The sequence below is a fragment of the Lasiodiplodia theobromae genome (genome assembly GCF_012971845.1).
Source record: "Lasiodiplodia theobromae strain AM2As chromosome Unknown scaffold_2, whole genome shotgun sequence".
Taxonomy (NCBI): domain Eukaryota; kingdom Fungi; phylum Ascomycota; class Dothideomycetes; order Botryosphaeriales; family Botryosphaeriaceae; genus Lasiodiplodia; species Lasiodiplodia theobromae.
Window position 1 is genome coordinate 1 of NW_023336495.1, and position 1,074,615 is coordinate 1,074,615.

A 1,074,615-nucleotide genomic window follows, 5' to 3' on the forward strand; every position below is an offset into this window, starting at 1 on the left:
CCCTAACCCTAACCCTAACCCTAACCCTAACCCTAACCCTAACCCTAACCCTAACTAACCCTAATAACCCTAACTAACCCCGAATACGATCCCGTTGTTGATCCACCCGACGAACTACAAAAAATTAGCACGAGCATAGAAGAAGAAGAAAAATAGTTACACTTAGCCGGAGAAGTTATCGCCTTAAAAATACAACGACAACCACGCTTCACATACTTAAAACAACGAAGCCGATCGGGAAGAACGAAGCAACGGTGCTAAGGACGAGACGAGCAAAATTAATAACGAACGGACGCCTCCGCCCCGTCTTAAAGAATGCGAGAAGCCAAGGCGTGCCGACGAGCGCTACTACCCGACATAATTAGTATAAAGAAGAAGAATAACGGTAAAGAGGGCCTGCAGGGTCTTATAAGAACCTACACGGAAGCTTTCGGGCCGAAAGCAGTCTAGAGGGGGGATAGTGTTACGATACGCTTAACAGCAGTGGGGAAGTTAGGATCTTATACGACTTACCGCCCACGTAACTAGTAACGCTAACCTAATACGATCGACCCGGCCGATCCAGCCGCACCCGAACCTACCGACCCGAGCTACCAAACCCTTTTCGGCAACCTGATCACTCTAGTCACCTTGATTACCACTAGTAACCAACACTAATCACACTGATTACTCTATATATATAGATCACACTCGTTACAGTAGATAGGACCTTCGTAGTCAATTTTAATTATTGCCTTGCACCCCTCTTGTTATCTTCCCTGCCTGACTACGGCTGCTATCCTCTGAACACAGTGTCTAGTGACAACCTAGATAGCGGTAGTAAACCCTTGACGCTGCGAACCTCCCCGACGTTCTTGCTTCACCCCCCTTCCCAAGTCCCAACGTAATACTATTACTATATAAATAGTTTTAGTTAAGAGTTTAATATCTAGTTAAGAATAGATATTTAATCTTCGTTACGCCGGGCTAAGCTATATTAGTTAAGATATTTCTATACTCTTTATAGCATAGCCTCGCTAAGTTATTTTATTAGATTTTTAGATTTAGTCGGTTTCTTAATTTCTAGCGTATTTAACTTAAAGATATAGACGCGAAAGCTTTCGTCGCTATTAAGAATATTCTCGTCGTCTATTAAGTTTTTAACGAACTCTATTATCTCTAGTTATATAGAAGCGCGTAAAGTAGCGTAGACTTATTAGAGTTTCTTTAAATACTAGTCCGTTCTACGCTTATCGCTTTTATAAATTAAATAGTTATTATCGTAGTATACGGTCTAACTTAGAGCTACGTAACTAACGGTCTTTACGGCGGTAGAAAAGATCTTTTAAGACTTCTTTAGATTCTTTTTAATAGTAGTCGCGTTTTTACGTATTTCTCTTTTCTACTAGTAGCGATACTTTTTATTTTATTTATCTCTATAGTAAAAGTATAATTCTTTACTAAAGCGCTCGTACTTCTAGAATATAAATTTTCGTCGTCGAATACGTCCGTCTTTACCGTCGTTATCGAACTTTTTTTTCTCTTTTTAAGCTATATTAAGTTCTATAATATTATCTTCTTTCTAGATATAGCGTAGCCTTTTTAGCTAGAAGTTATTAGGCTAGTAGATCTTCTTATCTTACTTAAACTCGTTCTTAAGCTATTCTACTTTAAGAACTAGTTTAATTATAGCTTCTAGAGACTTTATATCTTCGTAGTAGAATATTACCTTCTTAATTTCGCTCTTTAATCCTTTATAGTAGAAGGTTCTAAGAATAAGATTAAAGTACTTCTCGGCTAGAAAGACTACGTTCTAGAACTTAATAGTATAATCTTAGACCGATTTCGTCTATTAGATTTCGAGAAGAATATAAGTCGTCTATTAAACTTCGTCTAGACCGCTAAAAGTTCTTTTTAAAGCGGCTATAAAGTTTTAATAGTCTAAAAATAGTTATTAAATAGTTTCGAATCGTAGAAAGAAGAGTTTAGTCTACTACTTTCTCTTAAAGGGTTAGAACTATTATTTAGCCGCTTCTCTTAGATAGATACTAGTATAGAAAACTTTATTCTCTAGTCTTATAAAGCGCTCTTACGAGAAGTAGATATAGTCATCTAACTAAAAGAGAAAGATCTATATCTTCTTACGTTCTCTATAATATAAGTCGGGTTTAGAGACTTTAATTTTAGTTACTAGAAATACTAATAGTATCTATACTAGCTAAGCTTTAAGAACCGCGTTCTTATTCTATAGACTCTAAATAGTCTACTATAGTTTCTTATTAGTAGAAACTAAAGCTAGTTACTAAGAATTAAATTACTAGACGGGAGGTACCTCGCCCGTATCGTTTATACTAACTAATATATTAACTATATTTACTACTTAGTTTATTAGTAGTTTCTATACTAGATTAATACTTTCTATTAGAGTTAATAATCGTATTAACTATTCTACCTTCTCTTATAAGAATAGTAGTTAAAGTATAATAATAAATTTCTTCTACTAAGCTTCGAAGTTACTTAGTAGATAGTTAAACTATAAGAATTTATCTTAAAGAGATAAAAGAGAAAAAATAATAATTAGATAAGAGAGTATTACGTAATTATACGATATATAATAAGCCGATTACCTCTAAATAAAGAGTCTTAATTAGAACTTTAAGTTAACTATAAAAAATTAAGTATTTAGCTAAGAAGTATATCTATATACTATAGAGAAGCTAGTTATAATCTAGTATACTTTTAAGTAAGAGTATTACTTAGTTATACTCTTAGTAGAGAATATCGTTATTCGTACTCTTAGTAGAGAGTATAAGTAGGTCGTACGTAACTTAGACGCTAAGAATATCTTTTTAATATCTAACTTCTATTCTTATTAAACGATTATAATATCGTACTATATCTTACTTATTTTCTTCGTCTATCTACTTTTCGACTTCTCGTCTTTACGTATTACTTTAAGACGATTATACGTCTAGATCTACGGTCTCTAATTAGATTTTATAGTTTTTCGTCTCGTAGAGAATTCTCTAGTTCGTATCTTTTTTTTAAGTTATCGCGCCCTTAAGAGCGGTCTTTTCGTACGGGTCGTAGCTACCGCCTACTAGTATTTTCGTACGCGCCGTCTTTCTATATCCTCTCGTTTTTCGTACGGGATCTAAGACTATATAGTACTTTTACCCGTAAGATTCTTTAACCTTCGCGGTACTTCTTTTTATACGGGCTTTCTACTCTTAGAGTTATAAAGTCCGTATTTTTTAGAGTTCGTAATAATTCGCTTAGCGCCGCGTTTCTAACTTCTATTCTTTTATAGATATTTTATAATACTTAGTTCTTCGCGTCTAAAAAAGAGATATAAATTTTAGTCTAAGTTATTATAGTTAGTAATAGAATAATTTTATCTTTAGTATTTATAAGATAGTAGTTAAAGTATTACGCTAGAACTTAAAAAGAGAGATAAGATAAAAACGTTAAAGAGATTTATAGCGTTAAGAGTTTACTACTACTATTTAAAATATTACTAGACTTTAAATATAGAGAATAATAGTTATAGTTAGATAGAAAAGATAATAAGAGGAGTATAAGATAATAATTAAAATTAACTACGAAGATTTTATCTACTATAAATAAGTATACTATATATATAAGAAAATATTTATCTTATAACTATAATTCTTAACCGTTATATAGAGGTAGATTATAACGGGCGGTTATATTTATAAGGGTGTGGTCTTGGCGTTATAACCGTTATTGGTGGTGCTGAGTAATGAGCGTGGTTACCGATTCTCGGCGCGGGGATTCGCTTGGCGCCGTGTTTCTAACTTCTATTCTTCTACAGGTGTTCCGTAATATAGCGGTAGTAAACCCTTAACGCTAAAAACCTCTCCGACGTTCTTGCCTTACCCCTTTTCAAGTCCTAGCGTAACACCGCTACACCCACCGATACGACGCTAGGCTACACCGAGTATTATACCGTCGTCGACGGCGACAGTTGCGCGACCGTCCTGGATTCGAGCGGTATCACATTTACGCAGTTCTACGCGTGGAACCCGTCGGTTGGCGATGATTGCTAGTACCTGCAGCCCGGCGTTGCCTACTACGTGGCCGCTCCGTCTTCGCCGACCACCTCGGCGCCGCCAACATTAACTACCGGCGCAGGCGCGGTACCGCCAGGGCCCACGTAGGACGGGATCGCGGCAAACTATACCAAGTACGTCATGCAGCAAGACGGCGTCTTCTGCTACGACATGGCTACGGCGGCGGGCATCACTTTGGATGACTTGTACACATGGAACCCAGCCTTGGGCGGAGACTGCAGCGGCTTGTGGCCAGGGTATGCGTATTGTGTTGGGGTCTCCTAGCTAATCAAGTGTTCCTCTTCGCCGCCAGTTGGGCCACGGGGTGTCGAGCGCTAGGTCCCAGCCATTGTACATTTTGTCGCACTCGGGGTTGAACACAACCCGATGAAACTGTTCGAGCATCTGCAACGGCACTTTGTAATGCCCTGCGTATCTGTACTCTTCCGGCTCGTCCTCTTTCACATCGTCGGGGCCTACATCCGGGTCAACGGCCCAGACAAAGGCCCTTGGCTCTTTGGCGGCATCTTCGACCGCCGCGCTGATGGAATCGAAAGCTTCTTGATCCACAACGAGCGCAGCGAGCCATGAAATTCTGTCGCTCCGATCCATATGCTGTTGCGCGAGTCGTGCGAAATGCCTGCCCGAAGCAGCTGTCAGTCTACGAAACCAGCCGTCACAGTGATAAAGAGACCACTTACCCCTTGACAAACTCCATTCCTGCTTCTTCGAATATCGTTCCATCATCAACCCAGTGGAGTTGCCACATGTCCTTTGTCCTTTCGTCGAACGGCCAATCATTCTCGTCAGGCTGGTCCAGCAAGTACTCCCTGGACATTGCGTATATCTTCTCTTGCACCCGCGCCCATTGCGTCGCGTGCGCTGTAGACCCGTCGCCGTAGTAAGTGCGGTAAACGATAAAGCCGTACCAGCCCTGCTGCCTGTATTCACTTAGCCAAGCTGGTGGCTCCGTCGCACCGGCCGCGTCGGGTGGTTGATCCATTCGTCGTGCAGAAAGCGAGGAGAAATTTCTGATTTGGAGACTACTTAAACACGAGGTTGGCGCTATTCGGGCACCCGCCAGTTCGTATCCCACAGGAGTGCGTAAAATACGGCTCAGCGCTGAATACCCCGTATAAAGGCGGTGTTGAGAACGTCGAGCAAGGTAACGGGAAAGTGTCGCGAGCCTGTAGATCCCCATCGTTAGGCGAGGAAAGAGAAAACGAAAACCGGGCGTCCCTGTATTTATAGAGTAGAGTTGTGGCGCGGCCGTGCCATACGTATGGCTGGTAACGTGGCTGGTAGGGGTACTATTGTCAGGATCACGGGCGTTGGGCTCCTGCCTAAGGTATCCGCCCAGCGGCCCGGCCCCTGTGAGGAGCATGCGACCCGCCTGCCAAGCCCATACGGGTCACGTGCCTTCGGCACACGAGTCTCTTCTTGCTTCTCGCTAGTAGCTTAACGAATCCCCTAAGAATTCGTCTCGATAGCAATCTAGTCTCTTTATTTTCATCGGTAGTAAACTCCCTGTTTAGCCTTAGTACACCTACGTCTTATACTAAATAACTCTAATACCACGCGAGTATAACCGCACCGCAGACGCTAAAGCCTACGACGACCCATCCGCTCTTCCTAACAGCGACCGTGTTTACGCCCTTGCCAAGATCCCACACAAGGTGCCGCACGCCGTTCGCGCAGTGGAAGACGCCCACGAACCCAACCGCCGCCTTTGCACCAACGCGCGCGGCTTTTGGCAGCGCGGCGACGGCGGCGGCGACGGCGTCGACGCGCAGGTCCCAGCCGAGTAGCGGGGCGACGGCGTAGGCGGCGAAGAAGAGGTACAGTCCGCCGGACAGAGCGCAGCCGGTGATGCGGCCTATAATGGAGGGGTTGAACCACGTGTGCTGCGGGCGGTAGATGGAGAGGTGCGGGGAGACGGGGCGGCGGAGGCGTTGGGTCTCGAGGAGGGAGGGGGTGGGTTTGGTGGATGGGAAAGAGTTGGGGGAGGTCCGGGTGGTGGAGAGGGTTCTGGAGAAGGCGTCAGGTTGGTATCGTTGAGGGTTGAGTCTGACATGTGTACTTTGATGTGGTGGTAATGGCCGTTGATGGTGGATGGGGGCGGGTCAAGGCCAGTACACGACGTGTAGGGAGTCTCAGGCTGGGTTGGCGAAGCATTTTGAAGATTGCTGGGCGTGTTCGCAGCTTGCAGAGTAATTGAAGCTTCAAATCTATCCGGGAGGCGAGGCGGACAGGAGGAAGATGACTGGAAAGAGAGAATTTGATTCATCAGACTTTGCACCAAGCGGGATCGAAGACTGAAACCATCGTTACAGAGAACCATGTGGTCGGTTATACGGCCGGCTAACTTCGGGGGAACCTGCGGCCGGCCAACTTCGGGCGACCCTTTAGCGCTTCCGGCCCTTTCGCCCTCGACTTGACGGTCTCCCCAGGATTGCATCCTTTCCACTGTCTTCTCAACCTTTACCTTTTTTTTTTCCCTGGACATGCCCGAAACCATCTTTGATTTCAGCGCGACGCCACACGAACCCTCGGGCCGCAGGAACTACCAGGCGTGCCTTGAGTGCAAAAAGCACAAAGTAAAGTGCCAATTGGGAGATACCGAATCTCCGAACCCCCCCTGTGTTCGATGCCGCAGAGCGAGACTTTCGTGTGTCTTCGGCCCTGCACGAAGACTTATGCGGCGGGCGAACCGCTCGCACAACCCACGTCCATCCCGACTACCGAAGGGGGAAGAACCTCCCGGCAGACCGAGGCTACAGAGCACCGGTGAAGGCCCAGCCGTCACCCGTGCCGTGGAGGCTCCCGAAGAGGGTCGGGCTGTCGTAACCGCTTTCACTTGGACACAGTTCGCTCTCTGCCGAGACGGCTACCTCTCGCCCCAAGATGCCGACTATCTGATTGACTACTTCTTCCGATACATGCATCCGATGTACCCGCTTGTCGATCACAAGTATTGCAATATTGCCAACAGGGCTCAGTTCGCTACCGAGGAAGCCTTCCTTTGCACCACCGTCCTTGCCATCACTTCACGATACGCCTGGCACCAAGCAAGCGCCTTCTCTGCAAGGGCAACTGAAGTCCATGGAGCATTGTATCGACACGTGCAATCAGAACTCCAGAGGTGTCTTTGGGGCTCTGGCCCGGAAAGATACAGCGAGGCCAGGACACTGAGCATCATCGAGAGTATTATGCTGATTGTCGAGTGGCGGCCGCGCTCCATGGACATGATCACACCGCCCAAAGACATCGTGGGTGACTATGCTCTTGAGCAATATGGATATGCTGCTGCACCAACCACAGCCGACGTCTCCCTGGAATCACATGTGCGAACAGCTTGGGATGCCTTCAAGGCGGTTAATATCACGTCATGGCGACTCCTGTGCACGGCAGTCAATCTTGCAGATGAGATTGGTTTGCACAGTGCGATTACAAAATTACAGCACACCCCGAGCCAAGCCCGCCATGCACGTGTGCAAGAGTTCCTGGTATCGCTTGTCTGGGAGAGGAGCTTTCGGCTTGGTCGCAGATGCCAGCTCAGCCATCCAGCCGACGGGTCCAAAGCAATCGCGAACGCCCCGGACGGCCAATTCCTCAACAATATCCTCGAGAGTAGGATGGAACTCTACAGACTTACCCGCCTTATCGAGAACACCTTGTACCCCAGTGCCCGCCAGACGGCCGATCTGATCGCCCGCGGAAACTACCAGACCGCGGTCGACGACTTCTCGGGCCTTTTGGCCGCATGGAAAACACGCTTCGACCGCGTCAAAGCATCGTCACCGCCTCTCGCGAAGCATCTGGAAATCATGTGGCAGGGAACACGTGCATTCCTCTACAGCATATCCCTGCGCGCCCTCCTCCGGGAGCGATCCCTGCCGCCCAGCAGGCTCGAGTCGGGCAACAACGGCAACGGGCAAGGGGCAAGACCCCCACCTCGCATGCTTCAGATGGACCAGTCCAGCCGCCAGGACCACCACATGGCCGAAGAGTGGCTCCAGGCTTCCGAATCGGCCATCGGTGTCGCGCTGGAGCTGCACCGCGAAGGCCTGTTGCGCCTCGCCCCGCTCAACGTCCTATACCACGTCATCGCCGCGTCCCTGGCGGTGCTCAAAGCCGAAAGGCTACCGCTTCGCACGACAACGGCCGATCCGCGCCATCTCCTGACCCAGCTCGTCCGTGCGCTGGAGGACTCGAGCGTCGACGACGCGCACTTCAGCGCGAGGTATGCCGCGTGTCTCGAGAGCATGATGGGCTGCCTGGAGGAGGACCGGCGGCGTTGCGTTGCCCGAGCTCATGGGGGCCCTGCTGACGATGCCGCCGCTACGAACTCATCCTCCCTCGACGGTGGCGGAGGCGACCCTACCGGCATCGCCATTCCTGGCTTCGAGACACCGTTTGGCGTGTTCGAAGGAGCCTCTCACGATCATCCTTCCTTTCTAGATTGCAATAATGAGGATTGGAGCAGGTGGTTATCTTTCTGAGCTCTGTGTGTACACATACTTTGCCTCGCCCTGAGCAGACATTTCCTCGTTCAGTCTTCCTTTTGGTAAAGCTTCCTGCCTTCTTTGCTGTTTGCGAATTTGTTCCTGTACATATCGGCGTTAGACGTGTCATTGCTTTCTTTGTGTTCCTTTTCTACCCTGAGATGAATTCGACATTTCTTCTCTTCGGCTTCCCACATACCTTTCTTCCGCCCACTGCAGCGTGAGGTAACCCAGCAGCATCGGCGTCCCCCAGTACAATATCTGCTGTCTTGTTCTCCTCCAGACGTTGAAAACTGCTGCATGGAGTGCTCCAGCCATGGGGTTGACGCGGTTAGGAGCAAGCCTGTAGGTGACGATGCCCCGCTGCGGGCAGAGCTCGGATGCCGCTCCCCATTCAGGCTTGTGTAGAGCGTGGATGCTCAAGCTGATGTGCCTTAGCCTGGAGGCGTCTGATGCCGAACAGGTACGGGTCGGACTTACTGGCCGCGACTATCTTTGTCGATGTAGTGCATATTGTTAGACGTGTTCGAGTTTCTGCGGTGTCGTGAGGATCGTGTCTCGATTGACGGCTTCTCGGGTTATATGATGGGGGGATGCGCTGTCCCCTAACACTGCCCTCCGTCGTTTCGCTTTGCTTCGGCCAGGCACGGAGGGAACGCCGCGCATATGGTTGTGCCGTGGTAGTGCGCCACTCTTATTGACAGAGGGCTGCACTGTTCCGGAATAGGCTCTCTTTTTCTCGCGCCAGTGCATCATTGTCTTACTGCTTGGGCCAATTGCGGGAGGCGCAATGCTCGTGAACGAGCTTACGCCCCCGCGTGTCGATCTCGGAGTCCCGCGCACCGCTCGGGCACGGCATATAGCGCTCGGCAAACTTCGGAAACCTACAGTGTTGTAGCGTCGGCATAGGAAATGAATGGTGGCCTGGAAGTGCATCCACGTGGCTGACGGTGGCTGGTTGCCCACCTGAACCCTTATGGTTTCTGCGATGAAGGAGCCTGGTCGCTAGTGAAAGTGTCGGTTGTTTGTCACAGCATCTGAGATGGAGCTATTCGATTGAGCGATGAGGGAGTCAGAGTAGATAGAGGGACTTGTGAAATGGGACATTTTCATTGGTGCTTCGGATGGCTCTTTGTCGCCAAATCGTAGAGCTGGTACGAGTGCCACCAAGATCCGTGCAATTGAATTTCGGACACCGGTCTATGCTTGACTCCCGTTCACAACTTTAAGGACGACTTCGGAAAGTCGGCTTTCCGGCCCCGAGTTAAAAGCTCTAAAATAGCTATAAGAACGCCGTCTTGAGACCAGACGCAAATCCAACTTGAACCCACCACTATCCAACTCATCTATATTCCATCTTTCAGAACAATGTCTGCAACCGAACTCTCCACCCATGTTCCGCCCTCTATGCAGGCGCCTCTGGATCCCCTCCGCCTCCTCGGCCTCTTGGCAGTGTCGATGCTAGCACTCTACCGAGTATATCTATGGCTGCTTCCCAAGCCCATGCCCGGTATACCATACAACCACGAAGCCGTCAAAAGTATCTTCGGCGATATACCTAGTATTGTTGCCGAAGTTGGGAAAACGAATGACTTGATGGCCTGGCTCCAAAAGCAAACTGAACGGCACCGTGCCCCTCTCGTTCAAGTCTTTATGTGGCCGTTCTCGAAGCCGGCGTTGCTTCTCAGCGATTTCCGCGAGTCGCAAGATGTCCTTCTCCACCGCGCCAAGGATTTCGACCGCTCGACCTTTGCGGGCGACATCTTCGGCGGCATCGCGCCCAATTTCCATATTGTCAAACGCACGGGGCCCGAGTGGAAGGCCCACCGTCGCCTCCTTCAGGACCTCATGACGCCGTCGTTCCTCGACAACGTTGCCGCCCCATCAATATATGACAGCATGCTCGATATTGTGGACCTTTGGTGCCTGAAGGCGCGACTGGCAGATGGCCGACCCTTCGCCGCTGCTCAAGACATCCACAACGCTGCCCTGGATGCCGTCCTCGCATTCTCTTTCGGCAAGGAATTCTCGAGCCGTGCGACCAAACCTCAGATCGAGCTGCTCTCCGGCTCGAAGAAGCGTGAAGCCGAAGCTAAGGACAAGCCCGTCACCTTCCCGCAGGCGCAGCTCGACCCGAGCATTCAGTCCATGATAGACATCACCGACGTAATGATCCACATCAAGTCCGCTCTCCTTCCTAGAGTAAAGTGGTGGTTTGTCCTGATGCTTCCGCACATCCGCCGCGCATACCAGACCAAAGATAGGTGCATCATGCAGGAGCTGAAGAGATCCGTGGAGGCTTCGGGAGGGAATAAGTCGTCCCGCGACGACTCCTGGGTGCGCTCGGCCGTCGACCACGTCGTCAGCCGAGAGACACGCTTCGCGGAGAAGGATGGCCGCGCGCCCGCGTACTTTTCGCCAGTGATGCAGGACGAGGTGAGTTTATCCCATCCTTCACCCCCTGCTGCACACTTATATCAACCGTGACACTCCACAATCCGCTGACCAAACTGCCAGGTCTTCGGCTTCGTCATCGCCGGCCACGACACGACTAGCACCTCCCTCAGCTGGGGCGTAAAGTTCCTCGCCGACCACCCGGGCGCCCAGCGCCGTCTCCGCCTCGCCCTCCGCGCCGCTTTCTCCGCCTCCGCAGCCGAGCGCCGCCTCCCCACACACGCCGAAATCACCAAGACCCCAATCCCCTATCTCGATGCGTGCATCGAGGAGATCCTACGCCTCGGCAACACCGTGCCCGCTTTCGACCGTCAGGCGCTGCATGACACCGTACTTCTGGGTCACTTCATCCCGAAGGGCACCGTCGTGTTCGCCATGAACAACGGGCCCGGTATGCTGAGCCCTGCGGTGGACGTGGACGAAGCGAAGCGCAGCGAGAGCGCGCGGGGGGATGAGAAGACGCGGAGGAGGCCGTGGCAGAATGAGGGCATCGCGCGGTTCCGGCCGGAGAGGTGGCTTGTTGGGAAGGATGGGGAGAGGGTGGGTGATGTGGAGGAGGAGGAGGAGGAGGAGGAGAAGGATGCGTGGAGCGAGGCCGTGTTTGATGCGCAGGCGGGGCCGGCGGCGCCGTTTGGCGGCGGAGTTCGCGGATGTTTTGGGCGCAGATTGGCATATTTGGAGATGCGGTTATTTTTGACCATGGTGCTGTGGCAGTTTGAGCTCTTGAAGTGTCCTGAGGATGTATCGGGCTATGAAGCGTATGATGGGGTAGTGCACAAGCCGAAGAAATGCTTCGTAAGGTTGAGGCATATCAAGGAGTGATGCAGGGCTATTCTTCAGGCCATACAATCAACGGAAAATCCACACTGACAGCTTGCTTTCTATTTTCAATGAGAGGTATAAAGCTCTGTCATTAGCAATTTCATATCATTGTCTGTGATGGAACACGACCATGCGAGAGTTCCTCTAACGACCACTGCCTCTCCCATCATTGTTGCGCGATTCCTGTTCCTGAGGTGTGGGATTCCAGTGCATGACGTCCCACTCGCTGTTCGGTTCCGGGCACCATTTCCACTTGCCGACTGTGCGAAAGTCCATGCTCTGGTACAGCGATTTTCCAGCAGGACTTGCTGTGCTGTGAACTGGCACGCCTTCTTCAAGCGCCTTGTCCATGACCCACTTCACCATCATCTTGCCGATTCCCATCCTTCGGAAGTGTGGGCTAACGCCAAGGTCGCAGAGTTCGTACCGCTCCTTCGGCTTTTTAAAGCCTTCTTCAGTCCATACGCGTGAGTCGTCTTTCCCATCAGCCTCAAGAAAGGCCGTCGAATTAGCAACATCTACCATAGGGTGGTTGCTTTCCATAAGAGAAACTACAGGGTCGGATCCACCGACGGCTTTCTTTATATCTGCTGAAAGGTCTTTGGCTTGAAATATCAACTTGAGATCGTATTGGCAAGTTGAGGCGAGAGACATACCCTTTCGAGGTCCTTTTCTTCTTTTCCCTCTTGTTTCACGCGTGAAGACACAGAAGCCGACAATGTCGTGGCCGTCCTTCCAACCTTCATCCCCAGATTCCAGGACAACAACGACGGCTGATCCGCACGGCCTATCAAAGCTCTGCCTTAGCAGGGCTTCCTGAGCGTTCACAAACGCCTCAGGGTAGTTTCGACGGCCAGGATAAAGGTAAGCCTCGATGGGATCGTTGATGAACGCCACTGCGGAAAGGCGGGCCATCGCGGGTATGTCAGCATCTGTTGCTGGCCTGAGTAACATTTCACTCCCTGTAGCTGTTGACGATTAAGATTCTGAACTCCGCTATTTGAGGGAATTTGACAGCACCTACGAATTTTCAAGTTGATTGGCAAGCGTTGTGGGTGTAAGAGGTGTGATGGGAAAAATCGCTACCATTCGCATTTGCGAATTGCGAGAATGTACTTATATAGAAGGATAAGAAAAGAATACAAGTGGCACGCCTTAAGAGAGTGACTGTTTTTTCGCCGAAACAGACCGAACATTGACACCGGGGAATGTCAGCGGTGTGATCTGACACCGCGCTCCCGAAAAAGGAAACGTCATTTCGCCGCCTCGAGGCCACCAACGCAAGCTCAGCTGCATCTTTGATGCAGCCCAACCTTTCTTCCATGAAGTATCACTGAGCCTTTCCAATCCACGGCAACGCACCCGCACAGTCAATGCACAACAGCCTGTTTGGTTTGTGGTGCGACATGCGTGACCTCGCCTGCAATAGACGTATCGCCGTTTTTAGCCGAGCGCTTCGCAACATACTCCGGAATGTTCTCCCGCTTGGTGTGGGTTGGCGGTGGCACGCCTGCTCCTGCTGCGATGCCCGCCTCACTGCAAGCTGCCTGGCTCAAGCTGTGGGCAAAGAGCGGCTCACCGTCGCCGCCGAGGAAGATTCGTTTGAGCATTTCTTTAAGCGTCATGCCGTGGATGTACGGAGATGTGGCAGCGGAAGTGGCAGTAGTTCAGTTTGGTAGAATTGGTTTCTCGCAGTCTCGGGGCGGACAGGTAGGGCGAGGCTGCGTCTTTATTCATCCAGGTAGTTCGCCTCCGACGTCATCGGTCGTACAAACTTTGACACTCCAGCCTTTCAGCTTGCTGATTTGGCTCGGCAGCAGGTAAGGCTGAGTCGGTAGGGCTATTTCGGGTGCATGGTTGTATCCTCGTGTCAGCATTTGCTGACTCTATTAATATTTAAACTTCATGCACGGAGTTTAACTGTCAACTCTAACGCCGCGGGAGCTTATTGCAGATAAGAAGAGAACGCCACTCTAAATATTTCTAAGAAGATGCGGCTGACACCATCCAAGAACGCCACTCTAAATATTCCTAAGATGCGGCTGAAACCATCCAAGAACGCCACTCTAAATATTTCCAAGACGATACGGCTGACACCATCCAAGTATTATACGTATTTGCGCGAGTCCTTGGCCGTGAAACGGCTCCTCTCCATCCGCAGAGTTCTTCCACAGCCTAATTAGCTTCAGCCATCTAACGACAGTATATATGTTATCACCAGAGAGGCAAATGCATAGCCCTGTTACTAGAAGTTACAGATCCTACATGAAGTCGGAAGCGTGAGCTCCTTCGTTGTGGTCGCGACGGCGCCGACGCTCTTCAGTCCAGTTCCGGCCCAATCAATCAAGCAAATGTCGGGAAGGTCGCTGGGAATTGTAGAGTGGTATAGCTTCACGCTCATCTGAAATGAAGCTTTGCACTAGAGATCAGCGTAAATGGTAGAGGCTGCAAGCGAAATCATCCGCCGGGATTGATTTGAACTACGTCCGATATCCTTAGAAGCAACAGAGCGTTATTACGGTAAGCTTGACAATCGCTTAGACCAAAGGACTTGCAGGTTATTAGCTACTCACCTTGGGAACCACACGGCGCAGTGCTGAAAGTCGAACATATTAATTAGGGCGGCGTCTTGTCGTGGAAAGGTTCAGCGTCGGCAGCGGCTTTCTTATAGCCAGAAAAATCCACTACATCAACTGTAAAAGTTATCTCTACATCCTAAAGATTCTTCAAGAAGCGTGTAGTGGCATAGCTGGTTGGATGTTTCCGCTGCGGGTGGCAGTATCGGCGGGCGTGGGGTCTGTAGTTGTATGCGAGGAATGAGCGCTGTAGATGTCGTAGGTGAATGTGCCCCTGGTGAGATGGATGATGATAAAGTCAAGTATTAAACGGAGCGGACGTTGATACGCGGGAAAGAGGGCGATGGACCGGTTAAAGATGTCGTAAAAGCTGAATTTGTGATATCCCCTATTTCCATCAGAAAGAAAAGGTCACAATTTAAGAAAGACAGATTCCGCGAGGGAGAACGTACCAGACAATGGCATGTACACTATGAGCTGTTCGAAATGGAACGGCAAGGTCCGAATGCGAAATTGCCACAGCTTCTGAGCTTATGTATCTAGATATTGATGGATTGCAGACGGATTTCTAGTCTCTAAAAGCCGTCAGATGCAAGTTAAGTATCGGTACGTACTAAAAGACATTCAGACCTCTCGTTAAACAACCCCTAGCGTGCTCCCATTATTGCTTTATCGGCTCGGCATACCGAGGCTTCCGTGTAGCTGTAGTAATCGTTGCCTTCCATTCAACACGAGCGATTGGTACACGGCCGAAGCGCGGCAGAGCCGGTGCAATGCATGATCAAGCTCGATTGACAGCTCAACCCAGAGCGGTGAAGCTGGTGGAATTTTTCAGAATTAAGAAGCTCGAAAGCAACCGTGAACGATCTGCATAGGGGGCTTTCTGGTTCTGCAGACTCACGACAAAGTAGACGTTTCAAGAAGAAAGACACACGAAGGGCCTCCGTCGGCAACCTGCCACTGACGCGAATGCCTTAGAAATGCCAGCAAAGTCCTCACCAGGGTAGCGTTCGAAGGGTTTCGGAAATATAGCCGCAGATAACTCCGACCAAGCGCCCAGAGCACTTTCTAGAATCAAGCGTTTAGAGACAGCCCGCTTTGACCGCCGATTGATCTGCCACGGCCTTCCCGACAACGGCGGGCCGCAAGCGGATAGAAACAGCATTCCTACCAAATACAAACAAGTGGGTACAGTTGAATGCGCCCGTGTACCTCGCTCCCGGAGATTTTACCTCCTTTCCGCTCACGCCGGTGGACACCGATATCGTATAACTACACGCTTTGACTCTGGGTACTTGGATACTCCACCACCTCCGCTGCCGCGGCCACGACACGGCAGGCCTTTGGATCAGGTCACGCCACATTTGCGAGTATGAGGAGGTGTTATCTGGCTGCCCGTCCAGCAAGCATGTCCCCTGCTCCCGCAGCAGCAGCATTGTGGAGACAGACGGTCCTGACGTAAGTGGTTTGAAGCAACACTACTAACCGGCCGGGGTGATGAAATGAACCCCTCTACAGCACCGAGGAAGCACTACAGGAACAGCTCGTCTGCCACAACGCCGGCCGAAACTGTTCTGTGCTATTGCACCTGCCAATCTCACCAACGTGGTGTACCTGCAGTACACTTTCGGCATCACTCGCCAAATTATATGCTTACATGGTAGCGGCTTGTGAGGTAGCTCGGGTAAGACGTTAAAGTGGGGACAGTGAAATCAATACGGGGTTGAGGAAACGGAGTCCTCACGCCCGTATAGCTATCTCGTCCAGACAAAGCGCGAGGGGACAACCAGTACAGTGCCCCGTAGACTCTCTCCTTCTCCGATGTAGAAAAAAAGACGTGTCGTATGCTGCTGCGAATCTCCTTGGGGTAATGTGAATCATGCGATTGGGCTGGATTGGCCGGTTGACGTGGGGAGGTTTCGGGTCTCGCTGTAGCTTACCTATCTTCTTCATCAACACCACGCCATTGTGGGCTGCCTATCGCGATCGCGATGAATTATCAGATGCTTTTTACTCCTTTATCCCCCCTCTATTCAGGGATTACATGCCTGCTAGTCCGTGACTCCGCTTTGTAATAGCTGTTGTCATAGCACGACCCATCTGACAAAACCCAGCAACGGATGATCACTTACCTACCAAAGCGAGATTGTCAATGCCGCGCAACCGAGGGTGGAGATGCTGACATGTTTTAAGGTTTCCCCCGCGACGATGCAGAGTGGATACTGGGCTGATGAGGAAAGATCTCTTGCCACGAGGCGGTGGAGACCACAAGTAGCGAGGCGAGCGCGGAGGTGTTCATTGGCGTCCGCCTTGCGTCAGTCTAATTGCCGACTCCGCGGCTTTCTTGTTTAAAAATGGAACTGCCCGTACGGAGATTGGCCAGTTGCACAAGCGACAAGTGACTGATTCGTTGGTGGATGGCCCAGAATCTGTTGTTGATTCAACATCCCGGTCGCGATATTCTTCTCCTCAGGCATCGATGCAGACATGGTTTGAGGTCGTGTCGGTGAAGGTTCAAAACGACTACAATAGAAGCACCCGGACTTAATTTCACCGGCCTAGCCGGTCGGATGCGCCGGGGCGTCAGCGAGACAGGGGAGTAGGTATCTACATTGGGGAGTTCTCTTCTGCCACCGTGCAAGACATCGAAAGGCTCAAGGGTGCGGTGGCCATTGAGATGCGATCCAGCTCGCTGATCGCTTCCCGCGGCATCTTCGATCGCACGCGTCGGGGCCGCCGGCATTGGTCAAAGAGCCGCTTTATCGGGCGAAAGGTCCGGTATTCGTGACGATTGGAGGGTGACGGGCAATTCCATTGGGCGTCGATGGGTGAGGATAGCGGGCCCTCCGCCGCCGAGCGTCGCGGCCCCGGGCGAATAAAGGCCGGAGGGTGGTAGATGCACACGACACGAAGGGCCGGCCCGTGTGTGGCCACAGTTGCCCACATCACTGTCCAATGATAGCTCGGAGGTAACTCCGCCCCATCGGCATCTTCCACAGCCCAGGTTTCAGCTGCTGGTACCTGCACAAAAAAAGCCGTCGCCACGGTTTTGAATTCGTCAATCAATACGAGGTCTGACTTGTAAGATTGCGCAGGCCGCAGTCTCGTAGGACCCGATGCAGCTAGGCTGTAATACCGGATACCACCCCGGACTATCACGGAACGTTGCAACTAGCTAGCTGCTGCGCCACGAAAGGCTTCTTCTTTATAGTAAAATCAGAGGGATCATGAAGCGTCAAAATACGCAAAAGGGCTGGTGGTGGTGGCTTGGAAGCTGTCGACAAGCCACGATTTGCGCACGGAGCAGCACGTCATTGTCCAACCAGCTATCACGGCGGCGGCGGCAGCAAGGGCATCCGGGGTGCGAATGTACCCCGACCACCAAGATGGAAAAATATCCGCCGTCGCCACACGATGGTCGAGACTGGCATCTGACTCTGATGCTCGAGTAATGGTCCCCCGTCAACATGAAGCAGGGCGTTGAACGAGGGTAGAGCCCAAACACTGCATGGGAATGCAGCTGCTGCAGCTGCCGCATACTTTCGCACAGAGAGCGGGCGGCTATGAGATGTGTATAAATTCCAGCGTTGTAGTCCATCTCAGAGCAGCAGTCTCCAGTCCTCAGTTCCATGTTCACCTCGAATACTCAACCTTTTACACTTCCCGATATTTCTACTTTTTCTACTTTGATCGGCAACCCCACGATCATGTCTGCCCGAGTCATCATGTCCCGCCCGTTTGTGGCCGGGAGTTTCCCCCGAGTGTCTGCCGTGCCGCCGCCGATGCGGCTGGCTCGAAGGCTCGCAACACTGACCGACAACACTGCAGCATCAACGATGCCTCCAGGTCACAAGGCCACTGTTGGCAACCTGAAGACATTTGAGCTGCCCGAGGTGCTCACTGGTAGCGCATCCGACCAGGCGCTGGGCCGCAGCATGATTGATGCTTGGCGCAAAGACGGCATCCTTCAGATCTCGATGGATCCGATCAACCGCAAGCTCGCCGACGCCGCTTTCATCTGCAGCAAGAAGTTTTTCGACCTCCCCTACAAGACAAAGGCATCCTGCGTCGACGACCAGTCCTTTGCAGGCTACATTGCATCTGGCGAGGAGATCACCGACAACATTGCCGACTACAGCGAAATCTTCACTGTCACCAAGGACCTGCCGCCCACGGACCCGCGCGTGCAGCAGAAGTGGCCGTGCCACGGACCCTGCCCTTGGCCATTCAAGCAGATGCGCACTGTCATGAACACGTACATGGATTACCTCGGCGAAAGCGGCGAGAAGATGCTGCAGCTGATCGCCTGGGGCCTTGGGCTCAAGGACGGCAACGCCCTGACCAAGTACACCCAAGACGGATGGCACCACATGCGCGTCCTGCGCTTCCCTGAGCGTAACAACGTCAACGGCAAGGGCAAGGATGGCCGAGGCATCGGCTCCCACACCGACTACGGCCTGCTCGTTATCGCCGCCCAGAACGACGTCGGCGGCCTCTTCATCCGCCCGCCGATGGAGGGTGAGAACTACGCCAACTGGCGCAAGAGCTCCGCCGGCATGGCCGAGGATGACGACAAGTGGACGTACGTGCCGCCCGTGCCTGACGTTTTCACTGTCTTCCCCGGCGACATGATGCAGTACGTCACCAACTCGTTCCTGCCGTCCACCCCACACAAGGTCGGCCTCAATACCCGCGAGCGCTTCGCCTTTGCCTACTTCCATGAGCCCAACTTCTCCGCTGTCATGAAGCCGCTCGAAGGCTTCGACGCTGGACAGGAGCCCCGCGAAGGCATCCACTATGGCACCCACTTCACCAACATGTTCATGCGCAACTACCCCGAGCGCATCACGGCGAACCGTATGCGCAGCGAGAACCGCATGAAGCTGCTCGAGTCCCCTCAGCTTCGTTGGGCAGAGACCCCCGAGACCCCGAACATCAAGGCCGAGCCCCCCATGGATGCTGGTCCGCTTTTCGGCAGCGCGCAGTCACAGGTTTCTGCGCAGATCTAAGAGTTGGGTGACAGAGAAAGACAGATGACGGCCGATCGTTGTAGCATGGCAGGATGGGATTGCAGATAGAGCTGACTGGATTCTTACGAATGTTTCTGTGTGATTTGGCGTCAATCGTTGTTTAGCCTTGCATTTATTCGCTCGTTCCACGCTGTCAAAATTTCAATATGCAGTTTAGATATATTCCCATAGCGTTAACAATCGTTAAGCCTCATTTTACCATGACTCTTCTTTACACTTGACGAAACCTACTACAAGTGTTCCTACACGATACAGCATCGCTCAGAAGCTATACGCCTTTGAGTGTAGATAACATAGGGACTTCTCCATTTTCTCATCTTCAGCATATATCCACCTGACCTAAAAACCTGAATCAGCCCAATGAATTTAGATGGCATATCAGTATTGTAGGCTTTCAAACTTTTAATGCCGTGAAATCATTGAGCAATATTATTTCACATCCCACTATAAAGTCGGAGACATGTACCACTTAAATTCGAGCTTAATCTATCTAGAGTTAATCTCTACATTGGGGATGATACTTTAAGCAGAGTGGAGACGAGCCATCTTACAATGGTAGCTGCGGCTGGGAACAATCCCGTTGTAGTTTTCAAACATTCTAATACTAGGTTTGGTGCGGCAGCTGCCGAATACGAATGACCTTCCTCAGCATCATCTCGTACTACCAGGATCCGGACCGAATGCTCGGAACTGGGTACAGCTGGTGTGAACTTTCGAGTTGCTCAAAAGACTTCAAAGTCATTCCGTTAATTCCACTTGGCTCTGCTTTCGGTCCTACGAGCACCCTACATTTTCTATGCATCTACTGGATGGTAAAATATCAGTAGCCTAGGCTTTAAAAAGTTCGGTACGCACACCGAAGTATAAACCAGAGAATTGTAAAGGGTTGATAAAAGTTACGGAATTCTTCAGCGCGTACGACTTCTGCTGCTTTTCCATTTGGTGGTACTCCTTTGATTGGATGGGCAAATAAACAGCAGCCCCGTTTCCATAATGGCCTGGGTTCCGATGCTCGGCCACACACATGACATACAACATCATTCCGTCTCATGCTAGATCACCCCGCAGCCCAGGTGGAAAACACGGTTGGTGTGGGCCTTTATCTTGGCAACCGCTGCCCAATTGGCGGCTACCAGCTACGTGGTATAAGTTTAGTGGGATGCTTTCATGGAGGTGTTCGATGCCGGTTTCAGCCGAAGGTATGGCTTCTGGAATCCCGCATCTCGGACACACCTGGGCAATCTCAATGCTCCTCCAAATAGATTTGTGCGAAGATCTGGCCTTCTCTGGCCCAATGTCTTCCAACTTGACAAACAATGTGATACGCAGGTCCGGTCCACAGTATTACGTGGCCATTTTCAGCCTAGCCCTTCTCTATCTACTATTGCCCTTTCCCTGCACATCTATCTATTTAATTTGGTATGCGTGACGAGGTCGTGGTCGGGTGGATAAATGCAAAATGAACAAGGGTTTCTTCTATCTGCTTCGCGATTGGCAGCCGGCCATAAGACTCGTAAGTACTGAACTAGGAACTACGCCATTCATCATTGTTTAGCTTCTCGCAATCGCGAAACAACGGCAGAGTAGGGGGAATGGCAAAGCCGTTGGACTCTCGATTGACGAAGAAGCCCATCATAGTGTGCAAAGAGGCCAGCACAGTTCCCCACCGTAACATCTACGTCATGTCGGGTCGAGGGGTTCCGGTGGAACTACTGGCCAAGAGAGGTGGTCAGCACACAGGCCCACTTCGTCATGGATGGCCCAGATTGGGATGTAGATCAGTAATATGAGGGTTCGGAATCTGCGATCCGGCTGGTGCTATAAATATCCCACGACAAGTATATCAATACACTACGTGCGCTCCCCCAAGACGGTGACACGGATCCCTTTGGACTCTGGCCTGAAGCCTCCGGCAAATCCATCCCAGGTAATCTCGACGTCCGAGGGCGATGTTTCGAACAGGGCAAGGTCAAGGCGTCTGACGACGGAAGCCACGGCGAGGAACAGCTCGGCCGTCGCCAAGCTAAGCGAAGAGTGGTGAGAAGAAGCTTCAGCGATTTTTCAAAGGGCACATACTGGATACCGATGCATGCACGACTGCCCTTGGAAAAAGGGACAACGTATTTCCTGGAGTGCTCGTTGACTCCCCCCTCGAGCCAGCGCTCGGGTAAAAACTTGAGCGGCTGGGGAAAGAGTTCTGGGTCGAGATGGATGAAGTGGGAGGTCATGCTGGTTGGAGTCTGGAGGGCACGCAGGTTAGCAAGAGCAGACAAATAGGAGTGATGGCTTACCCCAGGCGGAATGGTCCACTCGCCGCACCGCAACTCCTCGGCGGGTGCGATGCGAATCAGACGAGAAGTAATGACTGCACCGATGCGGTGTTGCTCTTGGATGACGGCTTGCTGGTTGCATGTCAGGAAAAGGAGGTTTAGACTCGGGATCTCGACTTACGAGATAGGGCAGCTGCTCAAGTTGCTGCCATGACGGCATGTTTGCCGGATCTGGGATGGCGTCGTCCAGTTCTTTCCTCAGTTTCTGGAGCACGGGAGGATTGTGGAGCAGATTGAAGGTCAGAACTGCCAAAGTCTGAGCGGTGGTCTCGCCGCCAGCGCCGATGAGAATAAGGCCCTCGTCCATCAGGCGATCCAGCGTCTTCTCCTCGGGCGGCAGACTGCTTTCCAATATTTCCTCAAAAATTGTCTTGCTCGGGCCCGTTGAGCGGTCCGAGGCGCGTTTTCGCTGCATGACGGCATCGACTTGTTGGCGAATTTTCTACGGCGGTCAGCAGAGATGCACAGCGCAACAAGAGAAAGCACATACGCGCTGAAGCTGGACAAAGAAGGCGGCGGGCTCGCTGATGCGCACGGCAACGGAGTCGGGGAGACTGGTCAGGACGGCGCCCAGCCATGGGAAGTGGCGGTTGACGATTCCGGCCTCGATGCTGGCCATGATGGCTTTCTTCCACGAGGCGCCAAAGTCGGGGGCGTCGACGAGGCCAAAGGGCTTTCCGAAGGCATAGCTGGAGATGACGTCCAGGGTCAGGGCCATGAAGGCCGTCTGCAGCTCGACGGGCTGGGAGGCGCGCAGCAGCAGGGCGGCGACCAGCCTGTCGACACGATCGCGCACTAGCGGCTCGAGGGCGGCGACGGCGCGCTTGGAAAAGAAGGGGTTGAGAGCCTGGCGGCGCAGGCGGTGGTGGGCGTGCGGCACGGTGCCGAAGGTCGACTGGCCGCCCGAGGAGCCGACGTGCCAGGCCGACTTGTCGCGCGGCTGGCGGCCGCTAGTGTAGAGCGTGTCGTACCAGTCGGGGTCGCGCACGTGGATCTCGTCCGGGCCGATGCGCACGACCGGCCCGTAGACGCGGTGCATGCGCTCGATCTCGCGGAAGAACTGGCCGTGCCGCACCACGTCGAAGTAGAGCTCGTACCATCCCGACACGGCCGCCAGCCGCGGGCCCGGGAAGCGCGCGAGCGGCGAGAGGAAGAGGCGCTGCACAGCCGTGGCGGCAGCACCAAGGACGGCCAACAGGACAAGGAGTGCAATCAGGGCCATCGAATCGTTTGGACGGCCTGGTGCTGGGCTCGGGCACTTTTTCATAAGCAAGCGAGCGTGGCCGTAGCCGGTTCCCGAACGGGCCGGTCCGGCGGGAGGGGCCGATGCTTAAAATAAGAGCCGAGGCCAGGCCCCCCCCGCCGGAGACGGCTGCAGTCAGCACACCACTGATCCTGATCCTGCAGCGGCGCCATGTCCGTCCGTGCCTGCACCTGAGCCTGCAGCCTGCCGCTGCTGAGCAATCGCAGCCGCACCGGACTTAGCGCTTCCGTGCTGACAAAGAGCAGAGCCGTGGCTTTTAAGCCGCACCGCCATTGCCCCTCTGCCGGCCCACCATCACCACCAAACAGACGCAACAATGGGCTACGCGACCACCTTTCTCTACTCGCAGCTCTTTGTCAAGCTGCCTTACCCGCAGTCCGACTTCTCCGACCAGGTTGTCATCGTCACCGGCTCCAACACCGGCCTGGGCCTCGAGGCCGTCAAGCACCTGGTCCGCCTCCGCGCCGCACGTGTCATCCTTGCCGTGCGCTCCGAGTCCAAGGGCCAGGCCGCCGTCGAGCAGGTTGTCGCCGCCACCAAATGCTCAGCCAAGCGCCTGGAAGTGTGGCCGCTGGATCTCTCCAGCTACCAGTCCATCAAGCAGTTTGGCGAGCGCGTGCGCACGCTTGATCGCCTCGATGCCGTCATCCAGAACGCCGGCATTCTCACCACCAAGTGGGCCCTTGCCGAGGACAACGAGAGCCACATCACCACCAATGTCATCAGCCCCATGCTGATTGGCCTCGAGGTGCTGCCCAAGCTGCGCGAGAGTGCGCAAAAGACGGGCCTGCGCGGCCGCCTCGCCTTCGTCGGCAGCGACCTGCAGTACATCGCCAAGTTTTCCGAGAAGAAGCACGGCGCCAGTATCTTCGCCGCCCTCAACAAGCGGGAAATTGCCGACATGGACGACCGGTAAGTGCCCGCATGCAGTGCGCCCCCAACACGTGCTAAGCGTCTATGCAGGTACAAGGTGTCGAAGCTGTTGCTCCTGTACGGCGTGCGCGCCCTGGCACAGCTCAGCCCGCTGACGCCCGAGTCCAATGTCATCATCGACAACCTCACCCCCGGCGCGTGCAAGAGCGACATCTTCCGCGACGATGTCAACTGGTTCCAGCGCATTATCATGAACCTGGCTATTTCGCTGATTGCCCGCACGACGGAGCAGGGCAGTCGCACCTTGGTCCATGCGGTGAAACCGGAACTCGGTCCCGAGGCTCACGGCGCCTTTTTGATGGACTGCAAGGTCGCTCCGTAAGTCATCGCCCCCACGCCGCGGCTGTCAGCTAACCCGACACGCAGCAACGGCGCCAATGTCGACGGGCCGGAGAACGCCAAGCTGCAGGACCGCTTCCGGGAGGAGCTGTTTGCGCGCCTAGAGCAAATTTCGCCCGGCATTACGAAGCTTTGAGCAGAAGGATCGCAGGGGTGGGGTCGTCTAGCCGTTTTTGTCCTTTCCCGCGCACGTTGATAGATTAATGCATCGCTTTCGCTTCCACCTATCTTGTGCCGCAACGAAACGTAACCACGGAAGCTGTACCTTCCGGCAATTACAAAGCTTCCAACAACATGCAGGAACCCAAACAACAAGACTGCTGTCGGTAGAAAAGACCACAAGTGCCACTTGCATTTCTACACACATCACCTCCACATCCAATCAACCATGCTTTCCTCATCCAGTGACGACTCGAATGTCGAGCCAAAGCACGCCATCGACGCCCCAGCTGACGAGTATCCCACGGGATGGAAACTCGGCTCCGTCGTCGTGGCCCTGGTGTTGGCTGTCTTTCTCGCTTCGCTGGACATGGTGCGCCCCTCGCTGCTCATTCCTGTTTGGTTGCTAATCCCGCCACCCAGAACATCGTGGCAACCGCAATCCCCAAAATCACTGATCAGTTTCACGCACTTGACGACATCGGATGGTACGGCTCAGCGCTGTTCCTCACCGTCGCCTCTTCGCAATCTGTCTGGGGCAAGGCCTACAAATTCCTCGATCTCAAAAATGTATTCCTCGTTAGCGTCGCCATATTCGAGATTGGAAGCCTCATCTGCGGTGCGACCACCCTACCCCACCCTCTTCATCCTTGTGTGCTGACTGTGGCACAGCTGTTGCACAGAACAGTGTGACTTTCATCGTGGGACGCGCCATCATCGGCCTCGGTGCTGCCGGTGTGCTTGCCGGCTGCTACATCATCATCGCCTTCGTCGTGCCGCCGCAGAAGCGGCCTGCTTTCACCGGAATCATCGGAGCTACCTATGGCGTCGCGAGCGTCATTGGTCCTCTGATTGGAGGTGTTTTCACCGATGGCCCATCTTGGCGCTGGTGGTACGTTGCCACAAGACTTCCGCAACACCGGTAATTTGACTGAAAATCATGGCGCAGCTTTTACATCAACCTGCCGATTGGAGGCGTGGCCGTGGCAATCATCGTCGTCATCCTCAAGACGCCCGAGGCTTCCGTTTCCGAAGAAGCGCGCCGCGCATCTCCCCTGGAGAAGCTGCTGCACATGGATCTGCCCGGCTTCTTTGTCGTCATGGCTGCTGTCGTCTGCCTTCTGCTCGCTCTGCAGTGGGGCGGCGTCACCAAGGACTGGGACTCGCCCGACGTGATTGGCACCCTTGTTGGCTTCGCCCTCATCACGGTGCTGTTTCTCGTCATCGAGTGGTGGCAAGGTCCGCGCGGCATGTTGTCTCCGCAGATTCTCAAGCGTCGCGAAATCTGGACGGGCTGTCTTTTCAGCTTCTTGTGAGTTGATCATAACTCCTGCCGAGTTTCATCGCTGACTTTTATCTTCGCAGCCTCGCTGGAGGCTTTTTTATCCTTCTTTACTATCTCCCCATCTACTTTCAGGCTATTCGGAGTACTTCTGCCCAGGAAAGCGGGATCCGGAATCTCGCACTCATCATCGCCGACAGTAAGCATTACCCCGCAACCTGAGCAAACGTGCACTGTTGCTGACAGAACAGCCATCACCGTGATTGGCTCCGGAGCCATCATCACCGCGACAGGGCAGTTCGCACCACTCGTTGTCCTCGGCGCCGTCATGACTACTGTTGGCTCCGGGCTACTCTACACCCTTGACCAGACCTCAGGCCCCGGCGAGTGGATAGGCTATCAGGTCCTCGCTGGCCTTGGAATCGGTCTTTGCTTCCAAGTACCTATCATGGCCGGACAAGCACTTTCTCCCCCAGACGAAGTTTCTTCCGCTACTGCATTAATCCTTTGTAAGTTTTGTCTTCTCTGCACTCCGCTGCCTCATCTCTCCAAGCTTCTGACCTTCCCAACAGTCTTTCAAACCATGGGCGGCGCCATCATGGTCAGCGCTGGTCAGGCAGCCTTCACGAACAAACTCATCAGCAGCATCAAAACCTCTGCGCCCAACCTTCAGCCAGCCGCAGTCGTCGCTGTTGGAGCCACCGATCTACGGAAGTCTTTCTCTGGCCCCGACTTGACCGCCGTCTTGGCCGCTTACACCGATGGCATCCAAACTGCCCTCATCCTCAGTATTGCTTTGGCTGGCATCGCTACCATTGCAAGCTTGCTGGTGCCTTGGAAATCTATCAAGGGCAAGGCTCAGATGGGAGCTGGCGCCGTTTGAGAAATTTATCAAAGCTGTCTGTACACGGTATTCGATTGGTTTATCCAGAACGTTTTATAGATCTACTTCGCGTTCTTTTGTTTTTGTTTTTTCTCTTTAATGTAGAAAGGATATATGTTTTTGCAGCGGCGTTTTCCAAATTTCGGTCATGAAGGAACCAATTTATACAGATTACAGGATTGAAAAATTTTCAAGGCTCTTGGGTAGATCTAAGTATGTTACAATTTAATGATACCGTGATATCGCGATGTATGCCTCCGAATTTCTACTCTTCTGGAGAAGCACCTACTCTCAAAATATATTACTAAACAAACTTCCACACTTACATTCGGCAATTCCGATTGTGGCTAAGGACTAGCTTACTAAATACGAAGCTTCATTTAATGCCTGTCCCTGTATGAATAATATGGTAGGTCAAGGCCGATTATTTTCGCACTCACCGGACCTCTGATACGCCAGAAAACAATCCCACGCTAGAGTCCGGCAGAGGGCCTGTTCCGTACTCGGGTTAACTTACGGCGCCTGATCGATCCACTTGGCTTGCGATTCGATTCGCGAGCCATGGCGGCTACATAAGCCGAGGATGGTAGCTGACTCAGATACAAAACTCCGGACCCCCTCATGTTCCGCTATCGCCGAAAGCAGAAAAGATATATGGCCCGAGGTTCAGTTCCAGTGGGGTTTCCGTGCCTCGTACGAGCTTTTCGTCGGCCGCGATACGTTGGATTGCGAGGCTCCTCAGGCTGGGCGGCGCCTACACCAGATGGAACGCGGCGTCGCAGGACCATCATGCAGTAGCGATAACTATCGGTGCATCCTGCCGGTGGCTGAATATCCACTCGGGCACTTAATCTAACAAAGTTGCGTATCATTTCAGATAATCCTACGGGGCTGTCTCTTCATTCGGTGGCCACAGTAAGGCGCCACTATCTCACGACTGGTTCATCTCCTACGGAACGCCTTCATCGGGCTCTCTACGTATGATCCTTCAATGCCTCGACCAACCCCACCGGAATCTTCGTCTCCATCTTGATCCGAGAACCGACAATGGGCTTGGCTGCCGTTGCCACGGGCCTGGCGAATGATTTGTAACTCTTAGTGGTGGACGGCCATTCCGGCGACGGTGGGCCTCTCTGGCCGGTGGTTTATTTAGCTTGATTGCCGCACTACTCTGGGTCTATCCCAAGCACGCATCCATCATGTTCTCCCTTGCAGTGTTTTCTGTCTTGTTCGTTGTTCTTCTGGCGGTGAAGTTTACTGCATCGTATTTCAATCGCCCGAAGGGAACCCGTTGGCTACCAGGTCCAAAAGGTTTGTGCTCCAAGGCTGTATTCTTTCTTTAGTGCATTGCTAATTCATGCAGGAATCCCGTTTGTCGGACGTGTTTGGGACATTCCACGCACCCACAGCTACAAACAGTTTAAGAAATGGTCTGATAAGTTTGGAAACATCTATCAAATCAACATCTTCGGAGTCAACCATGTCTGGATTGCCTCGGACAAAATCGCAAACGACCTCTTGGTGAAGAGGAGCCAGATCTTCTCCGACAGGCCTCCCATAAACAACCTCGAAGATAGCAAGGAAGCACCTGAGTATCTTCCTCTTCTAGGATACAATGGTAATTGGCTCCACCTCCGCGTTGACGCCCATTGAAACTGACAACATCATCAGATGTGTGGCGCCGCCAAAGGAGATTTGTCCATGGCATGATGTCTGCGTCTGCCGCCCAGCGTCACCAGGACCTGCCGTACCTCGAGTGCAAGCAGTACCTGGTCCAGTTGCTCCAAAACCCCCAGGACCTCGAGCATCTCTCCGAAACATTCACCGGTCGCGTGATTTCACGGCTGGCCTTCGGACACGTGCGCTTTGCTTCCGACATCACGGAGCACTCGCACGCCCTCCTTGGAGCCATCTCGCCAGCTGCAAACCTCACCAACATCATCCCCCAGCTTCGACTCCTCCCAGCCTGGCTGTCGCCCTGGAAGCGCGCGGAGAAGGCTCGCCACGAGCGCGAACGCGCCTTCTTCGTCGACATGCGCGAGCAGGTCGCACAGGCCGTCGCCTCCGGCGACACGACGCCGTCATACATGCGCATGTTTTTCGAGAACAAGGAAAAGAGCGGCATGGACGATCTCGAAGGCGCCTACACAGTGGGCATGGTCGGGCTGGCTGGCATCCTGACAACGGCGTCTGCCCTCATGACGTACGTGCTGGCCATGTGCTTGTATCCTGAGTGGCAGACCAAGGTGCAGGAGGAGATCGACCGTGTCTGCGGCGACCGGATGCCAAAGCCGTCGGACGCCCCTGACCTTCCCGTGCTCCGCGCCGTCATTAAGGAGTGCATGCGTTGGAGGCCAGTGACGCCGAGCAGTGAGTCCCTGTAACCCTTGAAGCTTTGGAACAGATCTGCTTACGCGTTCTCCAGGCATTCCGCATGAATCTCAGATGGACTTCATCTACGAAGACTTCTTCATCCCCAAGGGAACGCATGTTCATCCAAGCCAATGGTTTGAGCCCGCCCTCACCATCTGCGACCGCTACTGACTGTTGATCCAGGGCCATCACCCGCGACGAGAGCGTCTACCCCGATCCGGAACGCTTCAACCCAGAGCGCTGGCTGCTTCCCAGCTACCCGTCCTACCAAGAGCCGTTGACCAAGTTTCCTACAATTCAAAACTTCACCACCTTTGGCTACGGCCGCCGCATCTGCATGGGCATGGATCTGGTCGAGCAGGAGTTCCTTGTCGGCATGGGCGGAATGGCCTGGGCCTTTGACATTGCCAAGAAGCGTGATCCTGCCACTGGCCGCCCAATCCACATTCCTGCTCACGACTACACCAGCCTGCTGATTAGCCGACCCCGCCCCTTTCAATTCACCCTCAAGGCCCGGACTCAGGAAAGGGAAGCTGGCATCTGGCGCCAATATGAGGAAGCAGTCGAAGCGGGCCATATCGCCGGTATCGAGTCGGGTTTCTAGATGTCAGGAGGAAAGGTGTCTATACGGTACATGCTTAGATTTAGATTGCTCTAGGACTCAAGGTCGTTCATTCGCTTTTGTAATCATTCTTTTTTTTTTTCGTTTGCATGAGTGCACGAGTGGACACTAAGCGCGAGTGATATTAAGTCACGACCTGTCTGCTTTAGTATAAAAAACTTCTTTGTCACTTTAGTTTAATTTGAAAGCTTTTAGTATTGGTTCTTCATTGTTGAGTATGAGCGATATTACAATTTCACCACCGGTTATAGGGAAAATATCTTCAGCTTTACGGAAATTAAAATCTAAAGTTCTCAAACTTCACTCTTTCTAACTATGTCGGAACTCTGGCACTCATTGTGGAGCCGGATTGCTATACGGAGTGCAATTATTATTCAAAGCTCTCAGCCTCAACATGCATGTGCCTCTGAATTCGGAAAATTGTATAAAATTCTGCATATTGCTTTCTTGCTGGACTTTCTACTAATGAAAGACGACCCAGTAAATCTAGAAGCCTACAGTCCCGAGTCACTCTGACCCCAGAACGCATCTTCTGCATAAGCGTTCCAAGCAGTACAAGTCTCATCGTAACCGTCCGGCTTTGAAGGTATCTGATCGCGTCCCTCTAGAAAAGTAACAGCCAAGCCCTGGCTAACGTGCCATGCCTGAATCACGCGTAATGTCAGCGTACTCTTCGCCTCTCTGTTTTGGAAAGCTGGAGACTTACGATGTGGCAGTGCATCAGCCAAGCGCCTGGATTGTCCGCTTTGAATGCCAGCAACAGCCATCCGCCACTCGGAAGAGTTGCCGTGTCACGCCGCGGAGGATTATCGAAGTTCAATGGCACACTCGCGTTCCACATCCCCGAGCCATGGCCGAGTATGAAGAAGTCATGGCCTTGCTCGTGGTCAGCTGGTTTGCTCGATGTTCAATCATGAAGGGAGCCTCGTACCGTGAAGGTGGACCGGATGGGGAATGGGAACAAGAGAATCTTCGGGTTCTTGAATGATCCAGTACGTCCACTGAGAACAGGCAAAGTCAGCTCGGACAATACCATGGAAAGCACTCCAATGTACTAACCTCGGCTCCATGGGGGATGTTGACAACATTGGCAGCTGCGGGAAGAGTTCCATTCGGGCCATGATCGTAGATGGACGAGAGAATGGGCTCTCCAAGCTCTACCTTGATTGAAGAACCGTTGACACTCCAAAAGACTATGTTCTCATTAGCCGCCGTGGGTCCTGTTGCTAGTGCATCCCATTCGAGCGTCTGCACAGCACTCTCAAAGCCCTCGCGTGGAACACTTTCGGGAACCCAAGGCACCAGCTGCGGGTCATCGCAGGTAGCATTCAGTTCAGAAAGGTCTTCATCTGGTTCCCCTGGCTCGCTGCCTTCATAAGAGAAAATGGCACGACCGCGGTTCTGGTTGAAGCTGCGGCAAGCGTCCGAGACATTTGCATGGAACCAGTAATTGCCAATGGATTGGTTGGCCGTTATTATTACGTCGTACCGCTGGCCTGCCACATGGTCAGAAAAGCATTCCCTTTCTGCTCGTTGATTCATACCATTATTCAGAAGCAGCTGCGTTGTGGTAAATGGCTGTACAGGGACAAAGTCGGCTGCAATGACCTCAAAAGGATGGCCATCCAGCGTCACCAGCAGCTGATTGTCGATAGCACCATTGATGAGCCGCAGACGGTAGCGCTGGCCATGCTTGAGAGTCGTGATAAAGAATTCGCCTTGGCCATCAAGAGACTTGCCTGTTCCATTGATGAGAATGTTTTCGGCTGGAGGCGGGCCACTGGCTGCCAAGTCGCCGGTGGGAAGCAGCTGCAGGTTCGCGTTGACGGTGTAATAAGTCTGGAAAGCAGTCTGGTAGAACCAGTCCGAAAGCATCATACTCCCCAAGTCGACATCGTAGTCGGCCGTAGCTGGGCCGTGGACTACAATGGGTCCAAATACACCATCTCCCCACTGCGCAGAGAAGTGGCTGTGATACCAGGATGTGCCATGCTGCGTGAGCTGGAAGGTGTACGTCTTCGATCCTCCAGGGGCGATCGGGCCTGGCTGACGCCATCAGATGAGTCAGATGCTTGGCTGCGAATGACTTACAGCTCGTGATACCGTTTGTACCATCCATGGGGTTGGTACCGAGCTGGCGGAGGCCGTGCCAGTGGATCTCGGTGCCATTGTTCTGCATGTGATTGGTGACGGTGATGCGCACAGTATCGCCCCAGGATCCTGAAACAACCGGGCCGGGGTACTGGTTATTGATCAGAAGGCACACGCGCGACCCATGGCCGTCGGGATTGCAGGTGGTGTTTGTGATGTCAAAGTTGTACTTGCATGGCATTCAGTAAGAGCGACAAGTAGCGCGGCTGGAAGAGAGCAAACCTCGATGATTTTGCCCGTGTTGGGCCAGCGCTGGGTGGCGTCGTCGTCAATCGTTAGGCCTGCAGCCCAGCAGCGCCGCGAGTTCGGGCTGTGCTCGCAGATCTGACCGTCAGAACTTCCGTTTGTGGTTAGCGCTGCGGCGGCAGCGAACGGGGCCAAGAAGGCAACAGCCGCCGTCCAGGCTCGAAAGGCATGCATCTTTGGCGCGAATAAACTGATCGTCGTGGATGCGACACTATCGTGGCTTCGTTGCAGCTCTTCAAATGAGCCGTCGCTTGGTCCTTCGATCAATTGCCGGTCGCGTACCGGGCCGTCCGCATTCGAATTGAAGCCGAAGCCAAAGTCTCGGAGTGTCCGAGACCTGCGCCACCAACGCGAGCCGCAAAATTGATGGCGTGGGTGCCTGGAGTGCGGCAGGAGGCGGTCCGGATCCTTCTCCGGAGGAGTCGAGCGATCGGAATTCCTTAATCGATACCTACCCTTAAGCGAGGCTCCAAATAATTCTCACTACCGTTACAACACGCTCGCCTGCCCCCACGGATCCTCTGGAGAGAGCCGCAACCACGAAACTCCGCAATGCCTCATCCAGCTGAGCTATGCCGCAATCTGTTGGTGACTGCGCCTCCTGACGACGCCTCGTCCGCTTCCAAAACTCTGGCGCTTCCAAAAATTGCATCTGAGAATCAGCCATGGCGTGTATCTCGAACGCCTTCACGGTGTTGGAGCACGGGGGCGAAGTATCGTGCCACTGGATTGCAACGACGGGAAACGGTATATAGACGGGGCAAAATGTGTTGTACCTGTCGTTTCAGAAATCACACCAAGTTCATTCATCAAGATGCGTCTTCTCTTTTCTTCAGTCTCTCTGCTTGTTGCAGGCAGCAATGCGCTTCCCGCGCTGCTCCCGAGAGCCGGCGATAACACTTCTTTTGCGAGTCCCGGGAATGCATCGTACGATTATGTAGGATCAATCCCCACTACAGCAGAGACGCGGAAGATACTAACGGGTGCCCAGGTGATTGTCGGAGGCGGTACCGCGGGTCTCACGGTGGCAGCGCGGCTGGCCGAGGACGCGGGCACCACTGTGGCCATCATCGAGGCTGGCGACGTTGCAGAGAACGTGAATGCCAACATCTCCAAGGTGCCCGGATACGGCTACAAGGTCTCCATCGAGGGGTTGGACTGGGGGTTTGAAACAACGGCTCAAGCGGGCGCTGGAGGACGTCAACTGGCATACAACCGCGGCAAAGCGCTGGGCGGGAGCTCGGCGACCAATCTTCTCGCCTACCATCGCGGCACGGCCGATTCCTTCCAGGAATGGGCCACGCTAGTTGGTGACGATAGCTGGACGTTTGCCAATTTCCTTCCGTGGTATCTCAAGAGTGTCACGTACACGGCGCCAAACCAGGACCTGCGCGCTGCCAACGCAAGCGTTCCCGCGCTGAACCCGGCGTCCCAGAGCGCCGAGGGCGGCCCGCTTCACGTAACTCACTCGAACTACGCGGATCCGGTTTCCTCATTCGCCCGCGACGCATGGAAAGAACTCGGCGTCGCCGAGCTGAACGACCTGCTCAGCGGTAAGCTGATCGGCAACCAATATTCGCCGGCCACCATCAATCCGGATGACCAGACACGCGATACCAGCGCCACCAGCTTCTTGCAGTATGCGACTACAAGTGGACGCGGCAATGTCAAGGTGTACAAGCTGTCCATGGCCAAGCGCATCCTGTTTGACGGAAACACGGCAACGGGTGTGCTGGTGAGCGGCAGCGACTCCGAGTTCACTCTGTCAGCGAACAAGGAAGTCATTCTGGCCGCAGGTGCTGTAAGTTTTCTCACATTCCGCAACTCTCCATGCCAGTGTGTTGACGCAGCCGCAGATGCAATCGCCGCAGATGCTCATGGTTTCCGGCATCGGCCCTGCCGAGACGCTCGAAAAATACGGCATCGAGGTTATTGCGGATCGCCCTGGAGTTGGCCAGAACATGCAAGACCACATGTTCGTGCCCACGTTGTGGAAGGTTGACGCCACGACCGAATCGCAGCTGTTCGATGCCGAGTTTGCAGCCGCGGCGGAAAACGCCTTCAACAACGACCACACCGGCATCCTCACCAACACTGGCGCCGACCACTTCGGCTGGGAGAAGCTGCCTAATTCTTCGCTGGCGCGGTTGGACTCGGCCGCCCGCGAGGACTTGGCCAAGTTCCCCGCAGACTGGCCCGACTACGAGATGGTCATCGGCGACCTCGCCTACAGCGGCGACGCCAACTACGCCCAGGGCATCATGATGCTGCAATCTGCCACGTCGCGCGGCTCCATCTCCATCAGCTCTGCCGATGCCGCTGATCCGCCTGTTATCGACACCCAGACGCTTTCCACGGCTACCGATCGTGCTGTGGCCGTCGAGGCTGTCAAGCGAGTGCGCCAGTTCTTCCAGACCGAGTCGATGCAGCGTGTCGTCCTGGAAGAAGTCACCCCTGGTCCCGCGGTCCAGACTGACGATGAGTTGCTGGAGTTCATCCAACAGGCCGCCGGGCCCGGCTACCATGCTGCCTGCACCTGTAAGTACACGCGTTGCTAATGAATCGTCCTATCGCTGACACGTTCGTAGGTGCTATGGGCAAGACTTCGGATCCCAATGCCGTCGTTGACACTGAAGGCAATGTCATCGGCGCTAAGAGCTTGCGTGTCGTGGACGCGAGCGTTTTCCCTCTATTGCCCCCAGGCCATCTTCTCTCCACAGTTTGTAAGAGACCCGTTTGAAAGTATTTATGCAACCTGCTCATATTTCGATAGACGCTGTGGCAGAGAAGCTTGCCGACGCAATCAAGTCATAAGCATCGTGAGGGATGTGAATATGGAAGATTCTCTTCGTCTCGTAGACTATAGATTTTTCTCTTCGTCGATTACCAACTTTTAGATACATGGTCAATTCTTACTTGGATTCTGTTCTCATTTCGCCTCCGTTGCTGAATGTTGAGTCGAAATTCCCTCTCGTAGTTGAGAGCTGTGAAGGCAATGTATCGTTTACTTACAACGCTCTCACGGCTGTAATACTGAAATGGAGTTCTCGGATAGTGATGGTCGACACTTTTGAAACGGCTCTACAGTCTCCGGGTCTTATCGACGCGTTAGGGCCCAGCCGCTGAGCTTAACTCACAAACAAAATATATTGGAACATGAGTTGTCGGTAAACAGCATTTATACTTAACTGCCTCTCGCCAAAGGCACAGCTTTGCGCCGCTAGCAGCCGACTATACATGTCTGGACTTCACCTAGCATACTAAGTTCTACATGGCATGGCTTGAGATGTACGAATGGAAATAGCATTTTATTTCTATTTGTAGTAGCAATCAAAATATCCAATCTAAGAGTAAGACCCCATGTTCATCCCGGAGACCAATAGCCCTAAGACCTGTTACGAAACATGATCTCAGCTGCTGGGTTGGGAATGACTCTGATGTCCCGCGCAATGTCCTGCGGGCGCTTATCACCTGGCTTCAACATGATGTCGTAGTCAGTGAGGATCTTGGCGAGCAGCATCTTGATCTCGTAGCTGGCAAAAAATCTGCCGGGGCAGGCGTGGCTGCCAACGCCCCAGTGGAGTTGGTCTGTGTCGTTTGTCGTGACGAACTGCGCGGCACATGTCAGTTCACCGCGTTGGATCGAATGGGACAATCTCACCTGATACTTGGCCTCGTTGCCCGGTTGGGAGCGGAGACGCTCGAATCGGAAGCCATCGAACTCTGAGGCGTTCTCAAAGAGTGATTCGTCCAGAGCATTAGCGCCCGCTGCAACGCCGATATGAGTGCCCTTCGGGAGAACGAGGCCATTAGACAGCTTAACGTCAACCTCACACCTTCGGTTCATTGTAACTGAAGTGTTGTCAGAGATGATGATACAGGAAAGGCTGCTTGCACGTACCGAGACCCGGGGGCCGGAACCTCTGGGATTCCTTTAGAAAACTGTCCATCTTGCGCAGACCGGCAACACTGGCCTTCGTCCAGACATTCCCATGCTTCTTGCGGACTTCTTCCACCTCGTCCCGCAGCGGCTGGATGTATTCTGGATGGCTTGTGAGATCAAAGACTGCTTGTGCCATCTATGATTCTGTCAGCTCTATGTGCATTTTCAGCAAGAGCACCCTGAGCTCACCGTCATGGACGTGGTGTGGATTGCCACTACGGAAATGAGCATCTGTGTTTTAGATACGTAGTGAACGTCCTTGGCATTCTCTGGGCTCGAGTTGTCGATAATCCACTGTACCATGTCCTGCGGAGGCTTGTACCCATCCTCACTCTCCATACGCCTACGGCGCTCATCCATAATCGGCTTGAGCATTCTACCTCTTCAGTCAGCATAGAACCCCGGCCGTGATACGGGCAGAACTCGCCTGGCACCATTGTCAAGATACGTATGGACTTTGCGGATCTGAATTGGTCAAAATGCTGCCCGCGCGGAGAAAGTTGCGTGGTAGCGTACCTCGGGAATTGCATATCGAGCAAACGGGTGCAGGAACCGCGGATACTTCCATAGCTTGTCGGACCCGACGAAGCCATCGATGGTATAGCTCAGCGTGGCATTGATCCAGTCCGGATTGCGGTTCAATGGGAGGCCAACGAAGATGCGCCCGGAGAGAAGCGCCACCAATGCAGATAGAGTGGGATACAGGCGCACTGGCTTCCAGTCTGTTCACCGGCGATCAGCAAGGCTCTTGGTTGTAGGAAAGACAGCATACCTTTGCAGTCGCCAATGTGCTGGCTGACGGCGAAATCAACCTCTTCCTGCAGCTCGCCAAGGATCCTCACAATGTTCTTGGTCAGGTCGATTTTGACAGAGTGAACCAGCGTGTCGTTAACTCCAAGTCCAGTGTACTTGCCGATGAATCGTTCCGAAACCTGCTTCTGGAAACTGAGGATGTTCTCGGGCTGATTCTTGATTTCATTGAGAAAGCGGGTGGGCACGATGACCATGGAGTGATGGGCCGTGGGGATGGTGAAGGTCGAATCCTTGAACTGTGCATGCCGGTTAGACCAGCATGATTGGGACGTGGGGACTCACCTTTTGGTACCCGGCTTCCAGGGCGTCGCCAAAAGCCGGTTCCCCGGGATTTCCAAGCACCGGGGAGTCTTCGATCTTCTTTTCACGGCTGATGAACCACACTCGAATGACGAAAAGGGCGATGACGGCGGCGACCCCGGCAATCGCTTCCGGGGCCTGCAGCGCCTTTAAGACAATCTGACTGCTCATGGGGGGTCTCGCGCTCGGGCTTTGCCTGCTGCCTGTGTCGAGAAGAGATCAACACCCTTCAGGCCCGGCGCTCTTATATCGAACATGATGGTGAAGCTCTCCAGAATGTAAGCATCTCCATCGGAACGGCCTTCGGAAGTGTGGCAGTCTCGGTGTTCCGGCCTCCCGAAGGGTCGGCAGCGGCACGGTTTTGCACGATGAAGGATGATAACGGGGGGCCAAGATGCGTACGGACAGATAAAAATGGACGAATCCTTCAGAATATTGATGCAGGGTGGTGCATTCGCCTAGAACGACCTGGGCCGGCTCGCCGGACCGCCGCCCTGGATCCGAGCCGGGATGAGCTCGGTTTCGCGTTTGGGTTTGCACGGTTACGTTATCTCTCCTGGGACGAATAGCCAATGCTGCGATAGGATACGAGCCGATTAAATCCGGGCACATGCATCCCAAAGTGGCGACAGGGTCCAGTGGCACCAGGAGGTTCGTCCGGCGCGGGGCTGGGGTGAGCCGGGGCAACGTTCCCGCCGATGTGGGGCGCTGCGTCCTGAAGCTTGACTTGGGTGGCATCTAACCGCTGAAACGCATGCGTAAGCTGGGCACGATAAGGCCCCGGCAGCATCGCAGCCGCAGAGGGGCACTTGCCCGGAAAAGAGGTCGGTGCTTACAGAGCGACGCAGCCACAAGGCAGCAGCATAAGCTGCTTCCAGAGGCGAGGCGAATCCTACCACCTATTTGAAGTTGCTTTTTCCTCACCAACCAGCGGCAGCGCCCCGACGGGAATGCCCGATTGGTGCGCGGGGCTATGTACGTCCCTTAGCAATCCTCAGCAGGTGGGGCTGCGCGCTCTGAGCACGCAATAGCGAATGCAACCGCGATTAAAGTAACCGAGCGCGGAAACTATGGTCGTGAATCGCCCTCGGAGTGAAAAAGCGCAGGCACCACGGCCCAGCTGGATCGGCAAACCGCAACATGACTGTCTACTGCACCTTTTGTGGAAACGGCTTCTCCAGAGCTGAGCATCTGGAACGGCATCTGCTGATCCACAACGATGCGAGGCCATTCAGCTGCGAAACATGCCATTTGAGCTTCAGACGAAGGTACCTTTCTTGTTTCTGTCACGGAGAAACGTCAAGCTGACGAGCTGCCCTCCAGAGACCTCCTCCGTCGCCACATCCGCAACGCACACGCCCCGCCCACCGCCGATGATCCCCAGGGCATCGCGAAACCCCCGGATAGAAGCCCACATGCGTGCATCAATTGCGTCAAGAACAAGACTAAATGTGACAAAGATGTCAGTGCTTCAACCGCAGTACGGGTTTGAGTTTACACTAATGGTTCCCTGCAGATGCCGTGCACGCGATGCGTGCAACGGGGCTGGACGTGCGAACCAAGGCCATCCCGGCGATCGCAGAAACATCCCAAAGCAAGTGCAGAGCAGGACAAGGCACTGGACCGGGAACAGTCCAGCTCCGCGGCGTCGACGGCAGACACAGCGGCTGATGAACAGGGCCCGGCCGTCCACGATCAAGACGCTGTTCTGCAAACACCCTCTCCGCTGGCCACGACTCTATTTTCGCTAGACCAAATCCCCGCCCCCGATCCGAAGGCCTTCATCGATCACAGCCATCTCAGCGAGCCGTCGCCCTTGCTTGCCGACATTCCCCATGTCCACCAGCTATACTTCGAGAACACCGATAACCCAGACTTTGGCTGGCTGGACGATGGCATGATGCCAGGGTTGACCATGGATGGGGAGTCGATAGAAACATCTCCAGAGCCTCCGAACTCGGCGAGATTGCTCTATCCCCCACCGACAATGACGGCCGACTGTGGCTCCCCTCTACCGCCCGTGCCAGCTATGCAGCCTGGCTCAGATTACTTTGGGACGTATGAAGCTTCCCTGGAACCGCACAAGGAGACCATGCAATCTCGCGACGACCGGCTTGAGAAATCAGACGTCGACATGACGAGCATTGCTCACGGTGCTGTGTCAGAGCCTACACTCAATGCAACACCACCATACGTGGTCGAGACCTTTACCGCAGACGCGCGAGATCGTCTCATTATGGTCGTCCAGCGTGTTTTGCACATGGGAAGCCAACGCTCAGGGGCTGAGATGCAGGGTTACCTGCAACTTCCTCAACCGAATGTCTTGGAGTCTCTGCTGCACGGTTTCATGCAAAACGACCAGGCCTACTTCGACCTCATCCCCGGGAGATTTCTCGAGACCTCGGTACTCGTGCAATCAGGAGACTACGGTACTCTACCTGGTCTCTTTCTCCTTCTGGCTCTGGCAAAAGGCGCAATATGCAGTGGCAGTGCAGACGGCTGTGCATTGGCCGACACACTTATGAATGCTTGCCTAGCAGCGCTATCCGATGTCACGGTCAAGACATCCCACTGGCAGGGAGGCTTCAAGGCCTTCCACTCTTTATTACTACTCCAAGACCTGGCAGCTTGGAGTAGCAGCTCAAATACCCAAAAGGTTGGACATGCCCCGCCACTGAGACTTATCCGTGTTAACCCAGTGGACAGATTGGCAGGTCCATGTGGATGAAGGGAATCAAGGTACGTGTACCCTCAACCCCAGGTTCGGGCAGGCCTGACTGGTGTGTAGATGCTGCATGAGGATGATTTGATGGAATACAAGCCGCTCCAGCTCGGTCCCAGCGTAGACAAAGAGGCATCCTTCCACCTGTGGAGGAACCGGGAGTATCAAAGCAGGTAAGATAAACGGTGACAAGGGCCTGATGTTTGAAATCTCTAACGACGATAGGCTGCTACACGCATGGCTGCTGACTGATTTGGAGATGAGTCTTTTCAATGACTGTCTCCCAAAAGTCTCAGCGAAGGACATCCGAGCCGCCCTTCCGGAAAGCCCGCTTCTCTGGCATGCCCGGTCCGTTGACGAGTGGCTTTCTGAGTATCAACGGATGTTCGCAGATGACAGCCCACAGACCCAACTGCATACTGAATCCTTTTCAGAGGCAGTCCGCAAGTTCATCCATGGAAGCGGGGATTCCTTGCTACAAGGCAACGTCTGCCCCACCAAACTTCTCGGCGTCCTCCTTCACTCTCTACACTCACTCTCCTCCCATCTTCATTACTCGTTCGACTACATGTTCCCAACATCCGATCATGGCTCGTACTCCGTTTTTACTGCCTCGAGGGCTCTCTCTGGGGAGGCACAAGTGCTTCTCGAAAGATGGCTAAAGCTCTACAATACGGTAAAAGCAACATCACACCACGGGTCATCAAACACAAAATACCTCATCATGTACCACTTTATTTGGCTGAACCAGCTTACCTCCTTTCCTCGAATCGAACGCATGCTCTGTCAGGGGCAATCCATCAATCCCGCAACCACATCTTCATGGCTCCGTCTGCGGTGGGAGGGTGACCTTCCACGAATACTATACCACGTCGGCCAAGCCATCAAGCTCATCAAAGACCTTCCTGCCCGAGAAAGGCCAAGTTGGTGGGCTGCGGCAATGTACCGAGCCATCCTCATCGCATGCGCCTGCTCCCTTGCATACTCTGCCATGCCGCGCCCATCGCCGTCAGCAGCAAGCGAGGCCGGATCGCGGCGGCCAACGAGGGTCGTGGCAATTGACAAAGAGCTTGCGGACAACTCCGTTTCGCAAGCTTACCTCGACGAGATGATGGACAGCATGCCCGCCCTCACTTGCAAGGACGGCCGTCTACTTTCCTTGGATACACCCACCAACGTCCTGGATCACTCTCTGCACGTTTGGTCTGAGATGGAACCAGAGCCGCATGCTTCCAAGTGGCTACTCACCAAGCTCAACTGCCTTCGAGAGCTATAGTAACACTCTACGTGACTACACTATGTGCTCTTTCGCCTCTCGCTTTACTTTTCTCCTTTAAAAAAGAGCCTAGCGTAACATGCTTTGTCACCATGCCTTAGAGAGAATAGAACGGTGCCATAGAAAAAGAGATACTATGAGCGAAAAACAGTTTATTGTACATATACATGGAATTTCTTACCGCTGGGAGGGGCTGGGATTGCTGTTTATCGTTTACGACATAGATGAAATGACATAGAATTTCAAACGCATTATCTTCGTCTCATAGCTAAAGGTATACGCTGAGTTACAAGGATAGGCGGGGCTGCTAGCTGCGATAATACTTGCTAGACTTGCCGAGATCCGTAATGAGGCTGCGTTTATAACTTTGATTACCTCTTAGCCGTGCCTTGTGAAAACAAATAGCTCGGGCTTTTGGCAAGATTCAGTGCCGTCAAGCTGCTTAGTTGACATTCTAAGTTTTCGAACGGCTAGCATCGACGCTCTCCAAAGGCACTGCGAACGCTAGAACTGAGGTCATATTTTTTTCACACGCAGTCAGTCACTCTAGATATTTATGACATGCTCTTGAGGGAGGCGTTGTACAATATATATCTGGACTGCTTTAAGAAAGTCTGTCGAACTGCAATGAAAAGGCCAACAGAATCACCTATAGAGGAAGTAAAACGAGCGTCACTCAGGCCCTGTCCTTAATCGGCACCGTGGGGGCGACCCTCGTATAGTTATTCAGTACCCAGACCTTCTTCTCCACCCCCACATCAAACACCTTCATCCTCAGATGCGCCCCTACCCCAGAGGGTTTTCAGAATCGTCACTCCTCATCCATTCTTCCATCTCATCATACTCTGGGGGATCCGCCCCATTGTTCTCTTGATGCTCATCATACACTGGGCTCGTTTGCTCCTCGCTGTATTCGGGAACTGGCCCTTGTTGTTCGATCTCAGGCTCGTTCGACTCCGCAGGGTAGGTAGCCCCAATCTCCCGAGCAATGTGATCCTCCTCATCCAGCTCAGGCGCTGGCTTGTCCAGAGTATTGTTGTCGGGCATGGCGGAGGTATCGGGCTTTTCAAACAGTATAATAGCTTGTTAGCTCAAATATATTCATCAGACCGATTTCAAGACATACGAATTGGAATGTGGTATCTTATGAGGTATTTATTACGAGAAATGGGATGAATTGAGATTCCATGGGTGTGTATTTGGTAGGAGAGGGTCAGGAACTCGAAGGTTATGTGTAATTTTCGTGTGTCTCGTTACGCAACCGCCTCATTGTTTCATTGGCCAAAAGGCCAAACCCACGGCAGTAGCGCAGCTGAAGCTCTGTGAGCACAGGCCACTCACGTTTCCTTCCAGATCGTGGCATCGATCTACTGGATTACATTCAGGCACCAGTGAAGCATGTGCCGATATCATGGCTGCCATCACGCAAGGCTGAAAGATACCAATGCGGCGTGGCTTGCAGCGGGCTCTGTTGATGACGTATCGCATGGCGAATCAAGTATCATAGTGGCATACGGGGCCAAAACGCCACCAATCCTCCTGCCATCTCAGCCTCGTCGTACAAATTTCAGTCCACCATGCTCCGCATAGCATCCCATCAATCAAAATTGCGTCGTAGAAAAATGGTAAAGTAGCAGTGAGTAACGGATCAAGGCATCCGTGTCTACAATTTCGTCAAATATGAAGTATATAGGACAACACATATTGCGAGGTACGTTCCAAGAGCAAGTACAATATAGCCGATAAATAGTAGTGCGACCTTTCGAACAAATGTCAGCGCACGCCTTATTTTTGTTTTGTGCCATCTTACCTTGTGTTCATCGTTCCACGGGACTGTCCAAAGCGGTCGTAGAACAGCCACAGAGAGGCCGACGACGTAAGATATGATGGCGTAACTAAGGAGCATGACTGGAGCCTGGAAGATAAACATGGCCGAGAACTTGGGTTTATCCGACACAGTTTGCTTCAGTGCATCAATGAGCTGATGCCCCCTCCCAAGCTCATACGTCCCCAGCAGGATTGTAAGATGGAAAGCGACGATAACCGAGAACAGACTCAGGACAAGGCTTCCGTACCAGAAGCCATGAATGACCCAGTGGTAGCGCGCAGCCTGATCCCACTGGATCGAGGCTGTCACGGTTGATGCCACCACTGTCCCCTGCATGGATCGACAAGTCAGCAATGAACGCAGCCATGGGACCAGGAAAATCTTACCGCAAGGCAGGTGGAGCCGAACTCCAGCCTTTTTGCTTCCATCCATGATGCCAACCGTGTCTGCCTTGTATCTACGTCATCGGTCTCCAGGATGCTTGTCAGTCCGAGCTCGAGGCAGTGCCAAGGGTTCGTCGTGACACGAATGCAGACGGTCAGCAGACTCTTCGCTGAATTTACCAGGGTGTCTGTGGTGATGGTACTTCTCCGGTTCCAACTTTCGAGGATCGTACGGGTGGCTTGTTTCAGCGTCATGGGGTCGGGCTTGATTTTGCAGTAGATAACGAGCAAACCAGTAGGTGATCCTATGGGTGCATATTCTGTCGAAGCGTGCAAGGCGAGGCTTCCTCTTAAGGCTGCTGCTCAGCCTTGGATTGGTGAGTCATGTGCCCATGCATGCGTGTTTCTCAGCCTCACGGGGGTGCAGCCTCACGAATCCACCAATATTGTTGGCTTTTCCGAAAACCTACTGACTCGTGCGCTAGGCTACTGATGCTCCACGATTTAAATTGGTCTTGTGGACCACACCGCCTGGATTTTGTCGAAACGCTCATGCTTGAACGCACGCGATGAAGAAAGCCAAGAAAATTATCCGCCAGACACTCCGAAACCTTCGGAAAGCGACAGATGAAGATGAGGAAATTCCCTATGGTTTGAAACTGCTGCATCCGAGAGGAGAAAGCGCTTTGGGCGTCACAGTTGAGTGCGTGGTCAGTAGACCGAAGCTTCCGGCTTTTACTCACATATCACGTAGCATTATCATGATCCATGGGCTTGATGGTAATTGGAAGGATACGTGGAGCAAAAATGATGTGTTCTGGCCTCGGGACTTCTTGAAGAACGCCATCGACCACGCCCGGATCTGGTCCTATGGTTACGACTCACGAACGATTGGTTCAGAATATGGCGAAACACTCCACGGTCTCGGCGGACAGTTGGTAGAAGCGATCGTTGCAGCAAGGGAGAGCACAGATGTGAGTTCCGCGACTGGAATAGTGAGTCGTGATCAGTAACAACCTTGCAACCTCTAGACAACGAAGTTACCCATAATTTTCATTGCTCACAGCCTTGGAGGTATACTGCTGAAGCATGTAAGCATTGATATTATTCTTCGACGGCACTTGAAGCATTTCGCTCGTCTGACGCTGCACAGGCACTTATTCTTGCAAGCTCGGCAAACGAAAACCACCTCATGCAGAACAAAAGTGTCTTCGTTTCTACTTATGGTGTAGTTTTCTTGGGAACTCCTCAACAAGGCGTAGGCGGAGCTGAACTACTTGCTACCGCCCTCGATATTCTGTCCACATTCAAAAAGACCAACTCCACTTTCCACAGATCACTTGAACGGAATTCGGACTGGTTACACTCGCAGGCCAGTCTATTTACCCCAATGGCTTCTAATTTTTCTATCAAATTCTTCTACGAAACAGTACCTACAGAGATGGTAAAAGGCTATAGCAAAGTGGTTAGTCAAATTGGTTCTTGGATTTCGACTGCAAAAGCTGACGAATTTTATCAAGGTCGTTCCTCGGGCATCTGCGGTTATCCCAGGTCTTCAAAATGCGGAGCAAATTGCACTTAATAGAGACCATATTAGTATGGTAAAGTTCGAGACCGAGACTGATGATGCGTATATGAAGGTCGTTAGACACGTTACAAAGATGGTCAAAGATGCTCCAAGGGCAGTTGACGCCGCGTGGAGACGTCATACACAGCAGCTCAGTGAGTGCCATTAAGAATAACTTTTCCGAGCCAAGGGCCAATTCCGAGCACCCCAATGTGCTGACCTTCCTGTCTGTAGCGTTTTCCAAGACGTTCAAAACCGGTCTCTGTACTCTCCGACTTGCCGCTCCGCCCCTTTTTGTAGGCAGGGAAGAGCAACTCAAAGAGATGAGAGAGCTATTGTCTCCAAAGGACATTCACCACCGCATAGCTCTAGCAGGCCTTGGTGGCGCTGGGTTGGTATCTTGTCTGAACAGCCACGAATACCCGAAGCTAACCAGCAATACAGAAAGTCTATGATCGCGTTGAAATATGCGTTGGACCTAAAGAAGGCAGAGGACATGACGTCGATTTTTTGGGTCAATGCATCAAGCCGTTTCCAAATTGAAGAAGGCTACCGATTGATTGCAAAGGCCGCCAATCTTCCTGGGGCAGAGGAGGAAGATGCAGATATCCTCCGGATTGTCTATGAGTGGTTGTCCAGTGACAAGTGCGGTGAATGGCTTATGGTACTGGACAATGCGGACAGGTTAGACGTCTTCATGGATCGTCTCGAAGAGGGCTCTTGTCAAAAGCCGGTTTGGAACTTTATCCCACAGAACTCGCAAGGGTCCATTATCTTTACGACAAGAGACACCGCCATCGGATACAAGCTCACAGCCGAGGCTGAACGGCGGCCAATCGTCAAGATTCCAAAGATGCCCCTGGATAGGGCGCTCTTACTGCTTGAATCCAAAGTGGAATTCAATGTGGGGGACAGACGGATCGCCGAAGAGCTTGTCGAGCAATTGGATTGCCTACCAATATCGATAATACAGGCATCGTCATATATGCAGCAAATGCAAATTGGTGTAGCAGAGTATCTGGAACGCTACAAGGAGGATGAATCCACTCGAGCAGTCCTGCTCCAGCACGAGATTACCAGCCTCATGAAAGGTACGGAAGACTCGCAAGAGCATGAAATCCACACGTCTATCGTCAAGACATGGGCAATCTCATTTGAACAGATCAGGAAAGCCAATCTGCCAGCAGCCGAGCTCCTTTCCCTCCTGGGGGTCCTTGATGGTTCTGGATATCCAAAGTTCCTTATCGAAGCAATATATTCCGATTTCGCGAGGTATAGCGCCGCAACGAAGGACTTGCTCACCCTTTCGTTGATATGGCCGACAACCGATGCATTCGAGATTCACTCCACGGTTTACTGGGTCACGCGTGCATGGCTTCTCAATCGGTCAGTGTTCGGAAAATGGGCGGAAGAAGCGTTGTCACTGATATCGTCTAATTTCCCCGACGAGGACTACGACTCCAAGCAGTGGGAGAAGTGCAGGCAACTTCTACCACATGCCAACGTGGTGCTGCAGCGTTCTGTCTGTGCAGATCGGCTGCGCCAACAGCGTGCCAGGCTCCTCCGCACAAGTGGCGGTTACCTACACAGGCGCGGCGATTTCACGAATGGCTTGCAGAGACTCAAGGAGGCGCATGAAATCGGAATCAAGATCTCCATGGATGATTCCTTCATTTGGGGAACTTATGACCGCATTGGATCTTGCCTAGGAGAAGCAGGCCGATTCCGTGAGGCTGAACCTTATAGTGAGAAGGCCTTTGAACATTTCAGGGACCTCCACGGCTTATCCCACAAGGATACTCTCGAGAGCTTATCGAGTCTGGCAACTTCCTTGAACGGTCAGGGGCGATACCGAGAGTCAGAGAAGCTCTACCGCCAGGCGATGATTGGGTACGAGAAGCTTCATGGTCCCGATCATCCGCACACCTTGATAGCAGTCAACAATCTCGCTCATTCACTTCGAGATCTCGAACGACTTGAGGAAGCCGAAATGCTCAATCAGAGATGCCTGGACACGAGAAAAAAGGTCCTTGCACCCAACAACCCTCTTATATTTGTGAGTATGAACAACCTTGCATCCATTCAACTCAGCCGCAAGAAGTACCCGCAGGCCATTTCGGTATATCGGGACGCACTAGAAAGGCTCGAGGAGATCTTGACCACGAAACACCCCACCACCTTATCCACAATGAATAACCTGGCGGCTGCATTGAAAGGAAATGGGCAAAAGAAGGATGCTCAAGAAATGTTTGAGAAAGTTATTGCCCTCAAGGAAGAACACTTAGGGTTGAATCACGTGAGCACATTGCGGAGCCTCTATCATCTCGCATCAGTTCTAAGAGACCAAGGTTTTATTGAACGAGCCAGGGAGACGTGCGAGATTATGATTGAGAGAAGTGAAATTGCGCTGGGCTGTGACGATCCAGAAACACTAAGAGCACGCAACTTGCTTTCAGACATAATCCAGCAAGGTCGTTAAGAGAGATGGCCGTGTTCCTAGCCCTGAAATCATTTAATAGAACGAATTTCCGTATCACTACTCTCAAAGGCTTAAACTGCCACTTCCTCGTCCATCGTATCTCTTTTTCCCTATACCCGTGCTTCCATATCTTGAAACCGGACCCATGTTCATACTCCTTCTGCTCGTGTACTTGTCCCTTTAGAGGAAGCATAACTGATCAGTGATTCTTACATTCTCCAAAGCACAGCCCGTCTCCGTCACAGCAATCGCAGTTCTCAGAGGGACCGGGAACCTTTCCATCCAAGCCGCACGAAGGGCATGGCCCAAAATCCCCCCTCATTCCTTCCCAGATCTTGCCTTCACCATTACAATCGTCACATTTCTTCCACGTTCGAACGGAGCCCCTTCCTCTACATTTAAAGCATGTATCATTTGCAGCGCCACAAGTGCAAGATCCATTCAAGTAGCAATTCGGATCATTTTGACCAGGGCAGTCTTGCTTGTGGGGCATAGCCGTGAAGGACCTTATTAAATTACGTTAGAAGCGTGTATATAAGACGCAAGCTTAACAGAACCTTTTATCTTCAATGGCTTAGCAGCTTGTGATAGCCTCGTAGTTGGAAAACGCCGGGGTGGTATTTCTTGGAGAGAATGAGGATAGCAGCCTACTCGCATAGATACGCATTAACAGCCTACGAGTTAAAATAGAGAGGTCCCAAGCAAGGCCAAGGCTTACTGTGCGGGGCGCTGGTCATACATCCGACAGGGAGGCAGTCGTGGCAGCGGATCATTTACCAAAATTGATTTCATCCATCAGCAAGGCTGACGACATCCATCTGTAAGTGAGTACATCGTCTTTCATTCGACCGTCATCGAACACATGTCCTAATCCGCTATCATGGCTGGGTCCTCCGGTCCAGACTGAAAACCCTGCAAGGGACTTGATCACACTTTTGACTGCCCTCGCTCGAAGAGAGCTTTTGTTGGCATGGCAGCGAGCGACTGTCCTGGTGGAGAAGATCTTGCTTGAGGGCCCCGCTCTGAGCCTTGCTGAGGTGGCGATGCATGTCAGCGTGCATCCTTGCAGTTCCTTCCAAAAGATGCCAGCCGCCCCCTCAGCTGATCCGAAATGGGGTCTGGCCAATCGTACATATTGGCTGAGGGATTAAAGCGATCTGGAACTCTGTAGGCCATGAAGATAGCACCGAGCACGTCTATGCAAGCATTCAAGGCCATCATTGCGTTTTCTACATTGCGCCACTCGCATTCTAGTGACAGATAGAAACGAGGCCGGCTTGAAGTACTACATTATCGTGTGATGGAAGTCCTGATCGACACGCAAACGGCAGGCTCTACAAGTGGTCAGTGATAAGCCGTAAGATTCTCGAAGTTTGCTACCTTCCAGGATCACCGATATTATGAGCCACATCTACGCTCGAAGTCAAACATTCTTTCAGTATCTGGAGAAGCTCGAACCAGTCATTCAACAGACCAGGATGGGGCGTTTACCGATTTAATTAATTGTGAGAAATAGTCATGGCTTAAGAAATGAAGAAATCCTTGACTTCGAAGCACGGAAGGTCATTTCCGGACTTCCAGCTGTAAACTCCAACCCACTTCCATACACTGCCATCCACTGACCCACAAACCCCGAACATTGTTTCATGAGAGCCATTGTGACACCGAACAGCTGTAAACCTACCCTCTATACCCCCAATCGGGATCTGAGACAGAGGTTGGAGTAACGCACCAACTTCATATCGTGCGTCATCATTGCAATTGCTTCGAACCATTATCCGTATTTCTCTTTGAGACGTCGAAGAGTTTGCAGGGGAGTCATCATATACGTCGAATATATGGACTCCCCATCTACCGGCCAACTTGTCATCATGGAAGCTCGCCCATTGTGTTCTGTTGAAATTTCCAGACGGAAAGTAAAAGGAGCTTTTGGTACGGTCACAACTGGGTTGACGTGGTGCCCATGTAAAGCCATCAAGGCCCTCCACACGTGGTACACTGGAGACCAGGAATCCAGATCGCACAATTGTTTGCCAGCCACCGAGGGTAGCGCGCCATAGTTGCAGGGCGTCTTTGAAAGGATCAGTTCCGGATAGAAGACTCCAGATAAGCGGACCATCACCCGGTCTTGTCGTTTGTCGATGGCTTAATAGCATTGAGGCCTCTTCTCTGTCCACGAAGCCGTCCTCGATGCGTTCTCTATTCAGCGCAGCTGGATAGTGTTCCTGGGGACTGCGCTTTCTTGGAGGGAGTAGGTGGGACGCAGCCTGAAAGAGAATTGCCAGGTCAATGCTGCCAAGCTCAGCAACTGACCTCAGGCATTCTTGGAGAGAGATTGTCCGGTTATCTTTGCACAAGAGGTACATGTATCTTCTGCCTCTGAAGGCTTCGAGGAGTGTCCAAGCGCGGACATGCCAGTCGCTGACAAGTATCTAATCCATGCCTCAGTACATATCGGCGCATGTAATATCTCACAGAACTTACAGTTGCGAGTAAGGACTCTTGCACAGGCAAGTCCCTGTTTGCAATATCAATGGTCATCAAATCACGATCGGCTACTAACACAGCCTTGCTTTGCGAGAAAATGCTGTTGATCTTGGAAATGGCCTCCCTCCGCAACTGGTCGTCCTCTGGTATGCATGCGGCATCAATCCAGTACGATTCACAACCGAGTTCCTTGGCGAGCATGACATATCTTTTGTGAAGGCAACTGTTGAGCCCACCAGACTGGCCGTCGGCTAGCTGTTTCTCGGGACGGCCTCCTTGGCCGTGACTCCACACATGAGATACAGCCATGGTGCGCTCTGAGACTTGGCAATACCGAAGGCGAGTATCGTCACTAGTCTCGACACAGACAGCGCGGCCGCCAGATAGTGCCCGATAGGAGGCTTCATCCCATGACAGTCTTGTACATGTTCCAGGACAAATCGAGTCATGCTGAGATTGGTCTGCGGTGGTCGAGCCTACGAATCGTTTGCAAGCTGCAGGCGACGTACCATCACACGGGCGTCCATCATTGCACCTTGGGACGAGCTGAGACCCAAAGGCCCTCTTGAAACTATAAATCAAAAGCTTCATGTCAGCAGGTCGCGCTTTGCCATGATGCTTTTCTACAGGCTGCTGACTTGCCTGTCATGAAATGTTCGAAGGTCGAGGGTTGCAGCGGCTCGATCTCTTCGCAGTAGCTCATAGGCCCATGTGCACATATACGGTGACTTTTGGTATTGGCCCTCGAGAACATGCCGATCTTCCGTCGTGATCGGAACGCCGCGTAGGTCATAACTATAGCTGTCCCCGATCAAAGCCCCTAACTTTAATTCCCACATCAGATTGTACCTGTGCAGACTTTTAGCGTGGCGTTTTTTCGTCGAACAAATTTACACTCACCAAGCCAGGAGTGTCGCTGACCTTTGCCACGCAGTTGCTAAGAAGGCTTTCACAATGAACCAAGGGTACGTGTTCTCCTCCACAGATGAAGTCGAAAGGCGAACCGCGTATTCCCACAGTTCAGACAGAAAGTCAAGGTAGTGTTGCAACCCTTGGGTGTCGAAATCATCTTCTTCATAGTTTGGTTGTAGCTCCTCGGTATTGTATTTGTCGTGGCGGCTCCGGTAAGACCCCCATGGGCTGGCAAAGTTCAGAGCGGTCCGAATGAGATTCGTGTCCCAGCAGCAGACCACATCTAGCTCTTGCCAGAGGGTTTTCATCCTTGCTGCTGTTAGCTGGCCCAAAGAAGTGTCTGGAAGGCTCCTTGAGAAGTGAATGCCGAGATGTGGTGGGATTGTCATCATTAGCGGAGGAGATGGCGGCAGTCGTGAGAGTAGCTGTCTGGCGGCGCTTATGACTTCCTCCGACTCATCGACAGTAACGACGACACAGTCAAGGCACTCCGATAAGATTGCATCCAGTTGATGGAAGCGATCGCGGGGTTCTTGAGCGGCACGGTGCAGCTTGTGGCAGATTGTCGCGATCTGCTTCTGGAGAGTACTGTCGCTGGCGAATACACTTTCAGGCGGTATCTGATGTGGAAAGAAAGAGTCTGTGGATAGACTCATTGTACTACCCTTGGAGTCATACATGACGGGGCATCTGAAGTGAGAAACTCCTGCTACGCAGTCTGGCCGTTGGATAGATATATCATGGAAGATGTTTCGAACCCTCGACTCTGATACTGTCCACTCTTTGCGATTTGCCATACTTCTAGAAATTGGAGCGTAGAAGGCCAAGGTGTTGTCAAGCAGCTTGTTGCGATGAGAATTTTTCGAGTGCGGGGTTTCTTGTGTAACAGTAAAATCTTTCCTGATTCGGACAAGACATCCTGCCCATGTCGACCCTATACATCCTCTTCCATTTCCCCTACACATCCCATATTCACCATTATTCCGCTGATTACACTTCTCTCGCCTCTCCGGACCGTCTCTCGCTGTCTTGCGATGTTTTCTACGTCTCCTGCAGGCTTAAATGCGTCACCTCCCAGCCCCACCCACATCAAACTCGCACATTACCCCGGCTTTTTCACAAATAATCTTCATCTCGTGCCTTGTTTCCTCTGTCCATGTCCAGTGTCCTTTACCTACGTTATTGAGCCTCCAAACCAAGCCTCGCAGATAGAGCTGCTCTTCGGTAGCAAACCAGTTTCTCACCACTTCAATGACGTCTTGTGGCTTCCATTCCCAGCGCAGCCAGGTCCCCATCTCATCAGTAATTGTCAGCCGTCTCAGATATTTCGGCAGAACACGGCCAAGGTACCCCCGCGTGGTCTTCACTTCCTTCTGCAAGCTGCGAAGGCTCCAGCCAACCAGCACCACCCATGACACATGAAGCCGGCGCAAGCCTTCGAAGCCGTGCAGAGACTCCAGCCTTCCGCTGACCCCAAATGTTGCATCATCCACGCCGATCTCGCCTCCCCTCACACACGCGAAGCCAAACGGCGGCACGACGAAATCCAGCGTCAGCACCAGCTCCCTCAGCGTCGAGTTGACCTCGCCACCACCGCCCTCATTCAGCAGAAGCCGCAGCGCCTCGCCCAGCTCCCCCAGCGCGATCTCGACGCCCTTCCTCCGATACAACACAGCCGGCTGCTCCACCGTCGCCGTGTGCACCAGCTCGACCACCAGCCGCTCCAAGCCGCCGCCGCCGCCGCCACCGCCACAATTCCTCCCCACCAGCCCCAGCACCTCGGCCACCCTCCCCGGCACCATCGCGCACCTCCTCAACGCCAGCACCCTCAACGCCTCCGCCCCGCACTCCACCCACCCGTCCTCATCCCCGTACGCCCTCACCTCCATCTCCGCCCACCTCGCGCCCCAAAACTCGACGCGCCGCAGCGCCGCGTGGCCGCCCGCCAGCGCCCCGCGCACCGCCCACGCCGGCACCGCCGCCGCGTCGTCCTTGAACGTGTGCCGGTGCGTGCGCGCGCCGCGTTGATTCCCGGCGGTGCGCACCGTCAGCGCCTCCAGCGCGGGCAGCGCGGCGCGCAGGGCGCGGGGCGTCGTGGCGTTCGCGTGCGGGCCGACGCCCATCCAGGTGATGTCGAGGGTGCGGAGGTGCGGCGTTAGGCCAGTGAAGATGGGGAAGAGGGCGTGAGATTGGGCGGAGCCGGTTTTGAGGCCGTGGCGGAGGCAGTGGCGGGCGTAGCGGGTGAGGTAAGGGTGCGGGGCGGTGGGATCCGGGGGTGCGAGGGGCGCGGTGATGTGCGGCTGGCGGTGGAGGTGGGTGAGGAGCGGGGAGAGGGTGCGGGCGTTGGCGTTAGTGTTGCTGGAAGGGGGTGGTGAGTTAGGTGCGGGGTGTGTTCTTGGGGGATGGGGCTGGGTCACTCACGCTGTGCTTCTGGCGAGGATGGGGAGCGTGCGGCGCGGGGTGAGGGCGGTGGTCGTGTCGGCGGATATGTTGGTGAAGGTGAGATGGCGGACGCGGGCGCCGAGGGTGCGGTCGTTGACTAAGCAGACGGCGAGGCGGTAAGGGCTCGGAGAATATTCTCTAACTGGTGCGGAGGCCGGCGCGATGGTGATTGTCGAGTACAAACACTCGATGGCTGCGGGGTTGAGGGCGTGGCATGTGAGAGCGACGGATAGGATTGAGGCGGGCGGCAGGTGGTTGAATATGGCTTCCAGAAGCTCGAATGGAAGCTCTGTGATCTGCATTGCTGCAATGGTGGAGAAAGAAATCTTCACTCATGCTGAGGAATATACATAGCATGTTGGTGGTTGTGACTCATACAATCAGCCAGGCAGCAGTTCGCCGAGTCATAAGCTACACCAAAACACTTTAGCAGCAGATGTCGTCATGATCGCGAATCACCAACCCCACAGTTTCCCCGCAAATCCTACGCTGCTTCCGACAACAGCACCGTTGTGTGACAAGGAATTTACAGTTCTTTGTTTCTAACGCCGCCTGGAGAAGGTCATCAATTTAATTTGCCAAGCAGAACGAATGGGGGGTTTGCCCCAGAGCTATTTCCACAAAAAAAAAAAAAAAGGATCACGAATCGTATATAGCCAACAATCTTGACTCATACCACAATTTTGCCTATTCCTCAGCAAGATCTGAAGCCGGGATGGATTCGATCACCGAGAAGCCCACCGTCTGGGGTGTCTACGGCACTGCAGATCCCTCGTTTAACTTCAAACATTGCCTCCCTGATAGTGCTGTAACTTTGTTTACCTTACCAGGTTATGTCCCCGTGAAGATGGTCAAGGTCTAGTCTGCAACCGACTGCCATATGTTAGTTACCATGGTAAGCGGCGCTCTCGAGCTTTCGTAGCTGGACTGATACTTTATCTAGGCTCTATACACTTAATATGTCCATCCACGACGACTTTAGGCAAGAAACAGCATCACTTTCCCCGCAACAGCTCACAGCAGCCTCCAAGCAGTACTGCTTCGCCGAGTTCAGCTATGTAGTATCGATGCTCTTCATCAAACTCAGTCTGACCTATTTCTACCCGCCCCTCACCAACCTGCCGCGGCAGATATACACCGTCTACACCATCAGTTTGTTGTACAAGACAGGCTACCTTTACGCCCACAACACAGCGGAATTTATTTCAGACTTGATCCTCTCCGCCCTTCCCATCTAGCTACTAAGCCACAACTAGCCATAGCTAGCTGACCTACCGCATCAAGCCCGCCGCTGGCCTGTGTCTGAACCTCGGACCATTGAAAGTTGACCACTCACTCTCCAACCGCTGCCGAGCTGACACATCCCACCACAGCGCCTCCATCGAACCCATCGTCCGCATCACCCAGCTCACCAGCTTCAGCTTCTCGACCAACTAAACCGTCACATCTTTATCATCCTCTGGCCCATCATCGAGAACGCTGTGGGCTTCTTCGCCGCCAACCTCGCCACCCTCCGCATTCTTCTTGAAGTCTCATTCTAATTGCAAGGTGCACCGATGGTCACATGATATATTCAGGGAAAACACGAGAATCTCATGCTTGTCGTGCAAGCGAGCATCCATTTCTTCTCATCATTGTATCGTTAATCGTAACCCGGACGCAAGATCCCGGCTTCCAATGGACAGTCCCATGGAACCGCGCGCCACCTTTAGTTGTCGCACCACAGTCCCTTGAAGTCGCCCGTCAAGTGCAGGGTGCACTTCAGATCACCGCAGCAGTCGTCGTGCGTGTTGCAGTCTCCTGAGCTGGGGTTAGCACTACGGCAATTCTATGCAGCGAGATGAATCACGAACTCACCCCACTTGTTGAAGCACCTCTTCTCCATCTGAGACTCATTTTCAAGGTTGCTGGGCGCGGCCAAAACCATCGAGGTAAAGAGGGCGAGGAAGGCGTACTTGATCTGCATGATTGCGGATTGTTCGTGAGGTGTTGGAAAGTCTTTGCTGTGATGTGCTTGTGGTGATGCTGATGATCGATACAGTAGGACTTGGAACGAACTTAAATAACCGGCGCAGAGCTCTAGAATCAACCTTCGGCTTCCCCAAAATGTGTTTTGAATGTTGTTCAACCATCAATTGACCCTATCCATGCCCTACCGAAGCCCTCAAAGCCCTTCGTGGTCACTGAACATGCACCACCTGTTCCGCATGATCCAAAAACGAGCATTCGGCCTGGTGGCCAAGACCAGATCCAAGGAAAACGAAGGCTGTTCTTGATGGCCAAGAAAGGATCAAAGGATTTCCGTGTTGTTGCGGACGCGGTGGGCTGAGCCCCATTCCAGAAGCTCGTTTATCAAGTCAGGAAACTATCATGACGATCAGACATGAGGATGCGCCGCTTATTGAAACGCTTGTCGTGTACCGCGGTGACTATAACTCTTTGGAAACGGAGCACTTCTGAGAACCGGAGAAGTTCTCCACACCTGCCCCAGCCAGCCTATTGGGGATTTATTTCAACTGGATCGTGCTGAGACAGACGAGCGGAGTTTTACTTGGCATTGATGCCCGTCGTAAGCAAGTCGCAAAGAAAGACAAAAATGGTCATCTGTGCGAAGGCATCGTAGGAAGAATCCGGGAGGCAGAGTAGCGTCGTAGGTAGTTGCTGGAACTACACAGCCCGGTTCAGAAAGCTACCTACTGAAACTCTGAGAGTCAAGCTCCTGAATCTTCCGCTCCATTTGCTGTAAATACTTGCCATATTTTTAGCATTGCCATGGAAGAAGACATCCTATTGGTGCAGCGTTTTCGCAAATGCCGGGATCCGAGCGCTTCGTCGTCTGTCTGTCTTCCCGTCCTCCCAATAATCTTTCATTATTCTGAGATTTTACACTACCGGCTCATCCACGGCATCCTCTGTTGCTGCCTATTGTAAGATTGTGTGGGGCTGAATCATCCGTTGAGCTCAGACCCCCCACATCCGAAAAGGCCCCCACGCCGCCGAATACGATGCTGTTCACTACCCAAAACAGTGTATTCGTGGGGCTTAGGGCTGGGCAGAATCCGCCGCTTCCTGATTGAGGAACTGCAGGGTCCACAGCCACCAGTTGAGATCACGCTGTCCAACATGCAGCCCCATCTCGGGGTAAGACCAGCCACGACGCCCCACCCGCGCAGGATCGCAACCCTGTGAGAAAAAGGCAGTAGGATTGCAATGGCGGTAACCACCAGGGCAGCGTTGACTCGAAACCAACACCACGTTCACAAACTGTTCGCCTGGAGCAGTATGCCAGGCCGGAGCTTGAGCGGTTCCGTATCCGGCTGACACTCTCAGTGACCATCGTGACGTGGGCCTTTGCACTGCCAGACCCCACAGTGCTGGCGACTGAATGTGTATAAAATGTTTCCTTCTGCCTTCGAATTGAGTATCACATCCACCAGCTCAGAATCAATTCACTCAGCTTCTTCAAACACTCAAACACTCAATCACTTTTCACCATGCGTTTCTCCGTCTCCATCATTACCCTCTTCCTCGCCTCCGCCTTTGCCGCTCCGGCAACCGAGGCCCCCGAGTCCTCCGGCCTTCTGCAGGCAAGGTGTCTCGCCAACGGTGGTAAGTCTACGCTTTGCATTCTCCAGCAATACTTGTTTTGTATATCTACTAACGGAACTAGTTGAGTGCATCAACGACGTCAACAACTGCTGCAGCGGCCTCTGTGCTATGGACAAGGGCAGGGCAACCTATGTTTGCTACTAAGTAGGTTTTCCATTCCAAGTTCAAGGTCGAGTATTTGGACTAACAAATATAATAGGATGTGGCCAAACTGCACGGCTAGGAGACGAGCCTAAAAGCTTCTGAAAAGCATTTTCTTTAGCCCTGGGCGATGGTTCGAGTATACGACTTTTAGTACTCGACATGATTGGAACGACTCTCATTACAGCGATGCCGGCTTGCTTAGATTTTAGCACAATTTATTGCATTTTTCCTTGACCAATTTGGGCTTCATAAGCTATCTTTTCACCATCGAGACCAGCTGCGACTCTTTTGATAGTGCTTGACTTTCTACGGGGTATTTCCGGTGCCAGGTTTCAGCCTCTAACTGCTCCTGATTATCCAATCATGCTCTCCGGAGTATTCCACACACTTTGCTGCGACTGAAAAGTCCAGGCATCAAGGCATGTGTTGAAAGGACGGCACGTCTTTACTATGGTGCTGACCCTGTGTAATGTGTGCAACTGTCCATCATCCGTCCACAGGTGGGTAAACCTAGACTTGTGCTCGGCGCGGGAGAGTGTATACCGTCGACCTTTTAGTAATTTAGATTGCAGTGTTTTGCACCCCCCGTCAAAACCGAGGCGGTCTTCTTAAACGGCGGCGTTCGAGGTTTCTTCGCCATCAGAGCTACAATAATTTTACGAGTATAAAAAACACGGAAGAATGTCGATTAGTAGACGCAGCGGGTAGTCGTGATATACTACTACCAACTGAACGAGCAGCTAAGCCTAATCTGGAAAGAGCAATGCCGTGGTGGCAACAAAGGAGCAAACCAGGCAAATAGGACAAGCAATCAGCAAGTCGTTTCCCTTGAGGCCGAGTATGCCCGGCGGGCTGCTTGTCCAAGAATGCACTTATTCAAATGCAGTTTTTGCACCATCACATTGTGAATTGTCGCTGGTGTTCCTCGCTTGCTTGAGTTGCCCCGACAACTGTCCGGCTAGATATATTGTTTCAGTTTCAGCCGAGGTAGGCCCTGGTGATTGGCTGGAAGGATTTGGAAGGAATAGCGCCATCCGTTTCTATGAAACACTACTTAACTTCCCTCCCCCGCCTTCAACGACTCATGAGGTCAAACCTTCCGCACCGAACCCTCTACTTGTCACTACTCAACACTTGCAAGGCACTATATCCATAAAATGACTGGCTGTAAGTGGTCCACTGCCGTCCATAGGTCCATCACACGCTCGCCGCCAATTTGAAGCATTCCGCTTCCTGTCCGTCCTCGTCCTGCATCCACATCATATATATGCAGGTGAACATATCTAATGACTCGAGTTTCATCTCCTGCTGCAGCCCGAACTACAGCTATTACAGCCACATTTATCAAGCCTCTCCCCGGCAATACTTCTGCAACTTCTGTCAAAGAAAAGGCCATCACTTTGCTGCAAGATCATGGAAATATGATCAAGCTCAATCCACTCGTTGTACGGTACGAGCAGATAGAAGACGCTACACTTTCCACCGACACAAAAGCGTACATTATCACCGACAAACTATCGTACTTGCCGTTCGGATTATGGGATAGTGAGTTGAACTATACCACAGAGTTTACGAATACAACCGACGGTGTGCGGACGCTGTCAAAAGCACCATTGGGCTTTGTGGTTGAGAGTAGGTGGGGTGTGCGTGAGCAGGAAGATGGCAGCGGCTGGGTGGTGGAAGAGCGGGTGGAGGGAAAATGTCCGTGGGGGCTCAAGTGGTTCGTGCAGGGGACGATGGAAAAGGCTCATGAGACGGTATTGGCCAACTTTGTCGAGAAGATGAAGCAGATGTAGGAGGTCGGGAACCGAGGATAGAAAATGTGTCCTGAATTCCACTTCTGAGTATAGTACTGTTGTGGGATCTTTTCTGGTTGCGGTGCCTTGTTAGATGGTATCGGAATGCTTTAAGCACTGGGCTTTCTTCAACGAATTTTGTTGCGTCTAAAGCATCCACATTCTCATGGTTAGCCCCGAGCCCTCCATGCTCATCCATTCCACTGCTCTCTGCTAACTCATCGTCCTGCTTGAAACTCATGTTGAGATTCAAGAAGCATAGCGCCCAGATTCAGTTGAATGTGCATGCAATAGAAAACGTACAGCAGCCCAGTTAAATAAGAGAGCAGGTGGGTGCGACTTGTTGCAATTGATATGGGTGTTGCTTGGCTGACTCGATCGTATGTGTGTGAATCACCCGCACGAGTCATGCATATGTCTCCAGCTTCAGCTACTGCCGGACTTGGTCTACACTGCGCTTTCAGGAATAAGTGTGCACGATAGTAGCAGCTCCCATAGGAAGTGAAAGTGAAATACTTTTTCATCTCACACGACATTAGGCTACACCTACAATTTCACCACATCTCCTTTCGCATCATGCCGCGTGTCTCCGCATTGCCGTCTCCCCACGCGGAGAATAGTCTACGTCTCATGAGCCAATATGGGAAATACCATTGCAATTTTTCCGTTTCAATCTGACCCTAAACTAAGAGGATTTCTTCGAGGTTCCGGTCTACCTCTACCCATGCTGAGAGAAGAATATGGCCAATGTTGAGCCGCCTGTAAGCGTGTTTGCGCTTGTGATCGTAGGTCCCTATGCTTTCAACCATCATAACATTGACCACTGGTTGATTCTCGCCCTCCCACTGAAAAGTCTTGCGAAGGCGCCCGGAATGTGGATCCAATTTACAACGTCCGCAGGTGCACCAAGATCGTTTAGACCACCAATTGACGTGGACTGCCGAGATTGAGAGGGAAATAAATGTGCAACTGTTAGAGTGAGAAAGCGGTTGAGGCATCTTCGCCACATGCTCTCCCGAGTAGAGCTCCCCAACCCTTTCCTCTTTGGTGTCTTTGATGAAGCAAAACGTGCGGTGATTATTGTAGCAAACAGAGGAGGCGCTGGAAACAATGAAATGTGCTTTCTGAGCGCGACCGAAAAGCAGGGAGGTTGTTGAATGCTTGCCTGGAATAAAGCTGTTGAAATCATGAGGCCGCAAAAGGATATCTTTTGTTTCATTTTCGACTTCACAACTGCTGGTCGAGAATGCCTCGACGTAGAAGTCCCTATAGGTTTGCCATCGTGACAGAGGCTCATCGCGAATATTCCCCACTTCTTGCCGGTTGAGAGGCCGGTCAAAGCACCCTAGCGTCTAGGCTAAGGCCATCAAGCCTGCCGATAGGCCATCCCATGGTTTTTCATCCACTTCGAAGGCTTCAATGGCCTGGAATGAATGTTTGTCGTCCCCCGGGACAATCTCCAGCCATTTGACGAGTGTCCCGCAGAAAGAAAATTCGGGGTGGACGACGTTGCTAATTGCTGAAGCCCAAGCCCAGCTGGGGAATAACAGTGCCGTGGACTGTTGGATGTTGGGGCGGCGCCCCTCTGGAATCCATAGTAAAGCCCGATCAAAGCTTGGTCGTGGCATTCCATATAGCGGTGAGTCTGACTCCGGAAACAATGCGTTTACAATGCCAACGAATGCATTACAAAGGTCTAACTCGTTCCCGAGAGATCTGGTACCGTAAGCCGTAAGGTGTCGCGTGTATGATGAAAACGGGTCTCTGTCGAGCTGCAAATAGATGTCGGAGAGGAGACCTGGTGTCGAGGAATTTGATACCACATTTCCGGTTTCGACCCAACTCTCCTCATTACAGATCAAGAAGGCCTGATCCGCGGTGAAGACAAGTTTTCTTCTCGCAAGTACGGCCTCCTGATAGGTCCATCCGCGCGTCATCCACTTTGAGCCAGACATGCTCGCTGGCCAGTCTGGCAATAGATTTGATAATGCTCCTAAGCCGGGGATGTTGAATGCTTTTGGTGTTGAAGTGTGGTAGCGCTGATCAGATATTCCTACTATCCCCGAGTTCATGTCCGTGCCTGAACCTTCTACCAGGACGAGGAAAGCTGCAGAATAAATAGCATCCATTGCATTGATCTGTACCGCCTTGCTTTTCCAATCGTCTTGGATAATGCACAGGCGGTCAGTCCAAAGATAACGATGTCCTAAGAACAGACAACACCACATTGCGTCTCGAATTGTTACTGGTATGGCGTTGAGGTCTATACCACCAGGCTTTCGGAGCGTATTAAAACTTAGGCGGTCTGCCTGAACTTTCGATTCGTCAGGTTTGCCCCAAACGTAGCTTAAAGCGACAAATCTCGGGCTGCCATGTGCTGATACTAATTGTCGATTAAGAACGTCAATCAGGTAGAATTGCTGTGGCAGAGACCGGGAGGGAAGTTGCTGGCATGTTCTATGGCTTTGAGAACAATGGTCGAGTTGTCTGTGGATAGCATGCCAATTGACTTCCTGTGAGACTAGCCAGTGATATCGTTGCTGACGAAATCCTAATGTCGCGTATGGAGCATTGAGAATATTTGTATCGGCTTTCTCTTTAAAGAATGCAACTTTGGGGCCAATCACACGGCCGTTGGCGCTTTCGCGTGATATCTGTAAAGAGTTGCTGTAAAGTGGATCGTTTCCTCGGGCAAGCTCCCAGGACCAGTTTACTAGGGCCAGATGGGTGAATAACTGGCAGAACGAGCATCCTGATTGTGCATCAATATATGTCATGTTCAATGGGATTGACTTCGGCGCCTGTGTATTGCACAAGAGAATATGATCCAGTCGCAGATGTCGACAATATCCGCAAAGCAGCAGAGGCTTCCCCCGCTGGGAACAGCCATTGCATCTGCTGTGGAAGGTTGCGGAACTCCATGGCCACTCGCAGAAGGGACATTCTACACGATCAAGAAGACGCTCAACTCTGGGACTAAGAGAGATGCGGTCGTTGCTTATACGACGCTCCAGTGATTCTGTCAAGCCAAGTGTAGCGTAGATTGGAAAAAGGCGGAGGAATAAACCGACGTTACGCATTGCTGTCCGAAACCTGGATTCGCCAGTCTCATCGCCTTGAGGTGGCTCATCCCGAGCTGCGTTCAGGATGATAGTCACCTTGTCCTTGCGACAGAACTCAGGATGGGTACGATTGTATTCGGAAAGTTTGACCGGCAGCTGAATAGAAGACCTTCGTCGGAGAAAGTGTAGAAAGATAAACGGCTTTTGTTTTTGGAAAGCGGAGCTGGAGCCAGGACATTGAAGAGTACGAGGAGTCCGAGTTTGTCGTGCCTTGGTCTCTTTGCAAGAAGCGGGAAGGTGACCATCCGCACTGTGCTCTGCTGGAGGTCTGGGCTCGTTGCCGTTTGAGCTGTGTGTTTCGACAGCATTGGGTAGGTCGAAGTTGCGAGATGCGATGTTGAAGCCGCCAAATGACTTTCGGCGTCGGGGTGGCATGGTTACACCACACGCCGTTCGGATCACGCAAAGCTGTAATAGAGAGGATAGTAGGTCAGTGCATGAGCTGATGAAAAGCAGGTACTTGAAGAAATGCAGAGATATAACTGTGGGGCCGCATTGAATTCCGAGTGCTACTAATGCCGAATCTTGAGGGAGAGGGAAGGATTTAATCTTAGGATGGGCCTGTGATTAGGCTGAAGTCCACATGATGACGCGTGTCCAGTGGGATTTCGGCTTATTTAATTGATCCTCTGATGGTGTAAGCGGTGGGGTCCAAGTTCAAAGGACCTGATTGGGGGAAAGAGGTAATCGGCTGGCGAGCCGACCCTTGGCAACTCAACTCAGTCCGATCAGCCTGGTGCTCCTCCCACTATCCACTACGCAACGTGTACCTGTCTCATGCGCTCCCTGCTGGCTTGCTTGCTGAAATTACTACCGCGCGCATCTATCCTTGCGATATTAGTAGGCATTGCACGGGAAAAGACCAGCCGCGACGACAGTCATCCGCTTGGATTGCCCTGAATTGCATTAGGCTTCACACAAGGTGTAGTGAGTAGGCTGACACGCGAAGCCTTAGCTTACTAGAACTGCTCTTGCAGAATATATAGTGCACAACCCAATGCCACGCTCCATTAGCCCCGGAATCAGTGTGAGCTGTGACGAAAAACTCTCTTCACTCCCGGTAAACGCATTCGTGTTGGAATCCACTGTTCTAACGGATTTCACAAGGTTGTTCACAAATGACGCTCTCTCATTTATCACTGATATCACAGTTCGCCATACAAGTAATGTGAGATGTGAAAATGTCGAGACCTTTCCCAAAGGGATACTCATCTCCAATGCCACGAGTCACAAGCCATATACAAAGTCTAGCTTCATAGAATACCAAAGCGATCTGTACTTTTACTAGGGACTGTTGGTCAAGAGGCCAATCAAGAGCTTGCAGTTGATCTGCGACCCCATGACTTTGAAGTGGCCGGTTGTCATCATTATAATTTCATCCTGATTGGCAGCATAGGAATTACACTCCATCAAGAGTGTGTCCATTTCTGTAGTTTCTGGGCGAGGAGAAGCTTCCCACGAGACCTTGCACGTCATGCCGCGGTTCTTCGCACGGACGTCTCCCCACGCGGAGAGTTGCCCGCTGAGCACGGCCCCCCAGATCTCATCCCGACTACGTCCACCATTGCTGCTACTGATCAAAGATGCTACTCGTAGGTCATATGTAACTGAGAAGAAGCGAAAATGCACTTTTACTGACTACTCATACTATTAAATGATAGTAAGCTGTTCCGCACTATGCAGGGATCGGCGCGATTTGTAACAGTCCGATTGCAAACCCCAGTACAACCCTTGATAGTTTGCGGCGCAGCATTTATGGCCCCCAAAATGCGTGGGGTGAGTGGCGTATTTTCCCTCTCATTTGCGGTTAATTTAAGCGATCGGCAATTATATCTATCTGTCGCTGGCCCAAGGTTTCAGCGCCGCTTGCACCTTGCTTCTCCCGTCGCCTACAACGACCATGGCACCCTCTTTTCCAAACCAACGTCTCGAGACAACAACAACTCAAAAGCAACTTGACCATCCACTGTGTAGCCTCATTCAAGAACTGAGAGAGGTAGATGGCTGTCGCTACCACCAATGCGTTGCCCTTAAGGCCAACGCCCCCTTCCGCTGCGGGAACGTCTACAAATATCGACCCCGATGGAGCCAAGATGACATCCATCGCCTCCGCAACTCAGAACCGCCTTTTACAACCGCCTTCGCAACAAGGCTCGCCCAAGTCCTTCTTTGCCACGCTCACCGAGACCAAACGAAGCACGTAAACCCTCTGGTTCTCGCCCTCACCGCCAAACACACCCCGCACTCAAACCAATCACCAGATGATGGCTATCTTCGAAATAATTCCATACAGCTAGCGCAAGCTGAGTCTAGCCGCTGGAATAGATCCAAGAGTGCTGAACCCCAGCTGGAAACATCGCACATGCCACCTAGACCGGGGCCGTGGACTTTGTTGGATGTCACTATGAGGCTGGCAAACAAAGAGAAAAAGGCCAGGTGCATCGCTTTTGATGGAACCAGCGGGCGATGCAGATGTCCAGTGGACAGGGCCAGGCTGAATCGATTCGCAGCCTACCTACGCCGGATGTGTTCTAACGAAGATGATGATTTTGAGATGCTTCGAATAGTTATCCACTATTGGCTTTGCGAGCAACATTCCCATTGGTTCTGGCTGGATTTCTACTATGACCTATGGGTTACGGAGATCGGATGCGATGACGAGTTGGATGAAAGTGTTGAGGACGAGCCAAACGAGAATATTGAGGACGAGTCAGATGAGAGGGTTGAGGATGAATCTGATGAGAGTGCTGACGATGAGTCGCATGAGAGCGCTGACGACAAGTCTCATGAGAGCGTTGAAGAATGCTCGAGCACTGAATCTAACTCCGCTGTGGCTGCTAAAGAATCTTCCAGCGAGAAGAAGATGTTTGCGTCAGAGCACGGAGGCCCCAATTCTCCGCCCATTACCATTAACATCGCGATCCAGGAATACAACTACTACGCTGTCTCAGCTCAGCAATCCAAGAACGAAATCATAGGTGGACTACCGGAAAGCCAAAGCACACCTCAAACTCCCCAATCTTTACACAATTTGGCACAAGGGGTTCTCCCCGCATCGGTATTGCGCCTTGTACCTGAATCCCGAAATCCCGGAGTCAGTGAGGTACCCGTCCGTTCAAGTACCCTTAATCGGAACAGAAGCCAGCAAGAAACACCAAACCGCGGTACCACACCCACCCTCGATGGTCTGGTAGCAGGTGTGAGCCGCCTGGATCTCAAAGATAGCCCCTTGGAGTCAAAACGAAAGCCGCGACGGGCGAAGAACGATGCAGAATCTTTAAACAGCCCTTTTGACATCTTCATCAAACGCCTCGTGCGTAAGCTTGAAAAGTGTCTGGCAAAAAATCTCGGAGAGAGGTTGTCAAACGAGATCAAGCTCGGCTACATTTACGTTCTTACCTCTACCGATAAGCCTGGACTCGTCAAGATTGGCTACGCCGGCGACGATCCTGAGAAGCGCATTAAAGGTATAAGGACGTTGTGCAAATTCAGTAACTTAACCATGGAACATCTAGCTGAGGATGTGCCTCACTTCAGACACGTTGAGAAGCTGATTCATTGTCAACTTGATCCGCTAATGAAGGAGTGGGATTGCGAACCCGAGAAGAATCGAACCCACAGAGAGTGGTTTCGATGCAAGCCAGACTTCGCGGCCAAGGTTGTTGACACTTGGGCTGAATGGATGAAGGGGGAACCGTACGCGCATGGCGTACTGCGGGAGAAGTGGGCCGCTAGAGTCTATGAGGAGTTGGAGCGGGATAAGCAGGGCCGGAAAGACGAGGTATTCGTGGACATGATTGCACGGCATCGAAGGCTATTGGAGCAAACGTAGTTCTGGCTAGTTTTTGAGAACAGCTTTAAAGATTCTGGGAATTTGTATTTCGTGACTACTTCATTCCTGGAGTTTGTGGTAGGGTTTCTACACGAGAGTCAAGGACGGACAAAGTCTAGAGTTGCATGGCACGGTTGACGTCGATTGAAGGTGCTCGGTAGAGAATTTGTAGATGAGTGGTTTGACCTTCATCTCACATTGCATTCTGATTCAAGTACTGCGACATTTGTCTGCATACAGCGTGTAATCTCTTATCGCTTTAGGCTACTAACAATTGGTACTGCGTTCTATCTGTTGGAACTAAGCCACGTTCATCAGTGCCGCGGAAGATGAGTAATCATACCTCGCCGTATACTTAAACCGCCCAACAGGCACGGTTGACCGAGAAAGGTAACGATAGACTTATTCCCAGTTCTTCAGATTATACGATTGAACGAACTTTCACTCTACCTCTTTTCAAGGGTCAGAACTACTTAGCACCTTCTCCGAAAATGGAACAAAAATACACCTTCGTGCATGTTTCCCCGCAATCAGTCGACCTCCCCAGTCTGGCTCAGAAATACAAACAACTCCGCCTCTCCGCCCTCACCCAATCACCAATGGCTTTCTCCTCAACATTCGCTGCCGAATCTGCCTTTCCCGATTCCGTATGGATCGAACGTCTCAGCGCAGATCCGTGCCGCCACAACTTCGTCGCACAGCACCAAGCTGGCGCAGGAAAGGATGGAGAGTGGGTCGCTCAAGTCACAGTGCTTGGGCCAGTCAGCGCGGAAGCATACACGCTGCCTGATGAAGCGGGGCAGCCGGCGGTGCGGACTGATCAGGTTGAGGAAAAGTGGCAGCTGCTGAGCTTGTACACCTTGCCGGAACATCGGGGAAAGGGTGTAGGGAAGGCTCTTTGCAAGGAAGTTGTCAAGTGGCTGAAGGAGAGGGAGACCGGTGAGGAAGGGACTGCAAAAGAGGTCCGGGTCCGGCTTATGATCAAGCCTGACAACACTGGTGCGGTGAGATTGTATGAGGGACTTGGATTCGAGCATTCGGGGACGTGTACGTTGGCGGAGGCTTTGAAAACGAATGAAGACGGCGATAGTGTGCCTGCTGATGGAGGCGGTGAAAAGTATCAGAGAAGGTCGGGCTACATTATGACATTACACTTCGAAAGGTAAAGAGGGTTGGTAGGAGCAGAGCGTTGAAGAATCGATTATCGTCCAAGTCGTTGCATGCTCTCAGTAAACACCCCAAGCAGAACTGATCCCAAAGATAGACTGCAAATGGATGATTTATCACCTCTTCTCAAACCCCATTTCACTCCATTGAGAAATAACCCTTTCCTGTACTCCGGTTGGATAGCTCTCTTTAAAACTCGCCGCCTCCCAGTCCTTTCCAGTTGTGTACTCTGCAGGAAGTAGTGCGTCACTTACTACCTTCCCGCCTTTGACCGGGCTATGGGCACCGTGACCGTTGTATGGAATCAGCGGGAAGGCACGAACCTCCGGATAGAAAACCTCATCGTCACCAGGACGGCAGCGCGTGCTGAAGGCCCACAAGACATCGCTACCTTCATAGACATCGATGTCGTCTCCAACCAGGACAAGCCGATGGATCGTGTAACCAACTTTGTGGTTGAAGACCAGATCGCCCACACGGCGGCTAAACTCCTTGGAAATCTTTGTGATGCCAAGCTTCCGTAATGCAGTCGTATCGACCTTGAGTGCTACCCAAGTCACCTGTGTTTCGAAACTTGCAAAAGCGTCGGTGATGGGCAAGCCATTCTCCTGGCATAATTGGCGAATTTCCGCTGCGGCGAGAGACCCGATCATGGTATGCGTCTCGTCTGTCAGGCGGCCGGACGCGCAGACGGGGAGAATGGCGCCGTTTCGGTAAGTGATGCAGTTGACTCGGTACCTGTGTCACGCATGGTCAGCTTCAGTTGGTGCAAGGTGTAGTCGATACGTACAGCGGCGACTGGCGCGCGTCCCCGGGGAAGCAGTAGCCGTGCATTTCTCCAAAAGGACCTTCGCGGGCCGTTTCAGTAACGGATAGTGTCCCCTCCAGCACAATCTCAGAGGACGCCGGCACGAGCAGGTCGTTGGTCTCGCACTTCACAAGGTCCATAGGGGCTCCGTTCATGGCGCCGACGTACTCGGCTTCACTGACCCGATCGGGAAGCGGCATCGACGAGGCCATGACTGCGGCAGGAGGTGCTCCAAGTGTAAGCGCCCACGGAATGTCGACGCCGGGCCTCTCCTTCTTCCAGAGCTGGTGGATTTGCCACAGGTGCTGCGGCTCGATGACCAGCCCGGCCAGATGCCTTTGATCGTGCACCATGGCGCGTGCTATTGACCAGTTGGTCCAGGTCCCATCCGGTGATTTGACTATGTTGATGCCGTAGGTTTGAATATACCTTCCGCCATCGCTCTGGTGGATGAGCGGCGCCGGCAGCTTGGTAAGGTCGATCTCGTCTCCGAACAGCTTGTTTTCCTTGCAGGGTCCCGTAGTAAGCGTACGCGGGGGAACTAGAGGGGCTGCCTTAGCGGATAGCATCTGATCGAGGATCTGCTTCATGCTAGCGTGCGGAGGGAGCGCAAGGTGGCGTGCTAGTCTGCCGTATTTCCCTTTGGATGTGCATCGTAGCGCACCAGGCCCGCCCAGGATACGAAAAAGACCTTGATGGGCACCTTTTACGTTATTGAAAAGGGGTGCCTTGTCGTTCAACTCATTGGATCGCCGAATAATAGCTGCAACTTCGAGGTGAGGATCTTTCTCCGAGTTTATCTCAGCGACATCGTGGTCAGCTTTCAATGCTTCTACGAAAGATCTGAAGTTCAAGTGCGGAGGTTCGGGGGTGGACCGATGGATATTGCGAGTTGATACGAAGGCTGGTCTAGGGATGCATCTGATAGAACGTTTGGATTCGTGCGCCACACGCGAGGACAACATTTCTGCGGTGGTAATGAGCGGTAGAGACTTGGGGGATACAGAAATTTGAAGCCAAAGGGGCTCAGCAGCTGGGAAGATGATCCTACGTAAACTTCTTGCAGACCGATTAAGTGCCTTTAATGATCCTACAGCGACACTTTTGCAACTTGTCAGCGATGCTGATTCGATGCGCTGGCAAAATGGTAGCTCATTCGCAATCCTTGGTCAATGCGTAGGAACGAGTGTTTATTCGCAAGTCTTTACTCCTCCTTCTTCCCTTCTTAGCTTAGTATTCTCGTAGATGGGGTTGACCCTGCATTTTGGCGAGTGCACCAGATGCAAGACCCACCATCGGAGAAATGTCGATCCAGCATGTTGATACGGGCGTACTGTGGTCGGAGGGCGATCTTTTGTCGGCGCAACGCTAAGTGGCGCAATGCCCTTTGCCCCTCGGTCATACTAGCGCCGCGCTAACACAGTATTACGACTCACGTAACGACCAATATAGCTCCTTGTATATGACGATCGTTTCTACACATTGTTGGCCTTACCATGTATACCTGACTTGCCAGAAGTAGCTAGGTGGTTGAATCGAGCTCGGGTGGCATCCGATTGGCCGACCAAAACAACACGCCACTGCCCCGTACCATGAAATAATAAGAGGGGAATTTTCCCGTCGATCCTCGGTTAGGAGATGCTTTGGGCAGGGTTTTCCGATCATGAAGGCGTTCCCAAGCTGTCCTTCCCGCACGAATTCGCCAGCTCCCCACGGGCCTGGGGTTCCCCAGAATTGCGGACGTGTCGGGATCAAAAGGAGCTCTGGCATAACGCTGGACCAACCCGATACCAGGAGATATACGCACTCGACTCAAATGTGGCCGATTTGGAGATGTTTGCGGGGGCCAAGAAGGACTGATTCATGTGAAGCTGTGTTTTATGCTTGGCAGCGCAGGCCACGGTTGCAGGTCGGCGCAGTCGACAACAGCAGTTATTCCAGTTCCCCTTGAGACATTTAGGACGCAGTCCAAAACCGCACTTCATTCCGGTTCCCCTTTTAGACTTTTTCCATATCGCGTCGCTTAACAAAATCCCCGAGCTTGCCGTCTTACGTGGCGAGGACGAGTCGTGTTCCGAGAGACCAATCATATCATCAGCACGAAGAGATCCAACAAGGGATTCTGAGCATTGGCGGCTATTCCGAAGCTTCGGCCATGGATTCCAACCACTCAAAGATTGGAGTCTGGGGTAAAATCGGTTGACCAAACACAACTCCGCAGCGCCGTAACTGCCAGCAGCCGTGTGCTATGAGTCATGCACCGAAATCCCTAGAAATCAAAGGTGACAGCGACCGTAGTGGAGTCATTTTCGCAAGCGCTATGCGTTGTCTCTTTCTCTACCCAAGAGTATTATTTAAGGAGGCCAGTAAAGACAGCTCATCTTGACAAACGGGCTGATTGGGATTCACAGAGAAACGATAACCTCACAACTAAAGTTCTGGTACAGCTGGAGAACCTTGCATGGAGGGAAAATCAGCCGAAATGACTGGTCGCAGATACGAAATCCCTGAAGGATTGCCCGCAGGAGCCGAAGTACCATCCTACAAGGAGTAATGATTCAGCCGTCCGGTCGGCTATTGTCAATGCGCATTAAGAGCGTGGAGCATCAGCCTCTTAGATATTCACACTCGATGTTTCTGACTAGCTTAAGGTTACCAAGCATGGGAGATGACCGCGCGATCGGACGATGTGCGGTCGAGAGCTCAAGAACTGCCGTGTCTGCTTCTCCTTCCCCTATACTGTGGTTGTCTTACATCTCTTTTTGAGTCCAAGCACACGGGAACGACGACAACGCGGAGTGGGCAACGACCAGCTTCTCATTTTACTCTGCGCATTTAAAAATCAATTGACACCTCTCTCACAGTCTTTGGAAGGATCCAGTAACACTATTCACCAGCCATGGCCGACGCCGCAGTTATTGAGACATGGACGTTGTACAGCGTTGGAGTACTGATCATCCTCGCTCGAATATATTCTCGATGGCAGATGGTCGGCCCGTCAAACTTCAAACCGGATGATTACATGATCTTTTTTACTTTGGTGAGTAGATCCAGCGAAGCTTTCGCCAAAGCTTTTTCCTGTCTCCCCAGACTGTCGGCTCTAACGCACATCGAAACTTTCCATAGGCCATCTACACCGGCATGACCGTTGCGGCCGAAATCGTGGGCGAACACGGCGATTTGGGTGCCATTCCTACCGATCAGCGTTTGAGCCTCACGCAAGAACAGGCTGATTCGCTCATCCTCGGAACCAAGTGGTTCATGGTAGGGTGGTATACATACGTTTCCCTCATCTGGTCTCTCAAATTCAACATGCTGTTCTTATACCAACGGGTGGTCAACGGGCTGTGGGTTGCCAAGTTCATCAAGCCGACCTTGGTGCTGGTCATGACCACATGGATAGCAATCCTCCTTCTGGTCTCATTCGTATGCAGACCCTACGAGAGAATGTGGCAGGTGTGGCCGGACCCTGGAAGTGAGTATCGCACACAGCCCCATTGCGACTATTGCTAATCCCACAATAGGCTTCTGCAAGGCGCAAGGCGCGGCACTCTTGATACCAACTTTAATCTGCAACCTGATCACAGATCTGTGCATTATGCTTATTCCCGCACCTGTTATCTTCCGGATCAGGACCACCATATGGCGTAGGATCGGACTGTACATCCTTTTTGGGGCTGGCGTATTCGTCATGGTAGCAGCGGTGCTACGCGTTGTTTTCGTGCTTGGAGTAAGACTCCTCCCTCTTCACTCCCAATATCTCTTTCACGATAGCTAAATATCTGCAGCTCAAAAACGGCAAGACTGCCGCCATCTGGTCCTGCCGTGAGGATGTTGTGGCCATTTTCGTCGGACAATCAACCATGATCCGTCCCGTCTTCACCCGCAAATTTTGGACTGGCGAGGACGAATCGACGAAAGGTGTCTCCAAGCGCAGTGCCAGCTCGAAGAATGGGCAGGTCTCAATCGAACTGGCTCAACAAACCATCGGCGGCGGCAACAGGAAGGGGTCGGCATTCCGCAGCAAGAAAGATCCGTACGCCATGTCAGCGATGATGGCAACAATGCAGGAGAGCGATTCAACGGAAAAGATTATTGAGAGTGCAAGTGCAATCTCGGGAGGTGCGGGTGGCTCCATGGAGAGCGGTCGGCCTGTGGATGTCGAAAGTGGAGGACACCGGGGAGATTCCGAAGCGAGCAGGCACGGGGAATTCCTGCAGCCAGGTCATCAACATGCGGGGAGATTTTGAGTTGTGGTCATGTCCAGCAGCAAAAAATCATATTAATTCTCAATGAACTGTTGTGGTTCTACAATACGCCAGCCTTAGTTTAACAGATCGCATAGTGATTGTATTTCAGCTATCTACCGGTCTTTTATAGACCTACTGACTGACTGCTGGCTTGTTTGCCTGGAATCTCCTGGAAGTTTGCCTGCTGCTCAGCTTGACTTTCCGCTGCCTTGGACGTCAACATACGAGCACCGTCCCATCTGTGAAAAGTATCCACGTGGATGTCCAGCGAGTCCAGCATCCTTCCCACGCTCTGATCCACGATGTCCTGGATCGACTTTGGCCTGGTGTAAAATGCCGGTACGGGCGGGAAGATGACTGCTCCGGCCCGTTGTAGAAAGGCCATATTGTCTAGATGTATCGCGCTGAGTGGCGTCTCCCTCACCGCCATAACAAGCTTGCGCCCCTCCTTCAGACACACGTCTGCTGACCGCGATATCAAGTCATCGCAATACCCAGCTCGGACTGCTGCTAGCGTCTTCATCGAACAAGGCACGACGATCATGCCGTCGTGGAGAAAGCTGCCAGACGAGGGTGGCGCGGTCATGTCCTTGACCGCATATGCCCGTGTTGCCAGCGACTGGACGTATTCGATGGGGACGTCCGTCTCGTACCGCATTGTGGCGATGCTCCATTTGCTGAATATGAGGTGGGTCTCGACGTCCAGGGCGCGGAGGATCTCGAGCAGACGGATGAGAAGCAGAGCACCAGATGCTCCTGTTGCACCAACGATGAGGCGGCGTTTGCGTTGGACGACATTCGGGAGCTTCGCCGCTTCCGCGGCCTTCTTCAGGTGGATGGCGCGCCGACCCGAGGCAGAAAGGACGCTCGAAGCCGCAAAGTGCTGGCCATCTTTTGTAAAAATGGTAAAAGGGGCCGAGTTTGTCAAAAAACGAGAGGCTGCGCGAAATCCAAATGGCATGTGCATGTCGCCGACTTGGTAGTGGAGTTTTTGATGTGGCTGTAGGCATCCGTAGACTTCCATGTCCGCTCTCTATATCTCTTATACTCAAGTCTTCTCTCTGTACAGCGAAATGCTCAAGACTCATGCATCCAACATCTCGGTTCCGGACCACTGTTTCGGGCATATCTGGTAGGTTTGTGCGGTAGGATTCGGTCTTTTCTTTCTAAGTAAAGCCGACGAAAGTCAGACACGCGGAGAATTAATATTCGGATCGCCAGTGAGTCTGCAAAGTCAATGCTTATCATGCGCGTTTGTTGTCTTTACTATCTGCTTCCCCTTTAAGAAACCTGTAGTATTTCTATTTTATATAAGACTTGGAACCTTATAGTTACATCGTTACTGTTGTTTCTTCCCTCTCTTTCTGATATCTACTTATTGATCTTCTTTGCAAGTCTTCGAGAACTGTCTATTTTTAGGGGAAAGCGCCGTTTGTCCGACAACAAACAGGGGTTGTTGAACGTTCGATGCGTGGGCCCTAACGACTCGAACATGCGGTGTGTTCTCTGAAGTCGCCAGCTTTGGTAGCGAATACGAAGACCCGCGCGGGGCGCAACGTTGACTGCAGTCGGAGGAATAAGTCGTGTTGGCGCAGATCTCTTCGCAGAGTCCGTGCAATGCCAATTGCCAAAGCTTAATTGGCTGGACACCGCCCTGCTGCGAGAACCCCGCTCACATTACTTATCGCTCCCCCAGTAGATAACTGTGAGCGTGTTCCTTTCTGCAAGACCACAGGCCGGTTTCGACGTTCCGCGCACCATGGAGGGTTTCACGCGTAAGAGCTTCACCACCTCCCGATCGCTTACCTACACCTACTTTGATTCTGGCGCCGCTGCAAATGACAAGCCGGCGCTCCTCCTCCTGCACGGCTTTCCCGATGGCGCGAAGCTGTGGTTCAAGGTGATCCCGCACCTCCTCCCCCTCGGGCGACGCATCATCGCTCCCGACCTCCTCGGCTACGGTGGCTCTTCCAACCCCACCGATGCCGCGCTGTTCAACTCCAAAGCCATGACGACCGATCTCGCGGAGCTGCTTGCAGCGGAGAAAGTGGAGAGAGTCGTCGTGATCGGACACGACTGGGGTTCGGTGCTCGCGACGCGCATGTGGCTGTGGCAGCCGCAGCTCTGTGCGGGCGTGGCCATGCTCAACGTGCACTACATCCCGCCGGGCCCCTTCGACCTCACCGCCCTCAACGAGCTGTTCGAAACGGCAACCGGCCTGCCGCGGTACGCGTACTGGGACTTCTTCGCCAACCACGAGGACGCGCCGAGCATTATCGAGAAGAACCTCGAGACATTCTGGACGGTGCTGCACGGCGAGAAGGACCACTTGATGGGCGAGCATTGGTGCCAGCATGGCGCCATGCGGCGTTTCGTCGAAGCCAACGAGGGTCTTCCATTACGCGAATATGCGAGGGCAGAGAGCGAGGGGAAGCTGAAGGAGGAGTGGTTTGCCTTTGTGGGCGAGAGAGGCATCGCAAGCTCGCTGTGCTGGTACAAGGCGCTGGCGCATGGCCATCATTGGGACGTGGAAAAGGAACTCCCATCCGAGCGGCTTCCTATCAAGGTGCCCAGCTTCTTTCTCGGGTGTACTGGCGATGATGTCTGCCTGCCAGCGCTTATCGACCAGAACAAGGAGGCGGGCTTGGTGCCGGACTTGACAGTGCAGGTCATCGATAGCGCCCATTGGTCTCCGTATGAGAAGCCGGCTGAGATTGGAAAAGGGCTGAACGAGTGGATCCTGGCGAAGTGCTGAACGAGTGGATCCTGGCGAAGTGCTGAAGCACATGTAATGTACGAAATGCTCTATCACATATATACAAGAGAATCTATTCAAAGCTGCGAGATCAAATTCAGTGTGGTGCAAGTCAGGAGCTAAAGATAGTCGAAGTTTCAGAGGTAAACGCGCGGGGCGATGGACAGCGGGCTTATCGCGGTTTCCCTTCCAAAATCGTAGTTCAACGGCGCACAGAGAATTTCATGGCAGATACCATATATACGCAAGAGATTCGTCCACTTGGCGGCAGGCGCGGCAGAAGCATTTACTGCATGGGTAACCCCTGTCGCCAAGTGAGCGAGTTTCGCGGGTGTATACGGTATACGGCCCCACTCAACTAACTATGGCAGCCGCTGAATGTCTCGGCGTGCCATGACTTGACTTCTTCCTTGTCATGCAAGTCGGCGCATCATTTGGCCACGACCTTGCCCCCGCTGCCAAACCTGACTCCTCTACAACAAACCGCTTTCTATCTTCGCATGCTTCCACCTATTCCCACTCGCCAGCTCGCCGGTCGTGGGCTAAAACTCTGTGACAAGGGGTGGTAGGAGCGAACGGGTTGTAGACGCCGCAGCAGACTTCCTTTCTCCAAGGATATTGGTAGTGTGAGAAAACGGCGTTGCCAAGTCTCTTTGCGCCGGGTCCGAATTCTTTCGGCCGGTGGTTTTCCATTCACTTCTTTGTGGGACGGAGGAACTGGCCATCCTCTCGCTCGTTGTGGTTTCTTTTCGGCGCTTCCCTGCCCCTGAAATTCAGGTTGCGTCAGGCAAGCTGATTCATGTCCGCGGCTCCGGCTGCTGTGCCGTCGCCGTTGCCAAGGCTGCTTCCGGCAGAACCGGCGACATGCCATTGGGTGTCTGCGCTCGAGCATTCGGGGCGATCCGTAGATCCAACTAAGTTTGGACCTCTTCTGAGTCGCGGCTCTATCTGCAACATCTTTCTGTTAGGCCGACGGACTTGATTAATTATGTAGTGCAGTGTGCAGAAAAGGGTTAAGGAGAGCTGGGACATAGACTCGGGATTGACAACATCAAAAGTAAGAGCTCTTCTGCCCTACGCTAGAATAAGCTTCTATCCTCAACATGCAGGGCGTTATGGCAGCCGAAGGCTAGCGTGAAGAATATCAAGGCCCGAGGCATAACTATGGTCCAGCTCTTTTCTTAGAAAAATAACATTTGTGGGTGGTTGAAGCTATCGTTCGGACGTAAATGTGGGGTTTAATTTGCCCATGACATGAGCAAAAATCCACATTTACATCGGCTTCAGGAGGACACTGTAGCACTAGAGATCCTTGCTGCGCGCTTGGTTTAGGACGTGAAATGCAGACGTGATAGCGGAGTGGTCTACTACTGACTGCACGCCGCGTGTTCGCTTTCTGTCGTTGCAAATCAATTACATCGCAATTGAATTTACCCACATCGCACAGTGGAAGAAATGCGGGACAATGCGACGCTTTTCGAGCCCGTCAGACATTGGGTGATTCATAGAAATGCGCAGAATTTCCGTCTACATTTGCAAGTCGTCAGCTTATTGAGCACCTCAGGAAGGCTGCCGTGTCTTCCGAATAGCCCATGCTTTGCCGCAAACAGACCAATCGAAGCTACTCTTTCTGGCAGTCGGATGCGGTTAAGGCTTGGGCATGCAACAATGGCAGAAAGCGGGCAAGTAGATTTTTAAAAGCCGATGCTCATTAGCCTATGAGAGGTCGACACATAACAGCGCATAATCGACCTTCTCGCCAAGGGTTTTGTAAGCTGTCTTGAGTGTTAGTAACAATAAGTAATGTGACACTAGGTCACGAACTGCTCCGCATTGAAAAGGCACCGCATCTACCGCCCCGGATGTATTTTGCGTAGTAGCAACATTACTCGCATCCTGCTTCGAACGAGATGAGCACCGTCAGAAAAATTGCCTGGAGATGGTCACAACGTTTACTTCTGAGTTCGAATCGGCCAGTTCCTTTCGTCCGTAGACATTCCACCACGCCTACTCATGATGCACAACTGAATATCCGTTGGAGTGGGATTCGCGGAATCGTTAACGGACTCGGCATGATTATGGCTACCACCTATGTCGTAGTGAATGCGTGGGTAATCTCAACCGATCTTGCATTGAAATGCATTGCTCTTCTGCAGGTCCAATCCTCTTACGAACAACGTGTCCGGTCCTATCTCAAAGCGACTCAAACACACAACTGGCGCGGAGGAAACCAATCACGATTGTACGAGGATATCAACGCAAGCGAATTCCGCCTCTTCGTTCTGGAACCGGGGATTGATGGTAAAATCGAAGGTCACTTCATCCTCGAAGTTCGTGAACGACTTGTTCCGCCGCCTTACGAAGCACTGTCCTACCACTGGGGCAGCAAGGAGGATCAAGCGATCATAGTCTGTAACGGCCACGAGATGAAAGTTCGGCAAAACTTGTACGACGCTTTGGTGGAGCTTCGATTACCTCATGCGCCTCGCTTGCTATGGTGTGATGCTCTTTGCATCAACCAAGAGAACAACGAGGAGAAGAATCAACAAGTCCGACATATGAACAGCATTTACGAGTCCGCACACAGGGTGCTGATATTCCTTGGCGCGGAAGCTGATGATATCAAGGGAGCATTCACGCTTCTCCGGTACATGCACAGCTCGGCCGAGTACACCGCCCGGCGCAAATTCGACTTCATCACACACTTCCTGCCCACCAGCTATACGGCAGCGCGCTCACTGGGCCAAGAAGGCATCTCCGAATCGGCTGAGCAGGCATGCTGGAATTGTGCAAACGCATTGTTATGCCGACCTTGGTTCCACCGGCTTTGGGTGCTACAAGAAGTCTTGCACGCGCGCAAGGCAACGATTTTCACAAGTAAGACCAACGAAATGGACTGGGACCATTTTGTCATCGCAATGCAAAGCCTTCATCGTATCCCTGCAGTGGATAAGAAGCTCTTCAAAAGGGCCGCGGCCGCCTCACATATGGCGATTGAAATTCAAAAGGCGCGAAAGAAGCATCTTTATGGGCATTATCTTCATGAGTCTGACCGAGAACTTCCGTTCTTTCACATGCTTCTTATGGCGAGTTCCTCAGATTGCGAGAAGGCAAGAGACAGAATCTTTGCGGTGCTCCACCTTGCGAATGATCTGGACTCCTCGGATCTAGCGGGCCTGCTAGCACCGGACTACAGTAACGAAATTACTGCAGACGAAGTATACCGACGCTTCGCGGAGTGGAGCATCAAGCAGAAACGAAATCTCAACATACTGTCCTGTGCTAATGCAACAGCCCCGGGCCAGATCCTACCTCCGTTCAGATGGATTCCTGTAGATCCAGGGGCGACATACGCTGTCAAACGAAGACTTCCTTCGTGGATTCCAGACTGGCGAAATATTCCGAACCAGGACATTTTCGTTCGGTACAGTGAGAACATACCATTCAGTGCCGGTCTCCCAGGTCTATTTGGATCAAGAATGGATCCAAAACCCGAGATTCGAGGAAACAGCTTATTATTGAGCGCAAAACGGGTTGACGTGGTTCATTCAACTAAACACCCAGATCTCAGTATGGCAGAGAGCCATAGAGAAGGATACACAACCACTTTATTCAACATATTCAAGGAGTTGCGGGATCAATCGAAAGCTTCAACGGCCACATTGGATGATAGCAGTGTTGGAATGTTTGAAGGGCACAACAAAGTTTGGAAAATGATGATTTGTGGGCTCACCTGCGATGGCTATCGAGCATCGCGGCTGTACTATTTCCACTTCGACAACTGGGCACGGAAGAATGAGCCAAGCAGACCACACCACAGAAGAAGACGCCGCGGTCGTAAAACCGGCAGAAGACAGAGCGAAGGCTATCTCAGAGAGCAAATGAAACAAGGGCGCGGATATTACTGGTACTCTGTCGGTCTCGTTGAGAAGTCTTTGCAAAAATGGTCATCGCAGAGAATGGTTGGGTTTACGGCAAAACGCCGCATGTGCTGGCTGCCACCAGGGACGAGACCAGGTGACGCCATTTACGTAATACCTGGCTGCCAGGTTCCATACGTATTTCGGCCCTGGAAGGACGGAACATACACGTTGGTTGGCGAAGCATACGTTCATGGAATAATGTGGGGGAAGGCAAGACCGAAAAAAGCATCGGAACTCGAGAGGATAACTATTGTATAATTTTGTCTTTTGTAAAGTTGCGCGTGCATGGCAAACTTCCTTTTCAAACCATACTCTAATTAGTTTCAACAGCAATGACGGCCCCAAACTATAAAATCCTGTGCCCAGAACAACCGTCTGCAGATATCTGTATTGATCTTCTCCGGAGCAGAGCAAATTACGTGCGATCTTCTATAGATTACCCCCAGAAGATGGCAAAATTGGATGTGTTCTCTACCATACATCTCGCAAATAGGTGAGAGATATTGAAACCTCTTACCTGCCACTTGTAGATTTTCATTTCAGTAACTATATTGCTTCAGGTAAATGATTGAATGCACGTACGTCTTAGACTGGGCCTCCACGTAAGCAAGAGGGAATTTTAATAAAATTAGGCCCCTCAATGCAATCCCATCCTCTATGATGATGCTATAGCCTGATAGTATCCGGAGAACGTTGCAATGGCTCTATGCGTGAACAGCGTTGACTTGGTAAATCTCATTCAAGTAGGTCGGAGGACGCCGAACATGATCGGGTGAAACCCGGACCAACCCGATCTATCTCTAACAGATGCCGCAGATGCCGATTAGCCGGCCGGAGCAGGCCGCACATGCAAGCGCACTTCCCTCCACTTGGCCCGGCACCCATTTGGCTAAAAGTTTACGCCAAAGTGGTCAACAATGGCGAATCGCCTCGTACTTATACTTCCCTCATACCATCCAGCGTCTCGGCCGACAGTCATTCAGTCGGCCGAGACTTTGGCTACGGCGGAGAGAACAAACCCATAATTCACAACGGCTTCCTATGCGACATCTGCTTGAAGGACTACCTGCCGAAATGCAATTCAGGGTGGGACCTCCAAGCCTCTTGGCTTTCTTTGCTACCGTTTGCTGTGTTTTTGGGATTCGGGTCTGTATTCATAATCATGTTTGCGTTTTTTCCATCTGACAGAAGATCTAGATCGAATCATCACCGGAAGCGCTCAATCCACAACTCAACAACACCATCTCCAACAAAGATGGACCCCCGCTGTATTACAGCGGGTCAGGGCCCACCCCAGGATACAATGAAACGTCACCCGCGCCGCATCCCCTTCCGGTTTTGCCAGCATCAGAGGTGAAAAGCTTATTTATTTCTGACATTCAGACAATCCTCAGCAGTCCCACCTATGAGACGAACTGCTCCAAGTGTGTTACGTTTTTCGAGGCAATGCATCTTGCTGCAATAACCCAGCCCGAAAGTACTGTCACCGAGTTACTTATCGATGTGTGCGAAACAACGAGCTGGATCAAGAAGGGTATCAGCGCCTCCAGTTGCTATCAGGAATACTCCGAAATTGGAAATACTGGACCATACTTGGCTCTACTATTCAGAAAAATGTCTCTCGCAACTGGAGATATGGAAGCGTATTGCCACTACAAATACTCATTCTGTGACGAGCCCGGGGTCATCCAAATTGATGAGGGTAAATACTTCACACCAAAACCAGAAAGCAAGTCAGTGGCGCCGGAGCCATCGGGTACGCAATTATCTCATCCCTACTCTTGGAATCTTCACGCTGACGAGTAATTATAGGCGAAGTTATCAACGTACTTCACTTGTCAGATTGGCACCTTGATCCCCGGTTCGTGATTAAGTCCTCCGCCCGATTTGGAACATGCATTGAACGTTATTTAGCTATGACATCGGTTCAGAAGGAAACTGTAGTACCTATCTCTGCTGCCGGTCCTACCGCACAAACAAGTACCTCAATACCACAGCAAGCAACCCATCTTGGCCAGCTTCGCGGTTTGGAAACCTCTACTGCGATACACCAGCAGATCTGAGCCTTTCGCTTTTCTCTACCATGGCAAACTTCGTCAATCTCTCCGATATTGCATTCTCACTTTTCACGGGAGATGTAATTAGCCATGATGATAAAGACCAACAATCTCGGGCATACGTTGAATACGAAGAGACAGTTGTCTACGAAACCTTTAAAGCACATCTTGGAAACATTGTCAGAGCTCCCCCTTGCCACCATTACGACGCTGTTGGCTGACACGGTTGATTCAGCCAGTTTATGCCGCGCTTGGGAACCATGACAGCCTCCCCAGTGATTTCGCGACGCCGTACAGCCTTTCCAACTCAACAAATGATGACAACTTCTCGTGGAACTATCAACTACTGGCTTCACTTTGGGGTGAGATGGGCTGGATCGACAACACGACCGCAAGGAGTGCCAGCACGCATTACGGTGCATATGCCTACGTCACACCACAAGGCTTGAAAATCATCTCCATCAACACCGACTTCTGGTACACCGCCAACCCGTAAGACTCCCTGAGAACCAATTCACCCTCAACATTCCCCCGCTAACCGTCGCGCCCCCCAGCTTCAACTACTACAACTTCACCAACCCCGACCAATCCGGCATCCTCCGCTTCCTCATCCGCGAGCTCGAGGCCTCCGAAGCCGCCGACCAGCGCGCCTGGATCATCGGCCACGTGCCGAGCGGCTACGGCGGCACGGGCGTCAACGGCAAGGCGCTGCACAACCCGTCGGCGCTCTTCTACTCGATCGTGCGGCGCTTCTCGCCGGCGACGATCGCGGGCATCTTCTGGGGCCACCTGCACCAGGACCAGCTGATGGTGTACTACGACTACAATCTGTCCTCGGGCGGCGGTAGTGGTGGCTCGCTGCGTAATACCACAGACGTCGACTACGCGCGGCCGCTGGCGTGGGCGCACATGGCGCCGTCGGTCACGCCGTTGACTGGGCTGAATGCGGGGTGGACGCTGTACCAGGTCGATGCGCGCACGTTCGAGGTGACCAACTGGCAGACGTTCATTGCGAATGTGTCCGAGGCGAATGCGTGGACGGAGCCGGTGTGGCAGTTCGAGTATGATGCGCGGGCGGAGTACGATGGCGAGGGGCGGTGGCCGAGGGGCGCGCCGCTGAATGCTACGTTTTGGCATGGCGTGACGGAGCGGATGGTGGAAGACGGCTCGTTGGTTGAGAAGTACAATTTGTTCGAGACGAAGAGTAGTGTGGTGACTAAGAATTGTTCGTCGAAGGCTTGTGCGGAGCAAAAGGTCTGCTATATTCGGAGTGGGAGCACTATGCTGGGCGATTTGTGTTCGCATGGAAATGGCCCGTTTTGAGTCTCGTTTTTTTATCCACTGGGGAGTATAACAAATGAAAATTCTTTGAGCAACATTCTTACACGAATGCAGCTGAGCAGCATCCTCAAAAAAGGCAGGTAAGATTTCAATTTGTTCCAAGATGGCAGCGGTCAGACAAACCTGCACGCAGACGCGAAAGGTATGGGTACACGACGCTGAGCTGTAAAAAGAAATGCAGAAAAGGGATCACATTTAAGCTTCTTGTCCTTATTCCAATCAGCTTTGCATACGTCCTCTCCCCCCATTTAATACGACTTCCCACTCACCACCCTCGCCACCGCCGCCTGCAAAACCGCCTCCTCATCCCCCTCCAGCGCCTCCGCCCAATCCCGACCACTCCCCTGCCGCAGCCCCACACGCAAGCCACCCAGCCCCTTCTCCTCCAAGTCATAATAATCATCACTCGCATAGGACCCCTTCTTCCGCATCATCCCCGAACCACCACTACACGGCCTATAAACAGGCTCCGGCGGCGTCAACGATGGCGTCAGCGTGCTCAACGGCCCCGCCATAATCGCGCGCTGTTGCCTGCCGGCATCGTCGCCGTCACTCAGTACCAGCTCCTGCACGTCGGGCATGTCGCGGGTGGCGCGGCGGTTCCAGATGAAGAGGGTGGCGGCGATGCAGAAGACGAAGACGAAGCCGCCGCAGGCGCTGAGGGCGGCGACGGCGCCGTTGGAGAGGCCGCTGTTGCCGGTGGAGATGGAGTTGGGGTCGATGTGGTCGGAGGGGGACGGGGTGGTGGTGGAGTGGGACGTTGTTGTTGTGGTGGAGGAGGAGGTGGGGGATTCTGAGGCCGAAGGTGTTAGTCTGGGGGCTTGTTGTTGGTTAACTTGGGGAGCAACCCCTTCTGGCAACTTACGGGCGGACACGCAGGATGTGCAGGCGAACAGGAGAACGGCGGCGCATGTGCTGGCGCGGAGCGTGTGCGGGATGTGGGAGGAACGCATATTGGCGAGGCTTCACGCGCGCAGCGTCCCGTGGGGTAGGTAGCGTTTTCGACGAAGAGGGTGTGTTTAGGTAAAAGTGGGACGAAAGGCCAAGGCAGAGGTAAAGAAGTCGAATCTAGGTATCAGAGGGTAGATCTTTGATGATACTGCCCCGTGAAGTTTTTCCCAGGCTGATAATGTGCCACTAACGACTAGGACGAGGGGGAAAACGAGAAGTCAGGAGAATCAGGCGTTCATCATGATGTGATAATGAATTAATTAGGTGCGGGGCCGTCCGAGGCGGAAAACCCGCAGACGTCATTCGAAAGCAAAGAAAATATTAAAGGCCTCACCGCGAGGCACTCAGCGCGAAGCTGCTCGGAATATTACTACTCTCTGCATCGCGGGATACCTGCTGGCTATTTGTGATGTGTAGCCGTGGCGATTTACTGGGTGGTGGTTTCCAGACTAGAAGGAGCGGGAAGAAGGCCAGAAGGTCTGGGCGACATTAGAACACAGGATGACAGGCACTAGCGGGGCAGCCGACCATTCTCGTTACATGTGATTCGCAGTAAGTACGCCCACGCGGGAGTCCGTGGTGCGGTGGCTTTGCCGTGCCGTCAACCCTTTCCTTTTCCAGCTAGTCAGTCACGGCTGACAAGTCAGCTCCACACGAGACAGCTATCATTATTCCTCCTTCCACTCCCTCTACCACTCCGGCATTCACGCCGCAGATGACGGGCCGTGGATAGGCGGATATGTCTAAAAGTAAACTTTCAGCCATTGAACTCACTATAGGCCCAGCTGGACGATCCCAGTGTCTAGATCTCCACGTGCGAGATATTCGGCAGTTCGCCAGCCGCTCCCACGAGCTTGAGGATTACCAGACATTCGTCTAGACCAGTCAGCAGATTCAGCTACGTTCGAGGGAAGCAGCACAGTCGCCTATTAAAACCTCAAGCGTGGCCTGTTCTTCTTCCGGAAGCAACAGCCGGGCCAATAAAGATAGGTCATATCGTCTTCCAGCAGGATTCGCTGCTGTCTGTAGCTTTTTAAAATAGTGACAACCAAGAAAAGACGTTCCAAGTGTCATTGCCAATGTCACCTCATTAACCGCCCTGGCCTGAGATGGGGAGGCCACTGCCGACACATACGGCGACCATTATTGAAGAAGGCGAAGTATCCTCCGCCCTACCAGGGAGATAATCCACAGCCCGAGCCGAAATATTGTCGTCAGAACACGATCAGGGTCACCTTGCGCATTCCTCTCTGCGATCAAAACCAAAGTTGTTGCATCGTCACCACTTTCCCCTTACGTCACGACACGGCACGCCACCCCACGCGACGCTAGAGGCTTACTTGCAAGCCAAGCACTAGCTCAAGCGGCCCCGCCATCAGCCAAAGCAGGACCCTCGCTCCGGCCACGCGACCGCCCGCCGTCGTCTCCGTCCCGTGCCGTCAGAATTCGCTCTAGAAACCCTGCCGCCGCACTAGTATTATTCCCGCTTCACCCGATGCTTCCCCGTCGCCGCAACCTAAATAGGATATGCGTGTGTAGGATAGACACACACGCTCACGACAAAAATTAGAGATGTCTTATTGCACCTGGAGGAAAAGGAGATTCGACATCTAGTCCCGCTCCTGCAGATTGCAGCAGTCGAAAACTATGGCGGGATGGCGGGGTGTGAAACACGCTAGTGATTGTGGCTTGCTTGCCCAGCTGCGGCTGGGGGACTGACCTACGGTTCAGTCTGCTTCTCGGGTTTGTGATGGCTACCATTACGGCGGTGAGCTAGTGTGAGGCGTCATAGAGGGGGGGATGGAGATCCTGAGGGCTGGTTCTAATGCGTCCGTGTTGGATCATGGTCGTGAAGCATCGGCATCGCAGGGAGCAGAGAGCTAATTCAAGGCTTTGGTAAGTAGTGCAGCGAGATGGCCGCTGCTGTACGAGGAATGAAGGAGAGTAAAATTATAGCTGGCTATGTAGACTACTAATCCGGATGCCCAGAAAGACCCTCACCGCTCATGATCCGTACACAGTCACCTCGTGCAGGCCGGCAGCCCAGTCCGCCTCGTTCCCATTATGAATGTTGATGACCTTATTCACATTCAAGCGGACGTACCTGTAGCTACCACTATCGGTAACCTCCTCATTCAGGAACCCAACAGCCGTATTCGCCGTCCCATTCACGAGCAGCGTCCAACTCTCCCCATCAGTACTGCCCGTGACGTTGTACTGCAGATACGTCTCGGACCCACCGACCTGTCGGGGCGTGATATCAACCTGCGTAAGGCTGTGCGCATCCCCCAGATCGACCTGCCACCAGAACGGCACCGCAGCCGGCGTGAAAAGGTTGCTCGGATCGTCCTGCGTGCCGTCGTTTGCCACGCTAGCCGTCGTCGACGCATCCGAACTGGTGGCAGTCTTACCAACGCTCAGAATCTTGCCTGACTGCACTCCCACCACAACTCCCGCATCATCACTATACCGCAGCGTGCGGTAGAAGTGGTACGACGCCAGCCCGTCCGCAAATGCGATGGGCAGCACGACCTGCCTGTTGCTCGCCTCGGGGATCGCCCACTGCGCCGCCCACCGGTTCGCGCGCTCGACGTACGTGTCGCCGATCTGGGAGACGCCGCCGGACTGCGCGCCGAAGGTGTTGACGTTGCCGACGTTGCGCGACGCGGTCCAGGTCCCGTTGCTGCTGCTCAGGCTCGCCTGCGTCGACACGTACTTGCCCTGCGACGGGTACCACCCCGCGGCCGTGCTGGAGAAGAGGTAGTACGACTCGCCGTCGCGCACGAGCGCGGGCGCCTCGCGGTTCTCGCCGGGCTGGATGGTGGCGACCTTGGCCGTGACGTTGGTCCAGTCCGCGTTGAGGCTGTACAGGCCGAGGTTGGTGTTGGTGTTGATGGCCGTGATGATGTAGCCGCTGCCGTCGGTGTCGGCGAAGAAGCCTAGGTCGCGCGAGTCGTCGCCCTCCGGCCGGAAGGCGCCGCCGAAGGTGAGCGTGTCGCCTGGGTCGCCGTAGAGGACGGCGACTTCGCCGAGCGTGTAGTCGGCGGCGTTCTCGAAGTGCGCCCAGATGACGACTTGGTTGGTGGTGGGGTGCTGGTTGATGGCGATCGACTCGAGCTTGCAGAAGCCGTTGGCGATCGAGGCGCAGACGGTTTCGCGCGTGATGGCTGTTGTGTTGCCGGTGAAAGTGTAGCCGTCGGTGGAGGTCTGGATTTGAAAGTAACTGAAGCCGTTCGAATCGGTGACGTAGTTGTATTTGTAGTAGGTGCTCCCGGATACTAGAGTGCTTTTGATGCTCAGGGACGACGCCACTGTGTTGTCATACGTGCTTAGATCGCTCGCCAAAGTAGATCCAGGGGCGACAGTCACGTCGTCTGAGCTGTCGATGGTAGTGCTGCCGTTTACACCGCGGATCTGGTACGTCTGGCTGGCCGTGAGACCGTAGATATCCCAGCTATCCCCGGGTGCAGTTGCCAGTACATCGTATGACCCTGAGTCGGAGAGGAGAAGTACTTCGTAAGATGCGGCGTCGTCAATAAGGCTCCAGGTGAGCTTGACGTTGTTGATTGTGCTCTCGCCGGCTAATACGAACAGTTGCGAGGTAACATTGATTCGCGCAGCTGCAAGGAGCGGCAGCAACGAACATGCCGTAAGGACGGAGGAGGTAACCATGATTGTGTGATGATGAAACGGTTGTGTGCAGAACGAGTCCTTTTAAAACTATCATGGGCCGTGGCAATACGGCTGCATGCTCCTGGACAGGGGAGCGGAATTTACCGAGCTCAGGAGCATGGTGCGATGACATGGGCTGGATGAATTGTTGTTTTGAATAGTACGCGTGTCACCGGACGCTTTAGGCAACAGAACATGTCACGCGCCGCTCAATTACCAAAAACGCGATTTATTCTCTCGGTTGCCCCACTTGCGTCGTTCGATTTTCCACTCGTATATACCCTGCATGTCTTACCCCAGCTCAGGTAATGGTCCACTACTTTAAACGATTCTCCGTCCAGTGGTAAAGGAAAACTACAATTCCGGTATTCAGCCTTGTAAACACACTATTGAAGTCTAACTTTAATGGGACTTGGCTACAAATTAGACGCAGGGTATCAGGCGACAAGAGACACTGAAAGGGCAAACATCGCGAAAGATCCGGTGGATCGACTGCTGGCGCACACCAATAGCCCACCGGAGTTCTAAAAATATCTAATAACTAATGACGGGCCGCTTCCAAAGCCGGAAAGACTGGGCTTCCTCCATGGAATTCCGCAGTGCTATGCCTTGATTTTTTTTTATTTGTACGGTGACCTCGCTTCTGGCTGGTGGTGGTGGTGCCGCTTCTGCTAGTCCTCTCCATCCTCCACGGATAATTCCATATTCTTCTTTAGCCTCCGCTGCTGCCGCCGGATTACCATGCTGCGCGTGTGGAAAACATACCCGATAATCCGCTATCAATTGGAAAGTGGTGCTGGCTGTCAGTGTCGACACTCTGATGGCCGGACATCGTTGCACCGTGCAGTCCTCTCATACCAATTGTGCAACATCAAAGTATTTGCAACCCACAACAACAGCCATTTACTCAACATTCAAGATTATTCAAGGCTCTATATTACATTTGGCTATCCGCGTGGATGATAGTTCCAGAGGAAGAGGTTTGGGAATGGTCCGGCTCTTCAAATCAAAGGTGTCAGAACGGACGTGTGCAGCCTCTTAAAAGCAAGTCCACTAGATGAGGCCAGAAGAACCAAGCTCGAATTGCCGTTGAAGATTCCGCAGGCTACCAGCGACTACCGTGGCTGACACGTAATCCTTCATGTATGTCCTCCATACATATTGTCGACGGAAAGTTACAAGTAACATAACCGTGCACTCGGAAAGCATTAATGAGTCCAGCAAGCAACCTGAATATCAAGGAAATCAGCAGTCGCATGAAAACACTTTTAACGGTCGACAAATACAATGGCCCGTAGTACATGGACGTGTGGTAGTGAGGAATTCCATATTGCCGTTTCACCAACATATACCAATCTGGTCTGGTGCAATTCACAGAATTGCCAAGCTGAGGTGGGAAGAATACGGAGACTTGATCTTCTCTCGATTCAAAACCAACCTCGAGGACAATGTCAAGAAATGTCACAATCCAGCTGCTAGAAGGTCCGGTGATGATCTTTTCTCTTCGTACATTCGGCAATGGAACAAGTACCTCAAGGCGGCAGGACGTTTTAGGTGCACTTAAAATGTTTGAATGACCAATGGATTGGTTGAAAGCGCGATGAGAGAATACAGGGGATTTTCTTTTACGTTTTTGAACTTCACCTTGGTTGCTGAAGGGACGGCTTTTTTATCCATGTCCAAGAAGAGGGCGGCTTTTATATGTGGCAGTCTCTGCTGAGAGCTACGAGTAGATGCAGACTTTCTAGCAAGCATTAAAGTTAGTTTCCAGGGCACTGGCAAAGGTGCGGCCTGACGTCGGCATCGTGTAGCAGACTCTGACAGTACCATCCTTTACCAGAACAAATTTAGCTGGACAGATCCATTTCTCCCCGGTCATTCCGCGGAATTGATCACGATGTCTGGAAGATTGAAGTAACGAGGTCGATAACATGAAGAGCGTTTACTAAATTCTATACGAGACGGTTATGTTTCTCGGTTGGGAGACAGGACTAGAGGTACCCGACCGAGTAATTTATAGTCTACTTAATCATTCATGAGACTCTCTGAAACGCCGTTCCTGATAAAACCGATAACCCAGACACCCGCGAGAAAACGAGATCCCAATTTTCTAGTTCGTCTCTCTCGAGGCCAGCGCAATGGCGATGGCCACAGAGTCGGAATGGGAGATGCTCAGCCGAATATCCTTGATATTCTGCATCTCCAAAGCCTTCTTCGCCTCGCCATGCAACTAAAAAGACGTCAGCACAATTCGGGAAACCGGGGGACAAGTCAAGACTTACCTTCACAATCGGAATGCCGTCCTCACTCACAATCTCAATCTGCCGCATGGCCGCGCCAGCGCCCTTGGACGAGACATTCAGGCTCTTGAACACAGCTTCCTTCGCCGCCCACCTGCCTGCCAACGAGGCGTTCGGGTCGGGCGAGGCCTTGCAGTAGGTCAGCTCGCCCTCGGTGTAGTTGCGGGCGAGGAAGACCGGATCTTCAGTGTTGATGTTCGCCACGCTCTCGACATCAATGCCGACGGTCGTCGACGGGCCGAGAGCGCACGGTGGCACCGCAGGGCCCATCATCTTGACCATCTGGCTGGCAGCTGCCGCGAGAGACAGGCCAGCAGAGGCTTCCTCATCGCCGTCGCTGTTGTACCCGCTATCGAGCGGGCTGATGTCAGACTCGGAATCCGAATCCACACCATGCAGGTTCGCCGGGTCGAACTCCAGCACACCATCCTCGCCAACGCCAATGCGAGCATGCGGATCCAGCAGCACAGCCGCCTCGTCCTCAGGCTTCCACGGCGGCGCCGCCTTGACGCGGAGGAAGTCGTTCGCGATGAATCCCTCCGCAAGGCGCCGATTCGCCACCTGCTGGCGCACCACCGCCTTCTGGCAGTACTCCTCATACGCCCTCTTCTCAACCGCCGCAAACAAGTACCTCGGCGCGACCCCCAACACCAAGCCCCCCTTCTGCCCGAACCCAAAACTCGTCAGCATAAACGCCCTCACCCCGTCCCTCCCCAACCGCACCTTCCTCCCGGGATACACGAGGTGCCCAAACCCCCTCATCGCCCCATCCACATCATCCGCATTCCCGTTGCCCGGCACCACGCCCGACGCCATGGCCTGCAAACACCCGTTCAGCATCCACGCGCCCGCCGCGCCCTTGGGGTGGCCGGTCAGGTACTTCTGCGCGACAATGAGCAGCGGGTTGCCGGGCGTGCGGCCGAGGTGCGCCATCTGCGCGTTGACGACGTTGGACTCGTTCTTGTCGTTGGCTTTCGTCGACGTCCCGTGGAAGGACGCGAGCGCGATGTCGTCGACCGTGAGGCCCCAGGCTGCCAGCGCGGCGCGGAGGGGCGAGATGCCCGGGTCCTGGCGGCGGATGTCGTGGGTCCAGAGGGATTGGGCGGCGCGGGTCTTTGCGGTGGCGGCGGCGTCGATGGTGGCGCGGATGGAGGACGAGGCGGGTTTGTGGGAAGTGCAGGCCTGGCGCAGTTGGGTCTTGCGCCATTCGCGGATGGCGGCGAGGTCGTCTTCCAGGTGGCGCCGGCGGTAGTCGAGGTCGAGCAGCGGGGAGGTGGCGGAGCGCGGGTCTTCGCGCGCGGCTGTTAGCACGCCCTGGCCCGGCGCGGGGACGGAGCGGCCGATGCGGTCGCCGGACATTTGCGTGTGGGCGACGATGGCGTGGATGGGGGCGCCGATCTGTGTTTGGGGAGGAGGAGGTGTTAGCGGTGGGGGGATTTCCTTGGGGGGAATCGGTTGTGACTACTTACTTTCAGCGCCAGTTCGGCCGTCATCAGAATCTGCACACCGCAGCCGGCGGACTCGACGAATCCAGCGCGTGAGCTGGCCATCGGGCGTGACATCTCTCGCGGCAGGCGGCCGTGGGCCATCTCAGACACGGAGCTGGCGGTGGCCTTCATGTTGCCGAACTCGTACGACAGTTCCTCCTGGAAGTCGTCGGAGCCGCCGACCACGGCCATCTTCGCCGCTCCCGTGCGCAGGGCTTCACAGGCGATGTCGAGAGACTCGAGGGCAGTGGCACAGGTGCCCGAGGGCGAGCGGATGGGGCCGGCCGACGAGAGCAGCAGCATGTTCGCCCACGCGTCCATGGCGTTGCTGAACGACTCCTGCAGCACGTCGTTCTTGGCCTCTTTGTCGAGGTAGCGGTCGCAGTAGACGGCGCGTAGAGCAAGCAGGCTGCCGCAGCCGGTGCCGATGCAGTTGGCCAGCTCCGAGACGTGGATGTGCTGCCAGATCTCGAATGGGTCGTTGAAGCCCGCGTGCACCAGCGCCTCGTTGACGCAGCACAGCGTGTAGATGGTGATGGGGTCGACCTGTGAGATGATGTCGTCCGGCACCCCGTAGCGCTTGGGGTCCCAGCCGCGCGGCAGCTGGCCCGCCACCTGTCGGTCGAAGCTGACGGCCTTGGGCACCAGGAAGTGCGCCCCCTTCTTGACCTGCACCGTGTACGAGTCGGCGTCGGCAGGCCGGATGTCGACAGCGTCGCCGTGGCGCTTCTTGAATGCCTGCGCGGTGGCCTTGTCGGCGCCGAAGGCGGGCAGGTCCTGCTCGACGACGACTTCGTGCAGCAGTTCCTTGGAGGTGGGGTCGTAGCCGGAGAGGCCTTCGGGCTCGATGATGCGGATGCCGGCGTGCTTGTCGATGTGCTCGCCGTAGCGCTTCTCGAAGTCGATGTCGCGGACCGGCTCTCCTGTTGCTGCGTCGAGCCAGCCCACATACGGCTTGCCCTTGACTTCGCCGTCACAGAAACGTACCTGTTTCACCATCATTAGCTTCAATCAACTGGAGAGAGAGATTAAAACTTACCAGACCCATGAGCCAGGCCATCTCAACATAGCCTGCCCACGATAGCTTGCCATCTTGCTCCATGTCCCACCTGGTACGCGCGCTTCCCCACGGGCCCAGTTCCGAGTAGCCAACAACCACGACGGTGCGGCTGAGGTCAATCATGTTCTGCAGACGAGGTGCTCCAGCCAGCACCTCCTCGTAGGGGGCAAGACTGGGATAGCCGAACTGCACCGTGGCGTGGGGATCAGACACTGTCGTCTCTTCCTTCGGTGCAGCAACAGCGCCGTGGAGAGCCTGCTCCTGCAGCTTGCGTTCGGCAACGAGCGCCTTACACAGGCGACTCACATCCAGAATGCGCTTCCTCGCGCCGACGATAGCCTGCTTCAGGTCGGGCACGAACTGCAAGCCGCCGTTGAGGTCCGCGTAGACGGGCGCGTGCTCGCACAGGCCGCGGACGGCAGGGCTCAGCAAGGCCAGGATGTTGAAGGCCATCTCGGGCGTGTTGAAGGTGATGCATCCGTGCTCCTCGATGGCCGCGGCGACCATGTTGTTCCCGCTCATCAGGCCGGTGCCGCGGGTCCAGCCGATGACGGCGCCACACACGGCGAGGTAGTCGCCCCAGTTCTCGCTGTGGAAGCGGTTGAATAGCGTCTCGAGGCCGAGCTTGGACTCGGCGTACAGGCCGTCGCCGCCGAAGGTGCCGTGGTTGGGCGAGAGCGGCAGCACCACCGTCGTCGGGTGCGTGTCGAGGCCGCGCGCTTCCTTCTGCTGCTTGATGGCGCCGAGCATGCGCAGCACGTTGATCAGCATGATGCGGTGGGCCAGCTCCGACTTGCCGTCGATGCGGTCGATCTCCTGGCCCGTCTCGCTGATGGCGGCGAAGGGGACTACGAAGTCCAGATCGCCGCCGTAGCTGGCCTCGTTGTAGACGTGTGAGACGAGCGCCGCCACGTCCGTTGCGCTGCCCTGGTTGAATGGCAGCACCACCAGGTCTGACCCGGCTGCTCCGTGCTCGCGGTACATGGTGCTGTAGAACTCGGCCACGGCGGAGGCGGCACGGGATGTTGTGACGATGACACGGGCGCCGCCGGCGATCAGACCGCGCACCACTTCAGCGCCAATGGATCCAGGCCCGGCACCAGTGACCAAGGCAGTCTTCCCTGCAAAGCTTAGCCCAGTTGTAGTTCCCTGGACAAGAGCTTCCAGCAGCTTTGCCGTGGTTGTGCTGTCGTAGGTCCACGCGCCGGCTTCGTTCTTGCACAGGTGCACGTACGGGACGCGCTGTCCTGACGAAGGATCCTGCACTCCGTGGGCAACGAGTTCCGGATAGGTCTTGCACTCAGTCTCCCTTGGCACCTCTTCGTAGTGGATGATACCCTCATCATCGACTGTCGACCGCGGCGCCACGGGCTTCGCCGTGTACCTGAAAACCGGCGCACCCTCCTTCCTCTCCTTCGCCGCATCAAGCAGCTCCTGCGCCACCGTCGCGCTCACATCATCTGGCGCCAGCTGCTCGACCTTGGCGAAGAACTGGGCGATGAGCTGGCACGTGCTGTCCCAGCGATTAAGCAGATGCATCTTCTGCGCCTCCGTCACGCCCTCACCTCCCCGCAGCACGCGCACCAAGTCCTCCCGCGCCCAGTTCCACGCCGACCGGTACCGCCGCTCCTTCGCGGCATCAAACGCCGGCTGGATGCCGTTCCAGAACTCCTGGTCAAACTCCTCGCCCCACCGCTGCAGCCTCGCCGCCAGCGCCTCGCGCACCTCTTCCAGCTCGTCCAGCTGCGCCCGGCTCGCCGCTTCCCCACCAGCCATGCCGAGCTGCGAGGACAGCAGCTCGTACTGCCTCCTCAAATAATCCTCCTGCTTCGCCGTGATGGCGCCCAGTGTCGCGGCATCGATCAGCGCCGCGTGCTGCTCCGCCGCTCCCCCTCCCCCTTGCTGTCCGCCAGGCGTCAGCGCGACGCGAGCATACGCCCCGTACCGCCTTACCACGTCGTCCACGAACGCCTTCGCCGCCTCGACGCTGGCCAGCCGCGCCGCCGGCTCGACGCTGACCGCGAAGCCCAGCACCGCCAGCTGCCGCTGCGGGCCCAGGCCCCAGTACGCCTCCAAGTGCCCCTTCAGCGCGGCTGCGCTGTTGAACCCGGCCGGCATCTTGGCCGACAGCAGGCGCGCGACCAGCGCCGCCAGCTGCTTGCCATGGGAACCAGCAAACGCGCCTTCGACAGCGGCGGCGATGGCGGAAGCCGACAGGTCCTCGGCGCCGTCGGGGAGGGAGCCGTCGAATTCGGCGCCGAGCACGCCGATGAGTTCGTTTTGGAGGGTCGATTTGCCGGCGCAGAGGTCGCGGATGGACTTGTCCAGGGGCAGCTCGTCGAAGGCCTTTTTGAGCTTTTGCGCGCTGAGCGCGACGACGACGTCGAGGGCGGTGAGGGGCGTGTCGTCGACCATGGCGGCGGGTGCGGATGGTGCTGCTACTGCCGCTGGGGCTGGGGCGGGAGTGGCTGCTGCTGCGGGTGCGGAGGCTGGGGTGGAGGCAGGGGCGGCCGCGGCCGGCGCTGCTTGTGTTGCGGCTGGCTCTGGTGTGGCCGATCCCTCGTACTTGTAGTAGATTGAGGAGGTGTCGTCGGCTGAGGACAGGAATGAGCGGTTCGTTGAGCTCAGTGCGTCTTTTGCTGAGAGTTTCTTCTTCCATGTCTTCTGAGCCATGGTTGAGAGCACTTTGGATGGCCCGACTTCGACTATCCGCCGTACGTTGGCCTCTTTGAGAAGCTCATCCTGTGTTTCAATCCTGGCGGTTGATCAGTTGGTTTTTCTGTATCGAAAACAGGAATTCTTTAACGTACCATCTCACTGGAAAGGCAAACTGGTACCTGTGAAACAGTTAGTCCTTATCGATTTACACTTCATTTCATACTTACGCGAGAAGCTCGACAAGCAATGTTCTTGCCAGCTCTCTATCCGTAGTGCCTGCGTTGCCTGCCATTTTGAACACGAAGTCTTGGTTGAATGAGTTGACCTTTTTAGTGTCAGCAGAGCTATCAGGTCATATTTCAGAGGCATTGGAAATACTTCGGTATGGTCTTTGACACCTAAAGGTTTAACGAAAGCTCGTTCCTTGAGGGTGCTGAAGTTGGAAGAAACGATGCAGGTCGGTATATATCGACAAGAAGGGACGAGGACCTAGTCAAAGACCAGACTACAGATTCCAACATCCAAACCGCATTCATACTCCCTTTTGTCAAATTGATTGTTTCACTGTGGACTTCTACTTTGGTGTGTTTCCGTTTGCCCGCTCGGTGTTCGGCCGCCGGCTGCCGCAACCCGCCGTCGGAGCCCGGCTCACCCACCCCGGCAGGCGGCCTGAGTCCGCAGCCGCAAGCTCGCCAGAGAGATTGGTCCATTTGAATATGAGATATCTCCCAGAGTCACGCTCGATCCATCCAACGGCACAAGCGAGCGGCTCCTCGATTCGTCAATCACAGAAAAAATGGCAACCGTCACCTTCACTGCTCCCGCCAACGGCCATGTGCCTGAGAATTCGCTCACCGTCACTGATAACAGGACCGGCCAGACCTTCTCATTTCCCATCAAGCACAATGCGGTCAATGCGTCCGAGTTCAAGAAGATCAAGGCCCCGGAGGATCCCGCCAATCTCGCAGACCAAAACGAACAGGGGTTGAGAATTTTCGATCCTGGCTTCGGCAACACCTGCGTCAGCGAGAGCAAGATAACTTTCATGTGAAAATCCCACCGCCCTATCTTCAATCCGTTTCGCTGACTTACATTTTCCTCAGCGATGGCCTGAAGGGCATGATCCAGTACCGCGGCTACGACATCAACGACCTCGTCGCCAGCAAGAAGGGCTTCGTCGACACAGCGAACCTGCTCTGGTTCGGCACGCTGCCCACCCCAGCAGAGAAGCAGGCGCTGCAAGACCGCCTCAACGCCGTCCCACTCCTCGACGACCATGTCTTCAACGTGATCCGTGCCATGCCGTATAACGCCCACTCCCCATACCCACACCCTAGCCCCTTCCACTAACATCCAAACACAGCCCCAACGGCTCGCCCTTCGGCATGATCATCGCCGGCCTCATGGCCGTGCAATCATCCGACATGTCCCTCATCCCCGCCCACGCCGCCAAAAACCTCTACCTCGGCAACGCGTCGCTCGTCGACTCGCAAGTCATCCGCGCCATGCAGAGCCTATCCCAAATCACCGCGGCGGCGTACTGCCACCAGACGGGCCGCGCCTTCACGCCGCCGCGCGCGGACCTCTCCTTCGTCGAGAACTTCCTGCTGATGATGGGCCACGTCGAGGCGGCCACAGGCCTGCCGAACCCGCGCTACGTCGGCTACTTCGAGCGCCTGTGGCTGCTCATCGCCGACCACGAGATGACGTGCTCGACGGCGGCCATGCTGCAGACGGCGTCGGCGCTGCCCGACGCGTTCTCGTGCCTGGCGTCGGCGGCCTCGGCGCTGTACGGCCCGCTGCACGGCGGCGCGATCGAGGTTGCGTATAAGAACATCCAGGAGATCGGGTCGGTGGAGAATATTCCGGCGAAGATGGCGCGCGTGAAGGCGGGCAAGGAGAGGTTGTATGGGTACGGGCATCGCGTGTATCGCGTGCCGGACCCAAGGTACAAGCATATTAAGGAGGTGCTGGAGGAGTTGACGGCCGAGATTGAGGGCGATCCGCTGCTGAAGGTCGCGTTTGAGGTGGATCGGATTGCGCGTGAGGATGAGTATTTTACGTCCAGGAAGCTGAATCCGAATGCGGATTTGTTCGCGGCGTTGGCGTACAATGCTATGTGAGTTGTTCTTGGTTTTATTGGGGTTCGGAGACTGATAATATACAGGGGCTTCGAGCCGGAGTGGATCCTTCCCATCTCATTGATGTCGAGAACGCAAGGTTTGTTGGCGCACTGGAAGGAAGCCATGTGTAAGTCGATCTTCCTGTCATAGATGGAACGGCAGACTGACTTCTTGACAAGCGGGTACGGCTCGTATCTGGCGCCCAGGCCAGATTTACACTGGAGATCTTAACAAGAAGATAGAATGAAGATGAACGGACTGGAATAGGGCGTGGGGAGCGCCGGGGTTGATAGAAACGAATATACTGTGCCAATGCAATTCTACAGCTGCCAATATGTCTTACAATCCTACACTATTTCAAGATCTTGATAAGGTCCAGTCTGAAAATCGATGTCGCCAACTACATAGCAGGCTCCTACTACTACGTAGTTCCCATCGACCTCTCGTAGTACAATGGGGAATCCACCTCCGCTTAGAATATATATCAGATCCCCTGCCTGAGCGCTTGCTGGCACTAGGCCCGCAATTTTCTCATCCACAAACAGTCGGCGGCCCTTGCAGCATTCTGTGATTCGTTTGGCACTTGTAGAATTCAATTGCTCGATGCGTTCTTGTAGGCTCAGATCTGTCAAAACCTTCCCCTTTTCCAGACGGTTTAAGGTTTGGTCCATTATTTCTCTGAATAAGTCGTATGGTCCCCAATGTGGACCGTTTCGACCATTGTTTGGAGAGATAGGTTGCGTCATTCGCTTGACCGATGGGAACATACTGGGGAATTCGAGAGAAAACCGCATCCGTATGAGCGAGGTGATGGCTTGGCGCATCCGTTTTCCAACGTCTATGACCTTTTTCGCGACTCGCCTTTTTTTTCGTACCCTCGGCAAAGGAAGGGTAACATCTGAGAGAGGGGTGTTTTCGTTGTATTCAGGACGCGGCGCGTTGATGAGCCCAATGGTTGAAGAGTCTGAATGGTTCAGGAAATTCAAATGGTCAGGGGAGTCCAGAGGTATAAGGGGTTTCGAGATTCCAAGAGAGTCCAAGAAATCTGGTTTGCTGACCCCTTCCCCGAATTCTCTGAGCATTTGCACAGCGAGAGGAACGGGAGGTAAATGAGGCATACCATCAGAAGGTTGATTTCCATAAAAGTCCCACTGATGAATCTCATAGATGAGTTCATCCTTGAGGTCGGTAATAATTGAAGGATACGAGACAGTTTGAAATCTCATTTCAAATAGCTCCATACAAGCCTCAGAGAATTTCGAAGAACATCCCAGTAGTATTTCAAGGGCCGTATGACGTTCGAACTGGGAATCGTTGAGACGATTCAGAAATTCGTCAATGCACAACAGTTCTGAATTGTGCGAATGGAATGCCATCTTCGTCGCGGATTGAAAATCTTTTCCGGTTTCCATAATTCTCTGTAACGTGTGTGCGGCTGACAGGGTAAGGCACCTGAATCCTGTTTTGAGACTTTCCAACCAATCGTATTTGTTTAGTTCCGACATGTATAGGACGGGGTCTAAGCTCGCGATATCGGCATAAGGATGGTATTTAGCGAAAATCTTCCCCCAGTCGACTATGCAAGCTTTGTTCCAGCCACTGTTGTCTGGTTGAAAGACCTGCCCAAGATCATTTATGGCCCCAACGGATTTGCCGGCTATTCTCAAGGTTGAGCCATGAGCGATTGAGTAGTTCTCAAGAGCCGAACTGGTATATCGATCGATGAGTTCCGTGATCGGCGTGCATGTTGGTCGTCTGCTCCAGTCTGGAACCCACGAAGACAGTTTGGACATGTTTCGATGGCCGTGATCGACCATTGCAAGAAGTTTCAATCCTATCTGGTTTAGGAAATGTTTAGCTGCTTTGGTGTAAACTTCCTCGACTGTGGCCGTATAATCCGGCTCTATTCCGCGGCATGAATCTTCCGAGCTCATAGAAAGAAGAGCGAAAATCCGGTCTCGAGGGTCCGTGCAGTGATGAAATCTAGTGTTCACCATCAAGTCCAACAGATTCAAGGGTTGTAACGTATTTCGGTCGCGATCCCGCATGTGTAAAGTGTAAGGGATTTCGTTTCTGACAAAGCTTTTCGAGCCCCATTTGACAAGAAGGCGAAAACACGGATCCCATGGAATGACGTGATCGCCGCAAATGACAGCCACTGAGCATGCTTTGTTCACCTCTTGCAGCACCCAGATTCGCTCGAACCAGGAGCGCTGCATCAGTTTCCGTAGAGGAATCATCATGTCCGGGTGGCTCGGCTGGAACCACTTGTAAAAGCGTAGGATTTCCATGGCCTCGTCTCCGTGATCTTCGGCTTCCCCTAGATAGACAAGAACCTTTGCCGCGGCTTTGTAGATCGCGGGCATGTTTTTGACTTGATGACCGCGTTCGAGGTCGTTTTCTTGGTCAATGCACACAGCGTCAATCCAGACAACCAGCGAACCGAGTCTCTGTAGGCGTTTGATGGCAGTAAAGCAATTCCTTGTTACCGCAAGCGCTTCACTTTCTCCACAACCAATCTTGCAGGGCTTCTCCTCACTACCCCACACGTAAGAGAGAGCCTCGAACGGCGGGCAATCAGGTATTCGATGGTGGGAAAGTATGCATTGAGGGTCGGACTCCCAGGATCCAGGTTTGATACGCAGTAGGCGTATTTCGTCCACGTGTTGTAGAGGTTTGTGTCCATATTGTGCGACGGATGTCTCGGATCCCGTGCTCGGTTGGCCGTCAAGGTTGACCTGCACGGCGTCTGGCAGCGCGAGCGACATCGTGGGTTGATGGGTCATTGCATCCTTGAACCTGGTGGTGATGACCAACCAGACCGAACGCGTCAGTGGGATTTAAAATCGTCAGCTTCGGCCGTATCTACGTTGCAGGGAAAACGATTTTGGATGTGGCTGCAGGGGGGCTGTGTCCAAAGCTCGCCTTGATACGTGGAAATAATGTTAAGGCTTCGAGAGAGCTGTAATTCGTTGGAGTTGAAAACAAAAAGGCGAGTCCTTGTTGCACCATTCAATTTTTATGTAGTACTGAGAACCCATTCAAGCTTGAGAGGAATACCAGAATGCACTCAGAGGTTTCCCGAGCAGCCTTTAATGCGGCGAACATCACTAAGACAAGACTAACAGGTTACAGTAGGTAGGTTGAATCAGGCTGTGTAAGGATGTGGCAGAGTCGAGCATGTGAGACTTGTGTGCCTATTATAAACGGACACGTGGCAGGAGCTCTCCACGCGTCGTAGCGATGTCGGCTGGAGGGAGATGGGTGCGGGGCAGGAACGGCCCACCAGTCGCAACACGCGATGTCCATTTGACAGTCTCGGCCTCGGCCAACTTCTCACATACGCTAATGACTCAGTCCAAAAGATAAGAAAAAAAAGTTGAAAGGAAGCCGGGATGAGCTGTGTGACCGCTGATGTCGCAGGAATTCGCATCGTTGAATGCCCGGACCATCCCCAGCAGCCGTGAATATTAAGTCTTGTTCCCGACCTTTACGAGTGATGCTTCCTCCAATGGCTTACCTCCTGCCTGGTAGACTGCTACACGACGTATCCTGTCGCATGAGTGCCTGCGGAGAGGCCTACCAAACCGCCCACCTCTTCTCTCAACATGGGGAGTCTTGGTTCCGTTCAAACGCTATGGGCGTCCTATACGCTGCCCAGAGATACAGCCTTAACGGAAAAAATTAACGACCCCCGGAACGCCCCGCTTCTGCTTCCTGATCTTCACATTGCTTTCGGCCAGCTCAGGTTTGTCTTCGTTTCGAAGCCTTCCCCCGACAAGCCATGTGTCCCTTTGTTATGCATATTGTCAATGGCTTAGCATACATGCTTCGCCAACTCTACCACAACGTCACACTACAGACTCCGCTAAACAATACCCCCGAGTGTCCCTTCGCCCGCTTTTCCTGGTCCATTTTCCCTAAATTGGAAGAATTCCTTAGCCGTCTAGGAAGTCGAAGGTAGTTGAAGCTATTGTCCATACGTGGATGTGAAACTAAGACTTATACGTTCACATCTAGACGACGAGTTCTCCTACCCCGACCTTGCTTCCCTTCTATTTAGGCTTTCCTTTTCCGGGAGAAGGTGAGTGGATTGACTGGGTTACGTCTTAGGGGGCGTGTTTCGGCGCACATGGAAAGGGCGTGGAGGCTATTACTCTTGGATGAAACCTGGTCATAACGAATTCTAACAATCAATAGTGCTGAAAAAATCTCGTCGGCCATGCTTTGCCAATCGACCCAACTGCTTATCGATTAGATTTAGCTTAGCTCGTTCAGCAGATCATTATCATCATTCTTTCACAATCTAACGGCAATGCTGCCCTTATCTTGTAGGCGAGTTTTCCTCTGCTCTGAGGCCGTAGCGCGTCTGCATTAGGCAAGCAGGTCTGGGATTCCTAGCTTCTTTCTTTCCCATGATGCTCTTCACATCGAGCAGCCAAGAACTGATTAATCCGCTTATACAAGCCTTGCGCAAAGGCCGTGGCAAGTCGATCATAAGCTTCCGGAATGCACTCGGCGGGAATGATCCCGTGATGGCCGAGGATGGTGCAGGCACGCATCTCAAAAAGGCAAATCAACCGCGTATAAGGCGCCCTTCCTATCTCTCTGCTTCGAGGGGAGGCTTTCAAGGAAACACGGCATCACTGGTTCATAAACGCGAAGTAAGCGCTGGAATTGACACACAATTCGCATCTTCTCTAATTTCGCTGCGTCGTGGGCAGGAATCGTAGCAGGCTAGAGCGAGGGAATAAATTTGCAGCTGAACATTAATATTCAACGGTTTTGTCACTAATTTTCTTTCCATTAGATACATAAAATAATATTTAGCCGAGTAAGCCAGATACCATCGATGAATTCGCCAAAATAAAAAGGCTGAACACTGCGTGGCAAAGGTTTGGGCTCCTAACAGCTTACCAAATTCCGACGGTAACACAGAAAAGGACGCCTCCGCCACGAAGTATGGGGTAAGGCGTAAATGGCGAGGCTCCTCAGCCTTGTTTGTGTGATGGATGCTCAGCCTCGCTCCGTGACTGACTCGGTGTAGGCTTAGAGCTTCAGGAATATGACTCAGAGAAGCATAAATACTTGCGTCTGCCTGATTTTTCTCCCTTGGATCTTCTTGGTGGCACCGATCTTCAACACTGCGTGATGAATGGAAAGCTGTCTCAGCTTTGGCGCAGGCGGGCTGAGGGGAATGTTCATTCACGGTTGAGCGCCACGATTGCTTCTATTGAAGGCGCTGGTCTCACTCAGAACTCTCCACAGTCCCCGGAATCGAACACGTCTCCTGCAAAATCATACACTATCGACCGACCCTCTTTCTGTCAACGATGCAACGAATATAAATATCCAATGCGCGTCCTTGATGTCATTGAAGGACGAACAGAAAGCGTTTTGCTATCCTGGCTGGCTTTCGACCCAGACATGGACCTTTCTTGCCCATTTTGCAAGATTCTCGAGTGTGCTCGTCGCGACTTCAAAGAATACCCGCGATATGACGGCGCCTACTTCTACCTCTCAACAGATTCCGGCCTATTCGCTACGAAGGATGATCGCTTGCGGGTCCTCAGGATCTCGATGGATTTTAGAATAAGCGTTCGCGAACCGCCAGAGTCCTCCGCATTGTTCGCGTCTGCATTCCAGGAGGCCAAGGAGCGAAGTCACATCGATCTTTCTGTATTCCAGAGGCATATCCAAACATGCTTGACTACGCACGAAACATGCAACCTACCTAATCCTAAACATAAAAGAGTGGTGGGGCTCAAGGTCATCGACTGCCAGAGCGGAGATGTCGTTTCAGCTTCCGATGATTGCCAATACGCCGCCCTCAGCTATGTTTGGGGCACCCAGGCCACGGGCGATCTCCGCGACCCACCAAAGACGATATCAGATGCCATGGCTGCAACATTAGTGCTGGGCCTTCGATTCCTATGGGTCGACAGATATTGCATCAGCCAAGACAGTCAAGAGGAGAAACACGCTCAGATTCAGCAAATGGGATTGATCTACGTCCAAGCTCAGGTGACTCTTGTCGCTGCCGCCGGAAAGGATCCAAGCCACGGACTCCCAGGTATCACAGCCAGAAACTCAAAGAGAGATTTTGTCGCGCGCATCGGACGATTCGACTTCAACATGATGCATAAAGCTCCACACGAGCTTTTACTAAATGCAGTCTGGAATACACGTGGTTGGACCTACCAGGAATTCATTCTTTCTAGACGCATATTGTTCTTTACCGAAGAGCTCGCATTTCTCGAGTGCCAGACATCTATGATCGAAGAGTGGCCCGCTTCGACATGGAAGTATTCTTATGTTTTGTTTCCACCTCCGGATATGAAGGACAACTCGGACCGTCTGCTATCTTTGAACGAGGATCTCATGAGCATCCGGTCGGCATACACTGCTATTCAGCGTTATTCAAAGAGGAAGCTCACGTATCACTCAGATGCCTTGAATGGCATCTTGGGAATTTTGGCAAGATTTGAACATGCCTCACCTCCAGTATACCATCTATGGGGTCTTCCATACGAATTAGAGGGAAGAAGATCGCGACTCCCACTCGATTGGTGGCGCGCCATTGATGATGATAAGTATCGCCATTGTGCAAAAGCTATTGTTTCCCGGCGCGAAAATCTGCCCTCCTGGTCATGGACGGGATGGGAAGGAGTTCCTTCCTTCGATGGTCTTGAATATCCTCATCTTGCGGAGCCGGATGATGGCCGGATGAATTTTTCTATGGACATCGAAGCACGCCTGGAAACAAGCGAACAGCCTTTGACGTTGGAAGGGTTCGTGGCCCTTATGAAGGTGACCTCATTTGGAGCCCGACAACGTGTGTCACAGTGTCTTCATATTAATGGTTGGACGCACCCTTTGGAGATTGACAAGGAATATAACCCGCTCGAAAGCGACTTTTATGGTCCTCGTATTCGGCTCTTGGGCACTGATTATGACTTCACGGCCACGAAAAACGCTGCGTTCTCGGCAGGAGACATACAGAAAGGCATAGTGGAAAGACGCAATCTCAAAGCACTCTTCATACATACAACGAGAATTCTGGTGATTGGAGACACTCCGATTGGGACAGAACGGCTTGGAATAGCAGACATATGTATTGGCTTTCCAAGGGAGTTACGATACAGTGGCGCTGCTGTAGACTTCATACAACAGCTGCCACTCGCGAAGATGGAGCGCATTCGACTTTACTGAGAGCTATTCAAGCCTTTAGCTGCAAGGCCAGGTACAGCCTGGGTGTATTATTAGACGAATCAATACCATCAATGACAATAGAATGAACTCCTTAAAGCTACAAGCTCGAGTCGACGGTTTTTTTCTGGATATAATCGACCATGAAGTTGATATAAATGTGTAAGAGACGTTCTCGAAAACAGCATTCAAAGCCCCATAGATTGACGTCACCTGCCTTCTTGTAGAAGTCTATGAGAGAGCAGGAGATAGCCGTAGGCAGTGGTCATTAGGGTACAGACATGATATTTGAAGTATTTCAGGGAGACTGGTTTACTCTTGTCCAAGTGCTCTCTTAGCAGCATTCAAGCTCGAAGGGATATCCCAATTGAGCATGATCTTCACATTTTTAGGATGATGCCTCACCCGCTCGATAAGTTCTTCCAACAACACAGCGACCTTGGGACTTGGATGGCCACGCATGCCATATCCAAGGATGACGGCCTTGCAGTCCTCGCATTTGTCCAGAGCGTCAATCACGGGTTGGGTGCCCAGCTTGAGCGAGCAGAGAACCACTTGACATAGCCAAAAGAAAGTCAGTCGAGATGGTTCAATTCTTTTTCCTCCTTGTAGAAGATCAACGTACAGTCGAAGTCGAATCCTGCATCTACCATGGATTGCTTCATCTTCTCTATCTCGGTGCGGGTGTACTCGGGATCCATGTTGAAGACTTTCTTGATCTCGTAGTCGGTCTGGTTCATGTCGTCGGCAGGCAGGGCCGCGATGATAAAATATGGATTAGGAGACATGGTGATTAAAAGAAAGCAGAAATGTTGTTTCTTTGTCGCCTCTTGAGATGTTGCTGATCTGTGTGGACTCTTTTAGGACTGAGTGCAGGTATGAAGAGAATATTAAATATACAACCATTAAGAGAGCCGAGCTCCGATTCGGAAGCTACGAAATGCGAACTCCGAAAATGCTTATGAATCAAGTTGTTGAAAAGAGTTCCGCCATTCCCGCGGGTTTGGAGCAGAGGCTTCACATATCATCCGAATCGAACCGAGAGATACCGAGACCTCTCCCTTCATACTGGCAGATTGATATTGTGCTGAGATACTCTGTGCTGAGGATTAATCGGGAGTGAAGAAGTGTGGAATTGGTAAGTTGCTTAATTATACTCACATGCAGGATACCAGTCGAATATATAAACGGAGTGATGCTGGAGTCACGTGACATGACTTCCGTACCCTGACGCTCAATATCAGAACTTTCGAAATCCAAGTTGCCCGGTCATACGCTTTAGCCCTCCTGAGAAACATCAACGCAATCGAGGGCCACGGAAGGTGACCATTAGTATTGCAACCCAGGAAGACGGACAAAGCGATGCGGCAGGATTAAAGGTGGTGACCGGATCTCGCGCCGACCCTCCCGTTCATTCTCCGCTACTCCTGGAACAGCCTAGCGCCTCCGGAAGAAAGGTGGCCCGGTCGCTTCCCGAGCGCCCACCTTCGCGCCGACCGCGATGTTCCACCATCAATCTCCAGGCCATCAATCGTTAACCATCTTCGCTGTTGGGTGCGGATGATAATTTCCATCGCTACTGTTCTGAAATTCGTCTCGGTCCCGAACTAGAACCGTAATGACCATCACCAGAGTTCGGCGGAGTTTCTGTCGCGACGCGTCGTGCATGTACCGGCCTCGGTCTTATTCGAACACGCAACAATGTAGCCTCACAGAAGAATGCTAAATGACTCTGGAACTGCAAAGTGGTCTTTTTTCTATTTTCTAACGATACTGATGAAATAATGCAGCGTAACAACTAAACAACAAACATGTCTAGGAAATCGTTAACCGGCGTAGCAAGGAACTTCTCATCATCCTCAGCCAGCTTCAGCACGGCATCCACCTTCTCGGGCGCCAACTTCAACCCAAGATTCCTCCTAGCCTTCTCATACACCAGCGGCACCGACTCCGGGCGACGGAAGTGGCCAAGCGGAAACTCGACCACAACATCATCCAGCGCCGTCCCATCCTTCATCGTGACCTGCACCGCATTCGTCAAGCTCCTAATCTCGGTGTTGTGGTAGTCCCTGGTAAACTGCTCATCCTCAACCATCGTCGTCTTGGCCCTCAGCTCCTCAACCCTTGGATCCTTCGCCCACGGCGACGCATCCTGGTAGTCCTCCGTCTCGATCTGCGCGCCCTTCAGCAACACGACCGCAACCATGTACTTGAGACAGTGATCGCGATCAGCCGGATTATGCAGCGGGCCGCTCTTATTAATAATAATCATGCCCGCCTCCTGCGTGCGCACCCTTACAGCACCAATATCCTCGGCCCGCAGCCCCTTCGCCCGCATCTCCTCCGCAATCCGCAGCGCCGCCTCGACCGCCGTCATGCCGTGGCCCTCGGCCGTGTTGACCTTGAACAGCACCGTCTCGACCACCCAGCTGCGGAACGGCTGGAAGAAGTCGAACTCGCGCCCGCCGAACAGCACGTCGTAGAAGCCCCAGCGCGGCGCGCTCAGCGCCGTTTTGAGGCCTGGCTGCCCCGCGCGCGCCAAAAGCGCCAGGTGCACGGCGCGCATGCACGCGTCGCCGGCGGCCCAGCCCTTGCGCGGGCCGGTGTTGGGGGCTTGCCGGTAGGCGCGCAGCGGGTGGCCGTCGACCCAGGCGTGCGAGACGGCGGCGAGGGCTTGGTCGCGGGGGAGGTTGAGGAGCTTGCAGACGACGGCGGTCGAGGCGACTTTGACGAGGATAACGTGGTCCAGGCCGACTTTGTTGAAGGCGTTGCGGATTTGGAAGACGCCTTGGATTTCGTAGGCTTTGATGAGGGCGGTGAGGATGTCGCGCATGGTGATGGGGAGGCCTTCGGCGCGCGCGAAGATGGAGGAGGCGCTGAGGATGGCGCCGAGGTTGTCTGTGGTGGTTGTCAGTCATGCAGCCAATTGGGGGGAAGGGAGAAAGAAGAAGGAGGTAGATGTACCGGACGGATGCCCCCACTCGGCCCCCGGAAACGCGTCGTTGTGGTCGAGGTAGCGGATCGACGCGCCCATGTCGAACGCGCCCTTGTAGACGTCAAGCTGGAACGAGGTGCCGGGCAGCTTGAAGCCGCCGGGGATCTGCGCGGGGCTGCCGACGTGCGGGCCGACCAGCCGGACGAGTTCGGCACTGGTCGCCAACCCTTCGCAGGCGCAGCCCAGGGCGTCGATCAGCGTGGCTTTGGCGCGGGCCCAGGCCTCGGGGCGATCGGGCACGAAGTCGTAGGCGTAGTCGACGATGGAGGCGATGACGGCGTCGTACGGCTTGGCCGAGTTGTCGTCGCCGGAGGGAGCCATGGCGGGGAGGGATGGTGGTGGCAATGACGGGGGAAAATGTGAGAGTGGTAGGTGATGTGTTGCTCACTGCTGCAGCATGATTGAGGCTTGTTTAACAAAAGTTCGAATGGTCGGCACGGCGAGTGTGGTTGGCGGGCGGCGGCTACGCATTCGGGACTCGGCGGCCGAGCGCGGCGGAAGTCGTGGGCGAGCTCGGCAGCACTCCTCCGCCTCCACGGCTTTGCATCGCCGTCGTCCTGGATAAGGTATGTGTACTGGTAGCAAAATACTGATAATGTCTAGTGCCTGCATGAGTCTGGATCTCGGCTGTGCCACAACAGACTCCTCAGACAACACCATGGCGGCTACCACGACTTCCCCCCTGCATCTCACCTCCGGGACCATCAAGTGCGCCCTCGAAGTCGACTCGACGCAGCTGGCCTCCCTGATCGGCCATCGCGATGCCTTCCAGGCCAGTCTGCCCAGTGACGACACGCCGCCCTCATCACCAGGCGAGCTGGCATTACGCTTCGTTGCGTATTTGGAGTCGTCCTCAGTACCTCCCTCGGTTCTCACTGCCGCCTTGAGCGCCTTCGAAGACCAATTCCTCTCCACCACCGACATCCACACCCTCGCCCTCTCATCACCAAGCGGCGTGCAGGCAGGGCGCGACCTGCTGCGCAGCTACTACGACGCTCTCTCCCGCTGCTCCAAGCAACCCACCCAAACTCCCAGCGCGCTCGTTTCCGCCGCCGCCACCGGCTCCAAGCAACTGCACCTCATCTTCGGCGGCCAAGGCGCCGCGAACCCCGCCTGCTTCACCGAGCTGCGCAGCCTCATCTCGACCTACTCCCCCCTCCTCACCCCGCTCCTCACCGTCGCCTCTGCGGAACTCTCCACCCTCTCCCGCGACCCCTCGACGCACGGCTTCTACGCGGGCCGCGAAATCGACCTCGCCACCTGGCTCGCCGACGAGTCCGCCGTCCCGGACTCCTCCTTCCTCGCCAGCGCGGCCGTCAGCTTCCCGCTCATCGGCCTCGTCGGGCTGGCGCACTACGCCGTCACCTGCCGAACGCTCGGCAAGACCCCCGGCGAGCTGCGCAGCCTCCTGCGCGGCGGCGTAACGGGCCACTCACAGGGCTTGGTCGTCGCCGCGGCCGTCGCGCAGTGCGGGACGTGGGACGAGTTCTTCGCGGCGGCGCGCGACGCGGTGCGGCTGCTGTTCTGGCTCGGCTTCGAGAGCCACGCGGCGGCGCCGCGGTCGGCGCTGGCGGCAGCGGATGTGCAGGACTGCGTGGATGCCGGCGAGGGCAGGCCGGGCATGATGCTGAGCGTGCGCGGGCTGAGGCGGAAGGAGGTGGAGGAGCTGGTGGCAAGGTGCAATAGGGACTTGCCCGGGGATGGGCAGGTGTACGTCGCGCTGCGGAATACGACGGAGAATTTTACGCTGTCGGGCCCGGCGCGGTCGCTGAGAGGCGTGTGTTTGCACGTCAGGACGATCGCGGCGGAGGAGGGCGTCGACCAGGCGCGCGTGCCGTTCCGGAAGCGCAAGAAGGTTGTCAGAGCGTCCTTTCTACCCATCAGCGCGCCGTTTCACAGCCCGTACTTGGCCGACGCCGCGGCCAAGGTTAAAGAAAGGATGAAGGCGGCTGGCTGCGGCCTTTCGACGGCCAGCATGGCGCTGCCGGTGCACCACAGCAAGGACGGCCGCGACCTGCGAACAGTGACGGACCGCTCCGCCACCGACACGCTCATCGACGCCATCGCCCTGGAGCCCGTCGACTGGCCAGCGGCGCTGCAACTGCCCGGCGCCACGCACGTCGTCATGCTGGCCAGCGGGCGGCTCGGCGACGTCGTGGACATGGTCAAGCAGGGGCAGGGCGTCATCGTCGTCAACGCCGCCACGCTCGCCGCGCCGGACGCCACCCAAACAACCAAAGTCGACCTCTTCGCCGCGCAGCTGCCGGCGCACAAGCTGCACGCCACATCGTGGAGCGAGCAGTTCCGGCCGCGGCTGGTCCGCGACGCGACGACGGGCGCCGTCCAGCTCGACACGCGCCTCAGCCGCGTCCTCGGCGCGCCGCCCGTCTTCACGGCGGGCATGACGCCAACAACAGTGCACTGGGACTTCGTCGCGGCCGTCATGAACGCGGGCTACCACATCGAAATGGCAGGCGGCGGCTACTTCGAGCCGTCCAGCATGGCCTCTGCCATCGAGCAGGCCGCCGCCTCCGTCCCCGGCGGGCGCGGCATCACCGTCAACCTGATCTACGCCTCGCCCGAAGCCATGCGCTGGCAGATCACGCTCCTCGCCGACCTGCAGCGCCGCGGCGTCCCCGTCGACGGTCTGACTATCGGCGCTGGCGTGCCGTCGCCCGACATCGCGTCCGGCTACATCACGACCCTCGGCCTCAAGCACGTCGGCTTCAAGCCGGGCTCGGCCGCCGCGATCAGAGACGTGCTCGCCATCGCCGACGCGCACCCGCGGTTTCCCGTCGTGCTGCAGTGGACCGGCGGCCGCGGCGGCGGGCACCACTCGTACGAGGACTTCCACGAACCAATCTTAGACCTGTACGCTGAGATCCGCAAGCGCAGCAACGTCGTGCTGGTCGCGGGCAGCGGCTTCGGCGACGCGGAGGGCGCATTCCCGTATCTCAGCGGCGAGTGGGCGCGGCAAGCGCCGTACGAGAGGCAGGCCGCGATGCCGTTCGACGGCGTGCTGCTCGGCAGCCGCATGATGGTGGCGCGCGAGGCGCACACGTCGCCGCAGAGCCGCGAGTTGATCGTGGCTGCGCCTGGCCTGAAAGACGAGGCGGAGTGGGACAGGACGTACGAGAAGCCCGCGGGCGGCGTGCTGACGGTGCAGTCGGAGATGGGGCAGCCCATTCACAAGCTGGCCACGCGCGGCGTCAAGCTGTGGGCCGAGCTGGATAAGACCGTGTTCAGTCTCCCCCGTGCGCAGCGCGCGGCGGCGCTCGCGAGGATGCGGGATACGCTGATCCCGCGCTTGAATGCGGATTTCGCGAAGCCGTGGTTCGCGGTGGATGAGGCGGGCAGCGGACCGGCGGCCGAGGTCGCGGATATGACGTACGCAAGAGTGTTGGCGAGGTTGGTCGAGTTGACGTACCTGCCGCACCGGAAGGCTTTCATTGATCCGTCGTACGCGGTGCTGCTGAGGGATGTGGCGCAGCGTGCGCGGGACAGGCTGAATCCGGAGGCAAAGGCGGCAAAGCTGCCGGCGAGCAGCGATACCGAGGCGCTGGTGGCGGCGACGAGGGATGCCAGTGCTGTTGCTGCGTGGTGTCCTGGGGCGGAGACGCGGAAGCTGCATCCGGAGGACGCGCGGTGGTTCGTCCGCCGCTGCAAGTCGCGCACCATGAAGCCTGTCAACTTCATCCCGACCCTCGACGAGGACTTTGAGTACTTCTTCAAGAAGGACTCGCTGTGGCAGTCGGAGAACGTCGATGCTGTTCTTGGTCAGGATGCCGGCCGCGTGTGCATCTTGCAGAGTCCTGTGTCGGTGCGCTACTCGCAGCGTGGTGATGAGAGCGCCAAGGAGATCCTGGATGGCATCACTGGAGGCCTGGTTGAGATGGTGAAGAAGGCGTTCTATCCCAATGATGCTGACATTCCGCTGGCAGAGAAGCAAGAACAGACTGCCTCGTCCGCCACTGAAGAGGTGCTGCCGGGCGTACAGTTCACCACAGAGGCTGGCAAACAGATCTTCCAGCTGACCAGCGGCCAATCACCGGCCTCAGACGAATGGCTCAGCTTCATGGCAGAGCGCACCAGCGGCTGGATCCACCGCCTCTTCGCCGACGGCTACGTCGTCCAGGACCACGTCAGGACGGCCAACCCCTTCCACCGCATCTTGCAGCTGCGGCCCGGCGAGAAGCTGGCCCTGGACCAGCCCAACGAAGCCATCTCCATCACTTCTTCTACGACCGGCCGCCCGCTCTGCAGCGTCTCCCTCGTCTACGGCCCACGCGTGCGCGCCACCATGTGGGCGCCCTCCTCCGCCGGGGAAGACATTGACTACTCGCTCGAGTACGTCTACATGCCCGCCAGCAAGCACTGCAGCCTGTTCTCCGACTCGGAGGCGCACGACGCCACCGTGAAAGACTTCTACCGCCGCCTCTGGCTGCCGAACACCGATATCGCGGGCAAGACGGTGCATTCGACCTTCACGGGGCCCGAGCGCGTCGTCTCGGAGCAGGCAGTCCGCGACCTGGCCTACTGCGTGCACGCGGCGTTGCCCGACCTCGAGCTCAACATCCCCTCGTCAGGCGATGTCCCGCTCGACCTGTGCATCGTGCTGGCCTGGGAGCCGCTGGTGGCGCCGCTGATGCTGCCCGAAGTCCAGGGCGACATCCTGCGCCTGGTGCACCGGTCGAACAAGTTCGAGCACCTGTCTTCGGCCAGGCTCAAGGTTGGAGATGTTGTGACAGCATCTTCGACGGTGCAGGCCGTCGCCATCGAGAAATCGGGCAGATCCGTCGTCGTGCGCGCCGTGATTTCGCGCGATGGCATCCCGCTCGTCGCCGTCACGTCCGACTTCCTCTTCAAGGGCGCCTTCACCGACTTCGCCAGCACCTTCAAGCGCACCGCGCACCCGCCCTTCCAGCTGCGCCTGGCCACCGCCATCGACGAGGCCGTCCTGAAAGCGCAGCCGTGGCTGAAGCTGGACGACCCTGCCGCCACCACCACGCTCGCCAACCGCACCCTCACCTTCGACCTCGCATCTGAAACCACCTGGAAAGACCGCACCACCCTCGCCACCCTCTCCACCACCGGCGCCGTCTACCTCTCCGACTCGCCCACCACGCGCATCGGCACCGTCTCCTGCACCGCCCGCGACTGCCTCGGCGACCCCGTCCTCGACTACCTAACCCGCAAAGCCGCCGCCGCCGTCGGCGCCCCGGTTCCGCTCACTGAACCCGGCTGGATCGACGACGACAACGGCACCAAAGAGTTCCAGGTGCCGCCGTCCAACGCCCGCTACGCCCGCCTCTCCGCCGACACCAACCCCATCCACGTCGCGCCCGTCTTCGCCGCGTACGCCGGCTTGCCCGGCACCATCACGCACGGCATGTACACGTCGGCCGTCGTGCGGGCCGTGCTGCAGCATTTGGCGGTGGAAGAAGACGCTGCGGCGAGGTTCCACAGCTGGGAGGCAAGGTTCGTGGGCATGGTGTTGCCGGGTGATCGGTTGAGGGTCAAGTTTGCGCATACGGCGATGGCGGCGGGGAGGATGGTGGTGAGTGTTACGGCGAGCAATGCGGAGACGGGGGAGGCGGTGTTGGAGGGCGTGGCGGAGGTGGAGCAGGTGAGGACGGCGTATGTGTTTACGGGGCAGGGGAGTCAGGGGGTGGGGATGGGGATGGGGTTGTATGCTGAGAGCGAGGTGGCGAGGCGGGTGTGGGACGATGTGGATAAGGCGTTGAGGGAGACGTATGGTAAGTCTCTGTTCTTTCTCTTTGGTGGTGGTTAGGATCATGGTTAACTGACTGACACGCTACCCGCAGGCTGGTCCATCCTCGACATCGTCCGCACGAACCCCAAATTCCTCACCATCTCCTTCGGCGGGCCCAAGGGCCACCGCATCCGCGCCAACTACCTCGCCATGACCATCGAAAAAGTACTACCAGACGGCACCACCGTCACCGAACCCATGCTCAAAGACCTCACCCCGGACTCGTCCTCGTACACCTTCTACGAGCCCCGCGGCCTGCTCTTCTCGACCCAGTTCGCCCAGCCCGCCATCCTGCTGCAGGAGATGGCCACTTTCCTCGACATGCGCGCACGGGGGCTGGTTCAGGAGGGCGCGCCCTTCGCGGGGCACTCGTTGGGCGAGTATGGGGCGTTGGCCGCCATGGCGGATTTCCTGCCCGTCGAGACGCTGGTTAGAGTTATTTTTTACCGGGGCTTGACGATGCAGGTTGCGATGGAGAGGGATGAGTTTGGGCGGACCGAGTACGGGATGGCGGCGGCGAATCCGGGGAGGGTGGGGAGGTGTAAGTGCTCTTTGCTTCTCTTATCCTAATGGAGAAAAACTAACGCATGGATGCTACTACCAGGGTTCAACGAGGAAATGCTGAAAGAAGTCGTCGGCATGATCGCCGAGACGTCGGGCTCGCTGCTCGAGATCGTCAATCTCAACGTCGAAGGCGAGCAGTACGTCTGCGCTGGCAAGGTTAGTCTCCGTCCCCCCTCTCTCTCACCCCATCCACCAAACTAACACGAAACCCCTAGCTCGAGAACCTCCACGCCCTCAGCACCCTCCTCACCCACCTCTCCCGCACCAAAGACGCCTCCTCCCACCTCCTCTTCACCCCCTCCTCCCGCCCCGCCCTCCAATCCCTCATCGCCACCCACGTCGCCACCGCATCCACCCTCCCCCGCCCCATCGACCTCGAGCGCGGCGCCGCGACGATTCCGCTCAAGGGCATCGACGTGCCCTTCCACTCGTCGCACCTGCTGCACGGCGTCCAGCCCTACCGCATCTTCCTGCGGCGCAGCATCGCCGCCGAGGACGTCGACCCGGCGAAGCTGGTGGGCCGGTACGTGCCGAACGTGACGGCGAAGCCGTTTGGGTTGGATGAGGAGTATGTGGCGTTGGTGGGAAGGGTGACGGGGAGTCCGGTGCTGGGCAGGCTGGTGGGGAGGAGTGCGGAGGTCGTTGCTGCTTGAGATTCTGTGCTGTAGTAGATGGGCTTTTTGGCTGGGATTGGGCTGGGTGGTTTCGTTTATGTGTATATGTCTCTTTTTTTCTTTTAGAGTTCTGTATCTACGAATTTCAATGCAAACGCCTGCACGAGGCTGTTTTTCTCTTCCTCACACAGTACCACTGAAGAGTTGGAGACAGTATCATCAGTCCGCCTGCGCTTGTAGTCCTCTTCTATTATAGCTCTCTTTGTATACCTCCATTTAATTTCATGAGGTTGTATAAAGACGTGCGTGAAGAGAGACTGAGTATAGAGGGAAGCCAGATGTAAACAGTACAAAACAACAATTAACGATCCACGCTCCCGTAGTACTCAGGATTAGCGCAAAGCGCTTCCTAGCCCTTTAATGCTTCACTTTAACCATAAGCTCCTCCACTCCCTCGGGCACTTTCTTCCACTGCTCTTCCTCATCGAGAAACCCCGCACGACCAGCCTCCCACTCGGCCTTGATGACGGCATTCCTCCCCTCGCTGCGCGGCTTGATATCAACCGCATACTCTGCCAGCGAGATGACGCCCCCCGGAGCGAATTCGTCCGCATCGATCGGGACGTCGACTCCCCGTTCGTCCTTTTTCTGGCTGATTTCGCACGCCCACAGGATCTTCGAAACGGTCAGGAACAGGTTCTTCTCGGCGAGGTGCTGGCCGGGGCAGATGCGGCGGCCGGCGCCAAACACGAAGAGCTCGTTGCGCGCGCCCACGCTCTCTTCGTCCAGGCTGTGGTTTGCGTTGAGCCGGCCCTCCCAGCGCTCGGGCTTGAAGTCGCGCGGGGAAGGGTAAACGGCCGGGTCGTTGTGCATGTGCCAGGCGTTGATGATGAGGGTCGTGTTGGCCGGGATGGTGTAGGAAGCGTAGGTGAGATCGCGAGTCGTCGCGTGCGGGAGGCAGAAGGGCGTGACGCTGGACCAGCGGTGGAGCTCCTGGACGACCTGCCGGATGTAGCTGAGGCTGGTGGAATCGGCGTGCGTGGGGATCCTATCTGGACCGATGGCACGGTCGAGCTCTTTTTTTTTTGAAGTGGCCATGTCAGCAAGGAAAATCGAGGTGTTGGGCGATTGGGGATGTTTGTGGTGTTGGTTTTTGCGGGATACCTTCGTGAGCTTTGCGTTGGACTTCGGGGAAGAGGGCCATGACCGCAAAGAGATTTACAAGAGTGTTGGACGTCGTGTCGGTAGCGGCCTTGATCAAATTAGCGTGGGGACAGCTTTCGGGGGAAATCATGTCTCACTGTGAGGAGGTCCAAGCCCCATCTGGCCCCCTGAATGTCAGGAAACCCTTCTTTCTCTTGCTTTTCCGCCAAGGCCTTATTGAAAGATGGTAGAACGCTCCTTGGGTTGGAAGAGTCTTTGGCGGGGAGGTAATGCTTCAGCGCAATCTTTGCATCCTTGACACAATGTTGCCGCGCATGCCGCGCCGACGGGAAGAGCCAATCCGGCAGTTTCCTGAGTAAAGGAAAGTAGTCAAGCAAACCACCATTAATCTGGATCATAGCAAACTCGTGGAAGTTATCGCGAATCTCCTGGATATTGGGGTCGTCGGCGTTTGGCACGCGGCGGCCGGTGGTTAGTAGCAAGCCGATCGAGTTGCTGTAGCGGAATACATGGTGTCGCCAGCTGGCTGGGTTCTGGAGGATGTCGTAGACAAGCTTTGCCGTCTCGAGCTCCTGGTAGGGGAGGTACCGGCGGGTGGCTCCGACATTGAGGATGGAGTGGTAGAGCTTTCGGCCCTGACGCCAGCGCGGGCCAGACTGCTGGAAGCCAATATTATAGCCGTTGGACGCTATCTCCGCTGTAAGGTACTCATCCGGACGACTCGATGTATGGGTGCCCATCTTGTCGAACAAATCGCGGGCGGCCTGCGAGTCGCTAACGATAACGGTAGGTTGGTTACCGCGCATTACCGTAACGAGAGGCCCGTATTTCTTGGCCCACTCGTCGAACTTGAGGTGGAGGTGCCATTGGGGATACTACATATCGTTAGTACTATCGCCTTTCTGCATTATTGGCATGGTGCTGACGCGCCTGGTGGTAGTTTCCGTAAATTGGTATGGTTGGCGGCCCTGGAGGCATCCCCGCTGGACGGCTTCCAATCCAGAGCAGGCGCCAAACAACATAAGCTAAGAGTGTTCCGATAACAACAGCTGCTGTATACGAGGTCGCCATGGTGACTAGAGTGCAGGATGAAGTAGTGAATATATCGCATCAAACATAGGAAGTGCTGCTGACCTATATAAGTACGTGTTTTGGTGCAACCTGCACCGGAACGGTATTCGGCTTGTTTCAGTCCAATTTTAGGCGGCCAACCAACAGTCGATGAGATACTACAAAATGCGGGGATACCGGGTCAGAGGCTCCGTACTAATCGCTTGGTTACAGCAATCGAATTTCTAAAGAGCTTTTTTGCCTTGTCAGATCAGACGCTGCAGGCTTACCATCGCTTGCTCGGATAGCTCGCCCAACCACCGATCATTGCAGCTCATCCCGCCCTAATTTGGACTTCACCTATATCTATAATCGATGGTAGTCCCGGCCTCTATAGGGTCACAATACGATAGTAGCTGCACGGGAGAGGAGTCATCCGGTGAAGCAGGTGCAGCGGACCGCCCGGAATCTAATCATCCGAAGATAGCAACAATTGCTCAGGGACATGATGATTTCTAAGCTTCTACGGCTAATTAACACCCGAGTCACTATAATCGCCTTCGGTCGTAAGTGTGTCAAAGTGGATCTCCAGCCGAGATCGAGGCCGAGGCCGAGGCCGACCTATACAGATGACTAGGGACTCGGATACCATCTTCTTAGGGGTCTCGGGACCTCCATCTGCTCCTTCATGACGCTGGGGCAATGGCCCGGGATAGCTCGGTTCCTTTCGGAAAACTACGGCGGTTCTGCTTCTTTTCTTGAGCTTGTCCGAAGTTCGCCCGAAGCCGTAAATGAAGTCCGGACAGTCGCCGGCAACGAGATCTTGTGCCCCGCCCTAAGCGACTATTTCGTTGCCAGCGGGTGTCCGAACTTGCGTGTCCACAAGCCTGACACAGAATAGCCGCGGACAAATACTGCCTCAGCCAGGCCATCAGCCGAATAATACAGGAATAAGGAATCTCTAGCTCTTTAGCGCTGGGAGGGAGAGAAATGACAGGCTAACAAATCAACTGTGGCGGACAAAATATTGGTGAGCAGGAAGGCGAGCGTTTTCTGGTAGTTTTTGGCCCACGAACTTTGCGCGCTCATCGCTCCCGATTCCTCAATTGATCCTTGTTATAGGACATCTAATGACTTTTATTTTTCTCTCTCTCTATCTATAAATATATACATATCTTGCGCTGCACGGCTGCTTTTGCGTCATCTATTTCCTACAGCCCCCTCTACGGCACTCGGAGCAAGTACGGTCCCCCCGTCCCGTGATCAGCCATCTCGCTCTGCCCTCCATTCCATCGTGAAGATTCAGACCTACTCGCTACGAACATATACAACCCTCACATGCCAGGGTGATGCATGCTCCGAAGCGAAAGTCTTGATCCTGGTTCTCTCCTCTCCCGACACCACCGGGCTCGCGTACCTAGCCAGCGGGAGCGCCCACGCGGCGTAGTAGACGGCCGTCTCCATCGCGTGCTCGGAGAGATGCGTCGACCAGACCAAGATGCCCTCGTCGCCGTCCGCAGAAGTCAGCGACCTTCCGGCCCTCCCCTACAATAGTCCACCTTGCACCATCGCCCGTCCAGTGGGTGCGCCTGCCGTTGCGTATGCTAAGTTTCTCCTTCGCCCGGCACTCGTCACGCTAATAACCCGAAATTAGAAGCTTACCCTTCCGGTCTAGTGTAACGGCGGGCCTCTGCCTCTAAGGATCCAAACACCAAAGAGGGTGGAAACCTGTCTAAGGGTTTTCCTTGAGTGGGTACAAGATGAGGATTGGGAACGTAGTGAGTAAGACGCGACGGAGCACTGCATGTGCGAAGGCCTTGTTACCAATAGAGTCCAAATTCTATTGTTGAAGTTGACCACGAAGGTCAAAGCTATCTAAGGGGTGTGGTTTATATACATGTAGGAAAGGTTCATACAATCTGGTATGCTGCTCTGTATGCTCTGTCGTTCTTGGCGAATGTTCGCCACAGAGCAGAGAGGGTAGGTTTGTTTGATCTGACTGCTCTGTGGTGGCTCGGGCCACCGAGGGTGAGAGCAGACAGAGCACCTTCTTGGCGTCACGTGGGCCACGTGACCCACGTGGGTCCTTTTCACGCCGTACGAGTGCACCCCACTTCTTTCCTTATTCCGATGTTCTCTAACCCTGTAGAGGCTGTGCCGTAACATCTAGGTCGTCATCATCAGTTTGAATTCGCCAGTCTAGTAATACTTTTAGATAACCCTAATTTTGTTTCTGTATCTTCTTCGAGGAATAACTCCTAATAGAGAAGGTTATTAAAGAATATTAGCGGCTTTTATAAAAAGACTTTAAAAGAAGTGTATTTATATACGGGTGGGTTTATTTGGGTTTTTTTCGGCGAAAAAGAGGTGGATTTGGTAATTGCCCCAAGTAAAAGCGATGCAACTTGTCTCTCGCTGCTTATGACTTGCTCGAAAATACATTAAGATGGAAAGGTGATCTTTCAAGATTTAGCAGCAACTGGCACTATTTTTAGTGTCGGACCATCCCGGACTAGATCCGTACAGTCTCGAAAAAAAAAGGTATTATTGAAGTCACTTCTCAAACACGAACTCCAGGGAAATCAAGAACTCTTCACCAGCGAAAATACAAGATTGATAAAATTGTTGATATTGTAGAGCCAAGAGTCACCGCACAAGAATCTCTCTTTAGTACTCTGAGTCAAACATCCGCTGATTAGAACTACATCCTATCAACTCCGAAGAAGAAAATAGGAAAGAGGTGTTAACATGTTTCAGTCCACCCTAATCAAAATACGCCGACACCATCTTCCTGGAAAGCACCCATCCGCTCAATGCCGCTTCGGGTCTCGGCCGCCGAGGTCTTCGCCTAACAAATGAGCTCGGGCAGCGTGATCCGACGCCATCATGTACGATAGAGGCTCTTCACTGGTTCATTATTCTAGCAGCTTTCTCAAACCCCTTGCAGTTGCCGGGCCCACTCAAGCTCTTGATAGTCCACACCTAAGCGAGGCCCCCCGCATCACAAATCCTCAGGCCGAAGAAAGGGTACTATTCGAACTCACCATGACCACTCTAATTTGGAAGCTGATGGAACCTTCACGCAGCATGGTCAAGGGGGGAAAGAAGGGCACTCGGCGATTGAGAGCATCCTGTGATCGGTGTCACCACGCCAAAACGCGGTGCATCTACGAGGAGGACCACCAGGACTGTGTCCGGTGCACAGCGCGCAACTTCACCTGCCAGCGGAGCCTATCAATGCCGAGGAAACGGACTCCCAAGCAGCCACCGCCGCCGCAGATCGAGCCGTACCCAACTCCGCCAGAGGAGTTTCAAACACCTCAATCGTCAATAACCCACGATGCTCACACACCGCGCACATCCGGGACGGACGCCGGCACTCTGGCGAGCAGTCCAGACGAGCGCATGCCATCTGAAATCTCCATGTTCGACTTCTCCCAGTTCGCTGACTTCGAGCCGTCCTTCTCTCCGGTGGACTTTGGCTTCTTCGGATCGCCCGCCACGCAGCTGCAACATCATCCCGACGCCGCAGCACAGGAGCCACCAACCAACATACTGGCGCCAGCCCCAGTCCTGGAAACACCACGAGCCGCGCACATAGCAGACGGCCACAACAACAACAAGCACGGCTGCTCGCCGTTCCAATCCTCATCCAGCTGCCTCGACGTGCTCAACCGCACGCTGCGCGACCTGCAGCAAAGCCCCGTCGAGGGCAAGACGCTGGACCACGTGCTGCGGCTCAACCGGGCGCTGCTGAGCGTGGTGCGGACGGTCATCGAGTGCGACGCGGCGCACCACCCGTCGTTCGACTTCACCGTCTACTTCTGCCTCAACAAGCTCATCACGACGTACCACGAAGCGCTGTACATGCCGTGCTGCGCGTCGTCGGTGCAGTTCGGGTCGTACGTCGTCAACGTCGAGGACCAGCTGGCGTTGAAGTGTCAGATGATCCTGATCGACGTCAGGAAGATAACGGCGCTGCTGGACCGGCTGCAGGCCAAAGCGCGGCAGCGGGAGGAGGAGGATCGGCTGGGGCAGCAGACTGGTGGTGGTGGTGCTGTGGGGAGGACAAGTAGTCGTTGCAGGCGGCAGTGTCAGTTCTTACACCGCTTTGCGAGGAATGAGGTGGATCGTGTCACGAAACATATACGGTTATTGGGGGGATGAGGTCTTTCATTTCGCAGCGACTGCCTATTTTTGCTCTTCTTGTTTTTTTTATGGGATTAATTGCATTTCGTCACACCCGTAGGGATACAGAAACACCACGTTTCGAGCGTTCAGTAGTCAATATTCCGGTCGAATGGATTTGTCGAAGACACTGGAAGCAGAGATCTCCAATTCGACGGTTCGCTGCGTCGATCATCGGGTGTGCGTGTCATGGTCGGGCATCGGCAGCCGAACGCCGCAGCAGGAACACTACTGCGCCGCCACACGCCGGTTATCAGGGTGGAGCGGCCAGCCGATAGCACCCTGGGCCGCGTTTCGGCCATGATTGGACGCGTTTCACTGCACGGCCAAGGGGGCGTCGCGCCCATCGCGCCGCTCAAAGTGACATGGCAGCCGCCAGGTAAGGGCCTGCCCTGGCGCCGTGATTTATCAGCGAACGTAGGCTGCATTTCCTAAAGCGACAGTGCTCCGCCCGAAAAGAAAAAGAGCCAAGGGAAACCAAGCTCCGGATCCTCGATGCTTCGTCCAATCCCTTGTTGAATCCTTTTGTGTTTCGAGTGACTTACCACCCACTTCTGAGCAATGTCGTCAGAACAGAGCCCAACCGGCAAGGACCTGGAGTCAAGCGCGGCGCCATCCACCGACTACTCCAAGACGGAGGAGGCAGCGCTCGACGATGGACCGCTGGTGACGTGGGACGGGGAGAGCGACCCGCACAACCCGCAGAACTTCTCGTTCGCGCGGAAGCTGTTCATCACCTTCATCTGGGTGGCGGGCAACCTGGCGACGTGCATCGCGAGCAGCATCTACAGCAGCGGCTCGACGCTCATGGCCGAGGAGTTCGGCGCCAGCACCATCGTCATCACGCTTGGCATCAGCCTCTTCCTTGTGGTGAGCAATTAGCATTCCTTCTTCCCCCCCCTTAAGACCCACCAATCCACCCATCCACCCCGCCCTACAGCCACCATAGCCAATGGAAGAGCCATCATCTCACCAACGCTTCTCCAACAACAGGGCTACACCATCGGCCCCCCCTGCTGGGGCCCCATCTCCGAGCGCGTCGGCCGCAAATGGCCCACGACCTTCGGCATGCTCCTCTTCACCATCTTCTGCATCCCGGTGGCGCTCGCGCAAAACATCCAAACAGCGCTCATCGGCCGCTTCCTGTCGGGCGTCTTCGGCGCGGCGCCTTTGTCCATCGTCGGCGGCGGGCTGGTCGACATCTGGAACCCGGTGCAGCGCGGCGTGGCCATGGCCGCGTGCATCGGGACCATCTTCGGCAGCCCCATCGTCGCGCCCGTCATGGGGAACTTCGTCGCCGCGAGCTACCTCGGGTGGCGGTGGAACCACTGGTTGATGTGCATCTTCGGCGGGGCGGTGACGGTGCTGTGCGCGGTGGGGTTGCCCGAGACGCACGCGCCGACGCTGTTGAGGCGGAAGGCGGAGAGGGTGAGGAGGGAGACGGGGAATGTGAAGGCGCATTCGCTATATGATGGCCAGGCGGTGGGGCCGAAGGCTATTGTGCAGATTTACCTGATGCGGTCGTTCAGTACGTGGCGCGCCACCATCACCACCATCCACTCTGACCGCGAAGCTAACCAAAACACAGGGATGCTCATCACCGAACCCATCCTCCTCCTCATCACCATCTACCAAGCCTTCGTCTACGGCATCCTCTACCTGATCTTCGTCTCGTACCCCATCGCCTTCCGCGAGGTGCGGCACTGGGCGCTCGGCGTCAGCGGGCTGGCCTACCTGGGCATGTCGGTCGGCGTGCTGCTCGGCGCGGGCGTCGTCATCGCCCACACGCGCACGCGCTTCGTCGCCAAGGTGCGCGCCAACGGCGGCGTCGTCGTGCCCGAGAACCGGCTGACGCTGATGTTCGCCGGCGGCTGTCTGATCCCCGTGGGGCTGTTCATCTTCGGGTGGACGTCGAGGCCGGATATCCACTGGGCGGGGCAGATTGTGGGGAGTGTCCCCGTGGCGATGGGGATGTATATGGTGTTTGTGCAGTGCTTCAACTACATCATCGACACGTACATGAGCACGGCGAATAGCGCGATTGGCGCGAATACGTTTGTGAGGTCGTTTTTTGGCGCGGGTTTCCCGTTGTTTGGTCCGGCTATGTATCATCGTCTGGGCGTTGATTGGGCGAGCAGTTTGCTGGCGTTCCTGGCGATTGCAATGATTCCTATTCCTGTTCTGTTCTACAAGTTCGGTCATCAGATCCGCTTGAAGTCCAAGACGGCGGAGAATAAGAACTGAAAAGGTTGGAAACGTAAAAGGTGGAAATTCGAAACGGAGTAATGGTGCTCCTTGGGAGTGCCTTGGAGTGCTTGGGAGTTGCCATGAGGTACTGTGGTACTTTGTGTGTGATGACACTCTCAGTAGATAGAAAACAATGACGAAGAACTTCCTGGCGAGTCGAACAAAAAAAAGACAGTGGTTGAGAGAATTCAAGACCTTAGAGGCTGTAGCATGAACCTTAATTGGACGAATGTTTTCCAGTATTCTCGAAGTGATGTAATCTGTACACTGAAAAGCTGTCAAAGTTTGTGTATTCCATTTATGATCAGTGTAAATCGACAGCAAGCATTGTGAGGAGAGGAAACACTGAACGAAATAAGTGCTCGGTGATGCAAGTGCAGGATGCTACTGTATTACGAAATCCAACAGTGATGCTGGAATATGTAATCTGGACTTCAGCAATCGAATGGTAAGAGTACACGAATTTATTCTTCTATGCGTGGTATCTACAGGATTGATTCACTGCTGCTGTTCCCAAAAGATTCATCCTACTGAAAATGTATCTCTATTCTAAGAAGAAATTGGAAAGAAGAGGTGAAATCGGCGGGCTTCAAGCATGAAATATCTTCAATGGCAAAATGAAACAACTGAATGGTTGTGCTCATGCCATCGAATTTTTAACTGGCAGAGACAACAACTCGCCGAGCTTAGAAATAGCAGTTTCATCAGCAGTATCCAAGCCGAGAATGAGGTCCTCAATCTTCTGCATGCGGTCAGAATCAGTGACGGAGGAAGCCAGCTTGCGCCACTTGGTGCGGATGTCCTCGTTGGAGATGGGAGGGTCGTAGCCCTTGGGCCAGGGCGTCGACTCCTCAACGGTGAAACCATCGTCAAACGTAATCCTGACACGGCAGCCGGCCACTTGGTTGGGCTTATCGAACTCGGGATCGTGGAAGCACTCGGTCTTGCCAATCAACTCCCAGACCAGGTCATCGTCAAGTTTTGCCGCGCTGAACTGCTCGAGGAGAACTTGGCGGTCGGTGAGCTGGACGGCTCCGATGTACTATTTTGGAATGTCAGTTTGTTTCGAATCAGTGAGAATGCAGGTGTTTACGTACAGCAGCATTCATCTGGCCGCCGGTCTCGGTTAGAGGACGGGATTCAGGAACCCAGCCATCGTGAGCGTAAATGGCGTGGCTGAGGTACGTGTCGATCTTCTTGATGTTGTGTAGCTTGTCTAGCGTGAAGCGGTCTGGGTATTGGTTCTGCAGCTTTTCGAGAACCTCAATTTGGCCGTGGCTGCCGCCGACGCAGGCGTAGAGTTTGATGCGGATCAGCTCAGTGTGCCAGGTCTCTCCCAAGCCAGCAACAACCTGAATAGAGGTGATCATTTAGCTTTACGTGCCGGAATATTCATCACGCGGCGAAGACGTACCTCGTGGATTTTCCATGGTGGATTGCGTTCGTTACCGGCGCTGAACATGGCCAGAAAGCCACCATAGGGGCGTTCAAAGACCTTGCGCATACCCTCGTAGCCGCCGCGAGCCAATAAGGCGCCGAACAGGCCATTACGAGCAGCAAAGGCATGCTGAGCGCGCTTGATCATGCCCTCGTACTGTGCACTCATCAGAGCGCCAGCTTGGGTGCAGGCAATTCCCAATGCGCTCTCGGTCTCGCGCACACCGAGGCCAAACAAGCGAGAACAGGCCGCTGCAGCAGCGGGACAACCTGTGCACAGTCAGAATCATTGTCGCGAAAGCACAGACTTCGGCATCTTCTACCGAAAATTGGCCCGGAGTGCCATCCGCGGGTCAGCATGTCCGGGCCGTAAAGGGCCAGGCCGGCTCGCGGGCCGGTTTCAAAGCCGGCCACAGCAGCCAAGAGCAGATCCCGGCCAGTGACGCGGGCGCCGGCGGCGTTGATCGACTCGGCGCCGGCCAGCAGCGCAGGGACCACGATGCTGGCCGAGTGCAGCGGCGCGCCGCTGTGGTAGTCGTCGAGCTCGGTGGCCTGGACGAACGAGCCATTGAGGATTGCGGCGGCGAGAGGGCCGAAGCGCTGGGTGTTGCATGTCAGCAGGAAAACTTATGGTGAGAAAAAGGGAGTACCTTGGTGGTGCCGATGACGCTGCACGGCCCGTCGGGCTCGTAGGCGCTCACGGCATGCAGCATCTTGTCCGACCACGGCACGCGCGCACCGACCAGACCGCAGCCGATGCCGTCGAGGATCAGGTGCTTGGCCCGGTCCAGCACCCGCGGTGGCACGTCGTCAGCCTTCAGCCCCGCGATCCAGCGCGCCAGCTGCTCCGTCGTGCCATCGCCCTCGACCTCGGTCTCCAGCTGGTGCTTCATCTTGGCTTGTTTGCGCGTCTCTCTGGCTTCTGTTCCGGTCCGGCCCCCTGTCCTCCTCTGTCACCGCTCTTAAGTGTCGCCGTCTCGCGTGTCGGCCGCCGAGCCGCGACAACAACTTTCTCAAAGATGCTGGCGTCGCCTTTCTGCTGCCGCGGCCTCGTCCGCCGCCCATCTCGCGCCCGTTGTTGTTGTTGTCGTTAACCATGCGTCCCCTGGCTGTTCCACTGCTCGCCTCCGCTGCGCTTCTGGCAGCATCCCAGCAGGTTCCCCTCGAGCTCGATGAGAGCCCGCTCGCGGCACCATGCAGCGGCGGCTACTCGTTCCCCGCCATCGTCTGCATCCGCAATCGAGGCGCCGTGATCCGAGGCGACTGGGAGCGGCCCGTCACCAACGACCTCGCCCACGCCGACACCTTCCGCTCCACCAACATGCCGCACGAGCCCAGCTTCCGCCACGTGCAGGACGCCGACTTCGTCGTCTGGGACGAAAGCCGTGGCAGCCACGTGCTCGGGCCCGCGCCGGCCGTCGACTTCGTCTTCACCACAAAGGGCCTCCTCTCGCACGAAGCCCCCGTCTACTCGCCCGAGACGAACGAGCTGTACTTCGCGCGGCTGGAGCACCGTTTCCTCGCGCAGCTGGCCGTCGACCTGAACGCGGACCCGCCCGTGCTGCGCGAGAAGACGGCGAACCCGCCCATCTACGGCGCCACGGGAGCCCGCTACCGCAAAGGCCTCATCTACTTCTCCACCCTCGGCGGCGACGACTTTGGTGGTCACAGCTACCGCCCCGGCATCTACACCCTCAACGCCACCTCGGGCGAGTCCCGCGCCCTGCTCAACAACTACTACGGCTACTACTTCAACGGCGCTGACGACTTTGACATCGATGCCGACGGCCATATCTGGTTCACCGACAACGGTAAGCATCCCTCTCAGCCCCCAAAGCCCAATGTCAATTCCCAGCTAACAAGCAAGCAACAGACTACGGCCGCGCCGTCCGCCTCAACGCCGCCGCCCCGCAGCTCAACCCGGCCACCTACCGCTTCGACCCCGCGACGGGGCTCGTCACGGTCGTCGAAGACACTCTGCGCGAGCCGAACGGCGCGCAGTTCTCGCCCGACGGCCGCACCTTGTACCTGACAGACACGGGCGCCGGCGAGACCGTCATCGACGCCGCCGTCTCACCAGCGCCGCCCATCCAGTACAACAGCACGGGCAAGAGGTCCATCTACGCGTACGACGTCGACCCCGTGCGGAAGGTGCTCGGCAACAAGCGGCCGTTCTACCAGAGCATGCAGATGGTGCCGGACGGGATCAAGGTGTCTGAGGATGGGTACGTCGTTGCGGGGACGGGGGGTGGCGTGATTGTGTTGTCACCGGAAGGAGAGCCGGTGGTGCTGGTGCAGACGAATTTTACGGTGATTAATATCGCGTGGGCCGGGCCGGAGTTGGATGAGTTGTGGGCGGTTGGGAAGGGGGGTGTGGCGAGGATTAGGCTGGGGTTGCATGGGCCGGCGCTGTATTAGCAGGGAATCAGTAGAATAATGCATACACGGTGTTGAGCAATTAATCTCCATTGAACGGAAAACTCGCTTGCCGCAATGCATTCTCCACTTGACTGTGCTTCACTGAGTGGAGTCTTGGTAACCGAAAATCTCGGAATCAGCCAATGCAGTCAGGCTGGGCCACCAATTGCATCGACACTATTACGAACAACCCGAGTCCCTCATTGACAAGAGCCGCAATCTGATGGGCGAAGGCGACCGAGGCCCGTCCGGCCACAAGGAACCGTGACCATGACTCGTCGTCGCCTCCCGGACGCCGAGTGCCGAATTGGGCAACTTTGACGTTTCAATTTCCAATCTGTTGACAAACGCAAATATGCTGCTTTAAACGGCAGGACAAATGCTCCTTTTGTGGCACGTCTCTGACCCTTAGCCAAGCATTGAAGCACTTTCTGACAATGACGGCTGTAACTCCTAATGAACGCACGAGGCTCCTTGAAAGCCAGAGCTACGTGGTAAGAAACGCCTGTACGCATGTTACTGCTCTGAGATAGCTCACTGACAACTTTTCAGGCAGATCCCCTCACGCTGGTGGGCAAAGAAGATCCGAAAGCATGGCATACGGAGAAGAAGTGGGCGGTGGCCATAGTTGTGTCTTGCTACGGCCTCATCATCCCGGCCACTGCAGCAATGGTGGTGCCCGCATTCACCCAAATTTCTCACGACCTCAACATCAGTGGTGACGGTGAAGTGCAACTGGTCATGTCCGTCTTCTTGCTGGGATGGGGCATTGGACCCATCCTCGTTGCCCCGCTCTCCGAGGTGTACGGCAGGCGACTGCTGCTGAACACTGGACACACGCTCTTCTTGATCACAAATACTCTTTGCGGATGTGTCTCAAACAAGTCACACTTCATGTTCTTGCGCTTTATCTCTGGGCTCTGCGGCAGTGGCCCCATGTCTGTACGTATATTCCTTCAATGCTTAATCCAGCCCACAACTGACACTTCCCATTACAGATCGGCGCTGGCGTGCTAAGCGATCTCTGGCACAAAGAAGAGCGAGGACTCTCCCTATCCATCTACGCCCTCGGCCCCCTCGCCGGGCCCGCCATCGGCCCCATCGCCGCAGGCTACATCGTTGAAAAGCTGTCATGGCGGTGGATCTTCTTCAGCGCGTCCACCTTTGCGTTCATAATGCTGGTCCTGGGCTACTTCCTGCTGCTCGAGACCTTCCCACCCGTACTTCTCCGCTGGAAGAAGCAGCATCTGCGCGCGAAGGGATTTTTCATTGGCGAAGACGATGAGGTTGAAGAAGCCAAGGGCAAGACGCTGTCGTCGCTCAAGGGCGAGCTCAAGCGGCCCTTCGTCATGCTCGGCACGCAGCCCATCATCCAGACGGTCGCGCTGCTGATGGGCTTCCTGTTCGGCCTGAACCAGCTGACCATCGCCACCTTCGAGACGCTGTGGGAGGAGCGCTACGGCATGCCGCCGCGCAAGGCGTCGCTGAACTACGCCTTCATCGCCGCTGGCCTGACGTTCGGGTCGCAGGTGGGCGGGCGCATCAACGACAAGGTGAGATAAACCACCCGTCCCCATCCCCATCCCCATCCCCATCCCCATCCTCAATCCCCCCATCATCTACCCGCCATTTTCCCACTCCTCCATCCCCTCGTCTTCTTCTCTACCCCCCATCAACTAACCCCCTCCCGCACAGATCTACGCCCGCCTCAAACGCCGCAACAACCAAACCGGCCGCCCCGAGTTCCGCGCGCCCCTGATGCTCGCCGTCGCCCTCCTCCTGCCCGTTGGCCAGCTCCTCTACGGCTGGTCCGCCCAGTTCCGCCTATACTTCCTCCTCCCCAACCTCGGCGTCACACTGTTCTCCACCGGCATCATCGTCGGCTACCAGTGCATCCAGGCCTACGTCATCGACTGCTACCCCGTGTATGCGGCTTCCGCCATGGGCTCGCTGACCCTGCTGCGCTCCGCCGGCGGCTTCGTGTTTCCCGAGGTGGCGCCCGCGCTGTACCGCGCGCTGGGGTACGGCTGGGCGAGCACGCTGATTGCCGGCGTGGCGGGTGTGGTCGGGGTGGCGGCGCCGGTGGTGTTGTGGGTTTGGGGCCCTGGGTTGAGGGCGAGGAGTCCGTATGCGTCGGGGGAGGTGGGGTTGTGATTGTGATTGTGATGGGGTTTAGAGGGGTTGTCAGGTCAGCGAGTGTGCTGGTAGTGGGATTGTGGATTGTTGTTGTGGTGGGGGCTGAGGCAGTGTCAATGCTGGAATAGATCTGCCCAATATGAAGGGGCCATTGTAGAGTAAGTTCAGAGAGGAACAGTTGGAGAGGTTTATGGTACGGATACAAAAATTGAGATTGATGTTAGATACTCTTTGGCTTTTGCTATGGAATATCTACTGCGTTTTTGGACTACAGACAGTCCAAGACTGGTTCAATCAACAAAAAAAAATTCAAACAGTGTGGGAAGTCAGATGTCCGCTTCAATACTAGCACCCGTATTTCCCAATCTGAATTTTGCAACCAACACTTTCAAACTTGAAAGTAGATTTGAGTATATATAATGCGACCACCTGCGAGCTAAGGACTAAAATCCTTCGAAACTCCTGTTGCCACATGTAAGTCAGTATATGCCTTGTATTACTTTAGATGTGGAAACTGAAAATTCGTGTTTGATACCTTGCACTCCGCTACGAAATGGTAGGAAAGTGAACGACAGGTACTCTCAACGTGAAAGCAACTTCACTTCCGCGTTCGCTGAAGAATTGCTCTCTCTCCATGAGACAACGGCCATCCGAATCTCCGCGTGGTTTGTAACTCCCCGATTTCGGCTTATAGATGATGAGGGGATGTTACGGGTATCGGCGCCCGAGAACCGAAGGGTCAGCTGTCTGTAACCTGACATGTCTGGAGAAGGCTTCTTTCACAGCTTCACCATCGGGCGCCGAAGGGCGTTCACGTCTTGGAAGTCTACCTTTTTGATATGCTTAAAAGAATGAAAAACTCTCACTACACTGACTACAGGTCTCCATCAATCAAGTCTTTGAATATCATTCAACAAGCTTCATCCTCATTCAGCAATCATGCACTCGACCTACATCAAGGAGCCGCTGAAGTCGTCTGGCACCCTGGATGGTGTCAAGATGAGGCATGTCACGCCCCTGTTGGGAACTGAGATCCTGGGCGAAAACCTCAAGGAGTGGATCACCGGGCCAGACTCCGATGCCAAACTCCGGGATCTAGCCATCTTCAGTAAATCGCTCACACCCACAACTGCATTGGGATCGGCGACGCTTACACACTGACACCACAGTTAGTCAGCGCGGCGTTGTAGCATTCCGTGCCCAAACGGACATGGACCCAGAGCTGCAGAAGCAGCTGGCCCGCCGCCTGGGCCTGCTCTCGGGCAAACCCGCCGAGTGCGATCTGTGGAAGCACCCGATGTCGCTGGCGCGCGGCGACGACCCGGACTGCGCCAAGCTGGACGCCAAGGTGCAGCAGTCGACGCACTGGACGTTCGAGGAGGGCATGCCGCGGCAGACGGCGGCCGACGAGTGGCACGTCGACGCGTGCTTCGAGACGAACCCGCCCGACTACACGACGCTGCGCATGACGTCCATCCCGCCCACCGGCGGCGACACCATGTTCGCCTCCAGCTACGAGCTGTACGACCGGCTGTCGCCCCCGTTCCAGAAGATGTTCGAGGGGCTCAAGATCCACTACCACAGCGCCAGCCTGTCCAAGGCCGTCAAGGCCTCGGGCAAGCCGTATCCACACCCCCGCGGCGCGCCCGGCAATGTGGGGTATGAGTTTGAGAACTCGCATGTAAGTTGGTTTCTTCAGGCTTCTCGCGTGCTCGGCACTCTTACTGACCCGGCATCCGTGACCCAGCCTCTTGTGCGCACGAACCCCGTTACCGGCTGGAAGGCGCTATACTCGGGCGTGCTTTTCGCTGAGCGCATTGAAGGCGTAACCGAGATTGAGAGCAAGCAGCTTCTCGAGAAGATCCAGCGTCTGATCACGGAGAACCACGATCTCCAGATACGTGTCCGATGGGAGAACCCTGGAGATATTGGTAAGCCTTGCCCTTTTTTTCCCTGTGGTGTTTCTTTCTGTTTCTTCAGGGCGCTATCTTTCCATTGTCTTACATGACTCACTACACCATTTATTGCTACCGCTGACGCGTTTTCTTCATGCAGTGATATGGGACAACCGATCTGTCCTGCACGCAGCCACTCAAGACCACCACGGTCAAGGGGATCGCATTGGCTGGCGTGCAACTTCGATCGGCGAGAAGCCATATTTCGATCCGGCAAGCGTGTCCCGCAAACAGGCGCTGGCTGCAGCTAAGTGAAGTGATGATCTGTTTATTGGTGTGTCGGAGTGGGGTGGTGCGGTTGTAGCTGTACCGTTGGCACTGGAAGCGCCTTGCTCGTTCGTTTAAGATTAGCAAACACTTCATCCTGCGTACAATCTCCTGTTCCGTCTAGTTTCAATTAAAGTACAAGGAGTCGATGTTCAATAGATATCGCCCGTGTAGCCAGATCTGTGATGCATAGCGGAGGTCTTCATTTGATGAAAGATAGCATGACTGCGGAATGACCGCAGTGGCGTCCCATTTGCCTTTTCTGCTCCTTCCAGCGCCAATCCTCTGCGGCAGCACGACTCGTGTGCCGTCGATAATCGAGATCGGCAATTCTTCGGCCCTGATTTTGTCCTCTCAGAGGTGGGGGTTTATGCCGAACCCCTTTGCCCCGCTGCAAGTGTCTCAGAAAAGACATGCGGCTTATCTTTGCGCTCGGGTTCGCTCTCGAGTACATGGTCGGATGCGGCGTTTTTAAAACCAAACAATGACCGTGTCATCTCGAAGATACGCGAAGCTGCACGCATCAGCGTCTGGCCAAGGTTGAAGAAAGCTTCTGCGGCTCGGAACGGCCCGGCAGCCACGCGTGCGGTTGATTATACGTGTCGAATACGAAGCACGCCATTGGTCCACCATCTTGCCACCCTTCTGCCAAGGGAGCTGCTTATCACCGGATCGAATCGTTCCAATGGGATGGCTTTCAAAGAGATGTGCGTAGCGTATTGCAGCATCTGGAGGTGCGATGAGCGGGATTCATATACTCAGGCGTACCATGAGGTCAAGATAAGCGGCTAGCGGCGCTAAAGCTTGTGCGGTACAAGCAATTGCAACGGCTTCGGGACAGCCGTGCCGCCTCGCGTAATGTTTTTTCGCAACTACATACCCTTTTCCAGTCCAATAGTGGGCCGGTCAATTGTCCGCCCATTATTGAATCTTCATCCCCCGATCCCCCGTTGCACCCCGCGCACACGGAGATCGAGATAACATGTCGGCGATAACAAGTCGGCGGCCTGCAACTCCGACCGCGTAGTTCTGGTTGATCTGATAACCGTGTAGCACCACAACCGATCTCAATCTATCATTACTCGTGAGGATACCACTTGCTTCTCCTCACGGTGGCCGTAAAGTGGCCCTACACCTCCCGAGTTTCTCGTTTTGTGGATGAACACCCACCCGGATATTCGCGGTCACTACCGCTTCGGGCAACCAAGGGTCTCAACTCCACGATACGACGCGTATCTTCAGCCCCACTTCGCCACCGGAAACTCCACAGCTATCGGTCGGACCAGCGGAAAGCGCTCCGTATTCGTGGCGCTGGGGGCCTAGACACTCGCACACAAGTGACAATTGGGGGAGGAGGGGCAGCGCGACTCATTGCGAAGTGGGCAGCCACTGGACACAGAAGCGGAGCCTGACTCACAAGCCCGGCTGGCAGCCTTCCGGCCTCCCATTCATCCAGCGAGGCCGACTGCCTTGAAACTGTGCGCCGAGGATAGAGGCAAGCGCGGTGCCGAAACGGGTCTGTGGCCAATAGGACTGGCTCCTCAGCTTCGACCGCCATCTCTGGACTCGCCGTCGCCATGGAGCAGCACATGCAACGTCGCGGTAGGGCAGGTCGGCGGGCGTCCGTTCTTAAACAGCAAAAGGCGGCGGAGTGTTCCTGCCAGAAGGAGTGAACACCCACACCCACCAAACATGTCCGACACCGAAGAGCGAGCCGACAGGCCTTCTGAGCCCTCGACCAACCCTGCCTGTGACCAATGCAGGGCCAGGAAAGTGCGTTGCGATCGACGACGTCCCGAGTGCTCCAACTGCAGCAAATCTGGCGTGTGCTGCGGCTTCACCAACCAGTCGAAACGGGTCAATCATATCAAGCAGCTGTGGGTAGTGGGTAACGCACGTCCGTGGGGCTGGTGCTAATGGAAGGATTATCAGGCTCAGCGACTTCTCGTCGGTTACGTCACGCCTGGAATCCATCGAAACTGCCATCGGAAATCTCTCGCACCAGCTGGTGACCATCAGCCAGCCCAGCTCGAGCTCGCGCTCGTCGAGAAGCGGCTCCCGCTCCTCCTCCGTGTCTGGCAGAGAGACGCTGCGCAATTTTCTCGAGGAGTGTCAGATGGAAGAAGCCGACACCATCGGCGATGACCCTGCAGAGTTCATCCACCAGGGAAATGCATGCTGCGGGTGCGAACAGTTTTTTGGGGAAACCTCTGCGCATTCCCAGTTCAAATCGGCCAGGGAGCGCGTGGAACAGCTGCTGCGGGCCGACAACCAAGACGGCGGGACATCTCCTCTGCTGCGATTTGTCAGCGAGCGGCCTGCCTTGCTGCCTGATCTCCAATGCGCGTATGAAGCCTTTCCCACCGTGGATGAATGCCACAGGCCCTTTTCCACCATGATAGCCATGAACGGAGCGAACGGCAGGCCGATCGCACTACCCCCGAAAAGTTTCCTTCTCTCAGCCCTCGACATTTTTCTGTCAGAGATCAACGTTTACAACCCAATTTTCGAAGAGTCCAGCCTACGAGAAGCCGTGGAACTAAGATATTCGATGCCCCCACTAGACCCAGACCCAGATCGCGAAGCCTGGAGCCTTTCTTTCAACAACATAATTCTTTTGGCCATGTGCCACAGTGCCCGACTCACTCACAACGCTCTAGGAGATTTCCAGGGCATCGAGCATGACTTACTCCAGTCATTTCTGAGAAATACTTGCAGAGCGTTCTACAGCCTCGAACGCCTCTCCAGTCCTCGATTTGTGAACATCCAGGCCCTTGCCACACTCGTGAGTCTTGTTGCCGCTATAGCTCGGAAATAAAGAAACTGACCCACATGACCAGGCTCTGGTTGGCCGAGATTGCTTCGAAGGTTGCTTTTTCTCCCAGATGCTGCCCAGGGTGTTTCAAATCCTTCGATCCACTGGGCTCCACAGGGCCCAGGCCCACAAAAGCATTGTCGGGGCTTCTTCCGAAGAACGGCGGATGCTGTACTGGACGCTTTACCGGCTGGATAAGCAACGATGTTTCCTCAAGGGGCAACCCTGTGACCTCTACAGCTTCGATACCGACATACCCATGACCAACTCGGAAATAGACACCCCGGAATCCCGCTACCTGTTTGCCATGAACAGTCTCATGGTGGTCTGGGAGAAAATCTACCTGCTTCTATATTCTCCTCAAGTCAAGAAACGAAGACGACGGGACGTGGATCAGCAGGTGTGGGAGTTGCGGTCGGCGCTCAAGTCTTGGTGCCGGCGGCACAGCGACTTGTTGGAGAAGCCAGAATCCGACGGGTCTTATATCTTCTTCAGAGCGGAGCTGAGTTTCTGCTTCGCCATGAGCTCGCTTCTGATCCACCGATGCATCGATTCTGCCGCCAGCCGGCAGAAGTGCTTGGAATCAGCACAGACCGCTCTGAGAGTCATCACGAATATCCACAAAGCCCAACCCAGATCCGGTAGCATTGCTTTCTTAGCGAGGTAAGCCACACCCTTGCCTATAGTGCATGATCTCAGTTATCTCACACATCCTGCAGAATTTTCCAACAATACCCCGCCTTACCTTTCCTCGAAGTCTACCACAACATTCTCTACAACCCCACCCCAGAGCGATTATCGCAAGTAAACCTCCTCTCCTCAGCCGTGCAGGCCGTCGGCGATCTCGTGAACCCGAACTTCCCCCGCGTTTTCTGCGCACTCCTTTACGCCCGCATGACCTGGTGCGTCGACTTGCTCGAGATCTTTAGGTCATCAGTCTGCAGCCCGCCGCATGCATCGCGAAAAGGGTCTGTGGCGAGTTCTGCGCTTCCCTCGCGGAGCGGATCCGTTGGCAATTTGAATGATTTCAATTTGGCTGCTCTCGACACTGCATCGGACAGCGCCTTCTTCGGGATTGATGATATGATGGACAAAGTGCAAACATCAGATCAAGTCCATGGTTTTGATGACATGTTTGGTCCTGATGGCCTCACTATAGGTTCCGGCTTCCCTGAGGCCCAAATCCCAGTCGACCCGGTCCTGGAAAAGGGCTCCGATTTCTTTAAGTTAAACATGGACGTCGATGACTCTCTTTGGAGTATGAGCATATAGACGGGTGGAATATGATAATTATGCCATACTTTGAATTTTTCCTGGGTCTCCTCCGACTGCTCCCAGTCAGATTTCCGATTGTGCATCTATATATGTTATATCCCAATCGCTATTCTGTTCACTACAGTATGCAAATGTACCTCCCATTTTCGCGTTGATTATACGACTCTACGAAACTCCATCAAGACTCGCTTTCAACACTATTTCATTTTGCCCATGCCCACAGCAATCCAAATTACTTATTTGTAACTCAAGTAATAATCCTTCTATGAAATTGAATCTCCTCGGTGATCGGATTGCTGTAGACCAGTGGATGATGTGTGACAGACCCGACGGCGCGGCTACTTTCAGGCACACCGCCTGTACCGCCCATGCAGAGTGCTTCATGTGACGGGGCCCGAGTGCAGCGGGCACCCCATTGAGTAACAATGAGTAATGGACCGGGAAAATGTGGTCTGAAGCGGTTTGGGGAATCTGACGTGAGCCTGCTGTGCAACCAAGCTGTCACTCCGAGTTCAGGAAATGTTTCACAGAAAGCAGCCTCGCCAAAAGCAAAGCAGTTAGATTGACAGAGATTTCAGCATTCACATGTAGGTATCATAGCTTAAGGTCAGTGCAATTTTCAGGGACAGAGACGTCGGAATTGTCATGCGCCATACCACGACAGGAGAGTAGAATATGGTAGTTGATTGATACACGGGGTGGGGCTTTACCCGGAACGTCTGATACACAGAAAAAAAAACTCCGTGAGCCTTGGCTGTAGGATCCCTCAGTGCTCCCATGATCCATGATCTCGGGTCGGCCCGCTGGCTGGTTTCCTCGTTGCATTCAACAACGAGAAAACAGAAAACTGGCGTTATTCTACCGGGTGGATGGACAGAGATCCTACACGCCAAGGACGCCCCAGAATGCTGGCACCAGATATGGCAATGCCTACCTCAGCCCTCGTGTTGAGTACCACCCGGAACACAAATTCGCGCCAGTGAGACAACGTCATGTAGTACCTGCTGGTGTAGAGAGCTGGAGTTCCATGGTGATCACCATCACCTTTTCTGAACTACGATGGCTTCCAAAACTTATTTAAAAGCCACCTGTGATCCCCCTCCTAATCAAGCCATCTCCTCATCAAATTCTCCAGCTCAAATACAACAGAAAAAATTTTACTCAAGCCCCAGAACCATTATCCAGCATGCGTTTCACATTCTCAGTCTTTGCCCTCTTCCTCGCCTCCGCGATTGCTGCTCCAGCGAACGAGGCAGCGGACGCATTGGAGCCGAGAGCTTGTCTTCCAAACTACTGTGAGTCCATCCTTTCAACTCCATACCTATTCCTTTCTGGTCTCGATACTGACTGCAACTGGTTGATCAGATGAGTGCAGAAACCCGAGCGACTGCTGCAGCGGTATTTGCTGGTACGATCGTACGCATGGTACTCAGACTTGCCAGTAGAGTGGATAGAACGGATTGGGCACAAAAGTTAAGATAGTGGCGCAGGGAATAAAGGGAAGTTGGCAAGGGCCCGGATTTTCCTCTTTCTGGAGAGCGCCTACAAGGATGATCCTTTTTTACGCTTGAAATCGTGTTTGTCTTACGCATGGCTCTGTTCACACAATTAGAAGTATCGGTTATTTTGCACGATCTACCGAGCGATTGCAAATTAAAGCTATAAAAATACGATGCAAAATTCGACATAACTAACCAATAAGATGATAGTAGTATTAATGATGTGATCGCATTGGGTGAATGTTTTTAATGGTTAAATGACTATCGCTGAAACGAAGGAAATTACTCAGAAAAAGGTACAGCATTGATGGTAACTGTTTTTCGGCCTCCCAAAAAGAAACCACATTGAAAAGTGCCTTCATCCTGTGCTATTCTTTGCATCTTCCACAAACTCATCCCAGGACAGCCCAGTCCATTTCTGAACGCTTTGTCCAGCCGGTGTATCCTGCAAACGCTTTCCATTATGAGTGACCGTTGTGTCTGCCCCACATCCGATGAGGAATCTGGCGAATTGTATTGACTCCAGCCTGTCTTTCTTCAAAGAAAGAAAAAGCAGCGGCCTTGAATCAGGTCGGGGATCCTTTCCCCCAATATCTGCGCCTCTCTGAATGAAGAAGCGAGCTAATGAGATGGAGCAGCAAGTATCGGCCACCCTCCTCAAATCCCGCAAATCCCGTGCACTATCATCCGCCGTGTCAAATCGTTGAAAACATTCAACTGCAAAAGCTTCCAACTGAGGATCAGGTTTTGAAGGTATAACTCCATCCCGAAAGGCAGAGCCTGTATCCTTTCTCCTGAGTGCCTTGACCATATCATACGAGCCTTGAGCAGCAGCACACCTGAAGTGTTTAGCTTTTGCCTCCCACCCATATCGTCTTGTGGGCCGCAATAGCTGCCTCTTCGTCATACGACTCGATTAGGTAGTCAATTATACGTGGTTTGTAGCTGGTAGAATCCAAATAATTAAGTAGTCCAATAGCAGGATTGTCCAAAAGGTAGAAAAGCACTGAGCTTGGAGGATTTGAATGCAGAATTTCGGTAACATCTTCGTACCTCAAGGAAATTTTAGTCTGCGTTAGGCTAGACAGCATGTTATCAATCAATTCGACATTATGAAATTTGATGGTATCGATGAGAATTGAGTGTTCCTCTTTCGTGCTGAATGGAGCTTTGGGAATGGTGGCGTTGCTAATTGACACTTGGCGGTGGTATCGATCCAAGTGCGAGCTGAGAAGAGACCGTGTTCCAAAGCCTAAGTCTGAAAAGGGGCAATTGGCATGATCGCACTTGAAAGGCCGCTGATGAGCTCTGGTATGTCGATCTCTCTGGTCTCTGGTCTCAAATCCGGTCCTGGATGAACGACAGCCGGGCCAACTGCACTTGAAAATGCGAGGGCCGTAGAGCGTTTTCAACGCAACACAGTTGCAATTAACGCCATGGGTTTCCGAACTGCAAAGCAAATTCTCGAGAGAATTCCAAATACGTATTTGCGACTTCGAAAGTGAGAGAGGGTCCGTGTTTTGCCAATCCTTGCCTGACAAATGTTAGCATAAGTCAAGCGTGCAAAAGGCGGGCTCACCATCGTCGAAGCAAAGGTCATCCCAGCGCCTTCGCAGGAAAGCTTTGACTTCCAGAAGAGTCCCATGTACATCAGATGCTACGTCCCTGAATGAGTCGAGCTGATCATGCGCTGGAGGCTGTGGCCTTGTGTAGTCGAGATTGGTTCTTTGTGCGAGCAGTTCCGAGACATACGGAAGAAGACTATTCTCCTCGTGTTTGCCGGCCTTTTCGACATGATAGAGCCAGCTCGTGCACACGAAACCCTCCAGAACGTAAGCTCCGGAAAGTAGCCCTTCGAGCAGGTCTTTATCAGACAGCTCAGTGCTGAAGCAAGAGGAAGCGAGATATTTGGTGCATATCGAGGCTATATCTCGGTGTGATCTGGGCAAGCTGAGATACTTATTACTGTGAGAGCTGAAGAGATACCTGGAAATTGATGTCAGCTGTTGATTCCCTCACACAATGTGGAACATACTCCTGTACAGTATGGTGAACAAACTGAATTGTCCCATCTACCTCCTCAATAATCGGACCGCACCGTTGGATTAGATTAAGAAACATGGAGCGACAACCTCTGGATGGATCTCCATCTTGAGCAACGAGAACGGCGAGTTGAATTTCGTTTTTGCTCAGAGGTACAGCCGAGCAAGAAATCAGCTCTAGGATTATCTTAGCCTCCTGGCGAGCACGTGTTCCGATGTCACATTCAATTCGCTCGATAATCCGCTGGTATCTATCATATCTTCAGTACACTCGGCGCTTGACACAGGAGTGGAGATACAAACGCTTCATCCAGTCCATGTGGTAAGTTCCTGACTTCATGTTTCATGGCGTCTAGGGAGCTTTGTTCCGCCAATATGACGGAGAGTAATCGTGCGTAGAGGAACATACCTGAGGCGTTAGTATGCATGATTTGTAAGAGAGCGGCTGCTCACCTTCTGCCTTTGCAGCGACGATGTTCATGAGTCGGTGCACCTCCGATGCTATCACTGGCTCGGCCCCCATTTCTGCTACAAATTCGTCTGCCTTCTGATGCACATAATGTGAAAGGTCAGCAGAATTGTGGTCGTGCACCTTGACCGAGTCTGCCTTCGCGTCAAGAAGTCGGGTAAGATCATCCTCTGCTCTGCTGCTGAAAAGCACTCTGAGGCTTGTGACCTCGGATTGCATTTGCAGAAGCGTCTTTACAAGTAAAGTCCTTTCCAAAATTGTAATCTCATCAAGTCCATCTACGACGATGTGGGTGACTGGTTGATGTCTGATGAGCTTACAAAAGACATCTTTGGAGAAGGGGACGGAGCTGTTGAGCTGCCGATAGTGTTCATTGTAGGCGGAGGTGAGTACAGGCCTCAGACACTTGTTGTCAAGGACGAGTTGATACATGAAACAATGAAGTATCTTGAGCGCTGATGTATCGTGACGGTGGCGGTAGGTAAGAAACGCGAAGGCAATGTGGTGTCCTCTGGCCATTATTTCGCGGATAATAACTGAAGAAAGGTGACTTTTGCCTGGACACATTAGACTGAAATTATAAACCTGGCAAGATAACGTACCTGCGCCGGGAATGCCTTGAACCCAAAATACTCGAGAGGAGTCATCAGATGCATCAAGCCATTTCATGTAGGGTGAATGGCCGGCAAGCCAGCCACCAGTGCCAGCAGAACAATCTGCGGATAGCCTCTCGAGTTCCTTATCATACAGGGAAGGGTTAAGCGAGCTGATGACTGAACCAAACTCTTGACGGTCTTGGCTTTCGTGAGCCCGCTCGTATTCCTGCAAAGCTAGTTTGCGCGCTGTGTCTGCTTCTGCAATGTGTGCCATCTCCACCTCATCATGCATGAGCATCGTATGCTTCTTGATGTTGTCGATGATCACATCAAATCTGCCTGAATACTTCGGCCAGAGGATCTCAAACATCTCTTTCCAGCCTGTAGAACGATTAGTCTACTCAATCAGAATCCGTTCGTACGGCTCTATCTTACCCTTGAGATTGAAGAAATTGAAAACCGTTCCATAAAAGTCGAGTATATCCTGGAAAAAAAGGTAAAGGATCTGATGTATTTGATGGTGTTTTTCAAAAATGCCAGTGTAGAGCTGGAAATTTGGAAGCACAGCACCAATCTGCGCCATGGAATCGCGAATCTTATCGTAAGTCTTCAGGTGAGATTGAGCATCCTAAAAAAAAAACAATAAGAATCTGTAGCATCATGTTTCGTAGAAGGGCATTGTATGTACCACCAAGATGAATCGAATTGGCCCCTTGATACGTCAATACAAATATCCGGCATGCAACTGGTGGGGGATTTACCCAGATAAGAGCCAATACATCGGGCTTTGCTTGCACAAATGTTTCGATGACCTTTTCATATTTGGAAAGACCATCCAAGAATGGTTGGATCTTTCTCAAATTGCGCAGTGCCCTTTGAGCGGTTTGCTTTTTCTGAATTTCGTCTGTCGCATTGTATACATCGTCAATGGAAGAAAGCTTCGAGAAATCGTAGTTTGGAGTATTTTTGAATTTGAGGAGAAACTCTTTTCTGGCCACGTCGAAAATGTCGGCTACCAAGCCGGACGACATGGCGAAAGGCGAGACGAGCTCAGTGGGGGCCAAGCATTGGAGAATAGAACGCAACAGGACTTGGTTGAGGGAGATCGAGAATAAAAGGGTTCCAATGCGCACTAGCGATACGTCCAAACTCCAGAGCGTCGGCACCCCACTGAGACCGACGTGGCGTTTGTGCGTCTGGCAAATGCAGGACACAAATGGCCAGAACTTTACGAGAAGACATCAGCGATGCATGACGCAAGGCGCAGTCATCAGTCTAATCCCGATGTGACGCTGATATGCCTTGCTCATGCAGTGTAAAGCGGTCAAGGTGCATTGTGGGGTGCACTACCACCCCTTGTTCATCGACGAGGCTGATTTCGACGTTCCCGTAAAAGAGAAGCGACTTTCGATCTGAGCTCGACGTGAACTTTCCTCTTACATCACGCCATGGACTGGGAGGAATATTTTGGCTCCATTCAACATGAAAAAGGTGAAAGTTGTGATCTGTCGCAAATGCGACCGGACGGGACATCTCTGGGAGTCTCATTCGACGAAGACCTCGACCAGCATCGCCGCAAGAGGATCCGCCTGGATGAACAAGTCCAGAATCCGGTCATCCGAGTTTCTCCTCCCCCGAACTATTTCCATCCCACGGCGTGTGCTGATCCTTTGGCAACTCCAACTCAACCAATCATCTCATCCAATCATACAACCGAGCCTTATCTCCAAGTGTCTGTACGACCATTAACGCTTAGTCTGGGCCCTCAAGCAAGCTTTGGGCCTGATTCGATCACGGTGTCACACTCGGCGTCTGGGCAGGACTGTGAGGAGGCCTCTTGTTAACTATCTCATGCTCTATGGACTCATTACTTCTTGTAGATCAGGTCAGCGACAACGAAGATGAGATGGATATTGAGAGGCCAGAGCAATTTGACGTTTGCTTCGGAATGGTAATCATCAACTAGAAATGCCATTTCAGACCTCCCTGCTAACCCTGTCGTCTTAGATTATCGTTCCATCTCACTTGAGGCTTGATGCATTGGGAGATCCCACTGAGCCCCTCATCAAAGTCTCACTAGATTTCCACGACGATTTAGCAATCATTCGCAATTCAGAGACTCAAAAGTACTGTGGACTCCTTCCACATCAGACAGCTCGTCCTTTGACACTCATCTGCGACAAACATAAGGCAACACTGATATCGCTTCTCTCGATAAAAAGAGCGAAAAAGGGAGAACCGCCCATGCAAGACCTCTTGATCTTAGTCTACGGCCCAGGAAGTCTCGAGAATGTTATCGCCGACACCCTTGACGAAGCCGGATTGTTTTTACAGCAACCCCATGGCATCGAGTTGCTCACACCTTACAGAAATCCCCACATCCTTTCCAGGCCTGGCTCATCGAACATCATGACGGATCTCTCCGAGCGGACAATAATTTCTTCGAGGTCCACTCAAACCCTCACTGGAAATCGCTCTCTCCAGCATCAAGTCCAAGATATCTTTGACTTCGCCCAAGGGCCTGACATATTCAAGGAGGCAGTAATAAGCCCTCGACTAAGTACAGTGTTGAAGCCGTAAGTTCTGCAGAAATGGAATTTACGGAGTGTATCTACAAGCTGATGAATTTCAGACATCAGAAGAAGGCGTGCTCCATGATGATCGAAAAAGAGAACGGAATCCTTGAAGGGAATGAGTTCGGATCGTTATGGGTGAAAAGTGCGGAAGACGGGCGCTATAGGTAAGAAAGCCGAGTATTATATTCGAAAAACAAAACGCTCACCAGGTTCAGAAACACTATCACCGAAGGTACTCAGTCAGCGAAGCCCGTTATGTACTACGGTGGTATCCTTGCAGATGTAAGCCTCAATGAGCCTTATCACATAATATCCTTCTTGATGCGTGAATTGACATGTCCCAGGACATGGGCCTTGGAAAAACGCTATCCATGATCAGCTTGATAGTTTCCTACTTGGACCGCTTGGATAACGCATCATTCTCTCGAACTCAAAGAGATAAAAGTCACGCGACCTTGATCGTAGCTCCCCTGTCTCGTAAGCTGAATCCTATAAAACGATTATGACAAGAAGCTGACAAATAAAGTTTTACAAAGCTGGGAAGAACAGATCCAAAGGTAAACAGACAATACAGATCAGATTAAAAAGAAAAATGGACTAATCGATGATAGACACCTCCACGTCCAAGCAGTGTCATTTCATGTCTACCACGGGGCTGGGAGAAAGCCTGCTCGTCCACTTTGGGAACACGACATAGTCCTGACTACATATGACATTGTCGCAGCCGAGAAGTCTAAGACACTCAACGCAGATAACGATCAAGGCTTACTCCACTCTATCGGATGGTACCGCATAGTGCTTGACGAAGGTCGGTAGCAAATTCAAGGAGCCACAAAAGTTAAGATCAATGATGCTGATGGTATCCAGCTCACATCATCAGAAATCGCTCGTCAAAGCGTTGGAAGGCTGTCCATTCTCTCAAAGCTACCTGTAGATGGTGCTTGACTGGAACGCCCATATATAACAGGGTGGAGGATCTCGGCTCTCTTCTGGGGTTCTTGCGAGCTCACCCTTTTCATGAGCCCGCGTTCTTCAACAACAGAATCACAAATCCTCTAAAGAACAACAAACACTACGGACTACGAGATCTCAGGAAACTTGTCCAAGCGGTATCCCTGAGAAGGACCAAAGCATCTGTAAATGATGACCTTCAGCTGCCACCTCGTCGACAAGTAACACACGAGGTATTTCTTACACCTCGAGAGAGGAGCGATTACGACATTCTGCGGAAGAGCTACGCTACCATCATTGGATATCAAGACAGTCAGCCATCTCGATCTTCTGGTTCCATATTCCAAACAATCATACGAATGCGGCAGTTCTGCGACCATGGGCGGGCGCTCTTACCTACACACCTGGTCGACTTGTTCGACGCGCCATACTCGATGAGGCAACAACGACTGGTGGATGACCTTGCCAACGGAGCCGACAGATGTGCTATCTGCAAGACCACAACCGAAAGCTCAACTGGCGACAGGATTCCGGAGCTTGAGTGCGGCCATGGTATATGTGCAAAGTGCGAACAGAAGATGGGAGAAGACAAGCTTTCGGACAGCGGCAAGAACTGCAAGCTCTGTTTTGAAAGCAAGACTCCTCTTACGGGAAAGTCACGCAGCCCAAGCGCGATGCTAATAGACACTTATGCTGACAGCGGCTACGAACCTTCCTCGAAGGTGGAGGCACTGCTTCAAAACCTGAAATCCGAAGATGCACGCACGTCAAAGCAGTAGGTCTCGCTGATCTGAAGTACCATCGCCAGTGAAGCTAATAGTCTCGTAGTGTTGTCTTCTCATGCTGGACTCGAATGTTGAACCTCGTGCAAAAGGCACTCGCAGCTCATGGTTTCCAATTTGAGAGAATTGATGGCGACAAATCAATATCGCAGCGCAGAACCTCAATGGATAATTTCAGATCGAACACTAATTGCACTGTATTGCTTGCTTCCATCGGCAGCGCAGGGGTTGGGTGAGTGACCACTTCTTCCGTTTCACGACGCCGAAGAGCGCACCTCTAATGAGAAGATTACAACCAGGCTTGATTTGACCGTAGCATCGCACGTTCATCTTCTCGAACCGCAATGGAGTCCAATGGCCGAAGAGCAGGCACTTGACCGTGTACACCGAATGGGTCAGCTTCAGGAGGTAGTTGCCACAAGATATGTGGTGAAAAACTCCATTGAGGAGGTCAGTTCAAGTAAAATAGGTGTATGGCTGCAGCTAATCTGTACCAGTATGTCATCGAAGTACAGAAACTGAAGACCGCCGTGATCGATCAGTCCTTCCAAGAGGAAGGATCAATAGACATGATGAGCTTGAAAGAACGATTCATGAAGGTCTGTATTATCTCGTTTCTGATTTTCACCGTACTAATTAATGTTCTAGTATCTGGATACCAACGAGGAATAAGATCCACACTCTAGCCGATTACTCAGAGCCCTTCGACAGATGCAGTCACACGTACCCTGAAAATTGCACTATGGCAGGTTCTGACATGCGTTTCCCTTTTGCGTAGTGGGTTTATTCTTGGTATTTTCTTCATACAGATAGGTTTACGGTGTTGGACGCAACTATTATTCATGCTACACGTTCACAAAAATTTGGAATGATGCTTCCTCTAGCAAGAAATAAGAGCTACAGATCGGAACAAGATGACGAAGACGTGTGATACAGTAGAGTAAGACCGTATTTGGGCAAGTGCGGCTCGCACTTGCGCTCCGCGTGATCCGCTGCGGATCGGGCCGTGACTGGCGCTGGTTGCAAGCGTGCCGGTGCCGTCTTTACCGCTGCCGATGCCGCTACAGGCCGCACGCACTATGGTGCCACGGCGCTTCTCACAGCACACGCAATGTTCAGGCTCCAGCGCGAGATATGCGGGGAAGCTTCACTGCTGTCTCAGCCGACCACGCAGCCAGAGCCAGCGTGATCTGATTCAACTGCGCCTTGCTGCCCAGCTGCACCTCGCCACAAGGCTGCGCTGCGTCTACGCCTCGTCTCCAGATCCAATGCTTGTTGGCCAGTTGCTATGCCCTCAACCGCAAGGCTGACACGTCTGCGCTGCGCCGAGCTTGCTGAAGAGCCCCCTGCTCGCATCCTGTGGGGCTGTGATGATTCGCCGGCGCTGCGCTGGCGCTAGCCAGTCTTACGCACACGACGCGGGCAAGCTGGACACTGTGTTGCCTGGAGCGTCGTTATGAGAGGGCTCCGTGTGCCGATTCGCTGTCGAGACTGGCAGATTGCGTATCCAAGCGAGGTTTGTTTCACCCATGAGCGACCGGGCCGCTTTGCAATTTGTTTTGTCCTTCGCACGTGCTCTAGCAAGGCAGCAGCTGCGCGGCGGATCGGAAGTCGTGCTTCGCCTCACCGACCTTCTGCACTCAACATCCCACACGACACCGGCGCATGCAACACATGACTTTGATTAGGCTGGAGAGCCTCTTGCTGCGCGAACACGTCGCCTGTGAGATGCACAGCCCCCTGTTCGACCTCTGGCTCAACAGGATGCGTGATCGACCTACGCGCCGCACTGCAAGGTCGCCCCGCTACAGCACCCCACTCACTATTCGGCAGCTGCATCCGCCAACTGCGCAGCCTTGAGACACGCGCCTCTGCGGTCCCCCCACCCACATGACTTCCCAAGCATCTCGCAGACCCAACAACGTGCCAGCTCTGCCGTAGGAAAAGAACATATGTGGGTAGTTTAATTCCACATTCTCGTCCGGACAATAGCTTTAGCTACCCATGACAAGAGCAAAAAGAACCAAGTCCACGCTAGCCATCGGCTGCGAGAGGGGACTAAGGCTAGCTACGAGGTTGTCCGACCCTTTGACCCCACGTCGGGGCCGCAGCGTCAGGACTAATAGTTTCTACACCGCTCCAACGTAACGATTAGCTATGCTAATATCATGTGCAGTTTAACTTAAATTTTAAGAAAAGACCCACATTCAATGTTTATTTAAGTACTTTGTGGGTAACGTGAAAGTCATCTCTCGCTCAGCTGTTGGGTTATCCACACCTGTCGCGTCTCGTTCATTCCAATACTCTGTGATCGTTCTTTGGACATTCTTCACAAATATTTGGCTCTATCTTTGCACGGCCTACACAGACTGCGGTCACAACCAACATGAAGCGCAAAAGATCCACGGATCAAGTCAAGGCTAACACAAAGCTCCAAAAACTCATATCCCAAATCGAATTCTATTCATCCAATTGCTCGTATTGCGCCACAATGATCGAAACTTGGCATTCTCACCTCCCGAGATTCCATGAAGAATGTAGCAAATGCTCATCGCCCGACACGACCATGCCACGATTTTGCTCCTGGTGGAAACATCTCCGACTTGAACATTTGTACAAATGTTGCAAGTTTCGGACTCAAATCTTCGAGTTCGAGAATTTCCAACTGTGTCCAAAAGGTGGAAACTGCCCCGGTTGCCGAGCTATCCGAATAGGTATTGGACATTGTGGGACTCCGGAGCCACCAACTGGAGGAGGGATCAAACTGTGTTTTGACTTCGATGACCGATCAGCGCCATCAAATCAGTGGGTTCGTCTATCTGTATCCCACAAGGCGAGTGGGAGGGGATCGTCGATGACGATCTTTCGGGACGACCGTCGTTCTTCTGTTTCCGACGAAGCAATACTCAGGGAACACCACCTCGATGACAACGATTGGAGTAGACTCAGGATGGAGATTGGCACCGCCGATCAACCGAACGTGCACGGAATAAGTGGCCTCAAAGTCATCGATGTTCAAGAGAGGTGTATTGTTGCAGCTCCACCTGCTTGCGAATACGCCGCTCTCAGCTACGTCTGGGGCACTTCGGAAGCCGCAAGGAACTCCTTAATGGCAATGTCTTCCAATATCAACATTCTGGAGACTCCCCAGGGTCTAGATTCACAGGATGTCCCTGCAACTGTCAAAGACGCCATGACTGCTTGCGAAAAGCTTGGAAAGCGTTACCTATGGGTCGACAGGTTGTGCATTTTACAAGACGGGGACAACAGCGCTATGATCAATGTCATGGATCAGGTATACAGCCGCGCTGCCTTTACCATTGTTGCTTCAGCCAACGATGACGTCCTGCAAGGGCTTCCTGGAATATCCCGTAATCAAGTACGGGATTTCGAACTCAAAGTTCCCGGGTGGCGGTTTCAGGGCAGCTATTACGGAAACTGGCATGTGAATGGAACCAAGTGGAAAAACCGTGCATGGACATTTCAGGAAGAGTATTTCTCCAAGAAAATTCTGTTATTCGGCGAGCGCCATGTGAATGTGCCTAAGAAGACTGGATCTGGAGAGGACTTCTTTGCGATTACTCCGGGCTACAGTTGCCGTGACCTGTCCTACACCGGTGATAAAGTACGGGCTTTTGCAGGAGCGCTGAACTCTCTGTGCAACGGAAACCACCGATACGGCATTCCTTTTGAACAATTCGAGGCCGCACTGCTCTGGGCCCCGGAGTATCCATCCAAAAATGAGGAGTTCCCTTCCTGGTCCTGGGCCTCAGTGCGTTCAATTACGTACTTCTGGTACCGTCGGAAGCACTTAGGAATGCCGATTGCGTCTTGGGCCTTTTATACGCAAAGCGCCGCCAATGGGATCCAGTTGACTCCGGTTGTATCCAAACCAAGGGATTGCATAGAGACTTGGATTGTGCCAGACGAAAATAGGCATGACGAGTATGCCTATGTATCGAGAGGTTTTCTTACTTCATTTTTCCTCGCTTGGAAAGAGGGCTGCTTCGATGCGCTGATGCCCCCTGACTTTGAGGGAAAGGAAACGTGGGAACAAATCAGTCGAGCGGTCGTATCTGTAGGGGACTACGAGCACTGTTGGAAAATCACGAGGCCACAGAATTTGCACCAGGAATTTACGAAAGTGGCGGCCCAGGCAGGAGACGGAGACCCAAATCGACGACTATTGGTGCACACTCAGTTTGCTACTTTCAACTTGGACCAATCTAAGGAAAGCTGCGACCGACCCGGCCTCTTTCCATTGTTTGGAGTAGACGATACTCTCGCTGGGTGGGTTCTCTTGGACCGACCATCCGATGTCCAAGACTTCCCACTCACAAAGTCCAACGGCCGAAGGCGAGTTAACGTTCTTGTGCTAGCTGTATCCCAAGCAACAAAGGATGATGCTCAAATGTTTGAAGATTTATCGGGCATCCGTTCCTGGAAGGACACAACTGCAGATATATTTTATCTTGATTCCGATGGAGAGGTCTCTCCCTGGGATCATGATTCGAGACCTCCACTGGTCGTGCTAAATATCATGCTTGTGAAGGAGGCGGAGCTTGGTCAGTCCTACCGTCGTGTAGGAATGGGGAAGGGTTTATTGAAGAGGTGGAAAAATGGGAGCCCACGGTTCAAAGTTTCCATACTGGAGTGAGGTGGATTAATAGACAACTCGATCCCCTGTATGCGTATGCCTGTTTTCACTAAACCCTTTTTGAAATTAGAACTGTCTCGACTGACTCAAGTAGGTTCTACCCTAATGGTCTCTCAGCCAGTGGTTGTTGAGGAGCGGGCTAATCTGCTCCCGGAAAATTTTTTTGCAGCTTTGTCAGCACATTAGCCCGAGATTTGTAATGCTGAGCTTATCTTTCCCTGCGCTCGTGTTGGAGACGATCTCCTCCGAGCAGCATTTCCCGGTGGATGCACAGCAGGACTTCCAGAAGCTTGGTTCAAAACTTCACTCAACACTTCGCGCCTGCTCTCCTCAATCGTTTTTCTCTTTCCTAGACCTGAAACGCGGAGCGCCTGCCGCAGCTCACGTTCTTTTGGACTTGAGCAACCATGGACTCATCATCAAAAGAAAATAATACAGCATCCGTTGCGGAGACGTTGACCGCGACCCGAGCGGGCCGTGATCGAAGCTGTTCCTGTCCATCCGAAAATTGCGAATTCTCCCCAGCCTTCGACGAGGGCGATGAATACTACAAGGGTACTATGGCAAAAATTGCAGTGCATGAGGCCTGTACGCAATGTGAAAACATGAAGCAGGCCAACGATCTATGCCGCTATTGTCAGCACCTCCGTATATACCATTTTCTCGTTTGCATACCAGACAGTGGTCGTAGCCAAGACTGCTACCCGATTTCAATACGATGGCACACGATTCGAGACATTTATGTTCGAGCACGCTCTGAATGCCTAATGTGTCTCCAGGTGCTCAAGGCAGTGCGCCTGTGGGCCCATTCGTATGGAGAGGAATGGGAGCAACGCATATCACAGAGCGAAAACGGCACCGGAACCGCCTTTCGAGTGCAGTTGATCATCGGCACGGAGTACATTATTGGTGGCACGGTCATGGGCATTCACGTACCCGCAATCGTCATACACCTAGAGGAGGATGGGTCTAAACCTCTGGGGAATAGCCGTCAAGGCTCGCTGAAAAGCTTTGGAGTCATCGCAAAAGCCTCTGGACCCGATTTCGATCCGGCGAACTTGGTCGGAGCTGAAGTCTCATTTGATACTATTCAACGTCATTTGACAGCTTGCGAGGAAAAGGAAAAACATGATCAGGCGCCCACACCGCCTATGGTTGAGAGTAGGGAAATCCATGGAAAGAGGTGCACACCATCTTCAGGCCCTACACGTCAAGGACTTCCGCCCGGATCCTATCTTGTTGATGTCGAAGAATGCTGCATCACGGAGCCTCCTCCTGAGTGTCAGTACATAGCCCTGAGTTATGTCTGGGGGAAACCGATTCCCGGCCGTGTCCAACTCCAGCTCCTTCAAAACAACATCAACGAAATGACTGTCCGTGGCTATCTCCGAGGAAAGCGAGTTCCGGCCACAATTCAGGACGCAATGACCGTTTGCTCCAAGTTGGGTGTTCGATACCTATGGGTGGATCGGCTATGCATCATCCAAGATGGACATGCGCACAAGCAATCCCAGATCAACGCTATGGGTACCATCTATTCGTCTGCCTACCTAACCATCTGCGCTGTTAGTAGTCCTGACTCTGACACGGGCCTCTTTGGAGTCGGGAAAAAAACACGCCCCTTCACGCAGCAAATCGAAACAATAGCAGGAGTTCAGCAAGTTCTCGTATTTCCGCCCATTAGGTCTTATGATAGCGCAAAATCACAGCAGGTATGGTGGAAACGAGCCTGGACGTACCAGGAATATCAGCTTTCCAAGAGAAGACTGTATTTCGGTTCTTGGAAGTCGGAACTAAACTGCTCCACCTGCTCCAAATCCTATTCCGAGGGATATACATGTGGCGCAGTAGATGATACAAGCTTGCCGACAAATTGGCCTATCAAGGGATATGGGCAGGCGCTTGGACATTTCAATGTCAGAGATTGCACCGACGATGCTGACATTCTGAACGCCATTCGCGGCGTGTTCGAACACTTGTACGAGAACTTGGATCTTTTTCATTACGGCCTCCCGACAGTCGACTTTGACGAAGCTCTGCTTTGGACGAACGCGGGACAATCACGTCCTCGAGCTTCTCACACCGGTTTTGAATTCCCCAGTTGGACGTGGGCTCGAGCGAAAGGCACAGTCCAATTTTCGGCGACGGTTTATGGGCCTCTTGTCCAATGGCACCGATGGATGGAAAAGGATGGCTTCCTGCCGATCATCGCGAGTCGCTCGGTGCAACTTCGAGGCTGGGACTCATACCATTGGATGAATGAATTTCACCCCAGCGTCTGTTTAGCCGCCGCATGGCATCTGAATTGCATCGAGTCAACTCCCACCAGCGCCGTGTCCGCCATTTCAACATCCGAGTTCGAAGTATTAGAGTCGGAGCTCCAAAAGGAGTGGCCCGACTACTCGGACTTTTTGGATGAGGCATTCCCAGATCAACGCAGCATATACATGGAAGATTTGCAGCGAACTGGCTACAACCAAGCTCTACCTACCATCTTAGCCGGTAGAACAACTACTGCAGAACTAATAATGACCAATCGGCTTCAAGGGCAATTCGCCTACTATCTGGCCAATAAAGACGACGGGAGATTAGTAGGAGCCATTCAGCCTGACCGCGATGAAGCGAGCGTTAAGCCTGGGGTGTGGAGATTTATCGCCTTGTCGGTTGCCCGTATGGTTGAGCACGATCTTCTCGACCTTCTGCGAGAGGATAAATGTCCAGGGTCCAGTGGTTTTGGGTGAGTCCGAAAAATACATAGCGCCGTACGTGAACAGTGCATCACTAATATGGCTGTCCTTGCAGAGACGTCACCGACGAGGAAAGGCGAAGAGCTAGAAGTACGGAAATTACAGTACTTGACTGTGAAAATCGAGCGCTTGTCCCACCACCAGTGGTCAATGTCATGATGGTAGAATGGCAGGAAGGTTTTGCACGTCGCTTAGGAATTGGGTGGGTCCTGCTCACACAGTGGGCAAAGGTCAAGTCCAATTTCCAAACCATCTTTCTGCGATAGCACAAATGTACCACCATTTGTCAAATTCGAGCATTTAAGACGCGGAAGGGAATCTATTTTGTCGGCATATCAACGCTTCGCTTCGTGGTTCACATTCTGGCTTCATCTTGGAAGCTCTCATTATAGTCCATATACGTCATATATTCTTGTTTAAGAAAAAAGAGTATATCAGCAACGATGTAGATTTACTCATACGTGGTAGTGCGTTGTGGCTTACTAAAAACATGTATACGAACTTTTGATACCATTTTCTCCCTAAACATGCGAGCACGTTCACCTTCCTCTTACCGCCATCATCGGCGACCCTCCCTTTGGCTCACAATGCCAATGTACATGAACTTCAGAATTATCACTAACTACGACGCTTGTATTGTAAGCGCGCTATTGCTGATCAATTTCTCATAACCTGCAATATATTGGACTCCCACCGCTCCACGTTAGATTATTTCCGAAATTGCAAACACCCACAACATCCTTATACATTTGATACTATCCTACAATGACACATACCTATCGCATTCAGACTGCCCCTCACTATAGCCTTATTGCGTGGTAACTCCCCTATCTGCGGATGGAAGAACATTTCAGCGCGACCAAAAGCCAGGGTGTGTCCTTCAAAGCACGAACAGCTTCATCGTATGAAAAAAAGTTGCGATCACGCTTCAGCGACTGTGGCCACTCCTCTTCCATACTTTCCACAACTGCCTCGAAGAAGTAAAAACTGTCTTCCCCTGTTTCTTGAAATCCGAGGTTACTGGTAATTTTGCAGACGATGCCAGCTTTTTCCCAGGCCATATCACGGGCTACATCCTCTGGGGAGGGGTCATTAACCTTCCAGTACCGTACCGGAAATGTCCACCAGCCATAAGTATAGGACTGAACCAGGAGAATCGAACGTTTGTCCGCAGAGAGTGGCAGTATTCCAACCGCTAGCCGCTCCCTTTTGGACCCGTACCGATAGGCTGAATGTATGATAATAAACTAATGTTAGGCGCTCCATAAGTGTAAAGAGTAGGATAGGGTAGACACTAACGATCATGTGCTCGCCGCTCCATTGGATTCTCAATAGAACCAAGGTCAAAAGCCTCCCTTGCTTCATCTAGAGACTTGGATCTCTTGACTCTCGGAAGCTTCTGTGCTTCTCGCGCAGGATTCAGCTCTTTAACAGTTTTCAGATCTTCATCTTGCGCCACATTAATAGGATGCATGCCCAGATAAGAAGAGATGTCCGCAAAAAGTGATTCTGCGGGTAGAATATGGAGATATGGGCTTCGATTATAAGCCGCGTATGTGATCCCGCATAGTTGATTGTGACGGACCACCCACGATCCAGAGATACCGGGATCTTTCCAAGGTTAGCAGTATTCAGGCGGTACAGTATTTGATTTGAGGTATCAACTTACACGGAGTGAATTCAATTTGAACCTTTCGCGTACGCATCAGCTTACCATACACAATGATGGAGCTAAGATCATCAAGCAGGTATCCCTCTTGGGGCGTTTCTTGTTGAGGTAACAGAACTGAAACCTTCCCCTTTCCTAGCTGAGCACTTGGTATGCAGTCTGTGATGGCCACTGGGCTATCTCCGTCGTGGTATGAGTTTGAAAGCTCCCCAAGAGGCTCCATGTTGACAAGGGCAAAATCAGAGCCATTGGGTGCTGTTTCAGGGAGGGAGAGGTCGCCCTCCCTCGTACCGCGGCCTTGGTACGCCAGTATCTTCGGTCCTTCCAATTCAACCCAGCTCTCAATACGCTCGTCCGCGTATTCGTAAACCGGTACATCCGCTCCTTGAGAAAGTGGGTGCCCCTCTGACGGCTGATCGCTCAACATCGATCGTAATTCTGGATCACTGAAGTCTGAATCCGCGTCACACTCTTCTTCCGAGCTCAGAGAGTCATCTGAGCTACTTTCGTCATCAGATACATCCATGGCAAGGTAATCTGCAATAGCGTGCGCTGTCGTCAAGCCAAAAACGAGGTCCCCGACCCGAATGTGCCCCCCCACGGTTGAAAGTAACTCAGCTTTGATACCAAATTGGCATGAGACTGACACTTTTGCTTTTCTGGCAGAACACTTCATCGCCAAAGGAACATGAACATCCTGGACCGAGAAACTCATCCCATCGAATTCCCCAACATCTGGGCTAGTCGGATACTCTTCAGGTTCGGGGACTAGTTCTGCTGCTGGCCATGGTGCATGTCGAGAGACACGCGGCGCATTCATTCCATGGGTGTCCAAAAAGCGATAGAGGTGTACAAGAGCATCGACCTTTGCCTCAACTTTCTCCCTAACCATTGACCTGCACCTTTTGCTTGCACAGTGGATCCAGACTGTCGGATTCAGGAAGACGATCTTGTCAGATGGCAAGGGTCGCCGAAGGATATCCATCGGATGGGTTGACTTGGATCCAGCGAAACAGAGGACTGACTCTAGTGTGCACTTCCTGTCAGGTAGACCCGAGTTACTGACGAAAGAGCATAGGTAATCGTCTAGCTGATCCTTGATCCCGTTTTCCCACTGCTCCTTGATTATAGGTGGCGGCGGCAGTTCCTTCAATAGTCCCACATACACATTCTTTTCAACATTATAGATACTGGATGAAGCTATGGTGCGAGCAATTGTGTGTGGTCCTTTGGTTGTGGCTTGTGCCCTGCTTGCCTCATTATGTGGAGGATTCGGCCCGGGGCCTGGTGAAGACCGTGTTGAGAGGCCGGATCCGCTGGCAGAAGGGTGTTGGCGTCCCTGAATTGTACTGGAAGATGGCGGTGACGATGGTGATGATTGAGATGGCAAGCTATAGGTATTTCGAGTTTCTGCAGTGGTGCTGTGGGGGTAGACGCTCCGTGTTAGCCTCTATGGAGACAACCGAACGCCCTGACATACCTCGATTGTTCCGTCATCGTTCCAGAAAGACTTATGCTTGCCATAATCTATCCGTGCATATGAGTGAGAAGGGGAGAAAGCCGGAGTGATGGGAACATTACCGCTGGATGCGGGGAGATTTCATTGTGTCGTAGCCTCGCTGGGTCTTGCGATCGGCGGATGACATACAGAGATGACATCAGCTTTCAGCTTTGTAAGTGAAAGATTAGCAGCTCCAATAAGAAAGCTTGCGCAGACTGCCATGGAAGCTGATTGGCATGGCTGAATGCTGACAGCATGGAAGGCAGGCGAGGCTGCCCCGCATTTACCAACCCATCCTCTCACCAACCCAAGAGCAATGCTCGTTCTTCATATCATTGCATCTATGATGGGACTTCCGACGGATCCATTGTTTCCTCCCCCAAACTTTGATAAGCAGAGAACATGTGAGCTCGTTAACGCCTTCTGGCCCGATTTGGGTGCACGGACACCTGAAGACCTCACTGAAGATGACTACTCGACTTTCATCAATCATATCGCCACATATCTCCATGAGCTATCTCCATACGCGTCTGATTTCGCAGCGAAAACATTCGAAAGTCTCTTCTTGATCATCTCCAAGCTAAGCGAAGATCGAGCAGTGACCCGGGATGGGCTTCAAGAACACCTAAAATCCTGTTATCTGAACACTCCTGAATCATCAATACGCCGATCAGTTGACCTCGCAATTCGACTTTGGCTTGGACTCAATGTATCATCTACTGCATCAGTCGGGCCCCGAAACGCAAGAGATTCGCGGATCATCTGGAGAAGCAATGAACAGTTTGGCCAAATGGTGGCGGCGCAATTCCCAAATAATACCGGTCGACCACCCGCTTCTACCTTCCCACTCGATGAGGCTTTCACGGCAGTAAATTTGAAGAACATATGCCGTTTGCAAATCAGGTGGACTTCCAATTTGCAAGATCATCTCAAGATCAGCGGTCCCAGAGGTCACCGTGTCCTATCTATTTATCAGCACAAGGTGTGCCTCATCAACCACTTCAAGGGCCCACAGAAGGAGATAATCGGAGAAGACGTTCTCAAGGAAACAATCCGAACTTTAGATCTTCTATTCCCACTGGCAGATGCCAACACGGAGGCATTTTTGAAAGAAGAAGGCGTTTGCATGCATTCGTTCCATGGGAACACTATTACATCTTCGACAAGCATCAATGACTTTGATGTTTGGCGACCCAAGTTGGAACAGCTCTTAGGTCTTTTCAACGGTCCTCCGGAGAGCGTGGCACAGACTCTACTTGATACGAGGAACATCAACCAGTGGATCACTCTATGGATAGCAATTTTTGGTGTCTTCCTTCTCACTACTGTCTTTGGGATCTTGGCAACAGTCTATACTATTAAACAGTATAGGTTAGCCGTGGCTTCGTACGATCTCTCAGTGGAATCCTTTCAGTTGTCACGCTTAGTAGCCTGCCAACAGAAGACGAAGCCCCTGCCTGGATTTTGCGACTAGAAGTGCATGTGTGGATCATAAAATTTCAAACACAGGCTACAGAAATGAATGCATTGAACCTTCAATAACCGATAGTCTTGTTGATAGCCTCCTTCATGATATAACAGTAACATCAGCGTAGCTCCATCTCAGATGTCTCGATTGCGGAGTCCGCCAACATCTTTTACTGCCTTTTGCAGCCATCATCGAACCCACAATCCTTCGCAGCCAACGCCTTCGCCGCAGCCACGCGATCCAACTCCGTCTTCTCCGCACCGGACCTGGGCCTACCAAGCGCCTCGCTAAACTCATGCACAGCATCGCACCTCAAGCTCTGCGCATCCGTCATCCTCTCCATGCTCGTCCCATTCGTCTGAATCAACAGCCTCTCCCTCCCCTCATCGCCGGACCACGGCTGCCACTCGACCGAGCCCCGCGCCCTATCGCTGTTCGGATCGCGGCTCTTGACAAAGCTCGTCCAGTACGCGCGGGTCCACTCAATCGCCCGCGCATTCGTCGCATTCGCACCCACATAGCTGGCCGGCGGACCGCCATCGGTGCGGTTCGGGCCCCAGACAGCGTAGTTGTTAACAACATGCCACGCGCCGTAGCCCTCAGCCTCGTCCTCCGGGTCGCGCGCAGCGTACTTGTACGTGTACGTGGTCGCGCCCTTGGCGACGAGCGCGTTCTGCAGCGTCTTGATGATGCAGTGCGTGCCGACGTCCGCGATCGCGTTGGCCGCCTGCCGGAACTTGCTGCCCTTGCCGGGGAACACGGGGGCCGGCTGGTCGATGTAGAGCGCGTCGAGGATCTGCAGCGACGTGTTGGTGAGGGTGGGGTCGTTGCCGAGGAAGTAGGCGCGGGCGTCGGCGGAGGAGTTGGTGGACTCGGGGGCGGAGTACTTTGTGCCTTCGTTGGCGCAGGCGCCCATGATGGTGGGGACGGTGGCGACGGCGCCGCGGGAGTACATTTCGAAGAGCGAGCCGGTGAAGAGGTCGTCGTCGATGTGCGGGCCGAACCAGCATTGCGAGGAGCGGATGGCGGACGCGTTGAGGGAGCGCAGGCAGGCGAGGCTGTCGGTGGTGTTGGCGCAGCCCTTTTCTTTGGCGAGGCAGTCGTATTGGTCTTGGCCTTGCTGCAGGTCGCGCATCGTCGTCCAGCCGCCCGACTCGAGGATGCCGCCTGCGAAGAGGTTGAGGTTGCCCTCGTTGGCGGCGAGGAGGAGAGCGACGACGCTGCCGCCGGCGCTGATGCCGTCGATGACGACTTGGTCCTTGTCGCCGCCGAACTGCTCGATGTTGGTCTGCACCCATTCAAGGGCCTTGATCACGTCCTTAACTCCGTTGTTGAAGCTTCCGTTGGCCTCGACCTCCTTGCTCTGAAGGAAGCCGTACATGCCGACACGGTAGTTCTAGATGTAAAGTCAGCGTGAAGCTTCTTTAAGGGGAATTCGTTCTTCATACAATCTGAACGACAATGATGCCGCCATCCTTGACCAGATCCGTTGCGTCGTAGTTGGCGTTGGAGTTGGAGGTGAATCCACCACCCTGGATCCAGAAGAGCACCGGCAACTTCGTCTCAGGCGTCGCGTCGGTAGGCGCAAAGATGGAAAGGAAGAGGCAGTCCTCATCGACGGTGAACCGGTCCGGCGCATCGGAGCTCACGGTGAAATCGGTGGGCTGCTGCGGAGGGCAGATGGGGCCGAACTACGAACGGTCAGTTGCGTTATCCAAATCCGATGTGGCTTGTGGGGGTGGCTTGCCTTATCGGCCTCGATCACCTCCGTGCTGGGCTCCGGATCCTGAGGCGCGCGGAAACGCAGATCTCCCACGGGAGCGGCGCCGTAGCGGACTCCCAGCCACTTGGTAACGCCGTCGCCTTGGTCGACACCGTTGTATTTGGCATGGCCAAGATCGACGAGAGGCTCGACTGCCTGCACCGTCGAGCCAGCGACGGCCAAGAATGCGGCCAACTTGGTCCACATGTTCGAGAAAAATAAAGAACGAATTCACAGCTGTGAAAAGGGGAAAAGAGCGACGGGATGTGCAATCCAAAACAATGCGGGCCTTGAGCAGCTATATACTGCAACCTCAGGCCATCGTTCTGTGGAAAAACAACAGCTAGTCAGTATATTGAAAACATTCTCACCATAGTCTCAGCCAAGATCTCGCTTTGTTTACCGGCGCCCTGCGGAAGCTAGCGGTAACCTTATTTTCACTGGTTGGGGAAGCGAATTGCCGCTTCGGGCTCGGAACCAGCAGAGTGCCGCTGTGAAAGTAGGGAGAAAGCTTCTAGTACCCTTCCGGTCGGAAATTTCCAGCCCCGCAGCGAAACAGGAGACAATCGTCCATTGCTATAACCAGTAGCGATCGCGCGCGGGGCCGAGCGTGGTAAAAACGAGGTAAGGTGTGCCATGTAAATTTCAGGGTGATCGTAGATCTTCAGCCTTACTCGTGGATGCGGCCGGCTGATTGGTGCGCTGGTCCGCCGGACCGTGTGGTTGGACAGCACCCCAGATGGGTACCTGTCTGAATCAGTACCGTCTTGGCGCGTCGCTTTCCATTTTTCCAACGGCCCTCTCCTTTTCTACCGGTCAAACGCAATCTATATGTGCCGTTGCTATTCTTCCAATCTCATAGCTTCGTTACAAACCTCCCTTACAGCTATATATTTTACTGCGACAATACAGGTATATCTGTCTTTCCCCGTGTTGCTTCTGGTTGTCGCTCAAGCTAGAGTTACAAGGTCGTTCAGCTTAGTGTTGCAATAAATTGGAGGCAGCGAAAGCTCTTATATCCACGCTGTGCAATGTGCAATCATGTCTAGATGAACGCTTCGCCAGCTTGTCCTACGTTGCGATGGAACCAGAACGTTGCAAGCCTAAACTTATCCCATCACATTGCAGAGTAATTCCTCGATTGCCAATTTCTCGTTGGGCCCCGAAAAGCGTTGCAGCTTCTCAGCTGTTGTTGGTGAAATTTAGTCGTGGCCGTATCACCAGTAGCGCTCCACAGGTCTGCGCTGTGCCGCACTTTCGGGCCGATAAACACTTCTGCCTGCCAGCGTTCTGTTTTGGCAAGACAAGACAAGATAAGTCACTCGCCCCCAATGTCTTTCAGGACTATCTAGAACCCTGAATTCAGCCTTGCTATAAGATTGTTGAAATTTTGTTCGCAGGGAACACCATATATTTTCCTAACCCGGCCATTTTGATGACTGTTTCCTCGCATCCTTAATCAATTTCAATGTTCCTTCCTCTTAGGTGGGGAATATACGTACATCCTGGGAAGGAACACCGATTTCGCCCCCACCGGCTCTGTGGCTTTGTCCGAGCATGATCTGCAGTACAATACATATATCACGCAACTAGTTCCTATTACGGGTTTGTTTGGCGATGCGCGAGAAATGCGGCGTAGATAGATATGAGCGTGTATGTAACATAAAAGCCGACGTCTCGCCTTGAAGCGGTGGCCCGACAGCTGCTACCCGACCACACTCGCTATCAAAGTTCGTGTTTAATTTCGCACACAACGGTTTTCCTTCCTGATCATGGAGTCATCACAACATCCGAGGAGCCGTGATCAGTACACGGTGGGCTGGATTGCGGCACTCGACTGCGAGCTCACGGCTGCCATGTCAATGCTTGACGAGAAACATGACCAGCCACACGACTTCGAACGCGGACCGAGCGACGACAATGTCTACGTCTGGGGAGAGATCAACAAACATGGCATTGTCATTGCGTGTCTCAAAGCAGGAGTCTGTGGCGCAACTTCAGCCGCCACAACGGCCATGCGTCTCTTGTCCGCGTTCCCGAACGTCAAGTTCGGCCTCATGGTTGGAACTGGTGCAGGCGTCCCTCAACCGGGAAACAAGCCAGACATACGTCTCGGCGATGTCGTCATCAGCGAGCCAGACGGATCGACTGGTGGCGTCTACCTCTACGATCTCGTGAAGGCTAAATCCGGAGGAGTCTCGGAGGCCAAGGGGTTTTTGAACGCTCCTCCCGGCATTTTGCTGAAGTCTCTGGTAAACCTTCAGGCTGAACACAAGTACCGTGGAACGGACATCCAACGGCATCTCGACAGAATTACTCCGAACATGAGAGAACCAGATGATGATTCACCTGGCTTCGTCCATCAGGGCATCGAAAACGACCGGCTTTTCAAGCCTCACTGCCCGCACGTTGAGGGCGACAGCTGCAACAACTGCGACCCCAAAGAGCTGGTAGACCGCAACAAAAACCGGACCACGAAACCGAGGTTTCACTACGGCGTCATTGGCTCAGGAAATACCCTGGTCAAAGATGCAGTGCGTAGAGACGAGCTATATCAGCAGATTCCTGGTCGTTGTCTTTGCTTAGAGATGGAAGGAGCTGGTCTAATGAACGACTTCCCTTGCCTCGTCATTCGGGGTATCTATAACTATGCGGACTCGCATAAAAACGACCAGTGGCAACCATACGCTGCTGTCACAGCTGCAGCATACGCTAGAGAATTGCTCCACTTTGTTCCGAGAGAGGACGTGGACAGGGCAACGAAAGCGACAGAAATTACGCATGGAAGTCAGTTTTTCTATTTAACTTCTGGAAAGATGAAATATTTGTTAACAGTATAAAGTTTCCAGATTTGAAAGCCAGCCACAGTCTCACGGTACATACCAACCACCGCGTGAAACAAGCCGAAATCAAGGAATGATTTGCTCCGACAGTTCCAGAAAGCAACTGGTCGACCGCGCGATCTCAATGTTGCAGGAGTACCGACCAGTGGTTCCTTGAGAGCCAAGAGTATGCCAGATGGAGAGAACAACCTGGCTCATTCCTCTGGCTACATGGCCGTACCGGATGCAGCAAAACCATACTGAGCTCTACAATCATCCACCACCTACGTCACGCTGAGCAGCCCTCGTCATCCAAGAACGCTGTTTTGTCCTATTACTTTGATTTCAAGGACAGTTCAAAGCGGTCTACGAGTAATTTCATTCGAACTCTCCTCGTGCAACTCAGTGCAGCAAGCCACAATTCCTGGAACAAACTGGATGAGCTACGTGAATTTCACAGAGGATTTTCGCAATCCTCGGATAGTGATCTGAACAAGACTTTTCAGTCAATTTCGGCGAGCTTTGATCACATCATGATAGTCCTTGATGCCCTTGATGAGGTAATAGAATCTGAGAGGGCGGATTTGATCCAAAAAGTCATCAGCATTCTCAAGACTCCGTCCGCAAACATCCACCTGATCGCCACAAGTCGCAGAGAAAACGACATCGAGCGTGCGCTTGATTCAGCGAAGCCAGTTGCAGTGGATCTTACGAGAGATGACGTGAACGAAGATATGCAAAGATACAATTCGTACAAAGATTCGAGACTCTGAGAAATATTCAAAACTACAGCAAAGATGGGTGTCCCGACTGGATATCCAGCAAGAAATTGAGGCGAGGCTCAGCAAGACAGCTGATGGAATATAACTTTAGTATGGCCATTCTACGACTGTCGATTGGGGTAATTACCAAACAGCATATGTTCGGTATCCAAGCGGACCAAACAGCATATATAGAACTAAATAGCACATCTTTAAAATTTTATAACAACGCAACACCCTTAACAAAATTAAAATATAAGTATATTTATATATATATATATATAACTATTAAGACTTAAATTTACTTATTATAATAAAAAATAATATTTTTTATAGCGAGAATACTAATTTATTTAGCTAAAATATCTTTTAAAAATTAACTATTTTAACACGTAATTAAGGCTTGAATTTAATTTATTTTTTATTTTTATTATAGTAGAGAGGCTAAAGAATATTATTTATTATAAAAATCTTTTATATCTACGTAAAAACGTTGAGGTTTTAGAAAAACATTTTTTAAGATATACTATTTAGTCCTACATATACTGTTTGGTAATTACCCCCCTTTTTTTCCTGTTTTGATAACCAGCTCGCTCATCGCTATTATGGCCTTACACCAGCCGGACTTACGCATACAAAGTGTCAGCACGTCGTGTATGTTCTAGACGTGGCATTGCAAGAATGCGACAGAAAAAAATTAGCGGTGCGGAATCCGACAGCTTGCATAAACTGCGCCTCTTATCGTAGGCTCGAGTTGCTACGTATCTAGTCTCCTGTACAGAATCCGCATTTCAACAGATGCACACACCCGGTCGGTCAAATGCCTCTAAGCATGCGTTAAGACGGAGCAGCGGCCTACCGAAAAGACGCATGCTCCGATTTCTATCATTTGATATTCGATTGCCGCGTAGTCGTTGCAATAACCCTTGTAACAGTTGGCTCAGCACTTTCGGTTTGGCCCGCGGCAAGGAGTTCTTAAGGGTGCGGGCGTGGCCAGATTCGCGTTACACTTGTTAGAGGGAAGAAAATTTCCTATGATTATGCTATAGACTAAACTACGAGCTCTCGGTCTGGGCGAGGCATCTTACAATCTCTTTTTCAACAAGATCTCTATTGTCGGATCGGGGGCATTCTGCAGCTCGAAGGAGATGTTCTTTGGTCTCTGCATTCCTTCTACAGCAAACTTGAAATCGTAGTTCGTCAACAGGTACGCCATGATCATCTTGATCTCAAAGCTCGCAAAGAACCTTCCGGAGCATGCGTGTTTGCCGTAACCCCAACTCAGGTTTGATGCGTTAGTTGTCACGAAGCTCGGCGGCACTGACGCAGTTTCGGAATCGGCAGAGGCCGGTACGAAGCGGAATCCGTCGAACTTTGCAGGGTCGGCGTAGAATTTCGGATCGTGCGTGATGGCGTGCGACGCGGTTCCAATGACGGTGCCGGCTGGAATTGTGATGCCGTCGTGAAGGGTGAGGTCAGAGTGAATCACACGCCCAAATGTCACTGCCGAAGGTTAGATATTGCGGGTGTAAGTGGGAGCGGAAAAACCTACAAAAGACGAGAGGATTGAAACGCTGGGACTCTTTCATGAAACTATCCATCTTCACCAGCCTGCTCAGTCCCTTCTTCGTGAATGCACCATTCTCCTCTCTCAGCATCACCTCTACTTCTTCTCTCAGTGGAGCAATATACTCTGGGCGAGCGCAAAGATCGTACACAAGGTGCGCCGGCACGCTGGCACTGGTGTGTACCGCAGCGAAGGATACTGCAAGAGCCGTGTAAGATAGGAACTCTGGGGTTTTATCTGGGCCTATAGCAGCATCTTCAAGCATCTGGAGCAGATCGGGCGGGTTTTCGTGACCTTTCTCGGATTGGCCATCGTGTTTTCTTTGTTCAAGCAACGGGATGATGACGTCTCGCGCGACGCGTAGGTGCTCTCGCACGGCCTTCATCTCGGGTATGAACCATTGCGCGAGTGGTCGAGACCATGCCGGATACTGCTTGAGCTGCTGCGCCGCCGCGAATGTATCTGTGGTGAAGTTGAGGGATGTCTCGATCCATCGCTCGTTCCGAGACAGTGCATGACCACCCATCATGCGGTTCGATGCCCGGGCGATGATTTGCTTGAACACACCAGCGATTTGAATAGGTGTCCAATCGTCGCACGCGGGGAGTATCGTGTTGAACCCGTGGTAAATCTCATCCTCAACAGGAGGTAGGACGGTCGCTTCCTTGTCAGCATGCGAGAAATAGCTCGACAGCGCATCGTGGGGTTCTCACCGAGCTTCGGATTCAACGACCCTTTCACGACGCGCGGGTGCAAGTCCCAACGCTTCCCGATTGTGGTGTAATCACCTTCGAACATCTTTGTCTCTCAGCCTCCGCTCGTGGTGGTAGATTCCGGGAAGGGTACCTCAATAAAGCTTCCCAAGAAGTCGACCTGTTGGTCCGATGCGTTCTTAAGTTCCTCCATATATTTTGTGGGAATGATTAGCCTCTCCCCGCCAAGACTCGGGACGTAAAAGAATCCTCCATTTGTCTGACTAAGTTCAGCGACCCGCCCTTGATGCCAGGGAGGACTGAAAGCATACTTTTTGGTATCCTTCCTGCAGCATTTCATCCGCGTTGCCAAGAAATCGAAGTTTCGCGGCTTTCATGCTGGATCGACTACCGTCGTAACCAATGATCGGAACTCCAGGCAACCTGCACACCGGCCTGTAAGTTTTCCAAGCAATGATAGCCAAGCAGACGATCAATGCGACCGCAACTGCGGCAGAAGGAGTGGATGAAACAATGTGGGTGAAAAAAGTATCGAGCAGCATATTGGATGACTTGGCGTGTCGACTACGTGCAAATTCTAAAGAATATAAGGCTACGCCGAGTATATGTCATTTCCTCAGTCTCGGCAATTTCTCAAAAGGGTGTGCCCCGGGCAGGCGTCATTCCAGCTTTGTAGGAAGGGAAATCACCTTTCCGGTTCCGCCCCTTCTCAGAAAACCCAGTAGAAGCTGATGAACTCTGTCTACAAATCGGGTCCTACATAACGCTTTGTCGAGCAGCTCCAAAGCTCATTACCGCTCATCTGGTATTCCAGCCCCTTGCAGTACATCAAAATAGCCGGCCTGCAACCGCGCAGTTTGTCAACTTCACTATTATGGCAAAGCTCCCATTCCCGGCACATGACCCACAAAATCCTCTTTGCAGCGTTAAGAGAGACATTTGCCTCAGTGGCCATGACTTGCACTGAGGAACAAAGTACTGAACCTTCCTTATCAGATCGCTGAGATTGTTTCAATTCCTTTTCCCAGCTGTAGATGTCGTTAACCACCGAGATGTGCTTCGAACAGTTGAGATCCACGGGTTTGACAAGGTCAAGCTCGTACGCCTCGAGCTCTAGCTTCATCACGAAGCGCATTAGTGCAGAAAGCAGCCTTTGCCAGTATTAGCAATGCCCATGTGTTTACCCGAGAATGTAGCTCTTACGCTTTACCAACGTCTCTCTCGCGGTATTCGAGATAGTCGCCGAGACGGGTGATGTGTTGGCGTCGCGGATCGGTTTGAGCGCGCATGAATGTGAACACGGGCTCCAGGATCTCGTCCGCCAAATGTCGGTCATGCGCTCTCATGCTCTCCCACAAATCATACGTGATCCATTCGACAGGAACATTGGGGTCAGGCTTAACGTCGCCTCGGGAGATGGGCATCAGCCTTTCGTTGTAGGCTTTGCCCTCCTCAAATGACATGTCCTCGAGGAGGTCTGCACATTGGTCAGCTAACAACTTATATTAAGAGTTACGAATAAACACACCATCTATCAGAAAAAGCAGAGTCAACAGCCTGCATGCGAAGTGGATCCTGTCGTCCAGAGCCTCGGGGTAATAGCAGCAGGTGACGCGGCTGAATCCAGCATCGCGAAACTTCTGGATGGCTTTCCCGCTTGGAAACGGCCAGTTTTTGATAAAGTACCCGTCGACCTCAGCCGTAACCTGTGGCTCGAGGCGATGGCATTTGCCGACGAAATGAGCCGGTGGTGGCCTGTCTGCTGTGGAGCCAGCTGGCTTCGTATCGGCGTGACTCTCGGCCCCCGTGAGAAGGCTCAGAGCCTTTCTCAGAAGCGGTACATGGTCCAGAAGAGGCTTGATGCGTACGAAGAGGAGATCCATGGTAGTCAATCAGGGAGGGGGAGATTGTATGCGGGTGGAAAGATTGGTACGATTGAGATTCTCCTTTGTGCTTTAGGGTCTACGAGCAGTATCTGACAAGAAGTATACTTATCGCCCCTCGAGATATGACCTTACAGTAATCCTTTTCTCTGTACTAATACGTAGGGTGCGGGGTTGTTTCGGTTTCTTTCCTGAAAAGGCAAAGACCGCTTGCAATGACTCCGAGGGGAGCAAGCCACCGGACCACTCAGGGACCGACTACAGCTCGCGGACAGACTGGCATTCTTCTCGCCAAAAGTCTCTTAGTATGGAAAATGGCCTAAGTAATAGGGGGGCTATTATCAAAAACTCATTTCATTTGAACAAAGTTTGTTGGCAGTAGTCTTTGTTTAAGAATTGTGTATAGTAGATCATAGTCTTGAGGATAGCAAAGGCTGGAATCTCTCGAGATCAAGGCACGCTACTAGTGCGATTTCCCCAGAAGCATTCACTCACTTTCGGTTCAGGGCCATGTGGCTTTTGACCAAATCGTGAGTCACCAGTGCGCTGCACAAACTCAGCTCACCTGCAAGTACTGCCGCTCCGATGATCCTTGCAAGCAGTGCTGCGTTGGTTCCGTCTCCGTCCGCATTGTCGCGTGTCCCCAGAAGGTCCAACATGGTCGATTGAGGAGTCAGTGCTGTCCCCCCTCCCACAGTTCCGACCTCGACAGATGGCATAGTTACCGAGGCCTTCAGATCTCCAGAGGGCATTCTGCTTTTAGTCAGCCGATGAATAAAACCACATTAGGTTCAGAGTGAGACACTTACTCTTCAAAGAGGGTTAGACAATTGCTGCTTGCTACAACCTGCGCAATGTCTTGGCCAGTTGCTACGAACATTGCAGCAACAATATTAGCAGCTTGCGCATTAAAGCCACCGACGTTGGAGCCGGCGGCAGCGGACCCGACCAAGTTCTTGCGGGTATTGAGCTCTTCCAGCGCGCTCACGGAGCACTTGAGGATGTCTCGGACGGTACTGGCAGGGACAATGGCTTCGGCGCAGATGCTCTTTCCGCGCCCTTCAATCCAGTTTATTGCCGCAGCCTTCTTGTCAGAACACAAGTTTCCGGAGAGGGAGATGATTTGCATCTCTTCCAGAGCGGAGCACTGTCTGTGGGCCGCGCGCAGTTGATGGAGAGCATTGGTGGCACCCTTTCCAATCATGTTCATGCCCATGGCGTCGCCGGTGCGGGCCCTGAATCTGAGGAAGATCTGGGATCCCACGAGCCGGGGCGTAGCGCCAACGAGATGTCCGAAGCGTGTTGTAGAATCGAATCCCTCGCGCAGTATCCGTTGGCCCTCTTCCGACTCGATGAACCTTTTGGCGGCAGCAGCGCTCTTCAAGGTGCCGAAGCTGAGGATTGGAGCCCGCGTCATGGCGTCGTCGAGGAGCTCCGTCGACACTCCTCCATTCGCGTTGAGCGCCTTTGCACCACGAGAGGTGCTGGCAATGAGCGCTCCCTCAGTGGTGGCCATCGGCAGCATCACCAGTCTACCATCGACAAGAAGGGGGCCTGCGATGCCGAGAGGAATGGGCACGGTTCCGATGACGTTTTCGGCGCATCTTCCAAAGACTGTGGCGTAGTCGTAATTCTTGTGGGGAAGTCCTGACAGAGAGCAAGTAGAACCTGTCTCCACAAGCATGAGAGAAAGCACTGCCCTGCGGATCCTGACAGCGCGTGCGGCATCGCCGACTGCCTTTTCGATTGCATGGAGTGGAAGAAGTCCGCTCTCTACAAGTTGCGCTACCTCTCCATTGCGGAGCTCCGCGGTGCGGCCTTCGGCGTGCAGCTTGCTGCATGTTTCGAGAGTATAGCACTCTCTATTGCCATTGTCACCGGTAGGACTGCTGAGGCCAGAGTCGTGGAAACTTGACTCTGTCCGAGCATCATCGTCTGTTCCGGATTCACGTATGCCGTCGCATTTGCATTCGCAGTCGCACGAGATCACTTTCATGCCAGCATCGGCTGGTATAGGCTTCTGATTCGTTGAAGATAACAATGTGCCTGCGTAGCCGTATCAGTGATACACAACGAGGAAAGAGAAGAAGTAATTTGAGACAGGCTAACGGTGAATGAAAATGCCCAGTAGTAGGCCTGCCCAGAAAATGAGCCAGCCGAGGATTTTCCTCGTGTTCCCTCGGAGCAAGCAATAAACAAGCGCTGGTCCGACCGTAGTTGCGAACACAGCAGCGGCTGAAAATTGGTTACTTGGCCAAATACTGATGCTAGGAGTTTCAGACTCCATGATGTGGTTCCAAGCACCTCCGAGGCTCTGCTTTCTGCGATGGATTGACATGGGTAGTGCATGGGACGAGTGTGTAGACATTTTTGAATCAACAATGACAGGTGGCTGTCAAGTCTGCTCTCTGCCGAACCTATGTACAACTGAATAGTAGCCGGAAGTAGATACCGAAATGCCTGCGCATTAGCTCACAGATAACGACCAAGCCTTATTTGGTATAATCCGAGATATTGCGGGCAAACGGCAGCGAGCAGGAGAGCCCATCGGACACGAGGTCTGAGATGACCAGAAAACAAAAGCCCGGACCGGGAAGCTACGGGACTACTGGCAGGCAATTAAGAAAGGCAATCCCGCGGCAGTTTCAAAGAAGCGATTTTCTATCTATTTTCTACACCTCATTCAAAGTGCGAAATCATTTGCAATGGTGCGAAAATGCGAAATGGTCTCATGGAGGCGTTTCTCCTGCGCTCTCAGCCACGCCAGCTTCGTCTCCCAACCCGCGCACTCGGCAAGAACTCTGAACCGGCCCATGACGGCCTGAAGCCGCTTCAGCTGGATCCCCATCAGACTGCTCACGAGCTGCTTCCACTCCTGGTGGGACTCGATCTCGTAGTCGCCAAGGAAGAGCCTAGGGCTCGATTCATCACGCTCGGTATGCAAGGGGCCGCCTGTTTCGCGGTGGCGGTAACCTTGTTGTTGATGCTGCTGCTGCTGCTGCTTCGAGGCAGATACGACGCGGTAAAAAGAATTAAGGAGCCCGTCACAGAGAAGGGCAAGTACGACCATGGACGAGGACGCAGCACTGCAACGCACACAGGCGATGAGCTGCTCGCACTGGCTCAGCGCCTTCTTGTGGCACGCCAAAATCGAGTCTGATATAGCTGCTTCGGCACGGAGTTTTTGAATCTCGACTTCCTCCAGCACGAGGAGGCTGCGTGAAACGCAGCTGCAGGTGGATTTGGGGGAGTCAGCAATGCGAGAGGTTGTGGAGGCGGTGGGCTGATTGGCGGATTGTCTGGTGGCGGGCGCGTTCAGGTTGTGTAAGTCAAAGCTTACTGGAGAGAGCAGGGATTGGCCGGTGAGGTCGAACAGGTGCATGTCTTCGTCGTCGTGCCCATCTGCGGCTATTAGCGACTACAATGAAGCAGCAACGGGCGCAGCCGTCTGACATACTGCCGTCGCCCTGGCGACCCGGGCTGGTTGTCAATTGGAGCAGATCGTCTATGGAAGGCGTGGGCATGCTTGGCGCCGCGTCGAGGTGAAGCTTCGGGTCAAACTCATGGCTGTCGAACAGCTCGTCGACGGTAGCTTCATTTCCGAACGACATGTCTGAGGCGGTGTCAAGGGCAAAAGCGTCGCCCATGGCGCTGTCTCGGCGGTCATTGGAACTTTGGGCTTGCTCCTGCTGCTGCTGCGGCTTTGAGGGCTGCGGACCGGCCGTTCCGCTCTTGGCTCCGCGGTCGGCATGCCGGGCGGGCGGGGGGCGTTTGCGGCGGTCCGAAGGCGAGGGGTAGCTGCACTGGAGCGACTTCATGGCGCAGCGATCGCAGCCGGATTCCTGTCCGCTGCAGCGAAGCTTTGCAGCCAAGCGTCAGCCGAGGGCACACTTGGGCGGGGGAAGCGCCGGACTTGCCTTTTTGGAGCGGCAGTGGTTACAGGCCAGCCGATGCAGGCCTAGCGGCTGGCCGTCTGTGGGCACGCCGCTCCGCTCGAGTATCATGCCATTGTTGTTCTGGTGGTCTGCCCGCAGTGTCGCGAACATGGTGATGGGCACGCCCAACCCCCGAGACGCCGCCTGTCTATATGTGCCTCGGGCCGGCAAGGAGCGCCAGATAGCGCAACGGCCGGTTGTTTCCCAAAGCAGGCAGCGGCAGCGGTGCAGGATTTAACAGCGGGCAGCGCCAGGTAGATGGGAACAGTGCAAGCGATCGAGCCCATGTCGCTTTCTAGGGCTGTGGTTGCGATTTCAGGTGCAGGCTCAGGCATTGGCCTGGCCACAGCCGCCTTGCTCGCCCGCCGCGGGGCGTTCCTGTCCCTGGCCGACCGCAACCGCGCCGCCATCGAATCCCACGCGATCCGCATCGAGGCTGCAGGCGGACGCTGCATCGCTGTCCCGACTGACATCCGGAGCGCCTCCTCCGTTGACGAGTGGATCCACAGCACGGTCGAGGCTTACGGGAGGCTGGATGGCGCGGTGAACTGTGCCGGGGTACGTTGGGGGTGGGGGGCCCTGCTAAGCGGCACGGCTGACGGCAAGCAGGTACTCAGGCTGCCCGACATGGGTCGCGCGCCCCTTTCGGCCCAGAGTGATCCGGCGTGGGATTTCGTGCTCGACACCAACCTCAGCGGCACCTTTCGCTGCCTGCGGGCGCAGCTCCGGGCCGTGGCTGACGGTGGCAGCATCGTCAACCTCACGTCGACGGTGGGAGTGCAGGGGCTGGCCAACGACGCGCCCTACTGTGCCAGCAAGCACGGGGTGCGTGCGCAGACGGTCACAATGCAGCAACTGTTACTGACGCACATTCGCAGATAGTGGGCTTGACGCGGTCAGCAGCGAAGGAAGTGGCGGGCCGGGGGATCCGCGTCAACTGTGTGGCGCCCGCCACTATCGACACGCCCATGCTCCAGTTGGGGGCCAGTCCTAACCGCGAGGCCATCATGGCGGAGATACGAGGCCATACACCAATGCGCCGATTCGGCAGCCCCGACGACGTGGCCCACACCGTTGCCTTCCTGCTCGGCCCAGACAGCTGCTTCACCACGGGCACCGTCATGGCCGTTGACGGCGGCATGACGGCGTAGAGTAGCATTTCGAATTTATGCCTTTTCCGTCATGCGTTCCTGCTTTGAGCCGTGACTGCTGTATTAGGAAACTTCCGCGCCAAAGCTGCTCGGCCCGGCCCGCGGGAGCGTGGCGCCGTAGAAAACGCCGCCGCCCGCCATCCGCTGCCGCCCGCATTCCATCGCGTTCTAGTGGAGAGTAGCCATGGAAGTTTTGCCTCCAAAGCTCGAAATAAACCAACGCCTTTGCCTCTTGGCAACAGCGTTAGCGGTGAGCAATCTCTATCTCTATCTCTTCTTTCTTTTTTTTTTCTTTCAGTTTCTCTTTTGGAGCGTGTCTCCTCTGTTGTGGGGCTTGTGCTCATCCTTCCGTGCAGGTGGCTGCATACGTTGCGGCCTGCGTAATTTACAACCTGTATTTTCATCCGCTTGCAGGCTACCCGGGGCCGTTGCTGGCTCGTTCGTCTCTAGTGAGTTTCTCAATCTGCATCCCCCCTCAGGATGCGAATCCTGCTGATCGCCTCGCAGCTATGGCGCCTCATCAAAACATCTGGCGGTCGGTTTCACCGCGCAATCGACGAGCAGCACAAACGTCACGGTACGCAATCTCCCCTGCTAAGCGCGCCCTCACTCAGCCCCCCTGCGCAGGCCCTGTCTTCCGCGTCTCCCCGAACGAGCTCTCCTTTGCGACCGTGCAGTCGTGGAAGGACATCTACGGCCCCGCGCCAAGCTCGGGCCGGACATGCATCAAGAGCGAGTTCTACAACATGTACGGCTCGGCCTATCGGTCAGCGTGCATTGGCAGCGAGCGCGATCCCAAGCGACATGCGGCGATGAAGAAGAACCTTTCTGCAGCCTTCTCGACGCGCGCCCTGCTCCAGCAGGAGAGCATCATCAGGAAGTGCGTTGACGGCTTCGTGCAGCGTATCGGCGAGCAGCCAGATGCTCTGAATATGACCAAGTGGTACGAGATGATTTCGTTTGACATTCTCGGCGAGATGGCATTCGGAGACTCGTTCCACGCCGTTGAGAGCGCGCGCCCGCACTTCTGGTCGGAGCTGATCGTCGAGCACCTGTATTTTGTCACCATCCTCGACAATTTGCGCCGCTACCCCCTTCTAGTTACACTGGGAAAGCTCATTTTGCCATTTGCGACTGTCAAAGTGCGAGACAAGCACTCTGGTTACACAAGAGCTCATGTCGAACGGTAAGGACTGAAATGATCACTACCGCGGCCGAGAGCTGATGTTGGGGTAGACGGCTTGAGGCCAAGTCAGCCAGAAAGGACTTCCTAACCAATATGGTCGGCAAAGTAGACAGTGGTGAAGTGGACAAGGAAGAAATGATCGCTCATTCATCGACGCTGGTGTAAGTGACTCGTAGCTTGTACAACTGCCCCTGCTTAGAAACGTTCAGTATCGCCGGAGGAGAAACGACGTCAACATTTTTGGCCGCTACAACATATTACCTTTGCAAGACCCCAGGTGCCTACCAAAAGCTTTGCAACGAAATTCGCGGCGCCTTCGCAAGTTACGATTCCATTGATGCACTGAAGGCGCAGCAATTGCCGTATTTGCAAGCCGTCATTGCCGAGGGCCTGCGCATGTATCCACCAGGGTCGCAAGGATTTCCGCGCATATCTCCCGGTGCCCCAATAGATGGGCACTGGGTTCCTAGAGGAGTGCGTCTTTTCGTACCTTTTTTTTTACGGCCGAGAGCTGACACTGCTGAAGGCGGAAATTTACACCAGTGCCTGGACCGTCACACACGACGAGAAGAACTTCCACGAGCCAATGGAATTCAAACCCGAACGTTGGATCGATCTAGAGTGTACTGATGATAAGGAAGCTAGCCAGCCGTTCTCACTGGGTCCTCGCGGGTGCCTCGGGAGGAAGTAGGTGCTATCTGACCCTTCGCCACGCTATGGTGTTCTAACAGTCTTCCCCGCATAGTTTCGCGTACGTTGAGATGAACCTGATCCTCGCAACGCTGTTTTGGAAGTACGATCTGGAGCTTTTAGACGAATCGTTAGACTGGGAAGGCCAGAGCCACATCCACATCATGTGGTGGAAGCCCGAACTTCGTATTCGTGTGCTTCCGAGGAAGGCCGAATAATGATCACTCCCGCCAATCGGCACATTGATTATTATCTCCGAGGGGTTGGTGCTTGCAACTTTGTAGGATTTCAATTTGCCGTGTGACGTTGAGAGCCAGAAGGCGTGCTTGGTACACTTCCGTTCTTTCACGGAAATAAAATTAGAAAATACAACGCAACCTCTTGCATTTTCCTAAGCGAGCAAAGGAAGGACATTACCATCGGCTTTTGCACTAGCGACCGATATCACCGGTCCCACCACAACCCCGGTCGCTCTATTACTGGCCACTGCGATAGGTCCGGACCGCGGGTTGCCTTTCGCTGATGCCTAGACCGAAATGTATATATAGCAGGGATTAAGGGGCGCCACATTCCTTCTCGCGTGCAATTCGCATACAATGTACTCCCCCCGTCGTCAGACTAACACCGACACGGCACGATGCACGCTCTATACGCCAGGCGTGGCGCTCGAGGGATGAGACAGCGTCGGCGCGCTGAAAGAGGAAACCTCCGCAGTGTGCTGCGCCCCGGCCGGGCGAGTATTTCACATGGAATGCACCTGGACGATAAGGTACCAATGCTGCAGTAGTGTTGCTTTGGTTGTCGCCATGAACATGTCTCGTCTGCTTGTTACGCTGTTCGTCACCGGGTGCATGGCGCACCAGTCCCTAATTCGCTCTGCATCCGACCCATCTGCAGCATGCCATGCGCTGAACGATGCCTACCCCGCCCAAGTGCTGTTTCCCAGCGCACCAAACTACACCGTGGAAGCCGATGGTACATCGAAGATCCTGACCAAGGGGTGAAACAGCCACTGACGTTTCGCAGCGATCTGGAACCAGGCCGGTTGGTTCGATCCGACATGCATCTTCGTCCCCGAAACGGCGGCGATCCTGGCAGATGGCGTGCGCACCCTCTCGCAATCCAAGACTCCGTTCGCGGTGCGATCTGGCGGTCACATGCCGGTCGCCGGCCACCAGTCCATCCAGCAGGGCGTCATGATTGCCATGACACACTTTATCGAGAAGACAACAGTTTCAGAACCCAACGAGTTTGGAACCAGCTACCTTCGCGCCGGAGCCGCCTTCCGCTGGATCGATATTTACGCCTTTCTTGAAGAACGTGGTCTCCTGGCTGCAGGCGGGCGAGTTTCCAGCGTCGGTAGCTCGCTCCTGCTGGGTGGCGGGCTCAGTTACTTCAGCGGGACGCGCGGCTGGGCTGCAAACCAGGTTGTAAATTTCGAAGTCGTCACGGCCGATGGGCAGATTTTGCAGGCGAATGCCAACGAGCACGCCGACCTTTTCTGGGCGCTCAAGGGCGGCTCCAACAACTTCGGCATCGTCACCCGTTACGACCTGAAGACGTTCCCCACCTCGCAGATGTACGGGGGCACAGTGACGTGGGCGTCAGAAGACACGCAGAAATACCTCGACGCCCAGACGGCCTTCATCCTGCCTGGTGGCGGCGCCGACGACCCCAATGCGGCCATCATGCCCAACTTTGGCTTCGACCCACTCACCAACTTGACCAACGCCGGCACGGTGCTCGTCTACGCGGGACCCGATCCAAATCCAAAGGCGCTCGAGAACTTCACGGCGATTCCCACGACCTTCAGCACAGTTGCAGTGCAGAACTTCACGTCGATCGTGGAATCGACCAGCGGCTACTCCCCACGGGACAGAAGGTAAGTCGCTCGCTACGCCACCGTATCTGACAGGAGAGACTAATGGTGCCGGTACTAGGTGGTCTTTCTACAATACAGCAGTTCTCGCGAGTGCCGACACCATGGACCTCTTGTACCGGCACGTCGTGAAAAACGCCCAGCAGATCCTGCCGGGTGTGAATTGCTCAGTCGGTGCCGCCGTGCAGCCAATCACGACGCTCATACAACAGGCTGCGCGCGACAACGGTGGGGATGCTTTGAACCTGGATCCAAACGGAGGCTCTTTTGTTGGTAAGAGGGTAAACATGGCCATTGTGTCCGCTGCCGAAACTGACTCTTGTGTGCACTGCAGTCGCTCTCATCTACGGCAATTGGTTTGATCCGGCTTACGACGTGAAGATCAAGGAATGGACAGACGCAACACTTTCGTCCATCGAGGCTGAGACCAAAGCAAAAGGCCTCTACCACCCATTCAAATTTCTCAATGACGCTGGCATCACGCAGAATCCTATCTCAACCTACGGGAACGGATCTTCGTTGCCCAGGATGAAGGCGGTTAGTGACAAGTATGATCCGGATGGAGTCTTCCAGACGCTGGTGCCGGGATTCAAATTGGGGCGTGAGCTTCACTTTTGGAACTGAAAAGAGGTCCGTTCACAGTCTGGTAGACCAACATATAGACGCTTCACTTGTTTTGTCAACTGAAGAAATAAACGGAAGGAATCAAACCCTCGACGCCACGTTCAAAGGCATGGCAGTCTGAATGAATCTTTTTCTTTCTGATAACAGCACTCTCATGTAAAGTTTGTTCTCCCTTCGATCCGTGTTTTGTTGTCCGTTGCAAGCAAAAGAAAGAAGACATCCAAAAACGCGTCTTCTTATATCCCAGCGTTAGACTAAGTTCATCAGATGATACCTAATGCTCTGAAGCTCCGTCCTGAAGACGGAAAACATACTTGAAGCCACTGGCCTTGCCTTCCTTCAAACCATCCAGAGCTGTCTGAATTCCCTTCAAGCCTCCCGGGCACACTTTGTAAGGGTGAGGCTGCAAACGGCCGTCGGCCAGCCAGCGAGCGAATGCCTGCATAAACACGCAGCCGAAATCCCTGGCTCCCGGCCTTTCGCCCATGGCACCGTGGATGTCCCCGACGACGGTTAGAGTTGGTGGAGGAGACAGGTCAGGGGCTTCGACCGGGAGCGTGGTAGCGATGCTGGCGCCGGGTTGGACAACGGCGGCAGTGTGCTTGATGCTGTCCCCTTCGGATATGGCATCGAAGGCGTGTCGAATGCCGCCGGCACCTGCAGCAGCAACGGCGTCACGCACGCCTTGAAGCACGACGTCTGCTCCCTGTCTGTTGTCGATTACCGCATCGCCGCGGTCTTTGTCCAGGAGCGATGCAACCCACGGCGTGCTGCGGCCGGCAACGGCGATGATTGGGTGGATGTTGGACAGACGAGCGAGCTTGATGGCGAAGGCGCCGACGGCGGAACCGCCTCCGTAGATGAGCAGCGGCAAAGGCGAGTCCGCTGGAGCCCACGGCTGGGGCATGCCGAGTCCACGATAGAGTGCAAGGGCAGAAGTCATGGCTGCCAGGGGAACGGTGGCAGCATCTGCGGGACGCACTGGTCAATAAAAGCGACATGGAGGAAAATCAATGTACGGACCTTCAAACGACACGGCTGGAGGGAGATGGGCGGTCACCATGGCACGAGCAGTCGCGTAGTCGGCGTGGGTGCCATGGGGAGCAGCGACGTCGTGGAAAGCGACGACGCGATCGCCGGGTCGGAAGCTAGTGGCTTGGGAGCCGACGGCTTGCACGAAGCCCGCCATGTCGTTGCCCTGGTTGATGGGCTGCGGCACCCACCACGTCTTCCAGTCCTTGGGATTGCTGCCCGCAACCACAACACGCACCACTACCTCGTCGACCGCCGGGATTGGGATCGGGGCTTCGACGAGCTCGGCGCGCGGCCCCTCGTGCACGATGACTTGCTGCATAATGGTTCTGCGCAGGGACGAATGTGCTGGCTTGGTTGCTGCAAACACTGTTGCATTTTATCTCCGTCGCAGAGACACAAACCCCGCCTTGGTCTTTTCGGTTCGGGGCCCGGCGTTGACCCCATTCGGGCATCGCAGCCGGAGCTCGCCTGGCTGCCCATATCAGCCCTGCCGCCCATGTTGCTCACCCCGCCGCCACAACTCGCACCATGTCTTCCGCTCCGACCTTCAACAGCGAAACCACGGCTACTCAGGTCGCCGACGCCTTCTCAGATTCTATCCGCGGGCGAAACAGTACGTTCTGCTGCTGCTGATGTTCGCGTTCTAATTGTGTGTGGCAGTCCTCATTACGGGCGTTGGCCCCAATGGTCTCGCTGAGACGCTGGTCCACACGCTGGCCGCCCACTCCCCCGCGCTGTTGATTCTAGCGGGGCGGCAGCCGGCCAAGGTCAGCGCCGTTGCCGACGCCGTCAAGGCCGCGCACCCAGGCACGCAGACGCGCACGCTGCAGCTCGATCTGGCGTCGCTGGCGTCGGTGCGCGAGGCTGCAGCACACGTCACGGAACCGCTGCACCTCATCATCAACAACGCCGGCGTCATGAACATCCCCACCCGCACGCTGACGGCCGACGGCTTCGAGATGCACTTCGCCGTCAACTATCTGGGCGCCTTCCTGTTCACCAACCTGCTGGTGCCGCGCCTGGTGCAGGGCGCCCGCGTCGTCATGGTCGTCAGCAACGGCTACGCCCTCTCCCCCGTGCGCTTCAGCGACTACAACTTCGACGGCCGCGATAGCTTGCCCGACGACGAGCTGCCCAACAAGCAGGCCTGCGAGGCGTTCGGTATCCCTTACGGCCTCGGCTACGTGCCGCCGCTCGCGTACGGCCAGTCCAAAACCGCCGGCATCCTGTACACCAAGGAGCTGGCCAAGCGCCTGAAGGCCAGTGGCGTCACCGCGACGTGCGTCAACCCTGGCCCTGTAGACACGGATCTGTGGCGCCAAATGCCCAAGGAGGCCGTCGAGCAGATGTTCGCCGTGCTGCCCATGCGCTCCAAGGAACAGGGCGTCGCCGACTTTCTCGTGGCTGCATTACACCCCAACCTTTCAGGTGAGCCCTCATCTCACAGATTCCGACCATCCGGAAACGCTAACACTGCCGTCCAGACGGTGCATATGTTGAGAATTGCCATGACACCGACGTGATGCCTTTTGCCAAGGACGAGACGCTTTCTCACAGGCTTTGGGAACTCAGCGAGCAGCTGGTCAAGGAAAAGTTCGACTTTTGATATCTTGAGGTCTTTGGCTTTGCAAATGCTTGTTTCATGCTTGCAATGAGTTGAATATAAAAAGAAAGCGAAATGAGAACTTGATTCACTTCTTGGGCAGATAAAGGCAGTGTGTTGTTTGTTTCCTAGCCATCCAACCCAGTAACTAGCTCGTAGATTGCAACATCCAGCGCCGACGGGTCCGAAAGCTGCCTGGCAACCTCATCCCTCGCCCGATAAATCAACCCAACATCCAGCTTCTCCATGTCCAGACCGTGGATCACGAGATCGCGGGCTGGCCATTGGCCGCTGATTTCATGTTTCGCTGCCATTTCCGGCCGCTGGTTGTCGCAATAGCGGTACCGGCTCATTCCACGACATCCCGGAAGCGCGGCGGGCACGCCGTAGAACTTCTCCACGCAAGCGCTGTCGGCAGTTTCGGCATTTCCTTCGGCTGACTTGAACGTGGTGAACACGATGAACTTGGTAGAGCCTGTAGACGTGTCTTGTCAGAGCACTCTTCAGCGTAGATTCGAAGCGGCGACGACGGTAATAGTGGCGCCATCTGAAGCCTTGACACCCACCTTGGCCTTCACCTCCGCCCATCACCGCCGATCCGCCTACAAGCTCATAGCCTCGTCCCTCGAAGTCGACACTCTTGAAAATGCTCCTTCCCGGCAAGTAGTCGGCCTCGGTGCTGTCCTTGGCCGAGTCAAACTCGTCGCCATGGAGCCAGCTGACGTCGTGCAGCGGGTAGAGGGTCAGGTATGGCAAGGCTGACGACTGTTTCTGCTCCTGAGGAGCATTAGGGTCGACGATGCGCACGTAGCGCATAGCTGCCCGGCATCCGCTCATGGAGGCAAGGTGGGGCATGTGTATCTCGTCGTACCAGCGTGCCCAGTCCTCGTACCTAAGATCCGGGTTCGTGAAGCGCGCCCCGACGTAGAGCAGGCCTTGCTTCGCAGAGGACGTAACGCCATTGGTCGTTGGTGCAACCGTCTCTGTGATGGTGCTCATCTTGTCTCGTTGGCAGTGTTTGCTTCCTGTAGCTGGTGTTGAGATGCAGCTCGAATTCGGAACTCACAACAAAATGAGCCCTACCACGCGAAAAACTTTTGATGGCTACCCTGCTACACTTTTTCCTTTTGGAAATAGCTGATCACTCGGCTGCTACCGACTATGACCATAGCCGCCCACACGGTGGTCACGTACGTCGGGGACTGCTGCATTTGGCAGTTGCCGAGACTCGCTAATTGCCATTTCCCGCAAGAGCCGGGGCGCGGGGGGGCTCCACAACAGCTCCCTGGTCTGTTCCAACTGGCCGAAGCCACAACATTCCAGGAACCTATTCACCATGCACACCGAAGAGCATGGAGCTGCGTTAGAGAGTGGTGATGCCCAGCGTCCCGAGCTCTACCAGCAGCATGAAGGAGAAAAACGTGATGCGGATGTTAACGAGGACGCAGGTACCAGCAGCGGAGAACGCGAAGAAGACGGTCATTTGCAGGGCGTTTCTCTCGTGCTTCTTGTTGGGAGTCTGACGCTTGCTGTGTTTGTGGTAACGTGTTGTCGTAAGGAATCTATGCTGCTTTGACCGAATTCTGACAGCAGCAGATTTCCATGGATTTCACGATACTGGGTCAGCATCACCATCTCGTTTGATCTCAATTCTGTCAGCTCTGCTAAAGCACTGACCGATCACTCAGCGACGGCGATCCCTAAGATCACGACCGAATTCCACTCTATAGAAGATGTAGGGTGGTATGGATCTGTCTATCTTCTTACTACAAACGCATTCCAGCCGACGGTAAAGCTCTCGTGTTTCAACGAGTCATGGTAACCCCGCCAACATAATGTAGTTTGGAAAACTGTATTCCATGTTCAATGTAAAAGCGGTCTATCTCATCGCGATGGCAATTTTTGAGAGTAAGTCGTTGTATTAACATAAGTTTACTACATTGCTGACGACCATAGTCGGATCAATCGTCTGTGCAACAGCCCAAAGTTCTGCTGGTCTGATCATCGGTCGAGCTGTGGCCGGCGTGGGATCATCGGCCATCTTCTCGGGCGGAGCAACCATCATTGGCTTCTCCGCTCCCCTCAGGAGCAGGGCCGTGCATATTGGCATTTTGTCAAGTATGTTCGGCATCGCATCCGTCATCGGCCCGCTACTGGGAGGCGCGTTCACTGGTGAAGCCACGTGGAGATGGTAGGTCATCCCCTTTAATGCGCTTGAACCGAGCTTTGCTGAGGATGCTCTCAGGTGCTTTTGGGTTCGTCACAATACTCGAATGGCCATGGAGCGGCTACTTACTATTGCAGATTAATCTTCCCATTGGGGGTGTCGCAATGTTGATCGTTTTTGCAGTTTTCAAACCACCGAAGAGGACAAGCTCGGACAAAACAGTCTGGCAGCGTTTGCAAGAGTTTGATCCAATTGGAACTTTTCTGATCCTCGGAACGGTTTTGTGCTTGCTCCTTCCACTGCAATGGGGCGGTATAACTGTTTCCTGGGGATCCCCCAAGGTCTATGGCTGTCTTATTGCTTTCGGGGTCCTCCTGGTATCCTTCGTGGCGTGGCAATGGCGCATGGGAGACAGAGCCACGGTACCTCTGCGAATCTTCCAAGATCGGACAGTATGTGCAGCCAGCCTCGTATCTGGTTTCCTAGTCATGTCCATGTACGCGTAAGTGAGCCATTTTCCTTTCCAAACCCAAGCGCTTCGCCAACTGATTGCAAAACAGTCACGTCTACTATCTTCCGTTCTACTTCCAAGTCATCAAGGACGCGAGCCCGCAGTCATCGGGTGTCCGATCGATCGCATACTTTAGCATCCTTGCAATTGCATCAATCGGTGGTGGGGCCGTCATCTCGCTGATCCGGTCGTACGCTGAATTCATGTGGGCTGGCTCAGCCATCCTCACGATAGGATCGGGCTTGATATATACTCTCAAGGTCAACTCTAACGCGGGGGTGTGGATTGGCTACCAGATAGTGGCCGGCTTTGGCGTCGGCCTGGCCCTGCAGACTCCGTTCATTGCTGTTCAACGCGCTGTTAGACCAGCCGACATGCCTCAAGGGAGTGAGTACCATATTTATTGATAGTATTGCAGCACATCTAACAGTATTCATAGTGGCTGTCGCCATATTCTTCAACTCGCTCGGCGGTGCACTGTCCATATCAATCGCCCAAAATCTTTTCAGCAGTGGACTGAGAATCAACATCCCAAAATACACCCACGGAATCAATGCTGAACAGATTATAGACGCTGGGGGTGTTGGTGTGCGGGAAATCGTCCCGTCAGATCAGCTCAGCAATCTTCTGCATGCCTATAACTTGTCTATTACCGACGCCTTTGCGCTCTCTATTGCCTCTGCAGGATGCGCATTTGTTGCATCACTATTTGTATGACGTCCACCCCTTTAGCGAAAGCCATCCAAAACTGACTGCTTCATTTTCAAAGATTAGGAGACTTAAGCTATAGAGAATGGGAGTGTATAGTTGGAATGGAGACTATTTACAGCATATTGACATGTAGACAAATGTATGGTCCCTACTTTGAGGTCTTGACTGCCGTTTGATGATCTTTTGCTACAGTGTACATTTGCAGAGACAACCACAGCATCTCTGAGCAGGAGTGTTCACCTGTGCCAGATATCTGCTAGTGAGGGGCCAGCAGAGATATTAGTTTACCTGCATATGTTTGACCGATATACATTCCCGGCGCGGCTGGACTTGAGATGGAATTTCTCTTTTCTAGCAAACAAACACGGCCCAAAAGCCCTCAAATGACAATCATTTCACCAGCAATGGAAAGCAACACCAACTCAAAGGCCCCCCACCACAGCCGCCTCGTACGAGCACACCTGCGACATTCCTCACCCCATGACCCTCCTCTCCAATCTGATCCTCGCCTTCACCAACGGCGCCAACGTCACCTTCCCCGCGGACGTGGCGAACAGATCCCGCTCCACCTCCTCGGCCACCTGGCCCGGCTGCAGCACGACGCGGTAGTCGCGCAGCAGCGTCGCGAAGAAGGCGACGTACTCGGCCTGGGCAAACTTGCGGCCCAGGCACGCGCGCGCCCCGTCCGAGAAGGTCAGCAGCGTGCCGCGCATGTGGCGCGTGCGGTCGGCCGCGACGACGGAGTAGTCGCGTTTCTTGTTGTTGTGCGAGGAAGCAGAAGAAGAAGAAGTCCACCGGTGCGGGTCCAGCCGGTACGGGTCCGGCCAGTAGCGCGGGTTGTAGTGCACGGCCGGGGCGGAGAGATAGACGCGCGTTTCGGCGGGCAGGAGGTGCGTCGTCCGAGGCATGCTACTACCGTTGGGCGCCGCGCTGGAGGAAATGTTGATGGGCTGTGGGTTGCCTGCCATCTTGGTGATGAGCGTGACGCCGGGGAAGAGGCGGAACGTTTCGTACTTTTTGTGCGGTAGATGATGTAATGTCAGTGGTCTTGGATTCCTGGAATGGCTAGTCCGCAGGTGTTGCTGCTTCTCTTACCATGAAACCGTATGTGTACTCGAGCGCTTCGAAGTCGTCGCTGTACGTGAGCTTGGTCCGCCCGGCCTGCTGGGCCCGGGCATACACGGCGTCGACCTCGTTGATCACCTCGGTCTGGATGTTTTGGTGCAGCGCAAGGACGATGAGACCGTACGCGATCGCATTGGCGGTCGTCTCGTAGCCTAGCTCCCGTGAGCATCGAGTCAGAGAGGATGATGGTTCAAGATATCTCACCAGCAAGCAGGTAGATGAACAAGTTTCCCATGACCTCATCATCTGTGAAGCCCTTCTTCCGTCCTTTTTCGGCGGTCGCGCCAGTGTTCTGTTTGCTGTCGGACCATGAAGCTCGGAGCACCGCAGTCAGGAGATTGCCGCGGGCCGTCGCGCTTTGGTGGTCCGCATTTTCCTCGATGCGAGCTCGTTCGTGCCGAATCATTTCCCGCAGGTACCTGTCAAGCTCTCGGTGAGCAACATGGGCCTTGCGTAGAGGTGTTAAGTTAAGCAACCAGCCAGGAAGCAACAGAATGGCGACCATGTAGTTTGTGGTGTTGTGTATGGCCCTGAAGAAGCTGATCTGGTGCCCAGGTGGAATCGTCTGGCCCTCCCCGTCCTTTGCCGTGACGTCGAGCGTCTTGCCAAATCCGGCCCGAGAGATGACGGCAAGCGTGAGGCGATTTACATCCTCGTATAGGTCCCTTTCTGCTCCCGCCTCCCACACCTCTGCCAGTTTCTGTGTTTGGTACACTGTCTCGTCCCACACCAGTTCGTTGACGCCGCTCCCGTCGCCGAATGGAGGCGCTGTGATGCGGACGTGGAAGCGGTAGTTGGCACCCTCTGCAGTTGCGACATTCGGCCCATATGGTTCTAGAATCTCTTCGCCACGTTAGCTATGGTCTGGCTAAGCGACATGGAGCACGTACTATACTTGTCTGGAGGCTTCGTGAAGTCATACCGGCGGTTCATGACATCCCATCCCATGGCCGCATCAGCAGAGTAACAGATTATTCCTTCTGGCGAGACACAGAGGAAGACATCTCCGTATTCGTCGTGGGCGCGCCTCTTGTCTTCCCAAGCCCAGTCCTTGATCATAAAACGGCACCATCGTGGCCAGCCTTGACCTTCGTGCAGGCGGCGGTTGTAAACATGTCTGAGGATTGGCGTGGCTATGAAGCCCAGGATCTCTGTTTCGAGGATCGGGGTGACCACGTACGGAATCCCAGTGAGTTTTGCGCGACGAATGTAGCGGAAGAGCCTAACAGCCTTGTACAATGAAATGGCAAGGAAGATGAGCGCGGCTGAATTCCAGCTAGACGTCATTTTCCAGACGGATGGCAAGTTGTAAACTCTGAAGGCCTGCAGGGGAATATTTCAGCCGAAGATTCTGAAAGTCATATGAGCATCGTGCGTCGCACAGGGCTGGATCAGGCTCCGCTTATGGTAATTTGCGAGCCGGAGCTGCGCCGTATCCGCAATGGTTACGCAGGGCCCCGCAGCCACCCACGCCCGTGATACATACCCCACACCCTCTTTCGCCTTCGTTCGCATGCCATCTTGCCTTCCCTTTGCTAGCGTTTACCATGGGTCCTCCACTCAAATTCGCCGCAGACTTCGTCGCTCTGGCCGATGTGCTCAGAGCTCTGGCCGTTTTCGCAAGCAGTGTAGGCCTCCCTCGGCGGCCAGAGAACAGCGTTCACGAACTGACTAAATACCTCCTCATTTCCAGATTGTTTTTCTGTGGATCGCAGTCGCAATCCAAAGGCTGTACTTCCACCCTCTTTCCAAGTTTCCTGGGCCGCGGCTGGCAGCTGTGAGCAATGTTCGTCATCCTATTACCACAGAAGCCCAAGAGACGGAGATTAATTAACAAAAGTTACAGCTCCCATATTCCCTGAGCTATCTTGGTGGGCGCCAGCCATATGATATTCTACGACTCCATGAAAAATACGGTTGGTCTTGGATCCGTGCAAAAAAGCGGCATTGGGAGCTAAGAAGCGGCGGTAGGCCCGGTTGTGCGGGTGTCACCGAGTGAGCTCTCCTTCAATACCGCCCAGTCATGGAGAGACATATACGGCCAGCGCAAGGGACATGCCACCTTCATCAAAAGCGCCTTCTATGACGGAGGCAACTTTGCGGATCAGGCCCATTCCATTGTGAGCGAACGCGATCCCACAAAGCACGCCATAATGCGGAGGTACCTCTCGAGTGCTTTCTCAGACCGGTCTCTCAGAGAGCAGGAATATTTGATTGCCAAACATGTCGACGCTTTTATTACGCGCATTGGCATGGTACCTGAGGCCATCAACCTGACCCACTGGTTCAACCTACTTACTTTCGACATCATCGGTGATCTGGCGTTTGGACAGTCCTTTGGAGGAATCGAATCGGGTTTGTTTCCCAGTGCGCTTTATTTTTGTTGATTTCTTAATCGAGGCTAATGGGTCGCTGTGTCATGCCAGGAAAGACGAACAGTTGGATCAAGCTGGTGCTTGAAAGCATGGGTCAGGCCAGCCTTTCAGACACACTTGGCCGTTTCCCGTGGATGGGGTGGCTATATATGAAGGTCTATCCGGGATGGCTTGATAAGCTCATGAGCGGGGCGATAAAGCATCAGACCAACACCATGTCGCTGCTCAGAACGTGAGTCCATTCTCCTTTCTTAAAATATCTACGGGCATATGCTGATTCCTTCCAGCCGGCTTGCACAGAAAACGCAGCGCAAGGATTTCATGGCGTATCTGCTACAGGGAAATGAACAAGAGGAAGTTTCAGAAATCCAGCTGGCCGCACATGCATCAGATTTCGTGTAAGTCAACTAATCAAGACCACCTTTTTGGACACTATTGTTGACACGGAACATTTAGAATTGCTGGAAGCGAGACAACAGCTTCGACTTTGGCGGTGGCCACATACTACCTCTGTAAAGACCCCGATCTCACGACGAAACTCCAGCAAGAAATCCGAGGGTCATTTTCCCGGTATGAAGAGATAGATTCTATTAGCACAGGAAATTTGCGTTACCTTCAAGCAGTTTGCTTGGAGGCATTGAGAATCTTCCCACCTTTGCCGCTTGGATTACCCAGAGTAGTACCGGAAGGTGGAGATACAGTTGACGGATACCCTATTCCAGAACGGGTGAGCATCATGGCATTTGCATCTACTTTCGGGAGATTTTGACTGATTCTAATCAACAGACAATCGTTTCGACAAACCCGCTTGCAGCAAGTCTTTGCAAGACCAACTTCTCTGAGCCCTGGAAATTCGATCCGGACCGATGGCTGTCATCAGACCGGGCCGATATTCTAGATGCCAGCCAGCCATTTTCATATGGCCCACGTGTGTGCCTTGGAAGAGCGTTCGTCTCAATTATCTTCAACATTGATACGTGGCACTAACAATAATGATAGGCTTGGTTGGTTAGAATTGCGCACTGTCCTCGCCAAAATGCATTTCAAGTACGATGTTGAATTGTTGGATCCCTCACTTGATTGGCACAAGAAGGTGGAGATGCATTTGCTGTGGAAGAAGCCAGCTCTGAATGTGAGGATCAAAGAAGCTTCCGGAGGAACAAAAAATAGCTCCAAGCGTTGAAACCAGGCACTTCGATACAGTATTGCGTCGGTATTATCTCTTCAGTATAGTTACAACATGCGCATGACATGGCCAACAAGTGAAAACAAGCGTCAAGAATCTTAGACAGGGCGAGTTTCAGATTACAGCAATCTGTGCAGAGCGCAGCCAGTAGTCTTGATACAGTACGTGGTACAGTACCCCGGGCGACTGCAGCTGAATTGGGTAGGTCCGACTGCATTGACTTAAACATGAAAAATATATAGCTTATCTTTTCCTCGACATTTGTCCACCTTATTGATTACAAGTACGAATTTCACAGACTTGACACGCACAAATTCTCAGTCCTTGAAGGATAATCATGACGTCGTTGACCATCCGAGAAACAGACATTCCACGTCTCGATGACAAGGTTGCCATCATTACCGGCATATTTACCCTGTGCCCCTGCACAATCAAATACCACTAACAGGGCGAACAGGCGGCAGTTCCGGCATTGGGCTGGCCACAGCACGCATTCTGAAGTCCCGAGGTGCTCACGTCCATGTCCTCGACATCGCCCCGATCGATGAATCCTTCGACTGCCACTTTACACCGTCCCCAGCCGACAGCGGCCCGACGCCCAAAGAGGGCAACGGTGTAGCACCCGACGCCGACCCCGGTCCACCTGGAACTATCCAGTTCCGGCACTGCGACGTGGCCGACTGGGGCAGCCTCCGGCAGGCCTTTGCCGACATCGGGCACGTGGACATCTGCGTCGCAAATGCCGGCGTGTCGCAGGAAGCCGACTACTTTGCCGACACGTTCAGCAGTGACGGCTTGCTGGAGGAGCCTCGCTACGGGGTGATTGACGTGAACCTGCGCGCTGTTCTCAACCTCGTCAAGCTCAGCATCAGCGCCTTCCGCGCCCAAGGCCAGCGCGGCGGCTCCATCGTGCTGACCAGCAGTGCCACCGCCTACGCCCCCGAGCAAAGCTTGCCGGTCTACAGCGCTGTCAAGCTGGCAGTACGTCTTCCCTCCCCCTTTGCTGGACGGGCTGGCTGACAAAAACAAGACAATCGGCCTCGTCCGCGCCCTCCGCCCCTCCATTTCCGCCCTCAACGACGCCACCATCAACGCCGTCGCCCCGGCCGCCACCGTCTCCAAGCTCCTCCCGCCCAACCTCGCCGCGCCCATCGTCGCGGCCGGCGCTCCCGTCAGCGACGCGCACCACGTCGGGCTCGCCGTGGCCTACTCGGCCACCGCGACCCAGCCCCGCGCAGTCGAGGCGTACGGGCGCGACAACGCGGCGGAGCTGGAGAAGCCGGGCCGCTGGAACGGGCGCGTCATTCTGACGCTCGGAGATCGGTGGACCGAGGTCGAGGAGGAGGTGGCGAGGCTGCGACCGACGTGGTTGGGGGCCTGGAACGACGAGATGACGAGGTTCCAGCAGAAGCTGACCGACATGCGGGGGGTGGTGGCGGAGTGAGTGAGCGTGGTGGTGGTCGGGAGTTGCCCGATTGGGTAATTTCCGAGAATTAGTCGATGTGGGTGGTGGGGTCAACGCTCACGAATCACAGTGTTCTCATTTTGTTGCAATGGCTGAGACGCAGTTCTTGATTGGCTGTTGGTCGATAATCCATTCTGTTCCTTCTTGCGCTCAACTCGGCCTTGTGCGTTTTCAACACCACGTTCTTTCCAAATCAGGATTCTATGCCTTTATTTCATACGTGCGGCGGAACATGTCGTCAACGTGCACCAAGTGATAGGTCCCCTTGGCTAGGAGGCTGATGTCACCAGTGGCAGTGTAGTTGTTGCGCTGGTACGCCCGCTCCCTGAGTTTGTACGCCTGGAACCATGGAGTCAGCTAGTTCTTCTATCAAATACAGGCACGCAAGGAAACTACATACCTCGTCGTATTCCTCAGGAGACTTTGCCACACGCGTCTCCAGGCGGTGTTTCAGTTCCAGCTTGGTCGCCATCTCGTTGATATCACCCTGAACGCGGAGGCTGAAGAGGGCGCTGGCAAGTCCACTGCCGTAGCTGAAAACAGCAATCCTCCTGCCTTGCAGCTGCTCACTGCCGACATTACTGACGAGACTGACAAGCGATGCATACACACTGGCTGTGTACATGTTTCCGCACTGAGTCGCCGCGAGGAGGCCGGGTTCAACTCTCTCGGCAAACCTGTTCTTGCTTAGAGAAATGAATGTTCTCTCAAGCTCTTTATCTCCCAGTGACCTTTGGTAGTCCATCTTCCGGAGATGCGCTGGCACACTTTCGAATTCGGGGTGATTTGGGTTGGCCAGGAAGTCGTTGTACAGCATACGGGCATACGATTTGGCTACCAGCTTGCAAGTTGGCGCATGGAACACGAGGTAGTCGAAACTGTCGATGAAGAGGCGGCTGTGCATCCCGTTGATTCCTCCTGCCAGCCTAGCACGTCTGGCCTGGTAGTTGTTGTAGCAGGCATCGACGGCTTCCGTGTAGCACTGGATGGAAAACTGTCCGTCAACCAGAGGATACTCCGAGGTCATCTGAGCCTTGTAGAAGTCGTATGTGTGCTTCATGAACAGGCCACGAACCCCGGGCTCAATTGCCAACGGCGCATTGGGACCAACGAGCATGGCGACACAGCCTGCGCCGCCGGTTGGGCGGGCTGCAGCGTTGCCATAGGTTGCGATGTCTCCAGCAATGACAATGGCATCGCGGCCGTCCCACGCACTTGATTCGATCCAATTAACGGCGTTGAAAAGGGCATTGGTGCCTCCGTAGCATGCGTTGTAGGTATCAACCCCGTCGATTTCAAAATTCCCATGTTTCTCAAAAAGCTGCATGAGAACCGTTTTGCAGGACTTAGACTTGTCAAGCATGGACTCGGTGCCGACCTCCAGCCGGCCAATTGACTTGGGATGGATGCTGTATTTTCGGAGCAACGATGAGACAGTTGTAAGAGCCAGGGAGTAAATGTCTGCGCCGAGGCTTAGCATAAATCGGGAATGAAGAGATCAAGACAGTTACCTTCGCGATCGTCACAAAAGCTCATGTTCGTTTGGCCGAGTCCAACGGTAAACTTCCCCGCACCAACATTCATAAACTTCTCAAGTTCTGTCTGGTTAACGAACTAAAAAAAAAATAAGTAGAGTTACGGACTGATGCCATTGGACTGCCGTAAATACCTGCGCAGGAAAGTAAATTTCCAGGGCCTTGATGCCCACATTTTGAGGACGGGAAGACATTTGGATGTTTGTGACCAGACAGAACCATTAGGGATTCTAGCTGTATTTATATTGGTCCTTAGCGTTATCTTAGGAAACTAAGCGATATCAGCTCGGGAAGTTTCCCCATCAGGCATGCATATGTGGATATCGCAAATCGCCACTGGAATCTCCGGTAAAAGGGTTGCGGATACTTCCGGCATGCGGAGGTTCTGTAGTTGGCAAGGGTTTGCCATATTTTTAGACGCTGGATTATTTCTTCGATGATTCCATTCGCCGTCATGGTCGTGATATCATGCATTCTGACGTATATCATTGCTGGATGGCTGAGCTACCTGGTGACCGAAGAGGAGAAGCCGTGCATTCCGGGTCCTCGAAGCAGCGACCAATACGTGATGGCCAACAGAGAAATAGCTTCGGCAAGCACGGCAAAATTACCACGAGGGGCACATGGGCCTGCCCGAGTCAGGAGCTTCCATCAAGCAGCATTTGGGCCAATGAATGACAAGCATTCACCGCAAGGTACCTCCCGAGCACAGCAAGATGAAGAGGGGCATGGTAGAGAGCACACTAGCAATTCCCTGAGCAAGTAATTTCTCGAATGTTGCCAGCGTGGGGGAGATACACGTGAAACAATGCCATACTAATAAAATCCTGATGCGTTCTCTCGGCCGAAGCAGCAGCCACCAAGGACAACGAATTCACGATGAAGAAATCCAAACGGTAAGCGCTGGAGGTGTGAGAGAAAATCATTTGCCATAGTAGCAGAAGAGCTGCTGCATGCGCCTTCATAGTATGGGAGAGTAGTTGTGTTGAAGCTAGAAATCGTCCAGAATGCTTTGGGCCGTAAAAGTCAGCCGGAGATGCAGAGCGCAGTTATTTCCTTTTGTTTTTCTTCCCAGTAGTAGCCTCTCCATCATGCCTTGAGTTTCCAAATTGGTGTTTCAAGCTACATTGTTATAAGAGCGTAAGGTTGCACGCAGAGTATTGCTATCTGGCGTCCCTCTGCAATGCTGCTGTCTCACAAAATCATCCATGTGACTTCTATGAAGAGTATCCTTCCCGCTACTAGCTTAAAGACACCGTCTCGATTTCTCCATATCCGTCCACGGACCCTACCTTCCAGTCAGGTATGCAGCAAGGCCCAACGAAAACAAATTTGCCGGGATGTGAATTCTCGCTACGGAGAAGGACAGGATAGTCACAATCTCCTAGCAGGTAAACAACATCTCCTGGCTGAGCGGCAGCGGGTACCATCGCGCCGTAATAGCGGCCATCAAGATTCACGAAAGCGAAACGTCTCCGGAACGACTTTTGTCGGAAGTCGTTGATGAAGAGGATCACTCCCCCGACCTGTTTGCTGATGCCGACCTTGAGCGCTTCCTCTACTGACACAGGGTCGCGAAAGTTGACCCTGGGCTGTGCGAGGATGAGATAGCTGAGGACGTGGGCTGCGCTGTGCCCCCCCAGCACAAGCACGTCCCAGAACGAAGTCCTCCTAATGCCTAAACCCAGCTTAAATTCCAATGACAGCTCCATGCATGCATGCAGACGGGCCAGTAGGCCGATATCGTCAGCCGCATGGCAGTCGTCAAATCTGCTGGTCATACCATGCTCCTCAAGCACGGTGATTCTCCGGGCTTTAATCGAGAGGACTGAGTAGTCATCGGAGAATGTCGGCTTCTCGCACGGAAACCTGGCCTGCGCCTGCAAGGGGAATGTAGGCCAAGGAGAGGTCCCATCATCCTTTGAGAAGTCGGGCAACCAGGACGGGAACTGGTCTGACTGAGCAGGCTGGCTCGCGCACAAGATATTCAGGATACCACCATGCCCCTCCGGTGACAGTCTTTTTTGGGGATTCGGAGTGACACACCACTCGAACAGCCGAGTAGACACATCACGATGTGACAGATGATAGTCAACATAGATGGCCGGTCGCTGAGAATGGTCTGTAAGAAGACTCTCCGGGTCCACAAGGCCAAGGAGGCTGAAGATTTTATCTCTTGGGTCCTTGCATTTGAAATGCCGAAGTCGAAGGAGCATCTGAAAAAGCCATAACGGCCCCCTCTCATGCTCTGGATAAAGTCGATAAGTGGATAAATGACCAAGCGTGTCCAATGTTTGCGGCCTCATGGCCACCGTTCTGTCGCTGACCACCGTAGGTCCCTCTGTTTGGTTCATCATTTCTATTCGCTTCTGGACAAATGCTGCCATGGAGGATGTGACGCTTGTCCATGAGGCCGACTTTTGGCCACAGAGTAAAGTGATTTCTTTGGCTTTGAAGATCTCCTGCACAACCCAAGCTCTACTCCAGTAATCCCGCTCCAGCAGTGCCTCCAAAGCTCGACGTAGTCTGGCATTCTTTTCTTCGAACAGCCTTTCGCCAAAATCCTCCTGGCTTTCGTGTTTTTCAAACTCTTCCATGATCTTGTCACTGCCATGCGTCCCAGGGCCGAGCCACACCAGCACACGGTCGGCGCTTCCGTAGATCACCGGCATCAACGCAACTTGCTGTCTCTTTTCCTCGACATCATTCTGGTTGATGCACAGCGCGTCGATCCACAGGGTTCGCGGCCCGTCCTCTTGTCGTAAGTGCCGTAATGCGATGCCGAGATTGCGAGTGACGCTGATATCCGCTACGTTCCCGCCCTCGGCTTTGAGCTGGATGATGATCGGGTCTGCGTCGCTGCCCCACGTGTACGAGAGGCAATTGTACTCGAGAGATTCGTCACATTGAACTCGCTTGAGCTTGCAGACGATTGGGCTGTGCAGTGGTCCGGGAAGCAACTCGACCAGACGAATTTGGGAGGCGGATTCTAATCGGAGGTCGGTGAATGCTTGGTGATACTGGGCACTTTCGGTGGAGGTCATATTTGCATGACTGAATGCCTTGCTAGCTGAGGGTGATTTTAAATGCGTCAGTTGTGCAAAGAATGGAAGTGAGATCTGATTGAAGACGATTATTATAAGCTGACGGCGGGAATGGATTAAATACTGGAGGGCAGCAGCGGTGAATGTTGGCGCTATTCTAATGAGGAAATAATTAGCGGAATGCTGTCAGCATGACTAGTGAAGCCTTTAGCGTGCTTTGTAAGCTGTCTCCCAGCATTGTCAGCGTGTTTGCCATTGAGCCCATGCCGCCGCGTATTACATGCTTTCATCACCGAATGTAAAAGTTATGTGCAAACGAATGCTATATTGCTACCAAAAATCTCGAAAAGTGGTCTGTCAATCATAGTTGAAAAAGATCAATCGAAATGAACAAAATGCGACTGCGTGGGGAAATGCGTCCTGAACCTTGACAACTTGTCCTGTATGTCGTTATCCTCACTCCGACCCTTTCTTGGGCATATCTCTCCCACCGGACTCTTGTTGGTGACCTCTAGACCTCTCACTCTCCGGAGCGTCGAATGCCTCCTCAAATGCAACCGGCGGTGCTTTCAACCGTGGGTGCGTCCTCTCACTTATGTCCAACACGCCCAGCCTTTCCGCTCTCTCCGTTACTGGTACGTCTCTGTCGCAGTTGAGCCAGGTTCCCACGCCCAGCTCTTCATGTGCTAATCGCTGTAGCTGTAATGTTTCATTTACAGTCCATTCGAGGCGCTCATAGATATCCAAGTTGCGTCGGCGTTGTATGCATGCGACGAGGGGCTCGAGGGTGTACGAGAGGATAATTATAATACCCCCAATGATAATGATAGTAGCCAGGCCAAAGACCGAGAAGTTGGTGTAAGCAGTGCTGAGGATTTTCTGCGAGGAAAGAGGACGAGGGTACACGTCAGTTCAGAATGACTGCTTCACTTGTGCATTCTCTTCTTTAGTTATTGATGGAGAATGGGCTGGCTCACCTGATTTCTGCACATCCGCTTTTGTATGTTAGATTCGGGCCTGGAAATGAAGTTGTTCATTCTTGGATCGGAGGGACCGCTAGCCAGTTCGACGCAGCTTTGTTGTATTGATGCTAGACTGATGTTAATCCATTTCTCGACGTCGACCTGCCATTGATTTCTCGCTAGCGGTCCTACAATCCCTCCCCAAAGGTGGGAAGGTGACTCCAGTACCTCAGGTCCTAAAGCTTGGACTCAAGACGCAACAGTCTGAGTCACCACCAAGTAAAAAATCCAGTAAAAATAATCGTATGTTTCGGTTCCATGCCACCATTTCCGAGCAAGACGGTATATATCATGCATTGATGACAGCTCGCTACACTGCTTCGCCGCTGGTGAATCAGATTTGCAAAACTGGTACTGTTGCACGAGTCCCATGGGAGAGGCTGGCTCAGCGCTCCAGTACACAGGCATTGACTCGTTCGGGTTGAGGAGAAAGAGTGAGATATCGGTGGCATAGTTGTTCGCAGCATACCAGAGGTCATCTGATTGTTCGGAAAATAGTAGGGTATCCAAAGATAGGAAAGCAATGGTGATATCTGCATCAGTGCGTTCGAGCTCTTTGATGGGTGTGAAAGTCGATAGCTGCAGGTTTGTAGACCCGTTTTCGTAGAACGCGATACGAGCCCTACCAGGCTACGTATAAGTATATCTTTAGAAACGCATGTACTTGTTAATTACTCACTCTAGCTCCATCCGTGGTCGCGCACTCATAGAGTCTTCCTCAATGAACCGATCCTTCTGGATATCAATGTGCTCATACGTATAGATAATTGGAACCAATGCTGGGACCAAAGTAATATCGGACGTACGGGGTGCTACTGTTGGTACCAGAACTTGCGACCTTTCTCTTGAAGCCGTTAGTCTTTAATGGTGCGGATTGTATAACCGTTCGAAACTGGAATCGCGGGCCTGATGGTGCGTTTAACCCAAGATCATAATGACTGTCTAAGAAGCCGGTGTCCAGAAGGAGATTTGCATCTTGGCTCTTACAAATATCACCTGGAAACGGGCATGTAGCGTTCCGAAAGACCTTCAAGCTGAGATTGCTCCGGATGAAGATATTGCAGCTTTGGGTATTCGGAAGGGGAGGGTAGCATTGTTGTGCGTAGTTGGCGTTCGAAGTCGCTAATCTCGAGACGTATGGCTCGTATACGGTCAAATAGTCCTTCGCCTCAGTGGTGTAGGGATCGAAGTTCGGCATGCCGCAATTGTGGCCCGAAAGGAGTACTGCGTTCCCAGCAATGGTTGATATCCGGGATGAGAACGTGCTCGCCACAGCGAAGGCTGCAAGGGTCAGGCAGCTGAAAGCCAGCAACGGGAGGATGCGACGGTAGTACTGGACACTAGGCTGGGATTGATCTCTGGACCGGGCTTTGCGCCAGGCATCAAAGACCAGGAACAAGCTGGTAATTCCAGTAGTCGTATTTGCCGCGTTACGAAGGATGGCTTGCCGTTGATGATATAATGCATCGCGTGGAGCTTCCGTAGAGTAGAAGTAGTGCAGCGCAAAACAAGAGATTCGCCATAAGCTTGTGCCAACGATAGCCACGAAAAGAGAGAGGAATGCAATCAAAAGGCCTCCATGGGTACTTGTAGTTGTAAGTGTTGCGCCGAACACTTTGCCGTGCGACCAATCAACCCAGACGCCCGTGTAAATGTTGTAACTGGATGTTTCTGGAGAGGCTGCCATGCTGGATGTTGGAGAAATCGGTATGGCGTGTAAAGGCTAGCAGCGCACAATTAAATACTATTTATGCGTTACAAAGAGTTCTTCAGCCGCTCCATAGCATTATCCATAATGATGGCTGCCTGGAATATGTGTTACGAAGAAACCATCATGATTGGACGCCTGTATTCACATCAGTGCCACCCGTTCCGAAGCTATCGAGCCAAGAGAAGGCACTGAAATGCCGCTGAGGTCACATATGAGAACTAGTCTACTGCATATCCAATTACGTGGTACTGTCATATTACACGAGGGCCTGTCAATCAACGTTATATTACAACAGCCGTGTCCTGACACCTATCAAATGCTGCTTAGCCTCCATAGGTGGCGGATCGAGGTTTCGCGGGGTACGCCACACGACGGCAGCTGAGCAGACTAGTACCACGGACGTGCGGAAACACGCGGTCTTACCCGCCGGTGCTGGTGGAGTCAAGGACAATCGTCCTCGTTACTGACTTGGTTATTGCTTTAGGCTAATGTTGATAGAGGCGCAGCTGTGGAGGAACTACATATCTAGGTCTGCACTGGATCAAATACGGCGTCTCTCATGGGTTCCGCATGCTTGGCTGTCGTACTTTGTCTCACTTTTCCACCTCGCACAATTGCCTCCCCATAGCCTCATCGCGCGCACTTTGCGAAATAGGACATGATTGTTCAAAATACACGTCCGTGTTCCGCCTCTAGCTAGTTAACATTTAGATCAAAGCAGTCAGACCAAAATAGCTGGACCAGTTGTTCTGGATCGAAGGTGTTGAATCATGTTGTTCCATGGTGGGTCCTGCACGTGACGTGGGCGCTTACACAGTAGCATTAGTGGAGCGAACGCGACCGACCCGCCCTTCCGAATATGCGCGCACCCCAGTCGGTGCCGGAGTTTCTAGCTACATGGGGTAGTTGCGGGCGGCTGTGCCGCATCGCTTGAGAGATTAAGCGCCCTTCAGCCTTGCAGTTCTGTGCTACAGAAATAAGATAGCTCGCTCTGGCCCCATCACGGTTCTTACAGCCTCTCTTTCTTCCTTTCACATCTTTTACAGTGTCGCAGCAGGCCTGCATTCCACCCAGAGCTTCCCTATCGTAACCCTAGCCGGAGGATCCGCCTTCAGCGTGCAGTCGCTTCAGTTCAGGCCTATAATTCTACTACTGTTCCCCCCACCCTTAAACTATGCCAACCGCAGCATCCAAATGCTACTACCCAGACGGCAGCGTAGCCAATGGCTTGCAACCGTGCATCAACGCCACGAACACCGACTCCGACTCGCACGCAGCCTGCTGCGACCTTTCCACCTCCGTCTGCACCACCACAGGCTACTGCTTCGCCGACACTGGTTACCTCTACCGCGGAGGCTGCACGGATAAAAGTTGGGACGACCCCTCGTGTGCGGCAAAATGCAAAAATGGTGCGTAAAAGAAGTCCTCAATTCCGAGGGAAGAGAAATAAGAGCAACAATTTTTTGGTATCGAACAACACCATGCTGACGCTTATCGAACACAATCAACAGACAACCCAAGCGGCTTCTCCAACATCTACCAGTGCGTCGCCGGCCACTGGGACCTGGACCACACGTCCTGCTGCGGCGGCAACACGCAGACGACGACCAGCTGCTGCGAGGAGGCCGACGCCAGCTTCTCCCTCCTCCCCGGCACGCCCTTCGGCGCCCTCGAGGCCTACGAAGCCATGCTGTCTTCCGCTTCTTCTTCCTCTACCTCTTCCGCGTCCGCGACGGCAACAGCCTCGACTCTCGCTTCTACGACCACCGTCACCGCCTCGGCAACAGCGTGCGCGACATCATCGATAGCAGCAGCAGCGGGTAGCAGTTTTGGCGGTGGCGCGAGCGGGGCGACGGTCGGCGCGGCGACGGGCGCATCGCTGGGCGCGCTGCTGATCGCGTCACTGGCCGCCTTGGCGCTGCGTGAGCGCCGGTGGCGGAAGCGGCTGGATAAAGAGCAGCAGCGGCAACAGCAACAGCAGCAGTATGCTGCGTTCGGGCAAGGATATCCGGGGGGCTTGCCGAAGCAGCCGTATATGACCAGCGAGGCTGACGGGCAGCAGCTGGTCGAAGCTGGGGTTTATGAGAGGGGGGTTAATGAGAGGGGGGTTAATGAGAGGGGGGTATATGAGATGGAGGGGAATGGGGGCGGGAGGGTGAGGTGGTGATTCTTGTCGCCATTGCTGGTGTTTCGGGAGAGGCGGTGCGTGTGGGCTGGGAGTAAATGTGCATATGTAGTGTATAATAAGGGGATACGGTATGGGTTTCGGGTATTGATTGGGACCGGCGACGGCTAGTTTTTTTGAGGGACGACGAAAATGTGGCATCAAGGCAACGTTGATATGCGGAAATGAAGTAGCCTCTACAGGCGTTTGGGTTACTGACTACACTTCGAACGCCTGAACGTCATCCAACAATACCATGGTTGTTGTCAACCTCGAGAATGCAGCATTAAACAATGACACTGTTACATACACTGTAAAATTCATTCTCGTGATAACATTTCAAGATTTCAATTAGGGTCCGATCAGCCTTGTGTTGGGCTCTTCACACTACGGACCGCCCTCCACACCTCGAACGGGACGCCACTGCGGCGCCACCCGTGTGCAACTTGCCAACAACGGCTACATCGCACTAGCAGATGTCAGCCGCCGAGAAGCAATATGGTACCATACCCGCTCTCTTGCAGAAGCCTCTGTGGTTGAAAACGTGGCCAAGCAAAGTGTTTCTGAGGTCAAGCTCCAGTGACCGATGCTTCATTAACAGCCAAAAGGTTGCCTGGTTACATGTTCACGCGGAACCTGTTTAATGAACCGACTTTCTGGTATTCTCGTGCAATTTAAGCAAGGCGTTCCTTCCATTCCCAGACGAAAGTGCTCTCAGACAGCCGAGGTGGACCGTCATGTAATACAATCTTCTTTCCTCACACAAGACATCTTTCCAATTGAGACGCTTGCAAGGAATTAAAAGATACCATTTCCATTCACCTCCGTCTCCGCCATTCCACCCCAGCTGTCTACTGACACTAATACTATACTGCTCAGTCTCTGTAGAAGAGGCATCAGGGAAAAGGCAGGATGTGTCACACGAATGGCAGTTGAGAAGACTGCAATGGAAGTACGGTAATACTAGGTTTCACCACTCTAAGCTGGTGCACCCAATGGAAAATATCCCTCGCCATTGAGCTAGCCGTTGCGTGGAGTTGCGAGAGCGGCGAATTTGTGATGCAACTGCATATTCGGCCACCTGAATGCGAGAAGATAGCTGGAGGTAATGCCAGTTCATTGACGAGCTTGTTAGGATGGATTGGCAAGCATCAACATTTATCTAAATCATTGGAAAGCGTGGTTGATTCGTGGTGCGTTCGTAAGGGCCGGCGATTTTGGCTCCGATGACCAGGATCATGTTTGTTATCACACCATGAATGAGGGTCCTAAAAACATATGATCAAGATGAACTCGGTTAAAAAGTATTGAGGGTCAACAACAATGGCACAGTGGCATAGGAAGTTAGCAAAGATCCTGTAGGATATTCCGCAGTATTGAATTCCCCAAAATACTGCAAGGGTTTGTTCTAGAGCAGCAGGAAATACGGACCCATCCTCGAAAACCGGCCACGGTGTGCGACACATCCGTAGCGATTGGCGGAGCGTTGATGGGGCGAGAAATCCTTCGCTGCAACCGAAGCTTGGCGCCAGGAACAGGACGAACGAGCTGGTAGTAGAAAGGGGCTTCGTTTTCCTGCGAGTGGTTGAAGATTCGAAGCCGAATGGGAATGATGCAGATAGCCGTTAAAGCATGTCGAAATAAGGTGTTGATCAGCGAGCAGCGGCCAATGAAGGCTTGCGTAATCGGCGTTGGACAAGCTTTGGTCGCGGGCGCTCGGTTGGGGCGTGCCGGGGATCTTTCGACAATCTCGTATCCAGCTGGCCAACTCAATCAGCGCGGAACTTCGGGAGTCTTTCGAGCGTCCGAAAAAGGATACGCCCCGGCCCAGACGTGTGACTGAGAATTAAGCACCAGGACATGCTTGTTTCCTGGCCATGTTTGGATATCTCATAAAGTGCCCCCAATTTCCTCTTCTTCGAGTGCAAGCCACACGGATTTGCAAGAACATTTCAAGAGCAATGGCACCGAAGATTATTCAGCTCGCCGCGTTGTCGGCCCTGGTGGGTTTCGTTGCTGGCCAGAATGCAACATGTAACTTTCGCGTTCCAACCCGCCTTCCCTGTGATCTGGCTTGGCTGACCATACATACACAGTGTGCTCCAGCGCCGCGACCAAAACCATCAGCAGCCAAGACGACGCCGACAAGCTTGGCGCAGCTTGCCCAACATTCACTGGCAACGTCCTCCTCGTCGACGGGCCGCTCTACTCACGCGTCGCGTTGAACGGCATCGAGGAGATAACAGGCAAGCTCACCGTACACGACTGGATGGAGGCGAGCAGCGACTCGCTCGTGCGCATCGGCGGCAACTTCGAGAACATCAACTCGTACACGTGGGATATCATCTTCCCGGCCCTCGAGTACGTCGGCGGCAGCATCATCTTCACCGAGGAGGACCAGTACCGATCGAGCTTGCAACGCGCCCTGTTCCCGAGCCTCAAGCAGGTCCATGGCGACCTGCTCATCACCGGCAACCACTACTTCCAGGAGCTGCAGGCGCCGAACATCGAGCACATCAATGGCCTGTTCAAGATGGTCAACCAGCAGCAGATTGCGAATGTGACGATGAACAAGCTCGTGACCGTCCAACCGGGTGGAATCCAACTCGCCGGTTCATTCGGAGAGTAAGCCAGAACTCCTGACACGAAGGACCACTTATCACGTTCTAGTACTAACAGGGACCTACCTTTTTCTCTCTAGCGGCATATACTTTGACTCTCTAAAATCTGTCTACCCCAGGTTCAGCATCGTGTCCACGGGCTCCGGAAACTGCTCCGAGTGGGACGCGTTGCGCCAACCCGGCGGCGCACTCGCCAACGTCAACTACTACCACTGCCAGGGCGGCTGTGAGCGCCTCTACGGCGAAGAGTGCTACTGCCCGGGAGCCAACTACCCATCTCAAAGGTCAGTAATGAGAGTGACAGGCTCTTTCTTCTCCGCATTCCTACCCGGCGATTACCGCAACTTCTTCTGACTGGTCCCGACAGCTGTTAATTCCTACTTATCGATCGACGATGATGACGGCATTTCTATCCCACGCAAAGCTTGGGAGAATGGAAAATTCTTTAGATTGAAGTTACTCGGAGAGCGGGTCCTGTTGACTAAAAGCCTAGTCTTGTTAGATCTGGCAGTAGTGACGTGGGTATCATGAATTCTAACGTATATCTAAGTAGACCTGGCAATTAAAATGTGTAATTCATTAGGAGAAACTCCATCTTCATCTAGCAATACACGAGGAAATAGGACATGCTGATGCACAACTCCGGGCATTCAATGCAAGGGTATGAAACAGGGAGACGAAAGAAAAAGAAACAATACGCCACTCTTCGTATCCACGTTAGTACGCCAAACCCTCGCTAAACTACCTCACAGTGCTACCATAATACCCCCGGTTGTGCGTCTCAAAATACGCACTGTCTTCACCGTACACACCGTGGTGGTTCTGTCCCCCGACATATGCGTCGTCCGCCTCACGCCTCTCCCGTCCGAAGCCATACGAATCCGGATGCGCAAGCATTTGACTGATTCCCTTCGCCACCTGCATGACGGACAGCAGCAGCAGCAGCGAGAAGAACGTCGTCAGCACCAACTCCGCAATCCTTTGCGCCATGAACGCATGGCTGAGCACCGACCGGCTGGTAACCCCAAACACATCAAAAAACGCAAAAAACGTAATCACAACCCCATACGCAAACAGCGACCCGCACAGCGTCCACCCCCACCCCTTCAACCCCCCCGGCACCGTCCGCCACCGGCTCGTCGCCGCACTCAGCGCATAGGCAATCCGACTAGCAGCAACGACAGCAACAACGAACCAGCACGTCGTAATCGCCATGTACACGTAGATGTACTGCGGGAACGCGGAAAAACTGCCGCGCGAGTAGGGCCGGTTGTAGTTGTCGATGGCGGACTGGTAGGCCCAGATGAAGAGCGCGAGGAAGACGACGGTGAACAGCGCCATGAACGCCTGCAGGCAGCCTGCAGCGTTGTACCACGTGCTCCTGCCGATGTCACCGGGGTCGCGTAGCCGGTCGAGGCCGCGCGGGATGGCGAGGAGGACGGTGGCCAGCAGGAAGTTCTTGGCGATCCAGAAGAAGACTTGCGCGACGATGCTCATGCGGTAGGCGTCTACGATGGTGAAGCTGTCGGCGCAGCCCATCATGAAGAATTCGATGAAGATGATGATGATGTAGCTGGGAGGGGGATGGTCAGCAGGGGTCGTTGGGTAGGTTTGGGGAGGAGTGGTCCGGGCTTACAGGAGCCAGAAGTGCAGCGTGATGCCAAAATTGTGCCATTTGAGGACTTCGAACTGGTTTGGGGTTCTTCCCTGTGCTCTGGCCCACATTACGAGCAGGATGATCAGAGACACGATCTCGAGGGCTTCGACCGCAACGAAGGCTCGGCTGTATTCATCGTCGAAGAGGCCATAACATGCCCAAGAAGTGCCGGAACCGTAGCGTGGCATGGTCGAGATGTTGCTCGAGGGAAAACGCAAAAGCGCGAGTCCAACACCAAGGCACGCCGCCGAGAGATATATACATGTTCCTGTGGGGGCTGAAGACCTTCAGGAAGCGACGTGACACCGCACACTTGCACGATGGCGGTGTTGCAGGACAGGCGAGTAGGCACAAGCCACACGAAGCCGGCGCCCGATTGGCTGCGCCCTGCCAATATTGCTCGATGCGGATACGAGGGATTTTTAGACCGAGCTTGGCGACAGCCACCGCAGTGCCGTTGCCGGGCGCATGATCTCCATTCGAACTGCCAACCGGCCACAAAATCCGGGCCCTCACTATATTTAGCTGCGACAGGCCCAAAATCCGCCTTGGCCAGGCAGCAGTGGTATGATGGAAGCAGCCTCACGCCGGTCAGGAAATTCGGGATTTGCCCAGGCGCTTAAGGTTGTATTTAACCGCAATTTTCGGCTACAGCCGAACCACGTGTGCCATGTGCGAATGGCCGGGAATAACTCTAACAATCTCACTGCCTTATTGCCGTTGAGCCATCGCTTTCATCCAAATTTGCTACGCCATCTCCAATTCCCTTTCTTCTGACTCACTTTTGTGTTGGCAATTTTGGTTCACGTCTCACAGTCACAGATTGATTTTGTGCAATGTTGGTTCCTGACTGTGGCAGACATGGCCATCTGTGTTTCTGCTGCGCCCGTCGCTAAGCAATACAAAATATTCCCATGTGCTCTCTCCGTTGTCCAAACCGCCGAATTAATTATGCAATGAAAGAGAATCTACCCCGCCCAACCTCTCATGCTATCACCAATTATACGAACTAAAATTGTATGGAACACAAGTACCCGAGTCATCGTATTCACCATTCGGACACCTCATAAACCTCATCCCCTGCGTAACGTTGACAACCATAGAAAACTCCATCCCTCTAACGACCTCAAAGAACCAAGGGGCGTCATCCCCTTCTGTAACGGCGTAATACACTGGTGAGTCGTATTTGGGCATAAGCGCTCCTGTCGGTCGTAGCACCCACGGCATCATACCATCCTCATAGGCCTTCGCCATCTCTTCAATGTCGGCGTAGTCAACGTCAATCATGGCCGTCAGTTGGGGCTTGTACGGATACGGAAGCAGGAAGTTGGTCAGGTTGCCCTGTCCGAGCCTGGTCTCGGTGCCATTCTCGTAAATGTCCACCTTGAGCGTCAGACCCGAGGAACTGTCGTAATAATTCCTTCCCTGCTCGACTTGGGGCGTGTTAGGACCCGCGATGAGGCCGCCTGCGGTATAGCCCTGGAAGTTGAAGAACCGGGGATACCTGGTCCCGTCTCTTTCGATCTGCTCGGGGTCGCTCAGGTTCCACATCTCCGGCCAAAATATATCGTAGCGGCTGATTCCGCCGAAACCTGCGCAAATATCAGCTCAGGGCTTCTAGGAAACGGGGAATCGGACTCACCGGGCATCATTATCTTCTTCTTGAAATGGACCCTGTACTTGGGCAGGTACGTGTCGATTTTCACTTTCGTACTTCCTTCGATCCACACAAAGAATTCCTTTTGGTTGATCATGCGTTTGAACACCTCCACTGATAATTCGTCGTCGTAAAGGAGGCCTTCAATGCTTTGAAAGACTTTGGGCTGCCAAATAAGCAACCAAACGTCATAGACCTTTGTGAACTGCTCTGTGGCACCCTCCAGTGTGAATGTCAAGCTTCTGAATTCGTCGAAATTCAGGTACTTATACTGGCTATCGTTGTTCCACAAGGCGTCACTCCAGTCGAACCGGGCGGTTACATCAAAAGTTGTGCCAGTAAAGATTGTCAGGTCCAGTGTGGTGTTGGCTCCACGCTCAAATTGCAAGGCATTGACAATCCCCTGTGCGCGGGCTTTCATGATGCCGTAGATGCTGTCAATGGTCAGCTTTGACGGTCAGTGGGGACAGAGCAGCTCACGTCGCAACTACGATGGCAGCTGCAAGGATTACTGAGGCAAGCATCAGCCACTTCCGATGATCTACCACCCATTGCTTCCACGGTGGCAGCGGCTTCGCCAGCGCAGGATCCTTGGCCGTGTACGGTGGCGGCTTCAAGACGTATGCGGGAGGCGGTTCCGACGACTCAGTGCTTCTGGGTCGATACACGCCTGCTGCTCTATCATCGTCCAGATAGTCGTATTCCTGCAAGTTTGCAGTACTGTTGCTCGGTCCGGCCTCAGCAGTAGTTGGCGACGCGACATTCGCCAGTTCAACATCCTGTGCGCCCGGTCCTGAGGTATGCGGTTGCACCGTCATTATGGGAGATGGTTCAGTCAATGCGGCCGTGAAGTGTCATCAGGGATAGTTCTGCCGATAGGGAAGCACCCGGATTGTGGGTGTCAAAACGGTGTGGAGAGAAGCCTTCGCAAGTACCTGCGGCAAAGTCCCAAGGCGAGCCTTTTATCTGGGTGGACATGCAGGCCTATCGGCAGACGCCACGAGCTAAATCTGTTTTCAGGACTATGGCGCTTGTCGCTTCCAAGCAATACGACCGTTCGGCTGATCAGAATCCTTCCCGCCAAGCTTAAGCTTATCATTCAACCAGCCTCGCCAAAAACCCACGATAAGTCGATCTGCAACTCTGCCGTGAGATTTATTCTATTTTTCATCTTCTTCTGCTTCTTTTGCAAGTTACAAAATAATTTTCCGAAAGGTAACATTCTTGTACTTGAAAGAACAATTCGATGTTCTGATTTTTTCTTGCATGCCGCGGTTCCTGCGTGAGCCTGCCTAGGCGAGAGGTCTCGTATTCATGTTCTGGCCCCGTAGGATGCATCTGCATCAGCCACAATTCGGGCACTCGGAAGCCAATTGTCTCGTGAGAACGAAAACGTGGTAATATGCACGATTGCTTGTTCTAAAATTTACCACGTACCGATCACCAATAGAAAAGCGCATGATGGTCCCGACTGCCCCACATGATTCTCCACGTTCCACCTGCATTCTGGAAATACATCTGGAAGCTTAGCTGGAAATGCCATTTAATATAGGCAGCATGCCTACGAATGGACAGAGAAACTGAAGTACTGCGTCGTCAAATGCCACGAAATTCTTCCGCGGAGAATCTACCTGGAGATAGTACCTTGTGCTCAAGGCCTATTCTATTTTTGTTTACGTGGACGGTATCTAACTATTTAACCCTCAAAATGCCCCAGACATGATTCTGAGAAGACCGTAATAACCTTAGAGAAAGCGTTTGCAAACCGCTATTGACCACGTTCATCGAGTCATGCCTACAGATATGACAAGCTGAACAACAGCGGTCGGCCCGTGCTCCTTCGGCCCTGACTTACCCAATACGGCCCCATTACCTACCGTAAACAGCAAGGCCTCGGCATCCTTCGCGGCTGCCTAGCGGCGGTACATCGAACCATTCCCGCCTCCACCAGGTCCATGCGTTTGTAACCGCACGGCAGTTTTATCGTGGGTCCACGATCTCAAGCGATCACACGTTAGTAGCATTGGAAAAAGGCCAATGCACTCAGAAGCGTTCAAAACGATGCAAAACGCTACTTTCCCGCTTTCCACTTTACCCTGCATCCTCCGGCGCAATCACCTTCCATAACATCAAACCAATCATGCGCGCAACAACGACCCTCCTCTTCGCCGCCGGTGCCGCCGCCGCCACCCAAACCACCACCGGCAACCTCACCACCACAATCTTCGCCAACTACCTCATGGGCTTCGGCGCGCCCGTCGCCTCCATCATCGCCGCCGACCCCCCCTCCGCCGGCGGCGCAGTAACCTACCTCCTCTGGTGCGGCGACGCCTACGCCGCCGAGAACGGCGGCTCGTGCGACTGGGACTCTCCGGGCATCACATTGACGGCCGGGCCGTCGACGTACGCGTGGACGCAGGCCGTCGACCCGGAATCCGTCACGATCCCCATCTCGCAGGTCGTCGTCGATTGCAAACTCGAGGGAACGACGAGGGCGGTGTGCACGCGGCCGAACGATGTCGACGTGTGGAGCGGCGGGAAGTACGTGAGCCGCACGATTACGGAGACGGCGACGGCGGACACGCTGACGGGGAGCGTGATGGACTTGATGTGGGGGCCGCTCACGGTGACGGCGGGGCTGGAGAAGTTGGCTGCTGCTGCTGCGGGGGCAGCTGCGACGACGACGGCGGTGGATACTGCGGCGGCGGCGGCGGCGACGAGTAGCACCACCAGCGGGACGGGGAGCAGCAGCAGCAGCACCACGGTGGTACAATCGACATCGACGTCGGGGGCTGCGGTGGCGAGTCGGACGACAGGTGGGTGTGCGGGAACCCTGTGGTTAAAGTATGGGGTTGGCTGATGTGTGATCGCAGATACGCGTATTTCGGAGGCTTCTAACACAGGAACTGCTTCCGCGGCAGCGGCTTCGTCGACCAACGGGGCTGTTCGGTTCGATTTGTCTTTTGCCGCTGGAGCCGCGGCGCTGTTGGTTGGAATCGTGGCCCTGTGAAGTGGAGGTCAATTGCATGAAGAAATAATCCTTCCGAAGTTTATTTAAGACACATGGTCTTGGGATCGGATGATTGGACTGACTGAAATGGCAGTGTTCCCAGGCATCCGACCCGGAGGGCTGGATAGGCCGGAGAATAAGTGGGTGTGGGGTCGCGCATTGAGTATCGATCTTCATGAACTTAACCGGGGCCAACAAAACGTGTATAATTTAGGGCTGGGCAACGGATGGCATTTTCCTGTTTAAATAGGGCTGAGTCAGAGCAGATTTCCTGATGAAGTGAATGGAAATTCCTAATAGAGTGAATGGAGGAAGAGGGCTTCCAGTATTTCAGCAGCGTGCCGTCCGCGGTTCTAGTCCAGTCATGAGAACATCCACTTCGTTCAGCAAGCGGCAGAGCAACATGAATGGAACAACGACTCCAAGAGAGACCAGAACGATCCAAGTAATCGACGCCGAAAATGACCCACCGGAGGAAATAATCCCCCTCAGCGACCTCGACAACGTCTATGTGAGGGTATACGTCCCCATCACTTCGACCTACAAGCTCGACGATGACGTTGACCGGGAGCTTGTCATCGAGAATCTATGCAAAGGACTGCAGACGACAACAAAGGAGTACCGGTTCCTCGGTGGCCACGTCTTCGAGGGCCCAGATGCAAAGTCCTTCGTCAAACGCAGCCCCGCCTGGCCCACCCTCACCCTCCACATCAACCACCTCGAAGCCACCTCCTTCCCCAGCTACGCCGACCTCGAGCGCCGCGAATTCCCCTTCTCGGACCTCAACGAGCGCCACATGGCCCCGGACTTCACCCTCCCGGCCGACCCCAAGACCGCGCCGCCGGACCAGGGCCTGCCCACCATCCTCGCTCAGCTCAACTTCATCCGCGGCGGCCTCATCCTCGGCACAGCGCTGCACCACCAGTGCGTCGATGCGAAGGGCGTCGACGTCGTGCTGGCGCGCTGGGCCGCCAACACGCGCGCGCTCTTCACCGGCGTGCCGGCGCCGCCCTTCGACCCCAGCTGCCTCGACCCAACTCCAATGAGCTCCAAGACGCCCTTAGCTCCAGAGCGGATCCCTGAGGTCGAGCGCCGCATCCGCTCGTTCAAGTACGTCCCCGTCCTGCCGCACAGCGGCGAGTACGCGGCTCCCGTGCAACTAGCCCAGTCCATCTTACACCTGCCGCGCAGCCGCCTCGCCGCGCTGAAGGCGTCGGCAGTCCCGCCGCAGCATAGAGAGGCGGCGCCGGCAGCGGCAGCGGCGGACAAGTGGGTCTCGACCAACGACTGCATCACTGCGCTACTGTGGCGCTGCATGACGCGGGCACGCCTCCCCTCCCCCTCCGCCGCCTCCGCCGCCGCCGACCCGGACAACACGTCCGTCCACATGCACATGGCCGTCGACATTCGGCCGTACACGGACCCGCCGCTGCACGGCTCCTACCCGGGCAACGCCGTCAGCGTCTCGTACGTCTCGTCACCCCTCTCGTCTCTCATCGACCCTTCCCCCTCCGCGTTCGCGGCGGCGGCGCAGGCCATCCGCGCCACCGTCGACGCGTGGCGGGCGCCGGGAATGATCAAGGACACGCAGGACTACCTGGCGTCGTTTCCGGACGACCCGGCGGGGGTAAGGCAGACGTTTACGTTTGCCCCCGGGCAGATCGCGACGATTGTGACGAGTTGGAGTGTCATGGCGGCGTATCGGGAGCATGATTTTGGGTGGGGTGGGTTGAGGGCGTTGAGGTTGGCGACGGGGGCGTTTAATAATACTTTTTTTATTTATCCGAGGAGGGTGAGGGAGGGGAGGCAGGGGGAGGATGAGGGGACGGAGGTGTTTGTGGCGATGGAGAAGGGGGATATGGAGAGGTTGAGACGGGATCCGGAGTTGTTGAGGTGGGCGGAGTTGAGGGCTTGTTGATGGCAACGCCCGAAGAGCTCCGTGTAGCGGGTGGATGGGAATTCGATACCGCTCGGGAATCGTTTGCATGAGTGTTTATCATACATACCCTGTCGCTGCTGCTGCTACTACAACAACTACTACTATTTTGAATCAAATTGATGCAAGACAGTATTTTGAAAAACGTGAATACCAGTAATGAGTTATCTTCACAAGAGTAAATACACACCATCTATAAAACTGAAATACTCAAACGAGGGAGTGTCTGATAAAGGTTGAGTGTCGCATTCTGAGATCCTCTATGGTCCTCTTGATATACTTAAATCTGTATATTGTACACAGAGTTACATCAAATAGATCGAAACCGTGCTCCATGTCCGATAGTCTCATGACACAATCATAGTGTCGATGCCATGCATCGATTCTGGGAAGCGACAACGCTTCCCCATACATTTGTCCCCAAAAGGACACTGATGTCCCAAAATGCACTGTTGACTGTCACACGCAAGTCCGCTCCTGCATGGAGTCAGCCTCGCAACATGCGCGAGAGCATTCAGCTCGTCTCCACTCAGTCTCGCCCCATGGTGGTGAGTGCAATTCTCGAAGCGGCATTCGCCAAAGAGGTGGAAGAAATTGCAAAGCTTGCGTTTCTGTAGCATCTTTGCTAAGTGTTGGGAGTACTCCAAATGACGGTCGATCCTTTGACCCTGCGCATTTCGGGCAATTGGCTGCCATATCGGAGACGGAATTTTGCTGTCTTGAATGGGGCTGGCTTGCTGCGGAACGCCTGCCGCAGCAACAGCTGCGTATCTGGGCGGGCTGCCATACGGAGGGCTTCGTGGACGGGTCGTGAGTTTGCTGGACCGGAATATTGTTGGAAAGGAGTGTGTAGGGAAAGCCTCCGTCAAATGCAGAAGCTCACTGGCGAACGGTGGTCCCTCTACAAGGGTCACGAGTTGTACCGCATCTTTGTCCGCCTTCAAAGGCGCAAGCAGCCGAGCATATCCATTGTCGGCTGAGCACGCAAGCAGGATGTGCTTGCAGTGGACGTTGGATATATTTGAGCGGAAAGTCTCTGGAGAATAGTCAGTGCGATCGTCTGTTAGCGGGTTTGGTTTATCAGCCTTACCTTTAAGTTTATCGTCAGAGCATTCTTTTCCGTCGCCGGCATCAATGAAGTCACACATCGGATGACCCATATTAAACCCACGCATGAAAGACCAAATATCTGACGGATCAAACAGAATGCCTGCGTTGTAGTATGCTTGGCCCAGGCCCTTTACGTTTGCATAGATGCGGATGTGAACAGAGATTCGGGCTGGAGCGTAGGCAACGTGTTCACTGAGAAACTCCCTGACACCATTAACAAGCATACCAGCTGATTCGGTACCACCAGTAACACCCCGTCTGATGTGCTCGTCCTTGAACTGTACACTACCGTCAGAGTAGCCGAGTAAGGTTCCGACTGTTGTTTGATGACTTACTAGGACACAGTCTCCATCAACTAAAACAGAAACATATGCGCCATCGTCCTGCATTCATATTCAGCTGCCGGCTGTATTTTTAAGTGGATGAAAAATACTCACGTGCTTTTGCTGCAATCTGTTTATCAAATCCTCACTCTTTTTGAATCTGTCAAAGTGATCTTTAGCCTCAAAGTTGGCACGCTCTGCTTCGAGCTTCAATCGGTTCACTTCGGCCAAAAGGCGGTCATTATCCTCACACAGCTCCTATACATCTGATTAGCTTGTTCTTTGGCTCGCATGAGCACTCTCACCTCTATGAATTTGTCTCTCTCGCTCTCAATTGCTTTCCATTCGTCAACCTTTCTTAACAGTTGCATCTTCGACATTGCTACGCCAAACAGAGGTGATGAACTTGATAGATACCAGGCGCAGGCGATACCATTGAGGTGGCCTGTGTTTTAAACACATATAAATACTCGAGTTTAGGGAACGGGAGCTCAAAAATGTGGCGATCCGGGGGCGCGGTACTGCTGTGCCGCACCACGCGCGCGCGTGCATGCAGTTGCATGGCGCAGCTTGCATCGCCACAAACACTGGGTCTGCATGAAACATCGGCAGCGTCCATTAACGCCGCGTGATCATACATCATACCGTGGAACCAGCTATGCGAATGGATTTTTGTTGGATGTGGGGGCAAAGAAACGCGAAGCGGCACGGTGTGTGTCGTGTGATGCTGGACTCACTAAAATAGTGAGTGACTGCGCAATCTATTTCTAAAGTAAAGATTCTGCGCCGCATGCGCCCGAAGCTCGCTTGAAGCGCTGATCCAGTGAAGCAGCGTTCTATACTTGTATGCGCAGGCTGTTTCAAGAAGCACTTTTACAATGCCAAACGGAAGTTGACTTCCGAGCGCATTAATATTTCAGCCAGTGCTGTTTCTAACCTCCTTAGAATCGGCAAGATGCAGTCTTTAATCATCCTTCCCCACTGCAGAAATCATCAGCTGTCTCCAGTAGACATGCATGTAAACACCTTCTCGATTTCCCGGTACATAACTCCTCAGCTTATCTGGATCCGACGGCCTTGAACACCAGCCATTCAAGACGAGAACTTAATAAGTGCAGATCTGGATAGAAGGTGGAGTTCGCCCAGTTTTCCAGCTGTGCTTAAGCAATCAGGGACTCAGAGGTAGGTTATTCGAAACGAATGAACAATAGGGTGCTAAAGAAAATGCAGCTTATGGCACGAAATGAAATACGCTATGTACAGCGGACTACCTCAAACGGTACGTTTTCCCTCCATGGCCTTTCTCAGCAAGCTTGCCTTGGGCAGGACTCCAGAATTCTCAAAAGCCTTGAAAGTCTCGGTCCAAACATCATACGCGAAGTCCTGGCGCTTCCATCCAAGTCGTCTCGCCTTGTTCATGCAGCCCCAGATAGGCCATTTCCTGTACATGGCCCACGACCACATGTCCCACGTGCACCAATCAAACGCGTCGGGGTTTCCGCCGTACTTTTTCACGATAGCCAGCCAGACGGGCTTTTTGTCCTTGACCCACTCCGCTGGGGTCACCGGCAGGAGCTCGTTTCCTTCCTCGGGACCCTTTTTCCCTTCGTCAGCCTGTGAAACTGAATGAAAGAGTCTGACTGCTGAGGCACTTACCTCGAGGCCAAAATAACTGGCAAGCTGTGGGAAGAAGTAGCGCCACATGATAAGGTCTCCAGTAGTGCAGTTGAAGGCCTCGTTCTTCGTGTTGTCCTGGGTCGTTGCCCAGACCGACAGGTCCGCCATGGCCGGTGGGTACGACACATCCTCCATGGTGTTGTACGTAAATTCATTTCCGGGAAACTGCACCTTCGAACCTAGCTCAACGTGCAAAATCAAGTAGATTGCCAACGAGAGGCCCATGGACATGCCGTTGGCTGGGGACTGTTAGCTGGACTCTTCCGTGGAGCTGGTCTAACGAACTCACCTTGCGGCACATATCCGATGACGGCGAAAGGCCGGATGATGCTGTACGACCACTGACCGCCGCTAGCGGCTTGGGCTGAAGCGAGGTAGTCTTCCTGTGGATAGTAGAAGTTTTCACCCTTGTCGTCGTAGCGGGGTAAGTCCTCGGTGTGGGGCACGGGCCGCCGATGCAGGTGCGTGCCATAGTACTGGCAGTAAACATTAGCTGCGGTTTTATAGTTCACATGGGATAACCGACCTTCCCGCCAGTCTGCAGGCAGACTCGCTCCAGCTTCGGGCAAGCCGCCCTCACAGTGTCGAGAAAGTTTTTGAAGAGAGGAACGTTCTTCTCGGGTAGCTTAGAGAGATCCGGGTGGTGCACGTAGGACGAGTAGTAGACGTGAGTGACATCTTTGCAAATGGACTTCAGGGCCTCGGTGGTTTTCTCAACGGGGTCAAGAAAGTCGACGGCCACAAATTCGATGCGCGCATCGTACCAGGGATAGACCATTGGTCGACGGGAAGAAACAATGATTTGGGACCTTCCTGGTTAGCAATGGCGGCAATGAGACAGCTGCATCACTTACCATTCGCTCTTCGGCTGCTGCAGGAGATGCTCGACTATGGCGAAGCCGGTGATTCCGTTTGCGCCGCTGACAAAGGCGACTTTGGCTGGCTTTGAGAGACTCATCGTGGAATTGGTTTTCGAATGATTTGGTCCAGAGAGCAACTCGTGCAGTGTCCCTTTATATACTCGATTTCTCGGACCCATCCAACATCCGGATGACCTCTTGGCGAGATTCACATCTTTCTACCATGGTCGTATTCTTCTTGGCATGTGTGGGTCTTGTATACATCGTCCTGCACGGCTCCACAGAATTAGTAGTATTCAGGAGCTCCGTGTAGAGAGAACTTGGAAGGTGGGTCGCCTAAAATGTTAGGTAGTGGTCGGCCCTTTTCGGACTAAAGGTCTTGGCTCTGCCCCGGCGTTTCCTACGAAAAGCAGACGGATTCCCACCTCCGCACTAAGCTCGCACACCGTCAACATGCTGCCCGGCAATGTACCAATACTGACCACGTGTGCCGCTTGCAGGCGGCGCAAGGTCCGCTGCGACAAAAAGGACCCTTGTTTCAACTGCACGCGCTTGCGCGTTGAGTGTGTGTACACCGAGAGACGCCGGACTCGCAGGCCACGTGCGAGGCGGTACCACGAATTGGTGGGACGGGTGAGGGATTTAGAAGAAGTCGTTCAGTCTTTGCAGACCGGTGAAACAGTACCAGAAGAGCAAGTAACCGACCAACATATTATTGAGGTAAACACGAGCTCTGAGAAGGCAGACTCAAGCTTAGACATGGCCAACAGAGTCTGGGCTATCACCGAGAGCTCTGGAACGCTGGAAGTCCACCAGGAAGGGACCAGGTATACTACGAATGGCAGTCTGGCAATCATCCATGACGAGGTAATGCCCACAATATTCCATCATCGATGCACTATGCTAAGTTTGCTGTTTGTGCCAGGTCGAGAAGCTCGAGACGGTGCGCGTCGAGAAGGAGGAGGCGCATGCCGAATTCGTGTCCCGGAAAAAAGAAATCCCCACCGTCTTCGAGTCCATCTGGAGTCAGGGTGTCCCACATGAGGGGCTGCGCTTGTACCTGCCACCAGCAACCAGAGTCCGGTTCTATTTGGACATATACACTGAACGAGTTGATCCATGCATCAAGGTTCTGCACCTGCCGACAGACTCGGTGTCTTTCCTGGCATACGAAGACGTATCTACAAGAACTTCCAAGGCTCCCTCATCTCTCATCTTTGCCGTGTGCTACAGCGTTGCTGCTAGCCTGTCCGCCGAGGAATGCGAACGTGAGCTCGGCGAAGACAAGCGCACATTGCTTCAGAGATACAAGCTTGCCAGCCAACATTCGCTCAGAAATGAGGGCTTGCTGCGGACCAGAAGCATATCTGTTCTACAGGCGTTCGTAATACTTCTATGTAGCATGCCTGGAAACGAGTCCGAGGATATGTGGCCGCTATCTGGGATGGCAGTGCGGATTGCCCAGCAAATGGGCCTGCACCGCGATGGCAGCCACTTCGCACTTTCGCCCTTTGCCATTGAGATGCGCCGTCGGTTGTGGTGGCAAATCTGCTACTTCGATCTCATTATATCCGAGCGCTGCGGTATGGAATGTACGACGCTCGACATGAAATCTGACACGAACTTCCCACTTAACGCCCGCGACAGCGATCTCAGCCCGACCATGCAGCATCCACCAGAGCCCTGTTCCGAGTACACAGAGGTTACATGTGGGCTTATATACTTTGAGTCGGTTCGCCTTCTACGACGCATGAAAGCAGGCACTGGAGGACCTGCAGAAAAGGAACGATACATCGAGGAGTTTGCTGATAATATCACCAACACCTACCTTCATCCCAGGAATAACACCCATTGTTTGTTTCCCGTGGGCACGGCCACGTTTCGCTTCATGCTCTCAAAGCTTTGGCTATTTCTCTATCGGCCGTTCCGGAGCTTCCGCCGCGGCCTTGAGCTCCCCAAAGCGACGGTAGACAGGCTTTTTGTGGGCTGCCTGGAATGCCTCGAGGCTTGGCGGACCATAACTGCTGATTCACGCATGGCTCGTCGGAGTGTGCTTTTCCGGCTGCCTCGCCTGTGGCACCAGCTGTGCTACGTGGTCCTCCAGCTTTGCGAAGGAAGAAACGACGACCTGGCGAAGCGGGCGTGGGAGACGGTTGCAGATGTATCATTGCCGCCACTGGATAGCGTCCCAGACTCGACGACGGCCCTTCTATTACGTCCGTTGCATAGGCTGATGGCTCATGCACGCGAAATTCGAACGGGCGCGGCGCGTGGCGATCAAACGGGGAAGACTCTCCGCAGCCAAGAACAGACGTCATGCCCGACTGAAAATGAAGCCACAACTGAAAGACAGAACATGGATATCACGCCCGACTTCAACTTTGGTGACATCACTACGCCGTGGCTGGAATGGCAGGCTATATGGGATGAGCTTGACCGGGAACCGATGTGGGGGGGAGGCGTGACCTTCAGCCAGTAGGGTTTTTGCCGGGTGCACTGAGACCCATTTCAGCCCCAGAGCACGATTAGACTAGCGACGTAGTAGACACAGTCATAATCGAAAGAAAAATCGATCATTTTTGAATGACTTTTGGATAAATTCGATCGTTTACTCAGACTCACGATTCACGGCGCCTATGCTACCCGAACCAAGGACCCCACCATAGACAGCACTAGGATTAGACATCCCCATGGACAGGACCCGGTCAGGGAGACGTGCATGTCATTGAAATGGTGACGTCAAGTTCACCCCGCAATCCAGGGGCTATCTCGGTGATGTAAAAATAACCGAACACCGAGCGATTCTCTGCTCGGTCGTTGTAAAACCACCGAACCGAGATATCGAACACAACATCTAATGCTCATAATCTTCTAGCTTATAAGCCAAATGCTATCCTTTACATTTTCTATTCTTCATGTACGACGAGAACACAACGAGAATGGAGCAAAGCGAGCTATTTGACCCGAATTTGTCAGTCTTGACGGCAAAAAATGTTGCCTCAGGGCTGCTGATATTGGTATTGTCTCAGCCACCAAATAAAGCAGGCGTTCGCTAACACTTCCAATTAGCTTCTAGTGCATTGGGCTGGATATCTGGTGCACAACCTTTACCTCAGCCCTATGGCCAAGTATCCCGGCCCGATCCTGAGCTCCCTCACTCAGGTCCCATATTGGTATCACTGCATTCGAGGAGATCAAATATACTGGATACACCAACTCCACCAAAAGTACGGCCCTGTGGTGCGCGTCAACCCCAACGAACTCAGCTACACGGACGGTCGAGCATGGAAAGACATCTTCGGGCACCGCGTAGGCGGCAAGCCCGGCAACGGCAAAGACACGCGATGGTACAGCCCGCCGTCAGCCACGGGCGGACCGACGCTCCAAACCGAACACGACGACGCCATGCACGGTCGCGTCCGCCGCATCTTCGCAAACGCCTTCTCGCACAAGGCGCTGGTGGAACAGGAGCCTCTGATCCGCCGGTACGCCGAGCTCCTGGTCTCCAAGACGCGCGAGATCGTGAAATCGTCGAGTTCCGCCGTCGACCTCGTGCTGCTGTACAACTGCACGACCTTCGACATCATGGGTGACCTAACCTTCGGCGAGCCGCTGCACCTGCTCGAGGACTCGCAGCTGTCTCCTTGGATCAAGGCCGTCTTCTCGAACGTCAAATCGCTCGACATGGCCCGCGTCGCGCGCGAATACACCTGGCTTGGCCCTGTCTGGAGACGCCTGATCCCCCGCTCGCTTGCCGAGTCGCAGAAGCTGCACGTCCAGAACTCCAAGGACCGCGTGACCCGCCGGCTGGCCAGAGCTCGCGACGACGATCATAAGGATATTTGGAGCTTGATCCTGCGTGATGGCGGCAAGCTCGATGAAGCTCGCATGCATTCAAACTCGACCTTCTTCATGCTGGCTGGAACCGAGACGACGGCTACATCGCTGAGCGGCCTGACGTATAATTTGCTACGCAACCCAGACAAGATGCGCAAGCTGGTCGATGAGATCCGCGGCGCGTTTTCTGATCCGAAAGACATGAATCTCGTGAACCTGCAACAGCTGCCGTACCTACATGCTTGCATAGAGGAGGGGCTCCGGATGTACCCGCCAGCTCCGATCGGCACGCCGAGAAAGGTCGCCGCAGATGGAGCCGCTATTTGTGGGAAATGGGTACCGGGTGACGTATGGGCTTTTTCCTCCTGCACGCCTGGCTTTTCGATAATACTGACGTAGTCATCAGACCAGAGTCTATGTCCATCATTACGCCGCTTACCGTTCCCCCTCTAACTTCCGTAATCCCGACGCATTCGTCCCGGAGCGTTGGATGGGTGCTCCCGAATACGAATCCGACAAGCGCGACGTTTTTGAGCCCTTCTCCTACGGGCCACGTAATTGCCTTGGTAAAAAGTAAGTTCAGAGAGGGACAGCCTTTGTCATTTTGGAATGGAGCTAACTCGCGTCTTGAAGCTTGGCGTATCATGAAATCAGGTTGATCTTGTCCATGATGCTGTGGACATACGATATGGAACTATGCGATGATTCCCTTACCTGGTCTGACCAGAAGGTGTGGACGTTGTGGGACAAGCCGCCGCTGTTTGTTCGGCTGACTGTGCGTCCCGATATGCCTCTTATACCAGGCTCTAGAGTTTCCGCATAAGTAGATGTTGCAACCTGTACGATTGCAGCTGTGTATATAAATTAGTTGTCTGCGAAGGGGGTAAAGGCACCTACCCGGAAATTCCCCTCTGACTTCATTCCACTCGCTACGGTGTCGGTGTATCCAATTCAATTCATCATCGGTTATTCTGGAGTTCGAATACAGATTCGGGATGACGTAAGGTACATGAGATGTTACGCTGTTGTAGCCGTAACTAGCGTGAGATTGGTGCTTCTGGCGCCGATGCGGGTGCAACGTTCTTGACCGTCAACTTTCCATCAGCAACGAGCAGCTACCTCACGCATCTTCTGCCCGGCGAGAACACCGTGAAACGAGAACAAGGAGGTGGCGGCAGATAACGTAATCTCGGAATAGTTGGTGTACTAGTGAAGATCGCTAACTAGGGTCTGAGGAGCCGGATAAGTAATCTTCGGCCCGACACCGGTCCACGATTCCACGGAGAAGGTTTCTCGGGAGATACGTTTCGTTGGAACAGCGCGCACCGAGGGCGCACAACTGACAGTTCCATGGACACTTTCTAAAACTTTATTTCACAGCGGGGTGCGACTGATGATATGTGTACTTTTTATGCCCAATACACTCAATAAATACGGCTGGTTGGGCTAAGCCTGATGCTCGCCACCCAGAAGAAAGATGGTGGACTTATACTGCATCAGGTACTTTCAGCACGTAGCCAAAGTGAGCCATCAGAACACGTAGATTTCATGGCTAGTTGAAAATGCGGTTACACTACGTTAGGCGAGGCGGGGTCCGTGAGGCTGAAAAAACTACCTAGCTCCTAGCATCGGGCATACCAGTCAAATTCCAACGAACCCTGGATATACTGCCCATTCCAAAGAGCCACAACTCATCCAGTTCAGGCCCGGCAAACTGAACATTGTTGACCATGAAGTCTGTCTGGATACGGACAAGAAGCTCTCCCCACTCACTGATGATGTCGACACTACAACGCTCCGCGTCAGCCTTCTACTTCAAGAAACCGAGGTGCACATGCAATCTTACCCAGTGCCTGAAGCTCCGACCAAATAGCCGTTGCCAGCGACGTGGAAGCCATCATGTCCAACCGACTCCGTGCACCACATCGGCCGCCTATGGGTGAGCCACTTGCCCGCCGGGCTGGGGTTGGTGTTGAAGGCCCACAAGCAGTGTGTGTTGGTGGAGCTGTAGACGATTCCGGAGATGGTATCGTTGACGATGTCGTTACCACCGTCGGTGACGTACAGCATGCTTCCGTCAGGCGACATGCCGATGCCGTTCGGCTGATTGATGGTGTTGTCCACCACTGACACGGCTCCGGTGGAAGGGCGAAAGCGCCAGGTCGACGGGTGCAGGGCGGGTGTGGGAGAGTATCCCATGGCCCATCCGTACCCTAAACAGGGATAAGCATATGCATTTATTAGGGGGATGGGATAGCTTACATGGGTCCGTGAAATAGATGTCACCGTCATTGTCGATGACGAGATCGTCTGGGCTGTTGAACTGAACACCGAAATAGTTGTTCACCAAGACAGAACTTTTTCTGGTGATAGGGTCCAGCTCGTAGATCCCTGGTGCCTGACCGACGGTTTTGTTGTTCGGTCCGCGGGCCTCGCCTGAACCAGCCACGGCCCAGTAAACCTTGCCATTCCGATAACGACCCCCGTTCACACCCCAAACCGGTGGATCGGCGTAGAAGGTCTCCAGTCTGGGTTTGGTCTCGTTAAGGTAGATGATCGACTGCGGGTAGACGTCGGGCGAGAAAGTCGAAAAGATGATGGCATTCAGCTCGGGAACATAAACCGGCGCCTCCTGAATCACATTCGGAGTCGTCGAGAAGATGTGCTCCAAGGACGGGGCATCACCCAGAATCTCGCGCCCACGAGGGTCAAAGACGACAAAGGATGCATTCTGAACCGCCGGAGACAAGAGATCGGTTGAGTTTGCTGCAGTAGATTCTCCCGCTGTTTCAGAAAAAGGGTACTCCATAACGGAATCGTAACGAGCCACGCAGGCTATGCTCGCATTGGTAGCCTCATTGCAAACTCTTGGGATGCTTGTACGAGTAGAGTAAGCCCCGGACAGTAACGAAAGTTGAAAAACAAGTGAGGTCCGCATCTTGATTGATCTGGAAAGACGGATGGTGGAAGGAATAAAGAACGCAGCCCTGAACCGTTATATAATATATCGTGTGGAGCATGGTGCAAGTTCCGGCTGCGGCAGCCCCGGAAACGGGCGCCTGATCCACTCCTGAGGCCAAGGCCACACGGACATCTCACAATTAAAGCGCACAAGATCCACCCCATAGCCCTAAGCTCCATTTGAGCTAGCTTTCGGACTTTTCACCGAACAGTCATTCCTTTCCATAAGGCCATCTGCATGATTCGAGCACTACTGTGGCCCTCTCTTGGTAGTATTCATGTGGCTCTCTAAATACGCTATCGAATTCGTAGAAAGACTGGGTGTACTTATTTCCCATTAGCAACAACGTCTCTCATGCGAGGAAGAATGCCAGCATTTTCCAAAGACCGGAACGTCTCGATCCACGAATCATACGTGTCATCGATGCGGTTCCAGCCGAACTTCCGTGCCTTCGCAGTAGTTCCGATGGTGAGCCAGCTCTTGCCCGTCGTCCACATGAAGAAGCCCCAGGTGCCCCACTCGATAGCTTGCGGGTTTCCGCCGTACTTCTTCACAATCCTCTCCCAGACCGGCTTCTTATCCTTGGCCCACTCATACATGTCGAGCTCGTTGTCCAGCGTGTTCGCCTTCTCCTTGGTCTTCTCGAACTTGAGCTCCGGGACCTAGGAAGCCTGTTAACGGGATTCGGGCTGTGGTTAAAGGGGTAGGGGTGCGTACGTGCAAGCCAAAGTACTTGGCGAGTTGCGGCCAGAAGTACCGCCAGACGATGACATCGCCGTTGCAGTGGTTGAAGGCTTCATCTTTGCAGTGGTCTTGCGTCACCGCCCAGATGGACATGTCGGCGATGCTGGGGGCGTATGACATGTCGTCAATGCAGTCGTAGAAGTATTTGTTGCCAGGAAACATTCCTTGTTCGCCGATCTCTCGGCAGATGAGGAAGTACAGAGCAATGGTCAAGGCTTCCGACATGCCGTTGGCTATCGCCGTATGTGTTAGCTGCCGACAATCCATATCTGACACTGGTACCGCGGTGCTTACAGTGGGGAGTGAACCCAATGATTCCGTTCGGGCGGATGATGTTGTGAGACCAGGTGCCCCGCCTCTTTTGGACCTCAAACATGTAGTCTTCTTGGGCGTAGTAAAAGTTGTAGCCTCCGTCGTCGTAACGAGGCATGTCTTCGGTAAGAGGGACCTGAACCGGACCGAGGTGGACACCGTAATGCTTTGAAGTAGAAAGGTCAGCAACAAACAACTAACAAGCTTGCGAATCAAAAATACCACATACCTTACCGCCAGTCTGAAGGCACACCCTTTCCAAGTTGGGACAGACGGCGTCGATGACATCAATGAAGTTCCTGAAGAGCGGGACATTCTTATCCCTGAGCAACTTGAAATCATCCTCATGGATGTACGAGGTGTAGAAAGCGTGGGTCACATCTCTGCAGATATTCTCGAGTTTTGCTGCAACTTGCTCCTTCGGGTCAAGGAAATCCACAGCAACAAATTCAATCCGAGGATCAATCCAGTAGTTCGGCAGGGTACGACGAGAAGAAATCACGATCTTGCGCCTGGAATGAAAGATCTGGTTAGCCACCAAGGAATTTATAGAGGTATGAGTGTTGGATTACCATTCCGTCTTGGGCTTTCGGATCAATTGCTCCACAATGGCATGGCCACTGATGCCGTTGGCGCCACTCACAAATGCCACTTTGGCAGTGCTTGGGACGTAAAGATCAGCCGCTTTAGCAGTGTTAGGGACGTAAAGATCACCCATGATGTATTTTTCTTTCTGCTTTTGAGTGAGCAATGAGAAGATGAAGTGTTTTGAATGGTAGCAAAATTGCCTCTGTGAAACACTTCTTTATATACAACATTCGTATCTCCTCCGATGGAGTATCACCTCTCACGAAAATCCATAATTCCGTCCGGCCGTTTGGTGGGCAATAGTTGTGGAGCCTCAAGTGTGGATGACCCGACCAGAAACGCCGGTGACGACCTATGTGGAGTCTCTGCTCCCGAATGGAGTTTGGGGATCTGCGTAAGTGGTCCGGTCTGTGGTTCGTAAAGGAAACAGAAACGGGCTAGCCATCCCCGTAGCCTACTTTTGCCTCCCTACAGCATTGTCCCGGAGTTAGGCCATCCACGCTATGACGGCCGTGGTGGGGGGCACGTTCGGCTATACGTGCGCGGTCGGATGTATACTCGGGCAAATGATTGGACAATTGGCCGGCAACGACTTTTATATAGCCGATGCCCAGAAGGTATACATCCGACGTGCTTCTCGAACGGGGGAGTTGATCCACATTGAGTGGCCGGAAAGCCGCATCCAAGGTCTCGTAATATCGCGCACCCCGGAGTGCGGGCACTTGGCGGAATGCCGCCAAGATACGGGCCTGCAAGTTCATCCGCATTCGGATCGAAGTGCATAACATTGAAACAACATCCCTCTTCACCTTCCGCGTTGGTATCGATCATAAATGAAGATTTAAGCAAAGTACAGGAGAGCGGTCGAGTTGTCGCATTTTGAATCTGCTCGTTACTTGATTTGCACGCCATGAGTGAGGAGAAAACACTCGGCAGACAATATGAGCCGTCTTGTGTTTCGAAGAGAAACTTCTTGGCCAATCGAGCGCCTGTCAATGCTGATGTTTTGAACTGGCAGTACGAGGGGAGCGGAACCGCAGAGGATCCTTATCTCATCCAGTGGATTAGTGCTGACCCCGGAAACCCTCTGCTTTGGAAGAGGCGGTACAAGTGGTTTATTGCACTTAGTGTAGCATCTACAACGCTTTGTGTATCTTTCTGCTCATCTGCATATTCCGGAGGTAAGTGACCCAAATACAACGATTACCCCGCTACCACCACATGCGCGTACATCCAGCCATGTCCTCTTCTCACTACCACGACACCAAGCTGGAAGCCAAGTACTAATTTCGTGTGATAGGGGTTGATGGCATCCGGAAGGATCTCGCTGCCAGTCATGAAGTGGTGACACTCGGTCTTTCCTTATTCGTCCTGGGCTTTGGCATAGGTCCGTTGATATGGGTAAGAAAGAAGACCTCTCCTACCCCTTCTGAACTCAGACGCGCGGATAGTGTGAAGCTAAAACTGGGTATCAGGCCCCATTGGGCGAGATGTACGGTCGACGAGTTGTTTTCTTCGTGACCTTTGCGGCTCTGACCGGCTTCAACGCTGGTGCAGCGGCGGCCAAAAATATCGAGACAGTTTTGGTGCTACGGCTTCTGGGAGGAACATTCGGTTCCTCGCCCTTTACCAACGCAGGGGGCGTCATTGCGGATATTTTCAATACCAGAGAAAGAGGCTTTGCGATGTGCATCTTTGCGGTTGCACCATTCATGGGTCCGGGTAAGCTTGCTCTGGAGAACTTCCAAATATTTTCTTACGGGACATGAGAGATGATTGACTGAGCCTTGCAGTTATCGGCCCACTAGTCGGCGGATTTCTGGGTGAAATCGAAGGGTGGCGCTGGATACAAGGTGTCATGACCATCTTCTCTGGCGTGGTCTGGATCTTCGTCTCGCTCGCTGTGCCCGAAACGTACGCTCCAGTTCTTCTAAAGCGCAGAGCAGCCGACCTGAGCAAGTTGAATGGAGAAGTCTACGTAAGTAAGGTGGACGCGGGAAAGAAACCAGTGAGTCTCAAGGAAGCGTTGTATACCAATCTGTCCAGACCTTGGATCCTCCTTTTCCGCGAGCCGATTGTGTTCTTGCTGAGCTTTTACATGGCTGTCATCTACGGAACGCTCTACATGCTTTTCGGTGCATATCCGATTGTGTACCAACAACATCGTGGCTGGAGTCCAGGAGTTGCCGGTCTGCCCTTCATTGGCGTCGCAATTGGGATGCTCTTGTCCGTTGTCTACAACATCTGTGTGGACAACCCACGGTACTTGCGGTTAGTCGACGCAAACAATGGCACTGCGCCTCCCGAGGCTCGGCTACCTCCCGGGCTAGTTGGTGCGGTTGCTCTACCGATTGGCTTATTTATTTTTGCCTGGACCAATGGCCCTGAGCTGCCATGGGCACCAAGCGTCATAGCAGGGGCGCCATTCGGCTTTGCCATGGTTCTTGTCTTTCTCTGTGAGTTCTATCTGGACGCACTCATTTCGTCTTACTGACTCTTGCATAGCTATTATGAACTACCTTGTCGACTCGTATACCATCTATGCTGCCTCTGTCCTGGCCGCAAACTCCGTATTTAGAGCCGTCTTCGGTGCCGTATTCCCGCTCTTTACGCGCCAGATGTACAATGGTCTCGGTGAGAAACCTCAATTGCATTCCCATGGTTTTGTCTGTTTTCTGCTGACGCCGCTGTGAATATCAGGGATACATTGGGCATCTACAATCCCGGCCTTTCTCTCGCTCCTTTGCTTGCCTTTTCCTTTTATATTCTACAAGATGGGTGAAGGTATCCGCAAGAAGTGCAAGTATTCGGCATTGGCGGCGGCATCAGCTGCTTCTTTAGAAAAAAGTTCTAGCGTCTCTTCTGGGACTGCGCAGAGTGTGTAACATTCGGTCAAAATCACGAATCATGTTTTTCATCTTGCCTCTTATTCTTGGTAGTGCCTCTTCTTTTATCTTCTCTCAACATGAAATCGTAATTGTACATGAGAAAATAAACTGCCGGAAATGTCCTCACTAAGATCACGCGACACGAGTGCGTATCCTCTGCATTTCTGAGAGACAGCTACTGAGTGTTGCTAAATCCTGGCTGAACACCCATTACCGAAACGAATTCCTCAACATCCAATAGTGAGAAATCGATACCCCAGTCCATATCAGGAAGTTCCAGATTCTCCAGAATACCGTTGTGGCCCACGTCATCGAGAACGCCCTGATTAAGATTTCCCCAAAGGCTATGTTGCGGGACTCCACCTTCCTGAGCAAGCAGATCGGGAAGCATTTCCGCTGGCGCTACTTGTGATATTGGCACCGGCAGAGCCTGCAGATCCACCATGCCTTGCTGCTGTACGTCTGGATTCGCCGAGTCCGCTGAGAGAACGGTTCTCGCACTCAGCTTCCCAAGCATGCGCTCAAGCGCTGCCACAACGCTAGGGATTGGCTCTCTCTGAACCAATATACGTAAAGATGCCAGACCGCGAGTGATGTCTTGGATGTGGCTGGCTGCCACTGAATCATTGGCGTGCACCGCGGCGAGGACGAGGACGAAGCATGCGCTTTCGAGAAAGTATCCGTGGTTGCAGAGGCCCTGGAGTAAGCTTAGTAGGTCATGGTTGGTTGGTTGATGACTGAGAAAATTACCTGTGTGCTGGGAACCGTAGTTAGGATGGACTCTGAAAGGAAAATGATAGATCGGGCTGCATCAATGCAGTATTGCTCTTGGCCATTTAATAATGCTGGCATCTGGTAACGACCGGTATTGGGCCTGCTGTGGCCGTCTATCTGTAGCTCAATGTATCTTTTCAGCTCGACCTGCAGCAGTAGCAAAGGCCTGAATGCAAGGAGCATCGTGTAAAAGTACACTGCATGGCTGTCAGTTGGTTCTTGAACGAATGAAAGGAGTGGCGTACAGTAATTTGTGACAATGTGCCATGTCAGTCTTTCTGCGTCGACTGGGCAAGTCGGGCCTCCGATCCACACGCCAATATCTTGTTTGATCAAGTTGGAGAAGCTTTCCAGTTCGTGACGGATTTCGTGTGCAGACTCAACCATATCAGCAATGGTGGATCTCTCATGATGGAAGTACATTCGATGAGTTCGACGCATGATTATGGAGAGTTGAATCATCGCCGCCATATAGGATGGCCTGTCCGGAGGTGGAATATCGATGGTTTCCCGGTGAAGCAGATGAGGCCTTCCAAACATGAGACACGATATGCTCTCATTGCAGAAGAGATTCCACATTGTCCAGTTCGCTTCGGGCCGCTCGGAGCCACGGCCTTTCTTATGGATACCTGCAGCGAAAGCTTTGGTAACCGCATTGCCGAGACTAAGGTACGCCAGATTGGGGTGACCAGTTGTAAACTCACAATGGGCCATGAGCATAGCAATTTGCACAGCTCTCACATTGACATGGTAGCGCACTGATTCTGCTTCCGTTCGCGCTTGCGCCAGAAGCCTTTCTCTCCATTCCTCTTCCCGTGTGGAAATGGCACCCATAGCCATGGCGATGATTACGGCAGCTTTTTCCAAGGGTTCAATGGGATCTTGCTTCTGTCGACTTCCGTAAAGCCTCTCAAAGGTGAAGCATAACCGGTCAGGATCAAGCAGCGGGAAGAAATGGTGCGTCGCTGAGAGAAAGTTCTGAATGAAGGATTTGGCAAGCTCGTAGCGGAGGAATACCGGCGAAGCTGCCGATCCCTTGTTCGCCACACTGCCGAAGACAATGCCTTTGTACTTGAACTTGTCGATCCCCGCGTTACCATCGTTGTCATCGCTAACTGTCTGAGATGCTCGTCGTTCCTTTAAATGTGAGTGGATGTGCTGTAGGAAAGAGAAGTTCGATGACGGTCCGTAGTAAAGTTGGAGCAGGGAAGAGGGTGACTCTGGTGCGGCATATGTGGCTCGGACACTGTTGAAAATGCATTCCCGGAGTGGTATGATCCCGTTCCCATTATCGGGGCTCTCGCTTTCTCGCTGCTCAGGAGTATTCTGGGCTTCTGTATCATCTGAACCAGATGTGGCTGCTTGTGATGACCTTTTCTGGTTACGCCTCTGTGCAAGTAAAGCTTTTGTAGCCCTGTTCCTGAGGAAGCTCCGATACCTGCAATGGCTCCCGCGTCGCGAGCATACATTGCAAGGAGTCAGGCCATCACATCTTTGCTTCCTACGGCGGCATTCTATAGTCCAGTCAGTGTTTGAAACAAACTGCTGTCGCACAAATGTGCAGATTCAAGTATACCTTCACAAGCCTTTGGTATTCTTATTTTTCCGTCCGAAGTTTCTTCTTCAAGTTGTTAGCGTATGCGACGAAACACGAAACTCCCCTGCAGCCTTGATCTCCAGCGACAGTGAGCTCAGTGTTGAAGACGCACCGGAAGCAATAAGTTGTGCGTTGTCGCCTTGTTCAGCCATGGAAAGGAGTATAGCACGCTTTAAAGATTTGTGGAAGTTAGTGCATGACTTGTCATCTACGGATCATCGGTCACTTATAGTGCAAAGCCGAGTCTCCACTTCGCGCCGCTGACTAATTAGGTGCCACCACGTCATGGTCTTGCTACTTTCACACCCTTAATGAAGTGCCTCCTATAAAATCTCCGAATTCAGGTAGCACCTCATCACATGCCCATGTCGTAGAATAGATTTCAGGCTTACACCGAAGGCGGTCACCATCCAAGAAGCGTGTTCCAACACAGCGCATGACAAAAGGTCCGAATTCGGCCTTAGCCAATCAGCACTTACGACATCCCGAGGTGACACAAGTAAACGGATTTTCGAAGCGGCCAATTAAACTTCAGGCTTTATATTTAATCCGGCTTGCTCCAATAGTCTCCAAGGCTTCTACTGAATAGGAGCCTTGGCGTAGACGTGACACAAGCTTACGGGATTCTCGAGTCGTCCAATCTCGTCTCAGGCTGTGTCTTGCGGGCGGGTTTTCCCGGTCAGCTTCCCGGAATCGCACAGCTAATTACGGACTCTCGTAGAGTACCACCATGGGAACCCAAAGTACTGAATATTTCTGAAATCTCATTCACCGATGCTGTAAAGCCTTGATTATTTCAATCACCTGGAGCTTCGTATTCCTCACTACTCCAGTCCCAAACAACTGACAGACATCGATCCAAGCATGCAAGCCGGCACAGATCGGTTTGAGGAGCATAAGAGCAAGTTACGACAATACTATCTTGTCGATGGTTTGAGTGTGAAAATGGTCAAGCAGAAAATGATTAGCAACTGGAACTTCCACGCTAAGTAAATAAACACAGCTTTGAGTCAGATGGCTACTGATACTGACGGCTATTACTCAGTGCCAATGAGTATACGAGGCATTTCAAACAATGGGGGTTTCGGAAGAATCTCTCGGCTAAGCAATGGAACGCCGTCGCACGCATAATTGATAAGAGGAAGCGAGAAGAGGGAAAGGAGAGCGAGGTGTGGGTAGATGGAGTGAGGCTCACAGAAAAGAAAGTCAGAAGAGCTGTCAGCGCGACAAGGCACGGCCATATCGCCACTTTCGACAGATTGAAAGAAGGTCATTTGCAGTGCATTTCAAAGATATATTACCAGGCTAATCATAGTTCAGCAAATGGTTCGGAAATCAATGTGCACGATGACATGTTGAGTGGCATTCTCATTTCGACACCGTAGTCGGGCGTATCGCCAGGACAGCATCAAACTCAACGTTAACGGTCTGCGAGACTTTCGTCCCTTTTGTTCTCGTCAGTCCTGTCGAGAAACTAGCTGGCTGTTAGTATAGTAAATGGATATCTATTGTGCTATTCGGAGTTACAACAGAGGCGTATGGGATGCTAGAGGAACTACGTAATCTATTGCAATCGTCAATAATTCTTTGACTGCTAGATACATTTCGGCACCTACCGACCTTTAAATCATGGTACTTCAAGCTGCAATGGCCGTGATCAACCGGCTGAATCCCTTGCAACGCTTTGTTCCCACTCAAAACTATGACTTAGCCCTTCGCAAGCTACATTGACTTCTATCTAAGCACCTTGGCTGTACTGCGGAGCCTTGACCCAGTATTCTTCGATTAGCTGCGAGTCCTTTTGTTCATACCGAACAGACACGAACGTCTCTGCGGGAAGCGTAGCGCGCATGATGTGAAGATGGCGGTTATCAAGGGAGACCAGAGTGTCTGGAGTATGGTCCGAGGTGTCACCTTTCGGGTGTCGACGAATGGACACGACAGGAAGCGGGCCAAATTCCTGGAAAATCGCATGTTTCCTGGCCTCTTCACCGTTCTCAAGCAACTTTTGGATCTGCGGGCGTGAGTCTTCGAAAGCACTTAAACCCTCGAACACCACACCGGTGCCGGTCTGAGAGAAGGTGATATCTCGAAGACGGACTTTTCGAGGCAGATTCTCAGAGTTGGTAACCTTGTAGGAGAAGTAGTCTGAGGGGCTATCAGTATGAGTTAAGGTTAAGCAGGTTCAAATGGGTGGAATCGCACCAGGGGTTCCTATGTCTTACGTTAGAATGCGGAACCCACTACGGCTCAATGTAAGTTATTGTAAACCTACCTGTCTTCTTGAACTCCCAGCAGAGGTAGAGATAGTCTCCACCTCTTGACCAGTTGATGTCAGTTGTGCGCCCGTCGCCTTCCACTGTGTCCTTTTTCCTACTAAGCCAGACTCGGGTGATCGCCTCAGGAGTGTCGCAGGCGTAGGCAGTACAGAGGTATCGAAAATATTCTTTACCATCGCCTCGAGACACGTCGGCAGCGTATAAGTCGTAATTACGTGTGACTTCTACGGCAAACTTCGATGCTGCTTCATATCGATTGGTGGTGTATTCTGGCACAATATATACGTATTCACCTGATAAAACGATGTCAGACAAGTTTCGAGGATGGAATATTGACGCCCACCTCCCATGCCCTTGTTCAAGTCCTCGTGTGGCTCCCTGCCCGGAATGTTGTCACCGTACTGGATGGAAATGCTTTTGATGTAACCACGCATGTTGTAGTAGATGGAATGTTCGAGAGTGGATGAAAGAGATTGAAGTTGGCAGACTGCAGCTCGGATAAGAGAACGCGCGAATGGCTATATTTATAGAGTAAAAAAAGGCCCGGTCTAAACATCAAGATGTGTGGGTACAGTTCCTCAGGCACATGTGACTATGAGATGACCACGGCAAACATTGCGGACTAGGAATATGTGTGATGGGTATACTCTTACTGGAAACACGTCTCTTGCGGGGAGCGTGCGGAGATTTCCACAGTATTATCGATCTCATTATAGCACATCCAATCACAAGCTTTGCAGTAGCGCCCGTTTTAGCCGTTTGCATTGACACGTGTTCGGCTACCAAAACAAGAAGACAACGTTGTGCTAGCCCTCACAAGACCCATAAATTGATTTGATCGGGAGTTTGGGTGGTCATAGAGCGTGTGGAATTCGTACGTGCAATGGAAGGCAGCATGGATCGCTCGATTGAATAGTCTATTACCAACATATCAGGCAGACGTCATTAGCACCGCGTGCGGCAGAACTATCCACACCCACTTCCACCAAAGAAAGCTTTACCCATAGAGCTCCACGTGCCTATACCCTTAGAGACACTAAGGATAAACCTCTAAGCACTTGTCGTTGAAAATAAATGACATATTGAAGTAGCTTGGGTAGAGGGATATCTATGCCATTAGCGAGCGCACTGATGAAATCTATCAAAAAGTGGAGAAACAGCACAAAACGACCGAGAAAAGGTAAAGCGGGGTAGATAAGTTATCGAACCAATGGCACCTAAGCCTAAAGGCAAAAGCGTCATCAGCTTCGCACGAAGTGGGGTTGAATATACTATGATTGGAGTGGCATCTTGTGTCCTGTGGCTCTGCTGAACAGGGTGGAAAGCTGGCCGACGAAGCCAAAGAAGCCAATAGAATATTGCAGATACCCTGGAAGCGACAGTTTTCGGTCAATGGGGGGGCACAAAAGATACCCAATCGTGTTTAATGGGTCATCGCCATGGCTGGTGCGGGGGTAGCCATCCTTGGCATTGTCGACGTTGTTATGGCGGCCGACGGCCCGGCCCTTCGACCTTTGTTCCCCCAGGATGAGGCCTCCCGCACTTCTAATGGTGGCTGGTTGGAATCTTACAACACTATTTCAGCCATTAAGGTCTCAATCACTTGCGGTCACAACCTCAACATCAAGATCGGGGTAAAACTCGAAGCCGAGACGGAGCAAATCAGCCTGAGTGACCGTCACAGCCCGGATCCGGCGGACCTGAGCTGGACTTCTTTCTTCCCGCTTCTTTAACCTAGCGACAAGAAGTACCGTATTCAGACATAAAGGACGCTGAGAATCAAGGATCAGAAGCCAGTCTGGAGTGGTCCGCTCAAGACGTTGGACGAATGCAAGATGTTTACGCAATTCGGCGAGACCATCAAGGTGTGCAGAAACACTATTCCCCGGCTAGCCAGTATGGTATTCCAAAGCGCCTCGACAGACCAAGTCTCCGCAATCACCCGGAGTGTCGACAACAAAGGCACTATAGGAGACTATCACATCACAACATTGTTGAGGAGAAACACAACGGTCCATATTAAGGGCTACCGGATGTCTTTGGGCTTCTCCGCGAATAAAAATGAGTATTTCACTATAAATTGTGAATTCTCATTTCCGTACCGTCGCCGGAAGTAACTAGAGATCAACACCAAATTCAATCTTGACGGCCTGCGATACGTTCGCCTTCTGTGGTCTCGTCAAGAAACAAGTAGTTGTTATCAAAGTGAGTAGACCTGATGGAGTTTCGGAAGCTCTAGGCAGACGCGACGAATTCCGGCAACTGTTCCGTCACTGCTGATTGGCCAAAAAGCCAACTTCTGAAGATCTTTTCCTTCTTGACACCGCCAGTTCAGGAATTGCGTGAAGAGAATGGCTATAAATCATTCACCTATAAGACGTTCGTATCATCCTCGATTGCGAAAGGTGAACACAGAGCGCTAACAAGCGGCTATCCATTTTAGCGCCTGTTCTGCCTGGGCTAGTGACCTTCTGCCTAGTTTAGCGTGGTTCAGCCCATTCCCCTGGGTCGGTATGGTTTGATATTTAACTTTTCCACCATCACCCAAAATTGAGACATCAAGCTTCACCCTGCAAAGATGGCTTCCATGTCCGAAAACGAGACTTCCTTGTTCCCTGGCCAAGACACCTTCCTGCCAGGATTTGGGTTGCCCATCGACACGTGGCCGCCATGGAGCCGGAAGAAAAACAAGGAGCGTTTCCCCCACGCCATCTCCGAATTTGGTACTGCCAAAGCCATTACGCTGCGTGAGCGACGCATGCTTGACTTCATCAACAAAATCTCAGACAAGCCGGAATGGGACCGCAAAGTCTTCGACGAGGCAATTGTATCCGAGTGGAGGGTAGAAGCAATGCGCTTTGATGACAAAATTGAAGATGTTTATCTTTCTGAACAGATGTTCGATTATGTAAGTCACTACCAGTACTGCGAGAAGATTGGACTTTACTAAATATTAAATATCTTAGTGCATACTCGAGCTCCGTGAGAAGGCGATGGTGCACCGAGAGAAAGGATTGGTCGCCGTTCTCGACACGGAGGCCACGGTGGTGAAATCTGATGTCGCGGTTCCCGAAACTCTCCGGCAAGCCCTCCTTGAACACGTCAAACCATTGGAAGACGTGCCAGAGCACCTCAAAGACTGGCACCCCGGTTCTAACGAGATGGTGCTGGACTTGGTCCACCCTTCTCTGTTCCCTATTGTGTTCGGCCGCACTCGGGCACTTCCAAGTGGGCGCGTTCCTCTGGACGACTGCGTCAAGTACACCGGAAAGGGGGAGGTGATCCCAGAGCACGACGCCGACGACTACGACATAGACGACTGGATCGAAGACTCCATAGGCCTGCCAGCATGGGGCAATTACCAATGGCTGCCAGCACAGATCGACTTCATGGCAGACGGCCAGCCCAAAATCGCGAGCTACATCAACAACCTCCACCCACGCGACCACGCCGGCCTCTACCACGTCCTCGAGCAGCTCGTCGACAAGGCCATCCCCCTCTGGAACGAATGCCTCTCCTGGTTCCACGACCGCACCCGCATCAACCCCACCACGCTCGACAACAGCAACTGGGACGCTCCCCCTTTCCCCGCCCGCGCCACCCACCCGGACAGCCAACTCGACGACAGCAACGCCCCCCGGACCCCCGAACAAGACAGAGCCTGGGCCTCGTCCCACGACCTCGCCTCCGCCTACGACGAGTGGTGGCGCGCCAACCGCACCCTCAAGCCCCTCGAGCCCCGCGCCTTCCGCCCCTCCACCACCCAGCACCGCCGCCGCAGCGGCGCCTCCCCCATCAACCTGCGCACCGACTTCGCCCGCAGCGGCCTGCAAGTCATCTTCAAGCTCGCCACCATCCACCTCACCCCCGCCAAACCCAGCTACCCCGGCGGCCAATGGCACATCGAAGGCAGCCTCGCCGAGCGCATATGCGCCACCGCGCTGTACTACCCCTCCTCCCCCAACACCACGCCCGCCACGCTCTCCTTCCGCACCACCCTCGACGTCGAGCGCGCCGTCATGACGCCCCCGCAGGGCGAGTGGGAGAGCATGGCGGCGTACTGCGGCATCGCGAATGAGACCACCGCCGCCGTGCAGCGGCTGGGCGGCGTCACGACGCCGGAGGGGCGGATGGTGGCGTTTCCGAATACGCTGCAGCATCGCGTTGGGCCGGTGCGGCTGGTGGATGGGGGGAGGGAGGGGAGCAGGATGGTGGTGGCGATGTTTTTGGTTGATCCGAGGCAGCGCGTGTTGTCGTCGGCGGAGGTGCCGCCGCAGAGGAGGGATTGGTGGGAGAGGGAGGGGGGGAGGGAGGAGGGGGGGTTGGCGGAGGAGGAGGAGGAGGCTGAGGGGACGTGGGGGTGGGATGAGGCGGTGAGGGTGAGGGAGGAGTTGATGGCGGAGAGGGGCAGGATGGGGGAGGACTTGGATGAGATTGTGCATGAGGTGAGTGAGATGCTGCTGAGTGGTGCGAAGGGTTGTTTTGCTAACGCGCGTTCGTTTGTGACAGAGGGTGTTTAGCTTCTGCGAACATTAATTTGTAGCGCAGAACGAGGCTTTGTTTGGGCTATTGTTGTCTACACGCCGAGTTGCCGGATCAGCTTCGATCGGCAACTTTCGGCGAGGCTACTTGCGGCCGTGGCGCTGATCATGTCGCGATCTCGGAAGCCGGCTTTTTTCACGATGAAGCTTCGGAGGCACGCCCGGCTAGCTGCTAAGGATTTCGACCGTTAACAACCACAAAGCTTATTTCACGTAGATCTGGAGTTCGCTTGGCGTGTTAACCGCGACCGCACCAATTCTCTTCACTCCTCATTCATGTGTTCCTGTTTTCGTGCTTGATCTGCCTCCGGGATTGCCTGAGTCGCCCGGAACTTCCGCTGCCGCCACGGAGATTGCAGGTGCCGGAGCTGCGGCAGCTTCCGCAAACATTTACGAAACGACTTTCCCTCAGGTTTTGAGAAACACGACGTCCGGTAGGAGTTGTCGTCAGAATATAGTGCTCTGACCTTCACGCTATCTCTATTCTGCGTTCCAGATGCATCGTTTTCTTTTTTTTTTTCGCTGTGATATCACGGTTTGTTGATGTGAGTACGCATACACGACCCAGGATCTGCGGCGTGGCGGCGCGCCTGTCCGCCGTACCGGTAATAAGGCGGAGAAACTACTACAGCTCTCGTGTCGGTACATTGGATCATTCAACGGTCAAAGTAGCATGCAAACACGCTACAAGAAGCCATGGCGTGGAGACGATTCAGCGCATATGTTTGTTATTGGCTGCAACATCCATCTTGCCCCTGCTGCGAATCCCCCTTCCCCGTTACAGTCCCGATCGTTTCGCCTTGTTTCATGTATACCAAACGCACCACTCTCACTCGCCTGTGGGGCAGCCAGAGCGTCGTGTTGACCTCCCCTACAGGATATATATAGACATGTCCTTTAACTCGCTGTTTGCTCTACAACATTCGTTACTTCTCTACAATTCCCGGAAAAAAATACTAAAAATGCGTTCCACTTCTTCCATTCTTCCCGTGCTGGCACTGGCGCTGGGGGCTGCCGCTGACCAGGACTGGCACTTCGGTGACACCATCTACATGGGCCCCACGAGCGGCTCGACCTACCTCAAGAAGTTGACCTACTCTCTCGTCCCGCCCGCCGTGCCTACCGATTCGAGCCAGAGCGATGCTTGGCTCAGCATCTGGGTTGGTTCGTGTTGCCAGCTTCCAAAGTCCGTCTTGTAATTTTACTAACTGAACGTAGGCATTTCGGCGTCCCAGAGTGATAACAGCATTCCGCTTATGCAGCCGCTGTTGAACTGGGCACCCGACAACGCTGCCCAGTGAGTACCCAAGATGCAGCAGTGTTCCGGATATAGTACTAATTCAATGTGCACAGGGGCTGTCCCGCAGACAACGACGCCTGGTGCGTCGCTGCCAGCACCCTCTTGCCCAGTACGCTGTCACCCTCACTTGTGGACGTTCAAGGCTAATATCTTGATAGCCGGTCAGACTGATGAGCCCTACGTCGCCGTCCCCATCGGCTCTACGCTGGACTTCGAGAGTATGATGACCTCCTAACACATTAGCTTGGTAGACTGAGACTGATTGATCGTACAGTCGAGACCACCTCATCTGGTACTGTCTCGCAGAAAGTCTCGATCAACGGCGAGGTCTCTTCAACCATCACCAACAGTAAGCCCCTAATTCCAATTGTCTTGGTCCCTCTTCGCTAACTTCCGAGCCAGGCAACATCGGCGAGAACCCCAAGTGGGTCATCGCTTCCAACGAGTGCTACTCGAACCAGTGCGGAAGCCTGGATGGCTACAGTAAGTTTGCGCAGAGTAGAAATATCGCGCCCGTACATTCGCTAACGTGTGTTATCTACAGCCTGGGCCAACATGACCATCACTCTGAGCGCCGCCGAGGAGAGCTTCGGCGACTCCTTGAGCATGACGGGTGCCACTTCCGATGGCTTCACCTCGTCTGACAACGGCCTGACGTGGACCGGCTCGATCAAGTTCAACGCCGACAAGTGGCCCTCGTCCTAAGCGCATTTTGCAATGTTTACCTTTCGCTGTATATACTGGTTTAAATGAGCACTTCCAGCGGTCTTCGTCGCTCACACTTGAAAATTACATTGCGCACTATTTCAAAGTACACCATTTCCCACATTGTGATCCTGTTGTGTTTTCAAGTAGGCTCCCATCGACATGTTCCTTATCACAACGTGACAACGATCTTCTGGGCCGACACTCCCGCCTTCTGCCTGTCCATCGCATCCTGAATACTGCCCAGCCCGGACCCGACCACCAGCGGGTCTGGCTTTGCCTTGATCAGCCCGCGCGCCAACGCCTCCGGGATGAACTTCCGCCAGAGGCCGTCCGCGATGTGCTCATACGGCGGCTTCATAATGCTAAAGGAGACGCCTTCCGAAACATTCAGCCAAACGCTCTGCAGACCCTCGTCGAAGACCACTTACAATGCGAACCCACGAAATTCCTCCCCACCCCCTCCGGAATCGGCATAAGCGCCACGACCTTAATAGGCGCTCCGACCACGTCGTTAAGAATGGTATCGATTGTGCTGAAAGTGTCGGGAGAGGACACCGCATCAAGTATCCCGACAAACCTCCCTTCCCCCGCCTCTGCAATCGCCGCAGCGACATCCCGCCCTATCCCCGCCGCCCGATAATCCAGCACCTCGTGCGCGCCGACGGATTTCACCAAATCGTGGTTCCGCGCCGACGCGACGCCGACGACGCGCAGCCCGGACAGCCGCGCTAGCTGGATCGCTGTCAGGCCGACGGAGCCGGCGGCGCCCCAGATGATGATTGTGCCCTTGTTCTCGTTGGTGCCGTTCGCGGTGCCGCTGCCGTCGGCGGTGGCGGTGGGGAGAGGCAGGTTGAAGTTCTTGTCCTCGTACAGAGCGGCGGCGGCGGTGGAGAGGGCGAGGGGCAGGACGGCGGCCTGTTCGAAGGGGAGGTGGTCCGGGATGGGGGAGACGAGGGTTTCGGGCACGACGGTGTAACGCTGGTAGGCGCCGTTGGCGGGGTTGCCGGTTGCGATGCTGGGGGAGAAGCTGGGTGGGCGGTGGGTGTGAGTGAGGGAGTGCGTGGAGGATGGGGGATGGGGGATGGGGGGGCTTACGCCATTACGCGGTCGCCCTTTTTGAGGTGGGATACGCCTTTGCCGACTTCTTCGATGACGCCGGCGAGGTCGGATCCGAGGATGTTGGGATATGGGAGTGGTAAGCCTGCGAAATCCCTTGGAAGTGCAATGTCAGTATGCCGTCACAACGACGGGTAACATCACTCCGATACGTACTGAATCTTCCAATCAACAGGATTCTAAAATGGCCGTCAATATTGATGAGTAGGAGCAGGTGAGACGAAACATACAATAGCAACTGCAGCGTTCTTGATAAGCACTTCACCAGCGCCTGCCTTCCAGTTAGAGGCTTCATCGACCTTTAGAGGTCTTGATTTCGCCTCCGTGATCCATGCGGCTTGGTTCTTAGTCATGGTTGAATGCTTGAAGAAGTCAACGGGTGGGTTGTTGGCTGAAGGAATGCTTCAGTTGCTCCATAATTCGGTTATTCACAAGGGGCTCTTTATATACCACCCCAGTGTCAGCATCCCAAGTGATTTATCATCAATCATCGACGTCAGAGTCAAGTAAGTTCAGACTAAAGCGTAGATGTTTCGGCCGAGGGCAATCTTCGGCTTGCAGCAAGTAGGAGACAACATGGTATATATTTTTCAGATGGTTGAGCTTTAACTCAATGTGTATGCCAGATGTCTTTACAAAACAAATGGTAGAGTAATTTAGAATATAATAATTGCGTTGTGATAGTGCGAAGAGCGTTTTGAACATACCGGGTGATGGCTCGGAGGTTTAGCGCAAGAAGCCGCGTCGCCCACCGTACAGCTGGTGGAGACGCTTCGTTGTATTACGAAAAGTCTTCCTGTAGTTCCTTCTTTCGACGGGGATGCTCTGGCCTGAATACCAAGTTGCCTTGACCGCGAGGGCATATTTCCTACACGGGCTTAGTTGGTGTCTGTTAGTAAGTCTGTATGCGCCAGCCTCCCGCCGCCTCAGGATTCCCGTGCGGGACCCTTGGCTGTGCGGCTCTTCTGTCCATGAGGCTACCTAGCCCCTGCGGTGCTTCAGCCTTTGGAGTCATAAGACCCTTGACCCCTGGAGTTCGTGACACCCTCCAGTGGAGCACTTTATGCTGATCTCAGTACTCTATTGGTTTCGGCCCCCACGGAGAGCACTGCCTCGGTGCCACGAGAATTACATGGTTCCCGTGGGGTCCTTTTTGCGCCGCAATGGAGTACCCCACTTGTTCCCCTATCCTACTGTTCTTGTGGAGGCTGCGCCGTAACACCATGTTGGCCGACAATTTTGTCGTAGATCCAAAAAGGTTCTTTATGCCGTCGATTGAGAATGAACATTTCGGGTCTGCATTCTGCAACGAAAGTGTAGCCAGAGCACGGAGGAGACGTGGAGTCAAAAGGCAAGGCTGAGACAATTCTCAGCTGAATCTATTTAAATACCAGTTTGGGTACAGCTTTTAGTGGGACCTCACTCGGCGTTTCATTGGCTGCATGTTAGCGCTGCATAGCATTTTGTCACACCTGAACTATTCAAAAAGTGGACAGGCAATATAGCCCCCAGGCGCAGCCTTGTGGCACTGGCTACGTGAATCGATCATTGGTCCCAAATTCGGCGCTTCTCGGTGTGCTGGTCGCTAAGTAGCAAGTTATGTATGATCGGCTTTTCCGTCTCTCTATTTCCCAGACTGTGCAAATCAACATCATCGATGTCCGACCCACGACGCTCCCGCTCGCCCACTGGGCAAATATCTGGTTTAGATGAGTCTCGAAGCAGGCACTCATCGATTTCCAGCCTAGAAAATGGCCATTATGCACCCACAATCACGAACACCAACGCGTTTGAGCCATCACCTTTGGCGAATGGATCCACATCCGAGACAAATCCCAGCAAGCCGGCGTGTAATGTTCAACAAGCCCCGTATAGACAAGAAAACCAGCTTGAACAATCTCCACCAGAATCGGAAAAGCTAATCGAAAAGAATTTTCGACATTCTCCGTGGCGTACTAAAGATCTGTGGACGTGGGAACTATTCAGCATCCTGGCAAGTCTCGCTTGTCTTTCTGCCATAGTCACGGTCCTGGCCGTCGTTGATCAGAAGCCTCTTGTGTGGTGGAAGTTTCCCATTCGCCCCAACGCCTTGATCGCAGTATTCTCCGCAGTCGCAAAAGCAACCTTCCTCCTACCAGTAGCCGAGTGCATCAGTCAGTCAAAGTGGCACCATTTCTCCAGAGGTCCACGGCCTTTGGCAGACCTACAGCGCTTCGATGACGCCAGCCGTGGTCCATGGGGTTCTTTTATGTTCTTGTTCTCGCGGAAACCCACGCACACAACGCTGTTGGCATCTTTGGGGTGCATCATCACCATCTCTGCCCTCGCAGTCGACCCATTTACACAGCAGATAATCAGCTACCCTTCCCGTTCCACCCAATTGAACGCCTTGGCCTCTACCGCTGTAGCCACAGCTTACGATGGCGGAAATTTCACCAAAAGCGGCACATTTGATCCCGGTATGTATGTCCGCCAAGCGTCTTCTGTTAAAATAACTGATTATTCTCCAGAATTCACCGATGATCAAATGCAGGCAGCTATCATCGCTGGTATCTTCAACATTGCAGATACAACTGAATCACTTTTGAACTGCTCCGCCGGAAATTGTACATGGCCTGAGTTCAGCACGCTTGGCGTGTGTGGAAGTTGCCGCAATGTGACCACACTGTCACAAAAAAGCTGCCCAGACGAACGGATCTCTTACAGTGCATCTGCCAGAACTTGCAATTATACAACGCCCGGAGGAGAAAACTTAACAGCGACCGCCGGGCCGTCTGGAAGCGCCACTTACTTTTACACCATGTTGAATTCAACAGCCTCAGAAGCCGCGGTGCGAGACAACATGCCAGAGATGTCAGAGGCGGACATCGTCAACGTTGGCATTCTTCGCGTCCAACCATCTACTGGATCTTTGGGACTTCCCGATGATGCAGAGATCCATGAGTGCGCACTCCAGTGGTGTATCCGCACGTATGGAGCCGTTACACGCACTGGCCTGGCAAAAAAATCAAGGCTGGTGCACTCAGAACCTCTTTTCTGGAACCAAATGAGACGAGTCGGTGATCCACTGTACTATGAAATTGGCTCTCGAGACGACAAGCAGCAAAAATACCTTCTCAACGTGGTCGACATGATTGGTACTGGGCGCATACTGTCAAGCCTATTTTCCACAAGTATGGCATCGCAGTTAGCACGCGTTTCTGTGGATGAGGGATTCAGCATTGCGAGAACGCTGTACAAGACTTCCAATCAATCATCAACATTCGAGACAATTGCGACGAGCATGACGAACCGCCTTCGGTCAGGACGCAATCTGACAGAAGTTTCAGGCCAGGCCTGGGGAAATGAGACCTACATCGAGGTGGATTGGCCGTGGATTGCGCTGCCTTCGGCGCTGATTCTTTTTACCGCAGTGCTGCTGGTTACCTCCGCTCTTCTGAGCCGTCGAGAGAAACTCTGGCTTTGGAAGTCTTCGCTGTTGCCATACCTCTTCTATGGTCTTGAACGGGATATCTTTGATAATGCCACCTTGAATGGGAAGGTTTCTCAGTTGGACGACGTTGCGAATAATACGAATGTAAAGTTGTCGAAGGAACGCACGCCGATGATTGGGCTTGAAGTATACGAGAAGACGGGGTAGAATAAGCAATTCAACCATGGACTACTGATAGCATGAAAATATGAGAAATGATTTATCATCAGCTATCCTATTCGGCGTTAAAGCCGGCTGCGTTCGGACATCGACGCAGATGCATCGGCCGAGGGCAATCTTCGGATCGCAGCGAGTAAGAGGCAACGTGGTATAAATAGCTTATTTTCGACTAGATATTCGGTATAAATGCATCCAAGAGATGTAGTGGAATGACGTAGAATTTGGAAGATCCGTTGTGATGGCGTGAAGGGTGTTCGGTGAATGCATCGGGGATGCCTCGGAGGTTCAGCGTAAAATGCCGCTTTGCCCACCGTAGCTTCGCCCACCGTATAGTTAGTAGCACCTTTCCCACGCTGAAACCGATCACCCGACAGAACCGTGAGTACAAGGGTCCCTTGCAGGTAGCAAAGGAAACCCAAAGCTTAACTCCGGTCTCTCGCAATCTATGTTTCTAAATATGTCGATAAGAATACGAACGTTCATGGCCAGAATAAGAAATCGGGACCTGAGGGGATCCACTTATTAATTGATCTGAGGGAGGAGGGTCGGGAAAGTGCGTGAACCTTCTACCTAAACATGAAAAAAGCAGAAATGTAACCCGACTTTGAGGGATAATGAGTTGAAGTATCGCAAAGCACACCACTTTCGCGATCGAAACCCCGCGTTTCCCCACTTTTCCTTGGTTCTCCGCTGGCACCGTTAGAAAGACCTTCCTTCATTGGTTAGTCACTTCGTATACCGTACCTCGTGTTCTTGTAACAAGACGATCTCAACCACGGATGTATGAGAGATAAATAACTTGTCGATGCAATGAACGGCATCATCGTTCGCTGTCATACCCCTTCTCTCGTTACTCGATAGGAACAAAATCACCATGGCAACGCGTGCACTCTCTACGTTCGTTTTGGCCAACTTTCTGGGCTCATGCCTCTCTTTAGCTGTGCCAGTCGTGCGCCAAAGCGGCAAAGTTGGCGTCCTTGATGTTTCCATCCCACCCAACAGGAACGATGACCAATACTACACGGTCAGTTTGTCCAAGCCATTAGGATATCCTGTCTAACGCAGCCTCAGGTTGATCTCGATTTCGATGGCCAAACTGTTCCGGTTCTTCTCGATACTGGCTCTGGAGATCTCTTCGTTGGGTCAAACCAATGCAGCACGACTGATCCAGACAGTGGATGCTACAACAGCCCATTTTACCAAATCACCGTGCGCCTGATCCTAGCCTGTCCATTGTTTCAGGAATACTAAGAGAATGCTATAGAATGAAACCGTCATCGTTGCGAACGAGACGTTCGGCACTGTTGTGGGAGTTGCCGGCGTGAATGGAAATCAGTCCATCATGCCCGTTGATTTTGGAGGCGTTACCATTCCAGATCTCGCCACTCGTATGTTCAATTCTCTCGTTCGATAACACATCCGAATTCTGACAGAAGCCTTCAGCCCTTCTTTATTATGCGGGCAAGGGCGAGTTCCAGAATGGGTCTTTCGGAGGCATTCTTGGTGTCTCTCCGCGCAACGTTTCTCGCAACTATTACTTCTTCGAGCGGCTTCCTCCAATCGATGCCATGATCACAGAAGGTCTGTTGGAGAAGCCCGTCTTCTCGCTGACCCTGCCGAGACTGGGAGATCCTGATTCCATATCCGGAAAATTAACACTTGGCGCCATCGAGGACGCTCCGATCATCGGAGACATCTCCTACAACGAAATCATCGACGCACCCAAGTAAGCTCTACCATTCAACTTTGTGTAGCCGAAAGAGATGTGCTGACTAATTTGAATCACAGCTACGGCTACGAGGATGCCCGTCTCGCCCCGATGTCCTGGACCTCCCAGCTGGAGGGCGTGCGCATGAACGGAGTTGAGATCAACATGACGCAGAGCTGTAAGAATTGCCCTTCCATCCCCCTGCCCCTCAAGGCCACACACAACAAACTAACACGCCTCCCTCCACAGCAATCGACGCGCAAGGCCGCTACCTCTCCCTCTTCGACTCGGGCGCCCAAACCATCCTCCTCCGCTACCAAGAATTCACCGCCGTCGCCGCGCTCTTCAAGGGCAAGACGATTGTGCAGGACGGCTACGCCGTCTACTTCGACTGCGCCGAGCCGCAGCTGCTCGAGCTGAACTACCACGGCCGCTGGTTCGCCGTCGACCCGCTCGACTTGATAATCCCCAGCGACCATGGTGTGGTCAACGGGACGGTGATGTGCAAGTCCGCGCTGGGCACGTGGAGCAGGACGTTTGCGGACTCGATTATCGGTGTGCCGTTTATGCGGAATACGCTGAGTGTGTTTGATTACGTGACGGAGGATTTGTACAGTGTGCAGCCGCGCGTGGGGTTGGGGAGCTTGACGGATGGCGCGGCGGCGATGGAGAGGTATGCGGGGTTGTATCAAAATAGGTTGTTGTGAAGTGGTGGCTGCCAGGAAAGATTTCGATGCAAATTATGTAGGAGAGGCTAAGAACTTGATTGAATGATGGAAAACAATTAAACAAACTTCTTAGTGCCAACCAAAACAACATCCATGCTCTTCATCCTCATCGTCCCCACAGCAACCACAGCAACCATCATCATCATCATTTTCTAAAGAGCCCCCGTAGCCAGAATCGTTGGAACGACGAACAGAACTTCTGCCACCTTGATCTTCGCTACCGTGAGAGGACAGGTGGTCAGCAGTGAATGCAGCAGTGCCTCCAAGTGCAACTCCAGCGGCAGCTGTGCTAGTCATAATCATAGGGCTTGGCCGCTCCGGCTCTCTTATTTCCTGTTGGCCCTTTCGCTCAGTTTTACCCATTTCCTGTACTTCTCGTTGATCCTCCCGCTCAATTTCGCCCTTCTCTTGCCTTTCCGCCTGGTCCTTTGGCTGAACATTGCCCTTTTGTTGTGTTCCCTGCAGATCCTTACGCTTGATCTCTATCATCTCCCTTGTCCCCTGCCCGCTCTCCTGTTGCATTCTAGGCTTCTGTGGATCACCATCATGTTTGGGAGATTGAATAGTTGCGGAGTGCGACTGAGGAGGTGGAGAAGTATCCGGGGCGTTTTGACTACTCGACGATCTTGGTGGATCTGCTTCCTGTGTCGCTGGCTCAATGTTGAAAACGGAATCTCTGGAAGGGCAGGATGGACGATCCCCATCCACAAAGTCTGCATTGTTTCCTGGTCGAGGATTGTAACCCGCACCTGCGGAGATTGGACCATGCATTATGGTATGCACCCTTCGGTGTATTTCCGAGTACTGGCCTGTGCCTGTTTTCAACGCCCGTGCCATCAAGATTGGGGTCACAAGCCCAGTGAGACTATAAATTGTTGACTCCACATCGTCCAGTGTCGCATTGACGAATTCGCCGTTTCGAGTGACCGAGCTCACTCTCTCACGTCTACTGGAGATTAGCATTCGCAAACCAAACTGTTCCATGGGTGGCGTGAATACCCAGCGGTCTCCCCATCAGAAGCCATAAATTGAGAGTCCTGGTACATCTCTCTTAAGAAAGATGCGACAGTCTTACAAGACTTGGAGATCGTTCGTACTTTCCTCCCAACAGCAGGTTCAAAATAGTCATCTTCATTCCAAGGAACCGATGTTGCCCCCGTAGTGTCTAAACCCACATCTACCATCCAGATCTCGAGTCGCAATCTCAATCCATCTAGCCTTTGGCCTATAGGTCGCATTCTCCCCGATGCAAATTGCCGGGACGCTACGTCAGCTGCGTAGAAGGCATCCGAAGCCAAGTGATCAAGCGCTTCTACGCAGGCGTGGCATATGGCTTCCGCAGGCGCGAGGGGATCATCTCGAATCTGACACGTGAATAGGGTTTTTGATCTGTCCTCAAGCTCGTTGTTTTGGTTGACGTCTGTGTGTTGCTCGTGTGCCGGCTGTTGAGCTTCCATCTTGGCAAATAGAGACGGTTGAAAGTTCAGGTTCGCGATGTTGCATCTCCTCGGCATTGAGAACAAACGTGACGTATCTGTCGTGCTTTGTCCAATAGACGCTGGTCGCGTGTCAGAAACGTGACATACCTCAGAAGCGGGGTATGCGTGTTATAAGCGCTCGGTAATGGGTGGGGGCTGCAATTGATAATCAAGTGAACTGAGGTCGATCAGGCTGAAACACTCATCACCACTTCCATCCAGCGGGTCCTCCCTTCAGGCCACATTGGTGATCATGAGCGGCTTTGAGACTGCCTCGGCAGCCCTTGCAGTTATCCAATTCACCAAGCACACTGTCACGGCGCTGGTCAAGCTTTTACGCGACTTTAACGAAGCCGGCGCTCAACTGTTCGAGATAGCTGGCGACTTCGATTGCTTTCAAGGGCGCCTCCAGGTGTGGATAGCCACATGGTGTATAACTCAAGAAGCCGACGATGAACTTGTCAGAGCTGTGTGGGGTGAAATTGGTAGCGGAAGCATCATGTACCAGCTATCCAGCATTCTTCACGACTGTAAAAGATTCGCATTACTTATGGCGAAGTTGCTGGGTCAAACGCATACAAGAGAAATCAGTATCCAGCGTCAGCTTTTCGAGACCCGAATCCTAGAGCTTCCGGAAAACAAGAAAGAGGTAAGATTACCATGATGCCTGACATCAAAGCATGGAAATGGAAAGTTGCCAAGTATACATGGGCTATATTTGTATCAGCACTAATCTTATCCAGTCATTTCACTTCTTCAAAGGTTTTATGAGGGCTCCGAGGGCCGACCTATATGGCGAGGCTCTCAAGACTGCAAAAAGCGCGACTGACACCAAGACGAGAGCCAACTTCGTTCTGTCCAAAAAAGAAACATTGAAGGTCCTTCTTCAAAGCCTCGACAATAAGTTCACAAAGATTGACGGCGACTCCTTCAAATTCTTCTTCTCTAATCATCCCGATGTTCCGCGAAGTGTATCGAACAGCGATGTTGCAAACGAAATTCGTGCAAGAGCAACACTACAGAGAGCCCTTTGCACACGCGATGCTTCAAGAGCTCTCTACGGCTGGTGTCTCAAGGGCGATACGAGCGAGGGAGGGAGTGTACCAAGGCCAGGCTCCTCGCAAGGCGACAACGGAAATAGTAACTATGACCTGAAGCTGGATATCGGACTTCTCACCAGCAGAGTGGCGGACTGGTCAGGTCTACAGTTTCATTTCTCCGTTTCGTGGCAACAAACCGGCCTGGAGCAAGAGTTACTGGTCGAAGGCCCGTTACCTGCCTCTGGGGACTCCGGGGTGCTCTCTCTCGCTAAAGCTGCACCAGGAATTGGTCAGAGCCCAACGGACTTTCAAACAGCGTGTTCTACCATTTTGGTCAGAAACAGTGAAAGGTTCATTGTAGCCCAGCCCGGAAACCTAGCAGACTCTGTCATTTGGTTCCAGAGCAAATACCCGGTGCCCAACGAAGTCTCGTTCGGCAAGTCTTCCAGAGTCAAGCTGAGTGACCTCCTCGACGGCATTCACGGAAAATCGTCGGCTGAGGCGTTTGAAGAATTTCCGAGCGTGGAGCGATTTGATCTCGCGTTCAAGGCTGTGGAATTTGGTCTCCAGCTCCTGGGAACGTCATGGCTCACCAATATCCGAAGTACACAACTTTTCCGTTTCAAAAACTACGCAAGTCAACAACATTGGTTCGTTCTGGAGATTGAGAACACTAAAACCGACCAGGGAAGACTTCTGGAGCAAATGGAACCTCATACACTTATGATTGGGATACTACTCACCGAAATTGCGATTGCAGAGCCAGTTGTTGGTGTCCACGAATATGAGTCCAAAGGCCGGAGAAAGTTTGCGTTGAAGGTTATTGGTATAGATGACCAAGGCAACAAAGAGCATCAAACCATGAAGCTAGGTGCTACAATCAGGGCCGTCAAGAACTGTATGGGCATCGCATACGGCGAAGCCGTTGAATTCTGCTTGAGACAGTCGAACATTTCTCACAATCCTGCCTGGGCTCAACTTCAAGAGAGCTCTGACTCAGGTAGACGGGAGGAAGCGTACAAGTCTCTCCTCAAAGAGTTCCATCAGGATGTCTTCCTGCGGTAAGCTTTCTTACACAGCTATGTACGTAAGAAATGCGCTGATGATGCATTCAGAATCCAAAATTTATACGAGATGAGCGGACCTATAAAACGTGTAGTTCGGAGTTGAAAGAGTATTGTTCGTTCACGTTGCCGGGGATGTCGGCTCTATAGGGGTTTCACGATATTCATCCAGGTAGCACAGCGTCGTACATGGCTTTTGTTTTCATTCGCCCTGCATATGTACTAAGAAGTGATAGTTTGATTCCATCTACCATATTATCAAAAAATAGCTATTATCCCCATGCCGTACTACCTTGCGCTACATGACGGAGTTTAGGCTATACTGTATGCTATTAACCTGCCTGATTAGCGCTGCCGGACAGAGATATGGTTTAGGCTAGCTCAGACGTACAGAAGAATTCACAGAAAATTATTTTCACCAGCTGGATCCATTGTTGACTGGCTTGTCCAGGTTACGAAATCAGATTTATGTCCGGTGATCTCTTCAGCTACTCATGATTTTCGGGAGAAAAGCCCTTTGCAGCTCCATGACCTACCTTAACTGTCACTTCGGCCGCTGATTAGAATTGCAACGGAGGTCTTAACCCTTTGAGATACGCTATGGTACCACCTGAGCGGGAAAAAAATCATCCCGGCCCAATACGATGAATATTTACCCAAAAGTGCAAGGGCGTGACTGCGGAAGCGACTCTATTGTGGCGTCGTTTGTGCAACAATGTACCATGTTCTTATCTCTAAGCGATTGTGCCGAGAAGAAATTATCGTGAGCAGCGCGTGATGTTGCTTTTTCGGCGACTCTTGGCATGAAGCTGAAATCCACCAAAGACGCTTCAGCTGAGGCTCTGTAATTGCCCCACGTTGGCTGAGACACCCCTCCCACCATCATTTTGATCCAGCCTCGCCTCTTTTTCCAGCTTAGGAAGCAACATGTGATGTTCTAATTTTTGTTTGGTGGATGGATCTCGAATTTTCCCCAATGCGGTAAGTGGTCTAAGCCTCGAATCCCTCATTGGCTGTGGGCTTACGTCACTTCAGGCGGGCTACTCAACAACCATCACACTTGGATCTGGGTACTTCGCCGACGTAGGAACCCGCGTGTGATCGTCATGTTCCTGCGTTTGGCAGACGTAATGGTAATACCTCGCGTGCATTGCTCGATGTAGCAATCCGGCAGAGCTGAGTGACAAAAAGCAACGAAGGCTTAGCTGAACTCCTGACCACCTCGCCCACCATCTTTGCCGGTATCCGATAATTCCTTTTTCCATCCTGCAGTTGCACGATGGTTGCCTGCTGAAGGCAAATAGAGGAAATATGGGTATATAAAGGGTCTGCGTAACGGGGACTATCCTGGCTGTACACACTGCAGTCTTCATTAGCTTTTGCAAACATGTTCAAAGAATTCGCTCTTGCGCTGGCAGCTGCACTGCCATTTTCCAATGCAAACCCCCTGCCTAATAACCCGTACGATGCCGTATGCCACAAATGGCCTCCCGCGGCGGACGGCCTGAAGGTCGACCTGGGTTACGGCGTCTACGAAGGCTACCACAGCTCGACTACGGACCTCAACGTCTGGCAAGGGTGGGTCACCTGCTTTCTTTCACGATTCCTTACTCATGGTCGTTCAGGATCCGGTTTGCCGCCGCGCCGCTGGGTGGGCGACGTTTCCGGGCGCCAGAGGTGCCGCCCACCAACCGGCGTCCCCAGAACGCCACGGCCGCTGCACCAATTTGCCCACAGTCTGCGCCTGCTCTTTCGTCTCCTGAGATCCAGCAATTGTTCACTTTGAACGATCCTCAGAGCGAAGACTGCCTGTTCCTTAACGTCTACGCCCCCGAGAACGCAGAAAATCTCCCCGTCTTCGTGTGGGTCCATGGCGGCGGCTACGAACTCGGCGCCATGACGCCCTACGATCCTTCGTCACTGATTAACACGAATAAACAAGACTTCGTTGCCGTCGTCATCCAGTACCGCCTCGGCGCCTTCGGCTTCTTGTCCTCCGAGGAGGTGCGACACAAGGGAGCGCTGAACGCTGGTCTGCTGGACCAGCAGATGACGCTGCAATGGGTCCAGAAGTACATCGGCCTTTTCGGAGGTGATGCGAGCCGCGTCACATTGGCGGGGGAGTCTGCGGGCGCAGGCTCGGTCATGAACCATATCATTGCTTATGGCGGAGCTCAGGGGGATCAGTTGTTCTCCAACGTGAGTTTCCAGCCGACGGAAAATTGTGGAAACGTGAGCTCACAGATGATATAGGCAATCGCGGCTAGCCCTTTCCTCCCGCAGTACTTCGAGTACGACTCGCCAGAGGTCGTCAGCACTTACCAGGAATTCGCGAAGCTGGCTGGCTGCGCTGACAACCATTCCGATGTCTTCGAGTGCCTTCAAGCAGCTTCCAGCGAAGCTTTAATGTCTGCCAATGAAGAAATTGCGACGTCCGCTCTCGTCGGCATATTCGAATTCAAGCCGGTTGTTGATGGTGCGTTGATCAAACAGCGACCAAGCCAGGCACTCAAAGGCCACATGAACGGCAAGCGTCTGTTGACTGGCGTAAGTCATACAACTCCATTGAGTCAGTCATGTCAACCAGAAGAGCTAACGGGCGCATCTACCGGCAGAACAACGCCAATGAGGGCTACCTCTTCATCCCGCAGAACATCACAACATCAGACGACGTCGTAGACTTCCTGCGCACCTACTTCCCACGCCTGACCAACGACGACATCACCAAGATCCTCGACGTCTACCCCACCCCGGACGTCCCCGACAGCCCCTCCACCCCGAAGTTCCCCACAACAGGCGACCACCCGCCCACCGCCGTCAACCAGTCCGAGCTAGCAATCGGCCACCAGCAGGTCGCAAACGCCATCTACGGCGAAATCACCTTCGTCTGCCCGGCATACTGGCTCGCGTCCGCCTTCGCCAAGCAGGGCCGCGACGCCTTCCAATACCAGGTCAGCCAGCCCCCACCCCCCGCAGCCCCCTCCCCTCCCTCCCCTGTTCTTCTGCCCTCAGCTAACACACAGCCCCCCAGTTCTCCGTCACCCCGGCCTTCCACGCGCTGGACATCCTGCACTACTTCCCCACGCCCGCCTTCCCCGTCGGCGCCAGCGTGCAGACGGCGATGCAGAATGCGTTCGGGGCGTTCGTGACGGGCGACGCGCCGCCCGCTGGGTGGCCGCGGTACGAGCTGCGCGAGCCGCGGATGCGGAATGTGAATGCGACGGGCGGCACGCCGTTCGAGGCGCTGGGGTTGACGTTTTATGTTGATCCGGGGGTGGAGTTGGATGAGAGGACGGTGAGGGCGGATGAGTGGGAGGGCGGGCGCGCGGCGAGGTGTGAGGTTTTGAGGGGGTTGGGGGAGGTGTTGGTCATCTAGGGAGGATGATTTGAGAATTTACTCGCTGATTGCAGTTTCCTGAAAAGCGGACTCCCCCGAATGTGAAGGAAAGTAAGAGTTGGGGATCTCGGATCTCTAGCTTGAATTTTTCGGTTCTAGGACATGGGCTGGAAATTTCGAATGAAAGCTAGAAATGTGGTGGTACCTTTGGATTGCAAATATAATGCACTTATACAAAAGATGTAGAGCCACCATGCCGAATATCCTCAAGCAACTTTCAAGTAAACCAACCAATGAAGTAGTCTCCTTCTTGTCCCTTCGATATTTCCGCTCGGTTACCCCGAGCCTGATCAGTAACGACTGTATATCCCTTGCCAGTTCAAAACTGATCATAAGGTCTTTATAGATATCGAAAATCACAACACCCACATACCTTGGTTGAAGGTCCATCAGCGTGACCAATCAGATCTTCCCACGTCGATGCCAAACCACCGCCTTTCGCCATCAGCCCCTCCTCGCCACCCCATGCTAAACAGAAATCCATCAAACACTCTCATTTTGCGCAGTTCCTTGTCGTTGCACCATTCAGAGCCTGGTGGAATGACTTCCTCTCTCAGCATGCTCGATCCAGCAAGCAGACTAGCCTGTGCAGCGATGGAACAGGGATTCTTCGGTAGGATTTCCTTTGTGTTCATAGCCCAGAAGGATATGCCGACGCACACTCCAATAAGTCCGAGGAGGACTTCGAGGATTCGAGTGGAAATTTCCGATTGTTGAAGGCGGTACTGGTTAGGCCGGATAATCGTGCCGTTGACCACTGAGTTTTCCCCTTGTATCCTTGTGCGACTCCTGAGATTCAGATACTGTGGGAATACCGTGCGCCAGTCGTCCTGAATAACATCTACAAGTTGTGGCAATCCTTCTTTCCCGAGAATATCATTCCAGTGGAGCGACTGCGTCTCTAATCTGCGAACAATCGCGCTAAAGAACGAGTCGAAACCATAAAAGCCTGTCGCCATCTCAAAAGTTTGTTCGCTCACATCTGCCACATGTAGCAGGTGACCTAGTGAGGCGCTTCCGTTTTCTACACGACGTGCTGTGTTCTCGTCGATCTGCGCGTCCAAGATATCGAACGACGGCAATGAAAACGTTGTGTCCACCTGTACTTCCTCAACAAAGCCGTCACACATGGCCACATGAATAGACGGTGTATCGTTGTTCCACCCATATGCCATCATCAAAGAAGGGCAGGACGGCAGCCCTGTAGCCGACCGAATATCCCGTGCTTTGCCAAGCTTCGGTTCACCATAGAAGATGGACCATGGTTGAAGGCCATAATTATAACCTTTATCGTCGACAACACATCCATCTGGATACTTTACAGTGATGTCGATATCTTGGACCGTTTCCATTTCTATTTTCATCGAATGGATTGTGATATTGAGTTCATCGTCGGCCAAAATTGAACAATTCAGAGAAGGTCGAAGCGCTGTTAGCCGGACAGTGACCGAAGACTGGTCCTCGAAGAATGTGGGAGAATCTTTGGGGTTGGAGGAATTCTCCCTCTCCAAGCTCTCAATCTTTGGAAAGACCAAACCGGGAACTGTCCAAGCCGGATAAACCATGTCCTCGTAATGCATCAGTACACTTGAGATGAAAACAGCATTGCTGGCACTGGAGACGTTTGTCTCGTAGTTTAGCCAGTATTCTCGAGTTTCCGCTGAGAGAAGGGTATCCTGGATCCGCAGGGGCACGGTCTCGGCGCTTGGGACGGTTTCGGCGGTGTACAGCCCAGCTGCGGCTATCGTGAGGAATGGGCTCAGCAGCATTGAGACAGATGTTGCAGTGATAGCCCAATGTCGGTGATTTATGGAATTGTATAGAGCGTGCACAGTGAGAAGAGAGGACTGTTTACTCAGTAGTGCTCTTTCACCATTAGAAGGCCAGAGTCGCAGCTCGTGGTACGGTAAGATGAGGTTAGACGTGGAGCTGATCATGGCGACAAGTAACTGAATGGCCATCATGACCAGAACCGGGACATAGAGCCATGCATACCGGACGATGCCTTGGTTGCTGATCTTGACTAGGCCACTATTGATCTGTGACTGATGGTGAAGAACTTCTAATGCGACAATGATGGTAGTGACTGAGAACAAGACCAAGGCTTTGTGCACAGCAGAGACAGCAAAAGGCCGCCACCACTGAATATTGTCGGAGGAACTCTTCTGGCCTTGGAGTGATTCACCCAGATTGTCTTCCCCGTAAAAGTCAATTCCAAAGTGCGGATTACCGTTAACGTGTCTGGCATGACTTTTACACCATTTCGAACTCATAGCATCTCGCATCCTAGCCAAATGTGCACATCCAGCTCCAGAAAGGTAGGTTGATAAATCGAAACTCCGAGAAAGAATAGTTGAAAAGCCACCAATAGAGTCTATGTCCCTACTGGCAATGTTGTGTGGTGCCACAATACACAATATAGCAGTGGTAATAATCAAGGCTGCTAGGAGTCCAAGAGCGCAGTAAACAGAGACATTGCGTACATGGATCCGTTGCTGTGTGGTGTGTATTGTCGCCTTGTATAGTTCTGATCCCGACGACAAAAGCCGGGCTTTTGCCAATTGAGCCGATGCGGATTGGAAAAGGTTTCTGTAAGCGTCCTCAAGTACATTTGGATCCAGCAGTGATTCGATGTGGCGTACTCTTCCAAGAATCAGGAGGGTGAAAAGTGTTGAATCGATGTCGTCTCCGGTTTTTCGATCGGAATATACATCCTCCATGCCAACTCCTCCCAACTCTAGTATAGGTCTCCAAATATCCATCGTCCCTACCGCAATATTTAGCTTGAGAAAAAAGTCGTCGTCGCCCAGGTCTGCCAGCTGTTTCCTTGAATTTGAAAGGTGTGTAGGAGACGGATTCGATAGCAGCATCTGGTCGGAATCCATCTTGACGGAAAATGGCGTTATCTTGTACTTTGGCTGGCAAACAAGAATAGTCATGATGCTTGACTCGTTTGTATCGCTATTATGACTTGGTTCGGCGGTATATGGACGAAAGTTCGATGTGTGCGGCCTCATATACCCGGAGAAGATGCCATACCTATTCTCGCCTAAATATTGCTCTTTCATTAAATGGAAGTCTGCTGAAGCGCCCATCCACTCTTCATATAAGTCAAGGAAGAGGTATTGAAAGGTAGACGATGAAGTTTCGAATTCAATGCCGAGACTTTTGTCGCGTACAGTCATTGACGTGAGTCTTGCTGTTTCGCAGCTTATATCAGTCTGGAAAGTAGGCAAACCAACTTCGATGGTATCATGATTTCCTGTGAGCAAGTCAGTATTCACAGATAGAAGAGACGAGTTTGTGGCCCTAGCTTACTCAGGTTTAGCGGCTGGAAATCTAGACTGGGTACCGCTTGCTCTTTCAACGTGCCTGCACGGTACGATATATTGTACAAACTCATTGCGATCGTGTACAAAACTGGGGTGATGTAACCATCAGTCTCCGATTCCCAGTACGTTGTATTGTACACTTCCGTAGAGAACACGGGCACATTCTCAATCGCCCGTCGGTGTTCCTCTAATACCAGAAGACTGGTCGATATGACTACCAGTAGTTTGATCAACATAGATCCCATGACCACAACTGTCACTGGGAAATGTCGAGCTTTGAATGATCTGATAAGGGCATTGATCTGGTTGATGGAAACATAATCGATGAACAGCGTCTCAGAAGCCTTGGTAGGTCCCGTACGCAGGACACCCCATGGCATGACCTGTTTCGCTCGGTATTCGACTTGTCCCCAGAATGTTGCGGCAAGGGTGAGAATCGCAGTTGGCCCGTACGTCCAAAGATAGTGTTGTGATGTCCGAGCGCTGGCTAGACCTTGTTGAGCCCTATCAATGACGAGAAGCACAACAAGGCTAGCGGCGATAAAGAGGTAGAATGCGATGAACGAAAGAAGAGTGTATCGACGGAGGAAGAATGGAGTCCATAACCGTTTATGGATATCCGGATCAAGCTGTTCTCTATCGTGTGAGATAGTGCGTTCCGTTTTCTCATGTGATGATAAATTTTGAGAAAGATTTGAGGCCATTTGGCGTAAATCGATATCTGAGTGCACAGAGTTGGAGTGGCGGAGGGTGGCGTCTTCGTCCGCCATGGTTTTTGATTGTTCAGCAGCACTGTGCTGAGTTTCAGCGATGGAGGCTATAGGGTCGGTTGAGAACAGGATTATGCTGAAGGCGGTTGGGGCAGGAATCTTAAGTAAAAGTGATGGAATTGGGCTAGGTTTAATATTAGATAGACATTGGGGCTGGTCATCTACGAGAAAGGCTGTGTCAATATGCCCCTGCATATCTAAAGGACTGCTTGCACGACACATGAGCCAGGCTTCAGGCGCTTATGATATTAGCTGCCAATAAAAAGCGACCGTTCAAAGCCTTTGGCGCCGTGGCTGTTGTGCAGCGCAAAATTTGAAAATCTTTTAATAGCAGATCAGCCACAAAAAGGGTGGTAGCCTTGTCGTCGCTTAGACGTCTCAGAGTGTTTCCTAACATGCGCCAGCCTATCGCTCCTTCGGGGAGAACCCCAAAAATCAAGGAGCAGGTTTTGGAAACCTTTGTTCAGCTTCTAAAGCCTTGTAAAATGTTGTGTATACTATGATTACAGCTCAAGCGTTGAAAGGACAAAATGAAAGAATTGGGGATCGGTGTAACACCTACATGGTTTCCGACACTATGGGGGGGAATTGCAGCCGAAGGCTAGCTTGAGGTTTTTTTCACTCTTGCCATCGGAAGTAAAAGCTACAGTGTGGACGTGAATATAACTATTAATTCTATGTTTACGCCCGGATAATAGCTTCAACTACGCATAGTCGAACAAAAAGAAAAATGGAACTGAGTGATAGTCCCACTATGTTCCAGGGCTGTACTCTTCTTTGCACTAACCATCGGCTGCAACACCCCTCTGTAGGCAGCAGCATTCCATGTTCAGGTTGCACAGAAAACAGGGGTTTGTTTACCCCGCCACGGTCTCTGGACCGTCTTCCTCCACAACGGCAGACCACACTCGATAAAGGGGCCCTCAGAGACCTCGACAGATCCGACAGTCAACGCACTCCTCAACAACAACTGCACCATGTCTCTCGAAGCGCTTCCCCCAGAGCTGAAAATGAAGATTGCATCGCACCTACAATTACGCGACCTGATCCTGCTGCGCAGCACATCAAAGCGCTGGCAAACAGTCATCAACAACAACCTCTCCTTCATCCGCCGCGCCCGCCGCGATCTCCTCCGCCTATGGGACGACACGGTCCGGTCTCCCTACTTCCTCCCGACGCGCCGCCTCGTTTCAGTGAATCAGTACGACTTCGACCGACGCCAGTACCTCGCGAAAATATCGTGCGGTCTGCCGCTGCCCGAGGAATTCGAACTGTGGGTGCTCGAATGGCCCGCCAAGGCTGTGATCGGATGGACGTGGCCGGGACTGGAGATGGAGGTCGTCACCGACGGATATGGCGGCAAGGACTTGATTCTTCCGGAGGACCAGTATTGGAAGCTGTACGGCCACAATTTACTCGCCGCACAGCCGACTCGGCCACGAATTCCGCTCTACGTTTGGGACAAGGTCACGAGAGGAGCGGATGGGAGCAGCGTCTGGAAGGGCGATCGGGACGCATGGCTTAACATGAACGGAGGCCTGGAGCGGCTGCAGCGAAAGGTGGCGGATCATGATGTCGGGGTGGCCATACCCGTGTGGTCTACGGGTCCGACTTCTGTCCGCAGAGAAGAAGGCGGGCTCGAAGAACGCAGGATCGAGTACGTCCTGGTCATGTCTGGGCTTGGAGCAGCGTACAACTGTTCGGTTCAACCGTTCCGTAAACAACCCGACCCTAATGCCTACGGGATCTATAATGTTACCCATCTTGATCGAGATGCGGTTGAGCGAGGGGTCTGGAAGGATGGGCCATGGATTGAAGGAATCATGAGCGCTGCATCTTGGATTGCATGGCTACGCCGTCAGTTGGAGGTCCTTGAGAGCGAGCACAAACGGTACGGGACCATGCCCGTTAACGTCGGGGACGTAGGTCCATTGTAAGAAAATGGATAGATAGTATGCTCAATTGCGACACGAGTCCTGAGACGAATCTCTGTCTTCTCTAGTTATGGAATCTAAGCTACCGCATATGTGTAGTTTGTGTACTTATGTCTAGGCTAGTGAGTTTCGTACTCTCTAACATCTAGCGTGTGATATTGTGTTTTCTTGGTTTTCAATGGGTGGCAGTGAGACGAAAGGAGTTAGTTTCTGACATCCATCAGGCGAGGGTGTAAAAGCTTCTCTGACTTAATTAAAGCGAGGATTTTCCCCAGCCGAATTTATTTCATTTAGAGTATACTACAGGTTCATTATGCAGATGTATTTCGGTGTCATGAATTATACGTAAGACTCTGACACTCTCCCCATGTCCTTACCTTAAGAAGATCATCACCGGCGACAAAAGAATTGGGACAGTCCACATCTTGCCATCGCCCAATGCAGGCGCCGCACCACTGGAGCTCGTACTGGAGGCTGGCGCTGAATCTCCATCCGAAGTTCCCGAAGCAGTAGAGGAACTCTCATCCGCAGCCCCTGTCGTCGTAGCTCCTGCCGTACCCGAAGATGTCGAACTCCCAAACGGCACCGTCGTCCCATCCACCACTATCCCCCCACTCGCCGCACTCACCACCACCCCATCGCTCGCCGTCGCCGCAGCACCTCCAACCGTCAAAGTCGTCCCATCCACCACCACGATACCCCCAGGCCCAGCCGACGCCGTCTCAACCTCCCCGCCCAGCGTAACCACCACCGCGCTGCCGCCACTTCCACTAGATCCAGACCCAATCGTCGAAAACGCCGCCGTCGACCCCCCATCCACCACAACACCACCACCACCACTCACAGCACTAACCACCCCCACCCCCGCCACCGTCACCGCCGCCCCACCAGCCGTAACCGTCACGCCCCCCACCACAACCACGCTCCCGCTTCCTCCTCCTCCTCCTCCAGCTCCCCCATCCGCCGTCCCCGCCACCACAGCCGTCACAACCGCGCCATCAGCCCCCGTAATAACCGCGCCCACCTCTCCCGCCCCTGTCCCACCCACGGTCCCACCCGCAGCCGTAACACCAGCACCACCAGCCGCTGCGGTAGGTACCGCAACCGTCTCCGACCCACCCACCACCACCGCGCCGCCTGTACTCGGCACAGCGACAGTGACGGCGCCGGATCCCGCGCCAGCGCCGCCAGGAAGGACGACGCCCGTGGCCCCGGGGAGGAGGGTCGTCGTTGTCGATGCGCCGGCGGCAGGGTCAGAGCCGCCTCCGGCTGGACCGGCAATGACGACGACGGCGCCCGGGTTGGCGGGGTCGTTTGCTGGGGAGGCAACGACGACAGGGTCACCTCCGGTGTTGCCACCGCTGCCGCTGTTGTCGGGGTTGGAGGGGTCTGAGGGGTCTGAGGGGTTTGAGGAGGGGTCGGGGGCGGGGATGATGGTCACGACGGGGGGTGGGGGATTGTTGTCGTTGTTGTTGTTGGAGCCGGGGTCGGCTGGGGTGCTGGGGTCGTTGTCGTTTGCTGGAGGAGCAGCGGGGTCATCGGCTGGGGGGTTGTTGGGCTGGCCAGCGGCGGCGCTGGAGGCGATTTGGGATATGATCGGACCGAGGCCTCCTCCTCCTTGTCCACCACCTCCGGTCGTCGTTGGAGGATCAGCTGGATCGGCTGGAGGGTCGGCTGGAGGATCTGAAGGCGGATCCGCAGGGTCCTCCGGGTCCGCCGTCGGCTGCGTAACCGGCACAGCCTGAGTAGTCGTCGCCGTCACAGTCGGCGGCGCAGGCTCCGGCGCCGGACTGGCCGTCTCAGATGCAGGCCCTGTAGCTTCAGGCCTCGACGTGACGGGTGGCGCCGACGACGGCTCGGGGACAAGCAATCCAGCCGTCGTCAGCGCGAGGGGCGGATCGATGACGTACTTGGAGTACTGTATGCTGGTGCAGTTCTTGAAGCGCGGATCGATATCCGTGTACACCAACGGATTCGTCGGCAGGACGAGCCACGGGTTATAGTCGTCGTAGACGGTGCTGCAGTTGTCGAAGGGGGTGCGGACCGTGTTCCAGATCTCGACGCAGGACTGCTGGCCCTTGTACGCGGCGAGGGGCACGGGCGAGTTGAGGTCGTCCCAGTTGAAGGACATGGTTTTGCTGGATTGCGCGGGCGAGACGAAGCTGATGCTGGAGAGGTCGGCGGGGTTGGTGAGCGGCACGATGATGTCTCGGAAGGACTTCCAGCAGAGCAGGGCTTCCATGTACGGGTATGAGAGGTAGACGGTGGGCGAGGTGAGCGTGTAGCTGCCGATGACGGTTGTGACTGGCGGTCCCGTGGGAGATGCAGTGATTGAGGCGGGGAGCTCGGACGTGCTGTTTGCGCAAAGCTTGCTCGGGTCCTTGGACTGCGGCCAGTAGATGAGTTTTACCTCTCCTACTTTTATCGGGCAAATTGCACCTGCGGGGTTGAAGCATTCTTCCGTGTCCCACGCGCACGCCGGATATCGAGGCGCCACCGATGCTGTCGGTCCCCGTGGTGCGTCGCGGTATTCGGATATCAGCAGCGCGCAGGCATTGTAGTCGTACGTGCACGTGGGCTCGGGAACTGGGTATTGCGGGAAGTATTCGTAAAACGTGGTCGTTGAGGTCGACGTGATTGCGGGCGGCTTTCCTCCCCGGAGGACACCATCACAGAGGGTCGAGAGCGAGGTGCTTTGATTCCCAAGCCATATCACTGAGCTGTATTCGTACGAATAGGCCGGGGATGATGACGTTGTGACTGAGGCCGTCCAGGAGTTCCGGTCCGAGTACCATGAAGTGTGGAGTGCCTGGCATGACAGGACACTACTGCGTGCCGCGCAGTCAGATGGAGAGTACGTGCATGTCTCCGTGCTGTTGTTTCCGGCGGCTGGCGTAGATGTGTTGGTGAAGCTCTGAGCTGCTGCTACTCTCGCGAGCAGCAGCCCAATTGCTGCCTGGCCAATGCCGACCATGGTGTGGGAGGTGCAGAGAAACTCATAAAATACGAGGGAATCCGGCGGCTCTAAATGCAGCGGGTGTGGCTGGGATCCTTTGACGCCATGTCAGCCGAGCAAACGGTGCTGCTTGGCGCCTTTCCCTCTCTCAGAGCCAGCAGTACTACTCCAACGAGACTAGTGTTGTTGTATTACGTCGCAGGGGTTGCACCGCCGGGTGACACGGAACTGACCGACTGGACTGCCAGCCGAACTGGAAAACAATGACGACGATCAGGGCAGGAAACGGCAGGCCTGACTTCGTAAAGTCTTGGGCCGAAATGTTGCAGCGTATCAAAAGTGTGCCCTTGACCGGGGTCCACTTCCCCGCTTGGGGGCCAAAAACAAAACCACGCACGGATGGTACCACAATATCCAAGTACCTTGTTCTGCCAAGCCGAAGGATCAATTTGCAGGCCAAATACCTGTTAGCGCTGCACTCAGACGTGTCGCCAATCACCACACAAGAAGCTACTGAATATGTTCAATACCATCTGCCTAACCCATTTTTGCTTGCGCACAGCGAGTATTGACTTAGAGGTTTGTTTCCTACCATTGGCGTCATATTGAACGATGGCTGAGGAAGAAATACATATCTTTACAGAGTACTTGAAATAACGTGAGCATGGTGGCGACAGGAATGGTGACAATATGAATGTTCTTTTATACGAAGCCGTGACCCCATAGGTATTTTGTCGAGACAAGCTCCGTGCTTTTGCTTAGTTCTGTAGTCAAAACGGACACCATTGACGTTAGTTACAATAGCCCAATAGCTTGGAAATCAGTAAGCTGGTAGGATTTACCCCGCGGACTGTCAAAGATGGTAACCACCATCCTCAGCAGGATCGTCCACCGCCTCGCCCAAAACGACAACAAGACGTCTGACAACCCACGCCTCGTCCTCGCCATCGACGACATATTCTGCATCATGGACACCGACCCTCTCCTCGGCCCGTTCAAAGACCTCGTCCCGCTCTTCCGCGGCTGCACCCCCATGGCCGCGTCCCCGCACCGCATCAAGCCGCTCATCCAGCTCCTCGAGAAGAACTCCATGCTCAACTCTCCAGGAAAGAACTGGCACCCCTACCTCGCCAAAGCCTACTTCCACATCGGCCAGCTGCGACACGCAGCGGCGCTGCTCCAAAGCCTAACCAAGATGCAGTACGGCATGACGAAAAGCGACGCGTCCATCGCGCACGCGATCCTGACCGTAGCGCACCGGCAGACGGGCCAGCTTCACAAGCCATTTGTCATCAGCAACAGGCAATCGGCATAGCGCAGGAGGTCCTTGATCCGACCGAGTCGTACATCTGGTCCAACATGGTGTTCCTTGGCTGGCTATTCGGTGAGAACGGCCAGATCGACGCCGCGTTCGACACTCTGGAGTACGCGCTGACGTACCAGGACCGCATGTACGGGATCGGTAGCGACTACAGCCTCGTGACAAGGCATTACATTTCGCTGCTGTGCCGCAAGCAGGTGCAGCTGCCGATGGCGATCGAGCTGCAGGAGAAGACTGTCTCGCTTTGGCGGCGTCGAGAGCTTGCCGACACGCATCTCCTACGTCTGAGGGCGGAGCACAGTCTTGCCACATTTTACATGCTCGATCAGGAGTGGAGGAAGGTGGAGCTGCTGCTCGTGCCAGTGGCTGATACGTGTAGGAGTGAGATGAAAGGGGACAGTGCTGTTGATGATTTCGTGCAAGTGCTGTGGAATTCGGGGGTTTGCTACAAAGAAAGGGGACGATGGAGGATAGCTCAAGACGTAATGAAGGAGGTGGTGTGCATGCTTGATGCGGGATTAGTTGATCAATACAGAGATAAAGAACTGCCCTCAGAGATTAGACGGCGGAATGGAAGGGTAGATTAATATTTTTGACATGAGCAAGCCATGTGCCACGCACATAACGTAGGTTGTTTTCAGCACGCCAAACGCCCTTTCTTAACGTCAATCTCGACTGAAATATGTGGTGCTTGTCTGTTTGGTAATTACCCCATTTTGTTTCTATGAAATGCGCCTAATAGGTTGAACTTCCCTAACCCTTTAACAATACTTATGCGTTACCAAAGACTCCGCCATGCGACTGAAAAAGAGAAATCATATGGCTCCGCCTCCGAGTTAGGAGGTATTCATTGTCTGAGACGTAATTCGACAGAGGCTACCCGGGTACCTCTCCACAGCATGGACACATAGCCCGCCAATATTCTGGTCCGCTCAGCTCTGCTTTCAGGAGTCGCATTATTGTCGAAAATGGATTCTCTCTCGCTATCGTTAGAGCAGTCTCTCCATGAAGATTGGACAAGTCCAATCTGACCCTTTGATGAGCAAGCAGTATTTCAACGATCCAAGAGCGGTCCTGGCTCACTGCTATCATCAGGACATTGAATCCACCGTCATCTTGAGTGTTGAAGTCGTAGTCAGTGTTGTGGACGATCTTTTGGATTGCCCATTCACACTTTCCAGCTGATGGTGCCCAGGCCATGGAGTGGGAGTTCCGCAGATTATGCATCAGCATTGTCTGTCCCTGGTCATCTTTCCAATCCAGTAGGTAACGCAGGACCTCTAAGTTGTTGCGTCGAATAGCCTCGTATAAGGCCGTACTGCCGTAGACATTCGTCGCAGTCACGTCGACACCTGAACTCAGCAGAGTTTGAACTCTTAGTGAATCGTTGGCAACTACAGCTTTGTGTAGCGGTAAAATTTCACCAGATGGCAAACTGGCCGAGGGATCCGGCCCATTAGAAGGCCAGAACTCATTAGTGTAGGCAACCCCACTTTGAAAGGCGTACTCCAGTGGGGTCATCCCATCGTTGTCAGCCGGACTGTCCCATTCTGCCCCGGAATCAACCAAGACCCGTATCAAAGTTTCATAGCCGTGTTGTGCGGCATATGATAGTGTACTTCGGCCGCTATCATCAACCGTGTTCAATGGTTCGCCAGTCTGGTACGCGGCTGCTTCCCGAAGCAGCAACGTTATTAGATCTGAAGCCTGAGCCCCACCCTTTCTGGTCATCAAATGGACTGCCGTCGTATCGACGAGCATGTCATCGTAGCCGTTACATAGCTCACACAGCTTCCATGGGTCTGCTCTACCTGTGATGAGAGCTTGCATTACTTGGCGGTCTGCGAGATCAGTGGCCAAATAGAATGCTGTATAGTGTTGTTCCTCTACAAGCTCGGATATATCGGAATACACGGCGTTGACGTTCGCACCTTTGCCGATAATGGCTTCAACCCAGTCCGATCGGCCTAGACCAGCTGCAAGTAATAGAGGAGACCGGTATTGATCTTCTTCCTTGTCGCTACTTGCGGGTTTCCACGATCTGATGGCAGCTTCGATGACCTTTTCATTACGCCCAATCAATGCAAGTGAGAGAACACCTTCTCGAGAAAGGATTCCAGGCTCGATATGGTCCATCCGCTCTACGACACTGCTAGTGCCCGCCAACGCAAATAGGCAAGCAGGGTAAGATAAATCTTCCGCAGTCCACGCAAGCAGGAATGCCTGATGTATCATTTTGGCATCGGACCAGAAATCATAACTTTGGCGAAAAAGCAGGGATGTTCTAGAAATGTCGAAAGCCCATTGAAACTGGTCCCCCGGGGAAATTTGCAGCCGGTTTCGCTTTGAAATGTATCCTGAGTTTGGATGGAGCTGGTTGGGGAATTGGGCTAATTGACGCCAGTTGAAAAGGTCCAAAAGATCGGCCTGGTGAATTCCATGCATTTCTGCATGCATAACGTGGACGATCCAAAAATGATAGGCATAGTCCGCAAGCGAGAAATTGGGTTCGGTATTTAGTGACTCTTCATCAAATGTGCTCCCATTTTCGCTTATCGTTTCTTCGATGTCCGTGTCGAACGCATCGGAAATCTCTTGGAGAAGAAGATATCTGATACACGAGCGGGAGAGCTGCCAGTGTCCATTCCCTGTAGGATCTCTATGCACAGACAGTGCAAGGTCATTGAGACCTCCATTCAGAAGATAATCTCTCACAGATTCATGGATGATTTCGACCCCGGTCTTCGTTGATTTACCGTCCCCTTCTTTACCAACATGTCTTTCTTTCACAGTCAGAAGACCTCTGGAGAGACTACAGATCCGTAATGGCATATCCTCCAGTTGATAATAGGATTTATTGTGCGAGAGTTCCGAGAGCGATGTGTTGGTCATTGCGGCATCGATTGCCAAAGCTATTCGAAGCTCTTCAAGTGACAACTCTCGGAATGAGAACAAGACCCATTGGAAGAGCTTCATTGTCTGCACTCGGTCTGTTTGGGAGTTCTCGTCGACAACGAGCAGAGATTTGTACAGATCCCGGAGTGAGGACGGAACTTGCTTTACTTTGGAAATGATTGTGTGAGGCGAAAGGCCCTGCCTTCGCATGGTTGAAATTTGTTTGAGTACCAAAGAGACCCATTGAAAGACTCCCTTTGCCCTCTCTTCGATCACGCTCTTGATTACATCCCTGTCGGGGAATTTGATGCTGAGTAGAGCGCTGTGCTCGTCGATCATGGATCGAATATCCGCTCCGTTCTCCTTTTCTAGGACAATGCAAAGGCGACCGGCGTCGATTTCGAGGATGGGGTAGTGGCGGCACGAAAAGCAAATCTTGAGGCGGCCAGCCGAAGCGCTCTGAAGGAGTTGCTTAAAACCGTCAATCAAAGCTACTGCATTTTCCTCTCCCATCTCGTCCAGCGCATCAACGAAGATAACTATAGATCGTTCGCGACTCGCTTCCGAGAGCGTAGATGCTAGGTGTACCCGCAGCTCCTCTTCATGCCAAGTCCATTTCTGGTCAAAGCTTCCTTGTGTGCGAATACGCTCTGCGTGTATCCGGGCTAGTTTGTCCAGATGGACAGGAAAAAATGGCAGTATGTGGTTCAAAATTGAGCGGTACAGGCCAATTGGGGATCTCTGGAGTTCCATTCCTCGGGCGTGCGCGAAGAAAGCTGCAATCACCTCGGTATTCCGTCTGTGATCTCGGTGCTGCCGCAACGCGTATTTCATCAGTGTCGACTTTCCGGCTCCGGGTAGTCCGAGAATCCAAAGGAGTCCGGAGTCTTGCGCCATCCATGTCCGGTAGCTTTCATGCTCGCGTAGCCAAGCACATGTGTTCTTATGTGCTGTGATCTGCTGATCCTGTTCACGCCAGTCTTGTTCACGAAAGGACAGCGATTGGAGACAGTCTATCAAAAGTTTCAACAGATAGCATCTACATTCAAATTCCACTACTGACCTTGCTCATCCTTTGACAGGTATCCAATTGACAAACTCGGGTTCTCATCACTTGCTCCACAATGAAGAATGTCGCGAAGACAGTCAAGAGTCCGCAGATACTCCTCATCGTTTGCCCCACTGAACTTTACAAGTTCACTGTGTGTACGGTTGACTGCGAACACCTTGTGTTCTGCTTCATTTTGGAGCCGCCCTTGTGTTGCGGATTGAGGCGTGACAAGCTGTGTAGAAGGACCGGTCATCGCCACTCTTTTGTTTCCCTGGTAGAAGTTCGGGGTTATTAATGTTATGCTTGTATCATATAGGAAAGGCAGTTCCATACCTGCCTCACCGCTGTTGGTGACTCCCGTGTCTCGTAGAAGTGAAACATAAATACGTTCCTAGTCTCCTTCATCTTGTTGTGGAACCTGACAGAGAGGTCACGAAGCGTATCCGAATTCGTCTTATCCAAATGGTATATGAGGGTACGTTCTTCGGTATGCGAGAAAATGGGTCCGAAGGATGTGATGTCCAAACCATGGCTGGGCACACCGAAGGATAGAATGGCTCTCAATGACTTGAAAGTTGCTTGATCTCTCTCGTCTGTACTCTCGGCCATTTTGACAAGACTCTGCTCCGGAGTTAGTTATTCAAAATTTCTAACAGACTACCAGGAAAGCAAGTACCGCTTGAGCAACAAGGCCGCCCAGGCTATGTGCAATGATCACAAAAGGCCTCATAGACCCCCGCTTGCCACGCAACATGCGTAGCCTGTCTCGGAACGTGCCTGCTAAGTCAGATAGGTTCTGGAATGAGACATTTCTTGGGTTGGTATCATAGCCGTATGTAAATATCCGGGCTGTTGGTACGTCGTAAGGCAGGTCGTCTCGGAGCCACATTCGAGTGCCGCCTTTCTCCTTGAAAGACCCGAAAGCGTGCCCGTTTAATCCACTTAGAGCCACAATGTCGACTGTGCATTCATCGTCTCTAGAAGAATGAAGGGGTGTGAAGCCCTCGAAGTGCGTGTCCAATACGATGCGGCCTCTTCTCTCCGAGGCAACAGGTGCAAGGTCGATGTGGTGTTGAGTTTTGCCATTAAGTAGGGCCGGGATCTCCGAAAATGCGACAGTGGCAACCGCCTCACTAGTGCGCATGGGGTTGATGGCAAGCGACTCGATATGAACCACCGAGATGTCTGCCAGAGCGAGCTTATCGCATAGGATCCGCTGAATTTCCTCTCTTGAGTACCTCCCCGGTATACCTTGCACCCTGAAGCATATGTAGCTTTCCATTATTCCTCAGAAGGCCCAAGTATGTTGATTTTGTTGCTATAGAGGCCTGTGATCAATCGTCGATGAACGGGCTCATGGGGATCGGCGCGGAGGGGCGTGCATCGGATCGCGTGGGCGGCGGCTGGACAACCCCGGGTTCTGAATTCTTGCTTCTGGGCTCTCAAGTGGAGGATCGCAGGTAAGTGAAAGAGGTTTGATAGTCTTCTGTTGAATAATTATGCCGCGAGCGATGGACGGTAGGCCTTAGGGAGGACGATAAAGGAGAGCGCGAGGCTGATGAGCTGGATCGTACAATCCTGAATCCTTGTCGCAAGTTCAGCTGCCTTCGCTGACAAATCATACAGTCTTCGTCAATTGGCCAAAACATATTGGGGGCTATGTACTACCATAATCACAGCATGTGCGCAATGATTGGCTGTGTTTCGATGAGAATCACATTTTATCGAAACTAATCTACTCTGTCTCATCTTTTATCTCCCACTCTAAACTCTAATTAAAATCATGCCACTCGGCGCATCGTCTGTGTATATACATACCTACTTTGTTGTATGTACATCCAATGCCGCAGATTGCACCATTACAGTCATAGTCGATCTCGGATGGCTCTACGACAGGGCTATGCATTCAGAAAGCTCTGGAGCGCAACCTACCCTCAGTGGGCACCGGATAATCAAATACATGAGGAGTGAGATAGTAAACCAGGTGTGATCAGTGCAAAACCACTTCCACCAGTGTTTTTGGAGAGCTCAAGCCCACATACTCCTCAAATTCCAGCTCTTCATCCATTGCCTTTCCGGGATTGAAGTTGAGAATCATTTGGCTTATTGCAACTTTCAATTCAATCAATGCCAAACTGAGCTTTGTTAGCTCTAGTGGAACCCCCCTTGTTCGATAATCACTTACTTCTGACCAATGCAGGATCTCGTGCCAAGGGAAAAGACAACGAGGTTTCGATTCATGGCAGCCGTATCCTCGACAAGCCATCTCTCGGGCTTGAACTTTTCGGGTTCGGGAAAAACGGTTGGATCGGCACAATAGAACAGCTGCGCACTGGAGACAATGGTCTTTGGTTATTGTCAGCAGATAAACATACCGATGCATAAGATGTGGGATTCATACTCCTTCAGGTATATGCACACCATTGAAGTCCCAGCCACCGGGAGGCGTGACTCGCGGGTTTCGTCCTCGAATCGGATTGCCAACGCGCAAGGCCTCCTTCACCACGGCCTCCAGGAGGGGCACCTTCTCAAGCTCCACTACGTCGGGCTGAGAGGAAGCATCACCGACCTTCTCCAACAGCTGCCTCTTCAGTTCGTACCAGAGCTGCGGTTGCTTCACAAGGTAGTAAATGGCAGTTGTGAGGCTTGCTGCCGTTGTTCCGGTTCCAGCAACCAGCATCAAACTTCCGTTGTTGACCATCCTGGTGCGGTCCAATGGTACGCCGTTCCTGGCAGCCCTCTCCATCATGCTGTCAAACATGATCATCCCGTTCGTCTCTCCTTGGCGCTTCTGCGCAACCAGCCTCTCGAAACCCTCTGAAGCGCCCTGCCAAGATATTTCATCAGCGAAGCACATAATCCTTCAACATATCTCACGTACCGCATTAACCCGCGCAATCCCCGACCCCGCCAGCCTCTGCACCCACATCGCCACCCTCCGCACAGCCGGCCAATGCTGAAACACCGTCACAATCTTCGGCAGCACATCAAAGCCCGCCAACAACTCATGCTCAAACCCCTCCGCCTCGAACGCCTCCGCGCCCGACCCATAACTAAAACACGCCGCCGTCTCCAACGTCAAACACTGCGTCGCCAACCACAACGGCACGGGCCTGCCCCTCCCCACACACTCCTCCCTCACCCTCTCCACCCACCTCTGCACATTCGGATACAACACGCTCCGCTGCAACCCCAGCACATTCTGCCGCGAGAACGCATGCGCCATCAACCGCTTCTCCGCCGCGTGCGCGTGCTTCCCCGTCTCGGAAAAGACGCTGCCGTGCGGGTTGTCGAAGGCGGCGTAGAAGTAGGGCGCTTTGGTGAACCGCGTGTTCTGGCAGTACAGCGCGCGCGTGTAGGCGTCGAGGGAGCGGATGGAGAGTTCGTTGGGTGCGATGCGGATGAGTGGGCCGCAGGCGTCGTGCCAGCGCTGGATGGTGATGTGGGCGTGGCCGCTGAGGTCGGCGCGGAAGAGCCAGAGGCGAGAGATGGCTGCGAGACGGGGGCCGGGGATGCCAGCGAGGGGGTGGATGAAGGCGTTGTAGATGGCCTTGCAGAGGGCGAGGAGGAGGAGGGTGGCGAGGGCGGCGAGGATGGTGGTGGGGGCCATGGTGTGGAGTGCGGTGGAGGTGGAACTGAAGGGGCTGTATTGATGTGGAGGAGATGTTGTTGCCAGACAATATCAAGGCCATTAGCCAGGACTGGAACCAGTGTGGGGTTGTACTGTTTCGAGTGCGGCATTTATGTAGTAAGGTTGCTGCTCGTGTTATAGGGAGTAGTGGACCATAGTGTTTTGGGTTAAGAATCGGGACGCAGCTATGCGTGCTTATCCCAGCGATTCCGGTGGTTGCCGACTCCCACCTCCGCTGTAAGCAGTAACCCACGTTGAGGTGATGTTTCGATGTGCCCCGCACGTCGGTATTTCAAGTGGCTAAGCTTGCCGGGCCCCACTAAATACAGTGATCTCCAACGGAATTGGGAGGATAGTCTTTCAGAAATCGGGATGTGGGGGTGCCGTATCACTAAACATGTCGGACGAAAGCGGCAGCTGTTGTGTATAAATCACCATGGAATGTGAAGCTCAAGCTAGAACGGACTATCGGTTCTGGGAAAATCACACCTTCGCACTTGAACAATGTCCAAACGGACTTCTCCAGAACTCCCAATCATCTGGCGTAGCAGTGCTCCGGAAGCCGAGTACGAAGCTGCGCGTTGCCGTGTCTTCAATGCAATACACCCCGACCGATATCCAGACGCAATTGTCAAACCAACAACTGTTGAACACATTCAAGAAGCCGTGAAGCTGGCAAAGAAACTGGGTCGTCGTGTAGCGATCAGATCTGGCGGGCACAGCTGGGCGTGCTGGAGCATCCGAAACGACTCGATTCTCATTGATCTTATCGACTTCAGATTCCTGGCTTATGATGAGAACACCAAAGCCGTTCAGGCATCTCCAAGCACAACGGGATGGATGCTAACAGAATTCCTGACTCCAAAGGGCCGATTCTTCCCTGGTGGACATTGTGGAGATGTGGCTTTGGGCGGATTTCTTCTCCAGGGCGGCATGGGCCTCAATTCAAGAGTAAGCAGGGCAAACGACTCCATGCACACCGTTTCCTGACGAATTAAAAACAGAGCTATGGATGGGCGTGCGAATACATCACCGCTATTGATGTTATAACTGCAGATGGGGAACTGAAGCACTGCGATAGGTTTGAGAATGCAGATCTGTACTGGGCTGCTCGCGGGGCAGGTCCAGGTAAGTTGTGTAAGCGCTAGACACCCAGCACATGATTTAACATCTTCTTCAGGCTTCCCGGCAATTGTGACAAAGTTCTACATGGAGACACGTCCGTTTCTTGGAGTGATGAAAAAAAGCACCTACACTTATCCCATGGACCAGTATGACGCGGTCATGGCGTGGCTTCTGAAGGTAGGTCGAGCTTCCCTTCCTGGAACAGTCCCCTCTGATGATGCTTTAGATTATTCCCGTACTCAGTGAGGATGTGGAGCCAATTTTGGTCTCCAGCTATCATCCTGTCCTGCAAACACCCACCTTAATGGTCCAATCAACCGTCCAAGCAACCTCGGATGCAGACGCTCTTGCCAAGTTGAAGCCTCTGATTGATAGCCGTCCACCTGCAGCTCTGAGCGCTGTTGACTGCGAGGATTCCTCTTTCGCCAAAGAGTACTCTTTGCAGGACAACTTCTTCCGCCGCGGCTGCCGAGTCCTCGCAGATGACGTGTATCTCGACCAGAATGCAGACATGATCAGTGTCTGCAGAAGAGCCTTCACGCAGCTGACAAGCAAATGGTCCAGCGCCTATTGGGAGCCCATGAATCCGGTGAGCAGACGTCCACTGCCGGATATGGCATTGAGTCTCCACACCGACCATTACATTGCTGTCTATGCCGTCTACGAGGATGCTTCCGAAGACTCGTTCCATCGCGCATGGGTGGATGATTACATTCAGGAGCTTGAGAAACACTCTGTGGGTGCATACCTTGGCGATGCTGACTTTCAAGCCCGGGAAACGAAGTTCTGGTCTGATGAGGCGGGGAAGAGGTTGATGAATATTCGGAAAAAGTGGGATCCCACCGGGAGGATCTGCGGTTATCTCACAAAGAACGACAAATCGGGCGTTGATGGGTTGCCAAATGTGCTAAACAACGGAAGTGTTACATCTGTAGGGCGGCTAAAGATTTAGAGCGTTATCTGTTGAAAAGGTGCTGCTTGTATGCAATTAGGAGTTTCACCCTTTCATGTTAAAATACAAGATAGTGTCAGTTTACGATGAAGAACATCTCTCTCTTATCCTACCTGCGAACAGCACACTTATAGTGGTGACCACACGGATAGATGCCAGAGAACGAATGGAAGGCTCGGTAGATAAGAGCTAACCGCAGTAACCACTAAGTAATGCATTGTTACACTACACTCTAATTTAGAATCGATATAGGATATAATAATACGGCGTAAAATTTTTAAAAAGAGAGATCAGGCTTCTACCTACATAGTAATCAATTACTGGGGATTTGGAATTTCTCAACCATGATCTTTCTACAAATCTCTACCCAATTCATCTTTACGCGGCTTTGAAAACCAAAATCCACCCAGGGTGAGTCCCACTGGCATAACCATGATTCCGCTTAGCTTTCTTCCAGGATCTAGCGGCGACAAGATTCTAGCGCACGGCATACAAACCAAACTCCATAGGACCCTCCGACAAACGCTTGTACTTGACCTTCAAAGACGTGATATCCTTTTCACTTTCCGCCTCGTACAGCAGCTTCTGCATTTCCAGAGCTCTGGAACCGACAACAATCTGCGGTACATCAGCCGTATGGAAAGCGGGAACATCCTCGTTGCGGTGGATCCAGACGGTGAGCCCAGCCTGGAGGAAGAAAACAACCAAGACGGGCACCGCGAGGTAAAGCAAGATGTAAGCCCCCGACGATTTGAGTCCAGACGCCTCTTGTATGCTATCGACTAACGTGTAGTTGCCTCTGCCCTTGTCGTTGATAGCGATGCTCATGGCCACCGCGCCCGATCCGACCGTGATGAAGTTCTCGATCTCGGCGAGCGTCCAGTTGTCCCCTAGATTCCCTGCGTTGTTCGGCAGCGCCAGGTTGTACGCCTTCGGCAGCTGGGGAGAAGCGTTCGCAAAGCGCTCGGGCGATTCGAACATGGGCTGCGCGCCCCGGGTGCTGACGCCGAACGACGTGACGGAGACGCCCAGCCAGGCAGCTACCTCGCCGAGAGGAGAAGCGTTGCTGTCGGTGTCGTCCGGGCCTTTTATCGTGTCGAGGCTTGAGATTGTGGCTGGCTGAGCCCCGTCGCTGTTGTTGCCGATGTGCTGGTTGTCGATGAGCGTGACGTCAACAGCACATGCAACGGCGGAGATGCTGTCGATATGCTGGTCTGCAGTCTGCATTGGCTTTGTTGTTTTTGTGTTGACACCCTTCTCGATGTTGCCGTCTAGAGCCGCGAAGACGAGAGTGGAGATGGTCCGGGTGCTGTCGATGTACTTGATGTTGTCCACCCACACCGCTGTGCGTCGTTCTGGTCGGAGCTGAACCGACCCGGAGTTCTGGTTTGTTTGAACAGAGAAAATGCGATTGTCCATGTCTGTGTCGTTCGATATCTTGACAGGGAAGCCATCGCAGGTGACATTTCGCTGGACCTTAACCGCACTAATGACGAAGTCGGTCAGGCCCAAGGCATCAAACTTTTGGCGGTCAAAGATGTAATCTCGATATTGTTCAAGGGGCTCGTCGGAGCTTCCAAAAGACCACGAGCTGTACAAACTCGCCGCCGTTGATATGCCGGGGGGAACGGCTCTGGGTGGGTTTGATTGCATGAAGCTTAAGTCCATGCCACCGCCGCCGACAGAGTGGTTGCTCTGGTAATGGGCGGGAACTTTGGTTCTGGTGTAGACTTGGCCGACGACAATGGAGTTGGCCTGGTGTGTTCCGATAATGATGGCTACGCACAGGATTGTTGACAAAGCTTCCATGCTTCGAATGGATGTAAGAGCTCGGAAAAGTGACGGTATCGACCCACGACTGGCCGATATGTGGGTGGCGACCTCATCTAATGTAAGCCACTGTCTGTGCAGGATTGGCCAAAGCGTAGTTTCCCCAAGCTGGAAGGCAGCGTAGCTCATGGTAGCAATTCCTATTCCAGAAAGTGCTGCTATGATACCTTGGACCAGGCCATAATGCTGGACTATCCACTCCACCGTGGGATCGACGCTACAGTTAACGGCCCAGCGTGGACAGTCAAGTACCTCTCGACTGAGCCAAAGAGTGAAGCTAAAGCAAGCGAAGGTGCACAGTAGGCCCCCGACCAATGCGAGAATTACAGAGGGGTTTCTGGAAAGGAATATTGAGAGTGGTGTAGCCATGTTTCGCTTGGGCGGTGGTTTCGACCGAGTATTGGAAGGATTTTGTGATAAAATTGGACTGCTCAGTTCGAATGTGTCGGGCATATTTTTGTATGATATACTGGATGACACTGTTAGGCAAATTCCTGAAACATGGAAGGGAGGACAAACAGATAATGTTACACAGCCCATAGCGGGCTGGAATATGAAGACTGGAGTGCTTGGAAAGTAGGCTTTAGCTATAAAGAAAGAACCTACAATGATCCTATAAGTTATATTAGTTGTGCCAGGTGGCGGTGTCTGGTAAGATTACGTATCACTCTGGGGTCCGTACAGAAAGTATTGGGCTGCCAGGGAAAGTCTTGCCCTATGTCGCAGAGCACAGCCATGCAGTGCTTACGTTATCTTACATTGGGGGCGACTTTAATCTCATGCTGACTGGCTTGCCATAGATAGGAATAGCGGTTAACGTGTGGCACTGGGTTATGAGACAGCTACTTGTGATTCGTGGATCTTCATCGGTAGTCAGCAGAAAGGAGCCGCTGATTGGTCTGTATCATAACCCAAGTGCGTCTCAAAACTCAGTTCTACACGTTAATCTGCAGTGCTGCTTCCAAAACCTGTATTAGCGTCTTGGCATGTAGCAGTACTTAGGATGGGAAGCAGGGATATTCCATATACAACCTTCGCCTCCACGCAGATCATAGAAGAAGGATTTGAAACCATGAAGAAATCTATTTTTGGTCGATAATGACATCTACAAGGATGTGTCTATTTCTATAAACTTGCTGTGCCGGACTTCTTCTTTGCACTCCTCAGATGTGACCACCACCGCCTCTTGGGCACAAATCTCAACATCGAAAGCTTCTCCATCCGCATTCCCTCTCTTGAAAACAGCAGGCGTGATAACGCCCTCCACTGTCCTCGAACCCTGCGGTCCTTCAGCATCCTTCGCCATCATGTACGAGCTGTCGAAAGGAAGCACATATGCCGCATCCGTCTGCGGAACGCCGGGGAACCTGACAGTCCAACATGCGCGCTGGCGCTGAAGTACGGCCGAAATGTTAACCGCGTCTTGGAAGATGGAGAGGAGTTCTTCGACGGCCATGAGCATATCTTCTGGTCTGCTCCACGGCTTGATGACTGTCAGCACCCGTGCGCAGGCCTTTTGCATCCACGTGGACTCGATGTTGCCCATGTCGTCTGATTCGGAGGTGGGGGAGAGATTGAATGTGAGTGCTCTCCAATCGTTGACCTTTGCCATTGGAATATCTGTAATTCGGAGTTAATACTTCCATTGCGTGAAGTGCAGGCGATGAGCAATACTTACCCATTGAGCGCATCATATTCTCTAGCTCAAGGATCTTCTCCTGATAGGCCTCGTTGGCTGGCATGCTGTCCTCACTCTTAGGAACCGATGGAACCCCATCACGAGATGCAGGAAAGACAGTGTTGCAAATGATGTACGCCGTCCATCCGCGCACGAACAAGCGACGGCGTTTCCCGTCACGAAGTTGCGCGTGCAGTGATTCGAGGTCGGTCGTCCCAGGAAATACGGCGCGATACTGATCCAAGTCTTCGTCTTGTATCGCGGCTTGGCTCGCAGTTTCGTGGCCCGAAAACAAGGCAGACCAATCCTTGATCCGCTTCAAGAGGAGGAATGTCTTGCCCAAAATATGTTCATCGGGTAGCTGATCGGAAAAGAAGATTGGTTGCTTGCTCATGTATGTCTGGAGGTTTTTCGCTGCGTGGTTCATCTGCTGGTTCTTGTAGGTGAGGTGGGCAATCTCTTCTTCCAAATGATCCACCTTCTCGCGGAAGATTTCCTTAAGTTCCTCAAGCTGTGCTTGCAGGATCGAATTGTCCGAGGAGGTAGCATTGAGCTTGCTGATGACGTACTCGCACTGCTCTCGGTAAAACGACTTTTTGTCTTTCTCTGAGAAGATTCTCGGAGCCGTTTGCCGAATGTACCTCGGTGTACCTTGCTGTGGTTCGACTGTAAAGTGTGGTTTTGCCGCAACATCAGGGTGGGCGTGATGGGTAACTCGTTTCATATGCTCGCGTACATGAAGGCCGGTTCTGCTGTTGCTTGCAGCTGGATGCCGATAAGGGCCAATCGTGTTGCAAGCTGGGTTGCACGGTGGATCGCTGTCCGTGCCCATGAGTGAAATCCGTCGCTCATTGCCGTTCACTAAGCATCCCTGTTAACATGATCTACATCTCAATGCGGATCCAAAGTTTCCTTACCGAGAATGATTGGCTGCTGCCATAGACCTGGAGGTGGTGCTGGTTGTCGTTCGTTTAGCATCTCTGCTGCGAGATTTCAATTCCCAGCAAAAGTGGCTGCTCGTTGAAGCTGCTTGAGCTACACAGTACAATAACGGTTGGCCCCTCATTCGCTTTATGCGATGTTAAACTCCGCAGGGTTGACCCCGCATCAGTACTAGCCTTCACATGCTTAGGGCTGCAGGACGCTACTCGTGGCCAGCCGTATCTAGGGTCCATAGTGGCAAGCCTTTCCCTGGTAATCTTTCGCGCTAGTCCGAGCCATGGTTATCAAAGGGCAAATGTGGCTATGCGTATTGGTGGCTTACAGCGGTCGCATACCTTTGCCCATTTTGGTGATCGAATGATCCCAATTGCGTGCTGCTTTAACGTCATGATTCTTATCCCTTTCTACAGTTACTTTCAACCCGGAATCGTTTCTCATGCGAATGTGTAAAATTACCCATGCAGTTTTCACAGCTCCAGCAACGGAGATTTACATCAAAATCACAATTCATACTTTGATCGGCACCCTCATAAGTAACGAAGGTAAGACATGTAGCTACTATCCCAGCGAGTGAGCCTTAAAGTATTATCCAACATACTACTAATATGCGGTTTCCATCAAACATCATCTCAAAATGCATGCCGTTCCTCAGTCCCACGATTCAGGAGCGTTCCTGAGTGAATTCCCGCCACAAATCATGCTGAAGGTCTGAACCGTTCTCACTGAGGATCTCCGCAATTGTAGGTAGTGGGATGTATGTCGATGACGCCCTCAAATCCCAGACCGATTTCCTCTTTCGCAAACGTGATGTAGGAATCTTGTTGATGATATCGGCGTTTTTGTTACGATATGTGTCTTCGAAGCTTGGTGTGTCCAGCAGTTTCACCTTGGTCTTCCCCACCTGGGTTGGTGGGGGAGTAGACGGGGGCGATGCCGGTGTGCCTGTGCGCGTGTCGGCCGTTACTTCGAGGTCGCGTGGATCACATCTGGGGAACGAAACGCACACGAGTCTGGCTGCTGCTGCACCGCCTCTTTCGCAGGCTGCTGCTCTCGTACGGCCAGCTTGTTGATGAAGTAGCTCTTTCCGGAGCCGCTCAGCCCCACGCTCATGACCATGGGCGGCCTGTGGGCATCGTTGTTTTCCGGAGTAGCCATGGTAGCCTCGGTCGGATAAATGGTTGATCCTACGGAAACAGGGAGTAGAGGTGAGAGAATATTGGAAAGGTGGAAAGAACGTCTGCAGGGTCTATCCCTCTGGTGTTGACACCAGCTGGTACTTGAACTGGACCCCGGGAAACGTGGCTATGCAACCCTCCTCGGGGCCACGACGGGAGTCCGGAGCCCCGGAGTTCGGGTGCGGCTGATGAGAGCGCTAAAAGAACTCATGTCAGCGTGGTAGTACCGGATGTTGTTGGTAGCGAGCTGAGTACCGTTTGCGGAATGTTTCGCGACCTCATCCGTTTGGCGCTATCCGCGTTATATGTCTTTGGGGCTGGACGGCTGTTATGAGCCATAGAGCAGCTGCCAGGGATCTAGTTCCCAGAAAGCTTAATCCAGAACGCTTAAAAGTCTCCGTAGCTAATAGGCCAGGTACAGAGCCAAGACACAACTTGCTGGTAATCGGCTTGCTGGCCGTCCTCAAATGCCCCGAATCTGGAAATTTGGCCCAGGAACCAGAACAGTCTAGACCATGTTCTTTGCGGGTAAAATCTACGCCGAGGTGACTTAATCTTGGCTTGGTACACCTTTAATTCGGATAAATTAATTTTCTGAGTTACATGAGCATTAGCAAATTTCGAGGCTTCAGTGGCTGTCAATACAACATTTTTCGAGTTAGTCTAAACGGCATTGAACAAAATATCGCCACATATCAGCTCGGATGGCACTTGTAACCTTCATACCTGGACACCACTCCATCTCAAATGCTAGACTGAGAGATTTAAAACATGGTTCCATTGATCCTATACAACCCAAAGGCGTCATCGATTCATATACACCGTCAGCTTGTCGTACGATTCCTCGCCATTCGCCACGCCTGGATCATCTTTTGACAATCTTCGCCTGAGATCCTCAGCTTTTTGGCGCAGCGACGAAGCTTCGTCGAGACGACCCAACTTCTCCTTCACTTGTGCAAGCTTGAAGGTCGACCGCGCCACACGATCCGTCGAGTGGACGCCTTTTTCGAATATCTTGATGGCGTCCTCAAGAAGCTGGCTGTGATACACGTCAGACACTGCCCTCGCTAACGGTGAAGGAACAGGAACTTTGGGAATCAACACTTACCAAGCCGTTTCATACTCTTGTAATCGAAAGCAACATCGTGCGAGCATGTGCTCTGATGTGGCGGTATCGTTTGCCTCTCCCAGCTTGTCGCTTCGAATAGCCAGAGCTTCGGAATGAAACTTCTTGGCTGCGTGCCAGTCATTCATGTCTCCGAGGACGCTACCCATGTTATGCAAGAAAAGCGCATAACGAGTATTGTCGCAACCGGTCTCTGCCTTTTGGATGAGCAGTGCTTCTTGCATGTGAGCCTTGCTCTCCGATAAGCGTCCCATGAACTGAAGGACGCGGGACAGGTTTGCCCGGGAGAGTGCAATGTGGAGCGGGGAGTTCTGGGATCTGCGGAGTTTCAAGGCTAGTTTGTGTGTCTCCAAAGCTTTTTCCAAATTGTTCTGGGCGCAGTATGCGTTACCAAGATTGTTGTAGGCGTTCGAGAGCATGAGGATCTCATCTGTTCCGAGTTTGTCGCCGAGAGATTCATTGTACCGCTTACGGAGGTCGACGTACATCTCATTGTAGTGGGCTGCATCGTCAATCATTGAGTCTTCCAGACAGAAGACACCAAGGCCGCATGCGATGTGTGCACGAAGTACCAGGTTGGTGCTTGTGGGCAGGTTGCATGATCGTTCGGCGAGTCGCAAAAGGTGCCAGGCGTCGGCCCAAGATCCTTGCTCCCAAAGATACTGTGATGTCACATGGAGAAGTTCGGCATAGTGCTCAAGATCACGGTCGGGGAGGGTTGGACTGTCCTTAGAAAAAGTGTTGCTTAAAGCTATTACATGAGACGTGAGAAGCTTGCAGTCATCCCAGACCTCCGACATTGGGAGGCCGATGCTTGAGTATGTGGGGTAGGAGTTTCGGAGAAGCGAAATACCACGAACATAGGCCTGAACAACATCATATCCTTGAGGGCGACATCGTGTGTTCATCTGAATAAGGCGATGTATTGAGAAGAAGTGTTCACTCTGACTTTCGTACTGTTTGATGAGGCAATGCTGCCTCAAATGGCGAATCGCGGAGTAGTACCTGCACAATAATTAATCATTATCTTGTTCAACGCAGAGATATAGGATGACAGGAGCAATGCAGTACGGACTCGAGGTTTGAGTCAAGAAACTTGAGATCGGGCATTCCGATGGAGTCCCTCAAAAGCTTTTCCGGTATGCCGTCAGGGTCCAGCAACGCAAATACATCCAACACAGCTCTGGAACTATCATCCAGTCGAGAAAAGGACATCTCCCAGACATTTTGCAGTGTCAAGTGGTAATGGAGGCGGTCGACAAGAGTTGACTGGCTCTGGATCTTCTGGTAGTTGTCGCTTGACCTGTAGAGCAGGAGGAATTCTTCGAGGGGGCACCGAGTCTGTTGTATAAAACCGGCCATTTGTGAAATAGCCAAAGGTAAGCCCGCCAGCTCCTGGCCAATCTTGGTCGCGATATCGAAGTCCGTGCCGACAGCAGGTTTGCCGAGTATGCAGAGAAGTAATTTAGCGCTCTCTTCGTCGCTAAAGGGTTCTACCTCCAGACCATTCCGGGCGATTCCGGGAACGAGGGAAGAATTTCTTGAGGTCATTAATACAGCACCACCAGAGTCTGCAGCGGGCAAGAACTCCTGAAGCAGTGCCGCATCATCCACGTTGTCAAAGACGAGAAGCCAGGAGCCTGCTAAATGACACCAGTAACGTAAGCCAATGTAACAGCAAAACATGGCATGTCTTACCGTTCTGTTTCATCCACACCAAAACCTCATCTCGTACTCTCCACTGGTCCGAGACTTGATGACTTTCAAAGCCGAGGTACTGACTAATCGTCTGGAAGTCCTGAAACAACTTTTCCTGCCTCGCTGCACTTACCCAGAAAATTGCCGGATAAGCTGATTCATGTTGATAGCAGTATTCGAGAGCAAGTTGAGTCTTACCAACTCCACCCATTCCGTAGATGACAAATGTTCTCAGATTGGGAGAGTCAGGGTACGGCTTCAAGTGCTCGTCCATGATTTGGAGTAGTTCCAGCCGGCCCTGGAAAATTGGGCTCCTCGGATACTTCAGAACTTTGCAATTGACAGTGAGCTGGAAGGGTTGTAGCAGTTGTGGACGCATCAGCGCCACAAGCTGCTGATGACGTTCATTGGCCATCGACAGTCCAACAGCCTGTGCTGCCTTATCGGCGTTGTCAACGTTCTGGTGAATGTTGTGCATCAGTGCTGCAAACCTGGCCTTTTCGCCTGACCATCCCATGCGAACAATTGATTCTGTAAAGCAGGTAAGTATCCAAAATTCCATCCAGGGTTCCTTTTGCTTACGAAAGGGCCGTCTCTTTAGAAACTTCAGCGTTTGACTGCAGAAACGTATGTATTCGACAAAGACTGCAACAATGGCGTCCTCGACCATTGGAACATCCCTAAAAACTCTAGCGTATATATCAAAGCGAAGCATGGAAGTGGTGATATCCTTCCACATGCTAAGGATGTCATCGTGGACGGACAGGAAACGGGCTGCCGACTGTTTGATAGTTATCAGTCTTGCATCGAAGGTTGATCGACGTCAGACTTACCTCGAGAATGCATGTAAAGCTCCCCCATACCAAGCCAGATATTGCATCTGAAGATGGGCAGAAGAGACTGATTACTTCATGCATAGCTTTCAGCTGCTGGATGACCGGCCTGGCAGCATCGATCCTGACCATACCATCCTTAACGCGATTCTGGTAGAAACAGACCAATTTAGTCTCATCATCCACATTGAGAAGATGCTTGTACTCTTTCTCTCCCACAATCTTTCGACACTTGTCAACAGCCATACGCCAAAGGATGGCACTAGAGTATAGGTTAGTGGAAGGCTTCAAATGGCATTTTGAACTCACCTTGCATTCTGATCCATCTTCTAATAAAGATGGAGCCATACTAGTATGAGAGAAAAGGTACCTGTCTGTATCATATCAAATTCGGGGTTGCTTCCGACATATTGCCAATTGATATTTAACTGGCAAGAGGCATTACCACACTACACCTCAACACCAAAACTTTTGTTGCTTCGCCTTGCCAGTATGAGGCGAATACTGACTGACCTATCGGTCGGCGGCAGATAGTGGCGCGTCTCTGTCTGGCTGCCCGAAAAGCCCCCCTTGAGTGAATCCGGGCACATGGCCGTCTTGCCAAGATTGGGTGGTAAAATCAGCATGTGTTGTAAAACAATCCGACGCCCGCATGGTGAGGCGGCGAGCCGCGAAAAGCCGAAGCTCAGCTTACGCCAAGGAATCGGCCAGCACAAGCAACCTACAATGTGCGAGTGATCTACATGGAAGATCTGTCAATCAGCATTGCTTTGTTAAGGGCTGTGCTGACACGAATTGGTCCCCGGGTTCCGTGTGGCATGTGCGAGGGTCGGGCAAATACAATCCCTGCGTTCGCGCAACCGAGGCGACACTGGTCCTGCGGGGTTAGTGACGCAACCTACTGCAGCCACACTCGTTTCCGGGCGGACGGACGAGTGTTAAGATTCGATATCAGCTATCACGCATTGCTGCGCCTTTGAGGCGGGGTAATGGCTATGATCTGCGTCTTGAGATAAAAGCCTGATTGACAGTGTTCCATATGTTTTAGCTGTCGTGTAACATTTAAAATGTGAGATTGGCACAACCATCTCACGATTTCTTCCTCGCTTCGAAATTCCGCTAATCACGGTCTGCATTCGGAGCGGAGATGATTCCTCCTGAGAGCGAGAACGCTGCCGAAGATGATTCGACAATCGCAACGCTTGGATACGTCGACCCAACCAAGATGCCGCCGAAAGGAGAGAAGCCGTTCATTATTGTTTTCCCAATCTCGCATATCCCAGGGGCAAAACAGCGAAACTTTGGATTCCTTCAGAAACCTGGGGTGCGCATTCGAAACTTGAGGGGACGGGAAGAGCAATTCAATCTCGATTCCACGGGATTCCAGGTTATTCGCTGGCGTTTTGATCCCTCATGGGTGATCAGCGAGGAGGCTGTGGAGCAGATCTATTGCCGTGAAGCAGAAAGCTTCCTGAAAGGTGTGCTGGATGCCAAAGACGTGGTTGTTTTCGACTGGCTCGTGAGTGCAATGTCCCCTGAGTTATGACGTTAACCGTCCTTCAGGTGAGGAAAAATACTCCACATTTTGAAGACAGACGGTTCCGAAAGCAGCTTCGGCCAGCATTGAATGTTCATATTGGTAATTCTTCAAGCAAACACTGCGCCGGTCGAGTTGACGTTCTTATTTGCAGACCAAACGCCACGATCTGCGGTGAATCGTGTTCGCTTCCACATGGGATCCAGGGCGGACGAGCTGTTGAGGAAAAGATTTCAGATAATCAAGTATGACAACCTTGGCCATCTCAGTCAGTAAAGATCTGACAATACCCAGTATTTGGCGTCCTCTATTCACGCCTTTGGAAGATTGGCCGCTTGCGGTCTGCGACTTTAGGACCACATCTCAGTCTTCCATTGTTGCTGCAGACACTGTCGGACGCGGCGAATACAAAGGGGAGAGCGCGTACCTGAAATTTGATCCTGCCCAAGAGTTCTGGTATCTGAAACATCAGACAGTAGATGAGGTCTGGCTGATGAAGCAATTCGATTCTCTTTCTGATGCGACCAACCATTCATCCGAAAGGGTTGCACAATGTATGGGCCACACCCTATTTCGGTACCTCATTACTCATGAAATCATACAGTTGCCGCACATACGGCTTTTGATGACCCAAATGCAGGCACGAACGCAAGACTCCGAGAGAGCATTGAACTTCGCATGCTGGTTTTCTATGACTGAAGAGAGAATTGATGATAAAGGAAGGTATTGTTGTCAAGTTGTGTCTTCATTTAGAGTGCTGATGTAAAGATCCTTCTGTCTTGGAATACACTTGATACCACGTACTGATATTTTCATAGAAATTGAATGGATCCATTGATGCCATCAACAGATGGAAGTCCAATCCCAAAAGCAGGCATCATTTTATTGGATCAAAGTGACATCCTCTCCGCTTTTCCACGGGAGCATTAGCCCATTGTCTGTGAAGGCGCAGCTTCGAGGAGGTAGGTCTGATCGATAAGGTGAAGATCCTCCTCGTTGATGCTGTTGTTGGCAATCATCTCTTGATCCTTCTCGAGCCACTCCTTCCAAGGCTGACTTAGATCGGCTGATGCGTCGCCCGACTCGTTGACTGGATTGTCGTTCTGTGGCGGTGATTCCATTCTGGTCTGTGTTTCTTGCAGTCAGATCCGAGACAAAGCTGTGGTGTTACGTAGTACATACGTAGGCTGCGTTTGTGAAAGCAAGGCTGTGGTGTTGATTCTGATGATGAAGAAACACGTCGCAAAAGACAGGTCGCATTTCTCTTCTTTCCCTCGGACTCTTGCTAATATAGGCATGAATGAGAATCACATGGGCCATTTCATACTCTGTTTTTACTCGCCTTCCTGTATGATGAACCAGTAGAAACCCCTGTACGGAGTTGGGCAGCCATGCAAATCACCCTGATAAGATCAACCGAGCCAATACCGAAATAGACAGCAAGGATATCCAGAAAGTTAAATAGATCATGGAAGTTACGCATGACCCCACCCGAACTTCCTCAAGCCTGTTTCTGCAGAAAGGCGGGAGGAAGATCTGCATCGAGCCACCACTTCAGACCAATGACGGCGCCCAGGAAGTCCCTCTCGAATTGCACCAACATCACACGCCAATCATCGTAATCAATCATACCCAAGCTCATATGTTCGTCATAGGACTCAGTGACGAACTGGAACGTTTCGTAGTGATAATGGCGCAGTGGCGATCTTTGGGACGTCTTCCCTCCTTGGTGGAGAATCAGCTGGCCATTTTCGAGGCTGACGCTCATGGGAATCTCTAGTTTCGGTTCACGATAGGCGCCAGCATACTCGTAAAGTGGACCATGGGATGTGCCGCTCACTTGATGCTCTTTCAAAGGATCTGCGAGAACACGTTGATGCCAATGCTTGCATCTCTCCGCGAGGCTCTCTGCCAGAGCCTCGTAATCCACAGCCGCAGTGGCGTCGGGATCGACAACCTGACTTGCCAGCACATGGGTGATCAGTTCGTTGGCATCTCCCAAGGCTGTAGTGTTTCCGAGGACCACGATGGCAGTGTCCAGCTCAGGGATGAGGACGAAGGACGACAACGCACCGGCGTTCTCTCCACAGTGGGATAGTGCCAGCGTGTGAGTATTGGGGTTGCCGATAGGTGGAATTGGAACATCGCTGGCAACGGCGTTGTTGCGGCCCCCAATGCTCAGCCTCGATGGAAGCATCAGCCTCATAAATCCCATCCCATAGGAGCGTTCCAGCTCGCCATATGAGATGTTTCGTGGCAGAATCATCTGCGGGTCAAATATACTAGGAGGACGGCACATGGTGCGATGCTTCCTTTCGTATGCGTAGGCTTCCAGCAACTGTTGACCCCACTTTAGCATGTCAGAAACGCAGCTCCGGATGCCCCCGCCAGGTGTGAAAGGAGATTCTTCCCATGGTGGCTCGGCTATCCGGATAGGCTTTGCTGTCCTCGATGCGGCATATGCCAGGCTGATGTTCGAGTCTGGTATGTCCTCTTGCTTGATACAAGTTCTGTCCAAGCCATACTCCTTGAGAATACGGTTTTTCATGAATTCAAGGTAATTGGCTTCCTTGCTCCTTCTCTGGATAACGACGCCGGCAACAGCGTACATCCAGTTGTTATAAAGCCACTCGTATCTCAAGGGTCGTACTCTTGGTAATGAGTTGACTCTCTTGATCAGTTCGTCGTGCGAAACAAGTACCTCGCTGCGTTGGCCCACCCAGCTCATATCAAGTCGTGCATAGCCAGTTTCGTGTGCCAGAAGATCGACGAGGGTTGCTCTTTCTTCTTTCAACTCCGATATGTAAGTCTGTACCGGGGCATCAAGGTCTATTAGTCCTTCGTTAGCCAGAAGAGTGCAAGCTGAAGCTGTGAAAGCTTTGGTGCATGATGCGATGTTGTAAAGCGTATTTTCGTCCGCCGGTCTCTTCTTTTCTTCATCACGATACCCGTAGCCCTTTGCAAGGACTGTTTGACCATGATGGAGAACTCCATAAGAGATTCCCACTTGGCCCATGATTTGGCATATCCGGTCGATAATGGGCTCTACACTTTCCAATAGCTGCCTCAAGGAGGGTTTCGGCACACTACTATATCAATCAGCTATATAGTTCTTGGTCGCAATCAGTTACTTACGTTATCCGAGTGTCGTGTTTGATGTCTGGATACAAGGTTGTATCTGACACTTCAGTTCCATGTGTGGCTCCCAGCGATGATGGTTTCCACGGAAGCTTTGGAGATGGCGCTTCCAAAGGAGGATTAAGCGACAGGGGTTCTAGAGAGGTCACCGACGATGAGGAGTGGAGTGATGGTACTTCCTGCCATGAAGATTCCTGTGATGGAAACCCCTGCGGCGAGGTCTCCAGTGGTGAAGCTTCCATTTTGCGGCTGATGCTGGCTGTGAATCATACTCCCGGGAACACAAAGAGGATTCGCCGGACTATATAGTCTTTCCATTGTGACACAAGAGACAGAAAACGTTAATTCAGATATGCGCTCTATCATACAAGGTGACGTTCTGCGCAAATAGTGAGCTTCGGCTAATGGCGTGCATGAACACCTGCAGGGCCATAGAACAGGCAGAGGTTCTATCCACACGGATGAAGTGGCGGGAGAATGCTGCTATTGTTTGCTATTTCGAGCAGTGGGCGCGCGGTCATATACTGAACGAGCGAATGAGCGCTAAGCGGCATTCCCGCAGCAGAACGTAGATCAATTCAAGTGGCTTTTCCCGTACGGCAGCCATACAACCCCCTCTTGCAGCCGATGGCTAGCGTGTATTTATTTTTTGCTCATGTCATGGGTAGCTGGAGCTATCGTCCGGACGAGAATGTCGAATTTTTAATTCTACATGCGCGTCCGGACGATAGCTCCAGCTACCCACATCTGTTATTTTTCTTAGGCAGAGCTGGGGAGCCCTGCTATTCTTCGCGCTAGCCATCGGCTGCGAGATGGGGCTGTACTGTGTGAGCCAAGTCGCCACCGGACAAACTAGGTAGCGAAAACGAAAAACCCCGCATTGTCCTACCTGAGACGCCTCTGAGCCCAAAGTCCATCAGACACATCGCATTTCGAGGGTGAAGTCCAATAATACTTGCACAACGAGAATGGCACAGAAAAAGCAGCAAACAACGCAATGGTGCTGGGAGCACGGACCGTTCCTTTACGGCACAGAGTTCAAGTTTTCCCCTGACGTCATCGCCACTGCTGTGCTGGCAGGATTCAAGGCCATAGACACAGCCGCTCAGCCCCGGAATTGTGATGAAGAGGCAGTTGGAGCAGGTATCGAAAAAGCAATCCTGGAGTCGAATGGCAGGATCAAACGAACCGATTTGTGGATACAGACCAAGTTCACGCCGATTGGAGCTCAGTCGTACAAAGGAGTCTTTCCGAAACCGTTGCCGTATGACGCGAAGGACCCAATCGAAGTAAAGGTGGAAAAAAGCGTTCGATCAAGCCTTCAGAAGCTGAAGACCGACTACCTGAATGCTGTGCTGCTTCACGAACCACTTGATACAATGGCGGATACACTACGGGCCTGGACCAGTCTGGAAAAATTTGTCCCGGCCACAGTGCGGCACATTGGCATCTCCAACGCAGGGTTGGATGTGTTGAGGGAATTATGCAGCCAGGTCGTGGTGCAGCCATCCATCGTGCAGTCGCGATTCCGTCTTGTGCGATCGACAACAAAGGAGTCTTACGACGTGCATCTTAGGCAATTTTGCCAACGAAACAGCATTGTATACCAACCATTCTGGGTTCTCAAAGCCAATCCCCATCTTCTCAAGGCCGATCTTGTTGTAGCTTTGGCATCGCACTTTTCGGTCTCCCAGGAACAGATGCTCTACGCATTGGTGGCATCACTCGGAGGCCAGATATGCATATTGAACGGGACAACTTCAGTAGCACACATGAAGGAAGACCTTGAGGCTTTGAATAGAATTGGAACAGTACCAGATTTGGTTGTGCGATCGTTTGAGGAAATACTTCAGAAGTTTTCAAACGAAATCCAAACACAAGACAGAAAGGAAGAAAAGCTTGATAAGTCTTAATGAATTGTTTCATTAGAACCGTGTTGAAAACGTCCCAAGTGGTCATAATGTGGTGTCAATCTTCATTAGACGAGGTCCGCAACTTTCGTCGGATGCTCGAGAAACAAATACTGCCCAGTGTAAAAATGCCGATCAGTGTGGGAATGAGTTGACCACTGTCAAGCAGTGAAACAGAGCCCATGTCCACGTTGTTGATTCGTATGGTCATTTCCACCATGAGGATGGAAATCGTACCAGTCACAAGCTGGATGAAGCTGAGGACGTATACTGCTGTGTTCCTGTGGTCGTTGTCGTCATTGAGATCTGGTGGGACAGTTCCGGCGAGGAGAATGTTGACCACTGCGGCTAACGCACCAAATCCGCAGAAACAGCCGATGACGCTGAAGACTTTTCCAAATGTCCGCCACTTCCCATACACGCTGATAGACCCAAAGAAAAATATTCGCACATCGCAACCGGCTCTGGATCCACTATCGACACCAATGAAATATAGCCAAGGCTGAGTTGCTATGATGCAAAGCCAAAGAAGTAGCATTGTCGCGAAAGATCCTGTCGATTCATGGAGGTGTGCGAGGGTAGGAGGCACATTCCCCACATTCAACACCCACGTCAGCCATATAACAATGTACCACTCCAGCGCAACAAGATTATGCTCAGATAGAGTGCGGAAAGTATTTATAAAAATACTAAGAATGAGGATGTTGCATGTCGTACGTCCAATACGCGTTTGGGATGGATTGAATATTGTCGCCACCAAAATAGCTGCCCACTGCAAATAGAGTCCAATTCGGATGCCAACTCCATAGACGTCCGGATCGCCTTCGATAGTGCATGAGGCTTCATCAGACTCAAAGTGTGTAAAAGCAGATGTTTGAGAGACAAATGACCAGAAAAGAGGTGCTCGTACCCAACGCATGGTGGATACAAGTGTGAGTGTCGCACAATAGCGGACGGGTATGATCAATCTTGCTTATCTTGAGAATCGTCCAGGATTGCTGGCATTCAGGCTAAACACGCACCAATAGCTATTGCATGCCACATGTACCCATGCTTGCAGTCTCACAGCATGCGGCAGTTGGTCGATCGTTGAACAAAAACTCTAAAATCATCAGCTGGTCCAAGGGTAGAGTCGGCTTAGCTGGGCTCTCTTGGATACCCTGGCATCCCGATCGCTCGACGCCCGAACAAAACGCCTTCTGTGCGACCTGATCCTGCCCGTTCTGTACCACCTGTTTTGTTGTTCCGCGGATTCGCACATCGCTCAATGAAGTACGCCATCCTGCTCAGTATCATATTTGTGTTCTTAATGACTTTCAGCGAGAATGCGACAGCTGCCGCTCGAATTAGGGCGATAGAAATTTCTGTCTGTCACACGTATTATCGCAATCGCCAACATGATAGGATACCTGAACATCTCTGCAAAGTTACCCCTGTCCAGGAGCGATTAGCATCCCTGCGTGCCTGGCTTGGTGTGCTTGAAGCAATTCCAAGTATGTAATCCACCTTCGTCTCTGCTCAAAAAGCCTCAGAGCTGATACATTTTACCAGCCTTGATTATTGGGCTGCCTCTCGGTCATTATGCAGACAATGTCGGCCGGCGCCCCGTCCTTCTTTTAAATGTGACAGGGCTTTGGATGAACTTATCCAGTATCGCCATATTATGTTTGTGCATTTAGTTACTTCCATAGATATCAACGGGCGCATAGGCTAACATTTCCAAGGTTACTTGAATAGCTTTTTGCTGCCTCAATATGTACTAATATCGCCTTTATTCCTTCTCCTTGGGGGCGGTAAATATGTTTACCAAGCAATAATTACAAGTGTTGTCGTTGATTGCAGCCACAAAACAAATCGGTGAGCTTCGCTAATGGTCGCAATTTTCAAATACTTACTGCCTGGGTATTCATTGTAGAACACGCAACCTGTTCTTAGTCTTCTCATTGTACATCATCACCAACCTGATTGGGCCTCCGATAGGGGCAGTTATATTATCAAGAACCCCCTTCGGCGCTTTATTTCTAGGTATCGGAATTATTTTACTCGCTTATCCTGCAGTTTTCTTCTTACCAGAAACCTGTTCCAACGGAAGGTCACGATTTCCTGATACAGAATATACCGCTCTTTTTCAAGATGATAATCAACCGAATAACGACACTGGTCCTCCAGACGCCCATCCATCACTGTTGCCTATGTCAAGCGGCCGGGTACATTATTCTTATATGCACCAGTGTTTCGGCACTGTACAGAAGCTATTCGCAGATTTTAGAGCTCTTTTATCACGCAGAAAACTTCGTCTTACGTTTCTATCCATTCTTATTAGCACAAGCGGGGCTTTCGCAGACATCCTCCTTCCATATATCTCTATCACCGCAGGGTGGTCATTGGCTAAGGTGAGCACTTTTCTACCATTTCGAATCATTGTTAACCATTTAGGCATCATTCATTATGCCGATATTGTCTGCTATCCAACTTTTCTGTTACTCATTTGCGTTACCCTCCCTCTCCAATATCCTACAAATGCGAGCTCCACGGAGTCCTGAGCAAATTGACTGGATACTGGCTCTCATGAGCGGCATTCCACTGTCTCTTGGGACGGTGGTTATCGGATTGTCTCCCGACATCAAATGCCTTCTAACAGGTATGTGACAAAGCCTGATGGCTAGTACGTCAGTGCTTATTACTCAATAGGCTTGATCATTCAGACTGCTGGTTGTGGAAGCAGGCTTTGTCTTCTTTCCTTGGTGTCTGTCATGGTTGAGACAAAAGAGCGTGCACGGCTGTTCACATCTATCAGCCTAGTGGACACAGTGGGCCAGCTCATCCGTGCTCCTCTTATGGAAGCACTTTTCGCTACGAGCATTAATTTCGAGGGTCTTGCCCGAGGTCTACCTTTCTTTATATCAGGTGTGAGTATTAGTATGCGTGTAAAACACTGATCTGTTACTGAGTCATGTCAGGCCTGCCAGCTTGCTGCTTCCATGGCTATCTGGTCACTGAATCCGAGCTCTACCGAGCCGGATGAAGACGAGAATTAGAGGGCGTATGCCGAATCACATTTTCTCCATCTAGCAGTAGAGGATAGATGTCTCTTCACACACGGTAAACTTTGGGACTACTTGTCAAAAACATTTGGACACTTAAAAGTTTATATTTTATGTTGGGAAAATAGTAACTATCATTCAGCGAGAAAAGGCTACATATATCCGGATAAAAACACGTCACACTGTCTGAGCAGTTAAAACCAGATAATTGTGGAAATACATAAAGGCAGACAGGAATTTTCGTATAAGGTAGAACGAATGAGACAGTATCATGCGAATGACAATACTCGAACTAAAGACAGTGTTTGTATCGAACTCGAGTGAATATTCAGTTGACTCACTACCACCTCTCATTGTGTATAATTGACGAGGTAGCTACAAGCGTAGACGAGTCATAACTAAGTAAATGAACTGGGAACAGAATGGTGTGTCGATGAAGAACCTATTGAGACGTGGCTGGCAATGCGTTAATGAGTTCCGGGCTCTGAGATAAGTTGGAGGCAGTCGAAGGCGACCTATCTCGACTCCAAGAAACCACAATAGAGATACCAAGGCCGTCGGGAGGAGAGCAAATTTCGGTCTTATGATTCAACATGTCTTCGTGGACCTTTTGAAGCTCGTCGCGAATAACCTTAGCTTCGGGCCGGTGGCGTGATTCCGCGGGGCTGAGGATGCTTTGGATGATATTGACGCAGTCTCCAATCCATTTCCTTGAATCAGGATTAGTGTCAGAGAATCGCTGACTCAGCTTGCCAAGCCAAGTCAAAACATGCGGTTTGACCAGTCTTGTTTCCACATCATAGAACCGTTGATTGACATGAGCTGGCTTCTCGCACTCTCTTTTCAACTCTTGCACCAGATCTGGGGCCACGGCATATGTGAGGACCTCGGACAGGATGCAGCCAAATGACCATACGTCTCCTTTTCTAGCGTCTGGTTGAGGGTGTCCGCAAGCGATCACCTCGGGAGCGGTGTATCTCCCAGGCTCCCTCTTTGCAGGTGTCCTTGATGCAGAACATTCACGGCTTTTTGGTGCGTCTAGAGCCCCCGTAGCAGTCTGGCCGCGAGTCACTCGCTCTTGACCTACTGACAAAGACTCATTCTTCTCCTTGAGCGGTGCGTGATTGTCGATGATCGCCTTTGACTGTGATGTCCGCGTCTTGCCCTGTTGGATTTTGGAGATTCCAAAGTCCGCGATCTTCCACTGGCCCACTGGGTACTGTTCCTCAGCATCTGAGGAGTCTGGAAAGAAGATCAAGATATTCTCCGGCTTCAAGTCGTTATGCGCGCAGCGCATTTTATTGCTCCCGTACAGTCCTTCATGTAGAAATTCGAGAGCATCAGCCAGAGTATAGATCTCCCGAATCAGATCTGCTGCCCAATAGCCGCTGGATCCATTTCTTCCGACCCCTGCACTTTCGAGTCGATGTCTATGATCAGAAAAATCGGCGTCCCCGCAAAATATTTTCTCCAGGTCGAAGGCGGCGAGGTCATACAAGATGTGGTGTATCTTCCCAGCAGACTCTTGTCGGATGAAAGTGGCAATATTGACCATGATGCGCGAGTGGTTGCTGAGGCATTTTCGGAGAGAGACGAGATTTTGGAACTCTATCGAATCCACATTCTTGTCGAGAACAACTTTGCAAGCAACAGCCTTGGCCTTTCCACATCGTTAGCAACCCCATATGAATGAAATTTTATCCGTATCAATACACTTACTGTTTTGTTTATAGCCTTCCTCGTAGGAGTTGGATTGTACTCCAGATAGTAAGGAGCAACCACCTCCATGTAGACTTCAGCTGATGCACCCTCACCAATCGGTTGCCGTTTCTGAATGAATGGCATGCGTCGCTCCATTTGGAGCTCAGTTTCATCGTACGGCTTCTGCCTTTCGATGATTACGAAGGGACAGAATATCCACTGCTTCTGGAAAAACTCATCACCATCTCTCGGACCAAGCCACTCAGTCGCTTGCAGCTCTTTCCGGTCGAATGGAAGGTCATTGTCGGTACGCCTCTCAGTATCGATGAACATTGTCTTGAAACTCTCCCAGTTCCGAAAGTTCAGCAGAACTAAGATGGACAAGATCTTGAGGAAGTTCTCAGACATAAATTTGCTGTTGATGTTGCCGCTGTACCATGATTTGGTCTTGTAGAAGTCGTCGTTTCCGTCTTGCGTCCATAGTTCTCTGAGGTCCTGCTCCAAAATGATCCTCGAATTCTCCAGGCCAGTGGAACTCTTCATGAGTCCAATCAAGCCCTCCTGTATCTGCCGCTCTCGCATCTCAGGTTTGATTGTCGTTGACTCATCGCAATTTGTAGAACTACACATACTGGGTGTATGCGCGCTAGCGGATACTAGCTTAGTTCTCGATGGCAGTGTGCTCCCAGAAGAGTTCAATGCTGTTGTCTCGCCCGAGTTCCTGCGTCTCAGCCGAAAGAATGCTAAGAAGGCGTTCATGATTTGGAAACAATCAAAAGACTGGAGAAACTTCATCATTAGCTGGAAGGGTTTCGAAGCTGTCGCCTTGATCTACTCACCCGTCGTTGGGTATTTGAATTCTCAGACGTTTCTCGCAACGGCCCATTTCATGCAGGATCAGCTGAACATAAGACAGTGCACTGCCGAGTTCTACGAGGCTGACTCCGCAACCTTTACAGAAATAAAGCAACAAGGCAATGGAGTTGGTGGGGGACAAGTTGTGGCAATTCGTCTAAATCACCATGGGGTCATCATGGGGCCTTAGGCTGACATAATTTGTCTCAGCCTTGTCAGGAAAGCGGGGAACTTTGTACTCTATCCAATGGAATTTCAACTAAGAGGGGGTGGTCAGATCTGTTCCGAATGTGTGGTTATACAAGCCACTCACCTTCGTTTCTTTCAGCCTTGTCCTCTCACTATACATTCTTATCTTACTGATAGGATAGGCGAATCTACATTATATACTTTGAACTGTTCAAACTCATTCATGGCAAGTTTGTACTACAAGGCACTCCCGTGATGCGGCTGAAAATTTCTAACGACGGATTTGTGATAAATGTTGCTTTGGTTGAGCTGCGAGGCTCACTTTCCCAGAGCCTGATCTCAAAAATCTGCCTTGCCGGCTTCATCCTTGTCGCTTTCATCGCACGGGCTTCATTCACTCAGTCGCCCAAAATGCCGACCTATGCATACCATAATGTGCTCAAACCAAGACTGAGCGGCTATATTAATCGGGACAAGCTCGAAAGCTTTTTGGAAAAGCGCTTTCCTCGAGATGTTCATCCAGGACCTGCAAGCGACAGGTTCAAAATCAAGGTAGGTACGACATGTCCAAAAAATAACTAATCACACACTCAATGAGACAGGAAACAAATGATCAGTGGGAGTTCTATGCTCCAGAGATTGTCCCTGAGGTTGGTATTATAATAAGTAATTCAGAAGTAGAGGAGTACTCATACTATTGTAGGAAGACTTCAAGTTCGTCGGGCGTTTCATTTTGAACTGCTGAATTTTAACATGGGGTAGACCACTACGAGAGTCGAACCAATAGCCTAACACGCTTACGCTTCCGGCAGGGTAGCCTCGAAATACATGAGGCTGTGCAAGGCAGAATGCAAGTCAGATACGCAATTGCGCATTAACTATCGAATGATCCTTCAGTCGGGTGGAAGGGCTGTCATCAGCCTTGGTGACCGAGGGATGGTTGGTTGCCTCGTTATCATGTGGATAAGCCACTTAGGAATTGTTTTACCGAGAGAGCTGTGGAAAATTGCATGTGGTTTGCCGCCTCGAAACTTGAACCTTAGCAGAGTTTAATTTCTCTTAGGCTGTACCATGTGGCCACTACGTAAAATGGCACAAGGCTGCGTGCCTTAACAGCGTCAGGGTTGTAAGTGACCGTTAAGCATAAATACAAGCTATCAGTCTCAACAGCTCTGTAGCCTCTCACTACATCAGACATTCAAACTCAAGAACAATGGAAAAGCAAAGCTCATTTGAACGCTGGGAGAATTACCCTTTAGGACTTGACGGCTATTCCCCTCTCGATGCTAGTTGGAGCTGCCAGCTTCAGCAGCTTGCGAAGCACTCAAAGGAGATTTTCTCGGATTCGAGATCGTTAGAGGTGAGGATTGTTCGCAAATTAGGTATGCTCTCAATATATCAAACGAATATCGCTAAGCGCTCAATAGCCAAGAAGGATAATCGAATGGACCCGGTGCTTGTGCTACATGATGAAGAGCAACTTGATGAATCTTTGAAGGAAACCGGGAAGGATTCTTTTCGAATAGTATCATTCTTCCAAGAATTCTCCCTCACCACACTCAAATGTTCACGTTCAGCAATGATGAACACCCTCTCCGAGTGTGAAGTGAAACCCATGTTCCTGGACGTCGTCCTCAAGTTCGGAGACCAGGAGGCGATCTTTGAAGAATCCTCGGGTTTTAGAGAGACATACCAACAGGCAAACGGATCATTTGGTGAGTAAAGCTTCATTTACTGAGTTTCGTGACTCATGACAGAGATAGATCTCTGCTACCAACTGATGTACGTGGAGCCGAGTGGAAGGCCTGTCGGAAGGGATCCATGGTCAATTCGGCAAACTGGTGTATACCACCGATGGGACGCTGGCATGGACGTCAATCTTTTTATCCTACTCCATCCGAGGCACAGCCCACCGGTTCAAGAAAAGCTGGAAGCCCTGGCTCATAAACCGGATGAAAGAGATGCATTAGTAGAACATCCCATGAACGTCCACATTGTGCTTTTAACTTCCTGTTTGAGCTTTTGGCAAGCCTACATTCAGGACTTGGCCAAAAGACTGAGTGATTATGTGAGTAATTCCTCGTGCAATAAACCAGTGTTCATTATCTACGTGCTGATGTATGCAGAGATCAAATATGCTTGTGCGCAGATCCCACTTCAAGCCGGAGGAACTACAGTCTCTTCGCAACCTTGAAGACAAAGTTGTGTTCCGTGCACTCAGCGGGCTTCGAAGCTCCATAGTCCTGGTAAATACACTGCTGGAGCTTAACCGAGGGATTCCAAGCAACAACCCGGCAGTCCTTGACAGGTCATCACACATTGAGCGGCAATTGGTGTTGATACTACACCGTCTTGAAGCCCACGTGAATGCGGCGGGCATTTTATCCCAAAAGATCCAAGCAGCACTTGGCCTGGTAAGTCATCGTCAAGAGACAAAAAAAGACCTTAAGCTGACCGTGGGTTTCCCAATCAAGCTTGCAAATCTCCTCGATATGCAGAGCAAAGAGTCGTCGGACCAGATCAACAAACACATGCTCCAATTAACCCGCGAAAGTGTCGACGATAATGCCACTGTCAAAGTCATAACTGTCTGCACGCTCATCTATCTTCCAGCATCGTTCACGGCGGTAAGATATCATCAGAGCATTTTCACGCCCTATTAAGGCTGACGCAATTCTTGCAGACACTGCTTGGAATGAACCTTTTCGAGTTCGAGTCTAATGACGGTTCGTTGAAGGTCAGCCCTTTTTTCTGGATATATTTTGCTGCTACCATTCCATTGACGCTGCTCACGGTTGGTGCATGGTATCTTTGCAAGGTACGATATGGAAAAAGACGTCAATTGGCGCGGGAAATGGAGCATTCCTGTTGAAAAATGGGTCTTCTTTTAGCGAGGATGTCGAGTCTTAACATCGGTACTTAACAGTGTTTACAATCCAGCTGCAGTAAAAGAGCTATAGCTAAACTGTAGCTCTTCTGTAGAGCGGATTCCCTCCCTCACGGCTTGATAAGCTCGCATGGTTGTGAATTGTGATTCCCGGAGCAGTTTTTTCTGGCCATGTCGCAGCCTCTTGTGTTTGTGAGGCACTGTCATTTGCTCTGTCCACCAGCTCCTGGAGACTGTCTTCATCAGAGGGGTACCAGACGTCCCTCGAGGTCGTGAACGTAAACCGACCGGGTCCTCTACCCGGCAGATCAGAGACGTATCCCCACCTCACCGGCAGGAACCCAACATCCGTATCATCTGGATGCGCGTGACAGGCAGCACCGATTGCGGCGCTACAGGTCGAAACTAGAGGCATCGGATAAGGCGGAGATGCAGACCCATCCGTTGGCCGTTTTACCGTATACGTCTTGAAAGCACCGAGGAGCACGAGCGCGAGCACCATGGTACCGCCCAACATCATGGAAAGAAGGATTCCGAGGCTAGAATAGCCGACTATGGACCCGCCAAGAGCGTCGTTTATGTGAAAGTCGGGGGAAGCGTAGCCGACTGTCTGGATGACGAAGACACTTTGGGAGATCAGCCAGTGGAGAAGCCCGGAACATATTATCAAGGGGAGGGAGAAGCTGTATGGGAGAGATAGGAAGTAGCTGCCGCGCTGCATGCCCAGCGGAGCGGAGACGCGGAGGGATTTGCGTTCAGAAATGAAGTCGTTCCATTCGGCGGCGACGAGCAGTACTGTGATCAGGTTGTTGTACAGTAGATAGAGGGCGCTGAAGACGATCTGGAACATGTTTGCGAAGAGAGTCGCGGCGAAGAAGCCGGCAGTGTCGCTGATCCCGCCCATTTTCCTCATCCAGTCGAGAGCAGCGGTAGCCCAGAGGTTCTCGCCTCCAAGGCCGTACTTCCAAAGGGATGAGATGTCGGAAGCAATTCCCCAGTTCTTTTGGCCGGTTATGGCGGTGCCGAAGAGCACGGCGACTATCACAAGCATGGCCGTGCATCTACGAAGTTAGTTTCGTTGTAGGTCGAGCGACGGAAGTGGCTTACAGAGAAACCGTAACGATCCAGCGCCTGATAGTGGCCGCATAAAACCATCTTTTTATTTCCGGTTGCTTCGGCGTATACTCCTGCGGCTCGGGCCATCGCTTTTCGAAGTCCCTTCTCGTGGCGAACTGAAGATCGGTCGTGGCTTCCTCTGGACATTGGAGAAAGCTGTCGATTGCATCTCCAATGGTAACGAGAGGAACCTTCTTTAGAGGCACCCTTCCTCTACGAAGCCCTTTCTTTGCTCTTCCTTGGCGATGGAGGTATGATGTGTAGAAAATGCATAGGCATTTGAAGAAGTTCAAGACACAAACCAGGGTGAGGATGAGGGGACTCACTCGCAGCGCGCATTTGTCATCCATAGAGTGCAGGTCCCCTGCAGGAATGCAGTAATCGATTTCCGCTGTGAAAGCTTCTGTCGAGCCATCTCCTTGCCATTTTTGCTCGAAAAATGCCCAATGATCAGCTTGTGGAAGCAAAAGATCCTTTGTGCAGAATTTTGACGGTTCGTTAGGTTGGGTCAGTGTTGTACACATCCATGCGCTGGTAAATACCCAAGCAGTGCCGCTTGGGGACGTGAGATATGTAAGTAGGGAAGAGCTGTTGTCCGGAGGAAATGAGAGGTGGTCTTGCATGGTGACATTGGAGGCCACAAGAAGGAGGTCCGTCAAGCCTGCAGTGCGATCGATATAACGATTGATACACTCGGTATTATTCAACCGTCCAAGATTGGTGGCGTCATTGCGTAGGCTTTGGAGTTGCGGAAGGGCATGGTCCCAGGGGCGTTCATCGGACAGGAAGTCTGCGGTAACGACTCCGACGGTGTACATGCTTGTTAGAATGGCAACAAATACAGCAGAATTCCATCTGTCAAGTAAGTTTTTGAATTTGGACAAGGAATTGCGACTTACATTAAGTGTAAGAGCCCAGAACTGATCATGAGGCAAAGCCATGTAGCCCGTTTGGTAGGTCGAAGCTTCCACAGGTTGCGAAAGCTTTGGATGCCAATGTCAAACCACTGCTTCTTGTTATGGGCATTATCAACTTCTTGCCTTGTGGGTGCTGCCAGGAGTTGAGCGCAGTAGTTACTCGAGCCGAGAAGCAGAGTAGAAAGCACGTTTATAGCAATATGCAACACCAAGTTGTTGTTTTTCATGCGCTTGCAGTTTCCGCTTATCATGTCGCCGCTGATTCTATGAATCCCATGCTTCTTGATGGCGGATATTGTTATTGAAAGATTGACCAGGAAGACAATGCTGGACATGGCTTGATGGACTATCAGCATGATGTCCCTATTGGAAAGCCTTCGGAGCCATCCTTGCGCTTGAAGGTTCTGGGGGTCAACAGCTGGAAACCAAGCTTTTAACAGTTCGATCGTCCCGAACCGACTACCATGTATTAGTGTATGCCGAAAGCCGAGACAAGAAGAAAACACATACGGAACGCAGTCCTTATTTGAACCATGGTATGCGATAAGTGCTGTCGTATCGGTTGGTTCAGGATTTCGCTCCATCTTGCCGACCTGTTCAAGCCTAACGTGTGAGTTAGGCTCTATTGAAAAGCTAGATTGTTGTGAGTCTCCGCTGCTCATCATTTCAGATTCTGTTTACCTGGACTTTCTGGCGTTACACACAATGTATATATGTTGATTACGTGTGGCTTATGAGGCTGAAAACGACTCATTCATGCCAGCAACGCTGATTTTAGTATCTTAGGCAAGGCTGGCGCTTATGTACAGCACATTCCTATTCTATTCAATTTGACCCTGCGTTGGATTTGCATCGCCTAAGTTGTGGCCAATGAACTGTGGGTGATCTTCACGCCAGAATCCTCCGTGAGGCTTTCACAGCCACATTCTCGCTAAACCTGGCTGTACCAACACACCAGACGATTGAGCAGAGCTTCTATTGGGTGCTTTCATTTTAATGAGAAATTCAGGAAAGCAGAAATACGACTGATAGGTTCGCCCTGAGGGCTTGCTGTCTCACAGCCTTATCCATACACAAAGGGAAGAAAGAAAAAGGTATCGCCGAGAGGGTACATATTGGGAATGGTCAGCTGGAGCCTCCGTTCTTTGCTCTTCCAGGCGACGTCTGGTGACACGCTATGCGACCAACCGGTGGCTAGGACTGGGCCATTGCCGCACCATTCTTTCGAGCCGCCCCTCTGGATTTCACGGATTTGGAGAGCTCAGAGCCTTTTCCAGGTGAGCGTTTTTCCACCCGACCCCTCAGAGGGTAGTCGGGTTAAGCTTGCATCTACTAAGAAGACTGAGAATAAGATCTAGATCTTATTCTCAGTCTTCTTAATCGTAGTTACTACTACTACATCCTCCTCATCCACAGGCATTACCACGCCATCCAGCACAGCGGTAAGCGTCGGGTCCCTCCTCACCACCCGCAGCCCCCTCCCCTTCTCATCGCCAAACAGCCCGACCAACTCCTCCAACGACTTCCCCTTGGTCTCCGGAAAGAACAACCAGATAAACGCCATCCCAGCCACCAGCATGCCGAGATAAAACACAAAATACCAATACCCAATCGCCTCCAACGCAATCGGATTGACGTAGTTATTCACCGTCAGCGCCGCCTGGCTCGCCGCAATCTGCAGTGCCAGCCCCTTCGTGCGCACGCCGTACGGCAAAATCTCCGTCACATACGCATACAGCAGCGGATTACACGCCAAATTAAACGCCGCATTATACAAAAACAAAAAAACGACAACCGCGCGCGCCGCCCCCTGCGACCCCTTAGCCGCATACCGCGCCGACGCCACCGTCAGCGGCACATTCGCCGCCATCATGCCCGCAAACGACAGCAGCCACAGCGGCCGCCGGCCCAGCCGCTCCGCCAGCACGACGGCGCCGACCGCGCTGCACACCAGGTTCCACACCTGCATGCCGCCGTTGATGCCCGTCTGCGCGGCCGTCGACGCGATGCCGATGGAGCTCAGTATCGGGCTGAAGTAGTACGATATGACGCCCTGCCCGTTCCACAGCGTGAGGACGGCGACGGCGAGGCAGAGGGCGAAGCGGGCGCGGTGCGCGCGCGAGCGGAGCGCTACGCGCCACGTCAACGTTTTACTCGCGGCGCGCTCGGCGGCCAGGGCGGCGGTGATTTGCGCGAGCTCGTGGGCGACGAGGGCGTCGGCGCGGTCGCCGTTGGCGTGGTAGGTGGCTAGGATGTGCAGGGCGTCGTGGGGGCGGTTGCGCGAGATGAGGTAGCGCGGGGATTCGGGCATGCCGGAGAAGGTGGAGAGGAGGACGAGGAGGGCGGGCACGCCTTGGACGATGGAGGGGATGCGCCAGGACCAGGTGCTGGTGAGGTGGCCGGTGCCGAAGGTGAGCCAGGCGGCGATGATGGAGCCGACGTACCAGAGGACGTTGAACTGTGGGTGGGGTGTGATGGGTTAGAGGCTGGGGAAAGAGGTGGGAGGGTTGGGTTGGAGGAGCTTGCCATGGATGCTATTTGACCTCTCATTCGGGGATGGGCGAGCTCGTTGAGGAGACTGGGGCCGGCCGAGGTGGTAAAGCTGATTCCGAAGCCGATGATGAGTCGGCCGCCGATGAACATTCCTTTTCCTTGGGCTGCGCTCTGGAGTGCTGCGCCGGCGACGCAGAGGAGAGAGCCGAGAGCGATGGCTGGCCTTCTGCCGTATCTGTCTGCCATGGGAGATGCGAAGAAAGCGCCAACGAATCCACCGACAAAGACGATGGCTGTGATGAGACCAATGTCGCTTGATGTGGGATTGCCCATGGCTGAGGACGTCAGCAAAGATTGGGGGAAATAGTTGAAGTGCCTCACCTTCCACCCATGGTTTCATTGCTTGGAAGCTTCCCGTGACACTTTCATCGTAGCCAACCGTCATCTGCGACACCAGAATGCACGTCTGCCAAAATACCAAGCGGCGCAGTCCAGCATCCTTCCACCATTTGGCATTCGTGTTGTTCGGGATCTGGGCTAATTGTCCTGGCAAAAGGCTGTCAGGAAGGACTGTCATGGTGCCCAGACCTGGAGTGTGAGCGGTGGTACGACCTCAACGTGATTGGAATCATGCAGCATATAAGTGGCAGACAGTCCCCAAATGCTTTTCCCGTTGGCTCGTTGCCGACGATAAGGTTTGTCAAGATTCAAAACTCGGCCGTGACTCGACCGAGCCGGTTTCCCCACGTTTCCCCAAATGGAAAGGTGGGGTCGGCCGCACCCCCAGCATCCATCACAATCAATGCACTTGCGGGGAGCATGTCCAATAAACCTTGACGACTCTCGCGGTTCCACCCGAGTCGGCCGGCCGCCGGCGTCGGCCGTGCCTGAATACGGATTTGCGAACTCTGCATTTAAAGCTCCCGCCGATAAGGCCTTGTGCGGAGCTTCAACAATCCCGTTACCTGCTGAATCATGCCGCACTATATTGACACCACTGCCAAGACTGGTGATTGGCGCGACGCCCTCTACGAAGATGGCTTCGTCGTTGTCAAGGGCGTCCTCTCCCAGGAGAAGGCCAGCTCGTACGTCGATAGGATGTTCCAATGGCTCGAAAGCTTCCCTTTCGGTTTCAAGAGAGACGACCCGTCCACGTGGAATGCCAACCACCTCCCCGCCCACATGAAGTAAGCGGCACTCTGGCTTTTGATCCGATGACGAAGCTCATACGATCCAGGGGCGGTATGTTCCATGGCTACGCCGTGCAGCATGAGAAAGTCATGTGGGACGCCAGATGGTGAGGTTTAGTCTCCAACCATGCTTCTGTAGGCTAACTAAAAGCAGTGAGCCCAACATCATCGAAGCCTTCTCGAAGCTATGGGGCACCGACAAGCTCCTCGTGTCGTTCGACGGCATGAATCTGACCATCCCAGCAACCGACAGGCCGGCATTGGAGCCATGGCCGCACGTCGACCAAAGCCCGCTGCGGAAGGGCATGCAGTGCGTCCAGGGAATCCTGAACTTTGCGCCAAACGGACCGAAAGACGGCGGATTGATCGTCGTCAAAGGGTCCAGCAAGCTTGAAGAGCTCTTTTTCGAAGCTCACAACGACGTCCAAGGTCGCGAGACGTGGGGTCCCGCCGATTGGTTTGGCTTTCAGCAGGACGAGGTCGACTGGTTCCTTGACCGTGGCTGCGAAGTGCTGAAGGTCTGCGCTGATCCTGGCGATCTTATTCTCTGGGACTCGAGGACGGTCCATTGGAATGTCATGCCCGAGTCGGACGTCACTCGTGCTGCTATGTGTGAGTTGACAGATACCGCGCGAGAATTCCAATGCTGACAGCATAGACATCTGCTACACGCCTGCATCCTTTGCTTCCGCTGAAGACTTGGAGCTCAAGTCAGCTCTATTCAAGCAGAGATGTGGAACGGTAACCATTCAGCCCCGATTCCCTTGAAAGTTTGGCCACTGACCGAAAGTAGACACATTGGCCGCATGCCAATATCTTTCCCAATAAAGAGAAGCAGCTCCGACTTGGCAAACCTGATACATTTTCGAGAGAGAGGCCGTACCAAGAGCCGGAGGAGAACGAGTTGACGCTGAAGTTAGCGGGAGTGCTCCAATACGAAGATTGAGGTGTCTTGTACGCAGGAGGCTTCGGCCATGATTATGTACAAATCGCTCTGCGTAGCTTTAGGTATTACTCAGTTCATCTAATATCTTTAGTGCTTGCGTTGCAACCATGTTCTGCGACTCCACGCGTCTCAAGAAATCTTTCCCGTGAGATATGTACGAGGTATAATCTGGCGAGTCATGTCCGCCTCCTTTCACTTCGAGCGCAAGCGTCACCGATGCGGAAAAAACGTGCATAGTGAGAGCCCTGTTTGATGTCAGTGATTTCATACTGGACAGTGGTCGGCCTCTTACCATGGTCTCATCCGGGAAAAGTCAGGCGGTTCAGTACCAGCCAATGCAGATCTTATGATGGCGACTGCCGATTGAAGGCAGATAGACCTCGCTCTAGAATGATTGGTCGAACCTTCAAGCCAGTGTGACTGCAGAATGCGGTTGATGGCAATGCGGTGGTACAAGAGAACCATGGTGAGGCTCCTCTTCTGCCAGGGGATCCACGGGTAGGCAGAGTCTCGCTCCAATGTTGCTGGCGTTTCAGACTCATCGTTCTGAAGGTGCTGGGGCAGTTCGCCGATGAGTGTGGCCAGCTGGTCGTCGGCAAAGAAGATGAACTGCGCAATCTCGGCAGCGCCCCATCTTCGCAGCCGCATCTTCGACTGAAGTTGGTAGAAGATGATTGCAATTTTGCTCATGGCTATGTGATACTGAATCGGACGTGGACCCTTCCTGATTGAGCGCAGACCGCCCAAGTTTGTCGCTTGTAGTTGCTCGTCGTCTATATCTGCGGGGAGCTCGCAGTCAAAATCAACGTCGCTGATGCAAGGCATCCGAGGAGGACATGGCAGCCACTCGCAGAGGACAAGCGTCCACCAGAGTCGTCTCCGAGACTCGCGCTGCACCATGGATTCGTTGCGGTTTTCTTGGTCTGAGCCGAGATTCAGCTCTTTGGCAACACGGATGGCACACGCCCATAAGTTCGAATGGCGATGCGTGTCTCCAATGTTGGTTGCAACGATGCCGAGGATGGCGATGGCCCGGGGGACAGCTATCGTTGATCTCTGCATGAAGTCTGCCTTGTCTAAGAAATATAGAGCCGAGTCGTACCAGTTTCGCAGGAGAGACTCTTGTTCGGTGCATGGAGGGCCGCTGCTGACGAACTCGGTTTCATCCATAAATAGTAGAGTGGAAGAAAGAACACTGAAGTATATTGCCAGCCAGAGAGGATCTTCAGCGCTTAAAGACGAAGAAACGGTAAAGCGTTGCCAAAACTGTGCGTGTTCGCGCTGGAATTCGGGGAAGAAGAAGGCAAAGTGGATCCAAGACGTCCATACCCTGCCATGTTGGATAAGAGTGTGACTGCATTCCATTGAAGGTATCCGGACGTGAGAGTCCAGAAAGACGCTCCTGGGCTGTCTCGACTGACCAACTGTGAGGAAAAGACGTCGTTCGTACTGTTCCGTTATATCCACAACGGCATTATGAGGCGCATTTGAGTCTGTTGATACCTCTCTACCGGCGAGCAGGGCCGAAAGCCGGGCATTTTCTTGCAGAAGAGTTTCGTAGCTAGGGTTTGAGCTTGGGGAGTTGGCAGTGCGGAGCTGACCGCGAACGCGGACCGTCTCGCGTCGGCATTCCGAGGCTGTCCCGCGGCTGATACATGCTCGACACGGTATCTGTCTACTGCATTTAACCTTTCTGGCATAACAAGCGGTGCAGGAAAGAGGCGCACGTTGGGTAGAGCGGATAGAAGAGGGCATTGGGAATGGACGGGTTAGAGGATATGTAGCAACGTGGGGTAACTTTAATACTTAGGCAGCGGGGGTTCGCCCTGGCCTATCGCATAATTAGCGACTCTAGTACCCTTACTAAAACGTATCGCGTAATACCGAAGAACACGTATATATTCTCTACTACTATAATATCTATCTAAAATAAAGTAAACTTAATTATATATCATATATAACTATCTTACGTCTTATTCAATTTAGTAATACACCGTCCACGGCCCAGGTGCTGTGGAAGACATTGCTGCCGTTGCAACGTCGAAGCCCAGTGTTTCTGTCAAACATTCTGACGAAAATTTCCATCAGATAGTAGAGATAGACTAACTTTATTTGTCGTGTATCGGAAAGTCGCGTCCAATGCCACAGAACTCTAAGATACAAAATGGAATGACGAGGCATATACTAATAATGAAAATGGTGACCTTGAAAATTCATTCGTATCCTTCAGGGAGAATGAAGGTTCCTGTAGCGTTTTTGTAGGCGGTCAACTGCCCTTGTTCTCCCATCAAATCAAACTCTGGATCAGCCACCCCTTCCAGATCACCTCCGTCATCCGATTCATACACCTCCTCGGACAGGTAAAGCGGCTGAAAGCTCGACATTTGTTCCAGACCACATGTCGTAGTCAAGACCTTGAACGCTGCATGCCATCCCATAGTTTGCACCGTATTCTCCAAAGCGGATATGGTGAAGCTAGTAAGCTCAGGCTCGATAGCCTGAAACAGCGACAAGCCATCAATGACACAGAAGAGAATGCTCTGCTCTGGAATTTTGTTCACCAGTGCCTTGAAGAGCTCACAGAGGTGATGAACATCTCCAGCTTCAAGGCGTTCTCTGAAGGCGGGTTCGTTGACCGAGTTGAAATCAAAACTTCCGAATAGGTCTGAGCGGAGAAGTTGAATAGTCAGACTTTTCATGAGTCCGATCGGCCCAAAAAATCCGTCATCGCGAGAGGTGTGGAAGCCACAGTAGAAGCTGATCACGCGCTTATCGGTAAGAGGAGCCACACACTCTGTGAGTGCCCTGGAAATGATGCTCATGGGTGTGAAAGACTCAGTGGCATAGTCTTCCCATGGGGAAACTATGGGCAAAAAGGCGGACTCGCGAGAGGACAGGAAGTCTTTGAAGCGATCAGACCGCAGAAGTGCATGGACCCTGCTGTGAAAGGGCTTCTCAAGGATCACTACCATTTTCTTGGCACTGTTATCTTCTTGCTCTGGTGGCATCAAATCAGCCCCCAAGGCTTTAAGGAGACGACCGCGGACCCAGCTCCCTGTGGTTGACGTCTTTTTTTGCGCTTGCTGGCCCTCCGAGCTCTGATCTTTGGACAAATTAGACACTTGCAACCATTTCCATTTGTCTTAGATCACTCACATATGATTACCTTAACGTGCTGTGTGATGAAGTCTTTCAGGCTGTCAAAAAGTACAACACCTCGGGCGTCAACAGCATTGATGATCTTCCCTTCAGAGTCCTGTATGCCCCTGACAACTGTCTTCAGGCTATCTTCGTTTTGGCGGAACATTCCAACAATCATTCTGCGAGTCCGTTGAAGCCCTGAGTCTACACTTCTCATTCCTTCTTTCACCCCGACTAATGTTTCCTTGTGCAGGTGTTCGGCGACATCATCGAGACATTGGATCTGACGATAGAATTCTTCTTCGTTCTCATCCAAGCCTGCGTAGGATGATGAACGTTTCCGGTGTTTGAGGAGTGAATCCTTGATTTTCTTGTCTTTAGGACGTCAGAGAGAAAGATTCATGCGGGCAAAGGTTCTCCTACTTACGAGTTGGTATATCGACTAATGTGCTGATCATTGACTGAATCATAGCGAGGAAGCTGATGTAGGTTTCGGTTGCACAAAATCTCATTTCAGGGCTTTCAGAGTACAAAGTCATATGTCGTTCGACCTTGATCTGGAACTCCTGCACGCGGTTGAATGTCTCAGCAATTCTTTCGCAAATATCAGCCCTATCACCGACCGCCTTCGTACTGTTAGCTGTATAGCGTGCGTAATCACAGGTTGCACCACTTACACCAAGAACTAGCTTAAATGCGCCGCACGCAATTGAGCCATAAGAGTCAGTTGGAAGAAGCTCTACCCAAGGCATTATTGATGATGACCAATTTCCAGTGACGCGGAATAGACGCCGAACAATGCCGGATTTTCTTTTGACGCAATTGTCATAACGCTCTTGCGCCTGCTTTGTCATTGCTATGACTTCATCCCAGCTGTGGGCATTTTCGACGTTGAAAGTGCCAGAATATTCTTTTCCCCATCTACTTCTCAGATATTCATCTCTGACGGCCAAGTAGTCTGACGTCTGGTCGCTGAGCAATGAAAAGTCAGCGTTTTTTCTCTTGTGGGGAATTACAGATGAGACCTACCTCGCCCTCTTCTTGACCGTCATGACAGCTCTTTGATCTTGATATGTTGCGCTATTGTCCAGCGCAACAAGGTTCTTCCGCACAACAGTGTCCATATACCTCTCAATGTCAAGCTCACCCTCCTCCGGTGGAATAGACTGCTTGTACATGGTGCCGCTTTGGAAAAGAGTTTCCAGATTGATAGCTGATTTGTTGTTATCAGGTGCGCGCAGGCTGGAGCGTACCACCAGACGATTGTCAAGCGAGGCTGATGCAAATGTGGAGGTTTGGGTAGGCTCCAAGCCTTTCAGATAAGTTTGTCACAAGAAGAGATGTGCGGAAGAAGGTATGTTTTTGGACGGCAATAATATCTCTGGTATTCCGTCAAGAAAAGCCCGGCTCGAAACCAGCTGCTATCAAAACTGACTGGCTTGAAATATGCAAGGCTATGTTCCAGGTATCTCAGACGTGGTGGCAAAAGCGAGATGAGTAATTCTTACTAATGGATGATAAAGAGCCCGGCATTCTGCACGTCTGTCCGAAAGCAATGGGGACGCGCAATGTTTTCAGTGTTGAGGTGGGGTATATCACTTAGCGTATCTCAGCCTTGCGCCTTTATTTTGCACGTATCATAGACGTGGCGGCGATAGCAAGATGAGTAATTATTAGCTAATGCATGATAAAGAACGCCACTCTGCACGTCTTTCCGAAAGCAATGGGATGCGCACCGCTTTCCAGTGTTATGGCGGGGTATATCACTTGGCATATTTTAGCCTTGCGCTTTAATGTAGTCATACGCACTGCCAGAATTGTGCCGAAAGCAACAGAAAATAATCAGTTTTACATGGATGGCTTAGGTAGACGATGTTTGCGAAGGGCTGCATTGCATCCTGCATACAAATGGGATACATCATGACAGACTATTGGTGGGCTCGTCTAACAGGTGGCGATTTTCTGTTCTCTCTACTCGGAGTTAAGTGGTTGCTCACATGCGTCTTAGCCAACTCCACATAGAGACGTGGGGGCGAGCCTTTCTCCTTATATATTAAACAATCAATAGAACAAAGCAGAAACCAATATCTTAATCTTCCATTCTTCATGGAAATGATTCTTGTCGACTGAATTTACGAAATGTCGACTGTTCACAGCCCTGCTGCTTTGGCAGGGAGAACCACTTCTCTCAAACATCCCGATGACATTTCAAAACCGGTTACGAACACCAACGCGGTAGATAATTACACCGTATCGAGTTTGTCTGGATCCAATCCAACAGACCATGCGCGAAACCCGTCAGACAATTCAGATTCGGTGACTGTAGCGGGAGTAGAGGGTCACGAGGACGCGCGGGAGACGCCCAATGAAGAACCACAGTCCTCAGAACACGCCGCGAAAGAGCAAGAGACCGCACCTACAGATGACAACGACGATCATGCCAGCATCATTGACCGCCCTCCAGAAAAGATATCGATGGTGCAATACAGAGGCTTCGCGAGCCGGCTAACGCGGTTCCAGAGGCAACAAGAGATCCAATTCCTCGAAAGCCAGATCGAGTCGCTCCAGCTACAGAAAGATGCACTGGGACAGCTCTCCAATGAAGATGGCTCGGATTACATGTCTGTACCAGGGGATGCCGAGCACGCTGAGCGTCCACGTGCGATCCCCAGGATCGAGCCAGTCGATTGGCACCGGTTCAAGAATAGGCTGTGGTGCGATTGTGGAATCTACAGCCAATGGGCCGCGGAGGAGAAAGTCCACAGGAGGCCGCACGCCATCGAAGTCCTCATCGGAAAAGCAAGGTACTACTGGGAGAGGGCAGGCGATGGATGGATGAGGGATCCGGTGGGAGCCGATGAGCCGAACGCCAGGGACGATCACGAACAAGAGCCAGATGTTCCGGCCGGGAAACTTCCCCAGCTGCCAGAGCGTATCAGGATCAATTCTCGACCCGTACTGGCTTTCTTGGCAGAATTGACGGACTCGGAGGATAGCATCAGTTCCAAAGTCATGCTCCGACCTTACAAGATCCTCATTCGCCACCAAAAGGCTATTCGCCAACATTATCAGGAGTTGAGACAGGAGTGGGAGCCACGCGCACAAGAAAACGAAGATCAACTCCCTGCCGGCGTTGACAACAATCCGGCGCAAGTACCAGCGGCTGGACAGCAGGAAGCTGTCTCACAAGCCAATGGGAAGGTTCCAGAGAATCAACCCACTTCAGCGTCTCCCTATGACCAGGAAGTACCCTCTCCCGACAAGGAGGATACAGCAAGTGGGGATGCATCTCCAGAGAAGGACGCGACAAGTGAGAAGTCCGCAGATGAAAATGAAGATAAACAACAAGTCCCGACCACGAACAACTTGGAAGCATACAGGGATTTCAAATGCCTTGTTACCTTCATTGATGAGTACATCCTTCCGGTTATTGATGCCTATCGCCATGAATCATCCACCACTGTTCGATTTGAAGATCTGTGGCACCTCTTCAAACCAGGAGATCATGTTATTGTCAAGGACACACAAGGGTCTGCGCATGGATACCATGGTGCAACCAAGATTTCCCGACGCGCAGAAAAGAACCGGGTCTACAGAGTGTTTCAGGTAGCAGGCGGCCGGCCATATCTCAGCGCGTCGCTGTATTATCTCGACAACGCTTTCTCATCGTCGAAAGTCTTGTCATCCTTCACGATTGGAGCCTACCGAATAGCATTCGACGGCACAACTTTCGGTCCTGTTCACAAGCAATTCCACATCTCACCTTTCAAGGGCGAGAAAGAGATCACAAGCCTTGGTGTATATCCTCTACGATTCGACCCAGGCCGCGAGAGCATCGAGTCGGAGCTATTGAGCACCGGCAAAAGATTCTTGGAGCTCACAACCCCAACCCACCTCATGTACCGAGGCATGACTGCAAATGTGAAACATGACGGCGACCTATGTCCTGAAGCAGCGAGCATCCCCGAAGAGGTCAACGGCCAAGTCGTGGTAGATTTCAAAGAGGCCCGACAAGAGGATATGGATTGGATTACTCTTCATTCATTGCCGCAACTCATTGAGGTGGATAATCGCGAACAAGTTGAGTCGTACAAGAACCATGTCTGGGAGAACGAAGACGAAAAGGAGTCAGTATGTGTGCATGACGATATATTGTTCGAGGACCACGTCATCGACAAGGCTTATTCCACCGATCACGCTTCAAAGAATATGTTTCTTTCAAGCTACCAAGAGTCACCAGATAACCCGCCAACTGATGGCAGCAGCTTTGACGATGGAGACCTGCTTTTGCTGCCTAAAACAGTCTGTGGATTCATTTTGCAGCGCCGAACCTTTGCTCTCTTACAAATCGATGCTCTGGAACCTGTTGGGGCTCAGACGCAAGGCTGGGAGGATCTGAAGCTTCCTCCGGGTCATAAGGAGATGATCCTTGCACAAGCACTATCTCATTTCAGAGATAAAGGAGAGCGGGGCCGCCGACGAAAAGAAGGATACGACCTTGTGCGTGGAAAGGGCCAGGGACTTATCATGCTCCTGCATGGTTTCCCCGGCGTTGGCAAGACTTCAACAGCGGAGTGCATTGCAGCAAAGATTCAGAGACCGCTGTATCCCATTACCTGCGGAGACCTGGGCACTGATGTAGAGACGGTCGACCGGCGCCTTGGACAGATCTTTTCCAAAGCTCAGAAATGGGATTCTGTTCTTCTCCTCGACGAAGCAGATGTGTTCTTGGGGGAAAGGACCAAGGATGACATAGCTCGTAACGCACTGGTATCAGGTGAGTCATGGCTATTACGCTTTATTTACGTTCGGCTAATGAATTTAGTCTTCCTCAGAACTCTGGAATACTACGACGGGTTGCTTTTCTTAACTACCAATCGAGTGGGTACCCTCGACGAGGCCTTCAGATCGAGAATCCACGCAACTCTCTATTATCCACCCCTGAACATCGAGCAAACATTGGCCATCTGGGACGTAAATATGAGGCGTATCAAGGAATTCAAGCAGGACGGGATTGATCTTGACCCTCAGGAAATCAAAAGTTTCGCATGGGATCTCTGGCAGTGGATCGAAGAAAACAACCGGACACAGTGGAATGGCCGCCAGATTCGAAACGCGTTCCAGACCGCTTTGGCTCTAGCAGAGCACGAACGCTCTGTTGAAACGGGAGTAGCAGAACAGCCAGGTCCGCAATCTCGGATTTTCTTGAGCAGCACTCACTTCAAGAAGGTGGCCCGCACAATTGTGTACTTCGACGAGTACCTTGGGACAGCCCACCACGGCTTGAGCCAGTCTGAAAGGGCATATGCAAAGGGCCAGCGAGCTGATCAATACGGCCGACCGCAACCTCAACCAACTTCGCAGCCTTTTATGGATGATCGGAAGTTATGGGCATCTTCCGGGCCTGGCTCGAATCGCCTCTTTGACTCAGAATACCCTTCGAACACATCAACGCCACAGAAGCCTAGGGCAGGTTTCTCGCAGTTTCCTTCTGGTGGAGCAGATCCTGGATATCCCCCAGGAAATTTTAGTAGAAATGCGCGGGACTACCGCGTCGGTGGCGCCCAGGAAGGTTACGGCGGGCAGGATCGGACAACGTCATTCCAAAGGGAGGCTGCGCCATTCGGCTTCTCCGGCACTTCTCAGGACGGCTACAATGATATGGGATCCAGGATGACTTTTGGAAGCGATGCTTCACAGATTCCCAAAAAGCCGGGCCCTCCTCCATTTTAGACACTGACAGGTTGGAAAGGGCTTTCAGATAGCGTAGTTGTTGTTTCTCTTTCTGTATTGACTTTCCTTTTCACATATTGCAGGATCTCAGTTCTCGGTGGACAAATGCCGACGCATCAAGGTGCCATGAACCATAGTGTTTCCTCTTTCATTCGATCATTCTATCGAAATTCTCGATTCACTGCCAACTATGTAGCAGAATCATCAATTAGACACTCTCCCCCCTCCGCTTCTAACAACTACTCGATGTATCCCCTTCAAGTAAACCCCCTCACTCCCGAGCCTTCGCAGTTGCCCCCGGCAAAGGCACATGCCCACCAAACCGGACCCACTCGTCATCAGCCCTGCGCGCCTGGAACCTCCCCGCCAGCACCGTGACCTGAACATCCGGCAACGCCGCCTTCGGAATCTGGGCGCCCGAATCGAGCATCGCGACCCAGCGCAGATTTTCCTGCAGGTACTCATCAACCCTCTTCGTATACGCATCCGCGTTCTCGCCGGGCGTGGGCGGAACGCGGTGCCTGACGGCGCGCAGGATGGGAACTTGTGCGCGGGAGAGAATCTTCTTGTCGGACTGCTTCTCGCATTGCGGACAGCGGGTGGAGCCGTCGGCGTCCTTGATGGGGGTGGAGAAGGTGTGGATGGCGCCCACGCAGTGGTCGCCGAGGAAGACGCGGATCGCGTAGCGGAGGCCGTTGAGGGCGTAGCTGTGGAGGGGTGTCAGTGTTGTTGAGAGAGAGTAAAATGGGTGATGTGGGGGGCGCACCGGTTGTAAACGACGTTTACAATGAAATCCACTTTTGCAGCTGCTGGATGCTCGCCGCCGCGTGGGGCAGAGACGGCAGGCAGATGAGCGCCGTACAAACCGTTGATGTGCTTAGCGAGCTGTGATTCATTCGGAAGCGCATCATGGAGCCTGTCGCTGGGAAGAGTCGCGTCTGGGGCCTGGCCGACCACATCGTCGTATGTATAGTTCAAATTCTTCAAGGAGCGGACCATGTTGGAGTTGTAGAAATCAACGGGCTGCTCTGGAGTGCGAAAAGGCTTTAAGGGCGCCATGGCGGCGTCGTCGTCGTCGTCGCTTGGTTCGTTGTTGAACCACTTGTCCTGATTTTCTGGTATGATCTGCCAAAGGTACATAATACGATCGACGTTGCAGTGATGCAGTATGAAGACAGGGTCGAAGGCAGCTACCGGTACAGAGGACATGTGGCCGCCCCCGCCAGCTTGGGTGCCATCCGAGCCACCGGTCCAGTCCTGGTCATCTATTAGCATTTGAATCGAAGGAAGAAAGGTAGTCTTACGTGGATGTTGTTGTGGATGGCCTCCAGGGACATGTATTCCTTAGGGTCGTCTGGCTTGCCTACATACTTGGTGGAGATGAACTGTTCCCAGGAGGCGTTGTAGTTGGGATTGAGCAGACGCTGAACGGCATCCTGGATTGTATCGTGCATCTGCTCTTTAGGCGTACTCGTAGACCACCAATGGTCTTTGAGGGTGGTGTTGACTTGGTCAACATTGGTCATGCCATCGATCCACGCGCTTTTCTCGGTGTACCAACTTATAGCATGTCGCGATGTGCCGATGCACAAATCAAACTATTCGTCATTTTTAGCAGTATCCGGTGAGGAAGAGCGAAAGAAGCACACACTGGAAGCCCATCGCTGGCGTCAATGCGGTAGTCACCGTACGATTTGTGGCCCATGGGCTGACCACCAGGCATCTGAAATCTGTACATGGGATTGGGGACATCTTTCTTGTCAGGAGTCCCAGTTCCGCCATTCCAGCTGGTAACAATGGAGATGTTCTCATTGCATACCAACTCGGGAAGTCGTTCGGTGGCCGCCCAGTCCCAGTACGGCAGACGCCAGCGATTAGCTGCCGCCTGCCACGCAGATCTGTCTTGGTTGTTTTCGATCTTCATGGCCTTTACTTCATCCTTCATTAGGTCGCTGATTCTCCGCTGCGTCCACTGTTAGCACTCCTTCCCATCCTACTTGCAGCTGGTGCATACCTCAAACAATATCATGTACACTCGATGCCACGTCCCGAACCTGTATTTGTTGTGCATGCAGTAGAAGCCGCCTTGGCCAGCCTTGATCTTCTCATCCATCTGCGGATCGTTTCGGGGGATTGGTGGCAAATTCATATTCCATGAGACATTCTTGGGGAGACCGTGGATTCCGGCGAGGCGGAAGTAGGAAAGCTGGTCATGAATCCCCAGCTTCTGGAGTTTCGTCATGGCTCTGATGAACAGCGAGAGCTCCAGCGCAGCAGCGCCACCGTTTTGCGCTTCCTGTAACCAACTGTCGACATTTCGGCGCGGTGGGATGCCCGGACCTTCAAGTTGAACGGGGACTACGGGTTCGTAGCCATTTGGATTGGCGTTTCCATTGCTACTGCCGTTAGCGTGGCTATTAGCAAACCCATTGCGGCCGACAGAGCTGGGTTGGGAACTCATGGTGATGGATGAGATTCTGGTGGCTCCTTTCTTGAGTAGGGACAATGGCTGTGCCTTTCTTGAGTGTAAGCAGTGAAAGTGTGATGCCTAAGAGCAGGCGATGAAGTCTTGTATTTATGTAGGTTCCCGCTACTCTACTTCATGGCAGCTTGCAGCTTGCTAACTAAAAACGTTGGAAGTTATCCCCAGCAAAATCACAAGGACCATCTCGACAGGTCATGGAAAGGCATGTCAAGGTTGCTACGAAACAAGCTCTGAAAATGTAGTTACTTCGGAAACCCACCGTGCCATTGTTGTCTGAGCGTAGCCCCGCTGCGGGGCAAGCCGGTCCGCCGCGCCCTGGCGCAGTAGGGCTATGCTGTAGCTGGCTAATACCCTCTCGCTGGATGCGTAGTGCTCGCTATGGATTTGCATGTAATCGTTTCCCTAGCGATATGTACGGTCCGGCACGTTTTTGGTTGTAGGAATGTGACCAGCCCCGTGGGAGGATGCTGGGTGGTGGCATGAGCCAAGAACACTCCAAGAATGCATGCAGGTGCCCCTCCTGAACGGCCTTGTTGCTGGATCGGATGCACGTGGCAGCTCTTCGCACGAACCCCAACCATCGCAGTGGGCAACATGTGCATATCGAGCCCAATGTCCTGTAATCCTTGCCTACAGCAAGGGCTGGCACGTAAGGTATGGCAAGGACGGTTCAACCTTCCCCATGGAGCGAATGAGCCGGGTCCATACTCTAAAAAGTGCCCCTTGGCTATGGTATTGGATCCTACGCTCTCGAGCTTTAGGTCCAAACAGCCTGCCGGTGGAAAATTGAACAGACAAAGTCCAGTTGAACCATTGCTGCGGTGCTCATGTGCAACGGTTTTCATTTTTGTCTATCCTACTTTTCTATCCTGATTTAAATTTTCATGCTCTATCCTGATACATTTTGCGGGGCACAACGCGCGGTTTCGCCGTATTTGCAGAAACCAGCATATCCCTTATCCCGTCTTCTCATCCGCTCCGCTTTCCGCATCCGCACCATCCTTCTGCTGCTGATCGCCCTTCACACTCTTCCACTCGGTCCCCAACCCACTAAGAATAGTCAGACAGGACAAGATGACACAAACCAAGAAACATTGCCTGAGCGCAATATTGTAAGCCTGCAGCACCGCCGTGGCCGCCTCTGCCCCGTACTTCTCCGTGACCAGCGCCTTCAGGCCGGACGCGCCATTGTTGACCACGACCGTAGCATCGACGCCGGGGGCCCTGCTCTTCAGCTCCTCCAATAACTTCGTCGCGAAGAGGTTCTGGCCGACGGAGAGGAATATGGCGCCGCTGAGGCTCTGCGCAAGGAGCAGGACGGATGTGCCGAGAGCTATGTCAGTGCCCTTGAGCACCGTTTGCACGGCCGTCAGAGGCATCTGCATGCCCATTCCGGAGCCGAAGCCGAACATGACGAGAGAAGCGGCCCTGGTGCGTGAAATGCTTGGATCAGTTTTTGTTTCTTTTGTGGGCGGAGGGAAACGGCAGGATGTTGGCTTACCAGTACACGGTCGATGTCCCGAGGTCGTAGGCGTACATCATGCCCACAGAAGCGGAGACAAGGGCTGTACTCAACAACATCTGCGGGACGTAGTACCCGATCTTGGTCACCTTTATATTGCGGAAAGTCAGTCACCAACCGGTGGAGATATTTCGTAGCTGAGAGAAGGTGGGACATACCAAGATGCCCGAAAGCAATGAAGCGACGGATATGGAGGCTGAGGAAGCCAGGAAATCAATTCCTGACTGCTGTGCGGATACATCTTTGACAGCCTGGAACCAGATCGAGACGTAGTAGACGACGAGAAAGATGACTCCATTCAGCCCGAGCATGAAGAAGGTCGCGCAACCGACTGATCGCTGGCGAATGAGGCGGAGCGGCAACGTGGCCGCGTCGCCACGAGAGTGTTGAACCCAGACCCACGCCAGAAACATGACGGCGAACAGGCAGAAACAAAGGATGATGCGCCAGTTGCTCCACGCGTACGTAGTCCCGCCCCACTGCAAAGCCAGTAGCAGACAGATCATGTAGGGCATCAGCAGAGCGGTTCCCAAAGGATCCATCTTCCCCAGTATCTGGACCAACTTGGTAGACTCCGCGGCTTTGGGCTTATCGGGGCTTTGGACGACGAAGAACACTACCACAGCCGTGACCGCGCCGAGCGGCAGGTTGATCCAGAAGCACCACCGCCATCCGATAGAATCTGTGAAGGCGCCGCCGAGCGCGGGCGCAATGATCTCGGCGATGCCAGCGATGCCGCCAATGATACCCGTATACACCGGGCGCTTCTGCAGCGGGAAGCTCTGCGCGATGATGATGAATGTGCCGGCGAGGACGCCTGCACAGCCGACGCCTGTGACTGCTCGGCCGATGATGAGGGCGACCGAGTTCGGGGCCGCTGCGCAGACGATCGAGCCCACTTCGAAAATGCCGAGCGCGGCGAGGTACACCCAGAGAGTCTTAAACTCAGCGAAGAGCTTGCCGAATATGAGCTGGAAGCAGCATGTTGTCAAGGCGAATGACGAGCCGTACCAGGCTACGTCTTCGAGGGAATTGAACTCGTTCGTGATCTTGGGAACGGCGGTTGCGAGGATGGTCCGATCCTGAAGGAATTGTGACATGCAATGTTAGTGGCAGATTTCAAATGGTCTTGTATGGGGTGAGGTAACGGAGAGGTACTTACGAGTCCCAGACAGAAGACGGCAAGAATTAAGCCAACAATGAGGCATACTAGTCGGAATCCCTGGACGTATTGTGTGGCATCTTCTGACTCGGTTCCGCTGTCGCTTTCCGTACTCGCTGGTTGCTGGGCCGTGTGAGCTTCTTTTTGCGTGCTGTCAGCATCATGGCCTTTTTCCGAAGCTGGTGCAGGCAATTGCTGAGTTGATGCCATATTGTGTGGATAGTCCGAGTTGGCGTCGGTAGGCTGATGTCTAAATTTGGTCGTCACTCGACAGCTGTTATAATATTAACAGTCGGAAAAGGACATCAAATTGCTGTCCGGGAAAGTGGATCTGCAACGGTGGTGCCTTTTAGGATTGGACGTCGGCGTTTTGATTGGCTGAAATTGAAACTTTGTCACTAGACCCACTTTCCCGGGAGGCTTTTTGACTCCCGCTCCGCCACCTATGCCCCTCCTGCCACCTCTCTTAGCTTTTGCCGTCACTGCACTCACCGCGCCGCCCCACTGACAGCCCCTGAAGACGCCAGGCATTGACATGCGATTCGGTTCCGGCCACTAAATAACAGTAGCTTCCGCGAGCCCAGTCAGTCCGCAATGCCGGAGCTTTCCCGCACTGAGAAGCCTAGGGCTTGCGAGCCCTGTTCTCGTGCCAAGGCAAAATGTGTTTGGCCCGACACAAACGATGGATCCGTGGCGCAGATCTGCCGGAGGTTTGTTATGTGCCGACTTTTGTGAAATGCTGCTCACGCAATTCTAGATGTTCAAACAACAACCTCACATGCACAAGGTTACAGCCCGGCCCGAAAAACAAGCGCGGAAAGGCGACGTGAGTGATACGCCACTGTTGTTTCGCAATTTGAACGAGGGCTGACAGGATTGTAGCCATGCAAAAGTCATTGAACGAAAGCTGGATGACATCATGTCTCTCTTGAGAGACCGTGAGCAGTCGGGTTCGACCAATCGAGCAGCCGAACACTATCCGTTTTCCTCGAGCAGTTTCACACCAGCAACCACAACATCACCGCATGGATTTGACCATTCGGGTCCACTAACAGCGATGACCACGCCCATAGGACAGCCGCATAATGAACTGATTACAGTTATTCCAGGCTTCGAAATTCTTCGTGACGAAGCTGACTTGGTACTTCGGAATTACACGACCAACATGCTTCCACAATTTCCATTTGTCGCTTTACCTGCTTCAAATGCATACAGCCTCTACAAAGATAAGCCACTGCTTTTGAAAACGATTCTGTGGATTTGCAGGCCGCCAGACGCCGACACAAGCGCTGCATTTGAGCGCTGGTTTCGACAGCAAATTGCGAATCGAATTGTTGTATTAGGAGAGAAGAGCTTGGAGATTTTGCAAGCGATTCTTGTCTTTTTGGCTTGGTACGAACTCTCTTACGATACTCGCTATTTTCCTTTGCTCACAGGACTTATCAATGCCCAGGAGTGACATTCATTTCTACGCCAACACCAGCGATACGAGCCTTCTTCAATTGGCAATAGGAATGGCAGGAGACTTGGGGTTGATCAGGTGTCCCGAAAGTCCGGGCCCTGCCTACAGATCTATTGTCGAGGATGCCGCCAACCTGAGGAACGATGTTCAAGCTCGTAATCGACACACAAATGCCGATCGTAGAGCCGTGCTCGGCGTATTCTACATTACATCCATGTGAGTATTCAAACGAGCACCCGCTGTTAAAATACTTATCTTTGTTACCGTAGAATCTCTACCCTACTTGCCAAACCGTGTCGACTAGAGCATACACCTTACCTTAATGTCTGCTGCAGACACTTGCTGCAGGATCAAGAAATTCCCACCGACTCGTTGCTAGTGCAGCTCATACGAATACGGCAAATCGCAATCAAGGTGCATGATGCGTTTTGGCAACGGAGCGATCTTGCCAACGACAGGCCATTTCGGGCCGTTCATTCTATGGCCATTGCTACTATTGAAAAGGAGTTGAATGCATTTATGGATAATCTACCAGAGCCTCTGAAGTCAAACCGTAAGTCAGACCCAATTCAGCCAAATCGATTAACTACTGATACTGCTAGATCTCGTTCGCAACCACTGTGCTGCTATTCGTATCCGTCTGTTCGAACCTGCGATTCATGGTAATGCGAGTGACGATCTTGGACCACCATATTTGAGATCCCGTATTCTATGGGACTGTCTAAAGAGCACCCAGACGCTCCTCGACGCCTTCGTTCTCATGCCAGTGGAGACGTATCCGTCCCTCACATTCGCTTCAATGCTTCATCTTGCTTTGGCCATCATCAAAGCTGGCAGACTACTTTGCATGGATGACCAGGACTGGGACAAGGAAACAGCAAGCAGGAGCTTCAATCTTCCGGATATGCTGCAACGGTTGAGCGAACTTTTCGACGAAGCCAGTCACCTCGGCAGTCCGAGGGGCACGATCCTTCTTGACGGCCGTCCCTTCTTTTCGGGATATGCGGAGAGATTCCGGTTGATGAAGAGCATGCATTTAGCCAAAGTACACGCTTCCGGTACAGCGGATTTGACCTCGTTAATAGATCCGGGCTTCGTTCAGGGCGGTGATCTGGATTTTGACTTTTGGCAGCAACTATCGGATCTTACCTATAGTAATGGCTAGAGCAATTCTGGAAAGAATCAACCCACTCACAGCTCAGCGAGAAAGCAAAATAACTATAGCTTTTCCCACACACATTTCCTGTAGAACTGGATAAACGAGGGACACTATCATCCATCTATACCTGCTACAATTCGAGGAAACCCTTCTGCTATGATCTTCTTGGAATATTCAGCGATACCTACTTTCAGTGTCTCGGATGTGAGGCATCCTATCTTCTCGAGGCATTATTTCTGTAAGTAGCTGTTTAGTTGCATTCAGTGTATCCTCTTGTGACGCTATTCCCCGTTGCCTTTTAAAGAGCAAGTTGATTAGCGCTCAGTCTCCAGCAACAGCGAGGCTTCTCCATATCTTGTGTTGATACATGCATGAGATGAGCTAAGCGGCCATGACATATACGGCACCTACAGCACCCCCAGCACAGGATGAGGGCCAAAGTATCAAGCCACCCAACAGGCTATCTCAAGACCGTAAGCCAACTGCCGCAGTCTTACATTTATTCCCGGTGCTGTCCGAATCCTTCACATATTGCGCAACGTTTATCTCGGAATTCGGGCTCGGAGCTGGATCCGTTGCATCGACGACCCCGCTATTTAATGCGAGCTGACGAACAAAGTTCTGTCAAATGCTACAATCGATCAGTCCATCTCAAATTCAGCTGTCATTATTCCCTGCGCCGTGTGGCGTCCTCGCTACGAACGCCTGTCCACACCGCGGTCGCGATAACAGCCTCTGTACGACACCAGACACAGCTGTCGCCAGAGCAGCCCCATACGTCATCTTACGCTCCGGTCGCAATGTCAGCCTCACAGGCATCGAACATGTCCATACAACAAGCTCTACAAAACCCTCTCACCACCTTCTCTCAACTCCTTCCTTCTCGCACACGTTATCGAAGCATGGCGACAGATAACAGAGATTCGCCTTGGTCGTTCGATGTTTCCTCCTTCATGATCCTCCTGGGCGAGGCTGAGGAAGTCAACTTTCGACACATGCGCCGCTCGATTATCGAATGCATTTGCGCCGCTCCAGTTGCGGGTCTGCAGTCGTACTTGAAATCGCCAGAGTCGATATTCGACGTCACGGGGATGACTTATTTCTCACCATATGGCTGCAAATCAGCACCGCTCAGGAATATGCAATTAAACCACTGTCTGCAGTCACAACGTCTACTTCAGGATGGCCAATACTCGGTCTACAACATACAAAGAAGCACGCCAAAATGGTATTCTCACGGGAACATCGATATACGTTCGATTTGCCTGGCAACGTGTAGCTGGATTGTCTTCGGCGCTATCATAGTCTTCCTCTGCCTCGTGGACACCGGAAGCTGGATCGGGCTCGCCAGCTGCACCTTCTTCTCTGGATATTCCATCTTCCTCAAACTGGCGGAGAAATTCTATGCTGAACCCGTCCGGATATCCCCAACAAATCCAGACGCTCACGATGCAATTTACATCCTCGGACGTAGAAATTCGGCCTTTGTCCTGAAGGGAAGCCGTGGTGACATTGCCGCGATGACCGGACAAGGCCTACAGCTCAAAAAAGGCGCCTTTCCGCAGTTTTTGGCATACTTTTCGCGCGCTGGCGCAATTGCACTCTTGGTATTTGTGTTTGCCGTTGTGCCAAATGGTACGACATGGGATCAAGTGGGATTCATAGCGTTGAACATTTTAGGGCAGGCGAACGTATTGATAGGCCAACGACTCAACGCAAAACGGTTCTTGAGGAAGTTGCAGCTTGAGCAGAAAGAAGAAGTTAAGACGCGCACCCACGTATATGGCAATCTACTGAGACGTTTTGGAAATGGCGACTGGGTGGAAAAAGCAGATTTGTTACCGCAGACGGATGTGTGGGCACAATGGAGACAGAGAGTCACTGCTGAGCGGAATGTTGATGCAAAACAGCTGTATGAGCTATGTTCGAACCCAGGACGAAAAGCTTGAAGAGGCTAAGAGAGAAGATTCACTGAAGAATGAAAGTTTCCGCTGTGCTCTCAGCGCCGGTGTACCAAAATCCTTTGCGTCGATCCGTGGCCCGCAATATTGTTCGGCCCTTATCCGACCCAGGAACCTCTACCTTCCATGAAACTGGACGGCGGAGATATTCGACCGTAGATATGTCCTCTACATCCAGGTTGGATGAAGGCGTCAGAATGTAGGACGCGTCTCCCTGAAATAGCGCCGTTGCTGATGCGCCGCCACGGGCAAGTTGGTATGGGTTTATGTGGCCTGTAGACATGAGATCGTGTACAAGCCAATAGACTCCACGTTTCGGTAGAAAGCTCTTGAATACTTTAGGCACTTTGGGGTCATCGAATATAATATCCGCCGTGTTTTGGTCAAGTACTTCAAAGAGATCAACCGATGAGTACTTTGAAGTCCTTTTGCTGAGTATGCCGGTTGAACGCCATATAAGTTCTGCGATGTTGGAACACTTGTGACGAACAAGCTTTTGGATCACCGCCCACATGATTTCTGCCTCGAGCCATTCATCCTTTGGCTCGGTAGTCCACCGTTCCAGGAACCTCTCTTGAATATCCTGCATTCCTATAGCATGGCCAGGCCGCCAAAGGTAACCCTCAATGACCAGACCATGCTCATGGAGTTTTGATGGTGATGGTCCAAAACGAAATGGGGTAATGCATTCATGGAAGTATTCCATTGAAGACAACATCAGATTTGAATTGGAAGGAGGGCCCCAAGAAAACGCTATCGTAGAGGTTTCGCCAGGCTCTCTGCTGAGAATCAAGGACATGTCCCCGTTCAAGATTGACAAGATAAAGGCACAGGTGCTGAAGTTGTACCCCCGTTCGTCCATCAGCGTAGTATCGATGCGGGAGGCATAGTTGCAAAGGTTTGAAAGGATGGCGAGTCTGTCAGGAATCCTTGAGTTGTAGCGGTTCTGCAGGTAATAAAGCGCCTCCGCTGCGTTGCAAACTTGGCGGCTCTCCGGGTCCTTATCATTGTAATAATCGGGACCGTTTAACGTAGGAGGATATATGTCATCAAGTGCCCTGATGACATCTCTGAGTTTTCGGATCAAGTCAGAGGGCTGTTCAAGTTCGTCACTGAGATGATCGAGCCCACCATCCACCCAGCCAAGGGCTGAATGCAATGTGAAGAAATCGATCATCAACTCTCCTTCAAGACCGCCGAATAGGAGTGGTTTCTGAAGATCGGGATCGTGCTGTACGAGTATCGTCATGTGCCAGCCTGCAGCAACGCATTCTTGCAGAACCCATGCACGTGTGAACCACGGGTCGTTCTTGAGAAGCTCAAGAACCTCGGTCATGTCTTCTATTTGATCAAGTGTGAAATCCTCCCCTTCCATGATAAGTTCAAGCATGTCGATGTGTGATTGTTTTCTGAAATAACAATCGATAATGCCCACTGGATAGGCTGATCGTTGATATACAAGATCCATGGACTGGATTCCTGCTTCCTTGTCTTCGCGATTGTCTTGCTCAATGCACTCCTGATCGATCCAGACGTATCTGAGCTTGTGAATGTTGGCATATCTGATGGCACGACTAAGAACACTTGGTCGAGCCTTCGAATCCCGTTCGCCTTGGGTCCTGCTGACTTTGAATGGTTGATTGTTGGCGTTTGGCAGCTCCTCACCCCTCCAACAGTATGACACAGCAACATACTGCGTACATTCAGGACATTCTCCTGGTTCTGCTAGCCTTACTTTCCGCTCATCCAGGCCCCAGATTGGCCAAGAGAGTTCAGAGCACTCGCAGGGGCTGGATGAGCCGTCGGTACAGTCGTTGTCCAAGCCATCTCCCTCCAGCTCGTCATAGGTGACAATATCCTCGCCGTTGCCCGGATTTTCGATCGGAGTTTGGAAATGAAGTTTTCCTATAGGAGTCAAGAAACGAAGCTGCGAGGACCATTTATGGTATGCACTCCTGTCCGTTACATGCTGCTGCATGTCGCAAAACTGAGCGCGAAACCGTTCGGCGTCGGTGAGCTCTCCAAATGGCTTTGTGATGCCTAATTCCATCTTGAGAACCAGTCAGCAAGCTATGAAAGCTAAGATAGGATATGTGAGCTGAGGGTTTACCTTGGACATTCTGAAGGTTCCTTTCGTTGTGGTACTTGGTAAATCCAGGGACTTCGTTATGTTGAGCAATAAAATAATGGTAGAGTTCTGCACTGATCAAAAATCTGAACCGGGCTGCTGGAAGAAAGTTGCTGTTATACTTCGTGGTTGGTACAAGGTGGCTGCTTTGCTGAAGAAGTTCACTTACAGCAAGACCCACGCCAACCGGGCTTGCTGGCATCTCATATACGTGTTTGGCTAGGCAGCCATCGGCTGGTGGCGCAGCGATGATACTTTGTGTAACCACACCTTCAGCGCCCCACCACTTGTTATCAAGTGGTTGGCACTTCGAGCACCTCGCTTGAAACCCAGTGGCGCACCGGTGAGTCTGACACGAGCCTTGACATTTTCCACAGCACAAAATATGCGATCAAAGCATTATGCAGGCCATTGCAAAAGGGGTGCTGATGGAAAGCCTCTTGAAGAAGACTATGGGTAAGAAGAAGGGTTTAAAACTTTTTTCTTTTCATTTGCCCAGGTATTTTGTACGGAAGAAAACGGAGGAGACATAGGGCTATGGACAATCTCACTCTTCTCCACCTCCGGGTTCATTGATCAAACCAAGCGACCGACAATCTCAAAGGGAAAGTTGAGTGAGAGTATCATGTGTTTGGAGAAGCACGTGCGCCAGGCTTACTGATGGTCAGCCATTCAGACGGTCGCCCTGCATAATGCATTAACGCCCCGGGCGCATATAGGGAAAGTAAGACGAGGAGACCAGACTTGCTCTTTTCATTTGGGGGTAATTCCCAAGCCCAAGCTTTCAGGATGAAACCGAACCTCCGCCAGCACATATTTTCAGAGATTCCACATTTTCGTACTAAAATTCATATTTTGTTTTTAATTAGGATAGTCATCTATAGACTTGGCTACTATTATAGCGAGAAAGAATTATTAGATTTCAGTTTTGATAAAGTTCTACTGCGCCTTGAAAATTCGATTTTGGTAAAGGGTTGGGTTTGGGCCTTTCGACTACAATTGAGGTTGGGTTTGGTGAATACCCCTTTTCATTTCCTTTGCCCAGCCGCTTGCTCTGCCGTGTCAGCCGCAGCCCATTCTGCCCTAACTGCCCCCGAAATAGCCTAAAGAATGCCTCTGCATGCTTTGTTGGTTTAAAACGGGCGCAAATCTGAACCTGTCTGCAGTCTACCACCTACTGGATTCTACTACCGACTTCCAACACCGTTCACAATCTGCCACGTCTGAGTGTTATATTTAGGCAGGAGCATAAATCTATATGCACCGCCGATTTTCGCATAATATCATATTGAGTTTGGAACAGAAGCCAATAGACTGGCCTCACGGGGTGGTGGTGGTGGTTTTGAATTTAATGCACCAACTTAGGTGGCTCTGTATAGTCCTATGGATATGCCCAGTCTTCTCGATATTGAATTCTGGCAGCAGCTGTCGGATCCAACCAATGGGGCTAATTAACGTTTGTTGTTGGAGGAATGCCGAAAGTTTGTACACCCAGATGGATGCCGAAAGTTTATGCACCTGGAAAAATGCCGGAAGTTTATGCACCCAAGGGAGTGCCGAAAGTATATGCACTAAAATAGTAAATGTACGTCTGCCCGAAAAAAAAATAGGAATGAAACATTTTCGATCAGACTGGTACGTACATGGCGATCGCCAGTGGAGAAAAGCGGCCACGATTTTCCCCACATACGCCAACGCCCGGCGGGCCGAGCGGGAGCGGGGAAAATCTTGTCGCCTTCTTTTTTCCCCCTCTCTCTCCGCAGGGCGCGTCCCCTTTCACCATCGCCAACAGCCAACGATGCGCTCCTCTCCCCCCAAAACCGCCGCCAGAAATCGCATGAGGATCACGCCTGCATGTTTCACTGTATGACATCCGTCCAAACCTTGATAAGAAACGCTGGAGTATAGCCTTCCTCGGGCTTTTTCGGCGGAGCCAGCGCCGCGAAGAGCGACGGCGCCGAGCAACTGCCACGACCGAGCTCTGTGTAACCAAGCATGGATCGGGGGGGAAGCAAAAAGAGCGACGTCGAATCGAATTGCCGACGGACCGCACAAACCCTAAAAGGCTGTCTGGATCAGAATTCAAGAGAGATCGGCATCACGGTCCAGGTGGTCTGATCGCATCGCTGGGCGCATTGGGTCCTGAGCGCTGCCCGCAATCGTCATGTAATGTACAATGCGAGAGTAGTGGTGACACCCAGGCACACCATCCGGCGTCGGACACGGGCGAAGTACCAAAGGCCTGGCCATTGGCCGCCCGTCAGAGTATTGACTCGGCTAAGGGGGGAAAGGAAAACTTGGCGATGGACACGTGAGACACGGGCAATATTACGAACAACAAAGTGCGGTGTGATGAACCCTTTTTCCTTTTGGCTTTTTTCAGGCAGGCAAGACATACGAGTAGCGGTCGGATGATGGATTAGGAGTCGAACGATGGATTGATTCGTAATGCTTTCCTCCTGTAGATGCAGCCGGCGGACCGTCGTGGGCGAGGGATTCGCTGAATCGAGTAGCCAGTATAATAGGCACCGTTGAGTCGGGACCGGTTGCGGGGGGTTGATAAATTGCCTCGTCTCTTTTGTCGGCGGGTGCGGTGAAGTGATGGTGGCCAGTCAGCGGGATCGGTGTGCGCCTCGTCGATATAGTGAAGACTAGCACGGCAATAGCACCGCCCCATTGCGTGCAGACGAAGCATAAGTCGGCACGCTCCGTCTTTTTTAGTATTTTTGGAAAGGTGTGCTCGTGATCTTCAGGGACCGGCTGCGACAGTAGTCTGCTCATAGTTCAAAGGGATACGACAGATCTGCGGTTTTCAGCGCAACCTTGAGTATAGAGGCACCGATGCTAAGCTCCCGGCGTCTGCCGCCAGGCACTCTGCATGGCCGGCTCTGGGGGACGGGCATGGCAGCTATATTTGGGTGTGGCGCCGAAATCCTGCCATCCCACCGGAAGCAAACCATAAGTGGCAAAGATTGACGCCCGCAGGCGGCACCCCTCCCTCAGGACTTGCGGCACTGGGAGGAGTTGTGGTTAGATTCTCAGGGCCCCCGGGTAAAGCCACAGATTCCGGCAGCCTTCTCGAAGCCACGCGTGGATCAGCGTTTTGAGTTTGGTGCATATCTGGGAGATGTGCCGCGCAGGAGCCGGGGGACGCTAGGGCCGCCCGGGTGCTTGGCCCTGCGGGGAAAGCAGCTCGTCGCGTGGAGCGCCTCCGGCCGGGGCTGCGACCTCTTTACAGCTACTCACTTCAGCGAGTCATCCCGCCCCTCTTATATACTTGATGGCTTCGAGAGCCGCCTCGCAGTAGTCCACACCTTGTCGCCATGGCCCAAACACCACTTTCGCAGCGCCGCTACTCGACCGAGAGCCAGCAGTCGCACATTAGCATCCCGTCGCCGTCGACGCCGGCTTCGGAGCGGCACCAATGCAGCCAGTGCCCCAGCAGCTTTTTGCGCCTCGAGCACCTCAAGCGCCACGAGCGCGATCACTGGGACAGCAAGCCCTATACATGTAGCCTTTGCGGCAAGGGCTTCACGCGAAGGTAACCCAGCCAAAAAAATGATCCCTGGCTGTCGCCGACAGATATGCTCACCGTGTGTCCTTCGGTAACCAAATTAAAGCGATACCTTGAAGCGCCACGAACACGTCCATGCCGCCGTGTCTTCGGACGGCGAGAATGGTCCGTCCTCCGTCTCCACCAGGTCTCACCGCGGACGCCACTTCCGCGCGTGCCACAACTGCGCCCAGGCCCGCGCGCGCTGCTCGGGCGAGGACGTCTGCTCGCGATGTCTATCCAAAGCGCTGATGTGCGAGTATCCCAAGAAGCGGCGGCGCAGCCTTCAGTCGTCGCCCACGCGCAATGCCTTTGCCGCCCAGGATCCGGCCTGGAGCATTGGCGAGCTCTCGCTGCACACAAACACCAACTCGCCGACGGGCTCACACGTGATGATTGACAACGACAACCTGTCGTGCTACTCGTCCAGCAGCGAGACTTTTCCGCATCACCACCACCACATGTCCGGCTACAACCTGAGCAGCCACGACCTCTCGAATCTTTCTCCTCTCGAAATCAACTACGAACAGCTCTCTCCACTCGTCGATCCGGATAGCGGCCTGATATCTCCCGACATCGACACCTTTGACCTCGGCCAGCCTTTCCCACCGCAACCCCCGCCCCCGCACCCGCACCACCATCCCGGCATGACGATGGGAATGGGCTCGGTCATGCCCCCCAACCACGGCGACGTCACGCAGTCGTCAATCAATTGGCTCCCCACAGCCTTCAGCGAGGAGATCGACTACGCGGCGCTATCCGGCGTCGGCGTCCCGCTGCGGAGCCCGAACAACGGCACAGCCAACACAGCTCCAGCCAGCTTCCAGGACCAGCTGAGCGGCATGGACTTTGCCGCAGCAGCAACAGCAGCCCAGCAGCATCAACAACAGCAACAACAACAACAGCCGCCACCACTCCAACCCCACAGCCCCCCTCCTCCCCCCAGCCGCCGCAACTCCTCGCACTCCCCCGCCCGCTCAACCGGCGGCTCCAGCAACTCGAGTGCTGAGAGTAGTAGTGGTGGTAATAATGGCCCCAGCAGCAGCGGACGATACTACACGACCTCCTTCGACGGCGCCCGCATCCCCTTCGTGCGCGGCACCAAGCGGCGACGCTCCTTCAACGTGCAATCCCCGGCCCCCGACCACCACACGCACCACCCGCACGCCCCCGCGCGCTCCTCGCTCTTCCGCGACACGTCGGGCGTGTACCAGTTCCCCGAGATCTGCGTGCCGATCGACTCGCTGCCGCCCGTGCCCGTCACCGGGCCGGCCATGGACCTGAAGGCGTACGACCGCATCGCCGACGCGTTCCGGCAGGTGTGCCACGGCTTGGGCACGACGTTCGTGCCGTTCAAGACGCTGGCGGTTCCGGGGCCGGGGCATCTGAATTACTTCTTGCAGCTGTATTACGAGCATTTTCATCCGATACTGCCGATGCTGCACCTGCCGACGCTGAGGCTGGGGGAGGACGAGTGGGTTTTGGGGTTGGCGGCGGCGGCGATAGGGTGTCGGTATGCGGATTCGGAGGAGTTGTTGGGTTTCACGAGGCCGATGACGGAGTTTTTGAGGAGGGTGGTTGTTATGTCGGTGAGTGGTTTCTTCCCCCTTTTTTTCTTTTCTTTTCTTTCCTTTTTTTGGGTGGCTGTGTTGGGGGATTTCTGCGCCTGATTCTGCGGGGTAGCGTTTTCTGGGGAGCTGTGGTGTGGAGAGAAAAAGAGAGAGACAGGGGCTGACGAATTGCAAACAGGTCGAGCACCACCCCCCGCGCCAGATGCCGCTCGGCGTCCTGCAGGCACTCCTGCTCAATTCCATCAACCTGCTGTACAGCGGCTCCAGCCGTTTTGCCGACAGCGCTTTGAACGATTTCTCCAGACTCGTCGAGGCGGTCCGCACGTGGAAGCTGCTGCCGTCGTCGGAGACGCCGCCGCAATCTTGGTCGGAATGGGTGAGGGCTGAGGCTCGGATACGGCTGGGATACTCAATTTGGGTGCGTGCTTTTTAACTTTGTGGCTGGATCGTGGCTTGCTAACGGCAATGCAACAGTTGCTTGACTGCACAATGGCATATCAGATGGACCAAAAACCGTTCTTGACGCTGGACGACCTGCACTCGGCATTGCCTTGCAACGAGCATCTCTGGGCAGCGCAGAACGAAGAGAACTGGGCACATCTGCGGCGGAACATCGAGCGTGCGTGCTCCCAATACATTTCCGGCAAACCGCAAACTGACACACACCCTCGTAGGAAACCCCCCGATATCCGAAGCGGTGCACACGCTCTTCGTCCGCAAAGAAGTCAAGCCCGACCTCGGCGAATTCAGCCGCGTCCTCCTTCTGCACGGCATCTACCACGAGATGTGGACGGTGGCGCGCTACCAACGGCGGTCGCTCGCCTCGTGGGTGCCGTGCGCCTCCTCCACTCTCGACGACGCCTCAAACCGCCACGACAGCGCCACCACGCCGCTCGAATTCTACCAAGAGCGCCCGCAAAACGTCGCCGACCGCAGCATCTACATGCCGGAAAACGGCCTCTACTCCAAATGGCGCAACGCGGCCTGCGACTCCCTCGACGTCCTCCACTGGGCCGCCAACGCCACCATCGCCCAGCACTCGGGCTCCGAACACAACACCGTCTGCCACCTGCACGCGTCGCGCGTCATCCTATTGACGCCCCTCTCCGAAATCGTCAGCCTCGCAAAATCCATCGCCGCCGCTCCCCCTTCCTCCTCCACCGTCCCCGCCCCGGCAGCCTTATCATCCGCCCACTCCCCCGGCGACCCGAACCGCCAATCCCTCCCGCAACTCACCAAGCTCGAAACCACCATCTCGCAATGGGTCAGCAAGGACGCGCACAAAGCGCGCCTAGCCATGATCCACGCGGGCGCCGTCTTCTGGCACGTGCGGCGCTTCTCCAAGGCCGCGTTTTACGAGCCGCACGCGGTTTTCCTGTCGACGCTGGCCATGTGGGCGTATGCGAGCTACACGTCGCTCACGCACGCCTTCGCGCGGACCGACAGTCGGAGCGGCAGCGATTCGCCATCCCCGGGGGGCGAGACGGTGTTTACGTGTTCGGATGATTTTGGGGCGGGGTCGTCGACGGCCGGCGGGGCGGGGGGCGCGGGCATGGGGAGGATGGGTGCGGGAGAAATGGTGGCGGAGGAGTGGGATCCCGAGGGGCATCATCCGACGTTTATTCGGCTCGATCGCCCGAATGACGATGAGATGGTGCAGTTGTTTGTAAGGAATGGCGATCCGGCGCGCATGAAGGCGCATGTGTCGGGCGTCGGCAACCTGTTGTCGCCGCAAGGCCCGGAGCGCGTCCTGCGCGAGGGGTGTAAGATTTTGTCAAGGATGACGCTGACGTGGGGCGTCGCGAGCGAGCATGTCAAGGTGTTGTCGAGTATGATTGAGGTGGCGTCGAGTGTGCGGAGTCAGGGGAGTGTGTCGAGTGTGCAGGGGCCGCCGTCGTGATTGGGGGAGGTGAGAGAGAGGTGTTGAGGGGAGGGGAGAGGGCAGAGGTAAGATGCGAGAGGGTAGAGATGAGATCCGAGATGTGAGAGGCGAGAGGCGTTGGTGCTCAGAGGGCTGTATAATGTTTTTCTTGGAATGGGACCAGAAGGAAAAGGATACGGGTTTCTGGATTAGTTAGACGATGTTGATGATGATGAACGTGATGATTTTTGCTGTCTATCGTCGCGAGAGTGACACGGAGAGCGCTGTACTGTACGGTGTTTCTGATTGGACGGAAAAGCCAGGTAACCTATCCTAGATGTAAATGTACGTTTAAACAACATATGCTGTAAAAGTTACACAACGCTCCTGCAGACGGAACCTTCCGACTACTTGCGTGATATGTAGGTGTGGTGCAAGCGATGCGAGAATGATCCGCAGTCACACTGCAGGTCGAAATGACTCGGGGACAAGTCACATTGGCGAACGACGTTGAAGAAGATCAAATGTCGATGGTATTTAAATACGTCGAAAACTGACTCGAAATCGACCCCGCAGCGGTTCGCCCATGATTCGACGACAGGCAATTTGTTTCTCCGCCTCGTCTCGCGCATATGCAGGTCTCAGCCCGGACTTTGCACGCCGCTCGCAATCTGATTTCTTCATCACATCTCGCAGAGCTAGCCCACGCGCTCGCTAGCTCGCTCGCTTCTAACCGGCTCTCGCCTCTTCTCCCTTGCATCTAGTGTGTCTGTGCCACTCGGCCGACGACGCTCCAGCCGTCGTACGATCATGCACGGTACCCACGTTTCTGGCTGACTGCAGAACGCCGCACCCCGGTTCCTGCATAGCCGCGCTTATCGTCCGGGACTACACACGGTTACCGGGGGTGTGACGGGGGAAGAAGAAGGCAGCTTGTCTGGATGGCTGGGACTAGGACTGGGGGGACCTGGGCGTAACGAACGGAAATGGCCCGCTTAGCCGCCGTACCCCCCCGCCTATTATTGTCCTACCGAGACACAAGGGCCTGAATCGATACGCGCCCACGCTGCTGCTGCTAAACCGCTGTGCTGTGCCGCAATGTGTGATGCATGTCCAAGCTGAACAACCCACCCCCGGACGCCGGCTACTGCGCCTGGCTGCCTGCAGGCTTTCTGCCTGCTTGCCTGCAGACTTCTTTCCCTCTCGCCGCTGCTGCCGCCGCCTTCTGCCCAACCACTCACTGCTGCTCGTTTGGAGCCTCTTTCTTCTCTATCGTCTCGCTCTGCTTGATACGAGCTGAAACGAGAGAATGATGTACCATCATCACTACTCCCCCTCCATCTTGTTGGGCACCACTACGACCTCGTCCGCGCCAGCACCTCCAGCAGCAGCAGCCATGGTCGCTCCCTCGCAGGCATTCGCCTCTCGTTCAGCTTCATTATCGTCTTCACCCTCCGCATCCTCGTCGTCGTCCCCGAAACATCTCCATCTTCCTCCGACGACGCCTATAACGACACGAGAGAACCCAGCACCCGCACCAGCGCCAGCAGCAGCATATCCACCTACAACGACGACGACGACGACGACGACGACTACAACGCACACGCACCCATCGCCCTCCACGAACTACCCGTCGCCCTCGTCCTCCCCAGTCCACACATCCGAACCTCCTCGCTCCATCGCGCTTGCCGCCGCCGCCGGCGGTGATGGCGACCCCGCGCAACACACCGTCATCGCCACGACCGAGGAGCTCAAGAAGAACGGCTACGTCCTGACGAACGCAGGCGTGTGGCGGAAGAACGAGCGCGCGAAGAAGGTACGCATCCATCGTCCAGTAAACGAGCAAAACGAACGAAAAAAGATCTTGGCCCCCACCCGCCGCCGAATCCCAGCACAACACACAGCACACACAGCAGCACAGCCCCTCCCCTCATCCGAGCCCTCGTACCATTCCTCATCCCTCATCCCATCCCATCCCATCCCACGAACTTGGCCCCCACCACCCTGCCTCCCTCTCCCCCCCGAGACCTCCCAAACCAGCCCCACCACGAAAACCCCGAACTAATAAAACGATCGTACTATAGGCCTTCACCCGCCGCGTCCGCACCGGCTGCCACACCTGCCGCCGCCGCAAGAAGAAGTGCGACGAGGCGCGTCCCGTCTGCGGCAACTGCGTGCGCAACCAGCTGCCCTGCGACTGGCCCGTCTCCACCGAGCACTGGCAGACGACCCGCAGCAAGAAGCGGAGGCGGGCCGAGGCGGCGGCGCTGAATGGTGTGCTGAACGATGCTGTGGAGGGGGAGGGGGGAAATGGTGTTTATGGTGGTGGTGTTGGGACGAGGGTGAGGAGGATTGCGGCGAAGACGGAGGAGGCGGCTGCTGGTGCTGCTGGTGCTGCTGGTGCTGCTGGTGCTGCTGCTGTGCCGCCGCCGCCACCGCCGCGGGGGGAATGGACGCAGGAGATGGTGGATGAGGCGTGCGTGCGGGGGTTGCTGGAGATGAGGGAGTGGAGGAAGCGGCAGGGAGAAGAGAGGAGGAGGCGGGATGAAGAGCGCGAGGTGAGGAGGCGGTGGGAGCAGTACGATTGGGACGCTGATCCGCCGAGCTGTGGCGAGCAGCCGCCGGCGGCGAAGTGCGCGAGGGTGGTGGTGGGCGGAGGGGTTCGGGCTGTCGGGGCAGCAGCACGGGAGAGGAGGACTGCTGCTGCTGCTGCTGCGACGACTACTGTGACGACCGCGACGACCACGAATGCGGCTACGGCTATGACTGTGGCTACGACTCCTGCGACTCCGAGTATAATTATTGATTACCGCTCTACTGGATGGAAGCCGCCGCTACCATCGCCGACGACTACTCCTGGGACTTCTTCTGATTACCATTCACCAATGGCAACCCGGTGGAAGCCAACGACGGCGGCAGAGGCGGCGACGAGTAAGATGGCTACGACGATGCCGACGATTATGCTGAGGACGGAGCAGGAGATTCCCAGGGCCTGCGTTGCGCTTGATGAGTACCGCTGGACGCCCCAGCCGAAGAGTAGCAGTGCTGGTAACCGGGATTGGTTAAGTATCCTGGTTCATCCGGTCAACCAGGCGTGATGGGATGTGGACCGGGCTGTGGGGTAGTGGGGACTTTAGATCTTATTGCTATAATAATAGAGGGCAGCTTGCCTTATACAGCTATTCGTAAATTTACTTCAAGATTTTTTCTGTTTGTCGTAGGGCTAAGCGAGTCTTCATCTGTGTGACGTCGGTCACGGCTATATCGATCGATCTGCATTCTCAACTGATCCTTGCGGGGTGATGCAAGACATATCACCGTTTAAGCTTAAGGGACTTACTATAACATGGATGCATAAGTGCAGCATAAACACCCCGCGTTCACCTGATGACGCAAGTTGGCTTTAAAGAGTCGATGTCATATTCAAACCCCCGCTTTCATGAGGGTCACATCACGAAGGTACTAAACTACGAAGACAATCAAACACAAGCAACGAAAAACAACCGAGATAGTATAGAATTTGAACAGGTATGCTTTCGAAAACTTTTACTTTGATATTTACATGATATTTACACGAACAGAGAAAGGATCTGTCTCAAATCAACAGAGCTTACGAGCTGCCGAAGGTGAATTCTGTAGCACAACAAGTTAGCTTAAGCTGGGATAGCGGAATGAGTGGGATTACTCGCCTGGAATTTCGATCGTTGTCACAGTCCATGTCTTGCCGCCATCCGAAGTGCTCATCTCGCCGGTGACGCCCTGGCCCTTGCCCATGGTGTTAATGTAGTTCGGGTCTGCACTATCGAGTATGATCTTGGTGTCAATCCAAGCTGTTTAAGGTATATTAGCTCACTATTGCTTTTCTTTTCATGTCTGACACTAATGGGTAAACTTACAGTGAGCGGGCATGGTACCGCAGTTCTCCTCAGCACACTCAACAGCGCTACCCCAGCCCTGGGCGTGGCCATCGCTGGTTGACAGCTCGGCGACCTGCTCGCCGTTGATGGAGACGATCTGGGTGTAGTTGCCCGAGTCGTCGTCGAACTTGTAGTGCATGGTGATCTTGTCGCTGGCGGCCGCATCATGACCCTCGGTTTGCACAGGCATCTGCGAGGAAGGTCCAGTGGAAAGAAGCGTGTAGCCATAGACGCTCCATTTTGCGGAGGCGTAATTTTCGGCAATAGACTGAATCAGATCGCCATTGGAAGTACCCATGCCCACCCAGAGCGAGGCGTCGCCCTGGTTGTTGCTAGGAACCTTGGGCAGGACGAGGGTGGAAGTGGCTTCGCGGATCCACGAGCCATCAGCAACAGGACCAGTGCTGAAGGCCGGGCCCATAGCGGCCTCAGCAACGGAGGAGAGGGCGACGGCGGCGAAGGCCGAGATGATCTGGCGGGAAGAAGGCATTTTGGTTGTTGTGAGAGTGTTTGTTTGGTTGATTTCTGCTTCTCGAAGGCGGGTATTGCTTCATTTTTGTACTCGCAGCCGGCCTGATCAACTCCTGATCTCATATGGCAACTACTCGACAACTGCCGGCAGACCCGTTGCGGGGGCCTTCGCTTAGCTGTCCCACCAGGCGTGCAACGCATCTCCAGAAACGTGTTTCGAGGAGTGGTTTCGTTTGGGCCTGATGCGGCGCAAATCGCTTCCTAACACAAGCATTGAGGCGCTCGCTTGGCGGATGCGGAGATGAATGGGGCCGAGCAGGAGAGTGACGCACGTTACAGGTTGAGGATCAGGCAGCCCCTGGATGAATTCCACCAAACGCGGTTTAAAGGCCTCCCACTAGTTGACATATGTAAACGGGCGGGATTAACCGAATGGTGGTGTGCCAAGCGCGAAACGCAACGACAAATATGGACGGAACTAATCGGACTTATTCAGGGAGGTGTAACCGCATTTAAAGTAGCAACACACCGTCTAGGCCGAAATAGGTAACTGTATAGAGAAGTTCGTGTTCTGTCACCTCCGAAGCTTCAGCACAACCTGGGCGATCGAATGCTTGTGTGCGTTTGACTCCTGTTTCCAACCGCGCAGACGTCACCATGTGGCCCGTGTTTCCGTCGGCATCAACACCAGCTTCTTTGCACCCACCCCGCGGACTAACAATAGATTTCTTCCGAGCGGAACGGGCAACATCCATCGCCGAGGAGAGAAGTCTGGAACCACCAAATCGGACGAGTAGAAGCTAACAGTCGTGCAATCCATGCATAAATCCGATGACATGTTCTCCTGGATGCTCCCCTTTGTGGCGTTTGCAATGACGGAGACACTCCACCTCTCCCGCGCCGTCATAATACGCATCACGAGCTTTCCGACCCGCTACTACCTCCTGACAACACGAGCTGAGAGTATTGGAGCAGAATCCAGACCAACGCTGCAACCCGCACGGCCCGCCGCTCCACGGCCCGGCGGTCCCCACAGCACCACTCACACACCGAGATCGAGCGGTAGAACGACATGCCCGATACGTAGTATATGCACGCAGCTCATGCGGGGTCCGCGGTTCCCATTCAGGGGCGATCTTTCTCTCTCTCTCTCTCTCTCTCTCTCTCTCTCTCTCTCTTCCTCCCTCTCCATCCACCGCCCATCTCTCCCCCACCAAAAAAAAAGAAAGTGAACAAACCTCATCCCCCCTCCTCCCCCACCGGCTTCCGCCCACAAAACACAAACAAATTCATATACGCATGCACCGCCCGATCCGCCAACGCGCGCCTTACCTCCGCCAAAAACACCTCGATCCGCTCCGTCTCCCACCCCAGCCCGCGCCCGAGCGGCCGCAGCGTGATGCCCTGCAGGCCTGCGGCGATGTTGGCCTGCCAGCACAAGCCCAGGTTGCGCAGGAACGCGTCTTTCGGCCAAGCGCCAATGGGCACCTTGATCTGGCGCACCGAGACGTCCTCGAAGCCCGCGGCGGTGAGAGCGGCGTCCAGGCTGGATGGGGACGGGGAGGAGGATGAGGACAAGGATGAGGACAAGGATGAGGACGAAGGGCGGGCGCGGCGCAGGTCGATCGACATCGTGCGGAGGCCAGCGGTTACGAGTTCGAGCATTTCGCGTAGAGCGTAGCTGGGCGGCATGCTGTCGTCGTCCGCGTACGGCATGTACTCGAACTCCTGCAGCTCCATCCAGCCGCCGGGCCGGAGGTGTCTGTCGTGCGTGCATGTTAATCAGGTGGGCTTCTGTTGCGGCGAGGGGAGACTAAGCGCTGCACTGCCGCACACTGCCCCCTCTTGGCGGGCAGCGGCTGGCTGTTTTCCGTACTGTACTTACTTGTAGGCTTGTTTCAGAACGGCGGGATAGTCTTTGAACGCCTCAACGCCGTGTCGCGCGTGCACGTAGTCGAAATGGTCCGCCGGGTGCAACCACGGCGCCTCGATGTCGTCGACGGTGAATTTTACATTTGGAGGCACCCACGTTGGCTGGATGGGGCTGAGATCGACGCCTTCGACGGCGGCGCTGGGGTAGGCTTCGCCCACTGGGGAGCAGCAGCAGCTCGTCAGTTCTCGGTGTGCGGGATATACGAAGGTTGAGGAAGGGGGATGGGGATTGGGCGGCTCACTCTCCACAGCCCACGCGCCGGTGCCCGTCCCGAGATCGAGGCAGTTCTGCGGATTGGGGCTAATGGGGGCGAAGTGCAGCTTTTCGTCCATGGCGGCGACGACGATTGCGTGTTTCATGTCTTCTCTGTTTGTGCGGCGTGGTCAGGCGTCGGGATCCAACCGAGCATCATGCAGACGAAGTAGGTAAGTACGGTACCTCTCTTGCGCCTTTTCGTCATTCGGAAAATTGTACTGCCCATCCAGGTACTTGTGGTACCGTCTACCATTCTCAAAAACGTGCGAGCGGAGGCTGGATGTCAGCGAAACAGAACCATCGAGGCTCGACGTATCGGACAGTGTGCCGCCATCGCTCTCGTCGACGTCATCTGCAACTTCGATTGGCGCTGCGAGATCGGCAATGGGCGAGACGGGAGAGCGGGGCGCGGATTTCGGAGACTGCGAGGCGCTCTTCTTCGCACCACCCCGAGGTGACCTGTTCAGCGGCGAAACCGCCTGCGGTGGCGTCGACATGTTTTCAAACCCGCGTTTCGGGCGGCGGCTGGACGATTATGAAACCCAGACTGCACGAGGAGGCGCAGCAACGTTTATTTTTGTTTTCTTTTTTGTCGTTCCACGTTTGTTTTATGGGAAACGTTGCTCTGCTGTGCCGCACGGGTAGACGACCGCTTCGAGAACTGGCCCTGCCTCATTCGGGACGTCGGGTGATGCGAGTGACCCACACGGATGCATCGGGTGAAGACACGTTTTCGGAAGTTTTCCAAAGCGAGTTACCCATGTATATAAAGAGAGGTATTGCGGACGAAGGCCAGCAAGGTTCTCGAATCTTTCCTGAGCTGCTTTTTTCTCAGAAAAAAATTACAACAACATATGGGTAGCTGAAGCTATCATCTGGATGTATATGTCAAATTTTTAATTCGACACCCTCATCCGGACGATAGCTTCATGTGCCCCCGGCATGAGCGAAAAAGAAATATGAATTCACTTTGGACTTCTGCTACGAAACCCGTCTGCATATACACACGTCATGTCTATCCCATGTCCCACTATCAATCTCATGTTCGTGCCGGCAAAGGCGGTGCCGTGGTTGTATGAGTGGTCTTGCTTGTCCCATTGGTCTTGTACAAACTGTCCGGCGCCACTTCTACCTCTCCCGTGGCGATGTCGAATCCGTACGAGGTCCGATTGAAGATCTGGAAGGCTGCGGCCGGTTGAAAGTCTGCACCAATGGTCAGCACAAGCTCCTCTCTTCCAGCAGCAACAAAGCAAACTCCAAACCCTCCACCCAGCGAACCGAAGAAAAAAAAAACAAAACTTACACGGCACCTCATGCCCCGCCTCCCACACCCTCGTAAAGCTCAACTTTCCGTACTGCCGCGTCTCCCCATACGCCTTCCCATCCACCAGCAGCTCTGTGTATCCGGCATCGCGGAAGTCCTCCGCGCCCGGCCAGTCCGCGGCTAGCGACAGCGCCTCACCGCCGAGCCAGTTGCAGATGTAATCAGCGTCTCCGTAGACCAGCGAAACCTGGACGTCCCACTCCAGCAGCTTCTCGAGGTCCGGCAGGTACGGCGCCGCGAAGTCGCCGGACAGACTGAAGGCGTTGTAGATGAGGTTGCTGGATGTGTAGTTGAGGTCGACGCCGAGCGCGTCTTGGATGGGGGCGGTGTTGAGCCAGGCCTGCGGACGTCAGTGCTGTTGGTTGGTCAATGGCGGGAAAGAAAAGACTTACGCGCCAGTAGTCCGGAGGGACGTCGTCACCGGACCGCGCGCGCTGGGGAGCTGTCAGTACAATGGCTTCACCCCGGCCAGACCAGACCCCGAATTCGAGGCGGAAAAAGAACTCACAATATCATACGTCCCCCTCCCCTCCAGCCCAAACGTATAATACAGCCCTTCAACATCCGCCTGGCAGATAAACTGCGCCGCCGAGCACGCCACCCGACGCGTCAACGACTCGCGATCCAACCACGCGCAGTAATCCAGCTTCTCCTGGCAGCCGCCGGGTCGCCGCAGCGCGAAGTCGCCGTGGTCGTAGACGGTGTCGTTGATCAGCTGCAGGCCGTACGTGTTCTCGTGCGTGAAGCGGAGGAGGTATTCCGTCTGCGTCGGCTCGTCGACGATGGCGTTGACCATGCCGAGGGACTTCATGTTGAGTTTCCGGCCGGTGGTGGTGTTTTGGTCCAGCTTCTCGTTTTGCTCGTGGAAGTGCGTGAAGAAGGCGGGGCCCCAGTGGCCGCCGAAGGATTCGGTCCTGACTTCTGTGAGGTGTTTTGCGTGTGGAAGGGGATCGGGAGGGGGAACGCACCAGAGGTGGAAATCTGTGGATTTGATGTCGGAGTTCAGTTGGGGCAGGCCGCTGTAGAAACCTTGCAGGAGCTCCCATGCTGTGACTGCGGCGAGTCGACTGTTGTCTTCTTTCGTAGGGTCGATGACGGCCCAGCGGCCTTCTTTCTCATCTGCACCGCCGGTGGAGTCCACTATCAAATAAGTCGGATCTAAGAATCCTACCTCTAAATCGCTGTACGAGAACCCTGGTCTTGTCAATGACTGGGCAGGAAGACGGAGTGCTGTCAAAACTAACCAGTGCCCACCTACGATCATTATTAGCAGCCGTCCACCATTTCCAAGAATTGTCCAACTTACAGGCTGGGACAGGAACAAAAGGTTCGTAATCTCAGACCACGAGTAATCCCTCAGCACCGTAGTCATATTCTCGACCACCTCGCACGGCCCAATCTCCTCAAACGCCCCGATCAGCGAATCCGACCCTGGCCCGCCATTCAGCCACAACGTGACCTACGCTCATTCTCAGCCACTGTCCACTGCTCTCACCCATTGATGCTTACCGGGTCATTGGCAGGATCCCTCTTCGACTCAAAGAAAAAGAAAAATACATGCACGTCCGGCGCGATGTCGATGTACCCGCTGTACGAATTGACGCCGGGCGTCGTCTCGCAGATACCATCTTTCCCAGGCTCTTTGTATCGGATCGTGACGCCGGACGGGCTCGTGATCGTCGTGACATTCTGGGCTGGGTTGGGGGCTTGTCTGCGGGGGAACGTGTGTGCAGCGGCGACGGCGGAGACGGTGCCGGCGAGGCTCAGCAACGTATGGAACAGCATCGTGGACGATGGCGTTTTTGTCGACGACTGAATTGGTAGTATGGTGCCTGTATTTTTATACCAATGAGAATGAAGTATATCCCGCAGGTAATTTCATGCATGCTGCAGGAGGGACGTCGGTTGTAGATCTCTGAGCCTTCACGGATGCGGAGAGTGGGGCAGTTTTCTCGGCTGTGAAGCGGGAAGGTGGTACTGAGAGCTTATCTGCCCTGCCGTCACATTGCCGCGGCAGGGGAACCGTGGCTGCCAAGCCCGGCAGATCAGGAAGAATAAGGTGACTTTTTGTCTCGTTGTGAGGACCAAAAGTGGTGTGACGTAGCTGTCGACCAGTAGTTTTTCCGTCTCTCTCCACACACCCGCTTAGATTGTGAAGATGATAGGACAAGTAGCAATGATGAGACAAAAGTCGTGGCCAGAGCAGATCGCTAAAACTATCATTCCTCCATGTCTCATTCAAGTCTCAATATATCCATGGCCGTCTTAGTGTGGTGGGCATCGACACTGAGAGTTAGCCGGTATTGCTGACTGGAGATGGGGTAGGCCCTACCATCTGTACCGGTTCCGGTAGATTGGCTGTTGGAAACTGCGCGATATGCAGTCTCGCAGCCCCAAACGGCTGGAGCTTGATGCGGAAAGGCTTGCTTTGCAAAGCACTCTCGCTCGTATCCACGGCACTTGGCGGGGCTGCCGTGCCGTTCCGCACCGGCCAGTCAACCCCCACCGCCGTGACCTCGATCGATACAGGCGGCGCGCCCGGCTTCCAGATGGGGTTCGGAAGCTCGTGGAAATCCTTCTTCGTGCTATCGTCCGTCCACGGCTGATTGAAGATGGCTTTGATTTCCTGGTTGGGATCGATGGCGATGCCCCAATTCCCCAACGGGAGCAGAAATTCATCGTAAGCCCGCTGGCCCCAGATCTCTCTACCTGTATCAAGCATTTCGGGGCAGGGGGAAGCTTGGTCTTTATAGTTGCGAGGCTCCATCTCCTCCTGTAGGCCCTCGATGGAAAACGCATAGAGCAGAGGGCCGTAGAAAATGCTGACAGACTTGTCTGCGTGCTGCTCAACCCGGATCTGTGCCTGAAGGGTTAAGGCAATTCTGTAATTAGGCGTGGTGGGGATTCGAATTTTGTGCAGACCTGTCGGCGTGTCGCTGTCGTTGACATTTTGCACGAACGGCTCGCGATGCCGCGAAGGCCAATCTTGAGCGTCAGCATGCTCGATGGTGGAGGTGCCCGTGGCCCAACCTGGGATTCTGATGAAAAGATCGAACGGCTTGGATGTACAGATCCAATACAAAACGGCACCTGCGAAGGGATAACTTCCCATGCAGGAAATGGTGATGCCGTCAGTTTGGAGTATGGATGGGAACAGGTGATTATGCAGGATCGCCTCAATTGTTCCCCCCTGCCGCTCGGAAGGAAATCGCAGGAACGCATTCATGAGCATCTTCGGATAGGCGGTTGGATGGTTGACAGTACAGCATGGCTTTTCGTGATAATTCCATCAGTCCCCAAGGCAGAAGTACTACGCTGGAAATACTCACAAACTCAGGCTCGAGGCCAAAGACGTTAGCGTACCGGCACACGTCGAACCAGGGCGTCTTTTCACCCTCTTTGAGCTCCAACTCTCGAGCCCAAGGCTGGTTTGTTTGCGTGATGTACTGGTGGCTCCACCAATCATACCCTATTCCAGCCCGGAAGTTGAACGCAGCCATCTCCACACGGTCCGCAAAATCATTGTCGCCGTAAAGCCGATGGAGGTAGGACAGCGAGAACATCAACTCGACAGTGCAGCAGAGCTCGGCTCCGCGCTCCGGCGACAGACCGCCAATGTATTCGTCGCTGCTGAGAGATCCTGCCGGCGTTCCGTGGAATTTGAAGACGCGCTCTACGGCTTGCTTGGAAAGATCAAGCAGCTGAGGTGAGGGGTGCATGCGGTAAAGTTGTGCGGGATATCGAAGACCTGGCAAAATTAGGAGAGCTCTTACTCCAACCATGTGTATCAAATACCTTGCGCTACGTTGACTCCGTGCTGGAAGTTTGATGACTCGTGCCGCACGGATGGTGTTTGCGGGAAGTTTGCTTCGGTGAAGAACTCAGTCCAGTCTCTTTTTGCAAGGCGAGATCCCTCCCAGAGCATTTCCATTACATGCCAGATCAAGCTCCGGTACTCTGTAGCCTCAGGCTCATCGTAAAGCCACTGAAGAGTTGTCGACAGCTCGTGTGCGCGTGCAACTCCGAACCATTGCTTGTCGAATTCGTCACCGTCCTTTGGCAGGTAGCCCTCGTAGTCTCTCTGAAGCATTTCCTCCACCAGCTTGACAAACTTGAGCATTGCATCCATGATTGTAGCCCGCTTCTCAGGATCCGCCAGAGCATGGTTCATCAGACCCTGCAGCAACAAGCAACGAGCCCAAATCCCGCGCGTCTGCCGCGTCGTCTCCGGGCCCAACCATCCATCAGAGCTTTGATGGCTGAGGGTATACTGAAGAAAGTGCTCGGCTTGATCTCGCAGCCTCTTGGCGAGACGGGCATCCGCCAGCTCGTCGAGGCTGAAGGCGAGCGGCACGATGTAGTTGTACCAGTACGGCGCCGCCTCGTTCAACGCGCTGTACTCCCACGTCCCGCCCAGCCACGTGCTGTCCTTGACGAAGCGGTAGAAGTAGAAGAGGTGGCCGCCGAGCCCTTCGCCGCATTGACGTAGGTCGTTGCGCATCCATCCCTCTGCCTTGATGGAACCGAGCGGGAACAGCTCGTATTTCATCGGCACGAGGGCTGGGGAAGACATTGTGGCCGGTGGTGATCTGGGCGATGGCTTGTTGTGTTTGGTGAAGTGGTGTTTCAAGGCACAATGAAGCTAAAAGCCAGTGGTGGCGAGGGTTGCGGGGCGTGGCTGCTCGCTTGGTATGCTTATCAGAAGATCCCGTAACATCCCGGCGTCGTACATGCCTCTTGCAGCAGGACCCCGCGCCCGGCATGGCAACTCTAGCCGACTACCACCCTGTAGCTGTTTCTGGTCAGATCTGCGGCATCGCGAGATCCGTATCGCGCCCGTGTGCATGTCAGTGGTGGATTATTGTTTGGGCTGTAATTGTCTGCATGCACCCCACTCTCGGGAATACGAGAAAGCAGCGGCAGCTATCAGAGAATGAAGCCAACTGCACGCCGCCAGCCTGAGCGCTTCTTGTCTTCTCCGACATCAGGATCCAAATCCTCTTCCATCCTTCGGCCAAGATCCAAGTCTACTTCCTGCAGATTGACGCCGAATCCCCAGTCCCTTGTGTAGACCTTCCAGAAAATGAAGAGTGAGAGGGTGATTGGAGCCGCGAGGTAGCTTTGGAAGAACGAATTCGCATTGGGTGGGGATCCAATGGGCTGCGGGCATTCAGTCAGATGGCCGCACGCAGAAACTGAGATTGGAAAAGGAGGACTTACAAACAGCGCGGAATAGAATGTTGCAGCAAGCGATAAGCACACTAAAGTAAGTCCAACGTAGCTGCCGTAAACACCAAGGGCCGATCTCCAGGGTATCTGCTCCAGATCCCGTCCCTGGAGTTTCCACGCCTTACGAAATCGGATGTGAGCGAGCATGATGCTAAGGTAGGCGAATTGGCCGCTCAGGCCTGTAACAGCAAGAAGCCAGGTGAAGACCAGACTTGAGTCTGCGGTGACGGTGATGAAAGACAGGAATCCCACCGCCACCTGCAGGGCAACGCACCAGATAGGCCTGCCTTTACTGTCTACTTTGGCGAAGAACGCAGGTGCTCGCCCGCTGGAGGCGAGTGCTTGGAGGACTCGTGTGGAGCCATAAGTGCAGCTGTTTGCAACGGACAAAACAGCCATGGTGATGACTGTGAATCTATTAGCTGCGTGGAAGCGGCGACGAAATGACTGAGGTACGAGTACTAACCAGCATTGATAACGTGTGGAAGAGCCTTTATTCCAGCGAGCTCCACGGCGAGAACGAAAGGGGAAGCCTTGGTGTTTGCGCCGCTGGCGCCCAGAAGTACGTCGCTGTCTGACGGAACAACAAGGCCCATGATGAACACATTGAGTATGTAAAAGAGGAAGATGCGCCAAAAGACCTGCCGTGTAGCTTTGGGTAACGATCTTCGGGGATTTGCTGCCTCAGCTGCTGCGAGTCCAACCATCTCCGTTCCGCCGAACGAGAATGCTGTGCGAGTGTTATTCAGTCTCCAAGGCTTCCTATTGTTTAGTTTGATACTGACCTGCAGTGACAAAAACAGAACAAAACCCTTTGAACCCGTTTCGGAAGGCCCCAGGCTCATGCCAGTACCGCGCGCCGATGTAGCCGCGGGTGTCGGTAGGAACACCACCACAGTCAATGATGATCCCCAGGATAATGAAGCCTATGCAGGCGAGTATCTTGACGATGGCAAGAATGAACTCAACTGCTGAACTATTAGCTGCAGTCACAGGACAGAACAGGGTCAGCATGCCTTCTCCGTATCCACGGACACCAAACACATTTATGATGATCAGTGCAACCAGGAAGACCGCACACCATACCCCGGGGTTGATATCCTCTCGGTCTCTCCAGAACTCGATTGTTATCCCGGCGGCTGTGATCTCGAACGGCAGCGTCACCATCCACCCGATCGAGTATTCCCACCCCATGGCAAATCCCCATGCCGGGTCGATGAAACGCACGGCATACTCGTAGAAGGCTCCGTTGACCGGGTAGATGATGGCGAGCTCTCCGAGCGCCTGGACGGTGCACATCATCATCGCACCTTCTCGTGATCAGCTATGTAGATAGATGATAACAATAAGCGTCAGTGGAGCCTACCGATCATCATGAAGGCGATGAGCTGCTGGATTGTTAACTAAAAAGCTGTCAATATGGCAGCACCGCGTACCAAAGATCCAGGACCGCCCGTGCGGAGCGCTCCTCCGGTGCCAACGAAAAGGCCGGCGCCAATGGAGCCACCTGTTGACTGAATCAGAAGTGAACCATTTCACAAAGCCTAAGTGACCATACCAATCGCTATCATCTGCATGTGTCTTCCCTGTAACGACCGAGATAGAGCCCGGACAGGGGCCGCCGTTCCCTTGTCAGAATCGATCTGGACCTCCTGCTCCCGCCCTCCCATTTCCTTTGCTTGGATCGATGGCATGGTAAGAATCGTACAAGTGAAAGGACTTGGCGTAATCGCAGTTCCGAATGGGCGCGTTCTCTGGCAGATAAGTACTCGAAGCGCTGACCGTGCAGGCCGCGGTCGCCGCAGCCACAACCCTGCGGAGAGATACACAGATAGCAAGGTCGCAGCATCGGTAAGCATCGCCCCAGCACGTCGGGTCCGACCAAGAAGAGAGACCCCCGGCGCATATGCACTCCAATTTCGGTATGTCGGTTCCCGGTTGATCTTGCCCCGCTTCGAGATGCGGGGTGCGCGTTCGGTTGCCGATTGCTGTGTTCTCTTTCAAAGGTCTACTTGTACGTCGAGCAGGATGTCCATCGAGATGGGGAAGTCGATTGAGCAATGCGTTTCATGAGGTACAAGAATTCACGACGGTGCTGTGCAGCGAAGGAAGCTGACGTAGGAAGAATATGAGCGAATAATTGAACCCCCGAAATGATGACCTACACTGTTGGTTCTAACTACATAAGCCTGAACTCCCGAATGCTTGAGCGTACTTGTCGAAGTTGTTGACGATCAACGTAGGAAACGCCGATTCTTTCAAACCCGCCGTCTTTTTCTATTACGATAAGTGTCATAGCGCAATGATACGTCTCCCCCGTCGCGAACAAGCCCAGTTTGTCATCTGCGATATCTGGATGATCTTCATCAACGATTATGCCAAAGTACCGAGATCCATTTGAAGGCACAGAAGCACGAAGCAGCCGATTATCTGAAAGATTTAGGAAAGAGACCTCTCGAAAACCGGAGTATCGTACAGCGAGCCTGTTCTTGGTGTTGTCGAAGGGATCCTCGGGATTGCGAGGAAAGAAGTTTGGTGGAGCGGAATACCGATCGTCTTGCGGTACTGTGTCCAAGGGCACGATTTGAGCCTCCAGGGATGGTGCAGTGATGCGAAGAAAGTGTGCGTGGGAAAAGTCGTGTCGGGCCTCAATAAGCCTGTGGAACTCATCCTGCTCTAAAACCTCATTGTTGGGTTCTTCGAGTCTGACGAGAAGGCTTCTAGTCTTATCACCAGATAAATACCGCAAACCAGTATTGCGGGAGAAGCCCTCGCAATACCATCCAGTCCAAGACCAGCTTGGAAAGCCCTCGTGCCGCCTCCCTGGAGTATTGCACTCCCAAACAAGAGAAACAAAGAGCACTGAAGGCCATGGTCGTCGGTCGGTCCAATATAAGATCATCGGAAGGCCCGCAACATTCCGTACCTTGTGTATAAGCTCACTGCCGTTTGGGGGGGTTGCTTCTTCGCCGTGTTTCAGAGTCCCTAGAATTCCATTGAGGATTTCTTGTTTATTCCCCAGAGTAAGTTTGACATAGTTGCTTATCCTGAGCCAAAGATCTGGGTATTCACTGTCGTGGGAGAGAAAATAAGGATAGACTGGGTTAACTTCCGGTGCATTGGATTCGATAGCATAGCTCAGCTTGCCAGACGTATCGTATGCCTCAACAGCATAGGTTATTCCGCATTTGAAAAGGACTTGCTGGTCGGTGAACACGAGGCGTCGCTTTGCTAGCAGGCCCTCCTGAAAGGTCCATCCCCTTTTAGACCATGTGGATTGATCAATTAACATCTTTGGATCACCGAGAGTGGTAGAGAGCGTGCGGGAGCCAATGCGGATTCTAGGAGGTTGGCGCTTTCTGCTCACCCCTGGCAGCCCATAGTCCGGTCCATCACCAGCAGCTGCTATGATGGCGATAGAAGCTCCCCCGTAGATGTCACCCATGCGCGTGATTTGTCTATGTTTCTCATCTTCCTCTTCTTTGTTGCGTGGGTTCTGTCGTATACAGTATCGGTCGCACCAGAGATAACGTATCTTTAATTTCAGAGCCACCAACATGGCGTCGGCGATTGTGCTTGGGAGAACCGCTGGTAACTCCTCATGGCCATTATTTAACACAGGCTCGGTTTCCGAAGTGCTCTTTGATGTGCCCCACACATAGGACAGGGCAGCGTACGTATATGCCATTTCAGAAGCAGGAACGACAGTTCGAGTTTTGCAATCGATCAATCGCATGCCTGGTACGCTTTTATCATCTCCGTGGAGCGTATTGCAATACTCTGAGTCATAGACCTGACATTCATGAAGTGTTCGTTTGAACAAGCCAATGTTAACGTAGGGCTTGACTGAAGTCGCGGGGATAGCAGCATGGTCGGAGTCGATGGTCTGCTCTTCTGCAATATAGCCCACGTAATCACAACCCTCATCTTTCCACTCGATTTGGTCTCTCGTCCACCTTTTGATTGAACCTAGACCTGGGGAAGACCTGGAGTGGTGTGCAAAGGTCAGAATAATCTTTTCTTCTGCGTCTTCTGGATCCTCGTTCTCTGGGTCCTCGTCTTTCGAGTCCTTGTCTCGCAGGCCCCCTAGATCCTGGACCGTCCCTGCAACTAGTGGGCTGCATTGTTTCCATACTGTATCTCGTTTTTCCAAGGAAGGGTAGATGAATTGCAGTGCCTGACAGAACGCGCATTCAGAGTCGCTAAGAACTCTCTGCTCGTCACTAATGGACAGGATTGGATCGCCGCCTTTCTTAGCGCCTTTTCGGGAGAAGAGTTCATCGAAGTCAATCTTGCGACACCTGCTGCAAAGGTATGATTGTTGATCTTGATCAGGAAGACTCTCTTTGTCGTCGTCTGGAGGCCAGTCCGAAACGGAGCTGTCATCATCCAGGTCTGACTGAAGTGCGTCCGAATCGTAGCCGGCATCGTCTGGGGCTGGGAGTGCCGCCTCTCCGGTCGTTTCATCTGAGGCGGCAGTAGTAGATATTGTTTCTGTGGTTGTTTTCTCTGCGGTCGCTGGCGTTGCAGTTGTTGCGGGGCCGCTCTCTTGCATCGTTCGTTGTTTCTTGTCGGAATGGGTGTCGCTTGCGGCAGCGCCATCGGTCACTGGGGGAGACGAAGTTCGCTTCATGACTGGGTGGTTGGGGAGTTCCTCACAAGGCTGGGTAGTTGGGGAGTTGTTCACAAGGTTGGCTTCCTATTGCGAGGAATAGCGGGCTTTAATTAAACCTCGATCAGCCTCACCGGTGGGCGTGACAGTGCCGACCTGTATTGTAATCCGATTGGTAGCCTCGTGTTACGAGAAATATTGATCAGGGTTCGCCTTATTAGTGTGCGTCCCGGCGTCAGCTGTGTTACCATACGCTTGCCGCCCGCTTTGCAAGCCTCACCGAGAAGCCAACGTAGTCAAGCCAAATAGGAATGGAGGACAAAACACTCATGACTAAAGTAATTTTGAATCTAGACCGAGAGGGATGCAGCGGAATAGCAGTTGGTTTTATTGATTGAAGTGGCCTCGCCGGGCAGCCTGCGCAGTTGATGTTTGGAGACAGGCAGAACTGAGATGTGCACGGAAGGCTGCATGCAGATTGAGAGGCTATGCAACTCTGCATCAAAAATTTGCAGGGGCTGACAACCAGTTAAAGGCCTTGGAGGATTCAGTGCACTGCCCTGTCCCACCCGTCTGTATCACAGTCTGCCCTGAATTCAAGTGACACCAATTTTTGTTTTTCACTGCGTGACCACGTCAGCCTCTCTTCACACTTGCCACCCACCGTGTGAAACTCATTTGCTTTTCTACTACGGGGACCATTCGCTTCATATTGCGACAGAGAGTGGGTAGCTGAAGCGTCTATCCGTACGTAAATGATTGAATTATCTGGAAGCAAAAGCGTCCGCATGAGATCTTCACGTACCCCGACTTGTCGCAATTATAAGCTGACTAACGTTGCAGCCTGCTCAAAAATGTTCTGACATTGCTTTTTCCTAGGGCTCTGCAATCACATCCGCCACGTATCAACTCGCAAACCGAATGTGCATGCATCCCGCCTGATCACCGATCAGTGTTTCCCCGTTCGCTGGCACGGCATCCGCCCAATACCTCAGCTGCCGCCACACGAAGCCACGAGGATGGAGAGCCAAATATGGGGCCGCGCGGCAGGTTACAGAGCTGCTGACAACTGAGGAATTGCGGATACTCGATGAAGCCATATCTTTTCTATTCAGTAATAAGCTGAACTTGGCGAGATGCCCACGCAAAGATTAGCGTTGCTACTTATCTCGAATGGAGAGGAGAGGATGCGGTTGAGACGCGCGATCTAAGATCTGTGCGAGGTCATTCAATTGCAACAAAGATGGGTAGTTGAAGCTATCGTCCGGACGAGAATGTCGAATTATTAATACGACACTTGCATCCGGATGATAGCTTCAACTACCCACGCAATGACCAAATACTTTATTCCAGCCTTCGGTTGTGATACCATCCTGGTAGTACTGTGCGGGGTGATTTAATTGTAACAGATAGTGGGTAATTGAAGCTATCGTCCGGATGCAAGTGTCGTATTGATAATTAGACATTCTCGTCCGGACGATAGCTTCAACGACCCTAATTTGTCGCAATTATAAGCAATCCAACCTTTCTGCCTGTTCAACAATCCTTTAGCAGTGCTTACTTATTATCCCGAATGGTGAAGAAGAGAAAAGTGTTGAGACACGCGATCCATGTGAGTGACGCGCCGCGACGCGACCCGACGCGCCTCCGTGCACGGACCTGTGGTGACGCTGATGTCGAGCGGCCTCCATGTCACCAACACCTTTCTCTGACGACAAGCACGCTTCGGAAAGCTTTTGGTGCACTTTTTTACGATCCTCACCGCAAAACCTTCCCGGAAACACCATCCCGCAACCATGCCTTACTCCAACTACAAGCGCTTCCTCGTCGCCCGCTTCCATGAAGCCCACCGTTTGCTCGGCGATCCCGACACCATCGAGGATGGCGCCGACATCCTTCGCGACCTGCTGGCAAGCCGGCCGTCGCCGGGGCCGTGGCTGTGGATGAAGTGCCACCTCGGGCTCTCGTTCTACGCCGACGACTTCTTCGACGCCGAGGTGAGACGCTCAGTGACCCAGACCTGAAGCGCCCCGCTGAATGATATGCCCCAGGCCAACTTGATCGCCGCGCAGCGCATCTACGATGATCTGCGCACGCAGCCGCCGGAGAACCGCTCTGAGGAGCGCGCTGCTCGGCTGCCTGCGGTTGGTCGGGGTCTCGAGCAGTCGCGCGCTCGCATCAATGAGTGGCGTCAGAACATCATCGACGCTGGCGCCGCTGGAGAGGCTCAGCTGCAGGACGAAACTGCCTCCCAGACAACCCAGGAAATGACTTTGACTGAGAATGCGGATGAGCTTGCTTCGGTGGAAGATGCGGAGAAGGTCGACGACGACGAGAATATCCAGCTGGCACAAGACTCCGCAACTTGACTGGTATCGTCAGCTGAACAGTCATCATTGTCCGCAGCTTCCAGCGCTCCGAGCTTCTTCGGTCAGACAATGGAACGGTATGCTGGAATCGAGCGTGGTGTGCCATTGCTGGACAACGAAGAGCATAACTCGTAGTCTGAGAGTGGGTAGTCGAGGGTGGATTCCGCCGTGGACATGAACACACCCAGGAGCATGAGGTTCTTCTCTTCGATTCCTGAAGAGGTAGTCTCTACGCCTCCGTGTGAGCTGCCGCGGAAGTCCTCACGCTTGGCAGGATCTCCACTCAAGAGGGCTCATAGCCCGGACACTCCTCCACGGGATGACGACGGCCAAGAGCCTGAGCGAAGTCCAACTCCGCGTCTTAAGAAGGCTAAGGAGAACTAAGTGGACTTTCTTGCAATGCTGCGGCTTGAAACAGACTTTAATAGTCTGCAATTCTCGGGATAATTGAGGTACCAACCCATGCCTCGGTGTTTGAAGCGCGAAGCTTCAGCATCATAAAAGCACATCTACCTGACATGTCAATGCATGGGCTGTTGGACAATCGAGGCTCTAACGCATGACTCGATGGTTGAAGTGCAAATGTCAATCTTCGACATCACAATTTCACAGCCACCTGACATTCCCAAGCATGACCCGTGAGCTATTGAGTTACAAATGCATACTTCCATACTCTTTGAATGCTTATGTGTGAGTCCAGTCTTTGTAGTGTCACTATGTTGCCTATCCCACACCCAAAAGCGCGGAATAAGTCCATACTTACCTACGACACGAACTTTTATACTCAGCCTTTCCCTCAAACTGCCTGCCAATCTACATGACTAGCGTTCAAGAGTGCACTCCGAATTGGGGTTGCGAGGGCGAGCATTCACATAGTTTCTAACTTTCGTATAGCGATCCGCAAGACCGGTCCACTCTTGTAGAAACCTTTCTACTAAGTACTTGGCGATGTTGAGAGAGTTTCAGTAGGTTGGAAGACAAGATTTCGTACGAGTATGGAATGATCTAGCAAGTTTTAGACAACAAATTTAGTCAATCCTGATAACAATCTTGCTGAAATGCTTCTGCTCAAGCATGTACTGATACGCTTCCTTGGTCTGCTCCAGTCCAAAAACCTTCTCGTCCAGAACCGGATGAATATCGCTCGCCTCAATCGCACGGTTCATCTCCTCAAACTGCAGACGCGAGCCAACGAACAGGCCACGAACGGTGCAAAGGTTAGACAACGCTTCGAGGAAAGTCGGCTGCTCGGCGCATTCACCACCAACAAAACCGATGATGCTGATCAGACCGTCGATCCGAATGGCCTTAAGGGACTGGGCCATAGTCTTCGGACCGCCAACTTCGATGACGTGGTCAACTCCGCGGCCGCCTGTGAGCTGCTTTGCGGCCTCGCCCCAGTTGGGTGTCTCCTTGTAGTTGATAACATGGTCGGCGCCGAGCTGCTTAAGCCTCCTCGCCTTTTCCGGGGACGAGGTCGTCGCGATAACATTCGCACCAGCCGCCTTGGCGAACTAGACGGAGTTTTAGCCGTTGTCCTCGAAGCGGGAGAAGGAGGGGTTCAAATACCTGCAGCGCGAAGACGGACACACCACCCGTTCCCTGCGTGACGACCCAATCACCCTGCCTCAACAGGCGTCCCTGCAGCCCATAAAACGCATTCCACGCCGTCAACCCCGCACACCCGAGCGTAGCCGCCTCCAACCAGTCCAGATTCTTCGGCACGTGGACCAGGCCTTCCTGATCGTAGGCGCCGTACTGGCGCAGCGCCCCGTCAAGGACGCCACCCACGCCGGTCGCCATGGAGTGCTGATCCAGCGATCCTGCCACGTGTGCTTGGTTGAAGAGCGTGGCGACCCTGTCGCCCAGCTTGAAGCGCGTGACGCGGGAGCCGACGGCGACCACTTCGCCGACGCCGTCGGAGGCGGGGACGATGTCGTCTTTGTACGGGAAGGGGAAGGTGCCCTTGGCGATGGCGAGGTCGCGGTAGTTGAGGGAGGCGGCGTGGACTGGTGTTTTCGTCGTTGGTACTGGCTTAAGAGGTGGGCGGAGGTGAGAGAAACTTACACCTGATGAGAACGTCGTGTTCGCTGAGATCTGGAATAGCGGCCTGAGTGTTGAATTTGAGGGTATCAAAATCCTTGGCGCCCTGCAAGACACGCCATTCCTTTTGCGTCTGAGGAATAGTCATGATTGAGCAATTGGGATGGATGCTTTTCGCGAAGGTGGGTTTGAGATGTGTAAGAAATGGGTTTTGTTTGGAGCCCGGGACCTGAGGTTTGATTGTCTTCGAGGATGGAGCAGGGCGTTTAATAGTTCCCAAGGGCAGCTTTCATGAATCATCATGAACCATACAAAGGTACACGGTGGCAAACCAGACTACATTAATAATTGCCGGATGTCCGCAGCTAGTAATTACATTTCAAATCGGGAAGCCGCTGTTCGTAGCTACGTATTCAAGCCCACTAACTTCGTATTCCCGCGGGACCTATGCAACAATATAGCTAACGACATGCAAACTTCCGTGGCACACCCGGGACAGGCTTTTAGTAGATGGGATTGCTTAAAGCTCCAGTCATTTATGTAATAGAGAGGAATTTTTAACTGGCTATCTCCTTCTCATCTATTACTGGCTACTTGTTGCATTGGACTATCGGCGGGTTTCCGACGGAGCCAAGGAAACTAGTGTGATTGGTGTGTTTCCGATGATGACGAAAGCAACTTCAGGCCCGGAGTAATTCCCGGCCCACGGCCCATGACCGAAGCACTCACTCACGGGCCACGAATTCTTCACTACGAGTCTAAAGCTATAACAGTGGGCTAAACCCCAAGGTCTTTCGGTAGATCAAGAAAATCACAAAGCTTAATTCAATGACATGACTGGCAATTGGTAATAGATTAGATAAGAGGGAATTCACGTAGGTAGGCGATGCGGGCTTCCGACTTGCTGTTCTGGCGTCTTCCGTGTTGCCTTGGTTTTCCCTGCAGGCTTCCTTTCCTTATTTACTTCGCATATGATTATAAATCCCCTGTAGCCTGTAGGCTGGCTTCGTAACAAAAATCCACCTGCTTACTTAACAGACAACCGCTGCATAGATCTGACTGGTTAGAGGAATGGACGAGGAAGAGAAAGAGGAATAGGGCCAGCGCCAGGTCACTTTCGATGGCGCCGCCGGCTATAGGCTGCGAGTAGCTATGCTTTGGGCGAGGCGGCGTACTAACCAGCCACGTTGTTGCTGTCGAGGGAGGATCGGATAACTCCCCTTCGGCATGAGCAAAATGTGACAAACGCGAATGATATCGATTGGTGAATGCGGCGAGTGGTGGTGACATACCACTGCTAAGCGAGCTAAGCAAAGCCTAATTGGGAAAGAAACAGTGCCATGGTGACAACAAAGGAAGCACACCAAGGCAAATGAACATTCCCAGACAGGCCATTGGCCTCAAAGCAAAACATTTCCAGAAGGGTACTTGTCATAATGTCTACGTGCAAGCATCTGATGCGACCCGCATGTAGTGACAGCAGAGGCTGGACTGTTGGTTACAGATGTACGCTGAAAGACCATTTCCTTTGCCATTCCTTCACCAGGGCAAGTTCTCGCCCTGGTACTTCTTTTCATGCTCCCATCCAGGAACTTTGACATTGTAAAACTTGCCGTTGTCCGCGCGAGTGACGCGGAAGACAATGTCCAACACAGCTTTGACACTTTCCTCCGGCGTCAGGTCGCCATTTCCGCCACCCATGTCGGTCTTGACGTACTGTGTGCACAGTTAGCATCTAGAACTAGAATTTAGAAGTATACTGGGAGTAATTACGCCGGGAGAGAGCGGCACGACGGTGAAGCCTTCGTCTTCCAGATCGAGCGCGTATTGGACGGTGAGCATGTTGACGGCTGCCTTCGAAATTTTGTAGGCCGGGACCTGGGCCCACTTCCATTCGGGAGCGGAGTTGATGGACCCGAGGGGTGTCGAGCTGAGAAATGTTAACTCTCATCCATAGACTTTACATGTAAGAGCGGAACCATACACGACAATGATTTTCTTCGCGTTGCCCTTTTTCAACAGGGGTAAAAAGGCGCTGGTGGTGTACTGAACGCCCAAAACATTGATTTTGAAGATGTCCTCGAGGTCCGTCCTATTGCGTGTTAATTTTATGTCTTGCCATCTAGGATTACAACTTACATGTCCTCAGTCTTGTTCCATTTGGCTCCGAGTCCAGCATTGTTGATGAGCACATCAAGGCCATTTCCACCTAGAGATTCGGCAACCTTGTTGGCCGCGCTTTTCGCGCTCTCTTGGGAAGTAACATCAAGAGCAACCCATTCGACGCGGCCTCCAGATTTGGCGATAAGCTGCTTCAAGCTGTCGGTTTCGGTACGAGCCGATGCAAATACCTTGCTGACTTCGGTGGCCGGCTTAGCCGCAAGGGCGGTGACGATAGCCAATCCGATGCCGCGCGAAGAACCGGTAACGAGGTAAGTTGAAGCCATTGTGAGTGTTGAGTGATGTTGGAGTTCTCTATGGATTTACTACTTATTATAACGATTGAAGACTCGGAACCGGAGACGTGGACATCCGGAAGATGGCTCCGCCTAATGGTCTCAGCTAACAATCTAGTACAAGAATTGCCTAACGCAGTGTCACAGAAGGCCTCCCAGAAACTTTCTCGGGGTTTAGACAGTAAGGCCGGTAGCATGAATAGAATGGAGAGTTCCGAAAATCGTCCGTGGCCAGTGCTTGACCAGTGAGATCGCTGGGAGTTTGCATCAAGACACTTACAGCGGCGGCAAGGATGGGTTCATGGACGAGTCCGACCTAACTCCGCGTATTGAGCATCGTTCTCAATAGGGGAAATTCGCGTATTCGTTTCGTGTCCGCATGCACGTGCTCGAGGAACACCAAAATCTTTAGTCCTCTTATTCAACCTATTGTCACGCAACGAAAAGAAGGTATTTCTGAATGAAGAAAAACAGATTTTTAACAAGAAAAAGGGAGATTCTGTAATATAAAAAGTTCGGTTTTAATGCCTCAAGTTAACGTAGGGTTACTTCTCAGCGGACATTTTTACACGCTAGAGTTTATCGGACTCATCCGTAAACTGATCCGTGCCGCCACTGTAAGCGCCTCCCGGAAATACTTACTCTATAGACTTCGAACGCGAGTCATTTGACCGTATCAGAAGCATGCACTTGTTAAAAGTACCATGCTTCTGATGGACCTCGGTCATACGAGCTCCCAAATAGGAACCATTCGGCGAAGCTGATGATGGATTTCAAGTTCTTCTTCACTAACGAGTAGCGTTGACTATGGATATCTACACCATAACCGAGGCAAATAGAAAGCTGAAACAGATAAAGCATGAAGATATTGATCAGCCAGTGATTTTAGTCGTATTTCATCAATGAACACAGTTGAAATCACTTTGAAGATATCTAAGATTACGACAATGGACGAATCACATGTACACTTAGGATGCGTGCACTGCCGCGGCTTTGCGTGGAGCATGTGCTGGTCCGAGCGAACGTTGGTCTCAACTAGCATCTCTATCAAGGGTAGAGGTTCGATCCCCAGCCAACTCGGGGCTCTTAGAGGTTAGCGAGGTGCGAAGCTTGTTAGTTTCCAGAGGTGGCTCGGCGAGGCTTGCCCGAAAATGCTGTCATAGTTCAATGTGACGTCATCCGTCAAAACACTGCCCTCTTTCGGAAGACTGCAAGGGCTACTATTAGTCATCATCGGGAGACCGCAGAGTGCATTAACAATCATGTTTCCGATAACATTCCACCACCTTCCCGTAGTAGAAGACTAGCAGATTTCCGCGCACCACGATTTTACATCATGATGAAATCGACTGTGCATCTTAAAGTTTTCAGAGAAAGTCTTAGCTTATTTGTATTCGTTCCCCCATATGGAAAAAAGAACGGATGGATGTGCGTAACGGCGAGATATCCTGTCACACGTCGTGGGTCTAACTTTGCTGAAAAGTCCCTAGTAGCATTCGACAGCTCAATTACCAGAATTCAGGCACAGTCACGACTCGGCGTGATCGTAATTGTAAAGTATGTAAACTCATCCGGCAAGAGCGCGGTAAAATTATCGAAGTGGCCAGGCACATGCCACAAAACATGATTTGGGAAAGCCAAGAGGCGGGGGTTTCTTAGCATTTGAGAATGACTCGATATGACCTGTCGATAAGTCATGTTTTGTACATTGGAAGTGTCCGAGATACAAATGAGAAATGTCGGGTCTGTGCTTTCTTTCTAAAATCGCTGCTGGTACTACCACTGGGATTTAGCCTCCCCGGTGGATCGCCGTGAAGTTGTGGGACGTATCAGGTATAGGCCAATCGATAAATTGCCGAAGGGCCAGAGACCCTGTCTACCCCCACTCAGCTGAGAGACTACATGTACTGCGTCAATCGCCATGGAACGGTTGCTACCGCCAGCAGGATTCCTATTTCACGGTCGTTACTACCTCCTACCGCCCTACTCGCACTAAATCCACAGCAAAAATGACCAATTACGATGTCGACGTAACGCCGTTGGATCCGAACAGCTACAATTATGACCTGGGGTCCTTCAGCCGGCCACTGAGTAGCAAGAGCAATGAAGCACGGATCTGGTTCAACCGCGGTCTGAATTGGATCTACGCTTTTAACCATGAAGAAGCCTGCATCTGTTTCGAACAGGCCATCGCCCACGACCCCACCTCTGCCATGGGTTATTGGGGGATTGCCTACGCGTCCGGTCCTAATTATAATAAAGAGTGGGGCGCGTTCGACGAGAAGGATCTGAAAGCCTCGTGGCGCAAATGCCACGCGGCGTCTCAACGTGCCAAAGAGCGTCTCTCCACCGCAAGCGCCGTCGAGAAAGCACTCGTCGATGCCATCCAGTATCGCTTTCCAGTGGGCCACGTGCCAGACGACCTTGCCGCTGCGAACGTGGCCTTCGCCGATGCAATGAAGGAGGTTCATTCACGATTCGGAGATGACCTCGACGTCGTCGCATTGTACGCCGACGCGCTGATGGCCACCGCCCCCAAGAAACTGTTCGAAGCCGCCACCGGAAAGCCCATCTTGTCGTCCCCGGTATTCGAGGTCAAAGACACGCTCGAGCGCGGCCTGCAACTGCCCGGCGGCATGGCCCACCCCGGCCTACTCCACCTGTACATCCACCTGATGGAGCGGTCCGCCACCCCCGAAGCCGCCCTCGTCGCCGCCGACGCTTTGCGCGACCTCATCCCGGACGGCGGCCATCTCCGCCACATGCCCTCGCACATCGACGTGCTGGTCGGCGACTACCGCCGCGCCATCGCCAGCAACACGGCGGCGACGGTCGCTGACGACAAGTTCCTGGCCCACCGCGGCGGACAGAACTTCTACAGCTTCTACCGCCTGCACAACTACCACTCGCTCATCTACGCCGCGATGCTGGCCGGCCAGTCGCGCGTCGCGCTGGCCGCCACGAGCCGGATGGAAGCCACCATCACCGAGGAGCTGCTGCGCATCGAGTCGCCGCCCATGGCGAACTGGATGGAGTTCTTCTGCGCGGTTCGGGTCCACGTCCTCATCCGCTTCGGCATGTGGGACGAGCTCAAGCGCCTGCCGCTGCCGCAGGACCAGGAGCTCTACTGCGTGACGACTGCCATGACGTACTACGGCAAAGCCATCGCGCACGCCGCCACCGGCGCCGTCGCCGCGGCCGACGAGCAGCGCGCGCTGTACCGCGCCGCGGCGCTGCGCGTGCCCCCCACGCGCCTCGACTTCCCGAACCGCATCGTCGACATCCTGCAGGTCGCGACGGCGATGCTGGACGGCGAAATCGCGTACCGCTGCGGCGAGTACGACGAGGCGTTCGGGCGGCTGCGCGACGCCATCGCGGCCGAGGACGCGCTGTTGTATACGGAGCCGTGGGGGTGGATGGTGCCGGCGCGGCACGCGTACGGGGCGCTGGCGCTGGAGCAGGGGCGCGTCGAGGAGGCGGCGCGGGCGTATGCGGAGGATCTTGGTGTCGATGAGGCGCTGACGCGCGCGCATCAGCATCCGAATAATGTGTGGGCGCTGCATGGGTACCATGAGTGTTTGGTGCGGATGGGCCGCAAGGCTGAGGCGAGGATGGTCGAGCAGCAGTTGAAGGTGGTGGCGGCGACGGCGGATGTGGAGGTGCGGTCGTCGTGCTTTTGTAGGGTTGGTGAGAGGGGGGTGGAGGGGTGCTGTTCCTGAAGCTCTGAGGTAGAGGAGGAATTCGAGGCTCATTGACTGCAATATAAGTTGTTAGTGAACCCATGCGCTGCAAGGCAAACCAATTTGGTGATATGTAGGCTCTGCAATCGAAAACGGGGTGGCAAATTGATGTCGCCAAGGGCTACAAATCCAAGCCGCGATAAAAGCGAGCCTAAGACCTGCCGAGCTCATCTTAGACGTGCTGGCTGCGAATGTCCATTGATCGGAAGCGGGCCGGGCAGCGCTGAGCTGGAGAATTTTGCCGAGCGGCCGACTGCATCCTCACCTCATGTCTTTCTTCCAGCAAAGCCCCGGGGACGCGCGCAATGAGAACTGCAAATTCCACGCTAGGTGTCGTATAGGGTCTCCGGTTCTTTATGGTCTGGCTGGGGGAATCCGTAAAATTCCTAGCCAACCGACGGCCGCTACGAAGTGAGGGCAACCGTGATGCTCGGCAAGTGGCATGGATGGCGCGAGCAACACGCGTAGCATTCTTTTCTGGACAACAAGAGTCGTGGGAAGGTTTTAATTCAGACATTAGAGGAGCTTCATCGTTATCAGAAGGATTCATGAAAATATTGTCTTGCGTGGGTAGCTGAAGCTAACGTCCGGACGCAAATGATGAATTTAAATTTGCGCAAACGCATCTGGACGTTAGGTCCAGATTCCACCTTTTGAGAGAATAAATATTCGATTAGGTTCGGGTTCGGAGAAGCCATGAAGCAGGTTTCGAATGGAACAAAGAGCGCTAAAGAGTGGAGTGTTCAGGACCTGAGGTGAGACGAATATCTGGAAATACAGCTGCCAGGTGAGCCAGGGGCGCAAGGTGAGGCCTTTTCCGCCGGTATTTCTGCGGCATTTCTCGAAGCACCCAGGATAGGCAACCGCGTGTCGCGTCGGCGCGGCGGGTGAGCTGTGGTGTTGTCTACGTCTCGCCGCCGCTCCACCCTCCGACCTTCTTCCCTCCACACCATCGTCCCGACAGCGACAGCGACAAACCGCACCAACAGCGACCGCCTTACTGTCAACGACGATACCCACAATCTCTGCCCGTTCCCCTCACAAAGCGAACAGGCCAAAATGTCTTACAACAAGACCCCCCGCCGCACCGGCGCGCGCGCTTCCGCCGTCCCCTTGCCGCCGCCGCCGCCGCTCACCGACCTGGCCGAATGGCCTTATCTGGAGAGCAGCGCCGCGCGCGCGCGCAACACGTCTGCCACCGCTACTAGCGGCAACAACCGCGCCCAGCAACGCCTGGGTGACATTAATGAAGGAAGCCTGTCCCGGCAGGGCGTCTCTGAAGCAGAAGCTCAGGATGAGCACTCCAGGATGACCGAACAAGGCACCACCAACCTGACCCGGCAGGCCGTCCTCGAGCCCGAATCTCAGGCCGAGACCGCTATCCCACGCGGTAACGGCATGCTCGCGCAGGAAATGCCGCCTGAGCAACAACCAAGAGAGAGCTTCCAAGAGTTCGTCGATCGGCATAGGACATTGGCGTTCTCTGTGCCTGTCACCTGGGAGGATGGAGGGTCATGGCCGCTCGCTCCGCCTAATGGCGACGAGCCACCACCAAGCATCGGGGCCGGCGCGACTCACCCAGCTCGGGATGCTGACAACGCTCCCTTCCCCGCCAAATGGTGGGCAGCCCTGCCCGAGGGACTCTTGCAAGAAAAGGCGAAGGTCGTCTGGCTGGAGAAGGGCAAGCCGAACTGCACTGCCTGCGGTCGAACTCACCCGCCGCCGCACAGCGACCTCGTCGCCCAACAGAACAAGCAGCAGCGCCGCCGTCAGCAGAAGCTCGAGCACCGCGCTAAGCAGCAAGCCGCCGCCGCCGCTACTACCGCTCCAGAGGTGAAGAAGGAGCCCGAAGAGGCCGGTCCTTTCACCACGCGGGCCCAGAACTCCGCCGCCGCTGGCAAGCGACAGAACAACCGATGCCAGCGCTGCGGCAACTTCCATTCAGGCCCGTGCAGGGCGCCCTGGTGCGATAAATGCGGCTCTGCTCACTTCAAGAAGAAGGGCGAGCCGTGCAAGAAGCGCGACAAGGAAGTCCTCGCCGGCGCCGTCAGCGCCATCCAGGATGATCCGGCTTTGGCCCGGGACCTCGTGCGGGCGGGCAGCGAGCGCCCCGGCACGAGCGAGGAGATGCGGACGCTCATGGCGGCCATCCTCGCGAGTGGTGATCCCGCCCAAGCCGCGGCCATGACGCGGGCGTACGTCGAACTCCGCGACGAGCGTGCTGCAAGCCAGCAGCAGCAGCAGCAGCAGCAGCAAGGCTGGCCTCCTCCGCGCCAGAACCAGAGAGGCCGCTCGTCCCACAGGCCGAGGGGCAGGTCAGCCTCGCCTCGTAGAGAGGACTCTGGTGGCGGCGGTAGCTACCGCGAGCGGTCGCCCAACATGCGCCGCAACAACAACGAGGGTGGCGGACGCGGCCCAAGCCGAAGGCCTCCTAAGAACGGTTAAGGCTGGCCTGTAAAGGCTCCACCCACCAGAGCGGGGAAACTAGGCAATATCCTCCGGGTGGCTCCCGTAAACAGCCACTTTGCATTGCACGATCGGGGATGATGATGGGGAAAGGAAGGCGGCGTGGGCCGGCAAGAGGGGGTACACCAGCGGATGGCTCGCACTTCTACGTAGTGCTGGTGACTAGTAGCCTGGAGCTTTGCTAAGCTATGATGGGTGAAGCTAAGACGAGCCGAGCGGGGCGCGGAATCTAATACTCACGGTAAGACTCGATACTCACGCGGGAACAATCAATAATGCCCCTTACGTCATTGCGTTTTGGGGCCAAGAAAGATGTGGTTGGCTCTCTATCGTTAGTTTCTCTTTGTGTTATTTACTCTCCAACTTAAATAGAAGTTGAACTCAAGCTAATAATCCGTTCACTCCTCTCTGATTAGAATACCACAAATCAACATTTGCTCCACATTTCCGCTTCATGACCGGCTGAACTACGCAACACCGAATGCGGAAATGAAATTCGGAGCTGATAAGGAGGCATGCGATCCTACTGGGCGTGTATTCCGAGGAGAGTAACACAAGCGACGTCATAAGGCTGAGGCTCAAGCTTTCCCACCTATCAAGCTGCAACTGTTCAACTGGAGATGACCTAAGCCACTTACGAAAGTGCAAAACGCCACAATACTCACTGTCTCTATTTAGGCTTTCCTGCCTGGCTCGTTGCAACCAGCTTGACGTTAATAGTGGCCACGTCCTCTACAATGACACAGACACTTTCTTCTATACCTCTTCAGGCAAGTGGAATCAGAAGAGCCAGAAACTATACTCCTATTTGCAGAGACACCAGCGTCCGCAAAGATTACCCGGTCGGCTGTTCAGCCTTCTTGAGCTCAATCCATGACGCGCGATACTACCAAGGTATCTTATCGAATACCCGCAACTTCTCCAGAGACACAAAATGTGAAACATTTGAGATGAAGAACGGTAAAATTCAATGGAAGCACCAGCTTGATGATGTGATGGCCTTGGAGTATCTCGAAGTAAGTACTTCTGGAAATGAGATGGCTTGTAGTCGTCCTTTGCCTAACCACCTGTCGAAGAAAGCAGCAACGGAAAAGGATCCGGCTCTCCGGGCCATGCAAGTTTGCCTCTTTGACACGGCTTAATATATCCTAACACACCATAGCTTCTGCACAATTGGAAATGCCGACGCAACCAGTTTTGGATGCCAGCTTTCACTAAGTGGAACGGTGACCCGCGCACTCCTTGACAAGTTTCAGATATCTCCGCAGTATCTCAGCTTGCTATTGGGTGAGCCAGACTATTGGGCCCCGGGTGATTTTGCCCAGCACAACAATGATGGGTCGCTTCGTCGAATTGGTAAGTATTGGAGATCACGTAGCGACTGAGAAATCGCTAAGCAACTTACGACCAGAGTTCTTCTGCCAGCAGCCTCGTTGGAACATCCACAAGAGAGATATCCCATGGAGTATTTACATGACGCACGATGTGTTTCTTCAAGCAACGACGTACCTTGTCGTTTGCAGCACCAAGCAGTCTCGCAACGGAATTGTGAAAGAACGGCTGGAGGACATGTTCACATGTGGGCAAGGCGAGTCAAGCATTCCTGGAAAATTCATTGACCCATTCATGCTGCACTTGACCATCACCCAAGAGGCATTCTTGGAGGCCAAATCTATCATCACAGACATGCGATACCGGCTATACGATCAGCTGGATCAGGTCGACCGGTACTGCATGAAACATCCAGAAGAAAGAGAGAGAGATGAACTTGAGGCACTTACCATTGGGCTTCATACGGTCTCTCAAGACACAGACTCAATGTCGGCCAGCGCAGATATGGCGAACCTGATTTTGCGGCGTATTTCGGACGCACATCGCCGCTACGCATCGTTCGAACGGGACCAGAGCAGAAAGGATGCGTTGGAGAAGACAAGAGACGCCATCAACTACCTGTCTATTTCCATCGAGTCTCAACTTCGGTGGCTGGCCAGCTACAAGTCTCGGAAAGATATCGCTATGAACCTCGTAAGTGTCAATATGAGCTGGAAGGTCACAGAACTAATAGCTCGAAGGTCTTCAACCTCGTAACGCAGCAGGATGCCACAACAAGCACTGCCATTGCTCGTGAGGCGAAAGCTGACGGAACATCCATGAAAATTATTGCTGCTTTGACTATGGTCTTCCTCCCCGGCACATTCTTGTCGTCGGTCTTCGGGATGTCATCCTTGGACAATACTAGATGGTGGTTATATGTCGCTGTCACAATTCCAATGACATTTCTTGTTATTGGCGTATGGTGGTTTTGGCTTACATGCCCTGGTCTGGTTGCGAGGTTATTTCTTCGCCGTTGATTGAGCAGACTGAATACTAAATGATATCTTCTCGGACCAGGAGTGCCTGTTATTTCCAGACAGGGTCCACCAGGAAAAGGTTGCAATAGTCTATTAATCTAGTAAATTTCATTGTCATGCGCTTTCCCTCTCCATCTATTGAAACCACGAGTGTACCTAAACACTCTCACGAGCCACCCCAAACTCTTTCAGAAGCAGCATCGGATCCTGAGCCGTCCAAAGTTTGTAATCCTCTTCGGATGTCACCCAGACCATTCCAAGCATACCAGCCGCGTTCGCCGACAGCTCTCCCACACGAGCCTTTGTTCGAGGGATAATCATCATCCATCGCCTAGTACAGACGAAATTATGAGGAGATCCCTGCTGGAGTGAAAAATACTCAAAGAGATGCTGATAAACTTTGGAGAGTGCTTCGGTGGTCACATTCTCGGGCAGCTTCTGGATTGCATGCCGGTAAGGAACTTCAAGTACTTCCGAGATTCCTGCGCTGTATTTTAGCAGGAGCATGGAATCAAGTTCATTGGGCCGTCTTTCACGAACCTTCGTTCAACAAGCTGGTTTCAGGGAAGAGCGTGTGCTCCTTCGGATCCGGGCAGGGAAGCACCTGCAAGTGCTTGTGGCCAACCGACGCGCCAGCATCCGCACCACAGTTGAAGATTATCATGTACTCACTTTCGAGACTTGACAATACTTCCCATGCGGCGCCAAGGTCAGCGGCGGTGAGAGGCTCATTTTGAGACTCGAACTGGATTGTCGGAAGCACAAACTGTGGACGAACCACAGAGAATTTGTTCAAAATAAGCCTATGGCCTGGACCAATCTGGCCTAAATTGAAATCAGGATCTTCATCGGCGAAAGCGTTGTCGACTTTTTTCTGTCGCGAAGTCCAGGGCTTCTTCTTGAGAGACTCTGTTATCCGCATTTGCAACTTTGGAACGTCATAACTTAGCGTCGGGAACAACGTGTTCAGAAATGGGCGCTTACGCTGAAGGGCTTGGCAGGAACATGTCGAGGAGGTGCCTCGGCCCACAAAAGCTCTTTCTGGTTGACAAGTCTGTCGAATTGAGCAAGTGCTCGGCTTTCAAGCGTCATGGCGATGATGTTGTGACGAGCGAGAAAGTTGGTGTGAGGGCGGACGCAACGCTGGAGCATCGGTCAAATTTAACTCCTCGCCAAACAAACGCAATCAACACGTTTCAGAAAGAGCTCAATTGCAGTTAGCGCATTTCCATTCTAATCTCATGACGCAATCATTCACACATATTAAGCGTAAAATATTACCAATACGCGAATAGGGCTTCTTGATCCATCACCAATCCGCTACCGTGTGCGTTTAATATTCTACCAGCCATTTTCCGATGAAATCAGTATTGCGGCATTGCAGAATCATTGACGAGCCAATGCAACACAGAAAGGTATGTGGCTTCTCCATTGGTATATTTTAGTCATTCCGGAGAAATAAATTCTCGTTGCTATTCAAAAAGAAAACAGTAGACGTTGTTTTGAGCGAATACTCTACACATGGACATTCAATCTAATCCACAAAAACACATATGATCGGCCGGATATTCACAGACCCAGCATCAAGCTTTCACACTTCTTGATCATGCTCTCAAGGGAGCATACAACGTCACTGTACACAGCGCTCTGAAGCTTCTCATTCGCCAGATCCTTGCCAAGAGCGAAATCGCAATCCACGCATTTGCGAACAATGTTCTGATATGCAGTGCCTAAGGCCGTCGGTCGTCCATCAAGCAGTCTGCGGGCCGTCACAACATCATGCGGTTCGCGGCTGGTGCGGAATCTTGCGATTTCCTGTTTGTATCCGATCTCAAGCAGCGCGACGCCTAAGTGCGCTAGTGTCATGTTCCCGAGTCCGTGAAGGTGAGCGATGCTTGGCTCAAGGTCGGCAGTAGGATTGACTCCTGCCGGGGGTCCTTGCTGTTCCGCGCGTGTATTTGCGTCCGGAAAACTAACGCTCAGGTGCAAAGTCTTGAACAATTGTAACAGATCCTCGTCAACAGTCGGGGCCGTTCCGGTTCCAAACACGGAGAGGTCTTTCAGATGCCAATCGGGAGCTAGCCAGGGAGTGGAGTGAAACCGAAGAACTACTGTTGCCAACAAATGGGCGAGTTGTAGTTGTTGGAGTATGGGCATTCCTTCCAGAATCTCATTCAATGGGAAAGTCTTCTCCATGGTATCCTGTCTTCCACCAGGGCCCGGTGTCCCTGTAGAGTAGAACACAAGCCGCGTATCGGCATTCAGGTAGCCGAGACATGCTTCTTTGCATGTGCTACTGAAGTGTGAGCATATGCTATCAGCGTGGCTGAGATCGAATGTAGAGTGGCACAGCTCCTGCCTGCTCTCCGATGGCGGTGGAGCTTGTTTTCTTGCAGACCGAGAAGCCTGAAAACCTTCATTATTTTGACCGGGCTCATCTTGGACCTTCCTTTTTCCTGGTTTAAATGTAGGAAGGGAGATGTCGAAGTGCACGGCACGTTTCTTCCCTTTTGGTACTTTTCCAGGCTGTTCTCCGCCATCGCCATTTCCTCCAAGGGACTTTTGTTCTTGGGAAGGTGATTTTTGTGGTGCGGTGAGGCTCCTCGGTACTTCCATTGAATTTGTTTCCACATAGAGCCAGACTGAGTGCTCCGAAGGTTCACTACCATCTATGTTAGTTCCCACGGCCAAAAGCGCAAGCAAAGTTAGATTTCACAGGCTTTGCTGGCTGATGTGCAAACATACCTTGCAGTTGGAGCCACGTTTTTCTGCCGTGCTGATAAGACCAAATCCAGACGAACACCAGGATTGCATTTCGCATTGACTGAAAGTTGTGCTTTGTGTCCGCTGTGTGACGAGTTTGAACAGGACCACACCTTTGCCAAGCAAGAGTGTAAGCTTTTAGAAGCTTTATTGATGTGTGAAAACTCCTGCGGGATCTCAGCTGTGCGGCTCAAATATGCGGTAGGTATTGCCTCTGAGGAACGTTGATTGACTATTCGGGACAGGTCGGTGATCGAGGATGCAGTATATTCAATGATCTCTTTGTATTTCTTTTCATTGAACGAGAATGAGATCTTTTCGCGGAATTGATGGAGGAGATCCATCTGTGGTGTTGTTCGTTAGATATTTGCAAACTGGAGCTAGTCTAGACAACTAACCTCGCCATCAAAAGGCAGTTTCCCAAAATATTTCGAAAGTTCCGTTTCGATCTCGCGCAACATCTCCGCAATGGCTTTCAAGTTCTCGGAGCATATTTCGTAATCTTCTCCCAAATAACGACTCCACTTATGATGGAACTCTTGGTCTTGCCACTTGCAATGGTTTGTATCCCTCAGCATGCTCAGCAGTTCTGGGCCGCTGACTAGGGGCTTAAGCAGGCGTCGGCATGTAAGGTGAAAAAGATGCTCCTGGGTTTTGATGCGCAAGTAGATTCTACGGACAGCCGAAGAGTAGGTGGAGAATGTGTGTAGCTTGTCACGTGCCGTATGGTATGCAGTTAATGCCTCAATGAGAATAGGAACAACGCCGAATGCTAAGCCGGCGATCTCGAAGCCAGACATAGTACTGGGTAGTGCAAAGACGGAGTATGCGTTGAGGCGAGATGGCAGACGGAAGTTGGTCTTTTCAGCTCCAATGAGACCATACAAGCCTAGTAATGAGGCTTAGACTCTGCAAGGCAGACGGGAAAAATACTCATGCATATGCAGCCTACGATAGCTGTAATCACGCTGAACCAATAGAACTTACCCACGTCGCCACCCTGGCAAGCGAGCCCCACACTCTGCGCAGCACAGCCTCGCCAATTTCAAATCAACCCGTTCCATATCGCAACTGAGTAGATTCATATTCATTTCGCGGTCGATATTTCTCTCGTAATTCCGTCTGCGATGCTCAATTCAGTTTTCAATCTACGAATTCTCCGTCAAGACACCAGTGATAACCGAGGACGCGCTTCGAAAAATGGCCACTAAAGAACCTGACGCTGTTTCAAGGAAGCGCATGCGTGGCGAGGCTGACATCCGTGGGCCGAGCATCCAAGCGCGACTTCGTTTGGAAAGCGAGGAGGTCGAGAAGTCTACATTAATACGTGAATGGCAAGACAAAACTGTTGAACAACCCTCTGTAGGCTCCGGCGGTGCCATCTCTCGTCTATTCAACGGCTGTGTCAGTCTGCTAAGAAGCATTATCAAATGCTCAAAAGGAAAGGAAAGATTGCATGGGGACTATACGCAGCTTCAAGAAAGCCTTATAGCTCTCATTCTTTGGAGTGAAGACCACCACTTATCGACCGGAAATCTGGACACCCAACTGCATGATTCCGAAGACCTTCGAGAGCTTATTTGCTCCCTTCTCCTCTCTCTGGCGGACTTGCTAGTCAACGGTAAGCTCATCGGTGTTAGCGATCTAGTGTTGTGCGTCTCACGTATTTCATAGGCCTTCTCCAACACATTGTTACCAGCCCTGCGGAACGTCATGCAACCCTTTTCAAGTACGACATGTTGAGCCTGATGCACGAGGCAAGAAAGGCGGTTAGCATTGTGGAAACTCCAGTCGATTACACACACGACAATGTACCAAGCATGGCTGCTACGTTAGGGACGCTGGTCGACTGTCTTATTTCTCTCAATCAAGACAACTCCAAGGACCAATTCGGGCACTTCACCGTAATTGAAGACAGACCACCCTATCTTTATCATCTGGAGCTGATAGCATCAAAATTTCCAAATGCTTCGCGGCCACTTCTGGAGCACCTTGCAAAATGCAACTGGGAGCGTTACTTGAGGTTGCAAGAGCGCAGAGAAATGATCAAAGATGGGGAGAATTTACAGGGCGAAGACACTGAATCAAAGTCAAGGTTTAATGATTCAGCATTAGGTACCTCGGTGCCAGCTCAATCTGAATCTGGTGGTAGCGTTTCAACATACGCTGAAACGGTTGTTTCCAGTCGAGCAGGATCAAGCCACCAAAAAATGCCCAAACTACCCAGACAGGGTCGAAATGGAAAGAGATTCATCTGCCAAGTCTGCAACAGAATTGTGGCAATTCGCTACACCCGGGATTGGAAGTATGTCAGCTGCCTGAATTCCAGTCTATTTTTACTCACTTCTGGTCAGGAAACACGTCTTCCAAGATTTGTTGGCATATACTTGTATCTACGAAGGCTGTTCAATCAGTCTTTGGGAGGATCGGGATGCCATGACAAACCATCTGGCTGTTGAGCATGGCCTTGACCCCGAATGGAAAAGCCACCCATGTCCTCTTTGTACCCATCATACCGGTGAAGGCAAGGATTTGATATCTTTGCACATCTCAAGACATATGGAAGAAATAGCTTTGAATGCTCTTCCAAGCGGATATGAATCAGACTCGGAAGCGGAAGCGGACTCGGCTGTCACAGCCTCACATTCAACCTCAGGCCAGAATGATGGCTCTCTTTTACGAAGTACTACAAGCTCCATAATATCAGAGAACCTTCCCCAGCCGGACGACGAGGAAGTCGAGTCCAATAATCCTGTTCCAGATGAGCCCTCTCAATATTCAATCCCCACCGCCCCGCACTCAAGCGTAGATTCTGTACCCAACGATCAACGCAATTTCAAGCTTCCAGTTCCCAGCATGGCCGATATCTCCTCGCCAAACGCCAATTCGTCCGACTGGAACTCTCCATACCACAACCAGCAAAGCGCAAATGTATCAACGAACTCTCCCTTTCCGGGCTATTCCAATAGCCCCTACCTCCCGCCCATCTCGTCGACCGTCTCTCCCGGGACGCTGCCAAGTATCGTGAAGGATAAACCGGAGTTCTACGACGAGCAAGAGATCGGCCCGTTCAGCACGAACTACAGCGACCTTACAAACACCGACATCCCCGTCATGCAGCCGTTAGGGGGCCAAATTCAAACGAGCCATTTTACTAGCATCAACGACCAGCCAAGCCTCCTGAGGCCACCGATAGCCGAAAAGGACTCCTGCTCGCCTGCAACTTTGGACCAGAGACCAGATGTATCAACAGACTCTTCTGTGCAGGGTTTGGAATCACCACGAGTGCCTTCCCGTCGGCGCATGCCGCCGTCTCCGACTGGTCCATCTCGCCGTAGCCGTCGTCTGCCGTCAAGCATGCTGGGCACGCCCTCATTCTCCAAGGCCCCGCCTTTCAGCAGCCACATCGAAGAGGCCCGCCGTTCCTTGCGGGTCGGCCGTCCTATCGCTGTCAGCACTGATTCATCGCATGTGGAGACGCACAACAACGAGGACGAGTACGTGTATGAGTATGATGACGAGGAGGATCAGGAGCAGGGTGAGAAACAGGAAGACGATAATGAGACGAAGAACCTCTGGGAAAATGAGGGTGTGGATGGCGACCTCGCTCCTCTGGCGCTGGGGGGTCCTGCAATTGGCAAGTTGCAGCAACAGCGCCGGGATCAAGCGGGCTTCGGCGACGAACAGCAACACCAAGTGGTCGATGGTGATCGCGACAGCGGCACCACCAACTTCCAAGATGACTTCGAGGCCGCAATGAAGCAGGCGCTGGAGAGAAAGGCAGAGGAATTGATGGAAGAGGCCAGACGTGAGGCATTGCTCGCCGTGCAGAGGAATCGCAACCGTTACGTCGACTCGGAGTTCGAAGATGGCAGACCGTGGAAGAAGCCGCCCACAAACCATGGCAAGAAGGCCGCCGGGCCATCCACGAGGGAGACGCCTTCACGTTCAATCCAATCTGTTGCATCTTTCGACCCAGCACATCTTCCTAGTGCTGCTTCTGTGGCACCGCGCAAGGAGCAAGACGCCCCTCCCGCCAGCTCCTCCTCCACCTTTACTCGCCGTGATGGCATCCCCAAGAAGAATGTTCGCTTCGAGATCCCGCCTGAGCATAGCCTACACAACATCGACCAGCTCATTGCTCAGTCCACCAACGCGGAAGAGATCAAGGACTTAAAGCAGCAGAAGCGTCTCCTCCGCAACAGACAGGCTGCGTACGACCCCTCCTTTCGAGTTTAACATTTCAATTCTTATAGATGCGTCTTTCATAATTTGTTGCCACTCTTCTTACTAACTTCTACTATAGCCTCGACGCGCGGAACCGGAAAGCATCACATGATTAGCTAGATTATTGGAGGCTATTTAGAACGGAGCAACCTTGAACTTTTTAGGAACAAGAATTTCCTTTAAGCATCCATTTAGAACCTGCAACCGGCATATTTTGGATCAACGTACACTTTATCTATGGAACATTACTGAATACGACAGGGAAAAATAAAATGGCCAGTGAGAATCTTGGCCTCCGGAGGCTGTTTCGGAGGTCTGTAGTCTGATAAGTAATGTTGATGTACAGGGAAGTTAACATACTCGTAGGAAAACTCAAGTGTATTGTAGCCCTTCTCTTAGGATTTGTTGAATTTTAACGCGTGACAGACTCCTACCGCCTTTGGACCAGTAGCTAAGCTCCTACGTGTTTGATGCGGTAGACTTGAGCCGCATGGGACGGAGCAAGGCAGATGTGTGCGTAACAGAGCAGAAAGATTGTCGTCAGACTTGGCGAAATAAGGGTCGGTTGGTTGCTTTTCGTGATACGAATGAGGTGATTTGGCGGGTCGTTTTGTTTAGTAGATGGTAGTAAATTGTATGTAGTCTGTTACGTATGCCGCCTTGAAACTTACACTCCAATCGTGACTCGTTTTCGCGAGGCTATACGCTTCGACTAGAAGACTATGAAACACAAAGCTTCGTCCCTAAGCGGTGTTATTAGTTAGCCTTGTGTACAACGATAAAAACATATTTTGGCCATGTCCGTAACACAATATCGCCCCACGTAACGATAAGCTATTAGCCTTTCTGAGTTATCATTCTACCGTTGAAGCATATTGATCGTCTAGATTCTGGGGTAATCAATCTCAAGCCTGAAGAATTACAACATTCTCGATGTCAGATGGAGAAAGTTAGTCAATAATAAACATAAAACATAAGCCACTGGAGAAGTGCACATGAAGGCAGCAAGCATTGATTAAATGTCGTTCAGGTCAGGGCCTCTCGAGAACTACATATCAACCGTCTCCTCATCCTCAACTCCGAACAGCAGCCGCATAGGATCCTGGTATTGAGCGAATCCAAGCCCGGGCTCCAAAACCCCGTAGCCTAACAGCCGCTGTGCCTGGGGCTTCAACTTCCTCACCCTCTCCAGCGGTATCATCAAGAACTGATTCTCAGCGGGGCGCAGCGTAGGCTTGCAGAGAAATATCCCAACAGTCTCACGATAGTCGTTCCTACAAGTATTTCGAAAATCAGCGGTTAGCTTCACCATACACGTAAACAAACAACGACGTGGTGAGCTCGTCTTACTGAGTGATGTTCGCGCCCCCGGCGTGGTAGAGATTCCCTAGAAAGATAAGAGCGTCTCCGATCTCAAGCTCGGCAGGAACAGCCTCTTCGTCCAACGGACGTCTTTCGGGGCCCCACAGGTGTGAGCCAGGAATAGCGATGGTCGCACCGTTCTCCTTTGTTGTCTTTGTCAACGCTGTCACACAGCCGATCATTACAGGCAGTTCTTTATCATGCGGGTGATAGTCACTAGTACTGAGTATGAGCAACGGGCTTAAGCATGGATGTGTGGTAGACGTACTTGTCGTCGCGGTGTAAAACCTGCTGGGTTCCTCCAGGATTGATACGGAATCCGACCGTGGACGAGATTATCGGTTTCCCGCTGACGGTGGCTTGATGGTCTCCTCTCCAGAAAGTGTGGCTCGAGGAGACCAAGATGTTGGCCACGCTTGTGTAGAGATGGTTACATGCAAGCTCGACGCAGGCGTCGGAAATTCCCAACAAGCCTGAAGCTCGCTTGGTCGTCTCTGGGAAAAGGCCGTACTTGTCGGGGATGTCGTTTTCAAAATGCGGTTTGAGATCTTGACGGATCTGCCCGGCAAGCTCTCGAGTAATGAGGTTTTCGACGATTACTCCTCCATCGCGTTTGAGGATGTCAACCAGTTTCTGTGGCGTGGTAGAGGGATCCGATGCATTGAAGCGGGCAATAGTGGGCATTTTTGTAGCAATCATGACTATGGTAGGCTTGAGTAGGTCAGGTGAATCGAAACTCAAGCTGAGGAGCGCGACGAGTATACTGTTCTTTAAAAACTTCCTTGCCGTCTGGGTATATATAGAGAGGTGTGCTGTTCGTTTCTCTTCCGAACTACCCAAACGGAAACAAGCGACTATACCTAAAATGGTAAAGAACAGGAGAAATCCAGAATGCGGATCATGACCCATCGACTGGGATGCCCGAAATACGCCATGCCTAGATAGGTAAACAAGAGAGAAATTATAGCAGGATGGGCACCGGAGCCAATTAGCTACATTGGGAGAGAACGGAGACGAGTAATTTTATAGAAACATTATCCCTGCAGATTCGGAAGAAATTTACCAGCAATCAATATGAAAAAGGTTCTTCACACATCATGCGGAGAGTTGCACCCGTAGTTTCTTCAAACAAGCTAATCAATATGCTAATAATCTTTTTCCTTGCTCTTCCCACTTTTTAGCTAGAACCTGCCAATCGGACTCGTTGCCAGACCAGAATTCATTGAGAAAGTCCAAAACCTGGTAGTATTGTTTGAGTTTAGTTGCCTCGAGAATAATGTCGTATAGAGTAGAAACGATGATCTGACTCTCTCTATCTCCATAACTTTCTACACCAGCGATGAAGATAGGCCATGGTAAATTTTGAGTCCATTGGTAAATATTCTCCAATGCCAGAAGCTGCCTCTTGAGATCTGACAATGCTATCAGGGATTCATTGCAATGGCCGTGTCCAAGACATCTCGCAACATATAGAAGAGCAGCGTTGTGATGGATATCGACAAGACGGACGAGATCGCGGCGTTGCTGAGTAGAGTTAATTGCAAGCCTTCCGGCAACCATCAGAGTTGTCCCCCTTGCCATCTCAAATTCTGCTCTCCAGTCACGGCTAGGATCTTTGGCAAAGCGTCCCTGACGTGCAAGTAGTGTTACCTCATGTAAGAGAACCAGGTAGTCTGCGAAGAGAACTGTCTCATTCATGACTGAATCATGATCGGGGTGTGGAAGGATAGCATCCACGATGCTTGGCAGATCGAAAGAAGTCGTGCTCGCAAATATATCGTATGTGGACAATTTGTTTTGCAATGATATGAAGAGTGTGCTTTTCCGGCACTCAGTCCCGGAAAGGGTGTTGACGAGGGAGCGTGCAGCTTTGCGGTGAAAGTCAGCCGCCTCGGCACCGGAATGAGCCATTTCGTAGCAGGAAAGAACGAGCATGGATGCCAGGATCCACTCAGCGGCGTTGGTATCGAGTCCCTGTCCGATGTCACATCCATTGGCGACTTGGTCTGTGACGTCGTTCACATATCTTGTGATCATCGATACTGCTTCGTTCCGGGTATCTTCGGGTACATCTGGTTCTCCACGAAACATGGCCGCATGCTGGGCAGCGACGGCAGCAACGGCAAGCCGTACTGCTGGGTTCATATGAGCCAGTGGGAGAACATGATTTCGGTAAAGATTGTCCTCGGTGTCTATCCAAACCATGATTGGAGCTACGTTTTTGTCGTAGTAATCAACCAGTTCCTGTAAAGAAGAGCCGCCAAGCGACTGGATTGGCGGTAGTTGAACACAACGCGACATGGCCGACTCTCCTGCCGACGAGTTCTCCACAATTGGGGCTTGGAATCCTCTCAACCGGCCACGGGTGGCCGCTCCGCCGACCCAACGGAGCCGAGGTCCGTATCCGGGGCAAGTAAGCCCTCTCTTTACACATTTGTTACAGCAGGGTTGGCCAGCATCGCAAGTGATTCGACGCTTTCGGCAGGTGGAACATCCTACCAATATTTCAGTGCCAACACTTCAGACTCCTGTACGATGACGACTCACCCTTCATAGCTGATGGAGCAATATATGGCTGGTCACAAATCATCGATTTCCTCCCCCACTTTTGCTCCGTTGAGGCTCTGTGCTCATGTGTTCACATAAAAAAATGGAAACGGAAGGAAGGGGAAAGGAGTGAGAACCAGCTGGTCGCTTGACGGCAAATCTGGATCAAACTGACTTACGGGAGACAGCATGAAGTCTCTGCTGCATATTGACGTAGTTCTCATTGGTGGTTGTTCCTTCATTTAACCTCGGCAATTCTTGATCAAAGCGGTGGGGCTTACCCCGTTTGGGAAATGCGCTATTTCACTTCGGGTAAAGAAAGTGAGATTTCTCCACAGCTCTCAATGTACTTCCTCATTTGTACTCGGTACTCATGCCCTGCTCTCCGATACTCCACCACTGCAGGTCAGGCCTGAGCATTCAGTAAGCAGCATTTCCAAGCTAAAATTTGCGGCGGGGAATGTCCTTTCCACCAGAAAGAATACGAGGCCTTATCATCATATTCCCGTGCTTACATCATCGTTCTTCTCTTCCTTTGCATAACAGTTCGTCTTACCAGATCAGATCTCCCTTTGTAAGGCATAAGCTTATAAAATTAAAGCTGTAGTAGAGGATGCGTTAGACGCCAAAGTTGACGTTACTGTATGTTTGAATAAACCAAGTGGCAAACACGCCGCAGTAGTTAAATGCGGGGTTAGTTGCCTTAATATTGAAACAAAGGATGAACAGTTGAATCAATCATCCGGACATGAATCCACAATATGTATGTCAACAAACGCATCGGGACAAGAGCTTCAACCACCCAACCCTGTTATAATATTGCACAGTAAGTATGTCGAACTTGTGATTGGATTCCGATCTCCTCAAAAGTTCCGTGTATAAGTGAATCCAACATCCAGGTACCTTTGCCCACAATCAAATACCACAACACGTTCAGAGATTTACTTCAACCATCAGCAAAATGAAAGTTTAACATCTTTTACGAGGTATGGAGGGTTTATATTTTCCGGAAGCTACCGTGCACACAAAGAGAGTGATCCTTGCCGATGAGTACGTACCTGGATCGTGCAGCAGCTTTCCGGGCAATCCCACGGACCGGCCCGCTAGTAATGTATGAAACAACGGCGAAGCTGGCCAATGGCCATGTGGGTAATAACGCCGCTATGCACCGCTCCGCGTGGCCCCCACATCCAACTCACAATAGACGTCGGTCGTCGGGCGGCGGGCCTGACATGAAAGTCGTGGCCGTCATGCCTCTCCCATCTCCAGCTCTTGGATGCAAGACACAGCGGTATATCAAGAGAATAACTCCCTGCGTGAGTAAACCACTCCGATTTGGACATCGAATTCTTCAATAAGTGTTCTATGATTCTGTCGAGGGCGATAGCTAGATCATGTGGTCTTTTCCATGGTCATGTACTCGTTCAAGCTTTCTCCATGGAGAAAGACGATAGGGTCGGATCACGGAAAACTTGGGTTCCGTTCGAACATTGCCCCACCGTCCAAGGATAAGTATATATACTCCTACTGCAGTTCTTGTAACCAGAAAGTCCAAAGTCCGACAGAAAGACAAGTCCAACATGTATGTCCGAGGCGACCTCGGACCCGAGCTCGGAGAAGGCGGGGATAACCACCAGGTGAAAAGACTGCACGATATCGAACCGTATTAATTACAGAACGCGTCACCGCGTCTCCGGCTGCGCCTTGTGCTCACTGAATCTTAGTCCTTACCAGGGAAAGCTTGTCAAGCTTGTATCCAACCACTCGGCCCTCGTTACGAGCTCCGGGCAGCGGTGTCGGCGAAACTTCCTACGGGAAGGCCTGCCTACAATCACGTCGAGGAGCAAATAACTCCGGAACGTAGAGCACCATCTGGCTCTGCCGCACGATGACTCGTCAGACTGAATGTTTCTCCGTGCCGGTAGCCGGACGTTTGGCGTGACGGCCCTGACTGAACGCCTCCTAAAACGGCCGCTATCGCAACTATTTGCTGTATAGCGTGGGCCTCGCGGCTCGCGGCCTGGCCCGCCACCACCATGCGTCATGCACCGCCTTAACCCAAACGCCAAGGCTGGAGAATTCCTTTAGGGCTGGCGAAGAAAGTAGGTCGACAGCAAACGCGGCCCTACTGCGCCTTGGCCGTCGTACGCGTCGTCGACAATGGCTCTCTCCTTTTTATTCTGTATATAAGGCAATCGTCATGTTTCTCCTCTATACAAATTCCAATCTCCAACCCTTCTTTCGTTTCAATTCCCCCCACCACCACTCGTTGTGAACCACCTCCCCTGAAATGCGTTCCCTCTCCACCATCCTGCTGCCATTGGCAGCCTCCGCCGTCTCGGCCCAGACCCCGGCACCCAGCAGCACCGCCAGCTCCTCTGTCATGCCGACCGTCACGCTCGACTACTCGACCGTCGCGGCGGCCGCCGGCAACGAGTCGCTCGGCTACTACAAGTACCAAAACATCCGCTTCGCCGCCGTCCCGACGGGCGACCTGCGGTGGGCGGCGCCGCAATGGCCGCCCGTCGAGACGGCCGTCAACGACGGCACGCTCGCCGACGCCGATGTCGACTGCGCGTCGGCCGAGGACTGCCTGTACCTGGACGTGTGGGCGCCCGCCGGCGCCGCGGCGGGGAAGAAGCTGCCGGTGATGGTGTGGACGTACGGCGGTGGTTTCACGGGCGGCAGCAAGTCGGAGAACACGCCGGAGGGGCTGTTTGATCTGAGCAAGGAGTTTGTGTATGTTGCGTATAATTATCGGTTGGGGATGACGGGGTTGGCGAATGGGCCGACGTTCTTGCATGAGGGGGGTGTGTCGAATACGGCGGTTTGGGATGTCGAGCATGCGTTTAAGTGGGTGAAGAAGTATATCGGCGAGTTTGGGGGCGATGCGGAGGATGTCACTGCTGTTGGCTTCTCGGCTGGTGGGTCGCAGGTCATGTTCCAAATGACCCGGTTTGCTGGCCATGCGGAGCAGTTGTTCCAGAAGGCGTATGTTATGTCCCCAGGTAAGTTACTTCTTAAACCTTATGAAATAACGCAAGGCTAACGGAAGAAATCGGCTTCGTCCCTGGTGCCGGACATAACCACGCGGAGCAGTTCTGGCAGAATGTCTCTTCCGCCGTTGGCTGTGATGGCGGCCACCTCGACTGCATGCGCAGCATCGACTTCGACACGCTGATCAGCGCCGCCGACGACATCGTCGACACGTACGACTACCAGATGCAGCCGCGCGTCGACGGCGACATCATTGCCGACACCTACGAAGCGCAGTTCTACCAGAAGCGCGTCGCCTTCAATGGCCCGGCCGTCCTCTCGCACGAGCAGCACGAGGCCAACAGCCAGTCGTACTCGGGCGTCAACACCAGCGACGACGTCGCGACGTACCTCCGCATCTTCTTCCCGGCCATCTCGGACGATGTTGTTGACGAGCTGCTCGAGCTCTACCCCGAGTCCGACTACACCGAGCCCGGCCTGCGCTTCTCGGACATGAAGCAGTCTTTCGATCTGACTTGCAAGAACCTCGCCCTCACCCAGTACCTCAAGAACAATACCTGGAACGCCATGGTCGCGCTGGACCAGGCGACGCACGGCACGGACCAGAGCTACTACTGGTACAGCACGTACTCGCTCAGCGACTCTTCCTCCTCCACCACCACGACCAGTTCCTCCAACTCGACCACCACCAGCTCCTCGAACTCGACCTCCAGCGGCGCCCCCAGCGGCGGTATGGGCAGCGGCATGGGCGGCAGCAGCTCGGTCAACGCCACCGTCGCCGTCGCCATGCAGAAGTACCTGCTGTCGTTCGTCCTGACGGGCAACCCCAACACCAAGTGGGCCGACGACAAGCTGTTCTGGCCGCAGTACGGCAACGAGACCAACTCGCTCGTCTTCAACACGACCTTTTACCTCGAGGAGGACGACCTGGCGAACGACAAGTGCCTGTACTGGAACAAGGCGCTGTGGTACTAGAGGAAGAACGCGGAAAATGTGATGACTGATGGCATGATGTTGAGGGAATGTGTATAGCCCTTTTTTATTTCGTTATGTATATATTGATGTGTAACTACATCGAATCTGTATGTACTCTTCGTGTATCTTCTTCCGTCCTGTTCTAGGGACCGTGCATACAAAACAATGCTACAGGCTTTGATGAAGCAAGTTACAAAATTTTTACAAACCGCTGTGCGCCACCAGTCTAGATGCGGCAATTCAGAAGGGTATTGCTCCACGCTGACATGAAAGAAAAAAGAAAAAGAGCGAACGCTGGGTATAGAAGGAAAGGACATGACTTCCTTTCACGTGCAACTACTTGAAGCATTCCAATGAGGGAAGACGATCAATGTCGTTTCCTGTTTGGTAAGCTTCCGGACTCTAGACCGTGACTTGCTATATACACAGCCACATCTGCTTTTCCCACTCGGACTTCCCGGCGTGGGGCTTGTTCAAGTCGCCTCGACCTCGGTTATGGTACCGAAGCATGTGACGGGCGTCGAGCTAAGGAGGACCTGGACTTCGGGAATGACGTACTAGACATCCGGAACAAACATCCGGAACAAGGGACTTTCAGAGGTACCTGTGGTACAGTCCTGCCCATGGTACAAGCGCAAAAGCTTGACAGGGGGTTTTGACCCTGGTTTCCAAGACAGTTGAGTTCCGTTTCGCCACGCGCGTTGGAGGTTGGATGGTTGTGAGGCGCAGCTCGGTCTCGAATCTTTCCGGGTCTTCGGAGTCACCACCGACATCATTGACGGTTTTGTGTGTGCCCCTGTCGGATCGTCCTTGGCCTCCACTTGCCGAGCTTTTGCTGATGACGCCATGCGGCTGAAAAAAGGCTCCTGAGACAGCTGACTGACAGAGGCCGGACTGTTCCCTCAGGAACACCGCCTCAATCCTTCGAACCGCGTCGCCGGCGCTGACATTTCTTGCTAGCGGGACGGAACAGATCCGAATGGAGGTAGTCCTCGTGGACAGCAATCTTGCTGAACCGTGTTTCCTGGGCCCCGTTCGTGGTCGGTGTTGTCGATCTCGGGGATGGCGTTTGTCCAACTCTTCCCCTTGGGGAAGCTTTGCCGTCAGGGCAATTGGAGATTCCCCCCATTCACCGGCGATGGCTGCGGCGGCGCTCGCCCCTCTCCAGATCGACGTCCTCATACTCCTCCTCCCTCTGCACCATCTGATCCGTACTCCCCTGCCTCTGCACGAACCTGCCACCGCCAACCGCGCCACCCGCATCCCTCGTCGTCGTCACCGTCGTAGTCGTCGTCTCGCTCACATACCCATCATCATTCACACTCCCCTCCCTCTGCCTCTCCCGCTCCAGCTCTTCCCTGCGCTGCTGCTCCTGCCCCAACGTCATGCTACTCGCGCTCCTATTCCCCTCCCCCTCCCCACTCACCACCATCCGCCTCTCATGCGTCACGACAATCCGATTCATCGCAATCGCGCCCATGTCCGCGCTGCTCCGCTGCACCGGCTCGCAGCTCGCCTCTATATCCGCCTTCAGCGTGTTCGGCCAGTCCTTGCCGAATCCAGCAGCAGCGGCGATGGCGGCTTCCTGGTAGTGGCGCGCCATCAGCGTCTCCGTGCCGACCATGGGGCCGGACGAGGCGATGCGCGATTTGTTGGCGGAGCCGCCGAAGATGCTGCGGGAGGTGCGGCCGCCGTTGGCGGAGGCGTTGGGGGGGAGGTTGGCGTGGTTGGCGGGGTTGTTGAGGGCGTTCGACGGGTAGGAGTGGTCGGTTGTTTGGCCGGTGCGGTCGCCGGATGTTACCCAGTGGAGGACGAGGACGGAGAAGAGGACTGTTTGAGGTTGTTAGGCTTGGGACGGGGGGACGGAGGATGAGGGGGGAATGGGTGACTTACTGTCGGCGTTGCAGCACAAGAGGCAAATCCACCCGGGCTCGCCCTTGAGCACCATCAGCACGGTCAGGTTGCCGACGCTGGACGTCAGCGTGGCGCAGCTGCCGACAAAGGTGCGGAAGGCCATGGTGTGCAGCGTGCTGTTCTGGCGGTTCTTGTACGAGTACAGCTGGCGCAGCGGCACGATGAAGAGGATCGTCATGTACACGTTGACGACGACGTCGAAGGTGATGAGCGGCATCATCGCACGCTTCTCCATGCCGATGATGCACGTGCCGGTTTTGTTGATGTAGGCGATGCGCCTGGCGGATGGGTCAGTGGCTGTGTGTGTGTGTCAGGAGTGGAAGCTCAGCATACCAGACGAAGTTGAGGATGACGACGATGGTGTAGGGGAGCATCATGAAGAAGCAGTTGAACAGGAAAAGCTTGTCCTTCATCCGAGGGTTATGCTTTCCGCGCACGATGTACTATACGAACCAAGAGTCAGTTCCCGGAAGTCAAAAAACGCACAGCTCCTCAACTTACCGCCTTCTCGACCAGGAAGAAGTAGATGAAGATCTTGGTGGACATGTAGCAGATGAGGCAGAGCAGGATGGCGCCTTCGCATATTGTTTGATTGCTGTTGAGCCCGATGTCCTTGAAGAGAGCGGTGACGAAGACGAACAGGAAGGAGTCGACGTAGATGATGATGATGAGCCAGGCGGCGAAGGGTAGGGAAAGCCAGTTGTGGATGCGTTGCACCCTGCGGACGATGCAAACGGATAGCACGCAGAGCGTTATCAATGACATGAACATCTGCCGTTTTCGTCAGTATAACCCCCAACTCGTCCGGTTCATCGACTCACTGATATCATTCTGCCCGCAAACGGAATCTGAGCAGGAGTGAAGTTGGGCGGAGCCCTGTCTGGGTCTCTCGCGACCATCTCGAGTGTGCCAACCATCTCGGACAGCGGACGAGACGGGGGAGAAAAGAACAAGAAAGAAACAAAAGTAAGGGAAAGACCCTAGCAAAGGGAGACCAAGGGGTGTCCTGGAATAGGGTACCCCGGCTATATAGCTAAAGGAGTGATGACGGGGGTGTGTGGGAGGAATGATCCCCACTTGAGGTGTTTGACAAAGAAGAGAGTGAGAGAGTTTGCAGCTAGCGGGACGGGCGTCGCGGATATCAATAATGGGCGGGCTGCGGGTCCAGGGAGGGTGCATGCTTTGCCGCGCGAGAAAAACAGCAGACTATCGTTCCCGCGCGTGGGCAGCCCTAGCTAAAGCCGGGGAGCAATAAGGTGACGGGCCAGCCAGCCTCGTGGGCGTTAGTGGCTCGCCAGGGGCCCGGTTCCCCGCAAGACGAACAAGCTGAATAGCCGAGCTGGCCGTGGAACAGGATTCGAGGCGCGGCTGATCTACAATCTAGCAGCCACCAAACCGCCGCTATTTTCCGTGTCGGCTTGTGAAAGTCGCCGCCCGGCCTCGTGGCGAAGGCGTAGGGAGGGGGGAGATAAACTCAGCCATCAACGAGAAACTTTCCTGGCGCCAGACACTGGTCGTGACCTAGCGCTCTGGCATGCTTAGGCGTGTCGCCGGAATCGTCCAAATGGTCGGCGATCTCGACCAACATCGGTAATCTGTATAGTCGAGATCTCGCACCCCAGGACCAGAGAGGAGAATTGATGAAGCAGCAGCACCCGACAACGGCCACGCATGAACGCCTGCTGCTGACAGGCGCACAGACTGCTCGCGGTGTCGTGCTCTCTGCGTTCGTGTCGCGCTTAGCGGAGCGGGACCGGGGCGCCATCGATTGCGCGAATGGCCCCGAGGACGCACCGCAAAGCTCATGGCGCTTTACCTCGAGAGCGGCACATCTGCGACTATTGACACGAACTCCACGTGGGTGAACTACTCTAGTCTGCGCCACGGGACGGGATGACATATTCTGCGCTGCGGGAGAACGACCGTAGAACCGCCGGGTCATGGCGACGCGGATGCTTGAGAGGGGGACATACTTTGCTAGCCCAGGGACCTCTGTGTCGCAGGCACAGAGATCTGCTCTCGCAATCATACATACTGGCTTCGATCTGTGGGGCACATGATACGCGCGTGCTGTATTCATGAGTGACGCCGGCTGCGTGCCGGGCGTGACCCGTGGCTGTTCGCCTCCTGCATTTCATTGGTCCCACCCGAGCCACGTCTGCGGAAGAGGTATTCCTGGCCTGAGTCTGGACCACTGCTTACCACGCGCCCAGTAGATACGAGTTGTTCAGGTGCTGGCCCTCACGGCAGATCGGCTGTGTTGCTGTGATCCACTTGCCTGGACGCCATGATTCGTGAGCCGAGAATGCATGTACCTCGATTGCTTCAACTGTGGGCATTTGGAATCCTGCGGCGACCGCCTTTTGAAACCAGGAGCCACGAGCGGGAGGGGACCTTGCATGAGCCCTCCGGACTCCGGTTGCAAGGGGCTGTGTTTGCTCAGGATCTGGTACGGGAGATTTCTGGAAGGTTGGCATGTGGATCGCCTTTCCCGAAAGCGGATTCACAAGACCCTTACCTGTCGATGGATCGCTGACATCTCACGGAACCACCGAGCTCCGCTTCTGTGCCGGCCTGGCGAATCTGCAATTTCAATCTTACAGTGTCAGCAAATCAGAGCCTACAATTTCAATGTGATAAGATAGGTACATTGAGGGGGATGCAATCACAGCAAGCGCTCTGAACTTTCAGCAGATCCCGTCACTCTGCATTATCACTGGACCAATATGTGATGGACATATAGGTATTGAAGATATAAATTGTTTTGTTGGCTGGCATTCCCGGGTAAACAAGTCCGGTGGTTGAGTGCACAGCGTTTGCCCTAGCGTTTCGACTCATAGCCAGGGTGGAGCGCTGAAGAAGCACCGCAGAAGATCTCCCCCCACCGCAGGGGGCAAGGGATGCGCCATGCAGACCGGTTTTGCGCAATGCTGACTGAAAAAGGCACGGCTCCAAGCCTTCCCAGCTACTATTTCCGCTCGCATACCACCGGACTTTCCGACGGGATTTCCTGTTTGAAGAAGCATATCTCGGTTTCCCCCTCGTACCTAGATAGGGGTCCGTGCGATTTGGCTTTCCTCGTGCCGGGGTTGCGCACGGGTGCATAGGGAGCAGCCAGCCACTCCTCCTGCGTAATCCCGTCCGAAGGAGCCATGGCGCACACACTTGCGATTGTAGGGCTGCATTGCCCGCGTCATCATCGCCGATATGCCTTCGAGAAAGAAAAAAAAGGTTCCCACTGTGATATCCTTTCAGCAATCTTGGCCGAACCCTTGCAATATCACCGAGACACGTGCCTCGCTGACGAAGCGATGCATGGAAGCTCCATCAGCAACTGCTACCCAAATGTCTCAAGAATACTATGTGTACCCTCTCTCCCCTCCTGACAATCAATGTGGTTTTTTCAAGTGCCCAGGATGCGCTGCCCACTGGTCCCTGATTTTGGTACCCAAGGATTTTGGGCAATAACCGTTCACTCTTGGCCGGTGAGTGGCTTGACGGTACGCGCGCGAGTCATATGGCAACCCGTTGGAACCATGAGTCGTGATGGCGAACCTTCCGCAGCCACCCGACGGACAGACACAGGGGCTGACTCGCGTAGAGGCGGGGCGGCAAAGCGGGCCCGAGGAGCCAGCAAGCAACAAGAGGCGCGCGGCAAAGGGACGAAGAAATGGTGGCCACACGTCCAGGGTCCAGGTGGCGACGTGTTTGAATGTATCTGAGACATGTCGGGCGAATCAGAGGGCCCTGCAGCACTATATAATCAAAAAATAGAAAAATGGCCACGGTCTGCTTGCAGGGCAGAGCATTGATTGACGGGGCTTGTTACCGTTTTCGGGGGTGGTGGCATCGGATCTTCGATTTGTGCGCTGCATGGCGGAACATCAACCGCTTCCCCTGAACTGCGTCAGTGCTATCAGTAGGCACCAGTGCATGGACAACGGGGCGTAAGCGCTAAATCCCTTGAGCACAGTGAAGGGGGAGCAGTCGGAAGCGGCGACTATCGCGGAATGTCTGATGGCCAAAGATGGACAGTCGGGGACTCCACGAGGAATGCACAGATCAAGCCAGGGAGAAAGGCTCACTGTGCGGCTTGAGGAGACGACACTGCTACCACTGAACGACACGTCCAGATCGCCATGATTGCCACGCATGTCCACCTTCTCTCCATACGCATTGCCTTTTCCAGCCTGCATCGACGACCTCCACCGTGACCATCATCATCCCCCTATCCAGCTCCAGCTCCACCCAGCCAGCCAGCAAGACCGCGCGCCCCATCACATTCCCCATACCACACACCTACCGCAGCCGCCCCATCCCCCCCGCCACACAACGCACCACCCACCCACCAACCTACCGCTGCGCCTTCCCCATCCCCCGAATCCTCGCCCCAAACACCCACAACACCGCCGGCCCCGGCACTCCCAACGCCAAAAACAACCCGGCAAGCAGCGTATTCCCCCACCCATACCCAAGCCTCTCATACATCCTCGGCGCAAAAATCGGAAACGCAAACGCAAACACGTTCCTGAGAAACTGACTGGCGGCACTCGCGCTAGCCGTGCACCCCTCAAACGCATCCATCACATACGCCTGCATCGCCTGCGTCGCCAGGATGTTCCCACATCCAAACACCGCTATCCCGACATCCACAACCGCCCAGTGCAACCCCCGCTGCGCGCCCCACCCGTACACCACGAGCCCCGCCAGCAGCAACAAAACCCCCGGCACCATCAACGGGACCCGGTACTCGGGCGCGGCCTCCCCGCCGCGCCGGGTTTTCAGGTAGGCCCAGACTCGGTCCGTGGCGGGCCCGCCCGCTTGCGCGGCGACGGTGTAGCCGAGGACGAGGGCGATGTAGTGCAGCCCCGCGGCGCGCGGGGACAGCGCGTAGCGGTCCTGCCACATGGTGGCGTAGGTGGACAGCACGATGTAGAGGATGCCGAAGTTCACGGCGAGGAGGAGGGAGAGGAGTTGGAGGATGGGTTGGGTGAGGAGCAGGCGGTAGGGGCGGGTGAGGGCGAGCTTGAGGCGCTGGGGGAGGGTTGGCCCGCCGGTGGTGGACGAGGTGCGGTAGTTCCGGCCGGTTTGCCGGCGGAGCTGCTTCGCTTTGCGGTTGAGGATGGTGGCGGCGTGGGTTTCGCGGAAGAAGAGCGTGGTGAGGAAGATGAGGAAGGTGTTGAAGATGGCGAGCACCCAGAAGAGCCAGCGCCAGCCGATGCTCTGCGTTATGACGCCGCCGACGATGGGGCCGATGGCGGGGCCCAGCAGCGGGATGAAGGTTGCCAGCGCGAAGGAGGTGCCGCGTTGGTCGGGCTTCCAGCAGTCGCTCAGGACGGGGAAGGAGATCTATCCATCTTCCGGGTTAGTATGTGTGGTGCGTTCATGTGGAATGCTCGCTGCTGCTGGCTTACCGCGAACTGCGCACTCGCGCCGATGCCTGAGAAGAACCGCGCCGCCATCATGGTGCCGCGCTTGGTCGCGAAGCCGCAGATGACGTTCCAGATGACATAGCATGTGCTGCTGACGAGCCAGACAGGCTTTCTCCCAAACACCTCGGAGCAGGGACCGAGGAAGAGCGGGCCGAATGCGAAGGCCAGGATGAAGATGGACAGGGCGATTTGCGCTTCTTCGGGGGCGATGTTGAGCTCGTGCGAGATGTCAGAGAGCGCGGGGGCCATCATGGCGCCCGACATGAGCGTGACGAGCCCGCCGAGTGAGGTGAGTAGCGTGGTTACCCATTTTCTCCAGATGGGCCAGTTCTTGGGATTCTCGGGGTCATCCGGCCCTTCCCAATCAACCTGTAGATTCTCAGTCAGAGCTCTTCATGAGTATTGCGCCGGTGTAAGATAGCTGTAGAGGGCCTGAGACAAATAAGCTTGACTAGAGACAATCGAAACACAACACAGGAACTAGGTTAAGGCTGGTATGCAGATGCTCAAGCTGGCCGGCCTGATAATACAGCAATACGAGAGAGGTAACCGCATTGGGCAAGATGATCCACGCGCGCCTTTGTCGACCTTCCATAGTGCTAAAGTATGAATACTCCCGTCGTTTCACAGTGCAATCAGTGAAGGTGATGACAGAAATAGGTGATGCCGCATGGTGTGGCCCAAAATGCGGTTTGGGGGATGATTTACTGACCATCCGATGGTTTACTTACAATTTCTGCTTCATTTCTCTCTGCAGGGCTTTTGCTGCCATTTGCATCCGCTGCGTCCTTTTCTACGTCTCTTTCCTCATGTTGCACATTGTCCTGCTCAATGTCGGCCTGTGGTGTGACGTTGGCCAATTCCCGGTCATTATCCCCGTTATTGGGTGCCGTCATTGTATCTCCGAACGCGCTCTCAACGCTGAAAACGCACAACAGCGCAAACCGACTGGCCATATTTCAACCTCACTGACTCTCGAGCTATATATCATGCCCGAGGCGCTCAGACAGTCGGCCGGTTCGCGGAAGCACGCAAAGCTCTGGTTATGTCCGGCCCGAGCCTCACCACGAGCATATCCGAGAGGACCCCCTCGGACATGCCGGGCTACACGCACCACCCATCCCCGTTCGTAGGGAACGCCGAGAAGATCTCGGACTCTTCCGATGCGGATCTACGCATGCCCATTTCCCTTGCAACCGTGAAGGCAACAGCGCCGGGGAGGGAGACGTCAGCCTGGCTCGTGATGGGAGACCTGCACCGGGGCCGCGTGGATTCGCGTCAAGCTTGACCCCGGCTTCGCATGCATCGAGGATTTCTGTTCAATGGTCGGGGAGAAGTCCAGCAGCTGTAGGTTTTGGCTCCGTAACGGTATATCTGCAGGCGCGGCTCGGGAGAGTGGGCGGCTGCGGCGCTGACGTCAGGATTATTGTTTGCTTTTTTGACGCACCCAGCTGCTTGTAGGATTTTACCGACGACGTCGATCCGATCTGCGTTTTTACTTACCCTCGTACCAAACCGAAATGCCTGGTTACAGAACATTCCATGCTCTCAGCCGCACCGTCTGACACCTAAAGACCATGGGAGCTTCCAGCCAATGATACGGCTCCGGTGATACCAGTACCTCCAACAACGAACATCCTCAATGGCGAACGATGGGGGTAGATGCGGTCCTTCCAGTCGAATGTCGATTCACGGCCGATAACCCGTTGAGTGCTGTTTCCAGATCCTGTGGCTGTTGACGACAGGCATCGCCGGGCAAGCTCGTCGTCCTGGTCTCATTTAGCGTCTCCCCAACCCCCCCTTTCGAGGTCCAAAGCTGAACCATATCCATCTCAGCCACATCTGCCTCTCTGATCCCTCCTCTCCTTTCTCCCCGACTGATCTCGCCAGCTTCGCCGCCCATCCCTTCTCTTCTTTGCCCCCACCTTTGTTATCCTTTGGCACCGTCAACGGGACGCCACTTCTTATCTCTCCGGCCATATCAGTGCTGCCGTACACAGATGCGACGCTCAGGGATTTCCCCTACCCAACGGCCGATTCCGCGTCGTTACCGGTGTCCCTGACCCTCTTTCAACCTCCACGCCGGAGCCCCCAGCGCCTCAACGAATATGACCGGCCCCAACCACCCCTTCCCAACTTTTTGTAGCCTAGGCTCCACCACCAACCCATCAAGCTTTGCAACACCAACCCCGGCAACGGATGTTTAAAATCCAGACCGGCACGACGTACGCCACAACTGGCACGTGCGTGAGGTAATCTACATTCCACCTCTTTCTCCTCGCCGCCGCCCAAGTAGGACTGCCGCCACCATCCCCGCTCCCCAGCACGCTCGTGTAAGACTCGGCCGTACTCACTACGCGCCGGTTAACGCAGGCCTCTTCGAGAGCAAAAGAGCACTGGAATGAACCGAATTGTTGAGGTTCAATGTGGCGTGGCCAATTAATATGCCGGTCGGTGACAGCCTGGCGCGTAGGTGCTTCTTTTCTCTACCGCGTGCTGCGGCAGCGTCGGGTGGTTGATCGATGGCGAATGCGGTGGCGAGGGCCGGTAGAGAGGACAGATGGAGAGGATCCCCACGTGGAGAGACCGAGACGCAGTCGTCCGATAGGGCGAGGTCGGCGAGGAAGAGTTAGCCCTTCGATGTATGAAGGCTGAGGGTGGTGTGAGGGTGAGGAGAAGCTGGACAGAGAGGAAAGTGGTAGTGGTGGGAAAAGAGGTGGGTGGGGGGAGTGGAAGACATGGGGTACGAATGTCGCAGAGATGTCCGGTTGCGCAGCGATGCCCGGTGCTTTTGACGGCAGCGAGACGCGTGGTGTTGGATCCGGTGATGGCTGCGAGACGGTTAGTCTCTGATGAGGTGGCTGACGGTGCTGCGGAGGACTTGGGCGAGCGAAATGACGGTCAGAAGCCCGCCGAGGGAGATGCAAAAGAATAGAAGGAGAGGTGGGCACCGGGTAAGGTGTTTAGAGAGACGGAAAAGCCGGGCAAAAACAGCACAGTGTCAGGACAACGAGGTCAGGCTGGAGGAAAGCGCCATGGCCGGTAAGATGGATGCTGCACTGCGGGTGATGTTTATTAGAGAGTGGTGGAGTATTGAATCCGGGAGAAGGCGAAGGATTGCCTTTCAGGAAAGCATTCCACGCAGATAGCGGAGTAGTATTTCACGTAAGCCCTTAACGCAGACCAACGGATCCGGGAAGGACCCCGAGACACACCAGGAACATCGTCGAGTGTTTCATTACTCGGCCCGTAGGTGAAACATCTGCAACTTGGTAAGGAATGCCGCAGATAGTGCCCCACCATCCACAAAAATCGGGAGGGGCGCACCTTACCCGTTTCTAGAAGCCGTCCCGCGTTCCAAGAAAACACTTAAGCTTAAAAACCCATTTAAATTCCATTCGCTTCATTATACCCTGCGAGAGGATTAGAATACGTCAGCGAAGGGAATATGGCGCTTGCCAGATCGCGATCGAGTTTGCTTTCTACACGTGCCTGCTCCTTCGCTCTACACGCGACGCGGTAGTATAGCAGACTTGAATGCTAATCATTTATAAGCTGCAGCGAGGAAAGCCTTCACGCATATGAATTAGAGCGGCATCGGTTATCGTGAACAGTGAATGAGCCTTCAAAAGACGCCGAGGCAACTGCAAGGCACTAAAACAACCCAAGTCACGTGACCTGAGTTTAACTCATATCCCTTCGACGGGCGCTGGCTATTGGCAGGGAAGGAGGAATCGAAGGATAGAATGGAAGGAAAATGAGTCAACTAGAACTCATCATACTAGACAAAGCTCTTGAACCTCGGTAATATGCTCGAAAATGCGGTCACCCCAATCGCTGCTGAAACATCCAACCCGCTCGTACGTGATTACGGGCCCTAGATAAGGAATCGGACGCAAGAAAAGTCCACGTCCAACAGAGGTGACATCGGAATATGTCGTCGTCGCCACAAGCATAGCGACCACTCTTTGGGGACTTTCAAAACCTTCCATTTCGCCACAGTCGATGAAGGTCCATGCTCTCTTTTGGGTCCCGCCAAATTCCATGACTGCATCAACCCCACCACCGAATTTACCCTCAGACTGAATTGTCACCCATGCCACTTTGGCGCGGAGCCTAAGGTAAGCCCTATCGCCATCCGCTGTAGAAAGACGCCCGTAAATCGCAGTTGGCTCCGCCAGGATCCACCGTATTTCAAGGATATCGAATGCTCTCGTGAGGTGGTCGTAGTCTTTAGCCATATAGTAGTCTATCAGGCCATCGTATGCGCACCAAGACCACGTTGGGCCCCTATAAGTCGTCTGTCGTTTAAGTGCGATACAGCCGCCGGATAAGTACCCGCCTGGTGCCCAAAGAAGTCCTATTTCGAGACTCTCCGTCCACAGTCCAGCAACGTAATCCCCATGCCCCTTTCCCACCAGGCTGGCCACTGCTGAGATTGCAGGCAGCTTATCCTCCGATATTGAAAGCTTCCTGCCACTGTAATGGCCGACCAAATTGTACCAGTCTCTCGGCCCATCAATTGAAACGTAGCGACCGAGGTCTCTTAGCGGCCGGCATATGCGTAAGATGCCTTGTAAACGAGAAGACGTTCTGCATGAGAAGTCGGTGTGGTCTGAGCAAATGAAAAGCTTCCTTGTCGATAGATAGCTCTCCTGAAACGTCCAGCCGCGGTTCATCCACTTTGATGCATGGACAGATCTCTCGTAGTCAGACTCGATTTTGAATTGAGTAATCTCAAAATCGCCTGAATCTCTAATCCGCTCGAAACCATATAATGGATGAATAAAATATGTGATTTCGGGTCCGTCATCGTCATCGAGGCGATATGAAACTCGAACATCTGAAGAATTCGTAGTGAGAACATTCGGGAGGCCTTCCAATGGAGAGCTTGTCGAAGCTAGGATGATGGTAAGGAATGCATTGGCGTAAACATCCTTCATCCGCGCTGACTCTTGGTCCCAGTCGGATTGGTCCCCTTGGATAATGCATAGGGAGTCAATCCACAGGTAGAAAATTCCGATTCCCCAACACAGCTCTATGGTATCCTGAAAGCCTGGAGGCAAATTGGAAAACGCGATGGTATCGTAATGGTCCGCGATATTTTCCGGAGTGCTCTTGATGAAGTCTTGGTCACCCCAGCAGTAACTCAAAGCCGCATATTTAGGATGAAGTTTTCCGGGCATAGGAGAAGTGCGTGGTTGCATCTGTACCAAGCGTATTCTGTATCCTGTTTGGTCCTTCTTGATCTCTAGCAGCCTAGAAGGTAAAGCCTGGTGCTTCCAATGTCCAGTTTCCCTATTCCTGGTACAGTCTATGTGCTCTGCTGAACATTTTGACAAAGAATTTTGAATAGACGTAATGTTCTCAGAACACAAGAGCGATGGATGGAATGGGGCATGCAATAGTCTGAGGTACTTCGCAGCCGGTGTGTCTAGAATCCATGGCTTAAGCTTAAAAGCCAGTGAGCCTGTAGGGTGGCTACATACCTTGATTTGCGAGGAGCCTGAAGAATGTTTCGTAGGACCAACGTTGCGAGGGTTCATCTTTAGTCTTGGAATCAATGACTACCCAGTGTACCAACACACCAGCATTGTAGTCGAGTTCGTTGAGATTTTTTCTTTTTCTGATGTAACCCTCCTTGATCATTAAGACCATATTTTTCTCAACCTTAGGCGCCTTTTTTTGGATTGAATTTAAGAGCAGATCGCAAAACCCGCATCCTCTGGAAGCCGACCGCTTTAATTCTGTCATCGCAGGATAATCATCCTCGAGCTGAAATTGTGATTTCACTTCCCGTATTTCCTTGCCATCTCTTGTGTGATCAAAATCAATGTACACGGTTCCGTCTTCATCGCTGGTCTCCGCATAGATTCCATGTTCACCTCCCTTGAAATGGAGGAAGCGGCTGCACCGATCACAGAGTCCGTCGGATTGGGATGTGGAATCACTCATATCGAATGCATGGGTGAAAGGTGCAAGAGTAAACCGAAATGGTTGCAGGTTCAAAAAAAAAACAATGAACAAATGAGGTCTTCTCGGAAAACGGATTGAGACGTTGGTATGGGGCTAAATACTCACTCACTTCACACATGGCCACGTGTGGACAAAGAAGATTTTCACCGCTGTCAACAATTCTGATTTCGTACACTGACCGAGAAACCCGAAAAAGTGCCTTGTCTAACTCAGAAGGGTTGGACTGATGATTTGTCTACTTGAAATTTTTTTGCAGAGTGGAGATGGGGCTGTGTAAGTGGTTGTGTGATAGGTGGAATGCACCGGCGTGGCCTCCGGTCAGAGTGCTGTCGGAAAGCCAGGCTGCCATTTCCCAAGAGCCTCCTCGTTAGTGTGCTCCACCAAACCCACACAAGAGCACACAGCCAGCACTTCCAGCAAAAAGAAACATATCGATTCATAACTCTTTTTGTCTCCGCTTTACAGCAAATGTATCGTAAGACCCGCCGACAGCTATCAACCCTTCACTACACTGACAGACCCTCATTTTCCCTTGTCCCAAAAAAACGCCGCTCCGAACAACAGTAGTAGCAAAGGAGAAAAGGCCATAACACGCACATCCCATCCCATACCGAAACTAACAACAGACAAACCCCACCATAGCCACACCCTTAACGAGCAGCTCTATTCCACTCACAACGTCTCGATCGCCTTCATCAAAACATCCAGCCCCCTCTGCCCCACAGCACTGCCATCTTCCACCTCCGCACCAGAAACATCCCTCAACAACCACGCAACATCGCTCTGCAAGCCCAGGGGCACATAGCACGCCTCCCTCGCCTTCTCCAAACTCTCCTTCAACCGACTCGTGTGCTCCCACTCCTTAGCCGCGACCTCAGCGCGCTCGATGACGCGCGGATTGATGCCGCACATAGCCGCGCAATGCATGCCGAAAGACCCCTCGGCAACACCATCCTCCAGACGGTAAAGGAACGTGACGCGGCGCTCCTCGTCGTCGACGTGGATGGCCATGCGCTTGGCCGCGATCTCCGGGTGGCCGGAGAACTCGGTCGCGAGCGAGTGGTAGTGCGTGGCGAAGAAGCCGAGGCAGCCGATGTGCGTGGCGACGTGGTGCAGGACGGCCTGCGCGACCGCCACGCCGTCGTAGGATGAGGTGCCGCGGCCGAGCTCGTCGAGGATGACGAGCGAGCGCGGCGTCGCCTCGGAGAGGATCTTCTTCGTCTCGGAGAGCTCGACGAAGAAGGTGGATTGCGCGGCGAAAATGTTGTCCTGGGCGCCGAGGCGAGACATGATGCGGTCGACGGGAGTGAGGGTGGCCGAAGTGCAGGGAAGGTAGACTCCGACCTGGGCGAGAATTACAGCGATACAGGTCTGCAGGTTGGTCAGCGGAGGTTATTGTTGAAGCGAGGTCAAGGGATCTTACCATGCGCAGAACGGTAGATTTACCAGCAGCGTTAGCGCCAGTCAGAAGGTCGATGTTTGCAGACTGGCCGCCAAGCTTGATATCGTTGGGGATAAAGTCCGTCACATTGGTCAGCATGCAGGGGTGACGGAGCTCCTCAAACTCAAGAATAGCCCGCTCGCTGTCAACAAACTTGGGACGACAGCTCGGCTCGCCCAGCGAAGCGGATGCTCTGGCCAAGCTGATGAGACAGTCAAGCTGAGCGATGATCTTGACAGCTGCAAGCCAGACTGAGTAGTCCTCGTCGAACCTTGTGTAGAACCTTCCGGCCACCTCCTTGACGATCTGGCTATGTGTTTCTTGAGCCTCTTGGAGTTTGCGGACCAGCTTGCGAAGCTCCGGAGAGTAGTAACGCTTAACCTTGGCAGTGGCCGACATCTGCTCCCAGCTCTTGGGAATGGACTTGATCTTGATGGGAACTTCGACCTGGTAAATCTCCTTGCCGTTGTCCCTGTAGCAGATGGCGGTGGAGCCGAGGTCCCGTCTGTACTGCTTCAAGAGCTTCTCAAGCTCATCAAGCACATCTTGCATGTCCTGTTGACTCTGATCGAAGTCTCCTTCGACGCCAGGTTCCGGGACGAGAATGCCATCTTCCTTGGCCTTCTTGCGGTCAAAAGCGTCTCTCCAGTGCTTGAGGGATGCTGCGAGATCCGGCATCTGAGAAATGAGCTGCCCAATGACGCCTTCACCCTCACCGAACTCGCTGAGGAGGCTCATGGTGTACTCGATCTGCTCAAAGCCTTCAAGCACCTTGAGAAAGTCCTGTGCCTTGATTCTTTTCGCGTGGACCCTAGACAACAGCCGCTCAAGGTCCGGAAGCTTAGCCAATGAAGCCGTGAAGCGGTCCGTGATAGTGGTGTCTGCATTGAGAGCATCAACCGCATCCAGGCGCTGGTTGATCTTGCGAGCATCAGCGAGCGGGTGGCAAACCCATTGCTTGAGCATGCGCTTGCCGAAGGGAGTAATGCAACGGTTAAGCATGGCGAAGAGGGTACCTTCAGTACCACCATCAAAGCTGTTGGCAAAGATCTCCAGGTTGATCAGACTTTGACCATCCAGCACAAGGCTGGTGGCTTTGCGGATCGGGTCGTACCAGGAGAAGTTACCCATGGTCACCAAGTCTCGCTCAATCTTGAGCATCCTCAAGTACTGGAACAGAGCGCCGAATGCAGACATTGCCAGCTCGTGGTTCTCCTTGGCATCCCGTAGAACCTGGGGCCAAGCCTCGATGTTGTCCTGATCGGGCGAGACAAAGTAGTCAGAGGCTTCCATCTCGCGAGAAGTGGTGTCGGCAGACCAGAACTCCTTGTCGGGCTTGAGGTAGTTCCAGATGGTGGTCGGGCTGGTGTTGTTCTTGAGGATGCGGAGGGCCTTTGCGGAGATGCAAGACTTCTCCAGAAGCAGCTCTCCGGGCCTGGTCTGGGCAACGAAGGTCTCGAACTTGGTCATATCGACATCATCAACGAATTCACAGAGCTGGAACTGAGCAGTGGCAGTGTCGACGAAGGCAATGCCAAAAACCGGGTGGTTGTCTCTGTCAATCTCCTTGATAGCAACGCAGAAGGTGGACATGTCGTCCTGCAGCATGGAGCCATCGACAAGGGTACCCGATGTGAGGACAGACGAAAGCTCACGGCGGATGATCTTCTCTTCTTTCTTGGCAGGACCACCACGCTCACGCATCTCCTTGCCGAGAGCGGACTCCATCTGGTCGACCTTGGCGATCTTGTAGCCCTTGGCGACGAACTGTGTAGCCCACATGTCGAGGGACGACTCGGGCACGCCAACCATGCGCATGTTGACGCGGTCGGTGAGCTTGAGATCGAACAGCTGGTGGCCGACAGTGGCATCGTTCTCGTACAGCTCGTAGAACTTGCCCTTCTTGAAGAAGACAATTGTATCCCAGAACTTGGACTTGATCTCCCAGTACTGCTTCTCAAAGGGCGAAAAGGCCTTCCACGCCATGGGTGGGATGTAGAGAGTGCGGGGATCGTAGTCTGGATGACCCGGAGGATTCCTGTCGGCATCCTGGATCTGAGCCAGCCAAGGATAGCGCTTCTCTGGCTCTGTCTTGTATGCCTTCTCCTTCTTCCCGTCCGCCTTCTTCGCAAAAGTGGGGGGTGGACGAACACCGGTAGAGTTGATGTTTTCTGGGTCGAAGCGCCATTGTTGGGCGGTAGAAGAGGAGTTGCCTTCCATAACAACATCATCATTGTCAACAGGCGGCGAAGAGGGCGGGGGAGGAGACGAGGGTTTCGAGGCTTTGCGGGAGGACGCGGTAGAAGGGCGCTTGCGCTTCTTGGAGGTGGGTTCTTCGTCGGAATCATCGGGAACCACGAAGTCATCTACGTCTGTTTATTGTCAGTTTTTAACGGCCGAGCAAAGCGGGAGAAAGCGAGGCGGACCGTCATCATCCTCATCCTCAACCACATCTGGACCATATTCATCGCCGTCCGAGTCGTCCAAGGCGGCAATCTTCCTCCGCTTCAAGGTGCGTTTATTTGTGCCATTGGCAGAGACGGGCTTAAAGACTTCGTCGTCGTCGCTATCGGCGTCAGACTCGGCGTAGTTGACCTGCTTCCTAACCTGCGTAGGGTGAGCGATTGCAATGGCAATTGGACGTGGGTCACGCACCTTGCGGGCGGGGCTGCTCGCCAGGAGGATCTCAAGGCCTTCTGGTATTGCATCAGCACCCGCATTCTTTAGAAGGAACGCGAAGACGACAGACCATTTTCCTTGTTCCTGCCATGGTCGCTGCGGACGGGGCTGGACGGCTCGACCGGGTCGCTGCTCGGGGCGGGAGTCAAAGCACTGGGCGAGGCTTTCTTGAGCTGCGGCTTGACGAAATCGGACGAGGACTTCCGAGTAGAGTCGGCGGGTAGCGGCGTAGGCGAGGACTTGGGCTCTGCGGAGGGCTTTGGCGAGGGATCGGATTTGCGCTGGAAGAATCCCAGGATGGACTTCTGGCCAGAAGGGGGCGCCTGCTTCTTGGCCTTGGCGGACGGCTTTGGGGTCGACATTGTGGGCCGTCAATTGGGTCGCGCAACGGTCGGTGGTGGTGGAGAGGCGACGCTGGCGACTGGTTATCTGAGCTGTGACGCGACCGGGGTGCGCGCAAATGCCGGGGTACGCGTCGCGTCGCGCCAGTGGCCCGAGCTTTTAATGACAGCCCCCTCTTGCCGCGGGATCCTAGCGCGGAAATCATAACAAGGGGAGGTCAAAACGGGTTATTCATGAAAAAGCGGATGCGGATCCCCTCTGTAACTACCGCCCGCATCGCCGCTCGTGTACGGGCTAGAACGACCTGCCTAGATCTCGAGTGGACCAGTGGTTGATATGAGGTAGTGAGGAACCACGAATTTGCGGCGTTGGCAGGCGCGATCGACCAGGGGTGTATTTAGTACTGCTTTCTTCCGGGTAGTTCAATACATCACCCGTTCACCTCTTCAGATTCACGGCTCATCCTGCCGCATCAGCGGGAATTACCGGATTGAGATGCATACCCGATATCATCTGAAGCATAAACATAATGTTCACTAACGTAGCCTTGAGAGTAATAAAGATTTCTGTGGACGATTGGCATCTCAGCCGCACACTAGGAACTACGCAGCAAATCATCATTCCGTTTCCGTGCATACTCAGAACAATGTTAGCAAGGAGTCCGCAGCGAAGCAAGTAGCTGTGGATTAGTGCCCAGGCGTAAGACCAGCTACTTAAAAATTCACTCAAATAGCTCTGACTGTGTGGAGATCACCTCCATCCTTGCTTCCGGACAATTTGCTTGTATACGGTTACAGTAAAAACATCCATCGGCTGGAACGAATGATTACGAATGTGATTGATCGTTCCCGGACCAAGATCCAGGGTGTGATTTCATCGCGATATCGTTTTCGGACTCTCCTTCAACCGACCGATTTCGACCAGCATCAACTGCCTCGCTAAACATGTGATGGCGTCCAGCTTAAAATAATGATGCCCGCTCACCTCAGAAAGCTGTATCCAACTCGTCACTTTCCATCGTCCATTATGAAAAGACTCATCGTTTGCTGCGATGGCACATGGTACAGTGCCGACAAGGGGCTTGATAACATCCCCTCCAATGTCGCCCAAATAAGCCGCATGATTGCCCCTTACGGCAAAGACACAGAGACAGGCAAGCGTGTCGAACAAATCGTGTACTATCAGACGGGTGTCGGATCAGGGCCAATGGGCAAGATTGACAGTGCCTGGCAAGGTAACAGCGACAAAAGTGAGAAAGTTTGGTTCAGGCGTATGCTAAGACCTTGACAGGAGCCACTGGTGCTGGCCTTGAGGAAAACGTGACAACGGCATATCATTACCTCGCAAACAACTATGAGAAGGGCGACGAGATCTTCTTGTTTGGCTTCTCACGTGGCGCCTACACCGCCAGAGCGTTGGCTGGTATGGTGACTGAGATGGGACTTCTTTGGCCCCAGAAGCTTCGCCATTTCCCAGACCTGTACAACCTCTACCGCAAGCGGAGAGTCAATGATGGTGGCAAGGACGTTCACAGTCATGTGCATCCCATGAATGATGCCAGTTGCTCCGATGCCCGAAAGGAACTTCTTACAGACAGGTACACCGGAAAGTTCTGGAGGCCGGCAGAGGAGATGCAGAGCGATTTGGACGAAAAGCTCTGGAACAAAATCAAGGAGTTCCACCCGGACAATGCCGAGAACAAGGTCAATCGTAGTGAGATTAGTCATCTGGTTAGGATCAAAGTTATCGGTGTATGGGATACAGTAAGTCGTTCCATAATACAATTCCAAAAAGAGATAACTAAAAGAGTGAAATACAGGTAGGCAGCAGGGGCCTCCCCAAGAGTCTACTGTCTTCTCTGACGGGGTACAACGAAAAATACGGATTTCATGACACTGCACTGAACAGGAGTATGTCCCAATGTCTGAGCTAAAAACGTGTCTGTATTGACGAGTTTTGACTTAGAAATCGACCACGCTTTTCATGCACTCTCACTTGATGAACATCGTGGAGCATTCGAACCAACGCTATGGTATCTCGACTACTCAAGCAAAGACTACGGTGCCGATACAGACCTCAAACAGTGCTGGTTCCCGGGATTCCATGCCGATATCGGTGGTGGAACAACGACCGGAATGGAACATACCTCGAAAATTGACCAGATCACTCTGGCCTGGATGTGTGATCTGGTTGACGGCCTTCTTGATTTCGATGAGGATGCTTGTCATGAGCTATTGCACCTCAAGAAGAGTCGAACTTCGCAGGTTCTAACAGAACGGAAAAAATGGGCTGAAGGAGACACCAATGACTCGAGTATTTTGTACAACCTACCAATTGCTGGAGGGTATGTTGCCCGCACTCCCGGGTTGTATCACAAGGTTCCCGAAAACGAAGAGTGTGCCAAAGCCACGAATGAGACGGTCCATCCTTCAGTCCACTACCGCCATGACAAAAAGGGTTACGATCCCCCGGCGCTCAAGCAGCATCCTGGTTGGTTCAACGGGAAGAATCCGGTGTGGGAATTTAGAGAGCTCAAAGACGGCAACGGTGCCCAATGGGTACGACCGGAAGTTCCGGAGAAGAAGGGTATGATCTGGGGTACTGTCAATGGTAAGAAGGAGGTGAAGCTTGACGAGTGGTGGATCCGTGAGATTCAAGAACCACATCGTCTTAACCTTGAGTGGAACCTTCTTCCTCCTGAGGTGAAGGATATGCTCAAAAGCAGGAACGAGCACAGACCATGCTCGCTCGTGTCTTCCGAAGAGCAGCCTCCAATATATTGTCGAAACGTGTATTGATAGAACATGAGCTCAGTCGTTGGCTGATCAATGGCTTGATGCCTGGGTTGGTTAAGCTTTCTGTTTGTTTCGACTATAGTGTAAATGTCTATTGCCAACGCCACTCATTAGTTAATCATCATCAGCTTCGCGGACTGGTTCCCATTTGAAAACTCGCGTGACCGAGTACCCTCGTGAATTAGGAAAACTGGGAAGGGACGGCACAAAAATGCTCCATGATATTCTGTGAGGTCCAAGGAAATGATCACATTATCACGGTCATTGGGGTTATTTGTGGCTGGATGCGGTATCTGATGAGCAACAAGAGTCAGACTCAACGCTGGTCCTGGGTACGACAATGTAGTGCCGCCCTTGAAGCTCATCAGTAGGACTAGCATAGAATTCATCTACTTTTGAGTAATGCTCGCAGCGCCGCTGAAAATAGAAGATCCAGCTGTTTTAGCCGCGCCTGCAACGTTGTAACCTAGTCCGGTAATTGCGAAAGAGATACCGAAGATTGCCATCTTGCCGTTTACGATCTCCTTTTATGCGGATACGGCATTGTCGTTGTCTTTTTTTCCGGTAGTACGTCTCGCTCTAAGGCAGTCAAGACTGTCAGTGAGAACATGTAGAGATGGCTCAGTAATTGAACTAGTGGCGTATTCAAGCGGCCCCGCTTGAGCAGGTTCAAAGCCATTAAAAACCCGGGACCAGCGTGTCATTTCGAGCCACGGAAAGGCGTTTGTCTGATTTGATGGATCGTCATACGCATCGTGTCGCGCCAGTGGCCCGAGCTTTCGATTACTGGCCGCGGCTTCTTCCCACCGCCAAAGCCCCACGGCTTCACCGTTCGTTCTCTATTGCATCAAACGCTCTTGAATTTCTTCCAACAATAGCGATTGCCAATCTACTCTCGTAAAACAAATATATTATCTCAAAATCATGAAAGCTTCAATAGTGCATCTTAAGTTACCGATCACATGAGTGCAAAGCTGGTATTTGTTCCGATCCGTGTTGCGTTTGTGTAGGAACCCGTCTCCAACGTGGACAATGTAATCAATCCTCTTTCATTCTAGCTCTCAAAAAATTACATCAACATCGCAGTAAGCTTAAAACGCGTTTAACATTCGAAGTACGGTAATTGTAGAATCTAACAACATATGCTGCGAGGCAGTGCAAAAGTGGTTACGCTCGGTTGATAACACTCATGCGCGAAAAGCTGCTCTGCACCGCCCGGAAACCGCCTTGCACTGCCCGATTGAAATGCTTAGACCGTGACACAACCCTATTGGCTATCACATAGCTGTGGGGCGCGGACAAATACGGAACCCTGGTCATGCATCTCAGCCTTGGCAAACTGGATACTTTATTTCCAGCCTCGCAGCTGCGCTGACCTGTCCTTTTCCTCTTCCCGGTACCCTTTACAACAACATGGATCCTGCGAGCATTCTCGGCGTTGTTGCAGCCACTGTTCAGTTTGTTGATTTCTCAGCCACACTCCTATCACGGAGTTTGACAGTCTACACCTCAGCGTCGGGGGAGCTTTTCGAGGAGAAACGACGTACAGCGATAGTTCAGGACCTACATTACCTTAACGAAAAGATCAAAAAGACCAGCAAAGAGGCTGTCCGAGCCACAGTCACTGATCAAAACGAATGTGACCTGCTGGAGCTTTGCGCTGGATGCGACGATGTTGATCGGGACCTCTTGGGTGCCCTGGACAAACTCAAGGTCAACAAAGCGAAAAACAAACAATGGGAAAGCTGTAGGGTCGCGTTGGAGAGCATTTGGAACGGCGATGCTGTTGACCGGCTCGAGCAGCGTTTGAGTGCCTACAGACAGCAGATATCATTGCACATTATCTGGGGAATGAGGTACGACTCCACACTGGCTGCATAACCACATGCATACTAATTCTAGTTCAGAAAACAGCTCGAAAATGGCTTGGATGATCTTGCGCAGGAGCAGAAGCTCACCAGGGATGAAATAGTGCGGCTTATCGGCGAGCGCCGTGATTGGAAAGAGGGCGTCATTGCCGCCATCGCAGCAGGTCCCTTGCCTGGAGTGAAGCCAGATGCTGATGACGAGAGCCAATGCGGCTTTGTACGGCTCCTTCTCGCACAGCACCATTTCGAGAGAATTTCATCTCGGGAAGAGAGGATACCATATGCACATCGAGCAACGTTTGAATGGGTCTTCAGGCCCCCAAGAGCAGACCAGCTACCCTGGGCCGATTTCACAAAATGGCTGGAGTGTGACTCAAGCATGTATTGGATCACCGGTAAAGCAGGAGCAGGAAAGTCAACGTTGATGAAATTTATCGCGCACGACAGAAGGACTACGCAAATCCTCACCAAGTGGGCTGAGCACCGCCGGCTCATCATTGCTCGGCACTACTTCTGGAACTCTGGGGAAGAACTACAAATGACCCAAGAAGGCCTTCTGCGGACACTCATTCACGACATATTACAACAATTCGACGAATTAGCCATCAGGGCATTTCCTCATGAATGGGAACTTTTCCGACTTTTCGGAATTTTCGACTATAAACCACCTGATTACGTTGGACTACAGCGCCGGCTTGATAAGATCATCAAGGCTGATACTTCAGCACAATTTGTCTTCTTCATTGACGGCCTTGATCAATTCACCGGAGACCATTCGAATCTGGCTACGTATATGAAGCAACTGTCGGATAGTATGAACACCAAGGTCTGCGTCTCAAGTCGTCCATGGAATGAATTTGAGGATGCATTTGCAAGTACACCAAGTCTGAGGGTCGAGGACTTGACTTATCCGGACATTATCTGCTTCATCCAATCCAGCTTCAACCAGAGCCCAGGATATTCTGAGCTCCAGATGGAGTACGAAGAAGAAGCAAAAGTCCTTTTGCACGCAATCGCCTGAAAGGCATCTGGTGTATTCCTATGGGTCAGTCTAGTGGTGAAGTTATTGCTTTCGGACTTAATGAACGGCGAAAAACTTCCAAGGCTAAAATTTCGTTTGGATTCCCTACCCCCGGACCTTGAGCAGCTGTTTCAGAAAATGCTGGACCAGATAGGAAATGAGAATCAGGAAGCCGCCTCGAGGATTTTTCAGATTGTGCGAGCGGCCATTCACCCTCCAACCGTGATGACATTGGCTTGGGCTGATGAAGATGATCCAAATCTTCCCTTCGACCGCGCTATTGAGCCACTGCCATCCACAAAAAGGGATGCCAAATCCCGACGGATGCGTCGGCGATTGAGAAGTCACTGCAGAGGGCTTTTAGAAGCGCAAAGATCCTCTTTGTCCGAAGGGACCGTTGAATTCCTTCACCGAACGGTCAGAGACTTCCTCTACCGCGATGAAGTCTGGTCGAAGTTACAAAGCTATACGTCGGCATCGTTCCATCCTGAGCAGGCATTGTGCCGGTCTTATGTCCTACAGATGAAGTGTGTCGACGGTAATCTGGGCCTGGTGCACGGTTCGATCGACTTGACTTTAAACAGAGCAAGCCAAGGAACCCATCTCGCGGACCTTCTGCCACAATTTGTGTGGTACACCCACAAACTCTACGAGAAGACAGGTGACGCCCAACTGGAGCTGTATAACGAGCCCGAAAAGATGATAAAAGTCTTTCTTAGTCGTGAGAACAATTGTCCATCAACCAACGGGTCCTGCTGGTGCGAAGGTCCGGTTGACCATGACGACGGGCCTTTTATTTACCTTGCAATCGCTCTTCATCTTATTCCTTACCTTGCTGCCCGACTAAAAAGCGTTCCGACACGAGAAAACAAGGGCCGAGGAGTGCACACGGTGCTTCAGGCAGCTATTCTTTTTGCAAATGGTGCCACATCCAAGCGCTGGGAAAGGGCACTATGCTACAGAGAAGACGACTCACAGCCTTTGAGACTACTGCTCGCGCGTGGAGCAGACCCAAATCTCTCAACCAAACATCAAAGTGCTTCTGCATGGAAGCTCCTGATCAAGCAGAAAGATGTGATCCCAGATATATTTCAGGAGTTTCTGGATCATGGGGCAGACCCAAAGGTCGATTTGAAGTTCCTTCATAATTGGGGACCGGAATGGGAGCCTGTGTTGAAATTGCAAAAAAAGAAGCAGAAAGTTCAGAAAAGAAAGTATTATACATCACGCATCCGACGGCTTACTTTTTGGAATTAGAAGGATGAAGGAAAGGTGCCGGTATTCGTGGAAGTTACAAATTTGCAGAGGGGTAGTCTCCGATCCCAGCCACGAACGCTCGCCCAGTTTGCTGTCATGCTCAGCATTTCCGACAATCGGTTAATCTCTCCGCACTGTGCTACAAGCTTCCACTTAACGGAAGATACTATCCAGCTGGGCTCATATGGTCCTGCTTCATTCACGCAGCTAAAGTGTTAGTAATTTGTTGTCTTTTGCCTGTTGTTACTGAAAAATCTCAAATTCGATTGCCGTTTCTCTTTCATGCTTCTTATCTCCTTTATATCCTTTGCAACTGAATATATTACCGCTCGATTTATCGAAATTTTAGTTTTAAACCCTCCACTTTATCTACACTAGCACTGAATGGTCGCATCAACTCTTATACTTTGCCTACAACCCCATCTCGCCCTTTAAAAAATGCCCCATGCTCCTTGGGTCACCTGACTACCTATTCCAGCAGCTGTGCTAAATATGCTTCCTATTTAGTAGGACTAGTGCTTTGGTCTAAATGGCAACATCATGCATGCCGATGTCTATATGGTCTTTCTCTCATCGATCTCTCCGGTTCCTATTCTAGGACTTGAATCTAATGTTGCCGCTAGATCGACTAAAGCTTACGATAGCTAATACGTCGTATAGTCATCATCAGGCCCTCCCAGTTTGGCCGCGTAGGCCTAGCTTCTAGAACGGTTTTGCGGCCAGCGGCGTCCACTCCAGTACTGCATCGGTGATAAGAGCCTAGCTCGTGTCAGGGTGTCATTTGTAAAATTCCGCAAGACCTAGCATATCTTTTAGTTTATGCTTATACTAATGCGCTTGCGTTCCCAGCGCAGTGTTGACTTGCCGTTGTCCACAGTGTCAATATTTCCAACGAACTCAATGGCTATCGGAAACCGACCGCCTATCCTCGTAGGACAATTAACTTCGTTCAGCTACTCACAGCTGTGATGTGACTTGGAGGTCTCAATGACATGTACGTGAAACAGGGAGCATCTCACCCAGAATGATAACTTTTTCCCAAGGCCGGTAACAGCACTCCCCAACCTGTACTGGCTCCAAGCTGGCTAATTCCCTTGCCCACAGCCTATAAGTGACTGTTCGCCACCTTGATGGGGCTCGCCCTATGGTTGTGATATGCCATTGCAGGTACAGCAGCGAGATCGTTAGGCATCTGCGACATTTAGTCATCTGATAGCTTGTGCCATCTTCACCGACTCTCTAAGGATTTTGTCATTAAGATTATTGAGGATCGCCAATCCAGTCAAGATCAGGCAAACCTTCTGGTGGAACATATGGAATATGTAACAGCAGCGGTAGGAAGGGAGACCAACAAGGTCAATGTCATGAATGTATAGTAGTAACTCGTGCTATACTGCACGAGGCTTCTCGATTTAAGGGTCTTGGAGCCGTGCAAACTTAAAACTGAAAATCTATTGGCCGACTTGTAGCCCAACACATTGAAAACTTTGCAAGGGTTGAGGCAGCCCCTTTCGCAGCCCCATCCCAACCAGACTTAAATATGCTTGCTATCTAGAAAAAGCGATAGGACCAACACTTTAAACAGTTGGGAAACGCTTATTAGAGGAATAAGATGTCGAGTAAGATACAGTATTTAAACATCTAACTCAAATAGAATAAAGAACTCGTTAATGATTTATTTACTAGCAAATAATTGTTTTCAGTAACATGTTTATTTCATCCATTGCTAAGGTCAGTTGAGACATCCCTTGCCGCATCCCTTTAGTACCTCTTGCTAAAGCTATATTAATCTCGCATAGGATTCGCCTCGAAAATTGAAGCAGGACAACAACAAGCACCTCACGTCCCACAAATCATGCCCTTCCGCAAAGCACGCCGTGTTCTACTAATTGTGCCTTTCCGTAAAGTACGGAAAGTCATACAAACCATGCGATTCCGTAAATCACGGCATAAAACCACCACCACGGAGATCCCGGTGTCGGATTCCCTTGTGGCTTCAAGCCAACAGTCTTCCTCCAGCAATTCGAGGTCCCACTTCAGCAATGTCGCAGCTGAGTTACTCGATCTTATCTCTGTGCAGATCCAAGAGACGAACAGCTTGCTCAACCTGGCTCGCACTTGTTGGCGTTTCTACCAGATTCTCGAGCCTCGATTGTATTGTTCTGTTACAATTCGCAGCAAGAATGCCCTTCGGAGCCTTCATGACTCACTCTCCAATGCACCGGCCCGAGCTGAGATGGTGCGCAGCTTCTCAGTCCATCGCCCGATGGATCACTATCGTGCCAGCCATAACGCTTCTACAACTTCCGAGCTTTCCGACTTCTGCCTGCTTTCGAGACTCACAAACCTTGAGCATCTGGAATTAAACACATACTACTTGGATCGCGACGAATTTCACAAAGTCTTCGACCCTGCGTCTCGTGGAGAGGCTTTCCGTTCCTTAAAGACCTGTAAGTTGGATGATGCAAAGTCGATTGCAATTATAAAAGAGAAACTGTTACTTATTCATCTAGGTGTTCTTTGTTTCGAATCTTTCGACGGCACAGAATTTCAGTTCTCCATTTTCAGAAGTCTTCTTTTCCATCCGACGTTGGAAGTCCTCACCATATACAGCGTCGCCGGTGGGCTGCAGCCCTTCTCCTCCGATTACAAGTCATCCACTGCACTACAAAGGCTGAACCTATTGGACTCTTTAATTTCTCCCCGCGATCTTGAAACATTCTTGTCAGTGCCACGGGCACTCAAAGAGCTCATCATCCACTCATCAGAGATGCACATTCGTCCTTCTGGGTATAGTCCCAAAAACACCGGTGTGTACGGCGAAGCATTGGAGGTTATAGGCCCAAGCCTGGAAAGGTTGGTTATAGCCCGGGATTGGGTCCTGGATTTGGTGCCCTTGCAACTCTACAGGACGGCGGCGCTTCCGTACCTAGCAGCAGATATGTGGACGTGGATGGGCTGTCCCCGAAGTGGTTCAGGGCTGACGAACGAAGAGCCGAAAGAATCGTCTCCCCCGACTTTGGAAGTCACGCAGGACGATTTGTGGGAAGATGACCAAATTATCCGGGAGCCTATAGAGGAGTTCTATCGTGATATGTTCAACATTATGTCTTTTCTGGATCCTAAGATGAAGACGATGTATTTCCACGAAAGTGGCGAAGGCGGACTTCCACCGGGCTTCTTTGAGACGGCTGCCACCGAAGCAGGCATATCATTGATACGTTCAGAGGGCGATCTCGAGGAAGGTCAAGTAGTAGACGAAGTGGTTAAATATAGGGTATTGCGCAAAGAATTTGTTTTTTCTGATGCGGATCTCTCTCTGCCATCTTCCTATGTAGAGTAACAAATTCCTGTAGTATGTAGTCGGCCTTCACACAAGTGTTTATTAAGAAACTCTGTGATACACATGGGCTTGTGATGCTCATAAACTTTGGGCTTAAGATGTAGCGGCAGTACGTACCTAGGAATGAAAAGCTCTTTTGAATCTCTATGACCACCGACATCATCATCTGGTTTGATTGGCGAAGCAACTTGTCCACCTACTCAAATGTTTGTTTTGGGAGGCGAAGGCATCGGTTCTGCGCTGTCTGAGACAAAGATCGCGTATTTCACGATACGCTCTTTGAATGGCTCCAGGCCAGTCATATCGTATTTCACTTTACGTTGATGTGGTACTAAATAGGTTCTCGCGAAAATTCTGTGGTTCTTGTCGCGAGGGATTTAGCCGAGGCCACACGACCCTGAATATCACGGCTATAAATATCTGACATCTGTGATGGGATAAGAGTAAAGAGGATGACGCGGCGGTTGGGGTCTGTGGAGATGGAGGATGAGGGGCGTTGAGAATAGACGTGCATTTTCCCCGCTAAAATCTGACCGTTCCAGCATGTCAAGCGGGCCATGCCGATCGACCTACCATGGTGTGTGTACATGCGCGAAACCCCTAATTTGCACAGCGCTCTACTATTCATACTTGTCGTCCACTATGAGAGGAGCACTGCATATGAAGCTGAATGTGTTGCGGGACGCATCGTCAAGACGAATGGATTCTATCGCCGAGATGCCTTATCGCCGAGCACGAAGGATGTGATCAAAACTTCTGCAGCCTGTTGGAATGGGTCTATGAGAAAATTGTGGCGTTTTGTGGGGTTTGTGCCACCGACATAAGTTCAAAATGCCTTTTTCCACTTCTATTTGCAGTTTTATCTCCCGAACTCGGACCAGTCGGTGCTGCCCAAGTGTCGGCCCCCACACCGCCCCCAACGGTGATCTAGATTGCGCATCGCGTGATCGCAAGCCACAAAGCTTACAGGATCCAATCGCAACGCAGTCCTGTTGCTCACTGCAGGGAAAGGAATAGCGTATGTAGTACACAGTAAGCGCGGCAACGGTACGCTTTCCACAAATAGCTGATGATGGGCCACAGACCTATCTTTGACAGGTGCCTGCTTGCGCTATCCATAATTTTTTTCTTCTCAAGAAATGACTTAAGACAACCCTTTCTCGCTGTTCTACACCACTCCTTTGGCCCTTCGATGCGATGTAGCGATGAGCAACAAGCATTCGCAATTAAATGCTGAAGCCATCGAGCTTCAACAGACGAACACAAGATCCAGATGGAGTCCGTTTGGCGGTCCGAGCTCAAGCTCCGAACGCATTCACTATGAAGCCGTGGATTCAAATGCTGCATACGACGAAATCCAGCAAACTCCCGCCGACTCAACACGAGATCAGAATTCGTACTTTGACAATAGTCAAGTACATCTTGTGAGCAGTGAAACAAGGGCCAATCCTGACATCCACTATGGCGACCCAAAGAAAGCGAATGGTCCATCTCGAATTCCACTTTTCCTTCGGTCAGGCACCATCATCGGCTTTGTCATCGTGTATATTGTTCTTTTGGCTGCGCTTGTTTTTCTGCAGGTGTTTGACAAACAGCACACTGGGCTCACCACCACGGAAACGAACAAGCAGTTCCTTTGGACATTCGGGCCTACCGCGGGTGCGTAACAGAGATCCTTTTGTCCGAGCGTCAATGCCTACCTAACAACACAAAAGTTCTCGCTGTCGTAGCAGCCTTCTGGGCACAGGTTGAATACCGCGTCAAACAGCAAGCGCCATGGGAGATCCTTCGGAAGGGCCCAACACCCGCTGCAAAAACCCTTCTCATGGACTATATCAGCCCTGCTCAACTCTACAGCCTATATCACTCAATACGACACAACCACTGGCTGGTTTTTCTCACCATACTGGCTTCTTTGCTCATCAAGCTGCTCACTATCGTCTCCACGGCCTTGTTGATGTTGCAAGATGACAGAATCACCGTGCACAATCTACCCCTCGTTGCGACAGACAAATTCGATGCCAGCGTGTTTAGCCAGGCGCAAACGGACTTTGTCCCCGTACTCTCTACAATTGCACTCGGCAATCAAAATCTGTCGTACGGCCCCGGTATCGCGGAGACGATTGCTTTTCCAAGTTTGCGCGTCAAAGACAGTCGTGCAGGTAAACTGTCGTCCCAAAAACAATAAACACCATATGATGCTAACTTGCTCAGGTGTCGAGTACAGCCAAATTCAAAGTATCGTCGACACCTTTGAGGCAGATCTTGACTGCGATGAAGGTGGAAGCCTCAAGGCAATCAACACATCCTGCACCAGTCATGGATGCGAGCAACTCGTTACCAATTTTGAGCTGCAAACCCCAACCTGCGAAAGTACCATAATTAACGAGACACAGCACTCCCCGTCTTACCCACTAGTGTTCTTTGGGATGGCGTCACCAGTTCAATGTACCAATCTTGCGGCTGATGAGGACAACCATCGTCTGATCCTCGCGGTAGGGGTCGTGTCTACAAACGCTACAACTTCCTTTTTCACGAATAGCGTGAGAGTAGTTTCGGATTCTACGACCATCCTCACATGCAAACCAAAATACACTGTACAAAAGTCAAACGTCACGGTCTCGGACACGGGAATCATCTACGATGACAAAACCAATCTCGGAAACGCGATGAATGAGACGACAATCCAGCCAGTGTCGTCTTGGGATTTCTTCGAGGCTTTCGACTCTTGCATCGAGAAATCAATCACATTCGTCAACGGCATTCTAAAACCCATACCGCCTGCGAAGAATGTTGCCAATTCAACCACATTTGACCCGTTTTTTCAACTCATTCAAGCGACTGTCGATAACCTCACCGTAACGCAGCTGCAAGACTCGACGTTTTTGCAGGACCGGTCAACAGAAATCTACAGAAAGATCTCGGCTCAAATCGCAAAGTCCTACCTCATGATACCCGCAGAGGATGAGGTAAAGGGTACTTGCGAATCAACCCAACAACGCCTGCGTGTGAGAGGATTGTCGCTCTACATGATGGAAGCCATATTATGCTTTCTCATCATACAAACTGCGGTTATGGCGTTTTTGGTCAATCGGCTCTCCAGAATTCGGGACTACGGATCCATTGCAAGACTAGCGACTGTCATGTCTCGTAGCACGCAGCTCTCGGAGACGATTTCCGGGCACGGAGCATCACGACTGCCAAACCTGCAGTCTGTTTTATCACCATATCGATGCGTCAGCCAAGAGGATCACCGCAACAATGCACCAGAGTTCAGGATCGATCTGCTCGCAGAAAAGGGAACCGTGTCGAGTGCAACGCCGCGTGACGGCCTGACGGGTGCTCCAAAGCATGCAAGGGAGTGGTGGAGGCCGTTTTCGAAATCGTGGACTTTCACCATTGTCGTCATGGTCATCACCTTGCTGGTCATTATTGGCCTCGAGGTGTCCTTCTGGAAATCTGAAAAGAGCAAAGGTCTCGCGGACGTCGATCAATCAGGTTACATCCGTTACACCTGGTCTTACGTCCCGGCTTTAGTGATGGTAAGCATCCAGCTTCTGGTTGGCACCATCGGGTTCTCCTCTCTCTCAATTCTTCCGTACTATCGGCTCCGGACTTTAGGAAACTGCGGACGTCAAGACATTCTCAAGGACCACTTATCTAGGCTCAACGCCCACAACATCGTAGAGTCCGCATTGAGACTCCAATTCCTCCCATTCGTCATCTCTCTATCCTTGTTCCTCTCGGCATTCCTAACGATCGTGGTGAGCGGCTTGTATTCCCCTCAGCAAGTTGATCTCCGCCAGACAGTTCCAATCAACATGGATGACTACAATGTCAACGCCTCGCTGATTCAAATCGCGGCCAAGGAGGCATCCCTCACCAATAAATACGAGACTTTTCCATTCCTGATGGGATTGCTCCTGCGTGAGAATTTCACTTTCCCTCAATGGACGTACGAAGGTCTCATGATCCCTCAACTCTCCCTGGCCTCCAACGATACACGGGTATCCTCCCAGGAAACCCTCGAAGTAGATCTGCCAGCACTACGAGCAGTGCTCCAATGCAACAAAGTCTCCGGGGATCCATGGAACGTTTCCGGCAGCGGCGGACCGCGATGGGAAGACTACAACCACACCGAACCCCGCTGCGGCAACGACTTCATCAGCACGCTCGGCACCCTCCAGGACGCGCCATTCGGCACCTTCACCCCCAACAAATGGGGCGTCGGCTTCCTCTGGTCCGACCGCTACGACGAGTCCGACATCCGCAACACGGGCTGCCTCACCGTCGGCGGCACCTTCGGGTCGGACCTCTCAACCTACACCAACATCATCTGCAACACCAGCCTCGAGCAAGTCACCGCACGCACGCACTTCCACCTCCCGCAGTACTCCCTCATCAACGCGACCGCCGACGAATCGACGCGCCAAACCGTCTCCAAGCCCGACCTGCGCTACTACTACGACACGGGCTTCGACGCTTTGCTGCCCGCCTACCAGCAAGCCTACACCACCGACGACCTCACATTCGACGTCTTCTTCCAGAACCTGCTCTACGGCAAGGACAACGCGACCATCGCGTCCTTCCTGCACCCGGACAACTACGACGGCGTCCTCGCCGCCATCCAATCGCAGTACCAGCTCATGATGGCGCAAGTGCTCTCCGACATCTTCCGCCCCGACCCGACGACCAACTGGACCGCGACGCCGTACCACTCGGCCGGAAACCTCACCGCGACCAAGCGGCTCCGCAGCACGACGGCGTGGCCCAACGCGACGCGCGTCAATCCGGACCGCTACCGCCTGCACCAGTCGCTGCTGTCGACGCGGATCCTGGACGCGCTGCTGGCGGTGATTTTTGTTTGCGTGGGCGCGTCGTGGTGGCTGATGCCGATGCGGAAGGGGGACGAGATTTTGCCCAAGAATCCGTGCAGTATTGCGGCGGCGGCGAGTCTGATTGCCGGGTCGAAGATGCTGGAGGAGGTGCCGCCGGGGGCGGAGTGGTGGAGTGATCGGGAGTTGGAGAAGAGGGGCGTGTGGGAGGGGAGTAGGTTTCGGATGGGGTGGTTTGAGAGGGAGGAGGAGGGCGGCGAGGTGGTGGAGAGGTTTGGGGTGGATGTTTGTGCGGAGGATCGGTTGATGGGGAGGCGGGGGAGTGGGGAACGACGGGATGGATGAAAGAGGTACTTTTTGAAGTGGTTAGAGAAGAGTAACGCGTTCAGAAAGGTAGAGCTAAAAGGTGGTTTGGACTTCGACGAAGGGAGGGGAAGGGGCTGAAGACGAAGTGTAATATAGATGGAGAATTTGTTTTCGGTCCTTCTCGGGTCGTTTTGCGCATGCTCTCTTCCAGAGTAATCCATCGATGACACGAGGTAACACTGACGTATATGTAGTACAGAGCTCAAAGCAAGGTCTTTAATCTGGACTGGAAGAATCCCATGACATTTCCAGAAGGCTAAATTATATACAGCTTTCACTTCGAAATCTTCTTTGCCATAAAGCCTTCCACCGTCTGCAAGTCCGACTTCTCGCATCCTCGAGCTACAGACGCCATACGCTTCAACAATTTCATGGATTCCTGATCCAGCGGCTTCCCGTCACAATACTCACCCTTCACATAATGACAGTAATCAAACAATCCATTAACCTCTTTCGTCTTCCCCTCCGTCCCCGCCTCCAGCGCGCCCTCCTTAACCACATACCGCGCCTCCATCGTCCCCGTCACCCTATTATACGCCTCCGTCACCTCCTCAAAGCTCCTACACTCCGACACCGCCCACACCGTCCGCCCATCCCACCTTCGCGGATCGAGCAACACGCCATGCACCGCATCCCCGTAGTCATCCTCGACCGCCGTCCACGGCACGCTGCCCTCGGGCTCATTCCCCATCGGCGGCACGTTCAGCGTGAGGAACCCCTCCGCATCCCGCACCATCGCAAACCCGCCAAACGCCTCGGCGTACGCCCGCATCCAGAAGATCTCCAGCGCCCACCCCGACGTGACCGTGACGGCAGACTCGAACCCTGCTTTCCTCGCATACGCCGCGATAGCCGCCTTCTCGTCGAACGACAGGATCGGCACGGCGCCGCCCGTCACGCGCGACGCCTCGGGCAAGCCGGCGTACACGAAGTGCTTCACGCCGGCCGCGACGGCGGCGTCGACCACGACGCGGCCCATGGCGGACTCGGGGGGCCCGCGCTGGGCCTTGAAATCGGGATCGTCCGAGTCGGTGTTGAGGAAGACGGCCCAGGTGTCGTCGCGGAAGGCGGCAGCGAGGTCGGAGGCGTTCCACGAGTCGGCGCGGACGACGGAGATGCCGAGGCGGGCGAGGCGCGTGGCTTTGGGGGTGCGAGGGTCGCGTGTTGTGGCGCGGACGTGGAAGGTTGAGGGGTTGGCGTGGAGGGAGCGCGCGACGGCGCCGCCGAATGTGCCGGTGCCGCCGATGACGACGACGGTGCGTGGGTGTGGTGGTGGTGGTGGTGGGGTGGACGACATGCTGGGGTGGGAGGGGGGGTTGGTTTGGCCTTGTTCTGTGCTGTTCGTGAACTTGATCTGTTTAAACAAAATGTATGCCCGAGGCATCTTTCAAAAGACATGGGTTTACCGCATTCTGAATTGCAACGCATGGTCGGGCATGCCGACAGGCCGAGAAGTGGAGGTATTCGGATTCCATCACAAAGAGGCAAGTGACAGGGGGCAGCACCCCCACTCAACTGCGTTGATATCGTCCCCGCTCGCAACGGAGCCGAATACGGCAATTCCAATTTGGATGGAACTGGTGGATGGCACAAATATCAGGTAGTTCTAACATCCCACATCAATAGCACGTTCAGACAGCGGCTAAACGTTGCAACAGCGAGAAAGCAAAGGAAAGCCGCAGCTCTGATACTCCTCTCCAGTGTTCTACCATGGTCAAGATCACCATCCTCGGCGCCGGGTAAGTCTCGCCAATCTTCCACAACCATACCGTACTAAGCCAACGAAAAAAACAGCATCACAGGCATGATGACCGCCCTCACCCTCCCCCACGACCACGACATCACCATCGTTGCCTCGCACCTCCCCGACGGCAGTGACGACCTCCACACCAAAGCCTGGGCCAGCCCGCACGCCGCCGCCGTGTGGGTCGGCGTGCACGCCTCTTCCCCACGCGAGCAGCGCATGCAGCTCGACGGCTTCGCCGGGCTGTGGCGGCTCGCCTGCACCCACCCCGAGTCCAGCGTGCGCCGCATGCACATGACCGAGATCATGGACCGCGGGACCGCGGACGACGTGTGGTACGCCGGCAAGCTGCCCGGCTTCCGCTTTTTGGCGGCAGACGAGCTGCCGGAAGGTGCGTTGTACGGGATGGCGTACGAGACGGTGACGCTGCTGCCGCGGGTGTTTTTGGGGTGGATGTATGAGCGGTTGAAGGGGAGGGGGGTAAGGTTCGTGAGGACGCGCGTGAGGGCGCTGGGCGAGTTGAGCGGGATGGGTCATGATGTGCTCGTCAACGCGGCGGGGCTGGGGGTGGAGCGGCTGAAGGATGTGAGGGAGATGGATTTTATACCGCAGCATTTGCAGGTTGTGATTGCGGAGGCGCCGGGGTACGATCGCTTGTTCATTCGTCGCGGGGAGAATGGGTATTATTCGACGGCGTTTGCGCGGATGGACGGCACGGCGTATGTGGGTGGGGTGCTGACCGAAGGGAGGAGGGAGTTGAAGCTGTCGGAGGAGGATCGGTCTCGGGTATGTTCGTTGTTCGCTGCGTATGTGTGTTTGCTTTTCGGACTCCGGGCTCACGATTTTGCAGATCTGTCGGCAGGCACATGAAAACCAGCCAGATGTTTTTCCCTCTCCTGACCCGAAGGACTGGCCGATTGTGACGGATCATGTTGCTGTGTACCCAACGGTCGTTACGCGCGCTGGTGTGAGGTGTGAGAAGGAGACTATCGATGGCCAGCGCGTGATACACGCCTACGGGCAACATGCTGGCGGCTATGTCTTCAGCTACGGTCTGGCTCGTGAGGTGCGCAACCTGTTGGATGAATATTTATTTGAGATTCCAGTTGAATCCAAGTTGTGATTTCTTGGGTAGCAACGTTTCAGAACGTTGAATGGGGAATAATTGAGCAGCACTTTATCTGTCGTTGAAACTGGTAGTTCCATTGCATTTCCAAAATGTCGCTAGTGAAGCAGTGAACTATGATGGGAGATGTGTGTATCTGCCAGTCAATCTCATCTATCAAGTTCAGACCAACGAGATCTTCTCTGAATCGATAAATACAGCAGCATTGGCGAAACCGTCGCTGAAGACAAAATCAACTGTCTGACCTTTGCATAGATAAATGAAATCCCCTTTCTCCAGCCGGAACGTCTCACCACCATGGATCTTCAGCTCCACCCACCCCTCAGTGACGTAGAAAAACTCATCGCACGGGTACGTTAAGGTGGCTGTTCCTGTTTCTCGAGCCGCCCCAGCCACAATTTTGCCGTCAGGGGAACGATAGATGACTGATTTGGACCCTCCGTATTCTGGAAATGGCTCCCAGGGAAAGGAAGACCAATTTCCGTATGGTACGTTCGATGCTTTGGTGGAACCCAAAGAGTTGGGAGTGGATGGGGGCATGATGCTAAGGGTAATCTAGAGATCGATTGGGGTGACCAAGAGGTCAGATAGTGTTAGCAAGACGTCTCCATGATTTCGTGTGTGCTCAAACCAACCTAGAATCTTTGGAGATAGAGATGATGCTGCATCACATCCCCAGACCTCTCTTGAAATTTATAGGCATCATGTGGAGCTCGGGAAACACATAGGGGCTTCGAAATTCACCTTCATGCTAGTCTACCCCACGCTAATTACTCATAAAGTACTCGGAAGAGGAAGTTGAGATAGGCCCTGTATGGCCTCTTAGTCTCTTTCCTTGTTGGTAGATAAAGCGAGACTAAGTGCCACGTCCGCTTGCCAAATTGAGACAAATCCCGAGCCCCCAAGAGTATTACCCGCATTTCCTAGTATGAACCATGCACAGTTCGACAAATTAACGGCAGCGTCGGTGGAAGAAAACAAAGTCATTTCGCAGAATTAAGCAGTGATTAATTGAAGAAACGTGCAGAAAACAATTCGTAAGCTCAGCACTCTCGGAGGGAGTGGAACCGGTGCAGCTCATGCAAAACTCAGGCAAACGTTTTTCTGCAACAGGAACTCGAGAAAAGACACAACTATCCCGCTATCCCTCATTTCCCATAGTTCTGTGAGCAACTCTACTGCCAACAGGTTGACGGGGCAGCGATTGGTCGAATACAGAGCCTTGAAACGGTTTCTTACTTCTTGTCGAAGTTCAGCGTGCTCATAAGGGAGCTCTGACCCCGCAGTGAAAAGAGGGATAGAGTGAAGGTTGAAGTATGACGAGCTAATTGGGGTTTGTGATAGATTATCGATGATATGTCTGGCGAGCTCCCCAATCATGCTATCGGTCTCCAAATGAAACAGAACCTCGTCCTCGAGGTCTCCATGCCCACCAAATGACCGGCTCTCCGGCCGGCCGCACACCCGATAGAGCATGATGAGACCATGGCATCTGTAAGAGTCGCTCAAAAGAGCCAAGTGCTCATCGTCCTTTGCAGGGTCCCAAGACTGCAGCTGCTCCTCAAAAGTCTGTTCAAGAATCACATCGCGCTCGCTTGTATCATGGACGCTCCGACAGTATCTCCCCAGGGAGCCTAAAAGATAGAAAAGCTCGACGGAAAAGCCAGCAATGGGATGGAAGGTGTCGCTCGTCTCTTGGATGCTGGCAAACACAGATGGAGTGTTCAGAGGCTGGACCTCGGCGCTAGAAAAGAAGTAGGAACAGGCCATGTCCCAGTACATGTAGCTCCCAATGGCGAGTCCATACAGCGGGTCCTCTTTCCGATTTTCATCGGCGATGATGAGATCAATCACCGTCCGAGCGCCGAGAAAATGCTCCTTGCCGAATTTGAAGGGGTACTCCTCAATCCAGGACGACGACAAGCCGAGCAGGAAAACCGTGAGGAACAAAACCGTCAGCGGACTGCTCTGACTCCGAATCTCGTCATGCACGAGCCCCAGAGCACGTCCCCGTTCCTCGAGGCAAGTCTGCAGACTTTCCGGGTTGTAGAACTCGTCATAGCCAGCACTGATGCTCTGCAGGGCGTGCAGCAGCGACGGCGCGCCAGCCAGATGCTGCAGGATGGGATAGGAGAACGGGTTGCGATTCGGATCGAGCACCATCATGTGGCTCGACTTCTCCAGCCAGTGCTGCAGGAGCCGCTTGTTCGCGTCCGGCGGCAGCAGCATATTTGGCGGCGCGTGCACCACCCCCCTGTTGAACACGTCCAGCCACGGCGTCTCAGTCAGCCATGTGGCCGGGCGGCAGGAAGGCAAGCAAACGGAACCGCGCCTCTCGCACCGCAGGCACACCGGGTACCGCTCGTCGCACTTGACGCGGCGCAGCTTGCATTCGCGGCAGCCGGTCCGGCTGTTCGACCGGCCGCTGCCGCGGGCCCGCGTCTGCGGGTGCGCTGGGCTGGCGGGTAGGATGTAGAGGCCGGTGGAAGGAGCGAACCGCACTCGATAAGATGCTGGCATGGTGGATGGAGTGCTTCGGGGGCGTTGCTGTTGTCTGTGATGCTCCTTGATATCAGAAGCGGGGTGGGGTAGTACTCGGATCCCTGCTTATCATCACTCGCGACTCTTATCTGTAAATGCCCCAGGAACTCCGCATACGAAATTGTGCTTAGCTGCGGAAGGAATTCGCGAATCGAGATTGCCAACGTCATGTTCTGGTGCGGGGTCCGAGGCTGCAGGTGCTTGTGCGGTTTCTTACTGCATTTGTCGAGATTGCGAGCCCCATGCGCCACCTGCAGCAATTGAGCGGCGATCCTGCGCAACCACGGCCATGCTTCCCAATAGTATCACCTCCGCTGCTTTCTGAAGCTTGACTCTTGATATGTTGATGGGTGAAGCATCAGGTCTCAAAAAATCACTACTTATGGGGGTCGGAGCTTGCGAGTGAGACGTACCTAACCATTTTTCACAGAAAGTCTATGGATGCACAAATCCTCGTTGTCCTACAACAATGGAACAAGACGGTAGCAGGGAAAAAGCTCAGCTGGCGTCGGACCCTGAAGCCACCAGTGATCTTGACAGCCTTTACGCCCTGGGCTACACTCAAGAATTGAAGCGCAACAGGTCAACACTCACGTTATTCTCACAGGCATTGATCATGAGCTGTGTAAGATGGTCTCGAAATTCTTGACGGAACTCTTCGCTGATACAGACTTTTCAGGTGCCATATGGAATAGGAGGGCCCTTGGTGACAGCCGTTTACGGCGGAGGTCAGTCTTCACGACCATGTAAGCCCGCCTGTGTCACTGAAACGATGCCGTTCTAGGGCAGCTCCCACTGTTTATTGGCTTCGTAGTTGTCACAATTCTCTCTGAATGCATCGCCATATCTCTAGCTGAGCTTGCATCCCGGTTTCCCACTTCAGCAGGACCATATTACTGGTGCTTCCAGCTCAGCAGCCCAAAGTACCGCACCTTTACCTCGTTCATCAGCGGATGGATCTGGGTGACCGGAAACTGGACACTCACTCTCTCCGGCCATTTCGGGCTCACCTCGTTTCTTTGCTCGACAATCACTCTTTACGACCCGACATTCTCCCCAACAAGCTGGCAAATCCTATTAATCCTCTGGGCAGTGTTGCTCACAACGTTCATTCTCACCACCTGCGGAAACAAGTTTTTGCCAGCTGTTGACGCGGCCTCTGCTACTCTCATTGTTGTAGTTACAATCGTCTCACTCGTGTGTCTTCTCGTGCGAGCAGGAGCTGGGCGGCATTCTCTCAGATACACGTAAGCTTTCACTAAAAAGGAAAAACACCAGTGAGGGTTGGCTAACCACGGCTCTGACAGGTTGTTCCATTACGATACGACTTTGTCCGGTTGGGGCGAGTTTTCTTTCTTCATCGGGCTGCTACCATCAGCATACAGGTATGCCACGCACGCCGCCCGAACAAACCTCGTCGTCACTAACAAAAAGCCAAACAGCTACTCAGCCATCGGAATGCTCGCATCTATGGCCGAAGAATGTTCCTCGCCAACAGTCAAGCTACCCAAAGCCCTCTCCCTTGTCGTCCCCATCGCCGGCTTCACAGGCCTCCTCTTCGTCCGTCCACCCCCCCTCCTCCCCCCCTCCCAACCTCCCCATCCCCACCAGGACCCTAATAACCCCCGCCCTCCCTCACAGATCCTCCCCCTAAGCGCCACCCTCCCCCCTCTCCCCGCCCTCGCCGCCGCACCCAACGCCCAAGCCCTCAGCTACACCTACACCCTTGTCCTCGACAGCGCAGCCGGCGGCCTCGCGCTCTCCCTCCTCATCGCGCTCCTCGTCTACCTCAGCGCCCTGTCGCTCACGACCGCCGCCTCGCGCTGCACCTGGGCCTTCGCGCGCGACGGCGCGCTGCCCTTCTCGCGCTTCTTCCAACACGTCTCGCCGCGCACGCAGACGCCCGTCCGCGCCGCGGCGCTGGCTTCGCTCGTGCAGGCGCTGCTGGGGCTCGTCAACATCGGGTCTACGTCGGCGTTTACGGCGTTCGTGTCGGTGGGCGTGATGAGCATGGCGGCGTCGTACGGGGTGCCGGTTGCGCTGTCGCTGGTGGCGGATGGGCGGGGGCGGGTGAGCGAGGCGAGGTGGAGGTGTGGGCCAGTCTGGGGACGGGTGGTGAATTGGGTGGCTGTTGTGTGGGTGGGCTGCCAGCTGGTGTTGTTTAGTATGCCGACGACGGTGCCGCCGACGCGGGGGGATATGAATTATGCGGCTGTGGTTTTTGTGGGGTTTTTGGCGCTGGGCGTGATTTATTGGCTGCTGGAAGCGCGGAGGAGTGAGTATAGTTCGGGCCGGAAATCTCATCTGGATGATGCTAACGTGGGGTTTGTGTAGGTTATAAGGGTCCACCGGAGTCGGATGGGGTTGACGCTGGCGTTGAAACTCGCTGAGGAGACTTGGAAAATGATGGGAGAAGACAGCCACGATTGAATGCTTTCAGTAAGATTGGAAGTTGGTTTGCTACACAGTCAGTATATAGTGTTTTGTTTTGACGTATCCCCTTTGGTAAGCTGTTGTCGGAAAATGCGATAGAATAGATTCCAAACTCGATGAACGCTCACAGCCTTCTATCCTGACTCCTCTACGCGCGAGAGCTTAGGCATCTGCTACGTAAAGCGTGCAAGTTCATATCTTCTTATCAGATAGTTTGAATTTCGGCGCGAAGCCTGAAACTCGTCGACGGGCAATTGCTGGCATTTTCAAGGAATGAATTTACAACCGAAATATATCTGCAAGCTACATCGGACATACTGAAAAACAGTCACGCATCTCATACTGAGCTCAGCTGCTGAGATAATGAGCTCTGTGAGAACGGGATGGCCGCCGGTTCCTTTCGACTTTCTAAAAATTCCTGAAATCCTCCCTCCATGACACGCCGACAAACCTCTCGGTATTGCTTCAGACCACCAAAGTAGAACTTGGTACGTTCCTGCCTCCCCGAAACATTGGTGCCAAAAATCCAACTCGACGTTTTCTTGAACAGACTCCCCTCGGTCAACCTGTCGCAAAGCTTGCCCCATTCACTCTCAGCATCCAAGCTCGGTTCGAGCAGCAGCACCCTTCCTCCCTGAAGTCTGTTCTGCTCTGCAAGCTGTATTGCAGCTGTTATAAAGTCAACGAAGCTCTCGATGGCGGGTGGAATGTTGCAGAACGGGCCCTGTGGCCCGCTGATCATGAAGAAATTGGGAAACCCTGCAACAGATAGACCGAGATAGCTTGTGGCGCCGCTATCCCAGTGCTCCTTGATGGTTTCCCGGAGACCCCGAATACAAATGCGAGTGTAGTTGCCATCAATGGCGTCGAAGCCCGTTGCGAAGACAATGACGTCGAGTTCATGCAGTGTCTCGCTAGTTCTGATGCCACCAGCGGTGATCTCGGCTATGGGAGTGGCTTTAAGGTCCACGAGGTCGACGTTGTCTCGATTGAAGATCTCGTAATAGCCGTTGTTGCACAGCGGCCTTTTGGCATAGTAGTCGGTCGGCTGCAGGGCCTTCGCCTTGACGGGGTCCTTGACGATCTCGGCAATCTTCTGGCGGATGAATCGGCACGCTTCTTCGTTGGCCTCCTCGCTGGTCGTGATGTCGCCAAACCCGCCAAACATGAACCGGAACCCGTTGCCCTGGTCCCACAGCTCCTGGAAGATCTTCTGCCTTTCCTCCGCCGACACCGACATGGTCGGCCTGGTTGACTCGACGACGCCGAAAGCGGTGCTGGACTCGAAGGCTTGCTTCCAGATCTCATCGTAGTGGTCGTTCACCCACTTCCGATACTCAGGACTCACCGGCTTGTTCCCGTTCGGAACCGAGTATTGCGGATGGCGCTGGAAGCTGACGAGCTGCTTGACGACGGGCGCGATGGCCGTCATGAGTTGCGTGCCGGTCGATCCGTTGCCGATGACGCCAACGCGCTTGCCGCTCAGGTCGATGGGGTTCCAGGACGCCGTGTGCATCAGCACGCCCTGGAAATCTGCGATGCCCGGGATGTCGGGGAAGTTGCGCTTGGAGAGCAGCCCGAGCGCGGTCACCAGGTAGCGAGCGATGAAGACGTCGCCTGTGGCGCACTCGACCCGCCAGTGCTGCCTCGCTTCGATCCACTCTGCTGACACCATCTCGGTGTTGAATTGGATGTGCTTTCGGAGATCGTGTTTGTCGACGACGTGGTGGATGTAGGCGAGGATTTCGGATTGCTGCAGGTAGTGGTGCGTCCATGGATACGTTTGCAGGTCTTCTGCGTCCCAGGAGAAACGGTAGAGGTAGCTTTCGGTGTCGCTCATGGCTCCGGGGTAGCGATTCCAGTACCATGTGCCCCCGACGTCCCCGGCCATGTCAATGACTTTGGGAACCAGACCCAGCTGGCGGAGACGGTAGCATTGGTAGATGCCTCCCAATCCTGCACCCACGATCAAGGCATCCACATGGATTTCGGGCATATTTCGGTACAGCGTGTCGGTGGAATTTGCAACGATGGTAATATTTGATGAGAAGAATCATGGAAAAGGAGCATATCTCAAAGGAATCTATGACCACGATGTGGTTCCCTGTTCTGGTGCAGCCTGCAGGCCACAAAACCCAGACTTTCTTAATTGGAACAAACTCCGAGGCGCGACTTTCTCCACCTCGGAGTACTGCTCTAGTGCAGCTCGACTGTTGGGGTTGCAAGGCCCCCCACTTTTCCAGGAGTTGTGGCGCTTTCCTAATTGGGCGAGATCGCGAAGCCACGGGTCGGGAATTGTGCATGTTCTGCCGACTCGCGAGATCCCCCAGACAAGTAAGACTTCTCAGATTCGTAGACTCCTGAACTGATGGATGATTTGGGCGTCATGTTCATGCTCTCCTGGCCCGACGTTACGGCTGAAACATAAATCTGATAGGCGTAGCATGCCTGTTGCACCATCTTTCCCACGCTTATCGCCATGTCTTGCGTCAATGCGCTTCCATCCAGCGCGCTCGATTATGATTTTCTCGTCGTTGGTGGCGGCACTGCCGGCTGCGTGGTTGCGAGCAGGCTCGCGGAGGCACTGCCAAACTGCAAAATCCTCATGATTGAGGGCGGCCCGAGCGATTATGGAAACGAGCTCATTCTTGACCTGAAGCGTCAGATCGACACCTGGGGAGGAGAGTACGACTATCAATACACTTCGGTGGAGCAGCCCTTTGGTATGTCTCGTCTACTTTGGATGAAGTCTACGTATTGACCCCATTTCCCTTCAGGAAATAGCAAGATTCTTCATTCGCGCGCCAGAGTACTTGGAGGATGCTCGAGCCACAACGGTGGCATTTCGTTCCGACCGCTGGAGTACGATGCACGAAAGTGGCAGGAGGCCGGCGCCCATGGCTGGACATTTGATCAGTTTGTCCGCCTCGTCAACAAGCTCCGGACCAGCATTCATCCAGTCTACCCGCAATTCCAGAATCCAGTTGATGTTGCCTTTATCGAATCGTCTGCCAAAGCTTTCAATATTCCGAAATCACAATGCTTCAACGACGACATTGTCGCTCACGGAAACGTCTCATCAACGACGGGCTTCATTTCCGCCGCCTACAATCCAGCGAATGGATTTCGAAGCAGCGCCAGCGCGGCCTATCTCCACCCCATCTTCGAAGGGAAAGAGCATCGGCCCAACCTGACCATCCTCACCAACACCCGAGTCTACCGCATCAACGTCGACAGGGATACCGTCACAGGAGTCCAGGTGATGCTCCAATCAGGCCAACGCCTAACCCTCACCGCGCGCGCAGAAACCATCCTCTGCGCCGGCGCCATCGACACCCCTCGCCTCCTCCTCCTCTCCGGCATCGGACCGCGCCAGCAGCTCTCGTCCCTCAACATCCCTCTCGTCCGCGACCTCCGCGGCGTCGGCGAGAACCTGATGGACCACCCGGAGTCGTTGATCCTGTGGGAGCTGCAAGCCCCTCTCCCTCCCCAGACAGTGACGCGCTCCGACCCCGCCACCTTCCTGCGCCGCGAGCCGCCCGGCGCCAACGGCGACGACGGCGACGTCGCGGATGTGCTGTGCCACGTCTTCGGCCTCTGCTTCGACGCCAACACGGCGCGCCTGGGCTACGACTCCCCCAAAAACGCGTACTCGTTCATGCCGAATGTCCCGCGGCCACGCTCGCGGGGCCGGCTGTACCTGGTGTCTGCCGATCCGGACGTCAGGCCGGCTATCGATCCTGCGTACTTCACAGACCCCGAGGGGTATGATCGGGAGACGATTCTTTTTGGGTTGAAGGCCGGGCGGAAGCTAGCGGAGACGGCGCCGTTGCGGGATTTGATTAAGAGGGAGGTTGCGCCTGGTCCAGAGGTTCAGACGGACGAGCAGCTTGTTGAGTATTCGCGGAAGGCTCACAATACCGTCTATCATCTGTGTGGCACGACGAAGATAGGTGATACGGAGAGGGATGAAATGGCGGTGGTGGATCCGGCGCTTAAAGTCAGGGGGCTGAGGAAACTGCGGATTGCTGATGCTGGTGTCTTTCCAGTCATCCCTTCCGTGAATCCGATGTTGACGGTGCTTTCGGTCGGTGAGCGAGCGACTGAGCTGATTGTTGAGGAATACCAATCTGCAAGGGCTTCTTTGTGAAGTATTGGTTTGGAGAAGACGCAACGAATTAGGTTTGGTAACTCTACGGAAGATCTGTATCTCATGCTCCTGTAGAGAAGTCGGGATTAATACCCTATGCATTGGTTTCAAACATGTGTCATGTTGCCATTGCTTTGTGATTATGAATGTATATGATCGCATATTATCTCATGCACGGATGGGGTATCAAGGTCCCTTCTTAGTGGCCTTTTCGAAACAATGCAAGAATGTGTGAAGAAAAGCAATTATGCGACCTTATCTTTCCTCTCTCTGACTATTTACGATATTTGATGTGCAGTCGGTTCAAACCTGCTGATAGAGTTACCGGTGTAGCTGCCATTGGATCGCTGTGGCCTCGGGTTTTGACCTGATTGGGAAAGTGGGGTAGAAAAGAACGTACTGCAAACGTTGACCTGTCAGAGAATTTCTTGGATTTCCAAATTGACGCAATTTGCGACAGTTGGTAATTGGACAAATTATGTCGTTGCTCTGAAGCCATGAAACAGCTGGAACACATCCCTAAAGAACTCAAAAGGTCTCTCGAAATTCATCTTTGAAATATTCTGCTACACCACCCACAGTCTGAAGCCTTCTTGCGTCACTCTACAATGATTCAGTTCTATTTGACAGCCTTCACTGCCATTACAGCACTTCTGCTCGTATCGGCGTATCACATTCTCATCTATCCAATCTTTCTATCACCCTTATCAAAGATTCCAGCCGTACACTTTACTTCTCACTTTTCAAGACTCTGGCTTCTGTATCTTCGATATAGTGAACAAGAGAACAGAACTGTATACGAGCTTCACAAACAGAAAGGGCCTATACTACGATTGGCTCCAAACGAGCTCAGCCTCAATTGTTTTGATGGTGGGCTGAAGCAAATCTACCTTGCCGGGTACCCTAAGTCCGAATTCTACCCTAGAGGCTTCATGAACTATGGGTAACAGTTACCCACAAATGACACGAGGCGCATTTGACTGACTGGAGAAAGTACTCGGCCCATGTTCGCCATGACGAACAATACCGAACACGGATCACGGAAGCGCCTCTTTTCTGGGCTCTACTCCAAGTCTCACATCACCACCTCTTCACTTGTGCAGGAAGTGACAAGGGTTGTACTTTTTGATCGATTACTCCCGCTATTGAAACGTCATTCGCAAGGAAAAGAAGCCCTCAACGTTACCGACTTAAACTACGCGTACTCGATGGATTCCTTCGTGAATTGGCAATTCGGCTTGCAGGCCGGATGCAATCTGATTCAGAACGAGCAAGAAAGGAATATGTACCTTGACGGATTCTTCGCACGCGAACACCATTCTTTCGCTGCCACCGAGCTTCCGGGCCTCACATCGTTCCTCGCGTGGTTCGGTATACACCTCATCCCAAAATCTGTGGACATGGGAACGCATGAAATCGAGGAGTGGAACCTTGCCATGTGTGATAAGGCAGAGAAACCTTTGAGGAATGGTAGTGCTGGCAAGTTTTCAACTAAGCCCGAAACCATTTTTGCGCAGGCGCTAAAAACGATGGGTTCGGCCGCTCAAGCATCTGGGGGTAGCAAGATTTCGGAGCCATACGCCAACAGGAACGAAATTGCATGCGAGATGTTCTCAGCTAGCTCCGCCGCACACGAGACTAGCGGTAACACCTTGACCTACGTCTACTGGGAGCTGTCCCGCCGCCCACACTTACAGGCCAAGCTCCGGCAAGAGCTGCTGGCACTCGACCCGCCTCTAGAGCTCCAGAGCAAGGATGCCGCCAACATGCCTTCAACGAAGAGCCTCCTGGCCCTCCCTCTGCTCAACGCCATCATCATGGAGACCCTCCGCCTCTATCCTGCCGTTCCTGGCCCGCAGCCCCGGGTGACGCCGCATCCCCGAAACTCGCTTAGGGGTTTTGACAACATCCCTGCTGGCGTAGTTGTGCAATGCTATGCTTATGCACTCCATCGGAACCAAGATGTCTTTCCGGAGCCCGAGATGTGGAAGCCTGAGCGATGGCTCGATACTTCGCAAGCCGAGCTGACGGCTATGCGAAGATGGTTCTGGGCGTTTGGAAGTGGGCCAAGTATGTGTATTGGTAGCAACTTTGCTCTTTACTGTGAGTCGCCACCCATATTCACCATAACCCTCTCCACCAGTGCTTGGTGACCTGCTTGCTAATCATCAATATTTTGCCCAGCAATGGCGGCCGCTCTCGCCGGAGTCTATACCAATTTCACTACCACCATTCACGAGCATGGCGATATGAGCCTGAAAGACTCATATTTGGCTGGTCCTAAAGGAGGAAGGCTGCTTGTCAAATTTCACAGGATATGATAGGCCTTGACGAAGTCAAAAAATGAAATTCAAGGAAGCGGGTATATATGGATCAGTTACTACGTTGTACGAGCCCCAGTATTAGACAATAGTAACTGTAGTCACTTTTAAGGTAGATAGCCATTCTTGCTTCCCAATCTTTCCTGATTGTCTCTCAAAGTCTTCTCCATGAAGTTGAACAACGCCAATACGAGTGTAAAGAGGGGTTTCCGATCGCCAGGTTTCCGAAGATGCCGATTCCTCGCATGGCTGGAGCAACAAACATTTGATGCCAAAGCTCATGTTGACGACAAGCATGATCGTTCCTTGTGGCATATTTTCTGCGTCAGTGTGAGGGTCATCGAAGTAGATTGTCGCCGCTCTGACCACTACACCGCTTTTTTCATAATTTATGTAGGTGTGTTTTCCCGGACGCCACATGGACGGATTTCTGAACACTGGTTCATACGAGGCGGGTCCTTGCAAGGTCAGACTACCGGCTTTGATAGGCCCTAGATGATTCGAAGGATCGACCAAGTCTATGTCGCAGTCCAAAACTGTTGCCACAGACGTAACGGTGTGAGGGCTACTGTGAAATACGATCGGTCCGTCCATGCTCGCCCAACTCCAGGAAGGTGCTCGGTATTCCCCATGTGCTCTGTTGGCCAATTGCTTCTTCCCAGATATTTGAGTCGTCCATAAAAGGGAATTTGGAAGCATTGACTTTCTGAGACCAGCCACCATAGTGTCTTCATAATGACTTTCCAGAAGCTGCAGAATCCCTGCAACAGCAACGAGTTTATCCTTTCCGGGATACGTCAAATTCATTCGTGTATAGGTGTTCATCAGGGCTTCGTAGTCATCTTGTTGCATCGCTGGGAACACCTTTGGACGCCCGAGTTTGAATGGTGCCATACGGTATATCTCTCGCCACTCATCTTCATCCCGGGGGCCTGATCCCATCTCCCAAGTGGTAGGAAGTGAACTACACTCCCAATAAATTCGAGATGATGTGAAATGAAGGACCCGAGGGGAGAGTATTCTTTCTTGTAACACCCAGGCTCTCTGAGCAACACGTTCGTATGCAGGTCTGGATGGTTCCATTCTTCCAACAAGGTAGCGCTTTTGGTTGCCACTGGTGTTCGCCAGACGAATGATCAGAGGGCGTGAGATTGGAGGTCGACGCTCAGAAAAGATACCGCACCCAGGGTCTTTTGAGCTGTCTGCAGATATGTTAAGTATACAGTTCGCGTAGATATCTCTCATCATTGTTGAATGGCCAGTCCAGTCATGTCCGTCGTCGCCTTCCTGAATGATACACAAAGTGTCGATCCATATGTACCGAATCCCCAGAGTTTTCGCAATGTAAATGGCATCCCTAAAGGTCCGTGGCATCGACGACAGAGGGATTCCTTGGTAAAACCTGGCTTCCGTTTGCTTGGTAAGGCGTAACGTGGGCACTGCCAGTCCCCAGCAATGGGAAAGTGTTGCATAAGGCCCTTCAGGTTGTTCGATTTCAGAATGGAGAAGCCGAGGGTTTTGGTTTGTGATATCCAGAAGCCGTCTTGGAAAATACTGCTGCCCATCGGTTGAGCAGAGTACATTGTCATAACGACATGTTGTTGAAAACCAATGTTTGGCCATTTGGAGAACTTTTGGGTCTCCCGTATTCTCCGGAACCTCCTCGACATCGAATCCCTCCGGCAAAGGGGACCGCAGCTCCACAAGCTCACCAAAAAAGTCTCGAACGTACATCTGAAGTTCTACCGCCTTGTCGAAATCATCATTTGTTCGCACGACTTTGAAGGTCAGACGATAAACCTTTTGCACTCTCCAAGTCCCACCATTGGACCTCCAAAGCTCGCAGTCAATGACTGCTTCCGTATGGTAGTTTTGAGGTTCGGGATTTCCAGTGTTAGAAAATACTTCAAACAGAACCGAGCAGATCAAGCATCTCTTGCCAGCAGCGCTGGCAAATGAGTTCCATGTCTCGTGATGGGCAATTCTTTTCGAATCCCTACTACTCCAAAAACCTGCAAATGAATGGAAAGTTCTTTGGCATGTTGGACAAAGATCCTTCGAGTCGTCCTCTCCGTTGGCTAAACGTCTTCTGAGTCGTTCGTATGTAGATGGGCATGATGGAATTTCTGGCTCCATGATTGCTGGAGCTGTTCGTACTCTCTGTCAGAACGTCAGGAAGATAAGATATGTGTGCTTAGAATAAGAGAGGAGGTGTAATTGATGGCTCGCGCACGAGCGAGTAGGTAAAAGAAAAGCCTATAGCAACGCGCATTCAAAAGTGCCGCAAACCCCTCCCAGTAAATCTATTTCCCGCAACATGCCACGTCACGGACGAAATCCTGCGTTGCTTTAAAATAGGTCGACTGTGGGCCTCCATCGAGCAGCATCGCTGCCTGTTGCTTGCCCGCGCGCTTGTACGAACCTTATCATTGGGGGAACAATTCGCTTAGAATGAGCATGTGAACAGTTTTTACGTCATTGGAAACGAAGTGCGACAGGGATTTGCTTATCAGCGGGGTTCCGTTAAGCTCTCACTGCACCACGACAAATGAAGCAGCTCTAACCTCCCACTTCTCAGCAACTGATGAATTTTGTCATTACACCAGTGCCACAGATTCAACTAGCATTCCATAATCCGCCCTTGCAAGGCAACTTTCTTTATACCAGCTTAAACCCACCTGGAACCCGAGTTTGGAAAACACGCTCTGGATCGTACTTGTCTGCAACGACCTGCATCTTTCGGAAGTTCTCTTCCCCATAGCTTCTCATCACACTTTGTGACTGCTCCGCATAGTTGCAGTAGCGATAGCTCAAGAAAGCGCCGATACTCTTGCTGTACTCTTCAACGGCATCTTTCCATGCATATATCTTTTGCCGACCAATTTCTTCTTGCTCAACAGTGTTTACTGCAACAGAGCCTAGCCAAATGATAGCGTTGTCCTCGATTTTGTCTATGCCTAGGATATTGCCACCGCGTTCAATAGAATGCTGGCTAACGATGGTCGGCAATGGCTGGAAGAAAGCCTGTGTCTCGAAGTCGCCATCGGGGATTACCTGCTTCATTTCCTCAACGAGAACATCGTGTAGTTCAACCACTTTCTTGAGCATCCGCGCATCGTTCTTGAAAGTGAGGGTAAGCCAGATATTCCTGCATCTGGTTAGTCAAACTCCAAGCACGAGGGCCAATCAACTCACCGATAACCATACGACACTGTATTCGGTGACAACGTCGACAAATTGGTCATGCCGACATCCGAAGAAATATTCCCCTCGATAGCCAAAAACTTGTCAAACACCGGCGGCGCCGCCCTCCCCCCAACATCAGTCAACCTGGTATTGACAACCGTCCCATTATCCGCCGGCTTATACGTCCAAAACACCAACGCCGACGCATTCCGATACCCCGCCACCCCATCCACCCACTCCACCAACGCCTCCACATGCTTATCCCCCACGCCCTCCAATCCCGCCGGAAACCTCCTCGCCGCCACCCAAATCGGCGTCCGCGGAAACACCTCCATATCCACCCTCGTCACTATCCCAAAATTCCCCGCTCCACCCCCCTTCAGCGCCCGCCACAGATCCGCGTTCGCCCCCCGCGCGTTGGCTTCGATGATAGTGCCGTTCGCCAGCACGACTTCGAACCCCCGCACGCTGTCGCAGACCAGTCCACGCGCGTACATGTAGTACGAACACCCGCCGCCCAGCACGAGCCCACCAACGCCGACGCCGCCGTTGCGCCCGCCTTGCACGCTTAGGTTGAGTGCGTCCAGGTGCTGGTAGACGTCGAGCCAGCGGGCGCCGGGGAGGAGGGAGGCGGTGGCGGTGGCGGGGTTGTGGGTGGTTGAGTTCATGCGGTCTGTGTGTGTGTGTGCGGGGTTAGCCGGGGAGGGGTGGGGCGAGGGGTTAAGGCGTACGGAGGTCGATGGTGACGCCGGCGTCAATGTTGTTGGCGCCTGCGTTGGCGGAGTGCCCGCCGCTGCGGACGGCGAAGTTGCAGGCCGTGCGGTGGACGAGCGTTGTTACGGCGCGGGAGACGTCGGGGGCGGTTTCGGGCTCGACGATGCAGTAGGGCGTGAGTTGGGCGGTGAGGGACCAGTAGGAATCTATTCGTTGGGTGTAGGCTGGGTCTTCGGGGAAGTAGACGTGTTCGAGGCCTGCGGTTTGGAGTACTTTGCACTACGGCGTGTTAGTGTCCTGGAAGGTGTCTGGTGACGTGACACATACGCATTCGGACGTTTCTCGGGGCAGCAAGCTCGCTGTTGGACCGGGGACGACTAAAGCGAGCAACAGAAGCCCCGATCTGAACATGGTGAATATACTGCCTGAGACCTTTCGATAAGCGGATAGAAATGTTGAACATGAAAGGAGGGTTAGATTGCATTCAAGCAGCGAAGAGTACGCGGAGCTCGGTTGGTAGTACAAAGTGGGGAAGACGAAAATGAAAGCTCGTATCGCAAAGCGGGGATAGAGCCATCTTATAGGATCCTGCGGGACTCCATTCAAGATTATCAACCCATGTTATACCGGGAATTGGCCGACAGTATGAGCATAAGAAAAGTCATTTGTCTGAAATATGTACATAGGATCAAAATGACAGTATATACAAGGCTTATAAAAGAAAATATGTACCAAAGACTGAAAAGACAATATGTGCAAGACAAAGTCAGACAAGTGGTGACTGGTGTAACGCATATATCTATAGGAAATAATCGCAAAGCTTTATTGGGAAACTGAGGATCGCGGAGAGTCAAAGCTTAGTTAGATTTAGCGGGGAAAAGCCCAACTTGAACATGTTGGCTGTCGGGAATTTGGCAAGTGAGGTCCTCGGGGCCAGATCCACCAGCGCGGCAGGGGGGCGTGATGAAGTTGATTGATCCGCCAATGGGGCCCCTAAAAGCAATGTTAGTATGCACGGATGGATACAGTGAGTGAAAGTTGCTCTTACTTATCATCAGTTTCCTCCCGGATGAAGAGCTCGGTGGGCTTGACCCAATCGTAGTAGTCGACATAGGTGAAGCTGAACCGTCCGTTCGAGCAAGTGTACCGTTGATTCATGACGAAGTTCTCCGAGGAGCAGTCGGCGAGGGTCTCGGCGTTGAAGGCTACGATCTTGAAGGACACGGTATTGATGTGCTGGCCATCGTACTTGCGGGTGGTAAAGTCCTGAATCTTATACGTGGCTGATGGGGTGTCTGTTTGGACCATGTCCGACGGAGTTCCCGACTTCACGGTGCCCGGGTTGCTACTGCCAATGAGAAACGGAGCGAACATGGGGAAGCCGCTTGCAAGAGCACCGAGGGAGGAGTCGCCAGACATAAGCATAAGCGGAGCAGCGAAGACGGTAGTGCCCAGAAGAGCAGCGCTGGCGGCGGTTACGAACTTCATGTCGGCGGTGATGGATTCCTGTGGTTCGGAAGTGAAGTAGTGCTGGATGATGAGGTTACTGGTGTTGGAGGCTTGGTGGGAATTGCTGTGTTGTTGATGTTTGATTTGAGCAGCATTGGGTTTGCTTTTATATATGTATGAGGTTGAAATCATTTACTTTTGCAGTTACGGTTGTTTAGGTGAACGTTACGTCTCTCTATACTCACTTGCGCCTAGCGAGACCGTCTAGTACACAATGGACGCTGCATGCTTTAGGTGATCCATGGTTGTTCCGATGGAAAATGAACTCGCTTACTATTTTCGTTGTGCATCCCCATGGGTGTGCCGTTTCTCGGCGAACATTGGCGATCTTCCCCGGAAGTTTTTAGCCAACCTACGACTGCAAACGTAATGTTTAGGTCCCGAATTCCATATCTCTGCTGATGTTACATGCCCTGTCGCTTTGATGTTTCTGCGTTTGGTTAGTAGACTAACGCAGACTAAGGGCACCCAGCAAATCAAGAGACGCCACTTGAAACGGTTGCAGGTCTAGAACATCTGAGGTATCGATAGATCTCACACTAACAGCACGTGGTTTGTCGTGCCGGAGAAATAGAGAGTTTTAGCAAGAGTTAGAACACCCCCTGTTCCAACCCCATTCCAACTTATTATTCACATGCGCTTACTGATCAGGTATAGTAGTAGGCTATGACATAACGCAGCCCCTGTCCGATCGTGCTGATAAATTTCGGGCTGTAAAGCTCTAGGGATGTCATACGGTTATTGGTATCAACAGCGTTGAGTCTCGCATGAGCCTTGCAGTAGAGCTGGGAGCAACTCACACGATAAACACATCCGAACTCAAGAGCCTGGTGTATATCGTCCAATCCGTACGAGACCTGACCAACGGTTGCGGGACATCCATTACTCTTGACAGTACAGGATTTGTTCCTCTCGTCGAACATGGCTTCACGTTTACCCGAGCATGCAGAAAGTTCATTTAATCGGGAAATGCACCTTTTGACGCTGAGATGAAGATACCAATGTTCCAAAAATGGTGGATGGCAAGAGCTACATTGGGACCTCTCAGAGTGATGCTACTCCAGAGCACATTCCAAGGTTGATTGGCTGGTACAAGGGCGGAAAATTTCCAGTTGATCGTTTGGTTGCTTTTTACAAGGCAGATGAGTGGCAGAAGGCGGTTGACGACATGCACCTCGGCAAACAGTGAAGCCAGTCCTCGTTTGGTAAAACTGCAGAAATTTGAGAGGAGCCAGACATACCATGTTCGTTGCTGCCTAATCGCAAGCTTATTTCCGAGCACGTGCTCGGTCCAAATTTGTTCCTTCCGAGAGAAAATATTTTCGCTGTGCCGAGTTTTAAAATTGATGTTTGTGGTGTGCTTGTGCTGCAAGCACCGAACAATCTCCTCATTCAGACGTCGCTCATTGAATATCACTTGTTGAATTGATTCGAATAGAGAATTCAGAGCACTTTGCGAAATGGCTGAAGGTGACACGCCGTCTGGATCCTTGCTTCAAAGAGCAGTAAGAAACTCTGTGCAAACATATGTAAATGAAATATGCTAAGAACCATTGCAAAAAGTGCGAGAATTGCCGCTTAAGGAAGGTATGACTTCATATTGCGCACGTGCTCGATATCCAAAGGGCCCAGGGTATCGTGACGTGTTCATTACAGTAATGAGCTTACGTCAAATCAGATGCGATGCGATAAGCAAGTGCCGTGTTCTAGCTGCCGGACTCTTAGTATAAGCTGTCGGGCTTCGAATGAAACTACCGACTATCGCCCTCGCGTCGTGCCAACCAATTATGTGTACGTCTCAAAGATCCGAGTGGTCAGATTGATGTTCACACAGTCTTAGTGGAAAGCAAATACAACTCATCCAGGAACGTCTCTCGACGATTGAAGGAAGCATGCAGGACCGTCTGTCGGCGATTGAACGCCACATGCAGCGTCTCTTGGACCAGCCTCATGCCTCCACGAGTTCCGATTCTTTACACGCCGTTCATGGCGATCCCGTGACACAAGCTAATTCACCAGCTACCGCAATACCCTCGGCTGAGAGAGACTCGCCATTCGCTCTACAGACTCTACAAGCAAAGGAGACAGCGAACACGACAGCTGAGATCCTGGGATACAAGTTCCGCGATGATGTTTCAGCTACCCTCACGTCTTTGAAAGATACATTGGAAACTCAATTTGAGAGCAGCGCGTCCGATCAATTCTTGTCACATCAGACTATAGTTCATCCCTCGTTGAGCGCGCAGTTACCCCCAGTCTCTTTCGTTGTCGAAATCGTGAAGAGTATCAAAGGTATGTAAATCGCTCCCCCACATATTCTGGCGTACTTAAGAATCTCTCCAGCTCGCCCTCCAACCATACTGGTCGCATTCTCCATGCATGATATGTCCTTCGTGGAAAATTTATTCCGAAAGGTCTATCTCCCGTTCGAACCAGCTACTTCTGGATCGGTCGCGCTTGCGCAAGGCTTGCTGTACTTCATTATGCGCGACATGTTGCAAAGCCGTGACCCGATCAGTGAGCGAAATGATTTTGCTGGCTTCATGAAGACTTGCGAGGAGAGCTTCTCAACCGCTCTCGCAAATTTCGAAGTTTTTGCCGTTCCGGCGCTCGAAAACGTTCAAGTACTGTTTTTCGGGGTTAGAGGAGCCTGAAGGAAACAGTAACTTCTCAACATACTGACATTCACTACAGGCGATCAAAGCTACGGATGAGGGCAAGTTAAATCTGGCCTGGACTTATCTGTCTTCGGCATCCACAATGTGCCATACGCTCGGCATTCACCGCGAATCCATTCTCAGAAAGGACCACCCCGATGTAGCCCACCAGAAACGCCTCGTGTTCTGGGTATTGCATATGATCGAGAAGAACCTGTCTCTCACCCTAGGCCGCAGCTCCAACTTCAGGGATTACGATATCGATTGCGATTATTTCTCGGTTTCCTCGGACCCTCGCCTAGCGCCTTGGGATCTTGCCAACATTGCTTGTATCAAGGTCGGTAGTGTCCAGAGCAGAATGTATGACCAGTTCTACTCCGCCACTGCCAAGCGACAAAGCCCCGATCAGAGAGCTCAGGCTGCGGAAGAGATTGTTGTTGAGGTCCACCGTTTGCGGGACGAACTCAGATCGGTATGTAGTAGGGACGCTTTGATATGGAGTGCTGCTGACCAGAGAAACAAGATCGATACCAGCGGGGCGTACCTTATAGAATGGTTACAAGTCGCAATGTCCCATGATGGATTCTTCTTCAACTCCCTTCTCACTACATGCTATCTTTGCCAGACGAGTACTTCCGAATATGCCGAGATTAGCACCAGATGCCATAGCGCTGCAAAACTTAGTCTTTCTGAGTTCAGCGGTACGTCAGACAGGGTTCATCATTATGACTTTTATAAAAGCTGCGACTTCCTCAATTGGTATGTATCTTCAATCATGTCCTGCATACACGCATGTGCCTGACTTTGACAAGGGTTCTACTGTTCACATCCTTTACACCGTTTGTCGTTGTCTTCGCACATGCAGTTGCGACGAACGATCAAGAAGATCTGGACCTGCTTCAGAACACAGTGAATGCGCTGGATAGGGTCAAAGACATCAACAGGTGGTCGCATCGGCTTTACAGTGTCTGTAAAGCGTTCCTTGATGTTTCGGTCTCTCTGAGTAATGCCCACCAAGTGAGCCTTGGTCTTACTCAGCAAGAAGATGGCTCTTTGCTTTTCCCTTCACCGAATATGGCTGCAGAGTTCACTCGGCCCAATGCTATCTCAAACGATAATATGACCGATGATGATCTGTCGGAGTTCATTGAAAGTTTGGTAGGGACGGGCATGACTTTTGCAGACATGACATAGGTGAAGACAAATTGGATGGGATGCGGGGAATCTGATTTAATCATTACTGTATGAATTCTGAAATGCGGAAACACCGTATACTTTCTTTACGATCGAAGCCTCCGAATCAAACTCATGCTCTCCCTCACCCACATGCAGCCGAAACCTCAGCTCCGGATCGCACTCCCTAACCATCTCTTCTAACTTCCTGCTCCCCTCCATCGGCACTACCGAATCCCCCCTCCCATGCCAAACAAATACGCCCCTCCGCGGAAACCTCACCTCATCTTCCAAGCTCTCTAGCACAGCCCACTCCCTTCTCTCCGCAGAAAAGCCTCGTCGTAGCACCTACGCTGCAAAAACGCAAACATCAACAACACCGGCTCGCCCTTCGCACCCGCGCGACACACCCCTCTACAACGCTTGCCGGCTGCTGCGCCAACCCAAAAACACGCTTCTCATAGGCCTGTACAAAATGTCATGTAGCATGGTAGGAGGCCTTGGACGATGACAAGCTATGTCTGGCACGGGAATCCTGTGTTTCACAATTGCCGCATGTACAACTATGAGCACGTCGAAGTCTTCGATGCTGTGCGTTGGGAGAAACCTGTTGCAATTAGACAAGGACGGACGAGTACGAAATGGTTCCTAGATTTGATGGGAGCTCTGACCCAAGGCTGAGAAATATTGAAAACGTTATACTGCTCGGGTAAACTATTTGCCTATTAACTGGGTGAAACATGGCTCCAGGCAGCAGCTTTTGACACACTCAAGATTTACCCCTGGGACCGTCGATCCCCGCACGCTCTCAGACCGGAGCAGCAAAACCTTATCTGACTCCAAGAATCAATGTCTCAGTCCTTCATGACTGAAACCCCTCGTTCGTTTGTTGTCCTTCCAGTTGTGGCTTAGTAGAGTTGCTGAATGTTGTTCTAAATTTACGCATCGAACTCCGAACGCCGAACGCCGTCATTGTGTAAGCATTCCAAGCAGCAGAAACACTCGTATTTTATAGCTTCCACTGTCCGTGCATATGACGCGTACGGCAGGGTGTTCATGTTTCCAGCGCAGATCCCCGCAAAGCTATCTGTTCCTTTGACCGCCAACCTTTTCCACCACATCCCTCCTCCCTTTAGGGTCCCAAAATCCAGCAAAAACCGCTCAGCACTATGGCTATGACCTCTACCAACACTAGCCTTGATGGCTTCCACTCCGGAATTGCCATTGAGCTTCCACAAGTAAACAGAACCTCCTCAACACAGGACCACTCGACACCGACCCGGAGCGCCGGCACAGCGTCAGGTCCAAGCCTCCAAGTCGACTCCTCATCCAACACCGCCCACGACACCAGCACCGCGCCCACCCCAAGCCTGCTCGAACCCTCGCGCACCAACGATGCCACCAGCGAAACGGGCATCGCCCAACCCTACCCCGACGTCGGCACCATCAAGTCCCTCCGCGGCGCCCTCATCCTCGCCATCACCTGCGGCTCGCAACTAATGGACGACATGTTCATCACGTCCGGCAACATGGCGCTGCCCTCCGTGCAAACCGCCTTCACCGTGCCGACGGCCAGCCTGCAATGGCTCGTCTCCGCCTACGTCCTGACCTTCGGCGGCTTCTTACTACTCAGCGGCGTCCTCGCGGACCGGCACGGGCGCAAGCGCGTCTTCTGCGCCGGCATGGCGAACCTGACCGTGTGGACGCTGGCGAACGGCTTCGCGGGGTCGTTCGTGCAGCTGGCCGTGTTTCGCGCGCTGCAGGGGATTGGAGCCGCGATGACGATTCCGAGCGCGATCGGGATTATTAGTAATTATTTTGTTGCGCAGGAGAGGTTGTTGGCGCTGACGGTGTTCTCGGCGATGGGGTCGCTGGGGTTTTGTTTGGGGTTGGTGTTGGGGGGCGTGCTGACGTCGTCGCTTGGGTGGCGGTATGTGTTTTACCTGCCGGCGTCGATTACGGGCACGCTGTGCGTGTTGGGCGTGATGGTGCTGCCGGCGGATAAGAATGAGGAGGGCGGCTCGACGCGGCCGAAGTTGGATTTCGTGGGCGCGGTACTGTCGACGGCGGCGCTGATCTTGCTGAGCTTTGTGCTGTCGAGTGCGGGGTTGCTCGGGTGGGGCAAGGCGTTTATGATCGTGCTGCTCATTTTGAGCGTTGCCATGATCTGCGGCTTCACGTGGCTGGAGAGTAAGGTGGAGAATCCCATCATGCCGCTGTCGTTGTGGAAGCTGCGAAATTTCGCGCCTACCTGGATCAGTGCATTTTGTAAGAGTTTCTGACCGCGAGAATTTCGTGACAAAGGCTAACTGTACCGCAGTGATGTTTGGCGGCTACCAATCAACTCTCTATTATATGACCCTTCTAGCTCAGGATGTCAACCACCTAAGTGCGGGCGAGACGTCTGTGCGCTTGCTTCCGATGGGGGTGATATCCTTCCTCGTGTGCTTACTAATGTGGTGGATGCTCGAGGTTTACGACTCCAAGTATTTGCTTCTCGGTGGCATGGTAATCTGCACCATCGCCCCCATTCCCTCCGCAATCATGCAGACTGGCCATACAAACTTTTGGGAACACGTCTTTTCGTCGGCTGTTATGACAAGTGTGGGGTTCACGATTCTCTTTTGCACCATCACGGTTGCACTGCTCGCTTCGGTCCCAGCAAACATCAAGAGCTTGTGTGGAGGAATGATCCAGAGCGCGTTCCAGATCGGCGGTGGGGTAGGGCTGGCCATTACCAGTGCGATTGTGCAGTCGACCGAGACGAAAAAGGGTCATGGCTTGTTGGAACAATACCGCACCGGTATGTGGTGTTGCGTTGCTCTTTCGGGTGTTGGCCTGGTTGTGACGCTTTTTGGAGTTCGGACCGCTCAGCCGAGCGGACTCCACATTGCCCAGACTCATTAAATGCGCCGCAGCTTTTGTCTAGTACTCAACACACTAAAAGCGGAGAAGAGAAGTATTCTAAACGAGTTATGGTGGGTTTCCGGGGTTATAGGTAGAATAGTTGATCAATAATTGATCATACTACGACTTCTGTAAAAGCTACGAGCCTTTCTTCATATCACATGTTCTGATTGGTGCTTGAAACGCGCCAATGATAGCCAAGACAATCCATGTTCGGACTGCATTGAAATCCTCGCTTCCTTCGACTGTCTGCCACGTCAGCCTTGAGCGATCTCATCCTGTGAGACAACGTACTACCTTCAGCCTGACACAGGGACCTTCACGTAGCAGACAGCACGTAGGAGAAAGGGAACAATGTTCGTTCCAGTTCAGCAGCTCGCCATAGCCATTTCAACCACCAGTAAGTCATACCGTTCATCGTGAGGGGATACAGCGGGCTGATTACCCACCGAAGGCTCAGCCAGATGACAGACGCACGCCCTTCCGCGCAAGCTATTTTTGAGCCAGACAGGCTCCAGCTAGATGAACGAGGAAGTGAAAACCCTGCCGAGCCAATGCATACAGAGCTTTGCGTACACTGCCAAGCTCTTGTGTTCAACGAACGAGACCATTCTGATACGTTGGAAGATCACGGATATCGTCTCGTGTGGGATGAGGACGGGCAGCTCCAACTTGAGACCGACAATCGGCCCCTCGCGCCGGCTCCTTCACTCAGGTTCAGGTCTGCTGGCACAGATATTCGTCTTCGTACTCAACTTATCAGGAAGGACATCATACCAAGCTTCCCATCTATCACAGCAACAGCGGAAGCAGGCTGCCACTTCTGCAGATGCTTATTATCAAGTACGCTGAGAGACAGATGTACACAAGGAGCCACGAGGCTTCGCGATACGAATTCTACAGAAAGACCCCTCGCGATAGAATTCTTCTACACGTGGAATCGTTCCTCATTCGGGGTTCGATGGTTGGTTGCATCCGCTACGATCGACAATTTGCCCAGCGCCTCCGTTCTAGAATGTTTCCTAGTAGAAGCCGATCTCGATAAGCCGTGTGCCAAGGTGCTGGGTATTCCAACCAAGACCTTTCTCCCTAATTGGAGCTTTGATGAAAAGTTGGCGGTCATGCGAGGCTGGATAGACAGTTGCGAAAATTCATGTCATCTTGAAACGCTTGGTAGGACACTACCAACTCGACTACTCGATCTAGGCTCCTCGCAAGGCTCAGATCAGGGCGTCCGACTGATTTACTCCAAGGATATTCCGCGATGCATTGAACGCAAGTATTCCGCCTTGAGCCACTGTTGGGGGCCTCCAGATCTTCCACCTCTGAAGACTAAGATGGACTGCCTTAACAAGATGCTTCGCAACATACCTTTTGAGTCGCTACCGGCAAATTACCGAGACGCAGTACGAGTCTCCAGAGGACTTGGAATAGATTACCTTTGGATCGATTCACTCTGCATCGTGCAGGACAGTGCAGAAGACTGGGAGGCAGAATCATTGCGAATGGTCGATGTATACCAGAATGCACATGTCACCCTTATTGTAGCGACTGGAAATTGTTCCCACGATGGATTTCTCCATCCCAAGGCCAACGACATAGTTCGGATACCTTATGTGTCATCACTGCCATGCTCTCCCACCAAAGACACGTATTACCTTCGGCAGGACTATGACACGAGTCACGACATTCAGAATTCTCCGTGGAATTCACGGGGTTGGACATTTCAAGAAGGTGCCTTTTCAACTAGGCGATTGTATTTTACGCAGAATACAATATCCTTCTCATGCGACCGACATCTGCGTCTGCTGGATGGGACAAGGGTTCCAGCGCACGGAATTCTAACCGCTGACTTGTCGCCAAAAAGACCTGAGAGCTGGTACGACTATTATCGATGGTCAACCCTGACAGAACTGTATAGTCAACGCCAGTTGACTTGCCAGCAGGACCAGCTCCCGGCTATATCGGCATGGGCCCAATTCATGAGCCAGAAAATAAATGACAGGTATCTTGCTGGCCTCTGGGAAGGCGACCTTTTACATGGCCTTCTATGGAGCTGCGAAGTAATCCCCTCCACACAGACCTTAGCGGAGCGAATAAAGTCTACCATGAAGGAGAATTTTGTTGCTCCTTCTTGGAGCTGGGCATCACAGACACGGGGCGTAAACTATGAATTAAGGGGGACAGCTGAAACAAGGCTTTGCGAGATTTTCAACGTTGAGGTATGGCCACTCGGCTCGAATCTATTCGGAAGATTAAAGAGTGGTCATATGGTAATTGCTGGGGCTCTACGGCCTCTACCAGTCACCCCTATTCACAAGGCCAAGAACCTTTTTCAGTCCACCTTGGACGATAGCTATCGGGTAGAGTATTTTATGGACTGGTGGGAGAAGAGGATGGATGTCACACCTGGACAGGAGATCGAACGTGGAATAGTTCACGATGTGAAAATGCTTCTTCTTACCCACTGTAGACCTATAAACCATACTTTCACGCCTTACGCTTGTGGGCTACTTGTACTACCCACAGGTACCGATGAAGAGTACTGGCGAGTTGGAATGTTCCGTATCCAACTTGAATGGGAGGATGAAGAGCTTGCCATACCTGGCTTCGATTGTCTGTGGAGCACTATAAAGATTGTTTAGGTGGACTGACGGATGGCAGACGCCCAGATCTGGGAGAACGATAAATACTACATGTATTCTATGCTGAAGTACCGAAGACATACTGAGATGCCCGCGTAACCAAGCTCCAAGGCCACCATGACGACTGGCCCTGCTGATCCTGGAAGGCGGGATCATAATCATACGCCATGAAGCCCGTCCCATCACAACACCCCACATACTCAGCCTCGACATCCCTCGCCTTAACCACACTCAGCTCCACCCAAAGCAACAAATCATGCACCTGCATCGCCCCACCAGGCCCGTACGACTTCATAAAGTTCTTCCGCAAGTCGACATGCGTCTTCACCGACTTCCCAATCCTCTCCATGTACGACAGATCCGCAAAGTACAAAATCTGCACCTTCCGATTGAACCCAAATGCCGGCGACCACTCGCTCCCCGCCTCCTCATCCACCCCCTCCCCATCCACCACCCCGCTCTCCGGCGCATGGCACAGCCTCGCCGACACCATCCCCGCCTCCGGCCCGGAGTTGACGACGTGTGACACCCACTTCCTTGTCAACCCATCAAAGTTCTCACGCCAATGCTCGCGCTCCGCCGGCCCCATAGCGCTGTAGTCCTGGCCCTCGACGACGAGGCACATATTGTCAGGAAAGTCCTTCATCAAGACCCGTCCCCTCCTAACCGCGCCGCCAGCCGGCTTGGGCGGTGGGACGCCGCTCTTCATCGTCGAGGCCAGGCGCTCCTGCGGGGTCGCGTCAGCCAGACGATCGCGGTACGCGCCCCAGTAGCCCGTCTTCTCGGTGAGGGGCGCCAGCTGGCCGACGTGGGCCAGGCCGTTGGCGACGGGCTTGTTGGTTTCGAACATCGACCTTCGGTGGGACAGCTGCAGCGTCTCCCGCCAGAAGCCGGCGGAGTCGTCGGGCAGGGCTGCCCAGAAGCTGGAGACGGGGCCGCTGCTCCACCACTGCTGGAAGTCGGCTGGGGTGCGCCAGTAGGTCATCCAGACGCGTGAGGTGCCGGGGGATGAAAGGGCCCCATGCTGTTCAAGAGACTCGATGTGGGCGACCGAGGAAGAGGCTTTGAGGAGGTTGGTGAAGGTGGTGATTAATTCCGCCTTGGTGGGGCTGGGGGATTCCGCGTGGTACTGGCAGCCGAAGAGCGATAGGACGAACGGATGGGCTTCTGGGATCTGGGCGCGGAGCATGGTGCAATATGGTCTGATTTCTGAGAAGTTTTTGGTGCGGTGAAAGATAACGATGGAAGTTGTGATGGGATGGGCGTCGATGATCTTACATATAAGCACGAGGTCAGAAAAACCGGACAAGGTTCCGGTGTCTCCCCCTTGCGATATGCATGCGGACTTTCTCCGCGGTGTTGTCTTCGTGATAGGAAAACAACGGGTCGTTGTGGATTGGAGCGGAGCATTTCCTTGCTGTACGGGGCTTGGCACCGCTCGTGACTCGCTCTCCGCATCTCACTTCCCCTCATTATCCACAACACCGGGTCGAAAAGACGTAAGAGGTCATGCACGACCCTGGCATTGACGTCTCCAAGCAATCGGAGATGCCGGATCGAGTGCGGGACCGATACGCGCAGATACAGATACGAAGGAGCAGAGCCCTATAAAGGCTGCATTGAGACACTGCTTCATCAGTCCCCACAAATCATGTCTACCAGTGATTCTACACCCAGCATCATTTCTCTCCCCGACTCCTCTTCCACCACCACTGCCCCCAAGATGACCAGCAAGACCGTCAAAGTCGCCGCCGTCCAGGCCGAACCCGCGTGGAACGACCTGGAGGGCGGAGTCCAGAAGACCATCGCCTACATCCAGCAGGCCGCCGCCAACGGCGCCAACGTCTTGGGCTTTCCTGAGGTCTTCATCCCAGGATACCCATGGTGAGTAGTACTGCCACCCGTCCATTGAAGAACCGATCTCTAAGTATACATCTCAGGAGCATCTGGGCCAACTCGGTCGTCGACAACGTGCAGTTCATGGACGAGTACTTCCAGAACTCGCTGGCCCGCGAGTCCGAGGAGATGGACCGCATCCGCGCCGCCGTGCGCGAGGCCGGCATCTTCGTTGTTCTCGGCTACAGCGAGCGCCACAGGGGTAGCCTGTACATCTCGCAGGTAAGGCGTTCTTCCATCCCCCCGGCCACCCACCCACGTGCACATTTCGGCTCCACCTCCCCAATCCAGCATAATCGCTAACGCACCCCCCAGTCCTTCATCGACCCCACCGGCACAATCATCCACCACCGCCGCAAAATCAAGCCCACGCACGTCGAGCGCGCCTACTACGGCGACGGCCAAGCCGAGTCGCTCACCTCCGTCGTCGCCTCGCCGTTCGGCCGCGTCGGCGGGCTGAACTGCTGGGAGCACTCGCAGCCGTTGCTGCGGTACTACGAGTATGCGCAGGACGTCGACATCCACGTCGCGTCGTGGCCGCTCATCTGGGGCATCCCTCCCACTCAAAACGCATCCGCGCCGACCAAGGAGAAGTGGCCGTGGCACATCACGCCCGAGGCGTCGCAGCGGCTGTCGCAGGTCATGGCCATCGAGGGCGCGTGCTTCGTGCTCATCGCGTCGCAGATACTGACCGAGCCCAACCGCGAGAGGACGAAGTTGAAGGAGTTTGCGTACGCGCAGACGCCTGGTGGCGGGTTTAGTATGATTTACGGGCCCGATGGGTCGGAGTTGGTGAAGCCGTTGGGGGCGGGGGAGGAGGGCATTCTGTATGCGGATGTCGATTTGAAGGATAAGGACCTCGCCAAGCACAATCTTGACGTCGTGGGCCACTATTCGCGCCCGGACTTGCTGAGTTTGAGGGTGACGACGGAGGCTGGGACGCAGGTGCACTTCCGGGAGAAGCCGGCGCAGGCGTAAGATAGGTGCGGAACTTTGGGGGGAGGAGGGACGGATATCGGCGGTGGTGATAAGTGCGATGTTTTGGTGATAAAGTGCGGTTCCGCGTAGATCGACGAAATTTAAGTGTTTAGGTTGACGGAATCTTTCCGTGAGGGAAGCCTGACCCGCGCGCGGCTCTTTCCCGCCGTGTACTCTTGCCGTTTTGAGCCGTTGTGATTAGGTTTGCCCCGTCGATCGCGGATTGTGGGGATAACGGCGAGCGGAACCGTTATCTGTGGGGTCGCTCGTGGGTGCAGGGTACCTGACTTGTGTCCCATCGAGATCGTGTCAGAAAATTCTGATGGAATCAGATGGTAGAGATAGGCTAACTTTATTGATCGTGTATGGGAAAAGTGTACAGGATGCCACAACTTGACTTTCTGTATGCTGAGATAGAACCATTATTTTTAGATTGACCATAGGAAACGAGTACAGCTCCGCTGCTCATTTGCGATTCGTCTATCGAGACTAATTTTTTATGATGCCGCTCGAGACCCCGGGGAAGATGAAGTTGAAAAACACAAAGCTGGCGAAGAAGAAGAAGAAGAAGAAGAAGTAGCAAAAGCGGAACTCAAGTCATAAAGTCTCGGAAGCACGCGTCCGCTTTGAGTATTACCTGGGCCAAAGAGGGTACTGTTCAGAGGCGAGGATGAGGAGACGGTTAGTATGTAGTTCCAATTTGACGACCTTAGCCGAACAACATTGGATCTATGATTTTTGCCTTTATGCCTTTATGCATTCTTGTCCAGCAGTTTACATCTTCACAACCCATTTATGAATGATCAGCGGGTTGTTTCATTGTTTCGTTGCTTTTCTCCGCAGAAGTTTCAATTAAACGCGAGGCTGAGAGGCTTCGGGGCGCACTGGCCACGCGACTTTCAGCTGATACAGCCCCCTCTCGCAGCCGATGGCTAGCGTGGATTTGTTTTTCGCTCATGTCATGGGTAGTTGAAGCTATCTTCCAGATGTGTATGTAGAATTCTAATTCTATATAAGAGTAAAAAGGGTGTTAAAAAAAATCATAGATGTGTTGATGCTCTTACTCACGAATTATACTACATTTGAAGCCTTCTATGCTGCGCACAAATGTGGATCGCGGTATTTTGGTGAGCTGAGAGTGGTGGCGCCAGCCTTGGCGCATGTGGCTGCCTCCATACGACTGATCAAAAGCCGAACACACTAAAGTCATCTGAGATATCTAGAAGAGGAAGTTCTAGGGCTCATGAGACTTTCAGCTGTAAGCTTTCCAAGAGCCATCTTTCCTTTGTTTTCTATCCAAGGCTACATTGTCTAAAAAATTGTGTGAATACGTGCTATTTCAAATCAGTTTGTTTTTTGATCATATTTCTCTAGATCTTGACAGCTGTCGCAACCGTGATTTATTGGCATTCCTTCATCTTGCTTTTGCTTTTCCCCCCAGCGACCAACTGCTGCCGAATTGTCGTAACGAGGCAATCCACAACACGAAATTTGCATTGCATGGGCTTAGCGCGTCAAGCCTGTATTGAGTGCACTTTCCACAATGGATCGTGATCCATCTCGACCTCAAGTTACGGTAAGGTATGAAATATGTATAGGCTTTAGTGTTGTCTGCTGAAACTTCGGTTTTAGATATTTTACAAATAAAGCGGAACACTTGAATGGCTGTCTAACACTTTGAGTGCCTCTGTGCTCGTTCAGCTAATGGTCGCGAAAAAGCTTTGGCGTTCTCGGCACGGGAACTGATCGCGCACCTGCCTAACCAAGTAAGTTACATGCGGGTGGGATCTGCGGCTGATGAACCGAATCTTCAGCTTGTGTGAAAACATTCCCGGAAAGTGAAAAGGAGGCGCGTATTACACTATTGAAAATTGTGGAGCCGCGTGGAAATCGCACGCTGTTTTGTTATTCGGCTCGTCCCACGAGATTGTGGTTTTAGATCTTTTTTCGTGTGGAGCGCCCGCTGCGTGTGCCCCTGGCAGCCACTGGCTGTGCCGAGGGTTTTCGTAGGCTTGCAGCTGAAGTGCTCACAGATCCGGAATCGTCGATTTACATGCCCGTTTTTGGATGCTTTAATATTATCTCCCGACACGCGAAGGACCAGAGATATATACGCATAAATACCCGGTCGGGTGGAAGTGTAAATCACCCATTCTGAACCTTCACCAAACATCAATCTGTGCATTTCCACAAATCACTCAATCAAAGTAAACCTTACTATCCCTCGACCTGCATCAACAATGCGGGATCCCGATAGCGTCGGTCTGTGGACACAGGCGCTCCAACTTCTCGAGGAGAATCTCGGCGATGATGCGACAAAACCATCCTGGAAACAATTCAAGGAGTCCAGCCATTCCATTGGACTCAAAACCATTGAGTCAAGCCTCAAGAGTGCTGAGGTTTCAATTCAGAAGGATCACCCGGAGCACTCAATCAGCAAGCTCAGGTGGAACACCGGGAGCATCTTGAGACATCTAAGAGTTGTCTTTCAAGTCGGAGACGAAGCAATGAAATACGCACCTGAGACAGCATGCATCGTTTGGAGTACTTTCAGTATGGTGTTCAAGTGCATTTCAGCCGAAGTTGACCTCTGCGACACCATCATGTCCACGTCAGAGCGCGTCACGCATTGGATCTTTGTCGGTGAGCTCTACGCGAAACACTATCAACCAAATTCTACGGGCAACGATGAAAGGGCCTACGCTGGATGCGCTCCCGAATCCCAGGAGCGCATATTAAAGAATATCGTGCAAATATTTTCTGTGGTCCTTCGATTCTGTTATGAACTCAAACAACTCGATCTCTCCGACGACACGCCTGAAGTTCTTGAGCCGGAAGCCAAACCCAGCAGGTGGTCGGGTAAGAGGCTGATAGATCGTGGCGAGCGCATGGTAAAGAAGATGGGGAGGGGCCTCAAAGCATTCTTTGGCAAGACCGAAGATGTCCGAGGATTTCTCAAAGATGGAGATGATGCATTAAGGGCCCTGGAGACGACATCGGGAATTGATTGGAAAACCATGGCCACCGAGGTGCTCAACAAAATCAGCGACAACATAACGGACATCAAGATGGACACACAAGGTCTCCGGAAAGACCTCGAAACAGTTATGACCAATATCAAGGAGCTACGAGAGCAAAACAGCGCTCAGATCATGGATGTGCGTGCTGACGTCACATCAATCAAAGAGAGGGTCGAAAATTCATCTCAGTACGTGGAAATGAGGAAGTGGCTGCAAGAAACAACTGGGTTGGAACGGGAACAGCCCATTCAGCAATACGAGGAGATTCAAGAAACGATGCGTGAACAACATTGCGTCTGGATCCACGATGACCCAAGCTATTGCCAGTGGATTAAGGGAAATGACGGTGTCTGTTGGCTGTCTGGGAAAGCAGAAACCGGGAAATCCTCTATGACCGCGTATGTCATCGGACAGCTCCTCGCCAAGCCTAAAGATGAGCTTCAATTCACGGTATACTTCTTTTGTCAACCGGGAAGCGAGTCTACACACGACTATAAAAAGGTCATGGCTCACTTACTGATGCAGTTGGTTGATATGTGCGATCCCCATGGTTCTACAGTATCCCCACTGCAGGATGATCCCGGTCTGAATGCCCTCAAGCATGACTGTGCTGGGATCCTCAAAGCCATGAAGGATGACTTGAGGGCACAAGGCCCGGACAAAGCCAATCTGAAATCCCGAGGCCGTCACAGCGTAGATCCCAGAGGACAGGGCTCCACAACTTCCTTGGATGTAACTTGGCAGTATGCTCTCAAGGCTGCCTTTGTCAAGATTCTCTCGGTTTTCCACAGAGCCTTTCCCAGAAGGAAAGTATTCATGCTTTTGGATGCTTTGGACACTTGCAAACAAGGAGGAATGGAGAGTCTCTGTGACATCTTGAACAGCATTGCCATGGATGGGGAAGCTAGTGGAGATATCAAAGTCTGGATCACGAGCAGGAGTCCACCTCTAGGCAAGTTCCGAGAAGCGCTGAAGATTGACCTCAGTAAAAGGTCCTCGGAACATATCAGCGACTACATCGTGACCGAACTCCGTGGTATGTATGGCTACAATAAGTTTGAACTTTTCATGTATGCCGTTTTCCAGCTCAAGAAGCATGCGAGCTCTTCATTCTTTCGTAAGTCCCTTTATATCAAGTGACATAGATGATGTTTACGCTAACAGAAATAGGAGCATCAAAAGCGATCCAATATCTCCAAAGCGCGGAGGCCAAGAATGACCCCCACAAGGCACTGGAAAATCTTGCATTTATACTGGACAGGCAATATGCGCAACAAATGAGGGAGCTGGCTGGCGACAAGAATAGGTGCCTCATCGCTTGTCTCCGTTGGTTAGTCTGTGGCTGCGGCGACGGTGGAATACCAGCACAAGTAGTTGCAGATGAGATTTCCCACACGTACGTTTCTACATATGCCACAGATCATCGTAACGATCGCCGTATAGATCAAATTGGCTTTGAGGACTACTCGCTTAAAGCCTTCCTTGAGGACTCCAGGGATTTCGTTCAACTCAATAAGGAAAAGGAAAAGATCGAGCTCGTTCACGAAAACATCAAAGACTGGGTGAAGCAAGAGTCTGATACATGGCAAAAAGACGCAAGCGAGAAGTCCTCCTGCCTGCACTGCTGGCAACGCACCTGTCAAGAGACACCTTTCGAAGCGGGACCAAAGCATGGTCATCTTCTGTTAGCATGCCACATCATGCAAACTCTCAACAACGAGCAATTCCAAAGGCAACACATTTGTCAAGGACCAAGATATCAAATGGAGTTGGAGTTACAAAAGGTTTTGATCCTAGAGGATGGCCGCGGTTTCGAAGACATTCCACTGCGGTATGAGCTTGCTCATTGGCATTGCCATATCAGAAGGGCAGAGAGGATGTGGCGTGACAAAGACGAACGGAAAGAGGCACCATACAGCGCGCTTTGGAGTTGTCTCCATAAGGAAACGATGAAGTTTATCGACAATGATTCCATTGCTTTCAGAGTTTGGCAAAGGCGGGCATTTCCAGAACAACCATTCAAGTCCTACGATAGCAGGCTTCATTACGCGGCATATTATGGCCTTGAAGAAGCTCTGGATGAGTTCATCGCGAAAGGCGATGATCCACTGGACCGCAATGAATACGGACTTACTCCCCTTCATCTAGCTTGTCTTGGTGTTGGGGAGTATATTGGGATTGCCAGCCTTCTGAATGCAATGGAAGACAAGAACAGAGCGAAGGACAAGAACTCAGAAGTCTTGCAAGAACCCACAACTCGTTCAATCGATTACCGAGGCAACGATGGTACGACTGCTATCATGGCGTTGATCAGTGAGCACACACGGATGGACATTTTCAAAATTCTTGTCAAGTACGGAGCCAGGCTGGATATTCGAGACAGCAACGGCTACTCTTGCCTCCACTACGCAACCAAGAGCCAAGACCTCCAACTTTGCCGGTATCTTCTGGCCAAAAAAAATGGTCGATCCAAATGTCAAGGACAATGAAGGCGAGACACCGCTACATTGGCTGCTCAGATTACCGAACGCATCTATGGAGGTTGCAGAACTGCTCCTTGAAAATGGCGCAAGAGTGGATGTGTTCGACAACGACTATCAGCAGCCGCTTTGGGAGGCTGCCTGCACAGGAAATAACGATTGCGCTGCGCTAATCCTTCAACGAGGAGCTGACGTAAACAACCAAGAACGCATCTCAAAAAGAACGGCCCTGCATGCGGCCGTATCCGAAGGGAATTTGGAGCTCGTCGAGCTTCTTCTCGGTCCCAAGACCAATATTTCCATCCAGAATGAGTACGGCAGTACGGCTGTTTTCCTGGCAGTTGAGAGTGGGCAGTATAGGATACTGCGAACGCTCCTGGAATTCAACCATCGGCGAAGAGACTTGAACAAATCTTTTGGGAATTCTGATGAGAAAAACCATGAAGAGTCACAAGACCCACACTCGCAAGAAGACCAAGAAGCTCATATCTTGACAATTTGTTCCTCAGGCGACAACTCTCCGCTCCACAAAGCTGCTGAAAATGGACATACAGAGTGCTTGGAGACCATCCTGGAGTTTGGAGAAGGACTTAGTCTTTGCTCTGCAAGAAATGACTTTCGCGAAACACCTCTACATCTTGCAGTAGATCATGGGAGACCAGAATGCGTCAAAACACTTTTGGAGCACCAAGCGAACCCATCAGCTGAAGACTTTTCTGGGCATACACCATTACATATCGCCATTCGCCGTGATGACAGCGAATGTGTGTCACATCTACTCAAAGCCGGTGCCGATATTGATGCAAAGACAATGTACGGAGAGTCCCCGATGATGATGGCTATCTCACAGTGTAGACACGAGAGCATCAAGCTTTTGTTGAAGCACACCACAAAGGATTCTCGAAATGGTTCTCCTGATCTAGACCCATGGGTGCGTGTGCTAGACGAATGGAGAAACAGCCCTCCCAAGGAAACGAGGTTCGATGGACTGGTCAAAGAGCTCATCGACCATTACGGCCAAGCAGTACGAGAATACTATTTTCAGGTCCTGAATATCGCTCTCGAAAGGCGATCGAAGACGGTTCTCGTCTGCTGTTCAAATCGCTTGAGCGGTGAAGACCAACACGGGTGGTCTTTGCTCTCTTTGGTGATACAATATGGGGAGTTCGGCCTCCTCAGATACGTCTCATTGCCGCAACCACAGGTTTTCGCGCCTTCTTGGACACAAGATGACTGCCTTTTCAACATATCTGATGATGGCACAGAGATAGAAGGCATTCGAGAAGGTGATTCATGCAAATTGGTTTGGTCTTCGTGGGTACGTAGTTGCTTACCAAGCTATAGATCGCTGGCAGGAGATCTCTGCTACACGAACCAATATTCCCATACCAGCTGGAATGAGGTCGTACTACTACGAAGTAGAGGTTTTGGAGTGTGGTGAAGTAGATACTCTAGAGAGGTACGTTATCATTGACTCCCCCGCTTATGGTTCACTCTTCGCACTGCTAAAAATCAATGAAAGCATCGTTGGTGTCGGGTTCTGCTCGCAGTTCTTTGCTCTTGACAAGATGCCTGGCTGGCCTGAGTCGTATCCTTCATGGGGCTATCATGGAGATGATGGTCAGAAGTTCAAGCGGGAGTACGAAGGACAGGGTCATCACTACTCCGAAAGCTATGGGAAAGGCGATATCATCGGCGCAGGTGTGGATTTCGACAAGCAGGAGCTGTTTTTCACGAAGAACGGAGAGCACTTGGGTACGTATTATCCTTACACAAAGAAAGCTCACTTCAGCACTAATGAGATTAACTTGCAAGGAGTCGCATTCTGCAAGGACAATGGTGATAAGGACATTAGAGGCAAGTTGTTTCCAATTGTGGGCATGTGTCCAAAGGGGGTCAAGGTCAAAGCGAATTTTGGCACAAATCTAGAAGAATTCCCCTTCAAATATGGGATGGTGGCAGAAAGAAAAGATGAAGAACACCAATAGGGGAACTCATGGTAGGTGTGTATTGTCAACTGTTGAATGAGAAGCCATCTGTACTGGACGCCGATTTGCGGGGTTGAAATTTCGGCGAGCTAGGTCTTGTAGTTCAGTCTCTCTTTTACGAATTGCTGGAAGCTAAACGTTATATTTTTACTTTTCACGACAAGTTTGAATATGTTTCGAATAATTTATCTTTCATCTGACCCATGAAATTTATTGTAATCCCTCCCATCCAAAAGGAGGACATTCCTGTCTCTTACTAAATACTTCGCATGGGGTCACCACAGGCCAAGGACATTGACAGTCCTACAACCAGAATTTTTTGCCTACTATTTTTCAATCTGGTTCACTCTTTCTCTGGTAAATTGGAAACATTCGGGGAGGCCAGTGGCTTCCCAAGCCATGCCGGAAATAAGTTTAACCAGACCAGGAGCACAAGTGAACATTCTTGCCATTCCTTTGAGCACGCACCCAATCAGCAAAGTTATTTTCAATGGGGCAACACAGTAAATTAATACTCACCATGACCGTTAAACCCAGCACAGATCCACTGACCCTCACATCCTTCAACAGGACCGACCAATGGCACAGAATCAGGAGTCATCGCAATGATTCCAGTCCAAGAATGATCAAAGCCTTCTCCATGTCGAAGCGTGGGTGACCGCGCCATGTCGGAGAACTCTTTCGCGCTGTTCCTGAAAATCTCATCGCTGAACCTGGAGTCATCGAACGTGATTTGGTCGAACGGCGTTTTAGGATCCCTGCTCCCCGTTCCTCCAAAAATGATCATACCGTCGGTCTGCCGCTGGTGGAACGAGAAGAAACAGTGGAGACCGTATCTCAAAGACATTGTGTGATTGAAAATAGATCCGCCAGAGATGGAAGGAGTCGGGACGAAGGACTGAGCTTGCGCCTGACGCGGCGTCACGAAGTCGGCCAATTCCGGGAGCAGTGCTGCCGCGTAGGCGTTGGTGCAGTGGATGACCGTCTTGGCGGAGATGATACCACGAGGTGTGTGAACGTCCCATCGCAAGCCGGTCTCAGCTGGGCCTTGGTGCTTGACAACCTTCGTTGCCGGGCAATGCGTCCAGAGCCTGCATCCTTTGCTGATGGCATCGTTCAGAATCCACTGGCACAACTTGGCAGGGTGGTTCGATGCGGCAGGCCATTCGTATGCGGAAAGGGCGGTGGGGATCCTCGTCTTGGCTTTCGCTTCGTCGCCCTCGTAGTATTTGACGTGGGAGACATCTCCGCCAGCAGCCTTGTATTGCGCGATACCTTTAGCCTGGTGGTCTGCGAATTCTTGCGAAAGGCAAACGTCATATGTACTCGTGTAGTTGAAGTCGCAAGCGATATTGTTTGCTTCCACAAACTTTTTCACTTCCTCAAGGACGACTATCTCGTTTTCGAGAATCTTTCTGGCTTGTTCCGGTCCGTGGATTGCGGAGAAAACAGGAAAGCCACGAAAAGCGTCTGCAGCTAATGTCAGAAAGATGGACAAACAATAATTAAGCTTTACAGGCATACCGGGCCGAATGTGTCCCGCATTTCTACCCGTAGCACCAGAGACAGCCTCCCTAGCTTCGAGGATCACAATGTCTTCTCCCTTGACACCACTTTCAATCAACTTCCAGGCGGTCAGCGATCCTGCAATGCCAGAGCCAATTATCAGGAACTTGACGGAAGCAGGAACGTTGGCTTGGCAGTTTGCATTTAAGTGGGGAAATGCACGTGTTGTGCGGTGCCAGAATGACAGGCTCGGGGACGGGATTGGCAGTGACGGCTTCATTGCGTTGCGCTAAGCAAGTTTGCGGCTTATCGTAAGTCTTGGGCAGAATGCTTGGTTTTATGTCTTGAATGCCGACACCTCCGATGTCTTCTCCGAGATCGACTCATGTACGGCATCTCGCGACCGGCCCGAAACCTCTGCTAATACGGTGTTCTTCCCGATCGCTTTATCTGTTCGTTCTAAGGTGGGGGTCTCCTCGTTCATTACTCGGCTATTGTTCTCTTGTGGTACGTATCCCCGCGTTGAGTTATCGTTACCCCGCTTTCGAATAATGGACACGGTTTATCATCGAACGAAGGACACGATAATAATCATTTCGCGAAGCTTTCAATCTTTCCCTATCGCTGTCGATCGCGGAGTTAGATCTGGCCGAGATTGGCATGCCAAGACAAGACTCGGCTTAGATATATATTACCCGAAGCCGTATCATTTGTTCACGAACAAACATCAAAGGTCCTCGCAAATGTGTTGAAGTTGTTTCTCTCTTCTCTGTTCCCTTCTACCTCGACACACGACGATGAGGTTCTTTTCGAGGCCTGCGGTGCTCGCCGCCAAGGAGCCAAGGTCTCCAGCTGAGAGGGACCTTGTGCGGAGACTGGACATCTTCCTGATGACCTTTGGCTGCATCAGTCAGATCATCAAGTACTTGGATCAAATGAACATCAACAATGCCTACGTCTCCGGCATGAAGGAAGATCTCGAGCTCTATGGAAACGAGCTCAACTATTTTCAGACGTACTTCAACGTGGCCTACTGCATCATGCTGATCCCAAGCCAAGTCATCATGACTTACGTCCGGCCAAGTCTATGGCTAAGTAGCTTGGAAATTGCTTGGGGAGTCATGACTGGCTTGATGGCGATGGTCACCAAGACATATCAAGTCTATATCATCAGGTAGGTACGCCCTGGAGAAACTATGAACAGGTCGGCTTACAAAGGCAAACAGGGTGTTCCTTGGATTGTTCGAATCCAGCGCCTGGCCAGGAATGATGACCCTTTTGATGCATTGGTAAGGCTGCAGGAGGAGAGACCGGATCTTTAAGCTAAAGTGTTTCCAGGTATACGCCTATGGAACTCGCAAAGAGAATGGGCTTCTACCACTCCTGCCAAGCGGTGGGGAGCATGATGTCCGGAGCCCTCCAGGCCGCCATAATGGACACACTGCATGGCCATCACGGGCTTACCGGTTGGCGCTGGCTCTTCGTGATCAATGCTGTCATCACCGGAGTCTGGGGTTTCCTGGGCTTCTTCCTGCTGCCCGACTACCCGAACAACCCAAACCCGAGGGCCTTTTGGTTCCGCAAGACCCATGGTGAGATGGCCATGACGAGACTCACCCGACACAAGCGAGCGGAGCCGGAGAAGCTTTCCTGGGCCGGTGCGAAGCGCACATTCAACTCCTGGATCGTCTACTTCATCGCTACTCTTTACGTGGCCACCGTGCTTACCACCAACGGCAACTCATTCTTCTCTCTGTTCCTCAAGGCAATGAAGAACCCGGATGGGTCCGCAAGATGGACGACGGTCCAGGTCAATGCGATCCCAATCGGTGGCTCCGCAATCAATGTCGTTTTTGGTCAGTAAAAGTGTCGAGTCATGAAGTCGGCACCGCGAATGACTGACATCAATGCAGTGTGGATCTGGGCCATTTTGTCCGATGTTTTCCAGACTCGATGGATTTTGATAATTGCTCAAGGTATGAGACAGACCTACTGATTTGTATGCTGTGGCTAATCTTCTGATAGCTGTGCTCGGAATGATTCCCGCTGTGATGCTAACAATTTGGACGTCGCATCCCGATTCTGCTCCCCTTACAAGCGCGTATACAGGCTATTTCATCTCATATATGTCTATGGGCACAGCACCCCTGATATTTTCATGGCTGTCTGATTTGTGAGTTCCACCAAGCTGTGGTTCATGGCACGCCGTACTGAACAAAGTAGATTGCCACGAGACCCAAGCGGACGTGCCCTTATTGTTGGTGTATCTGTGGCATCCTATTACGCCATCTCAGCGTGGAGCCAAGTACTCGTCTGGCCGGCCTCAGAGGCTCCTTATTGTGAGTTACAAGATATCGAGTATCGAAATTCGCAGAACGTGGCTGACTCGTACAACAGACAAGAAGGGATGGCAGTTATCGATTGGGCTTTGGATACTTGTCATAGCGATGACATCTACGCTTCGCTTCATCGACATACGGTATTTGAAGTAAGTCTCGAGCTGACCGAAACCATTAATCGTGTCTGTCACTAATGTGTTCATCAAAAGGCCAAAGCGCGAGGCGCATGCTGAAACCATTGAGGGTCAGGCTGTAGAAGAAGAGGTAAACGTAGAGAGACAGAGCATCAAGACGAAGGGAGTTGATGTTGGAGTTTAGCTGTTTGACGATGAACGGTTGTTACGAGCCTCAGAGAAGAAAGCTAGGCGCTTCTTTCCTTCTCCTTTGATCTTACAGATATATTGAACAGCGTAAATCAATGGCATTGAATACTGCTGCTCCTTTTGAATGAGAAGCTAACTACTTGGATACATACATTGGCTACTAGAAATATGGCATGATAAGAAATGGGGAGATTGCGTAGTTGTTCTTTGGTGTATACAGGGGGATATTGCAGTCGACGGCTAGCGTGAATTTATTTTTCCCGTGCCATCAGTAGTTGAAGCTATCGTCCGGACGTGAATGTATAATTATTAATTCCACATTTACATCCGGATGATAACTTCAACTACCTACACATGTTCTTTTTCGTTAGAAAAAAAAAGGAACCGAGGCATACTTACGCCATGTTCTAGGACCCTGCTATTTTTCGCGCTTGCCATTGGCTGCAGCACGCCTCTGTAGCAGTGAACTGGAGATGTTCCTTGGTGTTGAGAAAAAGCAACGATAACCGGCAATTGAACACGGCAGTGAAGACAAGTATAAGGTTTGACAAAAATTCGTCAAGAGGATACTTTTTCCACTTGATCGTAGTAGAACTTACTTAAACTGAGCCAAGCAGAAATTCAAGGCATATAAATTGCACACACTTCTCGGGTTCTCGCAATACAGTATTAACTAGTCATGTGACAAAGCAGGCATGTCCCCCATTCCGGGTCGAAGACATCACTAACATAGCTGGACATGTTAGTGGGCCAAGTAGAGGAAAGGCGGCATAAGTAATACGATAGACTGTGTTGACTGAAACCTCATCGAGGATAGCAAAGCTCGCGCGCGCTATCAAGATGCTACCGTCTCACAGTGCGGGGTTATCGCCGATAGCGGTGGGGCACAGCACCTAGGCAACACTTAAATTCTTGTCGCACGCTGTCAACATACCCAAAACAAACTCAATGCTTTGTGTTCTTCTACTAGTACTGCACTGCTCTGTCTGTCATTTTGATTCTCGACGTGGACGTGCAGACCTCCAACCGTTCACATCACCTCAACAGTTGCCGTGAGAGCCTCGTATCCGTGTTCACCGAAAACCGCTTCCGAGAAGCCACTGTGTCGCCAAGTCCATAACACAGAGCCCAGTTTATTCAAGACTTGGATTAAATCTTGGATTAAGGAGCATCGCCAATCTGTGTACACAAGGTGACACCGAACCTGTGATGCCGAAAACAAAGCGCAGGACTAAAACGACTCGCTGCAGCTTATTCCGTCAAACGCAATGGATATTTTTGTGCGCGGAGTTCCTGTCCAGACGACCGAGTATGCTCTACGGGATTTCTTCAAGCCAATCATGGAGCAGTTCTCTATCCTCAGGTTCAACTGCACAAAGTTCAGGAACAAGCCTTTCGCGATTCTCACCGTCACAGACGTTGCGAAAGCCAAACGCTTCCTGAAGAGATTCACCCAGACCACGATGGGTGGCATGGGCGAACTACTCTTTTACTTCAATACCCGTTTGATGGTTAGCGAGAGTAGAAACAAGCCGAACGAGCTCGCTTTGAGAGCGCTTCGCCATGAAGAGGAAAATCTGCTGCGAAGGGCTAGTCGCAGCACGAGATCCGATCCAGAAAACGAGGCCGCATCGCACAAACCGAACCGAGGTCAGGATCAGAGAAAGTTTGACTTTTCAGGCTTGCAATGTGGCATATGGGACTTTGACGGGTCGGACATAGTATTCGAGTCCCAGTTCCAAGACAGCAGGAAGGGAAGCATTGTGTTCGGCAAAAAGGCTCTGGCGATAATTCTACGCGCAGGACAGCAGATTGATTTCAAGTCTCGACTGGACATCCCCTATTCGAGTATCGACTCTATTTTGACGTGTCCACAAACGAACAAAGTCACCTTCACCCTCACGATCGCCCCACGGATTTACAAAATGGAAGACAATTCGATGGAGGAAATGTTTAGTGGCCTTAGTCTGCTTCCCCCCTCACACAGACGGGTAAACGACCGTGTGCGGGTATGTGCAATCGACGAGTCACACCAGTCCGTCGTTGGAATCTCCTTTGTCTACCGGATCACGCTTGTGAATCGGAAAGACACCTCGAAGGTTGATCACCTTGTTCAAACCAACCGTGGAATGCCATCAGTTCTTAGTCTTTCTACCTCGGAAACATTCATGAGCGGCACTATCCAAAAGGATTTCCAGGGTGTGATGGGTTTACTTTGCCCAGGCTGCCAATTTGGCGATTTTCCTTTCTCTACCAAGTTTCAGATTGAGCGATTGGCAAGAAACGGTTACCTATCGCCGATCCACATTATCTTCCTCCTCCCAACCATCCAGCACCTTTCTGATCAGGAAGGCCACATTCCGACAACTATGGCAATCCGAACGCTGACCAGGAACATGGAGATTCCAGGGCCCCATCTTGATTCAAAAAGCCTGAATGGCATAGTCTTAGCCAAGATGCTTGCTCAGTATGCTCAAGAGTTCGAGCTCGAGGGCTCCATGTACGACTCGAACTCGTGGAACAACAATCAGTGTGCCCTTGTACACAAGGTCACTGTCACTCCTGCCGGGACTTACCTCGAGGGCCCCGATCCAGAAGCGGGTAATCGTGTTCTTCGCCAATACCGGGATCACGCAGATCATTTCCTTCGGGTAGAATTTACGGACGAGGATGGCGATTATGTCCGGTTCGAACCAAGAACTGATATGTCGGCGATATTCGGCAAGCGCTTCAAAGATGTGCTCGATAGCACCATCGACATTGGTGGGCGTTCCTTCGAGTTCTTGGGGTTCTCTCATTCTTCACTTCGCCAAAGGACGTGTTGGTTCATGGCTCCTATCACACTACATAAAGGCCTGGTTGTCACAGCACAAGATGTCATCAAGGGTCTGGGCGATTTCTCCGAGATTCGATGCCCAGCAAAATGCGCGGCGCGTATCGGACAGGCCTTCTCCGAGACTACAGCTACGGTGACTATATCACGCGAGATGCTTCAGCCTATGCACGACGTGGTTAGAAACGGCCGCACGTTTAGCGACGGTGTTGGCACGATCTCATCTGAGTTGCTCCGTCGTGTGTGCAAGCATTACGGGCAAAATCGTAGTCAAAAACTAACATGCCTGCAAATTCGGTTCGGTGGTGAGAGATTACACCAATTACACAAGATAAACATTATGCTAAAAAGAGAACAGGTGCCAAGGGTATGGTCTCACTAGACAATCGCCTTCAGGGAGAGCTGTTAGTCCTTCGCCCTTCAATGCAAAAATTCCACGGCTCAAGAACGTGGGATATCGAAGTCTGCGGTGCCAATTTCAAACCACTGCCAATGTACCTCAACCGGCAATTGGTCAAGATTCTCGAGGACCTCGGCGTACCTGCAGAAAGCTTCCTCGCGCTTGAGGATCAGATGGTCGAACAGATTCGTCGCATTACCGAGTCGCCTCTCAATGCTGCCATCTTTTTAGAGACAAACCGCGTCGGCATTTCTACAAAGATGCCATTTATTTTCCGATTTCTGGACGAATTAGGCCTCACCTTCGGTGGAGACAGCTTTTTGTCCCATGTCGTGGAAATTTCAGTCCTCTCTCAACTTCGCGATGTGAAGTACCGTTCTCGCATCTCAGTGGAGCAAGGAGTAACACTATACGGTATCATGGATGAGACCGGTTTCCTGGAGGAAGGTGAGATCTACTGCACTTTCGAACGGCCGGGAGAGAAAGGCAGGCTCAAGAAATGTGTCCTTACCGGCAAGAACGTGGTTGTTACCAGATCCCCAGCTCTGCACCCAGGTGACGTCCAAAAGGCCCGAGCTGTCAAGGTACTGCCTTCCGGTTCTCCATTGAGAGCGCTCTCCAACGTGGTAGTTTTCAGCCAGAAAGGCCAGCGTGATCTGCCTTCTCAGCTCAGCGGTGGAGATCTCGACGGTGACCTATACAACATCATTTTCGATGAGCGCCTCATCCCACCGAACATTCATCCACCTGCCGAGTATAATACCGTCCCTCCTATGGACATTGGCCGACCGGTTTCCCAGAGAGACATCACGGAGTTCTTCGTTAAGTTCATGGAAACAGACCAACTCGGCCGCATCTCCACAATACACATGCAATTGGCAGACAGAGCTCCCACGGGGACACTTGATCCCAACTGCAAGAAGCTAGCGGAAATGGCATCTACAGCCGTAGATTTCTCGAAGACAGGGATTCCTGTGGACATGAGCCAATGTCCTCGACACGACATGATCCGTCCAGACTTCATGGCTACCAGCCCCCACGTAACCGTCCAGAGGGGTGGAGTCGCCTTTGATGAACACGATGACGATGATGACAACGACGCCGTGGAAGCCCTGGATCCTGATCTCAGATCATTCAGGTACTATGAAAGCGAGCACGTGCTTGGCCGCTTGTACCGGGCAATCGATGAGAAGAAAATCTTCGAGGACATGCATCGACATATTCAAAGCGACCATCGTGTTTCAGCAGGTGTGGACGTGATGACGCAGGTCTGGATGCATGTCACTCGCGAGACCGCCCTGATTCAGTGGGAAGCATACAAGCCTTTGGCAAGGGAAATACGAGAAATGTGAGTCCACCTTCCATGGTGATATCTGTTCCAGCTGGTCATCAAACCCATTTTAACGCATGCTCTGTAGGTATGAGTCAAATCTTCTCGATGTGATGTACGATTTCTCAATGCACTCGCGGTATCCCCTCACGGAAATCGAAGTCTTCGGTGGCAACATCGTTGGCAGGAACAGTGGCAGTACGAATCGCCGCATCCGCGAGCGTACGATCGAAATGAGTAAGCGATTTGAGAGTGACACCGCTTTCATTGTCCAGCGTATTGTACAGGGGGATGACGGCGATCATGATGAAGCACTTGCGCGATCGGTTGCATGCATGGCTATTGGGATGACGGAGCAGTCCAGGGTCGGAAACATGTTTGGTGAACTAAAGAGTTGGAAATACTTCGCTGCAGCAGTATGCTTACAGCAGGTCGAGGTGTTCAAAGACAAATATGATCCCTTCTGGTAGGATCATGTCGACTATTGACGAGTATCGTTGCTCACTATTCGTTTCTTTACTTCTTTCACGTCGTTACTTGGGATATTAGTTTGGTAGAGTTTACTGATCCGTTATAGAAAAAAACTATCCTATCAATATATAGTTGCAGAAGGCCGTCTATATAGTATACGATAGGTGTATCCGCATCGCCACCTTAATACCTTACGGGTAATATACTGATTCGTTTCTTCTCTCGTAAACTAAGGCAGCTCCGAAAATTTCATTCTTCCTCATTGTTTTGAGGGGAGTGAGAAGATCTTGCGGTTGTGCGGACACCTTCAGCCCGTGCCGCGGCATAGCGCAATGTGATCGAAGGCGACTGTACAGTCCCCTCATGCAGCCGATGGCTAGCGTGGATTTTTGCTCATGTCGTGGGTAGTTGAAGCTATGGTCCGGACGTGTATGTAGAATTTTAAATTCGACATTCTCATCCGGACGATAGCTTCAACTACCCACATATGTCATTTTTCTAAGAAAAGAGCCGGGGCATAGTTGTGCCTGGGGCTTTACTATTCTTCACGCTAGCCTTCGGCTGCAAGACCCCCCTGTATAATTGGAAGCGTAAACGAAAGGCTAGTCTGGAAAAGGCTGACGTCCGGGACATGTGGGTCGAGCGAACACGCGACGTTCCCGCCAACATCGTGTGTCTTGTGTCTATACACGACACTCCGCGTCTCCCTTCCCACCATCACCGCCTAGTGTTGATCTTCCCTCATCTGTTCTGGTTGCGCTGTTTCGTTTTTCACGAACATCAAGACTCCTTCGTTGACGGAGCTGTATCCGGTCTGTCGTTACCGCTTGTCCGAGCTGCACAACTCTCCTACCGGTCAGCTTGCCCACCTCGGTCCAATCTCAAATGTCTTCTAACGAACCGATCTCGGAGTCCTCCGATTGGAGCCAAGGAGTCTGCGAGTCCTGTCGAATGTTCTTTAGCGACGGACCAGATTGCAGATACTACAAAATGCCGCGGCCACCGGCGTGCCCAGGCTTCATAGACGATTGTAGCATGTGCATTGTGGTAGCCTCTATCCTCATGACCAAGCCTAGCGTCAAGCGCACAATGCGCACCTACCCTGTGTTCGGACTCGAGAAAAGCTCCATTCTCCGCCATCCGATGTATCTGTCCCTTCCAGCGGCGCCAAGGGTTCCCGATACTGAGGAGGAGTTAAGCGATAGCATTCGCTCAAACTGGGACAACCATGTACCGGAGAAATTCTGGAGCTACCGAGGCGTGGCCGGTGCTGACGACTCATACGGTTTCATTGTTGAACTGGATCCAAATGGATCGTGGCGAGCCGCAGGACAACATGTTGACTTTGGACGTCTCAAACAGTTGATCGGGGACCCTGCTGAAGAGAAAACCCCTACAACAGCCCGTCAGCTGCCTACAGGTATGAGACTGATAAATGTCCACACCCGCCAAATCATCTCCGCATCTCCGCACCACGAGTACGTCGCACTGTCTTATGTGTGGGGCTCGGGATCCGGCCCGGACCAGCCGCAAGAACGACTGCCAGACCAGGTCCCAAGGACGATTGAGGACAGCCTGCGTGCGGTAGCGAGCCTAGGACTCGAGTACATCTGGATCGATCGGTACTGCATACATCAAGGCGATTCCAAAGAGAAAGCCGCACAGATCCACATGATGCACCAAATCTACCAGAATGCCTACGTCACCATTATCGCAGCTGCAGGATCCGGCCCCGATCACGGCCTGCCCGGTGTGAGCTGCCTAAGGTCATGGCCCCTTCGCGCTGTCATTGATGGTCGTGTCTTTCTCGCTGTTCGTAATCCCGAATATACGATTACTCAGACGGTATGGGCAACGAGGGCTTGGACATTCCAGGAGGATAAGCTCTCGAATAAGAAGCTTTTCTTTCTTGACGATGAAGTCTTCTTCCAGTGTTCTCGATCGAAGAGAAGTGCTTTGGAAGGGCACGTTCGAAACACTCAGCCACTTCAGGTCTTTGAACCAGATGGCGGCAACTCAAGCGAAGACCGTAGGGCTACGATTCTGTCTGACCTTTGGGGGAGCATCACGACTCTGAACAACCGGAACATCTCGTTCGAGAGCGACAGGGTAAACACAACCCTCGGCATCTTCGGCTACCTAACCGACCACGGGCTCATCGCCGGCCACGTTTGCGGAATCCCAATCCTTTCCACATTGGGAAGCATCGGGGATCGGAAGAGCGTAAGAAGCTGGACTGAGGGTTTCATGACCAGCCTGCTCTGGGGCACAGGGCAACGATCTGCCCGCCGCGGGCGACGCGCCGAGTTTCCGAGCTGGACCTGGGCCGGATGGTTCGACGAAATAGATGCACCGAACCAACGCTGTCTACACGACAACGTCACGGTCTCTCTGGAGATAAATGAGCGGCTGCTGTCCGCCCAGGAGGCCCAGCAAGCCCTGAACGCAAAGCCCTCACTCGGCCTGGCTATCCGGCACATCCATATCGAGGCTCCGGTCGCGCAGTTCAAACTCGGCAGCTCGTTTATGAAATCTCTGTGGTACCTTGACAATGAAGGGCGTGCTCGGAGAACAGGCGCAGGCAGGACGAGCTTTCAGATGGATCCGGACCGATTGCAATACGGCGTCCCGAGCGGCAATGCTGGCGAGACTCTGACGCCATACGCGTGGCTTGGTTTGTTGTTCACCGGCTGTAAGGACGCTGGCAGATCTGCATTCGTGCTTCTCGTTCAGGATCATGGAGATTATTTCCAGCGTGTAGCATTGTGCGAAATTCGCTTCGCAGACCTACTGTTCGACCCAATCCTCGAGGACCACGATGGGATCTCAGTCTTTTCCGATGACGGAGAGAGCGAGCTTGGAAGAAAGCAGGTTGGAATACCTAAATTACTCGTGCAGATGCGATCCGTGAGACTCGGATGATCAACATATACTGTGAAGTAGATGGGCTGCTTATAGAGTAGTAGTCGTATTTGTCCTAAACAATGAGAAAATAATTATCACCCGACCCACCACCCAAACCAAATTAATTTTGAGATATTCGAAAAGAAATTATAGAGACAGGAAGGCTCTATATACGGTGCTAGATAAGTAATATCTCTCTCTTTTCTGAGCCTTTGAACCAGCGTTTGTGTGGTTTAGCGTTCTCATAGCAGTGCCACTTAATGATCCCGATCCTTTCATAAGCTCCGTCCCTGCTTTTTGAAGGCGTCACATACAACGCGAACAGAGACCAACGTCCGCCTTCGAGGTGTTTAGTGAGTCTGATAGCGAGATTGCCGTCCAAGGCTACTTTGTCAACGTCATCATCGGTATCTATCTCCAGGACAATAGTCTCAGAATGTTTGTTTCCCAATGCCGTCGATTGCCACACAGAGAATTCGCGCCCGTCTCTCCGAACTTCGCGGCTTTCTCTCCGAACTCGAAAAGGGCAGACACGCGTATACAATGTCACTGCACCGCTCGTGACTTGGCCGTATGGATCTGTGCCATGAAGCGAACAGTTCACTTCGACCACTGACGCGCATGCCTTCCAGGGTTCACTTCCAATGTAAACAGGTCCCGCCGCCGAAGCCCATGAGAAAGTCGGAGCAACGTAAGTTGGATGCCGACGCCGTGGGCTCTTTGTGTATTTTGCGAACCATGCCATGTCGGACACAAGCTGATTCTTCCACAAGCCGGCAATGTACGTTCCAAACATGTCGCGAGGCATCAGATTCGCGGTACTCGACAGAGCCGGGAGAGTGTCAGTGCAGTAGGAAAGATTCTTGCTGGAATACTCGTTCACGATGAATGACCACAGGCGCCGCAGGAGGTCTTTTCTGTGATCTTGGGATTGATTCTCAGCACCACCACTTCTTCGTATGAGATCCGCTAATCTGGGCCCAGCCGCGCCGTCGACAGGGCTGTTCTTGATTGAGAATCTTTTCGTTGAATCTTCCCAGCCTTCAAAATGGTTGAATACGTCATCGCACTCGCATCGCGTTCCTTCGAAACACTCGAAAACGATTTCCTCATTGGGAAAGAAGTTGATGACACGGGAGGAGAGCAGCCGCTCCTGGAAGCACCAGCCCCTGCCCCATAAACCCTCCTGTAGTAGAGGAACTATCGCAGACTGGTTCAATCGGTCCTTAGTGTAGTAATTGTGATAGGAAGCACTAAGGGTATGTTGGAGGCTGTTCCTCATGAAAACGTCTCGATTCATGGCGCCGGAATGATTGAATTTGAAGACGCCGTTGTGCCCAAGGAAGCCGTTGTCGGAGGAGCTTGTTTTGTCCACATGGGCTGCTATTGTGACACAAGCGTTTTGAAAGATGGCTCCCATCTTGGCGGCCTGGTTCTCCCAGTCTTTGTCGTCGTCTTGAATGATACATAAAGAGTCGATCCATATGTACCGCACCCGGAGCCAGCGAGTCACTATCACTGCGTCTCGTAAGGTAGGCGACATGTTGGAGAGGGGTATTGATCTGAGGTTTTCCCCTATGTTGGATCTGGTTGTTTTTTGCGGCCTTGATGACTTCCAGCAGTGGCTCAGTGCAACATACGACTCGGACGTTGGTATTCCTTCCACTAGACGAACGGAATAGCCACTACGTCCGATTCGTAGGAGCCTTTTGGGCATTTCCGACGGAATGATGGGGGCGCATTGAGTATGATCGTTCTTGCAAGTTTGGATCCAAGATTTAATGAGTCGTCGGTACCCCTGGCCCAATCGATACGTGGGATCAAATGGGACAGCAGGAAGAGCATTCCACGGATGGCACTCTGATATAGAAGTAATGCGTTAGTGCCAGGAGTTATGAGCCTTCTCAGGTCACTTACCAGGTGTAGTAAACATGGAAAATCGACATACGACTTCGTTGAGGTAATTGAAAACTCTGACGAGAAGGCTGGCCTCAGGCTTTAATGTAACTTCAAATCGAACTTGGAAAAGCTTGTTTGGGTAGATATCCCGTATTTTGACGTCTGAGTAACGGAGATATCCTTCGCACAGACTCGAACAAGCTTGACAGCCTTTTGACGCCTGTGATCTGATGTCTTCGAGATCTGCCATAAGACGATATTCGAGAGGCCCGTCCTTGATTCGGCAAAGCCCAATGGGCTTGGGCGCACGCCAGAAGTCACCATACGGTAATGTTAGCCATGCTGCAAGAGGCTGGAAGTCATGACATATTGGGCAAGACGTGGGACTGGAACGCAGGTCCGGGTCATAGTCGTCGATCTGCAGTTTTGATGAAATGGCTGCCTTAGATATATTTAGCTCAGTAGTGATTGTATCTATGGTAAGAAAGCCCACTGGTGTGTTCATCTCACCGAAGGACTTGTGCTTCCCTCCCTTCAATTTATCGAGGCCTAAACCGAGCGGCATGGCGTGTCGTGGCGAGAGGGGAGAAAATGCACAGGACGATTAGGTTATGTACTTCGGTGTCTGAAGTTTCGAGTTCAGGGAGAGCAGTAAAGAAGCTGGTGGTCTGTCAGGGGCTGAATACCCCGCAGCTGAAGATCAGGCAGCAAGGATGCAGGGCAATGTTGACTGATTGGCTGGAATCCACCCAATGGAAGCTTCGAATTGTTGCCCTTGGCACCAATGCAGGGCCGGTCCACAGCTCCTTGGAAAATCTGCACAATCAGCCCACTTATTGATAAGGCCCTTTTTAACTGTTTTTTTGGTCAGTAATTGGCCCCGTCGATTGGCCACAGCCTCACGTCTTCTGAGTAGGCATTCCGCACTTTATCCGATGGATTGATATTTGGCGATAATTATTGTCACCAGAGCACAAACCAAAGCCAGTCGAACTATGTGAATACTGCACCTAATTCGCCTACGAAATTGGTCAACATAGTAATGGTTTAGCAAGCCTATAAGTTGAACGCCTATCCGGATGCGACTGCACGACATTACTACAAACAATGGTATGTGGATAAGAGCTTTGGCTACCGCGATCGTGTTGTAGTGCAAAACCATCCGACCTCTTACGAGCCGATCCAGAGCATCACGACTACTAAAATGTCAGGCAACACGCGAAGGCTCGTCTCGTGCATCTCAGACTATGTTTGAAAGGATCGTGTCAAGCGACTTATCCTATCGATAGTCAGTTGCGAACCAGCGTAGAACAAGAGTCTTGAATGCAGTGTTTAAGAGAATGCGTCTCCTGGACAAGATAATTTGCATATGTAATCTTCTGCTCAGCAGGAGAAGCCTGCGTTAAATGCGTAGACTTAATAACTTCCTCTTTCGAACGACGGAACACCGGATCGCGTGCGTGCCGAGTCAGTTAGTTAATAAGCAGGATCTGCGGTTCGATTTCTAAGCACGCTACTTCGGCCTCGCGATTGCATTCCATTCGCGAAAATGGTAGCGGAACAGGGATCTGTATAGGGTCAAAGCGCGCGTCTTGATTAGGTAGCCTACGGAGGTGCAGCAGCGTAAACGCTGTATAAATCACCCGTTCAAAGTGGGGACCGGAAGAAATCTCTCTTTGCACATGCTGATAGTATGTAAGTGTCCGACTTGTTATATCTGGACCGTGCATCTGACTGCTGGTACTACTTGACCGGCTTGCATTACACGCCTACGAAGGGTATGGATGAGTAAAGTCCAGCATCCCAGGCTCGGAATTGGAATTTGACTTTGAATGGACAGATGGAGGTCCGCATTTGGCATTGAGTAAAAAGCCTATTTCTACCTTATTGTAAGCAGAGTTTGCGAAATTACGTCATGACATAAAGCTCCCCCGTTGTAATGCACTTTAAATAAGCCAAAATGTAGTTCGAACACAAATGAATACCCATTGTCGCCGCTATCGAAGTTTGCGTTCTGGAAATATAATCGTTGTATTCTAGAATATGTCTGCGTAAATCTGCGGGTGCTCTGGGTCTTGGGTATGCATGCTTGCATAAGGATTATTCATCCTTGATGTGCATTATCCGCCCCTGTTTGCACCACCTGTGTGACAATTTCTCCCTATGTGTTGATAAGCGGCCAACCTTCGCGACTTAATAAACATCTGAATACGCTAGCTTCGCCGGATGGCACATGATGATAGCTTCCGTGGGCCAAATGTTTCTTACTGCGGGCACAGAGTAACCTCAACCGGCCGAATGATCAAAACTCCGAGACGATCTCCCTGAAAAAGTCACTCTTCAGCCCAGGAGAAAGCTGCTTCGTAATTTTTACAAATCCGCTTAGAGAAAGCAAAGGCAGAGCAGCTAGTTTAGAACACCGAGTGAATGCGCCTCTGCAGCTGCACCTTAAAAGTGGCGATTCCAGTGGCCGGCAGAGTCAAAACACAACGAGAACCCATCAGAAACTACTCATTCCAGTCTTATCCACCTCGAGCAGCAGCCGAAATGCACGACGTTCCTTCAAGTGACGGTAATGGCGTGGCGCCAGCCGTTATCGAAATGGATACTCTCATCGTTGGAGCTGGCCCTGCAGGCGGTGCGCTTGCTAGCTTCCTCGCATTTCACGGTGAGCCGAGGATATCCTTCTCCAACCCGGTCAGCCTGCTAATGCTTTTGTAGGAATCAAAGGTCTCATGATTACCAATACTAGCTCAACCGCGGACACGCCCCGAGCGCATATCACGAATGCCGCTGCTATTGGTAAGTTGCCAGCGAGAGTGTTTGGCCCGCATATCAGTAACGTCGACAGAATGCCTTCGTGACATCGGGCTTGAGGATCAAGTGACCCGACTATCCAACGGAGGAGAAATTATCGAACACATGCGGTGGAGCAACGCCATGAACGGGCGTGAGTATGGCCGTATCTTTGCCTGGGGCAAAGGCGAAATGCAGGTACGGAGCCTCTTTCGCTCTTCTCGCCACCGTACAACCGAACTGAAACCATCTCCCAGAGCAAATACGACAAAGCCAGCCCATGCCGCCACTTCGACCTGCCCCAAACCCTCCTCGAGCCGGTCCTGGTGCAGTACGCCACGCAACACGGCTTCCACTTCCGCTTCGACACCGAGTTCCTTTCCTTCGCCGACCGCGGCGACCACGTCCTCAGCACGCTGCGCGACACGCTCACCAACGTGACCTACCAGGTCCGCTCGCGCCTCCTCTTCGGCGCCGACGGCGGACGCTCGCGCATCGTCCAGCAGCTCGACCTCCCCATGTACAAGCAACCCAGCCACGGCACGGCCATCAACGTCCTCGCCGACGTCGACCTGTCCCACCTCATGACCCGCCCCGGCCGCACGGGGCACATGAACGCCGTCTTCCAGCCTGAACTCGACGCCCCACCGTTCGCCCGCCACGTCTACGCGCGCATGATCCAGCCGTGGAAGGAGTGGCTCTTCGGCATAATCCCCGACCCGGGCTACGCCGGGCCCTTGGGCACGAAAGAGCAGTTCGCGGCGCGCATCAAGCAGGCCATCGGCGAGGACGTACCCGTGCACATCAAGAGCATCTCGAAATGGCACATCAACGAAGTCTGCGCCGAGACGTTTTCCCGCGGCAACGTCTTCGCCCTCGGCGACGCCGTGCACCGGCACCCGCCCGTCAACGGCCTCGGCTCCAACACCTGCATCCAGGACGCGTACAACCTCGCCTGGAAGGCCGCGTACGTCCTGCAGGGCAAAGCCGGCGCCGCGCTGCTCGATTCGTACTCGACCGAGCGCGTCCCCGTTGGCATGGGCGTCGTGCGCCGCGCCAACGACGGGTACCGCGTGCTAGGCGACATCGTCGCCGCGCTGGGCTTCGAGGGAACGACGGTGGAGGAGCGGCGGGCCGCGGCGGGAGAGCTCGAGGCGGCGACGGCCGAGGGGCGTGCGAGGCGGCAGAGGCTGCAGAGGGCGTTTGAGCATACGAAGCATGAGTATCAGGGGTTGGGGATTGAGATGAATCAGGTGTACAGATCTGAGGCTGTTGTTGTGGAGGGTGTCGCGGGCGACGACGGGTTGGCCAACGTCGCGGACCCGCTGTTCGATTACGTGCCTAGCACGTATCCGGGGCGGCGGCTGCCGCACGTGTGGCTGAGCAAGCCGGTCCCGGATAAGTTGATCTCGACGCACGATGTGGCGGGGAAGGGGCGCTTTACGCTGTTTACTGGGATTGGGGGTGGTGTGTGGGGGAAGGCGGCGGCGACACTGGCGGCGGAGTTGGGCGTGGGGATAAGGACGGTGACGGTGGGGTATGGGCTGGAGTTCCATGATCCGTATTTCGAGTGGGCGCGTATCCGGGGGGTGGAGGAGGATGGCTGTGTGCTGGTGCGGCCGGATAGGTTTGTGGCGTGGAGGGCTGAGCGGATTGTGGAGGAGCAGGGGGAAGATTGGGCGGAGTGCACGTTGCGGAAGGTCTTGAGGTCGATTCTGGCGAGGTAGGTGCTGATCAGGTAGCTTTGAAGCTCTTGGTTTCTTTGGATAGAACATGGTGCTTTTCAACGTAGCCTGGAACTGAACTGAGAGTTGGGCCGGTAATCACAAAGGTAGTCGACTCTTCAAGCTTACTTCACTTCCTATTTCTGAATGAATTATCCTTCGACGCTAAGTTGCCGATATGTGTAAATAAGCAAGTGTTCTTGCGGGTAGCAGTCTTAAGAGCTCCTGAATACAATAATTAGCCTCCAGCAGCTGTAGATGAAGCATTAATCAAACAGGTGGCCTCACTAAACTTGATGACGGATCCGTCAATCCTTTTTCTTCCTCTGTTAGTGTTTTGCTACTTTAGAATGCGAGCTGTCTTGGTTCACGAGAGAAGGGACGAATCAGTATATTACCCGTAAAGTATTGAGCTGACAATGCGGATCTTGCCTTCTCGCTCTGGAAGTGCCACAGTGACAACCGGATAGAATGATTTTATTGGTGGCCTCTAGCCTCGAGGCTTAAGAATACTGATTGGTGGCCTCCTGCCTTCTTTCTAAGAAGAGCTGATTGGCGGCCTCTATCCTTAAGACTAAATACGGCTGATTGGTGGCCTCAGCTATGGTCATGTGAGTACGGCGTGTTGGCTTACATTTTGTGCAACCCGAGCACGCCGGAGAGATCACCCCGCGTGAAAGCGAGGACCCCGCAATCGTGTTCTTGAGGCCTTATCGCTGAACCAACCATTACTTGATCTATCCCACTATTTTAGATACGTGGCTATTGTGCTACACTTGCATGCCCGGAATAAGTCCAGGGATGGTAGGCGCCGTTTCGAGATGCGCCCTATTGAATGCGGAAGTGAAAGTGGCTTGTTGGAACACACGTATGCCCCATAAATTTGGCAGCCTTTGAGGCCTGTCTTCTATACCAATGGCTTTGCCGACTTCGCAGAGCCCGCAGATATCATGGCGATGTTGAATGGTGGCGACGGAGCTACTTAATGGGAGCCATCTCACGCCGGGGAAGGAGTCAACACCAAAAAGATATTTTCTTCCATAGCACACGCGGGGAAAGCCAATACCCTCTTACCTATCATTCCAGGATGAATAATTCACCCTCTCAAAATCGACAGAGCCAGCCTCTTTCGAATGGCGCCAATGGCCGTACCACCTCCACCACACAAGAGACCAATGCTACTCGCAACAATTTGGAGATACCAGCACAAGATCCACGCCCGCGCCTTACGCAGTACTGGCTTGATATCAATCATCGGTACCATGTGGTTGCTGGGCAGCTCACACCAATGGAACGTTGGATCCGAGAGTGAGCATTGCGGATCTATCGTTCAAAGGAGATCCCATTTGCAGCATTTCAGCCTCTGTAAGCTGAATCTTTGGACTACAAGGATGTATCGCTGATCAAGACAGGAAGTTCAGGTCTTACTGCGGCCGGTGAAACTTTCCTTCGGGGTAGTTGAAGCGGGTATCCGGGTATAGGCGTACAGTTCTAAAACTTGCCCGTGTCCGGATGTCCGCTTCAACCGCTTACTTAGGAGTAATGCAGTGTACCGTTCTTTGTTTGGAAAATCAAGGGCGGAGGCTGGAGGATTGGCAAGCTGTTGTTGGGATACAGTTCAGTTAACCTCATAGAAATTCATTTTCGTAGCCTTTTCTATATAGCGCATGAAATTGGTTATACATCCTGAGCACGAGAGATTGACCATCTCGAGCGGCTTGTGAGTTTCGCCACGCATACCAATGAGAAGATTTTCTATCCTGTCGGTGACGCCCAGGTGGAACGTCAGATATACAACCGAGTCTCCACCAATGGCCGTGCCGCTCGCCTCTGGGGCCTTCAATTACAAGATCCTTCACAACTCGAGCCTGCTATAGATACCATCTTGCTGCTGCTGCGTGCAGATGGCGGCGGTGAAAACGTCGCCCGAGAACCGCTGCGAGCGCGTGCAGCAGCCTGTGGTGCGCCCATGAGAGTGAGATTCAGATGCTTTATCTGCAGATGTTGTGTGTTTCTGGGCTCTCATGTAGCTTTGACGGTCCGTCGCTGCTGTTTTTCTTGTTGCTTTGGCTTATGTGTTCATGTCATTTCTTTTTGGGCAAGGGTACGGAAATTCATCGCTGGAGCCTCAAAGTCTATGCTCAGTCCCTCCTCCAGGCTATATATTCCATTGTCTTGTGTAGTAGAATTGACTTTTCAGGTATTTGTGTGCAAATAATACTCCGACAAGACTATCCGGACGATCTCTTAAAGTGCCTATGTACACATCTCATGGTGTTGCATGTTTCAAGGCACGAATCGTTTCACAAATGCAACCACAAGATTTAAGTCTGAGTTCCCAAGATGGAAAGCCCTTTATCATTCAACACCCATGACGAATAGCTAAAGTTTAAGAAGTACATGCAAAACCGTCGAATTCCCAAAGGTCAGCTCACGGTAACAACCCTGCTCGGCTCCTGCAATTTCGAACATGCCTACGAAGATTGTCTTTCCGGTTGGATTTGTAATCGCAGTAGCGACAGCAGAACCGGGCAAGTCCGTGTATTGAATCAATGTGGCGACGTAAACTTCTCTCATCTTTGAGGAATGCCTCACACCCCTCGAATTGACATTGATGATACGTGTGAACTTCATGTCCGTGAGTTCTAAATAATCATAAGATCAGTATTTGAATGGTTGAAAAGATGTAGTGGCTTACTCCAAGAGCTGCTCGGACTGAAAGGGCTTTTGGCAGATCTCGCAGCGAAAGCTCAGTACACGAGGGATCTGAACAGAATTTCCCTGGCGGCATAACAAAACATGTACCGTTTCTTGGATGGGATTAGGAGAAGAAGCAAAATTGCCGATAGAAGTTGCAGGTGTGTTTGAAGAGACAGTAGAATCAGTTGCGACCGAAGCGCTCGAAGGAGACTGTGAGACCGTAATGGATGAGCCAACGCTGTAGTCGCTGACCGATGGAGTAAGGCTGTCCGGAGCTATTTCGGGTGCTGGTGACCTGCGGTAAATCCGGACAGAAACGTCTGTATCATCGAAAACGCTGCTTTCCTTTTCGCTCGACGTGGTGGGTAAAAGTTCAAACAGATTCGACTGGAAAGAAAGTGAAGATTCTTGAAGATCAGGCGAGAGCCAAAAAAGATATGACCATCCATTGTCAAATTGTAACTCATCGCAGGATGGAACATAGTTTAATCCGTCCTGTTGTTCAGTCACGGAGGCTCTGGGTGGTGACGACGACGATGATGCATGCTGGGATGCTGGGTACTCTCAAAACTGATAGTATGAAGCACGAGGAACTGATGTTGAGGCGGCAGGGCTAGGCTGTTATACAAATCATATTATCGTTTGGATCTTCGATAGGGGGGACCCTATTGGTGACCTCAAGCTTATCAAGACAAGTATACTGATTGGTGGCCTCAAAACATGGTCACGTGAGTGAAGTACACCCGATTTGGATTTGGTGTAACAAGTCAGCAACATAATACAATGCGGCTAATGAGCTTGAAGTAACTGCACAGCCGAGGCCACATCATTTAGCCAGTCGTTCATAGGCCACGTATGTGCCGAAATCCGTTGTCCTGCACTTGCATGCGCATAACGCCTCTGAAGAATCCATCGACATACGCCCTGTGTGACTGCATGCAGACCACCTTTTTCGACATGCGCATATCCCAAATACTGTATTTGAGGCCCCTGTTCTGCTTCAATCATCCGCAACCGAACCCCAACAGTCGATGGTGTTTACCGCGACTGATATTGACAGCAATGGATATGATTAACGCAAGCTACCTCTCGATTTAGCAGACGCTATCACGTCAAAAGAAATACCCGTTTTCATAGTTTTTTTTAAAGAAGCAATATGATATCGTCCCTACATCTTCGAGCAATGACCCCTCGTGACTCCCGAAGCGGGCAGGATCAGCATCCCACGATGAATGCCAATGGCCATGCCGCCTCCACCGCACGACAACCTGACTGTTACCAAAACAATTCGGAGGAAGCATCCCAGGCTTCCCACCCAAGGCTCACGCCATATTGGCTCGACGTCAATCATTGTCATGACTTGGCCATGAGCCAGCTCACCCTAATGGAACGTTGGGCCCGAGAGTAAGCATCGCGACCTCTCCATCGTTGGAAATTCTGCCAGCTATTGTTTCCATCATTGTTAGTCAGCTTCATGGCCGTGGAGATATCTTGCTGATTAAGGCAGGAACCCCTATTCTTTACTACGAGGTTGCATTCTTTTTCTCAGGGTAATTGGAGCGGCTATTTGCATGTGGTCGTACAATTCTTGAATCTACACATACGTCCAGATGTTCGCCGCAACTGTCCACTCAGGAAGAGCGCGATGTACCATCCATACATTGTGTGGTAAAAGGGCGATGAAAACTCGAGACTTGGCAAGCTTGCTTTGGTAGTTTAATTGACCTTACTATCGTTATTTTGACACTGGAAGTGATCTTCTTCTAAGATGAATGTGTGATTTTGGTAGCCTGTTTACGGCGCGAGAGCCTGAAAGCTCTGTCGACGCGGAACACACTGAATGAATGTGGCCGACCGGGGACTTTGGTGTAGCAACACTACAGACAGCCTCCAGGTTGCCAATCACCACTGACCCCCAGTGATCCATGTGCCCATCTCTCCCGTCGATCTCCCCATCTTCCCAGTAGTAGAAAGCGGGGAAGGTGGAAGCAGCGCAAATAAAGAGAAAGAGAGAACCACCCATCCCATAGCCATCCAACTCTCATGACCCCTTAGACTAGCCCACTGAAAAGCACTTTTTTACCCAATTCCCCCACCAGAAAAGCATCCCCACGAGCCACCCACGCACCCGAAAAGCCCCCCTCCATCCCATCCCAACCAACCAACCAACCAACCACGCACGCACCCCTCAAACCTCCTCGCTCCCCGCAAAGTACGCCAGCTCCGCCATAGCCGCCGCATCGCCCTCATCATCCGCCTCGGCACCCGTGTCGTCCGCCTTCTCCGCCTTGATCACAGTCGTCTCCTCGTCCTCATCATCAGTTTCCGCATCCTCATTCTTGACGCGGGCACCACCGCCACGGCCACCGCGAGGAGTAGCAGACGACGACGAGACGGCCTTCTTGGCCTTCTTGTTGGATTTGGCCTTGCGCGACGGAGACTCCTCGTCATCGTCGACGTCGTCGTTGTTCGTGGAGCGGACGCGCTTGTTGGTGTTGTTGTTGCTGCCCTTGCGGCCAGACGCGGGAGTGGACGGGGCCGAATCACCGCCCTGCGCCATGAGCTTCTTCTTGATGGGGTTCCAGCAGGCGGAGGCCGAGGCGGGGTTCTTGAAGCCGGCGACTTCGGCGAGCTTGGCGAAGTCGACCTGTGATGGTAAGTTTCAGTGGTTAGTCGGCGCGTTCTGTGTAGACTGAAAAAGGTGCGTGAGGTGGTGTTGCGTGCTATTAATGTCGAGCTATGCCCGACGTCCGGGACGGGGCGCGCGTATGGCTCGTTGCGCGGACTTGCGGCGCTGGGTGGGTGGGTGAGGTGACGGGAGGAGCGAGGACGGCTCACCTGAGGCTCGGTCTTGAAGCATTGCCAGACTTTGCCGGCAATCTCCAGGTCGCGCGCGCTGAGCGTGTTGCTTTTCGGAGCACCCATAGTGGATGGTCTGTAGTTGCGAGTGCTTGCGATGAATGCGCTGGTTATTGGGAAGTAGGAGAGCTATTGCTGCTTGAAGAAGCTGTCAGACACAGACTCAAAAAAGTTTCGTTTTGGAGTCAGGCGTTGAGCTGAAGTGAGGTAGGGTGGAGTGCTTGATGTCGGGTTCAGCAGGCTAGGATATGGAAGAAGGAGAGGGGAAGGTCAGCTGGAGGAAGACTGACTTACTCGGACGCGCGTCCCAGTTTCAATGTGTTCGAGGCACAAGAAAGGTGTTGAAGAGTGATGGTGTTGAGGTCAAGGTCGAAGATGAAAACAAGTAGTTTAAGCAGAGACTGTAAGTGATTGGACCCTGACAAATGCCCGAATTGGCTTAGTTACTGCTAGCGTACTATCTCTCTACCATCACGGTACAATTCCAGGCTAAAGAAACAGTCTGAATTTTAGAGGTGCCATCTGCGCTACTCTATTCATGAAGTCTAAATTTGTCGAACTTCCTTACCCTTCATCTCAGGGCGCTCTGCCTCCCACTCGTCCCGAAGCACTGCAAATATGACGTCTGCGACAATCAGGGTCAAGCCCAAGCTCCAGACGAGCGTGATGGCGTAGAAAAAGTTGGCGTTGCCCGAGCCAGCGTAGATCCAGAGGTAGTAGAATGCTGGTCCCAGGAAACTGGCGTACAGCAATGTTGCGCATGCAAGGAAAACATAGCGTGTAACTGGTTTGCTTGTCAATATTATGGTTCATGCAGAGGATCAGGACTACTCACGCGGAAAGACATGGATGTAGAGAGGGAGCAGACTCAGGAACAGTCCGGTCTCCGCAATGCTGGGGTAGGGCATGAAGACGGCAAAGATACCGAGCAACGCAACCACGACAAACAGCGGCTGGCTGCGGATGCGGAAACTCAGCCCACCAACGTAGGCGGACATGTGGAGCCAGAAGACGCCCAAGAAGAACTCTCTGAACGAGTCGAACATTTCAATGAAAAAGTACCACCACAGCCCCACGTTTGGCGTCAGGTCAGGCAGCAAAAGGTGCGTGCCGTAGGTCGACGGGATGAATTCCCAGCTGCCCATGAGCAGACGAGACAAGACCAGCAACGCCCCGATTGTAAATGCCAAGTCCGTGGTGTGGAAAAGCGTAAAGACCAGCGGATTGGGCGCGTCGTTCGGCTTCGCGCGGCGGCTTTCGGCGTCATAGCACAAGAGGAGCAGCGGCGGGAACAGCAGCAGCGGATATAGAGACAGGTACGACGCAAGCGATATGGCGAGGACGAAGGTGAAGGGTCGGCCGCGGGCGGCGCTCGCTATCGAGGTCAAGAGGAGCAGCGACGTGATGGCGGAGGTCGGGCGGCCAAGCATGGTCGCGATAATGAAGGGATTGAAGAGGTAGCTATCCAAGCTGTCAGCATTGGCTTCCGCCAAAAACACAGGTCTGCACATACCCAGCAGCAACTGCCAAGCTACCCCAGCGGAGGTCTTTCCGCGGCGAGGTAAAGAGACGCGACGACACATTCTCGCCCGTTTCGGCGATGCGCATCAGGGCATTGGCGCTGAGCAAGTCCACAGCAATGTATATCAGGTTCGTGGCCAGCGGGAAGGCGTAGATGTCAGGTAGTAGGGAGAACAGCGGGAGCAGCAACGGGGCCTGCATATGTCAGCGGAAAGGCGGATAGTGGGTAGGCTAAGCGCAAGCGGACCTGATGGAAGACACCACCATCGTAGGGGGACACATTGTGCTTGTAGAGGAATAGACCCTCCTGTACTGCGCAAAGTTAGCACAATGCTCGAGGGCGAGCAGCGGGACCTTCGGCGGGACATACGGCGCTTGAAGCTGGTGACGGGAGTGGAGATCTCGACGCGATCGGTAAGCAGGTCGGGAAGCGAGGGAAAGGCGACGAAGAGGAACAGGCGCAGGGCTGCGGCGATGCCGAACAGCAGGGCCTTTTGCTTGTCGAGAGGCATTGGGGGCCTGGGCGGAGGTGCGGGCGTCATATCATGGCGGTTGACAGTGACGATGACGAGAGCTCCCCGTGGTGTTTTCGGCGCCGACGCGCGAGCTGCAGGGAAGGTGCAGGGGTGCAAAGGCGGTGGCAGAAAAAGTTGCGGAGCCGAAGCCTCGTCGCGCGCATCCAGAAACACCGCCGGCCACTTTCTCTCTCTCGCGCCTTCCGCTCAAGTCTCCCCCCAGCTGCCCGATCTTGTAAGTCTCGCCCTCCTATCTGTCGCCATGCCATCCCAATCACCGCCCGCGTATTCTTTCTCCGGTATCTCAACATGGCCGATGTGCGTTTGCAATGGGCGGCGCTCACGATCGGTCTCTTCGAGTACACCGTCTACCAGCTTCGCCTCGTTTTCCATGAGCTGAAAATCGCTTTCTTGTGCTGCATTTTCTTTCTCGTTGAATCATCTCTTCGCCTGGGTCTCCTCCTTCTCATTATTGCTTCCGCCTGCTCAATAGTCTCCTCAGTACTGATCCGCCGCAACGTAGAAAGAATCCTATAAAGGCAGAGCGCAGCCATGGCAGGAAGCAAGGAAAAGAAGGGCAAATCCGGCGCGGCCAAGAACTACATCACGCGCACCCAGGCCGTCCGCAAGCTGCAGATCTCGCTGCCCGACTTCCGCCGCCTATGCATCTTCAAGGGCATCTACCCTCGCGAGCCGCGCAACAAGAAGAAGGCGAACAAGAGCGCCACCCACTCCACCACATTCTACTACACCAGAGATATTCAATACCTTCTCCATGAGCCACTGCTCAACAAGTTCCGCGATCACAAGGCCTTGGCCAAGAAGATCAGCCGCGCTCTCGGCCGTGGCGAGGTGGGCGATGCCTCTCGTTTGGAGAAGAACCTGACACCGCGCATGACCCTGGACCATATCATCAAGGAGCGCTACCCCACCTTCGTTGATGCTCTGCGCGACCTGGACGACTGCCTGTCCATGCTGTTTCTCTTCGCCAACCTGCCGTCCACCGCCGCTGTTCCCGCCAAGACCATCGCTCTCTGCAAGCGCCTGACGCTCGAGTTCGAGCACTACCTCATCGTCTCGCATTCGCTCCGCAAGTCTTTCCTTTCCATCAAGGGCATCTACTACCAAGCCACCATCCAGGGCCAGGACATCCTGTGGCTTGTCCCCTACAAATTCGTCCAGCGCGTCACCAACGACGTTGATTTCCGCATCATGGGCACCTTCGTCGAGTTCTATACCACGCTTCTTGGCTTCGTCAACTTCCGCCTGTACAACTCCGTCGGCCTCATCTACCCGCCCAAGTTCAGCAAGGAGAGTGATGACCAAGGTGGAGAGCTGGGAGCCTTCACCCTTCAGGGTAAGGGCATTGGAGAGCAGCCCGCCATTGAGGCTGCGCCCGCTGCCAATGGCGACGCGAAGGTGTCCGAGGCTGCTCAGGCGGCTGCTGACAAGGTCGCGAAGCTTGCCGAGCCCGACGCGGAGATGCAGGATGCCGACGAGGCCGCTGAGGCGGACAAGCCCAATGACGCCATCGACAAGTTCGAAGCCACCGGCGAGGACGCTGACGAGCTCCCCCAGCCTCAGGCCAGCAGCAGCGAGGCTGCGGCACTGTTCGAGAAGTTCACCTTCTACCTTTCCCGTGAGACCCCGCGGGAACCTCTGGAGTTCATCCTGAAGGCCTTCGGCTGCAAGCGCGTCGGCTGGGACGCCGTTCTCGGTGACGGCGCCTTCACCACCAACGAGTCCGATCCCGCCATTACCCACCAGATCGTCGACCGCCCGAACATCCCCGTTCCCACCCTTCCCGAGTCCGAACAGAACGGCGAGGCGAACGGCGCACAAAGGCTGAAGCCCGGCACTCGCGTCCCCGGTCGCACCTACGTCCAGCCGCAGTGGGTTTGGGACTGCGCTAACCAGGGCAAGCTCCTGAGGCCCGACCTCTACGCTCCCGGCGCAACGCTCCCGCCCCACCTGAGCCCGTGGGTCAAGCCCAAGAAGGGCGAGTACGATCCCACAAAGTCCCTGGAGGAGCAGGAACGCGAGGGCGAGGCCGAAGAGGCCGAGGAGGAGGACGAGTCCGAAGCCGAGGCGGCAGCACCCAAGAAGAAGAGCGTCAAGGAGAGCAAGCTCCTCGACCTGCCCGACGAGGTCGAGGCTGGCGAGGGCATGGACGTCGCCGGCTCCGAGGACGAGTCCGACGAGGAAGAAGACGAAGAGGAGGAGGAGGATGACGAGGCTGCGGAAGAACTCGACTCCGACGTCGATGAGGAACAAGCCGCCCGCATCCAGCACCAGCGCGAACTCGAAGCCGAGGCCAAGGGCAAGCCGTACGCCGCCGACGCAGACAAGAAGAAGAAGGGCGATGCGAGGAAACGCAAGGCGAAGAAGGACAAGGCTGAGGAAGAAGAGCTGGACCGCCAGAAGATGATGATGTCGCGGAGCAAGAGGAAGCTGCTCGAGAAGATGACGTACAGCAACAAGAAGAAGGACGAGCAGGCTGAGAAGCTGCGGTCGAAGAGGAGGAGGATTGAGAAGGGTAAGGCGTAGGTGTGCCTGTATATAGATGGGGGGTTGCGGGGGAAAATACGAAAAAGCGAAAAAGTGCTTGGTCGCTTGGTGCGACCGTTAGTGGTTTCGTAACGCATTGATTGGGAATGGAGTTTAGGAGATAATTACGGTGGGTAGAAAAAGACTTTTTCTGTTTTTGAAAGGAGATCGTGCAGTGCTTGCGTTGTATGATTGAGCGTGATCTTTGGCTGTTAAGAAGATTGTCACGATTAAGCCTGAGGATGAAATGCATTCGTGTACCCGTTATTATCGAATTCATGTTGCAGCTACTCAAAGGGCATTCTTGTTCTGGTTGCTGATCCTCAATGCTGCTGCCAGAGTTTTCTGACGCAGTCTGCGCTGGGGAGCCCTCTGTCGAAACCTCCGACTCATCCCTCTCGCGCTTTGACACTTCCTTTAGCAGCTCTGCTAACCCTGCACATATCGCCAAGTCCTATCGGATAGATGGAGCATGAACCGTAAGCCCCCATCGGTGTATCTCGTTCAACCAGTTCGCGTACCGTACAACATTGTCCGCGTCAGCGAGGATTCCATTATACAGCAGTGTCATAGTGCAGCCGTTCCCCACGTGATGTACGCCCTCAGCTCCTTATCTCGTGGACGGACGAATGTCCACTCCGGTCGAAAGTCGGGATTATGAGCATTTCCGCCGCCGTCGTGGTCGGTCGCATATCCACGGAACACATCCAGACAGAAGATGCGCCGGCAATCGTATCCGTACGGTCCGATGCCGTAGAGGTGTGCAATTTCGAGCTCGTCTCTGTCTGGATAATTCCTCGTCGGATGGTATATGTGTTTTCTAGGCGGATCCGCCATAAAGCTGGTGGCGAGCCGAATCAACGTCTCCGTACGTCTCGTTCCAAATCCCAAGCTCATCTCTTGACCTGTGTCCGTCCAGCTTGTATTAAATCCTCCGGCTTGGGAAAGCGTCGAATGAGCTCGTCGATGACAGGTATGGCTCGCCGGCCATCCGTCTGGTTGAGTAGGATGACGGCGAGTAGTAGTATTGGTAAGTTGAGTATTAATGGCCCAATAGCCATATTCATAGCCAACCATGTGTAAACCATACACTTTTAGCAGCCTCTTGTCCCGCGGAGTCATTGGAGCCTTGGTGTGCTCCGTGCGCTTTTTCATAAGCGTGAAGCGGTTGTACACCGCCATAGCAGCGGCAGCTGCGATCTGATGGTGAGCCTTGCGATACTCTATCCAATTCTGCGTGTGCTCGATGAATAGGTATTGTGTACGTATTTCGTTGTCTCGAAACGCTGGGGAGTGAGTATGCTGGGCTCGAAATGATGCGTCTCTGTAGCGTTGGAAGCTCTCGAGGTGGGCTGCTTTGACTCGGTCATGGTGCTGGAATTTGGCAGATATTTTTCGTCGCGGCAATGGAATGTTCTTAAAATGTGATTGTTCTCGTGGTAGGAACGCTCGATGGTGTTGTTGGAAGGTGCAACGCTAGATGAGGAAAGCGGCGCATCCCAGTCACGGCACCTTCCCGCTCGAAATGATATCTTTCATCCAAGCTTTGGCCACGCTGCCACGAACACGACTGTGCCGACATGGATTACTTCTAAGTAATATTTAGTAGCTATATGAGTTAGAAAAAGGATTATCTTTCCTGCAAGACATTTCTGGATTCCTTGCATATTCGCACATTGCCATCGTCATTGCTCCCATCAGATCGATCACGCCAGCAACATATGAGAGGTCGCGGTGATGAGGTTCCTTCGCAGTCTATTGTGTTACGAGATTGCGGCCTCCGAAAATTCTTCTCGCCTTGTCACAGAATGGCTTCACAAGTAGTGTTGCACAATACATCATATGTTACGTGCCAAGGATGGAGATGGCTAAAATAATGATTGGGGGCCATCGATCTCTTTAGCAGATATGTTCAGGGTTGGGAAAGACACGCATGTATGTACCACTCGAAATGTCTCACCTTCCGCCGGCCTGTGTATCCTGCACCAATCAGGAACGAATTCAACATTGCGTTGAGCAGTCTGCAGAACTACCAGTTTAGATCGAAAGGCGTGCTCTCATACTGATCCTTGCTATACCCAAATTGCAATGCTAATATAAGAAAAAGAGAAGCGAGAAGACTACCGCATGATATATATCAAGCTCAGCTCATCGCAGCCTTGAACTTGCTGCGCAACGTTCGAATGCATGTGCTACTGAAGCCAGGCATCAAATGTTTCTCAATATATCGCAAGGGAGCATATATTTGTGTCATATCTCCTTCAACCATATATTACGAGCCATCCTTTCTCTCACTGTTCACTGCCACCGACATCTTGCCTCTCGAGATTTACCAGATGGAATCTCAGTCGGAGTTGGTGCATGGGGCGCCAGAGGATCTTGCTTTTTCTTCACAACTTTCCCTAAACGATGCTACCGGACATGCTCAAGACTCAGTTTCCGCGGTCAATGATATCCCGCCAAGAGCTACCGATATTTTAAACACACAAGAGCCCGAATCCACCTCCAACAATCTAATAATAAGCCCAGCGAAAACCAAAGGACAAGTCTTTCAAGGGTGGAACCCACTTGTGTTGCGAGACTGGGCTTTTGCCAGCGTTGCGCTTTGCTTCATATTCTTCTTTATGGCACTTGTCGCGCTTCAAGTTGTTGATTCGAAGCACAACGGACTGTTTGCCATCGAGAATAATAACCTGCATTACCTGTGGACCTACGGTCCCACTGCCAGTAAGATCTGCATTCTTTCGCATGGCTTTACTACTTACATGGCTATAGTACTAGCTGTAGTAATGGCGTTTTGGGGCCAAATCGAACATCGAACAAAGCAGTTGCTGCCATGGTCGATTCTTCGCACCAGACCAACGGCAGCGTCCTCCACCCTCCTTCTGGAGTTCGTGACTCTATCTCAGCCAGAAGCCTTGTTCAAATCTTTGAAAGAAGGCCGATGGGCAGTTTCACTTGCTACAATGGGGTCTGTATTGTTGAAACTGCTCACAGTAGCTTCGACGGGCCTTTTGACACTTCAGTCTGAAAGGATTACCATCGAAAACTGCAACTTGATTGCAAAAGACAGATTTGTGTCAAACCCTGATGCTGCTACTATCGCAGAATCCGAGGCTGGTCTTACAATCGCAGCCCTATCGAATGGAACTCTCTCAATTTATCCCGTTGGTACATCGGAAACCGCTGCCTTCTCTACTATAAGTTTGCCGGATTCTTTCCAAGGTAAGATATACCACGTACTCTTCTAACCTCAGCTTATCTTATAGCAGGGGCGAATATCTCTACTATAGAGATCTCTCTCGACGTATTCCACCCGGACCTTGAATGTGAGACCGGACATCTCGAACCCAAGGTCATCCAGCTCGATTACAGGTCTCATGATGATCATCAAATTAATACTACCACATTATGCAACTCGACTCTAACCGATCTCCGCTCTCTCCAAGAAATATACGGATCTTTTCCTGACAGAACGGCAAGCTTCGATATCTGTTCAGACACATGCAGGACATATTCTGGGGACATATCACAGACGCAACGCATGGTCGACGGCATCTGGGGTTTTGGAAGGGTTGACTCTCTTGATTGTGTCACAACCTCAACAGGGAGTAATTCAAGCCGAATAATCTTTACTGTTACGAAACTCCAGCAGCCACACGCGGAAGGGATCGGACCATGTCGTGGTGAACACGGTGACACTTTCTACAAAGCAAACATCACCAACCATATCCTGAACCAGACAATACTATCCTGCATACCAACCTATACGATCAAACCCATGCTCCTGGAAATCGATGCCGCAGGAAATCTACTTCAGATGAAGAGTGCGCTGGACGGAAGTAGTACTGAAAATGTTCAGTTATTTGACGAATCAGCTCTCGTAGAGATGTACATTGATTCTGTTGGCATCATCACAACGGATAATCTGACGGTCACATACGACGCATCATACCCGTTTCTACAAGATCCAACTTTTCAACTATTTCAGTCTCAGCATAATCCAAGAAGAGTCGAAGACTGCTTCAATCGAACAGTATTCTATAATTCTGCGAGAACTCAATTTTCGGCAATATCTGCCCAGTGGGTGAAGCAGAGCTTCGGGAAGGCTCAAAACACTCAAGTTAGAGGCAAATGTTACGGAACTCAACGGAGGCTGAAAGTCAATAATTCGTCTCTTCACATTATGCAGGCTGCTCTGGCAATCCTCACCGCCCTCACCCTTGGTCTGTGGTATTCAAGGCCTAGAAATGCCATCAGTAGAGACCCAGGATCTATCGGTGGATTGGCGACGATTTTTGCTCACAGCCATGACCTGCAGAAACATCTCTCGGACCAAGGCACCTCAGAATTGGCAGAGATTTATTCCAGGCTATGCGGCTTTGAATGCGACAACAAAACCGGGAAAGCAGTTGAGTTATCTCTCACAAGGAGGTCCCAACAGGAAGGAGCAGGTTCGTCAAATTCCAGCTCACAATGGCGACCATTTTCCGTCTTGACGCAGTTCATCTGGATTGTCATTGGGCTCCTTGTTGCACTCCTTGCGGGTCTTGAAGTTAGCTTCTGCATGGCTCAGGCCCATCAAGGTCTTGCTACGGTCGAATGGCACAGCTATGCTTACTACGCCTGGACTTATGTCCCCGCACTGATCATGCTTTGCATGCAGCTCTGTGTCGGCGCCATAGCTTCATATCGTCTTTTGTTGGCCCCCTACGCATGCTTGAAAAGCGTTTTGGGAGGTACGCGGGACGCTTTGCTGAGAGACTACTTGTCTCAGACAGCAATCCAAATAGTTTTGAAATCCGCATCGAGCCGGGACTGGGCCATCCTGCCAATTGCATTGTCGCTTCTTTTAACGCCAGTGCTGACAATTGCCGTAAGCGGATTGTTCACAATCCAGATGACGGGAAATTCACATCTAATAAACGTGACAATTACCAACACCTTCGACTCCAGCAAGTACTCCAATGGTGGTGCCTATTCCTGGACAAAAGCAACTTCTTCCAATCTGGCACTTTACTTTACTTCAAATTATTCACTTCCCGCATGGACATTTGATGGGTTTGCCTTTCCCGAAATACGACTCGAGAATGAAACACGCTTCAATGTCAACGACAGCACTCACAACGCCGGACCACTATGGAATGGTTCAACTTTATCTATTCCACTGCTAGCAGTGAGGCCAAATCTGGTTTGTTCACTCTTAGATTGCCAACCTACAGGGTCTGAGATCACGGAATGGAGCTGTCCGTCTCTTCCTGGTTGTCCGCCACTCTTGCTCTCAGATTACCTCGTATCGGTCAACATAAACAACCCTAAACCCTTCGCTGTCATTGAGCATATCACTTCAGGTGGCAACTTGTGGAAGTGTTCGAGCATTGCTGGTAAAATCGGTGTAAATAGCACGAGTTTCGCTACGTTCATCTGCAAATCCTCTGTATCAGAGATGACCGTCATGACCGAGCTGGACCTTCCATCATACTCTATCAGGAGTATACAGCCGGATGAATCCCGACAGGCCTTATACAGTGCGCTGACTTACATTTCTGTGAACGATCTTGTTCCACCACTCTTCGCGTGGCCATCCCAGGATAATTCCACTTGGGACTTTAGTACCTTCTTCCAAGCAATCATGGCCGAATCAGGATACAACCCCAGCAACTGGCCTATAGAAGATTTCATGGGCGAAGAAAATTTCCCGCGCTTGGCCAAAGCTATGGAACATACATTCCGCATCATTATATCGCAAGTCATCAACTTTGAATTTCGTATATCAGCTGCCAACAACACTCCACCCATCACTGGTACAGTTACCAATCCGAACGTGTGGCGACTTTTCCAAAACAAGATATCTACACTGATCCTCCAAGGCCTCCTCGCAGCCATCGCAATCTGCCTAGCAACCTCTTTTGCCCTCATGAATGTCCAAAATATATTACCTAAGAACCCCTGCAGTATCGCAGCAGCAGCAAGCCTGTTGGCAGGGTCGAATATGCTCAAACCGGAGATCACACCCGAAGACGCGGTATGGAGGAGCGACGCTGAGTTGAAGAAGGTGGGTGTGTGGAGCGGCCACGTTTTCAGCCTAGGGTGGTGGAGCAGGGACGGCGAGGACATGAGATTTGGTATCGACGCCGGGTGGGCGGAAGAACGCGAGGTTTGACATTGTGGCGTAGGACTGAGTTTGGACAAACAATTAAAGGGAATGAGGAAAGTATGGTTGGCAAATAATGCCAATAGGCCAAATCGTTTATCTGGTTCTTCGATTGTACTGCTTGTGAAAATGCTCGTCCCCATTTCTATAGTAGAAACGTTGAAGTGTGCTTTTCATAGCTTGAGCTTTTAGCTTTCAATGACTGAAAAATGTTGCGAGATACCATGTCCTTTGAATGAAGGATATTGTACCCATTAGACTATTTGGTAAGCGCAGCAATTTACTTTCTGCTTTAGTTAGCAAGAAACGGCCTTGTATACGTGGAAGAAAAGAGTGATTTAAGTGGCTAGCTGCACAAACCCCCTGCACTGCATGAGTTCAGCTGGCTTACGTGCATTTTGTGAATCATTACCTCTTTTGTTTGGCGATGCCTCGTACCCTACACCTCACATGGGAAAGATAATAATTCAATAAAGACGTGGACATGCGGGATTGCAACGGGCATGAAAATAACAAATGGGATCCGGGTGAATTTGATGGTCCTAATTGTAGTGACATTTGCAGGCATGGAATTAACTGAGCCAAGTTGATTCAGTTAAGCTACGGTATTCACTGCGGAGATGCAGCAGGTCTCACTCTACCCCGCAATGTTTTTAATTCCATGGCTTGACACCACTGGGTGATTGGGCTGTTGCTCCTGCATCCCCGCAGTGGTTGTATCACAGTCAGATATTTCTGCCAGTCCGATCGGGTACATACAGTTGATGCGAAATTAGATTGAGGGGATAAGATGGGCACCAGCTAAGCTTTGCAGAAGCACAATCTTCTCTTTCTATCCTTTCTCAATTCTACAACAGCCATGGACGGAGATAGCCCCTTATCAATCACAGCGAATATCGTCGGGCTTCTTACATTTCTTGTTGCTGTTGTCGCGGGCTTCTACGCGCGAGCATCGACATTTCAAGCCAGACTCCGTTTTCGAGACGAAATCCTCACGGCTATTCTTGACTCCATGGAAGCCTTCTCAGAGACATGCACGCTGGCAACCGATTACAGCAAACTTAAAGAAGAGTCATACGTACCGCACGAACAGTTCAACGGAATGCTCCACTTCCTATACATTAGGATTTTCGAGTTGATGGGCCTGATTTTGGACCTGGGATGTACCCACTCTGTTTCAGCAGCTAGAGCTCTTTCGAAAAAGCGCGGCAGATTGAGAAGTCTAATTGGTGAAATTGAAGCGCAACGTTCAAAAGTCCGCGAGGCTTATTTGTTTGCACGCTTGCAAGATAACATACTGAGGTGTCTGGGATCCAACCTATCAGTATCTCAAGATTTGAAAGCAAAGCCGGGCGCGGAAGGGGGTCAACTTCGCGAACACATCGAAGTGGCGGCAATGTAAGGACTCCGTTAATGGAATTAAGTTTCGAATGACCGACTTGTCTATCAAACAGGAACTCAATCAACGTCCGGGATACTCTGCCGCACGATGTCAGCAATGCCAACAAAGGTCTTCCACTGAAGCCCTCCGATCTGATGAGGAATGCTTGGAAAATATTAAGCGATGACAGGCGTCAAAATTCGAATCAGTGGAAACGTAGAGAAGAGTTGTTGGGAGATTTCTGGAGCAGTCTCGAGGGAGAAACTGGACTCCACGAGGAATTCCCCACCCCGATACTACTATGTATGGCTGTTATCTTATCCATCACCTCATCCGGGCGCCAGAGGCTGCGGATATCCTCAGAAAAGATACCACCGACTCTACCGACTCCATCGACTCCATCGACAGACGATACTGAAGCCCAGGCGAACAAGATGGCTAGACGTGAATATCTCTCTCGCATCAAAGGAAGCAAACTGGCAGCTGTCATTTCCACCAGAACCCGTGATTTCAAGTATATTTTTTATACAGTCTATACACGTATAGCCCGTTATCGCCCACTTATGATCGGGGAGTATGAAACCAATAGGAAAAGGAACGCTGAAATCTTCCGTCAGACCTCTCGGCGACTATTAGATGCTATCAGAGGGAATGCAGATGTGGATACCTACTGGGCCTTCTTAAAAGATATGCTCGAAGAAGACTAGGATAAGTTTGGGAGGAAGACGAGTGTCTATGATATGATCAAAACGTTTTTCATGTCCAATAAGCAGCCTCATAACCAAGTTGAGTGCTTGAGCTCTTGATGAAATATATGATACAGCGTATCAATCACAGTGAAAACAAGGTGTGAGGCAACCAAATTTTGTAACCACTATTTCATAACAACTCAGATGATAACGCAGCTTAGTGAAAACTTGTCGAAGGTCTCACCATGAACATCCCTCTCCACTCAACGCACAAACACCTCAACAGCAACCTCATTACTCCACCCCGCCTTCTGCCCGCCCTCCTCCCACGCCCTCGCCACATCAATCTCCAACACATCCCCTTTAACCTGCACACAATGCCGCGCCACCGGCTCCCCAAACACCAGCGCCATAAAGTCCTGATCGACATCATACTTGGCCAAATCCCGCACCCACAGCCCAAACGTGCCGAGCGCCTTCAAGCTCGTCCACACGCGCAGCCTGTGCGCGCCCTCGCGCTCGACGTAAGCGTCGTAATTGACGATCGCCGCCGCGGCCGTCATTTTTCCGACGAGGCCGAGCACGCTGACCTGGACGTCTTCGTGGTGCTTCGTCGACAGCGTGTGCACGGGGGTAGCCGACAAGATCTCCCAAGCCTGGACGGGGAGGTCGAGGTGCACGGTGTTCCCATCACCGCGGCTGACCGGCACCTTTGACGTCTGGCCGGTTGTGTGCGCGCGGACGACGTACTCGCCCTGCTCCGTGCCAGGGAAGTGCCTGTCGAGACAGAGCAGCTCGGCGAGGCGGCGCTGGGTGGTGTTGAAGACGCCGACGATAGCGGCGCCCGTCTGCGCGCGGCCGACGTACGTGGCGACTTTCAGCAGGGCCGGGTCGTCGTAGGCGGTGTAGGCGTCGATGGTCTTGCCGAGGTTATGGGGGCGGAGGATGACGGTCGAGCCGCGCGGGGTTTTGGCCGTCATTTGGTTGATCAGTGAGATGTCGTGCTGGCCCGGCACGTCGGTGATGTAGATGGGCCCGCCGGAGACGCAGCGCGCGGCGGCGTGGAAGGAGGCCCATGGGTGCGAGGTCTGGAACATGTCCCAGTCCGGGAGGACGTTGAGGTGCTGGGTTAGGAGGGAGTTGTGGGCGTTGCAGAAGATGTGCCAGGGGTGCGAGGCTGGCACTTCTGGGAAGAAGTCGTCCGAGTTGCGCACCATCAGGCGCGGTTTGTTGGACGGGAGCTGCGAATGGAAGAGGATTTGGGGGGTTTGAGACATGCAAGAGATGGCCTTTGAGGAGAAGTATCGGAGGATACTGATGCTCCAGGCATCTTGGTAGGTTTTGATGAGGCGCTTCCTGACATCGGCCTCGTCAAGTTCATCAAGGAAGAATTGAGCATCCGTCTTGACCGAGTCGATGCCGGAGGAGGACAGGAATGAGTAGAAGTCCTGATATAGCCTAGATACGTCTTCCTCATCAACGACTAAGAACTTGCCCCCCGAGACGCCATCTTGTTTGAGAACTTCAGCAGTCTTGTATTCTTGAGCGATCTTCCCGTCGGGCGAAATTCCTCCCCAGTAACCGAGGATTGCATGCCAAACGGCGATGTGCGACACGTTCTTGAAACGTTGGCGGATCTCAGCAGTGGTGTGGGCGAGACCATTTGGAAAGCCTTCTTTGTTCGCTTCAAATTCCAACCAACCACGCTTGAACTGATCTTGGCCTTCGTGATCCAGCGACTGCCAATTGTCGTCAATGATGAGGGTGGTGATGTTGATGTCGTTCTTCTGGAGAGATTCCAGCGCGTCAAATATTGCCTGCTCTGTGAGATGCTGTCCCAGACCGTTCCACGTGCAATACGTTAGACCATCGTACCACTCCTCCAACCACTGAGCGTGCATTTCATTCTTTTCCATAGCTTTGATCTCGGCCTCGATCTCGTCGGCGGCAGCGTCCCATTTCATGACAAGTCTTCGAGCGTGGTACATGGCGGCAGCATTGGCAAGCTCGAATGACTTCCCGACTGCAATGATGACGGTGGATTCTTGCTCGTCAGTTCCATCATTGCGGGCATGGATCACAATATTGCCGTTGCCGTCATGGATGAGCTCAGTCAAGACATCATTTATCCCGCTTACCGCAAGGACGACTAGGTGGGATCCATCCTTCCTGAGAAAAGACGCTAGAACGGCTTCCTTGTCTGGATTGAAGACTTCGCGGCCCTGGCGGGGGGCCAGCCAGGGGCTCCAGAGGCGGACAAGAGCGAACCATTTGCTTTGGTGTGTAGGTAGACCAAGGGTGAAATTGGACCTTCCAGACTCGCTTCCAAAGGCAGAGTTGACCTTTCCAGTCGCGGTCCACAAAAGCGTGTCAGAAGTCTGACTCGCTTCGTGGTCGATGCGGAGGTCCGGGCTGATGTTGCTGAGGTAGTCGGAGAGGGGCGCTTTGCTCAATTCGGCTGGTTGGTAGTGAAGGTGGCCATCAGAATAGGAGAACTGCTCATTGGCCCATTTCCAAGGCTCATCTTGGCCGGCGCGGAAGGTGATGGTGAAGGAGACGGGGCGATTCGGCCTTCCGGGTAGCTCTCCCGTGAACCATCTCCGGCGACAAGGCGTCGAGTCATCACGGTTGACAACTAGCTGAGGTGGGTTTAGCTAAGCTCGAACAGATAAGTAGCGCAAGCATACCAAAGACGGGGCAGGGTCTTCTTCAGTTAGGATCAGCTTCTCCCATTCGTCGTGACCGGCATGGTTGTGCCACAAGGCGACTTCCCAGGTCTTTTGCGAGGAAGGGTCTGTTTCGATAAGGGCATTGAAGCAAACCTGAGGAGGTGTGAGCGGTGAAGCATGGGCAACAACTGCGGCAGGGAGCTTACGGAGGTCTGGTCGGCGGGAACGACGGTGGTCTGACCCAGAGGCGGCGAACAGACAAGATTGGCGTACATTTTGCGATGAAACAGCAAGCACAGTGAACAGGTGCAAGAAGAGGTATCAGTCAACGGGATTGAATTAGGCTCAATGGAATGATGAAGCTACAAGGCGGAGGTTGCGGAATAGACAATGCGGGGAAGAGCGGAGCACAAGGGCAAATGTGAGACGTAGAGATGAAGAGACGCAGAAGAATGCAGAGGCTGCGTGGGGGGGAGGTGGAAGTGACTTTTGGGGGAAATTGATGAGATGGGACGAGTGGTTGAAGGGAGCTGGCAGGGAGCTATGAGCTGTCGGCCAGGGCTTGGCGGTGACATCGATTGCGGAGAAGGCGCAGGGGCCAACACCGGGGTTGTTCTGCCGCCCAACACCGCCTTTGCCGTGCGGCGATCTCCATCGCCGCCGCGTCCAAAAGTTTCTCCAGCGCGTCAATGGCATCCTCCGCCCTCATCCACCACGCTGCCCGCCCGCGGGCGTGGGTGTGTCGCCAGTGCCTGCTTCGGCAGGCTGGCCCGCGCGTGCCTGTGCGCCCCATCAGCCAGGGTCACATCCGGAAGACCGTCGAGGCCGAATGGCAATGGAAGGAACAGGCCAAAGAGATCCAAGCCGGGCGCAAGCAGAGTTTCCTGAGCATGCTTGAGGAGCGCGGCTTCGTCCAGCAAATTGCTGGGTATGCTAATCCTCCCTCAATCCTCCTCTGCCTGTGCGCTCACCTTCCCTAGCACCCGCAATGTCCTCGACGCAGTTATGACCAATAAGCGCATCGGCGCCTACTGCGGTGTTGACCCAACTGCTGCCTCGTTACACGTCGGCCATATGCTCCCCTTCATGGTTATCTTCTGGATGTACTTGCACGGCTTCCCCGCCTACACCGTCCTTGGTGGTGGCACCTCAAAGATTGGGGACCCAACTGGCCGCACAACCGCCCGTGAGAATCAACACTCGTCCATTCGCAAGGCCAACATGGGCAAGATGCATATTCAACTCAAGAAGCTGTGGGTCGGTGTCGAGCGCATGGGCCGTAAGCATGGCTACGTGCGCGAATGGGCATGGAGAAGGGCGTTGGTGAACAACTCCGAATGGTTGCAGAAGATCGATATTGTCGAGTTTCTGAGAGTCATCGGCACTGGTTTCAGACTGGGTCCCATGTTGTCCCGCGATACTGTCAAGTTACGTCAGAAAAGTGGCGATGGCATGTCCTTTGCCGAGTTCTCCTATCCCGTCATCCAAGCCTGGGACTTCTGGCACCTGTTCCACCGCAACGGCGTTCAGCTGCAGGTCGGCGGCCAAGATCAGTTCGGCAACATTGTTGCCGGCATTGACGCCGTAAATCATATCAGATCCACCATTGCCGATCCTGCCGTCGTGGACAAAGTTATCGAGCGGAAGAAACCATCCCAGGACTACCTGAAAGCTCCTTACGGCCTCACAGTCCCACTTCTCACATCCTCATCTGGTGCAAAGTTTGGAAAAAGCGCCGGAAACGCCATCTGGCTCGACCCGGAAATGACTTCCAGCTTTGACTTGTATGCCGTAAGTGCTTTCTGTTCTGACCCCACCATTACCCTGCCGGCTGACGAGCCATATCTAGTTCTGGATCAGAACTTCCGACGCCGACGTTGAGCGCTATCTAAAATTCTTCACCTTTTTGCCTCTTTCTACGATCACCAAAGTCGTCGAAGAACACAAGCTTGATCCAGGAAAGCGCGTTGCCCAACACCTCCTTGCCCGCGAGTTCGTCGAGCTAGTCCACGGTCCCCATGCCGCCGAAGCGACAGCCCAGCAACACCAGAGTCTTTTCGGCAAACCGCCCCAGCCCACAGAAGTGCCACAAGAGACCTCCGCTGCTCCCGATGCGGATGCTCCTGAGGGCAAGGAGCTTCGAGCAACCGACAAGAGGACCTTTATCAACCCAGGCAGCGGCAATCCAATGGCCCCTCAAGCGAACGCGTTCAACTCCCCGGATATCAGGACTTACCTGCCCAAGTCGGCAGTCTACAACACCGACTTTTCCAAGGTTCTTTACGCTACTGGTATGTGCGCGTCCAGGTCCGAAGCCATGCGCCTCGTCAGCAATCAGGGTGCTTATGTTGCCGGCAAGCCCGGCCAGATCGGACAGCTGGGTGACTCGCTAAAGTGGACCCCCATCAAGCACTCTCAGATGGGCGTTCCTGAGAGATTCATCTTTGACGAAAATCAGATGATGATCCGGATTGGCAAATGGAAGATCAAGGCCATCACTGTTATTCCGGATGAGGAGTTCATTGCGAAGGGCCTTACTTGTCCGGGATGGGATCCTGAGAAGGCAAAGGAATTGGAAAAGAACAACGAAAAGAAGTCTGAGGAGGAGCAAAATGAGGAGTCTGGAAAGGCGTGAGTTGTGTATCAAGGTACGGAAGAGGATAAGGCTTGTTGTGAGTATACCATGAAATCTCGACTCGCCGTTGTATTATAGAAGTACGGAAAAACCGCATAGATTCGGATTGTACGATTGATTCTTGAATTGGACTCGATTTGGTATCTCTGAACAGTTTCGAAAACATGATGATCCCTACCTGGCTGATTCTGCCAATATAGACCACACGCCCTCCTCACACCCGCTCCTTCCGCTCCTCACCACCTAAACTACGACTCCTCTTCCCCTCGCTTGAGTTTCCCTTCTCCCTCGTCACTACCACATCCAGCTCCCCACCCTTCCTGACCCTCTTCTCCGTCCACACGGGATTCTCGCCCTTCTCATGCGCCTCGGCGAAGATGCCGTCCATCGTCTCGAGCTTGTACCCGTTCGTCTCGACAAACGTGAAGTACACGACCGGCACGAAGGCCAGGTTGAAACACATGAAGACGAAGTACGTCTGCCAGCTGATGCGGTTGATCATGATGGGGCTGAGCTGCACGACGGCGTAGTTGAAGATCCAGTTGGCGCTGGTCGACAGCCCGTTGGCCTCGGCGCGGATGCGGATCGGCGTCACTTCTGCTGGGTAGCTGCGTTGCTGTCAGTATCAATGGAGCGATGATGGGAGGGTGAAAAAAGGACGCTTACAGCCACGTCACGCCCAGCCACCCCACGGCGAAACACGTGTTGTAGACGAAGATGAAGACGGTCGCGGCGTAGGCCGGCGCGCGATAGGACGGCGTCGTTTGCGAGAGGCAGATGCCGATGATCAGCAGGCAGAGCGCCATGCCTAGAGCGCCCCACATCATGAGACGACGGCGGCCGAGCCGGTCGACGATGAAGAGGGCCAGGACGGCGGCGAGGAAGTACTCGGTGCCGAGGAAGCCGGACATCAGGCGCGAGAGCTCGGGGGAGAAGGAGAGCGAGGTTTCGAAGACGGTGGTGGCGTAGTAGCTGGGATGAGGGTCAGCATTCTGTGCGCTGGGGTGCGTGTTGCCCCCTTCGAGGAGTGAGGGGGAAGGGTAGGACGGGATGGTGGGTAGGGAGCATCCTTACGTGACGAGGTTAATCCCGCCAATCTGCTGGAAGGCCTGCGACGCGAACGCGACGCCCGCCCGCCACCCGTTCTTCTCGGGCCCGTTCGAGAAGAACTCTTTCACCGTCAGCCTCCTGCCCGTCGTGATGGCGTTGACCTTCTTGATCTCGTCGACGTCGCGCAGCAGCTCCGCGTCGTCGACGGTCGTGCTGTGCAGGTTGGCCAGGATCTGCAAGGCATCCTCGTCGCGGCCGTGCTTGAGCAGCCACCGCGGCGACTCCGGGAACAGCAGGATGCCGCCGATCAGGATGAGGCCGAAGACGGCTTGGAAGGCGAGCGGGAAGCGCCATTGGAATGAGTTTTGGTTGACGAACCAGAAGCCGTAGTTGAGCCTGGTGGTGGGGGAGTCAGTGGGTGGTGTGGTGGGGGAGGAGGGAGGGGAAGGTGGAGGGACGGCGTACCAGTAGCTGACCATGATGCCGCCGGTGATCAGGGCGCCTTCGAAGAGCACGAGGAAGCCTCTGGTCTTGGGTGGTGCCATTTCGGATTGCCAGACCGGGATTGAGGAGGTGTTCATGCCGTTTCCGATGCCCGTCACGATTCTGGAGTTTCGTCAGTTTTGCGCCCTTGGAGAGGTGGTTCGTCGACTTGCCTTCCGACAATCAGCTCAGGAAGACCGAAGGACGCGGCTTGGATGGCGGTTCCGGCGAGCATGATCAGCGTCCCAATCAACACTGCTCGTCGTCTTCCGAGCTTGTCACCATAACAGATGATCAGGATAGATCCAATGAGACAGCCGATCTCATAGATGGCGACAACGAGTGCTTGAATAGCGCCTGACTTGTTCTTAGGCTCCATTTGTGGGAACTGCTGGAGGAAAAGAGGTTCCGTGATAATGCCGGACATGACACCTCTGGACTTTTGTCAGGGAACTACACCCAAAGATTTCAGGTAGTATGTGGAACGGCGTACTGGTCGTAGCCAAAGAGCAGGAACCCGGAGGCTGCGGTTGCGCAGACGCCTACCTCAAGGTTCCTTCCCTTTATTCTCTCACCTAGCCAACCTTTGTGCGATAGGGCCATGGCTATTTAAACGGGTTATAGGGCTCAGTATGGAGTGAATTTTGAGAAGTCTCTAAAGTATCAGTACGATGAAGTCATTGATTGGCCCGGATCTTGGGTTCTTCAAAGCGGGTGATAATGTTGTCTGCCAGAAACTGAACATCCGCGCACCATACGCGGGATTTATATATATTTCATCTAGTTCTACATGCAACGGCATAAGGCAGTGGCCATGACATCATGATCTGGGGGGGACGATAGCACTTGAACGGGAGGGGTGGCAATGCCGGAGGAGCTCACGCGAGACACAAAACCCCAGGGCACAGATGAGCGGGGAATACTGGAGGGCGGCACAGTGATTCTAAAGTCCTATTCGATCCCCATCGATGTGAGAGTGAGAAGTTGTTCGAAAAATCGGGCCAGCAACGTCATGCTGGGTGAGCCGGAACTGCCTGAAAGGGTAACACCGATGATCGCCCCCTCGACGCCGCCTCTTGTCTGATGAACACCATGCCGGTGCTGCTGCCGTGTAGGATGGTGGCAATTTTCTAGAGTAAACCCAGAATGGCTTTCCGGAGGTGAGAGTGCGTATTGTGTTCGCTGTCTCCCGTTGGTTCGTCGATTCCGTCTGAGTTGTGGCGGCGAGCGGTGCAGAAAAACGACGTGTTGGTTCAGATGGAGCAAGCCGGCGCCTCTGCATGTCTAATATTACGGGTGATATGGAAGATCGGAGTAGGTCTTGGTGTGCCAAGTCTGATAACTCGTTAAGTGGAGATACTTGCACGGAGAGGGAATGCACCTGCAGTGATCAGATCAAAGTGGAATGCGGCTGGTTGGAGAAGTTAACTTAAGCAGGAGCCCCGGTTGCATGCCTCACCGATCATTGTCATTTCCCGTAATTTTTCCGCTCACCTGCCACATGTGTCGTAATAGTTCGGATGATGATAACGAAAGAGCAGGATGTGAAGTTGTCTTTTTTCCTCACTCATTCATCTAAATTATGGAAAGTTGCTTACGGCCACATCAGCCTTTAAATCACCCAGTTACAGGTCGTTCATTGTTACACCAGGACCAGACGTAATTTCTGGAGCAAGCCTGGTGTAACAACGAACCAGCATTTTCGCACGTGGTATAAATTAAACTACTCTTCCCTTCAAGCATTCCCAGAGACCTACCACCATATTTTACTACCTTTGTGCCTAACACGGAAGAAGTGTTCGCAGAAAAGGAACTTTGCGCACATCGGCACAGAAGAAGCGGCCTGTAGGCGCCTGTGGCCAGATGACGGCGACGGAGGCGCTTGGCCAGCGGGAAACAGCGGCTGACGGTAGCGTCAGTAGCCACTCAGGAAGAGTTCGGTCCGTGTGAGGTTTCAGACGCGCCGACAATGAGACGCCGTATCGCACGAGCATCGACAGTCACAGCAGGTGTGGTAAAGTGAATGGTAACGAAGCGATGGTGAGACTGGTGTTCGGTCGCAGAAAGACAAGTGAGGCGCGTCGCGCTTCTGTGGCGTGAAAGAGGTGGCCGCTTCTTCGCATTTTTACCACCACCCTCACTCTGCATCGTCACTTTCTTCCTTCCTCAACACAGCCAGCTTGAGCGCGCATTCATTTTTGCTCGCGGTCTGGCACCGCCAGCATTTATGTCGCCTTCTCTTCACTGTTAATACTCACACAATCGTCACTCCGCTTCACCTCCCCGTATCTCCTCTCTTCGTTTGTGCTTCACTTGACGCCCACCGTCACTATGCAGTCTTCTTTATTCAAGTCGCTCATTATCTGCCTCGCCATATCCCTGCAGGTTCAAGCGACCTTTGTGGTGCGTTGTGGCAGCCGCCTCTACGACCAGCGCTCCGACCCAATCGTCCAGCCGGGCCAAGTCTCTCAGCATGTCCACGTACTGTGCGGTGGAAATGGCTTCAACTTCACCATGGATTTCCAAGACGCGCGCAACTCGGTTTGCAGCACCTGCAACATCAAGCAAGACATGTCCGCCTACTGGACCCCCAAGATGTATTTCCGCACTGAGGACGGAAACTTTCGACATGTTCCGATCATCGGGGACGACGGCAAGGGAAATACAGGAGGAATGGCCATCTACTACCTGTGCGCACCGCATTCGATACTGTCAGTTGACTTGCTGATTTCCTGCATTCAGCCACCGTCCGGGCCCCGACAATGATCCAATCCATCCATTTCCTCAGGGATTCAGGATGGTTGCCGGCGACATGTACAGGCGCACACCGGGAACAAACTTCAGCAGCCAGGCAATAAGCTCTCTCTGCCTCGGCGGAGGTCCCAGCGGTGCAGATGTCGAATTCCCGGGATTTCCAAATATAACGTGCCCGTATGGAGTGCGCATGCAGGTCACCTTCCCCGGTTGCTGGAACGGCGTAGACGTTGATGCCCCGGACCACATCTCGCACATCGCATATCCGATTGATGGAGCCTTTGATGGCGGAAGGTGCCCAAGCACCCATCCCAAGCATATCATGACGCTCTTCTTCGAGGTCACTTACAATACCCAAGCTTTCACCTGGTGGGACAACAGCACTCAGCCTTTCGTTCTCTCAACCGGCGATCCAACGGGCTACGGCATGCACGGAGACTTCCTCAACGGATGGGATGGCGACACACTGCAGAAAGCCATCAGCGACTGCACCGACGACAGGCCCGACTGCCCCGACAAGACCTTCACCTACTGGACGCCGGCCGAGCAACAACGCTGCAAGCTACCCCTCTCGGTCAACGAGGCGGTCCAAGGCATGCTGCCGTCCCTCCCCGGCTGCAACCCTGTGACCTACGACACGCCAGTAGCGGCAATCAAGCGCAAGCGCAACTGCGCAAACACCGCAGCCGCCGCTATGAACCCAAGCAAAGAACGCCCACTGCCGCCGATCAACGGGTGGGATTACCTAGGCTGCGGCAACGACCAGCCGGAGCAGGGCCGCACGTTCCCCGACGAATGGTGGGTGGACGACAGCGGGATGACGCATGGCAGATGCGTCGACCACTGCGATAGCCTGGGTTACACGTATGCGGGGATAGAGTACGCGAACGAGTGAGTAGTGTGACTCGCACGAGGCTGGCCACGGCAGCAGGCGGGCAGGATTTGGAAATCTAGAGTGCAAAGTGCTGACGAGAAAACAAACAAAACTGTAGGTGCTACTGCGGGGGTAGCCTCGCCTCTGACCGCATGCCGTGGGAGGGCGTCTGGGGAAACTGCATCCTGCCTTGTCCTGGAGACGAAACGATGGAGTGCGGTGGATACAACGCGATCACCATCTACAAGAAGGCTGCTGCGGTAAAAACGTCCCCAACGAGGCCAAGCGCGCGTCGGTTCGCCGAGCGGTTTTCGGAGCATCTAGGCGTGGGCTTGGAGTGATCCTGCGTGCCTTGGGCATGCAGGTGCGGTGGAATGGGCCGGCCAGCCAGCCACTGCCGCTGTTTATTATTGGCTGCCAAGGAAAGAGGCTCAGCCGGTTCCTATTTTAGCGCTTGCCTGTTTCTGGGCGAGATGAATGGCGCTTTGAGTGGAAAGTAGGATGGCGGTGAATTAGCCGGATGAATAATCAGAGCGCATATCAAAAGGTTAAGATTCGTCACAGTGCTGGCTACACTGCATGAGGTTTAAAATGGGTTGCGGACGGTTGCGTCAGCCTTTCCATCGGCGCATCTTGACGGCAGACCCTATGGGCGGACCATGTTGGATCTTATAAGAAAATCTCGCACGTGCGGCATGCCATTCTAAGCTTCCACGTAACCTTCTTATATCAGTCGCAGGGTTGCGGCTACTCTTGGCGAGGGCCTAAAAATAGTCGATAAGCTGACCAAACGGGAAGCGGGGTGGGCCTAGACTGCCCGACCAACCACTGAGTTGGCACCAACATCGACCCGTTCACCACCAAATCTCGTCCCGCGCCTTGTCTCGGTCCGGTATCGACTCGGCCGCCTGTGGACGCCTTTGACGCGCCGACAAACTGTCAACCCTCTTCACGCAGGCCAGGGCACCCTCGCAGCACCACTGCAGCGACCCCGCACCCAGCCTTGCGGCTGCCCAAGGCTCCCAGGCAGCCCGTCCAATCCTCCACGAATCACAGGGCCACCGCATCCACCACCATGCGCTCGTACCTTCTGCGCCTTGAGGGATCCAGGCGTTGTATTCCAGCGTGGTAGTCGGCCCCCACGATCCGACCCACAGCTGGGCGGTCGTGGCTGGCCGCGAAGGATGGAAAGTTCCCACATCCCTGCGCAGCCTCAGCACTTGCATTCGCTGGCGGTCAAGCCTGAGCATGGTGTGCCGTCTGACATGCATAGGCTAAGCGCAAACAGACCACGCCACCACCCTCGAACCCGTGAGCATTACGAGTGGAATTTCCAACAGCCAAGCCGTGCTCGGTACGCGGTTGCGCCTGTGTTCGATGGAAGTGGATGGGGGACCCGGCAGCCCCGGCGCGGCACTGCAGGCGGGCTGAGCCGCCGCGTGGTGCTGCGAGTGTGTGTTAAAGAAAAACCGATATCCCAACTACCGGGTTGTTTCTGCACCCACCCTGCTCTCCCCCCGCTTTCGCACCTTTTCGATCGGCCGCGCGAGGCTCATGTAGCCGTCTGTTGCCCACTCTGCTCTCCCGTCGCGCGTCTTCCCTCCGGTTCGCGCCCATCTCGACATCTACCTTCTCCCTTCAGCCATGAGAGCATTCCTTGCGGCCATCGCCGCGCTGCGGCTAGCGACTGGTGTCTTCGGCCAAACAACAACAGCCTCGAGCTCGAGGACCATCCACACCGTTGCCGTCGGCGCCAATGGCCACAACTTTACTCCAAACACCACCTACGCCGATCCCGGTGACATCGTCGTCTTCGACTTCTACCCTACTAACCACTCCGTCATCCGCGGCGAGTATGCCAACAACACTTCAATATGCGGCGTCGCCGGCTGCAACCCGTGTGTGCCCTGGGAGCTCTACCACGCCAACGAGGACTACCAAGGCTTCTTCTCCGAAAATAGGATAATCGATACTTTCACAGATGTAAGCACCAACTTTCCAGTAGTCACCAGCGCCGGGGAAGCAACGTAAGGCGTTGTCGATAGGGGAAGACATTGCAAAAGTCAAAGCCATTGTCTGGGGCGTCGCGAGTATAATAGGCCGTGACAACTGTCTCAGATGATCAGCATCGCACGTTCGCACGGACCCTGACTCTGTTGAAACATCATCGCTACACCCCATCACGTCACGACTTTACAACAAGAAAAGCATATGAACGAATCGCTGACTTGTTGGCAGAGGCAAACATGGAATCTCACCATCAACAACACAGAACCGATCTGGTTCTACTGTGATGCGATAGAGTCGTGTTCGCCAAACGGCATGGTTGGGGTAATAAATCCGGTCAGTGTTCTACAAGCAGCCTCCCCCGTGCCACCCACTGACATCATCCCCAGCAAAATGGCTCGTCCTTCAACTACCAGCACACCGAAGCCATGGACTCCGTGTACCAGCTGGCGCCGGGCCAAACCTGGCCCGCCGAGGGCTCGTCATCCACGTCATCATCCAGCTCGGGCGGCCACCACAGCAGCAGCCTCTCGGGCGGCGCCATCGCCGGAATCGTCGTGGGGTCCGTCGCCTTCGTCGCCATGGCGGCGGCGCTGATGTTCTTCGTCGGCCGCAGCCGCGCGTACGGCAAGTTCTTCAAGCACACGCAGTCGCAGCCCCCGCTGTCGGAAATCGGCGACCACTCCAGCCAGCCCGGCGGCATGGGCGGCGGATCCCTGCCGCCGTGGTCGGACGGTACCCCCTCGCGCCTCGGCAGCCCCCCGCCGACGATGCCTGGAAGCCCGCCGATTGGTGTTGGGCAGAATGAGAAGCCGGTGAATCAGGCGCGCTGGAGCGATAGCACGGCGTTCACGCACAATAATGTGAATACCCAGCCCCGCTACAGCTCCCCGCCCCCGCAGGAGCACATGATGTTCGTGGGGTACAATAGGCAGACGGGCGCACCGGAATTCGCACCCGAACTTCCTGGAGATCACGAGATTCACCAGGTGGGAGGACCGGATGCGACAATAAGGGAAGAGGCGCGCGTAATTGGAGGAAGCCCGGTGGAGATGGATGCGAACGAGGCAAGAAGATTAAAAGGAGGACATTGAGTATGAGAGGGATGGGAAAGACGAGTTCCAAGCGTTACGTTTTTGCACTGCAAGGGAAAATACGGCACCGGCGACAGTCGCTAATGCCCCATGGACGCGTCTGCTGGAAAACGGGCAGACTGCGAGTTATTTTTTAATCTGCTTTTCAATATACCCTTCGTTATGCGAAGTTTTCCGACACGATGAGCAATCCGCCGCGCCTGGGCCGTTGAGTTGTCTGCTGTTCAACCGGGGTGCTGGAGAGGGGGAGGCTTTTAAGCATTGAAGTATGCCAATACTCCGGAAGCGATAGCCGAAGGTGCTTACTTATCTCGCAGGCCTGTCGGAACTATTGAGACAGGGCACCTTTTGCAGGATGCGATTAGGCGACCTTATCATCCCAAAACGGCAGGTCTGCCATACACAAGCGTCGCGTGACGAACCCACGCCACAACTACATGGTACGCCCAACTTCCTTTCTTCATCCTCCGAAGAACGCCTTCAATGCTGTTTTCTCCGGACTTTCAGCCAAGGCCTTCCGCTTGAAGGGTGTAACCATCGCCGCTCAATAAGCGCTGCACAAGACATTCATCTGCAATGCTTGGCTTCTGTTAACGCCAAGTATGACGCCTTTGAAGCCCTGGCATCACTCGGGCCTGTCCACCTGCCCGATCAGCATCCCGGCCCGAGACTTGTTGACAAAGCAAAACAATATACCTATCGCCTGCTGTTCTTGGATTACCGCCGATAGGCCTTGCAGTATCTCTACATTGCGGCTCTCATCGACAAGTGACATGTCTTGTCCCACCACGGAGCCCGCATAATCTACCTCCGTCCGCCTCTGTAGCACCGAATCCGCCCTTGAAGCAATCCTGACGGAAGGACGCGTCAGCGGGACAGATCTTCGATTTACACAGCAAGCTGAGATATAAATCTATGCCTCCTCAGATTGCTGTCTCGCGCGTGAGCAAGGTCCTGACGTCTATGACTGACTCCACGCGGTGGACACCTGCAACCACTTAGGTCACAACAGCCCTTGTCACCATGCGGCATGCCTCAAAATTGCTCTTTCGTCTTCTGCCGCCTTCCTCTTTCAGCTAACACTATACTGCAGTTCCAAGGCCACATCTACCCGGCGCGATGCGGTTTTCCAGAAAAAGCCCGCCGTCTTCCCACTGTGGCGCAACGCCTCAGGCGTGGCCGGTATAGTCTGCCCCTGTGCACACAAGGCTTGGTCCGACCGGAACAGGCAACTACTCAGGGCATTGTCAGGCCTGGTACCTGGCGAAGCCTGCTTGGCGGCTCTTGACTGACCGCATCAGTTGATCCGTCGCGGCCTTGGCTGGGTTTCTTCAACGCCTGACTTCCTGAACTTCATGTCTCTCGCAACACAATGGTACATGGACCCGCCGGGCCAAGCCAATACTGTCATGCAGTCTACCCTTTGTCTCTTTCCTAGAACAACGATCGCGCGCCAAGTGTAGTACTGGGACGACACCAAGGTACATCCAGGCTACGCGAGATGGAAATGCATCGAACGGGAGGAGAAGGCCTTGTAGTGAGGGTATAAAGACTGCGAGGGAGGACCGCATTCGAAGTACCAGCAGCAGCAGCAGTTCAGCGCTCAGGATCTCCTCAAGTCAACGGAACCAGCCTTCAAAGCCTCTTCCTCAACTTTCTTACCATCACCATGAAGACCACCCTCCTCATCGCCCTCCAGGCCGCCTTCGCCGCGGTCCTGGCCGCGCCCGCCGCCAACCGCCAGCGCCGCGACACCAAGGAGTTCGACATCGTCACCACTCCGGAAGTCGACGTCGCAGCGCTCCTCGCCGAGATCGAGCTCAACGCCGACATGGACGACGTCTTCGCGACGTTCAACAACACGCAGTTCAAGGGCTTCTCGGGCGCGCTGACGCAGCAGGAGGCCGACTTCCTCAACGCCAAGGACGAGGTGCTCACCGTCGAGCCCGTCGTGCCCATCCACGCCCTCGCCACCCGCGGCAGCGCTCCCTGGGGCCTGCAGCGTGTCTCGCAGAGCAGCCGCGTGTCGGGCAGTGCCAGCTCCAGGAGCTTCACGTACACGTACGACGACACGGCGCTCGGCAGGGGCGTCGATGTGTACGTCGTTGATACGGGCATTTACACGGCGCATTCGGAGTTTGGCGGCAGGGCGAGGACTGGGTGGAGCTACTACTCGTCGACGTCGGATGGGAATGGGCACGGTACGTTGATCCGGCAAATCGACTGCTTGTTTTGGAATGAGGGGGCGGGACGGTGCTAACTGCTTTAAGGAACTCACTGCGCCGGAACTATCGCCGGATCGACCGTCGGCGTTGCCTCGAACGCCAACCTGATCGCCGTCAAGGTGCTCGACAGCAGTGGACAGGGTACTTCGACTGGTGTAAGTATTCCCCCAATCACTTGGTTCTTCTGGTTTCTCTGCACGCGATCGTGGAGATGGACCAATCAGGATGCTAAAATGACTGTTTTTCACAGCTCCTCGCCGGTCTCGACTATGTCGCCTCCACCCACAACACCCGCAAGAGCCAGAGTGGCTTCATCGCTTCCGTCGCCTCCATGTCTCTCGGCTTTGAGGGCCGCGCCACCGCTGTTGAGACGGCCGTCCGCAACCTCGCTGCTGCTGGTGTCCACACTGTCGTACGTAATCCGTCGATTACTTTCACCACCACCATTTGGAACTTCACCTTTCACTTTCATCACCAGCTTCACAATCTTCACCACTTTCACCATTACTACTTTCTCTCTTATCATCACCACCACTTCACCTTCATCTCCAATACAACGACCACCGCCACTTCAACTTCTTTCACTTTCTACACCCCACCTTCCACCCATCTCCCTTCTTACCACTAACGCCCACCCGCCCTTAGGTCGCCGCCGGCAACTCCAACACCAACGCCTGCACGCAATCCCCCTCGGCCGTCGGCGGCACCGGCTCCTCGACCGTCCTCAGCATCGGCGCGTCCACCATCGGCGACGCCGTCGCCTCCTTCTCCAACACCGGCCCCTGCGTCGACGTCTTCGCCCCCGGCCAGGACGTCATCTCTGCCTCCAACTCCGGCGCCAGCACCTACCGCAGCCTCAGCGGCACCTCGATGGCCACGCCGCACGTCGCCGGCCTCGTCGCGTACTTTGCCGTCGGCAACGCGAACCTCCGCCAGAGCCCCGCGGCGATGAAGAGCTTTGTGAAGAGTGGCGCGATTAGCGGTGTGCTCACGAGGAACTCGGGTTATGTTTCGGGTGGCGATTTGGTGCTTGTTAACAACGGCGCGTAAGCTGTTCGTCCAAGAGGAGGAGCGCGATGGCGATGGGGCTGGTGGTACTGGGAAAGAGGAGGATGATGGTGGTGCGCGGCTTGGCTGTGATGGGGGGTTTCGATTCTTGGTTTCAATTCTTTCGTCTTACCGTTTTTTCCCTTTTTGTCTTGCCTCGGAGTGGTGAGCTGAAGTGGTGCGATGAAGCTGGCTTTCCTTATATATTATCCAGAAAAGACGTAGAGTAGAGTGAGTGTCAATGCGAAGTTGCTCGGAAAGAATTCTTTCTGGGTTGGAAAATACAGAGCTGCTTAGGGCTATCGTGAAAGTGATGACGTTCTAACAACTACAGGAAACACATTTGACAACTTTCACCAAATAAAGCTTAGTCTGAAACACTTGTTCAACCATCCATGCTTCTTCTGCGGGACCCCAGGGTTCACGTATTGGCAATTTTACTGAGCTCTCATCTCCCCCACCCCCCGTAGTGGCTGTCCCACAACTTGACTAGCACGAGGCGGTACTCCATCGAGACTCCAGTTCAAGTTCAAGAATATCCTTGCTAGTCCTATCTTTCATCTCGGGTGCCTTGCTGATGAGATGAATGGGGATGGCACCGCAGTTATTCTTGACATTAGAAAGTGTAGACAAGATATGGAGCCTTTTAACTGGTGGCACGACGTCGTAAGCCAACAGATTCACTTTCCGTGTTTGACTCAGCATCTGCTAAGTCTTGTTGACAAAGTTGTTCTGAGTCTTGTGCGGTGCTTGTGACAATGCCTTGCTCAACATCGTCCAACTCTTGTAGAAAGAGGAGGTGTATTTTAGATTCCTTCCCGTCCGTCATTTCTGTAGGGGCATGTTAGCCTTCAAGGTATACAGAGAGAACGGATCAGATGTTTCTGCTCTTACCCACGTATACCTGCCATACTGAGAAAAGAAGTTGCCCGAGGACAAATATGGCTAGCGTCTGCCCATACCCCCATTCCGAATTTGCACTCAGGTCACAGTGATGACCGGTTGGATCTTTTCTTAACTTTTGTGCCATGACAAATACCGCGGAGACAACGAAATAGCATATCTGTAAGCCAAATGCTAAGGTGCTATTGCATGCGAAGTCTAAGAACCGGGCATCGACATCGATACACAATATCTGGATTAATAGATTCCCGATTTTGATTTCCACCTTCGTAAATGGAAAAAGGCAGTGGAGGTAGATCCAAAATGAGTAAATCTCGAAGAGGTATACAAAGAAGAACAAAGCCATTGATCGCCCAGTAATGGAAACGGATGAACTATCCCCAAAAAGTGCTATTGTCTCTTCAACAGTATTCTCTGTTGTATTACCATTAACATGATGGGTGGGAAAAAAACCAGTGATAGCGATGAAAGGGGGGAAAGATGCTGAAATGGAAACTGCAAAAACCAACATGAAAGAGAATGCAACTAACAAGAGCATGCGAATCACATACGCCTTTCGATTCCTCATGAATGAATCTTGAGCAGTAATTATAGCTCCGACAGCAGCACTGCGAGAGAGATAGCTGAGATAGACAATCAGATGGAAATGCGCCTCCTGTGCCCGAATGTCGTACGGAAGGCGCAGAAAATGCTCGCTCCATTCTGTTCCGCGGCTGATTTCAATGTAACCGCTGACAATCAACGCGATACCAGTGAAGATCTGTTGGTCTGCAAATTGTAGGAGAAGACGGTCAAGCAGCTTTCGATGGGAATTGTACTCTTCCTTTGGTAACTGAGTAGGTCGAATTGTCCGGCAGATATAGTTGCGTACGCACTTCGGAAGTAGTGCGTTCGGACTGTCATTCTTGATGTCCATGGAAATAGCGTAAAGTGACAAAATCATTGTCAAGAGGGCAGTAACCCCGTAAGAGACCATTACCTTTAATCGAAAAGTTGTTAGTTACTCTCATGCGGCAAGCTGATCGAAAGTCTAAAACTTACCCCGACGCCAGCTATGTCCATGTTTGTATCGCAATTTTGGTCTGCGTAGAACCATTTTTCATCAAAGATGACAAATCCGTCTGTAGCTGCAGCCATAGTTGAAGTTTGAAGCCGAACTGTAGGAATGATGGGTGTTACGAAGAAATGATTTTTGGTGTGAGAGCACTGGGGACGTTCCAGCGTGTTATATACCCTCACCTCACTCGCCTACAGCGCGGCGGTAAGTCTAGAACGTACTTCGTGTATAATCCTTGCTAGAGATCCTAATCGTGCTATGAATGTGCGAAACAATGATCTGGACTCTAACTGGGTAATAGGAAATTGCTAGTAGTATAACCTTGGTCCCTATATGTTCGCCCGCAGAAGATGGAGTATGCCAAGGAATGTGACTTGACACGAAATCCAATCGTTATAATTTAGCCTTGCCCGTTTGCATCAAGGAGACCTTTCAGGTCCCATACTACTGCATAGGCGGATAACTGCTGTGTAACTCAAGGTAGATTGCTTGCCCCTCCCCTTCCACCCCCTAAATAGTTTTATCATAGCATCGCTCCCCGTCCTTTCAATAGAACTAAAGGTACAGGGTGATGTTTGCCGTTGCATCACAGATGTCTTATCAAATAAATCGATGCTACTTTATTCTTTTTGCCCACCAGAGGTAACGATTTAACGGATGGCCCTATCTAGCTACAGAACAATGAGGCGTAAGCAGGCAAACTTTGGCGCGCACTAGCGTCTCAATATGCTGCAAGCAGGGATGCTCATCGTTGCAGTATTCAGCTCAGTGGCGCTCCGTAGTGGGCGCGGAGGCTTGTATCACAAGGCTATCCATAGCTTTTATTCGTCGCGTTTCGTTAACCAATATAACTGGAAGGTGGGCAGGACGCCTGGCGCGCGCTTAGTTAGGCTTGATTTCAGCCTTGCGGGATATGTGTAAATCCTACATGAGAGCTTTTCTTTTTGAGTTGATGAGTAGTTTCACAAATTCAGCTCCCAGATCAAATGGGAAGCACCTTTGAGACGTTCCACCCGATTCTGCCGAGACATTTTCGCCATATACCTCGCAATTTCAACCGTTCATTCGATCTGCCTACAGAGATCGACATGCCGAAAGGAATGAATAAGCTGTTATTTCACTGGCTAAGAAGCATCTTGTGGGGGATATCGTGCTTTGACAAGCGTAAAAAGTGTTCATTCGACTACTACATAGAATTTTCGGTGTAAAGAATCAATGCACAAATCTCAACTGCATGCGCTCGAATTTCCCAACCATCAACTGATTTTCTGCAACCGCTTCTACCGAAGCCACAAACGCACCAATCCCTTTCTCCCACCCCATCGGCCATTCAAGTCGCAACACAGTAAGTACTGCTGTTAAGATATCCTCTTTCCATTCTCAAATGTTTTTTGTAACCCATCGGGTGTACCAACCTAATTCTGCATGAAGCTAACTAATGAACCGCTGATCTAAAAACACCGGCTGGCCGAGAAGCTCGGTCTTAGCAATGCAATGGAGCCGCCCATAAGCCAAAGAGAAAAAGAAAAACCCTTGTACCCATCACCGCACCCTCCTCCGTTATTTCAAAGTATGTACTGTGTAAGTCGAGACCTGGATCACGCGGGAAGAGATGGTAGACTTCGTGTTGTAGGCGGCAAGCTTGGAGGTGGTGGACTTCTTGTTGTAGGTAGCAAGTTTGGAGGTCGTGGACTTCTTGTTGTAGGCAGTAAGCTCGGAGGGCGCCGTGGCAGCGCGCTCGAAAATGCCCTCAGTAGGAAAGCGCTCGAAGGCCTCAGTGGCAACGCGCTCAAATGTCTGCATGCGCGTTAGCGTTGGATCCCTCACATGCAGATGCGACAGAAACCTACCGTTAACGCAGGAGTTCAGCACCTGCCTTTGGACCGGAAGCGCCAACACCTCAACCAAAGATCAACCTCCGGATATTGTCGTCCTGCGTCATCTCCTCTCCATCCGCCACCTCATCATTCCCCTCCCTCCACCTCCACCTCTTCCCCATCACCTCCTTGAACCACTCCACATCCACCTCTCCGCCCATCACCTCCTTCGAAAACGCCGTCGCCGGCACAACCCCCTCGACCGGCTTCAACACGACATCCAAATCCGGCGCCACGAACAGCACCGCGCTCAGCCTGCGCACGCCGGGCACGCGCCTGACGCGGTGCCTCAGCGCCCGGACCTTGCCTCCGCTCAGCACCAGCGCGCACCATCCCGCCAACACGACCGTCGCGTCCCCTGGCACGAGAGTCCACTCGCCCGGCTTCTCCAAATCCTCGATCTCCAATCCGCTGACTCCGTCTTGGAAGATGATGCTGAAAGTGCCGTAGTCGGTGTGCGCGCCGCAGCCGTTCGGGTCGAGCGGTGCCGCCGTGTCGGGGCTGTAGTCGCAGAGGCGCCAGTTGAGATTGCCACCGCGGTGGTAAGGCGCCAGGTCCGCTCCGGCGGCGGCGGAGAGGGTCGCGAGGATGGGGCCGATGTAGGCGGTGCTGGCGGCGGAGAAGAATGTGAGGATGGAGTCGAGGCCGTGAGGAGACAGGGACGCGCGGACGTCATTGGGGATGAGGGAGGTGCGGTGGGGCGAGAGGTCGATGGTGAACTTCTGGTCCGAGGTGGGGTTGTCGGTTGCGGCCGTTTTGAGGATACCGCGCTTGGGGTAGGTGGCGTTGAGGGCGGCGGCAGCATCAGGGCTGGCGCGGAGGTGGTCGAAAAGCTGGCGGATGGCGTTGAAGGGCGCCTGGATGGATGGCGAGGTGAGGAGCGGGGTGTCCGACGAGAGTCCGATGAATGGGGCAGGTGAGGGAGGAGAGTCTTGTTCAGTTGCAAGAGCAGGTTCAGCCAGAATGCTCGTGGGGTTGTTGGTAGCAACTGCGGCAGCCATGTTGTCGGTCTTTGCTCGGAAAAGCTGGGTGTATGATGGACCGCAAGGAACGCGAAGTGGAGTTGATGGTGGAAGAAGCTCATGAGGCGCAGGAGTGCCTTAAGTAGCCACCAAACTACGCTAACCAGACTGGGCGTGACAAGCAAGGAAGTGGCCACCAGGCTTTGAATCAGCTCACCTGACAGAATACAATGATAGCCCTTTGCTCACAGTATTGCTTGCGCGACAAACCCTCACGCGCGTGATTTGTTTGTGCGTGCCTAAAATGGATGAATTATTGACAAAAGACCCCACCGTCTACCACGTCGACTCAAATCTTTCTACCACCAGCCCACCCCCCTCCGTTCAATCACGCCCCAGTCAACCTTCTTTCCATTCGACTACGGATCCAACCAGTGTGCTGCCGCCTGCAATCTCGTACGATCGTCTACGTGTCAAGGTAAATCATGGGCCGGTGCTCGCACAATTACATATGTGACAAACTTTTGCGTGCTTGATTGATTTTTGCGTGCTGAAAACGGATGCATGCATGATTGAATATCCTTCAGGCACAGAAGAACCAATCATCTACCACATCGGATCAAATATTTTATCCTCACGAGCTACAATTGATCACCTTTCAATTGCTTCTATGAAAACCATCCACTCCTTCCAAAGACACAACTCTTTCTACCATGCGCACTCCTCACATTCAATCACGCCCCCAACTGCTTGTCTGCAAATAGAAGGACGACTTTGTTGAGCAGTCCGCGTTGGAACTTGTATTTGCTCTCACCCAGTTCTTCGCAACATCAAGGAAGTATACCGCCGAGTGCTGAGCGAACGTATTTGCGTGCGCCTTCTCAAAGTAGTGCGTCTGGGCTATCCTTGACGATGCCGAGGACAGCAATGTAGAACGAGAAAACCGACGTTAAGAAAGCGGTAAACAGCTATTGTTCTTCTGAAGCGTCTTCTCTCGTATGGAGCTGTTGAGTGTTGTCGTTCAAGGGTTTTCTGGATATCTAAGAGAAAAGTCATGCTCTATACACCTTTTTCAAATCTGAAAGTCATGTTTGATGTAAAATTACCGAACATACGTAATGCTCAAATTGAATCATGATCTCGTAGTCTTATCAGATACTTGCTTCAAAAATTCCCATCGATCCCTTCCAAACCCCTCCCAGACTCCGATAACGCCTCGTGCCGAGTTAAGCATCATTTCTGCTCGTAACACTGGGCCTCACCCCGATCGAATCGATCGTTCCAGTGCGCTCAGGATGATGAGCCGGCACTCACTAGTGACTCGCTCCCATGCACTACCCTCTGTATTCTGACATGGAGTTGCAAACAAATTCACTGTTCTGGGCTGCAACAAATCAGCCGTGTTGTGACATTCTGGTTCTGCTAAACTGTACTGAGACGATTTTGCTGAAATCTTTAAACCATTGGACGGCTACTGACAAGCTCTAGCTGAATGTAGTGGCCTGAGGAACCTTCCCCGTGGCGCTTGGATACCATTTCCGGTGGGCCAGAGTGAGGACCCTGTACAGGAGCTTCGACACCGCCACCTGTATGCCCCGTCAAGTTCGGGAGATCTCCTTGTTCAACGTCCGGTTCCTCTGTTGAGCTGGTCGGATCTGGGGTCGTGCTTGCGCTGGGCCTTCTTTTGTCCTTGTTGCCTGGCACATGGTGTTAACTGTGAAGGAAGAGGAAAGCAAGATCAAAGGTTCAGTCCTTACCAACATATACGTTGAACGCCGAATATAGAAGATGGAAAAAGGCACAGATGGCTAGTGTCTGTCCCAGACCCCAGATCGACCCGACCTTCAGGGTGCAGTGCTTGCCGGTCGGATCCTTGCTCAGCTTCTGTCCCAGCACATGTGCCGCAGACACAGAAGAGAAGATTAGTTGAAGGCAAAACGCCGTCGTCCTGTTCCCCTTCGTGAACCCAACCACGATTCGCAAGATCCAGCATTCCTGCCGCCTTGGCTTTCTGGGTCCAAGGCAGCCCCTGAAGAACTTCCACGTAACCTCCATGTCTCTCATAGATTGAATAATGGAAATGATGAAAGGATATTCCAGGCAAAAGCCAAAAATAAGTGTCCCGAACGCCGTGCCTGGAGAGAGGTCGCCTCTTTTCCTTGCTCTGAGGTCCGCTATTACTTCATCAGCGGATTTCTCTTGGCTTATTCCGTTGACATCATGGAAGTTCTGAGGGGCAAGCCATTTAGAGACAGCAGGAAAAGGGTGCGCGATGATGATTGTAATACACAAAAACACGGAGAACAAAATGCACAGGATGAGGCGGATGTTATGAGTGATCTGACGATCTTTGAGGTAACCTCCAGTCGAAATCAAACAGGCGAGTATTGCGCAGCTAGAAAGATAGCTTAGGTAAATGATCAGATGGAAATGCGCCTCCTGAAGTCGGTAGAGAGACGGCAGTTGCTTGTATTTGTCACTCCATGAAGATCCGTTGAAAACTTCAATGTAGCCACTGACAAGTAACGCGAAGCCAGTGAAGAGTTGTTGATCCCCAAATAGGAGGATGAGGCTGTCAAGTAAGTTTCGATGCTCGTCATACTCTCGTTGGTCCTTCTCGGAGAAGAGATAAGTCATGCGCTGGAGTGCCCGGCTAAGGGGTCTGCGACAGCATTTTGGGAATAGCGCGTTCGGTTTCCCGTGTCTGATTTCTAGAGCGGCGGCATATACGGAAAGAAGTGTTGCCAAGAGGGCAGCAAGTCCGTAAGAGGCAATGACCTGTTATTGCAGAGTTGTTAGAAGGCGCCATTGTTCCCAAGGTCAATTGCTTTTATCTACTACTGACCCCAATTCCAACAACGTCGAGATTCGTTTGACATTCCTCCTTATAGAACCATTTTTCGTCGAATATGACGAATCCGTTCGTAGCGGCAGCCATATTTTTCTGACGGTAGATGGTTGGAATTCTGGAAAGCAAAATGTGATTGCAGATCGACCTTTGGAACAAGACTATCGTGAGATATCGGACATGTCATCTGTTTAAATTCCGCACCTCGCTCATCTGGAAAGCATGTACGGAACGCTGTCACTCCTAAACCATACTTTGAGTGCAAAGTCCGCTTCAAGGGGTGATCCTCATCAAATACATGAATCACTCGCGTATTCTCTAATTGGGTGAAAGAGTCTTGCCACCGATATAATCTTGATTTTTGGTGTAACAGCGCACATGAAAATTGAACATGCCAAAGAATGTGATCTGACACATCATCAACTGTTCTCATTTACCCTTGCGATTCAGGCTCGTGCAAATGGCTGCATGCACTAGTCCATGGCCTTGCGCTACCATCCAGGTCCCGTCCCGCTGCCGAGACGGATAGGTACTGTGTAACTAGAGACAGGGTGGTTGTCCCTCTTCCTACGTAGCGGCGAGAGGAATCGTAATATCGTACGTTCTTTCAGTGGAAATAAAAGTACTAAGTGACGTTTTTCTTACAACACCGACGTGGTATTGAAATTATTGAGTTGGCTTCGACCTTTTGCCAACCTGAGGCAACAACCTTACGGTTCGCTCCCCTTGGCTACAGAAGAATGAGGCGCAAGGAGGCAAATGCTGAAGTGCATTAGTGCTGTAATGACACGGTGTTTCAAGACGCAGCAAAAAGGGTTGCTTATCGCTGCAGAGCTCAGCTGGGTGAGGCAGCGTTACGTGGAGGACGTAGGGGGCGTCCTTAGCGGTATCACAAGGCACTTTAAAACATTTTGTGTCTGTATTCACCAATAAGACTGGAGGATAGAGATGGTGGTGTGAACGAGGCGCCAGGCATGCTATGTAGGGGTTAGTATTGCCAGTTGTATGTACCGAAGACGATGCATAGTCTTGCTACGTTAGCATGTAGTCTTTACGGGGTCGCACTTTTTGACGTCGCGGATACGTTGCTGGATGAGAGTATTTCTGCTGTTCAGCTTGTTAATTAATGTGGCGATTGTGACCTGGTGGCTGAAACTTGGATAGGTGTCGGAGACACTGGGAATGACATACGTAGCGGCGCAGATACAACAATAATCCCCACCACTATCCACAATCGCACCATCACTACCCTAAACAACCGAGTTTACAGAATCACGCCCCCAACCACCCCAAAAGCGCCTCATGATACGCCTCCGGATCCTGCACCTGCGGACTATGCCCAAGCCCCTCAAACTCGACCAACGTCGCATCCGGAATCTTCTCTGCCGTCTCCTTGCCCAGCACATCATAATGCCCCAGCTTCTCCTGCACCTCAGGCGGACTCCACTGCTTGCCGATGGCCGTATTATCCCTCTGCCCAATCAACAACAGCGTCGGCATGCGCAACAAGCCGAACTCGTGCGCGATGGGGTGCGTCAGCACCATATCCGTCGTCAGCGCCATGTCCCACGCATACGTCCTGCCTTCCTCCGGCACCGCGTACAGCGACACCAGCATCCGCACCCACTGGTCGTACGCCTCCGTCCACGGCGCGTCCGGGTAGTACGTCGCCTGCTGGTACGCGCGGATGGAGCTGTAGTTCGTCGCCAGCTCCACGTCGAACAGCAGGTCGATGCTGCGCCACGGCACGCCGAGCGCCTGCCAGTCCTCCAGCCCGAGCGGGTTGGTGAGGATGAGGGAGCGCGTGGCGGTGGGGAACATGAGGGCGTAGCGCGTGGCGAGCATGCCGCCCATGGAGTGGCCGAGGATGGTGGCGGAGGGGAGGCCGAGGGCGGAGAGGAGGGAGTGCGTGTTGCTGGCGAGTTGCTGCAGGGAGTACTGGTAGGACGGCGGCTTGGAGGATTTGCAGAAGCCGATTTGGTCGGGGATGATAACGCGCCAGCCGGCGGAAGAGAGGACGCGCGCGGTTTGGGCCCAGGTGGCGCCGCAGAAGTTTTTGCCGTGGAGGAGGACGATGGTTTGGTTGGTGGTGGGGGTGGTGGTGTTGGTGGGCGCGACGTCCATGTAGGCCATGGAGAGGTACTGTTGTTGGGTGGTGACGTTGTGGTAGTGGATGGGCCATGGGTAGGGATAGTCCCATTTGCTGGGTGGGACTACGGTGGTGCTGAGCGCGGCATTGGCGAGGGCCAGGAGGGCCGCAATGGTCGCGTGGAACCGCATCTTGGGAGGTCCGAGCAGGAAGAAGGGTGGAAAGAAGAAATCTTGTAGATTGCGCAGATGTGGGGTTTTATTTTCCTCGTTACACGGATCCTTGACGTGTTCCTGGCATTTGCCAGCCGAGCTTACGCTTGGCACCTTCCTGATCTTTCTCGATTGATATTTACATCGCATCCTTCGAACTCACGAACACACCGGACTGGCCGTGGGCTTCGAAATGGCGCTTGATGGGTTTGTTTGTCCGCATCCTGAAGTCACACCGAAAAGAGTGTCATCCACTGCCGCATCGTATGCGTCTCCGCAGTTGGGGTCGCTGTATGGCTGTCAGCACTGATGTTTTTCCTCGCTTGTTCGGCAATCTCACCTCGCTCCACCGCTGGCATTCTCGAAATACGAACAGATGTCGTGAGAGAAACAATCCTGCGTGTACGCATTACCAACAGCAGTGCCGGTGCAGCCGGCGCCGCATCGGCCATTGCAGCTATAACTACAGCGAGAAGTAATCGTTAGCTCGTCCTCCGGGTGGCGCTCTCGCGGTGCAGCCGTGCACTCACTCCCCCGAACCGGCGGAATTGCTGCCGTAATTACTTCCAACGACGCCCGTGAACGTGCATGTCTTGCCCGCGCTGTTGGTCCACGTCGCAGTTGCAGTTGCGCCAACCTTGAGACAGGTGATGGACGCTTCCACGCAGGCAAGGATGCTCAACAGAGCCGGAAAAATTACCGCCTTCATGGTGAAGGATGATCTCGGGCGATGACGTTGGATTAAAGTTCTGTTGGATTCGGTAGTGGTTGACACAATGTTTTCTTTTCGATCTCCCACCCGGCTTGGTTCTCTGAAGGATCAACTCCTTATAAAGGCAGATCCAATCAAACCGGCGGAGTTAAGGGGGCACCTGCTGCTCCAGTGCACGGTCGCTAGATCTCCGGAGCACGTCATATTCGGAGCTGATTTGCGCAACACCAGTTCGAGTAAGGTAGCGATGCGCGAAGCTAAAGTTGGACCGATGTCCGCATGGGCTTCATAACGCCCAGCGGAGTTAAGATGTATTGGGAATACACCGATCGGCCAGGCGTAGATAAGGAAATCAATTGCAAAATCCTAACAAAGACAGGTACAAGATACGGTAAACAGAGTTCCGCAATCACTACCACAAGCAAATTGGTTGGTTTTATGCCTCTGATTGTAAAAGACTCAAGGAACCTGCTTCATGTTAGGCTCGGCGGTAAATGGTGATGATGCTAGAACTTACTACGTACACAATTTCTCAATGAGAGCAACATGTCCATCTGTAGAAATTTGTCTGAATGCTTCCGCGCACAGGCAACTTCTTCATGCGCCATTCGCACGTAGTAAATCAACCATTTCACTGCACGATGACCGCAATGCAATATCTAGCAGAGAGACATCATTTGCAGTTTCGACACGCACGTCGGCGCCCCTTTCAATTAGATATTTGGCGGCAACGAGGTTCTTCGCTTTGATGGCCACTTCAAGCGCACAGCTGTAACGCTTACCCCGTAGGTTGACATCGACTCCGTTGTCCAACAGCACTCTTATACGCTGAACATCTGCCCTGCCATAATCGTTCCCCCTGCAAGCTACGAACAAGGCATGTTCATATCTGCCCGCGAGCTGTGTCAACGAAATACCGCGCTTGATCAACATCATCATCACGGATTTAAAGGAGCGCCCGCATGCCGCGCTCAGTGCATTGCCGTACCGTTTGGAGTAGCAGTTGATATCCGCACCGCCATCGAGAAGGATGTGAACAGCCTGAATGTCCGGTTTGTCAAACGCATACTTCTCTTGCAAGATTGCGCATATAAGGGCATAGCCGTATTTCCCACCACGTACGTTACAATCTGCACCCCTACTAAGCAGTAATCTTATGGCAGCAGGCTTTGAGGGGCTGCAATTTGCGCATGCAGCTTGTAGTGCCGTGCCGTATCTGCCTCCACACGCGTTGATGTCGGCTCCACATGAGAGCAGAAGCTTCATTGTTGGTCCTGGGTGAAAGGAAAATGCAGCGGCTTGGAGAGCGTGGCCATATTTTCCGTCGTTGGCGTTCACATCTGCACCGTTCGCAAGTAGGATTTCCAGCGGACGAGGGAATCCCGCCTGGCTTGCAGCTTGCAGGGCATTGCCAAATCTCCCACCTTTGGCATTCACCTCTGCACCTTTAGCGATCAAGAGTTCCACGATTGTCGATGGGCAGCCAGTAGCACAAGCAGCCTGAAGTGCATTGCCATATTCGCCACCCCTGGCGTTGATATCTGCCCCGTGTTCCAGTAGGTACTGTGCTCTTAGTTCATCGCAAGCACCGGATGCGCATGCGACATAGAGTGCCTGAGTTCCATCACGTCCTGTTGCCAACAAATCGACGTTGTGGGCGAGAAAAAGCTGAAATATTTGCTGACCGAGACGCGCATCCTTCGACAGAGCAGCTCGAAAAGCGGTCTCATATTCTCCCGCATATTCGGCATTTACGTCGGCTCCATTCTTGAGAAGTAGTTCAATCAGCTTCGTCCCTGTCTTGTACTCATCTGCAGCGAGCACAGCAGCTATCAGTGGACTGCCAGAGGTACCCCCACCCTTGTTAGCATCTGCTCCGTAGGCAAGAAGCAGCTCAGTGGCACCTATGTGTCCTTGTGAAATAGCGAGTTGCAAAATACTGCCTTCTTGCTCGTCCGCTGCATTGGCATCGGCGCCATGCTCCAGTAGGGCTTCAATTACCGCGGAAGAGGTTTCCGGGGCCTCATTTACCCTACGCAGAGCGATCGCCAGTGCTGCACCATACTGCCGCTTACAATTCTCTTCATCCATGACTCCGAAGGCCATTCGCGCATTGATGTCCGCTCCGCTCTTGAGGAGAAGCTTAATAATTCGAGGATGACTTCTTTTAAGCAGAGCAGTACACAATGCGTTTTGATCGCCACAATCCGGGACGGTTTCGTTCGCATCAGCGCCGAGCCGCCCCAACAGTTCAACCATATCTGCCTGGCCAGCACTTACTGCCGCATGTAAATACCACGCCCCATGGTTCCGAATCGTGTTACTGGTGGCTGAAGGAATCGTACATTCTGGAAATGCGTCTTTATCTCTTTCTCGGCCAGTCGTTGGCATGCCTTCCTCGGCCAATATGAATTGAAAAATTTCCGTGGAGCCGCCCATGGCTGCGACATAGAGCAAAGATGTAAAGCGCGTCTGAGATCTATATTTAGGGGAACCTTGTTGTAAGGCGTGAGCAGAGGTTGAGTCATCTCCGATCTTCGACATTGACCTTTCCCCCAAGGGAGATGTCCATAGTGTCTTGAACATCTCTACCTGTCGTCGTCTGATCGTTCCGTCCAATACTTGAGAGTAATGACTATCGGGTAGTGAGCAGTCGGAGGCATGATTCACGAGCTGCTTGAAGACTTTCAGAAGACCTCTTTCGGCAGCAAGTTCCATCGCTTTGGACAATTCCTTTGCATCAGACCTTCCGATGTTGAGGGTTTCTAGACTCGTGATGACCTTTTTCTCACCAAGAAGTCGCGAAGCCTCGATAATTGTCGTCATACGGAGATCTTGGTTTTGGGCAGAAAGAAACGATTTGGCCAATTCTGCATCCCCACTAAACAAAAGCCTTTCAAGGATGACATGCTCTGTGTTATTTCGTGGTACTGGATCAGCTCCGTGAAAGAGAAGCTTCCGGGCTGTGTGTTTTTCGCCAGAATCAATAGCTGTGAACAGCGCTGATACGCTATCAAAGAGACTTAGCGATCTGCATTGTACTTATTAGAGATTTAATACATACCACTTTTTTTTAACTCGCCTCTGTGCATCTAGAGCGTTAACATCGGCACCAACGCTTAGCAATTTCGTCACAAGGTCCTCACGTCCAGATTGCGCGGCGGCCCGAAGAGGGTCGTTGTCAACATCATCCACATCGTTGACGCGAGCACCTGCTTCCAATAGCTTCTCGACAATCTCATAAGGGCAGTCTTTTTCTACGCAAGCTGCGTACAAGGGGGTCATGTTATCGTAGCCACTGACGATATTTGGATCGGCTCCATATCTGAGTAGCAGCTCGACGATCTCGGTGGAGTGTATCTCAAGAGCAAGACGAAGCGCGCTGGTTTTGCCCCTCCCATGGTTACAGCAGTCAGCGTATGCGCCACTTTCTAACAACTCCCTAATGACTGAAACCGACGGGTCCGGAACGGACAGGGCAGCTTCAAGAGCGGTGAAATATTGAGTCACTCCAACTAGCTCGTTGATAGCTGCGCCCTTCCGCAATAACAGTGATACGATGTTCGTGTTGCGGGCCCACATGCAAGCAACAACGAGCGTTGACTCTCCTTCCAGATTTTTTGCATGGATACAGCTAGGCGTCGCGTCTATCAGACGAGAGAGGATGTCTTCAAAGCCCAAAACACAAGCTATAAAGACAGTTTTTGCATCGTTAGAGATTATTGTACGGATACAATTCATCCCGTCAGGTAGGTAGATGAATCTACCCTCTTCCTGGACCTCTTCCAGCCAGCTCTCAAATGTACGAACATCACGTACCAAGAACTCAACTAGATGGTTGGTAGACTGCGCGGAGATTTCCTTGATAGGCAGCTCCATCACGTTGCTGAACCACCATTGCGAAGGATATAATAGAGGCCGATACCCGAATTCACGTGTCTTTTCCAGGTAATCAAAACATGCGGCGACGTTGGCTTCCATGTTTCTCAATGGGGCGAACTCGGAAAGGTTGGTCTCGAAGAACTCTCGTACAGACAAGTGCGCAAAACGAAGGATATTCAACTCCTTATCGTGTGTTATGAGGTGGAATGTCAGTCCGAAGACTTTCTCGGGTTTCCGAAGTGCTGCATTTGGCGCAGGTTCCAGCATGTTGGCCATGTCGACGGGACCCCAGGGCTGATAACTGCTCAGCATCAGGTGAAAGATTTTTTTGGCATCGGTTTCGTACTGCGGATCAGTGTCTCTAAGCTCCGACATATTCCGCTGATAGATGTCGTGGTAGATCCCCGTCAAGTCTTTTGGGAGAGCTCCAAGTCGCTGGCGGATATCCTCTTCGGTGAGAAGCTTGCATAAGTATTGAAGTTGCAATTCTGCCCAGCGGAACCTGCCGTGGAATCAGACTATGATCGAATGGAGAAGACTGAAGATGAACCTACATTCCTTGGGCCTGCGCCTTCAATGTCTTTTTAATGTCGTCTCGCAAAGCATCTGAGATTTTTCTCGCCCTCAACAACCTCCTTGGCCTACCATCGACACGCCTGTTAACTTCATCATCCACAAAGGCCGCAAGGTCGACTTGGTTGTCGGAAGACAGTATCTCTTTATTGGGATAGTCCCTGAGCCAACACACAAGATCCAAGTCGTTGCGACTGGAAACAAAAATCTTGACAAGGCTCTGGCTCTCTCGTAAGATGGTCTCGAGTGCATCTGTGAGTTCAAATCGTAGGTTTGCATCACACTCATCCAGGGCATCCAGAACGATAAAGGTGATGGTTCGAGATTTTATGATGTCGATTATGAGATCCAGGGTGTCGCCAAGGTCAAAGAAGGAACCCCGCTCCTTGTCGAATTTGTCCATGACAGATCTGGGTAGAGTCTTTGTGGACCATGGCATGGAAAGCTGCCTCAAGATGCTGCGCAAGATTTGAGTCGGATCGGCTCGTTCCCTCTCAGCCGGATTCCTGTTGCAGTAGAAATAGACTGGGCGAGATGACGGACAGTGTGCGGATTCCTCAATGAGCTTCTCCAGTATGACGGACACCAGACAGCTTTTGCCAGATCCAGGGATACCATGAAGCCACAGAATCTCCGATGCGCTTGATAAGAACCAATTCCTCACCACCTGATGATCCAGAAGCCACTTTCCGGTGCCTGAAAGAACGTTTCTGCTGACTTTGGCGTGATGCTGAGGGTATGGTATAGTTGAGATGGAATCCAGAATACGGTCCCGCTTCATCTCGTCCAAAGTATCCTGGGTTTCCTCCACGTACGCCTCGATTCTCGAGACAGGCATCTTGATGTCATCCATCATCCGAAGGAGCTTCTCATTTCGATTTTGCGATTTGGAAATGTGCGAGATGAGTCCTTCGGATCGTAAAAGTGTCGCGCTGCGTTCTACCAAGGTCCACTGATTCGCTATGCGTTCAGATAAAGCGTTCAAATCAGAATCAGAGTCCAGAACACTTTTTAGTACACGCTCTTCATGAAGGTATTAGTAATAAGCACCTTGACATGGATTCTGGGCGACCTACTCATCTTGCTCTGGTCGTGGTGATGCAAGGCCTTCGCCAATGAGGACCAGCAGAGGGTGTACAGCTTTGTCAAACTGGCCTTAAGGGATTCGGCTGCTGCAGAAGGTCCGGTGAGATAAAGACATTCGTGAACCGCGCCTAACGGTATTGTGCGGGCAACGTCTTCTACAATCTCCAGTACAGCAGCTTGTCGCTGGATGTCGTTGATTGAAGCTTGAAGAATGAAACGCACCGCGGCCCAGGGTAGTGCCGCATGGGCAGGATCGTACTGGACAGCGACATCCCCGACCTCAACAAACTTCTTCACCCATCGCGCAACCTTTGCGAAGATGTCGTGTAGAAAGACAACCTCTCCACTCTTCCCCTTGAAGGAGATTCGATTCTTCCAAGCCTCTTGTCCCCTTTTCTCGACGATTTGGAGCACGTCCGTTGGCTTTGTGTCCTGGGTATGCTTGCTGATAGTGGCTCTCTCTTCTGGCTCGAGGTCTTGGAGGGCAGCTTCCCATAGGTTCCTTCCAAGTTTAGTAAGCGTACTGGTAGGTATAACCTTACTTACAAGGCTGGAATAGCAGCCTGGCCCGTTGGATGCGCAGACATCGTTCCCACCAGTTTCTAGTCTGCTTCTCTCAACAAATTGCTGGCAAGACCGGATGAGAGCTCGCCACGTAATGTTGAGTGGCACGAAAGATTGCTATAGGGCAACTCGTAGGCTTCGGAGAGGGGTAGAAGGGGAGAAAAGCGTCGTTGAAGCTGGGCTGTAGACAAAACATGGACAGGTAGGCAGCAGTCCTACCCCTCCTCACATAGCGGCCCGCATGGCTTCGCGTCCAGTCTTGCGCATAGCCCCGCACTCAGCCTTCCGCATAGCCCCCGTAAGCAGCCTCGAGGGAAGGCTGAACATTGATTAGACGGCGCAAATGATAGATCGGAGCTTTCGGCCAATAAGGCCGTTCCACACCCGCTTACAATGCTTGCATACAGCGCATATCATGCTGTGCAACTGCGAAACTTCTGATATCGTGACAAGGCTATCGATCATGGCCATAGCCTGTTATTGGAAGGCTGGCTAGGACGATTGGATAATGCTCACAAGCCTGCTTTCTCAATTATTTAGACGAGCCAATAACTCCATTATCATTCAATTTACTAAATTACCTGGCTCCAGAGACCCAATGATTCCTCTCCAAAAAACCCTCATCTCCACCTATCCCCCACCTCCGGTGAGGTCCGCAGCGCAACGAGCTTCGCATTCTCAGCTCACCCCGGCATCCCCACCCTCTCCGAATTCTTGCCACCCTCCACAAACATGCCACAGTTTGCCGCACTCTTCGCCGACGCGTCACTCTCGCCCCACTGCGGCCTCAACTTCCTGTCCCCACCACCCACCTACCCCAGCGCAACATCCGACAGTGGCCGCGTCATGACATATCGATTATGTGTAGATAAGGAAACAAATTGCAGTTTTTTAATAAAGAAACAAATAAATATGAGATATCGCACAACAGAAGCAAGCAATTGCTACCTCCTGGAAAACGTTTTTTGTCTGCCACGGAATTGGTGGCATCCATCGGATTGGAATTGCTCAATGGACTTGCTTCACGTTAGGTTTTGTCGCTAATATGTAGTCCTGGACGCTCGGTATTGACATTGCCTCCGTTCTTGAGAAGTAACCCAATGATACGTGTCCCTGTGGTACACTCACTTGCATATTCCACAGCAGCTATCAGTGGAATACTTGGCCACATTGTCACGCTCCCCATCCTACCCCCTCGCCTCCCTCAGCCTCACCTTCACGCCCACACTCGGCGCACACGTCAGCGTCATGCGGTACCCCGGCGCCTCCCCCACATCCTCCGCCTCCAGCGCATCGAACCTCTGCAGCAAGCGCACGACAACGTAGCCCGCCTCAGTCAGCGCAAACTGCTGCCCGATACAAATGCGCGGCCCGCCATTAAACGGCAGGTACTCCCACCCGGACTTCCTTCCCTCCCACCGCTCGGGCCGAAACGCCTCCGCATCATCGCCCCAGAGGTCCTTCCGCTTGTGCATGACGTGCGTGCTGTACACGACCTCGGTGCCCTGCGGCACGAAGACGGGGGCGCGGCCGTCCGGCCCGCCGCCCGTCGGCAGGCTGGTGTCGACGGCGGCGCGGCGCTGGTTGATCGGCACGACCGTGTATAGCCTGAGCGCTTCCTTTAGCGTGTTTTGGAGGTAGGACGAGCTCTTCAGGCGTTCGAAGGTGATGTCAGGCTGGTCGTCGACGTAGGGGCCGAAGTCGTCGAGGACGGCGCGGCGGAGCTTCGCGAAGACGTGCGGGTGGCGGGCGAGCGTGAAGAAGAGCCACGACAGCAGCGAGGCCGTCGTGTCGCGGCCCGCGAGTAGGATGTTGAGGAGCTGGTCGCGCAGCTCTTTCCTGTCCTGTGTCTCCGCCGCGATGGCTTCGAGGAACACGTACGGCTGTTTGTTCTGCTGCTCCGGCTTGCGGAAACCCTGTTGCTGCTGCAGCGCCAGATCCACGTAGCGATCGACGAACTCGTGCACCACCTTGACTTGCTTGCGGAAGTCCGCGTTGTGCGCCAGCCAGTAGTTGTCGCCGTATCTGCCGGCCCGGAAAAGTAGATACTGTGCCCGGTCGAAGGCGTAGGTGAATTTCTTTTCGCTGCCCGTTGCTCCGTTATGCTCAGCCATTTGACTGCCGACAGTCTCGCCGAAGAGGAACTCGGTCGCAGCGTCGATCGTCAAGCGGAAGAAGAGCACTTGCAAGTCGACAACGTCGGTCCAGCCGTCCGGCTTCACGGGTAGTACGTTGAACATGTTTTGAACATGCTTCTCCTCGAGATCAAGGTCGTTGATCTGTTGGCGTGAGAATTGGGGACGGAGCATGGCGCGAGAATGCTCCCACGACTTTCCATCGGATGCGAACTGTGGGGGATTAGCTTGGTGACTCGAAAGTGGCACGCTCAATACACTTACAATACCGTGCCCTAGCATTGGCTCAAAGTTTCCGTTTCTACCCTTTCCTAGCTCGAAATCCCGGAAGCTTGTTGCGAGCAGGGCCTGGATGTTTTTCGGCTCGCAAGTAAAGATGTTTTTCTGGCCAAGGACACGCTCTTGGAATGTTGTGACGAGGCGACCCTCTCGTTCGCTGACAGCGTGAACGCGCTGAATCATGTACTCCGGCAGGTAATGTTTAGCGCCTGCGCTCAACATCAATTGCAGATTGTAGATACCGAAAGGGTCGCCAGGCGTGTGCGTGGGCGCTGGTTTGCAGCCGAGCTCCTGGCTTTTGAGCGAACGGCGACGCTTTACAAGCATGTAGTTGACTGCTTTGAAAAGAATGAGGGCGGCAGCAGCCCAAATGCCAATAAAATGTGAAAGCTTCATGGTCGTGATAAGATTGTTCGATACGTTTTGTCTGTAGACTGCCTACTTTAGGGACGACGTTTAAGGGCGTTTAAATAACGTAGCCCTCCACGCTCCTATTTCTCCTGCCTTGTCTCCTTCCGCAACTCCATCCAGGCGATGAATCAGAATAGCATGCACGAATGTATCAATGTGGGGCAGTCGAGTTGGCATACGATTTTGTCTCGGAAGACAGCTTTCCGCAACACCCGGGGCGATCTTATGCTCTTTAACGGATGCTCACCGTAAACGACTGCATCTGCAGTAACACCGCGGAAGAGGCTTCCCGGACCCTAGGTATGCACTTGGACTCACAGCGGATTCGCGGAACGACCAGACACCGCGCGCCGAGGTATGATTACAATAAAAACGCGACCCCTCGTGGCCAGTCATGCTAGTGGCTCTAGTTTCACCTTGGAAGCAATGTTAGGCTTGGCCAAGACATGACGCCAACTTTTTATTCGGAGTTGCACTAGGTGATAAGGGTTATCTAGCTTAATAATCACACCATAGACTTAGTGATTAGTTTCCTTCGGCCTCGAGTGACTTCGGCCTCAAGTGAGACCGACGGCAATTTGGATTACGCCGGATCGCGTTTTAAAAATGGTTGGGCGAATGTGGAGAGTCTGAGCAATCCCTCACACCACTCACACCATCTCCTGTCGACACCATGAAGGCCATCGTTGCAGATCGCGGCATCATCAACAGGTTTGCGAATTTGGCGTCGGGCAAATCCATCGGACGGGGCACCAAGATAAAAGAAGTTCCAAAGCCGACCATTTCAAGCCGGGAAGTTCTGATCAAGGTTCGGGCCACCGCGATAAACCCAATCGACTACAAGTTCATCGATTTCATCGCTCCAGCAGGAAGCCTCACCGGCTGCGACTTTGCCGGTGAGGTAGTCGAGGTCGGAGCGGATGCACCAGGAGACTGGCGAGTGGGCGATCGTGCAGCTGGATTCGTGCAGGGCGGAGTCAGCAGCGACTATGGTGCATTCGCCGAGTACGTCAAAGCTGAAGCAGACCTGGTGTGGAAGGTCCCGGCGGGACTGAGCGACCAGGAAGCGGCAACTTACGGTGTGTCAGCCGTGACGGCCATGCAGGCCCTTAACCTTCATCTGGGCGTTCCTTGGGTGGACGAAATCACGGATACGAATACGGCGGAAAGGAAAGGCGCCCCAATCTTCATTTACGCCGGGTCCAGCACCGTGGGCCTGTTCGCCATCCAGATCGCAAAGAAAGCCGGCTACACAGTTGTCACCACTGCGTCGCCCCACTCCTTCGACCTGGTCAAGCGCTATGGTGCAGACGATGTTTTTAACTACCGATCGGATACGGCTATCCGCGACATCACAAAAGCCTTCCCTGACATCACGGCTGCTTTGGACTGTTTTTCTGAAGGCAGCTCGACCGATTTCTGCGCCAACGTTATCAAAAAGAGGGGCGGAAAAGTCATTACGCTCCTCGACAGTGGCAAGACGAAAGTGCCTGGTGTCGAAGTTCAGATGATAATGTCCTTCCAACTGTTGGGCCGATCTTTTGCCTGGCTCCCACCAATTGGTCCGAAATACCCGGCTTCGGAAAAAGATCGCCAGGCCCTCGCTCGTTTCTACGCTAGTCTGCCGAACCACGTCGGTGATATCAAGCCTCCGCCACTGAAGGTGCTAGACGGCAATTTTGACAGGATTACGGAAGCATTGGACCAGCTCCGAGCGGGAAAGGTGTCAGGCTCTAAGCTTGTTGTAAAATATTCTAACTGATTTTATTCTCGTTCGCCACGCTATCGCAGCTCTAGTTAGTAGATAATTCTGTTCTGCACTCAAATACCTACCTAATGACATGTCCATTGCGTATATTCTCCAGCCGTGCAGCGTACGGAAGGGTCTCTTTCGCCTATATTGCCTGCTTTGCTCTGATGGATCATGTAACACGTCAGTCTTTATTGGTACCGTGTCCCACCCAGTTTTGCATGCGACCCAAATATGCAAGTATACGTCTTGTCAGCCGTACTGAACTACTCTTATTTGCTCGTCAAATTTTTGCTCAAATTGGGGAAAATCAGCAGTGATATGATTGGAACTTGCACATCTGGGTCGCATGCAAAACTGGGTGGGATACGTTATTAAGGAATTACTACTTGACTCTCTGATTGATTATACTAAAGATCAATGAAAAGATTATATACATTAAAAATCAGGTGCGTTTCGATCACACGTGCTCTAGTAGCCGTGCTTCTTAAACTCATCTTCTGTCCAATTCCACAATTCTTCAGCCTGGCGGCGATCTCGCATCATCGAGTTTCCCTCATGCTCTTTGCCTACAGGAAAGTACATCGCACCGCTTTTGACATCGCCGCGTGGCGCAGTACTAGCCCACAGCTGGTTCAACGCCCCCGTAGCAACGTCCACAAACGCAACCTTCCCGATCAACCGGAACAGCCACGTAAACAGCGGCTGGTCGCTCGGTCCGTCCGCGATGCCCGTCTTGACGACGCCTGGGTGCAGGGCAACGGACAGAATGCTCGGATAACGCTCGGCCAGCATCTGGGTGAAGTAGATGTTGGCGAGCTTGGACTGGCCGTAGCGCCCGACGATGCCCAGGTCCGGGAGCGTAGTTTTGTTCTGGGAGAGCAGCAGCCCGGGCTTCGGGGCGGATGTGTACACGGTCGAGCTGATGTTGACGATGCGGACGTCGCTGCCAGGCTGGGCGGCCGTCTCCAGCAGGACCGGCATGAGCAGCTTGGTCAGCAGGGCCGGGCCCATGTGGTTGGTGCCGAATTGGATCTCGTAGCCGTCCTCGGTTAGCCCGGGCGGCGCGGCGAAGATGCCGGCGTTGTTCAACAGCAGATCTAGGCGCTTGTTCTCCGCGAGGAAGGCGGCGGCGGCGTGTTTGACCGACGCAAAGGATGAGAGGTCGACAGGCAGGAAGTGGACGTTGGCGTTGGGAATCTCGCGTTTGATGTCGGCGATGGCTGCCTTGGCTTTGCTCTCGCTGCGCGCGCCCATGTAGATCTTGTCGAGATTGTGTTTTGCCAGCTGCCGTATCGACTCTTTTCCCAAACCGTTGTTGCCGCCTGTCACAATGGCGACTTTTCCCGACAAATCGGGAATGTTTTTGTTGGGGTCAAAGACGACGGATCTGCGAAACAGAGGCATATTTCCGTTCTCAAGAGATTCGATTTGAGGAAGAGGTTTGTAATAAATGTAAGATGCAGGAGGACCGAGGGATACAAAGATTTCTATGCCGTGGGGATTGAAATTTATGAGAAAAATCCCCAAAGAACGCCCACAATGCTAATATATTGCGGCAGTCAAACTACTAAGTTACAGCTAACGGTTTGGAAAGAAACTGGAAGAAGGGCACAACCATGACAAAGCGAACACATACCGTTATCTCTCGGCGTGTTTATCGTGCCGCATCCGCGGGCTCGAGGTATGATTGAAGCCACTGAAAATCACGTCTTATGAAAGTCAGGGATAAACAGTCTTCCTTACGCTACTTTAGTGCGTAATATGAGCTGTTAGGTAGAGGGTAATAAAGTAAATTTGACTGGATAGTCCTGACGACTGCGGAGTATACCTTGTGCACAATAAGCTCACTAGCATACTCGGTAACGAACAACGGCAGGCATTCTAAAATAATTCCAAGTGTCCCGTTCGCGCATTTTTGACATGTGTGTGGCGGATTAGGGGTTGACGCGCTGCATCTCCTGTGCCGGTTTCCAAGGCTGCACCGCTTGCTCTTGCGCCGAAGCTTCTAGCATACGCTCGGGGCATGAACGTAGATCTGTCGGAGAGATTGTTGCTCCGCGCTCGGGAGTCGTGAGAGAAATTTGTCCCGTGTACTCACGGCCGACTTTTGGTTGGTTCACCGATTAGTGAGCACGATCCCTTTCCTCGGCCCACGTCGAACCACGCTTCGGGTTGTACCCGAACGCGAAAACCCGAGTGATTTGTAACGATTCGATCGTTCACTTCTATGCGCTTCTTGAAGCGAGCTGGTGATAGCTGTAGCGTTACTTGCTTTGTTCCCGAAATATCATAAAAGGTGCTGGCAGACACCATGTGTTGTGTTAAGATCCAACAGTTTCGTTCGTACAAGTCACACAATCACACACAATCTCATTCTCTCCGAAAATGACGTCCACTCCCCAATCGACCCTGGCCGGTAAGGTCGCAATTGTGACAGGAGGATCGCGAGGCATTGGTGCTGCGACTGCAGTTGAGCTCGCAAAGCGTGGTGCGAAGGTGAGAGCAGCCATATACGAACGAGAAAAGATGAACGTTCTGACAAATAATCCAGGTGGCTATTACCTTTGTGTCTCCCAGCAGCGAGAAGCTGGCAGATGAAGTGATCGAGAAGATCGCAAGCCTCAATAATGGATCTTCAGCCATCAAGATCCAAGCCGATGTACGCGATCTCAATTCTCCGGCCAAGGTCGTGGCCGAAACCACTGCAGCATTTGGAGACTCTATCGACATTCTTGTCAACAACGCCGGTGTGGAGTTTTCCAAGCCGCTTGGAGAGATTACTGTCGAGGGCTACACGGATGTCTTCGATGTCAACGTTCGCAGTGTTATCTTCATGACGCAGGCGGTGCTTCCACACCTCCGAGGCCCAGGCCGTATCATCAACATTGGTTCAATTCTGGGGAGGATCGGCCATCCGGGTTCAAGCGTCTATTCCGCCACTAAAGTTGCGCTCGAAGGTCTGACCAGAGGCTGGGCTTCAGAGCTTGGTGCGGCTGGACACACGGTCAATGTCGTCGCCCCTGCTCTTACGGAGACGGATATGATGGCTCGTGCAACCAAGGGAGCCGGCTCTGATCAGGCCATCCAGATGCAGCGTATGATGACTCCTCTGGAACACAGACTGGGCAAGGCGGAGGACATTGCACTTTCTGTGGCAGTGCTGGCGGAGCCGTCAAGCAGGTGGATCACTGGGCAGACTATTCAAGCTGGCGGAGGCATTTACATGGCATAAATCATTGTAGCCTTGGTTGTTGAATCTACGTCATAGGGGTGGGTACGTCTTTCAATAGTAGCCAATATATCTAGCACATACCGTTGGGATAGCCTCTAAACCTCAGACCACATGACCTTCTTGCACTTCAGAACCTAGTCTAATATTCGTGGTTTTGCGATTGAATGCAACACTTCAGTCAGCTGAAGATCCGCTCTAGATGCAGATGTGGATTTAGCAAAATGGTTAGGCGTTTCCAGACCCCAGCATCAAACCCCCGCCTGCGAACCCACAAGCGAAGACGTGGGCATAATTCGATACTAACTACACCGTAGCAAACGCGAGGAATATGGACGTAGCCCGTATGAGAACAGCCAGGTCTGAGCTTTAAAGTGTCTTTGGAATCCATGGTGAGCCCATTTCTTCAGCCAGAGGAAGAGGTCATTTCAACGGCATGCTATGGAGCCCCCCGTCCAGTGACCATCTACACATAGCTCCAAAGCATCACTAATCAGTATTTCGGATCCGGCACTCGCGTTCCTCCGCGAAGCTGACCAATTTGCGGACGGAATCCGGGGACAAGTCTGCAAGATAGGTAGACTCACCGCTACTCTCCTGCCTGTTTATCGTCCCTTTCCTTCCGTAGCCCCTCCGCTACTAGGGTCTTTCGCAGGAGCTTAGCCATTACTATAGTTGTAAGAAAGTACTTAAAGTTTAATTTCGTTGAAGTTCTGCTGCGGTTGAAAAATGGTAGATTTTAGTGAAGAAGTTGGGTTTGGCCGACGATTGTTGGGTTTGGCCGGTGATAGTTTGGTTTGGGATTTTTTACGAAAAAAGAGTTGGGTTTGGTAATTGCCCCAAGCAAATACGGCATGGACTGGAAGCTTCGACTGGTATGCAACTCTTCTCGTCCTCGCGCTACGTTCACAGTTCAGTATTGTCTAACTGGGAGAAAAGGCGCAAGCATGAGAAGTTCATCAACAGCTTTTCACACTATAAGCTCGACATGACCGATGGTGATAACAAAGTGTATTCCATCCATTTCGTGACCATCTTCTAAACCAACCCGTTAGCCGTGCCTATTGCATTCTTCCATGACTGGCTGGGCGGCTTTCTAGAATTTCTGCGCATACTGTCTCGTTTCAAGGAGCGATGCCCTACTGCGGACGAGCTTCCATACCACGTTATCATACCCTCCCTCCCGGGTTACGCATTCTCCGCCGGCCCGCCGGAGGACAAGGGCTGGGCGTACAGGGATAGCACCTGTGTCATGAACAAGCTCCTCTGCGATCTGGGGTTCGACAAGAGCGGATACATGGTCCGAGGCGGTGACATGTCACATCGGCAGCGTGATCAGCCGCACGCTGGTTACCACGTATCTGGAGTGCAACGCTATTCATATCAACTTCAACCCAATGCTGAAGCCTGACGGGGTTGTTGGCTCCGCTGTTAACGGTGCCGAGCTCAGGCGGCTTGAACGCTTGAACGCTTGAACGCGGCGATCGCTTCTTTGCGACCGGCTACGCGTACGCTCTCGAGCACGCCATCCGCCCCGCCACCATTGGGCTCGCGTGGATCGCCGAGATGTTCTTGGAGTAGACGGACAACGAAATTGCCGCTAGACACGATCCTTTCGTGCGTGTCTCTGTACTGGTTGACTGACACATTCCCCACCAGCGTCTATCCGTATCGAGAGCTCTTCGCCCCGGAGGCAGAGCTCCGTTGCCAATTTTGCGAGAAGCCCGCGGGATATTGCTAGTTCCAGATGGATCTGGCGCCAATACCCAAGGCATGGGTTGAGACAACAGCGAATGCGGTTTGGTATAGGCAGCATGATGATGGTCGGCATTTTGCGGCTTCTCCAAAGCCGCAAGATCTGCTGGCTGATGTTGAGGAATTTGTCAAGTTGGCCTTGATAGTGTAAGAGATTTTTAAAAGATTGGGGGACTGGTTGAGAGTGCTCAAGCTGGGATAGATATCCGGTCTCTTTAAGATACAATCGAATTGAATCGAATTTACAATCATAAACTCCTTTGTCACATCGATCCATTTGCTTTCCATTTCTCAGGATTTTTCAATGCACCCATAGCATTTAGACAAGCGGTTAGCTAAGCTGGCGTAATGCTAGGTTCTTTGTAAGATCTTCTCATCTAATAGCGTTTTGTGTTTTTCTACATAAAATCTCAAGTAGCTAGGCATAACTGAAACTGAGGCACCACTACAACCGTATCGGCTGCAAAAATTGGGTGCGGAGCAATTCGCATCTCTAGCGGGTCCTTTATAGCCTTGGCGTCCGAGACGGGTGAACATTGCCCCGTCCAGGAGAGGTGACAGGCGAGGAGCCCGTTGGGATCCTTTCGGCAAGCTAATAACCGCACATGCTGGGGTGCGGATAACTGTTGGGGATTACAAATCTAATGGAAATTGTGATTTCACAAATGCATTGACGAGTCTCGGCTCAAGCGGGCCACAGTGCAGTCCACACTAAATCGACTCGCCTTAGTAGCGATACCCTTGACATTAAGAATTTGTAAGACGTCCTATCTTCTTCACAGTCTAAGAGAGAAGAGAAAAGAAACGCCGTTTGAGCATAATCTTAACGTCTATCTACCCTTCCACGCTGATTCAAGAAGCTCCCTTACCGTGTAAGCCTTAATGTGAGGGAAGACATCGTTGAGTCTTTTCTTAGGCTGCAGATTAAAGAGCCCCTCGTGGAACCATATCCCAAACACAGAAAAGATAGACTGGATCTCTTCCTTGGGCATGTGTTCGTACAGCGACAGATGAGAGGGAAGCTCAGTCACCTTTCCAGACCGAAGAAGGTCGAGAGAGTCGTAAGTGACCTTGAACTTCGTGCCTATAGCCGACAATATTAGCTGAGCCAGTTAGTAGGCAGTGTAGTACATACCCTTCACGTCTTCTGCGATCCGCACAAATTCGTTCCAGGTAACAGTCTCGCCAATGACGTAACTCTCCCGATCCCATTTAGGAAGTTCAAGACTGGCCGCGACAAATTCTGCGACGTCGAACGTGTGCGTGAACGTCACTGGCGTGTCTCCTGTGCCCGGGATTGCGGCTACGTTATGCTCAATGTCGACGGCGATGATGTTCGGAAGCTGATATGTCTTCACATGCGGGTGGCCCCAGAAGTCCAGAAAGTAACCCACGTAGAAGAGGGTGTACTCCAGCGAGCTCTTCTCGAGCGCCTCCAGCGCTTCTAGCTTGGCTAATCCGATGGGGAAATTCTTCAGCTGGCTAGAGCGCAACGTCGTCAATTGACCATCAAAGTCTGAGAACATAGGCCCGATATGGTGGTGTGGACTCACTCTTTCGTGTAGGGGATACCCCAGATACTGGGAATAAACCTTCTGGTGTACTGAGATGCTTCGGAGGCATGGATGAGATTTGTTTGAGGCGCGCCGGTGGTTGTCAGGAAGAGCGTCGAAATCACTGTGTCGATCTTGTTTTCAATGAGGACCTTGGTTAAGTTCTCAACATTGTCGTAATCGACCGGGATGACTTCGCAGCCAGATTCAGACTCGACTTTGAGATTTTCCTACTAAAATCAGAAGGCTGTTTAGGAACCGATGCAGGGGAATACTACCGTTCTGCTCAGGATCTTCACATCATGCTTGCCCTGACGCTGGATTGTCTCGGCTATGGCGCGGCCAATGCCTCGGGTGCCCCCTGCAACTGCGATGGCAACCATGGTTGCGAGTGTGCGTTATGTCGGGAAGTTATCTTGAGTTCACTCTCTTACTGAGGAATTCACCGTTCATAAACTAATAAGACAGGACAAGCGGTTCAAAGTCGTGAGTAGATAACGCGGACTGATCAGTATTCATGGGATATCAAATTCCGAATACGATGCTGCGCTAACCAGCCGTCCTCTCGCCACATTTCGTGAGTTGGGCAATAGGTTTAGTCCGACAGGTGCCCCTCGTTTAGTTTGTGTATCTACTCAGGCAATAGTGGGCTTAATCAGCAGCGGACGATTGACGGACGAGTATTCGCGATGGCGGCCGTGTGTAGTACGCACATATAGATTCCTTGGCGCCCGTTCTTGCTTCTCCTGGTCTTTAAATTTGTCATCAGTCGATGAATAGGAGATGACCTGACCACTTTTCACGGACCTACTGTTCCTCCGACCCCGTCTTGACACGGGATGATCTCTCCGTTGTTGTTCAACCACCGTCACCGGATAGATTGACTGAAGATTCCCCGTTCTTTATCCCACTTATTTATCTTTCAAATTCAATTGTCCTTGAAGCAAGGAATGTAAAGCATCAACCTATCACCTTTCCACTCTACACAATGGTCAACGTCGCAATTGCTGGAGGCACTGGTGGTGTCGGACGTGCCATCGTCGAAGCGATCAAGGATGACCCGAGGCATGCAGCCGTTATACTGTCTCGAAAGGTAAGCAATCGCCCGGTGTCTGCAGGGTTTCGACTGGGCTGATAAAGAGCGCAAAAAGATCCCGGCTGGGAATGATCTGGGCCTGCCGATTATCGAGGTGAACTACGAGAGTGTAGATGACCTGGCCGAGGTCCTGGAGAGTCACCAAATCCACACCGTCATCTCGGCGCTCGCCCTCCATATCCATGGCGTCGGGACAGCCCAGAGGAACCTCATCAAGGCAGCCGACAAGTCCTTGGCGACGAAGCGATTCGTCGTCAGCGCGTGGGCCGTGCGTCCTTCTGAAGAGTGAGTGGTGTTAGATCCCCAGCGGCGTGATGTGGGCTGACAAGCCTAGATTCTTGAACATGCTCCCTCACGGTTATCAGCATGTGGCTTCCTACGCAGAGCTGGAGAAGACTAGCCTCGAGTGGACGGCCTTCAACAATGGATGGTTCTTGGAGTACTTCGGTATGCCCCACGTAAAGACGTACATACCGCAAACAACATTCGTGGTCGACATGGCCAACAAGAGGGCTGCGATTCCCGGGACCGGCAAGGAGTTGATGACCTTCACGTACTCGCTCGATGTCGCAAAGTTCGTGGTTGCCGCGCTCGACCTTGAAAAATGGGACCGGGATACTATCGTCATCGGCGACAAAATGACATGGGAGCAGTTCGTGCAACTGGCAGAGGAGGCCCGAGGTACGCTTTCAGAGGTTATTGACTGTCGCCCAGCAACTACTAACAGCGATACGCAGGTGAGAAATTCACTGTCACTTATGACAGCGTGAACAAGCTTGAGAAGGGTGAAATTACCGAATTGCCGGGCCAAGTTGCTGCCTACTCGTATTTCCCGAAGGAGTGGGTCCAGAAGTTGTTCTCGGTGTTTGGCTTGTGGGTAACGAGGGGTGTTTTTGACCTTCCCACGGAAAACGCTTTGAATAAGAGGTTCCCCGGCATCAAAGTCACGACCGTTAAGGAGATGCTAGACCAGGCGTGGAAAGGAAAATAGATAGGTCTGACAACAGTAGGATCGTATCCAGACAGTTTCGTTGATATGTAGGAAGATGAACTTGTTGGCATTGGCCAACACTTGACAACGCTCTGTTCCCGCCGCTATGTGCATAGGTCAACCCCTGCAACCTTGCACAATCGCCAGTCCTTCTTCGTGGCCGTCTCGAATTCGTCCACGTTGAGCACATCAACACCTACTTCTAGCATCTGCTCCCACACCCTATTTCTCGTCCCTATCGGCCATGACGGCGTGCCCCAGATCCTTGAAACCAAGCCCTTCTCCTTCGCGAGACCCGTCGCATGTTCCAATTTATTCATCTGGGCACCGTTCAGGCTACGTCCCAGCCCAACCTTCCCTACCAGCGCTCCTAGTGAAGCGCTTGTATAATACGAGTTTGACGCGTTATAGCGGCTGTCGGTGGCGAGCTTTTCCAAGGGCGCATCATAGAACACATCTCTGTAGGGCGATGCGATAACATCCTCGAATCGCGCATCGCCCGTCACAACGATCGTCAGAGGTCTGGTGATCCGTCTATTCTGCTCACGGTCCCAGTGAGTCAGCCAGCCGAACTCTCGGAAGGTGACCAGGTGGATTTGTAGCGCCCGCCAGACTGCGGACGGGTCCGTGGAGGACTTGAAGTCGAGAAGGAGGACGAGAGTCGTGGATGGGGAAGACTCGAAGATGCCGCTGGTGGACCCGTCGTCGGGCGAGGTCCGCTCGTAGAACATGCGAAAGAGCGGGGCTAGATAAAGACTGTCCAGCGTGCGGTCGACCGTCAGCTCGTCTCGGACATGGCCAACCTGTAGTTCTATGTTCACGATCTTCTCCCCAAACTCCACGCGGTCCTCGGCCGGCGGCAGTGGGAGCCAAATGTCGGCTTCGACGCTGGCACAGCCGTACGCGAGAGCGTCGAAGAGCGGAACCTTGCGCCAGTAATCATTGTGCGAGTGGCAAGGGAGAGGCTTGACCTCGGAGTTGCGGTTGCGATCGGAGAAAAATTCGATAAGAGGCACCGCGTCGGATGGTTGTTGCCAAAGGGAGGAGATTGAGGAATAATCACTCGGTTGGGGGGATATCCTCAAAAGGCTCTTGATCTTGACATATGCGATCAACAGCCACAGCCTAGAGCTTATCAGCACGAAGAATTCTCCGCCTTTATCTGAGCTGGGGAAACTTACAGAACACTAACTACGGAGGCAGCGAGAATGAAAAGCACTGGTCTGGCTAGCCAACATCGCTTCCTTGGTTTTGAGTCCGTCAGCCAGGCTAGTCCGCTTTCTGATGAAGACTGTTCGGAGTTTCCGAGTTCTCTGGTACTAAGATGCCTCATATAGATGTTTGTCGAAGGTAGAATGCTCATTGTGAATGACTCTAGAGAATAATGCGCTATCGAGAAGAATGGGGGTAATCGAATTTCAGGCACCTTTATGGGAATGTGGAGCTTCGAGCATGCACAGACTGAGCACGTATTATTTTGGTGAGGCCCATGCGTGCCCACTGGGCTAGGCGCCCAGTAGCCTAGCTATTCAAGGATGGACTCGTGCGTGATCACTAATCGAGACTGATTGAACCAAGCTATCTTAAGTACGACTCATGAAACATTGTTCACTAGCCGTTCCTAGCAGCTCGAATTATTCCTATTCGTCCCTGTTAGTTTTCCTTTTGCTTCCGTGCAGAAGATTTCTCGGGCTATTTAGCATTTCACTTCTCAAAGTCCAGGCAAAAGAATACAGCTGCAAAGAGGCCTTAAGTACCAGTAATGATACTAGTCCATGATACCAAGCTTATTGTATAACTGGGTCGACAATACATAGCAGGAAGCCATTCGAATTTTAAGTCTATCAAGTCTCGTAACAACTGCGTTCTATATCTACTGCGTAGCTATTGGAAGAGCAAATCACTCGATTAGTATTAAATCTACATATAGTACATCTGGCTAGCCAACTCCTTTGCGCCGTTTCAAAAAAGAAAATGCTCATCTCCGTCCCTCCCAAACCTCCAGCGACGTCCGCAGCGGCGCCGCGGGCCTCGCATCTCCTCCACCCCACCCCGGCGCCCCCCACCCTCTCTGCCCTCTCTCTCTCTCTCTCTCTCTCTCTCTCTCTCTCTCCCCTCAGTCAACACGCCACTACAGCTCGCCGCGCTCTTTCACACCGACGCGCCATCCCCGCCCCCTTGCTGCCCCAACTTCCCGTTACCCCCATCCACATCCTCCAGCGCAACTTCCTCCAACTGCGCCGGCAGCGGCGGCGGCGCCTTCAGCCTCGGATGCGCCAGATCCTCCATATCTATCACGCCGAGCTGATCGCCGCGCTTGGTGACGGGGACGCCCTCGTCGCAGTGGCGCCACGAGCCGAAGCCGGCTTCCTCGTGCGCGAGCCGCTGCAGTTGGAGGGTGTCGTTGACGTTCCACTCGATGCGGGAGTAGGTGTGTTTCTGCTGGTTGTGGTGGCGGCGGCGGCGGCGGCGGCGGCGGCGCTGCTGGACGCAAGCGGTGAGAGGCTCGAGGAGCCAGGAGAGGAGGATGATGAGGCCGCCCACGGCGAAGATGATGGTCAGGCCGAGGATGGAGAAGTTGGTGTAGGCGGTGCTGCGGACGAGCTGGGGTGCTGTAAGTGTTTGTCTTTTTCTGGGGGAAGGTGAAGGGGAGGAGGTTGTTGTGAAATATTCGTACCTGGCTGTGACATGACTGTGCGCGATAATCTTCGTCGGGCGGCGGGTACAGCATCTCACGCAGGGTAGGATCCGACGAGCCCGTCGTCGTATCGACGAACCGCTGTTGAATTCTGGCCAACGATATGTTGTGCCACTTCTGAACGTCCAACTGCCACTGGTCGTCCGCGATCTTGCCTTGCAAGCCCCATCCGTTTCCCGAGTGCGAATCCAACGACCCCGCCTTCACCATCGAAGTGATCATCATAGTGCGAGTATCCAAGCTGATCGGGATATTCGCGAACCATCCTGCTATGTGGAACTCGGAATAGTCTGGCCAGAGCATCGAAAAGTTGACGTTGTCCACGGACCCGAAGAGCGGCGTGCAGTTCTCCCCGTCGGGCAGGGATGGGTTGCAGTATTGATGCTGCTCTGCACAGCCCAAAGGAGATGCGGCTTCGTCGCTTTGATAAAGCGGGACGGTGGTCCATTTGGAATCTTCGTCGGGAACGGGGGTGTTGGCCGAGTACCATATGTCGCTCGAGTTGCCAACGAATGGATAACGGTTGGTGGACAGGAAAACGATGAAAACTTCGGAATCCGGTCGGCGCAGTTCTTCGATCGGCTCCCATCCCCACAGACTGCCCTTAATCCAGCTCCCATTGAGAGTCGTGGCACCTATCGTTCTGTATGTAAACGCTGTTAGCGATAGTTCTTGGAGGGATGGGGGGGTTCTCGACTGACGTAACAGTAAAACCCGGCTCTTCTTGCAAAAAGTTCTTCCACCATTTTCCGATTGGGTGTCTATGCGTATAGTTGTGTAACACGGTGTTCCCGTAGAAATAAAACATTTCATCGTCTTGCCGTACAGCGCTGGCGTTGATGTCGCTCAATTTAGCTTGGTATCCCTCCGTGACTAATGGAGCACAATGCAGCACACGCCGGTACGAAAACCGCCCGGTTTTCTTCAGATTTATGCCAAAATCGTCTCGGGTATCGAGATATCCGGTATCGAGCAGAATGTTGGAGTCCTGGGTCTTGCAGATCTTGGGGTCGAACGGGCAAGCTGCGGTCTGATTGACCTTCGTGGGGATGCTGCTTCTCACGAAGTTTCCACACGCACCGCTGCTGTTGCCGGAGTAGCACTGCTGCACATACTCGGTGCTCGCGGACAGGGCGCTCGATATAGGCGGGAGGTAGAAGACGAGTTCAGCAGCCCCGCTCCCCGCCGTGAACTCAAGCATGCTGCAGCCACCTCTGCCCGCGAGAAGCACCTCGTTGCCGGTGATACTCGAGATCCGAGACGAGTATGTACTGGCGACAGCGAAGACTGCTAGCGTGACCCATGCGAATGTGAATGGTGGGAGCATTTGACGGTAGGGGCTTTCTGCGGTCTTGCGCCATGCGAGAAGAATCCAGAGAAAGGACCAAAGGCCGGTCGCTCCATTTGCTGCATTACGCAACACCGCTTGCCGCTGATGGTATAGCCCATCGCAAGATCTGTCGGTTGAGTAGAGACGGTGGATGATGAAGCAGCCGATTCTCCAAAAGCTGGTACCAACGACTGTTACAAAGAGAGATACAAATGCGATGAGTAAGCTCCCGTCACGATGTGTTGTGGTTAACGTCAGGCCAAGAACACTCCCATGGGCCCAATTTGTCCAGGTCCCCGTGTAGATGCTGGCGTCATATGGACCCAGTGAGGCCATGACGTATTCAATGCGAATATGGTCAAGATCGAAGTACCCTTATTCAAGGTGCAGGAGAAGTATGTAGTAGTCAAGTTGTGAGGGTCGAGGCCGAGACCATGAGGCTTGAGTGGGGGATCATCCGAGCGCCACAAAAAATTGAAGAAATTACGAATCTACGGTCTATATAAGTTGTTCGGAATTCTACCCCAGATTCAGCAGCACTGTAGCCCCCACACGGCCTCATTGCCTACTTTGTATTCTTGTTAGCCTTATCAATCTTGTATAAAGACGCAGCAGCAGTCGAAATTGTTGCAACGACGATGAGCCGTCACGATCCGCAGCGTTTCTTGATCGGCCCGAGATAATTTGCTCGGCAAGACGGAAACAATATGAATTCTGTCTATGTTGGGCATCAAAGCTGGTTCGCATAGAATCCAGTGGATGGAACTCCCTCGTTATGATGCTCAAACGTAGAACATCATTCGACACAAGCAGGTTGGTCTTGACAATAGGCATCAGGATGATCTTTTTCTATTACGAAAATCACGTGTATCGGTAGAAGTAATGATATTCACAGGAATGCTATATTAGGACATTGTGTCTCCACTAAAGTGCGGCACTTCTTGCATGTGGGGGCCAAAATATCGCCTGATATCATGGCTTCAACTTTTCGTTTACAGGACGCATGTTGGTATAGAGTGCTTGATCGTCAGTAAACCGCTTAGGTAAAAATAGAATTTAATTCAGGAAGTGACCTTTGTGACAAATTGGCAAGCAGGTCGGCCGAAAAAATAGCATGAATCGCTGGATACCCAATCAGCTCTTACCCACACAGCATAAGCCTACACCACACCCCAATAAGTGAGAAAGAAACGAGACTGGGGTAGTAAGACAGCCGCTGTACACAGATCGACAATGAAGAGCAACAGTTACAACCTCTCAGATCAGTTGCAACACATCAACGGCTCACAAACATTCCCACACGCCAACCGACACCCCGCCAACCCCGCTCCCTGCGTCGCCATAGTCCGCTGCCTCAGCCCTGCCGTCCTCGCCGCCGTCGAACTTCCCCCCACCACCACCTCTCCCTCCTCCGCTCCCACCTCAACAACCTGCTGTTCTCCTTGTCCCCCCTCCCCGCCCTTTCCAACCCCCTGCTCTCCCCCTCCGCTCACCACCATCTGCGACTGCGGCGGCACGACCAACTCCGGCTGCAGCGTCGCCGAGTGTATACCGTACGCATGCAGGCACTCGGCGACCGTCTGCGCCTTCTGCATGAAGGCGGCGAGGGACGTGTCTTCGCTGACGACGACGTGGGCGGAGGCGATGGCCTTTTTCTGGTCGAGGCGCCAGATGTGGAGTTCGTGGATGGAGTGGATGTTTGGGATCTATTTTGAAATCAGCTCTGCGTCCGGCGGGGGAAAGGGGGCAGGGGCTGGTAGGAGGGGTGGTTCAACGTACGGATTCGAGGTCGTGCTTGACGTCGTCGATGCGGACGCCCGGGGGCGCGCTTTGGAGGAGGATGGTGCCGCTGCGTTTTGCTGTAGAAGTGCGCGTTAGGTAGTGCCGTTTGAGCAGGTGGAGGAATTGGGGGGGGATAGGGAACAGGGACGGACTGAGCGGTATGGCAGAGGCGAGGATCATGATGGCGATGAGGGTGCTGAGCGCCGGGTCGGCGTAGAAGCGCATGTCGGACTTGACGAGCCAGATGATCAGCGCGGCGACGATGACGGCGATGTTGTTGAAGGCGTCGCCCAGGACGTGGATGACGACGCCCATGATTCCGAGGTCGTAGCCCGGTGGCTTCAGCTCTGCTGTGAGGTGGAGGTGCTCGGCGTGGTCGTGGCCCTCCTGAGATATGGGAGCGGAATAGTTAGCGAGAGGCGAAGTGGAGTGCTTTGGTGCTGAACTTACCGGTAGTTCCATAGCGTCGGCCTGCTCACCGGAGACGTCGTGGCTGTGAGCATGTCCGCCGTGACCGTGGTCATGGTCGTGTTCTTGATGTTGGCATTTGTCAGTGCTGCACGAACGATATTGTGTTGGAGTAAGCATACCGTGAAGGAAAGCGGCAGTGATGATATTCAAAGTTAAGCCAACACAGCCGATTATCAAGACAATCATGGGGTTGTTGATGTCTGGAAAAGATTAGTTCATGTGACAACATGGCGTAGATACAGGGATCGCCTACGTTCAAGTGATATGAACCGCTCGATAGACTGCAGGAATATGCTCACGCCGAGCGCGAGCAGGAACACGCCGTTGAAGAAGGCACCCAGTAACTGAGCTCGCGCCCAGCCGAAGGAGAAGCCTTGCGGGGATTGCCCGCGCTCGGTAGCCTGCCGGAAACGGTTAGTTTAGTGTGTGGTAAGCAAAAGCGGCAGAGGGCTTGGCTGTGTAGCTTACTTGGACGGCAACGAGCGCTACGATGAACCCAATGAGATCGTTCATCTGATTTCCTACGTCAATACTTACTACCCAGAGAGTTTTATTCCGCGAAAGATACTAACATAATGGAAGGCATCGGCTACGAGTGCTAATGATCTGGTGTAAAAGCCGGCTATGGGAGAAGATCGTCAGCGCTACGAAACGATAGGACGCAAGTGAAACAGACCAGAGATCTCAGCAACGAAAAAGGTGAACGAGATGGCTATCGTCAGCGACAGCCGCTGCTTGCGGGTCAGAGATTTGAACATTGCGAAGACCGTACACGTTCGAGAAGAAGCAGCTGCAGTACGCCAAGGAGGACGAGCAAGGAGGACGGGTGGCTGCAGTGAAGTCTCCGATGCTTGTATTTGTATTTGCGCCAACACCTGCCACTTCACTCTAAATACCCGACGCGCTAGATATGCACAAGTAGGGGCTTAATAGCCGTTATTGGGTGCTGTCATGGGTGCAGCTCCGCGTCATTCGAAACATGTCATGTTGCATGTATCCCGAACTCCGGGCTCCGAACGCCGACGTCAAATGCATTCTGCATCTACTCGCTCCGGAAGGTTCTCCGAATAATGCGGTGTGATTGCGGTGAGCAACAAATCAGCAGATCGGACGAGATGATTGAGGTGGACATGATACGCGCAGGGGGGCATTATTTCCCCCAGTGCTCTGAAGCTTTGTTGGATTTGTATTTACCCCGGATGTGAAACCATCTTCAAGAATGCCGAGTAATGACAACGATGTAGGAGTCCCTCAAACCAGGTTATTTAAGATTTCTGTTGTGTTCCCATATTGATTGGTTAAGCTAGATCCATAGCGCAACCAGTGCAACCACACTCTGCACCCATTCACATGATCCCTACGTCATTTGTCGTGCGGTAAATTTAAGCTAGGGAGAAAGCACTTTATCTTTCACATGTGCCATGTAGATACAATTATCAAAATCACTTTACACATCACCATTCAAGCGCCTCAGCTAATCCCGGCCTTGCCCGCTCACCACCCCTTCCACGGCACCCACACATCCCTAACCACATCCTCCCCATCCACAACAAAATAATACGGATACGCCGCCGCCGTAATACACGCATGCTGAATCCATAACCACACCTTCTCCCCGACCTCAAACACCTCCTCGACCTCCTTCCCTTCGCCCTTCCCCTTCTCCCTCACCAAAATCCCATGCTCCTGACTCAACCTCCCCACATTCCACTCCTTCCGCCCGACCACCCTCCCAAACCCAGGCAACGGGCCCGGCTCCCTCGCCAACGCGATGACGCCCGCATTCACCAGCGCCTCGTCGCGCTCGGGATACACCGAACACACCTCCGCCAGCACGCGCACCGCCTGATCCCCTTCCTCCACGCACCCCGTGCCGAGCTGCTGCAGGTCGTTCGCCGGGAAGTTCCCGGCATGCAACTCCAACGCCAAATTCTGCTGCTCGAGCTCCGCCTTCAGCGACGCGACGACGTGCGCGGTGGGCGTCGAGCCGAAACTCACGACGGCTTTGTCGTCCGCCGGGCGCGACGCGGGAGAGAGGAGTTTGGCCGCCTCGACCGCGGCGCCGACCTCATCCCGCAGCACGGCGGCCGCGGCGTCCGCCGTGCGCGACGCGTACGCGTGGCCGGCGTGGCAGTAGAAGCCGTGGATGCGGACGGCCGGCGATGCTTCGGCGGCGGCAACGAGGGTGCGGAGGGTGGGCGAGGCGAGGGGGATGCCGGCGCGGTGGGTGCCCATGTCGATTTTGATGAAGCAGGACCAGACGGGTGCGGGGGTCCCGGCTGTGGCCTGGGCGGCGGCGAAGGCTTCCAGGTGGGTGATTTGCGAGGGGTGGTCGAGCATCAACAGGATTTTGAGGGAGGTGGAGAGGGTGGTGAGTTCCGGGAGGGCGGCGGGGCGGATGGGGAGGCCGTAGAGGACCTGCGGGTTTACGTGTTAGTGCGTGGGGGGCTTGGTGGGGGAGGAGAGGGGAGGAAGAAGGACGTACGTCGTCTAGGAGGCCTTCTTTTGCTAGAGGGAGGAGGCCGCGGATTTCTCTGAGGGTGGAGGCGACGGCGCCGCGAGACACGTCGCCGAGCATTAGTCTCGTGACTTCTTCGGACTGCGTGGTGTTTTTTCTCGTCAGCGGCGTCGACTCTTCAAGACTACCAGGGTCCTGCGGTAGCTGGTGACCGACGCACCTTCAGCGTCTTGACATGAGGCCTGAAGCCGATACCCAAGCTCTTGACATCATCGTGCAGTCTCTTGCAGTTCTTCTCGATGACGGGCTTGCTGAGGACGAGAGACGGGGTGGGCAGCTCAAGGGCCGGGCGGCCGATGAAGCTCTTGAGGTAGTCTTGGGAGACGTCGACCATGGCTGTAGACTTGTGTAGTTGTCTTCCTTTGTCCGGGGTGCTTGGCCGTATTTAACAGGTGGGGTCGGGAAGCGATGCCGCAAGTGCGGGACACGTTCGGGATCGCAGGGTACCCGAACTGTGATGATAGTCGTGGCCGCGTGGGGTGCCATTTCGCGCCGGCGGCATTGGCCATCTTCGGCCCGGCAGAGCGTCTCTGTAAACCTGCGCCCATCATCTTTGGGCAAATTTGCTCGAGTTTCGTAGCATTCGAGCTGTGTAATGAGCACTACAGTCTCCTGGTGTCTAAAAACGTCGCATGTGTCCTTTTCCGGATGATCTTGAGCTTCGCGATGGGTTCTGTTGGTGTTTTCCCTTGAATCGGCATCTACACTTGCAGCCGATCGCCGTCGCCGCCGAATGCGGGCCGGTGACTAATTCTGCTGTCCGCACATACGAGGCCAGTTTACTTCGTATTGCAACAAAACCAGAGGACAGAATCTCTGTCCTGGCACATTTACATCCATATGGATGCCTCGACTATTACTCTATCTAATTCCAATAGAGCCGGCCTCGTCTTTGAACTTCTAATGCGCCTTGACTTTCGTTTCGAGAAAAAAAAAAGCTTAGATGAATTTATTATTTTCTAGACAGCCTACTTATGCAAGATCGATCCCTATTGTCTCTAGTTGAAGAGGCTGCTACAGAGGGTTTATGCTTCAGAGCAGTCTCACGGCTATCGTTTTTGTAAGTACCTAGATGTCATTCCTTACTTCTTCAGAGTATTTTCTTAGACTTCAGTGATAAATCTTATTCACTTGGTCAATAAAACCGCGGACGTGGTCCGCTGCCTTAAGCTCACCGTAGCTTAGCCAGCGGACTCTGCTGCCCAGCTACTGCCTAGACTTATCGACCTTAGCTACTGCAATCCAGATCCCGAATCCAACACCGGCAAGAGTTATTCCATGGTGGCGTACTGACTTGTCATCTTCTTTAGCCCAAGGTCTTATTCGCTCGTACAGCGTCTAGTCGGAGTCTCCATCGGTTGTAGAGTCCAAGAACCGCTGAGCATGTCATCTGGTTGAGTCCCTTCCGTATCGCACTAGTGTCGCGTGGATCTTTCTTGAATTCAACCGAGAGATACGGACACATAGCCCGTTTTTGGTGGATGTGTGTGGAGTTCCATACTGCTTCATGATCTGTTGTAGTCCAAGACGTATCTTCACGTACTTGTACGGCATCGTGTCGGAGTTCCCATCGGTTGTAAAGCACACGAAAAGCCGCGCACGCGTCATCTGGTTGATACCTTTTGTGGTAAGCAGTAGATCACATTGTTCCAGATACGAGAGCATACCCAAAGCGATGACATTCGTCCCATCCGGTTAAGCCATATAACCAATTCCCCATCTTCCAGCCCTCACGCAAAGATCGACTTCGGCCGCTCCAGCCTCTCCCCATCCAACTCAATATCCACCTTCTCATTATAAAAGCACAACGCCCCCACAATCAACGCGCTCTCCTGCGTCGGATTCCTGTAGTACCACACCACATCCTTCGCCACCTCTCCATCGACCACGACATCATAATACTCCGCCTCGCCCTTATACGGACACTTCGTCTTCGTCTGGCTCGGCCTCAGCACGGCCGGATCGACGCTGGTCGGCGGGATGTAGTATCTCGGCGGCAGTCCCGTCTCGAACAGGTGGTACGCGGACTGCGCGTGCGCGACCTGCTTGCCGTTGACGAAGACCTTGAGGGGCCGCTGCGAGTGCACGATGTCGATGCGCTTGAAGGGATCCTTGGGGTGCACGTCGATGCGCGTGTCCTCCTCGAACCAGGCGTCGGCGGCGCCGAACTCGATGCGCACCATGCCGCGCAGCGCTTCTATTGCGCTCTTGCCCTTCCTCTCCCCTGCCACAACCCCACCGCTCCCGCCATCGACCTCCCCAGCGTCCTTCCCACCAACGTCCTCCCCGAACGCCAGCACCCTCTCCGTACTGGCGGCGCCGCCGGATAGCCGCAGCACGTTCGCGGCACCCCCCTCGACCTTCTTGACGACGGACCAGGTGTCGGCGCCGAGAGAGGAGAGGGGCAGGTAGTAGTACGGGTAGTACGGGTGCTCCCAGACGTAGAGGCCACGCGTCGTGTCGGCGACGAAGCGGCCGCCCAGCTGCACGCGCAGCCGCTTGGTGGTCGGGAGCGTGCGGACGGGGCCGTCGGTCAGCAGCTGGCGGGCGAGGGTGGCGAGGTCGGTGGGGGATTTGGGGGGCATTGTTTGTTGGTGGTTTGTTGCGTGGTGGTTTTGTTTGTTGGTTGGTGGTTTTGTTGCGAGGTGCGAGGTGCGGGGTTATCGTAGGATTGGATTGGCGTGATTGTAGGGCGGCGGTGCCGTGGGGAGGGTGAGGGAGGAGGGAGGCATGGTGGTTGTTGGTGGTGTTTTATGGTCAAGGGGGGCTCGGAGTAAGCGGATGCGATGCGCGTCGTTTGCGGGTGGGGTTGGATTTTGGTGGAATGGTTGACGGGAGGAAGGTGCGGAAAGGCAGGGATGGCGTCACTGATTGATGACGAAACGCGGGGCAGCGCGGGGTCGTCGGACTTTATTCAACACCACCACCGCTACTCTCTATGCCTGACCGTCGCCCCAATTCCACACTACGAAATCATTTTCGCTCCTGGAATTATTCGCAAATAAAGCCATTGCAGCTCCAATTAGCAACTTCTCCATCGCCGCGAAGTTCTTCGGCTCGTAGCGCCCCCGCTCGAACAATGGACGCAGGCAAGGTGATTTCTAAGCTTGACTGGGGCTCACCTCCCTTGCACAACTAACTTTATATTTCTAATCAAAGTGTAGTCATCAGCCATTCCACTTCGTCCTTCTTCAGCTCTTCCGGGGCTACCGCATCGAGCTCAGCATGAATGGCTTTCTTCTCCCTTGCCGGAATGCTGGAGTTACGCCACAACGATACATAATCCTCGTACCTCACGCGCACGCCAGACGTGAGTAACATCTGCACCATGATGAGTGCCGAGCTCGATCGAGAACATGCTGTAGACAGCGGCGTCTGGCCTGCCTGATTCGCTGCGTCCACTCGAGCCTCGTAGCGGAGCAGGAGATCGACCACGTCCGCATGCCCACTGCCGACCGCTGATATCAGAGGCGTATTTCCCACATCATCAGCAAGCTCGATTCCAGCTCCAGCCTTCAGCAAAAGCTCCACGACACCCTTCCGGCCACTCTTCGCCGCAACGTGAAGCGGCGTGCGCCGCCCCTCCTCGGTGGCCGGAACGTCGAAGTCGACAGGCACAGCAAGCAAAGCCTGAACAGTTCGAACATTCGTCCCGGCCGCAGCATAGTGTACGGGCCGCCACCCGCGCCGTGAGATGGCCTCGGGGTCTGCTCCTGCGCGCAGCAGGCCACGCACGATACCGTCGTGCCCGTGCTGCGCCGCCAGATGCAGCGGCCTCAATCCGTCCGCGTCCGACGCATCCACAAAGGCGCCCGCTTCGGCAAGGATCGCGGCCGTCTTGCGCGCGCCGCATGCGCACGCCAGGTGCAGCGGCGTCTGCTGCGCCCTGTCGAACGCATTGACGTTCGTGCCACTTTTCAGGAGCGCGGCGACGGCGTTCGAGTGTCCCCCGCGCGCGGCCATGCTGTGGAGCGGCGTCGATGCTTTGCGGTCCTGTGCGGAGGCGGAGGCGCCGAGGGATAGGAGCAGTTCCGCAGCGCTGTCGGTGGCGAGGTGGAGGGGGGTGTGAGCGTCTCTGTCGCGGGCGTCGAGGAGGGCGCCGTGGGAGACGAGGGTGCGGATTACCTCCAGATTCCCCTTCTCCGCTGCGTGGTGGAGGAGCGTGGGCTCGCCGTGGCCGTAGGGACGGTGGACGGCCCGGCGGAGGGCTGACTTGACGCCCGTCTTTGCTCCTCCGGCGTCGGACTTGTGGTGGAGGCGGTAGTTCGCGTCAGCGCCGTCGGAGCATAGCTGGTCTACGGCTGAGGACTGGCCCTTGATGACGGCGTCCCGGAGCTGCTCGCTCAGTGTCGTGTGATTGTCGTTCCGCCATCGAAGCCGTCGGCTTGATGCTTTCCTTTCGCTAATCACTCCGATGGTTGAAGAACTTGAGGAGCCTCCGAAGATTGCGTTCATCGAGGGAGCCACGGTGCCTGCTCCACCCCCAGTCCGCAAGTCACTCCTTCCATCAAAAGCCCTCTGTTCAGAGTCTACATTCCGATTTCTCACAGCTGCTTTGTATACTCGTGACTGGAAAAGCTCCGTGCGGAAGTTCGTAGGAGGTGAGGTGGGATCTCGTTGTGCCGATTCGTCGTGTGACGTTAATCTCCGACTACTCGGAGCTTGTAGGAGCTCTCGCTGCTGGCAGTGGGACTTCCTGGGACAAGTTGTCAGATTGAATGCATCAAGGCCCCGTTACACGAATTCGACACCTTACAGAACGGCGACGTTCAAAAGCACCCCCAACGCAGATATCTGGTTGTCAAGATTGCGCTGATACTGTAGCTGCTGTGCTTCGTTCCAGATGTGTCGGATCCTGCCGCCGAACCAGCCATCTTGCACACGCTCAACATGACTGTAGATCTCTCCCACCACAAAGTCGCATGCAGACACTGCCATCTGAATGTCTGCTGCCATCTGTTGCTGTATCGTCTCCCCCCAGCGGAGCCATGATCCGATTTGCGAGACGATAGCCTCGATTGTATTCAGCCTGACGATAATAAAACTTATTTCCTGGTCGGCGCTGCGATATTTCTGAGACAGCTCTTTCAGGGACAACGATGTCTTCACAACGACGGAAAGACTTGTGAAGACGAGGGTAAGGATTGATGACGGTTCCATATTATCAAGAGTCCACTTTGCAGGCAAAGGTTCAAGGCGTGAGTCCAAGGCTTGAGCTGAACTACCTACTCAAAAAGTCGGCCACACAGATTATGCAGTTTCTGCCTCTGTACTACATGGCCGACGCCACCCCCACCATCCATCGCAGCCTTCCAAGTAAAAACGATAATTTCTTCCGCCGCGTTTTACTGTCTGGCTTCAACAGGAGCTAACTCCAAATCGCCCGCATTGTTCTGAGTCCTATTCTGAGTTCCGTACAGGTCGATTATCCCGTCCAAAGTATCGTTCCCAGTCCTGGTCCGGGCCGAATCTGGAGTCGTGGTGAACATATTGGCTATGTTCCGCATCAACGGGCGGCGGCGCCTCACAGCCCTCGGCCCCGCTGTTCCGGGCTGTGGAGGCGCGCTCGTTGCGGCATCCTGTTTTAGGAAAAGGCCGCGGAAAGATGCCAGAGATGCGACAATGAGATCTATGAATAGGATGCGTCAGCTACCTCGCAGGTGTGAGAGAAAAGGGACCCGAGGTGTCTCAACTTCCTGGGCATGACATACCAGCGCATATTTCAATAACACTCCACAGGTAACACCAGGTCAAGTCTGCCTGGAATATCCACGGAGACACCACACCAATACGTACGATGGCAATGACCATGGTAATGACCGTGCAGCAGAAAACGGCCGCCAGGCCTGCTTTACGCTTGCCGCTGGTGCGGAGCTTCCGAAGCATGCTGATCGGAATGCAAATGACTACGTGCAGGAGTCAGCGCACCTCCGTCTCAATATCTAACTCTCCTCTTCTTACTCATCATGTCCGTCGCAATGTCCAGGACACAGCTGGATATCATGTTGCCAAATTTGAGGTTGTAAGACTTGATGGAGTGACAGTATTCCAGCTGATGATGCCACGGGCCATTCCTGAGGCAGCGGTAATCAATCGTTCCCACACAAGCCACCCAAGCCATCACCGTGAATATGAAAATCGCCCACCAGAGCCGCAACAGCTCGCCGAGGTTGAGGTAGACGCGTCGGAAAAAGAAGAGGAAAGAGAACTTGATGCACCACAGAGTTGAGTAGAATAGAAACAGGATAGCAGCGTGCACTCTGTAGAGGCGATCGGTTCGAGCGATGGAGTGTGCATCTTGTGGGGTAGGCTCGTCGTTCATTATAACACGGCCTAGGAAATACAAGTCCGCGGCGATGACTTGCCAAAGAACTGCCATTACGAGAGACATAATCCAGGCGATGAAAGCGAACCAATCGTCCAGGTAGAATCTTTTGAAGATTCGGAGTCTTACTGCAAGCCTCAGACCAGTGAATATAGTAGCCGCTACGAAGCAACCCCAGATGGCTCCCTCAGAGATGTTATTTAGTGCATAAAGCGGATAAGGTAGAAATTATACTCACTATAAAGGCTTTTTCACTGATTCTCTCCGCCCAGGTCTTCCATAGTTCAATTATTTGCTTAGGCACCATCTTGTAGGCTGGGTAGCGCAATAGCAGCGGGGCGTAGTGGAAAATTAATCGAGCTTGGCTGAGATTTATCCCTTTACACAAGCCACCCATTTTAATGTGACAGTTCACCTAGATTCTCATGACGTAGCTGCTATTGTATGCATTCAATTGGTGGATCGTTAATTTCCAGCCTTTCTTGATCATCACATGATTTTAGCGCGGGTGTGTGGAACCAAAATCTCCTCGCTATTCGCCACGACTCACAGTGAATGGTGCCTCCACCGGTCAATCCATTGTAAATTTCAGCCTCCCCGTTCGCTACCGCACAGTCCATACATAGTTTCATAGGAAGAAAGGTCGTAGCTGAATCTATGATACTATTTGCGTATTTGCTGCTCCGGGATTCACAAGTACTCGCTTTTAGGATCTCTTGAATCGTCTACCGTTCGAATTTAGGCCCAAGCCATCCCCTTCTATAGCTGTAGCCTTGTTTGTTCCTGTGTATCTTTCCAAGCCTTCTGTGGGAACTCACAGCACATACTGAAAGCACAGTCCCGGAATTGACTTATTTTGGAAAATTGCGAGCCGCCCCCTGTAGTCGTTCCTTCGTGGATCAGACCCCTGCATAGCTGAGAAAAAGGAAAGTCACAACAAATTAATGCATCAGATCGTTACACAAAAATACTTACCTTCTTATAGGCTGAACGCTAACCCCACTCTTGCCGGTTACACATCGTTTCTGCCTGATCGTGAGCTCCTTCAGCCATTTCATGCGCGGTGCGAGAACAATGGCTAGTGTTACTATACTAATGCAATACCCTGCTAGGTCAATGAATCCTTTCGATGTCCGGATTCAGGAAGCCGACGGAAAGGACGTGCCGACGTATGCCATGCAATAATGCCCAAGGAGCCGAGATGTAAGACAGTTGAACGTAATAAGAAAAGAATCCAGCTTGTGCAGTCTATGTCATTCTAAAGAAGAAGTAGATATCGTACAGATCTAATATTGAAAGGGTAATAAAAGCGGTCATTATACGCGGTTGTAGTAATACAGTCTAAAATCTATCCAAATACATCAATGAACTTTTCCTCTACCCATAAGCCCAAATTACAATAGCCGTCAAAGAAACACTAAACGTCAGACTTCGACGCCGGTACTTTATCCAACACAAACCCCTGATCCGTCTCCAACTCACGATCGAGCGAGTACTTCTTCGTAAACGCGACACTGCACACCAACGCCACGCCAGCCAGCGCGCACATGACAATCCACAACGTACGCAGCGAGCCACAATACGCCGTCACCAGCTCATCCACCATCGCCAACTCCGCGGCATCGCTACTCTTCCGCATCACCTTGATCGTCTCCACGAGCGAACTCACATCCTTACTGATCGACCCCGCATGCGCAACGAGGTACGCATTCCCCGAGTCCTCCAACTTCCCCTTCATCGCATTCTGCACGACCGTCCCGCCCACCGCCACGCCCAGCATCTGCCCATAGTTCCTAAAAAACGCGCTGAGCGCCGACGCGATGCCCACATCCTCCGGCGGGGCCGCCGCCTGGTTGCACAGCGACTGCGCCGGATACAGCACGCCGAGCCCCAACCCCGACACCAGCGCCAGCGGCACCCACATCTTCGTCGGCGTGTCCTCTTCAAACAAGATCAACAACCCCATACCGCAGCACACCAGCGTCCACCCGGACCACAGCGCCCAGCGGTACCGACCGAGCCGCGCGATGAGGAAGCCGACGACGACGGCGGCGGGGGCGACGGTGAAGGTCCAGGGAAAAAGCGCGACGCCGGCGCCGATGGCGGAGAGGCGCTTGGCGGATTCGAAGTAGAGCGGCATGTAGAAGAGGATGCCCCACTGGACCATGCCGTGGATGACGAAGGAGAGGTACGTCGTCAGGCAGGTGCGCGTGCGGAAGAGGCTGCCGGGGAGGATGGGTTGGGTGGGGGTGAGGAAGGCGGACCAGGCGAGGAAGAGGCCCAGGCCGAGGAGGCCGACAAGGAGGGGCGTGAGGGTGCGCCAGTGCGTCCACGGGTACGTGGTGCCGCCCCAGGTGATGGGGATGAGGATGGAGGTCGTGGAGGCGACGAAGAGGAAGGAGCCGATCCAGTCGATTTTGCGGAGTTTGGAGAGGAGGTTGCCGCGTGTGTGTTGGAGGTTGAGGAAGAGGGGGATCATGATGAAGGCGACGGCGCAGAAGGGGATGTTGAGCCAGAAGATCCAGCGCTGTGGGAGGGAGTGTGTTAGTATATACGAGCAGTTGAACAGGATGCGAGTTCTGGCTTACCCAGGAAGACTTCTCCACGAGTACACCGCCGATGACGGGACCGGCCACGCTGCCGACAGCCCAGGTCATGGCAATGATGCCGACATACTTTCCACGCTCCTTGAGTGGCGCAAGGTCGGTGATGATGACGTTGGATAGTGCTTGAATGCCACCGCCACCAATTCCCTGGATGGTGCGTCCGACAAGAAGGACTGCAAAGTTGTGGGAGACGGCTGCTATGATGGCGCCAGCAGTGAAAAGGGTAAGGGCGATGAGAAGGATTGGTTTACGCCCGAACACCTCCGAAAAGGAGGCAAAGCTGGGCTGGAAGACGGTCGATGCGAGAAGGAAAGAAGTGCCGCTCCAGAAGGCCTCAACACCAGAGCCATGGAGCTCTTCTGCGATTGTCTGTAGGAACACTCAGTTAGAAAAGTATGATAATTAGTGGCCCAATAATGCTTACTGGTAGGGCAACAGAGAGAGAAGAGGCATCCAATGCAGAAACGAGGTTGACGACACAGAGGCAGCTGAAGGCTGCGTAGAATCGTAAACCAGACGCCGATGCAGTGGCAGGTTTCTCTTCTTTCTCGATTATTGTGTCGATGGACCTCGCTGAACTCCGAAACGACCGGAATTCGGGAGGGTATCCAAGATCTGTGGTGATAGTCATCATAACCGAGCGCGAGTGTGATCTTGCGGAAGTCCACGATCAACGAAGCAGCACCTGGAGAGCGTGAGAATACCGGCCATCCTGAGAGAAAAGCAGTTCATATTTAAAAACTGAACAACCTGATGATGTTCAAAGAGATAGGAGTATCTTGTTCACGCATTCTTCCGAATCTGGGTCTGAGCGTGTAGCAAGCCACATGGCTTGGTGTCAACTACGGAACAGTAGAAAAATGGCTGGCTGATCAAGTACCGAGATGAGGCACAGCCATTGTGGCTGGAATAGGTGGTGACTATCTACTAAATAGATGTTAAGCTGTCAGCCCTGTGGGGCGAGCATGCGTGTCCCTCGTGCGATTTTAGCGTCCCGCTAACGAAAAAGTACCGGCGATGCCGATAACGCCGTTTTTGAGGCTGAGGCTGTTGACATGTCAGCCGCGCTTTAGTCTGAGATGTGGCTTGAGTTTCCTCGATTTTTTGTATGCGCTCCAAAGCGACTTCTGCTTCAAGTATCCTTTCGTCCCTTCGAGTGATCATGTTTGCAGATGCTTGCCATCATTTTGAGGATTAAAATCATGCAGATATAGAAGAAATCCTATCAATTGGGATTTTTTTTTCCATCTGGGCTAGCCAGCCACAAGCCATGTGGCTGACGTCTGACGTACTTCCTCACGAAGGGGTAGGGACCACAGTATTTTGCAGCCAAAAGCACCACTTCGCTGTTGACTCGGATGAAATTTTTGCCACACTGTCAGTACATCAGCTGCACTTTCAGCTCTCTTATCGCCCTGTCTGAAAATCGTAGGACACGGACTCCAGTCGTCCGTCTTTAGCAATGTACCCTGGCTCTCGGTTATCTCACTAGCCGGATCTATCCGTCCAGGAACGCCCTATCTTCGGAAACACCGACCTTTATTTCCACATTTGTTTCCTTTCTTGACTCCTGAAGTCCTGTTCTGGGGTCGACAAATCACAATTGCCATGTGTCGTAAGCATTTTCCCGAAACCACAAGCTTTCTGTTAGCTCCTACGCCCCGCGGAGATCTCCGCGGGGCTGAAGGAGGAATGGAAGCCTCCGCCATTCGGACCGTTACAAGCTAAGTACCGCATTCTCGAACCTTTTCGCCGCTCCCAAGCACAATTGCTTGGTAGGAGTAAATAAAAGGTCCGGTAGGCTACCACAGCGCTAGTTGCATCACTTCACGCACATCACTCTTTGAATGGATGTCTCACTGTCTTTACTGGTTTTCTACTAAATTCACTCTTTTATTTCCCCAACTTTGATACCCCACACCGTCGAACCAGACAAAAGCAATGTCCTGCTCCTTTTTTCTTGAAACCGTGGGTTTCATGGCCTACTACATCCTCAAACCGCTTCTTATTTTGCGCGCCATTCTCTCGACATCCTGGAAAGTCATCTGCATGGTCCAGGGCCTGGCCGCAGTAAACGCTCAATACACTGCTGAACAAGCCGCCTTGATTCTGCCCATCAGCCACAAACCCGAGCGCCCCTCCTCGGTCATAAGCCAGACCTCCGAGCGTCCCCTCTCGACCATAAGTCAGCACACCCTACGTCCGCTCTCGGGCATAAGTCAGAACAACCTACGTCCCCTCTCGAGCATAAGTCAGTCCTCCCTACGACCTCTCTCGGCACGCTATCCGTCCGGCCACTCGATAGACCTCATGCTCCAACAACAACTGGCCGAGCTCGAAACCGAAAAGGCTCAGCAGCGCTGGAGCCGCCTGCCGTCTTACAGCCTTCACGACGTATACGCCGGGATGCCGCCGACGCCGCCGCTGTCGCCGGGCGACTTCAACTTTTCCAGGAAGCCGTTGTACGGCGAGGCACAACCCGAAGGCGAGATTAGGATTATGGTGTACCCGGTGGAGAAGCAGGGTGCGCATGAGAATGTCTCTCGATTGAGCACGGTAGAAACAATGAGATATCTTCCGGTCGCAGCGTCTTAATGTTCGAAGCGAGCTTTACGTTATCATTAATGAAAGATTTTTATGGGTTGAAGCACTATGGTAGTAAGCGCCACGCCTGACAACCTGATGACGGGCCCGACGGAACGTGAGCCTATTGCAGTTTTGTGTATGAGATGCCGTATTACGTGGCACTAATCGGCCAACAAGGCCAAATACGGGTCAGGCTTACTGGGGCGGCCTCCCATCTTCCGCGAGGCATCCCCGCAGATCCTTTACAAATTAGACGGCCTGTCATCCAATCGTCGAAAATATGTATGGTTCCTTTCGGTCTTGCTTGAATTGTCCAATCCTTCTCTATGTACCTCGCATTGGCATGATTACACGATAACGCTTCCGGCAAGGATTTTGTTAAGATTCGATAAGTTTCAGAGATAGCAGATAAGGCGCGCTTTGAAATGGGGCTCCGCGGTCTTTTGGGGTCAGCCTCGCGTCTCCCAGCTGAGATTGAGGCGGCAAATCACGTTGTTCCACGTTCAATCCACCTCATTAATCCATAACAAAGGACGTGAATAGATAGGCACTCCCTTACACCAGCTAGCATTACTCCGCCTCTGAAGCTCAACCCCGTCAGAACAGCGTGGAAGCCCTGCAACAAACGCTGGAGTCGCCAACTACATCAGGGAATATTAAACAACAATGGATTACGGTGCTCAAAGAGACAGTTATGAGGTACTGGCACTACAAGACTATTTCCCTGGCGAATGGCGACGGAAATCAGACTCAGATATCGAAAACATTGCCAGGATCCTACATCTGAGTGACTATGAAGAATGGGGAAGGTCACCAAGACTGTACAGCATCCTCCGGATGTTGCTTCGCCTGGATGCCATGAACAAACTTCTTGCAAACGGCCTGTGCGATGCCGCATTACCAGTCAACCCTCCTGCAGGGGATTCATTCCAAGCCTTGGGCTCTGATACACCGCGGTTTTTTCGGGCGCAGGAACTTGTCATTCCGCCCATCCCATCCAGGAACGAGAATCAAGCTTTCCCTAGCGAGCATCTCTTTGCGATGTCGGAAGCTGGCCTCGGGCTGGTCAGCAGGGAGAAGGTGGCATCTGATGCGTCTGGATCCGTCGACATCGTATTCGACTCCATCGGCAACAGGAAGTTCACGCGAAAGCGCTTCATACGGAGAGCATACAAAGATGAACCGGTGCATTTTTCAAGGAATACACATGTCGAATTGAGCCGTATGAGGAGTCTACGCCACCCCCACTGTTTGCAGCTTGTGGGGAGTTACACAACCCTCCATCACCTCTCGTTTCTGTTTTTCCCGCCGGCAACCGTCACCCTGTGGGAGTTCTTGGAGTCCCTATGGATCCGTTGGTATTGTGTCGACGGGAAACGATCCGACGTAACGCAGCCTTGGCTTGGATGTTTGGCCTCAGCGCTGGTCTATTTGGAATCAAACGGATTTGCTATACAGTACGTCGACCTTCTGCGAAAACGCCAAAGGTATAAATAAACTGACAGTAATACATAGTAATCACGCAATCAGGGCAGAAAACATCCTTGTCCATGGATCCGACGTATTCCTGTCAGCAATCACGCTTAAAAGCTCTCATGACATCAGCACCTCACAAAAGGCAGATGATCTGAAACTAGAGCTCGCAAGGAGAACAAATAATTCAGTGTTGCCGACGACTGTTTTCCATCTTGGAATTGTCTATCTGCAGCTCGTAGACAATCTCGCTGGACATTCTCCGAAGCGTCTTGAAAGCCACATGAGAGAGATGCTTCGATTGGGGCTAACAAGGTTTTCCGAGAAACGGAAAAATGACACAACATACTACAAAGCATTACGGCCAGGTGTATTGGACCTTATTCACGACATGCTGATCTGCGGCGAAGAGAATGCGCCTACGCTCAAGGAAGTAGTATCGAAAGTCACCAGATGTGAATCCTGCACCGATCAGTTGTCGCTCGACTCAGACCTCGAGAGTCTGCATCCGCTTGTGCTCAAAGAAGGCTACTTTAGCGAAGTTGACGTCAAGACAATCAGTAGGAAGTTGGAAAACAGTCGCAGGCCGGAGTGGGCACTCCTTCCAAGAATCTACATCATTCTTTGTCGGATAGGACGGCTTGATCTCATGCCAACATTCCTCAAAGAGGACCTTACGGATATCCTGATCCCCTTTGATGTACCACTTCTCCGACAACTAGTCAAAGGCCGTGAGGAAATCTTGGAGTTCTTGAAAGCACAGGAAATGGTTCTGAGCCGACACTTTCTACCCGAGGAGCATCAGTATTTCATTGACGGGAACGACCATTTCCAGGAGGTCAGAAAGCTTGGCTCTGGAGGATTTGGTTCAGTGTCGCATTGTATTGACCCTGTCAGTAAGATGGCTGTTGCAAAGAAAATCATTCGACGTGGCCAGGTGATCCTACGCAACCGCTCAAAGGATTACACCAATCTCTACCAAAGAGAGCTCGCAGTGCTGCGTCGAATATCCAAAAAACGGAACCGTCACCTTGTTAGCTTAATCGGCAGCTATACAGACGCGACACACTTCGCGATCTTGTCATTACCGGTGGCGGACATGAACCTGGCAACGTATCTAGATACTATGCCTGATCTCGGCAACATCGCTCATTGGTTTGGTTGTCTTGCTACGACACTGCAGTTCCTTCACAACGCCAAGATTCGGTATGTATACCAAAGGCAATACACAAGCGCCGTCCGTACCTAACTGTTCTAGACACAAAGACGTCAAACCCCAGAATTGCCTCGTACATGGCGATAATATCATTCTCACAGACTTTGGTCTAAGGTATGCCAGGAAGCCCCTTTCCCTTTTCCTTCATTTTTGTTCGAAGAAGAAAAAAGACATGCTCCAATGCTGATCAACGCATCCAGCCTTGACTGGAGCGAGAAAAGTCGCCCCACGACATCAGGTCGGGTTGAGGCTCAGGACCGACAATACTGCGCACCAGAAGTTGCCGAATGGGAACAAAGAAACGAATCTTCAGACATATGGGGCCTAGGATGCGTATATCTGGAGATGTACTCGGTACTCCACGGCTATTCGCGAAAATCCATCAAAGAGTATTTCATCAACCACGGCAGCCAGTCATCTTGGTATCAGAGAAATAAGGAAGCTTTGAAGTCGTGGCTCTATTGTCTAAGCGAAAAGGCTTCAAAGGAAAATGGACAAAGGCAGAGAACTTTGAGTGCCTCGTGGCTCCGCTATCGTGTGGCCGAGACATATCCGCTCAACTTGATCCAACGGATGGTGTCGTTTCACAAGTACAAGCGACCTACCTCCGAGGAGCTTGTGAAAGAGATGTTCTCTTTAAGTGGTGTGAGCAGGAAGGTCAGGAGGACATTCTGTGGCCGGTGTTGCATCAACGAGTACAACAAGTGCACAGAATCACCGGAGGAGGAGTCGGACGAGTCGGACGAGGAGGATTGGACTCTCATCACAGAAACTGATTTCGACTTCTAGATTGCGTGTGGGCAGGTAACGAGTATCGTCGAAGAAGACGATCTCGAGACGGGACTACTATAGACGGTGCGGCATTTTAACGTACATACGAGTACGTTCATTACAGATCAATAATAAAGGAAGTCAAGAAATGAAAGTCTGTAGCTTATTCCTATTGCATCTCGCTCCTTCCACAGTAACGGCATTGTCACTGGCCTGGAAATCTGAAATAGAAGCCCCATATCGCAATCCGCGACACAATAAAGCGTCTCCTCGCTCACCTGTTCTTTCTCCTCCTCTTCTACCCCCATCTCCTCCGTCTGTACCCGGTAGCGCCGAAAGAGTGCAGCCATCACGACAACAGACTACAAATTGCTGCTTTCAGCTCCCCATCACCCCTGTGTCAATTATCTCTCGTCTCACCCTCATCCTCCGCCACCTCAATCCCCCATCTCATCGACCCATCCCGATCCTCAAACCAGCCCAACCTCGTCATGACCCCTTGTTTCGCTGCCGCTCTCTCGCCCCCCTCATTCACCAACCGCAGCAGCCGATCGCTCCCAGTAACCATCAGCAGCACATCCACCACGCGCTCCACATCGCCCTTCAAGCCGCGCAAATGCCACCGCAACGCCGCGGCCACAACCACCACCGTCGCGAGCAGCCACGCCAGAATGCCCACGCTGAGCCACACCGCGACGGCGTTCATCCGCAACACGCTGACACGCCTCCACGTCTGCGCGTCGGCAGTGCGGTCGGTGTGGCCCGTCTCCCACACCGACGGCTTCGAGCACACCGGGCCGGTGTCGTCCCAAATCAGGCATGACGGCAGCGTGGCGTTGATGGGCTGGTAAGCCCAGTTGCGGCCCGTGCTGAGCGAGAGGTTGCTGGAGATGCCGCTGCTGACGAAGTGCTGGAAGAAGGTCGCGGAGGCCTTCTGGGCCGTGGCTTCCAGGGTGCCGGCGTCGAGGAGTGGGTCGAAGATCAAGGATTTTCTCCCGAAAGTCGGGACTCTGAGCTTGATCGAGCAACCTTGCGGGCCCTGCTTCATAAGGTGTAAGATGGAGGCACCAAAGACCTCTGCAATTGGCAGATTTCTGATTCGGGTCAGTCGCAGTTTCTTTAGAGGGTTAACAGAGTCATGCATCCAGAAACACCACCTCCAGGTGACGTGATCGGTAAAGAGACTGCCCAGGATCGGAATCATGTACGCACTAATGCCAAAAAAGGCTCCGATAATGCCGAAGTAAAGAGGTACGTGGGTTAGGTCTGCGAGTTGACCAATGATGGCCAGCGCTCCTTGCAAAATTCCGGCCGCCCCTATGCCGGCGATGGCCCTCCCGGCAACCAAGGCAGACGAGTTAGCAGAAGCTGCGCAGAGAATGGAACCGGCTGTTATATGTAAGCATATATCGCGAGTCAGTTCCAGGAGAGGATATACTTTCGAAAAGAGAAATCGACGCTATGTATGCGGTCTTGATATTGAAGAGCTTGTAAATGGTTGCCAAAGGAATTTGCAGGGCTGAAAGTGTGAGCAGATACGTTGTCTTATACCATCCGATGTCCTCAAGGGAGTCGAATTTTGAGATGATTATCGGAACTGCGGTTCCGATAATGTTGACATCGAGGGCAACAAGAAATACGACAAATGACAACGATGTGATAACAATTCGAAGCTTCCACGAACTCAAATATTGCTTTTTCGTGACAACATCTTGTGGCACGTCCTTGGAGTAAACGGTGCCGAACGACGAAGCGGAGGTACGTGACATAGCTGTGTGAAGTAGAGGCAAGGACCATATGGCTGAGTTTGATAAAGCAACGGGGCTATTTTGGCTACGGAAGACAGAAACAGAGACAGGGACTACCAATCTTGATCTTTATTTACTTGATCCGCTCTGTCAGGAAGCAGTATCCGGCTAGAATGCAGCGGCAGATAACATTGTGTCACCACGAACCTTCGCTTTTCTTTGTTATGATAGCATCAGACAGTGCCTTTCTTACAATGCGACCACATACTTCCGTTTCTTTCATAAGGCTGTTGTTGCGCTCTCTCCCTGTGTTAAATTTTTCAGTGTTTCGGCTGTATCAAGCGTTCTGACATTATCGTCGCACAATTGATGCTGAGCTTCCAACAGTTGCTCATCATCCACGTCTACAATGAACCAATGAACAGAAGCACTCGGTCACAATATTAAGCGTCGGCCCCACGATTTGTATGTGTACACATACGGGGTCGAGCCCTCACGCATTATATACGCATGCAGATATTCAAGACGAGCTAAGCTTGGGTCAATTGGTTCTTATTCTGCCATGAAGGTTTGCATGAACATGTGCTGCCTCTGTGAGTCTCCCCGCACCTGCGTGATGATGCAACAGTTACCCATTCAATAAAACTCTCATTTGAGATTATTTGTTACTCTTAAAGTTAGCCTCGAGTAGAAATGTACCGAATATTTGTTATTCTGCACAATCGCGTTGCAGCGATGACGACGTTCCCCATCGGAAACTTATCCGCCGCGGGGTGAGCTTCCCCGAGAGTGGAGTGCGGGGAGAGTGGGTCTCTCACCTCTCCACGCAAGAAAATACCCCGCTGAACAAACAAACCGCTGCTGCCACATTCAATGCGGACGAGCTGCCTCCATTCTTCGTGAACCTCTTGGAACAACCAATCACCACCACCACGACCATGCCCTTCACCGACGCAACCCTCCCCAAGATCCCCGAATTCGACGCGCTGACGCTGGACCCCAAGGGCCCGCCGGGCAACGCGTGGGGGCTCTTCGGCGAAAACGACGAGCTGGGCATGCTCAACCTGCTCACGCCCGAAACGGTCGCGGCCGCAGCGAAAGAAATCAAGACGGGGGTGCGCTTCTCGCTCGACCTGCCGCTGAACCAGCCCGAGTTCCCCAGCTTCGACCGGCAGCCGTTCAAGCACGAAATCAACCAACGAGGCGCGGGGCGGAGCGTCAACGATGATGTGCTGCATTTCAACACGCAGTCGAGCTCGCAGTGGGATGGCTTCCGGCACTACGGTTTGTTTTAGCAACCATTCTTTTTTTTCCCACCTGTTCCCAAGGCTCCCCGGCTTATGTATCCCCCAACCAGGCAACCAAAAACACAAATGCTACTACATGGGCCACACGCAAGAAGACATCCTAAAATCCGACGTCATCGGCACCAACGGTACGCCCGCCCGCCTCCCTCCTCCCTCCTCCCTCCTCCCTCCTCCCTCCTCCCCATCTTCCCCACTCCCTCCGCACACCCCCAACTAACCCTCCTCCCCCCACCAGCCTGGCTCCGCACCGGCGGCATCCAAGGCCGCGCCATCCTCCTCGACTACGCCAGCTGGGCCACCGCGCACTCCATCCCGCTCTCGCCCTTCACATCGCAGCCCATCCCGCTCGCCCACATCCACCAACTCATCGCCGAGCGCTCCATCACCATCAACCGCGGCGACATCCTCCTCCTCCGCACGGGCCTCGACGCCGCTCTCAAGCGCCTCACCCCCAGCGAGCAGCGCGCGATATCCACCCGCAGCTCCCCCGACTTCATCGGGCTAGAGGCCGGGCGGGCGACGCTGCGGTGGATGTGGGAGCAAGGCTTCAGCGCTGTGGCGAGCGACGCGCCGAGTTTTGAGCGGGGGCCGGTGTTGGGTGCCCACGCGGATGCGGAGCATACGTTGCATCAGTGGTTGCTTGCGGGTTGGGGCATGCCGATTGGGGAGTTGTTTGATTTGGAGGGGTTGGCGGAGTACTGTGAGAGGGAGGGGAGGTGGAGTTGTTTTTTTAGTAGTGTGCCGTTGAAGGTGAGTGTTGAATGCTTTTTTTTTTTTTGTTTGGTGGGGGGGAGGGAGGCGGTGGCTTTGGGGGCGTTGAGGAGGGAGAAGATGGGGGGTTTGTTGCGCGGATGCTAACGCCTGGGGTTGTTTTTTTAGGTTCCTGGCGGTGTTGCGAGCCCGCCCAATGCGGTTGCTATTTTGTAGTACGGATGCATGGCGCTGGGTGATGTGTTTTTTTTGGGGGGGTTGGAGAGGGACACGGGTCTGCTTCTCCGAACTTTTGCCAGGTAACTCAATTTGAACCTGAAAATATTCAACTTCAATTGACGAGGCTTTGCGTACGAGGGCTCATATGTAAGAGTGATTGGATCAAGGAACAACAATGAGCACAATAGATATTCAGAACGCATCGCTGGCGGATTGATCCGCCTGGATTAATGAATTGTTTGTATACATCTACTTGAGCTATGTAACGTGGCCCGTTTCCATGACTGGGCACTCAACAAAGTTCGTGGGGGGAAGAGGGTCCTCACTGAGGTTCATTAGACGCTAGTGAGTGGATATGAGGTGAACCGTGATATCATGGCCGACTCGCAACCGCGGAACTCAAAGCAGTGTGGATGCGCTGAGATGGAAAAGGAATAGAGCCAATCTTTTCAACAAACTTCTTATGTACATGACTTTTCAGCTATTTACAGCAAGGAAATGACAGTAAGGAAACTACAACGAAATACTGAGGTGCCATGCAGCAAGGAAAACAAACCAGCAAAGTATCGAAAAGTGAAGGGTCGCAACACCCTCTCCCAAACCCAGCCGTAGTCGTGACAACAACAAACAGTACCTATCCCAGGCCGCACATCGAATAGACGATCTGGTCCGTCTCCTCATCAGCGCAGACACTTCCAACAACCCCAACCCACCCGCGCCCAACCGGCGCCATCGCAGCGGGCACCGGCAACGAAACCGTCGCATCCTGCGCGGGTCCGACATCCACACCACAACCGACCCACTCCCCTCCATTCAGCGTTTCCGACAGACGCACGTGCGTGCTGGGCAGGAAGAGCGCGCTGCGGCGCAACACGCCCTCGAAGAGCCCGCCCGTGGTGGGCTGGTACATGTGGGGCAGACAACCTGCCGTGATCGGTGCGATGGCCGCAGCAGGGTTGTAGCTGAACGCCAGGTGACGGCGGTACGGGAGCAGGCGCCAGCGCAGGCCGAAGAGGGAGGAAAAGGACTGTTGGAAGGCGTATCCGGTAGGGGTGATGACGTCGTCGCCGAGGAAGTAGCTGAAGACGACGGTGGCGCCGCCGTCTTCGGCGCATCTCGCGAGCAGCTTGAGGAGTGCTCGGGCGCCGGGTTCCCATATGCCGACGCCGGTGACCAGGATGGTCGTAGGGCGGTGGAGCTCCAGGGCGTGCAAGGCGGCCGAGCTGTTGTTGGCCACGTGGTAGCGGCGCGATGCGCGGAAGAGCCTGCGCACGGTTATGTACTCGCAGTCGGGGAGGGTGCGGAGCGATATGACGAGGACGTCGAGCTCGGTGGTGCCGCTTCTTTCGCCATGTTGCCACCGTGCTGTAGAGGGTTGAGGCATATTCGTGATGGACGACGACGACGACGCTACGTGCATGGCCGATGATGGCTCCGGCTCCGCCACCACCACCGCGTCCGCGTCCCAAGGCTTCGAAAGGAGCACGTGTCCGGCTACGGCGTAGGCTTGTTGGTTCCGCGATTGGAGCGCCGGGAAGAACTGGACCAGGATTCCCATGTTTTCGAGCCCGCGGATGTGACGCGAGAGGTCCAGCAAGGCGTCCCCATTCATTATCCGGCCCACATTGGCCTCCAATAAGCCATCGGGTTCTTCCCACATGGGTAACTGAGAGGTCGCGGTGCGTACGAGGGATGGAGAAGTCTTGATGACGACCTGTTTGATGCTTGGATTGACCTTGAGGATCATGTGCTGGACCATCTTCAGCGCGCGAACGGCTGTTTCTAGCTCTAGACGATGTCTGAGCAACATTTCAGTCGCATCGTGGATACACACGAGCGTCTGGTTGGAAGGGGACATGGGAGCGAAGAAGATAACGCAAGCGACATATTGGGTAGGCCGACCGTCGAAAGAACACAGCTGGTCAACTCCAACGGCTACCATGATTGAATCTGAATGGGATGGGCGGTCGTCGCCATCGGCCCACCGAGGGGCTGCACATGGCGCGGGGGTAGTGGTAGGGTCACGGTTCCACTGGACAGCTTCGAACGCTTCGAGCGATTCCGGAGTGTCGAACACTTCACCGTTGAAGACGCGATCGGGGTTGACACGTGCGCAGTGCCGTCCGAATAGCGAATGTACACGCCGCAGCATGGCTCAGACAGAGGGGTGGTTGTTGACGATGGGAAAGTTGCTTTTGCGTGTGTTGTTTGCTTCGAGTGTATCTGAATTATCACAGTATGGAATATATCCAGCCAACGCAGCGTCTTTATAGCTCTTACTGTCGTTTTCTCGGCACATTCTAGAGGTCCGCACATGTATCTTCACCAGTCTCAGCTATTTTAACCACAATGGCGTCTTGCTTCCTACATATCGTGTTTTTCTTTGTGCTTGTTTCAGTGCTGGTGTCTCATTTCGTTCTCTTGTTTCATGCAAGTAGCCATGCGCCTCGCCGAGCCAAACGCCGCTTTCTCCGAACAACCCATGAGTGCTTAACACCCCTACACTGGCGGCCGGCACTACTCAGCTCAACTCTGGAAGCAGTTTGATATAAAATCCACGCCCTTAATCGTACCCGGGGAGAAAGTGGTACAGTGATGGTGTTCGAGATTGAACCATGTAGTAGCCGTTCAGCGTTGTCGAACAATTCGTTCTATTTAGCCATGCCCTATAGCCTCCGGTAGGTATGAGGGTACCCAGTATACAGGATTCGTTTCAATGTTCTGCGATGGCTGCAGTGGCAAAATTTCAGTTTACTGGGGCTCCATGCTCCATACCCAAAATTTAGTGTCCTGGCGATACAAAGGAAATTTTTGTGCCATGTAAAAAAGGACAAGCGTCCGCCCCCAGAGTCCGTAGTGGCTGAAGTAAAAGGTGGGAGAATACTCCACCCTGGGCATTCGACTGGTAGTCGCCTGATAGTGGAATAGTTACCCCAACCACAATAATTCCGAGACAACGATAAATAAGCGCATTTTTTTAAAAAGAAAGTTTTGCTGCTGCTCGCTTTTCTTTGCTACTAATACCCGCCTGTAGATTCACTACTTGTAGCTCTAGTGTTCTTTCCCTGCCGCTACTCAAGGCTTCGCTACTTAAGGTTTTACTACTTGTGGTTACGCTACTCGCAGTACCGCTACTCATTGTGCTGCTAGCGCTAATCCAGCAGGGTGTTACTCAGGGCACATCTCAATACATTTTAGTATTAACCAGTGAAACGTAATTCCTAATAAAAAGTTTTTATAAATACGCCACTTGTGCAGTTCGAATTTCGATTCCTCAGATACTTCTCGTTACCTCTAACTCTACGATCAGATTTAGCCATATTATGCGTCTCACCATAGTCTCCGTCGTCCTTCTTTTCAACGCCATTATTGGTGTTGAAGCTCAGATTTTTAGTTCTCAGTGTAACGCAGGTCATCTGTCTTGCGGTGTAAGCTACTGTCTCTCACTATGTGTACCCTACGAGACTAAAATTTCAATCGTCTAGAAATGCAACGGTTCTTCTTGCAAGGTCCTCTTCACTAACAAGCCTTGTTGTGAAGGCACAAAGGCAAGTGTCCATAATGTATCTTCCAGTTGAATAAGGTAAACTGAATATTCTATGTAGTGTACAAGAGCCTCAGGCGGTGGAGACGGCGCCTACTGTTGGTCTGGCAAAACACGCGGAGACACTGACTGTTGGATGTGCCCTGGCAGATAAGCGTACATGGGGTAGGGGATATGTGCATGGACCAGAAGGTGTAGGCACAGGCCGGAAGATGTAGATACTCTATCTATTATGAAGATTCTGGCCTTGAATCAGCCTACAGCACACGTTACAGATTCCTTTCAAGCGTAACCAGGGATAGACGTATGTATAAGTGTTGGAGAATCCACAGGGATGGCTACCACCCAACACAACATACTTGACCAGAAGCTCGAGATCAGCAAGCGATATCTTCCACCTTGTATATAACCTCCGCATCCACGTACCTTCCCCGTCAATCATTCTCCCCGTATATGGGGCCCTCGCCGCCACACCACTCCCAAGAAGCCCACCTCATTCCGTCGACGACATACCATCCTCACAACTTCCCAACCCAACCCCTAACCTCCGCCCTCAGCCTCGCCATCGCGCCCCTCTCCTGCCAAAAATGCGACGCCCCCTCCACCACGACGCCCTCGAACCCCGGGCTCCGCGCCCTCGACGCATCTCTCATCCCCTCCGCCCACCGCCCCAACCGCTTAGCGCTCGTGAACGCGTCATCCGTGCCGAAAATAGCCAAAGTCGGGTACCTCAGAAGCGGATCGGGACTATCACTACTACTACTACCCTCACCGCCACCGTCGACATCACCACCACCACCACCAGAAGAGAACCCGAGCCTCCGCCCCGCCGCCGCGAAGTACGAAGACGCCGATGACAACACCGGCACGGCAGGTAACCCCGGCAACGACGTCGCCAGCCCCGGCGCGATGGCCAGGGACGTGGGCGGCAGCAGCGGCGAGATGAGCAGGTATGCCGGCTCGCAAAGCGGCAGCGACGGGCCCCTTTCCGTCCTTCCCTGTTGTTCGTGTCTGCCTTCATTGGGTTCTTCTTCCCCTTCTTTTGCTCCCGGAGGCGAAGGCGTGTTGTGTGAATGACTACTGTGCTGATGGTGATGATGATGATGATGCCTCTCCCACGCCCTTTTCAACTTCTCCGCTCCCCTCCCCACGTCCAGACTCCGTCTCGTCTGATGATCTTTACTCTTCCGCCCCTGCGCTCCGCCGTCGCTGCTACTTCTACTGCTTTCCTCGCCGCCGATGGTTACGGGGCTGCTGCGGTGCTTCGTGCTTGACTGTTCCCGTCCGCGCTGTCGTTGTGCTTCTGCGAGCGTTTCTGACGCCAGACGGCGCGCTCGGAGCAATATCTCTGATGAAACAGAACCCGCAGCCGGTGCAGAAGAAGGATTGGGATAGAACGGGGCCAGAAGGGTGGCTAAGGGTGGCAAGCGGGATGCTACGAGGGAGCCATAAGAGTAGCCGGCGAGAATGAGATGGATGGGGTCTTCTTCTTGGTCGATGTGATCGGTATCATCCCGAATTTTGCGTTCATCGTCTGCTTTTGTGCCGCTTGATGATGCGTCGTGACCTTGGTCATGATGCCGTTGCTGCTGGTGTAGCCCCTCGTGCAGAGAGCGCATGTATTCCACCATCAGCCCGACGAACGAGCTGTAATCCTGCAACTCGGGTTTCCCCGTCCAGCTGGTCTTCCCATTCGCGTGATGATGGTGATGTTGATCGGCACCGTGACGGCCAGCGTGTGAGCCGCTGTTGCTCAGATCAAAGCGCTCCTTTCGTCAGCAGCATGTCTCATAAAGTCCAATCGCAAAATCCCCACATAAAAAAAACAACAACAAACAAGACGAAACCACAGCTCTGAAATAGAAGGGGAGCAAGGAACAAGAAAAAGAAAGGGAAAAAAAGTCAACACCACCACAACCACACTCACCGAAAACAAAACGTCCCAACCACCCACCCCAGCGCCAGCATCTCGGCGCCCGCATTCCCTACCACCGGATCATCGTAGCTCCCGCCCAGCGGCGCGTACGGATGCGCTATTATCGCCGCCTTCTTCTTCTTCTCCATCGACTTCCTCACGCTCCCCCTCCTTCCGCTCATCACCATCCGATCATCGTCCCCGTCGTCGTCCTCCTCCTCACGCTCCCCTTCCGCCTTCGCATCCGACCTCATTGCCATCAACCCCGCCACGTACCCCGGCGGATGGTACACCCGACACTCCAGCTGCACGCCTTCGCCGGCGGCATTGCTGTCGTTGTGCAGGCTCGGGATGGTGAAGCTGTACGCCGGCCGCTGTGCGTAGAGTGGCGGTAGCGATTGAAGTTGTGGCTGCAGTGGCTGTAGTGGCGCAGCCGCAGGTCCACTCCCGCTTGCCATCTGTGGCGTGTCGTCGTCGTTGAAGTATTGAAGGGAAAATTAAGGGTGAGATGAGAGACGCCTCTTGCTAGATGAAGGTTGGGGCTGGCGAAAGGGCTGGTAAGGGGGTGTGGAGATACGAATACGCGGGAGTTGGAATACGGGATGGTGATGTTGATGATGATGATGATGATGGTGGTGATGGAAGACTGGGTTGCAGAAATGGCAAGTTGGTCGTAGGTCCGGCTAAAACGGAACCGACTGACTTGGCAAGGAGGCTTCACCTCGAAAGCGTGACGAGGGAGGAAAAAAAGAAAGAAACAGAGAGCAAGCGGCGGAGTTGCGAAGGCAGCAGATATCAATCGCTGCGGTGTGTCGTCGTCGTTGCTCGGCGTTTCTCCGGTGTTTGCCGCCAGCAGTTGCACTTGTCAGAGTGAGGCAGGGAATGGAAGGCGTCTTTGATTTAGTCGTGAACTTGTTTCTCACCTCTTTCACTTTCACTCAAACCAAATCCGTTAAGCTCTCAAACCCGTAAGCCTGGCGATGCGTAAAGAAATAGATAAGATTTAGAAAAAAAAAAAAGGTTGTCGTCTCACGAACGGACAAGCCAGCCTTAGCTTGCTGCCTACACCCAAAGAAGCAAGAGAAGATAAGACGCGAAGCGCACGCGCGCGCGTGACGGAGCCCGGCCAGGATGGATTGCACAGATGACGTGGGCGCGGGTGATCCGCGCCACGCGCACGCGCGCCGGACGCGTGCTACTACCTTACCTCCTCCCGTCTCCTCTCCCCTCCCGTCCCGCGTCCCGTTTCCCCGCTCGTGAAAAAAAGAGAGTACATAGTGACTTGGTGGTACTACTTAGAAGCCAATCACTAGTAACTAACCATCTCTAGCGTTCTCCTCTTAGAATGAGAAAGGAAGATGCCGAACTCCCAAGGAGGAGGCAAATCTCAAGATATCCAATCACATTATTTCTATTTCTCAACAACGCGTCTCGACTGCATTCGTTTTCCAAAAAAGAACAGCAAAATCCAAAAGAAAGAAGCCCCACTCTATCTAACACACGCATCCCTTCATACCTCTCTAACCACCCTCACATACATAAACACGCATTTTTATCCCTCCTTGCTCTATATTCCCCTCCGAAAAAAAAAAATCTAAACACAACGAAATACCTCACGGCAATGAGTTTACTAAGGCTTTACTACTATCACTACTACTACTTACTACTACTACAAATGGGGGGTAATCGTACCAGACCAGACTGCAACACACACAGACAACACACTCATATATATCTCGATTTCCATTTCCATTTCTCATCATTTCCAGTTTTTCCCCTTCTTCATTCCTCCACCCAACCCCCAACTGCGAGACTGCACGATCCACGATCCCATCTTTATCTTCCCCACTCCCTCCTTCCTCTCCCTCATTTCCACACGCATACGTCCTCTCTTCATCAAGATTTCATATCATCCCCCGTTTCTTGCTTGCTTGCATACGCATAAAAGCGTTAGTGCCCGAGTAAGAGAAGAGAAAAGAAAATGAAACAGGGAAAAGAAAAACGAGAAACTTTCCCAGGATCCAGCCCTTTTCAAAACCCTTCCCGCCTGCCCAGCAGCCCGAAAAGAAGAGAGAAAGAGAGAGAGATAGAGAGAGCGAGGAAAACTGTTATAGGAAGGGGGAAAAAGAGAAAATGCACACATAAAAAAAAAGGAAAAGGGGGCTTTCATCCATCATGAATCCCATGCCCATATATAATGAAAAACTCCCGTGACACCATCATTTCCCGCGTGTTCCCCATCTCGAAAATGCTGCAAAGAAGAGAAATCGAAAGCAATCACAAAAGAAAAGTCGATCATCCATCATCCATCATCCACTCATCACTCAGCAGCAGGCGGTTCTCCCTGTCCCTGATCCTGCTCCTGTCCCTCCTGCGGTACCGCACCACCTTCCGTCGTACTAACCAACGTCGGCGCAATCCTCCTCTTCTTCGAGGCCGGGCCTTTCTCATCCTTGTCGCCTTCCCTCTTCTTCTTCGATGACGTCTCCTTAGCTGCTGCCGCCGGCGCTGCAGGCTCACCTTCCTTCTCCGATTCGCTCTCGCGGCGTCCACTACCGGGCGGAGGGTTAATACCACTAACAGAACTAGCCGCGCTGTGAGTTCCACCCTGCGTGCCGCCACCAGGCATGGGCGTGTGCGGCGGCGTCCACATTGGCATCTGTCCGACGGGACCCGAGTTGGCCGCGGCGACGCCGGGAACCGCGCTGATCGACGGCGTCTGCTGATTAAGGGCGACGTTCGGGTCGGGGCCGGGGGCGAACGACGACTGCGTCGCAACGGACGAAGCGGACATGGAGCGGGCAGGGCTGGCCGGTCGGGCGGGAGCGAACGAAGATGGCGAAGCCGGGAAGGCGGAGCCGGAGCCGGAACTTGAGGGTTTCGGGACGGGTGGGGCAGAAGCCTGGGTCGGCGTGGGGGTCGGCGTAGATTGGTTCGACGTCGTGGTTGTGGTGTTGATTGACGCGGGGTGGTGCTTCGCCGGGCCGGGATGCACCTGTCCCAATTCACCTGGCGCAAACGTGAGGCAGGAGCAGAAGCCGTCAGAAGATGTCATCAGGAGCGTGCTACCGTCCGTAGACCTGTTCAAACATTAGTTAAAATTTCTTGGAATGTTTTAAAGAGAAATTACCAGGCAAGATCAGTAAAAGTCGCAAAATGAAGGTTGCTGACAATGCACAACGGCTTCTGTTGTTGCGTGTCATAGATGTGCACAGCATCCTGCGTAGCCACTGCATAAACCATGCGATACGGAAGGCTGAATGCCATTGGAGGCCCTGAAGGTAGAGGAGAAGCGGCTGCACCGTTCTCAGAATCAGGTCTTGGCGATGCTGCCGCCGCACTGGGGGACGGCGAGGGCGCGCTGGTAATGGGCGGAGGGTCCATTGAAGAAGACGATCGCGGGGGCTTCGAGGGCAGCGCTGGCTCAGGCAAAGCGAGAATCTCCTCATCAGCGGAAGACGTGTCAATGGTGATTTGCCTCGTGGGAGGGGGGCTATCTCGTAGCTGGTAGTAGACCGGCGAGCATCGTACGGCAATCGAAGGCTTCTTGTGGCCTGGTAGATAGGCAATTGGAGGCTTGTTGAGACCGGCTCGTGTGTAGATGTAGACTGTGTTTATGATGTCGTCCGAGGTCTTGGCCGCGTCGGAATTACCGGGATTCAGCGTCTTGTACTGACCAGCCGGAGTGAAAAGAAGACTTCCGTCCGGAGCGAAAGTGAGGCGCCTGAAAAACGAGGTGAGAGTCTCATTGGCGTATATACTTGCGTTGCGAACAGCCAATCCCGCATGAATGTTGGGCGACGTCGACGGCATAACCGCGGGAAGCGGCATCGAGGACGGAGCCGGAGAGACGGAGCGGCGGGACTGCGAGCCAAAGGAAGAGCGGCGGCTGTGCGATGTGGGCGGATTCATGGGCAGAGCTAACGACGCAGGTGTACCCGGCGCAGAGGGGGTGGGGGACCCAATGGCTGGAGCGGAGCCTTCTCCGACGAATGAAGCTCGACTGCTTTGCGATGTAAGGTCTGGAGGGGCAGGGCTGCTATTCGACACGCGACGCGCGGGAAGGTCCATTTTGGTGACCTTGCTGTGCTGCGCAAGGGAAAACTGGCCATCCTTGGTCTTCAGGGTGTAGATGTGCACCGAGCGGTCCGAGGATTGCGTCGCGACGAATTCATTCAGCGGATCCCAGGCAACGCCCTGGACGTAGTGACTGTGCTCGGCGATCTGGCGCACAATTTGGCCTAGTCGGGGTCAGCAAGCTTCCCGGAGCTGCAGACGGAGGGTGCCTACCATTCTGGGTGTTGTAAATGCGCGCGATGTTGTCCATGCTGCCGGTTATGAAAAATGCGCCGTCTGGCGACCAGGCCATGTCGTAAATCTCGGAGCCCAATGACCGGCACATGTGCTTCACCCGCCATGTTTCCTTGTCGTCCAGGCCGTCTTCGCCAAAGGGGCGATGGGTCTGGGTCTCGGACGGAACCCACAGCAGGACGTTGCCGTCGTCACCGGCGCTGCCGAGGAGCTCGCCTGCGGGAAGGCTGTTATCAGAGGATGACGGGAGCAGCGAAGGGAGGAGGGTTGGGCGTACCTCGGGGGCACCATCGGACGACATTGACGGCTTGAGTGTGCTTGACGAGGGTGGATAGGTAGGTGACCTTGCGGTCCTCGCCGGAGCCTTCGATCTTCCAGAGCTACTTTGGGTGTCAGCAAGCTGGGGTAAACACGGCGAGCTGAGGTTGAGGGAAGCTTACCCGGACGTTGTTATCGCCACCCGCTGTGGCCAGACGGCCCTTTCCGTGGGGCTCGAAGTGGGCGGAGTAGATGGCGGCGTTGTCGTCGTGCCAGGCGACGAGCAATGGAGCAGCCTTCATGGTGGCTGAGGGGGCAGCCGGCGCCGCGGCGTGGTGGGATCACGGTGGTGAGGAACAGTGGTTGGCTTCGTGGTCAATGTGGAGGTGGGCTGGGGCGGCTTTGTCGGGCGTGGGAAGCAAGGAGGCGGGCCGGGATGGGCGGAGGTGGGCGCGCGGATGTTGTAGTGTGGTCTGCAACGGGCTCAGGTGTTTGGAAGAGCAGCAGCTAAGGACCGGGGCCTGCGCCTTTCTGGGCGACCGGGCAGCCTGCACACGCCGGGCCAAGCGCGCATCTGGCACAGGGTGAGCGTGACACAACCAGCTCCGTCCGTCTCGCATGCTTGCGGGCCGCTTCAAAGGGACGCGCAGCGCTTGGCCTAACGCCCGCCTTCCGCCTTCCGCGATCGTGATCCTGGAGCCTCCCGCGCCAAAGACGCGCCGACGCGCCATCCCAAACGGGCAGCACAATGAGCCACAAGTCGAGCCAACCCGCAACCATGTCGTTCGCAACTTCGCCATTGGCCGGAACAATCTCCCCGCAAGTCACGCGTATCGACCGCTCAGCCGACTCCATACATTTCCTGTTTTCTACAAAGCTACCTGCGCCGCCGCATCCAGCCCGATAGCGACCTCTCTCTGTGCCGCCTTCACCGCATGCTCCGTGCCATTGCTACCAGAAGACGAAGAACCCCCCAGCACGCGCACCCCGCTAATCACCACCCCCGAATCGTAACCAAACGTGCCGCTCAGCCCCAGCGTGCGCCCGTCGTACGTGAATTCGATTTCCGACGTCGCCGGCTGCTCGACAGCATCACCCTCATCCAGATACAGCCTCCCGCTCGCCGTGCCATCCAGCCCCGGCGCGATCAGCAGCGTGAAGTTCTGCTTGCGCAGCTCCGTCGTCGTGTTTGCGGACGCGGCGCGCAGGGGGACGATGGTTCCGCCGCGCACGTGCAGCGGGATGGACGTGTAGGGCACATCGTCGAGCGTGACGACCGAACCGTTACCGCGCACCGTATCGCCCGTCCAGAAGTCGTAGAAGACATCGTCGGGCAGGTAGATGTCGACGCTCGTGACGTTCTCCTCGGTCACGGGGCTGACGAGCAGCGCGTCGCCGTAAAAGTACTGCAGGTCGATGTCGAACGTTTTGGCGTCTTCTGGGTACAGGTAGAACAGCGGGTTGATGGCTGGCTCGCCCGTCTGCGTCTGCCGATGGAAGGCCGTGTAGAAGTAGTCAAGCAGCTGGTAGCGCGTGTTGATGGCCGTCTTTGCTGCGTCCGTCACGAGCGGCCAGCGGTAGAACTCCTGCGAGATTGCACCCTGCTCGTTGTGGTTTCTGTAAAACGGCGAAAACGCTCCGAGCAAGGCCCAGCGCGCACACAGAGATTCTGTCGTGTTGGAGCCGAAGCCGCACACATCTGAGCCTACCATTGGGACCTGGTAAAGGGTCGCAAACTGGAGTAGCTGTGAGATGGAGAACCTATGCAGAGTTAGCGCGAGCTTCTTCCTTTCACTGTGGGGAAACCTGACCTGTATTGCTCCCATTGGGACAGATTGTCGCCCAGCCAGTGCCCGACATGCCTACCAGCGCCAGCGAAAGTGCTTCGCGTGATGATCAGCGGCCGTCGGCCAGGCCTACGGTTCTCCATGGCGATCCTGCTGGCAGTCGACATCATGGTGCCGTACAGATTGTGCGTGTCATACTCGGCCAGGCCATTGTAGTGAATCACATCCGTGTCGACTGTCTTGTTCGAGAGCGAGCCAGCGAGGTTCTGAATCTTGTACGGTGGATCCACAAGATCCCGGCCTGGAAGACCGGACTTTGTCGCAGCGGACTGGCGCCTGAACAGCATCCTAGCAGCAGACGTGACTCCGGCCGGTTGGAAGTCGGCGGGGAAGCCTGGGATAGGTCTACCACTGTTGTTCCGAACTGGCGGTGGGTCGGGCGGCTGATTGTTCGCCTCCGCGTACGCACTGGGGTCCGAGCAGGGCCAGTTGCAGAAGTTGGCCGGTTCGTTCATGTCGATCCAGAGAGCATCGATATCCACACCTGTCTCAGCGTTGAAGAAGCTCGCAAACTGATCAGTCCAGTACGGCTGAGTGTTGGGGTGGAACCAGTCTGGGAACACCGTTGGACCAGGCCAGACGACACCAAGGAAGTAAGAGCCGTTGGAGGTCTTGAGGAATACGTCTTCTGCCGCCCCGGCATCGTATGCTGGGTTATCAAGATGCTTGACGGCCGGATCAACCATGACAATGTAGTGTTGCTGATGTGCGTGAAGGTAATCAACCACCTGGCGCACCTTTTCCAGTGGAAAGCGCTCTGGATCAAGCGTGAAGACTTTGCGGAGCTCCATGTAGTCGATGTCAGTCCACATGGTCTCCAACGGAATTTCTGCCAGCGAGTAGTTGGCGATGACTTCGGCAACATCGTACACATCTTGGTATCCATATCTGCACTGGTGAAAGCCAAAGGCCCAGTATGCCTGCATTGCAGGCAGCCCTACAACCTCGGCATACTGCTTGCTGACATCCTTTGGAGTAGGTCCCGCAAGGAAATAGAAGTCGAAGATTCCACCCAGAGTGTTGATCTCCAGATATTGGCCATCTTCTGCCGTGTTGTTGATCTTGACTTCAATTCCATTGGAGTTGAGCAAGAAGACACCATGAGTACCGGCAGCTCCCCTGTGGTCGTAGTAGACGGGATGCGCGCCGTACAGGTTACTTCCTGGTGGCACGCCGTACGAGTCGCGATTCCAAATGGTGCGGGTGTAATTCGTAGTATTCAAGCGGAACGAGTCACTATGCTCACCCCAACCGTAGATATTGGGGTTACTGGGCAATTTGGTACGCAGCCTCAGATACTGAGATTCGAAGATCAGAGGTGAATCCGCAGTATCGAAGAGCGTCTCGTTAGTCGCCGAGCGGACGACTGAGAACGAAAACGGCTCCTCCACCCACTTGAAGCGGATAGCGGCGCTCGAAGCTAGGACAGAGCCATTGCTAGCAGTAGGACGCGGGAGGACTGATTCTGGGACCTGGTACACGCTCTCTGCCGCATCGTAGATTTGCACATGGATGCGATTGGCTGCGGTGGATTTTTCGCGCGTCAGCGGATGTTTCGGATAAAATCTTGAGTTTATGCTGGATGATGCCGAAGTGGGGAAGCGCGACGGAAAAGAGAGAAGCGCTTTTCTTGAAATCCGGTGAAGTGGCATATGACAGGCGAGCAGCGTAGGTTTTGAAACACGACTGCTGCATAAGCAAGCTTCCCATCACGCGTCTGTGCGACTCGTAGGCGTACATGGCCTCTCCAACCAATCAAAATGGTGGAACCGCTCGATGCCCAATGCCTTGCTCGCAGCCCACTTTTGCCATGTAAGAAGGGTAAAGTCATCACTTACCGGTCTGGTATTCCACACTAAGCTTGAGATCGGTGAGGTCATCACCGTAAGCATTGCATGGCGCGCCGGCCAGGCTCAAATCAGCCGTAAGGGTGGTGCCCGAGTCGACGACATTCGAGGCCGCGTACCCCGGGCAGGCCGAGCTCTGACGGACGGAGACGGTGCCTGCGGCGCAGGGGGTGCTCAAAGCAGCAATCGGCCACAGCCGGTCGAGCAACATGGCTGCCAGGCTATTGCAAACAAAATGCCAGGGGTGGCGGTAGCCAGAAGAGGACTAAGAATGGCGAGGGAAACGAAACGGGCCCTCTGTCCATTGACTTATATACGGCTGTAAAGTCTGGGCATGTCTTGCATACCTTGCCAGGCTGGGGAGGGCCCGGGTGACTTTGGTAGGATTGACTGGGGTTGCCAGGCGCGCGCTGTTTTTCCCCGCACCATCCTCGTCATCCCACGGCGAGGCACGACGCGCCGCTTGGCCCTCCACTCGCGCAAGCCGGTTTGCTGAGCTGTCGCAGGGCCAATTGGGCAGGTCGCGGGCCGACATGAGACGGCTCGCACGATCGTCTCCACTGCTGCCCTTTTCCGCAAGCCGTGATCTGGTGAGGCTCAGAGAGGCGACTTCTGGCTGCATCAATACGCCCTCGTCCCGGCTTGGGGCTCTGTGGGGTTACATCCTGCATGTCTCTCTCACCGTGACCCGTCCGTTTCGGCTTCGCTCCGAGGCCTGTTCAATCCTCCGCCCAGGCCGATCCCGGCGAGGACGGCGGCGAGGGAGGTGCCCTTGAAGATGGTTTCGTATTGCTCTGACTTCAAGCGCGAGTGGTAGGGCTGCCGGGAGACGCGCAAGAAGGCGGCGCTCGTAACCAATATCCATGCACCGAAAATAAACTGGTACCGGTATCTTGTTAGAGTTGTCTCAGGCTCCTTGTCGGACATTTCGCAGGTGAAGTTTGGCTAGAATAAGGTTGTGACGGAGATGAGGGACAGGCACCCCCGGCCACAGAGATCGATGACGCTACCTCGGGAAAACTGCTCCCCGCTCCTCCACTTCAACCCCAACATCCCTCTCTACACATTCGAGTTCTTTGTGCCTTGATTGAAGGCGCTTTACGTGGCTCGAGCTAATATCAACAATCTCGCGTAAAGGCGGCGTGTTTGACTCACCTACGGAATTCGAATCACCAGCCTGATTGGGACCTCCGTCGACTCCAAGGACAGGTAACCGACCTCTCCCGCCGCATTCGCCGCACTATATCGTGTAATTCTTCATGCTTCAGACCGTCGTCGCGTGCTCTCACATTGATGAGCTGCCGAGCGGGTCCTAAAGCTGATTGGCTGAATGTCGGAGCCACGGCTACTAGACTACCGACCTCACCGCACCGTCCTTTCTTATGTACAGCCATGGCGCGCTCTACTTCCGCTTCGGGTCTACTTCACGCGAGCTCACACAATAATTCCGCAATTCCATTGCATTGATCCGCTAGTCTCGACTACCGAGGATCACATCAGATACCAAGCCAGTCCTCTTGTACTATCCATGAATCCCACTATCGCGGCCACGTCATGCCATCCGTACATGATCCCGCGCCATATCTCCATCGACAGCTATGAGCAGCTTAGGCAGGAGCCTCACTCACCATCTCAACGCTGACCTCGGAGGGACCTCCCTTACCCATACCAGTCGGACGGGTGAAGATGTTTACCTTTCCATTGAGCTTCTCCGGAAGGACGAAGCCAGCATCGGCGCACTTCGGGGTGAAGACAATCTTGCGCAGGCCATCGAAGTACTTCGCGAAGGACGTGTCGTCGACAACAAAGTTGCCGAGGCGCAGGGTAGTCAAGGGCAGCGTGTTGAGTTCGCCCATGGTGCGCATTGCGGCGTTGCGGCCCTTGCTGATCGCAACACAGTCCAGATACTCTCCATAGCCGTACGCGTGGTGAAGGAAGCCGAAGCCATCACGGCCACTGCGCGTCATCAGTTACAGACCGGAGCCAAAGAGATGCAAACACTTACCGATACTTGTCAGCTGCAACACGCTTGGTGTTGTACTTCCAGTTGTCGTCAATGACAGGGAAACGCTTTCCGCCGTTGTCACCATCACGGGTGATGGGATCGTCGCGCATCTCGAGCTCCAGGGTGGTGAGGTCAGTGTTCTTCCAGACAGTCTCCCAGATGATGGACTGGAAAGACTCGACCATGTTGTACAAGCGGAGGGACCTCAGGTTCTTGAAATTGACCAAATACATAAGGTCATCGTGGGTGAAGTAGTCCGGGTGGGGGTCATGTTCACCGAGCTCCTCGACATCAGGGACGAACAAGTTCAGGCTAAGCTTCTGGATGTTTTCCGGGATGACCGCCCAGATCTCCTTGGAGAAGGGAAGATCCGTCTCCCATCTAATATAGTCAACTAGCTCGAGAATGTCAGCGGGGGTCAACTTACTCAAGGGACTTCAGACCATCAATCTTCTCAAGGACCGACTTGATCAAGTTGACGGCGAGCGCCCACTCAAGCTCATGCTTGCGAGGCGTGTCGCTCTGGGCAGCGCTGCTCTGCGAACGAGCACGGGTCAGGTCGCCAGTACGCATCGGTTCGTCCGCGTCCGTGTCGACAGCGTTCTCCAGGTCCAACTTGTTGTACTTCGCCTGCAGGACTTCCATGGTATCCAGGGAGAAGGTCCAGCCTCCAACGATGACAATCTCCGTCTTGTGGACGATAAGCTCAGGCGTGTCATGAAGTTCGTTGACGCGGTCGACAAGACGAGCGAGTGAGCTGGACGTGTCAGCTGCAGTAGTGCCCCGAGGGCCAGTGTTCAGGACCAAGCGGCCGTCGATGACCCCCATGTTCACGATGGCACTCGATGCGGGGCGTTCGAAGGTTGTTTAGGATCTCAGAGGGTTTCGATTATCGCAATGAAACGAAGGGTGTGCGATGTAGAGGAAGTGGCCGAAGGTCTGAACTGCAGATGCTTTTATGTCTTTGGGTGGCATGTGCGTTCGTGCCTTCCTCGTGCAGAAGGAAGCAACGGCGTCTCCTAACACACCAAGCAAACCTGTGACGTCACTTCACGAAACTCTCACTTGCATTCACAGTTTTTTGCCCTGTAACACGGAGCAATTTGCTCAACCAGTGTAATGATCATGCTGCTCTTGTGTTTTCCACCTTCCGCCATAATGCATGACTTGAACTAAAGAGCAACTAATAGAACCTATAATACTTTGCGGAGATCATTATTATCTCTTAGAATACTTTTACAATTGCCTAAAATATCATCAGGTTAGCTTTAAGTGTTTTAACGCGCTCGCGTTACGTGCTATTGTATACTCTTCAGTGCCATCGCTTTGCGATAGCATGAGGTAAATGACATTGAATCGCATAATCATATACTTACAGCGCGCTTTGCAGGCAAATGGCTTTAGTTTTGTTGCAAGCAAAAAAAATAATAAATAAACGACGAGTATTATCTAAACATTCTCAAATTACTCTCGGCATCCGCAAGAAAAAAAAAAAAAAAAGAAGACCCCATTCAACACCTGATGATATGCTTATAGAAATCATCGATTTTTTTTATGAAGTTGAATATTAGACACCGAACAGTGTATTCAATAGAATATCTTTATTCATACGCTGTTGTAGAGCTGGCCTCGTTAATTGACAAGTTCAAGCCCAGGAATTACTATTATGAGCACAATTTCGGCAGTGCTGGTGGCACGTACAGCATGAGCCGAGCATTATTTTCCAAGCAAATAGAGCCGCCTTAGGTGCTATTGTAGTCTAAAGTAAAAATAAAAACGAAGTCATGATTGCAGTGACGTTGGAGCGAGCGGTGCACAGGCATGTCTGGGCAACGCGAAAAATCGTTGCCGCTACGCCGCACTTCCCCGCCAAACGTCCAAGCTTTCGACAGCTTCACGCCGTGACCGCACCGCAGAATAACACCAGGACCTACCTCTCACAGCGACCCTCCCCGGACGCAACGAACGCAGTCATGGAAACAATCCCCGAAGGCCGCTCCCCAGCAGCCGCCGAGCCCACGCCCGCTTCCGCAACAGCATCCACCACCGTCTCGCCCACGCAAGCAATCACCTACCTGACCCAATTCATCGGCCGCAACCTCCGCGTGCACGTCACCGACAAGCGCATGTTCATCGGGCAGATGAAATGCACCGACAAAGTAAGCCCTCGTGTCCCCACCACCACCACCACCACCAACAACAACAAAAAACCCTAACCTCTCAAAAAACAGGACCGCAACATCATCCTCGCCCTGACCCACGAATACCGACCGCCCAGCGAAGCCGCCATCCGCGCCGCCATCGCCTCGTCCGGCGACCCGTCGGTGCAGCTGCCGCTGTCGAGCCGCTACGTCGGCTTGGTCGTCGTGCCGGGCCGCTACGTGACGCGGATCGAGTGCGAGGAGAATCCGTGGGCGCCGGCGCCCGTGGTGCCGTTGACGGTGTGTGCGAGTGGCTGAAGTGAGAATCTGAGGAAGGTGACCGGGTGATGTTATTGAAATACCCGGAACTGAGTTTGTGGCTAAAGGGAAAAAAGGGCAAACGAGGAGCAGGAGCATGAGGTGATGGAAATGAATGCGTGCGCGAAATGCAAACGCGGTTGGTTATATGGATTGGGGGCTGTTTTCCACGTATTGGCCGCGTTCTGGGAGAAACAGCGATACCAAACGGAGGATATTGAGAGGCGAGCAATCGACCTGGACGACGAACGACTCCTCCCTTGGTAATACTTGGCTACCGATGCCACGGGCTTGGGGTGAATGAGGAACTACCCACGTCACAGAAGATTGGGTAGGTTACCGCAGGTGGATGAGATCCTGGCGTGGTTGCAGCAACAAGAAACACCGTATCAGGACCCTACATGTATTCAGTCATTGTTTGGGAACAAGTCCACCACACCAAGCTTGAGCCACTTGGAACTCAAAGATTGGATCAACGCCGATGATGAGGCACGCCTACAACAGCGACGGCACAACCAATCTTCCAATGAGTCCATAGGATTGGGTTCTCTGCGCGGCAGCCCGGACATCCACCCACTGCAGGGAAACTCGAAGACTAGCCAACACAGCAACCAGAAGTGTACCTGGACAAACCTTTCTCGACCGCTACACTCAATCATGGATGGCAGAGGCCATTTAGGGAACCACGTTGATATTTCTTTCTAAGACAGTACCTACCGAGACGGAAACACGTGGCGCTCTGGAGGGATACCTCGGCCTCAGGCATGAATGCGCTGGTTTCTGAACAGTGAATCTGGAGGACAGAATCCGATCCTTTGACTTACCAGCATCCCGAGTCATCCTGGCGGGTACCATTAGCATAGCATTAGCATAGCGACAGCCAAGCGAGCCCAACCATACCCTAAAGGAGCTCAACCATGGGCGTTGGCCTCAGCAAGGTAGACGATATCACCCAGCAAGCACACGTCAAAAATCATCGCTTTCAATTCATGCATAATATACACCATGCCTCCGGAAAAGATGAGCCCGAAGCCTTCTGACCACTCGCGTGAAAGAGCAAGAAAAGCAATGAACATAAAAAGCGCCCTTGTCTATCACAAAGCTGTAATTTCTCTTCGAATTCCCAGGTTTGGTTTGCGCCAGAGTATCCGCCGGGCCTGGCTACCCTCCTCATCTTTCATGAGACCAACCACCTTCATCGCATCATCCATCGTGTTTCCGCATTTTCCTCCACCCTGACTTCACCTTTCACTACCAATCACCCGCCACACACCCCTAAATTACGCTCTGCCCATCTGTCAGGAGGAATCTGAGCCTCTCCCCCATCCCCAATGGAAACGAGCTCGTTGAAAACTAGTAATCCACTTGATGCGAATAAAGAAGATAACCGCTCCCTAACAGCACCCAATCATGTGATGATGTACAAGGAGAAGGGATCGAGTTCAAACTCTACTCTTCGCCACCGTCAGAGTAGTACTCGAAGTCGCGAGGTGCCGATGCCTCCTCGTCGTCGTCATCTTCATCGACGGCGGTGAGAACACCCGCTGCCTCGGCAGCGCCGGTCACACCGGCGCCGGTGTCGCGCGAGCTGTAGGCGTCCTCCACGCGGTCCTGAAGAGAGTGGCCGGGGGCACCAGGAGCAGGAGCGGCCGAAGCCTTCTTGACCTTCAGCTCGAGAAGTTCCTTTGCCTCCGAGGGCTTCGTGTCTGTCACGAGGATAACACCTCCGGTAGCCTGTAGCTGGTTAGCATAGCCGAAATGAAAAAATGGAGTTGGAGTACAACCCACCTTCTTGACAGGCACGTAGCGGTCGCCGGGGAAGCTGATGTACTTCAGCTGCGCCGGCAGAACCCTCGACATGTTCTCGAGCTCGTAGCCAACCTTCTCCTTCTCAACCTTCTTCTTCGAGCCCTCTGCAGACGGAGTGGCCTCCTTCTCGCCCTCCTTCTTCTCGTCCTTCTTTCCATCCTCATCCGTGTCCATCTTGTCCTCCTCGTTCGAAGCCTTAGGTGTGGCAGGGGTAGGGTCCACATCCATGCTCTCGCGGCGCTGCTGCCTCTCCTTGACCATCTTGCGACGCTTGGCCTGAGCAGTAGTAGACAGGACTGCAGTCTTGATCTTCTCCGGAGCTTCCTCAGTCTTGACTTCCACCTCCGGCGGGTAATCAAACATGCTTGGCCTGGTTGCGCTGTAGAACTTGAAGCTTGGGATTTCAAGGTCCTGGTCGACGCCAATGATGGCGGTGGGGGTGAAGCTGAGGGAGAGGAAGTGGGTCAGAGGGAACCAGTACCAGTACTGGGTGAAGACAGCCATGCCGACGATAGCAGTCATGTTCAGGTTGCCGGTCTGGGTCTGCAGACCGATAGTGCAGTTGCGACCACCGGCATCGATGATACCAAGAGCGAGAGCAGCACCGAACTTGGCCATAGCGTCCTCGTGGCGATCACCCACAACCTTCTGGAGCGTCTTGCGGATCGTTCCAACCTTGGGGTTCATCGACTCGTTCTGCTGGACCATGATCATGGCGAGGGAGATGAGAGCACCCTGGCGGACGAAGTCGGTGGAATCCTTCATCATAGGCTCGAGGAGGTCAATGGCCTCGTGCAGGCCAGTACCAGCGCAGGCAATACCAAGGGCCATGGTTGCGCCGTACCGCACGTGAGGGTTGTAGGACTCAGCAAGGAGCTCGACCATGCGAGGAACAGCACCCGGCTTCCTGAAAAGGACGAATCCAAGACTCATGACGGCGACCCTGCGAACATCATCGCTAACGTCGCTGACAGCAACGTGGAGCAATTTGCGGACAGCCTTGTTGCTGCTGGTACCGCAGTAGGCGAGGGCAATGGTCATGATACCACCGTACCTGAGGGTCGGGTCGGGATCCTCGAGGAGACCGTTGATGAGCTCATCGGCAGCTTCCTGGCGGCCGTACATGATAAGAGCCATACCCATGGCCAGACCGCGCACGATCTTCTCGTGCTGCGTGTCATGGGCGTATTGGATCATGTCCTCCAGAGCCTTGATGTTACCGGTGCCGAGCATGACAAGACCCATGGCAAGACCGACGGCCTCACCGTTGATGGCAGAGTCGGTGTACAGTACGGTCTTGAGGGACTCGTAGATGTCGTCGTTACCGGTAGCCATGCCCGCAACTCCCAGACCGAGAGCACCACCGTGCTGCACGACTTCCTCCGAGGCCTTCCTGAACTGGGTCGAGAGGTACTCGAGCACATCAGTGCCGTGGTTGCTGTAGATCAGACCAAGGGCGAACAGGGAACCACCCTGGCTGTACGACGAGCCCGAGACGTTGTTGTCCTTGGGAAGGTAGGGGTCCAGCAGCCTCTGGCCTTGAGTGATGTTTCCACGGTGGATGACACCCAGCGCCGCAGTGGCTGTGAACTTGGACCAGTTGACGGCCTTCTGGAGCCAGTCAAGGTTGTCGCGGAAGAAGCCATCGTTGGTAGTGCCCGAGTTCATGAAGGCGTTGGCGAAAGTGACGGCGGTGTGGAAGATGGAATTGCGAGCCTCCAGGCTGTCACGAATCTTGTTCAAGACGTTGCGATCGGCATGGTTGTTCCTGTAGAGGAACTCGAGGTTGAGGTCGATTGTCTTGGTGCCCTTCAGAATGTGTCGGATGGACGAGAAAGCCTTCTTCTGCTCCTCGGTGGCAGGGTTCGACTTTGTCCTTGAGGGAATGGTTGCGGTGTGAGTGCTCTCCGCGTTTGCCAGCAGTCCGTCCGTTTCCCTAGTTCCCTCGCCAGACTCGGTCTGCATAGCATCCCCGTTGGCCGACGATTGTCCACCAGCCTCATCCTTCTTCTCCTCCGTCTCGGGAAGCTCCTCGATCACCTTAGAGAGGAACTCTTGTGTGCTGTTGTCGTAGAGGTCGAAAGAGATTTGGTACGCGACAGCCAAGGAGTGAGCATCTCCACGCTCGACGAGATGGCGGAGCATGTTGGAGGCCATCGAGTGCTGGTTGAGGTACACCACGCACTTTGCGATAGAGAAGTAGTCAGGGTTCGGGAGCTCGTTGAGGAGGTCGAGGATCAATCTCAGGATCTGACAGCAATTAGTATACTTCCAAAAACATATCTCGAAATTCACATACCTCGTTCCTAAGACCGCGCTCCTGGACAACGTTCATGCAGATGTCCAGAATGTACTCCATGAGCTCCTCGCTCTTGCCTGCGGCGCCACTGGCAGCCTTCTTGCCCTGCTTCTTCTCGTCCTGGCTCGCCCTCAGGATGGTCTCGCGCAGAACATCGAGGTTCCGGGCCTCCACGGCGATACCGACGACCTGCTGGTATGCGCCAGCCTGGTAGCAGCTCTCGAACAACCTCCGGATCACCGTCTGCAGGTTCTTCTGCACCGGCCTCGGCAGAGCCAAGGGAGACGGGTGTGAGCCAGGAGTGCCGGCATTGCCACCGCCGGGGACCGACGGATCGAAGCTCGTGGAATCGTCGCGGGAGAGCAGAGACTTCGAGGGAAGCGTGGTTTGTGAGAAAGGCGTCGTCGGAGAGGTCAGGCTTGCGGCGGTGTTTGCGCTGCCGTTTGCGTTCGCGGGGAAGGCAGTCGTAAGCTGGGGCGGAGGCTGGTTTGCGGTGCTTGCGGGCGCCGGAGGGTTGTGCAGGGCGGACAGAGCAATGTAGGTGTCGATACACTTGGCTAAACGCATTGGCCGGTCAGCATAGCTCGCGACATGCGGATGGTGTAGGCCGAGACTCACTAACTATCGTGTCCTCAAACTCCCCGGGGTGATCTATGCTGAACAGCTTTCCTGCCCCCAGCGCGAACACCATGCTCTCGTTGTACTCTTGTAGCTGGTAGTAGACCTTGGCCGCCACCAGAGCAGCGAGTTCTCTCTCCGGGAACGACTCATCTTCGTACAGAGCTTCTCTGTGCAGACGGGTGTGTTAGCATGATGATGCAGCGTTTCCCGGCGCGCTAGGCTAGGCCGGCATGGTGGCGGCTGGCAGAGCTCGCAGCTGCCGCACAGCTGAGCTCCATCGCCCAGAGCTGTTGCCAACGGGTGCAGCAGGAGCACGGAGGGGAACTCACATCTGACCGACGGAACCTGCAACCTCGGGCCACAGCAGATCGATCTCGTCGTTTAACCGGTGGAGGGCGAACGACCTGAGGTCGTTGTCTGGCTCAGACAAGAAGCCGACGAGGCCGGCAGCGGAGGTCAAGCCTCCCATGATGGACTGGTCAGAGGGTCTTGTCGGAGTCGGCTTGTTAGGATGGGAGGCGGCGGTCATGGTGGTATGGATGGGGGATGGGAGGTGGTGAGGCCGGGTTGACGTTGTTGATGATGATGATGGGGAGCTTCAGCGACGGTGCAGCTCACAAGCCCCAAAGCCAAGACTCGGTCGTCCGCCGGCCATACAGGTTGCCGCTTACGCGCAGCGTCAGGAACCACTCTCCGGCCGCCGCATCGCCAGTCGCACTCGCGCTCGCTGGCATTGCGCGCGTACTCGCCCACTGAGCATCTTGGCCTTTTTGCGCATCTCCTCGCCTGCTCCGCATCGTGCGCGGCCGACGCCAAGGAGCGCTCACCAGCCTCACCCGGCAGCGACTTGGCGGCGACGCGCGCCAGGCCATGTGAGCCGCCTGCATTCGCAACCACCATTGTGCAAGCCCTCCGACACGAGTCTTTGGCATCTGCGCTCGCGCCGCGGCAGAGCAGCTGCGTGTTGCGCCCCCGAACCCGCAACCTTCGCCACGCTTTGTCTGCTGGTGAGCGCGCTGGTCCCGCGTTCAGAGTCGGACCAGCACCACCTCCCGCGCGCCCATCGCCGCATCTCCACCGACTCAGCCGCATATCCCACCGCCGACACGAGCGCCGACGCGCATCCAGCCATCCACCACCATGGACCTCCGCGGCATGCTCAACGACGATGGAAACCTTCCACCCGCGACCCCAAAGACGGGCCGACAAGCTTCGGTCGCATCCATTATCTCGCCTACACCACCATCCACTGCTGCCTCACACACGTCCAAGCCATCACCCGCACCTCAGACGTCACCCCCACCACGTCCCAGGACCATGTCTGTCGTTTCCTCTCACCAACCGCGCGAGATACCGCCTTGGGCTCGCCGTTTCGATTGGAACGCGCTACAGCGTGGAGAGATCAGGCAGGCGCACATACCCGAGCGCCCGCCTCCCCCGCCACAACAACAGCAACAGCAGCACCAGCCGCCCCAGCATCAGGCACCGCCTGCACAAGCTGCGCCCCGACAGCCGCCCGCGCCTCCTCCCACAGAGGGCTCTAGCAGCGGTCTAGAACCGAGTCTCACCAATGTTCAACCCTACGACGAGGTCGTGCGCCGGGTCTGCGACTTCTTATGGCAATACGTGGTCGACCGGGAGGATCTGCATGGAGGTGTGCCTGAGGGTGCCCACCCTGGCATTAAGCTCGAGATCGAAGGAAAATTAGGCACGCTGCTGGACAAGAATACCAGCGATCGAGTTACGCTACCAATCCTTACCCAAGCCGTCTCTGCCTATCCATCCAGCAAGCTCCAGTTTGAGAGCCGCATGAACGAGGTATGTTCACCGTGGACCTCTGAATATGCACGGCTAACGTTCTACAGCAACAACACAAGGCATTGAACGAATTCCTCAACAAGACCGTCGGCGAGAGCCTCAGGAGCGATCGTCCGAAGATCCATTACAAGCATCTGCGCGAGACGGACTCGTTCTACACTGCCGACGAAAACGTTCTGCAGTCTCTACCGCCAGCCGTGCGTCCATACCTCTTTGGCCAAGCCCGCATGCGCAAACCCCGCGTGCGAGTTACGAGAGATACGAATACGAAGGAAATCAAGGCGCAGATCGTGAAGGTACGCGTCGCCGATCTCGACATCATCTCACCCAGCGAGGCCTTCGACTGCCGCATCAGCGTGAACATTGAAATCCAGCTGGATGAGGACATTTCGGTGTTCGAGCCGTCGGATGAACCTGGCCGCATGAAGGATCGTGTGAGCTATCAGCATCTACACACGCAGGTCGACTTGACCCAAGTCAGAAAGGCCAATGACCCTCACCAGAAAGTTCATGAATTGGAGGTCGAATTGATGGCCGAAAAGCTCATCGAACAGGGTTTATGGACCAAGCAAGGACGCCCGGATGCGTGCTACGAAGAGATGGTCAAAACGTTCGTCAACAACATCAGGATACTTTCTAGGGAAGCCACTATTATGTAAGACGACTAAAATACGCATGTGATTTTAATCGAAGCAGTCTACACTGATTGGACTCAGAGAAACACCCGAAGGACCATCGCGGCCCTACGCTTGGGTTTGGGGTTGAGCCTTCGCGGCCGATGTCGTCTGATGAGTGTAGTTCATCATGGAAGGGCAGAAAGGAACAGAGAGAGCATAAAGGAGTCAACAGGCGTTCTGGGATTACTAAAAATCATATCAAGATACCCCCGCGGCTGCATTCAGGGAATTTCCCTAAGCTCATTAGGGAGCTACAATGTATAATAGACACGTAGCAGCAGAGCCGTTGCGCAAGTATAGGGCAAGCAATGTTGTGATCTATAATCGGGTATCATCATACTTTGTAGGTCGTGTCATCGTACAGCACTTCCATCCGCAACTCCCCCGTCGAACAATTACCTCGTCGGACAATCCCTTCGTCAAGCAACCCTCTCGTCGAGCGATCCTTTATTTGAGCAATTCCTTCCTCGAGAAACTCATTCGTCGAGTAGTTTCTTCATCGAGCGTACGCATTCCATTAGGCCTTCTTGCCTCTGCGTGCTCTAGTGCTCCTCGTCGGTTTCCTCGCAGTCTTGCTCACCCTCGGCGTCTTCGCCAAAGTTCTCTTTTGCTTCATTCTTGGTCTCTTCTTGATGCCCCCACCGGTCTTCTTTGTCGTCGCCCTACTGCTCGTGCCCTTTGTTCTACCCCTCTTCGGCGAGCCACTTGCACTACCACCGCCACTACCAGCGTTGTTTACACCAACACCAGCGTTTCTAAGTGACAACCTCCTCCGGCCCCAGATCGGCCCCTGCTCTCCTCCTTGCCATTTCCTAACCACCTCATCCACCTCATGCGCAATCCTCCTGCGCGCCTCGTCCTTGTCTAGCCCCTCGTGCCGCATCAACCGATCGTAGTCGGTGTACTTGTGCCTCACGTGCGCACGCAATCCCAGCGTCACCTTCTCGTCGAGCTCCATGTCGCCGGCACGGCCGACGCGTCCGCTGTGCTTACGGAACGTGTGGGCGACGATGTCATCGACGGCGTCAGCGGGCGTTGCTGGGTAGAGACGGAGCAGCGTGCTGCGCGCGTTTGCCAGCAGTCGCGAGTCTCGTGCTGCAGTCGCGGCGAGGCGGTCGGCTTTCGTTGCGGCGTCTGCGGCGAGGACGGTGCTGTGGATGTGCTTGGGGACGCGGAGGCCGAGGGAGCGCCTTTTATCGTCCTGGGGTTGGACAGGTGTTAGGGAAGGTGGATTATGGGAGGGTGGGTCTTGTTGGGCGAGCATTGGAACCGAGGAGAGAAATATAAAGAAAGTGGGTGATAGGGTGGGTAGGAGGGAGGGTGAGTGAGCAGGCAGCCTTACCACAACGACGAACAAGTCCTTTCCCATCTCTTTAGTGAGTTGACGGCAGTGCCGCGTGATGTACTGGTCGCCCTTTTTCACGAAGACATAGTCTGGGCGGACAGGGACGCGCTGGTTGACTTCGCGCTCTTGACCTGGTCGAGGCGCCATGAGGAAAAAGAAGGGTGCCCTGTAGTGAAAGACGAATGGTGGACGAGCGTTATGCTTAAAAGGGTTTCCCGGAAGAATTCTGAGAGCCATGGTAAGAATGTGTAGATCGCTAAAGGGTGAGAGGTAGTCATAGAAGATGGGTTTCACTTACATTCACTGGTTTGGGGGAAAATTCTGGTGTTAGGCGGTGCTGCGTCGTCTTTGTAGGTGAGGAAAGCGCTGTTCGCGGTGGTAGTTCAGTCGCCTTTGTTAACGGTGACAAAGCTCGCTAGTACAACGTTGCCCAGACTTCGTTTGCGTGATGTGTCGTGAAGAAATCTTTCCGTTCACTCTATGGACTAAACGGCGAATGGCGACATGCCTGGTGAGGACCTTCAACACATGTCGTTGCAACCGGTGGTTGTGGTTGCGGTCATCCGCTTCTTTTTTCGTCACACCAAGCTCTTTCTAGGGTTCGCAGAGCCGGTCAGGTTGACAGATGCGCGGTTGAACTCTTGCTGTGGTAATGTCGTTCAGACAGGATGACTGGTTTGCGACACGTGTGTGTTGTTTGGCCAGTGAAATTAGAAGGCGCGTTGGAAGAGCAACTGCATGCCTCATGTATTGTGTAAAGTGGTAGCCGCAGACTCACACTGAGTTTGCGGCAAGACCGGCCATGACAAGTTCAAACACCAAACTGCCGCCGAAGTTTTCCCACCCCAACTCTGAGCGCTCTTGCCTCATGTTTCAACACCATAACATCATCGCAAAAATATTGAATTCACTGCTTTCGAACTCCACTCGCCCGATGGGATGCGACGCGCGGCGCGTGATAGTGTCGCTTGGAGACTTATATACAATTCAATAGTGCCGGGAAAGGGAGCCGACAAGCCGCGACGGCACGACGGCACTGATGTCAGAGATCCCGGGCATTGAAACGGCTCATCTATTTCCATCCACAACTTGCCCCATGCCCCCTAAATGAAAGCTTCGCCTAGTTGACGCTCCAATAGTGTACCTCTATGCCTCTTCCCGAACTCTTCTGTTGATACAGCATTGAAACGGCAGCCCCACATTTCGCAGCGAAGTTTCATTTCCATCCAGAGATCTTCGTTCCAAAACTTATGCGTACCAACAGCTCCTGTTTCATAGGTTCGGCAAGCCCAGTACTGGTCACCCATGGGCGTGTTCTCGACCACCAAGAAATGCCATGAAAGCTTAGCCCCAGGTATAGCGACAAGGGGTGTCGCCTACTGTTTCCCCCTTGGCCTTCGGCGCTCGGAGATCCAGCAATGAAGGGCCACTTTTAGCCGCCGGAACGTCTGACCGTGAAGCAGAAACGTCCAAAGAGGGAAATGACAGCGGGGAAAGGATACACCTCGATAATGCCGAATATATCGCGTTTCGGGAACCGTTCGACTTTAAAAGCAGCCCTCGTCCGCACCCTTCCTGGCTCTTCAGTGCTGGACACAAGCTCAGATTCGATCATTACCATTTGCAAGCCATCTTCCATTCGTTCCTTCAACCCTCCAAAGTCAACATGAAGTTCTCTACCACCCTCGCTACCCTCGCTGCCGCGAGCCTGAGCAGTGCTCACTACACCTTCCCTGCCCTTGTTAACGAGGGCGAGGTCACCGAGGACTGGAAGTACGTCCGCATGACTTCCAACCACTACTCGCACGGCCCCGTCACGGATGTTACCTCCGAGGACATCCGCTGCTACGAGGACTCCTCCAACCCCACGACCGAGACTCTGTCCGTCAAGGCCGGCAACAACCTCGGTTTCACCGTCGACCCCGACGTCTCCCACCCGGGTACCCTCCAGTTCTACATGGCCAAGGCTCCCGACGGAACCACTGCCGCCGACTTCAAGGGCGAGGGTGACGTCTGGTTCAAGATTTACGGCCAGGGCCCCACGTTCAACAACGGCGAGCTCGGCTGGCCTTCGCAGGGCCTGACCCAGGTCAACGTCACCATCCCTGAGTCCCTCCCCTCCGGCGACTACCTCTTCCGTGTCGAGCACATCGCTCTGCACAGCGCCGGCTCCGAGAATGGTGCTCAGTTCTACATCTCCTGCGGTCAGATCTCCGTCACCGACGGTGGCAACGGCAGCCCCAGCCCGAAGGTCTCCCTGCCCGGTGCTTACACGGCCACTGACCCCGGTCTCCTCATCAACATCTACTACCCTGTTCCCACCAACTACACTCTTCCCGGCCCTGCTGTCTGGTCTGGTTAAGAGGTTAGCACGACTTGATGCTTCTGGAAAAAGAAAAGAATAGGGATGTTCGGAAGGGGAAGGTGCTCGACGGCTTTTATTCTGAGTAAATACTTCACATTTTGCTGTAAATGAATGATCATTCTGATGCATTGACCAAATTTACCACTTGATCTTCATACTTGTGTGACATATGATGGAATGGGGCTGACAGAGTCTATAACGAAAAGTCTAAACTCAAGATCGGAAAGTGTGAGGGCTACCACCGGCAACCATTTTGAGACTCAACCCTTGCATTCAACGTTTTACGATATTTGGATGCCCCCAAACCAATTACAAGATTTTAGGTAACATTTTTCTTCTACAAATGCCAACAATTCCCGATGCAATTTCCTTTCGAGTAAGCCGGTGCCGATTACTGATGTACGTGATCATCTCCGGCAAGCCGGCATTAAGTGAGGCACAGCAATCAGCCTCGAATCGGAAGGATCTTCATCGGCGTTCATGCATCGCATGCAGATTCGCGAGTGACCAATCAACCGGTGCTGAGCCGCAATCTATATCGCCACGTCCACCCATTGACCTCAGCGTTGATCTGCATGCCCCGCAGTCGGCCAGCCCTATGTAACCAAATACCCGAACCCCTCACTACAGATACTCTTGCTCCAGTGTTGCGGAGACGAATTCTCACTGGGAGCATTCGGTTCTCTACGGAACATACTCAGGAACCAGCTTCTCTTTCTCTTCATCTCCTCACAAGCTGTCTGTATAGCATCGCAAATCTTAATGTGGGTCTGTGCCGACCGCACGATAGGGCCCATTGTTCACATACAAGCACAGCCATTAGGAGCTTGACACATATTTCTGAAGAGGGCAATCCGATGTGGTGGCTGGCCTTGGGCTTTGGAAACGGCTCCGCACCATCCGTCGGGGGACACAACATGCCCCCCTCCGGGCAACATTAACAGGCAGCAGCAGGCGGAATTCCAGATACGACATTCCCGGGAGTTGATCGCTGATTTTACCTTATGATCACTAAGCATAAAACTTTTGCATGAAGATGTGAAGCCATCAGGTTCCACCTTCGGGTCTTTTACCCAACGACAACACATATCGACGTCGGGACCAGTTGCGCCACATCCATCTGGATTGTCCCAACTTGGACGACCCGCTTTCTCTCCAGCAACTTCATTTGGAGAGACAGCCCTAACAAGTCATGGAGCTGGTTATAAAGGCATCACGTTTGAGAGCGGGGGTTGCTGCTTCATCTCGCGCATGTGTCTGTCCCAACTTATCATCGAAAACTTCACCGCTGTTCCGCAATGGTATACCGACACAACGGACGATTTTGGGTCTGTTGTCGTTGCGAGTTCTACCCACATGACTGGAACATCCACCGCGCCTGCATCCAGTGCGGGCACCACGCATGTTCAAATTGCCCGTCCAACAACGGGCCACCGCCGCTATCAAAACGTGGATACAACCGGAATCCAATCCTTGAGACCAATAATTAATGCCGGGGATACCTTTTCTACTATTTTTGTTGAACTTATTAGGAAATATCAGTGAGTCCCCAGCATTAAAAATTTTCCCAGGCTAACGAAATGAGAAGAAAACTGACCGATTCCGGGATACTTATGGGTTGAAAAGCCAAATACTATTCCCGTGTCTGGCACCCTCCACCTCTCAATCGTATAAGGCACCACACAAGAACCGATCTGCACGCATTGGCCGAAATATCAACATTTCTTGATCTATCATCAAAACCCCTACCATATGGAAAAAGAGGATGTCTCCCTTCCCTCCGGTGATCTCCGCCTTCGCGCTCCATGAACGAAATAGAACCTACATTTGACGACTTACCGGTCGTCATCTCCCACATTCGGGCCGCCGATTCGGCATCGTCGGCAAGTTTTCGAAATAACACTCCGGCACTATAAAACGGTAAGTACTTCGCCTTGAGATAGGCGTCAATTGACAAATACTAACGTGATTATGAAGATACGCTGACTAGTAGCTATACTTATCGCGGTAAATCTCCATAATTCATCTACACCGGTGATGGACGTACTACCGTAACCGGCAGCGCGCACCAGTATGGCGTGCCACGCCATCGCGCCGCCTCTGCTCGTTATAAAGACGAAGAAGTACACCACCGTTCACATACCAAGACCAGGTCGTTAGTCCTACCACCAAAAGAATGAAGCTCCTCCCCTTCCTCCTCGCCGCGGGCATATCCGCCCTCTCCTCCGCACCCACCACCAACACAACCACCCCATCCACCAACCTCACCGTCGCCCTCGTCCGCACACCCCCCGCCAACTGGCTCACTCCCTTCTGGAACAAAAACTGGACATCCCCAACCACCACGCCCTCCCTCAACGCCACCATCGCCAAAGCCCTCACCCTCATCGCGACCGCCTCCTCCCACGGCGCCTCCCTCGTCGTCTTCCCCGAACTCTGGTTCCCCGGCTACCCCAAGGGCATGGACGCCGCGTGGCTGGCTAGCCATCACGCAGCCGACTACGTCGCGCAGTCGCTCGCCGTCAACAGCACGCAGTGGCACACGCTGCTGGGCGCCGCGCGGCGCCATGGCGTCTACCTCGCACTGGCATACTCCGAGCGTGCCGGTGATGCGATTTACATGGGCCAAGCGCTGATATCGCCGTCCGGCGCGCCGCTGATCGTGCGGCGCAAGCTGCGGCCGTCGGGCATTGAGCGGTCGTTCTGGAGCGACGGCGACGCCGCCGACGGTTTCCGCGTCGTCGACACGGCGACTACTTCCCAACAACAAGACTTCGGCCGCTGGGGCCTCCTCGAGTGCTGGGAGCACTTCCACCCGAGCATGACGTTCCCGCAGCAAGCGCAGCTAGAAGACGTGCACGTGGCCGCGTTTCCGTACATGCCATCCGCCAACGACCCGCGCGCGCTGTCGTGGGAGTCGCTCGAGGTGAATTCCGCGGCGGCGCGGCTGTACGCCGTCAATTCGGGCGCCGTGACGCTGTTCGCGGCCGTGGGCTACAGCGCCGTGTACGCGGCCGACGGGACCGAGGTGGCGAGCGTCGAGGCCGATGTGGATTGGGATGAGCAGCCGTTGCTGTTCGCGTCGGTGAATGCGAGTGCGTTTAGGAGGGAGGCGTATGATGTTGATGGGGAGCAGAGCTGGGGCGTGTTGAAGCAGATTGAGGGCGCGTGGCCTGCGGGCGTGCCGAAGGTGAACGGGACGTTTGTGGAGAAGAAGACGGTGTCGATTGGGGAGTTGTTGGCGAATATACAGGAGTAGAATGCGGTTCTATATGCTCTGTTGATGATTCTTGTGGATGGAGTCAACCGTCAGGTACAAATGAAAAGCCTTTTGATTTTATAATCATCCTTGTACGTTGCTGAAAATTCTTTTAGGACTTCAAAACTCAACGTTCCCCATTTATGCCTTTCCTTTCAGTTGGCCAGCCTTACGCCTGCGAACCTTGTCTAGCCTCAACCGGGTTGCCCACTTCCTCCTCCACTTCACATGTGCTCTCTTTATTCTACTCCTTGGGTAATTAATCGGACTCTCGCCGCCAACAAAGATGGCAATGTCGTACAGCGCACCACCTACAATGGCACCGGAAATCGCGGCAGCCCAGGGACCGTAGGCCCAGTATCCGCTAGTGAACCCTGCATTTCCATAGCCCAGGGCGAGAAGCGCAAGCCGGGGACCGAAGTCGCGAGATGGATTCATCGCACAGCCAGTGTTGTTACTGAAGGCATTGCTTTCAACGGTAATGACCAGACCCATAATGAACGCGCTCATACCCGCGCCAGGAGGGGCATTAGTGTCGTCACCAAGAGCAAGGACTGCGATGGCCAGGATGACTGTGGCGACAAACTCGGTGAAGAAAGCGGTTCCAACACCAACATCGCTGTTTCGAGGACCTGTCAGGAAGGCATTGGCTGTTCCACCGACGGCCAGGTCACTCCCGCCGTACTTGAGGATCTGGGTTTTGTAGACGCCAAATGCGATCAATGCGGCTATGAAGGCGCCGAGAATCTGAACGAAAGCGTAGGGCGGGACCTTTCGGAGAGGGAAACCACGGTAGATCCAGAGCATTATGGAGATTGCTGGGTTGAGATGAGCACCGGAAATACCACCGGCTATGTAAATCCCGATCATGGTTGCAAGACCCCAGGACAGATTAGCAGCGAGAGCATCTCCGCTGGCACCACCGGATGTTGTTGAAGCAAGATCTGCGCAAAAGCCAAGGGTGAGCTGTACGATTACCTGGGGACAAGTCAGCAAACTGTGGTTCAATATTCGCCATGTTTGGGGAAGTCATACTGCCAAAAGTTCAGCCAATTCCTCCCGATATCTGGTCCTGACGACGCTCCAGTGAGTGTGATGATTATGAATTTCTTCTGTAGTACGGATGGGCATCAAAGCCAAGCCCTCGTCCACCCAGTCTCCACCGTCATCAATCTCGGTAGCTGCACTCGAGGCGTCATCGGGAAATCTGCTGTCATGTGGTACAAAGCCGTCCTCTTCCTTTGAGACCCGGCCTGGTCGATCCGCCGAGGGAACCTGTAAGAACGGTGGCTCCTCGGATCGCGGTGAGGTGGGATCTTCAGGTAGAGGTGTCAGCGGGAGTTGTGGTGGCTCGACTTCTGAGCCTTCCCTCCTGCGTGAGCTGGTTCGGGACTCGGTCCTCGTAACAGGAAGCGCCGCACCCGACGTTGACAACCTCGACCCCATTCTCTCCAGGAAATTGTTTTCTCTTTGCTCACGTGCATCTCTGAGATGGGATGAGATCCTGCCCAGGTTCAGGGTCTGATCCACTCTACCTTTTTCTATATCCGGATCAATTGGTGGTTTCTCCGTCTCAGTGGGGGTTGTAGTTCCAGGAGTAGGCACCATGCCGGGACGCACGACACGAGGCAGGGGTTTTGCCAAACCCCAGACCGGACGAGCATTTGTCGGCTGCTCGTATGCTGGGTTAAGCTCAGCATAGCCTGGGTCAACGTATGGCTGGTGAGTTTGGGGTGCTGGCTCCGCAGGCCCGGCCAGCGTGAAGCCGGATGGCGGCACATTTCCAAGCAGCGTTGGTCTCCTTGCCATAGTAGATGCCCGAGGTCGACTGGTGCTCTCATTCTTTCTCCTTCTTTGAGAGCTGCGAGAAGACGCGTCGTCCCTCTGTCTCACCGAAGCCCGTCTCCCCTCCTCTGGAATATCCGGAATCTTTTCGTCTTTTGACATGGAAGTGCGAATCCCGTATGGTGACTTGTCAACGTCGCGATAAGATACGGAATGGCCTCTCCGGCGGGAAGGGCTACTGGGACCGGCATCGCCGTCGAATCTGTGGTGCTGAGAAGGCAGGGTCGAGCTTCTACGGATCGGCCTTGGTCGTGATCTTTCGGAGGCGGTCGTGGGGGCAGTAGCTACGCTCTCATCATGGCTTGCGTTGTCGTCTGCCGCTGGCGAGGCTGCATCCGGCTGGTGGGGCTCGCTTTCCTCAGCCCTCAAGCTGGTGTTTTGGTCTGACTCCATCTCTTTTCGAACTCTGAAACGTGTTCGTTGGGATTGATGGTGAACAATGGCAAAAATCAAGGGACACGGTGGATTGGCAAAGCCATGATATTGAGGTATGATACAGAACTACGGAGCGAAAGGAAGGCGAGCGAGGAAAAGATATTGGGGGCCGAAGATCGGGAGAGGACGTGGAAAACATGAAGAGCGAGCGAAAGGGTGACAATGACGTTCAAAGGCTCACCGCTCGGGCTGGTATGACGCGGCGGAATAATCGGAAGAGCTGGATGGCCGTTTTTCTGTGGGCCTTCGCGAATGATTGAGGTTATCTGCAATGCTGATCCATGCTCACGGCCCACCCGCCGGATACGAGTCGAATCGACGACAAGGCAACATGGCCGTTGACACGGCCGCACGGAAAAGGGTCAGGCTTGATCGGCGCGGATAGAAAAAAGCTTGGCAGAAAGTCTAATCGGCTGCCGCAAAACGAGCGTCAGTTCTTGAAGTCGATAATTCGCATTCTGCCTGGGCAGGATTCATCACATGCTGACGCGCGGTTGGTGGGCCGCTCTCGGAGGGCTGTGCGACGCCAGGCGCAACGAGGTGGCACGAGCGAAACTGATAGAAGTCAATGAGTTTCGCGGCGTACAGGGCGACTGCGACGGCAGAGAAGCGGAGAAGAGGCGCTGAGGATTTGTGGTGTTGGAGGATGCGGCAGAAGAGCTGAGCAGAGGGAAGGAACGAAGGGCGGATGCCAACGCGCCGCTTGTCACCGGCCCGGTGAATTCCCGACGTAGAAGGTAGGAGTGACTGCCTCTTCCGCACCCTGCATTGCGCCGTGAGAAAACAGATTGTCTTCCTTTCTCTCTCTCCACGAGGCCGTGTCGAGGCGTCTATCCCGCGCTCAAGCCGTGACTTGGGTGCCAGCCGTGCCAGAGCCTTGTTCCTCGTGGGCAGCGCCATCCGCCAGCAAAAGTCCGCAGGACCCCGTCACGAGGTCGGCATTTCACCCGCTCACAGCCCTTGAAAAACCAGACATCTAGTAGCGCTCATTGCGGTCGCTCCAGCCTCCAGCCCATCGTCTGCGTAGGAACGCATTCGGATGAGCTACGCTGCGAGGGGCGATCGGTCCCGTCTCCGGGCGCAACTATGCGCTCTTATCAGCGTCATCGCCCTCCTCCGTCGGGCTAGCAGGTTTTGCGCAGCGACACCCTCTATTTCTAAGCAGTCATCTGTTACCCTGCCAGTGAGAGACATTTGCTTACCGGGCAAAGGAGGAATGACGCTGAAGACACCTGGCTCACGCTGGGCATGACGCTGAGCACCTGCGCGCCTGGTGCTCGGGCGACATATAAACCGAATGGGCAGAGTTTGAACTGCAGTTGTTAGCCTGACGCCCCGAAAAATGGAAGAGCAAAGTTACCCACCTTGGACTGAGCGCATCGCCCCCATCGGCGGTACCGGCGTGCGAATCCACTACCTCGACTGCTCCCCTCCACCCTCTGAATTACCGGAAAGGGGCGTCATCCTCTTGATCCACGGCTTTCCCCAAACTTGCTACCAGTTTCGCCATGTCTTGGTTCCGCTGGCGCGCGCCGGCTATCGCGTGATCGCCCCGGACTATCGGGGTGCTGGAAAGTCTTCTCGCCCGGATGGCGCCTTCACCAAGTCGGTCATGGCTGCAGACCTGTCCTACCTCATCCACACTCATCTCGGAATCCGCCAAAGTATCCATGTTGTCGGGCACGACATTGGCGGCATGGTTGCACACGCCTATGCGTCCCGCTACCCCGACTACGTTGCGTCAGTCATCTGGGGAGAGTGTCCCTTGCCGGGCACCAAGGCCTATGAGAGGCACAAGACCATGATGCCCCAACAATTCCACTTCGTTTTCCACCGTGTAGCCGACCTGCCCGAGGCGTTGGTGGCCGGCCGCGAGCACATCTACCTCCGTCACTTCTTCGACAAGATCTCGTTCAACGCCCAAGCCATCTCCCAAGATGACCTCGAGCGCTACGTCGGCGACTATTCGCAGCCCGGCGCAATGAGGTGTGCGTTCGGAGTGTACAGGGCCTTCGAGACGGATGCGTTGGAGAACCGCGAGTGGCTGATGGCGAACGGCAAGTGTCGAGTTCCGGCGCTGGGTCTGAGTGGCGAGCTCAGTTTGCATGCGAAGGAGGCGGCGTGGATGCTGGACGAGATGTACGAGAATGTTGAGACGGCGCTCGTCTGCGACTCGGCGCATTACATCGCCGAGGAGAATCCGGAGGACTTCATCCGTCAGGTCCTGGCATTCGTCGAGCGGCACTCGTGAGTCCGTCAGCGTGGTCGAGTCGACGACTGGCTTCTGCCTTGGTCGGGCACTCCGCCACCGTCGGGTGCCTACAGTCGTGTGATAGTCATCCCCTTCAGCAAAGTCATGGTTTTTCTCACTGCCTGGCGGGTGCGGCCCATTGTGACACAATCCTCCGTGAGACGTGGTTTCACAGGCTCTGGCGGATGCTTGACGAGTGGGCTGGGGCCACGCAGCAGCAAGAGCCAAAGACAGTCACGGCGGGTCGACCCAGAACGGCCATCCGCCCCCCCGGCAATCGGAGTGGACAGGCGGCAGGCCGGCAACAGGCTCGAACGCCACGGGCCGCTCACTCTTTAGACCGAAACCCTGTCGCCTTCGCTAGCCGCAGATACGAGCATACTGCTAGCTGGGCAAATGATGGCGGCGTAACCTGAACGGGGCTTCCTCCGGGCCCGGTCCAACCGCGCTAATTGGCCGCACTCTTCGAGAACATCATCGCCCAGACGGTGGTCGAGCGCGTCAAAGCGGCAGCCCTACATATGATACAGATGCGGGCGCCTTGAATGGAGACCCTCTGGTGCCCTGCTCATTGGCCGCTTCGTGGCCTCTTAGTGCTGTTGGTCCGCTTATGCAGAGGCCCGTCTATCTTTTTCTCTGCTTCAAGTTCCCCGCGTCCCTTGTCTGCCACTTAGCCCTGCTTTTGCTTTCTGCACTGCTTGCTGCGCCGTCCGCAATTTTGTTCCTCCACCCCTCCGTTTGTTTGCCTGCTTTTGCCTGCGTTTGCCTGCTACCAACACCCTCGCCTTCCAGGAACCCAAGCATACGTTCCAACCTGCATTTCTCTTGACGGCCACTACCCTACGACCAGCTCTTGCATGAGAACTACCATAATGCCGCAAAGCCCTCGACCGATCCTCCCCGCCGCTGCCACGTCCGCCAGTCCCAGCAGTTCCACAAACGCCGCGCCGGCGACGTCGACGAGTACAAAACACGATACGAATCTACTTGACCCTGCGTCTGCTGCCGTTGCTCCCGACTTGTCGCCCGGTACTGCTGCTGCACAGCAAGCACGAGCACGTGGCAGAAGAACCGTCACCCTGGTAGCTTGCTTTGAGTGCCAGAAAAAGAAAACCAAGGTCCATATACACTGATAATAAGTGCACATGTTTATTTTCCTCTCCTACCACATTTTATCTCCACTTGCTTTCTACGGCTTCAATTGCCCCTTGTCAGCCTTCGCTGCCAGCTCCGAGATGTTGCCACTCCAATTGATCCTCCAATCATCGTCTGAAGCCCCTCATTTGTGTTACCATCGGCGAGCAAGCACACACCACACCCAAACCCTTCCTGATTGGTCAGCACCTCACCCGAACCATCCGGGCTCCGCAGTTCAAGATTTCAGATCAGAGTTTCCAATTCCATGTATAATACGGCTATATCTTAAGTTCTTTCAATTATTCCCTTGATCGTTTCAAGCGAACTGTCCTTTTTCTCTCTCTCCCTCCTTCCTACCACCAGCAAGAACAACATGAAGATCAAAGAACCTCCCCTCCTCCCTCCACCCCCCTCGTCCCCACAACCACAGAGAGGAAAATAATACGAAAGGTTTAACCTCACCATCCGCTGACTCGTCCTCCACCTCTTTGTGGAGAAGGGGCGGTAACAGTGCGACGGAGCGCGCCCGAGCTGCTCGCGATGCCGGGCCAAGGGCTGCAAGTGCATGTGGGAGACGGACTCGCGCGAACAGACGCGGCAGCAGGCGACGTACAACAAGCTGGAGGAGGCGGTGCTGAAGCTGGAGGAGACGAACGCGCGCATCGCGGGCTACGAGCGGCTGCTGCACGAGCTGCGCACGCTGCCCGAGGACGAGGCGGTGCGGCTGTTCTGGCGCATCCGCAGCACCGCTCCTGGTGGTGGGACTGGCAGCAGCAGCACAGACCCCGCCGATAGCGAGAGCTTCGACTGGTTGGTCGGCGGTGCCGGTGGGATGTCCATCGACGAGGACGAGTACGGCGGGCCTGGCGGTGGCATGACGCACCAGCAGCAGTTGGCGGGCGAGCTGCCGCCGCCGCCGCCGTTCGGCTCGGCAATGGATATGGACGTTGGGATGGGCGAGCAAGGGCAGCAGCAGCATCATCACCACCATCAACATCAACAATACGGGGAAGGCGCATACGAAGAGGGGCAAATGTACGGAGAGCGGCACAGGCACCACTAAAATCTCGCCAAACACATCCGGAAGGAATGGGGCGCAGGGTGGAAAAGAGGCTAAGCTACGTTGATATGCGATGGGCGAGCTGCATACTGGCTTGGGTGTGGGGACCGCGTGCATCTGAGATCGCATGATGGAGAGAGAGAGAGAAGGGACGGAGTTGGGCGCCACATTGGAATGCAGAGGGGGAAGGGGACGGTAACGAAATGCGGCTGTTGGATTGGATCAGTGTGTTTTGTGTGCGATGACGCTCTTTTTTCTCGGGTTGCCTCGGGTCATCTTTTCGCTATTGAAAGCTTCACGATCCTTGGCGACGCGCGCTCGGGAGGTGGAGAGAGAGAAGTTCTTGGAAGTGGAGTCCTTTTCCCCCGAGCGAAGACCCCTCTAATCCCCCCGTCTTGCGCAATCCTGTTGCAAAAGAGCGGCGCCTCCCGAACTTGACATCATCTTGAGGCTTTTGGGCGGAACCTGCATCCGATACGTTATGCGCCGAAGTTATCTTCCGGCTTTCATCTACGGGACTTTTCTTTTTCCCTTGAGGCCTTTTCTTACCTAGCATCATCCCTTTCCTTTGCATGAATATGCGGTCTTCGTATCTAGGGAGCATGGTCGCACGGCGCTGTCCTACGAATTTTTTTCATTGTCTTTTCGAGGCGTTCCTCGGTTGGGAGTGGGCAAAAACCAGGTTTTCATTTACCACATTGACGGGTTTCCTTTTCTATCGACACGGTTGTTTACTCGAAGCGGTCAAAGGCTCCGGCCTCGGCTAATGAGGGCTGGCTAGTTGGGGTTTGCAGATGGATTGCGAATAACGAGGGCTTCGTCTATTGAGCTTGCGTGATTGGACCACGCAAGTGGCATTCCCGAAGCCACCAACACGTGGGAGAAGGAGGGACAGTGATCAAGCGGTCTACGCGTTGGGGTGTGAGGGGAAAGTGGGAGTTGGGGAAGGTGGGAGTTTCTGCCTGGGAGAGTGACCACGAAAGGGAGTGGGATCTGTGTTGGCTGACGTCACCTTCGGGTATGAGGACGGCGTGGCCTGGGGCTGCCCGCCCACCCTGTTTGTGAGGTGGTGATCAGCAGTTGCCGGTGAGGCCAAGAACGAGTGTGGGAAAAGCAGCAGCGTTTTTCACACGTTCTCTCGGATTCGGATGTTCGGGTAAGCGGGTATCGAAACAAAGCTTCTTCAACAAAAAAAAATCAAAATCGACCAGCGAGAGATTAAGGACAACGTTGGGTTGTCGCTTCCTTCTGCTACTGGTAGCCCGTGCAGAGTGGGCGGCAACACTCACTCGGCCCGTGGAGACTGGCCCCTCACCGTTTTACACGCTTCTAGGGCCAATCCTAGGAGGCTTAGAACATGCTGGTCGAGGTGCAAAACGTGATGGTACCGTATTGAGAGCGAAAGGGGGTCAGATACAGGGTCGATATGTGCTTACGGGCCGAGATCCGGTACCGCTAAGTCGATCAAAAGGGACGAAATTTTCGGGAGCAGCCGGCTGGCCGTTAAGAAGCGTGATATCCACATGGGGTGAGAGTCGCCCTTGTGTGATGCCGTGTCCTCATCGTCCGCGGCACGGGAGCGACTCCCATTGGACACTGAGCAATTGGATCGGGGTTTGCTTCCCCAGATGCAAGGACAGTAGCCGATCCTTGGTCAAAACACCCGGTGAGGTCTGCCACGGCGTTACAGTTACGGCAGGTTTCTCCCCCCCATCTTACGCAGAGCCGCACAAGTGGCGCTAGCCGACTCGCTTCTGGAGGATCGAATTTAACGAGTCAACGACGGCGCGTAAGCTGGAGTGTTTAACTGCAGCAGGGGATCCTTGGCCGTGGTGGGAGCATGACCCGGTGGGCATCGGTTCTGCGTGTTGGTCATCCGATGATACTAGTCAAGATTTTTGATTACTCACGCAAGACTGGGCCCATGGACATGAAGCATGTAAAACAGGTGGAGCTTTTTCCAGGGCTCGACTCGCATCCGGACCAAGGACCGGCATCGCTCTGACCAGCAGATACTAAGCAGCAAGGCCGTGACCTAGGAGGCTTGGCGCTAATGTTTTATTGCCATTAGTTGAGTTTAGGCGCGTGGAAGAACTTCTGTTAAACTCGTCGACGTCCACTAGAATAGACAAGTCGTGGGCCTATTGGGCGGCCCAGGGTGGCATGGATGTCTTTGCTGCAGGGCAATAAATGCAGGGGGTCGTTCGTACCCAGCGTTGCGGAGCAGCTAGTGGAATGTACACGTACCCTAGCTCGGGCACAAAGGTGGTGAAGATGGGCATTCTTTCAACAAATGCGCGTCCCCAGAGTGTAATGATGAGAGCAGAAGACGAGCGGGTGCGACGCTAGGGGCGTGCTGATGTTCCGGCGGGTGTAATTGGGCCTCGTCGAGGCCAGTTCAAGGGTCCAGAGAAAGATCGTGATCTAGACCCTAGATCGGCCATTATCGCGATCACAAACGCACCACAACCCGATGACTCGCATGCTCGAGGCGCTGACTCTCATGTGCGGCATTCAGTAAGGTGTCTGCAGGCTCAGGGCGTGCGTGGGCCTTGGCTAGGGTTGCAGCGACGACTCGACGTAAATATGACCCACGATGGATCAACATGCACCGTTGGAACCGGCCAACGCGCAGGCGCAGGCGCAGAGCACGAGGGGATGACGGCGAGGCAACGTAAATGGCAAAAAGCGGATGGAACGACGAGGGTGGCGAGGCGAAGGCAAACCTCGCCCGCACCAGACGGCTGTTTAAGGTTGGGCGATCTATGGCGCACGTGGGATTAACGGGATGCAGGAAGCAGCAGCAGATCTCCCGATAGGATCACCGCAAGGAAACCTCAGAAGCACGCGGGACGGGATGCAATTGCAGTCGCTGGCCGCGGCTAGGTGACAGGGCGAGGACGCATGCAGACCAACGCACACCGAGGGATACAGCAGCCCTCCGCTCCTGCCCTTCCAGCTGCGCAAGGAGGGCAACCAGCAATTTAGAGTTTGCTATCGGAAGGACCATGTTGTGTCACCAGGGCGTCCTCAGCGGCCGATGAGGTCCATGTGATACATCGCTCGTCCGGCCGGCGTTCTCAGCCGGGAAATCCATCATCCCTACCGCGACGAACGCCATGTTAGGCGGCCATGGCATTTGCGAAAAGTCGTAGCCGGGCGGCCGGCCTTGGTGCCCGCCTCCGCGGCAAATGCCGACCGCCGCAGCTGTCCCGTCTTGGCGCCGCCTCAGCCGGAGCCGTCGCCGAGCCCTAGTCCAGCTCCAGCTCCAGCTCTCCAGACGCGTGTCCGCATCACCACGCGACGCGACATGGCCGACCCAGCCCCCAGTCCTGAGAAGGACGCTCCGCCGCCTGTCGACGCCGTCCCCATCATTACCCCACCGCCGCCCGAGTCCCCGCAGAGCATCACTACCCGCCGCCTGGTCATCCTGTCCTTCTGGGCTGTCGCTGTCCTGCTCGGCCTGCCGCTATGGTTCAAGACAACTACCATCTACCGCGCCCACCTGCCTCTGCAGCAGATGCTCGACTGGGCTGACGGAAAGGTGCGCTTCCTCTCTCCCTCACAGTGCCTGTGTTTGCTGACGCTCTCCGAGACCTGTCGCCCCGTCTTCCCGCTGCGCATTGCCATTGACGCCCCCATCCTGCCCGAGCAAGACGCCCACCACCTTCTGCGAACTACCCAGCATGCCCTCGATGACCTCAATGACTTCTCCGCCCATCATCTTCGGCTCGTTCTCGCCGAACCTCAGCAGGAACAGTCGCAGCCATCTAATACCGACATTGCATTGACCTTGAACCTGATCCCCTCCCCCAATGGGCCCACCCCGAGAGCCGAGCTGCGATCCTACGAGCCTATTCTAGACGTCTATTATACCCAGAACCAGATCCCCTCGCCTTCCTCGACCTCGTCTCCCCTGGCCACGTTTCTTGCCAATGAGCTACAATCCATATTTTCTGAAGAGCAGGCTGCTCTGGCCTACCTGCTCTCCGGCACCGGCATGGGAAACATGGCCAGGATGAAGACGCTGAGCCCTGAGACGACCGCTGCCCTGGAGAGACAGAAAACGCGTTCCTTCAAGTACGCCCCGACCTACCACCTGACCTTCTCGCTCTTCACCCCGGGCTCTGCTCCTTCGGATTGGGAGATTGAGGCTGCGCTGGACGAGTACATTGCTCCATTGCTACACTCGCTGTCGTCCATCAGCAACTTCACTATTGATACCCAGGTCCAGCTCTATGCAAAATTTGCTCCCTCGATTCGTGAGCCTGAATTCGACAGCGAGAAAAATGCGTGGACGCTGCACAAGGAAGATCTCACTGGCTTCATCAACGCCGCCGAATGGCCCCTCAGCCCGTCGATAGGTACCGGCCCCACGGTCAACTTTGTTCTCTACGTTCCCGCCGAGAACCAGAGCCCGATGGTGGTCAAGGAGAATGGCGGAAACAGCTGGTTGGTGCCGCAATGGGGTGGTGTGCTTATTCTGAATCCTTCCAACCCCCCGGCGAAGACAGCATCCAATCCGGCGGCTTTGAACAAGGAAGCTCTCCGCCCCGCCATGCTCACCTTCTCCAACCAGCTCCTCTCTCTGCTCGGCGTGCCCCAAACGCCCGACTCGTTGCCCTTGCGCATTACCACTCTCACTCGGATTCGTGCGGCCTCGCTCCTCTTTTCCGCTTCGTCCACGCTAGGGTCGTTGGCGCGACTGAGCTTGGCCTTGCCATCCATTGCCATACCTGACAACGTGGCCATCTCCGTTGAACAAACTATCGCTCACCTCCACGCTGCATGCGATGATCTCCGCGAGGGCAAATTCCGCAGCGCGTTGGAACATGCCCGCGTGGCAGAGGCTGGGGCTGAAAAAGCATTCTTCGAGAGATCCATGGTCGGCCAAGTCTATTTCCCCGACGAACACAAGGTCGCAGTCTACCTTCCTCTGTTGGGCCCAGTTGCTGTCCCGTTGATCATGGCCGCTTTGAAGGAGCTGAAGAAGCTGTCGGCCAGGCGGAAGAACGGAAGTTCATGAATAATGGTCAATCGCAGATTCCTTGGAATTGAATGCTCCGAGGCCTAGCAGGAAAGCTTAAACCGAGGATATATGACATCCCGGCTTATCGCACCCCGCATGTAGACGATTCATGCAATGAGAAGGCGCGGAATGTGACGATGTGAAACGAGCGGATCCGCTTCAGCCTCCACGTCGACTGACGATTCATTCTGCGAAACCGATTCCGGTACGCCGAGCATGGATCAGCCTGGTCCGGCAAGGGGGGAGGCTGGTTGACAGGGAATCGGTCTCAGGCCCAGCCCTAGTGCTGGGACCCTCCAGACCCCGCGTGCTGAATTGCGGGGTGCACGAGGCGGGGTAAACAACAAGCTCAGCTCTGTTCAACCTGCCACCAATGTACATAAAACTCAGTCTTTCAAGTTCATGAGATACCCAATCCACCGGTAACCTCGTTCTACCATTCCAATTTCAGCGATTCTCGTGCTCTGCAGCAAACATGTCCGTCACCGCCGAGGCGCAAGCCACCATTAAATCCACCATCGATGCCGTAACGTCCAAGAGCTCTATCCCGGGCATAGTCTTCGTCGCCGTCGACAAGAATGGCGACGTCGTCGCTTCGCATTGCTCTGGGAAGACGGGCGCAACAACCTCCTCTACGCCCATGTCGCTGGACACGGTCTTCTGGATCGCTAGCTGTACAAAGATCATCACAGGCATCGCATGCATGCAATTGGTGGAACAGGGCAAGCTCAACCTCGAGGACTCGGCCGCTCTGTATAAGATCCTCCCGGAGCTGAAAGACAAGCAAGTCCTCCAAGACGACGGCGTCACCCTCGTGCCCAAGAAGAAGGAAATCACCTTGCGCATGCTGCTCGACCACACGGCCGGCTTCGGTTACACGTTCTTCAACCCTAAGCTCAGGGACTGGGGCCGGCCGTTGGGTTTCGACGAGTTCTCGGGCGATGCGAGAGACGTCTTAGATGCGCCGCTGGTCAACCAGCCCGGCGAGAAGTTCGAATACGGCGTAAGGACCCGGCGATACACACATACCTGCGCATCAAATGCTAACTTCGTGTGCTTTCAGACAAACATCGACTGGGCGGGTCTCGCGGTCGAGCGCGTCTCCGGCCTCGGCCTGAACGACTACTTCCACAAGCACATCTTCGAGCCGCTCGGCATCAAGAACGTCAGCATGTTCCCGACCGCCGAGATGCTGAAGAACCTCGCGTACTTCCACTTCAAGCACCACGATAGCTCCGTCACCGAGCAGGACCACGTGCTGCGCCGCAGCCTGATGGCCAGGACGCCTGAGGAGCAGGCGCGCATCTTCAATTCCGGCGGCGCTGGCATCTTCGCTAGGCCGGTTGAGTACTGCCGTACGTATATGTCCTTTTCCTCGCAGGGCCGCCATCTTCTCTGTAGTCAAATAACTGACAGGTTTGTTCAAATGCGCAGAGATCCTCGCCACCCTCCTCAACAACGGCACCTCGCCCAAAACCGGCGCCACCATCCTCTCCCCGCGCACTGTCGACGCCATGTTCACCAACAGCCTCCCCGATTCCTGGCCCGACTTCGCCCGCGCCGGCATCCCCGACGCCAAGCCACACCAGACAAACCCCATCCCCGAGCTGTACCAGCAGCCGGGCAACCCGCCGCAAGGCTGGGGACTGACGTTCCTGCTGACGAACCTGGACGGCAAGGGCGCCGAGTCAGGCATGTGGAGGGGCAGGAATACCGGGCATTGGGCTGGCATTGCGAATCTGTTTTACTGGGTTGATAGGGAGAAGGGGCTCGCCGGCATGATTGCGAGTCAGATCATGCCGTTTTGTGATTTGGATGTTATTATGCCGTGGGTGTTGTGTGAGAAGGCGGTGTATGAGGGGCTGGGGAAGGCGTAGGAGGAGGGTGCGTTTGGTTGGGACGGATGTCGTTATACCTCTAAGAGATCTCTGGCTATAGCTGTTTTTGCTACGGACGTATTCAATGAATCTTACTACCCCTATGGCTTTCTTTTCTTTCTTTACACCCACTCTCTTTTTCCCCCGCCGCTCTCGTTCCTCAACCGACATCCCTTCCAAACGTATGGCTGAATCTACAGTCCGATGCCCACTATAACTTGCACCGCCCATATTGTCCTGCATATGTGTCTCCTGACATTGCGCACACAACTTCCAAATTCCGCCAAAAACTCCCTGCTTCTCCGCGCGCGCGCGTTTTATCTGCACTTCCTCTCATCCCTCCCTCCCCCACTCCTTCACGTTACACAACCGACAAGGCTGCGGAGATTGCTCCGCTAACTGGGTACCAAAGGGCGTCAGACATAAATCAAACAGAAAAAAAAAGTTAATTGCACGCCAGCTGCGCCTCCCGTGCGTCCGCACCGGTGCGCGTGTTCGTTTCACAACCAAGCAAGACAGACGCTTGCATTTCATGTATGTACGTAGTAGGTATGCTGGCGTTTTCGGATGACACCGGCTGCGCATGCAAAAAGCATGCACGCACTTAGCCACCACACACCCAGACTTTTCACACCCCCCATCCATTCGCTAGCTGGCGGGTGGGACGATCGACGGCGATCTATTAGCATCTGTCATTCGATCGTGTTTAATGTGGCGTGGTTCATTCGTCGCCCTGCTTCAACTACCTCACGGCAATGTTATTATTTTCTCCCGGAAAAATCATGAAAGGACCGCTTCAATGGAGAACGCCTTCACGAACGGAGAAAAGTTTCCGGTCGCGGTCGCTACGGTGGCAAATGTTGTCGTTGGTTGAGGCATTTTGGTTTTTGGGTAGTGGTAGTCGGGTTAGGTAGGTGAGACGTTCCCCCATCTTTGGTTTCGCCTTGGCTCTTTTGGGGATTCCCGGTTCTTTCTCCTGCTTGATGTTTCAATAGTGGTGGTGCAGAGAAAGAGAAGTTACCTCAGTCTAACTTAATGAAGGAAGCCGTTCAGGCACCTTTTTTCTTTCAGCGTTTCACTCACACAGGCTGAATCATGCAGGAAACTGTGCTGCTTTGGGTTGACCGGAAAAAAAAATGGCAAGCTACTGCCATGAGCTGTCGCTGATGCTTCTCTTGTGCTCTAACTAGCACGTCGATGTAGGGTGTGAATGTGTTTTAAATTTCTGGTTTTTGTGGACATTGTCGAAAGGTGGGTGTGAGTCGTTTCTCAGATACGCGATTGCCGCTTTTGCTGGTTGGATGGTGATGGTGGTGGTTTCTTGGTTGTGACCCACTCTTTATACTAGGTAACCCTCGTCAACCGTCGTTATCCGTGCGGCGCCTAGAGGTTAGAGTTCAAATCGCAGCGAACCTTACCCGTGATTCATGAAGAGGCAAGATTGGGGGCATCGGAAGAGGGAGGACGTATCTTTTTCTTGAATGGTGGGGGTTTGACTGTATGATTGATGGGGAAGTGCCAATGTTGCGGGATGGTACGTATGGGCAGGTGCGCAACGTGCGCGTCTTTGCGCGGCGTTTATGGTGGAGATGCCATGCCCGTGCGGAAGTGCTCCAAGCCTTCGAGGGGTTCTTCGGACCGCGCCGGATGTGGAAGTTTGAGGCTATTTGACAGCTACTCGTTGATTTATGCAGATTTAGGGATCTTTGAGAACATCGTCTTGCCATATTAGTTAAGATAGTCATGAACGTGGGGGCAATCCACGGCATGTATCTCTATCCTAGGTTAGCGTCGACCGTGGTATCGTATGATTGTTCTACACTTGCCCGTGCTTCTCCCATCTGTCTATCCGAAACCATCTCCGATAGATGGAGTGTACTCTTTCTACTGCTACTAAGGAGACTGAGAGCTCCATTAGGTCTCGAGCTGCGCTGCTACACCGCCGGATGATCACCCCCTTTTCGCTGTTGTACGTCTTGAAACTCGTTCGCTGGTCATGCCTTGGGCATACGTTTATGAAGAGATCGTTTCTTCACATCCGGACCTCTCCTACTGGTCTCTTAGTCTTCACTTGTGTTGACCATATGGGAGGAGTACGAAAGAAAGGATACTCTTGGTGTTATAGACTGGAGGGTCTGGTGGAGATTTGTTGCAGGAGCTTGTAGGATTTTCCCGAAGCGTTTCTTGTGGAGCTCTGTCATTATTAAATCATGACCCAATGAGTCGAGAGATGTTTCTGTGGAGTTCGAAAGCTGTAGTAGATATCCTCAGTTCGAAAAGAAGTCACCAGCGTAGCTCTTTTTCTCCGGGTAATCTCATCGCGCTTTTCTGCCTGCAATGAAAGAAGGACATTAGCATAGGACTCGACACCAAGGGCAATGGAAGAATTGGCAGTACCCAAAGCTCTCATCTTTCGCCGAGATTCGGTCTTGGATGCCTGGTAAGGAGGTATGGCCGGCACGGCGTGCTCGGAGATGGAGCGGAGAAGGCTTGGACAATGTTATACGTCATCTTAGCCGAAGCTGCGGGGGATGCCTCATCGGGGGCAGATGTAGACGCCGAAAGTGCGTCATCTGCTCGCGCCAGGGACCACAACAACCTCGTTAATTATTACGACGGGACACACAGAAAACACCGAGGCTCCTTCAGCTGGCTCCGGGAAAGGGCGAAAAGGAAGAGGACACTGCGGAGCTAGAATTGGATCCCAAAGCCTCTACGGATCTCTCCATCGGCCATTTTTATTTCTTCTCCCATCGCGCCATAAAGTATCCTGAAGAGCCGCATTATACCTGCATAGACCTACAGCAGGGCTGGAGACAACCTCTTTTTTCAGATTCCTTCTTTTCTTGTCTCTCCTCATCTTCGTTTTCTTAACCGTCCAGGCGCATCCCCCACCATGGCGCTCCCACAGCGCGCCCTCAGAATAGCCCGCAGCGGCCTCCCAGCGCTCCAATGCGCCGCCTCGCGCACCGCACTATGCGCATCACGACCACTCGCAGCACCTCTCCCAGTTACCATCCGCTACGTCCGCAGCGAGCGCCGCGGTTTCAAGAAAGATGCCAGCCCCTCAGCAGCCGCCAAAGCGCCGCCCAAGAACCGAGGCGCATCGAAGCTGTACGCCAGCGCCGACGACGCCATCGCCGACCTGAAAAGCGGCTCGACCGTCCTCAGCGCCGGCTTTGGCGTGTGCGGCATCGCACGTTAGTGGCACCTTTTCTTCCTCTCCCCTCTCGCGCACCCTTTCCCCCCCAAACCACATCCAAACCCCCCAGACTAACCCCCCGGGGCCCTCCACAGAAACCCTCATCGAAGCCATCGCCCGCCGCGGCGCCTCCTCCCTCCACTCCCTCACCGCCGTCTCCAACAACGCCGGCGCCGGGCAATACGGCCTCGCCCTGCTCGCCCAATCCGGCCAGGTCACGCGGCTGATCCTCTCCTACCTCGGCGCAAACAAGCACCTCGAGAAAGAATACCTGGCGGGCCGCATCGCCGTCGAGCTGACGCCGCAGGGCACGATCGCGGAGCGGCTGCGCGCGGCCGGCGCCGGCATCCCGGCCTTCTACACGGCGACGGGCGTCAACACGCTCGTGCAGACGGGCGGGATACCGGTCAGGTTAGGAGGCGAGGGCGGCAAGGAGGTGCTGGAGCACGGGAGGAAGAAGGAGACGAGGACGTTTGGCGGGAGGGAGTACGTGATGGAGGAGGCGCTGAGGGGGGATGTCGCGATCCTGCGCGCGTGGCGTGTGGATGAGGCGGGGAACTGCCAGTTCAGGTACACGACGAAGACGTTTGCGCCGCTGATGGCGAAGGCGGCGGATGTGGCGATCGTTGAGGCGGAGGAGATTGTGCCGGTTGGCGCGATCGAGCCGGATAATGTGCATTTGCCGGGTATCTTTGTTGATCGGATTGTGCCGGCGACGGCGGAGAAGAGTGTTGAGGTGCGGAAGGTGAGGGAGGTGGGGAAGGAGCAGAAGCTCGATCCAAAGAGGGAGCGCATCGCGCGCAGGACGGCGAAGGAGCTGAAGGAGGGGTACTATGTCAATCTCGGCGTGGGCATTCCGACGCTTGCGCCGAGCTTTTTGGATCCCGAGGTCAAGGTGTGGATCCAGAGCGAGAACGGGCTGCTGGGAATGGTATGGACGACTTCTCCCCTCTCCTCCTGAGATTCTTATTCACGAGCTGGATGCTGATTCGAACAAGGGACCGTATCCGACGGAGGATGAAGTCGACCCCGACCTCATCAATGCCGGAAAGGAGACCGTCACGCTCGTGCCCGGTGCTTCGACGTTTGACAGCGCTGAATCTTTCGGCATGATCCGCGGTGGCCATGTTGATGTTTCCGTCCTCGGTGTAAGTTTTCATATCAGTCCTGTTCAAGTTTGATTGTCAAGCTAACGCACGTTGATATAGGCTCTCCAAGTCAGCGCGTCTGGAGACCTCGCCAACTACATGATTCCTGGCAAGACGTTCAAGGGCATGGGAGGCGCTATCGACCTCGTGTCGAATCCCGACATCACCAAGATCATCGTCGCAACAGAGCATGTTGCCAAGGACGGGTCTTCGAAGATCGTGCAGGAGTGCAAGCTCCCGTTAACTGGTGCGAAGGTGGTCAGCACGATCATAACGGACATGGTGAGCCTCCTTAACAAGCTTGGTTTACTGAGGCTTTTGAGTACTGACATTGATTAGTGCGTGTTCCAAGTCGATAGAGCGAATGGTGGGTTGACACTCACCGAAGTTGCTCCCGGTGTTTCTGTCGAAGAGGTCCAGAGCAAGACGGATGCGAAGTTTAAGGTGGCAGAGGATCTGAAGACCATGGAGTAAATAGAGGTGTTAATACTTTCTGTGCATAAGCCAGCGTTTTCTTTTCTGAATATATCCAATTTTTTATTTTTTACATTATGAAAAGTCTTCTCTCTCCAATCTCCACCACGTATTTACAACTTCGCACGCAGACCCGGCGCGTACGTCGTCCCCTCACCAGCCCCAATCTCCCTCACGATCTCATCCACCGTCTGCAGTATCCAAAAGTTGCCTTCCTCGCTGGCCAGCCAGCGCGCGCCGGGGATGTCGGCCTCGACATTCGTCTTGATTCCTTCCTCGTCAAAGGCCTTGCGCAGGCCGAAAACGTGCGACAGTACCTGCGGACCGACGCCGGTCTGGGCGCGCAGGCACGAGATGCCGACCAGCGACGTCAAGGTGCGGCCGACGCGCGGCGTGGCCTTCTCGGGCGGGTCGGTGAAGAGGGCCGAGTAGTGGCTGTTGATGATGTGCACGGGCAGGTCCGGGTGCGAGTCGGCCAGCTTGGCCAGCAGCTTCTCGTCGAACGGCCGGTAGATGTCGGACCACAGGCCAAAGCCGCGCGTGCGCATGGATTCGAGGTTCTGGGTGGTGGGTGTTCTGCAACGCCGGCCGGCTGTTAGTTCCGAGTTGTCTCGTGTTTGTGTTGCGCGGAGTAGTAGGCGCGGGATGGAGTGCTAACTGACCTGGTGGGTGTTGTTGACAGGCTGCGGACGACGTTCTCGGGTAGGCTGCCCCGGAAGGCGCCCAGGCAGTTGATTGTGCGCGGGATGCCGTTGAAGCCGATGCACTTGAGGCCGACTTCGCGCATCAGCTCGGCCGTGTCGACGGCGGCCTTCTGGTCTTTGGAGGCGGTGGCGATGTCGAAGAGCTCCTTCATCGAGGCGGGCGAGTTCATGGTCATCGAAGTGGCCGTGGCGATGGTGAGCCAGCACGGTGTCGCGACATTCTTCGCGGCCGAGTCTTTCGCGATGCGTTCGAACAGCGAGCGGATGCCCTTCGGGGCGGGCGCAGGGCCTGGGCGGGCGAAGCCGGCGTTGATGAGGGCCTTCAGCGGCTCGGACAGCTTCGACATGGCGCCAATGGGTGGAGTTGAGGTGTGAGAGACGGATGCTGCTCGGCGGCGGCGGCTAAGTGTTGATGCAGCTCACATGCAGGTTGGAGCTCTGGCGACTCGGGTTTAAAAGTAGCTCCGGTGGGACGAGCGGCGTCGCGGGGGCCGCACGACCGAGGAAAACAGCTCATAAACCGAGCATGCCGAGCGCGTGCTGACTAGAGGGGACGGCGATGGATTCCGCTCGCAGCGGAGAGGGTCTTGGTGGTGGTGATGGAAATGCGGGGAGGATTGGGCGCGAGTAAGCGGCGGAGACACAGAGGAAGCTTGGGTGCTTGGCCACAGCCGGCCCAGCCCGCGCCGAACCCGTCCACTTCTCCGCCGCGCAATCATCATCACAGCATGCGCGCCTAAAGCATTCCGTCGCCGAGACGAGACGGCTGTCGCTCCCGGACGCCCTGCGCCTGCGCTCCTGCCCGCCATGGACGATCCAACGCGCGAGAGCAGCGCAAAGAGCAACAAGCAGGCCGCCTGCATCGCCTGCCGCCGCACCAAGACGAAATGCCTCCGAGATCCCGGCGCCACTGTATGCAAAAAGTGCCGTCAAAAGGGTTCCGATTGCGTCATTCCCTCACACCATGTCGGTCGTCAGAAGGGCACCAAGAAGTATGTCTCCACTTTGCCCCAGGCTGGCCTCCCCTCTGACCCTAGACAGCAAACGCACAGGCTTGGCGAAAGCCATATACCAGGTCGAGCAGGCAGTCCAGCAGCTGCAGTCTGGACGCACCGACCCCAAGACCAACGACGCAGCTCTACACCTCGAGCACCTGCTGAACGCTGTTCGCCACCTGCCGCAAGGAGACCGCGCCTCCAAAGATGGGGGGGACGCAAGCCTTGACGACTATGCTCAATCCGCTGGCCTCCACAACGACGACTACTCCCCTTCGAATCCTTCTAGCCCTGACTCTTCGACCCCAGTCACTGCTGTTGCCGACTATCCCTTGAATGATGCTGAGAATCCACTCCAGCTTTTGGCTCACGCTTCAGACCTCTCCAGGCTGCGGCTCAATTCCGGCCCTTATCAAGATGTTGATCAAAGCAGCGAGTCTGTCCTGGCTTTCTTTAGTCCTCTACGCCCCAAGCTAGATGTTAGCCCTGATATGGACCCCATTGAACTCGGGCTCGTCACCCAAGCTGAAGCTGATGAATTGTTTCAGTAGTATGCATCCCTTTCCATGCGGTATGCCGATTGTATACTGACCTCAAGCAAAGCTTCTTCGAGCACCTGACGCACACGAGATGGGGCATGGATAGATTCGTGCACTCTCTGTCCTTTGTCCGCGGGCGCTCATCCTTTCTGCTAACCTCAATCCTGGCCGCTTCTGCTCTGTTCATCCCTACTGCTGAAGCTCTCTCAAAAAGGCTTTCTGCTCACAGCAGGAAACTTGCCCACACCGCCATGATAGAGCGCTACAGATCCGTCGAGGTCGTACTGGCTTTTATGGTCAATGTCCCCTGGCTGTCGTTTGGAGATCATTGGGCAGACGACGAAACTTGCTCTTATCTTTCCGCCGCCCTAACCGTCGCCATGGACCTTGCGTTGCACAAAATCATCACCCCTTCCCCTAATAACGTACCCGATGCTAGCATGCAGGGCTACACTGGATCTGACACTATCGACGCCAAAAAGGCCCTTTACTTGGATGGCTTTGAGAATGTCGATCCGTCCTCCATGTTGGGAAGACGCTTGCTCAGAAGGAGGGAAAGGACTTGGCTCTCGCTCTTCGTGCTTGATCGAGGGTAATTACATCTTGCCGGTTTGGTCGATTTAGTGCTGACAGTCTTCGCACAGCGTCTGTCTTGCCAGGGGACGTGTGCCGGTGGTGCCGAAAACATCGCTGGTTGACAGATGCGATGCATGGCACATCTCGGACATTGCCGACATTTGGGACAGCTCCATCGTCTCTGTTGCCGTAATGCGAAGAGACCTGGATGTTCTGATCAAAAACATTCGGGATTGCTGCGATCTCTTTGTGCCAGACGTTGCATCGCCTTCCGATTCTGTTCAGCGGTAAGTTCCGCCGTGGGTCCTACGCGAGAGCACTGCTTACAGTGCCACAGCATCAAGACGATGATTGATAGCTTCTTCGAGCAATGGCATCGGATCTGGGCCTACGCTCAGCAACGTACGTCTCCAGCAATCCCGGCCAAATTTAATGAGCTGACGATGTTAGCGGGATATCGCCTCCCACCATACGTTCAGATTCTCGTCAGCCACACGAGGCTGTCACTCTACAGTAGCGTTGTCAACCACCCCACTGCTCCAGCTGAAGTCAGGAGGTTCTTCCGAGCAGCCGGTCTGTCCTCCGCGCTACATGTCATGCGTGCTGCCTTGCACGGCGAGAAGGAGTTAGCGTCGATGCCGAACAATACAGCTATCATGGTTGCCTTTGCCGCCTGTTTCACCCTACGCCTCCACAGCCTCGGAGCAGGCTTCAGCGCAAGTCTAGCTCCCAGCGTTCGCCACCTCATCGAAGAGACTGCTGGCGCACTGGAGCGTATTGGGACCACACCGCGTCACAGAGAGGGTGTCTCTGCAATACTCGGGAGATACCTGAGGGCCATGCTTGGGCGCAGCATTTCTGCAATGCCCGCACAAAAACACAACCACCGCCAGTCTATCCCTGAGGCTGTACCCCCAGTCTCAACCGATGCTATTCCTGGGGCACAGTTCCCTGCGGTTACGTCTTGGGCGGGGGAGACTACAGTCACGCCGCAACCGCTCCTTTTCTCGACGATGTCTGACATTGAGATCGACCAGGCTATCCAGAACGACCAGAACGCGTTGCAACCCTTTGATCTCAACCTCCCTATGGCTTATGCCAACAACCTGGACTGGATGGACTGGTTAGACTGGGCCGGGTGATGTTATTCGGAGGGGCCTTGGGATCGAGCAGAAATTGCGCAACAATGCACACACGCCGTCTCAATAGTTGCAGCGATCCGTCTCGGCCCCGCAGTGACACGTACCGGGCCTTCTCGTCATAGTGTCATGGTAGAGGGCTTACGTCAGTAGCCGAAGTGGCTATCTGGCATGCTAATGGTTGCGCAAACACGGCCTCCACTGCGCGCCTTGAACTTCGAGATGATTCTGCGCACAAGACTGGTCATACGCTCCGTTCCCGTTCCGGAACCCGCCTTCGCTACCCAAACACAATCAACCAAAACAACGAGAAGGCGGGATGGTACTCACGGATCCGGTAGCGGCTGGAGTTCTGGAATTTCCGTGGCGGCGACTACGGCGATTCGGTCGGCGGGTGCACGGTTACCGACGGGCCTTCCGCAACACAGCACAGGGGGATTCCGGAGCCGGGTGCTATGGCAAAGTTGCTTTTTCACGGAAATACGCAATTCTGACCTATCATGTCCCCGAGTATTCTCAAACCCCCTGCAATCAGGGTCCACAGTTTTTTACGCTAGCTTCCCGCTGCGAGGGGTGACACCACATCCTACCAGCCTCTGGCATGATTGTCGTACTTAGTCACCTTCACAGAAAAACTAGGATCGCCGTGGCGCCGAGGGAATGGCAGCTGCGACACAGAACCAATGGAAGACATTCCTTCAAGCTGATGGCAGTCCATTTTTGAGTAGGATTACGCCGGGGTGTGAATTTCTAGATGCAGATCAACGAGATCAGGGGCGATGACGGGTCCAACGTTCCTTTACCGGGGAATTTATCCGTTTAGGAGCGGGGCTTACGCTTGTACCCCCACCTGAGGCTGTAAGGTTTGTTTCCAGACGGCGGTGGAGTTGGTTCTGCGTGTTCTAACCTCAGGCGTAACCCCCGGCGCGTGAAGTTGCCCGTGGCTTCTCGTATTTACGAGTAGTTCCAACCTTGAGACGAATACCATCTCTACTTGGCATGTGAGGCTCCTCGGAGTCCGGTAATAACGAACGGTGTGTAGTTACCGCTACGGGAAGCCAGGATCCGGTCAAACGCTCTAAGTGTCCCAACGCGTCAGCCTGGGCGCCATTCACCTGACGGACATTTTAGATTTCGAGTCCAAATTGATCGGTCTCTAACAAACTTTCCGCATCCTGCGGAGTCACAAGGTCCTCATTGCATGAACAGGGAAACCCCCAAATCTACGTAGCCGCGATCCGGGTATCGTGCGCTTTTCTTGGTGATCGTCGGGAGGAGCCGAGCTTGTCTACTGGTGGGCTGGACCGGAATGGCCGCGCCGCCGTCAATCAGGATTTTCGGTCCCTCGACACTAGCCAAACTATCCGGCGCTGTACCAAAAAACTTACGCGGACACAATTACTCTTTACGTACCATCTACACGTGAACGGTCTCGCTACCAGCCATTTATGTGAGACAACGACTGTTACCTTGGCCCAAACGTCAAAGTTTATCAAAACAATAATAGGGAGTGCGAGCATCAAAGGTCAACGCCAAACCTTTCCATTCACTTCTGGCGACGGGAACAGTGCGGGATGATATCCGTCAGGATAAACCCGACCAATGGATAGGCTTAGCGCATATTTCAAATGCCTGCCGCGAACCATTGATCGGCCGGCTGCTGCGGCCAACCTTCCATGGCCGCTATTCTAACGCCTTCGCGCCTCTTCCCCGCTGCTGCCCCCCGACGGCATCTCCACACTGACCGGAGAAGGGCCTACTTTCCCCTCGCCACACCGCCACCATGCGCCCCACCTGCCCTCAGATTAGGAGAGGCTAAGGTCGGAACAGACGAGCCGCTTTCCTCATCGTCCCTGGCGCCCGCTACCATCTCACACCAAGTCCAGGCACTTGGACGCCTATGAGGTCCGCAAGGAACGCCGACTGTGGCTCTGCGCAATGTTCCGGGCGCACAGAACGCTGCCAGCTCCGTCGATGCTCTGGATCTACGCAGGGCTGGCGGCTCGCGTCGCCGATGTGCTCGATGGTGGAGAGCGGCTCATGTTCAGGGCGGGCTGGTACCTCTCATTATCACGATGGGATATATGGCCCCCGGTTTTGTCTGCAATTTTCGTTTCTTGGAAGCATCGTGCCCGTCTTCTTTCTTCTGAGGTTCTGGCTTTCAGCCCTGCAAACAGGGTGCCTGGCCTTTATCTCGCTGTGTTTTCCCCGGTCCTTGTCTATCTTTTGGATCCCTGCTCAGTGTATTGCTAGACGTACCTGCGTCTTCGCTTTACTACTGCCAGCTTTCCAATCATTTCTGTGAATCTTTCTTCACTTCCGTTGTAGCCGAGCATCATCATGACAGAAGGCTATACGATTCATCTGGAAAAGGATGCCAGCTTCCTGAGAGAGATTTGGGTATGTCACGACCAAAGTACCTTTTCGAGTCAATGACTCACGCCCTTTGCTCAGGCATGGTTCGTCATCGGCCTCATAACCATTACGCTACGTTATGTTGTTCGCATCAGGACCGTGGGCTTGCGCGGCCTCGTTGGAGATGATTACATCACGATTCTTGTAAGTTGACGCCGGTCACGTCTTGGTTATATGCGGCTAATGCTCCGTTAGACATTGGGTTTCTACACAATGGGTGAGTTTCTCGAGACAACTGTGGGATAAGCCTTCGTCGGGGATCCACGTTGCTAATAACTGGACAGACGCTGTACTCGTCGATATAGTCTGTAAGTGACGCATTTCAAGGAACCCAGTTCTTGAAGGCATATCTGACCAAGTACTACAGACCACACGGGCGCAAACGCGGGTCTCACTCAAGCCATCGTGGACGAGCTTACGGAAGCACAAATCAAACAACTCGAATACGGCTCAGCATGCCAAACGGCTGCTTGGTATAGCTACACTGGTAAGCGGTTCTTCGCCCTCGCAAGGAACAGCGCTGACGCATCGCCACAGCTCTTATCTGGGCTATGAAGTTCACCATGCTCTTCTTCTAGTAAGTGGCCCCGTCGCTGCTGGCTGTCTTCGTGACAAATACTCACAGTAGTTGCAGCAAGCGCCTGACATTCGGCACTATGCAAAACCGCATGATCAAGTACCTCTTCTGGCTCTGCGGCGCCTCCTACTTGGCCGTCTTGTCGACCATCACCTTTGGCTGCTTCCCGTAAGTCCCATCCTCCCCCCACCCCCCTTATTCCCCGCCCACCACTTTAGCACAAAAAAAAAAAGGGCCCACCACAACTAACCCGCCCCTCCCACAGCTTCCAAGACAACTACCGCATCTCGCCCGTCCTGCCCCCGGCCAAATGCACCTTCAAAACCCAAAACCTCCTCGTCACCGTCACGCTCAACGTCATCACCGACGCCGCCATCCTGATCATCCCCATCCCCATGCTGTGGCGTCTGAAAGTCGCCACGGCCCGCAAGCTCGCCATCGCGGCGCTGCTGTCGTCGGGCATCTTCGTCATCGGCGCCGCCATCACGCGCGCCGCCCTCACCCTCGGCGAGGCCCCCTCGGCCCTCAACATCAACCGCTGGGGCGTCCGCGAGACCATCGTCGGCATCGTCACCGTCCAGCTGCCCGTGCTGCGCCCGCTGTTCGGCCGCGCCTTTTGGCGGCCCGGCTCGTACATGGGGAGTGCGGGCGGCGCGACGGGTGGGGAGAATACGACTGATGCAAGGACGGGGCATGGCGGGAGTAAGATGCATCATTCGAGGATTGGTGGTGGTGCCGGCGGTGGCGTGAAGAAGGGGTACGGTAACGGTGGCGGCGATGATGGTGCGATTGAGTTGCACAGCAATGCGAGCGATGTCGATGTCGAGCGCGCGAGCACGTGCAGCAAGGATCCGGCGTCGAGTATTACGATGGTCGAGTTGCTGGAGAGCGATCGGTATAAGCGTGAAGGCGGCGGTAAGCGTGGCAGCGGCGGCCAGCCGCAGGTTGGTTTGCAGCTGCAGCAGAGCCAGCAACAGCGTGAGTACAGGGTCAGTCGTGGTGCGAGCGTGTCGAGCGCGGATGGCAGCGAGGAGGGCTTCGCGAACCGCGGGCACGGGAGGCAAACGAGCCTAAGCCAGAATCGCGTGTTCGTCGAGACGACGTATGAGATTAGGACGGAGGAGAGGAGGGCCGGGCACGTTAGTCCTGGTGGCGATGGCGCGGCGGCGGGGGATTCAGGGTTCGATACGACGGTTACGGCGTTGAGGGGGTGGAGGAGGTGAGGGGTGGTTGGTGAGTGTGTGTGTGTGTGAAAAAAATATGGTTGGTTGGTTGGCTGTGAGTCTCGTTTTGATACGATGACTCCGTTTCCCCTTTGTGGTGATACCCTCTTACTTTTTTCTTCTCTTCTTTTTCTTTGTCTCTTGTCTTTCTTTTCACTTACTTTTCTCTTTTTGATGTATAATTAATGAGATAATTGTATTAATCTTAACGTATCTTTAACGTATAAAACTTCTTCCAACGTTGCATTGGGTGCGAGTGGCAGATGTGATAATTTTGACCTCTTCGCTGTCAAATTCTCTGAGATTTCTGGTAGGTCTGCTGGGGATTAGTCTACAGACCCCTCTCGCAGCCGATGGCTAGCGCGAAGAATAGTAGGGCTCTAGAATATAACGTAACTATACCCTAGCTCTACCTTAGAGAAATAACATATGTGGGTAGCTAAAGCTATCGTCCGGACGTGTATGTAGAGTTTTTAATTTGACATTCTCGTCCGGACGATAGCTTTAACATGAGCAAAAAAATAAATCCACGCTAGCCATCGACTGCGAGAGGGGGCCGTACTTTTTTGTGGGGAGCTTTCCTGATGGCAAAGATCTGCGGCTCTTGCTTACACATGCATATGTTCGACGTGTCACCAGCCTGCTTTATAATCCTAGCAATAGCATTGACATATGATTCGACGAAACCCAAGGCTGCCATGCAGTAATTGGGGGCTGTGCATGTTCCCGTCGTTTCTCAGCCCCGCCCTCGCGCCCATTTCAAAAACTTCCCATTCAGACTTGCAGAGCCTCGACGCACTACAACATGTCTTTTGGCTTCGGAGTTGGCGACTTCCTCGCCGCCGGTGAACGCTGTTTGAAACTACACCATGCTGTGTGCGAGGTGTCTCAAGATGCACCCGTGGAGTTACGCGGAATCCGAGACGAGCTGAGAGCCTTGTTGAATACCATATGGCTCCTCAACAACGACATCCAAGATTATGGTCCAGATCAGGAGAGAAATCTTAATGTTGTAGTTGATATCATGAGAAAAGTCAATGACACCCTCCTTGAGGTCCAAAGTCTCGCAGAAAAACATGGGTTACTACATGTTCCAGAAAAGGGAGGTGCCAGCAGACAGAGCCTCAAGGTCCAGTGGGGCAGTTTTATGCTTTCGAAGGAGTGGAGTACTGTTAATGAGCTGAGAGCAAAGGTATGAGTCGTATTCTGTGCTCAAATATCATACCTACTCACAAGATATCCACTGCGCCCAGCTGTTGAGCTGCAACAGATCTCTCAGCTCGCTGTTGCAGGTTCTGAGCAGATATTCCTGGTGGAAAATTGAGGCTCCAAAGCCAAAAGACGAAAGTACATCCCCAGAAAGGCTTCACCAGGAATCACAAAGGACTCAAACGGAGAGCAAAAATGCCATGGCACCTGGCTTCAGCACGAAGTCCGTTGAAGCATTGACCAAAGCCTTTATTGAAAATGCTCAATCTGGAGGACTGCCCTGGGATTCTATTGAAGTGGAGGACTGGCTTAAAGCTGCGAGGTGGTGGTTGCTCAAGGCAAGCAGCGAAAACATCCTTCTATTCTCACGCAGCAGCTAACTCGTTTAGCTTAGGCACAATCACAGCTATACCATGCCGAGCACCTTGAAACCACTCAATACAATCAGAGTCTTGTTGACCTTTTGAAATCCTCATGGATACTCACAGACGTCATCCCAACACCGCCGGGTTTCACGTCGGATCCTCAATATCAGATCTTCAAACGGCTGATGCAGGTAATATACCATTTTCACTTGTATTGTGCACTGTAGCTGACTCTTATCAGGCACTAGGGGCGGAGCACGACAAGCTTGCAGACATAGCCTTATCTGAGCCTAGTTTGGAGCAATTGTTGGCAACTGATTTGAGCATCTGGTGCTCTCCAACAGCTGTCGAGGAGCACATGCAAAGGCTTCAGAGATGGCTCTCCGCGCCAGATCCCTCCACGAATTACAGACGAGCTCTACAGCAACGACAAGATGGTACGGCTCTTTGGTTCTTCGAAAGCGACGAGTTCTCTCAATGGACATCCACCACGGACTCCAGACTCTGGCTCAGTGGTATTCCTGGCTGTGGCAAGACTGTTCTCAGCTCAGCCATCATCGAGAAATTGGAAATGGACTCCTCCCACACCGTCCTCTATTTCTTTTTCGATTTTTCCGATGCGGAGAAACGATCCTTGGAGGGTATGCTACGCTCTCTGATCAATCAATTGTATAAGATCCGCGAGAGCACTCGGGTCCACTTGGACTTGTTGTTCTCAATGTGTCAAGAAGACCCCAGAGAACAGCCCAGCATTGAAGCTCTGTGTGATACCCTCACACATATGATTCGGCACACGGACGAGGTTTACATCATTATTGATGCTCTTGACGAATGCGAAACCGAAACAAATGCCGGGCACAGGGACATACTTTCCTGGGTAAAGGGGTTGAATTTGGCTCTGGAAAGTAGTCGCATTCTTGTCACAAGCCGCAACCAGGAGAGTCCAGGAGCAGCTTTGGAGGGTTGGATACATGCGGAGCACAGTCTTCACAAAACGCATGAATTCGTAGCAGCCGACATACGGAAATATATTCATGCGAGACTAAGAGATGACAACAGTTTTGTCCAGTGGCGATTCATGCCAGATATCCGGGAGCATATTGAGACAGTCTTGACAAGAAAGGCTGATGGACTGTGAGTAAATCCCAGTTTCTCGATTGGATGAGATAGGTGCTGATTAGCTCTAGATTTCGCTGGGCAAGTCTACAGCTGGATGCTCTGGGCAAGATCAATGAGTATGGCGCTCTACAGGAAGCACTGGAATCCCTGCCGCCAACATTGGACGAGACATACCAACGAATTCTTGAGGAAATCCAACCTAATTATAGGCGTCGCACCCTCACACTATTACAATGGCTGGTATTCTCGGCGCGTCCCCTGACAGTTCCAGAGCTTGCCGAGGCCTTAGCCTTGGAAACTGAAGATGAACCAAGACGATATCCATCAGATCAGACATTATCTCTGAGCCAGATCCAAAAATACTGCTCCCCCCTCATCGAGATTGGCCCATCTGACACAATCCGGCTTGCACATTTTACCGTCAAAGAGTATCTGACCTCAGACCGGCTTGACAACGAAATCCAGCCACACTTTACGGAACGGGTTGCTAGGGCACAGATTGCAAAATCTTGCTTGGGATACTTGATCCAACTGGATAAAGATGATATTCCACAGAGCCTCCGTGAGAACTTTCCTCTGGCGAGCTATGCGTCAAGATACTGGATGAGCCATGCTTCTGCCGCCGAGGAGTGGGACGTTGAAGTGAGCGGATTTTGCGGGGAACTCCTACTCAAGCCCAAGGCGTTCAAGAATGCCTACCGGCTCTACAGCCTGGATCGGCCTTGGAGGAATACACATACGACACCGATACTCGAAGAGGACACACCGACGCCGCTGTATTATGCCTCGTTGATAGGCCTATCACGGACGACAAGTCTTCTCTTGAAAGCTGGAGAAGATGTTAATCTTCTCGGTGGAGTGTACGGTACTCCCTTGCATGCCGCCTCCCGAAATGGACATGCCGGCGTCGCTGAGGCGCTTATTGCAGCTGGTGCAGACGTGAACGCCACAAACACGACCAATTTTACCCCTCTGCAGTATGCTATAATGAGACAACGTATGGATACTGTCAAGCTGCTTATTCGGTCTGGTGCAAATACCAACAGACTTGCAAATGAGCTGTCTACGAAGTCCTCGAAGACAGTCGCGAGGAAAAAAGAGGACTTACGCAACGAAACAGAATCTCATTTTACTTTCACCGACGCGAGCACATTTCCAGAATCCGAAATTGAATCAATGAGATCAGGCCAGGCGGAAGATGCTCAAGAATTCCACTTACGAGCTACTGCATCAGCTGTACGTCGTGTTCAGACACTAAGGCACGGACTCGGGACTCTCAGCGAAACAAATATCACTAGCGAACGTACAGATTACGGAACAGAGCTAGGTCCAGGAGAATCCTCGACAGATGCAACAAGCTTGTATACTTCAGCAGGAAATGGTCTCGCGGTACTTGGTTCTGACGAGGACGACAAGACGTACTACTCAGGAGGCTCCGGTGTCTCGAATTCCAAAATCAATGAGTTCATCGTTGAATTTGCCGACGAATTGTTGGACAAAGTGCGACCTGAAAACCCGGACCAGCGCTCCAGGGACAGAGTTAAAAAGGTACTTCCTGATCTTTTGAAGGCCTTTGCGCTCAAACTGGGTCAAAATTCCGAGGAGAAGATGCATCGTGATATCATTCTGTTCACACACAAGTACAGAGGGTAAGAGTGTCCATTTTTCATAGGTTTGGCTTATTTTTATCTGAACGTGGAGCTAAAATATTCAAATCTCAAGGAAAATCGCTGCTCATTTTGAGGAATCTTTCGGCGCTCAAGAAGATCAAGTTCAAGACGGTCAAAAACGAGCTTCGGAAGCTATACCAACACAGCTACGAGAAGAGAGAACCAGTAATTGGCTTGAGACCCTGGCTGATACCGATCAATACGATCCTCTGATCCCTTCGGGTATCGAAGACGGTGAGGGTCACGGTCTCAAAACGGACATCTATAACGAGACTTTCCTGAATGAACACAGCGATAGCGATAACGACGAGGACACGGTTCCAAACCATAACGTTTACCGCGACTTCGTTATCAGCACGGCAGCATATCAATGGCTTCTTGCGGAATTGAACAAAGAGATCCTATTGGAATCAGAGGGATGTGGGACAATGGAGTCTATCAGACACACGATCATTTCCTCTCTACGTCTTTCACGGATAATCAGCGCAAACAGACCTGTTGAAACCCGCCAGCTGACATTCGAAATCGCATGGGACCTGAGCACTTATCTAGAGGAGCAGCGGTTTCTTGAACCCCCCAAGAGGGCGACCACAGTCAATAAGCTTATGGATCCCTCGAGGGCGATCGAGAAAGCCATTACCGTTACAGGCTCAGCAAAAGATGCCCAAGTTTTGACAACCGAGCAATATTTGAAACAAACTTGGCCCACCACTGGAGAATGGATCTTGAAGGTTGTCATGGATGCTGTGGCCTTGGGGCATGGCCAAAGAGTTTCATGTAAGTCTTGTTTTGCTTATTGTTTCGTGTACTGATCTGCTTCAATAGACACAACGCCCGATAACACAAGACTTACTGCGTGGATGGACGCCAGAAAGTTCTTTGTGCAAACCTGCGGCACTGGACCGTCTCTGGCTGAGGTTGGACAACAAATTGCTTGGCTCAGCACTGCTCTTCGCCCTTCACCCTACCGCTATGGCATCGCATCATGTACACCATTTGTCCAAAATTTCCATCTCGACCCTATTCAAGCGAATAATGTCCTCAGCTTTTGCTGCAGTATTGACTTCAGCACCTCAAATCTACTCCAAGCGCCTATGCCCGCGAAAGGACAATGCTGGCACAATCTGTTCCGCAATCCAGTGCTGGTAGAAGGGTTTCCTATTCCCCGAAGGTCGTCCTCCGACACCGGACTCGAGATACCCTTGAATGTCATGGCGGCGCTGGCCGACACGGATTACGTTACGGAATTCAACGGAAAACCTTTCATCAAGGGATTCTCAACCATGTTGGTGCCAACCATGATGGCAAGTGATATCTTGGTCTGGCATCTGCTCTACGCAAAGGATCGAGAGCGAATCTCTTATTGGGATGTGACGGTACCCCACCTGGCTGTTGGAAAGGCTGCATTGGAATCGAAAAGACATGTTGTCGGATGGTGCTCTGAAGCAAAGCTGTTGGCTGGTAAGCCTTATTGCATGTTCTTTGCGTGGATAAATACTAAGAGAGATATTTACAGGAACAAGACATGCGAATTATTCTCTGAAGGCAGCCGACCTTCCAAGACCCAGTCGAGACTGCTTACTAGACAGAGCCACCATATCTGGTGGATATAAAGTAACCGCAGCATTCAGCTTTGCACTTGGTCAAGCTCACAAACCTGTTCGAGTAGAGCTTTCTGGTTACTTGGACCAACTCGCTTGGGCTCATGAGACTTTTGTAGTCTTCTGGGACGAGAACGAAAAAAGAGGTTGGTTTGTTAATGGAACAACTGCGCTTTTGCACATCGTACGAACGCTTCTACAACACAAATGCTCCGGGCCGTTCAAATCCACCATTTTGCTGGAGCCAAATCAGATTCCCGAAGCTTCAGATGAGAACAAGTTCGGCACAGATGCGGCTCTGGAAGTCTTATGCGATGTGTCTAATCGAATTCGACCAGTTCAGCTCGATGACATCAAAATCGAGAAGAAGACTGTCCAGGAGGCGGGCGGTATACCAAAGGAAACGACTGAAAAAAAGGAGATCCATACAACCTTTCAAGACGTTGTGCAGAGAACCTGCAAAGTGTTGGAGCAGATGGTGGACCAACAAAACCCAGCAGATCGGAACGGTTTCAGCATGAAATGCAGAGCGCGGAAGCATATTGATGGGTGGGATTTCGAAAGTTTCCTGGACAGAAGAACGTCATACCCCAGTGTCGCTACGTTTGAGGCAATGGGGCACGGATGGGTTGACTTCATCGGTGGACTCGGAGCAGTTACTCTGTTCGCAAAAGGCTTCGGTGAGATAATCGAACCAGCCCACGCAGAAAGATTCTGCTCTCGCTGGACAAAATTGCCAAAAGAACGGTACTATCTCGCGGCTTGTTGTTCTGACCTCATCAAAGCCACGAAATCGGCAGATGCAGCGAAGCTTTGCAAGAGCGTCAACTTCTCCGAGCTCTGTTCCTGTACGGACAAAGGCCACGTGGAACAGCTCGCCTTACCTGCGCAGTCCCTTAAAGTGCCCAAAGGATGCACTCTATTACCCCACGGAAGCACTGTATCTCTACATTCTCATGGCGCGATGATATTTGCCCACAACATCGCCTTGAAATGGAGATGGAAAAGCCCTGCAAGAGGTATTTTGGAGGATCCAGGACCATCCGATGTCTCCGAACCTCTCTTCGATGATAGCGCTCTTGGCTCTAGCCAGGTTCGTTCATCACACATCGAAACCGCCAGCGAATCGAGCCAGGAACATGAGCAGCCTCCAGACGAAAGATCGACCACTGATCATTCACCAATTCCGGATCCAGCGCTCGGGAAGAGTATAGAACCAGAGCAATTTCAGAGCGAAGAACCACAGACAGTCGTCACTCAGGACGTTCCCTCGGGAATAGGCGAACAAGGCCCACAAGATGAACAAAATGTGTCCACCGAACCTCTTCAACCTCTTCAACGGACTTCAAGAGATCAATCGTCTCCTAGAGAGACATCTACAGAAGTGAGGACCGAGACTCGAGCATCAAGTAATCACTCGAAGAAAAGAGGAAAACATCGGGTGAGGAAGCGATTTCAGAAGGTTTTCAAGAAGGAATATTGGGACCGCTTTCTGCATCGAAAGTCTGGGTGACGCATTCTCTGTCGAATGCAAGAGAATCGAGATGCATCGAGGAATGCAATTCCTCGATTTTGAGGAAAGACCCGGGAAAGTCACGAAGCGAATAAGGGCAAAGTAAAGAGATGTAATAGAAGCAGTGTCTCAAACCTTGTTGCAATTTTTTCCGAACATCATGAACTGAGTTTTTGGTTTAGACTCGCTGATAAAATATACTCTTCCCATACTTCCGGCGGTACCAAATGGGCTAAATTCATAAAACAGTAACCCTGCTCCATGTCACCATTTCAGTCATCAATGACCCACTTTTTCTTTTGTGAAAAGTAGGCTGCAACAAGCTGATCCGATTCAGGATTCAGTCCGAGCTACCAAAGAGCTTCAAGCTAGCGAGCGTTTCTTGATGAAAAGCCCTGCAGCAGTGCTCACAATAGAGCAGACCAGCGAAATGGCTTTTTACAGTCCTTAGCTTAAAAGCTAAAACACAAGATGGAAGGCAAAATGCATAACTTACTATAATTCCTTTGAATCCTTTCACGTACAGGGCAACCACAACACCCTTCAGTCTGACATCGAGCTTCTGAACAAATTCAATGGTCTCGAGGCATCTGCGGATGAACTTGTCCCGGTTCCCGACGTCAATCTCCGTTGTCGTCCGCAAGCCGTACCGCAGTGTAGCCTGGAGCATCGCAGGGCTTAGCGAAATGCCGATGACTGAGCCGATAGAGGACGAAAGGATAATACTAGAGCTGCCAATCGCTCTGAGCGGTTGCAGCAAGGAAGCGCTAAGAGCGATGAACAGCGCGGAACTGGCAGCACCGGTCCCGAATTCACTAAATTATCTCAAAATCAGTGATCGCTTTGCAGCGTCGATATGAGAATTGATTCATTAACTTACCCAGGCACGATATATAGGCTTTCCCAAAACCCCGTTGACCCGTTCCAGCGCATCAGCATCAAGAGATATCCGACAGACGTGCACGTGGTGCCGAGGGTAATAATAGCCTTATAATTGCCGTGCCGCTTAATCAAGGCACCACTCAATAGCTGACTGACAGTATTCCCCAGCACAGCAGGAACCAGATGCGCGCCAGCCTCAGTCGCCGTGGCTGTGGCAGCGCCGCCACTGCCAGTGATCTGGAAGTACAGCGGCACCGTGACCATCATGCTGGACTGGGCGGCCATCTGCACGACCGTGACGACGGAGCTGAGGACGAAGTCGGGCTTGTGGAAGAGGGGGAGCGGGAGGACCGGCTCCTTCGCGCGGGCCTCGGCTTTGGCGAAGAGGAAGCCGCTGATGACGTCGGCGGTGAGGAGGAGGTAGATGAGCGGGTGGGACCAGGGCACTTGTTTGCCGCCGAGCTCGAGGGGCAGGAGCAGGAGGAGGGTGGTGGAGATGAGGGCGGCTGAGCCGGCGACGTCGATGCGGGAGAGTTTGTCTTTCGTGGGTTGGTCGGAGTTTGTGGAGGATTCAGGGATGTTTGCGAGTATGATGAACCAGGCAAGAGCCGAGGCGATGGCCATCATGGGGACTTGGATCAGGAATGACCTGAGGCGGCTTTAGTCAAGGAGGACTGGATAGGCATGAGTCGATTCTACTGAACCCTCTCGCAGCCCATGACTATCGCGAAGAATAACAGGGCTCCCTAGCTCTACCCTAGAAAAATAACATATATGGGGAGCTGATTGCGCTTATACAGATGATGTGATAGGCTGGGTTCACTGGCACCTGCTGTTTTAGCAATCAACAGGACACGGAAAAATATATTCACGCTGGTGGGCGGCTGCGACGCCTGTCCATAGAAGGTTAGATGATAATGAAACTTACTGAGTCATTACCCAAGCCATCGTGGCTGTGACAGTTCTCTACCTTGGCAATCCAGGACATACGCTTCTTAATGATACTTTGGTCCGTGCATGAGCTTGTTAAGACTACAGCTTATAGATTCAACTCAAGGCAAGACCATGGTATTCTTCATCCAAATGAATGGTATGTACCATCTATGAACGCCGCCTACTAAAAATAATACCTATCAAACGTCGACCAAAAAGACCACTATATACCCGCCGCGCCAACCGGCAGTCCATTACCAAATTCTCCCCACCCCTTGCCCAAAGTTTTTTTTATCGACGTCCACCAGGCTCCATACCCCCATCCATGCATCCAGATGAACAACAAACTTTACTACTACTTGACTACGATTGAGTGGCTATAAGGTATAGTGAAAGAGAAAAAAAAAAGAGAAATGAAAGCGCACATCCAAAACGCCGCGCTTCGAAACCAGCTGAGAGAACAAAAAGAAGAGGGAGGAGAGAATGAGAAGTAAAGACAAAAAAAAAAAGGAAAATGCAAATGAAAGACAAAAACCACTGTGTCTACCACACAGCCGGGGTATCAGATCTACACACCACACCCACTCCGATACGTCACTTTCTTCTCCAACCAACCACCAACCTGCAACCTCCAACCCAACGCAAACAAGGAATAATTCTTTTTCACCACCACCATCTCCTCTTCCTCACTCACACCTCCACTAATCAATCACTCCAACCACAAAAACCACCTCACCCCCCTCCCAACCCCCCTCACAGCCGCCAACCCGGTCCTAACCACAACAACCACCAACCAAACCCACCACATAACGCCCAAAACACACCACTCCAACAACATCCACCCAAACCTCCTCACCCACCTCATCCTCCTCCTCCGCGCCCTCATCATCGCATCGACGCGATCCGCCACCGCTTTCACCGCCAACGTCGCGCCGCTCGTGACCTCGCGCGTAAACGCGTCCGCATCGTCCGCGCACGCGTGGCAGCGCGGCGTGAGGCGGTCGCCGAGCTCGATGCGCAGGCGCTCGCAGCGCAGGTGCAGCTCGCGGACCTGTTCCGCGCGGAAGCGGTCCATGGCGCGGGCCAGCGCGGCCGCGCCGGCCTCGAGGTCGGAAGCGAGGATGCGCGCGGCGAGGACGTGCTGTTCTTTCCGGGCGACGGTGGGGATGAGGGCCGTGTGTTTGCGGATTTCTTCGATGTTGGAGGGATCTGCGTCGGCGTCGTCGTCGGTTTCTGCTGCGATTTCGGCGACGCGGAGGAGGAAAGGAGGGGGTGTGTCCGGGACGGTGTGGGCGCGGCGGGCGAGCTCGGCGGCTTTGATGCCCGAGCAGAGGAGGAGGGCTTGGATGCGGGCGATGTCGGTGCGCTTGTTGGCCATGATGGAGGCGGCGCAGGGATGGTGGGTTGCCGACGCGCGGCGTTGGGTGTCCTCGTCGGTGATGCTCCAGTGGCGCTGTGGTGAGGGACGGGCGGGTGATCGGTCGCTGTACTTGCGCTCAACGGGCAGGCGAGAGAGTTCGGATGGGGGAAACCCGGCGCGTCCGGCTCCGCCTGGCAGTTCCAAGAGTTTGGTCATGCGGCGACGGACGGCGGATGGGGAGCGCGAATGGGAATGAGAGACAGGACCTTCGGAACGAGCTCGAACACCATTGCTCACGTGCTGGACTTGGAGGGCGCCGGGAGATGATGACCGGCTAACATTGGTGTCGAGACGTGGCGGGGCCAGACGATCAAAGCGCGACGGTCGAGTACGTCCACGTCGAGTTTCTGATGGGGCAGTGGATGGATCACGCTTCTGATCCTGTGAGGCCGCAGACTTGAAGGTTGGTAGCGCATAGCCTTGTCGCCGGTCCGACACATCAGACGCATCCGAGAGCCCTGTATCTGTCCCGGTCCGTGAGATAGGTTTAGGCCGACGCTTCACGACGCTCTTGGACATATCGTCGTCCGTGTCTGACGTAGATGACATCTCGCCATCAGAGGACGAGTCCTCATCTGCCTCTTCCGGTGGCTTGTCCTTCTTGAAGATAAACTTCCTCGCTTTTGATCCTTCTCGTCCCACATCCTTGAAGAACCTGCTAACGGCCGAACTTGGCTCCTTCCCTTCTTTGCGACCTCTGCTTACCTTGCCCTCTTGGATGGACGCGAGGCTACTCAAGCTATCAGTCGTCTTGTGCCTTTTCAGCAAAGCAGGCCTGGACAACGAGTTTGAACGACGAGGCAGATCGATGCTCAGGCGACTGGGATCAATAGATTCTCCACTGGGCTGCTTGTTGCTGAGTGGGTCAGGGGCAAAGTCCAGAGCCTCCACCTTGTGAGCCTTTGCACTCCCTTCGGAACGGAAGAATGGCAATTTCGATCTCTTCGACTTGGTACGATCCGGAGAGGCTACGCGACTTCCTGGCGAGGATGCACCGAAGCTGAAGGTCTTCGAGAGGGGGGTATTGGGGACTGAAGAATCCAGGCCGTCCATAGAAGGACGCGATTCGGTAGGATTGCTCGACATCAGGGTCAGGCGCTTAGTCGCTCTCTTTGCTCCGGCCCTGGGGTCAACATCACTCTCAGTCTCGCTCATCACCCGGTGCGGTGCTGGTCTGCCTTGGTTAGCACCCCAATGCTTCTCCGGAGAGCTCATGATCGGGGACAGTCCATTCTCTGCTCGAGCATCATCTTCCAGCAATGTCTTCATGTGACGTTCCAGAGGACCTATATTCTCATCCTGAGTGCTCAGTCTGCGATCGTGCTTCTTCCGCCGTTCGCTCATATCATCGTCGCTCGACGAGAGGCCGGAAGAACTGCTTGAGCGGTTTCGAGATATCCAGCCAAGTCGCTTTCCACGTTCGGGGCTATCTTCTCGGTGAGTGTGAAGGAAGTGACGCTTCTTACGACCTCTGTGGCTCTCGGCTTCGCTGGAGTAGTTGGATCGAGGTTCCGAGAGCGGACCGCCGCCAGCCATCGAGCCTGCAGTGCTCACACGTCGTCTGTCCATGCTAGGTCTGCCCTGATCTTTGCTCAGACGAGGATTGAATAGACTTGTTGAACGTGGCGAAGGGAAAATCCTGTTGCCATTTCTGTCTTCAATCAGACTTTTGTGATTGTCTTGCTCGAGCCACGCTGCATCGGCCAAAAATTCGGTTGGTAAGGTGAACCAATCCATACGGGGGCGTTTTTGCTTTCCCAACAGGATGCTAGGCTTCTTGCCATCTTGAGGCTGTTCGTGGCTGCCCTGGAACATGGGGTCTGGTATGAACGGAGGCAGAAGAACTTTGTCCTCTTGTCGATAGTTTTGTTGGAATCTTGCTTTTTCCACATTGTCAAGCCACACCTTCACTCTATCCACGTCTTCAAAATCGACAACATCGGGCTGAAGCTGCCTTCGTTCGCGGGCTCGAAGTTTCCTGTTGCGGATGAACTGCAGAGGATTGTATCGTCGACCAAGGGGATCCGGACCTGTGCGTGAAAGGGTTTTTCTTAACTCTACGTTCGGGCTGCCGGGGGAACTGAACGCACTGTAAGTGTAGCTGGCTTCACTGTCTGGTTTGAGCGGCGGAAGATGTTGCAGTAATCGACGGTACTCTGCTCCCAGTTCCACATAAGTTTTTGCTTTTTCTGCCCGGGCCAGAGTTGCTGCTGTGAAGGTATAGTTATGTTGTGGTCCGAGATTGTTGTCCAAGACTGCATTGGGGCTTGATATGGAGACATGTCGGGAAGCAGATGTGCTCAACCGACCGCCGCCTGGGGATATGTTGCGCGATACGCGGCGCTGTTGTTGCAGATGCTGCTTGAGGCTCCCTCCAATCCCATAGTCATAGAAGCTTCCTTGCATGGGCGTGTTTGGAATGCCCATGCCCGAAGATGTTGCTCTTCTACTACGAGGTATGGAGGGCGCAATGAGCTGGCCATGTCCCAAATTCCGCCTTCTACTTTCACTCAGATTCAAAGCCATGTGGATAATTTGTGCCGGGTCGATACCAGCATTTGCTGGCGACAACTCGTTTTCCCCATATTCGTGCGCGCCATCCACATCGATGCCCAGCCCAGGCCTAGCTTGCGCCTTATGATTCTCTGGAGTCCGCGCCCCGAATTCCTCGGGCGCATGGCCGTTACCGGACGGCAGCGCAAGATCCGTATCGCCGCTGAGCGGGCGACTCCGGGCGGACGACCCCCTGCTAAATGCCCTGTGGGACCCGTCGTGAGACGAGGGGCTCTTGCTCTTGTGCCGACTTCCCGAGCGCGCCGCCTCTTCTATCTCCTCGGCGTGGGTTTCCCGAGAGCGACGGCGCGCGCTGCTGGAGCCAGGCAGGGCGGCGTCCAGGAGGAAGCCTCCAGCTCGCCTAGGCAGGCGGCGGCGACTCCTGTCGCGCTCTGCTAATTCGGCGCCCAGCAGCCCGTGCGCCCTTGTATTGTCGGTCTCGGCGCCGCCGTGTTGCGCAGCAGAGGCGGAGGCGTCGACACCGCCGCGCTGCAGCAGCTTCCGCCTCTTGCTCGTTGTGGTGCTCGTGTCGGCATGGTCGTTGCGGTGGTGGGGGTCGTGGGCGGAGTGCAGGGTGGCGGAGGAGGACTGTGAGGGCTGCGATGAGGTCGAGTGTCGAGGATCACTCGGGGGCGTGGAGACGGCCGAGGCCATGTCGTCGGGGGAGTGGTGCTACCGCTGGTTCGCGGCAGGAGGGCGGACGCGCCAGGCGCACATATCTCGTGGTTGCAGGCTGCTATTTTTTTTATTACTCGGCGGGGGATTCCGGTGCGGCGGGGGAGGAGCGGGAGGAGGAGAAGGAGGGCGGGAGCGTCCCAAGGATGCGACAGTAGCAGCAGCAGTGATATTGCGCAGAGGCCAGAGCCTTGAGCACCACGTAGCTGGGGCACGAGAGCGGGAGATGACGACGCTGCGCACCCACCCGGCAAATCAACAGCCCCATGTGATGCGATCGTCGTTGCCCTATGACCCCCAGTTTCCCCATCACGGAGCGCGGAAAAAAAATTCATGTAATCCCTGCACAGCTGAGTTTCGAAACTTACCCGCAGCTCAGGGACCTGCGACAGGCGCCACGCTCCACCCTGCCGTGCAACCCCACTGTTGATCCCTTCGCCGCCGCCGGCCAAAATGTGCCCGAGCACCACCTAACATGTCTTTGTTCGGCGGACCGCTGCCCGCCAATGCCCGCGAGTCGTCGCCCTACTACCGCTCCTCGAGCCTGCCTCTGCCCTCCAGCCCACCGCCAGTCCCGCACACCGACGATGACGCGCCTGTCTCGTCCATCGAGCGCGACCCCGACCAGGACGATGAGGCAGTGAATGCCGCCAACGACGACGAGTCGTCCGGGAGCGAGTACACCACCTCGGACAGCGAAGACAACCGCCCCCGGTTCCAAGGCAAATGGCAGACCTACCGCCGGCACATCCAGGAGGAGCGCGACCTCACCGAGTCGCTCGCGAAGCTACGCGCCGAGGACCTGGCCCTGCACCTCTACGACGCCCACGCCTTGAAGCGCCGCCTCCTCGCTGAAAAAGCTGCCAGGAGGGCCGCGGGCGAGGAGGCCGGGGACGCCGACGATGAAAGTGACGAAGATGACGGCCAATGGAAGCCTCCGAGAGCGTGGACTGCGTGGCCGCTGGAGCCGGAACACGTTCCCAGGCCTTACGAGCGCTTCACCATACTGCCGACGATCGATCCGGACGAGGAATTCACTTTTCGCCGGCCTGGACACGATCGGCAGAGGCCAATTCGGGACATCAAGGAGATTCTGGTGGGGTTGGTGCAGAAAAATGCGAAGGAGAGGTGGGACAAGAAAGAATGGGCGGATGAGACGGACCCGGAGGCTGGCGAGGAACGTTTGACTTCGCGCAGGAGCCCACACGAAGCAAATGGCGGCGCGACGGCAGATCGGATGGATATTGATGGACATGGGCCCAACCGCGGAGCTAGTGCACGTCGCGCAGCCACACCCACTGGTTCCCGACGGGAGTTCATCCTAGACGACGACAAGGCGTATGAAGCTCTCGGGCCGACCACTCGCTCCATCGTGAGCAAACTGAACGATGTACTCATGGCCGTCCACCAACGCGAATCTCGCGGCCGAGGTAGAAAATCTCAGAGAGAGACTGCAACCGCAACCGACACCGAAGCGTCCCGCTCTCGCAGCACGAAACGTCGAAAGAAGATGCAAAACGCCAGTGAAGGAGAAACCAAGGTCAAACGCCGTCGAGGCAGACCACCTAAGTCCGCTAGCCAAACCCCAGGGCCCGACTCGACGCCCTACGTCACCGAAGGCGAGGAGACGTCAGCTTCGGCGAAGAAGCGGGGACGAGGCCGCCCGAAAAAGTACGACAGGCTGCCCGGCGAGTCGTATTACATGGCCAGGAAGCGTCTCGCGGCAGCAGCCGGTCAGCTTCCAGGCAGCAATCCTTCAAGCCGAGCGCAAACCACCGAGCCCGAGCCCGATCGTGCCTCCTCCAGACCACCGACTCCGAACAATCCGTCCGCTGCTACCGCGGCGCTGCTCGCGCGGCCGCGCTCGAACAGCACGTCGTCGGAAGATGACAGCGACGGCCCGGAGACGGGGGGAAAGCAGCCGCTGCGTCGTGGTGGGAAGGCCCCGCCGCTGAAGAATTGGCGCGATGTCCTCGGCAAGGCATCGTCGCTCGGTGGCTTCAGCGAGGCTGCCATTGCTCGCGCGACGCGGCGCTGTGCGGAGCTGTTTGGCGAGGACAGGACGGTTCGGACGGCTGAGAGTCAAGTTACTGTAGAAGCGCCTGCAGAGGAAGTTCAACAGGATCAAGGTGTTGCAGAGGAAGAACCTACCGCGGAAGAAGACGCCGGGGAAGGACCTTCTGCCCCGAGGCCGCCTCGAGTTGAAGCTCCACAAGCTGAGGAGGAGCCTTCAGAGGAAGAGGCTGGTCAGCCGGGTGACACCGACTGGGCGGACGACGAAGAGGATGGAGACGGAAACAAGCGCCCGGCTTGGGATGGGTCTAGTTTGGCATGTCCTCATTCCGATTGTGAGAGATACACCGAACCATATGCAAAACTTTGGCGGTTGCGTGAGCATGTCAAGAAGAAGCACAAGTACACCCTTGATGCTCCCCGCATCAATTCGAAGAAGTGGAAGAAGTGGATCATGGAGAAAGAAAAGAGCAAGTCCGCGAAACCTAAGCGTAAAGGAAAGGAAAAGGCAAAGTAAGTCGTGTTAAGAATAGCATTTAGCATTGTAATGCACCATTTCGAATCCATGGCTGCTGAGCGCTCTAGTATTTTCACGAATCTCTGTCTACTCTTTCTCCGTTGCTATCTAATCCGACAGTATGACGGCCTCGGCTCCATCGCTCGAGCTGAACGTGAAGCACTCGAGTTTCCTCCACTTGTAGAATTACCCGGTACCTGCCATAGCCACGGCCTCGCCATTAGCGAAACACGCCTTGTATTATTCCAGTGCTGGCTCTCCCAATCCCTACGCACAGCATTACCAAAAACAAACAGATAAACGACTGCCGCGACTAGGAGGAGTTTGAGTACCGCGTAGACAGCACCGCGACCTCTACCAACCACTCGCGCAGAAACCGCTCGAGAACTCAAAGCGCCAACGACCTTCCGATACACTGTCAAGACAGTCAGCAACGACGCCGGACGCACCCCTTTAGAGAAAACTTACCCTTCAAAAGCAACCTCCGCACCCAACGCGGAACCGACGGACATCCACCACCACTCGCCCTCCACCACCACAACACCGCCACCGCCTCGACCACCACCAGCGCCACCGCGTACGCATTCGCCAACGCGCGCCAGACCATCTCCGCCGCCCCCGGCGGACACGCCTGCCACCTCTGCCGCGCAACACTCTCCAACACCATCCCGGCGATCACGCATCCGTACACCACCGCCAGCGACGGGCCCGCCTTCTGCCATCCCCGCACGAGCAGCAGCAATGCGTCCTGCCCTAGCAACGCCACCACGACGGCGCGGTCCCATGATTCAACTAGTATGTCGGCGGTGCGACTGGACAGGAAGGTGGTGACGGGGGTGAGGTAGACGGTGCGGTAGGCGGTGAACACGAGATTAAAGACGGCGAAGGGCAGGGTGGTGAAGACGGCGTACCACGGGCGGACGAAGAGGGCGAGGCTGGCGAATGCGGCGGTGGGCGGAGCGAGCGTGACGAGGAGGTGGATGGCGGGGGGCGAGGGAGCGTCGTGGAAGGAGGCGTGGAGGACGAGGGCGGGGCCGAGGAAGAGAGTGGAGAGGAGGAGGGTGAGTGGGAGGGGGAGGGGGGGCGTGTGGTTAGTGCTGGGGACGGTGAGGAGGAGGGTGAGGGTGGTGGGGTTGGGGGCGCGGAGGAAGAGGTAGAGCGGGCGGAGGAGGGGGAGGGAAGGGTTTTGGATGTAGGGGGAGAGGTGGGTGGTTGTTAGGCGGCGAAGGTGGTCGAGGAAGGTGGTTGTGAGGGGCGTCGCCATGGTCGTGATGCTTGATGGGGACGATGGGACGGTTTGTGGAGGCGCGTGGCTTGTGTCCTGCGTAGACTTTGGAGTAGGCGTCTGTCTTTGTTCTTGGAGCTTGGCTTTTCATTGTCGGTTATTGTTCTCTTCCGCATTGGGAAGGCAATTCCACGGTGGATAACAAAAGGAACTCGGTTTCTCAACATTTTCACAAGAAAGGTGGTTTTGCTCGCGCGGATGGTCAAATCCATTGGCTGCACATATTTATGCAGGTTTGCAAATTACGTCTTCGTCTGGACGTTGGTTTAACTTGCTCATATATTATAAGGCCGTTCGTGTGGCACAGAGGGCGAGCTCAGATTTCTGCTGCTCACCGTAATGTGATGTCAAACGCTGCTACGGCACATTAGCCAGTCAGACGAGATCCCCACATGGGCTGATCAGTGGAGTTTTCACGATCGAAGTCGCAGATGAACGGGTGGGGAACAGTGCACATCGATGCAAGACTGACGCGCGTCGCCATTGACAACGCAGTAATCACTTCAGCCTTCCGCGAAAGCGATTCTGCGACTTTGTACATGTGGTGGTGTTATTTCCGTCCGGTTTTTCTGGGGTTCGGTGCGGTGCTAGAGGATCGGCCGAGTAATGGACCGCAGACGTGGCTGGTGCAAGAGGCGCAGAGCGGAACAGCGACAATTAAAACGGACGTAGACGAGGCCGAAGCAGAGCATCCTAAGCTTCTTGCGAGAGACCGAGGCCGAGACTGGCAATGTCCGATGCAGCCGCGACCCCGTCTCACCACCGGGGCCTGAGATCGCTTGGTGTGTAATAAACGAAAGCTCATTGGCTGGGGCCATCGGGGTAGGCGCATTCACTTCTGGAACTTGGAGGTAGTTGCGCGACCGAGCGTAGTACGGCCATTTTTTCTCTTTTATTATAAAGCTGCTCTCAGCCTTACATCGCCATCCTTCCTTCAGCTTCGCGCTTCTAATATCCTTTGTTCGTTTGCGTTGTGCTCTTACCCTCCTCCAACGGAACCACCACCGAGGCAGCCGGTACCTCGTCAACCAAGACCCCCAACTCCGCCACACTTCGAACTTGAAGCTCTCCTCCAGACCTTCTCCTTACTCCCACCTCGAGCCTCCCCGGTAATTCCGCCAAACGATCCCGTCAATCGCTCGTCGCCACCATGTCTCGTGAGGCACTCCTCCCCAAGCCGGGCGCCTATCTCACCTTCCCCGCCTCTGAGTCGCAACGCCACCCGGAAAAGCACTCTGACAACAACGCCGTGATACGCGACACCATCATCGGTTTCGCCGATGGGTTGACCGTCCCCTTCGCTCTGACTGCTGGCTTGTCCTCGTAAGTGCTGCTCTTCTTTTTCCCCCCTGTCGTATGCCCTCACGTTACGCCAAGCTCGGATTGCCCGTGACGGCCAAGGCTCTTTCTTACATCATGGATTTCCACGGCATGGCAGTCGGAAATATTGGAGGAGCATCCAAAGTGCTGTTTGCGTATGAATATCCGAGCAACCCGGCCAGGAGCTTCAATTTTCTTTATGATATTGCAATCTTCGAATTCCCGACTTTCAAGATGCGTGCGCTCCTCTTTGCCATGTGTCTTCCTCCTTCTTTTTTCTTCCTTTTTTCTTGAATTTAATTGAAAGCTAACTTTTCAAAGCATTGGTTCCACTCGGCTGGTGATCTTGGGCGGTCTTGCCGAGCTCTTCAGCGGTGCCATCAGCATGGGCCTGGGCGCGTATTTGGCCGCAGTGACGGAGAGCAAGACGTACCAAGTCGAAGAGGCACGGGAGAGACGCGAGGTAGAGCAGATGCCGGAGGCTGAAGAGGAGGAGATTTACGAGATCTTCGACGAGTATAACATTTCAAGGGAGACAGTTCGTCCGGTAGTCGAGGCCCTGAGGCAGGACAAGGAGATGTGGGTCAAGGTAAGCTCTTCTCTTCTCTGAATTTTGTGGATACGCTCTGACTCGATATTAGTTCATGATGGACTTTGAACTCAAGCTTGAGAAGCCGGCACTGAACCGGGCGTGGATTTCAGCACTGGTAATGGGTCTGTCCTACTTCCTTGGTAAGTCTGGCTGCCCGGGATTATTTTTTTTAAGTTGTATGCTAACCGTGCTTAGGTGGACTGGTGCCGATGCTTCCGTACTTCTTCCTCAACAACATCCACCATGCGCTGTTTACCTCGATCGCCATCACTGTCGTTGTTCTGCTTATCTTCGGTTACGTCAAGGCAAGCGCGACTAGCTGCCCAAGGAAGACGTGTTGGTACAGCGCGTTCCAGACGCTGCTTGTTGGGGCACTAGCGGCGGCAACCAGTTACGCCATCGTACGCGGGGTGGACTCGATGAAAGCCGGTGAAGACTAGATCCCGGCATGATGCACGGTGCGAAGTCTGCCCTCATGAAATACACAGGCAGCTACGAAAAGCTCATGTTTCCACTCAAAATGGCGTTATGGTAGAAGTAATACGGAGAGCTAAAGGGAAAAAAAAAAATACTACATAGGCGATATCGGCGAGCGCGCCTCAAAAAGACCGAGGAATTGCACATGCTTCTCGGCCGACTAAACACTTCTTCTCGACTCAAATGCATACCCCACCATCCCCGTATATATTGCCGTGACCAGTAATCGTTGCGACATGGATGCAGCTTGAAAGTTGGCCCCTGCGTCGTCTCATCATTCCGCCGTCTTCCCACCTCACCTCTCTCCGCGTTCCAGCCAGGCTCCGGATCCCGCGTCACTCTGCTTCCGTCGGACCTCTCGGATATTTCCATCCGCGCTCCCGGCGGCAGCCAACGGCGGCAAGAGAACACCGAGTAGTGCGTGGCAGCCACGTGTTGGGCCGATCGGTGTTGAACGTTGCGACCGCGGTTTGGCGTGGCGTTTCGACGCGTCTGCCTGGGCGACTCTATCAAGCAATGCACGCACCGTATCCGCGTGCCCTGCTGCCAGATCCGGGCATCAATATCTGCGGCACAAGCAAGCAAGCTTACATCGGCGGCGAGGCTTAGCGGGTGGGCTAACCAGTTAAGCACCACGCAGCCCTACGGGTTTGCCGACCTTCCGACGCTTGAGACTGCGGACTGCGGCAGTGCCTGCTGACGGGTTGGTGTCACCATGATGATTGGACTGTTTGCCGGGTTCTGCCTCTCCCATTAGGTGTCATGCTTGCCAGGTTTGCCAGGCGGTCTGCTGATGCACTTACTCGTCCGCCTCGTGCCATCTGTTCACTGTGCTCCTGAACCACTTTCTCCTTCCCCTGATGCATCTTTCCTCTCCATCAACGCTATCTCTATTTCCTTCTAGTCACTCATTCCTGTCTAAAACATCTGAGTGAGACAATCAGCATGAGTGCGCTCAAGAACGTGGTCGAGCCCGCTTGTACGTCACACCCGGCACTGAGTTACCGTAGCACCGGCTCTGGCCAGGTGACCAGACACAAAACTTCGAGATTCTGATTGGAAACAGCCGTAGTACTTGCCTTCACCGCCGGTTCTCTGATTAACAGACGCCGCTCTATCCGTGCCGGCGACAGCGAGCTCCACGCACCATTACTCCCGCGCCGTGCCGCCTCTCCGGACAGCAATGCGCGCTTCCGCAACAACATAACCTCACGTTTTCTAGCCAAATTCCCCTTCTTAATAGAAATCTGGTACTGGAATCTTACCTACTGGTACGTAAGTCTTCTACGCAGATAGACTTTTATCTAATAGAAATAATAGGGTGTACCAACTCGCTCGCGCCCTAACGGCAACTATTATCCGCAACAATGAAGCCGTCTTCGCTCGCGCCGAAGCCCACGCTCTCGCCATTCTCTCCTTCGAGAAGCGCCTCCACTTCGCCATCGAGCTTCCCATTCAGAAATACATCCTGAACCACATGCCATGGCTCATGCCCATTCTTGCCAAAATCTACTATTCCCACATCACCGTGGGCGTCATCTTCCTCGTCTACATGTACGTCACCGCCATCCCGCATCCGACCCACAAATCCCCAATCTACCTCTACCCCACCACCATCCCGCTAACACCAAGCCAACAGCTACACCTACCTCCCACCCCCCCTCTTCCGCACCATCCGCCGCACCATCGCCGCCAACAACGCCATCGCCTTCCTCATCCTCACCCTCTACCGCTGCTCGCCGCCCCGCCTCCTCCCACCCTCCTACGGCTTCACCGACATCCTGCATCCCCCCACCGGCGACAGCGGGTCGGCGTGGACGCACAACCGCTTCCAGCTCACCATCGCGGCGATGCCGTCGCTGCACTTTGGCACCGCGCTGTTTTTAGCCGTCTGCACGACGCGCTTCGCGCCGCACCGCGTCCTCCGCGTGCTCGCGCCGCTGTGGCCGGCGGCGATGCTGCTGACGGTGCTGGCGACGGCGAATCATTTTGTTTGCGATGCGCTGGTCGGCGCGCTCATCCCGGCGGTGGGGTGGAGGGTGAATCGGTGGGTGTGTGCGATCGGCGCGCCGGTCGAGGAGGTTGGGTTGTGGGCGTGTAGGACGGAGAAGCCGGCGCCGGCGCCGTGGGGGTGGGAGAGGAGGAGGGTGAGGGAGGTGGAAGAGGGGGAGGACGAGGAGGAGGCGTGGAAGGATGGGGAGGGGGAGGCTTAGAGCGTGGTGGTTTGCGGTGAGGGAGAGGTGAGGGCTTTGGTAGTTTGTGCTGCGGTGCAGTGTGTGGATTGGTGCCGATGTTGGTGTCAGTGGAGAGACGTGTGGATGTTTGAAATTATGGGTATAGAGGGTATGTACAATTTAGATTTTCACGTAGACATTTACGAATAAGCTTGTTCTAGAACCCTGCGAAATAACCTGCAAAGTGCTTGCTAAGGTTTCAACAGAAGGAATAACGTCACGCGGTCTACTTGTGTAGTTACGCGCGAGCGTAGGCAATCTGCCCGTGCTTAAGGCTTCGTGCTTCTCCGGGTGCACCTTCCTAAAACCTCTCAGCTGCACTTTAACCTTCACGTGAAATTTAGAATCCGCTTCGATAGAGCACGCGCGTCAGCACTTTCCATACACAGCAGGCACTTTCCGCTCACAATGGCGCTGCACTTTTGCCTCAGCCTCCCGCCAACTCTACACCGCAACTCGACATCCTCGTCGCAAACCGCCCGCTCGCCATTCTTACCACGTCCACTCATTGATCGGGCTCTTTGGTTATCACTGGTACTTTGGTACGTCAGCTTCCCGATCACGCATGCCACGGAATCCAACAAGATCTAATTTACTGCCACACAAACATGCCCCGCTACTCTACTTCTCACTTCAACGCTGCCAGATGCCGTAGCTAACGCACATTCTATGACACGTTAGGATTGTCGCTTGTATTCTCAAGCTTGTCTACCGCGATTCACGTATCAACCGCTCTCTGTCCTTAACTCGTCTCCTTCATTTCTAAGACATCCGGCCATTCTTTAATTTCTGGACTCTGGAAGGTCTATCCTCGACAGCCTTACCGAGTGTCCACCAGCCACCTTACGAACTCCCGGTTACTCTCTTTTCCACTTCAGCCCGCCTCCACGATTATACCTCTTCGCCTACTCAAGCCCAAGGCCGCCTGACCCTGATCCTGACCTGTTCCTGACAACTCAAGATGTTCAAAAGAATGCGCACAAATGATGGGTCCGCCCGGTGGGTGGACAGGTCTGTGACCGTTAATTCCACGGATTGTACCATTTCGTTCTTTGAGCCCCCGGTCCGCGAAGCTTCGACAACGCTGGTGCCACAAACCCCCGACCGTGTTCTTTCATCTATCGAGCATGATATCAAGTACGAGTCTCCAGGCCTGCGAAATCGTAACTCCCCAATGGATGACGATGAAGTCGACCTGATACCTTGCTCTTTTCCTGAGCCGGTCATTAAGGAGGAGCTTAAGGAAGAACCGGATGAGAATAGGATCCGGTTAGATCAAGTGCCGATTCCAAGTGTTTCCAATAACGCACTTGCTCAATCCACCGGAGTTAGCGGTATTGAACAACTGCAGCAGTTTGCAGCATTGCCAGAACAGTCTACTGATTACCAGCGCACCGTGACGCTCGAAGAAGAAATATTACCAGATGACGAGGAAGATTTATCGTCCTTGCTGGAAAAATTCAACGTCAAGCGAGATTCTCCGGGAAGTAGCAGCATTTACGTAACTCCTCCGAGCCGCAAACGCAAGCGTGCTCACAGTCTCTCGATCTCTGGTGAACCTAGCCTCTCAAGTCCTATCTCAAGTCCTACGGATTCACCGGAAAGCTCACCAAGCGCATCCATGGAGGACTTCTACCGCGAACAGTCCAACCAACTCCCCCGAAAGCAATATTATGGGAAGATTCACGGATGGACATTTGAGCAGAGAGAAGCTCTTTGTTTGCTCTTCATCTTCTACGAGGTCGATGCAGCATTCAAAGATGTTGCAAAAATACTAAATCAGTATTTCCAAGTCCCACCCTCAGAGTCTTTCCGGCCTCGGCAATTGCGAGCTCAGTGGGGAGTTTGGAGATACATTTTCCGGAAAAGACCCGTATATGATCCCAAGGTTGCATGGATGGACAAGCGCGCAGGGTATGAGGCTGCTGCTACGAGTGTAGGTGTTCAGCTGAAGCTGCGCGCTTCTCCGTTAAAGGAGAAAAGGCTGAGTTCCAGATACACGAAAACAACGGAAATGGTTGCTGCTAAAGATGCGTGGTTCTTGGGAAAGCTACTCGACTTACACGATGCTCTTTCCCATGCTCCAGTTGCATCGCCATACGTTTCCCCCTTGGATCGTCGATCTTCGAGCCCAGACGACACTATTGTTGTGCAACTTTCCCAAGCAGCTAAGTCTAAAGCAACACCGCCTGCTCAAACAGAATCTTCACCAGCCCAAGGCTCTTCAAGTCAGGAAGAATCTTCCAATACAGCAGTTAAGGAGGAAGGCGATACAAGCGACCCGCCGACACCGTACCGCCCAGCGCAGGCTTCGATCGCTTATGCGGCCGCGGCGTCGCAAGATGAAAAAGATACCCGTAAGCCATCTCTACTCTACAGAGTGTACCATGATGAAAGTGGCGGCCTCAATACTCCGACGCACTTTCGGGCTGGGCTGTTCAATATTCCCGGCCAGAGTCTAGAGCCCCCTCCAGCAGACTCCGGAATCTTGCCCGTCTTTGTTTCTTGGCACTTATGGCACCATTCGGTGTCATCGCCGTTCATATCTTGCACAGACTCATTGATTATGGCCATTCACAAGGCGCGGCAGGCGGAACAAGACGGCCTTAACCCGCACCTGTCGATTATCAAGGCGGACACCGCTATAGCCGAAGGACGAGGCTTCCCGGCGTATCCTCTCGTCGTCGACGCCCGCAAAAGAGGCCTTGTTCCCGGTATGCGTTACCGAGGACTCCGGGAGTATCTAATTTGGGGAGAGATCTCGCAAGAGTCGATTATCTATGATCTCCCCTTCCAGGTTCTACGCACGCTTACGTCAAGCGACCTCGGCGTCGCCGACCTACTCGCCTTAGACGACATCGATCCGGCGCCTCGCATGAGTCTGGGGCGTATACGCCGGTCACTTCTGGGTCAAGAAGTTCTTCTGGACGAATCGGCCGGCCACGTCATCGGGAGATTGGTGGCTCTTTTTGGGCTTGGAACACTGTCGCCGCCGGAGGCAATCAGACAGTTTGTTTACGACCTTTTTCAAGGCTGGGTTCTTGGCGCTTTTAACGTCTGGGATATGGCAGACGAATTTGTCGTTGGCTTACAGGATGGCGAGGCACGGTCTGGCGGCGCTGTTATTGTTTTAGACGATCCCGAGGAGGCGGACCTGAAAGCGGGCTTCATTTGCGGAGTCGTCGGGGCCCAGAAGGCCTTGAAAAAGGAGCGCCGTTTGGTGCGCAAGTAGATAGCTAGCTGTTGGGCTTTCATTGCTTCACGCGCCAATACTACGAACTTAAGGTGTTGAAAATGAGTTGTGACTGGCTTCAGCAAATCTTTTGATATCCGCCGTGACATTGAAGCTCTACTAGAGAATGCGAGACCAAGCCGATTTCGCTTTTTAGAGCTCATTATCCCCTCCTACAAGTTCGGAAAGGTCTCTCCATCTGCCTCACGAAAGCGGAACAGCAAAGCAATCAACCCCCCGTTTACAGCAAAACAAGATAAAGTATCATCTCAGAGCCAAAAATACCATTTTCTGCATATTCCCCGGCCGGAATACCCTTTTTCTCTCGTCGTCCGTCTTGTCGATACCTCTCTCCCCATCCACTTCAAGGCAAGTCCGTCCACCATCACTGCCCGATTCGATAAATATCATACACACGCATGCCCACAGTAATTCGAGTGGGACGAGGGATAAAAAAAGAAAATTGAAGAATAACGCCCTTTTCATATAAAATGCCCCAATGCAATCCGCGATCCACCAGTTTCAGACCCAACCCGACCCAACAACCGCACCTCCTCCCTTCCCTCTAATCTCTCCACCTCAATCATACCCCGCATCATCCGCCGCCGCCGGCGTCTCAGGCGGCCCGTATCCACCGGGCGTCTCCGGATACTGCGCAGGCGTCGGCGCAGCGGCCGGCGTGGCGCCGAAACCGCCGTAGCCACCACCGCCACCGCCACCAAAGCGCGGCGTAGGCTGATCGGTCGCGGCCGCGGGCGTGGGGGCACTGAAACCGCCGGGCGTGGGCGCGTCGAAAGCGCCGGGCGTAGGCTGCGCCCACGATGAGCCGGGAGTGGGTTGCGAGTCTTTGTTGGCTTGGTAGGCTGGGGTGCGGCCACCGGCGGCGCCCCATGCAGGGGTTCTGCCGCCGTCGTTGGCGCCGCCGCCCCAGGAAGAAGAGGAGCCGGCGCCGTAGGGGGTGCGCGAGGATGCGGACCAGGTGGAGTTGCGGGACTGTGGAGGGACGAAGAGGGGCTGTGTTAGAAGATCATTGTTGTTCTCTTATGGATGATGGGGGGGCGTGAGGGGGAGAAAAACTTACAGAGTCGCCGCCACCGTAGGCTGTGCTTCCGCCGTACGCCGTGCTGCCGCCGTAAGCGGTGCTACCACCGTAAGCAGTGCGGCCACCGTCGCCACCGTAGCTCGTCCTGCTGCCGTCGTTGCCGCCTGCCCAAGCGGGGGTGCGGCTTGAGCCAGAGTTCCAAGCGGGAGTGCGGCCGCCAGCTCCACCATATGATGTGGAAGAGCCATTTGCCGCCCACGCCGGCGTTCGAGCGGCAGCACCGCCCCAAGCAGGAGTTCGACCACCGGACTGTGCTCCCATGGGAGTTCTGCCACCAGACTGGCCCCAACCTCCGGGAACGCGAGAGCCTGGGGTTGAGCCACCGTAACCGCCTTGGCCTGGCATGCCACGGCCACGACCACCGCCGCCACCGCCAATGGTTGCTCCAGTGATGGGATCCTTGATGCTCAGGGTATCCTTCGGAACGGTGATGGTTTTGTTCTTGGTATGCAGCTCGACACGAGCCTCAAGGTCTGTAGTATCCTTTACGATACCGAGTAAACCCTTGTAAGCGCCCTTGCGGACGATGACGGTCTTGCCGAGCATCCTGTCACGACCCATGGTCTTGGGTGGAGCCATAGAGCCGGGGCCGTTGGGTCCGTTCCGCAGGTCTTGCCGTTGCAGGAGAGGATTCATCTTTGACAAATCGGGACCAGCGCTGCTGACCTTACCGCTCTTGGCAGCAACAGTGGTCACATTGCCAGAGCGGACGACGAAGACACCAGCATTCTCCGCCCGATTCTTGTTCTGCACGAAAAGGTAGCTGCGGTGAATGTGAAGGACACGGCCTTGACGCTGTTCACCACCGGCTTCCTTCACAGTATCTTCGGTGCGAATCTCAGAGCCATCCCGGTCAGTAGCAACAGCGTTCTTGCGCCTGTCAACCCTATTCGAGATGTTCGATGGCAGGAGAGTGCGAACAGAGCCATTTTGATCCAGAACACGGAGGGACTCGCGATCCACCTTGATGATACAAGCAACCGTAGAGGCATCGAGCTGGACGAGGTCAAACAGATCGTACTTGGACGCGCTCTGCATACCACCACTATCAGACGCAACACGCAGATCACGGCTGAAGACAGTGATTTCCTGGTTGGTGGAGTCCGTGAGGAGAGTGACTCGGTCATCCCTGACCTTGATGACCATACCAACTTCGTCGTGGTACTTGCTACCACCGACGACCTTGACGTGGTCTCCTTCCTTGAACAGTTTCCTCAGCGACTTGACGGGTGCCTCGACCGTCTGACCCTTCAATTCGCCTTCTTGGACCCTAAGCGTCACAATGTCGTTGTGCACGGCGATTGCTTTGCCGGACACGCCCTTCTGTTCGCCATGGTAGATCTCAACCATGTCGCCAGGCATGTAGTCGGCACCAGTCGACGCTTGCTTGAGGGTGGCGGCAAGAGCCGCAAGATCCAGGTTCTCGGTGCCATCCTCTCCACCAGCCGCGAACCTTGTGACTTCCTCCAGGCGTGGGTTGACATTTTCAGTCTGAAGTTGGTTCAGCTTGACGACCTTCTCGAGGAATCCATCAATGTAACGGTCCTTCTTGTAGATCCAGATCCTGTGGCCGGACAAGGAGTTCTCCTGGGACAGAAACTTGAGGTGCTTCTTCTTTGCTTCAGTCTCGCTGAACAACCTTGGAGGAGGACGGGTGGTGAGAGTACCGGGCCGCTTCCGCTTGGCGTCAGGAAGGGCGTTAGGGTCGTCGTGGAGTCCATAGTCCAAACGGGGGATCAGGCGAATTTGCACCTCGTTTCCGTTTGCTTCGACCTCGGAAACCTGAGCCAAATCGCCTGCATAGAGTCCACCGCCCTTGATACGAACGTACATGCCCTCAACAAGCTCCTTCGACTTCTTGACTCGGAGAAGATCAGGCATCTCCTTCAGAGGGACCAGCACCATCTTGCCGCGGACGTAACAGAATGAGATGTTCTCACAGGCAGCCATGACAGCAGCCTGCTTACGGGCCTCGACATAGATGTAACCAGAGGCAACATTGCCGCGCTCGAAGACGGAGCAAATCTCCAGAGGCTCGCGGGTGCCCATTCGGTCCTCGACCCTCTTCATGATGTCGAAGACAACTTCTCTTTCCTTTCCAGGCTTGCAGCCTACACCCCAAATGGTCGGGTCGTCGACGCTCGGAAGGAGTAATCTCTGCGGAAGGACTTCCGAGTTCACGGCAGATGCGCGGTTGCGTCCGTAGCGCTCCTTCAGCGCAGCAGCCTGTTTCTCGGCGTCCATGCTAGCCTCGAGCTCACGTTGTCTGTCGAGTTCCCTGTGGCGGCGGTCATCGTTCTCGGCGCCGGCAGGCATGTCAAGAAGGTCATCGGGGTGGGTCTCCTCCGGGAGTTCGTCATCCTCGTCGAGCTCTTCTTCGTCTTCCTCGTCGACTTCGGCTTCCACATCGATGAACTGCAGGCGAGCATCACGCTTGCGGCGTTTGCGCTGGTGGCCCTGTAATTGTGTTAGCAAGACCAATCATGCCATCTCTGGCGCGCGGGGTGGCGCGCGGGATGGGAACTGACGACTACTTCTTCCTCGTCCTCGTCTTCCTCCTCCTCGTCGTCCTCTTCCTCGTCATCGTCGCCCCCTTCTTCGTCTTCACCGCCTTCCTCATCGTCCTCGGCTGCGCCGCCCTCGTCTTCGTCGGGGCTCTGGTGCCTGCTGGGCTTCTTGCCGCCCGTTCTGCCCGGCCTCACTTCATCTTCGTCATCGCGATCGGAGTCCCTGTGGCCTTCATCCTCGTTGTCGGAGGCAACAGCAGGCTCGAAGTTGAAAGGCTCGTCGTCGGACTCTGAGCCGGCAAGGTCGTCGCGGTTTGAAGCCATGGTTCAATTGCGCGGTGGCGCAAACAGGAGGTTTATGGCGCGACACAGGCCGGGGCGAGCAAGGGTCAGTAGGCGTCGGCCGGAGGTTGATGTTGGGTCGAGGGAGCGACGAGGATTGAAGATGTTTCTTTGTGGTGACGATGCGAGGCCAAGGTTGCGGCAGCTGCGCGAGCTGACAATCCGGACGGGGGCGCCGCGCCCCGGCAACTCCCGCCGCCGGTCGCCGACAAATCACATGATGCGCGGCTAAACCCCGGCGGATCCCAAGCGCACGCTCTTTCTCGCGCTCAACACCATGCTGCTCTCTTAAAATTGTCCAGATGTCCGCCCCACTGCATGTGAGCCTCCCTTCTCTCACTCATCTGCTCGGTGGTGCTCATACTGCCACAGCATGCATGCACTCGCACTCCGGTGACGGCGCTTGCCTTTGCAGGCCCATACATCCTCACAGCAGAAGGTCCATTTCTGCGCGTCTTCCTCAAAAATGGCTCCGACTGCCTCTACTCGGAGAAAATCTTTAAAAACCAGACAATCCATGGTCTTGTAGTCATCGATGCTTCTCGCTCAGATTATTCATCAGTAATCGCGTACGGAGGCCACCTCGTCCGGTATTTGCGTCTTTCGCATGATGAAGTTGCGCGTACATTCTCCCTGAACCAGGGTCCAGTCGCTCGGGTTTCAGACTGGGTTTTGGATCTCGCCCACCCTTTTCAAGAGCTTAACCGACCCCTAAGCTCTTCTTCCCATGCAACCTTGGCTGTCACTGCCCACAACCAAATCGTACGACTTTGCTGGACAAGCTCTTCGCCAAGTACTTTTACCGCCAATCCGCCAACCCTGACCGTATCCAACCTTACTGTCAGTTCCCGCTGCATCCTCTACTCGGCCCATCTCTCTTGGCTCTCCGCAGCCAAGGTTCTTGTCGCCTCCGGGACCGCCTTCGGTGAGATTTTGGTCTGGTCCTGCGATTTCACTGATCTCGAGAAACCCCGGTCATGCGTCCACCACTTCTTCACAGGCCACGAAGGCTCTGTGTTCGGCGTTCAGATTTCGCCGCCGTTCTCCGTCTCGTGCAACCAGGCAGCTCGCCATCAATTGCTGGCCAGTTGCAGCGATGACCGGACAGTGCGGATTTGGGACATCTCCCAATTACCAGATGGAGGGGACTTCTCCACATCCGACGATGCTCTTGGATTAGTGCAGGACCGAGAGACTGGGTTTGGCGCCAACGTTAACTCAGATCAAGACGACTGCCTTGCCATAGCATGGGGACACACTTCGCGGGTATGGGCCATTCGCTTTGTTGGATTCTCCACGAGCGACAAAGTTCGTCGCTTCGTCTCCTTTGGCGAAGACGCAACAAGCCGCGTTTGGGACCTTGACTGCAAGGCCTCCGAACACGGCCAAAATACGCGCCTGAAAGTAAGTACCAAGCTTCTGGACACACGGGCTTTTCACTCGGGGAAGAACATCTGGGCCATGGATTTGGCCCTTTCCCCGCAATTTTCAGGCTTCGAGACCTGCACTGGTGCGGCAGACAGTGCAATCGTCAGCACCCACTGGCCCTTGAACCCGCTCGAGTCAGTCTCACCGCAACCGACAACCGATGCGCACAGGTGCTGCTCCTTTGTCTCTGATCGCCTGGTCATATCTGCCACGAATAGTGGCAAAATAATCAGGGGCAGAGATGACGACGACGGTTTCGTATGGGAAGTCGTGGACCAGATTGAAGACCTCAAGGGCTACTCGGTTTCAGTTGGCCTGCCGGAGTGCACCCTGGCGTTCCTGGCTGGCAGTAGCGGCAAAATCTACGCATACCAGGACAGCACTCGTCGATTTTCTGTCATTTCCCAATTGAGTCGAAAAATCTCTGGAGCTTTCGCTTCCCATTTCCGCGACTCAGATGGTGCAGATTTTGTCAGCCTCATTGTCACAACTGTCAGCGCCAAGGTCGCTGAGAGCTTTCTGTTTTCATGGAACCCTGACACCTTGGAGCTGCAATTGAGGAGGAAGGCGGCGCTAGAATTGCCGCGTTCATTCATTGTCACAAGCGCTCTCTACACCCTGACCTCTGCTCAAACAATCATCTTCCTAGGCGCCAGGAACGGCTCGGTGGCACAATTCTCTGACTTAACCCCTGAAGAGACGTCGGGAGTCGACACGGTCCAATCCCGCGCCATTTTCGAGCTTCATGCACCAGAGACGGTAACCTCGCTAGCTTGGGTACCACGCGATTCATCAACGCTCAATCCAAACCACCTTGGGTACCTATTATCCACGGGGCGCGACGGACATTATGCCGCTACAGAGATCTACACGGACAAGCATGCCGTCATTGCTCACCAGATTAGCTTACCTTTCGGACCTAACGTTGAGGGATGCTATGTCGACGGCGGTAGTCTCATCGTGTACGGCTTCCGTGGTAAGCACTTCGTCGTGGTCAATGCTTCCACGGAGCAGGAGGTCTTCTCCGTCGAGTGCGGAGGTGCTCACCGCATCTGGAGTTTCTGTCCTTCCGCAGAAGGTGAAGGAGGGACCTTCGTGTGGAATCAAGCTTCTACGCTGAAGTTGCATTCTACTGGCACCCTGTCACACCGGATCATCAGATCCGGTGGCCATGGTCGAGAGATCAAGGCTGCGGCTGCATGCCCGAGCGACCCACGCATAGTTGCAACCGGAGCAGAAGACACTACGATCCGTATCTTCAAATATGGGGCGCATGGCGGCTCACAGCCCGACTTTAGATGCGTAAGGGTGCTGCGGAAGCACGTTACGGGTATACAGCACCTAGTTTGGTCTGATGACGGAAATTATCTCTTCAGCAGCGGCGGATATGAAGAGTTCTTCGTGTGGAGGGTACGCCGACTCCCAATAATTGGTCTAGGCATCGTGTGCGAGGCAGTCTGCCCACCGGAGAGTGAACTGCCCGACCTACGAATAATGAGCTTCTCCGCCCAACCCATCTCAACGGCAGAAGACGATGCCAGATTCCACGTCACGCTCGTCTACTCTGACTCGACCATCAGAGTAAGCAACACACCCCAACACTCCCCCCAGTTCCTGCTAACAACAGCTCCACAGACCTACTCCTACACCTCCACCCCCACCGCCAAGACCTTCGCCCTCATCCACGTCGGGACGTACCTCACCTCCTGCCTCACGCAAGCCACACACCTCTCCCCGTCCCTCCTCTTGACCGCCGGCACCGACGGCCACATCGCCTTCTGGCCCCTACCCACCGCATCATCACCTCCTCCTCCCAACGCCAACGACGCCGACCCTCTCCCCCTCGCCCCCACCGCCCGCACCCGCCTCCACCAAAGCACCATCAAGGCCCTCGCCTGCGCCCGCCTCTCGCCCGCCACATCGCTCCTCCTCACCGCCGGCGATGACAACGCCGTGGCGTTCACCCTGCTGCCCACGACGGGGGAAACGAATACGGCGGCGAGAACGGGCACGAGGACGGGCACGAAGACGACGCTCGTCATCCCCCGTGCGCACGCCGCGACGGTGACGAGCGCGGTGCTGCTGCGTGCGGGGCCGGGGGCCGCGCAGGAAGGCGGCGGAGAACAGAGGCTGGTGGCGGTCACGGCGGGCAGCGATCAGCGCGTCAAGGTGTGGGAGGTCGTCGTCGAGCGCGGCGCGTTGCTGGACGGGGAAGAGGGAGAGGAGGAGGGATCGGGCCCGAGTAGAGGTGTGGATGCGGTGCGGGTTAGGAGGCTGGCTGATGAGGGGACGGCGGTGGCGGATGTGTCAGATGTGGTTGTCTTGACTGCTGCGGCTGAGGAGGGGGGAAGGCGGATCGATGGGATGGGGGAAGAGGCGGCGGCGGCGCAGAGGCGGACGGTGGTGGTTGTTGGTGTGGGGATGGAGGCGTGGGGGTTGGATGTTTGAGGGGGGTTGTGGTGGTTATGGAGAGGGGAGGGGAGGGGAGGAAAAAGGAAAGGGAAGGCTGCGGAGAACAGGGGTGATGAGGGTTAGCCTGGTGAAAATAGATGTCGCTTTGATTTTAGGCTGTCAGTATATTTCAGCTTTGGGAAAATGGTGGTTGGGATCACTCTCAGGGTTCAGGCAGGTAACAGGTGCCACCAAGGTGTGCCAAGGCTTGCACCCTGGTAGGTGTTGCATGCAACCAACACGCATGGAAAAGAGATGCCTGCAAGAAAATCGTGCACGAGCATCCCGATGGCGTCGGAGGGTTTTCGCTCGATGCATCCTGCACAGCGTATGCAACGCGCCTTTTGCTTAGTTCAGCTGTGACTTCTTGGAGTGAGGTCGCATCAAGAAGGTCAGGTTGTAGATGTGGCTGATTCCTTCAAGCCATCGATCACTTGAGCCTCCTCCTCTGCCGCTGCAGGCAAGCAAGACAACATCAACAAACGTCACACCCGCTCTCGCCGCTGTTCCAGGCGATGAGACATTTTTTTTTAAAAAAAAAAAAAAAGAATCACCCCCGCCTACCTGCCTCGTTGGTCCGGTCAGCACTACGGCTCTACCCGCATGTCGTACAAATACCACAGCCTCGGATCCCGTTTTTTTTCTTTTTCTCTTCCTTTCGCGTGGGAAGCGCACGCGCCTACTTTTTTTTCGGGATCGGAGTTGGGGCGCCTTTCCCCGCAGTAAGCAAAGAAATGCCAATGGTAGCACAGCAGCAAATCCGCGCTGCTTGCTTCGTTGTCTGTACCACCGCCGAGAAGAACCCTATTCGCACGTCTGCGCGGGAACTCCGGTGGCCCCTCCGACGCGAGAAAAGCGAAAGGGAAAGAATGGAGGGGAAAAGAAGGATGTCGAAAAGCAACGAGCGCTCCCTTAACCACTTACCGGCACTTCTAAACGACAAGGCTTTGCGGCAGGTACGCCTGAAAAATTGACGGCTACTAAAAATGGGCCCGTACTCGCCACCGGCGAGAGCGTGCGCGGGCGGTATTTGAAATGCTGTGAGACGTCTAGAGCCTCAGGCCAACTCGGCTGTATGCCTTTATTTGACGGGTGGCGTGAGCGGGGGGACGACATGTAACAGTCACGAGGGATTGCTATAGGCGGTTATTGGCAATGGAGAAAAAGAAAAAGAAAGATTCAGCGATAGCTAGAAAATTGGCTAAAAATTGATAATGCTGTCGTCTATGAATGGTATCCACAATTGCCGCCGCCGCATCCACACCGCCACCATGCTACGCCTCAACCCGGGAGAATACGGACCTCTCAATAATAGTCTCCCTCTATGGCCCCCACTCTTTATCTCTGAAAAGATCTTATTGCTTGGGGACTCTGAACAGGTTTTACGAAGGGAAAAACAAAATGATGAGAATGGAAACTGGAGAATAGCTGGCAGATAATAGAAGCAATCCAAAAAGAAGCCAGACAATGCAAGACGTCTATACTTGCGTGCTCTCCAAAAACAAATGCGGTAATATGCTAAACTCGATCGACCTCACCCAAGTCCAAGTCTCCCGCCTCCTAGTAGAGGAATTAAATCTCCAACGTCATCGTCCAGCGGCGACAATTGTAGCGCCGGTTTCGTCTTCGTCTGCTCCGCGCATCGTCCGGGCCGGCTTCTCTAGGAAAGTTACATCAAAGGAAAAGAGAACAGGAAAGCCCATATTTTTTTTAACGCTCCAGGCTTAAATCATTTTCCCTTCATAATTCGTATGACACGTCAGCCGATGATCTCGTGAATGGCAGAATCAACCTCCTGCAGCATAGCGCTCAGCGCGTACAACTGCTCCGCGTTCGACGCGACCTTCTGCTCCTCCCCCTCACCCGCAGCTGCCTCTGCAGTCGAGTTCGTTGCTGCTGCTGATGACTTACTGGTTTCGTGCTCTGCCATTGCGGTTTCTTCCGCAGCAGGCTCCTCCGCGGCGGCATCGTCTTCCGCGACAGCCTCCTCCGCGACAGCCTCCTCCGCAGCAGGCTCTTCCGCCGCAGCGATGTTGGCGAGCGTGCCCTGGTCGAGCAGGTTGGCCTGGCCGAGCGAGTTCTGGGTGAAGCGGCTGTTGAACTTGATGACGCGCTTGACCTTGTTGTACGTCGCAACATCGAGCGGCATGGGCTGCTGGGTGACGAAGAAGGTGACGTCCTCGGAGCACGGCGGCGTCGTCAAGCTACCGGTGTAGTTGAGCAGCGGCGTGGTCGTCAGGTGCTCGACGAGCGGCGCAAAGTCCAGCGCGGCCGTCTCGGTCACGGTGCCAGGCTCGACGACGTCGTCAATGTGGGCCGTGGCGGCCGAGAGCAGGTCGGTGCCCGTGGTGCCGTCGTCGCTCAGCTGGAAGAGGACTGCCAACACCACGATCTTGCCCGAGTCGTCGGCCGCCTCGTGCACCATGTGCATCTCGAGCGGGAAGTACTCATCGCCGATGCGGTGCTCCGACGGCGTGTGCAGGTGGAACTGCGCTAGGCTGAAGTCCTGCCCGCCCAGCGTCGTCGTGCCATTAACGACCGTCTCGAGTGTGGTGCCAAGGTTCTCAAACTCGGCGGCCTCAACGTTGGCGATGTCGATGGACGGGGCCTCGGTCGCCAAGGCTACGGTATCGTCTAGGGTTGCAATTGTTAGACAGGTTGTTGTTGGGAAATGATATCAGGATGTGGGTCATGTTCGGGGAGAAACGGATGGAGAAGGGTAATATCAAGAGTGGCGTGGGTGTGGAGAGGGTGGAGACCGGGGTGCATGCGGGGGGGCCTTGGAGATCCTTACCAATGTTGATAGGCGACTGGTTGGATCCAGTGTTGCACAACTCGTTGTCGGCTTCGATGTTGTGCCAGTTGAGAGGCCCGGTCAGGCCAGTGTAGCCAAAGTTGCTGACCTCGACTTCACCAGCAGCACGCTTGTTCAAGCGGCGAGGCATCAGCGAAGTGCCGTGCAGGCAACTTGCGCTGGCCGAGGAAAGCAACAGAGCAACAGAAAAGATGTTGGTAAGCATGTTGGCAGTCAACAAGGAAACGTCCCGGACGGTTGGTAGAAAGTGAACAAGAATGAAAGAGAGTAAAGTTCAACACCACCGAATGAGCGGAAGCCGGGGTCTTTTAAGGATTGGATGTTGTATTGAGGAGCTGCCAGAGCTGTACACACGTGGGCTTCGTAATGGGAGGCAAATTACAACCCGGGCTTATGTAGAGCACAAAAGGCCGATGATGAGCGAAAGGCCTCCACCTCTTCCTGGAGCATGGACGCGGGTCGGCGCCTTCATCTTGGTTTGACTGGGCGTGGCAGCTCTGGCACTTGGCAGAGGCGATGCCGCCGCGACGACTGTTGTGATCAAATGAGGCAGGGCAAGCGCCTGGTGACTGGATTATTGCAACCGTTCGGTCTGACTTGGCCCGTCAACACGGCTTGGCGCTGATGCGGGCTGAAGCAATGCGCGGCAGCCCCCTTGAAGTGACGGAGATCGGGTTTTCCGGCGGGCCAGTTTAAGTGGAGAGGTGACGTCCGTTCAGCGAGGACACAGACGTGGGATTAGCGGACGAGATATATCGAATATGACAGATTGACGGCCAGGAAGTCCGCAGTGATGGGATGCCGGGGCATTCCCGCGAAGCTCAGAGGCGTGAGCGCGCACAGCAGGCATCTATTCAGGCGCGCCGCAGTGGCCGCTGATTTGCCCGAGCACGCGAAGGGTTGCAATCTGAGATGAGCTGCCGGATAATACGTATTCCTCACACATGGCTGGGGCAGGCGGAGTTCTTGGCGATTACGGGAGGCAACAGGGCAGCATGGGGTGCGGCGCGTGAGTGCCAATGTGAGGATTGGGGTGCAGCCGTTGACAGCTTGGCGCAGCAGTCATCAGGCCACTCTGCGGCTAAAAAGCACCGTTCGGGAAATCCCGCCAGGGCCAGGACAGGAAAGCGGACGGGCGATGGCGGAGAGCGACGCGGGGTTTGGTCGGGTCGAGTTTCAGCCCCGGGAGGCATTGGAGACGTGTCGCGAGAAGCGTTCCCTAGTTGCAGCGGTGCGATTTCTCGCTCGTGCGCAGAAGGAGGCGTGTTTGAGGATGCGAAGAAATTGCCAGGCGGAGAGTCGAGGTCAAGCAACTGTCGCGCGCGCGCCTAAACTTGGCTCGCGTGGGGAGTCTGCACCACCCGCTTGGCGCCGTATGGACGGATTCGGGTTCGCAACGGCTTCCGGCGCGCTGGCTTCAGGGTCGAGTCGAGGGCGCGGGTCGTCAGGCGGGCTGTCGTCCGCAGCATTAATCGCAGGCACGGCAGGCGGAAAGTGAAGGCAGGGTCTGGGCCGTCGCGCGGTGCACGGTTGTGGGAACAAGCCTTTTTCTTGACTCGAAACTGAAGCGTGGAGCCGCCGTGGTGTTCGCCGTTGGGCTCGTCGCTGATTGGCTGCCGACTGCGCGGCAGTGTGTCACAGTCCCGAGCTTCAGAGCTCCAAGCTTCCCCAGGTCATCCGCCGCCATCATCGACGCCTCAGGCTCACATCCCAAGACAGCTGCCCGCGTGGCCAGCTCGGAGCTCTGCATCCACACCACCAGCCAGGTGAGTATTCATCTCTCCAGGCCCCACGCCCGCCCCGCCTCTGCCTCCAGCTGCGCCTAACAGCCATGTCTCTGTTTAGCTCCTGGACCGCCGCCGCGTCTACTATTCTCAGCAGTAAGCCGGCCTCCGAGCATGAGCTGCCGCTCTGGCACCAACCACCTACGAAAATGGCCACCTCTCCAACCCCGTCCGCAGCCTCGCCCCCACCTCCCGTCGTCCCGCCCGCGCCCATCACCGCGAGCATCCACGCCTCGACCGCCCGCCTGAGGCAGAACCGCGCCCTGCCCGACAACCTGGTGCTGCTACGCCGCCAGGAAAAGCAACTACACGACGACTTGCAGGACCTGCTCTACCAGCAGGATGAGGCCCTGCGCACTGCCACAAACACCGCCGCCGCCCCGGGCACGGACGGCGAAGCTGATCTCAGCGGCAGCGTCACCCCCACCGTGCGAAGCTTGGCCGAGAGCAGGAGGCTGTCGGCCGACCCGGGCAGACAGCCGCAGCAGCGCCCCTCCAATATTGGCGTGCGCGCCGTGAGGAAGTCGATCCGCTCCGCCATACGTCAGCTGGCGGCCATCAAGACCGAGGAGGGCCGGCTGCTCGACCACAACCGCGCGGGCAACGACGCCGTCGTGCGCAAGCTGGCCGGCTGGGCGGAACAGAAGCAAGGGTTGGAGGCGCACATCCGTGCCATCGAGCAGGGCGACGAGGGCGCCCAGACCGCGGCGCTGAGGGATGAGGCGCACGTCTTGGAGGGCGAGATACGCGAGCTGGAGGACAAGCTGCGCGCCTTGAAGGCCCGCCACCGCAGGCTGCTGTCGGACGTTTCCGAGATCGAGAACTCGGTGCAGTCCAAGCTGTCGTCATATAAGGCCTCCCTGTCCATCTTGGAGAACGACATCAGTGCGTTCCTGCGGACTTCCGCGGCGCGTGATCGCCAAGCCAGTGAGGCGCCTTTCTTCAAGATCCCGCCGAAACGCCGCACCTTGGACCTGGCAAGGGAGCACTGGGACCAGGAACAGGAAAATGTAGAGAAGCTGCGCAAGGAAACGGAAACGGAACGCGATGCTTTGGAGCAGGGGGCTGTCATGTGGAATGACGTCGTGCATAGAATCTCGAATTTTGAGAAGCATATCACAGAAGCGACCAGGCATCAGAGCAGCGATGAGGACCCAACAGCCGAGGCCAAGGATCTTGTCGCCCACCTGGACGAGACGATAAGCTACGTCGAGTCACAATTGGACCTCGCAGAGGAGAGGGGGTGGAAGCTGCTGGTAGCCTGCATCGGCGCCGAGCTCAGCGCGCTGCACGAGGGGCGCCGCATGTTGGAGGCCATGCTGCAAGCGGCAGGAGAAATTTCGCCAACGCTCGAACGCGAGAAGCTCCTCGGCGACGTCGAGATCGAGTTCCAGCCCAGCAGCTTAGCTAACAGCCAGAAGACCCTGCAGCAGAACGGCGGCGACTCGGGCGGGGTAACGGGCTCGAAACAAACCCCGGCCCTTCGGCAGCCCCGTCCCGACTATCACGGTACCGACGAGGACGAACCGGACCCAGAGCTGCTCATATCGCATCAGGATACGGATGATGAGCATCTTGGATGATGACGAAAGCTCATGACATTTAACGCAGCGATGATGCTGTCAGCATAGATCCTTAAGGGGGCTTCAGGATAGAGGCAGGCGCAGCCGGGGATAATCTTTCTAATCTGCTTCTGTTCAGCATTCTCAGCTGATTTATTGTTACTACGAATCATGAATCTCGCTATTCTCATCACCTCATTCGCCATCCCGTCGGGATACCCCCGTGCCTCTCGCTTCGTTGCGCGTCAAACCGTTCGTTACGAGTCAACAAAAGCCCGAGAAAATCGACGACGCCACGTGCCTGGGCGCCGGGCCTCAAACGTCCCGCCTAAGCCACGACATCCCTGACTCTCCTCTCTATTGGAACCCTTCAACACCTACAGCCACCAGATTCAGATAGACAGACCCCTAAAATTAACCTTCCGCTAAAGCCTCAAGGCCGCCAAGGCGCAACTCACGAATCGTAATCGCCTCACCCCCCTTACACTGCACAAACACCAAGACCCTTCTATCTACCTACCTTCCCTTCGTATACCCGCGCCCCTTTTGAACTCGGATATAATGTGAAAATTCTCCGCGCCACCACCACCACACCACCGCGTACACGCAAGAGTCTCGATCACCCCATCTTCTCAGCAGTCTTGGCATCCGACTCAGCAACGCCGCTGCTGCGGCTCTCGTGACCACTGTTGCCGTCCTCGCGTCGTAAAACAACAACTCCTTCAATAGGACCCTGCTTGGCGCTGCGGCCCATCGCGTAGCGGAAGAAGCGGGCGATGGAGGCGCGGCCCTCCCAGATGGGGTAGCAGGTGATGGCGATGGCGGCGAAGAAGCCCCAGAGGAAGACGACGACGATCCAGCCGCGGAAGAAGGGCTTGGAGAAGACTGTGTTTGTGCTGTTAGTGGCGAGTCATTGAGTGGGCTGCGCGAGTGGTGGCTATGGGCGAAGCTTGGATGTCGCTTTGAAGGGGGGAGGGAAATAAAAGAGGGAGACAAAAAATCGAAAGGAGTGTGGGAGGTGTGGATGGAAAGGGAAATTGAGGACTGATATATTAGTAGTGCAGCACCACTCACCGTAGTTAGACCCGTACATGGGAATCGGCCAGAGGATGCAGAGGCACAGGCAGAGCACGACGCAGCAGATGGCCGCCTTCTTGCGCGCTACGAGCAGCCGCGCGTTCACCTCCTCGTCGTGTCGGCGTTCATTGTCTTCTTCTTCTTCCTCTTCGTTGTCGTTGTTGTTGTCGTCTGCTTTCTTCTCTGCTCCGTTCTTGGCGACGACGACTACTTGCGGGGTCGCAGCTGCAGTAATTTCGTCGTCGTTGTCGCCGTGCTGCTGCTGCTGCTGCTGTCGTCGACTCTGAGACTGCAGCTCCTCGAGCGTGCCGACGTCCGACTTGATCTGCTTGAAGACCTCCCAGTCGAAGTTGGCCGGCTTGATGTACGTGATCAGCGGCGTCAAGACCATGGGGCCGCATATGGACATCCTAAAAGGCAAAGGCGGCTTTTCGTCAGCACTAGGTTCGAGAGAACGTAGGAATTGCAAAGTTGACACCCCTTGCCATCCTCCTGCAGCCTTGAGTCGACTCTGGCAATCACTATCGCCTTTTTCTCCCACTTCTCTACTATCCCCCCTTTCTGATCGTGCAAGAGACACTTACATATTCCCCGCCACCAGCGGCAGCGGCTGGCTCGTCGTGTCGATGGTCACGGCGCCGTAGTGCGTGTAGGCGGTGCAGAACCAGGCCACGGCGGCGGCGACGGTCGAGCAGAGCGGCGCGATGATGACGGCGGCCAGGCTCTGCTTGCGCCACATGATGGTGCAGGCCATGGGCACGATGGCTGAGTCGACGAAGATGCCGATCGACGTGATGAGGTAGTTGACGCTGAAGCTGTTTTGTGTTTTCTGTCTATTAGCGAGAGGGAGATAGAAAAGAAATGGATTGAGATAGTAGGGGACGGCTTTTCTCTTACCCAGCGTGGTTAAAGGCGACACTGATGGCAGCGACGACGACGCCGAATATGATAACGATGGTGTGGGAGACACGGACGAGTTGCGCGGAGGTGGCGTTCGGGTTGATGTAGGCTTTGTAGATGTCGTAGGTGCCGAGAGCGGCGGTGGCGACGGTTTCGGAGGACATCTGTGGGTGATATGTTAGTTTTTCTTCTTCTTTATTTGGCTTTCCTTGTTGTCTGGCCCCCTGGGGTAGAATTCAAGAATCATTCCCTTCCCCATTTCTACATCAAAAGATAGTCACTCACCGCGCTCGTCACGGCCATAAATCCCATCAGCAGCACAGCAATCACGCCTCCCTTTCCCATGACGGCATACGCAGCGTACGGCATCGCCATGCCCGCGGACACCTCCTCCGTCGTCATGCGGGCGGGGTAAGTAGGGAAGATTGGTAGGTGTTCAGTAGCAACGGCGGCGAGGCCGAAAGTTGACGCCAGTACGAACGGGATCGTGAACCAGCAGAGGCCGCCGAGCATGTAGCCAGGGTAGGTCGCGGAGGGATCAGCGGCGATGGCTTTTTGGAAGCTGGATTTTTGTCGTCAGCTTCATATCTGCCTTTCGGAATGGTAGCTGAGTTGCGGATGTTTTCTGCTGTAGTTGGAATCCTCGCCCTACATGGACATGTGCAGATAAAATCATGACATGCACATGTGATTTCAACTCCCATCATCCACAATGGAAAGTCGCAAATGTTGTAACGGCTCGGGTAAAAAGACACAGATAACACTTACAGCTGTGAATCAACGCAACTCGCAAACGACGCGCCCATGAAGATCAATCCGATGTATCCACCGCCAGGGCTTTTCATGGTCAGATACGACCCTTCCATGTTTCCGTCGACCGGATGCAGCGCCGCCGCCTCACGCAGCAGCTCCCACATGCGGTCCGGCGAGCCAATGGCGGAGGAGGTCGTGTAAACCATAAACAGTGTCGTGAGCATCACGATATAGATGATGACAGTGTGTGCCTATGTCGCCGAAAGAGTCAGCCCTTCTGACAGCCGGCTTTACCGCTTAGCAGGACATCACTCACCCAGTCTGTAAGAAACGTCGCTTTGATACCTATCCATTCATGATTCGATAATTAGTTTCCGTAACAGTTGATAGAGATAAAAGCAGGAAAAGCTTGCAACGAACCGCCAAACAGCGTGTAGATCAATACTCCTATCGGGAACAGGAAGCAAGCGGCATCGCGGTTCATGCCGGTCATGGACGAGTACAGCGTGCTGCCGCCGACGAGCAAGTTGACGGTGGTGAATATCTGGAAGATCAAGCTGTAGCACATGAGCGTGATGTGGCCTGGGGGCCCGTAACGCTTCTTGACAACCTCGAGGAAGGTATGGGCGCGGGGAGCTTTGCGTTTGAGTTCAATGGCTATAGGAGACATCTCTTCATGTGAGCATGTATGTTTCCTGAATAATTAAGGAATGGGATGGGAGGCTTTGCTTTGCCGCCATAGCAGGAGAGCGGACTTACCAGCCAGAGCGAACATGAAGATCTGAAATGTAGCGCCGCACGCGTACCAAAAGGGACCACTAACGCCGTATAAATAGCCATCTAAGAATTGTTGTGGTTAGTCTTTTTCCTAGCTCAACTTGCGTTTTTACGTTGTTGGTCTTTTTTTTTTTATTGCTTTCGATCCGCTGTGTCCATCCATATTTCACGGCAACCATCATATTCTCCAAAGGTCACCGCATTCCCGCCTATCCAGCATCTCTTCTTTCTCCCTATCCCACCATCCATCCCAAATATATCTCTCCCCATTCCCTCCCTCACGACCTCTCCATCCCCGCCACCAACCACCCCCCAAAAAAAATAATAAACTCACCAGTCGTACTACTCAACAGCGTCGCAGCGATGGTCCACGAGCTGACGACGGCGGTGGCGACCAGGCCCGTCTTGACCGAGTGCTTGGCCGTCATGTACATCTCGGACGTCTGCACCTCGGCCATGTAGCGCGACAGGCCCCACGACAGCAGCGACATGCCGATGGCGAAGGCGGCGCCCAGCCCGACGACCAGCGCGTACCCGACGCCCGGCGAGAAGAAGGGCGGGGTGCTGCTCATGGCTTTTTTTTTCTTGTTCTTGTTTTATTTTGGGAGGTGGGAAATGGGGGGTGGCGAGCGTAGGTAGGTCGTGGTGTGGATGTGCGTTGGTTGATTGATGCTATGCCGGGGTGGTTGAATGTCGTGCAGGCTAGCTCATGCGGAGGGTCTGAAAGAGGGGGATGGAGGGGAAATCATGGACGGTAGGTGGGCGGTAGTGAGATGGGAGAAGGGGAAATAGGTGGCGGACGTGAGCTCAAGGTTTATCGTCCCTCAATTGCAATTGGTGGCGAAGGAGACGGCGGAGACATATGATGATGACAGCATGCGCACATGTATGCAGGTTAAATACATGCCGATCGATTTCTGGAAATCCATGGATAGCTTCAGGAAAAAAAGAGGAGACCTCACCTGTCTCGACCGCCCATTTCTGTCGCGGTTATCGATACCATGCAGATCTACCAAAACGAGATTCCTATTCGCGGAGGAGAAAGACCCATTACGGCCAGAGTTTCTTCCTCATTCCCTCGTGATAAAACCATCAAGCAGCAGGCAACGAGCGTCAAGAGCGTCAAAAGATATGCTGTCTGGCCACCCACTGTGTTGCGAGATAAGCGAGTAAGAGCGCTCATGGGACATCCAGCAAGGTATGATACGCTTTGAGTTTAGCTTTCCGTGGGAAGATGCTGATCCCTGCTTGCCCGCACACGGCGTGGTTGAGCATCTCATGGGGCAAAAAGAGAGCGGAGTAACCTACCGACGTTATCGGGACAGGAACGCGATCAGCAATGCTGGCAAGACAGGGGTGTTGAGATCATCTTATTCGGGAGTGTTATAGTGGACCAAACTCGCAAGATGGTGGAGAAGCCGCTGATCCACGATGGCAGCAACCAGCCAAATATCTGGTGGTTGGAACGTCTTCAACACGGCTCGAGATAACTGATCGCAGTCGAGTAAGTCCGATTAACCTCGATTGGCGCGGAGCTTATGCCCAAGGAGCGCGGCAGATGAGCAGTGTGGTTTCAGCAAGCTACTCGGTCAAGAGTGGGATCGTCCCCGCTATCAAGCTTGATAAGGATCGGTTGCATCTGATATCGCAGCCGGACGGCAGAGAAGGCCCAATTATCGACCGCGTTCTGCCAGGCCGTGTGTCAGTCAGCCATATCAACCATGCGAAAGTCATTCGCTTCGACTCGTGTGGAGAGGTTTCGCGGGTCAAGGGAAGAAGAGAGAAACAACAAGTAGTCCGATTTTCGGAATTCCTCGGCAAACAATCATCAGACCACCGCCCCCCAATCATCAGAAACCTCGTTCTACTATGACAGAAACGACAGTAACAGCCCAAGTGTACGCCCGGGTGCTCAGTTCGGAGCACGGTATCACCCCATTTCCAACCCAAAACTTGACTCCCGAAAGTCATGAATAAGTCTTGATCCTCTGCCAAACGCCATTTATGCAAATTTGCTCAAATTATGTTGGCCGGCCTGATAAGCATCTCAAGTCAATGCCAGGCGCCACCGTCGGCGAGCGAGGACATCGACCCAATCAACTCGCCGCTGGCCGTTGCCAGGTGTGGTGTTGCCGGCACGTAGCCGCCACAGCTCATCCAGGACGGTGAGGGCGACTTCGACGTTGTGGAAGTGGCGGTAGTTGATTATATCCACCATGCGCTGGCGGATGATGCGTATCTGATCTGCTTGATTCGTCTCTCCGCCGGCCATGAATAATGGAAATAGAAGTGTCGTCTCCGGCAAGCATCTGACGGGCATCTTCTCCACTGCTTCAACAATCCCTTGAACTGGTGCGGCCAATTTGCGATCTAGGGCCGGTGTGAGGTCCGGAAGGTGACGGCGCAAGACTCGGTAGAGGTGGATCAGGGCGGCGTTGCGGTAAGTCTCGGCCATAGCCTTCAGGTGAATGTCCTGGCAATCCGGTGGTGTCCATTCTTGGAGTTCGCTCTCCAGGCGTTGTGCTCTACTTGAGAAATCCGACCTGACTTGTGACTGTCCATTGGTTTCGGGTAGTGGAATGTCTGAGCGGGGGACATGCTGGATCTCTGGGTCGTCGAGTATCTTTGCTTCGTCCTCTCCAATCACCGTCGGTGACGTCCCCGTCGTGGTGGATGATGCCGGAGAGGGAGACTGGGTAGCTTCCTTGGCAAAAGCTGCGGTAGCCTCGGCCATATCAGCGTTGAGAACACTGATCTCGGAGATCAGATAGATTATCCTAGATGCCAGGCCAAAATAAGAGTCGGCGACCTCTTCGTCGGCTGATTGCCAATAGTAGCCCGAGATCAGCGGTCGTGTATTCATGGTGACGGTATGCAGGGCATCATGGTAGGCGAAATTGCGCTTCAGCCACCGTCCCTCGAAGGTGTTGAAGAACTGTGCCAGCTGGTCGGCACTGAGTTGGCCGTCTTCGTACATGGTGCCCGAGGTGGCGCGAATGATCTGGGAGGCTCCGACCAAGTGGTTATACCACTTGCTCGTATCGCCGAGGATGGATTCCATGGAGCACAGAACTAGGCAACAGGATAGGTCGAGCTCGGGATCCCGGTCTGTAGAAGAAAGGGAGGCGGCTAGAGAACTCAAGGCATTGCTCCGGCTCTGCAATGCGAGAACTTCGTAAGACTTGTCTCTCAAGGACAAGTGGGAAGAAGAATGAGCGATGATGGCATTGAGCAACATCGGAGACTCGGTGGCCATGGGAAGGAAGACTGGGTCGTTAGCGGGTGCAGCGAGTTTGGGGGAATCAGACTCACCAGAAGCAAAACAATTATTCTCAAGCGTACTAGTTAGAAGGGTTGAAAGGGTCTGAAGGTAATAGCGGAGGAGCAGTCTGCGGCTAGTTGCGGCAGTGCTATCGCCTGCGGTTCCGGGCCAGCTCGCCACGGGATCCAAAGAGAGGACTGGAGCGGTCCAGGTAGAGGAGGGAACAGCAAGCACAGTGGACGAAGAGGTCGCAAGAACGGTGGTGTCGGCCTCAGGGAGAGGGCCATTCACGGAGCCATCTCCGGGAGCAGACTTGCCCACGACTGCTTGGCGGGGCTCCTCGCGAATGCATTCAAAGTTCAGACGGCGGCAGTGGTCACAGACAGGCTGGGGAGGTGGTCAGTAACGGACGGCGTGCGGGTCTCGCAAGCTTACGTATTCATTGGTGCATTTCTTCTTGCTGCAGAGACCATGTCAGAAAGTGGTAGACTACAGAGACGGTTAACGCACCGACGACGGCAAGTCACGCAACCGGTGCGTTCTCTGGTGGTGCCAGTCCGCTTGCGAATACGGCGCTTCTGGGTCTGGGAATCGGACTGGTCGGTGGGGAGAGCTTGGTCGGACATGCTTGCTACATCGTTCAACGCGGGGTTTCTCGGGATTGGCAACAGTGCGGGGGTCCCCAGGCGGCCCGCAGCGGTATCCGCAGCGTGTCTGAGGGGTGGGGAGAGGCCGTGGGCAGTGCTCGCAGGGCCGGGCGAGGATAAAGGGCGTCAACGGCGGAGGGAGGGTTGAGCAGAGGCCGCAGGCGGCGCAGAAAGCTTCGTTTGAGCCATCAGCCCGGATGCACGTGACGCGGCTCCTTTCGGCTAGTCGTCCTATCGCGCCTCCTATCTCCACGCGGATCCGCAATCCGTATCCCGCCTTGCCGGTGTTCCCTGCGCGCCGTGACTAATCCCTACTGCCCACCTCCCATTGACCAACACCACACGCCAGATGCACCCGCCACTCTTGCGATAGCGCTCCCCCGCGCGCCAAGATGCTGTATAAGACTGACCATAAGCTCGCCGCGCGCACCCAATGGCGGCCATCTCACCCAGAGCCATTCCGTCACCATGAGAGCTCTGTTCCGTGCTTATTACCCAAACCGTCCAATCTCTTCAGCGCGTGCCCTCCTCACACCCCGCCCCCCTCACCGCCGCCCCAATTCCACCACGTCAGCCGCGATCAATGAAGCCGTCGCCAAAAGCCATGTCATGCACCGAGCCCTGCGTTCACAGCCGCGCCGCATTGTGTCGGGCCAGGGCATCAGCTTCACGCTGGCCGACGGCACCACGCTGATCGACGCGTCCAGCGGGCCGGGCGTGTCCTGCCTGGGCCACCGCCGCCCGGACGTCGCCCAGGCCGTGGCCGACCAGATCAACCGGATCGGCTACGTCTACAGCATCGGCTACACGTCCGAACCCGCCGAGGAGCTGGCCGACATGCTGCTGCGGGACCGGCCCGGTGGCCTGGCGCGCGCCATGTTCTTCAACTCGGGCAGCGAGGCCACCGACGCCGCCGTCAAGCTGGCCACGCAGTACTGGGCCGAGAAGGGCGAGGGTGACCGCCGCCGCAACGTCATCAGCCGCGCCCAGTCCTATCATGGGAACACGATCGGGGCCTTGTGCGTCTCGGGTCATCAGGCCAGGCGCCAGATGTATTCCGACTGGATGAGCCACAACGTCTCGTTCGTCGACCCGTGCTATGCGTATCGGGCGAAGCCGGAGGGCCAGAGCGACGACGAGTACCTCGCAGGGCTCGTCAAGCAGCTCGATGATGAATTCCAAAGGCTTGGCCCCGAGACGGTGTCGGCCTTCTTTGCTGAGACCATCAGCGGGACGACGCTGGGCTGTGTCTCTGCTGTGCCTGGGTATTTCAAAGCCGTTCGGGAGCTCTGTGACAAATATGGTGCACTGCTGATCCTTGATGAGGTTAGTATCTACGCTCTCTTACTCACTGTTTGGGAGAATAGTGTGGTGAATTCGAATGCGGGTTGCTTGTAGAAGTGAGAGCGTTGGTCGGTGACCATCAGATACATGTCGACATTACATCATCTTTCAGAGCTGAAATATCGGCGGAAGCTGACTTGGATGGTGCTAACTCGTCTAGATCATCTGCGGAATGGGTAAGACGGGGACCATGCATGCCTGGGAACAAGAAGAAGGATTCCGAGGACCAGACCTGCAAACCATCGGAAAGACGCTCGGTGGAGGCTTCGTCCCCCTCTCGGCAGTGCTTGTCCACGAGAAAGTGTTTGATGCCTTAGCTGCTGGCAGTGGGGCACTCTCCCACGGTCATACATTCCAGGTAAGACGCGATCCTCAGTAGGTTGTACAAGGGATTGCCTGGCATGAAAGGGATACTGCCCCCTACTTGTGTGGATGGTTGAAGTCTACATGTGGATGTTATTCAAGATGTCAAAGTGTACATCTACGTCCGGATGTTTACGTCAACTACTCACATGGTAAAAGATCCGGACGGATATGTTGTTTCGGCTCTATCATATGAAAGGAGAGCTAGCTTACAAGAATTCTAGGCACACCCTACGGCCTGCGCAGCGGCAATTGAGGTCCAAAAAATCATCGAGCGGGAGAACCTCCTCGAAAACTGCCGGAAGATGGGCGCTCTCCTCGGAGAGCTGATGGAAGAAGAGATCCTGCCACTTCCTTTGGTAGGCGATGTCCGCGGGCGAGGACTATATTATGCTGCAGAGTTTGTTCTAGACAAACAGGCGAAGACGGCGTTCCCGTTGGATGAAAACTTCTCCAGCAAGGTGGTCGCTGCAGCGGCGGAGTTGGGACTAAATATTCTGGGAAATTTAGGCAAAACCGGGCCAATTGACGTGGAACACGTCATGATCACGCCGCCATACATTATCACGGAAGCAGAGGTAGTGAAGGTGGTGCAGCTGCTAAAGCAGGCCATTCAGAAGGCGAGTGAGGCTTATCTTTAGATGTGATTAAAGACAATCAAATTGCCTTATTTGGCAATTGCATGACCACCGACGGCATTTCTTCCCGTTTAAGAAGGTGACTTGAGGATTGGCGGCGCCGGTCTGGCGACAAGATCCGGATTGGAGAGTGTGCGGGTGTCGACCAATGCGGATTCGTTGATATGTCAGTTGAGCTGCGCCACGTGCGGCTGGTGTTTTCAGTAAGAGCTGCGGCTCCGGCGAAAATGCCTTCGACCTCCGGCCGCCCTAGCCCACCACCATGAGACGAAGTCGCAAGACATGATCCTCCGACCTCCCCTGCTGCGCAACGCGCCGCTGCAGGATGCCGCTCCCCTATGCCTGCGATGCCTGCGCCGCCTCGAACGATCGCACCCGACGCCCGCCCGCCGCCTGCTGTCCACCTCGACCGCCGTGAGAGACGCCGCTATCGCCCGCAACCCCCGCACCGCCTTCAAGAAGGAATACTTTTGGGCCAATGCCGTCCTGGACGACGTGCTACAGGGCGCACGACGCGGAGTTTGGAGCAATGCCGTCTCCGGTCGCAATGGCGCCAAAGATGATGCAGGTCCCGCACCGTCGACGCTCCACGACCAGCCCAAGATCGCCCAGGTCGTCCACAACGATGCCACCGCAGGCACCGAGCTCGTCAATGAGCTTCCCCACCGCCGCCGGAAGCGCCTAAGAGAAGAGGCAAAGAAAGCAGCAGCAGCCTCCTCCTCCGAGACGGAGATCCGGCCGGATGCATCAGCTACCCTCTCGACCAGTGCTCAAGCTCTCCCCGCGCAATCGTTCCGCCGCCGCTTCCTGACCTACCTCGCCCTAACCAAACCGCGCCTCTCCTTCCTCATTGTCCTGACCGCCACGGTGCCCTACGCCATCTACCCCGTCCCCGCACTGCTGGCGCCGTCGGTGACGTCGACTCCGTCTCTCTCAACCCTCACGCTCCTCTTCCTCACGACGGGCACCGGCCTGGCGTCCGCCTCAGCCAATGCCTTCAACATGCTCTTCGAGCCAGCGCACGACGCCAAGATGAGCCGCACCAAGAACCGGCCGCTGGTACGCGGTCTGATCAGCAAGCGCGCGGCCCTCGTCTTCGCCATCGCCACGGGCATCACGGGCGTCGCGTCCCTCTACTACGGCGTCAACCCCACCGTCGCCTTCCTCGGCGGCCTCAACATCTTCCTCTACGCCGGCTGCTACACGCCCATGAAACGCGTCTCGGTGCTCAACACGTGGGTCGGCGCCGTCGTCGGCGGCATCCCGCCGCTGATGGGCTGGACCGCGGCCGCCGGGCAGTGCGCCACCGGCGACGGCACATGGCAGGATTTACTGTTTGGTCCTGGGAGTGCTGGTGGGTGGTTGCTCGGCGCGCTGCTGTTCGCGTGGCAGTTCCCCCATTTCAACGCCCTCAGCTGGACGATAAGAGATGAATACCGCAACGCGGGTTACCGTATGCTCGCCTGGACTAATCCGCGCCGCAACGGCCGCGTTGCGCTGCGCTACTCGCTGCTCATGTTTCCCGTCTGCGTCGGGCTGGCGTATGTTGGTGTTACGGATTGGGGCTTCGTGGCGACGAGTTCGGCTATTAATGGCTGGATGACGTACCAGGCTGCGCGCTTCTGGTGGCACGAGGGCGCGAAGGGTACCGCGAGGGGATTGTTTTGGGCGAGTGTTTGGCATCTGCCTATCGTGCTGGTGCTGGCTATGGCGCATAAGAAGGGGTTGTGGCAGCGGGTTTGGCGGTCTGTTGTGGGGGAGGGGGTGGTGGATGAGGATGAGGAGGAGGATGATGGGTACTGGGAGGATGAGGAGGAGGAGGATACGCAGAAAGTGGCGGGTAAGCCTGTTGTGGGGGTTGCTGCGAGGTGAGGAGGATGAGATGTGATTGGGGATTGGGGAATGGATGTTTTGATATGCTACTGGTGGTGGTGGGGGGAAAAAGCAACTACCAGCAACGACGACACAACACGGCACGGACCGAGATAGTTGGCTAATGCGTGCTACTATACTATATGTTCGTCTTTTTTTTTTTTTTTGGAACTCATTGTACCTTTGTATGTTGTTGTCTCTTGGGAATTTAGCTACAACAGATGGCGGCGGCGTTTTCATCTTGGCTCACGACGCCCGTCTTCGTACGCGCTCCTCTCCCTCTTCTTTCTTCCTTTCTCTCTACGCAGAGCAGAATTTCAATGCATGAGCCGTACGCCATGGTACTTGATCAGTTATTCCAATACTGTCTGCGCATGTGTCTCGCCTGATTGGCTCTTCGAGGACTGGAGTGTAGGCGTGGGGAAGAGTCTCAATGGGAAGCAGAAAAAAAGAAAGGAAAAACCGACAACAACATAGCAGAGATGAGTTGAAGCTGCTCAGCTTAAACATTTACTTCAACGTTACAGCAGAACTCTACCGTTGCAGACGGTCTGCGGGGTTTTTACTAGCGTTGTTTTTCCCCTGAGCGGAGCAAACACGCTATGGAAGAGAGGATAACGTTGGGTGTGGCTTTCTCTCCGTCGACGCTGGTGAAACGGGGGGAAGAAGCTTGTTCGTTGGTTGAAACGGTCGGAGGGTAAAGGTTGGTGTCGGGGCCTAGAGCTACGTGGTAGCGCTGATCCCCCGTGGTGTCGGCGTTAAGTAAGCATGATGGGGAGTATTGGGAGCTTAGCAGGTGGATTAAATGTATTGAAATCTGTTTTGATTTTTATGGGCTTGTGGTTGATCTATTTGGATCTTGTCTTTTTTTCCCTACGTCTTCTGGGTTCTAGATGATTGCTGTTCTACTTCTTCTATTTTCTCGTGTGAGAAACAATGTGAAGAAAGCACCATGTCAGAGAAAAGACGCTGAGTTCCGAAACCGGGGCGGTCATGATTCGTCCCGGCCGAGAGGAGCTAGCTGAACTCAGGCCCCCCCGGATCGTACAACCACCTCGGCTGCTTCTTTTTTTTTTTTTTTTGCTGAGGGGCAGATATGCTCAGAAGCCATTGGGCGATGACAATCTCGAAAAAAAAAAAAAGTAAGTAAGGCTTTGCTTTCAGCCGGAGAAACGTGAAGCTCCACACGGCGATTGGGCATCACGTCAAAACGTCACGCCGCGATCTGATCGATGTGTGACGCATTGCCCAAGCGGTTAGGGCCGGAGCAGCTTCGAAGCGAGCTGGGGGAGCGACAGCAAGGAAGAGGGTACGAGCCAGGATCATGACCTCTTTGGAAGGAAGAGCGGGCGGGTACGACGGATCATTGGCCGGGCGCCAGCCACGGTCCCGGGACGTCCGGCCAGTCACCTCATCATCGCCCACAAACATATATCCCCCCTTTTCCTCTTGTGGACGCGGACGGGCAAAATATTGGTTGGCTTCGCCTCGTGTTTGTTCCTTGCCTGCCACATGGCCCCGCGCGAACACGAGCGGTTTGCCCGCCACCGACTCCGCTTCTCACGGCGGTGACATGACTTTCGTCACGCTGCATCGCTAGTCGACGATGCGTTGGCCGAGGAGGAGCCCAAAGGCTGGAGAGAAACGGACGACAAACGTGCGGCTTTTTCGACGCATACGGAGGCTTCTAGACACGACTGCGGATTATGACAAACCCTGTCCAATGCCAGGCACATGCGGCAGGCAATGCCGGCAGCATCCAGGCCTGATTGCCTCTGCGGGGCAGGTGGTGCCTGTATGTGGCGTGGGCCGCCGCCCTCCGCAAATGACGAGCCGGCAAACCCTGCAGCCCTCTGCTAATCATAGACTCTGAAGACTCCACCGTTCAAGCCACGGCCCAATTCGGTCCCATCATCACACCTTGTTCCTGCGGCTCCCCGGAACAGGAGCTACGTCAGCCCATGGCCCAGCCATCTGGGAGGCAAGCCATGCAGGTACCTAACTAACCGGTGTTTTTTCCCTTCTCCTTTCGTGTGCATATAAGCGGCTTTTGCTGCTCTGCTCTTTTTTCTTTTGCTCTTTGCTCTTCTGCCATTTCCCTTGTTGCGTGGAATACTTGGAAAGAGAAAAAAGAAAAGGAACCCACACTCGCTATTCCTTAATCAATAAGTCCTAATGCGTTACTCGTCACTCCTCGGCCTGGCGGCCGGCCTCACCACAGCCGCCGCCCAAATCAAGGGCTTCAACTATGGCAACACCCTCACAACCGGCGCGCCCAAGTCGCTCGCCGACTTCACCAATGAGTTCAACCTGGCCAAGAACCTCGTGGGCGCATCGGGCTTCACCTCCGCACGCCTCTACACCATGATCCAAGGCGGCACCACCAACACCCCCATCTCCGCCATCCAAGCCGCCATCGACACCAAAACCACCTTACTCCTCGGCCTGTGGGCCTCCGCGGGTCAAGCCAGCTTCGACAACGAGGTCGCGGCGCTGAAGGCCGCCATCGCGCAGTACGGCTCCGCCTTCACGGACTTGATTGTCGGCATCTCGGTCGGCAGCGAGGACCTGTACCGCAACTCGCCGACGGGCATCATCAACAAGAGCGGCTACGGCGCCGACCCGGCCGTCTTGGTGTCGTACATCGAGCAAGTCCGCGCTGCCATCGCTGGCACGCCGGCATCGGGCGCGTCGATCGGGCACGTCGATACGTGGACGGCCTTCGTCAACGGCAGCAACAGCGCCGTCGTGGACGCCGTCGACTGGCTCGGCTTCGACGGCTACCCGTACTTCCAGAACACGCAGGCCAACGGCATCGGCAACGCGAAGGCGCTGTTCGACGAGTCTGTTGCTGCGACGAAGGGCGCCGCGAAGGGGAAGCCCGTGTGGATCACTGAGACCGGCTGGCCCGTCAGCGGGCCGACGGAGAACGAGGCCGTTGCGAGCGTTGAGAATGCGAAGACGTACTGGGATGAGGTTGGTTGCCCGCTGTTCGGCAACACCAATACTTGGTGGTACACGCTGCAGGATGCGGTGCCGGATACGCCGTCGCCGAGCTTTGGTCTTGTGGCGGGAGGCAGCTCGACGCCGCTGTTTGACTTGACTTGCGGTGCGGCCGGCAACGACGGTGACTCTGCTTCGTCTTCGGCGGTGTCGTCGGCTGCGTCCTCCGCCGCCGCTTCGTCCGCTCATGCTTCCACTGCCGCCTCCGCCAGCACCGCTCCCTCACAGCCCGCTGGCGGCGCCTCTTCCGCCGCTTCTTCAGCCGCCTCCGCCCCAGCCGGAACCACCGCGGCCCCCGCTCCCAGCGGCACCGCAACCTCCCCAGGCGGCGACGACGCCGAGACCACCGTCATCATCACCATCACAACAACCTACTGCCCGACCCCCGGCGTGACTTCGACCGCGACCACCACCACCGCCCTGACGCACCCTTCCAGCAGCGGCTTCCAGACAACCACTACTGCCCCCTCCACCCCTTCTTCCACATCTAAATCCTGCCCCGCCAACCTCTCCGGCACCTACGAATACCCGCACCTCATCGTCCCCGTCGACAGCGCCGCACCAACCAAGGCCCACGGCACGTCTTACAACGGCCAGCTCTCCGCCACGCTCTCCACCCTCTTCAACTTCGACATCCCCGCCTCCTACGCCGGCAAGACGTGTTCGCTCGTCTTCCTGCTGCCGGAGAAGAAGGACCTGGAGACGAGCGACTTCACCTTGTCCGGCGCCGGCGGTATCGCGGTGAGTAAGTTGGCTGCGCCGGCGACGGAAGCGACGACGTACGAGAGCGTTCCGGCGAGCGCGGGCGAGGTGGGGGGCGTGGAGAAAGTCACGCCGGGCAATGCGTGGGTGGTGGCGAGTGCGAAGTGCGAGGCGGGGAGTAGGATCGGGTATGAGGTTAAGGCGACGGGTGGCTTGGAGCTGGAGTGGTTTGAGGATTGGAATCCGAGTCCGATTGGGTTGTTTGTTAGGGTTTGTTAGATGGGTGTCTGTGAGAGGGATGTAATGATGATGGGAAGGTCTGGGGGGTTGAGAAAAAAGGTTGACGGGTTGGGGGATGGGTGGGATCTCCTTTGAATACGATCTTGTGAATATCGCGGTTAATACGTAGTGTCGATTGACCTGTCGAAATATTGAAAATAGTTTTTGATTAGTCTTTGTTTGGCAGTGATTCTACGTCTGAAGTTTCTAGGACATTACTTTCGGGGTTTCGAGGAGATGTTTCTAAAAGCCATCAGAGGCAACATCATATGGGCACTGTTCAAAGGGGATAAAAAAAATGAGAACAAACAAAGAAGAGCAACTGGATGGAGAGGTGCAGCGGGCAGATCGCTACTGTTGTACAAAGTCCATCCGAGACGCCCGGCAGGTGCAGGCCGCCCAGGACGTCGACAGCGGCGGGTTTTGATGCGGAGTATGGCTGAGATGGGGAGAAGGAATGAGAGATTAGGATGGATGGGTTGAGTCAAAGCCGGTGGTATACTAGTGTTGGCATGGGTCGGGTGAAGAATCAACACTGGTAGATTGCGATTGCATTAAGTTAATCTATTTGGAAAGCCCTTTTTCTTCTATGTCCACTAAAGTACTGCATATGATACGTGTGTATGATATTCATCAAACAGGGGGCGGCTGGAAGACTGTATTTGGTGAAAAGATAGGGGGGTATTAACACGACGGACAAATAGAAAGGCACTTCGGCTGGAGAATAACTATAGAAGGGTACCTGTTGCCTTGACAAATTCTTTATTGCTTGTTGTCTTATCAGTCATTTGGCCTATACGGCGGGTTTGAATAGGGAGAGTCTGAATATTCCTCTATTTCAAATTTGAAGAAAACGAGTATTGGAAACAACAAGATTGAGCGAAAGACGGGTTGTATCGGATGAGAAAAAAAATTCCAATTTGAGCGAGGCTATAAAATGGTCCCAAAGGGGAGTCTGCGGGTGTCAAGGCAAAAGATAGCTCGCTAGGAGATGAACGAGAAAATTCAAAGGTCGGTAGTAGACAAGGCAGAGATGGGACACATTCCTACTCTACAAATTTGTTTCATTTGACTTCTGTACAACGTCCGAAATCTGCATCGTATCGCATAGGCTTTTACGACCCGCAGCGTGACGTGAATTGCCAGTGGATACGCCAGCGCAAATGTTGGCCGACCCGGCAGAGTATGCGGCCTCGTTGATGTGCGTAGAGAGCAGCCAGGGCCTGGACGACTCGACTCTGGAGTTGGCGGGGAGGGAGCCGTGCGCTATGGATATCCATTGGTCTGGCTTATGCCTTTTCTCCTCTACCCGGCACTCATCTGCAAGCGTTGGCAAATATTCGAAGAATCACCTCGTTGTCAGCACTCGTTGCACTGTTCATTGGTCAAGCAAAACGATGGTGCTGCCTGGGTGATGCAGCTCGCAGATCATGCTCTTGGCGCCTACTGGGCGCAAAAAGTCAGTGCCCGCATATAGACTGCAGTGTTCTAGAACTTGAGAGGAGGATGCGTCGGTGGTAGCACTCGCTTGCGGAAACGCCGGACGGCGGACTTCTTGATTGGTATCTCACGCTTTTGGACCTTGCCCTGCCAGAATGTTCAGTGCCTCACTACCAATAGCCACACCGATGCCCATCCCATCCTCCTTTCGAAGATGGAGGCCCCTTACCTGGCCAATGCGAGCAATTCCCACCCGCCCGCAGATTCGACATTCATAAACACCGATCAAACCCCAATATAAGTTTCTTTCGGTAATTCGAAAACAACATTTATGCGCTCCAAAAATATTCCGCCCATTTGACTTAGTATACGCTACTCCGCCTGAATTACGTCTCTCTCCCTCATTCATCATGGCTATCTCTTTCGAGGCTATCGTCACTACTCTTACCCTTCTTGTCCAGCTTGCCGCACTTTTCTATGGCCACGGTCCCGGAAATGCTGAACGCTTTCGAAGTCAGGGCGGCCTCACTCCCCTTGGCCCTAATGGTGTGAAATGTTAATCTAGTCAGTAGACGCTATTATTCGGATATGGAACAACTTCCGTCAGCTTGTTGCGATCGGCTGGAATGTGTGCATTTCCATTCATCGAGCGAGGTACTCATCCGTGTTTCCTTTTTGGCATTATATGGTATGTCTTGAAGCCACTAACAACAAAGCAGTAGGACAGCGGTCCTCGCTTGGTGTCAGGCGCTTATGACCTTCTGTTGGAGGGTGCAGCAAGAGAATGAACAGAACGCTCCAGCTTAGTCCAATAAATGGGTAGGAGGCCTCACCCTTTCTTCGTTATCGATACATTCTTGCTCACTGTTCACTGCTGACAGAAGTGGTTTGGCTGGAGTAGTTTGCTGTTGCGCAAGTCCCCGCTGGTGATTTTCGGCTCCGCATTACTACACAACATCCGATACTATTTGACCCGCCATCCTCCACGAGATCGCCGGTTGATGATTACCAGCTTTCTGGGCATGCTCTGTATTTGCATCAAAAACGTTTTGGAGGTTCTGGAATAAATCGGATCGTCGGCTGATCCACAAGCGGAATTATGTTGGACTTCAGCGCGAGAAACTCAGAGTCTGTCGCAAGGCTATCCAGCGTTAAGGGTTTTGTGGAGTTGGCGGCCTCGTTTGTCAAACTCTGCCGAGGCCACAACAAGCGGACAACGCGTACCGAAGGTTAAGCTGGGTTTGCTGCACATGCCACATATCTTTGACGAAGATGCAGAGCTGAATCTCTGTTGATGATTACTTTGGTTTCATAGCACTTTCTTTATAAAAAAAAAAAACTATACACTTCAAGTGAAGAGTGAAAATGCTCTCGCAAGACCTGATATGTGCATGTATAAGCACTTCTCATACATGATCATTTTGCCGTAGCATTGTTCACTGATCATCAACTAAACCATACAGTACAACACTACTCCGACCTCTCGCTTCAATCTGCTTCTGCTGTTTTGAATAGAATCCAGCGGTCCTCTCACCCCATTATTAAAACCTCTCCTCGCCCTTGCAATCTTCAGCCACTCTCTCATGCTGCCTCTCTCTCTGCGGCTTTGTATAATTAATGGTCGAATGAAAGAAAACAGAAAGAAGTTCATCAGGCTGTCGCTGATGATCCACACCCCCACAACGCACGTTCCACATACCAGCCCATACCACCAAAAAATTTCACAAACGACGCCAATTAAAAAAAAAAACAGGATCAACGGCAAAAGAGATTGCTCCCCCGGACAGGCTTGAACTGTCAACCTCCTGATTGCAACCGGTAATTGAATTACCCTTTAACAGTCAGACGCGCTAGCCAATTGCGCCACGGAGGAGTAGTTTATAAACGACCCCTTGGATCCAGCTGAGTTACTGGAGTGGCTGTTGATGGAGAGGCGATTTTCTGGTAGCGATTATAAAGAGAAGCGCACGGTTTGACCCCCCTTGAGATGCGAAACATGCATGAAACGATCAGACGGTGGAATATTGGTGTAAACACGGGTGCAATTGGCCATTGTTGAGCTAGTATATATGCGGCTTGGGTGAAGCTTCGTGGAGGATACTAAACTGCGCTCGGCTTGTTGCCTCTGGTGGGGAATTCAGAAGCTAGTCTTTCGAACGTTTAGGAAACATGTTGCTAAAAGAATGGAGTTTTGGTGTTTCTATCATATGAAAGTGAACAAGCTATTTCAATTAGCTCATATTGTAACTTGAAGCTAAAGTATCCGGGTAGAAGAGCACGACTGCAGCGATAGAGGGCGAGTGATGGCCAAAAACTGGGGCTGAGAGTCTCAAGGAATAGAAGGAATGTGGACGAAAACCTTAAGCGAACAATAAGAACAGGGAGACTTTTGGACAACTGGCAGCGGATACATACTAGTTTAATTCTTTACCGACACATTCTCCAGAAAACAAAATCCAATGGATAGAAAGAACTCATCCATACCTTCTCAAGCAACGACAAATTGCGTAACAAGATCTTCCCATACAATTTTTCCCCTGTGAAATGCTTCAATCTTAATCATTTACACATGAACTCATAACCCATAAGAACACCCTCCCTTCTTAGAATCGTCTCCCCCTCTCCATCTACAACCAATGAAAGCACCCATTCCCACAGCTGATACTTCTGTGGAAACATCTACCACCACGACAATCTTCACCCCTTTTATGTGCGTGCAACCAACTCTTTCTCCTCTCATCCAAAGACATCTACATCTAAAGCAATCTCGTTTCTCTCCAGGCAAGACACACCAAAAGCATCTCCCCACTACTTCCCCCCCAACCTCCTCTCCCTCACAAACCACGCACCCACCGCCGCCCCCGCCACAAGCGCAATCATCAACCCAAACGCGCTCCGCGTACTCTCCGCATAGCACCTCCTCACGACCTCGGCCACGGCAGGCGGCAGCTCCCAGATGCTCTCGATACTCTGACGCACACGCTCCGCGATGGCAGCCGCCTCGGCGCCGCTCCCCAACGCCGCGGCCAGACGGGCCCTCAACTCCTGGTTGACCAAGGTGGCGGCGAGCGAGACGCCGAAGACGGAGCCGAGGCTGCGGAAGAGGTACGAGCAGGCGGTGGCGACGGCCTGGTCGGCGTGGGCGGCGTTGGAGATGAGGCCGATCAAGCTCGTCGTGACGCCGATGCCGTTCGAGAAGCCGGACACGCACAAGCCCAGCACGATACCCAGAGTCGAGTTGACAGGCGCGAACTGGGGAGGCAGCAGACGCGCGCCGCCGCCGGCGCAGACGAAGATGACGGCGGCGCCGACGACGAGGCCGGCGTAGGCGGCGACGGTGAGGCGGTAGAAGCGGCCGGTCCACTGCATGTAGAAGCCGCCGAACAGGCTGCCGGTGACGCCCGCGATGATGCCCGGGATGAGGCGGACGCCGGCCTGCGTCGCCGAGGCGCCGTCGACGACCTGGAAGTAGAGCGGCAGGTAGAACAGCGCCGCCATGTAGCCGCCGAACGAGAAGAAGTTGCACGCGTAGCACGCCACCAGCGACCGCTCGAAGATGATGTGGCCGGGCGCGAAGGGGTCGCTGGCCACCTTCGTCTCGACGAGCAGGAAGAGCAGGAACAGCGGCACCGACGCGCCCAGCGAGGCCAGCGTCGTGCGGTCGCGCCACGAGACGTTGGAGCCGCGGTCGAGGCCGAGCAGCAGCATGAAGACGGCGGCGATGAGGATGACGGCGCCGAGGAAATCAATGCGGCGCAGCTTCTCCTTCCAGTGCGAGTGGTCGCGCTTGGGCAGCTTGAGGGCGAGCGACACGGCGATGATGGCGACGACGCACAGCGGCGGCTGGAACAAAAACACCCAGCGCCAGCCCACGCGGTCGGCCAGGATGCCGCCCAGCGGCGCGCCCGTGCCGGCGCCCGTCGCGAAGACGATGTTGATGTAGCCCTGCCACTTGCCGCGCTCGCGCAGCGTCACGATGTCGCTCATCATGATCGACACGACCGTCGTCATGCCGCCGCCGCCCACGCCCGCGAACGCCCGCGCCGCGATCAGCTCGTTCATGTTGCGCGCCAGCCCGCACGCCAGGCACCCGATGCCGAAGATGGTGTACGCGAAGAGCAGGCATGACTTGCGTCCGAAGATGTCCGAGAGCTTGCCGTACAGCGGCTGGAACGACGTGAGGGTCAGAAAATACCTGAGCAGCAGCACCATCTGTCAGCACTCAATTCTCCCAGGGGAAAGAGGTCCCGGAGTTCCTTACGCAGTTGCAATCCACGAAGTGTTGTTCAATGCCCCCAGATCCGAGCCGATGCGCCCGTAACTTGACACAATGATCGTCTGGTCCGCCGCGGAGAGGAAGATCTGCCCATCCCAAAACATAAGCAATCAGCACTCAATCGATCAACACCAACCATCATTTCCACCGTGGTCCCCAATTCCCCTTCCCCTCCTCCCCTCCCCAGAAAAAGTAGTCATTACTCACCCCTACAGCCACGGCCGGCAGGATATACTTCATCCGCTTCTTGACCTCGGGCAAGCCCTTGTACTTGTTCAGCGTCGTCCCGGCCTCGCTGATGTTGCTCTCCTGCCTCTCCAGATCCCCGCCGTCATCCTCAAAGCCACCACCATTGTCTCCCTCATAGTCGTCCTCGGGACCGTCCCCCACGGGCTGCGGTGCCAGGACCTGCAGGCCGTCAGAGGTGCGGCGTTGGCCCAGGAGCGGGCTCCTCTCGGTCGGGTGGCCGTTGTGGCCGTTTGCAGCGCGGTGGGCCGTCATGGCCGGGAAAAGAGGCGGTCGGCTGGTGATGTGTTTTACTTCTTCCCAAGAATACGAGAAAGGCGGGCAGAAGGAAGGAGAAAGAGGAAACGTGTGTGTGTTTTCTTCGTCGAAGCAAAGTAGAGGGAGTGCCTTCTTCTCCGCTACATGCACGCGGCCTTCGACCAGCTCACACCCAGCTCACCACTGCTGTCGATCGGTGGCGGGAATTGCGATTTTTGTCGGTCGTCGGAGGGGGGCGGCGTACACCTGGCGCGTGGGGACGCGAAAGCGGTGGAGGGAAGGATTGCTGTGGGTGCCGCCGCTGTGTGGGTGGAGGAAGGGAGGAGCTTGGGTCAGTTCTCACGGCTCAGGGCCTGGTCAATGACCCTCGCGCATCGGGTGAGGCCTTGACTCTTGATACACGGCCTGAATCGGTCGTGGCGACGTGGAGGAGGAGGGGAGAAGAGGGGGAGAGAGAGAGAGCCATTGCCGTATCAGTTGAGTCTTTGTGTCTTCCGCCATCTTCCCCCACTGCTGATTAGCAATTCGGGATCGCCCATCTCGGGCTACCGAGCGGGTCGGTCGGGAGTTCGAGAGTTCGCCGCGAACAAGCACGTCAGTTTCCTCCGCCGCTTGGTCCGAGCGTCTCCCTCGTGTCCTTTCCCATGGTTTGCTTCTGCTGCGTCTTCTAGGCGCATGTATACGCGCTGCAACTCATCAGGGACCTGGTTCGAGTGAATGCGGCCCATCACGAATCGAGTCTCTCTCCGATGCGACAGGTCTGCTCAGCAATTGCGCTATCGCGCTTTGTGCGCCATGCAGCTGGGGTAAAGCGGGCACTCCCGCTGCCTATCTCCGACCAACCATCTAGCACGCTTCGGGTAGGTATCGAGAATACATCATCAGTAGTTGCTCGGCAAAGCTGCGGCAGTTCTTAGGAATGATCAGAGTAACGTTTTGTGATTGAAGTCGTTGTCTATCTCTTGTCGCTTAAAATAGGCGAATAAGATACAATAACCTTGCAAATCCGAGACTGCACACAGACACTTAGGCCTGTATTTCGGCTGATGTTTGAGCAACTTTGCTCGTTAGGACAAAAGAAAGAAGATTCAGTCGCGAACCTGTTCAATCTCCCAGAGTTAGCTGGAAACGTCAGCAGATCTGGAAAATACAGCTCGTACCTTAACATAATCGTCAACCATAAAACTTACCCCGGGGCAGGTTGCCTTTGTTTTTTTTTTTTTTTTTGGCTGCACTTGTCGCAGCGGCTGCTGTTACAGTTGAGAGCGGAGGTAAGGCGCCTACACTGGCTGTTGCTGCTGCTGTGCCATGTAATTTTCTCCGTCCGCGAACATCATTGTATACTCCAGCCTAAATGGCTATTAGCGATTCCAACTGCACCTACCTTCAATTGAAGATAAAGCAGCTTACCTTCTCAACACTCCGGAAGAGCACCGTCGAGATATTCCGTCCTGACCTCCACGCCCGCCAGCCGCGCCTCAAGCGCCATACCCGCCTCCCTGAACTCGCCCATGGCCCTCTCAGTAACCGCAACATGTTTCTCCAACGACTCGAGCGTCGCGTTCATGCGCTGAATAGCCGCGACGAAAGACCTCTTGGTCTCGTGGCTCGACTCGAGCGTCTCCTGGCTGAACCGGAGCGTCTCCTGACTGAACTTGAGCGTCTTCTGGCCGAACTCCAGCGTCTCCTGGCTGAGCTTCAGGATCTTGACGTTGTCCTCGAAGATCTCAACCGTCGTCTTCTCCACGACGCGCCGCGTACCCACGAGCAGCCAGAACGTGAGGACGCTAAAGGTGAGGATGATCGTGAGGCCCATCGCCTCGGATGGGTTCATCGTGGTGTGGCGAAAGATGTAGACGACGGTCTGCTTCAGTGTGACTTCCTGGGCCTGGAACGGGTTCCGCATCTGTAGATCTGATGGCGAAAGTTAAGCCTCTTGCCTCAGCAAACAGGAATGACGTTAGGAGCAGATCTCACTTGGCCACCACCTGCGCTCGCTGATGCTCCAACGAAAAAGATCCGGAAGAGTAGGTACGAGAAAGCCGATGATGAGAGGCATGTTGTTGGTGCTTCCGTCCGAAGTGGGCGGAAACAGCTGCCTGGCGATGCTTCCATCGAAGGCAGGAGCAAACCGCTATCCTAATCAGGAAGCCACACCAGCCGTACACGCACCTCACCTCAGTTCTGTTGTTATAGAAATTTTCGTGCAGTAAACAATGCCTGTCCGATCTGAAGTCTCAAAACTACGCCCGGACATTTACTTCAACTGCCCATGTAGGAAGAGCATAAAATCCTAAGCGGGGAACAAGGTGCCCAACCCTCCTGCAATTTCCCTCACACCATGGATGAAGAAACCACACTGCCTATCTCAATTTAGCTCTTGGAACTGCAGGAAGTTCAGGAGTATCAGCGGTCCACAATCAACAACAGTGTACCAATATGAATCGTCATGTGATAATATTCAGCCAAACGTCCGCCGACCGAATACCCAACTACTACGCAGCCGTATAATCCATTCATTCATGCAGAGGAAAGAAATCCGTGGGGGAAAAGGGGGGAGAAGCAATAACGACAACAACCGAACAAAATCACACACATTACTTTCTCTCTCTCCTCTCTCTTCTCCAACGATGGCAAAGACAGCCTAGCTCAGCTTTTTTGGTCCTTCATGGAAAGGTCAAGAAAAGAAAAAGGAAATATAGGTATCTAAGCTCAACGGAATTGATGAGACTGTGCGGAGAAAACGAGAATGAGGACGAAGAACAAGAAAAAAGGGTTTCAAAAGAAGAAGAACCAAAAAGACGCACATCGCCCATTTAGTCATCCCACCCAATACGCCATCGAAATGCGTATCATCGTCAATACATACACGGCGTTGCTCTCTCACACAAAAGTTCGTCCTCACCTCCAAAGCATCTGTGACCGCAAGACCCTGTCGCTCCAACCAATTCAATCCCTTCTTTATCATAGCTTGATACCCCACACCCCTCTTCCTCCCGTCACTCCCAGCCACTCACCACCCTGAGTCGTGAGTCCACTCTGTGGTGCCCAGCTCAAATTACCCACCTCGTAATCGCACCGCCAGCTGGCTGCAGGACCCTTCATGTTGACACCGCTGGAGCTGGAAGACGCGTTGTTGGAAGAATTGTTGGCGTTTCCGTTGGACGTTGCGTGCTCGCCGTTGATCGTGGCGCCGTTCTGAGAATGGATCAGATCCCAAACGAGCACCATGCTGTCATCTCCACCCGATGCAAGCATGCCACGACGCGTGGGGGACCATTCGATACTGTTCACCGCTGCTTGGTGACCACGCAATTCCAGGAGCGCCTGGCCAGGTTGGCGGACGTCTAATATCCGGATCAAGTTGCTGTCTGAGGCGAAAGTGGCGAGGAGATGAGCGTCGTGGGGTGACGCTGCCAGACGCAGCAGAGGCGGGGCATATGACATCATCTGTTGAGCCTTCGTGGGAGACATGCGACCTGGCGAGCCTAGAGAACCCTGTCAGAAACAGCTACACCCTTGTCAGTCACAAAACGTACCTTTTTCTTCCCTCTTCTCCGTAGGCTCGTAGATAATGGTGGAATGTTCCAGGCTTCGGAGGTCGAACATTCTCACGCTACCATCCGCGCCACAGCTGACAAACACATCAACGCTCCCCGCGCAGAAACGAACATCAAATACCTCCTTGTCATGGGCAATGAGCTGCGTCTTGGCAGTCAGGGTCGGAATGTCCCAGATAGTACACGTGGTATCGATGCTTGACGTGATTATAAGCTTTGGCGAGAGCGTGTTCCAGTCGAGCGAAGTCAACGGAGCAGTGTGCTCGGGAGATTTGGAATTCGAGAGGAGGGCCAACGGAGTGAGCTTCTGCGCAGGGGGGTCGCGAGTGTTGACAGGCGAAGAGCGGGATATGGTGTTGCTGACGTTGGATGCGGGAGTTTGTGGCAGCGACCAGAGTCTCAGGTGGTCGCCCGAGGTCGCGAGAAGGTCGGTGGATTGCTTCTGGGAAGACGGAGGCTCCCATAATATCCGTGTCACCGGATAAGAGCAGGTCGCCTCTGCGACACGGGTGTATTCGACGCCAAAGGCCGGGGCGCCTGGCGTGGTGGCCTCCTGAGGAGCGATGTGCGTGTCGATGATTTGAATCTACGTCTGCTATCAGCTTGAAGCCCTCATCTTTGAGCGCGATGGGAGGTGCAGAGGGAGAACCCCCGGCAGCACAGATCGCAAAGTTTGGGGACGGAGCCCGCTACTCGCCAGAATAGCGGCTCTCCGGTCATCCTGCGATTTGAAGCATGCTGGTGACTCTCGCCAGGACCGGCGCCAGGAGAGGATCCGCTATACTCACAAAATTATGCGGATCTTCCAGGTAGCTACCGACAGCCATTTTGCCCGCGCTGTTCCCGCCATGAACTGGCCATTTGCACCAGTCGTATGCGTAGACCGGCCATGGCGCCAAGTAGTTGCAGTTCCCAGCCGCCCGAGTTTCCAAATCGCTCATCAGCGTGGTGTTCGCCGGCATGTCCTCGCCAATTGTAGAGTTTGCGCGCGGGCGTATGTCGGACAGGGCGAGCGGGGAGTTGGAGGCAGCGCCAGAGGGCGTCTGGGCCTGGTAGTGTCTTTGGCTCGGGGTGGGCGCGTACTTGGGCACCTCGGGCGTCGGCACGGTAGAGTTGAAGGGAATGTACTTCTGGTCCAGGCCGGCTGGGCTCGAGCGCGAGTAGGAATGAGTGGAGGATGAGGACTGCATGGTGCTGGAGCGGGTGGGCAGAGTGTACTGCTGGGCGTTGGTGTTGATCTTCGGGACGGTGGTAGGCGCCGTGTAGGAGGCGGAAGGCGCAGGGCGAGCACCCGCGGCCGGGCCGGGCTGCAGAGGAGCGGGCAGGTCAGGAACGCTGCTGGCGGAATTAGCGAATTGCGCGTCCTGCGGTTGCTGGTTCTGAGGCGGCGTCGCGTGCTGCAGGCTGATGTTGAGGTTCTGTGCGCCGCCGCCGGGCGTCAAGGCAACGGGCGAGTTGAAGAGCTGCGAGTGCGACGCGCTCTGCTGGCCCGCCGGCGGAATGTGCAGGTCCTCGGGCTCTCTCTGGGCGACCGGCCGCCGCGCAACCTCGAACTGCGGACCCGTTGCAGCGGCTGCTGACTGAGAGCCTGGGGCAGGCAAGCCCGACGCCGACGCTGACGACGGCGGGGCGGACTGCAGCGCGCTGAATCTCGGATCGTTGCCGCTGCCAGGCAGGAGCGCGTCCGTGTCTGCGCCCGTCGTGCCGGCCGTCGCAATGCGGAGGTTGCTGTGTGGAGCGGCGACGGAGCCTAGGGCCTGCGTGGCCGCGAAGATGCCCTGCGCCGCGCCCTGGCCAGAGCTGCTGGTATGGTGGTGCGAATGGAAGGGCATGGTGCCGCTGGCGGTGCCTGGACTCGTGCCCGGCTGCGAGGGGGTGGGCGAGAGGGCGAGGAGAGCGGATAGTTACCTGCGACTCTGGAACAAACAAGGGCCTGTCGGGATGAGGCCGCTGATTACCTACTGACCGGCGAAGGGGTCGTCGATGTTTGGCGACACGCGGGGCTGCCTTGCCGGCCGTGGAGCCATGACTAGGAGCTCTGTTGTCACTTCTGCCCAACAGCCACCCCTCACGACACTCGCCTTTCGCTGCCCCAGCCCGCCGCGCTCTGCTTGCTTGGGCTTCCATGACGATGGCCCAAAACGGTCGCCAAAAAAGCGCCCGCCACCTGCTGCTCCTGCCGCCGCCGCCCTCGCCGCCGTCGTTCGTCACGCTCCAGGCTGCCTACGACGCGACGCTATGCCTTGCCCTGCACGAGCTCCAGCGCACCCCGGCCTCCACCACCGGCGCTGCACTGCTGGAGATTGCGCTGCCGTGCCCGCATCTGCACGGCAATGAGCGAGCGCCGCGCGGCGCGCTCTTTGCGCGCACGCAGAGCCTGGTGGCCGGCCTCTACAAGCTGATCTGCGTCATTGCCGCGCGCGAGGGCATCGACGTCGAGAGCGCCGACGGCGTCGATGCACGCGTGCTGCTGCTGGCCTACCCCAGAAACGGCGCGCTGAGCCATCTGCCCGCTGAGGGCCGAGCCGAGGGCGATCTACAAGGGCCGGTCATCGACATTGGCACGTTGGCGCAGAGCGGCAGATCATGGGAAACGGTCTACGCCGTCGAAAGCGAGGCAGGGGAGCAGGTGCTTAAGAATTTCCAGGGGCTCGGGAAGCGCATGCACAACATCAAGAGGCTGCGTGGAGGCATCGTGCAGGTATCAGACGGCCATGCGAATGAGCCTACCCTGGATGAAGCCCGGAGGCATCTCTCCGTCGCCGTTGGTGGAACGTTTGATCATCTGCACATTGGTCACAAGCTGCTGCTTACCATGACGGCCTTTGCAGTCGAGCCCGCCACGAGCGTCGACGGGCCCCAACGCAGCATCACCATCGGCATCACCGGCGACGAGCTGCTCAAGAACAAAAAGTACGCCGAGTATCTCGAGAGCTGGGACGCCCGGCAGCGGCGCACTTTTGATTTTCTGAGCTGCATCATCGATTTCACCGCGCCGGGGGGAGGCATGCAGAAGGTCGAGGAAGTGAAGGACCCCGGTCCGAACGGGCACGCCGTCAACATCACGCTACCCACCCAGCTGGTGCTCAAGTGCGTCGAGATCTGGGATCCGTATGGTCCCACGATCACAGACGAGGGCATCTCGGCCCTGATCGTGTCTGGAGAAACGAGATCTGGCGGGAAGGCGGTCAATGCCAAGCGCCAAGAGAAGAGCTGGCCGGAATTGGAAGTATTCGAGGTGGACGTCCTGGATGCGCAGGAGGAGCAGGAAGAAGGCGTCGAGCAGAGTTTCCACAGCAAGCTCAGTAGCACGGAGATTCGTCGCCAGCAGAGCGAGAAGTCTAGACCAGCGGGCCAGGCATGAGCGCAGAGTCGGGCTGCAAGTTATGTCTTTCTTTAGCAGCACAGTAGGGCACCCACACGGGGAATTCAAACAGCTTTCCGGGCGCGAGGGTGACACGAGATGAATGCTTGCACGGTTGCACAGCTGTTGCAATTTCTCGGGCTGACGACGTGTCTCCTTCCGCTTTCTCTGGAGTACAGGCGGGCGGAAGTATAGGGACCAGAAGGGAACGCCGACGTGGCCCACGGCATGAGCAATGTAGCATCATGATACAATCAATCTGCAGTCTGCGTTGTCGTTTGCCGGTGCACGACACTAACGCTGCAGAGGCTAGTGGTGGAATACGTCTCAGCGACGACGTGTAACGTGCGGGTGGGGAGGCGATGTCGAGGCCAATTGGAGCTTCCAGAGCCCACCGGCGAAGGTCGGACGAAACTGGAGACGGTCTGGCGACGGGCGGTCTGGCATCATATCTGTCTGCTCGGCAGCATCTTGCGTGACGTGACCGGCGGAAGCGGGCGGCGGCCGAATGCTCTGTCGTGCATTAGGGATTCCGCGTCGTCCTGACGGCGCGGGCAGCTGCAGGTCCCAGGATGCAGCGCCTTGAGGTTGACGGTCAGCAGGCGCCGGGGTGTTGCGGGCGGTGGGCTTAGGCGGCGTTGGCTTTTAAGCGTACCGGCACGGCGCTGCGGGTCGGAGAGTCAGGGCACGTTGTCGATCAGCCTCTCATCGCTCAGCTCCAGGCTCGACTGCGATCATGGAAACAAGCTGACGTGCTTTCGGCGGGCGGTGCGGGCGCGGTCCGGCCAATGCGGCGGCGCTTTGGGACGCTGGACTGGGCGTTGAGTGGTCAACTGCACATGCGTCTATGTGTTGTCACCTCAGCCCTCATGCATCCAACCCCGGGCCCCGTTCGCAAAACAGCCTAGGAGCTGCCCGTGGACCCATGCCAGCCGGCGCAACTCAAGAGCTACGGGCAGCCTACATATCGCCCGCATGAGGAGTCCGGCACGTGAGAAGACTAAACTCAAAGCGTGAAGGGCTCTGGGAAGCCTGGTCGAGTCCGCGGGCTCGATTGGCTGCTGGGCCTATGAGACGGCTCTGGGATTCGCTGTCCGGCGCATGCCCCATCCACTGTCCCTCAAAACCGACGATAGCGCCTGACACGCCTGCATACTCAGCGCGCACTGCTTTTTCTTCGGTCATGGTGCAGCGGCAGAAACCCTCTTAACTTGAAAATGCACCGCTACGGCCACCGGTCCCGCGCCCACAAGTAGTCTCAGACCTCCCCTCCAAGCGACACGCCATCCGCATCACCGCGCCAGCTGCCACCCATCGCAGCCCCAACCGCCTGCCCGCCGCTGCCTCCCGCCGTCCTGCCCTTCGCCGCCGGCCCCCAAGAGCCTGCGCGCCAGACGCGCCGCTTTCCGCCGACGGTTCGCCGGTCGATGCGCACGCCTACCCCGCGTGACCCTGCGACATGGCCTCCTCCACCGGCATCCTGAGCCTCTCCAACGAGCTGCTGCGCGACATCCTCGACCACATCGAGGCAGACCCGGAGAAGCAGGTCACCGTCGACCGCCGCTCGTACCTGTCACAGGAGAGCTTCAAGCCGCCCCCGCCACCCGCGCCCAACCAGGCGCAGGACATCGGTGCCTTCCGCCTCACGTGTAAGAGGTTTTCCGAGTTGGGTGCCGTGTGCCAGTTTGCCCGTGTCACCACCCGCTTCTCCCGCAAGGGCTTCCGCCGGCTGGAGAACATCGCCGCCCGCCCGCACCTGTCCCGACATGTCAAGAAATTCAGTTACATGGTGCCGTACTTCTACGTAGAGGGTCCTCCACAACGCTCACCCGCCCCCGCCCAACCCAGCACTGACCATTTGAGCAGGACGCGAGCGTATCCACCAGCTGCTGCCCGGCCTGCAGGACAGCCTGGGCGTCTCGGACGTGCGCCACTTTGTGCGGAAGATCAACGAGCAGAAAGAGATTGTGAGCTCGGGTGAGGACGAACAGGCCCTCAAGCACGCACTGGCTGCCTTCACCTCGCTACAGCATGTCCAAATCCTGCGCGTACAGGACCAAGAAACGGCAAATCTGCTGTCCTATATCCGCCAGCACGAGCATCTGAATCAGCTCGTCGAGCTGAGATGGGCCCCGGCCTGTTCACATAGCGCCAAAACCCTCGGCGCCGCGCTGCTCGAGTCCCGCTCGCCGTGCTCCCGCTTCTCCTCGCCCATGCTCAGCCCTCAGAGTGCAATAGTTCTGGCATCACATCCCCCCAAGGCTTTCACCGCGCTAGCAGAGAGGCTTACGTGTTTAGAACTCCACTTCGATGACGGCACCGACTTGGACAACAAGATGAGAGAGCTCTCGGACCTGTTCAAACTCGTCTTCAACGCCGCCAAAAACATGCAGGCGGTCCACGTTGGCTTCCCCTCGCACCGGCCTCTCAGCCTAAGGCTGGAAGAAATATTCCACAACGTCCGTTGGGACAAGCTCCTGGCGTTCGGCATCCAGGCGTGGCGACTGGACGCGGATGAGATCATCGCCCTGGCGCAGCGGCATCGGGACAGGCTAAAGGGCCTGCGGCTCAGGGATGTTTTGCTAAAGGATGGCAGCATGTGGAAAGATGTGCTAGCGTTTTTGCGCGACGACATGATTCGGCTGGATTGGGTGAGCTTGCGGCGCATAGGCTACGCGAAGCACTTTGACGAGCAATGGGCGGTAGCTGGAGCCGAGGTCCCGGACGATCCGCCAGGCGGGGCCAGCGAAAGTGACGACGAAAGTGACTGGGATCCCCACGCCACAGCCGAGCAGGACGATTCGGAGGTGTCACTGGAGGACATGTCAGATTCCTCTTCGGATCACGACCACTCGGACGACGATAACGGGCCGGAAGAGGAGGGCATGGATTTTCCGATGATCTCACCCGACACGCCGTCGTCGGTACCATGGTGCAATTGCGGGAGGAATTCGTTCTTGGAGAGCCCAGAAGCGCTAGGTGATAATGGACTTTTCGTATCCAACGCACAACGGAAGATATGGGAGAAATGGGTCGTGAGAAGGTGCCCAGAACACAGTCAACGATGACGTGGGCTCGAGGACTCAGTTGTACTTTCGGATGACCTTCCTGAACGAGCCAGCCACGGTTACCGGATGAAGCTGCCCGCAGACGGAGCGTCCCGCCGTCCCGCAGGCGGGATAGTCAAGCCGTGGTCTGGCCAATATACGTATTCGACGCGTTTTGCTTTTGTCGCGGCAACGGGATTGACGGCTCGGACATGCATCCAGTTGATGTATCAGGCTGCATTACCCGTCAACGCTTACTTTTTGGATTTTTCCGGCATTTGTCTGTTTTGAGCACAAAATATCTGTACCGGCGGCATATTCTTTCCCCACAGCAAAGAAAAAAGCCTGGTGTCCGGAGCCGAAGAGAAAGTTCTTTCTTCCCGTACTGGTTAGTAATAACTATATCTTAGGTTTGGTCCTAGGTACTTCGTCATGTCATTTGGGCCAGTTTTCCTTAAAGAATGTTTCCTTGTTCATCATTTTCTTTTCGTTGTACACGGCTTTTGGTCAGAAAAAGGGATCTCGACTTCTCCACGTTGTTTTAAGTAATTTCCACGGGACACGTATCGAAAGGTAGCAAATAACATGATCTAGCAGCATTTAGTCATGTCCCACATGACACTGACCTGGGGTTGGTCTCTACAAAAGCACTGAGGCGCGCGTGGGACAGGGCAGGAGGAGAATAGATGAATTTCAAAAAGACGAGGGCCTGACTGCCGCCGCAAGCATAGGTGAAGAGGCACAGGCCGGAGGAATGACGTAAGCGGTACAGGCATTTGAGGCAGGAGCAGAAAGCGCGTCAGAGCGGTGAGGTGGGCAAAATTCCCAAACGGGCAATCACGAGCAACCATAACTTCCTCTCCCCAGACGCGACTTGCTTCCTGCACTCCACACGCAACCCCGCAATCTGGACGCGACGGTCGCTGTGCCTAACGCAAGTCATTCCTTCCCACCGGTCAAGCACCCAAATGACTACCCTTAGCTCGCAGGTCCTTGGCGCTCCGTCGCGCGTGACCCCATCACGCACAACGCTGCTCCCGTCCCTTCAACACCACAGGCCTATTGCACATGACAGCACAGCTACAGCGAACAAAACCTAAAGCTGCGGTAAGATTTAGCTATTACCAGCCACGCAGCCGCCGTGGGCGTGTCTACCCTTCCTCCACAGGATATTGAGGGTAGCCAGACAAACTCTTCTGTCTGCATCTAAGCGACAGAAATTCCGCCGAAACTCCAGACGCATCCAGAAAGTCGCGGCGGACAACATTCCGACAATCACTTTCGTCGTTAACACATTGCGGTCGCCGTAAGACCACCGCGCGCGCGTCCTTAACGATTCGCACGACCCATCCCGCTGCATCGATCACTTGCACCCTTATCTGGACAACATCTCACCAGACTAACGACGCAAAATCGGGCTTGACTCACAAGAGTTCTTGACAATATGGCACCACCCATTCTTGCGCCGCTACCCATCTTCGGCATTGCTCTGACCGGCACTGCCATCGTTTCCCTCGTCTTCCTTCACTTCTGGTACTCTCGCCTCGACCGTAAGAGGAACACCTACAGAGTGGAGTCTCGGAGCACTGAACGCAGCCCTGTTGACTCGGAATGCGGTCTACGCGAGAGGGACTTGTTCCGTGGATCTCCTGCTCTAGTCCCGCCTGGCCAGGCTGGACGAGGCCGTGTATGGACCACAGCGGAAGTTCGCCGTGGAGGTTTCAGAGGCGCAGAGATGGAATCCGATATCACCGATATGAGAGGCGTCCGTAATGGCGGCATGCGCGGTGGCTCTGGCGACAACCCGTTCCTCACTCCTCGCAGTACTACGCCTACGCCTTACAACACGATAGCCAGCATGAGAGGTGGAGCACGGCCACAGCATCTGACCAGCGTTGAGGCTCTTCGTCTCAGCGAAACCGGCAGTGCCCACGGCAGCGATTCTGTCTTCTTACAAAGCTACGACCTCGCCGACGGCTCGCCTCACGGCCAGCACCACCATGGTACTACGAAGCATGCTCATGGCCACTCCCCTCTCCGCAATGACATCACAGCCAGCACCGCCAAGACCGAGGCCGGCACTTCCTCCAGTAACGACAACACAAGCAACGATACCCTCAAGCCGCCGTCGAGCGACGAGAGCAACGAGAAGAGGGGCAGCTTCAGCCGCAGCATCAGCAAACTAAGCATGAAGAGCAAGAGCACGAAGAAAGAGAGCAGCAAGAAGAGCCCCGGCCCTCTGGAGGTCCACCCTTGGCGCTTGTCGTATACCTGAAATCCTGCATGCATGATATGGGCAGGGGTTGAACAGGGTTAGTCACATTGAGTGTGTGAGGGGTTAAAGTTTTTCGAATGTACTTCACTAGGGTTTTTGGTGATTAGCGTAAGAGGATACTGGCATTAGCGTGGGCGAGAGGTTTCAGGCGCTGTTGGAAAGATGATGGGTTGTGCATTCTGGCGGAGCGTTTCTCCAACGTTGATTGGCTTTGCTAGAGCAAGGCTGCGATTATCGACTCAGGACACGGTTTGACAGATTCAAAGACACACAATGAGTTAAAAAAAATTATAAAGCTCCATATTCACAAAGACATCTTGCGTGCTTTGTGAAAGCAAATATATATATGAACTGTGAACATTGTTTCAAAATTTATGCGAGGTCGGAACATAAACTTTAGTCACTCACCCAGAAGATTAATTTTTTTCTACCCTGCAAGCAATATCATCCCTGTCATCGACAACTAAAGCTATCGTCCAGATGTAAATATAGAATTAGCGATCATACATGCACGGGGGCAATAGCTTTAACTGCCCACATAAATCGAATAACTGCTTACGTAATTAGATTGCAATATGCTTGGTGTGACGAATTCAAGACTCGATTGTTTTTCACCCTGCAGTTGTGCAATGCGTCTTGCAAGAGATCAAGGTTCGGAATAAGTTATACAGAGGGGTGCTGCAGCCGATGGCTAGCGCGAAGGATAACAGGGCTCTAGAATATAGCGTAACTATGCCCCAGCTCTGCCTTAGAAGAATTAACATATGTGGGTAGTTGAAGCTATCGTCCGGACGAGAATGTCGAATTAAAAATTCTACATACACGTCCGGACGATAGCTGTAGCTCATTGCACGCACATGAGTTTAGTCGGGAAGCGCACAGAGCAATTGGGCACGTAAAGGATGATATTTCTGCCGCCACAAAAAAAAAAAAAAAAGACAGAGCAAGAAGAGAAGGAGAAGAAGACTTTTCAAGTCAGAAGTGTCCCTCCAGTTCCAAAAAAAAAGTAAACGTAAGCAAGAAGCCCTTTGAAAAGGACAAATAAAAACTCCCTAAGCCCGCACTCAACACCCAGCCAGTCTCCGCTCATTAACCAAGATGGCCGACAACAACCCACAACGCCAAACCCTTCATCCCGTCGTTAAAGTTAAGTGGTATAACAATCTCGCTTACAACAACAGCACCAGCAAGAAAGGAGAGTCCCACCAAAAAATCCAATCAATCAATCAATCCGTCCCCCCTTCTTCCCCCTCGCGATCAACCTCTCCCTCAAATCACCCACCGCCTCTCCCCAACTAGGCTTCGGTTCCGCAGCACCAGGAGCGCCCACGACGACGTCGCGGCCGACGTACTGCTGGATGAACTCGGCCATCTTGGCCTCCTTGTACGCCTCGCCGTAGACGGCCTTTGCGGCGACGGAGACGGCGGCGTGCAGGTCCTTGGAAGGGTCGTCGTCGAGGTTGGCGACGGCGATCTCGAAGGCGATGCGGACCTTGGACTGGACCGAGGGCAGCAGGACGGCGGCGTGGACGGCCATGCGCTCGTCGGACAGGATGAGCTCGTCGGTGACGTGCGCGAGAGCGAGGCGGCGCGCGTTGGCGGCGACGAGGCGGCACGCGTCCCAGCCGCGGGCGATATGCGTGAGCAGGCGCGGCACGCGCGTCGTGGCTTGCGGCAGGCAGTGCAGGTTGGCGCGCAGGACTTGCAGGAAGAAGCGCTTGGTGGTGGTGAGCGAGGCGTCGCCGATGTACGTCAGGCTGATGGGCCCGTTAGGCGACGAGGGCGAGGGTGCGTGCGGCGCGAAGGCGCCCGGGTGGAAGAAGAGCTGCAGGTCGTTGCGGTAGCTCATCGTGAGTGTCTTCTCAGGCGAGGCGCTGGCCGACGTGATAGTCCACCCGTGCGCCTTCTCCAGCGCCGTCACCCGGGCTTTGACCCCGTTGACTTCGTCGACAGACCAGCCACGGCACTCTTCACGCACGCGCTCGGCCTCCTGCGTCTCCTCGATGCACTCCACCTTCCGCTCCTTGGCGGCCTCGATGCGAGTCTCCTTCTCGGCGAGCTGCTGCTGCAACTCCTGCACCTTGCGCTTCTTCTCCTCGATGGCGGCTTCGGCGGCGATGATGCGCTCCCTGGCAGCGTCGAGCTCTTCTCTGTCAGGGCCGTTCAGCTCCTCGGCGCGACGTTGAAGTTGTTTGCATTCCGACTGGAGGTGCGCGTGACGATCCTGAAGCCCTGGCAAAGTGGAGTCGATGATCTGCTCCTGCTTCTTGAGTGCCACATCGTCCTGGTTGAAGCTGTCGGCTGTCCTCGTCAGACCCGCCTTGATGTCACGGAGTAGGTTGCTCCGCCATCCGTACCAAGCTTCCTTGGTCCTCAGGCGTGCGTTCGTTTTCATGTTCTTGAATTGATTATCCATGACCGCGCGCTGGTCGGCAGGCGCTGACATGTAGTCGCGGAACAGCACTGGGTTCTCCTCGTAGACCTCCTCTTCCATCTGACGAACAAGATTCTTGCCCTCGGAGATGTATTTCTTGAGCTCGTGGCACGCATGCTGGTACATGAGGTATTCTGGCTCTGTGCACGCGGCAGCCACGACGCAGGTCTCCAAGTCGTCCTTGCCCTCAATCTCGGCAGCGTTGAGGCTAGCACTCCTGCCGAACGCATTTTGAGCACCGGGATAGCCCGTGTGTCTCCGCTTGGTGGTGGTTAGTTCCATGAAGCGGATGCCAGTCATCTCCAGGAACTCCTGGAGCTGGATCTGCTCCACTGGTTCTTCCTCACCCACAGCTTCATCGTTGTTTTCCTCCTCGGCCGGCAAAGTAGGGTATTGCACTTCATCTACACCGAATTGGACTTGTTTCTGAGGGGATGACGACTTCTTCGGTGAAGGGGTCTTTTTTGGGCTCGGAGTCTTCTGAGATGCTGCCTCACGGGGTGTTGCGGCAACAGCACGCTTGAGTGGCGACGTGAATACCTGTTTCCGAGGTGTTGAAAGAAGCTTGATAGAGTCCATCAGCGACGGAATCGATGCCGCTCTTGGCGCGGGCTCTTTGGTTGGGGTAGTGGTCTCCGCTTCAACGGGCGTAGCAGCGCGCTCCTCCACCATTTCTTCTTCCAGCGCAGCCTGAGCTTCGGCAATGGACTCCTCCATTGACTTCTCAGGCGTTTGCTGCTGGGGCGTGTTCGCAACTGACACAGGTTCGGGAGTCGTTGCGACATCCGTTTGCGCTGGCCCACCACTCCTTCGAAGCGATCGACGTGGCGATTGCTGGGTTGCCTTCCGAGGCGATTTCTGTGGCGACTTCCTCGGGGATTTCTTAGGAGTTGTGTCCCTGTGGATCTTCAAGGCAGCGATAGGACTCTCAGCTTTGGCAATTGCGGCATTGCTGACCTTCATCGGCGAGGGACTGGGAACTTCAGGGTGATTGTTCGTAAATCTCGCAGCGCTTCCACGCTTGCTAGGTGGTGTCGCCGCAGCAGTCTTTTTGGACTCCGGAGTGGCTGGGGTATCCTGCTGCGCATTCTGGATCTTTCCCAGGATCGCCGTGAATTCCATGGAGAGATCCTCGTTGTCGTCTTTGCTCATCATGGTATCGTCCGCTGAGATCTCTTGGTTGTTTCTGTTGTTCTTGATGCCGCCCACGGCCATTGTGAAGTCCATAGTCGCATCGTCAAAAGCGGAGCTCATGCTTTCCCGCCGATCCTTTTTGTCTTGTGCCTGGGCGGACTTGATCCCTCCAATTGCGGTGGTAAACTCCATGGTGCCATCTTCAAGTGGCTCATCATTCGCCACCGATCTCCTTTTCCTAATGCTCATACGACGTGAAGCTTGTCGCTTGGCAGGGCTTCCCTGTTCCTCTGTAGCTGATGGGAGAACAGAGCGCCGCCGTTTGGTTCCGGCACGTGTGGATGTTTCCTCGCTTTGAATGCCGCCAATGGCCGTTGTGAAATCCATCGTTACATTTTCCGGCTCTGGGCTCGGCTCTTGTTCCTTCTCTTGGGGTGCTCCAACAATTCCTCCAATTGCACGTGTTATGTCCATGCTCATCTCTTCCCCCTCGCTGTCATCGTCCTGGTCCGGCCCTGGAAGCTTAAACGCGAAGGGGTCCGGCTGAGCGTTTTCCTTGTCCTCGGAGAATGTTGTCCTCTGAACCCATGGCTTGAAAGCAGCTGTAATTTCATCGCCGGCCAATTCCATGGATGCCTCTCCGTCATCTTCATCCTCGTATTGGAAGCGCTGTGTCCCTGCCTGTTCCGCTGCTTGCCTGAGAGCTGCATCCAGCCGCGCGCTGGAGCCCGTAGAGTCATTCGAAGCGAGCGAGGCTGCCGTAGGCTCGTCCCCAGTGTCCAAGCTCATCATTGTACTCCCATCATCATCGTCATCATTATCATCCGACACAATCTCGATATCGTCGCTTCCAGGAGCTGAACTTCCACTATAGGGGCTTGACGAAAGCTCATCGTCCGGGTTGTTGAAGTTCATGGGGGGAACGCCCGAGCTGCGGCGCCGTTTCTTCTGGTGTAAGTCGCGTTGCTTCTCCGGGGATGAAGAAGGGAGATCATCTTCGAGCTGCTCCGGAGGTGTCGAAGGCGGTTCAGCAGGATCCGAGTCTGGTCCAGAGAAGCGAATGCCACGCTCGGGCGAGGAGGGTTCCTGGGTGGCGTTTGACGCGCGACGCGTGGAGTTCGAGGAGGCGGAAGATGTGGTCGCATCGCGCATGTATTCAATGACATCCCAGGTGTGTAGAGTAGCTTCAGGAGCAAACGAGACGCGTCGCTTGGCTGGGCAACGATAAGCAGAGCTCTCAGCGGCGGCACAACACTTGTCACGTACCCAGGGATTTACGACGCTCTTCACGTCGCTTGACCTCATCTTCGCGGGAAAGAATGGACTTCACGGGCATAGCAGGCATGGCAGACTGCAATCGTCAGCACGCGTTTTTCGTGCAGCCAGGAAGGTGCACGCTATGATACCTTTCTGCGATTGCCGCCCGATTCCTTCAATGGCACATCGAGGCCGCCAGGGCCGATGCTCTTGCTACGCGTCTTGCGGCCGCCGGACTTCTTCGGCGACAGCGTGGTAGACTTGGCGGGCGAGGCTACGGAAAGCCCCTCCGCAATGTTTTCCTTATCGTGCGCGGCGGACATTGCTGCAGCTCGGCGCGGCAATGGTCCGCGGAGCAGGCGATGTTGTGGTCGTGGATCGGTTAGCGGGGCGGTGGTGTCGCGGTGCGTTGTAGCTTGACGTCGGTTTGTTGTTCCCGCGTGTTTTGCTGCTTCCCCATCGGGCCAGGTCCCGGCCCGCTTAGTCACTGGCCTAAGCGAAGGCCCGTGCGCGCCACCCACATCGGCGAGAATTCGAATAGCAGCATACGCGGAAGCCGACGACCTTTTTTTCGACACCGACGACCTCGTTCACCACCCATCCACCCCGACGAGACAACCCGCCGCAGCAGCCATGGCGACCGAGCTTACCGTCCAGAGCGAGCGCGCTTTCCAGAAGCAGCCTCACATCAACCTCGTCTCCAAGTCGAAGAACAACCGCGTCGGCAAGGGTGGCAGGAGATGGTACAAGGACGTCGGCCTGGGCTTCAGGACGCCCAAGACCGCCATTGAGGGCTCCTACATCGGTATGTAGGATTTCCAGCCGGGCGCGGCCGTGTGCGATGGAGCATATTTCGAAGAGACGGATTTGCAGCGGCGACGCACTTTAGCACGCGGACACGTCGAATATGCGCTCGCAAAACCACACGGCGTGCTGCATCCGGGAGCGGTAGTGCTAACTGAAAGCCTACAGACAAGAAGTGCCCCTTCACCGGTCTCATCTCCATCCGTGGCCGTATCCTCACCGGCACCGTCGTCTCCACCAAGATGCACCGTACCCTGATCATCCGCCGCGAGTACCTCCACTTCATCCCCAAGTACTCTCGTTACGAGAAGAGGCACAAGAACCTGGCTGCCCACGTCTCCCCCGCTTTCCGTGTTGAGGAGGGTGACCAGGTCACCGTTGGCCAGTGCAGGCCTCTCAGCAAGACTGTACGTCCATCCGCCGCGAAACCCGACGCTTGAAGCTCCATACGCGCGCGAGCGTGCAAATTCTACAAATACTAACAGCGGTCACAGGTCCGCTTCAACGTCCTCCGCGTGCTTCCCCGCACTGGCAAGGCCGTCAAGAAGTTCAACAAGTTCTAAGCGGTTACATCGGGTTGCATTTCTTCATGGGACAAAAAGGCTTTGAGCTACGTTAAGGGGCATGTAGCCTAAGCTGGGTAGATCAAAAACTCTTGCACGACGACACGGTGTCACTATCCGAACTCATTTGCGCATGGCAATGGTGGAATATCCCGGGTACTGACGCAGGCTTTGGTGCGATGAGGGAATCGGCTTAGATATCCTCCGAATCAAATTGAATCGGTACAAAAAAGGAAGCGCGGCGAACCGCGAATCACGGACGAATTGACGAGTGCACTGTTGGTGTTACCGCGCATGAGTTCTTGTTGTGTGCTAGATTGTCACGTTACTTTTGTGGTTGGGAAGGGTTCCAGGTTCCCGTTTGCACGAGGCGATTGTGGCACGGGAAAGGAAGTCGCAGGGCCAAGAGCCGTTGCCGAATTCTAGGCATTCACTATCGCGCGTTCATTTGAACCTCTTCCGTGTCAAACGCAAACCCCCAGCTCTGCCTGCAAACAACTGCCTCAATGACCTGACTACGCCGCTCAAGTCCTGCCCATTCGTGACGCTCACGCTGCCAGAACCCTCACTCCCAGCAGTGTGGGCTTGGCGGCAGCTTTGACTTCAATCAACTAACACTACAGTGAACCTATCGTCCATCATGGCTACGTCGGCGGTCATCGACTTGGTATCCGATGATGACGATGACAACGCTGTTGATCTGGGCCCTACACGAGATGGCGCGCAAGTGCGGCGCCCAGCGCTGAACCGAACGATCGTGCCTGATACTCTGCAGCCTAGGCGTCGTTCCGGATTCTCCAGCGCGTTAGCTATCGCAACAATTGACCTGACGCTCGAAGACGATGCAGCTGCAGGTGTGGCTGAACGGCCCGGTTCGGCAGGTGAGGGCGATTTGGCGCCGGCCAATGAAGCGCGGCCTGACTCGCGATCGCGGAATCAAAACACCAGCCCGCGAACTCCAAGAACGACGGCTGAAGGAAGCAGCAAGCCCCGTGCTTCAGTCTCAGGTGACACTGGCGTTGCGCCCAAGCTTACTCGCGTATCGGCTAAAACTCCGCCAGCAGCGCTAAACTCGGAGAGTCCGCCCATGTTTCCAGGAAGATTCGCACATCTCCCAGGAAACCCGTCCGGAGAGCGACACTCGGGTGCCTCCGCTTCCAGCACCCGCCCACCACCGCTCAATGATGGCTCAACACCTGCGCAGGCGCACGTAATTAGCGATGATGAAGATGGCGACAACGGCGATGATGACGACCTACTAATAGACGAGGAAAAATCGACACCAGCGACCGCCAGCAGGGACACGCTTTCATCTGGACGCTCGACAGAGCACGTGAGGCCGACGACACCGCCGACACCTCCGTCGGAACGTGAAACTAGCCCGATCAAGCGCCTCTCGCCTATAGCCGCAGAGGTCGCCGAGAGAGTCAAGCAAGATTGGGGAGTGTATCCATGGGAAATAGCGACGGCACTGAACCCGCCTCAATTCGACGCCACCCTCGTGTGCGACTTCTGTGACCTTGCTCGTGACGGTTGCTCGCTGGAAAGAGCAAAGCAGCTGGTCGAAGATCAGGTCAAAAACAGGTTTGCAAAGTTGGATGGTGGTCCGGGATACATTATCACGGACGATATCAAGGAGGCCAGGAAAATATTCAACAATCTTAAAAAGGTAAGGTGGCGTGTTTTCAGAGAAAACGCAAGGCTAAGTCAATCTGATAGTTCTACTCTACTGGGCAGAGATCTCGCCCTCAAAGCCACCGATCGAGCGTGAGTGAGCTAGAGACAGATGTTGTGGATGATTCTAACACCACGGCAGAATACCATCTCCTCATTGCTGTCACCGCAGCCTCAGCCACGTCCCCACTTGCCTTCGATACCTTCGCGGCTCAATCACGTAACTCATCCCGCAGAAGACCCCACCAGCAGCGAATCTAGGAAATCACTACCTGTCCCTGATCAAAGACGACCTGCACCCCTTGTGATCGTGGAACCACGCCAGCCAGCACTTGGAAACCCTGCTCAACGAGAGACAACCGAAGCCGGAAATCGCGGCAACATCGAGACTACCTCTAAACCTTTTACACAGCGACGAAAAGTGCATACCGACCCGCTCGACTCTCTTCCACGCGATCTGCGACCTCTTTTCTCTGATAACCCTAAGCCTTCTGAGGAGGAACAACGTGGATCATCACCTGAAACTGTTGTTCGCCCAGAGACGGACGGAGCGCGGGATCGTGGCAACGAGACCCTCTCTAACTCTATCCAACCAGAAGAGCTGCATCCCGAACCTCAAGACGATAATCCTTTGGAAGCACTTGACAGCGCCCCAAAAGATCCGCTCCCAATTATGTCCACTGAGGCCAAGCCTACAGAACACGCTGATATCACTCAACCCGCGCGTAAGTATCCCTACAACACACTCAACCGTGGCGCGTATCCTGGTGCATCGATTACAGGCGCTAATGCATTTCATTCCAGTTCCGGTAACACTTCTAGACATGGGCAGCACGGAGTCGCCAAAATCCAACTCCTGCAAGGTTCCTCCGCGTGACATTCCCACGTCGGAGTCATTCCAGGACCTTCAAGACACAAGCGGGTGGTCGATTGAAAGCATGCGGGATTTGTTGAATAAGCGCGTGAAGGAAATTGAAGAGGACCGCGAATACTTTACTAAGGTAAGAGCAAATCTGCCCCGCTGCTTCTCTGTTTCTAACACGATGCAGTTCCGGTTGGGTCGAGCTCGCAGAATCCACCATTTCCCGGAACCCGACACGACTGCGGAATCCTCCAACGACTTTATTTCAGGGCCGAGCATCGTGCCAGCTAAGTTCGCGCAACAGGAATTTCCTTGGCCAAACGCGACGGCTATTCAGACTCGTGGAGCAGTGAAGACCGGAGAGAGCAAACCGAGGAACCAGAAAACCCAAGAGGTTTTCTCACATGGCAGCAGCAAAGGAATTAGGTCGATTATCAGCAATCCCGTCGATTTCTACGCGGTCAATACGGTCCCCGTCCCGCCATACACCAATTATGTCAGCCTGAAACAAAACGTTCTCGCTGAGAACCATAGAACACTCATGGTATACCCTTACTTCGACGACAACCAAGACGAAGATCTCGCCAAGAAGTCGCTGTGGGATGAGCTGCAGAGTCGCTATAATATTGTTGCGGATGAACTCAGGCGACGCAGGTTACTTCAAGCTGAACAAGCCTGGCAACTTCGCTCTTACGCTGAAAAAATCATTGAAGAATTACCCATGGAAATGAGTGATATCTTGGCGTACTTTCTGCTACCGTCGGATGCGCTGATACACAACTTGCAAATGGAGATGTCACTTAAGCAAACCCACTGCTTAGAAAACAAACGACCACTTTCTTGCATGGAGGAATTCAACCGGGACAAGAAAAAATGGAGGGCGGTGCTCGAAAATCTCCCACCTACAACAGTACGCGGACTCGCTATCGCTTCTATCTTCTGCCCCACATGGCTCGAGATTCTCAAATTCAGCTTCTGGCACATTGCAAGAAGGTCCTCTTTGGCTCAGCCACCGCCACTTGGAAACCGCCCTCAACCTGGCGATACCAATGGTTCTTCCGATTTTGCCTACAGAACACTCGCATGCCGCGTCTGCCACCTGCACAACTGTCCTTTTCACGGTGCAATCTTAGAACAACCAGAACCGAGCGACCATTCTGAGAGCGAGGACTCGGATACTGCTCATGACAGCTCTGACGACGACGAACGATCACCCAGTGATTCCAAGCCAAACAGTTTACGAAGATTGTCGATTTCGTCCGAGGCTTCCCTCGTCAACTTTAAGAAGCACGTCAAGGCTCAGCCTCGAGAACATCCCGATGATGATGGAATAATCGTACGGCGAAATACGTCTCAATGGCTGAAGACAAGGACGCACATTATGGAGAAAAGACCGCCATTCTTTCCCTGCAGTCACAAAGGCACGTGTTCGGAGGCAAAGTGCAGTTGCTTTAGGGCCAACATCGTGTGTGAGAAGACTTGCGCATGCGCGGCATCCTGCAAGCGACGGTATCGGGGCTGCACCTGTGCCCAGTATGGACTTGCGTGCTTCAAAAACAACAAGTGTGAATGCTGGGCGTTGAACAGGGAGTGCGATCCTGATCTCTGCGCGAGCTGTGGAGCTGCCGAGGTTCTTGATCCAATCAATAGGTACAACGATGCTCTCTATCGTCAGAAGTGTGGCAATGTAAATATCCAGCGCAACGTGCCCAAGCGCACCCTCCTGGGCCAATCGGAGGTTCAAGGTTTCGGATTGTACGCCGGAGAAAGGCTCAAGGCGGGCGAGTACATTGGAGAATACAAAGGCGAGATTGTCACAAAGGAAGAAGGTTCGAGACGAGGCGCAGTTTACCAGCACCTCAAGACCAACTACCTGTTTGACCTGAACAAAGGCAAGTACCCCATCCTACTCTTCTTCCGGGACTTTTACTAATTCGTTGCTTCAGCCCAAGAGGTCGACAGTACGAGAGCGGGCAACAAGCTCCGCTTCATCAACAACTCGGCAAAGGCGCCCAACTGCGAACCTCGAGTGATGCTCTGCAACACGGTCGTCCGCATCGGCCTGTTCGCGAACAAGGACATGGCGCCGGGAGAGGAGATGTTCTTCAACTACAACTACCCCGAGGAGGTCACGAAGCATTTCTGGGAGAAGGGCCAGACGCAATCGGGCGGCACCGCCTTCGCCGTCAAGACCAAGAAGGGCGGCGGCGGCAAGCAGAAGGGCAAGGCCGCAAACTTGTCGTCAGACAGCGAGGCCCTGGCGTCCAGGCGCCCCGGCGCGCCGCCGTCGGTCAGCGAAGCCCTGGCGATGCAGAAGGGACTGAAGGCCAAGAAGTCGGCACCGAAGGTCAAGGCGGAGGAGAGCAGTCGGTCGCGCATCGGAGAGACGCCGCTGAGGGGCTCGAGCACCATCAGCCGCTACGCGTGGGCGACGACTGGGAAGCGGCCGAGGCGGACGGCGTTGGAGAAGCAGAAGACGTGGGAGGAGCTGGAGGAGGTCTTGGAGGACTTTGATAGCTTCGGGGAGTCGGACCAGGACAGCGACAGCGCAAACGACAGGCCGAAGAAGAAGGGCAAGAAGGCGAAGGTGTAAAGGTTTTAATTCCGGAGGCGGGTCGTTTTTCTCGGCTCGCGAACTTGCACAAAAGGCGAATAATCAAGAAGGGAAAGGACGGGCTGATAGATGAGGATTCCTGAATAGCTAGCTGGATAGATATTGCTCGGAAACGGGCCGTAAAAATCAGTTTGATAGGACTTGATAGTCGATATTTTAAATGAAACAATTTGCTCACTGTCACGTTTATTCCATGTCCCGATAGTGATTTTTAAATGGGTATGGAAGTAGGCTGCCATAGGGAGTGACAGAATGGACAAGAGCACCGCATTTACGTAGGTTGTTGGATCCAGGAATTTTGCAGCTCACCTCTGCGTCCAGTCCGTTTACTTTTGCTGCTCACGGAGGAATATTGTAGCATAATTTGTGGAGCATAGAGCAAGAAGGCATATTTCTATCAAGAGGGCGTGCGGTTTGCTGTTCGCGAACTGTGCGAGCCGACTATCTACAGTGATGAGTCGCGTGACGTCATCTGTGGTGATGGCGGTCTACCACCGCGGGCGGGAGGTTTAAGTTTGAGCGTGGGGTTTAGAGTGAGTCTCGCAGTATGATATATAAGCCGGTAAGTTAACCCATTCCGGTATGCTAGCTACGATCGAATAAGATGGATTGTCTCGGTTAGATGAGAGCCTGAAGGTTTACGTAGGGCATCTGAGCTTCCATCCGCCCTCTTGTGGGAAAGAGGACGCAAGTTCGAGTACGGGCTAGGGAAGGCAAAAAAGACGATTCCCAAAGAGTCTTTCTGTCGAGGCACGGGAAGGGGGCACTCCCCATTAGATCCCACCGCTTCTAGTTTTGCCATTTTCGTCGATGATCTTCCTTTTTTTTTTTTGTTTCCCTTCCAGGAAGGATCGGTATCCAAACTGATAGATAGATAAACTAAGAACTATCTATTCTGTAAGGTGGCCGTGTTACACGCTCTGATCAATTCTTCCGCGGGATTGTCGCCGAATATGGAGATCTTGTTGTTGAAATACGATGAACCGCACATAGATTTGCCTAGAATCAAAGGCCAATTTGGGTTAGTCCCACCTCTGATTGTACATGGTCTCTGCGAGTCTCAAGCCTCTTAGAGGGTTAATCCATAATGGTTTCAACAATCAGATTCGCCAGGGACACATGCCCAGCCTCGATGGCGTGAACGTGAGCATCCCACCCTTCCTCGTCCTTTATGCTAATGTCAATGTTTTGGCAAGCCAGAAGAAGCCTTGTGACCGTCTCATAGCCGCGCGAGGCAGAATCCATCAAAGGCGTCATGCCGTAAATGTCCTGCACGTTTGGATCTACGTTTCCCGCGGTGAGTAGGATATCGACCAGATCGGATTGGTTCCTCGAAACTGCCATCCAGAGGATGGTCTCACCATTCGGACTCTGAAATTCGAGATCAAACCTCTGTGATTCAATACACAGAGCAAGCATCTTTCGGCAGGTCGGCTTTCGGGATTTGCGAAGCAAACGCATCAGCGGAGTGAAACCGTGGTCGTCGACCTGATCGACGTCCAAGATCGCGCAGTCGAGCAAAATCCTAGCTGGTTCGACGGAGGAGCTCCGTAGCGCAACGGTGAAAGGCGTTTTCTGCCCACACCAATAGTTTGGATTTGCCCCAAGACTTGTCAATAACTTGATCATGTCTCCATTTTGTCCGTATCTTGCAAGTCTGAAAGGAGCCGTCTCTCCATCGTCGAGGATGTCGACAGGGACACCAGCCTCCACAAGAAGCTTCACCGCCGATTTATCATTGTAAAATATTGCTGTAAATAGCGCTGTCCTGTCTGAACAGGTGTCATCCGCAACCACTCTCCTGGCGGCTGCCTCATACATCAGCTCCCTGCAAGCCTCATTTGATTCATTTGGTGTTAAATGATACGAATGGTCGAAAGCCATGTAGTTGACAAGACATCCTGCATCCAGTAGATGCCGAACAAGGTTACTTTGCCGAGTAAGACCGCGAAGGTCAATGCAGTCGTCTTATATTCATCGGAATATCCGTTCTCATGTTCCAGATCTGCGCCTGCGCTGATGAGCTGTAATAGCAGGTCTTCTCGTCCAGCACAGACAGCCAACCAAAGAGGTGAATAGGGTGTCGCAAGATTCGTGTTGACGTCATCTGCACTGAGACGTGTCCAGCAGGTTTCCAAATCTAATTGCAGGTTGCCGATAATTGCGAGATCAAGCCGAGGCCGGTGCAAAGTTAGGCTACCGTACCTCTGATGGACCAAATACCGTAGCGTGCTCCAAATACCAATCAGAGCAAGGATATCCGCAAGCCTCGAATGCTCTTTCGCATGTTCCCAAGCCTCCTCGATAGCTCTTTTGAACCTTGATCTCCTGCAACAGGTGTCGCCCACTGCAAGCAAATCAAACAAAGGGTGATCAATGCGAAGATTAGATACTTGCTCTCCATCATCTAAGAGCCAGGAAGAATCAAATCTCTTTTGATTGTCCCAGTATGCCTGAAGCGTAGGATGTTCGAACGTCATCCGTGGCAACGGCGTATCCAAGAAATCCAGGAGATCAATTTGTGGTACTTTTCGGTGCTCTGCATGCATTACATGTAACGACCAGAATTGTTGTGCGTAGTTAAAAAGGGGTGTCTTGTCTGAAAGCCGGTCGAGGCTATTCCCTTCCTGGAAATTCTGCAACAGTACATATCGAATGCATGAGCGAGATATTTGAAAGTGGGCTTCCCCAACAATCTCATTAACAGTGGTGGGTGTGAAGAGCCTTACAAGACCGCCTTCCTGCAGTAGGTAATCCAAGACTGACTGGTGGATGAATTGGACAATTTTTCGACCACCATTATTGCTAACTTCGAGCAGACCCCTGGATAAGTCTTTGATACCGGTCTCTGCATTGCGAAGGAAGAGCTTGCCACGTTTGACCTCTTCAATAGTCCTTTCGGTCATGTTCCGATCGAGACAAATAGCGAAGCGCAGTTCATCAAGCTCAAGAGGCCTGAATAAAAATATCATCCACTGAAAAAGCCTTTTGGTTCGAGAACAAGGAGGCTTCCTGCACGATAGTGAATGATACAGCTCATTCAGGTCCCTTGGCAGCTTTTTGATCTCGTCAAGAACCTCGGCCATGGAAGAGCCCCGCAAGTATGTTGAAGCAGCCATTCGGGTGACCAAAATAGCCCACTGGAATATGCCACCAGCTCTGCTGGTGATATATCGCTCCAGTTCTTTGACATGTTGTTCATCGCCAATGTCCTGGCGGAGGCTACGCTTGACAAGCGTGTTGATATCTTTCGCATTTTCACATTCCATCTCTATTATGAGATCACCGGCGGCATTGAGGATTGGGTAGTGACGACATGAGTATAGAATGCGCACTGAAGAGGCTGCGTCAGGATTGGATGTGACATAAGTTCGGAACAAGCTGACCAATTCCCTTGCTGTGGATTCGCCGCTTTCATCGAGTGCATCAACGAGGAGAATAATTTGCTTTGTTTTGGAAGCTTCTCGGAGGTACTTTGTCAGTAGTTGCTGAAGATACCCTTCGTTCCAGCTGAAGTTTTCGGGTCCCTGGGTCTGGATTCGTTGCTCATATTTCTTGGTAAAGTCTTTCAATTGTTCCGGAAGACGTGCTAGTAGTTGGTTGAGAATTGAGCGCAAGAAACCAAGCTTTGTCTTTTGAAAGGTGTCTCCTCGGGCATGAAAGAAAAATGATAAAATGATCATGTGGTCGACTTCGGCTTCAAGATATTGAAGTGCATATTTCATGGTCGTAGATTTTCCAGATCCTGGTTTCCCACGTACCCAAAGTAGCCGCTCTCCATCAATGCTGGGCTTCTTCAACCAGTGCTGGAAGTGTTTGTGCTCCGTGAGCCATTGGCAGGTGTTTTCTTCCACTTCGACGCTTTCGGGCCGTGAATGCCGATCTCTGAATGCCAATGATTGGAGCGCATTCTTCTGATCGTCCGACAGCTGAGCCACGGATCCTGTTGACAGATGCATTAGACTTTTGAGATCCAGCCAGCTTGAGTCAGTTCTTACCTGCTCCAAGAAATTGGCTCTGCATGTGACTGAGGATGAAGTGGCAGTCTTGATCACCAGGTGGGAATTTCACAATTTCAGAGTGGTTCCGATTGATCGCAACACACGTGTCACATTCGAATGTTGCGCAGGTCCTTGGGACGAGTAGACGAATATTCCCACTCATTTTCCAATCGCCGCCATCCTAGACACAATCAGCGGATGAGGAGTGATGACACTTGAAATCAGATATACTTTTTGTGGATCTCTGGTCATTTCCGTCTCGTATAACGAGAGGATATTGAGGCTTTTCATCCGTTTTCTCATGGAATGGAATTCCTTCCTATGTCCTTGAAGAAATCTGGAGTCAAAATTGAGGTCTCTGATAAGTTCTTCATTGGGTTGACCTTGGACCATCTCACGAAGCGCCTCGATTGAAGACAGACCCAACTGTGGGACACCAAAGAAAACGGCTCCGCAAATTGACTGGAGAAGGTGATTCGAACACCCAAATAGGTCTAGCATGGTCTGACCGTTCGTAAGAAGGGGGGTTTGGTTTGTTTTGGTGTAATCAGTAGGAGGTACACTAACCATCTCAACTACAAGGCCGCCTAAGCTGTGACCAATGAGCAAAAGTTTCCGAGAAGACAGCGAACCCTAAATTTCCAACGGTTAGCACATGGCCCTGGTCAGCTTTGGTACGTCTCACCAATTGCTTGAGCACCTCCCCAAACTTCCCCCCAAGATCGAAGATAGTTTGCATAGAAGTGCTCCCGATCAAGCGAGTGTCATAGCCATAGATATATACCCTCACTGTTGGAAGTGTCTTGGGTAATGCGTCACGAAGCCACATGTAGTCACTGCCTCTCTCTTTAAACGAACCGAAAGCATGTCCATTGAGACCGGAGATTGCGACTAGACTGAGGACGATCAGCGTAAATGCGTGTGTGTGAAACATAGGCAAGCGTACTCCGTATCGCAGTCCTGGTCCGGTGAACTATGCAAAGGCGTAAGCCCATAGAAGTCTATATCGATCGTGGCATCTGGTGAAGTAGATTCATTTGCATTTCGATCATCACGCCAAAAGTTTCGTAAAAGCCATGTGTCGGGCTTGCTTGGTGTGCGAAATCTATCGGGAAGACTTGGTAGAGCCAAAGTAGCGACTTGCCGACTTCCTGAGAAAGGGTCTTGGGCAAGGGAGAAAATTTGAATTTCTTGTCCATGTAAACGGAGAAAGTGACAAAGGCGACTGTGGATATCTCCACAGGTGTATAATATGGGGATCCCTTGTAGCCTGTAAGTCAGGTGGCCTTTTGGTGTCATATTGCACCCATGAGGTTGCAAGGTCGTGTTCCGAATCCACAGGAGGGAAGAACGAAGATAAAAATGAGCCGGGTTTCCAGAGGCCGCCCCACCCTTTTGCAGCCCCCAAAGCCAATCACAAGAGCGACAAGGTGACACACGAGCAAGACATTATTTCAGCTCTGAGCCTCAACATGCGGCTAGCACCGCGACCGCCTTCACCCCTTCGCGTGCCAGCGGGCTCGGCACCGCAGCGCTGCGCCGCGTTCAAGTAGCTAAGATCTAAGTGGTAGATTATTACTTATAAAACGCTTAATAGAAGAAGTATCGCGGTAGTAGAAGATCCAGACGGTTTACCGTATCTCCAATCCTGCATAACTTCAGAATTTGGTTGCGAGGTGGGTATCAAAGTAACTGGAGACTGTGACTTCTTTGTTCCATTGGCGGCGTGATTACCGATTCTCATCTTTGAGCAATACATCACCTGGAAACCGCTGCGCAACCCATTGTGTAGGACAACTGCTCAATTCGCAAACCTAGGAATTGGCCCTCATTGCCCACTTATTTGCTGCCCAAGGAAGCCAAAGTGGTGAACAAGTATAACAGCTTGGATGAACATGACTCATGTAATCTGCCCGCGATTGGCCACTGTCGGAGCATTCAAGATCACATGATCGCGTTCCCTTATCGATTACATCATCGCGTGGCGCGCAGGCAGACGCGCTTCTCTCTTCCGTCAACGTCCGCCTTTCCCGCCAACCCCATCTCTGCCTGGGGAGAGAGAGAGAAACGGCGGAGACCTTCCAATGGACCGGACCTACTTCCTAACCATCGCTCCAGCAAACCAGCAGCAACCACCAGCATGGGCGTCACCGGCCTCTGGACCGTGGTGCAGCCGTGCGCGCGGCCGATCAAGCTCGAGACGCTGAACAAGAAGCGGCTGGCGGTGGACGCGTCCATCTGGATCTACCAGTTCCTCAAGGCGGTGCGCGACAAGGAAGGAAACGCGCTGCGCAACAGCCACGTCGTGGGCTTCTTCCGCCGCATCTGCAAGCTGCTGTTCGTCGGCATCCGGCCCGTCTTCGTCTTCGACGGCGGCGCCCCGGCCCTCAAGCGCCAGACCATCAGCGCACGCAGGCAGCGCCGCGAGGGCCGCCGCGAGGATGCGGTCCGCACGGCGGGCAAGCTGCTCGCGGTGCAGATGCAGCGCCGGGCTGAGGAGGAGGAGCAGAGGCGGAAGGATGCGGCGAGGAGGAGAGATGACGAGCCGGAGGAGGAGCGGATCCCGGAAGATGTGGTGTACGCGGAGGAGGTGGCGATGACGGAGGGCGAAAGGCGCGCGGCCCGCGGCGGGTTCAAGAAGAAGGACGCGTACCACCTGCCGGAGCTGGACGTGTCGCTGTCGCAGATGGGCGCGCCCAACGACCCGCGCATCATGTCGCTCGAGGAGCTCGAGGCGTACGCGCGCCAGTTCGAGCAGGGCGAGGACATCAACGTCTACGACTTCTCCAAGATCGACTTCGACAGCCCCTTCTTCCTGAGCCTGCCCGCCACCGACCGGTACAATATCTTGAACGCAGCCAGGCTGCGCAGCAGGCTGAGGATGGGCTATTCGAAGGATCAGCTGGACAGCATGTTTCAGGATCGCATGGCTTTCTCAAAGTTCCAGATCGAGCGCGTGAGGGAGCGGAACGAGCTGACGCAGCGGTTGATGAACATCAATAATGGCGATACGCTGTACGGAATGGATGCTGGCGGCCGAGTGGCTGGTGAGAAGAACAGGGAATACGTTTTAGTCAAGAATGAAGGCGTTGAAGGCGGCTGGGCGCTCGGCGTTGTGGACAAGGATGAGGGCAGATTCGACAAGCCTATCGATGTTGATAGGAGTAGCCCTCCCAAGGAAGAGGAGGATGATCAAGAATGGGAAGATGAAGACGACTTTGAAGATGTGCCCATTGAAGGCCTTAATCGGCTACCTAAGCAACAGCCTGCTGCCGATGACAGTCGGACAGCGGACCTGACAAAACGACGCCAGGAATTCTACAAATCTCGGCAAGCTGGCACTACGAGGCGGCGCAAACCTCGGAGCGCTGATCCAGACTCACTTTTCGTCGAAGCTGAAGATGAGGAAGAATGGGAGAACGTCGAAGTGGGTCATGAGCAACAAAACGAAGACGAGGAAGATGAGGAGCTTCAGCGAGCCATCGCCATGTCCTTACAGCAAGATAACGATGAGCCTTCAAAGCCGCAAGCACAAGCCGAAGAGGACGACGAGGATGAATTTCTTGAAGTCTTTGGGCAGCAAAGAGCAGAGGAATCCAGGCCCTTCACCAAAGGCAGTGGTCTCGCCATTGCGCGCATGGCGAACAATCGGAGTGCCAGGATAGCAAAACCGGTAGCCGAAAGTGATAGCGAGGACGAGATGAACCTACAAGCAGCCCTCGCCGAGTCACGACAGTCGAAGCATAAGTCGGCTCGCCCCGGACAGCCCCGCAAGGTAGCCACACCAGCGAAGCCTACAACGTCGACGCAGCCTGCTGCCAAGTCATCATCAAACGCGTCTGGTTTCAGCGGTCCTCTGCCGTTCGAGAAGCTTGATCTGGGGAGCTCACTGCTGGGAAAGAAGAAGATGCAGAAGCTGCAGGAAGAACAGGCAGGCGGGTTTGAGCGGCCTGATGACGAGGAGAAAAAGAAAGCGAAGCCACTTCCTCCTTGGTTTGCCGAAAATCGGGACGTGAGGGATGATTTCGCCGAGCAGAAGAGGCTGGAAGCAGAGCAACGAGAGCAGGATCGGAAGGAATTGGAGAAGGAGTTTGTGTTTGAAGAAACGCCAAGGCTGAGGAAGCACGAGACGAATGAGGTCATTGACCTTGAGGCGGAACCATCTAAGGAGAAAGAGGTCATCGATATTCAGTCTTCAGAGGATGAGGAGGACTTGGAGATGGAGGATGTGATGCCTGTCGATCATGAGCTTAGGATGGGAGATCTTGCGGACAAAGTGAGAGCTGAACCGCCGCATGAGCCACCATCCGTACCAGAAGCTCCAGCGCAGCCAACGCAAGAGCCGCCCATGGTCATTGAGACTATGGCTCCGTCACAAGACCAGGAAAAGGCAGGTGAGTCGGAAGGAGAGCCCATCGAATGGTCGGAGAGCGAGACCGAGCAGCCCAAAAATGAGCATGTAAAAGGAAGAGGAGAGCATGAAGCCAATTCACAACCTGTTGGCGGTGAGGCGGAACCTCCAAAGTCACGGTCATCCTCGCCAGAATTCGAGACAGTCATTGACACGGAGACGGCCCCCGATCAGACTGTCAGGCCATCGCCACCGCTTGCCGATGTTCCAGAAGGTCCTGTTCCCACGTCCGGTTTTGCAGACCAGGAGATGCTGGACGATCAACCGGACGACGAGTCCATCTACTCAGACCCGGAGGATGAGGAGCTCTTCCGACAGCTGGCCGTCGAGGCCGAAGAGCACGCGCGCTTCGCATCGACGCTCAACAACAAGTCTCAAGAAGCCAACGCGCTGGACTACGAGCGCGAGCTCAAGGCGCTGCGCACGCAGCAGAAGAAGGACCGGCGCGACGCGGACGAGGTGACGCAGACGATGATCGCCGAGTGCCAGCAGCTACTATCACTATTCGGGCTGCCGTACATCACGGCGCCGATGGAGGCCGAGGCGCAGTGCGCGGAGCTGGTGCGGCTGGGGCTGGTCGACGGCATCGTGACGGACGACAGCGACACGTTCCTGTTCGGCGGCACGCGCGTCTACAAGAACATGTTCAACCAGGCCAAGTTCGTCGAGTGCTACCTGGCCCAGGACCTGCAGGCCGAGTTCGGCCTCACGCGCGAGCGCCTCATCGCCGTCGCCCAGCTGCTCGGCTCCGACTACACCGAGGGCATCACCGGCGTCGGGCCCGTCACCGCGCTCGAGATACTGTCGGAATTCGGCTCCCTCGAGGCCTTTCGCGACTGGTGGAAGGAGGTCCAGTCCGGCGCCCGCCCGCGCGAGGCCGACGCCCACGTGCCTTTTCGCCGCCGCTTCCGCAAGGCTAACGCCACGAAGCTGTTCTTGCCGGCCAGTTTTCCCGACCCCCGCGTCGAGGAGGCGTACATGAAGCCTGAGGTCGATGATGACGCGACCGGCTTCGCGTGGGGCGTGCCCGACCTCGACGCCCTGCGCCGCTTCCTCATGAGCACCATCGGTTGGTCCAGCGAGCGCACCGACGAGGTGCTCGTGCCCGTCATCCGCGACATGAACACGCGCGAGCGCGAGGGCACGCAGAGTAACATCACGGCGTTTTTGGACAAGGGGAGTACCGTCGGTGCCGGGGCGTGGGCGCCGAGGAGGAGGGATGATGGCGGTGGGGCTGGTGGTGGGAGAGGGGGGAGGGCGAGGGGGAGCGGGAGGTTGGTTAATGCGTTGAAGGGGATTGGGGCTCGGGCGAGGAGGGAGGGGGGTGGGGGTGTGGATGATGCTGCTGATGGTGAAGTTGAAGTTCAAGCTGTTTCCGAAGAGCGGGAGGAGCAAGACCAGGAGCCCACGCAGCGGACAGCGCGGAAAGGGAAGGGGGCGAAGAGGAAGAAGACTGTGGTTGAGGATGATGAAGACGAGGAAGATGGGGGTGATGGTGATTTTGAGGAGGAAGTGGATGGTGATGCGGCGTACGAAGAGGAGCCGAAGAAGAAGAGGGTACGAAAGGGTGCAGCAAGCAATGCGAGGGGCGGCAGAGGTAGAGGAAGAGGCCGTGGAAGGGGTGAGAGGGCGTTGAATAACGCGGACTTCATCCGAAGTGTGATGGATTGAGGGTATGCTGTTCATGATGGAAAAACCTAGCTACGCCAGCAAGGAAGTCTAGCTTAGAGGAGGAATGCATCTATCAAAGGGTTGTCAAGATCGTAAACGGCTCCAATATCACCTTCGAAATCGTCCTCCATTCGAACCCAGACTCCAAACACACGGTAGGCGGGTTTCCCCTCGTGATCGTCGATCCTCTCAGCTTCGAACCGTTTGGAATGAATACCTACAGTGAGAGACTTATGAGCGATGATGTGATCAGAGTCATGTACCTGTTCCCCGCCGAGCTTGACGTCTCCACGACACAATCCCACCCGGGTGTACTGCCGGTACTCCGTCGGTGGGGAGAACATCAGCTTCACGCCTTTTTCCCAGCAAAAGGCCGCGTCTAGAAACAAAGCTCGACAGACTAACTCGTAAAATGCGAGGTGGAGATCGGCCATGCTGGGACTAAGGTTGGTGCATCTTTGTTGGATGTCGTTGCGCACCATTAACGTGAGGCAGATGCCCTGTAACTGAAAGGTGTCGTCGGAGACGCTGCCGCTAGACAAATGACTGATCATGTCTTCATGGAGGGTCAGCATATTATTATTCGTGCCGAGCCATTTCCAGCCTTGTACAACATTGTGCAGTTGGGCTGCAACCTCTGGGACGGAGTCTAGATCAGCGAAGTGTCCATGGAAAGACTCCCAGCTTCTCGCTGAAGTCGAGAGGGGGGTGCATCCGGCGAACTGGTAGCTGAGTGGAACGACATCGCACGTCCCGGATTTTTTGAGCTGTACTATATCATTGAGGGTTTGGTAGACTTCATTGGCATTCCTGATGCGATCGGGAGAAATGTAATATGCAGGCCGCCAGAGAAATGACTCAGCAGCGTCCGGAATGAACAGCCCTTGGGGAGCAGTGCTTAACATCACGACGTTCTTGCTTTCCTGACGATGCCAGTCCAGTGCGTGTTGCAAGAGCACTGGTAACTCCTCGTTCTTGTAATTTGGAGGCGGAGAGTAGCCAGGCACTTCGGCAAATATAGCAATGACGTAGTCTCTGGCATGCGTTGCTTTGCGGATCATCGCCAAACCCCTCTGGAGCAATGGAATACGTACGAATAACTTGAAACTGGGATTTAACTCCATGAGAGGATCTTCTTTCCTTTGGATGACTTCCCCAGAGATAAATCGGTAGAGTAGTAGATTCCCGAAAGCCCCTATGCTGTCTATCCAACCTGATGTTGATATGTGAGGGTCAAAATCTTCAATTTGAGAACTGATCTGTACGAGGAATCGGAAGCTGACGTCGTGTAGATGGCTCCAAACATAGCGCGCGGCAAAGTATTCGTCCATCCCATTTTGAACAAACATGGAAACTATATGTCGGAACCATATCGCTGTATAAGGTTGGAGATCGGTTTCAGCAATGGGTTCAGCAAGGCGTGTATCTTCGGGCTCAGAAATGTTTTCCAGCGTGTTGCGAAGAAAAATGCATTTTGCCACGTCTTTGGAAACCCATACGCAACAAACGCTCCGGGAGAAGCCGAGCTCTTGAAAAGTCCATAGCCTGCTCATCCAGGACGACAGTGGACAAACGTTTAGACAGAAATGAGACTCGTGGAGTTCAGTGTCATCGTCCCCACCTGTAGTATGGTCTTTTTCCGTCTTGGCCCCTCTCGCTTCCAATTCTTTCACAATCCGCGGCAGGCAAGCGCAAGGATGTCCAGGCAACAGAACGGCAACTTCGAATGTCCTGTAAATGGTCGCGATGCTGGCAAGTATCTTCCGGATCTCTTCGTCGTTCTGTGGGATGCACAGTTGGTCCATCCAGATGGGCTTGTCTGCAGCGATCTCCGCAAGGCGATGAATAACGTCTTGGGTGACCCATTCGATGCCCAGATTCATGTGAATGACATCGTCGCTCTTCCCGGGAGGGTGTCCGATGGGAACATCGCGACGATCGAATTCACCCCAAACGTATGAAATGGCGGTCGCATCTCCGTGCTGCAGAGAAATGTGGTCCAGCTCGATGGTAAGGTGCGGGTCGGTCCAGTTGCGTTTGCAGTCGCAGAGCTGAAGCCTCGCAACACGAGCTTTCGGCTTAGACCTGATGAGCCAGCGGAAAAAGGATGAAAGTCTCATAATTGGTTTCTCCCCCTGGTAAGATTAGTTAAGGCTGTCTCGAACTCGATGTTGGTGTTGTTGAAGGGTTGAAAATCAGCAGCCAGTTTCCGACAACCTGAAGCGCGGATTACGCGCCATAAATCAATCATACAGAGCACCTACAAATGACAGAGTGTCTTTCGCTTTGCGGGGTTCTCAGCAATTCTCTTGGATTCTTGGTGTCAGCTGGGCAGCAGTGATGGTGACCAATGACAGCCACGCAAGACGTTCCACACGCCAATCAAGAACAGAGTCATTGGTGGAGTCAGAACATTTTTGGCTTACTGGTCGCCCCTTTAGCCACGTAGAGGTGTTCGATTTGGTGGGTGTTTCGCAGCGCGAAGGCCAGGCAAGTCTGGCCCAGCGCTCTAGCCCTTGCTCAGATCCAATCACTACTTTGGCATGCCAAAACGGATGTGGGGCGTTATGCAGGTGGATGGAGCGATGACTGGCGATGAATTCAATGCATTTGAAGCGCTCTTTATGCTGGCAAGGGCTGCTTAAAACGATCCTCAGCCGCTTCGCTATTTTTTCCACCGCGTGCGCGCATTAGCCATTGTGTATTGTGCAAAGGCCGCTGCTCACCACCCTCAGCCTTGTATGTCTGATACTGGGTGATATAATAAAAAATCGTCACTTCACTATACATCAATAAGAGCTGATGGTGTAATGGCTAGCATTAATGCTTCTACGATCACTTAGCCAAACATTCATTGTAAGCTAGTAGACACTCGTTAGCATTAGGTTCAGGTTCGACTCCTGGTCGGCTCAGCTTTCTTTTTGCTTGTTTCTTCCTCTGACTGTTAAATTTTTTGCTGCGACCAACTATGGAGCCGAAGAGACCAACCGACGGAACCCGCCCCTCCAACCCCTTTCTTTCCCCACAAGGCGGCCCGTGGTTCACATTAGCCTCGGTTTCGGTGGTATGGGAATAATATTTTTTCTGTGTGAAGTATCTGTTAGGGACCGGATAGCTCTTTTCAATTTCAGGGACAAGAAATGAAGGAAAGCAGAATGAGAGCCGTGATGCAGTGAAGGTCACTGAAAAATAAACTCTGATAAAAGCCATTTCATTATTCGTACCATCGCTCATGATGTTTCTCATGCAAAGCATTATCTTCGTACCGGTGGCTAACTTCTTATATGCTGGGGGAAAAAATATCTGCTTTCATCCACCCTACCAGCCTGCTGGTCTACAACACGAATCAAGACAGCCAAACAATCAAAAACCCGGGGTATCGTGTGTTCCATTCATTACTCATTGCAATCCCTCCTCTCTCTCTCTCTCTCTCTCTCTCCTCTTTTTCATTCATGAGTCAACGGGATCGTCCCCACCCTCTCCCCCGCCCCACCCCCAGCCCCGGCAGCCCCAAAAACCCACTCCGCCTCCGCCTCCTCCTCCCGCCCTCCACGTCGTCATCGTACCTCTCCTCCACCTCCTCCTCCTCATCCCCACTCACCCCATGCCGCGACGAGACCCTCGTCTCGCACCCAAACGCCGCACTGCCCTCTAGTCTCCCCCTCGGATCCAATTCCAACTGCTGCTCTTCCTGCTGTCGTTGTTGCCGTTGCGGCGACCGCGGCGGTGAGAAACCGTCTCTCCTCTCCTGGCGGCGGTCCAGCGAGACGAGCTCGAAGGACTGGCGGTACGTGATCTGCAGCGGCGAACGCGGGGGCGGCGGTGGTAGGCGCGGGGTGACGTTGTACGCGATGTCGCGGGCGTGCGGGTGGGGGAGGAAGGAGACTTCGTCGTCGTTGTCGTTGTCGTGGTGGTCGTGGTCGTGGTTGTCGGCGTCGATGCTGGTTGTGTGGTGGTGATGGGTGATGTGCGGGTGCTTGGCTCTGCCCATTTCCTTGAGCGTGCTGGTGTCGGCGGAGGAGTTCGACGTGGGGTCGTTGGTCTTTCTGTTGTTTCGGAACTTCTGGTACGAGCCGTGTCCGCGGCTGTGGCGAGAGTTCTGTACCGTGCTGTTTTCAGGTGTCGTGCTACTGCCGGAGATAAGACTTGATATGCGGCTGCTGACGCTGGAAAAGGCCGGGGCGACACAGCGCTTGATGAAGGGGCGGAGGGCGGGCATGCATGCGCAGATCTGGTTGTGGGCTTGTGGTCAGCTCTGCAGTTCCGATGGTGTTGTGGAAGGGGGGTGATGTTTACCACGCCCAAGTTGATCTCGACGGCCGCGGCGATCCACAAGGGGAAAGTATACCACGTTTCGTCGTAGCTTGCGATCAGGCCTTTCCAGATGTAGTAGGTGCGGACGACACCTGCGACAACGACGAGTAGGCCCATGCTCAGGAGGATTATGATGCCGATGCGCTGTTGGAGCGGCATTTGCAGTTTGCGGACGAGCGGGATGGGGAGCACCGTGACGAGGAGGTCTATGAAGCAGTTGACTATGCCGATGCCGAGCACTGTTTTGCCCTCATCGAGGCAGTAAGCTCCGGCCGGCGGAGACAAGGTCCAGTAGGCGCTGATGGGGCTGAGGATCCAGGGAGTCAGCGGGGTGGTACTGATGTAGGAATGGGAAGACTCACTTGCATTGCCAGATACCGAGACAGGTGAAGGTGATGACGGCTGCTACGTTGAGGAAGACCGTTGCGTGCAAGGCCCAGCCGAACCACTTGATGCCTGAATCGGCGACGAGGCGGTAGTAAAAGCACAATAGTGATTGGCGAGTGAAGGTGGAAGCGTAGACGAAGATAAGCTTTGCAGAGAAGGCAACCTTGAGCACGCCTGAGGAAAGTCAGTCAAGTGGAAAGTTGAAAGTCAGGAAACGACGCACCAGTAAAAGCGGTGATGGGAACGTCCCAGACATGGCGATCCCAGTAATAGTGTTTATTTGCAATGATTACATTGACGGTCAACCCCACGGTTGACATCTGGTTGAAGTCAGCTCTGAGGCGCGTTGCCAGTAGGGGCGAAGCTTACGTATGCTAAAATTATGAAAACATCGTCCGAGCCGAACCATCTCTTGACAAAAATGCGCGTGTAAAGGCGGAGAAAGAGTAAAATTGTACACAAGGATACGAATATGATATTAATAATGATGAGGGCGGGTCCTCGGGTTACAGGGTCGACGTAGTTTGGCTGGGGCCAGGTGAATAGGACAGCTAGTGGGATCTCGCGGACCATTTTGGCATGCTGGCTAACGGAATAGGAAGTGGACGGGTATCATTAAGAGCGAGAAAAGCGAGGCTGAGCGAGACGGCATCGAAGGGGGTGTGACGAAGAAAAGAGAGGCTTGGTTGAGGGCATGGGCCAGGCTACCACGCGATGGTGCGACGGTAGAGGCTGGCTGGGGAGTACAGCCGGGGCACACAGCGCAACGCAAGGACTTACAGGTGCGCCACAGACTAAATGCCGTTGCTGACAGCCCTGACTAAACATGGCGCTGGCGCCAGAGCCGCGCATCAGGCCGGTTACCTAGTCTGGTTGGTGGGTGGACGATGGCAGTGATGCGCGGGGCGCTGGAAAACGGGCGACGGACAATAACGCCCTCATTGTCCGCGGTATGTGTACGACATGGAAAGTGGAGCCAGCGTACATGATGGCGCGAAACGAAGGCGTCGATTGGGAGAGGTGTTGATGCGCGGCCAGGATGGCGGGAAGGAGACAGGGGAGGCAGGCGCTGTGCAACCCCAAAAACTTCCTCCCGCTGACCTCCCAATAATCCGTAGCTCTGGATCAACACGCCTCAACGCGACACAGAACCAGCGCCCCGTCACTGCGGCCATGCTCCAAAATAGTCCACTCCGACCATCACTACCGCCAAACTTTAAGCTCCACCCCGTTCGGTCCGCTTAGCTCGTGAGAATTACCGCACGCATGCCAACGCGCACGTGTTTGCCCTGTCCGCGTGCCGCATCTTGGAATTTCGTCCGTCCCATCTGCCGCCCCACCTGCTTCCGCACCACTCCCCAAACAACGTCTCGCATCCTGCATGTTTTGCAGGGCTAACGTCTTCACCACTACCGGCCTCCGGCACTAACGGCCGCTATCGAAAGCTTCTAATCACTTCAAAAGGCCCGATGGCGTAACACCTGCACGGAGTCCAAAATAGTCTCGTTTTCATCGCTGCGCCCTGGTCCTTTTCCCTTTTCATCAGCACTAGCCCATCGTTCGGCAGTACTTGCCAAACAATTGCCGTCTGGACTACCTGTTTCAACCCCGGATCTAGCCAACTCTCGTAATCTTGCCCCGATACGGTTATACTGACAATCCAAGTCACTGATCGCCATTCCCGTCAGGAGGCAGGATTTCCCCGATTGCGGCAAGGCGACCCTACCCGCACCCATGCACTTCTCTTTGACCTCAACTGTGCCATTTGCCATGAAACAAAGGTGTAATTCATGAAACATCGTCTCCACGTTCAACGGACATGCAGATCACTTCGTCCAGATTCTCGCACTTTCGTTTTACCCCGCTTTTGCGCGCTACGGATAAGTTGCATATGTCGATCTCTACATAAGCTAATAAGCCATTCACAATCAGCCTCATAGCCGGACTGAGAAAGCCACTCCGGCCCGCACGCGAAAGCCAGCCATCGCGTGGCATTTGATGCAGTACGAAGCAAAGAGTAGACAAGCAGAATCTATGAAAGACGTAGCAAGTGTTTGTGGCTTCCATGCATGGCCCCTTATGCATGGCCCCTCATGCATGGCCCCTCATGCATGGTCCCTCATGTAGCACCATGGAGGAAGCAAGTAGCAAACTAAACCACAACTTCATATCCATTGTCACCGAGCAGCAGCTCAAACTTAACAAACACCAATATTCCCGTATAAATAGCACCCAGAGATCACATCATTCCAACCTTCTCTACCACCACCATCAACACACCTTGAGGTCTTCTACCAAAAACGCTGGCCAAAGCTTCTCACGTCCATTTACCCACAACCAGCCAGCAACCCCAGAAAAGAAACAAAAGAAGAAGAAGAAGAAGGAAGACAGAAGCAATGGAGAGCCGACCACGGACCTACGACTTCATCGAACCCTTCCCCTCCGAGCGCGACGGCCCCCTCGAAACATTCCTGCGCGAGCAGATCGTGGCGAATGCCAAAATCATCTACAGCAGCAACGACGGCAGCGGCGCCCCCGGCAGAGACTTCTTCGTCGTCATCGCTTCTTCCTCCGCAGACACAAACATGAGAACACAAGCAGGCAACCCGCGGCAGCTGCCGGTGCAGGTGGGGGGGTACAGGGCATTGCTCGTGGAGAGGTGGTGGGAATGGCAGGAGGGCACTGGCTCTTCTGCAGTGGCGAAGACGCTGCGGCGCCGCGTGCTGAAGGCGAGCTCGGGCGGGTGCAGCGCGCCGGCGCAGGCGCTGATCGAGCTGGCCGAGGCGGTTTTCAGGGAGACGGGGGGCTGGTTGGGTGATGGCGAGCAAGAGGATTTGAGGCACGAGATCGACGCGTTGGACGCGCAGAATGGGGCCGGTGGGCTGGCGCAGTTGGAACTGAGGAGGGTGCAACTGGAAATGAGGAGCGCGCAACGGGAATTGAGGAGGGCACAGCTGGAACTGAGGAGGGCGATGCAGGAAGTGGCGCAGGCATGGGCGCCCGGCGAGAACGTTGCTGAGTCTCGCGACAACTGAGCAATTCGGGGCTGCGTTTTGGTGGTGATTCGAAAGGTGGAGTTACTGCGGATGTACTGGCATATCAATAGAGAGTAAGGGTAGTTAGATTATCAATGCAGCAGTGTCATTTGTGGGTAGTGGCCATTGTTCTCTGCGTGCTATCACTCTTACAAAATATATGCCACAATCTAAGGACGAAGGTATCAGAAGATGTGGAATTTAGCTGATTCCGTCATTTATAGCCATTACAGAAGGAGGTGATGGAAAAGACTAGATAGATTTCTTCGGACATATGATATTTTCCTCGCACAATAAGCCAGAACCCCGGAGTCTAAAGAGTTCAAGCGGCTACTTATCAATTCGAAGTTAACTATTCCGGGCCAAAAAAAAAAAGGAGCGTCTGATGTGAATATGACAGGGATTTTTACAGATCATAAAACACGCCCCTTTGTACCGGGCTCCCGCCAGAAAGGAAAGGAAAGAAAGTAGAAAGATCTTCCCCTCGTGATCGTCGACCCTCTCAGCCTCCAATCATAAGCGCCACAAGACTACAGTGAGAGACTGACGAGAGGCATGATGTAATTATAGTAATGCGTCTGTTTGTCGAGTTTGAAAGCTGCCCGCTGAGGTGGGGATCTGAGGGAACATGCATTTTTATGGCGGATGAAATGATAGAGTTGATATCGCGAGAGAAGGATGTTAAAATCTTCGTGGCTCTTTCTACCTACAAAGATTTTTAATTGGCAGTGTACTTCGATGTTTTGACCCAGTTGCCCGGTTGTTTAATTAATGACTTCTTGGCCCGCTTCCGAGGAATAGATATATTCTACATATCGGTCTGTACACCCTCTACAATTTATTTGACTCTACATTACACTTGATACGATACTATAGTGCCCAAAAAATAATTTGAGACTACTTTCGGCGACGGAGAACGGTTGTGGTGCGCAGAAACGAATTTCTTTGGTTTTGGTTGCAATTTCTTCAAATTGTTGATCAAAAACTAACAAAATGTATTCGTTGATGATTGAAAACCGGTGCTGAGTCTTTAAAACCTTGATCTGCCCCCATAACCTGCTCAATATATCACTGAAGCATACCTTGAACGCCCGGCAGGTTGCAGCATCATCCAGAACCTTCAGAAATATCTTTTTGCTGTTGTTGCTGTCGCCGGAAGAGCCTCTGCTGAGCAATTGGTCGCCATGCCGTTTCCCCTTAACCGCAACCAATGGTATTCTTCACCCCCTATACACATGTTCCTACAAGCTACACTTTGTAATATTTGATGTTCCGCCTGTCCCGCGGTCTCAAAAGAGCTTGGTTTATGCTGCTTGGTCCCTGGGTAGCGTGTTTTGGAAATATAATACATCTTGACCACCACCTTTTCAACTTCCCAGGAAGCAACAAATCAACGGTCTTGTGGTCTAGTGGTATGATTCTCGCTTAGGGCGAACCCTGAGTAGCTTGCGAGAGGCCCCGCGTTCGATCCGCGGCAAGACCCGTTCTTTTGCTTTTTGTTTGGGCGTTTGGTGGTGGTTGGGGGGCTGTGCGCTGAGGGCTGGCGCGGGCGCAAAATTTTTCGGATCCGTGGCACGGCCCGGCAAAGACTCGGTACTACGAACCCAGTAGGCTCATGAGCACCACAGGAATTAGCTCTTGGGCCTTGGGCTTTGTAGCGTTTTGCAAAAATAAGGAGGGGTGAAGGGTAAGGTCCACAGGTGAGTATTAAGGCCGAATCACATCAGTCTCTTGGTGGAAGGCGTCAGAGGCGTGAGACTAACAGGCCAATAAAGCTGGGGCAGTCGAAGCTACTGCTCGGATACCCTATACGTTGTTTATTTATACCCTTGTGGATGATGCTTTAACTGCTCGTTTTCTATTATAAACCAAGTGCACTAGTCTCGTAACACGTGTTTCTCCGTTTCTTTCTCCCTTTGCCACGCTATGGTGGACGCTAAGCGTGCAACCATCTTCACCAATTAAACTTAAAACTATGTATCGCTATGTGTAGTGCATCTACCACAAAGTCAGCTCAGAAGAGGAAGACCGAATTCGAATCAGATAAAGAGAATGAGATCCCAACTAAGACCCAGAAGAATCAGCCTATTATCAATCCCACTTATCGAAGTGACACCAACGCGAATTCACCTGGAGGCGCAAAAGACCTAGCATCTCTCGCCATACAACAGTGAAGACATCACCTAGGCGATTCTCTGAGCATGAAGTCCGTGCCGAATTCGACTCACAATCAAGCAATACCAAGATCGAAGCCCTCAGCAAACTCGAAGGCAAGGGTACTGTCTTCGACTATGCATCAACCTCGAAGACGTTGTTTTACCAGCCTGAGCTTTTCTGCCGCCAGGTAGATGCTCCCACTCGTGTGGGCAAAGCATGGCCACCAGAGGAAGAAGCGACCCTCGAACCTAGAGCAGCTTACCATCGGCAATGCGCTATGCAAGAGGATCGTGAAAGAGCATGGCCCACAGGGCACCAAGTCTCGGACACTCGTACCCAAACCGTTTATATACCCATGTAGTACCACGAAGAAAGTAGCAAACTGTGGACCACAACTTTGTATCCCCTCCCAAGACACACAAGTAAAACCAACATTCACAAAGAAGCCGTTAAACATTAGAAATTCTCGTAATCCTATCACCAGAGCAGTGAAACACATTAACACATTAAAGAATAAAAAACAACAAACATCAAACCCACTCTCCTCACACAACCGCCACCAACAACCCCAGCACCGCTCCCAGCCATCCGCCATCCACGCCCACCACAGCAGCCGCCCCCGTCGACGACGCCGCCGCCGTCGCACCCCCGGTCCCACCAAGCCCCGAATTAATCAACCCACCCAAACCACTGCTCGTCGAAGAACCCCTGCTCGCCGTCGCCGTCGCCGTCGTCCTCGTCCCTCCAACCGTCTGCACGACGACCGTCTGCCCCGCCGCATTCGTCGTCAACACCAGGGTCGTCTTGCTGCTGCCTGCGTCGCCACCGACCGTCACGGTGCCGCCCAGCGTCAGCGTCTGGCCGTCGTAGACGTACGCGGTGCCGTCGACGGGCTGGATGGTGGTGCCGTAGATGACGAGCGGTGGAGCCGACGTTGTTTGTGCTGTAGCAGCAACCGCAGCCGTCGCAGCCGGCGCTACGGTCTGTATGACGGCGCCGTTAGCGACCGCGATGGTTTGGCCGGCGGCGTCGGTGGTTAGGGCGTAGGTGGTGCCGGCGACGGTGATGGGAGCGCCGCCGGGGAAGAGGGTTTGGCCGGCGATGACGTAGGCGGCAGAGCCGGAGGCTGCGACGATGGTCTGGCCGTCGGCGAGGGTGAGGGGGGAAAGCGGGACGATGGGCGGGGCGCCGGTGATGGCTGGAGTAGTGTAGGGGATGGTGGAGCTGCCGACGATGACGATAGGGGAGCCGGCGGCGTTGGTGGTTAGGGCGATGACGGTGGCGGAGGGCCCGGTGCCGAGGGTGATGGGGGTCCCCGGGGAGACGGTTTGGCCGGAGATGATGTATGCGGTGCCTGACGGCTGGATTGTTTGGTCGCCGATGGTGAGGGCGGGTGGAGAAGGAGATTGAGCGGCGGGAGCAGCGGTGGGAAGAGTGACTGTGCTGCTGCCTCCAATGACCACTGCGGGGGGTTGAGGAAGTTGATTATTTTGTTGACCATCCTGAGGCGCAGGAGCGACGGTGGTGGGTACGGAGATTGGAGTATTATCAATCACAGTCGTCTGCCCTGCCGTGAGAGTCGTTGATCCTACAACCACAGCAGGGATAGTGGTGCTTGTTCCGGCAATAATGGTCGGGATTGCAGTGGGGACAACAGCCACAGAAGTGGTTCCTACTGGAATATTCGTACTCGGTGGTGCCGGGGTGCCCGCAGGTGGATTAACTACGGCGCTCTGAGCAGGTTGCGCGGGTATATTTGTTGGTGGTGCTCCTCCGTTCGAAAGGTAACTTCCAATGAGAGAGCCGATGACTCCACCTATTCCGCCGTCTCCAGCAGTGGTGGTGCCAGAAGGGGGCTTTATGACGGTCCCAACTTCAGTAGGAGGGACGGTAGTAGGCTCGGGCTCGTCAAGAGTTTGTGGCAACTCGGTATGTGCTGTAGGAAAAACAGTTGTAATGGACAAGGAAGGTGGCTGCACGGGTGCAGGGAGTTCAGTGTGTGCGAATCCCGGGGCGGATGTCTCATCTGGAGGAGTTACGTCTGCAGATTCTTCTGTATGAGCGGTTGAAGTAGCGTCAGTTGGCGGTGTTACTTCCGCGGACTCCTCTGTATGAGCGGTTGAAGTAACGTCAGTTGGAGTTGGTACTTGGACAGGTACGGAGGTCTCGATGTGTGCGCTCTCAGGGGTTGTTGTCTCTCCGTCTCCTTCATACGAAACCGATGTAGTAGTGAGAAAAGCCGCTGTCTTGCCAGTCAGAACTGGAGCCCAGTCCTCAGGTAGGCACAGGGAAAAGGCGGCTTCGTCGGTAAAGTGAGAGGAAATGAAATCATCACGCGAACCAGCAGCATCTTGCCGCATGCATTCCCAGTTCAGGCCTCGCGGGTCACCGTATACCGGACCAGTCGCCTTGGGGGGCATCGTTGTATAAGATGACCAGAAGGCGTTAAAATCAGGATGCGATCTGAAAGTTACTGCTTCACCTCCTGAATCGGAACATATCGTGCCGGTTGCATTTGCTCGGGTGGTTGGCAGGCGACCACTCCAGCTATAGGTTGATCCATAGTCGCCAATAACGCTCGGAAAGGGTATCGTGGTCATGGTACCATTATAAATCACGGAGCAGAGGCGGGTGCCGGCTTCATTGGTTGGAGGCAGAGTGTAGCCGTCGGGCAAGTCAACGGTACTGGTAACATATCTGGTTGTGTTTCGGACGGTGTTGATGATGGTAATGACGGTGGCATATGTGATGTTCTCAGTTACTTCGTTGGTGTACCATGACACGGTCCAGAAATATGGAGGTCTGAATCTGCAATCGGCTTCGCAACTGGGGGCTGGAGTTGTTACGGGCGTGGTAGCGGGCGAAGTGCCGTTCGGCGGTGCAGCTGCGAGAATAAGTCATTGTTCGTGAGACAAGGGTCAGTGCCAGAATGTCTTACTCTGCTGAGGAAAAGCCCTCACGCTGGTACAGGCAACGGCCAGGACGGCCAACGCTTGTATGGCCAAGCGCATGGTGAACGATCGACGTGTGGGGCAAAAATTGGCAAAGCACAAAAAGAAAAACGAGAGAAGCGCACGATTCAAAGGTGGAGAGCGAGCGAGATACTAGAGAAAGGGCAGCGCGAACTATGCTTAACCGTCGCTAGTGCAGGCGGATATGTGCCTGGGCGTCAGCAGCCACATGGCGACACACACAGCCGGGACATGGGCCGACTGGACTGTGTGAGTGGCTAGGCGAGTGCCGGTGTGCTGATGTTTCGGCCATTTTCAGCTGCAAGCTGGAGGCGAGATAGTCACCTGCGTGGCATGAAGCGGCAGGTCAGAGAGTCTGGACAGCAAAAATTCTATCATGCAATCGAATCCTTCCGGGGTTGCCTCAACGGGAGTGGATTTGCGCGACGCCAATGAGCAGGGATTTAGATCAAGAGGCGCTGCGGAGGAATATGGGGGCGGTTTGAGAGGATCATCTCCGGACGCCTGGAGGCTTGGCGAGGCTGGTGGATGCTGCGCCGCGCGAGATGGGTTCGACGACGCTTTGAGCGGTGATATTTTCAGAGCTGCAGCCTCGCAGCCAAAGTGGCGTAGGTCACACTGCGAAGTGTTGGCGGTGTGGTGTAACTGCTTTTCGGCAGGAACGAGGAACGGAAGCGCCCAAAATAAGTGAGCTCACCGCGCCGACCAATGGCGCGGTCCCGCCCAGGCGCCCTGCCGGGGCCAAGCTCAGCACTACCCTCCCGGTGCGGGCCTCTCGCACCGCCAGTACCGTTGCACCGCTAGCACCGCGATGCCTGCTCGACGGCCGTGAAGTATGCGCGCAGAGCCACTTTTGGGGCCTGCTCGCCCTCTCCTCTCCCTCGGATCGCACCCATGTCGCCATCGCTCGTTTTCCCCCGCGCATCTCGTGTTTGCTGATCCTCAAGCCTAACATTCGCTTCCGTGCGCGACCTCCTCCAGCCTCCGTACATCATGAATCGTCTCCTTGGCCGGCTGCTGCTCGTAACAGCGCTGCTGTGCGCCGCAGACGCCGCCGACACGCCCGAGCCCATTTCGTTACAGCCTACGCAGTTCTGGTATGTTTCAGACACCACTTGTGCACGCTGTCTCTAACCACCGCCTCGCTTCAGGGACGGAAACGACGGGCCTTGGTCGACCTTCGCTTTTACCATTGGCACTCCCGCCCAGAGCCTGCATCTCTTGCCAGCCACCGGCCAGTCCGCACTATGGCCAGTCCTCCCCGAGGGCTGCTTGAACGACGACCGCGCCACCAACGTCTGCCAGGATGATCGCGGTGGGGTATTTCTGATCAACCAATCCTCCACCTGGGTCGAAGAAGGAATATATTCGTTGTCAACGCTGTGGGTCGAGCAACAGTTGGGCGTGGGAGAGGATGCGCGCGGGCACTATGGCTTCGATACCGTTGGATTGGGGTGGCCGTCGTTTGGAATGCCGTCGCTGGACAGCCAGGTCGTGGGAGGAATCGCCGACAAGACCATCTACGAAGGAGTTTTTCCCTTGAGTGCCCGCCCGGTCAACTTCACCGACCTCAATAACCCCCATGCCACCGTTTTGCAGACTTTGGTCAACAAGTCGATGATTCCGAGCTCTTCCTGGTCCTACACTGCCGGCTCTTACAACAGGGTCCCCAAGATTTACGGTAGCCTAACCCTCGGCGGGAAGGACACTAACCGCTACGAGGACAACGACATTAGCATCCCGTTCGGTTCTGACATCTCCCGGGACTTGCTCTGCGCTGTCCAATCAGTGACGACCAATGTTAGCTCATCGCCGCTGCTGTCGACCCCCAACTACTGGTACATCGACTCGCTTGTTGCGTCAATGTGGTTTCCCGAGGATGCGTGCACTGCTTTTGAAGAAGCGTTTGGAATTGAATGGGATGATGAATATTCCATCTATCTCATCAATGACACCCAGCATGAGACACTCTTGGACCAGAAGGCCGCCATAACAATCACCATTGGAGCCAACACGTCGACCAGCGACACGGTCGACATCGTCCTGCCGTATGAAAGCATGGCTCTGAATGCCTCATGGCCCGTCTATCCGAACGCCACTCGCTACTTCCCTCTGAAGCGCGCCGTAAACGACACGATGTACACGCTTGGCCGCGCATTTCTGCAGAATGCCTACGTCATCACAAATTACGAAACTCAGACTTTCTCCGTCCACCAGGCTCTGTTCCCCGACTCCAGCGCGCAAAACATTGTCCCAATTGAGGGTGTCAACAGCAAGAAAGATGACGGATCCTCGCTCGGCGCCGGTGCCATCGCCGGAATCGCAGTCGGATGCGCCGCCGTCGTCGCCATCCTGGCGCTGATCTTCTGGCTCGCCTACCGCCGCAAGAAGCAGAAGCAGGAAAAGGCCGCCTACGATGCCGCTGCCGCCGCGGCCGCGGCCGCCGAAGCGCCGCCCGCGCCCAAGGAAGAGAGGCCGGAGAACGAAATGGACGCGGGTGCCGACGGCCACGTGCCCGGCGGCACGGGCGTCGGAAACAAGACGGAGCTGGAGGGCGAGGGCGCCAGGCACGAGATGCAGGGGTCTGACACTTCCAAGGTGGCCGAACTGTACGGCCTCGAGGCCCGCAAGCTCGCCGAGATGGAGGCCCAGGCTACCCCGGTTTATGAGATGGCGGCGAATGAGGAAGTCTTGCTGCCCGAGCTCGAGACGCCTAATCAGGGTGCTACGCCCAGAGCGCAGACGCCGCATGCGGAGCTTGAAGCACCGCACGAGTCGAGGGTGGCTGTGATGCGGGAGAGAGAAAGACAGCAAGAGGCTGGGGAGAGGGAAAGGCAGCAAGAAACTGGGGCGAGAGAAACACAGCAGGCTACTGAGGAGAGAGAAACACAGCAGGCTACTGAGGAGAGAGAAACGCGACAGGATACTGAGGAGAGTTCAAAGTAGAAATATTTAATTAGCGGCATGGCGTTTTGTTCGGATTCGAGATGATGGGGTGTAAGTTGGAGCTTTTTTTGGTGTGGAAAGATGACGATTTGGTAACTGCATGTTGATTTTCAAGAGATATCCCTCATTGCTATTCTCCTCAATTCAAGATTTCGTTTTGGTCCAGTCCTATCTTTCTCCAATCCCTTGCTTGTCTTTCAGTCGGGTTTGCTTCAATTCTCTCTTTGCCTTCTCTCCGTCAGCCAAGCCTCCATCCTGCCAAGCCAACAAACCACCAAAACGGTTTGCCATGGCCAAACACCGACGGAGATGGCAGAACCCAGCCGAGGACCTGCTCATTGTTTTTCCGCTAGCAGCATGTCCGTCAAGCTGTTCACCACCAAACGAACTCGTCGCTTCCCACCAGTCCTTTCTCCCAGCCATCCGCTCCCGCAAGCGGCCCGCCAATGCAGATGGCCAAGCACACATCCAGTTCCTTTGTCACCATCACGCCTCTTTTCTCCTCCTCACCCCGCGGCTCCCTCTTTCCATTCTTTTCTGTCTCGCAACCACGCCACGGTTAAAACTGGACGGCCCTTCTAGACTTACGGTTCTATCCGTGACTGTTTCTCCCCTGAGACGGCTGTCACTCTTCTCTTGACGATCGTTGCACACGGCCTCCTTTCCGCTCCCGACGACGGAAGACAACGGCGTGTTCCCGTGTGTTTGAAGCTGCGTCGTCCGCGTGTCCCACCGCTGGTCTGAGCCAGTTGTCCAGGAACCAGACCACGCATCTGCCTCTTCGTACAACGCAGAACGCATAAAACTCACCAGCAACCCTACTACACCCACGATGTCCGGCGGTACACTTTTCGCCATGGCTTTGCCGTAAGTCCTGTTTTCACACTGTACCCACCCGCAGCCCTTCCCTCACTTCAGAAAACACTGCATTTCCCATCTATCTAAACAGAAGAGGAATGAAGAACCCCTGCTGACGTTGCAAACAAACAAACACAGTCCAAGCCTCGACCCCCTCAACCCGCTCAACCCCTACAAAGGCTTCTACGGCTGCGGCGGCGGCGCTGCCTACGCTCCTCCTGCGCCCGCTCCCGCTCGTGCGGTGCCGCCGTCCTTCGCTCTTCCTCGTATCATCACTCGCACCGTCAAGGCTCCTAGCACCGAGCAGCAGCACAACAACGACGATGCTGAAGTCGAAGTCGGCACCGAGCCCACCGACGCTGGCGGCCGTGGCAAGTCAACGCGCGGACGCGGTGGTGGTGCACGCGGGCAGAAGAGTGGGGGTAGCAGTGCCCGTGGCGGCGGCAGCAAGAGTGGGGGCAGGGGTGGGAGGACGACGCGCCGGGGCTCTCGGGCTCAAGGCGGTGGCGATGATGACGGGGACGACGATGAGGATGATGGCAGGAAACGTGGCGGCCGCCGTGCGGAGCCGGTGATAATCGTGCCGCCCGACGAGGAGAGCACCACAGACGAGGACTCCGACTCCGACTCCGACTCCGACGAAGAAGAAGAGGATGAGGAGGAGCAAGGCCCACCTGCAAAGAAAGCGAAGAAGGGCAAGGGCAGGGCGGTCACGTTCGCTGCGGATGTGATGGCTAAGAACAACAGGCCCGGCGGCAGGTACTTTGGCGCGATCAAGCATGCCAAGTGGACGCACGACAACCACCCGCCGCCGCCGTCGCGCCGCCCGGGCATGCCGCCGCCCGTGCCGGCCCAGGAGCGCGTCGCGCCGTGGGGCGAGACGTGGGTGGCCGACCAGATGGCGTCGTTTGACTTTGGCGAGACCATCTTCGCGGGCGCGTATCAGAGCGCGCAGATTACGGCTGATCTGCTTGGAGGTACGTTTTTCTTGTTTGCCCTATTATCCGCATATAAGGGCTTCCCCGATTGAGGAGTATCCCCGATCGCCACGTGGGATTCATGCAAGTCGTAAGGCTGATGGCTGATGTTTTATATGACTTCAGGCGCGACGGGCAAGACACCCAAGGTGCAGCCCCCGGAATCGCTCCCGTGGAAGACGCGCTTCGACTTGCCTCAGCCGAAGGACATGCCGGCGATGGCGAGGCGTGATGCTGAGTTCGAGAGGGCTGGCGTCTGGAAGCTGACCAAGGAGAACGTGCCGGCGCTGTTCGAGAAGAAGGGCGCGACGCTGATGTCGATTTTCCCGCAGCACTCGGACTGTAACTCGAACAAGAAGTTGACGGCATCATTGGTGTAGAGGTTTTCAAGGCTGGAAGGCTTATCGCAGGTGGAGGTAATGATAGATTGGCGTGTGGCGTCTTTTGGGTTCCGTCTTGGATGAAAAGGGAAAAAGATGTATGTAAGACTAGGGAAGGAAGGCGTTCATTGGTCAGTTTTCAAAGATTTTAGTCGTCCAGGAACAGTCGATTGTTTATCTGCTTTCTGTTAGCAATGCCACTTACTTTGAGGCGTTAGAAGTTGGAGTCGATGGGCCAATGATCCGAGCGTCATGCGCGTATCTGCCCCGCAACGCGTCGCCCCAAGGGTCCACGCGCCGCATTTTGTTCGTTGGCGTCGCTGCGAGTCGTGGAAAAGATAGCGAACCCCTCCAAAAAGTTGGAGACCCCAATTTGCGGTGCTACTTGTAGTGCCGAAACCGTCCGATTTGGAGCTCTTCGCCTGCGCTGTCAACAACACCGTCATGCAGATGCGGCTTCGGCGGCCGGCATCGTGGTGAGCGAGCCGAACTCACGCCAAAGTCGGCCGCCACGACCCGAACGAATGCGCATGTCTTGAAAAGGCGCTGCTGGCGCTGCAGTTGCCGTTCGCGCCATATTGCCAATTCCTCCCTTGCTTCCTGTTTTTCTTGAGATACCCCGCAACCGCAACGAACCGCAACGATGAAGCTCGACAAGTTCCCCAAGCACCAGCTCACCTTCTCGGGCCCGACGCCCATCCAGCACCTCAAGCGCCTCTCCGAGGCCCTCGGCGGCAAGGTCCAGCTCTACGCCAAGCGCGAGGACTGCAACTCGGGCCTGGCCTTTGGCGGCAACAAGACGCGCAAGCTCGAATACATCATCCCCGAAGCCATTGAAGGCGGATATGACACTCTCGTCTCCATCGGAGGCATCCAATCGAACCAGACGCGCCAGGTGGCGGCGGTGGCGGCGCACCTGGGCATGAAGTGCGTGCTGGTGCAGGAGAACTGGGTCAACTACCACGACGCCGTGTACGACCGGGTGGGCAACATCGAGCTGTCGCGGATACTGGGGGCCGACTGCCGGCTGGACTCGGCGGGCTTCGACATCGGCATCCGGCCCAGCTGGGAGCAGGCCATGGCCGACGTCGAGGCCAAGGGCGGCAAGCCGTACCCCATCCCGGCCGGCTGCTCCGAGCACCCCAAGGGCGGCCTCGGCTTCGTGGGCTTCGCCGAGGAGGTGCGCGCACAGGAGAAGGAGCTGGGCTTCAAGTTCGACTACATTGTCGTGTGCGCCGTGACGGGCAGCACCCAGGGCGGCATGATCGTCGGCTTCGCTGCCGACGGCCGCGCCAACAAGGTCATCGGCATCGACGCCTCGGCCAAGCCCGAGAAGACCAAGGAGCAGGTGCTGCGCATCGCGAAGAACACGGCCAACCTGGTCGAGCTGGGCCGCGAGATCACTGAGGACGACGTCGTGCTGGACACGCGCTTCGGCGGGCCCGAGTACGGCCTGCCCAACGACGGCACCATGGAGGCCATCCGCCTGTGCGCCCGCACCGAGGGCATGCTGACCGACCCGGTCTACGAGGGCAAGTCGATGGACGGCATGATTTCCATGGTGCGCAACGGCGAGTTCCCAGAGGGCTCGCGCGTGCTCTACGCGCACCTTGGTGGCGCCCCGGCACTGAGTGCCTACAGCTATCTGTTCAAGGAGGGATAGACGGAGCTTGTACGAATTAATAATAGACCATCAATGAATTGAACGAATTGACCAGCATCGATGCAAGGAGTCGGATTTTTGAGACGTTGCGAGTGGAAATGTAGATTGCATCGGCGTTGACATGGCCCGGCAGAATATTGAGCGGGCAGTCAGAGCCCGACGCGTTCTCAACCGGCGCGTCAAAGGCCGCTCTTGCCGCAGATTTGCCGATTCTCGCGGCTTCTATGCCCCACTTGCATCATGGACATGGCTGCTAACTCCGATGGCGGGGTAGTTGATAGGTAGGGATACCCGCCACTTCTGCCTTCAATTCTTCCCATTCTTGCTTCCACCTCTTCGCACTACATATACCCGGCTGGCCCGCCAATTGATCCCACATTCAATCCAATCTACCATCCCACTTGACGCCATGGCCGCTCCCAAGGAAATTCGCTGGGGCATCCTCGCTACCGGTGCCATTGCCAAAACTTTCACCACCGATCTCTTGTGTGATCCCAAGACGCGTGGAGTGAACCACATCAAGCACACTGTCGTCGCCGCTTCTAGCTCCAACAGCGTTGACCGCGCTGCCCAATTCCTCAAGGATGTCGGCGCGCCCTCGACCGCGAAGGCCTACGGTTCTTACGCAGAATTCGTCAAGGACCCCAACATCGATATCGTCTACGTCGCTACTCCCCACTCGCACCACTACCAGAACGTCAGGCTTGCCCTGGAGGCTGGCAAGAACGTGCTGTGCGAGAAGGCCTTTACCGTGAACGCTGATCAGTTGAAGAAGCTGGTTGCGGTGGCCAAGGAGAAGGTAAGCACGCCATTGCGCCCCACTGAATGTTGATCTGACATTGCTATTTCACGTAGAACCTTTTCCTCATGGAGGCTGTCTGGACCCGTTACTTCCCTCTCTCCATCTACGTCCGCGACATTATTAGCTCTGGCAAGATCGGCACCGTCCAGCGCGTCTACGCCGACAACGCCCACGCCCTCGACCCCGAGACCGCCTTTGCCGATGGCCAGCACCGCATGGTCAACCCAGATCTCGCCGGTGGAGCGCTCCTCGATCTCGGCATCTACTCCCTGACCTGGGTCTTCCAGACCGTCTACACCACCCTGCCCGAGGCGGAGCGCCAGCCGCCGTCGGTCCTGTCCTCGACCAACATCTACGCCGGCACCGGCGCCGCCGACGAGCTGACGACCATCCTGCTGAACTTCCCGCGCAGCGGCGGCAAGAACAACGTGCACGCCGTGGCCACGACGGGCCTGCGCTACGCCACCGACTCCAAGGGCGACCGCGACAGCGCCGGGCCCGCATGCCGCGTCCAGGGCGACAAGGGCGAGATCCAGATCTTCCCGCCGCTGTACCGCCCCACCAAGACGCGCCTCGTGCTGCGCGACGGCACCGACGAGACCAAGGAGTGGCCGCAGCCCGGCCCCGGTGCCGGCTCCGGCTGGTACAACGGCTTCGGCGGCGGCCGCAACGCTGAGGGCGAGGGTCACGGCATGTTCTGGGAGGCCGACGAGGCGGCGACGGCCCTCGTCGAGGGCCGCAAGGAGGGCAAGTACGAGAGCTTGGCCGAGAGCGTGACCATCATGGAGGTTATGGATGAGGTGAGGAAACAGGCCGGCCTGAAGTACCCCAGCAAGATCGAGACTACCGATTATCCGGTGGCGTTGTAGATTTTTGGAGATGGAATGTGTAAGTTGGATCGAAATAGATGATTTTACGATGCTTATTGCGTTGCGTTCACGTGTAGCGCGTTCTCACTTTGAGCTACCCTTTCATTTTAACGCTATTCTCTGAGGTATAGCTGTTTACGAAAAATTGGCCCTTCACAGCCATGTTTTAATTCGACATTCTCGTCCAGACGATAGTTTCAGCTACCCATGACATGAGCAAAAAGCAAACCCACGCTACTTGCGTCATCTGGATGAAGAAGCACTTGCCCCTTCCGAAAAAAAAGTACTTGCCTCGTCTGGATGAAGAAGCGCTTGCCTCGTCTGGATGTGGAAGTCGTTGAGCTCGCCATTCCCCTCGGGCGGTCTCTCACCCTCCTCTCACTCTCACTCTCCACTCAAGTCTCATTCTTGACCACCAAGCGGTTACCATTGATATATCGTTACTCTCGCCAATTACTACCGAATCGCCATTCATTCGTCACAATGTCCAACGGACACGACACAGACTTGTCGGCATCAACAGGATCAACGACAGTCGCTCCACCAAATACATCCAACCAAACATTGATACCGCGTCTCAGACCTGACGATTCTTATTACATAGAGGTCGGACCCATCGGAACGGTCAATCCCGCCGTGTCACGCACGCTCTGCGTCCCGGCCTACCTCACGTTCGACCAGCTCCACACCGTGATCCAGATAGCCTTCGACCTGCGGAGCGACCCGTACTACCAGTTCAATATCTCACACAAGGGGTCCTGGCCAGATGAGGTTTGCACTCGCATCCCCCATCCTGCCTATCCCGCTCCCTCTGACACAGTTTCATCACTGTAGGACTCCGCCGTCGCCAACGAACACTACTTTGACCACATGCAGCGCGACATCAAGTACTTTGCCAACTTCGTGCCGAGTACGGCATGGAAGCGCGCGCGGACGCGCATGGCGGACGAGGCGTTGATCCACCACGGCTTCTGGGGGATTGGCCGCAATGAAGCCGGCCAGCCGATCGACTACCTCTACGTCTACGGCGCCAACCCCAACGCGGAGCACGGCGGGTGGGTTTGGCGGATCACTGTGCTCCGCCGGGGTAGGTTCCATAATATACGGAGTACTGTGCAAGTCCCTAGGCTGGGCTTTACACAGAGGACTTTTTGTGCGGGTGGGACGGTAAGTAGTTTCCTTCACCTTCACGCCTTCTACTAACCACGCACACAGGGCCACACCATCGCTGAGAACTGCAAAGGCCCGGCTCACTGGGAGAGACTGAAAGTCGCGTGCAGAGCAGGATCCAGAAACCAGAACACGTACCGCAGTCTGGGCAGCGGGTGGGTGTGGCGCGACGAGGATGACAAGCTGCGCCGGTGGTTCGAGAAAGACTGCATCAACGGGCACAACCTGTACCCGGACGGGCTCGATCCCGACAGCTGGGACATCTTTGACGTCAACGCGCGGCTGCGCGAGAACAGACGGTTGCCGCGGCGACTGAGGAGCCGGGCCGTGAGGATTTCGAGGAGGATGGTGGAACAGTTTACGGGGGAGCGGGTGGATAAATGGGGGGGTCTCTCTTGGCGGGAGGCGTGGAGGGGAGCGTGAATGGACCAGAAATGACAATAACAATTAGACAGTTCTCTCAGTAAGGATTTGTTTTTTTTTCCGCTGTGAAAAAAAGAAAAAAGAAGAGCTGAGGCATACTTACGCCATGTTCCAAGGCCCTGCCATTCTTCGAACTAACCATCGGCTGCAGCACCCCTTCAACTCCCCCCATCTCTACCTTAACATATGTGGGTAGTTGAAGCCATCATCCGGACGAGAATGTCACGTTAAAAATTCTACATACCCGTCCGGACGATAGCTTCAACTACCCATGACATGAGCGAAAAAACAAATCACTGTATAAAACATTCCACATTCCTTTCCGAACACTTCCCGCTCAAAGATCCTTGGATCAACGGAAGAAGAGGGATGACTAAACGTTAAGTATTAAGAGATAATTCCTACAAGAAGGAGACGCTGGTGACGACCGTCAAAACTTCCCGAAAATCCAACCACAAACTAGTAGTAATACCATATCGACATGAAACGAAGCCCCGTAGCAACAACAGGAAAGAACAAAGTTGATCGCTCAAACATTCATTCCATCATAAAGACAATCATACAATAACCGAAGATACGGAGAGAGAGAGAGAGAGAGAGCCCTACCTACCGCGGCGGCACATACCCCGGCGAAGACTGCCAACTGGACCCAGTATGCGGCGTGAACAACAACGGCTGACCGCCGCTTATGCTCCCGCTCCTCTCCTCGCCAGGCAGCACCTGCTCGTAAATGGTATTCGACCGCGACGACAGCAGCGACAAGTCGCTCCACGACTCCCTCTTGCGCGCCGCCCTCCGCCCGCGTATATCCCCACCGCCCGCCCATCCGCCACCGCCGCCAAACCCATCTTCACTCCACCCACCACTACCAAATACATCATCCCTCTTCCGCTTCAGCACCCTGAATCGCAGCGTCCCGCCCCCCTCCTCCCGCATGACCAGCTTGCCCACACGACCGCTGCTCTTCCCGTCGACGCGCGCCGCCGTCCGCACGTCCGCCGCATCCGCCGCGCGGACCACGGCCGACGGGTCGGTCAGCAGGCACGCGGCCGCGAAGTCGACGACGGGCGGCAAGCTGCAGCGGGCCTGCATGACCGCTAACAACACGCCCGACACGACGACGAGGAGGTGGAAGGCGAGCCAGGTGCGGACGCGGGTGGGGTCGATGTCGGCGCGGAGGGGGTAAGACGGCAAGCTGATGTTCGTCGAGGTTTGTTGCTGGGGCTGGGCGAGGCGGTCGGTCAGGTCGTTCCAGGACGCCTGGTAGGCGGCGGCGAAGGCGCCGGCGACGAAGCCGTCGAGGTTGGACCAGGTGGGGGCGTAGGTGGCGTTGCCGGTGACGATGCTGAGCATGGTTTCGGGGAGCATGCCCATTATGATGGGGAGGAGGGGGTCCGGGGAGAGGTCAAAGGACGCGGTGGCGTTGCCGGGACGCTCGACGACGCCCGGGGAGATGATGGAGCAGTCGTGGCATTGCGTCGTGCCGGCTGAGATGGTGGTTTCGGCGAAGAGGTAGCAGTTGGTGTAGTTGGTCGGGCCCTTGGCGCTGTAGGGTTTGGTTTGGGGCAGGGCGCCGAAGATGCTGCTGCTTTTGCGGCCGCTGCAGGTGGCGGTGGCGTTTTCGCCTAGATTTTCGGTCAGGACGGCGATCTTGAAGGTGGTGTTGTTGAGGCGCGTGGCGTTGGGCCAGGCGGAGAGCCAGGAGTCCATGGTTCGGTTGCGGAGGATGATGGCATTGCCCGGGAGAGAGGCGCGGATGGGGTTCATGGGGCCGGTGACGTTGAAGAGGCCGTTGTGCTCATCCAGAAACTGCTCGAAGCTGGGGTCGTAGTCGATCCATGTCAGGTTGCTCATGTGGAACATGGGAAGGGTGGTGTTGCCGATGGTGGTGTTTGTGAGGAGGGCTTGGTAGCCCTTGGTGTGGTTCGAAAGCTCGTGCTCTCTGAAGGCTGGGGCCCAACGTCTGCTCGGCACTTTCTTGGTTGAGTTCTCGACCGTGTAAAAGTCCGGGCCATGGCGGTGGATGACGGCAAGGCCGGAGGCTCTTTTGATGGAAAAGTCTCGCGGCTCGATGTGCTCCTGGAACTCAGTGAAGGCGAGAGTTGGCCCGGCTACGTTTAGGGTGACGTTGTAGTCGGCATGTCTCAGTCTCAGCTCCGGTACCCAAGACACGGCTCCCTGGGCAAGTGGAGCACTCAGCTGGGCGGGGATGAGAAGGAGGAGTAGGACGATAGTGCCGAGTTTGAAGCCATTGAGGCCCACTGGGCCTTGCTCGAAGGAGAAAATACGTTCGATCTCCTGTAAGGTGATGCCACACTTTTCCAGGAGGATGAAAATGGAGCGCTGGGCGGCGATGCTTGAGCAGACATTGAGGGTCAGGCGCACAAGAACCAGGGCGGCTGAAATCAGTGTAGTGACATCGGCCTGACGAAGTTCGCCCTTGAAGATGTGGACGATGGTTGTTCCGAAAGGGGCGTCTGAGGACGAGGGAAATGTTTGGCCATTGAGGTAGGCAAGTGCAATAACGGCGAAAGCAATGACAAGGATGAGGTGCAGCGGGAAGAAGTACCAGGCGCGGACAGTGCGGAATATGCGGCTAGTCCGGCGACTCTTGTCGGCGTAATGGACCGAGTCAGATGGGTCCTGGTGCATCATGTCGGGCGCAGAGACTGACACGATGGAGCAGGGCGGGAGCAGGGCTGTCATATGCTTTGGGTGAGTGCAGCAGCTGACGCCAGCTCTTGGCAGTTAATCAGCTTGAATTTGGGAGCGCCACGCTCGTAGAGCTGCGCGTTGGGTCTTACCTGCATCGAGCACAGCGTCGCCGCCACGCCGCCATGGATGAAAACCGCCCAATCCAGCAACCGTAGACCCGTCAACGACGCCACTCCGCCCCACATGCAGGCCCCCCGCCTTGTGATCGCCGCATGTTTGTGCGTCGACACCTCAGCAGTGCGGTTGCGACGGGCGATTATCTTTGTCTCCAGTGGGGGCCAAGGATGAGGCTCCAGAGGGAAGAGTGAAGGCGGGGCCGACTTGCGGAGCGGGAACTAGTCTGCATAGGGCGACGACCAGAGGAAAGAGCGACCCTTGGCTCCAATCAACACCCAACACTCTTTTTTTGTTCTCCCACTCACTGCCACCTCGCCTCACAACGTACCTATGACGTGTATTCAAGCGCTGACTTGCGTGGCGAGGCCGCGAAAGAGACCGTTTTGGACCCCAAGATGAGAGGCAAAGTCCTGGGAAACACAATTTTCCCATTTCGATCTAGCTCGCCTCTAACCAGCGACGATTTCTTAATAATGCCAGAGTTTTGATCCTATTTCCAAACGCGCGTCCTCACTCGTTCGCTAGGCGCCTCTGTGCCGCTTGCAAGGCGCAGCAACGTATTGGCCCCCAAATCACGACAAAGTTAGCTACGCGAGGCTAATCTTGCTCTTTGGGCTTTACCGCCAGCATGGATTCACCGCGTTTAAGAAGACGTCTATGTCCCCATCGACGCCCGACACTGATCCAACATCTTCCCCACTCAGCTACATGAGGGACCGCTTTTGACCCAGGTGATACGAGTTCTGACAGCTTGGCAGCAGCATTGTTATGCCTGCTCACTCGGACATACCGCTTCAAGCCGTCTCAGATTACAAACATCATGGTCGATCTGCTTCCGAGTCACAGCCGTTCATTCCGGACCACGATACTGACCGCCTGCTGCCTGCACATGCAGACGACTTGAGCAAGCCCCAGAGCACATTCGTTGAAAAATGGGCACCAAAAGCCCTGCAACCGCAATGGGCCAGGAAATCCCAGCGTCTCCCCCAAGGTTGGCGTTTTAGCGCCTCCCTGGGCGTCTTCATCTCTTTCACAGCCCTCGTTGTGAATATCATGGTTGCTGCTTGGTCATATACCGTCATTCGGGACAAGGGCGGCAACTTCTTTTCCGCGCCCATCTTCACCGGCGACTGTGGGGACATCGAGGCCTGGGGTAGCTTGGTACATCTAGCAATTAACGCGGTGAGCACGCTTTTGCTTGGCGCGAGCAATTCCGCCATGCAGATCTTATGCGCTCCGAGCCGAAAGGCTGTTGATGATGCACATCGGAAAGGCTCGTGGCTGGATATCGGAGTGCCCAGCCTTCGCAATCTGGCTTGGATACGGGGGAAGAAGCTCGCTCTCTGGCTCGCCTTGGGGCTCTCGTCCATCCCTCTGCATCTCGTGTAAGTGTCTATTTATACCTGGGAGGTGAGCGGGGCCGATCTGACTGTTTGGCATATTCAGTTACAACTCGACATTTTTCGTATCAACCAGAAACCACCACTACGATGTCTACGTTGCCAATGACCGATTCGCCGATGGCGTAGATTTTGATGGCTTCATTGGAAAATATGACCAGCCACCATATTACGCCAACTATTCGTTGCTGAACTTGCCGACCGGAAGTGATCCGATTGTTGTGCAGTCGGCACTGGCTCAGAATGTCTCATCGAAGGAAGGCGATTTCGAGCGGCTTGAGAAGAATGATTGCATAGGGAACTACTCGAGAATCATCTTACCGGACCGCCGTAACGTAATTCTCGTTACAAAAACCAAGCCAGCCCACAATCAGCAATTGCACGAGATCGTTACCTTCAACGAGACTGCACTTCCGGAGCCGGACAGTATCTCCTGTAATGGATCCACCACAGGGCACGTCTTGACATCTGAGCTTGGACCAGTGAGCTGCGCCGCAAACTCATCCCTGTACGGCATTGCACACTACGCCCAGCCAGTAGTGGGGCTACAAACGCCTTACTACAGAAATTGGTATTACTGGGTGTGCTCCCAGCAAGGATACTACTATTCCGAGGACAGATTGGTGGATGAGCTCGGCGGTGAAACCTTGAATATCTCCATGCCGGACTTCATGAAGCCTCCGAAAGAGTTGTGTAGTGATGGACTCTGGGAGGACTATCTGAACAAGACATGGAGCGTATATGGCTTTGAGGTGGACTACTGTCTCAGTGAGAAACTTCGGGGCCAGTGCAGCTTGAACGCCGCCGTCAGCCTTCTGTTTGTGGTGATAGTCTTCAACTTCATTAAGCTTGTGGCCATTATCAGCACCATCTACACCATCAAAGATAATCCACTTATCACAATAGGGGATGCTATCTCATCATTCATCGAAGAGGAAGACGTTACCACGCGAGGGATGTGTCTCCTCACCAGAGATGATGTAGTTCAGCAGACCAAGCACGAACGGGAGAAGCGGAAAGGCCCACTCTCAAGGTTCAGAAGAGGTTCTGTATCGAGGGGAGGCTTTCAACTACTATCACCAAAGGCATTCGAGCCCAGAGACCTCAGATGGTACCGCGCCGCAAGCAAAAGACGGTGGATAACCGCTCTCACCCTGTAAGTCACCAAACAAACGTGTATCCCAACAATTTATCCCACTTACCTCAACCGCGCCCGCCGGGGGCGGTGCACACACAACAGAACCCTCCTCGCCATCCTCGCCCTAACCGGCCTCTTCATCTACGCCGCCACCCAGCTCTCCACCGACCTGACGCCGGCGTACCCCACCGTCTGGTCCTTCGGCTTCCACACGACGACGCCCTACACGCTCATCACGCACTGGTCGCTGCCGCTGACGGGCTCCCGCGCCGTCGTCCCCATGGTGCTGATATCCAACCTACCGCAAACACTCCTCTCGGCCGTCTACCTCGGCCTCAACGGGCTACTAACAAGCATGTCGCTCGCGCGCGAGTGGGCCGCGCATGCCACTTCGTCCTGCTCCGCCTCCTCCTCGTCCTCGCTACCGCTGCGCTCGCTCCGCGTCTCGTCTTCGGCCCCGCGCGGCGACCAGCGCACAGCCTACTTCCTCTCCCTGCCCTACCGCCTTGCCGTGCCCTTCGCTGCCCTCGCTACCGCCGCTCACTGGCTGCTCAGCCAGAGCTTGTACATGGTCAAGGTTGATGCTGTCGATGCCCGCGGTGATCTCGTACACGATGGGGCTGATGGCGGTGGTGCGTACGGGTACTACTCCATCACTACGTGCGGCTACTCGCCGCCCGCCATCGTCGCGTCGGCGGTCGGCATCGTGGCGTTCGCTGCGTTTGTGTGCGGCGTCGGCGCGAAGAGGTTGGGTAACAATGGGATGCCGTTGGTGGGGAGTTGTAGTGCGGCGATTGCGGCGAGCTGTCACGGGGGACCGAGGGGCGGCACTGTAGTGGCGTGGAAGCCGTTGGCTTGGGGGGAGGTGGTGGGCGGCGGGGAAGAGGATGGGGGAGTGGGGCGATGTGGGTTTGCGAATGGAGGGAGGGTGGAGAGGCCGGTGCCGGGGAAGCTGTATGCTTGATGTAGCATCGTGTTTGGGAAGGGGGGTGGGTGGACGGGTAGGAGCATGTTGGAGAGGTCACATTGAATGGGGACAACTTGCATCTTTTGTATGATACCCTGTTTGTCTTGCGCAACCGTTTAGCCCTCATGACTTGCCTGTTTGCTCTGCGTGCAGGCGGAAGCTGAAGCAGAATGCTAGTGTGTCGATCACGCATCCCATGCACATATCAGGGGAGATTTGGGGTGATACGATAGGTCAGAATCGTCACATAGACAATTCAATGCTGCCACCCGGCTGCAACCTAGTTCTAACCCTTGCATGTGTAACCGTTCTCGTTTTGAGTTCCTACAGGAAGCAATTTCGGCAAACCCGAGCTTGCCCGAGCCAGGAACGGAAATGATTGGTGTAGGAACGCGAACACGAAGTTTATACGAAAAGGGAAAGCGGAATGGGGGGTCAATGCTTAACCTTCTCGAGATAAGAATAGACTTTGGTTCCGCGCTCGGTACATTTAACACAGGGCGTTGCAGAAATGTCCAGGTTTCAGATATCTACGTCCTCCTTTTCTCGAACTTTTCAGAGGACGACGCAATGGCTTCCGACCAGCAGAGCTATCGGCTCTACGAATACCAGCCAACACTGATCGGAGCCGGCATCTTCTCCGCCATCTTCTGTCTGTTAATCGCCGTCCACATCTGGCAACTGATCAGAAATAAGACATGGCATATGGTTGGGTTCTTCATCGGCGGTCTCTGTTAGTCTCCCACGCCCTCCCCAGGAACCCGACAAGATTTAACAATTGCTTAGTCGAGCTCATCGGTTACGCTGCTCGGGCCACCTCCGCGACCCAGAAGGAAGACCAATGGTCCATTGAGCCCTATCTGATCCAAAGCACATTCCTTCTGGTCGCGCCTTCGTTCTTCGCCGCATCGATCTATTCGGTCCTAGGGCGCATCATCGCGTTGACGGACGGCGATGCTTACGCGCTAATTAAGAAACGCTGGGTCACTGTGTTCTTCGTAATGGCAGATGTGTTTGCTTTTCTGATGCAAGCAGTTGGTGAGAATTAAAGCCCGATGAAGTGCATTCCGTATGATTGGCTCACACACCACTGCAGGAGGCGGTCTCATGGCAATGTCCACTGCCGACCCCGCTAGGTACAAACTGGGCCAGCACACCATCGTGGGCGGCTTGATCATCCAGCTCGTGGTCTACTTCATGTTCTTCGTCTCCGCGGCCACGTTTTACCAGCGCATGGACTCGCTTCCGCCCGTGAAAAAGCAGAAGCACGCACGCATCGATTGGCAGCAGCACTTGGTCACACTGTTCGTCGTCAGCGCCTTCTTCATGATCCGCACCATCTTCCGCATTGTCGAGTATGCCAAAGGACACGACGGGTACCTGGTCGTCCACGAAGCCTTCTTGTATGTCTTTGATGCTTTGCCGATGGCGCTCATTATGGCGTATATGAGCTGGAAATACCCCGTCCTCGAGAGGAAGAAAAGAGAGGGGAGTCATCGTTTCCATTTAGCCAGGGTTTCCGAAAGGGGTCCGAGTACGCGAGGAGACGAATCTCTGGCAAGCGAGACCGCCTGAGGCGGATGTAGCGTTGGACCTCCTGGTATCCAAGAAACTGAATTTGAGAAACAAGTCTTGGGGCACACTTACCAAACCTGGGCCCGTTGAACTCCATCACACCACAGAGAATCATCCGACGGTCTTCTGCACGGGACCAATCGCAGACCTGTACGTATACCAAGGGGGATCAAAGTCACAGTATCCTCAGTACGGAGTGGGGTCTACGCTGTAAATGCGTCATCTCGACGTACGGTTCTCTACATGAGGGATTACAGAAACGTAATGATCCAGGGCCCTTGAAAGTACCTGCGCGGATACTTTTGGTATCATAAACGATTAGTCATTCTCGGTCTAGCCTCATGAGTCTTGATTGGGCGATTCTCGATCAAAATATACCACCAACACATTGACGGCCAGAGGACAAGAGAATCTTAAAAGTTCGGACGACATCTTTACACATACAGCTGCAGGACTTTTTTTGGTAGCAGTGGCATTATGATCGACTGCACCATATGATCTACCTGACACAGCGAAGAGCCGAAGTATCAGCTGGATGAGGCGGTGGAAGTACTATGATGGCTGCAGTAGTTCCGGTTCGGTGACCCACACGCATCCAAGGATGAATGGTCCTCTACTATTGACAAATAACGAAGCCGTGGAACGCTGAGGTATTGGATTGAGGTACCGAGTGTCCACTCGATCTGAAGCTTCCATAAGGAAAAAAACGGTCGTCTGCCTCCAGCTACACACATATTGAAGCACATAAACAAGCCACTTTCAATAACTAGAACTGGACACACTGCAAAGTAATGATAAAGAGAAGTTGAATAAACAGTCGTCCATCTAGAAAGACCCTTTTCAAACCGTACCGTGCCCGAACTAAGCGATGCTTAAGGGTCTTGTCTCGTACCTTAAACAAGAAAGCAGTGAACCATGGATCAGATCAGACCTACTGCTCCACAAGTCACGAAGTCTATTATCACCACCCCCGCTCCACAAGTGCAGTGAAAAGCCAGACTCCGCCCAAACCCCCGACTCAACCAACCCCAGCCTGCCAGCCTACGGAGACTGACCAAATCAAACTGAAATCTCGCCCACATCTCTCTACACCTACAACAACCGAACCGCCAACTTTGCGATGTCAGAAGATGTAAACCCAGAATTATTTGCAGAATTGTTCGGCGAAGACGCCGCCTATGACTTCCAGAATGCCGTCCCCACGGCAGAAGCCACACCAACATACCCACAACGTACTTACCCTATGCTCCCACCACAACAAAACTACCCTGCTTTTCCACCGCAGCAGCATCACGGACAACAGCTCCATGGATACCCAACGTGGTGGCCGCAAGCACCCTACCCATACTCAGACTTGACCACAAACGCAGCAGCAGCATTGCCGCCTTCTTCTCAACAACCACAGCAACAACAACAGCCGCAGAACTTGCAACAGCTGCAACATCATCAACAACAACAACAACAGCTGCAACGTCAACAACAACAGCTGCAGTTCCACCAACAACAGTTGCGATACCAGCAACAGCTACAATTTCAACAACAGCTACATCATCAACAATATCAACAGCTGCCATACCAACAACAGTTGCACGATCAACAATTACAACAACAACAACAACAACAACAGCAACTGCTGCAGCTGCTCCCGCAACAACAAGCACAACCGCAAGCAGAACAACCACACCAGCATCAACAACCTCAGCAGCAAGCACCCCAGCCACCACAAGCACCCCCTCCACCTCAACAACAACAAAACCAAGAACAAAAACAACAGCAGCAGCAACAACAACACTCAAAAGCCCCCCCATCTAACACCCCGACTCCCACCCCCCACAACCCCAACTCTCGCCCTCGCTTTCGCCTTCGCCCTCCGCCTCCCCCTCCTCGCCCCGCCAACGCCAACATCCCCCGTCCCCGTCCCCGTCCCCGTCCCCGTCCCCATCCCTATCCCATCCCCTCCCCTCCACCCCTCTCACCACCACCACTACCACCACAAATACAACTACCACCACCACCCCAAACCAGAACCCAAACCCAACAACAACAAACCCAAACCCCAACCCAGCAAACCCAGCAAACCCACCACCACCACCACGCCGTCCAACCCCACCAACCCCGCCAACCCCACGTCCACCGAACACCCCACCACCACCACATACACAACCACAACCACCAACATCGCCACCACCCCTACAAGCAGCAACACCACCCCTCCCAGCAACATCGCCACCACCAGCAACACCGCCACCGCATCGCCAAACCCGTGCCCCCCGGCCCGGACGCCCGCACCGCCCTCGAGCGCCTGCGCACCGCGAGGAACGGGCTAGCAGCCAGGGAGCGCGAGGGCGTCGAGCGGGCGCAGGCGGAGTTGGAGCGAGCGTTGCTTGAGGGTGGTAATAACGGTAACGGTAGCGGTAACAGCGGTATCGGTAACAGCGGTAACAACAGTAACCACGGTACCAACAGCGGTAACAGCGGTATCGGAGAAGATGCGGGAGGGGCGAACAATGGTGGTGGCGGAGGAAGAGGGCAAGCAGCGAGGGGCGGAAGGGGGAGAGGGAGGGGGGGCAGGGGCAGCAGGGGCGGGGCGAGAGGAGGAGGGCGAGGGGGAGGAGGGGGAGGAATGACGCCAACGACAACGACAATAGCGGGTCCGTCGACGGCGGCAACGGCAGCAGTAGCAGCGGAGGGGGCGGGAGCGGGACCGCCGCTGAGCGCCGAGTATATCCAGCGGGCGCGGTTGGTGCAGGACGAATTCGAGCAGTTCTTCCGGCAGCGGGATGAGATAGAGAGGCAGGAGAGAGAGAGGAAAGAGAGGGAGGAGGAAGAAAAGCGAGAAAATGAAGAAAGAGAGAGGAAAGAAAAAGAGAAAATGCAAAAAGAGAGCAGGGAGAGGAAGGAGAGGGAAAAGAGGGAGAAGTGGCAGCTGCGTGGTGAAGAGTCGACGGAGGTGCTGGACGAGGGGAGCGGATTCGACCGGGAAATGGCGGCATCTGCAGCATCGAGGGCGGCAACACTAGCAGCAGCAGGAGGAACAGAAGGGGATGGAGGATTTGGTCCAGCAGCAATGACGCGCTACGACTCGCAACAACAACTCTCCCACCTGAGCACTTCTCCCTCCTATGGCTCTAACGGACAAAATAACGGCGGAAATTCAAATGGACAAAACAACGGCGACAATTCAAATGCAAATGAAGGCGGAAGTTCGTACCAATGGGACCCTGTCGATTTCGGCTACTTCCAGTGAAATTAAAAAAAAAATTCCACCAACATGCAAAGAGGTTGGAAAAGAAAGAGCTGGAAAATAAAAATAAATCATACATAACTGATTCAAAAACCGGGGGGCCGGTAAGAAAAAAAATCATTCATCACGAACTCCTCTCCGATAAGCTGTACAAGGGAAAGAAAAGCGTAATGGCATGAAAAGAGAAACGGAGACATGCATAACATCTAGATAGACGCCCTTTTTTGATATATTGCTCAAGGAGAAGAAAAGAAGTCTCAAATCATTCCAGCTACATTCACATTCCAAAAAGCTTGCGTGACGCAACAAAGCAACCTTCGCCCCATGAACCAGAACGAATGCCACCGAGCGCTTCCCGAAGTCGTGCAAAGTAGAGGTATCCAATCCAAGAAAAAAAGCAACAGGTTGAACACCAATATACTACGTGAAGAAGGAAAAGGAAGGAAGAAGACCAAAAAGAAAAGGGGCAAAAATCAACGATGGTGATGAACCGATGACATGCCAAATCTCTAGAAACACGCCTTCTCCAAAAACCCCGGTTCCAAGAAGAAGAAGAAAATTGTTGACCCCTGTGGGTCTCATATACTCATCCGACCAAACCCCTCTCCGGCGCGATTCCCAATCCAACTCTTCCGGACGACAAAGTGTCTTCCGTGGCGCTAGGCAGACCGGTACCGATGCTCGTGCCTTCCCTGCCGGACCGTCCCATCTCGCGGATCCTGCGACCCTCCATGAGGCCACGCAAGCCCCTCTTCTGTAGCCCCACCACGGCGCTGATTTCGCCGGCCCAGACCTCGCGCTCGCCGGGCCCGCCGGTGACGCTGCCGAGATCGGACTGGCTCGTCTCGGTCGACGCGCTGCGCACGCTCTGCTCGTCGTCGGCCAGCGATGTTGAAGACGAGACGTCCGTGTTGAGTCGAAGCTGCTTGAGATGGTCGTCGACGCCCGAGTCCGCTCCCTGGGCCACGCTGCCGGTGCGCTGCGTGGATGCGAAGCTTGACGCCAGACTGTTCGAGGATGCTGACGGGCGGAGGTCCCCTCCTTCGGATCGTTCTGATTGTACCTTAGCAAGCGTTTCGGCTGATGGGAGACCGGCCGTCGTGCCATTGAAGAAGGTAACTGCATCACCTCCTCCGGCTGCCATTGCAGCAGCATTGAAGATGGCGGCCGTATTCCGTCCGTCAAGACGCAGGTGGAGGCGCTCAATGACAGCTTCCAGGAGACCATCTATACGATAGGGGCGCGCAAGCTGGAGTAGCGAGCACAGAATTTGCGGAGTGCACAAGGTCGAGTTGGGCGGGGGAAGAGAAGAAGTATAAAGGTAATGTGCGAGTGCCTGCAGGGTGAGCTGAGTGTGCGGGAGGTACAGAGTACGTGGCCTGGACGTCGGGTTGGGGTTCTCGGCATTTGGCGGATCGAAAGGCGTAACTGTGGAGGCCATGCTGGGGGTCATTGTGAGGGCTGTGCTGGTCGTCCTGATGCTTGGTGTGATGGTAATGCTCGAGTTGCGCCATGCGTGGGAGCCTGTCGAGGGTCTCAGTGTAGCAGCGTCCGATGAGCTCGGGTCCGATGCAAACGCTCCCTCGCGTAATAGCTGGTTGAAGTAAGGGCCCCACCGTCTCGCCACAAGGTGTGAGTTGACGGGAATGCGCTCGCCTCCAATAGCCAAAAATTCCATGTCGGCAAGTTCCCGCAATCCTAGTGCCATCGCTCCCAACTCTTCTGCAGCCGGCGAGAGTGACCGTCCTCCGCTTGCCAGGTCTGACGCGCTCTGCAACATGCCCGGAGAGCTCACAGAAATATATCCGGATGTTGGTGTCGTTCTCCGAGGGTTGTCGTAAAGCCCAAAAGCCTCCAACTCCACCATGCAAATGTTCGAAAAATTGATCCTCCTATGGTTGTAGTCTTCCACCAGGCTTCTCTTCCGATTTCCCAGAATGACAAATGTATTGCGCCTGCTCCAAAGTACGCCACGGTTCCAACTTCCCTGGCTAAAAATACTACCCCCGGCATCGATTCGACTCCACGTAAGGTTCCGGAGGTCGAGCGCCCAAAGGGCGTACTCCTGCTTGGACGAAGTTAGGAAAGTACCACTCACGACAAAGTGATTCGCAATGACGCCTCCGTTAGGAAATCGCAGGCCCGGCGGCGAGAAAGTCCCGTTCATAGGCTTCTCTGTCAAGGTCCCGTCCGGCATTCTGATTTGGAGCTCAAGCTTGACGTCCAGGAAGTTGTAATTCGAGTAAATTAGCATCGAGGAGCCGTTGTTCTCGGGATCCTGTTCGTCCTCTGCCGGGGCATCGCCCTTCCTTCCGCCGGCTCCGATTGCCGATGCAGGCATTGTCGTAAGCGGTGCAACCACACTCCTGTACGCACCACAGCTCCGGCCCAGCGTGTTTGTGGCAGTCCACTTGAGACTCCTCAAATTGAAAACGCTGATCTGTTCAATGTAGTGGTTCGCGCTGTCCTGCCCTCCTACCACCACCATCTCCGCGCCGCCGGTACCGTCCAGGTCGATTCCAATCGAGCCGGAATTGGGTTGACTGGCCGATGCAGGGTTGTGGTGAATAGCAGAAAGGGGTGCGCTAGACGATGCGAAAACCGCCGACGAGGGCAGAATGGCGGCGCAGTGCGCATAACGTCCTTGCGGAGAATCCGACGTGTCGATCTTCATCCAGATGCGCGTATTAACGTCGTAAATATGTATGTCTGACATGACCACCACTTCCGGCTGGTTATCTTGGGCGCTGGCTGACGGGGCTGTGGGTTGGCCATTCGGGAGGACTGCCGGGGACATGCCACCATAGCAGACAAGCTTGGTGTCGCCGAGGGCACAGACACTGTGGAAATAGCGTGGTGGGGGAATATCGCCCTGAGTCTGAAGCTTCGTCCAGTGCCGACGGACAAGGTCCAATTGGTAGAGATCATTTGTAAGCTGCGGCCGGGTCCTGGATAACCTCCTTCCGCCAAACACATAGAGCATGTCTCCCAAAACCGTGGTGGTTGCGCCCACTAGCGGGTGAGGCTCACGGCCGGTGGTCCTGTGGACGTTGCAGACAAGACCAGACAGACCAGATGTAGATTGAGAAGGAGTGGCAAGACCAGCAGTCATCAGGGGAGTCATGCCAGGCGTTCTTGCTGCCGAAGAAGGGCCGGCGTCATCTTCTCTGGCCATCTTGGACAGGCTGGTGCTGCTGCTGTTGACGCTGCGGGTCAGAAAAGCCGTGGAATTGCTTCTGAATTGCTGGTCCGGAAACGGTTGGGATGGAGACGGCTGAGAAGCGTTCGGATCCATCGTGTTGGCCGCGGAAGTGTCCGGAGACTGTTTAGGGGGAATTCGGAGCGGGGAGGTCGCTTCAGTCTTTGCTAAATGCTGAGAGAATGGGGAGAGACAATCGCTTGGAGTCTGTAAAGGTGAATCGGGTAAAGTTTGAACCGGTTGCGCCCAGGATGGGATCACAATAGCAACATGCCTCGGCTTGGACAGGACAGGATCGACGGGCAATTTTCTGCCAGGTAAGGGAAAGTCAGGGATCGAGCTAGTCGGGGTTTTTGCAGACGGGCTCTCGAGAGATTTACGCGGGCTGTCGGGGAGCTCTATTGGAACATAGCGCGGAATAACAATTGGAATGTGCCTTGGGCGGGCAGCCTGACCTGCAGTCGGACAAGACGGGCCTTTGAGGGGCGCAGAAGACTCGGAATTGCTGCGTCCGGCCGAGGACTGGGAGCTCGCAGAGGCCTTGCGCTCCCTCTGGTCAGGGAGCTGGGGCGGGAGCGGAGGCCTGGGGGACTTGGGCCTCTTCCAGGCAGAAAAAGGCTGAGATAGCGGGCCCGGGGGCGGATCCTTGGGAAAGCCGAAGACTCCTAGGGGATTCATGGTCAGCGCGGTGATCGACCGTCAGAGACCAGGTCTTGGTAGCTGGCGGGGAGGAAGATAGGGATGTCCAGCGAAGGGGGAGGGGAGGGCCGCGCTCCCTCGACTTTGGCGGCGTGCCATGGTAAACGCTACATAACAGTTTCAACGCACTGTTAGGTCATGGCAGCTGCGGTGAACTGGGTCTCGGCCAGCGGCAGCGTGATCTTGCGTCAACAGGAGCGCGGCTTGACATGGGGGCACGCTCGGCTGTGTGACTGGCGCCTGGAGCCGAGGGCTGTCTTAGACAAATTCGGCGGGCGCATGGACGGCGGGCTGCAGGCCCGCGGTGATGGTTGAAAATTTGGCGTCCGCATCGGGGCGGCATGGGGGGTGGGTTGCATGCGACACAAGGAGGCGCCTTACCTGAGGGGTGCTCAAGGGCGCTGGCAGGGCGGCGGGGGAGGCAGCGCTAGGGCGGTGGTACTGCGCAGGCGGGTTGGCTGGAGGGAGCAGAGCCTGAGGGGTCTTGGGGGGAGTTGTGCCTGGGAGCCGGAGGTGTGAGTACAGACGGGGCGCACGGGAGGTTCGCGGCTGTCGTTTGGGGTTGGGCCCTGCAAATCGCAAGCCAAGCCCGCGCGCGCTAGGGCCCCGCGACCCATGCAAGGAGCACCGCCGCCCGCATCGCGCCTGCACGTCAACAAAGCCCGCGGCCACTCGACCATCACACCGCTGCTTTCAGCAGCGTGGCCGCCCTCGCACACGGCTGCAGCGCCGTTGGCAGCGACAAACGGCCAGCATCTTCACGTTGCCGCGCGACAGCGATCGCCTGAGACCGCAGCGGCGCACGGCGCACCGGGCAACACCAGACGCAGGTACTCATTTCTATTGTTTGCTTTCATTCATTGCGTTGGGTATCTGGCGGCGACCGCCTGCTCATCTAGACTATCGAACACATCCGCCGCTTTTGTCTCAGCCCTACGTCCTCGGCTTACACGTTCGCGCTGGTCTGCTCCTTGGGCAGGGGAGTGAACCTCAGGTACGGCTTGACGATCTTGAGGTTGGGGTAGATCTTCTGCGCATCCTCGGTCTTGACCGACGGGTGGACGATGACGTCGTCGCCGGGCACCCAGTTGATCGGGGTCGTGACCTTGTTCTTGTCGCCCGTCTGGAGCGAGTCGACGATGCGGAGCACCTCAGCCGAGTTGCGGCCGGTCGAGGCGGGGTACGAGAGGATGGTGCGGATCGTCTTCTTGGGGTCGATGACGAAGACGGAACGGATGGTGAAGGCAATGCCCTTGGAGTCGACGTTGGTCGCATCCTGGTGGTCGAGCCTGTGCCCACGTCAGCTTTCTGTGTCATCATTCCGGGGCACGCCGGCCACTTACATGTCGTAGAGGTAGGCAACCTTGCGCTCCTTGTCGCCGATGATGGGGAAGGTGAGGTTGCTGCCGGTGACCTCGTTGATGTCGGCAATCCAGCCGCCGTGGCTCTCGATGGTGTTGGCCGAGAGACCGATCAGCTTGACGCCGCGCTTGGTGAACTCGGGCTCAAGCTTGGCGAAGGCACCGAGCTCGGTGGTGCAGACGGGAGTGTAGTCCTCGGGGTGCGAGAAGAGGATGACCCACTTGTCGCCGATGAACTCGTGGAAGTCAATGGGGCCGGCGGTGGTCTCAGCCTTGAAGTTGGGGGCAATGCTGCCCAGGCGGAGGGGCTCGGCGCGCTGCTCGGTGGCCATGGTGATGAGTCTGCGGGCAGGCTGCGTCAGCGAGGCGTGGAGGGGTATATTCGAGGCGGGGGAAGGTACCTTTGGATGAGATGGAGATGGAATTGAGTCTCAGAAGTGCTTGCGATGGCTGCAGAAAGTTGGGCTCAGGACGGTTGGAGCGCGGGGTATTTGTAGGATGGCGGGGCAAAGCTACAGTGGTGGAATGATGCGAAAAATCGGATGAATAATGCCATCAGCAGCCCTCAGCATTACTGGATGCGGCAAGGCTGCGATTGCGTGCTCAATTGCTTTGATTCTGCCGGCAGAGAGCAAGCCAATGGCATTGTGCGGTTGGATACCGCCTCCGCCCATCTTGCGCCGCTGCACTCTTAGCCGTGGCCGACAGAGCGAGCTAAGCCTTGGTATAGAAAAGGCGGCAGGATCAGCATCGCGCAAACGTGCTGCAAAATTCTGTGAGAGCGATAGCGCGATTGCGGTGTCGGAGAGGTGCCGACAACGAACCCGGGGCCGGCTTTGTCATATGTATTTCAGGCGGCCTGGCGTCCCCAAACTCCCCCAAGTCACTAAACGCCCCCAATTCCCCTCCAAAACGCCAAGTGCTTAGCTCGGCCAATCACGGCCGACCCTTTTCCCGGCGCCAGTCTGACAGTCTCCAAGTTGGAGGCGCGTCCATCTGCCGGATGACTCCTGACTAATTCCAGGTGCAGCCCTCTCGCGTTGCAGTTGCAGATGAATCACCTCGCACCTGAATGTCCTCGTCCGCCATTGGCGCCGCGCGTATCCCCCACAGACCCGACGCCTCCAATTTTCCAGGCTCCCATCTCCAGGCAGCGGACGAGTCTGACGCCGCTCTGTGCAGCAGAGAGCATGATTGCACGTGGGCTCTGTCGCAAACCCTAACCCAACTTCAACCACGCACAGCGATTTAGCGCAGTGGCGCACGTGTTGTCGTCGAATTAGGTTGGGCGAGGTTGCGTTGCGCCGCCGGCTGGCCCATGCCCCGCCTCTGGTTTCGCTTCGCCGCCGGGAATAAGAGCTGTCCTAGTCATCACTCTATTCGGCGGGTGCTTCCGCCTTCCGCACATGCGAGATGGAGCCGGATCTTATCTCACGAAGGGAGGCAGGGTTGGGGGCATCCAGCTACGCCCGCGGACTCGCCCCAACCGGATCGACCTCCGCATAGGGTGTCATAGTATCATGAACTCGATATGCCGTCATGGTGCGGTTAGGGCGGACCGCCCTTTCGGCAGGCGTTTGCACCTCCCAAACCACTGGTTGCCGGTCGGGGCAGTTGGAGTAGCAGATCAGCCGCGCCCTATGCCTGGAAATAAGCACATGTTCCCAGACCGCTACCCGTTTCCCACTACCGCTGCGGCACCAGTGACATCTTCTCCGCTCGTGTGGGTCCTTTTTTCGTTCCGTCCTACGCAAATGGCTGCCACTGCTCCATTTTCTTTAAGTCCTGGGTCCCCTCGCCCGCCGAGACACCCTTTCCCATGCCCTACTTCTTTCAGCTGTCCTCTCCTGCCTTTGCTGCGCCTTGTTCGACAAGCAGCACTCCCCCGCAGTTATGGCGAGCCCCGGCGCCGAGTTGCCTCGTTCGTCATCGTCCGTCATTAACGCCGGGAATGGCGCGGAAATAAGCGACCCTACGGCCTCGGACGCGGAGAAGGACTTCGATAAGACGTCCAGAAGAACAACATTGGACGGCGTCTTGGAAACCCCCATCGTATGGCATTACCTCACCTTCGAGACCGACCTACCACACCCGTCAAGTCTGCAGCCCCCCTTCGACGGCGCCGCTCCACCACCAGAATGCCCGAACCTCAAGAAATATGGGAACCCCTTTGACTGGTCGCCTAAACACAAATCCATCATCCTGTGGTTATCATGCATCGCAACAGCCATGACGGCTTATACAGCTGGTTCCTACAGCCCAGGCGTCGGTCAGATGTCAGATGAGTGGCATGTGAGCCGTGTTGCTTGCCTGGTGGGCATCACCATATTCACTTGCGGCTTCGCCGTCGCTCCAATGGTTCTGGCACCCTTTTCCGAGATCAACGGTCGCAAACCAGTCTTCTTGGCTTGTGGCATCCTCTTCGTCGTCTGCCAGCTATGCTGCGCCGTCACACAGATTTACGGCGGAATGCTCATCGCTCGGTTTTTTGCAGGCGTCGGTATGTTAATACAACCATCTTGATGTATGCGTGCTTGGGGCGTAAGGCTAGCATGCTAACAGGAAATAGGCGGAAGTACCTTCTCCACTATGGTCGGTGGCGTCGTTAGTGACATCTACCATGCCGCAGACCGAAACACCCCCATGGCCATGTTCTCCGGCTCGGCATTGCTTGGGACAGGGCTCGGCCCTCTAACATGCGGCTGGATTGCACAATACATAAGCTGGCGGTGGATCTTTTACATTCAGACAATCGTTGACGCCGTGCTAATGGTTGTCATCTGCATCTGCTTCAAGGAGACCCGTGGAAGTGTACTGCTGAGCCGGAAGGCGAAAACGCTGAACAAGTGGTACGAAGCACGGGAGCAAGCGGGCTACTTCAACTTCGATATGCCCCTCGATTCCAATCCGCAGAAAAAGGTGTCCCAGCGGATCAGGTGGAAAGTCAAGTCAGATGAGGAGCGCGCCGATCTGATGACCATGATCTCCATCTCGCTGTACCGCCCATTCCATCTTCTACTAACCGAGCCGGTTGTATTCTTCTTCTCGCTCTGGGTCTCATTCAGCTGGGCTATCCTCTACCTTACCCTCGGCGCCATCCCTCTTGTGTTCGAGACCCGACACAACATGTCCCTGGGGCAAGCCAACTCCATCTTTGCAGTCATGATGATCTTCGCGGTTCTTGCCGTCCTGCTAAGCATCTACCAAGAAAACTGGGCCCGTCGTAAAGGAAAGCTCGTGGATAACCCCGAAGGTCGCCTTTACTTCGCTTGCATTCAGAGCGCGCTCATGCCCATTGGCCTTTTCATGTTCGGTTGGACGTCGGCGAGCTCCATCCACTGGATAGTCCCAACCATTGCCATTGGTCTGGCCACAGTGGGCATATTCTCTATTTGTATGATAGCATCCAACCATACCCCTTTTCCCGTGGACTGCTGTACTGACTGCATGCCTAGACCTCGCTACTTTCAACTACCTTGCCGATGTCTACCACCGCTATGCGAGCTCTGCGCTCGCCGCACAGTCTTTCTGCCGGAACATGCTGGGCGGCGCCTTCCCGCTCATCACCACGCAGATGTATCGCAAGCTAACCTACGGCGGCGCATCAAGCTTGCTTGGCGGCATTGGCGCCGTGCTCACGATCGTGCCCTGGGTGCTCGTCTTTTACGGACCACGCATCCGTAGGAGAAGCAAGTTCGCCAGCGAGATCATGAAGAACTGAGATTGAGCATGATAACGACCCCCAAAAAGCATGGATATCATAATAGGTTAATGTTGAGGCGGAGATGAAGGGCTACGCGGACGATCGTGGCGTTCCCATCTCGGACAATTTCCAGAAAAAAGAAGTGCGGGGCTTCCGACCGGACGGGGGCCCAGTAACATGGGAACAGATTCCGATCGAATGGAGGCTCTGAACATCTGTTGGAATGTGAGTAGATTGCTAGAAAGCTAATAATAATGAGACGGCCGGACACGACTACTTTTATGAGCATGGTTCTTATCACTGCATGGACGGGCCTGGAACATGGCTGATGGTAACACTTGGGATCGAGAAAAGAAGCACTAGCGCAGCCAGCCGTGGAGTCGGTTCCTGCGACAAAACGGGCGACAGCTTGAGTGGTACTATAGCAAAAGTATAGACGGGTTCAATAGAGCGTATGAATTTGCACGACAAGCGGGTTCGCTTCTTGGGACTGTGTACAGCTGGCTCGACTGACCATTTCCCCTGGACAACTGGGTGTCGATTCCCTTTGCACCACCCTCGCCAGATGTTGTGCCTTTTCCGCTGCCGGCCGGCCGACTGATCCGGCCGGCGAGCCGTGTTCCTTCCGGAACAGCGCCAGTCAAGATGCAAGGCTAACGAAAGCCCTTGCCGGCGCTAGGTCCGCTCGTACGGTATACGCTTTCTCAACTACATTTGATTCCGCAAAGGAGATGACCAGCCAGCCAATCACAGACCAGGGTTCCCCAATCGGAACTCACCAAGCCCAAATCTCGCTCCGGTAGGGCTTAGGGCGAGCAACGGCCAGTTGTCAAGAGCCGACCGTGGCACCTTGGGCGACAGGGGTAAGCGAAGCAGCCTCGGCTCAGGGCACCAGACAGAGCTCGTCCGCCGGTCCCCTTCTGCGGCGAGTCGCACACGCCCTCTCCACTTCTCGCTTCTTGGGACCACCTCGCACCCCTCCCCCATCATCCGCGCGCGTGTGATGGCTACGCATTGGAGAGCACAAGTCGTCCTTTGGTCTTCTGTGCTGCTTCTCCGCCGCCCCCAAAGAAAGAAAAGTCTTGTCCTCGCTTGTTTTGCCCCAAAGAATCCCAGCATCGGGACCAGCTGATTGCCTCGACACTCTCTCTGAACTCTTGGTTCAATCTCACTTACCTTTCCCTGACTACATTTACGGCCGGTTGCCTGGCTACTAGCTGTTTCTTTATATTCTGTACCATGACTTCACACCCGCATTGGACCTTTTACTTCCCATACCTCCAATTATTATGATACTAGCAATATAATCTTTTTATACAACATTCCCACCACACCTCAATCCATTCTCTACCGGCGCCTTCCTTTACCTCCGCCCACGCGCCAGGCCCAGTAGCAACATAACTGGCAGCAACCAGCGCGCCTCGAAAGAATGCCACGTCCGTTCCCTCCTCCTCTCCCAGCCCTCCAGCCTCACGAACCGCCACCACCCTAACCACAGCCCTACCTCCCAAACAGTCCCCCTCCTCCTCCCCGCCGCAGCCGCCGCAGGCACGCTCGCCGCCACCGCCTACCTGGACGCGCGCCTAGGGCTGGGCTACGACATCTCGCTCCTGCGGTCCTACGGCCACGCCGCCTACGCCGCCATCAGCGCTGAGCGACGCGGCCGCCTCTCGCCCTTCTACGAGCTCGAAGCCCTCGCGCAATCGCCCAAGACGGCCGACGACGTATTCTTGCTGCTTCCGAGCTACCACCACAACCCTTCCCACCCTTCGACGACCACGACCGCAGCCGCACCCGCTGCTGACCAACAAAACACCACTACCACCAGCAACAATGGCGACATCACCCTCACACGCTGGACCTACCGCCAACTCCACACCGCAGCCCAGCGGCACGCGGCGTACCTGCGGCGCGCGCACGGCGTGCGGCCGGGGGAGGTGGTGGCGCTGGACATGGCCAACGGGGCGCGCTTCGTGATCGCGTGGTTCGCCGTGTGGGCGCTGGGCGCGGTGCCGGCCTTCATCAACTGCCACCTGCGCGGCGCGGCGCTGCTGCACTGCGTGGGCGTGTCGACGGCGCGGTTGGTGCTAGTAGAAGAAGAGGAGCTGGTGGGCGCAGGAAAGTACGCGGTCGGTGGGGAGGTGGCGGCGGCGTTGGCGAAGGGGGAGTTTGTTGGCGAGGGGCAGGTGAGGAGGGTGGTTGAGGTGGTGGGGTTGGGAGGGAGGTTGGATGAGGTGTTGGAGAGGGAGGAAGGGTGGGAGGGGATTAGGCCGGATGACGGCGGTGGAGGGGAGAAGGGGGCGAAGATGCATGATATGGGGATCTTGATTTACACCAGCGGTACGACGGGCTTGCCGAAGCCGGCGGTCGTGAGCTGGGGTAAGATGCGGGCGGCGGGCACGTTCGTGGGCAAATGGCTGCCGCTGAAGAAGGGAGATGTGCTGTATACGGTCAGTAACTGCTCCATTCTCACTCACCTTGAGCCTTGAAATCGACAGCATACACTGCTCTCCAGACCTCATGGCTGACATCCAAGACAACAGTGCATGCCCCTCTACCACACCTCCGCCTCCATGCTCGCCCTCCTCTCAACCCTCTTCTCCCAAACCACCCTCGCCCTGGGCCGGCGCTTCTCCGCCACCCGCATCCTCCACGAACTGCACGCCACGCGCGCCACGCACCTCCAATACGTCGGCGAAACGCTGCGCTACCTCCTCTCCACCCCCGCCAACCCTGCCCTCGACTCCACGCACCGCGTGCACACCATCTTCGGCAACGGCCTGCGGCCCGACGTGTGGCAGCGCTTCGTCACGCGCTTCAACATCCGCACCGTCGCCGAGTTCTACGCCGCGACAGAGGGCCCCGGCGGCATGTGGAACAAGTCGTGTAACGGCTTCTCGGCGGGCGCCGTGGGCCGCAACGGCTGGCTGTCCGAGGCCCTCATCTGGGGCCGCTTCCAGGCCTGCGTCGCCGTCGACGCCGCCACCGGCGCCGCGTACCGCGACCCGCGCGACGGTCGATGCGTGCGCGTGCCGGCGGGTACCGCTGGCGAGTTGCTGTACAAGCTCGACCCGGACGACGTGTGCCGCCGCTTTCAGGGCTACTTCAATGATGAGGGGGCGACGAATAAGAAGGTGCTGCGCGATGTTTTCGAGCCCGGTGACGCCTGGTTCGCGACGGGCGATGTGCTGAGGCGATGTGAAAAGGGCCGCTGCTGGTGGTTTGTGGATCGCCTGGGCGATACTTTCCGCTGGAAGAGCGAGAACGTGAGTACCGCCGAGGTAGCGGCTCTGCTCGGTGACAAGTGCCATGACGTCCTGCGCGAGGTCGCTGTTTATGGCGTGTTGGTGCCTGGTCAGGATGGGCGTGCGGGTTGCGCCGCGGTGGTGCTTAGAGAGGGCGGTAGTAGTGACGAGAGAACACAACTATCCAGGTTAGCGGAAACGGCAGGGAAGGTACTGCCGAAGTATGCCGTCCCGCTGTTCGTCAGGGTGACGTCGGCGTTGGCGGTGACGGGTACGAACAAGCCACAAAAGCATCTGTTGCAGAAGGATGGCATCGACCCGGAAGTCGTGGAAGTTAAAGGAGACCGGATATACTGGCTCAGAGACGGGAAGTACGAAAGATTTGGAAAGAAAGAGTATGAAAGATTACAGGGTGGAGGTGTGAAGTTGTGATAGAATTTGGGTGCATGATTATGAGGGTTGCATTATAGAAGCGATACGGAAAGCCTAATGTGTTTGTTGGGATGGTTTCAATTGGGTGTAGATAACTAAGGCAACTTTAAACAATGGTAATGCACGTGCAAGGGAGGTAATCTTGAGCTCGGTACCTGATGGAAACCAGGGGTGGGTGAGGAGAATAATGTGGATGTTTTGGTTCTGTATCTCATGGGCAAACATTCAAGCTATCCACAAACCCATGGCAGCCAAAGGCCTGAAGACCAAGTGGGCAACATATACATCACGCCATGCCAAAGGACACTTTCTTGACATAGAAATTTGTTCTATCGTCATGAGACATAACTAGCCAATGGGCCTTAGCCCGTCATGACCCCTGAAATTCCAGAAAAGAAACCGTTCCGTCTATCATTTTACAAATGCCGTGGCTTTGCCAAAAATCCGTTGCACGTTTTGCTCATTCCTCAGTATTCGGCAGGGAAGCCCTTCAGCAATGACCATCCTCTACGCCGTAGTCAAATCGATCGGATATCAAATGTTGCTAATCACTTACGCGTCCTGGTCGAGGCCAAGGTCCTCCTCGGCGGGGACGATGCGGAGAGTGTTGGTGTGGCCCATACCGCCACGCCAGCCCTGAACGCAGACGACGGCATCGCCGCGGTTGAGAACGCCGAGCTTGATGGCGTTCATGATACCCCACTTCAGGCGGCGGTCGACATCCTCCTGCCAAGGGGCGGTCTTGAAGTCGGGCTTCTCCTCGTTGAAGTAGAAGGGGTACACGCCACGGTACAGGTGAGAGTACTGCGGATGGCGTTAGCAATGGGAATTTGAATCAAGATGGAGGTCAACTTACCCTCGAAGCGGCCTCGTTACGGGTGACCATGATGATGGGGCAGACAGGGCGGTACTTGGCAACCAGACGAGCGGTGTTACCACTAAGGAACGAAGTTAGCAAAGTAGGAGAATTGTTTCACGGTTGAGCTTACCTGGTGGTCAGGACAAGGATAGCACCGGCGTTCTGCTCGAGAGAAGCGCTGACGGCAGCCATGGCGCAGGTCTCGGTGGTGGGGACAGGGACGGGAGCGAGCTTCCTCAGCTCGTCAAAGGCGCTGACGTAGGGAATGGCAACCTCGGCGAGCAGGCAGGTCTCGTGCATCATCTTGACGGCCTCCTCAGGGTAGTTACCCTTGGCAGTCTCGCCCGACAGCATGACGCAGTCGGCACCGTCCAGGACGGCGTTACCAACATCGCTGACCTCGGCACGGGTCGGGCGGGGGTTGTAGGTCATGGACTCGAGCATCTGGGTAGCGCAAATGACGGGCTTGCCGGCGATGTTGCACTTGGTGATCATCATCTTCTGGGCGATGAAGACCTGCGAGGGAGGGATCTCGATACCAAGGTCACCACGGGCAACCATGACACCGTCGGTCTCCTTGAGAATGTCGTCGAAGTTGTTGACACCCTGCTGGTTCTCGATCTTGGCGATGATCTGGATCTCCTTGCCATCCTCGCCGAGGACCTCACGGATGGCCTTGATGTCGCTGCCGCGGCGAATGAACGAGGCGAAGACCATGTCAACCTTGTTCTTGACACCGAACCTCAGATCGGCCTTGTCCTTCTCGGAGAGAGCGGGAAGATCGATGTCGGTCTTGGGAAGGTTGACACCCTTCTTGGACGAGATCTTGCCGTTGTTCATGCACTTGCACCTCAGGTTCTGCTCGTCGATGATCTCCTCGACGGTAAACGAGAGAATACCGTCGTCGACGTAGATGGTGCGGCCAACCTCGATGACCTTGGTGATGTTCTTGTAGTCGACGTACCTGTTGCGTACAGTGTCAGACGTGCCTTTCCTCAAGTGTGCCCGGGGGTTCTTACATCTTCTTGTTGTCCGACTTGGTGGCATACTCGTCCTCGGTGGTGACGATGATCTCGTCGCCAGCGCTGATGGGGAGGTCCTGGTCGCCAACAGTGTTGCCGGTACGGATCTCAGGGCCTTTCTGCAGTTCACAGCCAGGTTAGCGGAAGGTGACACAAGGTGCAACGGGTGGGGGCGCGTACGGTGTCCAGAGCAATGGCCAGGGGACGGCCGGCCTGGATGGCCGCGGCCTCGCGGGCGTTGTCAATCACGGACTGGTGGTACTAGAGCAGCTGTCAGCTGGAGTCTCCGAAATCCTGCTCCTGCGGCGCACAAACCTCATACGAGCCGTGGGAGAAGTTCATGCGGACAATGTTCAGGCCAGCTGCGAGCTGTCAGCAAATCACGGCAGCCGCGGGGTAAGTTTGTACGCACCCCTGCGGAGCATGTTAATCTTCTCAGCGGAGTTGGTCTTGGGGCCTGGAACAGACAAAGTCAGTCTGGAGAATCTCACGGCGAGGGCCAGGAGCAAAGGGGACTTACCAATGGTGCCGATGATGGAGGTGCGGCGGTAGTTCTTGGCCGGGCGGTACTCAGTGTTGAGCTGCGACAGCCACTCAGTGCGCGTGCGGCCAGAGGCCAGGTGGTCGAGGGCGTTGGCCATGACTGCTGAAGGGCGCGAGAGCGTAAAGTGTACGGGTGTAGAGTCTGGTGTTGGGAGAGAAGGGTGTTAGAGCGGAAGTTGCGGCGGCGGCGCAGAAGAAATATGCTGGGGGGACAGCTCCGCGTCGGAGGTGGGCGCGCGGCGGCGGCGGGAGCGCGGCACGCCAACCAACAAAACTCACCGGAAAAAGCGCTTTCTGCACGAAGCTGCCAAAAGAGCTTCGGACTTTGGGAGAAAGCAGTGGGATGAGTCCTGAAGGGTGCGAGGAGTTGTGTGAGGCAATGCTAAGGGTCGCGCAGGCTGGCGAGCTAGCAATTTATTTTTTTGTTGACGGCACTTTTGGCCAGGCGCCCGTTGGCCGTCTGACTACAAGCTCCAACGACCCCACCATCCCGCTACGTCTACTGATTGAGTAAGTGGGCAGAGCTCATCCCGCCGCGCCCTGGCGTTACACACCGAAACACGATAAGACGGCCCTTTTAGCGGCCAATCGCCTGTCGCAGCGCAGCACGCACGCCAGTCCGCCCACGCCGCTCACTTGCTGCAGCTGCAAGCGCTGAGCATCTTGGCCGTCGCCGCGTCTGCGTCGCCTCTCCGCCCACTACCCTTTGAACGGACCTCCGCCGCGCACGTGCACCCAGCCTCGCCCCGTCAGGCACCCGTTGCAGCCGACGCCCGCGAGTCGCCTGCACATCACGCCTCGCTGATCAGCCGCCGACCCAGGCCAAAACACCAGCAACAAGTCGCTCTCGATCGCTGCGAGCCCCCTGCGCTACCCGCCTCACCCTCCGTGCAATAACCTCAGGCTCCACGCGCAAACTTGCAAGTCGCCACCATGGTCGTAAGTCGCTCAACTCCCGTCACTCCACCAGCTGATATGACGCTCCGCCTTGCTCACCACCATCACATCAGTTCGGACGACTGACCCACTACGCCTTCGACGCCGTCCTCTGTGCGCATTCCCTTACCGCCCGTTACCGGCCCTTCATTATTCTCTGACCGTGCGATCCAGTTTCTGCCTTCCTGGCTGGCGTCAAGCGCTCCACCGGCCTCACGTATGCCTTCCATCCCTTCCCGCCCGCCCTGGCCTGACAGTCCGAGCATTGTCCGCACAACCCCTTCTCCCTTTTTTGCTTAATTTCGCGCAACACCCACCGTGGACGTGCAAAGCATGCCGTGGCTAACGTTTACCCGCCATTTCCCGGGACTCGTAGACCTAGTGTCAAATCCGAGACTATCAGCGAGTCGGAGAATGTGAAGAAGTGGCTTGACAACTACCTGTGGGTTGGCGAGGTCGTCATGGACCAGAGCGTCGCCCTCATGAGCTCCTCCGGTTATTTCGAGCGCAAGCGGTAAACGACCCTTGAACCGTACGTTGCGACCGCGCATACGAGAGGGAATACTTCGGGCGAGAAGGATCGAGGCATGTATATGTTCAGGCCACAAACGCCCCGACATGGCAGGCGGGAGACGCCCAGCCGCGGAGCGCCAGAGGAGCGGGGTGTGAAAACTCTACTCGTGCGAGGATACTAGGGAATAGGATGGGGGCGTTTCTAGGCGACTATACCTCTGAACAGTTCTTTGTGGCATTCCAGGCTATGCATGGACAAATTCATTTGCTATACCGGCCATCGAGTTCCAACAACGGTACATGCCCATGCGCATCTGCTACATTGCTAATGCAAGCTAGATTGCCGTAATACCAGACCATCCCACCTTGCTGCGCTCCTATATCAGGCGATCGCGATCGTATTTTTCGAGGCCTGCCGGACACTCCAAAATGTCTCAGGTCTAGTTTCTACAATGGAGTTTTCGCCGTTGGGGCTGAGATTAGAACGCTCTACGACGTTCTAGTGTTCATCGCCCTCTGTGCCGAAGATCTCTCGTTACCGTCTCTTCACGTCAACTTAGAACCCCGCGGCTCCTCGTCATCCAGGTAATCCTCAAGGTGTAATTTGGTCGACATCTGCCTTCTGCCCCGTGTATACCATCGATGCCTTTGCTGTTTCGGAGACGACTTTTTCCACTGGACTACACCCCGAAAGGTGCGGTTGCCGCGGACGATGGCATACGGGGAGGAGCGATTGGGCAACAACTCGGTGATAGGCTCCTTTAGCCCACCCCCTCGAGAACGAACGGCGGAGCCTCGTAAATGGCGTTACCCATGGATAAGGGCACGGATGCTGTTTCTAGCTTTTTCTGGAGACAAAGTGGTGGAAGAAGAAATTAACGACGTCACAGGCAAGCTGGTCGACGCTGTGCTTGTTGATATGATGTACACCCTGTGCCTCTCAAATATGTCATGAGAGTGGAAGTTCTCGAAAGTCTTCATCTTCATTGGGAGAGGTGAAGGATGCCGATGAAAAGCTCTTGAAGCTGGCGTTCTTGAACGACATGCCCCACTGAGGGACAGCTCCAAAGCAGACGACGCAACATGTCGAAGGTGGTCGTGGGCCTGGAGTCGACTTGAACCTCTGCGTGCGGCCCGATGCTGAGGACGCCTTAAATTTACTGGTCGTGTTCGGAGATCAAGATTTTACCGTGATCTTCGAGGCCGGCTCAGAACTTCTTTCGATGTACCAAACATTCAAGATGGTGGATTTACGGGTAAAGTGGCACCATGGTGAAATTTTCTCATGGCTGTCATGAATTTTTGCAGGTGAGTTGGCATTCATGTTAGAACAGTTGATCGCTCGAGGTTGAAAGGCAAGGTGAGTATGTTTGGGTTTACAGAAAAGGCAGGCTCGATCTAATGCACGTGATGCTATAAACCCGTGTAGACTTCCGATTGACAGTGTTGAAAAAGTTAGAATCTCCTAATAAAGAATACACCTCCCAACATAGACGAGCTTTCAACCCAACGACCCCACGCACACGGGCTTATCTAGTGTCAATTCTCAAGCTTTCATTCCAGTCCAACTTTTGTTAAAGTACATCAATACGCTACAGCTTCTCATCGAAGAGCTTGATTTTGTACTGATCCACACCTTCGTGAACACCCTGCCAGTCATGTCGATGCAGGGCAAAACTCTCACATTCAGGCGCCGGAATCCGCGGGAATATGCCCAACTTCAATATCACCTTCCCCTTGCGAGACGGAACAACGGACCTTATCGGGCTGCTCATCAAGCAACGATCAGCAATCGGGCGTCGTACACGAGTCTCTCTCTCTCTCTCTCTCTCTCTCTCTCGCCGCGCGGGTTACAGTCACAACACTCACTTGCCACATCTACTACAGAACCACCGACCAAGCGGCTCGCCGCTTCCCGTCTGCGTGTCGACGAACTCCTTCAGCGTGCCGTCGCGGTCTTCGATCGTCACCTTGTCGTCCTCGATCAGCAGGTTGGCGGCGACGTAGCTGCCGGCGACTTTGCGGCAGTTGGCGCAGTGGCACAGGTGGCCGCGGCGCCGGGTGAAGAGCTCCTTGTCGCGGATGGTGACGTGGATGCTGCCGCAGAGGCAGTGGCCTGTGATCCCTTCAGAGAATTCGGAGATCGGGTGGCGGTTCGGGTCGCCGGTGAGTTCGGGCATGGTTGTTGTGGGGTGGTGGTGGTGGCTTTGCAATTAGAGCTTGGCAGGGGGCTGTACGGCTGATTGCAGAGGCTCAACAGGTTTTTTGTGGTGTATATAAGATCTGATTGATCTAGAGAAGCTATCTTTATGTGATGCGGCGGACGTCGGCATTCGGGGTGCGGGGTATGGAATATTGCTAAGCTAGCTTACATCAGCTCCACAGAAAGTAGAGTGGAACCTCTGAGGATGTCGTCCCAGTCAATTACATAATCCATCAGATGGTCCTGTCGTCGTATCCTACCCGTAAACAACAGAATGGATTGTTATTGAAAATCGGAATAGACGAGATATTGTATGAGCGGCTGCAGTGTTACTCAGTTAATAAAGGATGGCATGTAAAATACTCGACATATGGTCCCCTCTCGCAGCCGATGGCTAGTGTGAAGAATAGCAAGGCCCTAGGCGTAGCTATGCCTTAACTCGTTCTCAGAAAAATAAAATATGTAGGTAGCTGAAGCTATTGTCTGGATGTGTATGTAGAATTTTTAACTCTACATTTTCGTCTGGACGAGAGCTTCAACTACCTATGACATGAGCGAAAAACAAAGCTACGCTAGCTATCGGCTGCGAGAGGGGACTGTACACTCATGATTTCTACACTGATTTAGTGTCACTGACCGAAGCCGGAGTCCAAATTTTGTACGCTAAAGAAGATCTGAAGAAGATATTCGTCCAAACACATCTCTTAATTGCCATAGCTATGCAAACTGATCGATTTTTCATCCCTCCTGCGAATATGTTGCCGCCCCCTCCAAGTCTGAGAATACCACGAAGCGTCTATTTTTGGTTGAATATGATGAAGATGTATTCAAATACTCTCTGTCTTTCTCGCCTGTTCGTGGGGAAGGCGCCGCTATCAGCCGGATTTTGTCATAATAGTTGAAGACAACCGTCTGCCCTGCCACTCCAGTCGCATCAAACGGCTGTGTGCTGCTCCGCTGAATTTCAACCAAAATACCCCTCTTTACTAAAGCAGTAGTGGCTAGGCTCTTCGCAGAGCATGGCCCATGCCATGGTTACAGTGCAAGGCTTGCGAGCAAAGTCTGTAGAACGCGATGTGACAAAAGAGACGATGTCGACGTCGGGGTTGCTTTCACTCGCTTTCCGCGTGAGGAAAACACTCGTGAAAACGCATCTGTCACAATCCATTTTGCTGGAAACACCGGTAAGCTTACATTTGTAGCAGTGCATTTCGTTGGGACATCCCGGCATGCGTTGGTGGTATTGGTGAGATGAAGAGAGCCAGATCCAGTCCGGGGGAAAGCGAGTGGCGATGTCAATAGTTTGCCCGTGAGGACATATTTGTTCAATCGGAAGGCTCGAAATGGCGTAGGCGAGCTCCATGTCGTCGAGAGGCTCGCTGCGGGCCGCTTGCATCAAAAAGTACGTGCGGTTGAGCTCTACCAGAACCTTGCCGGCGGAAGCAGTGGAGTCGCAGTCAACGCATTCAACCCTTCCTTTGTTCTCGAGTAGCTCCGAAATCTGGTCGAGTCGAAGATTTATGTGCGAGCACAGTGCGACAGCGTCGGGAGCAGCAATGCAGCGGCGTTGCTCGGGCTCACGGCGTTGTTGATGGGCGGAGAATTTGCGCCGCTCGTGTGTTGTGCGGCAGCAACTGCACACAAGCTCGTCGCGTGTGTCCAGCGTACCGATCCTCTCGGCTAGACAAGATCGAGAGAAGATGTCCTGGCCGAAGCGGTTTGTGAAATCGGCATGGTCTTCAAAGGTGGCGGAGGACGAGTTGGAAAGAGGACGGAAACTCCTGGGAGTTGCTCCTAGTGAAAGCGTATCGGTCCCGGAGAGATAATCCATGATGTCCAGAATTAATTCATTGGGCAGAAGATGAATATGATCTTTCATAGGGTTGTATTGCTTTTCACCTCGAGGCTCATTGTTGCTTTGTGACTTGCGGCCGCGCCACACTTTCACGCATCCGGGCAACAAAGAGAGACAGGCTGGGGAGGTAGCCACCAAAGCCGAGGTTCCCATCTTGGACGGTATGAAAAGTTATCGCAAGTGGAGAGTGAAGAAGTTGTTGTAGTTCAAGAATGAGGTTGAATGAGGACAGGGCTACCAACTGGCAAGACAAGCCAGGGCAAGACAAGCTGTATGTACACACTCCTAAGAAATACGCTTAGAAGCATTTTTTGCGACAGAATCATTCGTCTTGTCTTTGGCGAAGTGAAAGGATGATTGATTTGTATTGCCATACCCAGAGAAATACGCTAAACCTTAACAGGAGACAAAGAATGGAAGATATCAAATGCGGCTTATCGATAGAAGAGCGCCTGGGCTCTCTTCGGGTTTGTCTTGTGATCTGAGCAAGATCCCTTGATTAGAAATATAGTGATGCTTAGCGTGGCCGAAGTCAGATGTCTCAACTGCCTTGTGTATGTGTAGCTTTTCGTACTTCAACTTCCACAGTGCCTTTTTATTTGAGATAACTACCTTGCTATAACCTACCGTCCGCGTCTTTCGTATATGAATGCTTTAGAATGTCAAAAAGGGGTGAATGTCCCTCATGGTTGCCGGATTTTCGGGCAGCAACTCACCTCGATGATGAAATCAAGCCCTGAACTTGCTTACTCCAGCAGCCTCAAGCCGCAGCCAGAGGGACGTTACTGTGGCAGCGGCAAGCAAAGCACCTATCATGGTACAGCTGTTCCTGTAACCCAACGGAGACCCCAACGCCACACCCGAACCCACCTTGCCGTTGCGCACAAGGGAGCCGGTGATGGGAGTGCCCAGCAACGCGCCGCAGCCGCGTGCCATGTACAGGAAACCATTGACACTGGCAAAATTCTGCGCGCCGAAGACCTCCATCAGACTCGTCGGGAAGAGCGAGACGTAGGCGCCGGCGAAGATGCCATAGGTGATTGCGAAGGTGATGAACAGAGCCTTGCTGGCGGTGTTCTGGCCAAGGAGCGTCGAGGGCAGCCAGAGGCCGAGCGTTATGAAGGTGCTCACCAAGGTGCATAGGAAGAGCGTGTTCAACCGGCCGAATCGGTCAGCGACGTACCCCAAAACGACCTTGCCTCCAGCACTGGAAGCGTTGCTGATGGCGATAAGGTTTGCGCCTGCGGCTGCGCTGTATCCCAGTGTGCGTGCGTAGGCGGATAAGAAGTAAATGGGGCCGTAGTACGCGGCGGCTTGGAACAGGGCGCTGAGGGCGTGGGCCAGGAACTTCTTGCTCCGTGCCACTCGCCAGTTGACCAAGGGGACTTGAAAGGCGCCGGTGCGTGAAGACCGCGTTTGACGTTCCAGAGCGATTCTCCTTTCGCTCTCGGCGTCCCAGCTCAGAATCATGCCGGCAGCCGAGATCAGGAGGAAGGCAACGCCGCCGGTCAACTGAAGGGCATGTCTGAAGCCGATAAATTCGTTGAGGAGGCGGATTACCGGGGCCCAGAAGACGCCGCCGACGCCGGTGCCGCTGAGGATGACTCCCATGGCGAGTGCCCTCTTCTCGTTGAACCATCCGGGAGCAATGGTGACGGCTGGTATGTATGATAAGCAAGTGCCAATGCCAAGGATTATGCCTTGGGTAAGGATGAAATGCCACAGCCGCTGGCTAAATGAGGCGAGGATGTTGCCCAAAGCGAATATGACTGCGCCGATGAGGGTCACAGTTCGCGGTGAGTATGCTTTGGTCCAAGCAGAAGCAAAAGGCGCTCCCATGGTCATCAGCGACACGGCCAAGGTTCCGATCAAGTCGATGGTGGCCGGGCTGGCATTCGCAAATGGCCCTCCGAGGGATTCGTACAGCTCCTGGTAGACTCCAAAGGCAAAGGTTAGGCCGCATCCGGTAAAGGTGACCATGAAGGAGGCCGTGGCAACTAGCACCGCTTTCCTTGGCATGTTGTTAGCCGATGATCAGGTACGTTTACCAGGAGCTCACCTATTGCTGCTCGGTTCACGTGATGTGGTACTGGACAAGCGGGAAGCCGTAAGGCTGCGCTGGTCTAGTGACTCGAGTGGGATATCACGAGGTGTTTCCATGATGGCCAAGACTGTGTTGATGAGATGAATTGACTTCCGGGTCTCTTATTGCCTCGCTTTATGGATGTGAGTCATTTTCGGTTGGAAGTTGGCGGCGCCGATTAGGTACTTACATCGTAAGCCCGGTTCTCGGCTAAGGAGCTTACCCCGCAAAACCGGGACGATCGTCTCTCTCCGTTCCTGCAGGGGAAATAATAATGGGCGTCTAAGGATCGAAGTTGCGTAGACGCTTGCCTGGCGCACGGATACGCTGCTGGTTCAGAAAGCTCGGCAGCTGCTGTGTCACCTCACTTCGTCCCAACGCTCCTCAGCTTTGCCCAGCCAATCTCTTCGCCCTAGAAAGGACACTACAGACCTCCGAAAACCGGAAGCAAGCTTGACCAGAAGTCATGATCTAGGTCACCATATTCACCCGCGTCGATCGTCCGGAAATCAACGCCGGTCACACGTCATATTCACACCCCATACTCTCGTCCGTAGCTGAGCGGATAGCTCTCTCAGCTTTGCGTATGCTCGGAATTCTGCGGCTCCTTTGGCCGCCCTCAAGTCCTTTTCGGAGCCTTATGGGATCGCCGCCGGCTGGATTGGTGAGGACGCGGCGCCCTGGCCCACGCCGTGGCCTCGTCCTTGATTGATGCCTACCTATTCTGCTTGCGTGAAGGAGAAGACAGATTTCACAGCAAATACTGGGAGGTTGTGAGCGACCGCTCCAAAAAAAAAAAGAAGACATTGATTTCGACACTGTAACTAGCACCGCCTTGAGAACCCTGGCCGCTGTTCGCCGAAGGAGCCATCTTCCGCTGCCCGGTGTGGGAGGGGGTGCGCGGTTTAGCCACAATATGCTGTGCATTTATGCACGGCAAGCTCAGAATAGAATATGATCCAGATTGAAGTCCTGCATCATTCATCTTGAACTGAACAAGGCTCATTCGACGAAAGGCATTGTTTTATATCCTATGAAATCTACATTTATACCTTGAGAATAAGAGTAGCTTACAGCCATTACAGAGAGGACTCATACTCAATCAACTTCGTATTGTCCTACCGAAGAAGATAAATAGTATTGAAAAGCAAAATACCACCTGACGCGTACTTCCATCGACGCAATGATATGCTGCATGTCATCCTCGCATCTCACGCTTTTAATCATGGTTTCGCTGTCGCTTTGCATTTCTTTCAAAGTCATTCTCTGGTTCGCCTGGGCCCCCATCAATGCTCCGCTTCCTGTTCTCTTGGTTGTGCCAACAGATCAACTCCTCGTCATTATCATCATGGTCCTTGTTGCCCCCGGTATCGTGGGAGTCAGAAAAAGGGTTGAAAGAGCCTTCGTCCGTGGAAGAGCCGATAAAGTTGTCGTTTTCAAGATCTGAGACTAGCTCCATGAGGACATTATCTTGTTGTCGCTTTGCAAGGTCGAGAGGTGTTTGGCCTTCGCTGTTTGCAATTTTGAGACTCGCTCCTTGGCCCACAAGAATCCTGGAAATCTCCAGATGAGCTTTTAAGACTGCATAGTGAAGAGGAGTGTTTCCAGCGTTATCGTTGATGTCAGTGTCTGCCTTCCAACCTGGTTGAAGTAGCAAATTCACCAGCCTTGATGAACCATTTTGAGTGGCCCAATGCAAGGGAGTCTTCCCTGTATCAATGTCTATAGAATTGATAATGTCTTGGCAGCGGGTTTCCGCCCTTATAACCTCTTCTGAGAGACGAAGATCGTTGGTTTCCGCTGCATGATGGAGTCGGACAGCAGAAATCAGTGACAAAATTTCTTCACTCCAGGAGCCAGTGCATGTCCCTGGAAGACGGACACCAAGGGGAAAAGGCTGCAGCGTAGACATCTGTTTCATCCGATCAAGAGCGCTCTTCCCGTATTTATTCGGAATCCCTAGATCTGCTCCAAATTCTATAAGTGTTTTGGTCGCCTTTGGTAAGAGACAGTGAGCTGCAATCCAAACTGGCGTTCGTCCGGCATAGTCCTCATCCAGCAGCAAGTCTTGGACAAATTCAAGAGACTGGGCAACCTGGAGAAGGATCCTCATTATCTTGTCGTTCCGCTGCTCGATCGCGATATGGAGAGCTGATTGTCCCCGACACTTCAGTACCAGTAGATCTTTGGCTTTCTGTTCTGACACAATACGTTCCCTGGGTGTCTGAAGAATATCCATGAGTTTTTCTACCACTTGATGATAGCCGTTCAAAACGGCAAGATGCAGTGGTGTTCTTCCATCTTTGTCGCTTTGAAACAAGGCCAATCTTGCTGATGTTCCGTGGGCCAATATATCAACCCATGCACAAGACTTCTCTGCGGATAATTTTCTGGCAGCATGATGTAGTAGATTTCGGCCCCCTGCGTCTCGAAGGGTGACTTCAGTGCCTTGTTTCACCAATTCCTGGCCTAAAAGCCTCCAGTCACGGCTCAAGGCGCGGTAAAAAGGTGATATACTACCCCGTTCGAATTTGGAAGGTCGCTGAGCTGGAGCAAGTGTCACCTTTCTTTTGAAGAGACAAGGTTTCACATTTTGGAAGGGAAAACGTGATGATGTTCTCTCCAACGTTCCAGCTGGTGAGAACACTATGCTCTCCTTGGCGGACTGAAGATGGCTTTCTGATGATAGAAAAAAGCCCAAGGAGGAATTGGCCTCAACGAACTCGTCAGACTCGGCCATCCTCTTGATCACTAGCGTAACCAATGATTCGTCTCCGAAAACCCATGTGTGATCCAGGAACTTGATGTCCAATGGCGGTTTTGCGCCGCCCTGTAAAAGTTTTCCCATAACTTCTGGATAACCTTCCACGAGCGCTGCCTGCACGGCAGACCCGTAGTGTCCACCTCTAATATTGATATCTGCATTTTCTCTGAGCAGAATGTCTACTATTTCCGCATAGTTGGCCGCTGCAGCTGCTTGGAGGGCACTTCCATAAAACCCAGCAATAATGTTTGGGCTCAAGCCCTTGTCGAGCAACATCCTAACTATATCGCAGTGTCCCAAGCCCGAGGCTGCTTGTAGAGCATTTCCGAAGATATCTTTACATATTCGGCAATTTTCATGTCTCACTCTCCGACGAATCCCGGAGAAAGACCTCTCGTTGGACTTTTGGCATTTGAAATAGCTCATATCTGAGCACGGCGGCCCCTGTATGTTCGGAGTATCTCCAGACTCATTGAGGAGATATCGGACTATGCTAGAGTCCCCTCCAACAGATGCAGCGTAGATAGCAGACCCGTACTGATCAGCAGCATGACCTGGAGGAACACCATGCAAAACTAGCATTTGGACCGTGTCTAAGTGACCATTCTCAGCTGCAACTTGCAGAGAATCATGGTAATCAAAGGCCATGGTATCTGGTACGGCTCGAAGAATTTCATCGACCACTTCATGATGACCTTGGTGACAAGCAGCAACAAGAGCTGTACCAAGAGACCCACCGATATCATTCACCGGGGCTGAGTGTTTCAAGAGCTCCCTCACTATTGTTCGATGCCCATGTGCTGAGGCAGCATACAGCGGTGTTATAGGGTAAAATTTTTCCTTTTCGTGCGAAGAATCAGGAGAATCAGAAGAAGATCTCTTCTTCATGTAGAATCCGATCGGCGCGTCCCCTGATGCTTTTACAGGTTGACTGACAAAACAGAATCCCTTTTCGAGGAATCTCTGCAATGACCGGAGAAGTCCGAGGTGTACGGCAATGAATATTTGAGATGCCGTCACCATCTTTTCGTTAAACTTCCTCTCGACGGCGTGCCAAAGCCAGAACTCATAAGCCCGTGAATTGGTCAAGAAGTTCCACAGGTGCTCAAATGTTTCGTCTTTCTGGTCAAACATTCTGGCATGCATCATCAAATAGGTAGCGGCACAATTGGCGAATGGATGCTGTCTATCGCAGCCTGAGGTGCCACACTCAAAGGAGGACAGACGCTCAATGCGTGCGATGCTGACTTCAAACAGAGACTTTCTCGCATTCTCTTCTTCAAAATACGACCGGAACTTTTGATCGACGTTGTTTGAAATCAGAAATTCTTCCACAGTGAAATGTGCGAGGCGTATTTCTTTGTCCAGGAAGCTGACCGTGCTTTTAGGCCCTGTATCATGAAATGTGACCAAGCTTCGGCAATATGTGGCAATCCATTTGGGATCCGGCATTCTCTTATCGAGTTCAACCGTTGAGGTTGCAGGGCCAAACGACACAAGGTAGATTGCGTCTTCGACTAGAAGCGTCTGATCCGAATATATCAGGAACTGGAGAATTAAAATGGCGCCTTCGAATAGTTCTCGGGGTATGCGAGAGAGGCTTCTGTTGTATGTTTCCTCCAAAGTCCTGGGAAGCGATTTCAAACAACGCTGTAGTGCATTCAAGTCTCTACAGCCTTCTAGTTCTTGTATCTGGCATGCAGCCAATCGAAACCTTGAGGGAAATAAGATTTTGCTACTTCTCCAAACTTTAAGGAGAGACTTACATTCCATTTGCCCGTTGTGATACAACATTTTTGATTTCTTTCTGCCACTCTGGAATCACTTCCCACTTCTTCAATTCTCCTTTCGAGATCTCTGAATCGATGTGCTTTTCGATGTCAGGCGTGACCATACGTTCGTCCATATGTATCACGTTGCCTGTACCTCTAAGTGCAGACGAAATATCTTCCTCATCACGGCTTGTAACGACCATGTGGAAATGCGGGCGAGGAACCGCAACGGTTTTGTTGATCCAAGACAAGAGCTCTGTCCGGTGACCAGCTTCATGGACCTCGTCGAGACCGTCGAGGACTATACTGATATGCTCGAATTTCTCCGCCACTCTCCAGAACAAGGTGACTAACTCTCGAGTACCAGGTTGTTCCCGGGCTATAGATTCGAAGAATTGGTACATGTCCTTCCCGACATCTTCATTGATGCGGTACAAGTGGAAGAGAAAAGCTCGGAGCATTTCGTCGCGCGTCTGTTTTGCTTTTTCCCCAAAGGCGAAGAAGAAGTACAACAAGGCGTGAGTCTGACTTTCGTGCGTCTCTTTGAGATCTCGAATGACAGCCATGCTGAGTACGGTCTTTCCACATCCGGGTATGCCGTAGATCCAGAGGAAAGAATTGTTCGAAGCCTTCTTCCAACTTCGAAACCTCCGGCTCTCAAGTAACCACTGACATGTGTTCTCACCCCGTTTCTCCTTTTCTCTTTGGTAGTCAAAGGACGGGTCATGCGGCTGTAACCAATCTTTGAAATTCTTTTGCCTTTCCTCTTTCTGGGTGTCATCGGACTGATGAAGAATACTTTTGACATCGGTAGATACTTTCGTGCATTGTAAGTACAAACGCATTTGAAATTTATTGGAGCAAACTAACTGTTTTGAAGAGATTTCATGACATTCTTGGCTTTTTGCATCTCCTCGACCTTTCTTGATCGAACAACACCAAGCAGTTCTTTTGCAAATGCAGCTGCGGTGGCTGCTGCATACCGTTGCCATCGATCATTCTTGTGAGAATCAGCATAATCACAGATTCCTCTGATGACCAAGCAGGGAAAGTCGTTCATGAGGCCTGCGGCCTCCATTTCCAGGCACATGCAGTCGTCCGACAAGGATGAGATACGATTGAGCAGTTCCTGTTGCTCATCTGCGTCCTTGACAAGTGTGTTCCCCGATGCAATGACACCGTAGTGAATCTCCGGTTCTTCAGGGATGTCTCGTGGCTCGCGGACCACCTCATTCTCACTGGAACACTTCTTGCAGTCTCGTCCGCCAACATGAATGTAGGACGGCTCAAACAAGCGGTCATTTTCGGAGCCTTGGTATCCAAATCCTGGGTTATTGTTCCGCTTGGTGAACATAAAAGGGTTCTGCTCTCTCATTTCTGCCAAGATTTGCGGTACTGCGGACGGTTCCTGTTCGTGCCGGCTTTGCAGGTTTGCGACTGCGTGGAGAAGGAGAGGCGGCGGTGAGTTGAGGAAGCCTTTCAGTTCTTTGCCGTCGGCTTTGGCTTTCATCAAGTCGTAATTTACGACTCCACCAGTGCTCCCACCGGGAGCGCTGACGACTATGTCACCAAGACGAATATCTTTGCCATCATAAGGACGAGCAATTCCACCTCCGATGCCAACGAGCAGGCCGAATCTAATCGAGGGGAATGTTGACAGCATGCAACTCGCCGTGGTCGCTGCCGTGTTCGTGCCGTATACTCCGGATCTCAATGATGCGATCACAATATTGTGTTGTCCGATATTGCCCCACGAGTACGAGGAGGGGTCGTTCTCAGGCTGTTGAAAACCGCGAGGCTGATCGTGTTTTTCGTCGAGTAGGGCTTCGGCAGCGGCGCGTTCGATCGGCAACGGCGCAAGCCAGCCCACCGTGTACTGGAGGTGGCTGTCCAACGCCTTGCATTTCGAATCCATCGATGTATATGTCGAGATAGGGCTCCGGTGTGTTAGGAAGTAGGTGTCACCCGAACAACAAACGAGGAGAAAAATATGCAACAAGGCTGAGGTGGGGCTTAGCTGACCTACCGCAGTCCTCGCTTCGACCTGCGTGCAAGGATCCTGTTTTTATCTCTCAGCTGAAATGAGGCATTCAGGTTGGTGCCTGTAGACTTGATTCGTCTATGCGAGCCCATCCCGGTTCGATAGATTGCCACACGCAGCTCTTCGCTGGAAATGTTGGTGCCAGCCTCAATCTACCTCGCTTGATAATAAGCTAAAACGACAAAAATTTGATGCTTGCTTTTTTACTTGGATATAGGCATAACGCATAATGCTGTTCCTATTTTCTCTAATGTAGTTCGGTATTCGGTGAACTCCATTAATACTCCACTACTACCCGGCGAAAGAATGCAGCCACAACGGACATAACGACCAATGCCGCCACGCATTTGAGGCCCTTCCGGCGTGTACTAAGGGCCATTGAGATTAAGGGCGTATGCTTGTGCGACAGCTGTAGGGGAGCCCTCGTGCCTAAATTTAATGGAAGTTCACTTCAGGAACGGCTCCACGGATATCCGAAACTTGCGCAAGAGAAAAAGTATTGAAAAATGCTCTTGAGGCAGACCATGACTGATCGCCATCAAACCTCATCAAGGCTTAATTCGTTTGTGTGGTGTACTTCTGTGGCAACCAGATATGCCCGAACAGAAGATTTGAAAGTGTGAAAGAGATGGCGTGAGCCCTTGGATATGTAAAGGTAAAGGTGCACAATGATGGTGGCTGCGTGTGGAGCTTATGAAGCATCTGCTTCTGCTTGGAAAAGTCGATTACTACTCTAGTCGTATGCATACCGCATAGCTTGGCCGTACTGCTGCTGCCTGGGCGCCGCATAATCAGCCCCCGCATTTTCACCATCGTCTAGTGCCAAATACCTTGCCGTAATTGACACGGACTCTTACAATGATGATGATTATCTGTATTCCAGTTGGGTATACCAGGAATTTCTGAAAAAAACAATCCGGCTTTCGTGATATCACAGTCACCAAGTACTATACTACAAAAGGTTTCTCAGGATCTGTTGAGAAGGGTTGGAATCTTCACACACTTTCAGAATTGTGGCGATGCGCGTTTTGAAGAAGTTGGACGGATAAGAACATGTTGAAATACAATCGCATCCGTCGTTTGGATCATTGGAGGAGTTCCAAAAATTGGTGTCTGAAATCGTTTCACCCGGTTTTCATCACGCCTCTCTGATCTTGCCTAACCTCAGACGTTGACCAGGGTTCGAGCAATACTCCTCGGGGGTTTCCACGTTCAGTGCCGAATACGAAGACTGCATGACTCAAGTCGCCTCTTAACGGCCTCGTTTACTTGCGATCTGCGCAAGAGCTGAAACCAGATTTAGCATGCAATCTACGCGGGGGCTAAAAAGGCTTGGCATGAGCAAAAAGTGGGTAGGTTCTTGCCTTGAAAGCGCAGGAGAAACGCGATCAGGCTGAGTGGGCTTTTATTACAGCGTGATGATCCGCCCATGAACAGCCTTCCCTACTCTTCCCACGTTCTCTCTCTTCCGCTAGTCGCGTAGTCTACACGCGATCTGGCCCACATGCGACAAGATGAGGAATGACGTCAAACGTTCTGGTTCATGTGAGACAATGGGGTCCGATTTCAGCGTCAAGCACGGCTGACTTTGAAAAGGGAAAGAACCCGCTGAGCGCCAATTTCTGGTAGACGATTCACCTTCGGAACGCCGTCAACATGAATGGGTACCAAGTCTACTGCAGAAGAAAGCTCTTCTGCCCCTGGCCATTACCTGTTTCGTCTTCGCCGCGATACTCCAAGTTCTGGATGTCATTGTCTCAAGAAATCAGGGAATTTCCTTGAACGAAAATGGCTACGTCCTTCCGATGCGCTACCTGCCGACACTGTGCTTGGTAGCCATCGGGTTGATATGGAAATCTGTCCTGGGTGACATCAAGAGAATAATGCCCTGGTCAACCATGTCCGCTGACGATGGAGCCACGGCCGAGAACTCGGTTCTTTTGAATTACGTCGGCAAAGTCGAGGTTCTCTCATTGTTTGAGTCGTTCAAGAAGAGACACTGGGCTCTGTCTTTGGGTCTGAGCGTGGGATTTCTCCTGGGCGTTTCCGTCACCGCGGCCAACAGTTTGACCTATTCGAAGCTTTCCGCCGAGATCTTCCATGATGCCACTCTCCGAAAGGCGACTGGTTTCGATTTCGATAAACTTGTCACCCCGAACGGATCCCTCGCTATTTCATCGGATCATGTCGGCAATCAACCCTACGGTGCGGTCAGCGCCCAACGTGTGGTTGGGGGACCGTACACTTCATGGACCAGCGGGAAGTACGTGTTCGAGTCTTTTCAGTTGGTGGACAATGAAGACTCTGATGAAGGGGCCGATCTGGATGCAGAGGTCTCTTCATTTGCCGCTTCCTTCGACTGCAAAGAGTTGGATTACTCCTGGACTCTCGGCAGCCCAGATTCTACGATGCAAACTGCGAGACAAGTCAACTTTATTGCCAATCAGACCATTGACAAATGTGTCTTGTCGGTGTATCAGGAAAGAAACATCTTACCCAACAGTACAGATTCATCCCCCCGAGGATGGCTCAACATTACTTCCTGCTTGAACGATCCAAAGGACATCCGCATCCTGGCAACGGTGGCGAGCCCTCTTGAAAATTCAACCACTCCTGCGAGCAACACTACTCTGGACATTTCAATATCTGGAATGGTATGTTCTCCGATTTTCACTATGCAACAAGCTCGTGTACGGGCTAGTGCAAGGACCGGAGAAATAAGGAAGTTCGAACTGTTGCCGGATACACTTGAGCCGGCGGATATCAAAACACCTGTTGAGGCCATCTGGCAATACTTGAGCAATCCAACTACTGCGAACATGGACTGGTGGAGAGCGAGGCGGTGGGGTCCGTTCGACACTGAGATGGAGAAAATCTTTAACTTGACTCAGACGTTCGCTTATTGGCAACGTAGTGACGATTTCTTCGACGCCTTCTTTCAAGGCGTAGATGCAAACAAGCGTAGGGACCTTGTAAACCATCCCGTCGAGTTCAAGTCTGAGCTGGAATCACTGGCCGGAAACACCATAGCACAAGTGGTCAATTTCATCGGTCGGTCAAATTCATCCGATGAGCTGAGTGGCGAAACGGTGAGGAATGGCCCCAGGCTTCTTCTCCGGGACGCATCCCTGCGAGTTCTCCAGGCAATCTTTATTTTCATCGGGCTTACGGGGATCCTGCTCGCTACCTCGCTCCGGCCACGCTCTGACCTTCACCGCGATCCTGGATCATTGGCTCAGACTGCTGTCATCATTTCCACCTCGCATGGTTCTACCGAGGAAGCATTTGCATCCCACTCCCGGTCCTCGAATATGAGCATGGCCAATAATCTCCAAGGGACTCGTTTCAAACTGCATCCAGAGACGGGTGGGGTCTCTATTACTAACCAGCAATTTGAAGGCGATCGGCCTACTCGGTCATTAGCTGAAGAAACCGGGCTATCCGACAAGTTTAACAATGGATGGAAACCTCTGGCCTTCCGACTGGACGTAAGAGCTGTGCTTATTTCAGCATTTGTCACGACGATGGTTGCACTGGCGATTCTTCAATCGATATCTGAAACACACTCTGGACTTTGCAGGAATACAGATACAGCATCACGAATCTACTCCTTTGTACCAACACTGATTCTGGTTTTGCTGAGCTATGCATGCTCTGGGGTTGACGGAACCGTCCGCTCGATGAACACCTACAAAAGCCTCAGCAACCCGTCCAAAAAGCAGCCTCTACTGTTGAACTACAGAGAATACAACTTTTGGGCATCCAAAAAGCTCACTTCGAAGAGACACAATCTGGGATTTGCAGTTGTGGCTTCATCCATCGCCCTGATACTTTTCCCGGTCATAAAGATCATTGCCGCCGGTCTTTACGAAACCACGGTTACCACGTATGAACGCGATATTGTCGTCAAACTCGACGCAAGTCTACCTGAGAATTGGGAGAGCACACTCACTGCAGATGACCCATCCGAAATGGGCAGCAGATTCGCCGAATGGACTCGCATTCCGATGTTTAACCTAGGTCAACGGCCTGGGATCTTAGAGAACCTCGTCTTCAGTAATATCAGCGGCATTGTTGACGAGCTCGACTACGAAATCATCCCAGGGGATACCATAGAACTGCCTGTTCCTGCTATTCTCGTTGATGTTAACTGCACCGCCCTATCCAACGACATGTTCGACTTCAAAGTCGCTGCTTCATCTGGCTTTAATGGCGCTGACATGTACTACGGGATCGAATGCAACTCACCGCTTTGTGATGGATTTTTGAGTAACAGTTATGACGCGTACGGCGGCTACAAATTCCTGGGCAGAGTGTATTCGCCAACAACGGCGAAGTTCGGGATCGCCCTTTCCAACTTTGAAAGCTCATACGAGAGGATCAATAACCTAACAGCGGTAGAAGACGGGGACATAATTCAACCTGGTGATGTCGACATTGCTCTTCCAACCACGAGGGGAGCTGTTTGCAACAGAGATATGCACCTCGTTGAAGCGAATGTTACATTCACACAAAAAACACAACGCGGCTTGAACGATGCCGTAACAGTTCTTCCCTGGAGTCCGTCACATTTTGACCGCGAATCTCTCATCTTCAAAAGAAAACTCGATGACGTCGATGACAGGATAGGCTCACTCCTCCCCATCTGGTATTCGCCTGATTCGCAAAGCTTCCTCAACAGCAACGATAGCTTGTGGCAAACGGAGACGACGAGCCTCAACTTCTTCGAGCTGCTGGCAACCTACGCAGAATACGAGGCCAAGAATATATCATCACTTCTAGACACGGACGGCTTCAATCGAGCAGTCACGGAAATGTTCACGGCGTACACGGTCCAGCTTCTCACCGAGCTTCGGCCCGCCGCCAACGGCACGGCCAGGAACGCGAACGCTACAATCGCAATGCAGCGCGAACGCATAAGCCAGGATCTGATCTCCACAATCGTCGTCGAGGTGCTGTTGGCCGCTGTCCTCTGTTGTTTGGCCTGGATTGCGCTCCGCTTTCCCCGTTCGGCCATTCTCCCAAAGGATCCGGACTCGATTGCTGCACGCTTCTCACTCCTGGCCGGGAGCAGGCTCGTCCAACGTCTCCGTGAAGACCCGTCGGCGCGACAGCGTGATGATGGGATATGGGCTGAGAAGTCTGGCCTCGGTTGGTGGCCAGCCAGCGGATCAGAAGGGATGTGGAGATGGGGTATTGATATTGGCAACGACATGGTCAAGCAGGATTGGAAGCATTCGCCAGCCGAGGTCGGTGTCGAGGAAGCCGTTCAAAGCACATCTGAGGAGGCCCTAGACGCTGTCAAACTTGAAAATACTGGTGAGGCTCAAACCTCAAGCCTGTTGGTGGCGGACTCGAGAGCCACTCATCGACAAGCTTGATGACAGACGGCTTCTCAGCTCCGGTGCTCAAGGATTTCCCTGATCAGACCTTGTGGCACGTGGTTGAACTGTGCCTCGCCGTTGACGCTTTTATATCTAAACATCTTAATTTATCAAGCTTTCAGAAACGTCTTCGCTCGAAATTTAGAAAAGACTGCTTCCCACGCACTGCCGTGTAATAGGAACTATCGTGCTAAATCGTGCGGGGTACTGCTTGCGTGGCAGTTGTAGGAAAGCCTTTATGCTCATATTAATAGAGGTCTAGTTTATAAAACTCGTCGTGTAGGTAAGCCGGCTGAGGCTCTGAGGTGGCTGGATCCGAAATGGAGGGCCAGATGCTGACTCACGAGACCAAAGCATAGATAATCATCGCTGAGATCGACAAGGTGTGCTGATTGGCCAGGATTCAGGTCACATATGTCCAGCAGGAAGAGCGGGGAGCCGATCAAGAGTTTCGCGCATTACATCCAAAAAAAGATATCTGTGCGAATGCGTTCTTTCTGGCTTGTGCGCATCATTCGGCTCCTAGGGAGTACCTCACTCTCATAGCTCGTATGTTCTTCAGATTTTGCGGGATAAGCGCTAAGAGTAGCCACCATAAATCTCCATAAAGTGTCCTCTTCCTTTAGATTTGCCGTACTCGTGTCATTTTCGGGCACAAAGTATTCATTATAGTAACACTGAGCCATTCGCAGATGGTTGCTCTCTAATCTTAAAGGCACGGAGGATTCATCATAAACACTTCAGCACTAACGGTATAAAACTGACATATTACTATCTCTAAGTGCTACGAAATGTAGAATCCGAGCCAGTCCTGATAATTTTATTAATAGGTCAGATCCGAACTTCTATTGGCAGCTTTGCACTGGCGTTCGGCTGCCAAGGATATTATGTATGGTGGCTTTCTCAGCCTTGTTTACCGACCCCGCTTCTCTCATCAGCTGTTCGTGACTCAGTCTTTATTGAAGACCAACGCAAAGGTGAAATAACTGCACATTTAAAGTCTGATAACCCATGCGGCTGTCTTCGTCATTCTTGTTCAAATCTACGGCCATGGCAATCGAATCTTACAGTACTGTGCCCGAAAGTCATTCGTGGCGGCCGGGATTTCTTAAACGTGTGCCAGGGACTTGCTTGGTGGCACTCGTTCTAGCTATTTGTTGTGCTGCTGGTGCGGTTGTGACTCTTGTATCATCCGATGATGTAGATATCGACACATGGCCAACACGAAGGTACCCGATCCAACCCGCTGTCCTCTTATCCATACTCTCAGCTACAGCCAACGCAGCGCTTCGCTTTTCACTCTCAGAAGGCTCTACGCTTTCATGGTGGACGCAGGCTCTCAAAGGAGGAACGATCAACGACCTCCACCGTTACTGGGCGTACGGAACAAGCTTAAAAGATTCTGCTTTGTCCGGAAAGCACTTTAATAAGGTTGCGCTGGCTAGTCTCATCACATCGATTGTTGTAATCGATGGTCCATTGCTGCAACGGGCTACCAGAGTGGAGACCAAACTCGCAACTCAAAAGACCACAGTCTCAGCTTCACTCTCTTCCGACCCACTGCCGAACGCATTTTCTGGTATATACCTGTCCCGCGCACACGCCATCTCCATGTTTCAACCCACATTCGCGCAGGTTGTCCAGGACCATCGCGCTCAGAGCGACATCAAGCTCAACTATACGGGCTGCCGGGGATCCTGCGATATCACGCTCATCGCCGCCGGCCTCGACGTCGATTGCTCGTACGGAACACTTCCATTCAACGCTTCGCAGACTACCCGCGCGGAAGTCTTCGTCGGATCCCTCAACACCAGCTGGGACCCCGTTAACAGCCCCGGCCAGATAACGACCAACATCACCTACAAAGACACCACCGCCTGCTCTGGCACCCTCAAAACAGTCCAATGCACCCTCTCCGCCGCCACAATCGCCTACCCCCTCCGCATCACCAACGGCTCCGCACAGCTCCTTCCCGCCGACAGCACTAACAACAACAACAACAATAACACCATCCGCCTCCAAGATCCCTCAGAGCTCTACGAAGGCTCTTCCCCCACCCCGGGCATGGGATCCACCTACGGCGGCCTCGCGCTCGCCATCGCCCAGCAATTTCCGCAGAGCGAAATCGATCTCTACTTCACGATGCAGTGGGCCGTGGAGGGTCAGGGCACAATGAAGACAACGTACCTGTCGGCGGCCTCGCAGGATGCCGTGGGCAAGTGCAACATGGCGTGGACGGACCCCACGCCCGACATCCTGCTGTTCGCGCGGGGTCTGATGTTCCGCTCCGCCGTCAAGGCGTCGTCGTCTTCCGACAGCAGCAGCGGCGGGGCGCAGACGTATGAGACTTTCGAGAAGTTTGATCGGACCGTGTACACGTCCAACTACGCGTATCTAGTCGGTGCGTTGGCGGTCGTGGTTGCGGATGTGTTTGTGCTGCTGCCGCTGCTGTGGGGGTGGTGGTTGCTCGGGAGAAGCGTCTCACTGAGCCCGGTGGAGATTGCGAAGGCGTTTAGGGCGCCGATGGTGGCTGAGGCCGAGAGTAATGCGAGTGTTGATGCGTTGTTGGGGCAGGTGGGGAGGAAGAAGGTGGAGTATGGTTTTGTTCCTGTTGCGGTCGGAGAGGATGACAGTGCCTGGATGTTGGAGAATGGTGGGCGGGCAGTAGGGAAGGAAGAAGACGAGAAAGAGGGCGTAGAGATGGTGGGTATGTCTGGTGGAAGTGCTGGGGTGCTTTGCTTTTCGAAAGTGTTGTAGTTACCTATTCATTCGTGCTTGCTCATGGAGGGATCACTTCTCGGTCTAAGGCGAATTTCTTCCTCTTTAGCAAAAAGGGTCTCACAAGACCCTGATATTGATATTTTTCTTTGCCAAACTTTAATGAAACCCCCAGAGATTCTGACTCCAGGTCCAAGATATTGAAGTGAGGCAGCACCTTTTTCTACCTTTTGTAAAAAACCATCCCAGTGGCATTCTGATCTACAGCTGTCTCCAACCAACCTCCCTCGCCGAACGGCCATTGAGAAAAGTCAGATAGTCTTTGATCTTTTTCTCAATCCCCTCTGCATCCAAACCAAACCGAGCATAGTTGCTGGGATTGGACGCAGAGTACCCAAAGGTTGTCATGCCTATGCTAGCCGTGACGTACCTTGCCCAAACAGTTGCCACATACTCTTCGACGCTCACAACCGGCCGCCCGTCTCGGGCAAAGACGCCCTCCTTATAACCATCGCTCTGGAGCTCGAATAGATCAAGACTCGGAGCACTGACAATACGGACCGGCATCCCTTTCTCCTCAAGCGAGCCGGCTGCAGCGACGGCATGGTGGAGATTGGATCCACAGCTGACGATGGTCAGCCTGTAGTCCGCGGGGTCATGGACGACATAGGCTCCAAGTTCAACTTTGGTCCTGTCGGTGTTGGGAACCGGCCCCGTGGGGTCTCGGGCAATCGATATCATGCTCGGGCGGGTTTGGGCCGACAAGGCGATCGTCCACGCTCCGATGAGCTCTTCGGCATCGCAAGGACGGATGTAGCACAGATTTGGCATGGCGCGGTAGAGAGAGTCGACTTCGACTGGCTGGTGCGTTGGGCCGTTTTGTCCTTCTTCTGCGCTGCCCGTTAGCTGTAATTCTGTATTCGCGTTTGATTCAGGGAGCGGGACTTACGGAATGAGTCATGGGTGGCTATGTGAATGACCGGAAGGTCACTCAATGCTCCCATGCGCACCCCCGGTGCAGCCTATACTTGGTCAGTTATGCCCGAGTTATCTGCTTGAGATGCTTACATAGAGATAAAACATGAAGAAGGTGGCTGTGATTGGGAGAAATGTTCCTGGATGATATGCCGCCATTCCGTTTGCGATGGATGCCATGGCGTGCTCTCTGATCCCGTTGCGTAGGTAACGGCCCTTGTAGCCTGTCTGTGGCAGGAAAACATCCTCCGCAGCATAACGTATCATGTTGGAGTTGACCAGATCGGCACCTCCACCACAAAGCGACGGCACTGCAGCCCATAGTCGTTCCAAGATGTGCCCGTTACTTTCTCGCGTAGATTTTCCAACGAATGCTTCACTATCTATCGACGACAAGACGGATATGCCATCATAGACACTATGCTTCATTCGTGCGGTGAAGGCCGATGCATCTTCGGGATACAAAGCGGAATACTGGACCAGGAGTTCTTCCCACTCCTGCTGGAGCTGAATACCATGCAGTCGTCGCTCCCGGAAGAACCCGAGAGTTTTGTGGGGCACGTCGTAGGTAGATTCGGCGTCCAATCCAGCAAGCTGCTTGGACTTGATGACGGCTTCCCGGTCAATGGATCCATGGTGGGCTTTATGGGTTCCAGCCGCGGCAGTGCCTACCCCAATGACAGTCCCGATGTTGACAAACACAGGCTTCCATGTGCACGACTGTGCAAGCCTAAGGGCCGCCGCAACCAGATCGACGTCATACGTGCCATTCTGGACTTCCAAAACCTCCCAGCCTTGGGATCTCATCTTGGCGTTAATGTCTTCGGTGTTGATCCAGCTCAGGGGCCCGTCGCAGGTAACGGCATTGTTGTCATAGATGAGGACCAGGTTATCCAACTGTAGGTGACCAGCTAGGGATATGGCTATGAAATCCGGATCAGTGGCTTAGTTCGCAAATGCCTCTTTGACACGAACCTTCAAGAGCAACCCCTTCCATTAAGCACCCGTCGCCCGTCATACACCATATTGTGGATTGCACAACCTGGCATTCGGGTCTGTTGAAGTTTGCTGCGAGATTTTTCGAAGCGATGGCAAGACCAACGGCATTCGCGATGCCTTGGCCAAGGGGCCCGGTCGTCACTTCGACGCCGGGAACTTGGATCTCCGGGTGGGCATGGCTCAGAGTGTGGTAACCGTTTTCCTTGGGGCTTCCGTACCCTTTGAGCTCGTCGATCGTCCAGGCATCATATCCGACAAGGTGGTTCATGACGTATAGGAACATGCTCGCATGGCCTATCAACTTGAGTTAGATCGATGTGGCCCAGAAGGAACAAGTCTCGCCTCCGTACCGTTCGACAACACAAATCGATCTCGGTCAAACCAATCGGGGTCTGCTGGGTTGTACCGCATGATGTACTTCCATAGGGCCACTCCTATTGCCGCCATCCCCAGTGCCGAGCCGCCGTGGCCTCCGCCATGCTGTGTGCATAGATCAAAAATAAGGTTGCGGACTGCAAGAACAGCAGCATCATTGTCACTGAAAAGGACTGCGGGCTGTTGGTACCCATTTCCAACAATTCTTGGACTGATATCAGTGTCCTTTGTCATTTTGACGATGTGGTGAGACGGTGAATTGACGTTGAAAGCAAGGATTTATTGCATATTAACAATAAGAACCAAGCCGAAGCCTGGGCTTTAAAGTTTTACTTCCTTCATTCGACGAACCGTATGACTCGGTTGTTGATTCCCGCTTTCGGATAGACGGTGGGTAGCATCTTGCTTTTGGGCAATACATCACGTGACTGGAATTTAAAATCCGGACGACGCTTGATCGGCTATCTTGCTGAAACCTGCAGAATTCCGGCCCCGAAACTCGTAAATTCAGATTCCGATTGGATTTGATCAAAACTAGGAAGCAAGCAAGAGGAACCGACATTATGTAGTATTTGAGTTCACCTTGGCTCGAGATTCGCCTCGTTCACTGAAAGTGCCGGGCCGCTTGATTCCCCCCGCCTTATTCCAGTCACTTGTACCATCTCCATCATACTAAAATGAGCACCCAAACTATCGATCGAGCAAGCAGTCACTACCTAACGAGATCGGTTCAGGATCTGTTCTCTCTAAAAGGACGAGTTACAGTCATCACTGGGGGAGCGCGGGGAATCGGCTTGGCTTTCGCTTTCGCCTGTGCCGAAGCTGGCAGTGATGTCGCAGTCCTCGATTGCCTGGCTACTCCGCATGAGCATTTTGCTAGACTTGAGAAAGATTACGGCGTTAAGGTCAAGCTATACGTGTACGGAACCCTCATGACAAGAAGGCATAGTCTGTGTATTGATCCAAAGCTAGCACCGATGTGACTGACTATGACGCTTTGGAAAGAACGTTTGAAGATGTTGTGATGGATTTCAACCGGATTGATGGCCTGTGATTGCTCCGGTCTGCTGAGTTATACAAGTGGTCGTATGCTGACATAGTACGCCAGGATCGCAGCTGCTGGGATTTGCCCTGATCAGCCGTTCTTAGAAAGGAAGCCAACAGACGTAGCTCGCTGTTTCAACGTCAACACATTGGGCACATACTTTGTGGCACAGCTCACGGCAAGGCAGATGGTGAAGCAGGACGAGGGTTCAGACAAGCCACAGGGCGGCTCCATGGTTTTTGTCGGGTCAATCGCAGCGCGCATGGCAAGCAAGGGTCAATATACGAGTGACTACTGTTCCAGTAAAGGAGCAGTCGTTGCTCTTGCCACTCAGTTAGGATGTGAGCTTGCAGGCCGGTCCATTCGCGTCAACACAATTTCTCCCGGGTACGTTGTATATCAGCGGAAGACATGTGCGGTTGATGCTAACCATATCAGATACGTCGCCACGGACATGACCTTATCCATCGCTGATACGCGGCCCGGCTTGGCAGACATCTTCATGTCCGAGCCGCCAATGAAACGGATGGCAGACCGTTTGGATTTAAAGGGCGCCGCGGTATATCTTCTGAGCGATGCTAGTGCTTACGTCACCTCTACAGATCTGCTCATAGACGGTGGCATGCATGCGGGTAGAACGTAGTATGTTTGCTGTGCAACGATAGCTATCTGACGGTTATTTTGAAATGCAGCTCGAGATCTATGGCCGTGAAAATACCATTTAATCAACCTACGTCGTAACAGAGCATGCAAAGAGGGTCGATTCCAAGATTGCTGCCAAGATCTCCCAATGAGGAACCAATCTCAACTCTCTGAGTACGTACCTCAGCATTTGCGCATCAACTTGCTGAATCGATCTATGATCTTCGTGAAAAACCGCCGAGTCCAACCATGAATGCCCGCAGCTTCTACAGGTTTCTTAGGTGATTTTAGTGCTGTGTAGTATTTCTAAGCAATAACGTCACCAATGGACCATGCACTCGGAGTTTAAACTCCGGAATGCTCACGTGATGGCAAAGTTGAGGCACGTTGTCTATATAACTCCTCTACTCGAACACTGTACAGATTAACACACCGTGGACCACAAATCCATCAAAATGGCGCATGCACTCATTCTTGGGGCGTCTGGCATCTCCGGATGGTCACTGTTGAATCAAGCGAGGAGCTACCCCACTCCAACGACATTTGCTCGCATCACTGGCACTACCAACCGTCCTCTGACCTTGGACCAAACTCACATTCCCAACGATCCTAGAGTACATATCGCTTCTGGAATTGACTTTACCAAACCGGTAGAGGAAGTTGCCCGTTCACTGAAAGAGAAGATTCCAGATGTGAAGACGGTCTCTCATGTTTTTTACACGGGTAAGTGGTGGACGTGCCCATGGAAGACGGCTACTAAATACGAGTAGCATATGTACAGACAAGCGACTTCGAGAGCCTGAAAAAAGTGAACATCGGCCTCCTGGATGTCGCCGTTCGAGCGATCGAGGCTGTTTCATCCAATCTCCAGGTAGTTATCTTGCAGACCGGAGGAAAGGGGTGAGATAGCATTCCTTGGCTCCCCCCCACCGGATCATTAAGCTGACGGAAGGGAAGTTACGGTCTTGAGTTCCCAAAGGACGTTGCGATTCGGCCGCCGCTGAAGGAAACGCACCCCCGCATCCCGGAGCCTTGGGCCAGCAACATCTTCTACTACGGGCAGTACGACCTCCTGAAAGCGCTGTCGCACGGGAAGCCCTGGACATTCTCCGAAATCCGGCCCGACGGCATCGTCGGCTTCACGCCGAGGTCCAACGCCATGAACATGGCCCAAGGCATCGGCCTCTACCTGACCATCTACCGCGAGGTGCACGGGGCCGGCGCGGCGGTCCCGTTTCCCGGCTACGCGCACGGGTACCATGCCAAGCACTCGGACACGTTCCAAGACATCCTGTCCAAGATGGAGATTTACGCCGCTCTCAACCCGGACAAGTGCGGCGACGGTGGGGTCTTCAACATTGCTGACGGCAAGGACGTGGCGTGGGCCGACGTGTGGCCGCGTCTCTGCGAGCACTTTGGCCTCGTCGGCCAAGGACCCGTCGTCGCAAACAAGACTCCGATGCTGGACTTCGTCAAGGAGCACCACGACGCTTGGTCGAACTTGGCCGAGAGGTACGGCCTCAAGGAAGAGGTCGTTGATCAGCAGGGGTGGGCGCATACCCATTTCATGCTCGTTCCGTTTGACTTTGATAGGCAGTATGACCTGTCGCGATCGCGTGAGGTTGGCTTCTCCGAAGAGATCGATACAGTCGAAGGATATATCTTGTCTTGGGATCGTATGAGGGCTGCTAAGATTCTGCCCCCGTTGTAGTTACTCAACGAGCTTTACCAATGGATAACGGAATTCGTAGGCATGAATCTGGTGAAACGGTATCTTGATCAAATCTTTGGCTGACATTGAAACTCTATACTAACTAATGCGGCGTCCCGACCTGTCAAAATGGATTTTTTGACCTGATGCAAGACTGTCCCTCAGAGCAATTGCAATCTCTACCGCCTTTACCGCTCCAGGTAGACTGAAAGGGAGCTCAGTGTCGTCCAGACACGCCGCCGTGAACTCGTTAGCTTCTGTGACGAAAGCCTGTTCGAATCGACCATAGTAGTCTGTGGGGAGCTCGCGCCGGATGCCTCCCGCCTCATGCATCTCAACAAGCGAGTCTGCCGGGTTGCTGTTGACGACTAGTTTCCCCTTGGTTCCAATGATCTCCGACATGTCATGCTGCCCGGATGCCATGATGCGAGATGCGAAGAACTGCGCGACCTTGCCGTCCCAAAACTCGACCGTGCTCATGGCGTTGTCGACGTCTCCGACCTCGGCCAGCTCGGGGTGAACAGCGCACACGCCGCTTGCCGACACGCTTTTTACCACAACATCCTGCCCGAGGAACCAGAGACACAAGTCGATATCGTGGATGTTGAGGTCCAGAAAGACGCCCCCGCTGGCTTTAGCATATGGGAGAAAAAAGCTCGTGCGGTTGATCATGTCACATGTCTGAGAACGGAACACGACTGCTTCGCCAATTGCGCCCGACTTTACCCGCTCCCACGCTTTTAGGTAGGAAGCATCGAAACGACGGGAAAACGCACAGAGAACCTTTAGCTGAGGCTTCTGGCTTGCCGCATCGACAACTGATTGAGACTTTAAGGTATCAGCATTGAGGCAGGGGTATGATATGTGGCGACTGACAATCTCTGAGCTATGGCTGAGCGGCTTTTCGCAGAGAACATGCTTATCCCGCTCGATGGCCTTGATGGCTTGATCTGCGTGTGCTCCGGCGATGGTGGCAATTACAACAGCCTCGAGTCCGGCGTGCTGCAAGAATTGGTCGTAGTCGGTGTAGATTGTTGCACCGTGGGGCTCCAACTCCCTGTGGCCCCATCCGGCTTCTTCATCATCGAGAGCCCAGGCGGCAACAACGTCTGCACGGAAAGTACGCTCCAAGAAATTCAACGCATGCCGACGGCCCATGCGACCGAGGCCAACGATTCCAACGTGGAGTTTCCTGGGAGCCATGATGGAGTAAGACTGGAAAAGCTTGTCAGACTACTATCCAGTGTCCCACTGGCTTTTAACTCAGTGCATCCGGGAGATCGACTCCGAATAAGTAAGGGATCTTTACTGGCAACCGTCCCTGAGAATGAACCAGGCGTCCGACTATTAGAGATTGGGCACTTCATATCTAATGAAAAATGATTTGTTGGAGTTCCCAATCGTCACCGTGATCTGGTACTCGTCCATCTTTGCGTATACGCTACTCATGAATACATATGTTCAAATAATGATTGTCTAGCTACTTCTCTCAAGACTGTTCTGGTCGGAATGAGTGTAATGTGCCGTTATAGGCCTAGCGTTGCCGCTTGCCCTTTTCTCGGAATGCAATTCCGAGCGGCGTTGATGATTGGTCCTGTCGTGTCTACCATTGATGTGCGGCAACCTTTTGATTACTATTGCCTGCTCGTTTTTCTCTTCTAGCTATCACGTGTGCGGGGTATGCTGGTGTGCCGATTATTTTCGTCATCGGTGGGGAAAAGATTTTGCCCAGCAAGCCAACTCCAGCCTCAGCGCAGCTTCTCGTACCTCACCGCTGTGAGTCCTAGGTAGGTTTCGACAGATATGTCGGGTGCCAGAGTTCGCTCTTCTAAGAGTCGTCGCCATATCACCACCGCCTGCTGGCCCTGCCGGGACGACAAGATCAAGGTATCGTGCTCTTGTCTGATGCTCTGATTGGACATGTGAAACTGACGTTCTTTCCCTTTTCAGTGTGACGGCGCGACTCCACATTGCCGGCAATGTGCCGCTAAAAACCGAGATTGCTCGTACGCTGGAGTTGACAGGCGAAAGTAAACCCTCCGCCACTAGCAATGTGAATTTAAGACTGACCCCGGCAGGCTATCACTTCGGAAGGCCGTGGAGGCTTACTCGCAACGCCTAAGGCAGCTGGAGGCCTTCATTCGTGCTCATGGTCTCGCCGTCCCTTCTATGGACCCGGGCATTGAGGCCATATTGACACAACTTCTGAGTTTATATGCACCCGATGCATCTCCGCGCCCCAGTCACGCCCAGACAAACTCTCCAGAAGCTGCCTTTAACAAACGGCCACAGCTCCTTCCAGACCTCGCACCAATTACGAGAACTACTGCTGATCCGACAGACGGACCCCAGCTGTTGAGCTTTGACCCTTTGGATGTTTCTTCCCCTGACATGCAAGCAATCCTACAAGCATCCGAGGATGTCGTTGACATATCCGAGGCAACGCTGCCGTTCAACAGTTGTCTTGACGTTGACTGGGTTTGGGACCACTCAATGATGGCGCATGCAGACAGCAATATTGACATGGAAGATGTGGGGTTGTGGATGCAGAGACCTTACGATCCACTACCTTCGAATCTCTCACCTTCGAAGTCAGCTGACGACGATGATTCCACCGATGACGAAGACCATTCAGCTGTCACAAATCAACTCTCGGCCCGTCTGGGATCGCTTCTGACGACTGGCAATGGAGAGAGGCACTTTTACGGCGCCACGTCGAATCTCAACTTCGCACAGGGCGGGATTGTGTCGGCGCTGCATGCTAAACCCAGCAGAAAGGGGGCACAGGCAGCCTCTCGTTTGGAGGCTGCTGGTCTTGATCATTTCATAGGCAGAGATGTTGAGGACCGTCTTTTACAGCTCTACTTCACGTGGCACAATCCGAGTCTGTATACTGTCGACCAAACCCTATTCAGCAAAGCCCATAAGCAATATGAAGAAGGAGACGTTGAAACCCCGTTTTTCTCCCCGTTTCTTTTGAATGCCATGTAAATCCTTCTCGACTGTTGGGTTGTGTGGCGACGTGACTGATGCGCATCTAGGTGTGCTGTCGGTGCCGCATTCGAGACAAGCAAACACCCAGGTCTGCCCACTCCTTTGGCTGAGTTCTTTGCAAGTCGATCCACAACTTTACTTGACATTGAGCTGCAGCATCCACGTATTGCCACTGTACAAGCACTTGCGATACTAAGCAGTCATGAGGGCGCATGCACTCGGGATACTCAAGGATGGCTTTTTAGCGGTGCGAATCCTACAATTTGTTTCGAGACTGAGCATAGTAATAATGCCTTCTAGGTATGGCTATCCGTCTAGCCATTGACTTTGGTCTACACATAAGCGCAAAGCCCTATGTTGAGGCTGGCACAATGTCAATCGAAGAAGCAAGGGGCCGAAGCGTAGCATTTTGGGGCGCCTTTGTTACGGATCGGTGATTCACTACCAACGAAGCTTACTAGCAAGCTATAGGCTAACAGGACTTTCAGAATGTGGGCTCTCTACCTCGGAAGGCCCTTTCACAATATCTCGCAAGCTGTGACGATGGAAAGGCCCATTTCCTTCTCGGAGTACCAGGACAGTCGATGTACACAAAGCGGGCCTGAAGACAAGTTACTGGATTACCAGGAGCTTGTGGTTGAGCAGTGGGTACAACTCTCCAGGACCATGTCTCCTCTAGAGGGCTCATTGTAGGTGACATAGCTCCACACTCTCTACGACCAACAGCTTATCTGTGCAGGTATTTTCAAGCGGATGCGTCCAAGGTGGAGCTGCAAAGACTCGCACAGGACACGTGGGAAAACATGCTCTCTTGGAGAAGTAACCTACCAAAAGAGCTTGCTCTGGACCTTGACGGCCCAATGCCTGCTCAATGTGCGCCTCACATTCTTATGCTACAGTACGTTTTGGCTACTGTCCGCTGCAGAGATGCACTTCTAACTTTGAGGGACAGCATGTTGTATGAGTACCTGGCCATTGTCTTGCACCGTCCCTTTGTTGCTAAACGTTACATTCAACCATACCCGCTTGTTGGCCAAGGCCCCCAGCATGCGCGCGAAATGTGCGTTAGGGCAGCATCCCACATATCCGTCCTCCTGTCTTGGTACGAAGAGCGGTACTCTCTCAGCCAAATCAACATCCAGGTCGTGCAAATCACATTCAGCGCCGCCCTCATCCTCGTGTATGCCACTGTGTCTGAGAGCAATGCTCAAAGTCATCAACAGCTAACTGGCCATCTGGATATGTGCTGTCGAGCGCTGGCAGAGCTGGGAAATACATTCAACAATGCAAGCCGCACGCTGGACGTCCTCCTTCACGTCAAAAGGACATGGCAAGCCCGCCTCGTTGCTGCGTCAGCCGGGTCGAAGCGTCGTGGCTTTCCGACCGCGGCTGGGTCACGACCAAAACGACGTAGCAAACCAGATGTAGACACGTCCACTTGATTTTCCCTTGGTGTCAGCACTCCACAACGACTTTGATCACCAACGCTCCGCCATGGTCACTTGTACGTGCCGCCATGGCGAATGCATCCGGAACTTGTGAAAGACCCTTGAAAGAGTGTGTAACGAGGCTTCTTATGTTAGGGATGGATGTCTCCATGATTTCGAGTCCTTTTGGGTAGCAGTGTGCATACCGCCACACCCCAACCAGATCTACCTCGCGCAGTGCTGCAGACGACATAGGCAGTGTTTGAATAGGCGTACCCATTCCGACAAGCAGAACCTTGCCCCCGCCTCGCGTAGCCTATACCTTCCAGTCAGTGCCACGGAAGAACGAGCAAATTATATCCTTGTAGCTCACATGAATGGCCGTTCTTACACAGCCTTCTACGCCGGTGCATTCGAAGACTCTCGCGAATTTGTCGCCATGGTTCTTGGCCACCAGTCCTGCGGCGTCTTCTTTGGCAAATGCCAACCCCTCGCCGAGACTCTGCGGCTTTCTCGCGTGCAGAGTCACTGTCTCATCGGCAAATCCGTTCTCAAGTGCGAATGCGAGCCGGTTCTGTGCAATATCGGCCATGACGACTCGGCCGTACCCCGAGCCTTTGGCTGTGGCCGCGCAGAGAAGGCCCACCGCACCGGCTCCAATGACCAAACACGTGGCCATGGGCTTGGCAGCTGCCTTTCGAACTGCGTGGATGGCGACCGCCAGGGGTTCAAGCAGCGCACCATCGACATAGGTTAGAGAGTCTGGTAGTCTGATGATCATCCATCAACCGAGTACTTCCCATTTCCTTTTTGACAAAAAAAAACACTTACTTGTGAACCCATTTGGCGGGATGATTGAACCGCTCCCGCAAGGTGCCTTGGTAATGCGGGAAAGCCGTCGCGCTGCTGCGGAATCGCATCTTCTCGCATACGTTGTAGGCCCCCTCTAAGCACACCTCGCACTCGTCGCAGGGTACGCCAGCCTCCACGGCCACTCGGTCCCCCACGTGGAGTCCATACTTGGCCTCAACCCCGGATCCGACGGCAACCACTAGACCCGCGCATTCGTGGCCTTGAGAGAGCGGCTGCTTGATCTCAATGTCTCCGTTGCGGAAATGTGTGTAGTAATGGAGGTCGGATCCGCAGAGAGTCGTTGCTTTCATCGCAATCTGGACTTCCTCGACGAGAGGGGGACTGATGGGCTGTGAGACCTGGAAGTATTCATAAGCACGAGGTTCTGTCGGATTTGGAAGGCTGCAAACCAAGCGTAAGTCTTTTGGTCCATACAGGACCTGGGCTTGGACCTTGTCGCACAGATCTGATTCAATCTTCTCCATGCTGAGAGAAACGACTGCGTCTTTGATACCAGGGCTGGATGGGACAGTGGTGGACTATCAATCAGTGAAGTTTGTTGGATTTTCATTCCGCGCGGGATCGATTGATCCCACCAATGGACGGGTGTTCGGACACTAGAATCCGAGTGGCACCTTCGGCCACTACGTCAATATTTTCTTTTCTCGTTTGAAACAATCTGTCGACTCTTGGGCACGGAGAACGATTCCGTGCAAATCATGCTACTTTGCGGACTGGTCCATCTCGCATATTCCGGTCATCAGGGTCGGAATTCCGGGGCATTCGGAATTCGTGTCGTCTCAAGCAGCCCCGCTCTCTCCCTTGGCTTTTGAGCATACTCACGCCCATTCATTTCTTCAGCGAAGCTCTTCAGCGATACCGCAACGTCCGATTTGATACCCCCACAACGGAATACAGCCACAATGGGGATGAACGCCATCATCATCGGAGCGGGCCCTTCGGGCATTGCCATGGCCCACAAGCTGAAGTGCGAGCTTGGCTTTCGGGATTTCATGATCTACGAGAAATCGGACGGCGTTGGGGGGACATGGAGAACGAACACGTACCCCGGCTGGTAAGCAACCGTGTCTGTGAGTTTGCGCGCACACACAGTACTGAGAAACATGCAAAGTGGATGTGATGTCCATTCCCATCTTTATTCGTTCAGCTTTAATCTGAACCCAGACTGGTCCAAGGAGCTTGCTGAACAAGAGGAGATATTGCAATACATGGAAGACACTGTCGACAAGTTCGGGTTGCGTCCCTATGTCAATACGTCAGTAGAATGTCTCGGTGCTTCTTGGGACTCCTCGGATGAACAATGGACTGTGGAGCTCAAAGACCTCCAGACTGGTATTTCCTTCTGTAGGAGATGCACGGTGTTTGTCTCAGCGGTAGGAGGCATCTCCATGCCACGAGATGTAAGTACCAAGTATAAATCTCGTAAAGGTCAACTGACGATAAGTCCCAGGTTCATTTCAGGGGGATGGAGAATTTCAAGGGCCCTGTATTCCACACCGCACGATGGCGACATGATGTGGATTACAGCGGAAAAAGAGTCGTAGGTCTGGCTTAGCGCGTTTTGTTCGAGAGAGGGCTGATGAAAACCCAGGCAGTCATTGGCAGCGGCTGTAGCGCCGTCCAGGTCATTCCATCGGTTGCCGAGCATGCCTCGGTCGTCAAACAGTACGCCCGCAGCCCGCAGTGGTACCATGAGCGCCCAAACCGTCGCTTCAGCGCCCTGGAGAAGTTCATGTTCCGTTACGTCCCCGGCTTGATGCGGCTGCGAAGGTGGAATATCTTCTGGAACATTGACAAGCAGTCCTACTCGTACCGCGGCACCGAAGCCGGCGTGAAGCAACGATTGCTAGAGGAAGAGCATGCACGCCAGTACATCTACAGAAAAGCTCCTGAGAAGTACCACAATGTCCTGGTGCCTGACTTTGAGCTCGGATGCAAGAGAAAGATAGCCGATCCCGACTACCTGGAGTCTCTGCACCGAAGCAATGTGGAGCTCATTCCCGAGGGTATCCAGGAAATGGCGGAAAACGGTATTGTTAGCTTGTCTGGTAGAGTGGATGAGTACGACATGATTGTCCTCGCTACTGGATTCAAGGTCTCCCAGTTTCTCACTCCTATGCGGGTTGTCGGCGCCAACGGGACGACGCTCGAGCAGCAGTGGAGGGAATGCCGTGGTGCGCAAGCCTATCTGGGCACGTTTGTCCACAACTTTCCCAACCTCGCCATATTGTAAGTCTTTCGTCACTATCGAACAGTAGAGCTAGTGTTAACTTGCCAGGTTTGGGCCGAATGTATTTCCCGCCAACAACTCGGCCCTCTACGCCTGCGAAGTCCAGGTCGATTACGCAGCAAAAGCCTTGTTTGAGCCGTTACTGAACAAGCGTGCCTCGGTGATAGAAGTGAAGGAGACGGTCGAGAACCGCACGACCAACGAAATTCAGCTAAAGCTCCGAGGCAGCGTCTTCTCCGGAAACTGCTCGAATTGGTATATTGGCGAGTTCGGGCGCAACGCTGCGTCTTGGCCTGGCTTGGCCATCGAGTTCTGGCTTGCTACGTTGTTTCCGGACTCTCAGGCATTCAATACGCAAGGGGGCAGTAGAGTCTGGTTTCTCACTGCGTTGGCCAGATGGGCTCGGAGGCATAAGATTCAATGGTATGCGGGTATTATAGTGGCTGTGGCATTAAACGGACTCAGGTTTCAGGACGCTGTGAGATTTGCTGCGTGAATGCTACAGTCTATTTTAGATTATTTGATTGCGAAGCCTATGTCAGTGAGCTGTTGGATTGTAATTTAGTGACTTGAACTGTTTGAACTGAATTACTGCAAGTCCTGCCTCCCCATCTCAAACACGAATACTATGTTAGCCACAAAAGTTTTTCAGACAGTCGTAGCTGGCACAGATAATTCATTACTAAGGTTCTTAGGCATGCATCGTCATGGACCAAAGCATCTTAACGAGTGACTGAGCTAGCAGAGCAGTAAAAGGACGATCATGAACAGTGGCCGAAGTGAGAGCACCTTTTCTCTTGCAGAACGTAACAAAACTCGTTAAACACGTTTGTGCCAAATTTTCCTCCACGCCAGAGAAAACAACAATCAGTCAAGACAGACAGGGAGGTGTTCTCTACTCTGGACACGCCAGCTCAAGCTCATGGTTTGTAGCAGCGGCACTGGCTGTTCCTCTCCGCATCAGGAGGGCAGCAAATGCGCTCGCTGGGATCGCAGATATCATTGTCCGGCTCGCCTAGCACACAACACGTCAGAACATCAGAAACAAAGATGACGTAAAATCAGCACAGCGATGCAAAGGGAATTTGCGGATACAACGAGCAGAGACACTCACCAAGAGTCCGCTGCAAGCCTGCACGCGGAGAGCGAGCAACCGCCTCCCTGCTGTTGCCATCCTCCTTCTTCGGCAAACAGAGACACTCCTCGTTCCGCTTCGCGTGGTGAGGGCAGCAGATGAACTCTCCCTCAGGACAGTAGTCGTCGTGCTCGCCGGCTGCAGGTGGTTGCAAGAGAGAAAACGATCAGTCTTAGAAACTCACGTACCTCTGGTGGTGGCTAGCGCTTCAACTCACCCGTCTTGTGCACTGCGCCGTCGTGGGACGCTACGTCGAGGGACTTCTTGTTGGGACAGCCGCCCTGGCAGCAGTACTTCTTGTAGCCGGTCCAGCAACACGCGCCGTCGCCGCAGCTGTCCGTGCGGCAGTCCTCGTAGTTGGATGGGCAGCTGCCGGCGCAGAAGGGTGAGGTGCCGGACCAGAAACAGTCGGCGGCCGTGCTTGGGTCGTGCTCGGAGAGCTCATCGACGGAGATGCGGAGATCTGGTGTTTGGTTCGTTAGCGGAACGATTGATGCTTTGGGTTCGTGGAAAGGGGGCTGCCTACCAATCACGTTTGCAAAGGACAACGTGATGAGTCCGAGGAGAATGGCGCCTGGGCAGTACATCTTGGGTTCGTTGAAAGCTCTGGCGTGGCGAAAGAATTGCGATGAGTCTGGAAGAGTTGGTGGTGGAGTGCTGGAGCTCTGCCGTGTGGTTTGGGAAATGCGAGCACAGGCTCTGCTTTTATAGCCACTTCTCACGTGAAAGCTCTCATTTCTTGTGATCCAACCGCTTCATCGTAGCCTCGTCCTTTCCGAATTTCTGTGCGGGGTATGCTCGGCGCAGTCATCGATGATATGCAGCCCAGGGCTCGATACGAAGCCTGGCCGCGTCGGCCGCGATGATCTTCTGCGGGCGAGAAGCACGAAGGGGAGTGTTAGAAGAATGTTTGGCCGGCGCTGGCTCCGTGGCAGCAGGGTCAACGGAGGCAGAGCCGTGGGCGCTGCATCACTTCGCCTACTGTTTCCGACGATGGTAATTTCGTAGGATCTCCATGTCATAGGATCGGAGCATTGTATTGGAGATGATAATACAGAGATAATTCTTTACCAGGGGAGAGTTTAATAGCCGAGGCGGTTCGCGGTCGTGGGTTGATATCTTCGGTGTGCTTTAGATGGAGTTTGTTTGAACACTTCGAGCTCTGCTACTAAATCACCATGCACTTTCGCTGTAAAGACTGAGGCCTGGCTTTCCTCGCCTCCGCGGCCTTCTTATCGAAAACAGAAATCGCGTTTGCTACCTCGACCTCATCCATGGCGAAGATACGATTCATAAAGCCTGACTTCGTATTGGGATAGTTGCTTGAACTGCCAATGGAAATAAAATGGAAATTCTCGTAGAAATCTTTTTACAGTTAGGGGAAGAGCATACCTCTGGATTACATTAAGTCTTGATTGCCGGGACTGAGTCTACCGTACTTGATGACTTTCCTTTATTATACCGTATTTCCATTGCCTCGGGAAGTCCACCGAAGCTAAAAAGGGGATGGGCAGAGTGATTTTCACGCCATCCCCAAGTTGCGCAAAAGGTGTGGTCCGGAATTTCCACATGCGGTTGTATCAAGCGGGAATATGGGGGCTTCAGGGCGGCATGGAGGTGCTCTTACTCAATAGTGTTACAGAAGCGGTGTTGGCAGTGGAGAACTAGTTCTCTCAACTCGTCCGTCCCAGGCCTTCCGCTTCCGGAGCGTACTTCACATACTCAAGCCGCTGAAAGGAATGGCATGCGTTGTCAGTATATCCAGACGCCCCAGCTGATGATTGAATTTGTGGCGGTGACTATTTTGCCCGCGCCTAAATGTCGTCTTGGTCCAATATTCCCTCTGCGGGCTGTGTGCCTGGCTTCTCCACAGTCTGAGACGTGACAATATCTCAACCAAGTACGTCTCGGAGCGGCCCGTTCCACTAGCAACCGTCATCCTCCATCCCACGGGGGAGGGGAACACAGTCCGATTGGTCATTGGATGCAGACAACGGCTCTCAGCCCCACCGCTGATGTGCATAAGCACCTAGGCGACCTCGCATAGTGAGCCTATAGTCCCATCTCACTTGGCTTCATTTGTCAATGAGGGACTTTCAGTTCCGAACAGAGCCCCACCCTCTTGCAGCGGATCGGCAGTGCGGAGATTAGTCATGTATGAGTCCTGCGCTTATTTGAACTGTGATTTGTTTTTATTTTCTGTTTTTTCTATAAAGAAATGCATTCACGCCAGGAAATTTCACGTACGTGGGTGCTTTGGAGGCATCTGGTGCTCGGACTTAAACCAATTTGCGCCAGCTGTTGAACACGACGTACCCCTGCACAGAGCGGGGAGCCGATGCGAGTATAGCTCCACAATAGCTGACATGCACTAGTAGCTTCTCAGCTCTTGCGACAACGCCACATCGTTACGGCCTTCCGTCTGTCTACGAGACGCCTTCAAAGCTCCTGCGAACGTCATGCTGCCCCTCCCAACATATTGTGTTGTAGAACAGTCTGTGGTCTTATTATTGCCGTCTTAGCCGGCTTGGATTCATCATTCGCTGGATCTTTCACTGCAGTAGTGATGGCATGCGTCCTGGCAGGCTCATCCAAGAGAACGAGGGCGAAGTTGATCATGAGGGAATGATTCATCGAGATGGTTGTGGAGATAGCGAGATCTCCGCCGCGCCGCTGCAGCAGTATTGGATGACGATAGTGGTCGAGCTTGGATGACTGCACCGGTTTGATGACTTCATTGGAACCATGGTGGTGGTGGTGAGAATACGAAAACTGCGGAGGCAATGCCGAAGGAGATTGGACCGGAAGTGGGTAGTTGCGTCGGTCGCTTGTGCTGCGCAATGTAGAGTCAACGAGCTCTTCCGCATTGCCAATGTCAATCTCCTACGCCAACGTGTCGGTGGAGTATGGTGCCAGTAGAGAACCGAGGACTGTATCGTGGTCTAACATACAGACAGTCAAGCGCAAAAGAAGGTGGATCCTGCCGGATATTTAACCAAAGCAATTCGCCATTACTGCGGCAATGGCGACATGTGCCGGTCTCGGTTTTCCGCCTGTCGCCATAGCAGTTCATATACCGGATTACAGGGGTAGGCCCTGCACATTCTTTAGCTCCGGCCTCTCTGCTTCCGATTTGATTGGGTGACCATTGGGGAATCCCGGCTGTTGTACTTTTTGTTTTGGCCTGTGCGTGCGTTGGTCTGATTTTTCGCTAGTCTCACGGGCCGGGCCGACGACATCTCTCTTTTGTTTGGCCTTTGCAGATTCTGATATCAGCATTCAGCTGTGTGCACTCTTTCAAGGGTGCACTGAAAGAAGCTGAAATGGGCTCGTTTGCGTAGCCATTGATATATCATGTCCGTAGCGCACAAGCATCATGCTATTGATGTAAGATAACCTGGGGCTTTCCCATTAATATTTGGCCAAGAAAAACGACATCAAGCCCAGGATCTTGTAAGAACTATCTTGCTTGAAAGGAGAAGAATTCACCTTAAACCGAGAAGTCATCTTTAAACAGCTCACGCACTCGGGTACATAAACTTCTCACCGCCTACCTCAACGTCCTCATACTGCGCACGACCAAGGTCACCCTCCTCCAACTCCTCCCCCACCTCCACGCCAACAATCTGCTCCTCCTCCTCCTCCTCGCCCCTCCCACCCAGATACATCTTCCACCTATTCCCCTCCTCCAACCTCGCATCATCCACTTCCTTCCTCTTAAACCTCGCAAACCGCAGCTTCCGATACTGCACCGCGAAAATCTGCTCCCCCGGCGCGGTGAAGCTCGCGCTATTCGCCTCCGTCCGCGCGCGACTCGCCTCAACACCGACATCCAGCATGCCGTCGATCGGCAGCGGCACGCCCGCGCCCGCCGCCGCCATGCTCAGCGGCGCCTGCACCTTGCCCTGCAATTCGGCGCCGCGCGACGCCTCGTCCGTCACAGCCGCGTCGACGACGGTCTTGATGCCGGTGACGAGGAAGACGTCCTGCGCGCGGCGCAGGGCGCGCTCGAGCCAGAAGCGGGCCGGGCGCGTCGCGCAGAGGCGGTCGAGGTGCGCGGAGGAGTTGAGCAGCTGCCGCGTCGTGCAGGACGCCGTCGCGAGGCTGATCTTCGTGCCGGTCGACGTGCTGCGGCCGCCGGAGAGGAGGGTCGAGAGGTAGGCTTTGAAGCCGGTGGAGGCGGTTTGTTCGAGGGTTTGCTGGAAGTCGTGGAGGTGTTGGGTGAGGATGTTGGTGGGGTCGAGGGCTGTGGAATCGGGTGGGGATTGGTAGAAGTCTTGTTCTGGGTAGTGCACGCTGAGGACGAGCCGCCCCAGCTCGACGGCGTTGCCGGGCAGGAGGTGGCTTAGGAGGATGTTGGTGCCGGCCATTGGGGGCGGGGTTTTTGGGTCGTCGGGAGAATGTTTTGGGAAGAGGGTTTGGATAGAGCTGAAAATTTACAGATCTGCAGCACAGCCACGTCACTATGCATATGAGTGTCTTACGTAAAGCGGGGTCCTCAATTGTGTAAAATAGAAGATTCAACAGCATGGTGAACTCGATAAAGGCAAGTTTGCTTTGGGGTGGTGTAGATAAATTTCCTCCTACTTTCTGGGAACTGAACTCGGAAGTCTTTGCGGACAGGAGAAGTGCAGAGATGAGACATCTAGCCTTGTGCGACTGAGTCAAGCGAGAAGGGGAATCGAATCACGTCGTACTGAACAGGCGCGAGATCACGCTGAGGTTGCACCGGTCGGCCTCCTCCAACAGCCAAGTGATGCGTAATGAACTCCAGCTGTGATCTATCCTGGTCATACCCCCGAGCCCCAGTGCCTTGGTCTTCGAGATGTCGTAAGTCCACAGGATCACTGGTGATGATGAACACGAGTGTCTCACTCAGTCTCCCACGTCTCGGGATAGATTCTGGCCAAAAAATCCCCAAGCCTGTCAAGATTGAGAAAGTGCTCTCGCCGATTCTGGATGTCTGCCCTGGTGCGATTGGAATCCCTGTCTCTCCTTGAGCCGATATCAGGCAGATTTCGCCTGCGGGACTGATATCGAAGACGGAGACGTAGACGACGTGATGCCCGCGGTTGTGCAAAGCCATGTAGATCCTGTCGCCTTCCGTGAGAACGGCGTTGCCATCACTTGGCAGTTCAACAGCCTGTCCACTCTGAACAAGCCCAGTAGTGATATGAAGATCATGCTGGAATGCCTCTGGCCCGCTCCCTCCCTGAAGGGTGAGTAAGTGATGCCCTCGCGCATATCTTTCTGCACCTTTGACAACTTCTCGAGCAGCAAGTGCATGATTGTCTTTGCTGACTGGTCTGGACATGAGAAGCGTCCCATCCGTGTCATATGCACAAAGCGCTCCATCCTCTTGAACGATTCGAATAAGGGGCTTTTCGTAGTCATCCGGGGAATGCGGGCGGAGGTATTTCGAATGCTCAAGTCTGTCATGGATTGCCTGATTGTCCTTTGAATAAGCCACTGTCCAGCGGTGCAGAGCCTTGGTGTCAAGGAAGGCCAAGGCTCCTTCGGAAGGAATAGGTCCCGTCTGCTCAAAAAGCTTGACCAGGCTTCGGACACCGTCGATATGAACGGCTCTGGCTCGACAAAGTCGGCTGGTGTCGTCAGGCTCCTCGTATCCAAAAGGCATGACAGTATACACGTTTCCTTCTTTCACTCCCGCCATCCTGCCAGCTCTGATGATCGGCAGTCCATTCTGCATCTTGATACTGTGGGACTTGGCCTCGCTTACCTTCGTCGAAAAAAGGAAACGCGTGTTGGGCCCTTCAACGCGAGGATGCTGATGAGGAAACTCCAAGTTCACGAGTTCGCGTACTCTGAGCAAGGTGGTTCTCCACGAGACATCTTGAACGGGTGTTTCTTGAAGTGCAGTGACCAGAGCTTGGGTCAAGGCGCCAACAAGGAGTCCTTCCTCATTCTCGTACTCCCATGCCGTTTCCGCGGTCGCAGAAGCCGTAACGCGTACAGCGAAGGGATTCCCGTTCAAGTATGTATCCCCTTGTAGTTGGCCTGTCTCTTGGAGCTTCTCCACATGTGCTCTCAGTGCTGGGTGGCTGGCCGACGGAATGGCTTTCGGTGTGGCGTGTGGATGGTACGGATCGCGGGCCATGCGGCCCGAATGACAGCAATCCAAGATGACAGTGACATTCTCAGTCTCATCCGTAGTGCGAGTCAAAAGGTGGCTTATCTCGATATCGAGGATCCCGGTGAAATTGTCGTCAGCCTGATTGAAGTCTGAGGGGACAATGAATTGGTACTGCCGCCCGCCCTCATCCTGGTCTTTGGAAGGCTGTACCAACCCACCATGCCCCGAGTAGTAGATCACAACAGCAGGGCCTTCTGTGCATCTGCCCTTCTTTCCGTCCCGGAGTTTTGTGATCAGCGAGGCCCATGCATCGAGGATCCCGCGCTGAGTCGCGCTGTCACCGTAACATTGGATGATCTCGAACCCCCGACTTTCGAGCTCCTGCTCCATAAGGCGAGCATCATTCATTGGTCCTTGTAGATTGCCCCATGGGCTGGCGATCAACAATGCGAGCTTGGCGGTGTCTTGAGTGTGCTCGGGAGTAGTCTTCATGACGGTTTTCGATGGGCCAACGCGTGGCTGGGCTTCGCCGGGATACCGCAAGTCCTATTAGAAATGTATGCTTGCTTACTTTAAGGAACAGGTGAAAGTTTGCCAGGGAAAAGAATAAGTATGAAAAAAGATTCAGTGTGTACGTTTGAATTCTTTCTAGCCAATGAAGTAGGATAGCAAATGCTGTTTTGCTTGCGGGAAATTTGAGGGTTTCCAAAATCCTGATTGACATTGTCAACAATCGGCGAGGCCGATGCATGTCCCGGTTTTCTCGGCAGAATTTGTTGCAACATTGAGTTCCAAATCTCGGTCGCGGCCCAACGAGTTTGTTTTTTTTTTTTTTTGCTTCTTTCTAGTAATAGCTAAGATCTGCATTATTGCAAGCCGTTTCCAACGGTTCGGGCCATACCGTTCCGGGGAGGCCATGTAGATCAGTAGATAATTGGATATTAAGTGTCATCTTGTGCCAGCTTATCTCCGGAATACACTGTATATGTGCAGGACAATGGTATCGTGGCCACGTATTCGCAGGGATCCTATATAGCATGGAAAACCGCGCTTTGCAGGGACCAAGGTTTTTCCAGAATCGAATTAGCAATATCGGCGATGCCGGGCCAATGACACTCAAGCTTACGTGAGACCACCTACTTGACCAATATTCTAGAGATTTGCCCAGAGTGTACTGCAACGTAGCCAAGGATGCTACCATGTAGCCAAGGTCGTTGGTATACGATTCAAGGATCTCTGTACCGGTCAGCATCAGAATGGAAAATGGTCTGAATTTTGCTACGTGGTGACAATGCTTGCCAAGATCAAGTGACGTATCCTTTAGCTACTATAACAAAATGCTGTTAAGGTTTCCAGTGTGGTCCAGCAGTAGGACTCGAATAATTTAAACACAGCAAGTCTTTTGAAGATTGAAGGCCATACACTACTCAGACAGCAACATCACACACAACAGTCATGGACTCCACGATGATCACGGATGTAAGATCCCCGAAAGTACAGCTTTACCATTTATCTAATGTTCATAGACCTCATGGGAAGACCTCGAACAACAAGCGACCGACACTGTGATCCGCATCACTACTCTAGATGATGATGATCCAAACAAACCGTTCTTCCAGAAAGATCTGGGACAGCTCCGTTATGTCCAATTTCGATTGAGCGGTGATCCGGAATACTTGGACGAGGCAGTATCCTGGGCTAGGGAAGCAATACAATCAGTGCCGGCCGACACTCCGCTCCCTGGAGGGAGTTCCATCACGCTTGTAACCTTGCTATCTGCCAAATACCAGCACACAAAAACCGAAGAATTACAACAGTCCCTTCTGTTGAATCAAGAATTACACCTCCAGGTGTCCGAGGAGCTCTCCGACCAAATTGAACAACTTTCCATGGTCTTGACAGCTATTCCAGATGATGATGAGAATCTACCGGCGTTTCAGAACCTCTTAGCGCAAATGTACTTTGACCACAGCCTGCGAGCGGGAGATGGACAAAGCTTCGACTCTGCAGCCATGTTCGCCAAGAAGGCCTTGAAATCGACGATCAGATCGGACAACAATCGTGAGTCCTTCGAAAACCTTTACCGGAGGATTTTGATGCATCAGAAAATCGATCAGGGAATGAGCATCTCAGACGCTATGGAGCTCAGCCATAAGCAAGCAAGAACCGTCGCTCGGGATATCCCCAACAGTATCCTGTCGCTTTTCGACAATCTAAAAAGCTTGGATCACTTTAAGGAGAAGTTGAAGACCGTAGACTCAATGGGAAGGGGGATGACACTTTCCAATGAGTATGTTAGCAGTAGAGATTCTGCTGTTATAGACCGCGCGATCAACACCTTCGAGAACTCGATCATCCATGACGACTTGTCTGATGATACCCGCCGAGCATGGAGACTCCATGGTCTCTCCAAATGTTTCGCACAGCGATACGAGTTCGAAGGCCTCGAGGAAGACCTCCACAAAGCGTTAGAATTCGCCGAAAAAGCCAAAAAGCTTGTTCCAGCGGACGATTTGGAAAGGAAAAACATCCTTCAGGGTTTGGGAGACCTCCAGCGGTCACTATTCCATCGGAACAGTCGGACTGAATACCTTGATAAGGCAATTGAGAATCACAGGGAGGCTGTGAGGTTGGCGCAGAACGACGACAGTGATAGACCGGAATTTGCCCTCAGCCTTGGCATGGCACTCAATGATCAGTCCGAGCTCTTAAACAACCTGGAACATCGCGAGGCCGCAGGGGAGATGATCCAACAAGCAATCACCTTGGCGTCTGGCGACAGTGTGAAGAAAGGATGTATCATGAGCGAGTACGCGGATATCCTCGAAGATCGCTATAACGAAACCAGCAACTTGGATTACCTTGAGCTTGCAATCAAAAAGGCTATCGAAGCAAAGAATCTACTGCCAGAGTGCCACCACGCCTTTCCTAGAGTCTGTTTTACTATTGGAAATCTACACCACGTCAAATTTAAACGTCTCGAACGCGTCGAGGATCTCGGAGAAGCCATTACCTTCACACAACGGGCAGTTGAGATGACCCCAGAGAATAGACTTGATCGAGGCAAAATGGTGGTTGGCCTGGCACAACTACTTGGGAAGCTGTACGATCTCACTGGGAACATCGAAGAATTGGAGACAGGCATTCGGCTCATTCGGGAAACAATATCATCACTACCAGCGGAACATATCTCCATTCCAGACATGAAAAGGAGCCTCGGAGCATTGTTCATGAGCCGTATGGGTGGCTTTGTGGGCCTTGCAAAGCTTGTCACCGGTCTTGATATTGATCTATCCACGTTGACCTCCAAACTCGATGATCTTGATGAGTTGATTAACTGTCAAGAGCAGACACTGAAAGCGTATGTCAAGGCGAATCGAGAATGCGGTTCTGTCTTAATTCTTCATGCATCGATGCTTTCCTTAAGGGCGGTAGTGAATCAGAACCCTGTTGATATGGAAAGAGCTCAGGATTTGTTTCTCGAGGGTGTAGAAAACGCGGGAGCACCTCCATTGAACAGAGTTCAGGCTGCGAACACAGCAATCCGCACACCACATATTGACAATGTACGGTTCACAAAGTGGAAAGACCAGCTGGCCAAAATTGCGTTGGATGTGCTTCCTTACGCCTGCAGTCGTGAGCTCAGCCGCGAGGACCAGCAGTACGCAATCAAAACTAATCATGGCTTCGCCGCCGAGATTTGCACCCTTTCGATCCAGCTTGGAAATATCGAAGAAGCTCTTCAGAGAGTTGAGTATGGCCGTGGGTTGATTCTGGGGCATTTGATCGACAGGAAAGACGATCTTGCAGTCTTGCAGGAGAAGCACCCCGATTTCGCCAGAAGATATCAAGAACTTCGCCACAAAGCTTTCCGACAAATCGACGCCGAGAAGCTAAGTGAGAGCTGGGAGTCGATGATGGAAGACCGGAGAAAAGCTCATGCGATGATGCAAGAGTGCGAAAAAGAAATCCGTCGAAATCCCGGTTTCGAAAACTTCCAGCAACCACCCCCTTTAGAAGAGCTTCAGAAAAGCGCAGCGGATGGACCGATCATCGTCATCAACATCTCCAGTTCCAGTGCAGATGCCATCATTCTTACAACGTCTCACTTGGAGGCTCTCTCACTTCCGGGTATGACAGGAGATGTCCCAGAGATCTTTCAGCGGGTGCTTGGAAGGTATAGGTCTGGTGTAAACACCTCTCTCGACCCAGGACGAAATGTAGAGAAGGATGTTGGTGAGCCACACAGTACTCAACTCCTGACCTGGTTGTGGCGCTCTTGCGTTTTTCCAGTTCTCGTAAGGCTCCAGGAGCTTGGTGCGTTGCCTGAGACCTCCGGCGACCCGCCACGTGTTTGGTGGATAGGTTCAGGTGCAGCAAGCTCTCTCCCATTCCACGCAGCAGGCGATTTTGATGAGATTTGTCGACTTAAGTCCAGCCCAGAACAAGATCTTGGGGGCCTTCGCCTTACCTGTATGGACTGGGTTACACCATCCTACGCACCGACCATCAAGGCATTGCAATACGCGAGAACGCGAGCCGACAAGTTGAATTTAGCGGAAAAGCCTTCTATTCTTGTTGTTGCAATGCCTGAAACGCCTGGCCAATCCAATCTGACCGGAGTTGTGGAGGAGAAATTTGCCGTTCAAGAGTCTGCCATCGGTTTCTGCGTTGAGAGCCCGCTCGAATACCCTAGTACGGATCAAGTCTTGGAGCGTCTTCAAGGTTCATCGGTTGCGCATTTTGCATGCCATGGCATGTCGGATTCTGCCAATCCCGACGCTAGCCACATCCTCCTCCAGAGACGCGATTCGAGTGGCAAGATTGTCCCGGACCAACTCACCGTCGGGGCAATCCTGGACGCTACAACCCAGAGCGAGTCTGGATCTTGGCTGGTGTACTTGTCCGCGTGTTCGACTGCCCAAGTCAAGGCCAAAAATATGGGAGATGAGAATATTCACTTAGCAAGTGCGTTTCAGGTTGCGGGATTTGCCCATGCAATCGGCTCCTTGTGGTCAGCTGAAGACAGTATCTGTGTGGAGGTTGCACGACGCTTCTATGAAGAACTCTCAAAGTATTCCGGAGAAGAGCGTAAATTTGCAGTGGCATACGCTCTGCGTAAGGCAGTGATGAGCGTCAGGAGCCAGCACTACCACGATCCCGCCCTCTGGGCACCCTTCATTCACTTTGGCGCGTAGCAGGTTACTTTCTTTTTGGCTTACATGATTTTGGTTTTGTATTTACTTTCAAGCAGTAATCTTACGTTTCGCGATATATCTTTATTCGCATGGAGAACCGAACGGCATCTCTTCTTCGCATTCGTGAACATGCCCCGGCCTCCTTGGGTGAAATACCTATTCATCACGAATGTTCATTTTTAGCCTACTCGCCATGACACCCACAGCTTCAAACTCCTGTCGGGCGTTTTGTAACACTTATTGTGATCTATTTGTTTGAAGACGTCACGTTGCTTCAACCGAGCTTCCACAGCGCCGACGGAGCACTCATTCAGTCCCAATCTGCCAATATTCAACCCTTCTCACTCAGTCATAACTTCCGCAGCAATAATAAGGACGACAGCGCTTTCATTGGCCATATATCGAATACCCTATTTCCTTCCGGTTAGCAAATCTTTACTCAGCTGCCAAGTACCGAGGTAAATCGCCGACACGGACGAATAATCGTCCCGACAGGCGGGCAATGCAGCCCTCTGATTGGCCACGGAGCAACTTCGAACTACGCATGCCACAAAATTTCCGTTTCCGGAAGGAACGGCTGCACCAATTTGTCCGCTTCATCAACATCGGGTATCGTGACATCCGGCCCGACGCTCATCCCAATGAAGGCCGCGCCTGAGGTCTCGCCAGGCTTGCAAATATGAATAGTCTCCTGTTCGTAGCTGATTAGTATTGCATCTCTCTTTTAAACCTCGCGACACGGAGTTTATGGTAGAACAGTACGGCTTTTAAAAGATATCCACGAAGACGACTCCAGAGTGCTACACGACATCACGCCCTTCACCATGGATCTCACCATCTCCAAACCACTGACACTGAACTGCGGTCTGGTCCTACCAAACCGCCTCGTCAAGGTACGACCCCCTCACTCCCGTCACTCCAGCACCCAAATCACTGACAAAGACCCCACCAAGGCGGCCATGGCCGAGCAAATGTCTAGCAAATGCAGAAACTACCTCCCCAACGAAGCCGTCGACGCCGTCTACCAAACATGGGCCCGCGGCGGCTGGGGCATGGTCTTAACCGGTAGCCCACCAACCCAGCCGCACCCACCCCTCAACCACCACTGACACCCTCCCTCCACCAGGCAACGTCCAAATCGACGCCGACTACCTCGGCCACCCCTTCGACATCGCCGCCCACGACTCCGACGCCGCCATCGCCCCCAAAGTCCTCTCCACCTGGAAGCGCTGGGCACAAACCTACAACACCGCCGCCGCGGCCACCTCCTCCCCTCCGCCACTCATCATGCAACTCAACCACCCCGGCCGCCAATCTCCCGTCGGCGCGGGCGCGCGCTCGCTCTGCGCGCAGAACCTAGCACCGAGTGCCATCCCGCTCGACATGGGCGACGGGTGGCTGGCCAAGAGCGTGGTGTCGATGGTGTTCGGGACGCCGAAGGCGATGGGGGAGGACGAGATCAGCGCTGTGGTCGGGCGGTTCGCGATGGCGGCGAGACTCGCGGCGGAAGCCGGGTTCGCGGGGGTGGAGGTGCATGCTGCGCATGGGTATTTGCTTTCGACGTTCCTGACGGCGAAGAGCAACGAGCGGACGGACGGGTACGGCGGGTCGGCGCGGAACAGGGCGAGGATAGTGGTCGAGGTGGTCGAGGCGATACGGAAGGCCACGGAGTCGAAGAAGGGGTTTTGTGTGGGGGTGAAGCTGAATTCGGCGGACCATCAGACGGCCGAGGCGCTGCGGGACTCGATCGAGCAGATTGAGGCGATTTCTGAGGCTGGCATCGATTTTCTGGAGATCAGCGGTGGTTCGTATGAGGATCCGAGGGTGAGTGCAGAGATACATGTCGGCCCCCCCATCATCACGGCCATTGCCCTAATCTTGCTACTACTACAGATGATGGCCGATGCCGGCGAATCAGACACTCCCGACGTCAAGGTGTCCAGCCGTACAGCAGCGCGCGAGGCTTTCTTCCTTGACTTCGCAAAGTCCATCCGCGACCAGTTTCCCTCATTACACCTGATGGTTACCGGTGGTTTCCGCACTCGAGCCGGCATGGAAGCCGCAGTAGCCGACTCTGCATGCGACCTCGTCGGCGTCGGACGGCCAGCCGTGCTGCAGCCCTCGGCACCCAGGGACATCATTTTCAACCGGGAACTTTCCGACCAGGATGCGCGCTTGAGTGAGCACAAGATTGACGTGCCGAGGCTGGCTAAGTTGAGTGGCATCAGAGGCGTTGGTTCCGGTGCGACGAGTGTAAGTGACCCCATTCGGTTTTGTGGCGCTCGCCGTTCTAACGGGTGGCAGGCTTGGTACAGTGGTCAGATCCAGAGGCTAGCCAAAGTGAAATGAAGACATATGCAGCTCTCGAAAAAGGGCTCATTCGTTACGCGAGAATGTCTGCATGGCGCAATAGTACCCCGGCTTTTACAGCAACAATAGGCACGTTATACGAGCTGCTTGATGTTCGGATATACTTCACCCGATACCATGCGCTGCAACGCTGAAGTGTCTCCTCACTAACCCAGTTTGGTAATTTTAATGGAGAAGGCGCCGAGCCCCTGCGTCCGTCCCGTCAAGCATTTGCAAGGGGAAATGCTCCGAGATGCGGTGCAGCGTGCTGCGATTGATGAGAGAGATCTCGCCAGAAGAACCCAAGCATAAGCGGATTATCGACAGGGGAGCATCGTCCAGGCCTGGTGCGGCTCTACTCCGCATCTTGGCGTTTCCAATGCTTTCCCATTCGGTGCATATCGCCGGCCCAAGCCGCATAAACGAGGCCGGGTTCCCCTAAAGTTTTACGAGCCAGCGAACCCGCTCTCAGGCGCGTAGGTAGCAAGAAAACGTTCGATGAGAGCGAATCGAGACAAGGTGGAGCGAGCACCGGTCCACCCGAATGCTCGAGCGTCCAGTCCGATCCCAGCAACTATATGCCTTTCGATGCGGCTGCTAAAACGCCGAACCTCAACTGGGCCGCCCGGATAAAAATAGCAAGCTTGATGCCGATGTCTCCTGCAGCTACTTAAATGCAGCCATCTCAGTCCGCCATTGTCCTGTCCATCAGCCAACTCTCGTTCTCCATCGTCTAAGACACTCGCTGCAGCAGCCCATTAATTTTTTGCAAACCTTAATACCCAACCTTAATACCCTCCAACACCATGCACTTCGCATCCGCCATCAGCGCCGTCGCGGCCCTCGCCGTCACTGCCGTCACCGCCGCACCCGTCGCTGAGGCCACCGCCGCTGCCGCCAGCCAGTACGGCAGCTGGGCCGTCGACTACAGCTGGGACTCCGCCGCCAGCGGCTTCAAGCAGGAGAAGTTCTCGGCCGTCTACTCGCTCGACCAGACCACCGCCACCAAGACCTGGACCCTCCTGCCCCCCGACGACGAGACCACCGTCGTCAACCCGGAGTCTTTCGTCGCTTCCTACGACGGCTCTAGTAAGTTGCCTTGGATTTTTTTTTTCCCCCTTCTTTCTCTCTCTCTCTTTTTTGGCGATATGCTGACTCGTTTGGGGGGTGTAACAGCTGTCAGTCTTCAGCAGACCGTCGAGATCGACGGCACCAAGGTCACCATTTACGGCAGCGCGCCGCTCGCGACGAAGTGCAACAGTGCTACCGGTCGTTACTGCAGTGGATCTGCCACCGTTGAGGTCACCCAGGCCGTTGCTTGATTGGCCCGCACCGCATGACAACTGCATGCAAGAACAGTGGCTGTGTGCAACGACATACAGTCACAGATCTGGCTCCCGACATGTAGATAATTGGTCATTAATGAATTTTTGATTCGTTATTGTTGTTTTCCGGTGCGACCCGAATATAGCTGCCGCTCATGATCGAGTGAATGACCGCAGACGCCGAATCTTGTCCTTGGAATTTGGATTCAGATTTCGTAGCAACACTCAGTATAAAGATCTAAGTGACGTCTGGACACCCCGGAATGCGGACCATGGTAATCGCCGAAAATAACCAAAGATTGACGACATAGGCAAGCGAATCCGCCTCGACTTGATTATCCCGCCGGACACGACTTTTCCGCAGCGTCCCCAGCATAGTCACCAACTTTGTGCGACCCCTACGTAACGCAGATTTGTGCTACTGGTGTTGAAATGTGTGATATGGATGGCCTGAGCGATTTTGGTCTCATGAATTGACTCCAGATGATCTTCACCGTTTTCTTGCGGACAACTATCTGGTGCAGAAACCAGGGAGATGACAACGCAGCGGTGTGTGACGAGATATAGGTGCAGAACAGTTCATGACATGGTGCTGGAAGAAAAGAAAAAGCAAGAATAAGGCAACTGGTACGAGGAGTCATGTCGCCCAGCTGTTCTTCGCACCAATCAGCAAATGCAAGAGGGGACTATGCAAGAGGGGACTATGCAAGCAGTGGACTACCCGGCGGAATACCCGCCTTACATATTTCGATGATGATTTCGCTCTTCAGCACAATCAACTCCGATCTTTCTTTCACTCACTTCCCCACAACCAACAAGCATTCTCCTCTACTGCTGTCTATCTTTGATATATCCCGAGACCTTCGGTCATGGCGAAAATCAAGAAAGCCCGGCCCACGAGACCGCGAGCGGACCACATCATGAAGAAAGGCGGAAGCAGCGGATTGCGCCAACCAACGCAGTTGAACAGGCGAAGCTCCAGGCTAACTTTGAAATCTCAGCCGGTTGCGAAGCAGGAGCGTGTCACGATTCCGGCACTGATCAAGCAAGGGAAGCCTGCCCCTCCACCGGTAAGCGAAGAGAAACCATGCCAGTCCGCTGGTGAAATCGACAAGTTTCAGCGCGCTGCCCATGGTGCAGGAACATCCCGACGGCAAACACATGCAGGAAGAGGCGCCTACGATCGCTCCGGAGAAGCAGGAAGTCCGGCGCCAATGCCAAAAGATAGCCTTGTCGCATCATCGGGGCAGGACGACGATGCGAGCCTTCATCCGAAGGGGAAGGAGCAAGTCCGGGAAGAAGCGGAGAAGCACGGGGAAGACGTCCCAAAGGTGAAGCGTGAGCATTCAAATACAACTCCAGTAGTTATAAAGGTCCCACCCAAGGTGCATTAAGTGAGGATGCGGCTATCGCAGTATATAAGCCGGTAAGTTCAGCGACAACGGTATGCTAACTACGACCGAACAAGATGGATTAGCTCGGTTAGATGAGAGCCTGAAGATTTACGTAGGGCATTCTGAGCTTCCATCCGCCCTCTTGTGGGAAAGAGGACGCAAGTTCGAGTACGGGTTAGGGAAGGCAAAAAAGACGGTCCCAAAGAGTCTTTCTGTCGAGGCACGGGAACGGGGGCACTCCCCATTAGATCCCACCGCTTCCAGTTTTGCCATTTGCGTCGATGGTCTTTCTTTTTTTTTTTCCCTACCACTACTCCATGCGCCGTGCCACTAATGATTATCTGTGTCCAGTTCATATACTTAAGTCAAAATGCTGGCCGTATTAGGCACTTAAGGATGTCGTCAGCTATATTTTGTTGGTTACTATCGAGGGAACAAGCAATCCCTCCCGTCGACCGCCTTCTTTGCGTCCCATAAAACGTCACCTTTTCCGCAACTTCCACACTGTGCTCCAGAAAGCCTTTTGCTGGTCCGATCTCAGTTGGCATCAGTCCAATGCGATTCAAATCAATAGACGTGGCTGGTTCAATATAAGCGACATCCCACCTACACCTCTCCTCTGACTAAATAGCTATCTGACTGCTGCATACCATAGACCTTCCCGTAGCGTCTCGAGATATCTTTAGTGTTTGTTGAATACCCATGTCAACCGTATCCAACCCTTTGTCGATACTTCGAAGAGTTCAAGATAGACATCACTCAAAAGACATTGCGAGAACGCGGACGCCCCCAAGAATACCAGTCGCATGCAAAATGTTGATTCGCCATATCCATGGAGATATCAGAGCCATTGCATGGCTCATAGCGACCGGAGTGAAGAAGGACCCCTGCCCAATGCCCAATGCCCGTACGCCAAAAAGCCCCAGCAGTCGCACCCAGCCAAACCCATCAATCGTACACAGAAGCGAGAGCTTTTCCCCCATCCATCCTTTTCGCACTCCTGCCTACCACGCCCTATCTCCTACTCGCAACCAAATCCCTCACCGCCGCCAGCACACCCAACCCTCTCATCTCACAACCCTCAACCACACTCTTCGTCTCCGTCAACCCCTTCCCCTCTTCCTCCTGCTGCTTCTTCAACAACGCCTCCCTCTCCGCCTTCAACGCCCTCCTCTTCTCGAGCTTCGCCTTCGCCGCCTTATCCTCCTCATCACGGGCCTCGAGCTCGCGCAGCCAAGCCTCGCGCTTCTCCTGCGCCTGTTTCTGCTGCTGCAGGGCGTCGAACTCCTTGCGCTTCTCGCGGTCCTCGGACCAGTACATGCTTCCCGCAGCCATGGCGGCGATGGTGAAGCCTTGCGCGTAGATGCGGCGGCGGAACATGCGGTTCGTCGTGTTGTGGTCGCCCTTCTTCATCGCGCGCGTCGCGCCCAGCAGCGCCCAGCACGTCAGCAGGCAGCCTAGCGGGATGAGCGGCTCCTCGCGCAGCCGCCGCGTCAGCTTTTGCATGCGGTTTTCTGAGTAGAAGTCCCTGCGGGGTAGAAAGCAGACGGTGTTAGCGGGGTGATAAGAGCAGACAGATTCTTCTAGGGTGGTTGGTAGGATAGGTAGATCGGTTTGGGACGGTTGGGTGGACGGGGCGATGGACATACTCGTTGCCGTCAAAGGACGAGGGAAGCGGAGCGTCGGACATGGTGGGCGGTTTGCGCTGAGATGCAACGGGTGGCGGGTGGCTCGATTATTCGGTGCAGCGGAGTCGCGGAGGTATTAGAAGCTCGAGAGGAAGCAATTGAGTGATATAGCGGAGGGTATGAGAAGGTTTGAGCGATATCCGACGCTGCGGGGCCGAAATGGTGGGTTGGAGTTTTCGGTCGGCGACCTCGCGTGAGATGCAATCGTCACTATTTGGACGGGGCCATCGGGGAGCCAAGCCTCCGGCACCAGCCGCGCTTCCCGGCTCCGCAAGCTTGCTGACACACCATCCGCAAACTGACATCTGACGTCTAGCTACTCCCTCCTAATCGCCAGCAGCAAGCGGTCCATGTGAAGCGGAAGCTCACTCGCACACTCTCTCCTTCGAGGCATGATACTATGAGCGCCGCCCCTCCACACACCCCGTTCGCGATATGAGCGATGATGCGTCCCCACCTACTGCGGACTGGCCACGCCGTCACCCCGACCACGATGCGACGGACGCGCCTCGAGACGGCCTCGACGCCGCCGACGACGAAGCCGCCATCCACGCCGACCAGCGCCGGAAGATACAGTCGAAGCGGATAGGCTACCTCGACGACCTCCTCCGCAACCTAGACATCCTCATCTACGCCGAGATATCGGCCGTCTATTACCTAGAGTAAGCGACACCCAATGCCAGTTCCCCCAGACTAGGGTGAACCCCGCGCAACTGACTCGTCTTTTGCCGCAGCTGCTCGTTCCTGCGATTCGTCCTTCGTGCCTTCGTACAGCTAATCTGGCTCACCCCGAAGCCCGAGATCCTCCCCGAACTACCTTCAAACCGTCCGTACATATACCCCATCAGCGGCTCGAATCTGATATGTCTGTTTTGTCATCTTTGGTTCCCGCCCCCGGCGGCGGGAGAGGCCACAAGAGGATACTTGCATGGCGGTCTGTTGATCGACTGGATCGGCCAGCAAGGTCCAGCGTCAAAGTTGCGACTGTTCCTTCTGGACTGCTTCATCCTCGCCCTGCAAGTAGTGATGCTAGCTGCCACGCTCAAGCTCCAGAAGGTGAAGAAGAGGAAAGAATCGGACGCGTCGAACAGCAGCGACCCGGCGTCAGAAAGAGCAGGAGAAGGCCCAAGCTCCCCGACGACGGCACGGCAGGATGTTGACTCTGAGGAGAGAGGGATCCTGCGGCGCTCCTCGACACTGTCGAGTCTGGAAGGCCGGACCCCTAACGAGAGGGACGAGCTCTTGGGTGATGCCGAGATCCCTGAATCTAGCTTGCAGGCCACTCTCGATGCCCTGAATTCAGGACAGGCAATGGTTGCAGAGCTGTTCATCTTCGACACGGTCCGTGAGCAAATCGATGTCGCATTTAACCCAACCAATACGGAAGCTGCCCGACCCGCAGTGCTAACCAGCCGAGACCGCCGGCGGCAGCTCGCGGCGGTTCTGGCCAGGCGGAGACTCGCTCTGGCGACAAGGTTCGGAGCGGGATGAGTGGCGAGCGGGGAGGGTCGGTAACGGTTTTCAGAGCACGGTCGTCGCTTCGGTCGGGCATCAGCAGGCTACAGCGGAACACACAGGAGAGAGTTGTTTCAAATCCTGTGGGAATGGGCGGGCGAGGAAGCGAGGTTTCGAATATGGCTGTAGCTGGAAGGACGTTTTCACACGCCTGGTCACGCCCAGTCAAACAGACGGAGCCGTGCTGCGGTTAGCGCCACAAGTGCTATGGCAGGGCTACATCAAAAGGTCATCAGAAGTCGACATGGGGTTAACACGGGAGCAAAGTTAATAACGTTGGGCGATGCAGAGCAGCGCACACCGTCTGTGCGGCGTCACGATTGAGGTCTGAGGCAGATTACAAAGCATTAGCAAGCGGGGTTCTCGTCTGCTTCACCTTAATGAATGGCGGTTCAACCGATGTTTTATCAGATGTGGCTGGGGCAGAAACGAGGCGCATCCCCAACGACAGCAAATTTCCTCCTGACGCACCTCCAAGATCGGCCAAGATTAGGCGGTGGCACCATGGCCAGCTGCTCAGCCCATCTCTGGATTGATTGAATATCACACTTGTCTTGGCGGGTGGAGACACGCAATGGAAAAAGGTCACCGGTCACAGACGTGGGTCCTCGAGGTCTGTCTGAGTGGCGTTGAGGTGGCAGCAGTCATCTGAAGGAATCTGGATCTCCGCGCTGTTCGAATAATGCGCAGCGGAGCGGACGGCCGCCGCCAATTCCAAGGAACAGCTCTTCATGCAGGCTGCAGCCATGCAGAACCGCCACGTTCAAGCGGGCATACGCGTCCCCCGTTCAGCCGCTGCTGGCGACGGGATACGAGGACCCGAGAAAAATGCTTCTTTTCCTCGATGCTGATCCACGGCGGGGCTAGTGGGTGGGCCCTCCCTCTCCCCCCCTGGTCGCACATCCGCAGCTAAGCCTCGCAGTGGGTGTGGAGAGGCGGCAGGGGTCGGAGCGGATCAGAGATGCCAAGCTGCCGCCAGCCCGCTGCCCGCTCGACTGCAGCGGAAGCCAGTCCTCCTCTGCACGTAAGAGGCTCCCGACCCAGGGACTCGTGTGCGTATATGGCGGTCAGCTAAGCCGAGACGAGGGCCGGGGTGGCGGTTGGGAAGGGAGGGGCGTCGTCAGGCGGGAGCCCACTTCGTCCAGCCCACGTAGCGTCCGGTGACGGCCTGAAGGAGTTAGGCCTGCCCAAAGGGTGTGCGGCACTTTTTTTGGCACGGCGGCGGGAGGGTGTTGTTGGCGCTGCAATGCGCTGTGCAGGGGCATGGGTTGGGATACCGAGGCAATCGGGCGTTCGCCGGCAGCTTGTCCTGCAGTCATCGACACCGTGCAGGGCTGCTAAAATGGCTGGCGTAGGGGCCCTGCTACCTCTCTCGGGCTAAGGCACGCTTTAACGTGCCCGCGTGGTACGATATGGGTTCATTTAAACTTTGGGCCGGGGGAGCGTTGGGGAGCGAGCCGCCGGAGGAAAATAAAAAAAAAATGCAGCAAGAGCGATCCGCGACGTCCTCGCCTCCAGCCACTCCCCTGGTCGGCTTCTTCATGCCCGCCGTTCCTGGGATGCTGCCTGCTCCAAACTTACCGCGGGGATGACGCGTGAGCTGAACACGCCGCTGCACGTGCTTTTCCCTACCATGTTCCCGCGTTTTAATTTGGGGAAGCGCGGGACGCTGCTGACTCTCTGGCACCAAGGCGCACGATGGCCTGCATTTCCAGCCCGCGCCGCTCCCCCCCGCGCCTTCGAGAAGGATTGGACTTGACTAAGGGCGAGGAGCCGGCCCGCAGATCGCACTACTTGCCGCTGAGGATTGCTTGCGTGCTCGCCCCGATGACGCTCCCCCTCTCCCGGCCGCCGTCTTACTCTCTCTGCCGATGTGGTCCCCCCGACCCGGTTCCGACTTGCGGCTTCGGGCGATAGCCGGCATCCACTCCCGCAGCGTCGTCTCTCACTGCCGAACTACTAAGAGAGAGACGACGCTGCGGGAGTGGATGCCGGCTATGGCCCTCCGTATTCGACCGACGTTCGTGCCAGGGATCCTGCCCTGATGCTGCCTTCCGCAACTCTGCACGGCACTCGCTCCATTCTCAGCTAGGCTTCTGAGACCCTCCGCTTCGCGCAAGGATCAAGTGTCTGATGATGATGGCCGCCCAGGCCGTCACCCCGCCGCCACTGCTCCGCGCATGCTACACGTCGCTATCTCTCTCTCGTAGTCACGTAGTGAAGGAGGAGCCTGCAGTAAGGAACGCTAGACAAGGCTGTATTGCCTGGTACTTCCCGACCCGCCCGTCAGCAACCATGAGGGAAGGACCGTCCGCGGGCCAACGGATTCGCGCCAACGACCTTTCTATCTTGAGATTCCAGCCCTTTTTCTTCCGCCACCAATCAAGCCGCTCCATCTGGCATTATGGCGCTACACCAAGCCTTACCTGTCAGAAAACGGTCCTGCGTCGGACCCTGGTCCCGGGGGCGCTCACAAAAAAACCCGTGCGGTTCGGTTGTCTCGCTGACTGCCGCACGTACCGCGCTATATCTTCAGCTCTGTTTGTTCCTCCTTCCATGTACATTGTTGGAAGACATGCTCCCGTTCTAGCGCCTGATGATTGGACCACAAGCTAGCAAAGCGTAGGCTTCCACCTGTCTCATTTTTTTTATTTTTGCCTCCTTACTGTGTCTATCTCCCCCCTCTTCCCGCAATGACAACAACCATATTCCCTGCTTCTTATGTGTGCTTTTGCCCGATACTAGCATTATCTCCGCCGTGCATACGCGCCATCGGTCCAGCCGCACAAACCTTCTTCTACTTTTTCCTCTGCCTTTAGCTCGGCATGTCGCTATTCTCGGGGACCCTGAAAAATTCCCCCCTCTCTCTCTAATCTTACAGGATACTTTGCCAGCCAATGAGGGAAGTCAGCTTGAATTACTTGTGATACACCTCCCTTGACGACCGAGGCCCCAACGACTCCTCGACGGAAGGTTCTTGTTAGCTCGGACGCGTCATCCTGGAAAACGCGTTCCTATCACACCGCTCAAATACCTCGTGCTCGACGAAACCATAATACTGACCTTCCCTTCTGAAGGGTCTTCTGGTCCGTTCACAGTCCTCCCAGACTTCTACCGAGCCATTACGTGAAAGGGAAGATGCTTGTCAAGGCAAGGAGGAAAAGATGGGAGACGAGGAGGCGGTGACCAGGGCGCCTCGGTGGATCCGTGATCTACAGAGCCGTGGCCCCACGTCACTACTACACCCGGACCTTCTTTCGCAAGAAGAAAAGAATTCCAAATCGTTTCTTCCCCCTCTGCCTAAGAAGGGGAGCGATCTGAGATCTGGCCCGGCACTTGAACGGCGCCAAGGGATGAGAAAGTCCAAGAGCCTGCACGATTGCCGGCGACAGGGGGCACGCTTGTTCTCTCTCTCGCTCACACACAAGCATTACCCCTGGATGTTGGCGTGAGTGTATGTGTAACCTTCACGGAGGGTGAGAGGGTTGCCTCGGACCGGCCCCTCTATCTGCTCCCATCTGATCCCGTCATCTAGATTGCATCTCACACACGATGGCGGGCCGATATTGCTCCTCCCCCGCGCCGCCGGTATTCAGCCTTGCCGATAACGATATCAAACGCGGGACGGAGAAGGGGGGCGGGGATGACCAGAGGAGTGCATGCGAAGGAACGACGTGCATCGATCGGACGTGCATACTACATACATACATACGTACGCGATGGTAATGCTGACGGCCCTATTGCGCGCGTCGCGTCTGATCGAGATCTAGGCGCCCAGTGCCAAGTTTTCTTGCACGATGGGGGGGGAGTGGACGCGCTCTCTGAACTCAGTCGTGTTGTTGGAGCATAGGTGGCCCTGTTGCGTGAAGGCCACTCTGGTGCTATACAATAGGTAGCCTCGTTCTCACGATGAGGCCGTGCTTTGCAAGGCTGGTGCAGAGAAGGAAGGCGCCGTGCGCATTGACGCTGGTGGTCACCTTCGCGTTTTCCTTTTGCGTGTTGGTGAAGTGGGAATAAATGAATAATGGTCTCGGAAGGGGGGGCTCACGCACGGATGGGCAACGAAGGAAAAAAAGCGTGCGTACCTGGAAACCAGCCTTGAACGAGGAAGGATTCGGACTCGGTGCGAGGTACCTACGCACGCACGTACGCAAGAAGCTGGGGCCACGACGTGGACGCGACGCGCCGGAGGAGCCGCATCGGCAATCGATGATTGCGAATGCTGCTAGCTTAGGCGCCACTGAAAGTGTTTTCCTTTGCTGCCCTTCGAGACGCCTCACCCCCCGTTGGGAAAGACGCAATGACGATGCTGATGGTCGAGTCTAGACCGTGCCGTATGACGTGAAGTGAGCACGGTCGGCTTCAAACTAATGACATAGCTCACACCAGCGCCTCTGCTAATGCCACGCCGCCGCGTGGTTGTTTGTCATTGTTTATTGTTTTGTTTCTCCGTATGATGGCTGTGCTGGAGCTGAGGCCACCGTCTCGTACCTACACCATTCCGTCCCCTTCCATGCTCGAACGTCGTGGTCCGGGACCTATCTTCGGAAATAACTTTCCTCATTCCTTCGCTCATCTCACAGCTCAAGCGTCGGGAAACGTTGACACTTGATGTCTCTTCTCCTTCTTTATCCCCCTTTAAGTCAAGGGCGCAAACCTTAAATTCGAATCCTGGCAACTGAATCCGTACCTATAACGTCACCCAACAGGGACATTGTTTCCCTTTTGCGTCGGACATTCGCTAGATATCCGCGGTGCATTAGCAGCCGCGCTTACGAGGAGATTGCTCCGTGAGAGAAAAACGCGGCATGAAGCGTGCCCCTCGTATCTACGTCGGAAGGGCGGAACGGAGCGCCACTTGTGGGGGCGGGGAAGCGGGAGAGGCGCTGTAGTTCTTATAGCTGTTGTGCAAACCCCAACGCAGAACTTTCTTTTTTAGCGTCTCGAGGGTGTGTACGCCGCCGCCCATCAACAACAAGTACTGGTCCAACAACCGCCGTCAGCGCCAAGGCGATTGCAAACCCTCCCCCCACGCCAACACCTCCTCTCTATTCGTTCGTAACGGTCGATGATGTAGTGTGCGGGGGAAGGTTCTGGAGTCACGATGCCCTGGAAACGAGGCGTTTCGTGTGCCCCGTCATCCGCATATCCTCAAGAGACGAAAAAAGGCGGCAGAGGCAGGAACAACAACCGTAGCTAGCGCGCCGCCTCGACTGTGAAGAAACACGAACCCCATGCGGCTGCCTGCTGATGGCATCCCGACGACCGGTGGTGGCTGGCTGGCTAGCTGACTGTGCCTCACCCCGGCTGGCTCGCCGGGGGAGTTTTTTTTAATCTACTGCCACCAAAAGGAAAGAGGCTGTGCAGTGGCCACTTATCGGCGGCAACTGGAGCTGACCAGCGTCTTTCTCCCCGTTTGCCCCTTTTCCCATTCTCGAAAGAAGCAAAAAATGATAGGACGCCATGCCCATCTATCCCGAGCCCTGGCGTGTATGCATTGCCATCTCGTTGTTCTCGTACATGACCTCGCCTTTGTTATCCCTTCTTGCTACGGGCTGCCCGGGAGGAAGGGGGGCTGAGCAGCGGGCAAGGAGCCGCCGGTACCGGGGTCCAAGCTCAGCAGCGGCCGTTGGAGAGTGGGCAGGTTTCGGCGGCAGCAGCTCTGACGCCATGACGCTGCAGGAGAAATGAGGCGGCAACAAGGAGGATTGCGGCGTTGTGTAACCTCGTCGGCGCGTGATAAATCTGCCGGTAAGTGTCGCGAAAAGGTCGTAGGGGCGAGGAAGAGCGGGCGTTCCGGTCGGGATGGGGGCTGTGTTGTAAGAAGCGTTTCTAGCTTCATCTTCCGTTCGTGCCTTTGGAGGCGTGTGCGGACTGTTGCGGCTGGTCTAGCCTGGATTCGGTAATGTGACAAGTAAGCAAAGCCTAGGGGGATCAGCTATACTGGAATACCAAGTGGTCAGTGTGGAACTGTGCTTTGGACGGAACGTGACGTCTCGTTCGTGAGAAGTGACGGTAGGCAGTAGCAAGAGCGTGACAGAGGTGATCGAGTGACCGAGCGGTTTGTGGGCGATACTGTGAGATGGAGAATGGCATGCAGAGTCTATCGCCCCTGTGAGAGGCGTTGACGGGCACGCCGGCGGCTGCGGGGGCCAAGCTTCTCTCTCACATGCTCCGTGATTGAAGAACGTGCAAGGCTATGGGCCGCAGCCGCCGCTAAAGCCATCGCACGACATTGCTTCCAAGAGGTCATGCATGCAATCAGCTGCATTGCATATGCGAGACGTGTTCTCTGGCAATCAGTGTGGCCAGACCCCGATGCAGCTCAGTGCAGAGAGCGGGCGGGGGAAGCCACATGCTCAAGAGACGTGCATGTTCGAGCCAAGATCACCACGTTGTTTCTTTTTCGCCCTCCAGTAGTCCCCTCTCGGTCAGCCAGGCAAGTGAACTTTTGTCGTTGTTGATCAGCGACGACGTCCATTCAAGCCGTCTCTTCGGTGGGCGCTAGCCTCCCTACGACCATGACTGCGTCCACAAACACTGCCCCTGACGCCCTAGCGTGCCGCTGTCCCATGGATCACGGTGCAGCAGATCAGCGGAACAGTGATCGACCCCACCAACAAGACTGGTGAAGCATCTCAGGTTTGAATCGAGGCCTTCGGCGACTGACGGCTGGAGAAGGAAAAAGAGTTTGTCTAGCGGCATCAAGGCTCAGTGCATTATCCGCTAGTCTTCCGATTTGTTGACGACGTTTCTCCTCCCAGCGCCGCGTAGTCGGGGTTTCTCCGTGAGGAAGGCAACCGACTGAAAAGAGCACTGATGCGACAATCGACTTTGCCCGTTCAGGCATGAGGTGCTGACAAGTGAGACTTTTTATCATGGAAGCTTTTAGTCACACACCTACCCCAGTCTTGGCCATGTTTTTGGATCAGCAGGAAAGCATGCGCCGAAAATGACATGAAGATAGAAGTGGTGGTAAGTATTATGCTTGGATGGCCCGGAAGCCCTCCGCCGCGCATGCTATTCCTCAGATGGGCGGGAAGCTTGCGCTACTCCAGGCATGGGATCAGCGGAAGAAGGAATCCACATCGTGGACCGGGGAAGACGGATTTTGTCCCAGAGTGTAAGTACAAGATTTAGCATTATGCCGTTCGCCGTTGGAACCGAGATCAAGTGGCTTCACTGAACTAAGCCGGAGTCGTGTCCAAAAGGCAGTCTCAAGGAGGTCCAGAGAAAAGTGAATTGTCGGGGAGGTGGCATAATTCCATCTGTTAGACCATCGACATCTGTGCCGACCAAGCGGATACCAGGTGCTGGTCGACGCGGAGTAATTTCCTTTTGGCCCGCGCACGTGCCATGATTCCTTCTTCATAGTCTTCGCCAATCACAAGGTACGACACACGGGTAGCAGACTGAGAGACAACGAGGGGTGATTGATAATTGATGGGCTAAGCCCGGAGATTGGGAGGAGTGAAGAGCCAAACGAGAAGTCGCTTTTCTTAGTTTGGTGGCTTCGTACGGCTATCTCCAGGACGGGTCTGTTGAGCTTCTTTGGGTATGCTGCTGCTACTGCTTTACCAAATCGCGCCTAAGACACGGCGGGTCAGATATAGAGTTTGGGTTGTGAGTCTTCAGGTATACTCCGGTATCCTGGCGATTCCGGAAAGATCCTTGTCATGGTCATCTGGCACTATAGCGGACCCTAGCTCGCGCCAATGACGCGATGTCGATACAACCCCCGCCGATCTGGTTCGCTGCAGCTCAGGAAGTGACCTGAGCTATGGCATGGTGACCACGAAAATTATGACATTACGATAACCGTGTGCGTGAGACCAACGGTGACCAAAGCTTCGCGACCGTCCAAGAGCTGAAAGACAGGGATGACGTAGGGCAAAGCTAGGATCGTACCACTCATCGCACATCGTTGATTCATGGGAAATCATGATACCAAAAAGGACCTTATTAGAGAATATTTTACAATGTTTTTCTTTTCGGGCCTGCGCAACGCCCAGCTAGCTCGACCGTGACTAGATACAAGTACAGATGTTTCCAATGGTTCAGGTCTTGGTGGTCGGTCCGCCAGCCGCGTGAGCCATGCAGGCTTTTCCTGACCGCTGTCTAGATGCGACCTCAATATGAGAACACAGAAATGGTCGAAGGAAAGAAAGAAAAGCAACAAACAGCCATCAAAAACATCCAAGGCTGACTTCGGGTATAATGCAGTGTGAAGGAATGCGACGAAACGAAGGTGCCGAACTCCTGTCTTGATCGCATCGGTCTGCGCAAGATTGAGGATGTTTGGCATAATAGTGAATCTGATATGACCACCAAACAATCCAAAGGCAGTAGAAGTAGGGTATCAAAAGAAACGAACAAAAGTAGGTCAGGCGAAAAAGAGACAAACATTGCAATGAAACGTTTGACCTCAGCCTTTTCGCGTCTGTGACATGATTTCAACACCGTGAAGCGTAACCCAGCACAGACGTACATCGCGCATTCGTGACAGCGGGAAAACACGACTCCAAGTAGACGAGAATGATCCGACCGCTCTTGGAGAATCGCAGCAGAATGGTCTGCCTCAAATCGGATTGCAGGCCGCACCAGACGCGGGCCCGGGTCGTCGCTTCAGGGGGTGGCGTGTGGATCCCCACGACCATCATGTATCGTCATCTTCTCACACGCCGCGTGCACCAATGACTTCGTATATGTCTCGAGTGTATGTACCGTATGTATGATTGAAGACCCGCACTTGCCGGGATCAATGCTGACCCGGAGGTGGCAAGCCCGGAGGACCACGTCCCGCAGAGGTCTGAGGAGGCCAGCTCCTGTCGGTCCGCTCAGGCGCGTAGGGAGTAGGATAGCCTGGCTGGGGCGGCTGCTGTTGCTGCTGCTGCTGTTGGGGCTGCTGCGGCGGGGCATGCTGCATCGACGCTGAGGGCGTGCGAGAGCCCGGGACGGGAGAAGCGGCCGCGAGCGGAGGATACGACGCTGGCGGATACGCCACTTGAGGCTGGGCCTGCTGGCCAGGGACTGCGCCCGGGGGAGGGAGGTACGAGCTCGTACGTCTACGGACATTGCGATCTGACTCGGCAGGGCGTTGCTCGCTTCGGTGATCTGACGGATAGGTGCTGAAGCCAGTACCTGGAGTGCTGCTTGCAGATGTGCTGCCTTGTCCAGATGACGCTCCCGTGCTACCCTGGGCTTGCATAGAGAGTCTTCGGAGGCGTGGTGAAGGCGGGCGTGGGAAGTGACGGTCGCCGCCCGGCGCTTGGTAAACCAGCTGAGCGAAGTAGTCGCGCTCGCGCTTGTAGTATTCGACGTCCTCGTTGGCTTCGCGAATTTGTTGCTCCAGGCGAGCAATTGTGGAGGAGGCTTCTCTTTCTTTTTCCTTCCTCCTCGCTCGGAATCGAGCCGAAGCACCGGCGTTGCGCTTTCGCTTCTCATCAGCCATTTTCGACGCAGCCTGCACATCCACTGGAATCTGTACATGACCTTGGTTTGTCTCGAGTGTGAGAAGCTGATAATTGCTCTGACCAGTCGAGGCAACAGGGATTCCATAGGAGCGGTCGGGCTCTTGCGACGAGAACTGAGGAGGCGGCGGCGCGCTCGAGGGAGCCGACTGGAACGGGACGGGCGACGGACGACCAATTTCTCCCAGCGACGCGGCCGGCGAATGCTGGCCAGCCGGACCGTACGAGTACATGCCGCGGGGGCTTGCGCTCGCCGACTGCGGCTGAGGTGGCTGAGACATGCCGCCACTGGTCCGCCGCGAGTGGCTCTGTTGGATGGGAGGAGTAGGGATCGAGGACGGCGGAGGAGGAGGGAAGTTGTAGCCTGATCGCTGCGCTGCCGGAGGTGTAGGCAGAGGCGGATTCGGTGCGGATCCAGGCTCGTGTCTGTAATCTTGGGAGCTGGGCGAGAGAAACGGAGTCTCCTGGGCATTGATGGTGCCGGTTGGCGGTCTGATCATGCCCAGACTTTGTGAGCGGTAGAGAGGAGAGCGCGGGCTCAGGACGCGGCGGTGGCCAATGCTGGAGGTGTGAGCATGTTGGCGCCTCTGATCCTCGTAGCTAGGAACGCCGTGGCTCATGTGTGGGGAGGGCCCCGGCAGGCGGTCGACGGGGGACGGAGACTCCATCTGGGAGGCAGTGCGGCTGCGGGCCTTGGACTCGGCAGAAAGAGAGCCGTCGCCCGACGGGTTCAGGATCGAGTGCACGCCGAGGGCGCGCGGGGTGCGGTCCTCGGAGCGTGGCGGCGTGGGCTCAGAGGTAGGCGGGTGGATGGGCGGCAGAGCAGGACCGCGGCCCTGCAGCTGCTCATACCTGGCGCCACCAGACAAGCTCAGCATCGCCGAGGGTGGTCCTGCGGGACTCGTGTAGGATCGTGCGGCGGTCGGCCGGCTGGAGACATCGTGGAGGAAGGTGGACGAAGGACCTGACCTGCTGCCATGCTGCTGTGACATCAGGTCCTTGTCGTCGGGGTGCCTTGCGCCTCGATGAGTCGACCATGAGGCGTCCCTTCCCCGGTCTTCCAGCTGGCGGAGGTCGACGGGGTCCTGGAGGCGCAGCCGGAGGTCGAGCTGCGAGGCGGGCGGGCTCTGGGGAAACGAGACCCGGTAAGGATGGTGGTGTTGGTAGGGAACGGCGAGATCTGGGGCAGCCAGGATGACGGCGCGCGAGGGCAGTGCCTCGCGGGGAGTAGCAGACCAAGAGACGGAAGGTGTTGAGTGAGTAGGCGCGTCAGGACGTGCGCATGGCAGGGTAAGAGACGGAGGGCAGAGGGGCGGGCTTGCGCTCGTGACTGGGGGGAGGTCTAGAGATATAACGAGTTGCGGTGAGTTGGAGTGAGGGAGAATCACACCAACGGGCGGGCGATGCTCAAGCTCATCCCTGCGGGCTGCTACGCCGGGTCGGGAAAGGCCCCAAGGTACACGATGCTGACCTTGTCGATAATGGAGGATTGGCGGGCGTGCGCGGAGGGCGGGAGCCGTTCCCTGGCAGAGGCATGGCCGTGGGCTGCATGGTGCGACTGTCGCAGCTGTCGTGGCCGCCCCGGCTGTCAAGCAACTGCCGCCGGCGCCTGCGACTCAGCAGCACCGCCCGGCGCGGCAGAGGCGCCATGCAAATCTGCGCTGCTCCCACACGGCATCGATCAGCGCCGCCCGGGCCCCCTGCCGGCGCTGAGGGCGTGCGCGCGAGCTACCTTTCGCTCGGGATCCTGAGCCTTATGCCCCCTCCACCTTCGCTGCCCTCCCCGCCTGTTTCGCTGCCACCCGCCAACGTCACGTCCCGTCCCTAATCTCGTCACCTGCGCTAGCCGCCCGCCGACGCTGCGATAGCACGGCCAGAACCTCGCCCGGCGCGCAGCCGCCGTGAGCGCGCCCGACGCCCCGGTCAGTCTGCAACACCGCCAGCACACCACGCCCGCCTGGGAGCCGCCCGCCCAGCGTCCGCCGCCCGCGAGCAGCCCGCCCGCCCAGGCACCGCGCCGCCGCCGCCGCCGAGGGGCCCCGGCGTGCATCGCGTGCAGCTGCAGTGGGAGGCGGCCAGATCTATATGGCGCGATTCGCGAATGACGGCATTGCGAGCTGTCGGGCATCAGGGCAGGGCCGTTGCACACCCCCAAGGCCAGCTCCGGGATCAGCCAGGGCCCATTACTCGCCCGGACCGCGGCGCGAGCGGTGAAGAAGCGCAACGGCACGGGCGCTCTTTATATCAGGAGGGCTGGCAATCTCCCCTCGATGGCGCAAAAGCGATCGTCCTTGCGGTGCAATTAGCCAGGCGGACATTGAAGGCAGGGGTGGAGGGATGTCTGAGCCAGCTCAGCAACGCGTCGGGCCCGCGGGGGCGGGCGTGCGTGCTGATCGCTCCGAATGATGCGCATGGCGACTGGCGGACTTGGCCCTCGGGCTGCGTGCGGCCAGCGACGTGTTGGGCGAGGACTTGTCGAACGCTGTCGTTGCATTTAGCATCGCCGCGGCCATTGGACTGCCCCCGCCATCCCTGCCGCATGGAGGGCGCGGTCATATGACACGCTCGGCCTGCAACATCTCTCCCAGCGCTGTGGTGCAGAGCAGCGCGCGCAGCGTGCGGATGGTCGTCCACGCGCGCGGCTTTTTTCTGATTGGGCTCGTCCACGGACCCCCGACGGCTTTGATCTTTGCAGCGAAGAAGTCTGCGCATGCAAGCCACCGCACAGCCCGTCCGCCGCCTCCTGTTGGCCGCGCGCGCGCAGGGTGCTCCCTGCCGGCGCCCGCCCCAAGCCCCTGGCCAATTTGGAAGCCCACGTTGCTGTGGCTGATGCACCGTTTCTCTCGAGAAAGCTGCGAGTCACTGCACCTGCAGCGTGCCGCTTTGGGCCCGCGCTACGCTCTCGCACACGCATGTCCACCTCAGCTGCCCGCTCATTGGGGCGGGATAGACGAGCAGTGTGCGGTGTGCGGTGTGCTTGCTTGCACGCACACGCGACGACGCCGCCTCGGAAGGCCTGGCGGGCGCGCCCGGTGCCATGGGCCAGCTGCGACTAGCAGCCGACTGAGCCCCGCTGCCGGATCCCAGCAACACCCTCCTCCTGCCAGTGCGACTCTCTCGCCTGTCCGTCATCCTCGCCCAAGCCCCAGTCCCGCTGCTTTTCGTCATCGCCTCCGCGTCCCACCCTCCGCCTGAAACCGCCGAAGCATGGCCGCCGCTTGTACGCCTCGCTCCGCGCACCGAGCCTCGCCTGCTGCTGCCCGTGGGTTGATCAAACACCAGCGCCGTGACCGCGGGCCGGCGGAAGGATCCAACGGACTAACGTCGACGGCGCCACGCGCTCAAGGAACATGCCTGGACCTCGCCGCTTCCCCATCACCACGAGCTGCAGCCGCATAAAGATTTGAGCGCTCGGTGCCCCGCTGCTCTCTTACTAACGCAAACGCTTTTGGGTTTGCTAAAATGCATCCAGACGTTGAAATCCCAGGGTTGCTGGCCTCCGGCTCCACGGCGCCCACCGCCGCCGCGTTCAGCGCCAGATCGTCCCAGGCACCGGCCGCGTTCGAGAAGTGCATTGCTCCCCACCACGCGCTCGCCTGACCGCCGCTCGTCCCGCATGTGGATGGCTGACCAAACAATTGCCGATCAGGTGGAACGTGGGAAGTTCCGAAATTGATGCGCATCACCACGCGCTGAGCTGCCGTTTGATTATTTTGTGATGGCGGGCTTGCGTCAGGTCGGAGCGGCAGCCCTACCAGGAAGCGCGGCTAGGGAAACGGTCTGGTGCTACAACGCGCCCTCGGAGCGGCCACATGGCAGCCCTGTTCCGTCCAACTTTTTGCTTCTGCGGGAGCTTGCGCCGCGGTCGTACGGTGTTGCAATATTTAGACAGGAACCAATACACGGCTAGCTCCACGCCAACGGCCGCCGTCGAGTCCGCACTATTGACTGCTGGACCCCTCGCGAGACGACTCATTCACGCCAGCATTCCCCGTCTTGTCAAAACCATTGCGACTCTCGGTCCGTTGTGGTCGCACGCTGTCAGACAGCCTCGTGCAAGTCATCCCGATCTGCAGCAATCCCTTCCTGCACAGACGCGACGGCTCGCAAGCCATAAACCCGACTACGTTCGGCGTCAGGCCAGCAAGCAGCAGCAGCAGAAGTTCCCTGTCCCATGCTGGCCGACCAATATTATTGAGTTGCGCCCTCTCAAACGAGTCCTGGCTTCCAACTTGCCACAACAGTCACCTGCCCCGTCCCCTTCATCCCCGTCGTCGCGCTGCGCCTGGAGCAACTGGTCATTGCTGTGAGACATGGCGTCCGTGTGCGGAACAACGACCCTTTAACCACTCTCAGCTTCTTCTATTGGTCTTCCCCGTGCCGCCTTCGCGAAGGTTTCGCGAACAATTCTAATGCCCCTGCGCAGGCTCACGGACGCTTCACTGTGCGACCGCCCTATTGCACATCCCCGGCCGCCCGGCCGCAAGCGAAATAAGGAGCGTCCATCACCACGTTTTCGAGGCCCTCAGAAAATAATCACCCGCAAATGACGACACCTGGATCGCAGCACTACCATCCCTGCCGTGAATCCCTGCCGATTTCTTACTGACCTGGGTGCCTCGGTTCCGGCGAATTCTCTTTTTCCTTTCTTTTTTTTTCTTTTTGCTTGCGTGCCCTGCAGCGAGCTGTGTTTCCGCTTATGACCTATCTACTCCCCTTTTCGTCTCATCGCCGCAGTCAGGCGGCTGCCCCCGAGTGAACGATCAACCACCTGCGCGCACAACCCTCCGTCACAGGGCATGTTCAATGGGACTGAATCATTCAACCAGGCCTTCTCTTTTCGCGCCCGCGTTGCGTTTCGCAATGAATCGCACGGGCACACACCCGCGTCTTACGTCGCGCAATGCCGAGCTGAAACTGAATCGCCGCATAGGACAAGAGATCGGATCGAACCCTTCCCCTCGTGTCGTGCTCGCACTGCACGCGCTGGCTGGTACGGCTGTAGCCGCTCCGAAGCCGCGTGCTGCGGTCGCATCATTATTCATCATGTCCGCGACTCGAGCATGGGTTCGACGAGTCGTGGGGGAGAGACCTGACCGGTAAAGTCATAAACGAGGTGTGAACAGGAAACCGCCGTTGCATCTCATTGCGCCCCGCCCAAAAGGAGTCAAGATGGATGGAACCTCTCGCCTGCTGCTGGACATGTGCCACGGATGTTTTGGTTCGGCCCTTGCTCTCTCTCTGGTGTTGCCGATAGCCGTCCCGTAAACCCATCGGCCGCGGCAGCATTACCGGCAGCGTTGCCGTTCTTTGATACCATCTGCCCTACGCATAGATGCACACGGACGGGGATAAAGCTAAAATTTTCTTTGTCTCGCGGATGCAACAGCTGCAGATCCGGCCGTCTCGGCTGGCGATTCAGTTGGAGCCGCCAGCCATCTTACTAAGGGGCGCGCGAGTCGGCGTGCAGCCGGAATCGTATCATGTCAAATACATAGTCACACGCTCAGCGCACATCACAGACCGGTCGCTTCAACAAGGGCCACATCGCCTGCATGCCGAGTTGCGGCCCCGGCGAGCCGGTCGGGTATTGTAACTTTCCAAAGAGCGGTGCCGCAGCACGAACCTTTCCCGGTCCAGATCGCTTGTCGAATTCATCGGCAGCAAGTTGGGTTTCGGCCGGGTTTGGTTGCCCCACGAGAAGAGGTAGGCTGAGTCTGGGAAAGCAGAGGCCACCTGAAGGTGGGCAACAAGATCGCAACGCGTGCGAACAGGCCCAGAAAAAAAAATAAAAAGAGGACATGGGGCCAAGAGCTAATGCGTGCACTTAGCACGCAATACCCGCTCCCCCGGCCGCACCAGGCTGGCTCAGGAATAGGAACGCCGCACCGGCTGCGCCTTTGCCATCGTCATCGTACTTTTCTTCAGCTCTTCGCACCAAGCAGCGTGCTCACCGGTCCCGCGAGAAAAAGAGAAGGACGCACGTCCCTGTGCAGTACGCACACCTCTTCTTCTGTTCCAATCGCTTGCCTGCGTGTGCCCAGAGTGGCGTGGGTGGTTCGTTTTCATGCTAGCTGCGGGCGCCGTGTTTTTTCACTACCCCTCCACCGGCGCCCCTCCAAGCCCGCTTTCTTCACCGTACCTCCAGCGGGCGGCAGCGCATCAGCTAGAGCGAAGCGCGGACCAATTGGATTGCCATGCGCCCTGGGAATGTGGACCGGAGAAGGCGCTGCGACTTTTTTTGTTGTTCCTTTCACCGCGCGCTCCACTTGACAAGCAGTCTAGAAGCGGCAGAAGAAGTCCAGAACCATGCGCGAAGGGCAGCTTACTCACGTACAGCACATACATACATTTCACACTACTCATCACACACCGACCCGACACAATGGCTGACTGGCTGGGCTTGCTTGCTTGCTTGCTTGCTTCCCACTTTGCCTTGCAGATCATTTTGTTTCCTTTTGGCATCTTCGCTGCACACCACTAACCTCGCATCTCGGAGAATAACCCGAGAGGCTCGGGGGATTTCGAGAAGGTTTGAATCCTTTCGCCCTCGTTTAAGGTTTGGCGCTGGCGACCTAAACAAACCAAAAAACAAAAAAAAAATTCAAAGGCCGCACGACGGACAACGCTCGATCGCTTCGCTCTCGCAATCGTTCATCAGAGCGGGGATGTCAGCGTTGCGCATGCTTTTTTTCTTTCGTAGTCCGCCTCATAATCAGGCGGAACTTACAATTATCACCGCTTCCTCCGCTCCTCCCACCCCGCTTTCTCCCCCGCGTAATCCTTTTGTGGCTTTCCCACCTGTGGCTTGCAGCCAGCGAACAGCGGATTTTGTCTTCTGCATCTCCTCATTCCCGCTAGCGCCCTGTTGTAGTGCTGACGACGATGACGTTTCTCTCGATGATTTGATGGACTGTGGTTCGGGATCTTACTTTATTGTGTTTCGTTTTCAATTTTTGCTGTTCTCTCGTTTCTTCTGCCCGGGGAGAGGGAAAGGGCCGGCTGTGTGGTACCCCCCTCTCACTCTCCACTGCCCCTCCGATTTCCCTCCACTAAAGCGCCACGGCCAGCAGTACTGCGTGGCGGTCATCGTCGTTTGTTCGTCATTGCCCTCCCGGCCCCATTTGAAAGCCCGATGGTCAGGTATGCGTTGGCAAATTTGGGCTGAGTGGCGCCATAAACGACGTTATCTTATCAACAAGGGACCGGAAAAGCAGCGAATGATGGTCCGGATCCTGGCAAAAAGAGGATCGCAGATGCGTTGTACCGTCGTAGTGGGTTTGCAAATAGAACCTTGGGGGCCTTTTCCTGCACCGCTACATTGTTCCTACGTGGTGTGGGGCGGGGGGCGCAGTTGGAGCAGATGGCTAGATGTGTGTTTAGGCCTGCCCGACTACTACATCCAGGCATCGATCCAACTACCAACCCAAGTAGGGAGCAGTATCCTGTTTCGGAATAAGGTTGCATGGTCGAACTCTTTCTGTCAGCCCGCAGTGCGGCGAAGAGAGTAGAAAGAGCGGGACCATGCCTACAGCAGCATGCATGCCTTTGTAAAGAGCGGTAAGAGGCTGGGCGAGTTCCAGCGTGTTTAGGGTCCACACTCGCCAGCCAAATCGGACGGACACCAGTAGTGGCGGCGGGCCAAGCTATTAGGCAGATTGCTTACATGGCTACGCGGCACCGTTCTACGGCAAAGCGTTCGTTCGTTCGTTCTTACGGCCCCTAATTTCGCGCTTACCAAGGTTACTCCTCAACATCACACCACACCGCACGGCAAAGAAACAAGAAAGCAGTCGCCGTCAGTCAGCAACAACTAACCACCACGCCTTGAACCCAAGCCACGGTCGCCCACTAATGGCAGTCCAAACCGTGGCGCAAAGGGCCCCATCGATGAAATTAAAACGAAAAAAAAAACCAATAAATAAAAAAACAATAAAGCAAAAGCCCCCTACCTAACATTTGAGATCGAGTATGATGGGCGGAAACTAGCGCCAATGCCGAGCGCGTGGGGGCATCGCCAGGTATTCCCGGACGCATGTACCTACGGCAAAATAGAGTGCTGATGTTGCGTAAGGTTTTTTTTTTTTTCTTCTGTATGGAGGGCCAAACCAAGCATCCGGGGATGCGGGCGCGTTGCCCCGCCCGTTCTTTCCAATACATACCTACCAATACAGCGGAAAGAAAAGAAAAAAACAAATAAAACGCCACGCGCGTGGGAAAGAAAGAATCGGTAAAGGTACTACTAAAAGCTAGAGGTAACACACACATTTCATCGTATGCACGTACGTGCATCTTTGCGTGTTTCTCGCATGCAATAGATCCACGGGAATGGGGGGGAGGCAACGATGCGTTGCAGCCAGTGGTTGCGTGGCGTCTGGAAAGGCGCTATGGCGCGTTCTGGCGTTCTAGCGCCCTCTCCAGCGCGCGCAACGCACCAAAGCGCCAACCCGCCCGCCGTCCCCGTCCTTCCCGAAGGGCGGGACGGGCAAGAGAGCGCTGCTAAAATCCGGGTCCGGTGGTGTACCTATTGATTTTGGCTTTTTACCCTTATTTCTTGGCGGTCCCGGTAATAATGTCTATGTGCCGTTGTTTTAGTAGGTAGGGCAACGGGAAAACAAAAAAGGGACTGGTTGCGGGGACAGGGCATTGGAAAAAAAAATAATGCCGTGGATCCGGGCTGACGCTTAGTTAAACTTATTATTGATATTGTTCGGCAGCGTGGGTGCAAGAGCGAGATGCTGTTGGATTGGGATTGGATATCGGACTGCCAACTGACGCGGCGTGTTGCATTCGGGCTGCAGGAAGTGGAGGCGGTGCAAAAACCGATCAGATAAAAACCCCCATCCCGGTTGTAAGCCTTGCCCCCCTCCCCGCTCACCAGCGAGTAAAAAAAGGAGGGGTGAGCAGCGCACAAGCCAGCGCAGCGAATGGCCGAAGTCATCCAAAACAAGCCCACCTTTGCCCTGCAGCCTGCCGATGCCTTGTGGAGATGCAGTTGAGGTTTTTTTTCTTTTCCTTGCTTTTTGCGGCGGCAGCCGCGCGAATGGGCATGGATTAGGGAAAATCGGATTGTCATCGATGCCTGGGGTGGGGTGGAGGGGCCAGCTCATGCGGATTGAGTCGTCATGCATGGTACATGCGCTCCTTCAGGTTATAGGGCGCTTGGGACGAATGTGACCTTGATCCGCAGCGCCAGCAAGCATGTGGGCTTGCTCCTGCACCTCACGTCCTAGTCTATTGGGGCATGCAAATAATCGGTAAAAAAAAAACTGGGAAGTGGAAATGCAATAGTGTCTTCATGCTGATCCACCACACTTGTCTGACACCCCTTTCTGCCAGCTAGCTCTGCTGACCTGCAGCGATCGCCTCACTTTAATGCTTTGTTTTTGCTCGTATACCGGGCCCCACTGCGGCAGTCTATGGCTTCTCACCATTGTACTTGAAGCGATACGACGGGGCGCCCCTGACTCCGACGTGGACCTTGAACAGGCTACCGTGCAGCTTAGTGCTTTCGGGAAACTGGTCGGGCATTTCCTCGGCGGCGCTCGTGATGTACAGGTCCTCGCCGGCGAACTCTGGGCAGGTTGGGCAGCGGGTGGGCAGTCTGATCTCGGCCACCTTCTTGCCCTGTGGCGACACGCGCAGCACCTTTCCGGCGCCGTGGATGGCGATCCACAGGTAGCCCTCGGTGTCCTGAGCGTGGCCGTCAGGCACCCCGTGCTCGCCCTCTTCGACACGGTAGAAGACGCGCTTGTTTGAAAAAGAGCCCGTGTCGATGTCGTAGTCGAAGGCGAAGACGTTTTTGGTAGGTGAGTCGGTGTAGTACATGGTCTTGTTGTCATTGCTCCAGCTCATGCCGTTTGGGATGTGCACGTCCTCGAGCACGCGATGCAGCGTCAGATCAGGGTCCAGGCGGAAGAGCGTGCCTGTGCGGTGTGAGCAGCTAGCGCAGGGTCCGGACGGCGACTACTCACCTTCCGGCTCGGGGCTCTTGACCAGCGGGTCGTTCATGGTGCCTACGAAGAAGCGGCCCCTGGCGTCGACGGCGCCATCGTTCCCACGGAAACTGGCAGGTGCGGTCAGCTACGTCGGCCTCCTGAGCCTTTGGGAGCTACGCACAGCTTCTCCTTGCCGTCGGCGACCTCCTTCTCGGACCAATACTTCCTGATGTACTTGTATTTGCCGGTGCTACGGCTGAGGATGCCGTAGCCATGCTTGCCGCCGAAGAAAATGTGGTCGTCGTCGCCCTCGATGTCGGCGGTTACCCTATCTCCAGCTGCATCAGCCCCGCGTCGCAGGAGTCGTGGGGCGGGGTCGTCACCCTATGGAGATGTCGAGGTCGGCGAGGACTTTGTGCGACTCGGGGCCCTTGTTCAGGTCGATGGCGTGGAGCTTCTGCTTGATCACGTCGACGAAGCGCAGGGTGTTGGTGGCCTCCTCCCAGAAGGGGCCTTCGCCCAGACCGCAGTCAATCTTGAGATAGGGCTGCACGGGGCATTGTCAGCCTCGCGGCGGGCGATTTGGGGCGCAAAAGTCGGGGCGCACCTCGTCGACGGTGTAAATCTTGATGTCGCTCATTTTGAAGGGGTTCCGGGGCGTTGTGGGGGCTCAATTGGAGGTCGACAGCGGGACAATATGAATGAGGGGTTGAGGCTCAAGGTGGGATGAAGGATGCCCGAGTCATGCAGCGCGGGCGGTGATATCATGCTGAGCCCATGACGCGCCTGCTACTTTCTGCCGGAGCTCCCACCGCCGACACACACCTCTCGTCCCCCCGTCATCTTATCACGCCGGTTAAGCAGCATCGCCGGCAGTGCGGTCCGCGGTGCCAGAGAGCGCAGACAAGCTCAGCGAGATCAGCAATATCCTGCACCACCAATTTGGACCAGTCTTCCCGGGATGATATGACGGACCCGCTGGAGTCAGGTGCTCGACGGCCGCTGCGACTCTCGTTGCTTCTTCTGCGGCATGACGGACAGCTTGTGGGCGCAGATTGCGTGCATGGGCTGAGACGGAATGGCGGGCTTTCACATGGCTGGTGTGCGACAGGTCGGCTGATGCAGCGGGCTGCAAAGGCGCACGACCCGGTGCCAGTGGCCGGGTACCTTGCAGGGCAGGCGTGCAGCGTGTTCATGACATGCAGCGGGCCATAGCCTCGTCGCGGCCTCCCGTGCAGCTGGGCGCTTCTCGACACGCTGTGTAACCAGGCTGCGCCTCCCCAACTGGCCGCTCGGGACGGAGCTTATTGCAACGCCAAGCCACTCCCATCAAGACCCTCCAGTTCTCGTCGTCATTTGTCATGCCCCACGACTGCATGACACCCCGCCCCAAAAGCAAACCACCCCGAGCCGTTTTCGTTCCCGCCCGTATCACCCCCAACGGCATGATTGCCCGGCGCCTGCCGCCCTCTCGCCTCATCACACCGCATCCAATCACTCGGGTATTGACCGTTCGCCAGCCTTACGAATCCTGCATTTTACCATGCGCCGGGAATCCAACGTCTCACCGACCTGCTGACTTGCGTTACACAAGGCCGTCGATTATTTTCCTTTTTGATCCCCATCCCCTTCGAGCTGCCCGCGTCCATCTGTCCCCTTATCAACCATCTCAGATGTGCTTTCATGCCGCTGAGGCACAGCAAATATCCGGGACCCCTGCATATATCTGAATCCCGTCCACTGGCGTGGGCTCGATTATGCCATGCATATTAGCCATCGTCATTTTCTGGTACGATTCATCACATTCTCTCCCGCGAGCCGAGGTTTTTCTTGGAAGCTACGTCAAACCTGTTGTCCGGATAAGCCAACCAATCAGGGCCCCTTAATTTTCCTCTCATTTGATATCTCTTCCCATCTTTTTCCTTTTTGCCACTCCCTATTGGTGTGTGTGCTAGCCCGTCATAGCAGGTGATAAATAACTCCATCTTCTGGAAAGCTTACCCGAAGTGTAGCACCCCACTTCCTTGAATGGTAAAATCCAATGTCGGCATGTTTTTGTACATGTCTCAGACTCATATCTACATTAAGATACCTGGAGCAAGGATACATGCCTGTAGTAGGATAGACGGTAAGGATTGTACCACTATGTCATGCACCATCCTTTTCTTGCTTCACTATTCTTGATTTTTCTGTTCCTTCTTTACTGGTGTTCAATCACTGCTTTTCCACAGAGCTTGGCTCAAGGGCGTCCAGACAACATTCCTATCCAAAGCACGCCATGATGTCATGGTCTCAGCTGGAGACCAACGTGCATTTGCCAAAGAGTCATAAAGAAAAGCCACCATTCAGCCTTCATCAATCTCCGTTGTGGTCTAGTGGCTAGGATTTGCCGCTCTCAATTCGAGAGTTCTCTCACTTGCAAGTGCCGGCAAGGCCCGGGTTCAATTCCCGGCGACGGAATTTCTCTTTTGCTCTCGTGACGGAGTGCTGCAATTTGGTTTTAGTCTTGTTTGTTGGCGTGGAAGATTTTTTTGGTGATGGTGGAGTTGATCGGGGCCTATAGTGGCCCGTGCGCGACGGCCCGATGAAACGGAACGGCTCGATGCATGACAATTCGGCGCAAAGAACGACAGAATTCTTTTTGCCCGTACAGAGCTTTGATTCTTATCGCTTTGCGCACACTTTTAGTGCGGACTTAGTGGAGGGATTTCTCGAACGCGGCTCGTGCGTTGGGTCGCGTGGGCCATGAACCGCCGAAGAGACGGCGAGACTGAGGGAATGGTGCCGACGACGAGTGGTCAGGCGAGAGTTGTCGAGGGTCACTGCTTTGATCCAGTGAGAATCTAACTAACCTCTTCCTACAGTGGCGGACGGATCTTACTACTTTTTGGAATCTATGACAATGACATTGGATAAGTCGAGAGTGAACTTTATCTATCGCCTGTACCTTCAAGGGACTTCTCGAATACTGATATGGCTTTATAGACAAGGAGTCACGGATTCAACTTGGTACATAACGAAGGGATGAAAACCAAAGACACATAAGCTAAGAGATGTAAAACTTATAGTTCAGGCTATCATCTAAATAGAGGTACCGGAACCTTACATCACTTAAAGACATCAACCTCAAATGCAAGTGGTCTTATCATATAGATCCGCCACGTAATAAAAGCCCTTATCCTTTCTTTCGTATTACTGTAAGTTATCAAAGCGATACCCTTTTGTGATTTTATTTCCACTCGACTTGTACATGTAATCAAAGCTATTAGACTGTATATGCCTGACTTCTACATCTATTTCTAGAAAGTTTACCATGTCACATGCCAATATCATTCTCAATCAAAGCAATTATGGCTTGAAGCTTTTAAAACTCCTTGTGATACAAAACCGCCACCAAGCCATTATCCAGAACGTAGCACATGAATTTTCAAAGACAAGGCCACTCGCGCGCGAGAGGCACAGCTTCAAGCCTTTGGCACTTTCTATTTATTCCTCAAGTAGCACAAAAAGACGGGCATTATCTAGTTCTTTCCCCCCAAGCTGCCCCTCCGGTTGTCCAACCATCGGGTCTTCTGAAACACCGGCGAAATGCATTTCGCGCTTTCTCGCAGCATAACGCATGCATGCATGCGATGCTTCCCTGACTCATATGCTGCATGTAGGCGACGCGTGTGAGAGGCGACGACGCTTGCTGACGTGAGAAATTCGGCGGGGATAGGCATGATAGGAGCCTCGTGCGCAATCATCTCGTTTTTCCTGTTCCGGCAAAGACGGCGCATATGCAATGCACGTAGCCGCGCTGGAAAACGCTTGCAGGTGCGCCATCTCGTGGCGGCTCCCCCCCTTCGGCCTACATGATCGAGGCAACGTTTGGCCAAAGCTTGCATGCGAATGCGGATCGGCGTCGCCGAGGCGTCGAAGCTGAGGTGGAACGGCACTGGCCAGCACTTTCTTTTTCTGAGACGCATATTTCGTGCTGCGGCTACGCCTCAGCGCCACGTTTTGTTTGCGTCTTTGCGGCCATAACGGCACATCTTTTTGCCTGACGATGGGCCGTACTACTTGGATCTTCCCTGTTCTGCATGGTCGATCGTGCGCTGGGTTGAGCCTTAAAATATCACCAACACGACGCTCCCTTGTCCTGATTCAGAATGTCAAATCAAGGAGGTGAGTAACACCAATTCGTCGATTTCTAGATACAGTGCTGGCATCCCGATCTACAGACACACTCGTGGTGGAACCCTTCACTTCAGCCTTTGTGCATTCGCGCTTTCGGCCTCGCACCGGGATTAAGGACGGACATGTGGTCTATTTCCGGGTAGGACAGCCAGGTATGTCCGCCTCTAACCAATAATTTGCGGCATGGACAAGCCTTTTAGCCTTCCGCCAGCTATGCGCATATCTCTCTAATGGCGCTAGCCTCCGTCACGCGATAGTTTAAGTGCATGTCTCACTATATGGAGCTACGGATGGGAAAGGAGGCATCTCCGGAGCACGAAGCTTGTTGTACTCATTTCAATCGTGATCTCTCCCGCAAGACTGTTCTCCTTGGGTGGGATTCATATACACCGTATCATATTATATTGAGGTGCTACAGCGTTTAACAAACACTTACGATGTCTCGGGTGCTAAGTCTCTTCTATCTGACATGTGTTAAACATAGAATACAATGTCTAAAAATGGCGTGTTTTGACAACGGGTGTGTTTTTTACTAGGCCTTGTTTTTCAGCCATATGTGCCCAGTATTCTGGGCCGGGGTTGGTAGGGCTATACATTGAGCTTTTTGCGTGAAATCATTTAGGTGAAATGAAATCAGCAGTCTACTCTATCCCGTCGACATACCATTTCATGAGGTGCTTAGACTCTACTAGCATACTTTCTCTCTATTAATCTAGCAATTGAAAGCATTGCAACGTAGAGCTTTCTCAGGCCATCTAATTTAGACAATGAAAACTATCCAAACATTATATAGATCTAGCAGTCCGGGCGACGCTGAACTGGTAGAAGAGCGCGTCCAGATGGAATTTATCATCCTCCGGCTGACGCAAAGATTCAATTCGCGCTAGTTGGCTTTTGCGGCCTTTAATTGGCTACGTCGTCTTTATAGTCGTCGTAATTCCTAAAGCCCTACCGCGAGGACGCGCATCCACCAACTTATCGCCGCCCATCCGCTCCTCCTCCACCGGACCTATACTTTGCTCCCTCGTGCCCAGCAAACCTGTGCAGCCTATTTCCACCTTTCCCTCGCCCTGCCTGCCTGCCTGGTTCCGGATGAAGAGGGCCCTGCTCCCCAAGGCACTCACTACCAAACCCTCCCTCGCACAGTAACCTGTACGAACAATTCTTGCCATTGAACCATACAACCGTTGGGCAACCAATTCGTAGCCTAAATAAGGATCTCTCCTATTCCTGTAACGGAGGGTGTGCTGGAGAGATGTCGGCTCGATAAAACCAGTGATTGCTCTAGCCTATGCCGGGTTCTCAACGAGTTAATGACTTCACTGAAGCACTTTGCCACAAGCAGCGTAAGAAGCGGACAGAGCGATTTTAGCAAAGCCAATTCGGCTCATATAAACCATAAGTCATCGATGGGCTCCAGAAGTTTCGAGCTATAAGTATCATCCACGAATCAGCACAATGAAGGGTTTGGCTGTCCCAGGACCTGTACACTGAGCAACCGACCACAACACTCAGCACCGGGGGGGAAATTAGCCACCAACACTCCCCTCTTCAGCCTCGGAGAGCATCGGAACCCTGGCGCGACTGCCTTTGATTTTCTTTTATTGGGGCGAATGAACGTTCGCCAGCCTCCACCTGCTGACAATTCTCGAGGACCCACTGAACCACTTCAAAGACTTCACGCGAACACACGCAGTCACGCGGATGCCACAACCCCACTATTAATAATCCAGCCGCCCGTCCGTGTTTGCCGTTCTGCACCGTGCCGGTGTCCCGAAGAAGTAGACCTTTTCGCTTCCGCAACCATCCGATCGGCCCGGTCCAATCGGTGTCACACATCCGTCCAGGACGCTCTTGCCTATCACGGTGTCCGGTCCGGAATCACCCGTGTGAGTCACGATGTTGATGGAGCACTTCGGAAGTGGGTTGTCCCTCTCTTGGTCTGGATGTTGGTAAATTTCAGTGGTTTTATCTACTTCTTTGGTTGTATTTTTGTTTTATTATTTCTAAGAAATCACAATTAAGGAGTGCATGTAATTACGATACAGGCAGGAGATGTATTCTGCACAGACTTGGTACGTGATCGTACCGTCAAGCATCTGAGCAAGTAGTGATCGACATCTGTATACGGGTCCGACCCGAGCTTTGTGTTTGACCAAGAAACTTTCGGTGTCAAGCTTGTACTTGAACAACCACGTGAGAGGGACTGCTTTCTTTTCTGCTCGAGTTGTATTGGACAGTGAAGTGAAGTTGAGATGGACCGTCTCTTTGAGTTGAAAATATATCGCAAGTTCATATGACCTTTGCTAGGCAAAAAAAAAAAAAAAAACGCATGCGACGTAGGATCCTCCTGTTCAACCATAGCTGTTCAGAGTCCGACCAGTCTCTGTGTACAGATGACTATTTCATGCGGCACATCGTTTAGTGCATTTTTATAGCTTCAATTCGTCATCAGCGCACGGTGCCAAATCATATTGTTGAACAGTGTGATGAGGTTGAATCGTACACTGCTGCTCTCTTGAGTTGAGCAGCTTTACATTTCGTTTATATACATAAATGCTCAGTGAATGACGCCAAAACAAAAGTGATAGATCGCGTGGTAGTGCTTGAAGCTAAAAGAATGCACCGGAGTAGGTTTATGGTGTTGAGTCCAACGAATCGTGGTAAGGAAGAATAAATTTGACGACTTCCAACAGCAATTTCCACCCGTGTTTATCCTTGTTTCCAACACCATTTGACTCCTAGCAGAAGTATCCGCATAAAGCTCATCCGTGGTGGCCAGAGGAACGTCGGGAGCGAGGTCGGTGATCGGTGGCAATTGACCCGAGAAAGGGTCTAATTGCGCAAACCGCGCGGATCGCGTTCTTTCAATGCGCTTCTGCTCCAGCAGATAGACCCCGCCAGATGGTCTCACCTTCGTAGCTCATAAAGAATTCCTTCTGAGCCCCTGGTGCCATCTTCTGCAGGCATGATGGCGGGTATTACGGCTCAGCTGCCGTACGACTCGTATGCTTACTCGTTTCCACTTAGCGCAATTCCCTCCCTACTTAAACTCCTTTTTCTTAGAAACTCTCTCTTCTTTAGCATCTTCTTTTCGTATGTAGAATCTAGTTGGATTCTTATCCACTACGTTTCGTAACAGCGGGCGTATATCGGCTGCCCTCGTTCCTGGAGGAACGTACACGTAGGTGAGCGCTCCAAACAGCTGGAGGTTGCCGACGTAGGGCTCCTTGTCATAGAGGACCTCATACGGGATCTTCATGCCTTCATTTGCCCTGGCGGGCGTACGGTGTAAACGTAAGCATGATACCGTATTGCCTCAGGCCAGAGGAACCTCCACTGCTCCAACGGAAGTCCGGAGCGCTCAATAAGCGCGAAAGATAGCTCGTATAGTGTGGCACGAGCGTGTTCTGTAACAGTGCGGACGCCTCGCTCAGAGACGCCGTTCTGCTGAGGGTGGTAGGGGACCGTCCATTCGACCTTGATGCCTATCTTGGTAAGTTCCTCTGCTAGCGGCCTTCATGAGGGGTCGTTGTCAATACGTATACACGCAATGACAAGGCCCGGGAGCTCTCGCTGCCGCTCATTGAGCCACGCATTCCAAGCAGGAATGACTATGTAGCCCTTGGCGGTGAAGACAACCCAGCGGTATCGTGAGCGATCGTCGGTAATCAGGAGCACTGAGTACTCCCCCCCAATGCCTGGTGGATCAACTTCAAAGAAGTCAAGAAACAGGCGGTAGAAGCAGCGAGGTGCTTCGTGTTCAATGCCATGCATGGCAGCCCTGATGGGGTTGCTCGTGCTGAATCGATCGTCGCTAGGGCTTCTGTAGATGGTTCAACACGAGGGAGTGTTGCAAGAGGTTCCATGGGCAGATCGGTGGGCTTACAGTTGGTCATTTTGAAGCGACCAAGCAGTGATCTAATATAGGCATCCTGTAGCAGTGAAATACTACCATCTGGTTGCCAGATGACCCTCACGCCGCAGTACTGAGGACTCGCCTTCAATGCCGCGTGGGTCGACGCTGAAGAAGTCGAGGAACAGTCGATAGAAGCATCGTGGGGCTTCTATCCATACCAGGCATTATTGTTCGAGTATGACGTACCGATTCACAAGGCTAGGAAGCTTTGCGATAGGAAGTTGTTTACTCCAACAATCTGAAATGTTTCTTTGCCGAGCAGCGTTTCCAGCTTCAGTCTCAAGACTTCCGTGAGCCACTGATGCGTTGAATGCGTGAGCATTTGTTTGAAGTTGTTGGATTAGGGGATTTGACCCCTGAATTGTTCTCGGCTTGGGAGCAGATTTGTTTGTCAATGCAACCAAGAATGCACTCCGGTAGGCCGACTCCTAAAGACCGGCTCGCCGCGTGGATTTGGCTGATCTTCTGTTTTCCGTTGCCGCAAGAAGAATCTTCTCTTGGTTTATTCCTCCTGCACATCCCGCAACTCTTGGTGCTCGATTATCACGAGCAATTTTGTAGTCATCTGAGTCAATCTCAGGACCTGGAGATGCAATGGCTGCCGCAATGGCTGGATGATGAGCATTGCTATTTTCAGACCCGCTGAAACGGACGTACAAGCTTTCGTTCTTGCCAAGAATCTGCATGTACTCCTCCAGCCAGTGAAACCCTGAAAACGATGCTTTTTGGCTCATGTTTTCGAAATTCTCTCCACCCATGGGGGCCAATCGCTGTGCTTCTCCATGTTGAGTGAGCATCCATTCTGGAATGCTTTTGAGCAGTTGTCCGAAACAGCGAAATCCAGATTCAAAGGTCCGGCCTCTTTGTTCCGTGCTTGATTCATTCTTCAAAATTCTGTTCCATGCTCATGCAAAGCCGACGACTCCTCTTCGCAGAGAGAGGGCTCCATCGCCGGAATTTCTCAATCAACAGGCTGCTTTTTTGGGCGCAGAGCGTACATCCTGACGGGAAACAAGCCCTTCGGAAAACCCCGTTGGACCTCGGTAAGGAAGATGTCCAGGCCAGCCAATTCGAAAATCTTCCGGAACTTCTCATCCGTCCTGGTCACGCTGCTGTCCTCGTCGTCGAAGATGTCCTCGCCATTGAGGTCAGTGCTCAGGTTTTCCTTGACGACAATGGAGCCTCCCTCGGCGAGGTGTTCCTGGCAACGCTTGAAGTACTCGACCAGCTGGGCGTCTGTGAGGTGGCCGACGCACCACTGGTTCCAGATCAGGTTGTACTTGTACGGGGCATCCAAGGTCCAGTTCTCCAGGCCGACGTTGGCGATGGAGCCGATGCGGCCGGCGGCGATGAGTTCCTTGCAGCCCTCGGTCTCCTTCAGCTGGTCGGTGAACTTCTGCACGGGCTCAACGATGTCGACGGACTCGGCAATCTTCAAGAGGAAGCCAAAGGTGATGCGGCCGATGCCGGCGCCACAGTCGACGGCGTGCGGGAGAAGCTCGCCGGCCTTGAGCCCGGCGACGCGACGCAGCTTGTTGTAGAAGATGGACGAGCCTTGCAGGTCTATGCGCGAGACCTGGGGGAAGCCGCCGAGCATGCCATTGACGGTGGACTCGACCGAGTTCCAGTAGTCGATGGATGCGGCATGGTTGATGGCCTGGTCCGGAGCGGTTGGCGAGTGCTCGGTCATTTCGCTCTCGGGCGTGTAGGGCGGCGGCGAAGTGGACGGTGGATTTTGCGAGATGATAGGACAGGACGTGTGTGATGGTTGATTTTGACGCGAGCACGCGGAGCTTGGGCCCCCGCGTTTGTGCCGCCTTACCTGGACGGGCAAGTATACCCGCTCTGCAGCTTATCGCCCGCCGCCTGTGAGGTAATTGAGGGGTAATAGGTGTCCCAAAGAGGTTGTTAGATAGGCACCGTCGTCATTACGCCCGCCGCCTGTCTGTGGTTGGGCAAGTGACAGCGAATTCGTGAACGGACGTTCATTAGTCAGCCCTGGCGCTGACCAATCACCACGAAAACGCACTCCTGCTCGGATGCATGCACCCCGCCAAGCAAATCTCCATCATCGGAATCGGCGGGGTGCACCAGAGTGGGGAGCTGAGCCTGCAAACCACTACATAATCGACTTCTCCGCAGCCGCAGAAGCTGCCTTCTTTCCGCATGCTCAGACTCTTTGCGCGCCGCTTTTCTCATCAGCCTCGGCCGCGGCATCGTCAATTTATCCTCCATTCATTTCTTCTCAGCTCGCGAAGGCCCTTCAGCACCGCCATGTCTGACTTGAGTGTTGAGTTGACTGCCCCTAATGGCGTCAAATACACCCAGCCCATCGGCTTATTCATCAACAATGAATGGGTCAAGTCCACCCACGGCGAGAAGATCACCAGCATAAACCCTACGTAAGTTTGATGCTTGGTCATATTCGCCATATGTTGCTGATTGGGATAAAGTGATGAAACCGAGATCACGTCGGTGTATGCCGCTGATCCTGAGGATGTTGAACTTGCGGTTAAGGCAGCACGCAAGGCATTCAAAAACCCTGCATGGCGGGACTTGCCGAGCGTTGAGCGCGCTGAGCTCCTGTTCAAGCTTGTTGCCCTGGTTGAAAAGCACAGGGAAGTGCTGGCCACCATCGAGACCTGGGACAATGGTGGGTGCTCCGCTAAGATAAAGGGTATCATGCTGATTGCACCACAGGCAAGCCGTACACCGTTGCTCGCGATGAGGATCTGGGTGAGGTTGCTGGCACCCTGAAGTACTACGCAGGCTATGCAGACAAGGTCCACGGCCAAGTCATCGAAACCACGCCGGATAAGCTCGCCTACACCATTCGTGAGCCTATTGGTGTCTGCGGTCAAATCATCCCGTGAGTGCAAAAAGCCTCTCAGCCGAATTTTACTGACACGGCATAGATGGAACTACCCCTTGGCAATGGCGGCGTGGAAGCTTGGTCCGGCGTTGGCTTGCGGCAACACCGTAGTTCTCAAGGCAGCAGAGCAGACGCCACTCTCGATCCTGTACTTTGCCAACTTGATCAAAGAGGCTGGCTTCCCTCCTGGTAAGCTTGGTGTCGATCCTAATCGTGTGAAAGCAGGCCGCTGACAGCAGCTAGGTGTTGTCAACATCATCAACGGATACGGTCGTAAGGCTGGTGCCACTCTCGCTTCGCACCCCGACGTTGATAAGATTGCTTTCACCGGAAGTACCGCGACTGGCCGTGAGATTATGAAGATGGCGGCCGCCAACCTGAAGAACATCACCCTCGAGACTGGCGGCAAGTCTCCTCTTCTCGTCTTCAACGATGCCGACCTGGATCAGGCTGTCAAGTGGGCACACATTGGTATCATGTCCAACCAAGGCCAGATCTGCACGGCTACCTCCCGTATTCTCGTCCAGGACGGCATCTACGACAAGTTCGTTGCAGCTTTCAAGGACCACGTCAAGGCAACAAGCACCGTTGGCGATCCCTTCAAGGACTCGACGTTCCAGGGCCCGCAAGTCACCAAGGCGCAGTACGACCGCGTGCTCTCGTACATCGAGCATGGAAAGTCGGAGGGCGCCACCCTCGTAACAGGCGGTGAGCCGTTTAAGGACGTCAACGGCAAGGGCTTCTTCATCGCGCCCACCGTCTTCTCGGACGTCAAGCCTGAGATGAAGATTTTCCGCGAAGAGGTCTTTGGGCCGTTTGTCGTCATCAGCTCGTTCAAGGAGGAGGAGGATGCAATCGAGCGGGCCAACGACACGACGTACGGCCTTGGCAGTGCCGTTTTCACGACCGACATTGTCAAGGCGCACCGCGTGGCGCGCAAGATCGAGGCGGGCATGGTCTGGATCAACAGCAGCAACGATAGCCACTACGCCATTCCGTTTGGCGGTGTGAAGCAGAGCGGGATTGGGCGCGAGCTGGGCGAGGCTGGGCTGGATGCCTATACGAACAAGAAGGCCGTCCACGTCAATTTGGGTCCGCGGATATAAACGGCATTTTTTTTTCTGTGCGGCATTTACAGGAGGTTTGCTCATCGCGGTATATTTGATGTTTGTGCGAGCGAATTCTAGGACAGATTCAGCAATGGCAGATTTTGAGCGGAGCCAGCTAAGCGCATTGGCTGCGGCTATTGGACGTCATCGTGACCCGGCGATGGTGGGCACGAGACCGGCGATCAGGGACGTCAACGGCTTCGTGTGGAGGGGTGTGCCTCGCGGGCTGTGTCAGAGTGCGTTGATGACTCCAGGGTCTCGGTGGAGCGCGCCAGGGCAGTGCGGCGCCGGTGAGGCTGGTGGGGGGTTCGGAGTCGGAATAGGCAGCGTGCGGCAAGCCCGGCTGCACGCGAACGCCCGCAAAATCCGTGGCAGGGTTGGTGTGGGCGCGGTGATAGGAACGGCCGACCAGACGGGGCCGTGCGGCGTGGTTGACAAAGGTGCCGCCGCTGATGAGGAAGACCCGCCCTGGAGCACGTCCTGGCCCAAAGCTCCATCGTCATCAGGCCCGTCTCGCCCGCATCTGAAAAGAACAGCGGCGCGCCTGTGCAGTCGGCCTCCGCAAACCAGCTCGCTCTCCTCCGGCACGCGTTGCCCGCTTGTCCCGGGCTCGGCAGAAGTTGACGAGGCCGCCAACTCCACAAACTACCTTGAACGCTGCACTGCCCGTCACCACGCGCCCGAGCACGCACCCAGCACCACCACCGCCGCCAGCAGCTCCGACGCGCCGCTCCACCCTCACATGCTCCACCAGCACCAGCTCCCCAGCATCTAGCTGAACGCACCGACCCTGGCTCGACGCCGGCTTCAACGTCCCTCCGACCCCCACACGCTCCTACCTCACTCCCTCGCGGCCGGTCCCTGCCCTGTGCACACGATCTGCACAGCGTCGGTCGAAGGCTGCTTCCTCGCATTCCTCTCGCGCCTGTACAGACCTCCATAGAACCCGCTCCGTACCAACCCTAGCCTCGCCGCCCCCGATCCCATCGCCTGCCCACCGCCGCAGCAGAGCACCATGGGCAACACCCCGTCGAAGAAGGGCGACGGGAACGGCCCCCAGCTCGACCGCGATGGCTACGCTTCCTTCTCCCGCTCCGACACGAAGGAGTCGACGCGCTCGATAAGAAACTCGCTCCGCAACAAGATCCCCGGCACCAGCACCAAGACAGACAGCCCGCGCAATTCGATCCAGGGCCTGGGCCAGGACAGCAACAGCAGCCTGAGCAACCTGGAGAAGCTGGACTCGCCCGCAAAGTCTGCCCATCGACGGTCGGGCTCCACGTCGTCGGCGCCACCCCCCGCTCTCGACGCTGCCCAGTCGCCCGCCGACGCCGTCGACGACAGCGACCAGCCCCCGCCTTCGCCCACCCAGTCGGCAACCGTAGGCCATGGCCACGAGTCTGTCGACCAGGCGCAGCGCACCGGTGAAGTTGACCACGTTTCGGACACACCCCCCACCGGCCTGCCGCCGCCATCCGCCCTGACCAAGCCCAAGGAATCCATTCTTTTGAAGCGAGACCAGCCAATCCCCAGGGCGTCGGAGGCACAGACGGAGAATGGGTCGCCGACCATGGAGCTGGGCGCGCCCAAATCTATTGACATTGACGACATGATCTCCAGGTTGCTGGACGCGGGCTATTCGGCCAAGGTCACAAAGACTGTGTGCTTGAAGAACGCCGAGATTTTTGCTATCTGCCAGGCCGCGCGCGAGCTCTTCCTCTCGCAACCCGCGCTCCTGGAGCTTTCACCGCCAGTCAAAATCGTTGGTGATGTGCACGGGCAATACACGGACCTCATCAGAATGTTCGAGATGTGCGGTTTTCCGCCCAGTTCCAACTACTTGTTTTTGGGTGACTACGTCGACCGAGGCAAGCAAAGCTTGGAGACGATTCTGCTGCTGTTGTGCTACAAGCTCAAGTTTCCCGAGAACTTCTTCCTGCTGCGCGGCAACCACGAGTGTGCCAACGTTACCCGTGTCTATGGCTTCTACGATGAGTGCAAGCGCAGGTGCAATGTCAAGGTCTGGAAGGCTTTTGTCGACACCTTCAACACTCTGCCCATTGCTGCCATTGTCGCAGGCAAGATCTTTTGCGTCCACGGTGGTCTTTCCCCAAGTCTCTCGCATATGGACGACATTCGCCAGATTGCCAGGCCTACTGATGTCCCTGATTACGGTCTATTGAATGATCTGTTGTGGAGCGATCCGGCAGATATGGATAATGATTGGGAAGCGAACGAAAGAGGAGTCAGTTACTGTTTCGGGAAGAAGGTTATCATGGAATTCCTGCAGCGCCACGACTTCGACTTGGTTTGCCGCGCGCACATGGTGGTGGAGGACGGATACGAATTCTTCAACGACCGCATCTTGGTGACGGTCTTCTCAGCACCTAATGTAAGTTGACCCTATCTTTGCGGTTCATAAGCTGACGCTAGTAAGTACTGCGGCGAGTTCGACAACTGGGGAGCAGTCATGTCGGTGTCTGCCGAACTCCTCTGCAGCTTCGAACTGCTCAAGCCATTAGACTCGAGTGCACTGAAGAGCCACATCAAGAAGGGCAGGAACAAGAGGCAGAGCATGCTCAACAGCCCGGTAGGTACTCCGGATGGTTTCAGATTGCACCAGCTGACAATACGTCATGTAGCCGGCAAATCAGTACCCGCAATCTTACTAAGTGATGTACGCGGCCCGCACAAAGCGGTCTCAACACTCCGCGTCGAAAATACCCGAGTGTGCGGACGTTCGTCCGATTGCATGTGACGGCTTCATGGAGATAGGCCGGCGCGACACGACGGAGGATTTTGCCTCGGGGGACGCATTAACAACGTATCGTGCGACTCCAGCACGCCACGGACGAGTAGATGGCCGGCGGAAGGCGGAATGAAGGCGAACGGGGTTCAGTGAGGCGCGCGGCCAAGACGCAGACGTCCGGTCTCTGCATGGATTTTCGATGGTACTTCACACACGACTCTTGGCGCGGGGAGTTAGCTGGAGCACGATTTGGTTTCATTGTCTCTTCCTTTGCTGCTGCTTGAGCAAGCATGCGCGACGCCGGTGGCAACTCTCAACAGATTTTATTTTGGTTGGGGTCCGCATCAGTCTCCTTTCACTAGGGGTGCGGTGCGTCGGTCGGAGTTTTAGTCTCAAGAAAGAAAGAAACGCGTTCGCGACTCTGTTTTGCTGTGCCGGATGCAGGGTGTTGTCTCGAAGCTCGACCTTGTACAATAAAACGCAGTGTAATGTCGAATACTAGTCTCGGTGGTCGCGTGATGCACGTGTCTCGCGTGAGAAAATTGCCAAGCCGGGCTAGAGAAAGGATTGTCTTGCAGTGCGGGGGCGATTGGAAAGGCTTCGCGCAGTCGTTCTTGGTGTCTTTGTTGGTGCAAAGGTGAGAGGAAGTGGCTGCGCGCCTGCCTGACCGGCATCGTCAGGCCAATCAGGCATCGGAGTGGTGCGCTTATTTAGCCGTTTGGGTGCTAGCTTCCGAGGATGGCCCGAGCGCGCGAGCGCGCCCACACAGCTTTTCGACCTGAGCCGACTCTCACTTTCTGCCTCCGACGACGACGAGCCGACGCCAGCATCAACACCCAGTACGTGAAATCGCTCCCACCGCGCGCGCACAAAAAGCTGCAACAGCACCGCAGCTTCTCCCTCGCACCGCACACGCACTGCGCATTTCTCCAGGATCTTGGGCTGATTCCAATTGCTTCAAAACAGAACCCCGGGACCTTTTCTTCTCCCATCTTCCAATCCTAAATCGCAAAAATGGCCGACGCTCCTGCCCCCGCCTCCGGCGCCCCCGCCCGTGGTGGTTTTGGTAGCCGTGGTGGTGACCGCGGCCGTGGCCGTGGCCGTGGACGTGGCCGCCGTGGCGGTCGCCAGAACGAGGAGAAGGAGTGGCAGCCCGTCACCAAGCTCGGCCGTCTCGTGAAGGCCGGCAAGATCAAGTCCATGGAGGAGATCTACCTTCACTCCCTGCCCATCAAGGAGTTCCAGATCATCGACTTCTTCCTGCCCAAGCTCAAGGATGAGGTCATGAAGGTGAGCAGCTACACCAATTTTTTTTCTCGGATGGATTGTGGTGGGATTGGGCACCGAGGGAAGCTGGGTTTTGGGGGGCATTGTGAACACGTCTGGAGGAATACACGGAAATGGGCTTGCTTGGGAACATTCTTGGGGATGCGGAGACTAATGCATCTCGGAACTACAGATCAAGCCCGTCCAGAAGCAGACCCGTGCCGGTCAGCGCACCCGCTTCAAGGCCATCGTCGTCATTGGTGACTCTGAGGGCCACATCGGTCTTGGTATCAAGACCTCCAAGGAAGTCGCCACTGCCATCCGCGCCGCCATCATCATCGCCAAGCTCAGCGTTGTTCCCATCAGGAGAGGTTACTGGGGCTCCAACCTCGGTGAGCCCCACTCTCTGCCCGTCAAGACCTCGGGCAAGTGCGGTTCCGTCACCGTCCGTGTAAGTACCACCCATTCCCACGCTTGGATGAAGATCCGGCCGCGAGCAAGCAATTGACATCTCATGTAGCTCATTCCCGCTCCCCGCGGTACTGGCCTTGTCGCCTCCCCCGCCGTCAAGCGTCTGCTCCAGCTTGCTGGTGTCAACGACGCCTACACCGCCTCCGCCGGTTCCACCAAGACCCTCGAGAACACCCTCAAGGCCACCTTCTCTGCCGTCACCAACTCCTACGGCTTCCTCACCCCCAACCTCTGGAAGGAGACCAAGCCCAGCAGGAGCCCGCTCGAGGAGTTCTCCGACGTCCTCCGTGAGGGCAAGAAGTACTAAGCGGTTGTGGGACGATTGTCAAGGGAGCGGTCACGATGATGGGTTTTCTTCACACCACAAGGGTTTCTGGCTTGTTTTGAAACGGTTCCGATGCATGGCCTCGACACCTCTTGCATGGGGTTGCGCGCGCGGGTTCTTTTCGGGGAGGAAACCTAGCATAGGTTTTTGCTTCGAAAAAGAGTAAAAAAGAGATGCAATGCAGTTCCGAAAAAAAAATGCATTGAGCGTATGACTTACACATGGGAATCCCTGCGGGCGAGAATGACTTGTGACTATGCTTGGTTTGCAATGATTTGCCCATTTCTAATCATAGAGGGTTCCAGGCGAGGTCGATGCCAAGTGCGGAAAGCTTATCACCGGGTAGAGCCGAAGAGCTTGGTTATCAGGATGCCTGCTTCTCTCTCTCTCTTTCGTCGAGCTAAAGCAGGGTAGGTATGCCGAGCCGCCGTCTATCGTCGAGATCATTGGCTGTCTTCTTGAGCCGTCTTCTGGCAATCCCCGTCATTCATGTGCAATTTCCCGTCTATTTTTGACGCAAACTCTGGTTCCGGTCAGCACCGCGTGCTTCACGCTAACTACTACCGCCTGTGATCAGATGCCGTTCGTGCGATCGATCAGCTGGGTTGTGGTTGGGAGTTCGTGGGATATATATAGATGTATATCTGTACCGATGGGTTTGCTACTGCGCTGGCTGTCCGATGTGTTCTCTTGATTGAAGAGTGCTATGTCTGGTAGCCATTTGCTCAAAAATGCGAACTTCTGCTCCTTCGGGTCTTTTCCTTTCCCTGCTGATTTGCTATTTTTCTGTTCAGTCTGACCTGGGTTGATTGTGGTGAATGCTGTGGATGCTCATCGTTTTCGTCAAATGATGCGGGTCTTCATGTCACTGAAGTGGAAGAGTATGGGGATTCAAAATAAAGCGTGGGAATGACAGGTCAGATCGAATGTACTTGCTCGAGGAGATGCGCAAGACAGTCCGCGCGCAAAACACAAGACACCAGTGTTCTTGATTCATGTCTGGTTTATATTCAATAAGGTTGCCGCGTCTCGAAGCAGAGCTCGCATGTAGCAAGGACGTACAGCAACCGAAGGCAAGCCCGGAATTAAATAGTCAGTGATGGAGAGACGGCAACGAGGAGCCCATGATCGAACGCACGCCGGTAACCTGGAGGAAAGCTTGCCAGGCGTCCGCGTACAGGGGCACAGAGCTGTCTGGTGGAGGCGGGAGTGAGGCCGGTCGCTCACGGGAACACCAGTTTGAACATTCGCCAGCGTCTTTCTAGAAGGGTTGCAACAGCTGATATGATGGACCTGATGAGGCGTATCTTATGACGTGGTACCCCTTGTGTCTGGTTCAGTGCAAAGGCCGTTCTCTCTTCCTTAAATACTTAAGTTCGCTGTGAATCAATGATCCATATGAGCCAGTTTGCAATGGATTTAGCAAACGCTGGGCAACCAGATTTGGATCGACTTGGGGCTTCTTGTTGAAGCTACTTATCACGAATGACCGTAGGGCGCTGTGCTTGTTCTTGTACGGACCTCGCACAAAGTTTGCAAACTGGATTATAATGATGATGCACTTCATCACCGCATTGTAATTCTGTTCGCTACCATCGCAAAGCCGTTACCCGTCATTATGTGGATTGGACAAAAGTTACGGGTTTGGGTCAATCAAGCATCAAGACAGCCAGAGCCAAGTCGGGTGGGTTGAAATTGTTTTTCCGAACTAGATATTTGTAAGGGCCGCTTTGGAGTTGAAACGGGCGGCTCAATTTCAACATGACTGAATTTAAAGGTGGTGAAAGTGGTGCTGTGGTGGTCCCTGGTGGTCAGGCTCCCAATGTCTCACCCGCCATTTGCTTGCCTACAGCGGGTATATAAGTAGCGCACCTCTCCTCATCATCATCCAATCCTTCTTACTTCCCTTTAACCCCGCAATTTCTTCAAGCATTGGCACCTTTGACTTACTATCTCAAGTCCTTTTGAAACGGGTTGGCGCCGGCCCATGCTGAGATGGACTTGTATAGTAGGCAGGCGGTGGGAATGTCGCACCTCTGCCTACCTCACAAGCTGATAATTGTATCATGATGTTACGCTGCATCATTAAGCCATGATGCTGTTCATCACCATCCCATGATGTCCTCATCGCTCATTATAGACATCAGACAGAACCACTGTCAGTGTGAACACTGGAACACCACACGACAAACGACACAAACACCAAGTGTGCTCAAGAGGTTCCATGTTTGTTCCCGAACCAGTTGAATCTGATTCGGGTAACACAGCCGCCTCTGCTCCGCTTCCCTTGGAGGACGAAGAGAGAGAGGGAAAGCCAGATGAGGCCGCCTTTATATCACCAAGGCCAGCGCAGTCTTCAACAAGGCGCACGCGATTGCTCGGAGCTCATGCTACACGTGCGTAGGATGGGTTTGCAGATGACACCTGCACGCACTGGACCCTGTGAAGGGCGGTCCCCGCCACGTCACTGCAAAACGAAGCAGCGGCACCGGCACGGGGTATCGAACGTCTCTATGCACGGGGCAGCCTCGCCATGCGACCGCCATGCCTTGCAGGTCATCTGTCAACACGAGCAGCCTCTTTGGCGCCAGCCTTCTTGGCGCATGACGAGGAAATGGCGACGATGACGATCGAGCGCCACGGGCCCATGGCAGCTGCGGTTGGTCGGTGAGTTGCGTGCGGTCGAACTCGGGGCGCATGAGGCCGGCAGGCGGGGGGAAGTGGGGGTTGTGTGTGTGCTGTGCGTTTAGCTTTTGGTTGTGGTGTTGAGGAGGCGGATCTAGAGGCGGCGGTGGTGGTGCAGCATAAGCATGAAATGTGTAGAGGAGCAGGAGGACAAGGTAAACGCGGGCGAGAACGAGAAAGGGTCATGAATAGAAGATATGCATCAGGAGGAGCAAGTGATAGAGCGTTTGGAAGTGACTCGTTGTAATCGTTGGTGTTGGCCAGAGAGAATTCCGGAGAAGTAGTAAGAGGCTGTGGTTCAGAAGGCAACTCAGCAAACACAGGAAGGCGGGAGAGGCATACTGAACTTGTCTGGTTTTAATGAAGACGAAACAAAAGGTGATGGTCTGCTGCTGCATCACATATAAGCCATTGCCAATTGCGAAAGTTCATTGTCTGCAGATATGCGTTTAACTTTTCTCAAAAATTGCTGAATGGTGAGCCCACTTCACGTACCTCTCTAAAGGCCATCTACTTCCGGACCATGCTGCCATGCCTGGACGTTAAGACTTTGACCACATGGACAGCATGTGAACAGCCACCTCACATATGGGCTACAACTATTGGAGCATACACCTGAGAAAAATCCCGTGCCTCGCGCCACTGCTGCTCTTCAAACTGCAAGAATATGACAGGAAGAGGCACGCCCGCAGCTTCAGAGTGCACGCGATGCTCTCTGCCACCTCAATTCTACGCATGTGTCTGAGGTCCTGTGAGCATCAAGCATGCACCTCAATGAACATGCTTCACGAGGACCCCCGGTCTTTCCTGTACGCCCTTCTTATAAAACGGGTCTCAATCTTCCTTTCCTCCTGGCAGGACTCTAGAATGTCTAGCGGTTACTGTGGGCCGCCAGAACAACACATACAGACCACTGGTGTTTCGTTGTGTGCGTGGAGCGATGCCTCCTTTACGGACGATAAACTGCGCTGGCGTTCTGCGCGAGATCGACGCTGGTTTTGGAGCCTGTCCTCTTCCGCGATGGTTGTTGCTTTCGCCTGATCTGCATGATGATGGAGGAAGGTGATTTGATACGGTGATGAATGCTACCATGTCAAAATGATGAAGGGCCTCAGCACTGTCAAAGCTATCTGCTGCCCTATGTGATCGATTACAGGGGATGTAACAAGTCAAAAGAATAGGGCGAGGCCAACTCCGCTGCTTTAGAAAGAAATCATGTCGACCTCGGCCAATGCAATAACATGAAACGGAGAATCATGCTCTTGCATCAAATTTCTCAATATCACGACAAGTCCTCGACCAAGCAACCATATTCATACACAGCAACAAAGTCTACACACGAGCCCAACCATTCCCCCCTTCAAAACTCACCTCCCCTCATGCTTATTCCACGTCGCATTCCTATGCTTCCAATACAACCCGCTCTGAATCGCCTTCCTAATCGCATACGCGCCGCCCACCGGCCAAAGATCCAGCAACCTCCTCGTCCACCCACCCTCCTCCTTAATCCTCTTCTCGAGCTCGACATCAACCTTGACCTTCTCGTACACGCTAGGCAAGCCGGTGGCGCCGTACTTCTCGCGCAGCTTGTCGTACCACTCGCGGTTATTGTAGGTGCGCCAGAACTCGTCCTCGGTGTAGTACGTGTGAGCGTAGAGCCACTTCATGCCGCCGAGCTCGCGCAGCGTGGCCTCGAGGTCGCGGTTGAGGGCGGCGAATGCGTCGATGTCGTTCTGGGCGTGGCGGGGGGCCCAGCCCCACAGGCCGATGTTGAGGAGGGGCTTGAGACGCGTCTCGGTGACGCCCTTCTCCATGTTGGCGACCTCTTCGATCTCGGATGGGTTGTTGGGGTGCATGGTGGGGAGGGGGCTCTGCTTGAGCGGGCACAGCCACAGCGGCCAGATGCCGAACTTGTCCGACGTGTAGTCGATGAACTTCTCGGCCGTCGGGAAGGGCAGGGCCAGGTCCTGGACGACGTAGCGGCGCGACTGGCCGCTGGCGTGTAGGGCGGCGTAGAGCATGCGCGTGTGTAGGAAGTCGTCGAGCCAGCGCCGCGTGAGGGCGTTGAAGGGGAAGTTGAAGTACTCAAAGGCCGACCGCCCGACCCAGAAGCCGCCGCGGTCGTAGCGGAAGAGGTACTCGGCGAGCGGCACTGCTTCCGTCTTCGGGCGCCCGCTCTTGATCTGGTCTTGGACGTGCAGGTAGAACCACGGGTCCTTGGGGGCGCTGAAGGTTTGGATGGGCGACTTTGGTGACGGCTTGTTGGTTGCGCGGCCGGTGATGATGGCGCCCTCGGTCTTGGAGAACAGGATGCCGTCGACGTAGTCGTAGGTGTCTGGCTCCTTGATGAGCTGTTCCGACAGCTCCACAGCCTCAGCTACGCTCGAGACCGGGTGGTAGGTTGTCTCGACGAACTTCTTGGCTTCCTTGAGCTGCAGCTCCACGAGGGTGGTGACGCCGAAGGTGCCGACGGCACCGGCTGCGCCATGGAAGAGGTCTGGCATCTCGGTCCGCGAAATCTTCACAACTTCACCGTTGGCCAGGACCATTTCGACCCAGTTGATGGTCTGATCGAAGTAGCCGTACTTGAAAGAGCTGCTCTCACCCGAGGTGCCGGAGTAGCCGCCACCGACGGTGATACCGGGGAACTCCATGATGACAGGGGGAATGAGGCCGTACTTCATGGTCTCTTCGGCAAGGCGGTCCATGGGTACATTGGGCTGGACGAGGGCGGTGCGAGCTTCGACATCGACCTTGAGCACGTGCGATAGACCACTCGTGTCAATGAAGTTGGTCTTGCGTCTAGTTGCAGACTGGCGAGTGCTGTTTGTCGAGCCATGCGAGATACGGAACTTCTCTCCTCGTTCGTGGAAACCGCGGACATCGGCAGAAATTTTAGCGACAGCCTTCGCATGGTCCTCTAACGAAGGTGTTGCAGCGGCAGGAGCCTGCGCAGCTAGTCGCACAGACTGTGAGAACTGACGCGCATTCTGTTTGACTATGCCAGGTTGAGTAGCACGTGCCAGGGGTGATGATCTCCGAGATGCGGTTGACAGCGGCGATTGAATGCCGCATGTTGCAGTGCAACCTTGAATTCGCCGTCAGTTTTGCTTCGTGACAAGTCATTGATGGAGAGGACGAAGCATACGCGCCGATATCGGGCGAAGCCCAATGCGCGCTGAGCGTGCACGTAGAACAATTGGACTTGACATTTTGCCCGGTCGAGAAGGCGGAAAAACTGCTCCAGCGCGTCGAAAAGTTCCCAGCTGGTGCTCGGACCACCGGCTGACATAATCACGCCGGAGTGTTCTGTTGCCTTGGAGCAGACAATGATTGGTATCAAGACCCTATTCGGCATATCAAAAAAGTACTAGCGGTGATAGGTTTGATGAGAATTTCTGTATTGCTGTACTGTCTAGTCAAACAGTCGCGCCGCTGTTTCCTCTTTAAGAGGAAGACTGCCTAGATGTTGCGTCCGAGATAACGACTTCTGCCACTTACCTAGCATGGTATGTGTTGCGGATGCTAGAGAAATTGGGGAAAATGACTTTCTTCCGTTTGGCTTTGAATGTGTGCTGCTCCCGAGCCTGTCAGCGCGTGCCTACCCGAGTGCTTGCATTTCCATGGGCCGGTCCAAAGCCCACGCAGCTGCTGAAAGCATCGTATGACTTTGGTAGCCGGGTAGCTCTGTTAAGTGCAGAGCTATCACAGTGTGAGCGTTTTCCGTTCTCATGTCCATCTCATCCGATGCTCTTGCTCATTATCAGGTATGGCGGCAATTTGATCTTGCCACCCCTCAACCTCTTCGCCGGTGGACTAAATTCATCTTCGCCAAACCCAAGCTTTTGATAAAAAGCCAAAGCCACGGTGTTGCACCTGAAACAGGTGAGCATGACCTTTTCCACAGCGCCCTCGGTGGCACAGTGCTCCACTATGCGCATCAAGTGTCTGCCCAGACCGCTGCCTCGATGCTCTTCCGCGAGGTGGATCTCGTATATGTAGATGACGGGGTAATCGTCTTCGATGGTGAACATGAAGGCGAGGAAAGCGCCGACTTCGTCTTCTGGTCCCTTTTTCGTTGGCTCCATAGAGTCTCCATTGCGCGCATGCACACCGCCATGAGCGGAGTCGGTACGTGAGGCCTTCCGGACGAGCAGATACTGCATATTGTCCTCCCTCATCTCGCGCTGCTTGTCTTTCGGGTGCCATCCGCGCGGAGAGTTCTTGTAGTCGGCGGCGGACGTGGTCTCGATGAGCTTGAAGCAGGCCATGAATTCGGCATCGCTGAGCTCGGTGACAGGCTTGAGACGAATCTCGTAGTCGCGGTGCCGAAGCAGCTTCGAGGGCGACGCGAAGAAGCGGTCGAAAAAGGCGGCGCGCGGCAGGGCATTGATTTTGTCGATGAGCTCCTCAGGCCTCGGCTTGGGCCGCTTGGCTCCACGCTGCAGGCCGCCAGGCATGTCGGCGCGGTCAATGGCAGGTTGACGGAATGACGGGATCCAGGAATGAGACGCGCAGGGCGGGAAGACGCGCAGACGCGTGGTGGTGGGGCCGGTGCGCACGGACGTATGACGAGATGGACTTGTTGGTCGCCCAGAAGCTTCCCTTCTTCGACCCTTCTTCTCCGCTGCCCAAGGTACCAAAATGCTCCGATTTCGCCACAACTTGTTGACGTTGCGGACCTACGCCTCCATGGCGTCGCGGCCATCGAGATTTGGCGGCCGGAGGAAGGGGCCGACCATAGGCCTCGATCATGTAACTACAATTTCTATTCCAATCTGATCGTGCTTCAACTGAGTCGTTGCAGTTCATTCAGCGGCAACGGGTGATCTCACTGTGGAGAGATATTATTAGAGCTCTCAATAGTATGCTTGCCGGATTACATTATTCCCCGGACGACAACTGACATGATCAGAAATTCCCCCGTCGTCAACCCGCCACGAGCTCCACCAGTACGCCAGAGCCGAATTTGAAAGAAATCGGGATGTAACGGACCTTGTGAGTATCTTCCTACCTCCATCGAGAAGAGATGCTGATCTTTAGGAAGGCACACATAAGATACCTGATATCGGTATGTTGTAACGATGATTATTTGCAAGCCTGAAGGCTTACAACCTACAGACAGGAAAGACCGAGTTCGACTCTATGAAACGATATATAGAGGAGCAGGCGAGATGAATGACAGTGCCTGTCTGCCGAATCCTGTAACTCTAAACGTTGTCCGCGAATGTACTTTTGAGACTGAATTTTAATACGACAGAGGTAATTACTGGCCAAACGTTTGCTTTATGATACCACTATTTCTCTAACTTCTGTGTTAGGAAAAGTCGTGGCCTAAAATAATGTGCTTGGCCCGCTGGAGCATTTCACCACCGCAGCCGTATCAATCCACGCACTAAGCTTAAATGTTATTTCTTCCATCTTCTTCAATCAATCGTTTCAAGACTTTCTTCTCGTCCGTTGATTTTGCTACCGTTGTCTGAATACCAAACCATTCTCGGCCTACATGCCGGGCTCATGCAAGGGATGGAAACAGCACTTTAATTTTGGAAACCCTCGTGTCTGGCAACGGCATCTGCAATCTGGAGAGATGCAATGCTTCTCAGCGAGCGTATGTTGCGTGGTGTTGGTCACCGATCCATGTCGGCGATCTCTGACCCCTTTTCCAACCCCGTTCCCTCAACACACTCCTTTGGCCCCAATCATGTCTTCTTGGACTCAGTCATACGCGCTAGAAGTTCCTTTCAATGTCCACTAGGCTCCTGCAGTCTGTTAGAATATAATACATCTTAACCGCCAACTTTTCAACTTCCCAGGAAGCAATAAATCAACGGTCTTGTGGTCTAGTGGTATGATTCTCGCTTAGGGCGAACCCTGAGTAGCTTGCGAGAGGCCCCGCGTTCGATCCGCGGCAAGACCCGTTCTTTTGCTTTTTGTTTGGGCGTTTGGTGGTGGTTGGGGGCTGTGCGTTGAGGGCTGGCCGGGCGGAAAATTTTTTAGATTTGCGGCCCGGCAAAGATCCGGTGGTACGGTCACGAATACCTGCAAAGCCGAGGCACTGCTCACAGCTGTGAATTATGTTTCTGGTATGAAGACAACGCGGAGTGATCGTGGGGATCGGGGAAGATTCTGCGGTGGCAAGGTCACGAAGCAGTACCTTTTTGTACGTTGGCACAAGCATTCAATTTGTTCCAAACAGACAGTATTCCAAAGAAACAGACATGGGCCGAAGGACTTCAAGTGGGCCGAGCGTTGGAGCGTGAGCCATACATACATACGTTCCACACCACTTCTGTCCTTCCCAAAGATCAATCCTCAACATCAGTGTTTGCCCCATGTTCTATGAGAATTTGACAAATGTCGTCGCAGACACTCCCGTTTCCATATTGCGCAGCGAGCAACGCATGGCCGAAGTAGCCACCGGTGACGTTGACATCGGCCCCCTTGTCGAGAAGAATCCGGACAATATCTTTAAATCCCCAGTGTGACGCAGCTTGCAGTGCGGTACCAAAGTGGCCATTGACAGCATTGACGTTGGCCTTGTTGTTGAGAAGATGTTGCACAATGTCCTTGAATCCCCAGTGAGAAGCCGTTTGTAGCGCGCTGCCGAACTCACCCCAGATAGCATTGGCATCAGCGCCGTGGCGGAGAAGGAGCTGCACAACGTGGCCATGCCCTCTACAGCATGCAGCCTGGAGAGCATTGCCGAACTCACCGCCCGAGGCGTTTATGTTGGCGTTTCTATCCAGGAGAAGTTGAACGATGTCACTCTTGCCTGCCCACGAAGCGGCTTGAAGAGCAGTGCCGAAACGTCCAACTAAATTATCATACTGAGCGCCATGATAGAGGAGAAGCTTGACAGCCTGCAAGTCACCTCGAATACAGGCAGCCCGTAGAGCGTCCCCGTAGCGTCCACCAGCTGCGCTGATAGCAGCACCACTGTCAAACAGCAGTCGCATTATTGTTTCGCTGCTTCTCGATGAAGCTGAATCTCCCGCTCCATATAGGGGACTGCCATAACTACCGCAGTCGGCATTCGTGTTTGCTTTGTTCTCGATGAGCAACGCCACCACCTTTTCATGGCTTTTGTAACAAGCGAGATAGAGTGGCGTGACCCTCGGAGCTTCGCCAGGGAAACCGGGATGTTTTCCAAACGCTTCCACATCGGTACCGTTGTCAATTAAGACTTGGACGACTTTGTGATAGCCTGTCTCACACGCAGCATGTATAGCGCTGCCAATACGGCCTTTCCACCGATTCGTCGAAGCACCATTCTCAAGAAGCAGTTGAACCACTTCACTGTGTCCGTTCTCGGCGGAAAAGTAGAGAGCCTCATTAAAACCGTCTCTGATCAAGCCGTCGGTATAAGAACGTGCGCCAATGTCTAGCAATTGCCGCACCATTCTTTTGTTCCCCTTGATGGATGTCGTCCGGAGAGCGCCGTTGAACCAGTTTTCTGGGATGTCAGAATCGACATGGCTCTGCCGCCATTCTACCAGTAACCGTACCAACTCTTCTGATCCAGTTTCGCAGGCTGCACACAGAATTCTGCTAAACTTTGTTGTTTCAGTATGACTTCTCGTGTTTCTCTCGATCAGCAGCCGAGTAGTATCTTCATATTTAGGTTACTCACAGCAGTATTTAGGAGAGTGCTATGAAGGTCCTCCTTACGGTCAACGCTGGCACCGCTGTCAAGTAACATACGTGCGATTTCCTTTCGTCCGCTAGCCACTGCAGCACTGAGCGGGCATGGATATGCACCCTCAATCTCGGGATTGACATTGGCACCATTATCAAGTAACAGCTGCACTATGTCCACGTAGGCTGTCGAGGCTGTAAGCAAAAGAGGGGTGTATTCGCTCCTGTGCCGGTAGTCAATGTTCGTGACATAATTTACCAGGAGCTTCATGATCTCAAGTTGGCTAGCTGCGCAGGCCGAGGAGAAACAATCAGACAGTTCCTCGCGATGTATTGCCTCTTTGTTGAAGTCCAACAGCAGTTGTACTACTTCCAAATGGCCATACATACACGCCAAATATAGACTTGGGTAGTAAAATAGGTGCTCAGCTTGACGATAATCACTCTGACGAGCGTGAGACGACAAAATCGTGGGATTAGAGCTGGAGGTTCCATCCGTGCTGGGTTTCTCGGCTGTATTCAACAGAATTTTGAATACTTTGTGCAGTCCAAAAGCGGCTGCGAGTGCTAGTCCGCGCGTTCTCGCGTTCTTGTAGACAGCCTCGGTATATAGCGTATTTCGTATAAGAGAATGAAAAGCAGGGACTGTAAGCCGTTCATCCCCCAGAAAATCCAGGGTTATCTTGAGAACTTCATCTTGGCATGAATGCACATGCTTGCCCCAGTTCAAGCTGCAATACTGAAGCAAAGGGTACGTGGCAAATTCAAGCTGCATGTACTCATAAGTGCTCCAATTTTTGACAGAGCTCTTAGTGGCGAGTTCATCAAGAGATAAGTAGCTTAAACAGGCTCTTGAAAGAATGGCAGGGGCATCTGCGATCCATTTCTCCCCACATTGTTCGAAAAACGATTTGGTTGTGTAGTGAACCAGCTCCACCGCATTGCTCTGCTGATTGAGAATGACTAGGCCGGCGCATAGAGAGATCATCTCTGCAGGTGGAGCCAGATCTTCTTTAGTAAGCGTTCGAGATCCATATTTGACCGCAACTGCGTGTTGGAGCTCCACGGGCGTCAATGGTCTTTTCGCATGAACAACCCAACACAACACACGATGGGCCAATTTGCAATCAGCCCCGCCATTTTGGTCCTCGATTCTTTGGAGAGCGCTGCTGTACGCCTTTTTCAACGCATCTTCTCCTGTCGGGAGACTCTCAAGGGCATCGAAAACTTGTTTTCTGGTTCTTTTCCCTTTTAATGAATCCAGATGCAATTGCGCAAGGAGAAACCTGAGGGATGGTAAGTGCTAGAAATGGAGCTTAGGGAGTTAATATACTCACATTCCTCTGGCTGCACGGACAATTTCTGCTTTGACTTTTTGCACCAAGGCCTCATCTTCTGTGATGCAGCTTGATAGGAATCGAACTTGTTTGCCCAAATGAATTCCCATGTCGTCATCGCTCGCGCGGATCTTAATTTCTCCCCCTTTTTTCAGATGGGCTAGGTCTTCAAGATGACGTGAAGTTGCCAATAAGCTGATAGGTGTCTTCTCCTGTAGATTTTGAATTTCTTCAACAATCTCTTTTCGGACCTCGCTCTTCAACTCATCCAGAGCATCAATCACAAGATACAAATGCCCGATATTCTCGATGATGATGAGTCGAAGTGTCTGCAGAACTTCCTGTTGTGATGGCTGTCTCCTCTCTGCTTGGCACAACGTGTACAGAACTTCGAGGGGCTCTGGAAGCAATGGCGCACTTTCGCAAACCTGTCTTAAAATTGATCTTAGCAGATCTCTGATTTTCTGCTCTTCTCTTTTGTTGTAGCTGCAATAGAAGAAGGCTAGACTTGATGGCCGCGTGGTGCAAAGGTGGCGTAGATTGTTGACCATGAACGCTGCCATGATGGTTTTCCCCGATCCGGGGATTCCAGGGCAGTAAAGGGTATCAAATTTCCGCTGAATCCAGCCATCAACCTGTGGGGAATTCAGAAACCATGCCCCGGTATTTTCGGTTCGTTTTTCAATGATGTCGGCGTGGTGGTCTTCATGACCCCGCGAAGACAACCAGTCGAGTATCTGTTGTTGCTTCTTCTTCTGAGTCTCTGCTTAAATCAGCCATTCATGTGCTTAACCAGAGGTATTCACGAGAATCATACCATCAAGTAACGGTTCAATTTTCTTGTCAATGGCTGTCAATTCCTCTTTCACTGATTGTCACCGCCGTTAGCCACGAATATCTAGCGAAACGGTACACTAACCCAGCTTCATGACCTGAACGGCTTCCGTTGCAGACGCAACAAGATGTTTCGGGATTGAAAGGATCAACTCTTTTGCATACGCGGCCGCTGCAGCAGCTGCGTGTGGTTGCCATCTTTTATTCTTATGCGAGTCGGAATAGTCGCATATTCCCCTGACGACCAGACAAGGAAAGTTGTCCATCAGGCCCGCAGCTTCCATCTCGAAACACTTTATACCAAGCTCTCGTCTTATCCGTTCACGAGTAGCACCATGCCTCATGACCTGATTCGCCGAAGCAATGAGGCCATAGTGGATGATGGGAGCAGTATTCCGGCGTGGTTCTCGCGATACCAAGTGCGTTTCGTCGCAAGATTTACAATCCGTGTTGGGTTGGAGATGTTCGTAATCAGCCTTGAAGAGTCGATCTTGCTCAGACCCCTGGTGCTGGAAGTCTTCTTGCATAGCCGGGTTCGCTTTGAGCATTTCTGCAATGAACGCTGATACCTTGCTGCCTGATCTCCGATGCCGAGCCCGCAGCTTTATGACAGCAGTACCAATAGCAGTTGGTGGTTTGTTCAAGCAGCCTTTGCGGATGAATTGACCTCCTTCGATGGTCTTTCCATAATCGTACTGGACGACACCACCTGCTCGGGGGATGAGTAGGAGCAAGAATGCAGGCGAGTATTGGCTTACCGTGAGTATCATCTGGGGTACTGACTACTATGTCTCCCAGTCGAATATCCCTCATCGGATCAGAGTTTTCTGGGTCTGGTGCTCCACCCCCAATGCCGACCATTAATCCAAAGCGGATTTTGGGAAAGCTTCGAAGCATATTGGATGCCGTTGTTGCCGCAGCATTCGTTCCCATTGTTCCAGATGGCAAACAAGCAATCACAACATTATGTTGGCCAATACTTCCGAGCGAGTAGGCGTTTGAATCATTGTCGACTTGGCTTAAATCCGGGTGTTCTTCATCAAGCATACCTTGGCATGCTGCTAACTCGTCTTCGAGAGCGCAGATCAACCCGACAGTGTAACTCTCGTTGGTCAGAGTGGTATTTGCCATGTTGGAAACGTGCTAGTTGCAGAGTAATGGCAAGTGGATAATCCACACCCCTTTGTCGTGGTTAAGTATGAGGTAGCGTGATGATTTTCTATGAATATGGTTAGTAATCGCTCAAACCCCGGGCATTGGAGTGGAACTGGCTGGATATACACAATCGAAGATGGTGATAACATCTGCACGTACAGTCTCCGAGGTTACGTTCCAACTGGAACGTGGGGTGTCGTCGCGCTCAAAACAATTCTATGAAAAAAAAAATACCTGAGATACCTGGGTTTCATAGCTACTGGGTGCTGCCAGCCTTTTCAGAAGAGCGCGGCTTGCACAGCCGGGCGCCCAGCTGAAATTCTGGTCACTGCCAAAGCGTTTCATTCGCGGACACTATGCACTGCCACGATTGCACTGCATGCTCTACATTTTCAGCCTTGCACTGTGTGGTGAGTGCCTGTCAGAGCAATCGCTGATCACCATACCCTTGAATAATTAGGCATCAGACGGCTGGCTGTGGATTTAGCGATGCGTATTTTTTGAAAGGTAGCCCCCACCACATGTGGTGTCAGCTCAGCCTCGCTCCCCCTTGTTGCATTGCTGATGCCTGCGATTAAACCAGGCTGACGCGCATGTGACTCGTTGGTTCAGCCTCATGAACGTCTGCCTATCTGAAATCTCGGCGCGTTCGCCTCGAAGTCTAAGATCTCAATACTCTACTTCTTTCCCAGCAGATTACCTTGACTTCATTTCGTCGTGATAGCCTTCAACTCAGCCGCACCACTCTAATTACCACTTCACTTCAGCCCCCAGTCAACTCGCTTATACCTTGCCCCTGACTTCAGCCCATCACTTGCCCCCTGTTGCGGAGCCGGAGTTAACATTTATCACTCACACCCCTTCTTCGTCTAGTGTAAAAAGACCACTTTGCCTTCGGGCAAACTTGGCATTGCTCGAACAAAGGTGAGTGCGTGCTGAAAAGTCTACCCATTGTGTCGAGACCATTAGAAAATGAACTAGCTTGATACTTTGCAAGTTCCAGGGCTAGATCTGATATGAACATATCAATGGCGTTTGGATTCGCATTTCCCTCCGTCTCCCAGAACAATAAGAAAGAATGCACAACCAACTACACCCGCCCCACGAACCCCACGAACCCCACGAACCCCACGAACCCCACAAACCCACTATCCTTCACCATCCTCTCCACATTCTCCTTGAGTTTGTTCAATCCGCTCGCACTGAACCGTAGGATTCAACTCACGTTCTTGCTATTCTTCCTTGGGTCCTGCGAATCTGGTAGCGGCACGTGGATCCGATGGCTGAAACAGGACTCTTCAGGTGGCACCCTGGTATCCACGGGGGGCGGAAAACGAGGTCGAACGGCGGCTTTACGACCTCTATCTGTACTCTCCTCCCTTCCTCTTAACCTTCCCTTGCCCGCCCCCGCAAATCCCTCCAAAAACCTCGATGTAGTCAAAAGCGGAAGGAGACACACGCCGTCTCTCGTGTTCAATAATATAGTCATATGGATTACTTTACAAGGCTTTCGAGGTCAACGCACACCAATGATAAATGAAAACGGTTAGCTATGGCGAACAAAAATAGGAAAAGGATAAAGCAAATCTGGGCCACGTAAATTAGTTCTCCACTTTTGCCCTGATAATTTGAATTGGGGAGGACGCTGACCGGCTGTGGTTAACTTGGAAGGCGCATCTTTGCGCCCCCCGAGGCTCCCACACGCGGTCAACACAAGAAAGCCGCAATGAATCGTTTCGCTGCGAAAGGTCGCAAATCTTGAGATTCGGTTACTAAAGCCATCACTGCTTGTAACCTTCGCGTGAGGGCCGTGATGAAATGCTAGGAATCCGTGTCAGTTGATGTGAATAATACAGTTCGAATAATACAAACCCAACCTACGGTCAATACCGCCAAGTGAAGAACACCAATTCAACTCATCGTACAAACAACGTAGTACTTCAAAAACTCTTCCCATTTCTCTATCCGCATACAAAAAGGCACGAAGCTCTAGATACACCTCCCCCACACGCAGCAGATCCCTCCCCCGATTACTCACCAAAAGGAAAGGAAAAACTGAAATGGAAATGTTATAGAACACAGACCGGAGCCGCTTTTAGCTCCCAATCTCAAGATTGTAGGAAAAATGTTCTTCATTCCTTGGCTCGATCCCTCCCACACCACCCCGCAATTGCTGGGCTCATACAGCGCACTCCTGACGCTCTAATACTTTTTGTTTGATTTAATCTACAAGCAGGCTCTGTAGTCTCGCCTCCGTGGAAAGGACCTGAACACTCATGTTAGCTGTGATATTCTTTTTGGATTATTTTGGGTAGAGGCAAAACTTACATCAAGCGCTTGCCTGACCTCCAACACCCTCCTAGCATCGCCCAACCAATCCCTCGCCAGAACCTTGGCCCAACCGCTGAGGCCGTTCATCTCACGGGCCGCGGCGTCGATGTTGCCCTCCTCGAGCAGCATCTCAGTGCGAGTCAGCACAGACTCGACATCGTTACCGACGGGCAGGCCTTGACCGTCACCACCCTTCTTGAACATGACCTTGCTCAACACCAAGCTGGCGGCGTGAGAAGCGACACCAGCATCCTCGGGCAGCAGAGCCGCCTTGCGGACCTCGGCGGCGACGCGACGGAAGCGGTCGATGAGCTGCGAGGGGGTGGGAACACCCTTCTGGTAGGCGGTGGGGTTGATGGAGGCGATAGCGGCGTTGACGACGGGGTCCTCGGCAGCGACCTCCTTGAGGGCGGCGAGCTCCTCGACAAAGGGGCGCGGCTGGTCGGCCTTCTCAACAGCGTTGCGAGCAGCCTCGACGGCGACGAGCATGTGCTGAGTGCGGAGGTTAGAGTCGATGACGGAGTTCCATTCAGCCGTCAGCTTCTCGAGCTCGGCAACAGCGTCGGAAAGCTCGTTGAGCCTGGCAAGACGGCCCTGGCGCTCTTGCTCCACGCGCTCGTGGACCGAGTTGGCGAACTGGCGGTTGAGCGCGATGGCCTGCTCGAGAAGCTCGTTCTTGAGCTTCTGCTCGTAGACCTTCTGCGAAGCCTCGAGCTCAGCCCTCAGCTTGCTCTGGTAGGTCTGAGAGAGCTTCTCACGCTCGCCCTCGAACTCGTCCTTCCAGCGGGCTTCCTGGCTCTGCATCTCGGCCTCAATCCGCTGGACGAGCTCCTTCGCACCAGTGTCAAACTCGATGTGCAGGTTCCTGATCTTGTCCTCGGTCTGCTTCTCGGCAACGGCCTTCATGGTCTGGATGTCGTTGATGACCTTTCCGAGCTCGCCCTTGGCCTTGGAGATGGCGGAATCGTACTTGGAGCCCGCGTTATCGGCATTGATCACAGTGATAATGTCGTTGATGATCTTGACAACATCCTGGACGACGGGTTCCGTAGCGCCGTCAAGGTTGACCTTATCAATCGGGGTAATAGCAGCGGCAGCGGCAGCGGGAGCGGCCTTCGCCTTCTTCGCGGCCTTGGTAGCAGGAGGGTTAGGCTTCTCTTCACTGCGAGCGGCAGCCTTGTTATCCTCGACTGCGCTAGTATGCCTGCCAGACTTGGACAAGTCGGCGCCGCTCTTGGAGTCCTCCTTGTCGTCGGAAAGCTTCCAGGAGAGACCACTCTTGCTGGGAATGGTGACCTTGTTCTCGCCACGGATCTGCTGGTGCAGCCTGGACTGACTAGCGGCGCCGCCGGGGAAGCGCTTGCGGAACTCACGCTCCTCAAAGTAGCCAACCGCATCCTCGCCGAAAGGCACGTACTCGGTGAAGAAATCGTGGAAGTTGTCGGAAATGAGCGAGTAGTAGACACCGCCAGCGTATCCGAGCGTAGTCAGGGTGAGCAGGGTGAGCAGGAAGCGGCGGAAGCTACCCTTCTTCTTCTTAGGCGGCGGAACGGAAGAAGGACCGACGGAGGCGCTGCCAGTACCAAGGGGAACGCCAGCACCAGCCGAACCGGTAGCGGGCGACTGAGCGTTGACCTGGTCAGGTGTAGGAGGGGTCAGAGGAACCTCGGTGCCGGAGGGCGTAGGGTTTGCGGGAGTGGTGCTCGGCGGAGGAGGAATGTCGTCGGCAACTTTCGCGCTCTGCGAGCCGGGCAGAACAGTCTCATCGGTCTTCTTGGCGTCGGCAAAGTAGCGCTGTCAATGCATTGGATGGTCAGCTATCAATGGCGGGCTAATGGAGGAGTGCATCCGCATGCGTACCTGGCCGAAGGCCATCTGAGCGGGCCGGCGCGCGTGAAGCCATTGGGAACCGAGCCTCGGCGCGACAGAGCCGGCAGCGAGTTGCCTCGTTCTTGCGACAGAGATGCGCAGCATGGCGGGCTGCTGGGGCGGAGAAGGAGCGGGGGATGGAGAGCGCGTGCGTGTTGGTCTGGAGCTGCGGATGAAGTCGATTTTCGGCGGCGAGCTTCCGCCGGCGACACGGCCAAGCCCGCTCCCGCGCGAACGTCATCCTGCCTGAGGCATCCACGGCCCCCTGCAGACTCGATCAACGTCCAGGCGCAACATAACTCTAACGCAACGGAATAATGCAAGACTGTTCCTTACTGTTATACTCAGGAAAAACATGCAGCATTCAACACAAACAAGACATGTCCACCCGTCAAAGAAATTGGTTTACCAGCCTAGCGAAGATAGAGTATAATACAGTTAAAGAAATGCCTTTTATAATATGTGGTATCCCAAATCAAGCTCTCGGCTTTCTAGGAAACAACTCCCTCGATCCATATCCCCAAGGTCTCGATACCATCAAACGCCAGTGGTGCCTGCAGATCTGTTTAAACCACTTATTCTATTCTCTTCTTGTTGCCCTCTTCCAGGTAAAGAAGCCTCGCATCGCTCTTGCCCCTCTCGTGCCTTGCCACCAACGGTCCCAAGAGAGGGTCCTTCTGCACGTGCGACATCGCGTCCTGATAGCCCTCGACGGCGTAAGAAGGCGTGTTCAACTTCGGCCAGTTGACCTAGGTGCTGTCAGTAAGAGTGCTTATTTGTAGTAGACGTTGTACTTACGTAGAATGTGCCGTGGGTCTGGATGAAGCGGAAGCAAATAAGAGTCACGGCGAAGCAAAGTAGCACAAGGATGCGCAGAGGCCAGACGTAAGCGTCAGGGGACCTTCTAGTGAAAGCAGAAATGAAAATGAAGAAGACACATCCAGCAAGGATGTAAGGGATCGACTGAATGGCAAGTGGTCTCCGATCAACAAAGAGAAGACTGTTGCCAATGTTCGAAGTCGAAGGAAGGTACGTGCCCAGGAACAGGTCAAAAGCATCCTGGCGCGGGCCATCAAGGAAGTTGTTCTTGATGTAACGAGTGATGGAGTTGTTGAGATCCTGCAGCATACCAGCCTTCGTCCGCTCTCCTGTACGGGTGAAGTCCGTCTTCAGTGCTCCTGTGCCCGAGTAAGACTTGGAGACGACATCGGCGTTATCGGCCCAAATGTTACGGAAGATGTCCTCAAATGCAGCATCGTCCTGCGCATTCTCGCCTTCGCGGAGAATGCCCAGGTCGATGAGCATACGGCTGAGAATGAAGCGTCCCAGCATGCTTTGGACGACATTGGTACGATCCAGGCAGTCCATACAATTGGTACGCACAACACACGTCTGCCGGCTGCGGATCTCCATCTTGCCATTCGGATCGCCCGGCATGTCGACGCCTCTGAAGTAGCCATTCTCCTTGATCGGCCCCTCCAGTTGTTGAAGCAGCAGTGCAGCACGGTGCCACCGGAGTCCCTTCGTTTCACTGTGGAAGTCGAAGTACGTGTAGTGGATGCGGTCGTACCGCTGCTTCTCACCCTCAGGTTCGATAACGGTGAACTTCTCGCTAGTGACCTGGTCCGATTCCGTGCTTTCGGCAGGCGAAGAAACCAGAAGCTCGACCATCTTCTCGTAGGCTTCCTTGACGGCCCGTTCGCGACCCTTCTGGTTCACCAAATTGACGAGGTAGTTGTCGCCGTACAGACGTATCTGCTCGTTGAAGTGGCGCTTGGCGGCTGACACAGCGCTTTCCACCCCACGGATCTGCAATTTAGGGGTATATTTGAGCTCATTAATTTCGGCCCAATACACCGGTACGCTGCCTCTCGTCTGCACGTAGGACAAAACCTGGGTTTCCGGTTTCCCGCTAGACTGAAGAGCGGAGCCTGCGGCAAATCCTCCGGGGCCGTTTGATGCATTGTCATTGAGAATGATCACTTGCTCAGTCTCGTTGAAGTTGGACACATTTCCGTTCTCGTCGATTCCACGAGAGAAGTAGCGAGTTCCGGCCCGGTGTCTGGAGCGCCGGGTAATGAGAACGAAGGTCAGGGGGTTTCCCTTAATTGACGTGTTCTTAATCTCCATCATGCCAAACATGACGGGCAAGATATAGGGGTCCACATCCTTCTGTGGGCCGCCCGCAGTGCGGAAGCCGGACGAGCCGGAGGTGCCATTCCGGAAGTCAATCAGATCAGACTGAATGAAGCGGTTCCAGAAAAAGCGATCGTCGGCACGCCTCCACAAAGGCTGGGTAAAGTCGCTCTGAGCCTGGCGCTGGAAGCTGTTGGTGATGTCGATGGAGTACGAAAAGTACATGGGCCCCTGCTTGAGCAGCGTCTTCAGGTAGAAAAGGTAGGTGTCCTCGTCAGGATCATGCAGCGGGCGCTCGCGGAGGGGCAGGAACTCGGTGGCAGCAACCTTGTACACCATGTGGCCCTTGAGCCTTCCGACAGGTTGCGCCTTGGTGATGACGATAATGTACTTGTCTGCGCACGGTGTGTAAGTGAAGCGTTCCAAATGAGGTTTTGGGAAGTGCAACGCCAGCTACAGCACTCTTCCTCCGACAAGGCATTGCAGAAGCACGGCAGCCTGCATGGGCTAATGAAGCATTCACCCGCACCGGACAGTGCTCCATCTGCAAGCAGGATGCAGCCAGGTGACTCGAAAGACTCGTGTGCCGCTGCGATGCCTTGCGGATCCTCCACGTACCTAGGCGCAGCTTGATCATTCCCAAAACGCCAGCAATGCTGGAAACACGCTGGCCGCCGAGCAGTTTGCCATCGTTGAGGCGCAAGTCTCCGGAGGGCCGGTCGACGACGAGGGTGGGCGCGGAGGGCGATGAGGGTGAGGAAAAGGCGTAGTAGGAAGGCGAGGCGTGGACATTAATGTCCCGGAACGGAAGGATCGCAGCCATGGTCGGCCGGCGGGAAGCTGTGCGCGAGCTCCTATGCGGGGATGGCGGGGTTTAGGTGGTCGATAGGCCGGCGGGTATAGCAGGGAGGTCTGGTGGTGTGTGGAGGGGTGCGGGGGGCTAGGAGAGGAGAGATTGGAATTGCTGGTGTTTGATGCACATGTGGCAGTTGCGCGGCGGCAGGCACGGGGGCGCAGGGAAGGGCATGACGATGCCGAACGGAGCGCGCGCGCAAGCCACACCCTTGCCAAGCCATCCAGCGTTGGCTGCCCGGACAGCTCCACCACAAGCACCCAACGTCGACACCTCAGATCTACACCACCCATCCACCCACCTCAACCACCTGCCCTTATCTGCAGCGCCGCCAAAGCCGCTCCCACCCCGTCCCGCAACAGTCGCTCCCCCACCAAGCCCCATCGCTACGCCGCGCCACCGCCATGTCCGCGAGAGTCCAGCCAGGCGGCCGTCCCGGCGGCTCGAGGTTCGCACAGTTCAAGCTGGTGCTGCTGGGTGAGTGTGCCGTCCATGCCAGAGATGGCGTTGCCCGCGACAGAGTGCTGACCGGTCGCAGGAGAGTCGGCCGTCGGAAAGGTTTGCCCCGCCCCTCGACTGGCGGTCACGCCCGCAATGCTGATACACCGCGCAGAGTTCGCTCGTCCTGCGCTTCGTCAAGGTGCGCCCCCTCGGGTTTTGCAAGCCTGCTTGCCTGGCTAACCCCCGCCGCAGGACCAGTTCGACGACTACCGCGAGTCGACCATCGGCGCCGCCTTCCTGACCCAGACCATCGCCCTCGACGACACGACGACCGTCAAGTTTGAGATATGGGATACCGCAGGCCAGGAGCGCTACAAGTCCCTGGCGCCCATGTACTACCGCAATGCCAACTGCGCCGTCGTCGTCTACGACATCACCCAGGCCGTAAGTGTCCCGCTGCCCCCCTCGGCTGGTGCGTCGTAGTAACCGCTCCTGGCCGCAGTCGTCGCTAGACAAAGCCAAGGCGTGGGTGAAGGAACTGCAGCGCCAGGCCAACGAGAACATCGTCATCGCTCTTGCCGGCAACAAGCTCGACCTGGTGACGGAGAACCCCGACAAGCGCGCAATACCCGCTGCCGACGCCGAGCAGTACGCCAGGGAGGCCGGCCTGCTGTTCTTCGAGACGTCGGCCAAGACGGCCGAGAACGTGCGGGAGCTATTCACCGCCATCGCAAAGAAGCTGCCGCTCGACCAGGCCGGCCCGCGCAGCATCAGGTCGGGCCCGCGTCCTGGCGTCGATCTGCGGCCCGAGGCAACCAGCGGCCAGGGCGCCGCGGGCTGCAACTGCTAGCCTTCTCCCGTCTTCGTTTTTGCTATTCCCCCCTTTGCTATGGACAGACCATGCCTCGAGCCGGAAGCGCGCTGGCTGGTGCATCATCAGCCGTTCTTGGTAGTTGGGGTTCGGGCGTGGTGGTTTGCGTATGCGTACGTCGTTTCCTATCACAGTCAATACACTAATGATTTCCAATTTTCTTGACGGTCGTTTATGTCACGAGGAGTAACACTCAGAGCATGTCGTTATTACAGTTAGACCAGGTACAATGGATGTAAGCTGCTAGGCCAACTCTTTACTTCCTGGGAGGCTCAAGCTCAAGTCCATTGGCATCATTCCAGTGTGACCTGGTGCAAGCGCCGGCCACTTCCAACGTCTTAGAATGTAAAAACGCTCGGCTATGTTCCACTTTGAGCATCTGTCACGCCTGAGACAAAATCTGGGATGATAGACCCTTTTTGGGCGTTGTGAGCAACGTGGTTTCAGACGCGTGTTCAGCACGCAATCCGCTGTCTGCAGGGCTACCGTCCCCAACAACCCTTGGTTCCACAGCTCACGACACCCTCATGTTGGGGAATGAGCTGGCCATGATCCTGACGCAAGATGCTACGGATGCATGTCTCAATAGCCAAACTTTGTGGTTTCAATGCGGATGTGGATCCCGTGTTGCGTGCCGCGCTCCCGTTTGAGCGGCTACTTCGGCTCTTGAGATTATACGTCATCAAAATGCAGACCCACGATACTTGGGTGTCACATGAAAAACAATTATCCACACCAAGGCTGTGCAAGTACGCAACAGCAAGGAGAAAGACCAAAAGGTAGTGGGACAGGCATATTTTACGGACTGTCTACCACACAACACCCATCTTTGATAAGTTCATGCATCACTCCTTCCACCCCCACCACACTCTCGAATTCTATCCCCGCCAGCCCATCACATTCCAACCGCATCCCCAAATTCAGTTGTTGCAAGGATGTCCCGGCCTCCCTCCCATTTTTCCTCTCCATCTACCTCTGCTCAAATGCATGCGCTACTTCAATCAGTGTTGACTCATCCCATTTCACACCAAAAACGACAACCGAATTTAATCCGAGCACTTCCTCGACACACGGTGACACGTATGATTACCAGAACTCCTCACCAAGGGTACAGCAAGTCTCTGCAAGACTGCAAAACAAAAATTAAGGTGAGAGAGATGAAGATCCAACCACGGAGTCCGCGGCCTCCTCTCCACTAGCCCCCTTCCGCCACCACTGTCCAGCACCACGTTCCCCTCACAGTTAACCCTAACGGCACTGCTACCATCGACGCACCCACCAGCGTCGTTACGCCGGAAGTGACGCCCGTTGGCAAAATGGCCGCATCCGACCCTCTTTATCCCTCAAGCCGCCTAACACGCTCCTTTCCCCAGCCAGCCGCCAGCCCACCTGCAACGCGCCTCAAAACCTCGGATCGGTATTGCCTCGTTCCTCCACGCTCAGCCACTCCTGCCACGCTGACATCTTTCCGCTATCACTCCTTGTGTAGGCCGGCGAAGCCAATGGTATGTTTTGACCAGGCTTGGCGTCGGACTTGCAGAGAAAAGGCATGGCCGGATGCCAGTCAAAAAGCCGGCACTCGTTCGCGGAGGCGGTAGATATAGTACGTGGAGGAGCTGGCGTGGAGCGCAGTGGTCGCTCCGACCAGCGATGAGGTTAAGGGGGCGTTGCGGAAGGCGGGAAGCCCGGTGGGAGAGAGAAGAAAGAGATAGCTTCTGGTTTAGTAAATAGGGCATTGCACGTGATATGATAAAGGAAGGTATGGTAGTACAAAGGAAGCCTCTTCCTTAAGCAGCTGACTAACCTTTCCCACCGTTTCACATCATCTAACTTCAACGTCGCCCGCTCCTCCGGTAAGCTCCTAGCGGACTTTTTGGCTAGATTGTTAACGTCTGCCAGAACATGGAGGTAGGATCGGATTTCTTAGCTCATGGACGTGCCTTTGTTATCTATGTTGTAACAGCAAGTAGAAAACACTTCCACTTGACTCCCGGACCGTAACTCCACGTTTCTTGGCTTGCAAACTGCCGTTTAGCTACTTCTTCACTACCAACTTTCTTAGCTTTCTTTTCTTCATTCACTTTGTTAAAGCTACATAACCTCAGAGTAATTCGCACAAACCAGTCATCATGAGCCGTACCTAGTGTTTAGAATCTGTCTTTTTTTTCTTTTAAAAAAAAACTCGTCTTTCCAAAGGGTAAACTGGTAGCCTAAGATAGCAGCCGAGGACATTTTCAATCTTGAAGAGTTAAAAACGTCACCCAACAGCAGAGCTCTTTATCAGTTTTATCCTTTTGACCACAGCACTGCCTTTGCCATCCGTCAAACCATGGCGGCTGGTGCTCAATTATTGATAAGACGCCAACGAGAGCTTTGCTTTTGCCTCCAGGTCATTCACTGAATCCGTGGACTCAGAAAGTATTGTATAAGTTTACCATCAATGTGATACGCCTGAAGTGTCTTCCAGACGCTTGGTTATCTTCGCCGCCTCAAGCCCGTATGATTTCGAGAACTGATATCCCGCAATTTTTCCCGCAGGACAAACGCAATCAAGGTCCTTTCCCGGAAGAATTCATGGTCAGCGATATCCTTTGGAATTCAAACTCTGAAGTGAATATTTGCTAATGAGTAAATTCAGGCCACGGCAGGTAGGCTCTACCACCGAGCTAACTGTTCTCTTGCGGATATCAGATCACATCACAAGGCCGAATTCGAGGGTAACCCATTCACAACGGAAGAGGTACGCTGGATCTGGTAAGCATGATGAGCATTGTAGCCATTGAATTTCTTTTTTTGTATCTGCCAAAAAAAAAAGCACTGGTTGACACCTCTATCCCAAGGACATTGGTTCAAATGCCATTCACGTTGAGCACGAGGAAATTACCAGGATACCACTGTTTTCAAGGTTTGGTTCACTACACAGTTCGCCGAGGTTGTACTCTTCATTCTCCTAATCGAGGACGTCGCACCAAGCTACTATGAGACGTAACCTGGTATGTCGTCCTCTGAAGCCACTAAACCTCGTGCAACATGTCTTAGCCCCATTCTTGGCGCGTCAGAACTTACATTTCCCAATAAGTGATCCGACAAAGCTGTGGTCATGCAGTCAGATATACTGATCCCATTTCACAGGCCCCGTACAATTCGAGAATACCAAGAACTACCAAGCTCCTTCCCACCGTTGCGTCACTTTCATGGGAGCACCTGGCAGTAATGTGGATTGAAACGACCCGGGGCGTGAACTCCTCCATTCTACGAAAAAGCCTACAAACTTGGTGCAGGAAAACAATGCTTTAAACGGCTGCTTGATCATTCATTGATTCTGTGCCCATAGTGAGCATAGCGCCCCAAGGGTATAGCAAAACACGCCGTGTTATAGTTGCGAAGCTTTCCCAAGGAATTCGTACCCAATCTTGCAGTTAATACATTCAATCACGGCTTGGAATTCAAACTGCATATACATGGACGGCCCGCAATTAAGCAAAGGTCTTGAGCTTCTGGAGGCGGTGATTCTCCTTAGGGATACATAATTGGAAGCCATTGATAAGTTGGGACATGTAGCCCAGTGCCGGCTTCGGGTTACTCCACAACATTGACCGATGAGTGGAGTGTGGGGAAGTTTCTCCCCACATCATTCAATTCAAGTCATGCTTCGGAGGCGGGTTACGCGTTGCTGAGGACCTCGTTGTCCGGATGCTGTATTTTTTGCAGACTGAGAACGATCTCGGCTAGTTCGTGCTCGATACCACTTCAAAGAATGTCCCTGGAGTTTACTGACATTTCAATAGGTACTACAAAGAGCGTGCTGACATTGAAGATGCAATGTAATATTTCGAGCAAGCGAACCTCAAATCTTTTACAGAACACCCAGCTAATCATTGACAAAACTCAGACGTTGAGAAAGCTCGGTTCCTGTTGGCAGAAACGCATCAAAATATCAACTAGCCTCCAGCCGAGACTAGCGAAGCTAATCGTGCAAAAAGTCAGTTCCGAATTTGTAATGACATGATGCGGAAAGAGCTCAATGACGAGGCCTAAAAGCATGATGTGAGTTTTCAGTTTCGTTTCTCGAGCTAGCCATGATACTGGAGCAGTGGGATGAAACCATTCGATACAATATGGCCTTGGATTATGCTGAGACGTTGGCGCACATCTCTAAAAAGAAAGTATCAGGACATTGACCCTCATGAACTTGTCGTGCGCTTACTTGCTCAGCGAGCACATCCAAAAAGCTTAGGACTATGCTTTAACTGAGCTTGAAGAAAGACTACCCCTGCACCAGATTGATGATCGACACTCGGTGATGGAGTTTTTTTTTTTTTTTTTTGGTGGCAGCGTTTGAGGGGGGGAGGGTCGGGCGGACAAAACCCAAAAGCAAGCCTTGGACTGTGCGGGTCAAGATTTTTTTTATTAAAAAATTTATTTTTATCTTTGCTTGTATTTAGAAGCTTACTACTATACTACTAATAGTACTAAGAGTAAGCATAGATTCGGTTGAAATTATGTGGCGCTTTCAAAAAAAAAAAAAAAAAAAGAGAGAGAGAGATTTTAGTGAAAAGGCAGTGGAAACAGTTTATTGCGCCTTAGCGAGTGGCAGTTAGGTATTTTAATAGATATGAGTTGGATTTAAGCTTTGCTCCTTTTTCAGATATGCTTCTCGGCAGAAAGCAGTGAGGGGGGAAATGATAGTATGGGATGAGTTCTGCACGCGCGTGGAAGCATCCCCGCAGCCCAGGGAACTCTATCGAATTGCTCGCTTGGGTTGACCAAGAACCAACATAGGTCTCCTAGACCAGGCGTTGCTGATATATCGTAATCGATCATATTACCTTGGGGAACGGGTCCGTGTCCAATTTATTCGAAATCAAATCGTCTCGAACAGGCAAGAGGCCGAAAGAGACTGGCAAACCTCCATGGCCTTACTCAAAGAGATGGGCACAAAAGATCATCATTCCACTGAAGATCTTTGGGAGGAGGAAAGTGCATTTCTGGTATCGTCAAGTACGAGGTGATTTCTGTTCGCATCAATAGTCCTGTTTGAGTGATTCATCAGGGTAATTGCGAGACAAACCCTGAACGCCAATCCGGCCACAATGTATGATCTGATGCTCGTGACATAAACTGTCACTCTTTATCGCCTTGCGAAACTAAGAACCATACCCCAAGCGGCATCGTTCGGCATGACTACGCAAACAGTGTGCACCACCGGCCGTTTCTTCCGGACTACAATTTCATTCTCTCTACCCCATCTCACGGTCATGCGGAACTTCAAAACACATGTCTCTCTTACGGTATGGGACTGAAGTCTGAGACTTTTTAATCTATGTGGTTCATTTCTCAGCCTCCATTCTTCATGCAGAAGCTTGACGAGTACGGATGTCAACCGAACCCGAGGCGATAGGCGAGCAGCAGCAACAGCTGTCCGCGCTATTCCCGATCGAGCAACAAGCTGGCTATCAGCTGCTGTTGTGCCGATCGTCCTTCTTCGCCGCCTCGTTCAGCCCGCCACACGATCATCAGCCCGGCGCCAGGTAGCAACGCGTACACACCTCTTTCCCTCCCTCGACCGGTGTGCGAGACTATGGAAAATTGCGGGTCTGGGGCGGGAACACAGGGCAACGATAGTCGGGAGCTGCGGGGGTTTGTGCATTTTGTGGAGCAGGGGAAGAAGGACGAAGGTCGAGAACCCCTCGTATCTCCTTATATCAGCGCCGGATTATAACCTTGCTTCGTGTAGATTGAGAGTTGCGAAAGTCTTAATAGCGAACGCCCCCCCGGATCGAGGATATACCGATCTTCCGGTGCTCGAAACGCGCGTATCATGATCGTAGCATGATGAGCAATGCACTTCTCAAGGGAGCCCTATAGTATAATAACTAATATCTTTTCCATTTGTGACCATCAGGTCCTAACAGACTGAGCATCGGTGGTATCTAGATCGGTCCATCCTTCCCATATATGAGGGCGGATATTCCCTATTTTGAAACGGCCATGATTACAGAGCCTTCCCTAAAAAGTAAAAAAAAAAAACGCCAATAGTCGTGGTCATCACCGAGAGACGAAAACGCTTCCTCGAGTCGGCAAACACTGTACAAGAATGGTTAAAAAAAGAAAAAGGTCGTGCATCATCCACCTCCGCATTTCTTTACCCCTCATAATTTCCTCTCTAAGAAACTTTCTTTAGACACGGCTGTCGTGTCTGAAGGGCTCGTACGCAGTGCCAGCCTTGTTGCCCTGCATATCCCTCAGAGGAACGTTGCCGTACTGCTGCTGCTGCTGCTGGTGCTGGGCGCCAGCACCGCCGAAGGGCGAGTGAACGCGCTCGTAGGTGTAGGGAGTCTTCTCGACCGTGACCTTGCGGCCGCTGCGGTCGCTCTTGCCCGAGCAGCAGCACGTCGACAGGACCCAGAACAGGCCGGCAGCGACTGAGAAGGCGACGGCCAACCACGTGATGCCCATCATCTTGCCGCCCATCTCAGCCTTGATGTTGTACTCCTTGAAGACCGAGTTGAACGTGCCGACGAGGGTGCCGTAGAGTGCACTCGACGTGATGGACGCAGCGATGGTGAAGATGGTGGCGACCTGAAAACTCACTGTTAGCAAAAGGAAAAAAAAATAATGGGATTATCTCTGGAAGCTTACCGAAGCGACGATGGTGGTGATGAAGCTGCCCCAGCGCGAGAAGATGGCCAGGATGCCGACGAGGATCTCAGCGAGCGTGGCGAAGAAAGCGACGGTGTAGGCGGCGAACATCCAGTTGGCGACCTTCTTGTAGATCTTGAGGCCGGACTCCAGCTTATCGGGGATCAAGTCCTCGGCACCGGTGCTGTTCAGGCCCCAGACATCGACGGGGTTGAACCAGTAGGAGGCCTTGCGGCCCGAGCAGTAGTCGATGCCGCTCGAGTTCTTGTCGCCGCTGCAGTAGTTCCAGATGCCGACGGTGTAGATGTCGCTCAGGTTCTCGTTGGCGCTGACGGTGAGAGCAGCGAGCAACTCATCGTCGATATCGGTGCCGGCTATACTTATCGACGAGAGCGAGGAAATGTTACTTCTGAATTTCGACATATCGGCCTGGAGGCACTGTTAGCTGCTGAAACGTAGTTTGACTCTGCTCCGAATTCGCGCACCTTCATGAAGTAGATGGAAGTAAGGTTGCCATCGCTCTTGTTCCAGTTGCCCAGGAAAACAAGAATCAGGCAGATCCAGGCTGCCAGCGACAGCGCCATGGGCGTGGCAATGCACGCAATACGTCCGACTTTGCCCATAACTGCGGTTGATTTGCGTCTAGTGTGAGGTTTGCGGTGTGGTTGCCCAAGCTGACAGGCGGGGGCTCGAGCGAACGGCGATTTATGTGGTGAGAAGCGAGGGAGGACGGGCGGTTATAACGTCACCGGCCGGAGAGAGTCGAACAGCGACAGGCGAGGAGCGAAGAGGCGGGATACGTTGGAATGTTTTGCACACTAGCGGGGACCACCAGGCCTTATAATCGGCTTACGGGTGCCCAGTGCGGTGAAGGGACAGGGCAAATGCGGGCGCAGCTGAGTAGTGCGTGTTGCGCCGCAGCAGCAAGTACAGCAAAACAAACGGGGCGGTGCCCGCCCGTCCCAAGAACAAGCAGCATGGCGGAGAGGCCAGAGCGCCGCGTTTTGCCGCTTTCAATCTAGCTGTAGCAACGCCAGCCACAAGGCTGAGCAACACCCCAGCGCACGCGCATTTGCCCGCGCCCAAGCAGACGCATCTGCTTTTGCTCGCCTACTTCTTGTCTGCCGCTGCGCCTCAGGCATATGACGATTCGCCCATCGAGCGAGCGATCAGCGGGACCCCGCTGCTGACAGCGACGTGTGCAAGTCGCCCTTCCAGCCTGAGGCATTTGACAGGCGAGAGCTGACTGAGTAGCATCCCAGTCAGCATCCAATCCTTCTCGCTCCCCCATCCCACATGCAACGAGCCATCACCGTGCATCACCGCCACAAGTTATGAAAGTCGAAAATCGCCCAACGCCCGACCGGCTTGCTTGCGCCTCAATTGGCTCCGGCTTCGGTGGCTCCCTTGTCGATCATTCCGGGGTTGACCACCCTACGGCTGAACGCCCGCTACGTATCGCTGCTATAGAGATGCGGCGCAGCCCAAGACTGCGTGCGTAACTGCCACTGTATAGCAGCAATACGCGTAACCAGAGTTTAAGATGCAATACGAAGAGATGGTGCACGTTTCCCATGGCTAAGCGGCATGGCCATTTAAGGCGTGCCGAGCAGCCGAGCGAAGAAGCCGACTAATAAGTCAGCAGCAGCAGTTGGGCACCGCGAAGGCGCGAAAAGGAAGAATAAGGGTGAGAGCGAGAGCGAGATAAATGGAGGGTCCCGGCGGGATGCTGATGATGACGACGCCCGCCGCCCCGAGGGCGAGCACGCGATCAGCGACAATCAGAGATCAGCAGAGCGGTGATGATGCGTAACGCGACGACGCCGTGATTAAGCATCTGACGAGCAGCGAAACCGGTGCAAGCAGATGATGGGGGCGAGACGGCGGCGAGACGAACATGGCGATTGCGTGCTGGGCGAAAATGCGCATCTCCGAGGACGTGCAAATTTCTGGGCGGAGGTGTGATGAGACGTCCGGCGATGTTCATCAGTTTGCCTGGACCTCCGCAGAAACCAGCGACTCCGGTGCAGCGTCGGCGACGGAGGCACCACCATGGGGTCGCGCGACAAAAGCCAAGACTGCCAAGGCCCGGCGACTCGTCATCCTGACCTGTCAGCTTATAAATAGAAGCCCGCCAATCTCCATGCGGAGGCGGTCAGCGCTTGATTACGCACCACTGCTTCCCTGGATCCGTTCCCGCTGCAGGGGGCCCTGCCGGAGTCTGATACCCTTTGCGGCATTTGCTTTGAGGCGGCAGCAGAAATTGCGTGCAGACCTTCCGGACGTATCACCATATGAGATGTGTTTCATGTGCTTGCTTCGGCTTTGAATTTCTTCGTCTTCTTCACACGCCTGCGATTCTATCGCTCTGCCTCCTGCTGCTAGACCAGCCCTGGCGCCCAAACGCCGCAGGGAACAACAACTCGAAAAGGAAACTCCCCGCCCCGGCGCATGTGCGCAACCATCCCAGCCCGCTCTAAAAGCATCTCCACAAGTGCAAATCCTCCACCTCCTGCAATATAGCCACCAAGAACAGACACGCTGTCAAGACCACATGCCGTCGTTCCCGTGAAATTTTTCCAAAACATGAGAAACCCCCGAAGCGCAAAGACTGGGAATAATGGAGAAGCGCGCGCAAAACGAAATGCAGCAAAAATAAGACCCAATTAAAACACGAGAATCCCCATGAACATTTGGAACCCCTTTGCCTGAGTATATGCGACCGTTTCCTTTTTCGCCGTGAACACCGTCCGCGCTGTTTGGAATGAAACCTGCACTTTCGCTCGCAACGCCAAACACAAATGAAACCCCTAGCGACGAGCCTGGCCGTCTGTGTGCGGATGTAAATCCAAAGTTGGAAGGTTGAGAAAACTGTCAGGGTCCGCCCGACAGGGTGAAACAAATTCCGCTCGGCGATTGCACGGGAATAATGGTATCGCGGATGTGCCGCATCGCCGGGCAGACTGAAGAAACAAGAATGACAAAGTTTGTCGCAGATGATTAGGATAGGTGATGCTGAATGGTCCGGTCCCGGATAGTCCGTCGACTGCGAGGCCGACTTGCAAACAACACTGCTCTTTAATGCACCCGTCATGTCCAATCCAGGACATCATGCCCATTTATCACGGGCGGCGTGGTATTGCCGTCCGAAAGAGTGCGTCGGAATGCGAGTGCAGTGCCGTCCGGGTAGTAACGCGGAAGATGTTGAAGATGTTGAAGGTGTGTGCAACCTTGCAGGGCAAGAAGCTCATCTCCGGGGAGGTTGGTTCTGAGGGTTGTGTGCGCCGCCCTCACCCCTTTGCCGGATCCATTCGGTAGAGCCGCTGGTCCGGCCCTCAGCAGCCTTTTGTGCATCGGGATCCGGGCGCGAACGGGTGCTGTGGCCTCCGCGGAGAATATCCTGGGGGTTGATCTTGCAGATTTCGTAGGCAATCTGCTGGGCGACGTAGCGGCGCAGCTCACGGTCCTCGGCCATGTCCTCGCCTTCCAGACGGAACTTGTCCTGCTTCGAAAGCTTTGATCTCCGCATGCTACGGAGCTCGTTCATAATGTAAAGCAGCTCGGACTCGGATGCCCGCTTGCGCTCCAGAGCGTGGCGGCCGGAGCGGACATATCTCCTGGTAACGTCCATGGCGCCGTCGGCGGAGAAGGCAATGCAGTAAGCGAGCTTCTTACCCCAGCCTTCATATCAATTAGCGACGTGCTCAACAAAACCTAAGCGCCGGCAGACACATACCTTCAGTGTAAAGCCGGGGCTTGTCCCAAGCTTCTTCGCATGCGTCCACGTGAACCCATCTCTTCCGGTGCACGGAGTACACTTCAGTCCAGACGTGGTCCTCCGAGTTCCATACCCAGCGCACGCGCGATCCCACAGCCCTGCAAAGCATGCTGAAACAGTTTGCCCACTCGCCACACCTTCCTTTCCGGGTCTGGAGGAGGACGAAAGCGTCGTTGTAGCGGGGGAATCTCTCGTAGGAGCCACAGTGATCCAGCGAGCAGCGGTACAGCTCGACCTGGTTGGCACCTCGTGCCTGTTCGTCCGGGAGTGGTGCGGCCATTCCGACGGCAATGGTGGGCGAGCCGCAGGTGGTGCAGATGGGGTTGTTGACCCAAGAGAAGAATGAGCGCTTGAACCACCGGAGCAATGCGCGCACGACGCAGTCCTGGTAGCCCCAAGCGGGCTTCTTGCCTGAGCCGAGGCTCTGGGCCTCGGCCAGGAAGATCTGGCTCTCCTCTTCGGCCTCGCCGTAGATCTGGTCCAGTGGTATCGAGCGCAGCGCCTCGTCGAGGAGGCCCGGGTTCTCCCACTTGACGGGCATGTTGGACAGCGAGTTGAGCATGTTCTTGAAGCGCAGCGAGCGGGCGTCACGAGGCTCGCGAGGTAGCAGAGGGATGTTCTTGATGCACGAGCTGTACGAGGGCGGTGGTGCGGTGGCCGGAGGCATGGCGGCGTTGAAGGGTGCGGGTGAGGCGGATCGCGAGCGGCCACTGAGGTCGTTCATGCGCTTCGTGCTGAGGACCTGGCGGAACTTCTCCGTCAACTCCTTTGCCTTCCGCTCGTCCAAGACGGCCCCCCGGCGAGGGTGGTGCGAGTCGGCCATTGCGAAGTGTGCGGTGGGTGGAGGGGAGTGGCCGTCCTGAGGTGGTGTCGGGTGTTGTAGGTGTGAGGTTGGGGTGTGGGCGGGTATGAATGGGCGTGCGGCAGGTTTGCGACCGCAGCAGCTGCACAGCCCTCGGCGAGGAACAGCCGCCACAGGGTCAGTGCGCGAGGGAGGGTTTGGTGGTGAGTGCCTTGGGGAGCAGGGCCCTCTTCATCCAGATCCAGGCAGGGAGGGCGACGGAGAGGTCGAAACAGGCTGCACAGGTTGTGTGGGCACGGGGGAGCAAAGTATAGGTCCGGTCGAGGAGCGGATGGGCGGCGCTGAGTTGGTGGATGCGCGTCCTCGCGGTAGGGCTTTGGGGATTACGACGACTTCAAGACCGATGCAGCCAATCAAGGGTCGTAAAATCGGACTAGTGCGAAATGGGATCTCTGCGTCAGCCGGGGATGATGAATACCATCTGGACGCGCTCTTCTGCCAGCCCAGCGTCGCCCGGACTCCTTTTCATTTACCTTGCGCCAGCCAAGCGACGTCGCAGGTCCGATGACTAAGTAAGTTCCTGGCCCAGCAAACTTGTCGCTTGCGGCCGCGTAGCCTTCGTCCAGAGCACTCCTTGTTGCGCCAGATGACGACGACGACGTCGAGTGCTCTCTCTCGCGCTCCATAAGCATTGCTGACGGCCACGAGGGCGACTGGGTTGCGCCGCTACCTAATGCCGCTGCGGCTATTCGTAGGCCGGGCCCTTCGCCTTCTCCGGCCTCCGCCCCCCAGTGGGCATCGACCGCGCGTACGCAACAAGCCACCAGCCGCGCACGCCGCGTGTCACTCAAACCTGGCTGCGCTGACTCGTGGCCCGCTGGAGTATGTATACCGCGCGACTCGCACCCCCTCTGACGCGTGCCTTTGCGGACGCGACGCTGCTCTACTACGTAGCCAGTATATTGCTGACGAGCAAAGTCTGCTCAAGCATTGTGATCGCTTTGCTTTGCGGAAGTGCTCGCTCTGCTGTGACGATTGCGCAGCAGGCCTTGGCAGCGTTCCACTTTACAATAGCTGCTCCCAGCAGTGCCTCTGGCGCTTACGTTGCTTCGCCATCATTAAGTGATCTCCATCTGCACTGCAACATAGCTCTAGGCTCCCGCCCGCTCGCCAAGCGCGCGAATCCTCATCTGCTTTTCCACACCAATGCCAGCCTAAACGGCGGTGCCGTTTGCCCTCCGCCCTTGGCTCGTGAGGACGAGATACGGCCGCTGCCGAGAACGAGGACAAAAGCCAGCGGACACCCCGGCGGAGATCCCTCTCATTTGCTGCTTTTTTCTTTTCTTCGCTGTGCACAGGGATGCCCTCAGAGCCTCTTCCGCCCCCCGCAAGCTGACGCGGCCGCCTCCCGCCCTGCGGACCAACGAACGACTGCGTGATCAAGCAGCTGGCCTGATCCACTCCACCACCGGCCCAAAACCAGCTCTTCAGCTTCGTGTTGTTGAATTGCTGTTCTCCGCCGCGCGGCATGTACCACCCTTTCCGCGCGCAGGTAGAGACGTCGCTTAGCCCGCGCTTCAAAGCCTGGATCCTCTAGCGCTGGTCAAGAGAACCATAGCGTCCACAAAGCTTCCAGAACGTCGCAGCCACCGAGCTAAATTCACAGGTCGACCAAAAACCTACAATCCCATTTTCAGTTGCCCCCTTTGCGCCTAGTCTAAAATGCTTATCTTATCCAAAACACCTACGTCGCCCGTCTGAGGCACTTCTGCCCTGTGACGGGATCTGCAGTGACCGCACCTTGATACACTCACATCTAGCCGAGACATTGAGGTCATCCTCCCCGCCCGTCCACGTTGCCTATCGGCTAGTTCCCGTCTGCAGCAGCTATCTATCGTGCACGCCAACAAACTTCGGCGGCAAGTCCAGATCCCATGTTGGCCTCTCCACCAGCACCACTTCCAGCGGAGCGGCTGTGTCCGACTTCGCCTTCCCGCTCTTGGCCGCAGCACCCTCACCGCCGTCGTGGCTGATGGGGACCAAACCCAGCACCGGCCGGTACTTGAAAGTGTGCCAGTGGCTCTTGCGCTGCAAGGCTGACTGGGCCTCGTCCGCCTCGTCATTGGTTTGGTCACCGCCCTCGGAGGCGCCCCGCCGCAGAGTCGCGAGAGCGTTCGAGCGCTCGTACTGAGCCTCTACGGCGTCAGCCTCGTCGTCCTCTGACGCTTCTTGCCCTTGCTGCAGCTCGACCCAGGAGGCCGCGTCGGCCCCCGTGATCTTGCGGTACTTCCGCCCCGCTCCCTCAATCTCCCGTGCCGCCATCTTGCTGCCTGCGCCGCTAGTGTGCTTCCTGAGCGCGTCGTCCTCCGGTCCTCGCTTCCGCTTCTTCAGCGGGGTCTCCGCGCCGTTTGTGACACCCTCGGAGGCTGATGATCCGTCCGAGAAATCGGTTGCGAGGTCGAACATGAACAACCAGTTGCTGCCGTACAACCACAACCGCTCTCGCGTGTCATTGATGTCCCACAAGCAACCCATCGCCCTGTCTCGCTGGCCCCTGAACTCTGCAGGGAAGTCGGACGTGGGATTCCGCCTGGACCAATCCGTCATCTTGCCATTGAGGATGTCGAATTCGTAAACCTGATGGTAAGCAGTGACTGCAAGCAGCCGGTGCTCGCCGCCTGGCAGCGTGTGCGAGTGAGGGTGTGGGTTTTGCCTCGTCGGATGCACGGCGGGGTTGCCGTTAGGCTGGGTTTCCGAATCCTTCGTTGGTCGGAAAGACAGCACTAGTGCTGAGGACTCGAGTTTCGGTAGGAGATGACCGGCAGGGTTGCGCACCCAGTGTTGGCCGAAAAAGATGACTGGACGGCTCTCATCCTCGTCGTCGTCGTCGTCATCATCATCGTCAGACGATGCATCTTTTGAAGGCCTTTCCTTTTCGGGCAAGTCGACTTCAGGCGCCGTGATGTCCTCGTTTCCTTCAACAACCCAGCTGTCAAGGTACCCTGCAAGGTCGCTGACGACGAGCACCTCGTTGGATAGTGCAACACGGGTGATGATTCTGTCGTAGCTGCCCCAGTAACCGTTGAGTGAATTTTGGTACTCCAGTTTTCTGTGTAACCGGTGGAGCTCCACGACGCGAGGGACGATTCTCCACTTGCCGGGCTCCTCCTCCTCGTTCGTCAGGCGGGCCAAGAAGATTTCGTTTTCGTGCGTGATGATTGCCAGCCACCTGCCGTTCGGGCTCAGTTGCACCAACCGCGCGCCACCCTCCTGGGGCAGCGGAGGGCTGTCCAGTTTCCTCACGCGGAGGCTCCTGTCAGTCTCGCCCTTGCGCAACGACAGGTGAAAAACCTTAATTTCTGCAACGGTCGAAATGGCCAGAATGCTGCCATCCTCCGAAATCGTTGCAGACGTGATGTTTTCATCACCCTTCAATGCCAAGCGAGCTACCAGCTTGGGCAGCTCACCGCTGGTGTCACGCTTCTTGACCCGCCAGATTCGTACCTCGCGATCCCACCAGCTGACCAGGAGGCGCGCACGGGGTGCACTCGTAACCGGGGGGCTTTGAGGAAGGGCGGGCAGTTTGCGAGAGTGCTCGGTGCTGAAGGAGCGAATCGGGATAAGGATGGGGTGAGTGTCGAGACCTGTCATTTGTTTAGCATGGTGGTTGGGTAGTGGTCCTTGCATATCGTACCTCCAGAAACCAAAACGCTCAAGCCTTTGCTCTCGTACGTTGCCATGGTCTTCACGTCGTGATCATGGAATCTCCGGTGGCCGCTCTCAACCCATCGCTTTTCCGGACCAGACGCGGTGTACACGGTGGTACGCTGATCCATGCCACCGCTGAAGACAGTCTTCCCATCCCTGCTGACTGCAAGGTCCAAGACATCGGCCTTGTGCGAGGAAATTCTCTGCAGAAGCGAGTAATTCTTGCCGTCGTAGAACCGCACCTCTCCGGTAGAATCGCCAGAAACAATATCTCCATTGGGCAAGCATTTCACAGCCCAAACCAGGGTTTCCTTCGGTCCTGCAGTGGATGGCCCACCGAGAGTGATGTTCCGCAACAGCTGGCCGTTCCTTGAATCGAAAACTCTGACCGCACTGTCGGCGAAGCCCGCAACCACAATATCACGATTCTGATAAGTGACGCTGAGGACTCGCGCCTTCTTCGCCGTCGGCCGTGAGAGGAAGCGGGAGAATCTCAGGTCGTTCTCGTCGGTTGACAGGACGGCGAGCGTGCCGTCAGCACATCCAGCAACCAAGTTCTGTCCACGAAACTCGCCCTCCTTCGCGGCCTTCTGTCCAGCCTTCCATCGAGGTTGCGCTGCAAGGCACCAGACTTCACTGTGGTTGCCGCTCGAGTGGCGCAGAGGCAGCCCGGTGACCAGGTCCCACTCCGTTACGGTGCTTGAATAGCCAATGCTGAACAAGCGCAAGCGACCAACGGAGGTGAACCCTTCGTCCTCCTCATCCGGCTCTTGTATCCATGCCAGCCCCTCGACGCTGCGATCCTTGCCGCCGCTAAGTGTGATCTCGTGAATCCATTCTCCGTCCTTGCCGGGGTTCCAAACTTCAATGTTGCCGTTCGCACGGCCAATCGCGAGCCTGACGTTACCGGCGCCTTTGCTGGTGTCTTTTGAGTCCGAGTAGGAAAAGGCAAGGGCGTTGATGGCGGACGCCGGGTAAGGTACGAAGCGCGAGCGATGAATGTCCATGGTGTTTGAGGCGCGCAACGGCGCGGGGAGGGTCACAGGAAGGGCGCGCCGACTGTCGACTGCTGGCGCGCTTCTGCGTGAAACGTTGCGCTTGTTTGAGACCTGGAAATATGGCGTACGGACGACCGCGGCGCGTAGACTTCGCAAGTTCGAGCGCGAGAACGACGTTCCAAAAATTTCCCTTGACCATCGGCGTTTTTTCCTCCGAGGCCGCGGTCATTGACGCGCGCTAGTAAGCGAGCCGTGATTTTAATGCGACGTCAACCCTTCATCCCTCACCTTTTCTACAGCAGGGACGCAGCACAACATCATCACATTATCAGCCTGGTGGTGTTGCACTTTGTTCATCATTCCGGAAAACTGCTACGCTCTGCAGTATGGACCGCTATCAAGTGTGACGGCACTTCGTCGGCGCCAGACCTCTCCCCGACCAGACGCTTGCCCCAACGCAGACAACGGTGCAACTCGCGATTCCCCGTCACCGCCATCCGCCTGCGACCGGAAATCCCGCAATCCGGTTTAAAATTCACCATGGGGGATTTAGCCTTGTCGATGTCAGCCTCACCAGAGAATCCGCTGGGGTGGCTGGGGAAGCCTCGAAGGAATCTGTGACATCCCATGAACAAGGAACCCTAACGGGGCGGCCGCCCGTGCCGCTGCGGATATCCGCTCACGGCTGTGCTCTATGCTCGATGCACCCGGTGCTCAGACCTTGCCACCGCGCCATGTTGCCACACCAGCGACCCGCCTTGAGACCGGCTTAGCATTACAGCAAGGTTGAGGTAGTTGAAGCCTGTCTGGATGCTTTTGTACATGAATATGCTGTGTATCCGTATCTAGGATGGACGCTTCAGCTATCTCGTTGCCACAGCTGCCCCGTTGCCACAGCTGCAAGGCTAGAAGGATCGACCACCTGCGCTGTTGATCCACACTTTTCCGCAGGGAAGCGCTGCTGCTAATATGTAAAGCGTGGATGATGCTTGCTGGAATGGCGATCCAAAGCCTGCTGTGTCGGCGGCGACTAGTAGAATCCTTCCTCTAATGCAGGTGCATAGTTGTGCTGTTAGAGTTTCCCTGCTTATGTCTCCATGCGTGTAAAGCACATCAGCAAGGAAAGTTAATGTCTCTTCTAAGGGAATTCAACAGCGGTTGATTCACCACACGTCTCATGTGTCACCACGGCTCGTCCTGAACCCTTACCTGGTGCGGCTGAGAGCGGATGTAGGTAGCAGATGTGCTTGATTTTGATAGGAAAGCGGAGCTGGCGGGTACCGGCAGTGAGGCGCCCAGTGGCGTGGCTGGGCCACAGTTGCGTGACGGCGGGATCGTCGTGGTTGATGTGGAGGGACGATCATCGGTTTTGGTGGTCGGAGCTGATCTGCGGAGAACTGGCTATTCTGGAAACGAGAGTCGTGTAGCTAGGATTCAGCGATTGGTGCAATAATATGGCGTGCTATTTCGCGTTTCAATAGCATGGCGGTTGAGACATGCGCCAACGCCGTCGGTATTGGCAGAAATTTCTGTTTGACGCGCCGCGGGTAAGGTGGGCAGGATGCACGGCGGAGTCAGAGTGACGGTGCAAAAAGCCGTGTGGCTCCGTCTATCCGACGCTTTGCCCAGTGGCGGCCGGGCGATGCCAGGTTTGATGAAAAGCCTGAGCTGTGCATTGCATATGACCGGACTTAGGGTTGAACGGCTGCTGCTCACGCGTTGGTGGTCGCGCGTTCGGCGCCATTTCAGCCACGGACCCAAAAGTGGCCACCTTCCGTCCTGAGCACGTACTCTCTTATGGCTTTATCCCAGCCGGCGGGCCGGCATCGACTGCGTCACCGATCTCATCTCGTCTGTGGACGGCTAACGGCTGCATTCTTTTATGCGGAGGCTTTGGCGAGGCGGCAGCGTTTCGAAGGCTCGGCTGCTGCTCCATCTAGAATGCGGATGTTTCATGCCACGGAGATGATGCGTTTTGTCTGAACGCGCTTCTGACATGCTTCCATGGGGCGTGGCGCCTAGGCTGATCGCTGCTCTCGGCCTTCACCCGTAAGGATTACGCGAGGAAATGGGGGAGGATAATCCGTAGTCTCCCGCCGCGTGCAAATTCTCGCGGCGAGAGTGGGGCATCCGCTGCTAGAGAAACCACGAGAACAGCAAGAGGCGGTAAAAATTCCCAAGGCGTTGAGCGAAAATTCTCTGCAGGCGGACTACTGCTGCGGCGGCGGAGCGGAGCAGGTGATTCTTATCCACCAACGTGCGGATCCTGGCCTTGTTGGAGGCCCACCGGCCGTCACCGCCTGCGCCATTATGCAGACACACGACACATGCACGCACTATATTGTACGGGTTGTTCCTATGCCGCCGCGACTCCGAGGTTTGTCGCGGCGACGCGGAGTCACGCATGAAATGAAGGAACGCGTCGGACGGGCTAGCCGCGACGGACGTCGTGTTCAGGAGACGGCGGCGCGGATGTGACATCAGACGGGCTGCGAAGCTCAGCGTGAAGACGGTAGTGAGAGGCCAAGCAAGGGCGGGACCTGGCCGTTCAAATGGAGCGCGGGCGGGCCTGGTGATGCTTTCACCGCATCGATCTGCAAGCACACGTTTTCGTCAACGCAGCAACCCTGCCGCGCGAATCACGGGCGGCCGGATTGGGGGTCGTTCAAGCGTCGCGGAGACGGCGCTGAAACTCAGCGAGCCGCATGTGACACGCGGGTTGGGCGAGCGCTGTGCGAAACGCAGGCGGCAAACATACATCGATTGGGCAGCGGGATGGACGAGAGGGCGCCAAGGCGATGCGCGGTGGTGGTGCCAGCGTGCTGCGCGCTATGCTGCTCCGCGAACGGTGACGGTGCAAACCTGGGAGAAAGCGCAGGGGACGGTGCAGGGAAGGCGTGGCGGCGCAGGCTGCTGGGCTGAGGAGCCTTACCGCTCGCAGCGCTGGCGTGCCGCGGACAGGGCTGCCCTCAGGCCGTGCCGGGCGCGAGATTGGGCAGACGCGCCCCGTTAGATCTGGGGTTCGCGGGCGTGTGGCAGCGTGCAGGGCGACGGCGGGCGCTGATTGAGCGCAGCCCCGTGGCCGTGGTGTCGTGTCATAATGGCCGGGGGGCGGCGGAGAGGAACGCGTTGAGCAGCTGGCGCTGGTCTGTGGGCGCCGGCTGCATCTGCCTGCTGGACCGTGAGCGGCGGCGGAGATGAGGGCTCGCCGCCCCTATGCGGGCGCCTGCGTTGTGCACGCTGCCGCAGCAATCGCTGGCCGTGGCACGCTGGGACGCGTTGCTGCACTTGGTGGGCTGGCGTGCGCGCCGCCCGAAGCAGACAACCGCGGGCCCACTGCCGGGCGAAAAGCATGGCGTTTTGTGCAGCGCTGGCAGCGTGCGGGGATTGGCTGTCGCGCGATGCTGGCGGAGAGCAAGGAACAGCCGCGTCGAAGCAGTTTAGTGTGCACCGAGCGCTGGCGGCGAGCCCCATACGAGTGCAAGTAAGCTCGCCGTACCGATCTCAAACCTTGGCCCTCCGCCAGGCGACGCGAGCGCCCTCAGCCTCTCCTCCTCCACCTTCACCTCACCTCTCCTTCCCCCTTCCCTCCGCCGTCATTCATCCGTCGGCTCTTCAGCGGCCAAAGTCTTAGTGAACGGGGTACGTTTGTGCACAATTCTCTTCCCTGCCTGCACATCACCCTTCCATAAGACCTCACCGGCTCGACTCCCACCGGGCCTCTGCGCAGCCGGCCTCTGCATCACTCCCCTCTCAGCTGCCAGCCCATCCTCTCTCCTCCTCACTGCATCACCGTCACCACCTCACACCACCGCCTGCCCCGCTCGTACCCGTTGACGCAGCCCCTAACCTCGCCGACCGCAGAGCCGGACACACTCAATCGTCACGATTGACGCCAGCATCCGCCCTCTTCACTGGACCTCCGTCGGCTGTGCATACTGTACTCTGTGTGCATTGGTGAGTGCTGTCCGCCCAGAGAGCTCTGCCCCTCCTCCCCCTCTGCTGCCCGCCCGGATCCCCCACTGCCGAGGACCCTGCCGCCAATTGCCGGACCCGCCTGCGACACCGGCCGTGAGGTGCACTTCGAAGCCACGGGTTGAGCCCGCCTGAGACGATTTGAGACGGGGGATTGCACGTGGTGGGGGTTGGAAAATCTGTGCAACTCCAGTTGGTCGGGCTTCCTCCAGTCGGGCATCCGAGGTCGAGCGTGAAAGAAGGCCAGGCCATTGTGAACACTCGGAATCCGCCCAAGGCTGGGCGTCGGGCGTGTCTCAGCATTGGCACAGGTTTTATCCTTCGACACCGCCCCTGCCGGCGCGTTCAGGAATCTCGCGACCCTGCGCTCAAGAATTTCTTGAGGGCGCCGTGGCGGCTTCTTATGTGCTTCCCTGGCTTGACTCGTCTTGGGAGTGGTCTCGTTCGTCTCGGTCATTCCTGCGTAACCCTCGGTCCAAGAACCAGGTGCAGCCGAATTTCGTCTCCCTGCGAAGCTTAAGCTTTCCCACGCTGAGGATCGCCCGCGGAGGAACGACGGCCGCCCCGGCCACACCACACGCGTCATCCATCCACATTATCCACACTTTCGTTTTTCCACGGGCGAGACACGCACTGACCGCTTCTCCGTCCAGCAGAACCTCACTCAACCCTCCCCTCTTGATCTGTCCTTTGCATCCAGCAAAGGCAGGCTCTCGACCCCCAAGCATCGACTGCTACTCCGGTCGAAGCATTGAACACGGTTCGTCGTCTTGCCGAGAAAGAAATATTGCTGAGGAAATGGCGTCGCTGATTGGTTCTAGACTCGTGGGCTGTTCGACGGGAATTTTCCACATTCCCCAGACTCCTTGACGAGCGTGCCAGATCCCCCACCCTTCGGCGGACTCGTTAATTCGTGCTCTGCCTCCTGAGAATACCCCTGTGGCGAGCTTGGCCCTTTCAAAGACAAAGATCTGATCGCCTTCTCATTCCGACACTGAATGCCACTTGCAAGGGACTCGCTCTTTGCTGGTCTTTTAACCATCGCGTCTTCATTTCTTCTAGTCACTACACTTCACTCCTTAAACTAATAATCTAATCCGCAAGGTATGGACAATCTCGGCCTTACATAACCTGTCGCATCGCTAACCGATCGCCCCGCACGGCCCAGGCGTCATTTGAAGGAACCCCCTCCTATATCCGCTCTAAGGTCTCTTCACAGACCTCCGACCGGAAACCTGGACACCTTCTTTCGCCGTACACCAACTAATTTCATTCACTTTACCGCCTAAGCTAAGGCAGCCACTCTCTAATCCCAGTCTCTTCGCCGGACTTTACCCTCCCTACCGTCACCGCCAGTTGCGTGCACGGTCATCCAGTCTATCCAGGAGAACAGACGTCCACTCTTTGCACCATAACCACAACCTCAGCTCACCATGGCCTACCACCAGTCGTCTCACCGCTACGGCAACTGCGACAGCTACTTTGTCGAGGAGGATGAAGGACTATATACCATGCGCGCCGAGGCAAGGGAACGTGCTCGGGCAGTGGCTAGGATGCAGCAACGCGCTCTGGCCGACGAGCTCTCGAGGATGACGGCGGAGGAATACCAGGAGGACGTTCTGGACCACATGGAGCACATGGAGGTGAGGCGGCTTCACCCCGCTGCTGTTGCTGGGACTGTCGTTGCTGACTCACTTCACCCTGCCAGGCCGAGACGATGCCTGACGTCAACTCCATTGACATCCAGACCGAGATCCAGTGGTTCATGAGGCCCTACCTCCTCGACTTCCTCGTCGAGGCCCACGCCGCCTTCCAGCTCCTCCCCGAGACCCTGTTCCTGGCCGTCAACCTCCTCGACCGCTACTGCTCCCGCCGCGTCGTCTACAAGCGCCACTACCAGCTTGTCGGCTGCGCCGCCCTCCTCATCGCCGCCAAGTACGGTGACCGCAAGGAACGTGTGCCCACCGTCCGGGAGCTGAAGTCGATGTGCTGCTCGCTATACGACGATGAGATGTTCACGCAGATGGAGTGGCACGTTCTCCAGACCCTCAACTGGGTCATCGGCCACCCCACGGTGGACTCCTTCTTGCAGATCGCTCTGTCCGAGGTCACGTACGATGCCGAGGTCGAGCACATGGCTTGGTACATCAGTGAGATCGCCCTCTTCCACAAGGAGTTTGTGGCGGTTCGCCCGTCGGTTCTCGCCCGCTCCGCCCTGGCTCTGGCCAGGTGCGTGCTCGGCCGCTCGCAGGCCCGTCAATCCGAATGGGCGGGTACCTATGACCCCGTCGTCGTGCTCAACCTCTCCAACCACCTCTACCAGCCTTCGCAGGTTCTTTCAAGGAAGTATGCGTCGATGCACCTGTCTGCGGTGTCTACTACTGTCGAGGAATTCCTTCAACGTCAAGCACAGATTGCCCGCCGTAACATCACGCCTCCGACGCCGCCTGCGCTCGAGCACCAGAAGCCGGATGCCGACGGCTACCTCACCCCGTCGACGCCGCAGAAGAGCCACTATGACGCCGTCATGCAGCACGGCTGCCTCACGCCGCCGATCACCCCTGACAACGAGTTCGGTAACAACTACGCGAAGAACGTGCTTCCGCGACTGTACCCCGTGACTCCGACGTCGGCGCCGCAGGAAGCTCCTCAGCAGCAGCAGCAACAACAGAACCAACCTCAGTACGGCTACCAGCAATACCTCCAGCCGCGGTTAGTTCAATAAGTTGACTGATGGCGTTTGACAGGATCGACGACAGCAAGATGGCGACATAGAACCATTTCTGTCCCGACCTGTTGCATCTCTTCCTCTTCTTGTACCAAAGACCTATGTATGAGCGTCATAGCGTTGCCCTTTTACCCTTGCTTCAGTTTAACTATTGCATTGCAAGCGTCATCTGTCTTTCGTCATTCTAGTAGTTTTGCTTTTGATCTTCGGCATTTCATTTGTTCACGGGACAGTTCAAAGATGGAACCACTTCAGGGGGCGAAGGGCGGTGGAGGTAGTAAAAGCATCAGGAGATGATAGTTTTGGGGATGGATATGGTCGGCGGTTTCCTAGACTCAGTCCGCCCCTTTTGGATTAGAAATTCAAAAGGGTTGGATCTACTCTCGGAACCCGTTTTGTGAGATGTTCTTTTTTTCCCAGTGGAGGATTGAAATTGCGATTCTGCGGGCGAGCAGCACCACACTCACTGCTCGCACGCAGAAGATCCTCTCCATCCCAGTGGGCGTAGAGATACCCTTCTTGTTTCACATCTTCTTTTTGATTTTTTTTATCCCCTTTTTTGCCTGGTGCTTTTTTCGCGCGGTGGAAAAGTCGGTCACTACTGCACGCATACAACAAAAGCAGAAGGTATTTGATGTCAGACTGTTTGGTTTTCCATTACACACGAAGCACAGCCAGGCAAGAGAAAGAAGAGAACGGAAAAAAAAAGGGGGGGAAGTTGGCTCAAACATCAGATTGAACAGGCAGGGCTTGAGCACATCCGAGACTGAGCATCATCCTTTTTTCTTTTTATCTCTCTCACTTTCATATGCCCCTCTTACTTCTTATCTTTTCCCGCATATCTTTGTTTGGGCTTTGGCTGGTCACCACCACAACTTACCCCCCAATCAACAAACAAAAAAAAATGTCATAAACCGTAGAAAACATATAATGCTCATCAACTTTTCGCTCCTACCTCCTTCTTGCGCGCGTCGTTCTATTTTAGACGATGGGAGAAGAAGCTTTCAGATTTTTCTTGAGACGTTCACGGTGGTGTGGACTGCATGAATGTTTTTTCTTTTATTTACACTTCATCTTTGGGTTTTTCTTGTTGCTTCGGAGACTACGAAGATCACACATGCCTGTCGATAGAGTTTCGATTGCCGTTCTCAGTATTTCTTTTTTCTTTTTTTTCCGCTATGTTCTATTTACGGCTATCTCTTGTCTTCCGTCCCTTGCAGCTGCTAGCAGCAGGCAGCAGCCTCAAAATCGCCATGCGGGAGAAGGGGGGCGGGAATTAAAGTTTCTTTCATATATATCTCACTCAACATAATCTCGCTACCACCCGCCGTCGACAGGGCTGGGCGATCGGTGGTTTTAGCGGAGCGAAACGGGGAAAGGGAAAAAGCAGAGCACAGTTACATAGTGTGTGGGCTGAAGTGTGAGGTACATAAGCTGATGACGATCGTTTTCTCGCGGTTTTTCATGCGTTTCTTTTTTTCCATATACCTACAGATCAAGCTGCGACAATCATCGGGGGAAAATAAGGGGCGGGCGTTCGGTGTTTGAGACGAGACGAGGCAGCAGCGCGTTTGCTGCTGCTGCTTTTGCTTATCTCGGTCAGCCTCACCACGGATGAATGGGGGTCGGAGTTTCAAGTTTTTTTCCTGAAGGATTGGACGGGGATGTGGCAAAAGATGGCGTGCATGTGTTTCGGGATGGGCAACGAGACCCTGGTGGCGGAGGACAGGATGGATTCGTGCATGGTATTGCGTCTCGCCTGGCTGCATGCATGCATGTGCGTACGCGCAGGTTGGGCTTTTGTACATATGTGAGTGTGCCGCGCGCATGCTAGATAGGTAGAAAGATTTTTAAAAATATTTGGTCTCACGGCAGGACGACGGGAAGGGGAAGGATTTGATACGGCGGTTATGCGCGCGGGTGAGTGGTGGTGGTGGTTGACTTTGGTGCATCGGTAGCTACCGGAGACGCGTGTGCGCGTCGAGGACGCGTTGGGGAGTTTGTGCGGATTGTGCGTTCTTTTTTTGTGTCAAGCCGTGCGTTGTTTCTCTTGTGACAATAGACCGGGGTTCGCTGTCGGAAGGGAGGGTGGGCAGCGGTTTGCCGTGGGTGGGATGACTGTGCTATGTAGCAGGCTACCAAGGATGTGTATGCGTGTCGCGTGGGATCGACGCGACTTTGCATGCTTGGTGCGAGGCACGCGACGGAGAATGTTGCTTTTTCACTTTCCTGCCCGGGCATGGCTGACGCGCGGTTTGCGGCGATCGTGCGCGAGTCGCGAGTAGCTTTTGTTCATTTTCTTTTACTCTCTGCGGTGAGTCAGGCAGGTGCGTTGGTGTCGCTGTCGACGGCACACGGCAGCGACGACCGGCTTTGGTTGGATCAACTACACAGTGTCGGCTCGGTCATGCCGGAAGGGTGTTATGTTTCTGTGCCTCATCCTTTCAGGCTCCATCCCGGCTCCTCGCCCGTGGCACAGCGCGGCGCCTATGTTGGATCTCGAGACACAGATCGGATATGTATCCACTGTTGCTGCTGACGTCGTCTGAGCGCTTGCAGTTGTTCCTTTCCCCTTGCGTACGCGTGCGAGTCGCGCTATCCAGCTGGCGCCGTCACTGCCCCCGTTGCTCAAAGCAATAGTTAACTCGTCCCGCTTTCGCATATCTGTGCCGTCCGCCACACGCAAAACGCGCCTGAGCGGCCCCCGCCTGAACGCCGCCTCTCTATCAACCCCGCCGCGGAACCAGACCACCACCCCTGTCTTAGTCGCGCCGCCGGAGACATTATTTTTTTATTCTCCTCGTGCCGTTCCACCCCGGCGTTCGAGACCTTTTCAATTCAATAAATAATGCCGACGGTAAGCTTTTCCACTTCTTGTTCTAGCCCCGAGCCCAGCCATCACACAAGCCTGCCCGCATTCCTAGCCGCCCCCGTGCCACACGAACCCTGAGCCCCGTATGTACTACCTGTGGCGCTCGCCCACAGCTAGCCACAGGGCGATCCCTCTTTTTTTTTTTTTTTCTAGTGTATCCTTTTTCTTGGTCTATTCCCCTATTCCCTCCCCTTGCCTACTTTTAGTGTGATGTTCGGTTACCCTTTTTGGTCATCGATGTCCCGTTTCGGTTTGTTCTTTGATAAGTAGGTAACTAGTTGCATACTCGCCTAATCCTTCGCCCTTCTTTCCTTTTTTCTCCTATTAGTTACACAAGAATGAACAAGAGGGAACCCGCAAAAAAAAAAAAAGGAGAAGAAGAAAGGACTGACTTTCGCCTTCGCCGCATCTCGCAAGCAGCAGCACTTCAAAGTCGGCCATCCGCCGCCGTACAGAGACGTCGTGCCTCTAGAGGAAGAAGAGCAACAAAACCACCGCGATGATTTCGCCCGGCTTCCCGCCTACAGAGACGCAGACGAAGATGAGACCGACTCCGAAGACGAGTATGATGACGACGAAGGTGATGTCGAGGCCGGCCGGTATGCGAATATGCATCCGATACAATTTCCGAAAAAGAAGAGTCGTAACGCCAAATTAATAATGGCTGTGCGACGCTGGTGTAAGAGCAGTTGCGATGCGTCGTTGGCGCGGTTCTTTGTGGGATTTGCCGTCGTGGGCGTCGTGCTGTGGTTGTGGCTGAGGTGAGTCAGGGGAGCTAGTGGGGTGGGAGAGAGCTTGTGGATAGTTCGTCTATTGCTGTATGATAAGTCTGAGGGTCCTTAGGATCTTTGTGGTGTCTTTGACGAGAAAAGGGTGTTGAGCTGAAGCGATGAGAGGGTATGGAGCGTGGAAAGTTCACTACTGCTGCCGGCGCATTTTTTAGAGGTTCGGTCCAAGATGGATATCACAGTTTCTAGACAGTCACAAAAGACCTACCAATGCAGTCTTCCAATGTACGATTCTTCGAACGATCGACACTGTTGAAGTAGTGCGGAGAGCCGCTCATAGTAATCATCCAGAATTGAAGGCCTGTTTGGGCCTAGTCCCACCTGTGTGCATAGTCTCTACTAGTTGCCATGCGCCTTCGAGGATCAATCCATTATGCTTTCAATTTACCTCTGCGCCACTCGAGCGGCAACCACAGTGAAGTCTGGTGCCTTGCAGCGCAACCTCGATGGAAGGCTGGACAGAAGGCCGCGAAGGAGGGCGAGTTTCGTGGGCAGAACTTGGTTGCTGGATGCGCTGACGGCACGCTAGCCGTCCTGTCAACCGACGAGAACGACCTGAGATTCAAGTCTTGCTTGATCTTCCCCATTTGTTCGGTCTCGTTTAAATTTTGTCGAATTAGAAAAAGTACGACGCAGCACTGATTCCAGTGCTAGCTAATGGCCTCGATATTCTTAAAAAAAAAGAAAAAGGTACTCTCTCTTTCCAATTGTCTTGAACAATCGGAAACAAGTATAAACTTCTTCAAGCCATCATGAGGGAAATAATTTTGCTTCGCTGCAGCCTCCTTGAAGCACACGTTAAGATTTGCTACACGGAGGCTTCATCCTGACTACTCATTCTACGATGTAACACTAACATTTCTTTGCTTTGAGCTACTAACCAGTATCCTCCCTGATAGACCACATGGTCATTGCATTGAATCCATGCTGCCTCAATGCAATCCCAGAGTTCCTCGAACGATGTTTGCAGCATAGTGTCCATGTCTCCGTGATGAATGGAAGCGGTTCTAGACACGCTAAGAGGAGCTTTAAGAGATGAATATCTGCGAGGGATTCTTGTAATAATAACCAGGGGGGCTAAATAGAACTAAGGGGGTAAAGCTCACATGTAAAGGCATGGAGGAGAAGGTAGCTGGTTCTCGGGAGCCGGCAACGTGCTTTTCCTGCGTGGGACTGGCTTTGAAATGTTAATGCCGAACCCTACAGCAGGCATGTCGTACGATCCTATTGGTGATATTTGCCTTCAAGTCTTGATCGAGCAATATTCTTCCAGCAAGGTTTCTATAGAGGTGTTCAGAACTGCGGGTAAGAATTTAGAGACGCTCAGTGCACAATCGTTGCTTATGCTGCCACGAATGGAAGTTTATAGTTCGGGTCACTGGAGTGTCAATTGTATCTGCGATTGCGTGCTCTCCTAATTGTCTACCAATTACCTATCTCTGCCCTGTGATGAGCAGAAGGCGCAGCTGGACGCGTTTCACGAAACTGGCGATGGTTTGTTGGTTCTAACTGGATTCCAAGGATATACTGCCAATCCAAATTATACGCACAGATTCGAGACGACCCTGAATTTACCTCAGGGAAATGTCGCAAGGGCGATCAGCCAGTTTACAGCTTTGTGAATGTGGCCTCAAGATGAACCGTGGGACGATCAGGCACAAGTTTGCAGGATCCAAAATGAGAAAGGGGTGTCATGGTCGAGTGCAAGGAAGGAGAGAAGGCTGGGTTAAATGCTCCAGAAAAGAATGATGGGGACAATAATACATAATTCAGAAGTGTCCCTTGGCAGTTCGTGTAGAGGAATCTTCGATGGTATCGTGATGGCAATTGTCCAAAAAGCCATGCGGCGGTGTGCGGAACGGGATTTATTTGAGGGGTGCAGATCGTCCAAGGTGAGGAGGCCGTGAGAACGTGCCTTGGTCCAACAGGGCGGCACTCGCCGGGCGACCTGGGGTCGCACGACAGGTGTTGACCAGAGGGCGGGCTACTACCGGCGTCTTGGCCCCCTGTTGCGTCATATTTGGACGGGCGGTTGGGGTGAAACACGCGATTGCCTGAGAGAAGGGTAGCACAGCCTCAACAGCAGGACGCAAGCGGCGTGTATTTATTCCCCCCGTCGTCACCACTCGCCCCACACCCCACATTGTTTCTGTAAATAAGCTCGTGTTCTGCGCGATTTCTCGGCGCGCGTCGACGAATCACTTGCCCTTAGTTTGACGGCTAGGCGCCCAGTCGTGCGATACCATCACCGCCCGCGGCCTCCGCGGAGGGGCGTTAGATGGGATGGGCGATCGCTCCCGAGCTGAAGCTTTTCTAGTCCCAGGCGCGGACCAACGCCAGTTCCGGTCGATCCCTCACCCCTCTACCACTGCTGCCTCTGAAGAACTTCCCTCCAGCCATCCCATTGGCAGTTGACAAGCCCGCGCGCCCGTCGTTTGAGTCGCGAGTCCGCGCCAATTCCTCCGAGTGGCTGGCGATGCGCGAGAACAGTCCGCGGCTGACCTGACCCATGCGGGAGCTATTAAAGCTTCGCCTGACCCTAATCCTGCGTTCCAAGAACAACCAACCACCTACATTTAAACTTCCTTTCCGTTCCGTTCCCTTCCTTTCTTTCTTCCTTCCTTCCCTCTCCCTCCTCCAAACCCGCTGGTCGTCAAGAGGAGGCGAACAGGAAAAAGAAAATAAAACACCATCACCCTTCCCCAATCCCCAAAACAAAACACAATAAATACACAATGTCCTCAACAGCAAAATACCACCCCCTCCTCTCCCCCATCTCCTCTCCCCGTCCGTCCCACTCCCCCTTCTACATCACCCCGCCCCGCAGCCCGCACAACATCGACGTCGAGCTCGAGCCCTTCGGCGGCGGCGAGGAGCACCCGGCGCCGCCCCCGCCGCTGCTGCGCCGCCACAGCGCCGCCCACCGCTTCTGCCGAGTCTTCGCCCTCGTCGCGGCGTGGGGCAGCATGACCGTGTTGGCCGTCGCGCTGATCTTGTTCACGTCGTACAAGGCCATGTTGATCTTGACTGGGAAGGGCGGGGGAGATGGTGGGCAGCATGGAGGAGGAGTGCAGGGAGGAGCGTATGTAGGAGGAGGGGCGGGCGGGCAGTACGGTGGGCAGCACAGTGGTGGTGGTGGGCCGTGAGGGATGATGGCTCGGTGCGAAGAAGGATTTAATCGCCATTGGGGGTTTTGTGAGGGCTGAGGAGCGGTGTGGTGGTGTTGATGTGAGTTCAGTCAGTGATGAATTGTCGATGCCGATGGAGTGCGTGGAGGCTGACTTGTGTAAAGCTGGATCCACCTGGTGGGAGAGGCCATGCTCGATGATGCGGAAGGACGAGCGAAGAGCTGGCTCTGACGCTTCCTTGGCTCCCTCTACTCAGCAAGCATCGAACTCGCCGACCTCTTTCCATCATCAAGCCTCGCCGCAAGCAATAAAGACGCCGTAGGATCTGGGATACGAGCAGCATGGAGAGAAAGGAAACAGCGTCAAGCGCGGCGGAGGTGGAGAAGGGAGTAAATAAATGTGCAGCCCAAGACGGACCGCACGACCGCCAGTTTCACACACATACTGGCAGGTGGGATGACGGTACTTTCCCTATCCACGTCTTTGTTCCGCGAAAAGGGACACCGCTTTCCATGAGCATGACTGGGCATGCTGGAGAAGTACAGGGCAAGAAAGACCTCTTGACATGGGTCACAAGATGGGTATGATCATGAACGTTTACTCCGACTGATGTCATCGGCATCGTCCTCAGTGGATTGATGCCGTACGTCCTTCGGCCTGCGGGCGAAACAGTAGTTTCTGTTCATAAGCAAATGCTATATCTAAGACTTGATCATCGAAGAACACCTCACATATCTACGATGATTTCTTGACTAAGGACCATATCATAAAATATTGGAGCTTGATGTGCTGAAGAATGTTATACTAGGGCCTGTGATCTTGTCTACATTGTGAACACCGCAACGGTGCCTGCGTCACAATCTGCAAGATGCGCGGCGTGGTTGTTGTTGTATCATGCCCAAGTCGAGAAAGGAAGTAAATGAGCCATTCTAAAGGATAGGTTCATGCTGTCATTTTGAGGAATTGCAACCGAAGGCTAGTGCGAAGAATTTCAGGGTCCTACCACCAGCGGGAGCCAGTGCAGCGGAAGGGCTGCTACGATAGCTCTCGTCCAAAACCGAACGTTCCATATCCTCTTCCAGTGCAGTAGTGCGGCGCTTTCTTAACTCTTCTTGCTTCCGCTCGTAGTCTTGATTTGCATTGTGCATCATTTCAGCATTGTAGACTTTCACATTCCGCGTGTAAGCTTGCTAGGTGAGAGGGTCAGATCCAGTACTGCTCGATTTGCGATGAGCGCTTGAAGGCGGCGGAGCCTGTACAGAACCAGCCTGGCGGGAAGGCTGAGTGGAGACTTTAGGCTCATGTGGCTGGAGCTTGGAGTGGACAGCAGTATTGTTGTTCCTCATTGCGACCTGACCAGACTTGGCCGTAGAAGTCAAAACGCCGGCAGCGTCAGAAGGTGAATCACCAGGGTCTGGAGCCGGAGGATTGACAGCGAGCTTCTTGGAAGGGCGATCTGGAGCATCTGTTGGGCGTTTACGGGTAGACGCATTCATCGGCTGGGCAGAAATCTGACTGACCACTGGCTGAGAAGAAGTCTGGACAGTGGAAGTGTTCGCCAGGCGAGAAGAAGCCTCACCGTCCGCTGGCCGCGAAGAGGCCTCGCCGACCACTGGCTGCGACGAAGCCTGATCAGTGGAGTGGCCCACTGGCCGCGAAGACGCTGGAAGAAGTTGGCGTCTAAAATGCCCTGGTGGCACTGGATCCATTCCGAGAGGTGAGGCTGATGGGGTGAAGCTGTACTCTGCGCGCTGCACTACCTTATCGGCCGCTTTCTCTCTAGATATAAAACCCCAACCCATCTGCCGTGCCAGGTCGAATGGATGGAGTGGAACTTCCTGGAGAACAAAGGAAATAGATTCTAGCTTCTGGCGGACGTAGGACGCGAGCGCCTGGGGGGTGAATGGTTGCATTGCGGAGGAAAAGCCACAGCATAAGCTGTCCCCAGGAAGTGCCTTGTTTAAGAGCCATCTCCAACTCGTGGATAGGTAGCTCTTTCGAATGAAGAGACTTGAAGCGGTGCGTTTGGAACCATTTTTGAATTTCACGGACAACGAGCGGGATGACATTAGGTGGCCAGTGGGTAATCGATGGACGAGGCAAACCAACGGGAGAGGTGGTGGCCCCAGAAAACTCCATAAAGCAAACGAAAAAAGGCTCGATCTTTTTAGACCCATAGATCTCTGGAGAGAAGCCGCCGGTTTGCATGATGTCGTAAAGTCTGCGGAGCTCCTGGTGTACCTTTTCTGGATCCGGGCGTTTAGTATCCACCCATACCCCCATACCCCCATACCCCTACTGCTGTCGGATCCGTCGCTTTCTAACCTGGGATTACAGGTACAAAGGTAAACCGCGGCTGGTTTGGGAGAGTCAGAAGCTGGAGGATCCGGGCGGCGATTCTCGGCCACGGCGACGGGCTTAGAAGCGGGAAGATCATGGCTTCGGTCGGTTGAGCGGTAACGATAGCCCCGGCCATCGTTGTCGTAGCGGCGACTGCGGCTTCAGCGGCTGCCGTCATGCCGAAATCGACTTCTGCTTCGACTGTATTCATCATAGTAACGTCGAGGTTGGTTAGCTTGGAGGCTGCGACTCCGAATCCTGCCGTTATTGTGACGTGGGCGGTAGGAATCTGGTCCACGGAAAGTTGAAGACTCCTCCACCAGCCGGGCGGAAGATCCGGCGAGGGACGCGGCATGCTTGAGTTCTGCGTGTGAAAAAAACGGTAGAGCTGGAGGGTGATTAGAGGCGTTGACGACGGTGGAGGGATAAGAGAACCGAGAAGGAAGGACGTGCCTGCCACGCAGGCTGCGTCGCTGCACGGGAAGGCGCGCACGGGAAGGCGTGGAGGGCACCTTCTACAACAACCGCTCATCACGGACCGCATCGCCGCGCGATTTGCGGACTGCAACACGGGCTTCGTTGCGGTTTTCACAATTCCTGTTAGCCCGGACGGTGAGCCATTCTTCTTCGACCAGGACATTGCCATCCCTTGATTATCTCCACAGGTGTACGAAAGAGCCTTCTGTGATGGCGAGAAATCTCAGTTGGCATGGGCTATATTGCAATGAAGCAGCTGGTGGTCTCGGCCTAGCAGCAGTTCAAGCAGCCTGATCTCTTGGCGGTGTTGAGGTGGGCGATATGCAGAGTCACATCACCTGAGATTGGTTTCTCAGCCGAATGTGGAAGGACAAATGCTGACGCATTGCCGTTGAGCCGCCATAGCCTTCAGTTCTGGTCGTACGGGTGCAAAGTCTGCCGTAGCTGAGTTTAGGTGTGGAGTTGACAGGGCTGATTCAAGCGAGTTCGGTGCATGTCGTTGCTTACTGTTACACCAATCACTGAACAGTTACACGAACGTGAGGCTGCTCTCCGCCGTGATAGTGGGCTAAATAGGGTTTGCTCTTTTGGAAATCACCACGGAAGAATTCCATAGCCTGCTAAATGTGGATGATGGGATCTATATCCGGATAGATTTTAAAAAAAGGTCAAGGCTGCATTTTCCTCCGGGTATTTGTTGCTTCATAGAGGAAGAGTGCTGCGGCGTGACCATGTGATGGTGTATAAAAGTGGAGCGGTGTAGATAGCCCTCTGTGGGGGCCGGACGCTAATTGGGGCAAAGCTGAAGGGCCGAAATCAGGCATCGCGCATGAGGGGTTTATGGTGTAGCAATCATGGTGGCTTAACCCCGCAAATGGCCCCCGCGATGCAGAAGGCTGTGCGGACCGATCGGCAGGCAGGGCCCGAGACTAGGGTATCACGGATGGGGCTGAAGACAAAGAGGTAGTAGGTGTGGTACGAAAGTTGACAGTCCAAGCCTCGTACGTAGTGGCACAGCGAGCCAAGGAGGGGGCGCTGCATGTGGATCTGAGTAAGCGGAGAGGTATTTGGCCGCACCGGCAGATATGTGGGGCAAATGATCCTTTGAGATTCGAAATGCAGGCCAAGGTGCGCCTGATCGACGGCAAAAACTAAATGTTTTGAAGGCAGCTCATGGTGGCGGATGGTGTCGCAGATGCTGGCGCAGCTCAGACCAGCCTCGTCTGGGGCAGCCTGACTCGCTGCCTTTTCCCTGCGTATTCGATGCGCGGAACCTGGCCAATGGGAGATGCGGGTGCAAAAGCGTGATATAGCATTGCTGCTATGCTCTGCTATTCAGCGTCCTATTAGCGGCCGACAGCAGAACAAACAGCGGGCCCACCGTGGGAGTTTCGGATGCTGGGTACAGGAATGCTTGGTGAAGCAGACGGCGTGTAGACGTCGGCGGGCCGCGGGCTCCGCGTGTTCCAGAGCATGATAAGTAGTAGCGGGGCGTGGGGACGGCGAATAGGGGGGAATTACCGCGCGCGAAAGATCTGCTAGCCCTACGGCGCGATGACGCCATGTGATTCGCCCTCTCGTGAAGAGGCACAGGAGCGGTTGTGAATTGGGGCGCAGCGAGAGGCAGCGGGGCGGAGGCGCGACAGGCTGGAGCGGATTGGCTGCCGCCCAAAAATAGGCACTGGGCAGTCTAGCACTCCACGCCGCTCAGTGTTTGACGCCGTTTCAGCGCCAGCGGGCGAGGCCAAGCAGAAAACGATGCAGCGCTCTTCCGCCCGAACAGAGGCGATCATTCGTGTCCACCAAGCCACTCCGCGACACCTCAGCACCGCACGCCCAGCCTGCGCCAAGCGCCCAATCACCGCCTCGGCGCATCCCTGGGATATGAGAGCTGCACCACCCTCTTGAAGCTCTTTTGCATCTCTCTCTCCCCGACCCAGGACTCCACCCGGCGCCACCATGGACTCCTGGAACCAGCAGAAGCTGCCCTTCAGCAAGAAGCGCCTATCCAAGACCGTCATCGTCTCGTAAGCCGCTCTGCCCGTCGTCCCGCCCCGCCCGCCGCTGACCGTGTGCGCTGCCAGATACATCTTCGACTATGTTATTATCGTGTACGTCACTTGCTGCTGCAACGCCACAGCACACGACCTCCTGCCGCTCCCGCCCGCCCGCTGACATGCCTCTAGAGTCCTCATCATCGCCTTCTACGCCCTTGATTCCGTCGAGCCGCACCACCAGGAGTTCTCGCTGCGGAACTACACCCTGCAATACAAGTATGCCGTCAAGGAGCGCATTCCCGTCTTCGACCTGTGCATCATCGCCGTCCTGGCCCCGGCCTTGATAATCGCTTTCTACACCCTGGTAATCGACGGGATCTTCTCCCACAACAGGGGTCCTGCGGGATCTTCGGGTAGGCGGAAGCTTCTGGGAAAGTATCGCATGAAGGACAGGCTGTGGGAGCTGAACTGCGGCGTTCTGGGCCTGATGCTTTCTGTCGGCGCTGCCTTCACCATCACCGGTACGCCCTACCGCCCAGAAACCGCCTCTGCCCGAGCTAATTGGAGACAGGCTCGTTGAAGAATGCTGTTGGCAAACCGCGACCCGATTTGATCGACCGCTGCAAGCCCAACGTCTTCGAAGACCCCCTGCCCTTTGGCCTGTCGAACCACAGCATCTGCACGCAGACTGACAATGCCATTCTCAAGGATGGCTTCCGCAGCTTCCCCTCGGGCCACAGCAGCAGTATGTCAGCCCATTCCGCTATCCCTCGATCTGTGCTAACCCGCGCGAAGCTGCCTTTGGCGGACTATACTACCTCTCGATCTACCTCGCTGGCAAGCTCCACGTGCTTGACTCCAAGGGAGAAGTCTGGAAGAGTTTCATAGTCATGGTCCCGACGCTTGGCGCCGCCTTGGTTGCAGCTTCACGAATCATGGACGCCCGTCACCACCCATTTGACGTTCTGTCGGGTAGTCTGCTCGGCATTCTCACTGCCTGGGGGTCCTACCGCCAATACTTCCCTCCCGTGAGCGAGACTTGGCGCAAGGGCCGCGCCTTCCCGATCCGTAGCTGGGGAAAGGAGCCTGAAGCGCCGCCCGAGGCCTATCCGATCAACCACGAAGGAAGGGAGCCACTGCGGGACCCATCGCTGAAGACGATAGACGAAGAGCAGCCGATGAGGGGCGCTGATAATACAGGTGCGACCAGCATCGAAGAGGGCGAGGCCGGTGCCAACGTTTTCAGGCAGCAGATTTCGAACTCCCAACGCCATCGCCAGCTCGCAGCCCAAGCCTACGGAGACGCGCGACCGACCCCATCTTCAGTATACACAGCAGATCTGAACCGAACCCCGACGGCGACAACCTACAACTCCCAGCTCCCCAGCTCGAACCCCTACGCCCCAACCTACGCCGCCCGGCGCCGACGTGGTGATAACTATAGCTCGTCGTCGTCGGAAGACGAGGCCGACGAGTTCGAGCTGCAGCGCACCTACACCCTGTCCAACCCCCAGGCCGTGTCGACCAATCCAACGGCCGCCTACAATCCGGTCAACGACACGTTTGGCGACACTACCTACCCTGCCCAGACGTCCGGTCCCTTCGCCACGCCGCACGACGAGGCCGACCTGGGAGCCGGGATGCATAGGACGTCGCCGCCGCAGGTTCCGCCGCACTCCGCACCCTACGGTTCCGGAAGGGGCGCAGACTACTAGAAGGACTTTTCAAAAGGCTTCGAAAGCCTGGGAAACTACTGCAGGAAAAAGCTGTCACGAAGCAACGGGGATGTTTTGGGGATCTCACGAGGTCCCTTTTCTGAAATCTCTTTCTTTCTCTGATTGGATTGTGTGGAATTTGGGTATAAACTGCGGTTCCATTTGAAAAAGAGCGTTTGGCTTCTGCTATATCCCCCCATATTTTTGCTGTTATAAAGCGGAGCTCTCACGTAAACGTCATACACGAAACACACACATTTCCAGGTGTTTGAGGTGTCTTGTCTTTTTGACCCACTTCTTCCATCTCTTCTCTCTTTTTATTTGGCTTCTCGTCTCTCTGTGTAGGGCACATATTTGGTTTTCTTGTGGTCCGGTGGACTGGACAGACAACTTTAGGGCTTGAGTTGTATAAGTAGAAGGGCTCCACCGGCTGGTGGGAGATTTTGGCTTTTTTGCTTTCTTGGACTTTTTTGGTTCTTTTCATGATGACGAATGAGAGATATCTTTGTGCAAATTGTTCTTATTGGTCAGGACTGAGGACTGACAGATTTCGAGCGCTAAACTAAACACTTTAGGGTGATACTCGAATGAACGTCATGAAGAATGTTTGGTCTGATTTCGAAGTTGCTCGCCCGTGGTCACCACATTGCGGATGAGCCTATTCCTACCGAAGAAGTGGCAGATTCTAGAGAATTTCCACCAACGAATGGTATGTCAACCAAAATATCCATCAAGACACAAAGCCACTTAGGGCCTTCGTACTAACTCATGAAGCGCGAGCCTTGTTACTTCTTCAAACCTTTTTTTTTGTTTTGGAGAATGCCGGGCTAGTGGCTATCAAAGATAAGCTCAAGCGTTCTATGCCATTTGCGGAGACTCCCCGCATTGTGTGGAAGGAGTCGGCATCCCGCTACGGAAATGTCCCGTAGATCCTCTACTGTAGGCAAAGCTTCTCATTCCTAGTCTCCAATCCGGAACACACTCTAGCCTGCGAATAGACGGTAGACTAGAACAAAAAGTGAGACTCTCTGACCTTAGCACTTAGCCGTTGACATTTCTTAGTTGACGAAGCCTACTGCATGAACTTCAGCATGAATAATAATACTTAACACATGTCGCTCTAATGCAAGAGAATGGTAGAATTGCTTGAGAAGGATTTCTGAAAGTGCTATACTCCCGTGGAAAACGGGACCTAAGGCGTTGCCAGAGTCTCTCTTCCATACGTCAGCTTACATCACTTGCGCGAACCAGGTTGCGGCGATAGACTTTACTCGTCCCGTCCCGAAAATACCTGCACTGAACGTCCTAATGTGGTTCCCGCCCCCAGATTTTTGAGACCCCTGCCGGCCCCGAGTACGGCGTCATGGATCAATATTGAGCCTGTGGGACAGACTCGGTCGGGATAAGATACAGAAGGTTATTGTAGCCGAAGGCTAGCCCTAGGAGAGATAGACTTTCACAATATCTGTGAGGAATGAATCGCCTTTTGCGTGTAGTTGAAGCTCTCGTCCGGAAGTAAATGTGAAATTGACAATTATACGTTTACTTCTGGACGATAGCTTCAATTGCCCATGACGTGAGCGAAAATTAAATAAAAGTTAGTCGTTGGCTGTAATAGCTCGCTATACACGAGCTTTTGTTATCAGCTCGCGACTTTTCAGAGCAGACATCTATTCAACGATTTCATATCGAAGCGCTACACTACGCGAGCGATACGACTTCACCGCCTACTGCCCCTAAAAATATGCAGACTGACACGAGTGGGAAATTAATCCGAAATGCACGCTTCACTCAGCCGGTGACCGACTCGAGAAAAATTTATCGAAACGAGTGCAAATTGAACTGAGACAAAATTACAGAGCTGCTTGACAGGCGACCTGAAAACCTATCATGCATCGAGAACTAGTCTCCAACATGAACCTGGTTGACGCGCCAATAACGAGGGCGAGTTCGAGCAGCTCCTTTAATGACTATGTCCCGACCTTTTTTTTTTTAAAAAAAAAAAGAAAACAAAAAGACTCTCATAGAGTCGGGCAAAGTAGTGACGTCTATGACTCTTCGATCTCGCAGGAGTCGCCTCATGGCCTGATTTTCGAGGGTATAGGCGAGTTTTTCGATAGATAGCAGGTCATTTTGGATTATCAAGTCGGTGAGCTGCAATGGTGGGGGGATGGTATCCCACACTTGTGGAGGCGATCGGCGACATTCTGGTCAAGTTATGTGTGCGGCGGGACGCCTTGTTCCGGCGAGATGTGGTCGCACGGGGCGCGATATTATGCAGATGGTCCAGCACAGGGTAAAGCTGTTTATGCCTTCCCAGGGTGTGATTGACTATTATATGTCTAAGAAGAAGTTTGTGGAGGCTAAGAGGAGGTGTGGAAAGGGGCTGGATATATGAGGATTAGCTGTTTGATGTTTGACGCTCGACGCGAAACTCTGATAGCTTCGGATGCGTAGCTTGTGGCAGGTCAGAGATGGAGTTTACATGCTAGGCATTTTTTGGTGGACGTCTGGCGCTCGACCCACACAAGTAGATGAGGTTGAAGTCAGGACGATGTTATTTAATTCTGAAACCTGCATCTACGTTTGAACTTAGGTTTTAACCATCCATAAAGGGAGTATGTCTCTTTAAGGGTAAACTGATAACGGTAACAGCTGTTACAAAATTTCGTGGAGCTATGATGAGTTACTGCTCATTGTCAATTGTGGTACGTCGTGTTACCTGGGCTCCATGTTATACGTCGTAAACAGGCACATCTTTACCAGCCATCAATTAAACTAAGAATGCGACCACGACTGCGGTGAACAAGGCCCGACTCGAAGTATGAAAGAGCTGTAGTGAAATCTAGAGTCAGCCTTCTTCAGCCTTTGAAGGTTTCATAGATTGTGAAAGTGAGTAGACTTTGTACGGAGCGGTGTAGTAATGCGCAGTACTTGTTTTAAATGGTGACACTTGCCAGTCCAGTTCGCCACTCGAATATTCCGAACGCCACAAGATCTTGACCAGCTCAAGCGTCTTGCGTTTCGTCGCATTCTCTGATCGGCGATTATTACTTGTATCGGAGCAGATGCAGCAAGCTTCGGGATCAGTTCCGTGTCTCAGAGGCATTGGCAGCGAGCAAGCTCCAGATCAGAGCGGATAATTAAATCGACGACATTATAGCCGTAACGAGCCAGCGTGTGCGGAACATGAGGGTAAGACAAAAGCTTACGGTCCACACGAATCGTATGTTTTTCCTCTTGTCTCGCGGCCGTTGCGGGAAGCTGACGCGATAAGTTAGCTCGCAGGTGCGGGGGAGCGCCAACCTCTCCAATTTCCCGCGCGCCGGTTTTTTAATTGAAGTTTGCCAGCGAGAACCCTTCTCGACCCACCCCGTCCTCTTTTTTTCCGTTCGCAGCCGCGAGACTCCTTCGAAACGCGATCCGACGGACCGGGGGGTGGAGAGACAAGACACACGCAACAGGTTGACGTAATCCAACGGAGAGAGACGACTGGACGAGAGGGGAAAACGTCAACAAGGGAACAGCAGCTGAGCTGAGCGAGCTGCGAGGAGCTTGGGCCGCCCGCCGCCGCACGTCGCGACAGCTTCCCCCTCATCGCTCTTCCGTCGCGCCACTTCTACTCTCTTCTCTTTTTCACTTCCGCCATTTGTGCTTTTTTTCCGTCCAATTTTTTAAACCCCCCTCCTCGCATCAATCCCTCATCAATTCAATCCTCGTCTGTCTGTACACACAGTCCACGCGACCGTCGCACGTTCTCATTCCCCGCAATGCCTCCCAAACGGCGCAAGTCCGCCGCTTCTGCGACGGCTCCGGCCACTACCGCCGCCGCCTCAGACGCGCCGCGGACGCGCACCACGCGCGGCGCTGCAACTGCAAACGACGATCCGCAGCCCGCGCCCGCGCCGCCCGCCAACAAGCGCGGTGCGAAGAAGCAGAAGAAGGATGACACCACCGCTGCCGCCGCTGAGGCACTTCCCGCAACCACCACCACTGAAGAGCCCACCACCACTGAGGCGCCTGCCGCAGAGAAAAAGGGTAAGGGTCGCGGCCGCGGCCGTCCGCCTAAGAACGCAAAAGGCGATGCTGCTGCCGAAGAGGACGCGGCGTCGAGCGCGCAGCTGAACGATGAGTTGAAGGATGCTGCGGAGGAGGCCGTGGCAGAGCAGCAGCAAGAAGAGCAGACCAGCGCGCCGGCCAAGAAGAGGGGAAGGCCGGGTAAGAAGGCCGCCGCTGCTGCTCCTGCGGCAGCAGATCCCGAGCCGGAGCCGCAACCGGAGCCGGAAGTGGCGCAAAAGGAGGAAGAGGCACCGAAGAAGCGTGGTAGGGGTAAGGCTGCTGCGAAGAAGGATGCTGAGGATGGCGCTTCTGCTGCTGATGCTGCTGCCCCTGCTGTTGCTGTCGAGGAAGCGCCGAAGAAGCGTGGTAGAGGTGCGGCGAAGAAGGCGGAGGAGAAAGAGACGGAGAAGGAGGAGCAGCCTGCGGCTCCAGCATCAGTGCCAGCTAAGAGGGGAAGGAAAGCTGTAGCACCGGCAGAGGAGCCTGCTGCTGCTGCCCCCGCCGAGCCGGTTAAGAAGGGTAGAGGAAAGGCGGCGGCCGCGGCTAAAGAGGTGGAAGTGCAGCCCGAGGAGAAGGCACCGGAGCCTCCGAAAAAGCGTGGAAAAGCCGCTGCTAAGCCTGTTGAAGAGAAGCCCGCTGAGGAGAAACCTGCTGAAGAGCCCAAGCAATCGAAGAAGCGTGGCCGACCTGCTGCCGCGAAGGTGTCCGAGGAGGAGAAGCCCGAAGAGAAAGCGGAGGAAAAGCCTGAAGAGGAGGAGGCCCCGGAGCCCCCTAAGAAGCGTGGAAGAGCTGCTAAGGAGAAGCAGACTGAGGAAGCCTCAGAGCCGCCGAAGAAGCGCGGACGGGCAGCAGCGAAGGACAAGGTAACTGAGGAGGCCGTCGAACCGCCGAAGAAGCGTGGCAGGCCTGCCAAAAGTCCGGAGAAGACAGATGCACCCGTTGATGAGGCGCCGAAGAAACGTGGAAGGTCTGCAAAGGCTCCTGAGGAGGCTGCTGTTGAGGAAGCAAAGGAGCCGCCGAAAAAGAAGGGTAGGGCTGCAAAGGAGAAGAAGGTGGAAGAACCTGTCCCGGAGCCCACCGTAGAGCCCACCGCCGAGGTCCCCAAAGTGCCTACTGCAGATGCTACCGAGGCACCCGTCGAGGCACCAAAGAAGCGTGGACGCGGCCCGGCTAAAGCAAAGACCGGAGAAGAAGCATCTGAGGTTGCCAAGGCGTCAAAGGGTCGCGGAAAGGCTGCGAAGAAGGACGAAGTGGCTGAAGACGCATCGGCTGCCAAGAAGGGTAAGGAAAAGGATACGTCGAAGGCGACTGACGCTGCTCCCAAGCCCCGTGGACGCCCGTCGAAGTCGAAGAGTGCCACTCCTGCGGAGGCGAAGGCCGAGGAACCCAAGAAAGGAACCAAGCGCAGCCAGCCGGCGAAGGATGCTGTCGAGCAAGCCGAAGAGCCCGCTCCGAAACGCCGTGGCCGTCCTCCGAAGGCTGAGGCAACACCGGCAGAAGAGGAACCCAAGCCTGCCAAAAAGACAACGAAGCCGAAGAAGAGTGAAGCTAAAGCTGACGCACCTGAGGAGCCGACCCCCAAGCCCAAGAAGCCGGCAAAGACAGCTGAGGCAAAGAAGCCCGCTGGAACCGCTGCAATTGAGCGTGATCCGATTAGTGGACTTGCTTACTGGCTTCTGAAAGCCGAACCTGAGTCTCGCATTGAAAACGGCAAGGACGTCAAATTCTCCATCGATGATCTCGCTGCTGCTAGTGAGCCTGAGCCTTGGGATGGTGTTCGCAATCACGTCGCTAAGAATCACATGCTGGCTATGAAGAAGGGTGACCTGGCCTTCTTTTATCATTCGAACTGCAAGACGCCAGGTATTGTTGGTATCATGGAGATTGCTGAAGAAGCTGCCCCCGATGAAAGCGCATTCGACTCCACGCACCCTTACCATGACCCCAAGTCGAAGAAGGAGAAGCCCACATGGTATTGCGTGAAGGTTGCTTTCCGTCGCAAGTTCGCACGTCCTGAAACCGTCACCCTCGATAAGCTGCGGGCGCTCTCTAAGGATGGCCAGCCATTGGAGAATATGCAGCTGTTCAAGCAGAGCCGCCTCAGCGTGTCCAACGTTCGTCCTGCGGAATGGAACTTCATCCTCGGTCTCGCCGGTGAAGTTGCGGATGAGGACCAAGCTATTCCACAGAAGGCAGCCGAGCCCGTTCCTGATGCGACTGAGGGTGCTAAGGCGCCAGCCGAAGCAACTGCTACTGCGAAGGATGATGCGGCCAGTGAGCCCAGTGAGCCGGAGGAACCCAAGTCTGACGATGACGCCCTCGGGTTGACGATCGGCACGCCCAAAGGCGCTGCAGCTCTGCTTGAAGCTGCCAACGACGACATCCCTGAAGACGTGCCTACCCTCGTAACCCGCGAGACTACCACCACCAAGAAGCCGGATGGCCAAATTGTGGAGACCAGCGTTGTTGAGACTGCAACCGTCGTGGAGCCTCCGTCAGAAGCACCCGTCAACGGCGGCCCAGTTGCTCCTGTCGCCGAGCCAGCTGTTGAGTCTACCACTCCTGTTTCATCTCCTCCGCAGACCTTCCACGACCTGCCCTCTGAGACGAGCCCGCTTGCCGGCTCGCACCAGCCACCGTCGGCTAAAAGCCAGCTCTACGGCTCGCACGACCTTTCCGTCCGTAGCCCGCCCGCGTCGATACAGGCTGTGATCGACAGCGCATCCGATGCAACTGGAGGCGCGTCCGCCGGCGCTGTCGTCGAGACCACCGTCGCGGTTGAGGAAAACGGCGGCACTGTCACCGGAAAGGTCATTGACACGATCACCGCTCCAGTGGTTACTGAAGCGAACCCGGCCCTCGAAACCACCAGACCTGCTCCGGCGGTGCAGCCAGCCGTTCTTGAGCCGCCGGTTGTTCAGCCTGCGGATGCTGCGTTGGCAGAGGCTGTGGCGCCGGTCATCGAGGGTCCAACTCCGAGTGGAGCTGTTCAGGCTTCGCCGCCCATTGCGAATATGAGCGCTCCGATGATTCCGTTGGCGACCGCTCCTGTGGCGCCGATGTTTGGCGGAGAGGGCGAGAGCGAGCATCAAGTCTAAAACGCAGGCAGATGGCTGCGGCACTGCTATTGATTCTACATGAATCGTTATGATGAGGATGGGAAGGCAGGTCGCTCTCTCGGGGGCTAAGATCAACTGGTGGAATTGGGTCTCACAATAGTGGCTGGATGGATGATTTTGGGTTAGGGAGGAACTATGGGATAAAGAAACGTGTGAAAAGGCTTATGACTATAAGGCGTTATAGGTATTTTTCATAGTTGAATGGTTAATGATTACTACAATTGCATGGGCATGCCATCCTGGCTTTGTTCTGGCTACCTCATTCAGCGTGCTGTTAGATCTAGATGCTTATGGCGTGTTGGACCCCTGGAAATGCTAACAAGTTCTTAGCTTACGAGGGGTCATTTCCTAGTTATAGGCAATGTCGCTTGTTTAGTCGGTAGACCCTGAAGAGGAACGCCGAGGCTACCCGGCGATCCAGGGTCCGTTGCATCATAGCGTCGGGGTCGTCAGCGAAGCTGTGACCTCGAAATATTCCGAACAGCTTTCCACAACTCACCTTCCATTCACCGCGCCTTCCGTTCTTTTTCTCCCCACCACCCCCTCTTTCCTTACCTTTTCTTCCTCACACCAATTTCTACTCCGACCATTCCTCCACGCAACAACCAAGAACACGCTCAATCATGGACGCCGCCCTCGATTCCGTGCGCACCGCGCTCCAGCCCATCACGCACAACCTCCCCGAGCCCATCCACGACGCCGGCCTCTCGCTGCTGGGGCCGAAATGCTACCAGAAGCTGATCAAGGATATCGACCCGGTCAACTACCCGGAGTGTGTCAAGCTGGCCATCAGCAAGGGGCTGGGCATCGGCATCATCGGGGCGTCGTCGATCGTCAAGGTGCCGCAGCTAATCAAGCTGCTGCGGTCGCAGAGCGCCGAGGGCCTGTCGTTCCTGGCCTACCTGCTCGAGACGTCGTCGTACCTGATCGGCCTGGCCTACAACGCGCGCATGGGCTTCCCCTTCAGCACCTACGGCGAGACGGCCCTGATCGCCGTCCAGAACGTCGCCATCGCCGCCCTCGTGCTGCACTTCAAGGGCAAGGATGCGGGTGCGGCGGCGTGGGTCGCCGGCCTCGCTGCGGCGGGTTATGCGCTGTTTGATAAGGGTATTGTGGATGAGAAGACGCTGGCTGCGCTGCAGGCCGCCGGAGGCATGCTCAGCATTGCGAGCAAGGCGCCGCAGATTGTCGAGGTCTACAGGCAGGGTGGAACGGGCCAGCTGAGCGCTTTCGCGGTAAGTCTTGGGCATCATTCTCGTTAACCTCCCTCCCTCCAGTGCTTTGCTGGATGTGGCGTGAGCACGGGTTATTTTGGATACGGGGCAAGGCTGATCGATTGTTTCTTTGTGCAACACAACAGGTCTTCAACTACCTCCTCGGCTCCCTCTCGCGCATCTTCACCACCATTCAGGAGGTTGGCGACCAGCTCGTCCTGTTCGGCTTCGTTGCGGGCTTCCTGCTCAACGCCGTCCTGGCCATCCAGATGATCTATTACTGGAACGCTCCGGCCAGCCGCGGCGCCAAGGCCGGCAGCAAGAGCAAGAACAAGAACAAGAAGAAGGCGGAAAAGCCCGTCCAGGCCAAGGAGAAGGACAGCGGAAAGCCGCTGGCGACGTCGACCGCGTCGAGCAAGGGAAAGAGCCCGAGTACTCGTCGTAGGGGTTAGATGGGGTTTCGATTCGATTAGGGTGTTTTGAGGGAGGGGGCTTTTTTCGCGTTGAAGCGTTGCAATTGATGTTGATCGAATCATCTTGTTTGGTTCTTGTGTGTGTGATTGTATGCCATTGAGCTGCTGCCGCGGCGCACTCGTACGATGTCTGGTGCCCCATTCTTGGCCTCCTGCAGAGAACTACGGATCATGGGGCAAAGCTTGTGCTGAATCTATTCTGAGAACGGTCATGCGGCATGGACTCTGGGCTTTCGTCGGCTGGCCTACGTTCTTCAGTTGAAGTATAAAGGCAAGTAACTCGACTCTGGCATTCTACATCATTCTACGGACTTGGTTCACCTTGCCTGTTCCTTATGGCGAGAAAGAATTTCACTTCCTGGGTGGGCGTGTGGCCTTATGATAGAGGCATTTCGGGCATATCTTATCATTTCACTGAATATTTTGGATGACCGGCACTACTTAACGATGCTCTTGCACGCCATCAATTTGAGATCTGATTCATCATCATCATGAATGAATCGTGATAGCCATTCAAAGGAACGCCAAAAAAAAACGGCACAGAAAAATCAATCAGCTCGTGGGGTACGCAGACGCCGCACAAGTAGTCCGGGATAGCTGGACGGAAGCAAAAGCGCACCGAGTGAAATGGTACTTCATATGTGTAGTTCCACAACCCCGATGTCGTTGATGCCGATCCTCAAACTGAGAAGTGCTCATCGCGGCGGCTTTTTATCCTCGACCCGGTGGCCGTCCGCCACAGGGGCGCGTGCAGGCGAGATGTTCTCGGGCCGCCGATGGCGTCATGCGTTTGTCGGCTTCGGTGTTGTTCACATGGTTTCTTGAGAGGCTTGTGCGGGGGGTTAGCAGCTGAGGCGAGGACCCTGACCTCCTGGAGGCAGCACATTTGTTGCGGGAGGCGGTGTTTAAAAGCAGCCAGCTTCGTTGCGGCTTGAGCGTCGTCAACGACGGTGATGTTAGTGCTTTTTACTGCCCACAAACTTACGGTTACCACTCGTTGTTCCTTGTGGAAATAGTTGGCTATCCTTGTCAGCTGGATGAGTCTGCTGTCGATGTTCACTCTTGCTTGCTTGCTTGCTGAAGCTCATCATTGTGTTGGGATGTAGAATCGCTTCATCTAGAGAAAGCGTCAAAGTCCATCAAGTCTTGTACAAGTGTAAAATTAGGCTCGTACAAAATACTGCTGACACCGACTTGTTTGACAACACGGGCACAACCCCGGCAGTGGTATGTTGACATTTTGTTGGTTCTCCACAGATCTGTGGATCAAAGCGAATGATGAAATCATTGACTTCAACGTCGAACTTTATCTAATTAATATTCAAATCCAGGTCGCACAGCACGTGAGGGAGTTTCTGGTATTCACTGCCGCCCCGCTATCTTGGCTTACTCACTGGACTGAAGTGAACGCAGGCACACTGTGCTAGTTTGAATCGGTGCATACCGCGTCACGTCATTTTTCCGGAGCACTCATGTGATCTGGGCTAAAGGGCCAACGCTTAGTCAATTGGATCATCAAGGGGAGTGGGTTGACATGATCCGGTCGAATGACCAGGAGCAGGCTGAGCAGCATAGGTTTAGATTAGTGGGTGACGGCCAAGTGTTCAAGTCGATGGCCCTGTCGTGAGGGCCTATCCCCGATTTTCTCAGATCTGGTGATTGTGACATGGAGGACTATGAAACTAAGCAGTGGTCGAAACATGGAAAAAGACACGAATACTGCAATGGATTGTGAATCAGTTGGAGAAGTTAGTTGCTTATCGAAACGCTGTGCGGACAGTGCAGAAAGATATGTAGATTCTCTTAACCTACAAGTAATGGAAGTCATTGTTGAGTAGGATCAAAAATCTCACAATCGTGTCCAGATATCAGATCCAACGAACCGAGTGCATATTGGTACTACATCTGAGGTAACAAAATTGAGTGACAGATCAGTCCCTCCGTCACAGGCTGTTTTGCGACGTTGGAACTGGGATGTTAAAGAACAACTGCGTACTGGAAAGCCTGATAGGAATAGACAATGGTCCACGCAAACTTGCAAGAACGGATGACTTCCCTGACGAACCATCGGTGGTGCTTCATATAGCAGTCGAAGTGATTGCGGCGTGTCGCCAATCGCGGTGGCCAGGAGTGGCCATAGGTGATCCGGTCTCCCAACACCGGACAAGACTATTTGGGCCAAAAAGCCCTCAAAAACTTCTCACTTCCAACTTCCCTCGCGGCCGACTTCGCCGCGGCGTCCGCAACGGCATTCCACCGCCTCGGCACCACCCAGAAGCTGACCTCGCAGCCCTGGCGCGCCAGCATCCCCATCTCCTCGCTCAGCGCCTCCCACAAGTCGCGATTCTTGATCGGCTGGTTGCTCGTGTAGGACCACCACCCACGCTGGGACCATTCCCGCAGCCAGTGCGTGGCGTGGCGGCCGACGTACTGGGAGTCGGTGATGAGCACGATGCGCTCCCAGCCGCCGGCGGCCCAGTAGCGGAACTGCAGCGCCGCGACGGCGGCGCGCAGCTCGGCGCGGTTGCTGGTGTGCGTGTACAGTCCGCCCGACGGACCTTCGTGCTCCAGCGCGAACGCGTGCCGGCCGTTCGGGCTCGGATTCGTGATGAAGCCGCACCCGCCGCGCGGGATGATGCCGCGACGTCCGCCGCCGCCGTTGTGCGAGCACGCGCCATCGACGAAGATTGCTGCCGTGCGCAGGCTGCCCAAGGTGGGGACGTGGCGGCGGCGGAGGACGAAGCAGTACGTCTCGTTCCCGGCGAAGACGTGGCGTGCCGCGAAGAGGTCGTCCGGTGTGGCTCCGCGCGGCGGGAGGAAGGCAGTGGCGGTCCAGACCCCATGCAAGCCCATCCCCATGCGCTGCTCGGCCTGCGTGGTGATGGAATCCGCGTCTGGGGGTGTCCCGGGAGTCACCCAGCGAGGATTGTCCTCTGCTTCAGAATCTTGGTCATTGGGTGTGTCATCCACAAACCTAGAAAAATGTTAGTTACTAACTTAAAGTGTGCTCCTGGCGGCAGCATTACTTTGATGTTAAGACACCACAGTGGACTAGAATTACTGGACCCATCTGTAAAGAAAATCGATATGTCGAAATAACAGTGTGCAGTGTTCAGAGTTCAGAGTCGAAGGAAAGGGTCATGAAGAGCGGGATCCAGTGATATGGAAGACTTATATACCTTGACAATGACGGGTGGCTTCTTGCAGGCCGATATCACTGGCCACTGTATATTTCACATTCTTTCACTTCTTATGCCGTGGTCGCTAGATTGGCGTTTCGTATAGGTTGAGTCAGCCGGTAGATGATAAATCAACTCTAGACCTCCACTAAGTCGGGTTACTACACTAGCAACCGCTGCCTAGCGCGATCGAACATATTAGTAAGATCTCATCCTGCTACCGGTTATCGTGCTGCTAGCGATCGCCGTTGTAGTTTTTAGAGTTATTATACTCCAGAATGTCTATACTGTCAGTAATTCCATGGCGAGCGAGATGACCAGAAGTGATATTCTATAGATGGGGTTGAAATATCGTGAGGAAGCGTCAAACTCTTGGTGGGAGACGGCAAATTTTGGGGCCCAAAGAGTATATCTCCCGTCGGCTCGCCATGCGCCCAACTTCCCCACACGCGTAGATGCGCTTCCTCGCTCTTCCATTGTGTTCTTCTCAGACGTCCCTTCACTCTCTCTCAAGGTATTTCTTCAACAGTCTCTCTGTGGACCTATACTTGTCTCGAATGCGATTGACTGGCTTAACATTAGCCGTAAGTGAATGAATCTTTCGCTAGAAGTAACGAGAACGGAATTGAGGCATTGGGGGTCACGAAGATGCGGGAATTGCTATATGTGTTTGTATATATCAACATTGGTGATAGATCCGGAGGACGACGGAATGGTCCGTTCAGACAGCCTTCCACACTCACTAGACGTACGCCTGCAAGTCCGGAAGTAAGCTATTTCCCGGACAGGTCGGCGCCCCGTAGCTAGGAGTGAAACGTCATGGCACTGCGCTATGCTGTTGAAATGCCCACACTCTGAACCTTGCCGGCAGCCTTGCAGCATGGCTATGCTCCTTGCGATGATTTCGAGTGTAGTATCTGGTCCCCCGCGATTGAGCAGATGGACCGCGAATCATCAATGTGCTCAAGATGATCAAAGCTGCATGCGTTTGCTCGCTGAGGAAAGCCAGCTCCTATGAAAGTCCCAGCCGATCAAGCACATATATGCCATCCGGAGTGATGGGATACTAGCCGTCCCGCTTGCTGTCCGCCCACCAGCTACAGTGCCCTTGTGCTTATACGTGGACCTGTGACAATAGGTAGGTAGTGAGGCCTGGGCGAGGAATCGCTGATATCAATGCTGGAAGAAGCACTGGCAGTAGATTCAAAAGGGTATCGTATGAGAAGGAAATTTTCCCACGCCGTGATGGGACCAAGCCAGCGATCCTCACGGCGCCACGCCAGTGCTGACGAACTTCAAGATGTCGTCCAAGGGCATCATCGGGCGGATGGGCGGCATGGTCTCCGTCTTCTTCTCGGCCCCAGCACCCTCGACGCCTTCCATCGCACCCTCCTCCTCGTCCTCCTCATCTTCATCCTCGTCGTCGCCCTCTTCATCCTCATCCTCAGCCGTCAAAACCTCCCTACCAATCTCGCCACCCGCCGGCCCCGCCCAATCCCACAACTCCTCAATCTGCTCGCCAGTCAGACCACCTTCCCCCGCCAGCTTCAACGGCCGCGCGCCGTCAACCCTTGCCACCGAATCCTCAGCAGCCTCATCGCCCGTAGCCAGCTTGAGGCCGTCGGCGATCCAGTCTTCCACCCAAGGCACCATCTTCTTGCGGGTCAGCTGGGTGGCCATGTTCTCATGGGAGCGGCCCGGGAAAGTGGGCAGCGGGAAGGGGTGGGCTTGGTTGAGCAGGGTGCGGTTGGCGGCGAAGGCCTCGAGCAGCGCGCTGAGGCGGCCGTTGATGATGTTGGACTGGTGGGCGACGGTCGGCCACGGCGCGGGCGGCGCGCTCGCGTCCCAGCTGTACGAGAGCTGCGTGTTCTTGAGGACTTCGAGCGCGCCGTTCAGATGCTGTAGTCGTTGCGCGAGGAGGTCGAGCGAGCGCACTTCGTCGGGTGGGGCGCGCGAGGTTGGCGCGTGGGCGTGGGCGGACATGGTGGGTGGTGGTGGTGCGGAAATCCGGGTCCAATTGGTTTGATGGTGGTGGAGTCGGATTGCCGGTGGTACGACGTGAAGTTGAGGTTGGATTGTGGGTCGAGTGCGGCGCGAAGTGTTGGAGAGTTGGTGTTGGTGTGTCGGCGAGTCGGAGCGGGCGTAATGGAAAGCAACGAGCTTGCGCGAGTCAGTCCGAGATCGGATGATGGAAAATGCGGGACGAGGGCTTGCTCTGACGCATTGTAAGAATGCAGCCAAATTATCGAACGACAACATTTCTCGCGCACACTTCTCCTTCCTTTTCCACCAGAATTCCGCTGCTTTGAGCCATGGCGAATCCAACGTCGCCGAAGGTCGAGACCAATGGCACCACGACGCGCCCTCAGACGCCCAGGGTCAACAGTTTCGCACTGACCGAATATACCGCCAACCCGACGCCGCCGCCCCAGAGCCCCGTGGTGAAGACTCAGGGTGTGCCGGAGCACTTCCTGCTTCCCAATGGCTATCCAGACGTAATGCAGCCCTTCCGAGTTCTGCGCGGCTGCCTCTGACCGTCGACCAGTACCTGCGACTGATCCTGACCTCGCGCGTCTACGAGGTTGTGAAGGAGACGCCTCTGACCCATGCCGTTAATATTAGCAACCGCCTGGAATGCAACGTCATGCTGAAGCGTGAGGACCTGCAGCCCGTCTTCAGTTTCAAGCTGCGCGGTGCCTACAACAAGATGGCGCATTTGGACCAGGAGCAAAGTTTCAAGGGCGTCATTGCTTGCTCTGCAGGTATGCCATAAGTATTGCCTGGGGATTTAGAAGTCAGGGTGCTGATTGCGTCCAGGAAACCATGCCCAGGGCGTTGCGTACTCTGCACGGAAACTCAAGATCCCCGCCACCATTGTCATGCCATCCGGCACCCCCGACATCAAGCACAAGAACGTTTCGAGACTAGGCGGGCACGTCGTCCTCCATGGAGACGACTTTGACGCGGCAAAGGAGGAGGCACACAGGCTGGAGAAGGTGCACGGTCTGGTCAACATTGCGCCGTTCGATGACCCGTACGTCATCGCCGGCCAGGGTACCATCGGCATGGAGGTCCTGCGCCAGACGAACCTGCAGGAGCTGGAGGCAGTCTTTTGCTGCGTGGGTGGCGGTGGTCTGATCGCCGGTGTGGGTGTCTACATCAAGCGCATAGCACCTCACGTCAAGGTCATTGGCGTTGAGACGTACGATGCGAACGCCATGGTCCAGTCGCTCCAGGCCGGCCGCCGCGTCGCCCTTTCGGAAGTCGGTCTCTTTGCCGACGGAGCTGCTGTGAAGAACGTTGGCGAGGAGACTTTCCGTGTGGCCTCTGAGGTCGTGGATGAGGTCATCCAAGTCACGACGGATGAGACGTGCGCCGCCATCAAGGACATCTTCGAGGACACGCGCTCCATCGTCGAGCCCGCAGGCGCGCTCGCACTGGCAGGTCTGAAGAAGTACGTCGCCGCCAACCCTTCGCCCAACACCAACCGCGGCCTCATCGCTGTTGCCTCGGGCGCCAACATGAACTTCGACCGCCTTCGCTTCGTCGCCGAACGTGCTGCGCTCGGTGAGAAGAAGGAAGCGCTGCTATCTGTCACTATCCCGGAGGCACCCGGTGCCTTCGCAAACCTGATCAAGGCTGTGTACCCCATGTCCTGCACCGAGTTTGCCTACCGCTACAACGACGCATCGAAAGCCAACATCCTCATCGGTATCGCACTGAATGCTGCCAGCCGGAGCCGTGATCTGGCCGACCTCATCACCCGGCTGGAAAAGGACGGCATGCACGCCGTCGACCTGTCGGGTGACGAAGTTGCCAAATCCCACGTCAGGTATCTCATCGGCGGTTGCCCATCCGCCGTGTCCAACGAGAGGCTGTTCGCGTTCGAGTTCCCCGAGAGGCCTGGCGCTCTGTACAAATTCTTGACTACGATGCAGCCCGACATGAACATCTCGCTGTTCCACTACCGTAACCACGGCGGTGACGTGGCAAAGATCCTGGCAGGCATCCAGTGCCCCGAGGGCAAGGAGGACGAGCTGAAGGAGTTCCTGAAGAAGATCAACTACCCCTTCAACGAGGAGACGGAGAACCCTGTCTACAAGATGTTCCTCAGAGAGTAGATATTTGGGACCAGGTAACGTGAGATGTTTTGTTATGTACGCATCATTTTTTGGAGTTTACTGGTTGGGGTTTGAAAGGTAGAGGCGAGAAATATCCGTCAACAGACTTGACACAAAAGCCAATTCAACCTCTTTCACATTACGTCGTCTACATTGAACAAATTATCCTTGCAACTTAGGTAAGTGGATGAAATCAAGGGAATATGGCGGGAATATCGCACCGATCCACAACACTTGCGAGCCGACAGGACGAGCCGTGTGGCCGCGTCACTCCCAGGCACAAGCATAGCCAATGGAGTATGGATCGTTGATAAGAGGGAGTAGTAAATGTGGAGCTGCCAAAAGTTCTTGGTGGGGCTTGGCAAGAGCTTCTTTTCCCGCCCGACGATCACCAACCCGCCTTTTTCCGCCACCTACTCCCGTGCTGACATCCACAACATCCGCCAGCCTACGACTGCTTTCACCTACTGCCGACTACGGGTGCAGGCGGAAATCAAAGAGTGGCTTCGACGAATTGGTGTCGATCTGCAATTAATTTCGCTGGTAGGTGATAAGCACTGCAATCACTAGCGGGTCATGATCAACGCCATCTCCGGCAAGAGATGCCGTCATAGATGGAGTCGAGAGCTTGGGGTTTGGAGATGTCCCCACACCGCTTGGTCAAGCTCTGGGGTTGCCAGTCCAGTGCCTTGGCGACCGATCGTCGCTGGACGGCGTGCAAGCCCGCTCGCCGCCTTTTAAATCCTCTTCAGCTCTCGTCCGCTTCACCGCATCCCCTTTTCCCTCAACATCCCCAGCATTGCCTCGCACAATGGGTGACCAGCGTCAGAATTCAGACCGCAGCGACCCTGCAGACTTGGAAAAAGAGCTGGAATCGCGAACTTCGAATGTCGATTCTCCCTCCGGCGGCTTCCGAAAGGAGGAATCCGAAGGCAAAATCCTACTCTCCGAGGAGCAAGTTCTCAACCGGGCGAGAGAGCTTCCTGACAATGCCGAGTCTGTCTATTTGACTTTTTCCGTCGATGACAGGGACATTCCGCGGAATTGGCCAAAATGGAAGAAGTGGTACATCACTTGTTTCGTCAGCATGCTGAACGTCCTCACGTGTGTTCTCCAAGCCCTCTAGAGCTTCCATGACCAGAATAGACACTGACAAATTCAACACAGCTGCCTTTGCGCAGGCGGGTACAGTTCCGGCCAAGAGCAGCTCATAGAGACTTTCTCTGTTTCTGCCGAAGTCGGAACCGTGGGCCTGTCCATGTACATCCTGGGCTTCGCTGTCGGGCCTCTCATGCTGGCACCTTTGTCTGAATATTTTGGTCGAAGCCCAGTCTACGTGTGGTCCTGGCTGCTTCTCGTCATATTCCAGATTCCGCTTGCCCTTGCGCCAAATATCGGAACCGTCATCGTCTGCCGTTTGCTGCAGGGCTTCTTCGGCAGCGCACCGCTTACAAACACCGGAGGCACCGTCAGTGATCTCTGGGCGAGAAATGATTGCGGAAGCGCCATGGCCATCTATGGATTGAGCAGTACATTCGGTCCACCTCTCGCTTTGGTCATCAGTGGCTACATTGCTTTGAACAAAGGCTGGAGATGGTTGTTCTGGGTGTACTTGGCCATCTTCGGAGGTGTCTGGATCCTCCTTGTGGTAAAGTCTTCGCTTCTTTAAGCCAGAACTTAATGCTTACGGCTCCACAGCTCACCGTCCCCGAGACGCGCGCTTCAATCATCCTCGAGAAAAAGGCAAACCGCGTCCGCAAGCAGCTACGCGCCGAAGGCTTCGACTCCGCGGCCGACAACCTCCTCGACGCCGATGCCGACGAGAAGAAGAGCCTGCACACGCTCTTCGCCATCACGCTCACCCGACCCATCCGCTTTCTCTTCACCGAGCCGTAAGTCCTTCCCTCCCAAAACGAAGCACTCTCGTCTCCACTTGAAGTAATTCTTTCGAATCTCACCCACTCTGGAAAACAGTATCACCTTCTTCGCCGCCCTCTACAACGGCTGGATCTACGGCATCGTCTACCTCCTCAACGAGTCCTTCCCGCTCGTCTTCGGCGACGGCCACGGCTTCAACGCCGGGCAATGGGGCTGCAGCTTCGCGGGGCTAGCCATCGGCAGCCTCGTGGCGGCATCGCTGCACCTACCACTACAAGAGCGCTACTACCTGCGCCGCGTGGCCGCCGCCGGCGGCACGGGCGTGCCCGAAGCCCGCATGCACCTCGCGCGCTTCGGCACCTTCCTGCTGCCCGTCTCGCTGTTCTGGTTCGCCTGGACCAGCTACCCTTCCGTGCACTGGATCGTGCCCATCGTCGCGAGCGCGTTTTTCGGCGCCGGGATATACATCATCATCTTGGCGATCTTGAACTACGTTGTTGATAGCTATCAGACGTATAGCGCGTCGGCGCTGGCGGGCGTGATACTGGTAAGGAATCTGGTGGGTGCCGGGTTTCCGTTGTTCGGGAAGCAGATGTATCAGACGCTGGGGTGGGAGTGGGCGGGGACGTTGCTGGCGTTTTTGAGTATACCGCTGTGCGCGATTCCGTTCGTGTTCTTTTATAAGGGGGAGGCGATTAGGTTGAAGAGTCCGTGGGCGAGGTATGGTGACCACCTCTCCATGAGTTTTGCGAGATTTGCTAACGTGTCTGTAGGGAACACTTTGGGCAGGACGAGGATAAGCCGCATTGATCATGCGATAATGAAACTGCATTGCCTTCTTTTAGAATATTCAGAGGCTAGCATCACGCTGTCAGACGTAATCTATCTATTTCTCAGGTTCCAGTGCTTCCGTCGAAGTTTAACCAATCAGATACTCCGTCAACTTCGACATTGCCTCCAGGAAAAGAATGATGGCTGTACCGGTCCTCGGTATAGAGCTTCTTCTTTGCACCCCCTGTGGCGTCGCCTTCGACACTGTGCCCGGGAAGTAATTGACGGCTGCGCCGAAACTTGGTATAGATCTCCCCTCTTACACGACGCACGCTGTCGACCATGTTGCTTCGAAGGCGCTCTTCCGTAAGTTGCTCCTCCTCACAAATGTACGCAAGTTGTTCCCGGAAGAGCCGTGGGAACTCGCGCCGGCTATATTCCTCAAACTCTGAGAACATGGTGGGCTCCGACGAGAGGCCGCCGAGTTAGGCTGCGTCCTGATTGCTGACACAGTCTACAATGTTAAGTCAGTGCTTCTGTGGGATTTGATAGCTAATATAAATTACAAGGAGTTTAAGGCAAAGGGTTAGATAGTACTTACATGGAGACGGTGCTTCTGTGTCACCAGGAAAGAGGATAAAATACACATTAACCCACTTATCCTCCGTACTTACGCCCCTTTTCCGCCTTTTAGACCGAAGTTGCTTTTCTTGGTCTTTGTTAATCCCTTCAATGACTGGTTTGTTGGGAACGTCTGGACATTTTTCAGCAGCAAGGTAATGGCTGTTAAGCTCCTGCTCACTGGTAAACAACTGGCAGCAGCGGATACAGTATGGCGGTTTCATGTGGCGCCGATATAAATGTTCCCTAGTAAGTCAGTACTTGATAAACACGGATCCTCCTATATGCGAACACTTACTTCAATCTTGCTATAGATGAGAATCCGGGCCATTTGCAAGAAGTATACATTTTCGTACGTCCTTGGTCTGTTTGTCCGTGCTTTTGCCAATACGGGCAAGCAAGCCTTAAAGCTTCATTCTCTTCTTCCAAGTCCATCTGTCGCTTCTTCCCCTTCTTCTGCTGGCTGTTGCCGTCATTGTTGCCCTCCTCTTGTTGTAAATCATATTCGCTGAACACCCTCAAGTGGGTTATATTTCCTGTTGCTGAAGTAGAATCTTCGTGGCTGTCAATGGCTTGGAATTGATCTGATTCCCCGACAGCCTTGTTGCTTGGCGATTCTGGTTCAGATTCATCGGCCTGAGGTGGACCAATGGCGAATAGTGCTAGCTGTTCCATGTGGGCGCCCACATGTTGTCGGTACTGCTTTTTTGACACGAGAATAGGGAGGTCATGTGGTACATGTTGGTTTATTTCCCTGAGCCGCACAGCCCATTCGTCACAGAAAGGGCAATCATCGGCCGGGACCTGTGGTCTCTGGAACCAACAAATTTCGGTCAGTTCCGAGAGTTGACTTTCTGAAAGGCTGTTCGAGTGCCGTGATGCCATATGGTCCACAAATTGGACACGACTCGTGTAATTTTTAGAGCAGCGATTGCATTTCCACGCTCTCTGGTGGACATCAAACTCATGCTCGATCCATCTGCGAAAGTCTGGAAAAGATACATCCGAGCAATCTTTGTTCACGCAGATATATGCTCGAAGATCCGCAAAAACGTGTTTCCTGTGAAAATGTGAGATATACTTCAATAAAAGTGCATCTCGATTGTGTTTTCCCGCTTTTTTCTTTTTTTTCTTTCTTCATATGTGAAAACAACTACCTTACCTCCATCGCCTTTCTGTGACATTCTGCTGTATCTGGTAGCAGTATGGGCACTCAAACTCAGGTTTCCCTCCAGACACATCCTCTAAGGGCACAACTGAGAGATCTTTTTCAGCCCTTTCTGTAACCGTCGGAGTGAATGACGTCTGGGATAGATTGTCAGCGGCGATGAATTCAATTTCTGCCGTCGTGTCTATGGCATCTAGCGTTCTCAGTGTTGATGCACTCGTAGGAGCACATTTGCTTTCACCCTCTATGACGTTGGAACCTTCATGACTGCCTGGAGAATTGTGCTGACGCTTCCTTGGGTTGTCGGCAGATTCTGTCTCCAACTCATGGCCCGACGGATAGGCTGATCTCTCTTTGTGGTTTCTGCAATAGCGTAGAAACTGTCTCCTTCGCACATTGGCCCTTCCAAGTCTTTCTGCCAACCAGGAGCCCTCTTGGTTCCTGATCTTCTGAAATTTTTCGCGGACATGAGCAATGTCGTAACGAGGATCGAATGGGGATTGGTCTGACGCAGCCGCCCTGGCATAGCGGTCTCTGTGTGTAGCTTTGCGTATGATAACTGACACTTTGAAAAGTGCGGATATACCCTCACTTACGCAAGCAAGGAGCTCTACCCTGTCGTCGTCTTCAGAAGCTGACTCAGGGGACTCTGAGTGACCTTTTCTGGGGCTTTCATCGACGATTTGTTCTGCTATGCTAGAGAATGTATCGGCCACTTCTCCCATATGGTTATTAGCAGCGTACCAGTTTGGCATCCCATGAGCTGAGAGGTACTCACATTCTTGAAGCGACTCAGCAATGTCGTCTAGCATAGCTTCTACCTGCCTCGTGACACCGGTGGAGTTGCGAAGCCGATAATCCAACGATGTTAGCTCGTTTGGAGCCTGGAGAGCTCCGATGTTCTCTGCCCAGATCTCGAAGCGGCCAAATTCTCCGTCGATATCAAGCGACTGTGAGCCAACAAATTTGCTGCCCGACCGGAGGCCTTGCAGTGCCGTGAACCCGTCAATACAACATCGAGTTTTCCGGAAAATGCACATATCCGTTTCTTGGTTGTCAAGACGTAGTGGTTTTGCAAGTAAGAGACATGGGTGAATGATAACTGAGTGGGTTTGACCGCATGAGAGCTGGGATTCCGTGGGGGAACCGACGTGTTGCCTGGTATTTCATGAGGAAACAGTATAGAACCCCGCACGAGGTAGAAATGGCCAGAGCTCTCTGGGGCTCAATATGGCGTACGCTGAATGGTCCGCTTCGCGAATCTCCCATGACTTCAGCCTCGCATGTCGCACAAGGGAGGCAGTGCACTGCGGCATATATCAATCAGGCTGCATGCTTACTTTTCCAATTCCCTAAGTTCCTCGAACTTCGGTGTCACCTATCGCAAAATGAGTGGGATCGAAATCGCAGGGCTTGCGCTTGGAGCTTTCCCACTAATAATCAGGTATCTTTCCGCATTCCAACTCAAAATCTGACACATCTGATATTGTGCAGCGCTCTGGATGGAATAAAGGAGTGTTCAAAAGTGCCAAAGCAATGGCGCAACATTCGGAAAGAGCATAAAGCGTGGAAGAGGGAGTTGATCGTGCAGGAAATGATCCTCAGACTGACCCTTGAAAAGCTCCTGCTTCCTCTTGTTCCCGAGAACCAGTCCCAGACATTGGACGATCTTCTGAACGACCCTGCTGGCTCTCTCTGGAGTGAGCCTTCACTTGTGCAGAAACTCAACGAACGTCTCCGATTTACTCTTGATCAGTATCTTGAAGTGATTCAAGCGCTGAAAGAATCACTGGAGGAACTTAGTACCCAGCTTGGAATGAACAAGGAGCACTTCCAAAACATTCTTCTTGGAAATGTAGGTGATGGATGAAATATGCCGACCATGGCTCACAATCCCATTAGGCACCGATCAACGAGCGAAAATCCAAAATTCTCGCTAAAATCGAGTTTGAGTACGTCCGGCTGAAATTTAGTACATCGAGTACCGAGCGGAACGAGACACTTAGGAAGATCGAAAGATACAATGAACAACTTTCCAAGCTTCTTCAAGGCTGTGATGAGGTGTCGGCTTTGGAGGAGTCCCGGCTCGCTCGCAGGAGCAAAGGTCGCATTGATCCCAGGCTGACAGACTTCCATCGGCATGCAGACCAGCTGTACACGATGCTAAGCAAGGCTTGGCAGTGTCCACGCAGGAGCCAACATTCTGTTCAGCTTCAGCTGCGACATCGAAAGACAGCTGAATTCAACTTTACTGTGTTCTTTGTCTTCGGACGATCGATGCCTGCGCCACTTCCACAGTGGACATGGCGCGAAACAAAAATCATGATGATTGAGCAGGCAAAATCCCAACAAGACCTGAAAATGGGATCGGCATCCACGCTGGAAACTGCACCCATCACGACATCAGAACAACCTGGAGGCTCTGATTCGGGTTTCCACATTCGGGGCAGTGCGAAGAGACGCAAGTTAGAGGGCGAAAATCACTGTCCTACCAAGTCTCCAGTAAAAACTCCGAAGAAGCGGGTGGGTTTTGCAGATTCTCCCGTGAAGTCTGACTCAATCGGCGCTCCCTCTTCGCTTTCTGCACCCCAGAGGTAGGATACTCGACAGCCAACAATCAGTACTTACGCTGACATTTGCTCAAGATCCAAGTGCGACGATGAGATCACGAACCTTTGCTCGGTCATGGCATCTTCGACGTTGACGTATTTCGGAATCCTTCGACATCACCACGAAGAGTATTCCGTCTACCCCGTCCTAAATCCCCAAGCCCCAACAGATCCCCGGGATACAGTCACGCTTCGGACAGTCCTTGACAAATCTCTTGGGATTTACCTCAGCCGAAAGCAGCGCTTCTTCATTGGACTGACACTGGCATCCTCATATCTCCAGTTGCACTCCACGCAATGGCTAAAGAGTCACTGGACCAAGTCCGACATCTTGTTTCCCCGCCACGGTGACAATGTCGCGGTAGAAGAACCATTCGTCTCGAGAGGCCTGAGTACGGGAGTGCTGGATGGGAGCATGCCTGCAAGCTCTCACGGTATCGTCTCACTCGGGATTATGCTGCTGGAGCTGGCATTCAATATGACACTTGAGGAATACGATCGCGAGCGCAAATACGTGTCTCCAGAAGGGAAGCGGGATGCGCAGCTGACTTGGCTTGCGGCGGTCAACTGGTCCAATTCCGCTGCGGAGGATGCGGGTATCGATTTCGCGGATGCGGTGAAGTGGTGCTTGCAAGGACAGCTGATAGCAGTGCAGGACAAAGAGTGGCGGAAGGAGCTGGTGGCCAATGTTCTTGAGCCGCTACAGAGGTTCTACGGCGTCTTTGAAAGGATCGCGAGACAGTAGACGACCAAACGCTGCTGTGTTACCCGACAGTCAATAGATTGTGAAGAATGATATCTCCTAGTGTTTACGGGGGGGGACTATTTGTTTTCTGGCGTACATCAATAGAGTTCAACAAGAGACCTTTTGACAATCGAGGTGTCCAGTTGATGAACTTGGCCTGGTTGATGGTGTTGATGTAGATGGAGCAATGAGAGCGGGGCAATTTCTCAAGCTTGCGGCGAACCTCCGACGGCCGAGCGGCCAAGACATTCTTCTTCGCAACTCGAGCTACCATCCACCCATCACCGTCCACCTCAGCTTCAGCGACACCACCAATTGACCTTCGACCTTACGCACACAAGCTCGAAGGACATCATCACAATGGGTTGGTTCTGGGGCTCGTCCGACAGCAGCGCCTCCGCCGATCCGGCGAAGCAGCTCGACCCCGGCCTCAAGAAATTCCTCGATCAAGAATCACCTTCTCCACCACCCGCCGCCTCCACGCCTGCCGCACAGCCCTCTCCCGCGCCTCAATCCGCACCTGCCACCACCCCCGCCGCCTCTACCTCCAATGCCGCCAAGCCCGCCGCCGTCCCCGCCGAATCCCTCTACCAAGACGGCCGCTACGCGCACCTCTGGAAGAACTACGAGCCGCTCAGCGCCATCGAAGCGCGCTCGAAATCCGACCAGGAGAAGCTGACGGACATTGTGTCGGCGTACAACGACCGGCGCGCGGGCATCGGGCGGGCGGCGCTGGAGAACTGCGCGTTCCAGCAGCTCGCGCTGTCCGACTGCTACAAGAGCGGCACGTGGATGGCGCGCATCACCATGTGCCGCACCGAGACGCAGGCGCTGGATCGCTGCTACACCATGCAGAGCCGCTTCCTCAAGGCGCTGGGTTATCTTAGCGTGCAGGGCCAGGGCCGCGACGCCGAGGAGCGCGTGCAGATGCATGCGGATCGCTTGTACCAGCGCATGCTGGAGCAGGAGCGGCTGGTCGCGGAGGCGAAGGCGAAGGGCGAGGAGCCGCCAAAGTTTGGTAGCATTTTGAGTAGGGAGAACGTCGCGGCGGCGATGAGGGGCGATGTCGCGCCGTTGACGGTGGAGAAGGCGGCGGCGGAGAGCGCGAAGGCGGCGAGCGAGAAGACAAAGGCAGACGAGGCGAAGGCGAAGGAAGCGGAGGAGAGGGAATTGGCTAGGAGTTTGGACGAGATGCCTGCTCTGGCTCCGAAGATGCGCAAGGAATTCGAGGACCGATTGAGGGAGCTGCATGGCGAGGAGCGCGACATAGAGCTGAGGGCGATCCAGGGAGAGTTTGCTGAGAGCAGGGTCATCGCGAAGCAGGTCGAAGCCGTGTTTGAGGAGGAAAAGGTCAAGAGGTTGGAGCGTCAAGCACGCGGCAAGGAAACAATGGGAGACACAATCAAGAGGTGGTGGGGGTGGTAAAAAGAATTTGTCAACTGTACGATTTGTGGATGGTGGAGAAAAAGCATATACGGAGTTCTCGGTACTACCCAGGGTGTTCAGGAGCAGTAAGCACTAAAAGGATGCCTTCTCAACTCTTTGTCGTTTCAGCAAAATACTATCATCATTAATCCCTTCGGCCCCAGCGTCTCAAACTGCTCTCTCCGAGCTTGGTGTCCTCTCGTAATACCAAACTGCGCCCTCCGTCTTCGCGCAGCTCGTCCCACTTCCAGTCGTATTGACGGGCACGTAAACTCCCTCCTGAGGCCGACCCACGACATGGCTGTAATACCACGTCTCACTCAACCGCGTCCTCCCATTATCCAAAGACCCGGCCCCCGCCGCCGTCTCGTTGAACCGCGGCCCGGAGCATCCCACATACGGCGTCGCTCCGTAAGCCTTTGCCAACGCGCCCTGGATGTCCGACAGCGTGTAGGACGTGCTGTTCGACGGCGTGATGGCCGCGTCGGCAAGCCAGTCGTAGGTCGGCAGGCGGCGGTCGAAGAGGATGGCGGTCTCGAAGAAGTCAACGACATCTGCGTGCGGGGCGTAGGTCGGCCCGTAGCAGGGGATGTCGAAGGTCGAGAAGCAGGTCGCGTGCTTGGAGAACTCGTGCGCCCAGAGGTACCAATTAGGCTGGTTTTGGGCGATCCAGTAGCTGTGAGAGGGGGTCAGTTTGGGGCGTTGGATAAAGGGCAGGGGAGAAGATCGGGACGCACGTGTTCATGTACTCCAACAGATCGTACTTGCCAAACGGCGTGAGGAAGCTGCTGATGTCGGAGCCGTTGTATGGCGGGACGAATGTGCCTGGCACGATACGTATCAGCGCCAATTCCTTTCAACTACTGGTGAGATTGGCTAACTGACCATTTGCCAGCCCATTCGTCGTGTTCGGGCTCGGCTCCGGGTCGTACTGCCTGCTCAGGTCGCAGTACTGCGTGTACGACCCGTTGCAGAAGTCGGGCCACAGGCCGTGAATCGTCCACGAGCCCTCGGGCAGGAGCTGGCCTTCAGCCTCGTAGCCAGTGTACGTGTCCCAGAACTGCGTAGCGAGAACCAGCCCACCGAACGTCTCGGTGCAGCACGTGTCGGTCAGACCTGGCTGCGCGCCGGCGGAGCAGGAAAGGATGGGGTCCTCTACGTTCGTGTAAGAATTGGTGTATCGCATCAGGTCAGGGTTGTGGGATTAATTGCGTACTCAACTGGCACGTGTGATTCAGCGAGCTCGTGTTGTACAGCGCGGCCATAGCCATGCCGCTGAATGGCAGCAGCAGTGCTGCATTGGAAGCCGAGAACAATTGCATTGTCAAGAAAGCAGGGGATGTCCCAGTCTTTGCACACGTCCCGCAAGCATCTCATATATATTTGTCTCGCCTCAACTGGCTGCGCCGTTTCTATGACTTCATCTAATTCGTACCTGCAGCTCGGGCGGAGGCCCCCGTGGGCGGAATGATTGGCTTTATCTCTTCGCCGGAGGTATTTACTCGTAGAAGGCATTTTGGTCCGGCGCGGCAGTGGCTGAGGGACACCGCTATCTACGAAAAGCACGAGGGCGCGGCGGCGATAGTGATTTGGTCGTTTAGATCTGGGCGTGGCGTTGGCGTAGTCAGAGGCGTCCTCGCTTACGGCTGTTTGGGTGCAACCGACGAGCCGGGCGAAACGTGTAAAGATAAACAAAACATTGGTGATGGGACACCGACATGTTGCATTGTCAATGCCACAGTGTCTAACACCTTTGTGTATATGCTCTCTCGTCACCATGTTTGGGAGAGAGGCAAAAAGAAAAACTAAAAAAAGAAGGAACGAGATACTACGGCCAGGCGGGATCGAACCACCGACCTTCAGTGTGTAAGACTGACGCCATAACCACTAGGCCATGGCCGCAATGGAATTACTTTTGTGAATAAATAACAATATATACTATGGTATCAATCACGTGCAATCATCTTTCCGACGCTCGCTACCAAAAAAGGTTTCGGCAATTCTCTTCTCCGGGTTCTACGACATCGCATTCATTCTGTGAGATTCATCCGAAAGATTCTCATCCGCTTATGGTCTATCTAAATTTCTATGACCGTCCAAATTAAAGGGAACCAAGTTACTGAATTACACTATATTAGTTACCAGCTTATGCGGTGCTACAGAATCTTCCGGCTCTAAAGATGCAAATCAAGTCGAGCCCAACACTTTGAAACTTTATACCAAGGGACAATGAAACGGAGCCCGTAGCACAGAGTATCCTGGATGATAAACGAAGTACTCATCGTGAGCGAAGAGTCTCCTCGGAATCCCTCTTAGGGCCACGGGAGAAAGACCGAAGAAACCGCGTAGGTCGATCCATGGGATACATGCAGGCAGCGTAGAATATATGCGCTGTCAGTAGATGGCTTTCAAACAGGAAACAACAATTATACGAGAGAAGAATGTTATGGAATCCGTCCGATGGCCCGTCAAAGTTTCAAATTAGCATCGAAAAGTGGGCGTGAGACACGGAAATGGAATATCTGACCTCCAAGCTGCTTGTGCTTTGCTATAGCGCCCGGGAAGCTTGTGCATGCGTAGAGCTCTTACAAATTAGCACAGACTATACCTGGTCATAGGCCGGGTGGGATGATGTCCACATACATTCAGCAAGCGAGGGTGTTACTATGACGTGAATGAAATCTTGGACTTACTCAAGCAGGCAGTAGCAGCAAGGGTCCACGGTGTTTTCGGGCGCCGACGCGCCCGCCCGCCTTCCATCATCGATTCCTTCCTCTTATTTCTTTCGCGCGCCCGCCTTGGACTCCACTCCATCTGCGCATCGTCAATCGCACCATGCGCGCGCAAGGCGTCCCTTCACCGCCGCCCGCGGCTGTGACAACTTCCACCATGCCGTCAGATGACGATGACGACTCCCCCACCAGCACTATCAACAGGGACAATTTCGTGCCGCCCTTCACGCCTTTGAAGCGCGTCCAGTCACTTCAGTCGCGCGAGCCAAGCATCATCGATGACCGGCCTGAGCCACCCAGCCCCAAGGACGGCTACGTAGGCCGCTGGACCGCTTCGCGCCTGTTTTCCATGAGCTTCAGCCTGCTCATGGCTGTCGTTGCAATCCACACCACCGGTACGTTTGACACGTGGTTTTTCTTGAGGATCGCACCAACTGACTACTTCCAGGTGTTGCCTGTATGATTGCATTAATGCATGGCAAGCCTGAGGACCACAATCCAAAGAGTCGTAGCCAGCGCCACCTCCGCGAGCTCAATGCCTTCGTCACCTTGATGCCCATCCTCTTCGCCACCGTAATGGGACGTTTCTTTCGCGCACTCCTTCTTTGGCGGGCTCAGAAAGGAATTACCGTTGGGGTAAGTCGATCACAGCTGGCCTATGTTTGGAGCTATCTATTGATCTAATCCAGAACCTGGAACGCTTCATCGGATGCCAATCCATGTACACTGCCCTGCACACCCAGCTAGCTATGCGTCCTTTCAGCATTATTGGGCTGTTGATAATGGCTATATGGGTGCTTCCGCCTATTGCCAGCCAGGCCTTCTTGCATCTCATCGACCTCTCGGATACATACGTTTCCGGCACAGCAACTGTCAAATATCTGCGTGTGAGTAAGGCTGCTCAGGACACGGTTAAGATAACCCAGGGCGCATCGATGCCGCTCGCAAAGAAACTGCTCTCAAGTGGAGTCTTCTTCCAGATGGCACTGCTGATGCATGCCTTCGTCAACTCCCCGCAGGACTTCAAGGGATACGTGAAGGTACCTTCGGTTCATTCACTGACTCCGGCTAAGGGAGGCTGGGATCCTACCGAGTGGAGGCATATGGATCACAGTCAGCCTATTGCTTACTCTTCGCTGATGGGAATCCCCATCGCAGGCCTGAAGGATGGTGCGAATACCACAGCAAACTTTCAATTCCCGTCCCGACACTGGACTGTGATTTGTTCGGATATCGAATCTTCCGAGCTGGATCCAGAAGAGTTCGCCGAAAAGTATAATTGGGACAGGCAGGCATTCGCCATGGATTTGGCACTTCCAGACGGCATGAGGCCATCTCAGTCTTTCTGGCCTATGCGGGTTATGACACTGAAAGGAAATCCAAGCGCCGACGCCTTCGCAGACAGAGTATTGGATTACCAGAGCTACGGACTCCCGCTCCCGAAAGTTCCGGTCAACGTGGCACACTGCACTATCGGCGTTCAGAAAGTTGTCTCCAATGTCAGCTGCCTCGGCTTGAATTGCGAGGTTGATTCCATGCTGCTCTTGAACGAGGTTCAAAGTTACGACAATCCAGTGCAATACCCATCTTCTCTCGACGCTGAAGATCAGACTGCCGGCGTAACCTCTAACGGCTGGACCGGCTGGTCTATCACCAAGAGTGTTTGGAACCCGGGCCTTTGGGATGATATCGACAAGACTCATGTGATGCCAGCCGGGAAGCCGCTTCTCGAGATTCCGTCATCCGGAACGCCCGTACAAGGACTGCGCATGGTTCTGCAAACTCTTCCATTGGCATCCGCGCTTCAAGAGGAAATACTTGTCGACAACATCACCGACTCTGATTCCCTCGCATTTACGCGTTATAAGAATGCAGTTGGCGCAACCAATGCAGAGCTTTGGCTCGACGGTAACAACGATGGGTTCGTCTCCAGGCAGTATTATCCTTGGCCTGATTATTCATCAATCCCGCTCGAGGAGTTCTCAGCTCGCCTAGAGACGCTTATCAACACATGGTGGCAGGCATTCTTCATGCCGGCCTACTACGAGACCAACCTGCAGGATCACCCGGTCTTCGATAAGTCGAACAGACTTATATTCAAGAACTCAGATCCAAGCACTCCATTCAACGACACTGCAGCTTCCATATCCGAGCCTGGTCCACGTGTGTACCGGTGCAGGTGGGGTTACATCTTCGTGGTCCTGATTACTTCTATGATCATGACGACCGCAGCCGGAGCGACGATTGTGTTCGATTTCCTCACCATTGCCCCGAACATACTCGGCTTCGCTTCGACATACACCCGCGACAATGCCAACATACCTGATTCTGGCGAGGGCTCGTACATGAGCGGTACTCAGAGGGCCAGCGCGCTTAATGGTATCATGGTCAGGGTTGGCGATGTGAAAGCCCGTGAGGCTGTTGGACATATCTCTTTGACTACGGACTTGAGAAACCCCACAGCCCTGCGCAAGGATAGGCAGTACGACTAGACTAATGCAGTCTCTTGGCCTTTATGTTGGAAGGATTGGATTTGGAAAGGCGATTGCTTTCACAGTTTGATTAGGAGAAAATATACATTTGGTTGGGAGCCCATTGTCCAAAGAGCGGAATTTTGACAAAGAACACCTTCACCCATAGGTTTCTAATGAAATGAAATGTTTGCCATAAATGGATTTGTAGTCTATTCTTTCTGATGTAAGGCTATCTGCGCCGCTCCAGCTGATCAAGGTGATTGTGTTTGAAACGCAAAAAAATATGCTGATCGCCAACGAGCCTCCGTCCAACAATTAATACAGCAGACACAAGCCGCCCGAACAATGCTCATTCCTGACAGCATCCAAAGCGTTCCTTTGTAGATAATCTACGCAAACCAACACGCCCAAATGCTAGCCCGCCCAATCAAACAGCTCCATGCACGATCCTCGCCGCGGCCTCGATCTCGCCCTCCACGAGCTCCAGCACCTGCCGCACCGACAAGACACAGCCCGCGTCCTCTCCTTCCTCCCGCGGCGCCAGCTGCCGGTGCCAGCTGACCAGGATGACGAGCATCTTGAACACCTCCTCCACGAGCCACGGCATGGTGCCTTCCAATGATCTCTCGTCACCAGCACCGACGTCGGCGCCGTCAGAACCTCCGCGCGTGCGCTCAACCTCCTCCAGCACCTGCAAGAAGTATCCCGCGTTGGTCAGCTCGTCCCGGCCGTCGCGCGTGTCATGAACGACGCTGGCGACCATCTTGCGGAGAAGCTTGCCCTTTTCCTTCTTGTCCATCTTCTTCTTCTCCTGCGTCTCCTGCTCCTCCTCGTTCAGAGATGGCTTCGCAGCCTCGCTGAACTTTCCGCTACGAGCGTCGGCGAAGAGCGGGCGCAGCAGGAGACGCGGGGCGACGGAGGGAAGGCGGAGACGGGCGTGGGTGGCGCCGAAGTCAGGGTTGCGGGCCAGGAGCTGGTCGAGGATGTGCGGCGCCGAGAGGGGGCGGGGACGCTGTGGGGTAAGTGTAGTTGAAGAAGGAGTAGAGGTGGTGGCCGGCTGGGTGGGGTTGTCGGAGGGAGTGGGCTTGTCTTTCGTGGTGGTGGTGTTGGCATCGGCGACGACGTCGTCTTCTTCGAGGGCGAAACGTACGCTCTTCTTCGTCTCATTGATCTCTTTCTTGCTGTTGGCGCTGCCTTGGGGCGATGCGGAGGGAGCGCGGACGCTACGAATGGGAATGGCGGCCATGATGGCGGCTTCGCGACGGGCGGCGGAGCGGGTGCAGACGTTGAGGTTGTTGCTGCTCAGGGTTGGAACGGGTGTAGGTGGCTCGCATAACGCGTTGTGAATGCGCTGGCCGTGGGCGCTCTGGAGAGAGGTGTTAACGACATTTTATGCTTCTTCTGAGGTGTTTGTTTTGTAACAAGACACAGGCGGGCGACTTTGTTCGAGGATAATGCGGGTTTGTGGAGTCGACGAAGCAATGTATGGATTGGTACTTACCCGCGCCGCGTTCTTAGGCGTGCGCTTCGGCTTCTTGCTCGAGGCTGTTGCGTCCATCTTCTTGCTCTGAGAATTCAGCTTGTGCGGCTTTAGAAGCGCTACGAGGACATACCATTGTGGCTTCACGGTGGTGGGCTTAGGGCTGTGAACTCGGCGAACAGTTCGGAGTTGACGCAGGATCGGGACGTGTTAACACATAAGAAGCAATTGAGTCAATTGCCCTAAAGGGTTAATCGCGCATAGCCATGCAATCCGGGTTGCGGAGAAACTGTGCGGGCGGTGCCAGTGCAGTGATTGCAGCGCCCGATTGAGGTCGTGAATGGGGCATTCCAGCCAATCAGAACGGCCAGAGCCTACGCATTCACTTCACAGTCTATAAACAATGCGTACGGGCTGCAGGTGCCTGCTCGCTTAATCTGCCCTGGTGATATTGTATTCACGTCCGAGGGCGGTCCTTAAAAGTCCTCCCATCCAGCGCCTCCGAACACTTTACTCCTCGCCCCGACGAACTTGGTACGTCCCCCACTGAACAGATACACCAGAAAGCATACTCCCGCCCCCCGAGACGAATCGAGATCATCGCCTACACGCATACTCGCATCATCAGCATCATCTGACGTTGGTGCACAGCATCTTGAACCAATCCTCATCCAACTCTCCAAACCCTCCATACACAACTACGCACCACCACCTGATAATCATGCCTTCCAACGCCATCATGGACAAGGCCAAGGGCGTCATCCGCGAGAAGGGAAAGCGGGTCTTCATGGACAAGTTCATCGACCGCCACCGCGCCGCCAACCGCAGCGCCAACCGCCAAATGCAGATGGCCATGCAGCGCCAGGTCGTCGTCAACCAAAACGATCCCACCACCGTAAGTCGTCCCCTCTCTCGTCCTCTCTCTGCTTCCCATCCCTTCCCCCTACTAACATCCAACCTTCCCCTCCTCCAGGACCCCGACCGCATCATCCCCGCCGCCCGCCGCGCCGAGGCGGCCGCAAACCTCGAGCTCTTCGGCGCCGATCACGCCAGCGATAACCGCACCACCGACCCCAACAGCGCCAAGGGCCTGCGCCTGCGCTCCGCCGCCCTCGTCCCCGGCTCGTCGGCCGCCGCGCCGCCCGTCCGCGCCCGCAACCCGACGGCCCTGGTCTCGGCGGCGGACCTGGAGGCGCTGCTGGGCGAGAACAAGGAGGCGCTTGATGCCGCGAACATCAAGCCGCAGAAGGGCGGTCGTCGCCAGGGCGGTGCTGGCAAGAACACCAACAAGGAGCGTGCTGGTGGTCGCGGAAAGAAGGAGAAGCAGGAGGAGGACAGCGACCTGCCCTCCTTCGCGTCGTCGGCCTACCCCGGCGCGCCGACTGACGGCAGCATCATCCCGCGCGGCCTGATGCACGTCAACCGCGGCTTCTGGCCGAAGGCGGTGCGCGAGCGCGTCGAGCGGGCTGAGGCGGCGGAGGCCGAGGCGCTCCGCTCGAGTCAGGAGGAGAGGCGCAAGGCTGGTGCCGTTGAGAGGCGCAAGGAGCGGGAGAGGAAGAGGGAGAGGGAGGTGGAGAAGCTCCGGAAGCGCGAGCTGAGGGAGAGGAAGATTAGGGAGGAGAGGGAGAGGAGGGCGAGGGAGAAGAAGGAGAGGGAGGAGAGGGAGAAGGCCAAGGGCAAGGCGACTCCCTCTTCTGGCGGCGCGAAGAAGAGGAAGGCGGACGCCGTGGAGAACGACTCGGATGAGGATGAGGACCCCGTCGTGGTCCCGATGAGGAAGTTCAGGCGCCTGACGAAGCCTAGGAAGGAGTAGATGGGGACTGTGCAAAAGGCGGGGAAGCGCGGAGGATATTGCTTGGCTTTTCGATGGTTCTGGTCCCTTGGGACTCAAAAATACCGGTGTGGTGGTTTTCTTATTCTGGGCTACTCTGATGAAAGGTCATGATTCTGGATGGTGTTGAGGCGAGGGAGGGTTGCTTTCTTCCTGCTTGGGCTTTCGATACCCTTCGCCCTTGAGGCGCAAAAATGCTGGTGTGATAGCTCTCTTTTTCTGGACTACTTTGCTGAAGTTACGATTCTGGTACGGTGTTGAGGTGAAGGAGGACACCTTTTTTTTTTTTTTTTGCCTGGGTTCAAATGGCCTTATTCTTTGGGAACTAAGATGTTAGTGCTTCTTTTCTTACTCTTGGCTTTTTCGATCAAAAGTTCCGGTTCCGGATGGTGTTGAGGTGAGGGAGGGTCGGCGGTTCGGCTGGTGTTTCTTCCGCCACACGCCCGGAGGATTGCTGGCCCAGCAGCTAGTTCAGTAGCAGCCAAGACATGAATTTTACCGTCGTAGAGCAGCTTATGGTGATATTTGCAATATGAAGAGCATGAGCCTCTCTAGCTTGCTGTTGGATTAAGCTTTGCATTGTTCAAGGATAAGGTTGTTGGGTTGCATCACGTGCTCACGCGCCAACCCGATTCGCGTCTCGCCGACCCGTTGTTTTCTGCCCGCCATCCCACGACACGTTACCGCTAACCCCATGGATGCCTTGCTCAGCGGCCTCAATGACGCGCAAAGGAGTGCAGTCTCAAGCCCGGCGACCGTACTCCAGGTTCTCGCGCCTCCCGGCTCTGGCAAAACCAAAACCCTCACTGCACGCGTCGCATACCTTACTTCATGTTGCGGATTCAAGCCATGGAACATCATCGTGTGCACCTTCACCATCAAAGCCGCCCGTGAGATGAAAGAGCGCATCCGCGGCTTGGTTGGCCATGGTGTCGAGGCGAAGCTCATTCTTGGCACTTTCCACTCGGTCGCTCGCCGCTTTCTCTGTTTCTATGGCCACCATATCGGCATCGAAAAGAATTTTGGTATCGCCGATACTTCTGATACCAATGCCATAATCAAGCGTATCATCAAGCGTCGCGGCTACACCACCGAACCTTCTGTTGCCCGCTCACGAATATCCGGACTCAAGGCCCGGAGCATCTGCTGCGATGAATACGCCGCCACCCAGAAACATGCAGAACAGCAAGAATTCGCTGCCATATACTCCGAGTATGAAGAAACCTTGAAATCCTCCAATCTTCTGGACTACGATGACTTGCTGCTGCGTTGTGCCGACCTCCTACGAAAACGCCCCGAATGCGTGTCCAACATTCAAGCCGTGCTTATCGACGAATTTCAGGACACGAACCACGTACAGTATGAGCTCATGCGCCTCATGGCTCAGTATCAGAAGACCATCACCATTGTCGGCGACCCAGACCAGAGCATCTATGGCTTTCGATCCGCCGAGATCAAAAACCTGAAGACCATGCAGAAAGACTACCCGGAGACGGTGGTATCAATCTTGCAGGAGAACTACAGGTCCGGAGGTGCCATCCTCCAATCCGCACAGCAAGTCATTGAGCAAGATGAAAGTCGACCGGCAAAGGCGCTGTTTGCGACACACTGCATTGGTGAACTCCCTGTATTGCGCCGCTTACCCACCGCAGGAATTGAAGCGTCCTGGATCGTTACCGAGATCCAACGCTCTCAAGCACTGACAGGCAGACTTCTTAATTATTCCGACTACGCCATTCTGCTTCGCTCTGCTGCCCTGTCCCGCCACATTGAAACTGCACTAGGCAAAGCAGGCATTCCGTATCGCATGGTAGGTGGTCTGCGTTTCTTTGACCGCATTGAAGTCAAGCTTCTCCTGGACTATCTTCGCGTCATCAACCGTCCTGATCACAATGATGCTCTTGCTCGTATTATCAACACTCCTACCCGACGAATCGGCGAGGCGACTGTCCGGAACTTACTGGAGGAAGCAGAAGAGAGGAAAGTCTCCCTCTGGAATGTCATTCTTGGTGCAGCCCAGGGAAACAGGAGACCCAAGACTAAACTCAGCACTCCAGCTGAGAAAGGCATAGCGGAATTTGTGAACATCATCCTGACCTCACAAAAGAAGATGAAAACTTCGGAACCGGCCGGATGCACTCTCTTAGATCTCATCTCGTACGTCATGAAGAAGCTGTCGTTCCAGGAGTACCTTCAGAAATCTCATCCCGAGGATTTTGATGGAAGGTGGGCCAACGTCCAAGAGCTGATCGCTCAAGCTACGGATGCTTCAGTAGCTGAAGAGGAAGATGAGGCACTGAACGAGGATGCTTTACCGATAGTTGAAGGTGTCGAGCAACGCGAACTATCAAGCGCCGAGGACGAGCTTGCTCGATTTTTGGCAAATGTCGCGCTATCCACCGAAGTCCAACAGGAGGAAGGTGCGGTCACCGAGCAGGTCACGATATCAACCATACATGCGGCAAAGGGCCTTGAATGGCCTGTCGTTTTCATTCCAGCTGCGTACGAGGGATCAATACCGCATTCAAGAGCCGAAGACCACGACGAGGAGAGGCGACTGCTTTACGTGGGTATGACCAGAGCGCAATCGCTTCTATACCTAAGCTGCCCCGTCAAAAACTCACAAAAGGAGAACACGAAACTGTCACCATTCGTGTCCGACCCCAAGATGGACAACTTCTTCATCAAGCAAGGCCCAAAGTTCAGATACACTCTCACACAGGACCTTGCTCGGATTCTGCGCAGAGATTGCCCCCCTGAGCCGGAATGCAGAAAGGGCCGTGAGCTCGTCGAGCGCATCGAGGACGATTACTGGCCGCTCGACGGCGAGGATGTGGACCCGGAAACCAAGTCCTGGGATTTCTTCAACCGAGCCACGTCCGACGAACAGCCCAGCTCCAAGCGCCGGCGCCCGAACGACTACGTGCCCGTATCCCTGACCGGAAACAATATTTCTGTAACAATGGACCGAGCCTCGTCATTTTCAATATCGAACACCACGGTACCCTCCGCGTCGTCGTCGGCGGCCGGATTCATGAGCGCCGGTGCACGGATGCGCGAGATCGAGGATGAAGCCCAAGCGCTGCAGCGCGCGGAGAAATTGCTCGCTCGAGAACACGCCAGGGCCCAGGCCCGGGACGACGACGAGGGACGAGCGCGCGAGCAGCAGAGGCACCTCGATGTGATCAAAGGCGGTAAGACAGGGTCGAAATCACTATTACCTCCCGGCCAGGGAAGCATCACGAGCTTCTTCGGCAGACCGGCGGCCGGCAGGAAGCCCGAAGCCTTGCCGGACGAGCAGGTGCGCGACGCGATAAGCTTCGTGCGTGAGAAGAAGCTCAACAAGAGCGCGACAGCCGCAGCCGCCAAGTCGACGCCATATGCAAGCCGCCCGCCGCATCCCCCACCGCCACCACGCCGCCAACATAATCAGCCCATCAAACGCAGCCTTACGGCGCCTTCTTCCGCTTTCCAACCGGCTTCCATTTCTCCGCTGGAAGGAGTCCAGAACGCGGACGCACGGCCTGCGCACGCCCCACCACGACCGCCTCCAGCCCTGTCGCGTAGCGCCACGGATCCGAGCGCCTCCTCCGCTGCTGCACCGGGCCCGGGGCACAAGCTGCGCACGGCTCCTGTCCCCGGGCGGCCCGCGCGCAAGCAATACGAGGACGAAGCTCATGAGGCGTTGCCGTTGTACGAGCCACCACCGGAGAAGGTGCTGCGGCAGCGGCGGCGGCCGTATTCTTTCATGTCGAGCTCGCCGCCGCCGCCTGTGCCGGATGAGGATGATGGGGGAAAGGGGGTTGATGGGTGGCCGGGGGAGGACGGCAATGGATGTGGGGACGACGATGGTGATGGTGCTGCTGATCCCTCTGCGGGGTTGGTGGATGATGTTGTGCCGGCGGCGACGATGCATAACACGTCAATGGCCAAGCTGACCGCCGGCAGCGGATCTTCCGCGTCTGCTGGGAGGAAGACGTTGGGGATGAGGAGGAGCGTGCAGGGGTGGGGTGCTGGCGGTGTGAATAAACCGTTCACGGCGCCGGCGAGGAGGAAGATGTGAGTGAGGAGGGGTTGTGTTCCTGTGGTTGGGGAGTTCAATGGCTTTTTTGGCGTTGGTAGATATCCGTACTGTGGCTGTTTGTTTCGCTATTGTTAAGACGCCGAAGGCTTAGAAGATACATTGTAGATTTTCATTTCATAATGATGCTCACACATGTATCATGCATTGAGGGTGGCTACCGTGAGCTTTGGGGGTTTGAAGTCATTGGACAGGCCAGTGCTGGGGACTCGTTCAATGGGTCGCGTGTCTACGAATGCCTGCTACTCAAGAAATCACCTGCACCATTCAAATCAGCCGCATGCCATGAGATCATCGCATTTCGCCAGCTGTGAATCTTAAACCTTTTCCCTATAAAATCAGGCCGCATTTTAGATTTCGAACAATCATCAGAGCATGGAAACACGGAAGCTTATACGAATCCGCTAGGACGCGACTTTGGACGCTTCACTTTTTGGGCCAGTGATGCTGATTGTACAATTTTGTGTTGGTCGTGTTCGCCTAGCCCATGTACTCCGCTGCTGCGGCCGCCGCGTTGGCTCTGGTCATGCGATGAACATAGAAGAGTGCGCGCTGATGCTTTGAAAGATGCTGAGCAACTTCATTTGGACAAGGCTATGATGTTCAGTATGTTAGTAGATTCCAGTCAGCATCAAAGAGCGCAGAGGATGAGGTTTCAATGTATGCATATTGGGTGGCCGGAGGACCGCCCAAAGTTTTGATTGCCGGTTAAATCTTCCACAGGATATCAGTACCGACACACCGCTCAGTCTCTTTGGAGATGGCCCTCTTAAATATTCTTTAATGGTAGTGAAAGCTTTCACGCTGCATGTGCTGTGTCTCCGAGCCATATCATGTGCGCTCTGCACGCCACGAAAAGCGTGAACAGGGGCGGTGCAACTGCCATGGGAACTTTGACGGAGGTGATGCCCTCCCACGACCCCCCGACAAGGTCTGTTGAATTGGCTTCTTCCCTTGATATATAAAGGTGTGCATGGAGTTTCTGTTGCTTTCGAACGCCAACAGCGTGGTCTTCTACTATCCATGGAAAAGGCTAAAAGACTTCTGCGTCACATTCGGACTTAACCTTCACCTTGTCTTTGCTGGTGTCTTTTTTCTTTCTTTTTGTGCAATCTGTTGGATGATTGTATCTTTGATTCACGGCCTTCACAGTTGAAACGCGGCGAGTATGATGGATAATCAAAACATTGGATTGCTGTTGAATAGCAGCATTTACCTTCTACGGTGATGATATGCTGAGATATATGATGACGGTGCTTAGTGTGCAAGCATTTGTGCAGCATCGGAAGATTGAACTCGCAAACTAGTGCGATTCATGAAAGCAAAGACCCGAACAACAAAGTGAAAGCCAAGGTTAACTCCATCTAAGTTCCTTGATTCTCTCCAATGGAAATGAGAGAAAGGTGCCCCAATTGCACGGAGCAAGAGGAATAACTTTCAAAATCCAAGCCTTTGTACCTCATATCCATACCGGCCTCCCAGAGCGGGCCCAAGTCGCTTCTGGACGCCGCCAAAATCACGCGCCGCGCCTATCAGCACATGATCTACGCATGATATCCCATCCTACTTTTCTGTACAGGACCTCGGCACATGAGCATCATATGCGATCCGTCTGAGCACCTGGAATCTTCGGAATGTGTAAGTATATATACCTCGGTTTAAATTCAACTCTAGGAAGACACGAGAATCTACGGCAACTTGAAGCCAAGATCGTCGAGTTCTCTGGGGTCCCACTGGCTGTTCTTCGTGGTGAACCATTGACTTTGCTCTGAACGGATTGGCTTCCTCCTCGATTGCCGGGTTCAGAAGACTCGAGGACAAGTCTGGCTCATCATTGATACGTTATGGTGACGATTCACACCATCTGACGATGCTGTAGCTCACTATGAAGGATGAAATTCAGTGGTCTTCAGTTAGAGCACTTGGCAACCGTGGCCTCAGGTTGGCCCATTGAAAATGTTGGCTGCAGACGGCCTCTCTCCTTCCCAACACAGTGACAATTTTTGCACTGATTGGTGATTCCTTGCTGCCATCACTAACCCTCAAAGGTGGAGTAGTTAGAACAGTCAAGACAGAGTTTCACAGCAAAAAGGAGCCAATATATAGCACTGATTGCGAAATTTTGATTAATAATTACGCATTAAAAAGAACTTGTCGTGAACCCTTCTTTTTCCCATCACACACACCCGTCATCAAACAAGAGAAAGGACCGCTTCTCGCAAAAAACACTCAAGACCGCGTGTCCATCAATGGCCCTCTTCCATCAAACATCCTCCGAATCCAAAAACCAACAAAGGCAAGGCAGAGAACATTGCAAAAGGAGCATGAAGAACAACCCAATCCCATCGCGTCACGAGCGCAGCGGCCGCATCTCCAACATCATCCCATCATTTCTGATGAATGCATTTAAGGCAGAGCCTGGGGAGCGTAGCTCTGGTCGGGCTTGACGACCTGGCCGGAGACGAGCTGCTTGTCGGTGTAGGCCGGGTAGATGATCTGCTTGCGGTCGGTGACGGCGAGCGTGGTGAAGCCGTTGCCCTCGCCGAACTGGCCGCTCCAGCCCGACGAGATGGTGTAGACGCCGCAGGCGACGCTGTTGTAGTCGGTGCGCGAGGCGGGCTTGCCCGTCACGTCGTAGGCGCACTTCTGCACGGCCGAGCCGTCGTTGCGGTTGACGCCGAACGAGACGTGGCACGAGGTGTCGTCGCCGTTGCAGGTGCGGGTGAAGTCGGTGACGGTCCACTGGGCGGCGACGGCGGTCATGAGCTTGGCCTCGAGGTCGGCGGGGGCGGCCAGGACCGAGGTGGTGGCGGCGAGGAAGCCGAGGACAGCGGTGGTGAACTGCATTTTGGTGGTGGGTGGTGGTTGGGTTGGTTGGTTGGGTTGAGGAGTGGTTGGAATTAGAAGCTGATGCTTTGAATGAGATGATGAGTTGTGATGGTGATGGAGAAGGGGAATTGGAGCTGCGGCAGAGGAGTTTATATATTCAATGGCGGGCTACGGAATGGAGGGAGCTCTGAGCTGGCAGGTCGTATACACATCGACGTCAGAGCAATCGAAGTGGCAACCAGCACGGTAGTCTGTGGAAGCTCGGGTAGAGCGGTGACTGCTAAATTTGGTAACGACATGGTGCGGAGAAGGGAGCAGGGAGCAGAATACGGAGCATTCGGTGGGAAATCACATGAGGCCCCGGTGTAGAGAAGGTCTCGCTGGCGGTCGGCTCGTACTGGATGGTCTGTTCGCGGTGATGTGGGTGGTGCAAGAGCCAGGCGGCAGCTCGTATTGCCGACCGCGCTACTTCGGCGCGCCGTTTTGCTTAGAACAGCGCAGTGGTGGAGAGCTCGTGTTCACGGCGAGAGCTCGGTGTCACCTTACCGTCGCATCCACCCTGGCTAAATTTAAGTAAACAGGACGTCAAAAGGAGGCGGGACGGCTAGGGCGGAGCTCGCTACGACTGCCCGACCCGGCATGCACTACGCCTGTACCGGCAGTCCACCTGCCATTAAGTCGGCCTATAGGGGCCACCTGACTTACCGCTGCCATCACCCCGCACTTCACCAGTCCATCAGGCAATGCATCCGGCTGTGCCGTTCTAGAGCACACCACCTCGCATCGGCCATGCAGAGAACCCACCATTATCCGGCTTGGGATCCTTGGAAAAAACCGACCTGCAGGGCGCCTTGTGCTCGCTCGAACAAACAACGTGGCGTCACGCTAGCGCGGTGCGACTAAGTCAGCCTCTCTTTATATTCATGTTGGCCTTTGTACCGCAGCCTCTCACCCAGCTGGTAAGGCAAGGCATTGCAAATATTTTTGCAGCTGACGTTTGCTGCTGCTGCGCTGCGACTCTGGGGTAGGACCTGTCGATCATTCCGCTCAGCGCGGCTGATGTGCGCGCGTTTGTGAGAACAAAGTCGATCGACTGTAGGATCGGCGCGTGCTGTAGATCGTTACCTGCAACCGTTCCTGTGCCTGCAGCCCCGAGATCCTGCAGGTCAGCTGCGCATGAATGATCGAAGCACTTCGTGATCGCATACAACCCAGATGAATTCCATATTTTTTATTTCCAGCCTTTGCACATGGCCCGCCTTTTTACATCCAAGACATTTGCATTTCCATCTTACAACCTCTTGATGATGTCCTCAACCACCTCGTCCGTCTTGGCCTTGCCGCCCATGTCGGGGCTCAGCAGCTTGCCCTCCTCGAGGTTCGCATCGACGGCCTTGTAGATCTTGGCAGCAGCCTCCTCGGCGCCGAGGAACTCGAGCATGAGCGCAGTGCTGCGGATGGTAGCAATGGGGTTGGCGATGTTCTGGCCCTCAATGTCAGGCGCAGAACCGTGGCACGGCTCACCGATGACGAAGCCCTTGCCGACGTTGGCAGAGGGGACGAGACCCAGGCTGCCGACCAGGGCGGCAGCGCCGTCGGAGAGAATGTCGCCGTACAGGTTGGGGGCGACGATGACGTCGTAGTCCTGGGGCTGGCGGAAGAGCTTGTACACCATGCTGTCGACAATCTGCTCCTCGACGTTGACGGTGCCGGCGTACTTGGACTGCGCGAGGGCCTTGCGGGCCGTCTCGCGGAACAGACCGTCGGTCTGCGAAAGCACGTTGGACTTGTGGGTGATGGTGACGAGCGGCTTCTTGTGGATGCTGGCAATGCCCGAGTCGCGCACGCGCTGGCGGCGCAGGGCGATGTCGCCGGCCATCTCGGAGATGTTGAACGAGGCCTTCTCCGAGATGCGCTTGATGGCCTCGGCCACCTTGCCATCGGCCGAGTCGTACGTCTTCTCCTCCTTGACGTACAGGTCCTCGGTGTTCTCACGCACGATGACGAGGTCGACGGGCGACTGCGAGTTGGCGACCGACTTGACCGGGCGCACGTTGGCGTACAGGGCGAGCCTCTTGCGCAGGGCAACAATGGGCGACGAGTAGCCGGCCGTCTTGACGGTCGGGGAGCTGTGCTCGCGTCAGCTCCATCCGCGCTGGTTCCGTTGTTGGCTTACCTGACGGCGCCGAACAGGGCACCCTCGCACTCCTTCTGCAGCGTCTCGACCGTCTTGTCGGGCAGGGCAGCGCCCGTGTCCTTGAACGTCTGGAAGCCGGCGTTCAGGTCGACGAAGGAGAACTTGAGGCCCAGCGAGGCGGGCAGGGCCTCGAGGACGCGGCGGCCGGCGGGGATGACCTGGGCTGCGTCAGAGCTCGTTCGCAGTCTGACAGAGGGCGGAGCTCACCTCACGGCCAATGCCGTCGCCGGGAATCAGACCTGGCCGCGAGTTAGCCGGAGAAGCAATTGCTGATGCTGCCTGGCTGCATACCAATCCTCAGAGCTCGGGTAGCTGCCATTGTGTGCGGGCGGGGTGCGGAACGCTGAGCTGGTGTCGCGCGTTCGACTGTTTTTTCTGGGGAAGCTCGGGCGCCCGCCCGCCGAGATCGGAGTCGGCCCGCCTGGCCTGACTATAAGACGAGCAACAGCACACTGATGACTCTTCTACAACATCTAGGGACACCCTCGAATGAGTAATGTTAAAGTCCTCCGACACTCACTCGTTTCCTTTTGCGCTTGGCTTATGTTACCGCATTTATCCCCCAGACGGTATTCAATTTTCAACAGCGTGATTGAATGATGAAGCGCATCTTGTCTTGGTCGAGAACTTCAGCAGCGTTGGCATGATAAAACCGAAAAGAAAGAGGATCGAATTCCACTCAATTCGTTGAGCATCGTCATTTTCAACCGGGCTCGGTATCCATTATTTCGTCTTAATGATGAGCCGAACGAATCCCTATCTTCCAACACGTCGATCAAGGAGGGAGCAGACCGCCGGAGTGGGGATTCCATATCCTGTAGTCCGAGACCTGCTATTTTTCTGAGACTCCTGAGCTGCGCTCATCCTAGAATTTAGACTTGAGGTATATATATGCGTGCGATCAAAGTGCATGTTGCATGGCACATGCGCTGATGAGAAGTCATGGCAGTGGTGACGTGCACAGTAGTCTCGGGTGACAGGCAAAGCGGATGGCAGTATGAGGTATAAAGCTTGAGTGCTTGTGAACCTTTAGGACTAATTAATCAGGGTAAACATTTGTTCCATTCATATATCCTACACACAATGGTTCACAAAACTTTTTCCTTTTTCTTTTCCTTTCATTTTCTGGAGTCTGCCGTTGGCGCCGATGAGATCTACTATAAACGTAAGAAAATCATCATCTTTTCCTGCTCGTTTCCTCCACCACCATGGGTTAATACCGTTTCCTAGCAAATAAACACAGTGCTGGAGAGCCAAACATCCCCTTCACCTCTCAATACTGCTATACTGGTTCCTTTTAACTCGGATCTGAGAAAAGAAAACAAAGCTTGATATTGAATGGTTGTTGTTCATCGTCCACGGTACATCTCAAAACGCTAGTTATTAACCCAGTACATACGTCTGCTCATGGTTGTCCTTCCAGTAGTCCTCTAGCAGCTTTCTCGGATGAAAGTATCCTTCCAGTCTACAAATTGATGCTCCATCAAGATCTCAACCTTCTCAACAGATGTCTGATGACCACCTGCCCGTCGCCTTCATCTCCCGCAGTCTCCACATCCCTCAGCGGGAGATATCTTCCTGTCTTCCTACAATATCTTCTCAAATCGGACACGGTCTGGAACACTTTCACTCTTTCACCTTCATCTGAATCCGTCCGCGACCACTGAATCAAGTCCACAAGATTGACATGCTTCCCCCGCAACGCGACCTGACACTCACTACACTTCTGGGGTAGCGGTACAATCCCAACGGCGCGGCACAAAGCATGCCAGTTGGCGATATCGCTCTCACCGCCGAACCAGACTTGTAGCTCTTCTCGCAGGGCTGAGAAGTATTTTGCCCGTGCATAATCGCAGTTCCAGTCTCCCTTCTTCTTCCATCCACAGTGCACGCGCAGTGCGGTAAAGGAATCAGATGGGACCTTCGTTCGGTCGTATTGGAATCCTTTCTCCACCTCGTAGGTCCGGAAGAAATCGTCGAGGGGTGTAGATTTTGGAGGTTCGCTCGGATTATGCTTGCCGTGGATGTGGTCTGCGAGCCCGGAGGCACTTTCAAAAGACCGGGAGCATTGAGTGCAAGCGTAAGATCTGGGACTACCCTTAGACTGTTGGAACAGCTTCCGGTAGGTGCAGAAACCCTTCCGCTTGAAAGCGACCTGAGTCACTTTACTCGTATGCCATCCGTTCTGGGCGCCTACCAAAATTTGAATGTTAGCGTTGACAGAATAGAAAATATCCAAGGCATCAGATATAGAGTCAGAAGCCGATACTTACCGAAGAAAGCACTACATGAGCAATATATATCAGCAAGACTTGCTAAATAAGTGGAGAACTGAAGACACCATCTCCAATAGTACGCTAAGCCATAGAGCAAATGAAATACCTTTTCCCGACAGGTGTAGAACGATCAAGCAATGTGTGGCAACTTTTTCGCTGAGCGAATCTCGTGCTGTCTCCTCGCGCATCGTGAAATAGACTGTGATCCAGTATTTTGTGGGCAAGGCCATTGCGTGCGATAGGCCATCGCGTTCGAGCTTGGGACAAGATATTGATCGATTTCAGTAGCATATCGTCGGCCTGCTCTCAGTTCAGGATTTTTGAAAGTAAGAATGTGGATGGGCTAGCAATTCTCTGGGGGTAGTGGGTTTTTTAACTCTTAGAAGGGAGGGGTAGCTGTCCGATGGGTAATGAGCTTTCTTTGCACAGTGGTATCATTTGCGTCACGCCGCCCGCTTCCACAGCAGATGGCTGCAAGTTCATGGTACTCCAGGCCAGATTTTGGTTGATTTCCCATCCAAACGCTCTTTGATAATGCACGTAGCTGCGCGGAATCCTTTCCCATATGCCTAAATGGTAAGCTAAACTGAAAGTGAAGGGGAACGGGATATGTCGCATGTTTCTGAAACAGCGCTAATGCGAGTACGTAGTACGTACTCTAAATGATCTCCCAAATGCTGCTTAAAGTAGATGTACGACTCTGAGGGATTCTCTGTACTACTCAATTAGTGTCGTAACAGGTCCCAACAATTCAAAATTAAGCGCTCCGCCGACCGCCGTCAAAGGTTATCTATTCCGACACCATGGGTCGGAATAGACTAGACAGCTTCCGCTGGATGGGAAATGTCAATCCATAAAGTGACACGGCATCACGGTGCAAGATAACCCACCCTTGCCTCAAGCGCCGCTGGAAAAATTTGCCACACGTTGTTGCATCTGCAATAGTATGCGTAAGTGAGATTTGGGGAGGCGCACGTACTCAACGACTTGGGCTTCGGTATTCCAGAGAAAGCAAGCTTGGCTTTGAGAAAAGATGCATACGCCGGTAGATTGTTTGCAACAAAGGTACTCGATTTCTTATCACTAGAGCTTTCAATGGCAATAATCCATGGGTTGACACATCCTGAACTTGGCGACCATTGTCATGAACGCGACCGCGTTCTTCGCCCGCCTTACAACGCTTAAGCTCTTTGAATTGACAGGAAGCTAAGACTTATGCGCATCTTTAACCGGTGGTTGCAAGCCGTGGTGAGTCTCGAAAGACTACGAGTTTAACTGATTGGGCCTGGGGCATCAGCTGGTATAGGACCCGCGGAAGCATGGCAGAGCTACTCGCGTGATGTTCTAGTTCTGCAAGCGAAGGCACGTTCGGTCATGGGACATGTTTCAAAAAATGTTCACTGAGCTACTATATATGGTGCACTTTTTTTTTCTTAGCTATTCTTGGTCCGTGACGAATGTGAGGTCCGGGCATGCAGCAAGGTGGAGAAAATCCTACTCGTGGTTGAGCTGCTCTCAATTCATTAAGTAGCATCTACCGCACTATCAAGTCTAGTTCCCATGCTAACAGTAGTTGTTCAGTATCCGCCTGAGAATAATCGTATATGGTTACCGTCGAGCATTACTGAAGAATGCCGCCGTCCATCACGAGGGTGATGATCAGATGATCTATGCCCAACGGAAACATGCCTGTGTTCTCGAAAACAGTCAGAGCTAAGAACGCGAGTCGAACATTCCTGTAGCCGTGCTGTTGTAGAACAAGGCTATTTGGCGCTATGCTTTGGGAGAAGCAATGCCGGGATGCTTAAGCACTCTAATATAGAACTGAAGCAGTTGAGCTGAGCGATTCTTGTGACCAGCGTGCTGATTTCCAGATCACGTTGACGATATCTCAGCGAGGTTCGACAACAAGTGACTGACATTACAATTCTCCTACGCATGTGATCGGAGGCCATCCACAAGTCCCCTGCCAGCTTAAAAGAAGCAAATCCAACCACAGGTTTAGAGAGTGGATATATCTCATCTACAGACAAAGAAACAGACGCATCGTCGATTCCACTCTTCCCTTCTGTCAGCCGTCTCCCCACGAGTTCTCGTTCCCAACTCGACCTGCTCACTGAGACTCACTTCTTCAGCGTCATCGTCTTATGCACCTCGCAATATCTCCCCGGAAGTGCCATCCTTTATCATAATCACCAAATGCCGCAGGGCTCACTCAATCTCGCGGAGCTGGCAGCCAGTGCGCTGTAAGCGGAGGCGAGTAGAGAGGAGAAATAACAAGAGATTATGCTTGCCGAAGGGGGGCACCCGCGCAAAAGAAGTGGCATATTGGAAAATCGGTTGGTAATGTGGCTTGCACGTTCGGTTGTTTATCCACGGAGAACGTTCGTTGCTGATTCTTTATATATACGGGGATTTTGCTCAAGCCGCCAGTCTGGTGAGCCGTGACAGATGCAAAGCACGAGCTCGTCATAGAGAACTCTGCGCGTGATGTCAGATACTCGTGTAGGGGCAACCCCCCACGAGTCTAATAGCAGAGAGGACGTCATGTGCATGAAATGAGCCCGGAAAACATCATATGTACAATCTGTAGTTGAAATGCATGTGAATACCGCAAGTGGCACTGAGAAAATTATGCAGTGGCTGGCCATCGCGACCCTTCACATTGAGATATCTTTCGGCTCAGAGAGTAACTAACCGAATATGTACGCCATACCAAAAACATTATGACTTGCGAAATGCGTGGCACATAAAGCAACACCTGAATCATGAAGACTTTTGGTGGAGCAATGAAAGTGCGCTCTGTCTGCAAAGGAAAAAAACAAAATATGAAAATTAGAGGAGTAGCGCATTTCGCAGGAAAGAAAAATTCTTTGAGGCTCTCTACTGTTTATTTCTCAAACCATCTACGCCTCAAAGCCCCCAAAACTCTCTCAAGAGTTCAGGAGCGCGTCGAGATCAACTCTTTGATAGAACGAAATGTGTCCGAACGGAACCCAGTACTGCGCCAGGCGATCATGCGAAATCATGATCAGTTGTGAAGCAATGAACTCATCTGGAAACGAAACGTCAGTCCTGCGCCTACCTCAGGCATAAACGGCCAAGAAAGTGGAGTGACTCACCATCCCGATAGCCCCTAGCAGCAATATGCCCGACACTCTTCACCACCCTCGCACCCCTGAAGATCTCCTCTTCCGCCGTCCTCACGAACCCATCAGGCCCGATATCCGGAGCGATGAACGTGTACTCCCCCCTCGGAATGTTCGGATCGCCCGTCAGCTTCACCGCCTCTATCCTGCCCGAAAACACCTCTTCTCTCTGCCTCTTCTCCCGTATTTTCTCCTCGTCCTCCTGCTGCTGATCACCATCTAAGACGGTCACGGTGCTGGCCTCCAAGCTCTCCGCCGCGGACCCCAAGTCAACGAACTCGTCGGCGTCGTCATCGTCGCTGGTCTGCAAGTGGCTCTGAACACTGGCCCAGCTGGCTATCGACGAGGAAGACGAAGAGGCAGTGCTAGCGTTGCTATCGCGGCGCGCCAACGCGCGGACAGCACCCTCGGGCAGCGGGCCAGGGTCCTCGGGCTGGAGCACGAGGAGGAACTCGCAGCCGTGGCCGGCGTAGTCGCCGCACCAGATGCCGCGCCAGGGCTTCTTCGGGGTGGGCTTGTACAGGCGCGGGTCCAGGGACGCGAAGGTCGTCACGTCCTCGCCGACGCGGGCCGTGGTGAAGCCGCCGGCGCCGTTCTGCAGCGGGTGCGGGTGCGAGAACTCCATCCACTTGCGCAGCCGCCAGGTGGTGTCGCTGAGCTCGGCAAGGCGCGACGGCTTGTGGCCGGTGCCGCGGAAGCGGGTGACGCTTTCGTTCCGCGTGCGCTCCGGGGCGGGAATGGTCAGCGGCGGCCACACCTTGCTGCCGCGCGAGACGATGTCGTACGGCACGGGTCGAGCCAGCATGAACAACGAGAAGAGGCCGTGGCCGGCGGCATCGTTGTGGACTTCCATGGCAAGCTCGCGTTGCAGTAGGTTGCCCTCGTCGGGGGGTTGGCTGTAGGCTGCGCGGTTTAGCTTGAGGACTGTCGTGGTGCGGTCGAGTTGGACTTTGGGCGAGAATGTGTGGATGATGACTTCTGGGTTGTGCTCCCATAGCTCGAAGGTGTTTGGTAGGCGCTCAGCAACGATCGAGTGGGCTTCTATGCAGTCTTCAATGGGGTTGTAGCGGGCAAGCACGAGCTTTCCAGTGTGCGGAGTATCGGCAAACCATAGCTTCCGGCGCGGCAAAAACCAGTAGGGGTGATGGGTTTCGAAGAGGTGCCGCCATGAAGGCGGTGGATTAGCATCAAAGTTGACGGAATGAGTGTTGGAGAGGACGATTGGCTTCCAGAGCCGTTCATCGCTGGCGTGGTTGCATAGCAGACGGCAAGTATGAGAGACTCGGCATAGATCAGGTGGTGATAATGATGAAAGGATTTGCTGGATGAGCTCGGCGGGTAGGGCGAGGAGAGGTGAGCAGGGAAGGTTGGGAATGTCCATGCTCGAGCTTGTTGGCGATAGGCCTGGATCGACAGCGCTTGGCCTTTATACGGGAGGAGGATATGGCCAGAGTGGACTGTGCCTCAGTCTTGCTGCAGTGCGGGGTTTGCGAGCTGCAGGACGCCCTTGCTGCCCAGGTGCGTGAATAAACAAGCCCGATGGCAGCAGGGAGCCAGATATATCCGGTCTTTTTACTCGTCGATACCGAATGCAGGGTTGATGATCAATAAAGGAGCAGAAATATGACAGAAGGCGAGCAATAGCAGCAATATGGGGTTGAATCGGTGGAACTTCACGGATGGTCAAGAGAGCCGATGGTGTGGGAAGCACAGCAGAGAAGCCGGTATGGTGGCGCAGGCGTCGATGCCTAGCTTGGTCGAGAGTGGCGGTAGTGCCGGCAAGAGCCTCGCAGGCCGATGATATTACTATTCAGACGTGTGGTAGTGTTCGGGAGCGGGCCGAAGTTAGGAAAGGAAGGTGGCACCGAGTAGTGCTTCTGGGGCGATAGACTCGATGACGGTTTGTCCTTGTGGTTGGAGGGAAATGAAGCTTGGCCCTGGCTTCGGGACGGCTGGAGATGGCGCGATGCCGGTCGGGTCAGGTCGTGAAACACGCGGCGTGGTGCGCGGTAGCGACAACGGAGCGGACGAGGAGGATGGCGATAGTGGTGCAGAGCGCGATTGGAACGGAACAGGTTGGGGCACGTGAGGGCGTTGAACGGCCCAAGGTGGTGGTTGCGGAGACGCGGCCGTCGATGATGGCATGATGAAACCGGCTGGTCTTTGCCCTCCGCCCTAGCCAACGGCGCCCGGCTGACCCAGACAACTGACGTGCCTAGCCGTACCGTCGCGCCCGCACATCTAGCACATGCGTTCAATCACGAAGGTTTGGACACGCGAGAATCGCCATGTGGTGGGGCTGTTTGAGCCAGTTGCCCGATCTGATGGCCGGAGCCATGCCGAGCAAATCGCTCGCCATGCATGCAGCCTCAAGCGTTTTAATATATCCCTCGCTTGGTGGTCCCTGAAATAGATCAAGACGCAGTGCTTCTTATTCAGCACCCTCGGCCCGCAAACACCAGGAATGCAGCCTATCAGAATCGTTGGGTTCTCGCGCCCTTGCCGAAGCTCCCTTTCGTCACTGAGGAACGCCTGAATGAACAGATAGGCACAGCTGAGACACGGCTAGCCGGAAGCCGACTAAGTATAGTCAACAGCAAGGCTGGGGGCCGGGCAGCAACAGGTAGAAGCAATCATCTGCTCCTGAATATATAGCTGTCTAGACGATTCCATTCGCCCCAGTATACACAGCTGACGGGATGACTTGCAACGTGGAGGTCCTGGAACGCTCTGGATCGGCAGACTTTCTTCGCCGGCATCGAGCGGTGTGGGCGTCTTGGCCACAATGTTGTCTTTGCTATAGATGCACAGAGCCGTATATGCAGCAGAGTGGGATTGCCAGCAGATTCGGGAGGGGAAAGCTGCAGAGCAGAGGGGTGTTAGTGGGGTTGCGAGTGGCTGAGGCCTATGTCTGGAGAAAAACCTGGCCGCCAGGGGATCCTTGCGCCGCGCCATCAACCCTCGAAAGAGCAACGCGCGCACGGTCGCGGCAACCATCATTCAGACGCGTCGAAGCAGCTCTGCCATCGGCGCTCTGCGGCACACGCGCAGACGAATCCTGCAGTCATCTTTTCCCTCCTTGTCGAGCATTTGCATCCCTCGAGAAGCGCCGCGACAGTTTCGCGTCGCACATGACGCAGGAGGGGGCGTCGACGCGCATGTGTTTCCCAGACGACGGCGCGATACGGAGCGAACAAGAAAACCGGGCTTCGCCATCGCAAGCGCCAGCCACGCCCGCACTTCTAATTTGCCGCTGCCTCACGTCACGACCAGTCTCCCCTTCCCCAGCAGACGAGCCTGCCGCCTAGCAACGACCCCACTCGCCTGGCAAAACATTTTGCGGACGCCGTCCTCCACCTGGCACCTTCGCTCTGCACGGCCTGGACATCCCCAGCCTTGTTATTTACCCCAGAGACACCACAGCCCTGCAAGGTAAACAACATGGCTCGTCCACGGAAGTCTGCTATTGCTGCTGAGCAGCGCAACCCGCCCAGCTCATCGCAGGACGGCCCGCGGGGCACCCGTCGCAAGAGACGTACCAGCACCGACTCCGTCGTCGACGACGATCGCTCCCGCCGCGAGTCGACCCAGCAGTCCGACCTGCCCAGCATCCGCGAGGAGTCGAACGTCGCCTCCGACCCGGAGCAGCAGCGCCCGCGGAAGAAGCGTGTGAAGCGCGTCTCCGTCAGCGACCAAGACCAGCTCGCCCAGGAGCTCCAGGAGGCCGTCGATCACGAGTCTCGCAACACTCCCGCCGAGCCCCAGTCGATCCCCACTGGTCCTCAGCCCCAACCCCAGCACACCCATCGTCGCGTCCGCTTTTCAGACCCCGGCCCGCCCATCGCATCTGCAACACCCACTCACAGATCCACCACCGGCGGCCCCATCACTCCTACCGTCCGTTCTTCCAAGCCTAATCGCCGCGTCTCCCTCCCGGCTACCTTCGGTATCGCATCCCCCGATGGCGGCCTTGTACAATTCACTCCGCTCCGTGCCGTTCTGGAGGACCGGAAGCGGAGGAGGCTTCGTCGTTGGGGTCTCAGCGAGGAGATGAACAGCATCGATGAGCACAAGCGCGAGGATGCCCGTGCACGGCGTGAACTTCAGCGTCTCCGCCAGGAGCTTCGGGACAAGGACAAGAGGGTGAACGACCTCATCTATGAGCTTGAAGTTCAGCGTCAATTTGCCATCGAGGTGCAGGATGCGGACAGGGACAAGGAAAACGCAAAAGTCAGGGCCCTTGAGGATCAGCTGGACAGTTTGAGGAAGGAAGTCGCCGAGCAGAAAGAGCGCCACGAACGTGAACTTGCAACCATCGACGAAGACCCCAACGAGGACGTCGACATGGATATGGGCATGGGCATGGACGGTCCGGCCTCGGACGACGAGGAAAACGATGGCTTCATGCTGATTGAGCCGGAGGACATCAACCTGCAAAAAGAACTTTCTCAACTACCCGACGACCAGAGCGAAGACGCCGATGGTATTGCCGAAGGCACTCAGACCGACGGCGCTTCCGATGTTCCCGATCCCAGCCATGAAGTCCAGATTCAACAGTTTGAGAATGCCATTGCCGAGCTCAGCAAGGAGGCGTCTGAAGCTAAGGCTGCTTTGCAGATCCTGTCCATCGAGCTCCAGACGCTTGGTTTCACCGAACCGGAGGCTAACGCGTATGATGTTCTCACTTCACTTCGCTCTGCCTTCCAGCATGTGCGGAACGAAGTCGAGGCCATCTGCCCCGGTGACCCCGCCACGGAGCTCGAGAACGGCAGTCTGATCTATTCGTTGGTCGAAAAGCTGAGGGGTCTAAGGGCCGAAGTGAATGAGAAGGTGGACGAGGCCCGCCAGCAGTCGGAGATGAATAACCTTCTCAACAACCAGAACAAGGGTCTTGTCGACAAGATGGCGGAGTATGAGAACAGGAGGCAGACCTTGGAGGGCCAATGGCATGAGCTCGACATCGTCAGCGAGAAGAAGACGAAGGAGATCATCGAGTTGGAGGAGGAATTGGAAGCGTACAAGGCTGCAGTCGAGGAGCGTGACAACGAAATCGTCGACCAGGATAACAAGATGGATGAAATGGAAGTCGAGCTCACAGAGCGGGAACAGGCTCAAGAACGTCTGAAGGAGGAAATCAACAGCTCCCGCGAGGAGGTCGCTTCGCTGCAGGAACTCATCAGCCGGGTCGAGGAGGAGTCCAGGAACGCTCTCGAGAGGCTGAAGGAAGAACACGCTGCTGCAATTGCCGAGCTTGAGCAGAAGCTGGCGACCGAGCAGCTCTACCGCGAGCAAGCCGAGAAGGATATTGAGGAGAAGACTTCCTTCATTACTGAACTTGAGGCCAAGGTCGAGGCTGCCGAGACAGATCTGGAGCAGCTCCGTGAGAACTTGATTGAACTCCAAGATCTCAGGGATGCCGAGAGGACTCAGCGCGAAACTGCTGAAGAGGAGCTTGATGATAAGAACGCGACGATTTCGGATTTGGAAGAGAAGGTTGAAAAGGCTGAGAGCGACCTGGAAGAGCTTCGCGAGGAGCTGGAGAGCCTCCGCAACCTTTCAGATGCTGAGCGTGAGCAACTCGAAGCTGCCATTGCCGAGGTTGAAGAGAAGGATGATAAAATCGCGGAGCTCGAACAAAAGATTCACGATGCTGGCAGCCACGCCAATGAGCTCCGTCAGAAGCTTTTCGAGCTTCAAGTCCAGAAGCAGGCCGTCATCGAAGAGCTGGAAGATACTGCCGCCAAGCGGGAAGAGCAGTACAACCAGGACATCGCTGCCGAGATCGCTCGCCGCGAGGCCGCCGAGCAGATTTATGCTGATCGCAATGCTGAGATGGCGGAGCTCCAGTCCAAGCTTCACGGTATCGAGGAGAATCTCGAGGTCATGACCATCGAGAAGGACGATCTGATCACCGAATTGGAGAAGAGGGTCGACAAGCTGGAGGAGGATCTCATCCAGCTGCGTGTGGAGTACAATGACCTTGCCGACCAGAAGGCAGAGGAAATTCAGGCTCTGCACGACGACATCGCCATCCTCAACTCCGATATCAACGAGAAGGCCGAGCTCATCGAGAAGCTTCGTGAGGAGGCTGCCGAGAACGAGGAGGCCCACAAGCGTGAGATTGAACAGAAGGAGGCTCGTATTGCCGAGCTCACCGAGGAGATGGATGCCGCCCGCACTGATATCCAATCCCTCGAGGCAACCCGCAGCAGCCTCGAGCACCGTGTCGAAGATGCCGCCGTCCAGATGCTTGACCTGCAGAACATGCACGGGAACGAAATCGACTCTCTGCGCGACAAGATCGAGAACAACGAGGCCGAGATCGACCGGCTCAGGCGAGCTCTCGAGCTACGTGAGGACAAGTACACTTCGGACATCAACAAGAAGAACGAGCAACTGGAGTCGCTCCAGCTCCTTGCTGATAACCGCCTCACAAACATTACCGCCCTCGAGAACCAAGTCGAGGACCTTAAGAGGAAGTTCCGCGAGCAGACTCTCTCCAGCCGCAAGACGATGGCGACCCTTGCGCAAAGCTTCCTGCATGCTGCCGAGGATGCTCGCGGCCTCAGCGACAGGCATGCCGAGAACTCCGACGCCGCTCTTCGCGAAGTAGAGGGTATGGTGCCCGAGGGCATGGAGGAGAGAGCCAATGCCCTGAAGCAAGGCGGCCCGGCCCGTAGGGGCAGGCGCCAATTCGACTCTGGTATCGGTGTTGCCGATGATGACGAGGATATGTTGGAGGAGACGCTGGCGTGAACATGAAAATTCATTTCACGACGGTACGAACGATATACGGGAGGTCGAGCCGAGGCCCCAGATTGTTGATTGTTGGTATACTTTCCCTTGGCGCGTGTCCCATTCTTTCCACCTACTGAGCGCTTTATTGCCCCTTCACCTTGGAAACATTGATTTGGTCCAAGAGGCTTCATTGTTGGGGCAACATATTTTTCTTGGGTAGACCTTCCTTTCATCGGCATCCAGAAGTCTTGCCACTTGTATTTTTTTGTTCTTTTCCTTTTTCTCGTAAGCGTGTCTTTTCTGTTTGGTTCCTGCAGATATTGTGTTTACGTTTGGCCCTGCCTTGTCATTTTCTTTTGGAAAAGCGTGACATGGTTCACGAACGACTTAATGAAAGATTGAGAACGAAGAGAGGCTTCCTACCAAGCAGATATCTCTCGCAGTTATTTGGGTTGATTGAAATTAGGTAGTAGTATAGGCCTTTGGGTACATGCCGTAGCAAAAAAAGCGAGGGGTTCCTCTCGACTGTTCATTTCCTCGCCAGGTAACAGTAGTTAGAATATGAATACTGAAGTAACCATCTGTCCCTCGATTTTCTGGTGCCTGTGAAGATGACTATATTTTCTTGCCATATAACGGAAACGAAAATCGAATCAGACCTGTCTCAGTAACCGATATATTTTCCTGCTGCTCCGCTCACGCATTTTCCCCACTGAGTTGATACTAACTGTGTTGCTTTTCCACCGCCTTCATAATCAACTCAATCACACCTGGCTCCGCACTCCTCCTAGATCCCTCAGCCGGGTTAATGTAAAACCTTCGCCTCGGTTCGACAAAGAGAGCAGCGAACCGCTGCAACAGACCCCTCTTGTCCCCATCAACATCCCACAACTTCTTTTTCTCTTCTCCCTCCTTTCCTCCCTTCCCCGCATCCTTCTTCTTCTTCTCAACCGCCACCCTCGGCACCCTCTCGACGTTAGCCAGCCCCCCGAGGAAGCCGCGCGGCGGCAAGGGGCGCAGCTCGCCGACGGCGGTGCCCGTCGTCTTCCAGAAGCCGTTGAGGCGCACGGTGCGCACGTCGAGCAGGGCGTCGGCGGGGGGCGAGGCGGCGAAGCGGTGCAGCAGCTGGCGCGACTGGCGGGCGTAGAGGGGCAGGTGCAGGTAGATGGAGTTGACGAAGGGCGAGGTCAGGGCTGTTGTGAGGAGGAGCGGGACGGGGGCGAGGAGGATGGCTGTTTGGGTTTTTTTTTTAGTCTTTTTCTTTTTTTTTTTTCTGTTTAGTGTTGAGGTGAGGGGGAAATGGGAGACGGGGGATGTGGTGGTGGTGGGGAGAAAGGTGGAGGGGAGGTGGTCGTTGGGTTGGTTGGAGGTGGGTTTGGAATTGAAGACTTTGAAATAGGATGAAGGGGCCAGGAACGGGATACAGTGCTATGGGATATATTCTCTGCATGATTCGTGGTGGATTTGGTGATACGAGGAGAAATGAGGGCGACGCGAGTCAAAGACAAGATCGAAAGACTTTTAAGCTTCCGAAAAGAAAATTCTGAACGCGTAGGGAATACGCAGAACTTACCAGCAGGAGCAGCCCACCACGGAGTATCTGGATGATAGTGAAGGCGAGGTGCTATTACCAAGCAGCCGAAGGCGAAGAGGACGATGGTTCCGAGCTTTGTGAAGGCGACCCACGTCGTCTTGCCTGTTCCGGCATTGTAGATCAGAAGGCGCTCGGGAAAGACTAGAGCCGCTCTGTCAGAACTTTTACTCCATGTCTCAGTTAAAAAAAAATATACTGACGAAGCTTTTTAGTCGACGCCGACTTTGCGACGAAGTCCTTGGGCGCAGCCGGCGCCGCCTTTGGTGCTGCTTGTTTGGCGGCATTGGAAGACAGGCGCAGGCCCGACAGCTTATTGGCGCATGGCGAGCGAATGCCTGGCAGCCTGACGGCGTGCAGCCTGGTCGTCGCGCGAATTCTAGCAAATTGACTCGTTATCATGACATCTACGTGTAGTCGAGGTGGAAAGAAAGGTTGGCATGAGCTCTGCGGCCCACACGTGAAGGGGAGCCCCAATTAGCGAGGCAGGGATCAGGCCGTCGATCGCCTGCATCGCGGACCCTGCGCGCCAACCCGACCATAAGAGACACGTCTCCCAGCGCCAGACAGCCTCCAAAACCTCACCGATAACCTTAAATCCTTACCGCTGCCGCCCCTGGGTCATGCGGTAGCGGAATTCCCCCACGCCGCATCATCCCCCCCTAAAACATCAGTTTCACTCGCTCCCCGCCATGAAGCTCGTCTCGCGCCTCGCCGGCGCCACCGCCCTGCTGCTGGCCGCCAGTCTCGCGCCGCTCTCGCACGCCTACAGCGACCTGTCTGACGACACGCTCAAGGCCATCCCCGCCGCTCCGCAGGACTTCGACATCCACAACGGCGCCCTGCTCGCGCCCATCCTGATCCCCCGCGTGCCGGGCACGCCCGGCAACGAGAAGGTGCGCCAGCACTTCGTCGACTTCTTCGCCAACACGCTGCCCAACTGGCACGTCGAGCTGCACAACTCGACCTCGACCACGCCCACGAGCAACGGCGAGGAGATAACGTTCGTCAACGTCATTGCGACGCGGGATCCGCCGTGGACTAAGCCCGGCGACGTGGGCAGGCTGGCGCTCGTGGCGCATTATGACAGCAAGTTGACGCCGCATGGTTTCATCGGCGCGACGGATAGCGCGGCGCCGTGCGCGATGCTCATGCATGCGGCGAGGAGCATTGACGAGGCGTTGACGAAGAAATGGGAGAAGATGGAGGCCGAGGGCGTGGGCGCCGGTGGGCTTGAGGAGGAGAGGGGCGTGCAGATCATTTTGTTGGATGGCGAGGAGGCGTTCCTGAGCTGGACCGATACCGATTCGCTATATGGCGCGAGGTGGGTTTCTTAGTCTGAGACCGATTGTGGCATGACTGACGCACGTGCAGAGCATTGGCCGAGACGTGGGAGGCTACCCACCACGCTGGCATATCTACCTTTCAGACGGCCATTTCCTCGATACAGCTCTTCTTGCTGCTCGATCTGCTTGGCGCGAAGAGTCCCAGGGTACCGTCGTACTTCCAAACCACCCATTGGGCGTACAAGGCCATGGCGAAGCTTGAGAAGCGTCTGCGTGACCTGGGCCAGTTCAAATCTTCGCCGAATCACCCTTCGAAGAAGACTGCGGCTAAAAAAAGGAACGAGCCGAGATTTCTGTCGGACGCAGACAAGGATGTTAGCCCGTCCATGGGCGGGATGGTGTCCGACGACCACCTTCCATTCATGGCGAGGGGAGTTGAGATTCTACACATAATACCCACGCCATTTCCGCGGGTCTGGCACGAAATGGACGACGACGGAGAGCATCTGGACCTTGATACCGTAGAGGACTGGGCTAAGCTGGTGACTGCCTTTGCTTGCGAGTGGATGGAGTTGGAGGGATTCATGGATACCGCTCAAGCCTCCAACATAGCGGTGCATGCGGACGAAGGGCAAGACGGTACGAAGCGGAAGAGAACGATGGATAAGGACGAATTGTGAGTCTCATCCCAATCGCTACGCTTGCCCTTGTTGTTCCTGCCATTGTTGCGGAACCAGGTTTTAACGCGTCGCTCGTCTATAGTGTACCATTATGATATTAGACCCCTGTACGAACAATTCACATACTTGACGACCTTCCAATTCGTGCGTTTACCGACGGGCAAAAGACCTTGTCACCTGTAAGTGCATTGTGCGTGTACTGCTTTCAACCTCGTGCGGATGGAATGTGCGGCCAAGCGCCGAGCGATTGGCCGTGTATGACCGCACAATGGATGCGGTGAATTCTCTTCGGTGACCGCAAGCAGACACCAGTAGCAAACGATGTGCTTTGTGTGAGTTCGTGGAGACCTCGATGCGGGACTTCAATGATGATTCTAGGAGACGTTTCTTTGTTGAGATCTCCCCCTTGGCAAGGCAAGTCAAGATAGGCTGGGGACACCCCTCGTGTAGACACTGCGGATAGCAAAATGGTCTTGCCTTATCTTGAAAATCTTTAAAAGACGCCGTGCCAAGTGGGAGTCCTGCCTTTGTCTTCCAAAAGCATCCCGACGCAAATGGCCTCAAACAAGGCACATGGGTGCGCGGTAAAATGGCTTTCTTCTCTGTTCCTCCTTTCCGCACCCTTTCTCAGCGTTAACATTCTGTCGAGCCTGCCCAGTCCGAGTCTCGCCGGCATAACTTCGACTTGACCATTTGCCGCCATAATGGCAAACCACGGGGATGGCTGGCTCTCCAGCGTGTTCGATCTTGGCGCTTATGTTCTCGACAGGCAACCATCCCGGAAGCGCCAGGGTTCTATGTTTGGTATATCTGCGGAGCCAGATGAAAAGCCTCCTCCCCGAACTCGCGCCCTGAAGCTTTTACAACGAAAGCCATCTCACCCCCGTAAGCCGGATTCTGCATCTGTCGAGGTTCCGATCGAATGGGATGTCACACGAGAGTTCATCTTGTACCCGGACGGCAGAAGGGGCCTGGTGAAACTTCCCCTTACTCACCTTGTGCAGCGCCCGTCGCACAAAATGGTGGAAAAAATCAAGGAGGGCGAGCTTCTGGACTTTCTGGCCGGCTGTAAAATCACACCTGCGGTCGATATCGCCCACGAATGGGGTCTAGAGGGCAGCATAGTGCTCTACGATCCGCGAGATCCACCAGTCTTCTGCATCGAATACGTCTACGTGACGGATCACCTGCGTGAGGAGTCCGAGACTAGGCGCCACGTCTTGGCTGATCCGAAAAGAAACCTCTTCTTCATCACGCTCAGAGGGGACGATCTTCCCACCTATCATTTCTGGCAGGATGTTGAGAAGGATGGCGATCCAAGAGAAGCCATATACTGGACAACCTACGTGAACGGACGCTCCCCGAGACGAGTAAGCCAGCAGCTGGATGACGACGAAATCGAGATTGTGGGCGAGCTTCATCGGGCACGTGAACCTTTCGATGACGAAGAAGAGAAAGATGTTGTCCAAATGCCGAAGTCAAAGGATGGTGGGTTGGTGAACGGCATTATCGACGAATCATCGGGCGAGGACTCTACTGCACTTGACGAGCCAGCTTTCGGCGAGCAAAACAAATTGATTTCGGTATCCACCCCCAAACCAACGACCACTTCGGACGATGAGCTCGGCTTGACGGAGCTCGTTGGGTCGGTCTACGATTCGGACGAAGAGTTCGATTCAGACGAGGGTTCTGAGTGGGACGAGAACTTCGGTGTCGATTCAGATAATGACGTCGATTCGGACGAAGGCGCCGAGTCGGACGAGGACTACATGCCTGAGGGAGTCGTGCTTCACAGGGGTCGTTCGAGCTATGGACTTGACCCGTCTGCCACGTACTACTACAGATGCCCTCCTGGGCTAGCTGAGCGTGGAGACCGAGACCTAAGCGACTTAATCGAGACATGGGAGGACAACCTTCGTGTTCGTGGGCTTGCATCAACCCTCCAGGGCTTTAGCGAGTACCAACCTGGAGGTGATGAGATTTGGCATTTTGATGGAGGAGAACCCCCTTACGAGCCTCCAAGGCGCAGATGGCCTCCAGGTAGAGCCTTCGACACAGTTGCTTATAAGCTGGCCATCGCTTCCGAGAATGGTGGGCCAGTCCAAAGGCTCATTGGAGACGAGCCATGGACACGTAACGATAATATTGGTTTCTGGAACGGCAACTACCGGGGCATGTATCACCCACTCGAAGATTACACCCCGGACTATCATAGGCAGCCGACAGACGTTAGAGGGATGGAGACTAAGAGGCGTTATATGTTCCAGCCGAGCTTCAACGACGGCGAACAACTTTCCGACTTGGTGGACACCCGGAACCCATGGAGGAGCGGACTAGCCAACATTTTCGGCGACCCCTTTCCAAACTACTTACCCTCCCCCGCCTCGGAAATCTTGTCCCCCATGGACTTCCAGCACGATGGACCAAATATACGGCCCCAGCGCGGCCATCCAAGCATACGAGACGTCATAATTACATCCTACGATGAGGATGGGAACCCACGGGATTCGGATTACGACGTCGTAATGACCGACCCGCTGCACCGCCAGCGCAAGCAGTCCCAAGTGCAGACCGACCCGGGGTACCGCGAGATCAAGCTGTACGACGGCAGGGTGAAGCCCGACGCGCTGCCGGATCCGTCGCGCCCCTTCCGCGTGTGGAATTGGCATGGCTTCACATCGAATGAAAAAGACAGGAATGAGCAAGTAATGGCCTTCTGGACAGTTGTAGCAGAGTTGATATTCGAGGGGAAGATGGGCAACTACGTGATAAAGCTGAAGGCCTACAACGACGACGGCACGGAACCGGAAGACGGGTGTATGCTTATGACCCTCAGCATGGTTCAAACAATCTTTGAGAATCGAATGTCAGAGTACCTATCGGATCCGGCGAGGAATGAGGTGTACTTGGTCCCAGCGCCAGATGTGAGTTCCTTTCCCTAACCCATGCTCTCTCTCTCTCTCCAGCGTATAGGGCTGTAGCTAACGAAAAATACGCAAACGCGATATAGGCACTCGAGGCCCTTGACAGGAAGATAGAAGCAGCCATCGGTATCCCCATCTTCACGCAGTCCGGTAATACCACCAGCACCCTCCACCGACTCCGCGGCAGCAGCGCTGCGATGACGATCTCCTCAGGCGCAGCAGCAGCAGCAGCAGTCCTACACAACAACAGCAGCAGCAGAAACGAGCCAGCTCATCCGCCGTTCGTGCCCACCGACTGCCGCGACTGCGGCAGCTGCCTCACCAGCCCGATCGCGTACGCGGCGCACCACATCGAGCACTTCAAGGGCCGGACGGGGTCGCCGCAGGAGCTGCATCCGGAGGTGCAGCAGGCGCTCAAGCGCGCGCGGTTCCGGCACATGTGCCCGGAGTGCGGGCTGGACTTGACCGAGGCGTCGACGTTCGGCTTCGCGATGCATCGGCGCGGGCACGAGCAGCAGCGGTCAGCAGCTCGCTCTGCCACGAAGCCTCGACAAAGGCCGTCTGGGAAACGTGTTGCGTTTGAGCCAGCAGAGAGAAGAAGAGGGGCATCACGGGCTCGCCCCAACACGGGTGCCACGAGAGAGGAGGTGGAGGAGGAGCAGGGATTGGGCGGTAGGCTCTGGGAGCTCCTGTCGGGCGTGTACAGCGCGAGCGTGGAACGGGTCAGATCAGCGAGCGCGCCGCCGGCGCCTCTCACATCATCTTCCTCTGCTCAAGCTGATCTGAAGAATTTCTCTTCCCCTCACGTATACAGAGGCTATCCCAGGAAGCTGTTCCCAGGCCCGACCCCGCCGCCAAACAGCTTCGACGAGTCGTACCTGAAGAACGCGCGCAGCATCCGGCCGCTTCCATACCCCCCTCGATCGTTTCTCCCGCCGGCAGCAAACAGCTTCTTCCCTCGCGCCACGCGCGCGACCTCCCTGCCTCCTCCGAAGAGCCGCAGCAGCAGCCTCCTAGACGACGACGACGACGACGACGAAGATAGCAGCATCGCCTCCTCCCTGCACCGCCGCCGCAAGGGCGGGCACAACAACAACAACCACCAGGACGGCAACAACAACAACAACAGAACAGAAGTCGGCGGTGGCGTCAAGAACTGGTTCGCCCGCGTTTTCAACCGCGACCACCCTACATCACCACCACCCTACGAACGGCCGCCGCCGCCGCCAGCAGGCCTCCTCCTCAGTCCACGCACCGCTGCCGCGCGCCGCGCCCGCCTCGGCGGCGAAGAAATCATCACCGCACCGCACGAAATCGAAGCCGCGCGCGCGGCGGAGCTGCGGCTGCGCGACGACATCGACAAGCTGCGCTGGGTGCACTACCTGCTGCCGGCGCTGCAGTGGGGCGCCGTCACGCCGCAGCACCTAGTCGATCGGCGGAATGAGATTAGGCTGGACGAGATGCGGCGCGAAGCCGGCGGGTGCGGGGACGAGGGGTTGATGGCTGAGGGGTGGTTGCGGCGACGGGCGCGGGAGATGTACGATCGGGAGCGCGGGATCTACTCGAGGAGGAAGGAAGAAGAAGGCGCCCGCGCGACGACGGGGGGCCCGTTTAACGATGCGGAGTTGAGATTTAAGTGGCACCAGGGGAATTTCTGGCGGTTGCAGGACTTTTCGCTCGTGGTGGAGTGCAGGAAGATGCGTGGGGAGGAGAGTGACGGAAAGGCGGAGTTTCCGGATTGGGAGCTCGCGTGGTATGCCGAGCGCGCGATGGAGAGGAAGGGGCCGGGCGAGTATGGGGAGGAGGAGGGGAAGGAGCATCATAGGTGGCGGTTGATTCAGCGGAGGGAGAGGTTGAAGAAGGAGTGGGCGAGGAGGCACCCCGGTTGGGACGAGAGTCAGGAGACTGAGCCGTATCAGGAGGGCGTGATGCCGACGAGGTGGGATCTTGGTATTCGCAGGAAGCCGGTAGGAGAGCCGCCACGGCGCAGCCAGCACTTTGGTCCTGGACCCGGACCGGTGGTGGTGGTGAGGAGGAAACCTGTCGGTAGCGGTGTTGGTCCCGTTCTGCACAGACGGAGAAGTCCTACCGCCAGGTATCACCCATACGCTGTTGAAGCTGCTTCCCCTGAATCCAGTCCCGTAAGGAGAAGAGCACTCTGGCGTCGAGTGCGCTCAAGAGAGGGCGACGACGATGCTCTGGCAGAGAGACAGCTGCTGAGGCATGGCGAAATCGTCCCACTCAGGTTGTCCCACGCCATCGCCACTGGTCAGCCTATGGCTATGATAGAGGAAGAATGGCTCCCTACGATTCGCAGATCGCCAAACTTAACGAGGTTTTGGGTTTTGCTGATCAAAGAGCTGGAGCGTTATGAGCAACAGAGAGCAGAGAGTGAAGAGGAAAAGCGGCAGGTCCGCCAGCAGACGCGCCGGCGGTCCGGGGTTGTTCTGGGCGAGGTTGCAAATGGTAGCGACAGTGGTGAGTGACGTGCTGTTTGTCGTTTTGTTCAAGTTATGGGGGAGATTGACTAATGCATGCACTGTTATAGGCATCGAACTTACTCTCGTCGCGACACAGAGGAAGAAAGCAGATGGGGACGAACAGCCTACTGAGCCACTGAGGCCGCCTACCGCTCCACCAAGACTGCCTACCGCGCCACCGATGCTGTCTACCACACCACCAGAGCCGCTACCGAGGTTAAAGAGTAGACTATTTCAGAAGTCATCATCCTCGAGACGTTTTCAGAAACCCGCCACTGAGGAAGCTTCAAAGGATCGCGACGAAGCAATTAGGCAGATAATCTTTAATAGGATGAAGACTAGTCAGAGGAAGGCTACAGAAGGAGAGAATACCACGGCAACTACAACGTCGGCACCAACGTCGAAGCGAACAGTAAGAAATTCGAGGCAGCGAAGGCAATCAATATCGGAAAAGCCTTACAGGCCTGTTGCTGAAAGTGACGACGACAGTATTGAATTGGGAGCGCGACCTACTATCCACGAGCCGGAAAGGGTGAAGGAAACCATAAAGAAAAAGACACCGACACCGACACCAAGGAAAACGAGGTCTCGGAGGATGTCCTTCTCGAGTGAAACCTACAAGCCTACCGCCGACGAAGGCGATGATGACGAAGACAAAGAGCTGACACAGGCTATCATCAAGGAGCTCGAGCAAGCGAAGAGATTGAGCAAGAAGCGAAAGCACGGCAGTGACGTAGACGGAACGTACCGCCCTAGCAAGACGGCAAGGGTCGACGGAGAGGACTCTGAGGAGTACGTCGAGCAGCCTAGGAAGAGGAAGAGCAGCGAGGAGAGTAGAAAGTCCAAGGAGCCGACTGGTATCAAGAAGACGGTGACGATCGAGGTTGCTTCCGAGCCCGCTACGAAAGCTGCTCCGTCGACAGAGACCTCGGCGTCACCTGCTGCGAAGAAGACGAATATCAAAAGCGCTGATGAGAAGCTGGGTGTCAAAAAGGTTCAGCGCGTGACGGGGAAAGGAAGGGGTGCTAGGAGCGGGTCGCCAAGTCCGGAATCAGGACCAACTCGGAGCACTACAGGGTACTCATTGCGTAATAGACAGGCCTAGTGTTTCAGCGGGTTTGTTTAGGTCATTGTATGATTTCTTTTTGGTTTTATTCTCGTTGGAAGTAATTGATAATATCATCTTGGGACTGCCCATGCTACTGTTCGGTTCTCGTTGGACAAGTTCAAGCACAGTCATGCTCAGAGTAACTTGGGCGCAGCCAACAAGACTAAAAGTGATTGCAAGCTATAGATTTGTAGATGAAGCCCCCATACGTATCAACTCTATCTAGGTATGTCTATATGAAGAGTGGTCGGCTCGTCTTAGCTTCACCCGCCATGGCTTCTGCGGCACATTGTGCTTCACAGAGCTCGGGGCTACTAGTCACCAGCACTGCGTAGAAGTGTGAGCCGTTCGCTGGTGTCCCCCCTCTTGCCAGCCCAAAGCCGCTTTCCTCGTTCCCACCTCTCCCCCAAGTGTGATGATGATGTTGGTGCGCACCGGTGACTGACTGATTCATTCGTCCTGGGCCAACCACTGCTCGAACTCCGCGTAGTCGGCGTCGATCTCCTCCTGGGTGCGCTCGGCGGCGGCGGTGGTGCCGGCAGTCTGGTTCCATCTCGCGTTGGCGGCGTCGACGCGCGCCTGCTCCTCCCTGTCCCGAGCCTGGTGTGCAAGTTCTGTAAGAGCTGTGATCGCAGTTATCTCAGTTCTCTCACAGTGTTTTACTCGAAGACTTACTCGTCCTGCGCTTATCGCGGTCCTCCGCCGCCCGTTTGGCGCGTAGCCAGCTCTGCAGATCACTATTCCTCGGCACGTCCAGGTTGATGGCCTGCCTGGCCCAGTAGTCGGCAAGCTCGTTGCCGAGGATGCCTCCGTGGCCGGCACAGGCCTTGAACTCGACGGTGAAGCCCTTTTCGGCGAGGTGTACGGCGCGGATGGCGGCCCTGGTGGCGAAGTTTCCGGCCGGGTTGAGCCAGCCGCCGCGCGAATCAGGGCTTCGGAAGCCCTCGATCTCAGCGTCCGTGTAGACGAGGATGTCGCCCGTCATGCCTGGCGCAAACAGCTGCTCGCCCTTCTCCAGTGCGTCGAAAGCGGCCTCCTGCTCGCCACTACCCGAGCTCATCGACAAGCTGCTGGCGCGAGACTCCTCCACCCACTCCTGCTCACCCGGATCCGCCTGCTTCTGCAGCTCCTCGGTGAAGTCTTGCTTCCAGACGATGGCGATGCCGACTGCGGGGCCGGTCTTGCGGTTCGCGAACGACGCGTCAGTCCAGAGGACCTTGCGGTGCGGCTCGTTCTTGGAGTCCTCGAAACGGGCCTCCATGATGTTGTCGCTGAAGATGATGCGACCGGCGTCGACGTGCTGATGGAAGCGCTTGAGGCTGATGTTGGTAGCCATTGTGATTGTATGGGTCTTGGAAATGTGTGGTTTTGGATGAGGAAGCGGACGTGGTGAGAGCAGCGATCGAGGTGCAATGGCTTCAGATCTTATACCCACAGCGCTCAGCAGAGTGCGTCTGTGCGCAGGCTAAGCGAGCCGCTAGCGCAGTTTTATCAGAGCTGAATTGAGCTCTTCATAACGCCGTTTCACATGTGATATTTTGAAGTGCTTCCGCGCACCGCCAGCGCATTTCCCGCCTTCTTTTGGGTGATTTTCCATCTCAACACCTCGATATCATCTCTACACATAAATTCGAACGCCCAGAATGGAATGTCTAGACTTGGGATGACTCGGCCGCATCTTGACCAGTTTTGGCTTCACGACTGGGTGGCAGACAAGCCATCCAGCTGTTGCCTGTCCGAAGCGGTGACTGAATTCATATATATAGCCCAGTTGCATGATGTTACATAGATCGGTCAAGGGTTACCAACGTACAATTCTGCATATATCATCGGTATGGGGCTACATTTTGAAGTGATGGTGCCTTCGCTGTCTTCAATTGAAGCTCGCATCCAGACGAAAACGGCGAAAACGGACTTCCTTTTGCCAGTTGAGCATATGTGTGACTCAATTATGCTACAGTCAAGAGAATTACCAATGATTACGGCTGAGAAGTCTACATGCCTTTCTCCAGTAACGGTGCGCAAGTCTCTCGGAGGTGAAGTTTTCATCCGAATAAATTTGCGACAAATTACAGACGCATTGCCCTTCATGCGGTGGATTCAACAAACCACAATGCTGGCGCAGAAAATGGATACTGCTCGCTGCGCGGTGCTCTGATGGATTCCAGCATCGTTCACTGACGTTGGTGGTTTCCCTTTTCGGGAGCTGGGGTTGTTCCTTCCCCGCGGGGAAACGGGCGGGCTCGCTCGGCGATTGCGCTCTCATCTCCGACGACACAACACCGCTCTCGCAGATGCATCGAACGACTCGAAGCGCCCGCCGACCCAGCGCAGGATTCCGGCAAAAGCCTGCAGCCCCGCATCAGCCTCCGGTGTTAGGCTCAGCAAATGACGACCCTCGACGGCTCGGTCGCGTGTTTCATTCGTCCGTCGACTCTTTTCCCGTCTAAGCTCTCCCAGCTTACCATTCATTTTAACCGGCCACTTTATCCGCCACGTGAGTGCGACCGGGATGCCCATCCAACGCGTCTGCACCTCTGCAAGCCCGAAGATGGGGCTCGGAATCGCGCGCATGTATAAAATGCGTGTCAGACGCAGACCCTAACTGCCGGGGTAGCTCTGCCGCACATTCTCGCTTCATTTCTCAGAGTCTGGTGCTCGCCCTGCGAGTGCTTCTCTTGATTTCTCCCGACAGCATCTTCGCATCGTTGCACACACCGCTGCCATCATGGCTGTGGGTGGTGGTTCTGCGTCGCAGTTTGACTCGGCCGCCCTGGCCCGTCGCCAGGAGCTGTCTGGAACTGCTGGACCTCTCGCGTTGGTGAAGAACCTCAAGGTCTTCGGAATTGCCTGCTTTGCCTGTCTCGGAGGCCTTCTTTATGGTTACAACCAGGGAGTGTTCAGTGGCGTCCTGACCATGAGTTCATTTGATAGAAGTAAGCTTTTTTCCCCGCAGATAGTTACCAGGATCAAACTAACACCACGGAAGCACTTCCTGAATGGACCGGTGACGAACACTCGACGCGCATGGGCTGGCTCACCAGTATTCTTGAACTTGGCGCTTGGTTCGGTGCTCTCTACAGCAGCTTTCTCGCAGAGATTCTCTCCCGGAAATACGCCATCCTGATCAACGTTGCCATATTCATCATCGGCGTCGTCATCCAAACTACCGCCGCTGCCGGAGGGATCCATCACTCTATTCTCGGCGGGCGTTTCATCACTGGAATCGGTGTCGGTTCCTTGTCCATGATCGTGCCAATGTACAACGCAGAGATCGCTCCTCCTGAAGTTCGCGGTGCCCTCGTCGGTCTACAACAGCTGTCCATCACGCTAGGCATTATGATTTCTTTCTGGATTGACTACGGATGCAACTACATTGGTGGAACTGGTGAGGGCCAGCACAACACTGCATGGTTGCTGCCACTTTCTCTGCAGCTGGTTCCTGCTGTGATCCTCGGCTGTGGCATGCTTTTCATGCCTTTCTCCCCACGTTGGCTGATCCATCATGGACGAGAAACCGAGGCCCGTTCCGTTTTGGCTAGCTTGCGTAACCTCTCGCAAGACCATGAACTCATCGAGCTCGAGTTTGCAGAGATCCGAGCTCAGTCGCTATTTGAAAAGAAGACTTTGGCGGAAAAGTTTCCTCATCTGTCCGAGCCCACCGCATGGAATACCTTCAAGCTGTAAGTCCACTCTCATAATTTGACTCTCAATCTCCAGCGCTGACAGAACCAGCCAATGGGTCGCCATCGGCTCTCTTTTCAAGACAATGCCAATGTTCCGCCGCGTGATCGTCGCTACCGTGACCATGTTCTTCCAGCAGTGGACTGGTACGCTATCATCTCCTAAACAATTAGAAAAATTGGCACTAATCGCTACAGGTATCAACGCAATCCTCTACTACGCTCCTCAGATCTTCAACAAGCTCGGCATGTCGTCCAACGCTGTTTCACTTCTGGCCACTGGTGTCGTAGGCATTGTCATGTTCATCGCCACGATTCCAGCGGTCATGTATGTCGATAAGCTTGGTCGCAAACCCGTCCTCATTGTCGGGGCTCTGGGCATGGCCATCTGCCACTTCATTATTGTTTGTTCTCCCTTGGAGTTGCCGAGTCTGATCATACGCTAATATCCCTTAGGCTGTCATCGTCGCCAAAAATCAGGACCAATGGGAAACTCACCAAGCCGCTGGCTGGGCAGCCGTCGTCATGGTCTGGCTGTTTGTCATCCATTTCGGATACTCATGGGGTCCTTGCGCATGGATCTTGATTGCCGAAGTCTGGCCTTTGTCCAACCGCCCGTACGGTATTTCTCTTGGCGCGAGTTCGAACGTATGTGTCTTCCCATGCTTTCATGAGCCTATATTAGGCCGCTAACCATTTAACTAGTGGATGAACAACTTCATCGTTGGGCAAGTCACACCAGACATGCTCACCGGCATAACCTATGGCACGTACATCTTCTTCGGTCTCTTGACCTTCGGTGGTGCGATCTTGTAAGTCTCCCAGCATGTCCTTACCCATGCAGTGACGCACTCGGCTAACTCTTGTGCAGCATCTGGCTTGTCGTCCCCGAAACCAAGAACCTGACGCTCGAGGAGATGGACATTCTGTTTGGAAGCCAGGGCACTGCGGAGGCGGATAGGGAGCGCATGAGGGAGGTCAACCGCGAAGTCGGCCTCGAGGAGCTGGTCCGGCAGGGCTCGGTCAGCCATGCGGAGAAGACTGAGGTGCTGCCTGAGAAGACTGAGCACACTGTTTGAGTAGGTGCATAATCGTGGAAGCACAGGGTCTGAATTGCCGAGACAGGCGATCTAATGTCCAACGTAAATTGGCGTAGGAAGGAAGTGGTAATCGAAGGTCAAATTTGATCGCATCAAAGGTCAAAGTTGATGAACAAATGCGACTTGTGGAATAATATGGCATAACGCCGCGTTTCTGAGGGTAGCCTTTTGAAGTGCCCTGTACTTCGCAGAACAAAATGATGCTGAGCGCCATTTCATAATTATGATGCAGCTCACCAGTTACCTATCGAATACGAATACGTAAACGTAGAATCGAGCCAACAAATCACATCCACACCGACCAAAGCCAGTTCTTCCGCTCCTGAATCCTCAGCAACGAGCAGTATGCGTAGTCGATTCTTAAACCAGCTCGCCTGCCCGCTTCCCATTTCCTTGCGGTGTGCTTCGAACAACCGATACCGGCGAAGAGAGAAGACGCTGAATTATGTAGCTCCGCCGGATGGGCAGCACTTCACCCGCAGCAGCACCTGCAAGGGAAAGAACCCGTGCGGCGGCGCGTGCATAACCGCCGCTCACACACACACACACACACACACACCCGACCAACCGGCTCTCTCGCTCTCTCCCGCTCTCCGGTGGGCCGGGCTTGGGTTGGGTGTGGAATGATCGGCCGCCGGCTGAATTTGCCTGTGCGGATCAGCCCTTGGCGGTGGCTAAGCTTTTTTCTTCCTGCACGCGTGTCGGTTAGTGGGTCAGTCAGTCAGCCGGTCAGCCAGTCCGGTGGGTGGGCGGATATGCGAGAGGGCAGGCACGTGGGGTGCGGCTAGGATTGCAGCTGATTGCTGCGGGATGATGATAGAGCGGCCTGTTTTGCATGGGTGTGAGCTGGGCAGTGTGCCCATGTGATAAAGGTTTGTCAGGGCTCACTCGTGATGCATGTGTGGCGGGTCATTCTAGATCACCGTATAAAACACTTCGATGCCAGCTCTGCTACTTACCAGAAAATCACATAGTGGAAGGACACACTATGCAGAGTCTTCCATTCTGCAGCTATTGCGCACTATACACTGTGGTTGTTGTCCAGCCGGGTCTTTTCTACGCTTCTGCTCCCAGTGTCAATTTTAAGAATAGACAATCATTTTATTGAACTTATTCTTTACATTCCAATCACCATTATCCGATCATTATGAGTTTCTCTCTATTCTTTTTCTGCTGCGCGGCGCAAGCTGTCCATGCTGGATATCTGCCGTGCCAGAGACCAGATGCTGCTCCAGCTGCGAGTTATCGAATGACGCAGTAACAATATCGACAATAACGCAGTTCCTCAAATGTTTCCATGTTTTACATACATTTTGATATAATTTTACTCTTGCTGAGCATGTCATAGCGCGTATGGTGTTGAAGTGTTTGCAGTGTGAGGCAGGCATTCCCTCAAATCGTAATGCGTAGAAAAAGCTGTCACCGTGAAGAGTCTATCCGATGAAAGTATGAGTTATTGCTTGCGTTCGAACTTGCCTGATGTTTAAATATCTCGAATTTCAAATCTGTTGCTTGTTAGTGACACCAATTGGGAGTGGCAACTTACCAAAGTCCTCCAACAGCCTTCATCCACGCGGTTCATAAGTCCATCAAGCCATCACCGTTTGCATTAATCGACAGCTGGCGCTGTTGCCGTTCGTCCGCAAGAGGTACATCGAGGTCCTGGGTATGCCAACTTACCCATCCTGGGCTGTGCGTGAAACATGAGTATTAGCCCTGCCATACGGCGGCTCAAGAGCAGCTACAGAAAAGAAAAAAAGGTCCCTCCCAGAAGACCAAAAGTCCACATCCGTCCGTAAACCCGCTCGAACACCAAAAAAAAAAAGAAGAAGAAAAACAAAAGACGGCACACCACACCACCCTCTCCCCTGAACTATCCACTCCCCCTCTTCCTCCTCTTGCTGCGGGCAGGCGGGAAGCGACCCGGGTCGATGACGTCGGGGCGGTGCGCTCTGGCGACGCTGTCGGCCAATTCATTGCCAGGGACACCCACGTGGCCGGGCGTCCACCGCAGGACAACCAGGACGCCGAGCGCCGTCAGGCGGGCAGCCAGAGAGAACACCCAGCGCAGCAGGTCGACGTCGAGCTTCTTGGGCAGGCGGCCACCCGGGCGGAGATCCCTGATTATGGCCAAGACGTTCTTACAGTCCGACAGGACCTCCACCACGGGGGTTGTTGGCGGGTCTGGTGCTGCTGCTTCTGTGGTGGTGGCGGTGGAGGAGGCATTGGCGGCGAGGACGGCCGCAGCAAAGGAACCAGGCGGCGGCGGCGGCGGCGCGGAGTTGGTGGTGGTGGTGGTGGTGCCGAAGGCAGCGGCGACAGCAGCGGCATACTCCTGGTCCTTAGGGGAGGGGTTGAGGATACCCTCAACCACCTCCAACGCGTTGAGCAGGTTGCAGCCATCTGCGAACAGCTCGGCGGCGGCGGAGCCCGGGATGTACGGCGAGGGCCAGCCCCGCTGGGCGAACTCATCGGTCGGGCTGACGCGCCAGACAGCCGACGCGCTGGTCCACCGCGTCCGTTGCGACAGGTCATCGGCGCGCGGGGCGGCGGAGCCATCCGAAAAGGAGACGAGACGGGCGCCAAAGAGGAGGGAGCTGGAGGCGGGCGGGGCGGTCGCGGGCGCGGACGCGGCTGCCGCATAGTCTTTCGCGGCTTGGTGTTTGTTTTTTCGGTCCGCTTCGATAATGACCTTGCCCGCGAAGGGACCAAAATCTGCAGGCGCGCTCATATTCGCAAGGGCGCGGGAGGGAACAGGCAGGCGCAATGGCAACGAGGGCGGCAGACAACGAAAACGGGCGCGCTGCGATGGGAGGATGGTGATGGCGCAAAGATCTTGAGCATGGTGTCGCAGAAGTAGTAAAGTACATGGCTGCGGATGGGCCGCCTGTGTGCCTTCTGGAAATGGCAGTGACCCAAGATGGGAGTCGCGACCGACAGATATATCTCGAAGTGAGGCGGCCGAAGTGAGATAGCAGAAGTGAGAATGCGGCACTGTTCTCCGGGCAGTGGCTGCGAGAAGAAAATCATTTTCTAGCCGCTGGAGTGGCTGGTACAGTTGAATCACTATCAAGCATCATAACAGGCGTAGGTTGTTATGTGGTACGGTGGTATGGTGGTACATTATGAGCAGGATGCTCGTTGTTCTGCAGAGGGACGTTTTGAGGTGTATATAAAATTACAAAGCGAACGTCCATCCTATAACCTGCTGCGAGCCCAATGGGGTCTTCGGACGGCCCAGCGGACTCATTGCCATCCTACGGTGATAAGCAGGTTCTTTTTGGCAAATCGAAAGACACTTTGTTCGAATCTGGCTGGGGCCGCTTTTTTGGTTAGTCATTCAGCCTCTGGAGTAAATATATTGGGAATTCGACATGCTTGAGGATATGTTTTGAGTGCCTTCTCCCACCTTTCCCGCCTCGCATGACACTTTGGCGGACGTATCGTAAACGCTATATTTCTTAATCTCTTTCAATCTGGCATTTCGAGCAAGAACGTTTCGACTTGATTTCACTGCTTGTCTATGCCTTTTTAGCCGTGATTATCTTATTAATTACGCCGGTCACCACCACCGACTACCTCCCGCCGCCTCCTCGGCCATTCTCGAGGTCATTACCTATACCTTAAAAGCCGTCGAAGCCCACGAGCTCCGACATGGTGAGGCGGCGATGGAGGAGTAGGAGCAGGCGCGAGGTGGGCGCTGTGCGGCTGGGCTGATGCGCGAATGCTAAGGAGGTGAACGGGTGATGTATTGAGCTACCCGAGAGAAAGCGCTAAATAACTCCCTTGACGATCACACCTGCCAACAGCGCGAGGCAGGCGCGAGACGGAAAGAAGAAGGCGGGATGGCAGCTGGCAGATGGCAGACGCAGGCGCAGGCGCAAGACAAAAGTAGGCAGCGGGGAGGACGAGAGCTAGGGCGTGGTGGAAGGTGTGGTGGAGGCGCCGAAGAGGGAAAGCTCTTGGCATGCTTGATTTGGAAGGCGCGAGAAAGAATCTAGAGAAAGTGAAGTGAGGCCGGCAACATGCCAATGCGACTTACTATCTAGAAATGAAGTCAGGCGAAGATCCTTAGGCCGAATAGTATAAAACAGATATTATGATCGATCGAGGCACATGTTATTCATCACTTTTACGGCATGGGTACGATATCTCATGTTGGTTGCCTGCTAACAGCCTTAGTGGTGGGCGATGAGGGCGGGTATATAATGCTCTACAGCGAGATTATTGGAATCCATGAAGAGGTCCACGTTAGGCTGTAACTACCGATTAAGGCATTCGTGCCCGAGCGGGTGATCGCAGGATACGAATGGGTACCACGCGAAAATCAGTGTGGACCTCATCTTTTTGAGATACTCGGTTCGAATCCAATCTGAGCTTTAACCTTTTTGTTGGCCTTTTCAACCGCCTGTTGGCCCAGATCTCATGCGACATACGTGGCTATTGTAGCAGCGCGCCTTTTTTGTCCTCTACCTCCCCGCTACTGCCATTACGCCTTCTATGCTCTTTCTCGGGTCTATCCGCTCTCGCCTGCGATCCATCTACAATGACCTGCGCGGACATGAATGGACACCATCCACGAAGCCGCAGTAGACTATGCGTCCTCGCTTGTGTTCGCCTCTCCATCCTCCAGCTCCTTCTTCTTACACGGCCGCTTGGTCTCGTTCTCATATGCCTTCGTCGCCAATCCCCTGGCTACATGGTTTATTATATTGCTCATCGCCTGCACCTAATATAATGGCAATTGCGATAGGCCAGCCAGCGTGTCGACGGGTTGACCGGGCCCTAGCTGTACATCTCAGGCTCCACCGCCGCCGAGTTGGTCGCAGATGGCTGCAACATTCAGAACGCGTTGAAGGTTGTTGAGATCTCCGTCGCTACACCGAGCTCACAGTCTATCGCTCTCAGCATAATTCTAATCTCTTGGCCCCGGCCTACATTACCTCAACTTCTCTAAGTTCAACATTTTCAAGTTCAGTATCCATGTTTCCCACAATCGACCGCCCTGCCGCCACCTGATTCCTTTGCTACGGCCATTCTCGCGGTCAAAGCCCCCTGTTATTGCGCCGCCAGCACAGCCATCACCACAGCAGCAGTAGCACCGTTAAAGCCGCCGATGGGCCTCGTGGTGGAGGTCCTGTTGTCCTACAAAGACGTCCTAATCACCATCAAGAGACTCTGCCCGGATGTTCGCCTGCTCAGAAAACTAGCTCAACTTCGGTCTACCGCGCTGGGGGATGTTCTCTCTGGTTGCCCATCCGGTGGCTCTCAGTGAGTCGGCCACGCTACATAAAATGCTCAGACACGAGTGTGCTAGTAATCGAGCTTTAAGAAGGTCTTTCATTTTCCAACCCTGTCAAGGAAGACCACTAAAGGAAGGTATCCGGCATCATAGAGTTCTTCACCTGTTAATTACGAGCCTTAGAAAGCAATGCCATGGCGGATTTGTTGTAGATAAGCAGCGAGGTGGATAAACGAGCTTATAATACGCTGAAAAGTAATCATCCGTGTAATTGAATAAGATAGCGGCGCCGCAAGCATAGTATTAACAACGACGGGCGTTGCGGTGGGCCACGTTCACCCTGCAAAAGCTATTCTATTAGCTTTCTACGCAAATAGCGCGCTGGATACTACTTTCCGTTAACTCATCACCTCTCGATAGATGCGCCACAGTGTGCGGCACGTACTATGGCTACAGCATAGCTTTAGTATCGAAAATACCTCGAGATCCGGCGCATATTGCCTTCTTACACGTAGATCTTAGGGTTGTGGCGGGCGGGCTTGTATGGCGAATACTGTCTATGGTTTCAATCCTTTCTGAGGGCATTAGAGATACTCACTATGGTAACTATGGGCGGAAAGGTACTGTTGGAAGGGTGAAGTTGACGAGAGGAAAGGAGATCGAAACGGACGCGAGCAATAAGCTATAGCTGCGAAGAAGCCGCCTGTGTATCCTCCAAGAGTGGTAGTAACTTACTATGGAAGGCACAACCTCTAAATATATCTCGAAGTAAAGCTGTTTAATCAAGGACGCTTCGGCGCAAGAGTAGAGAATTTACTTTTAAAGCAATTGTCGTAGAAGATAGTTCTTTGCTGGAATAACTAGCGACAGTATTTCTTGAATAACGAAGTTTCTATTGTGATGGTATCTTGTAGGCGGAGTGCTTACTGTTCTATCAAACGCATTTTTGGGGGGTATATTAAGTTAAAAAGCGAGCGCTGATCATATCTGATGTAATTCCAATGGAGTCCTCGGACGGTCCTGCGGTATTATTGCCATCCTACGGTGATAATCAGATGTATTCTTTTTTGCCAATTCGAAAGACACTCTGTTCGAATCTGGCTAGGGCTACATTTTGGTCATTCAGCTTCTCTCTCTAATAGTAGAACGAAATTCCGGCATGCCTGACGCTATGCATAAGTTGCCTTGCTGCTACCGGTGTTCCTTTTCTTCTCCGTCACTTCAGTGCTTTGAACGTCCAAACCCAGACAAGAGCAGAAACACATGCCGAGCTGTCGACGCTTTAGTATCCGAAGTAGTGGTTTTACCTGCGCGATCGCGAAAGAGAATCCCGGGCTCTGTCAGGACCCGAAGGACGGAACGACCAAGATTATCAGATCCTTCTCAAACGGACGCTAGAAACGCCGAAGAAATGGGAGGCGTCCGCTTCCTCCGCATCACCTTGGATCATGAAGAGTCGAACAATCGTGATATCCCACGACGAAGACACGTCTAACTCAGAGTAAGCCGTGATCTCCCAGGCTCACATAGACAGCCGTCAAGCACCAATATCAGTTCTAGTCATCCATTGCTGTGTACAGGGGTATTATTTTTATGTGCAGAGTAAGCAAGTGGCATAGGCTATGCTCCACCGTAAGCCAATAACTTTTGTTTTTTTGGGAGGTGACCATCCAGAAGTATGCCGTGCGCTAATCCAAGCCTGTGAACTTCTGCACGACGGGCTTGCCGCCGCTCTTATCCTTGCCCTTGGACCTCTTCCTCTTCTTCCTGCGTTTCCTACCCTCATCCTCGCTGCTGTCCGCGTCGCTGTCGTCATCACTGTCGTCGTCGTCGCCATCGCTATCCAGCGACCTCTTTGCGCCCTCCGTCGCATCATCCACATCATCCTCTCCAGTACCACCGTAGCCCTCATGCCAGACCTTGACGACCTGACCGCCGCCCGTGATCAACCTTCCTCCCACGTCGAATCCCAGCGCGACGACGCCCTCGCCCGTCTCATCGTGGCTGATCTCGCCAATAACCCTGTTCGCGCCGATACGCACGAAGCGCACAAGGCCATGGCCCAAGCCCACCGCAACGACCTTGCCACCCGGGCCCACGCCGTCCGGCAGCATAGCCATGACATCCAAGCTCTCGCCGCCGCCTGGACCACGATCGACCGTGACGCGCTCGTCCTGATCGTCCCACACGCCGCGCTCCCACAGCGTCAGCACGCCGCCCGAGCCGCCGACCAGGATCTTCTCGCCGACCGACGAGCCCTTCTTGGCCAGGCCGCCGACGAACAGGGACGACAGCAGCTCTTCTTCCTGGTCCTCGCTGCGCACCAGCACGCCGCGCCGCAGGTCCGTCACCGCCAGCGTCGACCCGCCCGTCGTCACCCACTGCTTGCTGAAGCCCGACGTGCTGGCCGCCGACGGCGGCATCGGCGTCAGGCTCGAGATGTAGTCGTCGTGCGGGTGGTGCGTCGCTGACGCGCGCAGCGAAGGGAAGGTGTGGTCCTCGCGCAGGTCGAACAGGTGGAGCGGCGACGAGTCAGTCGCGAGGAGGAGCGTCTGCGGGGAGAGGACGTGGAGGAGCGAAGGAGGGTCAATGGCATCATTGTTGTTGCTGCTCAATCGACTTCGTCAGCATGACCGTGAAGCGGGAAACCGCCCAATTGGGCAATTTTGGAGGGAGGTAGAGAGCCCGAACGTACCCAATGCGCGGGACATTGATCTTGCTCAGCACCTGGCCCGTCTCGCTGCTCGCGGCCTTGACCAGGCCGTCGGTGCCGGCAGAGTACAGCGCCTCGCCGTCGACGCTGTAGGCCAGGCTGCGGCAGCTGCCCTTGTGCCGCCGCGTGCGCCACGCCGTCTCAATCTGCCCGAAGCCATTCTCGCTCGCGGCGGAGGCGTCCTGGACCGAGCTGTTGTCGTCGTCTGACGTTGCGACGGGCGGCAGGCGGAACGTCTGGACGTGACCCGCTGACAGACCGACAGCGACGAGCGGTTCCGTGGGGTGGATCGCCTGCGCGAAGAGGTCGGAGCTGAGGGGCAGGTTGCAGATCGTGTCGAACATCTTGGATTGTTTTTCCTTTTTCCTTTCCCCAGCTGCTGCGCGGCCGAAGGGTGAGGAAATGGCAGGTCGGCAAAGCTCCGAGCTTTTGGAAAAGAAACGTGAAGGAGCTGTCGTTGACGCCGACCAATCAACGAGCTGCGGCCCTGGGCCTAGCCGCTGTAGGCCATGCAAAACGGTAAGGCGCAAATCATCAGCAACTTTAAACGTCGGAACCGTTGCACGCAGTCGCAAAAAATGTCACACGCAAGCCAAGCCAGTTTAGGTGGGAACAACGACAAAGTAATCTAAGAACCACAACGCAACACTAGAAGTTTTTGCTAAGCTCGCTTTCAACTTTCTTTGGTACTAGAGAGTACATCGCGGCCTTTTTCTGTAAAAAAATTTATTTCTGGCATTGGCGGTGCCAGTTATTTTTCCGACCGCGTGTGGTGCTGCCAAGAATGCAATCCTGAGGCACCACCTGTAGACCAATAAACTCGACTAAATGTATTCAATCACCACGCAAAAGGTCCGCAGATGTGATTCATGACTTTTCCATTCCGTATGAAAGCGCCCGTCTTTTTTCGTCATGCCAACATGTATATCTTACAGTGAATGTATATAAAACCCGGAGTCGCTGACCATGCGCGCTAAAACCGACTTTTGTCTTTTTTCTCTTCCAGCCCGTGAAAACCGTCCATATTAGATCCCCCCATTCGTAGATTTCTTAACAAAAAGGAAAAACACTCCTCTCTCGTTCGCCTCTCGCAGACACGACTACTGACCCCTGATCTTGCACCTCATCTTGGCAAAGAAGTTGTCGTTGCTCTCCTCCCACACCTCAGTCTCAGCCGGAAGCCTGCCGGTGTCAATGTCAGCCTCGAGAGGGTTGACGAACTTCGTCTTGAACACAATCTTGTGGCCAAAGTACAGCACGGCGAAGATGATCAGGCTGAGGTAGGCGACGAAGAAGTCGCTGACGCTCCAGGGGATGAAAGCGGTGAAGCCCTGGGTGATGATGATGAGGACGTTGAAGAAGAGGCCGTAGTAAGCGAGCCACGGCTGGCCCCTGCCCGTGTAGGGCAGCGACTCGCGGCCGATGCCACGGGCCTTGAGGATGCGCATGAAGGCGATCTGGCACCCGTTGATGCAGCCCCAGGAGATGAAACCAGCAACACCGGAAATGTTCATGAACCAGTCGAAGACCTCGCCACCGCTACTAGAAACGTTCATGAAGGCGAGAAGACCGAAAGCTGCGGTGAAGGCCACACTCCAGTAAGGAACACCCTGCTTGGTGGTCTTGGCGAAGAACTTGGGCGCACAGCCCGCGTCAGCAAGACCGATGATCATACGGGAACCCGAGTAAACGTTGGCGTTGGCGGCGGACAGGACCACGGTGAGGAGGACACCGTTGATGAGGCCAGGAATCACAGGAATGCCGGCAAGCTTGGCAGCAATGACCAAGGGTGAAGAAGAAGCATCGTCGCCGCCAAGCATCATCTGCGGGTTGTCGTAGGGCACGAGCAGACCGACGAAGAAGATGATGGCAAGGAAGAACAGCAGGATCATCCAGAAGGTGTTGCGGATGGCCTCAGGCACAGTCTTGCGCGGGTTGGCCGTCTCTCCAGCACCGATACCAACCAGCTCAGTACCCTGGTAGGTGAAACCGGCCTGGATGAGAACAGCCCAGAATCCGACGAACTTGGCGGTAGCACCCTTGGATTCCAGCAGGTAGGGAGCAAATGCGCCAGGATCGCTCCAGGTGTGGAATCCCAGGTAGCCATTCTGACCGACGCCGGCGTCAACGCAAATGGCAAAAATAACGACTAAAAGCTCGTTAGTAAAGACAATGCACAAAGTTGCGCATGGATCACATACAGCCAATGACCGTCAACACTTTGATTCCCGCAAACCAAAATTCGAGCTCGCCGTAAAACTTGACAGGCAGGAAGTTGATGGCAGTGATGACCGCCCAGAAAATGGCAATGAAAACGGCCACGGAGATGCTGTCGTCCCAGTACTGAATAATGAGGCCGGCTGCGGTAAGTTCAAGACCGTAGGTGATAGCCCACGAAAACCAGTAAATCCAGCCCATGGCAAAGCCCAGACTGGGGTCAATGAATCGCGCAGCATACTGGCAGAATGCACCGGAAACGGGAATGTAGGTGGCCATTTCGGCCAGACACACCATGACGGAGTACACGATAGAACCGACGAATGCATAAGCGATGAGGGCACCGGCTGGACCGGCCTCCGCGATGGCCTCTCCGCTACCAATGAAGAGACCTGTGCCGATGGTGCCACCTGTGGAGAGAGAGGTCTTAGCAACGCGGAGGATGAACACAAGGATCAAGAGCAAAGCGCACCAATGGCAATCATCTGCAGGTGACGGCTCTTCAGGTTCCTCTTCAGATTCTCCTGGGCCTCGAGCTGCTTCTCCAGATCCATTGAGGAGCCCTCGCTGCCGGGGAGCTCCTTGGTCGCGCCATCAGTCGTCTTCTTGGGCTCGGAGCTGGGACTGATGGCATCGACCACCTTCTCGTCCTGGCGTTCCATGGTGGTGGTGTTCGACTAGCCAGTAGCGGGGAGCGAGTAGGTAAGAAGCAACAAAAGACACGTGAGTGGTGTGGTAATGGAAACCGCTAACGGCAGGAGGTCGCGAGGCAGAGGAGAAAGGAGAATTGAAGTTGAACGAGCTTGACAGCTAACGGCAAGTTAAAGCTACATGGCGAGCACACGGGCCTAAGAGTAAAAACCTGTCGGTGACTAGACCCCATCGTCGCGAAAATTATACCGTGTCAGCCGTCGGCAAGCGCTAGTGGTCGGAGCGGCGATGGTTTCTCTCATGTAAGACGGTGGGTCGCAAGGCCCGTTTGGGAGTGACCCTCGCCCGGCTCCGAGGATTGTCGTCTCCAAGCGACGCAGGCGCTCACTTCTGGCTGGTGCGAGCACGTATCGAGGGCGCCGCTCCGCCGGTGCTGCGCGCCATCCGCGTGGATGCCTTTGATATTCGTGATGCAATTGCGTAGCTGGCCGGCTCACGGCGTGGCGGGCTTGTCGAAAGCTTCGCCGCGCCTCAGGAGATCCGACCTAAGGAGCGAAGCCCCGGCCCGAGGTGGCGAGCTACGCGTCAACGGCGCCGTCTGCCGCTAGCCGCGCGCACATCTCTTCGCGGCGCCGGACGGCGGCGACGGACTGGCCTCAATGGCACTGCGCGAGGTAACGCTGGCTCGAGATCAACCTGCCTCATCCGTCAGCTGGTGAGCGGGAGCTGAGCGGGTAGGGCTGGGGGGCCGCATAGGAACCCGCCGACGAGGCGTGATTGGAGAAAACTTTGCTGTTCGAGTCTTTCGGCCGCAGTAGCGTGCGGGATTCGGTGGTGTGAGGGCCGGAGTGCAATAAATCCTTGCAAAGAGTCTTCTAGTATCGATAACGCTTAATTGCCGATGCCGGCTTTAGCCTCCGTTGCCGCTCGGATTTGTGGCTGCGTCATCATCTCTTCTTCGGCATTAATGATTTCGAGTGGAATTCCAGCGAGATGGATTCGCTTTCTTGCCGAGTCTCAGTTGCGGTCAGTCGCGCCTCGGACGACTCAATATCCACGAGGGGGGCCTTACACCGACGGTGCTTGCCATTGCAAGATGGTCACGGTGTTCGGGGAGACCCACTGATGATCGACGCGAGTTTGATCTCATGCAGCTGTTTTGCGGGACCTCGCTGTGACCTTCACCAGATAGCTGGTTAATCCGGGGATGATTATAAAAAATGAGTCAGAGGAATGGATGAGCGACTGGCTGACTGACCGCAACAACAATGCTCGATTCAGAGTATGAACGCGAAAATGGCAGCTGTCTAACCTTCAACCTTCACCACTCCTCTTCCTTCTTTCACGTCAAACTCCACCCATCTCGCCCTGTCGCCCCTCCTCCCATCAACGATCCTCCCAGGGTTCATGACGGCGCAACCGTGGTATTTTATAGCAAAGGCCGGGGCATCCTTATCCGCAACCACCAACGCCGTCGGCAGCGGGTATAGTCCGAGAGCATGCGCGTAATCCCAGTGCACAGGCCGCACATGGAGCGGGAATGGTGACAAGTGGGACTGGTCGAGTAGCGTGCGGGTTAGCGCCTGAGCTGTCAAGCGGTCAGGGTCCAGCTGAGGTTTAGCCTGCGGTTGCTTGTCGACGTCCATGGTAGCCTCGCCGGCCCCGTCATCCGGCTGTTCATTGCGGGGCTCCACGTCCATCTCTTCATCCTCCTCTTCCTCAGAGCCGGGATCCTTGAAGCGGATGGCGGTACGCCTTAACCGGCCCGTAACGTCGTCCCGGAAGAGAACCATTTCGCCCTGGACACCAAACCACGTCAGCCGACTGGGGTTGGTCGTCCAAATTGCCTCTCCCTCTTTCCGCTTCCCCGCACCCCCAACCTCTCGGTTCGCTTCTTGAATCACGCGCCGGATTCTGCTCGTGAAGATCTCTGGGACGCCTTTCCTCGGCAGTGGGACTGCGGCCCCGGCTGAGAAAGCTGACGGCCAAGCGTCATTATCACCCGGAACGAAGACAAGTGTTGTCCGAGCAATAAGCTGCGGGAAATCGGAGAGCACCGAAGCGAGCGCGTTGAAGTGCTCTTTGTACTCGATGCTTCCTTGATTCGGAACGCCGGCCATTGTGGCTGAGCTGACAAAATTGCCCATGAGGACAATCGCAAGCGGAAATTCGGATATAGGACGGGTTGAGTATGCGGAGAGAAGCGTGCGGAGTGCGGTGAAAGACTGTGGGTTGTCAAGATTAATATCCGCAGCTATGGCGATCTTCGTCTGACAATGAGTAGAGTCTTCAGGCAGCAGTCTTTTCTGTATCTTCCGCATCTTGGCGCCTGTTGCTCTTTCAGATCCTGTTCCGAGGAAGTCTGTCCATCCAAAGGCAGGACCAACCATGCTCCCACTTGGGCCGGCAGCCATGTCAGAATCTGGAGTTCCTAGTGTAGAGGAGCGCTTCTCTGGAGGAGGGTGGCTCATGGCGAAGCTGATAAACTTTCCACCGATGGTGCCACCAATACCACCTGTGGCGCCTAGTGCAGACGCTGAGCCAGCGTGCGGGTTGCCGTAATCCTCTTCATATGTGCCTTCGACGAGGACAATCATGCCAGGTGCAAACCATCCGCCCTCCTCTAGGTGGGCTTTGGCATGAGTCACATCTAAGGCGATGCTTCCCGTTAGGTCTGATAGCGCAAGGGTACCAGTAGGCGAGACGGTAAGAAGGGCCAGTAGGAGGTGGGTTGTTCCGTGCCGACCTAACAAATTCGAGATTGGAGTGATTTTGTGACTTTGTGAAGTCGTGATGGAGCCAACGCGCTGTAGTGAAGCTCGGCTCCCGACGAGAGTCGGTGTTTGAAATAGCTCATTCCGGAGCAGCCGCTGGTGAATTATATGGTACCTTTGACGAAACATCTCTGTCTTGACTGCTGGATTGGGGAACAGAGTCGGTTTGGTTGTCGATCTGCCGATAGTCAGTACGAGATCTCTGCGATAGAATCTGCCCTGTCTTTCCTTTCAAAATGCTTCTTAGTGATGTTATACACCATTTTCGGTTGGTCGAAGCCTCCAATGACCTTGATCCAGTCTCTAGGATCCTTGCTACCATCGTCTTCCTCGTCATCAGCAACATTCAAGTTGCCCATACCAAAGCTATCCTGCTTCTCCAAAAGCGGGGGACGGCCGTTTGCACCGCTGCCATCTCCAAAGTTGAAGCTTGTATCCCTGCTCAAAGACGACGGGTTCTTAACCTGAACCACGCGCCCACCACTCATGCATCCCTCCAATGTCTTGAGTATGCTCTTCAGAAGAGGCCCGTCGCCATCGACAATGACCTGGCCGCCACCCCTCTTCCATGCCCTTGCGACCTCCTCCAGCACACGCTCGGCAAGACCCTCTTCCCGCCATCCTGAACCACAGTGTCTTCCGATGAATGTTGCGAGAGCGGCTAGAGCAGGAGATGTCAAAGTAAGGTTATGTTTTTTCGTGAAGGTCCTGAACGCGAGGGGTCGCAGCGTTGGGGGTGGTAATATTATTGGAAGAACGGCGGGTTTGAGAGCAGGTGGTGCAGGGATAGGTGCGGTGCGCAGTGGACGTGCAGGATTGACTGGCGGGGTCGCAAAAGCCGGCGATGACGAAGGAACGGGATCTGAGGCGGGGTCGACGGCGCGGCGACTGATTGAGGCCATTATGGATGGAATGGTGGTGGAGACATGTGGTGGTGCGGGCGCGGCGATGAGAGATGCGCCGGGAGACGCGTCGCGAAAACGCGTCACACGCGGCGCCGCTCTTGGCTGTCGCAACATTTCCGCGCCCGCCGCAGCTCTCGCTCACTCACCCACAGCTTGCGCCAGCACCACCTTTTGGCCCACCAATCACCACGAACCATCAATAATATCGATCGCGCTCACAAATCGCCGCGACTCCACCATTGTCATGTCGACCGAAGCCATTCCTGAAGAACCCAGCCCGAGTAGGCTGGAGGAGCTTCTCGCGGCTGCAAACCTGCAGTACTCGCTCAAGAACTACAATGGGGCTGCCGACATCTATTCGGAAGCTGCCCAGGTACAGGAGCAATTGAACGGCGAAATGGCGCCCGAGAACGCCGACCTTCTTTTCCGCTACGGCCGTTGCCTCTATAAAGTCGCCATTGCGAAGAGCGATGTGCTGGGAGGACGCGTCGCGAGCGAAGAAAAACCAGCAAAGAAGCAGAAGAACAAGCCGGCTGCAGCATTGCCGAGCCAAGACGAAAAGCTGGCCGAGGAGGTTGTCGAGGCTGCTGTCGAAGAGAAGGACGGCGTAAAGTCCGAGAAGGAGCCCACCGTCGAGAGCAAGCCATTTTTCCAGATCGTCGGAGATGAGAACTGGGATACCGAATCGGACGAGGAAGACGGTGGTGAAGAAGAAGGAGGTGAGGAAGACCCGGAAGATGACCTTGCAACTGCCTACGAGATCCTGGATGTCGCGCGCGTCCTGCTGTCGCGTCAGCTTGAGGCGCTACAGAACTCGGTGAGGGATACGTCGGACGGCGGAAAAGGCAAAGGAAAGGCTCCCGCAACAGAGCTTGACCCTGAGGAACGAAAGGTCATGGAGAAGCTGGCGGATACGCACGATTTGCAGGCCGAGATTGGTTTGGAAAACGAGAACTTTGTGGATGCCGTGTCAGACTTCCGCGCTGCTCTCGCTCTAAAGGAAAAGTACCTAGCTAAGGAGTCTTCGCTGATTGCGGAAGCTCACTACAAGCTCTCGCTTGCCCTCGAGTTTCAGTCCATGACCAAGGTCCGCGAGGCTCAAGCTCAAGCTGAGGCGTCTGGTATGCTACAGCCGCCTTGAAACATTGAGTATAAACATACTAACGAATTGACAGGTGGGAAGGTTAATCCCGAAGAGGCCAAGGTCGATGAAGATATGCGCGCAGAGGCCGCCAAAGAGATGGAGAAAGCTATCGAGTCTTGTCGCTTGCGTGTAAGCAAGGAGGAGGAAGCGCTTGCCTCCGTTGCCGCCGATAAAGCCGAAGAAGCCAAAGCACAGATTACCGACGTGAAAGAGATGATCGAAGACATGGAGAACAGGGTAAGTCAAGCTTCACATCACTTTCATGTGTAAAATAAACGCTGACATTGGGCTCAGCTCACTGAACTCCGTGGCCCTGCCATCTCCCTCTCAGCCCCCAGCAACCCTGCAGGTGCCGACCCGTCTAATCCTCTCTCAGGAATTCTGGGCGAGCTGCTCGGTCAGGCACCAGCTGAGGAGCGGGCAGAGCAGAAGAAGAAGATCGAGGGCGCAAGTGACATTTCTGGACTCGTGAAGCGGAAGAAGCCTGCTGCCGCCAGCGGCTCTGCGGGAGGCGCTTCGAAGAACGACAAGGGCCCAGAGGCAGCCTCTTCGGCAGTCGGCACTAAACGGAAGTCCGAGGCACCCGAGGATAGTGCTGTGGAGAAGAAGGCAAAGGTGGAGGACGCTTAGATGGTTTCATTATTTGGACAAAAAAGTGAATTTGGGCTTTTATGCACATATGGACGGTCTGCAGGCATGGATGGAGGAATAACATCATGGATTGGTTGTACTTTCTTGTTGGCGGTGATGATGGCGATACCAGCTACACGCATTGGCATGCGGCATAGCATTAATCTAGTCCCATTCATTCCCATAGAGTGACCCCACATATCATGGTGACGCCCTAGATCGCTTAAGCAGGACTGCCGAGCAAGGTCCTCCCTCATTCTATTTAAAACCCTGAGGGAATCTTAGAAGGATCAAACCGAGTCTTTCGATTTAGGAGGGAAAAGATTAGGGTTATTTGCCACCGCCAGCATAGCCAGCTTCCAGTGCCATAAAGGAGGCCGCTCTCTTCACTGACAATGCAGGTGCGTGTTAGGCACCACCCCATAACCGAACAAAATCACCTGAGTGGTCATTTCAACAACTTTAAATGTCATATTTCCAAAGAGAACGTGGTTGCCTCCCCCGGGTATTGCTTCCATGATACGTAACTTCCTTAAAACGCCTTCCTCGTCCACATCGACTGGGTATAACACCATCCCTTCATGCCCACAATGCCCCACTCCATGCCCATACCACTCCACTTGTGGCCACCGAACGGCACGTTAGGCGCCAGCTCAAAGTGCGTGTTGACCCACACGCTTCCGGCCTCGAGCTTCTTCGCCATGCGGCCGGCGCGGTCGAGGTCCTTGCTCCAAACACTGGCGCCCAAGCCCATCTTGGTGTCGTTGGCGCGCCTGATGACGTCGGCCTCGTCGGACCACTTGAGCAGCGGCACGATGGGGCCGAAGGGCTCCTCGACGACGATGCGACTGTCGTCCGGCGGGTTGTCGATGATGGCGGGCTGGACGAAGTAGCCCTTGCTGCTGCGCTCGTGGACGGCGCCGCCCAGCGCCGCGTTCCAGCCCTGCTTGGCGATCTCCGAGTACATGTCCTTGACCTTTTCGTACTGCATGCTGTTCTGGATGGGGCCGACCAGCACTTCCGGGTCCGAGGCCGGGCCCGTCTTGACGGCTTTGGTGAACTCGACGAGCGCGGTGCGGAATTGGTCGTAGATCTTCTCGTGGACGTAGATGCGCTTGATGTCCATGCAGATCTGACCGGAGCTGAGGAAGGCGAAGGTGCCAATCTGGAGGGAGGTTAGTGATCAAGGTAAAAACAGAGGAACGTGGACATGTGTGCCGTACCTTGGGAACCACCTTCTCGAGATCGACGTCGTCGCAGATGATGGCGGGGTCGTTGCCACCGAGCTCCAGGGTCACGCGCTTCAGAGTCCTGCTGCAGCTCTCCATGACCTTCTTGCCGGTGAAAGTCGAGCCGGTGAAGCTGATCTTGTCGATACCGGGGTGCTCGGTGAGCATGGGGCCCAGGTCGTCGCCGCCGCTGAGGACCTGGATCACGCCGGGAGGGAAGATGCGGGCAGCCAACTCGCCGAGCTTGAGGCCGCTATACGGCGTGAAGGGCGAGGGCTTCCAGATGAATGTGTTGCCAGTCAGCAGGGCGGAGCCGACCTTGCCGATGCCCAGCAGCAGCGGCCAGTTCCACGGCACGATGCCGCAACCCACGCCCAGCGGGATGTGCCGCACAACCACGCTGCGCTCATCCGTGTCCTCGATGACTTCCTCTGGGATGCGCAGCTTGGTGATCTCTCGGAGGTGGCCAACGGACATGGCAACCTCGATGGCGGCTGTCTGCGCCGGCTTGCCGGATTCCTTGACGAGCAGGTCCTGGAATGCTTGCGAGTTCGCCTCGATGCCGTCTGCTAGGGAAAGAAGCTGCGTTGCGCGCTCGTCGTAGGAAAGGTCGCTCCATGCTGGGAAAGCTGCTCTTGCGTTCTTGACAGCTTCCTCTACATCCTCCTTGGTTGAGACGGGCACTTCAGGGAGCGCCTCTTCAGTGCTAGGGTCGATTGCATGCCGGGTCTTTGCCGTGGACTTCAGTTGGTTGTTGACGACATTACTGAAAGTCTAGAATAATGTTAGCGAATAGTCCTAGGGTCGTGTCCATATAGGTGCGATACCGTGAAGTCAATCTTGTAGTCAACACTCATTGTGGGAATATAGATGGAGGAGCTGTAGGAGGGTTGTCTCAAGGCAGACTTCTGAGCTAAGAGACAAAGAATGGAAGAAGGCGTTCGGTCTGAATGGGCTGCTTTATAATGCCATCTCCTCGGTTGCAGGATTGGAAAATCATCCGCATCAGGAGAATCTGCCGTATTTAGGTCCGATTATTGAGAGTTCACCTCGGAGCTGGGTAAGCATGGTGCAGAAGCCACGGCGAAGGATTGGCGGGCGGGGTTTGCGGGGCCCCTCAGAGAGCTAGCGCCATAGCTTAGTCCTTGCTAGAAGCTCATAATTGGCCGCGTTCGTGCAGCTACCCGACGGATACAGGCCCGAAAAAATGCCTCCATCCGACGCCGGGAGGGTAGAGGCGGGTCGTGGTGGGTTTGTAAGTTGTGATAAGCATGTGGCCCCCATGAGGCACAGCCTCTTGGCATTACTCGCGAGGTAGCGAAAAGTCGCATAGAGGGGGCCAAAAGTTTCAAGTAGACCCACTGTAAAGAATTGCCATTGGACGAACTTGGCAGCAGGAGAGACTGTCGTACGATTGATGGGGTTGTTGTCAGATAACTAATGGCATGCTTCGTCAGACTATAAATGGTGGAGACATTTCCGCCTAGAGCATTCACCCTTTTCGGAGTCGATACACGAGAAGGAAAACTCCGATGCCAGTGGGGACTTGGCGATGAAACAGGTGCATGCGACACTCTAGGACCTGCAGCGGGTGCCCACAAATGTACCGACCGATCCGCGAAGATCGGGCCCGACGGCCTGTAACGGATTTACATCTGGATCGAATGACTTCGCTTCCACATAAGGACTCCCCCTGGTCGACAGATCATGTATTGACCAGACTCCCATTGGATCATTGTCTCTTATTATATTTAGGCGTCATTGTGGTAGAATTTTTTGAGGTGTTTTGAATCTGCTTTTTGTCCTCTTCATCCACGTTAACGACATCGGCGCCTCAAACGTCTCGGGCATAGCAGGCGATCCTTTGAACGAGAACTTTTTAGGAAGAAGGTGTGCACTGCGGAAAATAGCAGGTGAACGGAAAAGAAAACTTTTTTTTGAGAGAGAAAATATAGGATACCTCAATAGCCAAGCCGGTGTCGGCGGCTATCGTGGCATACTTAGGAGTAACGCATGTTGGCGGCTAGGTCTTTTCGTCTTTCGAGAGCGCCTCTTTATCGACTTGATGTAAACGTATGAACCTTCCCCGCTCCACCCGGTTCTGCATTACTCAATTTTCTTTCCAGTCAGTCAAGCCCGCGTCGCGTCCAACTCTCCGAGATCAACTAGTCCTTCTCTCGGCGGGACAAATTGCCTCAAAGTAACGCCGCCTTCCTCGAAGATCTTCGCCGAATCCACGTCCATGCTATACGCTTGACTGTATACGACCTCCGAGATGCCGACCTGAGTGATCTTGATGCTGCAGGTCAAGCAGGGGCACGTGTCGCAGTACAGAATGCTACCCTCCCTGATGCGTTCGCGGCCTGCCTCCAGCAACGCGTTTTCCTCGGCGTGAAGGCAGAAGCAGGTGGCCAGCGACGAGCCGCCGGGCATGGCGGCGTTGCAGCGCGGGCAACCGCCCTCGTTGCAGTTGCGCATGTTGCGTGGCGTCCCGTTGTAGCCGGTGCTGATGACGCGCCGCTCACGCACCAGCACGCACCCGACACGCCGCTTCATGCAGTTGCTGCGCTGCGCTGCGAGCGAGGCTAGCTGCATAAAGTACTGATCCCAGGCCGGCCGCAGTCGAGACTCGTTAGGGAGATCCAGAGACGAGAGAGCGGCACGGAGAGCGGGTAAGGAGGGGCTGCTGTTGAGAAGGCGGAGCTGGGCGCGGTGCAAGAGTGAGGCAAGGTGCGTGGGTGCGGAGTAGAGGTGGGCGTCGTTGCGGAGGACGAAAGAGGAGAGGTCCGGGGCTTCAAGGGAGGACGCGGCGCAACTTTACAGCATTAGACGAATGCTGCTTATCTCTTGGACAAAAAGAGAGCTCACCGTGCCTTGAAGCGCTCCCATCGTAGGGTTACGGGAGCATCCACGCTCACCAGGAGGAAGAAGGGACGTCGTAATAACGCATCGACAACCTCCTCATCCCAGATATCCGTGGTGACCCAACGTTCCTGCCATTTCTTGGTGACAAAATCAATTAGGCTTTCGACATTTTGAAAATAAAGCTCGTTGTTCTCGTTGGGTGGCGTGTCAAGTGGCACGTGTGCGTTGGAAGCGGATTTCTCAACCGACGGCGTAGAAGCAGTGCGTGCTAGCCTGATACGCTTGAAATTGTGCTCCTCCACTAAGTAGGACGCTATGGACGACTTGCCAGAGCAGATACCTGAGTGCGCGTCAGGATTGCTACTTAATCGTCGGTGGAGAGTTTTTGCGGAGTGACGCGGGAAATTGCTACAACAAGACGCGTCCGACGCGTCTAACGTCTTTCTAAGCTTCAGCCAAGCTGGGAAGAGCGCATAGACGCGTGAAGCCGGCGCAGATCACGTTTTCTTAATCATACAACGCTTTGGGAGGATCGACGGGAAGGAGCAGGAGCGTTAAAACAGCGCCACATGAGGCGTGGACCAACGGAGAATCGTAACATACCGCCGCAGATACCGATGAGCATGTCGGGCGAGAACGGACAAGGCGATAAGGCAATAATTTCGAGGTGACTCGGAGCTGTACCAGGCAGAAAGCGCGGCGTTGAAGCGAGACCCTGGGCATGGGCACGGGCACGGACCTCAACCGCCCCTCCACGCGGGCGCTCAGCCTTACATCATCTGCCCACGCCAACCAATGCCTGCCAGCCATCTGCGTGCCTGACAATCCAGACACGCCGCTTTCCGAGACAGTCAGCCGCTTGACGCAGGCACATGCTCACGCGCGAGATCCTGACCAGGCGCTGACGCATCGCTCCACTCTGCATTACTACGAGCGCCAGCCTCGAGCTCCGCGCAGCTCTCACAGCCCCGCAACACCGTCATCATGGCAACCGTTCAGTATGCGCCGTGGTCCTCCGACATCGAGCTGGCGTTCTACGCCTCGCTGGCCTCGCTGAAGATCAACCACGACAAGCTCGACGACAGCGCGCGCAAGATCTTGGGTCTGTACGAAATCAGACCGACCGACACGCCGGAGCGCTCGTCGCGCATGCAGATTCTCGGCTCAGCTCTCACCACTGACGAGTGAGTCCGCACCCGGCTCCGTGCCTTGCTTCACCTGCTGACACCCCTCCCTTGCGCAGACCGCCAGCCGGCTACTATCGCGCCGAGGGCATCCTCAAGAACGTCAACACCATCGAAGCTTACAAGAACCTCGACCGCGCCCAGGCCATCGAACGCGCCGGTCGTATCGTAAGTCCACACCACTTCAGACGGCGATGGAATAAGACTATTGAGCCTGCTCTCAGATCTGGGATGCCATCAACGACGGCACCATCTACTCTTGCCCCTCTCTGCTGGCCTCCTTCTCAGCCGTCTCTTTCGCCGACTTGAAGAAGTACAAGTTTACTTACCATTTCGCCTTCCCCGCCATCCACTCGGACCCGCCGTGGAAGAGTTCCGGTTCCATCCCTAAGCTCACCCCGGCCGAGACGACGGGCTTGGTCGATGCGGTCCAAACTTGGAGGTACGGCGTGGACTCGCGCCAGCATGGTTTCTTTCTTGCCAAAAAGCTGAGGCATGTTGCGGGTCATCATCATCATGAGAACGACGAGCAGGAAGAGCGGCCCAAGACACCGCAGACTCCGGGCCTAATGGAAGAATTTGGCTACACCTGGCAGGTCGGATCGCTCGCTGGCTATGAGCAGGGCTTTTTCAATAACGCCAATTTGGAGGACCGCTTCGTCTGCTTCGCCGATCCCTCGACGTATGAAAATAATCCCGGATGGATGCTGCGCAACTTGCTCGTCCTGATCCGTCAGCGGTGGAAGCTTAACGACGTCCAAATTCTCTGTTACAGGGACACCCACCGAACGCGCGATACGTCAAAGAGTATCATCATCAACCTAAAGTCACCGCAGCCGGCGGGTATCGAGGTGGATACTTCCCTCGAGACATCTACTGACAGCATTTCGTCCCGTCCAAAGAGCCCGAAGATGCCCAAGGTTACCGGATGGGAACGGAACGAGGCAGGAAAGCTGACGAGCCGACTCGTCGATCTCTCGGCGTACATGGACCCCACGCGTCTTGCAGATCAAGCTGTGGACCTTAATTTGAAGCTCATTAAATGGCGCATAGCGCCAGGTATTGACTTGGATGTCGTCAAGAATACCAAGTGCTTGCTGCTGGGCGCCGGAACATTAGGCTCTTACGTTTCTCGTAACCTGATGGGCTGGGGAGTCCGCAAAATTACCTTTGTCGACAATGCCACGGTCAGCTTCTCAAACCCCGTGCGGCAGCCACTTTTTGACTTCAAGGACTGTCTTGAGGGTGGCGCAAAGAAAGCTTGGCGGGCTGCGGAAGTATTGCAGGAAATTTATCCCGGTGTCGACTCAGTCGGCCACGTCATGTCGGTGCCAATGGCTGGCCACCCGATCCTGGATGAGAAGAAGACGAAAGAGGAATTCGAGACTCTGAAGAAGTTGATTGACGAGCACGATGCCATATTCCTTCTTCTCGATACTCGCGAGAGCAGATGGTTGCCGACCTTGATGGGCAAGGCTGCGGGAAAAATCGTGATGAACGCGGCGCTCGGTTTCGACACCTTTGTGGTCATGAGGCACGGATTGAAGCCTGGCGGGCCTGGCGAGGAGGAAATGGGCTGTTATTTCTGCAATGACGTGGTCGCCCCTGCCGATGTAAGTTCTGAGTCACCTTCGTCGTTGTGGTTGATCAAAGCTCGGACTAACACAACACAGTCACTCAAAGACGCCACTCTCGACCAGCAATGTACAGTCACACGTCCCGGCATCGCGCCGATCGCCTCGGCAATGCTCGTAGAGCTTCTCGTCAGCATTCTGCAACATCCTCTGCGCGCTCATGCCCCTGCACCGACCAACCCGTCTCCCGATAATGACCCGAAGGCCGCTTCTTCGTCGTCGGCCAAGCCAGCCTTTGACCATCCCCTTGGTCTGGTGCCTCACCAGATTCGCGGTTTCCTCTCGTCGTTCAGCAACTTGGCTATTCGTGGCCAGCCTTACGACTGCTGCAGCGCTTGCAGTGACCGCATCGTCGAGCGCTACCGCAATGAAGGTTGGGATTTTGTCAAGCGCGCCTTGAACGAAAAGGGCTGGGTTGAAGAAGTGAGTGGTTTGAAGGAAGTTCAGCGCAGGGCCGAGGAGATGGCGGCGGAGGTTGAATGGGATGAGGAGGATGAAGATGACGGCAGTGGTGAAGGCGAGTTGATTTGAACGAATGTAACGACGAACGCGAACGAGGCCACGGTTGGGATAGACCGCATCGTTGGATGGATGGGTAAGCAAGTGGCCGTGGCGGCGATTGCACGATGCTGGCGTAAAGGGAGTTTGGCGAGCTTATTCATCGAGTGGTAAGAGTGGTGGGCGGTGGTTCAGAGGGGTTACCGGATTTTCTCTTTCTAATGAAGACGGATGGTGCTTTATAGCGGGCAACTGCATCAATTTCTTTGTCCTAGAGGTTTCTGTTTATCAGCAGTATTAGGTAGCTTCTCTGCCTCTCAAGTCTTCTCATTAAGCACCCTAAGATCGAGCCGATGGTGAGCGGTCTGAAAGTCTCTCTCGATGATGAATAGGCAAATCCATACACACACAGCTTACAGAAAGGTTGGTTTATTGGTATTTCGGTGGAAGCTGACATTCCGTATTATCTAGGCTGGAGTCTTATGGTAAGCCATAGAGGAAGTACAGAGGGTTATTGCAGCCGACGGCTAGCGTGAATTTATTGTTCGTTCATACCATGCGTCAACTAGTTGAAGCTATCGTCTAGACATGAATGTAAAATTATTAATTCTACATTTGCATCTGGATGATAGCTTCAACTACCCGTAAATATTCTTTTTCATTATGCCCCAATGTAAATGCAACCACGGACCAGCTAACGAAGGAAATTGAACTGAAAATGTAGAAGAGAAAAAAAAAGAAGGAGCTTCATACGCCCTCCAGCAATCCATGGTCGGATTCGAACTGGTAATCTTGTATGGGTAAGAAGCTATCAAGTCCTCCCAATGAGGTAAGTCCCCACCGTACCGATTTTCTTGGGTCACCGTTGTCAGTAGCAAGATCGCATTGGATAAAGGGATCATAGTCAACCAAATATCGTCAGAGTTACGGATTCGGGTGGTTACTAAGCATTGTCGCTGTAAGGCATTATATACCCCCCAAAAAAAGCTATCCTTCGCGCTAGCTATCGGCTGCAGCACTCCTCTGTACAGTGAATCTGATAATGGCTTGATTGGATTCAACGACTTACCTAACTCAATACGCACTTGTTCACAAACTACCGACCCTATCAGAGTTTCGATCAGAATAAGTTACTCATCTAAAGTTTCCTGAACCCCCCTTGAACCGGTTGGTAAGCCTACCCGCCTATCGAGCTCTAACAACTGCGCAGTTGACATCGTTGCCCTGGGCTCGAAGCAGGATACCGTAGAGCCTCAAGTGCATCGACTTGTGTTCCCCAGGCGTCCGCGAAGACAAGAGAGACGGGGGTGAAACACCGACGGAACAGTCCTCGGCCGCCAACGCATTTCGGACGCATTTCAGGGCGTGCAAAAGCCAGCGCTTTGTAGGACATTGTCCATGCTCAAGAAGACGATCCATGAGGAAACGTAGTTAGGGGCAACGACAAAAAGAAAAGTTGATCGACTAGAGAGCAGACAAACCAGCGGCACCTGAAACAATCGCAAACTCTTCCTGCCCTCCGGAACAAAAACCCCCAATCACGAATACTCCACATTCTCTCCCACCAATGAAGCGCCCTCGGTTTCTCGACTGGAAGCCTCCTGGACCCTCCCCGCTCCGACACGTGACAGCTGTGGATGATCATACATCGCCCGAACCGATTCGCTCCACGACTCCGCCCGGATGGCCTGATCCGATTGACTCCACCACTCCCCCGCGATGGTCGCCCGAGCCCAAGCATTCTACTACCACTCCCTCTGGATGGCCGAGATCAGGAGACCTGATGGTGGTAATGGACCCGGCCGACTGAGAGGAGATTCGGTAGTGGGAGGAAGCCGGTCAAAGCAAGGATACTGCAGATCGGCGCCGGATCAGAACCAGGCACCGGGCAAGATTCGCCAACACCAGCACCAAGAGGTTCATTCTCACAGCTCGAAGGTTCCAGATTTCGGAGCGTTCCGTCCTCGTTCCGAGCGGAATCATGATCCACAGCAAAGATCCCAAGCGCCGTATCCAAGATCTACACGAACGCATCAACACTCTGACGGCGAAACGTTACGCATTCGAAGTCGTTATTGGTATGCACTCTACCATCCGGCTTGATCCAGTCATGGGTCTCCGACAGTTGATAGTGAAGGGCTACAATACAAGGGAGCAATGGAACGAAGTTAAGAAGAGTTCGTGGTCTTCGGAAAGCACTTCAAGCCCACCAAGCACATTTAGCTGTGGAATAAGATATGAATGGAGTAGTGAAGTCGAGGTACGACCTGAGTTCTGATGATGCCAGTTGGCGGGACTGTACTGCTGACGCCATTGGTAACATCAGGAAGTTGTGCAGTGGTGTTGCTGATTTCCGTGAACCAACTCCTTTTCTTAAGAGTCACACGACAGTGCAAGGAAAATGACCAACAGCATCCACCCAGAGCTCATACGAACAACTTACCTGACAATCGCTTTTGCGGAGGTTTATAAACCCTTCCAGTCGAAGCCATTCACACGATCCAGCAGCTGACGCTGTGGGCAAGGGTCTACAAAAGTTCAATCGTGAGATCCAAGAAGCTCATACTTACCGTCTTCGGCAGTCCTTTGGAGGTCAAGGTGGTCGACACCTACTGGCAGCAGCTGGCGGCAGCGACGCGAAATGGGGTATCAATAACTATACTGCAAGAAAAGAGGGAGGGAGGTGACCAGCACCCGCCGCCGCTACCAGCTCATCTCATCATCATCGTCGTCGTCGTCGTCGTCGTCGTCGTCATCCTCCTCCTCCTCACACTCCGCAACCCAATTCTCTCCCACCGCCTCATCTACGGTAGGCGCGGGAGCGACGGACGGGAGAAAGCGAAGCGGAAGAGCTCTCACCTCTTCCGCCTCGTCCCTCTCCATCAACGTCCACGCGTCCCTGACCTTCCGCACCTTCTCCCTTACCAGTCCGTTAAACACCATGATTGTACACCTAATCAATATTTTAGTGAGAGTTGTGGTCCACGAGGCTGCAGAAAGATCTCGCCGTAATCGTGCTAAGCCGTCGCAGCAAATGCAGGGTGTCCGACGTTAGCGGACCGTAATTGCATTTACGTGAGGTATATAATGCCTTTCAGCGAAACTGCTGAGTAACCACCTGAAACCGTAACTCTGACGATGGTTGGTTGACTCTGATCCCTTCATCCGATGCGATCCTACTACCACACCCGGCGTGTATGGAAAATCGGTACGGTGGGGACTTGCCTCATTGGGAGGACTTCTTGATAGCTTCTTACCCATACAAGATTACCAGTTCGAATCCGACCATGGATTGCTGGAGGGCGTATGAAGCTCCTTCTTTTTCTTTCTTTTTTTTCTTTCTTCATTTCCAGTTCAATTTCCTTCCAGGTATTCCCACAACTTTTGTCTCTCACGCGCGCCTGGCACAAACCATTTCGATTTCTCTATCCGAAAAATGATTAGGCTAAGCTTTGCAACACCAAATACCTTTAACGGCTTCTGAGATATTTAGAGCAGGCATGCCTGGAGATCCTCTCCCTCGACCACTATTAGCCGCTTCGAGTTCACTTATCCGGCTCGGAAGTTGCGCCAGCAGGAACAGAAATTCATACATCACTTCAGCATCCCCAAACGACCACCACGCTTGGTACACAATCATCAGCCCTGCGACCGCCCAATCCTCTCCACGAACCACTTCAACGCCGTCACAACGGGGCCCTTGAACAGCTCATCCTCCTCCGCCAACCCAATATCAAAGACGTGCCCGGCCCCCTGCACCCTCACAAACTCAACCCCGACGCCCTTCGCCCTCGCCTCGCTCTCCGCCCTCTCCGCCAACGCGAACGGCGCAAACACGTCTTCGGTCCCATGCACGAAGCACGTCGGCGGGAACCTCGCTCCCGCCGCCCCAAACCCCCTCGTCGGCTCCAACGCCGCCAGCACCTCTTCGCTGATCAACCCCTCCTCTTCGCCGTCGCCGACAGCATCCCCGCCCTCGACGCAGGCCCTGAACCACGTCCCGTGCTTCAGCGCGTGGATCATCCACGCCGACCGCGGCGACCGCAGGTCGGGCTTGCCGTTGACGAACATGGGCGGCGACGCTACTGGCACGGGACCATCGAAGACTTGCTTCCGCAGCGCAGCCGGCGCGTCGGGGACAGCCGCAAAGGCGGCGAGGGGCGCGGTCCAGAAGGGGTCGGTTAGGTACTTGATGCCGTAGAAATCCAGGATGGCGGCGGGAGGGTGGGGCTCGTTGCCCTGTTTTCGTCGGCGCGCGGCCTCTGTCAGAATCTTCTTCGAATAATGGGCGCAGCTATTGATGCCAGCAGAAGAGATGAGAGGGAAGGAGGAGGAAACATTCACTTACCAACTCCAGCGCCAACATCCCACCCGCCGAATGCCCCATAACACCAATACGCTCCGAATCCGCAATGACTTCATCGCCCGCCGTCTCGCGCCGCAGCGCGGCCGCAAGCTCCGTCCGCGCCCACGCTAGGCAGTCCCGCGCGTCGGCAAGGGGCCCCTCGCGTAGGGATACCTGCGGGCACAGCCGGTACGCGGGCGCGACGACGATGGTGTCGAGCGTCTCGGTAAGATACTTAATTTGCGTGCGCGGGATAAGTGCCGTCGAGCCCGCGGCGAAGCCGCCGGCGTGGAAGATGAGGATGATGGGTTTGGGCGCGGTGGTGGTAGTAGAAGAGTAGTGGATTTCGGCGGGGATGGGGCCGGCTGAGGGGTCTTCTTTGTAGTGGAGGGTTAATGTGGGCATTTTTGGTGGTTTCTGGTGTTATGGATCGTTGAGTGAAATTTATATATTGGGAAGCTGGAGGGGCAAATAGTTGTGAGTGACGGCGTCTGTGGAAGTGACGACAGTGATAAGCAACGGGCACTAAAGGAACTATTTAAGCGCGGCTAAGCCTCAGGGTCAAAGCTTGATTGTAGACATTAGAATCCAACGGGCTGTTGGTTGGCACTAGAGAATGATTGTGAGTGGTCGGCGGTGGCCTAAAAAGCGCCCCCACCACAGCCATCCAGCTCCTCTCGCTCTCCGCGCTCCGCCAAACACCGACGCCGAGCTATCACTACTACTCGCTCCGGCACATCTGCACCCTAAACTCCGCCCGCCTTACGACACGCCGATGATCTCGCCAACAACGCTCTTGAAAATGCCGTTGGGGTCAAAGTCCTCGCGCACCTTTTTGAAGCGCGCCAGATGGTCAGGATCAATGTTCTTGACGGCCTGCTTGAACACATCGCGCGTGTTCTTGGTCCAGTGCGGGCGGCACGGGAACTCATCGATCAGCGTGGTCGCCAGCTTGTGGTCTGTTCGCCATTAATACAACTTTTCCCTCTTCAGGAAAAACGAAGACTTACAGAACGGCTCGTTGAACCTCAGCCCGTCTCCAACCGTGGGCTTGAAGCTCGGAAAATCGAACATGATTGCGCCCTTGCTCCAGTCTGCACCATCAGCCGTGTCGTACGTGACTTGGCCGAGAAGGTCGAAGTAAGCTTTGCCGAACTTGATGTTGATGCCGCTGCGGTACGTGCTGGTCATGATAATGCCCTTGGCCGCCTCGTCGTCGAAGGCCTTGCGCACGCGCTTCAGCACCGCGTTTGCCTGCGTCACTGGGAACGCGAGCTCCATCGTCAGCCCACGTAGTCCGAAGTCCCACTCGGTGCCATAGCCCGGGTACAGCCCGCCAATGAGCACGTCGTAGTTCCATCCGTACACCGGCCACGTCAAGATCGCTTTGTCGGTCGTCTTCTCGCGGAAGTTTGGCGGTGACCAGAGCGAGAAGAAGAGCGTCTCAGCAGCGATGTTGGACGACGCCAGGTACTTGCCCGAGTTGAGCAGCGCCGCCGCCGTGTCAGCCTCGAGTTTGGTGACGGAGAAGGTGGATTGGAATCCTTCTTGATCTGACGTGTTTGCCGGCACAGGGTCGTAATAGCGGTAGTGGAATTTGCGCAGGAAAGGCCACCACTGATAGTCACCATATCAGCCCTGCTTTGACCAGGCACACAAGGAAAGTAACACTCACCCAAAAGTTTGCAGTAGCGTATGGGCTGATCAATCCGTAGATGTCCCCATCCAGGACGTCCTCCTCCAACAAACTAAACGAAAGTGACTGTCAGCATACTAAACCCCCAATTACAGACGGCAGTTGAAAAAGACAGAAAAAGAACTTACGTTTCCTGCTGCGCATACACCTTAAAATCCGGGTAAATCTTCATCTTCATCCTTACAATCACGCCCAGCAGCCCCAAGCTCGTGCTCGCCGCCAACCACTCATCACTCCCCTCATCCCTCGCCACCACCCTCGTCTTCCCACTCCCATCCACGATATGCAGCTCCTCCACACCCGCCGCGACCATCGAGTCCTCGCGCAAGCTGCTCCGGTGCGCCCCCATCGCCACACTCCCAGCCAACGTAATATTCCAATTAACAAGCGTGTACCCGACGCTAGCGCCGCGCTGGTGCAAGTACTCCGCGAGCTGGAAGAAAGTAACGCCCGCCTCGATGAGGACCGTCCCCGTCTCCGCGCCCTCGGGCAGGTCGAAGTCGGAGATGCCGTTGACGTACTCGGTGCGGATGACGAGCGTGCTGCTCGAGTTGTCGGCGCACATGGTGTCGTACCACATGTGGCCCTTGCCCGACGCCCGCACCGGCGTGCCCGCCGCCGCCGCCTCCGCCACCAGCGACTCGATCTGCGCCACCGACGTCGCGTTGATGACTGAGGCTACGTCGTTGCATGCGGGGAACCCCGGCCCGTCGAAGGTGTTGTAGGGGATGGCGGCTGCGCCGAGCGCTGCGGCGAGGAGGGGCAGGAAGGGCTTCATGAGTGGTGCCATGGTTGGAGTAGAGAGGCAGACAGTTTGCCAGAGAGAGAGAGACGGGGTAGGCAGAGGGTGTCAATGCCTAAGACAGGCGAGGAGGGGGGGGGGAAGAGAAAAGAGAAGGGAAAGAAAAAAGGAAGTCTGTAGCTATGCTGATTTCTTATAGTAACGTAGGCAGAGGGCGGATGACCCCCCAAGTCGGCAACGATGTGCTTACCCCATCCTCGTCGTGTGTTGACCCGCCATCCGGGAGGCGTTGGGCGCATGGCCTACTTTCTGCTGCTTTCCTTTTTTTTTTCTGTCGAGTAACCTGGGCTGCATGCCCATTCAGTCAGCCGCGCCTTGCTCATGTGAAAGGAAAGTGAACCCAATCATCCAGATCGGATGCCAGGCCAGCCCGTGTAAGCTCTTCTCGCTTGATCGGCATAAACAAAAGTCGGACGACACGCAGGTGCCGCATGCGAGGTACGTACAAAAGAGCATGCCAAGCACGGCGATCGTGATACTAAAACACCCCGACCCGGCGGGGAACCCTGTTCCTCGCTCCAAACGGGGCTCGTCGTAAGGAGAAGGTGAGCTTTGGACGGAAAATTAGTAGGGACGTGTACAAAGCTTCAAAAGGTACGTGGATTTTCCCTGATTCATATGCATCCTTGCTATAGGGATAGCCGCCAGAAGGCGGGCATGGCATTGGCTGGGACCTTGCAGCTTGGCGCTTATGCCTGTAAATCAACAAGGAGAATGAGGAAACCAAAACCGAAGAGCTACTCGCACGAACATGACCACATCAAGTATGGTCCCCTTTGCATACCAGGTACAGCAAAAACGTGATGTCATTGGCATATGGATTTCGAGTCTCTGCATACGTATCCAGGAAGAGCAGGAAAGCGGAGCAAAAGAAGACATGAAGAAGGAACCGCCCTGGCGTAATATACATTCAGAAAGAGCAGCTTGTGAGATGAAAACTGGAAGAAAGACCCCCTCGTCATTGTGATAGGACCCCACTTCTTCAACCAGACACCGACCTGGTGACGAGGTTACCCTGAATCTTTTTCGCAGATCTGAGATTTTAATGCAGTGGAGAAAAGAAACCCGACCGAACCCATTACCATCCCGTGAACTTGAAAGAGAGCTGATGAAACCGAGGCAATGGACATCTCCCGTGGCCTCGAGCGCAGTCGCAAATCTAGTGCCATCGTTTGACTGAAGTTAGCCGAGCGATGACATGTGAATCTCGGTGCAAATGTATACAGCCGGGAAAAAGCTCTGCCAAGCAGAAGCATTGGAGATGATCGGCAGCTTAGCCGTTCCTCGCGTACGGGTGGAATCCTCTGTGCGAACCCCGGCCACCGCCGCGGTAGTTTGCGCCCGGCTTGCCAGCATTCTTAGGGCCGGTGGGAGCGTTTGCAGGCGCGTTGCTAGGCTGGACCGGCGGCGTGGTGGCCTGTCCACGAGCGACACCACCTCCCCTCTGCGCACCACCGAACCCGCCTCTACCAGCACCACCGAATCCACCACGGGCCGCACCACCCTGTGAGCCATTGGCCGGCATGTTGGGCTGCGGAACGTCGTCGTACATGCCCTCCCAGCTGGTCGGTCCGCCTTGGTTGTAGCCGCCCTGACCGTATGCGCCTTGCTGCATCCGGCGCGCCTGCTGCTGCTCATACTTCTGCTGTTCAAATGCGAGCTGTTCTTGCGCATTGAAACCCGGACGGTTGGCTGCCGCAGCCGCTGCAGCCATCATGTTGGCGCCACCGGGACCGCCCTGGAAACCACCAGGACCCATAGCGCCAGGACCCATCTGGCCCTGCTGCATTTGTTGCTGCATCATAGGGTTCATGCCATTCTGCATAGGGGTACCGGGAGGAACGGGGCTGCCGGTGGGAGACATGGAGTTGTTGCCCCTCATCTGGTTCATGGCCATCATCTGTTGCATCATCTGTGGGTTCATCTGACCACCGCCCATCATCGGGTTCATTTGTCCACCGCCTTGCATGCTAGCGGCCATCTGTTGCTGCATCATAGCGAAGTACTGTTGCATACGTTGCCAGTACTGTGCCATCATGGCCGGGCTCATGCCATTGGGCATGCCCTGTGCACCCTGCTGCTGGTTCTGCTGGTTGTCGAAACCACCATCACGGTTGCCAAACTTATCGCCACGACGACCAAACTTTCCTCCCCTGTCATCGTCGTTATCCTTTAGATTACCACGCGGTTGTGCGCGCTTGACTTCGATGGGCTTTCCGAGGATGGCGAGCGGGCCCTGAAGACAGGCATCGACAGCAGCCTCGCCGTCGAAGGTGACGAATCCGAAGCCACGGGGTCGGCCAGTGTCCTTGTCCATCATGAGGGTGGCATCTATGACGCGGCCAAACTGTTCGAAGAAAGTCTTGAAGTCTTGCTCGGTGGCCTCCTGGCTAACACCACCAACGAAGATCTTTGCAGTCTTTTCCTGCTCCTCGCGGGGAATCGCACGCTTCGGATCAATCTACAGGAATCTTGTCACTTTAGTAATTCTTATGTGCCTGGACCATGCACTACTCACAATCTTGCCATCGAGATAGTGCTCTTTCACCATGACAATGTTGACCGTCTTGGGGTCCTTGAAGGTAAGGAAGCCAAAGCCACGGGACCGGCCGGTAGCACCATCGCGCATGACGGTGCACTCGGCGACCTCACCAAACTGAGAGAAGTAGTCACGCAGCGATTCTAGCGGATGGACGTGTTAGTACGGCTAGCAAGGCTCGCTTATTTGGGAAAGCCATCGCGTGCAGCACAGGGCATCGTATCGGGACTACTCACGATCCGTGGTCTCCCAGTTCAATCCACCAATGAACATTTTACTAGTGAATTGGTCAGTTCGTCGGCCATTGAAGAATGCGGCAAAGCAGCGGAGCTAAATAAGCAAAGAAATGAGTGGGGAGCGGCAAGCGGATCGAGTCGGTTTTCGAAGTCTCCCTAGTCTCGTCGTGCAAAGTGTCAAGCGTCGCGCTAATTGGGCCCAGTCGTGGTGCAAGCCTTGGATCTTTGGATGTGCAAGTCGTCGCGTTGACGCCGGACGGGTGCCGATTTGCTTGCCTGAAAGCAATGTTTCGCCATAGCTCTTTGCTGATTGATACTGTCCATGGCAACCGAGTGTCCAGCTGGGCTGGACCTGAAGCCATTGTGGACTCGACGCCGCCACCACGGCCTATCGTCGCAAGAGCACACTGATGTTCGGCAGGAAGCGTCTGTGTTTTGCTACGAACCGAGTGCTAGGCGCCGGCAGCTTCAGACCCCAGCGACGGAGAGTGATGCCCCAGTCCCATCTACCTGCTCGAAGCTATCCTCGCTGGCTCTATGGAGATTATCTCGACAAGAAGCTACGCTCCTAAAGGTAGCAGATTGAGCTGATTTGCGGCTGACGACGAGCATAAAATGGTGATCGAAGCTGTTGTGTACCAGTTTCCGGCGTTCCTCAATAACGCGCTTGTTATCTCTCCCGTGATTCATCCCAGGGATGCTGATGCAAGACACGCCAAACAGGCATGCCTTTGTGCGCGAATTGAGGAGGAGGCCAAGCGTGGCCGATTCCATTGTGATTTCCGCCAGAGACCGTCCCATCCCCGTTCCAATAATCGGGCTGATTTTTCTCTTGCTCCTAACCAGCTCTTCATTCCGAGGGGCCCAGAACCTGGCGCTGTGCCAAAATTTGGAAAGTGGAGTTTGTCCCGATTTCTCCATGCCCGAATCAATCATTACGTGGCTACGCTATCTTCCATGCGTACTTTGCAGCCAGGACAGCGTAGAGCCCACGACTCGGGGCTTGATACAAAACGACCCACAACACTTGGGAATCCGGAAGACCGACTCGTTCCGCTTACCTTGCTCGGTATTGTGATATGTTGGGGGAAAAGCACGAAAGCTGGGATGAGCAAAATAGTCCACTTACCCGTCTTCTTTGATGCCAATGCCGCTCGGTTGCTCGTGACCTCCAGACTGCTCATGGTGACCAGCGTGATTGTCGCCACCGTTCATGTTCACATCGCCATCGCCTGCACCTGCAATCCCACCATTGTGGCTGGACACCTGGTGCTCAACAACGGACGGAGCGGCCGCGGGCGCGGGTTCCGGGGCAGACGGCACGGCTTGGGCAGCGGGAGCAGCGGGCTGAGCGGGCTTGGAAGGAGCCTCGTCGTTCTCGTAGCTGGAAACTGGAGCGTCAGACAGAGATTTCGCGCGGCAGCCATCGTGGAAACGCACAGATCGGCGAAGAGATCCTCGTCGAGCTCCTCAGGCTCGGCCATGCTGGGAGAAATGGCGGCGGAGTGACGAAGGTGAGAGTGGCGGGTGAGGGGCCGAGGCCAGCGCGCAGCTAGTTTCGCACCGGCAGGGCGAAGCAGTCGCTGCGCGTGACGCGATCGAGGGTGTGTTTGCTCAGCGGCGGTCGTACAGGCGAGCTGGCGGCCAAGCAAGCAGCGGGGTCAGCAGGCGAGATGGTCGAGGGCGCTGGAGCAAAGGGCGCGTGGACGAAGGGTCGGGAGAGGAGGATGGCTGTGACGAGGGACAGCGCGGAGGTTGGAAGAGGAGGTTAGGGCAGGAGCGGCGTTTCCGCGGTCGGCTATGTCTTAGGGCTTGGCGCAAGCTGGTGGGCGGCGACTCGAGGCCCCAGCGCGCCTGGAGAAAGCAGCAGAGCGTAACAGCTCCGGTCCCAGATTCCTGCGTGACCTCCGTCACCTCACCCATCTCGCCCCAAATGGCTGGCAAGAAGCAGCAGCAGGTACTCCCGCCCCCTCGCGCTCCCTCGTCCATTCCACCCCCAGGCTTTGCTGACCCGCGCGACGCAAGGAAATGGTCCAGGTCGGTTCGTAACAGCTACCACCCATCCCCACGCCCTCAGCAGTCGCCAGACTGGCTAACCCTGTTGCCCTTGGCGCCTGACAGACCGTGCTGGGTACTTCTCCGCTCTCCCGCACAACGACCTAGCTAACAGGATGCAGCTCTGCCTCCCCTTTCTGGCGGACCAGCTCCGGCGCCGCTAAGAGCTATGACAGCAAGAAAGTAGTCGGCGCGTCATACTCCCACACCGACATCCTACGCTTCGATTCGCTGTAATTTGCCCCACCCTTGCAAGCCTCACTCGAAGACTCATGCTCAGAACCAGTTCCCTTTCGAGCTCCTCCCGCCCGCGTTCGCCAAATTCAAAGAAATCGCACGGCCACGAGAGTCCGACCACTACCCGCGCTAGCCCCGCAGCACCCTCTGCCCAAAAGCCGTATTCATACCTCCAATCCAACAACGACCCCGACGACGACGAAGATGACGAGGAGGAGGAACCGGAGATCACATTTGACGACGATGAGGACGAATTCGGCTTGCCAAGCATCGCCAGCATGCGAAGGAAAGGCAAACGGAAACCCCTCAACAAAGGAAAAGATCCCGGAGGCACCAGCAGCTCCCTCACAAGCCCGCTTGGATCTGACTTTGGTTCGGCACATTGGAGGATGAACAGCGGCGACATTGCTGAGGAGCGCAATGGGAACACGATCCCACTGTACCCCACCGCAAAGCCCACTGTAGGGAAGATTTTGCGACCTCAGTACAAAGACATCCTCCGCGACCCGGCAAATGCGTTGCATCTCATAGCGCACCCTGCGCTCCCTCCAGGTGCTCCCCAGAAGGAAGTAGAAGAGCACTCAGCGCGAATTGGGCGCATCAACAAGTTCAAGCGCATCCTACAGTCCAGTACCATCACACTACCAGACCTGCGCTCGACAGCTTGGTCCGGAATACCCGTGGAGGTGCGCCCAATGACTTGGCAGCTTTTACTCGGATACCTTCCCGCTAGCAGCGAACGCCGGGTCACGACGTTGGAGCGAAAGAGGAGGGAATACTTGGAAGCCGTAAGACAGGCTTTTGAGAAATCGAATGCGAGTAGTGACGTTGGGACGGCATCCGTCGCGTCGAGCAAAGGGCGCGGCCGAGGTCTCGACGAGGCTATCTGGCACCAGATCAGCATTGATGTACCTCGCACGAACCCACATCTCGAGCTCTATAGCTACGAAGCAACTCAAAGGTCCCTCGAACGGATTCTTTACGTCTGGGCTATCAGGCATCCGGCCAGCGGCTACGTCCAGGGCATTAATGATCTGGTGACGCCGTTCTGGCAGGTGTTTTTGGGTGCATACATCACCGACCCAGATGTTGAGTCGGGAATGGACCCAGGCCAATTACCAAAACCGGTATTGGATGCCGTTGAGGCGGATTCCTTTTGGTGTCTTACGAAGCTGCTGGACGGCATTCAGGACAACTACATCTTTGCGCAACCGGGTATTCAGAGGCAGGTCGCTAGCCTACGCGACCTCACAACCAGGATTGACAAGACGCTGGCGACACATCTCGAGAGAGAAGGGGTGGAGTTCATCCAATTCAGTTTCCGCTGGATGAATTGTCTTCTCATGCGCGAAATCAGCGTAAAGAACACAATCAGGATGTGGGATACATATTTGGTACGTTCAATTCACAACCCAATGCACCTATGGCAAGACTTCACTTTACTAACGCAAAAAATGTGTACAGGCTGAGGAGCGAGGCTTTTCCGACTTCCACCTCTACGTTTGCGCTGCTTTCTTGGTCAAATGGACCGACCAACTCGTCAAGATGGACTTCCAAGAAATCATGATGTTCCTCCAAAGTCTACCTACGCGTAGTTGGACCGAGAAGGATATTGAGCTCCTTCTTAGTGAGGCTTTCATATGGCAAAGCTTGTTCAGAGGTAGCAGCGCACACCTAAAGGGACAGAGTACGAAGGTCGGGAACGGTATGGTTGGAATGGGTCCTGGTTGATTCGACAACCCGTAAGGACTCTAAAATGTATTAACGGGCTGCGTCCGAACCCATGCAAGCAGAAGTTTTGTGAGATGGGACAGGGTTGCTGGATGCGGTGTTTTTGGATGGATCGGGTCTGAATGGCACTGTTTTGACACTTCTTTGATACCTCCCCGAAAAAAATCACCCAAGCGACGTAGGGAAGTTTAGTATAATTGTAATTGTATGTCTTGTCGATCAATGGCAATGAATGATAGCAAATCGGCTACCATAGTTGCTCTAAAAAACAATTCCACTAAATTATAGCTTCATTGTAAGTCTTGAAGCGAATAAAAGTATTGTTGGGCTATCGCAACCTCGCTCTAATAATGTCTGATGCTCAGAACCTCTCTAAATATTGAGCAATGCCTTTGTTGTTACCGAGTATTTCCGCTGTTCCCAACTCAACTATGTCGGACAACTCAATATAACACGGGATCATGTTGCTTTGTTCCAATCCAACCACGTATAATATATAATACGCCAGCTCGCTGTTATACTCATGAGACAGACGGCCGCTCTTACATGTCCGGTCATTGCATTAAGTAGCTTTAGATGATAATTGTGTAATGTGACAGCATTAGCAATGTCACTCATGGTTTCGAAGGATATGAGTAGATTTAGTATGCATTAAGACTGCTCCAGCTACCCGTGAATATCTCAGAAACGACCGCAATCATGTGTGAGAGAGTGATGTTGATGCTGACCAAGAAGTAAGCAATGGTCGTTGATACTGTTGAGCCCATGAAAAGTGCCGGGTAGCAATCTCAGGCCCCGATTTTTCCGAACACATAGCTTGGGGTCAACCCGCGCCGAACGGTCCAAAGGTGCGGGATTCGGCATTCCGCTGTTCTGTGTTGCATTTTCATGTCCTCTCAAAGCCCTGCGCCGCCTTTTTACTCCCCTTATGACCGACGCAGGCTCTTAGATCGTTCCCTGTTGCTTCTCTCTGACCTCCTCCAGGTAAGCCTTCAGAACTTCTACGCATCTGATCGCATTCTTCTTCCGAACCCGCAAGATGCGCAGTTTCTTCCTCGCCATTTCCCACTCCTTCTGAGCCTTCTCCTTCTCTGCCTCGAGTTCTTCGAGCGATGCCAGCAAGTCGCTGTCTTCCTTCCATACTCTTTCGCAGCTTCCCGCCATCATCATCCTCTGGCCCTCGTTGTGCAAAATGTCGAAGGAAAGTTCCAGAAACCGCTTTCTGAAGTTGCCGCCCATCACCGCATTCATCCCCGCCAGACCAGCTGCTATTTTTTGAACGAGTTGCTTCAAGTTTTGAACGCTCTTGTTCAGGATGGGTTCCATTTTGGTGAGGTGGAAACTGAGCTCGGCTTTGTGTTTGAGCACAAGTTGCGCAAAGCGAAGCGCAGGCGTGTTGGCCACGAGTGGGCGTTTGTTGATCCTCGGGACGTTGTTCTTGGTGGTATCATCTGTGTTGACCATGTTGTGGATGCTTGAGGTGGGTGCGCGAGGAAAGTTTTGAGTACCGGGATGCGTGTTTGGAGAGGACGGTGTAAAGAGGGTTTGTCGGGTGGTGGTGGTAGGAAAGCGAAGTGAGGGTGTTCGGCGACAGTGGGTGTTTGCACCGGGCACGTTAGTGGGCAGTCGCAGCGGGTGGTTGTGTCAGGTGCACCGACCATTGTCAATAGCACGGTACCGACGATGATTCACAATCCGCCTTTGGTTCACCTAGCCCATCCTGATTCCAGTAGAAGTTCTAGGGAACCAGGCTACGTGCCGCCCGCCATCATCTATGCGTGAGCGATTCAGAAGAGGCTACTATCACTAGTTGTGGACATGTGCAGCACCATTCATACTTTGACTTTCATTCTACCATCTACAGCTCAGTCTACTAAATGAATGACTCCATCTTGTCTTTCATAAATTATTTTTGTAGTGCACCCCGTTAAACTGACGCCCAACACCAGTGATACTACATAATCTGCAAGTCGGCAGCAACACAGTCTCAGTGCTAGTCATGCGGTAGCCTATATCACTTGTAGCCCAAGTCAATTGAAGTGATATTCCAAGCTTGATCTCCGGCCGCTATCTTGCGCGACAGCAAAAAAAAAAAAGAATTCCATCTCCTCCAAGAGCCATCCCTCAGCTCTAACGTGGAGGACAGCGTTGCGAAGTGAGAGTACGTGCTGTAAGAATTGACGAGCGTAACAGAAAAGCGTAAATTTTGTAACTGAGAATAGGAGGTTGGAGAAAGATTACGAAAATTTGGGAGACCCAAGATTGGCAAGAGTTCAAGCAATGGTTCATAGCCCACCAGATCGCCGGGTATGCGTCGTGTCGCCGTGTGGTCGCAATAAACTCCAATCCCATGCACCATCGCACGCACCCGAAAACTAAACGCCGATCCCACCGACGTTTCCCCGCACTGGTCAAGAATTTCTGGTCGGCATCCCTTCCGCCCTTTCCTTCTGACATCCAGCAGAACTCCACCTAATAATAACCCAATTCCCTCCCTTGATTCTTCGATAAAGCAAGGGGAAAAGCAGCCACAATGATGGAGGGTATAGAAGTCGACACCGATCTCTCCACGCACTCGCTCCTCCTCGCTGCGGCCAACCACGACGTCGCCGCGCTGCGCGATCTGCTGCGCAACACGTCCGCCAACGTGCAGGACGAGGACACGGGCTACACGCCTCTGCACGCCGCCGTCGCCGCCTTCGAGCCCGAGCCTGAAGAGGAAAAACCGCAGGACGGCGACCAGCAGCAGACCAACGGTCATGCGGCAGAGGCGAAGCCGCAGCCCAGCGAGGAAGACCTCGAGAAGGCAACCAAGGCAATCAAGCTGCTCATGGCCAACGGCGCCATCTGGAACGACTTGGACAATAATGGAGAGACGCCCGGCTGCATCGCGGCGCGCCTGGGCCTGAAGGACATTTATGGGCTGTTCGTCGACGCCGGCGTGCGCGCGGAGCTGCTGCTGAGCCGGCTGGACGAGTATCAGATCCTCGGCGACAACGGAGAGTCGGACGGCGAGGAGGACGAGGACGAAGGCGACGGTGAGGAGATACAGGTGGTGGAGGGCGAGGAGATGGAGGGATACGAGGTCGTTCAGGAAGAGAGCAGCAAAGGCGAGGATCTGAGCGCATCGGGAGTGGTGGTCGAAGCTGATGAGGGCAAGAAGGAGGAGGGTGGCCCGGCGAATCCGGACGTCAAGAGCGCCGAGTACCTGGCGTCGCAGCTCACTTTTGAGGGAGACCGGTTGCTCGACGCGGACAAAAACGGCGTGATGATGGCGTGGGAGACCTCCATCATGCAGCGCAGCGCGGATCTGCTGCTGCCGAAGGAAGGCCTGCGCGTGCTCAATGTCGGCCACGGTATGGGCATTATCGACAGGATCATCCAGGAAAAGAAGCCGGCGGAGCACCATATCATCGAGGCACACCCTGCCGTCGTGAAGCGTATGAAGGAGGAGGGTTGGACGGAGAAGAAGGGCGTCTCCGTGCACGAGGGAAAGTGGCAGGACGTCGTCGAGGATCTCGTTGCCCAGAACATCACTTTCGACGCCATTTACTTCGACACCTTTGCGGAGGACTACAAGGCGCTCCGCGAATTCTTCAGCGAGTATGTCATCGGACTTCTCGACTCAGAAGGCAGGTTCGGCTTCTTCAACGGTCTTGGTGCGGACAGGAAGATCTGCTACGACGTCTACACGAAGGTAAGCGGATTAACTACATACACTGCCATTACCTATAATCATCTAATCATGTCATCCCCTTGTAGGTTGTTGAGATGGACCTTTTCGAAGCCGGCTTCGACACGGAGTGGGAGGAGATTCCCATTCCCGACCTCGACGCGAACGGCGAGTGGGAGGGCGTCAGGCGGAAGTACTGGGTGCTCGACACCTACAGACTTCCCACCTGCAAGTTCATCGGTTGAACTGTGACTACTCTCCAATCATTCCGGCGCAGGCGGTCTGCACATCCAGAAGATGAAACCTTCCCTTAACCAAAATTGCTGCTGCTGCTTTGTCTCTCTATGATCACCACTTGTCAAGCAGTTCGTTGCTGGGTATGTCCTCCTCGTCCAACACCTTCTTGGCATTGTCGTCGATGATTGGCAGTTGCTCCAATCCCTTCTGTTTCATGTGCTTGGGAACGACGTTCGGGTCCAACAAGCCGATCTGGACCAGGACGCTCGCCTGGTCCCAGTATACCTTTTCGTGCACAAGCTTCCCGCCGCGGATACACACGACGCTGACCATGGCGACCTGTACGGCCTTATTGGTGGGCGGAACGTCGGGTAGGATCCACGGCATCTCTTGCGTGTGCCGGAAGGAGACGACCATCTCGTCGACGACGCGGTCGACGCCGGCGGTGCGTGAGATGAGGCGAATGTTCATCGAAGACGGGATGTTGGGGAGGAAGAAGTCGCGGTAGAAGCGCATCAAGTCGCCGCGGCCAATGCCGCCGGTGGCGGTCGGGACGTGGTTGACATAAGGCTGCGGGACCATAGTGCTCATGGTCTTCGCCGCGTCCTTTTCCTGGAACTTGTCTGCAAGCGCGCGAGAGAAAATTCATCAGCCCATCCGCCTACTGAAATGAAAAAGACTACGAATGCAATTGGTACTGAATGCGCATGTCCAAGCTGCTTCAACGGGGCCCTAGTTCCCCGTAGCACCATGCCCCCCAGCAATTGATCTAGGTGTAAAGAAAGCAAAGGCCGCTTACACTGAATGTGCTCTTCCCACACGCTCTCCAAATCTACGTTGATCTTAAACCCTTTCCGCACGGCTCCTAGCGTCCTGCTCCACGCCAGCCCAGCCGCGATGGGCTCGTACTCGGCCAGGTCCATCTCGGCAAACCCAGCCTCGGTGCCACGATACCAATAGGTCTTCATGGTGGTGCCGCTAAGTGATTGGGCGCCGGAGAGGTGCAGGATGAGAGGCAGCTGGGTGGGGTATTTGAAGTTGGGCGACGGCAGGACGTCCGGGTAGTAGACGACCATGGCGCACAGGCGCGGCATGGGTTTCTGGGCCAGCTGAAGGCAGACGGTGGCAGCGGTACCAAAGGCAACGATGGCGTAGTATTCGCCCAGCTGAAGCGAGTCGGGGACGGCGGCGATCTCAGAGGCGAAGGCAGGGGACACTGAGTGGTAGGTCACGTCGAAACCCTCGTCGCGGAAGAAGCGCAGAGTTGCCGGGTCGAACTCGTCGTCCTCACCACAGACGTGGAGCTGCGGCGGCTTCCTGTTGAAGGAGAGGAAGCCAGCGGTCGTCGTGCCGTTCATGTTTGCGACGGTCGGTTCGTGTCGTTGGCGCGGAGGGATCTGGAGGTCTGAAAGGTTGAGTTGTGGGCAAGCTTGTAGCTTATAGTTACAGGCTCTCGAGGAGCAGACAATGGCTTGCGCGAGCCAGCAATCGTGGTGTTGCGACGGAGACGCGAACAGCCAAGCTGTGCGGTGAGTGAGGGGGAGATGAGACGTCTCACCAGGCTGGCGGAAAGTTCAAGAAGCAGAAGTCCGCGCCCGCACGCTACGGGCTGACGTCGCCCTGACTGCAGCGCCTGTGCCTGTTATGCCCTTGTTCTGCTGCAGCTGCCATCCCAGTTTTCGCGCGCGCGTTGCCTTATCGATTGCTGCCCGGTAGGGGTCGCGCCGCGTTTTCCGATGACGTAGGACCGGGAGAGCGGCGGGCTGAAACGCCTGATCCCAGCTGGCCTTGCGGTTGTCTGGTCGCACGGAATCGACGCGAGTGGCTGCTTGCAAATTCGTCAGCCCCCGCCTTGCACAGTGCAGTACAACTTGAAACCTACTGACGGTACACCTCTCAAATTGCTTTTTTAATTGCTGTCTACCTGTGCGATGTATGTATTTGCTTTTCGGGGAGCTAAAGTCCCCAGACGAAGCCCGCGGCGCCGAATGGTCAGCCACAGCGGCCGGCGCCGGGCACGCTAAGCCTTGGGGATCCACGCCGACGCCTGCGGAGATTGAAATACCACGCGCCTGAGACTATTTACTTCCCCATCGTCAGACAAGCGATGGCCGATCATATCCGAATCATAACCGCATACACTCAGCAGCGGGAATCCGCGACGGCCGCGTGAAAAGGCCGATCACTTACCATGGCGGAAAACGAGCAGGGAATCCATTCTAACGGCACGATTCATTTCGAGACGTCCGACGCCATTCCAACACTCGAAGGAAAAGGCGTGCTCGTCACGGGCGGGGCGACAGGAGTGGGGGCAGCGGTCGTGACAGCGCTGGCCACTGCAGGGTGAGTCGACAGCGAGCTTCAAGCACAGATGTGATGGGTCTAAAGCAACATATAGCGCGTACGTTACCATCGCTGATAGCGTTGCAAACGAAGGCCAGCGCTTGATGCTAGATCTGGTCAATCAGAACAAACAGTAAGCATCACATCTTTTCTCACAACATCGCCCTCCGAAATTACCTCTTCGTACAAACCTACTTTCTTGACACGAGCCAATCTTCTCCACCCGTAAACAGCGTTCAATACCTCCACACCCCCCTTTCCTCCTTCCGCTCGCAAACGGAAACCTTCGCCCACGCCTCCGCTTTCTCCCCAACCGGCGCCCTCTCCCTCGTGATCATCAACACCCTTTCTTCCGCCTTGTCTCCCTCCTTTGCGCCTACCGACTCTCTGTTCGACTGGCTCGCCAACCCCCCTTCCGTCCCGGGCTTCCCGCCTACCTTGGGCCCTCCACCAACCGCGCCGGTCGACCTCAGCGTCACCGCCGTCTTGTACTCCGTACACCTGGCCTTCCATCATTTCAAGGCCGCTGCTTCTACTCCCGCTGCTGCTGGCGTGAAAGCAGCGGGCGATGGAGGTGGAGGTGATTGTTCGACGCACGTGAATGTGGAGAGAAATCTCCTCTTCTTGGCGCCGCGGGCGTACGTTGAGCAGGATGGGCTGAGGCCAGGTGCGCTGGCATCCGGCGCGGCGGCGGCGGGGCTACGAGCTGTATTCAAGGATTTGAGGGATGCGGTGAAAAGGGGCGTGCCGGGCTTGGAGGGGTCTGATGTGAGGGTCAATTTGGTCGCGGTAGGGGAGGTGTCGAAGAGTGATGGCATGAACAAAAGCGGAATCAGCGCCGGGAAGCAGGTCAAGGCTGATGGAGTGCTGTTGGAAGAGGATGAGGGGGAGAAGCACGAAGTGTATGTGGATGCGGTTATGCGGGTGGTGCGTGATGGTAGCTTGCATGGTGAGCTCTGCGGCAATGATCAGGAGTGATGAGAATGCTAACGGTGATTTGCAGGTTGTGCTCTAGCTGTCTCGGATGATGGTGTGCAGGGTGTAAAAGTTTGAAAGACAAGGCTGGGTGAACATTGATGCGTTGATATGTTTGGTACTGAGCGATTGAACAGGCTGGACACATCCAAGGGTTGACGATGGCTTGTTGGGTAACCTGCAAACTCTGATGCAGCATCGTTGCTCGTACGCAGAAGGTACAAAAAAACACTACCTTTTCTGATGGATCCATTTTGCTCCTTGTGGTTGCACTTTGTGATCAGACACAATTATCAAACCGATTGCCCATTCAAAACATAGAAGGGAAAGGGTCGATGATGCATGGCAGAGGAGGAGCTTTGACGGTGCACGTGCCACCCCATTAATGCCGACGCGTCCGCGGCGCGCGTCGCGTATCCCGGTAGGCCGTGTCACTGTCGCCGCCGCGCCAATCGACTCGACTGCTCTGCTCTCCAATTGACGCCGCAGAACATCTTCGCTGTCCTCGCCGGCAACCAACATGGCCTCCCGTCCCGAGCTCAAGGTCGAAGACGAGAACGGTTTTATCAGGTTCTTCCGCAACCTGCCCACGAAAACCGACGATACCGTCCGCATTTTCGACCGCGGCGATTTCTACACTGCCCACGGTGACGATGCCGTCTTCATTGCACGCACTGTACGCTGCTAGACGCGACGATGGTAGCCCTATACTGATGCGCAAACAGGTCTACAGAACCACGTCCGTCCTGCGTCAGCTTGGCCGCGAGCCTGGCCTCGAATCCGTTACCCTCTCCATCACCGTCTTCCGCAACTTCCTCCGCGAAGCTCTGTTCCGTCTAAGCAAGCGCATTGAGATATGGGAATCCACCGGCCGTTCGAATTGGAAGGTCACCAAGCAGGCCTCGCCCGGAAATTTGCAAGACGTCGAGGAGGACCTCGGCGGCCAGCTCGACTCCGCTCCCATAATCCTGTCCGTCAAAATCACGGCCAGGGCATCCGAGGCACGCCACGTCGGTGTATGCTTCGCTGATGCTAGCGTGCGTGAGCTTGGCGTCAGCGAGTTCCTTGACAATGACCTCTACTCCAACTTCGAATCTCTCCTCATCCAGCTCGGCGCGAGGGAATGCTTGGTGCAAGCGGACAGTTCAAGGAAAGATGTCGAGCTGGCTAAGTTGAGGACAATCGCCGACAATTGCGGCTGTGCCGTTTCAGAGAGAAGCTCCGTCGACTTTGGCACCAAGGACATTGATCAGGATCTCTCTCGACTGCTACGCGATGAACGCGCCGCAGGTACCCTGCCCCAGACCGACCTGAAGCTGGCCATGGGGGCTGCGGCGGCCCTGATTCGGTACCTGGGAGTCATGTCCGATCAGACCAACTTTGGCCAGTATCAGCTCTACCAACACGATCTCGCACAGTTCATGAAGCTCGATGCTGCGGCATTGAAGGCGCTAAACTTGATGCCAGGTCCTCGTGATGGCTCCAAGACCATGAGCTTGTATGGTTTGCTGAACCATTGCAAGACACCACTGGGTAGCCGACTCCTTGCCCAGTGGCTCAAGCAGCCTCTGATGGACGTGAAGGAAATCGAGCGCAGGCAGCAGTTGGTCGAAGCCTTTGTGATGGATACTGAGCTGCGACAAACAATGCAAGAGGAACATCTCCGGTCGATCCCGGACCTTTACCGCCTAGCAAAGAAGTTCCAGCGTAAAATGGCAAATCTCGAGGATGTCGTTCGCGCATACCAAGTGACCATTCGCCTCCCAGGCTTCTTAGGAACCCTCGAGGGTGTCATGGATGAGCAGTATAAGGATCCTTTGGATACGGAATATACTGCGAAGTTGAATGTAGGATCTCCAAAAGTCATCCAAATTCATACGCTAATAGTGCACTAGGAATGTTCCAACAGCTTGGCCAAACTCCAGGAGATGGTCGAGACTACCGTCGACCTGGAGGCGCTAGACAACCACGAGTTTATCATCAAGCCCGAGTTCGACGATGACCTTCGGAGCATCAGCAAGCGCTTGGAAAAGATCAGAAAGACTATGCAGGTTGAGCACTCGCGAGTAGGCGACGACCTTGATCAGGATACCGACAAGAAGCTTTTCTTGGAGAACCACAAGGTTCACGGCTGGTGTTTCCGTCTGACCCGCAATGTGAGTAGACAGTGTGCGATTCATCACCAGGTTGCTAACGACACTATAGGAAGCCGGTTGCATCCGAAACAAGAAGCAATACAAGGAATGCTCGACACAAAAGAATGGCGTCTACTTCACCACCGATAAATTGGCAGAGCTGAGAAGAGAATTTGACCAGCTCTCAGAGAATTACAACCGCACACAGCGGGGCCTCGTCAATGAGGTGGTCAATGTAGCCTGTAAGAACTATAGACCCTAGGAAACGCGATGGCCATGCTGATGCGCTCTAGCTTCGTACTGCCCGGTGCTTGAGAGACTTGCCGGTATCATTGCTCATCTGGACGTTATCGTCAGCTTTGCTCATGTATCCGTCCACGCACCCACGGCCTACGTCCGTCCCAAGATGCACAAGCGTGGAACTGGCAACACGATCTTGAAAGAGGCCCGGCACCCGTGCATGGAAATGCAGGACGACATCTCTTTTATCACGAATGATGTGTCTCTGGTCCGTGGAGAGTCTGAATTTCTCATCATCACCGGCCCCAACATGGGTGGTAAGTCGACTTATATCCGCCAAATTGGTGTCATCGCTCTCCTCGCCCAGGTCGGGTGCTTTGTGCCGTGTAGCGAAGCCGAGCTTTGCATCTTTGACAGCATACTTGCGCGCGTGGGCGCCAGCGACAGCACACTCAAGGGCGTGTCGACATTCATGGCGGAGATGCTCGAGACGGCCAACATCCTCAAGAGCGCGACGCGCGAAAGCCTGATCATCATCGACGAGCTGGGCCGCGGCACCAGCACGTACGACGGCTTCGGCCTGGCTTGGGCCATCTCAGAGCACATTGTGCGCGAGATTGGCGCGTTCGCGGCCTTCGCCACGCATTTCCACGAGCTCACCGCGCTCGTCGACACGTATCCGCAGGTGCAGAACCTGCACGTAGTCGCGCACATCGGCGAGCGTCAGCAGGACTCGACGATGGCGGACGGCGACGACGACGACGCTGCCGTGACGGAAAAGCGCAGAGAGGTCACGCTGCTGTACAAGGTCGAGCCGGGCGTGTGCGATCAGTCGTTCGGCATCCACGTGGCGGAGTTGGTGCGCTTCCCGCAGAAGGTGGTCAACATGGCGAAACGCAAGGCGGACGAGCTCGAGGATTTCTCGGGCAAGCACGAGGACATGGAGGCGCTGGGTCAGGCGAGCAAGGCGGACGTCGAGGAGGGGAGCAGGATGTTGAAGGACGTGCTGCTGAAGTGGAAGGAAGAGTGCGCGAAGGAAGGGTTGACGGGGAAGGAGGAGCAGGTGGCCAAGATGAGGGAGTTGGTGAAGGGGAACGAGGAGTTGATGAAGAATCCGTTCTTCAAGCGGGTGAGGGCGCTGTGAGTGCCCTACTGTGTGTTTTGCTCAGATGGTGGAGATACGGGTACAGGGTAGTGGATCTAGCTGGGAATGGCGTTTTGGGTGGCACATGGGAAAAGGTATCGGCTTGTTCGCTGTTGTGTAGCTGAAGATCAAGTAAGCCGTGAAAATATTTGATGTTTCCAAATAACACTGGATGAGAATGAGCGCGAAAGGAGACAGCGAGCCATGCTCTGTTTGTGAATATCTTCGTTTAGTGCACATCAATGATCCTAAATCGCAAAACGTATAGTAATTGTCACCCTAAAGAAACCAGAGGCTTCTGATATCTAATCAATTCACAACTGTTAGCATGGTACCGACCAACTTTCTAAAACACTCCGCTGTGCCCACTTTGGCATATCTCCCTTCTTCGGTATCAACTTTTTCATTTGGATTACATCTATTTACATCCGTAACCACTGCCATAGTAAGTCATAGTAAATATATACCCCGCGAAGAACGCTACACCTGTTCTATGTAGAATAACAATCTAAATAGAGGCAATTATAAAAACCAAGCACGTAGGTAGAGTGCTGTATTTCTTACGCAAAGGCTTACAGAAAGCCAAGCTCTTTTGCTACCCGCTGTGCTAATCTTGCGACCCCTACTACTTGCACATTGCCAGATACCCGGCACTACCTCCTCACTGTTAGGTCCCTGCTTCAGTTCAGACACATTCTCCACTTGTCATGATGTTTATCATCTGATGGTGCGTCAGTGAGACTCCAAAATAGCCACAAGGCTGACGTGGCTGCGTTGCCATAGGCTGGATCGCGTGGATGAAGACGTCATGAGGCGTTAAAGAGGCGCTGAGCGGGATCAATCAGAGCAAGATCCGGCCTTTCCGACGAGAGGAAAGAGAGCATATGGTCTAGCCAAAAACAGTCTCATCGTGCGAAGCACCAAATTTCTGATGTCGGAGCTGAGCAGTAGTAGATAGGAATACCAGATCAGAGAGACTGCCTCATACATGTGTGTACATACTGATTAATGAACAATAATGTACCCGTCCATCCGTGTTTCTCTATCGAGGACGAAAGGAAATTTCTTTTTTGCCCTCCTGCGGGCAAACCCGCTGTTTCTATACACAGACCTGGAAATAATTGAGAGTGTAGACCAGTCACACCGCATTCCATGCGCTCCGATAGATTTCGCTTTCCCATATCCCAGACATGACCTTTGTTCCCTAGCCAGAAAAGCACGAAGACCAACCGAAGGAAAAAGGATAAGGAGAAAAAACTACTTAACAAGAAAAAATCGAACCAACTCATTGACAATCCCTCACACCACTGGATACTTAATCCCCAACAACAGCCAAAGGCCCAATAATCTTCTGGCTCTACTCATGACGGTCATCAAGTTTCATCCATTTTTGAAACCAAAAGGGGGGGAAAGAAAAGAAGAAAGAAAAAAAAAGGAAAAGCAACTGCCTCCGTGTGCAAGCTCCCCCAACACCACGCTGCGCTCAAGAACACCAACGCAAGCAAGCACGCAACAACCAACGACTCACACTCACACACACACACAGCCATTCAATAATGCAGAGCAGCAGCCGCAGCCGCCACGCTTACAACTTCCGTATCGCCTCCTCAAAATCGTCCGAGGAGTCGCTCGTGCTCCTCGCGTGCGCGTAGGCGCCCCTGCTGCTCCCCACCCCCGCAGCGCCCTGCGGCACGCCCGGCGCCGGCACGCGCACGTCCATGGGCGCCGACGACAGGCCGCCGCCGGTCAGATTGCGGCTGTGGCCACCAGGGGCGCTGGTCGGCGCGCCGGTGGCCGACGGCATGGGCACGGTCCAGCGCTCCTCGTCGCTCAGCACGCCGGGCTCGGGGTCCTCCATGTCGGATTCCTTGAGGTCGCCGTACGTGGGCGGCGAGCCGTAACGGCCGTAGAAGGCGTCGTCGCTGTCCGACGAGAGGCTTGGGAGGTGCGAGGCGCCCTGGCGTTGTTGAGACTTGCCGTTGTTGTTGTTGTCGTTGTCATTGTTGTCGTCGTCGTAGCGGCTGTCGCCCTTGACGAGGCCGAGGCGCTCTTCCTCAGTGTCGCCGCCGCCGCCGCCGCTGGCGCGGGTGGCGTGGCCCGGTTTGCGATGGGCGAAGCTTAGGCCGGAGCGGGCGCTCATGGGGCGGAGATCACTGCTCGCAGAGTCGGGACGTGAGAAGGGGTGGAAGACGTTAGTGAAAGAGAATTGACGCTTGGTGGAGCCGGTTGTGCCTGCAGTATGAGGCGGAGGCGGCGGTGGATTGAGTCCACTACTACCCGGCGATTTGACTCGCTCGTCAATAGATGCTGCCCAGTGGACACCGCTAGACGAAGATCCAGGTGGTGGGTGATATGAAGTGTCATCTTCATGACCCTCGGTACGGAGGCCCGGCGGGAGGCCATACACATGTGGGTTGCCGGCGCCATCTGTGGCGAAATCTTGAGCAATAATAGAGCTAGGGGCTGGGGGAGGACCTCGTGAATTCAGCGAAGACAAGGAAGCGGATTTGGTAGGAACCGCAATCGACTCCAGAGGCACCGGATGCGTCGACGCGTGGGATGGGCGTCGCTTGGATCTGCGGAGGGTCGACAGACGCGAGAGAAATCCGGGATGGATATCATCGTCGCTGTTGGCGCCGTGCTCGGAATCTGAATCTGGAAAATGCGACATGCCCAACGGCGGATGGACCGTCTTCTGGCGTCGGATTGACGGCTGACCTGAGCTGAGCACCGTCTTGCGTCTGCGCAGACCGTCCCATTCGATAGACTCATTCTCCCCGATAGGCTCCATGCTCACAGAAGCAAGTGTCTTCGCCTCCTCGGCTTCTCTCCTCTGTCGTGCAACCGAGAACGTGCGGATGATAGCAGCACCACCACGAATGGTGTCAGCTCTCGGCTCGTATTCCGGCTCCTCTTGCTCAGCAACCGTTCGGACCTGGTCGAGGTCACCCTGGAACACTGCGGCATCGGGAACGTCCTTGGCAGACTTGGAAAGTTGGAGCAGAACCACGCCGGAGCAAATCTGCAAGAAACCCATGACGACCGTGGCAATGGTCGTTCCAGTGCCCTTGAAGCCCTGGAACAGGATGGCAGAAGTGACAATAGTGGCACTAGTGAAGAAAACGTAATACGTAGGCGTGACCAGCGCGGCGTTATAGATATTGAGAGCTTTCTGTCACCCTCGTGTCAGCGATACTTGCAGGCAGTGCAGCACTTCTTCAAAACTTACATTGAGGTAAATGATCTCTGTCAAAAGCGTGGCAATCACAAAAACCAAGACAACGTAAAGGAACCACTGGTTGAACTGTGAAACACCTCGGATTTGCGCAAGAATGGCAGAACCCAGCCCCTGAGTAGCAACAACGCTCAACCCTCCAATCATGCTGCATATACTGATGTATATCATCATGGTCTTCTTTGCATACCGGGGCGCCGCCCAGAGAGCGAGAAAGAGAGCGATGAGTATGACAACACCAGTGTACGACAAGAACCCGGGAGTGACGACGAGCTTCTTCATCTCCTGAATGGTGGAGACCGAGGACTGCTCGGGAGCATTGAGGACGATGACGACGGAGCCAACAATGCAGTTGAAGCAGCCAACCTTGCCAACGAAACTCAGGCGCTCTTTGAGAAATATTGCGGAGAGGATAGCGGTGACGACGACGGACAAGGCGCCCATGGGAGTGACCAGGATCGCGTCGACGAAGGCATATGCGACAAAGTTACACACCTCGCCGATGATCATGAGGGTCATTCCGGTCCACCACATCCAGTTTTTGAGGTAGCCGTATCCCTCACCAGCTTCCTCTTGGTACTTTTCGTTTGCGGACAGCAATCCCTTCTTCTTGACCACGAACGATATGCCAATGAATAGGCCGGAGGACAGTGCTAATATGATTCCAACAACCTTGTAAACCGCGGGCTTTTCCGAGGCGTCTCCAGTCGACACACCGCTGCGGGCGTAGAGCTGGTGGCCCGCCAACAGGGCGTCGCCGGCGAAATCCATGGCGGAGCGAGTAAGGAGGACCGGCTCAGTTGGAAGGGCTGTGGATTTGGTGTGCGGGATTGGAATAAATTTAGGCGCTCATGTGAGCACGAAGTGGACAAAAAGGAATGCTCGAAAGAAGACACAGATCTATCACCTTGGCGGCGGCATAAGGCGGAGAAGGTGTTTCAACAGATGTTTATGTTTGCTCGTATTCCGCCTCGTTTTCCGGCTCACGGCGCAGGTTTCGGCGATCGAGGGCGAAGGGTCGGTACACGCAAGCGGGAACCCCAGGAAGGCGGCGCGCGGAAGATTTAAGGGAAGCGGCGGCTGAGTGAAGCTGTGTGCGGGCGCTTGTAAGCTTGCGGCGTCGAGCGGCAGCGGCGATACGCGGAGAGGCGTCGTGGCGCAGCAGTGGGAGACGTGGATCCCAGCGCGTGAGGGGTCGCGAGAGGTGGTCGGAGGGAGGTCTGCGCAGCGCAGGCGAGATTGTGCTAGGCGGAGGAGTAGTGCGTGGTAAAAAGGTGCCGGCGAGCCGGGCGGCCTTGGGGCACTCGATGCGCGAGGAGGCTGGTTTACTACGTAGACATGCATGGGTCATTGGTGGACGTGACATCGGCCCTGACAAGCGATTTCATCACCGCCAACACCTTCTCCACAGCAACCGCCGGCGCCGCAATGGACGACGCCCAACAACACCATGACATCTTCAAGGCCGCCTCCGTCGCCGAGATCCAGGCCACGCTCGCCCACCTGAACCAGCAGGAGGCCCACGTTTCCGCCCGCCTCAACGACCTGATCGCGTCGCAAGAGGACCTCTCGCGCGAGCTCGGCCGCCTCGATCTCCTGCGAGCTCATCTCGGCACCCAGGTTGTCAACACCCGCGCCATTAGCAATGGCATGCTCTCCGACGCCGCTTCCACCGCGAGCCGCATCTCGACCGCCGTGAAGCGCCTGGACAATGAGCAGTCGAATGTAAAGGCCACATTGGAGGTTGTCGAGCAGGTCGCCGAGCTCAAGGCGTGCGTTCTGGGCGTGCACGGCTCCATGGGCGCGCCGCAGGACTGGGAGACGGCCGCGACCTACCTCAGTCGCGCCTCCAACATCCCCGCGGATGTGGTCAATGGCAGCTTCGCCGAGGAGATTGTGCCCACCGCAGAGGTGCCTGATCCGCCGCGTGTAACCCTGGAAAATGCCGCCGAATCGCTATGTGGCCTGTTCCTGCGTGAGTTCGAGAAGGCGGCAAAAGAAGGCGATGGCACCGCCGTCACGCGATTCTTCAAGCTCTTCCCCCTGATCGGTAGGTCTGACGTCGGCCTCGATGCCTATGGTCGCTACGTTTGTCACGGCGTGTCGTCGAGAGCCCGCACGAATCTGAACACTGCCGTTGCGAGCAGAGAGAATTTCTTCTACGCCAATGCCTTGACGAAGCTGTTTGAGCACATTGCCCAGATCGTGGGCGGCCACGAGCCGCTGGTCGAGCGTCATTACGGCACTGGCATGATGGGCAAGGTGATTGAGCGTCTCCAGATGGAGGCTGACGTCCAGGGTGGCATCATCCTGGACACATGGCGAGATGAGCGCAACATTGACAGGAAGTTGACCGACATAAAATCATACGCCTTTTCTTTCCTTGTCCAAAGCTTCTTGCCGGTGCCAAGCGGCGGGACTCCCCGCTCCGCCTCACCGGCCCAGAGAGACAGACTCACTGGCCGTGCAAGCGAAGATGAAGGAGTAGACATGAAGGAGGTGGACGGCCTTCTCGGCGAGACGGCAATAATGCTTGGAAAATGGTCTCTGTACACTAGATTCCTCGCCTCAAAGACTGCCGTAAGTAAATGCAATGCAGTAATTAGCTTTCAATTGCAACTAAGAAAAAATAGCCCCTCGATTCCGACCTTGAAGGCATCGACAACGCTCCTTTGATCATGCCCGATTTCCTCACCACCAGCAACCTCGCCAAGAAGGTGAGCGGCCACCTGCTGGAGCCGTACAACGTCATGGCCACTTTCTTCTTCCGCCGATCGGTCGAGAAGGCCTTCCAGTTGGACGAGCCCCCCGCCGATCTCACCTTGAATCCAAACAAGCCTCTCGGTTCAAGCCCTCCATTCGTTACATCAGCTGTCGACGATGTGATGTACATCGTCAACCAGGTTCTCCAGCGCTCGATCAATACTTCACAGCGCGGAGTCGTCTCCAACGTCGTGCCAACCATTGGCCGGGTGTTGGGGTCTGATTTTGTCGGCATGATTCAACGCAAAATGCGGGACGATGTCTACCCGAAGGCCGCGATACAAGGCGGCATGCCCCCTGAAGACAAGATCATTGCCTTTTTTGTTCTCCTGAACAACCTCGACGTCGCTAATGACTACATCAAACGCATCGTTGAGTCCCACATCGGCCGCCAAACCTCCGACGGGTCCGTCAACGGCGATGCCCACAACGCCCTCGTGGACAAGTTTCCGTTCGGCCACGACGCCGTCTTCGTCGAGAACTCACTAAAGTCCATGGAGCACAGCTTCGAGGCCAAGACGACCGAGCTCATCTCCGACGGCATCAGCGTCGCCTTCCACCAGGTGATGAAGCCGCGCATGCGGCCCATCCTCGCCGAGGCCTTCCGCGACATCGACTACACCATCACGCCGGACGAGCTCGCGGTGCTCAAGCAGCGCGCCGACGAGGCCGCCGTCCAGGACCCCACGCTCGCGCCCTCGACCAACACGACGGCGGGCGAGCAGGCCAACGCCGTCGACGATCTGGTACGCGCGCGCTTCGACCGCGCGTGGTCGGCGCTTACCCGCCCCATCAAGCGCATCTTGACCGAGCGCAACTTCGACCGCTTGCTCGGGACCAGCGTGTCGTACCTCAGCAAGGCGCTCGAGAAGCGCATCTGGGCGTACTACGGCCGCGTCAACGAGCTAGGCGCTGTGCGCTTGGAGCGCGACGTCGCCGGCATCGTCTCGGCGGCGGTTGCGGCGGGTGGCAGGTACGCTTTGAGGGACGCGTTCCAGAGGTGTACTCAGTTGACGATGGTCATGAACATGGAGGAGGATGAGTGGGCCGAGGTTGAGGCGGAGGCGGATGAAGGAGTGATGAGCTTCAATTGGGTGCTGGATCGGGCGGAGAGGCAGAGAGCGAGGGCCATTGTAAGGGAAAGGAGCAGCTGATGAAGAACCCAACTCTCGGAAAGGGGTAATCCGCTGGAGATGAGGAATTCTTTTGATCAAAAGTTCACGAAAAGCGACACATTACGAACCGCATCGTCCTACTATGCAAAAAGACTGAAGTTACTTGCATCTAATATAAACCTTCAGCCTTTTCCTTACAGCTTTTCTCGCTGACAATTTCATCTCCCCCCTCTTTTGCAATCTTTTTCGCCCAAGGCGGTTCTCCGTCATCGTCAAACTCAGCCCACTGGAAAAAAGAGCACCTTCAACGCAAAGGTCAGTACATCAAACCCCAAGACGCGGACGACAAAACATACCCTTCTTGACCTGGTGAATAACTGGTGTGGCACATCCACATATACCTTCCCCGGTTTTCCTTCTTCCTCTGCACGCACCGCAGCACCGTCGGCACGTTACATTTGCACCGCGGCGTATACCGCGGATGCAGATTCTCCTTGTAGTGCCGATACGTGATGTTGATGCGCTTGTTGCCGGCGACCGGATGTGGGTCGATGGCCTGCGCCGGCGCGATGCTGTGCTTCCACTCTTCCTGCATCGCCGCGTGCATCACCAGCAGCGAGTTGTGCGGCAGGTGAATCGCGATCTGGCCCTCCGCGTCAGCGCGGGCGGTATCGGAGGACTTCTGCACCTTCTCGTCGGCGGAGGAGCTGTCGTCGCGTGCTACGACCTTGCGGACGCGGAATTCGCGCGCGACGCCTAGACTGAGCGAGCCGATGACTGCGCGTGGCCCGACGTACGTGAGTTGATCGGAGTGGTAGCCTACGCTGTAGAACTGTCAGTACCCCCGGAAATGACTGGATTGTTGTACGTTGGGTCTCGCCTCTCTGAGCCCCCGTCGTAGCAATTGACGAACGAGGCGTTGGGAACCCATTCGTGGGGAGACTGATGCTTGAGTTTGGCGCCACCCTGGAATTGCTCAATGCGCCGCTTTATTTCGGCGTTGACCGCAGTCTGAACTTTCGCCTTTGCCTTATCCATTTCCGGAAGGGTGCGTCTTATGTCCTACTCTAATGTTAGCTCTGAAGTTTGAGTCGAGAAGAATTGTCCTTACAGTGATTCGGCTGCCATTGTAGATGTAATCGTTCTTCTGACGAACTGCTTCATCCCAACTATCCACATAGAAGCAAATGCTGTGCGGGCTTTCGACTACTCTGTCGAACAGTTTGAAAGTGTCTCTACCGAATGTAGGAGCTTCGGCGAGCATTTCCTTTAGCAAAGCGTCTGCCTCATCAGGCGGGAGGAAATTGTGGATTATAGAGCAAGGGGTAGCATTTTCGATATCTTCTGGCGAGTACAGGTGCAAAGTCTTCCCTTTCTTCGACGATAACTTCTTGGTTGCCGTGCCGCTCCCGCCGTCTGCGTTGCCACTTTTGATTGCGAAATGGGAAAGTGATGACTGATATCCGATCGTTGAAGGTTTCTTCCGGGGTGACTCGACATTTCCATTGTCCTTTAGAGCCTCAGAGGCTTTCTCCACCGACCCCTCTGCATCGAGTAAGAATTCAAGAAGAAAAGTTTGCTCAACTTCGGGATGTAGCGATACCAGAAGAGCGAGCTTCAAGTCTGTCGAATCCTCGTCTTCTCCGGGTGTCGCTGGAGCGGGAGCTCGTACGTCATTTGGCGACGAGATGCGACGTCGTTTTCTTGAGACAAACGCGTCCATGTTGCTGGAACGCGTCTTTGGAGCGGGGCCACATGATCTAAATAGGTGGCGGGTTTGCAGCGGAAGTGGTTGCCTGCAAGATGACGGCGGCCGATGGCGTCAAGCCCCGAACCTCGGCATCTGGATCCGTGCGCATGCAGCCCGTCGTCAGTCAAGCTTCATCCCACCTCAACCCGCCGCCTTTTCAGCTCTACATGAGCACTTTTGCGCAACATCTCCTTGGCTCAGGCCCGGAGTCATGAGCAATCTGGCCGGCCGCTACATCTCCACCAGCACTTGCACTTGAAGCGACGCGCACCGCCCATGATAACCCCGCCCAGCCACCGCCGACATCATGCTCGAATTCCGCACCCAAGGCTACAACGGCTATAGCGTTAAATATTCGCCCTTCTTCGATTCGCGCATAGCCGTAGCGGCATCCTCAAACTTTGGTCTCGTCGGAAATGGCAGGCTGTATATCCTTGGCCTCACGCCGAACGGCATTGTAGCTGAGAAATGGTGCGCTGCTTGTCGTCCTCCACCTATCTAGCTCGCCGAAAAACTGACGGGTTGGTTGAAAACACAGGTTCGACACACAAGACTCTCTCTTCGATACCGCCTGGTCAGAAGCGCACGAGAACCAGATCCTCACAGCCTGCGGTGACGGCAGCATCAAACTGTTCGACATTTCTCTATCCGATTTCCCCATCCAATCCTGGCAAGAGCACGGGCGAGAAGTCTTCGCCGTACATTGGAACCTCATCACAAAAGACACCTTCCTGTCTTCATCATGGGACGGCACGATCAAGATCTGGAACCCGCAAGCGCCGGCCTCGATCGCGACGCTGCCCACGCACTCATGCACCTACAGCGCGCAGTTCTCGCCGCACTCGCCCAGCGTGCTATCAGCCGTGTCGTCCGACTCGCACCTGCGCATATTTGACCTGCGCACGCCCGCCTCGGCCAGCAACCACCTCACGCTCAGCATCCCCATCCACGCGCCGCCCAAGGCGCGCATCGGCGCCCCGCTGCCCGCCGCCGCGCCGCCGTCCGAGGCCCTGACGCACGACTGGAACAAGTACCGCGACGGCATCATCGCCACCGCCGGCGTCGACCGCACCATCCGCACCTTCGACATCCGCCAGCCTGGAGCCGGCCCCGTCGCCATATTGCCCGGCCACGAGTACGCTGTGCGCCGGCTTACGTGGAGCCCGCACTTGTCGGACGTGTTGCTCAGCGCCAGTTACGACATGACGTGCCGCGTATGGACGGACGGCACCGCCATGGGCAACAACCCAGCCGACGCGGCGGCCAAGAATCCAATGTCGTTTGGCGGTGGCCAGGAGCTGGGCCGGATGGGCCGGCATACTGAGTTCGTAACGGGAGTGGACTGGTGTCTGTTCGGTGCGGAGGGCTGGTGTGCCAGCTGTGGATGGGATGAGAGGCTGTTAGTCTGGGATGTCAGAGCTATCATGGGCCCAGGAAATCACAGTATGTGAGCTGGCAAGGCCAAAAGTGGTATGCATTGTGCGGCGTTCCATTTCCTTGACCTGCTCGTCTTTTTTTGATTCATGATGTACGCAGCGCCTTTGGAGCACTTGTGAAAGATTATTTGTCATGTCCAGCTACGAATATCAGTAACTTTACAGTAGGAGCCATTGTAAATCCAGTATGATCAATTAATAAAGGTGCCTTGTGGAACTGAGCTGCGATTGGTTTCATGTTCAATTCGAGGGTAGATTTCAGCAGCGAATAGGGTGCACTGCCGGTGTAAACAGATTCGTCAGTGATCGTCCAGGCTTATAGGAGGACCACACCGAACAGAGATTGTCTTAAGGTGCCAAGTTGTCTCAGAGCCATGTGCAGACCCCAGAATCATGCATGTGCATCGATCTCATGCCGCCCATTCCCACCCATGCTGTCGATGCGTTTCACGAATGAATCCAACTGCCGCATCAAACGCTTCGTACTTCGTTTTCGTATCAGTCGTGAAGTCAGGTTCTACGATACCAGCGTCAGTCTACTTTTCATTGCTTATATTCTTTTTTTTTTTCCTTTCGCACAAAGGGGGGAGGGAGGACCTACGTTCAACCCACCCATGCCACTGCCCCTCCACAATCAAACTCTCCACAGCCCTCCTGCTGTCGTCGCTACTGCTACTACTACTTTCCGCCAGCTCTCGCCTCAGCCGCTCCACAAACACCAGCTGCTCGTGCAGCAGGATGTCCAGCGTCGGGATGACGAACAGCATGCGCTCGGGCAGCGTACGCAGCTCCGCCAGCGCCGGGTGCAGGCGCGGGTCCGTCAGGTTCTTCTGGTCGTCGTCGCGCGAGAGTAGTCCCAGAGCCGCCCCGCTCCCGCTCCTCCTCCTGGCGACGTACGCGTCCGAGAGCGGCAGGATGGCCGCTATCGGGCCCGTGATTCCCGGGAAGCCGGCGGGCTTGGGCTTCTCGTGCGGCGGGGAGCGGAGGTCGACGGGCGCGTAGAAGGTCACGCTGGCTTTGATTTCGGTCGTGGCCGTGGCGCTGGCGCTGGCGCTGGGATGGTCTGGCTGCTGCTGCTGCTGCGTGGCTGCGAGCGCGAGGTTCGCGCCGGCGCTGAAGCCGCTGACGGTGAGGAGGGATGGGTCGGCACCGAGGCGCTGTGCGGCGTGGGATCGTAGCCAGGCGAAGACGTCGTCTATGTCGTCGATGGCGGCAGGGAAGGGGTGCAGCGGCGCGAACCGGTAGCTGGGTAAGACGACGACGGCGCCAGTGTGGGAGGAGAGACGCGAGGCGAATGCGGCGTTGTATTCTGGGATGCCGCCCATGAATCCTCCGGCATGAATGGAGACGTGGAGAGGGGCAAGGGCAGTGGACTCTTTGTCGGTTTGAAGTTTGAGGGCCGGTGGGTGGAAAATCAGGGCTCGTAGAGGAGAACCGTGCCGGTTCGGAATATGGATTGTGGTGTAGCTGCGAGAGAGAATCCAGGGGGTGTATTTCATTAAATTGATTAAGAGGACGATGGGTTGGAAGACGAGGAGCCGCCAGCGGAGGTCGAAGGGGAGGGAATTGAACGGGTTGAATGCATTGAAAGTTGGTTCGAACCAATTCAGCAAGAACGACATGGCGACGAGTTGATTGGAATAATTGAATCGCAAGAAAGCAATGGAGAGCCGAAGCAAGGGTTCATATGCAAACGACGACGTTAGGAAATAGAAGTAAAAGGTTGAGTTTAAATTGAAACCGCTCTAGAGGCACCCCATGGTCTTAAAGACCCACTGCAGCCTGTTCCTCTCGGGCTGACTTCTGCGAGACACGGGAGCTGGCTTGTAGTTGAAGTTGAAGCACGAGGTCAGCCAGTTTCAGGTGCCTTGAGCGTCCCACGAGACCTAGTCCGCAAATAGCTAGACTTCAGATAACGTAAGCCACTCGGCAGAAAACATCGCCGAATTCTCGTCTCAACACTTTTCTCCTTACGAACCAAACACCTCATCTCCCCGCACAACATGGCCACCGACGAGGAGATCAAGGCTCACGTGGAGCAATGCTGGGCTCGCATCAAGCCCATCAGCGCCATCTACGAGTTTCTGCTTGCAGATATCCAGATTGTCCACGCATCCAAAGGCGTCGTTCGCGCACGCCTTCCCCTATCGAAGAACCATGTCAATTCCAAGGCCATTATGCATGGAAGCGTCTCTGCCACCTTGATCGACTGGGCTGGCGGCCTGGCCATTTCCTCGTGGGACTTGCGAGACAAGAACGGTGTGTCCACCGACATACACGTCACCTACGTCTCGTCCGCGAAGGAGGGCGACACGATCGAGGTCGAAGGTAGGGCGAACAAGGTGGGCGGAACGCTTGCTTTTACAAGCGTGACCATCAGTAAAGTCGTCGACGGCAATGCCGGGCCCGTCATCGCCACGGGCAGCCACACGAAGTTTGTCAAGATGTGAGCGCTGGCTCTGGCATCTTCGCTGTGTTAGGTCTAGTCGCGATGCTTGCAATCAAGCATCAACCGCCTTCTTCTTTGAGTCTGGCATGGTGTCATCAACTTTGAATGCTTTGGACTTCACTCGGACGGCGGAGAACAACTACCAGTCCTCCTGTTTTTCTTTTAGATTTTAGAAGTCGCGTGTTTGCTTCGGCATAGCACTTGGCAATGATGGGAGGATAAATACGATTGTTGAAACGTCTGCTTCGTTTCTTTTTTCTGCTTCGAGGCTCTTAGTCTATGCGTTGTCGACCCTGAGAATCCCAATTAGGGCGGTCGGGCCACCTGCATATGTACTGCCACGACGACGCGTACATGACGTCTGTCGGTGCGCTGTCACCGGTCACGGCGAGCTCCTTGAGGCCGTCGCGGCCGCCTGATTGCTATTCTTGGTTTGGTGCGGATCTGCACTGCTGTGCTTCAGATCGAAAATCGGTGGCCTCTGCTGGCTCCTTCAATCAGACTCCGAGCCTCCCCGTGCCAGGCCAGCCGGCCCAGACTCCTCCCATCTGTGCGGCCAGAGCTTCGGCAGTGCGGCCCTGCGCGTCCTTCAATGTCCGGATGTCTTCCTTGCCAGTCTGGTCTTCTCTCTCGACACCAAATTGCTTTGCGGCGTCGAAGACCTCCTGGGGAAATTGAGAGTAGTCCAAATTCGAGGCCAGGAGCAGGAGCAGCCATACGACCTCCTCGCTTCCGCCCTGCACCGCGGCGTGGAGGCCAGACTGCATCTCGCCCAGCGTGTCCTGGTAGCGCAGGATGTCGATTTTGGGACCATCCTGCATGGCGTCGTCGTCGTCGCTATCTTCGTCCTGCAGCATGTGAATCACCGCGTCAACGTCGCCGTCGCGGCAGAACTCGAGGAATGCGCGGCATTTGCGTTCCTCCGGGTAGGCCTTGAGGTAGCCCTCCTCGCTGAGCAGCGGCAGGATGTCGACATTCTGCTGCTGGCCGCCCTCGTTGTGAATGTGGCTCAGGACCTGTTGGCCGCCGTCGGGGGCCGTGGACACGATGCTAGCGTGACAGTTGGGACACTCGGTGACGGAATACGCCTCCAGCAGACACTCCCTGGGGACGCGTTAGCTGAGATTGGCTGCGCACGGCGAGGAATCCAAACACGGAATTACCAGTGGAAGTGGCATCCACAGTTCAGATGCACGTCGTCGGGGACGGTTTGGGAGGTGCGGGCGGCAGCGCTGCTGGAGCCGCCCATTTGGACGTCATCCTCGCTGTCGCTGTAGTCGACCTCGATGATCAGCGGGTTCTGGCAGGCGACGCAGGCGTCCATGGCGGGCAGTGATTTTTTTTTCGCTGGAGTTCTCACAAATTTTGGATCAGCGCGCAACAAGCTTTTAGTCCGTGCTGCGTCATCCTGGCTGCCCTGGCGGTGATCCCTTCCCCGGTGCGTGCCCCCCGTGCGCGCCCTCCGATCAGCATCAGCTTACTTCGCTCAGGAACGTACACACAATTAGAAACGCCCCAAGCCTCAGCCCCTTAGCCGCCCTCCCAGCTTTTGTGTAGCCTCAAGTCTCCTCGAGTCCTCCGCAGAGCAAATGCGCGCTTCCAGGCACCCAGAGCCATGAGCACCTCCACCGACCAGTCGCCTGCGCAGCCGCCCAGCGACTCGCCGCAACCCGCCCACGACGACACCAGCCATGCCGCGCCCGCCGACGCCGTAGACCCGCCCGCCGGCGACATGCCGCCGTCGCCGCCGCCGCCGCCGCCCGTCAACCTGCAGGCGCTGACCGACCGCGCGCTGAAGTTCCTGTCGACCGCTACAAACGAGACGCTCGGTGCCTGCCTGGTGGGTCTGGGAGCTACGACCTACCTGGTGCTTGGAAGAGTCGGCCTCGTCCTCATCGGAGTTGTCGGAGGCATCGTGCTGCACGCCCAGTGGGAAGGCTCTCTCCATGGCTTCCCCGACGATGCTACCCGCGCCGCCGAAGACCGCCGCCGCAAGGAGATCGGCCTTGACATCATCAAGAGGGTCATGGACGTGCGCGCCCAGAGCAAAGACGCCCAGTCTTCCCGCCGGCGGGATTCCGACGTTGATATCCAGCTCTTCTCGGGCAAGCAGCTGGACTACTCCGCATTCCAGCCCGAGACCTCCGCCGCGCTGACCGACCTGACCGATGCCATCGTCCGCGACTATATCAAGTGCGTCACGCGACATCTGACTAACGTCTACTTTTGTTGGGAGTGTAGCTGACGGCTATACAGCCACTGGTACGGTCCAATCGTGCCCGCCGAAATGGCATTTCCGAATGCGTGCCGCCAGACCTTGACGGCGTTCATCCTCTCCGTTTCCAACCACCTCGCCCGGAAGCGTCCGGCAGACTTCTTCCTCGAGTACCTTACCAATTCATCCGCTATCATGATTGTTTTCCTGAACGAACTGTCCGATGCTATCGGGAGCTCTCCGTCTTCAACCGCCGTCGAGGCGGTCCAATCATACCTGCGGCTTAAACCGGAAAGCAAGTTGGCGAACGTTTTGGATAGAAAGCACCAGGAGAAGAAATTCGATGCTGTTGCGGAGGATATTTTGGAGAATTATTTGGAGCCAAAGACCTACAACTGCAAGCCGGCACGCATATTCCTGAGGCAAATCCTTGCCAGGGTTGTCTTTGAGATGGCCCTGACCACCATGTCTAAGCCTGAATGGATCAATGGCTGGATAGTCTACATGCTGGAGGAAGGCGAGCCCGAACTTATGAAAGAAATAGACGCTGGAGTCGAAGGTTCGAAGGGCAATAAGCTCGAGGACGTTAAGAGCCAGGTAGAGGCCGCGGAGACTGTAGAGAAGGAGCATGCGGGCGGAGCCCAGACCAATGCAACGCACCGTCGGGTTGTCAGCAAAGCTCAGGAAGCTATGGATGAAGCGATGAAGGAGGCCCAGCGGCTGACACAAATGATTCAGGAGGAAGAGGCAGCCAAGCCCCGCGACAAGGATGAGACGAAGCTGGATAGAAAGAAATCCACTTCAGGACTCAGCGATGAGGTCTCGGATGGCACAACGCAGGAAGCGTTCACGCCGACGTCATCCCAGAGCGATCAGAATGAGGAGCGTACCCAGTCTCTCCACGACTCGGTCATTGGAAAGACCAGCCTGCAGGAATCTTCGAAGGTGAGAGATCCAACAAGCGATTCAGTCCGAAAATCTTCATCGGACGAGGAAAAGTCGCCCAAATCCACGTCAACAGCACCAAAGCAGGCGTTCACCAGCTTCGACCAGATTGTCACCTCGCCCACTCCAACAGCCCTGGGCGGACGCCCCCAGAGCGTCAGCAAACCGCCGCCTTTGACGCTGCACAACGCAAGCATTTCCATGTTCGACGACTCTCTTCCTGGAGACAAGTCTATAGTAAAATCGAAGCCGGTGGGCGACTACTTCGTCCAGATCGAACCTGCCATTCATGCCTACTCTGGCTGGATGATATCCAGGAAATACGCGGATTTCGAGACTTTGCATGAGGTCCTACGGCGGATATCCGTCGTCTCCGGGGTTGGATTCACAGAATCTCATCCGAGCCTGCCTGCGTGGAAGGGCCACACCAAGAACTCGCTCCGTGGGGAACTGGAAAGGTACCTGAATGATGCTGTTCGATGGCAGCCGCTGGCCGAGAGCGAAGGCCTAAAGAGGTTCCTCGAAAAGGACACGGGCATTCCGGGAGTGAACAAGGGATTCGGTTGGCCAACTCCGTCCGCATTCGAGCAGATGGGCAAAGGCATGTTTGACACTTTGTCCAAGGCTCCGAACCAGGCTGCGGCTGGTGGCAAAGCAATCTTCGGCGGTGTCACTGGAGTATTTGGCAGCTTGGGACCCAAGAGGAAGAGCATGGCCAACCCTCCGACCAACAGCAACAAGGCGGAAGAGGCGCCCGCGACAAACAGGCACAGGAGAGCAGAAAGCACCGTTTCCGAGCTACCCAACTCCTCCCACTTGAGGTCCGAGAGCATTCTGTCCACCAGCGGTAGACGAAGCACAGACAGTGTTCGCAGTCCCGTTGGCCGTCGCAGTCAAGAGAGCATTCGCAGCCTCCCAGTCGTCGATCAGCAACCGGCCCCCATTGCTCAAATGGAACGCCGGCCGAGTTACAACCCAGAGGACACTGAAAACAAGCCTCGGCCGAACTCGTCGAGGTCTTCGGTTTATGGAAGCAGGACACACAGCCGCAATCCGAGTAGAGCACCATCTCAAAGAGAAAGTCTGGATATCTCACCACTCATGGGTGGCGATCAGATCCTCAACCTTCCCCCTCCACCATCCGACATCTCGGATTCTTACGGTGAACCCCCGAGTCCGGAACGAGAGCGGAAGCGCGGCAGTCGAAGCGAGGAGTCTAGGCGCCTTTCAAGGGCTTCAACGGCTAGGGAGTCCATGCTCAGCGAGTCCGGCCGGGGGGTCAGCCCGCCCAAGTTTACACGCGCGCAGACGGACCCTGGCAAAGCAAGGGCCGAGTCTAAGCTAAAAGCACCGCTAAACGAGAACGAGACGCAGATGGCGGTAGAGCTTTTCTTCGCCATCATCAACGAGCTTTATACCCTTTCTTCAGCCTGGCAGATCCGGAAAACTCTTCTCGGAGCTGCCAAAACGTTCCTTCTTCGACCCGGAAACCCACAACTGGAGAGCATCCGCGTCCTCCTACAAGACACGGTGCTGGAGGCAAACTCGTCCGACGCGGGTATTGCATCGCATCTTCAAAAGTTGCGGTTCAACACCATGCCCACGGAAGAGGAGAGGAAGAAATGGCCTGTGCCGATGAGCGACGAGGAGAAGGAGAAACTCCGCGTCAAAGCCCGCAAGCTGCTCGTTGAACGCGGCATGCCTCAGGCGCTCACGAGCGTGATGGGCCAGGCAGCGAGCGGAGAGGCTCTCGGCAAGGTGTTTGATTGCCTGCAAGTTGAAGACGTTTCTAGAGGATTCATGTTTGGACTGCTTCTTCAAGCGGTTAGGGCAGTGACGGCATAGAGAGAGCCCCTTGCCCTCGGTTTTGTTGAGAGTATGATTTTCCTGTTGACGAAAAGATCGCTTTTGTTGCGACTGTAACGACAAATATTCCCCCCCACATTAGGCGCTGGATTGGAATGGTACGGCGGTGAGTGTAGCGGGTTAATTGGGCCGCTAGAGGGACATCACCCCCGCTTGCATTTGCTTTGGTGTTTTTCGCCTTCTTTCTTGTGTTGTTTTCTAGAATTCATGTCATCGTTCATTACCGCCAACCCCCCCGTATCCCCTTGGATTTTCTGCCTTACGTTCTTCTACGAGCAATGTACGATACTTGTAGCATCTTTGATGATTAGAAATACACAGGTCTAGAGCGAATGCCAGCTTAGACCGGGATTGCGGATCACATTCAACAATTAGACTGCGTTGCGTCACGAGCTTCCTGGAATCCTCATCTCAACTATACGACATCCGACATCCCCTGAAGCAGTGTGCCCCGAGCTTCGTCACACGGTCACATACGCGAGCTGACTGAAGTCATGATTTGGATAAGCTTAGTACTTCAGGTGAGTTCATGACATAAGCTCGTGCAGCAGCAAAGTTTACACGACGCTTGAAGCTCTCTTATCTACACAAGGCGCCGGAGTTTGGGGTCAAATATCACTACGCATATATCGGTTATCGGTTATCGGTTTTAGGAAAGACGGAAGCAGGGACAGCTGTAGGTGACCTCATAGCCGGTCATCCTTGAACAATCACGAAACAGTGGGTTCCACTCGGTCCACGGGAAGACGGTATCCCGGGTCCACACGCACATCATATCGCGTCATCTAAAACTGACGTACATACATAGGCATTCATACATTTATTATTACCTTTAAAGCGCGCGTACTTTCTTGCATAAGCCAACGCTTGCATGAAGTTTGTATTTGTAATCATGTACCAATCCTCTTCATCATGTCGACACCGCAGAAAGAAGAAAGGAGACGAACTGCACAGTAATCCTCCCCGCAATCAGGATGAGGAGGCGCATGTGGGGCCCATGCCCCGCAACCTCGGGATTGACGTTGAGGTGCACACAAGGGCCCACGGGCCCACCAAAAAAATGCCAGCGCCCCCGGGTATCTTCGATTCCCGCTCCGTTCCCCGCAGCCACAGCCGGGAGCACTGTTTTATCTGCGGGAAGGACTTGTTGATTATTCGTGCCGGGCACTGAGTGGTTTCCTATGCCATTGACCGACGCTAGTTGATTGGATCATGCCCTCTTCTTTACCAGTTCTAGACGAGCCGAGGCGGCGCCATCCTTGCCGATTGGGTGCGACATATAAACATCATGCAATGCTGTATTTCTCGTTTTTCTCTCAAGTTCGTAGCGAAGCGGGGTCGTCAGCTCATCCTTGGTAACGGCAGCAGGGTTTTCGTGCACTAATGTGGTAGCAGATCCGCTGTTTTGGTTCGTATCCCAGCCTACCTAGGCTCTCTGTCGGTTATGGAGAGCAGACGTTGCTTGTGGGTGGACAGACGTGAGCGAGGAGGTGGGGCTGTTTACCGTAACGGTGGCTATTGGTTGAAGAAGGTGAAGAGACACCAGAGACAAGACACTGAGCTGCAAAGGCGTCCTCATCTGCCGTGACCGAAGACTGACTGATTCCCCGCACCGTTGTGCCATCAGCAAGAAGCACAACCCGCATATCGTCTCTTCCCTATAAATATGCTTGCATCCGGATCAATTGACAATCTCCCACACCACCAAGTCTCTTCAACCCCATAACTACCAATCATGGCACCAGACCTCAACGGTATTTCTCGAAACTTCATCAAGAATGGACGATGGGACTACTCGACGCCTGGGTCGGCAGGCTACCACATCCCAGACATGCTCCTGGACGACCCGGCAACACGCAAGGTGAAGGTTCTCACCATCGGCGCGGGGTTTTCGGGGATCATGCTGGCGTACCAGATTCAAAAGAGCTGCGAGAACGTGGAATTCAAGATCTACGAGAAGAACGAGGACATGGGCGGCACCTGGTTGGAGAACAGATATCCCGGATGTGCCTGTGATATCCCGAGCCACGCCTACACTTACAAGTAAGTCATGTTCAGGGCATTCCCACGGTCTAGCTCTTGGATTACCTCATGCTTCTGTACCTCAAGCTCATATTCTGAGTGATCAGCTTCGCGCTTAACCCGGACTGGCCGCGGTACCACTCGTACGCGCCGGACATCTGGAAGTACCTGGACAAGGTGTGTGAGGTGTTCGACCTGCGCAAGTACATGACGTTCAACACCGAGGTCATCGAGGCGCGGTGGAACGACGACGCAGGGAAATGGCACGTACGGCTCCGACAGACGGACGGTGCGGGAAATGCGCGCGAGTTCGAGGAGGAGTGCGACGTGCTGCTGTACGCGACGGGCATCCTGAACAACTTCAAGTGGCCGGACCTGCCGGGGCTGAAGGACCGGTTCAAGGGGCGGGTGGTGCACACGGCGCGGTGGCCGAAAGACTACCAGCAGCGGCAGTGGGCGGGCGAGAGGGTGGCCGTCATCGGGTCGGGCGCCAGCTCGATCCAGACGGTGCCGCACATGCAGCCGCACGTCCAACACCTCGACGTCTTCGTGCGCACCGGCGTCTGGTTCGTGCAGATGACCGAGAACGCCGAGCAGATCGTCGAGTACCCCGACGAGATGAAGGACGCGTTCCGGCGCGACCCGCGGAAGATGGTGGCCCACGCGAAGAGCATCGAGGATCAGGTGAACGACATCTTCGAGGTCATGTACGCCGGCAGCGCCAAGCAGAAGGAGGCCCAGGACACGATGCGCGCCCGCATGCAGAAGTGGATCAGGGACCCGCGCCTCGTCGAGGGCTTCACGCCTCGCTTCGAGATTGGCTGCAGGCGCGTCACTCCCGGCGACCCGTACATGGAGGCCGTCACCAAGGACAACGTCGACGTCCACTTCACCGCCGTCGAGCGCTTGACTGAGGACGGCGTCGTCGGCGCTGATGGCGTCGAGCGCAAGTGCGACACCGTCATCTGCGCCACCGGCTTCGACGTCACCTACCGCCCGCGCTTCCCGGTCGTCGGCAAGAACGGCGTCAACCTGGCCGAGAAGTGGAAGGATGCGCCCGAGAGCTACCTTGGCATCACGGTGCCCGACATGCCCAACTTCTTCATGTACATCGGTCCGACGTGGTAAGTAAAGACGAAGTGATGTTTGTGACAGTGATTAACACTCCTGCAGGCCGGTCGAGAATGGAAGCGTTGCCGGTCCGTTGGGAGAAGTCGTCAAGTACACTATAAAGTGCATCAAGAAGATGCAGAAGGAGCACATCAAGAGCTTCGTGCCGAAGCAGGACGTCACCGACCTCTTCAATGAGCACACTCAAGAGTGGTACAAGCACACCGTGTGGAAGGACAGCTGCCGCTCTTGGTACAAGAACAATGATACTGGCCGCATCAACGGTGAGTGCCGAAAACTTCGACAAGACTTGAGCTAATCCATCTCTTCCACAGCTGTGTGGCCTGGTTCTTCGCTGCATTACAGTAAGTTTTTGACACTGGAAAAGGGAGCAGGGGCTGACTCGTCTTTAGTGCAAACGATACGGGAGCCTCGTTACGAAGACTACGAGATACAGTACCAAAATGGCCGCAACATGTGGGCATTCCTGGGCATGGGCCTCACCCGTGAGAGCAAGACGCCCGGCGCCGATCTGTCGCCTTATCTGAACGTAAAAGAGATCGACCCGAAGTGGCTCGAGGCAGTCGGTGCCGACTCTGATGCCCCAAGAAAAGCCAGCATTGAGGAATTGAGCAATCGTAAGTCAAAGGCGTTTGATAATGGCCACTTGAGACTGCAAACGGTAAATGTAGAGAATTAGAGGAATGAATGTAACTTTTTTCGCAGCAGCTTCTGGAGACACGCCGAAGCGCCCCCAGCCGATCCAATACAAACTCTGAAACTCACCTTATCGTTGATACTGGGCGCTTAATGACAAACAGAGCAACTTATTCCAATCAAGAGAGGGTGATGACTTGTCGACTTCGTATCCATGGCGCTTCGGCCGAAAATGGCAGCAGTACAACCTCCTAGTAGGTTAGGGCTAAGAGACGGATCGTTCCAGAACTGAAAGTCTAAAAACCTAGGCGCATGGTCAATATATATATCACCTGATAATTTGTGCGGCTGCATATCTATTCGGCTGGTTTATGCATACGCAGAGGCGTTCGAATGGAGGATGACAGAGCAAGACCTTTCCAGCTGAACGCACACGTCTTTGCATTGCCCATGTTTTACACGGCGAATTAATGTCATGGACCAGCTCGCTACATGTGCTGCAGGCCGCAGCTCCAGGCGAGGCCAAATGGCTCGTGATTGGGGCTTGGAAACGACGCTACGTCGCATAAGGTAGGTTGATATCAGCCGCCGTTGGAAGGATCTGCCCGCCGCCCGTCCCGGCTTGGTATGTACAACGTGCATGTGTACGACCTGATTACAGATCCTGCACAACGCTTCGCCTTCTGGGAATGGCTAGCAGTGATGCGCTTTTTTCCTCGTGCATCATGGCATTTTCGCGCTTATTATCCTTTCCACCATCGCTTCTCAAACTTGCGCTGTTCTTCTCTCTCCACTAATCACTCACTTTTCTAATTACTTCCAGATGCCTGAAAAAGTTCCAATGGCGACTGGCCATGAGCCAGTCGGTGGGTCGGTCTACAGCAGCGATGCAGAGGACATGGCACATTTCGGAAAAAGAGCCCAGCTGAAGGTATATGACGCCCGTTCAACTTGGCAGAGAATGCTGAATACAATCTCTTTGCAGCGAATTTTCGGCCTCGTGCACGTTGTCGGTTTCACATGCTGTCTCGTCATTACGTGGGAGGCGATGCTGGTGTCAGTGGTGCAACAGCGCTTGAAATCAATCGCTAATGATGCTCAGTCTTTTTGGAGGAGGCCTTCAGAACGGAGGAAATGCGGGCCTCATCTATGGGTATATCTTCGTTTGGATTGGGACAATTCTACAAGTAGTGGTCATGGCCGAAATGGCCTCAATGTCTGAACACTTTTTACTCCTTTCCTCAGACAACCCAGCTGACACGGCCACAACAGGATTCCGCTCGCTGGGGGTCAATACAACTGGTATCCACCGTCTCGACGAAATGTGACTCCAGCCTTTTCCGCTAATTCATGTCTCGGCAGGGTCGCGATTCTGTCACCTCGTTCGTGCTCCAAATTTCTCAGCTACATCACCGGCTGGACGTGCGTCATCGCTTGGCAATGTACAACAGCATCCTCGAGCTATCTGGCAGGTACGCTGATCCAAGGGCTGCTGGTGCTCAACTACCCAGACTACGAGTTCCAGCGCTGGCATGGCACGCTCCTGCACATTGCCATCGTCGTCGTGTCATTCTTGGTCAACACCGTCACCAAACCTTTGCTGCCAGCAATAGAGCTCTTCTTTTTCGGCCTCCACGTCACGGGCTTCTTGGCCCTTATGGTTCCACTGGTAGTCATGGCTCCGAAAGCGAGCGCGGATGAAGTGTTTGCAACCTTCTACAATGGCGGAGGTTGGTCAACAGACGGGTTGTCCTTCTTCATCGGCTTGTCAGCCACCATGTTCGCATTCATTGGTAATTAAGCGCATCCTTTCTGCTTCCTACAGATACTGACTCTTACAGGCTGCGATGCCGCCTCACATCTGGCTGAGGAGATTCAGCACGCGTCAACGACGATCCCACGCAGCATGTTCGCCTCCATCACTCTCAACGGCATCCTCGGCTTGTGCACCGTAATCGCCATCGCCTTCTGCCTGGGTAGTGATCCTTCGTCCATCCTCTCGACGCCGACGGGCTATCCGCTAATCCAGATGTTCGCCAACGCGACATCTCCCGACAACGAAAACTTCCGCGCCGCCACGGCCATGTGCTCCATCATCATCCTCGCATGCATCGCCGCTACCATCAACGTCCTCACCTCCGCCAGCCGCATGCTCTGGGCCTTTGCGCGCGAGCGAGGGCTGCCCTTCTCGTCGTGGCTGTCGCGCGTGCACAACGGCCCTTGGGCAACAACAACCAATGAAAACAGCAGCAGCAGCACCAACAAGCACAGCAACACGGTCCCCTTCAATGCCGTCCTGACCAGCTCCATCATCGCCAGTCTCCTGTCTCTCATCAACATCGGCTCCGCCGTGGCCTTCAACGCCTTCACCTCGCTCGTCGTCGTCGCCAGTTTCGCCACCTTTATCCTATCCGCCAGCACGCTGCTGCTAAAACGCATACGCCACCGCCGCCGCCACTCCACTGAGAATGATGACAGCAATGACATCCCCTTAGGCGCCTTCAACCTCGGCTCCAACGCGACCGGCATTCCCATCATCGTCGCCAGCATCGCTTACAGCTTGCTCGGTGCTTTCTTCTCACTCTGGCCGCCTGCGCCAGATCCGAAGCCCGAGGAGCTGAACTGGAGCGGCGTCGTGTTTGGCGGCGGCGTGGTGTGGAGTCTGCTGTACTGGGCCGTGTGGGGAAGGAAGGTGTACACAGGGCCAGTGTTAGAGGTGAGGAAGCACACACATCAAGACATCTTCACTTCACTTCAGTTGCGCACCACACTCATCAGAAGAACATCTTTTTCTAACTAAAAAGCTACCTCAGATCAACCCCCAACGTTAGGTTGCCACAGCCCACTTTGAAATAGTCGTCACCAAGCGCATCAATGGTCACTTCAAGCAATCACCACAAATTTCAAGAGCAGTCACTCACCTTCTTTTCCCAGCACTTAGATGCTGCATTTCCCACCCACCCCGACCTTTTTCCAGGTAGTCGACACCTCTGATGAAGCTCAGCCCAATCCCTCCCCGACCTTTTTTCGAAGAGGGTAGTCGTCACCCAAGGCTTTTTTCCAGCCCCACCCGTCCTGCCCCGACCTTTTTGTGAAGGGGTAGTCGTCACCCAAAGGCATCCAGCCCCTCCCGTCCTGCCCCGACCTTTTTCCTTTCGGAGGGTAGTCGTCACCCACAAAATTTTCTTACTTGATCTAAGCCAAAAGGCAAAGAGAGCTGAAGAAGAAGAAAGGGTGGCAAGGTCGAGGAGTGGCGGCGTATATATAGGCAGAGGAGGTGGTCCGTGCGCCCGGGGCTGTCACCTGCGGTGGTTACCTGGGTGGTTACCTGGGGGATTGGTTGGTTGGGCGGTGGAAGTGAATGGAAAGAAAATGTTCGCCGGTTGAGTCGCGGGTGGTGAGCTGCTTGGTGACACGCAGATGATGGGTGTAACTGGGCGCGCGTCTTGTGGGTAGGATTGGGGATGGGGAGGCTGTTTCTGCGTGCGTGAGACTGGCACAATGGTACCATGCATGGCCTTTTGATACTGGAGAAAAGCAAACGGGGACGATTGTTGAAAATGTGTCAACCTAGCAAAAGTATGATGCTACACCAGCACCACTGATAATCATCCGTCGGCTGACCCGAATTCATCGACGTAGGCATCATCGAGGATTATCGTGTAGTATGCCAGCCTCCATGATGTCTTCTTTGATTATGTAAATTGTCCCTGACAGCCCGCTCGCGCTACCGCTGTGCAGAATGAAACTAATCTGGCTACAGCCGGAGTCGGAATCGAAGGGAAAAGGGTAGAAGTTTTAGTTTAACTTCATGGCTGGGAGAAAAGTCGTTGCATTGGCTAGTACAAGGCAGAACACACCACATTTTGACAAACCACCCAATAAACTTGAACCACAAGGTCGCAATTGGACGCTCTGAATAGTATGAATCAAACACTCTCGCCGCAGTTGTCTTTCAACATTAACAAAACGCTTCAATTCTTTTGCGAATCTACATTCAAAATATTTTCATTCTTGCCATGTGCCCAAAAACTTACGCCTTGACCTTCTTCTTAGCTCCGATGCTTGTATCGATGCTTCCTAGCACCCAAGCGGCAGCAAAGACGGCGAACATGCCCAAAGTGATGGTGATGGGCTTACGGAAAGCCTCAATGAAGGCGTAATCGTAAGTGACCTGCCGCGTGAATCGTTAATAAGAAATCCGAGAGACAGGGAAGCTGTACGTACGATAAGGTCCCGGCCCCTCCACTCGTCGTTGAGGTTCAAGGCACTGAGGTGGAGCGTGGTGCGGCCGACAGTGTCCATGAAGGTGCGGTGCAGAGTCGTCTCATTGGAAATGATGGGGACAGTGGTCTCGAACTTGACGTTCCTAATTGAAGGGTTAGCAGTCGTTGTTTGAGGTTGGTAGGGCGGACTTACTTGGCGCCCTCAGGAAGGATGACGCGAAGGTCAACGCGCTCGTACTCAATACCCTCGCTGTTCTTGGGGCCCTCGAGGAAAGGAACCTTGAGGATGTAGCTGTCACCCGTCTGCAGCTTCCTCAGGTAAGACTTCAGGTCGCCGTTCCATCCGACCCTGAAGCTGTAGTTCCAGCCACCGAAAACGGGGTAGCGGGGCCTAATCTCAAGGTTAGACTCGCGCGGAGTGGCCCTGAAGCGGCTGGTGGACACGTTGCCGATGTCATCGGTGAAATAAGCATCGACAGAGCCGGCCTGGAGAGGCATCTTCAGGGCGCTGAGAGCCGAGGTGGGCGGGCTGGCGTAGACGGTCATCTGCCACTGAACACGCGAGAAGTGGTTCTTCAGCGAGGCACCACGATTGGTCAACCAGTAGCGCTCCTCAGCGGCCAGGTTACCACCCCAGTGACTAACTTCCAGGTCGCGCTCCAGGCGGGTAGCATGGGTCAGCGGCTTGGTGAATTCGTAGCGGACGCTGACGGGCTCCTGGGCGCCAGCGGGAATTTCGTTGTAGGGACCGTAGGTGAAGCTGGAGCCCTGCTTCGTGGGATCCTCGGCATTGTCGGCGTTCGGAGAGGGCAGGACGGTGTAGTCGGGGATGTCGGCGTTGGGGAACTTGAGCTTCGTCTTCTGCTTCAGGGTGGTGTAGGCCGAGGGCACATAGGCGCTGAAGCTGTACTCGACGTATTGCTTGTCGCGCTGCTCAATGGCGGCGGGGCGCGGCTTCAATGCGGCGAGAACGGAGTAGGAAATGCTAAGGGTTTGCTGCTCGGAAGGCTTGAGGGGCTGAGGAAGGCGAATGCGGTAGAACTCGGTCGGGCTTACGCAAGCGTTAGTCGACCCATGTTGGAGCGCATCAATGGCGGCAGACATACCTGTAGGCATCGAACTCGACGACCTCGACGTCGAAGGCAGGCTTTTCGGCATCCTTCTTGTCCTTGACCTCCAAGCCGCCTATTTCCGCAATCAAGCCGGCCTCGAAGGGCAGGTAGTATTCGTCCTGGGGCTTCTCGTCGATGTTCTCGATGACAACATTGATGGTTTCGCGCGGGTAGGCCTTCTCGAGGTTGACATTGCGCACGAGGTTAACGTTCTTGAATACCTGCGGGGGCTTGAAGGCGCCCTGGAGAATCTGCTTGGAGGAGAGCGGGTCGGAGCTGTTGTCCGCAGCTTGGGCGAACGGGCTGTGGGCCAGCAGGGCGGACAGGCAGCCCAGAACAAACGGAAGCGACCTCATTTTTCACCGCACCGACAGTGTGTCCAGCATTGACCGAAGGCGGCGGGAGGGCGATGCTGCAGGAGCTGGAGAGTAGATTGCGGAGCTCTCAGGCTGGTGATGATGCGTCCCGGAGACGTGTTCGCTACAGCGCCTGAGCTTGGGCCCGCAGATCCCTGCAGCGCCAAGCCATCATCCCGCCCACCACCTGCCTCCCACTCTTCCCTCCTCTTGCCTAAACAAGCCACCGCCTCCAGAGTCCCGATTCGAGCCACCGCCCGGACCTCTAGTGCTCTGGTCTGAGCACCACTCTGGCCGACGGCCACCTCTATCTTTCCAGATATATATCCGGCTTGCCGGCAATTTTTCTCGTATCTACCTCTCCCATTTCTTTTCTTTTGGCTATCGCAAACATGTTGGCTATGGCTTCTACTCGACAGGCCCTTCGGCGTCGTGCGCCCTGCCGGAGGGCCATCGGCATGCTCGTCAAGCCAACTAAGACGTCCATCAGCTCTGTCCTCCAAGTCTCGGATGAGGTCAGAGAGGCTCTGCACGGCTCCAAAAAGAGACCCGTTGTGGCATTGGAGACTACTATTTACACTCACGGTAAGACTACTTTGTGCATGCATGCCGACTCCAAAGTTTGTAACGTCCCCAGGCTTCCCTTACCCGGACAATGTCGCTCTTGCATCCCATCTTGAAAGCATCGTGCGTACTATGGGAGGTGTTCCCGCAACCATCGGCATTCTGGATGGCGTGGCCCGCGTTGGACTGGACCCTGAGGAGCTTATTAGGATAGCTGCTTCCGCTGGCAAGGAGGGTACCATGAAGATCTCGCGCCGTGACTTAGCTTACAGCTGCGGCCTGGTAATTAATCCGTTCTCTTCACGACGCTCATTGATCTGATGCGTTACAGAGACTCCTGGGCCCCGACCAGGGAAGGTTCACCGGCGGTACCACGGTGGCAGGTACCATGATCCTGGCCCAGCTTGCAGGCATCAAGGTCTTCGGAACCGGCGGCCTTGGTGGTGTCCACCGCGGCGGCGAGAACACCATGGATATCTCTGCCGATCTGACTGAGCTTGGGAGGACGCCAGTTGCTGTTGTCAGCAGCGGTTGCAAGAGCTTTTTGGATATTCCCCGAACTCTCGAGTACCTCGAGACCCAAGGTGTTGCTGTTGCTACCTTTGCCGATGGTCGCACTGGCTCTGTCGACTTTCCCGCTTTCTGGTCGAGAGAGAGCGGCGTCAAGAGCCCGTCGGTCGTTCAAAATGAGAAGGAGGCCGCTGCTATGATCTGTAAGCCTGTTGTCCCCTTATGTCTTTTTGCCCCATGCTAACGTGTAGCAGACGCCCAACATGCTCTGGGTCTGTCCTCCGGTATCAGCTTTGCTAACCCTGTCCCCACTTCTGCGGCAATTCCTAAGGAGGAGATCGATGGCATCATTGATCAGGCTGTCGCCGAAGCTGAAGTGCTTGGCATCTCCGGCGCCCGCAATACTCCTTTCATCTTGAACAAGATCAAGGAGCTCACCAAGGGCAAGTCGATTCCGGCTAACAGGGCACTGATCGCGTCCAATGTGGAGCGCGCCACCAACATCGCAAAGGAGCTTCTAGCGCTGGAGGAGGAGATGAAGGGAGAGAGCTCGGCGAAGAACTAGTGAGAGGATTACCTTTTTGCGGCTGACATGTGTACATAGGACTGATGGCGTGGACGTACTAGCAATATACCCGCATCGTACACCCAGCCCTCATCCTCCGCCCAATCGGCTGCGGAGCCGCAACAGGCTGCCGCAGCACCAGCTGACCAAGAGAAAGCAGACGTTGTCGTGACTGGGGCGGTAGCAGTTGACTTTGCGTGCAACTACATCCCACCGCCAAACGCCACCCCCGGATCCGTGATATCCCCGCAACTGCACACCTCCAACCAGGCCTCCATCCAGCAGACTCTCGGCGGCGTAGCCCACAACATCGCCCGCGCAGCCCACCTCGCCGGCAGCTCCGTCCGCCTCTGCAGCGCCGTCGGCGACGATGTCATGGGCCGGGTGGCGCGGGACCTCCTCGAGCGGTCCGGCCTGCCCACAGCCAGCATCATCACCCGCCCAGACGCCCGCACCGGCCAGTACATCGCCGTCAACGACGCCCACAACAACCTCACCCTGGGCATGGCCGACATGGACATCATCCAGTCCACCACCGCCACCCCATCCACCGTCCAATCCCTCTTCAACGCGCCCCTCGCCTCGCTGCGCCCCCACTGGCTCGTCGCCGACGCCAACTGGTCTCCCGAAACCCTCCACGCCTGGCTGCGCGCCGCCAAAAGCGCCGGCGCCCTTACCGCCTTCGAGCCCGTCTCGGCCGTCAAATCCGCCCGCCTCTTCACCATTAAAGACGCCCACCACCCGTTCCCGCTCTTCCCCACCCCGCTCGTCGACCTCACCACCCCCAACGCCATCGAGCTCGAGACCATGTGGCGCACGGCGCGCGAAGCCGAGCTGCTCGCCACGCGCGCCCACTGGGCCGTCACCAACGCCTTCAACCTGCCCCAGGGCGGCGCCACGCCGCTGCTCACCCACGCCACCTCTCCGGACCTCGTGCGCCGCGGCGTGCCCCAGCAGGCCCTGCAGCTGCTGCCGCTCGTCCCCACCATCCTGACCACCCTCGGCCCCGACGGCGTGCTGCTGGCCATGCTGCTGCGCCGCGGCGACGAGAGGCTAAGCAGCCCCGACGCCGCGCCGTGGATCCTGTCGAGGGGCGTGGATGTTGATGTTGACGATGAGGCGGTCGACGTTGGCGGCGTGTATATGCGGTTGTTCAAGCCGGAAGAGGTGTTGGGGGATGGTGAGGTTGTGAGCGTGAATGGCGTGGGCGATACGTTTACGGGCGTGCTGGTGAGCGGGTTGAGTCGCGGGATGCGGATTGAGGATGTGGTGCCTGTGGCACAGCGGGCGGCTGGGCTGAGCTTGAGGAGCGAGAAGGCGGTTAGTGAGGATGTGGCCAAGGTTAAGGCGTTGCTGACGTAGATGGGGCTGAGAATTGGGGGGTGTGGAATGCGTACAGAAAAAGTTCTCGAATACATGGATCAAAATTGGTGGATGATAAAAGTAGTAGAAGAGGAGGCAAAATTTACACACTCAAGACGCAAAGAGCAAACTATCCCGACCAAATAGCAGACATGTCCAGTACCCAAGCGGCCTGTTACCTTGTCTCGAAAGTGGCGGGCGCCGACACTTGGCTTCCACTGAACCTAACAAGCCCTACGATCCGCAGACAACTGGACATCGCATAGCTTCTACGGTCAGACCAAAGATGTGAAAAGCTAATGACCCTAGCAGAAGTATTTCTGCGTAACCTGACGGCCCAACCAAGGCTCATATACTAGTATAAGAACTGCGCTGGTCCTCCTTCTCTCCATGTCAACTTGACCGTTCCATTCTCCACACCTCGTTTTTTCTTTCAAACAAGGACGGTTGGTACTAAACACCAGCGACAGGACGCTCGCAATTGGCATTGGAACACAAATGAGGTAAATCAACTCTCAATCCTTGTTCTACAGAGCAATACTCCCGTCATCGAAGTCTTTCGAGTATTTTGCCACGAGAGACGGTATCATTAACAGTAGCAATAAAAAAGACGGTATCGTTTACAGTAGCAATGGAAAAAAAATTTCCCTCCCCAAGACGCCCACCATGATGCCCGCCGTACGAGATCGCTTTTCAAAAAACGAATGATCAATCGACAAATTCCAAAAATCCACTCTACTCAAGCTTCGCCGCAACAAGCTTCAGAATCTCCTCAATACCCTTCCCCCAGTTCTTCGGATCCTTGGCGACGGCCTGCCACACCTCTCCGTGCTTCGGCTCGCTCAGCACGCACTTGCTGATGACCTCCTCCCTCTTTTCATCCGTGCCGTGCTGGCACACGAACTTGTAGTACCACGCCCAAGTGTCTCCAAGATCGCTGTCCAAAAGAATGGCCTTTTCGAACCAGCTCGCCGCCTTCTCCAGCCTGCGCTCGCCCCAAAAGATGCGCGCCACGGCGACGAACAGGATCGGGTCGTTGTCGACCTTCTTGATGGCCTCGAGCGAGCGCGGCTTGCGCTGCGTGCGGGGCTCCAGGTGCCAGATCTTCTCGGCCCACAGCAGGCCCGAGTTGGACACCTCTTGCAGCGCCTGAGCCATGATCTGCGCCGCCCTCGTGAGGTTGCCGGCGCGGCGCTCCAGCCGGACCGTCTCGGTCCAGAGTTCGGGATTCTTCTTGACGGCGAGGCGCGCACGGTCGAGGACGGAACGCGCCTTGACAGTAACACCAGCTTTCTCTTCGAGGCGCGAGAGGAGGAGGTAGAGAGGTACCGACTGCGGGCATTGGCGGGTGCCTGTTGTGTATGCCTCGCGAGCTTGGGGGATCTTGTTGAGTGATTCGTAGATTTGGCCCTTTTGCATGTAGAGCTTGGGTTCCTTCGGGAAGAGTTGGAGACCTTGCGTGACGAGGTCCAAGGCTGCTTCCAGGTTGCCGAGTTGCCGCTCGTACGCCACAGACCGGTACCAAACGCGATTAGTGCCAGCTTCGCGACGGGCGACCATGAGCAGCTCACGGGCCTTATCGTGGTTGCCATGATCGGCTTCCATCTTGACTGCAGCGAGCCAGATGTCTTCGTTGTTGGGGTTCTGATTGAATGCACGGCGAATGACATCTCTGGCTTGGTCCAGTTCTCCAGCCTGCTCTCTCTCTCTAGCAAACAACAGCCAAAGCTCTTGTGCGCTCGGACAAGCTTCGACGGCCTTCTCTAGCAGATTCCAGAGCGCCTCCTTCGTTCCATGGTTGCGCTCGAGAGCGACCGCAGCGGTCCAAAGGGTCTTGGAGGTGGGGAAAATGCGGAGGGCATAGGCGTAAATGGCCCTAGCTGTCTCGTACTTTCCTCTGCCAATGCTTCCACGGGCGTCCTCCATGAAGATTTCCTTCCGGTCGTCGTCCTCGTCCAAAGACCAGCTTAGCGTCTCCCTAATGATGGCTTGGCAAGAAATGACCATTCCTTCATCCTCGCATTTCTCGGCTTCCGAAATCCATTCTTCGCGCTTGAGCATTGCAGACTCTTTGGCCAGCGACTTGATACCACGTTCCATGACCTTGAACACCATGTCGGTCTTACCCAACTGCTCCTGCAACGCAGCAGCAGCACGCCAAATCTCATGGCTCGTGGGAACAGCCTTGCGGGCCCTGTTGAGGACGAGCTGCGCGTTCTCCGGTGTCTCCAGGCGAGCGAGGGCGAGCCAAAGCTCCACAGACAGTGGGATGATCTCCGTTGCCTTCGCCAGCATCAGGCGAGCGTCTGCCGGATCCTCTTCCAAGGCAATGGCAGACTTCCAGAGATCCACACTCTGCGGGACGGCGTCCAGCGCATGGCGAAGAACCCGTTTCTTTGCCCGCAAATCAGTCTCCAGATCTGCCGCGGCCTGCCACAAGCGAGCCGAGGTATTGTTGTGCTTGATGGCGCTGGCAGCGATGATTTTGGCGTTGTGATTGTCGTTCAGACGGATATTTTCCAACCAGCAATCGATCGATTTGGGGCAGTGCTCGCAACCTCGCGCAATAACGTTTCTCGCAGCAACCGTGCGTCCTGCCACTTCCTCGAGACGTGCGGCAGCAATCCAGCCTGGGCCGTGCTTCGGGTTCGTCTTGATGACAGACTCTAGGAGCTCCCGTACACGTTTGATATCTCCGACCTGAACTTCTCCGGCGCTCAATTCAGACTTTGACAGACTGGTCAGGTATCCCTTCGGGTCGATGCTTGTCGCGGTTCCTGCGGTGGTTTCGGTTCCGGAATTCTGAGTAGCCTGATCCAAGCGAACTTGAAGCACCTTCTCACGGGCGGCTCCAATATCGGCAAAGTTGGTCATGGTGCCATCTGCATTCTCTCCCCCCTCAGCCGCTATGCTGGTGTCAAGCTGGCCTGCGTCTCGTGCGGCAGCAATTACGCTGTCGGGCACGGCGTAGAACCTTTGCCTGAGATTCTGCTTTTGCCTTCTGTTCTTGCCCGTCAGATCTCCAACCTCGGGCAGGTTAGCCCATTCCTCCTCGGAAACGCTGCCGAGAGCGCGCTTGAGATCGGCGAATTGCTGCTGGATCTTGGGGTTGTTCCGCTCGTATTCTTCACGCTCAGCCTTTTCGCGAGCCTCCCTAGACGGATTCAAGGTGTCGGTAGCCTGTCCATGCAAAGATGATAAACGCGTGCCTCCTACGACGGCCAGGGGAGCTGTAAAAGGGAAGACTAACCTGCGTGCTTTTCTCCGCCGATCCATGCGCTCATCGACCTCCTGGTATATGCGGTCCGCCTCGTCATCGTCACGGTCGTAGGTGCCGTTGGCGAACAAGCCGACCTCGTTCTCGGGATCCTGGTAGCGATCGTCGTCGTCATCGTCGTCCTTGCCGGTGGCGCCGTACGCTGTGGGTGGCGCCTGGCCGAGAGCTGCAGCGCGCTTCGCAAGCGCTTCCTTGATCTGCTCCTCGGATGGGCCTTCGCGAGCAGGACCAAGATCGGAGCGGGTGGTGAAGCCGGTGGCACCACGACCGAGACCGGCGACGTAGTTCTCGGGCGCCGGCTGGTTCAAGAAGTCTCTGCGACCAGACATGGCGGGCAAGCGGTGGGGATGGCGAGTGTGGGGTGGAGGTTGGAGCTTTGGTCGCTGTCTCGAAATAATTCACCAGCCAGGCAACGCCGCGGGCGCTAAACCCGATTCGTGCATGGAGCTCCAAAAGCGCAGCACAGCTCTTTTCCCGGACGTCTGCACCACATTACCTCACAGCCAGGCTATTTAAAAACACTCGGTGTCCCTCAATCGATCTGTCTTCAACATCTTGCTTTGGTCCACAAGCCAAGACATTTGCGGAGCAACCAGGCTTCGAAGATTGATCGCATATGTCACTCCTACATACCGAAAACAAGCTGCTACCAGAGCGTTCTGCATGTAACAATGCATTGCCTTTGGTGGCAGGTTGTGGTTTGCGACAGCCCTCACAGGACCTATGTGCCTCCTGCTACTTGCGCCGCTCGGCACCTGCACCCGTGACCCACGCGTTCCGACGCGACGGCAGACGCGACTTCCAGAACATGACGGCTTTAATTGAGCAGCACCACAGCTTTGCCCCTCTGTACACCCGTCACCCTCCGCCGTCACATTGCATATCACGACACATTACTCCGCATTGTTCGAAATATATCTTGAACCGCAAGCGATGCCCGAATTGTTAGACGAGGGTAAGTATCCGTGCCACCTCGCATTTGTTTTGCTACTTCGCCTCCACGTCCTATCGCACACTACACAAGCCCCAAGTGATGCGGTTCGCTTTCTAAAATGCGCCTACAAACCGTCGTCAATGCTATCTCCTCTATGTCACAGTCAGTTATCAGCAGTACTAACGTCACTTTCGCGGAAGATGATTCTCTTGAAGAAGAATTTGCGGACGTAGCTATTATCAGTGAGGACGACAAAGACTGGCAACTTCCGCAGCCGAAGCGCGTGAAACTCGCGGAAGCAAACTCCAAACCCACAAGCTCTGAGCCCGAGAAACCAGGAGATCAGGATGTCGTTGGCATCACGCACGATAACGAAAACAAACCACCCAGCTGCCGAGATCCAAGAAGTCCAAAAGTACAAGTCAGGATCCCGCCCTCGAACTTCCCACGCTCAATCTACGATGGGTGGACGCCGCCGCTCACTCCCACTCCTGAGCATATCGCCTTGAAAGAGCTGCTGGTATGTTTGGAACCCCGATCGCAGTCGCCTTCTCACTGTTGCTTTATCTTCTTTCTTTCGCGATGCATGAAGCTTACACGTGAAAATTAGGAAGGAGATGACCATGCTATGCACGGGTATATCATGATTCCGATTCGAGACTTTCGCATTTATCGGCCCTCCGGGGCTCCTGGGAGCGCGATTAAAATCAGCCGCCAGCATGAACTTGAACCACTTCAAAATCTCCATACTTATGGAGGTCGAGACGTTCTCCTCGTGGATGGAATCATCGCCCTAAACGGTTTCGAAAGATACATCCAAGGCGTTGCCTTTGAAACACTTGCTATAGAAGGCTATGGCGATCCGACCGTTTCTACGGTAACTGGCAATATTTCAATCCAGTCCATTCATGCCGCCCCCAAGCATGTTTGGTACCTTTTGAGGGAGCCTGCATCAGACTATTGTCTTTACTATAGTCTATTTTTGTGGATCGCGGACTTCGCGAAACACTTCGTGGACTACTTGGCCGAAAATCAAAACGTATCTCTCGAAAACTTCAAGTCTGATTTCTACGAGTTCACACGCCAGCGGCACGGAGAAAGCCAACAATTCCAACGATGGGTCGATAAATATGGTGGACATGAAAAGAAGAATGATTTCCGCCAAGCGGTAGTCTCCTACGCCAGCTTTTTATGGAAGGAGAGCTGGTCGGTGATTCCAAATACTCACGAAGACCAGATCTGGGGCGACATCAACTACATTGCCGACGAAGAAAGAGCAGAAAAGCCGTTAAAGAGGACTACAGGATCCGGGAAAACTCTTGTGACTCCCTACGTTTTTGAGAATTTCAAACATATCTCTCAGCTCACGAAGTTCTTCGAAGTCAAAGAGCTCAATGGACGCCGGGTTCGAGCAGCTACTGAGGAGCGGAGCCGTTCGCTTGGGTTTACCGATGGTCAGCGCGCGCAGCTGCTGACAAGCTCTGCACCACTCCTCAAGACAGACAAGCTCAAAACTGGAGACTATGTGGCTGTTCGACCAGAAAGATCATCACTCTGGAAGGACGGTTCTGATCTGTGGTACGCTTACATCCAGAATACTCGGCGGGACTGCTACGGAGAGCGCCTGGATGTTATTTGGTTGTATGCTCCATCCGCCACAACGCTGGCCGGCGGCGTCTATCCCTTTAAGAACGAGCTTTTCCTATCCTCGAACTGCAACTGCAATGATTCTCCGCTCAGAAAAAAGGATGTCATTGGAAAAGTGAGCGTTTCTTGGTTGCAGAGCGATGCAACTACAGATAACTCTACTAATACTCCACCTCACTTCTTTATCCGACAAAAGTTTGATACAAAGGACCATTGCTTTACGACAATTAAAGGTTCAGATTTCGTCTGCCAATGCCGGAACCAGGACTCCCTTTGGCAAGAACTTCTGGCTAAGGTGGCTATTGGCGATACTATCCTTCTTCCCGTCAATCAAAACGGCGAGCCTTCATGGAGACCTCTTGACTCGTACGACTCTTCTGACAAGATTTCGGACCGGTTAGATCCCGTCGTAGTGGAAAAATACATTGCGGAATCCCAAACCATCTTAGTACGTCGGCTGATTCGACGTGCCATGCATTCCAAAAGCAAAAGGCCTCCTAACGAGCTAATTTGGACGGAAGAATTTTTCCAAATCGTTCCAGAGCTTGTCGGCCCCAAATGCCATGTCCGCTTTTACCAAGGACGAGATCAAATCCCCAGCCCATACAATCGTAATGGCGTTGGAAACTTTTGGTTCATTACTGCGTATATGACGGAAACAGGCGAAGTGGAAAATCTCCAGCAGCCTTTTCCCACAGGGTTGAACCCAGGACTCGACCCGGCAATCCCACCGCCTCGTCCGAGAATGATCGGGTTGGATATGTTTGCCGGAGGTGGGAATTTCGGACGTGGGATCGAGGACGGGATGGCTGTGGACTTTCTCTATGCCATTGATTGGGCAAAAAACGCCGTTCTCACCTACAAGTCCAACTGCAACAACGAACATCCGTGCTGGGTGTATTGGGGCTCAGTCAACGACTACCTCAGACACGTCATGGATGGAAATTTCACCGATCACTTTGCAAGAGTTGGCAATATCGATTTCGTCGCGGCCGGAAGTCCATGTCAAGGATTTTCCAGATTACAGCGTAATACGGCGAGTGACGCGTCGCTACGCAACATCTCCATGGTAGCTTCTGTGGCCGCCTACATCGATGTTTACCGACCGAAATATGCCATCCTTGAAAACGTGGTGGCCATGGCTCATCAAGGCAAGGAGAAGCTAGGAATATTCCCGCAACTATTGTGCACTTTGGTTGGTCTAGGCTATCAAGTCTCCCAGCATCTCTTGGACGCATGGTCGTCTGGAGACTGCCAGAAGAGATCAAGACTCTTCGTGACTATTGCAGCACCGGGTCTGGCGCCTATTCCTCCAGCAACTTTAACGCATTCGCACCCACGCGGGACCCCAAGCTTGTCACTGGGTACGAATCAAGCGAATGACCAGAAGTTCGGAGAACGACGATTTCTCCCAACACCTTTTCAGCACATATCGGTGAGGGAAAGTATGGGGGATCTCCCCAACATCCAAGACTCTCACGTACAAACGTGTATCACGCATCCAGATCACCGCACAGTAAGTACTGAAGCGGGATGGACAAGAGAAATGATTCGCCACATCCCAATTTTTCCGCCTGTACAAAGCGCAATGAGCGCGATCCAGGCAGGTGTAATGCCACAGGCCCTGGCCAAGAGATTTTTAAAAGGCGGTGATATGCGAAAGAACCCCAGAAGCAGGTCCTGGTCACGAGTTCCTCAAGACGGTCTGACGTCCACAATCACGACTGCGCCAGCGGCCGCCTGCGCTATCAATGGTCGAGTACTACATTGGCAGCAGCACCGAGTGCTAAGTATTCGAGAAGCTCGGCGAGCCCAAGGATTCCTCGAAAGCGATGTCATTATAGGTTCGCCAGCAGAGCAGTGGAAGATCATCGGCAACAGCGTATCTCGATCAACCGCCCTAGCCCTCGGTGCAGCGCTGCATGAGGCTTGGCTAGCGAATCCCCCAGAGTACCAACCTTCTGCTACTCTATCAGATGCTGGGGACGATAATGCTGCTCCGGTCAGCGTTGAGGATGCTGAACGATTGCGACGCCGAGATCGAGTTGCTGTGGTAATCGATCTGACGCAAGAGGATTGAGTGGCTTGGGAAGGCTTTGAATGTCGCAGCTGTGGTTGGGGCACAGTGAAAGGGAGATTTCAAGAGGGCCGGTTTGCGTAGATGGCAGTCTACAGAAGCAGGGGTTAGAAACTCGGACTAGGGTCAGAGTATGCGCATAGAGTATGTGCAATGATTTATCTCATTCTTCCAGATATCCATTCAGAGTAGCGATCGGAAATCATTCGCGCAAGGCTTAAACAACCCGATATCCGCAAACGTTGAGATGTGATGACCACGGTCACAGTTATTATAACGGAAACTTCCAAGATAGGTTCGCCCGGTTAATGTGGCCATAGATATACCGCTGTTCTCGTTCAGATGGATGCTTCAACTCCCCATATTCACTGTTCCGATCCCGAGCAAACCGATGTTTGCAGGCACCACAGCAGCAACAATGCCCGACTTTCAAAGCGAACTTTCATCTTCCTCTCCATATTAGCCACCTGCCTCCGTCGTCGAACCAACGGCCGCACCCAATACAGCCATGATCTACCCGCTCGCTCGCGTACGTACGGGAAAAGCCAGCAGCCCTACCTACCTTGCCTACATCTCCGGCCCCTTGCCCTCTCTTCTTCCACCCCACCTTTTCGAAGCACGGGATCGTCGGTACGCAAGCTTCTGCATGACAACCTCATTTCGCCTTTTCCAACCCCCATTATCCCCACCCCCGGTTTGCCGACCAGCTAGCTCATCAGCTTTTCTTTCGTACGAGAAGGTAGGCAGGTACCCGACGAAGCGGTTGTCTCCGGAAGATCGCGCGTTTCAGACTAGACGATAGGCAGGTACCGCGCGGGGGATCCTTTCTCTCTGCAGAGCTGTGGCTGTGCTGCATGACAAGCAGCGTTTTTTTTTTTTTTCCTTAGTGATCTTTCTACTACTAGTTTTCATGCCCGACAGCTAAGTTAGTTTTAGACGTATGTGGCTTGCGGGTTGCGTCAGCAGCTGCCTTTGCGCGCCGCGAGCCTGTGCGTGCGCCAGGCCGCGTCGATCGGCGCGGGAACCGTGGCGGGGCAGCATGGTGAAGCAATTGCTGCGTGTAAGGTCCGAGAGAGACAGAGAGACGAGATTCGGCCGGAGGGGAATCTGCCGGTTTGTGTGCGTTGTGCCGCGGGGAAGAGGCTTGATGAAGCAAGGGAGAGGAGGGGTTTGGTGGGGAGTGTGTGAGGATCCAAGGGTCTTGCATCAAGTTCCATGCTAAAGCGGAAAAAGAAAGGTAAGTTGCACGAGTCGTGGGCCTTCTACCGCGGAAGCTACCGCCGGGAGGGAATGCTTTGTGATGTCAATCAAGCAGAAAAGCGCAGATCGCTTGTTTCGAAAAACGCGGGTCCCGACGAATCGTTCCTTGGGACCGCTTATGTGCAGGATACACGTAGACACGATGATCGCGCCGCAGTAGCTACTACTTACGCGTACTGCAGTGGTGGTGAGGTTGGCTGTACGTACTCCCAGGCCACCTACTCCCGACGCCACTATACACGCGGTCTGCGGCCTGTGGTTGGCCTATCTTTCCCCACGAGAAAAGAGTGGGGGATTTGGCGGTGCTTGTTCCGAAGAGGGCAGCCATGTGGAAGCTAAAAATAGCATTGGCCAAGTTGGAGGCCCGATTGCTGGAGATATCTCCGTTTCGATAAGACCGCGCATGCAACTATTGACGTAGCAACCGAGTACGATGTCACTTTCTGTTCTTTGAAGGCTTCTCCTGAGTGCTTGGCGGCTAAGGAATGCCTGATGATCGGGTAGAGAGTAAGGCACGGAGTCTAACGCGCCGCAATATCCATGTCTCTCTACCCTTTTTGCCTCGGTCCAGGTAAATGGTTGACATGCTTCTGCAGGTTTGACAAGTGCACGACAGTGACGGTAGCTGGGATCCGAGACAGGCCACAACATCATGGTTGTCTCTCTTGCCCTCGGTAACGCTGAGGAATTCACATTCTGAATCATCATCACACTAGTACAAGGTATCACAGCAGAAAGGACGCCTGTACTCTCCATACATGACCAATAATTATATCCTCCCATGTAGTTCAGAGACAGGCCTCGATCGCAAAATAATCATCAGCAACGGCAAGCGAGTCCTCTGCACCGAAGCGAGGTGCAAACAACCAGGTGAGCTAGTCCTCCAGATCTCTGGCTCCTTCCCGGCAAGTTTGGCGATCTTGGGCGGCCATGCCTAACGAGCAGTTCTTCGGTTCCGACACACCAGCCACAATCCTTCCATCGCCTGTAAGCCCCTGCGCCGGCACACGGGTACCTGACCCAGCCAGCCTCTTTGCTGCGCCTCTCGAAGCAACCCAATCTCCGCCACCGCGCCGTCGAACACATGAGCCGCCGCCCGAACGCCGAACGCCAGCGCGCGCGCGCTCCTCTCGTTTGCCGCCGTCGGCGAACGGCACACCACCACTACCACCCCCCTTCCTAAGGGCTCCGCACCTTCCTAGATCCCGGCTAGAAAGACACTCGCCGGCCGAACAGTACCGCTTTCGGGGAATGACCGGTCACGAGGAGGGGGGCGTGGTCGATATCCAGTTATTTGCTATTACTTTTGTGCTTGCTGTGCTTGGATTAATGCTTAGCCCTCTTGTGCGCACTGTCAGGGAAAAGAAAACGACGGCACGATTTAGCAGGTGGCAAAATTGGGCATGAAAGCCTTCACGGAGTCTTGTCGTTGTTGTTGTCGTCGTTGGATCGTCACTCTTTCAAAACTCCGAAGACTCCGCGCTGGCCGTCCTCTCTCTCCTTCTCTCTATCTCCTTCTCCGATTACCGATTGCCGGTTGCGCAAAACTCCGCCGGAAGGTAATGATGCATGTGCAAATGGTCTGCTGTTCCCCCCCGTATCATCGGCACGTCGCAATACACCCACGAACTGCTGCAATAATGTGTGTGCCGTGCTCCCCTGCATAAAAGCAGAGTGTATAGTGGGCACAGGATGGTCCCCGCCCAAATCGGTGCGACCTCACAGACGCGGCGGCGGCCACGCCGACAATCCCGCGCCTAACGGCAAGACCGGCGGCGTGATATGTGGTGGTGGTACGCGCAGGCGCCAGCCGCGGAAAATGCATGCCTAAGGCCACGACAGAACGCTCTGGGGAGGGGGGTTATGAGCCGTTTTGGCCGGAAGCGGCCAATTTCATCTGAGGGAACGCAAGAAGGCTCGAGTGCAGGTTGCAAGGGGGCGAAGGAAGCGAAAAGGTCCAGACCGGCCGTCTTGCACGACGTTGCGAGGTGTGCGCGTCAGCAGCAGCAGCAGCAATGTTGTTGCCTTCCTTCCTCGAAATGCGTTCGTCCGTCCGTCCCCCAGCCAGCCCTGCAGGGCCCCACGCACGGAAGACGGAACGAACGAAAAAGAAAATGGGAACACACAGATCTTTCTAGCATCGACGATAGATAATTGGAGGAGCGACGGAGAAGGGGGGGAAGTGTTGCTAGCGCCCGGCAAGACAAGCCTCTTCCCTGCGCTGCTCATCTCCTGCCCAGCAACGAATCACGAACCGGCGTCAGGCGTTCACCACACTACCGTACCAAGATGAGAAAAAAAATAAAAAAGAGCGACGGCGTGCTTCTCCACGGGAGACAGAGCTGGAGAACGGTCCTAGCATGGCTACCCCTTGGGAGAGCGTGATGACGAGCGCGGTGCGATTTACTTGATGATGCTTGATGCGTGATTGGGGGTGGACCGTGGCCTGGGGCGCCTCATCTCAAAAGCCCGTCGGTGCGCCCCCCATGCGCGCGCACACCCCACCCGAACTCCCCGCCGCATATGGTCTAGCAGCGTAATAAATGAGCGGGTGGGAAATTACGCACCCCAAGTGTGGCGTCAGGGAAAGTAGAAGAAGAGGGAAACCAGGCCGACCGGTGGTATCCGCGTCCGAGAGTAATACATGGCACAGGAATAGAAGGGCGAGGGTGAATAGTCGCGCAATATGAGTCGGTTTCACATAGAAGAATAATCCGCTTTCGAGAAGGGAACCCCCCGTCGACGGAAGGGATCGTGACTGTGAGGCCCGATTAAGCTTTGCATGTCGACCGACGCCCCTTGCCGTCGAGATCGGCGGCTGCTTTTGATTGAACCATTTCAGGATTCGGCGGAATCTAATAGTTTTGCCCGTCTTCTATCAAGTCAATTACAACAAGCACTGTCTGGACCAGCCATGTCCAGCTTAACACACTCAAGTTCGGGGTCTCTTTGACTGAAACGAATTGAAAAAAAACAGGAGATCGAGGAAGGAGTGTAGGTGGTCGGTCGGTAGAGAGATTTGAAGGTGATTCGATTTTTTTTCTGCCCGGCTGCAGAGCTGTCGAGGCAGGAAACGTGGGTGCAGGAAGGACGGGGGAGTACTGGATATCACACATGGCACCCGCGGGTGGCTTTCGTCGACAACAAAAGAGCAAATCGAGAACAGACGACTTTCAAATGCGCCCTCCGCCAAGCGTTCTCAAAAAAACAAAAGAAACCTGAGTGCTCAAACAAGTGAAAAGGAAAATTTGCCTCTGTACAAATCCGCCGTTAAGTGTTGCACGCGTAAATAGGAAATCAGATTTAGTACGCTGCCCCTCTGTAACCACCGTTGCCGGTCTCGATGTCCGGCAACCGTGGTGCCCTGCCGTCGCGCGACATGGACCTGTCCCTTTCGTTCTGGCCCATGCCTGCCGCCGAATCGAGCAGGTTCTCGTGCGAGGTGTTGCGCCCATGGTACTTCTTCGAAACGCCCTCTTGCATCGGCACCGGGTCGTAGCCCTTGGCCCCCGACATGATCGAGTGGCGCTGGCTCTTGTACTCGCCCGGGTCCATGAGCAGCGAGTTGCGAGCGTCCAGAGGAGTCAGGTTGTCGAGATCGCGGTTGAGTTTTTCTAATGTCAAAAGTTAGCGCCTTGCTTTTTGCAAATGCCCTGCAAATCAACTTACCCTGCTCCTTTCTCTTCTTGCGGTGCGGGTTCTCCTTGCAGCACACGACGATCGAGTTGACGGCAATCAGAATCGCCAAAACACCCGTCAAAACCGACTGCATGACGATGAGAACCACGCCTGTGACCGTCTTGGTCGTCTGCGAGATACCGAGCTCCTCGACGAAAACCAGAACGCAGACGACCGAAAGCACGCGAACGACCTGGATGGTGCAGTTGATGACGTTGCTCGACTTGAGCGTGTACGGCCGGGACCAGAGGAGAAGGCAAAGCATCAGCGCCTCGATGACGAGCTGAGCGCCCGTCTGAGCGAGGCCGTGGCCGTCCAATCCGGCAATGACGCAGCCCTTGGCGAACGAGTAGACGATGACGGGCACGAAAAGCCACCAGTAGCCCTTCTTGTAGTTCTCGTAAAACAAGCTGTACTTCCTCCAGGTTTCCTTATCCTCAAAGAGACCGGAAACATCACCCTCGGCCTTCTTGAACTTCTGAGCCATGGACCAAATGCGATAAGCAAAAAACCCAAGGACGGCCGTGAAGAGACCAAGCGTTACACCGGCCAAAATCTTGGCCGCCCACGAGTCGCCGTTGCTGAACTGGTAGATGCAGTAGAGAACCCAGATACCGTAGAGCAGAAGGATCAAGTTGGTGATGGTCTTGGCCAGAATCCACCAGTAACGCTTCCTGAAGTTGGTGAGCTTCGCGGGGAAAGAACCGAAAAGAGCCCAGGTTTCCAGGATGACCTTAAGGAGCAGAATGCCGACGGCGATGGCACCAATGACGATGGCGAAGACGAGCAGAATGGTCATGAACGTGTTGGCCTGGGGAATGGAGAGCTCCTCAACGTAGCCCTTG

General features: G+C 54.1%; 329 protein-coding genes across 329 annotated transcripts in view; 167 read left to right on the plus strand and 162 right to left on the minus strand.

The window, feature by feature from the left end:
* Positions 1-4,337: 4,337 nt before the first annotated feature.
* LTHEOB_526 (Succinate dehydrogenase cytochrome B subunit, mitochondrial) lies at positions 4,338-6,227 on the minus strand (the record flags this gene model as incomplete). The annotated part of the gene is made up of 5 exons (XM_035514385.1): positions 4,338-4,692; positions 4,754-4,993; positions 5,333-5,423; positions 5,647-6,080; positions 6,133-6,227. 5 exons carry the CDS (start codon positions 6,225-6,227, stop codon positions 4,338-4,340), a joined length of 1,215 nt encoding a protein of 404 aa, XP_035369285.1.
* A 521-nt stretch (positions 6,228-6,748) lies between these two features.
* Positions 6,749-8,554, plus strand: LTHEOB_527 (Fungal Zn binuclear cluster domain containing protein; the record flags this gene model as incomplete). Its single annotated transcript, XM_035514396.1, has 1 exon — positions 6,749-8,554. One exon carries the CDS (start codon positions 6,749-6,751, stop codon positions 8,552-8,554), a length of 1,806 nt encoding a protein of 601 aa, XP_035369286.1.
* A 50-nt stretch (positions 8,555-8,604) lies between these two features.
* LTHEOB_528 (Ubiquinol-cytochrome c reductase subunit 8) lies at positions 8,605-9,069 on the minus strand (the record flags this gene model as incomplete). The annotated part of the gene is made up of 3 exons (XM_035514407.1): positions 8,605-8,659; positions 8,757-8,981; positions 9,038-9,069. 3 exons carry the CDS (start codon positions 9,067-9,069, stop codon positions 8,605-8,607), a joined length of 312 nt encoding a protein of 103 aa, XP_035369287.1.
* An 856-nt stretch (positions 9,070-9,925) lies between these two features.
* Positions 9,926-11,833, plus strand: LTHEOB_529 (uncharacterized protein; the record flags this gene model as incomplete). Its single annotated transcript, XM_035514418.1, has 2 exons — positions 9,926-10,993; positions 11,075-11,833. The coding sequence occupies 2 exons, from the start codon at positions 9,926-9,928 to the stop codon at positions 11,831-11,833; spliced, it is 1,827 nt and encodes a 608-aa protein (XP_035369288.1).
* A 144-nt stretch (positions 11,834-11,977) lies between these two features.
* On the minus strand, positions 11,978-12,748 carry LTHEOB_530 (uncharacterized protein; the record flags this gene model as incomplete). The annotated part of the gene is made up of 1 exon (XM_035514430.1): positions 11,978-12,748. One exon carries the CDS (start codon positions 12,746-12,748, stop codon positions 11,978-11,980), a length of 771 nt encoding a protein of 256 aa, XP_035369289.1.
* A 5,497-nt stretch (positions 12,749-18,245) lies between these two features.
* LTHEOB_531 (2-oxoglutarate-dependent ethylene/succinate-forming enzyme) lies at positions 18,246-19,418 on the plus strand (the record flags this gene model as incomplete). Its single annotated transcript, XM_035514441.1, has 1 exon — positions 18,246-19,418. The coding sequence occupies one exon, from the start codon at positions 18,246-18,248 to the stop codon at positions 19,416-19,418; it is 1,173 nt and encodes a 390-aa protein (XP_035369290.1).
* Positions 19,419-21,290: 1,872 nt separating this feature from the next.
* On the minus strand, positions 21,291-22,991 carry LTHEOB_532 (Cytochrome p450; the record flags this gene model as incomplete). Its single annotated transcript, XM_035514452.1, has 5 exons — positions 21,291-21,462; positions 21,516-21,679; positions 21,731-21,841; positions 21,891-22,211; positions 22,260-22,991. The coding sequence occupies 5 exons, from the start codon at positions 22,989-22,991 to the stop codon at positions 21,291-21,293; spliced, it is 1,500 nt and encodes a 499-aa protein (XP_035369291.1).
* Positions 22,992-23,349: 358 nt separating this feature from the next.
* On the plus strand, positions 23,350-24,441 carry LTHEOB_533 (Retinol dehydrogenase 12; the record flags this gene model as incomplete). The annotated part of the gene is made up of 3 exons (XM_035514463.1): positions 23,350-23,945; positions 23,997-24,284; positions 24,333-24,441. 3 exons carry the CDS (start codon positions 23,350-23,352, stop codon positions 24,439-24,441), a joined length of 993 nt encoding a protein of 330 aa, XP_035369292.1.
* A 252-nt stretch (positions 24,442-24,693) lies between these two features.
* LTHEOB_534 (Major facilitator superfamily transporter) lies at positions 24,694-26,629 on the plus strand (the record flags this gene model as incomplete). The annotated part of the gene is made up of 7 exons (XM_035514474.1): positions 24,694-24,837; positions 24,888-25,083; positions 25,137-25,356; positions 25,414-25,776; positions 25,830-25,945; positions 25,998-26,255; positions 26,319-26,629. 7 exons carry the CDS (start codon positions 24,694-24,696, stop codon positions 26,627-26,629), a joined length of 1,608 nt encoding a protein of 535 aa, XP_035369293.1.
* Positions 26,630-27,828: 1,199 nt separating this feature from the next.
* LTHEOB_535 (Cytochrome p450) lies at positions 27,829-29,606 on the plus strand (the record flags this gene model as incomplete). The annotated part of the gene is made up of 5 exons (XM_035514485.1): positions 27,829-27,940; positions 27,993-28,247; positions 28,301-28,999; positions 29,055-29,136; positions 29,186-29,606. The coding sequence occupies 5 exons, from the start codon at positions 27,829-27,831 to the stop codon at positions 29,604-29,606; spliced, it is 1,569 nt and encodes a 522-aa protein (XP_035369294.1).
* A 512-nt stretch (positions 29,607-30,118) lies between these two features.
* Positions 30,119-32,195, minus strand: LTHEOB_536 (Multicopper oxidase; the record flags this gene model as incomplete). The annotated part of the gene is made up of 7 exons (XM_035514496.1): positions 30,119-30,268; positions 30,331-30,500; positions 30,556-30,625; positions 30,684-31,120; positions 31,169-31,666; positions 31,716-31,944; positions 31,998-32,195. The coding sequence occupies 7 exons, from the start codon at positions 32,193-32,195 to the stop codon at positions 30,119-30,121; spliced, it is 1,752 nt and encodes a 583-aa protein (XP_035369295.1).
* Positions 32,196-32,835: 640 nt separating this feature from the next.
* On the plus strand, positions 32,836-34,835 carry LTHEOB_537 (Alcohol oxidase; the record flags this gene model as incomplete). The annotated part of the gene is made up of 5 exons (XM_035514507.1): positions 32,836-32,958; positions 33,013-33,822; positions 33,878-34,559; positions 34,610-34,744; positions 34,795-34,835. The coding sequence occupies 5 exons, from the start codon at positions 32,836-32,838 to the stop codon at positions 34,833-34,835; spliced, it is 1,791 nt and encodes a 596-aa protein (XP_035369296.1).
* Positions 34,836-35,406: 571 nt separating this feature from the next.
* On the minus strand, positions 35,407-37,248 carry LTHEOB_538 (Cytochrome p450; the record flags this gene model as incomplete). Its single annotated transcript, XM_035514518.1, has 8 exons — positions 35,407-35,631; positions 35,683-35,873; positions 35,923-36,100; positions 36,154-36,340; positions 36,413-36,429; positions 36,481-36,686; positions 36,737-37,013; positions 37,060-37,248. 8 exons carry the CDS (start codon positions 37,246-37,248, stop codon positions 35,407-35,409), a joined length of 1,470 nt encoding a protein of 489 aa, XP_035369297.1.
* A 969-nt stretch (positions 37,249-38,217) lies between these two features.
* LTHEOB_539 (Transcription factor Cmr1) lies at positions 38,218-41,075 on the plus strand (the record flags this gene model as incomplete). The annotated part of the gene is made up of 6 exons (XM_035514529.1): positions 38,218-38,345; positions 38,401-38,539; positions 38,594-39,733; positions 39,784-39,816; positions 39,866-39,972; positions 40,025-41,075. The coding sequence occupies 6 exons, from the start codon at positions 38,218-38,220 to the stop codon at positions 41,073-41,075; spliced, it is 2,598 nt and encodes an 865-aa protein (XP_035369298.1).
* A 786-nt stretch (positions 41,076-41,861) lies between these two features.
* LTHEOB_540 (A-pheromone receptor PreA) lies at positions 41,862-43,541 on the minus strand (the record flags this gene model as incomplete). Its single annotated transcript, XM_035514541.1, has 3 exons — positions 41,862-42,137; positions 42,886-43,233; positions 43,290-43,541. 3 exons carry the CDS (start codon positions 43,539-43,541, stop codon positions 41,862-41,864), a joined length of 876 nt encoding a protein of 291 aa, XP_035369299.1.
* A 1,635-nt stretch (positions 43,542-45,176) lies between these two features.
* Positions 45,177-47,332, plus strand: LTHEOB_541 (Kinesin light chain; the record flags this gene model as incomplete). The annotated part of the gene is made up of 2 exons (XM_035514552.1): positions 45,177-45,244; positions 45,298-47,332. 2 exons carry the CDS (start codon positions 45,177-45,179, stop codon positions 47,330-47,332), a joined length of 2,103 nt encoding a protein of 700 aa, XP_035369300.1.
* A 3,383-nt stretch (positions 47,333-50,715) lies between these two features.
* On the minus strand, positions 50,716-53,475 carry LTHEOB_542 (uncharacterized protein; the record flags this gene model as incomplete). Its single annotated transcript, XM_035514563.1, has 3 exons — positions 50,716-51,351; positions 51,910-53,089; positions 53,153-53,475. The coding sequence occupies 3 exons, from the start codon at positions 53,473-53,475 to the stop codon at positions 50,716-50,718; spliced, it is 2,139 nt and encodes a 712-aa protein (XP_035369301.1).
* A 578-nt stretch (positions 53,476-54,053) lies between these two features.
* On the plus strand, positions 54,054-54,411 carry LTHEOB_543 (Integral membrane protein; the record flags this gene model as incomplete). The annotated part of the gene is made up of 2 exons (XM_035514574.1): positions 54,054-54,068; positions 54,187-54,411. 2 exons carry the CDS (start codon positions 54,054-54,056, stop codon positions 54,409-54,411), a joined length of 240 nt encoding a protein of 79 aa, XP_035369302.1.
* Positions 54,412-54,881: 470 nt separating this feature from the next.
* Positions 54,882-55,139, minus strand: LTHEOB_544 (O-superfamily protein; the record flags this gene model as incomplete). Its single annotated transcript, XM_035514585.1, has 2 exons — positions 54,882-54,973; positions 55,031-55,139. The coding sequence occupies 2 exons, from the start codon at positions 55,137-55,139 to the stop codon at positions 54,882-54,884; spliced, it is 201 nt and encodes a 66-aa protein (XP_035369303.1).
* A 9,229-nt stretch (positions 55,140-64,368) lies between these two features.
* Positions 64,369-65,676, plus strand: LTHEOB_545 (Meiotically up-regulated protein; the record flags this gene model as incomplete). Its single annotated transcript, XM_035514596.1, has 2 exons — positions 64,369-65,311; positions 65,360-65,676. The coding sequence occupies 2 exons, from the start codon at positions 64,369-64,371 to the stop codon at positions 65,674-65,676; spliced, it is 1,260 nt and encodes a 419-aa protein (XP_035369304.1).
* A 599-nt stretch (positions 65,677-66,275) lies between these two features.
* On the plus strand, positions 66,276-66,842 carry LTHEOB_546 (GNAT family acetyltransferase; the record flags this gene model as incomplete). Its single annotated transcript, XM_035514607.1, has 1 exon — positions 66,276-66,842. One exon carries the CDS (start codon positions 66,276-66,278, stop codon positions 66,840-66,842), a length of 567 nt encoding a protein of 188 aa, XP_035369305.1.
* Positions 66,843-66,959: 117 nt separating this feature from the next.
* LTHEOB_547 (3-octaprenyl-4-hydroxybenzoate carboxy- protein) lies at positions 66,960-68,241 on the minus strand (the record flags this gene model as incomplete). The annotated part of the gene is made up of 2 exons (XM_035514618.1): positions 66,960-67,581; positions 67,634-68,241. The coding sequence occupies 2 exons, from the start codon at positions 68,239-68,241 to the stop codon at positions 66,960-66,962; spliced, it is 1,230 nt and encodes a 409-aa protein (XP_035369306.1).
* Positions 68,242-70,550: 2,309 nt separating this feature from the next.
* Positions 70,551-71,901, plus strand: LTHEOB_548 (uncharacterized protein; the record flags this gene model as incomplete). The annotated part of the gene is made up of 4 exons (XM_035514629.1): positions 70,551-70,691; positions 70,778-71,126; positions 71,176-71,381; positions 71,440-71,901. 4 exons carry the CDS (start codon positions 70,551-70,553, stop codon positions 71,899-71,901), a joined length of 1,158 nt encoding a protein of 385 aa, XP_035369307.1.
* A 124-nt stretch (positions 71,902-72,025) lies between these two features.
* Positions 72,026-72,868, minus strand: LTHEOB_549 (Phenylacrylic acid decarboxylase protein; the record flags this gene model as incomplete). Its single annotated transcript, XM_035514640.1, has 1 exon — positions 72,026-72,868. One exon carries the CDS (start codon positions 72,866-72,868, stop codon positions 72,026-72,028), a length of 843 nt encoding a protein of 280 aa, XP_035369308.1.
* Positions 72,869-73,660: 792 nt separating this feature from the next.
* Positions 73,661-74,656, plus strand: LTHEOB_550 (Alpha beta hydrolase fold protein; the record flags this gene model as incomplete). The annotated part of the gene is made up of 1 exon (XM_035514652.1): positions 73,661-74,656. One exon carries the CDS (start codon positions 73,661-73,663, stop codon positions 74,654-74,656), a length of 996 nt encoding a protein of 331 aa, XP_035369309.1.
* Positions 74,657-80,193: 5,537 nt separating this feature from the next.
* On the plus strand, positions 80,194-81,959 carry LTHEOB_551 (Ser thr protein phosphatase family protein; the record flags this gene model as incomplete). The annotated part of the gene is made up of 4 exons (XM_035514663.1): positions 80,194-80,335; positions 80,392-80,440; positions 80,913-81,128; positions 81,191-81,959. The coding sequence occupies 4 exons, from the start codon at positions 80,194-80,196 to the stop codon at positions 81,957-81,959; spliced, it is 1,176 nt and encodes a 391-aa protein (XP_035369310.1).
* A 266-nt stretch (positions 81,960-82,225) lies between these two features.
* On the minus strand, positions 82,226-82,930 carry LTHEOB_552 (Acid protease; the record flags this gene model as incomplete). The annotated part of the gene is made up of 2 exons (XM_035514674.1): positions 82,226-82,770; positions 82,843-82,930. 2 exons carry the CDS (start codon positions 82,928-82,930, stop codon positions 82,226-82,228), a joined length of 633 nt encoding a protein of 210 aa, XP_035369311.1.
* A 2,002-nt stretch (positions 82,931-84,932) lies between these two features.
* LTHEOB_553 (F5 8 type c domain protein) lies at positions 84,933-86,600 on the minus strand (the record flags this gene model as incomplete). Its single annotated transcript, XM_035514685.1, has 1 exon — positions 84,933-86,600. One exon carries the CDS (start codon positions 86,598-86,600, stop codon positions 84,933-84,935), a length of 1,668 nt encoding a protein of 555 aa, XP_035369312.1.
* Positions 86,601-88,710: 2,110 nt separating this feature from the next.
* Positions 88,711-94,397, minus strand: LTHEOB_554 (Fatty acid synthase alpha subunit protein; the record flags this gene model as incomplete). The annotated part of the gene is made up of 9 exons (XM_035514696.1): positions 88,711-88,830; positions 88,883-89,563; positions 89,624-90,298; positions 90,370-91,374; positions 91,427-93,349; positions 93,401-94,111; positions 94,166-94,202; positions 94,258-94,284; positions 94,333-94,397. 9 exons carry the CDS (start codon positions 94,395-94,397, stop codon positions 88,711-88,713), a joined length of 5,244 nt encoding a protein of 1,747 aa, XP_035369313.1.
* Positions 94,398-94,901: 504 nt separating this feature from the next.
* Positions 94,902-96,228, plus strand: LTHEOB_555 (Citrate synthase protein; the record flags this gene model as incomplete). The annotated part of the gene is made up of 3 exons (XM_035514707.1): positions 94,902-95,152; positions 95,209-95,409; positions 95,469-96,228. 3 exons carry the CDS (start codon positions 94,902-94,904, stop codon positions 96,226-96,228), a joined length of 1,212 nt encoding a protein of 403 aa, XP_035369314.1.
* Positions 96,229-103,749: 7,521 nt separating this feature from the next.
* On the minus strand, positions 103,750-104,225 carry LTHEOB_556 (uncharacterized protein; the record flags this gene model as incomplete). Its single annotated transcript, XM_035514718.1, has 2 exons — positions 103,750-103,991; positions 104,063-104,225. 2 exons carry the CDS (start codon positions 104,223-104,225, stop codon positions 103,750-103,752), a joined length of 405 nt encoding a protein of 134 aa, XP_035369315.1.
* A 1,010-nt stretch (positions 104,226-105,235) lies between these two features.
* On the minus strand, positions 105,236-106,753 carry LTHEOB_557 (2-methylcitrate dehydratase; the record flags this gene model as incomplete). Its single annotated transcript, XM_035514729.1, has 2 exons — positions 105,236-106,335; positions 106,402-106,753. 2 exons carry the CDS (start codon positions 106,751-106,753, stop codon positions 105,236-105,238), a joined length of 1,452 nt encoding a protein of 483 aa, XP_035369316.1.
* A 337-nt stretch (positions 106,754-107,090) lies between these two features.
* Positions 107,091-109,941, plus strand: LTHEOB_558 (Fatty acid synthase beta subunit dehydratase; the record flags this gene model as incomplete). Its single annotated transcript, XM_035514740.1, has 2 exons — positions 107,091-109,855; positions 109,923-109,941. The coding sequence occupies 2 exons, from the start codon at positions 107,091-107,093 to the stop codon at positions 109,939-109,941; spliced, it is 2,784 nt and encodes a 927-aa protein (XP_035369317.1).
* Positions 109,942-110,108: 167 nt separating this feature from the next.
* Positions 110,109-110,466, plus strand: LTHEOB_559 (Fatty acid synthase subunit protein; the record flags this gene model as incomplete). Its single annotated transcript, XM_035514751.1, has 2 exons — positions 110,109-110,395; positions 110,454-110,466. The coding sequence occupies 2 exons, from the start codon at positions 110,109-110,111 to the stop codon at positions 110,464-110,466; spliced, it is 300 nt and encodes a 99-aa protein (XP_035369318.1).
* Positions 110,467-110,507: 41 nt separating this feature from the next.
* On the plus strand, positions 110,508-111,937 carry LTHEOB_560 (Fatty acid synthase subunit protein; the record flags this gene model as incomplete). The annotated part of the gene is made up of 2 exons (XM_035514763.1): positions 110,508-111,823; positions 111,877-111,937. 2 exons carry the CDS (start codon positions 110,508-110,510, stop codon positions 111,935-111,937), a joined length of 1,377 nt encoding a protein of 458 aa, XP_035369319.1.
* Positions 111,938-111,968: 31 nt separating this feature from the next.
* LTHEOB_561 (Fatty acid synthase subunit protein) lies at positions 111,969-113,422 on the plus strand (the record flags this gene model as incomplete). The annotated part of the gene is made up of 5 exons (XM_035514774.1): positions 111,969-112,188; positions 112,258-112,746; positions 112,810-112,925; positions 112,985-113,337; positions 113,386-113,422. The coding sequence occupies 5 exons, from the start codon at positions 111,969-111,971 to the stop codon at positions 113,420-113,422; spliced, it is 1,215 nt and encodes a 404-aa protein (XP_035369320.1).
* A 378-nt stretch (positions 113,423-113,800) lies between these two features.
* On the minus strand, positions 113,801-115,353 carry LTHEOB_562 (Cytochrome P450; the record flags this gene model as incomplete). The annotated part of the gene is made up of 3 exons (XM_035514785.1): positions 113,801-114,435; positions 114,548-114,635; positions 114,685-115,353. The coding sequence occupies 3 exons, from the start codon at positions 115,351-115,353 to the stop codon at positions 113,801-113,803; spliced, it is 1,392 nt and encodes a 463-aa protein (XP_035369321.1).
* A 3,481-nt stretch (positions 115,354-118,834) lies between these two features.
* On the plus strand, positions 118,835-119,764 carry LTHEOB_563 (uncharacterized protein; the record flags this gene model as incomplete). Its single annotated transcript, XM_035514796.1, has 1 exon — positions 118,835-119,764. One exon carries the CDS (start codon positions 118,835-118,837, stop codon positions 119,762-119,764), a length of 930 nt encoding a protein of 309 aa, XP_035369322.1.
* Positions 119,765-120,346: 582 nt separating this feature from the next.
* Positions 120,347-122,029, plus strand: LTHEOB_564 (MFS multidrug transporter; the record flags this gene model as incomplete). The annotated part of the gene is made up of 3 exons (XM_035514807.1): positions 120,347-120,655; positions 120,779-121,313; positions 121,374-122,029. The coding sequence occupies 3 exons, from the start codon at positions 120,347-120,349 to the stop codon at positions 122,027-122,029; spliced, it is 1,500 nt and encodes a 499-aa protein (XP_035369323.1).
* A 643-nt stretch (positions 122,030-122,672) lies between these two features.
* Positions 122,673-124,362, minus strand: LTHEOB_565 (Cis-aconitic acid decarboxylase protein; the record flags this gene model as incomplete). The annotated part of the gene is made up of 5 exons (XM_035514818.1): positions 122,673-123,074; positions 123,130-123,384; positions 123,447-123,739; positions 123,793-124,069; positions 124,120-124,362. 5 exons carry the CDS (start codon positions 124,360-124,362, stop codon positions 122,673-122,675), a joined length of 1,470 nt encoding a protein of 489 aa, XP_035369324.1.
* A 203-nt stretch (positions 124,363-124,565) lies between these two features.
* On the plus strand, positions 124,566-128,041 carry LTHEOB_566 (Lactonohydrolase; the record flags this gene model as incomplete). Its single annotated transcript, XM_035514829.1, has 6 exons — positions 124,566-125,280; positions 125,343-125,694; positions 126,300-126,381; positions 126,440-126,829; positions 126,886-127,440; positions 127,583-128,041. 6 exons carry the CDS (start codon positions 124,566-124,568, stop codon positions 128,039-128,041), a joined length of 2,553 nt encoding a protein of 850 aa, XP_035369325.1.
* A 921-nt stretch (positions 128,042-128,962) lies between these two features.
* On the plus strand, positions 128,963-130,233 carry LTHEOB_567 (Alpha-ketoglutarate-dependent sulfonate dioxygenase; the record flags this gene model as incomplete). Its single annotated transcript, XM_035514840.1, has 4 exons — positions 128,963-129,131; positions 129,193-129,704; positions 129,771-129,954; positions 130,079-130,233. The coding sequence occupies 4 exons, from the start codon at positions 128,963-128,965 to the stop codon at positions 130,231-130,233; spliced, it is 1,020 nt and encodes a 339-aa protein (XP_035369326.1).
* Positions 130,234-131,937: 1,704 nt separating this feature from the next.
* LTHEOB_568 (Transcriptional regulatory protein) lies at positions 131,938-134,332 on the plus strand (the record flags this gene model as incomplete). The annotated part of the gene is made up of 4 exons (XM_035514851.1): positions 131,938-132,122; positions 132,178-133,030; positions 133,086-133,723; positions 133,780-134,332. The coding sequence occupies 4 exons, from the start codon at positions 131,938-131,940 to the stop codon at positions 134,330-134,332; spliced, it is 2,229 nt and encodes a 742-aa protein (XP_035369327.1).
* Positions 134,333-138,064: 3,732 nt separating this feature from the next.
* LTHEOB_569 (uncharacterized protein) lies at positions 138,065-139,972 on the minus strand (the record flags this gene model as incomplete). The annotated part of the gene is made up of 5 exons (XM_035514862.1): positions 138,065-138,072; positions 138,330-138,881; positions 138,948-139,322; positions 139,377-139,569; positions 139,703-139,972. The coding sequence occupies 5 exons, from the start codon at positions 139,970-139,972 to the stop codon at positions 138,065-138,067; spliced, it is 1,398 nt and encodes a 465-aa protein (XP_035369328.1).
* Positions 139,973-143,604: 3,632 nt separating this feature from the next.
* On the plus strand, positions 143,605-143,922 carry LTHEOB_570 (uncharacterized protein; the record flags this gene model as incomplete). Its single annotated transcript, XM_035514874.1, has 3 exons — positions 143,605-143,700; positions 143,748-143,849; positions 143,899-143,922. 3 exons carry the CDS (start codon positions 143,605-143,607, stop codon positions 143,920-143,922), a joined length of 222 nt encoding a protein of 73 aa, XP_035369329.1.
* Positions 143,923-155,461: 11,539 nt separating this feature from the next.
* LTHEOB_571 (Carboxylesterase) lies at positions 155,462-157,261 on the minus strand (the record flags this gene model as incomplete). The annotated part of the gene is made up of 3 exons (XM_035514885.1): positions 155,462-156,688; positions 156,741-156,983; positions 157,058-157,261. 3 exons carry the CDS (start codon positions 157,259-157,261, stop codon positions 155,462-155,464), a joined length of 1,674 nt encoding a protein of 557 aa, XP_035369330.1.
* A 1,565-nt stretch (positions 157,262-158,826) lies between these two features.
* LTHEOB_572 (putative multiple ankyrin repeats single kh domain protein) lies at positions 158,827-159,661 on the plus strand (the record flags this gene model as incomplete). The annotated part of the gene is made up of 2 exons (XM_035514896.1): positions 158,827-159,588; positions 159,641-159,661. The coding sequence occupies 2 exons, from the start codon at positions 158,827-158,829 to the stop codon at positions 159,659-159,661; spliced, it is 783 nt and encodes a 260-aa protein (XP_035369331.1).
* Positions 159,662-161,721: 2,060 nt separating this feature from the next.
* LTHEOB_573 (Cytochrome P450) lies at positions 161,722-163,002 on the minus strand (the record flags this gene model as incomplete). Its single annotated transcript, XM_035514907.1, has 3 exons — positions 161,722-162,140; positions 162,190-162,864; positions 162,918-163,002. 3 exons carry the CDS (start codon positions 163,000-163,002, stop codon positions 161,722-161,724), a joined length of 1,179 nt encoding a protein of 392 aa, XP_035369332.1.
* Positions 163,003-163,626: 624 nt separating this feature from the next.
* LTHEOB_574 (Aristolochene synthase) lies at positions 163,627-164,800 on the minus strand (the record flags this gene model as incomplete). The annotated part of the gene is made up of 4 exons (XM_035514918.1): positions 163,627-163,655; positions 163,713-164,068; positions 164,121-164,394; positions 164,446-164,800. 4 exons carry the CDS (start codon positions 164,798-164,800, stop codon positions 163,627-163,629), a joined length of 1,014 nt encoding a protein of 337 aa, XP_035369333.1.
* A 491-nt stretch (positions 164,801-165,291) lies between these two features.
* On the minus strand, positions 165,292-166,484 carry LTHEOB_575 (Hydroxymethylglutaryl-CoA reductase; the record flags this gene model as incomplete). Its single annotated transcript, XM_035514929.1, has 2 exons — positions 165,292-165,553; positions 165,610-166,484. The coding sequence occupies 2 exons, from the start codon at positions 166,482-166,484 to the stop codon at positions 165,292-165,294; spliced, it is 1,137 nt and encodes a 378-aa protein (XP_035369334.1).
* A 999-nt stretch (positions 166,485-167,483) lies between these two features.
* Positions 167,484-168,618, minus strand: LTHEOB_576 (C6 zinc finger domain-containing protein; the record flags this gene model as incomplete). Its single annotated transcript, XM_035514940.1, has 2 exons — positions 167,484-168,202; positions 168,258-168,618. The coding sequence occupies 2 exons, from the start codon at positions 168,616-168,618 to the stop codon at positions 167,484-167,486; spliced, it is 1,080 nt and encodes a 359-aa protein (XP_035369335.1).
* A 402-nt stretch (positions 168,619-169,020) lies between these two features.
* Positions 169,021-169,886, plus strand: LTHEOB_577 (3-oxoacyl-(acyl-carrier-protein) reductase; the record flags this gene model as incomplete). The annotated part of the gene is made up of 3 exons (XM_035514951.1): positions 169,021-169,293; positions 169,345-169,560; positions 169,614-169,886. 3 exons carry the CDS (start codon positions 169,021-169,023, stop codon positions 169,884-169,886), a joined length of 762 nt encoding a protein of 253 aa, XP_035369336.1.
* Positions 169,887-170,366: 480 nt separating this feature from the next.
* LTHEOB_578 (Benzoate 4-monooxygenase cytochrome p450) lies at positions 170,367-171,980 on the plus strand (the record flags this gene model as incomplete). Its single annotated transcript, XM_035514962.1, has 6 exons — positions 170,367-170,463; positions 170,514-171,072; positions 171,123-171,233; positions 171,282-171,546; positions 171,599-171,759; positions 171,818-171,980. 6 exons carry the CDS (start codon positions 170,367-170,369, stop codon positions 171,978-171,980), a joined length of 1,356 nt encoding a protein of 451 aa, XP_035369337.1.
* A 588-nt stretch (positions 171,981-172,568) lies between these two features.
* Positions 172,569-174,265, plus strand: LTHEOB_579 (FAD-binding oxidoreductase; the record flags this gene model as incomplete). The annotated part of the gene is made up of 4 exons (XM_035514973.1): positions 172,569-172,737; positions 172,789-173,644; positions 173,703-173,914; positions 173,976-174,265. The coding sequence occupies 4 exons, from the start codon at positions 172,569-172,571 to the stop codon at positions 174,263-174,265; spliced, it is 1,527 nt and encodes a 508-aa protein (XP_035369338.1).
* Positions 174,266-174,539: 274 nt separating this feature from the next.
* Positions 174,540-175,619, minus strand: LTHEOB_580 (Quinone oxidoreductase; the record flags this gene model as incomplete). The annotated part of the gene is made up of 2 exons (XM_035514985.1): positions 174,540-175,234; positions 175,289-175,619. 2 exons carry the CDS (start codon positions 175,617-175,619, stop codon positions 174,540-174,542), a joined length of 1,026 nt encoding a protein of 341 aa, XP_035369339.1.
* Positions 175,620-175,828: 209 nt separating this feature from the next.
* Positions 175,829-176,906, plus strand: LTHEOB_581 (Retinol dehydrogenase; the record flags this gene model as incomplete). The annotated part of the gene is made up of 3 exons (XM_035514996.1): positions 175,829-175,913; positions 175,961-176,728; positions 176,785-176,906. 3 exons carry the CDS (start codon positions 175,829-175,831, stop codon positions 176,904-176,906), a joined length of 975 nt encoding a protein of 324 aa, XP_035369340.1.
* A 125-nt stretch (positions 176,907-177,031) lies between these two features.
* LTHEOB_582 (Alpha beta protein) lies at positions 177,032-177,902 on the minus strand (the record flags this gene model as incomplete). The annotated part of the gene is made up of 2 exons (XM_035515007.1): positions 177,032-177,378; positions 177,470-177,902. The coding sequence occupies 2 exons, from the start codon at positions 177,900-177,902 to the stop codon at positions 177,032-177,034; spliced, it is 780 nt and encodes a 259-aa protein (XP_035369341.1).
* Positions 177,903-178,239: 337 nt separating this feature from the next.
* Positions 178,240-180,298, plus strand: LTHEOB_583 (uncharacterized protein; the record flags this gene model as incomplete). Its single annotated transcript, XM_035515018.1, has 7 exons — positions 178,240-178,351; positions 178,592-178,692; positions 178,745-178,811; positions 178,860-179,094; positions 179,537-179,572; positions 179,631-179,968; positions 180,021-180,298. The coding sequence occupies 7 exons, from the start codon at positions 178,240-178,242 to the stop codon at positions 180,296-180,298; spliced, it is 1,167 nt and encodes a 388-aa protein (XP_035369342.1).
* A 467-nt stretch (positions 180,299-180,765) lies between these two features.
* LTHEOB_584 (Cytochrome P450 oxidoreductase) lies at positions 180,766-182,704 on the minus strand (the record flags this gene model as incomplete). Its single annotated transcript, XM_035515029.1, has 4 exons — positions 180,766-181,305; positions 181,388-181,569; positions 181,622-182,251; positions 182,308-182,704. 4 exons carry the CDS (start codon positions 182,702-182,704, stop codon positions 180,766-180,768), a joined length of 1,749 nt encoding a protein of 582 aa, XP_035369343.1.
* A 260-nt stretch (positions 182,705-182,964) lies between these two features.
* Positions 182,965-186,422, plus strand: LTHEOB_585 (Benzoate 4-monooxygenase cytochrome p450 protein; the record flags this gene model as incomplete). Its single annotated transcript, XM_035515040.1, has 11 exons — positions 182,965-183,045; positions 183,111-183,203; positions 183,264-183,333; positions 183,389-183,772; positions 183,844-184,024; positions 184,080-184,190; positions 184,249-184,362; positions 184,792-184,924; positions 185,116-185,179; positions 185,436-185,959; positions 186,009-186,422. 11 exons carry the CDS (start codon positions 182,965-182,967, stop codon positions 186,420-186,422), a joined length of 2,169 nt encoding a protein of 722 aa, XP_035369344.1.
* Positions 186,423-186,644: 222 nt separating this feature from the next.
* Positions 186,645-188,172, minus strand: LTHEOB_586 (Hydroxymethylglutaryl-CoA synthase; the record flags this gene model as incomplete). Its single annotated transcript, XM_035515051.1, has 5 exons — positions 186,645-186,782; positions 186,844-187,120; positions 187,175-187,904; positions 187,955-188,057; positions 188,113-188,172. 5 exons carry the CDS (start codon positions 188,170-188,172, stop codon positions 186,645-186,647), a joined length of 1,308 nt encoding a protein of 435 aa, XP_035369345.1.
* Positions 188,173-189,219: 1,047 nt separating this feature from the next.
* Positions 189,220-191,022, minus strand: LTHEOB_587 (Het domain protein; the record flags this gene model as incomplete). Its single annotated transcript, XM_035515062.1, has 1 exon — positions 189,220-191,022. One exon carries the CDS (start codon positions 191,020-191,022, stop codon positions 189,220-189,222), a length of 1,803 nt encoding a protein of 600 aa, XP_035369346.1.
* Positions 191,023-194,929: 3,907 nt separating this feature from the next.
* LTHEOB_588 (uncharacterized protein) lies at positions 194,930-195,922 on the plus strand (the record flags this gene model as incomplete). Its single annotated transcript, XM_035515073.1, has 2 exons — positions 194,930-195,164; positions 195,267-195,922. The coding sequence occupies 2 exons, from the start codon at positions 194,930-194,932 to the stop codon at positions 195,920-195,922; spliced, it is 891 nt and encodes a 296-aa protein (XP_035369347.1).
* Positions 195,923-197,880: 1,958 nt separating this feature from the next.
* Positions 197,881-198,914, plus strand: LTHEOB_589 (Cell wall protein ecm33 precursor; the record flags this gene model as incomplete). Its single annotated transcript, XM_035515084.1, has 4 exons — positions 197,881-197,953; positions 198,016-198,544; positions 198,660-198,824; positions 198,908-198,914. 4 exons carry the CDS (start codon positions 197,881-197,883, stop codon positions 198,912-198,914), a joined length of 774 nt encoding a protein of 257 aa, XP_035369348.1.
* Positions 198,915-199,281: 367 nt separating this feature from the next.
* LTHEOB_590 (RTA-like protein) lies at positions 199,282-200,385 on the minus strand (the record flags this gene model as incomplete). Its single annotated transcript, XM_035515096.1, has 3 exons — positions 199,282-199,555; positions 199,610-200,113; positions 200,177-200,385. The coding sequence occupies 3 exons, from the start codon at positions 200,383-200,385 to the stop codon at positions 199,282-199,284; spliced, it is 987 nt and encodes a 328-aa protein (XP_035369349.1).
* An 805-nt stretch (positions 200,386-201,190) lies between these two features.
* LTHEOB_591 (Nad-dependent epimerase dehydratase) lies at positions 201,191-202,672 on the minus strand (the record flags this gene model as incomplete). The annotated part of the gene is made up of 3 exons (XM_035515107.1): positions 201,191-201,789; positions 201,840-202,288; positions 202,335-202,672. The coding sequence occupies 3 exons, from the start codon at positions 202,670-202,672 to the stop codon at positions 201,191-201,193; spliced, it is 1,386 nt and encodes a 461-aa protein (XP_035369350.1).
* Positions 202,673-203,994: 1,322 nt separating this feature from the next.
* Positions 203,995-204,864, plus strand: LTHEOB_592 (GPI anchored cell wall protein; the record flags this gene model as incomplete). Its single annotated transcript, XM_035515118.1, has 2 exons — positions 203,995-204,670; positions 204,728-204,864. 2 exons carry the CDS (start codon positions 203,995-203,997, stop codon positions 204,862-204,864), a joined length of 813 nt encoding a protein of 270 aa, XP_035369351.1.
* Positions 204,865-205,267: 403 nt separating this feature from the next.
* Positions 205,268-206,782, plus strand: LTHEOB_593 (Transferase; the record flags this gene model as incomplete). The annotated part of the gene is made up of 1 exon (XM_035515129.1): positions 205,268-206,782. The coding sequence occupies one exon, from the start codon at positions 205,268-205,270 to the stop codon at positions 206,780-206,782; it is 1,515 nt and encodes a 504-aa protein (XP_035369352.1).
* Positions 206,783-207,425: 643 nt separating this feature from the next.
* Positions 207,426-208,613, minus strand: LTHEOB_594 (uncharacterized protein; the record flags this gene model as incomplete). Its single annotated transcript, XM_035515140.1, has 7 exons — positions 207,426-207,619; positions 207,684-207,836; positions 207,891-208,079; positions 208,137-208,188; positions 208,246-208,293; positions 208,348-208,491; positions 208,539-208,613. 7 exons carry the CDS (start codon positions 208,611-208,613, stop codon positions 207,426-207,428), a joined length of 855 nt encoding a protein of 284 aa, XP_035369353.1.
* An 892-nt stretch (positions 208,614-209,505) lies between these two features.
* Positions 209,506-210,868, minus strand: LTHEOB_595 (Nucleoside-diphosphate-sugar epimerase; the record flags this gene model as incomplete). Its single annotated transcript, XM_035515151.1, has 5 exons — positions 209,506-209,829; positions 209,890-210,149; positions 210,200-210,386; positions 210,437-210,719; positions 210,765-210,868. The coding sequence occupies 5 exons, from the start codon at positions 210,866-210,868 to the stop codon at positions 209,506-209,508; spliced, it is 1,158 nt and encodes a 385-aa protein (XP_035369354.1).
* A 661-nt stretch (positions 210,869-211,529) lies between these two features.
* On the plus strand, positions 211,530-213,249 carry LTHEOB_596 (C6 transcription protein; the record flags this gene model as incomplete). Its single annotated transcript, XM_035515162.1, has 5 exons — positions 211,530-211,637; positions 211,696-212,038; positions 212,222-212,472; positions 212,875-212,931; positions 213,124-213,249. 5 exons carry the CDS (start codon positions 211,530-211,532, stop codon positions 213,247-213,249), a joined length of 885 nt encoding a protein of 294 aa, XP_035369355.1.
* Positions 213,250-213,890: 641 nt separating this feature from the next.
* On the plus strand, positions 213,891-215,789 carry LTHEOB_597 (Cytochrome p450 protein; the record flags this gene model as incomplete). Its single annotated transcript, XM_035515173.1, has 4 exons — positions 213,891-214,943; positions 215,014-215,180; positions 215,241-215,382; positions 215,649-215,789. 4 exons carry the CDS (start codon positions 213,891-213,893, stop codon positions 215,787-215,789), a joined length of 1,503 nt encoding a protein of 500 aa, XP_035369356.1.
* Positions 215,790-216,222: 433 nt separating this feature from the next.
* On the minus strand, positions 216,223-217,416 carry LTHEOB_598 (Calcium-dependent phosphotriesterase; the record flags this gene model as incomplete). The annotated part of the gene is made up of 3 exons (XM_035515184.1): positions 216,223-216,394; positions 216,454-216,820; positions 216,870-217,416. The coding sequence occupies 3 exons, from the start codon at positions 217,414-217,416 to the stop codon at positions 216,223-216,225; spliced, it is 1,086 nt and encodes a 361-aa protein (XP_035369357.1).
* Positions 217,417-217,895: 479 nt separating this feature from the next.
* Positions 217,896-219,343, minus strand: LTHEOB_599 (Nad-dependent epimerase dehydratase; the record flags this gene model as incomplete). The annotated part of the gene is made up of 5 exons (XM_035515195.1): positions 217,896-218,231; positions 218,287-218,546; positions 218,608-218,791; positions 218,855-219,137; positions 219,198-219,343. The coding sequence occupies 5 exons, from the start codon at positions 219,341-219,343 to the stop codon at positions 217,896-217,898; spliced, it is 1,209 nt and encodes a 402-aa protein (XP_035369358.1).
* Positions 219,344-220,925: 1,582 nt separating this feature from the next.
* Positions 220,926-222,513, plus strand: LTHEOB_600 (MFS general substrate transporter; the record flags this gene model as incomplete). The annotated part of the gene is made up of 6 exons (XM_035515208.1): positions 220,926-220,935; positions 221,007-221,191; positions 221,285-221,475; positions 221,620-221,669; positions 221,719-221,841; positions 222,362-222,513. 6 exons carry the CDS (start codon positions 220,926-220,928, stop codon positions 222,511-222,513), a joined length of 711 nt encoding a protein of 236 aa, XP_035369359.1.
* A 3,697-nt stretch (positions 222,514-226,210) lies between these two features.
* On the minus strand, positions 226,211-227,185 carry LTHEOB_601 (uncharacterized protein; the record flags this gene model as incomplete). Its single annotated transcript, XM_035515219.1, has 3 exons — positions 226,211-226,620; positions 226,748-227,044; positions 227,095-227,185. 3 exons carry the CDS (start codon positions 227,183-227,185, stop codon positions 226,211-226,213), a joined length of 798 nt encoding a protein of 265 aa, XP_035369360.1.
* A 2,144-nt stretch (positions 227,186-229,329) lies between these two features.
* On the plus strand, positions 229,330-231,287 carry LTHEOB_602 (uncharacterized protein; the record flags this gene model as incomplete). Its single annotated transcript, XM_035515230.1, has 3 exons — positions 229,330-229,659; positions 229,718-231,196; positions 231,261-231,287. 3 exons carry the CDS (start codon positions 229,330-229,332, stop codon positions 231,285-231,287), a joined length of 1,836 nt encoding a protein of 611 aa, XP_035369361.1.
* Positions 231,288-232,254: 967 nt separating this feature from the next.
* LTHEOB_603 (uncharacterized protein) lies at positions 232,255-233,297 on the plus strand (the record flags this gene model as incomplete). The annotated part of the gene is made up of 7 exons (XM_035515241.1): positions 232,255-232,456; positions 232,511-232,589; positions 232,646-232,701; positions 232,751-232,810; positions 232,867-232,941; positions 232,995-233,075; positions 233,137-233,297. 7 exons carry the CDS (start codon positions 232,255-232,257, stop codon positions 233,295-233,297), a joined length of 714 nt encoding a protein of 237 aa, XP_035369362.1.
* A 172-nt stretch (positions 233,298-233,469) lies between these two features.
* On the minus strand, positions 233,470-234,769 carry LTHEOB_604 (alcohol dehydrogenase; the record flags this gene model as incomplete). Its single annotated transcript, XM_035515252.1, has 5 exons — positions 233,470-233,675; positions 233,729-234,327; positions 234,396-234,512; positions 234,573-234,595; positions 234,647-234,769. 5 exons carry the CDS (start codon positions 234,767-234,769, stop codon positions 233,470-233,472), a joined length of 1,068 nt encoding a protein of 355 aa, XP_035369363.1.
* Positions 234,770-238,942: 4,173 nt separating this feature from the next.
* LTHEOB_605 (Peptidase A1) lies at positions 238,943-240,752 on the plus strand (the record flags this gene model as incomplete). The annotated part of the gene is made up of 7 exons (XM_035515263.1): positions 238,943-239,092; positions 239,140-239,277; positions 239,333-239,456; positions 239,512-239,794; positions 239,857-239,954; positions 240,026-240,449; positions 240,674-240,752. The coding sequence occupies 7 exons, from the start codon at positions 238,943-238,945 to the stop codon at positions 240,750-240,752; spliced, it is 1,296 nt and encodes a 431-aa protein (XP_035369364.1).
* A 3,131-nt stretch (positions 240,753-243,883) lies between these two features.
* On the plus strand, positions 243,884-244,087 carry LTHEOB_606 (Peptidase m43 pregnancy-associated plasma-a; the record flags this gene model as incomplete). Its single annotated transcript, XM_035515274.1, has 1 exon — positions 243,884-244,087. The coding sequence occupies one exon, from the start codon at positions 243,884-243,886 to the stop codon at positions 244,085-244,087; it is 204 nt and encodes a 67-aa protein (XP_035369365.1).
* A 1,386-nt stretch (positions 244,088-245,473) lies between these two features.
* Positions 245,474-247,462, plus strand: LTHEOB_607 (Carboxylesterase; the record flags this gene model as incomplete). The annotated part of the gene is made up of 5 exons (XM_035515285.1): positions 245,474-245,664; positions 245,712-246,285; positions 246,340-246,633; positions 246,702-247,037; positions 247,118-247,462. The coding sequence occupies 5 exons, from the start codon at positions 245,474-245,476 to the stop codon at positions 247,460-247,462; spliced, it is 1,740 nt and encodes a 579-aa protein (XP_035369366.1).
* Positions 247,463-252,562: 5,100 nt separating this feature from the next.
* On the plus strand, positions 252,563-253,522 carry LTHEOB_608 (F-box domain cyclin-containing protein; the record flags this gene model as incomplete). The annotated part of the gene is made up of 1 exon (XM_035515296.1): positions 252,563-253,522. The coding sequence occupies one exon, from the start codon at positions 252,563-252,565 to the stop codon at positions 253,520-253,522; it is 960 nt and encodes a 319-aa protein (XP_035369367.1).
* Positions 253,523-253,892: 370 nt separating this feature from the next.
* LTHEOB_609 (Transcription factor c6) lies at positions 253,893-256,493 on the minus strand (the record flags this gene model as incomplete). Its single annotated transcript, XM_035515307.1, has 1 exon — positions 253,893-256,493. One exon carries the CDS (start codon positions 256,491-256,493, stop codon positions 253,893-253,895), a length of 2,601 nt encoding a protein of 866 aa, XP_035369368.1.
* Positions 256,494-257,334: 841 nt separating this feature from the next.
* On the plus strand, positions 257,335-258,383 carry LTHEOB_610 (Kinesin; the record flags this gene model as incomplete). Its single annotated transcript, XM_035515319.1, has 2 exons — positions 257,335-257,724; positions 257,778-258,383. The coding sequence occupies 2 exons, from the start codon at positions 257,335-257,337 to the stop codon at positions 258,381-258,383; spliced, it is 996 nt and encodes a 331-aa protein (XP_035369369.1).
* Positions 258,384-263,732: 5,349 nt separating this feature from the next.
* Positions 263,733-265,352, minus strand: LTHEOB_611 (Benzoate 4-monooxygenase cytochrome p450; the record flags this gene model as incomplete). Its single annotated transcript, XM_035515330.1, has 4 exons — positions 263,733-263,877; positions 263,928-264,088; positions 264,144-264,569; positions 264,624-265,352. 4 exons carry the CDS (start codon positions 265,350-265,352, stop codon positions 263,733-263,735), a joined length of 1,461 nt encoding a protein of 486 aa, XP_035369370.1.
* Positions 265,353-265,877: 525 nt separating this feature from the next.
* On the plus strand, positions 265,878-267,450 carry LTHEOB_612 (FAD binding domain protein; the record flags this gene model as incomplete). Its single annotated transcript, XM_035515341.1, has 5 exons — positions 265,878-266,324; positions 266,378-266,501; positions 266,554-266,675; positions 266,725-267,234; positions 267,283-267,450. 5 exons carry the CDS (start codon positions 265,878-265,880, stop codon positions 267,448-267,450), a joined length of 1,371 nt encoding a protein of 456 aa, XP_035369371.1.
* Positions 267,451-267,927: 477 nt separating this feature from the next.
* Positions 267,928-269,259, minus strand: LTHEOB_613 (uncharacterized protein; the record flags this gene model as incomplete). Its single annotated transcript, XM_035515352.1, has 1 exon — positions 267,928-269,259. The coding sequence occupies one exon, from the start codon at positions 269,257-269,259 to the stop codon at positions 267,928-267,930; it is 1,332 nt and encodes a 443-aa protein (XP_035369372.1).
* Positions 269,260-270,385: 1,126 nt separating this feature from the next.
* LTHEOB_614 (uncharacterized protein) lies at positions 270,386-271,651 on the minus strand (the record flags this gene model as incomplete). The annotated part of the gene is made up of 3 exons (XM_035515363.1): positions 270,386-270,900; positions 270,959-271,550; positions 271,610-271,651. The coding sequence occupies 3 exons, from the start codon at positions 271,649-271,651 to the stop codon at positions 270,386-270,388; spliced, it is 1,149 nt and encodes a 382-aa protein (XP_035369373.1).
* A 910-nt stretch (positions 271,652-272,561) lies between these two features.
* LTHEOB_615 (P-loop containing nucleoside triphosphate hydrolase protein) lies at positions 272,562-273,055 on the minus strand (the record flags this gene model as incomplete). Its single annotated transcript, XM_035515374.1, has 2 exons — positions 272,562-272,842; positions 272,905-273,055. The coding sequence occupies 2 exons, from the start codon at positions 273,053-273,055 to the stop codon at positions 272,562-272,564; spliced, it is 432 nt and encodes a 143-aa protein (XP_035369374.1).
* Positions 273,056-273,879: 824 nt separating this feature from the next.
* LTHEOB_616 (Nb-arc and tpr domain protein) lies at positions 273,880-277,058 on the minus strand (the record flags this gene model as incomplete). Its single annotated transcript, XM_035515385.1, has 10 exons — positions 273,880-274,114; positions 274,184-274,535; positions 274,593-274,924; positions 275,159-275,206; positions 275,277-275,844; positions 275,900-276,022; positions 276,098-276,430; positions 276,482-276,680; positions 276,733-276,994; positions 277,042-277,058. The coding sequence occupies 10 exons, from the start codon at positions 277,056-277,058 to the stop codon at positions 273,880-273,882; spliced, it is 2,469 nt and encodes an 822-aa protein (XP_035369375.1).
* Positions 277,059-279,770: 2,712 nt separating this feature from the next.
* Positions 279,771-281,285, minus strand: LTHEOB_617 (uncharacterized protein; the record flags this gene model as incomplete). The annotated part of the gene is made up of 1 exon (XM_035515396.1): positions 279,771-281,285. The coding sequence occupies one exon, from the start codon at positions 281,283-281,285 to the stop codon at positions 279,771-279,773; it is 1,515 nt and encodes a 504-aa protein (XP_035369376.1).
* Positions 281,286-286,803: 5,518 nt separating this feature from the next.
* Positions 286,804-288,692, minus strand: LTHEOB_618 (Ankyrin repeat protein; the record flags this gene model as incomplete). Its single annotated transcript, XM_035515407.1, has 4 exons — positions 286,804-287,071; positions 287,453-287,791; positions 287,858-288,021; positions 288,081-288,692. The coding sequence occupies 4 exons, from the start codon at positions 288,690-288,692 to the stop codon at positions 286,804-286,806; spliced, it is 1,383 nt and encodes a 460-aa protein (XP_035369377.1).
* Positions 288,693-290,685: 1,993 nt separating this feature from the next.
* Positions 290,686-292,055, plus strand: LTHEOB_619 (uncharacterized protein; the record flags this gene model as incomplete). Its single annotated transcript, XM_035515418.1, has 7 exons — positions 290,686-290,821; positions 290,870-290,888; positions 291,256-291,352; positions 291,500-291,520; positions 291,581-291,733; positions 291,790-291,832; positions 292,033-292,055. The coding sequence occupies 7 exons, from the start codon at positions 290,686-290,688 to the stop codon at positions 292,053-292,055; spliced, it is 492 nt and encodes a 163-aa protein (XP_035369378.1).
* Positions 292,056-292,235: 180 nt separating this feature from the next.
* LTHEOB_620 (uncharacterized protein) lies at positions 292,236-293,044 on the minus strand (the record flags this gene model as incomplete). The annotated part of the gene is made up of 2 exons (XM_035515430.1): positions 292,236-292,289; positions 292,451-293,044. 2 exons carry the CDS (start codon positions 293,042-293,044, stop codon positions 292,236-292,238), a joined length of 648 nt encoding a protein of 215 aa, XP_035369379.1.
* Positions 293,045-295,380: 2,336 nt separating this feature from the next.
* Positions 295,381-297,096, minus strand: LTHEOB_621 (Sugar transporter; the record flags this gene model as incomplete). The annotated part of the gene is made up of 2 exons (XM_035515441.1): positions 295,381-296,484; positions 296,998-297,096. 2 exons carry the CDS (start codon positions 297,094-297,096, stop codon positions 295,381-295,383), a joined length of 1,203 nt encoding a protein of 400 aa, XP_035369380.1.
* Positions 297,097-297,494: 398 nt separating this feature from the next.
* On the plus strand, positions 297,495-298,655 carry LTHEOB_622 (Phytanoyl- dioxygenase; the record flags this gene model as incomplete). The annotated part of the gene is made up of 5 exons (XM_035515452.1): positions 297,495-297,706; positions 297,757-297,816; positions 297,864-298,321; positions 298,368-298,450; positions 298,503-298,655. The coding sequence occupies 5 exons, from the start codon at positions 297,495-297,497 to the stop codon at positions 298,653-298,655; spliced, it is 966 nt and encodes a 321-aa protein (XP_035369381.1).
* Positions 298,656-298,943: 288 nt separating this feature from the next.
* Positions 298,944-299,825, minus strand: LTHEOB_623 (uncharacterized protein; the record flags this gene model as incomplete). Its single annotated transcript, XM_035515463.1, has 1 exon — positions 298,944-299,825. The coding sequence occupies one exon, from the start codon at positions 299,823-299,825 to the stop codon at positions 298,944-298,946; it is 882 nt and encodes a 293-aa protein (XP_035369382.1).
* A 1,043-nt stretch (positions 299,826-300,868) lies between these two features.
* LTHEOB_624 (uncharacterized protein) lies at positions 300,869-302,974 on the minus strand (the record flags this gene model as incomplete). The annotated part of the gene is made up of 5 exons (XM_035515474.1): positions 300,869-301,758; positions 301,812-302,171; positions 302,224-302,422; positions 302,744-302,768; positions 302,826-302,974. 5 exons carry the CDS (start codon positions 302,972-302,974, stop codon positions 300,869-300,871), a joined length of 1,623 nt encoding a protein of 540 aa, XP_035369383.1.
* Positions 302,975-304,271: 1,297 nt separating this feature from the next.
* LTHEOB_625 (AAA family ATPase) lies at positions 304,272-306,195 on the plus strand (the record flags this gene model as incomplete). The annotated part of the gene is made up of 2 exons (XM_035515485.1): positions 304,272-305,927; positions 306,100-306,195. 2 exons carry the CDS (start codon positions 304,272-304,274, stop codon positions 306,193-306,195), a joined length of 1,752 nt encoding a protein of 583 aa, XP_035369384.1.
* A 128-nt stretch (positions 306,196-306,323) lies between these two features.
* Positions 306,324-307,529, plus strand: LTHEOB_626 (uncharacterized protein; the record flags this gene model as incomplete). Its single annotated transcript, XM_035515496.1, has 3 exons — positions 306,324-306,573; positions 306,622-307,269; positions 307,318-307,529. 3 exons carry the CDS (start codon positions 306,324-306,326, stop codon positions 307,527-307,529), a joined length of 1,110 nt encoding a protein of 369 aa, XP_035369385.1.
* A 271-nt stretch (positions 307,530-307,800) lies between these two features.
* LTHEOB_627 (Monophenol monooxygenase) lies at positions 307,801-309,990 on the minus strand (the record flags this gene model as incomplete). The annotated part of the gene is made up of 6 exons (XM_035515507.1): positions 307,801-308,236; positions 308,296-308,786; positions 308,834-309,127; positions 309,181-309,492; positions 309,544-309,825; positions 309,892-309,990. 6 exons carry the CDS (start codon positions 309,988-309,990, stop codon positions 307,801-307,803), a joined length of 1,914 nt encoding a protein of 637 aa, XP_035369386.1.
* Positions 309,991-310,970: 980 nt separating this feature from the next.
* LTHEOB_628 (MFS toxin efflux pump) lies at positions 310,971-312,908 on the minus strand (the record flags this gene model as incomplete). The annotated part of the gene is made up of 4 exons (XM_035515518.1): positions 310,971-311,442; positions 311,516-311,625; positions 311,695-312,618; positions 312,699-312,908. 4 exons carry the CDS (start codon positions 312,906-312,908, stop codon positions 310,971-310,973), a joined length of 1,716 nt encoding a protein of 571 aa, XP_035369387.1.
* A 384-nt stretch (positions 312,909-313,292) lies between these two features.
* LTHEOB_629 (uncharacterized protein) lies at positions 313,293-315,325 on the plus strand (the record flags this gene model as incomplete). Its single annotated transcript, XM_035515529.1, has 8 exons — positions 313,293-313,408; positions 313,456-313,524; positions 313,581-313,636; positions 313,808-313,839; positions 314,135-314,376; positions 314,496-314,713; positions 314,763-315,143; positions 315,246-315,325. The coding sequence occupies 8 exons, from the start codon at positions 313,293-313,295 to the stop codon at positions 315,323-315,325; spliced, it is 1,194 nt and encodes a 397-aa protein (XP_035369388.1).
* Positions 315,326-322,731: 7,406 nt separating this feature from the next.
* LTHEOB_630 (C2H2 transcription factor) lies at positions 322,732-326,432 on the plus strand (the record flags this gene model as incomplete). The annotated part of the gene is made up of 5 exons (XM_035515541.1): positions 322,732-322,949; positions 323,029-324,550; positions 324,711-324,950; positions 325,007-325,151; positions 325,207-326,432. The coding sequence occupies 5 exons, from the start codon at positions 322,732-322,734 to the stop codon at positions 326,430-326,432; spliced, it is 3,351 nt and encodes a 1,116-aa protein (XP_035369389.1).
* A 1,357-nt stretch (positions 326,433-327,789) lies between these two features.
* On the plus strand, positions 327,790-329,491 carry LTHEOB_631 (C6 transcription factor; the record flags this gene model as incomplete). The annotated part of the gene is made up of 2 exons (XM_035515552.1): positions 327,790-328,209; positions 328,478-329,491. The coding sequence occupies 2 exons, from the start codon at positions 327,790-327,792 to the stop codon at positions 329,489-329,491; spliced, it is 1,434 nt and encodes a 477-aa protein (XP_035369390.1).
* A 583-nt stretch (positions 329,492-330,074) lies between these two features.
* LTHEOB_632 (uncharacterized protein) lies at positions 330,075-330,800 on the minus strand (the record flags this gene model as incomplete). The annotated part of the gene is made up of 2 exons (XM_035515563.1): positions 330,075-330,223; positions 330,290-330,800. The coding sequence occupies 2 exons, from the start codon at positions 330,798-330,800 to the stop codon at positions 330,075-330,077; spliced, it is 660 nt and encodes a 219-aa protein (XP_035369391.1).
* A 1,220-nt stretch (positions 330,801-332,020) lies between these two features.
* Positions 332,021-333,466, minus strand: LTHEOB_633 (S-adenosyl-L-methionine-dependent methyltransferase; the record flags this gene model as incomplete). Its single annotated transcript, XM_035515574.1, has 4 exons — positions 332,021-332,543; positions 332,667-332,871; positions 332,956-333,080; positions 333,153-333,466. 4 exons carry the CDS (start codon positions 333,464-333,466, stop codon positions 332,021-332,023), a joined length of 1,167 nt encoding a protein of 388 aa, XP_035369392.1.
* Positions 333,467-334,008: 542 nt separating this feature from the next.
* LTHEOB_634 (Carboxypeptidase s1) lies at positions 334,009-336,078 on the minus strand (the record flags this gene model as incomplete). Its single annotated transcript, XM_035515585.1, has 8 exons — positions 334,009-334,172; positions 334,273-334,633; positions 334,686-334,727; positions 334,802-335,207; positions 335,262-335,487; positions 335,538-335,547; positions 335,600-335,752; positions 335,803-336,078. 8 exons carry the CDS (start codon positions 336,076-336,078, stop codon positions 334,009-334,011), a joined length of 1,638 nt encoding a protein of 545 aa, XP_035369393.1.
* A 508-nt stretch (positions 336,079-336,586) lies between these two features.
* On the minus strand, positions 336,587-338,866 carry LTHEOB_635 (uncharacterized protein; the record flags this gene model as incomplete). The annotated part of the gene is made up of 3 exons (XM_035515596.1): positions 336,587-337,564; positions 337,623-338,041; positions 338,089-338,866. The coding sequence occupies 3 exons, from the start codon at positions 338,864-338,866 to the stop codon at positions 336,587-336,589; spliced, it is 2,175 nt and encodes a 724-aa protein (XP_035369394.1).
* A 353-nt stretch (positions 338,867-339,219) lies between these two features.
* On the minus strand, positions 339,220-341,216 carry LTHEOB_636 (Amino acid permease; the record flags this gene model as incomplete). The annotated part of the gene is made up of 7 exons (XM_035515607.1): positions 339,220-339,453; positions 339,514-339,929; positions 339,989-340,252; positions 340,308-340,832; positions 340,889-340,910; positions 340,959-341,029; positions 341,081-341,216. The coding sequence occupies 7 exons, from the start codon at positions 341,214-341,216 to the stop codon at positions 339,220-339,222; spliced, it is 1,668 nt and encodes a 555-aa protein (XP_035369395.1).
* Positions 341,217-345,930: 4,714 nt separating this feature from the next.
* LTHEOB_637 (uncharacterized protein) lies at positions 345,931-346,503 on the plus strand (the record flags this gene model as incomplete). The annotated part of the gene is made up of 2 exons (XM_035515618.1): positions 345,931-346,131; positions 346,186-346,503. The coding sequence occupies 2 exons, from the start codon at positions 345,931-345,933 to the stop codon at positions 346,501-346,503; spliced, it is 519 nt and encodes a 172-aa protein (XP_035369396.1).
* Positions 346,504-347,531: 1,028 nt separating this feature from the next.
* On the minus strand, positions 347,532-348,694 carry LTHEOB_638 (alcohol dehydrogenase; the record flags this gene model as incomplete). The annotated part of the gene is made up of 3 exons (XM_035515629.1): positions 347,532-348,017; positions 348,073-348,512; positions 348,571-348,694. The coding sequence occupies 3 exons, from the start codon at positions 348,692-348,694 to the stop codon at positions 347,532-347,534; spliced, it is 1,050 nt and encodes a 349-aa protein (XP_035369397.1).
* A 1,391-nt stretch (positions 348,695-350,085) lies between these two features.
* On the minus strand, positions 350,086-350,993 carry LTHEOB_639 (Short chain oxidoreductase protein; the record flags this gene model as incomplete). The annotated part of the gene is made up of 4 exons (XM_035515640.1): positions 350,086-350,262; positions 350,320-350,476; positions 350,531-350,638; positions 350,686-350,993. 4 exons carry the CDS (start codon positions 350,991-350,993, stop codon positions 350,086-350,088), a joined length of 750 nt encoding a protein of 249 aa, XP_035369398.1.
* A 2,018-nt stretch (positions 350,994-353,011) lies between these two features.
* On the plus strand, positions 353,012-354,721 carry LTHEOB_640 (TPR domain-containing protein; the record flags this gene model as incomplete). Its single annotated transcript, XM_035515652.1, has 1 exon — positions 353,012-354,721. The coding sequence occupies one exon, from the start codon at positions 353,012-353,014 to the stop codon at positions 354,719-354,721; it is 1,710 nt and encodes a 569-aa protein (XP_035369399.1).
* Positions 354,722-355,801: 1,080 nt separating this feature from the next.
* Positions 355,802-357,187, plus strand: LTHEOB_641 (uncharacterized protein; the record flags this gene model as incomplete). Its single annotated transcript, XM_035515663.1, has 1 exon — positions 355,802-357,187. The coding sequence occupies one exon, from the start codon at positions 355,802-355,804 to the stop codon at positions 357,185-357,187; it is 1,386 nt and encodes a 461-aa protein (XP_035369400.1).
* Positions 357,188-358,540: 1,353 nt separating this feature from the next.
* Positions 358,541-359,296, plus strand: LTHEOB_642 (Lactose permease protein; the record flags this gene model as incomplete). The annotated part of the gene is made up of 3 exons (XM_035515674.1): positions 358,541-358,564; positions 358,622-358,935; positions 359,038-359,296. The coding sequence occupies 3 exons, from the start codon at positions 358,541-358,543 to the stop codon at positions 359,294-359,296; spliced, it is 597 nt and encodes a 198-aa protein (XP_035369401.1).
* Positions 359,297-359,715: 419 nt separating this feature from the next.
* Positions 359,716-360,651, minus strand: LTHEOB_643 (uncharacterized protein; the record flags this gene model as incomplete). Its single annotated transcript, XM_035515685.1, has 3 exons — positions 359,716-360,041; positions 360,100-360,487; positions 360,544-360,651. 3 exons carry the CDS (start codon positions 360,649-360,651, stop codon positions 359,716-359,718), a joined length of 822 nt encoding a protein of 273 aa, XP_035369402.1.
* Positions 360,652-365,178: 4,527 nt separating this feature from the next.
* Positions 365,179-366,561, plus strand: LTHEOB_644 (BZIP transcription factor; the record flags this gene model as incomplete). The annotated part of the gene is made up of 1 exon (XM_035515696.1): positions 365,179-366,561. The coding sequence occupies one exon, from the start codon at positions 365,179-365,181 to the stop codon at positions 366,559-366,561; it is 1,383 nt and encodes a 460-aa protein (XP_035369403.1).
* Positions 366,562-367,597: 1,036 nt separating this feature from the next.
* Positions 367,598-368,610, minus strand: LTHEOB_645 (Phytanoyl-CoA dioxygenase; the record flags this gene model as incomplete). Its single annotated transcript, XM_035515707.1, has 3 exons — positions 367,598-367,823; positions 367,900-368,127; positions 368,180-368,610. 3 exons carry the CDS (start codon positions 368,608-368,610, stop codon positions 367,598-367,600), a joined length of 885 nt encoding a protein of 294 aa, XP_035369404.1.
* A 4,138-nt stretch (positions 368,611-372,748) lies between these two features.
* Positions 372,749-374,430, plus strand: LTHEOB_646 (Carboxylesterase; the record flags this gene model as incomplete). Its single annotated transcript, XM_035515718.1, has 2 exons — positions 372,749-373,466; positions 373,514-374,430. The coding sequence occupies 2 exons, from the start codon at positions 372,749-372,751 to the stop codon at positions 374,428-374,430; spliced, it is 1,635 nt and encodes a 544-aa protein (XP_035369405.1).
* A 1,129-nt stretch (positions 374,431-375,559) lies between these two features.
* LTHEOB_647 (Ring finger domain protein) lies at positions 375,560-377,261 on the minus strand (the record flags this gene model as incomplete). Its single annotated transcript, XM_035515729.1, has 5 exons — positions 375,560-376,260; positions 376,324-376,622; positions 376,678-376,787; positions 376,846-377,115; positions 377,166-377,261. The coding sequence occupies 5 exons, from the start codon at positions 377,259-377,261 to the stop codon at positions 375,560-375,562; spliced, it is 1,476 nt and encodes a 491-aa protein (XP_035369406.1).
* Positions 377,262-380,697: 3,436 nt separating this feature from the next.
* LTHEOB_648 (MFS multidrug transporter) lies at positions 380,698-382,672 on the minus strand (the record flags this gene model as incomplete). Its single annotated transcript, XM_035515740.1, has 3 exons — positions 380,698-381,693; positions 381,759-382,145; positions 382,508-382,672. 3 exons carry the CDS (start codon positions 382,670-382,672, stop codon positions 380,698-380,700), a joined length of 1,548 nt encoding a protein of 515 aa, XP_035369407.1.
* A 5,752-nt stretch (positions 382,673-388,424) lies between these two features.
* On the minus strand, positions 388,425-392,234 carry LTHEOB_649 (DNA mismatch repair protein msh6; the record flags this gene model as incomplete). The annotated part of the gene is made up of 5 exons (XM_035515751.1): positions 388,425-389,123; positions 389,176-391,565; positions 391,620-391,800; positions 391,849-391,889; positions 391,943-392,234. 5 exons carry the CDS (start codon positions 392,232-392,234, stop codon positions 388,425-388,427), a joined length of 3,603 nt encoding a protein of 1,200 aa, XP_035369408.1.
* Positions 392,235-393,240: 1,006 nt separating this feature from the next.
* On the plus strand, positions 393,241-395,012 carry LTHEOB_650 (uncharacterized protein; the record flags this gene model as incomplete). Its single annotated transcript, XM_035515763.1, has 4 exons — positions 393,241-393,448; positions 393,505-393,977; positions 394,034-394,124; positions 394,180-395,012. 4 exons carry the CDS (start codon positions 393,241-393,243, stop codon positions 395,010-395,012), a joined length of 1,605 nt encoding a protein of 534 aa, XP_035369409.1.
* Positions 395,013-396,422: 1,410 nt separating this feature from the next.
* On the plus strand, positions 396,423-397,898 carry LTHEOB_651 (P-loop containing nucleoside triphosphate hydrolase; the record flags this gene model as incomplete). Its single annotated transcript, XM_035515774.1, has 2 exons — positions 396,423-396,865; positions 396,917-397,898. The coding sequence occupies 2 exons, from the start codon at positions 396,423-396,425 to the stop codon at positions 397,896-397,898; spliced, it is 1,425 nt and encodes a 474-aa protein (XP_035369410.1).
* Positions 397,899-404,323: 6,425 nt separating this feature from the next.
* LTHEOB_652 (uncharacterized protein) lies at positions 404,324-407,678 on the plus strand (the record flags this gene model as incomplete). The annotated part of the gene is made up of 2 exons (XM_035515785.1): positions 404,324-404,660; positions 404,713-407,678. The coding sequence occupies 2 exons, from the start codon at positions 404,324-404,326 to the stop codon at positions 407,676-407,678; spliced, it is 3,303 nt and encodes a 1,100-aa protein (XP_035369411.1).
* A 295-nt stretch (positions 407,679-407,973) lies between these two features.
* On the minus strand, positions 407,974-408,996 carry LTHEOB_653 (uncharacterized protein; the record flags this gene model as incomplete). The annotated part of the gene is made up of 1 exon (XM_035515796.1): positions 407,974-408,996. One exon carries the CDS (start codon positions 408,994-408,996, stop codon positions 407,974-407,976), a length of 1,023 nt encoding a protein of 340 aa, XP_035369412.1.
* A 413-nt stretch (positions 408,997-409,409) lies between these two features.
* On the plus strand, positions 409,410-410,566 carry LTHEOB_654 (Aromatic amino acid aminotransferase; the record flags this gene model as incomplete). Its single annotated transcript, XM_035515807.1, has 3 exons — positions 409,410-409,438; positions 409,494-410,229; positions 410,294-410,566. The coding sequence occupies 3 exons, from the start codon at positions 409,410-409,412 to the stop codon at positions 410,564-410,566; spliced, it is 1,038 nt and encodes a 345-aa protein (XP_035369413.1).
* A 1,080-nt stretch (positions 410,567-411,646) lies between these two features.
* LTHEOB_655 (uncharacterized protein) lies at positions 411,647-413,089 on the minus strand (the record flags this gene model as incomplete). Its single annotated transcript, XM_035515818.1, has 1 exon — positions 411,647-413,089. The coding sequence occupies one exon, from the start codon at positions 413,087-413,089 to the stop codon at positions 411,647-411,649; it is 1,443 nt and encodes a 480-aa protein (XP_035369414.1).
* A 490-nt stretch (positions 413,090-413,579) lies between these two features.
* Positions 413,580-415,540, plus strand: LTHEOB_656 (Amino acid permease; the record flags this gene model as incomplete). The annotated part of the gene is made up of 6 exons (XM_035515829.1): positions 413,580-413,735; positions 413,790-413,838; positions 413,895-414,243; positions 414,418-414,495; positions 414,553-415,180; positions 415,445-415,540. 6 exons carry the CDS (start codon positions 413,580-413,582, stop codon positions 415,538-415,540), a joined length of 1,356 nt encoding a protein of 451 aa, XP_035369415.1.
* A 340-nt stretch (positions 415,541-415,880) lies between these two features.
* Positions 415,881-417,539, minus strand: LTHEOB_657 (Cyclohexanone monooxygenase; the record flags this gene model as incomplete). Its single annotated transcript, XM_035515840.1, has 1 exon — positions 415,881-417,539. The coding sequence occupies one exon, from the start codon at positions 417,537-417,539 to the stop codon at positions 415,881-415,883; it is 1,659 nt and encodes a 552-aa protein (XP_035369416.1).
* Positions 417,540-418,022: 483 nt separating this feature from the next.
* On the plus strand, positions 418,023-419,693 carry LTHEOB_658 (Glucose-methanol-choline oxidoreductase; the record flags this gene model as incomplete). The annotated part of the gene is made up of 2 exons (XM_035515851.1): positions 418,023-418,266; positions 418,321-419,693. The coding sequence occupies 2 exons, from the start codon at positions 418,023-418,025 to the stop codon at positions 419,691-419,693; spliced, it is 1,617 nt and encodes a 538-aa protein (XP_035369417.1).
* A 1,013-nt stretch (positions 419,694-420,706) lies between these two features.
* On the plus strand, positions 420,707-421,846 carry LTHEOB_659 (uncharacterized protein; the record flags this gene model as incomplete). The annotated part of the gene is made up of 1 exon (XM_035515862.1): positions 420,707-421,846. One exon carries the CDS (start codon positions 420,707-420,709, stop codon positions 421,844-421,846), a length of 1,140 nt encoding a protein of 379 aa, XP_035369418.1.
* A 2,699-nt stretch (positions 421,847-424,545) lies between these two features.
* On the minus strand, positions 424,546-426,245 carry LTHEOB_660 (FAD binding domain containing protein; the record flags this gene model as incomplete). Its single annotated transcript, XM_035515874.1, has 5 exons — positions 424,546-424,595; positions 424,693-425,162; positions 425,210-425,873; positions 425,932-426,186; positions 426,242-426,245. The coding sequence occupies 5 exons, from the start codon at positions 426,243-426,245 to the stop codon at positions 424,546-424,548; spliced, it is 1,443 nt and encodes a 480-aa protein (XP_035369419.1).
* Positions 426,246-426,771: 526 nt separating this feature from the next.
* Positions 426,772-427,402, minus strand: LTHEOB_661 (Major allergen Alt; the record flags this gene model as incomplete). The annotated part of the gene is made up of 2 exons (XM_035515885.1): positions 426,772-426,907; positions 426,963-427,402. The coding sequence occupies 2 exons, from the start codon at positions 427,400-427,402 to the stop codon at positions 426,772-426,774; spliced, it is 576 nt and encodes a 191-aa protein (XP_035369420.1).
* Positions 427,403-429,348: 1,946 nt separating this feature from the next.
* LTHEOB_662 (C6 transcription factor) lies at positions 429,349-431,274 on the plus strand (the record flags this gene model as incomplete). The annotated part of the gene is made up of 6 exons (XM_035515896.1): positions 429,349-429,385; positions 429,443-429,715; positions 429,767-430,062; positions 430,118-430,552; positions 430,604-430,839; positions 430,893-431,274. The coding sequence occupies 6 exons, from the start codon at positions 429,349-429,351 to the stop codon at positions 431,272-431,274; spliced, it is 1,659 nt and encodes a 552-aa protein (XP_035369421.1).
* A 1,148-nt stretch (positions 431,275-432,422) lies between these two features.
* On the plus strand, positions 432,423-434,160 carry LTHEOB_663 (MFS transporter; the record flags this gene model as incomplete). The annotated part of the gene is made up of 2 exons (XM_035515907.1): positions 432,423-433,521; positions 433,574-434,160. 2 exons carry the CDS (start codon positions 432,423-432,425, stop codon positions 434,158-434,160), a joined length of 1,686 nt encoding a protein of 561 aa, XP_035369422.1.
* A 2,703-nt stretch (positions 434,161-436,863) lies between these two features.
* LTHEOB_664 (uncharacterized protein) lies at positions 436,864-437,994 on the minus strand (the record flags this gene model as incomplete). Its single annotated transcript, XM_035515918.1, has 1 exon — positions 436,864-437,994. One exon carries the CDS (start codon positions 437,992-437,994, stop codon positions 436,864-436,866), a length of 1,131 nt encoding a protein of 376 aa, XP_035369423.1.
* A 462-nt stretch (positions 437,995-438,456) lies between these two features.
* LTHEOB_665 (Aliphatic nitrilase) lies at positions 438,457-439,679 on the plus strand (the record flags this gene model as incomplete). The annotated part of the gene is made up of 3 exons (XM_035515929.1): positions 438,457-438,689; positions 438,746-438,923; positions 439,017-439,679. 3 exons carry the CDS (start codon positions 438,457-438,459, stop codon positions 439,677-439,679), a joined length of 1,074 nt encoding a protein of 357 aa, XP_035369424.1.
* Positions 439,680-441,919: 2,240 nt separating this feature from the next.
* LTHEOB_666 (Protein serac1) lies at positions 441,920-443,918 on the plus strand (the record flags this gene model as incomplete). Its single annotated transcript, XM_035515940.1, has 4 exons — positions 441,920-443,149; positions 443,273-443,735; positions 443,786-443,816; positions 443,870-443,918. The coding sequence occupies 4 exons, from the start codon at positions 441,920-441,922 to the stop codon at positions 443,916-443,918; spliced, it is 1,773 nt and encodes a 590-aa protein (XP_035369425.1).
* Positions 443,919-446,576: 2,658 nt separating this feature from the next.
* On the plus strand, positions 446,577-447,167 carry LTHEOB_667 (Ran-binding protein 9; the record flags this gene model as incomplete). Its single annotated transcript, XM_035515951.1, has 3 exons — positions 446,577-446,638; positions 446,702-446,934; positions 446,998-447,167. The coding sequence occupies 3 exons, from the start codon at positions 446,577-446,579 to the stop codon at positions 447,165-447,167; spliced, it is 465 nt and encodes a 154-aa protein (XP_035369426.1).
* Positions 447,168-447,675: 508 nt separating this feature from the next.
* On the minus strand, positions 447,676-448,953 carry LTHEOB_668 (uncharacterized protein; the record flags this gene model as incomplete). The annotated part of the gene is made up of 2 exons (XM_035515962.1): positions 447,676-448,637; positions 448,692-448,953. 2 exons carry the CDS (start codon positions 448,951-448,953, stop codon positions 447,676-447,678), a joined length of 1,224 nt encoding a protein of 407 aa, XP_035369427.1.
* A 517-nt stretch (positions 448,954-449,470) lies between these two features.
* LTHEOB_669 (Major facilitator superfamily transporter) lies at positions 449,471-451,330 on the plus strand (the record flags this gene model as incomplete). Its single annotated transcript, XM_035515973.1, has 8 exons — positions 449,471-449,847; positions 449,900-449,962; positions 450,012-450,529; positions 450,587-450,649; positions 450,699-450,846; positions 450,897-451,012; positions 451,071-451,161; positions 451,222-451,330. The coding sequence occupies 8 exons, from the start codon at positions 449,471-449,473 to the stop codon at positions 451,328-451,330; spliced, it is 1,485 nt and encodes a 494-aa protein (XP_035369428.1).
* Positions 451,331-452,603: 1,273 nt separating this feature from the next.
* On the plus strand, positions 452,604-456,368 carry LTHEOB_670 (RNA-dependent RNA polymerase eukaryotic-type; the record flags this gene model as incomplete). The annotated part of the gene is made up of 4 exons (XM_035515985.1): positions 452,604-453,936; positions 453,991-454,437; positions 454,527-455,916; positions 455,987-456,368. The coding sequence occupies 4 exons, from the start codon at positions 452,604-452,606 to the stop codon at positions 456,366-456,368; spliced, it is 3,552 nt and encodes a 1,183-aa protein (XP_035369429.1).
* A 1,036-nt stretch (positions 456,369-457,404) lies between these two features.
* On the plus strand, positions 457,405-459,291 carry LTHEOB_671 (Het domain-containing protein; the record flags this gene model as incomplete). The annotated part of the gene is made up of 1 exon (XM_035515996.1): positions 457,405-459,291. The coding sequence occupies one exon, from the start codon at positions 457,405-457,407 to the stop codon at positions 459,289-459,291; it is 1,887 nt and encodes a 628-aa protein (XP_035369430.1).
* Positions 459,292-463,719: 4,428 nt separating this feature from the next.
* Positions 463,720-465,695, plus strand: LTHEOB_672 (Monooxygenase FAD-binding protein; the record flags this gene model as incomplete). The annotated part of the gene is made up of 4 exons (XM_035516007.1): positions 463,720-463,840; positions 463,894-463,974; positions 464,024-464,166; positions 464,226-465,695. 4 exons carry the CDS (start codon positions 463,720-463,722, stop codon positions 465,693-465,695), a joined length of 1,815 nt encoding a protein of 604 aa, XP_035369431.1.
* Positions 465,696-470,580: 4,885 nt separating this feature from the next.
* On the minus strand, positions 470,581-471,317 carry LTHEOB_673 (Gpi transamidase component pig-u; the record flags this gene model as incomplete). Its single annotated transcript, XM_035516018.1, has 2 exons — positions 470,581-471,039; positions 471,231-471,317. The coding sequence occupies 2 exons, from the start codon at positions 471,315-471,317 to the stop codon at positions 470,581-470,583; spliced, it is 546 nt and encodes a 181-aa protein (XP_035369432.1).
* A 479-nt stretch (positions 471,318-471,796) lies between these two features.
* On the minus strand, positions 471,797-473,284 carry LTHEOB_674 (GPI transamidase component pig-u; the record flags this gene model as incomplete). The annotated part of the gene is made up of 5 exons (XM_035516029.1): positions 471,797-472,035; positions 472,087-472,712; positions 472,765-472,967; positions 473,020-473,084; positions 473,143-473,284. 5 exons carry the CDS (start codon positions 473,282-473,284, stop codon positions 471,797-471,799), a joined length of 1,275 nt encoding a protein of 424 aa, XP_035369433.1.
* Positions 473,285-473,839: 555 nt separating this feature from the next.
* Positions 473,840-475,834, plus strand: LTHEOB_675 (Ribosome biogenesis protein pescadillo; the record flags this gene model as incomplete). Its single annotated transcript, XM_035516040.1, has 1 exon — positions 473,840-475,834. The coding sequence occupies one exon, from the start codon at positions 473,840-473,842 to the stop codon at positions 475,832-475,834; it is 1,995 nt and encodes a 664-aa protein (XP_035369434.1).
* Positions 475,835-484,321: 8,487 nt separating this feature from the next.
* LTHEOB_676 (Raffinose synthase Sip1) lies at positions 484,322-487,002 on the minus strand (the record flags this gene model as incomplete). The annotated part of the gene is made up of 3 exons (XM_035516051.1): positions 484,322-486,697; positions 486,746-486,880; positions 486,934-487,002. The coding sequence occupies 3 exons, from the start codon at positions 487,000-487,002 to the stop codon at positions 484,322-484,324; spliced, it is 2,580 nt and encodes an 859-aa protein (XP_035369435.1).
* Positions 487,003-487,416: 414 nt separating this feature from the next.
* LTHEOB_677 (Tyrosyl-tRNA mitochondrial precursor (tyrosine--tRNA ligase) protein) lies at positions 487,417-489,362 on the plus strand (the record flags this gene model as incomplete). The annotated part of the gene is made up of 3 exons (XM_035516061.1): positions 487,417-487,655; positions 487,708-488,518; positions 488,577-489,362. 3 exons carry the CDS (start codon positions 487,417-487,419, stop codon positions 489,360-489,362), a joined length of 1,836 nt encoding a protein of 611 aa, XP_035369436.1.
* A 214-nt stretch (positions 489,363-489,576) lies between these two features.
* LTHEOB_678 (MFS sugar transporter) lies at positions 489,577-491,274 on the minus strand (the record flags this gene model as incomplete). The annotated part of the gene is made up of 5 exons (XM_035516072.1): positions 489,577-489,970; positions 490,029-490,334; positions 490,437-490,808; positions 490,878-491,018; positions 491,102-491,274. 5 exons carry the CDS (start codon positions 491,272-491,274, stop codon positions 489,577-489,579), a joined length of 1,386 nt encoding a protein of 461 aa, XP_035369437.1.
* Positions 491,275-493,226: 1,952 nt separating this feature from the next.
* LTHEOB_679 (Carbohydrate-binding WSC domain-containing protein) lies at positions 493,227-494,864 on the plus strand (the record flags this gene model as incomplete). The annotated part of the gene is made up of 3 exons (XM_035516083.1): positions 493,227-493,585; positions 493,638-494,540; positions 494,642-494,864. 3 exons carry the CDS (start codon positions 493,227-493,229, stop codon positions 494,862-494,864), a joined length of 1,485 nt encoding a protein of 494 aa, XP_035369438.1.
* A 1,303-nt stretch (positions 494,865-496,167) lies between these two features.
* LTHEOB_680 (Extracellular serine-rich protein) lies at positions 496,168-497,624 on the plus strand (the record flags this gene model as incomplete). The annotated part of the gene is made up of 3 exons (XM_035516095.1): positions 496,168-496,506; positions 496,762-496,866; positions 496,920-497,624. 3 exons carry the CDS (start codon positions 496,168-496,170, stop codon positions 497,622-497,624), a joined length of 1,149 nt encoding a protein of 382 aa, XP_035369439.1.
* A 1,669-nt stretch (positions 497,625-499,293) lies between these two features.
* Positions 499,294-500,899, plus strand: LTHEOB_681 (Serine protease protein; the record flags this gene model as incomplete). The annotated part of the gene is made up of 4 exons (XM_035516106.1): positions 499,294-499,825; positions 499,895-500,004; positions 500,100-500,261; positions 500,495-500,899. The coding sequence occupies 4 exons, from the start codon at positions 499,294-499,296 to the stop codon at positions 500,897-500,899; spliced, it is 1,209 nt and encodes a 402-aa protein (XP_035369440.1).
* Positions 500,900-504,416: 3,517 nt separating this feature from the next.
* On the minus strand, positions 504,417-505,734 carry LTHEOB_682 (Oxoglutarate/iron-dependent oxygenase; the record flags this gene model as incomplete). The annotated part of the gene is made up of 2 exons (XM_035516117.1): positions 504,417-504,653; positions 504,859-505,734. The coding sequence occupies 2 exons, from the start codon at positions 505,732-505,734 to the stop codon at positions 504,417-504,419; spliced, it is 1,113 nt and encodes a 370-aa protein (XP_035369441.1).
* A 4,081-nt stretch (positions 505,735-509,815) lies between these two features.
* Positions 509,816-511,553, minus strand: LTHEOB_683 (Hydrolytic enzyme protein; the record flags this gene model as incomplete). Its single annotated transcript, XM_035516128.1, has 4 exons — positions 509,816-510,962; positions 511,008-511,133; positions 511,185-511,307; positions 511,375-511,553. The coding sequence occupies 4 exons, from the start codon at positions 511,551-511,553 to the stop codon at positions 509,816-509,818; spliced, it is 1,575 nt and encodes a 524-aa protein (XP_035369442.1).
* A 3,653-nt stretch (positions 511,554-515,206) lies between these two features.
* On the minus strand, positions 515,207-517,988 carry LTHEOB_684 (uncharacterized protein; the record flags this gene model as incomplete). The annotated part of the gene is made up of 5 exons (XM_035516139.1): positions 515,207-515,245; positions 515,376-515,940; positions 515,993-516,920; positions 517,088-517,599; positions 517,891-517,988. The coding sequence occupies 5 exons, from the start codon at positions 517,986-517,988 to the stop codon at positions 515,207-515,209; spliced, it is 2,142 nt and encodes a 713-aa protein (XP_035369443.1).
* Positions 517,989-518,848: 860 nt separating this feature from the next.
* On the minus strand, positions 518,849-520,471 carry LTHEOB_685 (Cytochrome p450 family protein; the record flags this gene model as incomplete). Its single annotated transcript, XM_035516150.1, has 2 exons — positions 518,849-520,009; positions 520,061-520,471. The coding sequence occupies 2 exons, from the start codon at positions 520,469-520,471 to the stop codon at positions 518,849-518,851; spliced, it is 1,572 nt and encodes a 523-aa protein (XP_035369444.1).
* A 688-nt stretch (positions 520,472-521,159) lies between these two features.
* Positions 521,160-522,248, plus strand: LTHEOB_686 (ToxD-like zinc binding oxidoreductase; the record flags this gene model as incomplete). Its single annotated transcript, XM_035516161.1, has 1 exon — positions 521,160-522,248. One exon carries the CDS (start codon positions 521,160-521,162, stop codon positions 522,246-522,248), a length of 1,089 nt encoding a protein of 362 aa, XP_035369445.1.
* A 459-nt stretch (positions 522,249-522,707) lies between these two features.
* Positions 522,708-523,643, minus strand: LTHEOB_687 (Short-chain dehydrogenase/reductase SDR; the record flags this gene model as incomplete). The annotated part of the gene is made up of 1 exon (XM_035516172.1): positions 522,708-523,643. The coding sequence occupies one exon, from the start codon at positions 523,641-523,643 to the stop codon at positions 522,708-522,710; it is 936 nt and encodes a 311-aa protein (XP_035369446.1).
* A 981-nt stretch (positions 523,644-524,624) lies between these two features.
* LTHEOB_688 (Short-chain dehydrogenase/reductase SDR) lies at positions 524,625-525,471 on the plus strand (the record flags this gene model as incomplete). Its single annotated transcript, XM_035516183.1, has 3 exons — positions 524,625-524,655; positions 524,710-524,735; positions 524,791-525,471. 3 exons carry the CDS (start codon positions 524,625-524,627, stop codon positions 525,469-525,471), a joined length of 738 nt encoding a protein of 245 aa, XP_035369447.1.
* A 2,582-nt stretch (positions 525,472-528,053) lies between these two features.
* Positions 528,054-529,159, minus strand: LTHEOB_689 (NmrA-like family protein; the record flags this gene model as incomplete). The annotated part of the gene is made up of 4 exons (XM_035516194.1): positions 528,054-528,307; positions 528,359-528,705; positions 528,777-529,006; positions 529,055-529,159. 4 exons carry the CDS (start codon positions 529,157-529,159, stop codon positions 528,054-528,056), a joined length of 936 nt encoding a protein of 311 aa, XP_035369448.1.
* A 605-nt stretch (positions 529,160-529,764) lies between these two features.
* On the plus strand, positions 529,765-530,863 carry LTHEOB_690 (Pyridoxal-phosphate dependent enzyme; the record flags this gene model as incomplete). The annotated part of the gene is made up of 4 exons (XM_035516206.1): positions 529,765-529,869; positions 529,928-530,157; positions 530,207-530,553; positions 530,610-530,863. The coding sequence occupies 4 exons, from the start codon at positions 529,765-529,767 to the stop codon at positions 530,861-530,863; spliced, it is 936 nt and encodes a 311-aa protein (XP_035369449.1).
* Positions 530,864-530,967: 104 nt separating this feature from the next.
* Positions 530,968-534,888, minus strand: LTHEOB_691 (Cation diffusion facilitator family metal ion; the record flags this gene model as incomplete). The annotated part of the gene is made up of 5 exons (XM_035516217.1): positions 530,968-531,988; positions 532,045-532,054; positions 533,065-533,467; positions 533,541-534,204; positions 534,263-534,888. The coding sequence occupies 5 exons, from the start codon at positions 534,886-534,888 to the stop codon at positions 530,968-530,970; spliced, it is 2,724 nt and encodes a 907-aa protein (XP_035369450.1).
* A 1,265-nt stretch (positions 534,889-536,153) lies between these two features.
* LTHEOB_692 (Cation diffusion facilitator 1 protein) lies at positions 536,154-537,902 on the minus strand (the record flags this gene model as incomplete). Its single annotated transcript, XM_035516228.1, has 8 exons — positions 536,154-536,597; positions 536,671-537,060; positions 537,124-537,206; positions 537,264-537,344; positions 537,398-537,545; positions 537,613-537,657; positions 537,717-537,766; positions 537,821-537,902. 8 exons carry the CDS (start codon positions 537,900-537,902, stop codon positions 536,154-536,156), a joined length of 1,323 nt encoding a protein of 440 aa, XP_035369451.1.
* Positions 537,903-538,638: 736 nt separating this feature from the next.
* On the minus strand, positions 538,639-539,996 carry LTHEOB_693 (Alanine racemase; the record flags this gene model as incomplete). The annotated part of the gene is made up of 3 exons (XM_035516239.1): positions 538,639-539,562; positions 539,630-539,743; positions 539,823-539,996. 3 exons carry the CDS (start codon positions 539,994-539,996, stop codon positions 538,639-538,641), a joined length of 1,212 nt encoding a protein of 403 aa, XP_035369452.1.
* A 1,396-nt stretch (positions 539,997-541,392) lies between these two features.
* On the minus strand, positions 541,393-542,247 carry LTHEOB_694 (uncharacterized protein; the record flags this gene model as incomplete). Its single annotated transcript, XM_035516250.1, has 1 exon — positions 541,393-542,247. One exon carries the CDS (start codon positions 542,245-542,247, stop codon positions 541,393-541,395), a length of 855 nt encoding a protein of 284 aa, XP_035369453.1.
* Positions 542,248-542,815: 568 nt separating this feature from the next.
* Positions 542,816-544,822, minus strand: LTHEOB_695 (Ankyrin repeat protein; the record flags this gene model as incomplete). Its single annotated transcript, XM_035516261.1, has 2 exons — positions 542,816-544,358; positions 544,419-544,822. The coding sequence occupies 2 exons, from the start codon at positions 544,820-544,822 to the stop codon at positions 542,816-542,818; spliced, it is 1,947 nt and encodes a 648-aa protein (XP_035369454.1).
* A 185-nt stretch (positions 544,823-545,007) lies between these two features.
* Positions 545,008-545,984, minus strand: LTHEOB_696 (uncharacterized protein; the record flags this gene model as incomplete). Its single annotated transcript, XM_035516272.1, has 3 exons — positions 545,008-545,291; positions 545,374-545,568; positions 545,624-545,984. The coding sequence occupies 3 exons, from the start codon at positions 545,982-545,984 to the stop codon at positions 545,008-545,010; spliced, it is 840 nt and encodes a 279-aa protein (XP_035369455.1).
* Positions 545,985-547,404: 1,420 nt separating this feature from the next.
* On the minus strand, positions 547,405-549,227 carry LTHEOB_697 (Mfs multidrug transporter; the record flags this gene model as incomplete). Its single annotated transcript, XM_035516283.1, has 3 exons — positions 547,405-548,514; positions 548,576-548,962; positions 549,018-549,227. 3 exons carry the CDS (start codon positions 549,225-549,227, stop codon positions 547,405-547,407), a joined length of 1,707 nt encoding a protein of 568 aa, XP_035369456.1.
* A 1,307-nt stretch (positions 549,228-550,534) lies between these two features.
* On the plus strand, positions 550,535-551,188 carry LTHEOB_698 (uncharacterized protein; the record flags this gene model as incomplete). Its single annotated transcript, XM_035516294.1, has 1 exon — positions 550,535-551,188. One exon carries the CDS (start codon positions 550,535-550,537, stop codon positions 551,186-551,188), a length of 654 nt encoding a protein of 217 aa, XP_035369457.1.
* Positions 551,189-553,043: 1,855 nt separating this feature from the next.
* On the plus strand, positions 553,044-554,657 carry LTHEOB_699 (Rho GTPase activator; the record flags this gene model as incomplete). The annotated part of the gene is made up of 3 exons (XM_035516305.1): positions 553,044-553,858; positions 553,911-553,982; positions 554,069-554,657. 3 exons carry the CDS (start codon positions 553,044-553,046, stop codon positions 554,655-554,657), a joined length of 1,476 nt encoding a protein of 491 aa, XP_035369458.1.
* A 382-nt stretch (positions 554,658-555,039) lies between these two features.
* Positions 555,040-555,687, minus strand: LTHEOB_700 (uncharacterized protein; the record flags this gene model as incomplete). Its single annotated transcript, XM_035516318.1, has 1 exon — positions 555,040-555,687. One exon carries the CDS (start codon positions 555,685-555,687, stop codon positions 555,040-555,042), a length of 648 nt encoding a protein of 215 aa, XP_035369459.1.
* Positions 555,688-557,325: 1,638 nt separating this feature from the next.
* Positions 557,326-558,621, plus strand: LTHEOB_701 (MFS transporter; the record flags this gene model as incomplete). Its single annotated transcript, XM_035516329.1, has 4 exons — positions 557,326-557,671; positions 557,745-557,822; positions 557,930-558,444; positions 558,574-558,621. The coding sequence occupies 4 exons, from the start codon at positions 557,326-557,328 to the stop codon at positions 558,619-558,621; spliced, it is 987 nt and encodes a 328-aa protein (XP_035369460.1).
* Positions 558,622-559,258: 637 nt separating this feature from the next.
* Positions 559,259-560,776, minus strand: LTHEOB_702 (Transcription factor; the record flags this gene model as incomplete). The annotated part of the gene is made up of 1 exon (XM_035516340.1): positions 559,259-560,776. One exon carries the CDS (start codon positions 560,774-560,776, stop codon positions 559,259-559,261), a length of 1,518 nt encoding a protein of 505 aa, XP_035369461.1.
* A 1,845-nt stretch (positions 560,777-562,621) lies between these two features.
* LTHEOB_703 (Cation-transporting ATPase 4) lies at positions 562,622-563,341 on the plus strand (the record flags this gene model as incomplete). The annotated part of the gene is made up of 2 exons (XM_035516351.1): positions 562,622-563,118; positions 563,326-563,341. The coding sequence occupies 2 exons, from the start codon at positions 562,622-562,624 to the stop codon at positions 563,339-563,341; spliced, it is 513 nt and encodes a 170-aa protein (XP_035369462.1).
* A 262-nt stretch (positions 563,342-563,603) lies between these two features.
* On the minus strand, positions 563,604-564,541 carry LTHEOB_704 (Patatin family phospholipase; the record flags this gene model as incomplete). The annotated part of the gene is made up of 2 exons (XM_035516362.1): positions 563,604-563,754; positions 564,096-564,541. The coding sequence occupies 2 exons, from the start codon at positions 564,539-564,541 to the stop codon at positions 563,604-563,606; spliced, it is 597 nt and encodes a 198-aa protein (XP_035369463.1).
* Positions 564,542-566,403: 1,862 nt separating this feature from the next.
* Positions 566,404-568,954, minus strand: LTHEOB_705 (Wd40 repeat-like protein; the record flags this gene model as incomplete). The annotated part of the gene is made up of 5 exons (XM_035516373.1): positions 566,404-567,163; positions 567,214-568,324; positions 568,374-568,610; positions 568,672-568,774; positions 568,835-568,954. The coding sequence occupies 5 exons, from the start codon at positions 568,952-568,954 to the stop codon at positions 566,404-566,406; spliced, it is 2,331 nt and encodes a 776-aa protein (XP_035369464.1).
* A 567-nt stretch (positions 568,955-569,521) lies between these two features.
* Positions 569,522-573,273, minus strand: LTHEOB_706 (Glycoside hydrolase family 31; the record flags this gene model as incomplete). Its single annotated transcript, XM_035516384.1, has 5 exons — positions 569,522-570,413; positions 570,464-572,021; positions 572,338-572,567; positions 572,694-572,933; positions 573,029-573,273. The coding sequence occupies 5 exons, from the start codon at positions 573,271-573,273 to the stop codon at positions 569,522-569,524; spliced, it is 3,165 nt and encodes a 1,054-aa protein (XP_035369465.1).
* A 680-nt stretch (positions 573,274-573,953) lies between these two features.
* On the minus strand, positions 573,954-575,179 carry LTHEOB_707 (uncharacterized protein; the record flags this gene model as incomplete). The annotated part of the gene is made up of 3 exons (XM_035516395.1): positions 573,954-574,302; positions 574,352-574,732; positions 574,779-575,179. 3 exons carry the CDS (start codon positions 575,177-575,179, stop codon positions 573,954-573,956), a joined length of 1,131 nt encoding a protein of 376 aa, XP_035369466.1.
* A 1,145-nt stretch (positions 575,180-576,324) lies between these two features.
* On the plus strand, positions 576,325-576,810 carry LTHEOB_708 (Lsm domain-containing protein; the record flags this gene model as incomplete). The annotated part of the gene is made up of 2 exons (XM_035516406.1): positions 576,325-576,510; positions 576,583-576,810. 2 exons carry the CDS (start codon positions 576,325-576,327, stop codon positions 576,808-576,810), a joined length of 414 nt encoding a protein of 137 aa, XP_035369467.1.
* Positions 576,811-578,259: 1,449 nt separating this feature from the next.
* Positions 578,260-582,068, minus strand: LTHEOB_709 (26s proteasome regulatory subunit RPN2; the record flags this gene model as incomplete). Its single annotated transcript, XM_035516417.1, has 5 exons — positions 578,260-578,544; positions 578,599-580,869; positions 580,919-581,475; positions 581,537-581,706; positions 581,869-582,068. The coding sequence occupies 5 exons, from the start codon at positions 582,066-582,068 to the stop codon at positions 578,260-578,262; spliced, it is 3,483 nt and encodes a 1,160-aa protein (XP_035369468.1).
* A 611-nt stretch (positions 582,069-582,679) lies between these two features.
* On the plus strand, positions 582,680-584,016 carry LTHEOB_710 (mRNA-capping enzyme subunit beta; the record flags this gene model as incomplete). Its single annotated transcript, XM_035516429.1, has 2 exons — positions 582,680-583,357; positions 583,405-584,016. 2 exons carry the CDS (start codon positions 582,680-582,682, stop codon positions 584,014-584,016), a joined length of 1,290 nt encoding a protein of 429 aa, XP_035369469.1.
* A 535-nt stretch (positions 584,017-584,551) lies between these two features.
* LTHEOB_711 (Alanine and arginine rich protein) lies at positions 584,552-585,298 on the minus strand (the record flags this gene model as incomplete). Its single annotated transcript, XM_035516440.1, has 1 exon — positions 584,552-585,298. The coding sequence occupies one exon, from the start codon at positions 585,296-585,298 to the stop codon at positions 584,552-584,554; it is 747 nt and encodes a 248-aa protein (XP_035369470.1).
* A 1,747-nt stretch (positions 585,299-587,045) lies between these two features.
* Positions 587,046-587,741, plus strand: LTHEOB_712 (Glycoside hydrolase family 61; the record flags this gene model as incomplete). The annotated part of the gene is made up of 1 exon (XM_035516451.1): positions 587,046-587,741. One exon carries the CDS (start codon positions 587,046-587,048, stop codon positions 587,739-587,741), a length of 696 nt encoding a protein of 231 aa, XP_035369471.1.
* Positions 587,742-589,920: 2,179 nt separating this feature from the next.
* LTHEOB_713 (Aliphatic nitrilase) lies at positions 589,921-591,003 on the plus strand (the record flags this gene model as incomplete). The annotated part of the gene is made up of 1 exon (XM_035516462.1): positions 589,921-591,003. One exon carries the CDS (start codon positions 589,921-589,923, stop codon positions 591,001-591,003), a length of 1,083 nt encoding a protein of 360 aa, XP_035369472.1.
* Positions 591,004-591,144: 141 nt separating this feature from the next.
* On the minus strand, positions 591,145-592,812 carry LTHEOB_714 (Major intrinsic protein; the record flags this gene model as incomplete). The annotated part of the gene is made up of 3 exons (XM_035516473.1): positions 591,145-591,981; positions 592,039-592,319; positions 592,482-592,812. 3 exons carry the CDS (start codon positions 592,810-592,812, stop codon positions 591,145-591,147), a joined length of 1,449 nt encoding a protein of 482 aa, XP_035369473.1.
* Positions 592,813-594,625: 1,813 nt separating this feature from the next.
* LTHEOB_715 (Soluble epoxide hydrolase) lies at positions 594,626-595,534 on the plus strand (the record flags this gene model as incomplete). The annotated part of the gene is made up of 1 exon (XM_035516484.1): positions 594,626-595,534. The coding sequence occupies one exon, from the start codon at positions 594,626-594,628 to the stop codon at positions 595,532-595,534; it is 909 nt and encodes a 302-aa protein (XP_035369474.1).
* A 1,702-nt stretch (positions 595,535-597,236) lies between these two features.
* On the plus strand, positions 597,237-597,734 carry LTHEOB_716 (uncharacterized protein; the record flags this gene model as incomplete). The annotated part of the gene is made up of 1 exon (XM_035516495.1): positions 597,237-597,734. The coding sequence occupies one exon, from the start codon at positions 597,237-597,239 to the stop codon at positions 597,732-597,734; it is 498 nt and encodes a 165-aa protein (XP_035369475.1).
* A 3,307-nt stretch (positions 597,735-601,041) lies between these two features.
* Positions 601,042-602,757, plus strand: LTHEOB_717 (GPI transamidase component pig; the record flags this gene model as incomplete). The annotated part of the gene is made up of 1 exon (XM_035516506.1): positions 601,042-602,757. One exon carries the CDS (start codon positions 601,042-601,044, stop codon positions 602,755-602,757), a length of 1,716 nt encoding a protein of 571 aa, XP_035369476.1.
* Positions 602,758-603,235: 478 nt separating this feature from the next.
* On the plus strand, positions 603,236-604,637 carry LTHEOB_718 (Beta-lactamase; the record flags this gene model as incomplete). The annotated part of the gene is made up of 3 exons (XM_035516517.1): positions 603,236-603,763; positions 603,824-604,115; positions 604,195-604,637. The coding sequence occupies 3 exons, from the start codon at positions 603,236-603,238 to the stop codon at positions 604,635-604,637; spliced, it is 1,263 nt and encodes a 420-aa protein (XP_035369477.1).
* A 2,896-nt stretch (positions 604,638-607,533) lies between these two features.
* LTHEOB_719 (Major intrinsic protein) lies at positions 607,534-609,461 on the plus strand (the record flags this gene model as incomplete). Its single annotated transcript, XM_035516528.1, has 5 exons — positions 607,534-607,837; positions 607,935-608,770; positions 608,838-608,987; positions 609,048-609,269; positions 609,327-609,461. 5 exons carry the CDS (start codon positions 607,534-607,536, stop codon positions 609,459-609,461), a joined length of 1,647 nt encoding a protein of 548 aa, XP_035369478.1.
* Positions 609,462-609,574: 113 nt separating this feature from the next.
* LTHEOB_720 (Conserved mitochondrial protein) lies at positions 609,575-610,512 on the minus strand (the record flags this gene model as incomplete). The annotated part of the gene is made up of 2 exons (XM_035516540.1): positions 609,575-610,037; positions 610,124-610,512. The coding sequence occupies 2 exons, from the start codon at positions 610,510-610,512 to the stop codon at positions 609,575-609,577; spliced, it is 852 nt and encodes a 283-aa protein (XP_035369479.1).
* A 460-nt stretch (positions 610,513-610,972) lies between these two features.
* Positions 610,973-613,417, plus strand: LTHEOB_721 (Zn 2cys6 transcription factor; the record flags this gene model as incomplete). The annotated part of the gene is made up of 6 exons (XM_035516551.1): positions 610,973-611,157; positions 611,207-611,710; positions 611,764-612,291; positions 612,344-612,562; positions 612,613-612,677; positions 612,726-613,417. The coding sequence occupies 6 exons, from the start codon at positions 610,973-610,975 to the stop codon at positions 613,415-613,417; spliced, it is 2,193 nt and encodes a 730-aa protein (XP_035369480.1).
* Positions 613,418-615,754: 2,337 nt separating this feature from the next.
* Positions 615,755-617,629, plus strand: LTHEOB_722 (Mg2+ transporter zinc transport protein; the record flags this gene model as incomplete). The annotated part of the gene is made up of 8 exons (XM_035516562.1): positions 615,755-615,814; positions 615,869-615,973; positions 616,025-616,046; positions 616,114-616,137; positions 616,197-616,316; positions 616,367-616,406; positions 616,464-616,574; positions 616,672-617,629. 8 exons carry the CDS (start codon positions 615,755-615,757, stop codon positions 617,627-617,629), a joined length of 1,440 nt encoding a protein of 479 aa, XP_035369481.1.
* An 805-nt stretch (positions 617,630-618,434) lies between these two features.
* Positions 618,435-623,661, plus strand: LTHEOB_723 (uncharacterized protein; the record flags this gene model as incomplete). Its single annotated transcript, XM_035516573.1, has 8 exons — positions 618,435-618,821; positions 619,233-619,394; positions 619,445-619,844; positions 620,289-620,337; positions 620,391-621,971; positions 622,045-622,769; positions 622,818-623,453; positions 623,624-623,661. The coding sequence occupies 8 exons, from the start codon at positions 618,435-618,437 to the stop codon at positions 623,659-623,661; spliced, it is 3,978 nt and encodes a 1,325-aa protein (XP_035369482.1).
* A 1,897-nt stretch (positions 623,662-625,558) lies between these two features.
* On the minus strand, positions 625,559-631,548 carry LTHEOB_724 (uncharacterized protein; the record flags this gene model as incomplete). The annotated part of the gene is made up of 4 exons (XM_035516584.1): positions 625,559-625,565; positions 625,631-625,921; positions 625,987-626,637; positions 627,782-631,548. 4 exons carry the CDS (start codon positions 631,546-631,548, stop codon positions 625,559-625,561), a joined length of 4,716 nt encoding a protein of 1,571 aa, XP_035369483.1.
* Positions 631,549-632,044: 496 nt separating this feature from the next.
* LTHEOB_725 (RNA polymerase I specific transcription initiation factor RRN9) lies at positions 632,045-634,099 on the plus strand (the record flags this gene model as incomplete). The annotated part of the gene is made up of 1 exon (XM_035516595.1): positions 632,045-634,099. One exon carries the CDS (start codon positions 632,045-632,047, stop codon positions 634,097-634,099), a length of 2,055 nt encoding a protein of 684 aa, XP_035369484.1.
* A 354-nt stretch (positions 634,100-634,453) lies between these two features.
* LTHEOB_726 (cAMP-regulated phosphoprotein 21-like) lies at positions 634,454-635,363 on the minus strand (the record flags this gene model as incomplete). The annotated part of the gene is made up of 2 exons (XM_035516606.1): positions 634,454-634,503; positions 634,568-635,363. The coding sequence occupies 2 exons, from the start codon at positions 635,361-635,363 to the stop codon at positions 634,454-634,456; spliced, it is 846 nt and encodes a 281-aa protein (XP_035369485.1).
* Positions 635,364-636,534: 1,171 nt separating this feature from the next.
* Positions 636,535-637,736, plus strand: LTHEOB_727 (Vacuolar iron transporter; the record flags this gene model as incomplete). Its single annotated transcript, XM_035516617.1, has 4 exons — positions 636,535-636,707; positions 637,026-637,293; positions 637,346-637,436; positions 637,492-637,736. The coding sequence occupies 4 exons, from the start codon at positions 636,535-636,537 to the stop codon at positions 637,734-637,736; spliced, it is 777 nt and encodes a 258-aa protein (XP_035369486.1).
* A 982-nt stretch (positions 637,737-638,718) lies between these two features.
* On the plus strand, positions 638,719-639,986 carry LTHEOB_728 (Integral membrane protein; the record flags this gene model as incomplete). The annotated part of the gene is made up of 4 exons (XM_035516628.1): positions 638,719-638,752; positions 638,840-639,044; positions 639,094-639,327; positions 639,413-639,986. The coding sequence occupies 4 exons, from the start codon at positions 638,719-638,721 to the stop codon at positions 639,984-639,986; spliced, it is 1,047 nt and encodes a 348-aa protein (XP_035369487.1).
* Positions 639,987-642,573: 2,587 nt separating this feature from the next.
* LTHEOB_729 (uncharacterized protein) lies at positions 642,574-643,239 on the plus strand (the record flags this gene model as incomplete). The annotated part of the gene is made up of 1 exon (XM_035516639.1): positions 642,574-643,239. The coding sequence occupies one exon, from the start codon at positions 642,574-642,576 to the stop codon at positions 643,237-643,239; it is 666 nt and encodes a 221-aa protein (XP_035369488.1).
* A 579-nt stretch (positions 643,240-643,818) lies between these two features.
* LTHEOB_730 (Transcription initiation protein Spt6) lies at positions 643,819-647,172 on the minus strand (the record flags this gene model as incomplete). Its single annotated transcript, XM_035516651.1, has 3 exons — positions 643,819-644,253; positions 644,321-646,798; positions 646,870-647,172. 3 exons carry the CDS (start codon positions 647,170-647,172, stop codon positions 643,819-643,821), a joined length of 3,216 nt encoding a protein of 1,071 aa, XP_035369489.1.
* Positions 647,173-647,492: 320 nt separating this feature from the next.
* LTHEOB_731 (WD repeat containing protein) lies at positions 647,493-651,066 on the plus strand (the record flags this gene model as incomplete). The annotated part of the gene is made up of 3 exons (XM_035516662.1): positions 647,493-647,510; positions 647,563-650,199; positions 650,254-651,066. 3 exons carry the CDS (start codon positions 647,493-647,495, stop codon positions 651,064-651,066), a joined length of 3,468 nt encoding a protein of 1,155 aa, XP_035369490.1.
* A 1,762-nt stretch (positions 651,067-652,828) lies between these two features.
* LTHEOB_732 (Carbonic anhydrase) lies at positions 652,829-654,089 on the minus strand (the record flags this gene model as incomplete). The annotated part of the gene is made up of 2 exons (XM_035516673.1): positions 652,829-653,703; positions 653,864-654,089. The coding sequence occupies 2 exons, from the start codon at positions 654,087-654,089 to the stop codon at positions 652,829-652,831; spliced, it is 1,101 nt and encodes a 366-aa protein (XP_035369491.1).
* A 1,728-nt stretch (positions 654,090-655,817) lies between these two features.
* LTHEOB_733 (Autophagy-related protein atg28) lies at positions 655,818-657,251 on the plus strand (the record flags this gene model as incomplete). Its single annotated transcript, XM_035516684.1, has 1 exon — positions 655,818-657,251. One exon carries the CDS (start codon positions 655,818-655,820, stop codon positions 657,249-657,251), a length of 1,434 nt encoding a protein of 477 aa, XP_035369492.1.
* A 598-nt stretch (positions 657,252-657,849) lies between these two features.
* On the minus strand, positions 657,850-661,309 carry LTHEOB_734 (Urea active transporter protein; the record flags this gene model as incomplete). The annotated part of the gene is made up of 10 exons (XM_035516695.1): positions 657,850-658,115; positions 658,305-658,717; positions 658,892-659,122; positions 659,205-659,371; positions 659,493-659,769; positions 659,976-660,211; positions 660,277-660,305; positions 660,381-660,617; positions 660,720-660,800; positions 661,072-661,309. The coding sequence occupies 10 exons, from the start codon at positions 661,307-661,309 to the stop codon at positions 657,850-657,852; spliced, it is 2,175 nt and encodes a 724-aa protein (XP_035369493.1).
* Positions 661,310-662,784: 1,475 nt separating this feature from the next.
* On the minus strand, positions 662,785-664,625 carry LTHEOB_735 (C6 transcription factor; the record flags this gene model as incomplete). The annotated part of the gene is made up of 4 exons (XM_035516706.1): positions 662,785-664,004; positions 664,050-664,386; positions 664,435-664,459; positions 664,510-664,625. The coding sequence occupies 4 exons, from the start codon at positions 664,623-664,625 to the stop codon at positions 662,785-662,787; spliced, it is 1,698 nt and encodes a 565-aa protein (XP_035369494.1).
* A 630-nt stretch (positions 664,626-665,255) lies between these two features.
* LTHEOB_736 (Class iii aminotransferase) lies at positions 665,256-666,994 on the plus strand (the record flags this gene model as incomplete). The annotated part of the gene is made up of 4 exons (XM_035516717.1): positions 665,256-665,972; positions 666,151-666,348; positions 666,578-666,712; positions 666,773-666,994. 4 exons carry the CDS (start codon positions 665,256-665,258, stop codon positions 666,992-666,994), a joined length of 1,272 nt encoding a protein of 423 aa, XP_035369495.1.
* Positions 666,995-667,273: 279 nt separating this feature from the next.
* On the plus strand, positions 667,274-668,863 carry LTHEOB_737 (Protoheme ix farnesyltransferase protein; the record flags this gene model as incomplete). Its single annotated transcript, XM_035516728.1, has 1 exon — positions 667,274-668,863. The coding sequence occupies one exon, from the start codon at positions 667,274-667,276 to the stop codon at positions 668,861-668,863; it is 1,590 nt and encodes a 529-aa protein (XP_035369496.1).
* A 2,175-nt stretch (positions 668,864-671,038) lies between these two features.
* Positions 671,039-672,847, plus strand: LTHEOB_738 (Glycoside hydrolase subgroup catalytic core; the record flags this gene model as incomplete). Its single annotated transcript, XM_035516739.1, has 1 exon — positions 671,039-672,847. One exon carries the CDS (start codon positions 671,039-671,041, stop codon positions 672,845-672,847), a length of 1,809 nt encoding a protein of 602 aa, XP_035369497.1.
* A 4,248-nt stretch (positions 672,848-677,095) lies between these two features.
* Positions 677,096-679,064, minus strand: LTHEOB_739 (MFS multidrug transporter; the record flags this gene model as incomplete). Its single annotated transcript, XM_035516750.1, has 3 exons — positions 677,096-678,482; positions 678,549-678,649; positions 678,771-679,064. 3 exons carry the CDS (start codon positions 679,062-679,064, stop codon positions 677,096-677,098), a joined length of 1,782 nt encoding a protein of 593 aa, XP_035369498.1.
* Positions 679,065-680,481: 1,417 nt separating this feature from the next.
* Positions 680,482-680,973, minus strand: LTHEOB_740 (uncharacterized protein; the record flags this gene model as incomplete). The annotated part of the gene is made up of 1 exon (XM_035516762.1): positions 680,482-680,973. One exon carries the CDS (start codon positions 680,971-680,973, stop codon positions 680,482-680,484), a length of 492 nt encoding a protein of 163 aa, XP_035369499.1.
* A 1,058-nt stretch (positions 680,974-682,031) lies between these two features.
* Positions 682,032-684,459, minus strand: LTHEOB_741 (WD repeat containing protein; the record flags this gene model as incomplete). Its single annotated transcript, XM_035516773.1, has 3 exons — positions 682,032-682,555; positions 682,607-683,213; positions 683,416-684,459. The coding sequence occupies 3 exons, from the start codon at positions 684,457-684,459 to the stop codon at positions 682,032-682,034; spliced, it is 2,175 nt and encodes a 724-aa protein (XP_035369500.1).
* A 299-nt stretch (positions 684,460-684,758) lies between these two features.
* Positions 684,759-685,991, plus strand: LTHEOB_742 (Pantetheine-phosphate adenylyltransferase family protein; the record flags this gene model as incomplete). The annotated part of the gene is made up of 1 exon (XM_035516784.1): positions 684,759-685,991. One exon carries the CDS (start codon positions 684,759-684,761, stop codon positions 685,989-685,991), a length of 1,233 nt encoding a protein of 410 aa, XP_035369501.1.
* Positions 685,992-687,450: 1,459 nt separating this feature from the next.
* LTHEOB_743 (F-box domain-containing protein) lies at positions 687,451-689,059 on the plus strand (the record flags this gene model as incomplete). Its single annotated transcript, XM_035516795.1, has 2 exons — positions 687,451-687,802; positions 687,858-689,059. 2 exons carry the CDS (start codon positions 687,451-687,453, stop codon positions 689,057-689,059), a joined length of 1,554 nt encoding a protein of 517 aa, XP_035369502.1.
* A 1,423-nt stretch (positions 689,060-690,482) lies between these two features.
* On the plus strand, positions 690,483-691,313 carry LTHEOB_744 (uncharacterized protein; the record flags this gene model as incomplete). Its single annotated transcript, XM_035516806.1, has 1 exon — positions 690,483-691,313. One exon carries the CDS (start codon positions 690,483-690,485, stop codon positions 691,311-691,313), a length of 831 nt encoding a protein of 276 aa, XP_035369503.1.
* A 1,222-nt stretch (positions 691,314-692,535) lies between these two features.
* On the minus strand, positions 692,536-696,461 carry LTHEOB_745 (Kinetochore Spc7; the record flags this gene model as incomplete). The annotated part of the gene is made up of 3 exons (XM_035516817.1): positions 692,536-696,095; positions 696,148-696,232; positions 696,288-696,461. The coding sequence occupies 3 exons, from the start codon at positions 696,459-696,461 to the stop codon at positions 692,536-692,538; spliced, it is 3,819 nt and encodes a 1,272-aa protein (XP_035369504.1).
* A 310-nt stretch (positions 696,462-696,771) lies between these two features.
* Positions 696,772-697,505, plus strand: LTHEOB_746 (40s ribosomal protein s11; the record flags this gene model as incomplete). The annotated part of the gene is made up of 3 exons (XM_035516828.1): positions 696,772-696,943; positions 697,111-697,349; positions 697,437-697,505. 3 exons carry the CDS (start codon positions 696,772-696,774, stop codon positions 697,503-697,505), a joined length of 480 nt encoding a protein of 159 aa, XP_035369505.1.
* Positions 697,506-698,145: 640 nt separating this feature from the next.
* Positions 698,146-702,634, plus strand: LTHEOB_747 (Set domain-containing protein; the record flags this gene model as incomplete). The annotated part of the gene is made up of 8 exons (XM_035516839.1): positions 698,146-699,174; positions 699,225-699,272; positions 699,322-699,399; positions 699,592-699,904; positions 699,984-700,180; positions 700,229-701,377; positions 701,576-701,870; positions 701,988-702,634. 8 exons carry the CDS (start codon positions 698,146-698,148, stop codon positions 702,632-702,634), a joined length of 3,756 nt encoding a protein of 1,251 aa, XP_035369506.1.
* A 1,098-nt stretch (positions 702,635-703,732) lies between these two features.
* On the minus strand, positions 703,733-704,074 carry LTHEOB_748 (ANK ankyrin repeat protein; the record flags this gene model as incomplete). The annotated part of the gene is made up of 1 exon (XM_035516850.1): positions 703,733-704,074. The coding sequence occupies one exon, from the start codon at positions 704,072-704,074 to the stop codon at positions 703,733-703,735; it is 342 nt and encodes a 113-aa protein (XP_035369507.1).
* A 4,722-nt stretch (positions 704,075-708,796) lies between these two features.
* On the plus strand, positions 708,797-712,738 carry LTHEOB_749 (Xeroderma pigmentosum group G protein; the record flags this gene model as incomplete). The annotated part of the gene is made up of 1 exon (XM_035516861.1): positions 708,797-712,738. The coding sequence occupies one exon, from the start codon at positions 708,797-708,799 to the stop codon at positions 712,736-712,738; it is 3,942 nt and encodes a 1,313-aa protein (XP_035369508.1).
* A 3,457-nt stretch (positions 712,739-716,195) lies between these two features.
* On the minus strand, positions 716,196-717,759 carry LTHEOB_750 (Integral membrane protein; the record flags this gene model as incomplete). The annotated part of the gene is made up of 4 exons (XM_035516873.1): positions 716,196-716,969; positions 717,035-717,359; positions 717,415-717,613; positions 717,663-717,759. 4 exons carry the CDS (start codon positions 717,757-717,759, stop codon positions 716,196-716,198), a joined length of 1,395 nt encoding a protein of 464 aa, XP_035369509.1.
* A 2,076-nt stretch (positions 717,760-719,835) lies between these two features.
* Positions 719,836-720,474, plus strand: LTHEOB_751 (uncharacterized protein; the record flags this gene model as incomplete). The annotated part of the gene is made up of 1 exon (XM_035516884.1): positions 719,836-720,474. The coding sequence occupies one exon, from the start codon at positions 719,836-719,838 to the stop codon at positions 720,472-720,474; it is 639 nt and encodes a 212-aa protein (XP_035369510.1).
* A 2,702-nt stretch (positions 720,475-723,176) lies between these two features.
* On the minus strand, positions 723,177-725,642 carry LTHEOB_752 (Mucin-2-like; the record flags this gene model as incomplete). The annotated part of the gene is made up of 2 exons (XM_035516895.1): positions 723,177-725,515; positions 725,570-725,642. The coding sequence occupies 2 exons, from the start codon at positions 725,640-725,642 to the stop codon at positions 723,177-723,179; spliced, it is 2,412 nt and encodes an 803-aa protein (XP_035369511.1).
* Positions 725,643-726,596: 954 nt separating this feature from the next.
* Positions 726,597-728,549, plus strand: LTHEOB_753 (Peptidase aspartic protein; the record flags this gene model as incomplete). Its single annotated transcript, XM_035516906.1, has 2 exons — positions 726,597-726,700; positions 726,755-728,549. The coding sequence occupies 2 exons, from the start codon at positions 726,597-726,599 to the stop codon at positions 728,547-728,549; spliced, it is 1,899 nt and encodes a 632-aa protein (XP_035369512.1).
* Positions 728,550-729,381: 832 nt separating this feature from the next.
* LTHEOB_754 (1-aminocyclopropane-1-carboxylate deaminase) lies at positions 729,382-730,764 on the plus strand (the record flags this gene model as incomplete). The annotated part of the gene is made up of 3 exons (XM_035516917.1): positions 729,382-729,416; positions 729,546-730,384; positions 730,511-730,764. The coding sequence occupies 3 exons, from the start codon at positions 729,382-729,384 to the stop codon at positions 730,762-730,764; spliced, it is 1,128 nt and encodes a 375-aa protein (XP_035369513.1).
* Positions 730,765-731,407: 643 nt separating this feature from the next.
* LTHEOB_755 (Pyridoxal phosphate-dependent enzyme beta subunit) lies at positions 731,408-732,427 on the plus strand (the record flags this gene model as incomplete). The annotated part of the gene is made up of 1 exon (XM_035516928.1): positions 731,408-732,427. The coding sequence occupies one exon, from the start codon at positions 731,408-731,410 to the stop codon at positions 732,425-732,427; it is 1,020 nt and encodes a 339-aa protein (XP_035369514.1).
* A 409-nt stretch (positions 732,428-732,836) lies between these two features.
* On the plus strand, positions 732,837-734,098 carry LTHEOB_756 (Dimeric dihydrodiol protein; the record flags this gene model as incomplete). The annotated part of the gene is made up of 2 exons (XM_035516939.1): positions 732,837-733,226; positions 733,283-734,098. The coding sequence occupies 2 exons, from the start codon at positions 732,837-732,839 to the stop codon at positions 734,096-734,098; spliced, it is 1,206 nt and encodes a 401-aa protein (XP_035369515.1).
* A 483-nt stretch (positions 734,099-734,581) lies between these two features.
* Positions 734,582-735,691, plus strand: LTHEOB_757 (Ankyrin repeat domain-containing protein; the record flags this gene model as incomplete). Its single annotated transcript, XM_035516950.1, has 4 exons — positions 734,582-734,869; positions 734,933-735,153; positions 735,226-735,265; positions 735,314-735,691. 4 exons carry the CDS (start codon positions 734,582-734,584, stop codon positions 735,689-735,691), a joined length of 927 nt encoding a protein of 308 aa, XP_035369516.1.
* A 606-nt stretch (positions 735,692-736,297) lies between these two features.
* On the minus strand, positions 736,298-738,397 carry LTHEOB_758 (uncharacterized protein; the record flags this gene model as incomplete). The annotated part of the gene is made up of 1 exon (XM_035516961.1): positions 736,298-738,397. The coding sequence occupies one exon, from the start codon at positions 738,395-738,397 to the stop codon at positions 736,298-736,300; it is 2,100 nt and encodes a 699-aa protein (XP_035369517.1).
* Positions 738,398-739,291: 894 nt separating this feature from the next.
* Positions 739,292-743,603, plus strand: LTHEOB_759 (uncharacterized protein; the record flags this gene model as incomplete). Its single annotated transcript, XM_035516972.1, has 6 exons — positions 739,292-739,908; positions 739,970-741,079; positions 741,164-741,808; positions 742,538-742,761; positions 742,815-743,066; positions 743,125-743,603. The coding sequence occupies 6 exons, from the start codon at positions 739,292-739,294 to the stop codon at positions 743,601-743,603; spliced, it is 3,327 nt and encodes a 1,108-aa protein (XP_035369518.1).
* Positions 743,604-744,723: 1,120 nt separating this feature from the next.
* Positions 744,724-745,930, plus strand: LTHEOB_760 (uncharacterized protein; the record flags this gene model as incomplete). Its single annotated transcript, XM_035516984.1, has 2 exons — positions 744,724-744,798; positions 744,974-745,930. 2 exons carry the CDS (start codon positions 744,724-744,726, stop codon positions 745,928-745,930), a joined length of 1,032 nt encoding a protein of 343 aa, XP_035369519.1.
* A 1,503-nt stretch (positions 745,931-747,433) lies between these two features.
* On the minus strand, positions 747,434-750,142 carry LTHEOB_761 (Kelch repeat type 2; the record flags this gene model as incomplete). The annotated part of the gene is made up of 1 exon (XM_035516995.1): positions 747,434-750,142. The coding sequence occupies one exon, from the start codon at positions 750,140-750,142 to the stop codon at positions 747,434-747,436; it is 2,709 nt and encodes a 902-aa protein (XP_035369520.1).
* Positions 750,143-751,691: 1,549 nt separating this feature from the next.
* Positions 751,692-752,438, minus strand: LTHEOB_762 (Alkyl hydroperoxide reductase subunit C; the record flags this gene model as incomplete). Its single annotated transcript, XM_035517006.1, has 2 exons — positions 751,692-752,034; positions 752,089-752,438. 2 exons carry the CDS (start codon positions 752,436-752,438, stop codon positions 751,692-751,694), a joined length of 693 nt encoding a protein of 230 aa, XP_035369521.1.
* Positions 752,439-753,999: 1,561 nt separating this feature from the next.
* LTHEOB_763 (MFS multidrug transporter) lies at positions 754,000-755,827 on the plus strand (the record flags this gene model as incomplete). The annotated part of the gene is made up of 3 exons (XM_035517017.1): positions 754,000-754,606; positions 754,676-755,500; positions 755,562-755,827. The coding sequence occupies 3 exons, from the start codon at positions 754,000-754,002 to the stop codon at positions 755,825-755,827; spliced, it is 1,698 nt and encodes a 565-aa protein (XP_035369522.1).
* Positions 755,828-757,238: 1,411 nt separating this feature from the next.
* LTHEOB_764 (AMP-dependent synthetase/ligase) lies at positions 757,239-759,486 on the plus strand (the record flags this gene model as incomplete). Its single annotated transcript, XM_035517028.1, has 7 exons — positions 757,239-757,245; positions 757,325-758,063; positions 758,148-758,188; positions 758,246-758,259; positions 758,353-759,075; positions 759,136-759,242; positions 759,300-759,486. The coding sequence occupies 7 exons, from the start codon at positions 757,239-757,241 to the stop codon at positions 759,484-759,486; spliced, it is 1,818 nt and encodes a 605-aa protein (XP_035369523.1).
* Positions 759,487-759,953: 467 nt separating this feature from the next.
* LTHEOB_765 (Pyruvate kinase) lies at positions 759,954-762,008 on the minus strand (the record flags this gene model as incomplete). The annotated part of the gene is made up of 9 exons (XM_035517039.1): positions 759,954-759,993; positions 760,043-760,290; positions 760,343-760,424; positions 760,476-761,309; positions 761,365-761,486; positions 761,548-761,628; positions 761,683-761,729; positions 761,780-761,824; positions 761,888-762,008. 9 exons carry the CDS (start codon positions 762,006-762,008, stop codon positions 759,954-759,956), a joined length of 1,620 nt encoding a protein of 539 aa, XP_035369524.1.
* Positions 762,009-762,843: 835 nt separating this feature from the next.
* On the plus strand, positions 762,844-763,364 carry LTHEOB_766 (uncharacterized protein; the record flags this gene model as incomplete). Its single annotated transcript, XM_035517050.1, has 4 exons — positions 762,844-762,849; positions 762,921-762,960; positions 763,021-763,063; positions 763,223-763,364. The coding sequence occupies 4 exons, from the start codon at positions 762,844-762,846 to the stop codon at positions 763,362-763,364; spliced, it is 231 nt and encodes a 76-aa protein (XP_035369525.1).
* Positions 763,365-764,951: 1,587 nt separating this feature from the next.
* Positions 764,952-765,539, minus strand: LTHEOB_767 (Glutathione-dependent formaldehyde-activating enzyme; the record flags this gene model as incomplete). Its single annotated transcript, XM_035517061.1, has 2 exons — positions 764,952-765,126; positions 765,229-765,539. The coding sequence occupies 2 exons, from the start codon at positions 765,537-765,539 to the stop codon at positions 764,952-764,954; spliced, it is 486 nt and encodes a 161-aa protein (XP_035369526.1).
* Positions 765,540-768,146: 2,607 nt separating this feature from the next.
* On the minus strand, positions 768,147-769,577 carry LTHEOB_768 (MFS monocarboxylate transporter; the record flags this gene model as incomplete). Its single annotated transcript, XM_035517072.1, has 2 exons — positions 768,147-769,428; positions 769,477-769,577. The coding sequence occupies 2 exons, from the start codon at positions 769,575-769,577 to the stop codon at positions 768,147-768,149; spliced, it is 1,383 nt and encodes a 460-aa protein (XP_035369527.1).
* A 5,324-nt stretch (positions 769,578-774,901) lies between these two features.
* On the minus strand, positions 774,902-775,951 carry LTHEOB_769 (putative multiple ankyrin repeats single kh domain protein; the record flags this gene model as incomplete). The annotated part of the gene is made up of 1 exon (XM_035517083.1): positions 774,902-775,951. One exon carries the CDS (start codon positions 775,949-775,951, stop codon positions 774,902-774,904), a length of 1,050 nt encoding a protein of 349 aa, XP_035369528.1.
* A 2,024-nt stretch (positions 775,952-777,975) lies between these two features.
* LTHEOB_770 (uncharacterized protein) lies at positions 777,976-781,458 on the plus strand (the record flags this gene model as incomplete). The annotated part of the gene is made up of 1 exon (XM_035517095.1): positions 777,976-781,458. One exon carries the CDS (start codon positions 777,976-777,978, stop codon positions 781,456-781,458), a length of 3,483 nt encoding a protein of 1,160 aa, XP_035369529.1.
* Positions 781,459-783,072: 1,614 nt separating this feature from the next.
* On the plus strand, positions 783,073-784,218 carry LTHEOB_771 (uncharacterized protein; the record flags this gene model as incomplete). Its single annotated transcript, XM_035517106.1, has 1 exon — positions 783,073-784,218. The coding sequence occupies one exon, from the start codon at positions 783,073-783,075 to the stop codon at positions 784,216-784,218; it is 1,146 nt and encodes a 381-aa protein (XP_035369530.1).
* Positions 784,219-784,440: 222 nt separating this feature from the next.
* On the minus strand, positions 784,441-786,762 carry LTHEOB_772 (Dihydroxyacetone synthase; the record flags this gene model as incomplete). The annotated part of the gene is made up of 5 exons (XM_035517117.1): positions 784,441-785,069; positions 785,129-785,201; positions 785,248-786,077; positions 786,130-786,447; positions 786,504-786,762. The coding sequence occupies 5 exons, from the start codon at positions 786,760-786,762 to the stop codon at positions 784,441-784,443; spliced, it is 2,109 nt and encodes a 702-aa protein (XP_035369531.1).
* A 1,908-nt stretch (positions 786,763-788,670) lies between these two features.
* LTHEOB_773 (SirQ protein) lies at positions 788,671-789,926 on the plus strand (the record flags this gene model as incomplete). Its single annotated transcript, XM_035517128.1, has 3 exons — positions 788,671-788,938; positions 788,986-789,086; positions 789,195-789,926. 3 exons carry the CDS (start codon positions 788,671-788,673, stop codon positions 789,924-789,926), a joined length of 1,101 nt encoding a protein of 366 aa, XP_035369532.1.
* Positions 789,927-790,025: 99 nt separating this feature from the next.
* Positions 790,026-791,129, minus strand: LTHEOB_774 (Myo-inositol 2-dehydrogenase; the record flags this gene model as incomplete). The annotated part of the gene is made up of 2 exons (XM_035517139.1): positions 790,026-790,754; positions 790,803-791,129. 2 exons carry the CDS (start codon positions 791,127-791,129, stop codon positions 790,026-790,028), a joined length of 1,056 nt encoding a protein of 351 aa, XP_035369533.1.
* A 3,534-nt stretch (positions 791,130-794,663) lies between these two features.
* Positions 794,664-795,684, minus strand: LTHEOB_775 (L-iditol 2-dehydrogenase; the record flags this gene model as incomplete). The annotated part of the gene is made up of 2 exons (XM_035517150.1): positions 794,664-795,117; positions 795,179-795,684. 2 exons carry the CDS (start codon positions 795,682-795,684, stop codon positions 794,664-794,666), a joined length of 960 nt encoding a protein of 319 aa, XP_035369534.1.
* A 438-nt stretch (positions 795,685-796,122) lies between these two features.
* On the plus strand, positions 796,123-797,932 carry LTHEOB_776 (Monooxygenase protein; the record flags this gene model as incomplete). The annotated part of the gene is made up of 6 exons (XM_035517161.1): positions 796,123-796,274; positions 796,332-796,620; positions 796,671-796,760; positions 796,812-797,449; positions 797,499-797,873; positions 797,923-797,932. 6 exons carry the CDS (start codon positions 796,123-796,125, stop codon positions 797,930-797,932), a joined length of 1,554 nt encoding a protein of 517 aa, XP_035369535.1.
* A 438-nt stretch (positions 797,933-798,370) lies between these two features.
* On the minus strand, positions 798,371-799,172 carry LTHEOB_777 (uncharacterized protein; the record flags this gene model as incomplete). The annotated part of the gene is made up of 4 exons (XM_035517172.1): positions 798,371-798,465; positions 798,565-798,723; positions 798,803-799,048; positions 799,112-799,172. 4 exons carry the CDS (start codon positions 799,170-799,172, stop codon positions 798,371-798,373), a joined length of 561 nt encoding a protein of 186 aa, XP_035369536.1.
* A 2,931-nt stretch (positions 799,173-802,103) lies between these two features.
* LTHEOB_778 (uncharacterized protein) lies at positions 802,104-802,955 on the minus strand (the record flags this gene model as incomplete). Its single annotated transcript, XM_035517183.1, has 1 exon — positions 802,104-802,955. One exon carries the CDS (start codon positions 802,953-802,955, stop codon positions 802,104-802,106), a length of 852 nt encoding a protein of 283 aa, XP_035369537.1.
* Positions 802,956-803,230: 275 nt separating this feature from the next.
* Positions 803,231-805,171, minus strand: LTHEOB_779 (uncharacterized protein; the record flags this gene model as incomplete). The annotated part of the gene is made up of 1 exon (XM_035517194.1): positions 803,231-805,171. One exon carries the CDS (start codon positions 805,169-805,171, stop codon positions 803,231-803,233), a length of 1,941 nt encoding a protein of 646 aa, XP_035369538.1.
* A 963-nt stretch (positions 805,172-806,134) lies between these two features.
* Positions 806,135-809,877, plus strand: LTHEOB_780 (uncharacterized protein; the record flags this gene model as incomplete). The annotated part of the gene is made up of 5 exons (XM_035517206.1): positions 806,135-806,158; positions 806,206-808,040; positions 808,314-808,915; positions 808,973-809,647; positions 809,699-809,877. The coding sequence occupies 5 exons, from the start codon at positions 806,135-806,137 to the stop codon at positions 809,875-809,877; spliced, it is 3,315 nt and encodes a 1,104-aa protein (XP_035369539.1).
* An 824-nt stretch (positions 809,878-810,701) lies between these two features.
* Positions 810,702-812,226, plus strand: LTHEOB_781 (Fmn binding protein; the record flags this gene model as incomplete). Its single annotated transcript, XM_035517217.1, has 5 exons — positions 810,702-810,770; positions 810,831-810,942; positions 811,004-811,701; positions 811,771-812,130; positions 812,182-812,226. 5 exons carry the CDS (start codon positions 810,702-810,704, stop codon positions 812,224-812,226), a joined length of 1,284 nt encoding a protein of 427 aa, XP_035369540.1.
* An 806-nt stretch (positions 812,227-813,032) lies between these two features.
* On the plus strand, positions 813,033-813,548 carry LTHEOB_782 (uncharacterized protein; the record flags this gene model as incomplete). The annotated part of the gene is made up of 2 exons (XM_035517228.1): positions 813,033-813,315; positions 813,403-813,548. 2 exons carry the CDS (start codon positions 813,033-813,035, stop codon positions 813,546-813,548), a joined length of 429 nt encoding a protein of 142 aa, XP_035369541.1.
* A 2,411-nt stretch (positions 813,549-815,959) lies between these two features.
* Positions 815,960-816,635, minus strand: LTHEOB_783 (Mitochondrial hypoxia responsive domain containing protein; the record flags this gene model as incomplete). The annotated part of the gene is made up of 2 exons (XM_035517239.1): positions 815,960-816,473; positions 816,595-816,635. The coding sequence occupies 2 exons, from the start codon at positions 816,633-816,635 to the stop codon at positions 815,960-815,962; spliced, it is 555 nt and encodes a 184-aa protein (XP_035369542.1).
* Positions 816,636-817,068: 433 nt separating this feature from the next.
* On the plus strand, positions 817,069-818,124 carry LTHEOB_784 (uncharacterized protein; the record flags this gene model as incomplete). Its single annotated transcript, XM_035517250.1, has 2 exons — positions 817,069-817,295; positions 817,368-818,124. 2 exons carry the CDS (start codon positions 817,069-817,071, stop codon positions 818,122-818,124), a joined length of 984 nt encoding a protein of 327 aa, XP_035369543.1.
* An 8,782-nt stretch (positions 818,125-826,906) lies between these two features.
* Positions 826,907-829,169, minus strand: LTHEOB_785 (Transcription factor bzip; the record flags this gene model as incomplete). Its single annotated transcript, XM_035517261.1, has 2 exons — positions 826,907-829,037; positions 829,090-829,169. 2 exons carry the CDS (start codon positions 829,167-829,169, stop codon positions 826,907-826,909), a joined length of 2,211 nt encoding a protein of 736 aa, XP_035369544.1.
* Positions 829,170-837,035: 7,866 nt separating this feature from the next.
* On the minus strand, positions 837,036-838,196 carry LTHEOB_786 (Calcium homeostasis protein; the record flags this gene model as incomplete). The annotated part of the gene is made up of 5 exons (XM_035517272.1): positions 837,036-837,544; positions 837,593-837,684; positions 837,738-837,884; positions 837,940-838,103; positions 838,164-838,196. The coding sequence occupies 5 exons, from the start codon at positions 838,194-838,196 to the stop codon at positions 837,036-837,038; spliced, it is 945 nt and encodes a 314-aa protein (XP_035369545.1).
* An 8,419-nt stretch (positions 838,197-846,615) lies between these two features.
* LTHEOB_787 (uncharacterized protein) lies at positions 846,616-847,344 on the minus strand (the record flags this gene model as incomplete). Its single annotated transcript, XM_035517283.1, has 1 exon — positions 846,616-847,344. The coding sequence occupies one exon, from the start codon at positions 847,342-847,344 to the stop codon at positions 846,616-846,618; it is 729 nt and encodes a 242-aa protein (XP_035369546.1).
* Positions 847,345-847,928: 584 nt separating this feature from the next.
* Positions 847,929-849,632, plus strand: LTHEOB_788 (Aldehyde dehydrogenase; the record flags this gene model as incomplete). The annotated part of the gene is made up of 5 exons (XM_035517294.1): positions 847,929-848,056; positions 848,108-848,307; positions 848,355-848,523; positions 848,570-848,715; positions 848,770-849,632. 5 exons carry the CDS (start codon positions 847,929-847,931, stop codon positions 849,630-849,632), a joined length of 1,506 nt encoding a protein of 501 aa, XP_035369547.1.
* Positions 849,633-850,650: 1,018 nt separating this feature from the next.
* LTHEOB_789 (Serine threonine-protein phosphatase) lies at positions 850,651-852,307 on the plus strand (the record flags this gene model as incomplete). Its single annotated transcript, XM_035517305.1, has 3 exons — positions 850,651-852,027; positions 852,073-852,225; positions 852,278-852,307. 3 exons carry the CDS (start codon positions 850,651-850,653, stop codon positions 852,305-852,307), a joined length of 1,560 nt encoding a protein of 519 aa, XP_035369548.1.
* A 1,091-nt stretch (positions 852,308-853,398) lies between these two features.
* On the plus strand, positions 853,399-854,428 carry LTHEOB_790 (40s ribosomal protein s2; the record flags this gene model as incomplete). Its single annotated transcript, XM_035517317.1, has 3 exons — positions 853,399-853,674; positions 853,844-854,101; positions 854,171-854,428. 3 exons carry the CDS (start codon positions 853,399-853,401, stop codon positions 854,426-854,428), a joined length of 792 nt encoding a protein of 263 aa, XP_035369549.1.
* Positions 854,429-858,498: 4,070 nt separating this feature from the next.
* LTHEOB_791 (FAD binding domain containing protein) lies at positions 858,499-860,639 on the minus strand (the record flags this gene model as incomplete). The annotated part of the gene is made up of 2 exons (XM_035517328.1): positions 858,499-860,087; positions 860,633-860,639. The coding sequence occupies 2 exons, from the start codon at positions 860,637-860,639 to the stop codon at positions 858,499-858,501; spliced, it is 1,596 nt and encodes a 531-aa protein (XP_035369550.1).
* A 232-nt stretch (positions 860,640-860,871) lies between these two features.
* Positions 860,872-861,591, minus strand: LTHEOB_792 (GNAT family acetyltransferase; the record flags this gene model as incomplete). The annotated part of the gene is made up of 1 exon (XM_035517339.1): positions 860,872-861,591. One exon carries the CDS (start codon positions 861,589-861,591, stop codon positions 860,872-860,874), a length of 720 nt encoding a protein of 239 aa, XP_035369551.1.
* Positions 861,592-863,439: 1,848 nt separating this feature from the next.
* On the minus strand, positions 863,440-864,090 carry LTHEOB_793 (uncharacterized protein; the record flags this gene model as incomplete). Its single annotated transcript, XM_035517350.1, has 1 exon — positions 863,440-864,090. One exon carries the CDS (start codon positions 864,088-864,090, stop codon positions 863,440-863,442), a length of 651 nt encoding a protein of 216 aa, XP_035369552.1.
* Positions 864,091-870,316: 6,226 nt separating this feature from the next.
* LTHEOB_794 (Mitochondrial inner membrane protein mitofilin) lies at positions 870,317-872,400 on the minus strand (the record flags this gene model as incomplete). Its single annotated transcript, XM_035517361.1, has 3 exons — positions 870,317-870,361; positions 870,424-872,220; positions 872,287-872,400. 3 exons carry the CDS (start codon positions 872,398-872,400, stop codon positions 870,317-870,319), a joined length of 1,956 nt encoding a protein of 651 aa, XP_035369553.1.
* Positions 872,401-872,870: 470 nt separating this feature from the next.
* On the minus strand, positions 872,871-875,254 carry LTHEOB_795 (Phosphoinositide phosphatase; the record flags this gene model as incomplete). The annotated part of the gene is made up of 3 exons (XM_035517372.1): positions 872,871-873,044; positions 873,094-874,826; positions 875,050-875,254. The coding sequence occupies 3 exons, from the start codon at positions 875,252-875,254 to the stop codon at positions 872,871-872,873; spliced, it is 2,112 nt and encodes a 703-aa protein (XP_035369554.1).
* A 434-nt stretch (positions 875,255-875,688) lies between these two features.
* On the plus strand, positions 875,689-876,575 carry LTHEOB_796 (GTP-binding protein ypt5 protein; the record flags this gene model as incomplete). The annotated part of the gene is made up of 5 exons (XM_035517383.1): positions 875,689-875,761; positions 875,823-875,842; positions 875,898-875,924; positions 875,978-876,169; positions 876,228-876,575. 5 exons carry the CDS (start codon positions 875,689-875,691, stop codon positions 876,573-876,575), a joined length of 660 nt encoding a protein of 219 aa, XP_035369555.1.
* A 6,201-nt stretch (positions 876,576-882,776) lies between these two features.
* LTHEOB_797 (Integral membrane protein) lies at positions 882,777-883,861 on the minus strand (the record flags this gene model as incomplete). The annotated part of the gene is made up of 3 exons (XM_035517394.1): positions 882,777-883,178; positions 883,239-883,667; positions 883,724-883,861. The coding sequence occupies 3 exons, from the start codon at positions 883,859-883,861 to the stop codon at positions 882,777-882,779; spliced, it is 969 nt and encodes a 322-aa protein (XP_035369556.1).
* Positions 883,862-886,485: 2,624 nt separating this feature from the next.
* LTHEOB_798 (Transglutaminase) lies at positions 886,486-887,839 on the minus strand (the record flags this gene model as incomplete). The annotated part of the gene is made up of 2 exons (XM_035517405.1): positions 886,486-886,919; positions 886,975-887,839. 2 exons carry the CDS (start codon positions 887,837-887,839, stop codon positions 886,486-886,488), a joined length of 1,299 nt encoding a protein of 432 aa, XP_035369557.1.
* A 1,866-nt stretch (positions 887,840-889,705) lies between these two features.
* On the minus strand, positions 889,706-892,533 carry LTHEOB_799 (Small nucleolar ribonucleoprotein complex; the record flags this gene model as incomplete). The annotated part of the gene is made up of 2 exons (XM_035517416.1): positions 889,706-891,462; positions 891,513-892,533. 2 exons carry the CDS (start codon positions 892,531-892,533, stop codon positions 889,706-889,708), a joined length of 2,778 nt encoding a protein of 925 aa, XP_035369558.1.
* Positions 892,534-897,932: 5,399 nt separating this feature from the next.
* LTHEOB_800 (G1 s-specific cyclin Cln2) lies at positions 897,933-899,224 on the plus strand (the record flags this gene model as incomplete). Its single annotated transcript, XM_035517429.1, has 2 exons — positions 897,933-898,142; positions 898,208-899,224. 2 exons carry the CDS (start codon positions 897,933-897,935, stop codon positions 899,222-899,224), a joined length of 1,227 nt encoding a protein of 408 aa, XP_035369559.1.
* Positions 899,225-905,622: 6,398 nt separating this feature from the next.
* Positions 905,623-906,033, plus strand: LTHEOB_801 (uncharacterized protein; the record flags this gene model as incomplete). Its single annotated transcript, XM_035517440.1, has 1 exon — positions 905,623-906,033. One exon carries the CDS (start codon positions 905,623-905,625, stop codon positions 906,031-906,033), a length of 411 nt encoding a protein of 136 aa, XP_035369560.1.
* A 4,758-nt stretch (positions 906,034-910,791) lies between these two features.
* On the plus strand, positions 910,792-912,544 carry LTHEOB_802 (Pap2 domain-containing protein; the record flags this gene model as incomplete). Its single annotated transcript, XM_035517451.1, has 5 exons — positions 910,792-910,859; positions 910,917-910,943; positions 911,019-911,350; positions 911,401-911,574; positions 911,625-912,544. 5 exons carry the CDS (start codon positions 910,792-910,794, stop codon positions 912,542-912,544), a joined length of 1,521 nt encoding a protein of 506 aa, XP_035369561.1.
* Positions 912,545-916,314: 3,770 nt separating this feature from the next.
* On the plus strand, positions 916,315-919,701 carry LTHEOB_803 (AT-DNA binding protein; the record flags this gene model as incomplete). The annotated part of the gene is made up of 1 exon (XM_035517462.1): positions 916,315-919,701. The coding sequence occupies one exon, from the start codon at positions 916,315-916,317 to the stop codon at positions 919,699-919,701; it is 3,387 nt and encodes a 1,128-aa protein (XP_035369562.1).
* Positions 919,702-920,345: 644 nt separating this feature from the next.
* Positions 920,346-921,388, plus strand: LTHEOB_804 (Mannose-p-dolichol utilization defect 1 protein; the record flags this gene model as incomplete). Its single annotated transcript, XM_035517473.1, has 2 exons — positions 920,346-920,957; positions 921,083-921,388. The coding sequence occupies 2 exons, from the start codon at positions 920,346-920,348 to the stop codon at positions 921,386-921,388; spliced, it is 918 nt and encodes a 305-aa protein (XP_035369563.1).
* Positions 921,389-923,578: 2,190 nt separating this feature from the next.
* Positions 923,579-924,479, minus strand: LTHEOB_805 (uncharacterized protein; the record flags this gene model as incomplete). Its single annotated transcript, XM_035517484.1, has 2 exons — positions 923,579-924,383; positions 924,436-924,479. The coding sequence occupies 2 exons, from the start codon at positions 924,477-924,479 to the stop codon at positions 923,579-923,581; spliced, it is 849 nt and encodes a 282-aa protein (XP_035369564.1).
* Positions 924,480-925,854: 1,375 nt separating this feature from the next.
* LTHEOB_806 (RNA polymerase ii mediator complex component med8) lies at positions 925,855-926,571 on the minus strand (the record flags this gene model as incomplete). Its single annotated transcript, XM_035517495.1, has 1 exon — positions 925,855-926,571. One exon carries the CDS (start codon positions 926,569-926,571, stop codon positions 925,855-925,857), a length of 717 nt encoding a protein of 238 aa, XP_035369565.1.
* Positions 926,572-926,900: 329 nt separating this feature from the next.
* On the plus strand, positions 926,901-928,709 carry LTHEOB_807 (Threonine dehydratase; the record flags this gene model as incomplete). The annotated part of the gene is made up of 3 exons (XM_035517506.1): positions 926,901-927,083; positions 927,134-927,350; positions 927,406-928,709. The coding sequence occupies 3 exons, from the start codon at positions 926,901-926,903 to the stop codon at positions 928,707-928,709; spliced, it is 1,704 nt and encodes a 567-aa protein (XP_035369566.1).
* Positions 928,710-929,520: 811 nt separating this feature from the next.
* LTHEOB_808 (Polyamine transporter) lies at positions 929,521-931,397 on the plus strand (the record flags this gene model as incomplete). Its single annotated transcript, XM_035517517.1, has 5 exons — positions 929,521-929,813; positions 929,877-930,357; positions 930,408-930,601; positions 930,684-931,307; positions 931,361-931,397. 5 exons carry the CDS (start codon positions 929,521-929,523, stop codon positions 931,395-931,397), a joined length of 1,629 nt encoding a protein of 542 aa, XP_035369567.1.
* A 3,138-nt stretch (positions 931,398-934,535) lies between these two features.
* LTHEOB_809 (uncharacterized protein) lies at positions 934,536-936,501 on the plus strand (the record flags this gene model as incomplete). Its single annotated transcript, XM_035517528.1, has 4 exons — positions 934,536-934,591; positions 934,642-935,002; positions 935,050-935,741; positions 935,793-936,501. The coding sequence occupies 4 exons, from the start codon at positions 934,536-934,538 to the stop codon at positions 936,499-936,501; spliced, it is 1,818 nt and encodes a 605-aa protein (XP_035369568.1).
* A 360-nt stretch (positions 936,502-936,861) lies between these two features.
* Positions 936,862-937,926, plus strand: LTHEOB_810 (Autophagy protein; the record flags this gene model as incomplete). Its single annotated transcript, XM_035517540.1, has 1 exon — positions 936,862-937,926. One exon carries the CDS (start codon positions 936,862-936,864, stop codon positions 937,924-937,926), a length of 1,065 nt encoding a protein of 354 aa, XP_035369569.1.
* Positions 937,927-938,094: 168 nt separating this feature from the next.
* On the minus strand, positions 938,095-939,248 carry LTHEOB_811 (Ribonuclease T2; the record flags this gene model as incomplete). The annotated part of the gene is made up of 4 exons (XM_035517551.1): positions 938,095-938,602; positions 938,664-938,751; positions 938,812-939,081; positions 939,143-939,248. 4 exons carry the CDS (start codon positions 939,246-939,248, stop codon positions 938,095-938,097), a joined length of 972 nt encoding a protein of 323 aa, XP_035369570.1.
* A 1,513-nt stretch (positions 939,249-940,761) lies between these two features.
* Positions 940,762-943,150, plus strand: LTHEOB_812 (uncharacterized protein; the record flags this gene model as incomplete). The annotated part of the gene is made up of 3 exons (XM_035517562.1): positions 940,762-941,053; positions 941,107-941,294; positions 941,348-943,150. 3 exons carry the CDS (start codon positions 940,762-940,764, stop codon positions 943,148-943,150), a joined length of 2,283 nt encoding a protein of 760 aa, XP_035369571.1.
* A 409-nt stretch (positions 943,151-943,559) lies between these two features.
* On the minus strand, positions 943,560-944,748 carry LTHEOB_813 (uncharacterized protein; the record flags this gene model as incomplete). Its single annotated transcript, XM_035517573.1, has 3 exons — positions 943,560-944,498; positions 944,634-944,699; positions 944,746-944,748. The coding sequence occupies 3 exons, from the start codon at positions 944,746-944,748 to the stop codon at positions 943,560-943,562; spliced, it is 1,008 nt and encodes a 335-aa protein (XP_035369572.1).
* A 585-nt stretch (positions 944,749-945,333) lies between these two features.
* LTHEOB_814 (uncharacterized protein) lies at positions 945,334-946,425 on the plus strand (the record flags this gene model as incomplete). Its single annotated transcript, XM_035517584.1, has 2 exons — positions 945,334-945,507; positions 945,586-946,425. 2 exons carry the CDS (start codon positions 945,334-945,336, stop codon positions 946,423-946,425), a joined length of 1,014 nt encoding a protein of 337 aa, XP_035369573.1.
* Positions 946,426-947,137: 712 nt separating this feature from the next.
* Positions 947,138-950,506, plus strand: LTHEOB_815 (DNA helicase UvrD/REP type; the record flags this gene model as incomplete). Its single annotated transcript, XM_035517595.1, has 1 exon — positions 947,138-950,506. The coding sequence occupies one exon, from the start codon at positions 947,138-947,140 to the stop codon at positions 950,504-950,506; it is 3,369 nt and encodes a 1,122-aa protein (XP_035369574.1).
* Positions 950,507-952,930: 2,424 nt separating this feature from the next.
* LTHEOB_816 (Surface protein 1) lies at positions 952,931-953,371 on the minus strand (the record flags this gene model as incomplete). Its single annotated transcript, XM_035517606.1, has 1 exon — positions 952,931-953,371. The coding sequence occupies one exon, from the start codon at positions 953,369-953,371 to the stop codon at positions 952,931-952,933; it is 441 nt and encodes a 146-aa protein (XP_035369575.1).
* A 1,273-nt stretch (positions 953,372-954,644) lies between these two features.
* Positions 954,645-955,869, minus strand: LTHEOB_817 (Homoisocitrate dehydrogenase; the record flags this gene model as incomplete). The annotated part of the gene is made up of 4 exons (XM_035517617.1): positions 954,645-955,482; positions 955,530-955,708; positions 955,758-955,789; positions 955,842-955,869. 4 exons carry the CDS (start codon positions 955,867-955,869, stop codon positions 954,645-954,647), a joined length of 1,077 nt encoding a protein of 358 aa, XP_035369576.1.
* A 4,890-nt stretch (positions 955,870-960,759) lies between these two features.
* Positions 960,760-962,356, minus strand: LTHEOB_818 (F-box domain-containing protein; the record flags this gene model as incomplete). Its single annotated transcript, XM_035517628.1, has 2 exons — positions 960,760-960,881; positions 960,949-962,356. 2 exons carry the CDS (start codon positions 962,354-962,356, stop codon positions 960,760-960,762), a joined length of 1,530 nt encoding a protein of 509 aa, XP_035369577.1.
* Positions 962,357-964,416: 2,060 nt separating this feature from the next.
* On the plus strand, positions 964,417-967,731 carry LTHEOB_819 (uncharacterized protein; the record flags this gene model as incomplete). The annotated part of the gene is made up of 1 exon (XM_035517639.1): positions 964,417-967,731. The coding sequence occupies one exon, from the start codon at positions 964,417-964,419 to the stop codon at positions 967,729-967,731; it is 3,315 nt and encodes a 1,104-aa protein (XP_035369578.1).
* A 705-nt stretch (positions 967,732-968,436) lies between these two features.
* LTHEOB_820 (60s ribosomal protein l6-1) lies at positions 968,437-969,706 on the minus strand (the record flags this gene model as incomplete). Its single annotated transcript, XM_035517651.1, has 3 exons — positions 968,437-968,945; positions 969,287-969,448; positions 969,508-969,706. 3 exons carry the CDS (start codon positions 969,704-969,706, stop codon positions 968,437-968,439), a joined length of 870 nt encoding a protein of 289 aa, XP_035369579.1.
* A 290-nt stretch (positions 969,707-969,996) lies between these two features.
* On the plus strand, positions 969,997-976,680 carry LTHEOB_821 (Zinc finger C2H2-type protein; the record flags this gene model as incomplete). The annotated part of the gene is made up of 4 exons (XM_035517662.1): positions 969,997-970,628; positions 970,679-971,266; positions 972,007-974,194; positions 974,281-976,680. The coding sequence occupies 4 exons, from the start codon at positions 969,997-969,999 to the stop codon at positions 976,678-976,680; spliced, it is 5,808 nt and encodes a 1,935-aa protein (XP_035369580.1).
* A 589-nt stretch (positions 976,681-977,269) lies between these two features.
* Positions 977,270-977,779, plus strand: LTHEOB_822 (Zinc finger c2h2-type protein; the record flags this gene model as incomplete). The annotated part of the gene is made up of 1 exon (XM_035517673.1): positions 977,270-977,779. The coding sequence occupies one exon, from the start codon at positions 977,270-977,272 to the stop codon at positions 977,777-977,779; it is 510 nt and encodes a 169-aa protein (XP_035369581.1).
* Positions 977,780-978,232: 453 nt separating this feature from the next.
* On the minus strand, positions 978,233-979,118 carry LTHEOB_823 (Reverse transcriptase from transposon x-element; the record flags this gene model as incomplete). Its single annotated transcript, XM_035517684.1, has 2 exons — positions 978,233-978,405; positions 978,458-979,118. 2 exons carry the CDS (start codon positions 979,116-979,118, stop codon positions 978,233-978,235), a joined length of 834 nt encoding a protein of 277 aa, XP_035369582.1.
* Positions 979,119-980,510: 1,392 nt separating this feature from the next.
* On the plus strand, positions 980,511-982,544 carry LTHEOB_824 (Sugar transporter; the record flags this gene model as incomplete). The annotated part of the gene is made up of 7 exons (XM_035517695.1): positions 980,511-980,718; positions 980,772-981,465; positions 981,518-981,612; positions 981,664-981,869; positions 981,922-982,113; positions 982,171-982,277; positions 982,337-982,544. 7 exons carry the CDS (start codon positions 980,511-980,513, stop codon positions 982,542-982,544), a joined length of 1,710 nt encoding a protein of 569 aa, XP_035369583.1.
* A 1,894-nt stretch (positions 982,545-984,438) lies between these two features.
* LTHEOB_825 (uncharacterized protein) lies at positions 984,439-985,296 on the minus strand (the record flags this gene model as incomplete). Its single annotated transcript, XM_035517706.1, has 1 exon — positions 984,439-985,296. One exon carries the CDS (start codon positions 985,294-985,296, stop codon positions 984,439-984,441), a length of 858 nt encoding a protein of 285 aa, XP_035369584.1.
* A 4,199-nt stretch (positions 985,297-989,495) lies between these two features.
* Positions 989,496-990,864, minus strand: LTHEOB_826 (WD repeat containing protein; the record flags this gene model as incomplete). The annotated part of the gene is made up of 2 exons (XM_035517717.1): positions 989,496-990,414; positions 990,503-990,864. 2 exons carry the CDS (start codon positions 990,862-990,864, stop codon positions 989,496-989,498), a joined length of 1,281 nt encoding a protein of 426 aa, XP_035369585.1.
* Positions 990,865-991,620: 756 nt separating this feature from the next.
* On the minus strand, positions 991,621-993,399 carry LTHEOB_827 (Arginine permease; the record flags this gene model as incomplete). The annotated part of the gene is made up of 3 exons (XM_035517728.1): positions 991,621-992,669; positions 992,722-993,147; positions 993,210-993,399. 3 exons carry the CDS (start codon positions 993,397-993,399, stop codon positions 991,621-991,623), a joined length of 1,665 nt encoding a protein of 554 aa, XP_035369586.1.
* A 1,296-nt stretch (positions 993,400-994,695) lies between these two features.
* Positions 994,696-997,064, minus strand: LTHEOB_828 (DNA polymerase alpha catalytic subunit; the record flags this gene model as incomplete). Its single annotated transcript, XM_035517739.1, has 4 exons — positions 994,696-996,195; positions 996,278-996,340; positions 996,423-996,823; positions 996,971-997,064. The coding sequence occupies 4 exons, from the start codon at positions 997,062-997,064 to the stop codon at positions 994,696-994,698; spliced, it is 2,058 nt and encodes a 685-aa protein (XP_035369587.1).
* Positions 997,065-997,311: 247 nt separating this feature from the next.
* Positions 997,312-998,841, plus strand: LTHEOB_829 (Tetratricopeptide repeat domain protein; the record flags this gene model as incomplete). The annotated part of the gene is made up of 3 exons (XM_035517750.1): positions 997,312-998,188; positions 998,243-998,448; positions 998,506-998,841. The coding sequence occupies 3 exons, from the start codon at positions 997,312-997,314 to the stop codon at positions 998,839-998,841; spliced, it is 1,419 nt and encodes a 472-aa protein (XP_035369588.1).
* A 532-nt stretch (positions 998,842-999,373) lies between these two features.
* LTHEOB_830 (Aldehyde dehydrogenase) lies at positions 999,374-1,000,927 on the minus strand (the record flags this gene model as incomplete). Its single annotated transcript, XM_035517762.1, has 3 exons — positions 999,374-1,000,006; positions 1,000,065-1,000,844; positions 1,000,898-1,000,927. The coding sequence occupies 3 exons, from the start codon at positions 1,000,925-1,000,927 to the stop codon at positions 999,374-999,376; spliced, it is 1,443 nt and encodes a 480-aa protein (XP_035369589.1).
* A 1,273-nt stretch (positions 1,000,928-1,002,200) lies between these two features.
* LTHEOB_831 (Deoxycytidylate deaminase) lies at positions 1,002,201-1,003,560 on the minus strand (the record flags this gene model as incomplete). Its single annotated transcript, XM_035517773.1, has 3 exons — positions 1,002,201-1,002,885; positions 1,002,939-1,003,275; positions 1,003,539-1,003,560. 3 exons carry the CDS (start codon positions 1,003,558-1,003,560, stop codon positions 1,002,201-1,002,203), a joined length of 1,044 nt encoding a protein of 347 aa, XP_035369590.1.
* A 359-nt stretch (positions 1,003,561-1,003,919) lies between these two features.
* LTHEOB_832 (E1-like protein-activating enzyme Gsa7p) lies at positions 1,003,920-1,006,284 on the plus strand (the record flags this gene model as incomplete). Its single annotated transcript, XM_035517784.1, has 4 exons — positions 1,003,920-1,004,119; positions 1,004,179-1,004,287; positions 1,004,344-1,005,732; positions 1,005,793-1,006,284. The coding sequence occupies 4 exons, from the start codon at positions 1,003,920-1,003,922 to the stop codon at positions 1,006,282-1,006,284; spliced, it is 2,190 nt and encodes a 729-aa protein (XP_035369591.1).
* A 2,670-nt stretch (positions 1,006,285-1,008,954) lies between these two features.
* Positions 1,008,955-1,011,001, minus strand: LTHEOB_833 (Polyketide synthase; the record flags this gene model as incomplete). The annotated part of the gene is made up of 3 exons (XM_035517795.1): positions 1,008,955-1,009,204; positions 1,009,925-1,010,490; positions 1,010,600-1,011,001. The coding sequence occupies 3 exons, from the start codon at positions 1,010,999-1,011,001 to the stop codon at positions 1,008,955-1,008,957; spliced, it is 1,218 nt and encodes a 405-aa protein (XP_035369592.1).
* A 357-nt stretch (positions 1,011,002-1,011,358) lies between these two features.
* On the minus strand, positions 1,011,359-1,013,082 carry LTHEOB_834 (Fad/Fmn-containing dehydrogenase; the record flags this gene model as incomplete). Its single annotated transcript, XM_035517806.1, has 4 exons — positions 1,011,359-1,011,555; positions 1,011,607-1,012,213; positions 1,012,272-1,012,344; positions 1,012,421-1,013,082. The coding sequence occupies 4 exons, from the start codon at positions 1,013,080-1,013,082 to the stop codon at positions 1,011,359-1,011,361; spliced, it is 1,539 nt and encodes a 512-aa protein (XP_035369593.1).
* Positions 1,013,083-1,014,367: 1,285 nt separating this feature from the next.
* On the minus strand, positions 1,014,368-1,017,353 carry LTHEOB_835 (Heterogeneous nuclear ribonucleoprotein hrp1; the record flags this gene model as incomplete). Its single annotated transcript, XM_035517817.1, has 5 exons — positions 1,014,368-1,015,555; positions 1,015,613-1,015,776; positions 1,015,870-1,015,910; positions 1,016,999-1,017,253; positions 1,017,310-1,017,353. 5 exons carry the CDS (start codon positions 1,017,351-1,017,353, stop codon positions 1,014,368-1,014,370), a joined length of 1,692 nt encoding a protein of 563 aa, XP_035369594.1.
* Positions 1,017,354-1,017,802: 449 nt separating this feature from the next.
* Positions 1,017,803-1,019,892, plus strand: LTHEOB_836 (GTPase activating protein; the record flags this gene model as incomplete). The annotated part of the gene is made up of 4 exons (XM_035517828.1): positions 1,017,803-1,017,906; positions 1,018,047-1,018,157; positions 1,018,211-1,019,555; positions 1,019,626-1,019,892. 4 exons carry the CDS (start codon positions 1,017,803-1,017,805, stop codon positions 1,019,890-1,019,892), a joined length of 1,827 nt encoding a protein of 608 aa, XP_035369595.1.
* Positions 1,019,893-1,020,837: 945 nt separating this feature from the next.
* LTHEOB_837 (uncharacterized protein) lies at positions 1,020,838-1,021,356 on the minus strand (the record flags this gene model as incomplete). Its single annotated transcript, XM_035517839.1, has 1 exon — positions 1,020,838-1,021,356. One exon carries the CDS (start codon positions 1,021,354-1,021,356, stop codon positions 1,020,838-1,020,840), a length of 519 nt encoding a protein of 172 aa, XP_035369596.1.
* A 1,069-nt stretch (positions 1,021,357-1,022,425) lies between these two features.
* On the plus strand, positions 1,022,426-1,023,810 carry LTHEOB_838 (Arginine n-methyltransferase 2; the record flags this gene model as incomplete). Its single annotated transcript, XM_035517850.1, has 2 exons — positions 1,022,426-1,023,589; positions 1,023,655-1,023,810. 2 exons carry the CDS (start codon positions 1,022,426-1,022,428, stop codon positions 1,023,808-1,023,810), a joined length of 1,320 nt encoding a protein of 439 aa, XP_035369597.1.
* A 103-nt stretch (positions 1,023,811-1,023,913) lies between these two features.
* On the minus strand, positions 1,023,914-1,025,160 carry LTHEOB_839 (Dienelactone hydrolase; the record flags this gene model as incomplete). The annotated part of the gene is made up of 2 exons (XM_035517861.1): positions 1,023,914-1,024,425; positions 1,024,602-1,025,160. The coding sequence occupies 2 exons, from the start codon at positions 1,025,158-1,025,160 to the stop codon at positions 1,023,914-1,023,916; spliced, it is 1,071 nt and encodes a 356-aa protein (XP_035369598.1).
* Positions 1,025,161-1,025,993: 833 nt separating this feature from the next.
* On the plus strand, positions 1,025,994-1,027,198 carry LTHEOB_840 (uncharacterized protein; the record flags this gene model as incomplete). The annotated part of the gene is made up of 4 exons (XM_035517873.1): positions 1,025,994-1,026,145; positions 1,026,201-1,026,278; positions 1,026,379-1,027,094; positions 1,027,149-1,027,198. 4 exons carry the CDS (start codon positions 1,025,994-1,025,996, stop codon positions 1,027,196-1,027,198), a joined length of 996 nt encoding a protein of 331 aa, XP_035369599.1.
* Positions 1,027,199-1,027,640: 442 nt separating this feature from the next.
* On the plus strand, positions 1,027,641-1,030,639 carry LTHEOB_841 (DNA mismatch repair protein; the record flags this gene model as incomplete). Its single annotated transcript, XM_035517884.1, has 5 exons — positions 1,027,641-1,027,796; positions 1,027,846-1,028,967; positions 1,029,016-1,029,276; positions 1,029,326-1,029,497; positions 1,029,549-1,030,639. The coding sequence occupies 5 exons, from the start codon at positions 1,027,641-1,027,643 to the stop codon at positions 1,030,637-1,030,639; spliced, it is 2,802 nt and encodes a 933-aa protein (XP_035369600.1).
* Positions 1,030,640-1,032,224: 1,585 nt separating this feature from the next.
* On the minus strand, positions 1,032,225-1,034,645 carry LTHEOB_842 (uncharacterized protein; the record flags this gene model as incomplete). Its single annotated transcript, XM_035517895.1, has 2 exons — positions 1,032,225-1,033,811; positions 1,033,869-1,034,645. 2 exons carry the CDS (start codon positions 1,034,643-1,034,645, stop codon positions 1,032,225-1,032,227), a joined length of 2,364 nt encoding a protein of 787 aa, XP_035369601.1.
* Positions 1,034,646-1,035,302: 657 nt separating this feature from the next.
* LTHEOB_843 (Component of oligomeric golgi complex 4) lies at positions 1,035,303-1,037,791 on the plus strand (the record flags this gene model as incomplete). Its single annotated transcript, XM_035517906.1, has 2 exons — positions 1,035,303-1,036,454; positions 1,036,508-1,037,791. The coding sequence occupies 2 exons, from the start codon at positions 1,035,303-1,035,305 to the stop codon at positions 1,037,789-1,037,791; spliced, it is 2,436 nt and encodes an 811-aa protein (XP_035369602.1).
* Positions 1,037,792-1,038,068: 277 nt separating this feature from the next.
* Positions 1,038,069-1,039,016, minus strand: LTHEOB_844 (Grf zinc finger domain-containing protein; the record flags this gene model as incomplete). Its single annotated transcript, XM_035517917.1, has 3 exons — positions 1,038,069-1,038,576; positions 1,038,621-1,038,814; positions 1,038,864-1,039,016. 3 exons carry the CDS (start codon positions 1,039,014-1,039,016, stop codon positions 1,038,069-1,038,071), a joined length of 855 nt encoding a protein of 284 aa, XP_035369603.1.
* Positions 1,039,017-1,039,809: 793 nt separating this feature from the next.
* Positions 1,039,810-1,040,953, plus strand: LTHEOB_845 (Peroxisome biosynthesis protein (peroxine-7) protein; the record flags this gene model as incomplete). Its single annotated transcript, XM_035517928.1, has 4 exons — positions 1,039,810-1,039,973; positions 1,040,041-1,040,637; positions 1,040,698-1,040,826; positions 1,040,881-1,040,953. 4 exons carry the CDS (start codon positions 1,039,810-1,039,812, stop codon positions 1,040,951-1,040,953), a joined length of 963 nt encoding a protein of 320 aa, XP_035369604.1.
* Positions 1,040,954-1,041,448: 495 nt separating this feature from the next.
* On the minus strand, positions 1,041,449-1,042,560 carry LTHEOB_846 (Lipase esterase; the record flags this gene model as incomplete). Its single annotated transcript, XM_035517939.1, has 2 exons — positions 1,041,449-1,041,455; positions 1,041,551-1,042,560. 2 exons carry the CDS (start codon positions 1,042,558-1,042,560, stop codon positions 1,041,449-1,041,451), a joined length of 1,017 nt encoding a protein of 338 aa, XP_035369605.1.
* A 381-nt stretch (positions 1,042,561-1,042,941) lies between these two features.
* LTHEOB_847 (Acyl-coenzyme a thioesterase) lies at positions 1,042,942-1,043,388 on the plus strand (the record flags this gene model as incomplete). Its single annotated transcript, XM_035517950.1, has 1 exon — positions 1,042,942-1,043,388. One exon carries the CDS (start codon positions 1,042,942-1,042,944, stop codon positions 1,043,386-1,043,388), a length of 447 nt encoding a protein of 148 aa, XP_035369606.1.
* Positions 1,043,389-1,043,884: 496 nt separating this feature from the next.
* Positions 1,043,885-1,044,711, minus strand: LTHEOB_848 (uncharacterized protein; the record flags this gene model as incomplete). The annotated part of the gene is made up of 2 exons (XM_035517961.1): positions 1,043,885-1,044,491; positions 1,044,551-1,044,711. The coding sequence occupies 2 exons, from the start codon at positions 1,044,709-1,044,711 to the stop codon at positions 1,043,885-1,043,887; spliced, it is 768 nt and encodes a 255-aa protein (XP_035369607.1).
* Positions 1,044,712-1,045,002: 291 nt separating this feature from the next.
* LTHEOB_849 (Px domain-containing protein) lies at positions 1,045,003-1,048,392 on the plus strand (the record flags this gene model as incomplete). Its single annotated transcript, XM_035517972.1, has 2 exons — positions 1,045,003-1,045,580; positions 1,045,644-1,048,392. 2 exons carry the CDS (start codon positions 1,045,003-1,045,005, stop codon positions 1,048,390-1,048,392), a joined length of 3,327 nt encoding a protein of 1,108 aa, XP_035369608.1.
* A 1,756-nt stretch (positions 1,048,393-1,050,148) lies between these two features.
* On the plus strand, positions 1,050,149-1,055,033 carry LTHEOB_850 (Flavin-binding monooxygenase; the record flags this gene model as incomplete). Its single annotated transcript, XM_035517984.1, has 13 exons — positions 1,050,149-1,050,456; positions 1,050,543-1,051,559; positions 1,051,609-1,051,829; positions 1,051,881-1,051,910; positions 1,051,959-1,052,227; positions 1,052,367-1,052,456; positions 1,053,026-1,053,133; positions 1,053,188-1,053,258; positions 1,053,305-1,053,355; positions 1,053,475-1,053,504; positions 1,053,565-1,053,995; positions 1,054,044-1,054,918; positions 1,055,016-1,055,033. The coding sequence occupies 13 exons, from the start codon at positions 1,050,149-1,050,151 to the stop codon at positions 1,055,031-1,055,033; spliced, it is 3,519 nt and encodes a 1,172-aa protein (XP_035369609.1).
* A 1,202-nt stretch (positions 1,055,034-1,056,235) lies between these two features.
* LTHEOB_851 (Dolichyl-diphosphooligosaccharide--protein glycosyltransferase subunit 1) lies at positions 1,056,236-1,057,896 on the minus strand (the record flags this gene model as incomplete). Its single annotated transcript, XM_035517995.1, has 4 exons — positions 1,056,236-1,056,376; positions 1,056,430-1,056,571; positions 1,056,622-1,057,479; positions 1,057,535-1,057,896. 4 exons carry the CDS (start codon positions 1,057,894-1,057,896, stop codon positions 1,056,236-1,056,238), a joined length of 1,503 nt encoding a protein of 500 aa, XP_035369610.1.
* A 392-nt stretch (positions 1,057,897-1,058,288) lies between these two features.
* Positions 1,058,289-1,060,897, plus strand: LTHEOB_852 (uncharacterized protein; the record flags this gene model as incomplete). Its single annotated transcript, XM_035518006.1, has 5 exons — positions 1,058,289-1,058,481; positions 1,058,534-1,058,742; positions 1,058,792-1,059,173; positions 1,059,225-1,059,534; positions 1,059,598-1,060,897. 5 exons carry the CDS (start codon positions 1,058,289-1,058,291, stop codon positions 1,060,895-1,060,897), a joined length of 2,394 nt encoding a protein of 797 aa, XP_035369611.1.
* Positions 1,060,898-1,061,632: 735 nt separating this feature from the next.
* Positions 1,061,633-1,064,503, minus strand: LTHEOB_853 (Pre-mRNA splicing factor prp1; the record flags this gene model as incomplete). Its single annotated transcript, XM_035518017.1, has 1 exon — positions 1,061,633-1,064,503. One exon carries the CDS (start codon positions 1,064,501-1,064,503, stop codon positions 1,061,633-1,061,635), a length of 2,871 nt encoding a protein of 956 aa, XP_035369612.1.
* An 8,892-nt stretch (positions 1,064,504-1,073,395) lies between these two features.
* Positions 1,073,396-1,074,615, minus strand: part of LTHEOB_854 (uncharacterized protein) — a gene marked incomplete at both ends in the record, with an annotated part of 2,272 nt that continues 1,052 nt past the window's right edge. Inside the window, 2 exons of the mRNA XM_035518028.1 lie at positions 1,073,396-1,073,706; positions 1,073,762-1,074,615. The exon at positions 1,073,762-1,074,615 is cut by the window's right edge and continues 697 nt beyond it. Coding sequence (XP_035369613.1) covers positions 1,073,396-1,073,706; positions 1,073,762-1,074,615 — 1,165 coding nt within the window. The remainder of the gene's footprint in view (positions 1,073,707-1,073,761) is intronic.